Here is a 1,153,433-nt window from a genome sequence, read left to right on the forward strand (position 1 = left end):
GGAATGTGCTCCTTCAGGAGAGTGGTCTGGGGGACTGGTCATGAAGGCTGAACCTGGTTCCCCAGTTCCTAATTCGCCAGCTCTGACTCTGCCACATCTTCTCTCCCACTAAACACTATACTGCCCAACTGAGAGTAACTCGGACTGCCTTCAACTACAATCCAATTGTGCCCCGCTATAGACACCTGGATGTGACTCAATTAAAGTTACGCGCTAGACAAGAGAAATATGCTGCCCACATTTTTTTTAACAACATCCTGAAAAAAGTAATCACCCATAGGGAATGCAAGATTAAGTAAAGCATATGAAATGTAAGCAGGAACAACATGGCTACCATAACGCTTTTACAGTCACTATTCAGAAATCAGTGAGTGCTTTTGCCTGAAAAGTTAAGGACATGACTTGACAGCAGTGGTGGCTGAAACATTGGATGGCAGAGGCAGATGCATTTTATAAGTTGTATCTGAATATGTTGTGTTGTGGGGTATGGTGGCGCGTGTCCTGGACCTGTGCAGGTCTCTTGGTATAATGTTACAGCATCATTCTTTTTGTTATGTAGCTCACTATGGTGTTCCCAATTGGATAACTGCGGGTGGGGAGCGGTGGGTGGGGGCCTTGGGGTAATAGTTAGAGTTCATTTAGAAGGCATGGTCACGCGCTGCAACATGATGGCGGCTTCGGGCTGAGCTCCGCTCAGCTGCGGAGCTCTCTTCGTGTTTGTAGCCTCTTTTTCCTACACCGGATTCCCGAGGACGCTCTCCTGATGCCTTTGGAGCCTTTCCAGCACTGTTTCCTGCATTCTGTGACCCAGCGGCAGTGATTTTTTTCCACAGAGGTTGTGAACGGCCGCCATTTCATGCCTGCTGCTCGCTACACCAGACGTCCTGCTGATGTAAAACCAGCGTTTTGCTATTAAACGCTCTGCAAAGTTTTTTCATTTTTCTCTTCCTCAATACCAATGTTCCTAATGGCTTCTCTTTTACATGAGCATTTTTACAGTTAGCCTTGCCTTTTTATAAGGCTTTTTGAAGTTTATAGAGCTCACATCTTCTCCTTATCCTATGTGAGTACCTAATTTTTCAGCATTTCCTCTCTGCATTAACTCTCCCTACAAAGCAGGAAAGGAAGGGAAAGGATTTTTTTTCTTTTTCCACATATCTGCTGAGTGACTTTTTCTTGTAACAAGAGGGAGTGAAATAATGTTTGTTTTTGGCTGACCAATATTTCTTCTGCGTCCATGTACGCTTTTGCAGTGTGATTAATTAGCATATGGGCAGGTTGTGACCTCCTTTGTTTTACAGTAACATACTGTCACACCTTGGTCTCTACTAAAGGTCCAACTCTATCCTCATAACAGAAAGCGGTCATTGCTTTGAGCCTGTCGCACGCATCTTCAAGTCTCCTGTTGAGTAGGGCAGTGTGTTTTGACAGCGTATGGGCAGGTTGAGATCTCTATTAAAAGTTGTATATCGTCCTTCTCGATGTTCCAGGATGGCTAGTGACATTTCTCCTCCTGTCAGAGGTACATCTTCTGGTACAAAACCCAAGAGAGTAAAAAATGACCTCATCTCACCCATGTTGTCTTCGCATAATCCTGTCCTTGATACTATTCTTGATGAGGTGAGCGGGTTTGAACTCTTTTATGTCCTCTACTAAGGAGAAGCTTCAACAAATTGAAGATAAGTTTATTACTATGGAAGCAAAGGTATTTGATATGGAACTACGCATCAGTCACTTACATGATGCCTCTACTAAAATTCCTATACTGGAACAGGAAATTCAGCGTCTTAAACTTCCCTCTGAGGATCTTGAAAACCGTAATAGACGTAATAATCTTCATCTTTACGTCTTACTGGAAAATTTGGCGGGTCTAGACCTCCTTCTTTTTCTTAAGAGGTTCTTACCTGAGCTCCTTGATCTTCCATTAGAGCCGTCACTAAATATCCAGCGTGCCCATCGCCTTGGTCGTATTCAACCGAACTCTATTTGACCTAGAGGAATTATAATGTTATTTCTGGAGTTTACTGATCTTATGCATGTACTTCAAGCAGCAAAAGTTAAGCGTCGCCTTGTATGGTCTGGTCATACAATTTATCTCTCTCAGGATATCTCCAACGCTACTAATGCCAGAAAGAAGGAATTTCTGGCCCTTGGCCCTCAGGTGAGACAGTTAAATATTCGCTATGGCATTTTGCACCTTTGCCTGTGTAAAATTACTCACAATGGTTCCTCTCGCTCATTTGATGATCCTGTTAAATTGAGGTCCTTTCTTCACAGTCTCTCACCTAATTCTGTGGATAGTTCTATTCAACGTCTCTAACTCTTCTCTCTTCCGTCTTTCTAACAGATTTTGCATGGCTATTCATTTTCCTACTTCTTAATATTTCTCCTCTGCTGTTCCGTCTGTTTTCGGTGCTGTTGCGCCCCATGCTCATTTTGTTTACTCTTTTTCTTAGATCTGGATCTCTTTCCGTGATCTACCTTTTTTTCTTCTTATTTTCTTCCTTTTATCTATTCTTTTCCGTTTGTTCTTTCTTTTTGACAATTTTTTGCATGATGCATGTGCTTATTGTTGTTATTTGTTGTTATACATATTGTTTCTTGTATTTATTTAATAAGTGGTGTTGAGGAGGAGCCTAGCGCGCATCCAAGATGGTCGCGTGAGCACAGGGCTCCCCGGACCCTCTCTGCTCCTCGGAATTTATCCTGAGAATATCCTGACGTGGCTTATGGAATCTGGGAGATAAAGACCAGCTGAGCATATATCTCTTTTCAAAACTCAAATTTGGACCTGGGAATCCTGAGTTGTCGCCGTCGGAACTTTTGGGACCCACCCGACGGAGGTGACCGGGGTGAAGGTGACCCGAGGGGCCGGGCTGCAATTGAACAACAGCGGCTTCAGCGCGGTGCCAGCTGCCGATCCACCACTTTCGGTTTCGGTTTTGCACGTCAGGAGACCGGCAGGGGGGTGCGCTCGGGGTGGCGAGGTGCTTCCTGGGCCTCCGAATGAGGTTTTCTTTCACCTGCCACTAGAGTGCCTATCGCCTCGGACCCCCTATACCGACATTTTGTGGTCTTCTTGCTGGTGCCCTTACACCTCTTGATTGGAGGTCCCCTTGAGTGACCGTGTTCACATGGGGGGCAAAGGGGGTCCCGAGGGCCGCAAGACCAAGGCTTCCCTCCGCGGGGGAGCAGTCCAGAGCAATAACATGGACCGATACACCCAGGGCAGGGGGCCCTCTGGCGCTGCTGGCCCCCCCTCGGATACTGCGGAGGGAGGCGCGACCGTCTCTACGGAACTATCCCTGCAGGACATTATGGGCGCCATTGATGGCATTAGGGAAACCATCGCGACGCAATATGAGGCCCTGGCCCGTAAGATTGACACTGTCGCGATTGATGTCACCCTGATCCGGGCCGACCTCTCCAAAACTAACGAGAGGATCCAGGCTCTCGACACACGGACCGCCACCCTCGGTGCGGAGGTGTCGGATCTGCGGGCCGCGCTCGGAGACATCAGGGTGGTCAACGATCATATGGCCCGGCGGCTTGAGGACTTCGAGGGACGGGCCCGACGCAACAACATCCGCGTCATAGGTGTACCGGAGTCCTCCGACGGCCGCCCGGTTGACCTCGTGGTCGAGGAACTTATCCTGAAACAGTTGTCCCCGGCTGGCCTAAGTAAGTTCTTTGCCGTGGAGCGGGCCCATCGAGTTCCGGGCGGTCGGCCACGGCCGGGGGCCCCCCCGAGGCCTATCGTGGCCAAACTGTTCTACTACAGGGACCGCGACGCTATTCTGCAGGCCTCACGGACCCACGGCCCGGTTCGTCATGAGAACTCGACCATCAATTTTTATCCGGACTTCACGCAACTGGTCCAGAAACAACGGATGGGATTCCAAGGGGTGAAGCGTCGTCTCCGCGAGCTGGGCCTAAAGTATTCGATGCTCTACCCTGCACAACTCCGAGTGGAACATGGGGATCGGACAGCCTTTTTTGACTCTCCTGTGGCTGCAAGTGACTGGCTGGACTCTCTGCCGGACGGAGGTGGCCGTCCCGGACCCTCTGCGGGCACCGCGGGTGACGGGTCCCCTTTAGAATGACTTTTGGTCCTTGATTTTGCCGTTTTGCACTGTACAGTCGGGTCTTATTTCATTTGCATATTGTGTTTAACCAGGACTAGTGAGGGGGGCGGGCGGGGACGGGTCCCTTACCTCCTCTGGGGTCTTTTCGTAGAATGGGGTTAGAGGGGCGACAGGCACACTGCAAGTTGGGGGGGTTTTTTGGCCCGCAGGGGTGCAGGGTGGGGGGAGTTGGTCCTGGGGTGGGGTTGGGGGGGAGGAGGGGTTGTTTTGCTGTGTGTTTTTTGTTTACAGGGCGAGGTACTGATTTTTGTCCACATTTGGGAACTGTGCTGCAGGCTGGGGGACCCTTGATCTATTGGTGGGGATGGGGGGGGGACGGGTTGAGGCTTATGTCATGGAACGTCAATGGGTTGGGGGACCGTATCAAGCGGGGTGTAGTACTGCAATATTTGCGTCGTTTGACTCCTGATGTGGTGTTTCTCCAGGAGACGCATCTGGTTGGCAATGTTTGTCATGCAATGAACAGGGGGGGATACCGCCTCGTGGCCCATTCTGGTTTCACAACTGGTTCCAGGGGGGTGGGCATTCTCCTGCGAACCTCACTTCCGGTGGAGATCACTAAGATAGTCTCGGATGACAGAGGGCGCTATGTGTGCTTGATTGGGAGGTGGGAGGGGCAGCCCCTTGCCCTGGTTTCAGTTTACGTCCCCCCGGGCCTCCAGAACTCCACCTTCACTGACTTGGGTCGAATGCTGCTTGACCTTCCTGACAGCCTCCTGCTCATGGGCGGGGACTTTAATTCTGTGGTTTCGGGTGAACTGGATCGTCACCCACCAAGGACCCTCCCCGCTGCCCAGGCATGGCTGGGTGGGATGCTGGAGACCTTCGGCCTGGTGGATAGTTGGAGATTAATGCATCCGACCCAATGTCAATTCACCTTTCACTCGGGGGCGCATGGGAGTCTCTCTAGGTTAGACTACTTCCTTATGCCCGCGGCGCAGACTGGTCGGATTCGTGAGGTCAGGCACCTGGCGCGGGGTATCTCCGACCATTCTCCGCTGTGGCTTCTTTTTGACACCGGGCCGCGGTCTGCAGGGCGGATCGCTCCCATTAACCCATGGTACCTGCGAGACCCTACGACTCGCGACAGCCTGGTCAAGGCTATGGACCAATACTTCCTGGATAACGAGGGGTCGGTGTCGTCTGCAATGTCCCTGTGGGAAGCCTTTAAAACTGTGATCCGCGGACACGCCCTTTCCCAGATAGTGGTGGCTAAGAGGGTCAAGAGTGAGGCAGTGGTGAGGCTGGAGACTGACATCTTGGGGCTGGAGTCGGCCTTGGAGGCGAATGTCACTCCGGACGGGCTCCATGCCCTCAGCCTGAAACAGTTTGAATATAGGTCCCTGGTCACTGACGCGGCCAAAACTATGTATAGGGAGCAGCAGGGTCGACTGTACGATGCCGGGGACAAGGCGGGAAAGTTGATCGCGTGGCTGGACAGGAAGGAGAGAGTGAATCGTGTGGTCCCGGAGTTGCGTGCTGCGGATGGTGTGTGTGTGACGGAGCCTGACGAGATTGTGGAATGTTTTGCCGACCACCTCCGGGCTGTGTACTCCCCAGTGACTGACAGGGATGAGGACGACTCTCGCCTTCTACTGAGGGATATCGCCTTGCCCGGCCTGTCCGTTGAGGACCGTGAGCGGCTGGACGCCCCCTTGTCGGCGGATGAAATAGCGACCGCGATCCGCTCCCTTCGCTCGGGCAAGGCTATGGGTCCCAACGGTCTGCCCATTGAGCTATATAAATTGCGCCCTGACAAGCTTGCGCCCTTCCTCAGTCGCATGTTCCGTGAGTCTCTGGCGGCGGGTTCCCTCCCGGCCGACCAGCGTTTGGCCACGATAGTCGTTATCCCCAAGGAGGACAAGCCGCGAGACCGCTGTACTTCTTACCGGCCTATTTCACTGCTAAATGCGGAGCCTAAGATCCTGGCGAAAGTCCTTGCCAATCGTCTGTTGAGCGTCGTGTGCGATCTTATTCACCCGGACCAATGCGGATTCATCCCGCATCGTAACACCGCTCTTAACTTGCGGCGTCTTCACGGCGCCCTTGCCAGGGCGGAGCTCCTCTCCGAACCGGCCGTGCTGGTTTCTTTGGATGCCACGATGGCTTTTGACACCATCGAGTGGCCATTCCTCTGGGCTGTCTTGGCTAAATTTGGCTTTGGGGAAGGATTTATTGGCTGGGTTAAGCTTCTTTACACGGGACCCATGGCTCAGGTGGTGGTTAATGGGCGGGTCTCTCGGCCCTTTGCCCTCGGCAGGGGCACGAGGCAGGGATGCCCGTTGTCCCCTTTGCTCTTTGCTCTCGCCCTGGAGCCACTCGCGGCTTGGCTCCGCTGGGAGCCCTCGCTTAGAGGGATCCGGTGGGCCCCGGGCTTTGAGGATCGGGTTTCGCTGTATGCGGACGATATTCTCCTATATCTCACCTCACCGCGGCAGTCGCTCAACGTCCTCTTTGACGTTCTGACTTCCTTTGGGAATAATTCGGGTCTCACGATCAATTGGTCTAAATCCTGCGTCTATCCGATCTCCGGTGGTCCTCCTCTCCTGCCGCCTCGGCTTCCGATCCAGGTATCTCTGAGCGGCTTTAAGTACCTGGGGATATACGTTTCGCTGGACCCGGGGGCTCGCTATGAGCAGAATCTCCTGCGTCCGCTTCGGCGATTGCGAGAGGACACGGCCCGGTGGTGCAGGCTGCCCCTGTCCCCGCTGGGTCGGGCCGCGCTGTTCAAAATGATGTCCCTTCCCAGGTTCCTCTATGCACTCCAGAATTCCTTCGACGTCATCCCAGTGGCCTACTTTCGGGAGGTGGAGAGCCTGCAGAGGAGACTGGTGTGGGACGGGCGGGCGCGTATTGCTCTTGCTAAGCTTACTCTCCCCTGGTACGACGGGGGCATCGCGCTTCCCGACATTCGCAGGTATTATTGGGCCGCGCAGCTTTCGGCCATCAACCATGCCACGTATGCGCCTGGCCTGAATCCGGCGTATGAGATGGACAAGTTCCTGCTTCCCGGCGGGGACTATAACAGGGCGCTTTACTCCCGCTCGGCTGGCCGGACCCTTACGGGTCCTACTAAGATTGCGGTGCGGACCTGGAGGGCTGCCACTGCGGCCACGGGCTGGAGTGAGCGACTGACATGTGCTACTCCTTTGTTTGCCTCCGATCGCCTGGGGAGCCTCTGGACTACGAAGGGATTTGACCAGTGGGATACGATTGGTATCAGCAAAGTGGGAGACCTGTGGCATAAGGGCGCGGTTAAGACTTTCGCGGCTCTTCAGGCCGAATATGAGCTTACGGACAGGGAGTTCTTCCGCTATGCCCAGGTTCGACACGCCCTGCTTTCGGTCTTTGGAGAGGGGACCAAGATCCCGGTTTCCTCGCCCCTCGAGGACCGCATACTTGACGGACATGTCCCTGACAGTACTATTTCTTTAATTTATAAGAAACTGATTAATCATCGGGCTGACCTCTTGGTGCGTCTTCAGGAGGCTTGGACGGGGGATGGGGTGGAATTGGACGACGAGGACTGGCAGTCTGCACTGTCGTCCCCCAAGGAGGTCGCCATTCCAGCCCGTCTCCGGTTGGTACAGCTTAAGATTCTTCACCGGGTGTATGTGACGGGTCCTCGCTTGGTCTCGATGGGATATTCCGACGATGGGCTCTGTAAGCGGGGTTGTGGGCTCAGCGCCACCTTTCTCCATATCCTGTGGGAGTGCCGCGAGGTGGCGGACTACTGGCGCCGGGTACATACGGTTATGGGACAGGTCACTGGGGTTGTGCTGCTGCCGGAGGTGCGTCGCTGTGTCCTGAATGTGTGGGAGCCCAATGATTATAGCGCGGCTCAGACTCGGTGGGCGGCCCTGGGGAACATGATTTCCAAGAGAGATATAGCGCAGCTTTGGGGTGCCCAGCGGCCGCCCACCGTGTCAGTATGGAAGGAGAATATGGACTGGTGTATGTTCAGGGAGAAGACTGTGTATGTTGCCCGTGGTAAGCCGGGGGCATGGGGCAGAATCTGGGGGCAATGGAATGCATATCGCGGGGGTATCTGTACGCCCCCCCTGGTGGACACCGATATCGCCATGTCCCCCTGACCCTTGACGGTTCCGGGCACCTTTTGGAATGACTACATATGGACGTTCATTTCCCTTGGCCCCCCCCCCGTCCCCAGCCTCCCGGTACTCCTTCCTTTCGCGTGCTGCTTAATGGTCTGAACTGGAGTTCCCCGGAGGAAGCCTGACCTGCACTGTTTGTCTTTATGCCTCGCCTTTTGTTTTTCTTTTAGTTTTTTGTGTTTGTTGGATTTAAGTCTCCTGTTCCTTTAGAACTATCCGGAGTCACTACGGGGCCGAGCCCCGGGAACCGACTGCAGCTTTGATAAATGTATATTTCATTCTGTACTTAGCGGCCGGCCCTGGTGGTTGTAGGCCCGTGCTTGTAATCGAATTATTGTTCAATAAAAACTTTAAAAAAAAAAAAAAAAAAAAAAAATAAGTGGTGTTTTTCTGTTTCCTGCTGTTCTCCTGAAGCGTTTCATCTCCATTCATGTATTACCTACCCCTCCCTCCAATATGTGTAATGTTGTTGCGTAGTACTTTCTCATTTGTCTAAACTGAATTCTCATGTTTCGTTTATTCAAGAAACGCATTGTAATGATACAGAATCGCTTAAATTAAAGAGACAATGCGTGGGTCAAGTTGTTTATTCTCCAGCCTCCAATCGGAAGGGTGGTGTTGCTATAATATTTCATAAGTCATTAAAAATTTCATCTACACAATGTGATACTGATGGACGTTGGGTAAAGGCTAAGGTTGATATACTAAATAAATAACTTGTCTTATTGAATATTTATGGCCCTGTTAAGCCAGATCCTGACTTTTGGAATAGTATTAAGATCTTACTTTCCTCCATTGATGGCCCAAAATATTATTGTTGCTGGTGATTTTAACCAATGGTTAGACCCATTCTCTGACAGACAGTCCAAATGTAAATTTAATCCTGATAAATCCCATAGATCATTTCAATCTGCCATTGCCTCTCGTTCATTGTATGATGCTTGGAAGACTTGTAATCCTGATTCTCTTGAATTTACATTCTTTTCCAATGTTCACCATACTTGTTCTAGAATTGACTGTATTTTGGTCAGTAAACCCTTACTCACAACTATTCAGTCTTCTGAGATTGGATCTATCTTTATTTCTGAACATCCTCCTGTCCTTTCTTCTCTTGATTTATCCCTGTGTTCTCCAAAATTTGGTCGCTAAGAAACGTAATAATTTTTTGTTGTCAGACACTGTTTTCATCTCTGAAGCCACTGCCTTCCTTAACGAGTTTTTTACGATCAATAATCCTTTGGACACCTCCATTCCTAACAATTGGGATGCCTTTAAGGCCTCCTTTTGTGCCTTTACTATTTCATATTCCGCAAGAAAGAAGAGAATCACAAAGGCCAAGTATACAACTCTACTACAACAACTCAAATTGCTGGAACACAATTACTTCACTTCTAGATCTCCCTCTGTTCTTCATGAATTAATTAAGGCCAAAACTGCTCTTAACAAACTTGCTACAGTTGATGCTTGTAATGTCCTTCTTAAAATTAAGTCCAAGTATCATGGGGGTCAAAATAAAGCTGGCAAGATGCTGCCCAATTTTTTTTTTAATTAAATCTGAACGTAAAAGTATTGGTCCTATTCTAAATGAATCAAATAACAAATTGGCGTCCTCTGATGAAGATATTGCTACTGCTTTTCATGATTACTACCAATCATTTTATTCTGATGAAACAAATCCCTTTAATCAAAATTTACACACCTTTTTTACGGATCTTCCCAAACCTCCATTATTATCTGATGAATTTGAAATACTAGAAAAAGAGATTACTCTTCAAGATATAACAGATGCCATTAAATCTTTAAAAAAATCGAAAGCACCTGGGCCTGATAGTCTCCCTGTTGAATTATTTTCTACTTTTTCTTCTATTTTTGCTCCCAAACTCCTGGCTCTTTTTAATTCTTTTCTTGAAGACTCTAAAGCTTCTGGTTCCTTTATGGAGGCTTCGATTGTCCTTATTCCTAACCCTGATAAAGAACATACCCCCTGTAAAAATTATCGTCCCATTTCATTAATTAATTATGATTGTAAGATAATTGCTCAAATCCTTGCCTCTCGACTCGAGAATATTATCCCACTATTGGTCAAAACTGATCAAGCCGGTTTTGTTAAGGGCAGATTGGTGGCGGATGATGCTCGTATGTGTGCTAATGTTATCTCCTTTGGGAGGAAGTACAAATCTCCACTTGCAGCATTGTCCTTAGATGCCGAAAAGGCTTATGATCATATAAATTGGCAATTTATGTTTAATACACTTCAATGGTATGGTTTTGGACCAAATTTTATCTCTTATGTTAAGTTGTTATACTCTTTTCCTCGTGTTAATATTTTTGTGAATAATGACTTTTCTAAGTTTTTTCCTTTATATAGGGGTACCCGCCAGGTTTGTCCTCTTTCACCCTTGTTATTTGTTTTATGTTTAGAACCCTTCCTTGAGCGCATTCGTGCTAATACACTTATTTCGGATTTTACTCATAATTCTATAGAAACTAAGGGGTATATTCACAAGAACGTGAGATTACTACCGCAAGAGTAGCGTAACGCAACTTTCAATATCGTAGCCTATAGAGGGAAAATAACCCGTGCCAACATGAAATTCACAACAAGGCGGTAGCATGCGATAGTCACCAGATAACGCGCCAAATGCCCGCGTCAAAATCAATGCCACGCCGCATAAATACGATATGCGAACGCTAAAAAACATGCGATGAGGCCAACCGCGGTACAAAAAGTAGCGAAAACCACCCACAGGCCTGCAATTCCCACACGTCTGGTGGTACTATGCCCTATAAAAACCACAGAAAAAAACCCACCAAAAACAATCCAAAGTGCGTAGCAACATGGATGCACCTTGACACAGCGCAGGGGCCAACCCAAACCCCACAACCCCCACAGACTACCAGCAAGGAACAACGGGGTCGGGGAAGGCCAAGGAGAAGAGGGAGAGGAAGACGGGGTGCAGACCGCAGGGAAACTAGACCAGCGCCACGGAGGTGACAGAACACAACCAACAACTGACCCACTAGCAGACCACCTGGATTACAGTCGGAGTGACCAGGAGGCCAATCCAGGAGGCCAATAGGCGCCGGCATGACGTGACTACCGAAACCAGGCACAAACCCACTGCCAACAGGAAGTCAGCAATGGCGACAGGAGGTGGCAGTCCAGCGCCACCGGAGGAGCTGAAGGAAACCCAGGCCACAGTCATCAGTGTGGAGACAGTGCAAGGAGTAGGGAGTACGGACACAGCTCGAGAGGACCTGACACAACATCAGCAGGGAATGGGGGGACAGGAGGAGTGGGCACAATGGCATACAGACACAACGAGGTGTAGCACACTGCACACCCACAATCACCCAGGTCCATGTGCCCGACCCCCTTGGCACACTGCAGCACACTCACATAGCACGAACAGCACACCCACATTGATGACAACGAGGAACAACACACATAGCCGACACTGCAGAACAGAGGACACAACTAGCTCCGCACATGCACATAAACATGCCTACTACATCTGACAGAGCTGGAAACTGTGAAATGGAAATGTACGCGTACAACATCACATTCGTCATGTAGTCCAAATGTACACTGTCCCGCAGAAGAATCCAGCACCCCCAAACAGTCACAATGTACATTGCCATACAGTCGGCATGCAAACCTGCACAATGCGCCAACATATATGTCAACGCAAAGTCAATACGCACCTCCCCTTCACATCGCAGAGGGGCACACAACACCTTCAGCAGAGCACAAAATACAACACATCAGCGATGCCGGAGAGGACCACCACATCGTCGACACTGACGCCCTACAACAGCACATGGATATCCCACACAACCCCCCACCAGGACCCGGACAGCCAAGCTACTCAGAGGAGAACACCCAGCCTGCAACAGCCCACACAGCAGGAAGCACCCGCAAGCACAGCTGGCTCACGACACTTCACCCACCCACACATCGCACCCCAATGCCATGTTCCTGCATGCCAAAAGGAGGTGGCCCAACAGGTGTGGGTGGGGGCTGAACCCATGTAATGTGAACCAGGACACATACGTAGGTGTCCATCACCCTTCAGGGGCCACCAACACCCCACTAAGGAGACCCACACTGCCATAGAGACACATGCAGTTGCACATTCACAGTACAGAACCACGGGCGCTCAAATTCCAGTCACACCCATTTTGGCTCTGTGTACAACGGCCCTGGCCACTCCCCTTATGAAGTGAGTGGGTGACGACAAAGCTACGTGTTCAAGCTCCAACCCGCTGCCTGCAGTGACACGTCTGCATCCGATGTACACAGCACAATATAATGGCATTGGGCCCAGGGCCCTCATGCATACAACAAGACCACAGGGACACACACAGATACCACGTTGAACTGGCTACGGGCACATGCGCCCGGCCCCTTTATTGGCAGGGCCATATGTACAGTGACGCCTGTGCTGGATGTGTGTGGGGTGGGTGTAAGCTATTCTGCACGGAATTCCTGGTGCTGGCAACTACTTGAACATTAGACACCAGTGCAACAGAAACAGAAAACACATGCATAAAAGAGTCAACTGCTGAGCAACATGGAGGAAGCCGGAGAAAGTCCAGAGGACAGCCAACACGCAAACAGAAGTGTCCGTGAGTTGCAGGGCACTGGGGATAGGACACTAGAGATGAGAGAACCCATGTGAAGAAAATGTCTCGGATCGTGTCCCTCGGACAGACACCTGATGCAGATGCAGTGGGGTGTCATACCTGCATCATCTTCCCCATCAACGTCTCAGGGCCCCCACACTGTTTGAGGTGACAATGCTGCACAACCTCTCCACAGGTCATAACTCAATCAGTAACAGACAATGGCTTGTGGTGCACTGAGTCATTGACACCTGGAGTGCTGAGCAGGGTATCAGGCCAATGATGGCATCCACGACAGGTCTGAGCAACTCCGCAAGTCTGTCAGAACCACCATTTCAACTCTGGCAGATGGCTGTTGGAGGTGGTCTTTGCGGTGGTGGCATGTGCCTCCTGAGGTGATACCACATCCGGGCCGGTCAGGACTCGATTTGGTGTGTGAGCCCTGGTGGGACGCTGTTGGGCCCGGAGGCTGCGTACAGCACAGGGCCACAGAGAAATGGCGTTGATGACCCAAGGCCAACGCTCCAGGGGCCATCCAATATCTCAGTAGGAGGGGTCCCGGACATGACTAGCACAGAGTTAGTGGCCCCGGATGCACAGCGGCCGGCATAGGCACCCAGCCACGTGACGGTGAGTTACGGTGCAGTCAGATGGGCCATGTGACCTGAGCGGGTCACCATCAATGTCCAAGGTGTATGTTGTGGAGGGTATCGGGGGACAGTGGAAGGTGTCCTCCAGGGCATGACGCCAAATGGTTTGATTTTATCCGGAAGCAGCAAATGGAGGAGTGGAATGCGACAGACTCGTTGCCACCACCAATTAGGTATCAGCTAAATGGTGGTCCACACGGACCCCAAGACCACCCTAAGTGGCACCCTCGTCTACAGACCACCCAGACCCCGACCACAATTCTGTGACGCCATAGCCGACTTCATCAGGATGCATGCACTGACTTCCACCGACTACATCCTGCTCGGAGACCTGAACTTCCATCTGGAGAACAACAACGACAGCAACTCCTCCACCGTGATAGACAACCTCGCCAACCTCGGACTGGAATAGCTCATCACGACACCGACCCACATCGCCGGTCAAACGCTCGACGCCATCTTCTCCTCAAGACCCGACGTCTCCTTCAGCCACGTCTCCACACCCACCTGGACCGACCACCACTGCATCCACTTCACCTTCCGGAAACTCGTCGCACATCACCGCACCCTATAGATCCCCCATCGCTGCTGGGGCAAAATCACCGAAGTTCAACTACAGACAAACCTCGCACTCAACCCAGCGACCAACCCCTCCAACCCCGACGTTGGCGCGCGCACCCTCAGACAATGGATGGACGACTACACCAACACTTTAGCCCCGCTGAAAAAACAAACCCTCAAAAACACCAGCAAGAGAGCCAACTAGTTTACCCCGGAACTCCTAGCATCAAAGCGCACCTGCCGGAAATTGGAGAACATATGGCACAGCGAGAAATCGCCGAACAGCCGCACAGCCCACAAAGACGCCATCCGCAACCACCACCACCTCATCAGGACCGCCAAGAGGACTTCCTTCAAAGACTGCCTCGACAACAACACACACAACAGCAAGGAGCTCTTCAACATCATGAAGGAACTCTCCAACCCCAGCTCCAACTCCAACGACATCCCGCCGTCGCAAGCCCTGTGCGACTCCCTCGCCACCTTCTTCCACCGCAAGATTGCCGACATCCACGATAGCTTCAACCCCCGGACGACCCTAACAGGCCCCAACGCGACGGAACCACCACACCCCACCGACCACGAACCCCTGACAACCTGGGCCTACGTGAGCATCGAAGACACAATGAAGATCATGGGCACAATCCACTCCGGCTCGCCATCTGACCCTTTTCCACACCACATCTTCAACAAAGCCGGCAGCTCCATCGCACCCCACCTGCGCAACATCATCAACCTCTCCTTCGAGACCGCGACCTTCCCTGAAAGCTGGAAACACGCCGCGATTAACGCCCTACTGAAGAAACCCAAGGCGGACCCGAGCGAGCTCAAAAACCTCCGGCCCATCTCCCTGCTCCCGTTCCCAGCTAAGATCATCGAGAAGATAGTCAACATCCAGCTCACCTGCTACCTCGAAGACAATAGCATCATGGACCCCTCCCAGTCAGGATTCCGCAGCAACCAGAGCACCGAGACCGCCCTCATCGCCGCCACAGACGACATCAGGATCCTACTGGACAAAGGCGAGACGGCGGCCCTCATCCTTCTGGACCTCTCCGCCGCCTTCGACACCGTCTGCCACCGCACACTACGCACACGACTCCACGACGCAGGGATCCAAAACAAGGCCCTGGACTGGACCTCCTCCTTCCTCTCCGGCAGAACCCAGAGAGTCCACCTCCCCCCGTTCCGATCCGAAGCCTCCGAGATCATCTGCGGCATCCCGCAGGGATCCTCCCTCAGCCCGACGCTATCCAACGTCTACATGGCGCCTCTCGCACGCATCGCCGGATATCACGACCTCAACATAATCTCCCACGCCGACGACACGCAACTGATCCTCTCCCTCACCAAGGACCCCCTCACCGCCAAATCCAGCCTCCACCAGGGAATGAAGGCCGTCGCCGACTGGATGGAGGATAGCCGCCTTAAGCTGAACACAGACAAGACGGAGATCCTCATCCTCGGGCAAAACCCCTCTGCATGGGACGACTCCTGGTGGCCTGCATCGCTGGGAACACCCCCCGCACCCACCAACCACACACGTGAGTCATCCTCGACTCGAAACTCACCATGACCAAACAAATCAACGCTGTCTCCTCCACCTGCTTCAACACCCTCCGTATGCTCCGCAAGATCTACAGATGGAAAACAGTCACCCAGGCCCTAGTCAGCAGCAGACTCGAATACGGAAACGCCCTCTACGCTGGAGCCTGACCAAGCTCATCAACAGACTGCAAAGAATCCAGAATACCTCTGCACGCCTGATCCTCGACGTCCTGCGCCGCGACCACATCACCCCCCACCTGAGGAACCGGCAAAAGAATCTCCTTCAAGCTCCTGATCCACGCAAACAAGGCACTCCACAAGACAGTTCCAGCCTATCTCAACAGTCGACTCTCCTTCTACGTACCCAACAGGAAACTCCGCTCCGCAGACCTCTCCTTGGCTACCGTCCTACGCATCCGTAGAACCACAGCCGGAGGCAAATCCTTCTCCCACCGCGCCGCCAAGACCTGGAACACCTTCCCCCTCATCCTACGACAAACCGAAGACCTTCTAACCTTCAGGAGACAACTCAAGACTTGGCTGTTCGAACAGTAGTAACAGCACCCCCCTCCCCATCCTCAGCGCCTTGAAACCCTTGCTGGTATGTAGTGCGCCTTACAAATGATTGCTTGATTGATTGAGCTACATGAGGATGAAAACTGCCCCCTAGTCCATAGGCTCAGATGCCACCAAAGTTCGACCAGAGAGTGTCCATGATTGTCGGGGAACAGACTTAGTAGCGCTGTGGCTGAGAGGGGATGCTGTCTGCGATGATGCCAGTACGCTGATACAAACTCAGCCATTGCAAAATGAAGACTCTGTGGCCTACTGGACCGCAGTGTAGGCCAGAGGCAGCGGTCAGCAGTGGCCCACAGCCGCGTGTCATTGGCTGGGGCAGCACAGAGTTAGTGACACAAGGGCAGTTGTCGGTAGTGTACGAACACCTCCGTAACAATGCTCTTGTTCCCTCCGGACTGCAACGCGTCATCCTCTTACGCCTCTCCGTGCGTGCGATGACATGTATTCTGCCTTTTGAATGACCGATGTTCAGTTCCAAATGTGTGACCTACCTGACCGTGGTGTAGGCCTGAGGCAGCGGTCAGAATGGCCCATTCACTGTGTGTCGCTGACATAGGTTGGATGGCCCCACCGGCCTGCGTAGTTCAGGTTCAGTGGCACCACATGTCGCCGGTTGGCGCTGAAAAGGGTTAGTGGCACCACGTATCGCCGGCTGGCATTGAAAAGGGTTAGTGGCACCATGTGTCACCGGCTGACGTTCAACAGGGTTAGTGGCACCACGTGTCGCCGGCTGGCGTTGAACAGGGTTAGTGGCACCATGTGTCACCGGCTGGTGTTGAACAGGGTTAGTGGCACCACGTGTCACCGGCTGGCGTTGAACAGGGTTAGTGGTACCACGTGTCACAAGAAGCACATATGGAACTATGCCTCACTGATCGAAGGGAGTCTGGTGCTGTTGCCGGTGGCCCGGATTTGGGGTCACTGCCATTCATAACTCAGGACACAGTTTCACACATGGGACCTACTGGGCCGAGGAGTAGGCCTGAGGCGGCAGTAGAATAAGTCAATGAAAAAGAACTCAAGCAGGCCCGTGTCATGGAGGCCGTGATGGTCTGAGGAGGCTGCCAAGGTCACGGGACTCGGGCCTGGAGCTTGAGCCGGAACGTGGTGGGCCCTCCTTGACACATGCCGGTGTCGGCAGGTGATCAGTGAGGCCTGGCTGCGCAGGGGCGGGCCTGACGGGTTTGTGGTCAGGCAGGCGCACAGCTTCGCAGGCAACTCCACACTAGAGGATGGCGTCTGACTCGTGGCGGGTTGAGAGTCGCGGCCCTGGCAGAGACGTTGGGCTTTCTGGAAGAGGACCATGCCCAGGGCTACGTGCTACTTATTCACACCCCTACGCTGCCGTGGCGTACCCCGGCCCATCCCACTCCGGTCACGCTTAGGGGGGGCGTAGCAGGCAAGATCTCCTTGAGGTCCCACACTGGCTGTGGTGACATGGTTGCGTCCACTGTCCACTACACTCCATACACCAGAGGTGTACGTCGCCATGGATATAGGTGTGTGCTGCATACTGCGGTCTGTTCAGCACATCTCCGCCACTCTTGGCATTGTGTACTTTCCCAATCATGGTACTACTGCATCATTCACACATGCCTGTTTGCCACCTCTCCCCACATTCGGCTGTTGTGTGGCTGAGTTGCCATGCCGTTGACGGCTCATGTTCACGGCTTGGCCAGGTAACCAGTGTGAGTTGTTCTGTCGTGTCTGGTGGGTGGGCATGTTGTTGTGCATGTTGGTTGTGATTTTGTGACGTATGCATTGCCAGAGTTGTGATTTGCATGGTTGTGGAGTTGAGGTGAGTGGGGTGTTCATTTGGAACTTGCCAAGGGGCTGTGCATTTCCCTTTGTGCCATCCTGGGGACGCTTGTTGCTGATGGACTGTCGGAGGATGGAGGAATCATGCACACTGGCTGTGTATTTGAAGGCGACATTGTTTGAGGTTCCACGGTGTTCTGTTGTTGCCTGCAAATTGGGGAGGGACGTGTGCTTTCTGTTGTGGTGATTGTGTGCTGTGTCACCAGGGGGCACAGGTGGGACATTTGTGCTGTGGATTGCCCCCAACACGTGTGTGCATCCTGCTATGGCGTATGATCCTTGCTTGGTCTCCAGCATGACCTGCGCATTGTGTTGGACGTATAGGGACAGGGGTACCAGGGTGATGGTGATGTCCAGGACAGGTGTGAGGGACTTGGATGTGGCTGGCAGTGACTCTGGCGGGTGTTGGTTGGGGGGTGCCAGGGGCCAACAAGTGCAGCAAAGCCCGCAGCTTGGTGTAGGGTGGGATGTTGGTTGTCCGCTGTGTTGGTGTCATAGGCCTGTTGGGCGATGATGGTCGAGATGCGTGGGGTGGTTGTCCCTTTCAGCCTCTGGTGGACAGTGACATTGTCAGAGGTTGGGTCTGGGCGGCTGGCACGCTTCCTGGGGTTGCGCTGTCTTTGTCTGTGCTGCCTTTGTGGTTGTCCGGGGGGGGGGGGGGGAAGTTCCGGGTGTGGGGTGGGGTCCGGGGTGGTGTTGGTGGGTGTTGTGGCCCTCTTGGGTATCCGGGCCGCATGATGGGTGGCTCCTTGACATCTGTTGCACTTCTGATACGGCCATGGGCTGGTCTCCCTTTTGTGGTGCTGGCTGCCGTCCGACTTAACACCAGGTCAGAGCAGGTGCAGATTTTCTGGTGCTAACGCGCCTTATTGCCTGTTTTGTGTTTTCATCGCCGATCTGTCTGGTCGTTGAGAGTGGTGTGGTCGCGGCTTTGGCACGGGAACGCCCACTCTGCATCTCATTAACGATAGTTGCGGGGGGGCCTCGGTGGCAATGTTTTTTGCGGCTCCTATTGCGGGTAAACTGGTGCTGTGGGCTGTTAGCACAAGCTTGTGAATGGGGAGGTAAATGATCACGACTTTGGCTGCGTTAAAGTGCCGTTAATTTGGCGATAGCTCCTTGTGAATATGGCCCTAAATTGTCAGTGTAAGCCGATGACATTCTGGTATATATGCCTAATCCCAGTACCTCTCTCCCTCCCTTTTAAATAAAGTTCAGTTGTATTCCAATATTACTGGATATAAGTTGAATTTCTCTAAAACAGAAGTTTTACCTCTGAACTCTCTCTGCTATCAATATATGTTTAATAATACTAATTTTACCTGGTGTCCCACAAAAATTAAATACCTTGGTATTTGGTTTTCCTCTACTTTATCTACCACAATTACTTATACGTTTAATACATTAATTACCAAATTGCAATCACTACTTCTTTCTCGGTCTCCTCACCATTTGTCATGGTGGGGTAGATTGGATACTATTAAAATGATGATTGTTCCCCATGTCCTTTATACACTATCCATGTTACCTTTTCGGATTCCAGTCTCATATTTTTCACAAATTAACTCTATTTGCACTAAGTTTTTAATGGAATAATAAACATTCCCGCATTGCTCTTATGAAACTCAAACGCCCTAAAACAGAGGGTGGTGTGCATTTTCCTGATTTTAAATTATATCACTCTGCATTTTTAATTCGTCAATTTTTTTCCTTAACTTATGACTTTGCTGATATTCCTCTCCCTCGTGAGGTTGTTTTTTAACGTCCCCTATTAAAAGATTTTTCTTTTCGTAACAATATATATGTCTAATTGTACTGTTATATCAGATAATCCTATTCTAAAATATTCTCATCAATTATTATATAATATTTTGTCAGATGATCTTGATCCATACCAATGTTTTTTGTCCTCTACCATTTGGTACAATAAATGTATTAAATATATAAAATGTTTGTAATAAATCGTTTTATTACAAACATTGGAAGGAGAAGGGAATTATATTTATTCAGCAGTTGATCAGACATAATTCTGTTATTCCCTTCCCCCAATTGCAGTTGCAATATAACTTGCCTAACTCATTCCTTCATGAGTACCTCTTAATATCAACAGCTTTACAGTCCTATTTAACAGCTAATGATTTTCCCTTAGCCTCTCCCTCACTTATTCCACTCACACCGATATATCGTGTTTCTCCGTAACATAGGCCTAAGGCTGCCTTTATTTATAGGATGTTGTTATTGCCTGTTACTGAACGTTCTAAATCTCATACCGAATTACTCTGGGAAGCGGACTTATCTTTATCGCTTCCTATTCCTTCTTGGGATGAATTATGTCTCTAGTTATTTAAAACTTCTATTGCCGCCCGTATTACTCAATCCTTATACTTTATTTATAGTAGAGCTGTTATTACTTCTGCATTTATATCCAAGTTTTCCCCTACTTCCTATTCCCCTGGTTGGTTCTGTTCTGCGTCCACTGGGACTTTAGTTCATCAACTATATGAATGTTCTAATGTATTGAGGTTTTGGCAATCTATTTGGTCTAAATGTATTGAAATATTTCTATGTAATATTTCATTATCAATGCAAAATGTTTTTCTAGGTTCCGCCTCACCTACCTTGGATGTTTCTTCTTCTATTTCTTTGTTGTTTGAACTTTTTATTGCTCTAGCATTCAAACTGATTTTGTCCTGCTGGAAAGATAACTCAAATTTATCAACGTTAACTTGGTGGAACTATATTTGTGAGGAACACAGAATTGCTAATGTCTCTTCTCTTTCTCAGAAAATTAAATCTGACCTACTATGGTTACCCTTTACTTATCTTTCTGCATATGCACCTGCATCTTAGTTTCTAGCTTATGTTTATTCTTTCTATTTTTATATATCCTTTCTATATTTTTACCTCTTTTCTTTCTCCTTCTCTCTTCTTTTTTTCTTTCTTTCTTTCCTCTCCTTTTCTGTTTTCTCCTAAATTATTTGCTCATGTTTTTCTCCTTACATATTGTTGTATTTTATCCACAATGCGTTCATTTGCTTGATAATGTTTTTCTCTTTTCTTTATCTGAAAACGTAATAAATTATTAAAGTAAAAAAAAAAAGAGTTAATTTAGAAATCTGAAAACTGGCTTAAAGATATAGAATTGAATGTCTACTGTTCAAAACCGAAAGTACACACTGGAACGTGTTGCTATTGAACGATATACACATGTAGGTGTTGTATTAGCTATGTACTCATGTATATAATAGCAGATCATATGACAATGTACCCTACTGATATTCTCAGGTGCCAATGTGACAGTAGAAAATTGTATGCATATTTGAATAAACTTAATAAAGATTGTGTTAAAAAAAAAAAGTTAAGGACATGACTCCAGGGCCCAGACGGGACCCATTTCAATGTCCATTGCTTATATCCTTAGAAAACGGAAGCAGCATGGTTTAACCCCTTCGCTGCTAGGCCTTTTCCCCTCCTGTGCTAAGCCCTTTTTGGGCTATTTGAGGTAGTGCGCGCTTAGGCCCCTGTAACTTTTTGACCACATTAGGTATCCACGCCAAATTTGCGTCCTTTTCTTCCAACATCTTGGGGATTCTAAAGGTACCCAGGGTTTGTGGATTCTCCTAGAGGGGTCACAGAAATTAGTCAAAATACAGCAATTTTTTTTTTTTTTTGTGAAAAATGTGAAAAACGGGCTGCAAATGAAAGCTTCTGGGTTTTTCTCTGCAAATGGTATCAAAAAAGGGTTTGTGGGGCTGAAATCACAATTTCTCCAGCTTTTAGGGAATGACAGACTTTTGTTAGAAAACCAACATTTTTTACACAGTTTTGGCATTTTTCTGGGACATACCCTATTTTTGCTATTTTTTGTGCTTTCAACCTCCTTCCAGTTAACGGTAGAAAAGGGTAACAAAACAATACTGGATCCTGGAAAGCTATACATTTTTGAAAAGTAGACAAAATTCTGAATTCAGCAAGGGGTCATTTGCGTAGATCCATCAAGGTTTCTTTATAGAAATTTACAGGCAAATATAGGAGAAATTAAAAATTTGTTGAAAAAAGCAGCCTCTTGAGTCAACGTTTTTACCTGTAACTTCTTCGAATTATGACATCTCTTTGAAAGCAATGTACCGTTACATCCGGTAGACCTTCCTGGTTGTGTGGACATATAGGACTTGTAGGTTCATCAAGAGCCCAACGAACCCAGAGTAGAAAAATGAGCAGCATTTTGTAATGTATTTTTTTTTTGGTCCGGGTATATAGCAATTATTGTGGGAAAATGTATACTTGGAAAAATCGGTATGAAAGTCACCTATGTATTTCTGAAATGGGAACAAATTACAGAGTTCAGAAACAGTGCATATTTGCACATTTTCGAAATTGGGAATACTCATATTTGCATGACAATTATTGGTCATTTTTCAAAATGACTTTTTTTTTACACAATGTCTTTCATTTGGAAGGGAGAAATGCATCAAAAATCAACAGGTAATAACAGTTGCTTTACAAATTTGAACTACCCTAAGTCTCCCGAGAAAAATGGTACCTCACTTGTGTGGGTAGGCATAGTGCCCACGACAGGAAGTGGCTCAAAACCTAAGGTGAACACACCACATTTTCACACTGAAAATTTACACTTTTTTTGCAAAGAGTCTAGCTGTAGTTTTTGAACCCTAGCCCTGCCGGCACCTAGGGAAACCTAGCAAACCTATACATTTTTGAAAACTAGACACCCAGGGGAATCCAGTATGGGGTGACTTGACTGCCTCCCACCATGGTCTGTTACCCAGAATCCCTTGCAAACGTAAAAAATTGAAAAAAACCCCACATTTTCCCCACATTTCTGTGATGGAAAGTTCTGGAATCTGCGTGGATCCACAAATTTCCACCCACCCCGCGTTCCCCAAAGTCCTACGAGAAAAATGGTACCTCACTTGTGCGGGTCGGCCTAGTGCCCGCGACAGGAAACGGCGCAAAACGCAACGTGGTTTTGGAGTGAAAAATGACCCTTTTTTTGGCAAAGTGACTAGCTGTAGATTTTGTACCTTAGCCCTGCCGGCACCTAGGGAAACCTAGCAAACCTATACATTTCTGAAAACTAGACACCCAGGGGAATCCAGGATGGGGTGACTTGACTGCCTCCCACCATGGTCTGTTACCCAGAATCCCTTGCAAACGTAAAAAATTGAAAAAAAAACCACATTTTCCCCACATTTCTGTGATGGAAAGTTCTGGAATCTGCGTGGATCCACAAATTTCCACCCACCCCGCGTTCCCCAAAGTCCTACGAGAAAAATGGTACCTCACTTGTGCGGGTCGGCCTAGTGCCCGCGACAGGAAACGGCGCAAAACGCAACGTGGTTTTGGAGTGAAAAATGACCCTTTTTTTGGCAAAGTGACTAGCTGTAGATTTTGTACCCTAGCCCTGCCGGCACCTAGGGAAACCTAGCAAACCTATACATTTCTGAAAACTAGACACCCAGGGGAATCCAGGATGGGGTGACTTGACTGCCTCCCACCATGGTCTGTTACCCAGAATCCCTTGCAAACGTAAAAAATTGAAAAAAAACCCACATTTTCCCCACATTTCTGTGATGGAAAGTTCTGGAATTTGCGTGGATCCACAAATTTCCACCCACCCCGCGTTCCCCAAAGTCCTACGAGAAAAATGGTACCTCACTTGTGCGGGTCGGCCTAGTGCCCGCGACAGGAAACGGCGCAAAACGCAACGTGGTTTTGGAGTGAAAAATGACCCTTTTTTTGGCAAAGTGACTAGCTGTAGATTTTGTACCCTAGCCCTGCCGGCACCTAGGGAAACCTAGCAAACCTATACATTTTTGAAAACTAGACACCCAGGGGAATCCAGGATGGGGTGACTTGACTGCCTCCCACCATGGTCTGTTACCCAGAATCCCTTGCAAACGTAAAAAATTGAAAAAAAACCCACATTTTCCCCACATTTCTGTGATGGAAAGTTCTGGAATCTGCGTGGATCCACAAATTTCCACCCACCCCGTGTTCCCCAAAGTCCTACGAGAAAAATGGTACCTCACTTGTGCGGGTCGGCCTAGTGCCCGCGACAGGAAACGGCGCAAAACGCAACGTGGTTTTGGAGTGAAAAATGACCCTTTTTTTGGCAAAGTGACTAGCTGTAGATTTTGTACCCTAGCCCTGCCGGCACCTAGGGAAACCTAGCAAACCTATACATTTCTGAAAACTAGACACCCAGGGGAATCCAGGATGGGGTGACTTGACTGCCTCCCACCATGGTCTGTTACCCAGAATCCCTTGCAAACGTAAAAAATTGACAAAAAAAACACATTTTCCCCACATTTCTGTGATGGAAAGTTCTGGAATCTGCGTGGATCCACAAATTTCCACCCACCCCGCGTTCCCCAAAGTCCTACGAGAAAAATGGTACCTCACTTGTGCGGGTTGGCCTAGTGCCCGCGACAGGAAACGGCGCAAAACGCAACGTGGTTTTGGAGTGAAAAATGACCCTTTTTTTGGCAAAGTGACTAGCTGTACATTTTGTACCCTAGCCCTGCCGGCACCTAGGGAAACCTAGCAAACCTATACATTTCTGAAAACTAGACACCCAGGGGAATCCAGGATGGGGTGACTTGACTGCCTCCCACCATGGTCTGTTACCCAGAATCCCTTGCAAACGTAAAAAATTGACAAAAAAAACACATTTTCCCCACATTTCTGTGATGGAAAGTTCTGGAATCTGCGTGGATCCACAAATTTCCACCCACCCCGCGTTCCCCAAAGTCCTACGAGAAAAATGGTACCTCACTTGTGCGGGTTGGCCTAGTGCCCGCGACAGGAAACGGCGCAAAACGCAACGTGGTTTTGGAGTGAAAAATGACCCTTTTTTTGGCAAAGTGACTAGCTGTACATTTTGTACCCTAGCCCTGCCGGCACCTAGGGAAACCTAGCAAACCTATACATTTCTGAAAACTAGACACCCAGGGGAATCCAGGATGGGGTGACTTGACTGCCTCCCACCATGGTCTGTTACCCAGAATCCCTTGCAAACGTAAAAAATTGACAAAAAAAACACATTTTCCCCACATTTCTGTGATGGAAAGTTCTGGAATCTGCGTGGATCCACAAATTTCCACCCACCCCGCGTTCCCCAAAGTCCTACGAGAAAAATGGTACCTCACTTGTGCGGGTTGGCCTAGTGGCCGCGACAGGAAACGGCGCAAAACGCAACGTGGTTTTGGAGTGAAAAATGACCCTTTTTTTGGCAAAGTGACTAGCTGTAGATTTTGTACCTTAGCCCTGCCGGCACCTAGGGAAACCTAGCAAACCTATACATTTCTGAAAACTAGACACCCAGGGGAATCCAGGATGGGGTGACTTGACTGCCTCCCACCATGGTCTGTTACCCAGAATCCCTTGCAAACGTAAAAAATTGACAAAAAAAACACATTTTCCCCACATTTCTGTGATGGAAAGTTCTGGAATCTGCGTGGATCCACAAATTTCCACCCACCCCGCGTTCCCCAAAGTCCTACGAGAAAAATGGTACCTCACTTGTGCGGGTCGGCCTAGTGCCCGCGACAGGAAACGGCGCAAAACGCAACGTGGTTTTGGAGTGAAAAATGACCCTTTTTTTGGCAAAGTGACTAGCTGTAGATTTTGTACCCTAGCCCTGCCGGCACCTAGGGAAACCTAGCAAACCTATACATTTTTGAAAACTAGACACCCAGGGGAATCCAGGATGGGGTGACTTGACTGCCTCCCACCATGGTCTGTTACCCAGAATCCCTTGCAAACGTAAAAAATTGAAAAAAAAACCACATTTTCCCCACATTTCTGTGATGGAAAGTTCTGGAATCTGCGTGGATCCACAAATTTCCACCCACCCCGCGTTCCCCAAAGTCCTACGAGAAAAATGGTACCTCACTTGTGCGGGTCGGCCTAGTGCCCGCGACAGGAAACGGCGCAAAACGCAACGTGGTTTTGGAGTGAAAAATGACCCTTTTTTTGGCAAAGTGACTAGCTGTAGATTTTGTACCCTAGCCCTGCCGGCACCTAGGGAAACCTAGCAAACCTATACATTTTTGAAAACTAGACACCCAGGGGAATCCAGGATGGGGTGACTTGACTGCCTCCCACCATGGTCTGTTACCCAGAATCCCTTGCAAACGTAAAAAATTGAAAAAAAACCCACATTTTCCCCACATTTCTGTGATGGAAAGTTCTGGAATCTGCGTGGATCCACAAATTTCCACCCACCCCGCGTTCCCCAAAGTCCTATGAGAAAAATGGTACCTCACTTGTGCGGGTCGGCCTAGTGCCCGCGACAGGAAACGGCGCAAAACGCAACGTGGTTTTGGAGTGAAAAATGACCCTTTTTTTGGCAAAGTGACTAGCTGTAGATTTTGTACCCTAGCCCTGCCGGCACCTAGGGAAACCTAGCAAACCTATACATTTCTGAAAACTAGACACCCAGGGGAATCCAGGATGGGGTGACTTGACTGCCTCCCACCATGGTCTGTTACCCAGAATCCCTTGCAAACGTAAAAAATTGACAAAAAAAACACATTTTCCCCACATTTCTGTGATGGAAAGTTCTGGAATCTGCGTGGATCCACAAATTTCCACCCACCCCGCGTTCCCCAAAGTCCTACGACAAAAATGGTACCTCACTTGTGCGGGTTGGCCTAGTGCCCGCGACAGGAAACGGCGCAAAACGCAACGTGGTTTTGGAGTGAAAAATGACCCTTTTTTTGGCAAAGTGACTAGCTGTAGATTTTGTACCCTAGCCCTGCCGGCACCTAGGGAAACCTAGCAAACCTATACATTTCTGAAAACTAGACACCCAGGGGAATCCAGGATGGGGTGACTTGACTGCCTCCCACCATGGTCTGTTACCCAGAATCCCTTGCAAACGTAAAAAATTGACAAAAAAAACACATTTTCCCCACATTTCTGTGATGGAAAGTTCTGGAATCTGCGTGGATCCACAAATTTCCACCCACCCCGCGTTCCCCAAAGTCCTACGAGAAAAATGGTACCTCACTTGTGCGGGTTGGCCTAGTGCCCGCGACAGGAAACGGCGCAAAACGCAACGTGGTTTTGGAGTGAAAAATGACCCTTTTTTTGGCAAAGTGACTAGCTGTAGATTTTGTACCCTAGCCCTGCCGGCACCTAGGGAAACCTAGCAAACCTATACATTTCTGAAAACTAGACACCCAGGGGAATCCAGGATGGGGTGACTTGACTGCCTCCCACCATGGTCTGTTACCCAGAATCCCTTGCAAACGTAAAAAATTGACAAAAAAAACACATTTTCCCCACATTTCTGTGATGGAAAGTTCTGGAATCTGCGTGGATCCACAAATTTCCACCCACCCCGCGTTCCCCAAAGTCCTACGAGAAAAATGGTACCTCACTTGTGCAGGTTGGCCTAGTGCCCGCGACAGGAAACGGCGCAAAACGCAACGTGGTTTTGGAGTGAAAAATGACCCTTTTTTTGGCAAAGTGACTAGCTGTAGATTTTGTACCCTAGCCCTGCCGGCACCTAGGGAAACCTAGCAAACCTATACATTTCTGAAAACTAGACACCCGGCGGCTTCCAGGGAGGTATGGCTTGCGTGGATCCCCCAACGTTTCCTTACCCAGAATCCCCTGCAAACCTCAATTGTTGCCCAAAAAATCACTTTTTTCACACATTTTGGGGTGGGAAAGTAGTGGCATCACCGGGCTCACACAAATTTACCACCACCCAGCGTTCCCCCAGGTCTCCCGGTAAAAATGGTGCCTCACTTGTGTGGGAGGCCCAAGTACCCGCGGCAGGCAAGGGCCCCAAAGGTAGTGAGGCCACCTCAAGATGGCCTATCGCCAAACCACCTGGTTTTGCAAGGGGGGTCACTTTGGTTTTTGGCCCGGTGCGCGGCGGCCATCTAGGGAAACCTACCAAACCCAGGCATTTTTGAAAACTAGACACCCGGCGGCTTCCAGGGAGGTATGGCTTGCGTGGATCCCCCAACGTTTCCTTACCCAGAATCCCCTGCAAACCTCAATTTTTGCTCAAAAAATCACTTTTTTCACACATTTTGGGGTGGGAAAGTAGTGGCATCACCGGGCTCACACAAATTTACCACCACCCAGCGTTCCCCCAGGTCTCCCGGTAAAAATGGTGCCTCACTTGTGTGGGAGGCCCAAGTACCCGCGGCAGGCAAGGGCCCCAAAGGTAGTGAGGCCACCTCAAGATGGCCTATCGCCAAACCACCTGGTTTTGCAAGGGGGGTCACTTTGGTTTTTGGCCCGGTGCGCGGCGGCCATCTAGGGAAACCTACCAAACCCAGGCATTTTTGAAAACTAGACACCCGGCGGCTTCCAGGGAGGTATGGCTTGCGTGGATCCCCCAACGTTTCCTTACCCAGAATCCCCTGCAAACCTCAATTTTTGCTCAAAAAATCACTTTTTTCACATATTTTGGGGTGGGAAAGTAGTGGCATCACCGGGCTCACACAAATTTACCACCACCCAGCGTTCCCCCAGGTCTCCCGGTAAAAATGGTGCCTCACTTGTGTGGGAGGCCCAAGTACCCGCGGCAGGCAAGGGCCCCAAAGGTAGTGAGGCCACCTCAAGATGGCCTATCGCCAAACCACCTGGTTTTGCAAGGGGGGTCACTTTGGTTTTTGGCCCGGTGCGCGGCGGCCATCTAGGGAAACCTACCAAACCCAGGCATTTTTGAAAACTAGACACCCGGCGGCTTCCAGGGAGGTATGGCTTGCGTGGATCCCCCAACGTTTCCTTACCCAGAATCCCCTGCAAACCTCAATTTTTGCTCAAAAAATCACTTTTTTCACACATTTTGGGGTGGGAAAGTAGTGGCATCACCGGGCTCACACAAATTTACCACCACCCAGCGTTCCCCCAGGTCTCCCGGTAAAAATGGTGCCTCACTTGTGTGGGAGGCCCAAGTACCCGCGGCAGGCAAGGGCCCCAAACGTAGTGAGGCCACCTCAAGATGGCCTATCGCCAAACCACCTGGTTTTGCAAGGGGGGTCACTTTGGTTTTTGGCCCGGTGCGCGGCGGCCATCTAGGGAAACCTACCAAACCCAGGCATTTTTGAAAACTAGACACCCGGCGGCTTCCAGGGAGGTATGGCTTGCGTGGATCCCCCAACGTTTCCTTACCCAGAATCCCCTGCAAACCTCAATTTTTGCTCAAAAAATCACTTTTTTCACACATTTTGGGGTGGGAAAGTAGTGGCATCACCGGGCTCACACAAATTTACCACCACCCAGCGTTCCCCCAGGTCTCCCGGTAAAAATGGTGCCTCACTTGTGTGGGAGGCCCAAGTACCCGCGGCAGGCAAGGGCCCCAAAGGTAGTGAGGCCACCTCAAGATGGCCTATCGCCAAACCACCTGGTTTTGCAAGGGGGGTCACTTTGGTTTTTGGCCCGGTGCGCGGCGGCCATCTAGGGAAACCTACCAAACCCAGGCATTTTTGAAAACTAGACACCCGGCGGCTTCCAGGGAGGTATGGCTTGCGTGGATCCCCCAACGTTTCCTTACCCAGAATCCCCTGCAAACCTCAATTTTTGCTCAAAAAATCACTTTTTTCACACATTTTGGGGTGGGAAAGTAGTGGCATCACCGGGCTCACACAAATTTACCACCACCCAGCGTTCCCCCAGGTCTCCCGGTAAAAATGGTGCCTCACTTGTGTGGGAGGCCCAAGTACCCGCGGCAGGCAAGGGCCCCAAAGGTAGTGAGGCCACCTCAAGATGGCCTATCGCCAAACCACCTGGTTTTGCAAGGGGGGTCACTTTGGTTTTTGGCCCGGTGTGCGGCGGCCATCTAGGGAAACCTACCAAACCCAGGCATTTTTGAAAACTAGACACCCGGCGGCTTCCAGGGAGGTATGGCTTGCGTGGATCCCCCAACGTTTCCTTACCCAGAATCCCCTGCAAACCTCAATTTTTGCTCAAAAAATCACTTTTTTCACACATTTTGGGGTGGGAAAGTAGTGGCATCACCGGGCTCACACAAATTTACCACCACCCAGCGTTCCCCCAGGTCTCCCGGTAAAAATGGTGCCTCACTTGTGTGGGAGGCCCAAGTACCCGCGGCAGGCAAGGGCCCCAAAGGTAGTGAGGCCACCTCAAGATGGCCTATCGCCAAACCACCTGGTTTTGCAAGGGGGGTCACTTTGGTTTTTGGCCCGGTGTGCGGCGGCCATCTAGGGAAACCTACCAAACCCAGGCATTTTTGAAAACTAGACACCCGGCGGCTTCCAGGGAGGTATGGCTTGCGTGGATCCCCCAACGTTTCCTTACCCAGAATCCCCTGCAAACCTCAATTTTTGCTCAAAAAATCACTTTTTTCACACATTTTGGGGTGGGAAAGTAGTGGCATCACCGGGCTCACACAAATTTACCACCACCCAGCGTTCCCCCAGGTCTCCCGGTAAAAATGGTGCCTCACTTGTGTGGGAGGCCCAAGTACCCGCGGCAGGCAAGGGCCCCAAAGGTAGTGAGGCCACCTCAAGATGGCCTATCGCCAAACCACCTGGTTTTGCAAGGGGGGTCACTTTGGTTTTTGGCCCGGTGCGCGGCGGCCATCTAGGGAAACCTACCAAACCCAGGCATTTTTGAAAACTAGACACCCGGCGGCTTCCAGGGAGGTATGGCTTGCGTGGATCCCCCAACGTTTCCTTACCCAGAATCCCCTGCAAACCTCAATTTTTGCTCAAAAAATCACTTTTTTCACACATTTTGGGGTGGGAAAGTAGTGGCATCACCGGGCTCACACAAATTTACCACCACCCAGCGTTCCCCCAGGTCTCCCGGTAAAAATGGTGCCTCACTTGTGTGGGAGGCCCAAGTACCCGCGGCAGGCAAGGGCCCCAAAGGTAGTGAGGCCACCTCAAGATGGCCTATCGCCAAACCACCTGGTTTTGCAAGGGGGGTCACTTTGGTTTTTGGCCCGGTGCGCGGCGGCCATCTAGGGAAACCTACCAAACCCAGGCATTTTTGAAAACTAGACACCCGGCGGCTTCCAGGGAGGTATGGCTTGCGTGGATCCCCCAACGTTTCCTTACCCAGAATCCCCTGCAAACCTCAATTTTTGCTCAAAAAATCACTTTTTTCACACATTTTGGGGTGGGAAAGTAGTGGCATCACCGGGCTCACACAAATTTACCACCACCCAGCGTTCCCCCAGGTCTCCCGGTAAAAATGGTGCCTCACTTGTGTGGGAGGCCCAAGTACCCGCGGCAGGCAAGGGCCCCAAAGGTAGTGAGGCCACCTCAAGATGGCCTATCGCCAAACCACCTGGTTTTGCAAGGGGGGTCACTTTGGTTTTTGGCCCGGTGCGCGGCGGCCATCTAGGGAAACCTACCAAACCCAGGCATTTTTGAAAACTAGACACCCGGCGGCTTCCAGGGAGGTATGGCTTGCGTGGATCCCCCAACGTTTCCTTACCCAGAATCCCCTGCAAACCTCAATTTTTGCTCAAAAAATCACTTTTTTCACACATTTTGGGGTGGGAAAGTAGTGGCATCACCGGGCTCACACAAATTTACCACCACCCAGCGTTCCCCCAGGTCTCCCGGTAAAAATGGTGCCTCACTTGTGTGGGAGGCCCAAGTACCCGCGGCAGGCAAGGGCCCCAAAGGTAGTGAGGCCACCTCAAGATGGCCTATCGCCAAACCACCTGGTTTTGCAAGGGGGGTCACTTTGGTTTTTGGCCCGGTGTGCGGCGGCCATCTAGGGAAACCTACCAAACCCAGGCATTTTTGAAAACTAGACACCCGGCGGCTTCCAGGGAGGTATGGCTTGCGTGGATCCCCCAACGTTTCCTTACCCAGAATCCCCTGCAAACCTCAATTTTTGCTCAAAAAATCACTTTTTTCACACATTTTGGGGTGGGAAAGTAGTGGCATCACCGGGCTCACACAAATTTACCACCACCCAGCGTTCCCCCAGGTCTCCCGGTAAAAATGGTGCCTCACTTGTGTGGGAGGCCCAAGTACCCGCGGCAGGCAAGGGCCCCAAACGTAGTGAGGCAACATCAACATTGCCTATCCCAAATGTCGCCTCACTACGTTTGTTGTCCTTGCCTGCCGCGGGTACTTGGGCCTCCCACACAAGTGAGGCACCATTTTTACCGGGAGACCTGGGGGAACGCTGGGTGGTGGTAAATTTGTGTGAGCCCGGTGATGCCACTACTTTCCCACCCCAAAATGTGTGAAAAAAGTGATTTTTTGAGCAAAAATTGAGGTTTGCAGGGGATTCTGGGTAAGGAAACGTTGGGGGATCCACGCAAGCCATACCTCCCTGGAAGCCGCCGGGTGTCTAGTTTTCAAAAATGCCTGGGTTTGGTAGGTTTCCCTAGATGGCCGCCGCGCACCGGGCCAAAAACCAAAGTGACCCCCCTTGCAAAACCAGGTGGTTTGGCGATAGGCCATCTTGAGGTGGCCTCACTACCTTTGGGGCCCTTGCCTGCCGCGGGTACTTGGGCCTCCCACACAAGTGAGGCACCATTTTTACCGGGAGACCTGGGGGAACGCTGGGTGGTGGTAAATTTGTGTGAGCCCGGTGATGCCACTACTTTCCCACCCCAAAATGTGTGAAAAAAGTGATTTTTTGGGCAAAAATTGAGGTTTGCAGGGGATTCTGGGTAAGGAAACGTTGGGGGATCCACGCAAGCCATACCTCCCTGGAAGCCGCCGGGTGTCTAGTTTTCAAAAATGCCTGGGTTTGGTAGGTTTCCCTAGATGGCCGCCGCGCACCGGGCCAAAAACCAAAGTGACCCCCCTTGCAAAACCAGGTGGTTTGGCGATAGGCCATCTTGAGGTGGCCTCACTACCTTTGGGGCCCTTGCCTGCCGCGGGTACTTGGGCCTCCCACACAAGTGAGGCACCATTTTTACCGGGAGACCTGGGGGAACGCTGGGTGGTGGTAAATTTGTGTGAGCCCGGTGATGCCACTACTTTCCCACCCCAAAATGTGTGAAAAAAGTGATTTTTTGAGCAAAAATTGAGGTTTGCAGGGGATTCTGGGTAAGGAAACGTTGGGGGATCCACGCAAGCCATACCTCCCTGGAAGCCGCCGGGTGTCTAGTTTTCAAAAATGCCTGGGTTTGGTAGGTTTCCCTAGATGGCCGCCGCGCACCGGGCCAAAAACCAAAGTGACCCCCCTTGCAAAACCAGGTGGTTTGGCGATAGGCCATCTTGAGGTGGCCTCACTACCTTTGGGGCCCTTGCCTGCCGCGGGTACTTGGGCCTCCCACACAAGTGAGGCACCATTTTTACCGGGAGACCTGGGGGAACGCTGGGTGGTGGTAAATTTGTGTGAGCCCGGTGATGCCACTACTTTCCCACCCCAAAATGTGTGAAAAAAGTGATTTTTTGAGCAAAAATTGAGGTTTGCAGGGGATTCTGGGTAAGGAAACGTTGGGGGATCCACGCAAGCCATACCTCCCTGGAAGCCGCCGGGTGTCTAGTTTTCAAAAATGCCTGGGTTTGGTAGGTTTCCCTAGATGGCCGCCGCGCACCGGGCCAAAAACCAAAGTGACCCCCCTTGCAAAACCAGGTGGTTTGGCGATAGGCCATCTTGAGGTGGCCTCACTACCTTTGGGGCCCTTGCCTGCCGCGGGTACTTGGGCCTCCCACACAAGTGAGGCACCATTTTTACCGGGAGACCTGGGGGAACGCTGGGTGGTGGTAAATTTGTGTGAGCCCGGTGATGCCACTACTTTCCCACCCCAAAATGTGTGAAAAAAGTGATTTTTTGAGCAAAACATGAGGTTTGCAGGGGATTCTGGGTAAGGAAACGTTGGGGGATCCACGCAAGCCATACCTCCCTGGAAGCCGCCGGGTGTCTAGTTTTCAAAAATGCCTGGGTTTGGTAGGTTTCCCTAGATGGCCGCCGCGCACCGGGCCAAAAACCAAAGTGACCCCCCTTGCAAAACCAGGTGGTTTGGCGATAGGCCATCTTGAGGTCGCCTCACTACCTTTGGGGCCCTTGCCTGCCGCGGGTACTTGGGCCTCCCACACAAGTGAGGCACCATTTTTACCGGGAGACCTGGGGGAACGCTGGGTGGTGGTAAATTTGTGTGAGCCCGGTGATGCCACTACTTTCCCACCCCAAAATGTGTGAAAAAAGTGATTTTTTGAGCAAAAATTGAGGTTTGCAGGGGATTCTGGGTAAGGAAACGTTGGGGGATCCACGCAAGCCATACCTCCCTGGAAGCCGCCGGGTGTCTAGTTTTCAAAAATGCCTGGGTTTGGTAGGTTTCCCTAGATGGCCGCCGCGCACCGGGCCAAAAACCAAAGTGACCCCCCTTGCAAAACCAGGTGGTTTGGCGATAGGCCATCTTGAGGTCGCCTCACTACCTTTGGGGCCCTTGCCTGCCGCGGGTACTTGGGCCTCCCACACAAGTGAGGCACCATTTTTACCGGGAGACCTGGGGGAACGCTGGGTGGTGGTAAATTTGTGTGAGCCCGGTGATGCCACTACTTTCCCACCCCAAAATGTGTGAAAAAAGTGATTTTTTGGGCAAAAATTGAGGTTTGCAGGGGATTCTGGGTAAGGAAACGTTGGGGGATCCACGCAAGCCATACCTCCCTGGAAGCCGCCGGGTGTCTAGTTTTCAAAAATGCCTGGGTTTGGTAGGTTTCCCTAGATGGCCGCCGCGCACCGGGCCAAAAACCAAAGTGACCCCCCTTGCAAAACCAGGTGGTTTGGCGATAGGCCATCTTGAGGTGGCCTCACTACCTTTGGGGCCCTTGCCTGCCGCGGGTACTTGGGCCTCCCACACAAGTGAGGCACCATTTTTACCGGGAGACCTGGGGGAACGCTGGGTGGTGGTAAATTTGTGTGAGCCCGGTGATGCCACTACTTTCCCACCCCAAAATGTGTGTAAAAAGTGATTTTTTGAGCAAAAATTGAGGTTTGCAGGGGATTCTGGGTAAGGAAACGTTGGGGGATCCACGCAAGCCATACCTCCCTGGAAGCCGCCGGGTGTCTAGTTTTCAAAAATGCCTGGGTTTGGTAGGTTTCCCTAGATGGCCGCCGCGCACCGGGCCAAAAACCAAAGTGACCCCCCTTGCAAAACCAGGTGGTTTGGCGATAGGCCATCTTGAGGTGGTCTCACTACGTTTGGGGCCCTTGCCTGCCGCGGGTACTTGGGCCTCCCACACAAGTGAGGCACCATTTTTACCGGGAGACCTGGGGGAACGCTGGGTGGTGGTAAATTTGTGTGAGCCCGGTGATGCCACTACTTTCCCACCCCAAAATGTGTGAAAAAAGTGATTTTTTGAGCAAAAATTGAGGTTTGCAGGGGATTCTGGGTAAGGAAACGTTGGGGGATCCACGCAAGCCATACCTCCCTGGAAGCCGCCGGGTGTCTAGTTTTCAAAAATGCCTGGGTTTGGTAGGTTTCCCTAGATGGCCGCCGCGCACCGGGCCAAAAACCAAAGTGACCCCCCTTGCAAAACCAGGTGGTTTGGCGATAGGCCATCTTGAGGTGGCCTCACTACCTTTGGGGCCCTTGCCTGCCGCGGGTACTTGGGCCTCCCACACAAGTGAGGCACCATTTTTACCGGGAGACCTGGGGGAACGCTGGGTGGTGGTAAATTTGTGTGAGCCCGGTGATGCCACTACTTTCCCACCCCAAAATGTGTGAAAAAAGTGATTTTTTGAGCAAAAATTGAGGTTTGCAGGGGATTCTGGGTAAGGAAACGTTGGGGGATCCACGCAAGCCATACCTCCCTGGAAGCCGCCGGGTGTCTAGTTTTCAAAAATGCCTGGGTTTGGTAGGTTTCCCTAGATGGCCGCCGAGCCCTGGGCAAAAAACAAAAGTAACCCCCCTTGCATAACCAGATTACCTATTGTTACTACAGCGTGAGAATTTAGGAATAATACTGCAAAGAAAATGTGGCAGACAATTTGAGGTTTACAGGACAATGGGGATAAAAAATATTTTTCAAATCACTAGAGAGACATCACCATGAACTCCCAAAGGTTTTCGACAATATCTACAGTTGGTGGGTTATTCTTACATGGAAAGTGTACCTTGGCAGAGAAACAAAAAAAAAAGATTCCTGCACAACCATCTATTCCTCAAACACACACACATACTGGTTGGATTTGGCACGAGGGCAAGTCATGGTTCAGTGTATTAAATTTTATTAACAAGAGATTTCACAAATATGAAATGCACTGTCAATAATTAAATTCACAAAAAACCAAACCAATGACTTGCAGCTCGTGAGCTGTAAAGCCACGTCAAGGCACCAACCGCTTTACAGGCCATTCACACACCTTTCATACGTGATACAAACAAGACCATTCGCACCACCAGGTACAAAAGCAACACAGTACAAAAATCACCAAAAAGGGACAAGGTACACCCTGCTTCAAAAAAACAAATATTACTGCACAGTCATCTAACCCGCAAGCACACGCACATACTGGTTGGATTTGGCACGAGGGTGAGTGATGGTTCAGTAGATAAAATTGTATTACCAAGTGATTTCACAAAAAATGAAATGCACTGGTAATAATTGAAAGGGCAAGAAACTGAACCATTGACTCACAGCTCGTGAGCTGTAAAGCCACGACAAGGCACCAACCTCTTTACAGGCCATTCATACACCTTTCATACGTGTGAGACATACAAAACCATTCACACCGCCAGCCGCGGGCCCATCACATAACAAAACTCACACCGGCACACAGCGCCATTCAAGGGCCCATCACTTTCACACGCCCACAATCCAGACACAGCAACTACACAGGCAGAAGGATTGCGTGGAGTGGCACTCAGCTAGCAGTGTGTGTAGTGACCAGCAGAAAGTCACTACTCACACACAGCCAGCCAAGCACCGGTCGACACACACCGCTAGCCAAACGCCAGTCCACGCACACCGCTAGCCAAGCGCCAGTCCAGGCACACCGCCATCCAATCGCCAGTCCAGGCACACCGGCAGCCAATCGCCAATCCACCTACACCGCCAGCCAAGCTCCAGTCCACGGACACCACCAGACAAGCACCATTCCACGCACACCGCCAGCCAAGCTCCAGTCCACACACACCACCAGACAAGCTCCAGTCCACGGACACCACCAGCCAAGCTCCAGTCCACGGACACCACCAGCCAAACACCAGTCCGCACACACCACCAGTCCACACACACTGCCAGCCAAGAACCAGTCCACGCACAGCGCCAGCCAAGCCCCATTCCACGCACACCACCAGCCAAGCACCATTCCACGCACACCGCCAGCCAAGCACCATTCCACGCACACCACCAGCCACGCACACTGCCAGCCAAGCACCATTCCACGCACACCACCAGCCACGCACCAGTCCACGCACACCGCCAGTCCATGCACACCGCCAGTCCATGCACACCGTCAGCCAAGCACCATTCCACGCACACCACCAACCAAGTGCCAGTCCACACACACCAACAGCCAAGCGCAAGCCTACACACACCGCCATCACATTTTGGATTTTTTTAGAAAAAAATAAAAACACAAACAAATTGCAAATAGATAAAAATCTTCTAACAGAAAATCAGCAACTAAATACATTGCACTAACACCAACATTGAAACAGAATCAAATTATCCAAAGAATACAGACCAGCCAGTTCACTTTACCACTCAAGAATCCTCCCCAAAAATTTTTCGCGTGTGGTACGCTCTAAAACAAGCAGAGAGACACAGTGCAGGATGAGAGGGACAATCGGGGCAGTACATACGACTCTCCTTCCGCGTACCTCTTCGCCAACAGACTCTACATCTCCTACTGGGAAAATCTTTTGCGGGTGTGGGAGGAATGTGATCTGGAAAGTGGCGTTCTTTCAATCTAGCAACATCCTCCACCAGTCCAACTCTAGGAACACTTGCCTGTTCCACTACAACAAGGCTGCCTATTACAGACTCCTGAAACTTAACAAAAGTCATCTTTGACTCAGGGCAAGAATCCTGGAACACAACAAAAGCATTAAACATTGCCAAGTGGAAAAGATGGATAGCCAACTTCTTGTACCAAATGTAAGCCTTACGAAGAGCAGTGTAAGGTTCCAACCTCTGATCTACTCTGTCAACACCACCCATGTACCTATTATAGTCTAAAACACATACAGGTTTGCGCGCTTCAGCGACCTGACCCCAAACAGTCACAGGTGCAGTGCTTTCATCATGGATGGAAGTCAGCATGTAGACATCTCTCCTGTCTGTAAACTTCACAGCAAGAAGCTCCTGGCAACGCAACGCACTGCACTGTCCCCGCACAAGCTTTTGACAAACAAGTTCTTTCGGAAAACCTTTACGGTTACAGCGGACTGTGCCACAAGCAAAAGTGTCCACTTTGGCCAATTCCCTGAACAACCGTACACCAGTGTAGAAGTTATCTACATATAAATGGTGGCCTTTGTTAAAAAATCCTCTTCCAAGTTCCCAAACAATTTTCTCAGTCACTCCAAAAGTGGACGGACAACCAGGGAGGTTAAACCTAGATTCCTTACCGGTGTACACCCTGAAATTAGAGACATATCCAGTCCTACTGTCACACAGCATATACAGCTTTATTCCATAGCGTGCCCTCTTACTAGGAATGTATTGCCTAAAAACCAAGCGGCCCTTGAACAACACCAAAGACTCATCCACTGCAATTTCTCTACCAGGGGCATAAATCTCAGAAAATCGATCAACAAAGTGATCAAGGACAGGCCTAATCTTAAAAAGACGGTCACAATCAGGGTGATCTCGTGGCAACGCTAAACCATTATCTACAAAGTGCATCATCCGAAGCAGAAGCAAATACCTGTCACGACTCATGACTGCCGGAAAAATAGACGTTGCCATCAAGGGACTGCTAGACCAATATGAAGCCAATGATGGCTTCCTTAGCAAGCCCATCAAAAAAGTTAAACCCAAGAACTTCTTCATCTCTTCAACATTTGTGGGAGTCCACCGGGTAGCTCTAGAGTGTGGCTTAAGACTGGCACTGTTGTCCCTCAAAAACTGTTCGGCATACAAATTAGTCTGCTCAACAATCTCTGCCAAAAACACATCGTCCATAAACAACTGAAAAAAATTTACAGGCAAAAAGTTCTCGGTATTCACTCTAGACCCTGGAACACCAGTAAACTCAGGAAATTCCGGCTGCACCATGCCAGGGGCAACCCAGAGGTCATCACTTTCAACGGGAAGACTTGCAGCCCCAGCCTGCAGCCCAGATGTCTCTTGCCGCACTACACCAACGGAAAGGCTTGCAGCCCCAGCCTGCAGCCCAGATGCCTCTTGCCGCACTACACCAACGGGAAGCCTTGCAGTCCCAGCCTGCAGCCCAGATGTCTCTTGCCGCACTACACCAACGGGAAGCCTTGCAGCCGCAGGCTGCAGCCCAGATGCCTCTTGCCGCACTATCGGCACATCAGTCTCCTCCTCTAACACAGGCACTTCATCCGCGCTAAGAGTATCTTCATCATCCGATGACCCCATACGGAGAGAAAACTCACTGCCAGAATCGTCCCCTGCCCCCTCTCCCTCAGAAGCAGAGTCAGTCTCTGACCCAATATCAGAGGAAGACTCAAACAGCAAACCAACAACCTGCTGAGCAGTCATCCTGCGGCTAGCCATTATACCTACTAAGATGGAAGACTGCACAAACAAGTCAACAACAACCAACAATGTGCAAACCAAGTAAGTAAAGAAATGTGTACCTTATATCAATAAGATCAATGTACTCAAAAACTATACAATCCAAAATCAAAAGAGACAGCTACACTCACCAGAAACAAACTCTGCAGTGACACAGCAAAGACCAACGATATCAAACTAGAAAGAAGAAAAAAAAACAAATTACTCACAAGACAACAAAATACACATCATGCACCAATGCAAAAAGTTTTTGAAACTCAAAAACCAAACATACTGCTATTATTACACCATTTGCAAAAAAAAACAGGCAGAGAAATCAAACACATTTGCATTGTACAAAAAAACAGTCTCTTACCAAACTACACAAACAGCAAAACCACCAGAACCAAAATGTCACCGTGAACAGAAGAAAAGCCTTCACCTAGAACAAAAAAGTAAACAAAAAAAACATTACAATTGGAAATCACAAAACATATAACAATAAACATTATAACATGCCATGTCACTACCCAAATGGTCAATCGGTTTGTGTGCCAGGTCAGGCAGAAAACAGCAGGAAAAAAAAGGCTATTCAGTCCCAGGGCAGGTGACCCAAATACATATAACAAATTGCACCCTGGAAGCGAGGGGTCACTTCTATTTCTAATTGAACTAATTCCCTGGTGTCTAGTGGGCTTTTCTGCCTCCAATGGGAGCAGAAACGGCAAAAAAATAAAACCGATCTGCCCACAGAGGGGGCAGAAAAGTCTTCAAAACATTTAGGGGCCCAAGGAAGCGACCCTTGCCCAAGGGGTCGCTTCCTACAATAATATTTATATCCCTGGTGTCTAGTGGGCTTTTCTGCCCCCCCCCCAAAGAGCAGAAACGGACAGAAAGACGACCAATCTGCCCCCAGGGGGGGCAGAAAAGTATTCTAAAAAATTAGGCCGCAAAGGAAGCGACCCTTGCCCAAGGGGTCGCTTCCTACATAAAGAAAAAGACATCCCTGGTGTCTAGTGGGCTTTTCTGCCCCCCCTGGGGGCAGAAACGGGCAGAAAGACGACCGATCTGCCCCCAGGGGGGGCAGAAAAGTCTCCTAATCACTTTACCACCCTAGGAAGCGACCCTTGCCCAAGGGGTCGCTTCCTACATAACGAAATAGACATCCCTGGTGTCTAGGGGGCTTTTCTGCCCCCCCTAGGGGGAGAAACGGGCAGAAAGAAGACCGATCTGCCCCCAGGGGGGGCAGAAAAGTCTTCAAATTATTTGGCCCCCAAAGGAAGCGACCCTTGCCTAAGGGGTCGCTTCCTACATAGCATAAACAATATCCCTGGTGTCTAGTGGGCTTTTCTGCCCCCCCCGGGGGCAGAAACGCGCAGAAAGCGGACCGATCTGCCCCCAGGGGGGGCAGAAAAGACTTCCACAAAATTTGCCCCCAAGGAAGCGACCCTTGCCCAAGGGGTCGCTTCCTACATAGTAAAAACAGCATCCCTGGTGACTAGTGGGCTTTTCTGCCCCCCCTGGGGGCAGAAACGCGCAGAAAGCGGGCCGATCTGCCCCCAGGGGGGGCAGAAAAGACTTTGCCAAATAATCGTGCCCAAGGAAGCGACCCTTGCCTAAGGGGTCGCTTCCCAACCTCCAAATACAAAATCCCTGGTGTCTAGTGGGGCATCCCTACTCCACGATCGCGACGCTGTGCGCGATCGTGGAGCAGGAATGCCCTGTATTGAGAGATCGGGGGAGAGGAAATACTCTTTCCTCTCCCCCGATGCCTCAATACTAGAGATTTCACCGCCGCGGCCCCCACCAGATGCCAAACACCTACCTCTGCTCCCCTCGGACGCGCTGGAAGAAATGGATTCCAGCGCGTCCAACGCTTCCTGATGACGCCGGCGCGCGCTGTGCGCGCTGACGTCATCAGAAAGCGTGGGGGGGCTCGGGGGGGGTCGGGGGTGGCAGCGGAAGCTCTTCCGCTGCCACCCCCGTAAAGGGGGCCAAGATCGAGGGACAAGGGGGGGAGCGCCAGCGCTTCCCCCGGGGGCTGTCCTCATGACGGAACGGTTCCGTCATGAGCACAGCCCAACCGATGCTCATGACGGAACCGTTCCGTCATGAGCATCGAAGGGGTTAAAAAGACCACATCCGTGAACACAGAGCCGCGGTACATATTTTGTTTACAAATAACTCATCAATCAGGCATTGCAGTACCTCCAGGTTTAGTGCCCTTCCCCATGGAGAAAGACAAGAAAACAAAAGTAGCACTTCACTGGCAAACTCTGTAAAGTGACCCTAGTGTGTTTGGGTGTGATTAAAATCCATCTGGTCACTTTGCGACCACTCTGTCTTGCTTTATTTAGCTATTTATTTATTTTTCATATTTTGAACCTTTTGTTTCTGCAGCTGCATTTTGGATAGAAAAATGGCAGAAAAAGAAGGCATTTCCAGCAAAAGTGTTTTTCTTTTTTGGATCTATTTCACAGGGGAACAAAGAAAGGAAAGGAGGAAAGAGAGGGTGCGAACCGTTTCTTGAAGTCACGTTTTTCGGTAATTGAGGAGTGAGACAGAAAGAGAGGGAATAAGAGGAAGAAAGAGGGGGGCAGCTGCCAGCGGCAGAGCAGAAGTGGACACTGTATTTGTCTTCTCTGGGCAAGAAGTAAAAGATAGAGTCTTTTTCCAAGTCTTGTCCAACTACAATCTCAGAGACAGATGTCCGGTAGGACAAAAGCTGAGTTTTCAGAAACCAGATATTGAATACGCAAGAATTGTTTTACAACCTGGTTCCTTCTTTTAAAGTTCGCCCCAAGTGTTATGTGCAGCCCCAGCAGACATTCAAAGAGAGTTTGACACTATAATGTCAAAACAAGGCCCACTGTGATTGGAGCCTGCCTGGTTGGTGGATAAAGATGTGACCTGCCCAAGTGTCAGATAACATTTCCCTGTGGTAGAGGAGGCCTCTTTAAAGTCCACCACAGGTGTAATATGAAAAGGCCCAGCAGATCTGTCAGGCAGGATCTGACATTCAAGCAGGATTTGATACTTCAATGTCAATAAGGATGCTCACAGGCCTGCATATTTTGTCGGGTTCAGAGGGGTCAACTCTGTCCATTCAGTTCAGCCTATTGTTTGCTCCTGGCAGGATTTCACACCAATTCACACCTATTCGAATTCTAATTACTGGTTGGCAGCAAGTGTGAATGGCCCCCTATTTAGTAAAAATCTGATATAACCATTGAACTGCAATTTTATTAACTATTAAAAAATGTGTATGATTATTTTTCTAGCTAGTCCCATTCCTGAGATGCAGTATTAGTATTTAATATTGCATCCCATTGTTTTCCCATGGAGCCTTGCTACAATTAAAACAGTTTTGGGGCCTTTTCACTTTAAGAACATGTGTAGCTTTAAACTTGAATATATCCTACTTATAAATACAATGCACTCGGCCTTATGGGCAATAAAGCCTACTTGGGGTGACTCAGAAATCTGACTATTTAAATATTTTAAAAAAGGATGGTTTGACCTGTTTAAAGGGGTTATTTTGACAGGTCAAATTTATTGTTTAAAACTACAACAGCCAGGATACAAAGGGTAGACCTGCAGCCATGTTTAAACTGTCACAGAAGTGGATTGCACAATGGGTGCTGCAGTTCACTTGAGGCATTTATCTTACCTTGGGTAGACTTAGGTACCATATACTAGGGATTTATAGGTAAGCTAAATATGCCAATTAGGAGTTTCCGAATTTCACCATGTTTAAAGGATGAGCACAAGCTGGTTATCAGGGATAAAGTGCAGAGTTCAACAGTCCAAATAAATATAGGGTCCCGCAAAAGGTGAAAAATCCAGGGTGACCACGCAGAAAAGTCAGATTTCCTACACCGTCAAAAGTTAATTACAAAGCAGCTTAAAAGGTAAATGAGAAACCAAGGTTTAATACAATCAATATTAATGAAGTTCAATGCATTCAGTAAAGAGCTTCTCTGAGTTTCTCAGAGATTTCTCAGAATACGGTTCATAACTTCTGCTATATCACTCCTCTGAAATGCCCCTGGGAAAACACTTCATTCTACTCCCTGTTAAGGAGCAAGATAGTTACTGTTGGCAGGAAGAGGGAGGAAGAGAAGAAGGACAGGATTAAGGTGAGAGAGTGACAATGCTGGCACATTCATGAACTAACTTCATTACTAATGGAGGAGCAAATCTTTATTACATTACTGTCCACTAGTTTTGGAGCCTGGTTTCTATGGTTCTCTCTGGATTTAAAGTATACAAAAAGTGATGAGTGGAATGCTTGAATGAATCTCAGCCACTGATAATTACTAGGGCCCGCATCCCAGGCCATCGTTACTATATTTTTGTATACTTCAGTGTGAACTAGGTATGTATTCATTTAGTGTGTATTCTTGGTGGGACGGGTATGCCAAGCTGTGGATCTCGTGCTCACTGTGTCACTGGAACCAAACTACACCCAAATGAAGAGTCCCAACCAGAGCAAAACCGGTTTGGATGCTTGTGTTCCAGTTCAGGGAGAACATGGCCTGACCGTTCAGGCTGCATTGCTCCTATTGGAGCAGCATCAAGACTGATTTGCATATGACCAGGCCAAACTTTGGTGGCATGGTGTGCAAAATAACGATGGCCTGGCAATGCGACCCACAGGTGGCTGAGATTAATTCAAGCATTCCACCCACCACGTTTTAGTATTGTTCAGATTCAAGTCAAAGCCTAGTCCTGCCAGTGCCACCTCTGGCTTTGTTCAGAGTTCACTGAAGAAGATGATGCAGAGCCATTCCATTACTCTTCTATAGGCAGAGCACATCTATCTCTTATTCACTTCTCACTGCACCCCTATCTTGATCCAGCCAGTCCTCTGATATCATGTTACAGTACATAGGAGCATGCAAAGGAAACCAACAGACATTTAGGGGCTCATTTATGAGCCCCTGCGTCACTTTTGCGCCGCCGGTGCGTCACTTTTTGTGACGCACCAGTGGCATAAAACATGCGCCATGTTGCGCCATATTTACAAAGTGACGCATCTAGGTAGATGCGTCACTTTGTAAACCCCTGCGCCACATCATACCTGCGCCAGGTATAATGTATGCAAGGGGGGCGTTTTGACGCAAAAAAGGGTCGTAGAAGTGACGCAGTGAAATCTACGAGATTTCACTGCGCCACTTCTAGTGTGCAAATGCGTCAATTTCTTGCGCCTGCCTCACAGCAGGCGTAAGACTGACGCAGGCCCTTTCACATGGGGCTTGCCCCATGTGAAAGGACACATTGCTGGAGTTGCGTCACTTTTGTGACACACTCCAGCGATGCGTCACTTTTGCGCCTACAGATACGTCAGAAATACTGACGTATCTGTGACTCCTTGCGACATGATGCGTCATACTGTAAATATGACGCATCACTGGAGTCGCAGGGAGGGCGCAGTGAAAAGTGGCGCATCACTGTTTTCACGCAGTGATGCGTCACTTTTCATAAATGAGGCCCTTAATTTTTACACTTACCAGTTTTGGTTACAAATCTTGCAAATAGCTGCAGCTTTGCCATTTCCTAGCCCGCTAAAAGATACTAAGATGAGGCTGGCACCTATAAAGAGCACCTAATGACTAGAGTGGGGCGTTGGAGGAGTTTGGTCAGGGTTACCCGAGGTAGCTTTACAATGTTCACTTAATTTGCCTTCTCAGCACTACCCAGTAGTTTTATATACACACACATTATGTTCTATGAAAGAGACCTATCATACAAAGGGGAAGAAGTAGGATAATTTAGCAAAATATGAAGCTAAATGCTGAGATGTGAGCATTAGAAATTTCGGAGGACCGGTGATATTACACCTGCCTTGAAAACATTTTTTTTATAAAGACAAAAGGACAATAATTAACAGAAAGTACTGCATGAATAGGGAACTTTAACTCCTGTTCAATTCATGGTCAGGGTCTTTGGAAAAGTTTGATTCTGTGGCTACTTTAATATCTCTGCCAATATAAATTTGCCACACTTAAAACATAATCCACTCCTTGGCATAATGTCCATATTTTTAACAAAAACACATTTTATTTCTACCTCAAAAGTTATTAAAATTGCAGTACATGCAGTAGAGCACCTCTTCAGGCACTCTGCAAACGTTGTCAGGGCACTTCTCTGCGGTTGACTGTTGTATTCAGGCATTTAAAGAAGTGGCAGATTCGCCAGTGTGGTCTAAACATCCCTTTTGGGATGAATGGTGGATGTTTTTTTGTCAGCGGCAGAAAAAAATATCAATGATTCCTTCTTTGTCATGAATAATTTTTACACAAATTCATAGTTACATCATTTACACTCTTCTAAAATTTTAGTTATTTCAAGAGTGTGTTGAAGTTGTTTGGCACTGGTGTCCTGGAGTCTGTTATACTTTGTTTCAGCAAATTGGGTCAACTACAGCTGTTTCTACAGTTCACTCCTAGAGTAGTGAGGGGAGCAGTTACTGGCTTCTTGAATAGGGCACCGGGGAGCGCGGTAGTGTGGGGGACAAGTATGTATTATGTATGTATATGGTATTTCTATAGCGCACACTTAGTCAAAAGGCATGAAGTAAGTGAGTATGAGGAGAGAAAGCTGGTTTAATGCATTGTGATGCAAGTGTTTTCTTTAAAGAGATAAGTCTTCAACTCTTTCCTAAATTAGAGCATCGTTGGGGTGGTCCTGATGGATATGGGAATGCTGTTCCATATCTTGGGAGGGATAGGTGGAAAAGGTCTGCTGTCTTGTTGTTTTCTTTTTCACTTCTTAGTCTGCAGTCAGATAGTATCCCAAGATCCAGCAGGGATGGTGAGCTTATATGCAAGATAAGGGGTGAAGTGTAGCTTTGTAAATGATACAGCTGGTTTTAAATACTGTGCAGGCTGGCAAGGGCGTTGAAAGGAGTTTCATCAGGATGGTGGTTATGTGATCATATTTCTTTAGGCCCTCGATGGACGTGCTGCTGCAGGTACAATGCCCCTAAGGAGTTCAAGTGTAGCGTCTGAGAGGTGATGGAGTAGGGCATTACCACCACACTATCAAGACGCAATAGTACGAGGGCTTGAACAGCAGTTCTGAAGTCACTTTCTAGAATAAATTATTTGATTTTGTTTAAAAGAGAGAGCTGGTACCTGGCCATCTTTGTTTTTTTGCAACTGTGTTCCTTGCGGATGAGGTTGATGTCCAGGGTAAATCCAAGTGGCATTACATTCTGTGAAAGCTGGGGTTTGAAGCTGTCTAGGTTCAGGTCATTGAATAAATAACTAAAACTCTGTCTTGGTTGGGTTGAGCTACAGGTAGGTGTTGGACTTCCAGTTCTCTTTTTTTTTTCTTTTCTTTTTATTACCCAACAAAAGTCGACAGGGCACTGAAAATTAGTACATGCTTCAAGTCTGGAGCATACATGGATACAAGCATACAAATGACACAGAGTAACAACAAAGACTATGGCATAAGTTGGTCGTCTGAAACAGGGTCTGGGGGGGAGGGGCACAGATACATCCGCGATAGTTATTACATTTGTTCCATATGGAGGACCCTTTTTTGGGGCACCCACGGGAGACATATACAGATTTTTCTCTGAACATACACCAGTCCATGTCGTTTTTCCAGGAATCCACCCTGGATGGTTCATTTGCTCTCCATAGCTGCGCTACTTTCCGGTTAGCTATCACTTCGCCCAGCGTAGCCCATATCTTATCTCTGCTGTTGAGGTCAGTGGGCTCCCAAATGTTCAAGAGGCATCTCTTGGCCTCCGGCCGTACATCAACTCCCAACACCCGACTCATACATTCAAGCACTTGTGACCAATAGGACTGGATAAGGGGGCACTCCCAAAGTATCTGCATAAATGAACCAATCTGCCCACATCCACGCCTGCAGTCACCCTCCTCCATCCTTCCCATTTTGACCAGTGTTGGTCCAGAGACATATATCCTGTGGAGGACCTTTAACTGGACCAAACGTAGCCTAGAAGAGATGGCAACCTCCTTTGAGGAGGCCAGAGTCTCCTGTCACTCCTCGTCATCTATCTACAGCCCATCTCCCTCCCAGCACTGTCTCAGGAGAGCCAGGGGATCCAGTGTGTTGTTAACCAGCTTTTTGTATGCAAATGATATAACCCCGTCCGGTAAGTAACCATTTAAGAGTCTGTCCTCTAGTGGCGAAGCGTCTGACAGAGAGGTGTCTTTTGGTAGATTCGACTGTAGTGCGTGTCTAACTTGCAGGTAGCGGAAGTACTGCGAGTCTGCGAGTTCGTGGCTCTGTTGCAAATCGGCGAACGACATCACCCCCCGTTTTTCCACAGGACAGACTGTGGATATTCCGATCAGATCCCACTTGTCGAAACCCCTGTGGTGCCCAGTGAACCCAGTCTTACTGAATCCCACAAGGGGGCATCCAGAGTGAGTTTCCCATCCCACCCCAAGCTCCTGCTAGCCGCATGCCAAACAGCCACTGAATGTCTAGCCGGGCCCGTAAGGTGATACCGTTTGGGCCTGGAATAAAGAGCTCTGTAATACGTACCCGCAGGAAGTAGCCCTTTGTCCATCCAGTATGCCGGATCGTCTCCGGGTTTGTACACACAATGGTTTATGGCCGCCAAGTGTGTGGCCCAGTAGTATCGCTTTATGTCAGGTAGACCGATGCCCCCGTCATACCAACCCAGGACTAACTTCTGCAGCGCAAAGTGAGGCCTTCCCTCCCATAAGAGGCTTCTTTGCAGGGTCTCTATCTCACCAAAGTAACTGGCTGGGACTGGGTCAAGGGAATTCTGCAGGGAGTATAAGAAGCGCGACAGTGACATCATTTTAAATAATGCCGCCCTCCCCAGAGGTGAGAGCGGAAGTTTCTTCCAGGTGGCGACATCACGTTTGAGCCTCATACGTGGGGGGAGTAGATTATGCTCATAGCGGAGTCTGGGGTCAGCTGCTACAAAGATACCCAAGTAGCGGAAACCCTCACTAGCTAGTTGCATAGGACAGTCACAGGGCAGGGGGGAGGGTCACCGCTGAGGACGTACAGAAGAGACTTATTCCAGTTAATGCTATACCCGGAGTACCTCCCAAAGATAGTAAAAATTTCAAGAACAACTCGTAGGGAGGACCTGGGGGGGGCAAGAACAGGAGGATGTCATCTGCATATAATGAAATGCGGTTCTCCCATCCCGCCGTCCACTTGAGACCTCTGATCGAGGGACTCCAACGGATCCACGCCGCCAGGGGTTCCAAGGACAGATCAAAAAAAGGGGAGGCGAAAGGGGACAACCCGGATGGGCCCCCCGACTCGGATCAAAGATCACTGATTTTTTGTTGTTGACTACCACCTGTGCCAGGGGCTGAGTACAGGAGCTGCACCCAGCCAATGAAACCAGGGCCAAAGTGCAGCTTTATCAGGACTGCAAAAAGGTAAGACCATTCAATCGTGTCAAACACCATCGAGGCGTCCAATGAGACCACCACAGCCGCCTCTTGAATTGTATCAAGTCTGCCCAGGACACCGTGAAGGCGTCGCAGGTTTAGTGCCATGTTGCGATGGGGCATAAAACCCGATTGGTCAGGGTGTATGAGTTTACAGATCACTCGTACAAGGCGGTTTGCCAGTGCTTTGGCTAGGATTTTGGGTTCGGCATTCAACAGGGAGATGGGTCTATAAGAGGAGCATTGATTCTTGGGCTTACCATCCTTGTGTATCGTCACCAGAGTTGCTACACGCTGGTCGTATGGCAGAAGTCCCTTCTCTCGGCTCTCATTGAAAATGTTGCGCAGGTGGGGAACAATAGCATCCGATTTAAGTTTGTAGAGCTCCTTTGGCAGTCCATTGGGGCCTGAAACCTTGCCGGGGTGAAGGCCCCGGATTGCCTGTGCCAGTTTGTTGTCTGTGAACACACTGTCAAGCGCATCCCTTTGGTCAGCAGTAAGGGCCGGCATGCGGATGTCTCTGAGGAGATGCTCTGAGCCTACGATGGAGAAGGTGGAAGTCGACCTATATACGGAGCTGTAGTGATCTGCGAACGTATTCGCGATTGCTTGTGGGTCAGTCACCGTGTGTCCCCCTTCGTCCAGCAATTCCGGGACCAACCTGTTGGCCAGTTCTTTCTTACCCAGCCAGGCCAGCAGTTTCCTGGCCTTGTCCCCAAGGTCATAGAGTCTACCAGCTTTTTCTCTCCCGAGAGTTTTGGCCATGTCTGTGGCAATGGTCCTGTACTCATCCCGTTTAAGATGCAGGGTATGGAGCGTCTCCGGTGTGAGTCCTTCCGCCTCTGTTTCTTCGAGGTGAAGGATCTCACTCTCCACCTGGACTAGCTCTTTAACCTTGTCCTTTCGAGTCCTGGCAATCGAGGATAGGGCCTGTCCCCTGAGCACCGTTTTGAACGCTTCCCACAGGACCTGAGCAGATTGGACCGTACCCTCATTGTCACGAAAGTAGTTGACAATGGCCCAGAGGAGTGTTTTCTTGACAGCTGGGTTGCGTAGGTACCACGGGTTAATGGGCGCAACCCTCCCAACCTGCCCACCCCCCAGGACCAGATGTGCCCAGACCGGAGAGTGGTCTGAGATGCCCTTTGCCATGTGTCTAATTTCCTGTGTCTCCATTATCAGGAGGCTAGCAGATAGTCAATACGGGAGAAACTACCATGCGACCCCAGATTCTACCCCACGCCCCCAGCTTACCCCGGGCCACATACACGGTCTTCTCTCTACACATACACCAATCCATGTTCTCCTTCCATACTGACACGGTGGGAGGCCGCCGGGAATCCCAAAGCTGTGCGATGTCTCTCTTAGCAATCATGTTCCCAAGGGCCACCCACCGAGTCTGAGCCGCATTATAGTCATTAGGCTCCCACACGTTCAGCAAACATCGGCGAACCTCAGGCAACAGAGAGACACCAGTGACACGTTCCATGACAGCATGCACCCGGCGCCAATACTCGGCCACCTCACAGCACTCCCAGAGAACATGGAGAAGAGTGGCGCTGAGCCCACAGCCGCGCCGACAGAGCCCGTCTTCAGAAAAACCCATCAAAACTAAACGAGGGCCCGACACGTAGACACGGTGGAGAATTTTAAGCTGGACGAGACGGAGACGCGCGGGTATAGCCACCTCCTTAGGGGAGGACAGCGCTGACTGCCAGTCCTCATCGTCCAGCTCCACCCCATCCCCGATCCACGCCTCCCGAAGACGCCCGAGGAGATCCGCCCGAACGTTTATTAGTTTTTTATAGATAAGGGAAATAGTACTGTCGGGCAAGTGACCGTCGAGTATGCGGTCCTCGAGTGGCGAAGATACAGGGACTGCAGTCTCAGCCCCGAAGACCGAGAGCAAGGCGTGCCGAACCTGAACATACCGAAAGAACTCCCTCTCACTCAATTCGTACTCACGGTGCAGCGCAGCAAAGGATTTAACCGCACCCTTCACCCAGAGGTCACCCACTCTGCTGATGCCAATAGTGTCCCAACGCTCAAAGCCCTTCGTCGTCCAGAGGCTTCCCAATCTTTCAGACGCAAACAAAGGGGTCGCACACGTCAAACGGTCATTCCAACCCATGGCCACATTCGCAGCCTTCCACAAGCGTACCGCAATCTTAGTGGGACCTGTTAAGTTCCTCCCAGCCGATCTAGAATAAAGCGCTCTGTTAAAGTTGCCGCCAGGCAACAAAAATCTATCCATTTCGAAAGCCGGATTCGGACCAGGTGCGTACGTTGCGTGGTTAATAGCAGATAGCTGGGATGCCCAGTAGTACCTCCTGATGTCCGGGAGCGCAATGCCCCCGTCATACTAGGGGAGAGTCAGTTTTGCAAGAGCAATACGTGCACGACCGTCCCAAACAAGTCTCCTTTGTAAGCTCTCCACTTCCCGGAAGTAGGCCGCCGGAATGATATCAATAGAGTTCTGAAGTGCGTAAAGGAATCTGGGAAGAGACATCATTTTAAAAAGTGCCGCACGACCGAGGGGAGACAAGGGAAGCTTACGCCAACGGGCCACGTCTAACCTCAATCTCCGAAGCGGAGAGAGGAGATTATGTTCGTAGCGGACAGTCGGGTCCAATGAGACGTACACCCCCAGGTATGTAAAGCCGGAATGGGACGCCTTAATGGGAAAACGAGAAGGCAGGAGAGGAAAGCCACCGGATCCAAAGCTTCTTTTTGACTGGCAAAAATGATCGTCTCTGCACAGCAAGGGTGAAATCCGGAAAGAAGGAGATCTCAGGGTTTTCGTAGCGAAGTGGCGGAGCATTCCTGGCGGACGACATCCCGGTAGTTTAGTAATCTGGCCAGGATCAGCCTGGGCGGTGCTCGAGGTTTTGGTCTCCCACCGGGGACCCTATGTGCCCTTTCGACCACAAATAATTTGGAGAGGACCTTGGGCTGGAGGTGGGCAAGGATAAGGTCTTCCCCAAAAAGGTCCGTCGCCTGACCTTCCGCTTCCTCAGGGACCCCAGTAATGTGCACGTTGTTGCGGCAGGTGCGCCCTTTGTAATTGTCCATCTTCTCCTCTGCATGTTTCCGAAAGGTCTGGAGGTCCGCAACCTCGTGCTGCAGCTGGGATGTGTCGACGATCATACCAGATGTGGTAAGTTCCAGTTGTTTTACCTTTTCCCGATTTTCGTGAAGGTCTGCCCTGAGAAGTGTTACCTCTGTCGCAATAGTGTCCATCCGCTGCTCAAGGGACACCCGTACTCTAGAGATGGCATCCAAGACGTCCTGGAGCATCAGTTCTGCGGCAGTCCCTTCCGGGCTCTTTGATGTGGTGACCGCGTGCTGCAGATCTGGAGGCGTCGCCTTCGAGAAAGTGTATTTATCAAGTTTGTTAGGTTGCACCACCTTCTGGCCCCCGACATCGTCACTGCGACGCACCAGTCCCCTGCGACTCCAAAACCACTATGTGTCCCAAAGAGCCCCCGGCGCTGGTCTCACATGGCCACGAGGGGCCGCGATCAGCTGTGGTCACTGAGGAAGGAGCCACACAGCGGTAGCCCAGTCCACAGGGGCCCCGCCCCAGACGGACCCAAGCGCCGGGCACAGGAGGCACTCCAGGCAGATCGCAGGCAGCTCCGGGGCACTGGTAAAGTGAGCACCTCTAGGAGCGAGTGTATGGCGCCCAGAAGCGATATCCACAATTTTGGTAGCACCCACCGCGCAGTAATCAATGCAGCGATATGTGGGCAGTTAATGGAGGTCTAGTCCCAGCTCCCGCCAGTGCAGAGATCCAGGAAAGCAGGCACTGTCCAGCATGCATCCCCGCTAGTCAGCAAATGCTGCAAGCCACCACGAGGAGCAACTCTGGGCCCCAGCCACACTCGGAGCTCCTGAAGGTCAATGCTGTCGGGGGCTGTGTCCCCCCTAACGAGTGGAAGCACACACCAGGGAAAGAGGTTCCCGGGCCGTCCCCACCGAAGGCAAGGTTGGAAAGAAAGGAGCGGGGCACCGCTCAGGCGGGCCCACTCAGCAGCCTACCGAATCCAGCCACGCCAGGTCTGCGGCCTCAGCGTCGCAGCCTCAATGCTGCTGGGAGCGCTTACCTGGGTCTTCCCACGTCGATCGGATGGCCACAGGACCCTCCGCCATCCAGGACCACCACCAGGCAGTCCGTCGCGCCCTCCGCCGGTCGCGGGCTTCACAAGATACAGGCGAGCCGCGGGCTGCAACCCCGGCCTCGCGCTGATGACTGCCCGTCACGTCCAGTGCTCCGCACCCTTGTCATGTATGGGAGGGGAAGCCGGCCAGGCCCCAGTCTTGTGCCGGGAGTATCTCGGTCTGCACCCGGCCCGAGCCTTCGTCACAGGCCAGGCCCGTAGCTGTAAGGTTACAGGCGCGTTCCAAGCGTGATGGGAGCCAGATTCGTGTAGCGGATTGTCAGGTTAGGGCTCACGGGGTGCCGGAGCTCTAGAGACTTGCGGCCATTTCGCTTCGTGGCTAGACCACGCCCGCCGGACTTCCAGTTCTCAATGATGTGCAAGTAGTGTTTGAGGCTTTGGATGTCTAAAGCAGATGAGACTTTATAGTACTGTTCTGTATCACTGGCATATTGGTGAATTTTGATGCTGTTCTCTGGGGTAGAGCTTCAAAAGGCTCCAACTAAAGGTTGAAGATGACAGGAGACATTATAGAGTCCTGAGGGACCCCTGAGGTGATGGGGTTATTTTGTGACCTGTGTCAACGAATGTTTGGCACTATTAAATTAATAATAGTGTGCCCATTACGCACTCCTGCGAGACGTTGTCTCCTTATGATTGTCAATACATTTCCTGCAATGATAACAGTAAGCTTTCTTCAATCTCAATGTTCTTTCCAATTTTATTGCATAGTCTTCTTCATAATTATATCATAATTGGTTCATTTGATATATGTTACATCACTTCCTGTGTGGTTGTGATTTGCTTCCTGAATTGGCTCCATTCAGTACTGTAAATCCCTATGCATTTTGGGACTGAGCCCTTCTTCAGGGTTTGTGTGGGTAATCTGAAAAGATATATATGGAACTGTGCTATAATCCATGGATGTCTAATGCTATTGCCGATATGCGTTTAGATCTTAATGAAATCACGCGTAAGACGCTGAGTGTTGATTGGTTCCCAACTGGAAACCAACGATGGACTTAAATTTGTCGGCCATCTTGTAGTGTGTATGTAAAACACACTTCTCTTCGGTGAGAGTCCGTAGGGACCATATTTACTATCCTACGAATTATACAAAATAAACAAAATGAAATTGTTAATCTATGTGGGTACAAAAATTGTTAGTAATTGATGTGATGGTGAACTCGTGATAGGGTTTGCTATTAAGTGAGATAAAATAAAAGGGATATAATCAATTTGTCATAATTTCACCTGAGGTGGAATAGAAAACAATTAAAATATCAAAATTATTGTCCTGAGTTTGTTGGAATATAAACAAAAATACAGAGACAAGGTAACATGGTAAACACATGTATCTGTTAAAGTATGTTCGTTCAATGGTGTTGATTCACAGGAAGCAACTATATTCCATGCGTTCATTGAGCCCCTTCGGATGACAAGAGTCCAGTTTTTTTATCCAATGCATTTTGCGTTGTAAAAGTCTTTTTTTATTATCCGTACCCTGTCTCACAGGGACAACCTCCAATATCAAGAATCTTAGTTGACTTATGTTGTGTTTACGGCTGGTGAAATGTGCCGCTACTGGTGCTTTCGTGACTCGAAGGCTTCTTTTTTAAAGAGAGGCCGGAGCCCAAACATCGAACCCGGAGGGGGAGAGGTAATCAAAGATTCAAGTATACCGATCGCTCAGTCAACAAGGAGCAAAAAAACGTGATCATCAACATTTCTAAGAGTCCGCTATCTTACAACCAATTGGCCACACTACAACGAGGCACTTCATTCGTACCAACCTATCATTCAAATGAACTTGAGACTGAGGTGAGCTTATACAAATTTATGAGGAATCTCAGATTGAAACACTTTTTTAACAACATAATGCCCCAGACAACCACTATTACGGAGGACACTACCTTAGGTTTAAGAAGCAAGAGTTCTTTCATGGCACCAATAAGTCATAAAATATTTGACTCTTATGAAACTATTACGATGAACGAAATTAAGGAACTTTTAAAAAACATACCACGAAAAAGACAAACTTCAACATCAAAGCAACACAAGCTATCAATCAAATTATCAAAAATCCAAGCACTAAGGGCCATATGTAGGTAGCTAAATACTGGTCGGTAACGGCCGAAATTCGGTAAAAATCCCGTTACCGACCGGTATTTAGCCAATTGAGATGTAGGAGTCCAAAAAGAAGGATTCGGTAATTATGAAACGGTAAATACCGATTCATCTTTACCGAATTCTAAATTTCCAATTCATATTTACCGAATTCATATTTACCGATTCGGTAAATATGAAATGGTAAAACGAGAGAAGAGATGTAGGTAAATTCGGTAATAACGAATTCCATGAAATTCGGTATTTAAGAGTCGGTAATTAACACAGAGTGAAAGCAGGTGGTAATCAGCCACAGTGCAAATAAGCAATCCCAAAATGCAACAGCGTGAACACCATGGCGGCTCTGTATGTGATTGCTAGGCGCCTACGTCTACAGGCAGCAGGTCTGAGGATTTGGAGACGGGAGGAACGCATTTACAGACAGCGCATCACACTCTTTCAACAGACTGAGGCTGAGATACATGAAAGGTACAGGCTACACCCCCAAACCATCATGGACCTGATAAGGGACCTGCACCCACTCCTGGACCAGCCAACAACAAGGGCGCATGCCATACCACCACATGTGCAGGTGCTCTGTAGCCTACATCTACTGGCATCTGGCAGTTACCAGGGGGTGATAGCTGCGGTAGGCGGGGTATCCCAGAGTTGCCTGTCCCGTTTCTTCAGGAAGTTCCTGGATGCCATGATGCAGAGAATGCAACACTACATTAGCTTCCCAAACACACAGGCTGAACTGCTGTAAACAAAGACCGACTTTTACCAGATGGCACAGTTCCCGCATGTCATAGGCTGTATTGATGGCACACACATTCCAATCTGCCCACCAGCAGCCACTGAGCACATCTACAGGAACAGAAAGTCCACCCACTCCATAAATGTGCAGGTAATCTGCGATGCAGGCAACATAATCACTGATATCGTAGCTAAGTTTCCTGGGAGCACCCACAACTCCTACATCTTCCAGAACAGTGGGATCTACACACGCCTGGTTGCCGGAGAATTTGGAGAAGGATACCTGCTAGGTAAATCACTGTGACACTCCCTAATACTTACCGCATATCAATGTGTATTGAGGTATGTGACTAATGGTACTCTCTTACTCACCTAGGCGATAGTGCATAGTCGTGCGGTCATTCATCCTCACTCCCTACCTACACCCATCAACCCTGAGTGAGAGACGATATAACGTGGCACACAAATCAACACGCAACGTGGTGGAGCGCACGTTTGGACTATTGAAAAGCAGGTTCCGCTGCCTCCACAAAAGCGGAGGCGCACGCCAGTACACACCCATCATCTGCTGAAAGATCATTGCCACTTGTGCAATGCTGCACAACCTTGCTACAAAGACAGGTACAGAGGTGGAAATAACAGATTTTGAGGACAATGATGATGAGTTTGCACAGCCAGAGCCCAATGCAGCAGGAGTGGCAGCAGCAACAGATGGGAGAGTGAGACGGGCAGAGATCACATGCAACTATTTCTAAGTAAGTAAGGGGACACAGGCAGTAGTTGGATGCTATGACGTAGTTTTAATTATCCGGCACTATGCCACAACACAACGGCAAAACTGGCCTAACAAATTGGTGACATCCATAGTTGGAAGTCAAGGGTTCCTTCACCCAACTGTGTCCTGTAATTGTGTGCTGCGTCAGCGTCTGCGCCCATACACTACAGTGCGGGATGCCAGTGATTGTGTGTCCTCACTGGCTGTGGGACCAGTGGCAGCCCCATGCCGTCTGTTGCTCCTCTGTGTGCATGTGACAGGGGGGGTAATGCTGCTCCTACTGGTGGTGTCCTCGCTGTCCCCAGCATCCACAGCACCAGTGGTGGCAGAGTGGCTTGTAAGCAGCACCTCAAGTGCACTGGTCACCCTCACCAGCCCCCTTGGCACATCATTGCTGCAGTGCGCAAGCCCCTCCTGCATTGCCACCGAGCGCCTGCAGAGTAGAGAAGTGGCAGTTGCTAGGCGGTTCACTGCCCTTGTGTGGTGATCAATTTTCTGCCTCTCCCTCCGCCGTGTTGCTCTGTCCTCATCGAGTTTTGTGCACAGCAGCATGACGGACTGGGACATGTCGCGCATGCCCGCAGCCATCTCCCTCATGCCCTCAGCCATTGAGCTTATGTCCCTGTCAATGTTGCCCATTGTGTCATTTAGGCCCTTCATCTGGCGCTGTACTGACTGGATTGCCTTGCCTTGTAGGCGCTGCACCTTCACCATGGTGGCCTCCAGCCCTAAGAACACACCATGTCTCTCACCCTGTGGAGGTGGACTGTGCACCCGAGCCCTGCGGCGGCGTCTGGCCCCTGTGTGTGCACCCTCAGAGGCGGAGGGCAAACCGGCATTGCTACCATCCAGTGGCACAGTGGATGTGTCCTCCCCCCTCGAGTCTTCTGATGAGGACTCTGACACCTGCAGTTTGGCAACTGCACGCCTCCTAGACCTCACCAATGCAGGTGGTGTTGATGCGGGTGAGGCCAGCAGGAGTGGCGAGGGTGGATGTGGTGGCGAGGCTGGCTGTGGTGGCGTGGCTGGCTGTGGTGGTGATGCTGGCTGTGGTGCTGTTGTCTGCCCAGCACTCGTGGTGGCCTTCTCTGTCCTGTCCTTCCGGGGTGCCCTCTCTCCCTTCTCCTGAGCAGTCCTGCGCGAAGTATCGCCTGTGGACAGAAATTCAACATCAGCTCAGTGTACCTGCAGCCCTGCATTGCTTACATCATAATAAATTTCTGCATCACTATCTCATTGTCCTCTGCCTGCTTATCGCTTATGTGTGTCACATGCCTTGTTGTTCTGTGCGAATCTTGTCATGATAGGGGTTTCACAGACTACATCTCCCATAATGCATTGCTGGTATGCACAAACCCCTGTACTGGAGTGGGATTCACAATGCACAATTGGGGATTTGGGATAGGGGAAGGGGGGGCACAATGCTGTGCATGCGTCTTACCTTGTTTGGTAGCAGCTCTGGCAGAGCTGTCTGCATCCCCAATCCCAACGACACTTTCGGGCTCAATCGTTGTCTCCACGAGCTCCTCAAGTTCAGTCAGGGCAGGTGCCCTGTTCCTGCCTCCTCCTGTCCGGCTGGCCTCTTTCTTCAAATCAGCCATCTTCCTCTTTGTGATGATACGGATATCGTACCACCGCTTCTTCAGCACATCAATGTCCCGGGGGTCAATCCGATGGCATTTACCTGCGCCTGGATTCCAAGCCAGATCCGTCTTTTCTCGGATTCAGCCACTTACAGGGACTGCTTTCCAAACAGCTTATTGTGCTGCTTCACCACCGCCTCCACAAGTACCTGCAGTTCCTTTGGGCTGAATTTTAGTTTCCTCTTCCTTTCCCCTCCATCTCTCTCTGTGTCCTAGCTGGCCATTGTGTCAGATTTCCTGTGCAAGTTCAGCCACTGGCTCTGTTGCTCTCCTCTGCACTCCCAGCCTCTCCAAAGTCTGCTGATTGTGTGCACCTGCCTGGGTGTGGCCACTTCCTGGTTGGGTGGGGTGTGGTTTGAACAGGATTGGCTAATTCCTCAATTGCAGTTCATTTGAATTACCGATTCGGTAAATTCCGATTCGGTATTTACCGAATCGGAAAATACCTAACCGGTATTTACCGATTCGGTAAATACCGTATCGGAAACACCGGTCGGTATTGTAGAATCGGTAAACATTTACCGATTTTTACCGAATCGGTAAGTGTTACCGAAAAATTAGGTACATAGCAAATACCGATTTCTAAATACCGATTCGGTAAAATTCGGTATTTCTAGGTTACCTACATATGGCCCTAAATGTTGTAAAGCCGACAAAGGTGGTGCACTCGTTACATTGGACTCCGAATTCCTGCAACAGAGCGTCAATGACCACGTTCACAATCTTGAATTATATATGAAACTACCTTTGGATCCAACAACAGAATTTGCGAAGATCTTAAAAATCATTCTTGATAAAGCATGTACGATGGGTACGATTTCAGAAAAAGACAAAAAATACCTAACACAAGAATACCCTAAGAGCCCCAGCTTACATATGCTTCCGAAAATACACAAAGACTTGGAAAAACCTCCATTTCGTCCAATCGTATCCACTAAGGGATCTATCCTTGAAACTACCGGTAAATACCTTGATAGACACCTCCAACCCATCGTGAAACAAATGATGACATATATACGTGACACCACAGACTTCTTGTTGAAATTGAGTGAAACAACTATTGATTCAGACATGATGATAACCTTGTGCACCATTGACGTGTGTGCTCTTTACACATCTATTCCTCATAACAGAGGTATAGAAGCAATTGAATCATTCTTAATCAATCATAACATCAAGCAAGAATTAAAAATCTGTCTACTGGAACTACTTCAATATACCCTTTATCACAGTTATTTTGAATGGAACAATGAATTCTTCTTACAACTAGCCGGTACTTCTATGGGCAATTGTGCTGCCCCCAGCTAAGCAAATCTGTTCATGCACCGTCTAGAACTTGATTACATCTTGAACAATCCCAGATGGAAAAGAAAAATCCTTAAGCTTTGGCGTTACATTGATGATATCTTCTTAATATGGATGGGTTTTCCAGACGAGATAGAAGAATTCATCACATTCATCAACACCATAGACGATCACATACAATTCACATATTCCACCAGTATGGAACAAATCGCTTATCTTGATGTCCTGGTAACCCGCAATAAAAACACAATTGAGGTCGAGTGGTGCACCGGGCAGTGGCGACCCTGCAGAATGAAGTGGTTCGGGCATAGATGGTGATGCGAGCGGAGATCGCGCGCCGAGCAACAACACAGTAGGACCTTCACGGAGCGGCCGCGTCCGCCGCCACTACGGAGACTGCGGGGTGAGGAGGCTGGCCACCGGGATGCGATTTGATCTCCATGACGACAACACCGGTAGGTTGGAGGGGCCGCCGACCCGAAGGGCGCTCACCGATAGAGCTTGCTCCGGGCGGTGCCTGACCTTAAGATGGCGGCCAAGTGAGACATTTCTGGGCACCGAGGGAGTCTCCATAACGCTGGCCCCCTAGCGCGCTTGGTTTGGAGGGCACGTGGAGGTGGAGGGGACAGCTGGCAGTGGTGAGGACCGATATCCAGCGGCCCCCGTGTGGACGGCGGAGCGACTACTGGCAGGGTCTACCGGCAAAGGCAAGAAGGCTCCCGATTCTAAGTCCATGGTTCAGGTGGTCGAGCGGAGGAGGATTGTCGCTGCGGGGTCATAAGGCTGGTGGGGGCGAACTACTGCAGCACGAAGTGGACGCTCTGATGGGGAGGACGTCCCGCACGCTCCCGACTAAGAAGACAACAAAGCCACAGGAAAATCGCGTGGCGAAGTACTTCCAGACACTGTCCAGCGCCACCGACGAGGGAGGACCAAGCGGAGGTGACGGTATGGCCTTGACGAAGGACGACCTGGTGGCCACGCTCCGGGACTTTAAAAAAGATCTCTGCGGAGAGCTCAAACGGGACCTTCACTCTAGCTTGGACCAACTGCGTGGGGACCTGACAGAGAAGCTCGGCGATTTGCGCCGTGATGTGGATGCGGTGGGGTCCCGGGTCCTGGAGGTGGAGGAGAAGGTGCAAGCCTTGGATAGAGCCTCCCTGGCCTCCCGGGCGGAGTGTACAGAGCTTCGCACGCAGCTGGCGCAGTCCACCCTGAAGCTGGAAGACATGGAGAACCGTACCCGGAGAGAGAATATACGGGTGAGAGACCTGGAAGAAGGCGCGGAAGGCCCGGACCTGGAGGCATTCATTATCGGCCTCTTTGGGGAGGTGGTGAACCGGCCAGACTTGAAAATAAAGCTGGAACGGGCGCACAGGGTCGGACCACCGGTTAACGGAGAGCGCAGGAGACCTAGGGACGTCCTGGCGAAGTTGCATGCCTTTCCGGTCAAGGAGGCCATCTTGGAAGCAGCCAGGAAGAAGAAGGAGGTCTCGTTCCGGGGCCACAGCTGTTCTTTGTATCGGGACTTGTCGCAAGCCACTCTAGTGCGACGGCAGCAGCTCCGCCCGGTGACTGGCAAGCTTCGAGAGGAAAACGTGCGCTACAGATGGACTTATCCCTTCGGGCTCAGCTTTGAACGGCACAATAAAAGACATCATATAACAGAGCTGAAGGAAGGGCTGCGCATCCTGGGCCTCCCCGCGGAAACAGACGACGCTGGGGTCCCGGAATCGTCCGGCGCCGCGGCAGCCAGACCACAGGGGGAGCAGTAGCACCGGCTCATCGCCAGCGAGGAGGGCCCAACCGTGAGTAAGGGCCGAGATGATGTGACGCGGGATTCACCAGGATGAAGGATGGACGCGCCCTCGGGGGGTCTCCCGGCGGGGGGGCTCTGATCCCCTCGCGGCAGTTACAGGAGGACGGCGATGGGGCCGCGACAGGTCCAGCGAGAGGAGCGGCTGTCTCCACATGGACACTGAGGTTTTTGTTTTATCAGGTGCCATCTATCTAGCATGCATGTTGTTGCTGATGTTCTCGCCGGTTGCGGGGCAAGTTGGTTGGGCTTGGAGTCCGTTGGGGCTGGGTCTTGGTTACCTTCCCTGGAACTACCCAAGGTTTGAGGTGTTCCATGGTCGGGTTTCTTTGGTTGGGGAGGTTGGTGGGGGGGAGGTGGGGGGGCGGGTTTGGGGGGGGCAAAGGTGGCAGGCTGCAATGACGGCACGGACGGGGCAAAGTGGGGGGCGACGAGGCATCAAGGGGGGGTAGGTTGAGGCAGAGGCAGAGAGGCGCCGCGGGCTGGTACAGATGGATCCCACAACACACGGCGAGGGGGAAGTTTCCGACTCTACCTGAGCAGAGCGGGGAGGGGGTTGACCATTTAAGATGGTGACGTGGGCTACATGGAATGTGAAAGGGTTGAATGCACCCCAGAAGCGACAGAAGGTATTAAAGTATATTATAGACAGGCAGATTAAGGTAGTCGCCCTGCAGGAAACGCACCTTAAAAAGGAAGACGCGGGGCGGCTCAAACATAGGGCATACCCACAGATTTTTCACTCCGCTGCCAACACAAAACATAATGGGGTGGCGGTATTGTTCCACAACTCCACGCCCTTTCAAATAGCAGACACAAATAGGGATAAGGACGGGAGGTGGCTCATGCTCAAGGGGAGGCTGCAGGGACACCTTTGCACAATTGCGGTAGTATACGCCCCGAACACTGGACAGGCGGCGTTCACATCGCGCATGTTGGATTCCCTCGGCAATTTTGCGGAAGGTCCCATCATCCTGATGGGGGACTTTAACTTCCTGTGGGGTGGTCACCTGGATGGCTCCCACACTGCGGGGGTAAGGACGTCTGTGTTTCCTACGCGAGTCAAAGAGCGCTTCGACTCCCTTGGTCTTCGAGATGGGTGGCGGGCCTTTCACGGGACGGCGAAGGACTATACTTTCTATTCCCATGTACACTCGAATAGACTATATTTTCCTAAGTCAGGCATTAGTGGGGAAGGTGACAGGAGCGCAGATTCTCCCCATATCGGTCTCGGACCATGGGATGGTTCTTTTGGAGCTGCAATGGGGAGGGAGGGGACACGGACATGGCAGATGGTACTTCCCTGGGGCCATCTTGAGAGATCAGGTGCGGAGGGCGGAGCTGACAGAGGCCATAGAGGCATATTTTCAAGGCAACCTCCCTGAGGACACCTCATATCAGAATACGTGGGACGCGTTCAAAGCGGTAGTGAGAGGCAAGTGCATTCAACTGCAGGCGTCGCTGCGGAGACAACAGGCGTTGGAACGGGAAGCATTAGAGGAAGAGCTCAAAGGGTTAGAGGGTAGACACAAAGCTGTGCCCTCTCGCGATTTACTGCGACAACTCACGGCGGTGAGGGGTAAATTACGGGCGATTTACAACGCCAGGGCGGAATATACCCTGCTGAGGCTTAGACGCGCGGGTTACGAACAGGGTGACAAAGTGGGGTCGCAGCTCCAACGTGCAAAATCGTATGTGGGAGGCATTCGGATAGGACCTGACCAGGTCACGCATGAGGAGGTAGCCAAGACCAGAGCTTTTCGGGATTTTTATGGCGCTCTGTATAGTGGGGACACGCTTGCGCGGGACCTCCAAACGGCGTATTTAGATGGGGTGGAGTGCCCCCGACTTTCGCCGCCGGAAAGGGGGAGGCTGGAAGAGCCCATCTCGGGGGAGGAAGTGCGGTGCCATAAAGCGTCTCAAACTACATAAGGCACCTGGCCCGGACGGCTATACAGCACATTTTTATAAGCACTTCGCAGACGAGCTGGTCCCGCATCTGACAGCCTTGTTTCGGGCGGTGGCGAAAGAAGCACGAGTTTCCAATTCTATGGCGGAGGCGGTGATTACGGTTCTGCCTAAACCAGGGAAAGACCCGCAGTCGTGTGCGTCCTATCGCCCCATAGCCCTCCTGAACCTGGACGCCAAGCTCTACTCCATGATATTAGCTAGCCGCCTGGACGACCTGCTACCACGGTTGATCCACCCGGACCAATCTGGCTTCATTAAAGGGCGCTAGACACACGATAATATACGGCGCACGATCCACATTATTGAAAAAACTACTAGATTCAAAATTCCAGCTGTGCTGGTCGGATTAGACGCCGAAAAAGCGTTTGACCGCGTGGATTGGCCCTTTCTATTCCTGACCTTACGGAAATTTAGTTTCGGTGACACCTTCATAGACATGGTGCGTGCTAACTATTGCCTTCCTTCCGCGAGAGTGGTGGTCAACGAGATAGCTTCCGAGCCCTTCCGACTTACTCGGGGCACTAGACAGGGGTGTCCGCTGTCCCCCCTGCTCTTTGCCCTAAGCATAGAGCCCCTCGCCATTCGTGTGAGAGCGAATGCACTCATTAAAGGGATACGGTTTAGCGGGGAAGATCACAAACTCTCCCTCTTCGCTGATGATGTGCTGCTAACCCTGGGGGAGCATCGCCTCTCTCTCGCCGCAGTGCGGGGGGAACTGCAGGACTTTGAGAAAGTGGCGGGCTTTAAGGTAAACATGACCAAGTCATACATATTGAATCTCACACTCTCAAGTGCGGAAGTGGCATCGCTGAAAGCCCAGACGTCGCTCTCATGGGCAAGGCACTCTCTACAATATCTAGGGGTACAGCTTACGCCGAAGATTTCGGGGCTGTATGGAGCCAACTACACCAAGGTCCTGCCGCACTTGCGACAGGAGCTGAGGCGGTGGAAGCCTCTGTATATATCCTGGATGGGGCGAATCAATGCGGTAAAGATGATGGTGCTGCCCCAGGTCCTATATTTGTTTCAGGCTTTACCGATCCCGCTGGAGAAAGCGTTCCTTCCGCAGCTGAAGTCAATGTTTACGAGGTTTGTGTGGCAGGGGGGGAGGGCACGGCTCCCTTTTACTGTGCTTCGGAAACAGAGGGCGGAAGGAGGAATGGGCCTGCCGGACTTCGAGCTCTACTACCAAGCGGCCCAATTGCGGGTCGCGTTAGAATGGACGGCACGCGAATCGGAGAAGCATTGGCTTCATAGGGATCGCGCGATCGCCGGCAGGTCGATCTGGGATCTGCTGTGGAAACCAAGGAGAGACAGACCGCCGAATGCCTATCTTAGCACACCGACACACACTACTTTGGAGGTATGGGATAGGGTCACGCGGAGAGAGGGGTGGACGACATTCCCTTCGCCATACACCCCGATACACTTTAATCCGGCCTTCCCACCAGCCAGAGACGAGGGTCCTTTTGACAAGTGGCATGAAGGGGGTTGTCTAAAGTTGGCGGACCTGTTTGCCAATAGGGCGTTCCGCTCATTTCAGAATTGTAAGGGAGAATTTGGGGTTCCAGATAGTGAGCACTACCACTATTTACAACTAAAACACTGGGCCACGCCGACACCGATGAGGGAGGCGATATGTCGGGACCTCACTGACATGGAGAAACTGGTGCTGACTAAGGCGGGTTCTATGAAGGGGGCAATTTCGACTCTCTACCGGATGCTGTTGACTACGTTACATACGCCCAGGGCCAGGTATATGGGGTTTTGGGAGCACCTCCTGGGGAGAGAGATCGCAGACGCGGAGTGGAGGGGACTGTGGCGTGACATACCCAGACATAACCTATCGGTGGGCTTGAGGGAGGCACACTACAAAACCATATTTGATTGGTATTTATACCCAACGAAATTGGCCAGGATCTTCCCGGGGGCCTCTGCACTCTGCTGGCGGGGATGCGGCCTTCTAGGAGATTTCAAACATATATGGTGGGACTGCCCCAGCATACGACCTTTTTGGGAAGAAATCCTAGCGCAGCTTAAAGATATCTTAGGCTTCACACCCCCCGGGGGGATCGACCACATGATACTAGGACTTCGGGGGGAGGATTGGGACGGAGTGTCCAGAGATGACAAGGCTATATGGTGGCTTTGCGTGGGGGCGGCTAAGCTTACACTGGCGGCGGCGTGGAAAAAACAGGGCGCTCCAGCTTTATCACTGTGGCACGCCCGCCTATGGCGCCTGCTTTCGTTGGAGCGCCTGGCCTCGTGTTTCCGGGATGATCCCTCAGCCTTTGAAGAGTCTTGGGGTGCCCTACTGTCTTACCTGTCAAAGGGCCTACCTGCGGCAGTACATCCGCCCACTTTGAGAGCTTTGCGTCTCTTCCAGACCGTCAGGAGACGGGCATGGGGAGGGGTAGGGCCCCGCAGCGAACATGATTGAGTTTCAGGGGGGTCCTGCGCTACCCCAGGCTGGCATTTACCTATTCGGACGCTTTGCAGATGCCACGGGGGGGGGAGGGGTGGCTGGGGGCTTGGAGGGGTTGGGGGGTGATTCTCAGTGGCTGGACATGGAGCATCTGTACCACCTATGGAGCATCATATGGACACTTACGGCCGGGGACACCCTGCAGTTACTAGTTATTGTATGGTTATAACTGTGCACTGATAATGATGCTGTGAAAATCAATAAAAATGATTTACATAAAAAAAAAGAAAGGGCAGAAGCCATTAACCGGAAAGACCTGTTAACTATGCAAAAAACAGAAAAGTCCAGCAATAGACCAGTGTTTGGGTCAAACTTTTCCACCAAAAGTCATCAAGTGAAAAAAATCATATTGAAGAACTGGCCTATGATCAAAAATGAACCTGATTTCAATGGCATCTTTAACTTCACACCACTATTTGCATACCAACGTTCTAGAAATATTAAAGATTTATTGGAAACAAGACCACAACAAACATGTACAATATATACAGGAACTAAACAATGTCTTAACTGCAACAATATCATTCAAGGCAATACCATGAATCACCCCACAACAGGCAAAACCATCAAATTATTCACTAATGCAACCTGTGACACAAAGAACGTCGTGTACTTACTGAAATGCCCCTGCGGTCTTCCATATGTGGGGAAGACGGAACGAAAAATGAAGGTTCGCATAACTGAACATAAAAGTACCAATAAGAATCGAGTCACGAAAGCACCAGTAGCGGCACATTTCACCAGCCATAAACACAACATAAGTCAACTAAGATTCTTGATATTGGAAGTTGTCCCTGTGAGACAGGGTACGGATAATAAAAAAAGACTTTTACAACGCAAAATGCATTGGATCAAAAAACTGGACTCTTGTCATCCGAAGGGGCTCAATGAACGCATGGAATATAGTTGCTTCCTGTGAATCAACACCATTGAACGAACATACTTTAACAGATACATGTGTTTACCATGTAACCTTGTCTCTGTATTTTTGTTTATATTCCAACAACCTCAGGACAATTATTTTGATATTTTAATTGTTTTCTATTCCACCTCAGGTGAAATTATGACAAATTGATTACATCCCTTTTATTTTATCTCACTTAATAGCAAACCCTATCACGAGTTCACCATCACATCAATTACTAACAATTTTTGTACCCGCATAGATGAACAATTTCATTTTGTATAATTCGTAGGATAGTACATATGGTCCCTACGGACTCTCACCGAAGAGAAGTGTGTTTTACATACACACTACAAGATGGCCGACAAATTTAAGTCCATTGTTGGTTTCCAGTTGGGAACCAATCAACACTCAGCGTCTTATGCGTGATGTCATTCAGATCTAAACGCACATCGGCAATAACTGTTACCGTTTTACAGAGATTTACGAACATAGGAACAGTTCAGCGTTTGTACACGTGGTAAGACCTTGTTGAATTTGTTTGACTCCCGTGATTCACTTTTCATCTTTATTATTTTCAAAGACACTAGGGACGTGGTCACCATGTCGAGAACATTTTGTTTAAACGTGAACTCGGTGCATGTAATGCGTTGGTTGTTTTACGTTCACTCGTACTAACGCACACTCACTTTTGGCGGCCATCTGATCCACTGTAAACGTGAGGTTGCAACTTTAACACCATTATATATGATTCTTTGAGAACATTACCCCTCTAACGAACACCCATTTGGTTAACCATAGGTCTATTCTCGGCAATTTAGCATTTTACTCTTGAGGTCTAAACACTTTCCATTTCACTAAACCACGCACTTAATGTTATCGTAGAAGCACGTATTAATTATAAAAATCACAATTGATTTTGATTGCATGATTTCATCATATTCACTGACCTCATCACCCCAACACCTTTGAATTCACAGCCCGTTAGCCGTAACTTTGTATTTGATTGTGGCGCATTAGACATCCATGGATTATAGCACAGTTCCATATATATCTTTTCAGATTACCAACACTCCCCCTGAAGAAGGGCTCAGTCCCGAAATGCATAGGGATTTACAGTACTGAATGGAGCCAATTCAGGAAGCAAATCACAACCACACAGGAAGTGATGTAACATATATCAAATGAACCAATTATGATATAATTATGAAGAAGACGATGCAATAAAATTGGAAGAGCACATTGAGATTGAAGAAAGCTTACTGTTATCATTGCATTAAATGTATTGACAATCATAAGGAGACAACGTCTCGCAGGAGTGCGTAATGGGCACACTATTATTAATTTAATAGTGCCAAGCATTCGTTGACACAGTACCCACTCCCCAAGGTCAGAGGGAGATACCCATCAGCACCCAAAAATATAAGAGGATCAACGTAATAACACGGAATTACATATGATAAAATAGAGTGTGCCACACACCAGTTCTTTAATTTGTATGATTCACTGACCACGCTTAGTGTGAGCACCTAACATCACATTTACAAAAATGTCATATGAAGAGCACGCCAACAATACGGAAAACAGAGCTGACACTTTTGGATTTTCATCTGAAGAAACAAATCGCATCTATGCATTAATCCAGGAAGTTGACCCCTCCACAACTAGCACGTTCTCCATACAAAGCATTCTGAAGCAACTACTATATATTTCTAAGCGAGCCATAAACCAACGATTACACGCAGGTACCCTCATCAGATACCATAAAGACCAAAGAAATCCAAGAGGTCTACGTATCGCGTTGAAACCCACACTTTGCAGGAACAATCCCAAATTCACAGAACGATGGTACGGAATTTTGAATAAATGTTCTCATGACCTAATACTACTGATAGTTGAAGAACTGCCCAAAGTGATTGATGATTTAGAAAAAGAAATCAAACAACTACAACACAACTTGAGTAATAATCTACCCAAGGATGATTTAGACAAAGCACTCAATGACATCAACATACAACTGGATAAATACGCCAAAGAGATAAACGAAAGAAAAATTAGAAAATACAAAAGGGATACGATAGACTATAAACTGGGCGAAGTTTACAACTGGGCGGAAGTATACGCCCAACGCAGGCAACAATAACCATTCAGCAACCTTTCTTCGGATGAAGGCAGCACAGCATCCAATGAATCTTCACAAAGAGGTGGATCAAGAAGTGATAGACAAAGAGTAAGCATCCAAGAAAGAAACAAAAGCATCCCAAGTACATCCACAGGGCTTCTTTTTTAGAGAGAGGCCGGAGCCCAAACATCGAACCCAAGGATGATTTAGACAAAGCACTCAATGACATCAACATACAACTGGATAAATACGCCAAAGAGATAAACGAAAGAAAAATTAGAAAATACAAAAGGGATACGATAGACTATAAACTGGGCGAAGTTTACAACTGGGCGGAAGTATACGCCCAACGCAGGCAACAATGACCATTCACCAACCTTTCTTCGGATGAAGGCAGCACAGCATCCAATGAATCTTCACAAAGAGGTGGATCAAGAAGTGATAGACAAAGAGTAAGCATCCAAGAAAGAAACAAAAGCATCCCAAGTACATCCACAGGGCTTCTTTTTTAGAGAGAGGCCGGAGCCCAAACATCGAACCCAGAGGGGGAGAGGTAGTCAAAGATTCAAGTATAGCGATCGCTCAGTCAACAAGGAGCAAAACAACTTGATCATGAACATTTCTAAGAGTCCGCTATCTAACAACCAATTGGCAACACTACAACGAGGTACTTCATTCGTACCAACCTATCATTCGAATCAACTTGAGGCTGAAGTGAGCTTATACAAATTTATGAGGAATCTCAGATTTATCAAAAAATCAGGTGGAGAATGGATCGCTTGTCCTGAAAGAACCAGGGTTTTTCAGTATTCGTATCATGTACCAATAAAATAACCCTCATTCACGTTATCAGGTAGGGAGAAGCGGTATATCTTGATTCTCCGCTCAGTTGTTATCAACGTGACAGCATCATCATTGGGTCATTAAAATGCTTCCTCCACCCGGAGGTTGTCCCACTGGTTATTTCAGTAGTGATCTCAGTGATTAGTGTTGGTGTATGCTGAAGTGACGTGAAAAAGAAGATAATTAAAAATCTCGTACAGTCAGTGCATTCTTTTATTCAGGCTGAGTTCGAGATAGGGGAAAAAAGTCTTGGTGTGCACCGGAAGACTCGTTATGGTCTAATGCACTGTGAGGTGTCCATAAAAAAGGTCGACATGTTTCAGCCCTCTTCGTTGCCCTGGAGGGGTCAAAGGGCTTTCTTCAGGACCTAACAAGGTGAGAGGCCCTCTATTACGGGGGTCTCTAGTGAAAGAAGGTAGAGAAATTGGTCCACCTATAAACGTTCAATTAGAACCTATGTAATTGAAAAGAGAAGGGAGGGGGGGAAAAGAAATAGAAACATTCCTAGTTAGGTGCTTACTATGTGCTGTATAAATGCTCAACTAGTTAAAGCATCAGATCGTATAACAACTTAAAAACGTTGTAAGTAGTTCTTTGGCAGCAAATGGTTTAGCTCTACTACGGCAAGAACAATAAAATGGCAAAAAGAACAATAAAATGGCAAATCTTTAACACTACTCTTTTTTCATTCTATTGAGGCAAATTTAACCCTCATTTTTGCAAGTATAGATCTAGCGGAACATCCATTTTGTCATATATGGGCAAAGGCTCAGAGAGATGGTTCTATTTAAATGCGCCCGACATGGAGTCAAAACGACGCGTCTTTCAGAAAAAAGACATTTATAAAAGAATCTAATGAGTTGGCATAGCTTAGAATTAGTGCTTGATCCGTCATTCGGCATGAATACGTGTTATTTTGCGCGTTATGTTTACGTGTGTTTCCTTTGTTTGACATCGGGGATCAAAAATAGGGAAGTCTTAAAATTAGGATTTTTCTCAATTTAGTAGTAAATTTAGGACTACTAAATTGAGAAAAATCCTAATTTTAAGACTTTCGGTATTCACAGAAGGCATTTAGGAGTCCTAAAGTTAGGAGTCCTAACTATACTACTACTAAACTGAGAAAAATCCTAATTTTAAGGCTTTCGGTATTCACAGAAGGCATTTAGGAGTCCTAAAGTTAGGAGTCCTAAATTTAGGACTACTAAATTGAGAAAAATCCTAATTTTAAGACTTTCGGTATTCACAGAAGGCATTTAGGAGTCCTAAAGTTAGGAGTCCTAACTATACTACTACTAAACTGAGAAAAATCCTAATTTTAAAACTTTCGGTATTCACAGAAGGCATTTAGGAGTCCTAAAGTTAGGACTCCTAACTTCTGTGAATACCGAAATTAGTAAGTGCCTTCTGTGAATACCAAAATGGTAGTAAGTTTAGGATTTTGTCTTAAGTTAGTTCTGTGAATCGGGCCCCAAGACTTTTTACTCTATCTCGAACCTAGCCTGAATAAAAGAATGCACTGACTGTACGAGATTTTTAATTATCTTCTTTTTCACGTCACTTCACCATACACCAACACTAATCATTGAGATCACTACTGAAATAACCAGTGGGACAACCTCCGGGTGGAGGAAGCATTTTAATGACCCAATGATGATGCTGTCACGTTGATAACAACTGAGCGGAGAATCAATATATACCGCTTCTCCCTACCTGATAACGTGAATGAGGGTTATTTTATTGGTACATGATACGAATACTAAAAACCCTGGTTCTTTCAGGACAAGCGATCCACTCTCCACCTGATTTTTTGATATTCGGAAAAAGAAGCTGAGTGGACCATATGCTCTTCTTTCTCCCCCCATCTGATTATAACTGAATCTTAACAGCAAACAGCTGTGGGAGCCCCTCTCCCTTTCCTTCCAATACTACTACGAACGATATGGCTGAGAACCTAGGCCTGAGCTACTCGACGGAGGAAATAAATGCCATCCTATCTCTCCCCTCCTTGTTGCAAGAAAAGGATCTGACCCAAACTCTAGCACAAACCACCAATTGGGATGAACTATCGGAAATAAAAAAAGAACAGGTCCGCACGGCTATTCACGGCGTTGTAATGACTGAGTATCTCCGTGCGAATGCGGCACCTAAAGGTCTTTGGATAAACAATGCCCCCCGCATCTTCCTCCAAGACTTAGTCTTCTGGAAAGACTGGTCCGCCATCTCCTGGAAGTGCACCAGAGACTATCTAGTTTTGATAATAAAAACGGCCACAAGACTGACCGAAGAACTCACGATTAAAATCCAACTGAGTGAAGCTAAACTGAAGAATACGGTCCAGATAACCGTTTACAAGAAAAGGCTTGAAGAAATAAACAAAGAGATGAATGAAACCAGAGACTATATTACACAGAATAAAATACAGAAACTTGGGAAGGATCTTAAAAGATTCTCTATGGAACGTATGCACCCCTACAGTTCAGGTGATTATAAAATCCCAGACGACATCGCTAACAATAACTCGAGTACAGGCTCTTCAATAGACAGCTCAGAGTGGGGTAGAGATGAGTTCTATACACCGAGGAGAAACAGAGGACAATACAGACGTCAAAACAGAAGAAGACCCAACACATGGTACACACCATTCTTTGGCTCACAACAACAACCAGCACCCTTCCAAACTTTCAGTCCAAATTTTCAAGGCTGGCCTAACCCCTACTTTCAAGGACCACCACCAATGGGGGCACCTATGATACCAAACATGGGCCAAAATTACACACAGAGGCCGCCTTTTTTAGGGAGAGGCCAGACCAACAACAGAACAAGACGGAAAGGAGTAACCTGGATAGACCAACAACGACAGGTCCACACCAGGAGCATGACGGGAGCAAAACCAGGAACAATCGCAACAACCTCATCTTCAACTTAACTGGTACCATCCTGACTGAAGAACAAGAAGACATCTTGAATAAAGGACTCAGTTATGTCCCAACACCACCCTTGGACATTTTCAAACTTCAATGTGAAATGGCTGAATTCTGTAGGAAACTTTATCTGAAAGCCTTCTTCAACAATCAGGAAGAGCAAACTAAAGATGGCGATACCACATTACGCAATAAGTCCAATTTCTGCCCTATGAATCATCAGGTTCCAGTAGAAATACTGGCTTTTGAACAAGCAATCATGAAAGAAGTAGAGGGTCTAAAAGACCAAAAGAAAAGACCCTTTATGAATATTTCCAACTCAGAACAACGAGCACTAGATACATTACGGAAAAACGAAGGACTAGTCATCAAACCTGCTGACAAAGGTGGAGGGATCGTACTGTTGAGTAAAGAGGGATATGATCAACAATGTCTCAAATTACTTTCCGATGAGAAATTTTATCAAGTAACTACTACAGATCCCACAATATGTTTACAACGGACCATCGCACTCATGGTCAATGAGGCTGAAACAAATGATTGGATATCGAAGAACGAAGCTGAATTCTTACTGACAAAAACACCAAGGATGCCATATTTTTATTCTCTCCCCAAGATTCATAAAGAATGCAGGCCCCCGCCAGGCCGTCCAATTGTCTCAGGGATTGGTTCAATCCTAGAACCACTTTCTCAATTTTCTGACCATTACCTAAAACCTATGGTACAACAAACTCCCACCTACCTAAAAGACACAAAAGACCTACTTAATCTTCTTAAAGATCAACAATACACTCAAGAAAGAATGCTATTGGTAGGTCTAGACGTCGAAAGCCTTTATACCAGCTTACCACAACAAAAAACCTTGGAAACTTTGGAGACACTACTGTTCAGTAAACAGTGGGATTATAAAACACCTAGGCATTTTATTCTCGAATGCTGTAGGCTAGCCCTTACCGAAAATCATTTCGAGTATAACAACGTAATGTACCGACAGTGCCACGGTACTTCCATGGGTAGTACCTTCGCGCCGAGCGTAGCGGGACTCTATGTAAGCGACTTTGAGGCTAATCATGTACATAACATCGTCAACCCCTTCCTAGAAAGGATCATTTTTTGGAAGCGCTACATAGATGATGTCATCTTAATATGGGAAGGCGACCAAGAAAGTCTAGCCAGTTTTCACCATTGGTTGAACACCAGAGACGAATGGCTTAAATTTACCTATATAGCCAGTCCTAATGAACTGGATTTTCTGGATATCACAATTTTCATTGAAAACGATACACTACAGACTAAAACTTTCTTCAAACCAACAGCTAAAAACAGCCTTCTCTCATACAAAAGCTTCCATCCCCGTCCGATGAGAGAAAATCTCCCATACGGCCAATTTCTCCGTCTAAGAAGAAACTGTAGTAACACCAAAGATTACAAAAATGAAGCCAAGGTGCTCTGTGACAAACTCCAGATCAGGGACTATCCTATCACCATTATTAATAAATGCCAGAAGAGATCAAGAAATCAGCACAGAGATGCCCTCCTTGAAACAACTAGGAGAGAATCTGAAAAAGACTTGTTTACCTGTGTCAGTACATACAGCACTGTGTCTAACGATGTTAAAAAAATCATCAATAATAACTGGCGAATTCTGACCTCTGGTTCTTTAAAATGGCCAAAACCAAGGTTTTCCAATAAAAGAACGCGTAATCTAAAAGACATGCTGGTACACACTAGACCGCCTCTACAAACTCGGAATGAAACTCTACCATGATTATGGAACAATACACCTGTGACGGGACATTTTCCATGCGGTTCCTGTTCTGTTTGTTATCTCACAACAGCAACAAAAACTTTACAACTACTACCAAACTTGAAGTGGACAATCAGAACACATACCAACTGTAACACAACACATGTAATTTACATGATTACCTGCCCCTGTAGTTTACGCTACATAGGAATGACTTGCCGCAAAGTGAAACAGAGACTTTGTGAACACAGAAGCAATGTCAAGTGTAAGAAGAGTACCACCAAGACGAGTAGTCATTTTCTAGAAAAGAAACACACGGTCAATGATCTACATTGGGTTGTCCTAGAGACCCTGCTGGCGAAAAATCATAATGCAGAGAAGATACTATTTGAGAAGGAGCAACGTTGGGTCTATCGTCTACAAACAAATACATATGGGCTGAACGCTAACATCCCATGGCTCAGCATTAAACAATAAACATCAACAAAATTTAATGCAAGATCAACGATGCATATAAATTTGACATTTACGTTTTCCCAATCACTACAAAGCAGATTCCTATTTTCAAAATAACCTCACTGCTCTTCAAAACAACTTCACGGCTATAATGCACTCCCTCTAAACAATAGGGGAATCTGTGTTTAATATATTTTAGTCCTTTTTTGTTTTCCATGATCTTCCCTATTTAAATCACACCAGGTTAAACCCGAATCAGTATCGGGTTACGAGAGGAAGAGCCAGCACCAGTCGTGTAACACTGCCACAGAGGTAAACGAGCAGCACACGAGGACGCCGTTGAAAACCGTAATGTATTACTTCCCAAATGCTCTTCATAAGTATCCTTTCCCATTACTATTTTAAGAGCGGTGACGGCTCCCCCAAGACCCGATGTAGCCCCGAATCCTGGGATTTAAGGTAAAGTCGTATCTATTGAGAATGTTATTTGCAGAATATCGCCATGAACTTTATGAAACATACTTTAGAAATGAATTGGAGTTACCTACGCGCAATACTTTAACAACTACGCACACGCATTTCAGAAGCCATTCCGTATTCTCGGGCATTAATTATTTATTGATTAGAAGAGCGCGCATTAATATCATGCCACCACATATGTAATTCCTTAATTTTTAACCCCCTCTCTAACGAAAGGATTATGAGTGTGATACAAAGTCATTATAGTATATTTGCATGTACTCTATGATACAATCTTTAGAAATGAGTTGCAGTTACTTACATGCAACACTCTGATAACATCGCACACACTTTTTTAGAACTACTCGTACTGTCAGAAATATCCTTTTCTGATTAGAGAAGTGCGCAGTAACATCGCGCTTCCCTATTTTTGATCCCTGATGTCAAACGAAGGAAACACACGTAAACATAACGCGCAAAATAACACGTATTCAGGCCGAATCACAGATCAAGCACTAATTCTAAGCTATGCCAACTCATTAGATTCTTTTATAAATGTCTTTTTCTGAAAGACGCGTCATTTTGACTCCATGTCGGGCGCATTTAAATAGAACCATCTCTCTGAGCCTTTGCCCATATATGACAAAATGGATGTTCCGCTAGATCTATACTTGCAAAAATGAGGGTTACATTTGCCTCAATAGAATGAAAAATGAGTAGTGTTAAAGATTTGCCATTTTATTGTTCTTTTTGCCATTTTATTGTTCTTGCCGTAGTAGAGCTAAACCATTTGCTGCCAAAGAACTACTTACAACATTTTTAAGTTGTTATACGATCTGATGCTTTAACTAGTTGAGCATTTATACAGCACATAGTAAGCACCTAACTAGGAATGTTTCTATTTCTTTCCCCCCCTCCCTTCTCTTTTCAATTACATAGGTTCTAATTGAACGTTTATAGGTGGACCAATTTCTCTACCTTCTTTCACTAGAGACCCCCGTAATAGAGGGCCTCTCACCTTGTCAGGTCCTGAAGAAAGCCCGTTTGACCCCTCCAGGGCAACGAAGAGGGCTGAAACATGTCGACCTTTTTTATGGACACCTCACAGTGCAATAGACCATAACGAGTCTTCCGGTGCACACCAAGACTTTTTACTCTATCTCGAACTCAACCTGAATAAAAGAATGCACTGACTGTACGAGATTTTTAATTATCTTCTTTTTCACGTCCCTTCACCATACACCAACACTAATCACTGAGATCACTACTGAAATAACCAGTGGGACAACCTCCGGGTGGAGGAAGCATTTATTGACCCAATGATGATGCTGTCACGTTGATAACAACTGAGCGGAGAATCAAGATATACCGCTTCTCCCTTCCTGATAACGTGAATGAGGGTTATCTTATTGGTACATGATACGAATACTAAAAACCTTGGTTCTTTCAGGACAAGCGATCCACTCTCCACCTGATTTTTTGATATGCAGAAAAAGAAGCTGAGTGGACCATATGCTCTTCTTCCTCCCCCCATCTGATTATAACTGAATCTCAGATTTAAACACTTTTTTAACAACATAATGCCCCGGACAACCACTATTACGGAAGACACTACCTTAGGTTTAAGAAGCAAGAGTTCCTTCATGGCACCAATAAGTCATGAAATATTTGACTCTTATGAACCTATTACGATGAACGAAATTAAGGAACTTTTTAAAAAACCTACCACGAAAACGACAAACTTCAACATCAAAGCATTAAATGTTGTAAAGCCAACAAAGGCGGTGCACTTGTTATATTGGACTCCGAATTCTATCAACAGAGCATCAATGACCACGTTCATAATCTTGAATTATATATGAAACTACCTTTGGATCCAACAACAGAATTTGCGAAGATCTTAAAAATCATTCTTGATAAAGCATGTACGATGGGTACGATTTCAGAAAAAGACAAAAAATACCTAACACAAGAATACCCTAAGAGGCCCAGCTTACATATGCTTCCGAAAATACACAAAGACTTGGAAAAACCTCCATTTCGTCCAATCGTATCCACTAAGGGATCTATCCATGAACCTACCAGTAAATACCTTGATAGACACCTCCAACCCATTGTGAAACAAATGACGACATATATACGTGACACCACAGACTTCTTGTTGAAATTGAGTGACACAACTATTGATTCAGACATGACGATAACCTTGTGCATCATTGACGTGTGTGCTCTTTACACATCTATTCCTCATAACAGAGGTATAGAAGCAGTTGAATCATTCTTAATCAATCATAACATCAACCAAGAATTAAAAATCTTTCTACTGGAACTACTTCAATATACCCTTTATCACAGTGATTTTGAATGGAACAATGAATTCTTCTTACAACTAGCCGGTACTTCTATGGGCAATTGTGCTGCCCCCAGCTACGCGAATCTGTTCATGAACCGTCTAGAACTTGATTATATCTTGAACAATCCCAGATGGAAAAGAAAAATCCTTAAATGTTGGCGTTACATTGATGATATCTTCTTAATATGGATGGGTTTTCCAGACGGGACAGAAGAATTCATCACATTCATCAACACCATAGACGATCACATACAATTCACATATTCCACCAGTATGGAACAAATCGCTTATCTTGATGTCCTGGTAACCCGCAACAAAAACACAATTGAAACAGATGTTTACACCAAAACAACCGACAGGAATAACCCTCTGCACTTTGACAGCTGTCACCCCACGTCTTTAAAAAGACATTTACCATACTCACAATTATTAAGAGCAAAAAGGATATCTTCTCAACCCAGTACATATGCAAAAAGCCAAGACAGAATACTGGAGAGGTTTAAAGACAGGAAATACCCAAATACGATCTTAAACGCAGCAAAAGAAAGGGCAGAAGAAATTAACCGGAACGACCTGTTAACCGTGCAAAAAAACAGAAAAGTCCAGCAATAGACCAGTGTTTGTGTCAACATTTTCCACCAAAAGTCATCAAGTGAAAAAAAATCATATTGAAGAACTGGCCTATGATCAGAAATAAACCTGATTTCAATGGCATCTTTAACTTCACACCACTATTCGCATACCAACGTTCTAGAAGTATTAAAGATTTATTGGAAACAAGACCACAACAAAAAAGTACAATATTTACAGGAACTAAACCATGCCTTAATTGCAGTCACTGCAACAATATCATTCAAGGCAATACCATGAATCACCCCACAACAGGCAAAACCATCAAACTATTCACTAATGCAACCTGTGACACAAAGAACGTCGTGTACTTACTGAAATGCCCCTGCGGTCTTCCATATGTGGGGAACACGGAATGAAAAATGAAGGTTTGCATAACTGAACATAAAAGTACCATAAGGAATCGAGTCGCGAAAGCACCAGTAGCGGCACATTTCACCAGCCATAAACAAAAGTCAACTAAGATTCTTGATATTGGAGGTTGTCCCTGTGAGACAAGGTACGGATAATAAAAAAAGACTTTTACAACGCGAAATGCATTGGATCAAAAAACTGGACTCTTGTCATCCGAAGGGGCTCAATGAACGCATGGAATATAGTTGCTTCCTGTGAATCAACACCATTGAACGAACATACTTTAACAGATACATGTGTTTACCATGTAACCGTGTCTCTGTATTTTTGTTTATATTCCAACAACCTCAGGACAATAATTTTGATATTTTAATTGTTTTCTAATTGTTTTCTATTCCACCTCAGGTGAAATTATGACGAATTGATTACATCCCTTTTATTTTATCTCACTTAATAGCAAACCCTATCACGAGTTCACCATCACATCAATTACTAACAATTTTTGTACCCACATAGATGAACAATTTCATTTTGTTTATTTTGTATAATTCGTATGATAGTGCATATGGTCCCTACGGACTCTCACCGAAGAGAAGTGTGTATTACATACACACTACAAGATGGCCGACAAATTTAAATCCATCGTTGGTTTCCAGTTGGGAACCAATCAACACTCAGCGTCTTACACGTGATGTCATTAAGATCTAAACGAACATCGGCAATAGTTGTTACTGTTTTACAGAGATTTACGCACATAGGAACAGTTCAGCGTTCGTACACGCGGTAAGACCTTGTTGAATTTGTTTGACTCCCGCGATTCACTTTTCATCTTTTTTATTTTCAAAGACACTAGGGACGTGGTCACCATGCCGAGAACATTTTTTTTAAACGTGAACTCGGTGCATGTAATGCATTGGTTGTTTTACATTCACTTGTACTAACGCACACTCACTTTCGGTGGCCATCTGATCCACTGTAAACATGAGGTTACAACTTTAATACCTTTGTATATGATTCTTTGAGAACATTACCCCTCTAACGAACACCCATTTGGTTAACCGTAGGTCTATTCTCGGCAATTTAGCATTTTACTCTCGAGGGCTAAACACTTTCCATTTCACTAAACCACGCACTTAATGTTATCGTGGAATCACGTATTAATTATAAAAATCACAATTCATTTTGATTGCATGATTTCATCATATTCACTGACCTCATCATCCCATTACCTTTGAATTCACAGCCCGTTACCAGTAACTTTGTATTTGATTGTGGAGCATTAGACATCCATGGATTATAGCACAGTTCCATATACATCTTTTCAGATTACCCACACTACCCCTGAAGAAGGGCTCAGTCCCGAAATGCATAGGGATTTACAGTACTGAATGGAGTCAATTCAGGAAGCAAATCACAACCACACAGGAAGTGATGTGACATATATCAAATGAACCAATTATGATATAATTATGAAGAAGACGATGCAATAAAATTGGAAAGAACATTGAGATTGAAGAAAGCTTACTGTTATCATTGCATGAACCGTATTGACAACCATAAGGAGACAACGTCTCGCAGGAGTGCGTAATGGGCATACTATTATTAATTTAATAGTGCCAAGCATTCGATGACACAGTACCCACTCCCCAAGGTCAGAGGGAGATACCCATCAGCACCCAAAAATATAAGAGGATCAACGTAATAACACGGAATTACATATGATAAAATAGAGTGTGCCACACACCAGTTCTTTATTTTGTGACCTGGACATGCTCATATGAACTGGTGTGGATTGAAAAGTTAGGAGGAGAACCAGTGAAGGACTTTGCCGATGAATCCCATTCTAGACTCCAGGGTGCATACGAGGGTGGGATTTTCTACTATGTCAAAGGCAGCTGAGTGGTCCACCAATATCAAGATGCACTGGTAGTCTTTATCTATGGTCAAGATGGCATCATCTATAATGTTATTTGTATAAATAAAGTGCATTAACACCAGTGAGGGTATACTGGTGCTGAAGAGGCGTGTGCCTAGACCTGCCTATGGTAGGTTGGTTAATTGAAAAACCAGGTCTTCCAGAGTTCAAGAAGAGAAAGGAGGCTCCGAAGTGGCGATGGAGGCCATTCCATGCTTTCGGAGCGATGTAAGAAAATGCCCATCCTCCTGATCTAGTTCTGTGTATGCGTGGGATGCGTGCATGTTCGAGTCCTGTGAAGCGGAGGTGTTTGGGTGGTTGGTAGAAGGAAATGCAACTGTTCAGTTAGGTGAGGTTTAAGCTGTGTAGGGACTTGAATGTGTGTGTGAGGAGTTTTATATGAGTGTGTTTGTGTATCAAGAGCCTGAAGTGTTGTGTGATGTGAGTTCTGTGTGGGAAGTTGAGGATGAGTCTGGCTGCTGAGTTCTGAATGATTTGTAGTCTTTGAGTGAGTTGCTTGGTGATCTCAGTGTAGAGGGTGTTCCCGCAGTCCAACTTGCTGGTAACAAAGGCGCGAGTGCTAGCTTTTCTAGTGTTGCTGGGAGCCATTTGAAGATCTTCCTCTGCATCTTCATGGTGTGGAAGCAGGGTGCAGTGATAGGGTTGACTTGTGCAGTCATGTCCATTTTACTGTCAATGAAGTTTCTGAGGTTCCTGGTGGGGTGTGGGTCCGAGTTCAGCCAGCTACCAGTTGGAGTCCCATGATGAGGTGTCCTTGCCAAAGATCACTACTTCTGTTTTATTGCTGTATAGCTTGAGACAGTTGGCTTTCATCCTGTTAGCGACATCGGTTGTGCAGGTGGTGTACTTGTATCTTATATTGGGGGTCTTGTCTGAGAGGGAGAGTATGAGGTGCATGTCATCAGCGTAGGAGAGGATGTTGATGTGTGTGCGAAGGACATTGGCCAGAGGGATCATGTAAGCGTTGAAGAGGTTGTGGCTGAGCAATGAACTTTGAAGCACGCCATAGATGAGTTTGCTGGCTTCTGAGGAGTAAGGTGCCAGGCTGATAGGTTGTATTTGATCTACCAGTAGACAGCAGGTTCTTGGATACCAATATCGGGCAGGTGCCTGATGAGGATAGGGTGTCAAACCACCCCATCCTCATATAAGTGTCATATGCTACAGAGTGGTCCCAGAGAATGAAGGGTGCTGTGTCTCCTCTGTCAAGGATCATGCAGATGCAGTCTCTGGCAACTATGAGTGCTGCTTCTGTACTGCGATCGGACCTGAATCCGAGCTTCGTGGCGCCAAGGAGCTGGTGGTTACTGAGGTGGTTGGTAAAGCATTGGTTGAATAATTTATTTAAGACTTTTCTGGGTATGGTAGGATGGAGATGAGTCTGTAGTTAGAAAGTGTGGCTGGGTCAGTGGATTTTTCCTGAGGAGTTGCATGACAGTGGCATGTTTACAGGTTGAGGAAGGTGTCGAGGACTGGTCTTGGTGCTTCACTGATCGGTAGGAGTCCTATTGTGAAGGCTTGTTGTGGCAAGGGCCAGATAGGGCTCCTGAGTGGATCGTCTTCATGGTAGCAGTGATTTCCACCGTGATTTTTTTCAAAACAGATTTTATTGATCAGCTTTCAAAAACATCTCGGCAGTTCAGCATTGTTCAACATGGTACTCATTATGCACTCATTTGACAGTGTATCTAGTATGTACTCATCCGAGCACTACATGATCATAACACATGTTGCATCGACAAACGATTTCGACAGTGATGATGGCGGTCCACAAGATCATGATTCGTTCTTCGGCCATGACAGGAAATTAAGTTGCAACGGTGACTAGGCCCCATTGAAGGTCAAAGCTGTCCTATATAGATGAGATCTTGTTACAGAAGAATAACCAGAGCTTGTTTCAAAGGTCTTGTGAGGGGACGATGTTGTTGGAGGCAGTAGGAGGTGCAATACAATCTTTGATTATGGTGAAGATTTCCTTGCTGCTGTTGGACGGCTACAATGCAATCTGCAAGAGCTGTGCACTTGGTGTTCCATAACTGCTGGTGGTAACATCTTAGGGATGATTTGAAGAAGTCTTTATTTGTGGTGTCTTGACTTGTTCTCCATTTGTACTCCAGTTTCTTGTAATGCTGTTTCATCATCCTGAGTTCCTCTGTACACCAGCTGGCCTGTGGTGGGGCTCCTGCTGTTGGGTTGCACTTGAGTACAGCAATACTGTAAGTCATGCAGTGTTCAAGCTGTTGAGATTCTTGATAGATTTCAGCAAGTTGCTGGTGTGCTCGGACCAGTGCATGAAGATGGCATAAGCCCACTCCTCTTCTGTGATGGTTTTCCAGCTATCCAGGTCATAGCTGCTGGCTTGTCGACTGTGATGTTGCTGACTGAGAGACAATCGGGTCAAATAGATGTCCGATGGTGTAGGTGGCTCTGGTAACACGCTGGGTGAGGCCAAGGTTTCTGAGGTTTCCTAGAAGGGCCATAGATTTTGGGTAGGTGTGGTATTCCAGTTGCTAGTTAAGTTCTCCAAGGAGGATGAAGTTGCTGGCGTTGATGATGATGGTACAACGAAGTCTGGGATGTCGCTGATTAAATTAGTGCAGGGTCCTGGTGGTCTCCATATAACGGTTCTGCCACGGAACAGGTTGGCTGTAATTCGTATCTTGAATGTGAGGTGCTCCATGTAGCTGGTGGGAGTGTCCGTGTTGGTGCAGCTGATGATATCTTTGAATATGATGGCAACTCCACCTCTGGGAATGATCTGACCGTCTTGCTTGGTGATCTTGAAGCCAGCGGCGATGGCTGTAGGAATGTCTGGCGCAGGGATTGGGTTTAGACATGTTTCCATGAGGAAGAGGAGGTCTGGAGATGGGTAATGCAGTAAGTTTGGTGAGTGAGTGGGTGCTGAGGAGCATGCAAGTGAGTGTGTTGTGTTTTGTTCGTGGTGTTTGGTCTGTGTGAGTGGGTGACTCTTTTGGAGTGAGTGCGAGCGAGTGGGAATACTGGGTGTTGTTGGTGCAGGAGTGGTGGGTGTAGGGTGTGGGAGAGTGCATGAGAACTTTCAGGAGGCACATGTGAATGCTCTTCCATGGTGTTTGGTGTGGTGTGGTGTGGCAGCATTGTGGTGAGCGCAGCTGTGTTAAGTGCACAGAGGTGCGCAGCAAGGTAGGAGTAGGTAGGAGGAGAATTTGGTTTCATGATGCTAAGCGCGGTCCAGGTGCAGACAGGAGCAGATGAGTTTGTCTTTGGTAAGGTCACTTCCTGTGCAGATGGATGATGGACAATCCAGTGATGTCACTTGCTGTGCAGATGGTGATGGAAAAGAAAGTCCTCTTAATTGGCTTCTTCTTTTAAAGACAGTTTTAGCAGGAAACCAGACATGTAATTTGCTGACTTCCTGTGCGGATGTATGACGTTACAATGCATGCTGTTACAACGCATGCAGTTACAACGAAAGTTTTACAACGCGAGTGCATTGACAACGCAGGACATTACAACGCAAGTCTTTACATCGACTTGCACTAGATGGCGTGCTAACATTAAAAAAGTGTAATTTACTATTCCAACTCCAGTCCACTTAACAGTAGGGAAGGTGTTGGGATAGTAAACTACACTATTTTTAATGTTAGCACGCCATCTAGTGCAAGTCGATGTAAAGACTTGCGTTGTAATGTCCTGCGTTGTCAATGCACTCGCGTTGTAACAGTTTCGTTGTAATGGTAGTGCGTTGTAAAAGTTGCGTTGTAAAGGTTGTTCCCCCTCCTGTGCAGATGGATGATGGGAAATCCAGCTTTGACATTTCCTATCCAGATGAATGAAGAGAAATCCAGTGATGTCACTTCCTGTGTGGGTGAGTGATGGGAAATAAAATCCTTCTGCTTGGCTTCTTCTTTTAATGACGCTATTCCTGAGAAACCAGGGTTGTCCCTTCTTTTGCAGAAGGATAATGGGAAATCCAGTGATGTCAATTGCTGTGCAGATGGATGATGTGCGAGTTTGCAGTCACCATGCTGTAGTGCGATCTGGAGTCAGACTGGTAGTCATGCAGGAGATGGTTAACATAGATGTGATCTCGGAGTTGAACATAAACTGCTTTTTCAATGATCTTGATGAGGGGCCAAGAGTTGGAAAGGTCATCAGGGTCTAGTGTAGGTTTATTTAGCGGTGGGAGAATCTAGTAGTTTGAGTGCTTCAGAAAAGATGCCTTGAGTAAGGGAGGCATTGACAATTGTGAGAGGGGCAAGAGAGCGTTCCTAGAGAAAGCTTTCAAGGGTGAACATTTAGTTCATTTTAGGAACATATTTTTACTTTGTAACTTGTATGTCAAACGCAACTGGTCCATAAAATGAGATTCCAAGATAAAATATTCGTGCATGAGATGGCTAGCATATATGTAATCTTGGAGTTACATATAGACGGCATTTTCAATGAGCTTGACCAGGGCCAATAGTTGGAAAAGTCATTAGGGTCTAGTGTAGGTTTCTTTAGGGGTGGGAGAATCTGGGTGTTTTTAGCGCTTCAGGGAAGATGTCTTCAGTACGGGAGTCATTGACAATAGTGAGAGGGGTAAGAGGCATTCCTAGCGAGAGCTTTATTTAAGAACAAGGGTGAACGTTTTGTTCATTTTGTGAACATCTTTTTACTTTGTAACTTGTATGTCAAATGCAACTGGCCTTTTAAATGAAAATCCCCGATAAAATATTCGTGCAGGAGATGGTTAGCATAGATGTGATCTTGGAGTTGAACAGGGACTGCTTTTTCAAAGATCTTGGCGATGAATGGTAGATGAGTGATGGGCCAGTAGTTGGCAAGGTCATCAGGAACTAATGCGGGTTTCTTTAGGAGTAGGAGAATTTGACCTGTCTTGAGAGCTTCTGGGAAGATGCCTATAGTGAGGGAGGCATTGACAATTGTACATAGGGTTAAGAGAGCATCCCCAGAGAGAGCTATGATGAAGGACGATGGTAAGACATTATCTACATCGGAAGTGGTTTTGAGGGAGTTTTGTATATCCGTGAGATGTGGGAACGTTAGGTCTTTTTAAGACTGACCACTGCAGGATTCTATGGGAAGGGGTGGGTGTATGACATGAAGCAGGCTTGGTGTCATCAATGTGCTGGTGGATCTGGGTTTTTTTCACTGAAGAAGTTGATGGCATTCACTTTTCAGTTAAGTGAGGAATCAGTGGGTCCGACAGTGGTTTGATAGAGAATTTGATTGTCTTGAACAGTGTTGGACTTTTATTGGTGGCTTTATTGATGGGACTGCTTATCCTTTAAGAAAAGAAAATAATTGTAATCTCACAGCAAATTCAATACTTCACAATTCAGTCATTTCACTATCCAGGATTGTTGTAAGATTTACTATTCACGAGGAACTGCGATTCTCTCCACTCACTGGTAATCATCTTCCCTTGATATGATGCCAGGGGTCTGCTGCTTCCATCCTGTATGCTAGGTTATAGGCTCAGGTGGCCATTTCTCAGTTTTCATAAAACTTTTAAAAGGTTTAGATGGCGCTGGTGGCAGCAGCAGAAGCTGCAACCCTCTGAGACTGGCTATGAGCCGGCACTTTAGCTCTCGAGGTTTGCAGCTTCCGGGCCTGGTCCTTCTTCGGGCTTTGGAGCAGTTGCTGCCACAAGCCTGGTTTTAGCGGTAGCAGCACCAGTCATTTCAGCCAACAGCAGACTGCCTGGCCGATTGAAGATGCCATGCTCTGGTAACTGTCTTTGTTGCATCTTCTCAGATATTGTGCAAAGAGACCTGGAAATCACTTACCAGCACGGCCACTCCAGGATCAAGATTGCCAGCTTTGTCTGAGTTGTCGTCATGCTGGGAAGATGCTAATCCTCTCCTACCTGGACAATTGCTCCTGCGGAAAAGCCAGGCACACTCCTTTCCTCTGTCAATAGGCATGCAGGCTTCTAGTTTTGTTCAGGCAGATCCTCATCTCCTCCAGTAGAAAATAATGACTTGAGGTGATGTCCCGTCACCAGTAGAAGACTGACTGTTGGGTGGGTGGTAGCCCAATGTGTTAGGTTTCATATAGCAACTGAACTTTACTTAAGAGGGGTCAGTAGGCCACACAGACACGGGTATAAAGGTATGGTGAAACTATAAATCTCAAAACATGGTGTGCTGCCACCAACGCTTTACACGATAAACCTTGAGCAGAGACAGTAGTCCACTGTTCATTATGAGGAAATGCTTAGTGCACCCCTTCAGGTCACGGCACAAGTCCTGGGCCTGACATTCTCAGGGATACGCTTATGCCTCTGCCCACACGCTAGATTAATGTGATACAATAACCAAAATACAAAACTCAGGAACTACATTCACAAACAGTTGTGCAGTCAGTGCGTGGGGATATGCGTATATTATACAAGGGATATCCCCCCGACACAAAGTAAATATAAACTATTGTTTAGAAGCCTGTTTCTTTATTCAATGGGGGACTTCTGAGGCCCTCTAATGGTGAAAGTATGTAAACTGGAAATTGAATATGTTTTAGAATATAACTGGGGTGGTTCAACTGAATGTTGTTGTTCTTTTATCTCATGCAGACTTGTTTTCTGCTGAGTGCAACATTGCTTTACATAATCTGTTTTTTTCTGGGAGGGAGAATGAATAATGTCCATAAAAGTGTGAAAAACAGCCACAGAGTAGTCCTACAGAATATGGTGCATTCTTTGCTTATAATCCTATAGTACATATAGTATATTTGTTACTTTGAGGCCATTCAGAGTTTGTTGGAGATAGAGAGGGAGTGCTCCCACTTTGATAAACTTACGGTTCCTAGCACCCGTCTAGAGCTGGAGTAACTGATGGGTTTCTGGCAGCGGAGGCTTCGCCTTTTCTGCAGCGGAAGCTCTTTACCTTGCGGACTGTCCACCATTGGGTCGCAAGGTCATAGAGTTGGTCCCTTCATTCTATTTAGGGTGAGCAAACATCATACAGTTTCCCTGCCCTGGACCGCCACAAGAAATAGTCCTGGGCAAGGAAATCTAACAATGATACTGACACTGAAACTGACGTAAGTCTTAACTTTACAACTTTAAGTATTCACAAAGGGCATTTACTACTCGTAAATGCCCTTTGTGAATACCGAAATGAACTTTACGACTTTTGGTATTCACAAAGGGCATTTACGAGTAGTTTGTGAATACCGAAAGTCGTAAAGTTAGGCTTTCATCTCCCTTTACCTTTATGAATCGGGCCCTCTATATCCAGCCCATTGTATTTTTGCTTAAACAAACTCCTGCTTTAAAAGATTGTTTTTGAAAAACAAGACAAGGTCGCCGAGCAGGAATAAAACAACATGGTGCCCCCTAAAAGAATGCTCTCCCTTTACAGTAACCACAGCGGTTGTTCCGAAGGGAGTGAGATTCCCACTAGGCAGGTGAGGATCTTTGAATATTCTGGCTAGTCCTATGCCACCAGAAACTTACCAGGGTGTAAATGACCCCTTTTGTCTTTTTTTCTGCCACATAATTTGCATTTCCTTGTTGCATTCTCTAGTCTTTTTTTTTTTTTTTTTTTTTTTTTTTTAATGGTACAGTACAGTACAAATGACTTTATTCGATTGTAAACCTTACAATCATAAAAGCGCAATTCATAAACATACATTCTCTAGTCAGTACTGCTACATAATTAGCTCTTATAATTCTAGTGACCCTTCTAATGATTGAGCCGACAAACATCAGCCATGGCCTACTAAGGTTTTCTGGAGCAAATTTTACAAAAGGGAACACAAAAGGCGAGGGACGGGACAGGAAATGTTTCACAATAGTCTGTCTTTAGGAAGCTCGACCTTTAAATTCTCAAACTTTCAGATTTTGGTTCTTGAAGTTTTTATAATAAATATCTCAACCTTAAGATCAATAGAACACACTATAAAATATTGACAAAAAATAGTTTTCTTTTGTATCATCTGCTGGCAGTTGGGTATGCTATTGTATTTATGATTGTAATTGTATTTCTCAAAGTCATACATGTAGTTATGTAGCTGTGATTTAGTTTAGTAGTATGTTTTCCATTCATAAAGTGACTAAATTATGTTTTCGTGGCTGGTCCCATTGCAGGATGAAGCAAAGCAAACACAAGGAGATGATGGACAGAGCGTTGAAACTTTTCAGACACTCACCCCCAGATGCATATTACTTAGCATCTCTGAAACCGAGTGGGGTTTAAAGAATCCTGCCTATGGCTGTGATAATAATTTGGCTACTTCGAGTTCAGTAATTGTCACTTGAGAGCCAGTGTTGGCTGTTTTGATTAATATTTTGGTATTTTGAAGAAGGCCTGGAAAAATAGTGTATTTCAATTTTAGCACGTGTGACATTTGGCTTGGCATTGCACTAATCACCTGGGGCCCAGTGGATCCAACATCAGTACCAAGACATTGTTCATGCTTTTGTTTGTTCGTGGCTCAAGAGATACTTGCCTCTATACATTCTTTCAAATTTAGCAGCTTGATTCTGGGAGGGACAGTGAGCTTTCATATTTCAGCAGTTTGTCAAGTAAGTGTTATTTGCAAAGTATTTGTTTCCCAACCACAGATGAGTGGAAAGTACCAAACATTTCTATAGAAAGTCTACTGTGCTAGTTACTTAGTTTCAATTTTGTAACAACTCTCTTAGGTTTGTGATGTATGTATTCATGGCCTCCTCAGGGTTTTTAGTGCCAGTCATTAAGAAGTGCAAAAATCTTTTTGGTATTTCGATTTCCTTTTAAAAAATTTCACAAATAGTTTTCCAAGTAAACTGCAGTGGACAATACAATATAAAGTTCTAAGCTTATGTCACATTCATTGATCTGCAGGCCTGGGCGGAAGTGGGAGTAGTCACAGTAGGCGCCTTGTTTAGCGACAACACACTCCTAGCCCATGACAACTTAATGCAAGCCACAGGGGCGCCAGGTCACCTCTATTTAACGTATGCCATGGTGTTACATTATGTAAAAAAGAATTGGGCCCCCCAATGGCAAGAGCCTCCGCCGCATGAACTAGTTTGTACATTATACTAAATGGGTGAGGGGCAACATCTCATCAAATGACTGTATATTAGCATCGGTGCCCAGGCGTCAGTCCCGCTCACCGACTTGAGAACGAAATGGTCGGAAACAATCGATTGCGACATATCTGATAAAGCGTGGGCAAGTATACTGGAACACCCCAAACGAGTGTCTCAAAATGCATAATTCAAATTTATACAAAGCATGGTCCTGCATAGATCCTATCTAACGCCGCGCCGATTACACCGAATGTTCCCAGACACCCAACACTGCTGTCCTCGCTGTAAGACTGAAGAGGCGGGTTTCGTACACATGGTATGGGCTTGCCCTCACCTTAGCGACTACTGGGAGAGGGTGAGTGGCGCTGTGAGGGAGGTTACTGTTGAAAAGATGACAGCACAATGGTGTAAGTAAGATCTTCTTTATTCCACCTCCACAGCGTTCCACAGTTCGTCTCAAGTGAGCTACACTAGGAACGTTCCCAACATTCTAAAGCAGCCTCTCGGCCAACAGAAGGGAAGTACCAACGGAGGACAGAGAGCAGGGGGGGGAAGGAAGGGAGGAAGATTCCAAAGGAGGAGAGAGGTAAAAGAGGAAAGGACAGTGTAGGAAAAAGGGATATAATTGTAACACATCTTTCCCCTTAAAGAAGAGGAACGGGAATAACACCTTAGGCTTGAAACGTAAGCAAGGTAAAGGCAGTTACAACAACATCATTAAAATGTATACAACATAGGCTAAAGAAAGGTAAAGAGACCTATGCGATGTTATGAGCTAGGAACAGTAGAGCGGGATAGTCTGTCCATACTCCAGCATTGGCCATTTTCAAGAATGACAGTATTTTGCCTAACTTCTGCAATCTTCATAGGTTCAGAAAATTTCGATTCACTCTCCCCACTGCGAGTGGGCCTTTTAACAACCACCCAGTCACCAACATCCCACTTCTGTTCCTTAGTACCCTTCTTGGTATCATAGTACTGTTTGTATTTGGTCTGGTTGGAAACAACCTTCCTACACCTCTCTTCCTCATCATCTTCAACAGATTCTCCCCCACCAATCCAATTAGGAAAGAACTTGGTTCCAGGTTTCCTCCCTCTAAGAGAAGAAAATGGGGATATGCCCGTAACTTGATTGGGAGTGGTATGGTATGCCCATAACATTTCTTGCAGCACCAATTCCACTGACAATTGATTATGACAAGCAAGTTGAATATGCTCCTTGATCATTCTGTTGACTCTTTCAACCATGCCGTTAGCCCTGGGACAATAAAGAGCTGTCTTATGCTGTGTGATCCCTAACTTAGACAGAAAGGACGACATAGCTAAAGAAGTGAATTGCACTCCATTGTCAGTTACAATGGTTGAGGGGATTCCTTCAGATGCAAAAGTGTCCCTCAAGAAATTTATGAGTGATTCAGTATTAGTTTGAGTAACCATCTTAATAACCACCCAATGGGAGTGATAATCAGTTAACACAAATGCAAATCTTTTGCTCACCCCTTTCCTGTTGATAGGACCTATCATATCCAAGGCTAGCTTGTCCCATGGTTTGCAAGGTATGGATACTGGGGATAACGGCGCTTTGGAAGTAGCCTTTGACTTGTCGCTGTTCGCGCACACACTGCAATTCTTAACTTTGTTCTCGACCAATGAATCCATTCCTGGGAACCAATAACGTTCCCTAAGTCTAGACTTAGTCAAGCTACGCCCTAGATGTCCTTCATGGACGAGATCAATGATTTTCTCTCTCATCCCTGACGGTGGTATAATTTTGTCATTTCTCCAAACTCGATCTTGCTGTAAATTAATTTCATACCTCACCTCCCAATATTTCTTAATTTCTTGGTTGAGTTGATCACACGTGTCTGGCCACCCCTGTAATGCGTAATTCTTCAATTGTGTAAGGGTCATGTCTTGTTCTTGCAAGGTGCACCATTCATCAGAGTTAATAGTGGATGAGTGTATTTCCAGGATGGGGTATTCCGTGATCCCAAATTGTTCTTCCACATTTAAAGGTGCTCTTGAAAGGAAGTCAGCAGCCAAATTGTGTTCTCCTGCAACATATTCTACCTTGAAACAGAAGCCTTCTAACCCTAACACCCACCTTGCTACTCTTGGGGTGCTGCTGTGAGTCCCTTTCGGGTTGAACATAAAAATAAGAGGTTTGGGGTCAGTGCGCACAGTAAATTTTATACCCCATAAGTAGAATTTAAAGTGTTTAATGGCCCAGAAGCATGATAGGGCCTCTTTTTCTATTACGGAGTAGTTCTTTTCAGGCTTGGTAAGCACCCGTGAAGCAAACGCCACTATGCGCTCCTTACCATCAATTACTTGTGATAGTGTAGCACCAAGGCCTTTGTTACTAGCATCTGTAGTGATTATAGTCCTCCTATTGGGGTCAAAGTTGCACAGGTATGGAGTGGAGAGAATGGCTGCCTTTAATTTCTCAAAAGCATTCTGGTGTTCTTCCTGCCACTGAAACTGTGAGTTACTCTTAGTTAGATCTCTAATATTGCTGGTGAGATCTGCAAAATTTTTCACATATTTTGCCATATACTCTGCTAACCCCAAGAAAGACAGGAGTTCTTGTTTGTTAGTAGGGGCAGGGGCATCCTTCACTGCTTCCACTAAGCACATTTTAGGTTTAAAGCCCTCTTTGCTGATAGTATGTCCCAGGTAGTCAACTGTGCTCACCCCTATCTTACACTTTTCTTCCTTGAGTGTAAGACCAGCCTCCTTAAACTTGTTAAGCACTTGAAATAAGTTCTTATCATGTTCTACTGTGGTAGCACCATAAATTAGGACATCGTCCTGGAAGCATAAAGTATTGGGTATGCCTTCCAGTGCGTGCTGCATGATTTTCTGAAATACTGCAGACGCTAATCCAAATGGCATTCTGCAGAACATGAATGTGCCCAAAGGGGTGGTGAAAGCCGTAAGTTCTCTCGAATCCGGGTGTAACTCTACCTGGTGGTATGCCATTGATAGATCTAGCACACTAAAGCAAGTAGCTTTTCCCATCGTACTGAGTATTTCGTGTATGCGGGGCAATGGGTGCCTCTCAACTATTATGCTGTCATTTAGGTCTCTAAGATCAATACATAATCTGATGTCCTCTCCATGGGCCTTACGGGCAATTACAATGGGGGCAACCCATTCAGAGCAATCTATGGGACATATTATCTCTAAGTTCTGTAACTTAGTTAACTCCTTCTTTAATGGTTCCCACATGAGGTGTGGTATAGGTCTGGTTTTATGTACCCTAGGCTTAGCATTAAGTTTGAGTTTTATGCGATGCTGATAATGTTTGAGAAGTCCTAACTCTTCAGTAAATACCTCAGGGAATTCCTTACAAATTTCTCTACCTGACACCTCCTGGTCAACAACCAGCACTTGCTCTGGGTTGTTGGGGTCTAATCTTATCCCTAATTCCTTTTGATGCTGCCAACCCAGCAGATTGGACCCTTCCTCCACAACATAAATTTTCCCTGAAGTGGAACGGTCCTTAAAAGAAATTAAGGTTTGCATCATCCCTTTTATAGGAATCGAGTCTTTCGTGTAACTGCTTGGTGAAATATCAGCAACCTGTAATTCTTTCTCTTTCCCAATGTTCATTTCCTTGAAATCAGACACATTAAGTAGAGTAAACGGTGAACACGAATCTGCGTACATCTTAATCACTTTACCATTCAATCTGACATCACATTGGGGATATTTTATCTGATTGATCTCCCCGCCATCATGAATCTGAAATACAATTTTCTTCACACTCTCTTGTGTACTATCATTAGCATCACTTGCAACATACGGTTTCTTTTGATTGCTGTGGCACAACCTAGCCAGGTGACCTTTTTTATTACACTTCCTACAAATATACGATCTTGCTTGGCAATTCGGACTATTAGCTAAGTGATTGCTGCTGCCACAGCGATAACATTTTAGTTTAGTATTATCATCATTACGTGAGTTTTCATTACTTTTCTCTTTTACCTTACATACCGCATCCTCAAGGTTTAACTTGGCTACCTCTGACACCGGTTCACTATTGATAGGTGTTTTCATTTCTTTGATGCATAGCGCTGTGTGTTCTATGGACTTCGCTATTTCTATAGTATTTTTAAGATCAGGTTGCTTCTGTAATAGTTTTTCTTGAATCCTAGGATTGTTAGTACATCTAACCACCTGATCCCTTATAAGTGAATCTCTAAGATTCTCGAACTCACATAACTCACTCAGACCCCTAAGTACAGCCACATAACTTGAGACACTTTCCTGCTTTCCCTGAACCCTGCTAAAAAATGTGTGTCGTTCAAGAACAATATTCACTTTATCACCAAAATGTAACCTCAATTTTACCAATGCCAAGTGGTAAAGATCCAACTGATCATCTGCTAAGTTGGAATCTTGCGGAATGTCAGGAAGCGTATCAAAAACTTTTCTGCCATGGGACCCAAGATTATGCAACAAAATGTGCTGTTTTCTTATCGGACCAAATCTTTCCCCCCCAATGGCTATTAAATATGACTCAAACACTTTTTCCCATTCATTCCAAGGACAATTTGGTTCTGAAAACTCATTTAAGTATGGAGGAGGTTGAGACATATTAGCCGCCATTTTAACAAAATATATGCACTGGTAATCTGCACAGGAATAATCAACAACAATTCTACAGTCGGAACAGAGTCTGTCACTAGCAACTGGCTTGAGTGAGGAAATGCTACGAAGATTTCAGTTGATAGTATGTCTTAAACAGTGTCAAATCCACCACAGAACGCTTCTTAATGGTTGTCCTCCGCTGAATTAGAGATGACAGGCTGCTAAAGGTTTGAGGTGTGCCTGTCACCGTTAATTTCCAATCAACATCGATTTCCTCAGAATGCTTAATAATGGATGGCATCCGCTGTACAATGAAGATGACAGACTGCTGCAAATAGGAGTGGTGTGCCTGTCACCGCAAACGAGGTAAAGATATAGATGACAGGCTACTAAAGGTTTGAGGTGTGCCTGTCACCGTTATTTCTAATCAACATCGATTTCCTCAGAATTGTGGAAATGTGGATTTTCCTGATCAGTTATGTCCCCTATCTTGGACCCCAACGGTTCTATATGCATGTCACAAGTACATGTGTGTTCCCTCCAGTTCCAGTTTCCGAGACGCAAACATATGTGCGTCCACCGTCAACATGTTCTCTGTCAGATCCGCCATCAATGGGCTGGATATTCGATTCCTAAGTATGAAAGGCCACCGACTTTATATGGCTAAGTTACTCCATTTTTACAGTTCAGGCAAGTAGGCCCGATTCTTTCCTCAAAGCCTTTCCCTGCTCTCTGTCTCTGACAGTTTCAGCTTGAGCTCGCATCTGTATCCATGAACTTTGTCCTACTCCCTGTGCAGCTAACGGTGCCTGCCTCGGCCAGTTTTGCCTGCCTGCCAAGAAGCTGTATTTCACCTTCGAATTATCTATTTTGCTCTTCAGCCGATGCATTCCTGTCTAGTGATTTAGGTAAACATTTCCTTTAGCCCACAAGCAAAGGACTCGGTTTCTCTGTCTTCATGCAAGTAATTCATAGCCCTGTTGCCATGGAAAGTTTTCTGCCCCTCGCATCTCATATAGACACTTAGACGCTTGTACACGCACACACAGTCAAGTATAGAATAGATTCTGTCCGAGAGTCTTTTCTTGTGGATAACATAGTTCTCTAAACATAGGATGTTAGATATGATTTGGGATTAGGTTGACTTGACCCCCCAGACTTCTCGTCTCCACATGTAGAGCTAAATGTCAAGTCCCCTTCACCCCCTAGTTGCACGTCAATCACACGTCATGCTGCTGCGCGCGCATCTTTGTTAAGTATTATCTTATAGATCCACCTATGCATGATAATCAGAGCCAATCATGTTTCTTTCTGCTCCTTATTACGCCTAGTTTCGATTACGTACCACTATGTCATTTCTCTTATCAATTGTTACGCCTTTTGCATTCGTTTCATTGTAAATGTATGACCTATAAAAGTTACTTCTTGTCAATAAAGTATTGTACTTCACTTCCTGAACCCTCGTGGTGACGGAACCTGAAGGCCGCGACTCGAGTCGGCCATTTTGGATGGAATAAAGCCCATTTAGAAAACCTCTTATACCACGGATTCTGCCTCTTGTTATTCTGAGCTATTTTACTTTATTTTAAGATTCCGTATGAAATTCAGTTTAGGTAAAGAAAAGAATATTTACCACATAATGGCGCCCGAACAGGGACACTTTCTCATCTCACGCGCCGGCGGTGCGTTGCAGGCCCGGTCTCCTGCCACAGCTGGACGGACCATAAACGCGTACCAGCAGGATTTCCTGTAAGCTCCCTCCGGTCAAGCGGGGGCGACTGAGGCAGCGATCAACCCAGACGAGGCGGTGAGAAGTGCGAAGTATCCCGACCAGAGCCTAGCTGAGAGAGCAAGATCCGAGGTATACAGAGGCCCACCAGGTTTTCGAAATCCCGATGTCCAGAGGGTCCGCTATCCGCAGTCATCGAGTCCCGTCCTTTCTCTGAGGCCTTCCGTTTCAAGGAGCTACTCGGTGAGTACCATAGCCGGGGAGGCGTGTTGACAGCACATAGGTTGTGCCGGTCAAGACGGATTTGGGTACACAAATCCGGTCTGCACTGTTTAGCAGTGTATATGTACTGTTTAGCAGTATATCAAGTATTCCGAAGTATTCAGTTATTGTCAAGAATTCAGCTTGGTGATTAGTTATGCAGACTGTCATCATTGTCGGTCATTTTTTTAAAAATGTTTAATGTTTAATGTTTAAAGTGTTCAAATGTCTTGCATATTGTGGTATGAATGATTGTTCATTGTTCACTGTTCATTATTGTGTTCTTTTTTTTTTTCTCGTATTAAGTGAGTTCAAGAGTAAGTATCAGATCAGTTGTCAAGATGCCGCTCTTCTCGAAGTTAAGACAGATTACTACCAGAAAAGGGGTGCTTGAAGAAGCAGTTCCTATTCCTCCTAGGGACACCCCAGGGCATTTTATGTATCACAAGCATGGCTTAGATGCCATATTATTCCTTGATTTATGGGTAGATTATACCAAGGGATTGCCGGAAAGTCAAAGGTGGCCCGTAGCGGGAACCTGGGATGCAGAGTGCATCATGAAAGTGGAGGAAGAGTTATGGAAAAGAAAAGTCAGACAGTCACAGAAAGACGCTGTTGAGTTATGGCGTAAAGAATCTCATAGACGTACAGAAAAAGCACGTAGACAAGAAGAGAGGAGTAAAGAGAGTTCAAAGGAAGTTCAAGAAAATATATTAATTGAGGAAGGTATCCGAGTGAAATCAGAACAAGTAGATAGACAAAGAAACGCTCTTATGAGTGGTATGTATCCCCTCCTAGCCGAAGGACTACCTAAGGCTGTTCCAGAGATGCCAAAAGACTTGCCACCCCCATTATTTCCAATTAAGGTACATCCAAAAGGGCATCCCCGAACCGCAGAAGATGTTTTTCTTTCCTCATATCTAGATGACGCAGCTCCCGAGTATGCTAACCCCACACCACATAGACCGTCTGGCGGAGGGGTTCAACGTCAGGATCAGGTATCTGTCCCCGTGCAACAGCAAGTCCCGACACGAGCTCCGGCAAGCACATCTGTTTCCGCATCTGTCCCCGCAATCGATTCTACAGTGGTATCGACACCTATAGTTGCTGTGTCACGTTCGACGAATCCATTCACACCCGACGCCCCTGAAGGGGCTACGGGAGGTGCAAGCAATACTTTTACGCCACCTAGAATAAATAAACTTGTTTTTCAAGAATCAGCGCATTCACGTACACCCAAATTCGTAAGTGAACGTACGCTTAAGGAACTCCTTATAGATTGTAGATATGACCCGGTGGTCGGTAAAGAGGACGAAATGGTCCTGGCATCATTACGTATCAGACGAGCCGCAGAGTATTTAGCGAGGTTACCAGGAATGACTACGCATCTAGATAACATATATCATTTTGTCCAAACAGGGCGAGATCCAGAATGTATTAACAGAGCTATGGAATTCCAGAAAGTAGAGATACAGGGGGAACTGTTACGTTTCCTCATAAACTGTGTGATCAGAAATCAAGACCGTCCGGGGGTAGATCCGAATGCAATGCTTATTCTTACAAGATGGAGCCAGAATATATCAGAAGGGAGACACGATAAGCAAAATTGTATAATAGCCATGTGCCGAAAAATCCGTAGAGAAATAGAGCGTATTCATGAAGAAAGATTGGGAACAGACGAGTTCGAGCAAGATGAAGCGTCCGAATCAGGGAATTCCGCAAGACAGTCAGAGACCATAGCCTATGTAGGCAGAGGAAGATCCTGTGATAATACTAGATGTTTTTCTGATCCCATACACTCTGTATGCCCAAATAATAGCAGAACGTACCCGACGCCTGTAATAAATCTGAAGTCTCCTGAACATTTGTTCCAAGCCGCAGATAAAATACTACGAGAACGAAGGGGTTACCACCTCCTCGATTCCATGGATGAGCAAGAATTAGCCAGATCAGCCGTTCACTGGATTGACAGTCCTGAAAAATACGGTGATGAGACCGTAGCACACACGTTTTTTAACCTTAGTACAGATGAACAACGTTTAGCTGGAATCTATATGATTCAGCAACTCCTTATATTATATAAGAGCCAACATGCTGACCCTGGTCCTTTACCTGATATATTAACGGAACTACTCACGAACAGATGGAGAGGTTCTAGTAACAAGTTAATTAAAGAAATATTAGTGTCACGTAAACAGTATGTCCTTTTTGTAAGTCCGGATTCTTTCTCGCTGCCCCGCAGAGAAAGAACGCCGTATTATATGGATAGACAAAATCCCTTACGAGAAGTGCACCCAATAAAAGGCGAAGACAATGAGTTTCACCGTGTATTTGTATACACACCCATATCAAAAATTGAATTGTTAGAAATGAAGAAAGTAGTACCAAGTCATGACAAAGACCCAGCGGGTTTCCACCGAGAAATTAAGGACATGTTGCTGATGGGAGAGTATACCTATCCTGATATTATGACGATATTAAAGGTGCTCTTACCTGCTGGCATTTATGAAAAACTGAAAGAAAAAGAGTGGGAAGTGGGAGACCAAAAGATAGATTGGACAGCATTAGAAACGGAAGAAAAGGCCCGAGCTGCAGGTTCAGGGCTCGGGGATAAAGTCAAAGCATTACCAGGTTTACTAGTACAAGTACTGCCACGTTTATTAACTACGAAAAAGGAAGATTGGGGTGCAATCACGGCCTGTAAACAAAAGCATGATGAAGACACAAGTGACTATTATGCCCGATTTGAAAAATGTTTTGGAATAAATAGTGGTATAAAAACAAGTAGTGAGTCGTATCCACATTTATTTGTGACAAAATTAGTAGAAAATGCTTTACCTCCAGTAAAGAATAGAATATTGAAATTCGAGAGTACCTGGCAAAGTAACACTCCGTCACAAATGCTACAAATGTTACAGTATCATCACAATAGAATTAGAGATGAACAAGAACACGAACAAAGACGTATGAAAGATACAAAGATGAAAATGCTAGTGTCTCAGACAGTACCGGCTGAAGGACATAAAAAGGGTATGACACAGTCCGATTCAGCAGGACCGGTAAAAGGGACATGCAATTATTGCAAAAAGCCAGGTCATTACGTACACGATTGTACAGTTTTAAAACATAATATCGCCATAGGTAAAACACAAGAAAGATCACGGCCACTCAGACAAGATCAGAATGTACAAGGAGCTATGCCGCATTCCCAGGCCATGCCAGCCGCACAACAGCCAATACAGTTTGTGCCAGCTGCACCACCGTTGCCTGTTACTGCCACACAAACCACAACACGACAAATGTATCAGACTGCACAGTATGAATATCCTGAGTATCAGCGTTACGCATGAACCAGCCTAGAGAGGGAAGTTGACTTACCCCTTATCGAGATTCCTGTAGATCAAGAAGGACCTTATGTACATAGTGAATTATTAGGTCAAGATAGAAAATTCTTACTCGATACAGGGGCAAGTCGAACAACTATAAAACGTAGTGAAGTTCCAGGGGCACCCCTCTCAGGCTCTCAAAATGTTTCCCTTGGTTTTTCAGGAAAACCTATTGTTAATGAAGTATCACAGCCTCTTCCACTTACGATAGGACCTTTGACACGAACTACAGATTTATTGCTTACTAAATCATGCCCAGAAAATCTGTTAGGAATTAAAACTCTGAAAGCCCTAGGAGCCATAATATGTTGTTCTCCGGAAGGAGTAAGGTTGTTTTTACGTGATTTTAAAGGTCACTATGTGTCTAGAGACATGGATCCCCGACTCCAGACTTTACCAGCACATCTATGGGCACAAGGCCCTACTGATGTTGGTTGCATGAACATTACACCATACCGAGTTACACTCAAGGCAGGAGTGGTATTACCACGATTGCGACAATACAAGTTACCGCAAGATGCTGTAGTGGCTTTGCTGAAAATCATTGATGAGTTAATTGCCCAAGGAGTAGTTGTAGAAACAGACTCCAATGTATGTAATTCGCCGATAATTCCGATTCTTAAACGAACTGATCCTACTGCTCCGCCAGTATACCGATTGGTTATTGATTTGCGTGAACTAAACAAGTGCATTGTGCCACAATTTCCTGTGGTCCCCGATATATCATCATTATTGACAGCAATTGATTCCGAAGCAACATTCTTTACTGTAATTGATCTCAAGAATGCCTTTTTCAGCGTCCCAATAGATCCGGAAAGCCAATATTTGTTCGGATTCAGTTTAAATGGGCGCAGCTTTAAATTCTCACGCGCTCCCCAAGGATTCACAGAAAGCCCCAGCATCTACAGCCAAGCACTGAAACGAGAACTTGACAGTATCCACATGCCAGTCAACACTGCACTGCTTCAATATGTCGATGATCTGCTGATCACCGCGAGAAGCGAACCTGAATGTGAAAAGGCTTCTCTGACAGTTTTACATTTTCTAGCCGACAAGGGGCACAAGGTGTCTCCTTCTAAGCTGCAATTCTGTGTCCAGCGAGTTATTTATCTTGGTCACTCGCTGTCCAAGGAGGGAAGGCAGCTTACACCAGATCGCATCCAGTTAATTGCTAACATGTCAATACCCCAGACACAAAAGGAGGTGCGGGCTTTCATAGGCCTCACTTCATATTGTAGGCAGTGGATCCCTCAGTACGCATTTTTAGCAAAACCACTCATTCAGTTAACCACACAGGAGGCAGCCACATCGACTATTCTCCCTTGGACTCAGGAACATACACAAGCTTTTGAAAGCCTAAAGGAAGCTTTATGTCAAGCACCTGTTTTAGCAACACCATGTTATAGCAAACATTTTACACTCTTTGTTACAGAACGCGAAGGTACTGCTTTGTCAGTACTCACTCAGGATCAAGCAGGATCACGCAAGCCATGTGCTTATTTTTCCAGTACATTAGATCCCGTAGCTCAGGCTTTGCCTGCATGCCTGAAATCAGTGGCAGCGACAGCTTTAGCAATCAGACAAAGCGATGCCATAGTGTTAGGACATCCATTGACAGTACAAGTACCACATGCAGTAGAAGTTCTTGTGAACCGAACACAAACACAACACTTGACCATAGCAAGACTTACCGGTTATGAACTGACATTGTTTCAGCCACACATAGAGATCCGACGGTGTAATACATTGAATCCTGCTACACTATTACCTGTAATTGGAACAGACCCACTAGCTCATGATTGTGTTGAAATTATTGAAATAAAGACGAAACCTAGACAAGACTTGACAGACGTTCCATTGTTAGATCCAGACCTGACGTTGTATGTAGATGGATCGTGCATGAGAGCAAGTACAGGAGACTTAGTGGCCGCGTATGCAGTCACAACAGACACTGAAGTTATTGAGACAAATTGTATAGATACTATGTCAGCCCAAGCAGCAGAACTTATTGCTCTAACACAAGCCTGTATTCAAGCCACAAATAAGAAAGTTAATGTATACACTGACTCACGTTATGCATTCGGAGTTGTACACGACTTCGGCGTGCTGTGGCGAGAGAGAGGTTATTTAACCTCCCATGGTGCCCACATTCAGCACGGAACCCTCATTCATGCCTTGTTAGACGCAATACATCTACCCACTGCTATATCGATTATGAAATGTAAAGCACACACGAAGGTTACTGATATCATTTCTCAAGGCAATGATTTAGCTGACAGAACAGCTAAACAGACTGCTCAGAAGCGCACATTAGACATGACAAAGCCAGTAGTTCAGACACCAACACAGTGTATGACAATTAAAGATCCCGCACTTGATGTAGTTGACATACAGACACATGCTACTGCAGAAGAATTAAAGAAATGGACTGAACTAGGAGGGATCCAGACAGATCAGGGATGGATGACGAAGGAGAAATCTGTATGGTTTCTTCCTGACTCTATGGTCCAAGCCATTATAGCTACAATTCACAGCCCGGCGCATTTAGGAGAGAAAGCTATGCTAGATAGCATTCAACACATTTGGTTCAATAAACATTTACGAGCAGCAGCTAAACAAAAGGTCCGTACCTGTATGATATGTTGTCAGTTCAACCCAGGAAAAAGTGTTCCCGTAGAACAGGGTGGATTCCAGACTCCTGATCATCCTTTTGAAGTGCTCCAAATGGATTATATCCAGATGGAACGATGTCGGGGATTCAAATATGTTCTTGTAGTTGTCTGCGCTCTCTCCCGATGGACTGAGGCGTACCCAGTATCAGATTACACGGCCCCGACTACTGCCAAACAGTTAGTCCGAGAATTCTTCCCACGGTACGGTTTACCACGTGTTGTATATTCAGATAACGGCCAGCCTTTCTCATCCGAATTAATGAAACATGTCTCACTTTTGTTGGGATATCAGTGGAAATTCCACTGTGTCCGACACCCCGAGGCAGCAGGTCTCGTGGAACGACATAATCAAATTTTGAAAATCAGATTGTCTAAAATATGTAAGGAGAAAGGTGTTGACTGGATAGTAGCATTACCAGTTGCACTATTTTACATAAGAATGGTAGCACACTCTCGAACAGGGCTATCCCCGTATGAGGTGATCTTCGGAAGGCCACCAAATATGTGGGGGACGCCTATACCACGTAAAATAACTGATGTTAATTGTAATATGCTGACAGATTACTTGGCTTCCTTGATGTCTGCACTACAATCTTGTCGTTCACAGGTAGCTGCAGCTTTTCCTGACAACACTGAGGTGAAACCCCATGACGTTGCTCCGGGGGATCTGGTGTTTGTGAGGAATTTCGATCGGAAAACCCAATTGGAGCCCAGGTGGAAAACACCGAAGCTAGTCCTGCTGACCACAAGAACAGCCGTGAAAGTGGAGGGCCGCAAGGGATGGATACATTCCAGCCACGTTAAGAAATTTCATGGACTATCCTCGGATATAGACGCTGTGCCCTGCACTCCCTCACAGACTGATTCAAAACTTCCCTTTGTTGAAAAGAATGACTCTCAGAACTATAAATTAAAACTTAGGCCCAAACAGTCGAGCAATTTGATTGTTTAAGTCCTCTCCAAGGTGAAGCGGTTGAATTGTCTCCGACATGTACCCCTTGGACCTGAGTAGAGAAAATACCCGAGAAATGTTGAAACGACAGGCGTATTGTAAATCACTGCGTAGCTACTGTATGAGGACATTATTAATTTTGTTTTTATTGAGTGTTTTAATAATTATTACGAGTGTGATTTTGCACATATATCATCCTATTTCTAGACATGTTTATAATATTACTGCTGAACATTCTTTTAGTGACCTACCGCCACATGAATTATCTTATAGACTTGCGCTGCGCAATAACACCTTCATTAGTATGTTACATCATTCCCATCAGACTAGTAATGCCACCAATTGTTGGGTGTGTGGCCGACTCCCTCCCTATCAGAATAACAAAGGAGTTCTGCCTTTCTTTCCACATCCGTTCACACACAATGGCTCCTGTGGAGCATGGTTTAGTTTACTAAATTCCATAGACCCAGACACAGCCGTTTATCAACAACATTGGATATGGGGAAATCTGAATCTAGTTTTATTCAAAGTCTGTCATCCTAATAAGGAGGGTCACCCCAGTAGAACAGGAACTGATCTAGAAAATGAAGTGTATAAATTAGGTAATTTTACACCTAATCTTATGATTCTGAAAGTCAAATCCGAAGTTGAACTAATTCTGCCCACTATGTCAGTATTTCCAGTTAAGGGTGAATTATGTGTAAGAAAAGTTGGTTCCATACATATGGGCCATAGCCGATGCGTTACTACAGTAGAATATAGTGATCAAGGTAAATCTTCATTTAGAGCTTCTCGCCATTCTTACTTTATATGTGGTCAGACGGCATATATGCGTCTGCCTCTAGATTGGGATGGTACCTGTTACATAGCATTCCTTTTGCCACCTGTTTTCCTAGCTCCCCCTGATTATTATCGAAATGTTCATTTAGTACACAAAAGAGAGCGGAGAGATCTCCCAGTTGTCGATTATACTGAGACGGCATGGGACAAGTATGTAGATTTCAATAAAGGTATCTTTCCCTATATAGGTACAATATCAAATAGTAAGCTGATACGCAGACTCACCAAGACTCTTGAAGCTGTAGTAAACGAGACTATAGCCGCCCTAGGCAATCTGACAGAGGAACAATCAGTGATGAGAATTGTTGTTCTCCAGAATCGTCTTGTCCTTGACGTCATCCTGGCCGATAGGGGCGGAGCTTGCAGGGTCATCGGATCCAGCTGCTGCATATTCATACCAGAAAATTCGCCATCTGTATATAAAGCTATAACACGCCTTCATAAGATTGTAAGCCAGATACACGAGAATCCAGGCACTTGGACGTGGTCCGGGTGGTTTTGGAGTGTGATATCAGCCTGGGGATGGAGAGTTCTATCGTTCCTAGGTATTGGTCTTCTTATGCTCTTCAGTTGTTGTTTATGCCTGCAATGTGGACCAGCGATTTGTGGTCTGTGTGCCACATCATGCATTCCATATCAAAGTTCTCGTTCAAAATGCCGGAAAAAGAAGGAAGAAGAAATGATGCTCCATGAGCAAATCGATGGAATGATGAAGATTGATATCTCTTGAAGGGCAAGTAGGGGACAAGGAGGGAATGTGGAAATGTGGATTTTCCTGATCAGTTATGTCCCCTATCTTGGACCCCAACGGTTCTATATGCATGTCACAAGTACATGTGTGTTCCCTCCAGTTCCAGTTTCCGAGACGCAAACATATGTGCGTCCACCGTCAACATGTTCTCTGTCAGATCCGCCATCAATGGGCTGGATATTCGATTCCTAAGTATGAAAGGCCACCGACTTTATATGGCTAAGTTACTCCATTTTTACAGTTCAGGCAAGTAGGCCCGATTCTTTCCTCAAAGCCTTTCCCTGCTCTCTGTCTCTGACAGTTTCAGCTTGAGCTCGCATCTGTATCCATGAACTTTGTCCTACTCCCTGTGCAGCTAACGGTGCCTGCCTCGGCCAGTTTTGCCTGCCTGCCAAGAAGCTGTATTTCACCTTCGAATTATCTATTTTGCTCTTCAGCCGATGCATTCCTGTCTAGTGATTTAGGTAAACATTTCCTTTAGCCCACAAGCAAAGGACTCGGTTTCTCTGTCTTCATGCAAGTAATTCATAGCCCTGTTGCCATGGAAAGTTTTCTGCCCCTCGCATCTCATATAGACACTTAGACGCTTGTACACGCACACACAGTCAAGTATAGAATAGATTCTGTCCGAGAGTCTTTTCTTGTGGATAACATAGTTCTCTAAACATAGGATGTTAGATATGATTTGGGATTAGGTTGACTTGACCCCCCAGACTTCTCGTCTCCACATGTAGAGCTAAATGTCAAGTCCCCTTCACCCCCTAGTTGCACGTCAATCACACGTCATGCTGCTGCGCGCGCATCTTTGTTAAGTATTATCTTATAGATCCACCTATGCATGATAATCAGAGCCAATCATGTTTCTTTCTGCTCCTTATTACGCCTAGTTTCGATTACGTACCACTATGTCATTTCTCTTATCAATTGTTACGCCTTTTGCATTCGTTTCATTGTAAATGTATGACCTATAAAAGTTACTTCTTGTCAATAAAGTATTGTACTTCACTTCCTGAACCCTCGTGGTGACGGAACCTGAAGGCCGCGACTCGAGTCGGCCATTTTGGATGGAATAAAGCCCATTTAGAAAACCTCTTATACCACGGATTCTGCCTCTTGTTATTCTGAGCTATTTTACTTTATTTTAAGATTCCGTATGAAATTCAGTTTAGGTAAAGAAAAGAATATTTACCACAGAATGCTTAATAATGGATGGCATCCGCAGTACAATGGAGATGACAGGCTGCTACGGATTGGAGTGGTGTGCCTGTCACCGCAAACGAGGTAAAGATACAAAAAGGCCGTGATGAAGAAATGAAGTTGAAACTTCACACAAAGCTCCTTTGAAAGCGTAAACTGTAGAATATGGGTTATCAGGGGTTAACAGTTCGTGAGGAACCAGCCCCGCCTCTGATGACACTGCAGGCGTGGCTGAACTAAGGACGGCTGCGCCGGCAAAGACGAACACGGAACAAGGAAGCTGACACGATCACTCCGAGGAAGAAGAGAAAGGCCATCAGCTTCATGCCCCCAACAACAGCTGTCTTCTGCTCCCAAGCTCGGTACTGGGCCCCCACGCACACCAGACGCACGAATGAGCAGGGAAACGTCAAAGGAAAGGCTCCCTCACGAAGATTACTCAGCGTTGAAATCCGATCGTCCCTGAAAGCACATCAGGAACCAGAAGGAAACGGAACACCCAAAGACTTAGAGGTGAGAGTTTGACGTACCTCCCAATGTACTAAACGTCCAAAACCAGCAAAATAATCGAAGTGCCGTAAAGTCACCTCCCAGTGGTTAAGCTCCACCACATACCGCTACGCTGGTTAACTAACAGGAATGGTTTAACATTTCCTTAGACTATGTTCAAAGTACCTGACCTCGTGGGCCACAAGGTGTATGAATATCAAAGGGATGGAGGTGGAAACTGCTCCCTCATGCAGTCTTCTAGTCGCCAGTGTTGAAAAGATGACAGCACAATGGTGTAAGTAAGATCTTCTTTATTCCACTTCCACAGCGTTCCACAGTTCGTCTCAAATGAGCTACACTAGGAACGTTCCCAACATTCTAAAGCAGCCTCTCGGCCAACAGAAGGGAAGTACCAACGGAGGACAGAGAGCAGGGGGGGGAAGGAAGGGAGGAAGATTCCAAAGGAGGAGAGAGGTAAAAGAGGAAAGGACAGTGTAGGAAAAAGGGATATAATTGTAACAGTTACGCACTTACAGATTGAAGACAACATAGCTGAATGCTTGCTAGGACTCCACAAATGCACAGGCGCCCAGAAAGTCCAGCTTCGCTTCCTAGCACTTGCCTTTATACTAGCTATACGAGCGATAACGGTGAGGTGGAAGTCTGCGAGACCCCCTGCGTTATCCCCATGGTATGATGAGGTGATACGCTGGAGTGGCGCAGAAAGTGCAGCAATCAGACGAAAAGAGGCTCGGAGGTTGTGCAAACACCCAATCTCTATGGAGTGGGATACCACATTGGAGGGTTTTAAAGCATTAGACCTCTTTCCACATCACGCTACCCCAACCCTGCCATAGCTGACACTCTGTACTGCATTGGACAGCGCGACTAGTGGGCGAAAAGAAGACACATATACCCGCACAATGCAAAACGGAATGTAAAGCAACATTCACATGCGCAACTACCATGCCAGACAATTGACCTGACGTGCCAGAACGTGGGAGGGGGAGGGAGGGTACTTGGGTAATTGTTAGTAGTTATGTTGAGAGCCCTTCTCAAAGTAATGCATCTTCATTGTAGTTGTATCATACAAACGGCTTTTGTATTAATAATATACTCATGGTGTACTTGCATGCACATACTTCAATACTCCTACTAGCATAAGCTAGCTGTATAATGACGAGAAATAACGAAGTGAAATGTTTGTAACTATTGGATAATACTTTATGGTAATCAATAAAGTTTGTTTTAAAAAACAAAATGTTACATTCATTGAGGAGAATATATGTGCCAAATAAAGTTCAGTGGCAAAAAGCTTGTGAATCAGTTTTATTTCATTGAATATTTTCCAGGTGGAATGTATGTCCCTACTGTGATATGCATATTATTTATTTATTTATTTATTTAGTTTTGACATTGGAATCACATACATCTAGCCTGGCCTCATCATTAATTTTAATGAGCAAGATCATCCTACTCTGTTTGGATCTTGAATCCCCTCACTGTCGCCCTGTACTTCCATGGTATTGTGTTATAGGTGTTTAACCTCCTTGTTATGTTATGTTAATATAATTCAATAGCACACATTTCACCAACGTTCCCTTGTGCTTTCTGACAGTCTGTGGAATGATGTTCTTCTACTTGTTTCAGTAGAGCTAATGGATGCAATGGCAAAAAGAGGAAGGTCAGCAGGCCTAAGGGCCTGCTCCGATGGAGAAAATGTTTCAAAGATTTAACTGCTAACAAACTTGGGTACATAGACATGCTCCACCTATTGACTGGTAGCCAATAAGGAGCCCTCAAGGTGGATGAGATGCAAACTCTTCTACCGAGACTTCCAATCAGTGTAGCCACATCATTTGGAACTAGCAGCATTGGTTCCGTTATCTTTGTAGTGGCTGCAAGACAGATGCTACTCCCATAGTGCAAATGTGAATAAATTTGGGGATTGACCACCGGGAAAGAGATATGGCTCTAACTAAGCATGATCCGCCTAGGCACCTCCAGGTAGTATTAACAATGCACAAATGTTAAGCCATGCATGTTTCTAAGGTCAAAGCTTGGTCTCTTTAAAGGTCATCTTTATAGCTTAAGATGATATTGAACTCAGTCTAAAGGTAAAGGCCGGGTACTCTGTAGTAGTGAGCAAGTCCTTAGTTTTACTGGCAATCAGGTTTGAAAAGTTGTCCGGTATGCGCCATCTGAATAGGGACAGACATGCGTGAAGCGAGGAGGTCTCTCTGTGGCTGGACACCGTCTCCATATTGTTTTGTAAAACTAAATACGAGCTGTGTTTCATCCAGAGAGAGCTAAGCATGGATTCTTATGTTATCAGGAATCTCGTGTAAATATTAATATGAATAGGAGACAAGTGAGGTCTGAGAGACTTTCCTGCACAATCGTTGGGGCATAGATCTAAGTGGTGAGCAGAAATCCACCTAAAATCTACAAGAAAAATTGTTACCAGTCAAGAACAGTGCCACTAAAACCGGCTTGGTGGAGTGACATGATCAGGTGGTTTTGGTATATTAGGTTTAAGGAAATCCAATATAGCCTTTGTCCTAACTCCTATGCAGTAAATCCTGCATCTAAAGACATCAATTTCTATAAAGCCCACCAGCGCATTGTCAAGTGCCAGCTTTTCAGGAGCTTGTTCAGTTTGATAGGCACCAAACCAGTCTCCAGGCAGCAGTGACACAGGGTTATGAGATCCTCATTAAAAATGGGAGCCACCTGGTTCATATATATTTGGTAGGAAAAGAATTATAGGGAGAGCTGGATGACCAAAAAACTGAAATAAGAGGAACTTACACTTTCACAGTGATTTACCTGAAATTCACCGGACTAATCGCAGGAGACGATGAAACTTACTGTCAGACATTGGCCATGGCAGGGATATCTTCCTGTTCAGCTTTGGTCCAAAATCCTCACAGATTGAGTAAGGATGTGCTGAAAACCTTCATGAATATTAAGTTCAGAAATGATTTTAATTAGCTACTTCACTTTGAAATGGCCTGAGGGCAGCACAAGTGCAAAACAAGCAACCGAAATTGTCCTGACATGCTGTTTAATAATATATCTCTTTATTCAGGGTTAGCATTCTTCTAGGGGAGTTAAATGCATGCTTCTCATGAAGCCCCATGAAACATATATACCTAGTGCCAGGCCGTGTTTGTATTTTTGGCGATGTGTTCATTGAGGGTGACATTGGTGTCCATGGTGAACCCAAGTGATTTGGAATTCAAAGAAGGTTGAGGTTTGAAACCATCAAGATTCATGTAAATGAGCCAGGTTTGTACTGTTCTTGTTTGTTGTTCATGGAAAGTAACAGGAATTCTGTTTGGGGTGGGTTGAGTTTCCGGCAGTGCCTAATTTGAGCTGGCTGCTGGTTGCAAGTGGGGCCCACCGGCACTCATTTTCCCTCAACAGACTTTGACCCAGTGCAAGAAAGAGAAAAATACAAAGGAGGGAAAATGGAGCAAAAGAAAGTAAAAAAACTGTGGCAATGATAGAAAGCAGTAATGGAAAAAGTACCTGCTAGAGTGAGATAAAGAGGCAGGAATTGTGGGGTGATAGATTAAAAAGGCAGGAGTTGGAATCAGGACTATGAAACCTTGGTATTTGGCATCCATCCTTTGATAGTGCCGGCCGTGGGCTTCTAAGCAAAGCTTTGCATCCTGACATTTGTTCTTTTATAAATTAAGTACTGGCTTCAATTAGGCACTGGACATCCAGGTCTCAATGATGTGCAAGCAATATTTGAAGCACTGGATGTCAGAAGAGACTTTTGAGTAGAGTTGTGTATCATCGACACATCTTTTAATCTTGATACTGTTATCTGTGAGTAGAGCACCAAGTGGCTCCACGTATGAGTTTGAGATGACAGGAGACAGTATTGAACTCTGGGGGACTCCACAGGTCATAGTCTTCTTTTGGGTCAGTGAGTGTCCATATGAACAAACTAGTGTTGGTTGGAAAGGTAGGAGGAGAACCAGTGAAGGACATTAGCAGTGAATCCTATTCTAGAATCCAGGGTGTGTATGATAGTGAGATGGTCAAGTGTGTCGAAGGCAGCGGAAATGTCCAACAGTATCAGGAAGCAAGCGTCATTTTCATCTGTGGTTAAGAGGGCCTCATTTACGATGTGTAAGGTAATGGTCTTCGTGCTGCAGCTTGATCAGTGACCAGACTGGTAGTCATGCAGGGGACGGTTACCATGATCATGGAGTTGAACATAGACTGCTTTTTCAATGAACTTGCAGATGAATGGTAGGTGAGTGATGGGCCCGTAGTTGGCAAGGCCATCAGGGTCTAAGTAGGGAGGATCTGGCGGTTCTGAGCTTCGAGGAAGATGCCTTGAGTAAGGAAGTCATTGACAATGTTGATAAGGTAAGACAGCATGCCTAGAGAGAGCTTTGATAAGGACAAGGGTAAACTTTTTGTTCACTTTAGGAACATATTTTTACTTTGTAACTTGTATGTCAAATGCAACTGGTCCATTAAATGAAAATCCCAGATAGAATGTTACATTTTCATTTCCATGAGGCACTGAAGCAAAATGCAAAGGCAAAATGGGAATAGTGTTCTTTTGGCAGTGGCCATGAACAAACACTTTTCTATCTTCTGTCCACCCTTTTACTCTTTTTAAAACCTTTGTAACTGTTTCTGCTTTCCATACATCTCCATTTAGCCATTTTAAGCGCCTTTCAAATAACGGGCCGCTAAGCCACTTTTCAATCTTGCTTTTGTGTACAGCCCTGTTTAACCCATTTCCATTTCCAAGGAAAAAGTGTGTATATATTCTTTTTTTTCTTGAGGGAACATTTTTTATTTTTATTTCATACAGACGTTTCAGTGTCTGAAGGGCCGTTATCAAAATTGTGTCTTTTTCTGGACTTGCATCTCTGTCTTCTGCTTCGTCAGGCCAGTAGAGTAATGAAAGCAAATAATGTGCACTTGCTGGAAGAGGCAGCTTTCTTTTTTTTAAAAAGCTCTTGCTAAGTTCTCTTAGTTTTGGAAATGTTATGAGTTTAGAAGATGTGGATGATAGACATGCAAGTGTAATATGACATAATATGTAATTAACAAGATCAGTGTCATCAAGACTGTCTTTTTGTGGATCTCCTGGGTACAGGCTGATGATTTTTTCAAGTTTTTGGACTGATCTGTTGTCTTTTGAATCTGACAGCATTGAAAGAATTCTAGTGAAATCCCCACCACCAAATTTGTAAATGTTCATGCGTCTGACAAGGGGTGTTAGATAATCTTGAGATTCAAATCCTATATTCTTTTTCTGTGAAAGGAAGTCTAAACTGAAAAATCTTGCACATACTTCGGATTTCCTGATGAACCATTTTCTTGGATCATGAACTGCATCATCCTCTTTATTGTTTTGTTCTTCATCATCATTTTTATCAGTCTGAAAATAACTGAGATCTTCCGAAATCCATTCAAGGGCATTATAGATGTTCTGTCGCAATCCTTTCAGACGGCCATGGAGTTTGTGCCATGGCTCTCTAATGTTTTCTGGAATGTGATCTTCATTGAGATAATCTATCAACTCACTTGTTGCGCTGTGCTCTTTTAGTCTATGTTCTCTCTCTTTGTTTCTGTTGAACGGCTCTACTGAGGCAAGCAGGTACAACAGCCTGCATCCAACATTAACCTCTCCAAAATAACCACTGTTATTCATGCAGTCCGCCTCTGCCTTTGCAGCCTTTTCTGAAGCCCTGAAGCATTCCATTGCTTTAAGGGCAATCTCTATGATTTCGGTGGATTCAGCAGCAGTAAGAACCTTCTCCTCTCCTTTTTCTTCTATGGCAGCATGAAACTTTTTTCTATACACTTGACCTTCTGTGTCTAATATGAATGAATCTCGTGGCAGATGCGATTTGGCAACCTCTGCCCAGTACTGAGCACCTTTAAACCTTCCATTTGTGTAATGTAGTCTGGCAAGCTGCTGAGCAACAAATGGATCTTTCCCCAGGCATTCATATGCTGCTTGTAACAAAGTAATGGCTGCTTCAAGGTTCTTTTCAGTATCACAAATATGCTCGATAAGTGGAGAAAAAAAGCTGTCCACGTTGTCACCTTTACTTTTTCTGTATCGTCGGAGAAATAAATCTCTGATTAGCTTTATAAATTCTTCCCGTCCAAATCGATGATTAAAAAGAACCTTTTCTTGTAGAAGATCCATAGCAATTTGACTCTGATGTCTACTTCCTGAAAGTTGATATAGAATTTGCTTAGCAACAAGGGGGTGTATAATATGAATTGATGAGAGCCAGGTAGTAGTTTCTCGCAATTCAATGAAAATGAGTCTTGCTTGCTCACTTAAACTGTTTTTAAAATTATACGTTCTTACTCTGTCTTTCTCATCTGTTGTGTATGCACCAATTCCCAAAAAAGCCTCACAGTGTGATAATGAAATGTATGAATTTTGTACATAGGAATTCAGAAGTGCAACATATCGAATCAGACTTGTTACAAGAGAGGAGTGGTCAATTCCCTGCAATAAGTGTTTTACAAAGTTCTTCACATACTGTTCATTGAATTCTTGACTCATTAAAACAAAAGTTAAGATAAATTCTGGCTTGCAGTTAAACTGCTGTTCAAGTTGAGTACGCTTACTGGCAAACTGTTGTTTTTCCTCATCTGTTAATTTATGAGTGACTGCAACTGTTTCAAGTGGAGAAGCTCTACAAAGCTTTTCAGGCACATTAGACCTTTTACAGCTCATGATAATGAAACATGGCTTCGAAGGATTAACATTTTTGTATGCCATTGCATCTCCTAGGTCATGACGTAAATCATCTAGATACTCTTCGTCACAGTCTTCAACAAGGAGGAGGACTGGGAGGCAGTGCCTGCTATCTTTTTCTTCATATTCTCTGAATTTAACAGCATGTTCACTTACTGTTGTGAATGAGAATGATGTCTTTACTACTGCACATCTTAACTCCTTTCTGTTCTTCCAGAGAACCTGACGTGCAACAGTACTACCACCACTTCCTGGCTGATGAAATATTTTTATTCTGGCTATTGAAAGCTTAATTTTTCCTCCGTGCAAAACGTCATTTAAAATATCTTGGACCTCTTTGCATGCCTCTCGCTCAATAACATCTCCACATATCTTTTTGTCAGCAAGCCAAAAGTTGTTCCAGCTTACTTTTCCCCCTTGATAGAAAGTACTTTCTACTTCATGTACTTTTTCTGGACTCCAGAAGTCAGGTTTTATATTATTGCATTCATCAACACATAATATTTCAAGAGAACATAACTTTTCTTCCTCCACAGCTGTCAGTGGACACAGTCCTTTTGTGAAAACTGGCAAATGCTTTGTTAAAACATTTGAAGGCAGCATGGTTTGAATTGTAGCATCTACATGACTAAGTTTCATTCCAACAATACTCATCTCACCTAGTCTCTCAAAAGGACAGGAGGCCTGTGCTAAAGATGCCCATTCTTCATAATTTTCTCTAGATTCTGCAATGCAAATGATGTTATCCATTTCTGTGTAAAATTCATGAAAAGTGTCAATTATTGGCTTTTTGACTCGAGATAACAACAGAAATAACACAACAAAAGAACCCTTTGGAAGTATTTCACCACAGATTAGTGAAACTGCTTTCTTTAGATATTTCCTCCTAGTTTTTATCCAAGTGTTTTCATCACAAGGTTTGTCATCTCCAAGATAATCATTTCTCCCATTGCAAAATATCCAGCTAGTTTGGTCAAACAAGAGCATGTGTTTTTTGAATTCACTTACACTTACTCCACCTTCAATAGAGTAGCTTTGGAGGGAATGAAGATTTGTGGCATGGTGTTCTTTGTATTTTTTACATAAGCCTGACATATTAGAATTTGCATCAAAATCAAAAACGCAGAAAATGTTCATCCGTGTTAAAAAGTTAATATGTTGCAAATCTTCCTTAGTACATTTATTTGTAACAAGTATGTACCACAATGAGTCAGCCATAGACTTCTTGCCATCAGTTAAAAGAATGGTCAATTTTCTGCCCAAAATTTCTGGGTGATCATTGTCAGCAGCTTGCTTGGATTTTTCAGCCTTTTCTCGCCTTGAATCCCTTTCATGCATGCCATTGAAAAATGCAAGATGATCATCAGATTTGATAGGTACAGAATTCGCCCCGACTCTGTTGTAGATAGTTTGCTTGCCATAAGTGAGCTTATTTGAAGCATCAAAAGTAACGAGACGTACTTGAAAAATCTTTCCTTTTACTATGCTAATTAATGGTTCAATGTCAACCTCAATAACAAAGAGTTGTTCCTCCATGTCTTTCTCAATCACTTCAATGAATTTAGGAGGGTGAATGCAATGCCTCACGGTTTCCAGTTCAGTGGCAAAACAATTTTCAATTAAATCCAAAGCATCAACATAATCGCTCCTGTCATTTACTGGAAAACCAATAATTTGTCCATGCTTAAATTCATTATGTTCTTTGCTGTCCACTACACCAAAATGTATTGTGCCATTTGTACGAACATTCATACATGCAGAACCAAAACGAAAAACCTCATTTGCAAATTTTGACTTTTTGGTTCTGGTATCAAATTGAGCAGCAGTCAAAAATGATTTGTATTCATGGCAAGGAGTAATCATATCTATTATTCCAGTTTCAGGTAGAGCAAGGACTGTATTTTTCACATACTTAAATGTAATGTCATCTTTTCCAAATGGTCGAAATTTGGCAAACGTTAAAGACTTTGTTGCAGTTTTCACTTTTTCATCAACACTGTCATTCACTTGTCTTCCTACGTGTTGTTTCTTATACTGTTCATCCTTGTTTTGAATATCTACATGTGATGCTATAGGAAGGTCAAAACTGTTTTGGATATCTTTGGTCCCACTAGTCTGAGTATCATTGTTTTGATATTCAATAGGTTTTGAAACATTCTTCGAAACAGAACAGTCTTTTTTCTCCCAATTTATCGTCTGGCTCTCATGAGGTTGAGTTTGAAAAACTTCTGAAGGTGCTTTAGGGAAATCTGACTGAACATTGATTTGCAGATTTTCTAGAAGTTTATTTCTTTCTTCAAAAAGCAGCTTGATTGGTCCTTTTCTCATGCCCATTCTGCTCAGAAAAGATTCATCTACTTTTCTCAGAACACGACCGTCAACTTCTTCTTGATGTAACTTCTGTATGTATGCTTGTTTTATTCCAATTGACTGCAACCAAGTACTAACATGACCTTCGTCCCATTGGTCCAAGGGAAGTTTCATGAAATCTAAAAATAAAGAGAAAAATACGATTAGCAGTATACCATCACAGCATGTTGCAAATAAAAGCCATTTTGAAATGATGTATACATACCCATTTTTTCTTGAAATTACACAATTGTCTAATGCTCAAATTTGTTACCTGAAAAATAAAATGCATTCTTAGTACCTATAATGCAGTATTTGCATATTCTCTAGATGTTTCAACATTATCTTTTGGTGAAGTAACATAAATCTTGCAAGTTAAATTAATTGCCAAAAGTGCTGTGAATTGTAGAGATTTTGCTGTTAAGTGGATGACAGACTGAGACAATCTTTGACACTGTTTTTCCTTTTAAATTGTTATCTTTTGTTTTCACTGTAGATAGTATACACATTGAGATAAATTACTATGACTGTGCATGTACATACATTCACATTGAAGTCGGTGTTTCTGTCATTCATATGATTAGGTAATGTGTTATAGATTGTATTGTAATTTTTGGTATTTACAGATTACATGGTTTTCCAAATGGAATCATGACTAAACTGTTAAAATACACAAGTGCTGACAAAGCAAGTAGGTCATTCCTTCGAAAGGCACGAGTTGACCATTTGGCTTTGCCGATGCTCGATGTTGAGTAACGTTATGGAAAAAGACAAGGAAAGCTTGTTGCCTATGTTGAACAACATGGGAAAAAGAAACAAAAAAGGGCAAATGCGGACATCAGCACGATAATGTATATGCATGCCAACATCATGACACAGCAGTCATTTTTTCTTTTAATTTACCATTGTTAGATGGCAGACGCCCATTTAAGATAGGCAAATTACAAAAATATAAACCTTCTGTAAAAGTGTGGTCCAGGAGCAAATTTAAGTTGAAGGGCTTTCTAGAAAAGTTTAAAAGAATATTATTTATTTTAAAAAAAAAGGAATGGTGGAGCAACGGAGGAGCAGTCGGTAGTAAGCAAGTCAGTTCCACAGACGAACGGCAATGAGTAGGTAGGGGTGGGGAGCAACTGAGGAGAGAGAGCAAAAAACACATTTTCTAATCTATGGAGTGCTGAAAGCAAATGAAACCAGTAGTACCCTGAATGCAAGCAGTGGAAGAATACAAGTCATCCAATCAAAAAAATGGTAAAGAAGATATGTTCAGGTGACAGACAAAAGTAGAGTAAGAAAACCACCAAATAAGCAAGTAAATTGACAAGATAGCCATAAAATGAAAGCAATGTTTTAGTATTGTATTTGCTAGGTCTTAGAAAACACAGGTAAGGCTGTCTCTAGACAAGAACTAAAGAATACAAAAGTGTTTTTCTTAGCAAGATGAAAAAACGCTGGAAAAGTACATTTTGAAAACCCACATGTTTTGATTCTCTATAAAACAGCATGCAGAATGTTTTTAAAACGTGCATTTTAGACATGCATAAAATTACTATAAGGTATTTTCTGTAGTATCTATGGTACACTGCAATTATGGATGCGCTGGAACTAGCTTTTACAGATGCTTGAAGAAAGGAGCAACTATTTTAGACTGCTGATACAGTTTTCTGATAGAACAAGGGTGTCCCCACAAATCAGTGGTGCTTGCATCCCACCAAACGCACACTTACCAGACTGTATTTAGAGTCAGGGAAAGATATGGGGGTTTAACAGCTGGGATTCAGATGTCTACACCATCAGAAAGGTTTGGCTGACCATCACAGACCACCTGCCACAGACCGCCAGGTCATGATGATGGTTGATGCTTGTTTTTAGGTCACAGCCTACCAGATGTCGCAGCTGTCCGGTTTGCTAAAGACATTTGGGGACATTCAGAAAGTTGACCTATGAATGCATTCCGCCCGTTGCTTACCATTGGCTTTGTGATTTGTAACTCACATTTTCTAGCTTTCTATTTGCTGGCTTTATTTGCATTTGGCTGTCCAGTTTGGGTTTATCCCTCCTGTTGCCCAAACCTTGTTTATTGTATTCTTCCACTGTCTGGCTCTCTGTAAAAATGCCTTTAAATGTTGTTCTTATCTTGTCACATTTGATGTGCTTTCAAAGACAGAGGTCAAATGACAGGCTGTGTCTTCCAGGGAGCATGGTGGTTATTTTTCTTTCTCTGACTTCAAAGTGAGGGGATTTATGTGACAATCATGCTGGCCACTGGGGGTCTTCTTGAAGAAGGCTGTATGATGTTATTTTTTTTCTAGCACACAACAAAGTGTAAATGCCTGTACATGAACTGTCCTGAAGATCAAGTCAATACATTGGGTGATGACATTTCCACACATTATCGTTTATGTGCTGTATACTTTTATCAGTAGAACTATATGTGAGTGCAAATATTATGGTCATTTCAATTGGAGATGTGTTATCTGTAATGGCAATACGCTACCTATTTTACCATGTATACTCCATGTTACCCCACTCCACTCTACTCTGTACAACGTTACCCCACTTCTCTCCACTACTCCATGCCACTGCTCTCTACTCTGCACCGCTCCACTCCGCATCACTAGATTCTTATCACAACTCCACTCTATGCCTCTCTACTCTGCACCACTCCACTCTACCCTATGCCAATGCACTCTACCTCATACTATTCTACTATGCACCAATGCACTCTACACCACTCCACGCCATTGCACTCTATGCCACCCTACTCTGCAACACTGCACTCTACCCCAATGCACTCTACCCTGTACCACTCCACTGTATACCAATGCACTCTATGCCAATCCCTTCTAAGCCACTCTAATCTACTCTGCACCACTGCACTCTACTCTGAAACAATCTCTGGTATGCCACTGCACTCAGTGCCACTCTACTCTGCACCACTATATGCCACTGCACTCTACAACACTTTACTTAAAACTAATGCACTCCACGCCAATCTACTCTGCAGCACTGCACTCTACGCCACTATGCTCTATGCCACTGCACGCTACACCATTTTACTCTGTCACTGGGGTATTGCATTCTACTCTGCGCCACTGCTCTCTACACCACTCTAATCTGCGCCACTGCACTCTATGCAACTCTACTCTGCGCCACTGCACTACACACCACTATACCCTGCGCCAATGCACTCCACGCCACTCTACTATACTATACACCACTGCACTCTCCAACAGTATATTCTACAATCCTGCACTCTTTGCCACTCTGTGCCACTGAAATCTGCTTCGCTCCACTTCATGCCAATCCACTCTAATCTACTCTGCATCACTGCACTCTACGAAACTCAACTCTGTACCATTGCACTCTTCGCCACTTCACTCTACTCTGAAAGAATCTATTCTATACCACTCCCGTCTACGCCTCTCTCTTTCAGTCTGCGCCACTCCACTCTATGCCACTCCAAATCACTGCACTGTGGAGCACGATTAGACCTAAAGAAAGGAGCAATAGCAGGGTTGTGCTCACTGTTGGGTAGAGTTGGAACGGTCGTATCCTGAAACATTGACTATGTATCTATGTTAATAATATAGTCAATGGAAAATATTCTACTAATATAGGGTGATTGGGCCGGGCCATCAGAGCGTGTGCATCCATTTATGTGGCTCAGCCACATTGCTGGTCTCTTTGTCCTGAGTAAGACCTTGGGAACAGTGGTTTTCATGCAGCTACTGGATCACATTTGCGTCAACCCAATCTAAAATACACCTGTAGTTGTCTGCTGCATGGTAACATTGCTGTTCAAAGCTATCTGGTCATGTTAATAGTGCTAGATTTGTCATTTGCACTGAAAACACTTTACCATCAAGTACTGTAGAAAAGGTTAACTTCAGTAGCAGGTGTTAAGATCATTCCTGCAAAATTGTGTCTTTATTCTCTACTTCCCACCGTACTTACCTGTTGACATCCTCATACTCCCCTTGTCCGCATAATGTCTTTAGTCTTCTCCATTGTACGTTATTTATATATTTTGTGTTGCTTTATCAGAACTCTGCAGATGCACTCACATGTTTAATATAATCAGATGGTTGATCTAATCAATGTTAACCTCTTTAAAACTATTAAGGAACTATGACCAGATGAGTCATTGCTGGCTACAATTTAAAAAAAGACCACCGTTCAGCTTTTTTGTGCACTTTTATAACCCAATGGTTTGTTTTGCTTTTCTACTACTTTGCTCCAGGATATAACAAGGGATAAAAGGGACTTATAGACAGTTTACCAAGAACACTGAATGAATGGGGTGTTCAAAAACACAAGCTGGCAACATCAACACAGCTATTCGTGTATTGCTGCTTCTTGAGAAGGCTCAGCATAAGGTGTCACAATGACCCTGGACATTATCATGGGAAAGGGAAATAAGTCAGAGACCAGAGAGAAAAAGAAGAGTTAACGGATGTCTGAGGAACCAGAGAGACCAGAAGGGAGCTAGAAGGCAGACCAGCTTGACAGGTGAGACACTGAAAGACAAATATGTGTGTGAGTGAGAGAGAAAGAGTGAGGGAGAATTAACAACTTAGAGAGATGAAGAGAAAGGTATTGGAGAGAGAAAGATTGGCGTGAGAGAGGGAGAGGCAGATGAGAGAGACGATGAAGACAGAGACTGGCGAAAAACAGCTTGTTGTCAGACAGAGATTAGAAGGCAGGTTAGACACGTGACTGAAGACAGATGAGAAAGACACAGCCAACAGAGACAGAAAAAGAGGGAGAGGCAGGTGTGAGAAAGGTGTAATAAAGAGAGAGTCTAAAACAAGACAGTAGAATAGGGAAACACATGAAAAGCAGACTTCTGAGAGCGAGAGGTAATAAAAAGAGACTGCTGAGATACTCTGAGAGCGAGAGGGATACATGCAAGGGAAAGGGGCAATGAAGAGCAAACAGGATAGAATCAAAAACTGAGCAATGGGGAATGGACACATGAACATCATGTAGGGGTCACCAGAATTTGAAGCTGTGCCTCCTTGGCCTGCTCCTTATGACCGCTGGCACTGCATTTGTGACCCCGGGCCTCAGAAGTGGCAAAATCAGTGCCAAGAGCAGAGGAGTATCGGGTCAGAATGAGTGACAGTTAGTGTAAGCGAGTCAGAGTGAGTGAGAATGAGACAATAAGAAGAAGGGTGAGTGCATGTGAGTGAGAAAGTATGAGAAACAAGAGTAAGAGTGAAGGGGAATGAGAGTGAGTAGAATAGTGAATCAGAGTGAGTGAGAATAAATGAGACTTAGTAAGAATGTGTGAGTGAGGCAGAGTGAGAATGAGCGGGTGAGAGTAAGAGTGAATGCAAAAGAGTGAGAATGAATGAATGAGGGTGAGAGTAAGAGTGGGTGAGGTAATAGAAGTGAGTATGGGGGGACTGTGGTGTAAAACCTGCGAGTCTGCAGTTGGTCCTAAAATAGTTAAAGGTAATTATTGACTTATGGAGCCACCCATTGCAAAATGCAGGCACCGATACACTGCACGCAATTCTTGACATAGTGGCACCTATGACAAATACTCTCTGTAGAAGAGGTGGGGCTCACCTGTTACATACAATTGAGGGCAAGCATTATTCCACGCCACCTTCAAAGAATACCAGACGCCACTTCAAGAACAGAAGGTAAATAATGTCTACCTAAATACACTCAGCAGTGCAGGGCACACTCTTGATTAGGTAAAATATGAACTAAAAACTAATACATCTTTTAAAAAGTTGTTCCCTTACTATCATTACTGTAAATAAATAAATAAATAAATGATGAGGTTGAATAAAACCTCTTGCAAATTGTCATGCATCAAAATGTGTTAACAATAACTAATAATTTAGATCATTAACGTGGGTCCTATTCTATATTTTGTTTATATTAATTTACACGCATGGACATAACTATTTATTTATGTCTCTTTATTCTCTCCTAATGAATTATCAATACATTTTTTAAAGTGGGAACTAATGAATCACGACAGTTTGTGGTATAAATAATTGTAGTGGTATTTGTTGCTTTGCGGCACTATATTGTCTTCAGATACATCATTTTTAATGTACTACAAAGAGAAGTGAGTAATGTTCACCTAGCATACCACGTCGGCACCATAATATAAGTGGTACTTAAAACAGACATTTGTCTGTGTTGTGTTGTCATAGTAGTCATGCAGTTATGAAATTTGAAAGATGTAATTTATTGTGATGACATCAGGGTTAATGTCATGGGACATCGCTTTCTGGGAAGACTCAGGGTGAGAGGCTGTGTAATGCCCCCCTTTTTTTTTTTTTTTGCATATTTATATAGCGCGAACTCGACCAGAAGGTATTGGAGCGCTTTACATTGCACCCTATTTACATGACACATTCAGGCACGGGGAGATTTAGGGGCATATGCATCAACCAAACTAATACCGATTCCTTAATAGCGAAAAATAAGGAATCGCCATTAAGGAATCGGTAATTGGCATGCATCAACAGATTCGGTGAAATTTAGCGATTCCTTAAAAATCGCTAAATTTACCGATTCCTTAATAGCGGGGCACGCAAACGGCCCCACTAGCAAATAGCGAGTTCGGTAATACCGATTTGGCTAATAGCGAGTTCGGTAATACCGAATTAGCAATTACCGAATCGGTAATAGCGAAATCGCAAATTGCCGCGTCGCTCCGGGAACAGGCTGATGACATCACCAACCAGGAAATACTGCTGCCCCACCCACATAGCCTCGACAGAGGAGCAGACAGGAGCTGGAAAGAAGGACAGGCTGTGCAGAGTGAGGCCACACAGATTCTGCCATTCACATCACACATCCATCATGTCGCAGGAAGTGCCATCCAGCGCAGAATCTGCACGGAAGCGCAAGAAGAAGTTTTCGGACAGGGAGCTGGAGTACCTCATCGAGGGAGTGTCCAGCAAACACGACCGCCTCTTTGGCAAGCTGTCCCTCAAGGTGCCTGAGACCGAGAAGCGGCGCATCTGGCAGCGCATCCGTGAGAGGGTTAATGCGGTTGGCGTCACTAGCCGCAGCATCGACGACCTTAAAAAACGGTGGTATGATCTGCGGAAGCGCGCAAAAGAGAGGATTGCTGAGAGGCTCCGGGAGGCAAGAAGGACTGGAGGCGGAACAAGCACTGCACCATCCAACACAGCCCTGGAGGACCTTGTGGAAGGGACGATAGAGCGGGAAGCCGTCGTGGGGGTGATCCAGATGGACACGTCCGGCGCAGCCACAAGTGCCCAAGGTAAGATGCATGCCTGTGCCACACCCAGCATAGCGTAAATCCATACCCATGCCCCCAGCCCAATCTCACTGTGTCTGCAGCTCTGGCACAGACAGTTCCACACATGACACTACTGCATCTTGGGAGTTGTAGTCTAGTCAGCCCAGAGTGCAGGTACAGGCGTAAATCCTCTGAGCACACAACACATATTTTGTACATGGCTGTAGACTGTTCATTTGTTGGACCACAGAGGGACATTGATGGGTACAACACTATGTAGGTGTAATCATCCCACTAATCATGCACTGTTTCACACACAGATGCATCACCTGGGGACTCTGACGACAGCGACCAGCTGATCATATCTGAGACACCCGTGGAGTCAGACCAGGAGACTGCGCAGGATGCGCACGCACCGCCAACCCCTGCCACCCCACCAGCACCACCTCCACCAGCGCCACAATCAACGGCACCAGCACCAGTGCCACAAGCCAAGGCACCTGCGCCACAAGCCAAGGCACCACCACCTGCGCCACAAGCAACGGCACCAGCAAGCCAGCCTGCAGCTAGTACAGCCACAATACCGCAGAGGCACAGGCACCAAGTTGCGCCCTTGCAGGAGATGGCAACCCCCCCCCCGCAATTGGCACCCACGCAGCGCACATCCACACCACCCGCTGCACCACATGGAGGCTCAAGACACGCACGGCGTCACAGGGCCCGTCGCAGTTCCGTCTCCTCAGCTGACCAGGATGTCCCAACAACCTCTGCAATTGAGGAGAGGATGCTGCGTACACAGAACCTGCAGGGAAGACATGTGGCTAGCATCAGCTGCAACATCGTGCGCCTAGCGAGGGAGATGCGCGCCATGACTGCAGCAGTCACCGACATGGGCTCCGCGGTCAGGGACATGGGCACGGCGGTCAGGGACCAGACCACTGCGGTTGCTGATGGCAATGCTCAGCTCAGGGAGGAGGTACGTGAGCTCACCCGTGCCATCAGGGAGGGCCATGAGTCCCAGAGGAGGAGTAACCGGCAGCTAATGTTGCGTTCTGCCGCCGCTACCAAGGCCATACAACGGCACAGCAACTGCACCGCTGTGTTGGCACGCCGCACAGTCTCCCTGCAGGTGGACCTTGGGCACTTCTGCGGTGATGTGGCCAAGTCACTGGGACACATCACCACTGCTGTGGAACAACTTCAGAGCAGCACATGCAGTGCTGCAGCATTGGGAGGGGATGACACCAGTGAGGCTGCCTCCAGTGTCAGCAGCGTGTCACTGGCAGAGGCCAGCACCAGGCGCCGAAGTTCGCGTGCCTCCACGGGGACAGGCCGTGGTGAGGGTATGGATGCACCTGAGCGGAGGCTTGGTGTACGTGGCAAGCGCCACTAGAAATTTGGACATGCTGCAGGTCCATGGTGGAGCAACCATGGCCATCCAATTATTGTGTTTGCACAGGCCTGACTTTAAGGAACCTTTTATTTACATTTATGCAATCGGAGCATGATTCACAATGCTAGTTCTGTTGCACAATCCTCAGTGCTACTGTGCATTAAACAGTTGCACCCAACACCAACTTGTAATGTCTCATTTTACCCAGGGTCAAAAATGATTTTGCATTATGTCTGTCCGCCTCCTATGGCCCTCTGCTGTGTTTGGGATGTGTGCCGGTCGTCGTTGGGCGGGTGGTTGGTCAGCCTGGGGGTCGTCATCCCTGTCCACCTCCATGGGTATCCCCCTTCTGGTGGCAATGTTGTGCAGCATTGCACATACAGCAATTATTCGACAGCATGTGTCTGGTTGGTATAGGATGGCACCGCCAGTCTTGTGGAGGATACGGAAGCGGCTCTTGAGAATCCCAAAAGTCCGCTCTATCACATTCCTCGTGCTGATGTGTGCAGCGTTGTAGCGATGTTCCTGCGGGGTTGCTGGATTTAGGTATGGGGTTAGTATGTATTCCCGCAGGGCGTAAGCACTGTCACCTAGAAGATAGAAGCATAGACTTAGCATTGGTGATGTACATACATGTGTGGTGTTGGTGTGGGGAAGCGTAGTTCTACTTACCTAACAGGAGTCCCTCTCCAAATTCTCCATTGAGTAGTCGCCTGTGCATTCCACTGTTGCGGAAGATGTATGAGTCGTGTGTGCTCCCTGGGAATTGTGCCACTAGGTCCGTTATGATGTTGTTGGCATCGCACACAACCTGCACGTTGATCGAGTGGTATGACTTGCGGTTCCTGAAAAGGTACTCATTTGCTGACGGAGGGCATATGGCGATATGCGTGCAGTCGATGCATCCAATCACATGTGGGAATTGTGCCACCTGGTAGAAAGCCTGTTTGGTGCGGTCCAACTGCTGTGGGGTTGTGGGGAAGCTGATGTGTGTGTGTAGCATTGTCAGCATGGCATCTAGGAATTTTTTGAAGAAGCGTGACAGTGCGCTTTGCGACACACCTCCGGCAACCGCAATTACCCCCTGGAAACTCCCTGAGGCCAGTAGGTGCAGGCTGCATAGGACCTGAACGTGCGCAGGGATTGCATTGGTCCGGTGTGTCTGGTGCTGCAGTAATGGTTCCAGGTCTGCAATCAGGCGCATGATCATAGCGCGATTGAGGCGATATTTCTGGTACACCTCGTCCTCATTCTGGCCGAGCAGGGTTATGCGCAGTCTGAACACTCGCTCCTGGACCCTTCTCCTGCGCTGTCCTGCTGCATTGATCCGCATCCTCCTTGCAAGCACGTAGAGGGCAGCCATTTTGTGGGAGCCAACAGGGTCTCCTGGGCCACATTTAAGGGTTTAGTGATTGCCTCAATCATTTGCACATGTAGGAATTTTTTTTTATTTTTTATTTTTTATTTTTTTGTGACTTTACCTCCAGGTTTTGATTCCCCTTATTTAGCTCTGGCAAAATAGCGATTTTTGGAATTTTCGTTATTAGCGAGTTTTGTTGCATTGGGGTGCGATTCGTTATTTGCTATTGGCAATTTCCGGGAGCTAATAGTGATTTCGGTAATTGCGATTCGGTATTTAGCGAATCGGTAAATTAGCCTTTTGGGTATTAGCGATTCGGTATGTTCGAGGTTATTTATTTAGCGATTCGTTATTTGCTCGGGTTTTGGGTTGATGCATTGGGATTGGGTATTTTTCACACAATACCGGGAGCTATTACCGAATCGGTATTTTACCGACTGGATTTTGGCTTGATGCATAAGGGTGTAAGTGATTTGCCCAGAATCACAGGATGTGGACTCGGGCTCGAGGCTCGAACCCTGGTTTCCTGCACCAGAGGCGGCAGCGCAGCCCACGGACCACATCCCCTTCTGCTACCGCTGGCATTGTGGTGAATCGACGTCGGTGTCTGCAAACCATCGTAATGACATGTTGGTCACCTAATAACACGCATGCAAGAGAGGTAGTACTTTTGGGCAAAATAGCATCGGTGAGATTGATTACCAAATGTCGAGGGTTTCCAATAAAAATATTGAGTGAACTGGAGATTTGGTAAATGGTAAACCATTGCACAGGGACCCAAAACACCTCTGACAGCAGAAAGAAACGTATTGCGATTGGCACCAAAAACAAGGAGGAACTGAAACAATGTGTGTGTGAGTTGCTGCAAAAAAAATGCAGACGAGGTTGTGACTATAACATAACTTCTTTCAAGGCCACCAACTGACGTGTTGAAATAACGTGCTGGCTTGAAATCTATGTTACACTGATTGAGATAACAGCTACTGCCGGATTGTGAAGGAATGTGCGGAAAGGCAATGGCGCCTCGTTAAAAAGAATACATATTTAACAATTGTGGCAGAAGAGGAAATACATGCACGGTAACCGAGCTCAAAGCAAGACAAAGAAAGAACAGAAGTAACCAGTAATACGACCTCTCACCTTGATCCCAGGTCCAGTGCACGCTTTGTCATTCTCACATTAAAAATGGGGCAGGTTTCCATTCTGTGAAAATAAACAAAAAGTTGCTTTCAGCCCGGCTCGTAGAATGCAAAGCCCACTGCGTAGCCAGGCGTTCGCCCTTGTCCTGTCAGAGTAAAATGATCATGATTTAGCTATGCAGCACATAAACCTGGGCGATAAAACATCTACTGTTCTTTAACATGGAGGGAAAGTAAGCACCAAACTGCATGACACGCCAGGTATGGGAACACATGTAGTATAGTCCAAAGCTCTGTTTTTAATATAAAATCAGGGCCTTCGGGGGTCATATCACTGAAAATATAAGATTTGAAATGCCAGATTTATATAACAAACTAAATGTGATTTAAGATTTGAAAATGATATGTTGTTGTAGCAATGATTACTTCATTCAGGTGATCAAAGTATTTAGCTATACGAAAGAGAATTCACTCATATCACTGTGAGAGTATAGTTGCCTTATATATTTTCATGACCTTCACATAAACAAATGTTTGAGCACCTAGTTGACACACAAATATTGTTTTGTTTACTAGTTTAAACAGGAGGAGTGCAACAAAAATCTAAAGGGTTCAGATAAAAGCCAGATTTTCGGGATAACCACTGATTCATTCAACCGAGGAATATATAGAGCAATTGTGTGTAAAAATGTCTTGCATGGATATCTGGAAAATCTGGCATGGATTCAGCTCTGGTGCCCCTTCAAGGGACACACCTACTCGGAGCAGTTTAGTGCAGGTCATCCTCCACATTTTACAATTAAACCTTGTTCATTTTAAACCCAACTACACAGACCCAGTGGAGGCCTACACGTGTGCTTCCTGATGCATGGGATATTTCGGAGCTCAAAGTTAGTTTTTCTCAAATTACACAGAGTCACCACCTATTTTTTTTTTTTTTTTATTTATTTATTTTTTTTTTTTTGGAAAATTTTATTGAACAACAAATCAATTACAAGAATGGGCCTACAACCACCGGGGCCGGCCGCTAGATTCGGGAAGGATCATACAGAGTTTAAGGCAGTAGTCGACTCCCGGGGTCCAGCCCCGTACATGACTCCGGAAAGTCCTAGGGAAGCAGGATACGTAGGTTTAACATAAATAACAAACAAAAACAAAAGGCGAGGCATAAAGGCAAAAAAAGGTGGGTAAGGCTACATCCGGGGGACTCTACTTCTGATCTTCAAATAGCTACTAAAAGGCAGGAGTAATAATAGGTCGGGGGGGGGGGGGGCACGGGAGAGGAACGTCTATATTCGATCATCCCAAAAGTCGCAGGGAACCATCAAGGGTCAGGGGGACAAGGCAATGTCGGTGTCCACCAGGGGGGGAACACAGATACCCCCACGATACGCATTCCATTGCCCCCAGATTCTACCCCACGCCCCCGGCTTGCCACGAGCAACATACACAGTCTTCTCCCTGAACATGCACCAGTCCATGTTCTCCTTCCATACGGACACGGTGGGAGGCCGCTGGGAACCCCAAAGCTGCGCTATATCTCTCTTGGCAATCATGTTCCCCAGGGCCGCCCACCGAGTCTGAGCCGCGTTATAATCATTGGGCTCCCACACATTCAGGACACAGCGACGCACCTCCGGCAGCAGCACAACCCCGGTGACTTGTCCCATGACCACATGAATCCGACGCCAGTATTCCGCCACCTCGCGACACTCCCAAAGGATATGGAGAAAGGTGGCTCTGAGTCCACATCCCCGCTTACAGAGCCCGTCTTCAGAAAATCCCATCGAGACCAAACGGGGACCCGTCACATACACCCGGTGGAGAATCTTAAGTTGGACCAGACGGAGACGGGCTGGAATGGCCACTTCCTTGGGGGACGACAGTGCGGACTGCCAGTCCTCGTCGTCCAGTTCCACCCCATCCCCCGTCCACGCCTCCCGGAGGCGCACCAAGAGGTCAGCCCGATTATTGATAAGTTTTTTATAAATTAATGAAATAGTACTGTCGGGGACATGACCATCGAGTATGCGGTCCTCGAGGGGCGAAGAAGCCGGGATATTGGTCCCCTCCTCAAAAACAGAGAGCAGGGCATGCCGAATCTGGGCGTAGCGGAAGAACTCCCTTTCCGTAAGTTCGTATTCGCTCTGGAGCGCCGCGAATGTTTTAACAGCACCCTTAACCCATAGGTCTCCCACTCTACTAATACCAATCGTGTCCCAACGTTCAAACCCCTTCGTTGTCCAGAGGCTTCCCAGGCGATCGGAGGCAAACAGAGGAGTAGCACATGTTAATCGCTCACTCCAGCCCAAGGCTACATTGGCCGCCTTCCAGATCCGTACCGCAATCTTAGTAGGGCCCGTAAGGGTCCGTCCCGCCGAGCTGGAGTAAAGTGCCCTGTTATAGTTCCCGCCGGGAAGCAGGAATTTATCCATTTCATACGCCGGATTCAAGCCAGGCGCATACGTGGCATGGTTTATGGCCGACAGCTGTGAGGCCCAATAATACCTGCGAATGTCGGGAAGCGCGATGCCCCCGTCGTACCAGGGGAGAGTAAGCTTCGCCAGAGCGATACGCGCCCGTCCATCCCACACCAGTCTCCTCTGCAGGCTCTCCACCTCCCGAAAGTAGGATACCGGAATAACGTCGAAGGAGTTCTGGAGTGCATAGAGAAATCTGGGAAGGGACATCATTTTGAACAGCGCTGCCCGACCCAGCGGGGACAAGGGCAGCCTACACCACCGAGCCGTGTCCTCCCTCAAACGCCGAAGTGGAAGCAGGAGATTCTGCTCATAGCGAGCCACCGGGTCCATCGAGACGTATATTCCCAGGTATTTAAAGCCGGACAGAGATAATTGGATCGGAAGCCGAGGCGGCAAGAGAGGAGGGTCACCAGAGATAGGATAGACACAGGATTTAGACCAGTTGATCGTTAGACCCGAATTTCTCCCAAAGGAAGTCAGAACATCAAAGAGAACATTAAGCGACTGCCGCGGCGAGGTGAGATACAGGAGAATATCGTCCGCATACAACGAGATCCGATCCTCGAAGCCCGGGGCCCACCGGATCCCTCTGATCGAGGGCTCCCAGCGGAGCCAAGCAGCGAGCGGCTCCAAGGCGAGAGCAAAGAGCAGAGGGGACAACGGGCACCCCTGCCTCGTACCCCTACCGAGATCGAAGGGCCGAGAGACCCGCCCATTAACTACCACCTGAGCCATGGGTCCCGTGTAAAGAAGCTTCACCCAGCCAAGAAATCCCTCCCCAAAGCCGAATTTGGTCAAGACAGCCCAGAGAAATGGCCACTCGATGGTGTCAAAGGCCATCGTGGCGTCTAAAGAAACCAGCACGGCAGGTTCGGAGAGGTACTCCGCCCTGGCGAGGGCGCCGTGAAGACGCCGCAAGTTAAGAGCGGTGTTACGGTGAGGGATGAAGCCGCATTGATCAGGATGAATCAAATCACAGATGACGCTCAACAAACGGTTGGCAAGGACTTTCGCCAGGATTTTAGGCTCTGCATTTAGCAGCGAAATAGGCCTGTAGGAGGCACAGCGATCTCGTGGCTTACCTTCCTTAGGGATCACGACTATCATTGCCAGACGTTGGTCGTCAGGAAGGGAACCCGCATCAAGGGACTCCTGAAACATACGACGGAGGAAGGGCGCGAGTTTATCCGGGCGCAACTTGTATAATTCAATAGGCAGACCGTTGGGACCCATCGCCTTGCCCGAACGAAGGGACCGAATCGCAGTTGCTATTTCATCTACAGACAAGGGGGCGTCCAGCTGCTCACGGTCTTCGACAGACAAGCCGGGCAAAGCAATATCCCTCAGCAGAAGGCGAGAGTCTTCTTCATCCCTATCAGTCACCGGGGAGTACACGGCCCGGAGGTGGTCAGCGAAACATTCCACAATCTCACCAGGCTCAGTCACACACACTCCGTCCGCGACACACAGCTCCGGGACCACTCGGTTCACTCTCTCCTTCCTATCCAGCCATGCAATCAACTTTCCCGCCTTGTCCCCGGCATCATACAATCGACCCTGCTGTTCCCTATACAACGTTTTGGCGGCGTCAGTGACAAGAGACCTGTATTCAAACTGTTTCAGGCTGAGGGCATGGAGCCCGCCCGGTGTGACACCCGCCTCCAAGGCCGACTCCAGCCCCGAAATGTCAGTCTCCAGCTTCACCACTGCCTCACTCTTGAGTTTCTTAGCCACCACTATCTGGGAGAGGGCGTGTCCGCGGATTACGGTTTTAAAGGCTTCCCACAGGGACATTGCGGACGACACCGACCCCTCGTTTTCAAGGAAGTATTGGTCCATAGCCTTAACCAGGCTGTCGCGAGTCATAGGGTCTCTCAGGTACCACGGGTTAATGGGAGCAATCCGCCCTGCAGACCGCGTCTCGGCGTCAAAGAGCAGCCACAGCGGGGAATGATCGGAAATACCCCGCGCCAGGTGCCTAACCTCCCGAATCCGACTAGTCTGTGCCGCGGGCATAAGGAAATAGTCTAACCTAGAAAGACTCCCATGTGCCCCAGAGTGAAAAGTGTACTGACATTGGGTCGGATGCATTAATCTCCAGCTATCTACCAGGCCGAAGGTATCCAGCAGGCCACCAAGCCATGCCTGGGCAGCGGGGAGGGCCCTGGGTGGGTGACGATCCAGGTCACCCGAAACCACCGAATTAAAATCCCCGCCCATAAGCAAAAGGCCATCCGGAAGTTCAAGCAGCATTCGACCCAAGTCCGCGAAGGTGGAGTTCTGGAGGCCCGGGGGGACGTAGACTGAGACCAGGGAAAGGGGCTGCCCCTCCCATCTCCCAGACAGACACACATAGCGCCCTCTGTCATCCGAGACTACCCTAGTGATATCCAACGGAAGTGAGGATCGCAGGAGAATGCCCGCCCCCCTGGAACCAGTTGTGAAACCAGAATGGGCCACGAGGCGGTATCCTCCCCTGTTCATTGCATGACAAACATTGCCCACCAGATGCGTCTCCTGGATAAACACCACATCAGGAGTAAGACGACGCAAATACTGCAGTACTATACCCCGTTTGATACGATCCCCCAACCCATTGACGTTCCATGACATCAGTCTCAACCCGTCCCCCCCCATCCCCTCCAATAGACCAAAGGCCTCCCCGTCAGTAGCACAGTTCCCGTATCTGGACAAAAATCAATACCTCGCCCTGTAAACGAAAAACACACAGCAAAACAGCCCCTCCCTCCCTCCAACCCCCCCCAAAAATCCCAACTCCCCCCACCCTGCACCCCTGCGGGCCTGAAAACCCCCCCAACTTGCAGTGTGCCTGTCGCCCTACTAACCCCATTCTACGAAAAGACCCCGGAGGAGGAAAGGGATCCGTCCCCGCCCGCCCCCCACACTGGTCCTAGTGAGACAAAATGAACAAAAGAAGTAAAACCCAGATGAACAGTGCAAAATGGCAAAATCAAGGACCAAAAGTTACTCCAAAGGGGACCCGTCACCTTCGGCGCCCGCAGAGGGCCCGGGACGGTCACCTCTGTCCGGCAACGAGTCCAGCCAGTCACTCACGGCCACAGGAGAGTCAAAGAAGGCAGTCCGATCCTCATGTTCCACCCGGAGTTTTGCAGGGTAGAGCATAGAGTACTTTAGGCCCAGTTCACGGAGACGGCGCTTCACCCCCTGGAATCCCATCCGCTGTTTCTGAACAAGTTGGGTAAAGTCCGGATAAAAGTTAATGGATGAGTTCTCATGACGCACCGGGCCGTGGACCCGTGAGGCCTGTAGAATCGCATCTCGGTCTCTATAGTGGAACAGTTTGGCCACGATAGGCCTCGGGGGGGCCCCCGGCCGTGGCCGACCGCCCGGAACTCGATGTGCCCGCTCCACGGCAAAGAACTTACTTAGGCCAGCAGGGGCCAACTGTTGGAGGATGAGTTCCTCAACCAGGAGGTCAACCGGTCGGCTGTCGGAGGACTCCGGTACGCCTATGACACGGATGTTGCTGCGTCGGGCCCGTCCCTCGAAGTCCTCCAGCCGCCGGGCCATCTGGTCGTTGACCGCCTTAATGTCACCAAGCGCGGCCTGCAGGTCCGACACATCCGTAACAAGGGTGGAGGTCCGCACACCGAGAGCCTGTACCCTCTCATTTGTTTTGGAGAGATCTGCCCGAATTAAGGTGACATCGATCGCCACCGTGTCGATTTTACGGGCCAGGGCCTCATATTGCGTGGCGATAGTTTCCCTGATGCCCTCAATGGCGCCCATGATGTCCTGCAGGGAGAGCTCCGGAGAGACGGTCGTGCCACCACCGACGGCATCCGGGGGGGGGCCGGTCGCTCCAGGGGACCCTCTGCCCTGAGTGTAACGGTCCATGTTGTTGGCCTGGACCGGTCCCCCGCGGAGAGAGGCCTTAGTCTTACGCCCCTCGGGGCCCCCCTTGCCCCCCATGTGGTCACGGACACCGAAGGGGATCGCCGATCAAGAGTCGTAGGGGGACCGGCACCACAGACCAGCGCCTCACCATAGACCACAATATAGCGGTGCGGGGGGACCCAAGGCGACGGGCACTCTAGTGGCAGGTGGAGACAAGGCCTCGCGCAGAGGCCAGGGGAATACCCCGCCACATCAATTGCAGTCGCAGGCCAGCCCCCTGAAGTACGAAAGTGAAATCGAAAGTGGTAGAGCGGCCACTGGCACCGCACTGCAGCCGCTGTTGTTCAATTACGACACGGCTCCACGGTTCACCTTCGCCCCGGGCACCTCCGTCGGGTGGGTCCCAAAAGTTCGAACGACGACAACTCAGGATTCCCAGGTCCGATTCGAGTTCTGAAAAGAGATACGTGCTCATCCGGTCTTCATCTGCCAGATTCCACAAACCACATCAGGATATTCTCAGGATAAATTCCGAGGAGCAGCAAGGGTCCGGGGAGCCCTGTGCTCACGCGACCATCTTGGATGCGCGCTAGGCTCCTCCTCCCACCACCTATTTTTTAAACTATCAGGAGAACAACAATCAAAAGCAAACCTATTTTTCAACACCTGCCTGAATGTTTTGCCCTCACCCTGGAGGCACTAATCCTTAGACTAAAATGACTCCAAATTTTTAAGATTGGACAAAAAGAGCAGCTACACCATGCATCTTAACCTGAAAGACAAAAACCTACAGTGAATCAGGAAGACGAGGCGGCGTATTCCGGCGTGGAGGATTTTGATATAATGTATAGGCCACAGAGAAGCAGCTTCATGAGGATTGCAGGACCTCAAATAAAAGGCATAATCTGCTGGGATTTCAGTTATCTAGATATTGACGAGAGCAACACATCTGTTCCCAGATGAAGCATGGATAGCCTACACTCAATGTCTAGGGAATTCTTTAAACATTTAACATGGAGGGAAATACGCACCAAGCTGCGTGACCTGTCTGGTATGGGAACACATGGAGAAATATTGCCTTTCAGCGGGAAATGGTATAGTCCAAAGCTCTGTTTTAATATAAAAGCAAGGCCTTTGGTGGTCATACCACGGAAAATACAAGATTTTAAAAATATATTATTGTCTACGGGTGCTCGTGGAAGACAATTTCTATGGACTGGAATCTAGAGAATGCTAAAGTGATTCTGGTATTTTACTGACCTCTGCTGGTCGTTTTCTATCAAGAAAGTTAAATAGAAGCAGTTGCCAGAAAAATTAAAAAAGAAAGTCCCTTAACAGAAAGCTATGCTGGTATCTTACTGATCTCTGCCGGTCATGTTCTATAAAGACAGTTAAATAGAGGCAGTTGAACAGGAAAAAAAGTCCCTAAGCGGAAGCAGACAAGTCCTAGGGCTGCTGTCCAGAGCCCACAAAGCAAATACACATATAAGTATATACTAAAGTATATATAATAAAGTATATACAAGACGTCTTGAATGCTTGACCTAAAAAGACACAGAGGGAGAGAAAGAGATTGCAAAAAACAAGACACGAAGGGAGTGGGGATTGGTTTCAAAAGTTTTTGAGTTCCATGCCCAGCCCTGTTTCTAAAATCACAACACCTCAATCGATTTTGGAAGCAGCATTCTTTGGGTTTCTCTTATGCCCTGATCACTTGTGTGTTTGTCTTGTGCAAATGGTATGAGCTTTGGTGTTTGGTGTGAATGGTATGAGCTGTCGCTTGGGTGTGTTGAATGTGTTCTCACGCTGCTATTTCCGGCGGTTCAGCTCTTCCGTGGCTGCCGGTCCGGGTCGATGCGGGTGACTCCGAGGGCCCAATGATTTGGCCCTCCTTCCGGCGGTCTCAGTCCACACCGAGATCTGCCCTTAGCACTGTGGAGACTTTACTTCCAATTCGGTGCACCCCCTTACTCTGGCACTCCTCACTAGCGCCTCAGGTTGCACTTCGACACGCACACCGCACGTCCGAGACTCACCTCTTCTCTGATGCTCACGACGATCCAGCGCTCTTCACCAACGCTCCGCTTGCACCTCCACACGCACCCTGCGCATTCAAGTCTCTCCTTTCCTCCCGGAGCACACGATGTCCAGGCGCTCTTCACCAACGCCCTGGCTGCACCATGACACGTACTCTGCACGTCCGAGTCTCACCTCTTCTCCCGGTGCACACAATGTCCGGGCGCTCCTCACCAATGCCCTGGCTGCACCACAACACGCACCCAGCGCGCCAGAGACTCACTTCTTCCTTTGGTGCCTATGCGGACCAGGCGCTCTTCACCAACACCCGGGCTGCACCACGACACGCACCCAGCGCGTCCGAGACTCACTTCTTCCGTTGGTGCACACGATACCCAGGCACTCGGCACCAACGCCCTGGCTGCAGTCCTACACGCACCCAGCACGTCCGAGTCTCGCTTTTCTGTGATGCACACGAGGCCCAGGTGCTCTTCACCAATACCCGGGTTGCACCACGACAAGCACACAAACTGTCCGAGCCTCACCTCCTCTCCCCATGCACACCACAACCAGGCGCTCCTCACCAATGCCTTGGCCTTCACTTTGACACGCACCCAGCGCGTTCGAGACTTAGTTTAGTCCTGTGTCTCCACAATCACACAGCACAACTTCTGAGGGTCTCAAGCTGCAAAAGCACGCGCACACCGCGTTGCTTGGGACTTCTACAGAAACTTTTATGATCCTGTATTTCCAAACTGGGAGCCAGCTCACCTAGTTTCCTTGGGGGTTACAAGACACAGCACAGAGCACAGTCTTCTTCAAGCAGGGGTCCCCAGCGCCTTCAAGCACAGTCCCAACAGCCTCTCCCTTAGTTAGAACAGCAAACTGCAGACCTGCCCCAGATCACGAAGCAATGATTGGTCTATCCACAGCAGTCTCTTCAGTTGCTCCTTCTTTAGCAGTGGTTCCTCTTGGCCACAGAATGGGTCCAAGCCTTTACAGTCTCATTCCATATCTGTTTCATTCCCACTTTGAGGGGTTTCAACTCTCCTAGTTATACCCCTTAATGTCTTTGAAGTTCGTATGTGCTCAGGGGTCCCTGACCCTTCCCTAAATCAGTTCTGGGTGTCTCCCTCTCAGTGTCACCTCTCTCCCTTTGATACTGGGGGTCTGGATCCTTAATCACTCAGCAGGAGATGGGTCAATTGGTTTATAGTACCAGCCCAGGCCTTTTCCTCCCCCTACTCTCCAGATGCAGGGCAGCCTGGTGCCATCTCAACCCCTCCCTGGGTCAAGACCTCTCCCAGCTCCTCTCACCTTTCAGTTCCAGACAGACAATCCACATTTCAGAGACACACAGAAATGCTCGGAGCACAAAACTCAGCCACTTTCTAAAAGAGTGGTTTATGAACACACAGTGATAAAACCACCTTCACAGAAAGATGTGTTATAACACTGTGAGTTCATACATACTAAACTTCACCTCTCCATTATAAACTGCCAGGAAACTAGGCTAACAAACACAACACCCACCTCCCCCATTCTGTCCTATGGGCAGAATGGCCTTTCAGCAGTGAAAAACTAAATGGAGAGTTTTTCACTGTCAGAACATAGCACACACCTCAGTATATGTTCTGCCTTTTACCTACACTGCACCCTGCCCAGGGGTTACCTGGGATCTACTACCGGTGTGCCCAATGTGTATGCAAAAGGGAAAGTCAGGCCTGACAAATGGTTGCACTTGTCAGGACAACATGCTAACTTAGCATTCTGCGGGCAGGCCCTACACTGAAGACCTGAGTTCACTTGCACACACAGTGCACATCACTAGGGACTTTTACTAGCAAGGCAAACATACCAATCATGGCCAATCAATCACCATTACATTTTAAACAGGGAACTCTTGTACGTTGACACTGATCAGCAGCGGCAAATTACCCAAAGCATCTAAATTGGCTATTCTAGATCAGGAAAACGGTCTAGGGGGAAAGCAAAAGGTTTAGGGAACTTTAGCAAAAAAGACCAAGTCCTACACACACTCTTCCTTTGAGTGACATGGTAAGGCCTAGTTGGGTGAGGCCTCTGAATCTGTCCCTACACAATACTAGTCATGGTCAAAACCTAATCGCCTTAACCTTTATCAGCTGAATTTGTCAGTGATAAAACGTTTGATGAATCTCAGAATTTATTTAGCATTGAAGGTTTTATATTCTGGTTAAAATTCGAGGTAGGTTAAGACAGATGGATAAACTTTATTGTGTCAAATTATTTAAAACACTCACAATATAAAAATATCAGTCTGGATAAAACTGATAGCACAAATCTTAAAACATAGTGCAACACGATCAATTAATGCATCACTCAGCACTCAACCCCCTTGCGTACCTGGTTCCCTAAAGTGCAGAGTGCAGTATTGAACTCCTAGCTTTAAAAAGGGCCCCTCAAATTCAGCTAGCATCCAACCTACTCCTAGTACATAAAGTTAGTGCCATTCCAATACTTCTGTAGAAAACAGTCAACAGATACATTTGTTATTAGTGAAGTGCTACCTGCCGCTTCTTAAAAAAGGAACAATGTTCATTTTGACTGCGGTCTGCCAACAAAATTCAGTGCTGGAGAAACCTCTACCTCTAGTTACACTTTATGCAATAACAGGTGCAATGAGATCACCAATGAGGCGCTGGTGCCGTTCTAAAGTTACCATGCTAGTCTATAATTTGGATAAGAACAGAAACACATATCATTTCATATGGGAGACCATTTTAACCATAATCTGCGTATCTGTTTGAATAAATAAAAGTCAAAGAGCCCAACATGATCTAACTAAAATAGCTAAAAGGGATAAGCAGTCACCAATGGGTAGGACAGTTAAAAACGATACGGCGATAAGTTCAGTCGCTTCAGTGCTTCTCTGAGAAATTTGACACATCGAGCTGATGGCTGCGGGTTCACACCACTCAAACATGCAATGATAGTCGTGTTGCATGGTCTTATGGTGAGTTTATGAAACAGGGGTTTCAGCCAGTAGCATCTTAGATTTTTCAGGGCTGGGTATACGCATATAACATGCAAGAGACTTTCCTTCTTGTAGGTTAGAAGAGGCTAAAGCCAATGGAACTTGTGAACATTATTGAAAAGGGTTCAGTTACAGTTGGATGTTGTACTGGCTGCGTTGGTCCTTCAGTTTATATAGGCGAAAGGCAGGGAGGGGAACATTTATGCCCTCTTTGTGCGAAATCGTGTTAGGTGTGCAGGAAGTGGATGTTCACCTGTTTAGCATGATTTTTCAAATTAATGAGATATTACCACTTCCAAAAATACGGTATTAGAACTTCACCTCATGGGAAATTTGTGCCTATGAACCCCAACAAAACACTTGTGCTAACTTCAAGTCTGTGTACAGAAAACATGTGAGAAAGCTGTTTTTCCGAATTTAATGCTCGACTATAATAGATTAGAAACCAAACATACCTAATAACGTTTGAAAACTATACACCCATGGGAGCCCAGGGAGGTCTGATTTGTGTGGATCCCACTACCTTCTTTTACCCAAAGTGCCCTACAAACCACAAACTTTGGCTAAAATCATGCATTTATCTCATTTCTATGATGAGGAAATTTTCCGGAACTAAAAGGGATTCAGAAAATTCCTATTACTCGTCATTAACTCATTTCTCCTTATAAAAACAGTGCCTCACTTGTGTGGTTGTGCCTAGCACCCACTCAGACTTTGTGCCCAACCTGTGGCGGGTGCTGCACACAGGGGGCTGGCCAGCCCCTGTGGCCTACCTTATAGATTTCAAACAATGCCAGACACTCATTTTAGTGTTTGGCTTTGCTAATGCTTCCTTCTTTTTTTACATTCCCTGAAAGTCGCGAGGCATAACTGATTTGCGATGCAGACACAAAATTGGCTTCAAATCTAGCACCTAAAATGGCCACTCGTGAGCTTGCAAGCCGGCCCGACTTGTGAGGTGTGTGCTATTTTCAGTGCTTTTTTCAGAAGAGGGTTTTTTTCCTCCCACAATTCTGGGTAACCATTACTACAGTCCTGGGGTCATTAACCTTTGAGGTTGGCCCCACATAGTAGTGGAAACATTTTTACAGCGTGATACTCATAAGTAGGATCCGACTTTCAAGTTTTAAGATGCCCAACAAAACAACGTTTTTGCTCTAATTCAGTCAATCAGGTAAAAATGGTAAAATGTCATATGCAAGTTAAAACAGCGGAGATATAGCGAAGCACCAACCCTTAAAAGCTTGTTCGGAAACGTTTTTAAATGTTGATATCTCAAACTACTGAATGAATTTACTCAAAACTAAAAAACTATCACGATCTAAGTGGAGTTGCACTTTCATACCAAGTTTGGTGTCAATTCGTTCAGCCATTTGGGCAGTAGATATGAGCAAAATTTGCTTTAGGAGCTAAAATGGGAACTCACTTTTTTTCCACCATGAATGGGTCTTAACGAAACTTGGCATGATGTAACTTAGCTGACTGAGTTAGTAGACCCCATGTCACTGAGGAGGTCTGGGACTATATAGAGGAACGAGGCTGAAGGCCAAGTTCCTTTAGAATGTCATGAAACTCTGAGGTGACTTGCAATGTCCTTATAATATACGGCAGGAGGTATTGCAGGCTTGTGTCCGAACTTCATTCTTGTCTATTTGGTGTCACACAGAACCCTTATGTGAAAAACATTGTCTTTATTCACTCTTACCCATCTATTATTCTTTAAATAATACCTGGAAGACTGCAATCCCTGCGTAAAGGGCTTCCTCTAGTTTCCTTTTTACCCTTAAGTTGTGATGTCTATAGTCACCTGCATTAATGAAATGACATAGCTGCTAAACTGTAATATGTTATTACAGTTGAGTTGTGGTGTCCTTTGTAGGAGAGTAGGGTCTGCTTTCTATGTTCACCCCCACTTTTTGCTTTTGCTTTACTGGTTTTCGACTTAGATGTGGCTGTGGGCCTGCTAATCAGACCCACAGCCCTGCTGTTCTCTCCCTAAATTAATACTATGTACTTTAGGTGCATAACCCAATTGGATAGGATCACCTTATTGGCCCCTGTACAGTGTACCTTAGGTACCCAGGGCATAGGTGTACCCTAGGCCTACCAGGCGCTGCAGCATGTATTATGCCACCCCTGGCCTGGCCTTCCATTATGACACAACTGGCTGATCACTCAGCTGGGGCAAGGTCGTGTAATCACCCCTTGCTTAGGTGTAGTATTCCTATACCTACCTTATATATAGACACATGTGCACCTATCAGTCACTCCTATGGCAGGCCTTAACAATCCTGGAGGCAGAGTGCTTGGTAACATGTGAGATGGTGCTCTAGCATGAGCTGAGCCTGTCTGCAGCTTTCGGAACCATGTCCTTATAGCTGTTCTATGATATAGTCTACCATATACTCTTAAAGTGCCTTATAATCTTAAACGGTTATGGTAACTATGGTTTGGCTTTATCAAAACATGTCGTGTAAGGTGTCTAACACTTTGGAATAATACCCCCATCCCATTTCTGGGGATGAGGATATTATCCCTCCCTTCTAGAGGGAGAAGACATGTTGTAACCTACTTACCCGGTTAAAGTTAACCAGAGCCCCAGCATCACAAAATGGATGCTGCTGCCACAGACACGAGTCTGACCTCCTGCTGCTGGGAGTGATCCCGGCAAGGGAGGCTTGGACAATAGGTTTCCTGCCTTGGGAGGTGCTAGCACCACCCCAGACAGGCCTTAGTGTATTGGGGCAGGGAGGGATGAATAGAATGAGACAGGCCTGGGGCACACAAGGTGTCCCGTGCCTAGTCCAGTTCAAACTGGTGCTGGGGCACTCCAGCCCCAGTCCTGGCGCGAAACTGGACAAAGGGAAGGGGGTGTAACCACCCCCCTCCCAGGTCCCACCCATAAGGCGTGACCTAGCAGGTAACCCAGCCCCCCAGATTAGTATAAGAGTGGGAGTTGGGCCTCAAGACTTTAGATTATCCTGAACCTGCAACTTGATCAGAAACTCTGGACCTTCGACATTTGACGAAAGAAGAAGACTGAAGAATCTCCCTTGTGGCCAAGGAGTGGCTACCCTGTGCAAACAGGCACCATCAAGAGACTACCCTTTGCTTTGCTCCAGTTCTACGAGGGACCGACTGCAGAGCCCGACCAGAGCCTTGACTTCCAGACTTCTCCGACCCAGATCCACATCCACAGCCGTGCTGAGATCCGTGGAGGCGACGAGAGACGTGGGACCGGCTACCTGGGAAAAGTGGCTAGTATCTTCAAGCGCAGCTTCTGAGGCACCCTCGAAGTTGTGCACCGGGGATTGAGAAGCCCCAACCCCAAGCACCATCTGCACCGAAGATCAGTCCCCCACACTCCACGAGTCCTGCGTGGGGCCCTTCTGCATTTTCCTGCTTGCCGCGTCTGTCCGGTTGCTTGCCCGCTGGCTAGTGGCCTTTGAGACGACGCACCCTGAAATCTTCAGCGCTGGTTTGGCTCCTCCAGACTGGCTCCCGCTTCTCTGCAAAGAAGAAGCCCCCCAGACCTTCCTGGTCTGCACCAGAAGCAAGTCCTCCGTTCTTCGTGGGTTCCGCTTGCCAAGGCTTGGTGAGTCCTAGTCCAACTTCGACGCCGCCGACAGCAAGAGCCTTCGTGGGACAGCTCGCCTCCTGGTCCTGGTCGTCCTCGACGTTCCCTGGTCCTCGTGGCTGCAGCGACAAGCTTCACCTTCACCTGCAATCTTCACGACATCGCCTGGTTCCTTCCTGGTTCCACGTGGTCACTGGCTAGTGACCTTGACTCTGTCCCTTCTGCTTGCAGGTATCCTTTCTTCCTGATCCCAGCCTTGGGAGCCACCGGACACTCTTCACTGACTGCCTGTCAGCATCTTTCTTCAGGCATCCATAGGAGTCGACGACGAAACCCGACGCAACTTCACCCCTATGCACCCGCAGCCTGTGGGCTAGGTAACTTGGGTACTCCGGTGCTCATCAGGATAGTGACTATCCTAGTGTCTAGTTTTCCAGTCTCGACTTCCTAGCTACTCCGGAAGTGTCCTAAATCTATTGAATTCAAAACTGTACTATTCCTATCGATTATACGCATTACGCGTGAGTGTTTCCACTCTGCACCTGAATCCCGTGGGCCTCCCACTTCCTAACCTTTGGTAGTATAGTGTAGCCCCAGCGATTCCCTAGGCCTAGGCCTATCCTATTTCCGTGACAGTGGTCCTTATACCACTTACTTAGTATATGGTTTGCGTGGCCCCTAGGGCCTAACTGTATTACTTACCTGTGTGACTTAATGTATGCATAAATAAGACTGTGTTGTACTTACCTCTAATCTCATAAAGAGTGCTGAGGGTTTGTCTAGAATAAATACACTTTATTTTATATATATATCTGTTGTGATGTCCTTTCATTTGGTATTCAAGGGATTATATATGGTATCACAGCTGGCTTCACATGCCATTCAGAGTTTAGCCTAAGACTGCTCTTGTCCATGCTACCACTAGGATAGCTGGTCTATAAGGTTGACTTTACAACCAATCACCATAAGGGTATTTGGACTGATATAAGGTGTACACTAGAACTAGTGACATCATACATCAGGCCAACTTCTCACATTGGTGAGCAGCGGTTGGGATCTGAGCTTGCTGTTGTAATACCATTGTAATCTGGAGATACTAAATTGAAAGATCACACAGATATTGTTTAGGTACATATAACATAGATTATAATACTTAAGTCCTACTGGACTTAGTGGTTGTAGGTTGAAGGGAGTAACACACCCTGACTACAACTACCAGAGAGGTTTAGTAGATACAACTAGTGTAGGTAGGTGCACACACCACACCCTCACTAGAATCATGCCCCTGGATGGAGATCACACTGATGCTCCCTCAGGAGAGGAGAATCCTAGACAGGTTCCCTCTAGGTATGATGCATTCACTTTCCAGGAGATGAGACAACTGTGTACCTCCAGGAGATTAAAACAGGGTTCAAACCCTACCCTTAGACAGCTAGTGGAGCTTCTGGAGGCCTATGATGCTGAAAGAGCTGCCCAGGATGGGACCATAGCTATAGATAAGGGTCTACCCACCACAGAGGAGTCAGATGGGGCTTCAGATGGAGAGGTAGACAACCAGGGCCAAGTAGGAAGACTTAGCCAGGCTAACCTAAGTTTACATGGGAGTTTGCATGGGATCCCCCCATACAGACCCCCAAGTGGGCTTAACCAGAGAAACAGGAGGGACAGATCCCCTTCAAGGGAATCTGTCCACTCCCATGTCTCTAGCATCTCTAATGTTTCCTCTCACAGGGGAATGACTTCCCCTGAGAGAAGGGAGCATGAAGCCAGAATGAGGGAAGCTAATCTGAGGATTCAGAGGGAAGAACTTGCCCTTGCCAAAGAGAAGCTTGCTCTGGCTAGAGAACAAAAGTTAAGTGGGTTAGAACCCACTGGTGGCAGCAATATCCCTAAGGATAGAGACTGGCACTATGATAATAGAAACCTGAGCAAGATTGTCCCTCCCTACAAGTGTGGGGATGACATCCACAAATGGATAACTGCTTTGGAGAGAGCTTGCAAAGTACAGCAGGTACCCCAAAGTCAGTGGGCAGCTATCTTGTGGCTCTCCTTCTCTGAGAAAGGCAGAGACAAGCTCCTCACAGTTAGTGACGAGGATGCAGATAATTACACTGTCCTGAAGAGTCCTCTAATTGATGGGTTTGGCCTAACCACTGAACAATACAGGTTGTTGTTCAGGGATACCCAGAAGACACAGACTCAGGACTGGACTGACTTTGTAGATTGTGCCACTAAGGCTCTGGAAGGCTGGCTAGTGGGAAGTAAGGTTAAGGACTATACAGGATTGTATAATTTGATCACGAGAGAGCAAATCCTTAACAACTGTCAAAACCAGCTACTGCATCAACACCTGATTGATTCTGATCTGACTTCTCCCCAAGAATTGGGAAAGAAGGCAGATAGATGGGTCAGGACTAGAGTTAAGCAGAAAAACCAGAACCAGGGCGGTGATCAGAAAAAGGCAGACCAGAAGGGTAATGATCAGAAACAAAAAGACCAGAAGTCTTCACCAGGCCCCCAAAAGGCTCAGGGGGAGGGTGGTCCCAAAAAGGATAAAAAGAAAGAAGGCCAAAAGAAACCATGGTGCAACTATTGTAAGTCCAACTCACATTGGTTTAGTGAGTGCACCAAAAAGGATAAGCCCCCAGCCACCATTGCCCCTAAGGCAACTGTACCCCCTAGTTCAGCTGTAAGTGGTGGTTCCCAGCAAAAGGGTGTAGTAGGGTTAACCCTGGGAACTGAGGAGGATTCTGGCCTAGTCAGAATACCTACTCAGGCTGTTCTGATCTGTGATGGGGACTTAGCTTTGTCCTCTACTATAGGCCCCAGTAACCTGGGCAAGTACAGACAGACTCCTTTTATCAACCAAAGAATGGCTCAGGCCTACAGGGACACTGGGGCTAGTGTCACAATGGTGACACCTGCCTTTGTGGACCCTGGACAGATCATACTAGGTGAGAATTACCTAGTGACCAACGCTAGCAATGCCACTACCTCCCATAGTGTGGCTATTGTTAACTTCTCCTGGGGAGGGGTAACTGGCCTCAAGAAAGTTGTTGTTAGTTCAGACCTTCCTGTAGAGTGTTTACTGGGCAATGATCTTGAAACTTCAGTTTGGTCTGAAGTGGAGTATAGGACCCATGCAGAAATGCTGGGGATAGATGCACATGTCCTTGCTGTGACCAGGTCACAGGCCAAAAAGTGCACCACTGAACAAGTGCTGGATCCTGAAACTATGGACCAGTCACAACCCAAGAGAAAGAGCAGTAGGGTTAAGGCTGTGCCTTTCCCCCTGCCTCAGGTGGTGGATCAGCCCTCCCAGGAGGATGATTCTGAGAGCCCTGAAGGAACTGTCCTAGAAGAACTTGAACCTGATCAGGTTGAGTTTCTTGGGACAGGGGGACCTTCAAGGGCAGATCTGAGGCAGGCTCAATTAGACTGCCCCTCTCTTGAACCCCTCAGACAGCTGGCTGCTGCTGAGGCTGCAGGGAATGCTCAAGGTACCCATAGAGTGTATTGGGATGAAGGGCTACTGTACTCAGAGGCTAGAGACCCCAAGCCTGGTGCATCCAGGAGGTTGGTCATACCACTGAAGTTCAGATGCTTCCTTCTTACCTTGGCCCATGATATTCCCCTTGCAGGACATTTAGGCCAGAACAAGACTTGGGACAGGCTTGTCCCTCACTTTCACTGGCCCCATATGTCAGAAGATACCAAGGAGTTTTGTCGCTCCTGTGTCACCTGCCAAGCCAGTGGCAAATCAGGTGGCACCACAAAGGCCCCCCTCATACCACTACCTGTGGTGGGGGTTCCCTTTGAAAGAGTGGGCATAGATATTGTAGGACCAATGGACCCACAAACAGCATCTGGGCACAGATTCATACTGGTGATAGTGGACCATGCCACCAGGTATCCAGAAGCTATTCCCCTGAGGACCACAACAGCTCCTGTTGTGGCAAGGGCCCTGCTTGGAGTATTCTCCAGAGTGGGCTTTCCAAAGGAGGTCATTTCTGACAGAGGTGCCAACTTCATGTCAGGATACTTGACTGCAATGTGGAAGGAGTGTGGTGTGAACTACAAGTTCACTACACCCTATCACCCACAGTGCAAAGGGCTTGTTGAGAGATTCAACAAGACCCTAAAGGGAATGATAAAAGGTTTACCAGACAAGCTTAGGCGAAGATGGGACATCCTTTTACCCTGCCTTCTGTTTGCTTACAGAGAGGTCCCACAAAAGGGGGTTGGCTACAGCCCTTTTGAGCTTTTGTTTGGGCATCCTGTAAGAGGACCCCTATGTTTGGTGAAGGAAGGATGGGAGAGACCTCTCAGACAACCCAAACTTGACATAGTGGATTATGTACTTGGTCTCCGCTCCAGGATGGCAGAGTATATGAAGAAGGCTTCTAAAAACCTTGAGGCAAGCCAAGAACTCCAAAAAGCTTGGCATGACCAAAAGGCTGTGCTGACTGTTTACCAGCCAGGGCAGAAAGTGTGGGTGTTGGAGCCAGTGGCCCCAGCAGCACTCCAAGACAAATGGTCTGGACCCCACACTATTGTTGAGAAAAAGGGAGAAGTCACCTACTTGGTGGACCTTGGGACTCCCAGAAGCCCCCACAGGGTGCTTCATGTCAACAGATTGAAGGCATATGTTGACAGGGCAGACATGGGGCTACTCATGGCTACAGATGAGGGGCAGGAGGAAGAGAGTGACCCTCTCCCAGACCTGTTGACTCAGAACCCTGATGATGGCTCAGTTGATGGTGTGGTCTTTTCTGACAGCCTCACTGTCCATCAGCAACAGGACTGCAGGCAAGTTCTGCAGTCCTACAGACATATGTTCTCTCTGACCCCAAGTCAGACAAACTGGTGCACCCATGAGGTGGACACTGGTGACAGTCTGCCTGTGAAGAGTAAAATCTACAGGCAACCTGACCATGTCAGGGACTGCATAAAAGTTGAGGTACAAAAGATGTTGGAGCTGGGAGTCATTGAACCTTCAGAGAGCCCTTGGGCTAGTCCTGTAGTTCTTGTGCCAAAACCTCACACCCAAGATGGTAAGAGAGAGATGAGGTTTTGCGTAGACTACAGAGGTCTCAATGCTGTCACTAGGACAGATGCCCACCCAATACCTAGGGCAGATGAGCTCATTGACAGACTGGCAGCTGCTAAGTTTTTGAGCACATTTGACCTGACAGCAGGCTACTGGCAAATCAGACTAGCTGAGAATGCAAAGGCCAAAACTGCTTTCTCGACCCCAGGAGGACATTATCAATTTGTGGTAATGCCCTTTGGTTTGAAGAATGCACCTGCCACTTTCCAAAGGTTGGTGAATCAAGTCCTTACTGGGTTGGATGATTATTGTGCAGCTTATCTTGATGATATTGCTGTCTTTAGCTCCACCTGGGAGGATCACCTGGTCCACCTGAGGAATGTTTTAGAGGCCCTGCAAAAGGCAGGCCTCACTATCAAGGCCACTAAGTGCCAGATAGGGCAGAGCAAGGTTGTGTACCTGGGCCACCTAGTTGGTGGGGGTCAGGTTCAACCACTGGAGAGCAAGATCCAGACCATAAAGGACTGGACTCCTCCAACTACCCAGACTCAGGTCAGAGCTTTCTTGGGCCTGACTGGGTACTACAGAAAGTTTGTTAAGAACTATGGGTCCATTGTGACACCACTTAATGACTTGACCTCCAAGAAAATGCCAAAGAAAGTTCAGTGGACAGTAAGCTGTCAAAAAGCATTTGATGACCTGAAGCAGGCCATGTGCAGTGCACCTATTCTGAAAAGTCCAGACTACTCCAAAGAGTTCATTGTCCAGAGAGATGCTTCTTAGTTAGGTGTGGGAGCTGTTCTTTCACAACTGAATGTAGATGGTCAAGACCAGCCCATTGCTTTTATAATTAGAAGGCTGACCCCTAGAGAGAAACGTTGGTCAGCTATTGAGAGGGAGGCCTTTGCTGTGGTTTGGGCCCTAAAGAAGCTGAGGCCATACTTGTTTGGCACTCACTTCAAGATTCAGACCGACCATAAGCCCCTCTTGTGGCTAAATCAGATGAAGGGTCAAAATCCCAAACTTCTTAGGTGGTCCATTTCCCTACAGGGGATGGACTTCACAGTGGAACATAGACCTGGGACTGACCATGCCAATGCAGATGGACTCTCCAGATATTTCCACTTAGAACATGAAGACTCAACTGGTCAAGGTTAGTTTAATGTCCCTAAGTTTGGGGGGGGGGGGGTTGTGTAGGAGAGTAGGGTCTGCTTTCTATGTTCACCCCCACTTTTTGCTTTTGCTTTACTGGTTTTCGACTTAGATGTGGCTGTGGGCCTGCTAATCAGACCCACAGCCCTGCTGTTCTCTCCCTAAATTAATACTATGTACTTTAGGTGCATAACCCAATTGGATAGGATCACCTTATTGGCCCCTGTACAGTGTACCTTAGGTACCCAGGGCATAGGTGTACCCTAGGCCTACCAGGGGCTGCAGCATGTATTATGCCACCCCTGGCCTGGCCTTCCATTATGACACAACTGGCTGATCACTCAGCTGGGGCAAGGTCGTGTAATCACCCCTTGCTTAGGTGTAGTATTCCTATACCTACCTTATATATAGACACATGTGTACCTATCAGTCACTCCTATGGCAGGCCTTAACAATCCTGGAGGCAGAGTGCTTGGTAACATGTGAGATGGTGCTCTAGCATGAGCTGAGCCTGTCTGCAGCTTTCGGAACCATGTCCTTATAGCTGTTCTATGATATAGCCTACCATATACTCTTAAAGTGCCTTATAATCTTAAACGGTTATGGTAACTATGGTTTGGCTTTATCAAAACATGTCGTGTAAGGTGTCTAACACTTTGGAATAATACCCCCATCCCATTTCTGGGGATGAGGATATTATCCCTCCCTTCTAGAGGGAGAAGACATGTTGTAACCTACTTACCCGGTTAAAGTTAACCAGAGCCCCAGCATCACAAAATGGATGCTGCTGCCACAGACACGAGTCTGACCTCCTGCTGCTGGGAGTGATCCCGGCAAGGGAGGCTTGGACAATAGGTTTCCTGCCTTGGGAGGTGCTAGCACCACCCCAGACAGGCCTTAGTGTATTGGGGCAGGGAGGGATGAATAGAATGAGACAGGCCTGGGGCACACAAGGTGTCCCGTGCCTAGTCCAGTTCAAACCGGTGCTGGGGCACTCCAGCCCCAGTCCTGGCGTGAAACTGGACAAAGGGAAGGGGGTGTAACCACCCCCCTCCCAGGTCCCACCCATAAGGCGTGACCTAGCAGGTATCCCAGCCCCCCAGATTAGTATAAGAGTGGGAGTTGGGCCTCAAGACTTTAGATTATCCTGAACCTGCAACTTGATCAGAAACTCTGGACCTTCGACATTCGACGAAAGAAGAAGACTGAAGAATCTCCCTTGTGGCCAAGGAGTGGCTACCCTGTGCAAACAGGCACCATCAAGAGACTACCCTTTGCTTTGCTCCAGTTCTACGAGGGACCGACTGCAGAGCCCGACCAGAGCCTTGACTTCCAGACTTCTCCGACCCTGATCCACATCCACAGCCGTGCTGAGATCCGTGGAGGCGACGAGAGACGTGGGACTGGCTACCTGGGAAAAGTGGCTAGTATCTTCAAGCGCAGCTTCTGAGGCACCCTCGAAGTTGTGCACGGGGGATTTAGAAGCCCCAACCCCAAGCACCATCTGCACCGAAGATCAGCCCCCCACACTCCACGAGTCCTGCGTGGGGCCCTTCTGCATTTTCCTGCTTGCCGCGTCTGTCCGGTTGCTTGCCCGCTGGCTAGTGGCCTTTGAGACGACGCACCCTGAAATCTTCAGCGCTGGTTTGGCTCCTCCAGACTGGCTCCCGTTTCTCTGCAAAGAAGAAGCCCCCCAGACCTTCCTGGTCTGCACCAGAAGCAAGTCCTCCGTTCTTCGTGGGTTCCGCTTGCCAAGGCTTGGTGAGTCCTAGTCCAACTTCGACGCCGCCGACAGCAAGAGCCTTCGTGGGACAGCTCGCCTCCTGGTCCTGGTCGTCCTCGATGTTCCCTGGTCCTCGTGGCTGCAGCGACAAGCTTCACCTTCACCTGCAATCTTCACGACATTGCCTGGTTCCTTCCTGGTTCCACGTGGTCACTGGCTAGTGACCTTGACTCTGTCCCTTCTGCTTGCAGGTATCCTTTCTTCCTGATCCCAGCCTTGGGATCCACCGGACACTCTTCACTGACTGCCTGTCAGCATCTTTCTTCAGGCATCCATAGGAGTCGACGACGAAACCCGACGCAACTTCACCCCTATGCACCCGCAGCCTGTGGGCTAGGTAACTTGGGTACTCCGGTGCTCATCAGGATAGTGACTATCCTAGTGTCTAGTTTTCCAGTCTCGACTTCCTAGCTACTCCGGAAGTGTCCTAAATCTATTTAATTCAAAACTGTATTATTCCTATCGATTATACGCATTACGCGTGAGTGTTTCCACTCTGCACCTGAATCCCGTGGGCCTCCCACTTCCTAACCTTTGGTAGTATAGTGTAGCCCCAGCGATTCCCTAGGCCTAGGCCTATCCTATTTCCGTGACAGTGGTCCTTATACCACTTACTTAGTATATGGTTTGCGTGGCCCCTAGGGCCTAACTGTATTACTTACCTGTGTGACTTAATGTATGCATAAATAAGACTGTGTTGTACTTACCTCTAATCTCATAAAGAGTGCTGAGGGTTTGTCTAGAATAAATACACTTTATTTTATATATATATATCTGTTGTGGTGTCCTTTCATTTGGTATTCAAGGGATTATATATGGTATCACAGCTGGCTTCACATGCCATTCAGAGTTTAGCCTAAGACTGCTCTTGTCCATGCTACCACTAGGATAGCTGGTCTATAAGGTTGACTTTACAACCAAGCACCATAAGGGTATTTGGACTGATATAAGGTGTACACTAGAACTAGTGACATCATACATCAGGCCAACTTCTCACATCCTTCACCACAACTGTTATGTGTAGTACTTGCCTTTCCATAATTATTTGATTTGACCGAATAAATTATTGTATACCACAATTAATTTGTACTAGTATCATCATGTATTTAGACATCTTTTGGATAAACATTTGTGACATCCCAAGTGAGTAAAGGGATAGATAACTTCAAAGTTATTTTTATGGTAAATATTTGTGGCAGAACCACTGTTTGATGCCAGATGCCAGCAGCCAGATTGAAAGAGGCCACAGGGCATATTTACACCTGAAGGTTAAATACCAAAAATGGACACTTGGTTTTCCTTCTTGTGATCTGCTTTTCTGAATAGGCAATGATCAAAAGAAAGAAGATATTTATGCCAAAATGTTTACTTTTTGCACGTTGTAGGTCTTTACTGAAAAAATAGAATCTCTATGTGTGTTTTTACACATTCTGAACTACTGCATTTTTAAATTCAACTTAAATAAAACGGATTTTAATATTTTTTCACTCACTGGATTTCATTTGTGGAATTTTGATCTAAAAATTCTACTTGTATCCTTTATGTCTGCAAACATCCTATCCCCTGCATATGAAAGAAAAGAATAACACACCAATAATTTAGGTATTTTGTGAGAAGGTTGATGCTGTGACTATGCATTGTAAAGAATAAAGTACTCCTTGGGGGAGATTTACTAACTCTTCAAGCGACGCAGTGCAGCCCCCTGCGAGGCTGCGCTGTGTTGCGTGACAGGGATAAAGAATAAAGTACTCCTTGGGGGAGATTTACTAACTCTTCAAGCGACGCAGTGCAGCCCCCGCGAGGCTGCGCTGTGTTGCGTGACAGGGATAAAGAATAAAGTACTCCTTGGGGGAGATTTACTAACTCTTCAAGCGACGCAGTGCAGCCCCCGCGAGGCTGTGCTGTGTTGCGTGACTTGGAGGGAGCAGGAGAGCACCATATTTTCAAAGATATGGCTCTTTTCTCCCCTTTCCCTTGCGCCGGCGCTGATTTCAGCGGCCGTGTGCCATGCACACACCTTAGCGCCATTGCGCTAGGGTTTGTGTGTGAGTCCAGCATAGGTTTTGTACAGGAAGGATACCCTTCTTGTACAAAATTCTATGCCTGGACACGAGGGAAAACTTTTCCCACTTTGCATGTGTGCTGCACAGTGCAGCACGCATGCAAAGTCGGAAAAGGAAGGAGAAATGAAAGCATTTCTACTTCCTTGCACCTAGTTTAAAATGGTGCAGTTTTCTCATGCTAAACTAAATCTACTGTGTTTAGTAAATTGGGATTAGCGTGAGAAACCGTGGGTGGTTGCATGGGAACGCCCATGCACTGCCCTTGGCACGCCCCCATGGCGCAAAGTAATGTGAAGCAGTGCTAAGGGCTGCTTCGCATTACTTTTACGTTATTTCCAGGGCTAAACAAGTTTAGCGCTGGAAAGTAAATTAGAATAAAAGATTTTGCACTGTTTTGCGTCACTTTAATGATGCAAACACAGCGCAAAAGCTTAGTAAATCCCCCCCCCCCTTGTACGTTAAAAGTCTCCTCGCAGTTTCATGACCTTATCAACGAACTTGGACTTCAGCCTCTTTCCTCACTATGGTCTCAGAAATGCTCGGTTACTTACAATATTCTTATAATGTATGGCAATGGGTACTTTATCCCATATATAATACATGGGAGCCTGCAATCTCTGTATAGAAACCTGTCTCTATTTTTTTCACTACAGTTGAGTTGTGATGACTAGCATAGCTGCTCAAGTGTGATAAGTTATTTCAGTTGACTTGTAATGTTATATTACCTGCTGCCAGAAACAGCTGAGAAGGTGAAAGGCAGGTCACAGGGCATAATTACAGCTGCAGTTTAAACAACAAACACAAGAAGTGGCTTTTCATTCTCCTGCTCTGTTTTTCTTTAATGAACATTGGGCAGCAGAAACAAGATATTTATAGCAACATGTTTATTTTTTTCCACGATATAGGTAATTTCAAGAAAAACAGAATCTCTGCATGTTTCTACACATGTTAGGCTATACCAATAATCTGATTTTAATATCTTTTTGCAACAAATGACTAAGGGCCAGATGTACGACCCGTTTTTGCATGCGCAAACAGTGTTGCGACCCATTTGCTCATGCAAAACCTACAGGGCCATGTACAATTCCTAACTAGCGAGTTGCAATTAATTTGCGAGTCGCAATTACGAAAGAGGCGTTCCCTTCCTAATTGCGTCCGCAAATCAATGTACGAATGTTTTGTGACCGCAATTGCGGTCGCAAAACACTCGCAAATTACCACCCTCTACAAGAGGGTGGTAATGCAGTCGCAATTTGGAAGGGGCCCCTATGGGACCCCTTCCACTTTGTGACTGTCTCTAAAAATATTTTTTAAGGGCAGGCAGTGGTCCCAGGAACCACTACCTGCCCTTAAAAAATGAAACGAAAAAGCAGGCCACCATACCTGGGAGGGCCTGTCATTCCCAATTGACTCGCAAATTGCGAGAGGATCATTAATATTAATGAGCCTCGCAATTTGCGACCCCATTGGGAATCGCAAACAGTGGTCAAAACACTGATTCACATGCAAAATAGCGCCTCGTAAATTGCGAGTCTCAAGACTCGCAATTTGCGAGGCTCTATTTTGCGCGTCGTACATCTGGCCCTAACTTCTTTTTGGTGTGTTTAATTTTGTACAACAAATTAACTTTTATTCATATTTGCAAACATCCTATCTCTTTCATATGAAGCAGCAAGACACCAAGGATTGACGCGTTTTGTGGAAGGGTGATGGAGCGAGCAACCACGCATAAAGAATAAAATACTCTTCACCATACAGAAAAATAATATTATAAGCCACCTTGGAGTTCTGTAACCTTATAAAGGAACTCTGCCTTTGCTCTTGTTCCGCTACATGGTCACGCATTTCCTCAGTGACTTTCAATACCCTTATAATATAAGTTAGAAGCTAATTTATCCGATATATAACAAGTTTGTAAACCATAAACCATTACACATATTCATATTAAGTCCTCCATAAAATCGATTTCAATCATCCCATAAGCTTTAAATACCATAACAGGACCTACAGTATAATGTTCCCACTTGATTAAAATGTGGTCTGCTATTTAGCCATTGCAGGTACAACTTCATATAATACATGGTTTATGGAGAATTAGCTGCATGCAATTGTTTTGTCATCTTCATTCAAAAGAACGATGCCAACCCACAATTATCTTTAATTCCCAGACATTCAAATAGTGTGATAATAAGTTGATCTCTGGCTGCATTCACCCTGTGGCAGTCCAAGAGTCTAGGCTATACAAACTCATTGATTGCATAGCGGTAGTGACTATCTTTTATATAGACTTGCTGCCACATCTAATTTATCTTAAGAAATGGAACCATACTCAATCTACACAGCATGTGATTTCTCCTAACATCAAGTGACGAATTTGTGTTGATGAGGCTGTAACGCTACGTGGTTACTTCCATTACATAATCCTCTTAAGAGGACTTTTCAAATAAAGATATACATATGCCTGCACTGAACTTTAGCCTGGTGGATGCATGTAGCGGATTTAAACTGAACAGGAATTAACATAAGTATTGTTTGCTCACCCCTGCATGCTCCAAGCTCAAGACCTAGTACCCGATTTAGAGTTGGCTAATAATGGGAAATCTTTCATTTTGTGTAGAGGTGCTAAATATTCAGTTGAAGCATTGCCTTGGATATGGTCTGCAGAGTGGAAATCCTGTATCTCATATTTGTTTTTCCTCAGAATATGATTCCACCAAAAATAACTTGGATCTGCAAAGAAATAAAATCTGGAAAGCTTTCTAGAAACTTCTTTAGAAGCATCACTGAATGTTGAGGCTTTTACATATCTGAATTTAGTAAATGCCCACAGGTGGCCTTTCTTAACTGGCTTCTTAGGGTGCTTGATCGGCTGTGCCTCGGTGCAGGCAAAACTCTTCTAAATCAAATAACATCATGTTTTGAGCACCGCTGGAGGAAATCAGCTGTGTGAATGCAGATTAGAGCTCAAGTGGTATAAATCACACCTATCAGTTAAACACTTGCATTATTTTAATAAGATATCCAATGTAAGGAATGGTTAGAAAGACATCTTTAAGGCATTTAGATAACTGACAGATATTTCAAATATTTTTTCGAGAGTGAGTCACTTAATGGACTTTTGCAATTGGTTGAATACATTCTTCTAAGACAAGGTGGAAGAGATTAGTAAGAAAACGATACAATTCTATTTACTCTGGTCAACCCCCCTAGTGAGGATATATCTCCCACATGTACTTCAGTCATTGTGCTTGGAGATTTATTGTTAACAGTGAATTCAGGTTCTCCTCTTGAACGTTGTCTGCCACAGGTCTTTGAATCCTGTCTTCAACAAGTCTGTAGCCTCTTGCTCCCTTTTGAATGCCTGCTTGGAAAAAGGATCTTTTCCCACCTCTTTTAAGGAAGCCATAATCATACCATTATTGAAAAAACTTGGATCTTACATCCTTTAAGATTTCTGGTCTATCGTGCTCCTGCCTTTTGAAGCAAAAGTGTAAAAAATGTTTGTGTCAACGACACCCTGTTATCACCTGCCAACATGTGTCTGCCTTTATGCAATACATGCTGGTTTCTGTCTTGCACCAAGGACTAAGATGGTTCTGGTCTCCATATTGGATGATCTAAGACAGGCAGTTGTTACTCTGGTTAGAAAATGACACCGCTTGGGGCTCCCACATTGAGTTCCAGCAGATTATGCGGTTTGAGAGGAACTGGTTGAGTTGCACTAAGTTGAAATTTAACTCAGAGAACACTAAGGATTCGACAGTAAATGGTCGGGCTGACCTTTGTTGAGCTGCTTATTGAACGTCAAAGGTCTGCACGGCTCCCAGCTTTTCTACATCTGTGAAAAGCTTAGGCATGGCGATTGATACCAAGCTCACTTTATCTATTCAAGTTTGGTCTACAGTTTCTGTCTGCTTAATTCAGCTGACTATTGTAAGTAACCTCTTTACTGTACTTACTAGCCTCAGAAAGCACATATATGGAGTTTAAAGGCACTAATAAGTTCCTAACCAGATTATGCTAATGTTATCAACTTGGATCTGCCAATCTTTCTAGTCAAGAAGTTAAAGGTGGTTCAAAACTCGGTCACCCTCTTTTTTTTGCAGGGTTCCTGAAAGAAGCGCATGCTATTCTTATTTGATATAATCTGTACTGGCTTCGCATTAGAGAATTCAGTTTAATTCTCTGTCTAATATACAAGGCGTTTTATGTCAAGACCCCCTCCTTCATTAAAAAAAATATTTTGAAATATTGTTCTGAGAGGTCTATTTATTACTCAGAAGTTAATTTTTTAGGTCTCCCTGGAATACAAAAGAGGCTGGGTGGTCAAAGCGTCTCCTTCCGCACTCCAAAATGTTAGAATTTATTACCTCTGCATCTCCACTCTGAGACATCTCTACCTAAATGTGGAACAACTTTACTCTTCCTTCAAACTTTTGCTTATTCTTCCAGTTGGTTCTTGCTGCACCAACATACTGTGCACCTAGAGACCCTCCGGTGATAATCTACACTACAAATGCTCCATAACGAAACAACCCAACAGTACGATAAGTGTAGGGACTCTTACTCTTGTTTCCTTCGTACTGGGCAACACTTGCCCAGTAGCAAAACGTAGTGACTTTTCCTTAATATTACTGGCTAAATATATTATAGCAGGATTTCTCCCTTTCCTACGACTTGATCCCCCCCATAAAATTGGATACGTTTGGGCATTAACAGAAGTTATGAGAAAGGGGTAGGTTATTTACTGTTTTAGCACCAGAAGTTTGCTGCTGACCCACCAGAAAACAAAGTCCTCTGCCATCAAGTAAATTCAGTGCATGATGATAAATCTTCAAGTAAAAACCAGACAGAAGGAGTTCCTGAAATAGCCATTATCATTGTAGTGGAATTGATGGATGTGGGCGTTAGGGCTACACCCGCCCTTTTCAGCCCTTCATTTTCATAAAACAGTGCGGATCCTCGTACAGCTTTTTTTATCCAAAACATTTTTATTGTAATATTCGTTGTTAGTAATATGTAGCAGAGTTTTTCTTACAGGTGTCTGATACATATAATCTATTCAGAGGTTACATAGAAGTAGAAAAAGCCTATGTTTCAACAAACCCGTACATTTAGTCAAACAGGTCTGCAGGATTACATGTGGCAGCATACAGTAAACAAAACTATCCCAATCTCACCCACCCATCTTGGAGTGTCCCAAGCTAGGATTCTTCGAAGTTCCCAGAGTGTTCTCCGCCCAGGCGATGTTGTCAAGAACACAGTATCAATGGGGAGCATTGCAGCGCCTGTGAGAGGGGATATCAAGCTATAGCCAGCATCTGACCTAGAGTCCACGTGTTATGGTATGGGAGCCATCAGGTCCATTGGAAATAAAGAGGGGGATGACAGTGCCCAGGCCAGTTAGGTTGTACAAGACTGTCTGACTGTATTCAATCAATCAATCAATCATCGTATTTATATAGCGCACTACTTACCCAGAGGGTCTCAAGGCGCTGGGGGGAGGGGATCCTCTACTGCTCGAACAGCCAGGTCTTGAGTTGCCTCCTGAAGGCGAGGTGGTCCTGGGTCAGGCGGAGGTGGGTGGGGAGGGAGTTCCATGTCTTGGCGGCGAGGTAGGAGAAGGACCGTCCCCCTGTGGTGGCTCTGCGGATGCGGGGGACGGCGGCGAGGGCGTGGCTGGTCGAACGGAGCTGGCGTTTGGGAGCGTAGAAGTTGAGGCGGCCGTTGAGGTATCCTGGGCCTTGGCTGTGTAGGGCTTTGTGTGCGTGGGTGAGGAGACGGAAGGTGATTCTCTTGAGACTCCAACCTAGTTACTGAATTCATGGAGGGTTTGGGGCGGGAAATCATGGTGGCTTATCATCTGCGTCTCTGTGATGCTTCAAGTCCATTACCAACTCAGCCTGTAGTAATGCAATCTGACCTTGCTTCTCTTCTCTATGGAGTGCCCTGCTGTCAGCCTCTACCCAGAAGAGAGCATTTGCATTCCGTGCACATGTACTTGGAGGTTGCGCAGACTTCCAGCACATTTTTACACTATGTTTTGGTAGTAAAAGTAGGAGATATGAGAATTTTGTTGTGACCTTAGTCTTATAGAATCTAGAATACATGCCAATCAAGCAAGCTTCCATAGTAGCTATCCTAAGTTTCCCGGTGGCTTCCAAAGTCGGGGTCTGAACCATTTTCCAACACGCACTAAGCCTTGGACAAGCCCCCATGACATGGTGAAAGTCTGTTGGGGAGTGATGGCACCTAGCGCAGTTGAACTGGACTCCCCCATACAGCTACCCAATCTTTTGTGGTGTGAGATAGGCTGACACTTAAGCTGAGCAGTTCAACTAGGCAGAAACAGTAGTTACTGGAGACCTTACGGGAGTATTCTAAGAACCTCTGCAATTCTATTTCGTCATAGGCTCACATTGAGATGGCCTACCAGCGTTCCCTGAGATGCTGTAGGGAGATGAGAGTGTGTTCCCATAATGCTTTAGAGATCCAGATCACTAATCTACGACCATTCCCTATGGTGTGCAAGGTTTGTAGAAGTATGTGTGAAGGGGGTTTGGGAGGGGTTTTATTCTAAAGCTGACAAAGGAAACACCTAATCGTAGCCTATTGTATAAACTGGCCTACTTGTAGATTGTACGTATCGTTCAGCACCTGAAAGTCCAGGAGCATCTCACCCTCATAGAGGTTGCTGAGTGTGTGCAAGACTGCGCCCCCTGTGAAAGTATCAACTCTTGGGTTGTGAGTGCCCCTGATCCAGTGGGAAGACCACGCAGAGGTATTGCAGGCGCATATGGTTGAGGGCGCCTGTATATATAGAATGCCACCTCATTATGTCAAGTGCAGTACACACCAGCAGGGGCATTTCCCTGGGCAATTTTGAACTGTAAAATAGTAATTTACATTGTACTCCGTCTTGAACCCGGTCAGTAGCAAGAACCATCTAGTGCAAGTGATGTCCAGATACCCAATAGGAGCCTTGTACGGTTTGTACATGTGTTTGCACTGCTTTGCTGCTGATCTGGGCTCACTTTGCAAGGATGGGAAAAAGTAGGTCTATCCTGGCTGTTTTTCCTCCAAGCCTTATGCTCTGCTTTTCTACTGTGTTTTTTCAATCTCAATAACATGGTAGACCTTGCTTGGGAGTCAAGGACTTCTCCAAACATGTGACCCTCCTTTGTAACTCGATTCCCAAGCCCCTTCATAAGCAAACTGATATTCTCAAGTTCTCAAGAGACGGTAAAACTTTATACACGCAAGTACTGCAGATTGGCCATGGCGTCATTTTTTACAGTACCAAGAATCCCCTGGACGTAAGTATTCTTTAACATATAAACAAATAGACAAAAGCAAATAGATTGCTCATTATCCACCTCTGAGTCCAACCTCTTGGATGTCTTTTACCACCCTCTGTGGGTGGTTCATGCAGTATCAGTAACTATAAGAAACAGTGAACAAATAAGCACATTGTATCGGTCTGTCGAATATTATCATGATCACTTATTTACTAAAATGAAGCATTTCCTAAAAGCACCTCGCAATACATATTATACAATACGTTTTATACATGATTATACCACAGAGTTTTTGTGTGTAGTGAGCATGGAAGAGAGAGGTGCCGTTAAGAGTTATGTAAATTGTGGGATCAGTTCTGGGTCATATTATGGAAAGTGCCCTGGAGGTGCCACGGGCATCTGCATCTGCATTGTGCATCTCCAAGCCACTTTGGCACTACGGCAGGGGCTGCAGATGCTTGCGAGGCCCTCCTTTAATACTGATAGCATTGGTGCACATGTAGCGCCACCGTAATCCTGAGAGGGCTTTCCCGGATTTGCATGGATGCTTGGGCCCATGCAAATGAGGGAATCATTTTCCCTCCGCACCTGCGTCGTACTATGCAGGCACAGAGGCAAACATGTGTAATGGGCCCAGGTCTTCTCCCTAACCCGATTTTGCAAAAGTTAACATTTGTATCTGCAAAGTACACCTCACCCCAGTGGCACTGAATAGATCACCAACTGGTACCCACACACTTTTTTTGATGGACCTAGTACCCATTACAAAAACGGTCTTGTGGTACTGGGGGTCCAGGAAAAGTCTGAGACTTTCATTCTGCAGAATGCACAACCAGTTCAGTAATTGCACCCAATGTGAATTCTGACACAGTGGAGTGCGGTATTTACCAGGTGTGTAATTACTGTCCTATTCCAATTTGCACACATATGAATAGGGATAACATAGTAATATCACATGTTTTCCTTCTTTCCAAGGTACACAAAAACCAAATGTGTGTGTTTTTGTTAGCATGTTTAGTGCCTGGTTTGACCTGGTGAAAATTGTGCAGGAAAAAGCCCTGAGTGGTGTGTTACCCCATGTGAGGAAAAGGGGTCTATTATGTAGTGCGGTTGTGTGACCTCACTTTAGGAAGATGGACTTCTCTTTGCAGATATCCCCTCACTTTTTGCCCCTATTTTAACCATTAGATCCTGGTTTTCAACTCTGACAGTGCACTGGGTCCCTGCTAATCAAGCTCCAGTGCCAGTATTCTTTCCCCTAAAAACAAAATGCTAAATTGTAACCCAATTGGCAAGGACTTTAGCACCCCTGTAAGTCCCTGGTAAATGGTACCCCTGGTACCCAGGGCATGGGTACAGAGGGCCCCTAAGGGCTGCAGCATGTATAATGCCACCATAAGGGACCCTCATTTAAATTGCAAGCAGACTGCAATTACAGGCTGCATCACATGGTGCAAGCCATATGTGCAAATACGACATGGCACACTCACTGTGTGCCAAGCCAAAGTCACTGCATGTAATATATGTAGGTTACAGCAGGCCTTAGAGCCCTACGGCAGGGAGCATTATGTTTTATGTGATGACATATCTGTCTGAGCAGATATGCCCCTGTGATGTCTAGTTCTATTACTAGATTTTGCATGTGAACAGGGAAGCCATCTTAAGCTATTTACTGAGCACTGGTCATTACGAGTTACCCAGCTACATAATGGCTTCACTGAAACCTATGGTGTTTGGTATCAAACACATTGTCTTAATAAATCCATACTGATTCCAGTATTGGATTTCTTATGACAAGCACCCAGAGGGCCCTTAGAAATGCCCCCTGAACCCTAATAGTCTTCTAGTGTGCTGGCTGACTGGTATCGTCCAGCTTTCCACCACAGATGAGTTTCTGTCCCCCTGTAGGTGAGAGACAGTGCTCTCCGAGTTCAGGAAACAATGCCTGCTCTGGAGAAGGTGTGATCACCTCCTCCAGCAGGATGGCTAGTGAACCTACATACCAAGACCATAGGCTTCAAAGCTTCTGACACCTTTGATATGCGACCCTGGCTTCCCCAGACCTGGAGAATGTCACCCCCTGCCTTGGGGCCCATGTGGCACTGGGACAGGCAGGAAATTAACTATGCAGTAGGAGTGTTGCACCTCAAGGCTAGTCACACCCCTAATGTGGGCTACCTGATATGCTCCAAGAAAGAAGGATTCCACCATCTTGTTTTTGGTGGAATTAGGAACTGTGGGACAGTTCTATGCCCACTCCCCACCGGAAGTGGTGATATAGCGGGCATAGTGACCCTATGGGGTAAGTAGCACATTGGCTACAACCCTTCACGCCCCTTCGCACCCGTAAATTTAGTATTTAGGTGGCCCCCTGGAACCAGAAACTCCGATTTGACCATCTGAAAGAAGAGGAAGGACAAAGAAGAGCAGAAGATATAAGAGCAGTGGACCAGCACCGAACTTGGCGCAAAACCCCTTCCTGGCTATTGCTGTCCCAACAGTCACTAAGACTGACTCATCCAGATGTGCTATAGCCTCCTCAAACCCTTGGAGGTCTGCCCAGCACTTCATTGACCCAGAAACATCTTCTTTGGAGAGGAGGAGCCATTTCCCTGCACCAGCAGGCACCCAATGCATCTGCCTGGTACAGTGTTCTGTAGACTTCCGGGCCAGTCAAGGGAGCAGCACCCCAGAAGAAGGACTTTGTGGCTCCCAGAGGTCAGACCCAGTTCCCCAGTGAGTACTGGGGTCCCTCAGGGCCCCCCTGCACCAATACTGGTGTACCTGCGCCTGTTGAATGAATGAATGAAAGGCAATTTGTAATGCGCAAAAACAATAACCCTCAGGTATCAAGGCGCCTAACAAAAGATCAGAAAATGATCGAAAGAAGGAGACCGGAAACCCTACATGTAGGCTTGCCGAAAGAGAAGAGTTTTTAGAGCAGAGCGAAAGTGCTGTAGGGACGGGAGAGATCTAAGGTCCAGAGGGAGGTCATTCCACCACTTGGGGGCAAGAGTGGAAAAGGCTCTGCCACCCCATTTAGCTTTTCGCACACGGGGAGCAGTCAGACGCAATTTCCCAGAGGAGCGCAAGTTCCTACCAGGAGTATAGTGGGAAATGATGGACCCAATTCCTGTGTCACTATTTTTAGCAATGGCTCTGTAGGTCATGCATAAAACCTTGAACCGGATTCGGTGTTCTACCGGCAGCCAATGCAGCGTTTTCCTGGCTGCAGTGGCCGAGGAGCGTCTGGGGGTGTCCAGAACAAATCTGGCTATGGCATTTTGGACTACCTGTAGGCGCTGCAGCTGGCCTTTGTTAAGCCCAGCATACAGTGCATTACAGTAGTCCAAGCGCGATCCGATGAGTGCAACTGCAATTTGTTTTCTTGCCTGCAGGGAGAGATAGCTCCTGATCCTTCGTATGGTATGAATCAGACCCCAGCAGGTGGAAACAGTTCTGCTCACCTGACTGCCTAGATCGAGGGCAGGATCTATCAGCACACCGAGGTTCTTGGCAGATGTTGTAGGGGAAGGGCATGTCCCTAGTGAGTCAGGCCACCAATTGGCTGACCAGATGTTTTCTTTCCCCCCAAACACCATCACCTCCGTCTTCTCCCCATTCAGTTTTAGAGAGTTCTGAATCATCCAATGACCAACCGCCTCCATACAAGATCTAAACCTGGAGGCGATTAGTTCATCTGAATGGGGAAGAGAGACGAGGATTTGGGTGTCGTCTGCATAAGAGACTACCTCCATCCCGAAAGATCTTATTAGTTTGGCCAGTGGGGTCACATAGATATTAAAAAGGGTTGGGCTAAGTGCTGACCCTTGAGGGACCCCAGGCTTATTTATGTTCTGTTGGAACACCACCACTGCCCAAACTTACCTGCACATCGATGGGCATTGAGAGAGGCCAGCTCTACACCAAGAGTGGCCCTGCTGTGTTCCTTTTCCCTCTTCTGCAGGTACACCAAGAACTGCGAGAGCCTCTAACTCATCAACCCACTGGACAAAATCCCTCTGCACCCAAGCCCCCCAGCCTGGGCTCAAATAAACTGACGGTGTCTCTGTGGCCCTGAGACCCTCAAGAGTTGAGCACCCTCTTCGGCTCTGCCGGACTGGTCCCCCAGTCTCCACTTGCAGTCTTTATCTTCCAGCTACTCTTCCCATTTACTTTAGCATGTAGCGTTCGAGGTTACCACCACATTTAGCACATCTGCACCTGGACACCCAAGGCAGGTAAATCGAACTGCTGGTGCTTTCTTGGACCTCCGCCCCTATTTACTTCAGGTCCCGAAGAATATTCCTGTAAATCGCCTGTAAATATACCTATGCAGTGAATGTTTCTTCCATAGGATAACATTACTGCGTTCAAGGCTCATGCCTCAAATCTGACAGCTGTGATTTTCTACTGTTTTATCTGTAAAAATCTATAATGTCTAAAGTACTTACCTGATTCCAATGATCTTGGTGTCTAAAATTATATAAAAATCTGCAATTTTTTTAACTTGGTCTCAAGTGTGTGTTTCTTTTATAGATTCTGTGTGTACAACAAATGCTTAATTAACACTACCCTCGATAAGCCTAAACTGATCGCCCACACTACCACAAAGAGAGCATTTGGGATTATTAACTTAAGCCCTGTAAACCAATAAGGGTCATCTGGACTATTTTCATGGTGAACCCCTACATTTGGTGCACTGCATCAATAGCCAGCTTCCTACACTCACCATGTGATACACTTACCAAGCCCTTTAGGACCCTTAGGTTTAATTTGCCAAACCTTCAGCTCAAACCTGGCTAGCTGTGCCGCTGAGCAGCAAGGCTTGCACAAAGTAACAAGTGTAAAGCATCTAAACAGCACCAAAACTATGTAAGAAATCTACAAGACACCAAAGGAATCCAACAACATTTTATAAAAATAGACTGTATTTTTATGTATTTTTAGAAACCACAATGAAAAAGATCCCCCAGACGGTTCAGGAGTTATAGAATTTATAATGTATAGTAAAACAAAGTATTTCACTCAATCATGAACAAGCATCGACAAATTTAACACTTCGAAATATTTTCACTAACATGTTTAGGCTAGGTATAATGTGTTCACTTGGAGTCACTTTAAGCGACCAACTCTAGTGGGGAGCCAGTCAGGGGGACTAGCAAGTCTGTCAGAAACAGTTACCTCAGCAGTGAAGTAGTCCTCACTCAGATCTAGGCATTTTTATCCTTTGCAAGTTTTTCCTATAGAAGTGGTCCTGTTGCAAGGGATGAAACGTGCTGAAGATGCTCAAAGGATGCTTTGGATGCAATATGGTCAACGTGGGTCTTGCTGGGACAACACCCTTGTGGCTTCCGGCAGGAGGGAGGTGACACCTCCTTCCGGAGCAGACCTCTATTGTATCCTTTCCTGGGAGTCGTTAGGACAGAAAGCAGAAAGCTGTCTCAGAGACAGGACCCCGTGTGCAACCAGTATGGGCATTGAGGACTAAAGGAAACAAAGTTGCACAAAGCACCATGTTACATTAATTACGACGTGAGAATCATGTCGAGCTTAATTTAATGAGTTTTTTTATACCTTCAATGGCCCACTTTGCTGCTCTGTCCCATATTTAGCACAGCTGAGGGGTCAGCAAGTAACTCTGTACCTGCCAATTCGGTGACCAAGCTTTTCCACGGTAGAAATGTCAGTTTTGCCTTTCTACTATCAGAACATGTGAAAATACATATTCGGCCCATGGGATATGTTGCACCCTGCCTTAGGACTCAATAGGCCTGCCAAAAGGATAACTTACACATATACCAGGGGAACTCTGCTTTGCCTTTACTTTAAATTGCAAAGTCGGGCTAGCAGTTTAAACTGCTCCTCCAGCCTGCATATGGCGGGAGGGAGCCTCGTTTTACTTGTGTCACACCCAGGGCAGCACAATCAGTGCTGCAATCTCTGGGGGGGATCCTTTAATTTCCATGCTATGTGTACCCTGGGTACCATTTACTAGGGACTTACAGGTAAATGAGCTTAGTCAATTGGGTGACATACCAGTTTAAGGGTAAGGACACAGGCACTGAGGTTTGGTTAGCAGGACACAGTGCACTCTGAGTCGAACAGCCAGCAGCATCAGACCAAAATCTTGGGGGTGACATACAAAAACAGGCAATTCCTTACACTGCAAAAGTCAGATTCATGATGCGAGTACAATCTCATTTTTGCATCCAAATTAAGATTTTTTGGGAGGGTATTAATGAGGTCCTTCATTTTTTTACTTTTTTATGGGTATTGGATATAGTATTGTCCAAGTTCCAAGGAGCAGCGAACAACTTTAAAGAGAACATATATATTGTAGCAGGAGCATCTTAACCATGAGGTGCTGTATATTCCGAGGTGCTGTACTGTATCTTAGTTACATTTATATAGTGTTCATATCCCTGACAATGTGCCAAAGCACATTAGTGGATGGATGGCGCACTATACCCGGGGCAGTGCTTGCAGAATGGCCTCATGCGTGCGTGATCAGAGCAGTGCTGTACCTTGACCTGGATTGCTATGCCTGTGCACGTACTGGAGTTAAAGGAAGTAAGGGATAGAGCACTTTAGATTTATTTATTGCTGTGCCTGTTTGAAGAGGTCTCTGTAAAGTCCTCCCAGGAGTGACAGAGGAGCAGCCAATACCAGCACTGTGTAAGGGCTGTCATAGCAGATGATCTATGTAGCCCCACAAGGAGTGACTGGTGAGCGGCCCAGAGGCATGTCCAGGATACAGGCAGCCAGGGTAAGATGCTATGTATGGTCACCCAGGAGGGCCAGAGGAGCAACTCTACGGTATGCACTGGTTACAGGCTCCCAGGGTACTGTGCAGGCCCAAAACAAAGCAAACACAATAAGATGATGGACGGAGCGCTGAAACTTTTCAGACACCCACCCCCAGTCACAGATATGGGTTGAATCCATCATCGTTCTTTCGCTCACTTTGCCACCCCCGTTCAGACCCAGCCATATGTAAGTCAGTCTTGACCCTGTTCCTTATGGGAACAGTCCAGCCCGAACTGCCAGGCCAGGTCCTCATCAGCCAGGCTAACCTGAATCCAGTGGGAAAGTGAGCAAGGGTCCCACGTCTGGGCATACCATGCCAAACAAAAGACAACCTGCAAAGAAATAAGTACGCCCAGTCACAAGGCTGTGGCCCAAGACCAGGCAAGGCGACACAATCAGGCATTTATAATGGACAACTAGCAGGGCGCGCCACGTTTCATTGTTTGATTGCTTGTGTAAGTGCTCTAGCATCTATCTTGAGGTGACGGTCTTTGGCGCGCCCAGGATGCAGGCATAATGGTAAATTCTCTGTAGGGTCCACCCTGGAGCAACGGAGGAGTACTATTCTTCAAACACTCGTTGCAGGCAGCCAGGGTAAATACTATACAGGGCCTGTCCTGGTGTAAAAAGAGCTGTCGGTGCCAGGCACTGGTTACAGGCGGCTAGGGGAAACGCTCTGTATGGTCACCAAGAGTAAAAAGAGCAGCTTACGCATGTAATAGATACAGGATAGCAATAGCAGATGATCAATAAAGTCTCCCCATAATGGACCCATGATCAACGCCCAAAATACAGGCAGCCCGAGTAACTTGCTGCATAGGGCCCACCTGAGAGCTGGAAGGATCAGCCCTGGCATGCACCTGGGCACAGTCATAGCAAAAATATGATAAATGGGTTCCAGTTGATGCCAGAGTAAAACAACACAGGACATCATTAGAAAGTGGATAGAGGTGGTTGTAGGCCCATGCTTGTAATTGATTTGTGGTTCAATAAAATTTTCAAAAAAAAAAATAAAAAAAAGAAAGTGGATAGAAACCAAATTGGAAGAGTACACTGTGCATTGTTTCTTCTTGTTTGCTTTACATCTAGTTATAGTTTGAGGTATCAGGATTTTAAGGGGTTTGCTAGAAATATCAAAAAGCAGGCTTCGAATGTATTCATTTAAAAGATGTGTGGAGCTCTTGCCAGCCCGAAGTACCTCTCTGTGATAAAAAATCATTTAGAACACTGAAAGAATGACATCCGAGGACAGCTAGTTCTAATTTACAATGTTATACTTAAGAACTCCAGTCAGTAGAGCAGGTGAAGAGCGAAGACTTCATCCTTTTCCTGAACATTATATGGATGTATTTACTTCTGCCCGTTAATGGCAGTAGATTCTATGCCTTGGTCGTGAGTAAGGTCGCCTGATCGTATTCGTCTAATCTTTGGTGGCTGCAGATAATGTGCATATGGGCAGAAAAAAGGATGTGGTATTTTGGTTGTGTAGTTCTCGCGGATGCAGAAGCATTTGAGATGGGGAGGCAGTACGGTCCCACAGCTCGGTGGGATAGTAGGTCTTGCCTTCTACGATTTACAGGTAATATGGTCTGCAGCTTCCTAAGCTTCCTAAAAAGGTATCATGAGAGACTTATCTACAATAAGTTCCCATTGTCCAGTTGCAACGTAATTGCTGTCTGTCCAATGGTCTTCAGAGAGTTGCTCTTAAGGTTCTAAGCAATCCTTAATTGTGGCAAGTGATGGGCACTGGCCACTCACTTTTGGGGACTGGGACACATTTTTCATCGTCATATGAGGACCCAGAGCAAGACAGAGAAAGGCAGAAAAGAGAGAAAGAAGGAGGAAAAGAAATGCAGGAAAACAGTGACAAAAGGAGGAAGCAAGGATGGAAAAGAACTTGCAAGAGACCTGCATGTTATTAGTTTTTATTTGCATGTTATGAAGGGGTATATATACACATATAAAAAAAAGTTAAGTAATTTTAGGATTACAAATTTACTTTTTTAACAGGTAGTTTAAGTACAATTTTTAGGAGTATAGTTTTGGAAATTATTATACATAAAAAAGGGGGTTTTTGGACGTTACCCCCAATTGAAATTAATTTAATTTTTAATATTACTTCAAAAGTTTCGGAGTTGGATGATGGGTGTATAGGGGAATAGGCTGGGAGGGGTGTATTAGTATTCATGTATTAAAATGAATACTAGAGATTCAGACATTCATATTTTCAATAATCAAAATATGTTATGATCACAAAATAAAATCACATGTATATTTATTAAAGTTATGAATAAATTATAATTATTTTCAGGAATATAGTTTTTGGAATTATAAATGATTTATAGAGCCCTTGGAAGTTTACCACCCCAATTAAAATTATTTTAGTTTTTTTAAATTACCTATGACCAATCTCAGAGCAGATGTAAGGGTAGGGGGTGTATTTATACTTAAATATTAAAATCAAAACAACAGAATTAAAAATGTATAATGTATTTAATCATTATATGTTATACTTTTAACAAATATATAACATATATTTATTAAATATTTGCAAAAATGTATTTAATTTTAGGAGTATAGCTTTTGTATAAATATTAAAAATAAAATAAAGGGGGTTTTGGAGGTTTATCCCCCAATTAAAATTGTATTCTTACTAGAAAAAACACTTAGGTGCAGGATGTAAGGGTTATAAGGAATAGGATGGGGATAGTATTAAAACTCATGAATCAAAATTACTATTAGTATTTTGGAAATATTTTAAGTGTATTCATTATTTAATATCCTATTTTAAAATGAATGCAACTGCAAAAAAGAAATACAGAATAATAATTTACAACCATCATAAAAAAGGGAAAGGTACTGCATTTTTTTAGTAGACAATAGTTCAAGTAAAGAAATGTATTTGATATACTAACAATTAGAATCATTAAGAAAAACATTCTCAATTATAAAAACTTTGTTATATTTTTAGACATATAGAAAGCCTAATAATTTTATATTATTGAAAAGTAAATTATCTTTATGATAAATTTTATTGCACATTTATTAAGATATGTATTAAACATTTCCAACAAAACAAATTGCATTTATTTTTTATTTTTTCTCCAGGTTTCCCATATAAGTCTGTGGAGAATGTAGTCCTTATTTTATTTCAGCAACCGCAGCCATTTTGTTATGTAAATTTGGTTGCTGCATTGTTTTTGACATTCAGCGGGAGTTAGTTGAGCAGGACGGAGTTATGCAGCTGACTTCCGGCGGTAAGTAAATTTAAATATTGAAAAATATTAAATTATAAAGCAAAGTCTATTGAAAGGACAGGCTATGAGAGTTTTATGTGTAGTTAGAATAGTCCTTCACATGTTGCTACAGACTACACGCACAGGGAAGCAAATTATTAAAAATCTTTTTTTTCTAACATTTTTTTTTATTAAAAGGAAACCTTTTTGATGATGCATTTTTAAAAAAGTATTATGCATTTGTTTTATTAATGCATATTGTTATGGGTTTTTTCAAAACTTTTTTTAATACTTTTTTAAAAAACTAAGGATTTTTTTAAGTTGATGTCTTTGGTGAAAAGGGACAATGAACAATCTATCTCTCTTTTGCTTCTTAACTCTTGTATATCAAGGTATTCTTTTAGTCTGGTATTTGAAAGGATTTTGTAGAAATTAAAACGAGTGTGGATTTCTGGGAAGCCTCAGTAAATGGTTCTTAACAAATTACCATGATATTAAAAAAGACGACGAGTAAAGGTAGGATACATTAAAATGTTATATACAGCCATTGAATAGTTGAAAATTTAGACTGGAGAGTAAAAAACAATATATTTTGCGTTTAGTAATTTTAGGAAGTGATTAGTAATTTAGAACATAGGAATTATTTTCCAAGTAGTAAAGACCCCTAAACATGCCAAATTGTTGAAGTTTGTAAAGGAGTTGCTCAATCGTGTGTTTTTATTGGCTACTCTGCGATGACAAACGAATTAAACAAGATTGTGCTTGTCTCATTTCTTGAAAACGTTGATACTTTTTCAAAACTTCCAAGAAATGAAAGAAAGATTTATTTCCCTTCTTTACCTATTGCACAGGCAAAAGTGTTATACCATCCCTCTATGGCATTGTTAGTTTTTGCACCCCCCTCCAAACGGGTTCAGTAGCAGTTCCACTATTCAATTAGATAGCCTGGTAGCCTCCTGCGACCCAATCTGTTTAGATGGCCAATCCAGTTTTGTTCAAAATAACTTCTCAGCGGAGCCAATTTGTCTACATTTTATGCAAATTAATGTGCTTTTGTAAATGCTGTGCAGTACTTGTCATCGTGTTCAGGGGTACAAAAGTGAAGGCTTTTAATTTTTTCAATTCAAACTGTAGTTTACTATCTGTTGTGTAATTTATTTATTTATTTGCAGAGTTTTATATAGCGCTGGCTAGGCCCGGAGATATCAGAGCGCTTTACATGACGATCAGCGAGTTACAGGTTACAAAAATCACATCAGTTACAGGATCTAAGTATAGGCATAGGAGAAAACCATGAGATTACACAATAATATAAGTTAATGGTGCGTAGCATAGCCAAGACACACAACATTATGGGGAGTGGAGGTGGAAAGGTAAACAGGGGAAAGGAATGCAGATAGGGTCAGGCAGACCGGCAAGGGGAAAAATACTTTAGGGGGAACATAGCAGTCAATGCAGTTAAAGTGAAAGACAGACAAAACCGTGAGAAACCGTGAGAAACAATGTCTGATGTCCGGCTGGGTAGGTGACGGTCGTGGGGGTGAACCAGAGCCAAAATCCTCTATAGCTGCGTAGGACAGCTCCACCGGGATCAGCCAAGGGTACTCGGGCTCCGCGGTAAGTACAAACAGTTATTGGTTTCCGCCCATGGGGCATCGTCATCCAACACTGCATTCAGGCCTCATGGCTGCCAGTCAGGCCGCCACGCTTGCTCCACCAAGTCAAGGCCCCGCTAGGCCGACTAAAATTCCCTCTCTCTCAGGCAAGAGGGTGATCGGCCCAGAAACCCGCACCAGGCTTGGCGCTTCGCAGGCAGACAGCCCGGAGTCCACATGGGCATAGGCACTTGCCTGCTCCTCAACAACCCCAGTCTGGGTCCAGGCAACTGCCCCTCCAGGGACCCCCAAGACAGATCCCAGGGTGCTAAATACAGTTGGCGGGGGCCGCTCTCCACCGCAGCATGCTGGCACCTCTTCTCTAGTTGTTGCTGTCATCAGGCACCATGTTGGGGTCAGGCAGAGGCCCTCAATCTGCTCAGCAAGCCCTGATGGACTGCCCTCTGCCCCTGTAGGCAGACCGCCAACACAGAGCCAGCCCAGCCATTTTCTCTTGCCCTCTGTTAACCATCAAAGGCTCCCCACCTGGTCGGAGTGTTGCGAGGAGGGGCTTCCTCCCCCTCGGCCTCTAAATCCACCGGGCGCACCGCAGCAGCGTACTTAGAATCACCCCACCCCGGGTGGCAGCATCACATGGGTGGACCTAATCGCCGCCACGGATGGCAGGGGAGAATCTCGTTCTGGCGCCTAGCAGCCTCTGGGCGCCGGCGCCGTTTCGGCCTCACTCCTCGGATTTGTCATCTCGGCCCGGGTACGGAGTGCGCTCTTTTTCCGTCCTGTGGAGCTCCCTGCCCTGTCCGCTTATGTTCGTGCGCTGATCACCGGTATCCCTGTATGTTTTTACCGGGTGCCGCGCGATATAGACGACCAACTAACGGGACTCCTCGCGAAGCCGGTAGGAGTCACGTCCTCGCGGCCATGAAGCCCCGCCCTTCTTTGTAATCCCCAAATAAGGATGTTTTCTGTATTTTACGCCAAACTGCCTGTGAAAAAAGGAAAAAGCGTCATTTCCATTTGTGATTCTGGGTATAATTTAATCATTCTAGCAATCGTACCCAATATAAAGACAATAATATTTTTTTGCAGGACTTTTAGTTTATAGTTTTAGTTTTAATGATAGTTCGAAAGTCATTGTAAGTTGGGGATTGCTTGTCGGGTAGTAATGCACAGACTAATGGGAATGTTTAGTGGATAATAGAAGCAGAATAGTATATATTTGAGTAAAGGAGCAAGTGTTATTTTAAAAGTACCATTCCTAATCAAAATATTACTATTCTCAGGAGCAATTAGATTTTGTGAGCTGTTGCATATCTTACTATTCTTTTGAAAGGGCTATTATTATCGTAGATTAGGAAGGGTTCATGAGTGTCGGTTTCTTTAAGATAAGGACGTATTAGTATGTCAGTGTAATTTTTAGGTTGAGCAGTAAAAGTTTTACTCAACTATCTCAGCCAATCAGTGGGTTGTTGATGGGCAATGTGTGTAGGAATATTTGTAGATACCATTCTTAGTAAACATTCAGAGAGCTTACTAGAGGCGCTTGCTACTGTTTTCAGCTATTGAACTGTGTCTCTTACAACTCAGGCCCTAATCACGAGTCTGGCGGTCCAAGGACTGCCAGACTCACGGGGGCGCCGTGTTGGGGACCCAGCATTGCTGCACCGGTGGTCCGACCATCCTATTAGGACTGCCATTGCACTGCCGCAGCTTCCAGGGAACCGCTGTTACCTGTCAGTCCCGTGGCAGTCTGGGGGCAGCTATATGCTTGGTGGTGCTCTGAGCCACCGCTACCCATGTAACGACTTTCCTCATCGCCAGCGCTGTTTTGGAGGTTCTCCCGCCATGAAAAGCCTGGTGGAGAGTAAAAAAACGGTAGGGCCCCTCTTGCAGTGTGCACGGGGGGCGTTGCAAGGGGCACATGTTGTGCCCCCCTGTATTTCTGCACCCCCAGTTCATACACAAGAAGAAACGCAAAACATGGTGCATTCCTTCCTGTGCAGGCACGTACACTGGCATTCCCACGGCTGTGCTGTTTCAGGCTTGCAATGAGCCTTTCAAACAGAATAACTGCTGAACCACCACACCACCTGCCAGACTACAAAAAACTTGTAGTCTGGCAGGCAGCACAGACTCTTGGTGTCACAGGGGTGTGGCAGTGGCAAGCCACCTGCCCTCGCACCAACAAAAGTTGTAATCAGGCCCTAAATCTGTTGCACAGGTAGAGTGATTATGTTCCATATGTTTTTCAGTTTGATCTCTAACCATAATCGCTCTGCTTCTGCAAAAGGCTGAGTGGTAATTAACGCACATCCAGTGAGTCCTAGGGTAAGTATTCCTGTACTTACAATAAACATACCTGTTGTACTTTAATACCATGTTGCCTCTCAGACAGGACATATGTGTTCAATGGCATGTTCTCCATCTTGTTTATCACATGGTGAAGTCCTGAAAAAAAAGAGAAAAGACTTTTTTTTATATAGCTTTTTAAAATATAAATTATATTTGATGTGTTTCCCTTGTAATTTGTGAAAAGTGCAAAGATAATTGTTTTTATTTCAAGCTAACCCGGTTTGGAAATGGAAATGTTGATTTAGAAATATTTTGTTTTTAGTTAGAATCTGTTTAATAAAAAAATTTTCTAACAATTTTTATTGCTATTTTAGTCATAACAGTCAACACAGGGGGACATTACTGAGTTAAAACATTTCTTCCTTTGGATACAATGCATCTCAATTAGGAAGCTATGTAACAGCTTGTTAAATATATCAAAACTGCCCCCCTCTTTTTCACATCCCTCCTCTTGGAGATCAATGCTGTAAATCGTTCAACAAATTTATGGTGGCGTGTGGGCTTGTGGTAGCCAATTCGACCTTGGGTCTATCTTAGTAGGTAGTGTCTGCTTTCATCTCAGGTGTTCCACAGGACTATTATAGTCATAGTGATTTATTACCAACACTATGGGGCCGATTGTGATGCGGGTCGGAAGGGCACCGAACGCGATCCAGCCGGAAAAACTATGCACCGTACATGTGTTTTCCGCCCGACTCGTACAGCTGTACGAGCGAGCCAGTACGATGCGAGCTACATGAAATTCACTGACCGTCTCGTTTCCGGGTCCGAACCGCTCGGTACGTCGGTCGTAAGCTAACCGTGGCGTGCAATTGATGCGATTCACGACCGAGCCAGTACGATGCATGCGTCGGACAGCCTGTGCGGGCCGGAGTGTCCAGCTCGCAAAAGCTCCCGGAGTCGGACTTCGGGGGTGCACGTCGGACCCCCCGACACCCGCAGCCGTATGACTCGCACATAGGGGGAGACCCATGGGTCTCCCCCACACAGGCATGTATGGCACCGGCGCGTACCCACTGTAGGGGGCGCACTTGTTCGAGACATACCCATTCAGTCAATGGGAGCGCATGTACGCGTCGTACAACTGGCTCCCATTGACTTCTATGGGAGTCCGACCGAACCGAGTCCGACAGCATACGTGCGCATCGTACTCGCTTGGTCGGACTGTAGAAGTCTGGCTCGGTCAGAAAACACTCCGGATCCGACTCGGTCGGAGTGCTTTCCGACCCGGATCGGTATCGGCCCCTATGCGGGCAATACTTTGCCTGTTATCTCTTGGCATATAAGTATGACACCATTAGGGCTGTTACTCTTCTAACCCACGCTTAAATAATACGTTTTATTGTTGTTGGTGTTTAGACCCACCCACCATTATAATATGGTGTGCGGGAAATGGCCTCACGATGGCGGTGAATCTGCAAAGCAAAAGTCTCCAAAATAAAGTACCAAAACAACGACCTCTAACCTGTTATCCCTTGGAATCCACTTTATAGTATCACTTTACCCATTTCTATACACCATCGACTGTGTTTTTTTCATTTCAAAAAGACTACTCTCAAATACTACATCCTGCTACGTTGATTAGGTATCCCAGTCTATAAAGTAGCTTTTGAAACACGGTCAGAGACCATCCTCTTTGCAGTTCCAGGGCACTGATTGTGTACCTTAATGGAACCAGAGGAATGTTCCACTGTAGACCGCCATTTTGACTAGGATGGTGGTCTAGCTTTTTCTCAGAAGCGTGAGATCGCAACGTCTCAGCGAATTTAACACTCCGGCTGGCACTGCCTCAGCAAAATGCATTCCCCGGAAATGTACCAGAATAGGTGTCATAGAAGAGGTATTGCGTTGATGCAGTAAGTGTGGCTTCTGCTGCTTTTTTTTTAACTTTGTGAACACGGCTTTACCTGCCACACTTTACAGACAGCTCTACATAAGCAGACATTGTTCCGAATTGCTTTCTGTGCCTCGCTCGGCTCCAGCGTAGCGACTACCTTATGAACACAGCATTGACCGTTCTAATTTTCATTTGACACCGATGAACATATACAGACCTCATAGAATCCTCCTGAGTACTTTAGAAATGTTTTTAAAGAATCCCTTAATCATTGTCCCGCTGCAATTTTGCTCACAGAGTGTGACAACAGTTTGCCCTCTCCCCACGGAGAAACCATGATGCGACACAGATGCATCGAATATGTATGTGGAGTTTTTACTTGTATTTTTATTGTATTATATACATGTATGCCTTTACCAGGTAGGAGGGGTAGGAGGGAGAGGAGGAGGAGGAGGAGGATGTGGTGGTGGTGGGTGATGTGTGTGTGTCTTGATAATGCTTCCTGAGACTACAGTTTATGTGATTCCATTAAGTTGATCAGAACTACACTGGATGTGCTCACCCACAATATATGTTTTTTTTATCATTACACTTTTCCTTCACCTGGAGGTGCTCACAAAAATGAAATTATTCAATGGAATTGAAATTATTTAATGAAGAAAAAGATTATATATACAGCTATAGGCTGGTATATCTAACTCTCCATTTATACTTCTACAGAAAAACAGACAATGAATGCCTAGTAGGTGGTAAATGTATATATCTATATTTTTGGGCATGCAAATAGTGTGTGTCTAGTGTGAACTAATAGGAGTGGTACCAGGGAACTTGGTTCCCAAGGTCCTGAAGAAGAGCCAATAGGGGACAGCTTGAAACATGTCGACTTTTAGAAAAGCAGGTACATAATAACCTCTTTTCCTTATTTCCCCTTTTTAATCATACTGACTAGAGGTAGGAATAAATTAGGGCACACCTACTAGCCAGGTATTTTTTTTAACTACATCCCAGCACTAAATAACCCCCACTCCCCTTTTTTTTAACATCTCCTTTATCAATGTATATAATCAAAAAGTGCTCCCTCCTAGTCTGTAGGTCGCAGCATGCCCCGATCAGCAGCGGAACGGGATGGACCCGATGATGAAGCATGCCGCCAAGGGGTAACTCTGGTGGGTGATGGCTTTACAGGAAAACCTTGTTTTTCTTCAGTGGATAGTTGTTTTACATGACAGAACTGGGTTTCTTTTTAGAATTAAATGTTTCGTATGAGCACTTAGAAACTCATCTGTTCTCCTCAATAGCAGCCACTTGACTAAGCACAAAATGGTGAACAGCACCTTTTGCATTATTTTTAAGGTTAAACTGTGATTTAAAATAAAATATGTATTAGACTTAACATTTTCAAGCAATCTTTTAAGGACTGAACCTAAATTTTTTTAAAAGCTCAAATAAAAATTGATTATATGAGTGCTTGACAGAATCAACATGTGTGCATGATCTTGGTGTGAGCATTTTTTGAGATAATATGTGATTGTGTTTTAAGTTGCAGAAAACAATATTTAACTTGCAAATATTTTTTATATTTAAGTTTTTATTAGATTATAATATTAGTTGAAAACCGTTGGTTAAAAAAATTAAAGCGAGTAAAGACTTGCGTTGTAAAGGCAGATATCTTCATTTTAAATGTAACTGAGGAGTGAAGGTATGTGTCATAAAGGCATGTGGAGTAACATTTTGCTGACTAATGCTGATATTTGAGATAGAGAGGTAGAAAGCATTGGGTGGGGTAAGAAGGAGACGTGGTGGGATCAAGATTATGCAGCCGTGGTATTCCCCAACCACAGCATTTGGCAGCAGGTTCTGAAGACATCTTTGGACCCTTAGACATGATTTTATTTATTTCTACAGTTTAAGCACTGGAAGTGTCTGCATGGTTTCATTCTTGCTGGAGAGGTAGCAGGGTGATACTGGTCTGTTTCCCTCGAGCATGCCTGTTTGCCGTAACCTAGGTGAATTGTCTACATTGTGACAAATTTACTGTGGGAGGTTTACTGCAAGATTTTAGAGTTTATTTTTTACTCTCATAGAAAACAGTTTTATTTGTGAAGACTTTCCTTCCCCTATATCCCCTAAACAAAAAATGCTAATGTGTACCAACTTTCCAAGCAATAACGCCTGGTGAATGGACCAACAAGTTTGGGAAAGGCGTTGCAAATGTTAGTGAGTACTTCAAAGTCACAACTGGAGTTCACACCAATTTCATTGACACCCCTCTACAATGCACTATGAAAAGCCACTTTTCCACACCTGGGTTTTACGCAGACAGAGGAAAACTCGCCACATATTTCATATTTTGCAGTCACAAGAGACCTCTTCCCCAATTACAGTCCATGAATACGAATCCCTATTTTACATGTGCAATTGGTCCCTTTCTCAAAATGATCTTAAACAAGTAACAAGTTTTGTGAGTTGATTTCAACTCTTATGAATTTAAGAAAAGGCAAGCAAATGTAACTGAGGAGTGGCCCATCGCAGCATTGAATACCAGCCGTGACTTCTACTGCGTTTCATTGTGAGTAGCGCATTAAATATCCTTTGACACAAGAGAGGCTTGGCTCGTGCACTTTCAAAGTCATATCTAAAAGGGACACACCTAAAACCTCAAATATGCAGGTAATGTGGCTGCACTGGTTGTACCTGTACAGATGGAAACCTGAGCACAGAAAAAACCTAGACCGTTGCAGCTTTAGGAACTCACTTATGAGAACGTAGATCATTGCATTTTTTGGAACTTATAACTTTCTATGGGTACGAAAATTCAGGAGAGTGTTGGGTGAATAATAAACTTCCCAAATTGCCCTGTGGTTCTTGCAAAGGCGATGTTGGGTGCTTGCTCGTGCTCCCTCGCTTAGCGCAGGGTATGCCCTTGAGTTAGTGTGGATTGAACTTTGCATGGAGTTATGTTGCCCACTACTCACATGTTTAAGAGACAATGGGGCATATTTACAAGGGGATATCGCCACCAGAACGTCACTTTTAGCTACATTCTAGTGGCGATATCCCCATCTCCTTATTTACAAAGCGGCGCGAAGCCTTGTGAATAAGGCCCCTTTTCACGCTTCACTTAGCATGTAAGGGGCGTGCAATGGGTGTTGCAGTGGGCGTTCCGCTACAACACCCATTACTTTTTGACGCTGGCCCATATTTACAAGACTGGGGCAGCGCCAAAAAGGGAGATATTACATCTAAATGTCAGAGCGGTGTGTTACGCCAAAATTGGTAATGCCGTACTCAGACTTGTTTAAAATGCAGGGATGCACCATATTTACAAAAAATACGGCGCACCCCTGTGTTTCCCCTAGCACTGGCGCTAATAAAGCTGCCTAGCACCAGTGTAGGCACCCTAGCACCATGTTGCAAGAATGCCTGCGCTGCAGGGGCGATTATTTATGTGCCTGCACCTTGTGTCCTTACACTGCTCACTTTTAGAATTACTTTTTGCTTAAGCATGACACAAGAGTGCATGTGTTTTCTAGCTGTCTCCCTCTTGTGTGTCTCTTCCCCACCCACTCTGTGTTCCTCTCTCTCATCCATGTGCTTTTCTCCCCATCTCTCACGATTCACGGTCTCATTTATTTTTGCTTACGCACTCCATGCGAGCTTGCGTTTTCCAGCTGTCTCCCTTATGTGTTTCTCTCCTGCTCCCTGTTGCCCTCTCTTATCCATGTATATTCCTCCCTCTGCACTGCTCTTTCTTGTTCATCCGCTTCTCTTCTGCTACCCCACGCTCTCTGTTGCTCTTTCTCGCCAGTGTGCTTCTGTGGTATGTGCTCTATATTTTTTGCTTCACCGCCCTCCCCTCCGTATGCTGCTTTTCCCCTACTTCACTCCACCTGCTCCTACATCTACCACCCACTGACCTTTTTTTGTTTCAATTGGTGCTTTTGTCTTAAAAAAATCTTTACATTTTTCATTTATTGTTCCAACTGACCCAACTGGTGATCACCATCTTGGATGGGTAACTAAAATTAATGCAAATGGTCCCGGCCTCATTCTGCTGGTGCACGCTTGTGGTCTGACATGAGCACGTTTTTTTTTTTCCTTGTAACTTCTTTTTGGATGATGCTGTGTAGCACCACCAAAAGCAATTGGGATAGCCAATAGCTTCCAAACGCTAGACCTATTGGCATTAGCAATGTTTGTTCGCTTTAGCAACTTAGCTCCCAGTTGTTTCTACATCTAGAACATGATTTGTGGCGTGGTCTTCTTTGAGACCTACCTCTCAGCCGTGTTGGCGTCCAGTCTAGAGGCTTGTTTATCCACGTGTTCCCTTGGGAGGCCGAGTCTAGTCAAACAAGGTTGAGCCCACCTGGCTATGGATTGTATCCAGGTGAGGAGTCGATGATGCATGCCACGAGGTCAAAAAGTAGGTGAGATCCTTTAAAAAAAAAAAAAAAACGAAGGCCTGCCAATCAGTTTGAGAGAAACTAACACACTGACTACCATTTGTAAGAGTGTTCTCGCCTCTCGTGGTAAGACTTAACATTTATGGGAGGTAGAGCGAGCCTGCGCAGTACTCCTCTTCTTCTTTTGAGGGTGTCACCCTGTGCCATCAATAAAAAGCCCACTCTATGCGACGCTTTGCTGCACTGGGGTCCAAGTGGTGCTGGAATTCAGGCCCTCTTTAGTTTACATTTCAGGAAGTCAATATATTGAGTTACTTCCCCACATATTAATGGTGCATATGTTCACTCTAATATCGTATCTGGTACACGGTGTGCTCTTAAACTGTGGGAGGTGGACGCACTGGTTCCACTGAGGTTTTTTTAATGTTGGGGTGTCCTTGGAGGCAACAGTCCTCACCCCTCAGCTGAAATTCCCTTTTCCCCAGGTGCTGGGAGCCCAAAGCACCACCTCACCTCCTACAGGGTGTTTTCAAACTGGAGATTGGAGTGTCACAACGCTGGCTTGTCACTCGACTTTGCATCTGGATTTATTTTGGAGCGATTCTGGTGCGGACATTGGGTAGGCCGCTCCACCGACACGTCTGTGTGAGTACAAGAGTACCTTCAGGCTTGCTGGTGGTCCCTATTATGGCTGGGCTCCGATGGCCCAATACACTCTCCGCTGTTCCCATCTTGCTGCTGCCAGTCTCCGGTCACAGTATTCTTTCTCTTGCAGCACTCTGGATGATCCCAGTGCAGTGGGCAGCTCCTTTTGGAGTTATTTGTCCCAACTCATCCTCAGGGGCAACTTGGACTGGATCAAGATGGCTGCGGCGCTTGGAGCTGCACTCTGAGGTGGTCATGTTGGGCTCCAGCAGGCCGCTCCCTTGCACCCGTATTTTAGAACTACCACTAACGCCCAGGGATTTGTAGCCACTCTAAAGAAAATTGTAGAGAAAAGAATCCTCATTTGGCACCATTCTTTTCAAGGCTTTCGTATTGGAGACCCCAAACTTCTTTGGAAGTGGCTAGGCGTGCAGGGCATACTCTGACTGGACTTGAATGATTGCAGAGTGTTCTGACCAGAGTCCATGTCTTTATAGCCTATTTCGGTCAAATAACGCTTAAAAGTGCACCCCTCCACCCCAGCAAGAAAACCAAGAGGAGCTTCGGCTTGCGCACTCAGCCTGCTTAATGCAATTGAGGACCGATGTTTACGTCACAGCACTTTCATATTTCACCTGTTGCGATTGTTCACACCAACCCTTTACGTTTCACACCTTTGACAATTCAACAGATGCCCGACCACGTCGCTCCTTCCCCTGCCTCCACCGCTGCCCAATGCTCCTTCTGACTGTTATGCAGTTGGTGATACATTTTCACCCTGAATCATAGGTCTCAGTGCGGTGACCATGCCCTGTGACTTTCCAAGGTTTCAGGGACATTCATTCCAATTGCTATCCAGGGAATAACCCTTCTACCAATCAGATCTCTTTTCTAGCGCCTCTTCAAGTTCGCGACTGATTGAGATTTCACATGGTGAAAAGGGGAAACAGCCTTTACAACGAGGTTTTAACCACGTTGTGCCTTAACCATGCATTTTTTAGCACGCATGTTTTTACCATGTATATGTTTTTATAATGCATGCCTTTGCCTTGCATTTGAGATAAGTTGGGGATGTGGGGTGTCTCCCCCCACAAATACTTTGTTTATATATATATATATATATACATATATATGTGTCCACACTAATCCTTAGGATTAAGAAAACCGCACTCGCAGAAATTAGCTTCCCCAGTTAGTTTATTTTACCAGGTATCCAGTTTGAGGAACAACCGACGTGTTTCGTAAACAGTTTACTTGATCATGGTTACGAATACATATATATGTATATATATATATATATATATATACAATGCTTGCTAATGGCATACGTTGTAAAAACACATGCGTTGTAAGAAAATGCAGGGTGAAAAATGCGTGCTTAAGGCATGCAACGTTTTATCCTGCATTGTTCAGTCGTACAACTGGTGAAAAGAACTTACCCGATTACGGGTTGACTTCAATTAGGGTAGATGTATGCCTAGTGCTGGTTACATACGTCTAAGAATTGTGTCAAATTTGGAATAAATACCTTTAAAAAAGCTAAGAAGGCAAGGACACTTCTGCAAAAAGGGTGAACTCTGAACACCGAGCCTCCAGTGTGACAACCAAGCAGCATCAGAAATCAAATCCCTACGTAAGCTTTCTGCCGGGGACGTCATCAGCTGAACCCACCGACAGCAAAGTGCAGAAGTGTCCCCTCATCTCCTGTCCCTGCTCGGCTCCAAAGCCTACACCAGTGCTCTGCAGTGAATTAGCTCAAATATAGCACCCTGATTGGGAGCAACCACTGGCTATCTAGGAGACAGGGTTGGCAGATAAAGCCGCTTTATCAGGCAAGTTCTAGTACAAGTGGTAGAGCCAAAGGCGATTTATTAACCATCTGAATCAGGTGTCATTGAGTCTATATTTCTTCAGATACTTCTTTAGTTCTTTGCCTCAAATCTGTATAACAGTTACTCCCCGCTAGGCCATCAGTGCGCTAATAAACATAAGGTAGAGAGTCAGAACATCTACGAGAAAGTACTGAGAGCCTGATTTAGAGTTCGGCGGATGGGTTACTTCGTCATGAATGTCACAGATGTCCCGTCTGCTGTATTCCAGGTGCGTTCTAGCCAATGGCACTTGTAATATGGCGGACGGGATATCTGTCACCTAAACTCTAAGGGGCATATTAACAAGCCCCTTGCACCGCCGATGCGTCACTTTTTATGACACAGCGGCGGCGCATTTTGCTGCCCCATATTTACAAGGAAACGTAAAGACACCCTGAGTTGATTTTCGTCTCCTTGCCAATACGGCCCTTTTCCACACAGCACTTTGCGTGAAAGGGGAGTTTAATGGGTGTTGCTCTGGGTGGTCCCACACAACACCCATGGAACCCGACACATTCCCAGATTTATGAGAAATTGTAAACCTGAGCGACGTAGGGAGGCGCAATGAGGAGAAATGTTTTCATTTCTCCTCGTTATTTCCTCTTTCTATGCGTGGTGCATTATGCAGCACACATAGACATACATAGAAAGAGGAATACCTTCCCCCATAAAAACAATCTCCCCGCCCCGCAGGCACCCTTGCACCATGGTGCATCGGCGCATTGCCCCAATTGTGTGCCAGCGCAGGGGGGAGCAGAGGATCAGTCATATAGTTATAGATATGACGCATCCCTGTGCTTTGAAAGTGACTCAGTGCTTTGCAGCAAAATGGCTTGCAGCACCGCGTTGAGTCACTTTCTCGTAAATAAGGCCGTAACTTATTTGCATGATCACCCCCAAAGTTCTGGACTTATGCTGCTGGCATCAGTCATTTTCAACTCTGAGAATGCAGTGAGGCCTGCTAACCAGACCTCAGCGCCAGTGTTCTAACTCTTTACATTGGCCTTTGCAAGGTGATGTGGTAATCATTTTGAATAAGTTATAGTGTGTATTTATTATTGTTTCTCTGAATCATCCAGAGGGAAAGGACAACTTTTATGATCATATTCATAATATGGATGTTGTTGAAAGGTGGTAGAGGGATCCATAATGGTAGACGTACACTGCCAATTCTGTAACAGGTTCCAAAATGTCTCTTCCAGGTAATCGTTTATTATAGCGGTTTAGAGCTTATGAACAAGTATTTGGCAGAACAGGGAGTTGGATTTTATATATAGAATGAGGCCAAACTAAGTCGGTGCATTTCGAATCTATGTAGATTGTCCATCTGCAAATCTGAAATTACTTTAACTCATCTGAACGAATTATATAGGCAATCATAGATTGGGATTCTCTCTCACACCCACATCCTTATCAACAAAGGACTCAGTATTTTGCCTTTCACAAGATGTTGATAATGTACTTTCAATGTAGTGTCACGAAGAACGGCATTTGATTTCCAGTGGTTTGTTCCACAAAAGATTTTGCAAACCGGAAGTTTCCTTAATGTGGTGGATTATGCCAGGGCAGGATATGCAAAGACAAAACATCCAATACAGATATCAAAAGAACCCATCCCAATTTACTTCTGTTTCTGACTAGATGGTCAAACAGAGAAGTCCACAGTCCTGATTGCTTTGCATTACTCTCCAGTCTTGGGCACAGCACTGAGCTCACGGTCAGTGTGGGATACTGGGTGCCCCAACTAAAGCCATCCACACTGTTAGTGATCAGAGAAACACGATTCCAGAACTATCCTCCGTTTAAGAACTCACCATTAAAGCAGAGGTAGATACAAAATATGTTTATGAAGCGGATATTTCTATTTTCCTGATGTATAATCGGCCACGTCTCCTTCATCTTGCCCCAGTCTCTAGCAGTAGAAACAGCTCTTCATTAACAGCAAACACAAGAGCAGGCAGCAGAAGGAGATTTACAGGCGCTGGATCTAATACAGCCTGACATGCTGTGAATGTTCTTGTACTCCTAGCCTTTTAAAAAGAGAGCATGGGACTGTGTTTGCATGACGAGAAAGCCGCATATATTACTCTGCATTTGTACTGAGGTTAATTTCTAAATGCAGCCTTTACTTCACGAAATGTCGTTTTCATGTCTTATCATTGTATTTAAAAAAACACTTTATAATATTATAGTATCCTGAGCCTCTTTCCTACAGGAGGGAGGGAGGGAGAGAGAGAGGGAGAGAGAGAGAGACTACAGTCCAAGTGTGTGAGCATGGCTGTGGGAATGCAGTGCTATTGTTATATGTCCAACTGGGGGAATACAGGGGAATCGGGAGTGGCTAATCATGCTTGATGACAGAGTATTCTAGGAAGAGCTTGCATTGTCTGTTATAAGGAACTACCTCGCAAGGGTCTGGGGCGCAATTCCTCTGCATGAATTGGAAAAGCAGTGCCGCCCTGTCCTTGGAGACTTCTAGCTCACCCAATGTCTTCCTCCAGGGAACTTGGCGAGCTTGTGAGCCGATTGGAGGTGCTCCATGTCATTCTCAGCTATGTGCTGATGTCAGAGCAACATGCACCCCCTTGCTGACAAAGAGTGACTACCGCCTTGACAAGCCAGGTTTTGTGGTGAGTGGAGTTGGTGGCTGTAAGATTATGGTGAGATGCTCACAGGAACTTTTACCTGTATCCCTGTGAGCGAAATACAAGCTCTCCTCAGTTAAATGTCCATCCATTTTCCATACCTTGGCTCCTTGCCTTCACCATGTTTGGACATGTACTAAGGAGGCATGTTGTGTGTAAGTGTGATTGGTGGACTGGTTAAATGTGGGGTCCCAGCCTCCACATATACCCTTCCTGCTCCCTTCCATGAAACCTGTGTGTCTGGTAGTTCAGTAAGGTTTCCAGTGATCTCGCTTTGTCCAACGTAGGTTTCCCCTACATTGTGTGAAACAGACCAAATCCCTATTTTCTGTGTTGTACTCATCTCCCTTGGTTACGGGTGCAGGGGTAGACTTCAGTCAGAGACCAATACATATCACACCTGAACCAGTCAAAACCGTCTTTACTGGGACCTCTGGGCTCAGAAGCTAACAAATCAGGCCAATGACAAGGACCGGCTGCTCCTCCAGGTTTGCACGAGCCATAATCTTTTGAAAGTAGCAAATCCTATGGTTGGCTCCAGCACCCTGCCTTGGCCACGAGAATGTAGAGAGTGTACAAGTAGTGGACCTCTCGACCAGTACGTGGTTTATTCTTTAGTCGTCATCTGGTGACTGAGAATGGAATGTGCACAAGCGGAGGCCAGGATGGGCATGGCTGTGTGGTTGCCATTCCCCCTTCACACTAGGGCTGAGTCAGGAAAGCCCACAGTGTTGCATTTTTACTGTGACTGGTGGAGGGATGGAGATCCTACCTACCTGCTGGGGATATGGACAGATCCTGCCCAAAGATGCAGTCTTGATCGAAACAAAATCTGTACGAGACCCAGATGACTGAACGCCTAAGTGAGGACAGCTCAACAGCCAGTTGAATATACAGCGCTGCCCAGGGGCAGCAAGGTCGCAACAGCTAAGCTGCCCAGGAGTAAGCAACAAGAGCATCTGGGTCGAAGAGCTGCTGCACTACCTTGTGACAAAGAGAAGGCATTGACTGCATTGTCCATGACCCGTCTCGTGCTCTTAGGTTGCCTGTATCCCTATCTCTGAGTCCCCAGAAGGACCAGGAGACCGTTAGCCTTCAAACCTTCCTTGTGCAGACTGGTTCTACAGGCTCATAGAGTTGCCCTGATTCTGTAACCATTTGTACCATCTTGCTAGCCCTTATGGTCCCTGAAATATCACTGGTCGAATTGACAGTCGTTACCTTATGATTAAGAACGAGGATGCATTTAGTTATGGTAGGGCCAGTGACTCCCACAGTTCCCCCATGAGTGTGACCCATGGCAGCTACCGGTTATGAAATATGGTGGGCGCAATTGCGCCAAACTCACCATAGATGCCACACTTCTCCAGGCATGGCACTTCTCTCCCGCATCCACGAGCAGGAATGGAAGGACTTCTTTCCTTCCTGCTCAGTGGAACGCAAATCCAACCAATCCTGGAGCTGCTCTCATCAGCGTGAGATACCAAAGGGGATGATGGACGAAGCGTTTGAGCAAATCAAACACTCACCCCCAGTCAACTGATCTGGGTTTAATCCATCATCATTCTTTAGCTCACTCCACCACCCCGGTTCAGACATGGCCATATGCAAATCAGTCTGCCCCTGTGCCTCATGGGAACAGTCCAGCCCGAACTGCCAAGCCATGTTTTTCCTGGACCAGAAACAAACATCCTGGGACCGGTTTAAGGTTCATCGGCGTGAGAGCTGCTCCAGTATTGGTGGGAGCAGGCTAACCCAGTGCTCATTTTGAGGCTGAGGGCCAGTGCCAGTAATCCAATGGTCGTTTCACATTGCTGGGGATTGCTGGGATCGACAGTGCGCATACCGGGCTGGCCATAGGTAGCCAGCCGGCCAACCAGACATGTGCACTGAAAGGGGAAGCAGTAATCCTACAATAGCAGGATTCAGCCCCGCCCCTGCCTAATGCTTACGCTGTACACAGCGCGAGCTGGTGGCAAAATAAAATAACATTATTATGCCATTTTATTTATGTGTGTTTGCCTGCTCCGCTCTTGTGGAGGAGCCTCCTCTGAGGGTAACTGTTAGTTTGAGAGATGCATGTTGTTATTCCATTGTGCTCTGGTTTTGTGATGGTCAGAATGGCTCAATGAGATGAAAATGCAACAATGTAATCACAAGTTCAAATTCTGAAAAGGCAGTCTCAGATTTCCATCGAGCCGAGGTATGCAAGTTGGGTACCTTTAAATTGGGCAATAGTAATTTTGTGTTATCTTCTTTTGAAGTATTGTTGAAATATGTTGATTTGTTGTGTTCTGGATTTGGTGATATGTTGTGTTCTGGTGTTGTGTTTTTGGTGGTGTTGTATTGTTATCATGTGCTGTGGTGATTCGTTGTATGTTGTGTTATTTTGTTGTAGTATTGTAATGTGTTGTTGTGCTCTCTAGTATTGCTATTGTTTTATTGTCTTGTTGGGGTGTGGTAATGTGGTGTATGCTGCTATGCTATTGTGTTGTTCTTATACCTCAACTGCAGCCCTCTATAGACCAAGCATCGGCAAAGCCAATAGGTTTCGCCTATGCAAAATCTATTAGTTTTGTCAATGTTTTATTAGACATGTTACACAGCAGCATGAGCTGCTGTGCAGCATGTCTTAAAGTTTTAAAAAGCACTAAGATGCGATCAACGCTGGGCGCATCACAGTGCTTATTTAACTTTAAGGTTGCGCAACTGGGTAACATGTCTAAAAAAACATTGACAAAACCAATAGATTTTGCAGACACGCAACCTATTAGCTTTGCCAATGCTTGTTTAACTGGGTGAAGGGCTGTCTCTGTCTGGACAGGGCAGTAGGTACCTGCTGCAGGGCGAGAGTGTAACACTGGCTGCAGGCAACACTTCAGAGCGCTTTTGGAACCCTGCCAAGGGCAACACTTCAGAGCGCTTTTGAGAACCCTGCCAAGGGCAACACTTCAGAGCGCTTTTGAGAACCCTGCCAATGAAACCCAAACCGGGCTTCTTCCTGCTCATGGCATAATCAGCCAATTACTGGCAAATGTGGTGCTGGTGGCATGGCTGGGAGAAAGGCAGCTCAAGTTTCACATTGTCCTGGTACCAAGTGTGTTGAAAACTGATTCTAACAAGTACATTTAATACAGTATGAGTGAACTGGATCCACACAGCAGATGGACTTGTGTCCTTTCCTGGCTCTGCTCTTATGGAATGGTCTGCTCTGTTTCTGCCCTCAGCCTATGATCCGTGGGGGCGTCTCAGCAAAATACTCCGGGGACGTGTTAAGCTCTTCGCCATAGAACGTAGTAAATCAATTTTTTTTATTTATTTACATATGTTAAATTTTGAAAACACCATACTTTAGACATGAGTATTAAACTGGTCACATTCAAATAAAACTAGTAATACACTACATAATCATGGCGCCAATACCACAATACAATGATACCTATCTTAAAGAAAAACAAAAATGTAAGAATGCCTTGAAGCTGGGAGGGCAGAAGACATCCTGCAGATGTACTCGTATGGAGTGCTCGTTCAGAAATGCAAAAAATGTAAGAATGCCCAGAAGCTGGGAGGAGAGAAGATGGCGTGCAGATGCACTTGTATGGAGCACTCATTTGGAAATTAATTTGAAAAAAGTACCTTGGGAGTGAGTAGCCAGTGGAAGGACACTGGGTAGTAGCCAGTGCGCAGTGACCAGAAGCTGTACTTGGGCCAAGCTCCACGGCATGGACGCCAAAGCAGAGCAGGCAGTGAAAGCAGACAACGTGCAGATGACATGCTGGCCAATCAGAAGCATGTAAATTGGAGCGATGTTGTAATCAACTAATGGTAAGTTTAGGTAAGTATTGGCAGGGTATGAATGAAGTATGAATGAAGTAATTTTATAAAAGCGCGCAATACCCGAGGGAGTCTTAGCGCTAAACGGACCAAGACCCAGGGCGGCCACAGCCTAAGGGGATATCTTAGGTGTCGCTCAGTAATTTATAGTGGGAATAGCCAGGTCTTCAGCTATTTCCTGAATTGCTGCAAGATGGGTTGTGAGCGAAGTGCAAGAGGCAGGGAATTCCATAGCTTCCCACCACAGTATACGAGCCTTCTTCCGCCCCATTTTGCTCTGTTAATTCTTGGGACCATGACCATACGTGCAGAGCTTGATCTGAGGTTCCTGCTGAGCATGTACCAGGAGAGCTGATATTGAAAACAAGCATTGGCATAGCCAATAGAACTCGCCTTTGGGACCTTAGAAGTGTTTCGCCATGCAACATTTGCATAACTAAATATTGATACGGTCCCAAAAGCGAGACCTATTGGCTATGCAAAGCGGCCATGCGGCCGCGAAAGTGATCGCGATCACAATCAAATATCAAAGCGGCCACGCGGCCTCAAAAGTGAAAGTAATGGCGGTAGAGCGCGGCGCGCGCGCCCGCGCACATGCATTGTGGCTCTAGGCTGGCCTGGTAGCACTTTATGGAGCCCTCTCAATAAGTCTTGCCAGACCAGCACATGCGCTGGGTCAGGCGAGACCTAAAAAGACAGACTGGCTCTATAAAGGGCCTTGTGGATTAAACAAAGAGCCTTAAAGGCGATCCTCTTCTCCACCGGCAACCAGTGAAGGCCATACATTAAATGAGAAATTGGTTTGAACTTGGGGACCTTCAGTAGTGTCCTTGCTACAGCCTTCTGTAGGGACTGCAGTTTTTTTAATCAAGTATTTAGAGGTACCTAAATAGAGGGCATTACAATAGTCCATCTTCGAGGCAATGAGAGCCCTCATCACCGTTTTCTGTAATTCAAACGGAATGAACTGGAGAATTTTTTTGAGAACCCTCAGCATTAAAAAAAACCCTAAACCCCTTTCAATATTTTAAATACAAGAGATTTTACAAAGTACTAAAAAGGCACAACTCTCATGCCGCAGAATGCCACCACCACTCACCCACCTTGGTATAAGGCGTTGCACCCAACCCCGTGGTATTTATCACTGAGGATATGTAATAACAAGGAACAAAAATATTTCAGTGAGAGGTACCCCGGTGTGTCTTGCAGGTGACGAATGGAATCCCAACATGGTTGAGTCAACTATTAAATTAGGTAATAGTAACACTGTTGTTTACATTGCTTCAAAAGAATAAAAACATGTTATTGTTAGTCCAAGTCAGGCAACAAAATGCTGTTGTCTAATGATGTTCCTGGGAAGGTTAAAATGCTTACCCAGAGAATAAAACAGAAACTTTTTTTTATCCATTCAGGTAAAAGACAAGAGACAAAAAAATATATAGTACGCAGTACTAATTGCCTTGTCTGTAGGCCAGAAGCAGCAAACTACAGGGCCGGATGCTCGTTTACGAAAAAGAAAAAAAAAAGTCGAAAGAAGTTAGGTTAACTACTTGAAACTGCGATAGGGTGCATGACAATACCAGATGGCTGCCCTCAGATGAGAGGGGACGAGGCGGAGTATTAAAGGGCACTGCCGAGTAGGTTCAGAACCCCTTCCGCTTTATAGTGCGCAGTGCCCACCGCCACAGCTACGCTTGAGCCCTACCACTAAAAGACAGTGAATTTCTATACCAAAAATGAAACATAAAAGCAGCCGCCGTGCACGGAGAACAATACCCTAGATCAGGTCACAAGTCCTAAAAAAAGAAGTGGGGAGACTGACTAAGTCAGGAAGTATTTAAGTGACATCATGATGCGTGCTATCAAAGCACATGACATCACGAAGCGTGACATTCCACGTAGCATCACAGAAAGTGACCTCACTGGAAGTGGTGTTCTGATATGTGCATGTTATTACATATGCCAACTGAAAATGCAATAAAATATGGGTTTTTTTTTAATGTGGTCTCCTGCAAAGCCCATCATGTAACATGCAGATCACAGATTTTTATTTCATGTAGGTATGTAAGTGGATTACAACATAGAGATCCTTTTGTTACTTGCAGTTAATAAATGGTAATGCTACTAGTAGACCACAATGAGCTAAGAAGTGTATTTGACTAATACACCTTGTAACCCTGACTCAGGCGCGCAACACCCATTGGACTCACAGGGCTTCAGCCCCCCCACCCCCCTGTCGTGTGTGGCAGCCCGGATGAGACAGCTTCCCGGGCACACACACAGCCGCACCCGAGCACTTCACAGGTCTTTAAAAGACCATTTGCATGTTAATGAGGCCTCGCTGTTGTTTCACCCCTTCTAAGAGCCCCCGCAGCTCCACTCTGCCTATTGCTTAAAGATTCAGCCCCCTGCCCACCCGAAATTGTTTCTTAGCCCCCCCCCCCCGAAATTTGGCTGTAGTTGCGCCTCTGCCCTGACTGTCTCATGCAACAAATCTTGTACATTAATTTACACACTTAAATGATTTATTTAGAATGGATAATGTATATGTTATGTAAAGTGCAATATAAAAGAAATAAAACTGTGCTATTTAAATTGTTATTTGTGTAAATACTGAGACAGACCAACCCATATGACATTCTTAAAGTGCATGCACTTATATACAACAAAGTAAAGCAGGCATCTGAAGAGATAACAAGCTGTGTGCTTTTACTTTGTCGCTGGTGCATTTGTGAGGTTCCAGGATGCCTTCGGTCCCCCCCCTACTCGATCAAATGGAGGCCTGATGGCCCCGTAACTTCCATCTTCATTGTTGCCCAGCTGGAGGTGGAAAAGAAAGCCCCCTCGCTGCCTGCACTTTGCTGCTGGGCATTGAAAGCAGACAACGTGCAGGAGCTGATGAACGTGTCCCGCCCGGTGTTTCAAAATGACACTGGGACAAGTTCGACATATTTCTGTGGGGCCCAACTTCTTAGCAGGGGGGACGGCGTCCACCCTGTGAAAAGAGTGGGTGGACTCCGTGTACCCGCGCGCACCCCCGACTCGTGACCTGCCCCAGATAGGCTAAGGGGCAGTGACAGAGCGCAGGAAATTGGTAGAGTAGGGTAGGGATCATCTCTGAGAAGGTTTTGGAATAGCTTTTTTGGAAATAGTAAATAGATATAAATGTTGCAATACATTACATTATATGTATGTTCTCCGAGTGCCTTTGGTGTTTTCAGTCCCTACATGCCTTATATCAACACCACGCCTACTGTCTTTATCACTGCCTGCTTCAAGGATATATTTTGGTTTTCTTGCCCCAAATAACCAGGCGCAGTAGTAATGGATGGATCTGCCATGAGCAACAATCACACTCCCGAGCATGTCCGCATGGTCCCAAGCTGGTAGTACTATCTGGGTTTTGGACTAAAATTACCAGCACCAACGCAGATACATATATGCGAGAAAGGTACCCTGCATGAAAAAATAAGCATTGGCAAAGACAATACAAATCCAATAGGTCTGGCGTTTTGGCTTTGTCAGTGCTTGTTTTTGTTATGGTTTCTGTAAAATTGCATTATTGGGGGTAGCTGCTGGGGGGCCCTTGACAATATAAAAAAAAAATATATTGGCTAAAAACAAACATATTTTTTGTTTACAGTAACCACTTGTTGTCATAGTAATCCTTGGCACTGAAGGGACATACTTTGTGACGTGCTGCTCCGTGTGAAAGGGGGCCATGCCTTCACTCGCAGTAAAGTGACCCACTGGCTGAAGAGGGCTGACCTGTGCCCTGTGCTGTATGTGGGAAGGAGTGGCAGAAAATAAACGTGAATGATACAACAGCCCAGTGGGACATCAAAGCTGTCTGAAAACTTCTATAACTAATTATAACGTATGACATTTTAGTACAATCAAAAGATCTTGGCTAACGCAAGAGCTAAAATATATCGCTTTAGTAAAACCAAAAGGTCATGGCTAACCCCAGATCTAAGAAAATGGGCTCCACTGAGAAGGGGATGAAAGGGACCATTTTGTGCTTGGGTGTGGTTCAGACATCTCAGTCACTGATGGCAACCCAGCAGCGAGCCAACCGGAAAAAGAAGTGGGAGGAATGATAAATTACAAAGTGAGTATCAAGTCGAACACATAATGGAAAACGTAAGAGCAGAATTAGATTTTAGCAAAGCCACCCCCGAGTAGTTTTTCCAGCTCTCTATGTATCTAAGGTCAGGGCGGGCGATTGCGCCGCAGTGCAAGGTCCACAAACCCCATCTGCAGCATGCGAGACACAAACAAAACACATATCTAAAGAAAAGAGAGCAGTACCAGGACTTCAGAGAGGACGACGCCGGCTCCGCGTTCATGCCCGCGGCTCCTGCTGGGGGATTTCGCCGGCGACGCAGGTTTTCTGTCCAGTGTCCACCCTGCATCGGTGAAGAACGATGGAGCTCAGACGGTGCTTTGGGGGAGTAGCTTAGCAGGGGAGGTTGAAGCCTTCTCAGGCACGAGGCGTGTCTTTGTAAGCTTCACAAGTGCTCCCGTGTGTCAGATGCCATCTAAGTCATGTCACCTGCGAAACCATTTTAGACTACATGCTGTCTGTTATGGCAGAGTTTAAAGATATAAGGTTCAGTTTTAAAATTAATGTTATAGTTTAGATTAATTAAAACCGTACACAATACATACGAAATAATATATAACACTTAACTTGGAAGAGAAGGTAGAAAATAATATCAGGGCATACCTGCCCTTTACCACATAACCGTGTACAACAATCCAAAAACCTCACACCTGCCTGACATGCATCTAGATATTTCCCTACAAATAATTTCACCACTACCTGGCATAAAGCTAATGTATCCCTTCCAATAGGATCACCAGTGCCTGCGTTAGATCCCGATATTTCGCGGCAAGAAAGTTCATCACTGCCTGATATTCAGCCAGATGCCTGCCACAAAGATGATTCCCCACAGATAATTTCACGACTGGCTGCCAAACATCCAGACACTGCCGTTCACATGATCATTTCAGCACTGCCCGACACACACCCAGACGCTGCCCTTCTCATAAACATCTCACAGATGCCTCACGCACATCCAGATGCTGCCCTTCTCATACACATCTCACATATGCCTCACGCACACCCAGATGCTGTCCTTCTCATTCACAGATGCCTGAATGTAGTGATAGAGGCACTCTTGTGGTTTGACACCCAGTGATGTCCTTTGACTACCATTGTTTAACTGACTTTAGTGTGTTATTTTATCCTAGCCTGAATGTACGACGGTCCTGCCTATGCCTTGCTTCTCTTCTTTCTTGTAATCTTGCTGTCTTTCAGTGGGAGCTGTCACAGAGTAAGACAGGCTTGCCAAGAACAGAACGTGTGGGATGTGCATTTGAAAGCGTGAAAGAGAGAGTTGTGGAATGTAGTTTTTGGTTTTGAAGTACAGTTTTGTGGGCAGTGATGCACACATGTGCTCGGTGTTGTACATTGAGAGATGAAGTGTGTGAATCTATAAGCAGTTGTGCATTGTGTTGTACATTGATGAGAATTACGAAGTGCTTACTATTGGCTTTGACATGACCTCATGTCATCCTTTTTCCTGACTTTGCCTTGCTTCAGCTTTTCTGCGTGCACAGCAGCACTTGCAAGTTGCTTGGGTTATTCACGTTCAAGGTCTTTCTGTTTTTGTGAGGTATTGTTTATGTTTGTGAGCTTCGTCAAGATAGAGGCTGGAACATGCAAGATTTGAAGAAGGGAACGTGTGAGCTCCTACCTGCCTTGGGAATGCTTGCTTGGAACCTGGCCAGTTCTGGTAAGATTCCTCTGGCCCGGGGGGGGGCGGTCTTTCTCGAACCTTCGAGTGTGTTTAAAGCTGAGGGTTGCAGACTCAGAAACCGGGAGTTTTGGAATCCGAGCGAGGGCGGATGCGTCTATTTCGGAGCGTGTACCCTGGTTGCTGAAGCTCTCAAACCACAGCTGTGTAACTTCCCCAGTCTGAGATGCAGTGTTTGCACCAGGTGATGTATTGAGTTTTGGTTATTGCCATGATGATGTGAGCCAGTGGCTGTGATCATTTGATGTGTGAGTGAGTGTGTGTTTTCTTTGTGATGTGTGAGTGAGTCAAGGTTCACCTCCAAAGTACTTATTTGATGTATATATAGCTTTCTGATCTCTTGCAGGACGTCCCAGTATATTTGCTGGAGTCTTATCTCATATTATTTGCTGCTTGTTCATTTATCAGTATTATTCATGCATTTAACTGCTGTATTTACCAAGTGTGTTATTATTGCTAGCATATAAACATATATATCTCTTTGTATATTTGAACCTTCTGCATTTGGCATCTGAGAAAGCTTTCTGTTAGGGAGCATTGTTAATTAAAAACCCCAAGCCTTATTCAAAAAGAGAGAGTCCTTGCATTTTGTAAGATAAAACCCTTTTCTAAAGGTGTTGTTTGATTTGTGTTAAAGTCTTTACTTTGCCTCGTGTGTGTTGAGCAATCGTGTGAGAGCTGTATTATCTGATAGGCGTAAGCAAGACATCTAAAAATTAAATTCATTACACTGACATATCCAGATGCTGCCCGTTTCATACACATCTCACAGATGCCCAACACACACCCAGATGCTGACCTTCTCATACAGATATCAGATGCCCGACACACATCCAGATGCTGCCCTTCTCATACACATCTCAGATGCCTGACACACATCCAGATGCTGACCTTATCATACACATCTCAGATGCCAGACGCACATCCAGATGCTGCCCTTCTCATACACATCTCACAGATGCCCGACACACATCCAGATACTGCCCTTCTCATACACATCTCAGATGCCCGACACATACCCAGATGCTGCCTTTCTCATACACATCTCACAGATGCCCCACACATCCAGATGCTGCCCTTCTTTCTCATACACATCTCACAGATGCCGACACTCCCCCAAATGCTGCCCTTCTCATACACATATCACAGATGCCAGACACACACCCAGATGCTGTCCTTCTCCTACACATCTCACAGATACAGATACACACCCAGATGCTGCCCTTCCCATACACATCTCACAGATGCCTGACACATCCAGATGCTGCCCTTCTCATACACATCTCACAGATGCCCGACACACATCCAGATGCTGCCCTTCTCATACATATCTCACAGATGCCTGACACACATCCAGATGCTGCCCTTCTCAAACACGTCTCACAGATGCCCGACACACATCCAGATGCTTCTTTTCTCATACAGATGTTAGATGCCCAACACACATCCAGATGCTGCTCTTATCATACACATCTCAGATGCCTGACACACATCCAGATGCTGCCCTTCTCAAACACGTCTCACAGATGCCCGACACACATCCAGATGCTTCTTTTCTCATACAGATGTTAGATGCCCAACACACATCCAGATGCTGCTCTTATCATACACATCTCAGATGCCTGACGCACATCCAGATGCTGCCCTTCTCATACACATCTCACAGATGCCCGACACACATCCAGATACTGCCCTTCTCATACACATCTCAGATGCCCGACACATACCCAGATGCTGCCTTTCTCATACACATCTCACAGATGCCCCACACATCCAGATGCTGCCCTTCTTTCTCATACACATCTCACAGATGCCGACACTCCCCCAAATGCTGCCCTTCTCATACACATATCACAGATGCCAGACACACACCCAGATGCTGTCCTTCTCCTACACATCTCACAGATACAGATACACACCCAGATGCTGCCCTTCCCATACACATCTCACAGATGCCTGACACATCCAGATGCTGCCCTTCTCATACACATCTCACAGATGCCCGACACACATCCAGATGCTGCCCTTCTCATACATATCTCACAGATGCCTGACACACATCCAGATGCTGCCCTTCTCAAACACGTCTCACAGATGCCCGACACACATCCAGATGCTTCTTTTCTCATACAGATGTTAGATGCCCAACACACATCCAGATGCTGCTCTTATCATACACATCTCAGATGCCTGACACATCCAGATGCTGCCCTTCTCATACACATTTCAGATGCCCGACACACATCCAGATGCTGCCCATCTCATACACATCTCACAGATGCCGACACACACCCAGATGCTGCCCTTCTCATACACATCTCACAGATGCCCGACACACATCCAGATGCTGCCCTTCTCATTCACATCTCAGATGCCCGACACATACCCAGATGCTGCCTCTCATACACATCTCACAGATGCCCCACACATCCAGATGCTGCCCTTCTCATACACATCTCACAGATGCCGACACTCCCCCAAATGCTGCCCATCTCATACACATCACAGATGCCCGACACACACCCAGATGCTGTCCTTCTCCTACACATCTCACAGATACAGATACACACCCAGATGTTGCCCTTCTCATACACCTCACAGATGCCCGACACATCCAGATGCTGCCCTTCTCATACACATCTCACAGATGCCTGACACACATCCAGATGCTGCCCTTCTCATACACGTCTCACAGATGCCCGACACACATCCAGATGCTGCCCTTCTCAAACACGTCTCACAGATGCCCGACACACATCCAGATGCTGCCCTTCTCATAAACATCTCACAGATGCCCAACACACATCCAGATGCTGCCCTTCTCATACACATCTCAGATGCCTGACACATCCAGATGCTGCTTTTCTCATACAGATGTCAGATGCCCGACACACATCCAGATGCTGTCCTTATCATACACATCTCAGATGCCTGACACACATCCAGATGCTGCCCTTCTCATACACATCTCACAGATGCCCGACACGTCCAGATGCTGCCATTCTCATACACATCTCACAGATGCCCGACACTCATCCAGATGCTGTCTTTCTCATACACATCTCACAGATGCCCGACACACATTCAGATAATGCCCTTCTCATACACTTCTCACAGATGCCCAATGCACATCCAGATGACACCCTTCAACGAATGCCGCCACTGCCTGGCACACATCCAGAAGCTGCCATTCAAATGATATTTCACCTCCGCCTGACATTTTAATGCAACTTATCTGATTATGATCATGTGTTTCCCCAACAGTGGCCTAATTATTAGAGAGCTCCTAAGTGCTGGACTTTGCACAGAAAAGAAACATCTTCAAAATCCATCCGACAACACAAGCTTCAACCAAAAACTCAGAAAAACAACATCAACAATTTGAAAAACCATTCTGGTTGTGAAAAAGCTAGATTTTTTCCTGACAGCCACATTCAGGATGATTGACAAGTAAACCTATAAAAGCATCTGCTCTTCCTTTGCATCAGAGATGTAAACTGGAATCCAATATGCTGTATGTTCTCTTTGCAAGTAACAGTGAGGCACACCTATTGATTTATGTGTTTCACGTGGAACATACTTAAAAGTAATATTAAAAAGCTCTCAAGTTACCCAATTCCCAGTGGAAGTAGCTCATCTTTGCCGATGCTTTATTTCCATGCATTCTGGTATTTGTAACCCTGCATTTATATATGGGATAAATTACCCCCTGCTGTATGGATATTTCAAGTCACTCGGGAGTTCCGTGACTATATAGAGCAATGAGTTTGAAAGCAGAGTTGATTTATTAGATTATGGAACTCTAAGGTGCAATATCCTTTTAACAAACGGTGGAGAGTATTCTTTATAATACGTAGTAATACCATCACCCTTCCCTAATCAAAAACAGTTCTTGTTTTTGTTGTTTAAACTGCAGCTTTAATTATGCTTCTCATACACATCTCACAGATGCCTGACACACATCCAGATGCTGCCCTTCTCATACACATCTCAGATGCCGACACACATCCAGATGCTGCCCTTCTCATACACATCTCAGATGCCCGACACACATCCAGATGCTGCCCTTCTCATACACATCTCAGATGCCTGCCACACATCTAGATGCTGCCATTCACCCTGGCTGCTGTGAGCAGGCATTTTGACGTCAGAACGCAGCTGTAGTAAGTTATTACATGTAAGAGCCGATGTCATTTCTTTATTACAAGTGGTCGACCAAAGAAGTCACAAGGCACCTTTAAAAAGAAAATTAGAGGCAAACGTTTATACAGGGATTGCAGGTTCCCATGTATCACAATGGAATTCCAAGGACTACAAGTATTAAACATGTAAAAAAATACTGGCTGGGCAAGATACATGGAAACAGGAAACGAAATTCCCCCGTCCAGTTCTTGCCTATTTCTATCTTGTGGAATCTTGGCACCACCGTTTAGTAATGCCATAACCTTCTATGTGCAAAATGGATATTGTGCCACATCTATTTTCCACCAACTAAAGAGGGTAAGATTTGAACCTTTTTTGGCCTGAATGTCAACATCCTGTACTTCTCTCCAGTGCCTTACAAAACATTCCACACATCACATTAAAAACGTATATCCCCCATTCCCGGTATCTCTTAAACTCGCCATCTATTTTGGCATAACATCCTCCTACACCCTTCCCCTTTAAAACGACCTCTCCTAACATGTGACGTACCTTTCCTGTGTCCCTCCTCCTGGAACTACCAGCCCTGTTCATGGGCCTACCCTCCTGACTTTCCTTTGTGCAACCCTTTGGCATGCCTCTACTTCCTGCACCTACCTGTCTAACCTTTGAACCACTATGCCTGATCATGCTTCACTCCTTACAGGTTCTACCAATCCTTTTGCCTCATACTGCACTTACTGGTCTAGGCAGCCGATTCGTTTCTACTGATCCTTAAGAACCTACTCACCGTCCTTTCCCAGGCATGGGGCTCCCTGTTCGATAACCCCAGTCAGTCCATTTATACCTTTCATAAAAGTAAACTCAAAGTAACAATGAAATAATGCTAAACAAGTCTCATCCATCTAATTCATGACATAACGTTAAGTATTGCAGTCAATTACCTCCCCGCGTCCTGCTATGTATGCTGTACTCAGAAAAACACCACAAATAAGAAATGGGGGGAAATAACCTGCACTAAAGTGCCTAACCAAATAAACAACATTTTTTATGACATACAAGGGAAGAAAGGTGTGTTTCTTGGTGCCAGGAAAAAGAAGATGCAAAAAGACCAAATGATGGACGGAAAGCCGAACAATATCAAACGTTCACCACCCGTACAGAGATTTGGGTCTAAATCCATAGTTTTCTTAGTTTGCTCATCATGCCGTTGCAGTTTGGACCCAGTCATATGCAAATCAGTCTTGACCCTGCTGAGCATGGGAACAGTCCAGGCCGAGCTGCCAGGCCAGGTCCTCCCTGAAGTGGAAATAAGTATCCTGGGACCAGTTTTGGGGTATCACCCCTCATCAGCCAGACTAGCTTGACTTCACCGGCATGGTGAGAACTGGACCAACATCTGGGCATAGTTGTCCCACTCAGGGTGACAAATGCAAAAAGAACAATTGATGGACGGAATGCTGAACAGTATCATTCACTCCTAATACAGAGATCTTGGCCTAAATCTATCATTTTTTTGCTCGCTATTCCAGTTTGGATCCTGCCATATGAAAATCAGACTTGACCCTGCTCCGAATGGGAACAGTCCAGGCTGAATTGCCAGGCCAGGTCCTCCCTGGACTGAAAACAGGCATCCTGCGACCGGTTTTGGGCTACCACACCTAATCAGCCATGCAAGCAAGACTCCAGTGGCATGGTGAGCACGGGACCCACGCCTGGACATACCCACCCCACCTGGAGTGATAAATGCAAAAAAAAACAATTAATGGATGGAATGCTGAACAATGGCAAACATTCCCCTCCAGTACAGAGATCTGTGTCTATATCCAGAATTTATTGACCCTGCTCCCCATGTAAACAGTTCAACCTGAACTGTCAGGCCAGGTCCTTCCTGGACCAGAAACAAGCATCCTCGAACCGTTTTGCTTGCTCACCATGCCATTCCAGTTTGCTTATGGTGCCATTCCTGACTCAGCCATATGCAAATCAGTCTTGACCTTGCTCCCCATGGTAACAGTCCAGCCCGAACTGCCAGGCCAGGTCCTCCATGTACCTGGCCTGGCAAAAGAAGATGAGCACAAAATGGTCGTTCAAGAACAAAGCCACTCTCAAACAGAGGGTAAACTAATTTGATATTGTGCCTGAAACGGAACACACTAGCCTCACAAACTTGCCATGGAAAGAAGCAGTTTCCTTCTTTCCCTTGAGGGCCCTAGCGGTGAAGCGGTGTGATTACCAGTGTAATTGGGTGTGGTATTCTTGATTTCCATGGTAAAAGGTTCATTTGGTGCAACAACTCTGCACTTACAAAAACATTCTGCTCTTGACTCCATAAAGATACAAAACATTGCAACTCAATTCACTAATACAGCCTTCGTACATATAAGTTTTGGTGAGGCTGTGAAAATCCCGACTCACAGACTTTCGAAGCGTTCACAAAAGCAAAACTGCTTACACTGCATTAAGGCGGATGCAAGTGAGCTCAGTTTTTGTAGACTGAACTGATTTTACCTGCGAGGTCAGCAGAATCTTTCCTGGGGCTACAGGTAGGAAGTTGTTGGGTTTTGCCTGCGACAGCGCATGCGCTCTCGCTTGCAAGAGATATTGTATACAACAAGGGGCTAGCAACCTACCCATTGTTGAAAATATGTTGGCTTTAATGTGACTCTTATTTGCTGCCTTCCAATTTGCCTGCGCGTGCTGGCTTCACTTCCTCTTCGTTCAGCTGGAGTATGGACCAAGCTTGATTGCGGTCCTTTCCTCCTATCTCTTCTTCCATGTCGTCCTTGCTGAACCTCTTGCCATATGTAGTTATGTTTTATTATGCCACACATTTCAAAAAAGCCCTTTTCTCCTTTGAAATGGATGTTTATTGTGACAAAAAATGTTATCTGCTTCCCGATGTATTTTCGGTAAAACATGGTCATTGGTTTCTTTATGTGATAGGATTTTTTGTCAAATGTCATATTTTTTTTCTTTTTCACGAATGGGGAGATTTACTGATAAGCTCAGAATCACTGGGGTGTTATGATGAGACCTAACAAGCATTGGCAAAGCCAATAAGTCTCGCCTTTGATACAGTTGGCTCCAAGGGAGTAGCAAGAAAATTAAAATACCCCGACTTTGAACCAAAGCTCTGATGGTATGAAGAAAGTGAAGCAAGTGAGTGTGGCCTTATCTCTTCAATCCAAACATCTATCCATGAATCCATGCATTCTTTCACCCTTCCATCCACCATTTCACCTTTACATTCGATCATTCCAATCATCGTTCAGTCTTTCACCATTCTAACCATCCATCCACCCTTTTACCCATCCACCGTTCATCCATCTTTTCACCCATTCTTTCACTCACCTTTCTACCCACCTATGCATCCTTTCACCCAGCCACCCTTTCACCCATCTTTTCCAGACCCTACCCTTCACACCCATGTATCCTGCTATCCACCCACCCTTTCACCCATCATTTCACCCATCCATACATCCTTTCACTCTTACCTCCTTTTAACACTCTAACCTTCTTTCCTTTTTCTATCAACCCATCTTTGTTTGGTTAATTATTAGCTTTTGCCTATTGAGTTGCAGACAGAAGAGGCCCATAAAATATCTCCCCCCTGCTGTAGCTGGTTAAGCAGCAGTTTCATGATGCCCCTGGTTGGCTCTGCCATGCCTTTCATTCATGATAAACAGCATGGACATTGCCGACTTTGGCAATGATTTGTAGTCGTGCGGTGTGGTAGGACTATGAGGCATCCAGTGCTAATGCACTTTTTAATTTATTTTTAAAATGCACTAGCCCTGGCAGCATCAAAGCACTTTTTAAAAATTAGGTTTAGTCACACTGCAAAGCATCTGCACTGCTGTCAAGCTTGGTTACAAAACATTGCCACAGCCAACTGCTGTCATAGGCGAGACCTATTAGCTTTGCGAGTGATTAAGTATTTTGCTGCCTCACTAATGCCAGTTTGCCACCGCCTAATGAGGAGTTAAAAACCATTCTCTTCTAATGGGTGGGGTTGATTTTTAGGCTGTTCACAGTCTAGAACAGTTCGGCACTCTGATAAGAGAGCATAATTAAAAATATATATATATTTTAGGAGTTTAGAGGGAGCTCTAAGTGTAAAGCGCTTGCTTACAAGCTGCAAACGGAAATTAAACATTTTAAAACAAAACCGCCCCCTACTTAAGCCGCCAAGAAGGGTCACCGAGTAGTGTGAGTAAAGCCGTTCGCCAAGCGCCCCTTTCATTTCGTTTTGTGAGCTACATTTGCGGGCATTATTATTTTCAATATTATCAAGCTTGGATGCGCGCGCAAAGAAAGGCATTCAAAGGGCCAACCACGTGCAACGTAAATGCGGCTTATTCGAAGGCACGACAATTTGTTAGCCTAAAATGTGAATAATAATATTTATATATGTATACTTGGACACGTGTGTCTCGATATTTGAGGCCTCATTTGCAGGATCGCAAACACGTTAACACGTGTGATCTTGTGCCGGTCCAATCCGGGAATCAGGCAGTCCTTTGAAAGTAAGACCCCTACACTGCCTTCGGGCACACGTTTGTCCCTGTTAGCATTTTCTTTTCTTTTACTGTCTATATTTCTTGAGTTTATGTGCTCCTGTTTGTCCTCTTCCTGCATTGCTTTTCTGTCATCTTGTTGTGCGCCTGCCATGTTCCCGTCCCAGTGAAGCGCCATGTTTCTCTCCCAGTGAAGCGCTGTGTTTTGCTCCGAGTGAAGCTATGGTTTTATCTTTGGCACTAGGAGGAAACACATGGGAGCCCCTTAGCATCCTGCAAACAGCCACACTTCTCTACTGCACAGCTTAGAAACATTGGCAAAGTCAATAGCTCTATCTAAACACTTATAAGGCCCCCCAATGCATAGCCGATAGGTCTCACCTTTAGGACATTATAAGTGTTTAGTTATCCAGCACAATATCCTTTATTAAGCAACATCAAGTGTTGCATGGCTAAACACTTATAAGGTCCCAAAAGCGAGAGCTATTGGCTATGCCAATGCTTGTTTAAATGAATTTCTAGTACCTGCTGTTGCAGGCACACTTTCCCCTTCCCAGTTAACACACACAGCCTTTGTTTTCTTTTTTTTTTATTATTATTAGAGAAATTTGGAGGGAGCATGTTCTGTTTCATGCACTTCTATTCTGCCCGCCATCCTGTTTTTTAATTTTTATTAATATTTGTGGACATGTTTTATCAGCACTGCGCCCGTTTCACGAGCGCCACACTGGTTTTCCTTTTATTGTTGTGTGTTCTCAGCACGCCTTATGTTTTACCGCTCACATCACTCAGAAGAAGCAGCATCCGATGCGAGGGGCACTTGAGTATGTAAAACTATTTTTTGCACAACGAGCCATACACGCTTTATCTTTAACATGGTGCTCCAGCGCCTTTCTCCTGTTGTACATGGACGCACCCAGTCAATAATGGCCACCGCGGGCGGCTTAAAGACCCTTATCCCCATCCTACCCCCAGGTGCCACGTTTTAACTTTCAGCACGGCACCTGCTTTTATTATTCATCAGCCACACCCAACATGCCCACCCGTGTCCTACAGCCGTTTCGCTGTAGCCTGTAGTTGTTTACACAACTTGTTGCTGACCTCACGGCCGGCGCTCTGCTGAAGCTCAGGGTGGGGGCAGGGTAGAGCTTGGCACGCGCTGTAGCAGAAGCAGCTCCTCGGAGTCCCTAGCCTCGGCCGCACACAGCATCATGTCAGAGAGCACCGGCCTATGTTTCAGTCCTTATTGCGCTCCAGTATATCATTCCCTTCAACTGCACACATCTGTTCCCCCCCAACTGCAGAATGTTGGCTTCCCGCACTTTCAGTCCTTCAAATCGCTGTGTTTTCTGATTATGATTCTGCTCAGTGTTTGTTTATTGTCACCAGGTCTTTAAGTGGGCCGGGTCTCACCGGGTCTGAGCACCGGCAGTTTTTTAAAGGGGTCCTCGAAACAGGTCTCTATCGGGCTCTGTTTTGTGCCCTGGCATACGAGGTCTGTTTTTTTCCGGACTGCAGTGACAGCAGGCACATCGATGTGCGCGTGCTCACACTGCTCACTTCTCACTAGTGGGGAAGTTACGGCAATACGTCATGCTGCCAGGTGAGCGTTGTAGGGGAAGGGAAATCCTTTAAAGAGAGTTATTTTCTCTTCTTGAAACTCAGGAGCAGCAACATTGTCGTGGTGTCACTAGGGCTTTAAGTGGAAGCTTTTTTTCAATATTATATATAACAAGCAATAGTTGCTGCTTATTTATCTTATGCAACTAACAACCATTGACAAAGCCAATAGTCCTGACTTGTTGTAGGTATGATTTTACTTGTTGTATCATATCTGGATGCAATGACAGAAACATCAAAATACAAATTGGGCGGCTCACTATGCTAAACACAGATTTTTAACTTATGTGTTTTAAGCCACACCCTTAATTACAGTGGCCACGCCCCTTAATGAGCCCCCCAATGTTTTCATCCCACTTAAAGCCCTGATTGTCACCATTTCTACATGTCTAAACAGGGCTTTAAGTGGGAAGAAATAACTGGGGGGGGGGGGGGGGGGGGAGGAGGGTCTCTCAAAGGTGCGTGGCCAATGCAATTAAGGGAGTGGTTTAAAAACAGGTGCGCTAAAAATCTGTGTTTGGCATAGTGTGCCACCCAACTGCTATTGTGCTGCTTTTGTCATTGCACCCAAGCATTTGCAATGATACAGGTCTCGCCTTTTCAAAACTTGTACTTATTGGTATTGTAAATGACAATGCCTTTTATTTGTTTGCACTTTTAGTTGTTCCTTTCAGATATTCCAAACATAAATAAAAGGCATTGCCATTTTAATGCCAATAGCTCTAAATCTCGCGAATGTGAGACCTATTGCATTGCAAATACTTGTTTTGTTTAACTCCCTGTCGGACTGAGCGGAAGTAGAAGGTGAGGGGGTGTTGTCGCCGCTCCTAGCCCTTGCCTCAGTTTCATTTCCTTCCGTCTTTCTCTAGAAACGAAACTAAACATTGCTCGCCCACAATCAGACCCGTAGCTACGGAAAGAGGGGCGACCCTGGCGGCCAGCTTGTGTAGTTCGTCAAAACCGCAGTTTTAAAAGAGCCGCGTTAAGCGGTAATAAATGCTTTGAACAAGTACAGACGATTGCGCGCATTCAAGAGCTTAAACACAGGGAACGGCAGGGAGGCGCGCGCGCGCCTGCGTGTGTGTGTTTTGGGGGTGAATGCTCTAAATAATCAGAGGGCAGTCGGTTCACCTAGCTAAGATTATTTCCCCTTCCAGTGCTTTTGTCTAGAACTGCGACATTTGTTTACCATTGCATCTGTTTTGGGATTTCAACTTTGCATTGTGATTTTCTAGCCTCTTCCTGAGAGCTGCAGAGACTGCTTTATGACCTCTGAACTCGAAGGCGTAGCTCAGATTATCCTAGTAGCCAGAGACCGGGTATGTGATCAGGAAACTTCGAGAAATAAAGACAAGAGGAGGAAGGCAGGCAAGGGGTGAGAGAATGAGCCTTAACATTGCCCGTTCTCTCTCTTTTCTGGCAAAAACCCTTTGGGCGTGACTCTGATTACAAAATGTCCATGTGTGTTTCGTTTTGTGAAAATGTTTCAAAGAAGTGGGTACTGGTGTGGTGTAGTGGCATGCCTCTCAAACTCGAGCAGCAATTTGCCAGGTGAGAGTTCAGGATTTTTGTGCTAACGGCCAGAACAGCCACCTTTAAAGCTGGGGAGGAACCAGGTTCGAGTCTCAGGGACGCTAACATCCTGTGATTCTGGCAATCACGTAATCTCCCCTGCCTACCAAAAATAAGTGTGTCCTTGTGTAATGTAACTGGTGTTCATATAAAGCGCTCCAGGACCTGCGGTTGAGTTCGCCCCATATAAAACTGCAACAAAAAAACCTCCCACCCTGGTTGATTTAAACAGTGTGTGATCTTCGGCTGATCACTTCATTCGATACATAAAGAGGTGGGACATTTTCATTCATATTACTTTTTGGTGGTCACGGAAGAGAGCACCATGAACAAGCATTTGCAATGCATTAGGTCTCGCATTTACGCGAGTTCGTGATATTGACATTGCAAATAACAATGCCTATTGGCATTGTCATTTACAATGCCAATAGATTTAACTCGTGTAACTGCGAGACCTATTGCATTGCAAATGCTTGTTTACTGAGACACAAGGGAGCTCCTGTCGCTCATAGACCAGAACTGCGCGGAAGCAAATTAGTATCCGAAAGTGCTGTGGGTCCTAAGCATGTCATAAGCACCTGCGCTTTCCATCCTTTATTAACATTATCAATTACTGGCCAAATTAATTTGGTAAAGTTTATATAACACATGCATAAGTAAACTATTCCATACAAAAGTTTTCAGCGAGTTATCGAAAGGACCGCTGCTCAAATAGAAACGGCACGACTGCTGAGAAAGTCAAAGACGACAAGGCAAAACGCCGCAAAGCGCCTTAAGGCACCAAAGATTACACATCTGAAGGGATGAAACAAATGTCTTCTGTCTAAAGTAAAACGTGTGATGATATTAAGATCTGCCAAGCGTAACTTCCAAAGACAGCTTCTGGACCGGTTGCATCCGTCAGATTTGAATAAAATATGAAAAATACGGCGCATCGCGAATAGACTACTGAAAATTAACCTTTTTTTAATAATTATTTCCCATTTTTCTTTGCCTTCACAATACATCTAATGAAAAGAATGTCACATGATGCGATATAGACTTCGTTTTCCTGCCTAATTAAGTGTGAAGCCCTCTGCTGTTGCCAGTTACTTTTGAACACTGGGGAACTATCGTCCTAGCAGTTGATAGCACATAGTCTAACGACGAGTAATAATGTGGATTATTTGATAGTGATCTCATAGCCTCATCGATCATTTTTTAATCGCTATCAATAACATGTTACTGTTTCCCAACTGAACGCACTCATCTTATTAACATCTAAAGAATGCAATGCGTAGGGTTCTTGTTAGGATTCCAATTTGTGACTTACACAGAAGCATAACAATCAGTGTGCAGCAGGTGCAGGGGCACCGGGCCCAGGGACCCGCGCGGCCGGTTGCACTTCACTATTGCTTTATTGTATTACCTAACCAGCGGTTGAGGCGGAGTGGGGGCCTCGATGCGTGCACTGGGGCCCATGCCACCCTTGCAACGCCACCGGCCAAGCATGTCTCATTCTCTCTGCCCCCCCTCCCCCCCTTCAAACCCTTAACTCGTTGAGTGCAGATGTGTCCTGCACAGAGGCGCAACTAGAGCCAAATTTCGGGGGGGGGGCTGAGCAAATATTTCGGGGGGGGGGGGGGGGCTGAACTTTAAGCAATAGGCAGAGCGGAGCTGCAGGGGCTCTTGGAAGGGGTGAAACAATAGCGAGGCCTCATTAACATGCAAATGGTCTTTAAAAGACCTGTGAAGTGCTCGGGTGCGGCTGCTTTTTTGCCGGGGAAGCTGTCTCATCCCGGGCTGCCACACACGACGGGGGGGGCGGGTGGGGGGGGCTGAAGCCCTGCGAGTCCAATGGGTGTTGCGCGCCTGGTCCTGCAATGTGTGTTTGTTTTGATTAAAGCATCGGCACACTCCCACTGTTGGTAAGAAGCACAGCACGCCTACCACGGGTTGTTTTCATCGTGAAACACTAAAGTACAAGGGTTTTTCAGATAGTGCAGGAGAGGGTCAATCATGGAGGGAGGAAGGGAGGCGGCCGCGAATGTGAAAGTGATCGCGATCGCGATCTAACATCGCGCCTGGTCCTGCAATGTGTGTTTGTTTTGATTAAAGCATCGGCACACTCCCACTGTTGGTAAGAAGCACAGCACGCCTACCACGGGTTGTTTTCATCGTGAAACACTAAAGTACAAGGGTTTTTCAGATAGTGCAGGAGAGGGTCAATCATGGAGGGCGGAAGGGAGGCGGCCGCGAATGTGAAAGTGATCGCGATCGCGATCTAACATCAAAGCGCGAAAGTGAAAGAAAACGAGTGCTTTCAGGCTGCCAAATGGTGCGCGCGCCCGGCGCACATGCACTGTATTTGGAGGCCTGAAAGCACTCGTTTGCACTTCCAAAACTCGCTTACTATAAGTCTCGCCAGAACAGCGCTAAAGCGCTGTCTCAGACGAGACCTAAAAAGTGACCACGGCCTCCCAGCTGCTCCTTCACCCGTTTTACCCCCCCTAAGCAGCTGCCAGGGAGACTTCGGGAACCCCAGCACAGTTTTGCATGTTTGCTGAACATATGAAGGGCATACATAGGATAAGCACTTTACAGCAGAGATGCAATGCTTTAGATGGCACAGCACCAGCGTTTCCCAGAAGCAGTGCTCTACTTGTTAAATGGCGAGTACCAACATATCTCAGCAGTGCTTTTATTACAAATGGAAGAATAGCATTCATTTCCATTAGGGCTGCTATATTCTTAGGCCATTATTAAGCTCATGGTGGACCTGAAATTACCGAGGGACTCAGTGCTTAATTTGAGCTGGTATTTGCCAGTGCTCAGCACCGGCACATAATACTCAACATTGACAGTTCACCAAATGGTGGCACTGTCTGTCTAATTTTAAGTTGAGCACAACACCTGAGTGTTTGATAATTCGAAATATACCACAAAATAATAATACCTGCCACCCACGCCATTCTTATAGCTTTGGGTGGCCTGGGTAAGTCTGAATTCTCACGCTTGAAACAGTGAGATGATTAGGAGTTGTATTAGTACTGGCGTTGGCAGCGCTGACGGGGGCAATGAGTGGTGCAAGCAGCAGTGGCCTCCTAAGAAAGGCCCGGAGCTACTTCTTTTTTACAAACTAAGCACTGCTGAGGGCGAAGAGTCCGGACTCGGTTCTGCCAGGTGCTGGTCTGTACCCTATAAGACCATGGTGGAAGAGAGGCAAGGGCTGCAGCTATCAACTTCACCACCGGCGGTGGAGGGAGAGCAGACAACACTCCCATACCTCCTACTCCGCTTGGCCCAGACCATGGATACTAGCAAACATTTCCCCAGGGGCCAACAAGTATGGTCTGTCACATGCCCAAGGACTGCATTTGTTGTTGTTTTTGTTGCATATTTATATAGCGCGAACTCGATCCGAAGGTATTGGAGCGCTTTACACGAGCACCATATTTACATTACACATTCAGGCACGGGGTGATTAAGTGATTTGCCCAGAATCACAGGATGTGGACGCGACCGCGAGTCTCGAACCCTGGTTTCCAGCACCAAAAGTCTAGCCGACGGACCACATCCCCTCCCCATTGTGAAGGTGGGGTGGGATAAGGTGGGTGTTGGGGGAAGCGAAGCATGTGCATGGTGTCGACAATAAACTGAGCCTTCAGTGCTTTCTGTCTGCCAGCCACACTCTAACCTCATGCACCAACAATGAAAGGGAGCATTACCTTTTGATGTAAAAGGTGAGATACTCATCCAGAGGCTGAATTCCACAATGTGAAACCAGAAATCCTAGGATCAATCCTGGCTTCCTGCTTGACCAAACTGTGTGATTCTAGGCAGTTGTTTTATTTCACTTTATCTTCCTTTCCTTAATTACCTCATGTGAGAGTGTTCCAGCGCAGAATACAAAATCCCTCCCTACTGCCACAGACCAACGGATCTCACACACGCATACTATCCATACATTCGCTGGTGGGGCCCAGAACACCAACTTACACTTACCATTAGTCCGTGCGAGAGGCGATTATCCTCCTAAGCGCTGAATAATGAGGGAGGAAGATACCACTTTACCCTAATGAGCAACACACCTACAAACCCTTCTAATACTCATTATGCCCTAGACTCCACATTTGGTATTATCCTCCCAAAACCGGGATGGATCTGTTAGTTGAAGTTTTAGTGAAACCCTAATTAACCTTTACATTAACACATTTCAATGAATAAACAACCCAACTCATTTCTGTTGATATTCAAATTCAATTTTAAAAATAATTTTGCAATTAAATCATTCATTTGATCAAGTTGCCATTCATATTTACCTATTCTGGCTAAAGTCGTCCTCTATGTTAAATCTGGCAGTCTCGCAAATCTATGCCCATCAATTTAGCAGGTTAAGTTCATCAGGAATTTGGGCATTAATTCAGTCCATCAGAGATTTGGGCCAACAGCTGTCCTGCAGTGTCACTGTCCTCTCCGTCAGCATATCATCAGGAAATCGAAAAGCGCGATCCGACGACTCTCTAATCACCTCTCTATTCTACCAGAATTTATAGTAAAATCACATTCCAAAAGTATCGAATATTATTTTAGAATGTCTCTGATTGGTCAATTCAATTTGTTCAACAGGGTCCCCATGCGCAAAATGTCTATTTAGATGTAGTTCATCATTTCCCCGGTCCAATGTATCTTTTTATTGTTTCTTTCACGGCAACTGGCTGGCAGCCCAGAGCGTCCTTGAGGGGCACAGTCGAGTTAGGGTCACAGGAAGGCCACTGTGCAGCTTGTCAGCGCAGGCGCACTTCACCCAAGCCTTGTTCAGCGTTGGCAGTCGGGTTAGGCACCAAAGTCAGAATGGACAACTTAAGCAAAGAAACACAAAAACGTAATTAATACATAGAAATGACTAATTAAATGTGATTCCCTCGCTAATACCCATGTGTGTGTGTATTTATCTAGCAAAAGCAACACTCATTGCGGGTTATACTTACAAAATAAAGCACGAATCACAATTACATCACTAAAGCAACATATAACATGCAACGTTCTAATTATCATCATTAGTATGCGTACAAATTTAGTTTACGTAATTAATTAGGCCATGCAGATGCAAATCCCACGTATATTTCGATCATTAATAAGGTTGATTAGTTATTTCCACATCACTTCAAACCATGAATAAGATTATAATTAATTAATCTAATTAATAAAAATGACATGCAAAATGGGGTGGGTATTCAACATTTTGCATAACCCGCTCCAGCAAGAGCACCTAAATTGCTTGAATTTAGGATGTATGCCATAAAAAACCTTCTGTAGCCTGTGATTTAATAAACTATAATGTTGTTCCAGTTATAACAACAACTCAGGCCACAGAGGGTGCTCCTAACAAATGACATGCCTCTTGAATTACTAATGACATTGTTGTCAGGATGTGGGTGGCATGAACTTTACAAAGTTCATGTTTGAAAATTATCACTTCTAATACCTCATAATGTAGGGTTGTATTCTAAGGTGCTAATGAAATAAACTTTTTTGAATTTTGTATTCAGATTCTCACATTTTTACTTGATGTCTTTAAAAATGAAGGTACTCCTAAAGATAAGTTGTGCAGGACACCATCTTTGCTTTTTTCCCATTCGTTTAGTTTTGGTTTAAATAAATGCTGTCCCACTTTCTGAATAGTTGTGCTCTTTCAAGTAAAGATCAGCGCAGTGCTGCTGTTCACCAGGGGGCCGCATTTAAAGGTCAGGAGGGCCGCATGCGGCCCCAGGGCCATACTTTGAGCATCTCCGGCCCATTCTCTCCCTTTCCCTTCCCCAGGAACTGTCAGGTACTTATGCTGACATTTACCACGTGGTCAGAGCAGGTGGTAAATATAAACTGCATAGTCCCAGGAATCAGGTAAAAACACATACACGCAAACGTTTTACAACTCACTAGTGGTAGATGTTTAAAATAAAATAGGGAGAATGTATTTTCCGCATTGTTGGGAGACAGTTAAAAAATAACGCAATTTTTGGCTTACAAATTGGGAGTGTCCTGCCTGAACAGGGCCTGTTGGAATGTGTGAAACCTGCAGATTTTCATCTGGTATTTCTGGATCAGCATAGTTATTTCCAATTCCATGGACTATAACCAGTGGCGGCTGGGGGCGGGGAGAAAAAAATATAAAAGTCCCGCATACCTGGCTGCCGGCTCCTGTCTCTATTCAGTCCTCTTCTGTTCTTCCCGGACCAGAAGCAGGAAGCACACAGCTCCCCTAAACCAATCACGGTGCTGCTGTCGCCAGCATGACAGCAGCGTTATGATTGGTCTGAGCACCATGGTTCGGCACTCAGACAGAGTGGGAGCCTGTGTGTGTTCTCCACCAGGCTGTGCATTACAGCCCGGTGGAGAACATGCTTAGTGCACATGACTGTTTGGCCGGCCCAATTCAGCCAGCTAAACCGTCATGCGCACTTAAGTGCCCCAACTGCTCCTCCCCCTGCTGGTTGTGACGACAGCCCAGCGCCGCCCCGCAAAACTGCCTCGGAAAAATAAAATGATAACATTGTGTTATTATCATTTTATTTTTCCTTTTTCCACTGCTCAAAGAGCAGTGGGGCAGTGCTCCAACGCCTTAGCGGAGGAGCCGCCGCTGATAGGCTAAACCACCCACGCACCTAAATGCAACCAACTTCTGAGGCTTATAATGGGTTAGAATCAGCACTTCTCAGAAGTGCTCCTCTGTGAGTACAGCACCCGTAGTGGCTGATAGACACGGCAAAGAGAACAAGGATGTAATAGACCCAGTGGGAACTCTCCACTCATTTTGTTGTTAAGGCAAGTATCAGAACTCTGAAGCCTGTCATCATCCCCATCGTGGTTGATTTCTCCAATAAGCCATTACAACATACACACAAGGGTAAAAAATAAAAACATACAATGATAACATTTCACAGACAAAGCCAGAGTAATTAAAAATGATTTTCTCAAAAGGGAAAGAAGGACAAAACAGTGAGCCTGTTTCCACATTTCATGGTCGCATTTTCCTTTAGGAACAGTAATCTAGGGGACCACTCTGCGCGATGGGGAGATCACCACGATCCTGAGGCTACTGGCAACCTAAAACCTCAGACTAACTAAACAGAGGCAGAGACAATCTTTCTAGGCAGCTCCACAGCCTAACCTGAGTGGTGATAAGTGTGCAGATCAAATCTTCACTTAATTATTGGGAACAAAGCAAAAATGCTTTGGTGCGAAATAACGCGAGGCGCGAGTAGGGAAGGGGGAATGTTTTTAGTCTTTGTGAAAAATAGCAAAGAAACAAGTTTAATAACACCCATCTGGCGTTCAGTGCCCCAGTTCAAAGTCCAAAAATTGACCTTCTCGTCTTAACACAAGAGCGAGTTGATACTATCAAATAATTAAAGGAGAGTCGCTTCTATAGGAAAGTGAAAGTGCATCAGTGCAAATTCATGCAAAAAAGGCTTGGATAAGGGCGCTCCCACTTAGAGCACAGGGCTTTGTACTATGCAAAATAGTAGTGCAATATTGTGCCATACTCCCCGCAATACAGTGATCGCAATAATGACATTAGCAGCCCTAACCTTAGCAGACGCACAGTGATGGTCTTTCAAGGTCGGCCTACACCATATCACATGATGATGATGGCCAGAACAGTAGCAAAGTATAAATACTTTAGTGCAAAATAGGAGAAGGAAAGAAGTAGAGGGGAGGATGGTGTTTGATCTTTACCCAACGTGCCAAGGAGTTGAGTTTTCATAGCACACCCATGCATTCATTGCCCGGTCCAGAGATCAGAGTAGGCTGTCTCGTCAAGATCCATCAGCACAAATGTAATTCAATGCAGTCACATACATTAACGAATTGTCACTTTTGTAACAAAGGGCAAGTGCATTGGTGCAAGCGAATACTAAAGAGGCACCAAGGACTTATACCGCGGGTCCTTGGATTCTGAGCAGAATAGCACGTGCTGGATTGTGTCTGGGTCCAGAGGGTACAACCCCATCACTTGCTATTAAACTTTGACATACACACTCTAGTAGGAAGAGCACCCAACCTGAATGTAGTGTAAAGAGTACAACGTGCCTCAGTACAAATATGGTCACACTAACTCTGACCCAACCAAGCACTTTACATGGAGGTAGCCGGCAGTCGACTTTGGGCTTTCTTCGACCGTAGTGAGTGAATGAAGTTTGCCAGACCAGTATGAATCCTTGGCTTTGCCAACAGCTTCAGGGGTAATTGTGGCAGGGTCAGTCCATAGATAATTATAACCTAGATCTGTTAATGACCTTTGGACATAAAGTGTCCATGGATTACTAAGGAGCTTAGCATCCTAAGACATTTCAATTAGAGATCTTAAGTAAACTCTCCCATGCAAACGTCTGTTCAATCGTAATCATTACATCACGGGGCATAAAGCAATAATGTCCATTATGGATATGACACCAAGCTCCAGAAATAGAGGGACAAGTGGTTTTCCAGGACCCAGTTTTAACAATGCCCTTAAAAAGTAGTTCACTATTACACAAGGGTTTTTAGAATTGCTGTGAGCTCAGAGTTCGCCACCAAAGATAGCGGATGCAACTGCTTTTTGCCTATATATTTGCAATATAACACTCAAAGATTGGCTGCTTATTTTGTTTCTGAAATGCAGTAATGTATTTGTTGCACTTTGAGGATTACTGAGGCCTATAATATGGTCACACCAATTTGTTTTAGAGTTGAACCGTATACCGAAGTAGTCGTAAATTGATCAGCAGCGGCCCATCCGTACAGGCGGAGGGGCCACACCTTCCCATCTTTTTCCAGAGAAGAAGAGTATCTGTCTGGCTAAGCAAAGATCAGCCTAACACTCTTCTTCTTCAGGTCAGGCATCCGTGCTTCAGTTTTAATCCTTGAAGTGTCCTGGGCAGGGCCGGACTGGGAACCAGAACCGGCCCTGGCAAAGTGCTCGGCCGGCCCCCTGAGGGGTTGGGGGTGCGGCCGAGCTGTTTGCCACGGCCGGTTTCGGCCAATTTCGTTACAGTGGCCGATATTGCAGCTATGCTTAAAAAACGGCCCTGTAACAAAATCGGCCCCCAGGGGCCCAAAACCGGCCCCCAACCCTGGCTGCCCATCGGGGAAATGCCCAGTGTCCGCTACGGCCAGTCCGGCCATGGTGCAGGGCAGAGTGTCAATCAGTAACAACTCGTCACAAAGTGGGGTGGGGTCAGCAGTCTTACTGACCCCATCCCACTCTGTGAAGAGTGAGGAACTGCCACCTCTCCTCATTGGCTGAACTAAAGTTAGCCAATGAGAAGAGGCAGCAGTCCCAACCTCCTGGGACGTCCCAGCGAGCTGCAGCGCAGGCACGTTTTATGTTTTTGAATGTTTGGTGCATGCTTGCGTGTATATATGAATGGATGGATGAATTTGTTGTTAGTGTTGTGAATGGGTGTGTGTGCACATTTGTGAATGCATGATGTGAGTGAGTGGATGTATATGTCTGCATATGTGTGGCCTGCCCACCCCTCCTCCCTACCTAAGTTTCCAGCTGCCACTGAACTTGATACGTTCTCAAGAGGCTAACCGTCTACCCATGGCAGCCTCCTGAGAGGGGCGAAGCTGTCAGTCATAATCGTTGATTTTGCAGCATTGATTTGGAGTTCTTTCCACAATATCTTTCGAAGTTAGCGAACAACCTGTAAATGTTGAATTATGGGTCTATGATAGAATTAAGGCGTCATTAGCAAAAAATTTAAAGACTGATTTTTTTTGTTACACAATTTAGGGACATCATGGTTCTCTTTCTCCAGAAATATTCCTACATCGTTCAAAAAAGACAAGACAGAATGAGACAGACAGGGGTTACTGGGCACAACCATGGGGGTTGAGGCCTATTACTCCTGATCTCCTGAAGCCTGGCCAACTATGTATCCTGAGCAACTGGACCAAGTACCCCTTTTGTACTTGACTCTCATTGTGGTAGTCATGGTTGAGGAGTTCAAGGATCCCTCGGAAGGACGGGGGGGGGTATTAGTGTGGACAGATCAGTAAACACAACTCATATCGCAAAGAACGTGCAGCAGATCAATAAATCAAAGTCCAGTCAAATATATATTTTTATAATACAGATTCAAATCAATGTTGAGACATATATAAATACCACATTTGCCCTGACCGTGGGACTCACACTGCTCCTGTCGGCTGCACACGGCTCTCTCTTGAGCATACGTTGCCAACTTCAGCAGCGATCGGAGGTACTCCGGTGCTCCTCCTGCACGGTAAGTCTTGTGTTTCCCTAACGGAGGGGGTACGAGGGCCTGGTATCCTTTGCTCCCTGGTGGGGGTCCCGGTGATGCACATACAACCTCTTCCTCAGTTTCACAAGGGTAGCTCTGGCTCAATCCTTGTTGCTTTGTGGTGACCTACAGGTCACAACTCACATTTCTCAGGCATCGTCCCGATTATCACAACCAGGTTGGTTATCGTCAGCCTCTCCTCGCATACGGCGTTTGTGGGAGCCGGCCTCGTGGCGTGGTCCTGTTTCCCCGCGCTAAGCCGCACGAGGTCCCATGCACATCGGGGCTCCTCCATTTTGGATTATACGTCACTTCACGTGACCACCTGCGTGACCCTGCTCTACCCGGCCTCGGTCCCAGCGAGGCCCGACATCGAGACGCCAACCCCTGGCCCGGGGGATACCACGTGAGCCCTTCCCACTCCCGGCGGAGGGCAGTATCGATGGGACCCCCAACCGTCCTTCCACACCTAGGTGCGATCGCCCCACAGCTCTCTGGGGCCTGGCGCCTCTCCTGCTGGGCGTCTGGCCGCGCCCTACTCGGCCTCTCCGCCCCTCCGGGCACAAGGGTCCAGACATCAAAGGGCTCCCTTCCTATATCTGGGGCGAGCCGACAACAGGACAATAGTTGTATCCTGGAGTCAAGAGCCCTGCTGATCGGATCGCGGCTGACCCTACGGAAGAAGACTCACCTTGAACCCACCCACGGACATTGAGACTCCTATAGGATCCCTCGATCCCACTGTAAATATTGCACGTATTACTGCTGATAAAGAACCAAGTCACGCAACTGATATTGAGTCCTGTGTGGTGGTGTTACTGGGCCTAGTACGATCATAGGAGAAAGACCTCCCCGAGGGGGCTTCTCAGCGGCGCTCGGCTATAACTTTGCGGTAGGAAGGTGCCCCGGAATAGTCTCCCCGACTACCCGGTGGGCCTCCCTCCAACATTTGGTGGCCAGCGACGGGCCAGCGACGGGATCCGAGCCAGACGCAATCGTACAGGCAAGTAACGCACCCACTACCTGACCAGACGGAAAAAGAAAAAAGGGAACCATGGACGGACAAGAAGCAACCGTGGCCGCAACCCTCCAGTTGGAAAAACTGGAAGAATACACCCACAAAGAACTCAAACAATTCTGCAAGGACAAAGGGATCCCAACCACAGGATTGGGCACCAAGGAGGAAATGCAGAAAGCCCTGAAAGCCTGGGCAGAACCCGAGACCACGCCACCCCGAGCCGAAGGGACCTCGGCCCGGGATGGAAACCTGCCGAGCCCAACCCCGACAGAGGGGGAGCGAACCGTCCCAGAAACCAGCCTTTCCCACGAAGAAATACGAGAACGGGAAAGGGTCCGGACACACGAAATGGACCTCGCCCGACTCCGGCTGGACGGTGAGCTCCTACTGGCGGAGAAGAAGATAGCCTTGGAGCAACTACGGCTGCAAGAGGAAATCGAGGAAAAGAAACGGCATCGGGAACTAGAGGAGAGACGGCTAACCCTCGAGCACGAGAGGAGCCTTAAGGAACTTGAACTAAAAGCTAAAACAGGGGAGACCAGCAACCCCGGAGCCCGGGACGCTCTGACCGAGCCAAAGGTTCACATCCCCAAGGATGTCGTCAAGGAGTACTATAAAAATGACGACATCCAGCAATGGTTCCGGGCGTACGAAGTAGCATTGACCTCCCATCGGGTACCCTGGAAGGATTGGGGTGCCGGCCTATGGGGGAGGTTCCTCAGCGAGGGCCGGGATACCCTGCTGCAACTCCCCGACGCGGTGATGACCTCATACGACCACATGAAAGAAGCCCTACTCACACGCTACGGACTATCAGCCGAGATGTACCGGCAGCACTTCCGGGATTGCAAGAAGCTCCCCGGTACCACATGGGTCGAATACGTGGACTTCTTCAGCCGAGCGTTGGAAGGATGGATAAAAGGAAGCAAGGTTACCTCGTACAATGAACTGTTCGACCTCATTGTCTGGGAGCACCTCGCCAACAACTGCTTTGTTGAACTAAGGCAACACCTCCTGGACAGTAAACTGACCGAGCCCCGGAAGCTCGCCGCCGAAGCGGACCGATGGGTCAACACCCGGGTCCCCCGGAACCCCGTGGGGGACTACACACGGAGTACCACGGGACCTCCTCGCCAGCGAGGCGGAGGAGGGGGGTCCCACCGCAGTCGAGAATTCCCAGTCGGGCCGCCCAGAAGCCCGCCACGAGGTCAAGCAACCAACCACACGTCCCCGACCCAGGGCCGAAGGGGGACCCCTATCGCACGGCCTGGACCACGACCGACAGTGACCTGCTTCGGCTGTCAGTAGACCGGCCACTATGCCAGTGACCCGGCATGCCCCGTGAACCGACGGAACGGGACCGCTGGGCCCCCTCCCCGACAAATAGCCGCCGCAGCCTTGGGGGAGGGAGAAGACGAGGAGGAAAACCACGACGACGGGTCCCCCGAGTGGGAACCAGCTGCCATGTCGCTTGTATGCCTGGGCTCCCGAGAGATGGTGCCCCGAGCCGCCATCCCCAGCAACACCCAGAAGTACCAACAGTGGGTCACCATCAACGGGCGACGGGCCGAGGCCCTCCGGGACACTGGGGCCAGTGTGACCGCTGTCCGCTGCCATCTGGTGACCCCCGAACAAATCCTGCCGCACGTCCTATGCCCTGTCCAGACCGCGGACAACACCAAGAGCATGTGCCGGATGGCCAGGATCCCCTTCGAGTGGGGAGGAGTGTCCGGCACCCTAAAAGTAACTGTCCGCGACGACGCCCCGGTGGACTGCCTCCTGGGGAACGACCTAGAGAGCTCACCCTGGGCACAGGTGGAACGCCGAGAGCATCTGGGGATGCTAGGACTACCCGAGTGGGCCTGCGCCACCACTCGGTCCATGACCGCCCAACCAGCCGCTGCCACGGCCCCCGACAAGCCGACGGGCCCCGAACTATCCACCTCCTCCGGCACGGAGGAACCTGACGAGGAGGCCGGGCCATCCGAACTTTCTCCCAACGAGGCCGCCCCCCTCAGCGAGATCCCCGAGCTGGCCCAGTGGCGCCATGATGGGGGCCCCACCCGCGAACAATTCCAACAAGAGCAGAAGGCCTGCCCGTCCCTCGAGGGGGCCCGACAGCAAGCAGCCGCCCAGGCTGCGGGGGACCCCACGGGAACCCACTGGGTCTATTGGGACAATGACTTATTGTATAGCGAGCAGAAAGTCGCCGAACTAGGGGCCGGCCGGGTGCTGGTGGTCCCCCTCCGATTTCGAGAGTTCCTCCTGAACCTGGCACATGACGTGCCCCTCGCCGGACATCCTGGGCGGGACAAGACTTACAGCCGCCTCGTGACCCATTTCTATTGGTCCCGAATGAGAAGAGACGTGGACCAGCACTGCCGGTCCTGCCCGACCTGCCAAGCTAGCGGGAAGACTGGGGGACGAGTGAAAGCCCCCCTCCAACCATTTCCAGCCGTCCACACCCCGTTCGAACGAGTGGGAATCGACATCGTGGGGCCCCTTGACCCCCGAACCGCCCTGGGGCACCGCTTCATCCTGGTACTGGTCGATCACGCCACCCGGTACCCAGAGGCCGTCCCCCTCCGAACTGTGACAGCTCCAGTGGTGGGCCGGGCCCTGATGGGCATCTTCTCCAGGGTGGGGTTCCCCCGAGAAGTGGTAAGCGACAGGGGTACGAACTTTATTTCGAAGTACATGAGATCCCTCTGGCAACAATGTGGGGTCACATATAAATTCACCACCCCTTACCACCCCCAGGGGAACGGACTGGTCGAGCGGTTCAACCGAACCCTGAAGGGGATGATCAAGGGCCTGGAAGAGCCCCTAAGGAGGAGATGGGATGTCCTGCTGCCCTGCCTCCTGTTCGCCTATCGGGAGGTACCACAGAAATCCCTGGGCTTCAGCCCCTTCGAACTGTTGTATGGGCACCCTGTCCGAGGGCCCCTCAGCCTGGTCAAGGAGGGCTGGGAGGCGAACGTCCAAGATGCCCCCCCCGACGTCTACCGGTACCTCCTGACCCTGCGGAACCAGACTCGGAAGTTCCGGGCCCTGGCAGAAGCCAACCTCGAAGCCAGTCAAGAAGACATGAAACGCTGGTATGACGAAAATGCCTCAGCCGTCGAGTTTGAGCCGGGCCAGCAAGTCTGGGTCATGTCACCCGTGGACCCCTGCGCCCTGCAGGACAAGTGGACCGGGCCCTTCAAGATAGTTGAGAGGAAGAGCCCCGTCACCTACCTGGTCGACATGGAGTCCCCGAGGAACCCCCTCCGGGTCCTGCACGCCAACCGGCTCAAGCCCCACTTTGCCCGAACTGAACTAAGCCTACTGCTGGCTACCGATGATGGGGGCGAAAGTGACTCCGAGCCCCTGCCAGACCTCCTGGGGTCCTCGGGCCAAGACGGCTCCTTGGAGGGCGTCCGCCTCTTCGCCACCCTGACACCAGAACAGCGCCATGATTGCCAGAAGCTGCTGCAACCCTTCGCTGCCCTCTTCTCTCTCACGCCCGGGGTGACCCCCTGGTGCGTCCACGACGTGGACACGGGGGACAGCCCCCCGGTACGACACCGCGCTTATAGAGTACCTGACCGAGTCCGAGCCTGCATGAAGACCGAGGTCGCCAAGATGCTCGCCCTCGGAGTCATCGAGCCTTCCGACAGTCCGTGGGCCAGCCCGGTAGTCTTGGTGCCGAAGGCCGCCGCCCCCGGCACGGCCCCCGAACTCAGGTTTTGTGTCGACTACCGGGGCCTGAACACAGTCACCAAGACCGATGCCCACCCCTTGCCACGAGCCGACGAGCTGATCGACCGCTTAGGGGCCGCCCGCTACCTCAGCACCTTTGATCTCACCGCTGGGTACTGGCAGATCAAGCTCACTCCCGGCGCCCAAGAACGATCAGCCTTCTCCACCCCCGATGGGCACTACCACTTTCGGGTAATGCCCTTCGGTATGAAGAACGCCCCAGCGACCTTTCAGAGGCTAGTAAACAAGGTCCTGGCCGGACTAGAAGCCTTCAGCGCGGCCTACCTCTTTGACATTGCTGTCTTCAGCGACCACTGGGCCGCGCACCTAGGACACCTTGGGGAAGTCCTGGCCGCTCTCCAAAGAGCCGGGCTCACCATTAAGGCCAGTAAATGCCAGATCGGTCAAGGATCTGTGACCTATCTGGGCCACCAGGTGGGGAGTGGTCAGGTGGCGCCCCTCCAGTTAAAAGTCGACGCCATCCAGGCGTGGGAGCCCCCCGCAACCCAAACCGCTGTCCGGGCCTTCCTAGGCCTCACAGGCTACTACCGACGATTCATCAAGGATTATGGCAGCATTGTGGGCCCCCTTACGGAACTCACTTCAAAGAAACAGCCCAAGGCGGTGCACTGGACGCCCCGCTGTCAGACCGCGTTTGATGCTCTCAAGGCGGCCATGTGCGCTGCCCCTGTGCTACATGCCCCCGACTACAGCAAGGAATTTGTAGTCCAGACCGATGCATCGGAGTACGGGGTCGGGGCGGTCCTCTCCCAGCTGGACGCCAAGGGCCTCGACCGACCGGTGGCCTTTATCAGCCGCCAACTGCTGCCGCGAGAACAGTCTCCCCGACTACCCGGTGGGCCTCCCTCCAACAGCGTTGCTGTAGCGCTACCGGCCAAGACGCCACCACATGGTAGTCTGTACCACGGCGGCCCCTCATGGCATTTGGGGTCGCCGCTAGGCTCAGCACAGATTTTGGTTCTTCGTATCCAGCAATAGCTTTCACTGTGGCCCCTCCTGGCATATGGAGTTGCTGCAACAGGCTTTACTAATCCCACGGCACGCTAATCATGGCTATCTTCACTGTGGTCCCCCTATTGGAGTAGTTGACTGAAATCTACACATTGACAATGACCCGATCGATGCAGCAGGCTTCTCCACACACCTCTCACTGGGAGTCCTCTCGGTTGGGCTCCCTACTAGACTTTGCTCCCTCCAATGCTCTCCTCTTCCTGGTGTTCAGGCTACAGGGCAGGTGGTTGTGGTTTCCCTAGGTAATGTCCCCTCACCCAGCAGGGAGACTAGCAGGCCTTGGCCCCCAGTCCTGGTCAAAGAAAGAAGTCTTGCAGAGCTTCTCCTCACACAGCCTGTCTGGCTGCGTAGCATATTACATATTTTGGGGTCTCAACCCCCCTTCTTACAGTCCATTTCCAGACACCAAATGTGATTTAGGGTCAGGGTATTTGAAGTTTTATGTTGGAGTTCTGCTTCTTTTGAAGTGTGCACTTCTCACTCTTTTCTTCCTCTTCAAAGACTGTCTTCACACCAGGCGAGACTCCAAAGCTGATAGCCCCACAACACAGGCCATGAAAGTGACGAGAGTTCACACTTGGATGTCAGCTACAGTGGTATGTGCTTCAAAAGGTTAATCCCAGACTCCCAACCCCACTCTTTATGATTCCCTTAGCAGGCCTATCTCTTTCCCGAAATTTGTCCAGGCCTATTTCCTTGTGATCTATCACTGAATCAAATAGCACCCTTTGAAGTGTATAGGGGGAGTCTATCTCTCTCTTCTCCAGTGTGAGCCACCCAGCTCACAGGAATGCAGCTATACATGTATCCATCTGGGGGATTCCCCTTCTCCTCATGTGTTCACCAGGCAGTCATGGACCTCCCAAAATGAACCGGAATGTGTGTCAGACGAGTTTACCATGGCAAGAACGAAGGAAACAAGCATGTGCAATGCAATAGGTCTCGCATATGCGAGAGTTTAAGCTATTGGCATTGTAAATGACAATGCCTTTTATTTAGGTTTTAAAAACCAATACATAAATAAAAGGCATTGTAATTTACAATGCCAATAGCTCAAACTCTTGCAAATGTGAGACCTATTGCATTGCAAATGCTTGTTGATTTAAGGCAATAACAACAAGACACAAAGAACTTAAAACAACACCACACTTCTGCTAGTCCTGTGTGCAGATGCCAAGGAACATGGTGGAGCTAAATACATGAACTGTTTGTGTTCACGGATTATCTTAAGGCAGTGGTTCCCAATCTGTGCACCATGGCTCCCTGGTGCACCGTCAAAACTAGCTAGGGGAGCCGCGCACCAAGCACTTTAATGCATTTAACGTTGAAGGGTTCGTTGGCTTCAATTAAACTATTTAGACTTAAACGCATGATGTCGATTTTTAAGTGACCTGCCTAAAGCTGGAAACATAATGCTTAATTCATTGCATGTCGAGGGAAATGACCTCCATATTTCACTGGATCCCCACGTTCTAACACTCCCAAAGTAAGCGGAAGACTCCTGATTTATTTTGTTAGACTCGTTGATACTGTAGTTTTTTCCAAATGCATGTTACACCTATGCAAGTTATTAGGAAAGTAAAGTTGTCCTGTCTCACAAGCACACTGTGCTATTAGTATTGATGTGTACTTGAACCATAGGTATTTCCAGTACACATTCCTTCCAGTACACACACATTTCCAGATAGGCCTGCACTTTACATGAGCACAGGGAAGTAAAACACCAGACATGAGGGCATAAATCAAGTGTTCCATACAGGATTATAGATGTTTTTAAAGAAAATGGTTTACAAGAAGAGTGGGCTATCTTTGCCCTAATGCCAGCAAAAACTAGTCACGATTTCTAAATCTACAGGTTCACTGTGGTCAATGCGACAAGGGAAAGGAGCAACATAGGCATTGCCCATTCTTTTCTACTATGCACCACTACTTTAACACTTGGCCATTGAGCTTGCCTTTCCTTCACTATGGCTGACTGTAAACACCCAAGCAAAGCATTGTGTTCTTAATTTTTTAACTCTTCATATTTTGTAAATAAACTGAACTCGGTTATTTAGAGACTAGTGCCCTCATAACCGAAAGCTCTTTTACAATCTCGAATAATCAAACAATTCCTGCCCCTTGCACTCGTTCTTTCGTCTGCACAAGAGACAAAGTACAAGCGAATATTTTCACACTGACAAACTCAGGAAGTGAAATGCTATCGCAACGCTGGTCACCTAGAAGCAACTGTGAAACCGGCAACTTGAACGAGACTGTTATGAAACACAGTGGCAAATGACCCGGATGTTCACTGCTCACCCATGGCAACGTCTTCCCCTTTTATTCATGACATCTTTTCAAGTACTTGGTAAAAATTGCTTTAGCATGAATGATAAATGAGCAGAAAGGCTAGTATTTTGCAACATATTGGACAACTGCCAAACCAGAAAGGTTTATCGCCTTGGATACGTCTTCTGTTTTTAAAGTAGACGCGTAAAATAAGAATTCAACATTCTCTTTAATGAATATAAACGAGCTGATATGTTTTGAAAGCAACTGATTTGTGAAACGCATGCTCATATGAACGGTTACTTCCATCATTGGGAAAGGTGTTATGTTAGCTTCATCTGGTTTAAGGTGGAATTAATTTCAAGACTTTTGCGGTAGAATGGCGGAATGAGAAAAAATACATAACACTTACCAAATGAGCTTTGCCAAGCATTAGTTCTCAAGGGCAGTGTCCGGGAGTGGTGTCAGCAGGCCGCCATGTAAACCGGAAAGCACATGGCCCGCTATAGAAAAAAAAAGTTAAAGTGAAAGGGCGCATGGCGTTGTGATGAAAAAGAACAGCAGTGGAGGAGGGGGTGGTTGCCACTCTAAAGCCTGCTTTAAAGAGGCTGTGCTATGTCATTAAAGAAAATAGTGCACACATGCTACATAAAGCGATACCAAAGGGGATGATGGACGGAGCGTTTGAGAAATTAAACGCTCACTCCCAGTCAACTGATCTGGGTTTAATCCATCATCATTCTTTAGCTCACTCCACCACCCCAGTTCAGGCATGGCCATATGCAAATCAGTGTGACCCTGTGCCTCATGGGAACAGTCCAGCCCGAACTGCCAAGCCATGTCTTCCCTGGACCAGAAACAATCATCCTAGGACCGGTTTCGGGTTCATAACCCTCATCAGCCAGGCTATCTTGAATCCAGTGGCAAAGTGAGCAAGGGACCCACGTCTGGGCATACCTTGCCAACTTAGGGCGAACAAAGCGATACCAAAGGGGATGATGAACTGAGCGTTTGAGCAAATCAAAGACTCAGCCCCAGTCAACTGGTCTGGGTTTAATCCATCATCATTCTTTAGCTCACTCCACCACCCCAGTTCAGACATGGCCATATGCAAATCAGTCTGACCCTGTGCCTCATGGGAACAGTCCAGCCCGAACTGCCAAGCCATGTCTTCCCTGGACCGGAAACAGACATCCTGGGACCGGTTTCGGGTTCATAACCCTCATCAGCCAGGCTATCTTGAATCTAGTGGCAAAGTGAGCAAGGGACCCACGTCTGTGCAAACCCTGCCAACTTAGGGCGAACAAAGCGATACCAAAGGGGATGATGGATGGAGCGTTTGAGCAAATCAAACACTCACCCCCCGTCAACTGATCTGGGTTTAATCCATCATCATTCTTTAGCTCACTCCTAAAACGATGAATTTAGGCACAGATCTCTGTACTGGGGTGAATGTATGACAATGTTCTGCATTCTGTCCATCAACTGTTGTTTTTGCACAAGCTACATAAAGCAGACTGTGTAACAACACAAGTAAAAACTCCAGTCCTCATGGGAGGTTACAAATGCAGACAAGGCGTTACTAAGGAGGGACTAACAAGCCTATTCATGAATCAAAAGCAAGGATTCCAAAAGGACAGTAACAGGAGCCAATTGAAAAGATGGGCGAGGAGAGAGGGGAGCTTCAAGTCTATACCAGAGCACAGCATGCCTTGCAGAGCAGCGCATGCGCTGCCCAGGCTCGACCTAAAAACTAAACACCGTTATGGTTTTCGGACATGAGAGAGAGAACAGTAGGAATGGTCTGGAAACAACAAAGGCACACCAAAAAGATTTAAAAGGCTCTTAATATGGCACAATATAATATCACTGTACATACAACTACAATTAACATAAAAATATGAACACAGTTATAGAATGAAAATGTATACGGTAGAAAGCAGAAATCACGCAGGGACTGGTTTGCGATTACACTGAATAGGTGTAATTTACATGGCGGGAGAGCGATATCACAAACAGAGAAACTCGCAAGCATGCGTAAACAGATCCGAAAGGAATTACTTAGCCTATGGAAACGGGATGCTCTTTGGTGTGAGAGGAGGGAGGGAAGTCTCACATTCGCCTGTAGACACGATATCAATCAATCAATCAATCAATCAATCATTTGTATAGCACGCTACTCACCCAGAAGGGTCTCAAGGCGCTGGGGGAGGGGGGTAAGTTACTGCACGAACAGCCAGGTCTTGAGTTGCTTCCTGAAGGAAAGCTGGTCCTGGGTCAACCGAAGATGGATGGGGAGGGAGTTCCAAGTCTTGGCTGCCAGGTAGGAGAAGGATCTTCCTCCGGCGGTGGCTCTGCGGATGCGTGGTACGGCGGCGAGGGCCAGGCTGGTCGATCGTAGCTGGCGGGTGGGCACGTAGAAGGTCAGGCGGTCGTTGAGGTACTTGGGGCCCAGGTCGTGGAGAGCCTTGTGTGCGTGGGTGAGGAGCCTGAACGTGATCCTCTTGCTGACGGGGAGCCAGTGCAGGTCTCTCAGGTGGCCGGAGATGTGGCTGTGTCGGGGGATGTCCAGGACGAGTCGAGCGGAGGCGTTCTGGATGCGTTGGAGTCTTTTCTGCAGTTTGGCTGTGGTTCTGGCGTAGAGGGTGTTCCCGTAGTCCAGTCGGCTGGTGACGAGTGCCTGGGTGACGGTCTCCCTGGTCTCGGTGGGGATCCAACTCAAGATCTTACGGAGCATACGCAGGGTGTTGAAGCACGATGAGGAGACGGCGTTGACTTGTCTGGTCATCGAGAGGGAGGAATCCAGGATGAAGCCCAGGTTGCGTGCGTGGTCCATTGGCTTGGGAGTGGTGCCCAGGGCGGGGGGCCACCAAGAGTCGCCCCAGGCGGAGGGTGATGATCCCAGGATGAGGACTTCCGTTTTGTCTGAGTTCAGTTGCAGGCGGCTGTTCTTCATCCACTCGGCGACGTCTTTCATCCCTTCGTGTAGGCTGGTTCTGGCGGTGGCGGGGTCGTTGGTGAGGGAGAGGATCAGCTGGGTATCGTCGGCGTAGGAGATGATGTTGAGGTTGTGTTTGCGTGCGATGGCTGCGAGGGGGCTCATGTAGACGTTGAAGAGGGTTGGGCTAAGTGATGATCCTTGTGGTATGCCGCAAATGACTTCGGTGGCCTCGGATCTGAACGGGGGAAGGCGGACTCTCTGGGTTCTTCCGGCGAGGAACGAGATGATCCACTCTAGTGCTTTCCCTTGGATTCCGATGTTGCTGAGGCGCTGTACTAGGGTGCGGTGGCAGACAGTGTCGAACGCTGCGGAGAGGTCCAGGAGGATGAGGGCTGCTGTTTCCCTGTTGTCGAGCAGGGATCTGATGTCATCGGTGGCTGCGATCAGGGCGGGCTCGGTGCTGTGGTTGGCTCGGAAGCCGGACTGCGAGGGGTCGAGGGATCCATTCGTCTCGAGGAAGGCGGCGAGTTGTCTGTTGACGGTCTTCTCGATGACTTTGGAAGGAAAAGGGAGGAGCGAGATGGGGTGGAAGTTCTTGAGGTCGGTGGGGTCCGCTGTTGGTTTCTTCAGGAGGGCGCTGAGCTCGGCGTGCTTCCAGCTCTCCGGAAAGGTGGCGGTGTGGAAGGTGGTGTTGATGATGTCCCGCAGTTGGGGTGCGATGATGGAGTCGGCCTTGTTGAAGACGTGGTGGGGGCAGGGGTCGGTGGGTGATCCGGAGTGGATGGTGTTCATCTTGCGGGTGGTGTCTTCGGTGCTGACCGGGGTCCAGTTGCAGAGGGTGGTGGTAGGGGGCGTTGGTTCAGCGGTTGGGTGCGTGGTTGGTGTGCCGAAGTTGTTGTGTATGTCGGCGATCTTGCGGTGGAAGAACGAGGCGAGGGAATCACAGAGGTCTTGCGAGGGTGTGATGTCGTTGTTTCCGGCGCTGGGGTTGGAGAGCTCTTTGACGATGCTGAAGAGTTCCTTGCTGTCGTGGGCGTTGTTGTCCAGTCGTTATTTGAATGCTGTCTTCTTGGAGGTGCGGATCAGCTGGTGGTGCTTGCGGGTGGCGTGCTTGAGGGCGGTCATGTTGTCTGAGGTCTGATTGTGGCGCCAGGCTTTCTCGAGGGTGCGGCAGTTCTTCTTGGATTCCTTGAGTTTGTTGGTGAACCAGGGGGCTTTCTTGCTTCTGGGCCTGCTGGGAGGGTTCCTTAGTGGTGCGAGGTAGTCGGTGCAGTTGGTGACCCACTGTGTGAGGTTGCTGGCTGCTTCGTTGGGGTCCGTTGTGCTGGCGGGGGGGTTCTGGCGGAGGGAGGTGGTGAGCTGCTCGGCAGTGATCTTGCTCCAGCTCCGGGGAGGGATCTGTTGTGGGTGGTGGTGTGTCATGTTTCTCCTGAAGCTGAAGTGGACGCAGATGTGATCAGTCCAGTGAAGTCCGGTGGAGTGGCTGAAGGAGATGTGCATGCTGGAGGAGAAGACGGGGTCAAGCGTGTGGCCGGTGTAGTGGGTGGGGGTGTTCACCAGTTGCTTGAGTCCGAGGTTGGCGAGGTTGTCCAGCAGGGTGGTGGTGTTGCTGTCCTTGTTGTTCTCCAGGTGGGAGTTGAGGTCCCCTAGGAGGATGTAGTCAGAGGAGGCAAGGGCGTGCGGGCTGATGAAGTCTGCGATGTCTTCGCTGAATTGTGTGCGCGGTCCCGGGGGTCTGTAGATGAGGGTGCCTCTGAGGGTTGTCTTGGGGTCTGTGTGTATCTGGAAGTGGAGGTGTTCGGCGGCGGTGAAGGTGTCGTTGGAGTTGGTCGAGATGCGGATGGTGTTCTTGTGTACGATGGCGATGCCTCCTTCAGTCTGGTTGACGCGGTCCCTCCGGGTGATCTTGTATCCGTCCGGGATGGCTATGGCGATGTCGGGTGCTGAGGAGGCGTTCATCCAGGTTTCCGTGAGGAAGGCGACGTCTGGTGATGTTGTGTCGAGCAGGTTCCAAAGTTCCACGGCGTGTCTGTGGACTGAGCGGGTGTTGAGCAGGATGCACTTGAGGTGGTTGTTGCTGGTGCTCGGCTTGGCGGGTGCGGTGCAGGTCCGGAGGCAAGTGAGCTTGCAGGCTTGGCAGGCGAGGGGTCCGAGGGTGCGTTTCGGGGTGGCTCGGTTGCAGGCGGGGTTCCGTCCGGCGTTGAGTGCGTTGAGGGTGGTGGCGTCGTAAGTCCGTCGAGTGGGATGGCGTCCTCGGGGGCCAGGGGTCCTGGCACTGGGCACGGTCCAGGCACGGACGGGCGTAGACGCGCTTGCCTTTGGCGCGCCTCCGGCGCGCCTTTGGTGCACAATTGGCGCGCCCGCTGCGCACGTCCGCTGCGCTTCCGTGCGGCGACCTCTATAGATGGCGAAGTGGGAGGGAGGAGCAGCTGGGAGGCGGGAGCGGGGTGGCCAATGGCGGGAACAGAAAGAAAAGGGGGCGGGGCCGCAGGGGAGCAGCGGCGGGGAGCGGGGAGGGGAAGAAGCGGCGGGAACAATCACGGTTGCACGGGGACGGCTAAATAATCGGGGGCACAGCAAAATACAGGAATGGCAAAACAGCAGTACAGAAGAGAAGGGAATGGTGAAAAAACGGGGGCACAAGCAGAGACAACACAATACTGGCACAAGTCACAGGAATAGCGCAACAAACTGGCGCTCAGCCGGAGCGAGGCAGCAGCGGAGGTCAGGGGTCCTGGCACTCACGGGGGGGGGGGGGGGGGGGGGGGGGAGCCGCGCGGTGTAAAAGGTCAAAGTATAGGAAAGAGTCTGAAGACAGCATAGGCATCAGTGCAAAGACCAAGAAGGATATACTTTTCCTCCAACAAGTGGAATGTAATTTGATACACAGGGTGGGCGGTCAGTTTTGAATTATATTTGGATACGAGTTATGTTATATTTCTGTAAAATAAAAGGGATAATAAATATTTTGAATATTTAATTCACAGAACCCTGGCATAATCCTCCTCAAGAAAGGGACAGCTGAGTCCAGAAAAGTATTGTTTTCCTTTCTAAATCAAGCACTGATTGTGAAATTGTAAATCAAATGCTTTCTTTATAGACAAAGACAAAACAGAACAAAGGTATCATACATAATTGGATCAGTGCATATTCCATAAGGATACAATCCTGGATGGGAATTCGGAAGGAAACTTGAGGGCCCCCCCTGCAAAGTAAATGGAGCCCTCCCCCCCTCACCCTCTCGGCCCACCAATTACCACTTTTGCTGAGGGGGCCCCTGGAGGTCAGCCCCCCACTGCGGGGGTCGCTGGGTCTTTTGTCACACCACTAGGGAATTCTCATTCGACATTGAATACACAGAAAATGGTCCCTGCACACTAGAGTATATACAACTAAATAAAGGGACTGGCTGATGTAGTGCTCCAAAACCAAGATTAGACCCTCAGGCCCACAGTGTCCAGCCAAAGAGAATTCTTTTAATTTGGCCTGATTGAGAGCAGAACTACAGAAAGGGATTAGCAGGGATGAGGAGGTAAGGGGACAATGGAAACGCTGTGTGGGGAATAATGCGAGGTGTCGTCCTCCAGCTGCCACGAGTCACGACCCTATAACCCCTCTAGATGAGCATAGATGACACTAGGATGCATGCAAGCATGTGTGTTTCCTGAACTGTTGATGTTTACTGTGATCCTAAATCTACAGTGTCAATAAGGATCCTCATAATGCTGCCTGTGATAGTACAGTTGCATCACAACTGAGCCCACCCAACTCCAACCAAATGAAGACCAGCTGTTCACTGCTGCACTTGTGACTGTGCATACTTGGGAAAGGGGCAGATCTGCAAAAATCCAGATGGAGGCAGTAAGAACAGATAGAGAGGAGTTGTCATGGTGAAGCCCAAAAGGCTAACAGTCTGTGGTTGCTTGTGGTCCAGTATAGAGGGAACCTGGCCCGGCACTTCAGACTGGGCTGTACCTGCCCCAAGCTGGACCAAGTGTGATTTGTGTTTCGCTGTTCTCTGCTTGGAGTGGACGGTGGGCAGAAAATGAGCTGGAATGAAACCCAAGAAATTACCAGAGCTTGGATAAAGTCAAACATCCCACATCACCACTTTTTTGTTTCTCTCGACTTAAGGAGAGTATGTATGAAGTCTTCTTCCACTGGTACCCAAACCCAGAGATATGAGGGCTACATATGGGCATTCCACTACCCGCTGGGTAGGTCGCCAGTAGCAAGAAACAATGCCACATACATGGTGGACAAGTGGTAAGTGAAATTCACCTGGGAAGAGGTTCTCTCTAGGATATTGTCCGAGTTTAACACCAATGGAGCCTGAAGTACTATTGTGGATGCCAATAAAAGGACTATATTGATTACAATAAAAGCTAAGCTTACCTCACACATTTTCTAGCATCACAGTTCACAACAGCACAAAGCGTGAATGCCGACGAGTTTGCCTCCTTGTAAGTTTGGTGAGCCAAGGTCTGGAATGTGTACGTTATGCAGAATATATCCTTCCAAGTCAAAGCTAGAATTGGAAAAGTTTGATTGAATCTGGAGTGCACTTCACACATTTTCTAAGTAACATAAATGAACAAACTTCATCCCTCCTGCTACAAAATTGTTGAAAACTGATATTTGTACACATAATTAACTGAAACCTTTTCGCCCATAATACACAAATGTACTGTTCTAAAGCACAGTGCTTGTGTCAATCCTAAATAACACTGTATAAAAACTACATTTAACATGGTTAACAATATCTGTGGTTTCAGAATGTATATACAGCAACCTTTATTAGCAATATATCTGCTGGGACATTTACCCGCACACAATGAAACTACAGATTTACACCAGCGTTTAATAGCTGATCACTACAGACCTACAGAGTAGTATCCACTTGCTAAAATTCCTGTATCTTAATATCTCTGTGATGCAGGAAATGTAGATGGTGTATTGCATTCTTTAGTTAAAAGCTTCCTCCAGAGACTTGACAGTTTTCAATCCCCTCCAAACTGTGAATGAGGCCATAGCCTTTTGTCTTGAATGTGTAGATTTGCATAAAATATAGATCAACAGGATCCCCAATTACATTCTCTTGAATGGCAATTTCATATGAACACTGGGAAAACAAGGACAGTACACAACACACATGCTCTCCCATGACTGAAGAAGGGGCAACACCTCTTGACACTGAATAAATCACGTTCAATCCAGACTGTAGGACATACTCAGCTATGGGATTTTTTCTTTGACGCACAACTTTCATAACCTAAGGATTACTTTTTGTCACTCACCAGTGCCAAATCAAAAAGTTCCTCAGCTTCCTATAGAGCTTTCAAACTGATTTATTGCTGTAAAATATTACGGACATGGAAAGATTCACATGGTAAATCCATTATCAGGGTTAATCTGTGGAAGATATCTGACCAATAGTGTACCAAACAACCACAGGACCTTAACGTATTCATACATGTACCCCCCTTTTTGTTTTTAAAGCCCAATATACATCACTGTCAAAAAGGAAACAATGCTGCATTATTAACAGGCTAACATATTTAAGAAATAAGATATCAGAGAGAAAAATTTAGATTCCACTTTGCCACAATTAGATAAAATGGGAACCCACTGAATGTCATCTAAAGTTAATATGTAATACATCCCCCAAGGAGCGCAGATCTGGTTGCACTAATTTACTGCATTTGAATCTCTTAGTTCTAGAACAATACAACAGATAGGACTCTTGAAGTAATTAGCTTAAAAGGTGGGTTTGTTAGGATAACATGGTCATCATTTGGTTACATAATTTTCCTCCGGTGCAAAATATCCATTTTGGTTTTATTCAAAGATATTATATTTCATGCCAAAGGGTCAACATAGTAATCTTCCACATTTGACTCTTCGTGTATAACCACCTGATATTCAGATTTTCAAATAATGTGTTCTGCCTCGATTTTTCAGAGCAATCTCGGCCCATTTTTTGTTGTTGTGCAGAATATTAAAGAGATACTGATTTCTTGAGTAATCAAGCCAAGTCCCAATAATTATTTGGACAGATTTAGACATTGGCAAACAGCCCTAATTTGTTTCATAGCGAGAATCAAGTCCCTAGGAATCACATTTTTGCACAAACAGATTCACACAGGTTTATCACCCAGATTGGCACTCTGGAAGGCTTTCAAGTATAATGAAAGCTTTGTTGAACAAGTCACCTTTTAGGAGCTTCTTGCTGGAGTACTGATCTATTAAACTTCTGCTTCTATCATACCCACCACGGAAATTGGCAAAATAATTTCTAAGCTAGGTGAAGATCCTTCATCATGTGTTGTGATGGTACACATGAGCAGTGATGGTACACATGAGCAAGTATATAAATGTCCAGATCATACATATATTTGAATAATATCGACCTTCTATAACCAGCCAACCCCCCCCCCCCCCCCGCAAACCCCCGATCCCAAAGGGCTGAAATGAGCCTGCAATAAACCTACTGCTATCCTATTTTAGTAGAAGCTTCTTTAAAAATAAAAATACGCATTTTGGGATCGCTCACATCTAGATTGAATGTGGACAAAGGGGCATAATTTTATTTTTGCACTTCAGTATTGTGAACTAAAGATGTTGTATAGGAATAACGAAACCATCCATTTACTAAGTCTATTTGTGAGAAGGGCGTGAGTGTTGGCAAAGTAGTTACCATTCTCATTAATATATGAATATCAGCGTCTTAAAGCCAGTCTTAATGGAGAGATATAGACAATTTTTAGTGAGGTGCTATATTGAGCAAAAAGCGCAACAGAAGGCAATACCATAAAGGAGATTTAATGACAGTATGAAGTATTTCTGGGCCTAGATTAGTCAGCAAGGGGACTAGAGTTTGAGAGACCATATTATAAATCGCACAAGAAATCTGTAAAGTCACAGGGACTTACCAAACTTTAAATGCACAACAGAAGACTTGACAATGAGCACGCTTACCTTTTGTGTTCTTTCCTAAATATATTACAGTTTAACAGGAAGGTTCTTTTTAGCAGATTAATAGGCAAAACGGTTACCACTTGTTAGAACAAGTTACTTACCTTTGCTAATTCTTTTCAGGTCAATGCTCCATCTAACCGCCAATTCCTTATCCCCAGGTGCCAGTATGGATCTGGAGACTTTTTGTAGTTACAAAAAGGGGAAACCCAGACAAGCCACTGGGACCTGGGTAACTTACAGTACAAAATAGGGTGGGTCCCAGTCGTACAATTTCAGAAAGAAAACACTTAATTAGATGCCAGTTTGGTTAACAGTGCTTTTTCACTGTGACAGTGCATTTCAAACAATGGCTTTTCACTTGTCATCTTGCAAATATGAAGCTGTAACTGTAAAGAATGCTTTGATGCATCCAATGTCACTATCTTTCTCTCTCACCCTCACTGAGTGCACATTACCTTCTTCCCCTTCCTCCCCCCCCCCCCCACCTTGTGGGGCACTTGGTTTGATACGTTGTTCCAGATAAACTGCTGGATTTTGAACATCAATTTGTTGCTCAATATGATTAAATAATATTTATCTTGATGTGTAATTGAATTAATGCCTGCTGGCATCTTATCAAGTGTTTTCTTTCTGAAATTGTACGACTGGGACCCACCCTATTTTGTACTGTGTAGATTTTTTGTAGCAATGCTCCCGCACGCCGCTAAGTGGTTTTGAGGCTCCGCGCTGGTTCCATACCAGCCCAGATGTGACAGAGTGGAGCCAGATACAAGTGGCCGACGTTAGTTTGTTGTCTTTTCCATGCCCTCAGACGCAGAGCATGAGCAATTGTTGGTTACAGTTCGCTAACATGGGACCTTTTTAGATGTCAGAAAGTGTCCCCTCAATTGAACAGGGAGGACAGTGAGGAATCTGTGGCTAGATAGAGTACTCAAAAGAACGTCTTGCAGAACCGAGTGGGAGGAGTGTCCTTCCTGCTAGTGTTGGCTGTTAAGGTAGTAATTATGTTATGGACATTTGTAAAGTGCACCGACACCCACAAGGGTATCATGGTGCTGAGCAGGAGTGTGTGTTTAGTCTTTCCTACGACAGGGTTGTTAGTTGAAGAGCCAGATCTTCAACTTCCTGCGGAACTCAAGAAGAGTGGAGGTACTGATGTGAAGTGGGAGGCCATTCCACGTGTTAAAAGTAATATAGGATAACGCCCAACTAGTTCTGTCTATTTGTTGGATCTGTGCTAGTATGGTTGCGGTGGTGCGTAGGTATTTAGGTGGAAGGAGATGATGCAGCTGCTCAGGTAAGTGTGACCCAAGTTGCGTAGTGCCTTGAACGTGTGGGTGAGGCATTTAAACTGGGTGCGTATCCCATGGTGAGGAGTTGGTTTTCATCCAGTCAGTAACTTCAGTCATGCAGGCGGTGTACCTGATTTTTATGTTGAGGGATTTGTCTGAGAGGGAGGGTACGAGTTGAGTATCAGCAGTGAAGGACAGAATGTAGATGTCGTCTGTGCAGAAGACGTGAGCCAGGGGTTCATGTAGGAGTTGATAAGGGTGGGCCCGAGGTATGAACCTTGAGACACTCCACAGATGAGTTTCTGGGCTTCCAAGGAGTAAGGTGCCAGCCTGACCACTTGTGTACAATCACTTAATAAAAAGTAGCAAATCCAGCAGTGAGCGGGTCCTTGGATGCCAATCTCAGGTAGGTGTCTGATGAGGACCGAGTGCAAGATCATGTTGAATGCAGCAGAGGTTCAGGCGGATGACTGCTGCTGTGACTCCTCTCTCTAGGATAATGCAGATGGTGTCTGTGACAGCAATGAGCACTGTTTGTGCGGTGGTTGGGCCTAAAACCAGACTATGTAGAGTAGAGGAGTTGGTGATTGTTGAGGTGGTCAGCAAGGTGGCGGTTGCTTTTCTCTAAGACTTTGGCTCGGTACAGTAGGAGAGAGAGAATGGTCTGTTGGTGAGTGTGGTTGAAACAGTCAGCATATGGTTTCTTGAGCAGGGGGTTAGCGGTGACATGTTTCCAGGTATCCGGGAAAGTGAGCCGATGGAGGTGTTGAGAATGGATGTAAGCGCATCGCTGATCTGTAAGAGTCCTTTGGCGAAGGAGTGGTTAGGGGGCAGATGAAGCTCCTGAGTGGATGAATTTCATGCTGGCAGTTGTTTTGTCAGTGGTGATGGCAGGCCACATGGTCAAGGTTTGTTCTTTGGTTATAATGGAAAGTTGAGTTGTGAGGGTGACAGGATACGGTTTAGAGTCCCCCTCTTTGGCACCTTTAAAGAGCAACAGGTGCACTTCCTGTAGCAGGATGAACAGATAGTCTTTTGAAATTAGTTCTTTGTGAGAGAGATATTGGGCAGGGAGGAAAGAAAAGGCAGGGCATAGCCTTTTGAACAATCTGCAAGACGTATTGGTTGGACGTAATGGAGCGCCAACCTGAGAGGAAGTGCTGAATAAAGCCTCCCGGTGGTTGGACATGCACCTCTGAGGGCAAACATTAGTGGTTTGTGGGCACCTGTAGTAGAGAGGTGACCTTGGGAGACTGGTGCCCCTTCTGGCCCATACGTTACCTGCCAGATCATCATCCATGGCCATTAAAGAGCTTGGTTGTTTGTTGCATCGCTGGTTGGGAAGGCTGCCTCTGCCTATAAGCTAGCCCTCTGAAGTAACACAAGTTTACAAAAATGGTGCAGAAATGATTTCATAGGGGTCCACCAAGGAACGTACTGTAGCTCTACTGTCTTAAAAGCACGCCAAAGTCTAATACACCTTCTCTCCGAAGAGGTGATCCCCATCAAAGGGTAAGTCCATTAGCAAAGCCAATACATTTCCAGAGAAGCTAGTGGAACTAATCCAGGCATGCATGCATGCAAAATACAACACTGGTACCCACCACGTCAATCTGTGGCATCTAAGCTTGCGCGGATAACATACTTGGCCACATCCACTTATGTATCATTAGGGCCAAAGAGGGCCTAAGATTCTCTGGAATTGCAGGCAAAGTCTTGCTGGCCATGTCCCAGTCGATACACACATTTACAGATCCCAGTGCCAGACTAGTGGAAGAAAACGTAATTTTGCCAAAGGCGTCAATCCTCTTGAATTCTCTATATGGTAGAATGGCTGGAACGGAATTAGGTTCACTTTACTGGTTGAGGGCTGTACAATAAGGATTACTGGAGTGAGTGCTTGGTGAGAAAATCCGGGTCATCAGGTACGAGTCTAGGACTTCTGGCCATGTGCCTGTTCATAGGCAGCCAAGCAGATGGTTTCAATCAGGCAGTCACCAGAGCATCTGTGAATGCATCATTAAATGCAAATAAGGGCTCAGATGTAGCTGGTCCAGGCTGTACAATTTCTGTCAAAAGTCCTTTTTTTTTTAATTCAACAAATTTTATAGAATTTTCCGAAAACAAGAGAGAGCACACATACAGTAATACAGTGGTAAAAGACAAATATACAGACAGAGCATAGCATGCTCCAGGAGTAGGGGGGGGGGTGAAGACTGCAAGACATAAGTCATGATTCGGAAGTCCCATTTCGCTCTGTTATCGATTACAAGCATATACATCACATTGTAGATTGTACATTGACTAGACCTCGTTTTGCAGTTTATTCATAGCTTCAGAACATCATAAAAAAACAAAGATGAGTCATATATACAGATACGATGCGCAATGTGGATGTATTGATTGTGACGTCCAAATAAACCTGAAGTGGTTTTGGTGGGATCAGGACTTATTTGGATACGATGCACAGGGGGTAATAATATTACAACAGTCCTTGAGAGGAAAGGAATAGGTGAAGTGCAGGAGTGAGTTCCTTGTTCAAATGGACGACTAAGTACCCATCTGTGAGAGGGAATTTTCAGAGAGGTACTGGGCCTCTTCCCGGTTGCTAATTTCACGGGGGATTATAGACAAACAAATTGGTATCCAGCGGATCCCATATTGGTCTGCGAGGGGAACACAATGGGGAGAGTTGTAATGCTACGTTGTCAGCTCCTCTCAGGAAGGGGATCCATTCTTGCAACATTTGGAATGATATTGACAAAGTTTTCCGATGATTTAGTTTCAGTTTACAGGCTAGGGTGAGCATATGATCTAGAAGTTGGCGATCATTGTCATTCTTTAGCTGAGAGTCTAACGGGCCTAGGAGGATGTACGAGAATTCTTTGGTGGGGGTAAGTTTAAAGGTGTTTAATGCTGTCAAGGGCTTTGCTCCAGTAAGTTTGTAGGCTCAGGCACTCTAATTGCATGTGTGATAAGTTGCCTTCATCTTGTTCGCGATTCCAACAGTTAGAATTTTGGGTGAGACTGACTTTAAAGAGCCGAGAGGGTGTCCAGTACGCTCTATTAATAATAATGCATTTTGTCTGGGAGAGAGCTGGTGATATTTTAGTTGAGAAAGGGGATTTGTTGATGGATCCACGATCGAAAGCAGTGTTACTTTTGTTAAGTTCTGATTCCCATTTTAGCTGATTACGGGAGAGATTTTTTATCTTGGTTAGGCAGAAGGAGCTTGTATATGCCGGAGACCATATGGCCTGCTCTGAGCAGGCGACCCAATAAATCAGGGAGTGACGGTGCCATTGCCGTGAAGTATTTTATCGTAATCTGCACTTTTAACTGTAGGAGTTTATAAAAAAAATCTAGATTCTTTAGGTTGAATCGATTCTGAAGTGATGAGAAAGGCAGTGGTGATGTGCCTTCGTAGATGTCTTTTATTAGGTTGATGCCACTATTCCCCCATTCAGGCCAGAAAATAAGAATGCCATCAATTTTGACTTTGGAGTTATTCTATAAGGAAGCAAGATTCAAGTTCTGCAACTTCACTTGTGATTGGGAGTCCAATCGGAGGAGGCCGTTTTTTGTGTTTTGTATAATATTTCTGGAGTGCGATAGATGGGATGTGTGTATAGTTGCGAGAGCTGCAAGCGGTACATTCTCAACGAGGGATTTTTCTATTGCCACCCATGGAGGCTCATATGTTGGATTATTAATAAACCAGTTGGCACTATGTTTACAGAGATAAGCAGTTTGATATTTCTGAAGATGGGCAGGCTGAGACCTCCTTTGTCTTTGGCTAGTAAGTTTCTTCAAGGATATTCTCGGTTTCTTCCGTTGCCACAAAAAAATTATTAAAGGTCTTATCCATCTTGTTTATGCTGATGAGATAGTTAGCTAGTGGTGTTATCATTTTCAGAGTTGCGGCTCTACCCCACCATGAGAGAAATTTGGGGGACCAACCTTCGAGAAGCTAATTCATTTTTTTAAATAGCGTTTTTTTGTTGGTATGCAGGGTGGTGATTAGTTCGTTAGTGAACTCTAGCCCTAGGTACTTTATGCAACCCTGTTGAAGCTAATCCGAATGTCCCTAATATGTCTTTATTTCCATGCTGGTTGAGAAGTTTAACTTCGGATTTATCTTTGTTGAGGGGATACCCAGAAACCTATGAAAATTGTTGGATTGATAACATTAGAGCCGAAATGGCAGAAGGGGCATTTTCGGTGATGATTAATTTGACCGTGGTGTTTCCAAATGTTACCCCTGTGATGTCTTGGTTTTCTCTCCGATGTTGAAGGAAAGGTTTTAATACCAGGCGGAATAGTGGGGGTGAAAGTGGGCAGCCTTGTCTGGAGCATTGTTTTAAGTTGAGTAAGGAGGAAATGATGCCACCCGCTCGGACGTTGGCGCTTGGTTTGTATTATAGGACCATAATCATCTTGATAAGATTATCACCTAAATTTAATTTCTTCAGTACTGCGCGTAGATACCTCCAACCGACCGTATCAAATCAGTTTATTAATTTAGCTTTTTCTATAGTGTGGCATATTAGTCTTGTATTGTTACTAGATAATCTGTGTTTTAGGAAGCCTACTTGTGAGGGGTGTATAAGTTTGGATATATGCTGATGTGAGCGTTTATAGAGAATTGATGCATAGATCTTACAATCAAGATTTATCAATGAGATCGGCTTATAATTCTTCGGTACGAGAGGGGCTTTCGCATCTTTAGGTAACACTGTTATGATTGCTATGGCTGGGGTGTCTGTAACCTGGCCGGTTTTAGTGAAGTGTGTGTATAGTCTCATGAGCGGTGATATTAAGGACGAGGAGAATGTTTTGAAGAATTTGGCATTGTACCAGTCCGGGCCTGGTGCCTTACCAGTTTTGAGGTTTTTGATTGCATCAGCGATTTCCTTTTCTGTGATCGGACCATTAATGGAGAGTTTATCTTCCTCTGTGAGCAAGGGTAGTTTAATACCATTCAAGTCGTTTTTGCAGTTTGGATGGTTAAATTCAGTGTTCTTTTCGTATAAGTGTTGGTAGAAGTCCTTAAAGATGTCAGCTATTGTATCCGGGTTAGTGGTGATCTTCCCTTTCTTGTCCTTCATAGAATTAATGGTATATTTTTGAGGTTTGAATTTTAGGTAAGTAGATAGGTTTTGCCAGCCTTATTTGATTCACAAAGTTTAATGCTTTTCTGTTTATTAACCCAAATTCCAGCATGATTACTAATCATTTTGTTATACTCGTATTTTCTATTTAAGATTTAAATGAGTGTACTATTGTCTTTGTTAGTGGTGTGTATTTTTTCTAAATCCGCGATTTCTTTTTCTAGCTTGGATAATTTAGAGTTGGCTTCCTTGTTAATTTTTGCCCTTATTTTGAGAATCTCTCGCCTTATTGTTGTTTTTCCGGCTTCCTACCTTGTAAGGTCTGATGACTCATTTTCCCTATTTTCAGAGAGAAAGTTATGGATATTTTCTTTAATGGCCTGTACATTGCTTTGAGAAGTTAGGGTCTTGTCATTAAAATGCCAGAGTGGCTGTTTTTTGTCCGGTGAGGGGTCAGAAATGTATAGGGTGATGCAGGAATGATCGGATATCACTCAGGGTTCGATTGTGGTTTGGTCGATTTTACATAAAGCGTTACCCGAAATCAAAATGTAGTCTATACAACAGTATGATTTATGAGAAAAAGAGTAGAATGTATAGTCTCTTTGTAGTTTAGTCTCAATGGAGGTCATCTGCAATTCTAGTACACTGTCTGCCCTCTGACCATCACTCCAAATGAAGCACCCTCTCCCATTGGTGGCCCCTGTTGTGAGTCAAACTCGGTCTCAGGATAGATATGAATTCCACAGGTGTTCTATAAATCAAGGTTATAAGGCATCATCAGTACAATAGGTGAGAGAAAACGATCCCCTTCAAAATCATGATGATGATGATGACCATCATTGTCAATATTCTGTGGTGCACCCTACTCCGGCACAGGATAAGGGTCTGAACAAAAAATATAACGGAGCCTCTGCAGATAGCTGCAAAGCGGTCTGAGTCAAGCTGCATGACAGCGGATGCACTTTTGTAATTTTATAGCTTGACGCGGTCTGACATTGTTTCAACTCAGGACCGTAGCCAGTTATGCCTGCTCTGGTGCAGATAATGGTACCACCCTCCCCACCAGCAGCAGCTCGGGATTATCTTCTAGCAACGGAAGTCTCAGAGAGACATCAGCTTGCTGGAAGAAAAGCAGTGTAGCGAGGAAGGTTCTGGAGGCCCTTGCAAAGATATTAGAACACCATGCATCAGCTCTTTGGGACATGGGATAGATTCTGACCTTGGTCAGGTACTTGCAGAACCTAGGGGTACAGAAATGGTGTAACCCTCCCGCCCCTTCCATCTTCTGAGGCAGCCGATTAATTGGGCCTGCAAACTGTGAGCAATTAGATATCTCCAAGAAACTGTTCAGCCACCGGCACTTGAGAGCTATATCAGATGCCAGTCTAGTGCCTGTGATATTTGGAGGGGAGGAATCTTCACGTAGAAGTATCCATCAGAAATTGCCAGACTGAGTTGCTTTGTGGTGATTCCTCCTGATACCTTTTGTATTGTGAAAGTAGGGAGACTGTCCCAGGTCCCCAGTGATGTAGGCAAGAAGGGACTCTACTTGTAGAAATGCAGAGGGTTGTGCTAGGATCCATTCTACTGAAGGGTAGTGGGGTGTTGTGATTTCTTCAGCTTCAAGCAGGACACAGTCTAGAGACGGGAAATGCAGTAATAAGATGTTTGTGTGGTATGTAGCTAGGCTGAGGGTGATCCCGGAGAGAAAGACTCTTGCGTTTGTGGATTCTCGTGTGGCATAGAGATTTTGAGTGGCTTACTGGCAATGCCGAATCCAGCAAAGTGCACTGGAGAACCCTACATTTTTCTGGTATACAACAGCACCAAAGGTACCCTGATGTTTGTTCACCATAAGATGGGAAGGGATGTGAGACTGTGCTTAGTGGGAGGCGATTTAATCTGTTTGAGTTTCAAGGCTTTTTTTCTCATCATGCATTGCCCCTATTTTTCCCCTCCCACATCACCGTGGGACTCAGCCAATTAGTTGGTTCCTGGACCCATGGTGTTTTTTAAAATTATCTTCTTTAAAAGTTGTTACTGTATGTTGTATGTGCCTATTGTTAGATTTCAGCTATTGGAAACTAATTTTCTGTATAAAGTGGCACCTTGTGGATACTGTGAAGTTGCTAATTGAATAAAAAGATGCTAAAATTAAGCATTTATAGAGGATAAATCGAAGATGGTGACAATGCACACATTTTAAGACAATGCTAATTTTCATTTGGCTTTTATTCCAGAAAACATGCATTTTAAGATTTATGGTGACTGGTCAATTCAACATTTTACCATTAGCAAAGTTTAACAAGTTGTTGATTTTGATGGCTACCAATCAGAGGAATAACAAAAAAGTAATAGGTGGACAACTTGAATTAATCGCAACCAGTGGTAATTACTCTGGGCCATGAACCAGTCCATTCTTTTCTGCAGTCCTGTGCTCACTGTTCTATAGGATTCACGCTGCAACCTACTGACAAGGCCTAAACAGACTGAAGTCAGTCTGGGGTTGCTTGTGTCCCATTCAGAGGGGACCTGGGCTGGCAGTCGGGCAAAACTATTCCTACTGGAGCAGGGCCAAAACGGATTTCCATATGGCTGGTTCCTGTCTGGGAGATTGCATGGTGGACCAAACACAATGGACTGGATTGCAGCACAGAGTAATTATGATTTGTTTAGATTAATTCAAACAATTCAGCCAATGCTTTTTATTTTCCTCAGTGCGATACCCGAAGTGCGAATGGTATGCAAAGAAGTGGACCCTGCGTTTACTGTGCCATAGGGCTCAAGCTGCACTCTACGGATTAGGCCCGAATAGGTGGAAACTGGTCTGGGGTTGCTCGTGTTCACGTTCAGAGGTGACCTTCCCTGGCAGTTAAGGATGGACTGTTCCTATTGGAGCAGGATCAATGCTAATTTGCATATGGCAGGTTCCTGTCTAATATGACATGATGCACAAATAATTGGATTTAATTACAATCCATAGTAATTATCAGTGGAGATTAAATAATGCAAACCACTCATCACTTTCACCAATTAGGGTGTAACCTGGTGGTGAAGGTATACACTTACCTGGACACTGTAGAGGTGTCCGATACAGGTAGCCACCCATGAAAAAGTAATGTTCTGTTCAGAGAACCATGATACTTTTATCTCCCACTGTTACTTCAAGTAATAGGACAGTGTCAAATTTGGCTTAAGGAGATTATAGTATATAGGAGCATTTGACAGACATGAACATTTATGCCATTGAGAAAGGGCCAAAATATGACAATCTGGGGTCTCTGACCAAATAGGCTTTTCAAGTTGAGATTTTTTCTTAGGTTTTTGGGTCTGCTGAGACAAGACAGAATAAAACCGATTCAATGGTTGCTGAAGAGTGGGTACACTATTCTAGGCAGACTGACCATTCAGTTGATAATATAATTAAAAACTCTAGGAAAAGGTTCAAAGACGTAAAATATGCGGAGTCTAACAAATTACCATTTGCAAATGTCCGCAGATGGGGAGTTCGCTTCGGAGATCCGTATGCATTGCCCGTTTCTAGCAAATATATGTTATGATGGGGATACCAACTCTGTTAGCGTCACTATTTTTAAACTTTTAGTTTAGAGGTAAACAACTGGCATTGAGAGACAACACAGCCTTGCATTATGTGAAAAAATGGTGCGATGTCGTTTCTGAAGCTGCGCAAAAAGGCAAAGATGATGGGGTTGCAATTGCGCCTGGCGTTTCAATTCAAACACACCATTTAACACGCAAGACAACCAAGCATGATGATTTCAGAAGTTTGCATGTGAATAAGAAAATTGCCTCATGACCTTTCAGTAGAGCCTGTAAAGAGTTTTAATAAAAACATTAATAGTCTGTAAACCCCAATGCTTATAGAAGAGGCGATCCTCCATATATCAGCAATGGAGCTAAGCACCCCAAGACAAGACACGCTTAAGGCCGGATTGTGAGTTTGGTGGACGGAGTAGAGTCCACCGGGATGGCAAAGGCTATTACCGCTGCCATCTTGATGGAACTCTGCTCAACAAATTTAGAATGAGCGCCGGCTTAGCAATCATCTCTGCACATTGAAGTGAACCGCATTCACAGCAATTTGTTTTAATATACAAAAAGTTTGGTTGTTTTTAATGGCCAACCACCAAACTTTTGACACTGTTTTGTTTTACAGAAACAAACTCCAAAAGTGGGGATTTCTTCATGAAACAAAATAAAAGAAATAATGACCCCACACTCTGGCAGTTTTCTCCCAGAGCCTTTGAGGGTGCAGGGGGTCGATTTTTTCCTGTCTCTCAAAGCCAGGTTGTTCCTGGCGGAGACAGACAGGAAAAACAGGCATTACATAATCCGCATAATCCGTAGTGGCCCCCTACACTGTTGGGCTGTGGGGGAGATCTATTGTGTCAATCCAACAGGGGCTCCTGCGACAGAATACTTAAGATCTGCCACTCTCTAAATGACTGAAAGTTTGAAAGGCACGGTACCAGTGGTGGCCCCTCCACTAAGGCGGAGGAGTGTCGCCCTACTGCTTTTAAGCAGTGTAACTGATGGAAACATAAAATTATAATAACTCAATGATATTATCATTTGTTCCTGCTGCTTTGCGGCCCGGGAGGGTGGGGCTGCTCTGCTGTCCGAGCAGGACAGGGGAGGAGTGGTTTGCCCACTCCAAGTGTGCATGAATGTTTGGTCGGCCCTCTCGGGCCGGCCAAACAGTCTTGCGCACTTTGCATATTCTCAACGCAGGCTGCATTACAGCCTTGGTGCAGAACATGCCCAGGTCCCCAGCCCCAGTCTGAGCCCCGAACTACGGCCCTCAAATCAATCGCACCGCTGCATTGCCTGGGTGTTTCCTGGTTGCTTCCTGTAGCACGAGTCCAACGCAGGGGAGAGACACTGTGATAAGGTACGCTTTAAAAAAAAATTGTTTACATTATGTCCGTCCCCCCCCTGTACCTCCCTTTTCCTGTTCACCCCCACCCCCGATCCGTGCGGACTGCCACTGCAGGGTACTCGGGTAGATTTGCAACAGAGTTCCCTATCTGCCAAATTCTAAATCAGGGTCATAGTTCTTAGTGTTGATCATTTGGCTAAAATTGCACAGCCGAGCTCATGGGAATTAGTAAATTGCCTTCTAACATAAAACGTAAGGAGTTACACATTTCACCTGAGCAAGCTTGTGGGCAAAGTTCTGAATTTTGAGTGGCAAGATTAAACGTCTAAAGCTCATATACGGGCACCATGGCTAGGCTAATTCACCATTAGAATAAAACATGGATTTAGCAGGTTACAGCAACAATAAAACAGGGTAATGTGTCTCAACCTATCACACAAGCGACACCGCAGGAGTGGAGTCCAAGCAGGAAGTGGTTTGGTTACATCTTTTTGATGCATGGACGTCCATAGCCATGTCTCTGCAACAACAAATACAACCGTTTCCAGTCTCTTCGGGTTTGCCTCCGGGAGTCTGAAGAAGCTATGGTTCTGGGAGATGGAAGAATAGAGGAACTGATCAACAGCAATGGCCGTTGTGCCAACAGTTCTGGATGTTTGGTACTTTACAACGAGGAGGTCTGCTTTTTCTGCACTAGTAGAATAGGTGACAGCTTGCTCAATTTTGAAAGAAAAAGCGAAAGAGGGTTCAGGATTCTTATGCAGCACTCAACTGTCTTCCCAGTGTGTTCCCTCACAAGAGTCTTCTTGAAGGACAGCAGCACCGCTTATATAGAATCCACACTAACTGAAAGCCTCCCCAATTCACACCCCTAACAAAAGCTGTATTTACATTGCCTTCAAAAATCAATCTATCGCATTCCAGAGTTCCCCCCAGAACATGATTCCTTAGCCATCTGTATTGCAACCTCTATTAGGGTACACAAGTACACTGCGGGTCCGCCAACATCTGTGAAATAAGTAACCTGTGGTCAGAGAGGGACCCATCGAGCTACTCAGAACATGTGAAGGAACGCATTTGGTGATTAGCGGTCAATAGAAAGTCAATTCTCGAACTTGACTTTCGTACAGAGAAGTAGCCCATCCCCTCCATGTGATGGGCCCTCCAAACTTTTTCTTATGGGTTATAATATAGATTTGTTTCCAGCAGAGTCCTGGAGGATATCTCAAAGTGCCCCTAACTAAGACCAATATATATTCACCCACCTATATCTGGGACAATCTTGCATGTTCTTTAAATAGCCCAGCTATTTTAAGACAGTGTGAAGGATCATTAATGCATTGGCGCTTGGAGCATAGGAGTTTAACTTTAGGTAGGTTGACCATTTATGTCACCCACCACCTTCACAAATCTGCCAGCGTTCTCTTTAAACATGCTGCATTAGTGGGGTAGCTGAATGCTACAATGAAATACAGTCACTCATTGGCTGTGGTGGTTTCTCAAAATGAATAGGAAATGATATAAATTGTAGGAAAGTAGGATCTGCTTCTATGGTTACCCCCACTTTTTGCCTGGTGCTAAGCTGTATTTGATGAGTCTGACTGGGATCCTGCTATTCAGGACCCCAGTCTATCTGCTTTCTCCCTAAACTGTAGTGTTGAGTACTTAGGTACATCCCAGATTGGCTACTGGGGTACCCTTATAAGTCCCTAGCATATGGTACTAAGGTACCCAGGGCATAGGTACCCAGAGGTCCCCCATGGGCTGAAGCATGCATTATGCCACACATGGGACACCATTCAAAATGGAACTACAGGCATTGCAGCCTGTGTAGGTTGGTGCTAGCACCACTTACTAAATATATAGGTTTCCTATAGCTAGGGTCACTGCACTTAAAACCAATTAGTCACCCCTATAGCAGGCCTTTGTAATCCTGAAGGCAGGATGCTTGGTTCTAAGTGAAAGGGTGCCCCTGCATGAGCAGGACACTCCTCCAGACTACGGAGTCCATTCTCCCGGGTTGTCAGTGAAGCAGCCATATACTATATAGAGGGGCACCACTTAATTACGCGATGACCATCTCGAAACTGGCTGCAACGAATCCTATCATGTTTGGTACTGAACATGTTGGAATCATACTACCACACCGTAAACGGTGTGTGGGGTATGATTCCAAGCACTGTAAGAGCCCTCCGTTAGGCTCAGTGTTCCTGGTACCAGCCTTCTTGTCCCAGGAAGCACAAAATGGTTGCTGCCGACCTGAGACACCTATCTGCCCTCCTGCTGCTGAGCCAAGCTCAAACAGAGGAAGGTACGACAATAGGCATCCTGTCACAGCGAGGTGTGACCCCCTCCCAGACAGGATTTAGTGTATTGGGGTGGGGTGGGTGCGCTTGCCAACGCCACTCAGTCTGCATGAGGGGCAGATCTGGTGTCCCTGTGCATAGTCCAGTTCAAACCAGTTCTGGGAGCCATTGGCTCAAGCTCTGGCAGGAAAATGGACAAAAGATATGGGAGTAACCTCCCCCTGGTCCAGAACCTCCCCTGGGAGGGTCCCCTGAATCTTCCCAGCACTTTCCCTAGGGAACTTAACAACTTACCTGGGTGTAGGTCCCTAGATTCGTCGTGGGATAAGATTCAGATCAGACACCACTATTTCTTCTACCGTCTGGGCACTCTGGACTTCGCTGGACTTTGTTTGAGCCTGACTCCGTCTCCCTTCCAGCCTGCTGCATCGTCTGTGCATGTGCACCATACAGGTACCTTCCAAGGCCTGTGGGCATCAAAGACAGAGGCCAGTATTCCTTGTGGGGGTTGCAATAACTGGACCCATGCGCACCGCGTCAACTTGCAGTTGCAAAGACTGGTTGACTTCTCTCCAACAAGATCTTCGGGCTCCAGGTAGCCCCAACCTCGAGCATCTACTGTGACCAGAATCTTCAGCAACACTGCCTTGTGTGAATCGTGGCCTGCAGCTTTTGGTGAGCTGCTTGAGGTCCTCTCTTGATTCCAGTGCCTCCGGCCTGTGGGTCCATTTGAGGGTCACTTTTGTTTCTCTTGGGCTCCTCCAATTGCTTGGGGCCTGCCCTGACTCCCTTTCTTGTGGTGAGTCCTCTGGACCTTGCTGGTCCTGACGTTGCTCCTTCTTCAGCTCCTGTGTTGGTTGCATTTGCCAAGACTCGTTGATGCTACCGCCAGACACCGACCCCTCAGCACTCGACATCCTTAGTGGGACAGCTTGTGCACGGCTCCTGGTCTTCCTTAGCGTTGCGTGGTCCTCACAGCTGCAGAGTCAAGGTCCTCGTCAACTCTCCTGCAACACCCGACATCAGAGGGCATTAGTCTTCCAAATCTCCTGGTCACTCCCGAGTGACAGACTCTGTCCCCTCTTCTTGCAGGTACTTCTCGTCTACATTCCACCTTCAGATTCCACCAGACACTTTGTTCTTCCAGCAGCGGCACTTTCCTGAAGTCCTCCATTGGAAACGACCGCAGTTTCCGACACCACTTCACACGTATGCATCCGGCTTCCCTGGTGAAGGTAACGTGGGTACTACGGTATCCATGGGTGGGGTGACTCTCCAACCTTCGGTCTTCCACTGGGTTTCTTCAGGGTCCACTGGAAGGGTCCTTAATCCCTAAAAATCCAATGGCAATTTACACGTAAACTTGTACAGAGCACACAGTCGTGTATTCACACTGCAGACGCTCTCTGTGGGGTTCCTAGATACTCACCTTGGGGTGTTCCTTGGATCCCCAGCACTTCTACATCCTCTCTACACTGTCTTGACTTGAGTCGTGGTTCTTATACCACTTTTAGTATATGGTTTGGTCCCCCCCGGGGCCCTCTGTGTATTTTGTGTTATTTACTGTGATTTCTTGCAAAGTACTGTGGGCATTGCACATATCTCCGGGTAGGAGATATTGGTATGTGTTAGAGAGTATATATAATAAATACATATGTTTATAAATACCTTGTGTGTTTATTTTTCACATAATCTATACTAGAAGATTGCATTCTGGTAAAACAAGCTGCTTTACACTCCTTCTGGACTAAACCTGAAGGCTGCTCTCCACAGCTACCACTTAGAGAGCTTTCCAAGGTTTGTTCAGAACCTCTTAAATCACCATAAGTTTTGTCTGGACTGGTGCAAGGTGTCCACTTACATAATTGTACATCATATACCAGGCCAGCTTCTCACAATAATGAAGTGTATTAATGCAATATATGAGTCCATGAGCCACGGGGAAAGGAGGCAACATCAAAGGCAGGGGAACCTGCTCAAAGAAATTAACAACAGGGAAGGAGAAACCATCACAGTGGCCTCCTTAATATGAAGCAGCTGGATTCAGATACAAAGGCAGCTTCATTTGAGGTTGGTAGTGCCAAACCCTCTCACCCCTCACTACCTGAACAAAGGGGGATAAATAATGTATGAATTAAAATGGGCAGATTCCTTGAAATAGGCTTTCCAACGTGTACATGTCCGCGGAGCAGCACTGGCTTTTCTAAACACTGTGTCCCGCAAAGATCCTCTGAAGACTGCCTGTGAGCACCAGGTAAAATGTTACCGCCTCGTTCTCCACACTCACTCCCACAAGTGGTTTTCTGTTACCAGCCAATATGAAGCCTTTGCAAGCAGTGTCACTAAACCTCTATATAGTAGTCAGCTCGGTGAATTGATTAGGAGTCCTTGACCTTTGCGAATAGCATGTGTGCTGCGATCACAGGATGAAATTATATAAAAATGACTGCGGTAAACCAACAGACTTAATGCATCCAATTGTTGTATTTAATAACTATTCATTATATGTAATCACATGTCCTTTTGATATGTGGTGGTTTTTCATATCCAATCTATATGTATAATAAATTGAATCCTGCATATGGGACATTCTGTATGCCTCCTTTACCCTCTGCTCTTAGTTCTACTCTTTAGAATGTTGGACTCCACGGTACAGTTACTTCATGAAAAACACAATGGAGGCCCAGATCCGTGAGGGGGCCCTCCCTTGAAGGTGTAGGTAGATGAGGACACTACATAACTAGTTTGTGCTCTGGATCACGACCTGGGGTCAAACAATAAAAACTATTTAGACTTTCCAGTGGTTGCTTATGTGGACTTCTTACTTATGATACATACTGGGAAAAATATTGTGAGCCACCTTTCAACTGATTAGGCCACACACCACTGGCAGCTGTATTAGAACACCTAAGCGTAAACTTTGACTAAACATACGTTTCTCCTTTTCTCCTTTATATGCTGTAAGCACATGGCCTCAAGTTGTACAGGTACACACAAAGGTTGCTTACTCTACCTGCTTGCATCCATCCTCAGCTGTAAGTTCAGATTCTATCTTTCCCTCGTAGCGAAAAAATAACTTGCACGTAAAAATAAGATGACTACCACTTTGATTCTAAATGTGGCAGCCATCTTGGCGCCGTAAAACAAAGATAGAATATGTATAACATACAATCGACAATATCGATCTAAAATGGCTGTCATATTCATAATTACTCAGCATACAGGCTTCGAAACTGCAGGCTCGAGTGCTCACAAAAGCATCTGAAAAACAGATGCTTTTTAAAAGGTAAATTATTTGAAGAGGTTGGGAGATTATTTAAATACTGTCTGTTACCATACAAAATATTAAAGATCTACATTACCTACCATTTCTGAGGAGACAGTTTGCATGTTACACTGTAATTAAGGAACAAAAGAGATAAAATAAACATTTTTATTTTTTCATATATGCTTTTGTTTTCAGCATTGTTTATTTCAAGAGAATTTTTATTTAAAAAAATTACATTAGCAATATAAAAATATGAAATATGCTCTGGCGCATCAAAGGAAAGGACATAATCCGGCAATTCCTTAAGTTAACAATTTTAAAAAATTCTAACCTACATATTTTGGCATTTTGCTTTCATAGCTCCCATACCATGTAAAACTTCACTTTCCGATCCTAACGTCTGCTTAAAAACATAATACTCATCAACCGTAGACACTTTCCTTTCATAACTGACAAGACTAAGACACAGTAGAGCAGTTACATAAAAGCATTGGCTTCTCCCAGGAACAATATGACATTGATTAACAATAACACTACACACCCATCACATTAGACTACATGAGGTACAGTATTACCTCTCTTTTTATCAGTAATAACCGTTTAAAAAAAATTAACAGAATAGAAAAATTTGGTGTTTTTAAAGATGTACAATTTAAATTTGACAAACCTTGTAGTAAAAATTAAATATCAATAAATATACAAAATAAATAAAAAAAAAGACAACTGAAGAACAACAATGCATATGTTTTATACGTATTACACCTATACCCATCCTGCCGTTATCTGAACATATTGTTCATTCTGTACAAAAATGTAGACAAGAAATCCCATTACACCTCAGTGGATACAGAGAAGCAATACTGCATCCTGGATGACTGATTGTGTTAATCTAATAGCAAAATAAGCCGCCCTGTTTACTTGCCATTAGCTGCCAATATGTACAGCAGCAAACCCGCTATGAGTTAAAGAAAAAAACATGATTTTAGATATAATCAAGACAATCAAGTCCTTAACCACCCTCTGAATAAATGGAGAAGTTGTGTACCAACTCTAGGAAACACCTGCGTTTTTGATACCAAACAAAGGTTTAGATTGAAATTGTAATCTAAAAGGATGATTGACTTTTCCAGCATTTTCAACCACAAGTGTACATCTTTCAAATATGATCCATCAACCACAGATGCTTTCTATTGCACATAAAGGTGTCCTGTGTATCCAATCTGTATATAATGTGTATGTTGTATTAACATAGCACAAACATAGCCGGACAACAGCGAAACACTGTACCGGTTGTATTTCTTGTCATATTAAGGTTGGTATCATTATTAAAATACAACCTGCCCTCTAAATAGTGGACCACTATTCCTGCTCACCATACACTACATCTTTCGTAGTGATGATGATCATTGCAATAAAAGCGGACACACCAAACATACATTGGCAGGATTAGATTCCAAGTAAATCAAACAGTTTTTACCGATGTGGCACAGCATTACTGATCAAGAGTACAAATCGAATACCCCGGATTCCTTATTTAAAAAAAAAAATGTTATACCTTCGAACACAAGCCAAACCCACTCTCCTAAACAGAATGGTGCCCTCAGGCTGCAACCAATATCATAGGGTAAAAAAAAAAAAAAAAAAAAAAGGAGTTGATTTCAACACAGGATACACAGATCGCTTCTTCTCTCAACCAGACTTACCTCTAGGGTGAATCCAATCTCCTATGATATATACTTAAATAGGTTTGGAATTAATATTGGTTATGTTCTGGCACCATACTATTAACACACAAGAAATAATCAGAAACGTTATTCAGCCACATCACTTAATCACTAGCTTGACGACATAACTCATATCAGAGTAAATTAACTAGGACACCCCATTAAGGAGTAGGCTACCTTCTCTGAAGCAGTTCTCATCACCATTCCATTTAAGATTACAGTTTTACTATCAAGTACTGTAAGACACACAAAAAGGCAGTAGTGCAATATTAGGTCCGGATAAGCATATATGAATTTTAAAAAATTTCAGTCCTGAGCTCCTCTAACAAATTCACCAATGCATATTTGAAAATAAAAAGAACAGTTCAAATTGGTTCTCTCATCAAAGGTAGGTCAGTTCCATTCCTTTCCGCTCCAGTTTTAGATGATTTGCTTCACAGCATCACAGTAACATCCATGATGATTGTTCTCAATACTTAAGACAGCCCATTGGTCCTCCAAAGGCTGATAGATTATCCGAATTAGCAGCAGACTGTACAAGGCACTGATTTGTCTGAGAGACGATTCCTTTTGCCCTCAAATACAATGATGCTACTCCTGTTACACTAGACTGGGTTTCAGGCAATGCGACTGGAATGTAGGTCTTGGAGTATGGGACTCCTCTTTTGTCAAACACAATCGTGTGTAGCTTGAACTGTAGAGATCCTCTTCTCAGACGATTCCTGAAAATAGTAAGGCTGGAATGGTCTTTCGTGGCAGCATGATTGCATGGCACGGTAAGTATGAAGCAAAAGTTTGGGAAAACGAGATGTAAAGTAGCACACAAAGTCATCTGGGATGGAGCCCAATGTCTCTTGCACTTCTGGGGGCAATTCTCTGTAGTGATGTTTCTGAAAAAAATCACGGACAATGCAAATTAACAAACTTTTTATAATGTTTACCCATGTATTGCTTTTAACGTTTAGTCATAAAGGTTGCCAGTATATATGCATGTTTTATTCAGTCAGATTTGTGCACAGCATGGATATTAACCCACAGAAAGTTGATGTAATTTACACAGAAAAGGCATTTGTACATCACACAGGGAAACTGAGGGCATATTACATATTTTTAAATTCATGTGAGAGAAACAAATTACAGTTCAACTTTATACTTACATCGATTTATGTGATGTAGGCAGAGCAAAACAGGGCAGCTCCTCCGCCGTGCAGTTGCATTTGCGCAATTAGAAGCAACCATGGTGTATCAAAGATGACAAAGCCTTTTCTCCATTTCATACAATTGCTTTATTCCTCCTCAAGTAGTTTGTTGAGCAGAGGTGCTAGATTACTCCACAATTGTCTATCAAATCTAGCCCCATGGCCGACGCATTTGCAATCTTAACTGCATCTACTGCCAGTATGTTGAATCGCTAGTACATGGAATCCTACCTTTTTTCCATCCGTTGGTCCAGTGCAAGGTGTAGAAAAATTACAGGATTTGCACGGTTGCAGACACTACCAACTCAGTTTTAACCTAATTCCTTATGCAGGCACTGAGGTTATGGTCTTGTATTCTGTTCTCTATTTGGGACAAATTAACAGATGCTGTTGCTGGATTTTGCTGATCCTCTTCTCAAATCTGGTTCAAATAAGAACAGACCGGGCATGCTCATGCAACTCTCTTTAAAATCTAAGTGAAAGCAAGACTTTTCTACTCTAGAAATTGGCTAACACAAATGCTCAAATGCTTTTTCTATCATGCGACACTCTCAGAATGGGCTCAGGACTGGCAGCCTGAGGTAGAAAAAATTGATTCCATTTCAAATCCTTTGATGATGTTACTGAATGACCTAATGAGAAATCTGCATTATCATCATCATCAAAAAAACAGGTGAATGTTTCCACTCTTACTAGGAACCACAGCTTGAGGAGATACTCATTCCAGATGAAGAATTGAAGGTTGTACCGCTGAAATTGGTACTGATGTAGTTTGTGTAATAGAATGGTGGACATAACCACTGACAAATATCCTCCACCATCTCTACCATTTCCTTTTGCATAATCTTTCACAATCACCATCTTTCTTTGAGAGTCTTCATGGGAAAACGTCTGACAATTTTGAGGGGATATGACCTGGATTATATGACCTGGATTAAGACAAAGGAATTTTGTATGTGGGTCATTCATGTAGATTTTTTCTTTTCCTACATGATTTGTGCCCCTTGAGGAGAGTATTCCTCTCAGAAGTGTCCAACATGGCAGTTTTTCCCTGTAAGAAGTTCAACATCTCAAACTGTATTTTTACCACTGGGACCTGTGGAAAGACTTTCCTTTTGTACCTTTGGGGACTTAAAGTGAAAACTGTCTTGCTCAAAATATTCCTCTTCCTCATAGTCCACATATTGTATGTTTACAGTCTCTTGGACTGGTTGATCATCTGAAAGTTTTTCTCATCACAGAAAATGCTCCCATGTGATTCAATCTGGATCTGTACCATTCCCTTCTTGGCCTGAAGAAGCATGCTGAAGAATACATTTTGAGGTTGTATGGGTACAGGGGACACCATCAAAGACTGTAGTGAAAACATCGTAAGCAGAGGTCAGACAGCTGAAGTTGAAGACACTAAAGATATCACCCTGTTTAATTACTAGCAAAGAATAAGTTGTCGACGGCCAACTTGACAATGGCGAAAACATCAGAGAGCTCGTTAACTGTGGTTAAGTCATCAATAGTGTTTACTTCATCGACGTAGAAAGGCTTGTTGATGATGGGGGTTCACGTCGATGGTGAGAGTCCCTTTGACTTTATCAATGACATGCTCGTTGAGAGGTGGCTCCTCGACTGTATAGAAGTTTAGGGACGAAGACGTTATCTGCATGGTAATGGACGTACCCCCCTGCCCTGAGGGCCTAACAATACTGATATCGTGAGTGATACAATACATAAAGGATACAGTGCTGGGCCATGCACCCATGTTGAATACAAGTGTTGGGTGTATGTGTGCCTTTGAATGGTATAATAAATGGAGGATATAGTACTTGCAGTTCATGTATGCTGTATACATACACTGGCTTTATGTGTGGCTATGGATGGTAGACTACTTGGAGGGCCCCAGGAGACCTAGGACTGCATGGTTAAACATGGAGTCGAGGTAGTGAGATTCCGCAGAGAGTTGTGGATTGCCGAATTCCTTTAAGATGGGTTGGACACACAATGGGGAGGGAAGGACCAGGCCTCACCTGTACAGTTCAACGGGTCCTCTTTGATTCATAGAGGTCACAAGGAAGGGGCCTGGGCACATTTCAGGTAGGAGATTGGGCGGATAAGAGACTCATGTAGAGTAGGCTTGGAGTCCCTGGGCTAACCTTTTGATGCATATTATCACTGAAGGAGACATCTAGGTGTGAACTCTTGTCTTGTGGGGCTATCAGCTTCGTAAAGACATCCCTGCTGTGACAGACTGTTTTTCAAGAGGAAGAGGAAGCAGAGGAGCATGGACTTTGACAGAAGCAGAACCCCAAAATAAAACTTCAAAGACTCTAAACCTAAGTCACATTTAGTGTCTGAAAATGGACTATAAAAAGGGGAGGTTGAGCCCCCCAAAATGTCGCCTGACAGGCTGTGTGAGGAGGAGAAGCTCTGTAAGACTTGTGTCTGTGACCAGGACTTGGGGCCAAGGCCCGCTAGTCTACCTGCCTCTGCAGGGAGACTAGCTGTAGGTGCAGGGAATCCAAGACCACCTACCTTGGGATCCAGGAGCACCAGCATCTGTCTGCTTGCCAAGGCCAGTGTGCCCTGTAAGGGAGGATGGTCCAGTGGGGAGCCATGCCAAGTGGACTTGCTTTGCGAGGCATGAGAAAATGGCTGCTGCACAGATCGGGTTGTTGCCTGTGTGCAGGACAGAGTCACAACCCCCATATGCCATAGGCTGTCGTGAAGATAGTCATGGTAAAGACTGCTGTGCGATAAGGGCTAAGCCTTGAGCGATAGCGGTGCAGCAAACCCATATTCCAGAAGGGACCGCTGTCGTGAAACACTGCTGTGTGGCAAGGGCCAAAGCTTGGTGCGGCAGCAGTGCAGCAACCTCATATGCCAGTAGGGACTGCTGTGGATAACTTTGCTGTGTTGACTGGCCGGAGCCGTGGACAGCGAGTGATCACCTAAAGCAAAAAGGGCTACGACCGGTTCGACCCCGTTGGATAAGTGAGGACGCCATGGGAGCCTCATCCCCCAAGTGTGGAACCCAGAACAGGATCATTGTAGCCATCCCCTCTCCATCTGGAGCATGTGAACACTTACCCCACAGGAGAAAGCAAAGGAAACCTTCGATCACTGAAGAAGCGCGACCGGGGAAACCCGTGGCTGTCAAGTGCAGTTGCTGAGTCTGCGTGTAGCCGACTCGCTTGACTTTGATGGGAGCTACTGCGAGCACCCGCAGATTAGCACACTCCAGGGACTCCGAATGCTTCACTTCTTGCCGGAGCGAATGTAAGAAGCTGGCTTTTTATACATATTATCAGAAATGCTCTCTTCGTGGTAGTGTGGGTGAGCAGTTTAGGCTTATCAGAGTGTAGTGCTTTTAAGCATTTGTTGAAAACACAGAGTCAATAAGTGAGACATGCACTCAAGAAGAAACTTGAGACCAATTTAGAAAAATAACATGTTTTTATATAATTTTAGGCACCAAGCTTATCGGAATCAGGTAAGTACTATAGACGTTATCAAGTTTCACAGTAAAAACAGTAGAAAATGACAGATGTCAGATTTGAGGCATGAGCCTCGAACGTGGTAATGTTATCCTATGGGAGAAACATACACTGCTTAGGTAAACTTACAGATGATTTACAGGGCTGTTCATCTGGACCGAAGGTAATTAGGCGCCAAGATCCAAGGAAGTAACAAGAGTTCAAGTTTAACTGCCCTGGGGTGGCCAGGTGCAAAAGGGCTTTACATGACAGTAGCTTTGTACGCTACTTGTTAAAATCAATGGGAAAAGTACCTGTAAGAAAAAGGCTGTACTGTGGGACCGGGGGACCAGACCGGCAGAACCCATATGGGGGCTCGGCTTTTGAGGGTCTAAGGATCACAGATCCCCATCAGTTTACATGAGCCCGGGCTGCGGTGCCCAGGTGGGGGTGTTTTGTCCAGAGGGTCAGTGAGTTAGAGGCTCTCACGGTTCTCGGTGTTCCTGCAGAAGAGGGAAAAGAAGCACAGCAGGGTCACTAAGTGTGGGACTCTCGGAGTCCCTCGACGTGCAGGCATGTTTTGGTGGCAGTGGTGTTCAGACTGAACACAAACAAGTATTGGTGCTTACAACTGTCTCCGGTACCTCAGGTATGGTGCAAGGCGGCTCCTGGGGGTCCTGACATTTCCAAACTTGGCAAATTGCTGGGGTGTTGCTCCCTTGGTGGGCCCAGAGGTCGACAGAATGGTGTAGCGGGCATCTGCAGTCAGTGCCTGCTGGTGCAGGGGGGGTGGAGCCTCCACTCTAAGGGAGATGTTGCTGGGTTGGGGAAGTGCAACGTAGACCTCCAAGGGTTTGGGGAGGCCGTTACTCTTCTGGACGAGTCGGTGTCAAAGTTGATGCTGGTCCACAGCTCTCACATCTTCGTCTCTTCTCTGTCCTTCTTTCAGGCAGACAAATCAGAGTTCCTGGTGTCAAGGGGCCATGTAAATACAAAATTTAGGAGTGTTAAGGGGATTGAAGGGTAGTAGCAAATGGGCTACTTACACTTGGGGTCTCTACACCTCCTAGGATGACTTCCTGTGGGGAGTGGTGATAACCCTGTCCCAGAGATTCTAATTCCACCAAAAACAAGATGGTGGAACCCTTTTTTAGTGGAGCACATCGGGTAGCCCACCCTAGGGGTGTGACCAGCCTGGAGGTGCAACATGCTTACTTGCATTGCTAGTTTCCTGACTGTCCTGGTGCCAAATGGGCCCCAGGGCAGGGGGTGGCATCTCCCAGGTCTGGGGAGGCTGGGGTTGCATATCAAAGGTAGGAAGGGCTTTAAAGCCCTTGGCTTTGATAGGCTAAATCACTAGTCACCCTGCTGGAGGAGGTGTGAACACCATCCTCTGGAACAGGCATGGTTTCTGGCATTAGAGAGCAGGAGGTCCGAAACTTGGCTGTGGTGGCAGGTTGGACGGGAGCAGTCAGCCAGCGCGCCAGATTCTGAAAGGTTTTTCAGGGGTACATATCATAATAAATCTTGTACTGGCAACAGTACAGATTTATTGAGACAAGGTGTTTGATGCCAAACACCACAGGTTTTAGTAAAGCCATCATGTAGCTGGGAAACTCCTAATGGCCAGTGCCCAGTACATATACTTAAGATGGTTTCCCTGTTCACTTATACCATCAAGTAATTGAATTAGACAGCACAGGGGCATAGCTTCTCATGCAACTATTCCCTCACATGTAATATACTGTGCCCTGTCTGAGGGCTATAAGGCCTGCTATAGGGGTGACTTGTGTATAGTACATGCAGTTACTTTGGCATGGCACACAGTGAGGGTGCCATGTCCTGTTTTCACTCATGGTTTGCACCATAACTCGTAGTCTGCAATGGCAGCATTCATGCAAATTGTAGGGGGGTCCCGAAGGGTGGCATAACACATGCTGCAGCTCTGAGGCACCCTCTTTAGCACCCGTGCCCTAGGTACCAGGGGTACCACTTACTAGGGACTTACAGGGGTGGTAAAATGTGTGGCAACTGTGTTACGATTAGACCATTTTACCTTGTTTGTAGGCAAGAGCACTGGTACTGGGACCTAATTATCAGAGACCCAATGCACATCAGTATCAGTGGGAAAAGTGAAGGTGGCCATGACAAAAAGGGCCACTTTCCTACAGCGAGTAAAACTAGTTCCGGGCCGGACGACACAGGGACCATGCCATCCTAGGAGTGAAGTGCAGAAGTGGTACTTGGCCTAAATACTCAGAATTTGTTGCAGGTTGGGACCAGGGACATCAGGAGTAAAAGGCCTCACCCCCCCACGGTTGGGCCCAGTAGCCCCCGAATGCCCAGTGGCCCTCTGAAAAGGCATCTGACAATTGGCAGCAAGTGGGGGCCTAACATTTAGGAGCCTGGATACAGTTGTGGCATTGACAATATCCAATTTCCACTTTGCACCAGTAGTACAATAAGTCCAGTTTATTCTACGCACAAGGCGACACGAATAGACAATGGAAAACAAAGGGCACTCTGGAAGTCCTTAACGGTGGTCTTGACTTTGCCTGTGAATCCTTTGTTGATGATGGTTTCGTCGATAACATGACATTAGCAGTCTTTGAAGGACTAAAGACTGCTTGCATTTTTCTCTTAAGCGGCAAAGCCATAACTTTCTTGACGCCATGTACAGGATAAGACAAGACTTTGCTTTCTTTGCTGACACCTCATGCTCTGAAGTCAACACACTGCGCTTTCTCATGGCATCCTTTTCTCCTTTCTCGTTCTTTTTTGGCACCATAGCAAGCAGCTGACTAGCTGTTTAGCTCTTAGAAATGGGGTCAGAGTGTCTACTTGTCCACTTAGAAGCCTTAGTTTTTTTTTACTTCTCTGAAGCTGCATTCAATGGCTAACTTCAGATCCCTGTGGTAGAGGTTCAGCTTTAGCTTCACAGATTGCAAAAGCAAGCCTTCTCTTGTCTGTCCTTGAAAGTTTTCAGGGAGAAAGTCTGACAAATGTCAGTTTGCTCGGCTATGACCTGGATGAAAACAAAGGCTTATTGTGTGTGGGTCATCCATATAAATATTTATCGTCCCACATGAATTGCTCACTTTGCGGACACCTTATTGAAAAAATCTCTCTTCAAAGAGAGAAAGCTCTCTTGAGGGTTCCTCACACTGATCTACGTCCAAAAATCTGTCCGGTGTATGCCTCTAACAAAGGGAAAGCAACTGAGGATGCTGGTCCTTTGATTCGAAGGAGTTGGAGTTGTTTACAATCACGTGCAAAGGATGTAACTTCCAATGTTATTGAGTGTAAAGGTCCACACACTCCTATGCTAACATTGTTTGCAAGGGTTCCTCGCCTGACAATGGTGAATAATTCAAGAAGGTGAATTTATTTAAGATTCATTGTTGAGGAAGGGGGATTTAGAGGCTTGTCCCATATCTACCAAGAGAATTCTGTAAATAAATCTGAAACACAGTATCTTCCCCCTGCCAAAAGGTCGAGAAATGGGAATACCCATCAGACAGATCAGATTAGATCTGCTGAACTGTGCCACTCCGAAATGCAAATGATGGACACCCATTGCTTATCCATCACTGATAGAGCCTCATTGAAATACTGAGGCTTTACATACTTCTTTTAATTTAGGATTTTGCAGAAAAAACAGAATCACAAAGCCACACCTCCATTGACACACCACAGCAAATCAGAACTCATTTAAAAAAAGTCAATTTAGGAGTTCTTTAACACACACTTTTGAGAGGGACTTCTTAGATTAATTATGATGTTTATGTTGGTAACAGGAATTGATAATTATGCACTCAGGTAGCACTACAACTGCCTTAGTGAAAACGAGTGAGCAGACAATGTCATCCGTTACCACTATATATTTACATGCAATATTACTTAAATGAGCTATATTTTACAGTTATGGATGTCTACTCACATTTAACAGTAGTGAAACTTTTTTTGCATCTGATTAAGCACAATAAAAAAAAGTCTGCTTAGATACTCATATTATTTACCTTATTTCTCAAGGCACGTAAAAGGTCTCTTACTGAACCTCCTTTGTAACTTCTGAATTTCCTGAGATCTGCAAACAAAACCAAAGATAACCTATTTCAAATGTCTAGAAGCAAGACAAAGCAAAATTGTGAAACAGTGTTTAATTGTATCAGCATTGCTGGTAATGCTATGGCTGGTATTTAGGTTTAAGGTATCACATTATTTAACTCCTTTAAGCGGCTAAATAATGTGATATCTTATTTATCTGCTCTCCCATAACAGTGATAACACCAATGTGAGGAACTACATTAAGACAACTTCAAATATAATGGAGGCAAATTCCAATACTGTAAAGAAATTTCAAAACAGTCAGATTTAGTGTTCGTCATGTTGATTTGAAATGCTCTTTATAATCACATTAGCTTTCCCTACTTGAATTGAAATTACGTAGATGATAAAATGGAGTACAGAGATAAATACAACAGGGTGAAAGGTACAGGTAGGCTACCATTTCCAATGAAGAACATAGGTTAGGTATACATTTGCATGTTGTCATTGTGGCATGACCAGAAAAAAAACACTTAATTAGAAGAGGGGCAAGTTGCCTTCTTATGCTCATTACATGGGACAAGCACCTGAGCACACATTTGTTTATTTGCAATGTTGAGCCAGAACCAGCAAACCTCCTCTAAGCACCAGAGATGCATTAAAAAAATTACCTTCCTTTTCTAACCTGCTCTCATTGTTTTCCATCCGTATTCTTTTCTCGCAGGGCAGAGTTCATGAAACCATAGAGTACTGCATATAGGTTACTATAGATGTACTTTCTTCAACTTATCAATGTAACTTGACAAAATATATTTTATCAAGGTATATGTGGTGTTAAGTGAGGTAAAACTATTAGTACCTACATATTCTTACCTTGTCAATAGGTTTGTTAATGTAGAATGGTAGCACAATATTAAAGGCTTGATATTCTAGTACAATGCTTCACTTTATATGCCAAGGTCTAGGAGTTTGTTAAATTATCACCTTTTTTTTAGGACAGCATTACCTTGTTTTACTTTGAGAATACTTGCCCTGAAACCTACTCATCAGCAGAGTAATCCTGTGAAACCACCAAGGCAGGGGGTCTGTAGTTCTGAAACATTGGTATTTTTGTAGAGCCAGCAGTGCCATACGAACTGCATTGCCTGTAGAGTACTCACAGGCAACAGTGACACCAAAAGGTAGATTATTACATAACTACACCTAGCTGCAACTGTATCTGCAATTGAGGCAACAGGAACAGTACAAGCTACAGAGGGTAGGCTGGTGGTTGATAAACAATCTGTAGAGGGAAAAAGTATTAATTAAAACCAATGTACCAGAAGTAAGGAATCTATTCTTCTAATGAAAAATGTTCTTCTGCCAATTCATCTTGTGAGAGACTCTGCTACACAAACATGGATCGAGGCAGTCTAACAATGCCTTAGCACAAGCATAAGAATCAAGGCAATAATGGTTTGTGAAAGCATGCAGTGCAGAAGAAGTAGTGGCTCTACAAATGTCTCAGAAAAACTTTATGAATGCTATTGTAGCCATCCTCTTCCTGCAAAGAAACTACTGCTCTCTGTACTTCTATCTTATTTCCGATTCTGTGATTAACTGAGGAAAAGGGTTAACATTTGAGAATGATGTGGGATGCTGATCTAATGAGTATTAGCAGTAGTAGAGAACTCTTTCAAATAAAAATGATAAGAAGTCTTCGGTCATCATTCACTTTACTTCAGTGAACTAAGGGGGTGGTAGGAATGACTGGTTACACTGATGCCATTTATGATGGGTTCTGAAATACAGGTTTAATCACCTGCAAAACATTCACAATGTGGAAGGGTGCTTCATTTCATCTGATTGCAGAATAGAGTACACAGTTTCCATTTGTGGATGAAGGACCACCTGTTCACCAGTTAAGTGCAAGTAACAGATGTGTACTTGCCAGAATAGGTAGCTCATTCACGTCAACTTCATGTTATTGTTTTAGCGTCAAAGTAAGCGGTCACTATTAAAATCTGTTGGGAGCTCAGGACAAATCTGGATCCTACTGTGTTTCTTCTAAAGATATTAGAATGTTCTAGTACTAAAATATAACAATGGCATGTAGTATGCTCACAAGAATGGAGCTATTGCTTTAACTATGCAGTGAAGTGATGATTATGGGTTTGTAAAATTACAGGCTGTATCTCGTGGGGGAAAAGCAATGCAAACATATGGATTGGGAAGGACACATATCTTACAAATGGAGTTTGCACTATAGAAATAATGCAACAAATACAATACAGTAGTCTTCCCAAGGAGACACTGGACTACACATTCTCTTTAACACACACCAAAACACAGAGGATTTCTAGTTTTGCTTTAGAGAAGCTTCTGGGTGCATCTGGGAAGACTGGTAGCATAGGTAGAACCAACGCTGAATTAAAATATTTTCTATTTACACAAGAAATGAAATGAATGAATAAAATACACTGGGGCTGAGAGTCTGGAAAGCAGTAAAAACAAACTCCTGTTTTTTTTTCTTTCTGGAAAAGTATGAGATAGCCTAAGGACAGAGGGACCAGCATGCCCAAGTTTTGCATGCCAGAAAAAAGAAGCAGCTGAATCACTGGACACTACAAATCTTGTGGACTAGCAAAATAGGAGGCTCTGAAGGACTTCAGAATGTAGAGTCTGAAATGAGTCAATAAGAAAGTCAGACCTCTGACTGTGGTGAACATTTCAAGGATACAGTGGGGGAAGATTATGTCTGCTGTTTCTCCTGATATCCACCAACAGGCACTTATGAACAAATTACTTACCTTCGGTAACAATGAACAAGTTACTTACCTACGGTAACGCTTTTTCTGGTGGATACAGTATCTGCCTGTGGATTCCTCACCTTTTGAATACCCTCTGCACCAGCATTCCACGGAAATTCTTTTCCAGCTCTCCCACGTCAACGAGGACATCATAATAGCACGGCTCCGCTCGTGACTCAGTATGACATCATCGGAGCCATAAGAAGACCTCGTCGGCGTGCTGACGTCAGCGCCACACATTTTTTCCGTGCCTTCGAGGCAAACGGGCGGACCGAAACATTTTCACACGTATACACCATATACAAATGCAAGCACACATAGCATAACTGATAATAGCATGGAAAAAAGGGGATCTGACCAAGCATTTCCCACTATTAAAGCATAAGCATGAAAAAGACATAATAAAAACATGCATGTCAAACAGTTAAAGCATTTTTGGTAGAAACAGGTGGACAACGGGGAGGCGGGTAGGACAGTGAGGAATCCACAGGCAGATACTGTATCCACCAGAAAAAGCGTTACCAAAGGTAAGCAACTTGTTCTTCTGATGGATACAACTGCCTGTGGATTCCTCACCTTTTGAATAGAATCCCAAAGCCGTGCCTCACCCGAAGGAGGGTGTCCACCTGACTAGACCAAAAAATCTTGCACAACAGAATGTGCAAAATGGCCGTCCCTCCTAACCTCCGCATCCAAACAGTAATGCTTCACAAAAGTATGGAGGGAGGCCCAAGCAGCTGCCTTATAAATATCAATATCAGGAACACCTCTAGCCGAAGAAGATGACTTAGCTCTGGTAGAATGAACTCAGATACCTTCAGGCGGGTCCTTTTTGACCAAGGCGTAGCAGATCTTGATGCACAAGATGATCCACCTGGAGAGAGTCCATTTGTCACCTGGAGTGAGTCCATTTGTCACCTGAAGAGAGTCCATTTGTCACCTGAAGAGAGTCCATTTGTGCACAGCCTTGCCTTTCATTCGCCCAACGCAGCCCACAAAGAGCTGATCATCCAGCCTCAGATCCTTTGTTCTGCCCAAATAAAAACGGACAGCTCTCTTAGGATCCAAACGTTGAAGCCTCTCCTCCTCCTTGGAAGGGTGAGAGGAAGGTAGGTAAAGTAATGGACTGTCCCAAATGAAAAGGGGTAACAAACCGTAGGAAGGAAAGCAGCCATGGTCCTAAGAAGCGACCTATCTGCATGAATGGTCAAGAATGGAGGTTTAGAATTAAAAGCCTGAAGCTCACTTACCCTCCTGGCCGAGGTAATGGCAATCAAGAAAACCGTTTTAAAAGAGAGAAGCCTCTAAGGACAACTATAAAGAGTCTCAAATGGGGAACCCATTAAAAAGGTAAGAACGAGATTTAAATCCCACTGAGGCATAATAAAAGGAGTGGGAGGAAACCTATTTGTAAGGCCCTTAATGAACCTCATAACTACAGGAGATTTGAAAAAAGACGGCTGATCTGGCAAACAAATAAAGGCCGACAAAGCCGACAAATAACCTTTAACTGTACCCACAGCAGAACCTTGCTGAGCCAAGGAAAGAGAAAAACTTAGCACATGAGACATACGAGCCTTCAAAGGATCAATGGACCACTCTCCACACCAATTCACAAATTTGGACCACCTGGAAGAATACACAGATTTGTTGGAGTGTCTCCTGGATGATAAAATAACATCCACCACATCCGGTGGGAGAGAGAAAGAACTCAGGTTGCCCCGTTCAATCTCCAGGCATGGAGGTGCAGGCTCTGGAGGTGGGGGTGAAGAACCGCCCCTGCGATTGCGAGAGGAGGTCGGCCCTGAAAGGGAGACAAAGCGGTGGGTGCGAAGAGAGGTGAAGAAGATCTGTGTACCACACCCTTCTTGGCCAATCTGGAGCGATCAATAAGACTTGGGCCCGGTCTTGACGAATCTTCCTTAGAACCCGAGGAATCAAGGGTATGGGAGGAAACAAGTAAAGGAGTTGCGAGCTGCAATCCAATTGAAACGCTTACCCCAGTGCTCCCTGCATCGGATACTGGAGACTGCAGAACGGGCAGTGCGCGTTCTCGTGAGTGGCAAATAGGTCCAACCGAGGAGACCCCCACATCTCGAAGATGTGATGGACCACCTCTGGATGAAGCCGCCACTCCTAATCGGCCGAGTAATGCCGACTGAAACTGTCCGCATGAACATTCAGCACACCGGCTAGATGATTTGCAAACACACAAATCTGAGTCGCAGAGCGTCTCGACAAAGGCGATACGAACCAACACCTCCCTGTTTGTTGATGTACCACATCGCGTTAGTGTTGTCCGTCAGGACCTGAACTGACTGACCGCGAAGGGAAGGAAGGAAAGCCTTTAGTGCCAAACGTATCGCCCGCAATTCCAGAAGGTTGATGTGAAGCAACCTTTGCTCTGGAGACCAAAGACCTTTGACCTCCAGATGAGCACCCCACCCTAGAGTGGAGGTATCCATGATCACTGAGGCCACCGGCAAAGGAGGCTGAAAGGGCTTTCCCTGAGAAAGGTTGCCCTGCACACTCCACCAAGTCAGCTCCGCTGCAGCATCTCTGGAGGTTGACCTTCTCCCCGAGATCTCCATTGTGTTGATTGCACTGCCTGCGGAGGCACCACTGGAGTGCCCTCATATGCCAGCATGCATGACTGACCAACAGTATGCAGGAAGCGAACAGACCGAGCAGACTTGGAACCTTCAGGACTGGAACAACCGCTCCATCGTGAAACAAAGCAATCATCTCCTGAATGTCGAGAATCCTCTGCGGAGGCAGGAATGCCCGACACACAGTAGTGTCCAGTATTGCCCCTATGAATAGGCTACGCTGAAAAGGCACCAGGTGAGATTTGGGTAAAAAAAATATTTGGAAGGGGTGGGGGGGCTGGGGGGGGGGAATAGTCTGGAATGGAAATCCCCTGCTGGATAGGAGTACGCAGAGCATGTACTCTTTTTGCAGGTAATCAAACGTGCAAGGAGAGTCCCCCTTCCACACGTCGTCAAGATTCTCAATGCCAATCAAGCGCCAACCCTTGAACCCCAACAGCATAGCCACTTCCCTGAGCGTGTCACCCGCCCATAGCGGGGTTCTGCCAGTTAGCCTTCCAGTCCAGCCCAGTATTTTATTGGTGTCTCTCCAACATTGGACCACCACTTTAGTATGCTCCAGCCAGTCCGGATTTGACCGCCGGGAATATAAGAGGGATTCACAATTGCACCGCGGCATTGTTGCCCTGTCTACTCTGTAGGCTGGCTCTTTCATCCCCACATAGACCCAATCATTAATCACCTGCATCTGGAAGTCCCAATAGTACAACCTGAAATCCGGGACTGCAATTCCTCCATCGAAGACTCCTCTATGTAACTTATGGAGGGCAATTCTCGGCGACCCTCCCGCCCACAGCAGTGTCCGCACTTCCTGTGCTATGCGCTTAAAAATAGTCTTTGATATCTGAAAGGGAGTGTTCTGTAGTATATAAAGAAGTCGCGGTAGCATCAACATCTTGAAAAGGGCCGCCCGTCCCATAAGTGAGAGCAGCAGTAAGCGGCAGTGGCTAACATCGGCAGTTAGACGACTCATTTGAGGCCCCAGGTTTCTCGCCAGGAATTCTCTCTGATCCCTGATAATGTAAATCCCCAAGCATTTAAAACCTTCCACCACCACCTTCCGCTAGGGCCCGAAGGTCCCGTTGTTTTAGCGGCAACCGGTGGCGCGCACAGGGCCATTTCCGCCTCACTCTCCATCTGACTGATCTCTTGCTCAATTTGTCTACACTAAAAAGGTCTCTTCCTTTTTCTGTGCTCCAATTAACGCCTGTGCCTGCCCCCGCAATACAGTCTTGTAGGCTTCCCACAGCGTGATATGCGATTGCACCGTCCCTTTATTCTCTTTAAAATACAGCTCAGAGCCCTCCCGGAGCTTGTCACTAAGTAGCGGATCTCGCAGCCGCCATGGGTCTATCCGTGGGAAAGCTGTTCTGTCGATGATCGGACCTTTAAGAGTGACACATACCGGTGCGTGATCAGAAATCCCCCTCGCCATGTGCTTGTGTCTCCCACCCTGTCCGTGTAAGTGAACAGATGGTCCAGTCTAGAAAAGGACCCATGTCTGGCCGAGTAAAAAGTATATTGCCTCAGAAAAGGGTTATGAGCCCGCCACAGGTCCACCAGACCCAGCGCTCTCGCGAAGTCTGCAACACCGCGTTCCCCCTGTGTGCCAGATCGAGAGCCGGACCTGTCCATTTCCGGGTTCATTACGGCGTTCGTGTTGCCTCCAAGACCGAAGGTGCCGAAGGGGAGGTCAGTTATGAGTGAACTGAGCTGTGGGAGGATCACCGAGTGAAGCTCCAGCGGTATAACATGAGCCGAAAACTAACAAGCGCCACTCCCATTTGCCCGCGGCGGCGGCAAAGCACCCAGCCGTATCTGTCCAAGTGTCCGTGATTACCAGGGGCGTATAAGGATGCCCACCCCCTGGGCCCCTGACGTGAACCCAAAATTGGCTACCATTTTGTAGCCAAACCGATCTAGGGCTTTACATCTGCTGCCCTCAAATACGATTCCTGAATAAGAACTACATCAGGGGAAGGCCTCTTAAAGTACTGCATCACCAGCGTGCGCTTAATCTTATTGCCCAGCTCATTCACATTTCAGGACCAAAGCTTCACGTTAGCCGGTTCACCCATTGGTAGTGTGTCAATCTGTTAGCAAAGGGGCTCCCCTGCTCCCCCACCATGTTCTCCGTGACAACCCTCAAAGTCTGCTGGATATGTATGTCTTGAGCGTTACTTTCCCTCTCCACCCCCCCCCCCCCTGTAAACGAAAACAAACAATCCCAACACCCCTCTCCCTGCATCCCTGCTTGGTGAGACCGCAACCTCCCACCACCCAAATTTGCAGAGTGCGTGTCACCCATAGAAATCCCCAAAACCCATTCATGAGGGGTCGTGGTCTAGCCTCCAGCATGAAGAGAGATCTGTCTGCTGACTGGGATTCTCAGCCCCACAACTACGCCCGCTAGTCCCACTTATACAAACTTCTTCCCACGGCGCCGCTCTCTCATTAAACAGGTCAAACATCATATGTATACAGTTTTTATGTCCCACCCACATTAGTCAAAGGTCCAGGCCCCATTGTCTGGGTAGCATCATGGAGCCCACGGAAGGGTGTCCCAATGGTTACTCATCTGTCCTTTGTCTGCGCTCCTAGCCGCTGGGCGAGCTCCCAGCCTCCTGGCCCCACACCTCATCACCCCGGTACGTCGCTGATCTTCTTTGCACTCCTTTGCGGCTCACGGTGTGCCAGCCCTTCAGCCAGTCACTCGCCTCCTCCGGCTTGTCGGAAAAAAAGTATGCCTTTCCATTGCCAAGGATTTTTGGGCGGGCTGGTTATAGCATCATATACTTCACGCCTGTTCCTGGCGTTGTACATGCAGTGTGAAGTCTGGAAAGAACCGGATCGTAGCATTCTCATGCCCAAGGTCACCATGCATCCGCTCCGCCTGCAATATGGCATCCCGATTCCTGAAGTTCAGGATACGGGAGATGATGGTTGGGGGGAGGGGGCTCCCGGCTGGGGCTTACCCCTGTCTGAAGCGTTTCGAGTTTGGATGGTTCAAAATTAGTACTCCAGAAAGAGGTCCACGGCTGGCCCTTCCATGCCCTTCGGCACCCCCACCACACGGATGTTGTTGCGCCGAGCCCTCCCTTCCTGGTCCTCGAGCCGGGTGTACATGTCCGCCAGATTCTTCGTGAGGGTCATCACCTGCTCCTCCAGGTGTTTGGTTTTGGATTGGATGCCCCCAATGCCCGCCTCCGCCGTGGCCACCTTATCGGACATCTTACGGAAGTCAGCCCGCAGGAGATTCACCTTTTCGGTGACAGAGTCCAGCTTCGACTCCAGGGTGCCTTTCAACACGCAAATTGCCCTCATAATGTCTTTCAGGGTTGGATCTGGGCCCTGATCACCCACGTCCTCGTGTGAGTCTCGTCCGCCCGCTCCATCGTCCCGCCCCATGGCTACCGTGTATTTATTGATTTGTTTCACCTGCCCGGGCCCAGTCCCCTTGGTGCGGCCCATGACGCATTCGGAGAAAGAAGGGGGCCGCTTCCCAGCAAGTCCGGCCAGTTCCACTGTAGCTGGCACCGTCAAGGTGGAGGGGTACCGCCCGGGTCTCTCCACGGATTCGGGCAGTATTCAGTCCAGTTGCGGCCCGGCTTCCTGAGGGACCTCACCGGTATAGATGCGCTAGGCTGGGGCCCACCACAGCCGGTGGGCGGCTGTTATACTCGCCTACCACCAATCTCCCGACCGGACCGATGCACTTCCGGTCACAACACATCTCCGAGGGCCGAAGTCCTGCAGGACCACAGGCCACGCTCAAGTCTCTAATCACAGGGGAGGAGGGAACACGGTCTGTGCCCCCGGTGTGCCAAAGAGCCAACCCGCGCTCACTGTGCTTGCCTTCACCCCGACGTGCGGGTGTCCCTTGCAGCCCACTGAGAAGGGCCCAAGGGCTGCTGTTCCGAACGGCCATGCCCGCACTGACCTGGGACGGCTGCCTGGATGCACCGCGATCAGCCTCCATTGCTCCGTCGGGATCGAGCGTCTTCACCACGCGACGCCGCGGTCTGGCTACAGGCAGGGAGCGGGCAGTTGTCTCTCCTTATTCCAGCAAATTAATTCACAGCAGCGGCTCCTCCTAAGGCTTCCGGAGAGTCGCCATCTTGCTGCCTCTCGCTCCTGTCCTCCGATCGTCGCCGAGCTTAACAACTGCCGTTCGCCTCCAGATTTCCGGCGTTATGCAGGCACCGTCGCCTCTATGACCGCTCACCACTTGAAATCGGCCTTCTTAGCCAGGATTATGTTGGATATTCGGCGCAATTCCGCTGGTTGCTAACGCAGGACACTCAGCCTACGGCCATCTTCCGCGGCTGCTAGTTATGCCCCCCATTTGGGTACATTTATTGAGAAACCAAAGTTGAACAACAGGTGCGTTGTTGCTTGCAAGTGGCGCAACACCAACTCTGGAGACTCTGCTTTTAACAGCCAGTCGTCCAGATAGGGGAAAACAGGAACCCCTGACCCTCTGAGATGTGCCGCTACCACAGCCATCACCTTTGTAAAGATTAGAGGTGCGGAAGTCAGACCGAACGGAAGAACCGCAAACTGGTAGTGTTGCGATCCTACTGTGAACCGGAGATACTTCCGATGCAACTTCAGGATGGGAAGATGTACATACGCATCGATGGACACCATCCAGTCTTCCTGTCGAGGCGCAAGAAGAACCCGAGTTAGGTCAACATTTTGACCTAATGGTGGCGCTGGGGGACTATGAATCTACCCCTTTCGTGCTTCCCTGCGGAGTCCCTCAGGGGTCCTCCTTGAGCCCTACGCTTTTTAATGTATACGTCTCCACCCTGGCACCGGTCATCAGATCTTTTGGCTTCAAGTTAACATCATACGCGGATGACACTCAGATAGTAGTTTCAGTACTACCGGGGGAAACAGACAGCACCGCGGAAAGGTTCAGAGGCTGTATGCGGGAAGTCAGTAATTGGATGACGCAAAACTGCCTTAAACTTAATTCAGCTAAAACCGAAGTGTTGCTTTTTGGGTCCAGAGATAACTTCTGGTCCCCGTGCTGGTGGCCGGAGGAAATGGGCACCCCCCCAGCCCCGGTCTGGAAGGTTAAAAATCTGGGCGTTCTGATGGAAGATTTGCTGTCCTTCAGACCTCAAATCAATGCACTCTCCTCAGCTACTCACTTCGTCCTAAAAACTATTCGGAAAGTTTTGCCTTTTCTTGCTGACGAATACAAGAAGACGGTGGTCATAGGTCTAGTGATGTCACGACTAGACTACTGCAACAGCTTATTGTTGAATGCCCAACAGGGGCTTCTCAACAAACTCCAAACTTTGCAGAATGCGGCAGCCCGACTGATCACAGGCACACCTAAATTTGCCTCAGTGTCACAGGATCTGGTAAAACTACACTGGCTACCAGTTCGCAAGAGAATTATCTTCAAATCTCTTTGCATAGCATTCAAGGCCCTGCATGGCCTGGGACCCCACTGCATTTCTCAACTTTTTCAATGGCACAGACCTAAAAGACTGCTGAGGTCAGCAGAGCAGGGTCTGGTAGTCATCCCCAGAGTCAGGAAAGCTCGCTGGGGTGGGAGGAGTTTCTCCCTAGGTGCAGCTAAGGCATGGAATTCCCTGCCACTGCACCTTAGACAACTGCCGGACCTCTTGTCCTTCAGGAGGGCCTTAAAGACGTGGCTCTTCTCACACTAATCACTTGTTTCATACACTCACTGTCAATCAGCGCCAGGACACCTTTGGGTAACAGTGCGCTTTATAAATGTGAAAAATAAATAAAATAAATAAATAAACTTTTCCTGTCGGAGGCAAAGATTCAAAATCCTTAGATCCAGGATTAGTCTCAACCAACTGTCCTTGGGAATCAAGAAATACCGGGAGTAGCACCCCTGACCCCTTTCTTGCTCTGGAACCACCTCTATCGCACCTTTTTGTAGCAAGGCAAGAACCTCGTGCTGCAAAAGCAGCAAGTGGTCGTCTGAACATCAACGCTGGCGAGGAGGGAAATTCTAAAAAAGGGAGGGTGAACCCATTCTCTACAAGAAGAAAAACCCAACGGTCTGAAGTAATCGGTTTCCAATCTTGTAGAAAGTGGGACACCCGACCTCCTACAGAACCAACATGCTCTAAGATGGGGATCTAGAGCTGCTTTCCTGTGGCACCAACGGTGGGGGCAGGAGAGGAGGAGGAGGAGGACTGCTTCCGAGCAGCTCCTCGAAAACGGCCTCTATTCTTACCCCTATACGATTTACACAAGGGGTTCTGCTGTTGTTGACTGTGCTGAGGTTGCTGGCGAGCACGAAAGGAAGCCGCCCTTCCAAAACCTCGATACCGCTTGTAGCCGTATCCTCTAGGGTTTGAAGGCCCTGAGATCTTGCAGTCGTTCTGCTATCTTTAAAGCGTTGTAAGGCAGAGTCAGCCTTAGTGCCAAACAGTCTCGTACCATCAAAGGGCAAATCCAACAGGGTTGCCTGAGCATCAGGAGAAAATCCAGATAATCTTAGCCAAGCTTGTCTCCTTGTTGCCACAGAAGATCCCATTACTCGTGCCACCGAATCAGCCGTATCCAAACCTGACTGTATAACTTGACGGGCAGTGGCCTGAGAGTCAGAAAGTGCCTCAAGGAAATTAATCCGATCATCCTCAGGTAACTTTGGTGCTAGCTGTTTGACAGAAGCCATAAGAGCATGGATATATCTTCCAAGTAAACAGGTAGCATTAGTAGATTTCAATGCCATACTTGCAGATGAAAATTCTCTCTTTGCCGCCTGCTCCATCCTTTTAGAATCCTATCCCCCCAGGATGGTAGGGAAAGAACCAGATGACTGTTTTGATCAAGAAGCTAGGACCACCAAGCTTTCAGGTGATGGTTGAGTAGACAGAAATGCAGGATCCCCACGAGCTGGCTTGTACCTCCTCACAATAGACCAGTAAACGGCAGGAGCAGTTAAGGGTCTTTGCCAAACTTCCAAAATAGGTTCCGTCAAAGCCTCATGGAAGTGCAGAAGAGGCTCAGATACTGTAGAAGAAGTATTAAGAACCTCTGTCAGAATGTTAGACTATTTCAGCTCAAGGTAACTGCAGGTCAAGCAACTTAGCTGCTTTCCGTACAACAACATGATAAGGAGCAACATCCTGTGAAATCCCAGCCTTTGGTGATGAAGGTTCCCATTCAGGGGAAGTATCCAACCCACTGGCCTCCTGTAAGCCTTCAAATTCGTCAGTCGCCAATTTCTCCCTCCTCCTGTTCTTGCTTATATTCTTACTCTTCAAGCAGATTCTGTGCATCCCTCCCAGAGCGCTGCGTCAGAATAGGAGTCGGCGGCGCCAGATGCGGCGCCAGTGACGACGGCATCGGTGTCGATGGAGGACTTTCAGAATCAAGCCTCGGTGCCGATCGAATCTGAGGCGGCGCCGACTTGACAACAGTTGGAGTCTGAGGAACCGGAGTGGAAGACCTCTGCGCCGTAAAATGCCAAGCCGGAGTCGTCGGCATGAATGGCACGAAAGGCGCCTGGGCGTATGGATGAGGTACACCCAAATTAAAGGCCAATGGCCCCACGGGGCACGAAGGCGCACCAGTAGGATGAGAGGCCCTGGCAAACACTGCATTTAAAATGCGTAAAATCCGTTACAGGGCCAGGAAAAGGAGGATAAGGATCTGAACATTCCTGAACAGGTTCCACCTGAGGCCGAACTGGAAGCTGCAGAGCCGGTGGAGACGGCGCCCACACAGGCGAAGCCACATGAACAGGAAGACTTCCGGGGCGTCGGAGACCTCCTGGGCCTCGCAGTACCTTTAGGCGTCGATGATCCCCTCAACGCCGGCGAACTTGGAGCCGGTGAGTGAATCGGAGAGTCTCCTGTGGAGAAGGAGATGGAGACACAAAGTCTTTCCTCCGAAGTCGCTGAGCCTGTGAAGGAAACCTCGATGCCTTGTCCTTCGAAGAACGGCACAGAGAACTATGCCTCTTCTTCGACTCCTTGTATTTCTTTGATTTTGAAGTGTACGAAGTCGACGACTTCGAACGTTTTTGACCCCTCTTCTCCTTCTTTGCTTTAGCCATGAAGAGCTTTGCCTCACGTTCCTTTAAAGATTTAGGATTCATTTTCCTGCAGCATCGACACCCTTCGACGTCTTGGTCGGATGACAAACACCAAAGGCAATCATCGTGGGGATCAGTTATCGACATGTGACCGTCACACTCCCTGCAGGGCTTGAACCCATACTTCTTAGAAGAAGCCATATCTGAATAATTCGAAGAAACAAAGAAATCACCCAGAAAATGGATAGTCCCTAGAGAAAACCGTTACGTGTCGACGGCGCGGAAAAAAGGGAACTGATGTCAGCACGCCGACGAGGCCTTCTTATGGCTCCGATGACATCATACGTAGTCGCGAGCGGAGCGGTGCTATTAGGACGTCTTCATCGACGTGGGAGAGTTAGGAAAAGAATTTCAGCGGAATGCTGGCGCAGGGGGTATTCAAAAGGTGAGGAATCCACAGGCATATGTATCCATCAGAAATTATTCTCTCTGTCTGATACATTGTTTATTCCACTTCCCAGGAATCAGCAATCCTGAGACTTCAAAAACCCAAGAACAGAATATAACTGATCTACAAGTTGTATCCCATGGTGGCTTTCAGCTCGGAGACAAAGAACCAAAGCCTTTGATCTAAATTGGACTCAGGCATTGAGCAGCAATTTCACTTTCAAATTGTTACATTGGTCTGTTAAAAACAGTCTTAAATTGTAAGACTCCAATGCATCTGCTCCGAGGACATTCCATACATGTACTAGTTTTGCGTGCCTCCTTAAACATCGTATCATGACCTTTCTTCTAAAAACCTCCAATAGCTGGGAAGAAACAGATGTGACCTATATGTATGCTTACTACTCTACCTAGAGGAACCAGGAGCTTTTTGGAGGTCAATCACACCTGCTCCTAATATACTGTGTCAAAAAAGTTGGGTGTGCTGTTCCAATAAAGACAAGGGATAGGGGAAATTAGACAAAACCAATGTTCCAGTGTGGGGGTTACTCCAAATAGGAGCAAGTGCCCTCACAGACCCCCGAAAGGTGCATTGCTTCATCACTGGGCAACCTCCTTGTCGGGCCGCCACTGCAATGCCAGACGGGCACCCACATGGGAGCTCTTTACTGGAGATCTTTTATGTATGCTGTATGATGAAGTGGGGGTAAGAGGGTGGTAAATGTTTGTAGTGTGTGGAGGAATTTCTTAGGAGAGTGAATTAAAATAGGTGTAGTGTTGCTCATTGGCAAATAATTTTATTGATAGAACTAACTACCCTAATTAAAAATGTGGTGCTTATACAGGATACAATGGTCCTAATAAGACTAATCAGTGTGTAATCTTGGATTTCGTCAACATGTTTCTTGCTTGTATCAGTCCAACCGGATCTCGTGGTGACTCTTCAGGACTTCAAGAATACAACTACACTACAAATTGCCTCGATTCTTGATCCTATTAGTAATATCAGGGTAATCGGTCAATCAACAGGTCAGAGTAAATTATTGATAGTACCTTAACCTGGATACTAATCCCTAACATGGTAACTACTGGCTCAAACAGGCTGGGAGCACAGAAGAACACATATTAAAGTCTTATTTGTGAGTTTGCATCCTCCCTTAGACCTATCCCGGCTCTGCTCACCTCTGAAGCATATATGTATGCTCGTCACAATAATCTTGCTATCGGGTCTTTATATTCAGTGAAGACACTATAAGAACTTTGTATGAATTGGTACCACTCAGTCAAGGAATCTCAAAAAAGTAGGGTGAACGAAGGTTAGACAACATACACTAGATGAGGTCCCAACAATTAACAGCACTATCACCAATAAACCAATCTCATCAAGTGTGGGCTCTACATTTATTTAACAAGACAGCAGAGTTTCATGAACATTTGGGTAAAACCCTGAAAGTGATGCTACTTGTTTGTGCCATTTCTCAAGGTGGTGTACATCAAATATCCAAAGCAATTTATTAATGCTTAGAGTCATTAGAGAAATGTTGTATTTCTCCAATTTCTAAAAAGCTAGAAGATTTAGTCGCAACAATATTCCTGCCTATAGAAGTAAAATAAGTACACATTCACAAACTGTGCTGAAAAGCAGAGGACTTACAAGTAAGGAGTGAATCATGGGAACTTTAAGTATGACATCTTCCAGGATATATAGAAATAGGCCAGGCCGATGGGCAAATGACAAAAGTCTAATCTTTGCTTCAACAGCATAAACGTGTTAGGTCAATGACTGATCAGTTTTAAACCAACATGTGCACCAATAATTAGCAAGCTTGTTTGCACAAAGGGTCACTTATTCATGGGTCAAGACCACAAGACTAACAACTGAAACTGATCTATCGTATACATCCATTTCAAGTAAAGTGGACATTTAGAATACTTAGAGCATCACTAGTCTCAAACACGATTTCAAATGAAAAAGGAAAATGTTACTTCTCTTTTACCATTCATTTGTAGTCTTGTAGATGCACATGCTCTCCATATTTCTGCCATCTAATGTTGGGCACAGATTGTAGCAAGTAGTTTTTCTTCCAAAAAGTCTTCGATCTCAACATATCTTGTGACTCCTTCCTTAACCCACAATACACCAGAACAAAGACTGCAACTTAGGTTGTTTTTTCCTAGCAGGTGAGTAATGTCAGTGGAGTTTTTAAAGTAAGACATAATATGTGTACTGTGCCACATCAGCTTCAAAGGAAAAGGTGAAAACATCTGGAACCATTGCTCAATCCAGGTAGATGGTTACAGGGTAAGTAATAATTTCTGTTTGTAGCATGTGCTGTTTAAGATACACATGTTCTGCAGAGACAGTAAAGCAGTTCCTCCCCTAAACGGTGGTTGCGAGTAGATGATGTAGCTGTTTAGAACAAAGTTCTTAAGACAGTTTTGTCAACCGAAGCCTCCTGAAAGGCTTAAATATCCTCACATTAGTGCTTGCTGTACGTGTATGGAATTTACCATTTAGTAGCTTTATATGTTTCTGTTAAGGGAGTGTTTCTTAAGAAGGCCATAGTAGCCGTCATCTTTTTGGTAGAATGTCCTAGGCTCTGCATGCAGTATATGCTTAGCCCTCTTTTACCACATGTGTGTTCACTTTATTCCATTTGGCAATGCCCCCGAAGGGAAACAGATTTTGTAAAGGCAACAAACAGCTGTTTTGCTTTTAGATGGGATTTGCTCTGTCAATATAGTTAGCGCCCTTTTAACATCTTGCGTGTGTGTAATGCCTTCTCTACCACGGTCTCCCGGGCGTGGGAAGAAAATGAGGCAATTCAACTGTCTGATTTCCATGGAATTAAATTTTTTGGATTTTTCCTTTCTACCATTATTGTATACCTGGAATAAAGGTTCCTCCATTGGTAATGCCTGCAACTCACTAGGCTCTACTTAGTGAAGTAACAGCAACCTGATAAAAATTCCATTTCACAACAGTGAAGTGGCTCAAACGAAAGCTCTATAAGTCTAGTCATTTTATCACATTCAGATTCCAGGCAGGAGGTGGTGGAGTGCTTGGAGTAATCACTCTTAAGGCTCTCCACAAGGGCCTTGAAACAAGTACTTTGAAGAGAGTATTCTCTATTATGCATGTAAACTATTGCTGCGACTAAATGTAAATGAATAGGTGTATACCAAGACAGCCACGCTTTCTGAAAATGTAGAAAATAGGCTATGATATCCAGGACTGATGCCTCAAGTTAATCTATCAGTTTTCCTAAAGAGTAATAGACACACCTTTTGTACTGTGCAGAATAGCAGGCTTGGTGGATGGATTTGTCTGCTTCATGCCTGATTTGCCTACACTTCTGTGAGATTTTAAGGTGATCAAATACTAAAATCTCAGTTGCTACATTGCTATGTTAGGTTATGTTATGTTAATGGGACTTGTAAAGCGCACTGTTACAGTCAGGTGTCCTGGCGCTGAAAAACATTGCCTACTAGTCGAAAAAGATTGAATTACGTAAATTAATTAAGTTCTGTTAGGAAAAAAGCCAGGTTTTTAGGACCCTCCTAAATTTTAGGAGCCCAGTAGCTGCTCTAAGCTGCAGAGGGAGGCCGTTCCAGAGTTTTGCAGCACAGCAGAAAAAGCTCCTGCCCCCCCAACTGGCTGTTTTAGCACGTGGGACTTTTACCAACATTGCCTTGGTTGAGCAAAGGACCCTAGGGGGGTATACCATTGAAGGTATTTACTCATGAAGGCCAGCCCACGTCCCTCCAGGGTTTTGAAGACCAGGCAGAGAGCCTTGAATCTATCCGCTGTCTCATTGGTAACCAATGAAGGTCCCGAAGTCCCTTTCTTACGGAGACAAACTTGGGAATACCCAGAAGGACTCTTATCAGCAGCATTTTGTACTATCTGCAGTCGATTAAGCTGCCTTTTATGAATGTTGAGGCATAAGGCATTACAATAATCTAAACAAGACATAACAAGTGCTGTTACTACTGTCCTAAGGCTGTCATCCGAGAGGAAGCGCTTAATTTTTCTCATGATCCAGAGTATATGAAAACAGGATGACACCACCTTACTTATCTGATCAGCAAAGGACAGTCTGGAGTCTATCATTACTCCCAGATTTTTTGCCCTACCAGTAGGAACAGGGGATGAGCTCAAAGATTGTGGTCACCAATTGGATGACCAAAGATTTGAGGGATTACCAAAAATAATCACCTCAGTCTTTCCTGCGTTCAGCTTGAGACAATTTGCTGACATCGAGCCGGCAATGGACTGCATACAGTTGTAGCAGTCCCGCCCGGCCTCGGCCTCTTTGAATATATAACACTATTTGAGTGTCGTCGGCATAAGAGGTCAGTTGGAAGCCAAAAGATCGAATGAGGGCTGCCAAAGGAGATACATATATATTGAATAGCGTGGGGCTGAGCACTGAGCCCTGAGGGACCCCACAGGGCAGAGAAAAAGGCTTTGAGCAATCAGCACCCATGTCTACTGTTTGAGTCCGATTTAAAAGAAAGGATCTTAAAAGGGCAAGGGCCTTGCCTATGACCCCCTTTCCACTTAAACGGTCCAACAACACCTCATGGTGGACCGTGTCAAAGGCCGCCGAAAGGTCCAGCATGATCAAAATTGCCGCGCCGCCCTGATCCAGTACTTCTCTGATTTCCTCCATTGACTTGATCAGCGCAAGCTCCGTACTATGTTCTGTACGGAAGCCAAACTGAGTAGAATCAAGGACAGTCTGGAGTCTATCATTACTCCCAGATATTTTGCCTTACCAGTAGGAACAGGGGGTGAGCTCAAAGATTGTGGCCACCAATTGGATGACCAAAGATTTGAGGGATTACCAAAAATAATCACCTCAGTCTTTCCTGCGTTCAGCTTGAGACAATTTGCTGACATCGAGCCGGCAATGGACTGCATACAGTTGTAGCAGTCCCGCCCGGCCTCGGCCTCTTTGAATATATAACACTATTTGAGTGTCGTCGGCATAAGAGGTCAGTTGGAAGCCAAAAGATCGAATGAGGGCTGCCAAAGGAGAGACATATATATTGAATAGAGTAGGGCTGAGCACTGAGCCCTGAGGGAACGTTTTGAAGATTGTGAAATACACTTTGAGAAAAGAACATTAAACCGAAGAAACCCAAAAGAAAGAAACGAAGATCTATTTGTGTTATTTGTTTATGTATATACTAACCGTCTTAACTTTGATTTAACGTGTGCTTGGGTACCCTGATCTTGATTATATGTGGTCTGACCGCAGTTTTTAGGGAGGCTGGTGGTTCTCCCCTACCCTCTAGCACCGTCACTGATTCATTAAGTTTATATACATCAGGTGTACTCACCATAAGCGCCTATCATCTATTATAAATACCACTGTGCAAAACGCTAACCACTGAGCCCTGAGGGACCCCACAGGGCAGAGAAAAAGGCTTTGAGCAATCAGCACCCATGTCTACTGTTTGAGTCCGATTTAAAAGAAAGGATCTTAAAAGGGCAAGGGCCTTGCCTATGACCCCCTTTCCACTTAAACGGTCCAACAACACCTCATGGTGGACCGTGTCAAAGGCCGCCGAAAGATCCAGCATGATCAAAATTGCCGCGCCGCCCTGATCCAGTACTTCTCTGATTTCCTCCATTGACTTGATCAGCGCAAGCTCCGTACTATGTTCTGTACGGAAGCCAAACTGAGTAGAATCAAGGAGTCCATTGTTATTAATAAAAGCACTCAACTGGCTATTCATTTCTCTTTCAATCAGCTTGGCTGGTAAAGGAAGTCTAGAGATGGGCCTATAATTATTCGGCTCTTTAGGATCCAGGTTGGCTTTCTTAAGAAGGGGAGGATTGAGGCTTTTTTCCAGACTTTGGAAAACAAGGCACACTTAAAAATACTGTTAAAAACAGGGCCAAGAGCAGCTCCGATAGTATTAGACGTTAGTTTAGCTATTTGTGCCGGACAGGGATCTAGAGGAGATCCTGATTTAATTACTTGCAAATGCTTAACAGTATCTTGGGCACTCATAGTCTCAAAACAGTTCAACGAGGGCACTATCTTAGTGTCCGTTGGACAGTTCCAAACATCCATCTTTATACCATCTCCCAGTGAATTGCTAAAGGAAGAAAAGATTGTGCCCACTTTATCTTGAAAGGCAGAGGCAAGAATTTCACAAAATTCCAAATTGCCGTGAGATTTTACCAAAGTAGGTGCTGTGAGTTTTAAGACTGTATTAAATAATTCTTTTATGGAGGATTTTGCTTTACTAATCTGTTCCCCGTAGAATATCTTTTTAGTTTCGATAAGCAGTTTTTTGCAACTGTGGAGGCTATCTTTGTACGCCCTTTTGGTGGATATGGTATAATCCTTCCTCCATATACGTTCTAATCGTTTGCATTCTATTTTTTTTTGTTTTAAGCTCTCATCATACCAAGGGGTCGAGGGTGTCATTCTCCTCGGGGTGCAGACTTTAACTGGGGCTGCACTTTTACAGGCTGAATCTAGCCATTCGGTATATGCCATTGCGGCCTTGTCAACCGATAGGGGCCAGACATCCAAGGTGGACTTCAGGTAGTCTTCGAATTTCTCACTATTAATATTTTTCCAAGCCCGGATATCAATCCTGGGAAAAGGTTCGATTGTTGGCTTGGAGAGCCTAGTATGAGAAATCTAAAAAAAACAGCTGCATGGTCCGACCAAGGAATTGGTAGTACATTACTGAACTTAATATTAGGATTGTTAGAAAAGATTCAGTCCAGGGTATGACCAGCCTTGTGGGTGGGGTCTGAGACAAGTTGAATAAGTTCCCCACCACCAAATATTTCCTGAAGCTTAACATTGTCAGCATCCATGTTGTCCTCCAGATAAAAATTAAAATATCCTAAAATAGTAAGAGAGTTTGCGCTTAGTCCTTCTTCGAGGAACGTTCCTGCTAAATCTAAAAACGCGCCTCTTGCTCCGGGGGGGGGGGGGGGGGGGGGGGGGGGGGCAAGCGATATAAAAGAATAGCATAAAAAGTGTAATGGGGAGAGATGCAAACATTTACTGCCAGAGCTTCACACGTCGAATTTGGTACTGAGCAAAAAGAGGGCTCTAGAGAGTTGTGATAAATTATCGCCAACCCTCCCCCTTTCCTACCGAGTCTATCTTGAGTATGGCATAGATATCCTGGCGGCAGGGCTTTAACTAAGTCAGGGCCAGAGGCTTCATCTGACCAGGATTCAGTGATAAAGGCCATCTTAATATTGTAGTCCTCGATTAACAGTGCACATTCATCACTATGTTTGATGAGAGACCTGGCATTAAGAAGCATTGCTTTAATAGGTACAGAGGCATTCTTGTCTTTATTCCTAGGTTTAGATCTATTCAAGCATTCAGTAGAAGACGGGAGCTCTCCAAAGCAGTTCGGGCATGATGCTGGAACTCCCTTTATAAGTATATCCGGATGTATTCTTGGGCAACACATATTACTTCTGTTAGGATCTAAATGTAGGAGAGCATCTCTCGAATAACTGATGAAATCTGGTGCTGTAGAGCCAGGGTACAGGCCCTGAGCCCGGACCGGGCGCAGACGGGCTTGCCTTAGGACCCGCCAGCTGCGCGCCCGCTGCACACGTCCGCTCCGCGGTCGCGTCAGCGCAAAAGATATGGACGGCAGTGCTGGCAACTGGAAAGCTAACCTTCACCGGCTCGAGTGTCCCACTTCTGCTTTTACCGCGGACCAAGCAGAGCACAAGCGCCACGGAGTGCAAACAATATAAGGTAGATACGTGGACACAACTGAGGGCAAATGTTAAAATCAACTAAAATTCTGTTTTAAAACAATGTGTGCAAATGAGCAATTCAGTGCAGATAGCGAGTTATGGGGAGGCTGCCCTACCTGTCAGGCATTCAACACAGCTCTGACCAGGAGGCAAACGCTGTGCGGTCGCGTCAGCGCGAAAGATATGGACGGCAGTGCAGGCAACTGGAACGCTAACCTTCACCGGCTCGAGTGTCCCGCTTCCGCTTTTACCGCGGACCAAGCAGAGCACAAGCGACATGGAGTGCAAACAATATAAGGTAAATACGTGGACCCAACTGAGGGCAAATGTTAAAATCAACTAAAATTCTGTTTTAAAACAATGTGTGCAAATGAGCAATTCAGTGCAGATAGCGAGTTATGGGGAGGCTGCCCTACCTGTCAGGCATTCAACACAGCTCTGACCAGGAGGCAAACCAAGGCTAGGTTAATTTCCCTGAGGTTTAGATATTAGAGCTGCCTCTGATGTGGAGTCAGGCGGTCTGGTTTAATTGGAAGATTTTCAAGCAGCTGTTTCAGCTTTTTCTGCAGCACTGAGTACCATGGTTGTCTCACCCAAGTTAGTGCGACCAGAATGAGTCATGGATGTCTGCCTCATTTTCCTCACTACTTGTGGGTTCAGAGGAAGTCGAGGAAAAGCATAGGCAAAGTTCCCGTACCGATTCATCCATAGTGGATTGCCCATGGTATTTAGTGTGAGCGCCTATAAGCGAAGGTTCAGCATTTTGAGTTTACTACTGTACTGAACAGCTCGATGTTGTGAGTATGTTTGAAGTATTTGAGGATTCATCTTCCACTTGTGGACTTTTTGATGTGTTCTGCTAAGCAGGTCTGCAACATTGCTGTCCATCCCAGGTAGATGTTCTGCTATTAACTGAGTGTAGCATTAAATAGTCCAATGCCAAATTGTTTGAGTTAGTGTGGATAACTAAGGTAATTGAGTCCCTCCTGTTTTGGGATCTAATATATGGCGGTTATGTGGTCTGCCTTTACTAGCACTGTTTTCTTTTGAATGAGCATGCAGAAACTGACTGAAAACTGTATAGCTGTTAGAATAGGTAGTTGATATGCCAACTCATTTGTTCCTGTGTCCAGGTACCCTGAATAGTCGTATGGTTGAGGTGTGTTCTCCAACTCATGAGTGAAGTATCCATGGTATTGATAGCCTGCGGTACAGGGTCTCGGAATGGTCTACCTAAAGTAAGTTCTCCTCATTCCACTTGAACCGTGGGCTCCAGCAGCAATAGATCCTCCCATTGGCTCTCAGTTTGGGATCATTGCCTATTCTTGTAGTGGGTGTATGTGTAATCTTGTCTGGGGTACAATTGATATGAATTTAGCCATCATCCATGAACTTTCATCACAGTCGTTAAATTAATGGGTCTTGGTGTCTGAAAAAGAAGCAGCAGCCTATGGAAAGCCATTACCCTCTCTTGGTTTGGGTATGCTTTGCTTGTCACCGTTTTTAATTCCTAGGGCATGCTGGGTTTGCAGGAGTTCTCGATGAGACTTTCATAGTCTCCAAGTACCCGAGCTGGTGCAACATAGACACTGACATGCTAGTGGTGCTAGGCATTGCTGTGGATTGCTGACCTTTGTCTGCCAATTGTCCACGGGAATATGTGTATGGTGCTGCTGCCAGATTGTGGCCTCAAGGCCTTGGGCCTCTTCTCTTCTTGCTGCTAATAATTGGATTATTATCTGGTGTACAATTATGTATCTGTGTTTAATGGTTTGCTATTTTTTCATCTGTTTTATTTTTCACATTTGCCAATGGTATTTGCTGTGTAAATACAGGACTCTCTCCTATCCTGGGTTCTATTTTAACATCCCCTATTTCAGTATATAAAGATCTCCACTGTTGTGGGATTGGCTGAAATTAACAACATGAAAACGTTTTTTGTTATGATGTTGTATCCGGTTTAAATTAATTGGAGTGATTCCAGTTTCAACTATTCTTGGGGACTATTAACTATTCAATTATTTTCATTATCCTGAATGGAAAAATACCCATTAGCCATGCTGGAAATATAGTCTCTCCTAGCAAGTCTTGGCCCTATGTGATTGGCCTCCTGTAGATATATATGTGCTAATCTCCCCACTTCACAATTTCTTATACTCATTAGTTGTGCTTCGTGCCCATTAGTTATAGACAACCAACTTGCTATGTTTCTCTGCCTTGTGTCCTAGATCAATACCCACTCTATTAACTTGCTGCAGGTGCTCCACCTGTTTTTTGTTCAAATAAATGATATTTTCATTAAACTGGTGCATGGGGTCCAAATGGGTATTTTAGGTTGAATCATCCCATTGATATAACATTACATATTGTACACTGAGACAATAGCTAAAAAAAGATGTTTCTCAGTGAACTTTTTGGCCAACAAAGTCAATAGGATAATTGGTTAAAGGCATTCGAGATGCAGTGCGATAGTTCCAAATCAAATGAATAATTCCCCATTCATGACCAGGTGATCAATTCTTGGGCCTGGACTTTGTACAGTACGTCAAGTGCAAGTGTATCTTCTCCTCTCTTGCTAGAAGTTTTTCAGAAACCCAAGAGCAGATAGTGATTCTCTAGTTATAATCTTTACATTTAGCATCAGAATCTAAGGAATATATTTTTGGGCATTTAAATCTTTCAGTTCAATTTCATTTGAAGCTATTCGGAATCCTTCCATCAGGGGACAATATAATACTAATGTGCTAAAGTGCTCCCTCTCTCTACTATGTATTACTGATGCTGTTGATATTTCATGGCATACCTACTCGATACAGGAGTCAACATGTGGGCAATGGGTGTCACAGAAGTTATTAAGTAAGCACTGGTCTGATGGCCTTCATTCGATTGCCCTGTACGGGGATATCCTTATTTGCATGCCTACAAGCTCAATCCTCAAATAAACTTTAAAGATAGCTACAGACTTGGGATTTCTGATTATCCAAACTAAAGGATCCCAGCAAGATTATTTGGCTGCTCATTAAGTGATTATCTACTTTTGCCAGCACACACTTCTCAACGTGTCTTTATATATGTGTCTCTCCTTAGATTTGTAACCTCTCTACCTACCATAGACACCTACACTAGGTTGATTTCTGCTTCCTATCTATCTCAAATAAAACGGCAGTGTGCCCTTAAAATATTTACCAGATAGAAGCTATGGATTAGTACAGCCTATACAACTATGTTTCAGTGCACTCCCTTCCCACACAAAACCTTCTTGGAAGAAACCTGCCATTTTGTTTGATCTCTAACCCTAACTGGCCCATCTTCAGATTTAGAGCAGTGGTTGAGCACTGGCACTTCCAAGACACTTTCTTGCCTTGCATTATAATTAACAATGATCGATTTGTACCCAGCATCGTGCTAGATACTCTACACTATCACTACACCTCTCACTACAATTCTACTCCAAACTACTACGTAATGCTCAGGAGTTAGCATGCACTTTTAGTGTGTTTCCTATAAACTCTCAACCCAAAAACACAGTTTTACACTTCAGAGACAACTCTGAAAAGGACCACAAGTAAAACTGCACAATATTTGATTTTCCTACAACATTTGTTCATGCAGAGAACACGTAGAAAAAGAACCAACTGTGCAAGATGTGGGGCCACATGAGGCAGACAATGTGTTACATTCGTATGTGCAATGATTACCTGTTTGTAATGGAACAGTTATGTGCTCTCTCCAGTCCATTTTCACGACCTGTCTTCCACCTTTCTCCAACTGCCTTACTATCGTCCCATCAAGTGATTCTTTTTCGATTCGGTCGCTTACATCCTGAATGAAATTAGAATTACAAGACCATCACAAACACATTTTTAAATGAACACTAAAATACTATCATTTACTGTGCTGTCTTGTGCAGCTACTTGCAACAAACCATTTTTGTAACTCGGGTAGTTCTAGCTTGCTTCCTATAGAATGCTTACTAGAATAGATTTGCTGTTTCACTGAATTACCCAATTCAATGTTCTCACTGTATTGACAACAAAAAGATAAAAGGCTTCATTGGCACTGCTATGATTCAAATTTTTAACCTGCATGCTTGACATATTTGCCTTTTACCAGTAGCTGACCACTTTCTTGGGGCCCTGTGTGTTCGGATGTGTGTATCAGACCACTTTTTAAGATTCATGAAAATGAGGAGTCCATCAGTGACAGCATGCAAAAAGTGAAAATTATTTAGAATTTTTAAATATACAAAAGATCTCATGCACAACATACAACCACAAAGAGAGAAACTGTGGGCTTGACTAAGCTAGAGACCAGACATACTGTGTCTCCACTGAGCTCCTGCTGCTTAAGCCCTTAAATGCCCACTATGGCCACCTCTCTGAAAGCCTGCTGCCTCCAAACAGCATTCTCAGCAGAGTAGTGTATGTTGCGCCACAGGGGTTGGACAAAGTCAAACTACTATTACCTCAATTACACAAAGCAACAAAGTGGCAAAACAAAGAATATTCATAACCAATATAAACGTGGGTTTGCAGGCTTCCTAAAAGAAATCTGGGATACAGAACAACAAAAATGTGTCTGTCTGACTGGCTTCTGACATAAAACAAGCATTGTTAAAACAAATAGGTTTGGCTTTAATGTGACAATGCATGTAAATACAGGCATTCACAAATTCTGTTTTTGTGCGTTGTGTGCAGAAATGCTGTTTACCACATTTAAGTCTGCCCTAATTGCTTTCCCTATGCTGGGAACAAAGTAGCAAAAAAGGATTGCTTTCAGTAAAGGTTGAATATAGGAGGTAAACAATTTAAATGTGACAAACTACATGATCATGGAGTGTATTATTCAGATTCACCCCATTACTCAATTACCCAAAAACCCTCTGCGTCCGTGTTTTGGAAGAAAAACCTTCACGATTTAGTAATCCAAAGAGGAATTAGAGGCATGTAAGCAGGTTGAGTAAATTATACTCAAGTGCAATAATTTCCAATGAGATGGTAGTTCCAGTCTCTTGGGTCTATGGTACTACTTCTATCTTAGGTGGGGAACCAATATTTTCAGAGTATGGTTTCTGCAGCGTTGATGAGCTCATCAAGACTAGTAGCTCAGAAGAAGTCCTGAGACCTGCTTGCTCCAACACTCCAAACCCTATGGTGCCAAATGAGTTATTATCAAACAATCTAGGATTTGATACACGCCGCCAATGAATATATATACTGAAGCCACACTTCAGGGCTTTAATAAAAACATAAACACCCATATATTTCAGTCCATCCATTCCAATTACAAGAAGTACTTTGACGTGACTAAGCTCGCAGAGAAGCACAAACAACTATTCATTCATTCACCAGCAGAATGAAGGAACTGTACTTAACGTAGCTGACTTCACAGAATAGATTTTTGAGCATAAATAAAATAATCTTGCTTTGCAAACCACAATAAAGATAGAGGGCTGTCTGTGGCTCTCAACTCAAAGCAGCTCATATAGAAGCATTGCTTTCAGCAGCACTGCTGGTATGCAGAGAGAAATAAGGCGAAGGTGCAGGGGTACTTGGGATGAGTCTTACACAAGACAAAATGGTGATCGGCCCAAGCTTTGGGTTCCAAGAAAGGAGACTTACAGGGCTGAAAGGACGGTGTAGGAGAATGGTGAGAGGGGAGAGGATGTGGCTTAGCGGCCAAAGTTGCCAACTTTGGAGCTTGGGAACCAGGTTTGAGTCTCGGCATCTGCTCATCATCCTGTGATTCTGGGCAACACAATCACAAAATGAATGTGTCCTTGTTTAGTAACTGGTGCTCATGCAAAGTGCTCCAATACCTTCAGGCCGAGTTTGTGCTATTTAAAACTTCAAAAAATAAATGAATCTTCAACATCATATTTATCAATTAATTTTTTTATGGCTACGATATTGGACTGTACTTGGATAACCTCTCACAACTTCTAAAGCAGTAGTCCAAAAATATTGAGAGATCAATTTAGACCCAGATGGACAAGTTACTTACCTTTGGTAGCACTTATTCTGGTAAAGACTATGGAGCAGCAGATTCCTCACCTGTTGAATAATTCCCATGAGTCTGACTGGACCCGTAAACCTTTGTTTTTAGTACCTCTGCATGGGGGAAAGAGCTGCTATGCGGCTTCTCACGTACGTTGTTCCACTCTAAAGTGATATGCGGGGCTCATAAAGGCGCCACTCCTGTACGCTGATATCAGTTGCTTTTGAGACTGTTTGTGCCTCCAGCTCTGACCCTCCAAAAACAAATTGGTATATCAGTGTGCAGGTTGCTAGACTTGGGAACTTAAGCGGTAGAGTCCAAACAAAAAATGTGGAGGATAGTAGGGTCAGGGAGGAGTCTGTGGCTAGAGTCTCTACCAGAAACTGAAAGTAAGTAATGTGTTCTTCTGATAGAGGCTTCTAGCTACAGACTACTTGCCTGTTGAATAGATACCAAAGTAGGATTTATGTGGAGGTGGTTCTGAGAATGTGCTCAAATCAGAAAGTCCTGAAGGACAGAGCAGGAAAAAGGCCCCTCTCTGTGAACCTAACAGTCCAGACAATAGAGCTTCATGAACGTATGAAGGGATGCCGAAGTAGCTGCCTGGCGATGTCTAGAACAGGGACTCTCTGTACGAATGCAGTAGTAAGAGCTCTGGCACTGGTGGAGTGGGCACGCAAGCTGTCTGTAGGCTGCTTCTTTGTCAATGTGTAGCAGATCTTAATGCAGAGCACAATCCACTGTGAGATGGTACGCTTCTGCACAGCTTTGCCTTTTTGGCTCTGGTGAATTCCACAAAGAGCTGAATGTCCACCTGGTCTTTGGAACAATCTATGTAGAAACTGAGCGCTCATTTGGAGTCCAAGCGATGGAGTCTCCCACTCCTTAGAGGGGTGAGGCAGAGCACAGAATGAAGCAGGGTGATGGTTTGATCCACGTGGAAAGGTGGCACAACTTTTGGTAGAAATTAGTGTACTTTGCAGAACCAGCTTATCGCGGACGTACGTGGTGTATAGTGGATGAACACACACAGCCTGAAGTTCACTCACGCCATGCAGAAGTAATGGCAATCAGGAACAGTTTTAACAGTAAAACACCACAAAGGACAGCTGTGGAGCAGCAAGAATGAAGTACACTTTAAATGAGTAAAAACAAAATTGAGGTGCCATGGGGCACTGCAAATGGAGATGGGGAAACGTGATGTAGCTTTTTCAGAAATCACATCACAACTGGTGATTTAAACAATGAGGGCTGGTCAGGAAACTGTAAGAAGGCCAAGAGGGCAAAAAGATAACCTTCAACTGTGCCCAGGTCAAGGCCTTGCAGGGTGAGAAACAGAACAAATAATAAAACATCAGGCAGTTTAGCCTGGAGGGGGTCAACCTGGCACGTGTGACACCAAACCACAAATTGAACCCAACAACAGGCGTATACAGTTTTTGTTGAGAGATGCCTTGCTGCCAAGATGACCTTAAAGATCTACGGGAGAAGGTCAAAAGTGTTCAGCTCCAACCGTTCGCTCTCCACGCAAGAAGGAGAAAGCTGTGAAGGCCTGGGTTCAGACCCCTGTCTTGTTGCTGTGACAGCTGGTCCCCCCGGGGGGTAGGGGTATTTTGATCATAGGACATACCCTCAGCCCAGGAGTTCTGGATCCCAAACTCTCCACGCCTAATCCGGAGCCACTATGATGACTAGGACCTGGTCTGTCCTGATTTTCTCTATTGGCGAAAAGGAGTCCAGTGTTCCACAAGAGGCGGAACATATCTGAGTGAGCGATGCCTTGGAAACTCCAACACGCAAACGTGCTGACATTGCACGTTCTCAGAGGTGGCTAACCGATCGAGCGTAGGTTCTCTCCATTCACGGAGGATACATTGCACTACCTCTGGGTGCAATTACCACTTGTGATCCACTAGGTGCAGATGGCTGAGCTTCTCCGCCCTAGCATTCAAAGATCCTGCCAGGTGTTTCACCACCAGGAAGATTACTTGGTGGTCCAGCCATTCCCAGAAGTGCAAGGCCTCCTGGCACAGGGTCTGTGACCACACCCACCCGGTTTGTTGCAGTACCACATGGCGGTGGTGTTGTCCATGAGGGCCTGCACCATCATTCCTTTGATGGACGGCAGGAAGGCTTTCAGCACCAAGCAGATAGCCCTCACTTCCAGAACTTTGATATGGAGCAGAGACTCTGCCGGAGACCAGAGGCCTCTGATCTCCACTTCTTCCTGATGGCTGCCTCATCCCAGATGCAATGAATCAGTCACCACCATCAGCTTTAGGTGGGGAAGGGAGAGGGGTCTGCCGCGTACCCAATCAAGGTTCAGCAACCACCACTGCATATCCTTTGCAGTATCCTCTGAAATCTGAACATGGTCGGAGAGATCCCCTTGATGTTGCGCTCACTTCAGATCCCGGTGCAGCGCCCGCATATGTTGCCACCTGGTGTGTTCGACCGCAGGATGCAGGAGGCAATCAGTCCCAGCAGCTTCAGAGTCGACGTCACTGAAATCCAGAACGGAGTCTGAAAGATTGGGGTGAAGGGGGGCATCTGAGGGGACAGGTGTCACTTTGATAGTGAACCGCAAAGATTAGGGAGGTTCACCATAATCTGAAAGTGGTTGATGGCTGCCTGGGGTGAGCCTGCCTTCAACAGCCAGTCTCCGAAGAAAGGGAAGACAGGTACCCTTGACCTCCGAAGGCCTGCTGCCACCACTTTTGTGAGCACCCAAGGGGCACTGGTGAGACCAAAGGAGAGAACAGCAAGCTGAAAATGGTCCTCTCCCACTACAAAGCGCAGGTTGCGTTGATGGGCCAGCAGGACAAGAATATAGAAATAGGCATCCTGCAGATCCACTGTCCTGGGTCCAGAGCAGACAAGACCTGGACAAGAGTGAGCATGTTGAACTTCTCCTTTCGGCTCTAAAGCCGGTAGACCTAAGGAGCAGGAACGGGACTGTTGGTGCAACTCATGAGCTTCATCAGGGGAGTAGGAATGGCGCAAATGGACAGAACTCCTCTAACTTTCTTGTGCTTACATGAGAATTTGGAGCCCAATGAAGACTGGCATCTAGAGTAGCTTTGTCAACTCCGGGAGTGGGACCGTGAAGAAACTTTCAATTTGGAGTGTTCCTGATGCTGTGCCTTTCTATGCTAGGCGGAGCAGAGTTTGGCCTCTCATACCCTGATGGCCTTCGGGTTAATCCGCGCACAGTCTCAACAGGTCTTGGAGTCGTGGCTCAACAACAGATAAACCTGGTGAGGATCTGTCACACATCTGTTTGTGACAGTTCTTACAGGGCTTGAAACCTATCATTTTAGGAGGTGACATCCCTTGCACACTGTTGAACATTGGAGAGAGCATATCTGACAAGAAGCAGTCTCTGAGAGAAGCTCTGAATCTGCATCTAGAGCCTCTGAGAGAAAGGAACTGATGAGCCGTATGGCAATTTGTAACATGCTTTTCTTGCTTAGGAGTTGGATAGATCTTGACAGTCCTGGTATGCCACATGACGTTGGGATAGATTGATGGACAAATGGGATGAAGACAAAACTACAGTACCGACAGGTATATATCTTTTTTAAATGCAGGTCAGTCATGTAGTTGCACCCCTAGCTAAGGCCAGATCTAAATATGTAACTCTGGAATTCTATGCTCCACATGTCTGCAGAGCTCTGCGCGCAATCCGATGTACATGCTGCTTTGGGCCTGATAGCGCAAGCAGGAGCAGCCAGTGAAGTACGAAATCGCCCATAATAGTATAGGTAGGTCAATAAGAGAAATAGTGACAGTCTAGGCTGAAAGGCAACCGTAGCCGGCACTATTAATAGCTTCTAAGTCAACTGTATAAAAACGGAAGAGAATGGTGATAAAATAAAATATATATTAAAAAGTTGCCCGACAAATACCAAAAGGGAAATGACCCTAGCAATAAAAGCAGGAGGAAGAGGATCCTCAAAGTACATACATGACCAAAGACGAAGCGTTCAGGTGTTGAAGTTTTTTTATAAGATGAAGAAACAAAAGTATGGAATTCTAAAATATTGGCCCTATGGGAGAAAAGTCTCTGCTAAACTGTTCTAGGATTTATACAGTCATCGGTGTTGAATGGAGCACAGGAATCTCCTGATGGCTGGTTACCTAATTTTCAGTCACAGAATCTGAGGCAATGGGCTTGTGTGCATTATTGACTTATCAAATATATGCATGACAGTAAAAACCAGTTACTTACCTGTACAATGTGGTTCTCCAGTATTGATATCTTTTATACATTCACATGCTTGAATCTTCCCCGTTGTCATGGTGGGAGTCCCAAGGTAAAAGAAGAAATAGCAGTAATATAACATCAGTATAGACCTCCATAGAAAAGAAAACACATTAAAGTAACTTTTCAGCCTCATTTTATAACATCCAAATTTCAGCCAATCACAGCAGAGGCCTCAGAGTTTCCTTCCCCACAGAGCCACCATACCTCAGATTCGGCGCAGGTATACAAAACTCTGAGGTAATTGGTGAGCCTAATAGGGGAGGAGGGAGGGTCGCATGTGAATCTATAATAGATATCACTACTGGAGAACCAAAGTGTACAGGTAAGTAACTTGTTTTTTCTCCAGTATTGTATCTTTTATAGATTCACATGCTTGAATCAGACTAGTAAGCAGTATAAACACAATAAGAGAAAGAAAAAGGAGGTGCTCAAGCGTCATCCCACCACGCCCTAAACTTGTAGCATCAGAAATCAAGAAGAAGAGAATTATAAGCATACAAATTTACAATCAATATGTAAAGAACATAAAAGGCTCATAGCCACCTACCTTAGGCAAAGAGACGTCGAAGTGCAGCTTGTCCAACAGCGATATCTTTCTTCTTCCAACCATCAAAGCAGTAATGCGCTTCGTGAATGTGTGAGCATTCGCCCACGTTGCTGCCCTGCATATGTCAAAAAGGGATGCTCCAGCAAACAGGGCAGAGGAAGCCGCCACTTTCCTAGTTGAGTGAGCTTGAGTTTTCGCAGGAAGCGGGCGGCCAGCCTTTTCATGACAGAAGGTAATCGTTGAGGTGACCAAACGAGCCATGCTGGCCCGTGTCAAGGCTTGTTCTTTCCTCGGTGCAGCAAAAGAGATCAGTAGCTGAGAGGATTTCTGGAAGATCTTCGCTCTTTGTAGATAACATTTTAAACAACGTTTGATGTCCAAAGGAATGCAATGCCCTTTCCCCTGCTGAGGATGGATTAGGAAAGAACATTGATAAGACAATCGTCTCACTGAGGTGGTAAGTTGAAGGCACCTTAGGTATAAAAGAAGGGTTAGTGCGTAGGATAACCCTATCTGGCAAAAAGTGACTACACGGTTCTTATAGAGTGAAAGCTTAGATTTCACTGATAGGTCTGGCTGACGTAATGGCCAAGAGAGAAGCCACTTTCCAAGAAAGGAGCAACAAATCGCATTTGTGTACTGGCTCAAAGGCAGGAAAATCAGTTATGAAAGGACGGTGTTTAATTGCCACATAACTGATGGAGGCTTAACAGGTGGCAAAACTCAAAAAAGCCCCTTCATAAATTCTTTGATGAGTCGATTAGACACCAGGGAAGTTTGAGCGTCTTCTATACCTAGAAATTGAAGCAAGGTGAACTCTTATAGAAGAGTGAGAAAGTCCTGATTTTGCTACGTGCAACAGATAAGGCAGCACCTGCTCCGGAGATCAAGAGAATGGTTTTAATGCTTGTGAGATACACCAAGCACAGAATCTTTCATTTAGCTGTGTAAACTATTTCCATTTCAACGTGGAAAGCGCTTGAGACTTCTGTAGTATTGTAGAACACTCCTTGGAAAGCCTAAAATCCCCAAATTCAGCATGGTGAGGAGCCAAGCTGACAAATGAAGGGAGGGAATTTGTGGATGAACCACTTGGCCCTGGTTCATGCAGAGATGATCCTCCCTTGGAGGAAAGAGAATCGGAGCACACTCTGAAAGGTGATGCAGCTCGGTGTAACAGAATGGTCTTGCCCAACCTGGAGCAAGGAGAATGAGCAGAAAAGGCTGCTGCTTTATTTTCTGAAGTACTTAAGGAATAAGTGGAAATGGGTGGAATGTGTAGGCGAACATCCCCGTCCAAGGAAACTGGAAGGCATCTCCCTACAAATTTGGATGAGGATGTCTGCTAGCGAAAAGAGGACACTTTTTGTTGAGGAACGCAGAGAACAGATCTAATGTTGGGTAACCCCAGGATTGAAAAACCTCCTTCAAATGCTGGTCGTTGAGCTTCCATTCGTGACACTGTTTGGAGGCCCTGCTGAGAGAGTCGGCCTTTTCGTTGTGAACTCCCGGCACATGCTCCACTCGCAAGGAGATGTGGTTCACAAGGAGCCATTCCCATATCTGTTGAGCAAGAAGGGAAAGCGCTCAATATCTCGTGCCACCTTGCTTTCAGAGGTAAAACATTGTAGTAGTATTGTCTGTCCTGAAGACCACTGTTGCACCCTTGATCCGAGGCAGGAAGGCTTTAAGTCCCAGAAACACTGCCCTGAGCTCCAGAATGTTTGTGTGGCACCACTGTTCCCAATAACGTGCACGCATCTCTGTTACATGTAGCGCGCTGAGTGTGGAGCGCGCGCACACACAGCACATCAAACAAGAACATTCACGCCGCTGCTTTTAAAAAGCGAGCGGCGCGAAAAAAAGGTGTTTCTTTCATGTAGAGCCCGGCTGCGGTGTATACTGTGCGCTTTTGTTTAAGTATTCATGTTAATTGCAGCGCTGTCACGAGCTGCAGTTAACATGAATACTTTAAACAAAAGCACACAATCTGTCCATCACCCTGCAGCTGCGCACTATTAAGAAAAGAAATTCAGCACGTCAACAAACAGGGCGTGAAAAGCACACGTTGTGTTTGTAGACTTGCTGAATTCCTCTTCTTAACAGAGCTGGGCTACGGGGTGATTGTGTGACTTTGTTAAAGTTTTCAGGTTACTTGCAGCTCCAGATGGGCGCTGCGATTAACCTGAAATCTTTAACAAATGCCCACTCTACAAACACGGTGTGAAAGCACACGTCGTGTTTGTAGACTTGCTAAATGTCTCTTCTTATTAGAGCGGAGCTGTGGAGTGATTTACAGAAATATTATAACATTATTATAGCAATTGCAAGGACGGAGAAGGATTAGGGTAGGCACGTTTCAGTTAGAGCAACAAAATCCCAGGCTCTCTCAGACATCAGAGTCCTGATTTCCAAACGATGCTTTACTAGTGCTCTGCAATTAATTAAGGTAACAGAGCAGCAGCCACTGTTTAAGCAATTAACTACGAGAGGGGCTTTTAAGTTAGAGCTCTTAAAACAAGCATTACTCTGCTTCAGAGCAACCTGATTATCTATAGCATATTGGACTTCAAATGCCTCTCACCTTAGGAAAACCTCTCTAGTGGGCTTCTAAGAGGTGCTCTTATCAGGCCCACTAATCTGACTTCGGGCAGCGTTTCACTGCAATATTTAAGTCTTGGCATGCCTTTGACAACCCAAGTGCCCTTGGTGCACAAAGGAAACCTCTATATACCTGCCTGAGGTCAGGCACATCAACTTAGATATGAAGATTACAAATAGTACATAAACCCTGAAACATGGAGAAGAAAGAGAAGTAGCACCCTGATGGGGAACAGAAACACACAAGATGCATATACTGCTACATACATCCCTCAAACATAAAAAAACGCAGATCTATTAAGAAAAGAAATGCAGCAACTCTACAAACACGGCGTGAAAAGCACACGTCGTGTTTGTAGACTTGCTGAATTTCTCTTCTTAATAGAGCGCAGCTGTGGGGTGATTTACACTTTTCTGTGCTTGGCATAGTGTGCCACCCTACTTGTATTTTCCTGTTTCTGGCATTGCATCCAGATATATGATACAACAAGTAACATCATACCCAGGGCTTTAAAGTGGGATGAAAAAACTGGGGTGTCTCGCAAAGGGGCGTGACCAGTGTAATTAAGGGACACATAAGCTAAAAATCTGTACTTAGCATAGTGTACCACCCGACTTATATTTTGCGGTTTCGGTCATTGCATCAAGATATATGATACAACAAGTAACATCATACCTACAAGTCAGGACAATTGGCTTTGTCAATGTTGTTAGTTGCATAAGATAAATAAGCAGCAACTACGGCTTGTATGTAATATTGAAAAGGCTTCAACTTAAAGCCCTGGTGACATCACAACAATGTAGTGCTCCTGAGCGTCAAAAAGAGAAGGGAAATCCAGAGAGAAAATGACTCTTTAAAGGATTTCCCATTCCCTACAAGTAGGGCAACTAGATCGTGCAACCCAAAAACCGGGACATTTCGCAAAAATAGAGGAAGGACTGCAAATTTACATCAATAAAGTGGGAAATAATGACAGTCCTCATCCTCATAGAAACACAGAACAGGCACTAAGAAAATAAATAAAATGTTATTTTTAAAACCAGCATCATGCCTGTTAATTAAACTGCTTACTTATAACAGCTGCTTACTAGCCCTGCTTTGGAACACCTAAAGAAATGCCTCTCACTGTTTTTAGTTCACCTTAAACAACAGGGACATGAGCCACTTTTACCGAAATCTGCCAGGACAACTTTTGAAAACCTGGGACAGTCTAGACAAATTCGGGACTCCTGGTCACCCTACCTACAAGGCTCACCTGGCATGACGTCATGCCCTAACTTCTCTACTAGTGCGAAGTGAGCAGTGTGAGCACGCGCACATCAATGTGCTTAGTGTCACTGCAGTCTGGGGAAAAAACGGTCTGCCTCTGCCAGGGCACAAAACAGAGCCCGGTAGAGACCCGTTTCGAGGCCCCATTTAAAAAACTGACAGTGCTCAGCACCAGTGAGACCCGGTCCAATTAAAGCCCTGATCATACCTACAAGTCGGACTACTGACTTTGTAAGTGGCTGCTAGTGCATAAGATAAATACGCATCAACAATGGCTTGTATAAATTAAATCCATCTGAACTTGAAAACAGCAAAATTCTCCACACATCTTTCTAGTTGTGATGAGGCTAGCCAATGACAGAGACTTGCTTGACTGTCTGTTATGGTCATGCTGGTAGTACAGTTTTAACAACCCCTTTTGACAAAATGTGACATTTTAACAAGAAGCAGTTTGACTGTTAATGAGATTTGCTTTTTTGTACTTGCATATATTAGAGCGAAAGGGGGTGATCTTCTGTACAAAACTCAGCTCTGAAATTCATCAGGTTAAGTAGACTGTCTTGTGATAGGAGCTTGCCATACATCTAGTAGTGATGCTTCCGTACTGTAGTTGGGACAGAAAAGTGACTAATGGGAATTCAACAGTTGGCTTGCTTCTAAATATTTTTTAAAATGTAGGGTGATTATTCTTTCCAGTTTTAATGGGGTCAGAGGAAGGAAGAAATTGGAAATGCTTGTGGTATTTCTCTATTTTTTTTTTAATGTAGGTGCTCATTATGGCAAGTCTGAAGAATAGACAAGATAAACCTTGACCCAGTGAGACACTGATGATGGTAACAGTAGTCTCGAGCAGTGAAGGAGCAGAGTATTTTTTAGGGTCTTAATTATTGTTCTATATTGTCATGAGAAACTGACATCTAGAAAGAGGGTGTTTTTTATGCATGATGATCTCTGACCTGAACATTCCACGGGACTAGGTGATGTACCAGTGCAGTGATGGCGCAGGTTTTCACAGATCTCTTGTCAGCGTTGTAAAGTTGGTCTAAGTTTGTCTTTTTTCAAGGATATGAAAGTTGATAGCAGTTCAGTGATCACTTTTCTCACCTATAAAAGCCTTTAAGCACACTGCCCACGCCTAGTCATGCCGTTTCACTTCATCTGAAAGATTTCTTGTTAATTGCAGCTCCAGACAGGCGCTGCGATTAACCTGAAATCTTTGACAAAGGCCCACAATCACCCCGCAGCCCAACTGTTAAGAGAAGAAATGCAGCAACTCTACAAACATGGCGTGTAAAGCATACGCCGTGTTTGTAGACTTGCTGTATTTCTCTTCTTAATAGAGCTGGGCTGCGGGGTGATTGTGTGACTTTTTAAACTTTTTTGTGCTTGGCATAGTGTGCCCCCCAACTTGTATTTCCCTGTTTCTGTCATTGCATCCAGATATACGATACAACAAGCAACATCATACCTACAACAAGTCGGACTATTGGCTTTGTCAGTGGTTGTTAGTTGCATGAGATAAATAAACAGCAACTATGGCTTTCATATAATATTGAAAAAGCTTCCGCTTAAAGCCCTGGTGACAACACGGCAATGTTGCTGCCCCTGAGTTTCAAAAAGGGAAGGGAAGCAAGTGTTAGTGAAGAGAATACTCCCAACAGATGGATCAGTCATTTACACGCTGGCAGCTACCATCTGCTCAGACCTGCATCTTGGCAAGATTAAAAATCTTTGGAAGGCCATACCAGCCTTCCACACTTCTTAGTTCGTTCAGGTATGTACGGTTACATAGAGCAAGCGTTTGGAAATGACAAGATGGCAAAAAGGCTCCTTCTAGAACCCCCCCCTACCACATTGGTCGATATGCAGAGATGCTACTTCTGAAGCATTGCCATACCACACTCGCTGTCTGCTCCAACATATCTTTTGTCATTTTTTCTTCCTCTCCCCAGCTGCTCCCGCCGTCTCCTTCTCTTCTTTTTCTTCTTCCTCATATCAGTCTCGCTCCACGTTTACACACTTTCCCCTTCTCCCCATCCCATTCTTGTCTCAATTTCCCTCTCACTGCCAGTTCTTTGCTTTCTCTTACCTGTTTTCCATTCTCCGTTCTCCCTCCCAGTTCTCCAAAGCCTCTGGCTGCCTTTCTCTTTCCGTCCCTCTCTTACCAATTTCTCAATTACCCCTTCCCCATTTCTTGTCTTTGCGCCCTGACTTTTTTTCTACTTTGTTCCTCTCTCCGCCACTAAATCCTATTTCTCACTAGTCTCCTCTCCTTTTCCTTCAGGCTATGTTACAATTTTGAAAACACATACCACTATCCCTGAATATTACATGGAAGCGCCTTTAGAATTTGGACCAGTGTGCCTCTGCAGTGTCAGTGACCTGGCCAGAAAGGATATGAAAAAGCTGAAATTGGATCATAAATCCAAAGCTGTTCTAATCAGGGGCCCCAGAAAGAAGTTTGGCCCAGGCACTCAAAATCCTTAAGATGTCCCTGTGCATTTTAAAGTTTTCATGTTAATCGCAGCACCCATCATGAGCTGCAATTAACAAGAAAAACCTTAACAAATGTGCACAATTACCCCGCAGCCCATCCCTATTAAGAAAAGAAATGCAGCAACATAGCTGCCAAGGTTTCAAATTGCAATGTGGGATGTTTTCATAATTTCACTGTCATTATTAGTGCCATTTGAACAGGGCCGGCTTTAGTGCTGGTGGCGCCTGGTGTGACAATGTTTGTTGGCACCCCAAAGACCACCTCTGCCACGGATACTCATTACCAACCTTTAACAGTGACCCTCAAGTCTCCATAACCCCTCTCTCATTCATATTTATTTTGTTTACTAGCGCCACTCATTCCAGTGTAAGGTGTTAAGCACTTTACATCGCATACACATTACAAGGAGACACTGAATCATAGTGTGTAAATCAATGTATAAGAAATGTTACATCAGACAGAGGAATAAAATGTCTCTTAACAGAGCTGGGCTGCTAGGGATTTAAGCAAACGTTCGGAGTGATATTTGGCGCTGCACACATGCGCAGTGTGGTTCCTGGCGCACATAGCCATGGCTGCAGCGCACAGAGACCCTACACTGCTGCACGCAGAGGAAAAAAATTAGAGGGAACATTGTGTGGCACTCCGATTCCTGTTTGGACCACTTGCTGTGAACCTTTAATTCTTGAAGGTGAGCTCCCAATCAGTCTATTGACGCGTCTGAGATCATCACCAGCTGCGGCACAGAGTGAATAAAAGAGGCCTTGCAAAAGGTTTTCCTTGATCATCCACCAGGCCATTGCAGTTCTTATTGCTGCTGAAATGTGAAGCTTGTTGTTGAACGAACCTTGAGACTGAAACCACTGCACCTCGAGCTGCTCCTGCAGGGGTCGCATGCGGAGTCGGCAACTGGGGATGAGCGGGATGCAAGAGGACATCATTCCCAGCATGGACTTGTACTGCCTCAAAGAAATTAACTTTTGTGTTGAAAGAAGCTTTGTCGTACCCAGAATACACATTATTCTTTCTTGAGTGGGAAAAGCTGTGTCGAAACGTGCACGTAGAAAGACCAACGATTTGGCTGGGATAATGGATGATTTTTCAAGACTGATGCGAAGACCTAGAGTCTGGAAGAGAACCAGACAGGCTCTTGTTGAAATCTCTGCCGAATGAAAAGATGGAGCTTTATGAGCCAATCGTCCAGGTAACGGAAGACCTGAATGTCTTAAAAAGGCTGCTACCTGTGCCATTCACTTTGTGAACACCTTGGTGGCAGATTTCAAAGCAAATGGAAGCACTTTGAATTGGTAATGGAGCCCTGCTACTTTGAACCTTGGAAATTTTCGATGCTGAAGGTGGATGGGAATATGAAAATAGGTGTTGAGGAGATTGAGAGAAGCCAGGTAATCCCACTTTTTCATGAGAAGAAGAATCTCTGAAAGATTCTTTTTTGATAAACTTGTTCAGCATTCTGAGGTCCATGACCTGCCTCCATTTTCCAGTTTTCTTTTTGATGAGGAAGAAGTGAGAGTAAAACCCCCGATTTTTCTGGTTGAGGGGTACTTCCTCTATGGCCTGTTTGAGAAGAAGTGACTATCTCCTTTTTGAGATCCATAAGCTGACAGTGCAGAATATTCCGCGGTGGAACATTTGGAGGCTGCTGAATGAATTCCAGTGTGTGGCTGTGCTGGAAGATATCTAGAACTCATTTGTCTGAAGAAATGGAGTTCCATTTCCAAAAGAATGCGGAGAAGACGCGATTGTGGTGTGGGACTATGGTAGCAGGGGCCTGTTGAACTTCATTGCCTACTATTGGAGTCCTGGGACTTTCAAGCAGATTGCTGCCTCTTGCGTCCTTCTGGTCTCGAATAAGGCTGAGCGGTGCTGGATTGAGAAGACCAGTTGTATGGCTGATAGGTACTCTGCTAATATGGCTGGTACCACTGTTGAAATTGCGGACTGGATGATAAGTATTGCCCCCGCACTCTACCCCGAAAGGACTGAAAGCGGTGTTGCTGGAGATTAACCGTGTCCATACCTGCCTTTATAGATTGTAATACCTTGCCTATGTGCTTACCAAACAAGCACTCTCCATCGAAAGGCACGTCTAAGACATTGGCTTGGAACTCTGGATAAAAGGTGGTTGCCTTTAGCCAAACCGCCGCTCCTGGCATCTGGAGAAACACATGTAATAGTCGTCAATCATATGACGGAGATCAGATACCAGAGACACTGGAACATTCATTGATGGGTCCCTGAACTGATGACACTCCTCCTTCCCATCATCATAAGGGTAATGTTCCTGGAAGGAATCCAGCCTCTGCATGACAGACGTCTCTTTCCGCAAAAGAAAATCCCCTTGCTAGGTAAGAAGATGGATCATTGTCCTCAATGTCCTTATCATCAGCATCACCAGAATCTTGTCACTTGACCCTTAACTGAGATGGGCTGTATGCAGGGCCAAACATTTTCATTCTCTGACTCTGGGAATTCCAAAAGGCTAGCAGGAGGTAAGGGAGATATCCTGGAGAAATCCTGAATCTGCCTGGGCTGAAGGAGATTGATTTTCCCTCCGTCAATGACCCCATCGACGGGCTCGACGACTGTGCAACCGCCGATGCGATTGTCTGTGGCACCAACGATGGTGTGTGGACGGCGGCCTTCTTCTGTGGGTCAGTCGTTGTTGGAGTCGTTGACGGTGAAAGCCTCGTCGACTACGTCATTACAGTCGTCAAAGCCCCTGTCGCTGCTGTCGACATCTTGACCGCCATCGTAGCTGACGAAGCAGTCGATGGTGCAGGTACCTCAGGTTTTCTTGAGAAGAGTAGAATCTTCGACGACTACGTCGACAGTCGAGAAGATTGATCTCTGAGAGGAGTCTGAGAAGCAGACGCAGAGGTTTAAGAAGGCTTTGAAGCAGCTGTTGAGGTTTCTTGTGGTATTTTGGTTCAGATTTGTCCGGGGACTTAGATCTCTTAGAGGTCCCCATGATGTGAGGAGGGACTGCCATTCTTTCTTTTCCTTGAGGAAGAATGGGCCTATTTCTCAGGTTGAGACTCAGAGTCTGAAACAGCCTTCCTCTTCTACAGCCAGAGTTGCAGCCTACCCTCCCTGTCTTGAGGGTTTTAGCTGCAAAACGGTGGCAATATTTGCATTCCCTGGGTTTGTGGTCAGGGTAGAGGCAATATAGGCACTGTTTGTGGGTCTTCAGAAAATAGCCTACACTTCCCACAGGTCTTACAGGGCCTAAACAGCCCTTTTTAGGCTCTGGCATCTCAACAGTAAGGGAGGGCAGAAGTATAAAGTCCAACAAATACCTTGAGAGTAGAAAGCTGAGACTGTAGGTCAAACGTTGAAGAAAAAATACTGTAACTGAGCAGAGCTCGGGGAGACTCCCTATCACAAGACGTGCAGTCAGAAATCTGTGGTATGGTGGTTCTGTGGGGAAGGAAACTCTGGGGTCTCTGCTGTGATTGGCTGAAATTTGGATGAGGCTAAAAAAGTTACTTAAGTGAGTTTTCTGTTCTGTGGAGGTCTATAGTGATGTTTTATTACTGTTCTTCTGTTACAGTGGGACTCCCACCACGACGACATGGAAGATTCAAGCATGTGAATCTATAAAGGATACAATCCTGGGGAAGGTACGGTGCCAAGTTTGTATTTTGTGTTTTCCTAGTTTTATAGAGTATGCTGCAATTGGTAGAGTGCTGCACAATTCTTGAGAGCCAATTTTTGGCTTTCCATCATTGTCCACATGATTGTAGCTGGTGATGAGCCTTGTGAGATTATTCAAAGTAAAATATAAGAATGGAGTGTATGAGGCTGCACTTGAAAATAATCATGCCATTGGCTTTAGCGTTCTAGGCAGTGTGCATTGCCAAGGCTGAGGGAATAACATGTGGATAAATAACAGTATGTAGCGTGATCATTGTTCACATGAGAAGATATCAGTAACCAACTGTTTTTGCGAGTTGGTCATAGATTTGAATATCAGTAAAAAGTGAATAACTCACCTGAAAAAATTGGAGTTGTTTTTCCAGATTCCAAAAGAAAGGGTGCTTCAGCACACATTTAGCAGATGGGCGCTTCTGTGGGTCCATGTTTATCATTTGTTCAATTAAATCATGTGCTACAATGTCTTCTGCAAAATTAAACAGGAACACACTTTTTTAAGCTTTACAATTTTCAACTTAATGAAAACTCCAAAACCGAGGTAGAGCATGGCATCACTCACAGGAACCACACACTACATCATTTTAATTCAATGCATTAAGCTATTACTGTGTCTACAGCCATTACAATTTCTACATTTACATTGTCACTTTCACATCCTTAACATCTACATCGTCACTTCATACTTAATTGTCTTTTCCCTTGATCCCAAATGTTGAGCTAAAATTAGAATGCAACTTTCTAAAAAAGGTGATTAGCTATGTAAAGGTTTGCAATGTAAATTTATTAAATGTGATGATGTAATGGGCAACACCGTAAATATGATGGCATGCCCTTCCCATCCACAAATCTATGCAATAAAAATTATTTTGGTCACAGACTGGTGTGAAAACTGGAATAGTACCCAAGACCTACCATGTCACCATTTTGCAGTATATATGGTTTTCAACCTCAGACATTACCTATAACAGTTGCCAAACAAAATTCACCATCTGCTTTGGCTTTGATATAGTCATTGTAACAGATACTTAAAAGTGTAACGCAACAATTCACTGCAGGTAAAGTACAATAGAAAGAGACCTACACAGGCAGGAAGCTGTTACTTACAAAGTGGGTGATTCGGTTTGGCTTTTTACTCTCTACTTGAAACTTCCTGGTTTTCATGTCAAGTTTGATTCCCGGTTCATAGGCCTCTGTGATCTCATTGGTTTAACCCATTGGCTGTAAAACTGACCCTTCCCACTAACTGAAGTGTGCATCTTGCATTTCCCTTCTTAAAGCAGTTCCCTCATTGAAATAACATTCCTTTACTCTGCCTCCTGTAATCTTGAGAAACTTCCTCAAGTAGAATATAAAGGCTATTTTACACTGTAAAAGAATGAGAGGGGAACCACAGTACTTGATTGATTGGGCAGGCTATGGACCATCAGATCACCCTTGTAAGCCAGCTGTTTTGTCAATGCAACCCGGATGGTTTGTGGTTTAAAAAATGCTCCCCTCTTAAGCCTGATGGGAGTTTGGGAGGAAAGGTGAGGGTACTGTCAAGACCCTATACAGTGCAGTTTTCTACAGCGCCGCTGTGGAGACTCAAGGCGCTGGCAATCACATTGTTCGGTTGCATGCCATAAGGCAGCATTTTCAGCAAATCCTGCTATGGATTTCAGGTAAGTGACAACTTTGTTGACTGAGCTAGCATATAAAGAGCATCAAAGAAAGATCAAGTCTCCAAAAAAGACAGCGACGGATGCTTCTGCAAAGTTTTTGTCTCCATTTATGACCCACAGAAGCAACATTTCGGAGTAATAATCCGCAGTAATTGGCTGGCAACTGGATATTGTTGTGGCGTTTCTCTGCTAAACTCTAGCTCGCACCCGAATTGGCAATACAGGAGCACCGTTATTTTCATTGGTTTTCTCCTTTAGTTCCCTTATCTGACAAATAGTATTTTCATTTTTTGATTTGTGCAAACCATGTGTTTGTTCCTACCAAAGTCATTTATTTACTGCTTCTTCTGGTGATTGATACTCCTGTTCCATTGCAGAGCTGCAGTCCTCTGTTTTGTGGATGGTGTAGGCAAATTTAATAGGGAACAGACGTAGAACTTATCTCAATAATGAAGTTTGTACAATACCAACTTTCCTCTAGATTTCAGGGAGTGACTGTTACCAGCACCATAATATTGTGCATTCTTTCAATCCCTTAATGCACCCATTTAACTCGTGTTTACCAGTTCATCAGTAGACCTGGAAATTGAGCATCACTGGCTTCTGGGAGGCATCAAAACAGCCAGCACCATTTGCTAGTCATAGGTAGTCATGATACATTCTTAGATGTTATCTTAATCCTGCTGTCTACCATGTTATATATATTTGGGTATTAAGGTAAATCCCAGGGGTAGCAAAATACTATACCTCAGGAAGTCTTAGAGTTTGATGGATGTGGGGCATTCGACAAAAAGTGGAGGATGCTCCCTCTCAAACCTGCAATTTCCATGCTCTATTGAGAGTTAGCATCAGCACCAGGCCTACACCCCCAGAGACTCTCTGCTCTCCCAGTATAAACCTGTGACTTGGCTGCACACCTGTCAAAGGGCCACCAGCTTACAGTGAATGTAGGCCCACCCTATTGAGTGCAGAATGACCATCACTATTTCATCTTCATCTTGTGGTTTGCCTGACCTCGCCGGACTAGATTAGGAGTTAGATCGGTCTTGTACCTTGCTGATAAATATTGAAACAGTCCTATTTCTATCAACTCTTATCACCTTGATTGCTGTAGAGAACTGTCTGTTTGGTTAATCTCTTCCATTACTATTTTCACTCTGCATTAATTTCTGGCAGCCTGTGGCTGTCAAATAATGAACCGGAAAACACTTTGAAGTGATAGTGTGTACTGAACATTCAGTTTATTCATACATCCAAAATCCCCCGTCTTTAGGTTTCACCTGCACAGCGCTTGCGCTGTTCTTGTGCAATCTCTTGTATTTAATATATATTAAAAGGTGGCTCTTATCAGTTACCAGGCCGAATTACTGCGTTCATTCACTTTTGTGTGGAACTTCTTTTTTGTTAACTTCCTTTGACTGCACACATTTCCGATTCTTTGACTAAAGTTGTTCACATTGTTTAAGCCCCATTCACTGTTAAGATAAGATCTCTTCCAACGGAAAAGGCCGACAGCTTCTAACAGTACGCTGGAATGCTTGCTTTTTATTACTTAGCTGTGTAAAGCAGATGGTTTAGCCTTAGAACGTGTGTGGCATTTCCTATTCAAGCCTCAGTACCTTTCTTTGAACTTTGTAGGCATTATCGGATAGATTTTTTTTTAACATAATCTATTTGGTAATAATGATCATGTAATACACATTGTGCATTAAAAATAAAGTTAATATACAGAGCTATGCTATAGTTTGCTACTAAACAGGCAAGTGCAGATACCTTGCAGACAACAGGGTCTTGATTTGAATGGTGCAGCAGGTGCAGTAGCACCTGGCCTAAAAGTTGTCAGAACCCCTCTAAACAAATAATATTGCTATATTTGACTACTAAACAGGCAGTCACAATTGCAGTTAAAGGGGCTTGATTTGAATGGTGCAGCAGGTGAAGTGGCACCGGGGCCAACAGGTCTAGTGACCCCACTAAACCCAGATTATTGCCAACATTTAAAACTAAACAGGCAGGCACAAGTGCAGCTACCTCGAAAGCAACAAGGTCATTATGTAAATGGTGCAGCAGGTTCAGTGACACCAGGACCTAAAGCTCTAGGCACTCCACTAAACACCTAAAACTGCTATATTTTACTACTAAACAGGCAGTCACAAGTGCAGTTATCTAGCAAGCATTAGAGTCATGATTTCAATAGTGCAGCAGGTGCAACTCCAGTCACCCCACTAAACACAGATTATTGCTATATTTTACAACTAAACAGTCATTCATAAGTGTAGTTATCTTTCAGGCACTAGGATCATGATTTGAATGGTGCAGCAGCACCAGACCAAAACTTTGTCAGAACTCCTCTAACCAACTAATATTGCTATATTTGACTACTAAACAGACAGTCACAATTGCAGTTACCTTGCTATTGAAAGGGGCCCGATTTAAATTGTGCAGCAGGTGCAGTGGTGCCAGTGCCAAACGTTGTCAGAACTCTTCTAAACACCTTCAATTGCTATATTTTACAACAAAACAGGCAGTCATAAGTGCAGTTGTCATCTGGCAAGCACTAGGGTCATGATTTCAATAGTGGTGCAGGCGCACCAGGACCAACAGCTCCAGGCACCCCCCTAAACACCTAATATCGCTATATTTTATTCCTAAAATGGCAACCACGAGTGCAGTTATCTTGCAGATATCAGGTCATGATTTGAATGGTCTAGCAGATGCAGTGGCTCTGGGGCCAAAGCTTTAGGGACCCTAGTAAACCAGATTATTGCTAAATTTGACTACTAAACAAGACAGTCAAAAGTGCATTTATCTAGCAGGCAATAGGGTCAGGATTTGAATGGTGCAGCAGATGCAGTAGCACCAGGACCAAAAGCTCTAGCCACCCCACTTAACATCCAATATTGCTATATTTTATTACTAAACAGACAGTCACAAGTGCAGTTACCTTACAGGCAATAGGGTCGTGATTTGAATGGTGCAGCAGGTGCAGTGGCACTGGGGCAAAAAATTGTCATAAATCCTCTAAACACCAAACATTACTGTATTTTACTACTAAACAGGCAGTCACAAATGTAGTTATCTTGCAGGCACTAGGGTCATGATTGGAATGGTTTAGCAGGTGCAGTGGGACCGGGCCCAAAAGTTGTAAGAACTCCTCTAAAGACATAATATTGCTATTACATCAATTAATTCTATTATATCACTCTTTCATTTTTCAAAATTTTGCTATTACTTACCCGAACTATACCACTAGTAACAGCACAATATGTTCCTTTTTGTACATAAACAAGTGATAACTCTTTAATAGACTTTCTCTAACTTATATAGTACAGCTACTCAACAAGCTACAACTTACAACAAAAAACTGCTGATTATTAATCACAGAGTAAAACCTAGTGCATTTTCCAATGCTTGTTATATTCTACCACGACCAACCCACCATGCAGCAAACCAGTGCTGTGCAAGGGCCAATGACTGTGTGAACTGGGGGTTAGCTGCATGGATGGGTAGTTGCAGGGCCTGACCACAGACCAGACTCTCAATCAATGCACACTGTACACAGGCTGTTGACAGCAGAGGGCTTGGCGACAGGCCATTTGTAGCAAGCATAGGCCAAATAAGTAGGTGGGCAGCAGGGTTTGGTTGCTTTTCAACCAACCGGAGGTAGCTTCAAGCCCTTGCCTGAACTCAAAATGAAAAGGGGAAGAAGAACAGACTGCTACATGTTTAGGAGCATGCTTTACTGCAGCTACGAAAATGATTTTGGGGGAAAATAACCTCAGCTCTCAAGAGGCATCACTATCTTTCGGTATGTGGGGGCACGGAGAAACCATTGTTGGTCACAAACTGCTTTGTGTATTTTGATCCTGAAGACGACCCTACTTGATGGATCAACAACAAAAAAAAAAAAAAATATATATACATATATACACACAGGGTCATAACGTTTATAGCAATTAGCCTAAAATGAAAGACCTGTTAAGGAAGGAGAATTTGTTATTGTCTTGTTTATTGTTTGAATTTGAAAGGTTACCCATTTGCACTATAGGTCACCTCTGTCACCCATTGAATTGTCTGTATATTTGTAATTTTGTTTTCTTTGTCAGACAGCCTTTTTGTAATTGTTTACACAATTGGCGAGAAAAATGGAAAAACAGAACAAATAATTTATTAAATATATATTTTTGATTAAAACTTACTGAGGTGTGGTACATTTATAAAAGTCTAGTAAAAAAATCACTATTAATTGTGAAAAAAATAATCAGGTTCTGAACCAGTACCCCGTGGTACTTACCCAACGGAACCACTTGTAGCTTTATAAATATTAACCCAGGTTTCGAGGGATACAGGGTGACCCCTTTGATCATAATGGTAAACATCACCAGAGGCAGATTAATTGGTAAACATGCAGTTAACAAACCAAATAAGTAGCTTAAGATAATGTAGTGCGACTTGTGGGTAGCAGTTTGGTAGAGGAAGATATTGCAATGGCGGGGTAGTTGTGTGCTGGAGTGGCTGTATGGTGTGTTGATGATGGTAGATCAGTGCTCAGGGTGGTATTAAAGAGTTGATTGTGGTAACATTGTGCTGGCAGGTGGTAAAGTGGTATAATTCTGCAGTAACAGGTGGTAGTGCAGAATAAGAGAACAGCACAGTTCTATAGGGAGTAGCGTTACTGAACATGGTAGTGTGGCTCTAGTGGAGGCAGGAGCTGGTGTGCAAACTTTCCACGCAACACAGAGTGGCTCTTCATTGGAAGCTGTTTGACAAGAAAATTGCTACATTACGAAGACACCCGGTGTCAAGTTTTAGCAACTCACATAGTTCTATTGTTTTCCTTGCATTCATTTACTTGCAACCAAAAAAAAAAACTGGTGGGGGCAGAAGGATAGGGGAAACAACAAAGGAAAGCCATGAGTTTTGTTGCCAACATCATCCGATCACAAGACATCACCATCATCTCCTACGCCGATGAAACCAAACTCATCCTCAAACACCACCAGAACCAACTTCATGACCATAGTAGCAGACTGGTTGCGAACCAATTGCCTGAAGCGCAACTCTGAAAAGATGAAAGTACTGTTCTTCGGCTACAAGACCTCCCTATGGGATTCCACCTGGTGACTGTCAGAGCTAGGACCAACATCACACCCACAGACCATACAAGAAATCTAGGGATCATCCTAAATGACAAGCTCAATGTGAAGACTCACGTCAATGAAGTGTACCTCTTGCTTCCACATGCTACACGTGCTGCGAAAGATCTTCAAATGGCTGCCTCAGAACACCAGACAGTTCGTCACACAAGCACTCTTCGCCAGCAGGCAGGACTACGGCAACACACTTTACGCCATAATCTTCAAACAACTCTTACACAGCCACAGGCTCATAGTAGACCTCCCAGGCCGCACCCACATCACACCGCACCTCAGCAAGCTTCACTGGCTCTCCATTCACAAGCGCATCAAATTCCTGACGCACACATTCAAAGCCCTACACAACACAGAAACAGAATACCTATACAGTCGCATACACTTTCACCACCCGACAACTATGCTCTGCCTCACTCTCACTCGCACACATGCCGTGCATTCCTAAATTAAAAACTGGAGGTCGCTCATTCTCCTACATCGCACCCACACATGGAATGACCTCCCTCAGCACATCAGAGCCTCCTCCTCACTTATTGAGTTCAGCAAGAAGCTGATCCTGGCTCTTCATATAAGCACCTTGGGACCACACACCTACACACTTTTCCCAATCACCTGGATAGCCTTCTCGGGTGATTACTGCGCTATACAAATCAACATAACAAAATCAGCTGTGTGTGATCCAGTGAGGGAGTGAAGTCAATTGGTGTGTATACAATTTTCTGTGACTTTACATACCATGCTTTTCAAGGTCCAAACAGTCTAGACTGTAAGCCCCTAGAAGAATGTTGGCTTGCCGCTGCAGGGACTTGCCAAATGGATGACTGCCTTCAGAAACCACGTAATAGAACACGCAGCCAGCTGAAAAAATGTCAACTGTGTAGGTCTGTAAACAAGACACAAGAAACAAAACAGATTCTGAAATGATCATTTAAACTAGCATCTTTATTTTGAAAACACATTTTAATATATGATGTGTAAATACACACAGTATTAATTGTAAATACAAATTAACAATAGGTTTTATGTATGCTCATATATGTTCTGTATATTGCTTCAAAGAAAAGCAAAAACATTTTTCTTTTACTCAGCATTTGAGGGAAGCGGATACTCCTTTCCTCAATTAATTCACCAGTGATATAATTGGCATTGCAACTGATGCCACTCTTTCTGTCATTACTGACATCAAGGCATTAGCTCACCCTTAATAAAATCTAATTTTCTTCTAGCAGCCGCACAACTGAAAACAGCAGCCAATGCACTGATCAATTCTCACTGGAAATTCAGCAACAGTGGCTGTGCCTCAAGCCTCCGTCAAAGCTGTGCCCCACTCCGCAATACTAAGATATCACAAGGGCTTCCTATTGAAGAAGGACCAATTTTAGAATCTTCTGCTTCGCATATACAACTATAACCTAAACAAACTAGCACACCTTACCACCCAGCTCCTCCTTTTGGGCATAACAATAAAGATTAAATAAAATTAATGTAATGGTCAAAAACTGGTCTGTACAAAATCGATGTTTGGACAAAAGCCAAAATAAGTTGTATTAGGTTATTAGAACCAGAGCTTTGAAAATCTCTTAGTAGTATCTCAAACCTATGGTTGGTTGAATTAAACTATCCATTTCTGATTTGGGGCTGGGAAACTACTTACCTTGGAATGCAATGCACGGGAGGTTAATGGTGAAATTTCAAGAACATGTTATATTTCTTAATCAAGTCGATGCACTCTATTAACAGTAACACACTATCTTCTCTCACTGTAAATGGGACATATTCATAGAACTTAAAGCGGACCTTCACATGAACAGTGAAATCAAAAACTACAGCACACCTTAATTTCTCATAGAGGCTTATTTTTTATGATATCATTTATGTTATTGTTTTCTAATGGATTACATTCATGTTACAAAAAGTGCAATTTTCAGGCATGCATAAAAATCCCCCTCCAAAAGACAAAATACCTTTCAATAAGATTAGCATACATTATAGCAAATTCCAATTATAGCTTCCTCAAATTACTGTCTTTTGAAGGCTTCATAGTAAACATTTCCCTACAATGGAACACTTCTTTTTAGTTTCTCACTTACAGGATTATCTTTACAATCTTCACTCAATATTTCTTGTGCAATCCACCCTTCTGTGCCAGGGACGCCAGAACGACGGCTAAAGCTGTGTCTGCCCACTGCCAGTTTCTTGCACAGGCCAAAATCGGAGATCATAGCTTTTACCTTGCCATGTGCATTAGGCATGGAGATAAGAATATTGTGAGGCTTCAGATCTCTGTGGACTGATAAAGAAAACAAGAATTTTACATTAGTTCATGAAAGGAGTACATTCTCTTCACACATCCCCTCCATTAAGTTCATACAGTCCTGTAACTTGAAAGCCCACAACTGTTTTTTAAAAAAAAATATATCAATAGAAGAAAATGTTACTTTCCTGTAACTATGATTCTGCAGTGTTGGAATCTATCACAGATTCAAATGCTTGAATCATTTGCCTTGGTCAGGCTGGGAGTCACCAGTAATGTTACAAACAGAAGTGAGATAAATTTATGGAAATATAGCAGTGTTTATTTAGTGGCCCTTTAATCTAACCCAACAAGGTATATATTAGGTAACATGTCTGGTTGATTGCCCATATGAGTTGGGTTATCCACAAAGTGTTCGGTGCAGGGCTCGGGGGCTCCAAGGTGAACAGCCTCTGGTATGTTGGAACAATGTAGGTAAGGGAAGTCGGCAAGTCAGATCCGAACTTTGGGATAAGGATTGGCTCTAAGGGCTGGGTTGGCTGGGCTGGGGCGCAAAGCGGGGCTGGGCGCGCACCGTGGCTGGACGAGGCGCCTCCCTCCCGGGCGGTGGCGACTCTGGAAGCAAGCCGGGCCCTTCCTGTGGATTGCCCCAGCTGCGGTGGTCGCTTCTCCATGTGCCCTCTCCTTGGGGGGCACGGGGTCGGCGTTCTTCCTCGGCCAGCGCCTAGCAGCTGACTTAGAACTGGTGGGGACCAGGGGAATCCAACTATTTAACTAAAACAAAGCATCGCAAAGGCCCGAGGTGGGTGTTGACGCGATGTGATTTCTGCCCAGTGCCCGGAATGTCAAAGTGAAGAAGTTCAATGAAGCGCGGGTAAACGGCGTGAGTAACTATGACTATCTTAAGGTTGATGTCCTGCTAATCAGGACTGTTCGTAGACAATTTTATATTGTTGGAATAGTACTGCAGGGTGTACTATCTCTGGCCTATACGTGACCCCAGTTCCAGTGAGAACAGCTTAAAGTGTGGCTGTACTCCGGAGCGAACAAATGTATTGTTGGAAGCAAACCCGATTTGACGCTGATGGGCAGCATAATAACCCAGAATGAGCCACCGCGAGGTGGTACAGATAGCCAAATGCCTCGTCATCTAATTATTGACGCGCATGAATGAACGAGATTCCCACTGTCCCTACCTACTATCTAGCGAAACCACAGACAAGGGAACGGACTTGGCAGAATCAGCGGGGAAAGAAATCCCAGTCAAGCTGTCCTGCAATCCATCAGAGGGTCCGGGGGCTGGAGACAGGGGGGGTTCCACTGGGGCCCGCGGAGGCTCTCCTCGGCCTGGCTGGGTGTCGGAAGCAGGGACCGGGCCTGGGGCTTGAGCTTCGTCCAGCAGGCCATTGGGTGCGGGAGCCCCCGTCCTGCAAGCCAGCCGAGGGTCCGGGTGCTGGGGACCTGGATCAATAGGGGCCCAAGGCTCCCCCGGCCTGGCTGGGTGTTAGAAGAAGGGCCCGGGGCTTGAGCTCTGTCCGGGGTGAGAGAGCGCCTCGTCCTGCAAGTCAGTCGAGGGTCTGGGCGCTGGGGACAGGGGCCCAGGGAGCTTCTCCCCGGCCTAGGGTTCGGAGACTGGGATCGGGCCCCGGGCTTGAACTTTGTCTGGCGGGCCCTGGGGTGCAGGAGCCCCGTCTCGCAAGCAGGCCGAGGGTCTGGGGGCTGGGGACATGGGGCTCCACCGGAGGCCCGAGGAGGCTCTCCCAGGTAAACTTGTAAACTTGGGAGATTTATAGAGCGCAGTTGTTGCCCGAAGGCGTCCAAGCGCTAGGATAACCGAGACCTACAGAGAGCAGGGAAGGGAAGAAAAAGAAGAGACAATGGTTTAGCAGGCAGATGTGAACAGGTGGGTCTTCAGTTGCTTGCGAAACATAGTAAGGTTCTGGGTGGCTCTAAGATGAAGCGGTAGAGCATTCCAGGCCTTAGCTGCATTGTACATGAACATCCTTCCGCCGGTTCTAGATCTTTTTATTCTTGGGACTACTGCTAAGAGAGTCTGGCTGGAGCGAAGACTGCGATTTGGGATGTAATGAGTGATCAGATCACGGGTAATGATGGGTCCCATGTCCCAGAAGGCTTGATGGGCTATACATAGCGCCTTGAACAGAACTCTCTGCCGGACCGGTAGCCAATGGAGGCTAGTCAGTCCGGTCCTCACTGAGTGTCTGTGCGGGATTTTAAGTAGAAGGCGAGCTGCGCTGTTCTGTACAGTTTGCAGCCTCCGAAGGGTGTATTCTGGTGCACCCAAATAAAGTGCGTTGTTAAAATCAAGACGGGAGTGAATGAGCCCTTGAATGGCAGCCTGTTTGGCTTCCAGGGGGAGGAGGGGGAAGATTTTATTTAGCACTCTCAGAATGCCAAAACATGTGGCTGACAGTTTTGTGGCTTGGACATTGAAAGACAGTGAGCTGTCCAGCCATACCCCAAGACTTTTGATGGTGCTTTTTGGGGTTGGAGGCGGTCCTAGGCATGGGGGCCATAGGGGAGGGGGAAGTGCCGGCTCTGAGGGTCCTAGGAGCATCAGCTCAGTTTTTTCTCCGTTCAGTTTCAGGGATGATGACGACATCCAGCTCCTCACTTTCTCCAGGCATTCTCTGAGCCCGCCTGGCACAGTTCGAGATGCCTCCTGCGCCAGTGAGACCACCAGCTGCGTGTCGTCCGCATATGAGATGATTTTAATTCCAAATGGGCGGACGACACTGGCCAGTGGTCTCATATAAAGGTTGAATAGAGCAGGGCTCAGAGAGGAGCCCTGAGGAACTCCACAATTTAGAGGTCTACTGGAGGAAACTGAATCGCCATCAAAAACCCTGAAAGATCTGTTCCCCAGAAAGGATTCAAACCATGCCCAAGCTTTATCCTTGATCCCCACACAGGACAGGCGGCTTAGTAGGGTGTCATGACACACTGTGTCTCGCCTAGGGTCTCGCCTAGGGTTCGGAAGCTGGGATTGGGCCCAGGGCTTGAGCTCCGCCAGGTGGGCCCTGGGGGGTGCAGGAGCCCCCCCGGTCCCTATATTCCGCATCCTCAGCGGAGCGCAGCGTGCGGGCGAGTGGATTTGTTGAGCCCTGAATTAGGAGTATACCAATTTGACCGTGTTTAAAGGGGGAGCACAGGCACGGGACTGCTGGCTAGAAGGGGTAAATTCCACAGAGTTCTACAGCCAGCAAAAATATAGGATACAGCAAAAGGCAGAAAAAAAAACTGAGGCGACCACTTACAAAAGGTGAATTTCCTACAGTACTCATTGTCATTTCAGACACCGGTGATGGTGTGGAGGCAGGCAAGGCTTTTGATCCATGGTCAGGTTTTGGAATTACATTTTTTTAAACTGCATTTAGCATGTACATTTGGGGAAAAAAGACCGCTCAACAATGATGTCTTGAAAAGTGAAACAAACGTACAATACATTGAATACATTGTTAGGATAAAAAAAAAAAACTCAAACCAGAATAAATGAACGTATTCTCCAATTTAATAAATTATCTGCTTAGGCAGTGGGTAGTGGTAAAGGGTAAAATGAACTCTAGCATGCAAAGATTAGTTATGGAACTGTTCAGATACTTGATTTTTACAGTTTGTCATGCAGACTAACCTAGTTTTCTATCTGAATCACCTGTGGATGGTGTACTTGGGTAATATTTATTTTTATCAATGGATAACTATCACTCTTTAGCCTTCATTGCTGAGCATCATAAGGGTTGGTTTTGCTTTGACTCGTCTTCCAAATACTGGTGTTTTGCTTGCATAATTTCACAAAGTTGAAACATGTTCTTGTTGAATTGCATAAGCTGCTTTAGGATGCGATAAGGTTGATGATGAATAAGGGTTTTTACTTTACCATGTTTTTGTTGTGAAGACTAGTAATTCATGTAATTGATTGTAATAATGTTGAATTCTTGACTGTACGGAGCTCCACAGCCCACAAGAACGCCACCCGCAGACACCATCACCTCATCAGATCAGCCAAAAATGCCTCCTTCAAAGACCGCCTAAACAACAACGCACACAACAGCAAAGAGCTCTTCCACATAGTGAAGGAACTCTCAAACCCCAGCTCCAACACCAACAACATCCCACCTTCCCAAGACCTGTGTGACTCACTGGCCACCTTCTTTCATCGCAAGATCGCAGACATCCACAACAGCTTCAACAATACAACCACCACGACAACCACGGAGGCCCCCACAACCACCAGCCGCACCAACCACCTTCTCTCCTGGACCAACATCAACGACACCATCAAGATCATGAACACCATCCACTCCAGATCTCCGTCAGACCCTGCCCACACCACATCTTCAACAAAGCCAGCACCGCCATGGCACCCCATCTCCGGAAAGCCATCAACATCTTCATCGAGACAGCAACCTTCCCGGAGAGCTGGAAGCACGCAGAGATTAACGCCTTACTCAAGAAACCCAAGGCAGACCCCAAGGACCTCAAGAACTTCCAGCCCATCTCCCTGCTGCCGTTCCCGGCAAAGGTCATCGAGAAGACCGTCAACAAACAACTGACGCGCTACCTCGAGGAAAACAGCATCCTGGACCCATCCCAGTCGGGGTTCCGCAGCAACCTCCGATGACATCAAGACCCTGTTAGACAACGGAGAAACCGCGGCCCTCATCCTCCTTGTTCTGTCAGTCACCTTCGACACAGTCTGCCACCGCACACCATGAACACGCCTCCACGATGCCGGGATCCAAGAGAAGGCCCTTGACTGGACCACCTCCTTCCTCTAAGGCAGAACACAGAGCGTCCGCCTCCCCCCTTCCGCTCCGAAGCCGCCGAGATAATCTGCGGCATAGCCCAGGGCTCATCCCTCAGCCCAACGATGTTCAACATCTACATGGCACCACTCGCCCACGTCGCCGACTGCACGACCTCAACATCATCTCCTACGCCGACGACACCCAGCTGATCCTCTCCCTCACCAAGGACCCCCACACCACCAGAACCAACCTCCACTAAGGAATGAAGGCCGTCGCCGAATGGATGAGGAACAGCCGACTGAAGCTGAACTCTGACAAGACTGAGGTCCTCATCCTCGGATCCACCCCTTTGGCCTGGAACGACTCCTGGTGGCCGCTCGCACTGGGAACAGCTCCAACGCCCACCGACCACGCACGCAACCTAGGGGTCATCCCCGACTCCACCCTCTCCATCACCAAGCAGGTCAACGCCGTCTCTTCCTCCTGCTTCAACACCCTCCGCATGCTCCACAAGATCTAAAGGTGGATCCCCACCGAAACAAGAAGAACGGTCACCCAGGCCCTCGTCAGCAGCAGGTTGGACTACGGAAACACCCTCTACGCAGGAGCCTCGGCCAAACTCCTGAAACGGCTTCAACGCATCCAGAACGCCTCTGCATGCCTGATCCTTGACATCCCTCGCCGCAGCCACATTACACCCCACCTTAGAGACCTGCACTGGCTCCTCGTCAACAAGAGGATAACCTTCAAGCTCCTCACCCACGCACACAAGGCACTCCACAACACCGACCAGCATACCTCAACAGCCGACTCAGCTTCTACACCCCCACCCGCCAGCTCTGCCAACCTCACCCTGGCCACAGTCCCCCGCTTCCGAAGAGAGACCTCCGGCGGCAGATCGTTCTCCCACCTCGCCGCCAAGACCTGGAACACCGTCCCCATCACCCTACGGCAGACCCAAGACCTGCTGTCCTTCAGAAGACTCCTCAAGACCTGGCTCTTTGAGCAATAGCAGCACCCCCCACCACCCAGCGCCTGAGACCCTCACGGGTAAGTAGCGCGCTTTACAAATGCTAGGATTGATTGATTGACTGTACAGTATTACATGTTAACTGTAGCTCACATTTAGAGAAGTTGCAGATAGGATATGTGTAGCAAAGTGGCTCTGTATATACTGTTCTCAAATAGGTACAGTGTGTACAGAGTCCACAGTCCCTAGAGGTTTGGCAGAGGCTATAATTAGATATAACCTTACTCTAAAGTGGTAGCTTGGTCGAGCAGTAAGGCAGTATCAGAGGACAGTGTAAAGCATTTGTTGCACACACTCAAAGTCAGCAAATGGTCTCACATACCCAAGAACTGAGCTCCAGGCCAATGGTTCTGTATACAAATATATGGTTGTTTTATTTTAGAACCAACAATAGATTTAAAAATATACTTTCTCTGAATGAGAGGCTTTATATAAATACTTTCAATATGCAGTAGGCTTTTGAATGCAATAGACACAGTTGTTGCAATAGGCAACACAATTTCAAACACAATAATACATTGAGCTCAATGGGAATTTCTAGTTAAATGCAATTAGTTACTTTGAGGATTACTTTTCTAACCACAGGACTGGATCCTGGATTCAGTCCCGGGACATTTCCTGTAAGCAGTTGAGTTAAAGCGTTTTGGGTACAGTAGTGATTTTGAAGCAATATTTTGGTATTTGACACTTCTAAACTTTTTCTCATAGAATCACCAATGTTATCCTATGGGAGGAATTTCACTTAGCAGGTAAGTAGGGTTATTGTTACTTTTTCTAACTCAGTGTTGGATCCTGGATCCAGCACTGGGGCACCACCTGTAAACAGTTGAAAGAATGTGTTTTGCTTATACAAGCGATTTTTAACGAATATTTGTAAGTTTGCAAAATCGACACTTAGAAACCTTTTCAGCAAAAAACAGGCAATGTTATCCTATGGAAGGAAATTCAAGTTGCAGGTAAAGTATGTTCTTGTTACTTTTGTGCTGGACTCCTAGGTTCAGCACTGGGACATCTATCTAAAACAGGTAAGTAATTAAGTTTTCACAGTTGGTGCGATTTTTAAAGAATATTTGTAGTTTGCAAAAAGCGACAGAAGAAATTTCACAGAAAAACAGTCAATGGTTTCCTATGGAAGAAAATTGGGTAAGTATGGTTGTAATTACTTTTCAGGGTCAGTGCTGGGCACCAAGATCCAGAACTGGGATCTCTCCTGATAGCAGGTGAGTAATTTCGCTTTCATTACTCAGTTGATTTTAGGTGAATAATTTAAAGTTTAGAAACTCCACACTTAGAAGAATTTCCAAGTGAAACCAGTCAATGTTACCCTATGGAAGAAAAGAGTTATCGGCTTTTGGGTAAGTACTCAACTGGCAGAGTTAAGGTTCTGGGCATATACTCAGGGTCTTCCAGGGTCAGGTCAGTACAGTTGTTACACCCTCAGCGGCACAGGGGCAGCCGGGTGCAGAGTGAGTTAGGCCCAATGTTATCCTATGGGAGGCAGGGGGCCCGTGGTTGGTGGCTGCTGGCTAGCGGGCCACACGGCTGTGGGAGCTGGGCTTCTGGTCACTTGCTCAGGGCAAATGGGGAAGTAGAGCAGAGATTGCACTGCCAGGGGCACTCGGGCGGCTGGGTGCACGGTGCTTTTGAGCCGTCGGGCGCTCAATGGATTGCAATGGAGAAGCTCAAAAACGAACAAAGGCGGCAAGCTTGGGGACAAAGATTCTTCAGGTGTGACCACCACTTCGAGAGGTAAGTTGGGTAGTTGGAGGATAGGTAGGCACCCAGGTGTTGGGCACAGGGGGCCGCAGGGGTGCCTTTTGGTGTTGGGAAATCTTACCCTCGGCAGGTCACGGTTGGAGGGGTCCCTGGTTCTGAGGCTGCAGGCGTCGTCAGGAGCGTCGAGGTGGGTCCTTGGGTGCTGGATTCGGGGTCACAGTCGCCGGGGGGACGTCTTCGGGGTCTTTGTTCACTCCAGCACAGGCCAGGCTTGGCGGGTGCAGAGTGTGCAGGGTTCGCGGTTCCTGGCTGATGCCAGGGGTCAGTTACTTGCTTTGAGCAGTACCACTACTCGTGGGAGTCCCAGTTGCTTAGGGTCACAAGGTAGCCAGGTCCTCCGGGGTTTGTGAGGTTGTGGGCCACTGGAGGTGCCGGGGAAAAGCAGGAGCAGGTTCGAGGGTCGACAGGCCGGTAGGGCTGGGGCCAAAGCAGTTGGTGTCTTCCTCTTGTGAGCAGTTGCACGGCAGGTCTCCTTGTCTCTTGATCTTTTTTGCTGTTTCGGAATCTGGAACTAAGTAAGTAAGGTTCAGGGTGCCCCTAAATACTAAATGTAGGGGCGTTACAGGTAGGTAAAGGGCAGGGACCAATGGGTCCCTTCCCTGGGGTGGGTACACCCCCTACCCTGCCACTCTCCTGTGGGAGGGGGGCAGTAGCCTAGTCCTGATTGGGCAGGGCTCCCCATCTTCAAAATGGCGAGAGGCCAGAGATGTGCTTCACCTCGCCTCCCCCACCTGAGGTGTGGGGTTGGCAGAGGCTGGCACATCCCCTTTCCTTCCTTGGGGTTTCCGGCTAGTCTTCCCGCCAGAGTGGGGGTCAGAACCGGTAGGGGCCAGTTGCTGAGTACAGCAAGTGGCCTGGAGAAGCTCACAAAGACGGCATGCCTTTGAAGCTTCCCCTGCCCATCCTGGGGGAGGAAACCTAGCACCTCGCCCAGGATGTGCATTGCTGCAGGCCCAGGAGAGCGGATGGCTCTCTACCCAGGGGTTCAGCAACAGGTCTGCTGTGTGGCAGCCTAGGCAGACCCTCAGACAAGACGTGGATTGTAGGCTAGGCTCAGGAGGCATCTCTAAGATGCCCTCTGTCGTGCATCTTACAGTGAATCCCACACTGGCATCAGTGTGGGTTTACTGTGCTGAGAAGTTTGATACCAAACTTCTCAGTCTTCAGTGTAGCCATCATGGTGCTGTGGAGTTCGTGTTGACGACCTCCCAGCACCATATACTCTTAATGGCAGCACTGCACTTACAGTGCCCAGGAATGGAGCTGTGTACTGTACGGGCACAGGGCTCATGCACCTGTGCCCACACCACTGGCACAGGGCACCCAACTAGAGGGGTGACTGAGGTATGCCAGGGCAGTGTGTGTTGTGGGCATGGCACACAGGATGTGTGCCATGTCGGCTCTTTGTTTTGTTCTGCACCAAGACACTCAGCCTGCAAAGGCAGTGTGTGTGTGTCAAGGTACAGGGCCTCCAAGGGTGGCACAATAAGTGCTGCTGCCCTTAGGGGCCTTCTCTGGTCACAAGGCCCTGGGTACCTAGGGTACAATTTACCAGGGGCGGACATGTGACCAGAGATGCCAATCGGGTTTGGGCTGTTAGGCAGTTTTTAGGGAAGGAACACAGGCCCTGGGCACCTGATTGGCAAGAGCCCATGGCACAACAAGGACAAGTGCATCAGTTATCAGGCAAAAAGTGGGGGGTTACTGCAACAGAAACCCACTTACATACAATATGGACTTCATTAGATTTTCAGGATACCTAGTATTATGTATTACATATAGGCTACACTGTTTTAGGTTTAAGCCCATAATAACTGGTAAAAAAACACCAAAAGGGAAACTGCCCTCATTAGTGTAAACAGATAAACAGTGATAAACACCTACACAACACAAACTAAAATGCTTTTCAAAGAAAGAAAGGTGAGTGAGAATGAGACATTTTATTTCTTTTTGAAGAGGCCAACACAATGTAGTTTTGTTATAGAAGGTAGCAGCAAGAAAGTTTAATCATTCTGCTCGAGTTTTGTTGAGAAGGGATGTAACTTAAGTATTGTTTCTTCTCCTTTTGTTTCTTCCAGTTTTTGTGTGCTTTGATGAAAGGCGCAGGGTTTACAAGCATGCTTTTTATTTGATCTGAATATTTTATAGACTGTAGAGAATCTGGTGGTGATACAATCATATTTAATCTTTAGGTAATGTTTAACTATTTAACTGATTGAAGAAAGGGCTAACTCATATGCATCGTTCCCAAATATGTACCTTCAATAGGCACGTAATGGGTAAAACCCTTTGATACATAAGCCTCCTTTTCTAACAAGTCAGTATTGGTAGCCTGTCACCTACCAAGCACCCCAGGCTGTAAAACTTTCAATTCAAGGTGTAGTGACTCATACTTGTGAAAATAGTGCTGTCACCATGCACAAGGGATACTGGCGACAACGTGCCACAAGATGTTTTACATACCAACGAAATTCATAGCTGCTAGATGTCCCATTGCTATATGTGATACCTTCAGCTAATTCAGGCTTTTTACCCAACTGCATTTTACTGCTGAGGTTTTTGAGCACATAGTTACGATATTAACAGCAATATTAGAAGTTCCAGAATACAATGTAATGTCTTTTAAAAGGCCAGCACTGACTTCAAGTGAAAACATTTGCCCTGGGGACACTTGGCAGCTATGAATGTCCACAAAACAGCAGCACCACCTTAATGTAGTCCGGCAAAGAGTGCAGAAGAGCAGTGCGAGCATGCTTAAAGCATCATGTTTCTGATGCCTTAGAATACAGAGCCAAATAATCTGGTACATTTTAAAAATGTTAATTGTTTCACAGGGTACTATTCTGTTGGCAAGGTTTACCACCCCTCCAGTATCATAATATTCAATGAGGAGTAAGCGAATGACCCCCTCAGCAAGGTCTAAGAATTTGTTTATTAAAATATTTGAATATAGCACTCTTACGTTTTAATCCATTAATAGTACTATAAACCAGCCAGTGTCCTGACAGAAACAGTGTGAAAGGTAATGAGATGTGAGAAGGTTATGAGGTGTGATTGAGAATTCAATACACAGACTTTCTATGCTTAAAACAGACTAACATAAATCCATTGGACACACTGTCAGTTGGAAGACACTACATACACTGCATTACTTCTCCTTCAAATTAATATGTGCTTTATAACAATGACTGCAAAAACCCCAAATTATTTTGTAATCCCTGGAAAACACAATTGTGTCTATTTTGGCAGCTGAATAAACAGTGATCAGCACTGATTTCAATTTGTTTGGAAAACACGGATACAACACAGACATCCACAAACCATAAGCACCAAAAATAGGCCCTCATAGTCCTACACTACAATGAAGATTTCTCAAACTTTTAGCTGCCGGTGCATTTGTATCCTTGTCTGGATGGTTGGTTGATCTGAACTCCATCCTAGGATTAGGTTATATCCAGTCCTCCCTCGGTGCACAGCACTCTTTTCATTCTAGGATTTTTAGTGAGTCCCATATGCCTTTTGTGCCCCAGCCTTTAGTTTATCACAGCAATTCCGAATACTTCTGGGTCTAGCCTTCTATCCTCTACAAAGGAGTGTGATCATGGTGGAGATTAAAGAACTTTGTTGTGAGAAAACAGTTTGTAATTCTTTGGTTTCAGAGGATCTTTAATTTGATTGGTTGTCATATTCATTTGTTTTTGTCCATCAACTAAATATAGTTGTCAAAACAACTTGCCATTCAGTGGGTTCAGGCAGTGTTTTTAAACCCCCCACTGCTCTAGAAGTATCTCTGTTGGTTTACTCATCCTTAACTGTCCAAGGGGCTGCCCCTTTCCATGTAAATGTCCATCCCGCTCGATTCTTTAGAGTAGTGATGAAATGCTGACTGCCTTTAACTTCAGGTTAGCTGCCTTTTGTGGACAGATCTCTTCATATCAGTGTTCTAGAGTTGAAAGTAATATTTCTGGCCATGAGGACATTCTTTCCCTCTCTCAAAAGAAACATTTTAGAGATTAAATAGGGACAACACTAACAATGTTTTATTTGTAGAATCTGAGTGGAACCTAGTAGCTGTTCACCACAGAGATACTGGCAAACATCAAGCTAACTAACACCCCAGACTTTGCCACTTGCTCCATAAGTTGGGATTGAATACAAGAGTAGTACACTAAATCACCAAGATATGATATTTTCCCCAGATGTATCTGTCTGGTACTTCAATAGTTTACTGGCCTCACTGTTTTTTCTCCATACCCAATGTGCATCCTATTCGCAAGGACTTTTCTTCCTTCTCCGGCTGCTTGGTCTTGATTTCCTGCCGCAGTTCTTGCTTTGCTATAATACAGGTTCCTCCTTTAACATACTATTCTGCACCATCCTAACAGGGGCAACTGGTGTTAATGGGTGTAGGAAAGTGCCCTTTCTGCATGGTTGCCCCTTACTTTTTGTCAGATACCGGATGCAAGTTGACTGAGCGTCCCTGTGGACCCTGCTAATCAGGCTCCCAGGGCCTGTGTTCTTGTCCTAACCTGTACCATTGTTTCCACAATTGGCACAACTCTGACCTACCTGTAAGCCCCTTTTAAAGGGTACCTGTGGTACCAAAGGCATGGTAGCCAGGGAAAGGCCTTTGAGGGCGGCAGCATGTATTATGCCACCACCAGAGACCTCTCACCACAAACATGCATCTCTGCCATTGCAGCCTGCGTGTTGTGGTGCAGCTAAAAGTAAAGAGTCGACATGGCACACATCCCTGTGTGCCATGCCTGCCCAGCACTGCATGAGGCCTAGGTAAGTCACTTTTGCGGCAAGGTGTGCTATACCTCATGTGAGGATCTATCTCCATGAGCAGTCAGGCCCCTATAATATCTAAGTCCATTGTTAGATATTATAGGTGGCCAGTAAAGCCATCCTGAGTATATGGTCTGGAATCTGGTCATTACGAGTTTCCTAGCACCATATTGGCTTTACTGAACCCTGGGAAGTTTGGTATCAAACATCTTGGAATAATAAACCTGCATTGATTCAAGTGTCAGATTTATTATTCCATGCACTCAGGGGTCGCTTCTAGAGGGGACCGCTGAACCTAACCAACCACTGGTGGGTTCCTAACTGGTGAACTCTAGCCTGCCACCACAAGACACGTTTCTGGACCTCTGGGGTGGGAGCCTTTTGTCCCTGTACCCATAAACAAAGCCTTTCGTAGACGGAGGTGTTCACACCTCCCCCAGTCTGCCCACTTCTGCCAACCCGACCCCTCAGGTGAGGGAGACTAGGTGAAGCCCATTCTTCAGTGCCTGCCATGTCGGAGACCCCAGCTGGGCCTCAGGCACGAACTCTCGGGCCCGGACGCACACAAGAGGACCGGCCGGGGCCCGATTGAGCCAGTCCTGGGCAAATTTCCATGCGGAGGAGGGAGCCCCGGACGGTAAGGGAGGTGTTGTCCGGGCCTAGCCCATCTGGTCCCCGGCTGAGAGTCACCAACCTGAGAGGGGTTCCGGCATACCCTGCCCCTAGTAATCCGGAGAAAAGCTACCCCTCTTTCTGGTAACTGGTGCGCACCGAGTGATGGAGGGGACCGAGGGCGCAGAGGTGCCTGACATCCTGGAGCCCTGGCTGGGATCGGGGAGGCGGACGAGCCCCCATCGGTACTTCCAGGCCGGCCCGGCCATCGGGTCGCCCTATTGGAAAGCATTGAGCGCGACCAGGTGGCAGAGGGGAAAGGCGCAACCAAATGGCAGGGCCCGAAGGATGCCAATCTGCCTGCCCGAGCCTTCGCAGGAGGGCTCCTGCCTGCCCTTGAGGGGCTCTGCGTCCTGGGGGCTCAAAGACCCCAACTGTGCCTCAGGCATGGAGCAGCTCGCCTCCCTGGGCCAATGTAGGGGCTCCCGGGCCCGGACGTGCAGGAGAAGCGAGCGGATTTTTCGAGTGCTGGGAGAGAACAGGGCTTGGCAGGGAGCCAGCAGGCCCCAGTCTGCCAGCTCACCAGAGCTGGGGAATATGCTGCCCCTGCGATGCTGGGGCCCGGGCATGTCCTCCGGTGGGCCCTGGGGTGCGTCCATCTGGCACGGGAGGCTTCCCCTCCCAGCTTGGCTGGGGTCAGGGCTCGACAAATCCACTCGCCCGCTCGCATCTGCCCGCCCTGCGCCTTATTGGAAGGGATCCTGCCTGCCCTTGGGGGGCTCGGAGACCCCAGCTGTGGACGGGGGTCCCCCAGGCACCTTGACAGTAGGGGTGGGCAGAGATTTGCCTATGCTGCGCTCCGCTAAGAACGTGGAGTAAAGGGACCGGGGGGCTCCCGTCCCCAGGGCCCGCCAGACAGAGCTCAAGCCCCGGGCCCAGCTTCCGAACCCTAGGCTAGGCCGGGAAGAGCCTTACCGGGCCCGATGGACCCCCTGTCCCCAGCGCCCGGACCCTCGGCTGGCTTGCAGGACGGGGGGCTCCCGCACACCAGGGCCCGTCAGACAGAGCTCAAGCCCTGGCCCCGGTCACAGTTCCAGCTTCTGTACCCTAGGCCAGGCCTGGGAGAGCCTACCGGGCCTCACCCCCTGTCCCCAGCACGCTGACCCTTGCTCCCACACCCCAGGGCCCACCAGACGGAGCTCAAGCTTGGGGCCTGGTCCCAGTCCCAGCTTCAGAACCCTAGGCCAGGACGGGGAGAGCCTCCCCAGGCCCTGATGGACGCCTGTCCCCAATGCCCAGACACTTTGCTGGTTTGCAGGACAGGGGGCTCCCGCACCTCGGGGCCCGCCAGATGGAGCTCAAGCCCAGGGCCCGGTCCCTGCTTCTGACACCCAGCCAGGCCGGGGAGAGCCTCGCCGGGCCCGATGGACCCAGGTCCCCAGCACCCTGACCCTCGGCTGGCTTGCAGGGTGCCCGCACCCCATGGCCTGCCGGACAGAGCTCAAGCCCCAGGCATGGTCCCTGCTTCCGACACCCAGCCAGACCGGGAAGAGCCTCCTCGGGCCCCGATGGCCCAGACTCCAGCGCCCGGACCCTTGGCTGGCTTGCAGGACGGGGGCTCCTGCACCCCAGGGCCAGCTGGACAGAGCTCAAGCCACGGGCCCTGCTACCGAACCCAGCCCATGGGCCCCGGTGGAACACCCATGTCTCCAGCCCCATGACCCTCGGCTGGCTTGCAGGACAGGGGGCTCCCGCAGCCATGGGATGGAGGTCAAGCCTCGGGCCCGGTCACCTCTTCCGAACCCAGCCAGGCGATTGTCTACCCGGGCCCCGATGGGACCTCCTGTCCCCAAGCACCCGGACCCTCCGCTGGCTTGCAGGACCGGGGAGGCTGCCCCAACCCAGGGCACACCGGACACAGCTCAAGCCCCGGGCCCGGTGCCTGCTACCGAACCCAGCCAGGCCGGGCAGAGCCTCCCCGTGCCCCGGTGGACCCCCCCCTGGGCAGCACAGGACATCCGCAAGTCGCTGCCATCCCAGACCAGGCCCAGGCCCAGGCGTCCCCTGCTCAGGGCTTCTCCGAGCTCTCCAGGGGCTCCGGCTCAGCCGCCCCTTTCTGCAGGACTAGCCTCCTGCCACTCCTTGACCCGAAGACAGGGGGGAGCTAGGCAGTCCTCCCCACTCTGCAGCTGCCTTGCCCTAGCTACTGACTGTCACCCCCCCCACACACACCCAGAGCCTTGGGTGTCAGGGTGCTGACTGTCGGGTGTGCCTTCCTGGATCCCGGAAGGGTGGCAGGAACGAAGGAGGGTAAAGCCAGACTGGGAAAAGCCTCCCCGGGCCCCGGTGGAACACCCCTGTCCCCGGCGCCCGGACCCTCGGCTGGCTTACAAGACAGAGGGCTCCAGCACCACGGGGCCTGCCAGACAGAGCTCAAGCCCCAGGCCCGGTGCCAGCTTCTGAACCCTAGGCCAGGCTGGGGAGATCCTCCCCGGGTCCCGATGGCCCAGACTCCAGCACCCGGACCCTTGGCTGGCTTGCAGGACGGGCAGGGCCACCTGGTCGGGCTGGCCCGCAGGGCCACCTGGTCGGGCTGGCCCGCAGGGCCACTTGGTCGCCAAGACCGCAGGGCCACCTGGTCGCCAAGCCCGCAGGGCCACCTGGTCGCCAAGCCCGCAGGGCCACCTGGTCGAGCAGCCAGACGACCAGATAGCCTGGGACGACTCAGCTCCCACAAGGCCTGGGACGTCTGGACCCAGCCACCCTTGCCGTCCGACGGCGGCGAGGGTGGCAAGGCGCTCTGAGGCCGCTGCTCGGGAGGCTCCTTCCCCGGGGCTGCTCACCTCCCCGCTCGACTTGCGTGGGAGCAGTGGGAAAGGGGAGGCCCGGCTGGCCCAGCCCATCTAGGCATCTGGGCACCCAGTTGACTTGCATGGGATGGTAGCCCCGTGGTGGAAGGGGGCCTCCCGCAGGCCCGCGTCGCCCTCTCCGCGTCCCTCCCGCCGGCCCGGCGGCAGAGGGACCCACCCCTGGGTGTGGTGGAGGAGGGCCTACGCGGGGGCCCACGCACGGAGACAAAATCTTGCCTCAGAGGATGACTTTCAATAGATCGCAGGGAGGTAGCTGCTCTGCTACTTATGAAACCCTGACCCAGAAGCAGGTCGTCTACGAATGATTTAGCACCGGGTGCCCCACGAACATGCGGTGCACTAAGGGCGATGGAGGCGGCCCCCTTCTGTCTGCGCTCCAGTCCCCAAGCGAGCAGCTCTACGCACCGCCACCCCGAGAGAGGCCAGCTATCCCAGGCCAACCGAGGCTCCCCGGCACTGCGGTATAGTTACGGTTTAGTGGGGATTCTGACTTAGAGACGTTCAGTCATAATGCCACAAATGGTAGCTTCGCCCCATTGGCTCCTCAGCCAAGCACATACAGCAAATGTCTGAACCTGCAGTTCCTCTCGTACTGAGCAGGATTACTATAGCCACAACACATTATCAGTAGGGTAAAACTAACCTGTCTCCCGACGGTCTAAACCCAGCTCACGTTCCCCATTAGTGGGTGAACAATTCAACGCTTGGTGAATTCTGCTTCACAATGATAGGAAGAGCTGACATCAAAGGATCAAAAAGCGATGTCGCTATGAATGCTTGGCCGCCACAAGCCAGTTATCCCTGTGGTAACTTTTCTGACACCTTCTGCTTCAAACCCAAAAAGTCAGAAGGATCGTGAGGCCCCTCTTTCACGGTCTGTATTCATACTGAAAATTGAGATCAAGCGAGCTTTTACCCCTCTGCTCCGCGGGAGGTTTCTGTCCTCCCTGAGCTCGCCTTAGGACACCTGCGATATAATTTGACAGGTGTACCGCCCCAGTCAAACTCCTCACCTGCCACTGCCCCTGGAGCAGGTCGCGCCCGGCGGGCACCGGGCGATTGGAGCCAGAAGCGAGAGCCCCGCGGGGCTCACCCGCCGCCTCACCGGGTAAGTGAAAAAGCGATGAGTAGTGGTATTTAACCGGCGGCCCAAGGGCCTCCCACTTATCTTACACCTCTTATGTCTCTTCACAGTGCCAGACTACAGTCAAGCTCAACAGGGCCTTGGTTCCCCGACAATTCTGCCAACCCCGTTCCCTTGGCTGTGGTTTCGCTAGATAGTAGGTAGGGACAGTGGGAATCTCGTTCATCCATTCATGCGCATCACTAATTAGATAACGAGGCATTTAGCTACCTTAAGAGAGTCATAGTTACTCCCACCGTTTACCCGTGCTAAAATTGAATTTCTTCACTTTGACATTCAGAGCACTGGGCAGAAACCACATCGCGTAAACACCCGCCTCGGGCCTTCGCGATGCATTGTTTTAATTAAACATTCGGATTCCCCTGGTCCACACCAGTTCTAAGTCAGCTGCTAGGCACCGGCCGAATCAGAACGCCGGCCTCGCACCCCCGGGGTGCGGGCACGGGGAGAGGAGACCACCGCAGCTGGGGCGTTCCACAGGAAGGGCCCGGCTTGCGTCCAGAGTCGCTGCCGCCCCGCAGGGAGGCGCCTCGTCCAGCCGTGGCGCACGCCCAGCCCAGCTTCGCGCCTCAGACCGACTGACCCAGCCCTTAGAGCCAATCCTTATCCCGAAGTTACGGATCTGATTTGCCGACTTCCCTTGCCTACATTGTTCCAACATGCCAAAGGCTGTTCGCCTTGGAGACCTGTTGCGGATATGGGTACGGCCCAGCGTGAGATTTACACCATCTCCCCTGGATTTTCAAGGACCAGCGAGAGCTCACCGGACGCCGCCAGAACCGCACCGCTTTTCAAGGCTCTCTCGGGGCGAATCCATTCCAGGGCACCCTGCCCTTCACAAAGAAAATAGAACTCTCCCTGGGCTCCCGCTGGCTTCTCTGGGATCGTTTGTGTTACCGCACTGGACGCTGCGAGGGCGCCCATCTCCGCCAGTCCGGGTTTCGGGGTTCTGAACCAGACTCCCTTTAGATCGGCCGAGGGCAATGGAGGCCATCGCCCGTCCCTTCCGAACAGCGCACGCCCATCTCTTCGGACCGACTGACCCCTGTTCAACTGCTGTTCACATGAAACCCTTCTCCACTTCGGCCTTCAAAGTTCTCGTTTGAATATTTGCTACTACCACCAAGATCTGACCCTGCGGTGGCTCCACCTAGGCCCTCGCCCCGGGCTTCCATGCGCACTTCAGCGGCTCTCCTACTCATCGCGGCTTAGCCCCCGCGGCTCTCAGCAACGGCGAGGTATGGCCTCGACGCTCGAGCGCCATCCATTTTCAGGGCTAGTTGATTCAGCAGGTGAGGTGTTACACACTCCTAAGCGGATTCAGACTTCCATGGCCACCTCCTCCTGTCTATATCAACCTACACCTTTTCTGGGGTCTGATGAGTGTCGGCATCGGGCACCTTAACCCGGCGTTCGGTTCATACCGCAGCGCCAGTTCTGCTTACCAAAAGTGGCCCACTAGGCACTTGCTTGGTCCGTGTTTCTAGACGGGTCGGGTGGGTAACCGACATCGCCGCAGACCCCTGGACCCCGGCGTGGGCCTCCCCGCACAGCTACTCAACGCCGTCAGGGCGCACTGAGCACAGTCCGCCCCAGTCGATAGTCGCACTGGGAGCAGGGGGGCCTCCATCCCCCCCTTCCCTGCCCCGGCGCACACTGATGGGCAGCTGGGAGCGGTTGCTCGGAGGAGGGCGCGGAGGCGGTCGAATCTCCCTCGGCCCTGCGAACACAGCAAAGATGCTGCCGGGATGGGGGGGAGGGGGGAGGGAGGGGTGGCCGCAACACCGTCTGCCGGAGTGGAGGGCCACCTGCCACTCCGAAGCCTTCCCAGCCGACCCGGAGCGGTACACCGCCGCGGAGGAAATGCGTCCTGCGGGGGCCGGGTAGGCCCCTGGCACCGGTCCCGCAGAGGGGATCTGGAACTCCCGGGCCACTGACCTTCCGGTCGTGTTGAATCCGCTGGGCGGACTGCACGGACCCCACCCGTTTACCTCTCGACAGTTTCACGCCCTCTTGAACTCGCTCTTCAAAGTTCTTTTCAACTTTCCCTTACGGTACTTGTTGGCTATCGGTCTTGCACCCGTATTTAGCCTTAGATGGAGCTTACCACCCGCTTTGGGCTGCATTCCCAAGAAACCCGACTCTTAGAAGACCCGATCCCGGCACGCCAGGGGCCGCTACCGGCCTAACACCGTCCGCGTGGAGAGCTTTGATAAGAAGGACTTGGGCCCCCTGAGCGACACCGGGGAGTCGATCTTCTGAATGCCACATTTCCTGTGCCCACCGCCAGGCGGAGATTTGGCGCTGGGCTCTTCCCTCGCAGTTACTGGGTGAATCCTGGTTAGTTTCTTCTCCTCCGCTTAGTAATATGCTTAAATTCAGCAGGTTGCCGCACGTCTGATCTGAGGTCGTAGTCGGAAAAAATGGAGAAGCGTCGGGGAGGGGTGGGGGGAGGGACTGGGGGGTAGTCGCTGGGAAAGGCCAGGTCCCTGCCAGAGCAGGGGCCTGGCGTCCCGGCAGCGCGCGCCGTCTTTCCTTGGATCGGATCTGGAGGGGGGTTCGCCCTCCCCGGGAAGCCGGCCACGGAGGTGGGCTCCCGAGGCATGTGCACACGGGCAGCCGGTGGGACACCACAGACAGCCACGCTTGGCACGCAGCCAGGCGCCCCGGGACGGGAAAGCGGGAATAGGCGCACCGGCGGCGTACCTTCGCGCAGGACCCGGTGAGGGACCCTGCCACGGGCGTGGGGGGTTCTGACCTTGTGGGGGGATGTAGGGAAGCGGAGCTAACCCTGCGACGGCCTCAGCCGCGTCCCGGGGAAGCCCCAGGGCGATTGATGATCCAGCGACCCTCAGATAGGCGTAGCCAGTGAGGTACCCGGCGCTGCAAGGTGCATTCGAAGTGTCGATGATCAACGTGTCCTGCAATTCACACTAATTCTCACAGCTAGCTGCATTCTTCATCGACGCGCGAGCCGAGTGATCCACCAACAAGAATCACAGGCAACATTTCGAAAACGTTTGCCCACCTGCAGGCGCAGGAGAGGCGGGAGGAAGGTGACGCAGTCCGTCCACTGCCCGCACGGCGAGACGGCCCGGGCGCCCAGTTCAAGGCTTCCCCTCTGGGAGTCAGACTGCACCGTTGGGAGAAAAAACCCGCTTATTTATTTAAGCAATTTATAGAGAGCACAAATACCCTTGGGTGTCTCGGTGCTGCAAACTGTATAGAAGATCGAGTCAGGAGTGGGTGCCTATTGATTAAAAAGCCTATGTTTTACCGGTTTCCTGAAGGGAAGTAGAGTTGGGCAGGATTTAATATATAGAGGGAGAGTGTTCCATAGTTTGGCGGTGGCGACAGTGAAGCTTCTGTCACCCCAGGAAGCTTTTTTGGTGCGAGGGACCTTCAGAAGGTTGGCTGTTGATAAGCGCAAGAGTCTATTGGAGTGTAGACACACAAAGCCTTCTTCAAGAAATCAGGTCCGGTTTTATGGATGGCCTTAAAGGCAATGCAGAGTGCTTTAAATTTAATTCGGCTTATTATAGGCAGCCAGTGAAGTTTTCGAACTACAGGTGAAATTGGTTGGGGGTACCTGTTAACATTCTAGCGGACGAGTTCTGTACCATCTGTAGTCTATTAATGACCTTTTTCTGAGCGTTGATGAAGAGGCCTTTACAGTAATCAATTTTTGACATTACTAGGGTGTAATAAGGGTTTATCCGGCACAGGATGGAAGGAAGAGTAGGAGTTTTTTTATCATCCTAAGAGTATAGAAAGATGAGGAGACAACTGCGTTGGCATGTGATGTAAATGTCAGCTTGTCGTCAAACAGGACCCCTAAATTTCTAACTTTAGAAACCGGGGGAGGTGGTGGTCCCAGATTGGCAGGCCACCAAGTAGAGGACCATACAGGAAAGAGATTGCCAGAAATCAGTACCTCCGTTTTGTCAGTTTAACTTTAGGCAATTGTTGGCCATCCAAGTACTGATGGCCAGCATTCTGTCTTGGAAGCTGGCCGCAATTGCTCCTCCGTCGTTGTGGATAGCTAGCACCAATTGTGTGTCATCGGCGTAGGATGTGAGACCCATCCCGTGGGCTTCGATGACCTTGGCCAGGTCCGATAAATGGATGTTGAACAAGGTCGGACTCAAGGATGAATCTTGTGGCACACCGCACAGGAGGGTAAAAGGGGAGGACTTCTAATCGCTGAGACTCACAAGTTGTGTGCGGTTAGAAAGAAAGGAGGCCAGTAATTCTATGGCCCTCAGTTTGATGCCTATGTTTGAGACACGGTCGATCAATGTAAAGTGATCGACCGTGTCAAAGGCTGCTGATAAATCTAGCAGCACTAGCACAGCAGCACCACCTTGGTCTAGGACTGTTCTAATTTTGTCTACTGCTTTAATGAGGGCAGTTTCTGTACTGTGGCCTTTCCTAAAGCTAAATTGCGTCTCGTCCAGAAGGTTATTATCTTCAATGTAATGGGCCAGTTGCGAGTTCATTGTTTTCTCAAATATTTTAGCTGTGAATGGGAGGCTTGTGATAGTTTGTATTTTTTTGTTTCTAAAGTATCAAGGTGCTGCTTCTTCAGCAGTGAGTTAATAATCGCCTTTTTCCATGTAGATGGGTAAATGCCTGTGTTAAATATGGCATTGCAGATATTTGTTAGATTTGGGGCTATTAGATCAGTTTTAAAACAGAAGAAGGGCAGGGGTCGGTGGGGGAGCCTGACTTGATGGTTAGGATAAGATCCTTGATCTGTTTTGGTGAGACTTGAAGAAAATACCCCCTCCTTCTCGAATTTTAGTCATGATCAGGGGTGGCCGCTGGATAGTCTGTTTTGGGTCCGGCAGCGAAATGGACGTATATGTTGCTGACCTTGTCTTGAAAGGAGCTGGCCCGTGTGTTGCAAAGGTCTTGGGTGGGAGCTATTGGAGGGTTTGTCACCGACCCCGATAGTTTAGTGACTACCTGAAAAAGCTCCTTGGTGGAATCTTGGGCCGATTCTTTCTGACTGAGGTAGTATTTGCTTTTCTCCAGGATAATGAGTTGCTTACACTTGGATATTGCTTCCTTATAAAGGGCTTTGTCAGTGATATTATAGTCTCTACGCCAGCGTCTCTCGAGGTTCCAGGTGTTTGGCCCAGAAGTCCCCCCCCACCCACCGGCCGGCGAGGGGGAGGCTCCCAGAGCGACGGGAGCAGGCAGCCCGACCACCGTCAGTCCCTCCCAGTAACCAGGAGGGACCGCGCGAGTCTTCAAACCCCCTCGGCCCGGCTGCACAGGACTGGGTCGAACCAGGTATCTGGCAACGAGGGAGGGTCGCCCCACCTGCATGTCAGCCGCCCGTCGCCGGGAGGCCCTGAGCCATGCCGGCGGGCTGGCGATTAGCCCACCCCACCCTTGCCCATGTCTGAGGCGCCAGAAGGTAAGAACCAGGTGGCTCCCCATCCCGCACTCCTCCCACTGAGAGGAGCCGGGGTCCCCTCGCAGGCCCTTGGCTTCTTCTCTTTCAGGCCACCCGGGAAGGGCCGCTCCTCGGATGCCCGGAACCCGGGACTCTGGAGGGCCCAGCTGGCAGGCAGGGCCTTTCGAGGGGCGAAAGTGGTACCAGCCTGGGGATGCACTGCCATTCGGTTTTCCCCACACCGCAGGGGTTGTGCCGGGTGGGCTTGGGTTCAGTCTTGAGAGGGCCTACCGCTGTGCCCCTCCCAGAGAGGGACAGGGGACGCCCCCCCACTTTCCTGGTCCCTCTCGCATCAGTCGGGTCCTCCCCATTGGAAGAGGCCAGCCGAAGGCCCAGTCCTCACCCAAGTGCCCCATGTGGTCAGGGACCCCTCCACCAGCCGGGGGGCGCCATCGCAGGTCCGTGCCCCGTGCCTACGGTATGCTTGTAGCAGGCGGTCGAGGGCTTTGGGCTGATGCCGTCGGTCGCTCGGGCCTATCCGCTGTTAATGATCCTTCCGCAGGTTCACCTACGGAAACCTTGTTACAACTTTTACTTCCTCTAGATAGTCAAGTTTGATCGTATTCTCGGCACTCTGCCAGGGCCGCTGCAGACCCCGAGGGGCTGATCCGAGGACCCCCACTAAACCATCCAATCGGTCGTAGCGACGGGCGGTGTGTACAAAGGGCAGGGACTTAATCAACGCGAGCTTATGACCCGCACTTACTGGGAATTCCTCGTTCATGGGAAATAATTGCAATCCCTATCACGAATGGGGTTCAGCTGGTTACCTGCCGGCGAATGGTAGACACACGCTGATCCATTCAGTGTAGCATGCGTGCAGCCCTGGACATCTAGGGGCATCACAGACCTGTTATTGCTAGATCTCGTGTGGCTGAACGCCACTTGTCACTCTAAGAAGTTGGACGCTGACCGCTGGGGTCCGGTAACTACTTAGCATGGAGGAATCTTGATCGTTATCGGAATTAACCAGACAAATCGCTCCACCAATTAGGAACGGCCATGCACCACCACTCACAGAATCAAGAAAGAGCTATCAATCTGTCAATCCTTTCCGTGTCCGGGCCGGGTGAGGTTTCCCGTGTTGAGTCAAATTAAGTCGCAGGCTCCAATCCTGGTAGTGCCCTTTCGTCAATTTCTTTAAGTTTCAGCTTTGCAACCATACTCCCCACGGAACCAAAAGACTTTGGTTTCCCGGAAGCTGCTCGGCGGGTCATGGGAATAACGCCGCCAGATCACTATTTGGCATAGTCTATGGTCGGAACTACGACAGTATCTGATAGTCTTCGAACCTCCGACTTTCGTACTTGATTAATGAAAACATTCTTGGCAAATGCTTTTGCTTTGATTCGTCTTGCGCCAGTCCAAGAATTTCACCTCTAGCGGCACAATACAAATGCCCCCGGCCGTCCCTCTTAATCATGTCCCCAGTTCCGAAAACCGACAAAATAGAACCGGAGTCCTATTCCATTATTCCTAGCTGAAGTATTCAGGAGACTGGCCTTTGGACCCTCAGGACACTCGGTCAAGGGCTTCAAGGGGGCGCCGAGAGGCAGGGGCTGGAATTACCGTGGCTGCTGGCACCAGCCTTGCCCTCCAATGGATCCTCGTTAAAGGATTTAAAGTGTGCTCATTCCAATTACAGGGCCTCGAAAGAGTCCTGTATTGTTATTTTTCGTCACTACCTCCCCGAGTCGGGAGTGGGTAATTTGCGCGTCTGCTTGGATGTGGTAGCCGTTTTTCAGGCTCCCTCTCCGGAATCGAACCCTGATTCCGTGTTACCCGTGGTCACCATGGTAGGCACAGAAAGTACCAGCGAAAGTTGATAGGGCAGACATACGCATGTATCGTTGCCGTCACGGGGACGTGCGCTTGGCCCGAGGTTATCTAGAGTCACCAAAACGGCCGGGCCCGAATTGGTCTTGGTCTGATAAATGCACACATCCCGGGAGGTCAGCGCTCTTCTGCATGTATAAGCTCTAGAATTACCACAGTTATCCAAGTAACAGATGGAGCGATCAAAGGAACCAGAACTGATTTAATGAGCCATTGGCAGTTTCACTGTACCGGCCGTGTGTACTTACACGTGCATGGCTTAATCTTTGAGACAAGCATATGCAACTGGCAGGGTCAACCAGGTAGCCGTAACTGCTGACGGGGTGGGTTTGGGAAAGCCGCGTGCCCGTCTCCCCGACCGGCAACCTTCGCACACCCCTCCCTCTCGGGAGCCTGCTAGGAGAAGGACCCCGCCCGCCTGGGCGGGAGGGCTCGCTGGAGGGGGTGGAGAGGTGCAGTCGCACAGGCACCAGTGGGCCCAGCCATCTCCCATGGAAGGGAGAGGCGGGCCGAGGCGGGCCGAGGCGCTGGGGTGCCGGGGTCTGGGGGCACCCCTCAGAACGGTTGTCCCAAGCTGCTGTGGAAATGCGCTGGGCGATGAGGGATGACGGCGTCGCGCGCTGGGCCGACGGACCTGCCGGAACCAGCGTCCGAGGGCCTGGCGCCACCCGACCCCTTCCGCTTGGGTCGGACCACTGGGGGACATGAGCTGCCAGGGCCGCTCGGCCTTGGCTCTGCTGGGTAGGGTGAAGGGCCTCTCGCCAGGCCCTCGAGTCGGACGGTCCATGTGGGGTGGTAGCTCTTTGCTTGGAACTACAGCCGAGGCTGGCCAAGCAGTCCATCCCTAAACAGACTGAGATTGCCCAATCAATTGGAGTACGGCCGGGGCCTCCCCTGGCAGGCCGCCCTGTGTGGGGGGATGCCTGCATCGTGTCCCTGCCTGCTCCCCGGGCGAGCAGGACTGGAGGAAAGGCCCATCGGGAAGGGGCTGAGAGGCAGGCGCGGACCCGGGCCCCTGGAGGCCCCGGCAGCAGGGCCCGGGTGCTGCCTTCCCCTGCTTCAGTATCGCCGGACCTCACGGAGGTCTGACTGACCCTCTCCCTAGTAATCCGGAGAAAAGTTACCCCCCTTTCTTGTAATCCATGCGCACTGAGTGACGGAGGGGACCCAAGTTGCAAACGTGCCCGACCTCCTGGAGCCCTCGCTGGGATCGGGGAGGCGAATGAGCCTTCATCTGGACTTCCAGGGAAGTCCAACCATCTGATTGCCCCATTGGAAAGCACTGCGCGCGACCAGATGGCCGAGGGGATAGGTGCGACCAGATGGACGAGGGGAAAGGTGCGGCCAGATAGCCTGGCTCGAAAGCCCTAGCAAAAGAGTGAGCGGGCGCCGGGGCATGGGAGGCCGGAGACTCAGGACCCCAGCTGGGCCTCAGCCATGGGGCTGCGAGGGGGAGCCGACGGGCCCTCCGACCCGGGACCCACGGACACCCTAACAAGCAGGCAAAGCGGGGGAGGACTGCATGGGATCGACGGACCCCCGTCCCGGGCCCTTGGCGGAGCGGCAGGCCGGGGGACTGAGCCCAGGGCCCGGTCACGCCCGACCTCCTGGAGCCCTGGCTGGGATCGGGGAGGCAAACAAGACCTCATTGGGACTTCCAGGGCAGCGCGGCCATCCGGTTGCCCCACTGGAAAACATTGCGCGCATCCAGATGGCCGAGGGGAAAGGCACGACCAGATGGCCGGGACCAAAGGACGGCAATCTGCCCGCCCTGTGCCTTCACGAGCGGGCTCCTGCCTGCCCTTTGGAGGGCTCGGGGGCTCAGCTTCCCGGGGGCTCGGAGACCCCAGCTGGGCCTCAGGCATGGCGAGGCCCGCAGGAGCTCTCGGGCCCAGACGCCCAAGGGAGGACCAGCCGGGGGCCCCGATGGAGCCCGTTCCGGGCACTTTGCCGCACGGTGGGTCATAGGAGGGAGCCCCTGATGCTGGGGACATGTTGCCCGGACCCAGCCCATCTGGTCCCTGGCTGTGAACCGTCAGCCCGAGAGGGGTTCCTGCATACCCTGCCCCTAGTAATCCGGAGGAAAGCTACCCCTCTTTCTGGGCACCCGTGCGCACCGAGTGACAGAGGGGAGCCAGGGCGCGGAGGCACCCGACCTCCTGGAGCCCTGGCTGGGATCAGGGAGGCAGACGAGCCCCCCATTGGAACTTTCAGGCCGGCCCGGCCATCTGGTTGCCGTATTAGAAAGCATTGCGCGCGAACAGATGACAGAGGGGAAAGGCGCGACCAGATGGCCGGGACCGGAGGACGCCAATCTGCCCCACCCCTAGCCTTCGCGGGAGGGCTCCCACCTCCCCTTGAAGGGCTCGGGGGCTCCGCGTCTCAGAGACCACAGCTGGGCCTCAGGCATGGGGAGGCCCGCGGGAGATCTCGGGCCCAGACACCCATGGGAGGGACCAGCCGGGGACCGACGGAGCTCGTCCCGGGCACTTTGCCACTTGGCAGGCTGGAGATGGGAGCCCCCGGACGGTAAGGGAGGTGTTGTCCGGGCCTAGCCCATCCATTCCCCGGCTGAGACCCGCCAGCCCGAGAGGGGTTCCGGCATACCGTACCCCTAGGAATCTGGAGGAAAGCGACCCCTCTTTCTGGGAACCCGTGCACACCTAGTGACGGAGGGGACCCAGAAGGTGGAGGCACCAGACCTCCTGGAGCCCTGGCTGGGATCGGGGAGGCAGACGAGCCCCCATCAGGACTTACAGGCCGGCCCTGCCATCAGGTCGCCCCATTGGAAAGCATTGCGCGCGACCAGATGACAAAGGGGAAAGGCGCAACCAGGAATGTTGCTGCCACCAGTGGGCTCTGACCCACACAATTTTTGCTCTCTGGCCAAAGCAAGCTTCTCTTTGCCAAGAGCAAGTTCTTCCCTTTCAATCCTCAGTTTGGCTTCCTTCATTCTGACCTCATGCTCTCTCCTCTGGGGGGGGAAGTCATCCCCCTGTTGGCTGAAGCATTGGAGCTTCTTGAGTGATAGGAGTGGAGAGAGTCCCCTGAGGGAGATCTACCCCTTCTATCTCTCTTTTTAAGATTACTTGGGGGCCTGTAAGGGAAGCTCCCATGCAAACTCCCATGCAAGCTTAAGTTAGCCTGACTAAGTCTTCTGACTGGGGTCTTGCTACCTCCCTCTTCCTCTGTGGTCTCTTCTAACTCATCTGTATCAGTTAAGTCAGGGGTCTCTTCTGTGGAGGGGAGGCCCTTATCTACAGCTATGGCACCATACTTGGCGGCTCTTTCAGCATCATAGGCCTCCAGAAGCTCCACTAGCTGTCTCAGGGTAGGGTAGGAACCCTGTTTTAATCTCCTGGAGGTACACAGTTGTCTCATCTCCTGGAAAGTGAATGCATCATATCTAGAGGGAATCTGTGTAGGATTCTCCTCTCCTGAGGGAGTATCAGTGTGATCTCCATTCAGGGACATGATTCTAGTGAGGGTGTGGTGTATGCACCTACCTACACTAGTTGTATCTACTAAACCTCTCTAGTAGTTGTAAGTCTGGGCGTGCTAGGCCCTTCAACCTACAACAACTAAGTCCAGTAGGACTCTAGTATTTATAATCTATGTTATATGTACCTAAACAATATCTTATGTGATCTTTCAATTTAGTATCTCAAGATTTCAATGGTATTACAACAGCAAGCTCAGATCCCAACCGCTGCTCACCAATGTGAGAAGTTGGCCTGATATATGATGTCACTAATTCTAGTGTACACCTTGTATCAGTCCAAACAACCCTTATGGTGATTGGTTGTAAAGTCAACCTTATAGACCAGCTATCCTAGTGGTAGCATGGACAAGAACAGTCTTAGGCTAAACTCTGAATGGCATGTGAATCAGGAAGACAAAACTTGCCGCCTCTGCAGTGCAGGACCTGAAGATCTAATCCACATAATATGTATCTGCCCAGCCTTAATGGACAAAAGGAGATCCTTATTACGCGCAATATGGAACCAGAAGGGCATTAGAACCTGTAGACATGCAGTCAAATTAGGTTTTAATCCGCAGGAGATCCAATTAAACTGCAGATTTATAAAATACCTTGACGTAGTGGCGGAGAGAATTAAGGAGACACAAAATGAGGAAACTGAGTAATAAACAGACAGTGCCTCTGAGTATAATTTATGGGCTATAGCTCTAATGAACAACACCAAAAAATGTAAACTATTAACACGAACTTCATAATTTTAACTTCTGACAATTAATTTTTACTTTTGATGTGTATCTCTTTTAAAGCTGTATATCTTAAATTGTAAGTTTTAATGAACTATGCAATAAAACTTCTTATTTCGTGAAATACGGGGCCCATTAACTTCATATTTGCTTAATATAAATGCTGATTGATGTCTTTTCCCGCAATGTACCAGATCTGCTATTTTTTTTTCTTGCTGTCAAACTTGTCTGTAATTGAAATACTGTCCATTGACGATTGATGTCATGTGCTGATCTAGTTGCTTGTGATTTCTAAGCCTACACAAATGCTGATAACCTTTTTGGTTGCATGTGTTATGAAAATTGCAATTAAAAAAATTTAAAAAACGTTTTACAACTGCCGAAAGATCTTCATATATAGAGCACTGTGATGGTACTTCTACATGAGGTGATAGTATGGACCCAGTGTTACTTGTGGTTGCCACGTAAGCAGTGTATTTTCACTTTTCTTATGCTTGGACTTTTCTTCTTGTGAGTACTTTTGATTGTGGACAGCCAAGCATTGGGCTCTGGTACAAAGCTTCTTTTTCTCCCTCCAAGAGCTGGGTTTAGGCTTTTTGACTAGGAAATCTGCAAGGCTTTACATTCAGTAAATAGAAGTAGTGAGGAACAAACGCCCAGAACCCTGAAAAGACAACAGCTCAAACTATTTACTTGAAGTCAGATTAATACAAACACTGTTAGTTCTAGGAAGAGTTATTCAAGCACTTTCAAAGCTTTATGACAGCTTGCAAATAGTTAATGTCTCAAATATTGAATTACTTAAGCTAGACCCTTTACCTTGAGGTCATAAAAACATACATGAAAGCCTGCAGAAAGCACTCTCTGAAATGCTGATGAGGTGCAACCTACAAATCAATACAAGGGATCAGCAAACAATGCTGTTGTGCCCCTCAGGACATCTTCATATCTGTTGAGAAGGAAGACGATAGCCATTTGCACACCAAAAAAAAACGATTTTTGCACTACATCTAAAAGCACCTGTTAGAGGACGCAGCACTATTTCAGCAGAGTGAGCGCAGATAGTTATTACATGCAAAGTGTCCGGAAACATGCAACTTGGAACTGTCAGCAACAGCACCAAGACATATGCATTTAATACATGGCTTGTAGCTTGTGACAAACCATCCAAGTACACTCATGAAAACACGATGCGAGGAAATGCGAGAACCTGTATATGAATACTAATAGCCCCAGGAGACAAGTAGATAGTACATTCTACAATGGCAAACTAAATTAACTTTTTGCTACACCTTTTTCTTAAATTGACGAACGGGGCTTAGTGCCACACTTACACTCTATCTCCCCCTTGCTCACACTCAGCACATCAGGAAATAAGTGGACTACCAATGCAGAGTGATTTACGACTAATATAACGAACAGAGGCTAAGGAAAAAATATTTTTGTAGACAGATGCTCACCTATATTGAGAGAATGCAAATAAGCAAGTCCGGACATCGTCTGCTGCAATAACTCTATGGGTTCCAACCCATGACGATTAAAGTTCTTGAGTTCCACATACTAAAACACAAGGTAAGAAACACATATTTAACTTATTGCTAAATATCGCTAAATAGATACAGCATCTTTTGAGGTTGGGTGCATACAGAGACCAGTCCAAGAGTAAAACAACCTTCAACAAAGTCAATCAACAGGCACACAAAAGAAGGGTTGCTTAAGATGGAATACATTATTTTCACTCCTACCTCCTGCAAAGTGGCAGCACATAGCTCTATGGCAATATACTGGAACTGTCGGTCTTTCTCGGTACAGAAATACCTAATAACATTTGGGTATTCATCAGACTCCCGGAGCAGCTGCACTTCCCGATCTGCAAAACTAAAGCATTCTGGAAGAATTCTTTTCACGGCAACATCTCGATTATCAAACCGACCCCTGAGGAGATGGAAACAAAAAACTGTTATTGTTGCTAAATCACCGGACAACCAAAATAGATCCCCGAGCATACTACAGGTTCAGGAAGCAGACATCAACCAATTCCTTATCAGAAAATCTGAGATGAAGTCAGCAAGTGCAAGGGCAGCAGAAAGTAGGGAAGCATCAAGCTAAAGCAGGCTTCTCCAACGAGTAGCTCGTGAGCTACTGGTAGTTCTCCAGGTACCAATAAGTAGCTCTTTTGTGTGCAACGTAGCCTACCGAACTAGAAGCTTTTGCTTTGTTGAATTAATATATGCATGCCAAAATTGAAAGCATATATTCAAGATGAAATTTTTTTTTCTTCAGAATTTGTAGACTGATATTTAGAGAAAAATGGCTGAATTTCTAAAATATATTTAAAGCCGATATTTGAGTAATAAATCACATGATGTTGGGAAAACTTATTACTGCTGTTATTACAGTAATGCCAGAAGCTTTACTTCAATAGCGGTTATGTATTACTCGCGTAGAGGCATTCTACATTGACAAAGCCTTTATTACACTACTACTGGCGATCATGCTTGGAAAACTGAGACGATCACTGCTTGTAATGGTACAAATTCTGTCCACTAATGTAATCTTGTCTGGTGTGGTCAGTATTACAACACCTAAAATATCAGTAGTTCGGGTGATTTTCATTGAACAGAAGTAGCTCTTATTACAGGAAAGGTTGGAGACCCCTGAGCTAAAGTAATAATTTGGCAAAATCAAGGGGGGGGATTTTATCTCTGTCATGTTTTGTGTTGGTTTACATTTATTTAAACACCTGGAATGTTCCACGTTATTATACTAACAAGCTTCAAATGTTGTTCATATTTGACATAGTGCAAGGATTAGTTATACAACAGGATGAAATAAGAGCCAACATTTCTAGGCTAAAAGCAGAGCATAGTTGCACTGTCATAATCGGTGATGCGTTTGGTAGAAGTAATGCATAATAAGGGTGGATAGTGTGAATTACAGACATTAAGAGTTCTAACAATTAATTCCAGTGTAAATGGATATACGACTGGCACCCAATTCTAATATGAGCTTACCTGTATACTATGGTGCCCTCAGCTCCATGTCCGATCATGTCTTTGGGGTTAAATGAAATCTTTCCAATGTTCACAATATTCTGGTCTTCGTCTGAATGAAATAATATAACAAGAGAGCATAAAACGAGCACACAGCTCGAAGGAGTCAGAGTTAGTCATTTTAGAGTTTGGCTATAGCAGTGGTAAAACGTGTAACACAAAATGGAAAACAAATATTTTGTAACGTCCACTCAATGCTCTCTGAGTACACCTGGTATTGTTTACCACAGCATTTATTGATTTATTCTCGGTTTGAACTAGCAGCAATTCCTGATTGCGGTTTCCAGACCACAAGTCCTGCAACATGTTCTATCAGCCTTAATGGGTCGTTCCCTGAGACCAGTGGCCATTTGCATGGAATGCATATAAACACATTTTAATTAACAATCATGTATCCTTAAGAACTATACATTACTAAGACACATTGTGTTGCCATACTATGTAAAGGGAGACAAAAACACAATATTTAACCCTGCATAGACAGTACGCCAAAACAAATGAATTGAAAGATTTTGTTACTTACCCTGTAAGCATCTGTTCTTTGCATGTGGTGCTGTAGATTCACATGCTTTGTATACTCCGGCCATCTCATGTTGGGTTGGGATGTGTGCAATTTGATTTTCTTCGAAGAAGTCTTTCGAGTCACGCAGTAGAGTGACTCCTCCTCATGGTGATAATGCGTATTGGCATCTACTCCATTGTTGGATTGTTTTCCCGCAGGCGGGTGAGAATGGAGAGTAAAGCAAGTGTAAGCAAAGATGTGCACGTATATTAAAAGGTTAAGGAACTGCAACGACCACATGTGTCCAAGGAGGAGAGTGAGCGTATGGTAATTTACAGCAGATGCTTACAGGGCAAGTAAAATAATCCGTACCAGGCATGTGTGGCAGTAGATTCAAATGCTTTGCATAGACAGTATAGCACTGCCTGCCAAAGCGGTGGCTAATCTGTGGGTGTTGCAGGTGCCGGAAAGTGTACACATAGCACTGCCTGAACTTGAGTTTGTTGGCATGTTAGAATATGCACACAATAATGTTTATAGAAAGTGTGTGGTGTAGACCAAGTAGCTGCTTTCCATATATTAGCTAGTGGGATATTGCCCAGGAAAGCCATAAAAGACCCTATCTTGCAAGTAGAGTGTCCTTTTGATTTTAACATAACATGTCTAAAAGCATTTAACTGCCCACCTGGTATTAATTTGGATATAGGCTTTCTTTTATGATCAGGCAAACAAGCAACAAAGAGCTGTTTTTTTTTGCAAAAGTCTTTAATTCTGTCAATGTAGTACATAAGGGCTCTCTTAACATCTAATGTATGGAGATCCCTTTCCACAACCGAGTCTGATTGAGGAAAGAACACCACAACTCAACTGATTATGGTGGAAATCAGAGACCACCTTTGGAAGGAATTTTGGGTAGGTGCAAAGTATCACAGCTGGAAGAAAGGCTCTTCTAAGGTTAGTGCCTGGAGCTCACTAACATGTCTGAGTGCAGTAATGGCAATTACCAAAGTGACCTTCCAAGATATAAATTGAAGGGAGCAGTTATGCAGTGGTTCCAGTCGTGGACCTATAAGTCTTGTGACAACAATGTTAAGATTCCAGGTAGGTCCAGGTGGAGCCCGGGGTGGAATTACTCTCTTGCGCCGGTTTATAAAGGCTTTGATGACTGGTACTTTAAACAAAGACAGGTGTTTTCTATTTTGCAGATAGGCAGCTACTGCAGCCGGATGTAAGCGTATGGATGGGAATGCAAGGCCAGAGAGCTGTAGATGCAGCAGGTAACAAACCATGACCTCAGGATCCAAATTGCTAGGTCGGGTTCCTTGGAATTTGGGTGCCTGATTTCTTCATGATTCTCAGGGAGAAGGTCCGGGTTGAGGGGAAGCCTCTTATGGGGAACTACGGATAGTTCTAATTGTGTTGTGAACCAGGGCAGTCGGGCCAATGTGGGAGGGTCTATTAGGAGTGTGAGATAAGCTTGCCTGAGCTTCCGAACCAGAAACAGAAGGAGACGGATAGGCGGAATACCTGACCAGCTCATCTATGGAGGCAAAGTTTGGGCTTTTTGCATTGTCCGCAGTTGAGAATTGATCTATTTGTGGAAATCCCCACTTGTGGAAAGGAAGGGAGGTGGACTCAAGGGTGGAGTTGTTGGAAGTTTCCCACTAACAGATGACTGTTGTGATGCAGAGCCCAACGCCAAATGGTATGAGATAGGTGTGATAACTGTAGAAAATATGTCCCACCCCCTGTTTTTGTAAATAGTAAATGGTTGTCATATTGTCTGTCCGGACTTGGACAACATTGCAGATCAGGTGAGGTGTGAATGCTTTCAACGCTAGGTGAACAGCTTGAAACTCTAGGTAGTTGGTGTGGAGACCCTGGTGTTTGGTGTCCCAGAGACCCTGGAATGTAAGTGAGCACCCCAGCCTGTCAGTGATGTGTCCACTATCAGGATGATGTGGGGAACAGGGTCGAGGAAAGGCTGCCCTTTTGACAGGTTGTTTGTGTTCCACCACTGCAGAGAGCGAGGAGTGCGGCTGTCTAGCAACATCAGATCCTCTATTTGACCCTGTGACTAAGAACACTGTTGTGCTAGACATTCCTGCAGCGGATGGACGTATGTGTAATCGTATATGTGACACCATGGCGATGCACAAGGCCATCATTCTCAGTAGGTGCATGACAGCTCCGAATGCGAACCGTTGATTGGCTTGGAAACATGGTAGTAGTGTTTGGAAATTTTGGATTCTTGCTGTATTGGGACAAGCTAATCCCACCTGTGCGTTTAGGATAGCCCCAAGATATGGTTGAATCATCCATAAAGGTTGAAGATCAGATTTTTGGACATTAATGGTGAAGCCTTGGGAGGGGGGCTGTGCATGGCGGACGCGTGAGCTTGGAGCTCCGTGCTGGCCCCGACCTTTATCAGCGTTATTGGATTGTTCTGGGGGCCGGGAACGCATCAGCAGTTGTCCTGACGGTGCTGGCTTACTTGAGGGCTGGTCCTTGAGATTGCACAGCCGTGTGAGTGGCAGCGAGACGATCGGCTCCCCGCCGGCTGCTGGTGCCCGAAGCGAATCAAGATGGAGGCTGTAAGCGGACCCGTCTAACCTGCAGAGCGGAGTTCGGGCTCCCCCACCCCGAGGATCGGGCTGAATCCAGTAGCCCGCGCACGAAAGACTGCAGCATACGGCGACACGCTGTGGGGGAAGCCCGGAGTGAGTGATCGCTCCCGACCCATCTGCGCAGCGCTGTGCCAACACGCTGTGCGTGAGGTGAGGCGGTGGGGTGCGGGCCCGATAGGGGTGAAGAGCTGCGAGGCGTGAAGTGATGTCAGCCCAGGGCGGGGGTGCGCGGGGGCGAGAGAACCGCTGTGGGGACTGTTGCCCCAATAAGGCCAGCACCTGAGAGGGGGGTGCCCCACTACAGCGGAGGCCTGCAGATTGCTGGGGCCTGCTTTCTCCCCACCTTGCCCGATTGCTTTGAGACAGTGCTGGATTGCGGTACCCCAAGCTCCCACACACGCAGGACTGGGCTATGCTGGGAGCTGCAGTCGTGGAGGACACGACGATGGGCAGGGCAAGCGTTTGGGCCCACATCAGGGCTCAGGGGGTCGAAGCGTGGGTCTGGTCACAGGCCCTTTCCCCTTTCTCTTTCTGAGGGAAGAAAGTGCACACATCGCCCTGACTGGCCGGGATTGTAGCTTGCTGTGGCCTACCGGACGCCTCCCGGACCCACGGATTGAGCCCTGAGGAGCGGAGGAGACCGGTCCTTGGTGGACCTGTTGACAGTACGACAGGGTGGGCATCACCTTGGTGAGTGTTAGGACCCCCCCCTGCCTGGACCTGTAGCGCCCTGATCAATGCTGGATGTGGCGGAGGGTGTGCAGTCATAGCGGGTTCTGTGAGGCCCTGGATGTTGGCGTGGGTCCATCCCCGAGCAGCTGCCCGGCTGCAGATAGCGCACAGTAGAGCGAGTCCTCATAGGCTCTTTACCGCTGCAGGTAGGGTGTTGGAGTTCTCCTGAGTCTCAGTGGACCAGAGCCGTGGTGCGAGTGGCGGATTTACGATATTGGCTGTTGGCCTGACCTCCCCTCCGGACAAGACTTAATGGCCGAGGGGCTGCTTACTATCATGGGCAAACCACGGGGCCGGCAGGCCGGTGCCGCACAAGACCCAGAAGATAGCGCCGAGGAACATTCGCAGCCCGCCCTGGAGGCCCCATTACTATAACAGTTGGGCAAGATATTGGAAGCCATAGCGGATACGAAGGCTACCCTTCACCAAGACATCAGCACTGTGGCAGTAGGGCTGGGTCTTCTGCAGGAGGAGCACAAGAAGCTTTTGGAGCGGGTAAAGGAGACCGAATCCAGTATCACCGCAATGGCCCCTGCTCAAAAAGCCCTGGAGCAGAAGATGGGAGCACTCACAGACAGGGTGGGGGTGCTGGAGCGGAGAGCCGAAGATGCAGAGGGCTGCAACATACTGAACACCGTTCAAATTCTGGGCCTGCCGGAAGGAAGCGAGAGCAGTGACATGGTGTCCTCCTTGGAACGTTGGCTGAGAGAGGTGGTGGTACCTGAAGGTTTGTCAACCTTTTATACTCTGGAGAGAGCTCCGGAAGCGAGAGCAGTGACATGGTGTCCTTCCTGGAACGTTGGCTGAGAGAGGTGGTGGCACCTGAAGGTTTGTCAACCTTTTATACTCTGGAGAGAGCTCCCCGGCTCACGGCCAGACCTCCGGTGTAGGGGCATCCTCCGGGTCTGGTGGTGGCCCGCCTGCTTCACTTCAGGGATAGAGACTTGCTCCTGCGGAGGGCATGGATGGATGGCCCCATCTCTGTTGATAACAGCAAGGTCTCCCTCTTCCCTGATTACACTCTAGAGGTCCAGCGGAAAAGGGCCTCGTTTCTAGAGGCCAAGAAGATGTTGAGGGAAGAGGGCCTCCAGTATTCCCTGATGTTTCGTCCCAGTTTCAGATCGAGCTGGATGGCATCACCCATTTCTGTGGCAGCCCAGACGAGGCCTGGGACTGGATCGAAGCCTATAGGGTAGGAACCTCCGAGCTTGCGGGCCCTAAAACTCTAGGGCGAAATAAAGCTGAACTGTGGAAGTGACCATGGCGCCGCCCCCGTAGGGGAGCCCCCAAGAAACAGTCTTCATCACAAACAGAGGGAGGAACACCCCGGAGGCTGGGACCCGCTCGTCGAGGGACACTGGGGACAATGACTGACTCATTTCATAGTTGCAGTGTGAAGATGCCAGTGGTGACCCCGGGCACGGCTGATGAAGTCATCTGAGATTGCCCGAGCTCGTCATTTAGGGTATTGCTAGGCTGCCAATGGAGAATCCTGTTCTTGGGACGTCCTATTCCGAAGGAGCCGGCACGCTCTGGCCAGCTTGTGTGTCAGATCTGTCTTTTACCCTAGCTTTGCTCCTTTGTCCACCCCTCCCTGGGTACCTTACTAGTGTAGGGTCTCACTACGAGAAATGTTCCAAACGCTGTTTGGGCGGCTGACCGTTGTCAGGTTGCCCTGGGATCGGGGAGTTGTTTACCATTGGGGGTTCACTTGTTTTTTGTTTGATTGTTTGCAGGTGAGGGCGGTTGTGTACATGCGGGGGGTCCCCCTATGGTTACTGTAGGGCGAATTCTTGCAGGAATGGAGAGTACATCTAATGCCCTGAGGTTTCTATCTGGAACATTCGTGGGATGGGAACATTGGCTAAGCGGCATAATATATACTCCTACCTGTGGCGCAGGGACGTCCACATCGCGTTCCTCGAGGAGACGCATCTTAACGAGGAGGAGGCTGGGAGGTTAAAGAAGAGGTAGCAAGGCCAGATCTTTGCGACCATCTTTTCGGCTTTTGCCTGGGGTGTTCTGATTTGGGTGAGGCCTGGGGTCCCCTTTGCTCTCGACCGCTCATGGCTTGATACAGAAGGGTGGTATGCCCCATTTACGGGGCGACTGGCAGGGCGGGAGGCAACGCTAGGCACTGTTTACGCACCTAACCAGGACCAAATCGGTTTCCTGGAGTCTTTCTCCGCCTCCTTGGCTCACTGTCATATACTGGGGGGTGATTTCAATTGCGTGGCAGATGTCATAATTGCCCGCTAGCACCCTTCCCCACCAGGGACGCAGCCACATTGTACAGCGTCTGGCTTCAGGACATGGATATCCCGCTGGGGCCTGGAGGATACCTGGAGACTGCAGCACACAGTACATAGGGAGTACTCTTTCTTCTCGCCAGTCCACCAGGTTCATACCAGGCTAGACACATTCCTCTGCTCCCCGGCTCTAAATGGTTCGGTTTCTCACTCTGAATATTTGGGGCGCACTTTTTCGGATCACAGCCCACTGCTGATGGTATTTCAATTATTGGGTCGGCACCCTCCGATTTCTACCTGGAAGTTAGGAAGTATTGCTTGATGATGCCCCCTTTCCGAGCCTCCCTACTAACACTTATTGAGTCATACTTTCCTAACAATGCCGGCATTAGAGATTTCAGGTTGCTCACTTATTGTCCTGAAGATGATTTTAAGTCCCTAAAAGATCGAAACGCCGTCGACCCCACAACAGGAACTTCCTCAATTGTACTTACCTATGTGAAGTTCCTTTTCTGTTGTCAATGCGATGTAATGTTTTTAAGTTCACCTCACTTTGTCACATTACGCACCTGTCACTTTATGCACTGTATTACTTCGACTATTTCTAATCATGCTTGTGTAAAATAAAATGTTTATTTTACACAACATATGCTCCCCTACTACTACTTTCGTGCTCCCGCAATGATTAATTGTCTAGCTTAAATTTTATCTTGTGTCCTCCTCGGGGACCCCGCTTGGTTGCATAGGACCCGATTGGGCCAAACTGAACCGTTGTTTTCCCTAAACACATGCTAATCCCAGGTTCTTCTAACGGGTTACCCTTGTTCTACCTTACTAGGAAAAGAATTGGTGGCAGAGCCTTCATTGACTGAATGGCGCAAGGTTCTACGTTACTCTGGGAAGATCTCCCGCAACACTCGGTTGAAATACATCTAATTCAACTACACTCACAAGACGCCTGACCGGCTTAATGTGACGTACGGAGGGGAAGTGCGACAGTGTCCCAGATGTGCTCACCCAGATGCTTATTTTGGCCAAATGACCCGGGATTGCCAATGGGTGCGCCCTTACTCGGAGGACATATTGGCCAAGCTTAAGGACGTACTTGGGAGGGAGCGGACCTTAACGATTCAGACATGTTTGTTGGGACTTTACCCCCAGGCCACCTAAACGCAAAGTGGGGAACCGCCTGTTAGATCTCGCAATGGGCCTAGCTAAGCGCAGGATAGCAATGGAATGGAAGTCATCCAGGGGGCCACAACTTGCGGTCTGGAATAGAGATGTTATTGCATGGGCTGGGGCGGAAGGTAGAGCCTTAGTCTGGGAGGAAGTCAAAGGAGTGAGATTTGGCCCAATTGCTGAGCAATGGAGAGAGGCGCTTGCTGAATGGGAGAATCCGATGGGAGCCAGTAGTGAGGAGGGAGACTCGGAAAGTGATCCGCATACAGAGGCCAGGGCTAACGCATAGCGTGCAGGGTCCCACGGAACACCGCGGGTATGATTTTTGAAAAGGTCTGCTTGAGCCAGAGTAGCCTGCGACTGTACCGAATCGGGCACAAGACAGTTGTCTGCTGTGGAGGGGGTATCCCCATTAGTCACTCCTGAGGAGTTTCATGTTTCAATTTCCAACGGATGTCAAGGCCCGGACGTGTGCACACCTCTCCTCTGCACGAGTTGTTTCGTTTTCACTATTCTTTTTTAGGTCTCACCTACGCAGTGCGCATGCACTGCTAAGGAGGGCCTTTAGCCGTCGCTCTGCTCATTTTCAAGCACACACTCGTGCTTGTGGCGGCATACACCTTGTGGGAGCGCGCAGGGGCTCGCCACAAGCACGAGTGCAGTGCCTGAAAATGAGCAGATTGCTCTCCTAACCGTGCGCACGCGCGCACCACTCGCGGGCTCCCCTTCTGCCCCCCCCTCGCTCACAACCTCTCCGCTTCATCATCTATAGGCGGGGGATGGGCTTGTTTTTTCAGGGCAAGCACACCACTCGCCAGACACGGTTTAATTTTTGGGAGGCCGTTTCACCTTAAGGGATACACTATTGTTTACTTGCCCAGGTTTTATATGCATTTCCTTCGTCTCTCCTTTTGGTTCTCTCGCCTTTATCTACAACTCATCAAGGTTTTTCTCTGATGGCGGACTTCAATTCTGCGCTCAATGCTGCCCCGTGGAGTTGACTGGTGGCTGCTGGGGTGTTGGGTTGGGGATCTACCCTCCGGCCGTCCTCCTTTCCGGGCTTGTTCGCAACTGCTTGTCCCCTGCTTTCGCCTTGCCGGATTGTTAACGGGGCGCATAAATTTCGTTTCCCCCTATGGAGGTGCTACGGAGGGATTCACACAGCACTGATGACCAGTGCCCCCATACTTGATTCCACTCCTTGTGCCGGTGAGTGAAGCACCCTCTTGGTCTCTGCTGCGGCCTCCCCTTTTTTTGGGGGCGATCAATGGTGACTTAATGCAGCTTTATGAACAACGGGAGAACAACGAAGGGCTTTCCATAACACTGGTATCCAGTTCCCCCGAGCTCGTCTCCACTCTCCGAGCCGGTGAGAGAAGCGCTCTCTTGGTTCCCGCGGCTGCCCCCCCCCTTTCTGGGGCGCCCAAGCTGACTTCGCGACTCATTGAACGATGACTCTGTTACCCATGCAACCCAGAGTTCTGTTCTCGGCAACGACCCATTTTTTTTTTAACGGCATTCTCCAGCCCTCCTCCCTGCTAGCCCCGGCAGCTGCCCCTGGAGCCAGATCCTTCGTTATTTTGTTGTTTTTGAACTTTTTCACGTGCTTCCGCCATCTTGCGTTTATGCTACTCTGTGCCTGAGTCATGGGTCCAGCATCATGACGGTCCCTGCCTGATTCTCTGGCCGTCCTTGATTCGCCTGTCGGACCTTTTCCCCCAAGGTTCCCTTCTCCCCTTCTCATTTTGTTCCACCCTCCACGACCCTGGGGAGTTATGATTGTTGATCTCCAGCCGGTCAGTTGTTACTCTGAACTTCTACCTTCTGTTGCCGATTTATCTGACGTAATTGCTTTTCTTCTCCAGCCAGTGACTCTCCACCCTTTGCCTCTTTTTAGGTTTCGCCTGAGCCAGCGCATGCGCTGCTCTGCGAGACTTTTAGTATACAGGTTTTCAAAGTGCTACCAGACCTCTCTGGCCGAACGCTTGCGTTCACGCGAGCGTGCACGCGCACAGCCGCCATCTGCCTCCCTTCCAGCACGATCACTGCTGCGCGCGCACCACTCGCGTGCTTAGCACAGAGTGCGTCCTCACAATCACTTTCGCTTTGATCGCGATCACTTTCGCTTTCACTGCCGCGCGGCCGTTACTTTTACAGCCGCACGTCCAATGCTTGTTTTCTCATGTTACCGAATGCTTCTCCCCCTTTCTTCCTCTATCGCACATCTATTTTCATTCTCTTTTCCTGCTGTATTTTTAAGGTCTTAAGTTAGTAATGCCTTTTGTTTTTACTAAAATGCATTCACTATAAGCTTATTTAGAACTCAGTTTCGGCTCGTTACCTTACGGGTTTGGTGCCATCACCATCCCTTATTATTTCACCGCTATGGCTTTTAACCTCTAGGCACATCACAATGGGCATTTATTACTTTACTTTCGCCTTCCAAATACAGATTTTCCCATTTTTCCCGTCATGAGCTTAGCACAGAGTGCGTCCTCGCGATCACTTTCGCTTTGATCGCGATCACTTTCGCTTTCACTGCCGCGCGGCCGTTACTTTTACGGCTGCACGTCCAATGCTTGTTTTCTCATGTTACCGAATGCTTCTCCCCCTTTCTTCCTCTATCGCACATCTATTTTCATTCTCTTTTCCTGCTGTATTTTTAAGGTCTTAAGTTAGTAATGCCTTTTGTTTTTACTAAAATGCATTCACTATAAGCTTATTTAGAACTCAGTTTCGGCTCGTTACCTTACGGGTTTGATGCAATCACCATCCCTTATTATTTCACCACTATGGCTTTTAACCTCTAGGCACATCACAATGGGCATTTATTACCTTACATCCTTTCGCCTTCCAAATACAGATTTTTCCATTTTTCCCGTCATGAACTCAAGGACATTTTCCCTTTGACGCCAACAAAGTATGAACATGCCTTTTCCGAAAAGGTTATTCTTCCCTTCCAATATTATATAATTAATACTTTGCTTTCCTAACGTGGATACCACGCCTCTCGACTTAGTTATCCTAACCTGCAAATGTATGATTTGCTTCAGATGCCTACAACTGCCAAATATACCCAGCCTCTCATACGTAAGATACTGGTTAACTCCACTCCTGTATTAAATAAATAAAATGTTTATTGTTACTGCGATCGGAATTCACTGGCCGCAGTAACTCTTCCATGCACTTCACCTCCCGTCACCGATTACAGCACGCCTCTGACTTCAGACGCCGACTTCTCGTCAAGTCGCCTTGTCCTATTTAATCATGTGAAACATGCACGGGCCGGCATATCGTTGTTTCTCGGGACCGCAGAGACCACTTTCGGAACTAAAATCATGACAGTAAGTCTGTCTGTTAGACTTAACTTCACCGTGCGCCTATCATACGCTATATAGGATAGGTCCCCAACACTACTCCACTTGTTTCCCCGCAGACTTTGAGCACATTAAAACTGTAATTTTAACTGTGATTTTGCCGTCGATTTTGGGACATCAAGTTGACTTATTCCTTTCTTTAGTGTCTAACACTAAATGATGCACAATTTGTCCCTCATGTTCCGCATTGAACTTTCCTTATCCATTTAGAATAGTTTACGATTATCCTGCGCCCAACATAACATAAGAGGTAGAGTGGGCTATTCATATTTTGTTTTGCTCTTGCTTTTTCTAAAGATTGCATGACTACAAACAAGACGTTTTGGTAAGTGCTGCCCTCAGAAATGTAATCTCTTCGCTCCTAATGACCACCTGTAAAAAACATTAACTTAAAAGGACAGTGACGCAAAGTACATATTCATAACCTCTCACAACTCTGGAGCTCTTTGGGTTGTTCTCCTACTGCAAAGATGAGGGTTTTTAAAAGGACTGTAGTGTACTTTTTATATGATGTGTGTGTCTCTTTCTCTCAATGCAACTTTAATATGGTGAACTTTGTATCTACCCTTTAGACTACTAAGATCTTTGTAGACCATATTCCGATGCCTTTTACACCAAACAGAAGCTATCTATTGACCTCAACTGCAATTTTGATCAGGGCAAATTGTGTGCACTTTTGGTACCTTATAAGTGTTTAGCCATGCAACAGTTGATGTTGTTGCACCAAGGATATTGTGCTGCATAACTAAATACCTATAAGGTCCCAAAAGCGAGACCTATTGTCTATGCCAATGCTTGTTTTTCCTTGGACTTGTTCTTTGTGTTTTGTTACTATGCCCTTCTTTTAATAGATGTAACTGTGAAACTTTATTGCTATGTTCATCATGTAAAGCGCTCTGATACCTCCGGATCTAGCCAGCGCTATATAAAACTCTATAAATAAAATAAATAAACATCATCCTTTTACCAAGTTCAAAAGAAATGTAAGTATACATTTAAACGCACATCAGGTTTCTCTGCGTTTTGATCGCAAGAATCTCAGCATTTTCTCAGTGAGAGAAAGAAGTAACCGTTTATAACAGGCTCAATGCCAGTGCATTCTTGTTTGGCCAGGGCCCTAAACGTTATGATATTCTATTAAAATGTTGCCTTTTTCAGAGTATGGTTGCCTTCACGACGGAGTTTGGGAAGATTTCAATTTTGAATAAGTTAGTTTTTAGTCCAAGGGGCTCCCTTCTTTACTCGGTTATTAACTCTTTCAGCGCTCCTTCACTATTAATGAAGGAGCGCTGAAAGAGAGAATGCCTTCAGTGTTCATGAACAACTGTCCAGCAAGCAGAGCGCCCTGCCCGGGGTCTCTTTCTGGAATCCAATTAGTAGGAAGCAGCTGCACTGCCCGCATTCTGCACCTTGTACAGTTCGTCCTGACACCGTCCTACGAAAAATACCGTTTTCCAAACAGAGCACTTCCTCCTGTGGCCAAGAGCTCCTCCAACCTTCACAATGGTTGTTGTACAAACTCCAAGCGTACTGCCGGATCAGGCTGTTTAATCTAGTACTCAAAAATAAACATTGAATTTTGAGCTGGTGTCTGGCTTCTCAACATCTCTGCTGCTTCCAGGCGCACTGAATCCCTATCAGGAGTTAGGCTTTCTGTGAAGTGCACCTTCACTGCCAGAGGCCTCGTGGGTAGCATAAGAGACTCCCACTGAAACACATCAATGTGCACTCATCTAATGCTGGGCTTCATCCCAGGTGAGTTCATGCACCTAATGCCATCACTTTATAAGGTTGTATTGAGTTATTGACCTCACAGTTTGTGAGTTGTGGTTTGGTGAAATAATGGCATGGCTGACTCGGCCGTTCATTTTGCCATTCAGTTGGGTGACTCGAACCACCATTTTATTATAGTGCTTTGAGAAATGGAATATTGACATAATGCTACAAAAGCTTAGATTATTACTACGTCTGTGCTTTCAAGTACTCTTCTTAAGGACAGACTACCAGTCAGGAAGAACGAACGGAATTACCGTTAGAATTTTGCTATATCCGATCACGAGTGGGATGGTGTTGTCACATCTAGTTTTCCCCGGTGTGGGAATACCAGAACTGATTTAACCAGGTGGCAGTTCCGTCCGGTAACAACACAGGAGGCTTTAGCTGCAACAGGAGCCAAGTTCATCCCCTGACTTTGCCTTCATGCAGGGTAGCATTTTTTTACCCCTACCAGGAGTATCTGCTTCTTCCCTCACTTTTTACTCTCTACTCCCCTCTCGCTCTCACTTCACCCTCACCTCCAACAGAATCTGCCACACACATTCACCACCTTCTCAGAGCAGCTGGTTAAAGTGTGCGTAAATCCTAGGGAATCAGGAATTCCATGTGGTTTTATGCCTAGTAATTCCAGGTCCACAGTTATTCCCCAGCCTGTGGTTTAACTCATACCAGCACAGTGTCACTGCATTTGAGCACACACAGTGTCACTGCATGTGAGCACACACAGTGTCACTGCATGTGAGCACACACAGTGTCACTGCATGTGAGCACACACAGTGTCACTGCATGTGAGCACACACAGTGTCACTGCATGTGAGCACACTTTTCACATGCAGAGTTCGCACTTCACCAGTACCAGCCAACTTATAATCAGGCCCTTGGAAACATCGATTTTTGTTTTTAATCCTTTCTTCTCATATATGCCATTTACCAGAAAATATTTCAGCCTAACACTTCATATGTATATGAAGTATTAATATAAAGAGCGCAGCACCACCACTTCAGAATGACTCAGCGCCACCCCAGCATCACTCAGCGCCACCCCCGCATCACTCAGCGCCACCCCAGCATCACTCAGCGCCACCCCAGCATCACTCAGCGCCACCTAACCCAGCACAGCACCACCTCAGCAGAGCACCATCCCTGCATCCGCACAATACCACCTCCTCATCAGTGCACCACCACCAGTGTAGCACCAACTCAGCATCAGTGAAGCACCTGCGCACCACCACCTCAACATCACACAGCACCATCTCAGCATCAGCATCACCTCTGCATCAGTGCACCAGCGCAGGCCTACCTCAGCACCAGCGCAGCCCCCACTTCAGCAGCAACTCAGCACCAATGTAGCACCGCTGCAGCATCACAGCTGCCCCATCTCAGCATCAGCACAGCATCACCTCAGCACAGAACCAACTCAGCACCACCAGAGCTTCAGATAAGCAATGCCTGAGCACCAGCTCAGCACCACCACCTCAGCATGACACTGTATCAACACAGCATCACTCATTGCCACCACAGCATCACTCAGCAACACCTTCACACCAATGCAGCACTGCTTCACCATTAGAGCAGCACCATCTCAGTATTAGCACAGCTCTTCATCAGTGCACCACCATCAATGCAGCACCAACTCCGCATCAGCACAGCCCCACCTCAGCAGCATGTCAGCACCAATAGAGCACCACTTCAGCATCAGTGCAGCATCACCTCATCACAGCACCAACTCAGCATCACTCGGCACCACCTAAGAACTAGCTCAGCACCACCTGAGCACCAGTGCAGCACCGCCACCTCAGCATGACTCAGCACCATCTCAACATCACTCAGCACCATCTCAGTATCACCTGAGGCTCACATACGCACTAAAACACCAACACCTCAGCATCACTCAGCACCACCTGAGAACCATTCACCATCACCGGAGTATCATCTCCGCACCAGCACACCACCACCTCAGCACCACCTCAGTCTGCCCTCGGAATCTGGGATCTGTTGGATCTCTCCTAGTGTCCGTCTGCTGCTCATGTTGCAATTCATGTACTATTTCTCAACCTCCACTTTCCTGTTGTTTATGTCGCCCCCCCACTCCCCCCCCAAAAAAGCAATAACAAACAAGCATTAGAACAGGCAGGAAGAAATTGCAAGGACAAAAAAAAAAGTAATATGCTACTTACCAGTTTGCATCTGTTCTTGGCATGTAGAGCTGCAGATCTACACACTCTGCATAGATCGCCATCTGGTGTTGGGCCCGGATGTTGCAGTTGTTTTGCAGTTGTTTTTCTCTTGGAAAGTCTTTGGAAGTCACAAGGTATGTGACTCCTCCTTTGGATCATAGTGCGCATGGGCTTCGGCTCCATCCTCAGATTGTTTTTCGCCAGCGGGGAAATGATGGAGCTTTGTAAGAAACAGGAAAGATGCCCATGTGTGCTGTATGTAAATAAGATAAAACTGGAACAGCTAAAGGTAGTCGGGGAGGTGGGTGGATCTGCAGCTCTACATGCCAAGAACAGATGCATACTGGTAAGTAGCATATTCCGTTGGAGGCATCTGAGCTGCAGATTACACACTGTGCATAGATTGTGTAGCAGTACCCTCTCCTAGCGGCGACCACCAGTATCTGTTGCAGTTGTTTGAAACAGTGTTTTGAGGACAGCCTGGCCCACAATAGCTTGTTGCTTAGTTTGCATGTCTACACAATAGTGTTTAGTGAACGTGTGCGGTGTAGACCATGTAGCTGCTTTGCAGATATCATCTAAGGGGATGTTCCCTAAAAATGCCATGAAAGCACCTATCTTACGTGTAGAGTGGGCTTTAGGGGGAACAGATAGCGTTCGTTTTGCTTTGTGGTAGCAAATCTGTATGCATTTAATAATCCACCTAGCTATCCCAGATTTGGAGATGGGGTTGCCTTTGTGTGGTGGTGAGAAAGACACGAATAGTTGTTTGGTCTTGCGAAAAGGTTGTGTTCTCTCAATGTAGTAGAGTAAAGCTCTTGTGACGTCTAGGGTGTGTAGAGCTCTTTCTGCAAAGGTTTGTGGCTGCGAGAAGACTACGGGCAGCTCCACAGATTGATTGAGGTGAAAGGGAGAAATAACTTTAGGAAGAAATTTTGGATTAGTGCGGAGAACAACCTTATTATGATGCATTTGCAGAAAAGGTTCTTGAATGGTGAGTGCTTGTATCTAACTGACCCTTCTGAGGGAAGTAATGGCTACAAGGAAAGCTGTTTTCCATGTTAAAAATTGAAGCTCACATTCATGTAGAGGTTCAAATGGAGGCCCCATTAGTCTTGTGGGAACGATGTTTAGGATCCACACCGGTGCGGGTGACACTAGGGGGGGGGGGGGTGAATTATTCTCTTAAGGCCTTTTATGGCAGGTACTCTGAAGAGTGATAGATGCGGTCTATTTTGTAGATACGCTGCTATGGCAGCAAGGTGTAGTCTAATAGACGTGTAGGCTAGGTTGCATCTTTGTAGGTGTAGTAAGTGGACTATGATGTGTTGGATAGACACATCTAAGAGATTGACATTATTGTTGTGACAATAAATCACTAAACGTTTCCACTTGGCTGCGTAGCAAGCTCTAGTGGTAGGTCGTCTAGCTTCTTTAATGACGTTCATACAGTCAGGGGGAAGATTAGGGTAACCAAATTCTAGGATTTCAGGAGACAGATCACAAGGTTGAGCTGAGCTGGGTCCGGGTGTCTGATCTCTCCATGGTTCTGGGTTAGGAGGTGTGGAGAGAGGTGTAATTTTTGGTGCGGAACTATGGAGAGTTCCCAGCAATGTAGTGTACCACGGTTGTCTGGCCCAAGTTGGAGCAACTAGGATGAGAGTTAGGGAATGTTGCTGTAGTTTGCGCACCACTTCTGGAATGATTGGGAGAGGCGGAAAAGCGAACGCAAATCTGCCTGACCAGTTCATCCATATCGCATTGCCTTTGGACAATGGGTGTAGGTATCTGGCGGCGAAGCTTGGGCATTTGGCGTTCTCGTGGGTGGCGAAAAGGTCTATCTGTGGTTGCCCCCACGTTTGAAAGAATGGTTCAAGAACTTGAGTTTGACGGCTCAACAGATCTGCAATGGTGTTTTGGACTCCAGGGACATGTTGTGCTAGGAGAAAAATGTTTTGAGGTATGGCCCACCTCCATATGGTCTGTGCTAGCAGAGAATGTGTGCCGCCCTGTTTTTGGATGTAGTACATTGCTGTCATGTTGTCTGTGCGGACTAAGACAGCCTTGCCTGAGACGTGCGTTTGAAAGGGTTTTAGGGCTAGAAATATAGCCAGTAACTCCAGATGATTGATGTGGAGTAACTTTTGTTGAGGTGTCCAACTGCCCTGCATGGTGTGATGTAGTAGATGAGCTCCCCAGCCAGGGAGCGATCCGTCTGCAGTTAGAACTATTTGAGGTACTGGCTCTAGGAACGGTCGCCCTTTGGAAAGGTTTTTGGTGGTCCACCACTGCAGAGAGCGATGGGCACGACTGTCTACCAACAAGATCTGTAAGCTGACCTTCAGCCTGGTTCCATTGGCGTGCTAGGCACTCTTGGAGAGGACGCATCTGGAGTCTTGCATGAGGTACTATGAATATGCAAGAGGCCATCATCCCTATAAGTTGCATAAACACTCGGGTTGGAAGACAGTGTTGTGGTTGAAATTTGGCGCGAAGAGCTTGTATGCTTGCAATCCTGGCAGGGCTGGGGTAGGCTAACGCTCTTGAGGTGTCTATGGTGACACCGAGGTATTGTTTTACGTGGGAGGGATGCAGATGGGACTTGGCGTAGTTTACTGTAAAGCCCAGGTCGTGAAGTAGTTAGATAGTGGCGTGAGTGCGTTGTACACACTGGTGGTATGAGCTGGCTTTTATGAGCCAGTCGTCTAGATATGGAAAGACATGGATGTGTTGTCCTCTCAGGTGTGCTGCCACTACTGCTAGGCACTTGGTAAACACTTGTGGCGCTGTGGTGACTCCGAAGGGGAGTCCATTGAATTGGTAGTGGTGACCGTCCACTACGAATCTGAGAAACTTCCTGTGAGCGGTGTGAACGGGAATGTGGAAATAGGTGTCCTTGAGGTCTATGGTGGTCAGGAAGTCATTTTGGGGGAGCAGAGGAAGCACCTGCTGGAGTGTGACCATGTGAAAGTGGTCTGAGTGTATGTATTGGTTTAGGGGTCTGAGGTCCAGAATGGGCCTTAGAGAGGCATCCTTCTTTGGTTTGAGAAAATATAGGGAGTAAACTCCCTTGTTTTGTTGGTGGGTAGGAACTGGTTCTATTGCATTTTTTTGTAGGAGGGAGATTACCTCCTGCTTTAGAAGTGACAAATATTCCTGTGACATTGGGCGCGGTTTGTGTGGAATGGTTGGGGGGGTAGATGTTCGCTCTAGACAGTAGCCTGATTGAATTATTTGTTGCACCCATCTGTCTGAGGTGATGGTAGCCCAGACAGGAAGGAAATTGTGGAGTCTGCCCCCGACTGGAGTGGAATAGTCTGGGGGAAGTGGAGGGAAGTCACTGGGTGGGGGTGGAGGCAGAGCGGGAGGTGTTAGTTTTGCCTCTGCCTTTGTTGCTGTTACCCCTGTAACTGCCTCTTTGGTAACCCCTAGTGAAGGTGGATTGGGTAGGGGTTTTGTAGGAAGTGGAGGCGCTGTCGGAGGAGTAGCCTCTGGTGTTGCTTCTACAGGAGGAACAGCGAAAGAAGCGCCTGGGAGCTTGTGACTGCAAGGCTCCCATAGATTTAGCTGTGTCTGTGTCCTTTTTCATTTTTTCGAGGGCTATATCGACATTAGGGCCAAACAGATGTTTCTCATCAAAGGGGTGGTTGAGGATGGAGCTTTGAACCTCAGATTTGAACCCTGAAATGCCTAGCCAGACATGCCTACGCAGAAGGATGCTGGTATTTATGGCCCTGGAGGCGGTGTCAGCTGCATCGAGGGCACAACCAATGGAAGTGTTTGTGATGTTTCACCCTCTTGAATCAATTTGTTGGCCCTATGTTTATATTTGTCAGGGAGGTGTTGCATTATTGACTCCAGCTCATCATAATGTGCCCTGTCATATCTGGCTGTAATAGGAGCGCTTGGGTGTTAGCGATACGCCAGATGTTGGCCGCTTGGGACGCCGTCCGTTTGCCAGAGGCGTCTAGGAGTTTAGACTCCTTATCTGGCGGTGGAGCCTCACCAGATGCCTGGGAATTGACATGTTTACCCGCATTGGAGACTACCAGGGAGTCTAGTGGTGCGGGTCCTTTAATGTAGGGTGGACCTGTTGGGGCGGCCTTATATTTTTTCTCAATGCGTGGGTTAATGACCCTGGCCCTAACCGGGTCTTTAAAGACTTCTGGTGCGTGCTCAATAACCCCCTTAAGCATAGGCAGAATTGAGGTGGACCTCTGTGCAGTATCAAATGTATCTAAGAGGAAGTCCTCCTCTACGGGGTCTGTGTGGAAATCAACCCCGTGGTAGTGGGCAGCCCTATGGAGTAGCTGGTTAAACCCCATGGTGCCCTCTCGGGGGGAGGAGGGTCTAGAAGGGTAAAGATCGTCCTATGGGACGTTTGGGATGTCTGTAATGTTGTAGTCGTTCCATGGGTCTTGGGAGCCTGTAGGAGTAGGGTCCCCTATTGGATAGTCATCCGCTCCATCCCCTGTGTCGTAGGGGATGTCATCATCATCCTCATCTGGCGATGGTGTGGGAAAATGATGGGGTGGGGGAGGCGGAGGAGGAGGAGAAGGAGAAGGAGGAGAAGGAGGTGGAGGTGAAGAAATCCTTAAAGGGGAGGTGGCAAAGTCTCTCCTTTTTGGTGGTGGAGCTGGTGCAGGCTTGTCCAGTGATTTTTTTTGGTGCTAAGCATCAAATGCCCAGTCTTAGGAACCTTTACGAGGGTTTTTTGGTAATGATCGGGTCGAAACAGTTCCTCTGTAAGGGGCAGATCCTTCGGTGCTGATGGTGTCGGAGCCGTGGGTTTCTTAGGCGTCGATTCGGCACTGGTTCTTGGTTTGGAACCGTGGGGTTTAGGAGTGTCTTGACTTCCTCGGTTCCGAGGTGGGTTTCGGCTTCGAGGTTTGGGAGTCGAGGCTTTTAGGCTTCTTGCTCGGCTCCGAGGATGTTATCGGTGCCAAGGGGTCGGTGCCAGTCTTCGGCGCCGAGTGCTTCAGTGTCAAGCTCGGCGCGGACGAGGAAAGGGGCGGTTTCTTTTTCGGTGCCGGTGTCGATGAGAATTTTTTCGGCACAGAGGGTAGGCTGGCTCGAGCCCGAGCTGCCTGAAGGCTTGATGGTCTTCTTAACCGGGCCTGGTAGCGAGGTACGGGAAGCAGTCTTTTGGTGCATACCTAGGCCCGAAGGTGTGACCGAAGCCTTTTTTAATGGCGTGGAGGGGGGTTTAGGGCTGGGGTCGACGTCTGTACTCACGCCCCTCTGTGCCGGAGTGATGTCCTCGACGTCAGAGTCGTCAGCTTCGGAAGCGCTGACGAGGCCCTCTTCGGTGTGCTGTTGTTCCGGAACATCGACGCCTTCTTCGAAGATGTCGTCGGGGATCGAAGTCGACGAGTGAGCCATTGTTCTCCTTGCTCGTCGGTCCCGGATCGTCTTCTTCGATCGGAAGGAGGCGCAAGCTGGACAGTTCCGTGCCTCGTGTTCTGGAGAGAGGCCGAGGTTGCACACCTCATGGAGATCGGTGTGGGGAAACTTCGACCCACATCGAGGACACTTCTTAAATGGTGTCCTTTCCATTAGCCAGGACCGGAGCCCAGGTTGGCCCGAAGCCTTCGTCGACGACCGGAATCGAAGACTTAGATTGTTGAGTCGTGTCGAGTGTGGAGAACGCGATCGAGACAATACCGTCGAAGGGGGGAGGATCCAAACTGGCGCGCGAAGAACACATCCGAGCCCGATGGCGGAAAAAAACAATCTGAGGATGGAGCCGAAGCCCATGCGCACTATGATCCAAAGGAGGGGTCACATACCTCGTGACTTCCAAAGACTTTCCAAGAGAAAAACCACTGCACCATCCGGGCCCAACACCAGATGGCGATCTATGCACAGTGTGTAATCTGCAGCTCAGATGTCTCGAACATACATATTGTACGTTAATTCTTTTTTTAATTGGGTCGTTCAGTTGTACATAACGAACAAGTTACTTACCTTCGGTAACGCTTTTTCTGGTGGATACAGTATCCACCTGTGGATTCCTCACCTTGTGAATATCCCCTGCGCCAGCATTCCACGGAACTTTTCTTTCCCAGCACTCCACGTCATAATGCATCGGCTCCGCTCGCGACTCCATTCGACGTCACCGGAGCCATAAGAAGCCCACGTCGGCGTGATGACGTCAGTTCCACCCATTTTTTCAGTGCCTTCGAGGCGAACAGGTGAACTAACGACAGACTCAAAAAAATACACAGTATACAATATACTAATACACATACATAATATGCAAATGAAAGGAATGCAAAGTAAACCAAGCATTTCCTACAACTGTACCATACAGCATAAAAACATATCTACGAGACCTCTTTCATGGCATACAAAGGTGGACAACGGGGAGGCGGGTGGGTCAGTGAGGAATCCACAGGCAGATACTGTATCCACCAGAAAAAGCGTTACCGAAGGTAAGTAACTTGTTCTTCTGATGGATACATCTGCCAGTGGATTCCTCACCTTGTGAATAGATTCCCACAGCAGTCCCCACTCCCGGAGGAGGGTGTCCACCTTCCTATACCAGAAAGTCTTGCAAGACAGAGCGCGCAAAGTGGCCCTCCCTCCTCATCTCAGAGTCTAAGCAATAATGCTTTGCGAAAGTATGGAGGAAGGCCCAAGTCGCAGCTTTACAAATATCTGCCACAGGAACACCCTGGGCCAAAGCAGAGGTAGAAGACTTGGCTCTAGTTGAATGAGCTCTAATGCCCTCAGGAGGGGTCTTACCAGCCAGGGCGTAGCAGATCTTGATGGCAAGGATAATCCATCTTGACAACGTGCGCTTGTGCACCGCTCTCCCTTTGGAACGTCCAACATAACCCACGAAGAGCTGATCATCCAGACGAAAGTCTTTCGTTCTGTCCAAATAAAAGCGGACAGCTCTCTTTGGGTCCAGGCGATGAAGCCTTTCCTCCTCTTTGGAAGGATGAGGAAGAGGATAGAAAACAGGGAGAGTAATGGACTGCCCCAAATGAAACGGAGTGACAACTTTTGGCAGGAAGGCAGCCCTGGTCCTCAGAACCATCCTTTCAGCATGTAAGGTAAGAAAAGGAGGTTTGGAACTAAGAGCTTGAAGCTCACTCACCCTCCTTGCCGAGGTTATGGCTACAAGAAAAACCACCTTAAAGGACAACAGCCTCAAAGGACAACTATGAAGAGGCTCAAATGGGGACCCCATTAGAAAGGTTAAAACAAGATTAAGATCCCACTGAGGCATTACAAAAGGAGTGGGAGGAAACATGTTTGTAAGGCCCTTGATAAACCTCAGAACAACCGGAGATTTAAAAAGTGACGGTTGATCTGGAAGGCACAGAAAAGCCGATAAGGCCGAAAGATAGCCCTTGACCGTGGCCACAGCACAGCCCTGCTGAGCCAAGGAAAGAGCAAACTGGAGAACATCAGAAAGATGGGCTTTTAAAGGGTCAATGGACCTCTCTCCACACCATTTTACAAATTTAGACCACCTGTAGGAGTAAACGACTTGGTGGAGTGTCGCCTGGCCGATAAAATAACATCCACCACATCAGGTGGGAGAGAGAAGGAACTCAGGTTGCCCCGTTCAATCTCCAGGCATGAAGGTGTAAGCTCTGGAGGTGGGGGTGTAGAACCTGCCCCTCCGACTGTGAGAGCAAGTCTGCCCTCAGAGGGAGACGGAGCTGAGGGCACGAGGAGAGGTGGAGAAGATCCGTATACCACACCCTTCTTGGCCAATCCGGGGCGACCAATATGACTTGGGCCCGGTCTTGGCGAATCTTCCTCAGAACCCGAGGAATCAAGGGTATGGGAGGAAATGCGTAAAGGAGTCGTGAGCCCCAACTCAACTGAAACGCGTCCCCCAACGCCCCCTGCATCGGATACTGGAGACTGCAGAATGACGGGCAGTGCGCGTTGTCGAAAGTGGCAAACAGATCCACCCGAGGAGTTCCCCACGTCCGAAAGACGTGACGAACTACCTCCGGATGGAGCCTCCACTCGTGATCGGTGGAGAACTGCCGACTGAGACGGTCCGCACGCACGTTCAACACCCCGGCCAGATGATTTGCCATCAGACAAATCTGATGGTCCTGAACCCAGGACCATAGACGTAAGGCCTCTCTGCATAGACAAAGAGACCCCACCCCTCCCTGCTTGTTGATATACCACATCGCGGTCATGTCTGTCAGGACCTGAATCGACTGACCGCGAAGGGAAGGAAGGAAGGCCTTGAGTGCTAAACGAATCGCCCGCAATTCCAGAAGGTTGATGTGAAGCAACCTTTCCTCTGGAGACCACAGACCTTTGATCTCCAGGTCCCCCAGATGCGCACCCCACCCTAAGGTGGATGCATCCGTTATCACTGTGGCCACTGATGGAGATAGATGAAAGGGCTTTCCCTGCGACAGATTGCCCTCTACACTCCACCAAGACAGATCCGCTGCAGCTTCTCTGGAGATCTTGACTGACTCCCTGAGATCCCCGTTGTGCTGATACCACTGCTTGCGGAGGCACCACTGGAGCGCCCTCATGTGCCAGCGTGCATTGTTGACCAACAGAATGCAGGAAGCGAACAGACCGAGCAGGCGAAGGACCTTCAGAACTGGAACAACCGCTCCACTGTGGAATAAAGGGACCAACTCCTGAATGTCGAGAATCCTTTGAGGAGGAGGGAATGCTCGACACACAGTAGTGTCCAGTACTGCCCCTATAAACAGGTTGCGTTGAGAGGGCACCAGGTGAGATTTAGGCACATTGATTGAAAAACCCAAGTCGAACAACAGCTGAGTTGTCACCTGCAGATGACGCTGCACCATCTCTGGGGACTCTGCCTTCAGAAGCCAGTCGTCCAGGTAGGGGAAAACCGGAATCCCCGACCTCCTGAGATGAGCAGCCACCACTGCCATCACCTTTGTGAAGACTCGAGGTGCGGTAGTAAGACCAAACGGGAGGACCGCAAACTGGTAATGTTGCGACCCAACCGTAAAACGGAGATACTTCCTGTGCGACTTCAGGATTGGGACATAGAAGTACGCGTCCTGCAAGTCGAGCGACACCATCCAGTCTCCTTGCTGCAACGCTTGAAGAACCTGCGCAAGGGTCAGCATCTTGAATTTCTCCTGTCTCAGGTAAAAATTCAAGATTCTGAGGTCCAGGATTGGACGCAATCTGCCGTCCTTTTTGGGAATCAGAAAATACCGGGAGTAGCATCCCTGACTCCTTTCCTGCTCTGGAACCACCTCTATTGCACCCTTCTGAAGCAAGGCTAGAACTTCTTTCTGCAGGAGAAGCAGATGGTCTTCCGAGCAATAACCTTGGCAAGGAGGATAAGGGGGAGGAAACTCCCGAAAGGGAAGGGCGTACCCAGTCTCTACGAGGTTCAAAACCCAAAGGTCGGTTGTCACAGATTTCCAACCCCGTAGAAAGTAGGACACCCGACCCCCCCACAGGCCTTACATGATCCGGGATGGGGGATCTAGGGCTGCTTCCCCGAAGCCTCATTTGGAGCAGAGGAGGATGAGGAAGAAGAGGGGTTGCGTCCAGAACCTCTCCGACTCCTTTGCTTCCCTCTATAGGACCTATAGAGGGGATTCTGCTGCTGTTGTTGTTGCTGCTGCTGTTGGGGCTGTCTGAAGGAGCGAAAAGATGTTCTTCCGAAACCCATAAACTTACGAAAAGACGAACCCCTAGCAGGAGCCTGCAGACCCAAGGACTTCGCCGTCAGTCTGCTGTCCTTAAATCGCTGAAGGGCAGAGTCTGCTTTCTCCCAAAACAGCTTCTGTCCGTCGAATGGCAGATCAACCAACGTAGCTTGAACATCAGCCGAGAACCCCGAGGTACGGAGCCAAGCCTGCCTCCTTGCTGCCACAGACGACCCCATAATTCTTGCCACCGAGTCCGCCGTATCCAGCCCTGACTGGATCACTTGTCTGGCAGCTGCCTGAGTGTCCGCAACAACCTCCAAAAAGGACGACTTATCCCCCTCAGGCAACTTAGGGGCCAAAGATTTAATGGAGTCCATCAGGGCATACACATAACGCCCCAGAAGGCATGTAGCATTAGACGATTTCAACGCCATACTTTCTGAGGAAAAGGTCTTTTTAGCTGCCTGATCAACTTTTTTGGATTCCCTGTCAGCTGGAGACTGAGGGAAGGCACTCGAAGCATGTTTAGAACATGAAGCCTGCACAACCAGGCTGTCCGGAGAAGGATGTGTAGAGAAAAAGTCAGGATCCCCTGGTGCAACCCTGTACCTTCTTGCCACCTGTCTGCACACTGCCGGAGATGAAAGAGGTTTCTTCCACACCTCCAAGACCGGCTCCAGGATGGCCTCATTGAAAGGCAACAAAGGCTCTGAAGTCGAAGACGGAGAATGCAACACCTCTGTTAGCAAGTTGGATTTGTACTCCACAGAGGGCAGCTGCAAATCCAAAAGATCTGCTGCCTTCTTGATCACCACATGATAGGGAGCCAATTCCTGAGGCGGAGAAGACCTGGCAGACGTATGCTCCCACTCCGGGGTTGTATCCAACCCACTTGCTTCTTCAATACCTTCAAATTCATCAGAAGAAGAGTCAACTTCACCTTCTTCCACCTCTGCTCGATATCTCCCTTCCTCCAACACCCTCTGGGCCTTCCTTCTCGACCGGATCCGGGGAGCCGGCGTCGACGACGTCGTACGCGGCGTCGGTGGAGCCAGAGGTACCGGAGTCGGCAGCGCCATAGGTGGAGTCGGCGGCGCCGGACGCGGTGCCGATGGAGTCGGCCTCGGCGGAGCCATAGGTGGAGTCGGCGGCGCCGGACGCGGCGCCGATGGAGTCGGCCTCGGCGTCGAGGAAGGATCCGAAGTCTGCTGGTCCCTCCGAGGTCGAATCGGATCCCCAGACGGCGCCGGAAACTGCCAAGAAGGCGCCATCGGCATAAAGGGCACAAAGGGGGCCTGAGCATAATGCTGCGGCACCCCTAGTGTAAATGACATCGGACCCACGGGACCAGTTGGTGCTCCGGATGGGTAGGCCGCCCTATTAAATATGCCATACATAGCATTCAAAAAATTTGTAGAATCTGTACCTGGAGCCGGGAATTGAGGAAAAGGAACAGACCCTGTATCCCCTTGTGGAGTCTCCGGCGTCGGCTCCGCAGTATCTTCCACCGGAGCAGCAGATTCTTCAGGCACCGGAACACACTCTTCTTGTTCCTGTTCATCCATGGAAGCATCCGACTCCACTCGAACCGGAGTCGAAGCCTTAGACGGAGCCGATGACTGCGTCGGGGACTGAGCCGGAGTCTGCTCCTTCGAAGGAGAACGCCTCGGTGACTTTGAAGGTGAAGGAGACAAAGCTTTGCTCCGACGTCGACGGGGCGAAGCCGACCTAGACTTCCAGGACCGACGTCGAGAAGAATGCTTCCTCTTTTTGTGGTGCTTCTTCGACCTCGAAGACCTCGAAGTCGATGACTCCCTCTTCTACTTCTCCTTTTTCCTCCCTCTCTTCTCCTCACCGATCTTCTTCATGAAGAGCTTAGTCTTCCTCTCTTTGAGCGCTTTCGGATTCATGCTCCTACAGCATCCGCACTCCTCCATATCGTGGTCCGAAGAGAGGCACCATAAACAGTTCTGGTGTGGATCCGTCATTGACATCAGACCTCCACATTCCCTACAGGGCTTAAAGCCCGACTTCCTAGTCGAAGACATACCGATTTTAACACAGTTACACCGTTAAACTACAAAGTAGCTAGAGAGCACTGGAAAAAAACCGTTGCGCGTCGATGGCGCGGAAAAAAGGGAACTGACGTCATCACGCCGACGTGGGCTTCTTATGGCTCCGGTGACGTCGAATGGAGTCGCGATGCATTATGACGTCGCCCACGTCGATGTGGAGTGCTGGGAAAGAAAAGTTCCGTGGAATGCTGGCGCAGGGGATATTCACAAGGTGAGGAATCCACTGGCAGATGTATCCATCAGAAGTCTTCTTGGTTATATATCAAGGTAGCAAAATGCTTATAATACTTTTATTATAACTTTTCAACATGCCGCACAGCAGCCACACTGCTCTAAAACATAGCTTAAAGACATTGACAAAGCCTATAGCTCTGGCTAAACGCTTATAAGGTCCCAATGGCGAGACCAATTGGCTATGCCAATGCTTGTTCTTTGTTTACTTTATTTCTACCCTATTTGTTTCCTATTCTTTTTTTTTCCACTTCTTTTCTCCTTATTGCTTTTGGATTTTGAGCATATTATAAGGCACGTAATGTTTACAATGTCAAATAACTGAATATATGTTGATTTATGGTTGAACGACTTTTCCAACACTTCGCTAGATGTAAGCGGTTAAATGGAGCATGCACTCCAGAACGTAGTCAAAGATGCACCATGTTTTCTTCTTTGTCCATTCTTTATGCATTAATTGTACGGTAATATAAAAATGCCAATAAAAGTATCTTTAAAAAAATTAATAAATGGTGAAGCCTAGTTAATAGAGCAGGTTTTTTGCCATTTTGAGTGTGTTGCTGGCACAGAGGAAGGAGTGCTGGCTTTGATAAGTCAGTCGTTGAGATACGGGAAGACATGGATGTTTTGTCTGCGTAAATGTGCTGCTACTACTGCTAGGCATTTGGTGAAATCTCAGGTATTTGCGATGTGCTGGATATATGAGAATGTGACGGGAGGCGTCCTTTAAGTCTAGGGCTCACAGAAAGTCGCCTTGCTGGAGAAGTGGGGTCACGCCTTGGAGAGTGACCATATGGAAATGCTCTGACAGGATGTAATGATTGAATGGCAGTAGATTAAAGATTGGCCGTTAAGATCTATCCTTTTTGTGGATTAGGAAAAACAGGGAGTAAACTCCTGACTGCTGATGTTGTAGTAGGACTGGTTCTATAGCTCCTTTGAGCAAGAGAGCTTGAACTTCCTGTTTCAGGAGTGTTTGGTGTTCCAGAGAGTCTTTGAGTGAAAGGTGGAATGTCTGGGGGGTGTAATGAGCTCCAGACAATAACCATGTTGGATAATGGCCAAACCCACTGGTCTGATGTTATGGATTGCCATGTGGGCAAAAAACCCTGTAATTGTCCCGACAGGTGTTGAGTGTTCGGCGGGAGGGGAAGCAGAAGTCACTGTTTTGTCATGGATGTGGCACCACGTGGGAAAGCACCTTTGCCTCTACCTTTGGCATTGTTACCCCTACAGGAGACTCTATAGTAATCTTGTGAGAGAAGTGTGACCCTGGCCACATTGGTATGAGGTAGAGACATCTGAGCAGGTGGTTTTCCAACCCGCTCGGTAGGTGGAGCAGCGATTAGAGCCACAAGGACTAGGTGTCTGAAGTGCACCGATAGACTTGGCAGTCTCCGTATCCTTTTTCATTTTTTACAGGGCCAGGTCCACCTAGCGACCAAAAAGATGCTCTTTGTTGAAAGGGACATTCTGGCTTAAAGAGCGATATGCTTAGGCAGGTCTGGCGGCGAAGCAAAATACTTGTATTGCTCCCCCTTGCAGCAGTATCTGCTGAATCTAAGGCACAACAGGACGAAGTGCTGGACAGGAGCTAGCCTTCAGACACAAGCTCCTGACCCCTCTTCTTGTGCTCCTCTGGGGGATGCTGGAGGAATTCCTCCATTATATACCAGTAGTAGACCCTGGTGTTTGGTGTCCCAGAGACCCAGGACTGTAAGATGCCTCATCCGCAAACATCTTGATGTCTGAAGATGTCAGAAGTGTCTTTAATATTGCTCTGCTGCATTTACAACCGACTTGCCTGACGGTCTCAGAGTTTTTTTGGAATGGAAAGATAGACATGCTTTGCAACCCTTCCCCCTGTGTTTCGGTGACAAACACAGGTTACAGACCGGAAGGAGTTTGGTCTGGGGGTATTTTGTGTGGCAATTCAGGCAGAAACAGAAAGTCGCCCTTTCCATCAAAAGCAGGGCCAACTCTGGTGAACCTGGTGTAGATTAAAATGGTGCCCCCCAAGGGTGAGGCACTGGAGGGCTGCGGTTGAAGCGCATCGATTTGACGAGCGATAACGTTTTCTGTATCTCGATACGCAAGATGGAATATGCAATCAAAACAATACAGATGAGAGTGAGCATTAACAGAAACAGAGCACTGCAACGGTTTCAACCTGGAGCACAGGGACACACGTCAGAACCGGACGGTGGAAAGAAAAAAACAATCAACAATGAAGTCTATGCCCATGGGCATTATCACCAAGAGGAGTCACTCTACGTTGTGATTCAAAATACTTCTTCGAAGAAAAACAACTTGCACACATCCGGACCCAACACTAGATGGCAGGAGCGTGCAAAGCATGTGCATCTACAGCTACACATGCCTCAAACTATTATTTACTTATCATATATAAACTGATTCATAATGGGTTGTTCAAAAATTATTTTTATTGGCATATATAATGAAAAACACATGACAAGTGTCACAACTGCAGAACATGGGCGGAGGGATTGGGGGATGGGAGGGGAATTGGCACAGTACCATTTGGTGTATAGCCATATGCAGCATCAAAGCAGTTACTCTTTTACATGTGGCTCCAAGAAAACATTGTCAACAGTGTGAACCCAGATCCCCAGTAATGCACTAGCATCCCTCGACCAGATCAACAGTAAGGAAGTACAGAGGCTCAACTCAGCAGTTAAGTTGAAGTGTCAGAGGTCTTATATCGTATGGTGGAGGGGGTGGGGTACTGTGAGGCATGGGGCAGAGGGCGAGCCCCAGGTTCAGGTCAATGTGGCGAGGTTGCAGGCAAGTCTTTGAGGCGCATGTATTCAAGAAACGGTTCCCAGATATCTTTGGGGCGAGAGTGCGGAGGCATCAAATCCGAGAAGTTGGACAGTTGCTCCTGGCAGTACACCACATGTCGTAGCCAGGCGGACAAAGTGGGGGCAGGTTGCAGGCCCCAGTGGATGGCCACTCTGCACTTAGGCAGGAGTAGCTGCACTACAATAAGGCAGAGGTGGCCCGCAGGGGCATCTTTGATGTAGCCCAGGAAGGCCACCAGGGGAGTGGAAAGTAGAGCATGGCCTGTAAGAGCGTGTAGAATGGAAAATACCTTTTCCCAGAACTCGGCCACACCAGGGAATCCCCACGCTAAGAGTATGAAGGTGGCCTGTGGAAATGCGTATTTTAAACAGCAATGAGCCCGATGTTGAAAAGGTGTGCTGGGGTGTGGTAGAGACAGTGTAGGAGCTTAAAATGTATAAGGTGCAGCATGTACTTGGGAGATAGTGTTGCCATCTGGCCACAGCAGTAGATCCACTGGACTTTAGTAAAGGGTTGGAGGTCAATGTCCAACATCCATGTGATGAAGGCTACTGGCACGGTGACTGGGGCAGATGCCTGCATGATGGAGTATAATCTGGTGATTAGTTTGCGTGATGATGGGTTTGTAAGCATAAGCTCCAAGGCCAGCAGTGTTGAGGGAGGTGCTGGGAACGTATTGTGTAGAGCACGGCAGGTGGCTCAGAGTTGGTGACATAGAAGCACTTCCAAGACCATGGGACGTGAGATAGCGGATTTTTAAAATGGGGGTCAGATATTGGTGCTTGGGATACAGATCAGAGAAGGTTGTGAGACTGTACCCTCGGGCATGTATTCTGGCACCCGTGTCCATCAAAGGTGGTAGCGGACAGCTGTGCCCAAGAGGAATAGATAGAGCATACAGATAAGGTAATTTGGCTCGTCTATGCAGACCGTCCCATACCAATCTCACGCTCCCACCAATGTCCACCTCCACTCTAGGAGCCCTGTAAGGTAAGTAAAGGGCAGTGGTGAGAGGCCAAGGCGCCGCCTGGTCGGCATCAATAGCCACATGTGGTTGGAAGGGCGCCGGGTAAAGCCAGTATTGCGCCTGTGCACATAGCGCATAAGGTGCCATATTAGGCACGTCGAGCCAGCCCAGGGTAAGCGCTAGTGTTAGGATCTCCCATTTAATGTGGGGCTGTTTGCATGCCCAGGTGAGTGAGATTAAGTTGGGAGTGTAGGTGGTGCAAATATGGGGCTGTTAGAGGTGTGGGCAGGATGAGAAAGATGCAAAAAATTGGTAGGACGACAATCTTTGCTATCGCTATTCATCTGGCACTCAATAGTGGCAGGTGGGAGCAGATGGAAATGGTCTTCCGAGCCAGGACATGGCGAGGTCGTTGATGGCTATCCAGAAATTGAGCCAGAATCCTAAGTAGCGTACTGGCTCAGATGCCCACTTGAACGGGCATTCCACAGTGAAGTGCTTTGTGCCATCAGTAAAGGGGACCAACATAGATTTTGACCAGTTAATCAAAACACCTGAGAATCCACCAAAGCACGTTATCTCAAGTCAGTGGGGCCAGGTTCACTTGTGGGTTATGAATGTAGAGGGTGATGTCATTGGCATACATGGGGACCACCAGCCCCCTGGAGGTAAAACAGAAACTACAGTGGGCATGATGTTGGCTGAGCTGGGCCACCAGTGGCTCCATTGTTATGGTAAAAAGGAAGGGCGAGAGTGGGCATCCCTGTATGTTCGTCGGGTTACTGAGAACGGGCCTGACAACATTCAGTTGAGCCACACAATGGCAATGGGCGAGATGCAAAGGAGCTGAATATGATGAAGGAATCTGGAGCTTAGGCCTGTTTGCGCTAACGAATAGGTAAGGCCACTCCAGGGAGTCTAAGGTATTTGTGGTGTCACCATAGGTGAATCGAGGTACATCCGGTGGGCATGATCCAGCCAGATGAGTTATAATTCATCAACATATGCTGTTATGCCACTCTGTGAGCAGACCGGTGTGGAAGTGTATAGCACAGCGTAATAGGAGGTCATGGTGTCTAATAGAGCTTTTGGGGTGGACTGCAGGACCTGCAGGTCATCCAGCAGAGGATGAGGTCTGACAGCTAGACTGCCGACTTTAGAGCTGAGAAACCAAGGTTTGAGCATCGGGGTCACGTCCACATCCTGCGATTCTGGGCAAATCACTTAATCTCCCCGTGCCTAACAACAACAACAAAAAATGTGTCCTTGTGTAACATAACCGTGCTCATGTAAAGCGCTCCAATACCTTCGGGTCGAGTTCACACTATATAAATATGCACACAAAAAAAAACACATGTTGAAGCATGCGGCTTGCGTAGTAGGCCAGCAAGTGTCCTAACTGGGCAGACGCCCTTCCGTATCGGCAAGCCTGTGCATCTCTACCCAGGTAATGGGTCTCTTGGATGGCCTCCTCAGAAAAGTCCGCCAGTTTGTCCCGGATCTCTGTGTGGTCACGCTGTTAAAGATATTCCAGTTCTAAAGCTTGGATTTCTCATTACAGGGGGGCAAGTCATCCCCGTATGGCTTTAAGGACCCCAGATTGCTTTGCAATGCACATGGCGCAAATGACCGCCTTGAAGGCTTCCCAGGGACTGGAAGAGGAATCGACGAGGATATCTTCACGTAATGAGACATCATGCAGCGCCCCTGGGGGCAAGCGCCAAGTAAAGGCACAGTGAGCCGTATTACAGGTGCCTTCTGCTTGTGTAGCAAGCATGTGCAGCCAGATGTTTTGCAAGTAGTTGTCGTACATAATGGTATTAAGTGTCAGTGCAGCATGTGGGTGTCTGGATGTTCCAAACTGGTTTAGCTGGTCATCTAATGTAACGTTGAAGTCACCTCCCCATATTATGGCCCCAGGTCAAGACCAGAAATCAGTGGCCATATTTATATTTTTCCCTACTCATTGCCACTTGATTAAAATTATTTTTAAGTTTTTATATATTTTTTAAAAACTGTACGGAGTACTTCCAAAGAAGCACTGCAGTAGTTAAAAAAGTATATTTTAAATGTTTTATGTATTTCATTAGTTACAAAAACTGTCTACAGAGTACAGCTGTAATACCTACAAATTACTGCACAAACATTTTTTTTTTAAATGAGCAATTCTCGATAAAGTGCTGTAAAATTCACAGAAAAATAGAAGGAAAATGCTACTTACCCAGTATGCATCTGTTCTTGGTATATAAAGCTGTAGCTTCATATGCGTTAGCATAGATCGCCATCTGGAGTTGGGCCTGGAAGTTTGCACTTTGTTTTTCTTCGAAGAAGTCTTTGTAGTCACAAGGTAGGTGACTCCTCCTTTTGGTGATAGTGCGCATGGGCATCTACTCCATCCCCAGATTGTTTTGCCGTGAGGGTGATCGAGTTAGAAAGAGTAGAAAGAGATGGCCATGTATAATGTATGTAAGTAAGATAATAGTGCAACAGATAAAGGTACTCTGGGAGGTCGGTGGGTGCATATGAATCTACACTTTATATGCCAAGAACAGATGCATACTGGGTGAGTAGCATTTTCCAGTCGAGGCATATAATCTGTAGGGCATATGCATTAGCATAGAAAATACAGCGGTTATCTTCCGAGCAGTGGCTAACCTGTATCTGTTGCAGAGGTTTGAAATAGTGTTCTTAAAACTGCCTGGCCCACAATAGCTTGTTTTGCTAACACATCTACACAATAGTGTTGTGTGAATGTGAGTGGTGTAGACCATGTTGCAGCCTTGCAGATGTAATCTATGGGTATGTTCCCTAAGAATACCATAGAAGCCCCTAGTTTGCGTGTGGAGTGCGCTCTAGGGGGAATTGTTAAGGTGCGTTTAGCCTTGAGGTAGCATATTTGGATGCATTTAACTATCCACGGTGCAATACGTGCTTTTGAAATGGGATTGCCTTTTTGTGGTGGGGAAAAAGCAACAAAGAATTGTTTCGTTTTTCTAAAAGATTTGGTTCTTTCAACGTAATAAAGTATTGCTCTTTTCACATCTAATGTGTGAAGAGCACATTCTGCTACTGAGTCTGGTTGAGGAAAATCACGAGTAACTCAACAGACTGGTTGAGGTGAAAGGCAGAAACTTTTGTGTTAGTCATAAGAACCACTTTATTTTGGTGAATTTGTAAAAATGGTTCTTGTATGGTTGGTGTCTGGAGCTCACCAACTCTTCTAAGAGATGTGATGGCTATAAGGAAGGCTTCCTTCCAAGTCAGAAAATGTAGTTCGCATTTGTGTAAAGGTTCAAATGGCAGGCCCATGAGTTTTGTAAGGACAATGTTAAGAATCCACACGCGAGAAGGTGGAAGTCTAGGAGGAATGATTCTTTTGAGTCCTTCCATAAAGGCTTTGATAGTGGGTCCACGAAACAAAGACAAGTGTTGTCTGTTTTGTAGGTAAGCCGCTATTGCGGCAAGATGTAATCGTACAGATGTGTATGCTAAGTTAGCACGTTGTAAGATAGCAAATTATGTTTTGAGTAGAAGCATCTAATGGATTGATTTTATTGTTAGTACAATGAATCACAAATCGTTTCCATTTTGCTGCATAGCATGCTCTTGTGGTAGGGCATATAGCCTCTTTAATGACGTCCATGCAGTCTGGCGGAAGATTAAGGTAGCCAAACTCTATGATTTCAGGTATCAGATCGCAAGGTTGAGTTGGTTGGGATCTGGGTGTCTTATCTCTCCATGGTTCTGAGTCAGAAGCTTGGGGGAGAGGTGTAACTTTTGATGAAGAACTACTGATAGTTCTAACAGGGTTGTGTACCATGGCTGTCAAGCCCATGTGGGAACAACTAGGATCATTGCGAGGGAATGTTGTCTGAGCGTCCGAACCACTAATGGAATTAGCAGGAGAGGCGGAAAAGTGTAAGCAAATTTCCCTGACCAATTCATCCATAGCGCATTGCCTTAGGACAATGGGTGTGGATACCTGGACGCGAAGTTTGGGAAATTTGCGTCGAGGTGTGTGGCGAACAGATCTATTTCTGGGTAGCCCCACATCTGGAAGAATGGGAGAAGTACTTGAGGATATAGTTCCCATTCGTAGATCTGCTGTCTTTGACGACTGAGCAGATCTGCAATATGATTGTTTACTCCTGGGAGATGTAATGCAAGGAGATATATTTTTTGAGGTATGGCCCATCTCCATATGCTTTGAGCTGGGAGTGAAATCTGTAGTGTGTGTCCCCCCTTGTTTTTGTATGTAGTACATTGCTATCATATTGTCTGTACAGGCTAGGACAGTCTTGCCTACTATGTATAGTTGAAAAGCTTTCAATGCCAGAAAAATTGCTTGCAGTTCCAGATGGTTTATGTGGAGTTGCTTTTGCTGTAGCGTCAAAATGCCTTGAATGGTATATTGTTGAAGATGAGCTTCCCAACCTGTGAGAGATGGGTCTGCTGTGAGTACTATCTGTGGAACCGGGTCGAGGAATGGCCGCCCTTTGGAAAGGTTTTGTGTGTTCCACCACTGCAGAGAGTGATAAGTGCGGCCATCCACCAACACCAGATCGGTTAATTGTCCTCGAGCCTGGTTCCACTGACGTGCTAAGCATTCTTGTAGGGGACGCATTTAGAGTCTTGCGTAAGGGACAGTTAGAATGCAAGATGCCATCATTCCGATCAACTGCATGAACACTCATGCTGGTAGTGAGTGCTGCAGTTGAAACTGTGATATTAGTGTTTGCATGTTGCGTATTCTGACTGGGTTGGGGTACGCTACAGCTTTGCAAGTATCTATTATGGCTCCTTGGTACGCTTGCGTATTGGAGGGTTGAAGATGAGACTTGGTGAGGCTGACAGTGAATCCCAAGTCGTGAAGCAGCTGAACTGTGAGTGTGATGTATGCAGGTCTGTTGCAACTTGGCTTTTATTAGCCAGTTGTCTAAGTAAGGGAAGACGTGAACGTGTAGGCACTTGGTGAAGACTCTTGGTGCTGTAGTTATCCCGAATGGAAGGACTTCGAATTGGTAATGTTGTCCATCCACCACGAACCGGAGATATTTCCTGTGAGCTGGCTGAATGGGAATATGGAAGTAGGCGTCCTTTAAATCTAGGGTGAAAAGGAAGTCGCCTTGCTGAAGTAATGGGAGCACCTGTTGAAGGGTGATCATGTGGAAGTGGTCCAATTGAATGTAGAGGTTTAGTTGTCTTCGGTCCAATATGGGGCTGAGGGAGACGTCCTTTTTTGGAATCAAAAAGTATAGGGAGTACACTCCCATTCCTTGATGATGTATTGAGACTTGTTCTATTGCATGTTTGTGTAATAGAGAGAGAACCTCTTGTTTTAACAGGGTGAGATGTTCTGATGACATTGCACGCTGTCTCTGAAGGATTGTTGGTGGAGTGCTGGTAAGTTCCAGGCAATAAGCATGTTGGATAATTTGTATTACCCACTTGTCTGTGGTGATCGAATTCCAGACAGGTAGGAACTGTGAGAGACGTCCCCCCGACAGGTGTTAAATGATAGGGGGGTAGTATAGGGAAGGCATTGTTTATTGGCAGGGTAAGTGTGGGTGCAATTGCCTCTGCCTCACCCCTTGTTAATATTTCCCCTGTAGCCTCCTCTAAAATAGCCTCTGGAGGTGTTTGGTTGTTTTTATAAGAGGAGAAGGGAGTCTCAGTCGACACCGTTTTTGAGCCACCTCTATAAAAGGAGCGGCGAAAGGAACCCCTGCTGGAAGGTAATTGCAAGGCCCCCATGGTCTTAGCAGTTTCAGTGTCCTTTTTCATTTTTTCAAGTGTAGTGTTGACTGTTGGCCCGAAAAGATGCTCTTTATCAAAGGGCTGATTGATCATGGAGAATTGAACTTCCTGCTTGAATCCAGAGATTCAAAGCCAAGCGTGTCTGCGTAATAGTATACTTGTGTTGATGGCACGAGATGCTGTGTCTGCTGCATTGAGTGCACATTTTATGGAAGTATTGGTAATAGGCTTCCCTTCTTAAACGAGGATGTTAACTTTTGTTTTGTATTCATCAGGCAAGTGTTGGATGAGTTTTTCTAACTCTTCATAGTGAGCTCTGTCGTAGCGTGCTAAAGGGGCCTGAGCATTGGTGTTTCGCCAATGGTTAGCAGCCTGTGAAGCCACTCGTTTGCCTGATGCATCTATTAATTTAGACTCCCTATCAGAAGGGGGGGCATCGCCTGTAGTTTGGGAATTCGCTCTTTTGCGGGCGTTAGTTACAACAAGAGAGTCTAAGGGCAACTGTCCCCTAATATATGCAGGGTCAGTAGGAGCGGGCTTGTACTTTTTATCCACTCTAGGGGTCAGTATTCTGGCTCTGACTGTGTCTTTAAAGACGTTGTCTACGTATTTTATCATGCCCTTGAGCATGGGTAAAGTATTAGTGGATTTCTGTGAATGTGTAAATGTTTCTACAAGAAAATCCTCTTCTAGAGGTTCTCGGTGTAGCTCCACGCCGTGGTATTGAGCAGCCCTGTTAATATGTGCAAAGCCTATATTGTCATCAGGTGGGGAGGGTCTGGAGGGGTACAGGTCAGGGTCATTATTGTGATCCGACTCTTTACTGTAATCTTCCCATGGATCAGTGTCATGTGGAATGTCTTGTGGCATGTCCGGATTGTCGTCCCCATCCCCATCATTGCCCCCATAATCATCCTGTGGTGCAGGTGAAAATGGGGGTGGTGGTGAATTTGATGGTGTGATTAGTAGATGTGGGTTAGGTGGAGAAGGAGGTATGTAAGGGGGAGAAAAGTTAGAACCCATATCCTTCTTTTTATGAGGAATAGGAAAGTCCTCTGAGGAATGCAGCTTCTGTTTTTTTGGGAAGAGTTGATGTAAGGTATCCAGTTTTGGGATCAATACGGAGTCTTTTCTGTTTTGGGTCCAAAACTCTGTCTTCGGATGGAAGTTCCTTGGAAGGAGTGTCTTTCTCTTTAGGAATGGGTTTTGGCGTGGAAGATTTAGGAGGGTCTTTGTGCGCCAAATGTTTGAGTCCAAATGCTTACTTTTGTGTTTTGGACCAGAATCTTTCGGAGCGGGATGTTTCGGCTCCGAATGTTTCAGTGCGGAGGTTGAGGACTCCGAGCTTTTAGGTGCCGAGGATTTTGGTGTGGTTAATTTCGGCTCCAAAGCGTTTTTCGGCTCCGAGGTCTTCAGTGCCAAAGGGGTCATCTGTGCCGCCGATTTAGGTAGTGGCACATGAGGCGATTTATGTTTTGGTGCAGAGGTTGGTGTTTCTGTACCGGAAGGGGCCGGCTCGAGCTCGAGCCGGAAGGCTTGTCCTCATGTTTCGTAACCGGACCGGAGGGACTTTTTGTCGGCGTCGACCTGAGCTTGAGAGCCGGGGTGATGCCGGAGCCTTAGGTTTTTTAGGGTGCGTGCTCACATAGGGATTTGTTCCCACGGTATGTTGACCCGGAGTGATGTTCAGGCCTTCCTCCATGTTGGAGTCGGCTTCAGAGACGGAGACCGGTTCCTCTTCCTCGGCCTCTACATCTGTATGGGGAACATCTGAATCTTCTCCAAAGATGTCCGGTACAGAGCCGCTGTCTAGTTGCATTTCGTGGCGTCAAGGCCGACGGTCACAAGGACTCTTTTTCGATCGGAAGGATCGACGCGCTTCGCAGTCCTTTTCGTCGTATTCCAGGGATAGGCACAGGTTGCAAACCTGGTGCAGGTTAGTGCGTGGGAACTTAGGACGGCACTCAGGACATAGCTTAAATGGAGTCCGTTCCATCAACTGCTGGCGTGGTCGACACGGGAAGGCCTGGCGGCCTTCCTCGAAGGTCCCGATCGAAGGTTTTAAAAATTCTACGATGCGAGTCAAATGGGAAACCGCGATCGAAAGACAATACCGTTGAGGGTAGAGGATTGTGCGTCGAAGGGGTTCGAAAACGATACCGAACCGGAGCGCAGCAATACACATCCGAACCCGATGGCGGAAAAAAACAATCTGGGGATGGTGTCGATGCCCATGCGCACTATCACCAAAAGGAGGAGTCACCTATCTTGTGTCTACAAAGACTTCTCTGATGAAAAACAAAGTGAAAACATCCGGGCCCAACACCAGATGGCGATCTATGCTAATGCATATGATCTACAGCTCATATGCCTCGAACATACATTTGGCTACCTTACACTTTAGTAAAGTGATAAAAGGTAGGTAACAACAATTAAACCTACTACTTTCCAATATGTAAGGCCCTAACCCAGAATTCAGGGAAGGTGCACTGAAAACTACATGGCTACCTTTTACGTTTTGTAAAGACAGCCATTAGCCAATCGGATAATGCCTTCTTCTTGGCATGTACCGCTATATACTGTGGTACAATATATGATGAAGTATTTTAACACTTATGAACGTTAACACTTCTTACACGTACTGCCACAAATTAGCATTTACACCTCCTGATCTATATACTTCTCACATTACATCTACATCCGTTCACCCACTTTCACGCTACATCTGTTTCAAGTACCACAACTCAACGTCACTCCAGTCTATGCAACTCCACTCACTGCAGTATACCGCCACTCCACTATACACCACTGTACTGTAAGCTATTACACTCTATGCCTCTTCACTCAACGTCACTATACTTTACACTATTCTACTCTATGCCACTCCACAACAGAGTACACCACTCCACTGTAAGCTATTCCACTCTACTCCACACTATTCCACTCTAGGACACTCCAATGTAGGAGACCAATGCAGGGCACTCCACTCTATGATATTCCACTATATGGCATTCCATTCCACTCTACCCCACTCCACTCATGCAATTCCACACCACTCCATAATATTCCACTCCACATTATTCCACTCTACACCACACCAATGTAGCACGGACACTCCAATGAATGTCATTCCACTCCACTCTACTGCACTCCACTCGACGCCAATCCACTCACACCACTCCACTCCACTGCACACAACTTCACTCTATGCCACTCCAAGCTATTCCAGTGGACGCCACTCTATGCCACTTCATCCTACTCCACTGTACTCTGCTCAGAACTGTACTTCACTCAACAAGTCAACGCCCAGTCACTCTACCACACTATACTCCCCTCTATAGCACTCCGCTGTACAACAATGCACTTTTTAATGGCAGTCTACAGCACACTGCTTTACTTTATAGCACTGTACGACACTCCACGACATTTTACACAACTACCTCTACGCAGCTCGACCCACTATACTCTACTCTATGAGACATTACTCCACTGTACTCAACTAATGCACTACTCCACTCTATGCCACTCCACACTACTCCACTCTAGGACACTCCAATGTAGGAGACCAATGTAGGGCATTCCACTCTACGCTATTCCACTATATGGCATTCCATTCCACGACAGTCAACTCTACTCTGCGTAACTCCACTCCACGCTATTCCACTGTACGCCACTCCATAGTATTCCACTCTACGCCACACCAATTTAGGACACTCCAATGAATGTCATTCCACTCCACTCTATGCTGTTCCACTGAACTCCACTCCACTCCAAGCTATTCCAGTGTACACCACTGCGCGCCACTCCACTGTACTTTGCTCAGCACTACTTCACTCAACAAGTCTACGCCCCTTCACTCTACCACACTATAGTCCACTCTATAGCACTCCACGGTATTTGCATTTTTTTTGTATTTCTATTTTATAAAGAGTGACATTCATCCCAAGGCACGTCACGAGGATAGAGAGAAAAACAGTTTAGAGTAGAGTGTGGTGCGTGCTAAGTACATCGGGTTTAGAGCCCATGATCCAAGGATATCACTACTTGAGTCCTGAGAAGAACCACATCTTCAGTTTTTTCGGAAACTCACGTGATTTTCCATGAGACAAAGCTCTAGCGGGAGGCTGTTCCAATGAGTACCTACCAGGTGGGTGAAGGAGCGACCCTCAGTTCTGACTCTTTTGATGGGTGGAGTTTGCCTAGTGCAAGGCTGCCAAACATAAGGTCACGAGAGGGAACATAAAATTCCAGTTTGCTTGCAGTATTCTGGGGCCAAGTTTAAGCAATGCTCTATGCGCATAGCATAGGAGCTTAAACTTGGCTCTTTGTCCGATAGTCAGCCTAGGTAAATCTTTCAGACAGGCCGAGGCCGAACAGTACTTCGATTTCTTGCAAACCAATTTGGCTGTACAACAATGTACTTCTTTTAATGGCAGTCTACAGCACACTACTTTACTCTGTACACCGTACACCACTCTATGACACTATACACAACTCCCTCTACGCTGCTCCACCCCACTATACTTTACATTACTCCACTGTACTCCACTACTGCACTCTGCACCACACTACCGCACTCTGCGCAACACCACTGTGCACTACTCTATGCAACTCAACGACAGTAAATTTCACTCCACTCTACCATACTGCACCGAAAGCTGCTCTATGCCATTCGTCTGTCAAAACAATATTCCGCTCTGTGGCACTCTACTGTACTCCACTCTACAACACTTCCTGACATTCTACAAGACGCCACTGCACTCCAGTGTTACAATCCACTCCACTCCACTCCCCAACACTCAACTCAACTGTATGCTACGCCAGTCCACTCTACAACACACTAGTCCACTTTACGCTATGCCACTCCACTGGACTCCCTCCACTTTACTACATGCACAACACTTTACCCCACTCTATGGCCCTGTACAATACTCCACTCTACACAACACTACTACACTCTGTCACTATACCACAGTGCATTTACTGTATGCCACTATACAGCACTGTCCTACCATCTACTACACTCTATGCCCCTACACTCCACTGTAGAACACTCCACTCTATGACACTTTCCAACACTATCACACACCACTCCACTGTACAACAAGCCACTCAAATGTATTAGTTTACTCAACTCTACGTTTGTCCACTCTCGTACACGCTATGCCACTGCACTATACAACAAACCACTGCACTGTGACACTTTAGTCCACTGTAAGCTATGCCACTCCTCTCGACTCCACTCTACAACACTCTACTGTACGACATTCCACGCGACAACACTGGACTCTACAATTTGAAACACATTTTTCTAATACCCCCGCCCCCCAAAAGCTACCCAAACCAACATTAACATTTATTGAAAAACCAAAGGTTAAACCGTTGTTATACTCAGGGAAACTTTACTTATTCTTTCTATACAAACTACACAAATATTACAAATGCTAAAGTTAGCTATACCTGAAATTTGATAATGGCCGTTCTGGCTGGACTGTTCCCACTAAAGCCGAATTTGCATATGGCAAAAAAAGATGGACTAGAATGCGGCCCGGAGTAATTACCAGTGGCTGAGATTAATTAAAGCATTCCATCCATCACTTCCCTGTACACATCTCAACACAATTCCATTTTAGGAGCCCAAAATGATTTTCCTTCTCCTTAAATAGGATTCCAAATGGATACAGATATTGTATCTGCAAGAGGCATGTTGGACGCGTCCCTTTCAAATACAGATTCAGTATCTTATGCAGTGGAGAAGTGTGGCTCAATGATTGGAGCGGCAGACCCTGATGCATAGGTCTAGCCCGGGACCAGGGTTCAATTCCCCGCCTCCGCGTGTCTTGGGCTCAACAATTCCATGGACCTGATAATTCTCGCCTCGGTGCCATTCCAATCATGGAGTCCCACTCTGCAACTCTGGGCAATAGCTTGCTTAATCTCCACAACGGCCCCCACAACGCTAAGGATGCCTGGCCTCCACCTTGGGGGTGCCCAGGAGTGGACGCCTCACAGGGAAAGCTAGGATGGGTTCCACAGGGGTATTCGTACAAGCACCTTGAGACCCTTGCGGGTGAGTAGTGCGCTATACAAGTATCAATTTACATGTATAAATAAGGGTGATGATCTATTTGCAAAAGAGGTTACCTTGGCACCCTGCCCCCTTTGTGAATGTATTTCTTAACCTTTAAGTAAAAAGTAACTTTATTTTTATAAATGCAGTCCCTTTTAACTTAAAGGAAAAGGGCTAAATTTGAAAATTAAAATTATGCTCCTCCATTTAAAAGCAATTCCAGGCATGACGGTCTCCTGACCCCGGCAGCCAACATCCCTATTATGTACTACAATAGTAGCGAGCTCCAATTTACAACCTATTTCATAATATTGATGAGGTAGATCGAATTGCGACCCAATACGATTCCGAATTTTAAGAACCGGCTTATTAGTACATACGTTGGTTTACAACCAGTTATACGTGCAGCTGGCCCCTAATGTACTTATCACAAGACTATCAAGAAAAGGAAACAATTCACGCTACGGTGACACTTGAGCAGGACTTCAGATTAGGAATCCAAGTGTTCCATACAAAGTGCACTCCACCGGCCTAGAGTCCTCGTTTTACTGTAATCTCATCCATTATACAGCTATTTGAACCATGCAAAGTGAAGCAGGACTCCAGTGGGCTATGGACTGTAGTGGCATCTAGAAAGCAGGCTCACCTACTGCCTGCCCTCCTCATATAGGTGGATAGCAATGCAAGTGATAAGAAAACCTGCTGAGAGTATATGAGAATGATGATGAAACAATTAACTGCAAAAGAAGGTGCTATACACCAATAAAGGATCACCACATTTCTTTTTAAACATGCTCACACTTGCTAGCAATTATGTGGTAATTCTGGTATTGCAAAACTTACTAACTACTATAAAACAGCAAGAAAATCAGATTAACGTTACCTCCATCTTCTTGTTCGCTCGAGATGGTACTGCCAACTTCTGATGCAGAGACATTTGATGGCACTGAGTGGTTGGACGCTCTAGGAGAGATGTTTGGAGTGCTGGCAGCTGAGCTTTCTGTGCGCGCACCAGATGTGTCGAAGAAATAGGGATCGTGCGCAACATCGGTGATGGGAATAAAAGGGACATTTTGCTGCTGCAACAGTTGTATCTTCTCCTCCAACTGCTTCTGGAACTGTTGATTTTGCAGTTGATGCTGCTGCTGGACAGTCTTCAAATTCAAACAAACAGCTTTAAACTTCAAGCAATGTTAAGAGACAAAGATGAAACCCACATTAAATTTCATGTATTCGGAATGAACACTGAGCTTCTAAGAATCAAAGTTGATACACAAAATCCTGAGCCCATCCCTGATCAACAGGACTATAATCACATTCCCTTCAAGAGTTTTTGCCTAATGATGGGGCTAAAGGTCTATATTTAGGGTTTGGCACATAATATAACCTGTCAAAATGTGATGGATTTTGCGTCCATTGTATTCCAGTTGCTATCGGCTATAGTGCACTTGTAATACTGCAGACCGAACATCCACCACATTTTGATTGAGTATCCTTATCAACCAAACTCTAATTAAGGCCCAAAGTATCTTGCACAAAGGAAATACCACAAACTGACCTACACTGCCACAAGAAATGTTGGAAAGCTACATTAAACTGTTACTTACCACAACAGGCTCCTTTTCAGCCTTAAGCTCTATTTGCACATGGATAACAAACAGCTGTATTTCCAATAGACAATGCACTTATCGATCTGAAATGCTAAAAAACGTTTTGCAGATCTGTCGATAGCTTGGAGCAAGGCTGGCATCAGCTCAACAAAAAGCTGGAATCAGAATGGATCATCAATAATAACTGGGTGTCCCAGTAACATGCAGAACCTGGGGAATTACAGCAGTATAGAAGCAGAGGTTCTGCCACGAAAGGGGCAATTACTTTCTAGTGCTGAAGAATCATTGCTTTAAATCTGTTATGTCTTCTAAAGCCTCCATTCTGATTCTGAGAGGGGTAATTACTTTTGATAAGTAAAGCATATCCACAAAGATATGGGACTATCAATTAATGATACATAAAAACACCTTATTAACAAATATTACAAATGAAAACAACACTATTTGTTTGAAAACAGTTAGGAATGATCGATTTATTTAAAGTCCTGTATCGTCTGTGCAGACTAAATACAGACTGTGAACAATGTTTGTGACATATATGTACATGTGTTAAGAATGTGCCTCATAAATAACACAGGTGCTATGACAATAGACAGTAAAAGACAGTCAACACAATTAACATATATACACAAAGTTGATTTTGTGCCCTAATATAGTAGATGCCCCTAAAGAAGACATGCGTTTCTCATCCTGTTTTATACATGTCTATTTGGGTATGGTACGCTTCAAACAGTGTCGTCATTTGTAATGTTTGTTAGTAGTGTGTTTTTATGTATCATTAATTGATAGTCCCATATCTAAAGAGGTTTTCCACAATCTACCCAAAACTGAAGTGGAAGCCTCAGACTCTACTTAATAATACAGATCAGGGGGTGGGAGGACCATAGGGGTTCTCACCAAAGATATGTATGAGGCTCATGTCACACATAACCAGCTTTGAAATTCTACTATCTGACTCGACCAACAGAGTTCATAAGACCATCATTGATGCAGTCGAGGAGGCTGAATTCGCGGGTTGGAATACTTAACAAGAGACCGACTTAGTTGCAAGAAATGTATGCACTCCATATTGTTATACACTACCCAAAATTCAGAAACCGCAAAGATCACCTCCTGGCAGACCAATAGTTTCTTGTATAGACTCCATCTTAGAACCTCTCTCCCGGTTCTGCGACTGGTTCCTCAGACCAATGGTGAGCAAAACCCCTTTGTACTTAAAAGATACCAAAACTATAAGAGTACTATTACAAGATTTACCACTTAATCCAGACACTGACCTGCTGATGAGCTTAGACATTGAGGTTCTAATATGACAACATTGCACAAGAGTAGACTCTGCCTGTTGTAGAGTCTGTCCTGCCCAGTTGGGGTGGAACTACATAAGCTCAATACAGTTTGCAGTGGAACGTCCAGGACTTGCACTAACAGAGAATTTCTTTCAATACAAAGAAATTATATACCATCAAATCCAAAGGACATTGATGGAGAGTACTTTTCCCAGTGTAGCCTGTCTCTATGTTCACGGAGAATTTCATTTATGAGGATGACCCTTATATGTCACACATTAAATTATGGTGTTGGTACACAGTAATATTGATCATATGATCAAGAAGCACTTCGTCATCTTTAGATTTCACCCATTGGCTCAAATAGGATCCTTTTCTCAAATTTACACACCTGCTTTGCCAGAATGACCTGGTTATTGATGATCTGAAAATCACTGCCATGAACAGTGGATTAGCAACCACAATGCATCATAAACCAACAGACACAAATGGGTAACTCAGATCGGATAGTCATCACCCAAGATCATTAAGACAGAATTTACTCTACAGCCAGTCCTTGCGCATTCGGTGCAATTACTCAAGTAGGCAACACTATGACAAACAAGCAATGAAACTGACCCAGAAACTAACAGACCACAACAACTTTAACAAATTCATTAAAGAAGCCCAAAAGAAAAAAGAACGAAACAACTGGAGAGTCACTTCGAGAAACCTACCATAGACCCGGAAATGTTAGACTAACTTGTGTCACCAATTTTCTCATCTGTGTCCAATCAATGTAAAAAGATAATTACCAAGCACTGGAAAATACTAAATGCAATTACCACTGTTCTCCTTTGAAAGAGGAAAAAACATCAGGGACATGCGAATACACATCCTCGTACAACAGAAACTGCGCTCACAGCTAATACCTCTCCCTAGTCACAGGCCACTATCCGTGGCAGGTGTACCACCTGTCCCTATGCCAGATCTCCTAAAACTATTCACCCATGGACCAATAAACCACTGGTTATCAAGAAACACACTCCGTGTAATACAGAAAATGCAATAAGGCGTGGCAGCAGCCTATATATTTTGTATCCATTATTCAAGCTTCCAAATGGCAGGTGAGTGCAGTTCTATATAGAATAATATCACAAATGGGCAGGACGACAGCCTGCTGGGGCCTCAGAGCAATGGCACAGGGGTGAGATGCAGTGGGTCTTTTTGAACACCTGCTGTTTATAGTGATCATAAGAAATGTCAGGCAGTATGTATCACTATGTAAAACACAAAAATAAAGGGAAAGATGGAGCCTGATGGAAAAAAGCTAAGAACGATGACCCAAGGAAGAGAGGAAAGTTCAGGTGGGCAGATTTCAATAGTTCAACAGGTGCCGTAGAACTGGGGTGCAAGGGATTATGGAGCTCACTGCACCCAGATTGTAACTTTTTTTAAAACTTCTTAACCAGCAGCTCGAAGACGGACAATTTTCCTTGCATGCATTAGGGCCCATGGCACTCTTGCTACAGCATTACATCTGTTATTGTGCAGCGCTTCTGCATGTAGCACTATATTGTATATAATGCTTAAGGTGCTGTGGAATAGCCTTTGGGGGCCTCAGAGTGATGGGTCAGGAAGCGAGAAGGTGGGCACAAGTGTTTTTAGGAAGGGGCAGAAAGACAGCTTACGGGGGTCTAAACGGAAATGCAAGTTGGGAGGCACAGTGGCTTTTTAAAACACCTGTTATTTGCAGCGCTTAGAAATCGCAGGCTGCATGCAGGACCTTAAAGACCTATAGAGAGGCTGTGTAGGACATATGCTGGGAGCTTTAGAGCAATGCTCCCGGGGAACGTGGTGAAGTCTATTACCACAATTGTTTTTTTTGAAGGGGCACCATACTCTTATTTTATTTTTGTATTTCGTTTGTAGAAAATACAGCACCAATGGTCATCTTTTCTTTTCCCTAGATGCATTCAAGCTACTATAACCTCCACATCTGGATTGACTAAATAAAAGGTAACCATGAAGAATAAGTTACTTACCTTCGGTAATATCTTATCTGGTAGGAAATCTATTTAGCCGCAGATTCCTTACCGTACAACTATCCCAGGTGCTAGACTGGATCCGAAAATCTTGTGAGCAGTACCCCTGAGCGCCAGTAGGTGGCGTTCGGCTCCGCAGGCATTGTCGGTGTTGTCCGCGCAGGCCGTGACGTGCGCACTATGCCTATACAGGCGCCACCCCAGCACGCTGACACCAGTTTCTTTACGCAACTTTCCATGCCATGAGCGCAGAGCCACACAGAACACTGACCACTGGGGTGGAAAACTAGGGCCCTGATAGGGGGCACTGCCCTGTTCCTAGATATCTGTTCACCGAGCAGGAGGATGGTTTGGATGGTAAGGAATCAGTAGCTAAACAGAGTCTCTACCAGATAAGGCTTTACTAAAAGTAAGTAACTTGTTGATCCGATAGAGAATTCTAACGCAGATTACTTACCTTAGAAAAGACACCCAAGCAATAACTCCCTAAATGTGGGTCTTCAAAACAATTTCACACTAAGAAAGTCCTGCAGAACCCAACGGGAAAAGTGCCCATCCCTTCGGACCGGACTGTCCAGGCAGTAGTGGTTGGTAAATTTGTGCAGCAATGCCCACGCTCCTGCCTGGCAGATGTCCAAGACCGGTACTCAGTGTGCTAACACAGGGGTCATAGCCTTGGCTCTGGTGGAATGAGCAGGCAAACTCTCAGGGGAGTTGATTCTTAGCCAATACAAACCGCCTTCCCTTTCTGTGCTCCGACATACCCCACGAAGAGTTGGTCATCCACATGGAATTGTTTTGCATAGTCAAGGTACAACGGCAATGCTCTTTTTGGGTCCAGCCGGTGGAGTCGGCCCTCATTTTTAGAGGAATGAGGTGGAGCATAAAAGGTAGACAGGGTGATGGACTGGTCTACATGAAAAAAGAGTGGCCACCTTCAGTAGAAGTGAAGCTCTAGTACAAAGGTAAAGCTTGCCTGGGAAGATATAGAGATACTGGGGCTCAGATGACAAAGCCTGGAACTCTCTGACCCACCAGGCAAATGTTATTGCCACTAGAATGGCTGTCTTGATTGTTAGAAGTCTGAGAGGACTTGAAAGGAGCGCATATCCGGTAAGTCAGAACTAAATTTAGGTCCCACTGAGGCATGATGAAGGATGAAGATGGGAACAGGTGTTGAAGACCTTTCAGAAATATTGTCTTACAGTTGCTAAAGGCAATAGAAGACTTGAACAGTGGAAGATGATTGTGCAACCACAGAAATGCAGAGAAAGCAGTAACTTCATTTTAAGATGTCAAAAGCAGAGCCCTGCTGAACAAGAGAGAATAAGCTGGCGGACCTGAGAGAGGGCGGCAGAAAGGGGGTCAACCTGTTTTCATGCACACAATTCCACAAACTTGCCCCAATGGCAGACATTTACTATCTTGGTGGAGGCACGCCTGGCTGTCAAGATGACATTATAGACTTTGGGTTGAAGGACAAATGCTGTCAACTGTCGCTGCTCAATTTCCATGCATGAAGGTGGAGCGTGGACAGGTTCGGGTGGAGATCCCTCCCCTGCTGCTGAGACAGAAGATCTACCCGAATGAGCAGCATGATCAGAGGACCGATGGCTATTCTCAGCAACTTGCGATACCAGACTTTCTCAGCCCCATCTAGAGCCACAAGGATGACTTGGGCACGGTTGTTCCTCATCTTGAGAACTATTGCAGGAGTGGTATGGGCAGAAAGGCGTACAGGAGGCCAGAGCTCCACTTGAAATGAAAAGCGCCTCCAAGCGAGAGCCGCATTAGCAAACACCAGGGCGCAGAACTGCTGATATTGTGCATTCTCAGTGGTGGTGAACAGATCCAAGCACGGTTCTCCCCACTGCTGAAAGAGACATTGCACGACCACTTGATGGAGACGCCATTCGTGATATGCTAGGCATCTTTGGAGGATTTTATCCACTGTAGTGTTCAGAGAGCCTGCCAGGTGTTGAACGACCAGGGAAATGCCCTTATGTTCTAGCCATTTCCAGAGACGCAGGGCTGCTTGACAACGGGTCCACGACCCCACCCCTCCTAATTGTTGCAGTACCACATGGCGCTAGTGTTGTCTATGAACACCTGCACTAGACTTCCCTTGGGGGGGGGGGGGGGGGGGGGGGGGGGGGGAGAAAGGCTTTCAGGGCCAGTCGGATTGCTCGGCGCTCCAGCAGGTGGATGTGGAGCCCAGATTCTGCTGGAGACCAGAGGCCTCTGATCTCCACCTCTTCCAGGTGGCCGCCCCAGCCCAGGAGTTACGCATCTGTCACTACTGTCAGATCTCGATGAGGAAGGGAGAAGGGTCTACTGCTGACCCGATCATGGTTTGTTAACCACTGCAAATTATTTGCAGTGCCCTCCGAGATCTGGACCAAGTAGGAGAGATGTCACTGATGCTGTGCATAATGGAACTTCAGGTCCCACTCCAGAGCCTGCAAATTCCAGCGGGCATGTGATACTAGCAGGATGCAGGAGGCCATGAGGCCCAGCAGCCTCAGAGTCGGTCTCACCAAAATCCAAGCTAGAGGCTGAAACATCAGAATCATAGCCTGAATATCATGGACTTGTCGTTTGGGAGGATAAGTTCAAAATTGCAGTGTGTCCACAACAGTTCTGATGAGGGAGCATCTGGTCAGGTGTGACTTTGGCATTTTGATAGTGAACCCCAGCAAGTGCAGGAGGTCCACAGAAGTCTGGAGGTGGCAGACGACTGCCTGGGACAAGTTCACTTTCAACAGCCAGTCATCGAGATAGGGGAAGACGAGCACCCCGATCTCCGCAGATGAGCTGCAACCACCCCCATTACCTTGGTGAACACTCAGGGGCACTGGGAAGGCCAAAGGGGAGCACGGTGAACTAAAAGGGCTCATGACCTACCATGAACTGTAGGTAAAGTCTGTGGGCAGGCAGGGCGGGGATGTGGAAGTTTGCATCCAGTAAGTCCAATCCTACCATCCAGTCTCCCGGCTCCAGAGCAGACAGGACTTGTACAAGTGTGAGCATTTTGAATTTCTCCTGAAACTGAGATGGCGCTGGTCTAGGAAAGGATGAAGGACTCCGTCTTTCTTGGGCACCAGAACAGGAATAGCACCATGACAAACTTCTGATGCCATCACCCTCCCTCTGGCTCCCTTGGCTAAGAGAGCTTCCACTTCCTGGCGGATTAAGGAGAGATAGTCTTCAGGCAGCCAGTCATTGGTGGATCAGCATTGGGGTCTCAGACTTGGTGTTTGCTGATGCCGCTCTCTCAATAAGGAACTACACAGGAAAATCAAAAATTTGGCTACAATACATTTTTTCCAATTGGTCGATTTTTACAAAATTTAAAAATGAACTGTTAGGGCCTTGGTTAAGTCCTTTGAGTTTAAAATAATTTTAGGATTTAAAACTTACTATAGTTAAGACTGTAAAACGGATGAGGCCACCGCACCAAGAACCAGGGCGAAGCAAGTGAAGGAGTGGACACTGTAACTCTACCTCAAAAATGACCCAATGTGCCAAGGGGACCTGCTTCTAGCGAGGATGGCTCAGGCAGCTCAGGATACACAGCAGGCCCCTCATAGGAGAAGATCCTTCAAGAGAGACTGGCCCGAAGAAAAGCCCTGGAGGACAAGATTCTGGCCATATAAAGGGCAAGGGCAGATATTGGGTTACCACCCATAAATGGTGTCCGCAATTTAACACCTAGGGACAGAGAGGAAATCTTTGACAATAAAATCCCCAAAGGGATTGTCCCCAAACATTCAGAAGTTGATGATATCACAAGATGGGTCTCAGTGTTTGTAGAGTAAGGAAGGTCAGCTAGAAGAATTGGAGATCTCTCTTTTGGGAACTGTTCTCTGCTAAATGTCAGGATAGGGTCCTGACATTGAACGAGGCAGATGCTGAGTACTATTAAGTCCCGAAGGGTACCCTGATTGAGGGCTTTGGACTCACCACTGAAGAATATAGAATTAAGTTCAAGGAGACTTAGAAAACCTTGAGTTAGTCCTGTGTTGATTTTGCAGATTTGTCAGTAGAGACACTAGGTGGTTGGTTAAAAGGAAGCCAGGTTCAGGACTATGATGGGCTGTATAATTTGATTATGAAAGAACATCTTGAGTAACTGTATTTCAGAAAAATTGCATCAATAACTAGTAGACCCAGACCGTCTCTCCACAAGAGTTGGGGAAGAAGGTTGCTAATCGGGGAAAAATGTCAGAGGGACCAAAACTGGGCATGGTGGGGATGACCAAAAGAAAGAGGTCAAAAGGCCCCAAGAGAAGAAAGAGGACCACTCTGAAAATAAAGGTAAAAGTAAGAAGTCCCTTGTAGGCCCCCAAAAACCTGTCCAGGAGGGTGATCCTGAAACACCTCACAAAACAAAAACAAAAAAATGGGGTAAAAACCAGGAACCCATGAAGACAGGGCACCTAGCCAAGGACCCTTCATGTCCTAAAAACAAACCCACTAGTGTACCTTCAACGGTTGCTAGTGTAGCTTTTGAGGATGGCTCCTCAAATGAGGTGGTCCTACTAGCCTTTAACTGGGGAATGGGCCAAAAAGGGAGTAAACACTTCCACCTCTTACTGGTGAATAGAATCCTAGCCACTGCCCTGAGAGAAGCCTGTGCCAGTCACACTGTTGTGCATGACAGGCTGTAATCTCAAACCAGTATATCCCAGGTGAGACAAAAGAGTAAGGGCTATCCCGAGGGAAGTTACTGTTAGGCCAATGGCTTAAGTACTCCTAGAAATAGCTGGGTTCCTTAGTTTGAGAAGGGTGGTAGTAAGTACAGACCTCCCCATTGAGTGTTGCCTAGGAAATGACCACCCAAAGGTTGGTCTGAGCCAACAAAAGGTACTGGTCCAGTGCCAGCCCTCACCCAAGGATTCTGGAGGGGGCTGAACCTGTAGCTACAGCAAGTACGCCCCAAAAGAAGAAGAAAAACAGAACCTTGGTGAGTTAATCAGTACCATCCTTTCAGCTGTGTTTGGGTGGCTGGCTGCAAATCAGTTGAAATGTAATGCAGGAAAGACGGAGCTACTTTTTTTTGGCACGGATGCAGAAATACCACTGCAGTTCTTCTGGCCAGCAGACGCTCCCACCCCCGTTACAAACAATCTGGTGGTGAAAAACCTCGAGTTTAAATTCGATAACCAGCTGCTATTCCGTGCCCAAGTAAATTTAGTAGTAGGCACTTGTTTTGCCCTTCTGCGCCTTCGGAAATCTTTGTTCTTTTGGTCTGACTGCCAGACATGGGTGATTCAAGCCCTGATTATATCCAGTCTTGATTACGGGAACGGCCTCCATCTGGGCATGCTCAGTTATTTGCTGGACAGGCTTCAGCTTGTCCAGAATGCAGCATCCTGTACCATCTTTGAGCTCTCCCAGAATGCACATGTGTCTCACCTCCTGAGGAGTCTCCATTGGCTTCCAGTAAGGAAAAGAGTCATCTTTAAGATGCTTGTGGTCCATAGCGCCCTATATGGGACTATCTTAAACGTAGGATCTCATTCTATGCCCCACTGAGAAATCTTCGATCCTCGAATCTTCTGCTAGCCAGTACCCCCGTATTAAGAAAGCCAGGACGGGGTGGGGGGCGGTAAGGCTCTCTCCTGCCTCGGTCCGTCCTTCTAGAACACACTGCCCCTGCCCCGTAGAAATAATGAGTCTACACCCCGGTTCCGGAAAAAACTGAAAACTTGGCTTTTTGTGCCCTTAATCCCCCACCTTGCCCCCCTGCTTCCCTTCTGCATCTAGCGCCAGGAAACTCCTTGGAGTAACAGTGCGCTTTACAAATACCCCCACATAGACATAGGTGGGCAATGTTACGTTCCAGTGAGCCAAGAAGATTCTATACCAGTAGGAGACAAACTCTCAAATTTGCACTGGTGCAGCCACACCTGACCCCCAAGGAGTCCTGACTAGTCAGGCAGCAGTTAAGCTTGAGATGGTGGCTCCTCAGTTAACAGAAAGGAAAGTGGAAGAAAGGTGTTTACCACTTAATGTAGTAACCACCACTCTAAAGCAGCAGACAGGGAACCCAAAGAAGCCATTTAAGTTAGCTCCTTCACCTGTCAATGGGGAGGTAACGGTGTGATTCTGGGCACTGACAGCTGTCAGTGTTCTCTGCGGGGTGCATGCCTTTATGGTTTCACTGTTCTTGGCATGGTGCCCTGACCCCATGTCAAACAAGCTAGGCCCCCTGACCCTGTTGGTCATGGTGGGGTTATTCAAGTTGGGGGTAACCCCTTTGGGTAAGCTAGGAGTTGCTCTGGCTAAGTTAAGGTTAGCAGAGTTGGACACCTCTGACCCCAAACCAAAAAGAATGGGCAAGGAAGCTAAAAAGAATTGTTATTTTTCTAAATTAGTCTCACATTTATTCTTTAAGTGTATGTCTCATTTATTGCTTCTTTCAGTACAGCAAATGGAGCACTACACTCTGATAAAAAACAAGTTACTTACCTGTACACTGTGGTTCTCCAGATAGATTTACATGCTTGAATCTTCCCCGTTGACATGGGAGTCCCACAGCAACAGTAAAATAGCAGTTCTAAGCTTTAAACTAAATTCCCCTTGAAAAGCAATAGCATTCAGTAATTAGTTATCATTTAAAAAATTCCAAACTTCAGCCAGAGCATAGACCCGGAGTATTCATCCCCTGCAGGGCCACTATGGCTCAGATTTCGAGCACGAGTGCAAATAGAAGAATAGAGGTATTGATCGGTGAACCTAAAAGGGGAGGACAAAGGGCCGCATGTGAATCTATAAAAGATATCAATACTGGAGAACCACAATGTGCAGGTAAGTAACTTGTTAGGTCTCGCGCGCAGCGAGAGTCCTTTTGTACGGGGTCCAGAAACGGAGCCTGGAATCGCACACGCTTGTGCGTATGCTTTTCCTTTTGTGGCACGTTATTGGCCTTTGCGTGCGTGTATTTTACAAACCCGACTCGCAATAGGCCAAAGGCGGGCTCATTGCTCCGCCTATTGGTGTCTATTACGCGCACCAAAGGCCATGTGGTTTCAATTATCGTGCCCAGACACGGGCGCGATAATTGAAAACACATGTTCGCTGTGGCGCGCGCGTGCACACCACTCGCAGGTTTCAGTGTTTTGCAATAGCGATCGCTTTCGCTATCGCTTTCACTGCCGCTTGTTTTCTGATCTGATTAACAGCTAATCCCTTTTCATTCACATCGTGCAGGGTACTGGGCGGGCATTCCTAGGAAATGCAGGTACTACCCCTTAAATGGATTGCGCTTGAACTGTGAAGTGGCAGCATTTGCACTGCCTTCTAGAAAAAATTATTTCACCCACGGCTTGATCCAGTACCTCTGCAATTAAAGCTGCACTTTTCAGCTTCACACAGGAGGAAATGTCGCCGTCATTTTCATCTCTCTGCTTCAGTACTAGCGCCGATGATTTCAAACGCTGTGCATGGTGCCCGTTTGGGTGAAACAGGCGGCACTATTGCTTTAAAAAGCAACCCTGCAGGCTCTCTCTCGAGCCCCCCGGCCCCCTCCCCTCTACACATGGAGTTTAGAGAAGTCCTTTTGGCAGCGAAGGAAATGCCTCTCTATCTCTATCCGCTGCCTGTGCCTTCTTTACAGATGGGGAGTGCGGTTCGCGCCCCTGTGACTGCAGTTCCCGCTCTCCCTCTCCCGAGGAAACTTTCAAGGCGCCTTTGAAGCCGCTCTGCTGGACCTGTTCGGACTGCTCTGCGGCTCCCCGGGCCCCCGATCTGAAGAGCAGAAAGGCACAGAAGCGTCACGGAGGGCTCCCTTCTTTCCCTCTCAGCCAGTGGAACATCGGGCATCTCTTTTCCATTCAGGTAAACAGACTTCGCGTTCCCTGTCTGTGGGGATGGGTGAGGTATGTGCGAGGTATTCTGACAGATTCCCTCGGTGAGAATCTGCCATGCGCTGTCACTGCACTTGTGCTGCTGTTTGAAGTTCAGGTGACTAGGTGAGGGACGGTTTTTCCGTAATATTGGGAGTTGTGCACTAATTCAGCTAAATTTTTTCAACAAGACCCTCTCCCTGCCCTCTTCCACATTCCCAGTCAGAGGCTTCTCCCCGGGCTCTCTTTCTTCTTCTCACTTTATAGTTTGGATGCGAGGAAGCAACCAGATCTGTTGTATTTTGATAGTTAGTCCAATTGCTTCCAGTGAAGTAAAATAAACCACAAAACCCAAATGGTTAGTTAAAGAAATCCAGTGGTGTAAACACGCGTCGTTCTGTGCCATGGCTTCAGAGTGCTCCCCAAAGCAACACCTGCAGCTGGACAGTCCCATTCAGGGGATAACCTGGAGTGGGGGCAGCATCCTGGTCTTCATCCCCAGCTAGATTGGATGGGCAGTGTGTCCACCTTTGTTTAATGACTCATGGCTTCCGAAGTGGGTGGGAGGTGAGGCTGAACATGGGCCTCTTTTGTGGTCGCTCACACACCTGATGCCCCCTATCGGATGCCCACAAATCGCACAGTCCATCCCAAAAGAACGTGGAGCACATATACTACTAGGAACCTACAGGGGATTGGTGACTTGCAAATACTGCCCGTAATGAATGGCCTATGGGCGCACACATGGAACGAGAGATGCACGCTCCACACATGGAACGAGTGATGCGCGCTCCATATTATAGGGCTTGTTTTATTAGCCGAGGCAAACGTTTGAGGCTGAATTGAAAGGTTCTCCTCAGTTCTCACATTATGAACATTGGATACAAACTGTTGACACCAAGAGAGCCCAGATATTTACAGATTTAATGCCCTGCGGAAAAGGGTTGAAAAGGCAGTGGGATTTTAGCAAGGACTAGTCCGAGTGGGTGAGCTTTTGCAGTGCTTGGAAGGCCTTATAAGTGGGATGAAAAAACTGGGGGGGGTTTCTCAAAGGGGCGTGGCCGATGTAATTAAGTGTGTCGCTTAAAAACACCTAAGCAAACAAGCATTTACAATGCAATAGGTCTCGCATTTGCGAGAGTTTAAGCTGTTGGCATTGTAAATGGCAGTGCTTTTTATTTATCAGTTTTACAAAACAACATATAAATAAAAGGCGTTGTCATTTACAACTGCCAATAGCGCAAACGTTCTCAAATGCGAGACCTATTGCATTGTAAATGCTTGTTTTTGTGCAGCAGCACCTGCGGTCTCCATTGGTCAGTGAGGGTCACTGTGGATGGGGTATGCTGAAAGGCTGGACTTATCCTCCCGCTGGAACCAGTCCTATGTGTGCCCGGCCATTTGGGCTGTCCAGGGTGAAATGATGACTGCTGGAAACACACCAAGCGGTTCAAAGAGCGTGGCGCGGGAAGGGAGGTCCTGTTCCTTTGCTAGGGGGGAGGAGGGCGTGGGACATGCAAATTGGAGTTAGGGCAGTGCACATACTGCTGCTTATCTTTGTAATTGGAGTTAGGGCACTGCACATACTGCTGCTTATCTTTGTAAGTGCTGCATACATGTGGTAGTTGGGAGGTGCAGACTGTACAGTCTGATTGCACATTTTACACCAGGATGCTTTAAAGTCTTGGATCTAATATGATAATGCCCAGCAGCGGGAGCAGAGTGTGTGGTGTTTGCATGCATTCATCTGCCAAAGGTTGTGCATTTGCTGCTGTACATGGACTGTTTGTTTCAGTGTGTTGTGAATTTGACCGGGATTTTTGGTTGAAGACAGCTGTATGTTTGCTGGGAGACCCCAGTACCACTGCAGTAGCCACATTGATAGTTCTTATGTTTCCACCGAGGTGCTCTCGCGTGGACGTCTGATCACCCCCACATGACCTGAGTGCGGTGTGCCCATGTGTCCGATGTCCACTGTTTCTAGGTATGGTTGGCTCAGGCAGGCAAGGTTTGCAGGCTGCTTATGTGGCGTCAACCTAGCTCCAATCCACGCATGCGCACAGTAATGGGGTACACAATAGGGGATGGCGAGTACTGGAACCAGGTATTGAAAGCAGGGAGGGATGACGGGTAGGCCACAGCACAAGAAGTGGGAAATCGAGAGCAGTGTACAGGGGGCGCAGAAGGTGGGGTCTGTTGCCCAGTGTCATCATAGAAAGGAGGTGAGACTTGAAAAGATGGGCCGATGGCGTGTGCCCTGCAGGTATTCCTGCTTGGGGAATGAACTGTGTACAAGATGTTGGTGTGGCAGATTGGGTCTTCACTGGGTTGTTTCCAGGCACACTGAGCATTTCATTGTCTCTGATCCCCCCGAAATCTTGAGGAGGGCGTGGTTTATAGCCTTCCGTCTGAAGATGCCGAGTGAGTGCTGGCATCTTTAGAGGAGAGGGCTTTGCCCCCTCTTTAATGGTGCCACACGCTCTGCTGAAAATACTGCTGGGCTGAGGTACAGACCTTTAAAGAGAGACTGGTCTATACAGAAGTGCGGTCTGATCAGACACACTGTGCTCTAGGGTCACACAAGTCCTCTACCTCTCCTAGTCCCCTGTTTATTTTTGTAAAGTTCTATTTTGTAACATTTCTCTCATGTAACGTAACTGGTTCTATTGTACAGCGCTGCAACACCTTCGGGTAAAGTCCGCGCTATGTAAAAATGCATTAAATACATTTTAAAAAATAGTAAACCGGATTAATCAGCAAGAAAAGAAAGAGAAAGGATGAAAGAGAAGTGAAGTGGAGTAAATAAAAATTAAAGGAAGAATGGAGCGTGGAATAAGGAATAAATGAAGAGGTGATGGAGGATGTGAGGAATGACGGAAGGAGGTGGAGACGTAAGGAGAGTAGGGGCCTGGAATGAGGGAAGCAGAAAGGAAAAGAGGGTGCATATATGGAGGGAAATTTTGATTAATGGAAAGAAACGTAAGGAAAATAAAAGCTGATTAATTTAAAAAATAAAGAAGGAATGAAGTGGTGGGAGAAAGCAAGGCAATCTTTCTCCTGCAGTTAGGAAACCGAGCTGTGAGGAGGAGCACTTGCAGACAGCTCCACAAAAAACACAATCTCTCGGCATGCTGTGGCGGGGGCGGTGGAGCGCCTTCCAGGCGGGGGAGCGGACCCTTTGAAGTATGATGCCGAGGCTGTGGCTACACGTGCATGCGCCAGTGGGCTGAAGCGCTTCCCCAAACAGATTGCATGGTGGCACGATGCACGTGATTGTGCGCGTGCTCGCCATGCAATCCACTTTTGGGAGCACTTTGAAATGCCCCTCTTACTAAAGTCTCGCATAGCGATTGCGTAAACGCAATAGCTAGGCGAGACCTAAAAAACTGTGCTTAGCAAATTGTGCCGCCTGACTGCTGTTTTGCTGCTTCCCTCATTGTATTCAGATGTATAATACAACAAGCTGTTAATTTTTGGGAAAATCCTAGTCGCACACTATCCAATCGTTGCCCACATGCTAGATGTACGATATTGTTTGGAGTCCTTTTTAGTATCATGTCCGGTCCTTTACAGACTCTTAAATCAAGAAATGACCGTTATTATTTTATAGGAAATGTGACCGCCCCACTCCCACCCCTCTCTCAAGCATGATTTCCTCCTGTTTTGAGGCCCAGACAATTCCATTTTAGTCTCAGCGACCACGGAGCAACGACTGGCCACCCAAAGCGGCGGGGCTGAATGACAATCTGTCTCAGGTCACACGCTGGCAGACAGCTCTCAGGCGTGGCTGCACAACTTGTGGCCTCAAAGAGATGTTGTGCTCCATTAAACTATTCTTGTGGCTGTACAGTAAGTATCCCCCTTTGTGTTTGAAGCAGTGCGCGCTACTCGAGTTACTGGGCGGGGATGAAAGGTAATGTGCACACGGACGCATAGGGTTCAGGCCTATCAGCCATCAGTATTTCCTCGTTCTGTCGTTTGTTCTTGTTTTTGTCTGGGAACATGAAATTGACATGAATTTTAGAACAACATATATTCTTCTTTGAATACCATAGACACAGTGTGCACTTCCAAACTTACATATGGTCTTATGCAGGTGTAAGAAAGAATAAGGGCCACGTGAAATGCTAGGGATATCTTGCCCAAACTTCAACAAGCTCTCAATTTGTTCGGTACAGATAAAGGGTATTTCTTTGCCTCCACTATTGACCACGCTCCTGCCTTACCTTTTTCAAGAAACAAGTACTTTTGCATTTAAGACAAATATTTGTGTTTGATTTACTTCAAACATATTGAATAATTTCAACACAAAAGTGCTTTAAGATCAGATAATGGAATGATCTAGTTTACCTTTGGATACGTGATCACAAAAGCTACCCATCCTGCCAATAGGAAGGTACTGAATATGATGGTGGCCATGTCTTTCAGTATTGTGTCCACAGGAGCTTCTGGCTTTGGTGGAAAACGACTGTTCTTTTCTTTAATTTCATTTGTCATTGAAGGGAACAGATCTTCTGGGGGTTTATCAACAATATCAATCACCTAGCAAAAAAATCAAAGCATATTTTGGCATATTAGAATTGGTGAACTATGGAAACAAAGGTTTAACACAGAATTCTGTGTTCCAACAAACTGCACAATAACAAGAACACAACGCATTAAACAAATGTTATTAATCAGAACTGAAAAAGTTGCAAATTCTTAATTGTGATGTAAATATTGAATATTTGTTCCCGAATGTGTGCATTAGTACGTAGAGGTTTTCGTGGCACTTAATCAGAAGTGAAGTTTTCCGAACAGTTTTCTTGGATGCAAGTCTTTGAAATTACAGAAACACAAGATTTCCCCAGCAGTGATTTATCACTGAGAAAGTAAGGATGTTTGTGTCTCTCTATGTTACTCTTTTACTAGTGGGACCCCTTACTTGCAGAAGATAGATCAGATCCTACCATATCTCTGTATTTCTTGTTCTATTATCAGTCAGATATAGCTCAACTGTTAAGAGAGGGCTGTGGAGGAAGAACAGTGAACAGAAATAGGAGGCGACGTGCCAATGTCAAGGGTGTAACCATGGATCTTGCAGGGTCAGAGAAAATAACTCCTGGAGTCAACACAGATCTATTTAGCATCAATATTATTTAAGAGTTGACAGCCAATCGAAGACTGAAAACTGTTGGTTCACCTCACCAGGCACATCATTTCAGAGTTGTGGAACCCTGGTCTCAAAAGGCAGCAAATTAGAATAAGGTTTGAAAGTAATCAAAATATTAAATCTGAAATGCCAAGCATGTAAAAGGAATCAGACTTCTTTCAGAGATCTGGTCCAATCCAAAATAATATAAATGATAAAAATAAATGTGAAATTCTGGAAGGTTTGCCTAATAATGTGAAAAATAACAAAACATTTTGGTGGAATAAATTGGATTGTTGTGCCATTCTCATAAAGAGATACAACGTCGTACTACAGACACTATGTATGTTTTATCTTCACACATCATAAGACAATAAGCGTTCAATTTGTTTTCTTTTAATTTAGGTCTTCGAGTGGGAGTTTAACAGCAAGGACATTCACAGATCCCTTGTTGGCAAGCTAGCTTTTTAAAAATTAAATCCGTTTAAGGAAACTCAGTAGAATATTTACGGGGACAGTATAAATACTTTAAATTGATTCACTGGTATCACTCCTATGAAATTCTCTAAATAGGTCTGCTAAGTCCACTGACACTCTACCCTACCCTCCACTAAGAAATGTGAGGGATGAAAAAACAGAAGTATGCAGAGGTGTAAAGAGGGAAGCAGAGAGAAAATCTTCACACTTTGATAAATAACATTACTCCAGCTTACCTTCAGATCTAGGGCCAGCGCCCAATTCGGGGCACCTATTTCAGCTAATTTCCTCATGTTTTTCTTTGAGGTCACCTCAAGGCAAAAACTCCCTTGGCTGATCTCATGTGAGCCTTGGGACTTTGGTGTGCAAGATCCTTCTGACGGCTGCTTAAAATTGATGCTCTGGTTTAGCTTTGCTTCACCTCCTCTGTGCTACTGCAACATTTATGACTTGACTGACATATTTTTGCATTTGTGGATTTAAAAGCTCTTTTAAAACAGATCCACAAGCCCAGTCCACTGCAGAACCTACATCTGTGAACATTGTGTTTTCTGCAGTCGCCTGAAGGTTGCCAACTCTTCTTTTGAGTATATGCTGCTGAAACTCCTCAGTAAGCTTCTCAACTGGGTTTGCCCCAGTGATACTCGTTGGACTGGTAAACACCAAGACCTCATCAAGCAATGTCCTTTGTAAGTTACAATTCTTGAACTCAAGGAGCAAAACCAGCATCCTTCATTTACCTAAAGTCAGGAGACTACTTCAAACAGCAGTGTTTCACTCAGTATTTCTTAAGTTGTCAATCTGGGCTGTGCCCAAAGGACCTCTGTGCTCAGTCCCCATAATGAGCTTTGCCCATAAGAGGTTCAGGCTGGCCAATATCCTCCTGTCATAATTTCTCCAGTTTCCCTTGCCAGCTTCTGAATAGGCCTAAAAGTCACTGAAGATTCTCATGTCGGCAGTAACAGTATGCTGCAGCGCTCTGTGATCGGTTACCCTCACCTGACCACTTCATTAAAGAGCCGTGCAGAAGCTACGTGTGCCCAAGTGCTTGCAAATAGGCTTAATCCATTTTCTTTGCGGTTTATTATAACCTGCACAGACAAATAAAACATGGGCTAGAGATTCCACAGTAGCATTACAAGCAGGGCACGACATTCCATCATTTGAGTCCCATTTATGAGTAAACTATTTCAGGGACCCTGTCCAGTGGAATGGTAATGTCCCAGTTGAGCTCCAAAAGGCTAGAACATTTAAAGTCTAAGAACGCTCTGTAACAGTGAGGAATTTTCAGTTGCTTGAATATCATCTTGAGCTAACCAAAACCAGTATGGTCATTTCAGGGGCTCTCTCGAGGGAAGAGGAAGGTTGGATGACTTTTTCAGAGCTCTCTCAAACCCAGGGTAAATAATGTTTTTTTAAAATTTGCCGCACCTGGACAATGTCATTAAACCTATCGGAAACTGTAATACTCTGCAAGGCAGCCACATAGTGAGCTAATTCCGGAGTCAACCAAAGCCTCTTTAAGAATAAAAGAAGCCACAATCCAGCATTCCTTGCTATAGCTTTCCTACCTATGTCAAGGCATAAAGGGATAAGTGGAGTACATATAGGAAGGCAAGCTAACCACCTCAGGAACTTATTCTCCGATTTCATAAGGGCAGTTCGATCAGAAAATCCCCAGAGTTTGAGCCATTTAGAGCTGAACCCATGGCCTACGCCTCATATCTGGAGAGCCGTCAAAATCGGTTTGCAATAGTATTTACAGTGCTCTTTCTTTATAAATCGCTGTAATCTGTCTCTGTTTGAGTGTCATATTATCAATGTGTGGATTCCATGACATGGTCGAGGAACGGATAATACACAAGTAGTTAAACAAGTTCACTCTTTCCAGTAGGCAATACCCAAGAATATTTTCCCTTTAAAAGATGTGTTGTTTAAAATTCATAAACTTTGTCTTTGCTACATTAATTTTCAAGCCTCGTCCAGTACAGACCTCTTCAAAGCGCAGCAGCAATTGCTGCAATCCGCTGGGGGTTTTGGAGTTCAACAAAGTATCATCTGTGAATAGGAAAACTAGTGTTTTCTTCACAGGAACAGTGGGAGCGTCTGAAGGCAACATACAAAGAAAGGACACAATATATTATTGTGAAATAGAGAGAACAGCCCTGGCAAACTACTTTATTAATAACAATTCGATCAGTAAGTTCACCCTGCTGCCCCCCTGACTTGCGGAAAGTTGCCTTCATGCAAATGGATGACACATGCAAGGAGCTCCAGAGGCATGCTCTTGTCCAGAAGGACTTGCCACAACTTCATGTGTGGGACTAGATCAAAAGCAGTTTTGAAGTCGATAAAGGCAACATACAGACTGCATTTGCCGATAACTACCGTTTTTCAATATAAAAGCAAAAATTGAAAAACCTTGTGCTTGTTTTCTTGCGGAACCCAGTTTGGTACACAGAGAATATCCTCATTATCAATCCAATCCTGTCGTCTCACCCCTCCCCCCCACCACTCCTCCCCTCTCCCCCATCAAGACAACAAAAATATCTTTTGGGCTCAATCTATCAGACTGCTCGGTCTATAATTGTCCGGCAAGCATCTATCCTCTCCTTTAAAGACGGAAAGAACTTCAGCTCCTTTCCAGGAGTCCCGAATGGTAGCCCCACAGGTTGAGTAGCATTGTGGAGGATAATCAAATACTTAGACGAATTGGCTCTAGCCTAAAGAAAAATGTCTGCGGGTATATACCATCCGGGGCTGCTGCTCTGCCACGGTTGACTGCATCCAAAGTTTTAGAAACGTCATCGAGATCAAACAAAATAGATGCTGATGTTGTAGGACCAATCACAGTGGGCTCGTAAAAAGCAGAGACAGAAGGAGGAGGGTGGCCTTCAGAATACAAATTGGAAAAATGATCAAACCAATCTGAAGGAGAAAGAAAATTAGATAAAGGGAAGGTAGACTAGTTGCTTCGCTTTGCAACCAAGGACAAAAATTTGAGAGTAACAAGCATCCTTTTGATTGTTCCACCTCCTATCATCTCAGTCTTTTTGTTTTGGCCTGGATCGCTTTGTAACACTTCCTGGCAGAGGTGATTTTAATCTTATTTTTTCTTTTTATAGCCTCGGACAATTCCCTGCGGGCTTGTCTGCATCATTTATTGAACCAGGTTTTGGATCTGGGAGCACACTTACAAGGATCAGGGGCTGAGGTGAGGCAGAATTTGCTTGAATACGTGGTGATGGGTGGGGGGGGAAACCCTGAGACCACATCCACAATAGAACTTTAGTTTATTTCTGATCAACAGGACAATACGTCCTGTATAACAGCGGACAGCGAGTCAGGGTGCTCCTTTACCAGCTTCCACCTTGGACGTCGCCTGCCACTTGTGCCTAGTGAAGGACAGAGGTGGAGGATTATTCAACAGTTATGCACAGAAAGCAGTCATGGTGAGACACAAAGGGTTATGGTCACACACAATCCTTTCAGTTATAACAATGTCATTGACAAGTGATCATAATCTTAGATGGACTAAAATATAGTCAATACGGCTTGAGTGAGATAAATTATTAAAGTTACATGCCTCGTTTGTGTCCATTTGTCACCCTCGCCCCAATTCCAAAGTGAGAACCTTTAGCTGTAGGGCTGCTTCTGTCCAACGTTTAATGGGGGGGCAAGTCAAGTTGTGGGCTTGCACATTTTTGGTCCTCCCTTGTACATATATTTACATAGTCACAGTCTAGGAGTCATAGGTGGTGATTTCTGCTGCTGCCAGTCAGGCAGCAGCAGAAACCAGTGATAGACAGGGCACTTAAGTTTAAAATATGCATGTCTGGCTGGCCGTTGAAAGACTTTTAGACAACCAGCCAGACATACGCATTTTAAACGTCTTTAGCCCAGCTAGGTTAGAGACAGCATAGGGCTCCAATGAACTAGGGAGCGGCAAGAGAGGCCGCTCCCTCCAATCCATGCAGCATGAGAGCAGCGCCAGGATTGGCTACTGCAGGTTCCCGGATCCTGCCTGGAGAAGACCCAAGTGAGGAGGAGGACGTTGAGTCAGGAAGGTAAGTGGGATTATTATTTTTTTATAAATTGCTTTTCACTTTTATTTTTGACCCCTTCCCCACCCTCCACCCTCCTTTCATGCCTGCTGCCACTGCTCGCAACACCAAGTTTCCTGAAACAAACAGATCTCATATAAATCGATAAAGTTGATCCAGTCAGGCTGAATGGCCTTAGAATTGAGGCCAGCCAAATCCCAAGAAATTAGAGTCACTGAGGCTTTCTTGGGAGAGATGGCACATAGTCAGGAAAGATCAACTGAGATTGTGGGCTCGGAACCAGAGGTACCAGTGGAAACAAATTGGGTTTGCGAAGGCTCCACAGGAAGGTGTCGGTCTACCAAAGTAGAAAGGTGACACACACACCTGGGTCTGCAAGACTGCCGCTCCGAGACTGAGAAAAACAATTACCATGAACCAGAGGATGAGCAATAGGAAGAGTAGAAGAAGAGTATGAACCCAGAGAATCAGTAAAGAACCAGGGTAGTCCGTCTACTTCCCGAACTGGGGACCAACCTCTAGTGTACCATAGGGGAATGCGCAGATTTTATTTGGCAGCTAGCATCAACCCTCTTGTATTCTAACCGGATAGTCGTGGTGTAAAAAGACTAGCTGTGAATTTCGAAAGCCAACAGATTGTCAGTAAGGTCCCCCTTGTTGAATGTTAATTCAATGCAATCTGAATCAGAGTTCATATGTGGGAGCTTCCTAGCGTCAGGATATCCTTGAATATAACTGAACGGCAACCCCTCACACGGCGTATCCAATGTACTGTTTTATTTATCAACATGTCCTCCCCTTCATAGCCAGGATCAAATTGAAGTTTGGGAACATTAGTCAAAAAGATGGAACTCACATGCCTAGAAGAATTATTAATAACGGGGGCGGGGGTGGTTAAGGCTGGCAGTTTGAATGAGACATTGGTTCAGATGGACACGTAATACCCCGCCATGCATCTTCAGAGTGGTTTCTAGACTGCCTTGGATAAGGAAGAATACCCAATACCATCACTGAAAAATAAATACAGATTGAACTTTGATCAACGACTCGTGATTTACAGTAATGAACTCAATGCAATTCCTTTTATAGGGACACAAGGCAGTGCAATAGGGGACGAACCCCAGTGGGGGAACGCTACTTTTTTACAAAAATGAACCTACATTTCCTCTTCACTGTTCAGAACAAGTTGGGTAAGGGTCCTCAACTCTATAATATATTTAGATTCCAGTTGGCGTAAAACCCTCACCCTATCCCCTCCTCTCCTGGGAATAGGCACATGATCTATACAGTAAAAACTTAGGAGATTGCCGTTCATTATCCATTAATCCAATGAAAAACATTTAGTTTAGGGATTGATAGGGCCTCGATTTATCCAACTTCAAAATACTGGGAAAGCATAGGACGTACGTGCACACTTTCTGCGAGGTTTGCGCAAGATATGCACGGTACAATGAAATAGATCAAATCTGCTTGGCTTTTATAATCTCTGTATGTATTTTAATGAATGCATTTGTCCATAATCCTGTTTAGCAGTGCTCATACAGGGCATAATTAGGTGGAAATCTCCATGAATAGTGCAATATGCCCAGAGACATTGTTGTACCTGGTATTCTGAAAATCAATGCTATCGGGATCGAGTTGGATTTGATTTAGTTAACCTGAACAGTGATAATTATTACAGAGATCTTTAAATGTATTGCCATTCTAAGATAGCCAAACTGTTAAGTATATTCTTTTTAAGTGTATATTTCACAGCATTAGTCCGCTTTCTATTACATTGATGATGAGGGTGGTTCTCAATAAAAAAACACATGATTTGTAATGACCGCTGACTTTGACAAAGGCCATCGTGACCGAAACGTGTTTGTCAGCGAAGGTGATGCACTAAACATTTTTAGATGTACTCCATAGTGCGCCACTTACTTTGCTATGCGCCACTTACTTTGCTATGCAAGGACTCATATTATATATATATATATATATATATATATATATATATATATATATATATATATATATATTACTGCAGGTAACACTGTGCTCCATGCCAATAGCCATCACCCTGAGCACCTCATCCGCAGCATCCCCTATGGAGAGATGCTGCGCATCAGGCGTATTTGCAGCACTGATGAGAATTGCTGGTCAGCCCAAGAGGAGAGCAAATCAAGGTTCTTAGCTAGGGGATACACTTCATCAGTAATAGACAAGGCCATGTCCAAAACTAGATCTCTACCAAGAAGTCAAGTTCTAAGTTCAAAAACTGATTCCACACTAGCCATTAGCCAAGGTTCGATTCAAGCAGATGCACCCAGACTGATCTTAACATACAGCCGCCAAAAAAACACTTTGCGTAGAATTTTTAAGAAAAATTGGGCTCTGATACGCAACGACCCGGTGATAGGCGGGACAGTACCAAACGCCCCTGCCATCACATTTCGTAAGGCTCGCTCAATGAGCGATATGTTAGTGAAGAGCAGCCCCGAAATAGGCACCAAGGCAGGCAATTGGCTTCTAGCCAGCAAAGGGTTCATCAAGTGCTCCACCTGCAAGGCTTGTACGTTGGGCAAAAGCACTACATCTTATGCTTCCCCATTTTTTTTAAACATCATATAAAATCACCAAAAAACTAACCTGTAAGACTGACTTCGCAGTTTATGTGCTGGAGTGTACATGTGGCCTGCAATATATTGGCAGCACCAAATTGCAGGCACACAAACGTATACTCCAGCACATGAGGGCTATTACCAACTATGACGTCTCCTACCCAGTAGCTAGACACTTTAAGGAGAAACATAAAAGTAGTCTAGAACATCTCAGCTACTTCGTCATTGACTCAGTCCCACCACTCAGACGTGGGGGTGACCGAGAAGCCCTACTAAGGAGATTAGAAACACAATATATTTTGGAGCTTGACTCGAAAACGCCGAATGGACTAAACTCCAGCGAAGATTTTTATACGTGGCTATGAGTCAAACGGCCACTAACAGTCTGATAGTACTTATTCAGGGTTAGTTCAACTGGATGCCCATTCTCCCAGAAATATGTGCATAAAAATGCACAGTTACTTTCCCTTCCCCTCTTCCCCCCCCCCCCCCTTTTTTTAGTCACGTAAACATTCATTGTGAAACTTTTTAGCACGAGCACTTTAGGACACAGTCAAACGCAGGAGGCAATAGTGACATCAGCAGTACACTGATTTCAAGCTCAGGTTTCCATTAACAGGGATTAACCCATCTATGTTCAGGGTACAAGGAGGACAAACACAGGGACAAAGCGCAGTGATACTCTTTACCACACTTTGAAAGGATTTTGTTATCTTCCACCATAACAGGGTTCAGGATAACTGTCATAGAGAATGACACTCACTTGAGATTTTATTACTTAACATTTTTAATCTAATAATGTTAATCATTGTATAATCCTTTCCATGACAGGCAGCAATTGGATGCTTACCCAGTAATCACATTATCTTTTTGTTTTTCCTTATATTTGTCTATGCTCCGGAAGGAAACAAGAATGAATTGTATTGACACACATACATTCAGTCATTATGACCACGTTTCTTGATGGATAACATATGGGAAATGAGTTAGCTTGTGTAACTAACATCATCACTGTGTTGTTTCAAATGTCAACTAGCACTTTAATTTTTAATGTATTCACATTCTGCAAACATGTGGTTACTGCACAAGTCACTAAGCATTCCTTGCCCCTTTTCTCTTTGAGATATCTATGTATTTTACAGATATATGTATGTATTTTATACTAGTTACGATACATTAATGAGAAAATCTGTTTTCTATGTTCATGAATAAGATTTTGCACGTGACCTTGCACTAGCACTTTAAAAGTTCAGGCTTCTAACTATGACGCCATGTGATCAAGGCCTCTGGTAGGCCGAAACGCGTCATGGCGGTGGTGCGTGATTATTGGACTGAATAAAGAAAATTAGCACCTACTATCGGGTCCGTGTTCGTCTCTTGTACGAGGATGGTGTGCAAGTTGTGAGGCGATTCCTTGTGGCACTATATATATATATATATATATATATATATATATATATATATATATATATATATATATATATATATATATATATATTTTAATTACCTACTGGCGGTCGCCAGTAGGTAGTTATAGTTAGGACCTTGTTTCCATAGGAAATCTTAAAATTCTATTTTGAATAACTTTGGCACCGGTTGACGAATCCTCGCAAAATTTTCAAAACTAATGGGGCGCTCCGCTCCTACCCTGAAAGTCTCGGGGTGATTCGTCAAGCGGGGGCTGAGAAAAAGGGGGGGTCCCAAAACACGTTTCCCCCATGGATTTTTCCATAGGGACTTTAGTCGCAGCTACAGCCCGAACGGCTGAACAGAATTATGTGAAATTTGGCAGAGAGGTAGCCATAAGGTCCATGAAGTGCCTTTTGCAGGTTTGGTGTAAATCTGTTCAGTATTTCCAGAGAAAATAGCATTTAAATCAATATATATATCTATACGCGCGCAGTATGCGCGCACTGAGCAAGTCCTGTGCGCGCACCCTGCCGTGCGCGAGCGCACTTCTGATTGGTTGTTAGAAGTCAGTAAACATTCGAATCGGTGGAAATCAGGAAGCGGCGACCGCCATTTTGTCTCTCGCATAAAGAGGGGGTGAGAAACAAAGGGGGAGAACGTGAAAAGGGGGCAGCGTGGGGAGATATTGACCCACTAGGCATTGTAAGGGGGTCACAGTAGGACCCTGTAGGGCAAAAAAAAAAGATTTATATTTTGAAAAAAAATATCGCCGAGTGCGCGCACCCAGCGCGCACCCGAAAAAAAACTTTTTTATAAAAAGAATAAAAAAATCGCATTTAAGTGTTTAGATAAAAGGTGGCTCTAAAAAGAGCCCTTGTGTTTATTGTGTGTTTTTTGGTACCTACAAGTAAGTAACGATGCAGAGTCTAAAGTTCAAGAGGAAGACTCTGTTGCCTTCATCAGTGAAGTGTACACCATCTCCTCTATAAATGTCTTGCATGTTGTAACGCAAGTTGTTGTGGTATATAGAACCCATACCATAGTCTCTGAGGAAAGCAGAAATAGATTTGTTGACGTGCTTCCTTGCTTTGTCAATCTGTGGACAAAATTGGTTGGACCAGTTCCACTTTTGCCTTTGGCATATATTAGAATATACAAAGGCAGTTTGTGGAAAAAGCGACATCAATTGCACAAAGGTGTCCTTAATAAGCATTTCCAGACCTACCCCAGTTAGAGTGCCTAGGTCATTACCACCACAGTGCACAATAAAAAGGTTAGGCTGTGGGAGATGTAGAAAGGTTTTCACCAAAGGCATTAGTTGGTGCCACTTTAACCCTCTCTGACCAATCCATTTAATGTCTACATTTGGCAAAGCAAGGTCTCTCACCATACCTCTTTTTTCTGCAAACGTTTCACTCCAGAAGACATAGCTGTAACCTACAATCCACACTGTGAACATCTTCCAAGGAGATCTGGATGCACTCAGGAGGTGTCTTTCAGTAGAAAGGCAATATGAAATGAAAGACAGCTGAAATATGGAGGCACACATACTTTTTTTTATAAAAAGAACTCATTGGCAGATTCAAACCATTTTACAGTTAAAACTAGGCTGTATGTTTAAATTTTTAAAAGCATGTTTTGTATTGGTTCAGAAAAATGTGTTACCACAGAACATTACTATGGATTTGCTGTTAGGTTTGAAAAGTCAAGCACTCTTGCTCTTTGGATTAGAAACATTGTGTGCTGAACTTCTGACCTCTCTCCTCCCAGCAGTGTTCCATGAGCTGTTGCTATGGAAGCAGGGAGAAGTCAAGTTGGGGGAAGGGTACATTTGGAAAGGGGTTGAAGTTTTCAACCAATAGAAATGTGTGATTTCATTTGAAAAAAAGTGGGAAGCACTGAGATTTGAAATTAACATGTATATGTGTGAAAAAAGAGAGGGAAACATTGCCATTTACTGGTTCTGGAGAGAGGAGAGAGGTGTAGAGCTCTGATATTCTGACTCTGATAGTCTGGTGTTTGAGTGCCACATTTCTTAAACAACTAACTAATTTTAAAGGTGAGTTATGAGTTTGAGAGGGAAAGTATGTGGTGATTTTTGAGATAAATATTAGAATTGTGAATCTTCTTCAAAAGTTATGTTTTACATTTTGAGGTTTGGGAGATATTTAACTGTTTTGAACTTGTAAGATATTATGGAGTATGTTTTCACCATAAGTTAATGTGTACTGGTAACAATGAGGAATACTGTTTTGTGCCTACCATCAAACCATGAGTCTGTGTGCAGAGAAGAATTGTTGACAGAGATTTAATTTGTGTTGCTGTTGAAAAGTAAGACTTGCAGTTGAAAGAAAAGGACAGCTTCTTTTTAATTGTGATGGTTAGGATTTAGCAGAAATCACTTTGAAAGAAAAGAGAGGAAAATGGCAACACATTTGAAATTAGCATTAGTTCTGTAAGAATTGCAGTCCCAGGAAAGGGGCAGCCTGTGTTTTGTGCCTACCAACACAGCATGAGTCTGTGTGCATATAGGAATTGTTGTCTGAGATGTAATTTGTGAAGTTGTTGTTCTGTAAGAATTGCAGACCCAGGAAAGGGGCAGCCTGTGTTTTGTGCCTACCAACACAGCACGAGTCTGTGTGCATATACGAATTGTTGTCTGAGATGTAATTTGTGTTGCAGTTGTTCTGTAAAACATGCACTTGCAGGAAAGGGACAGCTTGTTTTCTTCAAATGTGGTGGTTAGCACTCAGCAGAAAACACTAAAACGCAAATGATGGGTAAAAGCTAAAACATTTGAAACCAACAGGGTAGATTTCCCTTTCAAAATAGCAAAGGCACAGGTAGTTGCCATATGTTCTGGTAACAATGAGGAATACTGTTTTGTGCCTACCATCAAACTAGGAGTCTGTGTGCAGAGAAGAATTGTTGACAGAGATTTAATTTGTTTTGCTGTTGAAAAGTAAGACTTGCAGCTGAAAGAAAAGGACAGCTTCTTTTTAATTGTGATGGTTAGGATTTAGCCGAAACCACTTTGAAAGAAAAGAGAGGAAAATGGCAACACATTTGAAATTAGCATTAGTTCTGTAAGAATTGCAGTCCCAGGAAAGGGGCAGCCTGTGTTTTGTGCCTACCAACACAGCATGAGTCTGTGTGCATATAGGAATTGTTGTCTGAGATGTAATTTGTGTTGCAGTTGTTCTGTAAAACATGCACTTGCAGGAAAGGGACAGCTTGTTTTCTTTAAATGTGGTGGTTAGCACTCAGCAGAAAACACTAAAACGCAAATGAGAGGTAAAAGCTAAAACATTTGAAACCAACAGGGTAGATTTCCCTTTCAAAATAGCAAAGGCACAGGTAGTTGCCATATGTTCAAAAGTGAAAATAACCCTTAGCACACATGCACTGTTACATACATCCCAGCAGTCTTCATGCAGTTTTGGAAGTCTCTTTGCTCATCTGTCTTGCACCAGACAATACATAGTCTCCACAAACACACTCTTGGCACACACGCAGCAGCTTCTCCATCACTCCCATGCGTAGTACTCAGCTCTGTGTGCTGTTTCAGATAGCACTGTGTAACGCAAACACATTCAACGTCACCAAGCCTCATTTCCTTTGCTCTAGTGTAGTCACTCACCCAGGTTGCACATGCTCATGGTATGAAAAAGCAGTAAGGACATGTGCTCTTTTCTGCCTCTGTAATCTACAAGGAAAATGTGTCAGGCTGTAACAGTAATTATCACTTGCTCTACCACAGTAGTAAATGTGCTTTGAAATTGCCAATCAAATTCTGTTTTCTGCTTAGAATCACAACATAAGGCTGTGTGCCCACAGGAATTGTGGCCAGAGATGTAGTTTGTGTTGCAGTTGTTCTGTAAAACATGCACTTGCAGGAAAGGGACAGCTTGTTTTCTTCAAATGTGGTGGTTAGCACTCAGCAGAAAACACTAAAACGCTAATGAGAGGCAAAAGCTAAAACATTTGAAACCAACAGGGTAGATTTCCCTTTCAAAATAGCAAAGGCACAGGTAGTTGCCATATGTTCAAAAGTGAAAATAACCCTTAGCACACATGCACTGTTACATACATCCCAGCAGTCTTCATGCAGTTTTGGAAGTCTCTTTGCTCATCTGTCTTGCACCAGACAATAGACAGTCTCCAGAAACACACTCTTGGCACACACGCAGCAGCTTCTCCAACACTCCCATGCGTAGTACTCAGCTCTGTGTGCTGTTTCAGATAGCACTGTGTAACGCAAACACATTCAACGTCACCAAGCCTCATTTCCTTTGCTCTAGTGTAGTCACTCACCCAGGTTGCACATGCTCATGGTATGAAAAAGCAGTAAGGAAATGTGCTCTTTTCTGCCTCTGTAATCTACAAGGAAAATGTGTCAGGCTGTAACAGTAATTATCACTTGCTCTACCACAGTAGTAAATGTGCTTTGAAATTGCCAATCAAATTCTGTTTTCTGCTTAGAATCACACCATAAGGCTGTGTGCGCACAGGAATTGTGGCCAGAGATGTAGTTTGTGTTGCAGTTGTTCTGTAAAACATGCACTTGCAGGAAAGGGACAGCTTGTTTTCTTTAAATGTGGTGGTTAGCACTCAGCAGAAAACACTAAAACGCAAATGAGAGGTAAAAGCTAAAACATTTGAAACCAACAGGGTAGATTTCCCTTTCAAAATAGCAAAGGCACAGGTAGTTGCCATATGTTCTGGTAACAATGAGGAATACATCATCAAGGCCTCATTTTCTTTGCTCTAGTCTGATCACTCACCCAGGTTGCACATGCTCATGGTATGAAGTAGCTGTTAGGAAATGTGCTCTTTTCTGCCTCTCTAAATGATAAGGAAAATGTGTCAGGCTGTAACAGTAATTTGGTACTATCCAGGAACACGGTTTTGTGCCTAAAATCACAGCATGAGTCTGTGTGTATACAGGAATTGTGGGCAGAGATTTAATTTGTGAAGTTGTTGTTCTGAAAGAATTGCAGTCCCAGGAAAGGGGCAGCCTGTATTATGTGCCTAAAATGACGGCATGAGTCTGTGTGCGCACAGGAATTGTGGCCAGAGATGTAATTTGTGTTGCAGTTGTTCTGTAAAACATGCACTTGCAGGAAAGGGACAGCTTGTTTTCTTCAAATGTGGTGGTTAGCACTCAGCAGAAAACACAAACGCAAATGAGAGGCAAAAGCAAAAAAAATGTAAATTATTGAAAAGCTGAAAAAAAATGTAAATGAATTATAATTACAAAAAGGTATTTTTATTACAGTTTCTTGCAGGTATTGCTGAGCAACAGTGAAAAAATAAAAAAATGCCTTTAAGGACAAGAAAGAGGAAAGAAAAGCAACAACAACTATATCTGGACAAAACTGGAAAAAAAAAATAGGAGGAAAAGCTGGTGATGGCAAAAAGAAAAAGTCTACTGGTAAGCAGAGTAGAGATTTCTTAAAAAAGATCTTCAAAAAACAAAAAAATTGAAAAAATAAATGTAAAACAAACAGTGTTTTAGGTACTAAGCAACAACAGAGTCAACAGCAAAAAACAAAAGCTAATGTACAATCAGAAGTAAGTAAAAGTGATTTAACACGAAAATTAGATTTTAAAAACATTCGTCGAAAAATGTTTCCGAGAAGAGTGATGTTAAATTTGCTAAAGGATGTGAAAAAATATAAGAAAAAAACAAAATTTATTAAGAAAAAAAATTTATAGAAAATATTGTAAGTAAGGCTTTGGAAATAAAAAGAAAACTTTATTTTAATTTTGAATAGGATGCGTAGATTAGATAAATTAGTTAATGCAATGAAGTCACAAAGCAAAAGGAAAAGAGAAGTGAAAAAAAGTAACTTTTGTAAAGTGTTCTTGGGAGAATGGAAGCACAGATCAAGTACTGAACCATTTTTTAATGAAGAGAGTTATCTTCAAAGTAATAGCTTGTTGCATGCAGTTGACACCAATGGTAGAGCATATGAAGTTAGAGATGGTTGTGTGATGGAAAAGGAGAAAATGGTTCCAAGAAATGAGGAAGAAGTGATGGCTGCTGAGGCTATGGGGAGACGTCCAAAAGCCCCAGTGTACACTTGGAATTGTAGTAGTATTTGTACTGTGCGTCAGGAATCTATTGATAAATTTCGTGAGTTTAAGAGAATTTAGTAAAAAGAGTGTAAAACAGAAGATTAAGGTGCTTCAAAGACTAGATCCATGCAGAGTGAGAGAGAATACTGGTTTGCAAGGACATTCTCTGGCTTGTCTATCTAGGAAAGTGTGTCAAAGTGTTTTTCACCATTTTAGGATGCTGGCTGTTCATCATACTGAAATGAGAAAGTTTGTGAGAACATTGTATTTTGCTAAAAGTCCAGCAGTAAAGTTAAATGAGTTAAATAATGCTCTGTTCCGTGGATCTGTATCTGATGTAGTGAAGGTTACTGATGAGATTCAGTTTTGTTACTTCGGTCCAGAACAAGAAAGTGCAGAAAAGGACACAGTTAATGAGGAAAATGTGGAAGAGAATGTAGAACTCACTGTTACTAAAAATTTTGAGGATGAAATGACAAAATTTACAATCATCTCCAATGAAAGACCAAATATTACTTGTATTTGTTGCCGGAGAAGCCATTACAAAATTCAAACAAGGAATGTTGATCTGTATAAAAAAAGTGAAAATGAAGATAATTATAAGTGGAAGGATTTTGCAACATATATATTTCTGGAAAATTGTTATGAATTGGGTGAAGATCAGCGTATTTGTAAATACTGTTATAATAAGTTAGAAGAAAATAGAATGCCGACCAGAGCTGTACATAATAATTTAGAATCGGATGCTATTCCTGCCGAACTTTCTGATTTAAATACATACGAGTCTATACTCATTCAATGTGTTCATCCGTTCCAGACCATAGTACGTATGGAGCCCAAAACTGGTAAATTACCTCCTTCAGATTTACTGAGAGGTTTAAAAGGAAGAGTGGTGTATTTGCCATTGGATTTGAAAAAAAATATGGAAACTATTGATGCAGATACTTTGGAAACTGAACCATTAGTTATTCTGGTTAATGGTGTACCTACAAAGAATAAGAAGATTTGGCAGGAGCTGGTAGATGTACGGAAAGTACAAAGAGCAAATTTATATTTGAAAAGGAATAATAAATGGTATGAATCAATTTATATAGATGAAGAAGAAGAAGATTTACAAGAAGACACAGAAACACCAACTGGGCAAATTGAAAAAGTGGACAAGTCAAAAGAAGAAGATATTTATGAACATTTTAGCATACATCCCCTTCACTCAAAAGAAGTTATGGGAAACGCTATTGATCTGTTTCAGATGAAGAAAGCAAAAGGAACTCCCGTGAGTGTATGGGAGGAGAGCTTGGAAGCTCGATGTTTTCCCCAGCTGTTTCCTACAGGAAAAGGAGGACGATATGATGATCGTCCAGAACAGATTACAGCTTCTGAGTATCGGACTACAAGACTATATGCAGAAGATCCGAGATTTCGTCAAAGTATTCCTTATTTGTTCCATCTTTTATTTGAAAGCGACTTGTCTGCACTATCTTATGCAGTAAATCACATTTTAAAAAGTGGAGTACATCTACATAATGTGTCTGCTAAGGATTTTATGGACAAAGTGCAACAGCGAGATGATCATTTGGAATCTCAATTGATCAATCTCATGGCTTGTCAGCGTGGGACGAATGAATATTGGTACCGACGCCATGGAGAATTGAAATGTATGTTACGGAATTTAGGAACTCCTACATGGTTCGTAACCCTAAACTGTGCCGAGTACGCTTGGGATGATTTATTGGATTTTCTACGAGAGGCAAATTCAAACATTAAAAACATCGAATACAAGACAGCGGGAGAACTGTGCTCATTGGATCCGGTTAATGTTTGCAGATATTTCAATCATAGATTTGAGGCTATGATGTCCTTCATCTGCAATAAAAAAAAACCACCTCTTGGAGAAGTTGTGGATTTCTTTTGGAGAAAAGAGTACCAGGCAAGAGGTGCTCCTCATATTCATATGCTGTTGTGGATCAAGGATGCTCCAAAATTTGGAACAGATGCTGATGAAGCAGTGTTATCTTTCATTGAAGAATATGCAACATGTGCTATACCTAAAAGCACAGAAGAGAAAAAGTTAAAAGAGCAAGTTTTACGTTTCCAAAGTCATCGGTGTGGAAAATACTGTCGACGGAAGTACAAGACCAAAGATATATTCTACACAAAGTGTCGATTTGGATTTCCGAGACCTGTTCTTTCAAAAGGAAGAGTCAACAGTTTTATGTCAGCTGTGCGACATACTAGAACAAGAAAATCTCCCAAAAATACATACAACCTAAGAAGAAAAGAAGAGTCAAAATTTATAAATGACTACAACCCAGTCATTTTAACCATGTGGAATGCTAACATGGATATTCAGTATGTGGCAGACAATTCTATTGCTGTTGCTCGGTATGTCACATCTTACATCACTAAATCTGAGAAAACAGAATTGAAGGAAATGTGGGAAGAGATTTCTCACGAGAAGACTGTCAGTAAGAAGCTGTACAGTTTCAGTTTAAAGATGTTATCGCATCGTGAAATTGGATCCTACGAATGTTCAGATAGGTTATCATCTGCAAGTCTGTACTCGAAATCAAGAAGAATAATTTGGGTAAGTTTAGGCCTTGCAGGAATGCGAAATCGGGTACTGAAATCTGTTGGAGAAATTGAATATTTGGCCGAGAATGACCCAGAAAGTACAGATATTTTGAAAACAAACATGTTGGACACATATTACCCAAAAAGAAGTCATCATCTTGAGAACATGTGTCTCTATGAAGTGCTGCAGAACTACATTTTTTCACAGAAAGCCACAGAAGACATCAACAATGGAAAATATAAAGTCATTGGTGAGGAAGGATGTTTGGTGAAGCAAACAAAAGGAAGTTTGATAAATCACAGGAAGCTGAGTTGCGACACTACTGACAAAAAGGAATTTTACTACTTGGCACTTTTACAGCTGTTTAAACCATGGCGTTCAGAGGAAGAACTACTGGGAGAATTTCGAAGCTATGAAGATTCTTTTAATGCTACCAAAGACAGCATAGAATGCAGTACTTTCACAACTTATGTCCAAATGTTAAATGAAGAAAATGAACAGGAAGCAAAAATTGCAGCTGAAGTAGCTAGAGACAGTTCTCAAGACAGCCAAAGTTCTGGAACACTCAGTCAAGATCCCCTAGGACAACCAATCGTAGAAAATGAAGCTGCAGTAGCCATGACTGAAGTAGAAACGGCTATGAATCAAGCACAGGAAGATTCAATAGACTTACTAAATCTGGAACAACAACTGAATGAAGAACAAAAACAAATTTATGAAGAAGTCACCAAAAGAATTGATCATGGATTACTACATGAAAAAAAACAGTGCTCATGCACATCATTTGAACCAATCAGGATGTATGTGAGTGGACAAGCTGGAACTGGTAAAAGTTTCTTAATAAAAGTCATCAGAAGCTACCTACAGCAAAAAACAGCTTCAAATTTGTCTTGTGTGGTAACTGCTCCAACTGGGTTAGCAGCCTATAACATAAAAGGAATTACCTTACATCGCTTGCTAATGTTACCAGTGGAGCATGAGAACAAAATAGAATACCACAAGCTAACTGGAGAAGCATGCTTCGAAGTTTCAAGAGTGTTGAAGAAGATGCAAGTTCTCATTATTGATGAGGTGAGCATGGTATCAAACTTAATGCTTGCCTTTGTGCATTTAAGAATGCAACAAATTCTTAAGAGAGACTATGACGTGTTATTTGGAGGAAAACACGTCATAGTTTTTGGGGATCTTTTACAGCTCACTTCAGTTAAAGGACAACCCGTGTTTAATATTGTCACACATGAAGACACGAAGAAGTCATTAGGAAGCATTTGTAATGCGAATATTTGGTCGTTCTTTGAGTACAAAGAACTCACTACCAATATGAGGCAAGCAAACGATGAAGATTATGCAAGTATTCTGAAAGATATCAGAATTGGACTACTCACAGAAGTTGGCAAAAAAGCATTATAGAGTAGGATGCTACATAATTTATTTCCAAATGAAGAAATAGTTGCAGAGAAAATATACAAGAACATTGCTGAAAAAAATACTGTAATCTGCTTAATGCCAACACTACGCGAGTGCTCAATATTCAATGAGGAACTTTTGAAATAGGAAAAGGAAGAGATTAAGAAAATGGAGGCAGAGGATAAAATTCAGCACGAAAGAATTACTATTACATTAACAGGCAAACTGAAAAATAAATTGGATTCACTAGAGAAGAACATTTCCAAAACAGCTGGATTAGAAAAAAAACTATATGTTTGCATGAATTGTCGAGTGATTTTAAGGAGAAATTTGGACGTAGAAAAAGGTTTAGTGAATGGAGCTATGGGTTTTATTAATTACCAGAAAAAAGATGGAATTGAATGTTTAAAAATAAAATTTGATCTGATAGAAGTTAAAGACATTTGTCGTTGTTCAGTTCGTTTCATGCTTGTGAAAGACTTATATGTGCGTAGAAAGCAGTTTCCATTTTCTCTAGCATATGCTGTAACTATTCACAAGTCTCAAGGATTGACTGTAGATAGTGCTTTTGTAAACATTGGTTCTACTGTGTTCAAAGAAGGTATGGCATATGTTGCTCTGTCACAAGTAAAAACATTATCTGGTTTATTTATGATAGACTTTGATGACTCAAAAGTTAGTGCTGATACAAACTGTGTAAAGGAGTATAATAGATTAAGAAGAACCTATGCTCCTCATTTAGGTCAGTATCCTGTGATTGAAAAACATGTTGTTTCTCGGAAAAGGAGAATTGAAAATATCTGTAAAGTGGATGAACAGAACAAAAAAAAAAAAAAAAGGACAGTGATGTGATAGCAAGGAAAAAGAAAAAGGACAGTGTTGAAGAGGTTGTTGGTTGCCATTTTGAAAATAGCTCTGGTGTCAACTGCTATGCAAATGTAGTGCTGAATGTTGTATTTTATCTTGAAAAGTTGCAAGAACAGATAATAGTAAATCATGGAAAAAGATTGTGTTCTCTGCTGAGTCTCCTTTATGAGAAGCCAAGTAATGATAAAACTAAAATAGAAAGTGCCTCTGATGTAAGAAATCTTTTAGATGTATGTTCTGGATCTACACAGTTTAAAGAAAATGTCCAGCAAGATGCACAGGAATTCTTAATATATATACTGAGCGTACTTGAAGATGAAGGAGTAGAAGTAGAAAACTTATTTGGTGTCTCTTACAAATGGGAACATTGCTGTGAAAACTGTATGAACACATGCAGTAGTAATGTTGATTCAGAAAGGTTCATATTTTTACCATTACCACAAAGTAAATCAGTGACTTTTAGTAAATTAGTTAAAGATGCCAATCACAACATGGAATGTTCTGAATGTAAATCTGACATGTTTTCCACGTTATTTTTACAGAAATATGGTCAGTATGTAATTTTAATGATGCAACGTTGTAGAGCTGATGGTTCAACATTGGATACTTTAATAAAGAAGTTTATAGGACAACAATTATCAATTTCTGGAAAAACTTTTGTTACAGTTGCAATAATTTTTCATGAAGGACCTACTGTAACTTCTGGACATTACACAGTTTATCTTAAATGTGAAAAAGGCTGGACACTGTGTAATGATTCCCAATTGATTTTCAAGCAACGTTTGCCTTATGATTTACCCAATTCTTACTTAATTTTTCTGAAACCTAAATTTTGAAAACTAAAAACTCCATCTGAAGAAAGCATTTTTTGTAATTTTAAAGGATTATAATTGAAGATATCACTTAAAAAGGATTTTGAAATTACTATTTGGCCTAAAGGAAAAGTAATAAAAACAATTGTGGACTCATTTGACAGAAATTATTTTGGCATGTGTGCTTTTGCAACAAGGTTTAAAGACGGTTTATCTAGAAAATTTTTATTCATCTAGAAAAGTATTTGTAATATATATGTATTATTTCTACCAAGGTATATTTTAGTGAGGATAGTTTTGGGGCTTTTTTTAAACAATCATTCAGATTTTTTGCCCGCTGTTAAATGATGAATACAATTGTTTTCACTATTTTAAGTGAAAATTAAAAAATTCTGAAAACAGCAAATAAAGGGCAAAAAATTGCTTTGTTAAATATGTAAAAACATGTAATGCTTTTTTAAATGTATTATTGAATATTAATACTTTTTTTCTTTTTTTGCAGAACTAGAAATAAAAATAAAAAAAAGAAAATCTGTTCCCTTGCAAATTACTAAAAATATTTTTACAAAATAAGTGAAAAATATTTGTATTTCTCAATCCTCCCTTTTCATGCTTCCATTTCTTCACCTCTCTTTGTACATTAAATTTAAAAAAAAAAAAAAAAAAATTTTTAAAAACACCCCCCCCCCCCAAAAATAAATAAATAAATAAATCCCCCCAATTTTTGGGGGGGTTTAGTTTTTAAGTGGCTCTTAAAAGAGCCCTTGAGTTAATGTAGGGAAACAGGAAGAGAAAAAAGAAAAAACATCTATGGCCTACTGCACTCATGCGCATCAAATTTTCTCTGAATGAGATCAAGACTGGTCTCACCCACAGAAATAAGTTGACCGCAATCAGTGCAGCGTGTGGACAACCTCGCCAAACAAGGTGGTCCAATAAGAGGTGTGGAAGAAGGCGAAGGCACCATTGCAGAAGAAGTGCTCGCCTGAGCTGCCGAAGATGTGCTCGGCTGAGCTGCTGCAGATGTCGTCGGCTGAGCAGGTGGAGGGTTTGCTCCAGAAGCTCAACGAAAAGTCACTGGATGCATTGCCTCAACATGCCTCATCATAGTATGAATACTTCTTGTTAGCATTCCCACGTGATAAGACTTTTTGACACAATGTACAAGTAACTTTCGGTGCATTCACCTTTTTTTGTCCCTCTGGGAAAGTAAAAAACTGCCATATAAAGCTGTCTTTCTGCTTCCTGTTCCTCTGCCTCTCAAGAGTGTCCTGGTCACTGTCTGAAGATGGTTGCTGTTCAGCCATTGTCTCTCAACAACAGAATAGCTCCTTCTCCAAGGCAATCTAATAATGAGGAGTAGGTGTGGTTTGGGAAGAATCTGGAACTGAAAGTACTTCAAACCAATCAAAAGTGATGATTCTTGATCACATGACTTGCCATGAGGGGATTGGGTGTGGTGTTGAAACAATCAGAAACTGAAAGTAATGAAAACCAATTAGAAGTGTTGTTTTATTAAGCACATAACCCGAGGTGCGCACACTGTGCAAGCTCCGAGCGCGCACCATGTGATTGCGAACGCGTAGGAGCGCATGCGCATACGTCATATGCGCGTACGTAACGCGCATACGTAGCACACGCGTATACGCGAACGTAAACATGCGTAATTTAAGCGTATGCGGAAGTGAACCGCGTGGAGCACGTACGACGCACGCACGCATGCGTACGTACGCACGCATGCGTACTGGGTGCGCGCTCCCAGCGCGCACTAAAACGTATGTATGCGTACGTAAATAACGTACGACGGTATTCATAAAAAACTTACGAAAACGTACTAGGTGCGCGCTCTGAGCGCGCACCCCAAGAATTTATATATAAAAAAAAAAAAGTGGAGAAAAATTAATAGGAAAAATTAAATATACTGTTCAACTTTATCCTAATTGAAAGTTAAAAAAAAAATAAAAAAATAAAAGGATACAGATAATATATAAATGAATACATAGGATTTAAAAAAAAAAAAATAATAATAATTATATATATATATATATATATATATAAATAATTTAATAATTCAAAAATTAGCATTTAAAAAACCATACAAATTCACTGAAAAAACCATAGGTTTCACACACGTTATAGTTAGGAATTAGCATTTAAAAAACCTTGCAAATTCAGTTAAAAAACCATAGGTTTCACACACGTTATAGTTAGCTGGACATTTCTCTCATAAAAAACCATTGAAATTCCCCCGTTATAGTTAGTACAGCTAACTATAACTTGCGCGACCGCAATCCACTGCTGATGACGTCACATATTACATCACTCATGACATGGTCAGTGACATCACTCATGACATCACTGATGACATCTCAAATGACATCACTGATGATGTCACTGTTGAAGACATCAATGTGATAAATTACCACATCTTCTCACACCCTTATAAAACCTTTGATATACCAACTGAAAATTACACAGTTCCATTGTCAAATCCATAAATAATGCAATACTAATAACTGCATACCCAAAAAATAACTTTTAGGTCTTCATTCACCTCCACACACTCACCTGTACAGTCACTCATAGTTACATTCAGACCATAAAAAAGTGATCATATGAATTTATACATACAACTATATAGACACTCACACACAAACAATCATCCATAGAGGTACTCTCACACCTAGTCATTCATAAAAATAATCACACTGCCATTTACTCACCTATGCAGTTATACACACTCAAGTTCACTCACTCACAAAAATAGTATCATATTCTTATGCTCTATTAGAATCATTGACACAAGCACACATTCATCCATACAGTCACTGTCACAATCACACACTCTCACATCTAGCCACTTATATACTCTTACACACATATATAATGCCTTTTACATATTTAGTTAGTCACAAATGTACCACTGAGATATACATTCAAACCATAACACAGCCATACATACACTCATTCAACCATACAGTCCTTCAGAGATGCACTTTAAATAACATCCAGTCATAGAATCACACACTCACTCATCTATGCACACTCACACACACTTTACCCACACAAACACGCAGGAACTCATACAGATACTGAGACAAGCAATCAATAATCCATATAGACACTTCTATAGCTATTCACAAAACCATGCCACCACTTATACAACAACACACAGACACATACAAAACATTTATACAGTTTATGCACTAGTCTGAAGTAAGATGGAGTTAAAGGACTCACTTGTCGAGTCAGTTACGCAACACAGAAAATCATCCCTTTACACACTTGTACACCCACTCATTCTTTAACAGGCCTTTCCCATTATTTATAACATTTTTTGCAAATTAAATATTCACTGGATGACATCATCAGTGACGTCATCAGTGATGTCATTTGAGATGTCATCAGTGATGTCATGAGTGATGTCAATGACCATGTCATGAGTGATGTAATATGTGACGTCATCAGCAGTGGATTGCGGTCGTGCAAGTTATAGTTAGCTGTACTAACTATAACGGGGGAATTTCAATGGTTTTTTACGAGAGAAATGTCCAGCTAACTATAACGTGTGTGAAACTTATGGTTTTTTAACTGAATTTGCAAGGTTTTTTAAATGCTAATTCCTAACTATAACGTGTGTGAAACCTATGGTTTTTCAGTGAATATATATATATATATATATATATATATATATATATATATATATATTCACTTAAAAAACCATAGGTTTCACACATGTTATAGTTAGCTGGACATTTCACTCGTGAAAAACCATTGAAATTCCCCCGTTATAGTTAGTGTGGGCAACTATAACTCACGCGACCGCAATCCTCTGCTGATGACGTCAGATATTACATCACTGTATTTAGACACTTATTTACCCATGTCTTCTTCCATTAATTTTTAGCTATACATATATTACAACTATTTTTTTTTCAGAAAGACACATATGTCATCAGTGATGTAATATCTGACGTCATCAGCAGAGGATTGCGGTCGTGTGAGTTATAGTTGCCCGCACTAACTATAACGGGGGAATTTCAATGGTTTTTCACGAGTGAAATGTCCAGCTAACTATAACATGTGTGAAACCTATGGTTTTTTAAGTGAATTTGTACGTTTTTTTAAATGCTAAGTTATGTTTTTATAATTTTTTTTTTTGAAGGTTTTTCACCGTGCGCGCGCGGTGCGCACGCCGTGCGCGCACGGTGCGCTTCGCGCACCGTGCAGTTCGCGGAATTTTTCAGTTTCTACCGTACGCGCACGCAGCGCGCACCCCGCGATTTTTCGTAAAAAATATAAAACAAATTTTGGCCCTTGGGGGTCCTTCTGGGACCCCCTGACAAAGGCTAGGGGGTCAGGAACTGTCCACCCTGCCCCCTTTTCACGTTCTACACCTTTGTTTTTCACCCCCTCAGACTGCGAGAGACAAAATGGCGGCCGACACTTCCTGGTTTCGACCGATTCGAATGTTTACTAAGATCTAACAACCAATCGCGCTCGCGCACGTCAGCGTGCGCGTCTATAGATATATATATTGATTTAAATGCTATTTTCTCAGGAAATACAGATTTACACCAGACCTGCAAAAGGCACATCCCTGACCTGAGGACTACCTCTCTGCCAAATTTCAAGTAATTCTGTTCAGCCGTTCGGGCTGTAGCTTGGACTAAAGGTCCTATGGAAAAATGCATGGGGAAAATGCGTTTTGGGACCCCCCCCTTTTTCTCAGCCCCCACTTGACGAATCCCCCCCGAGACTTTCAGGGAAGGAGCGGAGCGCCCCACCTATTTTGAAAATTTTGCGAGGATTCGTCAATCGGCGCCAAAGTTATTCCAAATAGAATGTTGCGGATTTCCTATGGAAACACGGTACTAACTATAACTATCTACTGGCGACTGCCAGTAGAATATATATATATATATATATATATATATATATATATATATATATATATATATATATATATATATATATATATATATATATCTGGCTCGAGTGTAAGAACACAATGCACTCGCGGGGTGAATCAATTCCTTTATTTTAGCACACGATCATGAGGACGCGTTTCGGCGTTCTGCCTTCTTCCAGCTCGCGTGTGCATCATCAAACGCATGTGGGTGTCTTCGCTTAAAATATCAGAGCTAGATGCTCATTGGCCGCAGTAGCTGGTAGGGAGAGAGGGATAGGTTGCTCAATAGCCAATGTCAAGGCCCCTCTAGCTCACACATCTCCCTATTACCGCTGGCTCAGTCCCCACCACGTCGAACGTAGTCTGAAGGGCACCCCTCGTCAACCACCAAGTTTCATCACATAGCAGCGCAGGGATCGGCATATATCCGATTATCCTCCAGTCTGTATGGCTGGCGCTTTTCACGACGCTGGTGTTTCCGACGCCCAGTGGTGGTGCAAGACGCTGTATAATCCTGGCTCCATTTCCACCTTTGGCGCCCGCTGCACTCTTCTGACGGGTGCAAGTAAAAACGGAGGTGGGTCCGTTTTTCAAATATCTGGCTCGAGTGTAAGAACACAATGCACTCGCGGGGTGAATCAATTCCTTTATTTCAGCTATATTAGCGTCGTCAACTGCTTTAATTTTTCTTGCCTCTAAGACCTCTTGAATTTTAGGTGTGTTAAAGTATTATCGGCGCCAACGGATTTTCTTTGTGTTTTGAACTCAATAGTACAATGAAGGCAAGTTTAAAGGTTTGCCTTTCGGGCTCCATGTTCAGAATCCGATGTTTTGCCTGCATGTCCTGAAACTCAATTGTGCCTCAAGATCTATATTTGTGTTGTCGACCTCGATATTGTTCCAATGTTGGGCCCTCGCCTTCTCCTTCCAAAACTCATTCTGCATCTGCTCTCAAACATGAAACCTTAGATACCACGTTTCCATCTGTATGGTGTTTTTGAATCTCGTGAACCCTTGACTTCTATTCAGTCGGCTTTGATGATTTGTCTTTGAAGGTCTTTTTACTACAATTTGACAGAGGGACTGTGTGCCTAAGGTTTTGGAACGGTCAGGAATGAAGCTTAGCCAGGTGCAGAGAGGCTCTGCCAGCCGAATCATTAATCTGATTTTTTTTTTTGAAAACTTTCTTTATTGGCATTTATAGATAGTATAACACACGGGCACAGGCGATATCGGCATTATCACATAGGTTTACATTTCAAGTGCACCCGTGCACAGTCCATACAATCGTGCAGCCTTCTGGCCCTTCAAGCCATTCGTCGCTGTCCTGAGTGGGGCTGCAGATGTGTGCCCGGGCCAGCCTCTGGGTGCACCCTACTGGAGCGCGCCATAATCGCCTTGCCGCAGGGGTGCCATGCAGTAGGACTACCCCCCCTGTGAGGGGCGTCGCAGGGGCTATGGAAGTGCAGCCATTAAGTAACCATGAACTAACTGGGGGCGGAGAAACCGGGGAAAGGGAGGGTGCACTGTGTCGCCTTTCGGGAGTACTGGGAGCTGCGCGCTCATACGCTGGACCATCGTGTGGGAAAGGACCGGGGTAGTCGCGCACGCGGAGGTGAGGAGGGGGGCAGGGGGGGCGGGAGCATCCAAAATGGCCTATGAGGGCTCTGGTCGTGGGGCCCGGGGGGACAACCTCTGCGAGACCCCAGGAGCCCGGCCTGCCTGCGCACTACCCGGGATGGACTCCGGCGTTGCGGGTGCCCCCAGAGGGTCTATCAGTCTCGGGTGCGCCGCGGCCTCCGTCTCCTGCGTGAATGTGTGCATTAACATGGCCCAGGGCATTGAGATCGGGTGTTTGCGCATCCCACGGGCTTCCTCCGTTCTGAGTGTGGTTTCCTCCGCTCTGCCCCACTTCCTGACAGCCCCGACCCATGCCGCTAGAGGGGGCCCTCCCGGCGCCTTCCAATGCATGGCAATGCATCGTTTAGCGAGGATCAAGATGAGGAAGGCAAACCTTCTCTCCACTTTCTGCTGCTTATGCCTTTCATGAATTCCCAGCGCGCACGCCTCCCATGTGTCCATGTCCCGGAATCCTGTGACCGTTTTTAGGGTAGCGTGAATCGTGTGCCAGTAACTGTAGAGTGTCGGACAGTCCCAGAACATGTGCCTGAACGAAGCAGCAGGCTCCAGGCATCTAGGGCATCCAAATACCCCGTCGGGGAATTATTTCTGCAACTTTTCTGGGGTTAGATACGCCCTATGCAGGATATGTAGCTGGATGTTCTTAAACCGGTAGTTACGGGACACTTTCTTGGTATACTCCAAAGCCCTTGTCCACTCCCTATCGTGCAGAGGCCGTTGAAAGTCATCTTCCCAGTGTTCTCTAAGGGTCGCCAACGTAGGGCTCCGCAGGGCCCTCACCGCTTTATATATCCACGTGACTAGATGGCGACCGGGCCCCATCTGCAGCATCGCATGGATGACCGGGTGTGTAGGGGGCTCCACTTCAATCCCTCCCCACTGCCTCCGGCAATCTAATAGAAGCTGCCTATGTCGCAGGAATTGGCCCCCAGGGAGCTCGAAGTCCTCGACCAGTGCCTCGAAGGGCTGCAGGCCCTCCCCAGAGAACAACATCCCCACCTCTGTGATCGCGTAATCCGTCCACACTCGCATCATTTGCTCCGTGTAGTACGCCCGACCCCTAGGTAGCCCCACCAGCGGTAACAGCGGGGAGTACAGGGGAATACCCCGGCTGAGTCGATGAACACGCGCCAAGCAGGCACGCGCCGTCATGACTTGGAGGGGCCAGGATGCCGGCGGCGCTGCACCCGGCAGCAACATACGGTGGACCGCTGGGGTCGGGATCCGCCCCGTCTCCGTGCACAACTCCTCTTGTGCCCTGCCTGCCGTCCAACGCGACACCCATTGTAGTTGGGCAGCGAGGAAATACGCCTCGAATGAGGGAGCCGCCAACCCGCCCTGATCAAGGGGTAGCTGTAGTTTTGCCAGGGCTATCTGCCGGCGGCCGTTTCCCCAGATAAGGGTCCCGAGCAGGGTATCCAATTCCCGGAACAGGGATCTCGGGGGTACCACTGGGAGATTGGAGAAGAGATAGTGCAGGCGCGGCACCAAAATCATCTTCGCAACGGCTATCTTTCCCGGAACAGCCAAGTGGAGATCCTTCCAGAAATGGACTAAGGATCGAATACTACCCATCAGCGTGCGGTAATTCCCCTCATAGATATCTTGCGGCGTATGATATAGTTTAACGCCGAGATATCGAACCGCCTGGGGGCTCCACGAGACTGCTATGCCTCCGATTCATATCGGACCCTGGGGCACAATGGGTGTCAAGGGATAAACAGTGGACTTGGCCCAATTCACCCTAAGGCCCGTCGCCTCTGCGAAATCGTGCAGGATGCTTGATATTGGGGTCAGGTCGGTCGTGATGTCCCGGACGTATAGGAGTACGTCGTCGGCATACAGTGATACTGCGTGGGTATAATTGCCGATCGGGATGCCCCACTCTTCGCCCGCCCCCCGCAGCATGGCCGCCAGCGGCTCCATTGCGAACGCGAATAGGAGGGGGGAGAGGGGGCACCCCTGTCGAGTACCGCGCCGGATCGGGAAGGAGTCCGAGATGAGAGGGCCTATACGCACCCTGGAACTGGGCGAGGTGTAGCTGAGCCGTGTGTAGGCCAGCAGTTGGGGTCCGACGCCCACTCGGAGCAAGACCTGAAACAGGTAAGCCCAAGAGAGCGTGTCGAACGCTTTTTCGAGGTCCAGCACCAGACACGCTGCCCGGGGGAACCGCTCCCGCACCTGGTCCTGCACGTGGAACAGCCGTCGGATGTTTGAAGATGTGTGCCTGCCAGGCACAAATCCATTCTGATCGGGGTGGACAAGCCGCGGGAGGATCGTGGCATACCTGTCCGCCAGGGCCTTCCCGTAGATTTTATAATCCGCCGACAATAGGGTTATGGGTCGGTAAGAGCCTAGCTGCTGCGGGTCTCTATCTGGTTTGAGGAGGGATACTATGACGGACTCGCGCATGGAGTGTGGCAGGACTCCCACGTCCAGAGCCGCTTGGAACTGCAATTCCAGCTGGGACACCAGCTGGGACGCAAACGTCTGATAAAATTCCAGGGGGAAGCCATCCAGACCCGGGGCCTGGTGGGTGGCTAGCACCTTCATGGCGCCCCGAATCTCTGCCGCTTTGAGAGGGCGGTCGAGGTCCAGCCGCGTATCCCTGTCTATGCGGGGAAGCTGAATACGATCCAGGAAGGCCGCCGGGGCGGCATCCGACCCCGAGGGGCGGGGGCTAGCGTACAGGCGCATGTAGTGCTCCTGGAAGGCCTTGAGTATCTGCCCCTGCGAATACACCAGGGTGCCCTGGACGTCCCGGATGGCCGTGATGGTCGGGAGGCATGAATCCCGCTTTATGAGCCACGCCAGCAGAGCGCCCGCCCGCTCACCCTCCGTATGGGCCCTAACCGCGTACGCCGCGAAGTTAAACCGACGCATGCTTGCCAGCGCTGTGGCGTATGCGGTCTCAGCATTAGCCAACACAGCCGGCGCGGCCCTCGCAGGGTCCGTCTCCTTGGTGAGTGCGGCCAGCGCCCCCTCCGTCCGCTGTATGTCCCCCTCCAGAACCCGCCGGACCCCTGCAATATGACGAATACAATTGCCACGCATTACCACCTTAAAAGCATCCCATTCTGAAGCTCGGGTGTTGGCAGTGCCAGTATTTTCCCTAAAATAGTGACTGATGTGGTCCGCTAAGGTTTGCCGGAAGACCGGGTCCTCGAGACTGTCCCTGGGAAGGCGCCAGGCGGGGACGGGGGGGTGCGGCGGGCGCCATTGCAGTGTGATCGTGTGGGCGTCATGGTCGGAGATAGTTCTGCCCAGGTAATCCGCGTCCAGAACAGCAGGTAGGATGGTGGGAGAACCAAGGAAACAATCCAGGCGCACTCTAAGGTCATGCGGCCTGGAGTGGAACGAGTAAAGTTTAGCGGTGGGGTTCCGAAGCCGCCAAGCATCCGCCAGGGACCAATGACGCATCCATGTGGTAAACCGTTTCGCCTGCGTTACAACGGGGGAAGAGGGGAGGGGCGGATGAGATCTGTCCAGGTTCACGTCTTGTACGCAATTATAATCGCCCCCCAGGAGCCATGGTGCCTGCGTGTATGCGCTTAAGGGATGGGAGAGCGCGTCCCAGAATTTGGATTGGTCGACTTTTGGCCCATAGATACTGCCCAGCAAGATCGTCTGGCCGTCTAACCGGCCAAGCAACAATACATAACGACCCTCCGGATCTATTACGTGGGACAATTCCTGGAAGGGGACTCCCGGGCGCACCCATATGAGGGCACCACGCGCAAATGCAGAGTAAGTCGTGGCATAAAGGGTCCCCCGCCAACGCCTGCGCAGCTTTGTCACCTCCCCCGCCGCTAGGTGTGTCTCTTGCAGGAGTGCAATCTGTGCCTGGTGACGTTTGAGATATGCGTAGACGGAGTACCGCTTGCGCGCTGTGTGCATGCCGCGCACGTTTAGTGTAAGGAATGTTATTCTACCAGCTTGCGCCATCAGGACATGTGCCTAGCGTGCGTCACAGGACTGGTCCCCCGGGACCCCCAAGGGCCCCCCCAGTGCCAATCCCTCCATCCCACCCCCACGGATCCAGCGCAGCAGCATGACCTTTCATCGGAGCGCGGGCAGGGACACAGTGCAGAAGGGGTGTGTGTAAGGGGAAAGGGAAACAAGGGTGATGCGAACATAACGTGCCCCAACACACGGGACCTATCGTCAAGCGCGACACGTCCAAACTAACTACCATGTTGCAGGGGAGCATGAACCTATTAGGAAAGGGGGGGGGTCGGCTGGCGTCCGTCCTGAGCTCTACAAGCGGGCTATGCGCAGGATCTATGGCTAGCCAGTGGGGGAAAAAGTGAGCACTTCAGGGGGGGAGAGAGTGCCCCGGGCAGCAGGGACAACGCCAGAGGCGCCGGGCTTGCAATTGCATGGGGCGGGGAGCATCACCTCGGGCCGCAGACGTGCGGCCCTCCGCACGGAGCCAGTCATATCAGGTCGTCCGCCGTCCGCGGGGTGACTGAGGGCAGGGCTCCCGAGTCCACCCCGGACTGTGTCGCCTCACTGTCCTCCTCTTCTTCTGACGTGAAAACGTGAGGAGCCAGCTCCAAGTCCGTTGCCGGGGAGGCCGGGCAGAGGCCCGCCGCCGCTTTGAGGGCCTGGCGCCGTTCCTGGACGATCTGCTCCAAGTCCGGTGACCCCAGAGTGCGTGCCGGCCCCCCGGGGGTACCAGGGCGGTGTCTCTTCCGTGAGCGCTGCCTCCTGCGTCCTCCCGCAGCTGCTCGTTGTTCGACAGGGCGCCCAGCCCTCTGGGCCCCGGTACAGTTCTGGTCTGCCCAGTCGTGCGCCTCCTCCGGCGCCGTAAAGAAGTGTGTGACACCGCCGTGGATAATCTTCAGACGGGCCGGGAAGAGGAGAGAGTACTGTACGTTTTCAGCTCGAAGGCGCCGTTTCACCTCCAGAAAGGATGCGCGTTGGCGTTGGACCGCCCGGGAGTAGTCGGGAAAGATCATGACGGTTTTATTCTCGATGCGTAGTGGGCCCGCCTGTCTGGCCGCTCGTAGTACCGCATCTCGGTCCCTGAAATGGAGGAACTTGGCCAGCATCGGGCGAGGTGGGGCCCCCGGCCGCGGCCGACGAGCTGGCACGCGATGCGCCCGCTCAACCGAGAAGTAGGCCGTGCGGTCGTCATCAGGGGTGAATGATTTCGTCCAGGTCTCGATGTACTCCACCGCATCGGCCCGTTCGATTCCTTCCGGCAGCCCAAGGACTCGGATGTTGCAGCGCCGAGACCGCCCCTCCAAGTCATCAACGCGTTCTTCCATAGTGGACATGCGAGTCATCAAAGCTTGCATCGAGTCCCGGTGTGCGTCCACCATAGGTTGGATGTCAGTGACTGCTTTGGCGTTGTCTGCAACTCTATCGGCTAGCTTCCGGTGGTCATCTCGGAGGAGACTGACGTCCGTGGTTAGGGTGCCCAATTGTTGCTCCAATGAGAGTCGTGACTGTTCAATCGCCATCAGGACCTGATCCAGCTTGATCGACAAAGAGGGCTCTCCGCTTGATCCAGCCGCTGCCGGGGCCCCTCCACGTGCGCCAGCCTGGACCCCCGACGCCATCCCCGGGGCCGACTGCCCTGTCCTGGACTTGCCCATGGCGCCCACCCGGAGGGCCGCTGCAGGTGCAGGCCGATTGCAGTGTCTGAGCGAGATGTGGCCGCGGCCGGTACCGGACCCCCCGGCACTCCGCTTCTGCCTACCTCCAACTGTTAGTACCTTCGGGCCGTGTCACTCGTGTGGCAAGCGGGGCCACGGAGGGCAGATCAATCGCCCGGGCAGTGGAAGCCCCCTTCCACGGCGTCGCAACCAGTCCCTTGTCTCCTGCGGCCAGTGCTCTGCGCCGCGTGTCCCCGGGCCAAATGTCGCCGCCGGGTCAGTGGGGCCCGGCAGTCCAGGCACCTCTCGGTATCTCCTCCGCCGTCAGGGCGGGATCCGGGCAGCACCCTCGGGCCTCAGCAGATGGCGCGCACCTCCCTCGCCGATCTGCCCTCCAAGTCAGTAGGCCGGGGCGCCACTGGCCGCCATCTTAAGGCCAGGCAGGCACCACCGCAATCAGCATCCGAGGCCTCCCCGCACGGGTATCACCCCCCCGGGGGGACGGGGGACGCGCCGCCGTCACACCGGACTGCCGCCGCGCGGGCCCACCTGAATCCCAATCTCTCAGGCTCCGCAGCACGGCCGTCTCCCGGTCCCTCTCTGGTCTCCACTCCGCCGCACTGGGTGACAGCGAAGGCAGTCCTCGTTGGTCGGCGTCTACAATCTCCGCACCCCCCGGGGAATCACTCCTCTCAGCAGCGCCGTCCGCGCTCCGCGTCGCCAGCAATGTCTGCCACTCGGGGGGAGGGGGGGGGGGGGGGGACTCACGGGCAGCCCACCAGCACCTCTGCAACTCCGGAGCCCGAAGTTCTCTGCAGCCCCGCCTCCGCTCCCGGCACTCTGCTCCCGTGATATGCAGCCGGGGAGCGGGATCGATCAACGCCAATGCCCTGACCGCCGATCGTCAGTGACCGCGGCAGCACCAGGCAGGCGCCATTTTGTGGCCGGCTCCTCCGCACCCGGCCAGCTCCCGCATCAAGGGTCCGGCGCCCGGGGGCCGCTTCGCTACCGGGTCTGCAGCGCCGGTTTTCCCCGCTCCTCCGGACAGCCTCAGGATGTCATGTGGCGCCCCCAGGCTTGCTGAGAACGGGCGAGGGTAAAGCCCGATCCCGGAGCTCTAGCAGGACGCGTCCGTCGTGGCGGCCATCTTGGCCACGCCCCCCGCCGAATCATTAATCTGATATAATCCTGGGCATAGAGGACCCACTCTCGGCCCAGATCAACGTGGCGGGTACAGGAACTACGGCTGCATAACATTTTAATTTGCGATTGAATGATGCCCTTCCGGAGGCTAACACTTCTATCCAACTGCATCCTGCCAACATGGATAGTAGGCTGGCTGTGCGGCAGCAGTGAAAGCCCTCACTGGGGCCCCCTTCCTAGGGGTGTAGTGGACTTTGAGGTGGTAACACAGACTGTCCCTTCCCTACCCATCTCTCTGCGGCACCCTGGCTTGCCCATAGTCTTTAGTGGCCCGTCAGATAGACTGCAGCCGATTCGGCGGTGTGGGCCAGGAGGACTTGGCAAGGATTCAGCAGCTGGCCCGCACTGGGGGCAGCGACCCCAGGCGGGTGTGCTAGCACCGGCCCTGCCTCAGAGTACCACCTGCAGACTGTGCTATCCTTATGTGCGGGAACCGGGGGCCTATGCCAACAAAACAGTGAGTACTGCATTCCTCCCCTACTTCTACTATACAGCGGACCTAAATCCTGCTTGCTTGGAGACACAAACAGCGTCTGACATCCCTAATTGCCACTGAAAGCACCTGCCTCGATGGGTCCAGCTCTGTGGGGAAGCCCCCTCCAAATATACTGTCATTGAGGTACATGTGCCTCTAGCTCACCCCAGGGGCTCCTCCGCACTGATGCCACCTCTGGGCTTGGCTGCCGCCGCACCAAACAGCCAGGGGCCTTGAGCTTGCTTGTGTCCCATGGTGAGGAGGACAACCCGGGGTGAGAAAGGGCTCCATAACGACGCCAACAATTCTGCAATCAGCCCTTACTGATTAGCCCCCCCACCCTTTATCATGGTACAGGCTACAGAATACGACAACACCGCCTTCGTCCTTTGCAAGATCACAACTACACTTGCAGAGCTGTGCGGGCAACACCCACTGCTACATCAGGCTGAGGATCTAGAAGGAAGCCTTTACAGACAGACAGACAGAGATACACAGACAGACAGAGACACAGAGACACACACACAGACAGAGACACAGACAGAGACACAGACAGAGACACAGACAGAGACACAGACACACGCACCCCCCCCCCCCCAAACAAGTACCAGCTGCTTCGTAACTTGTGGCGCTGCACAGGGTACCTTACCTATACAGCTGACCTGGGGCCTGTGTGCTCCTGGTTAATGCATTTGATCCCTTCAGCCTGCTTATGCCCGCAGGGAGGACACGGCGGGGTGTGGCAAGGCTCATCATAACATGAGCACCGCTACCAATAACTGGGCCGAAGTGGGTCCCTCCCAACTATACATTTGACAAGCACGGGCTGGCGATTCACTCAAACTAAACAGACTGCTGCAGCTGGCTACACACTAGTGACATTGGCCGACTTAAACATTCCTCACCACACTGCAAACATGATGCCTGCTAATCAAAACTAACATTTGAAGGTAGGCATTTCACGAGACAAGAGGAACAGGAGCCTGGCTCAGAAGTCTCTTCAGAACACTCTGTAGGAGGCGCCCAGCAGGATGCAGCCCAACTGCTAGTAGACATTAAAACTAGGCTCAAGGCCATCAACGCAAAGCTGGACGTCCTTAGAAACTGCCTAGGCAACATGAAACAATGTGTGGACAAACACGACACCAGGCTAGATCAACTGGAGAACAGTGTTTCTGATGTGGATGACACCCAAGTGGAATCCAAAGATCACCTACTGCAAATGGATAACATCCTCCAACTGATCCAAGCTAAAAATACGGACCTTGAAGTGAGATCGAGGTGCAGGAGAACTGGATTCCCTGAATCAACTCCAAAAGACTTGGTGGAACCCCTACTCTGCAAGCTCTTCAGGGAGGCCCTATCCCCAGTATATATAGTTGAAAGGGCACATTGATCACTGGGACCACAAAAACTCCCCCGCCTCAGGCGCAACAAAGTTCGGGGCTTGGAGTGGGTGGAGAATAGGTTGAGTTTTTTCTCACTGAATGTTTATCATTGCTTCTTGTATGTTTTATTTGGTCCCCATGGCAGGGCATTGTAACAACCTCATCTTATACACCGACCATTACACAACACTACTCCCGTACAATACAAACCCATAACATTGCACTATGACCTCAACCAAATTCCTCACTTGGAATGTTCGCCGCCTTAACGACCTCAGAATGGCCTGCTCAGTTCATACCTACTTAGTCAGACACCAGATTGACACCTGCTTCTTACAGGAATTACACCTCCCCTCGTAGTCCGCCCCAAGGCTGCGTGCTAAGCGGTGCGGTCAAACGCACACCACACTGTAGTCAACATATGTTAGAGGGGTCGCTTTTCTAATTCGAAGAGGACTACCATGGCAACTAACTCAGGCTCTTATAGATAAAGATGGTTCATACTCAATACTAGCGGGTACATGGGACAGATAACCTGTCATTTTAGCAGCGGTATGTGGACCAAATCCGGATGCTCAGGATTTTTACTCCGAGCACTAGAGGTTAATAGCTAGCTTAGGACCTAGGCCATTCTATGGAGTGGTGACTTTAACGTAACACTAGGAGATCAGCTAGATTGTTCTGGGACGTCTCGACGGCCACGCCCAAACGCAGCATCGTCACTCGCCACACTTATGCAAGACAAGCAACTACAGGACTGTAGACAAACATTTAGAGATCCTTTAGGGCACTTACTTCACGAAACAACATAATGCATGGTCTAGAATCGTTTTCTGGCTTGACTCAGGAGATGTATAGATATGGGGAACAAAAGTGGCACATTTGCCCACACACTATCAGATCACGTCCCAGTGCTGTTGGATATCAAAGTTCCTCAGACCCCCCTTGTGCATTTTCCTGGTGCCCACCGCCAGGGGCGAAGCGGAATGCGGCATTCCAAGAGGGGGTCCTCACAGAGATAGTATAATACTTCACACATAACAAGGGCTCAGTGTGCTTGCCGTCCACACTAAGGGAAGTATTCAAAGTGATGATCCGTCGGGTCTGCATCGCCAAACAATGGAGTCCTATGGGCCATCCGCAGGTGACTAACAAATTTGGAGAGTGACATTCATGGCCTTGAAAAAGAATATTTCCAAATTCATGATGCAGCTAAATTGGCAGTTATCTGTGAAAAAATATCAGAATTCTCTGAAGAGGCTGTTCGCAAAACCAATCATCTCATCCGCGAAGCACAAGCCCGTAGATATGGGGATGGAGATAGCCCGGGAAAAACATTTGCGGGTTTGCTCTGTAAGCCCCATGCCTCAACTTGCGTGGTGGAATTACTAGATGAGAACTCCGTGCACCCTGAACCCCCCCTCCTCCTGAAGACAATGTACTCATTCTATTCTAAGCTTTACACAGCAACACCAGTGCACTGTCAGGCTGACTTAAAAAATAAATAAATAGTTTTATGTTTTTGATTGGCATTTGTATGACCACGTTTTCTCTAAACAGACGTGTTACATCAATTACATTGTTCTCAATGGTAGGAAATCAAAATATAGGAGCATTCAACATAGAGTATTAACATTGTTTTACTTATTACTGATCAAAGTCCCCGCATGTCCAAAGTCGTCATCTCTTTACTAGCGTTAAGAAAGTAATAACAATAACTATAAACTGTATCCCCCTCCCTACCCCATCCCTCCTCCACCCCCTTCCCGGTCATGGATGTAATATTCCCTCCAGGGCTTGAAAACCATCAATACTATCAAATACTTCTATTACCTAGGGCATTCCCCATCGTGCAAGAGGTTTCAGAAATGGGCAGCGGGTCAGTCCCTTCCTGGGTGGAGCAGGAAGAGCATCTCCCCTCCTGAGGAATCTATCTTTGGTTAAATCTGTAATCATTAGGCACCGCATTCTCTTATATCTTTTTCAAGTTGATCATCCCACCTGACCTTGTTTATTCGTACTGATTCTGCAGTGGCCCACTCCAGCATGTCTTTAAGCCACTTCTCCACCATGGGTGAAGTAGGACTTAGCCAATGGATTGCAATTCGCCTTTTTGCTAATACAGATGTATAAACTTTCTAGTGAGCTTCTTGCCATAGTGGGTGGAATGGCCCATCCCGTAGCAGTCTGCAAGGTATCTATAACTGCCCCCCAAAAGCATGCTAGTTCAGGACAGTCCCACAGCATATGGATAAAATGTACATCCGATCGTTTACATCTAGAACATGTGTCTTCCCTCTCCAGGTATATTTTATGTAGTATTCAGGGAGTGAGGTATGTCTGATGTACCACATTGTACTGAATTAATTTAAAACGTGTGTTGGAGCTTGTCTGTTTGACCCCCCTCAAGTCCTTTCTGCCATTGTGTTCTTGTAGGGGGTTCACCTATTGCTTAATTCCCACTTCCTATGAAGTGGGAGGGGAGCTGAGGGGACATCTTCCCGCAGCTCTCTGTATATGTGCGAGACCAGCCTACGTCCCCCCCGCCAGGGTACTTATCATCCGTAATACTGATGTGACCTGAGGTTCCTGTGGGAATGACAAGCACAGTTCCCTGGCTACTGCAGAAATTTTAGCGTACTGTAAAAACTGTCCCGCACCTAAATGAAAGGCATTATCTGCTTCCTCTCTTGTCAAGCTGACTTAAATTATCTAGACACAATCCAGTTGCTATGGCTGGATAGGGCCCATCGTGCATACCTTGATTCACTGGCTTCCCACCTTCTGGCCATGTTTGAGGATTCCTTAGCACCCAGCTGTCTGCTTCCTTCACTTAGCGAGGCTGTTATCATAACATTTCTCAAACCAGATAAGCCGGCCACTCAATGAGACTCCTACAGGCCACGGTCGCTGATAAATGTAGATCACAAGATTATTGTGAAAATTCTAGCAAACCGCCTTTTTCCATTGCTACCTGACATTGTGTGACCAGACCAGTCGGATTTATTCCCGGTCGCTCTACCTCCCATAATCGTCGCACCATCTTTGCAGTCATGCATCACCTTGACCCCCATGTAGCTGTGGTTGCTACCCTTCTTGATGCCACCAAAGAGTTTGATTCTTTAAAATGGGCATATCTCATTCTACTTCTTCAAAGGTTGGGCCTTAGCTCCAAATGTATTTGCAACATCCAACTACTATACACACTACCAACAGCACACATGTGGATTAAAGGGACGATCTCTGATCCTTTTTCAGTCACTAGGGGTACAAGACAGGGTTACCCGCTGTTGCCACTCCTATTTACGGTAGCAATGGAGTCCCTGCCAGCACCATGTAAATTGAGGCATTGGCTTCGAGACCAGGGGACTCTGTCTCAATGTATGCAGATAACATCACACTTTCCATTTGCACCCCTCATGAGAATCTAGGACCCATAACACGAGAGGTAATAGGTTTCGGCGGATTCTCCAGCATACAAATAAACTGGTTCAAATCTACATAATTACCCCTCACTGACAGTACACAACCTTTCCACACAGACTACCGCCTGAAATGGGAGTCCAGCCCGGTCTGCTATTTAGGTATATGGCCAAGTCGTGACCAGGACTAAATCTGGACAGCCAATTATGGCCGGGGGGTTGCATGGCTGAAAGTTAGGATAGCAATTTAGTCTAAATTGCCATTGTCACTCGTAGGTAGGATAGCAATTAAAAAAATCCTCCCCAAATGTATTTTTCTTAATGTTACTATTCCTCTTAGAGGTCATTCTTTCTGACGTTTATGGTCTGATCTTGTGACACTGATCTGGGCTGGCGGGCAGCCTCACATTTCCTGGGATATTCTCACCCTGACCCTCGCCAGGGTGAAATTGGGGCACAAGATAGGACACTTAACCTTTTGTTTGCCCAAGCCATGATTAAATCCCTGGGTAAATACGTGGCTACTTTTACCGCACCAGATAAGGCCCAATCTAACACGAAGAGTCTTTAACCAGAGTGTTTTTGGACGGGTCGGAAGAAGGCGACTTTCTGCAGGCCGTGCTTTATACAGGCCATATTTCATACAAAGAGGCTCCAGTAGGGACTTCTAACCAGAAGCGGCTCCATCCTTCTACGAACAACGTGGACAAGGTACCCGATCAAGAGGCTTCTGAGGCCGTGGACAAAGTGCAAGCAATTTTAACAGGGTGTACAAACATTCAACCTTTCTCCTCTGCCCAGGAAAAGGTAGGGGGTCACGCCCCAGGTTTTTTCCCAAACCTGTGAACTAATTACTCGGGACCCTTAGGTTTTGGAAACTATCCAAGCGTTCAAATAAGACTTCTTACAACTACCACAACAGTCTCATTCCCCGAGATAGGAAATAAGTTACTCACCTGTAACTGCAGTTCTCCAGTATTGGAAGCTTTCATAGATTCACATGTTCAATGGGAGTCCCCGGTACTTTAAAATAGAAGAAGTAGTAGTATAGTAGTAGACTGATGGGTAAAGACTAAAAAAGGAATATGCCTCTTAGTTTATTGACCTATCATAGTCACTATTGAAAAAAAAGAGACCAAATTTTGCCTTAACCAATCAGCATCAATCACCTTCTAGAACCCTCCAGAGAGAAGCTCAGTACCTCAGATTTTCAAGCACTAGTGCTAAAGTTAATATGCTGAGATAGACAAAGGTGAGCTTCCCCCGGGGAGAAGGGTAGGTCGCATGTGAATCTATGAAAGCTTCCAATACTGGAGAACAATAGTTTATAGGTAAATAACGTTTTTCTTACTCTAGCACTGGAACTTTCATAGATTCACATGTTTGAAACAGAATAGCAAGCAGATGAGTAGCACATTTACCATAGCTTTGACCAGCTTAACAGGAATAAACATTAATAAGACCTGCAAGTAATTACCAGACAATGACAAGAATAATAAATAATATCAATAACAATTAAGGAAGAAATTCCTTTAAGCGTTAAACAAAGTAAATAATTTAACATGTGTCTGTTCTTTCACGTTGCTGCACGGCAAATTTCTGGAAATGACATTCCCGCAAATAAAGCTGTAGATTTAGACACAGCCCTCGTGGAATGGGCTCTAACTCTCGAAGACAGTGGTCGACCTGCTTTGAAGTGGCAATATTGAATTGCACTTGAGATCCATCTAGAGATACTCTGTTTGGAGAGCGGGAAACCGTTTCTTGGAGTCCTGTATGTGACAAATAGTTGCGAAGTCTTGCGAAAAGCTTGTGTCTTTTGCAGATAAAACTAGGCAGCGCCTGACATCCAACGAATGAAGAGCCTTTTCAGCAGAAGACGATGGATTCAGGAATTAAGTCTTTAATACCACATGCTCATTAAGGTGCAAATCCGATGGAACTTAAGGCATGAACTTTGGAATTTTGCGGAGTCGAATTGCAAAAGGGTTACTCTGTAACAAAAGTCTGAATCTTGCTAATCTGTCTGGCTGAGGTCAGGGCAAGAAGTAAAACCAACTTGATTTCTGCTTTGTGAATTGGTTCGAAAGGAGATTTTATCAATTGTGAAAGAACAGTGTTCAACTGCCAGGCCGGAGGTGGAGGCCCTCTAGGAGGAAAAACACGAAACAGTCCTTTGAGGAACTTTTATTATTCTAGATGACCACAAAGGTGGAGAGTGCAGTGATCTTCTATAACAGGAAATATGTCGAGCTGTGCGCCAAACCTGCTTTCACTAATGGTAACAGGTAAGGTAAGACCTGCAGTGGAGAGGAGGACAGTGGATGTATACCTGCTTGATGGCACCAGATGCAGAAACGCTTTCATTTGAGACGGTGCATCCTGTTGGGACTGTCCGCCCTGGCTCTAGCCAAGATATCTCGACATTCCCCGGAAATGTTTAAGTGCTGGAACTCATTGAATTCAGGAACCATGCCGATAAGTGGAGGTTCCTGGGGTCCCGGTGTAGGATCTGCCCCTAGTTCATTGTCGGAAGACTGGGAAACACTGGAAGTCGGAAGTGCGGCACCTGGGCTAGAAGAAGCAGCTCTGTGTACCAGTGTTGACGTGGCCATGCTGGAGCGATGAGGATCAGTCAGCATGGTACGGTCTTCACCTTCCTCAGTACTCTTGGAAGAAGGGGAATGGGAGAAAAAGTGTAAGCAAAGATGCAGAGTCATGCAATTGAAAAGGCATTCCCCCATGACCCCCATTGGGGATGCCAACTTGCATAGTACCAGCATTTGCGGTTCTGGGGAGTTGCGAATAAGTCCTATTCTGGGGTGCCCCAGCGTAGGAAGATGCCGAGCAGGGTTTGCTGGTGCAAGTCCTACTTGTGGCACGATGTTGTGAGTCGGCTGAGTGTGTCCGCAATCATGTTTTGTCGTCCTAGAACAAGTTCTGCTCGGAGGCAGATTCTGTGAATCATAGCCCATTCCCACAACTTCTGTGCTTCCCTGGAAAGCTGGCAAGATCTTGTGCCTCCCGGTTTGTTTAAATAGTGCATCGTTGTGGTATTGTCCATACAGACGTGCACTGATGAGGGCTTTATCCTGGGAAGAAAAGCTTGGAGGGCTAGATGTACCACTCTTAGTTCCAATAGATTTATATGGGATTGACTTTGAGTCTGATGTCAATTGCCGCTCACTTTAAGCTCTTGGAGATGTGCTCCCGATCAATCCAGTGACACATCTGTGGTAATCACAAAGGGTGCTGTTATGAGACCGGCAGATAGTCCTGCTGACAGATGGGTTTTGTCTTCCCACCACTCCAATGCCTTTATCATGCGTGGAGTAATCTTGATTATGTCGTCGAAAGAGCCTTTGGACTGTGCCCACCGCTTGTCCAGTTTCTCCTGCATGGGTCGCATTTTGAGGAGACAGAATGGGATCACTGGTATGCACGATGACATCCTTCCCAAGGGAGACTTGTACAGTCAGACCTTAAGAGACTTTTCTTCTGATGGATTTTGTGAGCATGAGAAGCCGGTGTTGCCGTTCCTCTGTGGGATAAGCACACGGAGTCTAACTTGGCCTCCAGTAAGACAATCGTTTGCGATGTGTTCTGCCTGGATTTTTGTTAACTGAGAGTGAGACCCAGCAGCCGGAAGAGAGCAGTGCAGGTCTTTGTAGACTCTTGCGCTGCCGATTTGGAAGGTGCCTTTATCAGCTAGTCGTCCAGATATCGGAAGACTTGATGTTGATGCTGTCTGAGAAATTCTGCAACCGGAGCAAGGCACTTCGTAAAAATTATGGGCGCAAATTTGAGAACGAAGGGGAGCACCCTGAATTGAAAATGGTGTCCGGCAACTAAAAACCTCAGGTATTTCCTGTGCCTTGGGTGAATGGGTATTTGGAAATAAGCATCTTGGAGGACTAATGAGGTCATGAATCTAGGCGCTTCAGAACCTGCAATGTGATCATCTTAAATTGTTTTTTCAGGTAGATGTTGAAGTTTCTGAGGTCTAAAATTGGTCGCCACTGCCTTAGCTTCTTTCTGATTAAGAAGAAACAGGAGTAGAAACCCTTGCCCCTGTGGGAGACTGGTACCTTCTCTACTGCTCCTTTTTGAAGCATGGCTTTGTGGGGTTGTGGAGGGATTACTGGAGCTTTTTGGATAAACTCCAGTGTATGTCCGAATTGCACAAGGCTAAGTACCCACCGGTCTGCAGTAATGCTTTCCCATTGGCGAAGGTGGTTTGTAATCTTGCCTGCAAGATACGCGGTTTTTGATGGGAGAGATTGAGGAGAATGCGGTGGAGGAGTTGGAGCCGGAGCCTGTACCTTATCATTTTCGACGGCCAATCTCTTTACTTGCCCTTGTTGATTTTCCCCTGTTCGATCTGACATAGGAGGTCTGAGGAGGTTGTCTTTGTTGGAATTCGGGAACGTTAAGTTCGATTATTCGATGAGTATGCCATGTATTGGTATAGCTGAACCCCCCCCCCCCCAAGAGAGCTGTCCTCTTTCTCTGGATTCTCGAAAAGGAGTTTTTCCTGAGCTGCAGCATCTCCAAAGACTTGGCAGTATCCGCCTATATGGTTTTAAGGGCTTCCTCCACCCGACTCCTAAAAAGATTGTCTCCATGATACGGAAGGTCTAAGATCTTACTCTGGGCGGAATGAGATGGCTTTGAGCCATCCTTGTCGTGTAAGAACTGCTGCCCCTGCCAACTGCCTGAAACCTGTGATGGCGACCTCCCTGGCAGAATTTATGATTTCATTGGACGCACTTAAACCCTCATGGAGGATCTTTTATGCCTCTTCCTTAGCATCCTCTGGTAGTAGGTCCAGGTATGGCCCTATGTCTGACTACATTTGGCAATCGACGGCTTAAGATCGCCAGAGAATTCACCGCGCTCACTATCAAAGCTGACATTGAAGAAAAATGTTTGCTGATTGAATATAGGCATCTGCCATCCTTATAAGGGAGAGCTGAAAGAGGTTCTACCGGATTTTTCGAGTAGCGCTGAGCAGCTTGCATGACCACGGAATCCGATTTTGGGTGTCCTGTGAGACACGCTGCTGCATTGTCCAAAGCCTGAATTTTTGTCAAGGCGCGGAAGGACCACTGGTATAGAAGCTGGAGTCTTCATAATTCTAATACCCTTTTCCCAGATGTAATCGATGATTGGTATAGCCCTGACAGACTTACGATACGGTTCTTTGAAGTCATGAAGGAAACAGTCCAACTGTTTTGAGGGCATTGTCAAAGCAAATTGTTTTGCTGCACGTTCCAAAAGATTATAAAACCCTTCTATGTCCTCTGGTGGAGAATCTGCTGAAGGTGGTGTTGGTGAAGCAGGTAAGGATATCAAATACTTATCCCACTCCGTACCCTTGTCAAGAAGTTCTCCTTCTTCCCGCTCTTCATCCGCAGAGACTACTTCCTGGCGAGGAATGGACTGTGGAGTATTTGGAACTTACAACCTTGTAGGAGTGGAGCGTTGCACTGGTGACCCCATTGAAGGTGGAGGTTCAGCCATAGGCTCTGCAGGTGGGAATTGCCTGCGGTAATCTTCCAACATAAACTGAAGATCTGAGAGCAAGGCAGACGGCATTGTGATCATGTCCTGCTGATACTGTTGATGGCCCATCTCAGGTTGGGTATAATAAGCTTTACCATATTATTCCGGTTCCTCCTCTTCGTCCTCGTCTTGGCACTTAACATGCAAGTCCAATGGACTATACGCATCCCCAAATGGGCCCTCACCCTCAGGAATCTTGCTCTTCCAGAAGATGTGTCGGCAGAAGTGGTGTTATCTTACTAAAGGAAGTATGTTCTGAGGTAATCTCAGAGTCCATAGGCACCGCAGTAACCTTAGGCGATGATGATTCTGCCCCCAACAGTGATTTTGGTTGCGAAGGAGTCTTTGTTGACGAGGTATTTGCCGTCGACAGCTGTATCGACGTCGATAAAGGTGGGTTCTTCGTTGACAAGGGTGCCTCCGTCGACGAGGGTGCCTCCGTCGACGAGGGTGCCTTGCCCAACAACGATTTACCCGTTGACAGTGGTGTGTTTTTCAGCTCTCATTTGTCAGTCGACGTTCTTGTCAACTGTAACTTCTCCGTCGATGGTCTCATCTTTAAGGACAGCGACGAAATCTTCGTCGACGATAACAAAGAGATAGTCGACGAAATCAGGGCCTGAGTGGCAGAGGATAGAGATGTTGTCGACAGTGAAAGGGATATAAAGAAATAGGTCGATATCTATGTTCCTGAGGTGCATCCCCTCGTCGTTTGGGGGAGGTGACAAACCCTTCTTAGATGGCAGAGAGCTCAGCGACCGCTCTAAAGGCGGCTTTTAAAAACTCAATTTTAGCCCTGGAGGTGGGGTTTTGGGCTCTGCAGCAGTTTTTGAAGGCTGTTCCCTTCTGTGAAACCATTTTTTGCTCTCTGTGGAAACATCCCGAGAGCATTTTTTGGCAAATTTAGTATGTGGTTCTTAATCAGATTGCGAAACATCCCTTTCCCTTTTGAAGGAAATTCTTGAGACGGTAGACTGCTCACTCTCTGAGTCTGACACAGGATCAGATCTGGTTTTAATCTTCTGAATTCAAATGTGATGCTGTCCTTCACGGTCTCTGATAGTCTTGCTTGAGAAGGTGCTACAGATTTTTCAGTCTGACGCCTTATGGGCTGGATATATGCCGTAAATGCACTCTGTATGAGGGTCTTTCATATATAGCCTCTTCTTTAAACAGGTAGCACACCCTCTGAAGAGCGCCTTTCTTGCCTTATCTGACATGACTCAGTCAGAACTGGTGGCAAAATAACAGATATAAAAAGTAGACTGTATATCTGCTTAAAATATTTATGAAATAAAGTCACTTTCCTGAAGGATGAAGTCCAGAAATCTTCTTTAGATGCGAGAAAGCCGAGTAGAGATCAGAAGAGACTACCTAGCACAAAGTGCAGTAGAAAATCTGGAAGGTGATTCATGTTGATTGGTTAAGGCAAAATGTACTCTCTTTTTTTAATAAAGACTATGATAGGTTAATAAACTAAGAGGCCTAGGTCTTTTTTAGTCTTTACCTATCAGTATACTACTATACTACAAATACTATTTTAAAGTACCGGGGACTCCCATCATGACAACGGAGAATGATTCAAGCATGTGAATCTATGAAAGTTTCAATACTGGAGTTTTAAGTGTATCCCTGGGCCAGCAGAAAGTAGTAGAGGAGGAGGGGTCTTCCATGTTAAAAAAGGCACCATAGTGGAAGTCCCATTGGGTCAGAAGGTCTAAACTGGGGTGGCGAAGTGAGATAAAGAACGATGATGGATTTAACCCAGATCCGTGACTGGGGGGGTGAGTGTCTGAAACGTTCCAGCACTCCGTCCATGTTATGTAATGTTTATATATTTCTAAAGCACTCGAAAACCCATGGCTGTATTGGCGCTGATTGGGAATAGCAGCATAAGAGAGTGTAGAAGAGGACTAGAGGTTAAAAAGCCAAGTTTTTATCAGTTTCCTAAAACTCAGTAATGTGGGAGCTGCTTTGATATTTATAGGCAGGCTGTTCCAGAGAGCTGGAGCTACAGAGGAGAAGCAACTGCACCCCCATTTGAGTCTCTTAAAACTGGGGCAGTAGACTGTCAGGGAGTTTTTAGATCATAGGTCTCTGCTGTGTATGTACCAGGAGAGGGACTGTTTGAGGTAACTAGGACCTAGATCATGTAAGACCTTATAGGTAAGGCATAGCGCCTTGAATTTGATGCAGTTACCCACTGAAAGCCAGTAGAGTCCCTTAATGGAGGCTGAAACCAGATATAACTTGGGAAGATCAAGAATAAGCCTAGCAGTCGCATTCTGCACGCTTTGGAGTTTTTTCACATATTGTTTTTGGAGCTTAACAAAAAGTCCATTACATTAGTCTAGCTTCATGAGTATTGATAAGATGATTACTGTTTTTCTGGAAGTAAAAGGAATGAAAGGAAGGATCTTCCTGATAATTCTCAAAGTATTGAAACTGGAAGAGACAGCTGAGCTAATATGCTTATTAAAATTCAGTTTGTCATCAATAGTTCTACCTAAATCTTTGGGACTGCAACGGGGAGAGTATGCTGGGCTCCAAAATTGTGGATTATTACTGAAGAGTATCACCTCCGTTTTCTCCGAGATTAGTTTGAGGCAATGCATACCCATCCAGTTGCTAACAGCTCTCATACAGTTGTGAAACTGAGAAATGGTGACTTACGTTTGTGCAATGTTCGGCCCTAAAGCCGAATTGGGAGGGATCTAGCAGTTGATTTTCCTGAATGAACTGTGTCAGTTGTGTATTAATTAATTTTTCCATTATTTTAGCTGGGAATGGTAACCTGGAGAAAGAACGATAGTTAGCTGGATTATCAGCTTCTAGGTTAGGTTTCTTAAGGAGTGTCAAAATAGAAGCCTTTTTCCATAAATCAGGAAAGTTCCCGGTGCTAAACGTCCATTATCTCTGTGTGTTTGCATTGTTCGTCCTATGTTGGCAGGGTATGCCCAGACGTGGGTCCCTTGCTCACTTTGCCACTGGATTCAAGCTAGCCTGGCTGATGAGGGGTGCTACCCCGAAACCGGTCCCAGGATGCTCGTTTCTAGTCCAGTGAAGACCTGGCTTGGTAGTTCAGGCTGGACTGTTCCCATGAGGGACAGGGTCATGTTTTGATTTATTATATAGCTGGGTCTGAACTAAGGTGGCGAAGTGAGCTAAAGAACGATGATGGATTCAACCCAGATCTGTGACTGAGGGCGAGTGTCTGAAAAGTTTCAGCACTCCGTCCATTATCTTCTTGTGTTTGCCATGTAAGTATACTTTACATAAAGAGGATTTACAGTGGTTATCCTGAAACCATTGCACAGTCCCATGTACAAATTCAAAGGCTAGGTAGTCCGGTAATACAGACACCTCATATCTGAGCACTGATGAGAAGAGAAGCACACGTAGTAATGTAAATAACTGGTAAGTGATTAAATAATTCCCATAAAACACATTGACAAACCATCCTAGCAATTAGTGAATCGGAAATTGCAGACAATATGTTTCATTTAAAAAGACACCTTCTAATGCCAGCCCCACATCATACACAACTGATAACATCTTCTGGACAGTTGAAGTAAAAACGGTCATATCCGTTCTGACAAAACATTGTTACTTTCTTTCTGGAGTTGCTCACATTTTTACTGATCTACATTCTTTTTCACAATATTATTTCTCACATTTTTTAGCTACTCTAGATTGGATTAGGTCATGGGGTAAGGCTTCGGAAGGGTTGAGTTTTTATGCTTCAGTTATTCATCTGCAAAAAAGGAAGCCCATTGTGGTGCCTCTGCCCATTTCAAGTAAAACTATTACTTTATCTTTTGCTTGAGCAGAGATTTTGCTTTGCTTTCCTTAATCCCTCGAATATATATATATATCCCTAATTGTTTGGTTTTGACTCTCTAATCTCTACATGTTAAATTCATACTATGGCCAGGTTCAATATTTCTATATTTTATTGGTCTCAGCCCACAATACCGTTTGTTTTGGGCAGAAAAACCTATGTTTTTGTAATGTTTGAATTATCAGTAGGCTGTCGGGTTGAAGCCCTATATTAGTAGCTTTCTCTAATGTATTATTCTACTCCAGACTAATCATGCTTCCTTCTGAAAGCTCACTGTTGAATTATAAACCAGGAAGAGAGAGCAGGAAACCAATCAAGGGCATCAATATTATACACACATATGTAGCACATTAAGATATGTTTAAAAAAGATACAAAGTTTGAGAAAAGGTTATTCATTAGTTGCCAGGAATTCCCAACCATGCTAGGTACAACATTTTCATAATCATTTACAACCTCTTCGAAACTCGTCTTTTCTGAGCTGGCCGAGATCACATTTTCTTGGTTTTTTGGAAAACTGTGCGGAAACTTCTCCAGGATTTTCGCTGATGCCGGTAAGGGAATTTCATGATGTCCTGAGGAGAAATTAAAAAAAAAAGAAAGGTTGTGTTAATACAAATGTTTTTATCTCGAATCTAAACAGCCACATCATCCTGAAGGGAAAACTGACTGGCTGACAAAGATGTTTTTTTAAATGATGTCCTCTTTACTGCTACAAAAACATTTGACAGAGGGAATGAATCTTAGATTCCAAACCATTTCATGAAGCTTTATGGAATGGAATCATACACACAATGTGAAAGAATTCTGCAAATAAACTTCTAAGCAACAGTTGTGAATGTTACTGAGAAGTGTATGTGATTCTGCAAGAGACACGAAAGCATGGATTTCTAGCAGAGGATATTATTTTTTAACACACTTTCTGCAGAAATATGATGGATACAGACAAATCCATGATAACAAATTCTGTATTTTCATGTCGAGTACAGAAATAGAACACTGTGCTGAAATTCAGCATCCTCAGTGGAATCCTGATAACAGCTTACACAATGAGATGCTACCATCTATCATGTGAGCAGCTAAAATGCCACCTTCAAAGACAGCCTCAAAATCATGGGTGATAGGACGATGCATGGAAATGGGCCAGTCGACTGTTTACCTGGTATTTCTGTATATCTTATCAGCTTGGCTCTAGTTTTTCCAGTTTTAATGGCTACTGCAAGGGGGTGCTTATATGAAATCGTGATTTACCTTTGTTTTATTACCACTACGTTTGCTTATTTCTTAGAGCACCATCAATGTAACATATGTCTAGGGCATTAGATTATTTATAAAGCGCTAAGATAGCTACAAATGAGCAGAGCCCTCTTTGTGAGAATGGAATAGAAAGACAAGGATTTGCAGCCTCGCTATCCAGTCATAAGATGATGCTAACAGTGCAAACAAATATAAATGTGTACTTTTTTTATTTGCAAGCGTCATGGACTTGCCAGACCACTACAATTTTTTCTGGAAAAATTTAAATAAATTATAAATATTAACAATTGTGTTAGACCTGGCATCCTTGGTGTGGTTTGCCCAGACTTTTTGCTTCTACCTCCTGTATTTTTGACTTTTGTGCTGGATTTCGATTTTGCTGGTTTAGGTACTCTGGACACTGTGCCACTGCTAATCAGTGCCAAAGTACAGGTGCTCCCTATGTAAATTGTCATTATGATTGGCTATCCTTGATGGACAAGTTACTTACCTTCAGTAACAATTTATCTGGTAGAGAATTTCCCCCCAGGTGCCTGTCTGGATCCGAGAGTTTTTCCAGCAGTACCTCTGCGTGCCAGGGGACAGCGTTGCATGGCTACGCCCAGACGTCGTTCACGGATATGACATCAGTGGAACCATAGAAGTCCCTCCTCCTGGCGCGCTGACGTCAGTTTTCTACTTCTAAAACATTTCCGCGCCAGAACGCGGAGCCACGTGTAAAACTGGATGTGGAACAGTGTGCCAAAAAAGATCAAATAATCTTTGAAACAATAATAATACGAAGAAGAAATAACACACAATGTGAAACATCAGAAATGGACTATAGGTAAAATAGCCAATAATAAAATAGAAAGAAGGGGGAGAGTAGAGTACTCGCCTCATAAAATAGACCTGCATAAGGGAAGAACCATACCCTCCTAAGAGATAAACAATAACGGACATGAATGCATGGTAAATGTCTACAATCCTGCAACATAAGTGTCCGACAATGCGCACTAAATATGATCTATTGACAGTAAGAGTCAAAGAGGCACCAAACCAAGGAGATAAACTTCAAGATGGGGGGGGAGGGGAGAAGGATATGACCAACCCCCAGACTAACCTAATCAGGGTGCAAGAGTGTGCATGCAGATTGGAATCCACCACCCAAAAACGAGAGTGGTTGGTGAAAATAATAGGTAACACAGAATAAGACTTCCTGATTTGGTCAATGATGTTAAGTCGACAAACACTCATGGAGGAAGAGATCACTGTCAGAAAGACCAGTGGGTACGCATCCAACCTGAAAAGGCCCTCGCAGAGGAGGGAGGACGGGTGGGTGGGTGTTAAGGAATCGTCAACTAGACTATTTCTCTACCAGATGCATCGTAACTGAAGGTAAGTAACTTGTCCATCTGATGAACAAGTTACTTACCCCTTCAGTAACGATATATCGGTAAGAAACATTAGTTAGTTAGATTCCTCACCTTAGAATATCCCCAGGCGTCAGGCTGGATCCGGAAAGATTTTTCGTCAGCAATACCCTTGCGCTTCGCTAGGTGTCGTCTGTGGCTCCGCGTCCGTCGTCGGCGTTGTGATCACCGGGATGATGTCGGAGTACTTAGACGCCGCCCTCGTGCGCTGACGTCAGTTCTTGTACATAGCTTTCCGCGCGAGGAGCGCAGAGCCATGCAAGAGACCGACACTGGTGCCAAAAAATGCTAGGGCCCTGAAAGGGATGACCTTAACCCTAGATATCGGTTCGCAGAACGGGAAGGATGAGTGGGGCGGTGAGGAATCTATCTAACTAATGTTTCTTACAGATATATCGTTACCGAAGGTAAGTAACTTGTTCATCTGAAAGAAACACATTAGTTAGATTCCTCTACTTAGAATAGATACCCCAGCAATACCAACCCCGGTGGTGGGTCTGCGAACCAAGATCACACCAGAAAGTCCTGGAGAAAGAACGGCCAAGAAGCCGTCTCTCCGGACTTGGCTGTCCAGGCAATAATGTTTAACAAACGTGTGCAGCGAGGCCCACGTTGCTGCCTGACAGATGTCCTGCAAGGGGACTCCCCGGCCCAGGGCGGTTGTCGCCGCTGTGGCCCGAGTGGAATGGGCCCTCAGCCCTACAGGAGGTTCCTTTTTAGCCAAGGAGTAACAAGGTTTGATACACAAAACGACCCACCGAGAGATGGTTTGTTTGTGCACCGCTCGCCCCTTCTTAGTGCCCACGTAGCTAACAAAGAGTTGGTCGTCCACCCTGAACTGCTTGGTGCAGTCCAAATAAAAGGACAGCGCTCGTTTTGGGTCCAGACGGTGGAGCCTCTCTTCCTCTTTCGAAGGATGCGGAGGCGGAAAGAAGGTGGGCAACGTAACAGACTGCCCGATGTGAAAGGCAGTGACCACCTTAGGGAGAAAGGAAGGGCGAGTTCTGAGAACCACTTTGTCCGGATGGAAAGAAAGAAAAGGAGGCTTAGAAGAGAGAGCCTGGAGCTCACTCACCCTTCTAGCAGAGGTGATGGCTACCAGGAAAGCAGTCTTAAGCATTAAGAGACGAAGGGGACAATTATGAAGTGGCTCAAAGGGAGCGCACATCAGAAACGTCAAGACCAGATTCAAATCCCACTGACGCATTACGAAAGGGACAGGAGGAAACATGCGAGTAATGCCCTTGAAGAAGCGAGAAACGGGGGATTGGAAAAGAGAAGGCTGATCAGGAAGCCGTAAGAAAGCAGAGATAGCTGAAAGATAACCTTTAAGAGTGCCCAGAGCAGAGCCCTGCTGGGCCATGGAAAGAAGAAAGAGGAGAACCTCAGAAAGAGGGGCGGAAAGGGGATCCAAAGCCTTTGCTGTGCACCATGCCACAAATTTGTTCCACCTACAGGCGTATACCGATTTTGTGGAGGGACGCCTGGCTGCCGGAATCACATCACAGACTTCAGGAGGCAAGTCAAATGGCATCAACTGTCGCCGCTCAATCTCCACGCATGGAGGTGGAGGCTGGAAAGGTTCGGGTGGAGGACCGTCCCCTGCTGCTGCGACAGAAGGTCCTCCCGAAGAGGCAGTCGTATCGGGGGGGGGGGGAGGGGGGGGGGTATGTCGACAGCAGACTGTGTAGCTCGGGATACCAGTACCTTCGTGCCCAATCCGGAGCCACCAAGATAACTTGGGCCCGGTCGCGCCTGATTTTCTTCAGCACTATGGGCAGAAGTGGTATAGGCGGAAAGGCATACAACAGACCGCAACTCCACTAGTGACGAAAAGCATCTCCGAGCGAGTGCCGCTTTGGAAACTCCAACGTGCAGAACTGCTGACATTGCGCGTTCTCTTCTGTGGCGAATAGATCTAACCAAGGCTCTCCTCACTGCTGAAAGAGGCCTTGCGCCATGTCCGAGTCTAGACGCCATTCGTGATCCATCATGCACCGGCGGCTGAGTTCGTCTGCTCTGGCGTTCAGAGAGCCCGCCAGATGTTGAACCACCAGGGTGATGCCCTGATGTTCCAGCCATGTCCAGAGGTGCAGAGCATCCTGACAGAGTCCACAACCCCACCCAGCCCTGCTTGTTGCAATACCACATGGTGGTGGTGTTGTCCGTGAACAGCTGCACCACACTTCCGCGGACAGAGGGAAGGAATGCCTTCAGTGCAAGCCGGATTGCTCTCAGCTCCAAAAGGTTGATATGGAGCAGAGACTCCGCCGGAGACCAGAGTCCTCTGATCTCCGCCTCTCCCATGTGGCCCCCCCATCCTAGGAGGGACGCATCCGTCACTACTACGTGCTCCGGTTGGGGTAGGGAGAGGGACCTGCCACTGACCCAATCGCGGTCCGTGAGCCACCACTGCAACTGTCGAGCAGTGCCCTCCGAGATCAAGACATGGTCGGACAGGTTGCCCCGATGCTGGGCCCACTGAAACTTCAGGTCCCACTGCAGAGCCCGCATCCGCCACCTGGCATGATGTACCTGCAGGATGCAGGAGGCCATCAGACCCAGAAGCCGCAGCACCAACCTGACCGAAACCCGGGATAGAGGCAGAAAGATGCGAATGAGGGCCTGAATTTCCCGGACCCGCTGTTCCTGGGGGTTAGACCCGGAACTGCGCCGAGTCCAGAACCGCTCCGATGAAGAGGAGCTTCTAGGAGGGACTCAGATGCGACTTCGGCACATTGATGGAGAACCCCAGCAAATGCAGGAGGTCAGCCGTAGTCTGGGGGTGGGAGACGACTACCTGGGGCGAGCCCGCCTTCAACAACCAGTCGTCGAGATAGGGGAAGACCGGAACCCCCAATCTGCGCTGGTGAGGGGCGACCACCGCCAGGGGCACTGGTGAGGCCGAAGGGGAGCACTGTAAACTGAAAGTGCTCGTGGCCTACCGTGAACCGCAGGTAACGCCGCTGGGCCGGCAGGACGGGGATGTGGAAATAAGCGTCCTGCAAGTCCAACGCTACCATCCAGTCTCCAGGGTATAGGGCAGCCAGAACCTGAGCTAAGGTGAGCATCTTGAACCTCTCCTTCCGGAGGAAGGCGTTGATGCTCCTGAGGTCCAAGATAGGGCGTAGGCCCCCTTTGCCCATCTTGGGAACCAGAATGTAGTGGGAATAACAACCACGTCCTACTTCTGGACCAGGAACGTGCTCGATGGCCCCCATGGCCAGGAGGGCCGTAACTTCCTCTTGAAGAAGATTCAAGTGATCCCCCGACATGCGGTGGCATGGCTGGAGGGGTCGCCTCGAAGGGGAGGGGTCGCCTCGAAGGGGAGGGAGTAGCCCCTTCGGACGATTTGCAGCACCCACCTGTCCGACGTGATGGAACGCCAGTGGATCAGGTGATGGCGAACTCTGCCTCCCACTGGCGTGGAATGGGCCTGAAAGCACAGACTAGGAGGGCTTTGAGGCGGATGCTGCTGGGGTAGATGTGGACGGACCGGCACGTTGTCCCCCTGTACCTCCAGCAGAGTCCACGTCCGCGTGAAGGTTGGTTTTGTGGCCTGTGGCTAGGCGGACATGAGGGGGCGCACCTTCCTTGGCCACGAAAGGGGCGAAAAGCGGAAGTTTGCAGGTGCGGGCCGAGAGGCCCAAGGACTTGGCCGTAGCCCTGGAGTCCTTAAAGCGTTCCAGCGCACTATCCGCTTTGACGCCAAAAAGGCGACTGCCATCGAAGGGCATGTCAAAAAGGGCGCTCTGGACATCCCCAGAAAAACTCGTGGACCGCAGCCAGGCGTGGCGACGAAGCGCCACCGAGGTAGACATTGCCCTACCCAGCGAGTCTGTAGTGTCCAATCCACATCGGATGGCATCACGCGCTGCATCCCGCCCCTCGGCAAGAGCCTGGGCAAGCCGTGTCCGGGCCTCCTCCGGACACTGGGGCAGAATGTCCTCCACCGTATCCCACAGGGAGTGGGAGTAACGGTCCAAGAGACAAGCGGTGTTAATAGACCACAGTCTCAAACTAAGGAGGAGAAGAGCTTCTTACCAAACTGTTCTAGCCTCTTGGATTCCCGATCTGGGGGAGCGGACAGGAAGGATGTCTGGGAAGTAGAGGCCTGGATAACCAAGCTCTCGGCGTGGGGGACATGGACAGAAAACTGGGGTCGCCCGGTGCAGGGCGGTGGCGCCGAGCCACGTTCCAGTCCACAGGAGGTACGAGGGCTTGGACCAGGTGCCCTTCAGAACGTCCATCAGTGCTTCATTAAACTGCAGCAGAGGCTCCGAGGAGATTGCTGACAGTTGGAGCACTTGAATGAGGAGGTTAGTCCTCACGGCCACAGTAGGTTGCTCCAGCCCCAGGGCTTCGGCCGCCTTACACAGCGCCACAGAAAAGGTAGCACCTTCCTCTGAAGCCACGGTCAGAGGAGAGATGAAGCCAGTGTCAGGGGAGGTGTCGAGGCCACTGGCATCCCCCAGGTCGTCTGCCCAGACCTGCGATAACTGGCCCTGGCGGGCCAGAGGGTCAACAGACCCCTCTCAGTCGTCACCGTCATCCGATTCCTGGTAGACAGATGGAATGATCGGAGCCGGGCGGAAGATGAAATGGTCACCCATCGGCGCCAGATGGCGCCGCACCAGCACCGGGCCCGGACCGAGACTGAACCGGGGAACGGCGTCGTCCGAAGGCGGCGCCAGGGGTGGCACCGGAGTCGGCGCTGGCGGAGGGGTCGTGAGGTCGACCGGCACCAACTGGGATCCAGGCCTGGATCCTGTGGGGACCTGCGGCGTCGGGACCGGAGTCGACGACGGCGCCGGAGCCGCCGGCTCGCTAGGCGTCCCAGTCGAGCCCACGGGGCCCGAAGACACGCCGGCAGGCGTCGCCGGCAGGCGTCGACAGCAGAGCCAGGCCCCTCATGGCCAAGAGAAAGGCACTGATCTCCGCTGGAGTCGCGTCAGTCCCAAGGACTGGTGGGTATGGGGACGGACGCGGCTCCTGTGGCTCCAACAGAGCCGCAGGGGTGGTACCACCTGGACCCTCAGCCGAGTCACGCAACCGCGAGGGGAGCCCGAAGAGCGATGTCGCCTCTTGGGACTTCTTACTATGCTTCGACTTACCCGAAGACTTGGAACGAGCGGAGCCGACTGACGGAGCTCGAGGAGCCTTCGAAGTCCAGGCCCGGCAGTCAAGGCACGACTCGGCATTGTGGTTGGCCCCAAGACAGTAAAGGCACCGGTCCGTAACCGACATCAGTCGGTGACAGGAGTCACAAGGTTTAAAACCAGGCATCCTACCGGCACCAGAGTCGAGTCGACGAGATTAGACCAAAAGAGTCCAAAAAGTTTAGTCAAAAAATGGGTATGCTCTTCCCGGATCGGCGCTGTCTGGCGCGGAAAAAAGAAGAACTGACGTCAGCGAGCGAGGGCGGCGTCTAGGTACACCGACGACGTCATCCCGGCGATCACGACGACGGACGCAGAGTAAAGACGACGCCTAGTGACGCGCAAGGGTATTGCTGACGAAAAATCTTTCCGGATCCAGCCTGACGCCTGGGGATATTCTAAGGTGAGGAATCTAACTAACGTGTTTCTTTCAGATAGAGACATCTAGCCACAGATTCATTAACTTAGAATTAGATACCATAGTTATACCCCAAAGGAGGAGGGTCTGCGACTGAACCCAACCAAGTTCTACAAGAGAACTAGTCATCAATCATGACTGACCAAGACAGGTGGGGTAACAGCAAAATGCAAGCATTGCTGTTGCTAGGAACATTAGCTCTGCACAAAGTAGTATCAATAAACAAAAGCAAACAGTTTACCACAGGACATGCTGAATCCTTCACCCTTAAGGAAGGGACGAAGGAAAATCAGAAAAAAAAGCCATAACACAATGGAAATAAATTCATAATCTTCTGGCAAGAACAAGAAGCAGATCCTAGGGATCTGTAAAAAGCATTTCCCAGGGAATGGAAAGAAAACAGCATGGTAGCTTCAGCGCATACAAAATGAGCATCCACAACAGTCGGCATACATAGAGACAGATTTCACCTATGCATGCATATACAAGGATATAGATACATAGAAAATACCGAGCTGTATAATATGTAAACACATATGCAGACTGTGTGGACTGTCAGAGCCACACTACATACATTCAAGAGCATTTGAAACAGCATCGACAGTACACTTGCGTCGGAAGAAAGATACAGAAATGTATCATCAGATAGTCATACTGAGCAAACCATTCACAGAATTATTTTGGTCCAAGAGTACCCGCAGATTCCGGACATCTAACAGAAAGCCTGCTTTCATATGAGAGAGAAGAGATGGAGAGAGGTAGAGAGAGAGAAGAGATGGAGAGAGGTAGAGAGAGAGAAGAGATGGAGAGAGGTAGAGAGAGAGAGAGAGAGGTAGAGAGAGAGAGAGAGAGAGAGAGAGAGAGAGAGAGAGAGAGAGAGAGAGAGAGAGAGAGAGAGAGAGAGAGGTAAAGAGAGAGAGAGAGGGCGGGAGAGAGACAGACGGAGAGAGAGAGAGAGAGACAGAGAGAGACAGAGAAGCATAATCTGGAGTAAGAAACCCCAGGGACTGCAACAAGGAAAAACATAGTGTTTCTGCCCTATCTATATCGTGTTTTTTTTGTTTAATAAAGAAAGAAAGAAAAGGGAAGAGTATAGCCAATACAAGTAGAGTAGTACGCACAATAGGTAGCAACGGCACCTGTGTGAACTATAGCAACACATAATACATAGATAAAGACATTATACTTCCTCACACCACAGATTGAGGAGTAAACAATACCACGAAAAACCAAACACAGCCAGCGCTGTGGCGCAAGTTGGATCAGCAGGCACCCAGTGACTGTTAACGTACCCAGTGTTTGTGAACGTACGGTGTCACACAGAAACCTGAACAGAAACTGTTCGTTAAGTGGAAGAAAACAAATATGCTCCCAAGGGGCACTGGCTGTACAGCTAAGACAGCATACATAGCCAAATGCTTTGAATCACAGCTAAATTCTTGAAATTACAGCTAACAGCTGGAAAGGTAAAATACGGGAACACGACGGGACGAGACAGTCGTGGCGTAAACCCACTCGTACAATACTCTGGAGGAGGCTCTATCCTCAGAGATAGAAACAGTACTACGGAGCCACCGTAAAACAAAACGCATTCCACAAATGCAAAAATGTAAACTCTCAAACAGAGCCATGGTACCCTTGTGGGCCTGCTCAGTTGTGAAGTCTTACAAAAATATTTGGAGCGCCAAGAAGAGAAAATCATACCGCTAGAAGTCTGTAGTGTAAACTACAGTGGGACCTCCCTAGAGGGTAGTGCAGGAAGACAAAATCCGAGGCGGACCCAGCTGATCCTCAGTAAGGATATACACTACCCAGGAAGAGCACTTCCTGTGGCATCGTAGAACGGTTATACAATAACCAATGAATACCCAACATAGGGTATATGTCACATCCCTATAAAAAGCAAAGTAGTATCTCTTGAGACTAGCTCCTAGACAGAGAAATCGAAAATAAGGGCAAAAACAGCTGTGTAGCTGTACAATCTGAGAAATAACAGCTTGAACCCAGAGACTGATAGTACGTAAGGAAGAGAAAGCAGTGACAACACTGCAACCACTAACAATTCACCAAGCCCGCAACAGAAGGACTAGAGGAAATGCCAATTACTGTATACCAGACATGAGGCGCTGGACCGCCAAGTCAGCGTGGCTATCAAATAGATGGACCCAGTCAAAGGGTATAGCCTTAAGTCTTTCCTGAACATTGTCAGGGAAACTGCCATCACGTAACCAAGCATGGCGTCGTAGAGCAGCTGATCTGGCCATAGCTCTACCCACGGAGTCTGTGGTGTCCATGGCCGACCGAATTGAAAATGTGGTCAGCTCACGACCATCTTGAAGTAGCCGAGTGAGGTCAGCTCGAGGACCTTCCGGAAGAGAGAGAAGGAGACGCTCAACCGATTCCCAGAGGGCAAAAGACGCCCGTCCAAACACGTATTTAAAGACCTGAGGACAGAGCTAGTGGACATAAATAAATTTCGACCCCATGTCTCCAACCACTGGGATTCTCTAGTTGGTGGAAGCACCGGAGGAGAGGAGAAACACAACAAAGTTGAGGCTGCCTGAACAACTAGCCCTTGAGCCCTAGGGTGTAGGGACAGACCGACAGGATCATCTGGAGCTGGGCGATGACGGTGAGCGATGGCACGCTCCACAGAGTCTCCCGATGAGGGTCTTGCCCAAGTCCCTAGAAGAATGTCGTACAACGACTCACAAAAGGGCAGCAAGTGTTCAACATTAGTGTTGCCATGGTGGAGCAGATCCAACAAGGGATCTAAGGTCAGAGACATAAGAGGAGGCTGGAATTGCAAAATGTCGGCAGCTTTGCGAATGACTCCGTCGCCATTCTAGGAAGCGACAGCAAATTGTAGGGAGGGGATGGTTGCAGGGTAACGTGCCCTCCAAAGGTCAAAAAAACCTTCTGCTCGAGGTTGTGCCAGGGCATGCAACTGCTCAACTCCACCAGGATGTGTAGTGTTTTCAAGCAACACTGGGGAGTGTGAATTCACAGGGGCCTCCACCTTCATTTGTAAAGGAATTTTAAAGGACGGCTCTGGTGTCGAATGACACTGAGATGGCGCGGTACCGCCGTAGACAATTTCCAATGGTGGTTCCTTCAAGCGGCGGCGTGACAGCATCAAATCGACACCCACCGCGATGGGAGATTGCAGTGTGGAATGACATTGAGTCAGAGACATGTCCCCTGCTGCGGCCCCCACAAAAGCCACTACAGAAAGTCCCAGCGGACTGTTTCCTGACGTCATAGCTGGACTGCGGCCTGATGTCTCAATGGGAAGCCCAACTAGACTGAGTCCCAACATGGCAGCGGCTCTGGAAACAGAGCCATGGCACTCCATGAGCACCGAGGGTGAATCCGCAGGCGACTCCCGATCAGAGTCCCCTACCACCTTTGTGGGGCCCGAAGGGGCACGCCAAGGAGAGGGATTGAACCGAAGACTGCCTGCTAACCTCGAAAATAGGCTTCCATTTGGGTCCTAGTCGCCCCTTCACCAGGAAATGGTGGATAGGTGGGGGTCGACTGTTGTGGAGCCTTCTCAGGTAAAGACCAGGAGGAACGGGCACCAGCGTCACGGCTACGCGAGGCCAAGGGCCTCCGTGACTTTGTGTGATTACCCGAGGAAGGCGAGCTGCGTACGCTGGAACAACACCGTGATCTGCCCCGAACAGGAGCTCCAGCCCGAGATGGGGATCGACAGCGCCTGGATTCCAAATGGGACACCTGGGCAGACAACAATATCATCCGTCATTCCCTTAACGCCGACATCTGCTGTAAACAGGTCTTGCACACCTTAAAGCCCGAAGGCATTGGCACACTGTTCCCGACGCGAAAAGGCATCAATAAGGCTAAAGACAAAAAGAGGCCAGAGGAACCGCTTCTCGTAGATCCGCGCTGCAGCTCGGAAAAGAAGAAAACGGACGTCAGCGTGCCGGGAGGGACTCGTATGGCTCCCAGGACGTCATTCGTAGATGACGTCAGAGCGAAGCCATGCAACACTGTCCCCCAGCGCGCAGAGGTATTGCTGAAAAATCTCCGGATCCAGACTGGCGCCTGGGGGATAATTCTAAGTTAAGGAAGCTGTGGCTAAATGTCTATCAGATTGGCATATTTGTTTTACTGGTAAATCCCTAGTAAGGTGCACTGTGTGTGCCCAGGGCCTGTAAATCAATTGCTACTAGTGGGCCTGCAGCACTGATTGTGCCATCCACACCAGTAGCCTTTCAAATGTGTCTCGGACCTGCCACTGCAGTGTCTGGACGCGCAATTTTTAACTGCCATGTCGACCTGGCAAGCGCACCCACTTGCAAGGCCCTAACCTTCCCTTTTCTTACATGTAAGTCACCCCCAAGGTACCACCATGGGCAGTGTATGTTAAAGGTAGGTCATGTACTGGTGTGTTTTACATGTCCTGATAGTGAAATACTATGTATTTCGTTTTTCACTATTGCAAGGACTAGCTCTCCCATAGGCTATCATTGGAGCTGCCTTGTGAGATTTTACAAGTGTAACTTTCAATTGGGACCAGCTACAGATTTGGGGTTTAGGCTCTCTGAACTCAGAATTCAAAACACAACTTTTAGTAAAGGTGTTTTTTAAACTGTTTTTGAAAACGTCACTTTTAGAAAGTGGCCATTTTCTTGTTTAACCATCCTGTGTGCCTCTGCCTGCTTGTGGATTCACCGTCTGGTTTTAGACTGACAGGGGCTATTTGTGCATTCACTCCAGACACTTACACAAAGGAAGCAGAGGTGTGCCCTGCATATGCTGATGGGCCATCCTGGGATAGATTGGTTGGGGGAGGGGGGGGGGGTGAGTTGTCATGAATAGGCTGTGGCTGCTCAACACACCGCTGTCTCCACCCCCTTGTAGTGAAACTGGACCAGGGAAGACAGGACTGGTTTCACATGAGCAAGAGACTTTCTGAACAAAGACTTCAAAGGGAAAAAGGGGTATAAGTATTAGACCTAAAAACCTTAGATTACTTCTGGAATCAAGAGGAACTTCTGCCAAGGAGAAGAGCTTGAAGAGCTGTGAGGAGGAGACTGCCACTTTACTGTGTGTTGCTTTGCTGGGTTGGCCTGCAGTTGCAGCTTTTGCCAAGGAGAGGACTAAGACCGGACTTTGCTGTGAAACCTGCTTGAGAAGAATCTCCAAAGGCTTGTGTGCGCTTGCCTACTTCTCTGAAGTCTCAGGGACACAAAGACTTCACCTACAGCCTTCTTGAACTCCACTACTGGGAGTTCTGACCTGCCTAGGGGTGCCTATTCCAGTTCCTGCTACAGAAAGCTGTGAAGAACTGAAGAAACCTACAAATCCAACGCTTCGCTCTTCTTGTGGCTGAATTTCCCGACGCAACACCACGGTGCGGGAGAAATTACCGACGCACAGACCTGTGCGGCCGAAGAAATTGGTGCAGCGCATGACCGCAGCCCAATAAACAAACACACACTCCAAAGCAGGACCAGCTGTGCGGCTAAAAGAATCAATGCATCATCAGTCAGCAGTTACGGAAATCCACGCAGCACCCGTAGCACCGGAATTTTCTCATGCATTGCACCTGTGCGACTAGTTTTTCTGACTCAACACTCCCAGACCAGGATCGCCTAGTCCCAATTCGACACATCACTTCTCCAGAGTGCATTATAACAGTCGCATTTTTTTTTAAAGCACCTTCCACTGCCACGCAATTTGGTTTCTCAATAGCAGTGCTTTAAATGGGCCCGTACTCACCGGTACCGAGTACCGGAACTTCCAAATGTTTCCCTCTTTAGTACCGGAACTACTTCTTGGCCAGGTAGAGTATCTGTACTCTGGGGGTCAGTAGCCAGGCTCATGTTACGAACGTGTAGGAACGTAGGACAGGCGTTGCTTTGTTTCTGATGAAACTGACTGCCAAAGGAGCATGAATGTGTGCACGGACAGACGATCCTAGATGGTGTTCAATACCGATAACGCCCCAATTGGAAGAAAACCTGCCGAGATGTTCTGTTTATCTAGCTTCTCTCACTCTTCTGCTGAGGCACCTACGGATCAGAGTGATTGTTACAGCACAGAATCTCGAGGTGAAATGGCCGTCAGTAGTAGTTTTTTTATCATGGTAAAAGCAGCTTCAGAACCTTTGCTAGTGAAACAAAATAATATCTCAAGGAACTTTCTAGCCAGCACAACTTTTACTTTAGCGCTAACCACAAAATCCAAATGCAGCGCTACACACAAAATCCCACATTAGTATGAATTTGAGAGAAGTATGTGCTCACTTCTCTTTCAATGATACTGTGGCTGTGTGAGGCACAAGGGAAATGCAGACATTGGCAGCCGAGCCAAGTGAAGGGGGATGCAGCAGATCAGAGTAAATGACTGCATTTAAAGTACAACCTGGATATTGCATTTGTAAAGTTTTAGTGAATGATGTGCATGTGTGAGTGTCTGCACGAGTACACATGTGTGTGTGTGTCTCTCAGATGTGCACTATGAACTGCCAGAGGGAAAAAAAAAAAGTTATTCTATTTCAGCAGATTATGCTAATAACTTTTCTTCTAAGTGCAACAGAATTCTGTACATCAGAGGCTTCTCATCAACACATGTAATGAATAGGGCATGCTCAGTGGAAATATGGATAGTACTTAGCATATATTAGCACTGTGAAGTCACAGTGAGTCTCTGTACAGCGCTACATAAATGTCCTACATAAATAAATAGATGATACTTACCATGACAATGCAATCCTATATTAACTATGCAGTGTATAAGTTAATTCTCACAACCAAAATAGTCCTTCAATGTAACTACTTACTATGTTGCCAAAGGCACCAGGCGCTAAAGGAGGGTGCTTGCATTAGTGCAGCATGCGAGCCAGCCCAGGAGGGATGACTTCGATTTAAAGGCGGTACTTCATAAGAATGCTTCCCACATATGCTGATAACCTGTTTATTGTTCGCGGAGAGCGGTTTGTTAGCACAGGGGTATAAATACTTATAAGCTGCACCGTTTTCCTCTTCCCACTGGTCTGGTTCCAGTCATCTCATCCTTGAACACAAAGCCTATAGGATCGATTTCTTTTGCAGGAAATTTACATTTATAAATCTGCTGCTTTTCAACTGCACCCAAAAAGAACAAAAGGGGGAGTAGAGAGGTACCACTCAGCATGAGTGGTGGGGGTGGATACGTCCTCCCAGGCTTTAGTCAATAAACATAGTGATCCACCCACAAATATATGTGTATGCCAGAATCTCCCAGAGAAAAGTATAAATACCCACAATGGTGGAGAATATACACTAACACTAACAACTAGTGTATATTCTCCACCATTGTGGGTATTTATACTTTTCTCTGGGAGATTCGAGCTTTCCAACTGCACCCCGGTGGTGTGTGTCTGAAAAGGTGGCTATTTAATGTGTGTCCACAGAAGAGTTTCATAATAAATGCACTGACTAAAGTGATGGCAAATACATATTTTAGGTCTGAGAATGCCAAATGTTTGAGAGGAGTCTGTGTGAAAGAGCACCTTTAATTCAAGGGGTCAGTGTAGTGGCCAGGGTTCAAAAGACACAGTCTCCACCAAAAAAGACAAAACAGGGAAACCTCTAGCTTTTCCTCGTAAGGTACTTGGATGTCGGATATAAAAATGTATAAATAAATAAACTGTGTTCTTGGAAAAGCTGGGATGCAAGTCCATCCCAGATTCTGCAACCACAGCCTGTAATCTCCCCCATATGGGATTTCGATACCAATGTCGGTGAAGCAATATACACGCAATATCTAGTTCTGCATTAATATTTACAGATGTTCTCCAAAAATGTTTAGCTCTCATTGGATGCTGGCACCTTAGCCTCGCCCTTAGCATAACCCGCCCGTGTTCACAGCTCTATTTAAGGTGTACCTGCAATTATTTTTTCCCATTTAAAGCACTGCTCACCAGCCTCACCAACTGAAATTTGAAGACATTAGTGATCAGTTGTGCGTTTTAAGAACATTAGACTAGTAACATTAACAGAGGTCAACTTTTGGTAGAATTTGAAGATCACTTTACAGAGAGCGCTGAGGTTCACAAATCAGCAATTCGGGGTAACTATGGAAGCAAATGGTAGTCTGCTAGAGCAAACAACACTTTCCAAGTTTCCACAATGCCCCGGTGATCGCACTTGGTATCGGTCTATATTACTGTTCCCATCAATCATTCCAAGCTTCTGTTACATCACTGCTTCTAGACTTTGCTTTCACAAAGCCCTTCTTAGGACTCCACCTTCCCATAATGCCCTTTTCAGGTTGCAGTGTTCAAGAGTGCGCTAATTGGGACCATCTGCAATTTTCGCTCTGCCAGTGTTTTTATTGATCTGTATTGTATTCCCCCACAAAGTTCTTAGTGTGGGAGTACTGAAGTAACTACTGCATTAGTTTGATCAAATGCTACCTTTGTTGGCGCGAACTAATGTACAAATGTTCAGAGTTACATTCAAACAGACATGTTTTAAGGCATGGGCAAATTGGGCTCTGGCCCAGGGCCCCAGCTTTTCAGCGCCCCCCCCCCCCCCCTTTGAGAGAGCCAGCTTTGTTCTGCAGAAAGTCGTGCCCTGATGACCTCGAACAGTAGTTAAATAGACAGATTTAAATACCATTTTCCTTTAATTTATTTTCAATGTGGGTCATGTTTGAGCGTCTATTACAGACAATTTGCAGAGAAATGTTGTGTTTATGTTTCATGCAACATCCATAAATTTTTTTTAGATCGAAACAGAACCTCACATATGACAAATGGGGGGGGGGGTCACAGAGATTATTTGCAATAACGTTAGTGAGTTGCTGCTGGGTTACAATATTGAAAACACAAGTCACTATCACTGAATGTTATATGCAAACACATTTAAAATTTGAACAAGTGACCTGGTAAAAACGCGGAAATTGGATCATATATTCAAAGGTGATCCAAACAGGGGCCCCAAAATACGTTTAACCCCCAAAATCCGTTTGGTCCAGCGGCCCCAAAATCCTTAAGATTTCCCTGCATTCAAAATATTACACGTTATTAATTCTGTATCCCTTTTCAGTAAAGCCTTTAACGATGAACGTGGCCAATCTTGTGATAAAAACAACAACCTGCAACATCCACAAGATGGCGCTGCAGTGCATCCTATGCAAGACGAGAAGAAATTATACTAACCGATCAGAAGCCAGTGATTTCGCCAGAAATTAAACTTGTCCTTTTCTTTAAGCCCTGAGGAAAACTTAATATCTGTGCTAGGGGTGATGACACACTCCCCGTTGTCTTCGATGGTGACCCCGTCCGTCCTGGGACCCTCGAGCAGCGGAATAGCTCTGCCTCGTGGCTAGAAGAGAAACAATATTCTGTAATACAAGACACTGCTTGAAACGTTCTCCATTGGAACACAATATTATTATTGTCTCTTCCCCAGTACAGCTCTGATCAAGTTATTACCACGAGCCTAGCTGCAGAGGGTCTCCTCAAACACTGACCCCGTTCTTGGAAGCCTGCAGCACACCACTTTTACACCCACACTGAGATTCCGACAGTCCTTCAGTGCCTGCCTGCTCCACAGAATGATCGCGGACACAGACTTACTGAAGTGACCTTTCTCTGGACCAAATGCCGGAGCCTCACCACATTTATTAAGCACAATAGATGTAAAAACAATGGAACCAGTCAGGCAACGGATCTTGAGGATTTGATCAACTTGCTCCGTATGTGAATGAAAACTACTCAAAAGTGCAAATTATTAATGTAATGTTATGTTATGTTGATTTGTATGGAGCACTAATCGTCAGACAGGGTATCCAGGATTGTGGGCAAGGTGTCTGGTGCTTATATGCAGAGTCAGGTCTTTAGCTTCTTACGCAACTCAAAAAGTGAGGAGGAGGATTGAGGAGGAAGCTCTGATGTGTTGAGGGAGGTCGCTCCATGTCTTGGGTGAGATGTAGGAGAATGAGTGACCTTCAGTTTTACTTTTGCGGACGCAGGGAGTGTGTGCACGTGGGAGTGAGGCACAGAGTAGGTGTCTGGTGTGTAGGTGAAAGTGTATGCGGCTGTTCAGGTGTTCTGCTCCTGCTCCTTTGTATATGTGCGTGAGAAGTCTGAATTGGCTGCACTTGTGAACGAGGAGCCAGTGAAGCTTCCTGAGGAGCGCTACGATGTGGGTGCAGTGTAGGAGGTAGAGTGTGCTACTTTCCATAAATTCCTAGGAGTTAACTATAGTAAGCAACCTTGCCTCAGCACTCCAGACTCACTCTCCCAAGTGGAAACCTCACGGAGGTTGACAACTTTACCTAACAGAGGCACACTCCTTTCACCTTTACTGACCTACAGGCTCTGGTCTACGCTAGAAACCTCTGGACCCCCTGGAAAGTCATCCTCAGACAACAAAAGGAATGTGATGGGAGGAGGAGCCTAGCGCTTGACCAAGATGGCCGCGTGAGCCTTGAGCTCCCGCGACCCCCGCGCCCTCCCGCAATCATCCTGTCCTAAATCCTGATTTTCATGCACGGAATCCTGCAGATGAGTCACAGCTGGGGCGATTGACGTTGTCCGGGCTAAGATCGCCCACCGGGGACCAAAGTTGTGCATGGCGGAAGACTGCGGCCTACCTCTGAAGGATGCCAGGGGCTTGCGTTGGCAGGATGCCCGGCCACTAATTGAACAACAGCGGCCTTGGGAGGTGTGAACTGGCGGACGGGTGCCGCTGCACTTTCACTTTCGCTTTCTCGCCCTTGGCTTGCTCTGGGTTGGGAGTGCTTCGTGCCGATCCCCTGTTAACTGGAAGACCTCCACTCGACCCTGGCTGGCTGCTGAAGCCCTAGTTGACCCTGTTTCCTCTGGCTGAGTGAGGGACGTATTTTTGCTATTGACCGCCCTGCCGTTCGAGATGTCGACCAAATCGGAGGCAGACAAGCCGAAGTCTAAGACTACCAGGCGGGGAGGCTATATCCAAGCCAACAACATGGATCGCTATGCCCAGCAGAAGGGGTCGCCTGGTGGATCGGGACAGTCGCTGGAAGCACAGAAGGCCGACTCATCCCCAGCCTCGGAGTTATCATTGCAGGATATCAAGGGGGCGATAGATGGGATGCAATCTTCGATTGGGCGACAGTTCGAGACCCTGGCACACAAGGTGGACATGATTTTGGTTGATGTCAACTTGATTCGCGCGGACCTGTGCAAAACCAATGAGCGGGTCAAGTCCCTGGACCTCAAGACTACTGGCCTCGCGGACGATGTCTCGGAACTCTAGGCTGAGGTTCGTAAGTTATGAACCGCGAATGATCTCTCCGCCCGCCGGCTTGAAGACTTTGAAGGTCAGGCCCGGCGCAACAATGTGCGCCTTATTGGGGTCCCGGAAACTTCGGAGGAGCTCTCCGTGGATTTACTCGTTGAGGACTTGGTGGTGAATCATCTTGCGCCTAAGGGCCTCGGCAGGTTCTTTGCGGTTGAGCGGGCTCACCGAGTGCCTGGCGGACGGCCTAAGGTGGGAGCCCCCCCGCGGCAGATTGTCGCCCAGATCTTTAATTTTCGGGATCGAGACGCTATCCTGCAAGCATCGAGGGTGACAGGCCCGGTGCCTTTTCATAATGCCTCTGTGAGCTTTTATCCTGACTTCACCCAGCTGGTGCAGAAACAGAGGCAGAGTTTCCTGGGGGTGAAGCGGCGGCTTAGGGAGATGGACCTGAAGTATGCCATGCTTTTCCCCGCCAGGCTACGAGTGGTGTATGAGGATCGGACTTTCTTCTTCGAATCACCGGACATGGCAGGGGACTGGTTGGATGCGCTCCCTCGGCGACAGCCCGGCCGGGACCGCGTGGATGGAGCGGAAGGCGACCGGGATGGACAAAAGTGATACCTCCGGTATCGGTCTGTTTTGACTCAGCCCCGGACAGTGACTCGCACCCTGCTGCAGTAATGGGAGGGCGGCGGGGGGAAGATAGGAGCTCTTTCCTCCCTTGGGGTACTTTTTGTAGATTTGCTTTTGATAGGGCGACAGGCACACTGCAAGTTGGGGGGGGCTTTGTAAGCTGCCGCAGGGGTGCAGGGAGGGGGGGGGGATTCGGGATGTTGGGGTTGTTGTGGGGGGGGGGGGGGGTTTCTTGCAAGGCGTAGCAACTGTTGTCGTTATTGTCCGATCGGGGTTCTCCGGGGGGGGGGTTGAGGTCTCTTTGTGTTTGGGGATGGGGGATAGGGGCTTAAACATAATTAGCTGGAATGTTAATGGCTTAGGGGATCGTATTAAACGGGGGATAGTCCTGCAATTCTTGAAACGGACCTCGCCAGATGTGGTCCTCCTGCAGGAGACCCACCTTATAGGGAATACATGTTATGCACTTAACAGAAAGGGTTATAAATTCATTGCTCACTCGGGGTTCTCCTCGGGCTCCAGGGGTGCGGGCATACTTGTTAGAGCTTCCCTACCATTTGAGGTGGACTCCACCATCGCTGACGACAGGGGGCGATTTGTGGCTGTGGCGGGGAGGTGGGAGGGTAGAACGTTGGTATTGGTCTCTGTCTATGTCCCCCCTGCCCTGCAGGCCTCCACGTTTGCTGATCTGGGCAAGGCCTTGTTGGAACTCCCCGAAGGGCTGCTAGTAGTGGGAGGAGACTTCAATGCGGTTGGATCTGGAATGCTCGATAGGTACCCGCCCAGGGACACCGGGGGTGCTCAGAAGTGGCTTCCCGACTTTATAGATACTTTTGGTCTGGTAGACTGTTGGAGGCTACGGCACCCCACTCAGAGACAATATACCTTTCATTCCGGGGCCCACGGGAGTCTCTCTCGGATTGATTACTTGCTCACTCTGGCTGCGCACGCCTCATTGGTATCTGAGGCTAGGCACATGGCGCGGGGCATATCTGATCATTCGCCGGTGTGGGCCCGTCTGGATGTTGGCCGGGTGGTGGGGGGCAGGGTGGCTCCCATTAACCCCTGGTACTTTCGTGACCCCAAGCTGCGCAGTGCGTTGCTGAAGACAGTTGATCACTATTTTCAAGATAATCAGGGTTCAGTTGAATCTGCGGTGTCCTTGTGGGAAGCTTTTAAGACTGTATTGAGAGGGGAGGCCCTTTCCTTGGTAGTGGCCGCCAAGCGGCGGAGAGACGTCGAGGTGACGCAAGTAGAGGACGAGATAGCGGCTTTAGAAGCGGCCTTGGAAGAGGATGTTGCACCGGCCACACTGCATAATTTGAGCTTGAAGCAATTGGAATATAGGGATCTGGTGACGAACGCTGCCAAGACCCTCAATAGGGAGCAGCAGGGTCGATTGTACGATGTTGGTGATAAGGCCGGGAAATTGCTGGCGTGGTTGGACAAAAAAGAGCGTGTTAATCGAGTGGTGCCGGAGTGGTCGATGGACGGGGGGGGGGGGAGGTTGTCACTGACCCCGACGGTATAGTTCAGTGTTTCTCGGACTATTTTCGTACGGTATACACCTCGGTTTCGGATAGGCCGACTGAGGACTCGTGTGACCTCCTGCGTGATATCGCTCTGCCCTGCCTTTCTGCCATTGATAGGGATGACCTCGATGGAGACATAACTGTAGACGAAGTGGCGTGTGCTATCCGTGCGTTGCGCTCCGGTAAGGCCTCGGGCCCAAATGGTTTGCCGATTGAGCTGTATAAGCTTCGTCCGGATAAGTCGGCTCCTCACCTGCGCGCCATGTTCGTGGAGGTGCGGGTGACTGGGTTTCTTCCGCTCGATCAACGGCTGGCGACGATTGTGGTAATACATAAAGACGGTAAGCCCCGGGACAAGTGTGGCTCCTATCGGCCGATATCACTTCTCAACGCCGAGCCGAAAATCCTTGCTAAGATCCTTGCTAACCGCCTGGTCCGGGTACTTGGCGACTTGATCCACCCGGATCAGTCGGGCTTTATCCCGCACCGTAACACTGCACTGAATCTTAGACGCCTTCATGGAGTGATTGCTAGGAAGGGCACGATGCGAGAGCCGGCTATTGTGGCGTCCCTCGATGCCACGATGGCCTTCGATACGGTGAAGTGGGCATACCTGTGGGCTGTGCTAGCCAAGTTCGGCTTTGGGCCTGGCTTTGTAGGCTGGGTGAGGTTGCTCTATGAGGGGCCTCTTGCTAGCGTCGTGGTGAACGGGCGGGCGTCGGCACCGTTCGAGCTCGGGAGAGGCACCCGGCAGGGCTGTCCCTTGTCGCCGTTGTTGTTCGCCCTTGCCCTTGAGCCGTTGGCGGCGTGGATACGATGGCACCCGGATATACGTGGGCTTCGTTGGTCGCCTGACCACGAAGACCGTATTTCACTCTACGCCGACGATATTCTGCTATACCTCGCCTAAGAAATCTCTGATAGTGGTTTGTGACGTCTTGACTTCTTTTGGTAGGAACTCTGGTCTTGTTATCAATTGGGGGAAGTCATACTTGTATGTCCTGTGTGGGGATGTCCCGCCTGTCCCGCGCAACTGCTCGATCCAGATAGCCCGGCAGGGCTTTTTGTATTTGGGGATCTATATTTCCACCGACCCCATTTTACGATACGAGAAGAACTTGCTCCCTCCCTTGGCACGTCTGCGACGGGACGTGGCGGGCTGGCGGCGGTTGCCGCTTTCCCCCCTTGGCCGTGCCGCCCTGTTTAAAATGATGTTTCTTCCCCGTTTCCTCTATGCCCTGCAGAATACCCTTGACTTGGTCCCGGCCAGTTATTTCCGTGAGGTCGAAAGCCACCAGCGCGCGCTATTGTGGGAAGGGCGTCCGCGCATAGCGATTGCTAAGTTGACGCTTCCGTGGTATGACGGGGGTATCGCGCTTCCAGACATTCGACGTTATTATTGGGCCACTCAGTTGAGCGCGATTAACCATGGTGTATATGGTCCGGCGCTGAGCCCCGGCTACGCCATGGACCGATGGTTGCTGCGTGGGGGTAATTACCACAGAGCGTTGTACTCGAAGTCGTCGGACTTAACCCTTACGGGGCCCACCAGGGTGGCCGTGCATGTATGGAAGGTGGCTACGGATTCACTGGGCTGGAAGGGTAAGCTTACCCTTGCCACCCCTCTGTTTGACTCCGATATTCTGGGAAAGCTTTGGCATACAAAAGGGTTTGAGAAATGGGACTTGATCGGTATATCCAGGGTTGGAGACCTTTTGGTTAAGGGTAGGGTAAAGTCATTCGAGGAGCTGCAGAAGGAATATGAGCTAGGGAGTACGGAGTTCTTCCGATACGCTCAAGTGTGCCACGCCTTGCGGTCAGTCCTTGTAGAAGGGGAGAAGGTGCCCGAGTCCTCTCCGTTAGAGGACCGGATCCTGGATGGCCATATGCCAGAGAGTACGATCTCGCTCATTTATAAGAAACTAATTAATGTTCGGGCGGATCTTCTTCTAGGGTTGCGCGATCAATGGACCAGGGACGGCCTCGAACTAGATGATGAGGATTGGCAGTATGCAGTTTCTTCTCCCAAAGAGGTTGCGATCCCCGCGCGCCTGCGGCTGGTGCAGCTTAAAATACTTCATAGGGTCTACGTGACGGGGCCCAGGCTGGTCCATATGGGTTTCTCCGAGGAGGGCTTATGTAAGAGAGGCTGTGGTATGGTGGGTACCTTCCTACATATTATTTGGGAATGCGGTGCGATTATGGAGTTCTGGAAGCGAATCCACGATGTGATGGGGGAGGTGACGGGCATTGTCATGCAGCTGGAGGCGCGGTGCTGTCTCCTGAATGTTTGGGGTCCTACTAACCACGACGCGGCACACACTCAGTGGGTGACCCTAGGGAACATGGTAGCCAAGCGCGACATCGCTCGCCTGTGGGGCTCACCTAGGCCTCCTACATTGACTGCGTGGATGGAAAACATGGATTGGAGCATGTTTAGGGAGAAGACAGTGTACTGTGCTCGAGGGCGCCCTCGGAAATGGCACTCTGTATGGGGGCGATGGAACCAGTACAGAGGGGGCATATGCCTGCCCCCAGACCCGGACCCGCCTGAGGAGCAGCTCTCCCCTTAGCTTTCTTTCCGGCTTTGTACTCCTTGCTGGTATGTGTTTGTCTTCTTGAGTCTCTGACTTCCCCTCCTTTCCCTTATTATAGACCTGTGTCTGATGGACGAAATGGGGCTCGCGCCCCCCGATGGGAACCCCTTTTTGTGCTTTCAATACTTATCGCCTTGCTTGTGTTCAGGTTTGGGTTTGTGTTTATTTAAAATAGAACCTTTGATTCTTCTGTCTGTGTAATGTGGACACTCGCATGTGTTGTGTTTCTAAAGCTGCTGTACCTCCGGGTTGTCGGCTGAATAGCTGTGTCACTGATTTAAAAGAATAAAGGTTTTAAAAAAAAAAAGGAATGTGATGTCATACTGAGGGCAGTGGCGGCTTCCCCACTAAGGCGGAGGAGCGTCGCCCCACTGTTTAAAAGGAAAAATAAAATGATAATAACGTATCGCTATTATCATTTTATTTTTGCTACTGCAGTCAGCGGCGGGCGGGCTGGCAAGAGCAGGAGGAGTGGTTTTCACACCCTAAGTGCACATGACTGTTTGGCCAGCCCTCTTGGGCCCGCCAAACAGCCATGCGCACTTTGCATCTTCCCCACCAAGCTGCATTACACAGCCTGATAAGGAACAAGCAAAGCCTCCCAATCCCCGTCTGAGCGACGAACCACAGCGCTCAGTCCAATCACAACACTGCATTGCAGCATTGTGATTGGCTCAGGAGAGCCTGGGTGCTTCCTGCTAGCAGCCAGGACTGGAGACCGGAAGGAATAGGACGGAGGAGAGGCGGTGGCCGGCTGGCACAGGTTAGTCTTTTTTTTGTTTTTTTCCTCTCACCACCGCGGAGGGGGGAGAAGGTGTTAGATTTAAAATCTAACACCTTCCCTACTTTCCGCACAGACTGGAGTTGAAATAGTAAATTATACTATTCCAACATCCAGCGCTCCCCTCTGCAAGTCGTTGTTCCGATTTGCGGGGTAATGGTATGCGTTGTTACAACGCAATCGTTGTAACGACCGCGTTGTAGTTGCATGCGGGGTGAAGGCACGCGTGAAAAGGAGGCATATTCTTCTTACTAAAGACAACCATCCCTTAACAGTTGAGTCGCCACAGGTTGAAAGGAGAGAATAAAATGCCTTCTCTACCGTGAAGTATGAGATAGCTAAAGAGAGGTACACTTTCTTTCCAAGGTCCCTGCTTCTAAGGAAATGTACATGTGTTCAACTAGTTAATCATTAAAATCGAAGATTGTTTGGAAGCCAATAGAAGCTTCAATTGGTAGAATCTGGAATTGTCCTGTTAATGGAAACATATAAATAAGATATGCACTGAGTCCAGACCGTGTATTACTAAAAACATAATATTTGAAAACACTGTAAACATATAAACACAACCTTTTTGCACTTTTCGCAACAGCCTATTCATACTGTGTGCAATACATTTTTTAAATTAAATGATTTACATGTTCACAGTGCTTTCTGTCACAGTATTGGACTTCTGAGCACCATAAATACACGTCACTATTAGTCCAGTGCATTGATCAGGATCCAAACTAGTGACTGTGGTTACGCTCACGGACATCTGAAGAGATTGTATTAACCAACCAAGCTTAGGGTGTGTATTGTATTTAATATGCAGGTATCTGTAGGTGAAGGGCCAACAAACTAGTTACAGATCCCTAAGATGGAACAAAGGAATCTACTCCATGCCTCATGCCCTCACCGTCCACAGCTACATTATTATGGCAGGATCGGTCACAGTCTGCCTTTTTACAAAGAAAGGGCCTCTAGTTTAGGCCAAACACCATGTAGTGTATGCCTTTAAGCTAAGGTTGTTTTCCTTTAATGTTGTGTATGGAGAGCATGGCATGGAATCCCTGTAGGGTTCTGGACAGTTTCCAATCCAGAACGTCAGATACTGGCTGATGTCCTGGAGAGGAAACTGTCTAGCCTGGCGCTCGCCTGTTCTTCTGAATTGAATAAATAATACTTGGATTTAAATACTGCTCCACCCTCATCATTTCAATTGGCGAAGACGAGGATAACCCACGAAGACTTCAACACCTTAACAAGGGAATTAAGTTAACAACGAGGTGAACTTCTGTCGAGGGACAGATCGTTAAATTGGATGTTTTTTTTTTTTTTTTATCTCGCTCTCAAACTCGCTGTGATCCTACCAACGCTGGAGCGGAGTGCTGCCAAAGTATTTAAGTAAGGAGCGCTACTTACTATTGGGCAAGCGGTTGGGGGGCCATCGTGTGCATTTTTCGACTGCTGCCGACATTCTACTTCAGCGCGCACCCTGCTCACGCGGAATCGTTCGCCGTCATCGTCGGATGAGTGTGGGCTGGGCATGCGCGAAGAACAATAAAGATCTAGCGCGTAGGGTCACGCAACGCGACCTCGGCGAAAGTAGCGGCCATCTTGGGGCAGCTGTGAGAAAGCGGACGAAGTGAAGGAAGTCTTTCACACCTTGTGAAATATATTATTGAAAAGTAAAAATAAGAATTATAAGCACAAGTGTATAAAAATTTATATTGGGGCAGTAAATAACGTAAACCAAGACAAAATATGGAGGATGGCAAGAACAACGTACAGAAAAGAAGAACAGGTGAGAGAGTCGGGGGAATCAGTTTATTCTGAAAAGCAAGGAATCAGGGGAGTGACCTTGAATTTCGAAGATTAGTATTGGAGGTTAAAAGAGTCATTCAATACAAGTTTAAGAAAGTTTATTTTGAGGTATATTGATATATGGATCAGGGAGACCAAGCATCCCAAACAGAAGCACACGCTATGGCTCAACAAAATTTCTCTATAAGCTCCCCACATGCATTTTGGGTAAGTGGAGCACAACTCATTATTAAATGGATGGAATGGAAAGAGTACTTTGTGAATTATATTGAGGCCATTGACGAGGAGGGTAAGATGAAACCAGAACAAAAAAAAAAGACTACTACTTCACTCCTTGGGTCCGGTGGGTTTAAAGACATATATGCGAATGCAGAAAACCGCAAATAGTGAGGGGAACGTGTTTGCAGCAGCGCTTAATGACCTTGATAGGTATTTCGCTCCAAAGGTGTGCATCGGCGTAGTAAGGCATAGATTTTTCCAAAGGAAACAGAATAAAGAGGAACCTGTGGATGAATGGTTAGATGACTTAAAGAGACTGGCAATAGATTGCAAATTTGATAATTTGCACGACGACCTCATTAGGGACCAACTAGTCATGCATAACAACAATTCTGGATTACAAGACAGATTATGGGTTAATGGGGATGCACCCTTAGATGATGTATTGGCAATAATAAGGAAATCGGAGATGTATGGAAGATGCGCCACTGTAGTTATAGAATCCGGTAAAGAACCGGGCGGCGTTTTTAAAGTACAAAACGTAAACAAAAATCAAGGACTGCGTTTGCCTATCCAAGTTCAGAAGTCTGCACAGAAGGAATGGAAACACGAAGAGAGGAGATGTTACCGGTGTGACAGCAGGGAACATTTGGCTTTCAGCAAATATTGCCCAGCGTTAAAGAAGAAATGTGGCATTTGTGGACTGATGGGTCATTTTAGCAAAATGTGCCGTAGGAGAGGGAATGTGAAATGTGTGTGATGGTGATGAGAATGAGGAAACCACAGGGGATACCGATGACAGTTGTGTCAAAAGCTTACAGGGGAACTATGTCTTAAATGTCTCCGATGAATCAGTCAAAGGAAAACCTATATGTGAAGTGTCCTTTGGGGGTATCAAGGTTAATGTGTATGCAGATTCAGGTTCACCTTATACTATCGTGAACCAGTCAATCTGGAAAGAAAAGTTCATAGATAAAATGGGTCACGATTTATACCCTACTGATGTGTACCCAGTAAGTTTTACGGGGGAAAAAATTAACATGCTAGGGTTCAGATGGCTCACGTTCTGGTTCAAAGGAAGAGCGGCAAGAGGCAAATTATACGTGGCAGAACATGGACCATCTGTTTTAGGTTGGTTCGACCAAAAGAACTTACACATCATTTTGGACCCCAATAGTGAGGAGAAGGTTTTAATAATGGACGAAACCTACAAAATGGGGGAGTCATTGGCTAAAAAATTTCCAGGTGTTTTTGGGAAAAGTTTAGGAGCTCTCAAAGGGTTTGAGCGCAAAATAGTACTTAAGGAAGCAAATGTACCCAGAGTCCATAAGGTGAGACCGGTTTCCTATTCTGATAAGGGATGAAGTAAATAAAGAGCTACAAGAATGGTTAGCTAAAGATGTAATTGAAGAGGTAGAACGCTCAGAATGGATTTCTCCGGTTGTCGTCGCAAGGAAGGGAAACGGAAAAATCCGTCTATGCATTGACTTACTCCACTTGAATAATAACATTGTAATAGATAAATTCCCTCTGCCAAAGATAAATGAAATGGTTTCCTCACTCAGAGGTGCTAGTTGGTTCTCAACTATTGACTTGTCAGCAGCCTACCATCAAATTATACTAGCACCAGAATCTCGGAGGCTTACTGCTTTTATTATACCCTTTGGGTGTTATCAGTTTAAGCGTATTCCTTTTGGGCTCGCCTCAGCCGCGGCGGTTTTCCAGCGACTGATGCACAAGCTTTTGGGGGCAGTAAAAGGAGTAAGTTTCTTTTAACATGACATTCTGATAGCTGCTGCAAGTAAAGGAGAACATGATGATTTGCTTAACAAAGTCTTAGGGATTTTGCAGCATGCTGGGTGAAGTGTAGAACTCAGCAAATGTAAATTTGGTGAAAAGGAAGTATCCTATTTGGGACATATCATTAGTGGCGAGGGGGTGAAACCAAAACCCTCACTTATCAATGCAATCATGAGATCACCAGCTCCTTGCACCAAGGAGGAGGTCAGATCATTTCTAGGAATGAGTGAATATTGTTCAAAATTCATACCTAATTTTGCTAGCGTGTTGTACAACATACGTTCACTTCTAAAGAAAAATGTGAAATTTGAATGGACAAAGGACTGTGAGAAGGAGTTCTCAATGATCAAAACATATTTGGATAATGTGAATGCTTTGAGTAGTTTTGATCCGAACCTAGAATGTTTTTTGACAACAGATGCAAGTGACAAGGGACTGGGTGCAGTTTTGTCACAGAAGAGTAAGGACGGTCATGAAAATATAATTTTGTTTGCTTCAAGAGCCTTATCCCCTGCTGAAACCAGGTATCCTATCATTGAAAGAGAAGCATTAGCTTGTGCTTGGGCATTAGAACATTTTAGAGCTTTTGTGTGGGGCAAACTCATTATCATCCGTACTGACCACCGAGCTTTGGTTAAGATTTTGACTAGTGAGGGCAGTGTAGGAGCTTCGGCTAGGCTGGCAAGGATTTCCATGAGAATGAAGGCGTACATTTATAGAATCATCTATGTACCTGGGAAGGACAACGTAGTCGCAGATTGTCTCTCTAGACTACCTGCTCCTTTAGAGAAATGTGAGGATGACCCGTGGGGCAATTTTAGTATTGCTCTTATCCAAGACTCAGGCACCCCAGTCATCACCAAAACGGAATGGCTTGAGGAGCAGTCCAAGGATGACGTTTTAGCATCAGTTTATAATTACATATGCAAGGGGTGGCCAAAGAAACTAAAAATCACCCCGGAGGAGAAAAATTATTGGGATGTGAGAACAGAACTGTCTTTGGATAAAGGTTTGTTACTTAAAGGTGATAGAATCATTCCTCCAAGAAGTCTGTGGAAGAGAGTTTTAGAGTTATGTCATGAAGGACATTTTGGAGTAGTCCGAACAAAAATTGTGGTTAAAGGTGTGTTCTGGTGGCCAGGAGTTGACATGGAGGTGGAGAAGTTTGTTAGAGTATGCCCGATTTGTTCCTCTGCGGATAAATCCCTAAAGACTTTGAGACCTCCTATGAGTGAAGGGTTAATTCCCAGTCTTCCTTGGGAAGTAATTGCTATTGATATTTTTGGACCTGTAGGTGACTTGAGGGAGTATGGCATTGTGGTGGTTGATTTATTCACTAAATGGCATGTGGTCAGAATTGTAAACAAGGTGGACACACAAACTGTTTTGGAATTCTTGGATAAAATATTTGTTTTGGAAGGTCTGCCTGTGTGTGTTTTGAGTGACAACGGGGTACAATTTACTTTAAATACCGCAAAAGAATATTTCCAGAAATGTGGCATTCAACATAAAACTACTTCGCTTTATAATCCTAGTGGGAATGGTACAGTGGAACGTTTTAATCGAGTTCTCAAAGGCGTAATCCAATTTGCAATGAGTAAACACTTAGACTGGAAGTTAGAATTGCAAAAGGCAGTTTGGGCGTATAGGGTGACTGAGCATTCCACAACAGGATTATTACCTATTGTCATGATGAGAGGTAGAAGGCCCAGATCTAAGTTTTGCCCCAACTGGTTAGTGAAAGGTGGGATTGAACAGTGGTCACCGGAGGAAGTAAAAAATAATTTAGAAATAGCACATAGTAGGAGTAAGGAATACTATGATGCACAGCATGGAGCCAAGGACGTAACTGTAAGAGTTGGTGACTGGGTAAAAATTAAAAGACCCGTTAAAGTTCCTAAAGGCGAGGTTTGAAACAGCACAGCAAGTGGCGGAGGTCCTCCGCAATGCTGTTAAACTTGAAGACGGTAGGGTGTGGAACATGAAAAATGTCGCAATTTATTTTGATCAGGTGCATTCTGAGAATACACCTAATGTGGAGCACACACCTGATTTTGATTGGGTAGAGGATTATTTTGATGGTAGTGAAGTTCAAGCTGATTTGGGTAGTAAAGAACATTTAGATAAAGGAGAATCAGAACAATATAGGACTTTGGCAGAGCCCCAAGTCAGTGCGGATTCACGTGGGGAGAGTTCCATTCTTCCGGCAAGTTTTTCCATTGTGAAGAAGGGGGGAATGGGTCCTAGCGGGTCCAGTATCAATATGGGAACTGTGAATGGTGGTGGGAACCCAGGTGGAGACAGTGGGAAAAGGAAGAGCGTTTTACCTGCATGGCTTAAGGAATATGTCGGGTAATGTGTTATGTGGTATAGTCGATTTAAGTTTGTTTTGCTTATAGTGGTATGTCCCCGTTCTCCTACCTTCCCCATGCTTAGTATTATTTTGTTTTTATTTGTCGTGTATGTTCCTTATAGTGATGTGATTTTACATTTTTGTTGTTGTTTTCCAAGAGAGGGGGATGTGTAGTGTATGCCTTTAAGCTAAGGTTGTTTTCCTTTAATGTTGTGTATGGAGAGCGTGGCATGGAATCCCTGTGGGGTTCTGGACAGTTTCCAACCCAGAACGTCAGATACTGGCTGATGTCCTGGAGAGGAAACTGTCTAGCCTGGCGCTCGCCTGTTCTTCTGAATTGAATAAATAATACTTGGATTTAAATACTGCTCCACCCTCATCATTTCACACCACCAACTGAATTAGAAAAAAGTGATCTCTGGATGAAAGGCCCAACAGAATGTGATTTTTGTGACTGGTCATGCTTTAATGAGGATCATGGCTACTGAGCAACTTACCACCACGGCAACTCCTTCGTGCACCAGTGAGGACGAAGCGTACAGGCTCGTGGAATACTTCCCAACGTAGAGAGTGGGCCTAGAAGCAGAAGAAAGCACAGCGGAAGGTACGTTAGAGCAGCTTCCTGTGGGTGAGACATGCATGGTGGACCACCCATAGAACAAGGCAGACACGCTTTCCCTTCCACCCAATGTTGAGCTGTCGGAGACACTCGGACATTTCACTAGTGCTTTACAGCATGGCAGACGCTATGAACGAAGCAGAACAGATGCATACACCACTCAGTCCTCCTCACATCGGTCTATCCCGTCGGAAACCGTTTCTTTGCTATAGCACCATGTTTTCAAAGGAACACCACAGGAGTAATAAAGGCAATCAACTCTAATCTGAACCGACCTTTTGATACATCCCTCTAGCTCAGGGGTCTCCAGCCTTTTCTGTAGTGAGAGCTACTTCTGCTCAAGCAAAGTCTTCATGAGCTACTGGCAAATTTTATAACTATAAAATATTAACAACACTATGACCACCCAAAGCAGGATTTTCACTACTTACCACCCAAGTATACCAAGTGCGGTTACCAGCAGAAATGCTGGGGAAAAGTTCATAAATATTAAATGCCCCCCTTGACTTATGAAGTAACATTCAAATCTTGACATGCCCTGTGGCATGAAGGACATAAGTACAGCAGTACTTCTCCCCAGCTCAGTTTAAATTATCATTCACCGGTTTCTGAAAATCCTAATCTTTCTATCTAATACCACTTTTCACTGTGGACAAACAAACTCAATTTTCCAGAAGGAAACCCATTTTTGAATACTGAAACTGCCTTTAAAGCATCCGTTTTCAGTTTTTAGGAAATGTAGTCCCAAAACATCAGCTTGTCATTTTCATCATGGACTCCCATGTACAAATGCCTCAAATGGATAGACTACGTGTAATTCCCAGGTATTACAGTTATATGCCATGGATGCTCACCATAGCACCACGGATGCCTGTTTTATGCCAGTAATGCCCGCCATTATACTAGGGCCATAGTTCTGCCAAGGCTGGAAACCATAAGGATGAGGGATGAGACCATATATCAGTCATGCTCCTGCTGCCAGGAATGGGTACATATAGGACAGTCATGCTCTTAGTATGTCAATGAAGGCTGCCAGTATACCACAACTGTTCCACAAATAGTAAAGGATGACCATTATTATGCCACTGGCCCTATCCTATTATGTCATGAATGGATACAATTACGCCAGAGATGACACTCTCATGAAGGGGGCTAGCATATACATTTGGCGGTTTTGGCACCAGACATAGTTTCAGGAAGTGATAGTGTTTATTATGGACACACACATAAATGTTGATGAATCTCTTATTTTCTGTGGTCTGGATCAGACCCTGTTCTCCTCAGGTCTGGGGCTGATCAGGTATCCATCTGACACGATTTCACTCGGACACCTGCAGTCCCACACTGTGATGGTTCAGCACTGACTACTGCTCTGGCTACTGCTGCCATATTTCTTTGATGGTGCACTGTTCACACACATGTTGTGATTGATAAAGGAGGGACTACAACATGGCCAATCTCCTTGTGGCTTAATTATATTGAGATTGGATACAGACTGTCATGTTGCAGCCTTAAGTTTGGCTGGCCATCACTCTAAGGGTCTTGAGATTAGCACTGCTGCCTTCTTTAATAGACACCTACTCTCTGAATTTAATACTGGGCTTGACTTCAGCTCAGAGAGCTACTTTGAAGGTACTGGCGAGCTACCACTAGCTCCCGAGCTACTCGTTGGAGATCCCTGCTCTAGCTGGACCATCATCTGGCTACATTTACCATGTGCGGCCTTGTCCTCAGGGTGGCAGCTGCTGGAAATTCAGAAAGTAGGGTCAGAAGGATCCCACTAGGGGGCGCTATAGTGCCTCTTTTACAGGTGTGCTCGTTGAAAGTGTTCTTATTACATCTGGTTGCGTGCAATGTGGGTGGGCATAACTGCAAAACAGATTCAGGGGGGTGTGCCGCACAGTAGGACCCTTTAGTCAGCAACAGAGCGGGTGAATAAAGGAAAACAAATAAAAACGGTGCTCAAAGGATAGGGGATATGAACAAGACAGAGCACGTTTTGTTTATCTTCTGTGTTTTCACTGATTTACTTTCTAAATGGGCAGCAGAATAGCTCCCTCCTCCCGGATGACAGATTGTGAATCCTTTTGGAAAGCCTACACCGGACATTAGCAAAAGGACAGGACATCCCATGCCAGTGCTTCCGCCTCCTTGTGTTACAGTTTGACAAATCTACCCCTCCCTTTGCCTCGGGCTGGTTTCTTGGAGGCAATCGCACAGGCTTTTCACACCAGTCTGTGTTTCTGCCAACTTTTCTGGCTTTTTCCACAGCAACACAAATGCTAGAGCCTAGATGCCGGACAGACTTCTGAATACCGTATGTCCCGGCTCTTTAGGGCACTTTCTAGGCTAACATGTGCAAGTAAGAAGAAATAACACCTCTCTCTGTACAAGGACCAGCTTGTTCTCCCCATCCCTTATACATGGCGTTTAATGCCGGCTATAAAGTTGCTAACAAAATCAGACCGTTAAAGACCCTGAAATGTGCATAGTACTTTGTCCCAATGTTTCCCCATTGTTGCTTTTCACATATTTTGAGCAAATTACTCTCCATTAGGCTTCACCCAGTCAGGGGTCTTTCCTGAAGCATCGGCCCCGATTTGGCGTAAAAGCGTATTTACTCTGACTTTGAACCGGGGACTCTTTCCGTAGGCTCACCCTAGATTTCCTGGAGTATCGTGCACTGGTCTGTTCACAACGGTTTCACCATCTCTAGTGAGCACCGACTTCTCCTTGAGTTTAGAGTGCACTTTGAGCCATGGCCCCTCTCAGTCAGGGTTTGCTCTGTATGTTGTTCCCGTGATCTCTCTCCTCCGGGTCCCTGCACCTGTAATAGTCTCAGCCCGGCCCCTCTCAGTCAGGGTTTGCTCTGTATGTTGTTCCCGTGATCTCTCTCCTCCGGGTCCCTGCGCCTGTAATAGTCTCAGCCCGGCCCCTCTCAGTCAGGGTTTGCTCTGTATGTTGTTCCCGTGATCTCTCTCCTCCGGGTCCCTGCACCTGTAATAGTCTCAGCCCGGCCCCTCTCAGTCAGGGTTTGCTCTGTATGTTGTTCCCGTGATCTCTCTCCTCCGGGTCCCTGCACCTGTAATAGTCTCAGCCCGGCCCCTCTCAGTCAGGGTTTGCTCTGTATGTTCCCGTGATCTCTCTCCTCCGGGTCCCTGCCCCTGTAATAGTCTCAGCCCAGCCCCTCTCAGTCAGGGTTTGCTCTGTATGTTGTTCCCGTGATCTCTCTCCTCCGGGTCCCTGCACCTGTAATAGTCTCAGCCCGGGCCCTCTCAGTCAGGGTTTGCTCTGTATGTTGTTCCCGTGATCTCTCTCCTCCGGGTCCCTGCGCCTGTAATAGTCTCAGCCCGGCCCCTCTCAGTCAGGGTTTGCTCTGTATGTTCCCGTGATCTCTCTCCTCCGGGTCCCTGCGCCTGTAATAGTCTCAGCCCGGCCCCTCTCAGTCAGGGTTTGCTCTGTATGTTGTTCCCGTGATCTCTCTACTCCGGGTCCCTGTACCTGTAATAGTCTCAGCCCGGCCCCTCTCAGTCAGGGTTTGCTCTGTATGTTGTTCCCGTGATCTCTCTCCTCCGGGTCCCTGCACCTGTAATAGTCTCAGCCCGGCCCCTCTCAATCAGGGTTTGCTCTGTATGTTGTTCCCGTGATCTCTCTCCTCCGGGTCCCTGCACCTGTAATAGTCTCAGCCCGGCCCCTCTCAGTCAGGGTTTGCTCTGTATGTTGTTCCCGTGATCTCTCTCCTCCGGGTCCCTGCGCCTGTAATAGTCTCAGCCCGGCCCCTCTCAGTCAGGGTTTGCTCTGTATGTTGTTCCCGTGATCTCTCTCCTCCGGGTCCCTGCACCTGTAATAGTCTCAGCCCGGCCCCTCTCAGTCAGGGTTTGCTCTGTATGTTGTTCCCGTGACCTCTCTCCTCCGGGTCCCTGCACCTGTAATAGTCTCAGCCCGGGCCCTCTCAGTCAGGGTTTGCTCTGTATGTTGTTCCCGTGATCTCTCTCCTCCGGGTCCCTGCACCTGTAATAGTCTCAGCCCGGCCCCTCTCAGTCAGGGTTTGCTCTGTATGTTGTTCCCGTGATCTCTCTCCTCCGGGTCCCTGCACCTGTAATAGTCTCAGCCCGGCCCCTCTCAGTCAGGGTTTGCTCTGTATGTTGTTCCCGTGATCTCTCTCCTCCGGGTCCCTGCACCTGTAATAGTCTCAGCCCGGGCCCTCTCAGTCAGGGTTTGCTCTGTATGTTGTTCCCGTGATCTCTCTCCTCCGGGTCCCTGCGCCTGTAATAGTCTCAGCCCGGCCCCTCTCAGTCAGGGTTTGCTCTGTATGTTCCCGTGATCTCTCTCCTCCGGGTCCCTGCCCCTGTAATAGTCTCAGCCCAGCCCCTCTCAGTCAGGGTTTGCTCTGTATGTTGTTCCCGTGATCTCTCTCTTCCGGGTCCCTGCACCTGTAATAGTCTCAGCCCGGCCCCTCTCAGTCAGGGTTTGCTCTGTATGTTGTTCCCGTGATCTCTCTCCTCCGGGTCCCTGCGCCTGTAATAGTCTCAGCCCGGCCCCTCTCAGTCAGGGTTTGCTCTGTATGTTCCCGTGATCTCTCTCCTCCGGGTCCCTGCACCTGTAATAGTCTCAGCCCGGCCCCTCTCAGTCAGGGTTTGCTCTGTATGTTGTTCCCGTGATCTCTCTACTCCGGGTCCCTGCGCCTGTAATAGTCTCAGCCCGGCCCCTCTCAGTCAGGGTTTGCTCTGTATGTTGTTCCCGTGATCTCTCTCCTCCGGGTCCCTGTACCTGTAATAGTCTCAGCCCGGCCCCTCTCAGTCAGGGTTTGCTCTGTATGTTGTTCCCGTGACCTCTCTCCTCCGGGTCCCTGTACCTGTAATAGTCTCAGCCCGGCCCCTCTCAGTCAGGGTTTGCTCTGTATGTTGTTCCCGTGATCTCTCTTCTCTGGGTCCCTGCGCCTGTAATAGTCTCAGCCCGGCCCCTCTCAGTCAGGGTTTGCTCTGTATGTTGTTCCCGTGATCTCTCTTCTCTGGGTCCCTGCACCTGTAATAGTCTCAGCCCGGCCCCTCTCAATCAGGGTTTGCTCTGTATGTTGTCCCCGTGATCTCTCTCCTCCGGGTCCCTGCGCCTGTAATAGTCTCAGCCCAAGGGTAAGCCTCTTCCAGCAAAGACCATGCCAGCCAACTTCACCCCTCCTCGGACTCTCAGTGCCTCCTCTCGGATATCCCAAGCAAGGCTCTCTGTACTCACATGGTGTGAAGACACAGCCCTGCAGCGGCAGACAGGCTTGAGCTTTGGTAATCAGCCCCACACTGGCAGCAGTCAAAAGCCCACCATGCCAAGATTATACCAGGGAGTGGCTTTATTCCAGTTGACAAGTCTGTCAGTTTCCAAAACCACAATTCGCACTCTGCAGGCACGAAGCAGTGCGGTGAAGGTTTAAACACAAAGCAGACAGAAAAAAGTACTGCGTCTAACCTTTGTGAATATAGTTGTCGCCAAAAACGACTGCAATGTGTGAGAGGAAAGAGGAAATCCTCATGCCCCTCTTTACACCACACACACCCTGGAGCCTTGAACGGGGGCTTTAACCTGCCATGCTTCAAGTGCCAGTGGCTTTGGCTTACAACATTGTTTTTTTTTTTTTATCTACAACACATTTTATTGGGTTTTAGCTCAGGTGCATTACCATACAGGCCAAGAAATCCACAAAAGACTTTGAAATGGTTGCACCCATTAATAACAACACAACTTGCAGAGAAGATCCCGCCAGGGTACCATAGGACAAGCTTACGACATTGTAAGCGCCTATGCTTGCAATCATTGATCGGGAACACATGTGCCCTACGATGTCATACCATGATTAAGGCTTTTAGTGCGGAGCACCGATTGAATCTTTTCTACAGAAGCAAAGCAGGGCATATACCGCTGATGGAATTTCCTATGGTACATGTTTTCTTTTTTTCTTAAGTAAAAAAAAAAAAACTCACCACGGCACAGAAACTCTAGCTTTAGTTGGCTTAGATCAGTGCTTCACAAACATTTTAGAACCAATACACAATTTTCAGAACGACAAACCTTCGCTGCTCACCTTGCTTCAACAAACAGAGGTGATTTTTAAAAAATGTAATAGTATACATGATTTCAAAATGCTGTGAATTATCAAAATAACATACTCTTTACAATTTTTTGTGTTCCTCTCTAACAATGTTTTGGAAATGTCACAATCTTGACCACGCCCTTCGATATGTCTTTAACTGTTGTGAAGATACAGATCTGGCAGTAAAAGTGGCAGATGGTGAACTGCACTGGAGGTAGAAAATGTTTCAGATTAGGACGCTAGCCTGTGGCATCTCTCCTCTTCCCCAGATCCAAAGTTAGCAGCTCTGGCCGGTAGACCACATCCATATTTCTCAATTTATGTGGGAAAGTAATACACGAATGTGGTGATTGTGTATGATCACGTATAGTGAGCACATCCTCTGATGAAATGGCTTTGTGAAGTACTGGAAGGTTCACCCAAAGGCTTCTTTGGAATACTTGTAAGGGTTTGTTTTATAAACTTGATTTGGGGAAATAGTTCAGCACCTTTGCACTAGTGCTGCAGGTACAATTTTAAGCGTGGGGGCACATATCAATGTTACATCACAGAAGTCATAGGGCTTGAGAAAAATCCTAGCTGCACACAAGATGTAGCAACTGTATTGAGTAGGAGAGTGGTCAGTGTGCAGTATGCAGCTGGTGGGGCCTTTTGGAGCACAATGTTCCAAAAATATTACTAAAGCATTGCACGGTATTGGACTGTCATTTACAGACTGCAAATTTCCCATTAAAATGGCCATTAAATTTGCACACAGTTTGACTTATAAGACCATATAGCACACAAATGACAATGTGTGTAAAACAGATTTCAGAGAATATTTATCATTTGCGCCAAGTTAACGTATCTTGATTTGTCTTGATCCTATTAAAATCTTGATTTCCTTCACATTTCACAAATACAAAAAATATGTTTCTCCTTGTTGCTTTCCTAACGGCTCATATATTCTGAAGTATATGTAAAGCTCATTTACAGGTACCCAATTGTTTTATTTGTCACAAAAAATGAATCCTACAGCCTTTCCGTTCAGACTCCATGTAGCCCAGCAGTCTTGTCACATAGTTCACTTTAAAAGCTCCTCTCACTTCGCAGTCAGAGAAGGAAATCTAAACGCCATTCCTCATGTTAAAAGAATAAGCAGCAATTAGCCAGGAGACATGGCCTGACATTTGACCTCTGCACCTCCACTGAAGCACAGCAAATATGACAAGATAAATAAAAGATGTAAAGGCATCCTTATTTATTGCTCTTTCCCAAACCACCAGAAATCGGCTTCATCACAACCCACTGTTTGGGAAAAGCTACTTTTCATGCATTTTGCTTTTATCACTTTCAAGACTGCCTGAGGAAGGAGCTATATGGTCTGGGAGGAAAGCACCTAAAACATTGTTCAACTGACGTGAACTAAAGTTATGTTGACTAGAAAACTTTCAGGTTTAACATGAAGGCCTTTTTTATTTATTTCCAGCAATTGGATTCATCAGGCAACCCCAACTTTGCCTCATGCCAGCAGTCTAACGGTTACTGTCACTGCAAACAGGTATTTTCACAGGTGTCCAAGGATTCTTTAACACTACTTAAACTTCGAGAATGCCAGCCGACCCCAGAGGCTCCAATGGCATTGCCGACACCTTCGCATTACTCAAGCATTTCAAAGGAGAAATGGGTCTTTTAAAAAGAATAGTGCTGGGGCAGCCAGTGAGTTGTGCGCCAAAGGCCATCAGACTCATACAATGCCAGTACTCACGTTAACTTGCTCTTAGCCTTGGTCTCTTTCGGGAAGGGATATTTCCACTTGGTTATGCGGCCAACTTCTCCAGACATGAAGGTTAGATAGCGAAGAGTCTCAACTGCGACGTTGGTGTGCAATACTTTCCTCAAGCCTTCTCGTTGCCAGATGTACAACGCAACTACCGGGGAAGCATAGTTCTGAATCCACAGGACGTCTCCGGACTCGCTGTCTACCGTCACTACCAGGCCGTCACCATTGGACACAAAGTGCGACATTTCTAGGACACAAACAAACGGACGTTACATTCAATGTGCTACATTTCATTGCACAGTCAAGTGTATTAAGTATCCTTGCATTGCAAACCGGTTCCATGTCAGATTCTAACACATGACTGGGAGCAAAGTAAGTCATGCACGTTCAGCAGCAGAAGACCAAGAATAGGTTGGTGCTGCTATGGAGGAGATAAAAGTTGGGAGAATCATACGGAGTATGGTTTGAGATTAAAGCACGAGACCACGCGCAATCAAAGGATGCTACAGTGAGGAGCAATGTATGCAAGTCCAGGGCAGCATACTGGGGCTTCAGAAGGAGTTATGGTGCAGTGGGTCCTTTACTGTACTGGCTAAGCTTGGGAGCATGAAGAAACAGGCTGCTAATAAGCAGAACCCCACTTTATACACCATCTACAACTCAAACTGCCATTGAGTGAAGTGAAGCACAAGAGATTGCATTCTCAAAATGGCCCCTAATCTCAAAGATTGTGGGTGTGTCTGTAATGACACAGGGATGGCGGAGGCGTGTGTGCCCCTTCCAGTAGCACTGCATGCTTCGATTAGACTTATAGTTAACAAGCTTTGAGATCACTGACCTCCCTCTAATTATAAAAGGCTTAAGGTAGAGCTAATTCTTGTCAGATGAAAAACCTAGCATTACCAGGACACATTCCACACAGCGCCTTTCTGGCTCAGATAATATCACTTCAATGCTGAAATTTAAAGGGTTGCGTACTCTAAGAACGCAAGACAACTTTATTTCCTCTGTTGACATATAGTGGTGCGCTTCCCTCCCAGCCATAGAGAGAAGACCATTCAGAAGGTCTACCTGACTCCCATGCCCTGCATATGAGGGCACAGATAGTGATGAGCATGTACTACGAATTTTACTGGTATTAGACATGATTTTAATGCCAGATCCTTAGAGGGATCATTTGATTGAGGCAATGGTTCCTCAAACAAAAATCTCAGCAAGGAAAGCAATCCGCATAATCACTGCCCACAAAATGAGCACGCCTGAAGCCACAACTTCAGGAGAGTGTGATACAAGGTCATTATACGAGGAATCAGTCCATGTCTAGACTACCACGGTATCAGAAACAAAGATCTCCGAGCAGAAGAGTGAGCGCAACACGGCCCAACCCCCCGTTTTCCTTCGCACTCCTCCAAGTGCCGGGATCGTTACTTGCCCATTACTGTTTGCAGGCACTGCGATGCATGTTTGCTACTGGCATCCTTCTTATTCACTCTGGGTAAGAGCCTTCACTACATTCTCATGTCCTACTTACTGTACTCGGTACTCTCATCGGGCAGGGTCGCAGCATAATCAAAGTACGTGGCGTTCCAGCGCAGCTCTTTGTTCTTGGTGTCATACATTGTGATGGTGTACTCTGTGAACAACAACATCTCAAATGTTAGCTTTCTCCACAACGTTCAAACTGCATCCTTAGAAGTGCATAAGCATGCACCATTTCATGAGCTCCAGTCAGTATGAAAATATCACCTTAAGCAAGATGAAAGCAAACATGGCTAGAACCCCACAAGAGGAAACCTGCATGGAAAGAAGTCAGTGCCAGGACAATAAGGATTACAATGTTAGAAGCAAGGCGCCACTGAAGCAGTCACAGGCCAGGCGCGGCCTGGAAGTAGGTTAGTTACTGCAGACTCAAAGGACCCTCAGAGTACCACTACACTGCACCTCCTATGACTGAGGAAGAAAACAGCTGCACGACCTGTCGTGATATCCAGAGACATCTATGAAAAGTACCAAGCAGCAGACCAGAATACAAATATAACAAATATTAGCCAAAGCTATTTAAGAAAATAGTGCTCGGAGGCTGTAATAAAAGCCTACCAGGCAACAACAAACGGAACAGGGGGTGTCGCTATGGGAGGTTACAAAATGCGGCAAGGCGGTACTAAGGAGGGACTACTGCAGTTTACAGTGGACAATAAAACAAGCCAATGAATGTGAGCGGAGAGTAGGCGGAGCTTCAAGTCCCTAACCCAATAAAACATTGTTCACAGAGCAACGCATGCACTGCCCAGGCTCAACCTCAAAAGCAACCTCATAGGTACCAATGAATACATGGTGAAAGCAGAGGATGACGACTCCCAACATTTAATTTCCAGCATAAAACAAGCATGGGCAAAGTAAACAGGTCTGTCTGTGGCTGCCAGGCTTCTAATGCTTGCTTCTTTTAGTTTGTCATTGTTTTTGCAAATCTTTATTGCAGGGGAAGCTGTTGGGCCCTCATCAAGCTAGGAAAAAACTTTGGCTAAAAGCAAAAATATTTTTGAAGTCTCAAGCAACACACATGCTATAGAAGTACTTGCCACTAAACGGAACCACTGTGTAGATGTGCTCCTAGGAAATGGGCATAATGCAATCATTCACAGTGAAGTTAGCCTATTTCTGATTTGGACACTCACTATGCCCCATGCTGTAAGCTTAAGTGGGTGGATGAAAAATGTGACTGACAATAACAAACAAATGAAGGAGTGGGCATGGCTAACCGTCAAAGATGGCGGACGCATAGCGAAAGAGCTTCCGGGCCTGGGCCTGAAAATCCTGAGGAATCCTTCGAGTGTAGCGGCCATCCGCCCTCCTCGAGTGGATGCGGATGCATCCCGTTGCCCAGATGATGGGCACGATAAGATTATAGCCCTTGGAACGAGCGTGCAGCCAGAGGACCCACGGATGCAGGATTCCCCAGGCCGGATGCAGGACAGGAGACCGAGCAGCACAAGTTGTGGGCTTGGGCTGGCGGAGGGGCATCCTGTCTACTGGGTCTGAGGGGAGGCCCCGGACCGTACGCCGGTGTCACCCGACAGCCCCGTCCCCGTGGTGTAGCCAGTGCCTCCTCCACGCTGTGTACTGATATCCGGGCCCTACCTGGGTGGAGGACAGTGCGACCGGGGCAGCCTGCTGAGCCAGATCGCTGTGATGACAGCTGCGGAGAAAGGTGAGGAGAGGAGACAGGAGGGCGGCCTGCGCAGCAGCAGCAGTCTGCCAATACACCGGCCAGGCGGACCCTGGTGGGGCTGCAGGCTGGATTCCGATACAGGCCAGTGATTGGGGCTCGCGACTAGACGGGGGCTACGGAGTGGGCTCCATGACGCATGGCCTGAGCCCAACGCTTCGACACAATAGACAGGCTCTGGGCTGGATCCTTCCATTCACCGACCAGATGTGCATGACCGGGGCCTGTCCCGGGCAGCATCGGAGTGTGCTGTAGTAACTGAAGGTCTTGCAGAGCGGGGTGATGCCTCTGCTGACTGTAACCCCCCCCCCGGACGGTGCCTGTGGTACATACATCACTGATGGTTGCTCCTGCGTTGGTCGCACTGATAATACTATACACTACCGCACGGGCTGTTGTCATGACGACTGCGGCGGGGAACTACGAGGTGAGACGCCCCTTAACTGATCTCACTATATATTAAATCAACAAAAGAGGTTGCTGATCACCCATGTGAGCGGAGGCGTGGGTGGCCTAGCCTAAATGGCATAATCTAAAGGAGAGATAACAAAGGGCACTGTCCACCACCCCAATCAGGACCAACACTAGGGCACCCCCCCCCCCCGTGCCCCAGTGCATCTGAGAAAAGAAGAGGACATCTGGAATATCTGATGCCCCCGCACTAGCCTGCTCCAACTTCCTTGTTGACCAGAAGTAAGACACTGGAAAAGTGACCTTCTTGGCAGATAGCTGCACTGAACTTAATGCAGCGTCAGGTGGCCCCCGTGATGGACTCATCGCTGGGCATGTCGAAGAACCCATAATCCAGGATTAGATGCCCACACAGTCACCATACATTAGCACTACAGACAGAGCGACTTGATAAGGCAGAGACCAAGTGCTGCACTATCTGGCTGGTCACGGCCCGCAGGGTTCCAGAGACTGGGGTACTGATCAGCGGAAGACATATTAGATAAGTATTACCAAATACTGCACATCGGTGAATCCCGACGCATTATCTGGGACTTGTTGCCGGCATTTGCATGAGAAGCACGGTGTCGAAATGGGCCGCCCAAGAGGTAAAGAGATTGATCCCATTAACTCTGACTGTTTGCAGCCCAGCAGGTCAGAGAGCTCACCTGCAACACTTGCAGAGGACTATGTGCCTCCCACTGCGATGGATCCACCATTAGACAAACTTGATACAATACTGAAGGAAATCCGGGGCTCTCGAGCGGCGCTAGAGCAACAACTGGGGGCCCTCACCATGGATCTCAGTCTCCTCAAGGCGGACCAAAGACACTCACAGACACAGTCAAAGACAATTTAATCGCATTGGCTGAAGTCACACCATGGGCAGAAAAAACACACCGACAGGGTTGCACAACTCCAACGCCAGGTGACCATCCTACAAAACCGGGTGGAGGATGCAGAAGTGCACTCCCGCCGCTACAATGTGCAGATAGCCGGTCTTCCAAAAAATAGCGAGGGCTCAAATGTCACTCCATTTATCGAAACATGGATGAGTGAGGTGGTGGCCCTGGAGGTTTTTACAGAGATGTTCTGCATGAAGAGGGCACACAGAGTCCAAAACAGTAAACCGATCCCGGGTGCAGCACCACATCCAATGGTGGCCCGTATCCTCAACAATACAGATCGAGATACAATTCTCAGCTGCGCCTGAGAACACGCACCTCAAACCTACGAAAATACATGCATCTCCCTGTTCCCGAACTACACACTTATTGTCAAACGCCGTCGGCCTCAAACCAGGAAATAAAAAAACTACTAAGGACACTCAAAATCAAGTACGCCTTGTTATACCCTTCCCGGCTTAAGATTATTCATGCTCAGAAAAGCAACTACTTTGAAACCCCAGACACTGTGTAGGCATAGATAGAGGACACTTGCCTGGACCTATCCCTCACTCAGTCTGCGACAACCCCAAGAGGAGAGAATGTGGGAGGAGGAGACAGACCATGCCACATCAAGGCAAGGTTGTAATGACGCAGAGACAGGAGCAAGTACTGGAGGGCCGACAAGCAGGAATCCTAACAGCAACTACACTTCGTGAGGCGGGTCCACTCTCAACAGATGGGTCGATGTCGGATGGCACGTATAAATAAAAATGGTAGATACACTTTACTCCGGGGCAACTTAGATGGCACACCTGTAGTACTTGGCTGCATTTACGCACCAAATACAGATCAAGAAGTATTCCTAACACAAATTGACACGGTACTGGCTGACTGGAAAATGCACCAATGGAATTTAGGAGGGGACTTTAATGCAGTGTTAAGACGTCGAGCTGATCCGCTCACAACACCCCCCCCCCACTACTGGGCATGTTCTCAGTCCGACAGGCTAAGGCCCTTCCAGCCTGGACCTACTAGGGATGGGCACTTGCAGATGCTTGGCGAAGTCAAACAGGAGCATGCGCGAATATTCATTCTGTTCCTCGCCACATGAATTGCATACATGTCTTGACCGAATATTATGCACCACTGCGCTTCTACCCCAGTTAACTCACACTACCTCCTTCGGGAAGATCCTCTCGGATCATAACCCGGTGAAACTTATCTTGACCTGGGGCTGGATTCTGGCACTAGTGCCCACATGGCTATTCAACCCCCAGCTCTTAGAGGATGGAGTGTTTCGAGACACTATCGCCAGCAGCATGTACAATTACTTCACAGATAAACACTAACAGCCTTCTCACCCCTGATCGAGTGGGAGGCATTCAAGGTGGTGGTCAGGGGGACATCGATCAGCACAGTAGTGGAGGCATGACAGACAGTGAGTCATGAACTGACGCGGGTGGAAGCTAGATTGGGTGCATTGGAACAGGCTGCGGCAATGGACGTGACCAGACCAGCAGAACTCCAAACAGCACAGATAAGAGTATGCAGAACTACTAGAGTGACTGCCTCTCACTGACCACCGATCCTATACTCAGAAATCGCATGCAGAAGCTGATAAGTCAGGCAATTACTCGCTCAATTCTCAAAGACATTCCCCATTAGTCCCTATACTTGAGATTAACATGCCAACGATGACGCATGTTACCACTCTGGCTGGGATAAATGATGCCTTCATCAAGCTTTTGACACTGAGTTGGGATTACTTGCTAGCTGTTCTTCGTCGATTTGGTATCCCACCGAACATTCTCCGATGGGTTACTCTACTATACCCCTCCTCTACTGCAAGGGCATTTACTGGAGCCCACATATCAAAAGCTTACTCGATACACAGGGGCAGGGGACAGAGATGCCCGCTATCCCCTATACTGTTCGTATTAGCGTTGGAACCTTTGGGGGAAAGGCTGCGCGCTTCAGTGCCTAAGACCGGGGTATCCCCATTGGCCCAACAGTCCATGCACTGTCACTCTACGTGGATGACATAATTCTTTTTGCCAAGCACCTCTGGGACAATTTACATACAGCAGCCCAAACCTTCTCATTATTTGAACACATATCTGGGGTGGCAGTAAATGTGGATAAATACCATGGATTTTTCTTTGGAGATAATCACCAGACCACATCCATTACATTTGGAGAGAAATTAATTAAGGTTGCACCCAGAATTTTTAAATACCAAGGGATTCAAGTATATAGGAAGCCACAAAATCTGTTAGACAGGAATCTACACAAAGCAATATCCTCATTACGCCCCCAGGTATCTTTCTTGACATCCCTCCACCTCTCCGTCGCTGGGCACATTGCTATATCCAAAATGGTAATTCTCCCGCGAGTACTACATTGTTTCACTGTTTTGCCAGTAGTGGTCCCAATGCAATATTTTAAAATGTTGAACACACTCTTGACAGACTTAATCTGGGGCAACGGCAGTAGGCTTAGCAAAATTACTGCTACGTCAGATAATGGAGTTATGGGGGCACCAGACATGAAGTCTTACTGCCTGGCGAGCCAACAAATGGCTTTTGTACTGATTAGCTGGCCGTACTTTGCAAGAAATAGCCTACAAACCTAGAATGCTCACCCAGGGCTTACTACCCAAACTACTGTGACCCGAGGAGCAAACCCCCCACGTCAGCTCCACTGTTACTTAAAGTTGCTCTCGCCTATTGAAAAATTACCAGGAAATATACGGTGCAAACAACTCCTTATGCCCCCAAGATACCATTGCTGGGTCTCCCTACCCCAGCAGAAGTATTGACTCAACGCCAACTATGTCCATGAATGCAGGCAGATGTGAATATGGTACTGAAGCTGGCATGTTGTTGAGCCATGAAGAATTTGTGAGCGAGCAGAGATTGTCAGACTCACTGTGCCTCACACATGCAAATGTCACAAGAAATGTCAAACTACACTTGGCAACGGAAGGCACGTAACTCAACATGCATGAACTAGTGCATTCCTTATACCTAATGGGCAACGGCAGACAATTAATGCGGTGGCCATATCGAGGCCTTCGAACACACTTAGCACTACTCTTGATACAGTTGTGGAGCCAGTGGGAGCTGGCCCTGGGTAAAGAATTGTAGGACAAATAATGGAATACCCTTCTTGAAACCCCCCCCAAAATCTCACTCAATTCCAGATTCAAACCTAAACAATACATGATTGTCCAATGCGCCTATCTTACACTACACAGACTACACGCTATATTTCCTAATGTTTCAGCAGCATGCCCTAGATGCCCTGAGCAGGATGCAGGCCTGCTGCACATGTTGTGGGTCTGCCCAACCCTTTCTTTCTATTGGGCACAGGTCAGTGCAACATTGGAGGAAATTACGGGAGGGACTAACTGGAACACAGCTGAAAGCTCTGTTGGGGCTGTACCAGTATCCAAAAGGGTGCAAAGTGCAGGCTAGATTTGTAGGCTTGGCACTTCTCCTGGCAAAACACAGAACCACAAAGATGGAAATCGCATGCAACAAATGTACAATAACAAGGAATAATTCCACACCACAGACAAATCATCAAAGAAAGATTCCAGATTAAATGGACGCTCCATGGAACATAATCAAAATTAACCGGTGTTAGTAGAGGCGCGCCAATATGAACAAAATTGCTTACATTATTCATGTAACATATTGATACTGGTACTCATGTTTGTATCTATGTAGGGCACATGCTCAACAGTGATAGAAAATCTGATTCTCTGAAGATTATTGCTAAAACCCTTATAAGCATGTGGGTAACATCTTTCCTTAAGTCACATCTTTAATTTTAACATTTCCCTGATGATACTTTGAGGCAAATCTCGTCCCAAGCATATTTCCTGATATATGCAAAGTCTATGATCAATAGTTTTTGGAGATGCAATATTAAAATCTAGCATTTCATTGCGTACCTAGTTCGGAATAATGTAACAATGCATTGCCCTCATGGGTATGTAGAACTAAAAATCATATCCACCAGTTAACCAACTCGGACTAACGCCTATGATAGTTGCCCTCCCTCAGAGGATCCCACCGGACCTCTAATACAGGAATTGATCCTATCCCAGGAATTCAATTTATATCGAGGCCCCCGGACGCCCTCCACACGACACTGGGTTGCGGCCCCCAGATCTACTCACACCGATTGTCCCCGCTCTGACACCGGTCATACAAAACACTGCTGGACCCCAACCATTCACCAAGACTCTACATCCCTCCAGCTCCCTGAAAATAACTCTGGTGCACCCCGGCTGGAGGTGCATCTTGACCTTGGCATCTCTATCCCATCTCCGAGATTCATTGTTCCACGTCCTGGATTTACATCTAGATCAACACAAACAAAATTGTAACCAGGTCCTGAAGATGACCGTAACTTACTACAGGTCGAAAGACCGTTAACCTCCCAGCGCAACTCTTGGCGCAACTCTCTGGTTCACAAAATTGTCAATTCTTTGTAATTAATTTCTGTAAAGAACCACTCGTGATCCAAAAAGTATCCTGTAATTGTTATTATTGTCTGCCCTACGTCGCTCTTTGCTGCGTCACTAGTCATTTGCGCCATTCACCTTGTGTTTCACAAGGACTTATGTGCACGAGTTTTTTCTAATACTGTTCCTTTGTCCATACTTGTTATAAATACAGAATGCTCCTTGCATCTCTCTCAAACCCTTTGAGTCTCCCTGTTTTTCCTTTTTGCAACTATATGTGCATGTTTTATTACCAGTCTGTCAAATATTACCTGTTGAGACATTGTTTTTGTTACATACAATTATCACCCATGTCTCAACTGGGTGTATTGGTGATCGCCTGTTTTCAAATTCCATGGATCTGTTATTAAGCATGAATATTTTGTGTGTGTGGCGCTATTGCTCTTGCCAGATATTTGAAATCAGCTGTATATCAGCTATCATATTCGGAAAGAGTACTGAAGTGCGCTTTCGGTTTTGTCAAACTTGCCTTTTGGTTTGCATTATGGGCATATGAACCATGGTGTCTAAATCTGATTTTAATTGTTATTAGCATGTTCGAGCAACTTCCAAATACTTTTTTACAGCTCTGACTGCTCTGACTGCTATTACTCAAATTTTTAGGTTCTACTAGACAGCGCATGCACTATCTCAGCAAGACATTTTGCTTACATACTGTGGCTTACAGCCCGCCCATAGCTTACCAGTGTTTAGCTTCAGCGTTGCACTAATTTCCTTTTTAGGTCGAGCTTTGAGACCGGCTGTATATAGTTTATGGGATTTCAGCCCACCCACTGCTTTTCATTTGTTTGTTTCAGTGTCCTTTAAAATTCCTTGATTGCTAGTGGTCAATCCTTCTCTGTCTCTTTGTCCCTCCTTTTATGTCTTTCGTTTCCTCCCACGGAGCAGGGACTGTATATTTACCTCTTGATTGTTTATCTGTTCGTTTGGGGGACTATCATTTTATTTATTTCCAGCTAGTGTTACACTGTGGGTGCGTGTTCAGCTTCGGCACACGTAATTTATTGCTTCTTCGCTCCCGCCCCTTCTTCCCCTGTTGAGGCCCTCCTACCCGCACCTCCTGCTTCATTGTGAACGCAAAAAGCATAGTCACAATTTTACATAAAGCGGAACGGGATTTAAGGGAGAAAATTATGTTGGGACGTCTAGTCACTCAATATTGGACACCTTCAACTGCTCCCATTCTCAGGGGTGCTGCGTGAGAGATTACACCCATTTTTGTAGATCTGACCTCAGCCTTCAAAACAGGGCTGTAAACCTGGTTTCCCTCAGCTACCAGCTGGTTGGCTACATAGTAGGTGCATGCGCACTGAGATGTTGGGGTTTGTTTATACTTGCGGTCTTTGGCTGCTTCCTCCGTTCGCTCCTGCCCGCACATTCTCAAATTGGCGGCCGCTAACTCGTAGGGTAAAAAGATCACTGATCTGCATGTCAGCTCAAGCGTCAAGTGCGGACAGACATCACGGGAGACAAGACCGTACTCATCTCTCGCCTTATGCATGTGAGGCACAGTTGGTCCTTTTGCATGCTTGACAAGTAAAGCAAGGCTGTGCATTTGCCCGGATTAGTGGGAACAGAATGATTTTTGTACGAGCTGCAAGCAATGTGTCCCTCTACGTCAGGGCTCGAAAAATCATAAAAATGTTACTAACCTGCAGGTCTAGTAACTTGAAAAACCCACTTGACTATAATGTACTTGACCTCTGTCTCTGAAAGCTGAGCTAATGTGACAAGATAACATGATTTAAAGCCATCTTTATTGCTCACTTATTTTGTGAGCAATAAAGATGCCTTTAAATCTTGTTAACTTGTCACATTTGCTTCGCTTTCAGAGACAGAGGTCAAAAGTCAGGTTGTCTTACTACTCACCAGAAGGGCGAGTAGGCCATAAAAATAGCTCATCCTGATTGAATCTGGCTCGCCATAGCGAGCAGGCAATTGGATTTTTCTAGCCCTGTCCATGGTACATTCTCTGCGCATGCGGTGGGCTGTAGTCTGGATTTCCATTTGGGTCCAGTTGGTACCAGCAGTTTTTTTGGCAGCTCTCACCCGGATGGACTTTAAGTCATGACTGCCTCCATGTGTGATGGCGCTGGTCCTGGGAACTCTCTTCCTCCCCCCGGCCGCCATATTGGGTGCGTAGACTTTCTAAACAGAGGCAGTGCACACAGCCTAATCAGCGGCTGAGACTTCGGTGTCTTGATTTTCGGGAGGCAGGTTGGCGTGGCCATGCAGGTGTCTGTGTGTGCAAGTATGTACATCTTTTGGAGACTTCCTCCTGAGGGCCTTTTTTTGGGCTTTAATTTGTCTGTGTGTAAAACGTCTGGATTCAGTGCCGCCAGCGTAGTCTTACATTTGAGCATACTCCGCACTCAGCCCAGCCCCAACGTAGCATGGCTGACAACCATAAAAGCGCTACCAATGACGGCCATGCTACAACTGTATTGCCCTGTCCGTACTCGCCTTCCCTCTCCCTTTAAGTCTGTCATGTGTCTGGACTCAGACTTGTGGAGACCACGGTTACCACCACTACTCTTCAGCCACCTGGCATCTAGTACTAATGCCAGCCAGCCAGTTAGTGCAGTGCAATCTGGAGAATGCTGCCCGGAGGACAATTTTATATTCATTTTTATTTTATATTATAGAGTGTTATATAGCACAAACTTGACCTGAATTGGGTATCAGAGCACTTTACATAGCACCAGTTGCATTACATGAAGACACATTCATTTTTGTTAGGTACGGGGAGATTAAGTGATTTGCCCAGAATCACAGGATGTTCAGCGTCATTGCCGAGACTCGAACCCAGTTCCCCAGATTCGAGGTCGACCGCCGTAGCCGTTAGGCCAACTCCTCTCCGCAACAATCAATAATTAAGTTCAGTGGTAGATGGGAGACTGGAGACACTGTGGTTACTGAGGTGCCCCGACTAGTGAGTAAGTACTTAAAATACATAAAGGTTGCACACTCTAAAATTGTGCGTTTGAAGTTTTATATAATGCCGTCCTTTAAGTGCTATTAGTTGTTGTGCACAAGGAACTGAAACACAGTGTCAAAAAGTGACTAGCCGAAAATGGCACCACATCTGACTTGGAGAAGCTGTGTTTAGGTTTTCCTGAGCCCACCATCTATAGTTTATGAGTTACACCTTATTACCATGCTAAGCTATTGTTTAAACTTATTTACCTGTTTGCCTTTGAAACTGCTAAGGTATATAAGGCCCGCCTAAAAAATGAATCTACACTATCTTGACCTGCCAACAAGGACACATATTGACAGACTGCTTTTCTTTTGATTTCTTGGCCAGTGCATAAGATCCTGTCAGCGGGGTGACAGGATCTTATGGCTTTTGAATGTTGAGGTGCAATATGTATTTTAATTTTATATAGACCCTGCGAAGTATAGAGCTTTGTTTTGCATGATACAGGTGGCATCTCTACCACAGGCCCACATCTGCAAACTGATCTCACCTTGTACACATGAGAAGAAGCGGTTTATATTCTTGTTTCGGGTTTGGCCTTCCTCTGGAGCATGGATCAAGTACTTGTGTCTTTCCATGGATCCTGTTTAAGAGCTACTTTTTTGGAGGGAGGGTGTGAGTAAGTATATATGCACTGAATACGAGTGCCTATGTTTTCTGTCTCCCATTTCCCGTACATGTAGCTTCTATTATTTCCCACTCGCCCTTCCTTCCATGTTGCTTCTGTTCGCTCCTAACCCCCTGCCCAATAATCAGCTCATCTAGACAGTGAGTAGGTCCGTTGTTGTGAGTCAAAACACACATACCCTTGTACTGTAAAGTGCCACTGTGATTCGGCGTGCCTTTTCAAGAACTCTGCAACATTATTTCTTGTACCCCAAATCATTTGAGTAAAACATAGTTTCTGATGCATTCTTACATTTTGTCCAAAATATCAAAATATAGTGCTTTCCAGTGCAGTGCCTCTACGAAACACTGACAAAACCCATGAGAGTGACTACTCTTCAGATATTACGGACGCCGTATAAAATTTAACTGAGGCTCTGATGGAGGCCTTTGGCTGTATTCTTCTAGGCCACTGCACTCCATGCCACTCAACATCATTCTACTGTACACCACTCCATGCTATTCTACCCTGCGCCGTGCCACTCTACGCTTTTCTACTCTGCGCACCATTGTACGCCTCTCTCCTCTGCGTGCCACTCTACACCTCTATTCTGCAGGCCACTCCCCTCTATCTGCGCCACTCCAGTTTACCCCACTCCAGTCTACTCTATGCCACTCCACCCCACTGTACTCTATGCCATTCCACTCTGCACCAATACATACTACTCTCCACTTTATGCCATTCTACACCATGCAACTCCACTCTTCTCTACAACATGGATAAAAGACATTGGTAAAGCAAAAAAATCTTGCACAGGCGAGACCTATTGGCTTTGCCGCTGCTTGTTTTTACAAGAAATACTTCTAGTGTGGTAAATTCCTATACTACTGCATTTATTTCACCAATAAAGAAACATCCTATTCAGCCAGGTGGTCTCCAAATAAAGTCTGATGCACAATGGGGGAAAAGATTCTCAGTTAACTGAACAGGTTTCCGACTCCACTACTGGATGAACAATAAACACCCATGGAGCTATCTCACTTGGAAGTCCATAAGACTACATATGCTATGCTGGCAGCAGACAGTCCTTTCCAGTCAACTGATTCGCTTGATCCAACAAAATACTTTAAACAGTCCATGTAGAGTCCACAGAAGGTCCTTGAGGGCAAATACTTCCTTAAGATACCACCAACAATGCACAGGGCTCCCTTCACCCTGCCATCCACCTATGGCCTGCCTGTGAAAAAGTGGCTCTGCATATGCTGTTCCCAAATAGGTACAGGGTGTACAGAGTCCACAGTCCCCAGAGGTTTGGCAGAGGCTAAAGTTAGATATAACCTTACTCTCTAAAGTGGTAGCTTGGTCGAGCAGTAAGGCAGTATCAGAGGACAGTGTAAAGCACTTGTTGCACACACTCAGCCAGCAAATGGTCTCACACACTCAATAACTGGACTCTAGGCCAATGGTTTATATATAAAAAATATATGCTGGTTTTATTTTAGAACCAACAATAGGTATTAAAATATACTTTCTCAGAACGAGATGCTTTATATAAATACTTTTGCAATATGCAATTGACTTTTGTAGAAAGTTACAAGTGGTTGCAATCGGCAACACAATTCTAAACACAATAATGCATTGAGTTCAATGGAAGTTTCAAGTTATTTGCCACAGATTACTTTTAGGATTACTTTTGGAATTCCAGGACTGGATCCTAGATTCAGTCCTGGGTCAGTACTTGGAATCAAGTGATAAAAGTCAACTTAATTACTGTGATGATTTTTAGACAATATTTTGCGATTTTAAAAGTTGACACTTAGAAAATATTTCATAGAAAACAGTCAATGATTCCCTATGGCAGAAAATTCAAGTTGCAGGTATAGTATGTTCTCGTTACTTTTGTAATCCAGTACTGCGTGCCTAGACTCAGTACCGGGACCTTTATCCAAAACAGGTAAGTAATTATGTTTTCAGATATTATACGATTTTTAAAGAATATTTAAAGATTGCAGAAATTGACACTTAGAAGAAATTTCACAGAAAAAGTCAATGATTTCCTATGGGAGAAAATTGGGTTACTGATAAGTAGCAAGTATTTTTCAGAGTCAGTGCTGGGCACCAAGACCCAGCACTGGGAGCTCACCTAAGAGCAGGTGAGTATTTTCGTTTTCGTTACTCGGCTGATTTTTGGTGAATATTTTAAGATTTGAAAAGTCCACACTTGGAAGAAATTTCAGGAAAAAGCCAGTCAATGTTACCCTATGAAGAAAATTGAGTTATCGGTTTAAAGGTAAATACTCGACTGGCAGAGTTAAGGTTCTGGGCATAGACTCCGGGGTCTCCCAGGGTCAGGTAGGTACAGTTGGTTCACCCTCAGCTACACAAGTGCGGCCGGGTGCAGAGAGAGTTAGGCTCAATGTTATCCTATCAGAGGTAGGGGGGCCTTGGTTGGTGGCTGCTGACTAGCAGGCCACGCGGCTGTGGGAGCTGGGCTCCTGGTCACTTACTCAGGGCAAGTGGGGAAGACTGCAAGCTCGGGGACGAGGATTCTTCAGGTGCCACCACCACTTCGAGAGGTAAGTTGGGTAGTTGGAGGATAGGTAGGTACCCCGGGATGGGGCACAGGGGGCCGCGGGGCGCCGGCTGCAGGGGTGCATTTTGGTGTCAGGAAATCTTACCCTCTGTTGATCGCGGTTGGGGGGCATCTTGTTCTGAGGCTGCAGGCTTCTTCAGGAGTGTCGAGGGAGGTCCTTGGGTGCCGGACTCGGGGTCACAGTCGTCGTGGGGTCGTCCTCGTGGTCTTTGTTCACTCCTGCACAGGCCAGGCTTGGCTGGTGCAGAGTGTGCTGGGTTCGCAGTTCCAGGCTGCTGCCAGGGATTAGAAGTAGATTTTGAGTAGAGCCTCTACTCATGGGAGTCCCAGGGGTTTAGAGTCAAAAGGTAGCTAGGTCCTCCGGGGTTTGTGAGGTTGCTGGCCACAAGAGATGCCGGGTTGGAGCAGAAGCAGGTTCGAGGGTCGACAGGCCGGTAGTGCTGGGGCCAAAGCAGTTGGTGTCTTCCTCTTCTTAGCAGCTGCAGGGCAGGTCTTCTTTCTTCTAGCTCTTCTTCGGATTTTGAAATCTGGAATCTGGGGAAGGAAGGGTCAGGGTGCCCCTAAATACTAAATTTAGGGGCGTTACAGGTAGGTGAAGGGCAGGGACCAATGGGTCCCTCTCCTGGGGTGGGTACACCCCCTATCCTGCCTCTCTCCTGTGGGAGGAGGGCAGTAGCCTAGTCCTGATAGGGTAGGGCTTCCCATCTTCAAGATGGCGAGAGCCCGGAGATGTGCTTCACCTCGCCTCCCCCACCTGAGTAGTGGGGTTGGCAGGCTGGCACATCATCCCCTGTCCTTATTTGGGGTTTCTGGCCAAGCTTGGGGGGTTGCAGTGGCCTGGGGAAGCTCACAGAGGCGGCATGCCTTTGAAGCTTCCCCCTGCCCATCCTGGGGGGGAGGAGATTTAGCACATCGCCCAGGATGTGCATTGTTGCAGGCCCAGGAGAGCAGGGGCTCTCCTACCCAGGGGTCCAGCAACATGTCTGCTGTGTGGCAGCCTAGGCAGCCTCAGAACAGACGTGGATTGTAGGTTAGGTTTTAGGGGGCATCTCTAAGATGCCCTCTGGGGTGCTTGGTACATTAAATCCCACACTGGCATCAGTGTGGGTTTAATGTGCTGAGAAGTTTGATACCAAACTTCAGTCTTGCCATTATGGTGCTGTGGAGTTCGTGTTTGACGAGCTCTCAGCACCATGTACTCTTAAATGGCAGCACTGCACTTACAGTGCCCAGGAATGGACAGGGCTCCTGCTCCTGTGCCCACACAATTGGCATAGGGCACCCAGCTAGAGGGGTGGCTGATGTATGCCATGGCAGTGTAGGTGATGGGCATGGCACACAGGGATGTGTGCCATATCGACTCTGTTTTGTTCTGCACCCAGACACCCAGCCTGCAAGGGCAGTGTGTGTGTGTGTGTGTGTGTGTGTGTGTGTGTGTAAGGGTACAGGGCCTCTAAGGGTGGCACAATGAGTGCTGCAGCCCTTAGAGGCCTTCCCTGGTCACAAGGCCCTGGGTACCATTTACCAGGAGCTGACATGTGGCCAGGGTTTGCCAATTTGTGTTTTGTGTTTTTAGGGAAGGAACATAGGCCCTGGGCACCTGATTGGCAGGAGTCCAGGGTACACTCAGTCAAAGTACATTCAGCAATTCTGCAAAAAGTGGGGGCATACCATGCAAGAAAGATGGCACTTTCTCACACTGACATTCTTCAAAGGGCCTACCATTCTTCAAAGAAATTACTTCTGTGCTTTACTGGTATGGGAACTCACAATGGATCCTGGACTTCATTTGTGAAATCCTATTGTTTCACATCATAGACTTTCAAAGCAGACATACCAAACTTGCTTCTACCGGTCTTTTTCCTATTTCATTATGCGAGGAACGGGGTCTTAATATGTTGTGAGTTCGTTGCCATTGCACAAACTGTAACTTCGCCTAATAAGTAGGACTGCTTTCATGCTAAACCTACTAATTACATACTGAAGTGGTCTTCAACTAACCAAAGAATACAGACTTTCTGACTAAGTAATATATAAAGACCACAGGTGGGCAGGAGTAATCTTTTCCATACTGTGTCTAGCTCACAAGCATGCTGTCACTGACAGGGGCGGAGAGGGGTATACATGGAGAAGCCTTTTGTGTATCCAAAACATGCAGTTAGATTGGTAGCCTGGAATGATCAGGCAAGGGAACAGAGATTACATCCCAAAAATGTCAAAACAGAAAATAAAATGAAGTTTTTAAAATCAATGGAGACTTATTATTTGCGCCCTGTATGCCTTGTATTTGATTTGGAAAAGGGAAGCTCGTTCACTTCCACTTCTTATGAAGAGGTGTTAACTCAGGTGGGCTTGAAATGCAGCCAAGATGAAAGTATTGTATGGTGGCAGGGATTCTATATAAACTACGGGAATAGATAGAAAGGGAGAAGGGAATAGAGAAATGGGAAGAGTGTCAGGACCCCAGCTTCACGCCGGTGCTCTTTCTCATCTTGCTGCCTGGGCATCATACCGTAGAGATTTTGTAGGTACTAGTTGCTGAAAGAGGCAGAGGTTTTGGGCAGCAGGTTGAGGAAGCAGACTTGGATGCTCGGTGGGGTAATCAGGTCAAGAGCTACTCTATAAATCATGATGAGTGTGGACAACAAACAAAGGCCTCAATCCAGTCGCCTTGGCAGATGGATGCCCAATATCGCAAAGTGCTCATCTCATTAAAAGTTTAGGGCCACCAACGTTTCATAGTACTTTTGCTTTTTAGTTCAGGGTACTAGCAGATTGTACCCTCAGTTATGGCAATGGGTCAAGCTTGTGATGTTGAGGTGCCACAAGCTGAGTAACTACATCAAATACACTTGGTGATAAGAGTGATGGGGAGTTTCCTAACGAGCATCTGGACGATGGGAATGTGCATTATGTTGATCCCGTTATCTGGAACCCTGCAATAATCCATCCAATAAATGCAGACGGAGGGTGTATTTCAAGTGGGAGCATGTTCATACTTCCCAACAGGGAAGAATATATTACATTTGTTAAAAGGTGGAGGGGTAGAGATTCATTGTCTTCATTGTTCTCTTATGTCTATGTGGGAAGAACTATAGGAGGAACCAGAAGGGTCCCGTTCGGGGGCTACAAATTGATAATGGGACATTTATTATCCTGGATAGCTAACAATGTTACGGAAGTGTGAATGGATTAATTTTTTTATCTTTATAAATTAACTCAAAACATACTGTGGCAGTCTCATCACAATTCAACATGGCAGTGTTAGCATTACGGTCAACCTGCTGCTTATTCACCCAATTCTAGCACCATCATAGTGCAAAAAGGGAAAAGGAAAAATCCCATCCCCAATATATTACTACTTTTTAATTAGAAGTCAAACACAGCGCAAAGCATTATTACCTATTATATAAACCTAGAATTAAACATAACTATAGAATGAATCCAACAGCTAGAAGGCTGCCATAGTGCACCAGTAGGTCCACAATGAGCCCTAGATACTTGAGTGTTGCGCTGGCTGATAAAAAGCAGCTTAACTCTGCTTGTTCCAGGTAGCAACATCTTTTAATCAATCTTTATATTTCTGTGCAAGCCCCTTAGTCAGGACATTAATAGCTTGAATTGTGCCAATAACCGCACTAAGGAAGCTAAGGTGGTCAGGCAGTTAGATGGGCAGTCATTTGGGCTGAAGAAAAGGAAGTAGCCTTAAGTACCTCCGAAAACGTTATTGTTTGCCTGTGAAAATCATGGCCTGGAGATGCCAGGTCGACTTACAGTTGCCGTTCTGGTCTTTAAGCGTTCCAAGGCTAAAACAGCATTTTCTCCAAAAAGGAGCAAACTATGAAAAGGGATATCCATCAGGCCAGCTTTTAAATAGGCAGGAAAAAAATAGAATAAAGCCAAACATTCCTTCTGCAGAACACCAGGGCCCGGTCTACTGAATCTATAGCTTGCAGTCGTGTCCTAAGATCTGGAGAGGAGAATGCTTTAAATCCCCCTCAACCTCTGCAAAGGAGTCTGTTAGGTGGAGAGTCAGATTTGGCAGCAACATCTTCCATAGTGCATGTGCCTAGTGGTATTCCTGGATCTTAGTCTACGCTCTTGCTGAAAATATCTTTTTGCTCATGGCTTCCAACATTTTAGATTCCATGTAGGTGGCTGCCACTGAAGAGGATTGAAATATTTCAGTCAATAAATTTGACCGCGCTCTACTGTTGGAAGCAGCAATTTCAACACTTTATCCGTCTTCCTCAGACGGACATTGAATGAGGCCACCTCCAGGTGTGGTGGCCCCTAATGACACTTATGGTGATGTGTCCAGACCACTGTACACTGAGGTGACTGAGTCAGCAGCAGGGAGCAAGTTGGCTGTGCCACTGATGTCGCCACCATTATGGGAAGTTATTTGTGGAATTCAGATTGTATCAGAGTATAATCCGTTTACCAGTATTATTTTCTCAACGCAGGACCAGACTGGGTACTTTCCATATTCCTGGCATCTTCCACAATGTGCTGCCCCTTCCTTTGAATCGCATGTGGAATGATTTTGACTGCAGCAATGGCCTTAAGGAGGAGCTGGCATTGGAGGAAGCACTTAAATCTGCACTGGCGATGTCTGAACTGGTACTGGGGGGAGGGGGGGGGAGCAAATCTTTGTCAGAGTACTGGGTGCTTGGGCCGTTTCAGTATCACAGCACGTTTTGTGGCATGGAACTGGGGCAGACAGGCACCGAGTGAAATCCCACTGGAGGTGTCCCAGTCCAGAGGCTAAACTCAAGGAGGTCCCCAAAGGGGTCGCATGCACGCCAGAGGAAACCGCACCAATCCAAAACAATGCCATAATGGAATGTAGGAACTGCTCCTTATCAACATCCGGCACTGGAAATTCCTTTGAGGCTGGGAAGGTTGCAGGCATTGGAAGCGGCCAGGGGACCAATAACACTATGCCTGGGGCTGGAGTAAGTAGACGTTCTTACAGCATGATGTCAATCAGCTGTGGCTCAGATGATGACCCCACTGGAGGTGGGTGAAAGGCGAGGTAACCTACCCTCTCAAGCAGGAGAGGCACCTGGGAGAGCAGTCTTTGGGTCTTCTATTTTTGTGTTTCCTTCTCTTCTCCTTTGAGGATTTTGATGGAGAAGATAAGGACCTCGAATGACCGAAAGCAAAACCTGCACGGATCCCGGCGCTCAATGCAACCCCAAAATATTTTGCTTCCGCTACTAATCGCTTTGATGTGCATTAGGAAGCACTTGTCACACCACTAGGAGTAGTGCTTAGGTCCCAAAACCAACAAAAGCAGAAGTTGTGTAGGTCTGAAATTGACATCTGTTAACGACACGAGCAGCACAGCTTAAAACTTGATTTTTATGTGGGAGAGACACTGCAAAAATAGAAATTTATCTTTGCGAAGTCTCAGGAAGAGTAGCTCTGGAGCAATGTTGAAAGGCGCATTAAATGGGAACTGACGTCAAGGTGCTGAGGTGGTACTGTAGGGCTCCAGTGGCATCAAACCATTGCTGCCTGCTACACCAGGATGGAGCCAGTACCACCTACCTTCACAGGTGAGGGAATGGAAAGTTTCTGGATCCAGTCCGGAACCTGGGGATATTCAAACAGTGAGGAAACTGCAAGTAGATAGAGTATCCATCAGGATAAAAACAGGATAGCTCCATAATGGTTTTAAAATGTGGCAATTTAGTGTGACATTCGCTTTGTACAATAGACCATAGGGCTCCCTTGTATCTAGTTCATTTTATGCTGCAGACAGTCTTCTGAACAGGTCTCAGACCCAAGGGTTCTTCATTCTCAATGCAGGTGGACCCTGGATGATATAGACAATATTAATTTACACATTATATATTTATGCATTTTAAGGGATGTGAAATAAGATATTTCATAACAAATGAAATTTGCCCTGTGGACTGCACAGACCAAGAGACAAAGCAGTCTGGCCTGTTGCCTCTTATTTCTCAAAATTATTAATTTTGCAGCATACTCCTATTTAGTCATGTTGGAGGTATGAGTACAATCATGTGAAATGGTGCTTGAAAAGCACAAATGTGAAGATAGATTTTGGCTATTTGTATTACCTTTCAATATATCAGAAATAGAAAATAATTAACTTTTCAGCCAATAATTACTTTTCCTAAGTTGGAAAGTAGGGCTCATTCATACCTCCAAATGACCCTTTGCCTTGGTATTGTCCTCAGAGAGATTGAGAAAAACAGGAGATAAGTGGGACGAGCTGGCCTGGGTAGTATGGGTTGACTTTGAGCACTGCTATCCCCATATTTCAACTACTGTCACGCTATTAAGCTTTATGGAAGATTCATCCAAAGTACTACCAGAATGCATTATGATGCCTTTGAACTGAACGGATCTAAAGAGTGTTGAGATGGTGCACAGACTAGAGCCCCTTTCCGATGAGGAAATCCTCCATGCTGGATACTTACCTGCAATGGAATCTGGGAGAGGTCCATTACCAAAAGTCACTCTCAGGAATTAGGATTTGCTTTCAAGTAATGGGAGAGACAGTTATTTGAACAGATCCTCAGAACAACTGGAATCTTTGCCTGCTGGTTATGTTGCTTGCTGAGAGCCTGTACTGCTGACGGCTAGAAATGTTCTGTGCCAAAAGAGTATGTTCCAGTACCAGAAATCTCAGACCACCACAAGTTGGAGATGGGCCTGTTAATCTGTTCTCCAAAATAAACTAAGGCCTCAGTAATCATCCCCAAAGACGTTGAATCAAAATAATCTTTAAAAAATGCAATTCTGATTGAAAATCCTTTGTTTGCTCCTTTGTATCTGACCATAAGCCAGTTCGGCATCTGTGTTAATTTGGTCTTTTTGTCTTTTGAAAATAAGTGTTTGGGATTAATCAAGAGCACATGAATTCGATATACAACCCTACTGGAGCTCTTTTTAGGTCTCGCCTGACCCAGCGCATGCGCTGGTCTGGCGAGACTTATTGAGAGGGCTCCAAAAAGTGCTACCAGGCCAGCCTAGAGCTACAGTGCATGTGCGCGGGCACCGTGCTTTATCGCGATTACTTTCACTTTCGGGGGCCGCACGGCCGCTTTGATGTTTGATCGCGATCACTTTCACTTTCGCGGCCGCTTGGCATAGCCAATAGGTCTCGCTTTTGGGACCTTATAAGTATTTAGTTATGCAACTGTTGCATGGCTAAACACTTATAAGGTCCCAATAGGCGAGACCTATTGGCTATGCCAATGCTTGTTTAAAACAGCCACCAGGTAGGTTGTTTCTGAGCAACCAACTTTAAGTCAAAAATGTGCAGTTGCGTGTCAGCCACTTGAGATGCCTAGGTCCTGGTCGGCCTCTCAAAGAAAATTGCCCAATCAATTTTGGCAATTTGCCTATTGATTTTCGACACAATTGGTATTACGAACTTGTATTCAAAAGCCCTTTAATCCTTGCAACTAAAATTTGTAAATCTTGCCTAACTTTCTTATTTTGTGCCTCATTTACTTATTAATTTATCTTACCTGTCTTATATTGGTATGGACCTCTACATTTTTTATTTCTTTAACGTTTTTGCTTCTTGGTTGGCTTGTACAACAACACATTTCATGCATGTTCTAAGAAGTCTTTCCTGCTCGTCAGACCAACCTACCAAGGAGAAGTCGAGATTACCCTGACGGAATTCTGGTCGCCTCTGTGAGTGTTCTGCGAACTTAGCTATACGTTACAAGGCTTACATCATGACTGTACCCTCACATAGCTTACTGGTCAAATTCCATAAAATATGTATACTAAACTGTGTACAAAATCTGGCTCTCACTTTTTGTTTTCTCATAAATTAAGATGTCTTAAAAACCTAATAAAAGTGCTTTGATATTTACAGTTTGGGCTTAAGTAGGCCTTCATTTAAAAGAAAAGGACAGCAATGTATTGATCAGCCAAGTGATGCCCTGACCACATTATCTCCAATTCTCCAAGAAGCACTAATTACTAATTCATTAGATGGGTGGGGTTGCACTAAAAGAAAGCGTTACCATAAGAGTTCAAACAGTGGCAAAGCCTTGTGCGATGTGTATGCATGTATGCACGGTGACACCTGCACACTTATGCTTGCGGCGTGTCTGGGGCGGAATGGCCGCTCCTCTATGAGGCTCCAGTAGCTCGGCCTCTCAATTCTGCATTTCTCCTTCATTTCCCAGGAGAAAATGACAGAAAAGCAGACAGATTGTGCAGCAAGGTGCCCTCAGGCTCCGGTGCAAGTTTCTGCCCGATTCGACCTCGGATGTTGAAGTCGACATTGCAGCGGAAGATCGAGGGAGCGCGGCGTTGTGTCGTTCGCAGCTGGTGCTCTCAAGCAAGCTCCTGGCCTTACAAGAGACACTAGGCCGCAATCCTGAAGAGCGAGTTGGCGCCATAACTCGGAGGGCCCTAACGGATTTGTGTATCAAGGAGCAATCCATGACCACAAGCTATTACTAAAGTGGCAGCTTTGTCGCGATAAAGATGGAAGAAGGGGAAAACACGTTGAAGACGCTACGAGCAAGGTGGGTGAGCGCTGTAGGTGCCATCGCATACAGACGGCATTGGCATATACACAGCGCTACCCTCAAGAACGTGATTACTACTCCCCCCCCCCCCCCCCCACCCCAAGGAAGTAAAGCGAAGCAGCCAAGCCGATAACACAGAGGTGGGAGAACCGGCCGAACTAGTCCTGAGATTCCGGCGCGGACCGTAGCGTCCGGAGGATCTAAACTGCCAGTGATGAGCGATAGCCCCCTGCCACTCCGGTGCTCGGACTGGCGCTGCGCAGCGGGAGGCGTATCCAGCGGTACTTCTCCAGCTGAAGGTGAGGCGGCGAGTGTGGGGAGGGAGTGTGGCGCCCGGAGACCCGGCCGGCCAGTTTGTAAATCGAGGCCCCGGCGTGGGCCTGAGGGCGAGGCCTCATCAGTGTACTGGTGCCCCTCCCCCTACATGAACCCAGTGGAGCAATAGTAGAAAACAATCCTTAGCACACGTGATACTTTAAAGATGCCAATATATATAGCGCGTTTCCACAAAAGCTCAACACAAGAATACAATAGGGATTTATCCTCCTTCTTAATTGTTCTCTTTATTTTATGCAAATCTTCTCCGTTATACTTTAACAGCCACAAGCCAACACGTGTTTCGTCGCTACAGGGGGATGTAGTCCCGCCACTTTTTCAAGGCTGTGTTCATATAAAGAAATAAAAGACCAGTATATGTATTGAGACGATATACATACTTTACACAATTACATTCCACAATACCGGAGGTGGTGGGAGAAAACACCAAAAAAAGGGGTGTAACTCATGCTCCAATCGTGAAGAAAATTATTATCATAGAAAAAGAATAACACAGCAAAGAAACACAGAATGTACCTCTGTGGAAACAGTAGGTCTATGAGCCTAATAGCGATTAGGCTGGTCTTTTATTTCTTTATTTGCATAAAATAAAGAGAACAATTAAGAAGGAGGAGGATCAATCCCTATTGTATTCTTGTGTTGCGCTTTTGTGGAAACGCGCTATATATATATTGGCATCTTTAAAGTATCACGTGTGCTAAGGATTGTTTTCTATTGTAGAGGGCTAAGGCCCCCAATTTTGGGAAGTAGGGTGGTTCTTCTCACCTTTTAGCACCGTCATTTACCAAGTTCTAAATACTAATGTGTGTGACCATTCTCTGTGCGCCTTAACCTAAAACAAATACCACTGGTGTGCTCAACTTAATCTTAACGTCTAGGTGGCAGCCAGAGAAGCACTAGGACTACCTTTTCCAATGATATAGGAAAAAGAGATAGGGAGGCTGAGAACCTCTTCAACAACATAGCTAATCAAGGACTGAATACCACGCCATTACAAAGTGGTCAACCCTCCAGAAAGGAGGGTATGAAAGAAAAATTCATTAGGTTAGAAAAACTGAGACTTAATGAAATGTCAAGGTGGTGGGACGCAGCAACCTTAAAACAATACATAAAAGTAAAACGGGTACCCAGGGTTTAAGATCCCAAATTATACCAACCTATGAGGATTTAGAAGCGGACTTATTAGCAGACTGGGAGAAAGAACTGAATAATAACTCCAACAGATTAATGGAAATATTAATAGAAAATTGTGAGAGGAAGGTTGCACAGCTTCAGAAAGACATAGATAAGTTAAAATCTGAAATCAAGGATTTCAATTTACCAGAAATCATGGACAAGAATTACGCAATTCTAAATGATATTATACAACGACATGTGGCAGATATTAAGCAACGTAAGATGAGGAAACTAAGAAGGGATGAACGTGATTACTCTAGTGGTAGGGTATTCACATTTGCCAAAAAGTATGATCACTTGGTGCCGAAAACAATACCCCCTAAAACAGGAGAAGGAAAATCAGTGAACTCCAGCACTACCTCATTAGATACGGAGTATACCAGCAATAGTGATTTGGAGAGAACAGAGGGTCCTAGTAATGTCTCCAGTAATGAAAGCAGTTTTTTATTGGAGGTCAGAAGAATAAAAAAGGGAAACAGAGAGAACCGCAGACCAGTCCAAGTAGAAAAACAAGGAGAGGTAAACGAGGGGGGAAGAGAAACAGAGCGCCCTGGAGTGAGGACCAGGTCATGATCTGTCATGAATTTAACTGATGTTGATCTCACTAAAGATATGCTGTCTGTATTGTCTAAGGGGATGAGTTTTTGCCCCAGTAGCATTGGTGACATTTGTGAAACTAAAATTTATCTTTTCAAATTTATTAGACGCATTAAACTAAAGAAACATTTTGAATTGAACAAACTTATGAATAAAGATATACAGCAAAATCTTGGTCTATTGATATCAAATGAACAATCAATACAAGATGTATTAGATACTAGGCTATTAATGTCTTTAACAGATTGTGAAGATGAGACTGTTACATCAGAAATGATTATGAGAGACCTAAATATTAACATTGATTACAGTATTTCCAGCAACCTAAGAGAAAAATCAAAATGGACCCCTACACTTGCAGGGAATAACATAGATCTTTTCTACAAATTGGTAACCTCAGAGTTAGACAAACATGACAGGAGGAACACCGCTTCCCGAATAAAAAAAGACAACATCACATACAAAGAAAGAGCAGCACTTAGAACACTCAGTGAAAATAGAGATCTCACAATCAGAGAGGCAGACAAAGGAGGGAATATGGTGATCATGCGTAGCTCTGACTAGGAGCATGAGATCATGACACAATTGAACGATGGAGAATGCTATGAAACTCTGCTAGGCAATCCCATCTGGACACTAACTAACTACATTAACACCCAATTGAGACGATGGCATGGACAGGGACTACTTGACGATAATGAACTTACTTATCTGAAGGTTGACCGACCAAGATACCCCTGTATTTACACGGTACCAAAGGTACACAAAAATCTTCCTTTCCCTCCAGGTAGGCCCATCATATCTGGAATAGATGGACCTACCGAAAGGATATCTGAATATGTCGATATCTTTCTGAAACCACAAGTGACCAATTTACCATCATACATCAGGGACACTAAACCCATCTTAGGTACTTTGGCTGACCTGGGCTGGGAAAACAACATGACAATGGTAACATTAGATGTAACAGCACTATACACCAGCATTAAAAGGAACATTGGTTTGACAGCAGTGAGGAGGATGCTAAATAGAAGGGCAGCCAGCTCCTGGAACCATACCGAGATGCTAATTGAGATGGTGGAACTAATACTTGACAATAATGTTTAAGGACCAATGGTACAGACAAAGACAGGGAGTTGCAATGGGCTCCAGATTTTCTCCCTCGTATGCCAACCTGTTTATGGGATGGTTCGAGGAGATGAGAATCTGGGGCTCATTGGGCTCAGAATGGAATGACTCAATACTGTTCTGGGGTCGATACATAGACGACTGCATTATGATCTGGACAGGCACCCAATCGAAACTGTTGAGTTTCGTCGAATTTCTTAATGGCAATGAATATAACATAAGATTTACCATGGAAATCAGTAAAACCAACATCTCTTTTCTAGATGTGGAATTCTACATACATGATAACAAAATACACAGTAGACTGTATTGTAAAGCTATGGCATGCAACTCTCTGCAGCATGCAACCAGTGCACATCCTTTTCATCAGATACGTTCAATCCCATATGGGGAACTAACCAGAACAAGACGTAACTGTAGCAGAGACGAGGAATTCCAAATTCACAAAAAAGGAGTACTGACAAGATTTGAGAAGAGGGGTTACAGTAAGACATTATTGACCAAAGCAGAGCAAAGAATAGATAAAGTCACACAGATGGACACACTAAAAGAGAAACCCAAACCGAAAGACCAGGACCAAAAGATTAGACTAATCACTGGGTACAACAACTGGTCGGAAATCTTGAGAAAGAGCCTCAACAGACACTGGCACCTACTCAGGACAGATAACACCCTCAGAGAGTTCATCACGGACAAACCCAACATTACATTCAGAAGAGGGGTCTCACTTAGGAACTTACTTAGCCCAAGTGACCCAAAAACTGTTAAAAAAACAAATTGGCTGAGCAAACACACAGAGGGCTTCTACAGTTGTGGTCATTGTAGTTCATGCAAATGGGCTTATGATAAAAAGACTGACTTTGAAGGACCGGGAGGTAGACAATTCAAAATTCTTACTAACATCAACTGCCTAACCAAATTTGTGGTCTATACAATCGAATGCAAATGTAAAAAGCGATATATCGGCAGTACAATCAGAACACTACGAGAAAGAATTAGTGAACACACGAGAGCAGTCAAACAGGGAGACATGAAATACCCTCTAGCAGCACACATGTCAATCTGTTCCGCCCAAACATCTAACCGTGCTTTCACATTCTGCGGAATAGAACATGTCCAGAGAAACCCGCGGGGGGGGACAGGGAACTTACATTGAGGCAGAGAGAGGCTCATTGGATTTTAAAATTGCATAGTGTGGAACCGGGTCTTAACATCGACCATGAACTGCACTACTTTCTAGGTAAATAATAAGGCACCTGATAACATTTTTTGTAAACAGATTACAGTAAACACTTGAACCCTTAAGACAGAACACATTTACAAAACAAAAGTAGAGTTATTATATAGGAGTACCAACTAGAAAAAACAGACTTTGTACACCATATTCAGTAGTAACTCCGGATCAATCAAATGAAACTATATAATGCCCTAACAGACATGTTGAGTCCATTCACTGGCAAATGATGATATTCCTAATTAGCCTAATGTAAATATCTTGATGCAAATGTTTTTTTGTTGTGTAACCTTCCTTTTACCCTTTTCAGATATATTACAGCATGAATGACCAACAAATAATATGCTTTTGAATATGAATAATCGTCCTTTTATACTCTATTGTGTTATATAACCTACAAGGACACATTAATATTACGGAAGAATTCAAGCTCTAAATTTACTGTACTGACTCTAATGGATGGAGAGACAAGTTATTTTGATTACCCACAAACTCTCACCTTGCACTACAAACTCTATCAATTTAGTTCCTATAACATTTAATTACCCGACTAAACAATAACACATGTTACTTGAGTCACGTCTTAAGATGGCCGCCGAATTAGAAAGATATTTTGAGTCCTTTCTCTCTACTTACTTTTTGAGAGTCAGAACGCGACTCGCGTACAACGTGAACACACGGTTTCTTTTCCGACTTTAAATTAGAGTGGGGAACATATCGCATGAGCGCACTCCGCATCACAACTATGGGCTGGCGTCACGGAGGACATCCTCATTAGTCGAATAAGGTAAGCGAACGCAAAGTGGCGAGTAAGACTTCATGACCCATAACTTGTTACAGATATTCAACTCCTCCCAATGCACATACATCGTGCTTAAGCTTAACGTAAGTGTCGAGAGGACAAATTAACTGAATTACAAACAGACCTCTTTTTTCTCAAAACAGAGGTTATATGGTATGACACCATTAGCAGCAAATTATTGATTTAAAATTTACAATAGTCGACCCTACAGTTTAATTTTCGGATAGGGACCCGACCTTTTAGAGATATGCAAACTCCTTTCAAACATATCATTCACTTATGAGATCTACGCATAATATTAAAACTATCGTCTTGGCCAGAACTCTGTTGCTACACTGATATTACTATAGCGGATTTGAGATAACACTTACTTAGTGTACGCTCTGTTTTCTATCATTTCTACCAACACATTTTGGTTAGTTTCTGTTAAGCAGACACCTTGTTAAATTTATAAAATAAGCAGGCTGACAACAAACTTCTAATTAGATTCTATATAATTTTTACAGCACTGAGAGGTTTAACCAGAAAGTACAAGAACCGGATAACATTTTGATACTTAAGACGCCGCCACACCAGAAAACATTGGCGGTTTGGAATTATCACCGCTGACTAAGTAGGTTTCACTAAAAGCTTATTATCTATTTATAACTGGGTTGATTTGTGAACAGCTCAATTTACGTCATATTTATTTTGGTTATGGCTTTTCAGATACAATATTCAACCAAGAAATAGGTAGCTATGTTTTCATCAATATACTCTTTAATCACGTTAGCTGCACCAATGCACATCACGAGTGTTTCACCCAGTCGATCACCTCTACCTGACCGTTTGAACACCTAGAATGGTTCATTTCACGTGATATCGCTAATATTATCGGTTCATTTCTCATCACTTTTCGTGAGATAATCAAAGATTAGTTTAACCATTTAAACGCACCTAAGTTTGCTCTCTCCATCGCTATTAGGCTCATAGACCTACTGTTTCCACAGAGGTACATTCTGTGTTTCTTTGCTGTGTTACTCATTTTCTATGATAATAATTTTCTTCACGATTGGAGCATGAGTTACACCCCTTTTTTTGGTGTTTTCTCCCACCACCTCAGGTATTGTGGAATGTAATTGTGTAAAGTATGTATATCGTCTCAATACATATACTGGTCTTTTATTTCTTTATATGAACACAGCCTTGAAAAAGTGGCGGGACTACATCCCCCTGTAGCGACGAAACACGTGTTGGCTTGTGGCTGTTAAAGAATAACTGAGAAGATTTGCATAAAATAAAGAGAACAATTAAGAAGGAGGATAAATCCCTATTGTATTCTTGTGTTGAGCTTTTGTGGAAACGCGCTATATATATTGGCATCTTTAAAGTATCACGTGTGCTAAGGATTGTTTTCTATTGTAGAGGGCTAAGGCCCCCAATTTTGGGAAGTAGGGTGGTTCTTCTCACCTTTTAGCACCGTCATTTACCATGTTCTAAATACTAATGTGTGTGACCATTCTCTGTGCGCCTTAACCTAAAACAAATACCACTGGTGTGCTCAACTTAACCAGTGGAGCAATAGCACAGACGACAGCTGTACCGGGTATCCTATAGGCGACGCGGTGGGGAGCCATCCATGGAGCCCCACCACGTGAAGCGGCCTCCGATGTGCAGCGGAGGCTCAGACCGAATCTGGCAAGCTGCAGAGCGATCCTCGGCCTCAGCTCAGATGCAGAGGCCAGGGGCCAGAAAGCTGGGGGAAGAGGCAGACGGCAGTAGCAACTTCTCCAGGTCTGCCGAAAGTGGCAGGGTGCTGTGTCCCACAGGAGCCGGGGGATCCACAAGGGGCCAGGATGACCAACGAGCCAAGGCGATCAGCTCAGTTGGCGGCCCACCCTGCTGTGCCAGGCGTGGCACAGCCGTGTTTGTCCCCTGGGACGCAGGGGGACAACGTTCTGCCCGCCGATGTTCCCGCCCCCTGCTTCCACCACGCCGATATACCTTCGCTTCCTTGGGCCCCAGGCGTGCCTCCTGCCACTACTGAGAGGTGCTGTGGGTCTCTGGGCATCTGAGGTGAGTCTCTGGAGCCCACAGTCGCTCTCGCCCTTGGCTGCCTGGGGGATCTTGGCTCTTGCACTTCCGACGCCGGGAGCGGTCTGCTCTCGCTCTGAGGACTGGTTTGATTTGGTGGCCTCATTCTGGAATCTTGCTCCACACGCTGATGTTGGGGTGGATGCCCCTTGAATGACTTCATGTCCCCGCTTCCTGGCATTTCTGGTATCTCTAAAATGGCCGCCCGCCTCCCTGGAACTTCTGGGTCAAGTGCAAGATCCCCTCCACTACTAAGGATTCCTCCCTCTCTCTAAAATGGCTGCCCTCTGCTCTTCTCTTGATTAACTGGGTATATTGTTTCCTCCTCCTACCCCTTTACCCTATCCCCTTACCCTTCCTTGCTCCATTCACCTGTCCCCTATGTTCTTTAAATGCTTTTCTTGAAATGTATGTAATTTATAACTATTATAAAATTGTAATATTATTGTTCCTCATGTAATACGCTAGCTCCTATCCCCTGAATCTCTCCCCTTGCCTGCTACACCGCCTAGCTCCCTGTCCTTTGTGCCCTTTGACTAAGCACTCCTTCTCCCCTTGTTGGGGAAAGATCCAATATTTACACTCTGGAGTCTCAGCGAACCCGCTGAGAGAGTCCACAGCTCACAGCTGAGGTATGGTATGGCACCCCTTGCCAAAGCACTCCCTCTCCCCTTTTTGGGGAAGGATCCAGTATGTAGGCCTTGGAGTCTCAGAGACCCCTCTGAGAGAGTCCACTGTGTAAAGGGAGCCTCTTGCAACGGAGATGGGGAAATTATACCACTTCCCTTAGGATCACAGCTTACTGGAATTTGGACGCAGCTTTGACTCGTCTACCGGTTTGTGTCCCCGTCGCCCTCCCCCTCATCTTTCCATGCTGTGTCTTTCACCCTCCCCTCCTCTTTCCCTCTGTCTACTTCCCCTGCTCCTACCCCCCCTACCCTGAATCTCTCCCCTTGCCTGCGTTTTCCCTTACGAATATGTGCTTACTGTTTATCACAACCTTTTCAAGTAACAATGTTGCCATGCTCTAAAACTATGTAACCTTGGAATGATGTAGCCTGCAACTATGATCTGATACTCACGTAAAGCTTTCCGATACCTCCGGGTCTAGCCAGCGCTATATAAAACCTTTAAAATAAATAAAAATAAATCACCAGGCTATGGCAGGCCTGGCTTGATGACATAAGAGGATGCGCCACCACGAAAGCATGTGAACGTCAACGTGGCGGCTATTTAGTTTTTCATTCACTGTTCCAAGATGGTGGAAGCCTATCTTCGTATGGTAAATTAAAAAATAATTAAAGGAGCGAAAAAGAGAATTTCTTTAAATAAAGGAGTGACCTGACATTCAAGTGCTGCTAGCACCTCCAAAAACACAAAATAAAAAAAGACCATGATGGCGGGAGCAACAGTGGACCAGGTGGGCGAGAGGTGGTGTTGACTGAAATACACACTGATGAGTGGCGGATGCAGCAGAAAGATGGAGCAATGGGAGTGAAGGGTGGGGGTTGTTCAAATGAAAAACAAAACAGGAGAAAAGAGAAGCAATGGGCAAACAGAATAAGGGGGCAGCCACACAAAAGGCGCAGGGTACTGATCCGAGTAGGGATGAGTGCACAAGGGAGAACGCAAGATAACAAATGCACTCCCATGGAGTGCTGAATGAAAAAGAAAAAAAGAAGTCCCTGAATATACAAAAACGATCAAAAGGATGGTAAAGAAGCAGTGCTTAAGGAAGGGGGACAAACACAAGAAGAGGAAAGAAAACCACTGATTGAGAAGAAAGCAAATGAAACTGACATGAAAGCCAATCCACTGTAAGTATCTGTATTGCCCACAACAAATGAATAGCTAATAGCAGTCTGTACGCAAGAGCTAAAGAGGATAACATTCTGCTTTTATGAAGTTCCTTGCAGAACAGGATTGTGCATTTTACAAAGGGTGGCCCCAAACTGCTATTGTTTGTCGTTTCTTAACTGAGTATGGTGGGGAAGGCAAAAAGGTTTGATGAAAAATATTTAAGATGAAACCACAATAGCACATCATTCCATTCATACCATCTTGAAAACAACATTGTGAATGATGCAAAACAATGCCTTTATGACAATTAACGAATGTAAAGCCCAAATCCCCAGAGCACACTTTCAAATCCCTACTACCTTATTAATACTCCCAAAGTGCCTTTTTGGTAATGTAACAAGTGCTAATGGCCATTTCATGTTCTAGACACCACATACCTGTTACGAGTGTTACAGTTACTCCACACACTCGAAGTTAAACATTCCAAACGAAGGCAGCCATCGGCCATATCCTTAAGGACTCTATGTAAACTTTATCTCATCATTTCTGACCCCTCTCACTACTCAAGTAACCTAAATAATTAACACCCTCTGTGGCCAACTTAACATTCCATAATTTCTTTCATTTGTCCCTGGAAAAGATCCACAGACAAAGGAGCAGCAGAGGGGGACTTTTTTCCAGTGTTAAGTTGTGTTCTTCTCACAAGCTCCATGGGCAACTACTTGTATTACTGTTCTCTAGACCTCTAACTAAAACAGATTTCCTATAAAACAAAACTTGAATATTCTGTGTACATCTCTTCAAAGAGAGAGTTCGCTTCTTTACCTTTGAAATTCGTGGAGAGAAAGGCTAACAGGTGCAACAAGCTTTTTGAGTATTTTGACAATAATTCTCCCAAAAAGTATTCCACACGCTAAATCAGGACCGCTATAGCATAGGATCACATGTCCCCTTTCATAGACAACAGTTTCAAGATAAAACCAATTCATAGTTAACAAATGAATGCTTTTCTCAGCACTGACCCATTATATGGCCATCTACGTGTATATATACAGTACTTTAAAAGAAAAGGTTAGTAATACTGAGCGATATCAGACTAATCATAATTAGGGCTCCCTGTTTTCCGTTTTAAATCTGGATAAAAGCGGAAATTGGGTTGTTTTTGAGTGACTCTAAATGCTGTCCGTCTTGACTGCCAGGCCAATAGCTGTGAGGATTGACAGGCATAGGGGATTAATAAAATATGGGGATTTTAGTAACGAGCCTTAAACAGCAGTAGATTTGCACAACCTTGATACTAAAATGTACATAATGTCTTACAAATCCACATTTTACCATCTGAGTGTGTATATATCATTGAAATCTGTCAAAGGTTCAGGTTCGAATGCACATTAACTGGTTAAATAAATACAGAAATTGTGGGTCCTGGGTGGAGGGGCTGACCCGGGTGCTTGGGCTTCCGCGGTGCAGGTGGTGCATGGGGGGCTGAAATACTTGGGTGTGTTTCTCTTGGACGCGAGGTTGATCTCCTGGGAGAGGAACCTGGTGCCGGTGTGGAACAGGGTGCGTGAGGATTTTCGTGTCTGGTCCCACATGCCCCATCTATATATGGCCGTTCGGCTGTTTTCAAGATGGTCTCTCTTCCCCGCTTGCTGTACCAGCTGCAAAACCATCCATATCCCATCTCCCCGGGTTGGTTCCGCCAGGTCAATGCGGCCTTGAGTCAGTTTCTCTGGGGTGGGGATGTTGTTAGGGTGGCTCTCCGCACCTGCTTTAAATCCACGTACTGTGGGGGACTCGCGACGTCGGACATTCTCTCGTACTATATGGCCTCACACCTGTTGGTTCTTAACAAATGGTGGTATGGCGACAGGTCGGATCCGGCGTATGCCTTGGAGCGCCGTTTGATGGGAGACCACTCACTACACACGCTTCTCTATTCTGCGCCCTTGCGGCGTTCCTTGCCGAATGTGACACAGTTGGTGTTTCAGGTCTGGAGACAGGCGTTGCGGAGGATGGGCTGGTGGAATCAGCTGACGTGAGACGCCGCTTTGGCATAATGGGTGTCTGCCGCAGTTGGCGGCCTTGCCCGGCTTTCATGACTGGGATGTGATTGGGATCTCCACCCTGGGCGATGTCATGAGGGGACCTGTCCTGAAATCGTTTCAGGACTTGCAGAAGGATTTTCAAATGCCGCGCACACAATTTTTTTAATATTTGCAGTTCCGGCATGCTCTTTCTCCTAGTTTGGCGGGTCTGGAGGAGCTGGCCGAAAATACAGAAATATACACATTTCAGCTTTATCTTTTCACAAACCTAAAATAAATATGGATAAATACAGGTAAAATTAGCAAAAAATAAATGTGGATAAATACAGACGGAAATGACAAATATAAATACCATAAAACCGGGAGCCCTAATCATAATACAGAAAAAGTCTCAAGATCAAGCTGCCTTTACCTGTTCGTCCAAGATACAAGAGGGATGTTGATGGACAGAGGCTTTCCGCTGATGAGGAAGTCAAGGTCTGCTGTTTTACCCCAGTCATAGTATCGACCACATACCATATATCCTGCTTTTTACCTATGGGACGAGAAGGGAATGCAAATTTAATTGTATACGAACATACACATAAACATTTTCTATTCAAAACATATTTTGGTGAAACCATCAACTGCAGGAAAACATCAAGTAATCTCACTGGTTGAGTTACAATGACTCCGCAAATGCGTCAGTACTAGCAATCTATCAAAGTGAAATACAGCGATGGCAAGCCGCAGCTCCGGTCCACTCAGCGTGTGAAGAAATGGCACAAGCAGGACTTCATAGGCAGAGGCTTGTTGAGCTTCTGTCCCAACCCCATGAGGGTTTCAGGAGTTAATTCCACTTTCTAGTGTGTGGCATGTATGAAGGGCATTAAGTGGCTGCTGGTCTTTCTTCTAGATCAGTTTTGTGACAAAAGGAGAAGGGGAAAGGATGGTCTTGGAGAATCATTCCCTCTAGAGATCTAGAGATCATCTCTTACGCCGACGACACGCAACTCCTCTTCACATGCGGGAAAGACCAGGAGTTTGATGGAGGGAGAATTCGGGACTGTCTTACATTGGTCTTTGACTGGTTCCAACGGAACAGTCTAAGGGCCAACTCGAGCAAGTCCGAGGTTCTGTTTTTTGGTTGCGGTGTCGATCCGGAGTGGCAGCATTGGTGGCCGTCCGACATGAGCCCTCCTGCACAGTCTTCCTTGGTGGCTAAAAACCTGGGTGTCAAGCTGGACAACCAGCTATCGCTGCGAACACACATTCTGGGTCTGGCTGGCACCTGTTATGGAATTTTGAAAATGCTCCGTAAATTCCTGCCCCTGCTGTCTGAGGAGCACAGGCGTATTACTGTGCAGGCTCTCGTCGGTTCGAGGCTTGATTATGCTAATGCCCTCTTCCTTGGCCTCCCTGATTACCTAGTTCAGCGCCTACAGGTGGTACAGAACTCTGCCGCCCGGGCTATCTTTGGCCTGCGTAGACGAGCCCGAGCTTCCGGGCTGCTTCAGGCGCTACATTGGCTGCCTGTCCGGAAGCGGATCCAGTTTAAATCCCTGACTCTGATGCACAAAGCCCTGTTTGGATCAGGGGCTGGATACCTGCGGCGGAGACTAGCCTTCTATCGACCAGTCCGCTCCTTGCGCTCGGAATCCCTTTACAAAGCGGTGGTCCCTCGGGTGAGGAAGGCCCGCACGGGAGGGCGCTCTTTCAGCTGCAAAGCCCCACAGCTGTGGAACTCGCTTCCTCTTTCGCTGCGCAGCACTGTCAATTTGTTCCAGTTCAGGAAGAGCCTGAAGACCTGGCTTTTTAATCTTTAGGCTGTTCTTATTGCTTCAGTTTCAGTTCTTTTTCTCATTTTTTTGCTGTGTTGTGTTATTTTTATTCTGAGATGCAGGTGGAAAGCGCCGGGACACTCTTTTCGAGTAGCCGTGCGCTATAAAAGAACGCTGTAACATAACATAACATAACATAACATAGAGATGGTGGGACAGAACTCAAACTCTACATCTGTGCCAACCACCTCATGACTGGAAGGATTTGTGGGAGAGAGGTTGTTTTGGAGACTCTTTAACCCCATTTGGATAATGGAGGAATAATACCAATAGCCTTGTGGCTACATTCGTGCTACACACAACAGCAAACACGTGTAGATTAATACACACTTGCTGGAGGGAGGCATAAAATGGAACAGGAATATTCTTTAGCAGTATCAGAATGCAACTATTGACCTACAGTTTGTTCAGATGCTAGAAGAAGAGGCTAAAGGCTTATCTGGACACTATGGAGGAGACAGCCTTAGGCTCTCTACCCCGCCACAGAATATAAAGACAAGGATTGAATAAAATGCACGCGAGTTTCAGGGGAACCCATTGCCTGGAGAGCCAAAGCTGCAGCTCGCTTCTTAGTATGGAGAATGAACGAACATCTCCAGCCTTTCAGACTTTTCATATAGCCTCCAGTGTTCTCATCCCAATTTCCTGTCAAAGGCTTGCTTTTGGTGTCATTAAACCATGTTCTTTGATGTACGAAGGGAGTAATTCATTTTTTTTTTTTTTCATTTTGATAACTTTATTTCGGTCGAAGACCACAAAAGCACAGAATAAATTACAAGAAAAATTGCACATTTCATTAAAACAATAAATAGAGTCAAGTTAATACAATGATTAAAAATGAATTTTCTAAGCGCTCAGTTTAGGCTAGTCCACACTACCTATTTGTACCTTTAAAAAGTGTAATCCAGCAAAAAGCAACATTTATCCTAGAAACTGATGAAACATAATGGCAAACATTAGGAGCTATTATTAACAAAATAATAGACTGACTAACATACTATACATCAACTTTCCCCAAAATCTAATCATGCACCTCAAAAAGAGTACAAAATACAATTGTAAAATTAAATAACAAAAGCATCTTAAAAATCCATCACTCCATAAATAAAAGAAATTACACTTTAGTGCTGATCGGGACACCCTTTAGAATCTGCACCACAGTCTCCATGGTTATGTCCTTCACCCCAATTATCCAATACAGAAGATAAAACCACACAAGCTGCTCCCACACCGTCAGACCTGAAACTCAACGTCCTGGGACTCTTTCCATCATAATCGGATATGACGAAAACCGCATGCTATTAAAAACAAAAATCAAATGCTGGCGTCCTGGCACCAGGATGTACTGAAGTCTCCACAATTTGCAAGCTGAAAGGGCTCAGGGTTGAATTTGAAGCACAGCCAGCAGAGGGGAAAACAGCAAGTTTTTGTTATAGGCGATACGCTTTGCAGGGCCTGGGCTCTGCGGCAGAATGTGTTTTTAGAATTATAATATTTGGGGGAGCTCAATGAGCTTATAAATTCCTATACTTCAGTGTGCCTCTGTGTGGCATCTCAAACCCTTATGCTGGCAGCACTCTGTCCCAGAAACTATGAACATCATCGGGGGCAGCGCACCAGCTTCTTCGGTACCTGCCTGGGCATGGGCGCCAGCTTCTATGAAGGTCTGGGACTTGGCCACAGCATTATTTCATGTCTTGGGCTCCTGGACCAGGCACAGTTTACAAAAGACAGTGCACTTTCCCTTGGTTTATTATGGCCTAGCCTGTCTGCAACACCTGAGTAGAACAGAATAGCACCAAAGCTGGGCCTGGCTGATTATTGCTAGTTGTTTCCTTGAATAAAGTTAAGTACTTTGGGTGTCAAGGAGGGGTCTTCCAATAATACTCGTGTAGTTAGAGGCTGAAACCCACAAGGCAAAATAAGTACTAAGGCTAGTTATTAAAAAAAAACCTTGACGGCCAAGGTGAAAATACGAAATTCATTCATTGTTCAACTAACAAGGAAGCACTAATGTAAAAATGTTAATAACGATCCTGTTAGGTGAACATCTGGTGCTTCAATATATTGTAGTTCTCCAGAACAGCACAAAGTGAAAGCAAATATTAAATGTAAAAAAACATTACTTTGCTCTAAGTGTGGAAACGTCTTTGGTGGGGAAATGATCTTAAGCTGCCTTTGTGGAAATGCAGGGTTTTTCAGAACCCAATTATCAACACAGAAACACCTGGCCCTTGCAACTAATAGAAGATTCAGCCTTTCTGAGTAGCTTACTGTGAATGTATAAAGGTTTCACAACTGGTGCATTGAAGGCGAAGGCTGTTGGTTTGTATTAGTCACTCTTAGGGGGAAAGAAAATCTGGGGAAGAGATGTGACATAAAGGCTATGTTGCAGACATCAGAACTAAAAGATCTGGGCTTGAATCACAGCTCGTACTTTAATGTCCTTGTGCCTGCCTTTGCTTTCCAGTGTGCACGTCCCCAAAAATCCAATTATATTATAATGTTTCCAAAAGAACATCTGGAGGGAGAGGCCGAGATAAAATTCTGGCAGAGATAATGAAAAGCAATTAATGAGGAGTAAAACAAAAGAGGGTGTGAGAGCAGAGGAGAGAAGGATGGAACAAGAGAAGAAAGAAGGGGATAAAGCAAGACAGGGCAATGATAAATTAAACAAGCATTGGCAAAGACACAAGGTTTGCCTACGCAATATTTGTCATCAATGTGGGCTTCGGAGCAACATGGCTTAAAATAAAGAAAAAAGTGCTATCCAATAGGTCTAAAAAATTGTGGGGAAGGGTGGAGGGAGGGAGCATAGACATTGGATAGCAGGCAGCGGGGGGAGGGGGGGGGGGGGGGGGGGAACACCAGGGAGGTGCGGGTGCGTGGGAGGAGGGAGGGAACAGAAAGACAATGAGAGGACGGCAGGGAAAGGAACACCACAAGTGAGCTGTGGGGGAGGGAAGAACAACAACGGAGAGGGGGAGGACATGGAGGGCAGTCCGCAGACTGTATGGAAAACGGTGGTAATAAAAAAATAAAAATAAAGTACCTGGACCAGAGCGCAGCCAATGGCAGGACACTGGCCGAAAATGCGAAGCAGTGATAGGTCCATGCTCCATTGCAGGGACAGAAGCCCCAAAGAAAAAGCAGGAGGCAGCCAGCAGCCTGGAGACTTTTTGATCATTCTCAGTATCATTGCAGCTACTGTGGCGGTGTTTCTCAAAGCCTTCAGTCCTTCATTCCAAATATGGTCAACGATTGGAATGGATCGTATTAATTTCTTGTTTGATTCTTTAAAATCATATTAGAAGCGCTCGGTCAACATCGGTAGGTTGAAGTTTTTTGTCGCCCTTTCAGTAAGTGCATGGAACCCTCCGATGTCATCAGTAACTAACTAGCTCCTGGAGGTGTTGGTGGTGCTGATATGGGGGGGAGGGGAGGTGGGGGTGGTGAAACGCAGTAGTTGTCTTTCATCATCGACAGTCGTCTGGTCCTGCAATATTTCCCCCCTCTTCATGCCCCTCATCATCCTCCCCTTGATCAACAGTCGTGTATGGCTATGGATTCTAACTGTCTTGGTTGGGGTATCTGAACCTGCTGTTCCCTCGCACTTGGCGGATGCAGTAGAGGATGTGTTTGGGGTGTCCTTGCCATCTCCGGTTTTGAAGGCATAGCCGCCTTAGGAGGAAACCTTCTATGATAGTCATGCAACATCATGCGAATGTCCGGCACCAAAGCCACGGGTATTTGCATTGTTGGGTCCTGTAACTGTTGTGCCTCAAAGGAATCATCATAAACCTCAAACTCCATGAGGTGTTCATCATCCTTTCGTCTTTCTGGTCTGTCCTTAAGAGATCTTATCTTGAATGTATTGTGATTCTTGCCCTCTTCACCTGAATCTTGACATGTCACATGTAGTTGAGATGGAGTGGTGGCTTCCCCAAAAAACCCATTGTCATAGTCTTCCTCTCCTGTGTCCCCCAATTCGAAAAAGCGTACTGTAGGCAATGGTGAAACCTTACCATTATTTCTGGCCTAAAAAATGGTTCGGTTACAGCTGGAGAAGAGCCTGTCGTTTGTGCCATAGACTGTGAGCAGGATCACTGTTTTCTCAGTGTCCTATCCACTGTCTGAAAATGCGGCGCCTACGAAGTCGTCATCAGTGAATCCATCGACAGTGTCGAAGATGGTAAAGGCAGAGTGAGTGCTGACAAGGGTCCCATTGTCTAGAATCTTGCCATCAACGAACTTTAGACTGAAACTACTGTTGCCATCGACGAAGTGGAAGACACTGTGATCGTGGGTGTCGTTGCCATAGACCTTCTCGCTGTTGACTGAGTAGTTGTCTGTTTCAACCGTTTAGTGTCCACCTGACAGACTTTTCAGTTGCAGATTTTGTTTAACGTCGGCAGAGGAAAATGCCTTTTGATCATTTTTCTCCTGAGGTCTGAGAGAAGTAACCTTAACTGTTATTAGTTTCTGTTCGTCCATCTTTTTTAGAGTCTTTTTGAGTGGGTCTGCCGTGTCCTTGTCCAATCTGACTCTTTTTTTTTAGGTTATTTGGCCTTAGGGCAGGGTCCTTCCTCTCTAGAGTCTGGAGTTTCTGAAGCATTTCTTTTTTGGAGCCAAAATAAAAGCCTGGACTCCTTATCTGTAAGAGTTTTGGCTGAGAATGTTCTGCAGTGCTTGCGGTCCTTGGGCTTGTATTGGGGGTGCAGGCAGTATAAACACTCTTTGGGAGGGTCTTCAGAGAAGAGCCTCATCTTCACACGTCTTACGAGGGCAAAATAATCCCTTCTTTGACCCCTGTCACATGTTGGTAGAATTTGTCCGATATGGAGAAAGATTAGAATAGCATGAAATACGTTCACCTGGAGGCCACTTCCTCAGTGAGAATGTGATGAGGAAAAAAACTGAGCAGAGCTCAGGGAAACTCCCTTTCTACAACATGCGGTAAGAAATCTGAGGTGTGAAGCCACTGCAGACGAGGTAAGGGTGCAAGATGTGCTCTTATTGGTTGAACTTAAGTCATGTACAAAACGATGTGGACTGCTAATCAATTCTATGGAGAAATACAATGATAATAGACCCAGATGAAAGACTTTATACTACTAGTAATAATTACCGAGGGACTCCCATCTAGACGACGGGGAATATTCAAGCATGTGAATCTATGAAAGATTCAATACCAGAGAAATAATTCCTTTATTAGCTGGGATGAATGATCACATAATCCTAAAGGCTATCATTATTGCTATTATTATTATTGCTAATACCACCTGCTGCCCTCGGAAGGGCGCTCTGGAATAAGTGATTTCACACTAGAAAGAGGGATCAAGGAGGGACTAACCATGTTAACGTGGTTTATTTGAAAATGAGGAAATTCGATGTGTGATGAAGGTATTCAGGCAGAAGATTCCAATTTTTAGCAGCAAGGTAGGAGAAAGATCTGCACTTGTCCTGCATCAGTAAATGCAATGGTCGGTGGCCAGGTGAAGATTAGCAGACCTTAGGTGACGGCCCTGATGATGGAAATTCAGCCTTTTATTAAGGAAGGCCGGGCCGGTTTTATAAAGTGCTTTCTGGGCAAAGCAGAAGACTTTGAACGGAGCACATTTTTCAATTGGGAGCCAGTTTAGATTCTTCACATACTGGGAGATCAGTGAACGTACAGGGAGATTTAGAATAAGATGGGTAGCTGAGATTGATTCACATGGAGCCGGTGCAATAGAGAATATGCAATACACAAATAGACAGCATTCCGATAGTCCAACCATGAGGTTGTAAAGGCCTTAGCCACCATGGTTAGGGGTGCACCAGATAAAAAGTTTGTGAAGTGAGGCTAAAATGGAAAAACAAGACACTGAGACTTAACTGATCTGATTGGCCATGGAAATATTTTTGTCAAGAAGGATGCCAAGATTCCGGGTAGACCTGGCGACATTCGGGGCTTTACCCAATTCTGCTGCTCACCACCTTGGTGACCAACTGTGGTCTAGTTTGCCAAACATATGTACCTCGGTTCCGTCTCCACTGAATTGCAGACAGTTAGATCCCATTCAGGCAGCAAATGATAGCAAGTATGTGCGAAAGTTAATTTGTGTCTCAGTACATATACAAGTGGTGTCAAGGAATGTTCTCTTGCGAGTTTCAGGACTGATTCAAAGAAATGCACACCAGCTTTGCTTCTTTCACTAATCACACATTCAAAGGTACATCAGACAGACACAGAAGAACAAATCTCTTACCTTCCGTAAAGCCGTATCTGGTAGAGATTATCTAGCTGCAGGTTCCTTACCTTTGAAGATCACAAGGCGTCAGACTGGATCCGAAAGACTTTCGAGCAGTACCTCTGCATGCCTGATAGGTAGAGTCATTTGGCTCCATGTCTGAATCATCTGTGCTGGAAATGACGTGTGGTACTGATATAGGCACCACTTCAGTACGCTGACAGTCAGTTACTTTCACAGCTTTCCAAGCCAGGACTGCAGAGCCACAGTGAGAAAAGACTGGACCCAGGATAGGGTGTCTCTTACACCTTAACCAGTTTGCAGATCGCAGAGAATGTAAGTCGGTAAGGAACCTGCGACTAGATACTCTCTACCAGATAAGGCGTTACTGAAGGTAAGTGACTTGTCATCTGATAGGGGCTTCAAGTCACAGATTACTTACCTTTGAATAGATACCCAAGCAATAACTCCCCAGAGGTGGGTCTGTGAACACGATTAAAGCAAAATGTCCTGCAGGATTGAACTGGCGAAGTGCCAGTCACAACAGACCAGACTGTCCAGGCAGTAATGTTTTGTGAATGTCTGCAGTTATTCCATGTCGCTGTCTGACAGACGTCCAGGAGAGGAACACCATGCTATATAGCAATGGTCACAGCTAAGGCTCTGGTAGAGTGAGCCCAGAAGCCCTCTGGGCTGTTTCTTGGCGAATGTGCAGCAGATCTTAATGCACAGTACGATCCATTGTGAGATGGTCCACTTCTGCACAGCTTTCCCTTTTTTGGCTCCGACATAAGCCACAAAGAGTTGATCATCTACCCGGAACTCTTTTGTGCGGTCAAGGTAGAAGAGCAACGCTCCTTTTGGCTCCATATGGTGGAGTCTCGCCTCTTTTTCGCAAGGATGAGGTGGAGCAAAGAAGATTGGCAGGGTAATGCTCTAGATACATGAAAAAGAGTGACAACCTTTGGAGGAAGGATTAAGTGTACGGAGAACCAGCTTTTCAGGGAAGATGGTGGTGTAAGGAGGGTACTCAGAGAGTGCCTATAATTCACTGACCCTCCTGGCTGGAGTTATGCCCATTAAGAAGGCAGATTTTATTGTCAAGAGCCGAAGAGTACAATTGTGTAAAGGCTTTAATGCTGCACATGAGAAAGGTGATGACCAGGTTGAGGTACCACTGAGGCATGATGAATGGTGTGGTGGAACATATGATGTAGGCCTTTAAATAAGATAGCCACAACAGGTAACTTAAAAGAAAGAAGGTTGGCCAGGCAGCCACAAAAAAGCAGAGATGACAGGAGGTAACCTTTAACTGTGCCCAGAGCACAGCCCTGCTGAGTCAAAGATGAAGTTCACAAGAGAACATTGGATAAAGGTGCACAAAGGGGGGGGGGTGTTGTCAACGTTGTAGGGAGCACACCAGGACTCAAATTTATCTCAATGGCAGGAGTATACAGACTTGTTCAAGGGATGTCTAGCTGCCAGAATATCATCACAGAATTTGGGAGGAAGGTCGAAAGCTGCCAACTGTCGCAGCTCAATCTCCACGCATGCAAGTGGAGGGTGCACAGGTTCGTGTGCAGAACCAGGCACTGTTGCTGCGACGGAAGTTCCTCACAAGGAAGCAGCATGACTGATCTCCATCTCTCCCAGATGGCCGCGCCAGTCGAGTAGTGATGCATCTGACACCACTGTTAGATCTGGTAGGGGAAGGGAGATTTGCGGTTTGTTAGCCACCACTGCAGGACTTTTGCAGTTCTATCCAAGATCTGGACCATGGCGGAGAGATTTCCATGATCCTGCGCCCACAGTGCTTTCAGGTCCCACTGCAGAACCCACATATGCCAGCAGGCATGCATCACCAGCAGGATACATGGAGCATTCTCACTGAAATTCAGCATGGAGGTGGAAACATCAGTATTATTGTCTGCATATCCTGGACTCACTTCTCGGGAGAATAAGCCAAAAACATTGTGTCCAGAACTGCTCCAATGAAAGGGAGTGTCTGAGAGGGAGTCAGGTGTGACTTTGGCATGTTGATAGGTAATCCCTCGAGTGCAGGAGATTCACCATAGTTTGAAGGTGGTTGACAACTGCCTGGGGCGATTCTGCCTTTAACAGCCAGTTGGCGAGGTAGGGAAAGACTGAAATCCCCGACCTCCACAGATGAACTCTGACCACTGCCACCTTGATTAACACCTGAGGGGAGCTGGTAAGAGCAAAATGTAGCACAGCAAACTGAAAGTGCTCTTGGCCCACCGTGAACCGCAGATAGTGTCTATGGGCTGGCAGGACTGGGATGTGGAAATATGCATCCTGCAAGTCCAACGCTACTATTCGGGCTCTCGAGTCTAGAGTAGACAAAACTTGGGCGAAAGTGAGCATTTTGAACTTCTTTTCAAGAAGGTTAGGAAGGAGCAGACCTCGGAAAGGACAAAGTCCTCCATACTTTTTTGGCACCAGAAAGTAGCAGGAAAAACCACCACTACCTTCTTCTGATGCAGGCACCCTTTCTATGGCTCCCTTGGCCAAAAGAGCCTGCACTTCTTAACGGAGCAAGGAGAGATGTCCTCCATCAGCTGATCATAGGTTGGTGGTATGGGTGGAGCAGGTGGTGTCACAAAGGGGAGGGAGCATCCCCTTTGGACTGTCTGGACTACTCATCGGTCTGATGTTACTGATACCAGTGGGAGGCCATGCAGTATCCTGCCTCCCACTGGGCATCCAGGATGGTCTGAGGATGGAATTAGGAGGTTTGAAGGCAACGGCTGACAGGTGGCTGGTGGACTGACTTAACCTCTGACTGACTGTCTCACGAGGTCTATGGGACCTCTGCTCTGGGCCACAAAAAGGCTAGGAAGCCTGCTGTCTGTGGTAGCTGGGAGGGTAATCGGTGTGGTTGGAGACTCTTTCCGTGGCTATGAAAGGGGTGGAATGCGGGTTGGGGTTGAGGAGGGACCATAGATTAGCCAAGGACATGGCTGTAGCTATGCTGTCCTTAAAGCGCTCTAGTGCTGAATCTGCCTAGTCTCCAAAAAGGTGTGAGCCATCAAAGGGCAATTCCATGAGGAAAGCCTGGATAGCCCCAGAAAAAACAGATGTTCACAGCAGGCATGGTGCCGCAAGGCCTCCAACAATGAAATCACTTTACCCAGCAAGTTGGCTTTGTCAAGTCTGCATCTGATGGTGAACTTTGCCACATCTCTCTGATCAGCAACAACCTGAGAGAGTATGGCCCAGGCCTCCTCTAGGACCATAGGCAGCACTTGCGCAATCGATTCTCATAGTGTATGGGAATAACAGCCAGCCCAATAGGCATGCAGTGTTCACTGACAGCAGTGGTATGCTGGTGTAAAAGAACATTCTCTTACCAAAGGTGTCCAGCATTTGGATTCCCTATCCTGTGGTGTAGTAGAGAAGGTGTCATGGTTAATGCCAGATGAAACTTGGACCACCAAGCTTTCCATGGTGGGGCACAGGGTAAGGAAATTGGGATCCCCAGGAGAGGGGGATGGTGGCAGGCCATTGTTCTATACACAGGAGCCCCTGTGCAGGGCTTGACTCAGGGCCCAATTAGGACGTCCATAAGGGCTTCGTTGAATGTGAGTAAGGGTTCTGAAGGAGGGTGAATCCCGGCTGAAGGACCTCCGTCAAGACGTTAATCTTGACTTTAATTGAGGTAGGTTAAGGTCCAGGACATCAGCCACCCGCCCCACCATTAAAAAAAAAAAAAAGAGGCTACCCCCCTCGGTAGCCACAGTAGTAGCGGACATCAGGCCAGTTTCAGGTTAGGTGCCCAACCTCACCCAGTTTTTCATACCAGTTGTCCTCCTCAACTGGGTCATCGCCATAAGGGTCAATAGACCCCTCCCAAATGTCTCCCTCACAAGGCCTATCCGTCAAATAAGGCACTGGCTCCGCTGCGGGAAGATTTCACTCAGTACGCACTGGACAACTCCTAGCTGGCTCCTTGTCAGAGTCGGAAATAAGGATGGGGATGGTGCCGCCTAGGAGCATTGGCGGCATCAGCACTGGAGTGGGCTTGTCTTTAAAAAAAACTTGTACTTTAGTATTTGGTGCCTGCTGTGCATTTTACAAGTTATTTCACTCACTACTGGTAACTGTGGTTAGTGCTGTATCCACCAACAACATCTGAATGCTAGAGCACGTCCATTTGCATTTAACAAAGAATAAGGGTTAGTGGTTAATGAATCAATAGCCAGCACACACATAATCCTATTCTTCTGTTAGCACAACAGGAGAAATGTAGGGACAATGAAAGTTGATTTTAAATATCCATATTGCTTTCTCTGAAGGAAACATATCTTGGCGATATAGGATGGAAAGCACTAATTTTAAACCAAAAAGGAGCACACTCCAAGCTCTTCTTTCAGCTATCTCACACAGGAATCTGTGAACCCTGAGGGGACATTATTTGATAATACAAATGTAACAATGACCTTGAGTGCAAAAGAACAATTAGGTTTTGTTTATCACAGGGAGTATGGTATGTTATTATTTTTTATACATCGCTCGATTACTCAAAGGCGTCTTTGCGCTAGCCAAGATACAGAGATCATGATACACCGATATGCGAAGATTATTGTGCAGAGAAGAATCAAGTTTTCAAGGCCTTCCGGAAGTCCAGCAGATTAGGCATCGATTTAATGTCTAGTGGAAGCACATTCAATGCTGTGGCAACTCCGAGCAGAAAGCCTCTGCCACCCCATGACATGCAATAAAACCTGGGCAATGCCAGCAGTTCGGCAGAGGCTGAGTGAAGCGACCTGCCAGGCGTGTACCAACTGAAGCTTTTCCTAAGAAAGTCCGGACCTTGGCATGCAGGTATTTGAAAACAATTGCGTATCTCACAAGAAGCCAATGTAGTTTTCTAACAAACTTTGAAATGGACTGAGATTTGGTCATTTTAAACAGAAGCCGAGCTGCTGCATTTTGCAGGGACTTGTAACTTGTTTAGGGCATGTTGATGAGCATTAAGATACAGGCCACTACAGTAATCCATCTTTGCTATGACCTAAGATGTGGCAGTTAATTTCTGCAAATGGCCAGGAATGAACGGCAGAATCTTCAACAGGCTACGCGTGTAAAATGCAACTGACGTGACTGCTTTGGCCTGACCAGAGAAGGTCAGCTTATCATTATTCAGAACTCAGATTTTTTTACTGACCTGACAGAACCTTAGTCTTAGCTTAGTTAAGATTAAGGCAGTTTTTGGCCATCCACGAACAGACAGATTGCATACAATTGTTAAATCTTAAATCGCTTCCTGAACCCCCTGGACCTAAAGACACAACGATTTGTGTTTCTTCCGCGTATGATGTCAAGGAGAAATCATTTGATCCAATAAGCTCAGCCAGAGGTGTACCATATATATTAAAAAGTGTCGGGATGAGCGAAGATCCCCTGTGGGACCCCGCATGGAAGAGAGTATGAGGGAGAGGTAAAATCACCCAGAATTTCACTAAGGAAATAATTCAGCAACTTACAGGCAGTTCCTGACACCCCTATCCTGCTCAGATGATCCATCAGCAGTCTATGATTGACTATATCATATACATACATTCTGGTGGATTTGCTATCTACAATCTGCACATCAAAGTGTCTCCACTATGTAATTCACCAACTGTAACAAGATAATTAATTTGATATTATCTCCAATTTCTGGGTGCAACCTTAGTGTTCAAACACTCATCCACCTAGGGTGTTAACTCCTGGATACACGAACTGTGTCCCAGTTAAATGCTAATAACAGAAACACAGGAGCACACCATACAAGAGTAACTGTAATCCTCATATGTTTTAAATATATTTCCAACAACCATATGTTCTAAAAAACAGTTCCACGACAGTCAATATCCACGTAGCTGTAGATTATTCACAAATTATTTTTATTTCTTTATGGACTGCAGCAGCCGACGCGCGTTTCGCCCCACCTAGGGCTTCCTCAAGGCACGCTTATAACTTAGATCACGTACTGTCTGGTGATTAGTCCAAATTACTGTTTTCTCTCATAAGGGTTTTCATAAGTCCAATGCGCTTCCAAATGTATTCCGATTCTCATTGTCATATTCTTTTACGCTTTGCTTTGGTTGCTCATTAGTATCCAATACCCAATGTTTTAGCACCCTCTTGGAGCCATGATACGTTCCATCAAGTAAGTTATTCGGATTTCACGGCATTTCACCTTGCAAAGCGTAAAAGAATATGACAATGAGAATCGGAATACATTTGGAAGCGCATTGGACTTATGAAAACCCTTATGAGAATCCCTTTTAATGCCTGAGATTTAAGACATTTCAACATGAAAAGAAGCTGCTTCACAGATGGAAGGCAAGGGATAACAACGAACCATAGGATCAGATTGATAAACTATTACAATACCGCCACCCCGTTTACCAGAATGGTGTACTCTAAAATTCGATAAACTGTGTGAAATGGCTGTAAGAATTTCTGGATATGAGGCGGAGTCCGCCCAAGTTTCCGTAATAAAAATAAGCAAAGGCTTTTAGGTATCCACAAAAAGATGGAATTCTAGGCAGGGCTTTATTAGTAACCTGGCATTAAGAAGTGTGCAGGGTAACAACAAGCTAGATTGTAGAGCGTAGTCTGATGTTGATAGGTTGTAATTTGGAGGTTCAGCATTGATATGAGCACCTAATGCACCAAAAGGAAACCCACAGGCAAAGCAGGTAGCATTAGCCTCTCTGGTAAAACCTAAGATGGAAAAGTGGTCACAGGATGTTGCTCACACAATGGCGACGCCGAGTAGTGTGGTCTGTTTTACATTCACAAATGCCTCGCCAACACAAAAGACAAATTAGGGGGCGACAAGGAACCTAGACCAAAACTAGGTTTTCTAGATTTCCCATAGAATTAAATCCTTAATTCACCATTATGATGGAATGTTGGCGAATTATGATAAGAAACTCATGAGGATGGCATCTCTGTCCAACGTAGGTTAAAAAACTAGAGCAGTTTGGCAATATTAAGAGAGAGAGTGAGGAAAGCAAAGAGAAACATAGATGCAGTCTCTGAAATCTGTAGAAAAAAGGGATTGCCGATAGACAAACAGGCGACGGGTAGAACCATATAGGACTTACCCTGGAGACAGAAAACGGACAGGTCCGCCAATCCGTACCCGAGTATTCCTACTGCAACAACCCTTCAGGTATGGGATACAGTGACCAAAACTCTGCCACTGACCACATTCCCATCCCCTCACATCCCCATCCATTTTAGTGTTGCCTTTCCTCTGGCACTTCACAAAGGGCCCTTTGAGGGAGGGAGGCTGCATCATGATTTCGGACCTTTTTCGGTGGGGCTAGGATACGCCCCTTCGCAGACTGCATGACCCGCTTCCAACTCCCACAAACTGACCTCTATCACTACACACAATTGGTGCACTGGGTCCAACAACCGCTACTCTGTCAGGCAGCCACTAGGGAACTACTCCCGCTAAAAATAATTGTTGGATCCAGCACCACGGGGAGAGGGTGTATTTCTTTTCTTTATACACTTTAGCTCACTCTGACCCCACAGTGCACGCAGCGTCATAGAATATTTTGGGAGGGCATGCTACCGTCACTACCCCCAAAGAAGCAATGGGACACCTTGTACAAGGATATTGCGAAATTCAACCGCTCCATGTATCTGAGAGAAGCCCCCCGCCCTCTACATCCATATACTAGTTTATGAACCTCCCTGGGTATGGTTGTTACTGGTTCTTTTTTCTTGTCTTTTTCTGTTTTCAGGTTACTTTATTTAACCACTAGGGTCTCAGTTGTTCTACCAACGATAACGTTCAACCATTCCAGAAGCTTACAAAGGGGTTTTGTGCTTGTGCTAATATGCGGGTAATGGAATTCTACTCCGAAACAGGGCAAAATTCTCCTTTCAGAGCCGGCTTACAGGAGCCGTTCATAATGTAATATGAAACTGTGTCTAAACTATAGCTATCTAATGCCTGGACTGTGCACCTGTGAAGAAAGTCCGAATGCACTTTGCTTCTTGTTTTCCATGAAATGTCTGTAATCTTTGAATAAAACTCAAACAGAATTTGACAAAAACACAAAACGAAGGGATCACTGAAAGCTTGTAAACATTATATTTTGAATAAATACAGAAATCACTCATCTATTAGTGATCATAGAACCTTCTGCAAATCAAATACAATGCAAGTTGTTTGCCTTTTTGTTCACAGACCGTTATGTCATAGTAGGAAAATATATTTTTCAATTGAAAAAAGGTCCAAATAAATATACAGCAGCACCTTTGTGAAAGCCAGTTACCCTGAGGCAGTGTTTCCTCAATCCTGCCATGACTGAAAGATGTCACTGAAACAGAACATTTCGAGGAGACCCCCCAAAAAACTGTTGTTTTTTGGGAGTTTTGTTTTTGCCCATATCGTACTCTCAACGTGTTCTTTGAAGATATAGCAGTATAATAAATAGAACTTTTTGAGATCAGCAGAAAGCTTGTGGGGAGGTTGGGAGTCCACAGTCAGTACATTCTAAAAATGTAAAAGTTAGGCAGAAGAAACCACTACGGCTGAGAAGAGGTCAAAACTTCTCACGGTTGAAAATCTACTGGATAGTGCAGGAATATATATATCTTTTAGGTTGTGGCCCTAAAACTTTGGCTAATAAAATTAGACTACAGTATTGGTCGGCCATTGTATGGGTAAAGGACATCAATAGATGTCAATGGGGCTGTGATGCGTTTGCAGAGGACAGCAATTAGCATGTCCCAGTAGAATGCAGGCAAACACCAGGCTGAAAAGAAGCATTGGCTAAGACAATAGGCCAGGTTTTGGCTGCCAGTGCTTTGGTTTTGTGAAAGCTTTTTTTTGTTTGCCATTGTTTAAATTCAGTTTATTGTTGGGGAAACCCCCAATAATTTTTTTTTTGAAAACATACTAAATAAAAAGCAAAACATTATTTTTGGCCTATAAAGCACACACTTTCATAGGCGTTCCTATAACTGAAAAGTACTACTTGGCAGTAGCGGCCCGTGGAGCGAGAACGCGGGGCGGAGGGGTAGGGAGGGGGGGGGGGGCAGGTTGGGGGGTAGTAAACTCCGGGGCTCACAGCCGACCAGAGTAATGAAAACAAATAAATAAAACTAATTTCATTGCGCACGCTGAAACGCATTTGGCCTTCAAATGACCCCAAAGCAACTATATTTGGGCAAAGTTGCTTCATGAATAGCCTTGATCAAGGAAGACTGATATTTGATACTATCTGCTGAGATCACATGACCTAAATGCTCACGTTGTTGCGTGCCAAATTTGCATTTGTCTTGTCTTATTGTTATAGCATTTGGAAGACACTAGCCACAGAGGCCAGGCCAAAGGGCAATTTAAGATACTTAAACAGTCCAAAGAAGGTGACACATGTGGTAAGCTCTTGCTACTTGGCGGGAGCAGTATCTGGCGATAGGCCGAGCGCAGGTCTATAAGGGAAAAGAATTCTCCCCCCCCCCCCCCCCCCCACCTTGCGAATAACTCTTGTATCTTGGGGAGAGGGTGGCAATCAATCAAGATGTTCTTCTTCAAGGAACGCAAGTTAGCGCAAAGCCTGAATTCCCCAGATTTTTTCCTTGCCACCATGATGGAAGAAACAAATTCTGAAGTGTCACAGGGTGCTGTGACCCCCTCAGCACATAACTCCTTACGTACAGATTTGAGTTCATCTCTTGCACTAAGAGGAAGAGGACGTACTTTGTGCACAACAGGCTGTGCATCCGACTTCAAACGAATTCGGCGTTCGAATCCCTTGATGGTCACCAGTGTGTCAGAGAACATACCTGAGAATGGTTTCAAAATATTCTCAATATCTTCCACATGTAAATCCCTTTCAACACACCACATGGAGACCCTCTTTCTAATAACATGCTGGAATCTTCCCTAAAACAATGGGATTCTCAGATCACGGCACTAAATATAGGCCTCTTCTGGCCTTATCTCGTCATTCGATGATGTCCCGTCCTTTGACCTCAACATGAATCTTTGTAACAGTGTGTCTGCCCAAACACTGCAAATTGGATATTAAGTGCCCCAGCATGCCTATGTCAGACTCACCCAAAACTTTGGAATTAACATACATCAGCTCTAGCTGGACATTGTCATTCCATTGATCAAGTAACAAGTTTTCTGACGGAATGTTAATCCGTGATCCTGAGTCAGTCATGATGAAATCTCAACATCACCAATCACTGTGGTGCTCTATGGCCCCTTTACTTTTTTTTTTCTTTTTTTTTTTTATCAAAGACAGCATTGCATTCAACAGTGAGTATGGCATTATCAAGCTTTTCTGTACGCATTTCCATTGAATCCCTCACCTCTATGCTACTGACTTGGGTGGACGTCTTGCCTGATCTGCACACCCCTTGAAAGTGGCCAATTTTGTTTTCTACATAACACGCATCATTTGCCAATGGCTGGGCAGTAAACGCTATTACCGGGTGGGGGGTTTGAGCCACACCTGAAACAAAAGGCGTTTCCCTTTTTAAAATCTACAGAGATCACAAATAGACGAATCTTTGCAACAGTCTTCTCATGCAGGATTTATCATACCTGCAAGCATTCCGGTCTGTTCCAGCACAATATACTGGACAAGAATACACAATTGATTTTGGACGCTTGACTAATACCACTGTTTACCTAACAGATCTCTAAACACATGCTTGAGAATCTGGCACTGTATCGGGGAGCACCGGCAGTACATGTCATATTTGAATCCAGGTATCGGCCATCTGAGCTAGCACAATCCATCCTTTATTTTCTTGCCCTGATGAAGTTCCCAGTGAGGGAATGAAACGCATTGGCTGAGCTTTTCGTATTGCTGATTTATGAATTTGAAATAAAGAACTGTTTTCATACCACTATTTGACTACTGGACTTCATGACCTGGCGCACCCCCATTTCAATAAATACAATTTTGGATCTAGAGCACAGAGGCGCCGAGCAATGGCTGACGTAGGGGTTGGCTGCGCAGGAACACCACTAACTGGAACTAGAGTGAGGTGCGGAACCAGGGGTCCGCCATTGTTGTTCTGAACATCCCTTTTTGAAAGGTTGTTTGCCAGGTTTACCTACATTCACCATACTGACAGTCTGCCAAAACATCTCCTGTTACACATAGACCATTGACAGAGTGTTCGCTGTGAAACGCTTTGGTCGAGCTCAGAGCATTCAATGTCATTTACTATGTGGGTAGTCTCCAACAGCATAAGTTTCTGGAAACTGAGTAGTCGTTCCTGTATTCTTTTTTTTTTAGAAAAGCAGGCAAACACAAATTTCTCTCCTATATATATATATGTAGATCAGTGTGTGCTTCAAATTTGCATGTATACTCTACAACTCTTAAGACTGAAATGTACTCCTCAACACTCATCAGCGCCTTGCACCCTCATGAAAAAATTATGTCTCTCAAGTATAATGCTTGGCTCCTCATCGTACTGCTTACACATGCACGCCAAAGCCGCTCTATAGTGATCTCAATCCTCCCCATCACCAGAGCTCCCTTGTGGTGGAAGAACCAATGGACGGTTCTCAAAAACCTGCTGTGCTGCAAAACATATGCAAATGTATAAAATTGCTACTTTCCATTCAGGTGAAAACGTAACCGCATGAATGGCCACTAAATAGTTCTCAAAAACGTTCACCCATTGGCGCCATTTCATATTGGGTTTGCCTAGTTGGTGCCAAAAGGGAGGTGGTTGGCTGTTTGCAAAAATCACTGGAACGGTTGTGTAGTTTCTAGGACCCCCCAAGACCTGCGTGTTTTGGATGACCTAAACTAAGGGCTTGGTGTGCAGACAGACTCTGGACACCTCCACAGGAGGAGTCAGCCATTAGACCAGTTAGCTACACCCCCCTCCCCGTGTTCTACAGTGGTGGGTGTAGTTTCTGGCAACCACTTAACATGACAAACCCGATTCCTCAGGTATCGTGGAAAACAATAAGGTATCTTCAGCTCAGTCACCCGTGCCTACTTTTTCTCAGAATACACACAGAATGACGATTGGCACGGCTTCAATAATAATTTATAGGTCAAGCATCAATTTAGTATGAAACCTATTCACTGCGATAATCAAGACAGGAGCAGACAAATGTGATCGCTAGCACCAATATCGTAAAAAGTAGATACATTTCTACCATAGTGCTAATAAGATGAATACAAACAGATTATATGAAACAATAGCATTGGCGTACTCCTATGATCCGTTGCCTACCTAAATGTACCTCGCCTAGATATGTAGGTGAAGCATGTGTATGTAAGTGCTAGGAAAGATCCTAATGGAGCCACAAGTCCACCGAGGAAGTGCTAACTCCTCACCTGATTGTTCTGAATGAAGAACCTCATTTCTGCGTCGAGGATGGGTCCCGCAAGGGATGTCAGGTCTCAGCCTGTCGAAGGATCAGCCTGCAGAGTCTCGGTTCAGCCTGGAAGGAATTCTCCACTGTTCTATAAGGTGGAGTGAGGGTCTTTTATACTAAAGTGGTCACTCCAGGCTTTCTTCTAGAATCAATACGTTTTGAAAACATTCACTAACCCTCTGCTAATCCTTTTCTAAACAAACATGATCGTGCACAACTGGCTGTTTGCCATGGATGTAAATAGTGGTGACCCATATACAGAATAAATCTGCCGTGCCTGGGGACATTTTTATGTATGTAAGGTAGAGATTAAGATAGGGTACCGAGAGCCTAATGTCAGAGAGGCAGAAGTAAGCTACTAGGTAAAAGGTCTCCTCTGTTAGGACTGTTATGTCGTGTGATGGGACAAAAGGTATGTACATGATATGACTATATTAAAGGACATGACAGAACCACCTAAACGTAGTTATGAAATGTATTTATTATCCAACTTCTTTCTTTATTTTCCTTAAGGTGTGCCAGTACATGCAGGCTGACCACAAAGAAGAACTTTACCAAACCCAAGCGTGCAGGCTGTTGAGATGCTTGGCAAAACTTTTTACAGGTATGCCTGTCCCCGAATGTGCAGGGTGTTACTTGTGAAGAGCTACAGAAAAGGTTTGCCTGTCACCGTGTGTGCAGGCAAACAAACCGCTCCCCCGACACTTTAATGTTTCCTTAGAAACGCGGCAAAACAGAGGATGACAAAATGGGCCTCATCAGCCACCCGATCAAAGATGGCTACTGAGATGTCAGCTGCGTGATGACAAATCTCCCTGAAGCTCACGGCCTACTCAGAACAGGTCAAGTGCATGCGCAGCCACACGTGCAAAACCTCGGCAGCACCGCAAAACAGTGGGCTCTCCGATGTCCAACAATTGTTGAGGTCAGGCAGCAATAAAATGGTAAAGTTTACTCATGCCAGGTTCCCCCACAGACGAAATGCCCCCATAATCATCCCCAGGCACTTCGTGACAAATCCCACCACAATACTCGAGTCAGCAGGGTAAAGGTTGGTTGGTGTATGCCAGCAGGTGCAGGTACGTTCCACTCTTAGCCAATATGTAGTGATGGAGGTTGAGGAACAGCAGGTAAGTTCAACTGGTTTATTTCAGGGTATACATACACCCACAACCAGGAGTGCCCCGTGTCTGCAAGGAACAACCAGCAACTGACAAACATTGTGGTCAATCTCAGATGCACCATTCCACTCCAGAGTGTGTAACACATATAAGGTATTCTCGTGCTACAGAGCCCCGCGAGGATCTTTTATATTACAGACAGCTGAAAGACACCGATCTCCATTATCTGGCAGGGCAGTTTGGGAGGAGGAGTTGTGGGTTCTCCTGGAGGATGCACAATGTTGCAGGTGCTGTGCTCTGGTCCCATCTGATTCCTGATTCTGCTCAACAGAATGGATCCATATAAACCCAGTGGATGCAACAGATGTCAGGCTCCAGTAGCAAATTTTGCTCACTGCGTGGTACTGCACACTGGTGTGCTCCTTCTGAACGTCTGTTGTAGCACGAGTGGTTACAATAGTGATGATTTCCACAGAGATGGACCCGACTGCTTGCTTGCTGGGGAATGTTCGACAGCGTAAGGGTAAAAAAAGTGGAGTTTAAGTTCCTGCATCTGCTGTTGTTGGCTAAGAGAAGAGTTGCAATTACATGGAAGGAGTAAGTTATCCCCAGTGTCGACAGATGGGTGAGGGATGTGAATGAGCGAGCGGTTGCGCAGGAAGTACGCCTCAAAAAGTGTCACCGAGATGAGAATGTGGAAGAGGACCTGCAAGTTTGTGGGGAGATGCTAAGTTCGTAGATCTGGGGGTTCACAGGTAACTACATCGGTCAACAAGGTGAAATCCCCTTCCGCCTCAGATGCCCAAGCAACTGTGGTGCATTGGGAGAAGAATGGTTGGGCACGATGTTTGTTATCTTGCGAGGCGTGAACTGTGATGACCTGCTTCTCTATATCAATTGGTTGGGGATGGCGGATTTTTTTTCTTTTTGTATTATTGTTTGCATATTGAAAACAATAAAAGGTCTATAAAAAATATTGTTAATATTGGCATAACAATCCGAGCCTGCAAAAAAAAAACTTGACCAAATGGCAAGAATGGATGAAGTGGTCATACATTTCTGTAAAAAATGTCCTGCATGCCTTTTAACGTACAATACGGGTGGTAAGGGAGGAGGAGAAGGGTCAGCTGCGCTCTAAGGAAGACGTGCTGTCTTGGAGCTCCTTTGTGGTTAATTCTTCTTGTGCCCCGGGACCCACAGGGAGCCAGAAGAGAAGCTGCACCTGTAAATTTAACCCACATTATCCGATTCAACGTTGCAGTACGACAACAGCAAGGCATGCCACCCTCACTCCCAAGATGGCACCAGCCATGTCGCAACTGAACAGAGTGAAAGCAGCAGGCGGCATACAAGAGGCACAGAGATGGTGGATAGTTGCTGCTGCACCGGATGAATCACCTGCGAGAGAAGCACAAACACCTTGGAGTGGCTGGCAGTGATCAGGCGCTGCCTGTGTAGTGCTCCTGCTTGGATCCTTGGGCTGTCTGTAGAAGGCTGCTGAGAGGGGAAGTCCATGGCAGCGAGTGTGGTGTTAAGGTGGATAAGTTGCATTGGAAAAGGCCAAGAGAAGAGGCCCCGACTGAGTATTTAAAGTCTTTTCAGCCTAAGGTTACGTTGCATAATGCAGTAAAATAGATAGACTGTGCCACAGCAATATGCCACCTAAAGAGAACAAGGAAACACAAAGTGGCAACAAGCCTTCAGCCTTAAATCTTCGTAAATGATGGGTTTGAGATGGCAAGAGTAGACTCAGAGAGCTATTGTAATAAACAAACCATCATAGGGAGAAAGTGTTTTACTGGAGATGATAAAATGGCTCCACCACACAACCAAACCCATTGATAAAAGGCATGACGATTGAAGATATCCTGTCCTCAATGCATGTGTGGGAGATGTCCTCTTTGGACATAATGGTAACAACCCCTGCAGACTGACAAGTAAAAATAGCAACACTTCACATACTGCAGTGGCTTCTTTGGTGCAGCTGAAAGACCATCTAGAGTGACTTGAGGAAGCATCACAAGCAGCTAAAGTCCAGATTCTAAGGAGCCATTGACTACAAGAGGATACATTTCTCCTGATGGCAATGCTGAGTTACTAATGTCTGATACACATACTCGTGTAATGGTAGGAAAGGTATATAGGCTCCCAATGAAGAAAGGTGGTAGTACAATTGCAGCAAGTGGTACCATGCTTGCCAAAATGAACAACCCTATGGAAAGAGTGAACTTCGGGCTGTTCGACAGAGAGGGAAGGTTCAACTGTGGGGCAAGCAGATCGTAGTTAAGCAGCTGTAATCTGGAAAAACTATGAGGCGAGGATAACAGCTGCAGAAGTTAAAAGACTTGTTGGCCCTAAAGTTGGGAGGCATTGTTTGGTCTCCCTGTGAGATGAGAACAGGACACATATCTTCTCCTGGTTGAGGCTGCGGGTTCATTTCAGACAATGATACGATCGAGGCCAAGCCAAATGATTGAGGGCGATGTGGGTTAAGGTAATTTGCTGCAGCACTCATGCTACATGGAGAAGACTTACCTCACTCCTATGGGCCGTGACTGAAACCACAGAAAAATATTGGAGGTAGCCATCTCAGATCTGGTTTTTATTGCATTTTTATGGGTGGCCCCCTTACTTTATTCTTGCTCTCATCTGATATTTTTATTGAGTGGCATAGTGAATACTCTAGAGGGTAGTGTCAGAGATTGACAACAGCCCAGTACATAACTTTCTATTTTGATACGCATTAATGATGATTTAAATGTGAAGAAATAATTCAATGGACTGTTGAGTGCTTTTGAACCCCTTTTAAGGCTCCGTAGTTTAAAACACATTTTAATTTCACATGTGGGATGTATAATTAGAAGGAAAAAAAATAAACTATGCTTTTGGAAAACTCCTGCAAGATGCCCCTCTACCCAGATGATTGTCTTACTTACTTTAACACTTCATATATATTATGGAAAGTTGTAAAGAACGGCTTCATATGAGCCTTTCTTATGTTTATTGGAGTATGCCCCCAGGCCACGTTGAAATTCTTCAGCTTGTATTTAATGTTATGATATAAATGCGAGAACTTTACACTTCTTGTTTTGGAGTTGGAGGGAAGGGAAATTATTTTACGTAAAATGTCTGTGGCATTAAAAATAGTGAAGCTCACTGAACTTCAAGGCCTGAAAAGTAGGAGTAACATAAGGAAATACTTGTATCGTAAGAGTTGTGAATGTACAATAAATCTGCTGAGCTGCAGTGGATTCTTAATTAGTGAATGGAGTTAACTACTTTCATCTATTTCGGGCCTGGAATGGGGGTGTCAAACTGAAAAGTATAGTTGTGGTGTTATAACACAAAGGGACGCTGCTTTGCACCAGAACGTTCCTGCATTGATTTATCTTCTAATATTTGCAGCAATGGCTATTTTAATTACAGACACTATGTTTGTCTAAAGCACCTATCTCAAAAAATAGAGACGTTTCACAGCCATTTGTGCACATTTAAAATTGCACAGGGGGATGCAGCCTGCAGTCACGCATGGAAGGATAGTGCTATAATACTTTAGTAGTGAACTGAAGAAACCAGAACAACAATTACAAATGTCAAGCTTGGACAATGACATTTAAATGGAACAAGCCTGCAATGTTTTTACAATAGTTCCCTTGAAGTACTTCGACGCCAGTGTTGTCTAACCTGTTCTTCAGCCGCACGGATTAGATTTCTCGCACAATTGGGCTAAAAGGACTGAAAGTCTTAGAGCCCACCTCTGCCTAAGGGTGATCCCGTGGGTGAGGCTGTGACAGCCGAGACCGGCATCAGACCACCTCTGCCTAAGGGTGATCCCTGGGGTGAGGCAGTGATAGTCGAGACCGGCATCCGACCACCTCTGCCTAAGGGTGATCCCGTGGGTGAGGCTGTGACAGCCGAGACCGGCATCAGACCACCTCTGCCTAAGGGTGATCCCTGGGGTGAGGCAGTGATAGCCGAGACCCGCATCCGACCACCTCTGCCTAAGGGTGATCACGTGGGTGAGGCTGTGACAGCAGAGACGGACATCAGACCACCTCTGCCTAAGGGTGATCCCGTGGGTGAGGCTGCGACAGCCAAGACCGGCACCAGACCACCTCTGCCTAAGGGTGATCCCGTGGGTGAGTCTGTGACAGCCGAGACTGGCATCCGACCACCTCTGCATAAGGGTGATCCCTGGGGTGAGGCAGTGATAGCCGAGACCGGCATCCGACCACCTCTGCCTAAGGGTGATCCCGTGGGTGAGGCTGCGACAGCTGAGACCGGCATCAGAACACCTCTGCCATAGGGTGATCAGGGCCGGCTTTAGTGCTTGTGGCGCCCTGTGCGACAATGTTTGTTGGCGCCCCCCCAATGACCACCTCCACCACGGATTCTCTCACTAGCACCCTTTAACAGTGACCAAGTCTCCATAACCATACTCTCTCAGATGCATTGAATTAGTTATATAGCGCCACTCATACCAGTGTAGGGTGTCCGAGCACTTTAAATCACATGCACATTACACACAGACCATCAATCATACGTGTGTAAATCAGTGTATAAGAAATGTTACATAAGCCAAAGGAGTAAAAGTGTAGGAGTCACATGTCATCCATACTGGTAGGCAATATAGTTTAAGAGTGCTTGGTGTGGAGAAGCACAAACTCAGAGTCGAAAAAGAAACAGCATAGTTGGGAGTTTTCTTTAATAATAAGAATCGATTTCTAGCCAAATTAACCCTTCTTGCAACATTAATCAATGTTCTAATAATGTATACTTTGCAGTGTGTATGCAGTTCTAGGATGAAAGTTAATAGCTCACTATTCTATATTAGGACTTTAAGTTATAAATTGCAAGCAACAAAAGGATGCCTCTTTTGAAAGCAGTAACCTGCTGATCTGTTTACATCATACGCACTCTGTAATCTACTTGGTACACGTTCTTTACAGCAGGCATATTAACCCTCTCCACTAACTTCACCTAAGTCAAAACCTCAACTATACAAAATGCTGATCTCTCCCCAGGAAGATAATTAATCACACGAGTTATCTTGACATTTATTGGAGGCCTGGTAATTGCCGGTGGAAAGAAACGCTGCAGCAGGTGCTTCAAAAGCATAATAAACTTTCAAACACAGCGCCCCCAGGAAGCCAGCACCCGGTGCGGTGGCACCGGTCGCACCGCCCTAAAGCCGTCCCTGAGGGTGATCCCGTGGGTGAGGCTGCGACAGCTGAATCCGGCATCAGACCCCTCCTCTCAGAGACATGTTGAAGAGGCCTGCACATTAGCACCCACGCCAACACCCACTGCAGCAGCTGTTTCATGGAGGTATCTCCTTCCACGAGGTATGCAGTCTCCAAAACACAACTAAAGCTTACTTCTGTCAACATGTGGCAAGTATGCGATGACCAACCCAGAAAAAGGCAATGACTCCATATTTATTGACCTACACTGCACTCTCCACTCGGGTAGTTGCCGGAAGGTGTTCTCAAGTCTCAACACACTTCTTGAAGCTAGTAACCAACTTTGTAGTTCGGGACAGAGATTACAAATAAATGTATGGTACACAGCAGTGTACAGCATCCCATGAAATGCTGGATTTGATCATTTTTATGCACTTTGGTGATGTAAAGAGAGACAAAGGCGTGTTGGTCGTAGGGCAACGGCTGCATGCTTCTATTAATAAAAAAAAGGTCTGGGTCATCCAAAAACACCATACTTTTTAACACTGGCAACTCAACCACATTAATTACTCTTCCGACCTCATAATCCTGTATTCAGTCTTCCACATCACTACTTGACACATATTCGATCACCAATCTCCCTCAACTGTCCAACCTTAGTGACCACATCGATATTTGTGTGTGTGTAGTTCCCACTGCATGCCCAAACACACACCCCATCCTCCAGCCTTCCTGATCCTCCTTGCATGTCCAATGATGCCACAAAGTGCTTCAAATCTGATCTCCTCCACAACAGTGTGCCACTCAGAAGCAGATCCGATCCACACTGAACGTGGTCAATTGCAGGCATCACAAAAGTGCGTCCAATCATCCACAGTGCTTTGTTCCGCAAATATAACCAATCATCACTCACTATTATTGGTTGAGGTTTAGTTCCTCTATTACAGAGACAACTCTTTGGGGTAATATGGCGGAACTGACTGGATGCCAATGGTGAAACGAGCTGCTAACGGAGTTAAGGGAGGTCAGTAACCTGGAATATTTCAGTAATCATTGACAGTGGGACTTTTTTACTTATGGAAGCGTCCATATGGCCCTGGATTGTAACGCGCTATACATCAGGCATCCATCTGGCCCTGGATTGTAACGTGTTATACATGAACTTGGACTTGACTTTCCATTTCACCATGCGGTAGATGAACATTTGCAGGTTTGTGGATTCAGACGACTGCCTTCCTCACCTGGATGGTCGCTGACGGTCAACACAGCAGCACTGATATTGGACAGCAATACAGAGAGCCCCGTGCCTGGCCCATGTGGTGAGTTTATATTCGGAGAAGAAGAAGAAAATGGACAGAAATAACCCTTCACTATAATGAGGCTCCTTCTGCAACAGCAGAAGGGTCTTCTCCTCTGACACAGCCTAGGCAGGATTCAGCTCCAATGTACAGGGGATTGAGAGACAATGAGATAGTGACATGCTTCCCTTTTGTCACAGAGAAATACTAATGGCTTTTATCCACACGAGGTGGGCTCCTCGGCACGCTTACGTTTCATGGAAAGCATAGCAAGCAGGATTAAATAAGATGCTTGAATTTAGAAAAGTGATTATGTACACTGAATTCTGCATCTGTTAAATGTTGACAAATAATTAACAATGTGTCATAATGGTCAATTATGGATAACTCCAAGTTCTTACAAGCACAGGCAAGGCCATTAAGCCTCACCTATGCAAGAGCTTTGGCTTTGTCAGTGTCCTTTAGCCATGTTGTACAGTAGCATGGCTGGTGTGCATTATGGCTGAAAGTTAGAAAAAAAGTGCGATGATGAAGGACAATGATCCCTTTTCTTGAAATTAAGTACCGCACAGGTAAGTATTTGTACCTTTACTACACAGTAGTTTAACGATTTGGTATTTATTTTGTTTAAATAACATATTTTAAAGTTAGTTAAAAAAGTGTTCTTAGAGTTTTAGTTGGGTAGCAGTAAAAGATTAGGGTGATTTTAGAGGTTTTTTTTGTTTTAATTCTCCCTTAAACACATACATTGACATATCTCTTTAGTTTGACAAATGATAGTGAATTACCACACATCATGCGATAACATTAACCAGTATGACAGTTCCTTATTGTTACTTATTCTCTTTCCCTGCCCTACCCATTTTCATTGCTCATCTAGTACATTCTTGTCTCTGTCCTCTGACTCCATTGTGTGCAGGTACTGGCCCCATGTATCCTTTGTTCTTGAAGCTACAAGTAGCTCCTCAGCATTTACTGCTAATTGTTGCTTACAGTACCTTACCATATCTTTAATCCAGTTTTTTATATTTGGAGATCTTCTGCTGCCCCAGTGGATTGCTATGCGCCTTTAAGCTAATAATGCCACTGCAGCTAACTGTCGATTAGCTGGGCTTTTACAGGCACATGCATCAAGCTAAAATGTGCTCGCAAAATTAGCGAATAGCTATTTGCACGCGCATTTTAGCCTTTCCCAATGCATCAACCAAATAACACAAAATCGCAATTATACCGAATCGTAATACCGGGAAACAAGATATAGCGAATCCTTATTAGCGATTAAGAAAAATGCGTGAGCAATTAAAGATTTGCAAAAAAACTCACAATGCAATGCATGAAAAATCGCAAATAGCGAATCCCATGAAATTCGCAAATTAGCAAGTGCAGATTAAGGGGAATCAGAAGCAGGTGGTAAAAAAAAAAAATCCCTACAGCTGCAAAGCAGCAGAGGGCTATTTAAACTGACCAATGAGGCCATAGAGGCCTTACACAATGGCGGCACTCTACGTGTTTGCGAGGAGGATGAGGATCCATGCAGCAGGCCAGGCCAGAAGGAGAATCCAGGAGTGGATATTCCGCCTGCGCATCACTCTGTTGGGACAAACTGCTGAGGACATATATGAGAAGTAGCAGATGAACGCTGCTATGATACTTTACCTCATAGCCGAATTGGAACCACTAATGCAGCGCCAGACACGTAGGACCCATGCAATCCCTATCCATGTCCAGGTTCTAAGTTGCCTGCACCTACTTGCATCAGGAAGTTTCCAGGGGGTAGTGGCAGTAGCTGGAGGGGTATCACAAAGCTCCCTCTCACGTTTCTTCAGATCCTTCCTGGCTGCCATGATGACTCTGATCCACAATCACATCACCTTCCCCCCAACCCAAAGGGAATTGAACCAAACAAAACTCGAATTCTATCGATTAGCCCAGTTCCCTCATGTGATTGGATGCATAGATTGCACCCACGTAGCCATATGTCCACAGCAGTCAATGAGTATATCTTCCGTAACCGGAAATCGTATCACTCAATCAATGTTCAAGCAGTGTGCAATGGGAAAAACATCATAACCGACATTGTAGCGCAATATCCTGGGAGCACCCATGATTCATACATCTTCCGACACAGTGGCATTCACACACGGGGGAATTTGGTGAAGGACACCTGCTAGGTAAGACAATATACTTCTGCACACAAATTTATTCTGAAATGGCAATGCATACCTGACACTAACACCGTGCTTACAACCCTGTAGGTGACAGTGCATACGCCGTGAGGAACTATATCATGACTCCATACTTGAACCCAGCCTCCCCACAAGAGCAGCGGTACAACGCAGCGCACATCAAGAAACGTAATGTGATCGAACGGACATTTGGATTGCTCAAAAGTCGCTTCCGCATCCTGCACAAAACTGGTGGAGTGATGCTCTACCAGCCGGAAACCTGCTGTAGGATAGTGGCAGCATGTGCAATGTTGCACAATATAGCTACAAGGAGAGGCATACCCATAGAGGCATACGACACTGAGGACAACCAGCCCCCTGTACACCCACGACACCCGCATCCTGCAAGCTCAGCGGAAGGGCAGAGGAAACGTGCAGAGATCACCCAACATTACTTCAGAGGTACGTAATAATGAGACAAAAACACTCGCATTCTTGAACTGCAAAGTTTTAATTTGTACGTGAGCAGGTAGTGGTGTGTGGCTAAACATAGATGTTGCTTAAGAGCACATTCACTGCATGTACCAAAGCACAAATTAAATAACGTTTTGGACTTCATTCCCAGTCACTGTGAATGTCTTGAACATGGTTATGCCACCATGGAAGATAGTCCGGAGGTATGTTTGTGTTCAGCGCTTCCTCCCACGCACACCAAGACGTCTTTCGCCTGCATCTGCATCCCCACTAATTGGTGCAATTGTAGGTGTTGAACGACGTGTACTGCACCTCCTGCCAGTGCTGACATGCTGCTAAGGCCGGATGCCCCCTCACTCCCATCATCTCCTGCGACATTGCTGAGCCCACCAGTACCAGCCTGGAGCTGTTCAACAGCAGTGGTTACTTGGCCAAGGGCCATGGCCATATCCTCACAACAATGCCCCATGTCAATTTGCATTGCCACCGACCTCCGTGACAGCAGTGCAGTCGCGTTGACCAACTTATTGTTCGATCTGGTATAGCCAGCCAAGCGCGCCATGAATTCGGTGATGCCTCCTACTCTCTGTGTTGTGTCCATCCTGCATCACACGCGAAAGCTCCTGCATTGTGGCGTTCGTGTGCCTGTTGCCTTCCACAACCGCTTGAGTCAGTTCACTCACGCGATCTGACATGACTGAAATGTTCTTGTTCATCTTCGTCATTTACAGGCTAATGGCTCCCATGTGTCGTGCTTGCAGGCGCTACACCCTCATCTTCTGCGACTCCACACATTTGGAGTTGCTGCCTCTTGTGCTGCTATGTGGCCCCTTGACCTGCATCTTCGTGTCATCCGGACCTGTGCCTGAGGTGTGGTGGTGGTCCTCACACTAGGCTGGCTTGGCGCAGGGGCCCTTTCAGGATCCTGATCGCTCTCCATTGTCTGAAGAGTAGGGACTGTGGCCCTGCGTCTTGGGGGTGCCTGGGATGTGCTCGGTATCGCAACGGCAGTCTCTGCAGTGGTCTGTGCGCTCTCCCCGCATTCACTGTCTTCAGTGTCTACTTCTTCTGCACCTGTGGTGTTAAACAGTGCAATATTAATTTGTGTTGGTGCTAATGTTTTGCCACATTAAATTTTGTTTGCTCTTAAGTTCTCACAGTCTGTAATCACTGACTGCAATCCATTTTGGAACTATGGCCTCACAATGTGGAATATGACTACCAATTTGGCTCAGGAGACTACAACTCCCATGATGCATTAGAATCTCTATGTGAAACGTGGACTGGAGTTGATTACAGCCGATTGGCTTTTAATTACAGTATGTGCACAATTAGTATTTACATTGATGTGTATATTTTAGTGCCTCTTACCTTGTGTACTACAGGCCGCACCGGATGTATCCAGCTGCGTTACTCCCACAGCAGCTTCTGGCAGGATTGTGCCCTCCACCAGGTCCTCCAGGGCTGTGTTGTCTGGGACTGTTGAGGGTCCTCCTCCAGTGCTCTTCGCCTCCTTCAGCCTCTGTGCAATTCTCTCCTTGGCACGGCTCCGCAGGTCATACCACCTTTTTTTTAGCTCTTCTATGCTGCGGTGTGTCACACCCACAGCATTGACTTTGTTCTTGATCCAGTTCCAGATCCTTCTTTTTTCTGCCTCTGGAACTTTTAGTGAGAGCTTCCCAAAGAGCTTATCATGGCTCTTTACCACCTCTTCAATGAGGTACTCTAGTTCCCTCTCACTGAATTTTAGCTTTCGCTTTCTGGCCACTGCCCCCTCTTCTGCTGATGTTTGGGCCATTTTTGGTATCTGCAGGTGTCTGCAAACAATGTATTTATTTTCACAGCTCTCCCCCGGCACTCTGCTTCCTGCTTCCACTTCCTCTGGGCATAGACTGCAGCATGGGCTGACTGACTTCCTGGTTGTGAGGTCATCAGCCTGCTCCCAATGTGACTCGGTAAAATTGCGATCTCGCTAATTGCGAGATCGCAATTTGTGTGTTTCACGGGATTTGCGATTCATTTTGGTTTTATCACCAATATGTTTAGCGATTATTTGGGATTCGTTATTTAATCGCTCTCTGCATCATGCATAGGTAATAGCGATTCCTTATTTGCGAGTCCCTAAAATCGCAAATAAGGAATCACTATTTTTATGCTTGATGCATGTGCCTGTTAGTCTTTACCAGGCCCAGAAGGACTGAAAACTGAGGAGTATGCTGCTTTTCTCGCAGTGCCTTTCTACGCGCTCTGACAGCATTTTACATTTCTGTGGCAATGCATGTTTTAATATTGTTTTTTAAAATGTGTTTGATTTTAGTTTCCCGTTTGTGTGGTGGTACCGAGTGCATCCTACCTTGCTCTGGGGCTCCCTTGGCTCTCTGGTCCACCGCCGGAACTTTCCGTTTGAGTGGAGAGAGCCAAGGGAAGTTCCACTTTGGGGCAGAACCGCTTCTGGGTCAGCCGCCATGTTTGCAGGGTAGTGCTCTAGTCTTCAAACTCCCAGCCAATAAATGGCAGGGAGGATACCAGGTGCACAGTGGATGGGCGTAGCGGGCGCGCTACTGGCACGCCAAAGGAAAGCTGTCTGCGCCTGGATGGCGCCAGGCGCCAGAACCCTTGCTCCTGTAACTAGGTTTTCTTGTAGTAAGCTTATACAGCTATGCCAAAATGGAGTAAACAGCTATTGCCACCCTCAGGACTGGGGCTACAGCACTAACAGGTATGAATGTCAATTATGTAAGTAATGTTTTCAGATAAATACCAATGACCAACAGAGGCTTGGCACCCCAGCGATATCTATCAAAAATATAACAAACACGTACACGGCGGGGGGTATGTACACCTGTGTGTTGCTGAATTCAATTGCCTTCATTAAAAATTAATACGAATTTGCAGATTTTATGTCCCCAACACAAACCAGATATCACCTTCCTCACTGAGACCTGGGCTGAAAGCTCTCCTGATCCGGATATGAAGATCGCCATCGCTGATGGCTTTAATATTGAAAGACTGGATAGAGTAGACAAGAGAGGTGGAGGGATAGCGATTGTGTACCGTAGTTCAATTGAGGCCAGCTTTCTGCCAATACTTCATTTGGACTGTGAAACACTTCGCTTTAGTATAAAAATAAATAAGTCCTACACGTTTCAGGGACTATTAGTGTATCGACTACCTTGCCCAAGGGCCAGTTTTATCCATAGAATGCAGATATTTATGGAATCTTGTATCAAATATCCGAGCTTTACCATAGTAGGAGACTTTAAATTCCATCTTGAGCATTCCACTATTACGGATACGGACCACTTAGTGGACACTCTAAAATGTTTTCACTTACACCAGTTAATTGAAGAACCTACCCAGCGAGCTAATCATATGCTGGATGGAGTTTTTAAAAATAATCAAGAACTGGAAATAGATAAAAATCCTGTCACTTCCTTGGTCAGACGAAAAGGCAATCGTCTTTCTAGTAACTACCTCCTGTAATGGAGCTTCATTGACTAATACAGCTAGAGCTGTTAAGTATAGGCCATGGAACAATCTCAATGTAGAGGTACTGCGGGACTTCAGGAGCATATTTGGGAAATGAATACTACCCAGAAGAAAAAAAATCAAGTACAAAAAATTACTCAGGGAGTATAAGGAGCTGATAAAAGCGAAAAGAAGACAAAATATTTTTCCAGTAAAATTAGATTAGCGACAAACTCTACCAGGGAACTTTTTAAAACTGTCAAATCCCTCTCCAAATGGAATAATAGTAACAGCTTTGTCCCAGATGTCTCCTTCTGTAGTCACCTGGCAGATTTCTTTCAGCTTAAAGTTAATTCTATATTTCAGGCATTTTCCTCTGTCTCGAATATGTCAAACGCAGTGGCAGCTCCCAATCAGGTTGAGTTTGTGAACTGCGGAGCGGCCCTTGAGCCCTACGGTCACACCCGGATTTGTAAGCTTCTCGCTTCTTTCTTGGGGAAAAACACTTAATCTTATATGTTCTATCAAATCTGGGGCCCCGTTGGACCCTTGTTCTCCTATGGTCATTAATTCAGTGGCCAGTACAGTGGCTGGACCACTTACAAATCTATTAAATAGGATTCTTAGCTCCGGACAATATCCAATCATCTGGAAGAGAGTGTCCATACTGCCCCTGGTGAAAAAACCCTCTCTGTACCCTAAGCAAATGGAATGTTATAGGCCCATCTCCCGTCTTCCGTTTCCAGCCAAGATTCTGGAGAAGGCAATGAACGAAGAAATACTTTCCTTCCTCGATACCAATTAGCTGCTTGATTCGTCTCAATATGGTTTTAGAGCAAATCATTGTACTGAATCAGCGCTGGTGGCAGCTCCTGAGGAACTAAAAGGACTAGTTGACAAGGGTGGCAGAGCGGCACTGATCTTGCTGGATCAGTCTGCCGCCTTTGATACAGTTCATTATACACTGCTCATTAAAAGACTGCATTCCCTAAGCTTCAGGAACACTGCACTAGCATTGTTGAGCTAATTTCTCTACGGTAGACAGCAGTGGGTAGAGATGGGAGATGCCAGTTCCAGATCTTTCTCTCTCCCGTGTGGGGTTCTCAAGGATCTGCTCTCAGCCCTACCTTACTTAATGTATTTTTTCACCCCCTAGACAATCTCCTTCATAGTTATGGCCTGGTGGTATTTTATTACGACGATGAAACACAGATTGTGGTATCAATCTTATCGGAGATGGAAAATGATGCAGATAACCTTTGCAGAAGCATGGCCCAGGTTGCGGACTGGATGCAAAGAAACGGTCTCAGGCTGAACTCCGATAAAACGGAAAGGATACATCTCCTTCTGGGATGCATACTGGTGGCCCTCGGAGTAGGGCAGCATACCCAAATCAGTGCAGAAGGCAAGAAATTTAGGTATCATCTTTGATACAAAATTATGCTTCTCTGAACAAATCAATGCTGTGGCCTCAGCAGGTTTATTAGGCTAAGATTACTTAAGAAAATTCTCCTGTTCATTCCTTTGGATGTACAAAAGACTGTGATGATGGCACTCATTGTTTCGAAGTTAGATTACTGGTATGCTCTATAATTAGGGACTTTCAAATATTTGATAAATAAGCTCCAGTCTATGCAAAATGCAGCAGCATGAACATTACTGAAGGTCCCCAAATTTGGATCAATTTCACACTTAATGCATGGCCTCCACTGGTCACCAGTGGAAAAGAGGATTTCACTTAAGGCCCTCTGCATTATCAACAGGGCTCTGCACAGAGCCGGGCCGACCTTTTTCCAGGATCGGTTTTCCTGGTATACTCCTTGTAGGAACCGGAGATCGAGCTTGGGGCACATGATCACTGTCCCAAGTACAAGCAAAGCAAAACCAAAGGGGATGATGGACGGAGTGTGGAACATTGCAACCACTCACCCCCTGTCAACTGATCTGGATTTAATCCATCATCATTCTTTAGCTCACTTCGCCACCCCAGTTCAGACATGGCCATATGTAAATCAGTCTGACCCTGTGCCTCATGGGAACAGTCCAGCCCGAACTGCCAAGCCATGTCTTCCCTGGACCGGAAACAAGCATCCTGGGACCGGTTTCGGGTTCATAACCCTCATCATTCAGGCTATCTTGAATCCAGTGGCAAAGTGAGCAAGGGACCCACGACTGGGCATACCCTGCCAACTTAGGGCGAACAAAACAAAACCAAAGGGGATGATGGACGGAGTGTGAAACATTGCAAGCACTCATCCCCAGTCAACTGATCTGGGTTTAATCCATCATCATGCTTTAGCTCACTCTGCCACCCCAGTTCAGACATGGCCTTATGCAAATCAGTCTGACCCTGTGCCTCATGGGAACAGTCCAGCCCGAACTGCCAAGCCATGTCTTCCCTGGACCGGAAACAAGCATCCTGGGACCGGTTTCGGGTTCATAACCCTCATCAGCCAGGCTATCTTGAATCCAGTGGCAAAGTGAGCAAGGGACCCACGACTGGGCATACCCTGCCAACTTAGGGCGAACAAAGCAAAACCAAAGGGGATGATGGACGGAGTGTGGGACATTGCAACCACTCACCCCCAGTCAACTGATCTGGGTTTAATCAAAAGCAAAGCACAGTGGGGTGGGAGAATGCTTTTGTACCGACGGAGAAACTGTGGAACTCCATGCCTCTAGCCCTACGCTCGCAACTCAGCATGCAGCTGTTTAGGAAAGAGCTAAATACCTGGCTGTTCTCTCAATAGGTCATCAGCTGTGCTTTGAGGTAGGCCTCTCTCCTGGGTTTTGATCCGTACAGCGCTAAGTCACCTTCAGGCATTGCGCGCTTTATAACATTACCTCATTCATTCACATTTGTGGGGTATTAGGCATCGCTTTCATCAACATATTACCCAAGTTTATGTCATCTCCCTCCAATACTCTTGGATGGGGGGGCATGCCCAGCCAACGGGTAGTCCACATCGTTTACAATTAGCATTGCTTCTTAATCTATATTTATGTCATTGCACTGGTGTGTAGTACATCTGTTGCACGTATTTAAAATGAATAATGCGTAGGTTACAGTTTGGTGTAAGCAGCTCAGTCAATGAGGAGCATGTACCCCAGTCTGCCACAGATATTGGTGTATTGAAGGTTCCATTCCCTCTCTCTAATGCCTGCTCTGTATTTCTTTTTCCTTTTGTGCTGCATTATAGAGCTTGGTTATATGTCTTTCACGTGTGGGTGCAGTGAGAAGCATTTGTTGTGCCTGAAGAGCATCCGACGTTTGTGGGAAGGATGCATATCGCTTTAGTGGCTTGTAAAACTCTTATACAAGTAAAAATATTTAATAGGGTCTGTGCATTTCCAGTACCCATCTCCGTTGATTGTATAAACTCGATTCCTGAACATGTACCCCATATTGCATAATCCCATCTCTGCTAGCATGCTCTGCGCCTTTCTCTTTTGTGTGACTGTGATGTCTGTGTGGTGTGATAAGGGCAATTCGGTAGCGTATAGTGGTTCCTTATTTGCCTGCTGCTTTTATCGTGCTTTGCACTGGGTTTATTGCCATTGGGTTTATTGCCATCCGTGGGCAGTCCAGTGTTCTCTGTAATATTAGAGCTGAAAGCGGAATCAAGAAAGCTTTGTCTGCTTCTATAGCCACATGTGGGATCTACTCATTCGATTTTGCCAATAGTGCCCAAAGTGTGCCTGTGCGCTTAGGTAATTTAAGTACATATCCGGTGCACCAAACGCCCCCCCTGTACATACGGTCGAGTTCGTTCTTACCATCTGATTCTTCGTTTGCTTCCTGCCCATATTAAGGTGATTAGCTGGGACCTCAAGTCTGTAAAACAAAAATGCTGCGGTAGGGGTATGGGTGTATTTATAAATAAATATAAGAATCTGGGCAGGATGACCATTTTTCGAATCGCAATCCTATCTGCAAGAGATAGAGGTAATCGGAAACAGCGGGCTATCTGATCTCCTAGTTTCGACAATACTGTGCCATAGTTCTCCTGAACAACTATTAAAAGATCCCTATGAATTTTCCGTGGTATAAGCACCGACTTGGCCCAGTTTACACTCAGTCCTGAGAATCTCTCATATTTAATATATTCCCTTAGCAATGGTTGGAGATTTATCGGGTCTCGTATATATAGTACCATGTCATCTGTGTACATTGATATACTAAGGGGTCCTAATCTAAATCTCAGTGCTGTGTCCACGTGCCGCTGCCTTATCTTACATGCTAGTGGTTCTAGCGCCAGAGCAAATTGTAATGGTGATAGCGTGCAACCTTGCTGTGTTCTTCTAGTGAGAGCAAAGGGTTCAGCTGTATTTCCATTTACCCTACGTCTTACCATTGATTCTGTATAAAGCAGTTTAATCTATCGGAAGAATGTATGGGGTAGTCCAATTCTTCACAATATTGCGAACATATACCTCCATTCCACCAAATTAAATGCTTTTGTTGCATTTAATAAGGCAATTATGAAAAATAATGGGGTGACCCTGTGTCCCTCAGAACCTGGGTATTTGTATTATATGGCTACAAAGGCGGCTGCAGCTGGTAACTCTGGGTCTAGTTGATGGAATAAAGCCAACCGGGTGTGTACATTTTGGGTCATTGAACTGGTGGGTATAAAGCCAGATTTGTCCGGCAATACTAGGTTCTACATTAAAGGCCACAGTATTTCTGCCAATATATTGGAGTCTATATTTATGAGTGACAGTGGCCTATATGAATCACAGAATTCTGGATTTTTACCTGGTTTGAGTATAGTAATCAGTAATGCCCCTCTGGAGGCCCTTCTCATACGCTTCCACGAACATTCAAATTAACTGCGGCACTAGTAACTCCTCAAATTCCTTATAAAACTCTCCAGTAAATCCGTTCATGCCCAGAGCTTTACCTTTAGGGAGAGTTTGTACAGCATCTTTCATTTCTTCCTATGTGATAGGCTGCATTAGATGCTCCCTTTGCCGATCTGAGAGCCAGGCCATAGCAATTTCCTGCACATAGTCGGCTACCTCTAGCTCTGTGGCTCATAATCTTGTTGAATATAATTGTTCATAATATTCCATAAAAGCTTTAAGTATGAATGGGGTGTTGTGTTGTGTTTCCCGTTGCTCATTCACTATTTGTATCATTTGTGTGGGCACTCTTGTGTTATGTAAAGTCTGCGCTAGTGTGTGTTAAGATCATCCTCCTTCCCCATATTTGTATGCTGTATGCTTACGTGTGAGGAAGCAAAGCTCTCGTTCCACTAACTCCTGGTAATCCGTCATCTTTGCTCGTATCGGAGCTAGCAAGGTCAGTGTCTGTGTACACTCTTTCTCTAGTTCTTGGGTGTCCTTATCGAGCATGTGCAGCTGCTGGCAGATATCTTTCAGGACACCTGCTCCCTTACTTGTACAAACACCATGCAGGGTCACCTTGAAGGCTTCCCATTGTGTGCTTCCACTGGATACTGAGCCAGCATTACGCTAGAAGAATTCTAGGATTGCCTTCCTTACCTCAGCATTAAGCATTTGCTCTAGTAATGCTGCTGATGCAAAGAGTCTGGGCGTGTGTGTGGGCAATAGTAGTTCTAGTCTTATCAGGGTGTGGTCTGATAGTGTCTTCGGGCATATGCTCTATCGATTTTATCCAAGTGCTCACCTCCCTGGTCCCTAGCCAATAGTCTACCCTAGACCAGGAGTTGTGTGTAATGGAGGTGCAGGTTCCTTCTCGTTTGTTCGGATACCGTATCCTCCACAGATCCACCAAGCCCTGTTCCTGTATTCCTTCTCTCAGCACTTTAGCCGCTGGTTTGTCGTGTCGGATAGTGTGTGTGCCTCTGTCGAAGTTTGGGTCTATGCATGTGTTAAAGCCCCCCACCCATATAATCACAGTTGGTGTTAGCTTGTGCGGTTGTGCCCAAATTTGTGCAAAGAAACCCGGATTTGGGGCATAGATATTGACCAGTGTCAAATCTGTGCCGCTATAATCTCCTTGAACGATTATACATCGTCCTAGTGAGTCTGTTTTCACCAATAGGAGCACCCCTCATGCATACGAGGAGTATGAGGAGGCTATGTGCATCGTTGCTCATCTATTTCCAATGCTCATTTCAGAGCCTTTGGTAAGTTGTGACTCCTGGAGCAGTGCTATCTGTATATTATAGAAATGGGGTTGGGAGCTCCCTTGAGCCACTGAGCTGACGAGCTCTTGAAGATGCACTTGTGTGCCAGGGAGAGGTACAGACACCCGAGAGGATTGTGGCAGCTTTCTCAGCAACCCCAGATGAATTTGAATTTAGTTTTTTATCTCTACTGATGAAGGATAGTATCCAGAAACACAGGTGTCTAGAGATTAACAGCACTAACCTGCACCAACTTTGGTGAAACAATTCTACAAAAATTCAAGTAACCATTTAAACTGAACTGCATTTACTAGGATGCTAAGAGGCGAACTGTGCTGGGAGGTAAAGCAGTGTGTTCCCACCCGCTGTCTAGCTGTATATTATGTCTATCCAGATATGGTATTACCCGTCTGGTTTTTGTGATTATTTAGGCCCCTTACATTCCACATGATTAGCGTCATCTATCCGTTTGTGAGTCTTGCAGCGCATCTGGCTCTGCTTTACATATTCTATGGTGTTACTTATCGTGGTAATATCCTTTTGCCTTCCATTTCGTCCCTTCAGCAACCTTCCTTCCCTGCACCCTCCCCCCCTCCTACTTCGGTGCCCGAATCAAAGACTTTTTCCACTGCTACGTTCGCCCTTCCCAAGCAATTGCCCCCCTTTCAAACATTCCCCTGTTACACTTGTGTTGTGGTTCACACATAGGGGCATGAGCAGCCCACCGGTCTTCTCTGCACATGATGCAGAGAGTGACACATTTATTAAATCAACCTGCACATCACTGTCTTGTCCCGTGTTGCGCTAGAGTTCCTGGCTTGTCTGCTCGGGTTTGATCATAGTCTTTATGACTGTTACTTCGGATCATCTAGGTTGGAGTACGCCGACTGGTCACCATTGTCACCATGTGGGGATTTGCCTCGATTCCCTGCTCTCTCTTGCTGTTGCAGGTATTGATGCAAACTTTTTGGGTCCCCGAAGATTTTCTGCGTACCGTCCTTGGTTATTTTCAAGTGCGCAGGATATAGCATAGCATAGGGTATATTAATTCCTTGAGCTTCTGCTTTGCTGGTAGGAACTTATTACGTGCTTCTTGTACTTGTGGCATGAAGTCGGGATTTAATAAGATCTCTGTCCTCTCATATTTGAGTGTCTTTAGCTCACTAGAACGGCTAAAAGCTTTGTCTCGATCTCTATAATTCAGGCTTTTTGCTATTATAGGGCACTGTCTTGTCCCTGGTGGCGGGCACGGGCCTAATGATCTGTGGGCTCTTTATACTATGAACTGGTCAGAAAATGTGTCGCTGCCCAGCACCTCAGTCAGCAGCTGTTCCACAAATCTCTTCTCCATTTTGGCAGCATCGGTGGTCTCGGCAATACCTAGGATTCTGAGGTTACTTTTTTTTTTAGCACACTTCTAATTCTTCTGTTTTGGCTTGTAGCGCATCTATCACTTATTCTTGCTGTCTCTGGGATTCCTCTATCTTCCCCTGGGCGTCCTCATTGTCGGACACTCTGCGCTCCACCATGTCCATTCTCTCGACTTGCTTGTCCATTCTCTCAGACAATCTGTCAACCCTGTATGTTAGTGTGTCTAATTTGCAGTCTATCGCATTTAGGGTAGACTGCATGGTGGAGAGTATTTGACTTCGATCCCCCCAAATGCTATGCATTTTCTGCCTCCCTTCCAGCTTCATGTTGGTCATCTTTGTGTGTGCTGGGGCCCCTACGTTGCTCAAAGTTCAGTTCAGGCTGCGTTTTGTCTATTTTGCCCCTTTTCATTCACTACTCTGAGGGGGGGGGGGGGGGGTTTGAAACCATTTTGGTACCACAACCCAATGTCGCTCCCAGGACACTCCCATTCTCTACCTTCTGCTTGCTTTGTCACGGTCCCGGTCTGCCTTGCGCTGTGATCTTCACTGTTCAGTTCTGCCCCGCTTATTGTTCATTGCCTTCCCTCCACTTCACTTCTTGTCGCCGTTATCTATCCTGCCTCTGCACCACGGCCTGGTCACAGGACCCGCAACGCTATTCAGGGTGTATGTGCCCCTTTTTCTGTGCAGCCTAAATAGTCCTCAGCTTAGGTCCTTGTGCTCCTGGTCTTATATACTCGTTGTGGCGTGTCTTCTGTCCCCTAAACTTTGGCTCCTCCACGCGGTCCCCTTGCTTCTTACCACGCCTCTTATCTGCAAGTATGCCGTTTATCGGCTGCATACAAGGCCTAGCGTAGCCCACGGCCAGCTGTACGCTCTTACCGACTGTAACTTTTCACTGATCGGACAGGCTCTGGGCTCTTCTCCAGTGCTGCGCTTGCACTCTGCTTGCGCACCCCACCCCGCCTCGCCAGATCACAGGTTCTGATGCCGGCTTCAATTCCTACTCCTCTTCCTTCAGGGTTACAGAAGCTGTGCTCTGCTTGCCGCCGAGTCAGTCTTCTCTTTCTCGGCCTTGCGGAGTTTGCGGTTCTTTCCCACTTCTCTCGTTTTTTAGGGCAGTTCCTTCGTCCTCCTTGACGCATGTTAGTTGTGCCAGGCAATGCTTCCCAGACTTTGGGAGTCCGTTAGGTGTGCAGGATCATGTAGGATGTTTAGTGCGGCCGAAGGAGGTTGCTCAGAACACTGCCATCTTCAGGCCAGGCAAGCTCAGTCCGCCTTTCAGATGTGGATAGAGATAAAGAGAGGAAAGGGCGATTTTAGGATTTCAGAGTAGGTAAAGGGAGGTGATGTTAGGGTTCAGGGGTGGGTTGAGGGAGGTAAGGGGGATTTTAGGGTTTTGGGTGTTGTGAGAATGTGCCTCTTGACTGGTTTCATTTGTAGTGCACAGGGTTCCTGCCAACCAGGACCCCTGTGCCAGTGCTTCTTCCCTTAAACATATCCACAATTGGTACTTCTGATCTCTATAAGTCCCTAGTAAGTGATGCCCTGGGTACCTAAGTCCTGAGAGCTGAAGAGATTCCTCTGGGACTCCCCCCTCACAGGGACCATGCCACTGCCCTTGCAGCTTGTATGTCCCTGCAAAGGAGAAAACGACAAAGTGGACATGGCATCCTGCCTGTGTGCCATGCCAGCCAGCACTGATTGAAGGTATTGGTAAGTCACCCCTCTAGCAGGCCTTACAGCACTACAGCAGGGTGCACTATACCACAGGTGAGGGCATATCTGCATGAGCAGATGTTCCCCTACAATAAAGCCATAGAGTGCATGGGCTGAACAACTCTAACTCGAGTTCCACAACACTATGATGGCTTCACTGAACACAGAAGTGATTGGTACCAAACTACTCTAAATAAATCCACACTGATGCCAGTGTGAGATTTATTGCACTATGTATTCAGAGGGCGCCTAAGAGATGTCCCCTGAAAACCTATCAACCCTGGTGTGGTCTCTGACCGGCTGTAGGCAGCCAGCCACAACCAGAAATATTTATGGGCCCCTGGTTAGAGAGTCCCTGCTCTCTGGGACCAGAAGCAATGCACATCCTGGGCAGAGGTGTCACAACGTCCTCCCCCCAGGATGGGCCAGCGCTTGTGACAGATTCAAATGCCTGCCGCCTTTGTAATGCGACAACCAGCCTCTGCTGCTAGCAGCTGATGGCAACCCCAGGTTTACACCCCCACGTAGGGCAGGAAAACCAGCAGAAAAACCTAGGAGAATAGGAGGTCTGCCCACCTCTGCCAACTCCACCCCTAAGGTGGGGGAGACTAGGTCAAGCACATCTTTCAGTCCCTGCCATCTTGAAGATGGGAGACCCCTTCAACCAGGGCTAGGTCTAAGCTCCCTTCCACAGATGAGTGCATAATTGAGGGTGTAGTCACCCCATGTAAAGTGCCCATTAGCCCTACCGGCTACTCCCCTAAATCTAGTATTTAGGTGGCTCCCCCAGACCTGAAAATCGGATCTGCAACGACCTAAGAAGCAAGAAGACATCCCTGTAGAGAAGACTGAAGACAACAACTGCCTTGGCCCCAGCCTTACTGGCCTGCCTCCAGCTTCAACGACCCCGCAAACTGTCTTGCAGTCAGCGACCTCTGAAAACTCTGGGAGGACGGCTGCCTTTGAAAAAGACTCTAATCTCCTGTGGATAGCGGACCTGTCCCCAAAGAACCGCACTCCAAGAACTCCAGGTTAAGGCGGATGAGAGTCTCCTGTACCAGACGCTCACGGCTCGAGTCTGAGTGGCCCACCTGTGCAGTGAAGTTTCCCCAGTGATACAGACCTCTAATCCAGCATTGCCTGACATCTCCCGGACTCCACGAGAACACCTGCAGCGTGAATCTAGAGGGTCCCCTGACCGCGACCGGCTCCAGTAAGAAGACTCAGACGTTGGTAGGCACCCCTGCTCCCCAATGTACCTGGGACTTGATGAGCTGAACAGATGGTGCCCCTACGTCCCCCTACATCTCTATTTACCTCTGCTGTCATTGGTCTCCCTCCTGCAAGCTTTGGTGCCAAGCCTGCAGCCTATGTGTCACAAGAAGAAACTCTATTGAAAGGCAATGGGCTCTAGACATTGATTTGGCACCCTGCACCCGGCCGCCCCTGTGCAGCTAGTGGTTTATGTTTGGTGCTGCTATGTGCTGGTCCCAACCCCTCCCCCCAAAACTTGGCTCCTGCAACTGATCTACTCACCTGCTAGCAGTGTGGAACCAAGCACCCACAGTCTCCATTGAAACACATTGGGCCGAACTCTGAATTTGACCCCTGCACCCAGACACCCCTGTGCCGCTGGTTGTGCAGTTTTGGTACTCACCCAACCCTTGCCCTGTGCTGACCTGTAGTCCTGAAGACTGGAAATAGAACTGTGATACTTGATTGTTTAACCGCAATATTGTTTTCCCCATAAAAAGTTTAATTATTGCTAGTTGTTTGCGTTGAGCTCTTGGAAATACTGGGAAGTGCAAGGTTCCACTCTGATGGTTTCAAGTTGTCTCGCAAGCAAAAGCAACAAAAAAAAGTACCACAATCTAAGCACAAGCAGCGCGAAAGACCACTAACCAAGAAGCCAATTAGTACTTGGTCCATGCTCTAGGGAAGACAACAAACACACACATACAAAATGAAGCCAACAAACGCCGACATGCGCTCACCAATGAAAATAAAGAAAATAGGAGTGACAATGAAGCAAACCAATGGCAAGTAATGAGCTGGTTAAAAGCCCCTTTTTAGAGTTTTTCTTTTTTCTTTTTTAAAGAAACAAAATATTGTCCGATGCATTGTCTCAGGCTAGACCTAAAAGTGAGGCACACCAGCAACAACTTTGTGCCAGCTTCCTATATAAAAGTGATCATACGGTCCCATTTAAAGTTTGGTGTTCTGCGATCAAGGCCTGTAACATTCCCCTTTTAAAATCATAGCATTCCTGAAGAAAAGCACATGTTTTGACTACTGAATGCTATACCATAACTGCACAGAAGCAGCAGCACTAGTTCTTGCTCGCTCCTTTTCCCTCTTAATGTCTCTCATTACCCACCTGCCCCATTTTCTGTCAACCATTTGGTGCACAAAGTAACCTGTAACATCTTATACATCACCCAAAAATAATAAACAATAGATAAATGTCTCTAGTTGTTATGGTACAGAGGATTCGTGGTTTGACCAGTTCTGAGATGGATCGGATTAAAAATTGGATGCTAGTGGTGCTCCCAAGCCTGTGGGAGCCACTGAACCAAAATAAAAGCTTAATCAACAGCTTTTTCAGATACGAGCCACTAAGGTTGGTCTCACTGGGGGATACAGTTGAAGACAATGAGATAAGCATGTTCTTAATTATCCTTTGAAATAAGGATTACCATATTCCTGGTAGTTCACTGGAAAGGACAAAGAAACACCACAGATGTCCTCTATTCACATAACTTGAGTTAGACTCTCATTGTGTGAATGGAGAGTATGAGAATGGTTGGTACAATTTTAATGGACACTCAGCAGCTGGGAAATCAGACTATACAGTTGGTCCAGTGTTTTAGCCAGAGCTCTTGATCATTAATACTGCGGTCCAGACAAACCAAGTAACAGTTTATTACGTCCCCCAGCTAAAGTAACAGTGCACCATAGTTTAGATTCATTTCAATATTAGCATTCAAATATAGCTAAGATATAAGCCATAACCAGGCCCTCCCACCACATTTGGTGGCTGCTTCCTGTGTGAAAGGCTGGACACTGTACTACTCAGAAACACACCTTTGAATTCCATAATATCTGGTAAACTTTAGAAATGAGAGAGGACAAATCCTCTTTCATATCCACTCTCCACTTCCATCTCTGTGTTTGTTTTCAGCTATTTTAGTTCTTTCATTAAAGATGAAGTTCCTTCAGAAGTCAAAAAAACATAATAATCTTTACATTAAATTAATACTGATGTTAACAGGTTAAATTCCTATCTCTATTCCCATCACAGTTCACTGTGAAGACATGCAAAGCCAAAAGCATATTTTAGAAAAATGTTTTGTACCAATACACATTGTATGTATTTTAACCACTATAATAGAAGTGGCCAATGCAGTTATCAATTTAGTTTCCTTGACTACGTTAAATGTCTACACGGAAAAAAACGGCTCATAGAACTGCCATCAAACAAACTTGGTTCAGTGCTCTGAACATTGAAGGATATATTTACTCTGCCAGTTTTTCAAGGCCCACAAACCAGATTTTGGTGCTGATTCCCAGCTGGATCCAGCAATAATTCATGCAAAGCATCACTACAAAGGTTATGTGTTTATCTACATTCTTATGTATTGGGTCTCCATGCAACAACTTTCAGTTGTGCTTTCTCCTAGAGAGGATGTGTCTAATCAATGTAAGTTTTTTTATTGTATACTCTGATAAAAATGGTGATTTCACATCCCCATGACATACGCGTTAGACACTTGTTTTCCAGAGTTCATTTCCCTGTAATTTTAGCTTTGATAGAGAAAGTAAACATATACATATCCAATAGTTTTATTAAGTACATTGCAGAAATGCGAAAGATGTCAACTGGGGCACACAATGTTTTTGTAAGTTACATTAACTATACTGCATATATTGTTTCAACTAGAAGTGCACCGTATTTGAAGAAACCATTGGGACAATGACAGGACATCCCACACTGGATACACCACGCTGTCGCTACCTTCCAGACATATATGGTGTTTATCATTAACTAGGTGTGCATTGCTCACCAAACAAGTCCCTTCTTAAATGTGGATAAAGTTTTGATCAAACCATATTGGAAAAGGCCTCCGTTCAAGTCTTCACCTATTCTATGACCTATTTGTATATCCTATTGCTTTCCGATAGCTTCTCATGTCACAAACTCCCAGCGTATGGTCTAGAAATACCATTTATTTATGTTTTGTGGGGAATGGGAATACTCTACTTATGCTAAAAACAGTGTCTACTACAGGAAAAAATAATGCCTGCTTTTCGAACCAAATCCTCATGTTATTATCCTCATGTTATTATCCTCCCCAGGCCAAGTTAACTGTGTGTATGCAACAAGCAGCTAGTGCAAATCTACATCAGTCATAGACTGACTGCCCATCCAATTAGAAGAGTCAGTAGAACATAGTGATAAAAAAATGAATCATGTGAAAATGGGAAGCCCTGGGAAAGACACAAAACCTTTCTGTACAGCATTGAGAGTCTGCCCTAAAAGGGATCATGGGATGGTACTTGACACCAGATAGGGTCCATTGAATATACGGACACGCCACTAATAGTTGTTGGGGCAGGAGTGGGGAGATGGGATGCAATTACATACTTGGTGGGCAACTCCCACAATTGCCATTACATACTTGGTGGGCAACTCCCACAATTGAAATATTTCTTGAAGGAGGTTCTCGCAGCCTTCAAGGACTTGGTGTGGGTTTGCATACCAGAAAGACAAAAGTATGTGACCTCCGGAAGGGCAGGATAGGGAGGGGTGCCTGCTGGGAAATTGGGTGGTTGCTGGGAAACTAGAATCTAACATATCAACTACTAGCAGGCATGATATTCTCCATAAAAATGGAAACAAACAGTAGCTTCAACCAAGCACGTTTGCTAGAGATTCTTGGAAATAATAGCAATGTAACAGTTGGTAGCCCATGTTGCCAAAGATAGGAACAGATTTTTTTAAAGACATGGCAGCCAGCGTTGTCCTACATGGGGGGAGTACATTGGAAAATAATGAGTCCCCCCCAAGTTTAGGGTGGTGAGAGTGTTTGACAGACACCGACATTGGAGCCATGGACTTGGGAAGAGGGAGGCATGGAATCATTACAAGACGATGCGGAGGGATAAATCGCAGAGGACGGGATGGGAATCTTTCTTTTTTTCTTATTTCTTTTTGATGATTGTTATTATGCTGGATACGTTTAAAAACCTGAAGAGATATTTTGTTCTGCTTAGGAAAACCCAATATAATGTATTATCAAAAAAGGTTCCGTAGGTTTGGTCTCAATCTTTCTGATGGGTAGCCTACCTATAGATACCTCACCTTATGAATCTCCCCCACATGCTAGACTCATCAAGACATTTTGGAAACAACTCTTCTGCTCCAGTGGGAGGCACCGTGGCTCCCAGAGGACTCCAACACTTACCCAAAAAAGACACCACAGAACCCTGTGTGACCTCACCAGGAACTCTGGCATTTGTTCTTGTCCTTTTTTACCTCTTGCCCTCAGAGGGAAGGATGAACTTGACGAAGTGAAGGCAAGTGATCCTGACAAAGCGAAGGCAATGCGACACAAAGCAAACTCTATTTTCCGTTGTGAGCACCATAACCCCTCAGAATGGAGCAGTGCATGGGTACAGATGGGAACCTGCAGGGTACACAGAGTATCCACCAGAAATGTAGTCCCCAAAGAGAAGCAGCTGTTCCTTCTAATGAATTTGTCTACCATAGCACTCCTCCATGGAGGATAGTCAAATGACAAAAGGCCAAACGAACAGTTATCACAGCAAGTAAATGAAATCCATCAGACCTAGGTACTGGTGGACAGGAAGAACAATTTGAAGAGTGCAACAAGGCAGAAACCCTGCATCTAACCAGGGCGAATGCAAACAAGTAATTGACCAACTAACTCCACAGACACTAGCGGACAACCATAAAAGAGAAATGATCGTAGAAAATATGAACTCACCCAGATGGAAGTGCCAAAAACCTTAAAACCAATTTGTCAGGCTTTTTTTTTTTTGGGTGACTCTCAACAAGGAGGTTTCCACTAAAGTGAAAGCCGGGCCAAAAAAGAATGCAAAAGACCTTGTTCCAACCTTCTCCAAAAATATAAGTAAGCAAAAAGAAAAGCACTGAAATACTACCACCGCCTCCAGATTTGAAGATCAAGAGGGTGCGTTAAAGTAACAGCAAAAGATAGCAACCATCACCACTACTTCCTGGAGGGGCGAGGGTGGGAGTTAAGGGTAGCATCACAATTAAATATTTAGGGGAGGGGGTGTGGGGCTCCCCTCTCCGAGCCTTTAGGAGGCCCCGGAGATCCCATTTCCAAGGGCCGACATACTAGGGGAGGCAGGATAACTATAACTAGTGGATTTCAGTTGTTTTGCTAGTTTTAAACTGCATGTTTTAACTGCCATTTTTGCCTAACTATAAACCTTGCTTTAACCTTTGTTTTTTTCCAGTGAGTTTCTAAGGTTTTTTTTAATGTAAAGTAAGATATAAATACAACGTATTTGCAATTCCTTGCTAACTAACTCATATATATATATATATATATATATATATATATATATATATATATATATATATAATATATATATATATATAATTTTAATAAAAAAACAATAGGTGTTATCAAGGGCCCAATTATTAAAGAAAGTTACAAAAGTGCAGATTTACGACTTCAATGAATTCACAACAAATAGTAGGCCTGGAAACCGTAGTGCTAAAAAAAATTAAAAAAAACCTTGTTACCTGCAATTTAGCATAAGCAAATATGCGTGTGTTTGTTTGGGGATGCGAAAATCTGCTGACTGGTTACAAGCTATCTTTGCCTACAACCTCTTTTTCACCGACCCTGGAAAAAGTTTTATTTCTGTCTTTGCCAGAAGTACATTTCCAATCTTTTCCAGTGTAGGATGAGACTACAGAAGAGTTGGTGAAAGCCTTAAACATGCAAGTTTGAAGGTGAGCACAGCCTCCAACGTTGGATCCACCGCTTCTCTCTACTTCCAACCCCAATATGTCAGTTTGTAGAAAGGTGGCAAAATCAGGGCATTGCTAGAATCCAAACCATGGTATGAGTCCTGGCATTAGAGAGGAGAATTGCAGAGCTCGGATATAATAAGAACTCTGCCGTAACCGGTCATCTTGCTGCATGGCACCACAGGAACAAGTGTTTTTTTTTGTTTTAATGGGCAAGTAGATTTATGAAGCATTCAGTCCCACGATTAAGCAGATATTTCATAAAATCCCACAACACTGAATATTATTAAAATGATTTTGTTATTCATTGTTCTGTAAGTGTTTTCCATTGTTCTGTATTCTCATGAATGTAAACAATCTGTGCACATGTACATTTGGTACCTTCCTGCAAGAAACCTCTGTGAAAACCTAGAACAGTCGGATGGGTCGTATTTCCCACCACTATATTCCACTTCATATACAGTTCATAGCCTGGCTTTCGTTTTGGATAATAATCCAATAAAATAGACAAACAATATTAAGTTTGACATTTTTTATTTTCATAAAGAAATCTAACCTTGCGATTAAAAAAAACAATTTTGACCGTCTTATTTCCATTTCAAGTTTGCTACCTTATCTCTTAAACTGCAAAGTCAAGTTTGGATATTTATTAAAATCTTGCGAAACACGCTGTAACTAAACACAGCCAAACATTGTATTCCAAACCACCTGCCACTGACCAATAATATTTGTGTTTTTCTTAAAATGTGTGTAATATAAAGCAGTTTCTGTCCTTTCTAAGCGCTGTGTAAACAAAATGATACTTTGAACTGAGATATCAGTTCAACTATCTTATGTGGATCGTGTAACCTTCGAATGTCCCAAGTAAACACAGAAATGAACCATATCCTCACCCATGTAAAGAATGCCATCAGAACTTCGACACGGGGCTGCCTGCACCAGCTCAGGAATGGTAAATGGGAGTTTCTGGAAAATAAATATTTCCAAATCAAAACATTTAAAATCAACCATGCATACCCAACTGAGAATATAGACCCCAGAACCCCAATGACAGTGATCCACCTTGCCAAGCAGATACGCCAACCACCAGCAACACAACCCTGAACACGCCATGCAATGGAATGGATGCCATCCTAGTCATGCAGTGGACACCATAAAAATCCCATAGCAGGCAACACATATATGGATTGAAAAGTAGACTAGCGACGACATGGAACCCAACATAACCTTGACATGAAACCAAACATAAATAAATAAAGGACCCCAACAATAAAGATGATCGATTCTCTAATGTTTTGGAAAACAACTGAAATCTGTGTATATTTCCACCTACAATTGAAATGAAATGAAACATTTTTTTGTATAGCGCATCGATATCGATATCGAACTTTTAGAGAAATCACGAAAATCCCCAAGATTACAGAAGGAAATTGGAAATGTCTTTGCATTATTCTTTTCCATTAAATGCACTCCTGACAGCGGTTCTCAGAGCAGGTGATCTGCAAGAGGAAGTTTGGCGTATTGGTGCATTTGTACAAACCCTTTTTTTTTCTCCATCCAGGAACATATTTTCCCTGTCGAAAAGCCCTGCTACACCTGTTTAAAATATGGGGACATTGCATTCTTTTTGAAACTTAGTCAACAAACATACTCCTCTTTTATAGCAACAGTGCTGTGTGTGACCATGTATGCATGTATATGTTCTTTATGTAGTGCAAAGAAAGCCAAAAAGTCAGGGGCGTTCTGAACAGGGTCATGGTCAAAGAAAACGTATGATGGAAAGAGTAGCTGTTTTTTTAAGAGTGAAAGTGGACTGTCACTGCATCATGATATAGTGTTTGTTAAAGGGGGCGTGTCTTCACTTCCTTCCTAAATTGGAGCAGGATTGGGGCAGTCCTGATGGCTATGTCGCGCTAGATCCTAGGTGCACAGATGGAAAAACTCTGATCCTGTTTTGCTTTTCTTTATCTCCATTCTCCTGTTGGTAGCTTGTCAGCTATATGGCAGGGGTGCCGTCTTGATGTCTTTGTAGATGATGCAGGTTGTGAAAGCAAGCCAGTGGTTTTCCATCAGCATGGGTCTGGTTCGGTTATATTTCTTTGTGACATGTAGCTTACTTTTAAGAGGAGTCAATGTGGCGTCCGGGAGACCAAGGGGCAAGGCACTGCTGCCATCCATTTCGAGAGCATGAGGGCCTGAACTGGAGTTCTGGCGCTCCTTTCTGTGAGGAATAGCTTCCATTTGTTTCAAGGTAGAACGAGCTGGTAAAAGGTCTTATCAATGTGCTCCTAGAGACCAATATCAGTGTTTAGGGTAAATTCGAGGACTTCGCCCTGAGAGACAGTTTAGTTTCTAATCCATCCAGGTTCATGCAGTTAAGCCAGGCTTGGACTAGTTGTTACATCGTTTAGGTGAATAGCAGCAATTCTGTTTTGTAGGGGTTAAACGTCATGTAGGTGGTGGACATCCAGGTCTTGATGAGGTGCAAACAGTGTTTCAGGCACTGCATGTCTCGAGTGGAGAAGACCTTCCAATAAATGTTTCCATGAATCAAAACGCTCAGTCTCATTAGTGCCCCCTTACCCAAATGAATTACTTTAGACATCCTGCAGCGTCAAGCTTCCTCTGCACGGGCGCTCCTCCACTACGGCAGAGGAGCAGCTCCCCACTGGTGAGATGCCATCAGACAGAAAAAAAAATTAAATGACGGTAAAACTATTTTATTGTCATTTTATTTTTTACTTCCAGTCCGCAAGTCTGGGGCGAGCCATGTCTCAGCATGAGCAGCAGGGATTGGGGGGGATTTATGGTAGGCAATGAAAGTGCGCATTTCGATTTGGCCAGCCATCAACAGCCGGCCAAACCGACATACACACTTTGATATCTCCAGGCTGTTCCTCTGAGATATCAGCAGCGCTCAGGGGCACACGCTCCCAGTCCCTCCAGGAGCGTGAAACTGGTCCGCTCCACCCTATACCATTGCTTCTCACATGCTGGGAGTAATTGCATGAGAGAAGCAATGGTATTGGGTGGGGAGTCTGTGCTTCTGGGGATTGTGGTGCCAGGAGCAGCACGGCATAGCGAGGGAGCAGAAGACTGCAGCAGCTGGCAGCGACAGCTAACTGTGTAAACAATTCTAATGCACTTCGAAGGAAGGAAGCTCCAGAGCTTTTCACCTGTGCAACCTAAATTTAGTTATCAGGAACCAAACTGGTCATGATGGTTCGTGATTATATAGAACCAATGGATGCCACATGGTCTCGGTTTCCTAGTTAGCAGCATGTTCAGAGGCTTAAGTACACATCTTTTAACGAGGTGTAATAAAAGGAAACATTGAAACTAAGTAATTATATACTATTTAACTGAAGGGAGTTGAAAGCATCCTCTTTAGTCCATCTGGAGCAGTAGTGGTCTTAATGCATAGCTGAGTCAACAAATCAACGCCATCTTATTTAGTCCTCTCAGGACGGAGACCAAAATATGCCTTTAAATAAGTAAGTCCATTATCACCTCAGCATGTGCCCTTGCACCAGGACACTGGTCTTTTCCAAACACCAGATCCTGAACTTCATGTTAAACTGCGAGATTTAAAAAGACGCTTTTCCAAAATGAGTCAAAGACCGGTATCTGCGCACATTTGGACTGATCAGTACACCGAGTCAGCATGGTGAGTCCAGCCGGTGACCAGTACTAGTAGCTTTTCCTACTCCGTCTCTTGCATACTAATGATTTGTGAGTCACCACTTAAACCACAGAGGAACCCAGCCTTCCTCACTCTGTATTGCAGAGGGGGCCCTCTCCTTTTCAACTCCCTCTGACACCTGAAGACTTAATTCCAGAGCAGGAAGGGCCTCAACAGGTTGGTACTGGTTTGAAGAGTGCCAAAGAAACAGCTTGCTAGATTGCCTCTCCAGTGCCACCTTCTGGGCCACTGGAGAGTGGTGTGATTTGGTATTTCTCCGAAATATGCCATGAGACATGCTTACCTCGGCGCCCAGCTCGACAGACTAGTTTTATCACACATTACAAAAGGCTTATATAATAATCCATACTTGTAAAGCGTGAACATATCACCTCCTAGCGTTTCAAGGTCGCTGGAGGTCGTTGGGGAGATTAAGTGATCTATTGCCCAGTAACATAATGCTAAGCTTAGCTGCTGCCAGTACCGGGGATCGAACCCCGACCCTCGTGCTCCGGAGTCAGCCGCTCTGGCTGCTTCGCCACACCTCTCACTCTAAATCTACATCCATAAAGTGAGTCGGATTCGATGTTGCAACAAGCTCGCCAGAGTAAATGAAGGTTTGAACAGAAAAGCAATCGAGATCTGGGCACCTAATGCTCAATGAAAAATTAAACCGCATAAAGAGGAGCTTGGTAATAGGTGTGATTTCTAAGCGTTCATTCTTACCTCACCACAGCTCGAAAATGAATTCCAAGGTGAAAAGGATAGCCATGCGCTACATGCATATCATATAGATATATATATATATATATATATTTATGCAATCAACTGATTATGCAACATGGGACTAATACCAGAAAGGGAATCGTTATTCATTTATTCACAATAATGCTAATACCAGAACATTCAGAGGTCGACAGCCAACTGTAGCCTAATCCTCTCACAACCACATAAGATATCTGCTACGGGTCTTGACCGTCACCCAAAAATGTACCAGCCATCACCAACCGAACAGGCAAGGAATAACTGACGACATTGGTCACAAACTGCTCACCAATTGGAGTACTCAAATCTGCCCATGGTACAGAAGCTGGAAATGCAGCCCAAAGCTGTAAGTGGTAAAGACAGCAGACAAGGGTGAGTGCCCGCACATGGAAACGGGGTGGCAATCTCAGCTTCCATCTACCTCCTCATTAAGTGGAAAACCACAAATCTTAAAGATCTTTGAGACACCTTCTCAGATGTGCTGGAGATGTAACTGGGTCTCATTCTAGTGTGTGAGCAAAGTTTTTTTTCAGGGGGTTGGGGAGAGGGCCTCTGGACAGGTTACTGTGTGGCTCACCTATGGTATGGGTCTCTGTGTGCAGAATGACCAAGACATTAATTTCGATGGAGAATGGACTTGGTTCTGAGGTAAAAAGATGATGGTGAATAAATGACCAGAGGGCAGGGAAGTAATGTTTAGAAAAAGACTAGACTCCTAAACAAGTAATTCAAAGGTAATAATAAAGCTGGGATGATGGAATTTCTCTTACCTAAATCCATCATGTTTGCATTCGTTTCAGTCCAATTAGGAGTCTTTGACTAAAGCATTATTTAGCTGGGAAAGGCATGTGTGATCTTTAATGAGTCGACGCAGGCCCCGTTCCAAACATCAGAACAGGTCATATGCCTCAGATTAGATACAAACGGTCAAAATATTCGTAGTTAAACGGCTTGCTATTTGTTACATATTTAGAGGTAAGAGGTATATACACAACAACACTTAAAACAAACGTTAGACGGAAAAGGAAACTTAAAGCAAGTTGAAAATAATAGGTGGAACCAGGGCAGTCCAAATGAGTACTCCAAGTGAATGATTTCCACTTCAAGTTGTCCTTGGACTTCCTTTTAGGTTAATGATGAAAAAGCTGCCTCTGTAGGTGGGACTGTGAACGACTAGGTTCTGGGCTGGTTGACAGGCAAGCAGACTCAGGGGCTCATTCCTTTGTGTGACTTCTGCTCTGGGAAGAATCAGGGAGAGATGAATCAACATCTCAGACTCGCAGATGTGCCCGGCTTATTTATGCAAATGTAGGTAAATGGTCCTACTAGAGATTGTTGGAACTACAGCTGTAAAGAATTATCGTTCAAAAGCATCTATCAGGCTGGGTGGTTTAATGGCTGATAATAGATGCCAATGATGTTCACTTTCCTCTTTATTGACCGATAACTAGAAAGGTGATGAAGGATCAAGGCTGTGGATACACTGGTGGTATCATTTAGTTAACTCCCTTTCCACATCCGACGAGCTGAAACCATTTTAACTTATAGTTTACCAAGCCTTTCAACTTCAAAAGTTCTGTACAAATACAAACTCTCAATAATTAACTGTGTCCCGCTTATAAAGGAATTTAGCCACCTTACAGCATACATAAAAGTTTTACACTCGAGCACCTGCCTTAAGTGCACAGAAACAAGCCAGAATCCATCAGTACTTCTACTGGACAAGGAAAGGCCACACTCTAGGCATAGAAAGCCTGTACATGAGAAAGGAATGTACAGAGTTCTTCTGTACTGGCTGAATGGAGTGGTGGCAATGCTATGTGGCATCTAGTTGTAGTAGTAGTAGTAGTAGTAGTAGTAGTAGTAGTAGCAGCACCACAAATATTGCCTTTAGTAGTAAAAAACGAGTTACTTGCCTGTACACTATGGTTCTCCAGTATTATCTTTCATAGATTCACATGCTTGTATCTTCCCCGTCGTCATGGTGGGAATCTCACTGTAACAGATTGACCACAGCAGTACTACAAAAGACTGCTTAGCAAAATCCCATAGGGAATCAAAATATTTGGTAACCAAACCTCATCATTATTTGGTCCAAAACTCAGCCAATCAGCTGCCAGCCCTGTTATCACACTCCCCAGCAAAGCCATCCTACCTCAGATTTCCAGCACCAAGTGAGAAACAAGGATATATCTAGAGATAAAGAGGTTCTACCTGAGAAATGGGGAGGCGGGCGGGACGCATGTGAATCTATAAAAGATAATACGGGAGAGGCATAGTGTACAGGTAAGTAACTAGTTTTTTCTCCAGTATTCAATCTTTCATAGATTCACATGCTTGTATCAGAATAGCGAGCAGTACTTATACCAAACTGCGTTTCCAGGATAGAACCCCAAATAATCTGTGAGCTCTGCTCTTCTGTCTAGAATATTAACCTACATAACAGTATTCAAAATATTCAAGAAAATAATTAGTTAAGAAGACATATATACATTTGCAGTATGTATACCAGAACATTTATATATAAATATATAAATATACATACATATCTTGATAAATACCTTATTGAAATAGATGACGTAGAACTGCCTGTCAGACCGCTGCATCCTTTTTCCATGCTGCATCTAGACAATAGTGTCTAGTGAAGGTGTGCACATTTTTCCACGCCGCTGCTCTGCAAATGTCTGGCAAAGACACTCCTGCAAATACAGCCGTAGAAGTTGCCATTTTTCTTGTAGAATGCGCATGCACCTTGGCTTTTAAAGGTTTTCCAGCGTTGACATGACACAAGGAGATCGTTGACATTATCCACCTTGAAATACTAGATCTGGAGAGTGCCAGACCTTACCTGGGACCAGAAAAGGCTACAAAAAGCTTGTTTGTTTTTCTGAAAGATTTTGCTTTATCGATGTAGATTTTCAAACACAGTTTAATGTCTAAAGAGTGTAGTGCTCTTTCTGCAGATGTAGAAGGGTCTCTAAAAAGTTGGAAGGAACCTTAGAAATGAACTTTGGATTCGTTCTAAGGATAACTATCTGGTCGGAATTGTAGAAAATGTTCTGCAATTGAGAAGGCTTGGATTTCGCTGACCCTTCTTGCCGACGTGAGAGCTAATAATAAGGCCGTTTTCCATGAGCTAAACTGTAAGTCCGCCTTATGTACTGGTTCAAATGGCGGTTTCATGAGCTGTGTAAGAACCGTATTAAGCTGCCAAGCAACTACTGGGCGTTGCACCGGGGGAAACATCCTGAAGAGCCCTTTGAGAAATTCTTTTATCACTCTTTGAGACCAAAGAGATGGGCCTTGATATAGTGGCCAAATGCTCTTTTATAGACATATGAGAAAGTCCAGATTTAAAAGATATGGAAGAATTTGTTCCGAGGAGGCGTGTAAAGGATGCAGATTTTTAGATGCACACCAATGACAAAATCTCTTCCATTTAGCCGAATATGTTTTATTTGTAGAGATTGCTCGAGATCGTGAATATCCCGGCATTCCTGAGGAATATTCAAAGATTGGAACTCATGTTCATGAGGTTCCATGCTGACAAGTTCAGCGATTTCAAATTTGGATGAAGAATTTGACCGTGGTTCATAGTGATTAGATTCTGCACTAATGGAAACTGTATCCTGGGTGCCACTGATCATTTGAGAAGTTCGGAGAACCAAGCATGTCTCGGCCATGCTGGGGCTACCAGAATCAAATGGCACGGTTCCGATTTCATCTTTCTCAACACTTTCGATATTAGCGGAAATGGAGGGAATGCATACGCAAACGTCCCTGTCCAGCACATCTTAAGAGCATTGCCCCATGAACCTTTTTGTGAAAACCTGCTTGCAAAGTGTTTGCATTTTGAGTTGTGGCGATTCGCGAACAGATCTAGCGATGGAGTGCCCCATAGATGGTATACTCTGAGAAGCTGGCTTTGGTCCAAATCCCACTCGTGAGAAACATTGGACGATCTACTCAGAACATCTGCTCTTGTGTTGTCCACTCCTGGAACATGCTGGACTTGAAGTGATATGTTGTGAATCAGAATCCACTTCCAAACTTCCTGCGCTTGTTTCAACAGGATTTTTCATTTTGTACCCCCTTGTTTTTTAAAGGTAAAACATCGATGTTGAGCTGTCTGTATCGACAAGTACTGTTGAATCGTGAATTCTGGGGAGAAACTCTTTTAATCCCAAGAAAATAGCTTTTAGCTCCAGCAAGTTGATGTGAAGTTGAGCTTCGCGTTTTGACCAGTGACCCTGAATTTCGAGTTCTTGGAGATGCGCTCTCCATCCTTGTAGTGAAGCATCCGTCATCTTCACAAAACTGATTCTGCGGTTCGATAGTCAGTCCTTCCGTTAAATGATCTCTGACCTTCCACCATGACAGGGCCTTTAGGATCTGAGGAGTGATAACTATCCGATCTTCGAAGGATCCTTGAGACTGAATCCATTGTTTGTCTAGAAGCTCTTGACGGCCTCATGTGAAGTCTGCAATTGGGAAGTAGGGGAATACATGAAGACATCATCCCCAGCAATGATTTGTAGATTCTCACTGAAACGCACTTTATTTGCATATGCGACGCCAGGTTTATGATTTTTTGAATACGCTCCTCTGAGGGATACGTTTTCGCTTCCTTTGTGCGAATTATAGCTTCCAGAAATTGAAGGGACTGCGATGGCATGAGGTGCGACTTTTCTAGATTGATTCTCAGACCTAGACGACTGAAAAGGTCCATGCAACATAGCAGAGAGCGTTAGGTTTCCCTGAACAAAGTACCTTTTATGAGCCAATCGTCTAGATAAGGGAAAATTTGGTGACCTTGAAGTATTAGATATGCCGCTACTGGCGCCATACAATTTGTAAAGATCTTTGGCGCCGACTTCAGAGCGAAAGGCAATACTTTGAATTGGTAATGGCGCCCCGCCACCATAAAACGAAGAAACTTTCTGTGATTTATATGAATTGGGACATGAAAAGAAGCATCTTAGAGGTCCAGGGATGCCAAATAATCTCCCTTGCAGACAAGAAGGAGTATTTCCTGCAGGGATAACATTTGAAAATATTTTTTTGATGAATTTGTTCAAACCTCTCAGGTCCATTACCTGCCTCCATTTTGATGTGTCTTTTTTCTTTATTAAGAAGAAATGCGAATAAAAGCCTTTCCCTCGTTGAAGGTGCGGAACCTCTTCTATTGCTTCCTTTTGTAGAAGGGATAAAATTTCCGCCTTGAGGGCTGATAGGTGTTCTTGTTTCCTGTGTATAGGAGGATGATCTGGAGGCTTTTGTATGAACGCCAGGGTATGGCCTTGTTGAATCATCTCCAATACCCATCTGTCTGTTATCGACAGCCAAGCTGGATAAAAGGAAGAAAGGTAATGATTCTTGACGTTTGAACATGTGGCTTCCTCCTTCTTATCCTCTGGTAGATGAGCGAGCAAAGGTGCTATATCTGACCACATCTGCCTATTATATCTACTAATAAGCGCTAACGCATTTGCAGCCTTCATGGAGGACGCTGCCATCACAGCAAAACGCTTCCCTTCACCATCCATTCGCCTTCCTTCGTTATCCGGGGGAGCTGCAGAAGTGGAAACCGGATTTTTGGAGTGTCTTTGAGCGGCTTGCATCACTACAGATTCCAGCCGCGGATGTCCAATTAAACAAGCAGGAGAAGATTCTGGGGCTCTATATTTCTTCTCTATCCGGGGTACCGAGGCAGCAACCGAAGCCGGGTTCCTCATTATTTTTAACCCCTCGCCCCAAATGTGAGCAATAATTGGAATTGATCTAATGGATTTCCGTGAATCCTCTTTGAAATCATAGAGGAAACATTCAGCTTCTTGAACTGGAAGCGGAAGCTCAAACCTTCTCGATGCTTTTTCCATAATGTCATGGAAACCTCCAATATCTTGTGGCGGAGAGTTCGCCGGCGATGGAGACGGCGTAGTAGGTAGAATGTACTGATCCCATTCATCCCCAACCTGATTATCCTGAAGAAGTTCCCCTTCTTCTGGTTGATCTGCATCACTCTCCTCTAAATCATCCCAGATTGAAACAATAGGAGATTGAATCTTTTGAGTTGAAATGTTGGGAGGGGGTTGAGGTGGTTGAATTTGAGTAGGCGTAGATGAAGTTTTTTTGAGGTTTGAGTGTTGGCCTCAGGGAAACGTCGATAATAATCATTTATCATGAGACGCAAGTCCGTTACTAGAGAAATTGGCATTGATCTAGTTTCCTCTCTCATATCAGATTGAGCTTCTTCCTCCTCCTCATAGTCATATGACTGCTAAAAAGACTCATATCTCTGACTCTTGCAATGGACGATCCTGGAAAGAGAATACTTCCTGAACCTCCTGATATTCTTAGTCTCCTGGCTCTTTATCTGAAGTTGAGAAGGGCTATATGCTACTCCTGATGACTCTTCATCTTCTGACTGTAATGCCAGCAGATTAGATGGAGGAAGCGGAGAAATCTTTGTCCAGCCGGTAAAATTTGAAGATTTCTTCATCGTCGACGAGCCCGTCGACGATGGAATAGACTTTAATGAAATTGTCGTCTTTGCCTTGGGAAATTTAAAAGATGCCGTAGACGGAGTTTTCGTCGACATGGACATATGAATTATCATCGACGAGGTGGTCGTCGACGAAGTCAACGTCGATGGAGTTGTCGATGTCGCAGACGATGAAGTCGTAGACGAGGTCATAACCGGCCTCCCCGTAGACGGGATCGTCGATGGGCCTTTCTTCGACGACGATGTCTTAGTCATAGACGTCAACGCAGCTGTCGTCGTCGATATGGTAGTCGTTGACGGAGCTGTCGACGTTTTCATTGAAATCAATGCCGGCGATGCCCCAGTCTTCGTCGACGGAGCTGAAGATACTTCTCTAAACCCTAAAGATTTTTTAAGAGGAGTATGAGGAAGAGAAGACGAAGAAGCCTCTTTGTCTTTCGTTTTCTGCTTTTTAAGCCTACCTTCTCCTCAGAAGCAGAAGATTTCCTCTTTTTAGATGATTGGGATTTAATTTCCTCTTCAGAGTCAGAATCTGAAGTGACCTTCTTTTGAAGCCACAACAGTAGCCGTGCCTCCCTGACACGCAGGATTTTCGCAGAAAATGTTCTGCAAGGCTTACAGTCCTTAGGCACATGTTTAGGGTGAAGACAGTACAAGCAGTCCTTGTGGGGATCTTCAGAAAATAGTCTAGGTTTCCCACAGGATCTGCAGGGCCTGAAGAGCCTCTTTTTAGAGCTTTCAGCCATAGTAAGCAAAATATGAAACACAGTACCTCAAATCCAGTAGAAAGAACTTTCAGTTGAAAAGAGGTCAAAAGTTCACTCAAGAAAAAACTGAGCAAGGCTCAGGGAGACTCCTCCTCACACGAAGGTGGTTGGAAATCTGAGGTAGGATGGCTCTGCTGGGGAGTGTGATGTCAGGGCTGGCAGCTGATTGGCTGAGTTTTGGACCAAATAATGATGAGGTTCGGTTACCAAATATGATTCCCTATGGGATTTTGCTAAGCAGTCTTTTCTAGTACTGCTGTGGTCATTCTGTTACCGTGAGACTCCCACCATGACGAAGGGGAAGATACAAGCATGTGAATCTATGAAAGATTGAATACTGGAGAATAATGGAAACAATTCAATGATAAAATCTGGGTATGCATATCACCTAAAATCTCTAATTACTTTTATACCCTGAGCTATCACTAAGCCAACTGTACTTTTCTTCTTAACTATGAAAGAATGAGGGCCCGATGGATCTGTGCCTTTCAGCAGGGTATTCATTAATCCACGGAGCTATCATACCTTGGTAAGGAGGCAGTAAGCATGCACTGCAGCACTTTTGTTCCTCACCTTTGTGTAAGTCTGTACTTGAAATGTTGGTACTATAAAAGATCTACAATTAGCAACCTCAAACGCTCAGCAGGTGATAGTACACAAAAACCTCAAAGTTTACCTCAGTACTGTGTATGTGCCCTACCAAATTTCCCATTCCTGCACATACGCTTTAAAGAAAAACCCACACCTGAAAAGACACTGTTAAAAGGCACTCATCTGAAAAAGTGAGAAAAAAGGAAAGGCTGGGAAGGTGTTCAATAAAACTTGGAAAATACAGGCTAATGCAATCGAGCAGAATGCAAAGAATGTCAAATGTATAAACAGAAAAAGACTAAGAAACAACAGACTAACCATGTCAAAGGCGTTACCAAGATAGCCGAGGTATAAATCTGATGCACTTACTGTTAAGCCTTCATTCTTTTTGCCACCAAGTGTATAAAGACTGCCATCATTTGGATCCGGAAGAAAGGCAGGCCTAAATGTTAAATATAGACACAATAAATTAATCAAACAAACAATGTTCTATTTACTCAGGGTAGGGTGTTCTCGGAACTGGATACCGGCCAGGACTGTACCCAAGTAGCTGGCAGTTCCACACTACTCCCAGGTCTAGCAATGCATCGTTCTCAGTAGATCAAGACTACAGCAAGTGCAGCCTACTCTGCGAAATCATGTCCGTCTGCCTGGAACGTGCACAACACTCATAAACCAACAAAGAACCATCTACGAACTATTCCTCTTCGTCAGACTCACATATTTTGAGCACAAAGTTTCAGGACCACAGTGGAATGATATCCGCGGATTTGCATCATGGTTTTTGATTTTGAAAATATACCGCCTAAGAAGTGGTGGCACTCCTTGTTTTTCATAAAAGAGAAACAAATTGTAAAATAAAACAAAGAAAAATAAAGAAACTTACCTCTAAAGTAGCTCCAGTATTCGGGACTCCTAGTCCCAACTGATGTCTTTCACACCGAGTGGCAAGACCGAAAGCTGACACGCAGCTGATCATTAAGTCAAGCGTAGTCTCCCCTGCATCTGTAAGCCCAAGGCAGCCAAACCCCGTTCCCTTTAGTGAGTGAGAACCCTCACCAGTTCCTTCATACTTATTTATTGAGGGATTTTTTTTAAAGCAAAATCACACTTTACGTTGGAACGGGTAAAGAAGACAAATAGAGTACATTTACTGTACAAAGGCAGATGCATGGACTGAAATGTTTTAGACGGGAGAGAATGTTAGGCAAGAATACAGTTAGGTTTATCCAACTGTGACTTCCTGGTTCTCTCACAAATTGACTAACCAGGAATGGATTCCCGAGCGAAAAAACAAACTTAGAGGAAGGAAGCCAAAAGGCACCACTGGGCAGCCAAAAACTGCTAAGCAACTAGTTATTTAGGACTTCAAGGTCGAACTCCTACTGGAAGCATCAGAAGCATAGTGGTCGCAGAATGTGTATGGGATTGCCATAGAGACAGGATGAGTTTACATCTGGAGGAGGAAAACGACAATATTGCTGTGGATAATGTGTGCACAGATAACTGGCAGAAGGTGGCGACCTACGGAAAATGCAGGAAAGCTGAAAACATGAGGTTCTCTGCCTCCGCAACTGTGGGCTCGAAGGACCGTCAGAAGGAGGTTCTGGGGAGGTACTGTTTCGCAGGCCGAAGATGGAACTAACATAGCTATACCGTTAGATGGAGCCAGATGCTGACGGTGAAATGTTTTTTCTTTCCCTAGCGGATATATTTTTTTATAACTTAGAAATAAAGGGTTTGCGTTATGTGAGCCACCACAACAATTTTTTGGACTTGTGCTCCTGCAAAAACATTCGACATGCCTGCCTCAGAAGGCATATTTCATGTGTCTGTTCAACCTGATGTAATGAAAAGGTGGCATGAGAAACTGAATTGTTTTTTTAGAAATCGGTGTAAAAAAGAGGGCAAAGCAAACAGAAATATGCGGCATAATATCCACACTGAGATAAAATGTGGTCAACGCCCTTTGGGCACATTGAGGATGGATAGGTTGGGTCACATTATCTATTCAAAAAAGTGCATTTACAGTTAACGGGCACAAGCGACTAAGGCTCACTAATGAACTAGAGTGGTCATCCATGAAAGATTCCGGAGTGCTCTAGAACAAGGGTAACCAGATTGGCAACTACCATGGCTGTTGGAATGATCGCAATGACAACACCTTTGATAGGCCTACACAGGTGTAACCTTATAATCTATTAAAAAAGATTACATATAAAAAAAGTGTTTCAGAGGTTGTGCATCTCGTTTCATTTTGAAAAGTTAAGACTAGCTGTAAGGTAAGGTCACTTTTTTGTTTGCTCACCTCATTTTTTTGGATTGATGCGGTTGGTGTATGGATTTTTCAAACACTGATTCACCACCATCCAGCACCCAGTGTATGTGCTCTGACCTCCTAAATGATGTAGAATGGGGTAATTCCCTGAACTCCGTTCATCATCTCCTTGTATTTGCCCTAAGTTGGCAGGGTATGCCGAGACGTGGGCCCCTTGCTCACTTTGTCACTGGATTCAAGCAAGCTAGCCGGTCCCAGGATGCTTGTTTCCGGTCCAGGGAAGACATGGCTTGGCAGTTAGGGCTGGACTGTTCCCATGAGGCTCAGGGCCAAGACTGATTTGCATATAACTGTGTCTGAACTGGTGTTGCAAAGTGAGCTAAAGAATGATGATGGATTCAACCCAGATCTGTGACTGGCGGTGAGTGTTTGAAAAGTTTCAGCACTCCGTTCATCATCTCCTTGTGTTTGCTTCGTAATTCCTCGATTGACATATTTAACTTACCTACAAGACCCTAGTATATGGTTCTCTTTGTACCCAGGGCCTCTGAGCTAAATGTCACTATCGGACTGCAGCACCTATTGTTGTACAACTAAAGTAATGGCAAAACATGTCTTCATGGCCAGTTTTAAAGCTTCAAATGCGACCTGGCAAAATAAACCTTTTGCCAGGCTTAAACCTTCCTTTTTAATATTTAAAGAACAAGTTACTTACCTTCGGTAACAATACATCTGTAAGAGACCTGTATTAGTTATGAATTCCTTACCTGAGAATTACCCCCAGGCGTCAGACTGGATCCTGAGAATTTTACTCTCGGCAGTACCCCTGTGCGTCAGCAGGCGGCGGCGGTCGACTCCGCATTTGTCGCCGCCCCTGCGAACAGACGTCAGTTCTTTACACGACATTCCACGCCAGAAGCTCAGAGCCATGCAAGACACTGACCACTGGTGCATAAAACTAGGGCCCTGAAAGGGAGTCCCTTACCCTAGAAGTCAGTTCGCAGAATGGGGAGGACGGGTGGAGCGGTAAGGAATCCATAGCTAATATATGTCTCTTACTGATATATCGTTACCAAAAGTAAGTAACTTGTTCATCTGAAAGAAAGCATCAGTTATGGATTCCTTACCTTAGAGTAGATACCCCAGCAATAGCAACCCCGGAGGTGGGTCTGCGAACTAAGTTCACACCAGAAAGTCCTGGAGAGCTGAATGGCCAAAGAAGCTGTCTCTCCGGACTTGGCTGTCCAGGCAGTAATGCTTAGTGAACGTGTGCAAGGAAGCCCATGTGGCTGCCTGGCAGATGTCATGAAGGGGGACGCCATGTCCCAAAGCAGAAGTGGCTGCCGTCGCCCTGGTGGAATGGGCATACAACCCCACTGGAGGTTCCTTTTTTGCTAAGGAATAGTAAATTTTAATGCAAAGAACATCCCATCAAGAAAAGGTTCGTTTTTGCACGGCCCAACCTTTCTTGGTGCCCACATAGCCAACAAAGAGCCGATCATCCATCCGGAATTGTTTTGCGCGGTCCAGAAAAAAATCAAAGCACACGTTTTGGATCCAGACGGTGGAGCCTCTCCTCTTTAGAAGGATGCGGTGTCAGGAAGAAGGTGGGCAAAATGATGGTCATAGTTCGAAGGACAACCATGACCAGATGAACAGCAAGGAAAGGAGGTTTAGAGGAAAGGGCATGAAGCTCACTCACCCTGCGAGCAGAGGTGATGGCAACCAGAAAAGCAGCCTTCAAGGTCAAGAGTCTGAGAGGACAATTATGTAGCGGCTTGAAGGGAGCGCACATAAGGTAAGTCAGAACAAGGTTCAAGTCCCACTGGGGCATTACGAAAGGAATAGGAGGAAAAAGGTGAGTAATGCCCTTAAAGAAACGATTTACAATAGGGGACTTAAAAAGAGAAGGCTGGTCAGAAAGAAGAAGAAAGGCCGACATTGCTGAAAGACAGCCTTTAAGAGTGCCCAGAGCAAAGCCCTGCTGGGCCAAAGAAAGAATAAAGAGGAGAACCACTGAAAGAGTGGCAGAAAGGGGATCCAGAGCCTTTGCTGTGCACCATGCCACAAATTTTTTCCATCTACAGGCGTATACTGTTTTGATGGAGGAACGCCTGGCTGCCAAGATAATGTTACAGACTTCGGGAGGAAGGCCAAAAGCTTTCAACTGTCGCCGTTCAATCTCCACGCACGGAGGCTGGGCAGGTTCGGGTGAAGGACTGTCCCCTGCTGCTGACACAGAAGATCCTCCCGAAGAGGCAGTCTGATCGGAGGATCGATGGCCATGTTCAAGAGCTAGGGATACCAGACTCTTCGTGCCCAGTCCGGAGCCACAAGAATGACTAGGCCCGGTCGCGCTTGATCTTCAGCACTCTGGGCAGAAGTGGTATAGGCGGAAAGACGTATTGAAGACCGCAACTCCAATCGTGACAAAAAGCGTCACCTAGTGAGTACCGCCTTGGAAATTCCAACGTGCAGAACTGCCGCCATTGCGCGTTCTCTGCAGTAGCGAATAGATCTAACCAAGGCTCTCCCCACTGCTGAAAGAGACCTTGCACCAACTCTGAGTCACAATGCCATTCGTGATCCATCAAGCACCGGCAGCTGAGTTTGTCCACCCTGGCTTTCAGGGAACCTGAGAGGTGTTGATCTACCGAGGACATGCCCTGATGCTCCAGCCACTTCCAGGGACAAAGGGCCTCCTGAGAGAAGGTCCTCGACCTCACCCGCCCTGTTTGTTGCAATACCACATGGCGGTGGTGTTGTCTGTGAACACCAGCACTACTCTTCCTTTGACAGACGGAACAAAGGAATGCCTTCAGCGCAAGATAAATCACCCGGAGTTCCAGAAGGTTGATGTGGAGCCCGGACTCCGCCGGAGACCAGATGCCTCTGATCACCGCCTCCCCCATGCGGCCACCCCACCCCAGAAGTGATGCATCTGCCACCACTGTGAACTCTGGTTGGGGAAGGGAGAGGGATCTGCCATTGACCCAATCCTGGTTCGTTAGCCATCACTGCAATTGGTGTGCTGTGTCCTCCAAGATCTGGATGCAATCAGAAAGTTTCCCCATATGTCATGCCCACTGGAACTTCACGTCCCACTGCAGAGCCCGCGTATGCCACCTGGCATGATCAAACAGTAGGATGCAGGAGGCTATGAGGCCCAGCAGCCTCAGGGTCATTCTGACCGAAACCCGGATAGAGGCTGAAATATCTCAATCACAGCCAGAATATCCCGGACTTGCTGCTCAGGAGGATAAGCCCGAAACTGCGCTGTGTCCAGAATGACCCCGATGAAAAGGAGCTTCTGAGAGGGAATCAGGTGTGACTTTGGCACGTTGATAGTGAACCCCAGCGAATGCAGGAGGTCCGCTGTAGTCTGGAGGTAGGAGACGACAGTCTGGGGCGTAATCGCCTTCAACAGCGAGTCGTCGAAATAGGGGAAGACCGGAACCCGTGATCCGCGCAGATGAGTTGCGACTACCGCCATCACTTTCGTGAACACCCAAGGGGCGCTGGTAAGGCCAAAGGGGAGCACGGTGAACTGAAAATGCTCGTGGCCTACCGTGAACTGTAGGTAACGCAGATGGGCATGCAGGACGGGGATGTTAAAATTGGTGCCCTGCAAGTCCACTGCTACCATCCAGTCTCTGGGGTCGAGGGCAGACAGGACCTGAGCCAATCTCAACATTTTGAACTTCTCCTTCCAGATGAAGCTGTTGCCGTCCCTGAGATCCAAGCTAGGACGCAAGCCTTTGTCCTTCTCGGGCACCAGGAAGTAGTGGGAATAACAACCATGACCTGCTTCTCGCACAGGGACTCGCTCGATGGCTCCCTTGGCCAAGAGAGCTGCAACTTCCTGACAGAGAAGGGCCAAGTGATCCTCCAACAGGCGATGGAAACAGATGGCATGGAGGGAGGGGCAGTCTTGAAGAGGAGGGAGTAGCCACTTCGGACTATCTGAAAAACCCACCTGTCTGACGTGATGTTGCGCCAGTGGGGGAGGTGATGGTGAATCCTGCCGCCCACTGGCAATTAGTGGCCCAGAAGTCAGACTAGGAAGGTTTGGAGGCTGCTGCAGAGGGGGAGCTGGTAGACTGGCCTGCCCACTGGCCCCCCAACTCACGACGCTGGGTTCCACATCCCCAGCCGCGCAGAGGCTGGGTAGCTTGCGCAGGCCTGTGGCTCTGGTTGGAACGTGGTGGGCCACCCCTTTCCATAGCCACAAAAGGGGCGAAAAACGGACTGCGCGGGGTGAGAGGAGGTGGCGAGGCCCAAGGATGTGGTTGTAGCCCTTGAATCCTTAAAGCGCTCGAGCGCGTTGGTCGCTTTGTCGTAAACCAAGCAACAGCCATCAAAGGGCATGTCAAAAAGAGTCAATTGGACATCACCCAAGAAGACAGTAGACCTCATCCAGGCCTAGCGTCACAGGGCTACTGATGTTGAAATCATCCTGCCTAGCAAGTCGGCGGTGTTCAGCCCACATCATATGAACTTAGCTGCATCTCTACCCTGAGCCACTGCACGGGAGAGAACGGCCCGGGCCTCCTCTGGGCACTGTGGCAGCACCTGTGTGACCGTATCCGACACAGCGTGGGTGTAACGGCCCAAGAGAACTGCAGTGTTCACCGACAGCAGTCCTAAGCTGGCAGAAGAAAACATCTCCTTCCCAAGGTGATCCAGCTTCTTGGATTCCCTATCAGGGCGAGCAGTAGGGAACGCGCCCTTGGAAGTTTAAGCTTGGACCACCAAGCTCTCGGGGGTAGAGTGTTGAGAAAGGAAAATGGGGTCACCCGGGGCCGGGCGATGGCGTCGGGCAATCATCTTATCCAAGTGCCCAGAAGGATGTCCGTGAGGGCCTCATTAAACGGCAGCAGGGACTCCGAAGAGGCCGCTGCCAGTTGAAGCACCTCGGTCAGGAGGTTAGTCCTGCCCACCACCGTAGGAAGCTTAAGGTTCAATGCCTCAGCCACCCTATGCAACACCACAGCATAAGAGGCTCCCTCTTCCGTTGCCAAGGTAGGGGGAGAAAGCATGCTAAGCTCTGGAGAAGTGTCTAGACCACTGGCCTCACCCAACTCCTCTCTCCAGTCCGGTTCTTCCAACTGGTCTGCCAGAGGGTCCACAGACCCCTTTCAGTCCTCCTCACACTCCTCTGGTTGCCACTCAGGGCGATAGGGAAAACCAGGGTAGAACAGAGGTACAAAAGTACCGGTCGGCGCCGGTACATGTGTCAGTAACAAACCATTTTTTGGACCCAGCATTCAGCCCAACCCACTGACTATCACAAAGAGAATTTTTCATCAAGAAAAAGGCTAAGTCAGAAGGTACACTTTCCATCGAACTGAACGTCGTCCATGTATCCTACCTGCGCTCCATCATAGTCAGCCTTAACTTTTGAACATTGAGATAGTATTGGGTGACCACATACCAGTAGTGGCACAAAATGTACCTTCGGTTCCCTGCATGAGATTTGTCATTTTGGTGAATATTCGTTCATTAAAATGTTCTCCTTTTTATAGGCAGAAGCAGGATTTTTTTATGTTTTCTGCTAACTGTTTTGCTGCTGATAAATGCTTTACACATTTATCCTAGATTAATCCTGCCTCCTCTCTGCTACAGCGACTAAGGGCTCAGCTCAAGTTTAAGTTATTGAGATCTAGCTGGACCTAGTAAGGAACAGTGCAATATTGCTTCAATAGGACTACCATCCACTTCAACTAATAATCCACTTTCTCACACTAGGCCGCATTTAGTCCAGTTTCATTAGCATTATGAGAATTGTGGTCTTGTATTTGTCATAGCAAAACAAGACTACAAGTACCATAAATCAAATGCAAAAAGGAAAGAAAAAAACCACAGATCTGGATACAGAAACATTTTGTGTTTCTGTAAGGGAGATCCAGAGACCCTTCTCCCTAGATGCCCACGGACCGACTAAGATGACTCTTTTCATTGCTTGAAGCCCAAAAGCGCTCGGAGTTGGCCTAACCCTGCCAATTAAGGCCTCATCTCGCCCATGTTTCTATGAGTTACAGGAGCAGTTCCACTGGATGCTGGCTTACCCCTCATTAAAACCCACTGTGCGGTGTGAATGAAGCAGGGCAGAAAACGATTATTTCAAGAGTAGAATATCTGTTCTGGTGTGAAAAAACGGCTGGTAAAAGCATGAGCATGCCCTACACGGACATATATGCGCTCACCAGACCCTCACTCAGCAACAGAAACATGTTCCGATATCAGGACAGTCCTCGAGAATCAGAAACATTCCAGGGAAATCAGGTACATCTGGACACCCTATTTAGAACCCATTGACTCAAATGGTTTATATATGGGAACGGATACCCAAATTCAAATACACAGCTGGAAACATCTCAACTGGAGGCATAGAAATAGGCAGATTGTAAACTGTGGCTTTGTAATGCAACTAAAAAAGCAAGACAATGCTCATCTAGCAAGGGAGGGTTATTCATGTTTATGTTTAAAGCCAAGTGGCAAAACCTCAAACACTTACTCCTGAACCAGGGTCTCGAAAGTACTCCTTAGCAGACATGAGTAAATATATACACATATTAGGGAGACCGATTTAGGCTAGCAAATGTCAGCTCCTCATGAACTAAAATAGTTCTTCATGAACTAAAAGCACAGAAGAGCTATTTTATCTGGGATGTAAATAGCATAGTTAAGCTGTAGATACAGAAGTTCCAAAAATCACAGTTTGCGAGGGGAATTCAAAAACGGCACAGCAGTTGCTGTGGTCCTTTAATTTCCAAGGACTGTCAGAACTAATAGAGTCTGGGGAGTGACTCTTTCCAGGAAGTAAGAGCCCTCATCATTCTTGAAGCTGAGTGGATGCATTTAGAGTTGCAATAGGTTGTGAAAATGCCCATCTCTAGGTAACTCCAAACCTCGAAGATGAAGTTGCAAAGTCTCTCATTAGGTTCACACTCATTGGAGTTAAGGGATCGCCAGAACTAGAACCAGTTAGCGGCACAACCTGTGATGTGAGTCACCAGAAAGGATATCCCAATAAAATAAAGGGCTGCAGGCAGTCTCCATATATTTGTGTGTACGGGAGCTACCTTTAATCTTCCATGTGAACAAAGGCTTTTAAAGCCAACATGTTCACAAAGAGAAGCAAGACTGATTAGTTCCACAAAGTCAAGTGTCTATTACAAGGACTTGGTGCTTTTAGCTTTAAAAGATGAAAGAAGCAGACTTCCAACAGTTTGGACCTAGTGGTGTTGAACTAAGAAGATCTGAAGCCTGGTAGGAGGGACTCCTCTGAGCTTAAGACCCAAAAAAACACAACTAGAGACGTCCGCATGGTGGTTTTAAAGGAAGAGTCTTTGCAACTTCTGGGTGGGGAGGATCCTCAACTCTGGGGATCACAGAGGGAAGGCATCCTCAAGACTATTTTGCACAGTGGCTTTTGTAGCCTGAACACTTAGATCAAATCCGAGAATATGAAAATTACCCAACTGAAAATCTAATTAATGACCGCTTAGACGGCTGTGTAAGTTGTAAAGCATATGAGGATGTTTAGGAGAACAACCGATTCTCTGGTGATCGAAGACCAATGACTGCACTCGAGAGATTAACTTTCTCTTACTACCTGGTGGGCACCGCAAAAGACCTGGCCTCTTAGCCTGTGCTGAAGTTGGTGCAGCAAGTTTAGGCTTTCCTCTATAGTACTTAATCTTGGCATTAGCAAGAAGTTTATCGTTGGATGATATAGCCATGGACTTGGGAAGAAAGGTATCCGAGCCCAAAAAAAGTAACACGCATTTGTCAACTGAAAGCCAGAGCAAGATCTCATCAGTAACATTTGGTTGAAACTTGGCGATTTATCTATGAAGGTTCCTGCTTTGCACTGGGGAAAGACTTGATGCATTGAGGGATCAAATAAGAAATTCCAATGTCGGAGCAGACATTCTCTTGGGCATCTTGTTCAAGTAGAAATACTTCAAGCATGTTTCTACCCTCCATTATGGAGCAGTCTGTGTTCATAAGATCAAAGAGGTCTATGGGAACTGATGCTTTTAGTCACCAACCTCCAGGTGTGACTTTGGATCTTTACTGAAAGTATGGAGGTTTGCCATCCACAGCTCAGTTCCAACTTGCCAATCACTCGATAGGGGTTTACATATCACCAATGCTAATCTCCTACAAGCAATAACTCTTCACAATGCACCACCCCCATCCACACCCAGAAACGTGCTCCCTCAAGGTTCGAATCCTTTCAGCTAGTTGCACCTCCTCTGTGAAAAGCTCTCCCAAACTAAATTCGGGCTATCTCCTCCCTATTGAAATTCAAACAATTCTCAAAAATACATCCTCACAGCTTAAAAGATCAATTGCTGTCCCCTGTCCTTCTCCTACTGTTCACTGTATGCAAAAATCAGCACTACTGCAAGCATTACCATGCGTTTATTATGTAATAATTTGTTTGTTTATTGGCTTTAATATAGCGCACAAAAGGTACAGAAGCAACAAAATGATTTACATAGAACAAAGCAGTGCAAGAGTGAAACAGCAGATCACCTTACAGGCTAGGCACAGGATAATTCCTTACAGAAATTTAAATATAAAAGGCAAAGCACATGAGGCTAAGTTTATCACCACAGAGCACTGCTTAGACCCCATGGGTTCATCAAGACACGGCTAATGCTTCACTATCATTTGAGAGTAGTGCACTCTTCTCAGTCTAAATTGATTGAAATTCCTGGATTTATTAGACCGATGGAGGAGAAGCATGAATGCTCTCTTGCATGAGCTCAGAACCACCACCTCTATGAGCATTTTCCTATGAGTGTTACTCAATGCCTTGAAACTCCCGGTGTACATGAAATTCATTAAAAAAATAAACTTCACGTGAGCTATAGATGTTTGCTTTTCAATAGAATTTCAACAGTTAAAATGAGCAATCAACAACAGAAAAAAGTATGGCAGGTAAACAAAAAAACTCACTCTTCAACATGAGTAGGAACTTGAAGTACTGGATCTGTAAAAAAACAGGGAGATGAAAGAAAGTTACACAAATAAGCCAAAGGCCAGAGTTGAGACACCTTTACAATGAACTGACACCTTCTCGGTGCAGAGTACCATGCAGTGTACAGGAATATCCTAAAACCTTTTTCAGAAGTACACTGTATTTAGAGGGAAAGGCTCATTGTAAACTAAATAACTGGGCGCACAGAGAAAATGTGTCTATACCAGTGTTCATTTTCCAGTCTGAATTCGGGATATCAACTCTGAGTACTGGAGCAGATTCAGTGAATGTGCTCCACATCAAAACGCCTCTTTTGATTCATACATTAAAAGTGCCCAAAACAATGCAGAATGTAAACACGTGAGGCCCCATAGGCACACGCACCTTTTCTCACTTTCACCCCCATAAGCTCAGTTACTTCAAGGAACAGTTCACCACACACAAGGTGCGTACCAATGATGTGGGGAGGGCACGAGGATCTCGTCATTAGCTGAGTAGTGTCAGCGATGGGGCCTGCTGAAGCTTCTGGGAGTGTAGCAGGGCGCACAAGAAGCTACCTACCAAATACTTTAAGCCTTTTTCACTCCTTCACCACACACAAGGGCAAGTCTGAAACCTTGCATCCCGAGGCGAATAGGAGGATCTCGTCCTCAGCAGAGCAGTGTCACCGGTGCTGATGCGTTCAAGTGTGCAGCAGTTCGCACAGGAACCTACCAACCAAACCGTGAGGCCTTCTTCACTCCTTAACTCAAAATCCCTTGTAGTTGCCTTTTAGACCTTAAGGACTTTGACAGAAACAGTGAAATTACACTAAGGAGAAGTCTCCTCAACAGCATTATGGATTTCAAGAAGCCGCATTGCTTGCAAGTAGCGGTTTCCTTTTTTCTACAGTGCATAGTCACAATATAACTGCAAAGATGTGTACCAACATGATGGGGAATGGCTCCTGTGGAACACTGTCCCATATTTTACACCAATGATGACCACACTTCTGGGTCCTATCACTGAGAAGTGAAAGACATCCACTCAACTCATCTTCAAAGCGCACACTGGAATTATGATCTCTTTGAAAAGGATACAGAAACCACAACCAATGCAAAAATCCACGTTATTAACACTTCAAAACCCTGCGATTCAAGACAAAAAAATAGCACCTGTGACATCATTCCAGGACCTAGTCATTCTTCACTTGCAGATTACAGTCCAATACCCAAACTCAGTCCAAACTGAACTTCATCTCTAGTTCAATCAGGTAATTTTCACAGCAATATTTCTCTCCTAAAGACTCCCGTCTACTTAGGTGGCAGCTCGACCACCTAAGCCTAGGAGGCGTGTGCATGAAGGCCATGCAGAACATATGAAGAATTAAGGCATGAAAAAGTCTATGTCTTGTTGGTGAATGCAGTGCAGGGGTCCAGTTTGTTTTAGAAGAGGGTGGGCACAGGGTAAGCTACTGAGGGAATATTATTGGTGCATTTCAATTTAAAGGGTATTTAAAGCTCACAGGGAGCCATTCGGAGTGCTTGAAGAGGGGCAAAAAAAAGTAGGATAGGGAAGCCAAAACGGCAATATTATGAGGAAGAGAAGAGGGGCATGAAAATGATAACTAAGGGGTACCTTCCTAGAAGAGTGCATCTCCATGTCACCTTCGTGTCAAAGGGGAGCCCGAGCAGTACTTGCCAGCTCTTGGACACTAGCAGTAAGCAAGCTAGTGCCACGCCCATGCTAAGACAGTCAGCCCAAAAGCCACCAAGGAGGAATAGCCAGAGTCGATGGCAAAGTGCCAGCGCGACTACACTTAAGAGAACAGAAGTCTGAAAATGGGACGAAGGGCACAATCAAGCAGAACCAACTGGCACCTGATTTGTCGTCACATTATGTCTCACCTTCGAGTTAAGTTTCCATCTGCTCATTTGGGTATAGTGCAGATGGAAAAGGGACCTCAAATGGTATATAGGGGAGTAAAGGCCTACTGACTACCACTAGTTCACAGCAGGTTAATGGAACGACGTAACAAACAGGTAAATGTCTTCACATACATTTGTGGTCTGGCCCCTCCTTACCTCCCTTTCCTCATGATTGGGACTTTATTTCTTTTTGCTTCCTATTTTCTATCACACAGTTTAGGCTGGTCTCGAGTGTCTCCCTGCTGCGTCCCCTCTCTAGATTCAAATCTTTTGCCGATTTGGCCCATGTGCTGGTGAAATCCTTCCCTCTATGGACGTTCCTCCGTGCATAGTGTAAGGAAATGAGCTCTTTTTGCATGATCACCCCTCCTCCCCTGTTGACTTGATACTGCTGTTTGTTTTACTCCGAGAGCTTGCTGATGCCGGAGGCCTGCTAACCAGACCTCACTGTTCTAACCCCTTACAAAGTACAAGTTGAATTGGCTACAAGCTGAATTACTTCGAAGTGCCTAGTATACGATACTAAGGGTACCCAGGGCAGGCAAGGCTGTGTTTGAATCCCCCTGCCCCACCCCCCTCAAATGCTGTAGCACTGGTTGTGCCACCCTATGTGTGACCAATTACAAAACGCCTCCCAGCCAGCCACTGCAGCCTGGAGGAGCAGTTTCAAAACTACAAGTTCTACTTTGCCATTTAAAGCAATTGCAAAGGTCCCACTTCCCATAACAATATATGTAAGTCTCATTAAGGAAGGCCTATGGAGCTCCAAGGCAAGGAGCTGTGTACTATTAAGAAGGACATATACTTTCTGTAGGTCCTAACGGCAAAACTCCCAAGTTGTCGTTTTTTGCTGTGGGAAAGTTAGTAAAAGTTAGTAGCCCCTGTGGCTAACACGTTACCAAAATTGCCTTTGGTGGTAAAATAGTGGTCACACTCCTGAGGTGTGCCCCCTTTGTTTGGGTAACATGGTGGTGGTAGAAAGAGAGGGGAGAGGAGTGCCAAAACTGGTTTCCCCATGAGTGTGTAGCCCACAGGTAGCCACACCTCTAGGGTGGGCTACCAAGCTCACAACATCCAAGGAAGGGTTCAGACATTTTGGAAGTGGGTAGTGTAGTGCACTCTGGGATTCCTAGATGCCACACATAGCTGGAAGTTGCTACAGGGAGGGATCCTGGTAGCCCATTGGCTAGTGACTGCATCACACCAGGGCCCTTTCTGCGTATAACTATGGCACCCCTGGCACCCTGAACCAGATCAGACTGGAACTGTAGAAAAGACTGAAGAAGGACTGATCGGCGGATTTCTAGACCAGGCAAGAGAGGCAGCACCGTCTGCTGGACTGCACCTGCCACACCTTGGGCTAGTGAAGAGAGGACTGTGCCTGTGGTTTCTGGCTTGAGGAAAAGAAGCCCCGGAGTCCCAGACCAAAGAAGTGACTCCAATGGTCAGTCGGGTGACCCCCTGGAAGCCGCAGCAGGGCCATCAAAGCTGAAGTAGACCAACTGGATAAGTCAGCAGCCACTTCTGGAGAATCACCGCTGACTGCCCCTGGGCCCCCCAAGAGATCGATCTTCAATGCTCAAAAACTGTACCTGAGCTTGTCATCTTAGTCCAGACTGGTTGCCCAAGAAGGACACTAGCCTCCACCTAGGAGTACTGCTGGACGTGCTGTGAAGGATAGCCAGTAGCCCAACAGCAGCTGGCCTTTTATGGACTCAAAGAAGACTTCGAGAGACCGCAATCTCCATAACCACAGTCACCTGACCCGTGGACCGAGGAGTACCACCAGGACACCCCAATCGACCTCACAGTACCCATAGCATCCTCCATCTCCTGCATTCCCAACATCAGGACCACTCCGTTAAAGTCTATGGTGTTTGTGGTGTTAAGTTCAGCACTGGAATGGAGAACACTTTGGTGACCAGGTAACTATCAAATTCGCCGTACTGCACCCCGAACCCTGACCTTCCCTCTGCTGGATTTGGTCGCTATAGTTGGGTCCGAGTAGCCAAACACAATTCTTTCATAACTTTAAGGATTCCCAACTTTACAGTTACCAGTGACTGTATGCAGTTGTGACTAAAAGAACTGAGATTTAGGTAAACAATAATCTAAATCTTCATCTTGGTCTCTACAAATTCATTAAAATATAATCTATTTTTATAAATTGGTGTTCAGTTTCTTTTGGGCTATGTGACTTTCTTATTTTATTGTCTGGTGGTTCTAAATGCTTTACACTAGTTCCTTTGTTTTATTAAGCCTTACTGCTCGAAACCACAGCAACCCAGGGTTGAGCTAAAGGTTTTTCAAAAAAACCTGACTGAACCCAGTGCGAGTGTATTACACAGTATGGTCTCGCAATACCATACAATACATCCAAATCCTCACACACATGTTCTGGAACTCCGAAATCCTATTTTTTTTTTACCAGTTTGTTAAACCCTCTGCACACCCTTTTCAGGCCATGTTAACTACGGTTTTGATAGTGACCACTACTGTTCTCTAAGCAGTGTTAAGGCACAAGTGTTCTATAAATACAATTAAATGAAACGAAAGGGTACCATTCTAGCGTCTGTACTCACACGCATACATGGCAGTATAAGCAAAGACTCCAACAGAAGGGAACGTGATAGAAGGTGCAGCAGTGTACAGGCGACTACAGTCGCAAACATTAGCACAGCATGAATAATGCGCCCAGTGCTTCCTTACACTCCAAGAAGCGCTTAACAGCAGTCCAAAAAGACAAGAGACTGAAGGGCACACACAGCCTAGCAGCGTTAACTATTTAAAAATGCCACTAACGGAAATAAACACTTAATTCAGCGGGGAAGAAAGAGCAAAAGAAGTCTGGCCATGGGCTGCTCTTGTTTGTCATCCACAGCTGGCGCGTGTTCCAACAGCTCTGCATGATGCAAGAGGGGGGAAATCTCGTAGCAGTAAACACTGGCTCGGCAGAGCTTCACCTTGCATTGCTGCTAAATAAAGCAGCTTGGAAAGGCAAAGCCTGGCTCAGAGGCAGCTCGGAGCGGCGTCTGAAGGACGCCTTCTTAGGGCGCTGAAACTATTTTTTAGGCAAACCCTTCAAGGGCACCACTACGAGGTGCTCGTAATCTCAGATGGTCCCGCCAACTCGGCTCCCTTGCCCATGGGACTACAAGCAATGTAGTAAAGGCACAGGCCAGAGCGCTTCCCCCGGACTCTGCTGCTGCAGGGAGCCAACACCTCCAGGGGAATCGTTGCAGTAAGCGCCGTTCCCGGTAATTACCCCGGTCCACTTTGACTGCCCGTGTTCCGCTGGTAATGGCACGGTGTGAGCTGGACCTCAGAGTGACGTGAACCGGTCTGTAAGAGTAACTCCGGGGCCCCGGTGTCTGGCCCTATTAATGGGCCGCTCTAAATGATGGCCTTGGCTCAAAAGGGCTGCCTCTCTTTAGAAGGGGAGGGTACTTTCCACAACAAAAGAGAACCACACAAACTACTGTCAACGATGAGGCTAACATGTTGGCAAAAACAATCAGAGGAAACAAATCTGAAATCCAACGCTGCTTGTAAATGGTCGACAGTAGTTCATTCTTTTTTTAAATCAGCGACCAGAAAGCACTTCATTTTTAAGTCGAAGTATATCAGACTACTAAAGACATCTGGTTTGCTAAAAACATTTTGGGTAGGTTCGGAAAGCTTCCCTCGGAATGCATTCCACCCATTGCTTACCATTGGCTTTGTGAGTTGTAACTCACATTTGATCGTTTTTCATTTGCTGGCTCGATGTGGTTAGCCTGTCCAGCTTGAGTTAATTCCCTCCCCTGCACAAACCCTATTTACTGTATTCTTGCACCAGTGCTGGATTTTTGTAAACAGGACTTTAAATCTTGCTCTTATTTGCGGTGCATTCAAAAACATAGGTGAAACGTCAGACTCTGTCTTCCAAGGAGTCAACTTTGCTTTCACTCATTCTTAAGTGAGAGGATTTATGAGACAACCATGATGGCTACTGGGGGGTGTTAGAGGAAGGCTGTACGATATTTTTTTTCTAGCACACAACAAAATTTAAATGTCTGCAAATGAACTGTGCGTATACTTCAGAATACATCAGAATTAGAAAAGAACAATTGAAGCCCATTTTTTGGCAGTTCTGAAGTATGGTGGATTGATCATATTTTATTATAATCAAAGAAAATCAAAACACTAGGGGAGGATATTTCCACACATTTTCGTTTTTGCGCTGTATCCTTTATCAGTAAAACTGTACGTCTGTGCAAATGGTATGGTCATTTCAATTGAAGATGTGTTGTTTGTAATGGCAGTATCCTACCACTCCATGCATACTTCACTTTACCCCACTCTACTCTGAACCACTCCACTGAACTCTACTCTGCACCACTCCACTCTACACCACTCTACAACACTGCACTCTGTGCCACTACACACTACGCCACTACTCTATGCCATTGCCCTCTACCTTGCCTGACTCCACTCAAAGCTATTTCACCTCTACTCTGAAACAATCTACTCTACGCCATTGCATTTTGTCACTCTACTCCACTCCGTCACTCGACTCTACACCATTCCATGCCACTGCACTCAAAACCAATGCAGTCAAAACCAATGCACTCAATGCCAGCTACTCTGAACCACTGCACTCTACTATATTCTACTCTGCAATACACTACGTCACTCTACAACACTATGTTCTATGTAACTGTACTCTACACCACTCTCTTCTACTCTGCACCACTGTACTCTGCATCACTCTAATCTTTGTCACGCTACGCCAATGCACTCTACACCACTTTAATCTACTGGGCATCACTGCACTCTACTCTGCACAACTCTACTCTATGCCAGTGCACTCTATGTACCACTGCACTTTTCACCAATTCACTCTACATCACCCTAGTCTAGGCTAAGCCACTCCACTCTATAACACTGCACTCTGTGCCACTGCATTATACGCCACTACTCTATGGCACTGCCCTCTACCCTCTACCCTGCACCACTCCCCTCTAAGCCACTTCACTCTAATCTGAAAAAATCTACTCTATGCCACTGCACTTTAACCTGCACCACTCCTCTACCCTGCATCATTCCACACCACTTCACTCTATTCTGAAACAACCTACACTATGCTACTGCACTCTGACACTCTACTCTGCTCCACTCCACTCTATGCCACTCTACTCAAAACCAATGCACTTTACGCCAACTACTCTGCAAAACGCTACATCACTCTATGAACTGCACTCTATGTCACTGCACTGTACGCCACTCTAGTCTACTCTGCACCACATGTACTCTGCGCTACCCTACACCACGGATCTCTGCACCACTCTATGCCACTGAACTGTACAACACTCTACTCTGTGAACCTGCACTCTCTGTCAGTGAACTCATCGCCAGTCTACACCACTGCCACTCTACACCACTCCATTGTACTCTGCACCACTGGACTCTACGCCACAGCTTCCTGCACCACTCTACCATGTCCCACTCTGCACAACTACAATCTACTCTGCACTACTCAACTCTATGCCAATGTACTCTGCCCCACTACACTGCATCACTCCACATCACTTTAATCTATCTGCATTCTACACCACTGTACTCTACGTCACTGCATTCTTTGCCACTCTACTTTACACCTCTGCACTCTACCCTGCACCACTCCACTCTATGCCAATTCCCTCTACACTACTTTACTCAAAACCTATGTGCTCTACACCAATCTACTGTGCACCACTGTACTTTATTCCACTCTACAATATTCCACTCTATGACCTCTACTCAATTAAGGTCTATGCCACTCTATGCCACACAACTCCACTCCATGACACTCCCTCCCTCCCTCCCTCCCTCCATGACACTCCCCTCTACTCCCTCCCTCCCTCCCTCCCTCCATGACCCGGCACTCCATGACCCGGCACTCCATGACCCGGCACTCCATGACCCGGCACTCCATGACCCGGCACTCCATGACCCGGCACTCCATGACCCGGCACTCCATGACCCGGCACTCCATGACCCGGCACTCCATGACCCGGCACTCCATGACCCGGCACTCCATGACCCGGCACTCCCCTCTCTTTTGCCCCACTAACTTTTAGCCATGCTGAACAGCAGCCACGTCAATGTACAACATGGCTAAAGCATATTGGTACAGCCAGTACCTCCTGCATAGGCGGGACCTATTGGCTTTGTCAATGCTTGTTAGTGTGGTGTTGGTATATCTTAAAAGTAGCACAAAACAGCATATGCCGTTTGAGGGAACGAAGGCACAACTCGAACAGAGCCTGGGAGGACATTTACAAAATCAACCAAAAGTTCAGAAGTTTACAGAGCAACAGCCTCACAAAGAGCAGAACAGTATCCTGGACTTCACTTTTAAAAAGTCGAAACTGATGCATGAACTGGGACACTGCCAAGCCCACTTCTCTATTCTGGACGCTGCCCAGCGGGACCTTAATCCTGCTCGACCTCTTTTTTGGCCAGCCTTTAAAAGTGGATTGGGGGAGGGGTGGTTAAAGGCAAAAGCCTGCGTTTGCTCCAACCTTTCATTTCCATCATGGAACAAAACATCAGCATAGGCACAGAAGCTTTTAAAGGAATCGTCACTTGCATGGTCTTCCAAAGCTCTTCTCTCTCGCCACTGATGGTCAGTATGTATGGAGTAAGTGATTACGAAGTACTCATTGAAATCCCACAGCTGAACGAGAAGTGCCTAAAAAATCAGGGCAAGATGACAAATTGTTTGAGGCATGTCTACTTCTGGATAGAAGAGAAGCGGCTATTTCCAAGCGAAGCACAGACTAAGCTTTAGCTACCAGGGCCTGCACAGGGCACAACCTAAGTTGTGGCAAGTTGTGGCTTGCTTTAAATTAGGTAGTGGCTTTTGACAATTACAGAAATTTGCATACCAATTCATAACTATATAGTTCAGAAACCATGTTAAAAACATCGATTGGGGGGGAGGAGCCTAGTGCGCAACCAAGATGGCCGCGTAGGTGCGAGGCTCCCGAGGACCACCAAGACCTCCTGAATTAATCCTGGCTATATCCTGTCCTTGTTGAGGGGACTGCATCGGTGAACCCGAGCTGAGGCGCCATCCATTTTTCCTTTTCGAATCGGACCCCGGACACCGGTGGGAGCACCGATTGAAGGTCGCGGCCTTCTCCGCGCTGGCCCCCCGGATTGGAGTAGTGGGGCGATCCGGGGACAAAGCGAACAACAGCGGCGGGCAGGGCTGGGCGACTCGCGTACCCCGTGCTTTCACTTTCGCTTTTGCGCTCTCCTTGCCCTCAAGCGAGGTAGGGTTGCGGAGCGGGGTGCGGTGGTGTGGCCTTGTCCAGGTGCCCGGCTGACCCGCCGGCCGTGAGTCGTCCTGCGGCCCAGTGGTCGCCCTCCCCCCCCCCCGGAACCCGTGAACTGGTTTATCGGCCCTTTTGAGGAGATTGGCGCGACGGTGGGAGAGCAGGCATGTCCACCAAACAAGATGGCGACCGGGCGAAGGTGAAGACGACCCGCCGCGGCCCGGCGCCTCAAGCCAACAGTATGGACCGCTACACCCTCCAGAAGGGATCTCCGGAGACATCGCGCACATCCCCGGCGGGCCCGACGGAGGCATCTGCTCAACCGGTGGATCTGACCCTCCGGGACGTCATGGGCGCCATCGCGGAGATGAAGGCCTCAGTGGACCAGCGCTTCGACACCCTAGCACAAAAGATAGACTCGGTCCTGGTGGATGTTAACCTTGTGAGGGCTGACTTGTCCAAAACCAACGACCGGGTCGATTCCCTGGCCCACACCACAACGAGCCTCACGACAGACGTGGTGGCCCTCCAAAAGGAGGTGCGCCGGCTTGGCCAGGCGAGCGCCCTGATGGACCGGCGACTAGAGGATTCCGAGGGTCGGGCCCGGAGGAATAACGTTCGCATTGTGGGAGTGCCGGAGGGACGAGAGGCGGAGGCGGCAGATCTTTTTGTGGAAGAATTGATCCTTACCCATCTCCAGCCCCGGGGGCTGAGTAAGCTTTTTGCGGTGGAACGTGCTCACCGGGTCCCTGGGGGCAGACCTAAGGCCGGTGCCCCGCCGCGGCCTCTCATTGCTCGGATTTTTAATTTCCGAGACAGAGACGCTATCCTGCAGACCTCCAGGCAACAGGGACCGGTCAAGCTTGATAACATGGATGTGCATTTCTACCCAGACTTTACTCCGGCGGTCCAAAAACTGAGACGGAGTTTTCTTGGAGTTAAACGTCGCCTACGGGACCTGAACCTTAAGTACTCAATGCTTTTTCCAGCTAAGCTAAGGGTGGAGGTGGATGGGCGCACGCACTTTTTTGACCGACCCGAGGCGGCTGGGGACTGGTTGGACACTCTGCCTGGAGATCGGGGCCGGGGGGGTGGGGGGGGTGCGGTTGGCGGGGAGGGCCCGCCGGACCAGAACTGAGGGGTGAAGAATAGGCCTTGCTCTGGACAACATTCCTTTACCATCTTCTGATCGTTTATGCTCCCCTCCGATGGAGGTCGGGTGGGTCTGTTGGGGGCTTCCCTCCTCCTCTGGGGGACTAGTTAGCTTTTCATCTATGGGGCGACAGGCACACTGCACTTTGGGGGGGCTGTCTGGGCTCATGCAGGGGTGCAGGGAGGGGGGAGTTCTGTTGGGATGGGGGGGTGGGGGGGGGTGTGTTTGTTTGCACCGCAAGGCAAGCCCTTTACTGTATTGTTGCTCTCGAGATGCTCTGTGGGGGACGACTGATTGCTTCTACGTATGATGGGGGGTAGGGATTTGACTGTGTTGTCATGGAATGTTAACGGCCTGGGAGACAGGATTAAGCGTGGTGTGGTCCTGCAGTACCTGAAGCGTATCTCACCAGATGTTATCTTCCTGCAGGAGACGCACCTTATAGGTAACTCCTTTCATGCCATGAATCGGCGAGGCTATCGTTTGGTGGCCCACTCGGGCTTCACCTCGGGCTCGCGGGGGGTGGGTATCATGATTAAGAACTCGCTCCCGTTGGAGATTGATGAGGTGCGCCATGATGAGAGGGGACGCTACACTGTTCTGGTGGGTAGAATGGAGGGTAGAGTGTTTGTTTTTATCTCAGTGTACGTTCCGCCTGGGTTACAATCTACTACATTTGCGGATTTGGGGCGCCTCCTCCTGGACCTCCCGGGTGGCCTGCTGGTGGTTGGGGGGGACTTTAATGCGGTGGTTTCTGGGTCCATGGATCGCCATCCCCCTAGGGACCTCCCCCGGGCACAGACCTGGCTGTCCGGCCTTTTAGATACTCTGGGCCTGGTGGATTGCTGGCGACTAAAGCATCCCGCGCAGCGGCAATACACCTTCCACTCGGGTGCCCATGGTAGCCTCTCGCGGCTTGATTACATCCTTGTCCCGGCGGCCTATGCTGGGAGGGTGGGAGAGGTGTGCCTTCTGGCGCGGGGCATTTCAGATCACTCCCCAGTACTGTTACATTTCGATGTCTTCCCTAGGGGGGAGGGCAGGGTGGCTCCAATCAATGCTTGGTACTTGCGTGACCCCACTATTCGTGCCGACTTGATCAAATCCTTACAGCGATACTTTGATGAGAATGTGGGGTCTGTCCCTTCGGCCATCTCCCTGTGGGAGGCTTTTAATGTAGTTCTCAGAGGGGAGGCCCTCTCCTTTATCTCACATGCCCGGAGGCGCGAGCGGGAGGAGGTAACCCGGGTGGAGGCCGAAATTGCGGAACTAGAGGGGGACCTGGGGAGCGGGGTAACAGACGCCAAGTTGCATGTTCTCCACCTCAAGCAGGCGGCTTATAGGGCCCTCGTCACGGAGGCGGCCAGGGGCCTCAGTAGAGAGCAACAGGGGCGACTGTATGATGTGGGTGATAAGGCTGGTAAATTGATTGCGTGGTTGGACAAGAGGGAGAGAGCGAGTCGTGTGGTTCCTTTGATTGAGGGGATGGATGGTGTGCCTGTCACCGAGCCGGAAGCCATTGTCTCCTGCTTCGCGGATTACTTCCGCGAGGTGTACTCCCCGGTTTCTCCCTGCTCGGAGGAAGATTCCCATGCCCTCCTTCGGGACATCGCGCTGCCCTCCCTTGCGGTGGAGGACAGGGACTTGCTGGACGCTCCTCCCACCTCAGACGAAATTGCCCTGGCTATTCGCTCGGTCGCATCCGGCAAGGCCATGGGCCCCAATGGTATCCCCATCGAGCTCTACAAGCTGCGACCGGATGTACTAGCGCCCCACCTGCGCGCCATGTTCCTGGCGGCCCACTCGCAGGGTTCCCTCCCGCCGGACCAGCGTCTGGCCACAATCGTGGTGATCCACAAGGAGGGGAGACCCCGTGAGCGGGTTACATCCTATAGGCCTATCTCGCTCTTGAACGCGGAGCCTAAAATCCTCGCCAAGGTACTGGCCAACCGGCTGGTTGGCGTGGTGGGCGACTTGGTCCACCAAGACCAATCTGGCTTTATACCCCATCGCAACACGGCCCTTAATCTGCGACGCTTGCATGGGGTGCTCGCGCGTGTCCCGTTTGTGCGGGAGCCGGCCATCTTGACGTCCTTAGATGCCACCATGGCGTTTGACACGCTGGAATGGCCATACATTTGGGCGATGCTGGCGAAATTTGGATTTGGACCGGGATTCATTAGCTGGGTCAAATTGTTGTATTCGGGCCCATTGGCGCAGGTGGTGGTGAATGGGCTTCGCGCTGGGGCGGGGCACGCGTCAGGGTTGCCCCTTGTCACCGCTCCTGTTTGCATTGGCCTTGGAGCCCTTGGCGGAGTGGCTGCGGTGGCACCCCTCCATTCGTGGTCTCCGCTGGACCCCCGAGCATGAGGACCGTGTGTCCCTCTACGCCGATGATATCCTTTTGTATCTCGCCTCCCCGCGTAACTCGCTGATTGTCCTGGTTGATGTTTTGCGCTCCTTCGGTCGTAACTCAGGCCTTGTCATCAACTGGGCGAAATCCTGCGTGTATGTGCTCTCCGGGGAGGCTCCGGCCCTACCACGGGACTGCCCGATCCAGATTGCCTCCCAGGGGTTCCGGTACCTGGGTATATATATTACTCTTGACCCGGAGGCCCGCTACGAGCGGAACTTACTGCCCCCCCTCCAGCGCTTGCGGGAGGACGTTGCGCGCTGGCGGCGTCTCCCGCTTTCGCCGCTTGGCCGAGCGGCCTTGTTTAAGATGATGTCCTTGCCGCGCTTTCTGTATGCGCTTCAGAACACCATGGACTTGGTTCCGGCGCGCTACTTCCGTGAGGTGGAGGGCCTGCAACGGCGCCTGTTCTGGGACGGGAGGCCGCGTATTGCCCTGGCTAAATTGACGCTTCCGTGGTACGATGGGGGGGTTGCCCTCCCGGACATTAAACGGTATTACTGGGCCTCCCAGCTAGCTGCGATTAATCACGGCCTGTACGGGCCCGCCCTGAATCCGGCATTTGAAATGGACAAGATGCTCCTGCCCGGTGCCGATTACAATCGAGCGCTCTACTCTGGCGCGCCCGACTCCCGTCTGACGGGACCGACGCGTGTCATGGTGCGTGTATGGCACGCGGCGAATGCAGCTATGGGGTGGAAGGACCGTTTGACCCGGGCGTCACCGCTATATGCGTCTGAGAGGTTGGGCTCCCTGTGGACGTCGAAGGGCTTCGAGAAGTGGGACACGATCGGAATCAGCACAGTGGGAGATCTCTGGACGAAGGGGGGATTCAAAACTTTCGAGACGCTGCAGACGGAGTTTCAGCTGCAAGGCAGTGAGTACTTTCGGTACTTACAAGTTCGCCACGCGCTGGGCTCCGTCTTCCCGGATGTCGCGTCCATTCCGGAGTCCTCCCCCCTGGAGGACAGAGTGCTGGATGGCCATGTCCCAGACAGCACGATCTCCCTTATATATAAAAAGCTGATCAATGACAGATCGTGCCTGCTGACTAGTCTCCGCGAGGCCTGGGTTGCCGACGGGCTGGAACTGGACGACGAGGACTGGATTTCCGCGGTGGCCTCTCCGAAGGAGGTGGCCATCCCGGCTCGCCTTCGCTTCGTCCAGCTTAAGATCCTCCACCGGGTTTACGTGACGGGGCCAAGGCTTCTACGTATGGGCTTTGTTGGTGACGGATTGTGTAAGCGTGGCTGTGGTGCCTTGGCAACTTTCATGCATATTCTGTGGGAATGCCCACAGGTGGAGCGATTCTGGCGTGATGTGCATGAGGTCCTGCGTGTGGTGACGCGTGTTGCGCTGTTGCCTGAAGCGAGGAGATGCTTGCTGAATGTGTGGGAACCAACTGACTATTCGGTCCCGCAGACGCGGTGGGTGACTCTGGGATACATGATAGCTAAGCGCGATATTGCTCAATTGTGGGGATCCCGGTGGCCCCCAGCAGTGTTGGCCTGGAAAGAACATATGGATTGGTGTATGTTTCGTGAAAAGGTAGTGTATGTGGCGAGGGGTAAGCCTGGGGCGTGGGTGAAAATCTGGGGCCCCTGGAACGCCTATCGCGGGGGTATTTGTGAGCCGCCACTGCTGCCGGCCGCCTCACCAGCTCCGTCCCCCTAGCCGACCCCCTCCCCCAGCCGCGGGCATGTGGTTCCCCTGTCCCTGATTTATTCCCATTCCCCTCTTCAGAGTTTGGCTGCTGGTTGGGATCCCCCACTTAAGGAGCACGTGCCGTCACTTTGGATGGCGGGTTGCCTTGCGGGTGTGGTTTTTTGTGTTGTTCTGTTTTGGAAAAAGGAAACCGTATTGTGGGCTTGGAGTTATGTGGCCTGCGCTATTGATATCTCCTGCTTTACCGATCTGCGCCGCCAAGAGACTCTTGCTGTAGGTATGTCATATTCTTCTGCCACTCTAGCGGCCGGCCGGATGGTTGTAGGCCCATACTTGTAACCCTTTTTAACATGTAATAAACGGTTTCAAAAAAAAAAAATAAAAAAAAAAAAAAAAAAAAAAAAAACATCGATTGGCTGTGATCACTTTTGGATCGCGAACCCACATGAGAAGGATTGAGATTTTTCCCCTCTATTCCGTTATGCAGTTTGTGTCCTTATCCACGCCCCTTGCAACCAGTACTAAATACGCGCTGACTTACGAGCGCGATAGATAGTTTGCTTGGAACCTCCTGAGGCTCAGCCGGGAGTAGACAGCTGTTAACGCTTGTTGCTTCGCTTTTAAAACTTGTGGATTGTTTTAACTTCACTCACCCCCTCTCCTCGCCACTTGATCTTGGCGTGCAGGCATCCCCCAGCTCAACGCTACGAACGCTGGCAAGGGAATTCGCCGTCCCACTCCATCTGCCTCCCCTCACGCCCAGACAGCGACACGCCCACTCTGAGGCCACGCCTCTCGGACGTTTTCTACACTATATAAATGTGTAGCTTCCGGAAGCGCAGCGGACGAGCTCTGCGGGCGCGACGATTGCGCGCCGAAGGCGCGCTTAAGGCAAGCTCGTCTGCACTCGTCCGCGCTCGACCAGGCCTAGGGCCAGATTTCATGCCGGAACCTGCTCACAAAAAAATTAGTTACTCCCGCCGAGCCCTCCTGAGTCTCAGACCCACCAACAATTCTTTGTGCACGTATGTTCATGAAGGTGACGGACCCTTCACTAGCTGCACACTCTGTCATCCAGTCCGGCTTCAACTCACCGATTCTCCCACCCCACACCCTGGCCTCAAACTAGCCGTACTGAATTGTAGGTCGCTCCCCAAGCATGCTCTATTCATCAATCACTTACTTGTAGACCACGACCTCGATGCTCTGTTTCTCACAGAAACGTGGCTCACTGCTCACTCAGACTCGGACGTAGTCATAGCCTTACCCCCAGGATTCCTCATTCAGTCCCCAACCACGTCCCTCCGGCAGAGGAGGTGGATTAGCTATCCTCCATCGGGACCACTTTTCCTGCAGAATTAATGACGCCCATATCTTAGATTCAGAAAGCTGCCATTTTACCCTCCAGCTGGCACCGACAAGCTCGTTGTCTGGCCTCCTAGTATATCGCCCCCCTGGCCATTTTGGCCCCTTTGCTAGTGCTCTCTTAGAATCAATATCTTCACTAGCCTATTCTACCTCCAATTTTACTATACTTGGAGACCTGAATATCCATTTCGACGACCCTCTAGATATAGGGGCCGCCGATCTGACTCTTGACCTGGCAGCCTATGGCCTCCAATTGACTAACTCTGGAGCCACCCACACCAAAGGTCACCTGTTAGACCCAGTCTTCACCAAAGTGTCTCTTCCCCTCCCTTGGACAGACCATTTCTTGGTCCCTCTCTTCTTACCAGGAGTATTTAGGAAGCCCCACAAGCCTGCCACCCTTATCCGGGACAGGGCCTGGTCCAGGCTCTCCACAGAGGACTGGGCCAGAACTCTCAACTCGATGACCCTTACTCCGTCAGAGGACCCTGTCACAGCGGACAGAAATTTCAGAGAGTGGATTTCCACTTCCCTGGATTCGATCCTCCCCATTAAAACTCGTGAGGACAAAAACGGAAAGACAGGATCAGCCCCCTGGTTTAGCCAGGAGCTTAGAATCCTCCGCAAAGAATGCAAAAAAGCGGAGCGACTGTGGAGAAAGGTCTGGCTCCACTCTAGTAAGGACGCCTACCGTAAGTCAGTGAGAACCTACAAATCCACCCCGAAACTCACTAAAGCCTCATATTACGATGCTAGAATAAAAAACGCCACTAATTCGGCGAGAGAGTCGTACCTTATCGCCAAAGAGCTTCTGAAAATACCAACACCCCCCTCCTCCAACAGCTCCCCTCTGGGCAGAAGCGATGAACTGGCAACCTATTTCGATTCCAAAATCTCCCGCATCTTGGCCTCTCTCCCACCCCCCAGTCAGCCAACCCATAGCAACACCGATGTGTCTATTACTCACACTGAAAACATCTCTCACCCACAGCTAACTGCGTTTAGGGCTGTATCCCTGGACGAAGTGGGAAAAACTTTGGCCAAGATGAAAAGCGGATCTCCCCTCGATCCCGCCCCCAGGAGATTCCTGAAAACAGTCGCCCCGGTCATCGTACCCCCTATTACGGAGCTGATCAACATCTCGCTGTCCCAAGGCTCTGTCCCTCCGAGCTGGAAGGGTGCAGTAGTCAAGGCCCTCCTTAAAAAACCTCAACTGGACCCCTCCGATTTGGCAAATTACAGGCCGATCTCGCTCCTCCCGGGCATTAGCAAAATTGCCGAAAAACTGGTCAATGCCCAACTGTCCCTGTTTCTCGAATCCAACAACCTTCTGCGTCAATCCCAAACAGGGTTTCGCCCTGGCCACGGCACGGACACCGCCCTCCTCACAGTCATCGAGGAGGCAAGGTGCATCTTGGATTCAGGAGGGTCAGTGGCAGTGATCCTCCTGGACCTTAGTGCAGCCTTTGACACGGTGAACCACCGTGTCTTGCTCCATCGGTTGGCCAGGGCAGGTCTCGGGGGTACCGCGTTTGCCTGGATAGAGTCCTTTCCATTGGGCCGCTCCTTCCAGGTCTGGGACGGCAATTCCTGCGCAGCCTCATTCCCTCTCTCTAGTGGAGTCCCCCAAGGGTCTTCGCTAAGCCCCACTCTGTTTAACGCCTATATGGCCCCCCTGGAGGATGTAGTAGCCCCATTCGGTATCAAGATAGTGAGTTATGCGGACGACACGCAATTGGTCGTCTCTCTCTCACATCTTGACCACCGCCCAGACAATCTGTTGAACTGCCTCCAGGAAATCCACCACTGGATGTGCGATTCATCACTCAAGCTCAATGGATCCAAAACGGAGGTCATGCTCATGGGCAAGAAATGGGCTACTATTCCTTCATCGGTCTGGCCTGACGTTTTTGGCGAGGCGCTCACCCCGAAGAAGGAAATTAAGACCTTGGGAGTCTGGCTTGAACCTGATCTATCCATGAAGACCCAGGCAGCCAAAACAGCAGGCACTTGCTTCGGACTCATGCGCTCTATCCGAAAGATCCTCCCGCTACTTCCTCCCCTATCAAGGAAACTTCTTGTCCAAGGCCTGATCCTTGCTCGCCTCGACTAGCAACGCCGTTTATCTAGGAGCCCCTGAATCCACTCTGGAAAAACTCCAGCGCGCTCAAAATGCAGCCGCCCGGCTCCTAATGAATCTTCCCACTAGAGCCTCTGCCAGACCAGCACTCAAGGCCCTACACTGGCTCCCGATCCGTCAGAGGATTGAATTCAAGGCCATGTGTACCACCCACAAACTCCTCAACGGCCAAGGCCCTTCGATCCTGAGAGACATGGTCACTCCCTATAAGGCTCCCAGACTCCTGCGCTCTGACAATGAGCGTCTGGCCAACGTTCCGAGATTCAGGAAGGTGCGCACTGGTGGTCGACGCTTCGCAGTAAAGGCGTCCTCTGGATGGAACTTACTTCCACGCCGCTTGCGTCTGGAACCCTGCCACCTTCGGTTCCGCAAAGAACTGAAAACCTTCCTCTTCTCCAAATAGTACCTCCTCTCCCCCCCTGATCATTACTAGTCTTTTACAGCGCGGGGATGCCTCCGGGTCACCAGGCGCTTTACAAATCGTTAAATAAATAAATAATAAATAGTCAAGGAAACTTGCTCTGCAAAATCTTCCTGGAGGGCTCATGTTAAGGCAACCTGATCGCAGCTGCACCGTAGAGGAATGAGGATACAAATCAAAGGGGGAGAAAATCACTTTATCTCCAAGTCAAAACTCCAGAAAACAGCGGAAATCCGTCACACCTTGAACTCTGTTCACGAATCCTGGTTGTTTAAGGAACCAGCAAGTTTCCTGAACGAAAGTCTGCATTTTAAGAAAAAAATTCAGAGACAAAAACTCATTAATGCACAATAACGATCTAGACCCAAACAGGGCATGGGTTTGACATAGCCAATGATGGAGGCGGTGCAAACAATAGCTGGTTAATTTTACTGGGTTTTAGTTTCTCTTTTCCAACCTGAACATTGGGGGAACGTTTTTTAGGGTTTATTTTTTGTGCATCAATATTAATGATTTTGTAAGCCATTTTACACATGATTCTACTAATGTAGAGTGAATTAACATAATTACAATTGAAATAAATGTTCTAGGGCAATAGTAGTGTGTTTATTAATTTGTTTTAGTAAGGCAATATTTCTGTGTAAAACATCATTTTGAACAAGATGAAAGTAACCTCTGTCACTCGTTCATGCTTTCCCCCCTGCGCACATCATCTCTCCACAGGCTCCACATACCACAGGCTAACTGATGTCATAATAGTTAATTTCCATTGCTGTTCCAATCTTGCTTACTTCGAATATCCCATGGTGTGGATTTAAATTTGCATCAATGTTTTCTGGTCCTTCACTGGGTTTATTAACTTGGAGAAAGTCTTATTGTTAAATGTTTCATATTTGTTCGAACATGTCCGGATGACATTTGCATAGAAGGTGCTGAAAAGGTATTCAAGAAATGGGCTGGTGTTAAGGTAATGACGTCTATTGTACTTGTGCTCTAATTTGCTAAAGAAATTATACTTTTGCATTAATGCTACTTTTCTGTGTGTAAGAGCCCCTTGATTTTGGGGTTGAGATAGAAGACTTTCCTGTTTTGCTAGAGATGCTGTCCGTTTCCTTGATGATTTTGCTGCCCATTGGGAATAAGCCTATTTTCTGATTTTTGCTTACTCTGTATAACTTTGTGTGTGAGAGTCTTCATGCCATTTTTTTTCTGTACTTATTTAGAAATGTTTGTAATAAAAAGATGTAACTTTTTATTTCTGTAGAACTTAATTATTGAGCGAGGTCCATTACAGAATGAGCTGTATTACTTTGCTAATTTGCTGTTCGCGAGGTGCATTACCATGGGGACACATTGCCTCACGAAAAGGAGGTTTAACAAGGTTTCCGAAACCGTTCACTTTGGGAGAACCGAGTGAGGTAAAATTTGGGGGTGTCTCCAACAGCATCTCCTGGAAAACAGTCCCTTCTTGGCTTCCCTCCTTTTATTATTAACATTTTTATTTTTTCAAATTAAATATAAGGGACACAAGCTGGCCGCCCTCAACTTTTTTCTCAGACTTTCTACCAATTATGGCATTTTGTTTATTTTTCAAATACATGTTAGCCACTCATTTTCAGCCTGTCTCTGATTGAAAGAATTCAGGGCGGTTTTCCCTTTCCTGATTTTCATAAGCAGCATAACTGATATATCGATAACTCACACATGCATACTGTACAGCTACATTTTTGGGTTTTGGCTCTAGTTGCTGAACAAACATGTACAAAAACAGAAAGATTCACTAAATCAACCCAAGGACCACATACCTATCAAACTAGTGCAATTCTGTCCAACTTTGTTTTGGGGTGAGGAGTTTGCTGGGTTTCCTACTTTAGGGATCCCCCTTGTATTAAATAGGTGTGCAAAAAAAAGCCTAAGTGCAACAGTTATGTCCGGACTTGAATCTCACAGCTCAAAATTGGAGTCAAGCTACACTTCAATGTATGCTGAAACTAGCCTGGGGTTGCTTGCTTTCTAGCACAGAAGGCGAATAAACTAGCGGATGGGGCAGGAAGATTTTGCAGCATGCTTTTTGATGTGTGGGTTCTTATGTCTCTTACCGATTTCACAGTTTCGGAAAGCATTAACTTGAAACACCTTTGTGTCATCCACCAGTGTGTACCTCCATTTTAGTCCACAAACAAAAAGTGCATCGGCAGACCAGAAGACTGCAATTAGCGAGCAGGCTTCAATTGTTGGCCCTTCAATTAGACACACGCAGTGGCAAAACCATTAGGTCACGCCTTTTAACCTATTAGCTTTGTCAATGCGTTTTGCCCATGCTGTGAAGCAGGCAAACAAAAACTCATGAGCACAGCCGTGTCATTCCCTAAGCACATGCATGCATGATGATGCATTCAAGCACATGTATAAGCCATCACGCAAGCACATGCATACGGAATGATGCAGGCATCTTTTTTTTATTTTTTATTTACAGATCCAAAATGGCAAAACACACTTGCAACAGTAAATTAAAAAAAAAAAATATGAAGTTTTACTGTACAAAAGCACTTTTTTTTTTTTTTTAAGTGGAACGGCCTGTCAGCAAATGGCAGCTACCAGGCCCTACAAAAAAACTAAAACATAACATATTTAAGTTTTATACACTGAGAGGGTAGGGGTACAATGGATGAGTGGGGTGGGGGAACCAACGGAAAGTGGATGGGTTAAATAAATTGGCAAAAAATATAAACAAGAATTGGCAAAGCCAATCAATCGGTGTTGGCACTGTGAGAGGTATTGGCTTTGTCAATGTGTTTCAGCAGTGCATGGAGAGATGGTGAGTGTTCCCCAGGCAGATGCAGCACCCAAGCGCCTGCAGCTGATGCGCCGTTACTCCTTTGTGTAACCATGGGCATAAATGAACAAGGCTTCCCAAATTAAATTTGCAATTTGATAGAGAGCAAAACACAATTTGAAATGTGTCAATTCCCTTTAACAAGTGCTACCAAACTTACTAGTAAAATCATGGCTAATTTTGTTCACAAGATTTACAGGCCTGTTTACAGAAACGGTGTGGTGCTCTGAGCGAGTGAAAACAAAGAAAAAAGAAGTTCCCAAAATGGTCATTTAATGGGAGGAGTGGATGAATAGTAGTAATTAGTCAATGCTCTTGGGGTGGGCTAAACACAGGAAGAGGCATGACATATGCATGCCATGGACAAATGGGGGAGGAAGAATAGGACAGCGACGATGGAGCCAGCAAACGGGAAGCCTATGGGGGGGCTGAAGTCCATAAAATACATACATGTTCTTTCGAGTCAGCGAATGCGCAGTCTAGAGCGGAGACCTAAAAAGGTGGGGTGGAAGAAGGAACAGAGTGCATGGGGTAGGGTTGGGTATTAATTGGTTAAGCAGCACACGAGAGACAGAACAAGGAGCGGAGGAGGCAGGAGCAACACTGTGCACAGGTTAGGAATTTGGTGTGGAGCAGCACATGATAAGTAAGCAAAAGAATAAAAACACATACACTCTCGGAGTGCTGAGGCAAAAAAAGAAAGTAGTTTGCTGAATGTGAGCAGTAGATAGAAACAAGTCATCCAAAAAAACATGATAAATATACTATGTTCCAGATCAGAGGCAAACAAAAGAAGACAAAGGAGAGAAACTGAATATGAAGACTGCAAATGATTGACAAGAAAGGCAACTAATGGTAAGTAATGGCAGGCTCTAAGCTCATTGTAAACACAAGAGGTTTTTCACAATCAGGCAGCAAAGTTGTCTGTAGGAAATTCTTAAAGTATAATCCTTTGGACAATCATTCACAGTTGTTACAAGTTAAACCTGTTCACATCTCAGAGCTCTGAAACTTTCAAGCTGACATGCAAAAACATACATTTTACAATGGCATAGCTCATTATCCAAAGGACTGAAATCAACAGCATTCAGGCTATGGAAGGTTGGTTTCCTGAGCAGGGTCCATGCTGCTCCTGGTGGCAGCCATTACACTACCTGGAGTATGACAACACTTCTCCACAATCATTTTTAAAGATCACCCCCAGCAATACATCTCCATAAGCCCCATAAGCGAATATACAGGCCTGTCCCTCTATGTTGGAATGCTCAAAGCTGCAAAGGCACAGGCCACTGCACTGTTAGAGCACCACTTTAGTATGGCTCAACCGTATACCAGAGACATGATGGCCGGATTTGGACTGGAAAACTGACACACATTTTTTTAATGCTCGATGAAGCAAATCTCTTTATTGTTCTGGATATGGCATCTGTGTATCACCAGGTTAAGTTGCACCAGAATTCCTGCCACTCTGAATCCTGCACCTGAATATTTTTTTCTCTCAGCTCGTCTTGGATCCACGGACCACTGCTTCTCAATTCAAATCAACTAAACCACTATGTATCTTACAGACTGAGATCAGACACCAGCTCTACATTCCTGATGTCCAGATCCCTGGCTCTTCCCAGCCGTATATACACAAAACTGGCAAATACTGTATAAACGACACTCAACCCCATTGTGGGGTCGAAACATCGGTTTTATCTGTACCTTGACCTGTACCTATTATTTATGCCCAGAAGTGGAGAACTCTATACGTATTCATAATGTCTCGCTACTTTGGTTGTTTAGTTAGTCAATTGATACATTGCTAGACAGGTCTATCTCATCATTGTAAATAATGTTATTTTTTCCATCACCTTCACATTCCCATCCCTTCACAAGCACTATCCGGAGCACTGTATCCACTTTTATACGTTGGAGCAACCATTGATATTGTGATTCATGGTTATATTCATACTATAAACTTATTCAAAACTAAGATAACCTTATTATTATTATTATTTAAATGTAATACTTGTGGGTGGTTTTCTAGGTTTTGTTCTCTTAGAGAAACATATTGGTCAGTTAAACCACCTGTTGTACATATCATTGTCAGTGCATAGCTGATCTTAATGTAGAACACAATCCAGCATGAGATGCTATGCTTCTCCACAGCCCTGTATTTTATCGACCTTCCAAACCCCACAAGGAGCTGATCGTCCACACAGTGGTCTTTATTGCGATAAATGTAGAAGCGGAGTGCTCTCTTGGGGTCCAAGAGATGGGGTCTCTCCTTTGAGGGGTGAGGTGGAGCATAGAACACCAGCAGGGTAATGGTTTGAATGACGTGGAACGGCACTACAACTTTTACTAGAAACAAAGCCCTAGTTTGCAGAACCAGCTTATCGGGAAGAAGGTAGGGTATGATGGATGAACAAACAGATCCTAAAGCTCACACACTTGCTTTGCTGAGGTTATGGCAAGTAGGCACAGGGTCTGTGATTCCACCCTGCCTGGTTTGTTGCAGCACAACATGGCATTGGTAGTGTCCGAAAACACCTGTACCAGCATCCCCTTGATGAAGGTCAGGAATGCTTTCAACACCACGCAAATGTCCTGAAGATCCAGAAGGTTGATATTGAGGCGAGACTGCACAGGAGACCAGAAGCCTCTGATCTCCATCTCTCACAGGTGGCCATCCCAACCCAGAAGTGACACACTGGTCACCAATGTCAGCACTGGGTTAGGGAAAGGGAAGGTGTCTACCCATGACCCAATCGCAGTTCAGTAACCACCACTGCAGATCTTTCGTAGTCTCTTCCAAAATCTGAATATGGTCGGAGAGCTCCCCATAAGGTTGGGCCCATTGGGACTTCAGATCTCACTACAGAGCCCACATATGTCGCCTGGTATGCTCGACCAGCAGGATGCAGGAGGCCATCAGTTCCAGCAGCCTCAGCCAACCTCACTGAAATCTAGGACCGAGTCTCAAAGATCGGGATCATAGCCTGAATGTCCTTGGGCCCTCTTTCCCAGGAGAAATGTACGAAACCGAACCGTGACCAGAACATGTCCAATGAAGGGGAGCATCCAAGAAGGTGCGACTTTGGCATATTGCCAGTGGATCCCAAGGATGACAGGAGATTTGCTGCAATTTGGAGGTGGTTGACAACTGCCTGGGGCTAAGCCGGCCTTGAACAGCCAGTCGCCAAGGTAGGAAGACAGGCACCCCTGACGTCCGAAGATGTACTGCCATCACTTTCGTGCACACCCAAGAGGCTCTGGTGAGACCAAACAGGAGCAGAGAGAACTGAAAATGCTCCTCTCCCACCACAAACTGCTAGTAGCATCGTTGGGCCAGCAGGGCAGGTATGCGGAAACAGGCATACTGCAGGTCTAACGCCACCATCCAGTTTCAAGGGACGCAGGCAGACAAGACCTGTGTAAGGGTGGGCATTTTTAATTTCTCGTTCCGGAGGAAGGCATTGAGAGGGTGCAGATCTAGAATAAACTGAAGATTTATGTCCTTTTTGGGCACTAGAAAATAGCAGGGATAACAACCACATCCTACTGCTGCCGCTGGCATCCTCTCGATAGCCCCTTTGGCCAAAAGGGCTTCCACTTCCTGCTGCAAAATATAGAGACTGTACTCCGCCACCAGCTGAGTGGACGTTGAAAGGTGCGGAGGGGAACATAGGAACTGTAGGGCATAACCTTTGCAGATAATCTGCAGGACCCACCTGTTCGACATGATCACTTGCTAACCCAGATGGAATCAGTGGACTTAGTCTCCCAGTGGGTGGCTGTGGCCCTGCAAGGACACACTAAAGAGGTTTATCAGGTGGGACTGCTGTTGGGGGAGCGAAAGGGGGGGGAATGGAAACGTGGTGTTGGGACAGAAGACCGAGCAGCATGTGGACCTTGGGCGTGGGAACTTCATCTCTCCCGCAATTGCTGGGTTTCCAGCTGGAGCAGTAAAGGCTGATAGTAAAGGTCACCTCAGCCTTCACCATGAAAGGAACAGTGGTACAATTGCAGCTGGCGGGGCTAGGCAAATAGTCCCAGAGAGTGGGTGGTAGCTCTACTCACCTTAAAACCTTTAAGAGCATAGCCGCCTGGTCTCCGAACAGGGGAGACCCATCGAACGGCATATCTGTGTGGGAGGACTGCAACCGCCCGAGAGCCGAGGTGGTGCCTACCAGTGGCGAAGTCGGTGTGCAAGCCACAACTAACTGAACTTCACCATCTTGCATTGAATGTGAAAGTCAAGAGCAAATGTCTTCCGGCACACCAGGGAGGACTTGTACCAATAAGTTCTGTAGGGCATGCATTTAACAGACAAATGAACAGGAGCCATTGAACAAACTTAGAGCTGTTTGCCAAATGTATACTCTCGCTTGGATTCCCTGTCTGGGGAGAGTGGCAGAAAACTTGCTGGGGTTGGTCCAGCTGTTGGGGCCCTGCACCACGAGTCTCTCCAGATGAAATTGATGCAACAGAAATGCCGGGTTGCCTGGAGCAGAGCAATGGCATCTGGTTAGTTGCCTGTTAACTACAGGACCAGTACAAGGCTTGGCCCAAGCCCCCAGGAGGGTATCTGTCTGGGCCTTTTTGAAAGGGAGGATGGGCTCAAAATAGTGTGGACCGGTTGTAGGACCTCAGTTAGCATGTTTGTTTTGACCTCTATAGTGGGGAGCTAGAGAGCAGAGACTTAAGCTGCCCTACGCATAACGATAGCGTAAGAGGCAGATTCTTCCGTGGCTGTACTGGAAGGAGAGAATAGAGCAGTCTCTGGGGAGGGATCTAGCCCATTAGCCTTCTGCAAGTCTTCACAACAATTGTCGTTGGTATAGGGCTGAGCACATTACCCTGGTCGTAGTCATTGGCAGAGTCAGTGCCGAAGAGGGAATGCATTAAATGTTGCCTGCCTTGTGCAAGTTCAAGTGCAGGCACTGATGCCTGGGACGTATTGAGACCAGCGTCAGAGAGGACAAGTAGAAGGCCAGGTTGGAGGGGGGGGAGGGGAAGCAGGGGGTAAGGTGACATGTCAGGCCATGCTTGGGTGCCTGGGGCGGCACTGGAGCGGAGGGCAGACACGGCTCAGAGGGTCCAGCAGGTGCAGAGGACAAACCCACCGGCAGTAGTCCAGGTGGAAGGCACGCCAGAGAGTATCGGTAGAGATCCAAAGAGCTGGAGCATTGCTGGGTAGAACTCTTCGCTCTTTTGCAGCATGGCTGAAGGTCCCAGAAACTCTGGTTGTGCCCGAACCAGCTGTGGAAACTGTTTTGAAGTCTGCTGACCTTGAGCTACGGAGCGAGATGGTTGCAGTCGCCCACACGCTTTGTCAAGGGAGAAGGAAAAGCACAAAGGAGCGGAACTCTGCTTTGACTTCTTGTGTTTTTGTGCTTTTCGGAGGATTTGGCGTGCGCAGAAACCATACTCGCAAAAGGCTCAGTCAACTCTGGGAATGGGATCAAGCTTTTGACTTTGGCCGGGACTTGGAGCAGTCCCAACGCTGCCACATGTGCATGGGACAAAGTTTCACCTTGTGTTCCATTATGGTCTTAAGGGTCATCGACGCGCAGTTTTTGTAGTTCTTGGGAGTCATCGGCTCAAAATGGTGTTTCATAAGCTGGGCAAGAACGATGTTGAGTTGCCAAGTTGGAAGTGGAGACTTCAAGGGAGGGAAAGTCCTAAACAGACCTTTGAGAAATTGTTTAATCAGTCTATGTGACCAAAGAAAAGGACCTGTAGAATATCACCTGAAAGAGGATATCGCTGCCAGGTGAACCTTAATAGAGGCGTGAGCCAGACCTGAAGTTGCCAGATGGAGAAGATAAGGAAATATTTGTTCTGGAGAAGAAGTGAAAGGATGTACATTCGCAGACTTGCACCAGATGCAGAATCTTTTCCATTTCAAGGAATATGTGGTGTGTGTACTGTCAGCTCGAGCCCGAGCCAGAACCGGCCTGCAGTCTGGAGGAATTTCTAGGCCATGGAAGTCTCGGAACTCAGGAGCCAAGCCGATAATTTGAGAGATGCTGGATCCGGATGTCGGACTTGTTCCCGGTCCATTGTGAGGAGAGAGGGAAAAGGTTTCAACGGAATTGGTGGTTCCAGGGAGAGAAGATGGAGCTCCGTGAACCAATGCTGGCGGGGCCACGCTGGTGCGATCAGGATTAGCATGCAGGGTTCTGCCTTCAACTTCCTGAGGACCCTGGGAATCAGGGGAATCGGTGGAAAAGCGTAAGCAAAGACGTTGAACCATGCTATCAAAAATGCATTCCCTAGAGACCCTCGTTGGGGATGCCAGCTTGCGAAGTTTTGGCATTTGGCGTTGTGCTGGGTGGCAAATAGGTACAAGAGAGGTGTGCCCCATTGAGAGAATATGCCGTTGAGAACCTGTTGGTTCAATTCCCATTTGTGACATGTTGTTTGTTGCCTGCTTAGTGAATCGGCCAGCACATTGTCTGTTCCTGGGACATACTCCGCTCGGAGGGAAATGTCGTGTTGATTTAACCAGTTCCAGATCTTTTGAGATTCCCGAGAGAGTGGCAATGAAAGAGTACCCACCTGCTTGTTCAGGTAGTGCATTACTGTAGTATTGTCCGTCCGGACAAGCACCAGAGAACCTTTGATCCTGGGGAAAAACGCCAGGAGGGCGAGATAAACAGCCCGTAGCTCGAGGAGGTTTATGTGAAGTTTCCGTTCGGAAGGAGACCACTTCCCGCTGATCCGAAGTTCCTGGAGGAATGCTCCCCAACACTCCAGGGTCGCATCCGTCGTGATTATTTGCGGAGAGGCTTGAAGCAAGAAAGGCAGGCCTTGAGAAAGATTCCGTGTACGTGTCCACCACTGCAGAGCAGTGACCATCTGGGGGGTCACCTGAACGACATCGAAGGATCCTTCGGCTTGAATCCATTGATCGGATAGGGACTCTTGGAGAGGGCGCATGTGGAGGCGACAGTAGGGAACAAGCAGAATACAGGATGACATCATCCCGAGAAGAGATTTGAACAGGCGCACTGTGAGAAACTTCCTGGGTTTTATGCGGTTCGCTAAGTGAAGAAGTTTGCACTGTCGCTCTTGTGACGGGAAAGCTGTCCTCTGGTTTGTATCGAGAATAGCACCCAGAAAAGTTATCCATTAAGACGGTTGCAGGATGGATTTGTCTGGATTGAGAGTGAGTCCCAAGTGACTGAAAAGCTGCAGACAGGCGTTGGAGGATCTGCTTGCGCCGTCCAGAGAAGGTGACTTGACGAGCCAGTCGTCGAGATAGGGAAAAACTTGGTGACGTTGCTGTCTGAGGTATGCAGCCACTGGAGAAAGGCAATTCGTGAAGATGCGAGGGGCTGTCTTGAGCCCGAAGGGCAGGACTCGGAATTGGTAATGTCTGCCTGCCACAGCGAACCGCAGAAATCTTTTGTGATTCCTGTGGATAGGGATCTTGAAGATCCAAAGATACCATGAAGTCGTTTGCATTGAGAAGTTGGAGCACTTCCTGAATGGTAACCATGCGAAATGATTGTTTCTTTAAGAATTTGTTGAGACTTCTCAAATCTAGAATCGGCCTCCATTTCTTCTCCTTTTTGCGCATCAAGAAAAAACGGGAGTGAAAACCTTTCCCCCGCTGGCGAAGGGGTACCCGCTCTATAGCACCTTTCTGGAGCATTAGTGAGATTTCCAGAAGTAAAAGGTGCAGATTTTTGTGAAGCATAGGTTGAGGAGGGGTCTGAGGAGGAAAAAACTAGTTACTTACCTGTACACTATGGTTCTCCAGTATTATCTTTCATAGATTCACATGCTTGTATCTTCCCCGTCGTCATGGTGGGAGTCTCACAGTAACAGAATGACCACAGCAGTAGTAGAAAAAACTGCATAGCAAAATCCCATAGGGAATCATCTTATTTGGTAACCAAACCTCATCATTATTTGGTAAGACTCAGCCAATTGGCTGCCAGCCCTGACATCACACTCCCCAGCAGAGCCTTCCTGCCTCAGATTTCCAGCCCCGAGTGCGAGACCAGGATATATCTAGAGATAATGAGGTTCTGCCTGAGAAATGGGGAGGTGGGCGGGCCGCATGTGAATCTATGAAAGATAATACTGGAGAACCATAGTGCACAGGTAAGTAACTAGTTTTTTCTCCAGTATTCAATCTTTCATAGATTCACATGCTTGTATCAGAATAGCAAGCAGTACTTATCCCAAACTGCATTTCCAGGATAGAACCCCAAATAGACAGTGGGCTCAGCTCCTTTGTGTAGAATGTTAACATACATTACAGTTTTCAAAATATATCAGAAAATCATTAGTTGAAAAGACATATAAACGTTTGTAACATGCAAATCAAAACATTTACCTAAATATACATATATATCTATATATACACACACATCCATTTATATTTTAATAAATACCTTAATGAAATAGATGCCATAGAACCGCCTGTCCCACTGCTGCATCTTTTTTCCATGCTGTGTCTAGACAATAGTGTCTAGTGAAGGTGTGCGCATTTCTCCATGTCGCAGCTCTGCAAATATATGGCAATGACACCCCTGCGAATAGAGCCGTAGAAGTTGCCATCTTTCTTGTGGAGTGCGCACGTACCTTGGCTTGCAAAGGTTTTCCAGCTTTGACATGACACAAGGAGATCGCCGAAGTTATCCACCTTGAAATACTGGATCTGGAGAGTGCTAAATCTTTCCTTGGGCCAGAAAAGGCTACAAAGAGTTGATTTGTTTGTCTGAACGATTTCGTCTTATCGATGTAAAATTTCAGACATCGTTTAATGTCCAAAGAGTGTACAGCTCTTTCTGCAGATGATGAAGGATCTTTAAAAAATGTAGGTAAAACCACCGGTTCATTCAGATGAAAGTTGGAGGGGAACTTAGGAATAAACTTTGGGTTCGTTTTCAGAATAACCCTGTCTTGTCTGAATTGTAGAAATGGTTCTGCAATTGAGAAGGCTTGGATCTCGCTGACCCTTCTTCCCGACGTGAGCGCCAATAGTAACGCTGTTTTCCATGAGATAAATTGTAACTCCGCCTTATGTATTGGCTCAAATGGCGGTTTCATGAGCTGTGCAAGAACTGTATTAAGCGGCCAAGTAACCACTGGTCTTTGAACTGGAGGGAACATTCTGAAAAGCCCTTTGAGAAATTCTTCAATAACTCTTTGACACCAAAGAGATGGGCGGTCAGGAACTCTTATGTACCTTGAAATAGCGGCCAAATGTACCTTTATAGACATATGAGAGAGTCCAGATTTGGCCAACATTAACAGATATGGATGAATTTGATCCGAAGAGACTTGAAAAGGATGTAGACCTTTAGATGCACACCAATGACAAAATCTCTTCCATTTAGCCAAATATGTTTTATTTGTAGAGATTACTCGAGATTGTGATAGAATCTCCCGGCATTCTTGAGGGATATTCAACAGTTGGAACTCATGTTCGCGAGGTTCCATGGTGACAAGTTCAGCGATTTCAAATTTGGATGCAGTATCTGGCCGCCGTTCATAGTGATTAGATCCTGCACTAATGGAAGCTGTATCCTGGGTGTCACTGAGAATTTGAGAAGTTCTGAGAACCACGCTTGTCTCGGCCATGCTGGGGCAACTAGAATCAGATGGCACGGCTCTGATTTCATCTTTCTCAAGACCTTTGATATTAGAGGATATGGGGGAAATGCATACGCAAACATCCCTGTCCAACACATCTGCAGCGCATTGCCCCACTACCCTTTTTGTGCAAACCTGCTTGCAAAGTGTTTGCATTTTGAATTGTGGCGATTCGCGAACAGATCTAGCTTTGGAGTGCCCCATAGCTTGAATACTTTGAAAAGTTGCCTTTGGTCCAGTTCCCACTAGTGAGAAATCTTGGACGATCTGCTCAGAATATCTGCCCTTGTGTTGTCTACCCCTGGAACATGTTGTACTTGAAGTGAAATGTTGTGATTCAGAAACCACTTCCAAATTTCTTGTGCTTGCTTCGACAATTTTAGATTTTGTACCCCCTTGTTTTAGAAGGTAAAACATAGATGTTGAGCTGTCTTTACAAGTACTGTTGAACCGCGAATCCTGGGAAGAAACGCTTTTAGACCCAAGAAAATAGCCTTTAGTTCCAGCAAGTTGATGTGGAGCTGCGTTTCGCTCTTTGACCAGTGACCCTGAATTTCGAGCTCCTGCAGATGCGCTCCCCAACCTTGAAGCGAAGCGTCCGTCATCATTATAAAACTGTAGTTCTGTGGTTCGAAAGTCAGTCCTTCCGCTAAATGATCTCGGATCTTCCACCATGACAGGGCCTTTAGGATCTGAGGATTGATAACTATTCGATCTTCGAAGGATCCCTGAGACTGAATTCATTGCTGGTCTAGCAGTTCTTGAATAGGCCTCATGTGGAGTCTGCAATTGGGAAGTAGGGGGATACAAGAGGACATCATCCCCAACAATGATTTGTAGAGGTTCTTACTGAAACTGACTTTTTTATTTGCAAATGCGACGTCAGCTTTATGATTTTTTCAATACGTTCCTCTGAAGGATAAGCCTTCGCCTTCTTCGTGCGAATTAGAGCTCCCAGAAATTGAAGGGACTGCGATGGCATGAGATGTGATTTTTCTAGGTTGACTCTCAGACCTAGACGATTGAAAAGGTTCATGCACACTTGTAGAAAACGTTGGGTTTCTCTGAACGAACCACCTTTTATGAGCCAATCGTCTAGATAAGGGAAAATGTGGTGACCTTGAAGTCTTAGATGTGCTGCTACTGGCACCATACACTTCGTAAAGATTCTCGGCACCGACTTTAGACCGAAAGGTAATACTTTGAATTGATAATGGCGCCCCGCCACCATGAAGCGCAGAAATTCTGTGATTTATATGAATTGGGACATGAAAATAAGCATCTAAGAGGTCCTGGGATGCCAAATAATCTCCTTTGCCAATCAAAAGGAGTATCTCTTGCAGAGATAACATTCAAAATGATTTCTTTTGGAGGAATTTGTTCAAACCTCTCAGGTCCATTACCTGCCTCCATTTTGATGTGTCTTTTTTCTTTATTAGAAAGAAATGCGAATAAAAGCCTTTCCCTCGTTGAAGGTGCGGAACTTCTTCTATTGCTTCCTTTTGTAGAAGAGATAAAACTTCTTCCTTGAGGGCTGACAGATGTTCTTGTCTCCTGTGTATAGGAGGATGATTTGGAGGCTTTTGTATGAACTCCAGGGTATGGCCATGTTGAATCACATCCAAAACCCATCTGTCTGTTGTTATCGACAGCCAAGCTGGATAAAAGGAGGACAGGTAATGATTGCTGCTGTTTAAACAAGTGGCGGGTGCCTCGACAGAATCATTGTCGACGATTGGATTGTTGCGATTTGCCTCTCGCAGATGATCTCCCTCTGGACTGTTGTTGGTAAGTGTTTGATGAACGAAATTGTTGATTAGTTGAGTATTGGCGATATCCCTGCTGACTGTACGGCTGATATCTATTTGATTGGAAAGAAGATCTTTGCATGAATTGTCATCTGGATCCTCTCCTCCAAAAGGACTGGGACCTGCCCTGCTGAAGAGATCTCAACGCATGCGCTGTACCCGTGTCAGTTTTGATACTTTGGAGGGCATCATCCACATGTTTTCCGAATAGATTCGCTCCATTTTGCTTGCACTTCTGGTCTAAAAGGAGTGGCTTTCAGCCATCCTTGTCTTCGTAGGGCCACTGCACCTGCCATTTGTCTGAATGCCACTGAAGACAAATCCATAGCAATGTCTATGGATTCCGAGGCCGCCCGATCTCCATCCTGCAAAATAGCAGCCGCTTCTTTCTTATCCTCTGGCAGATGAGCTAGTAAAGGTGCTACATCATACCACATCTGCCTATTGTATCTGCTGATGAGGGCTAACGCAATTGCGGCCTTTATGGAAGACGCTGCAAAACGCTTCCCTGCACCATCCATTCGCCTCCCTTCCTTATCCGGGGGAACTGCTGATGTGGAAACCGGATTTTTGGAGTGCCTTTGGGCAGCTTGCATCACCACAGACTCCGGTCGCGGATGTCCAATTAAACAGGCCGGAGAAGATTCTGGGGCTCTATATTTCTTTTCTATACGGGGGACTGAGGCAGCTACTGAAGCCGGGTTCCTCATTATTTTTAATCCTTCCTCCCAAATGTGAGCGATTATTGGAATAGATCTAATGGATTTCCGTGAATCCTCTTTGAAATCATAGAGGAAACACTCGGCTTCTTGTACTGGAAGCAGAAGCTCAAATCTTTTTGACGCTTTCTCCATGATATCATGGAAACCTCCAATGTCTTGTGGCGGATAATTCGCCAGTGAAGGAGATGGAGACGGAGTGGTTGGAAGAATATATTGGTCCCATTCATCCCCAACCTGAGAATCCTGAAGAAGTTCTCCTTCTTCTGGTTGATTCGCGTCACTTTCCTCTAAATCATCCCTAATTGTTACAATAGGGGGAGATTGAATTTTCTGAATTGAACTCTTGGGAGATGAATGAGGTGGTTGAACTTGAGCAGGCTTATCTGAAGTTTTTGACGCTTGAGTGTTAGCGTCAGGAAAACGTCGATAATAATCATTTATCATAAGCCGCAAGTCAGTTACTAGGGAAATTGACATTGAGATAGTGTCCTCTCTAAAATCAGGCTGAGGTTCTTCCTCCTCTTCGTAGTCGTATGTCTGCTGAAATGATTCATATCTCCTTGAATCCTGTGCTGGACGATCCTGGAAAGAGCAGACTTCCGGAACCTCCTGATACTCATCGTCAGTCTCCTGGTTCTTAATTTGAAGTTGAGACGGATTATATGACACCCCTGAAGACTTCATCTTCTGACTGTAATTCCAGGAGATTAGATGGAGGAAGCGGAGAGATCTTTGTCCAGGCCGTAAAATCTGAAGATTTCTTCTTCGTCGACGAGCCCGTCGACAATAGAATAGATTTTAATGGGATTGTCATTGCCTTGGGAGACTTAAAGGATGCCATTGACGGAGCTCCCGTCGACGGAGTTCTCATCGACGTGGAAAGATGAATTATCGTCGACGAGGTGGTCGTTGACGAAAGAGTCGTCGACGAGGTCGAGACCGGCCTTCCCGTCGACGGGATCGTCGACAATCCTTTCTTCGACGACGTCTTAGTCGTTGCCGTCGACGCAGCTGTCGTCGAAATGGTAGTAGTCGACGGAGCTGTCGACTGTTTTATTGAAATCAAAGCCGCCGACGCCCCAATTTTCATCGACGGAGCTGAGGAGACTTCTCTGGACTCTGTAGATTTTTTAAGAGGAGTATGAGGAAGTGAAGACGAAGAAGCCTCTTTGCCTTTTGTCTTCTGCTTTTTAGCTCTATGTTTTCTTCAGAAGCAGAAGATTTCCTCTTTTCTGATGTTCTAGATTCCTCTTCAGAGTCAGAGTCTGAAGTGACCTTCTTCTTTTGAAGCCACAACAGTAGCCGTGCCTCCCTGTCACGCAGGGTTTTCGCAGAAAAGGTTCTGCAATGTTTACAGTCTTTAGGCACATGTTTAGGATGTAAACAATACAAGCAGTCTTTGTGGGGGGTCTTCAGAAAACAGTCTAGGTTTTCCACAGGATCTGCAGGGCCTGAAGAGCCTCTTTTTAGAGCTCTCAGCAATAATAAGCAAAAATATGAAGCACAGTACCTCAAATCCAGTAAACAGAAAGGACTTAAAGTTGAACAAGAGGTCAAAAGTTCACACAGAAACAAAACTGAGCAAGGCTCAGGGAGACTCCTCCTCACACGAAGGCGGTTGGAAATCTGAGGCAGGAAGGCTCTGCTGGGGAGTGTAATGTCAGGGCTGGCAGCAGATTGGCTGAGTCTTGGACCAAATAATGATGAGGTTTGGTTACCAAATAAGACGATTCCCTATGGGATTTTTCTATGCAGTTTTTTCTACTACTGCTGTAGTCATTCTGTTACCGTGAGACTCCCACCATGACGACGGGGAAGATACAAGCATGTGAATCTATGAAAGATTGAATAGTGGAGAATTTGAATAAACTCCAGTGAGTGCCCAAACTGTACCAGTTGAAGAACCCAACGGTCTGTTGTGATCTGTTTCCAATTGTGTAGAAAATGGGAAATTCTGCCTCCTACTCTGGAGGGTGGACAGGAAATGGAGACCGACGGTAGAGAAAAGTCATTGACGCCGGGCAAAATCCTTCTGTCGTCCGCCCTTCCCGCGAAAGGAGGACTTATTGTATTGAGATTGCTGCTGTTGGCGCTGTTGGAACTGTGGTAGATATTGTTGGTTGGAGGAAGTATAGGAAGACCGATACTGCTGGTAGGTTCCCCTAGCTGAAGACTGGCCTCTACCCCGTGAGCCTCGAAAAGGTTTTTTTTTTTTTAATTGAAGGGTACCCAAAGCCCTGGCCGTGTCCGTATCCTTTTTTTTTACCATGAAGGGCTTCATCAATATGAGTGCCAAAAAGCAAATGGCCATCATAATGCATATCCAAAATCTTCGTCTGGATTTCTGATCGGAATGTCGTCACCTAAAGCCAACCTTGGCGGCGGAGGACCGCAGCCCCAGCCAATTGGCAGAAACCAGTAGAGGCGATATACATCGCACAATCGATGATTTCGGAAGCCGAACGTTCGCCCTCCGACAAAATTTTCTTTGCCTCCACTTTGGAGTCGTCCAGCAGGGCCTCCAAGTATGGTGCAATGTCCGCCCACATCTGCCTGTTGTAGCGCCCCCACAACACTAAGGAATTAGATGCATACACTGTCAATGCAGACATGGAAGAAAAGCGCTTCCCAATGTTGTCCAGGCGTCTGCCCTTCCTATCTGGAGGGGCTGAAAGCGGAGCAGAATGGTTTTTAGATCTCCGCTGAGCTGCCTGAGTTATGACGGAATCAGGCTTGCGATGTCCGGTAAGACAGGCTGGAGCTGTGTCTGGAGCTCTGTACTTTTTATCCAAACGAGGCAACACTGGGGGGACCGTAGAAGGATTTTGCATGATTTTAATGCCTTGATCCCAGATGTAATCTATGATCGGCACAGATCTCACTGATTTTTTAAAAGGTTCCTTGAAGTCATACAAGAAACAGTCCTGCTGGTAAGAAGGCAAGGGGATTTGGAAACGCTGTGCAGCCCTTTCCAAAACGTGAAAACCCCCAATATCTTCAGGAGGCGAATCTGCTTGAGGAGGCACTGGAGACGCCGGAAAAGAGAGGACGTAGTCGTCCCACTCATCATGAGTTGGTTGGGAATCATGAAACTCTCCCTCCTCTTGTTGGTCATCCTCCTCATCATCCGTGGAAGGGGGAGGTGGTAATGTAACAGGTATAGCCGGTGGAGGTGGAACCTGTAACCATGGAGGCGGAGAGAGAACTGGAGTAGAAGACGGAGCAGAAGTAGGGAACCTCTGCTTGTAGTAAGAAATCAAAAATTGGAGGTCAGAAACCAAAGACGCAGGAAGACAAACCATGGGTTGTTGGCGAAGATGGCTGTCATCCGGATAATATGCCTGATCTTCTGCGTCTTGCTAGTGATATTCCGAGTCCTCCTGGTACTTTACATGAAGTTCAGAGGGACTTGTTGCAGCCCTAAACATGCTGCCCTCATCTGATCCTCCTCCTCGTCCAAAAGGTGAGACAGAGGTAACAGCTGGACCCTGCTTGGTGATGTAAAGGAAGGCGTCGGCTTTCTTTTAGTAACCTTGAGGTGAACATATGCACTGTCCACCGTTGATTTTGGTGTCGTCGACGAGGCAGTTGTCGGTGTAGTTGACGACGAGGAAACACCAATGGACACAACCGATGATAGCGTTGAGGAAAGGTAGCGTCAACGAAGTCCCCGTCTACAGAGTCGTCGTCGACAAAGTCACCATCGTCAACAAGCGTGGCTTCGACACGGTCTTGGACGTCTACGATGTTTTTTTAATCTTGATCGTCGATGCCAATGGAACAACAGCAGTCAATGATGAAGTAGTCGTCGACGAGTGAGATGCTGAGGACGCCAAGAGTGTAGAGACTGTCGTCGTCGACGAGGTTTCTCCCACAGCTGTAGAAGGAGATTGTCGTTGTCGTCGAGGCCACCGTCGACGAGGTGGTCGTCGACGGGGCTGAAGCAGGCTTTTTAAAAGGTGTGTACAATACTCAGCGAAGGATCCTTGTGTGGTAAAGCCTTAAGTGGTGCCTCCAAAGACTTTTTCTGCGTCTTCTTTTGAGGGGCTGCGAAGAAGGACCTGGAGAAGCATCTCTGGACCTTTTCTGTGAGGTTCTTGAAGACTTTGTTGAACCCTCACTCTCCTCAGAGGACAAGGGGTATTCTTTGTCCTTAAGCCTCTGCAGCCAAAGTAAAAGCCGTCCCTCATGGTCTTTAAGAGTCTTAGATGAAAAGGTACGACATACCTTAGTCTTTGGAGGAATGGTCCAGATAGAGACAGTAGAGGCAGTCTTTATGCTGGTCGTCGACATGCAGTCTCTTCTTATTGCAGGAAGCACAGGGCCTAAACAGGCCTTTCTTAGGAGTGTCTGACTTGAAGACGGAGTAGACTTCACTCAGAAGAAGAAATTGTGAAGAAAAATCCACTTGAATTCCAGAAGCAAGGAAAAACTGAGCAGAGCTCAGTGGAGACTCCTTTAGCACGACGTGCGGTAGAAAATCTGAGCGACTAGAGCTCCTTCCAGGAAGGTTCCAGAGGGTGGTGATAGCAGATTGGTTGTTCTCTAGAATTTAGTCCTCATTACAAAAGGACCTGGATATGTTACTAATGTGAGGCCTTTGGCCTATCTCTCTATATGTCTAGTGAGAGATTACTTTTATTATATACCGGGGACTCCCATCCAGACGACGGGGAATGAATCAGGCATGTGAATCTATGAAAGATACCCTAATACTGGATAAATGTTTAAACCTAATAAAAGGCTTATTCTCAGTTTTACCCAATCGTTAGTTGGAATCTAGTGATCCAGTGCTCTTTGCAAGAACTAAATCTAGCGCCGCATTCAAAAGCACATTATCCAATTACAACCCAGCAAATATTAGAAAATGCTAAACCAGGTTGATGGGAGAGAAAAGTAATCACTCATGGTTTGATAAAGATTCTTAGGAATGGAAGAATACAGAAAAGAACTGACATGGTCATTACACCATGCTTTAACTGTATTGACATTTTACTAATAAAATAAAAACAAATGTTGGAAGAATACCTGCAGGCCACATTTATACAAAACAAGGTCTACCAGTTACGGCTTCGAGAACCTCTTATGTGTTAACTGTCTCATGGGCGTTTTGCACATAAATAATATTTTAGTACCCCAACCGCCACGACAACTTCAAGTCCTTACTTTTTACAAACCGCAATTCCCAAATTAAATGCAGAAGAAACGTTGTAAATTAGGAAGCAACCTCTCGTACAAATCCCCAAACTACATGGTAGTGCAAGTTGTGGTCCTTAGTTAAACACTTGTTTCATCAAGAGATTTACGTGAGAGACTTTTAAAGGCGAGAGAACTGCATTTCAGTACTAGAATCCTCCTCATTAACCAAGGGCTGCATTCCTGGCCGAGCACCTAAGAACCAAGCAGAGAGCCAGCAGCACTATGGACTCAATGTCCACCCTGGCATCCCAAACACATGGTCGGGTTACTTCACCCACAAGTTTGATACCCCTATACCTGAAGAGAAGGAGAACGAGAACAAACATACAAACATACAAACATACAAACATACAAACATACAAACACACAAACACACAAACACGCCCCCACCCCACCCCCTCTAATAATAGCTGTGAAGTGCGTGATTGCAGCATTTCACACTAACCGCATCTTCTTGTGCACAACTGTGCAAATAAGGTCCAAGTATGTTTCAGAGACTTGGTTGGCTATTGTACAGCAGGCGATAAACGGCATTTAAGATGGCAACATGATAATGCTCTGAGATACTGGAGTACACTTCGCTCTACTTATGGAAAAATTATTCAGGCTGGGATCTGCTTTTTCTGCTGAGCCCAAGAATGACTGAATGTGTTAGACCCATGCCTGTAACACACTGAGCAAAAATGACGGTCTGTGGGGCCTAGCGTAACTACCATTGGGAAAGATGAATTAAAGCATTCCTTTCAACACTTAATACTCTTCTCAGGGACTAACCCTGGTGAATCAGGCGTCTCTCACAGTGCCAAAGCACAGAAGGGGCACCTCCATGAATAGGCTCACATGGACGAAACCCGACAGGGGTTCATTGCTTCCTGTATGGCGGGGGACACGGCCTAGATGCTTGGGCAGGAATGCCCCTTTTGGGGTGGGTTCAAGAGTGGTTTGCATATGGTTGGTCCAGAAAAAGACCCAGCATGCCTCTTGATGTGAAGGCCACACTGATCTGTTCCTTGTTTGGCAGTCATGGAGATCATTAACTGATAGTACCTTTGGGTTACGTACGCATCAACAACAGGAATCAAAGATTATTTGGATGCAAAAGGAAAGACATGAAAACATAAAAGGGAACTATTCTTACTAAGTCATCTCCTTTATTCCAAAAATTCTATCAGGGAACTTTTTCTACAATGAGATTATTTATTTTGGCACATTGGTATTCCCCTTCTAAACAGGCCACGCATTATTTTTTCGAATCATTAATAAGATAAAAACTTTACACAAGAGCATCAGTAATGCACTGGTTTTCATGAAACTCCATTAGAGGTCAAGCGGTCAACTGTTCTTGATTTGCTCTTGTTAGTCAGGAAGCAACACTTGAGCACCTAAAATCAGGTTCAACGGATGAGGTCTGCTCTCTATTCATTCTGCAGGTATGTTCCAGGCCATTGTTAGCATCTCTTTTTAAGATTATTTGTCTCTCACAGGACAATGCACTGTGTGAAAGAGTGAAAAGCAGAATTGTGAAGCCATTGTTAAAAATTAATAAATCCAAAATTGGTAGAAAATGTTACACCTATTACGCTTCTCACTGCTCTCATAAAAATCCTGGAGTGGACTTTTGGCAAACATTAACACGAGTCTTGGGAAACAGTGACTCAGTCACACTCCTATAGCTAGGTCTGACAGCAGCTTTTGACAGCATGGAATAATAATATTCTATTCATGCATCTTAAGGATTTAGGGCTGGATGGGCTATCCTATTTTTTTTTCTTTCAGGCTGTACCCCAACTGCTACATTTTATGCTTTTAGGGCACCTCCACAGATGGTGAACAGTGGAGTACTTCTCAGCATCTCGTTATCTCCTGCTCTTCTTAACGTTTACATCCAGCCCCTTTTACAACTGGTAAGATCATTTAGTTTCTCAGTCATCTCTTACACCGATGAGATCAGGTCATCAAAGGCCTTGACCAATCAATAATGAACAACGCTAGTAAGAAGGCTAAGTGTCTCACAGCTCTACGAACAGGATGTCACACACACAGCTTTCTTCAGCTGAATGCAAATAAAACTTACATCAATCAATCAAGGAATTGTGAAGCGCGCTACTCACCCTTGAGGTCTCATGACGCCGAGGGGTTTTGGGGGGGGGGGGGGGGGGTACCTGCTCCGATCAGTCGAATATCCAGGTCTTGAGTGTCTTCCCATAGATGTTCAGGGAGGGGGTGCGTCTGATGTTGCCCAGGAGGTCGTTCCAGGTCTTGGCCGCTATGTGGGAGAAAGTTCTTCCTCCTGGCCTGGCTTTACAGATTGCGCTGGGTTTTGGCGAGGTCGGTGGAGCAGAGGTTTCTCTTGGGTACGTGGAAGGAGATTTTCTCGTTGTGGTATTGGGGTCTGGTGTTGTGGAGGCATGTGTCAGTATCTTCAAAGTGATTCTCTTCTCTACGGGGAGCCAGTGGAGGTAGCGTCGTTGTTGGGTGATGTATTCCTGTCGAGGGATGCTGCGGTGTTCTGTATGGTGTGTAGTTTGTGGATAAGAGTGTTGTTGATCCCGGCGTAGAGGGCGTTTCTGTAGTCCAGTCTGCTGGTTAGGAGTGTGTGGGTCACCGTCTAACATCCAACTGGTTGCAAACAATACTGAGTGATGGCAGCAGTGTTAGTGGCCTAGGTCTATGGGTAACGCTCCATTACTCCACAGCCAACTTGAATTTGCTAGGCATCTAGGAGGATGCTCACTTATGAACATAGCGATACCAAAGGGGATGATGGCCGGAGCTTTGTTCGCCCTAAGTTGGCCGGGTATGCCCAGACGTGGGTCCCTTGCTCACTTTGCCACTGGATTCAAGACAGCCTGGCTGATGAGGGTTATGAACCCGAAACCGGTCCCAGGATGCTTGTTTCCAGTCCAGGGAAGACATGGCTTGGCAGTTCGGGCTGGACTGTTCCCATAAGGCACAGGGTCAGACTGATTTGCGTATGGCCATGTCTGAACTGGGGGGGTGGAGTGAGCTAAAGAATGATGATGGATTAAACCCAGATCAGTTGACTGGGGGTGAGTGTTTGATTTGTTGAAACGCTCCGTCCATCATCCCCTTTGGTATCACTTATGAACATAAGCTGCAACTGCTTGTTTTTTTATTAGAGAATTTTGAGTAAGACGCTGTCTTGCCTGGACAATTTAGTACTTAATTTGCGCTGGCGGGGCCCACAGACACTCATTTTTGGGGAACTGCACTTATTTTTCATCATTAGATATTGACTGAACAACAGAGATAAACACAAACGTGAATGAAGGAGGATGAAAAAAAACTTTAAAAAAGCACAAAGGGAGAAGTAGGGACCAGCAAGAGTGAAATAAAGGGGCAGCATAGTCTGGTAGTCCCATAAAGAGGCCCGAGATGAATTCAGTACTATGCAGCCTTAGCATTCGGCACTATTGCGTTTACGCAATCGCTATGCGAGACTCTAGTAAGAGGGGCATTTCAAAGTGCTCCCAAAAGTGGATTGCATGGCGAGCACGCACACAATCATGTGCCGCCACGCAATCCGTTTGGGGAAGCGCTTCAGCCCACTGGCGCGTGCAGCCACAGCCTCGGCATCATACTTCAAAGGGTCCGCTCCACCGCCTGGAATGCGCTCCCCCGCCCCCGCATTCCGAGAGATTGTTTCCTCATGGCGCCTCTCACAACTGTCCCTCCCCCACCACAGGTGTTTTTGGCTGGAACAAATGCGTTCGTGTTTTCAGTTGATGTGCGCTTGTGTTTTCTTAAACATTTGTTTTTTGTCTGGAACACTAGCGCTCGCTCCTCATCGTGACAGCCGCTGTCGCAGCTTTACTTTAGTTTGCTATGTCGCCCCGAAACTATGGCAGGCGTTGCTGTTTAAAAGGGACACTTTACTGCCCTGCCCCACTTCGCCTTTCTCCAGGTCACTTTCCTTCGCTCCATTTCTAGATATCCATTGCATTCTGTACGATGTCCTACTATTTCCTGTTGTGCTGCAGTCGTCAGTCTCTATCCTTTAATGAGAGGGTTGGCCAGTTGTCGTTCAAACAGAAAATTACTTCCAAACTTTCACTTTCATTTTGATCCTCCCTACTGGTTCAGTGCAGTCAGGCAAGACTCACATGCATCGGTAATCAGTAGTTGGCAGTATTGCCAAAGTATGACAGATCATCTCAGCGCATTTTGGTGTGTTTTGGCGGAAAGCAGCAAACAAGTTGGAAACCGAAAGCAAAATTAGTTGCCTCAAATTCTTGGGTACTGGATTTGAAAACTAGTACAAGATGTTTCAGCACAATGGTAATAGTACTCTTTAGTACTCCGTGCTGCCTTTAGGTTAGGTCGATGCGACCTGTGCCGTCGCACCTGGGGCCAAGCTGGTATGGGCTCTCTTTGCATGACCGGCTGAGGTGAAAACAGAATAGCTTGCTTGCAGAAATCTTTGTATGCACAACATTTTTTAGGCGATAATTGCAACAACATCATAAATAACTCTGGTGTTAATGCACTTGGAGAGGCTGAAATCTGTCTAGTTTAATGAAGTGGTCCAACATGTGCCGCAGCTGAGATGCCGCACCAGCAATAGGACGGCATTCCGAGCCGCCAGCCAGGAAGCAGCCGAAGAGCTGCTCCGCAGTTAACACAGTGTGCACAGCCCAGGGCGGATTAAAGTGCCCTCCTGAAACATCTGTGCTCAGGATCGAATGCCTCGGCGCCAACACCTCGATGACGATTACAGTCTACAGGGGTCTTATCTCAGCGGCCCGTGTGGAGGCTGCTCTCTACGCGCGTCCCTCGCCGCTCCAACCCCCGTGTGCGCTCGAAGGGAGCCCAGTGTGCGCAGCCTGGTTTCCGGTGACCACAGGCCAGGTCGGGTCAGCTGTAAATCTTCAGTCGCTCGGCTAACTAGACTTCCTTCTGACACGTGGGTGACCGAGAGCAGTGCGCATCAAGCTCCATAAATGTACCCCAGCGTGACAGGAGCCTTCATCTGACATCTAAGCCACAACCCTGTTCACTCTGCCCGGTTCATCAGCGGTTTTTGGCAGTCTAGGACAATTGTCACTTCCGTCTGACTGCAGTAGTTTATGCCCTCATGTACGTGAAAGCATTCACCATATAAAAGTCAGTGTTCCTCATTTGGAGTAGAAATAAAAAATGCATTTTTGTACCAGCTGGGGGGCACGCAGCTGCATAGGTAAAAATGAAACACTGTCACCCATTAAAGTATACCGGATTTTGTACTAGGAGTTAACTGATAGTCTCACAAACTTTTAAACACTGAGCTGTAAAAATGGTAACCAACAGCACTATTGCGCAGACTCATTTCCTTTCAACTAACTGTACATACAGTCCACCTGGATAATGTCCGCGCACACTTCTTTCAAAGACAGTCACAACAAATCCTCCAAATACCGCTTTTAAATATCTGGTTGGTAAGAGCTACGAGCAGGTCTTTTCACCTGCAAGATGGGTGAAATGGTACCATCAAAGCCAAGATAATGTCCTCATTTAATAACGTCCAGCGCTTCCAAGAGTGTAATAAGTGACTGCTTGGGTATCAAAGTGCCCTTGGATCTTCTCTAGCCAGACAGGTAACTGCTTGCACTGTAAGCTACCCTTTTCTATCCTAACCTGGATATGAATGTAATCTGAAGCAACAACATTGCTCACATGCTCTTATCTGCACAGATTACTCTACCGTGGAATCATCTTAATCACATTACTTAGCTTTAATCTGTGCCAGACTCGCAGTTTTCAGCACTTAAACTTATTATACATATGAAGATACCTTAGATTGATAGAATTTCTGTCTTTTTCACTCGATTCCTGTCTTCCAGACACTGCTTCATGGATATCCTTGGAAAGGCCAAGCCGTGACAACAGAATTATACTACATACTGCTTTGAAGCCCTATGCTGGGTTCACCAGATTGCCAGGGCAGTGTCCACTGTACTGCTAAATACCGATCTTCCAACCAATGTGGCTGCAAAGAGCGTATGTTGCATTTTGGACAGACATATTCCTAGTATCAACTATCACTGCTTTTTACTAACTACAATTGCTGAAAGATTCACCAAATCATTCGTACATTTAACTACAGTTATTATGGTGTGGGTGTCAGTTTCTAGGTTACGCCAACTCCTGGTCCTGGAGACTTCTTTCCAGTAGGTGCAGTAAATTCTAAGCTGTATGCAACGTGGGGGCCGCCTGATATTTTGCGTTAGAATGTGTGACCGCACTACAGTCTTTCAGCAACCACTCCACTTTTCATTTCAAGTGGCTCAGTAATGCAATTTTAAAATCAATACTACCTGTGCAGCTACTCTGGAACACTTTACGCCTTCTTGTTTTATGCAGATACGATTTATAGCACAGACAAAGGACGGTGAATCTGTGTGAACAGTTGCTATTCTTACTTTTTCTGGGCAACACTATGGTGACCAATTGTACATTGATTGCCAATTACCCCGCAGAACCTTGGAATTATTCGCCACTGAACTGTTTCAGGCTGAGAGAGGTCTGTGCTCAGCGCCACAATTGAGGTGTCTACTAACAGCCAAAGTGGGCTGTGACCTGCCTCGGATTACAAAGTTTGCCGTCTGGACAAATATTATTATCCGCCATACGTCTGCTGCACTGGTTGGTCTGTCTTCCGGTCCCATTTTGGACCCCGTGGCAGCACTGGGTGCATTCCTGCTTCCCTGCACATTCTGATATACCCCGAGCACCCCACAAAGCGTATACTTTAGCCACCTCCTTCACCTACCAAGAGGTGCAGGCCCTACTTTGTATAGTAGGTGAATCCATCTACTGCATAGGTAACCGGCTTTTCAAGGTGCAACAACTATGCACCAGGTACCTTTTAATCAGTGCACCTTGAGGGAATACTGTTAATAAAACAGGGACAATAAGCACCTGTTTAGCCATGCACTGGTCTGGTACCAGCATGCACTTGTAAAACAAATAGGATAGCGAGGGGGTAAATTGTGTCCTGCATAAAAGATCTAACTTGACTCGAGACGAGAAATTCTACATTGGCAAAATAGGATCCTGCAAATAATTTCATTTAGCTTTATATAAATGAAGTTGGTTTAAGAGGAAATAAAACAGTGGAGTAAGCATGTAGGCCCACCTATATGTACATGGGTGGTTCTTGCAACTCTAAGATCTCCGTAAAGGACTAACTAAACAGTGAGAAAAAAGCCAGAATTCGCACAGTCCGGTAGCACAAAATCATATTTTGCCACAATTTATGTGACTGTTCAAAACAAATGCGAAAATGAACGGCGTTTTTTTTGGGGGGTTTTGCAAATTAGCTTTAGGAGTCAGGCATACGAAGAATCAGGCTAGGTGTATATTCAGAGTAAAGTGTGCCCTTTCAAATGCCAGAATCTTTTCAGTGTAAATGGGTAGCAACTTCAAACAAGCATTGAAAATGCAATAGGTCTCGCCTTTGATTAAGTTAAAGCCATTTGCTTTGCTAATGGTATTGTATAGCAAAGCAAATGGCTTTAACTTAATGAAAGGCGAGACCTATTGCATTTTTAATGCTTGTTAATAGCAGCACCGGAGCAGAGACTGGAGCACGGACACTCGTTCTTTTACAAATTTAGGACTGTCCCATTCAATATTACTTGCAGGCAGTAGCAGGCTGTATCTTATCCAGACTGAATTATTGAAGCATTGTCCACCTAGGACTGCCAGATTATGCGACTACTTTGAAGAATACCAAAAATTGGGGTTTGTCTCAATCGTGGCTTATAGAAACATGACCGTATCACAGACGACAGAGCACTGAACTGCCTATACACCAATTAAAGAGAAACATTTTAAAAGTTTTGTCTCCTGCACAAAGTGTACTATGGTCTTGCTCGCCGTTTTAATGAACACCAGTCCTCAAGATAGTTACAATCTAATTCTCATTTACAGATACTTTTTATGACTTCAACACATAGTGGATCAAAGTAAAAAAAAAGAGTGTGTCAAAAGGGCTGCTGACACTTTTTACATTTCCATGATATATTTGAAACCAACTAATCGTTCACTCTACTAAGGAGTGCTGTTATTCCCTGAAGGCATGTTTAGCATACAGAAAGCGTCTGATGCTTCCAAGTTTGTCTTTCCCTGCACATGAACAAGGACAGGTGATCAGCCTTAAGCAACGGCCTTGTTTGCGCCTAGAAGAGGGGGAGGAAATTAAGGGTATGTTGCCATTCTCGGAATGGAATGAGGGAAGGATATCGGGAGAAAAGAAACAAAATCCTAGAGAATCCCATCAGTATGTCGATTATGCGTAACAAGCAATGGCAGCGCAGCACATTTAGGGGTTCCATCTTTTTAATCATTATGTCTCTGGGCCTGGCAGACCTGAAGTGGGCTACGCCACGAGGTAAAATGAACTCGCAACAAACAATATTTTTTTTGCAACGAATCAATGTATACATCCATGAAGCGACAATGATCAAGAATTCCAGTTTTTCACTTCTCCAATTGGCTGCATAAGAAACGAACATTGGCAACCCCACCAGGTCTCACCTTAGAGACATACTGGTCTCTCCAATGTCTTTCCTTCAAGCTGTAGAGCATCTAGCAGATGGTGTACACCATGCCACTGAGCCGTGCATTTCGGAGTCGCATGCATGCTTTAAACATGCACGCACGGCTATACAATGACTGACAAGCAGCAGAGTCGTGTTTTTTTTTTTAAAGTGTTAATGAGGTCCTGTAGAGAGAGAGACAGAGGCAGAGGCAGAGGCAGAGACAGAGGCAGAGGCAGAGACAGAGACAGAGACAGAGACAGAGACAGAGACAGAGACAGAGACAGAGACAGAGACAGAGACAGAGACAGAGACAGAGAGAGATTGACCTTTTTAAATGTTAATGTAGTCCAGTGGTGGATGTGGCAGGGCAGCAACATGGCGCAGGAGCCTGAGGGCGAATAAAACACGGAGGAGAGCCAGGAGGCACAGTAGCAGGCACCGCTGATTAAGAGCAACATAGGAGGTGGAGGGGCACAGAAGCACACAGGCTAGAGAGGGCAACATGAGCACAGGTGGAGCCCAGAAGCGCACAGGTGAGAGAGATGTGGGGGTGTACAGCAACTCATGTTCAAGAGCTGTTGTGGGGGACAAAAGCACATAGGTAAGGGAGAGGACAACACTGAGCAAGGTCGAGATGAAGCACATGAGGGAGACAGATTGTGAACATATGCACTCTCATGCAGTTCTTCACAGAAAGAAAAAAGTAGCTTTCAAACACAAGCAAGGGAACGATACAAGTACTTGGTCCATGCTCCAATAGAGGGTCAAACACAAGAACAAGAAGTGAAGCCTGCACAAGCTGACAAACGAGAAGCAGGTAAATAAGTGAGGATAAAGTCAACAAACAGTAAGCAATGGGTGGATTCTAAGCCACTGAAAGCTAACAAAATGTCTCTCAAATGACAGTGGGAGACTTAAAAACTAGCCTTGTAAAAGAAGCACCATCACCCAACATGTTGAAACCGAAAACAGACAACATGGTTCTCTGAGGCAGCTGCGCACAAGCAGCTGAATCAGTCAATCGAACAGGAAGGCCTCCTGCTGGCCCATGGTCCTAGCAGGTTACTTTAAAGTTGACGGGAAAGATAAGGCCAAAATACATAAAGTTAAAGGCATGGAGGTGGACATTTTTAAAACTGGAGGGTCGCAATATTTTTAACCCTGGCCCAGGCAATTACCACTGTATAGATCAGGCTGGTCTAATAAGTAGCTCACGAGGTACTAGTAGCTCTCCAATATTTTCAAGTAGCTCTTCTGTGTGCAGCTCAACCTAGTGATTTAGAAGCTTTTGCTTGGTTGAATGAATTTATGTATATATCAAAATTAAAGACAAGAAAATGTGCATTTTCAGTAGTCATTAGATGAGGTTTGGAAAACATTGGCTGAATTTGAAATTATGTTTAAATCTGATATTTTAGCGATAGAGCATGTTGTGTTGGGGAGACCTATTACTATTACCCTTGTGCAGGGGGCATTGCAGCTACGGCTGTTATGTATTTCACACCAACAAGCGTTCTACATTAGTACTTGTAACTGTTCCTGATGAACTGAGGTGATAGTTGCGGATAATCTTACAAATAGTGACCACTAAAGTAATGATATTAGAAGCGTAGGATGTTTTTTATTGCATATAAGAAGCTCTTATTACAGAAAGGTGTTAGAGGTTCCTGGTATAGATATCCTAATCGAGAAATAGAGCATCTTGGTAAATAATGTAGCAAAGGCACTCTTTCAGTTAACACAAATGATGCTGGCAACAAAGCAAGAAACCAAATAGCAGAGCAGGCACATAGGGAGGATGGCAAAAATGAATGCACAAAATGAAGGATAAAGATGGAGATTTTAATGAGGGCAATATAGAAGTAGCATAGGTATTTGCGCCATATTGCCAATTATTTTAAAAATATAGATGGGAAAGATGTAGCTCACTTTGTAGAAGTGCAACCTATTCGGCAGCTGAATTCCTAAACTAGTGATTTCCTAGATATGGCACTGACTGAAGAAGAGGTATCCATGGCCATTACTCAAATCAAAGGTGACCAACACTGGGACGACATTGCTTTAATAATGAGCTGAGCTGCACTAAAGGATAGTCAATGGTGAGAATCTGAAATTGGATGCAACTGAAATAAGCCACTAACCAGATGAGCAGTAAAAGACACTATCGACATGAACTGCTTAATTCAGAGAGCGCAACTGCTTTGTCTATTTTTGACCTGCTCTATATTTATTCTTATTAGACTGATTTCCTTGACCATTTTGAGTCAGCCCCTGGAGCATAGCCTCCACCATCTTCTGTTATCACACGGGTTTTTGAGTGAGTGAAAGAGATTGATTTTTCACTGAAAGAAACTACTTTTTACAGGGATGCAATAGTTAGGTTGACGGTTTATCCACACAAAACCACAAAAATTCAGCACTTCTAGTTATACTTATGGTAAGAAACTATAACTTATGGTTTGTATGGCCTCTTAACGTAAAATAATATCCAATTACCAAACATTAAGACAACAAGCACAGATGCCATATTTTATAAGACATTGCATGGGGAAAAACATTTTGAGATCCCCGTTCTTAGCCCCCATTTGACGAATCACCCCAAATCTTTCCAGGCAACAGCTGAAGTGATTGGCCTACTAGTTTTAAAGATTTCTTGAAGATTCAGCGCAGTTTTCAGCAAAACAAAAGCAGCCAATTAGATTTAACCATGAGATCCGTGGGGCGGCTCTGCCTAGATATCTATATTTTGTTTTCTTTAATAACTCCAACACTACTGAACAGATTTACACCAAATTACAAAGAGATCTTTCTGGACTATGATCTAGTTTCCTGCAAACTTTGTTCTAAGTCCATTCAACAGTTGGGCCGGTACTCGTGTTAAAAAATGCAAAATCCCTATTGACTTTGCATGGGGAAAACACATTTTGGGAACCCTCCTCCCCCTGTCTCAGCCCCCGCTTGACAGATCACTTCCTTCCATGCAGAACTAGGCGAAATAGGACACGTGGTTTGGAAATGTTTGTGAAGTTACGTCAAATGGCGCCAAAGCTATTGGCAAAATAAACAAGCATTTTCAATGCAATAGGTCTCGCATTATTAAAGTTTGAGCTGTTGGCATTGCTAATAATAATGCAACACCAATAGCAGCTCAAAGATTCAGTAATGTGAAACCTATTGCATTGCAATTGTTTTTCTTGTTGTTTTTTTTATATAGCACAAACTTGAGTGAAAGGTGTGTATTTATGTTGCATTGAGTACAGTGTAATTATGTGTTGTTTTATTATGTGGCACAGAGTGGTATTGTGTGGAGTGTATTTATCTTGCATTAAGTAGAGAGTAATTATGTGACGTGCAATTATGTAGTACTGAGTAGTATGTGGAGTGTATTCATGTTGTATTGAATACAGTGTAATTATGTGATGTGTAATCACACAACCACACACACACACACACATCAACCACACCCACAACTACACCCACAACTACACCCACAACTACACCCACAACCACACCCACAACCACAACCACAACCACAACCACACACACAAACAACCTAAGGGAATCGGGTAACGGAAACAGAAAGAACTCTATTCAAAATCACACGTTTTCAGTCCAGTCAGAAAGTATGACTTAGTCCCAACGAGTCCTTGTTTTGTAGCTAAGCAGGTACAGTCAATTATTTTAGTAAGCAGGACGCGACATTAGAAAAAGAGAAGTATAGTGCAATTATTAGGCACGCATTGTTTACCTTGTAACCGCGTAAATATTTGCCGCGCATTTTCATTTTTTTTTACCTTGTAACCGCCTTCATTTATTTTACCTTGTAACGAAGTAAATATTTGCAGCGCATTTTCATTTACTTTGCTTTGTAACCGCTATTTTATCTTGTAACCGTGTAAAGATTAGCCACGCATTCCTCCCAATTAAGCAACAAACTGTATTGCAGCCGCAAAGCCACAAGTAAAGTGATCGCAAAACCGAAAGCAAAGCCACAAGTGAAGCGATCGCGAAACCGAAAGCAATCGCTTTTGGAAGCAGAAACAGCCGCCAATGGTGCACGCGTGTCTGGGCACGATAATTAAAACCAGATAGGTTTTAGTGCGCGTAACAGACACCAATAGGCCGTGGGCGGAGCGATGCGCCCGCCTTTGGCCTATTGCGTGCTCTGTCTAAAAAATACAGCCACTGAAAACCCAATAATAGAAGACAAAACAAAAAACACACGCACGAGCGTGTACGATTCCAGGGTCCATTTCTGAACCCCGGACAAAAGGACTCTCGCTGCGCGAGCACCGCTGCGCAGTGCAACGCTAGGCGCGAGACCTAAAAATGCTTCTTCTATGGGAAAAGTTGGTTATAACTATAACTATCTACTGGCTATCGCAGGTAGAAAGGAAGGAAGAAAATCTGTATACATATATATACACATATATATATTCACTTAATACACCATAGGTTTCACACACGTTATAGTTAGGTGGATATTTCACTCGTAAAAAGCCAATGAAATTCCCCTGTTATAGTTAGTTCAGATAACTATAACTCGCGCGCCCGCAATCCTGCTCATGACGTCACATATTACATCACTCATGACAAGGTCAGTGGCATCACTCATGACATCACTGATGACATCATCCTTGTGATAGAGTGGCGGTTGCGCGAGTTATAGTTATCTGAACTAACTATAACGGGGGAATTTCATTGGTTTTTTACGAGTGAAATATCCACCCAACTATAACATGTGTGAAACCTATGGTTTTTTAAGTGAATTTGCAAGGTTTTTTAAATGCTAATTCCTAACTATAACGTGTGTGAAACCTATAGTTTTTTCAGTGAATTTGTACGGTTTTTTAAATGCTAAGTTATGTTTGTATTATTTTTATAATATATTTAACAATAAACTACGTATTAAAAAAGTATTTTTTTTTTTGTTTTTCACTGCGCGCGCCCCCGCGATTTAAAAAAAAAATGTAAAATGTTTTTTTCTGCCTTCGGGGTCCTTCAGGGACCCCCTGACAAAGGCTAGGGGGTCAGGAACTCTCTACCCTGCCCCCTTTTCACGTTCGCCACCTTCCTTTTTCACTCTCGCACTGAAAACAAACAAAATGGCAGCCGACACTTCCTGATTTCGACCGATTCGAACGTTGACTGACATGTAACCACCAATCAGAATTACGCTTGCGCACGTTAGGGTGCGCGCACGGTGCGCGGCTATAGATATGTATGTGCTTTTAAATGCAATTTTCTCAGGAACTACTGAACAGATTGACTCCATATATGCAAAAGGCACATCCCTGACCTGAGGACTACCTCTCTGCCAAATTTCAAGTAATTCTGTTCAGCCGTTCGGGCTGTACCTTCGACTAAAGGTCCTATGGGAAAATGCATGGGGAAAACGCGTTTTGGGACCCCCCTTTTTTCTCGGCCCCCGCTTGACGAATCCCCCCGAGACTTTCAGGGTAGGAGCTGAGCGGAGCGCCCCATTAGTTTTGAAAAATTCGCGAGGATTCGTCAACCGGCGCCAAAGTTATTCAAAATAGAATTTTGAGATTTCCTATGGAAACACGGTCCTAACTATAACTATCTACTGGCGACCGCCAGTAGATAATATACATATATACATATATATATTTAAATTTTTGTCGGTGTTTGAATTTAATCTTTTACAACTTTTTAGCACTTGCACTTACACCCTGTTTACATATTTATTATTTTATTGTAAACTGCGAATTTTGCACATTAGCCCGTATACAAATACTTATTTGTAAATCTCTAACAATATGTCAATTAATATTGTGTCATATGTTTACATTCGAGATTTCAGGAAATTGCGGCATATGGTGTCTGTTTTCACTGTCTTTTCACCGAAAAAAAAGCTCTGATTGGCCGCATGCATGTCATGTGATCAAGACAGTAGTTTACTGTCGAAACGCGTAATGCTGCTACTATGCCAAAATTGCTGACAACTTGAGCAATAAACTGCACTGAAATCTTCAACACGCTGTGGTCTGGGCCTGTTTTTTCTATATATATATATATATATATAGACTCAAACAGATAGATTCGCCAAATAACAAAAATATATTTCCACTACAACGTTTCAGCTTCCGCCTTCCTCAGGTAGTACAAGATGGTTTGCTCTGTGGCTGCACAGATGACAGCTGAATTTTCAAAAAGCAGCATGAGTGAAGATTCCATTTGGAATGTGGAATCAATGGAGTCCTGAGAGCTCTTGAGATATGCAGTAATCAGGCTGTGTTGTCAGTAATGTTCAGTCCATCTGGATGCAGTGATTTTAAACGGTACATCCAGAAGTTTTCCCTGGAGTCCAGTAGTTCTTCCTTTGAAACATGTTCCACGGGGAAAATCTTCAAATCTGATAGTGAATGATCCACAAGGTTAAAATGATTGGCTACAGGCTGGTCAATTTTCTTATTAATTATTGCAGATTTGTGGTTCCTGAATCGTGTACGGATGTCATTCACTGTTTGGCCTACATATTGCTTTTTACATCTTTGCCGTTGGCACTGAATCACATAAATAATGCATGTTGAGCGACATGTAAGATGCTGCCTTATTGCATAGGTCCTTCTCGTAACCGAACTAGTTACAGATGATGTTTGTAAAAGATATTCACACGTGATGCACCTTCTGCACACATATTATATATAATTTTTATATTGCCTTATATATATATATATATTTTTTTTTTTAAAGCCTTGCGTCCTTCTGATCCCTTCTATCAGATTCATACCAAAACTTTCTGACTACTATGAACTCGCAAACAGCCTTCTCAGTCTTTCAATCCTCCTTTTTAACCATGCCACTCAACTAACAAGCAAACATGGCCTTTACTTACAACCCAGCTCACTAATTCCCCTTATTCAATCCACCTCTATTCCATTCTATCCCTATCCCAAACTCATTAGACACACAAGAAATCAAGAGCACAATCCTAACACAAGAGAGATGACAAAATGAAAATAAATGTACTAACCCATTAATTACTTATCTTGGGTTCCGGTGTAGCGTGCTACTCACCACAAAAAGCATTTCAATGCCTCGTCAGGGGTATTAAGCACTATATAAATACATTTTACAATGTCATTAATCTTGACTGGGTGACATGTGTCCAGCCACAGCTCACTTTTAGGTAACTACTATTTTGGGGGGTAAGCCCTCCATCAGAATGCATGCGTTTCCCAGCTCTCTCCCTCATGTGTTTCTCCTTTTGCACCCTGCCAAAATTCCGCTCCAGTCCCTGATGCGCTATTAACTCTCTTCCTCGTGGCACTCATTCTCTCTTCTGTGTCCTCCCCCAGCACCTGCACTTGTGTTGCTCTGTCCCTCATGTCTCTTGCCCACTACCCCTTGAATCCCCCAAATCTGCTTCTACGTTGCTCCCCCAACTAAGCTGTTTTGTTTAATATATATAATTTTGGAGGGACAGGTAGCAAATTGCTGCAGGCCCTCCACAAAAATGCTTCTGAGATTGTTTTTCTATTGCCCGATCTCAGATTGATCAAATTGTTCATTTTTTAAATAGCGCCTGGGTGATTCTAAAGGCACACCCCTGCAAATGCTTATAGAATGACACGATAACCAACAGTGGGCGCATCACAGCGCCCTCTTTTCCTTTTATTGATGCTGCTTAGCATCGACAATGAGCATTGGCAAATGAGATAGGCTCCAAAGGCGAGGGCTATTGGCTCAGCCAACGTTGGTATCTTTTACAGCATTGTACATTTATTTTAACTACACAAAACTAATGCCACATATTGCCGTTATATTCACCATCTCTCTACCCACATTTGTGAATGCAGCTTTACATTAAGTATGCATGCATATTCCTAATTAAAGCATCAATGCAATTACAATGATGTGCATTTAGCAAGAAAATACAATGTCATGTATGTAATACTGGCATTTAAGGAGAAATGCCATGCTCTACTGTACCTTCGTTCAATGTCCACTTGATAGAACCCGTCCTCTTGCTGACCGCGTGCAGGCTTCCATCAAGGGTAGAAACAAAAAGCAGAGTCTCTGGTAAGGTAACACTGCTACAGCTTCCATAGCTCTGAAAGTAGAATATTAGAAACTTTAGTGTACTCAGATCTTTAAATTCAACTTAGTATACTGTAGGAGATTAAAATGAGTCATAATCTACCAGAGATTTACAAAAGGAGGGGAATTTTCCAGTTTGAGGGCCAGAGTTTAATTTTTGAGGACAAATCTTCCAAATTTAAACAAAGAGAAAAGAAAACATTAACTTAAACAACGAATTTGGCCCCTCGCAATGCATGGTTTAACTATGTACCTTAAGAATACCTGTCCCTCATTAATTGTCACTTTTGACATGAAATACGTAGCCATAAGAGCAGTGGCATGCCTAAGGAGTACTAGTATAACGTGGAGGATTAATGGGAAATGGCCACAATTTTTACATTTTGAGTGGCTAAATATCGGATTTGGGGTTATGAAGACATGCTTCTTGGAGGTAACTGCATTATATGATAAAAAATAAGAGTTATTTGAAATTGACATCTTTGTAAATATTTGAGTTTGTGTAGAGGCTTTTTTGTATTGAAACCATCCAAAGGGGCTGCAACTTGAAAGACTTTGAAGTAGGTCACTGCTATAATGTTGCCCCATAACTTGCATAATCCAAAAGGCAGCTTTGTGGCATACATGTCAAACAGCGCATGCACTAAACTAGACTTGAAGAACACTGGTCAGTGAACTATGAAGAAGCCTCTCTGCAGCCATTTCGTTTCCATAGGTTTTATTAGATGAGAGAAGGCTATATATAACTGAAGCGCACAGTGCAACAGTGCCAACTGGCTCCACTGAAGGTCCACATTCTACATAGAACTGTCCCACGTAGTCTGACAATCAAAGCAAAAGTAACCACAAAATATAACCTCAGAACACAACAAAATAACCTTTAGGTCTCGTGTTTAGGACTTGCTCACTCTCTTAGCCTGGCATGCAATACATCTGCTCTGTTGTGAGTTTCAGGACAGTTTCAGGGCGATAATAAATAGCCACCGCTACTATAAGATTCTGGCTGCGTGCACCATCGCCAGGGCCACGGCTTGCACAAGTGAAACAGTCAGCCTGCCACGAGCTTTGCAAAACGGAAGCCAAGCTGCAGTTATCGCACAGAATCGCAAAATCTATGCCAGCTGCAGCCTCGAATCCTAGAGTTAATAGGAACAAAATAAATCAAACAAATGCCCTAATCTAGAGCTACTACTCTGTAGCCATATTACAGAATGAACACCGACCTTTCCTTGAAGAGCATACGGCCCATTACACGTTTTTTGAAGCAAGGTTTGTGCAAAAAAGTAGCTTCCAGCACATTTTCACTGGCTCAAATAAAGAGATGTCCTTTTGGGGCAGAGTCCACGTCACACTTAAGAAGAAACACTGTTTTACTTAATTTAGAAGGCAGTCTGTCTCTATGGCAATGTTGACAGCCAGGATAGTAGGTAGACAGCTTATCATTCCTACTGTAAATTACAAAACTAGGTTTTAAATCTTGGAAGTCATATCTGCGTGTGGCATGGCTCGGATTTTTGCTTCCACCCTTCATGTCGTTTTTCGTCCTAATGTCAGCTGTGCGATCTCCTTAAAAGCATCCTTTTGGTGCTTTGTTGGCTGATGGCGGCATGTGACTTGATTGGCCATGGCTTGTTAACTAATAGCACAGGCATTAAGGAAATGTTCGTTACACTTCCCCATTAGGAGTAAAGGCCTATAAGTCGAGGTGTGCTGTTGTAGTAAAAAAAAGAAAAAACAGAAGTAGCTGTGTATCAGCATGGGGCCACTTGACAACAACATTAGTCTTGAGATTTTTGTGGCCCCAGACAAGATATAGTTTAAGGACACATCAGAACTTAAGAGTTTTCTGCTAATTCCAGCCCACATGATGCCAAACAAAGGAAATGGAGCCCCTCAAAAACTGTTGAAATGTGGGCCGGTATCCTGACCGGTAGGACCCCCCTATGGGTGGGGGATCACCTGAAAGAAGTTAAGGGGCTCGTGGGCTTCAAGGGCTGGAAATTAATCGGGATTGAATACCTGGGCTACGTATGGAAGAGAGATGCCCCTAGATCCTTCGAATATCTCAAACGAGAATACAAATTGCACTACTTCCAGCATTTATCATCACCTTCGCCTTATGCACGCCCTGCGCTCCCACGTACGCCCCGGTACTTCCATTCCAGAATATTCTCCCATGGAGGACAGGCTCCTTCTTGATACCATCCTTGGTAGGCCAACGTCCACTATTTACCGTAAACTCAAACAATATGCCTGACCCGCTGGTGTCCCTGAGGGAGAGATGGGAGGGAGAGATCGGTCACCTCGAGGACGAAGGCTGGCAGGATGTCCTGCAAAGCTCTCGCGAAGTTGCTATTCGGATAAGGTTCCGCCTCGTACAACTAAAAATGTTGCACTGGGTGTATTACCCGCGAACTAATCTTTTCGCATGCGGCAGGAGCCGGTCTCCACTATGCGTGAGGGGGCGCCAGGGGGAGGGGACATTCGATCATATCCTCTGGGAATGCCCGAACTTAGTACCCTTTTGGACGAAAGTAGTACGCACAATGGTGGAAGTGGTGGGTTCGCCGGTCCCAGTGGAGCCCAAGTGGCTTCTTCTCATGATCAAAGGACCCACAGATTGGTCCAGATACCACGAGATCTGGTTGGCAATGGCAGCCGGGTTGGCGAAGCGCAATATTGCCAGTTGCTGGGGGGCACAGGCGCCCCCACAATGGGACCTGTGGCTCAGGGATCTAGACTAGTGTCAGAGGAAACTATATACAAGTCCAGGAGAAAAAAAATGGAAAAAGGTATGGGGGCCTTGGCGGAGGTATTGCTGGAGCAGAATTTTCTGTTGAAAATCTATTGGGTTTTTAAGCTCCGGTTTGTCTATTTGTCATAATTAACATTAATAATCATTAATTATTAATTATTAATTATTTGTTTTGTGTAAGTGTTTTACTTATCAACATGTACGAATTAACAAGAGAGAATTACACGTGGGAACGCGTATGTGTTGCCTATTGACAATGTGCATGTTTTATTAAATAAACGTTGCTGAGTGCTGTTTATTTTAAAGCACAAAACGCTTTTGAATTAATGCTTTCCTGTGTTGCAAAGGCTAGATAATTACATACACATAAGGGTATTAGTGGGGTTAACACTGTTTAATCACTATGCTGTGGTAACGTTGTTTTTGTCTCTTTCAATTAAGATGGTCTATTTTGGCCTAACGAAAAATGGCTGCCGTTTGCAGCCTGGCCTCGAGTGAGTGATTTGTGATGAGAGGGCCTTGCTGAATATGGTCACGAGACATCTGACCACAGTCCTTGCCTGGTTAAAACTTTCCGTGAGGACAGCAGCAGTTCTGGGCGAGTTTCCAGATGTATCGGAACAGCCTTGGAGGACACAGGAGCCATAAAGAAAGAACTCTGAGCTCATTGTGTCATCGCCGAGGAAATGTGGATGTTAAAAGTTACTTTTTATTTTTGGTTCCTGTTCTGTCTTTTTATTTTTGTGATTTTCCTGAGCGGAGATTTTCCAAATGTAGCGATGCTACATCCTTTCCTGCTCGCTCTGCTCAGCGGTTCGGCGGACGTGTAGAACATTTAATGTTTCTTTAATATTGCAAGTTTCATTATAAATATTGTTAACCTAGAGAGGGTAGGAGGCCACTTTGCCATTTTCTTCCCAAACCTGCGTTGGTGAGGATCGATGCTGTGAGGACGGTGACTTGGGAGATTTCTACTGAGAGACTTGTCCTGATGACCCATTCTGACATTTAGCTAGAATAGGTAATTATGAGAAAATGATTTATTCGGATTAATTTCTTTTGACTAATTTTAGATAAAGAATCATAATTTTAAATACGGTGTTGGTGATTATTTCTTGTCGATTATTGAGTACTCTATTTGATTATTGTTGTATAGATTGTTTGGATTATGACAATTACAATAACTAGGTCTTATCGACCTCAGTGTAGATGTGGGTTGTTTAGGAGTTTTCTTTCCACAGGTTCAATGCTGGTGGAGTATTTGAGTGTATGTTAGTGAAATGGGCCCTAGTGTATGGTGAGTATGTGCGTGTAACTGTGAAATTACTCTATCCGTGGAAGTAGGGAGATTTTATACACCCCAATCTGCATCAAGTTCCTGGTAGCAGAGTGAGGATGGTTATTGATGATTGTCTTGATCTGATTAGATTGCTTGTACATTAGCTTACTGATTATTGATTATTGATTGATGTTGGTATATGTACTAATACTATATGTTGGAATCGTCATGTTGAGTTATATGTAGTGCTTCTGGAACTTGGGAGCTAGTAGCAGTTCCGTAGTAGGGCAGAGGGAAGTATATGCTGCTCTCGGGAAAGACGGGATTGTTGGTCCTGTATGTATGCAGGAAAAGAAAACGTGTGACAATCGAAGTTGCGCGTCACATTGTCTGGGTTCGGAATCAGTGGCATTGTTGTATGTTACTATTAGAGATATTTCTGGTATATAAGGAGTGCGTATGGTAGTGAAGGTTATCTGTGAAACTCTGGTTTTAAGTCCCAGGGATCCGTAAGGTTCGCCGTTAAAGCTTATCGCGGGAGAAGTAATAGGTATTCTCTGAGCTTGTTTGAGAAACTGGGTAGAGGTAAGCTGCTTGGTTAATGTGTGTTATAATTCTGTAGTGGAGCAGATTGTTCGCTGTTCTCGGGAAAAGCAGGATTCTGTGTGTATGTACTATATTTTCTTGTATGAATGTGCGTGAATGTTCATATATTTAGTTGATTGTAAGACTCTTTGGACAAGTCCTAGAGGAAACAATTAATGAATGTATGTTAGAAGGGGCAGAGTAGAGGGATGTGCTACTGTGTCAACGGGATTCTTGTGAAATAGATTTTCTTTACTATTCTGTGGTTAGCGAAGCAGACAATGGAGATGTTTATATGTTGTAACTAATAGATTTTGTAGAAATTTGACACGGAGTCTACTGAGAAATTTTGTAAAGGAGGGGTAGACGAGTGACAAGAGACAGGAGACAGAAGCGACTGCAGCGACTGCTGACGTCAAACAGACCGCGCTCTGATTGGATATTAGATCAGAATAGTGCTCGCGCTGAGATTGGTGCGTTGGTGTGAGCCGCGCAAGGATTGGTAGAGCTATTCTAGTGACGTAAACGTTCCAGGATTGGTGCGTTAGTGTGAGTCGCACGGTTATTGGTTGGGAAAAAATCATATTGTGCAGTTGTATTACGGAAGGGATTAGAAAGTTGTGGTAAGCGTTAAAATGTATTACCAAGAAGAGAAAAAGAAAAAATCTTTGTTTGGAAAAATCAAAAGATGGTTCGACAAGGATAAAGATGTTAAAACGAGAGAGGGTGAATTGTTACCTCCATCGAAAACGCCTGCATCCTTCATGGCTGCGAGATATGGATATCATACCTGTATATGGTTGGAAAATTGGGTTAGGTATACCAAGGAAGATGGAGTTTTAGCATTTCCAGAACATGGTTCATTTAATCTGGCCGTGTTGAAAAATTTACGGGAAAAGATGTTATGTCTTGACCCAAGACCAAGGCCGACACAGTTCGAGGCTTTAGTGGAATGGGAAGAGGAAGTGCATGAGCGAGAGAAACAGAGGTCTGGAGGCAACTATAGGTATATGTTCGGGAGGAGACATGGTCGTGAAACTCATCATGATCGAATGACGAGATGGCGAGATGCTAGTATGTCAGAGGGATTATATCCTATGAGAACAGTTGAAGAGGGAACAGAAAGGGTTCCTGAGGCAGAAGTGAGAAGATATGGAGTTAATGAATAGGAGGATGAGGTTTTGAACGACATGATTTACAAAAGACCACCTCCATATAGACCGGAACCAGAAGAGAGTACACCAGTTGTTTCTCCGATAAGAGATACAGTGCGCATCATTGAGACAGAAAATGTGACACCTGAGTTAAGAAGTGGTAATCCTTTCAGGGAAAGAGAGAATAGAAGCAGTGGCGAAAATACGAGAGAATTAGCCAGAACTACATCAGAGTTGACTGAAAAGATCAAAGAACTGACAAAGACTCTAGACGCTGTTACGGTACCCGTAACCATAGGTCCGGTTATGCCTGTTTTTGATAAGCAAAGGACGGGTGAGAATGGTTTGGTTATTCCATATGTTGGGAATAGATTGACAAGTTTGGCTGGTCCTTCAGGAGATTCAGGAAAAAGGGCAGGAAAATTCAGACATGACACATGTAGTGAAGGATTAGAGATACAGTCTAATTCAGGACTGGATGCTGGTGAAGCTAGTTGTTCAGGGATGCCAATTTTAGAACCGCAGAAGAAAGTGGTTCCAGTGAGAAAATCTACTGAAATAACAGCTGAAGATTTGAATGAATGGATGAAAGTTCTTCAAAAGAGGGATAAAGATTCACAAGCAATTGATGTTGCTAGGTTACGTGTAGAATTAGAAGAGCTTGTTGCAGGGACAGTTCCAACAGAAATTCTAAAAAATCATCATGATGGTGAATTGTTGTTTATGTGTAAAAATATCACCTGGAGAGCGAGAAATACACATGACAGATTAAGAGCAATAGCAAATGACTATGGAGTTGACATTGATAAAGTGAAAGTTTTGCAGAAGTCTTACAGGATGGATTTCACAGATAAAGATATTGAAAATTTGAATGGTACTGGTAGAACAGGACAGATTAAAGAAATGATCGCTTTATTGCGAAAATGGGGTGATGTTGAGAAGTGGAAGGATAGGTGGTACAAAAAGAGAGAAGAATCAGGGGATAGGACTTATTCAGCATTTCCTGTGAGAGAAAAGGAAAAACCAGTGGATACTTATCCTATGAGAGAAATACCTGGAGGAGGATATGTACATGTTCCATGGACCAGACAGGATATTTTATCATTTACGAATGATTTTCCTCGATTGAGAGAAAAGCCCGTCGAGTGGTATAGGCAGGTAGATAGGTTTGTGAAATTGTCAAAAGTGCTGTGGATTGACCTGAATAGTCTGTTTGATATAATTGTTCCAGCAGACTTGTGGGCTGAGTGTAAAATAGTTGTGAGTTGGCCTACTGAGGAATATCCAAGAGATCAGAGAACAGGAGCACCAGATCCAGAAGTAATGAGAAAATATGAGCAGGTGATCGTATACCTGAAAAATAAAGTACCTCCAAAAGAAACAGACTGGGTTAAAATAGATCGAACACATCAGGAAGCAAAAGAATCAGTTCATGCTTTTTTCGAGAGGCTGATACTGGCGTTCAAACAATTCAGTGGAGATGAACACCTGGGTGACAAGGATTTGAGTCATTTTGTATACAGATTTGTATATGGCCTGAGACCTGAGATTAGTGAAAGAATTCGTGAGCATACTGTGGATTGGCAGAGTAAGAAAATAGATGAAATTCTGAGACATGCAAAATACTTCAGTGATGAGATTGAAGCAAAACAGAGAAAGCTGAAAGAGAAAGCAATGTGGGCACAAGTGAAAGTTGCGGAAAGACAGGAAGCACAGTTGGTGGAACAGGCGAATAATGCAGGAAATAATGCAGGGAATAGACCTAGGTATGCAGGGAAAGGAAAGGGGAATCTTGAGGAAGCTAAAAAAAGTTCCCATGTCACAACTGTGGCCAACTGGGACATTGGAGATCTGAGTGTACCAACCCACCATTAGTGAATAATGAGGGAAAATCCTTAAATCAACTGGTGCAGAACGAGGGGAATAATCAACAGCAGCAACAGCAGAAAGTTGTGAGACAGCAGAGTCAAGAGCCAAAACCGCCCTTGCCGCAGAATAGAGGATCACAAAAGTATAATCCGGATTCGGGATTCTACAATGATGAGCAGGTAAACAAACCAAGGCGTTCTAACCAGGTACAACAGTACTTGTTAAAGAATGAAGGGAGTGAGTCTGAGGGTGATTATTGACGGTGCCGAAGAGAGGAGGAAGAGTGCATACTTGGTGCAACTCTAGAAATAGACCAGGCAGGACCATTTGTGGATGGAAAAATAAATGAAGAAGGTGTTACTTTTTTAGTAGACACAGGTGCGACAAGATCAACTGTCAGGTCAACAGATATTAGAAATCTTCCTCTCTCGGATGAAGCAATCCAAGTAGTTGGTGTAGCCAATACACAAATCAGAACACGTCTTACTGAACCAGTAAGAGTACAAATAGGGAAATTTTCAGACATGCACAGATTTATCGTCTGTGACACAAGTCCAGTGAACCTGTTAGGTAGGGATCTACTTTGTAAAATGAATTGTACAATTTTTTGTACACCGGATGGAATAGCTTTTGAAACACCAGATGAGGATGTTTTGTACCGAATGACTCTAGAAAATAGAGAGAGTGAGTTAATTGGTGCATATGCTGTGTTTGATCCAGAGGATTTGCCTCAAGAGCTGAGAGACACAGTGAAAAGGACAGTTTGGGATTTTACTGGAGAGGATGTGGGATTGATGAATAATGTAGATCCTGTGAAAATTTCAGTGAAAGAGGGAATTACTTATCCTAACATTCCTCAGTACAAAATGACACCAGAAATAATTGAGGGAATAACTCCTATAATTGAGAAAATGATTCAGCAGGGAGTTCTGAGAGAACTACTGAGTAGTCCGTGTAATTCACCGATAATGGGGCTAAAGAAGCCTAATGGGAAATTCAGGATTGTACAGGATTTGAGAAAGGTTAATCAAATTGTGGTAGCATGTTGTCCTATTGTGCCAAATCCATCAGTGATTTTGTATCAGATTCCACATGATGCTGAGTGGTATACAGTGATTGATTTGTGTCATGCTTTCTTTTCAATTCCATTGCATCATGACAGCCAGCCGATTTTTGCATTTAGATTTGGCCAGCGTATTTTAGCATGGTGTCGTATCCCACAGGGGTATACAGAGAGTCCTTCAATATTCAATCAGTTATTGAAAAAGTCATTGGAGAGTTTGATCATGCCTGAAAACTCAGTATTAGTGCAGTATATTGATGACCTACTTGTGGCATCAAAGACACGTGAAGCTTGTGAAGTAGATACTATAGCTTTACTGAATCATCTGGCAGATGGAGGGTTAAAAGTATCTCCAGCTAAATTGCAATTCTGCAAGAAAGAGGTGCATTATCTTGGACACAATATTGAGAAAGGTCTGAGAAAAGTGACTGATGACAGGATCAAAATTATCAGGGAAATGAAGGCCCCAAAGACCCAGAGGGAAGTGAGAATGTTCCTGGGAATGGTGGGTTATTGTCGTCAGTGGATAATTAATTTTTCGCTGATAGCAAAGCCACTGATTAAGCTGACAAAAAGTGAGATGACAGACCCATTGGAACTAGATGGAGAACAAATGGCAGCATTTGAAGAGTTGAAAAGCAGAATGTGTGAAGCCCCTGCTTTGGGTATGCCAGACTATGAAAAGGAATTTGAACTGTACTGCAGTGAGAGAAATGGATGTGCACTTTCAGTGTTAATTCAGAAGCATGGATTACTGAGAAGGCCTATTGCGTACTTCTCATCGACACTTGACCCTGTAGCTGTGGGTTTACCAGGTTGTTTGAAATCTGTGGCTGCAACATGCAGAAGCCTGGAACAGAGTGAGGGAATCATAATGGGATATCCTGTAAGGGTATTCGTACCTCATAATGTGGCAATTCTTTTGACAAGAAGCAGAACTCAGTACATGTCACATAGTCGGTTGACTAAATATGAGAAAGTGATTCTGGGAGCATCAAATGTGACTCTTGAGAGATGTGTGAATGTGAATCCAGCGACATTGTTGCCGGATATTGAAAATGTGGGTGTGAAAACAGAAGATGATCACAATTGTTTGGATGTGCTTGATTACTGTACAAAACCGAGACCAGACATAAGGGATCTTCCCTTGCATGAGAGTGATCATGTGTTGTTTGTGGATGGATCATGCTTGAGGAATGATGAGGGTGTGCTATGTGCAGCATATGCAGTGTGTAAGGTTTCAGAAGTAATGGAAGCATCATCATTGAAAGGAGTGAAATCTGCGCAAGTTGCTGAATTAGTGGCATTGACAAAAGCTTGTGAAATTGGGAAAGATTTGAGAACGACTGTGATGACTGATAGTCAGTATGGATTTGGAGTTGTGCATGACTTTGGCCAACTTTGGCTACAAAGAGGTTTCTTGACGTCGAGTGGGACTCCAATAAAGAATGCTGAAGTGATTGGGAAATTACTTGAGGCGATACAGCTGCCTAAAGAATTAGCAGTTGTAAAATGTGCTGCTCATGGACAACGAGATGATTTTGTGACAGTGGGCAACCGTTATGCAAATGACATTGCTCAATATTGCGCCAAGAATAACCAGTCCATTAATCGGGAACGAGAAGGTGAAATGTCTTTGTTCTGTGATGTTTACTAATGTCTTAGAGACGTGGGATGAAGTGAAACAGTTGCAGGATGAGGCAGAGGAGGAAGAAAAGAAAGATTGGATTAAGGCAGGTTGTGCCCCAAGAGAGACAGACCATGTTTGGGTCTATAGAGATGGCAGACCAGTAATGCCGAACTCCATGCTGTCAGCAATGGCAAGGATGTATCATAGCCAGGGACATTTGGGAAGGGATTCGATGATTAGGTCTTTTAAGCAAACCTGGTACAATGCAAAGTTCAGGACAATTGCAGAAAGTATCTGTCAAAGATGTTTGATTTGCCAGCAATTTAACACTGGGAAAAAGACAGTGGTGAGTCTGGGAACAATAGGCAGAGAAGGAAGTCCTTTTACAAGAATGCAGATTGATTTCATTGAAATGCCCCAAGTGAACAGACTGAGGTATGTACTAGTGGTAGTATGTTTGTTTTCAAGATGGGTTGAGGCCTATCCGACTAGGAGAAATGATGGAGTAACAGTGGCAAAGTTACTGTTAAGAGAGTTGATTCCTAGGTACGGATTTCCGGTAACGATTGAGTCTGATAGAGGTGGACACTTTTATAATGAACTCATGAGTTTGATTTGTGAAGCATTGAGCATACAGCAGAAGCTACATTGTGCATACAGACCAGAGGCTTCTGGTGTTGTTGAGCAGATAAATGGCACAATCAAGAACAGGATTGGTAAGATGTGTTTAGCCACTGGTATGAAATGGCCGGATGTCTTGCCTCTAGTGCTAATGACTATTAGATCTACTCCAGATAGAACTACTGGTTTAAGCCCGCATGAAATCATAATGGGACGTGCAATGCGACATGCATATGTACCTGTCAATAAGTTGATGACAATAACTGATGACATGATTTTGGATTACTGTAAAGGCCTGGCTGACGCAGTTCATTCTGTGTTTCACCAGATTGGAGAAGAAGCTACTACACTTGAGAAGAAGCAAGCTCATGATCCGAGTCCAGGAGACTGGGTGAGGATTAAAGTTCACAGAAGAAGAAATTGCTTGGTTCCGAGGTGGGGAAGACCAAGACAAGTCATTCTAACTACGACAACTGCAGTGAAGTGTGCTGGTGTGAAAAACTGGGTGCATGCGAGTCATACTCTGAGAGTTCCAAACCCAAAGGATGGGACTGGTAGAGAGTATTTTGAAGAGTCAGATTCCAGTGATGATGAAGACCCAGAACCAGTGAGAAAAAATCAAAGTTCAGGAAAAGAAGCAGAAAAGGCTTCAAAAGAACCATTGAGAATCTCAGAAAAGAGATCAGATTCTGTAAGAGAGCCTGAAGTTCCAAAAAGCAGTGGAGGAAAAAGAAAAGAAAAGAGCAGTTCCACAGAAATTACTCCTGAATCAGAAGAGGAGGAGATTGAAGAACCACTTGAGATTATATCTGAAGAAGTAGGGTCAGAAGAAGATAGAGAGGGACAGATTGCGGAAGACCCCCGAGGAGGTGTAGGGAACATTCTTGACAAGCTAGGTGAAGGGACAAGTAGACAGCAAGAAGATTGCGTGTCGGAGACCCGAGGAGGGAAAGAAGTAGGGAAGTCTCAAATAGTGGGGAAAAAGACTGTGGAGCGAAAGAAAACTGCTGAAGAACAAGAGGCATTTGAAACAGAATCGGATGAAAGTGAGAATGGAAAATCAGATGGTCGAGTTCTGAGAAAAAGAACTTGGATTGGAGAAAGAAATAATACAGAAACAAGACCGAAAAAGGTCGTAAGAGGAGATTTTTGGCCTAACAACAGAGTAAAGAGACTGAGATACAGACTGATAAGAGGGAATACATCGAAAGCTGAACAAGTGAATGAAGTGTCGAGTCAAAACAAAGTAAAAAGGAAGGAGCAAAAGGAGTCAAGAGAACCTGAGGAGATAAAGAGAATTAGAAGACCCAACCAAAAGTACAGATCACCGGAATGGTCTTATGTGGCACTGTCAGAAGAAGGAGAAGAAGAAACAGTGAATCGAGACAATCCGGAGGGGATCTTGAGAAAAGTGGTTGAGGAAAAGGAAGAATCTGTTGGAATTTGAAAAGTTATCCTGTCTGACATTGGAGAAGAGTCGGATGCACAGGATGTTGTTGATGATCTGATACAATTTGATGTTGCTGAAGAAGGAGGAGTGAAAAGTGATGAATATCCAAATTGAGTGAACTGAAGAAATCACTTGGAGAAAGTGAAAAGGAGAAAGTCTGAAATTCAGCTGTCTGAAGTAATCCAAAGTTTGAGAAATTTCAGTAGTGGAGTAGTAGAGGCTAAGTCAAAAGACAAGGTCAAAGTAGTAAAATGGCTAACATAGAGAATAATCAAAGTAGATGTGCCTTCTTAAGAAGATGGTGTAGAATGTGCTGCTGCTGTACTGGATTATTAATGCTACTATGGGGTGTTTTAGCTTTATTAGTTACATTTAGAGTTTCAATAGGTACATTTGAAATACATACTGAGAATGAGACAAATGTAGGAAAGAATTTGCAAAAAGTAGTTCCAACTAGAATTAGTAATACTTACATGCATAAAGATAGGTCAATTAATGATTTTTCTAGTAATGTTTTTTCAAAATTGCTATACGAATATGTGAAAACAATGGAAGTAAGGGATTGCTACGTTTGTATGCAATTACCTGCATCCGTTTCAGAGGGTGTTACTTATCACCATTTACCAGCTACGTATGGAATTTCTTGTAGTGTATTAAGTAGTGTTTTTTATCTCTTAGGGAAAATAGATTATAAGATGTCTAACAAAGATAGTATTTTTGGGCACTTGCCAATGAACAAAGAGCTGAATCCATCTAAAGAAGCTAACATTTTTGGTGAGATTTTTATTGAGAAAGAAGAATTAACATTAGATTACATTTTTAAGAATAATTTAACTTGTAGTTTGGAAGAAGAGGAGAAAGCTTTCCTGAACATGGTGGAGGAAAGGAGATTGAGTATGCATGAAAAGGCAGGGAAATATAAAGTGAGTGAGACAATTTGGGACATTGAGATGGGAAAGGAATTGAGAAATGGAGCTAGTCCAACTTTAGCTTTAGATGCACCACAGAAGGGTAAGTTGTGCATTACAAGAGGGAAATCCCAATATGATACATATTTTGTTGGGACTAGTGAATGTCATGATACATACTTCATTGCAACAGGATGGGGTTTCAGAGGTGGAGAAGATACAATTTTTCCAGGAGTGTATTATGTTTGTGGGAACAAGGCTTATTACAAGTTGCCTGACCATTGGTATGGCACGTGTTATGTGGGCCTGGTCTTTCCAAAGATCTTTCATATAGATAGAATAGAAGATGTAGAACATATTAATTTACTAATGCGCTTCAAGAGGGAAACTTGGTCTGAAATAGTGGGTGACATTTTTGGAGCTTTAATTCCAGCAGTGGGAATTTCTTTAAATGCTTATGGGATTCGGAAACTGTCAACAGTGGTGGATCGCTTATCGACAAATACCGCTGGAGGGTTTCTTTTGGTGAATACGGAACTAATTGCCGTACGTGCCATGTCTATGCAAAATAGACTTGCTCTTGATATTCTATTGGCTAAGGAGGGTGGAGTTTGTGGAATGCTGAAAGTTCAACATTGTTGCACTTACATTCCAGACGAAAGCAAAGACCTGAAGGTTTATATAAAAAATATTACTGATTTGCATGAAGAATTAGTACCACTTGAAGCTGAAAGTATCTGGACTAAATTAGCTAATAAGGTGATAGCTGTTAAGAGTTTTATATCAAAAATAGGTAGTACTATTATAGGTAAGATATGGTTTCCTTTAACTTGTATAATTGTTGCTTTATTGATATTGAGATTGGTGTGTTTGTGTTGTAAAAACAGGGGAGGGAAAAAGAAATGTAAAAGAAACAATGAAAAGAGAAATAAAAGGTTGAAAAGAGAACCACAAGAAATTTAATTAGAAGAATTAAGGGAGAGTGTCTACTTAGAAACAAAGAGGGATGATGAAAGAGTGTCTGGTGTGTAGTGTTGTGTAAGGAGGAAAAAGACATTTCCAATTTCTCCTAAAATGGGACTAAATTTTCACAAATTTTTTTTGGGGTTATTTGGTGATAAAATCACCAAAGGGGGGATTGCTGGAGCAGAATTTTCTGTTGAAAATCTATTGGGTTTTTAAGCTCCGGTTTGTCTATTTGTCATAATTAACATTAATAATCATTAATTATTAATTATTTGTTTTGTGTAAGTGTTTTACTTATCAACATGTACGAATTAACAAGAGAGAATTACACGTGGGAACGCGTATGTGTTGCCTATTGACAATGTGCATGTTTTATTAAATAAACGTTGCTGAGTGCTGTTTATTTTAAAGCACAAAACGCTTTTGAATTAATGCTTTCCTGTGTTGCAAAGGCTAGATAATTACATACACATAAGGGTATTAGTGGGGTTAACACTGTTTAATCACTATGCTGTGGTAACGTTGTTTTTGTCTCTTTCAATTAAGATGGTCTATTTTGGCCTAACGAAAAATGGCTGCCGTTTGCAGCCTGGCCTCGAGTGAGTGATTTGTGATGAGAGGGCCTTGCTGAATATGGTCACGAGACATCTGACCACAGTCCTTGCCTGGTTAAAACTTTCCGTGAGGACAGCAGCAGTTCTGGGCGAGTTTCCAGATGTATCGGAACAGCCTTGGAGGACAAAGGAGCCATAAAGAAAGAACTCTGAGCTCATTGTGTCATCGCCGAGGAAATGTGGATGTTAAAAGTTACTTTTTATTTTTGGTTCCTGTTCTGTCTTTTTATTTTTGTGATTTTCCTGAGCGGAGATTTTCCAAAATGTAGCGATGCTACATCCTTTCCTGCTCGCTCTGCTCAGCGGTTCGGCGGACGTGTAGAACATTTAATGTTTCTTTAATATTGCAAGTTTCATTATAAATATTGTTAGCCTAGAGAGGGTAGGAGGCCACTTTGCCATTTTCTTCCCAAACCTGCGTTGGTGAGGATCGATGCTGTGAGGACGGTGACTTGGGAGATTTCTACTGAGAGACTTGTCCTGATGACCCATTCTGACATTTAGCTAGAATAGGTAATTATGAGAAAATGATTTATTCTGATTAATTTCTTTTGACTAATTTTAGATAAAGAATCATAATATTAAATACGGTGTTGGTGATTATTTCTTGTCGATTATTGAGTACTCTATTTGATTATTGTTGTATAGATTGTTTAGATTATGACAATTACAATAACTAGGTCTTATCGACCTCAGTGTAGATGTGGGTTGTTTAGGAATTTTCTTTCCACAGGTTCAATGCTGGTGGAGTATTTGAGTGTATGTTAGTGAAATGGGCCCTAGTGTATGGTGAGTGTATGTGCGTGTAACTGTGAAATTACTCTATCCGTGGAAGTAGGGAGATTTTATACACCCCAATCTGCATCAGTATCGTGCAGCATGGAGTGGAGAGGGGGGTGAGGGTCATGTGTGAATATAACATTGTACTGTTATGAGGGCTTAGGACTGTACCATGCACAGGAGTTACCCGCTATGCCTTGCGAATTTGGATTGTATACTGAATGAGAACATGAGCAAAGTTAATAAAAAGATTACAAAAAAACAAAAACAGTTGAAATGTGAGTTATCCACTTAAGGATGAAACTGTTTACTTAATGTTTGTAATACTAATACATCAAAAGCAATAATGGTTTATAAAAAAATTAATACGTCTTGCCTTGTGACCCAAAAAGCCTTACGATGACCCTCGGCAGAGAGCGAGTTGGACGTAAGCAGTCAGAGGCTGACATACCGAAATAGACGGAGGTGAGACAGAAAAAGGTCTCTTCACCGGAGGGCTCCTTGGAAGGTGTGGGCCTCGTGTAATTGCCCTTGTTGCCCAGGCCTTAAAACATCTCTACTTGACAGAAATGATTCCAGGGGGCCCCACCTCACGGGGGTGGAGGTCACCCCTTCAGGAGGCAGACACTGCCGTCCGAAACCTATGGATATCTGTGAGATTAACGAGTTTCCAAGGACCCTTCACCATGTTCTGCAGGAGACCCCATCATTTTGCTTTACTCCACTGATGGGACAAAAAAATTGGCACCGGCAGTGAAAGGTCATGCGGAATAACAACCTGTCATAAGGATACTTCAGGTTACCAAGAAGTTCTGAGACAGAACAAAGGAAACAGGAAACAGGCAGACAGCAAACATCTGTCATATATTAATGGAACTCTGAGATATGTAATTTGCCTTGCCCACAAGAATAGGATGGGTTATTATTTATGATAGACACTTCTCGCTCTATGATCTCAATCAATATTTGTTTCAAGCTCCATCCAAACAAGCAATCCTCAAAACTCTTACAATGAAATACCCACAATTCAGAACATAAACCCTGATAAAAAATATATGTTAAGCAGTTAAATGAGAGCAGGCTGGTAATGCGAGCTCTTTTTTTCAGATAACACACTAACTTCATCTCTCCTATCTTGAAGCTCAGCAGTGCAGTAAATAAATAAGACCAGATATGTTTCCTTATAAGCCAATGTCCCTGAACTGTCAAAGAAAGTTCACGTCAAGGGATAAGAAGAAAAAAGTGGTATTAACTTTTTGGTTCGAGAGCTTGTATTGACTTGGCCCCAAAATTGTCTAAACTGCAGTGAAAATTTGCCACAGGTCAGTTAAGATTAAATCAGACCAGGTTTTGTTTTTAGAGCATCCAAGTACACGACCAGCAGCAAAAGCAGGAACACAGCAACTGCTTACATTCAAGCAGAAACATTCCTCCCACTCCCACATTCTAATTGCACAATGACCACAAAAGGTTCCATAAAGAAAACCAAACACATCGTCCCTATACAAAATACAATTGTAAAAACCACCCACCTAAAACATACCCAATAAAACACATTTACAACACACTTACGAATCACGGAACACCTCTAAATCGCCCTTAATACTACTACTGCCCATAGCAACTTTTTACTAGTTAATAGACTTTGGTGATGTAGCTATGCACATTCTTTGTATGTAATAGCAAACATCTGTTTTAATTTTAAATGTATTTTTTATGCGGACTACGACTGTATTTGGCATCTAAACCCTATTCAGATTTTACTAATTTTATCTTTACCTTTTTTTAATTTGTATTTATCTGCTCTGGTAAAGGATTTTAAGTAATCATACAATAAACGTTACCTTACATTTACAACACAAAATTACAAACCCAAAAACAAGCATAAATTACATAGCCTAATCAAAAACACAAAAAAGACTTGAAACAAACTTAAAATACCAAAACATTAATCAATAATAAAAATTTGCATTTCTGACATGCAGGTGAAGCATCCGTTATCCATTTAGCACATAGTCCTCTAACTTAAGTGGAAGACTTGGTGTTCTGCATGCCCTTCTCAAGCCAACACCAGGCGCCATCCATGCCTTCTGCTTAAATTCCACAGACCATGTTGCCCTCGAACAATGAACAACTTATCTTTGTTTCAGCACTATCCATCATCCAACATTACAGTACGTTTACTTACATGAACAACCAACTGCTTTTGGCTCAGAAAAACAAGAGCAACCATTACCTCCCCTCAAAGGTCATTGACTCACGCAATCGCTTCCCTAAACATCCAGAACTCTGTTATTAATCATAGTGTACTAACTTTGAGCCTCTCTCCGTTTCTCAGTCACGCTCTCCAACAGTACATCATAAATCATTTTTCTCTTCATCAATCAGTTCATTTGTGATCCATGAACCCACACTAAGTTTTTTTACCTCTTGCATCCAATCCATTCACCAGAGACAACTGTATGTTTTCCTTAATCACTCTTTTACAGCATTTTACCAAATCATTGCTCCTGGGGTGATAGAGAGAAGTGTTAATTTGCTCAATACCAAAATCAGCCAGAAAAACTTCAAACTCTGAAATTAATGGAGGACCATTATCAGTAACAATCTCATACAGAATCCCTTCTCTAAAATACAATTTATCCAAAACATCCTTAACCAAGTCAGTGGTGATGATATTCACAAATGCAGTTTCAAACCAACTAGGAAAATAAACAGCCACAATGCCTTCATTGACTTGACCACTGGATCCACCCACAGGAACAATAATGTCCATGGCCAACTGGAATCACGCCTTCTCAGGAACAGGAAAAGCTATCACCGGACTAGGCACCGTGACCCACTCTAGTTTTGTCACTAGCAATACAAAATCTACACTGACACAAAACTGTTCAACATCTTTGTCCATCATTGGCCACCAAAACATCTCTCTTACTCTCCTCTTCATGGTCCGCATGCCAATATACCCTTTATGAGCAAACTCCACTACCAAAAGATCAAACTTCTGAAGCAAACCATCAGACAATTCAGATTCAAAATGCAGAAAAGCATCCATCAAAGAATCATTAAGCTTGCCTTTCAGCCAACTTTTATTAACATATTCCATCACCTCTCACAAAGTAAGATCTTGACTCAGAGCCGCTAACCATTCTGACTCCGAAGTGACGCATGTCAACTTGCAGACTACAATATTTTCCTCTTCCTTAATACTCACTACACGATTCTCTTCACTGGGAACCAACGGCCAGCTCGATAAGCAAATCAGCCTTAATGTTCTTTATACCAGGAATATACTCAACATGTTAGCAAAACTCGTGCAGCCTATTTGGCCACTTGGCTATTCTAGGGGTACCTTTTCCAGCACCTTTGGTGGTAAACATGTCAATCAGCGGCTTATGAGCCACTCTCATTACAAACTCTGTGCCCAACAAATAATGCTGAAAATGATTGACATCACACCACCAAGCCAAAGCTTCACGTTCTACAACTGAATAGGACGCCTCTGCTCCTTTTAGAATACAATCAATCAGGGCGCGCTACTCACCCGTGAAGGTCTCAAGGCACTGGGGAGGGGGTGGTTTATGCAGCTCCGTTCAGCCGAAGAGCCAGGTCTTGAGGGTCTTCCTGGAGGTGTTCAGGGAGGGGGGGGCGTCTGATGTCTACCGGCAGCTCGTTCCAGGTCCAGGCTGCGACATGAGAGAACGATCTCCCACCTGCTCTGGCTCTGTGGTTCCGCGGTGTTTCGGCCAGTGCGAGGTTGGATGATCGCAGGTTTCTTTTGGGATGTGGAAATGTATTCTGTTGTTGGAGTTTTTGGGTCTGTTGTTGTGCAGGCACTTGTAGGCGTGGGTGAGGATTTTGAAGGTGACTCTTCTCCACGGGGAGCCAGTGGTGTCGTCGTAGGTGTTGGCTGATGTGCTCATGCCGGGGGATGCAGAGGATGAGTCTGGCCACGGTATTCTGTACCGTTTGCAGCTTGCAGAGTAGGGATCTGTTGATGCCTGCGTAGAGTGCGTTGCCATTGTCGAGTTTGCTGGTGATGAGTGCATGGGTGACTGTTTTCCTTGATTCTGGGGGGATCCATTTGAAGGTATTTCAAAGAACGTGGAGGGTGTTGAAGCAGCTGGAGGTGACGGTGTTGACCTGTTGGTTCATGGTGAGTGATAAGTCGAGTATGATGCCAAGGTTCTTGCCGTGGTCTGAGGGGGGTGGTGGGCTTCAGAGGGTTCACCAGGCGTTGCCCCATGCAGATGGGGTTGGTCCAAGGACGAGGACTTCTGTATTCCTCGGCGTTGAGTTTTAAGCAGCTGCTGGTCATCCAAACTGCCACTTCTTGCATTCCCCTCTGGAAGTTGAGTTTGGCGGTGGTGGTGGTGGTGTCTTTGGTGAGGGAGAGGATCAGCTGGGCGTCGTCTGTGTAGGATACAATGTTGAGGCTGTGTAGTCAGACGACGTCTGCGAGGGGGGCCATGTAGACATTGAAGAGGGTAGGGCTTAGGGATGACCCCTGTGGGACTCCGCAGGTGATGCCAGTGGGGACGGAGGGGAAGGGCGGTAGTCTGATCCTTTAGCTTCTTCCAGTGAGGAACGAGGGGATCCAGTCTAGGGCAGTTCCTTGTATACCAGCCTCGCATAATCTGGTGATTAGTGTGCGATGAGAGAGAGTGTCAAAGGCTGCAGACAGGTCGAGGAGGATGAGGGACGCGGAGTGGCCCTGGTCCAGGAGGGTGCGGATGTCGTCAGTGGCGGCGAGTAGGTCGGTCTCGTGCTGTGATTAGCTCGGAGTCTGGATTGGGGCGGGTCGAGTGCGGCGTGTTCTTCGATGAATCGTGTCAATTGCGTTTGACTGCTTTTTCTGCCACTTTGGCTGTGAAGGGGAGAAGGGAGATGGGCCGGTAGTTTTTGAGGTCGGTGGGGTCAGCCGTGGGTTTCTTGAGGAGGGGCCTGACTTTAGCACGTTTCCAGTCATCTGGGAAGGTGCACGTTTTGAAGGTGGTGTTGATGGTGTGTTGTAGTTGGGGTGCGATGGTGCCTGTGGCTCTGTGGTAGATGTGAGGGGGGGCAGAGGTCGGTGGGGGCCCCCGAGTGGATGCCTTTTATGGCCGCGGCAGTGTCCATGGTCGTGATTGGGGTCCAGTTGGAGATGGTGGGCGGGCTGGTGTCTTGGCAAGGTGAGGGGCTGGTTGAGGTGTCTTGTGGGTGGTCGGTGAAGTTGTCAGAGTGTTCTGATCTTGAGGTGAAAGAAGGTTCTGAGCTTTTCGCAGAGGTGCTGGGAAGGGGTGATGTCTGTGGTTTCGCTGTGTGGGTTGGTGAATTCTTGGATGACCCTGAAGAGTTCCATGGAGTTGGTGAGGATTTTGTTGTGGATGAAGTTCCTTTTCGTTGTTCTGTTTTGGCTGTGGTAGTCTGTTATGGCATTCTTGTAGGTGGAGTAGCTGCCAGCTGTCTTGGTATTCCTCCAGTTCTTTCCCAGGCATCTGCAGGTGCGTCTGGTTTCTTGGAGGGTGGTGGTGAACCAGGCTGCTTTTCCTGGGCGTTGTTTGCCGGGGTTGTGTAGCTGGGCGAGCTAGTCTGCGCAGTTGGCGATCCACGTGTGGAGTTCCCTGGCTGCGGTGCTTGCGTCAGATGCATAGGTGTGGTGGTCTCGGGAGAGGGTGGAGTTCAGTTGCTCATCGGTGATCTTGCTCCAGTTCCTACGTGGCTGGCGAGGGGCTGGTTTAGGTGCTTTGGGTTTCTCTACGGTGAAGTGGACGCAGTGGTGGACGGTCCAAGGAGGTTGCGTTGTGTGGCTGAAGCGGACGCTCTTTCCTGCAGCAAAGATGGGGTCTAGGGTGTGCCCTGCCCTGTGTGTAGGTGTGTTGACGAGTTGGTTGAGCCTGATGTTGGCTAGGTTGTCGCAGAGGATGGTGGAGGTGGGGTCGCTGGGTTTGTCGAGGTGGAAGTGGAGGTCTCCAATGAGTATGTAGCTCGTTGACGCAATGGCGTGCGGTGATGGTGATGACGTAGGATGTCCGGTGGCGTCTGTAGATAAGTGTTCCACGGAGTATGGCCTTGGGGCTGGTCTTGATTTGGAAGTGCAGGTGTTTGGCGGAGGGGAGGTTCTCGCTGACAACTGGCAAAAACTAACACCTCTACTCTCCCATTCCTCCTCTGCAACAACAAAGCACCTAAACCATACTGACTAGAATCGTAATCACACTATTCGGATCCCTAGTATCAAAAGGTTTTAGGGGAATTACTTTGGCAATACCCTTTTATGTTATCAAACTCTTGTTCACATACATCACTCCACACAAACTTCTCCTTTTTCTTTCATAACTGGACCATAATTGCATGAGTTCTTTCACCACACCTTGGTATAAAATGGGAGAAAAACTCCATCAATCCCATGAATGATCGTAACTGATCTTTCCCTTGAGGAACAGGAGCTTCAGCAATGGCCTTGACCAAACTTTCCTTTGGTTCTACACCACACACCAACAGTCTATGGCCCAAATATTCCACCGTAGTCCCTCCAAATATGTGTTTATCCACCTAAAGGGTAACCCATTTTTGATCCACCATCATACTGACAATATCGCCAGCAGATAATGGACAGTATGGTCTTTTGACAATAGTAATGCTCATTTGCATTATTTCATTCTTATCAATCTGTTAATCTTGTGGAAACTCAACGCACATAACACTTTTAGCACTAGATCATGAAGACTTGTGTTCAACTTCTTGCTGACTGACAACGTTCACCAGTTTTGATTTGCCATTTTTCTTTTTAGACTTGTATCCCTTTACAAAGTGACCCTTCTGCCTAGAACCCACACATACTTTATCATATGCAGGGCACAACAATGAATTTTCCAAGTGTTTCGAACTCCCACACCTATAACACTGCAACGTTTTTGTTTTAACACTATATGCAATCTCTTCTTTTTATCAATAGTGCACATATTAGCTATAAATTCTTTAGCTGGTGTGGATTCTCGAACAATGGACATTTGAGCCATGAAGAATGTAGTACTTTTTAATACCTACAGCTTTGAACAATGTAAGATAAGTTGTAGTCAGTAATATCTCCTGAATCTTCTTATTGTTAGCACAATTTGGTCTCTAATCAACTCATTCTCATTGATATTCACACATGGAAGCTAATGTTCCTAATGTACTCACAAAACTTTCTATAGGTTCTTCCAGGAGTTTAAGTAATATAAAATATATGCCTTTCCAATAGGACATTTTTGTGTGGCTTAAATCTCATATCCAACATCTTTAATGCAGACACATGCTCATCCGCTACATCACCTTCACCTAAGATAGATTGTTGAGGTAGATGTTTTAAAATTCTCCGCCTTTCATAACCTAACATGATCTTAACACAGGCGTTTTCTTGTGAGTGAAAGTTTCACAGTCTATAGCATCTAGATACGCCTAAAAACCTTGTTTCCACTGTTCCCAATCAACAGTTGGATGACCAGGGCTTGGGAAGAGGGATGGTTGAGGTACTATGCTTTGATCCATGTTGCGCTATATATAAATTAATATACTCACTGTGTTCCCACTTACAACTTAAAAATATTATAAATATGCAAATAGATGCCTATAAATAATACCAACAATAAGATGACACCAGTGACATAAGGTATCCAGATATGTAAAGCACAAGCCGTGTGTGTCACCACTCCTTGACACACAGAGGTTGCAAAGGTGTGTGTGTGTGTGTGTGAGAGAGAGTGAGTGAGTGAGTGTGAGAGTGAGTGTGTGTGTGTAGGTGAGAGAGTGTGTGTGAGTGAGTGTGTATGTGAGATAGAGAGAGTGTGTGTGTGTGTGTGTGTGAGGTGAGATAGAGAGAGAGTGTGTGTGAGATAGAGAGAGAGTGTGTGTGTGTGAGAGAGAGAGAGTGAGAGTGAGTGTGTGTGAGAGAGTGTGTGTGAGAGAGTGTGTGTGTGAGAGAGAGAATGTGTGAGAGAGAGAGTATGTGTGAGAGAGAGAGTATGTGTGAGAGAGAGAGTGTGTGTGAGAGAGAGAGTGTGTGTGAGAGAGAGTGTGCGCGTGTGTGTTCCTGGACAGTAAAATGCATACCAATGGGTGACAGAAAACACTGCCAATGTGCAAGAAAATGCCACAAATAACTTCCACAGTCAATTTGCAGCCACTTTCATTGTTATGGTACAGCGGAAAATGTAGTCCCTACAATTCAACTCTCCCCAAACGTAGATGGCAGCCGAAAAGATGCCACCAGAATCCCAGCGTCTATCTGAAAGTAGACAATTTAAATCCTTTTTAACGAAGACGATGGCTGCATAAGAACTGCACGATGGCAGCCATGCTCCCAGCGTCCACGAGAATTGCAGACCATTACAGCATGGCCAACAATGACAAGCGCACTCCTAGTTTTGTCCAGTCAGCTCTTCATCTAATTCCAACGTTCAAAACTGTCAGTATTCACGCATCCCTCGCGCAGCAAATAGCTACGAGTCTGGCCAAATATTCATAAATTATATGGAGCCCCAAAACAACAAGGGGTCCAATGGTCTACATAACGGAGTAGTGATGCAGCATTGTGATGTACTTCCCTTAATGTCTTTCCATGCAATGGCTAAATTACTGCAGTGATTAAATGATGCATACCCGGGCCACCACCGGTTGCATCTTCGCCAATAAAAAGATCCTGCAGTTCAGTTAAGATGAAATCAGACCAAGTTTATTGGAGCATCTAAGTAGACAACCGGCAGCAAAAGCCGGAACAAAGCAGCTGCCTACATTCAAGCAATAACATTCTTCCCACGCCCACATTCCACTTATACAATGACCACAGAAGGTTCCATAAAGAAAAACCAACATGTAGCGTGTAATTCTGCATCCTAGTAGTTAACAATATTGGGGGTCTGGTTAAATCTTGGCATGCTTAATTAATGGGGATGCCAGGTTGAACATTGACAATTCACCGAAGAATGAAGAAACCGGTAAATTCAGGTACGATTCCCGAAGCAATTCTCCCCTGCAGTTTCCCCTAAAGATTTCAGTGGACCTTCGCTCCCGTTGAGGGCGCATCAGCATTAAGAGCCGCGCAGGGGATTACAGCCTGGCCTAAGTGGGCAGGTCTAATAACTGTGCTACAGCGGTTACATGACAGGATAGGCACCACTTTCCCAACAGCCCACTAAAAGCCTAAATGACTTTCAGATAATGCAAACCCAAGGAAGAAGCTTTGACCTGGGGTTCGCAATTATAAACCAAAGTTCAGAATTTACAATACAAAGGAAGGGCGACAGCACAATGCAAAATCATGTGGGCCAATGGAATTATGAGGCAAAAATAACCAAATTATGCAGCAGATGTGGCACTGACATCTAGCTACTTTTACATTTTACTACACTTTAATAGAAAAGTGACCCAAGTATCAAAGAACATAAGAAGGCAACCATGAATTTTCAACAGATCCTTTTTGAAAGGTTTTCCAACAACAATGATTTTCTCTTTCATGGCTGCAAAGGTACGCCCTTTTATTAGCTATGTTCGTTGTAGCTTCCCGAGTAAAATTACCTGTGCAAAACAGGGAGATTCGTAGTCAGACCTTCTGTCTAGTTAAACATTTGGGATTTTTCTATGCTCGAAGTCCCCCTTGAAAAATAGATGCTATCAAAACTGTAGCTTTTTTAAGTATGAATTTACATGAAAAGCAAGAGGAAGAGTTTCTCGTTAAGGAAGTTGACATTCCTTGTGTCTTCTTTGAAGTAGTACATTCAAATATGGGAGGTGTTTGTTTTCTACTGTAAACAAAAGCCTTTACATTAGTCCATCTTTGCGGAATACTAACACAACTAGGAAAAATGATCAAATCTTTCAAGTCTGAAATCATTAATCAACAGCTGAATGGCTAGTTATCTTTCTTAAAGCGTCTCACCTTGCAAGCTGCCATCTTATGTGCATTTTTACTTTCTTTTTTGCATTTATTTCTGAAAATTATGCATAGATGGTAGATTAAGTGGCAAGAGAGGCTAAACCATAACTGCATAAAAAACAAGCATTGGGAAAGCCAATAGGTCTCGCCTATTTAAGACGTATTGGCTTTGCTGGAGTAGCAGTGTGTGGCATGGCTGGTGTGGCATGGCATGGTGTACTGTGGAGTGGTGTGGAATTGTGAGGCGCAGAGCGACTTCTGAAGGCGAGTGGAGTGGCATTGTGTATAGTGAAGTGGGAGTGTGTGGAGCGAAGTGTGTGGCATACAGTGGAATTCTGAGGTGTGGAGGGGAACTGTGTGGTGTGGAAGGGAACTGTGTGGCGTGGAAGGGAACTGTGTGGCGTGGAAGGGAACTCTGTGGCGTGGAGGGGAATGACAGTGGAGTGGCATTGAGTGGCGTGGAGTAAAACGGTGTGGAGTAAAATTGTGTGTCATGGAGTTAAATTGTGTGGCATAAACTTTAATTATATGGAGAGGTGAGGAACGGTGAAGCGTGGAACGGTGTGGAGTGGTGTGGAGTGTCATTGGGAGGCAAGGAATGACACTGTGTGGCATGGCGTGGAATTGTATTGCGTGGAGTGGTACTGTGTGGCATGCTGTAGGTAAACAACAGTTCTCTTTGATAATAAGGAGGAGCTTGTAACTACGTACAACGCTTACGTGAGAACTGATTTATTTACAAATAAATGTGTTTGAGACCGGGAGGGGATGGTAGTCGAGAGGGCAACATATATCTATCATACCAGTTAGGGGTAAAGTAGAGGAGCAGTGCTGTGGAGATACAAAACATAAAAGCCTTTGCCAAACAGGAGAAGCGATAATGAGTAACAATCACCTTGTTGTGAGAAGAGACAAACAGAACATTTGGTCTGAAGTTTAAACCAAAGACGTTTCACAGTTAAAAATCAGGTAAGGGGCGGGTTGGGCACAACCCAGAAAAGAGGCTGGTTGGGAGGGGGGGGGGGGGCACAACCCAGAGACGGGGCGGTGGGAGGGGGGGGAATGACAACCCAGAGAAGGGGAGGGCGGGAGAGAGGGGGAACGACGCAACCCAGAGGATTGGCGGGAGAGAGGGGGGCCCGCAACCCAGAGGAGGGGGGGGCGCCCGCAACCCAGAGGATGGGTGGGTGGGAGGGAGGGAGGGAGGGGGGCCCGCAACCCAGAGGAGGGGTGGGTGGGAGGGAGGGAGGGGGGGGGCCGCAACCCAGAGGAGGGGTGGGTGGGTGGGAGGGAGGGGGGGGGCGCAACCCAGAGGAGGGGTGGGAGGGAGGGAAGGGGGGGCCGCAACCCAGAGGAGGGGTGGGTGGGAGGGAAGGGGGGGGCCCGCAACCCAGAGGAGGGGTGGGTGGGAGGGAGGGAGGGGACCCGCAACCCAGAGGAGGGGTGGGTGGGAGGGAGGGAGGGGACCCGCAACCCAGAGGAGGGGTGGGTGGGAGGGAGGGAGGGGACCCGCAACCCAGAGGAGGGGTGGGTGGGAGGGAGGGAAGGAGGGGGCCCGCAACCCAGAGGAGGGGTGGGTGGGAGGGAGGGAAGGAGGGGGCCCGCAACCCAGAGGAGGGGTGGGTGGGAGGGAGGGAAGGAGGGGGCCCGCAACCCAGAGGAGGGGTGGGAGGGAGGGAAGGAGGGGGCCCGCAACCCAGAGGAGGGGTGGGAGGGAGGGAAGGAGGGGGCCCGCAACCCAGAGGAGGGGTGGGAGGGAGGGAAGGAGGGGGCCCGCAACCCAGAGGAGGGGTGGGAGGGAGGGAGGGGGCCCGCAACCCAGAGGAGGGGTGGGAGGGAGGGAGGGGGCCCGCAACCCAGAGGAGGGGTGGGAGGGAGGGAGGGAGGGGGCCCGCAACCCAGAGGAGGGGTGGGAGGGAGGGAGGGAGGGGGCCCGCAACCCAGAGGAGGGGTGGGAGGGAGGGAGGGAGGGAGGGGGCCCGCAACCCAGAGGAGGGGTGGGTGGGAGGGAGGGGGGGGCCCGCAACCCAGAGGAGGGGGGGGCCGCAACCCAGAGGAGGGGTGGGTGGGAGGGAGGGAGGGGGCCCGCAACCCAGAGGAGGGGTGGGTGGGAGGGAGGGGGGGGGCCCGCAACCCAGAGGAGGGGTGGGTGGGAGGGGGGCCCGCAACCCAGAGGAGGGGTGGGTGGGAGGGAGGGAAGGAGGGGGCCCGCAACCCAGAGGAGGGGTGGGTGGGAGGGAGGGAAGGAGGGGGCCCGCAACCCAGAGGAGGGGTGGGTGGGAGGGAGGGAAGGAGGGGGCCCGCAACCCAGAGGAGGGGTGGGAGGGAGGGAAGGAGGGGGCCCGCAACCCAGAGGAGGGGTGGGAGGGAGGGAAGGAGGGGGCCCGCAACCCAGAGGAGGGGTGGGAGGGAGGGAAGGAGGGGGCCCGCAACCCAGAGGAGGGGTGGGAGGGAGGGAGGGGGCCCGCAACCCAGAGGAGGGGTGGGAGGGAGGGAGGGGGCCCGCAACCCAGAGGAGGGGTGGGAGGGAGGGAGGGAGGGGGCCCGCAACCCAGAGGAGGGGTGGGAGGGAGGGAGGGAGGGGGCCCGCAACCCAGAGGAGGGGTGGGAGGGAGGGAGGGAGGGAGGGGGCCCGCAACCCAGAGGAGGGGTGGGTGGGAGGGAGGGGGGGGCCCGCAACCCAGAGGAGGGGGGGGCCGCAACCCAGAGGAGGGGTGGGTGGGAGGGAGGGAGGGGGCCCGCAACCCAGAGGAGGGGTGGGTGGGAGGGAGGGGGGGGGCCCGCAACCCAGAGGAGGGGTGGGTGGGAGGGGGGCCCGCAACCCAGAGGAGGGGTGGGTGGGAGGGGGGCCCGCAACCCAGAGGAGGGGTGGGTGGGAGGGGGGCCCGCAACCCAGAGGAGGGGTGGGTGGGAGGGGGCCCCGCAACCCAGAGGAGGGGTGGGTGGGAGGGGGCCCCGCAACCCAGAGGAGGGGTGGGTGGGAGGGGCCCCGCAACCCAGAGGAGGGGTGGGTGGGAGGGGCCCCGCAACCCAGAGGAGGGGTGGGTGGGAGGAGGAGGGGGGCCCGCAACCCAGAGGAGGGGGGGGAGGGAGGGAAGGAGGGGGCCCGCAACCCAGAGGAGGGGTGGGAGGGAGGGAAGGAGGGGGCCCGCAACCCAGAGGAGGGGTGGGAGGGAGGGAAGGAGGGGGCCCGCAACCCAGAGGAGGGGTGGGAGGGAGGGAGGGAGGGGGCCCGCAACCCAGAGGAGGGGTGGGAGGGAGGGGGCCCGCAACCCAGAGGAGGGGTGGGAGGGAGGGGGCCCGCAACCCAGAGGAGGGGTGGGAGGGAGGGAGGGAGGGGGCCCGCAACCCAGAGGAGGGGTGGGTGGGAGGGAGGGAGGGGGCCCGCAACCCAGAGGAGGGGTGGGTGGGAGGGAGGGAGGGAGGGGGCCCGCAACCCAGAGGAGGGGTGGGTGGGAGGGAGGGAGGGAGGGGGCCCCGCAACCCAGAGGAGGGGTGGGTGGGAGGGGGCCCCGCAACCCAGAGGAGGGGTGGGTGGGAGGGGGCCCCGCAACCCAGAGGAGGGGTGGGTGGGAGGGGGCCCGCAACCCAGAGGAGGGGTGGGTGGGGAGGAGGCCCGCAACCCAGAGGAGGGGTGGGTGGGGAGGAGGGGGGGCCCGCAACCCAGAGGAGGGGTGGGTGGGAGGGAGGGGGGGGGGCCCGCAACCCAGAGGAGGGGTGGGTGGGAGGGAGGGGGGGGGCCCGCAACCCAGAGGAGGGGTGGATGGGAGGGAGGGGGGGCCCGCAACCCAGAGGAGGGGTGGATGGGAGGGAGGGGGGGCCCGCAACCCAGAGGAGGGGTGGATGGGAGGGAGGGGGGCACGCAACCCAGAGGAGGGGTGGATGGGAGGGAGGAGGGCCCGCAACCCAGAGGAGGGGTGGAAGGGGTGGAGGGGTGGAAGGGGTGGAGGGGTGGAAGGGGTGGAAGGGGTGGAAGGGGTGGAAGGGGTGGAAGGGGTGGAAGGGGTGGAAGGGTGGAAGGGGTGGAAGGGGTGGAAGGGGTGGAGGGGTGGAAGGGGTGGAGGGGTGGAAGGGGTGGAGGGGTGGGAGGGAGGGAGGGGTGGAAGGGGTGGAGGGGTGGGAGGGAGGGAGGGGTGGAAGGGGTGGAGGGGTGGGAGGGAGGGAGGGGTGGGAGGCCCGCAACCCAGACGAGGGGTGGGTGGGAGGGAGGGAGGGGGCCCGCAACCCAGAGGAGGGGTGGGTGGGAGGGAGGGAGGGGGCCCGCAACCCAGAGGAGGGGTGGGTGGGAGGGAGGGAGGGAGGGGGCCCCGCAACCCAGAGGAGGGGTGGGTGGGAGGGGGCCCCGCAACCCAGAGGAGGGGTGGGTGGGAGGGGGCCCCGCAACCCAGAGGAGGGGTGGGTGGGAGGGGGCCCGCAACCCAGAGGAGGGGTGGGTGGGGAGGAGGCCCGCAACCCAGAGGAGGGGTGGGTGGGGAGGAGGGGGGGCCCGCAACCCAGAGGAGGGGTGGGTGGGAGGGAGGGGGGTGGGCCCGCAACCCAGAGGAGGGGTGGGTGGGAGGGAGGGGGGGGGCCCGCAACCCAGAGGAGGGGTGGATGGGAGGGAGGGGGGGCCCGCAACCCAGAGGAGGGGTGGATGGGAGGGAGGGGGGGCCCGCAACCCAGAGGAGGGGTGGAAGGGGTGGAGGGGTGGAAGGGGTGGAGGGGTGGAAGGGGTGGAGGGGTGGAAGGGGTGGAAGGGGTGGAAGGGGTGGAAGGGGTGGAAGGGGTGGAAGGGGTGGAAGGGGTGGAAGGGGTGGAGGGGTGGGAGGGGTGGAGGGGTGGGAGGGAGGGAGGGGTGGAAGGGGTGGAGCGGTGGGAGGGAGGGAGGGGTGGGAGGCCCGCAACCCAGACGAGGGGTGGGTGGGAGGGAGGGAGGGGGGGGGCCCGCAACCCAGAGGAGGGGTGGGTGGGAGGGGGGCCCGCAACCCAGAGGAGGGGTGGGTGGGAGGGGGGCCCGCAACCCAGACGAGGGGTGGGTGGGAGGGGGGGGGCCCGCAACCCAGACGAGGGGTGGGTGGGAGGGGGGGGGCCCGCAACCCAGACGAGGGGTGGGTGGGAGGGGGGGGGCCCGCAACCCAGACGAGGGGTGGGTGGGAGGGGGGGGGCCCGCAACCCAGACGAGGGGTGGGTGGGAGGGGGGGGGCCCGCAACCCAGACGAGGGGTGGGTGGGAGGGGGGGGGCCCGCAACCCAGACGAGGGGTGGGTGGGAGGGGGGGGGGCCCGCAACCCAGACGAGGGGTGGGTGGGAGGGGGGGGGGCCCGCAACCCAGACGAGGGGTGGGTGGGAGGGGGGGGGCCCGCAACCCAGACGAGGGGTGGGTGGGAGGGGGGGGGCCCGCAACCCAGACGAGGGGTGGGTGGGAGGGGGGGGGGCCCACAACCCAGACGAGGGGTGGGTGGGAGGGGGGGGGGCCCACAACCCAGACGAGGGGTGGGTGGGAGGGGGGGGGGGGCCCACAACCCAGACGAGGGGTGGGTGGGAGGGGGGGGGGGCCCACAACCCAGACGAGGGGTGGGTGGGAGGGGGGGGGGGCCCACAACCCAGACGAGGGGTGGGTGGGAGGGGGGGGGGGCCCACAACCCAGACGAGGGGTGGGTGGGAGGGGGGGGGGGCCCACAACCCAGACGAGGGGTGGGTGGGAGGGGGGGGGGCCCACAACCCAGACGAGGGGCGGGTGGGAGGGGGGGGGCCCACAACCCAGACGAGGGGCAGGTGGGAGGGGTGGGTGGCCCACAACCCAGACGAGGGGCGGGTGGGAGGGGTGGGTGGCCCACAACCCAGACGAGGGGCGGGTGGGAGGGGTGGGTGGCCCACAACCCAGACGAGGGGCGGGTGGGAGGGGTGGGTGGCCCACAACCCAGACGAGGGGTGGGTGGGAGGGGAGGGGAGGGGGGCCCACAACCCAGACGAGGGGTGGGTGGGAGGGGAGGGGAGGGGGGCCCACAACCCAGACGAGGGGTGGGTGGGAGGGGAGGGGAGGGGGGCCCACAACCCAGACGAGGGGTGGGTGGGAGGGGAGGGGAGGGGGGCCCACAACCCAGACGAGGGGTGGGTGGGAGGGGAGGGGAGGGGGGCCCACAACCCAGACGAGGGGTGGGTGGGAGGGGAGGGGAGGGGGGCCCACAACCCAGACGAGGGGTGGGTGGGAGGGGGGGGGGCCACAACCCAGACGAGGGGTGGGTGGGAGGGGGGGGGCCCACAACCCAGACGAGGGGTGGGTGGGAGGGGGGGGGGGCCCACAACCCAGACGAGGGGTGGGTGGGAGGGGGGGGGGCCCACAACCCAGACGAGGGGTGGGTGGGAGGGGGGGGGGGCCCACAACCCAGACGAGGGGTGGGTGGGAGGGGGGGGCCCACAACCCAGACGAGGGGCGGGTGGGAGGGGGGGGGCCCACAACCCAGACGAGGGGCGGGTGGGAGGGGTGGGTGGCCCACAACCCAGACGAGGGGCGGGTGGGAGGGGTGGGTGGCCCACAACCCAGACGAGGGGCGGGTGGGAGGGGTGGGTGGCCCACAACCCAGACGAGGGGCGGGTGGGAGGGGTGGGTGGCCCACAACCCAGACGAGGGGCAGGTGGGAGGGGAGGGGAGGGGGGCCCACAACCCAGACGAGGGGCGGGTGGGAGGGGAGGGGGGCCCACAACCCAGACGAGGGGTGGGTGGGAGGGGAGGGGAGGGGGGCCCACAACCCAGACGAGGGGTGGGTGGGAGGGGAGGGGAGGGGGGCCCACAACCCAGACGAGGGGTGGGTGGGAGGGGAGGGGAGGGGGGCCCACAACCCAGACGAGGGGTGGGTGGGAGGGGAGGGGAGGGGGGCCCACAACCCAGACGAGGGGTGGGTGGGAGGGGAGGGGGGCCCACAACCCAGACGAGGGGTGGGTGGGAGGGGAGGGGAGGGGGGCCCACAACCCAGACGAGGGGTGGGTGGGAGGGGAGGGGAGGGGGGCCCACAACCCAGACGAGGGGTGGGTGGGAGGGGAGGGGAGGGGGGCCCACAACCCAGACGAGGGGTGGGTGGGAGGGGAGGGGAGGGGGGCCCACAACCCAGACGAGGGGTGGGTGGGAGGGAAGGGGAGGGGGGCCCACAACCCAGACGAGGGGTGGGTGGGAGGGGAGGGGAGGGGGGCCCACAACCCAGACGAGGGGTGGGTGGGAGGCCCACAACCCAGACGAGGGGTGGGTGGGAGGGGAGGGGAGGGGGGCCCACAACCCAGACGAGGGGTGGGTGGGAGGCCCACAACCCAGACGAGGGGTGGGTGGGAGGGGAGGGGAGGGGGGCCCACAACCCAGACGAGGGGTGGGTGGGAGGGGGGGGGGCCCACAACCCAGACGAGGGGTGGGTGGGAGGGGGGGGGGGCCCACAACCCAGACGAGGGGTGGGTGGGAGGGGGGGGGCCCACAACCCAGACGAGGGGTGGGTGGGAGGGGGGGGGCCCACAACCCAGACGAGGGGTGGGTGGGAGGGGGGGGGGCCCACAACCCAGACGAGGGGTGGGTGGGAGGGGGGGGGGCCCACAACCCAGACGAGGGGTGGGTGGGAGGGGGGGGGGGGCCCACAACCCAGACGAGGGGTGGGTGGGAGGGGGGGGGGCCCACAACCCAGACGAGGGGTGGGTGGGAGGGGAGGGGAGGGGGGCCCACAACCCAGACGAGGGGTGGGTGGGAGGGGAGGGGAGGGGGGCCCACAACCCAGACGAGGGGTGGGTGGGAGGGGAGGGGAGGGGGGCCCACAACCCAGACGAGGGGTGGGTGGGAGGGGAGGGGAGGGGGGCCCACAACCCAGACGAGGGGTGGGTGGGAGGGGAGGGGAGGGGGGCCCACAACCCAGACGAGGGGTGGGTGGGAGGGGAGGGGAGGGGGGCCCACAACCCAGACGAGGGGTGGGTGGGAGGGAAGGGGAGGGGGGCCCACAACCCAGACGAGGGGTGGGTGGGAGGGGAGGGGAGGGGGGCCCACAACCCAGACGAGGGGTGGGTGGGAGGCCCACAACCCAGACGAGGGGTGGGTGGGAGGGGAGGGGAGGGGGGCCCACAACCCAGACGAGGGGTGGGTGGGAGGCCCACAACCCAGACGAGGGGTGGGTGGGAGGGGAGGGGGGCCCACAACCCAGACGAGGGGTGGGTGGGAGGGGGGGGGGGGGGCCCACAACCCAGACGAGGGGTGGGTGGGAGGGGGGGGGGGGGGCCCACAACCCAGACGAGGGGTGGGTGGGAGGGGGGGGGGCCCACAACCCAGACGAGGGGTGGGTGGGAGGGGGGGGGGCCCACAACCCAGACGAGGGGTGGGTGGGAGGGGGGGGCCCACAACCCAGACGAGGGGTGGGTGGGAGGGGGGGGGGCCCGCAACCCAGACGAGGGGTGGGTGGGAGGGGGGGGCCCGCAACCCAGACGAGGGGTGGGTGGGAGGGGGGGGCCCGCAACCCAGACGAGGGGTGGGTGGGAGGGGGGGGCCCGCAACCCAGACGAGGGGTGGGTGGGAGGGGGGGCCCGCAACCCAGACGAGGGGTGGGTGGGAGGGGGGGGCCCGCAACCCAGACGAGGGGTGGGTGGGAGGGGGGGGCCCGCAACCCAGACGAGGGGTGGGTGGGAGGGGGGGGCCCGCAACCCAGACGAGGGGTGGGTGGGAGGGGGGGGCCCGCAACCCAGACGAGGGGTGGGTGGGAGGGGGGGGCCCGCAACCCAGAGGAGGGGCGGGTGGGAGGGGGGGGGCCCGCAACCCAGAGGAGGGGCGGGTGGGGGGGGGACGCAGGGGCGGGTGGGAGGGCTTGGACGCAACACAGAGAAGGGGCGGGTGGGAGGCTTTGGACGCAACACAGAGAAAGGACAATGATGCCAACAATGGTAAGCAATGGACTCCGAGTCCTTTTTTTTGGTTTTTATTAATTGTATAACTCAAAACAAATACACAGCTCAGCAGAATATTCTCTGCATAATAATGATTTTTAGTGGTGGCACGATATGTGGGTCCAAATAATACAGAGCGAACTGGCATCTCACTTTAACCTCGATTAGTCAACCACCTACATGTCTAACTTCCAGTGATAGCATATTGTCAATATGTACAGGTATAGTTCTGCATCCTCAGCTCCCGTCCACCTGATCTGTCTCCATGTCCTCAATGACATGGTTTAATAGGTATGTTTGAAGTGGGTCTGAAATATTCCTGGGCGTTGAACCAGAGACATCAAAATAATAGATTTCTGGCTGCTCTTTACAGAATGTAATGTCTTGCAGCCAGTCCTGCACTCTAGGACAGCAGTCTTCACCACACACACAAAAGATACCCTTCTTTTTGCTAGCAACAATGCCAAACAAGGCAAAGTGGCTCACTGTATGTGACACCTCTCTGGTGTATCTGGTGCATCACATGACAGCGCCCTTTAGGGTCATCTCTAACGCATCTGCAATTATGTCTGACAGCATGTGCCCTCCCACGCCAGTATTTAGCAAAGCTTCAAGTCCTTTAAAATAAACAATCTCTCTCCCAGAGGACAGTGCATGCTATGTCGGCAAGCAAGACCTAAAAAGAGATAACACAATTTCGGTTTCTGGGAAGGCTTGGATTAAAACAAATGTAGCCTTGTTGCACAGTTTGACTTTCCACTACAACACAACTTGGGTGGTTCAGCTGGCGAGGCCCAACGCTGCCTGTCAGCACCCCACCAACATTTTTAACCCAGTATTCATTACCAGCATGTTTTCGTATAGTGGTAAATCTGGGATTCGAACAAGCTACTTGGTATATGAGGGGGAGGGAGGAACAAGCGAAACTGTAGCAATGACGGGGAAGCATCAATGACGAGAGAAGAAAAAAGTACTTTTATCGGAGTGCGACAAATGCAGAAAAGAACAGATGGGCTGAATAATAATAATAATAATAATACTGATATTTGTAGAGCGTGAACAGCTACCTCACAAGGAGGTGTCCCGGCGCTATAGACCGCTGGGGAACCCGTCCTGGCTATCCCTGTGAGATGGTCCCTTTCTGGGTATCTCCAAGGTGAAACCAGGCATCCCCAGCGTCTGTGGGGGGCCGTTGTAGAGATGAGGCAAGCTTAATGCCCAGAGTTGCTGAGTGTGTTCCTGGTTAGAGTAGGTACCGAGGCGAGAATTATCAAATCCGTTTTGACCCTGGTCCACGACCCTGCCGCGTCGGGAATTGAACCCTGGTCCCTGGCCAATTCTCGGCTTACGGGTCTGCCGCCTCTAACCAGTGAGCCACACCTCTCTACAGAGAGGTGTGGCTGAATGCTGAACCAATCAAACATTCCTCACCCAGTCATAGAGCTGGGTTAAATGAATCGGTTTTTTTTGCATGCCACGCCATTCCAATTTTAGACCCAGTCATATGCAAATCAGTCTTTACCCTGCTCCCCATGAGAACAGTCCAGCCAGAATTGCCAGGCCAGGTCCTCCCTGGATTAGAAACAAACATCCTGGTACCAGTTTCGGGGTATTACCCCTCATCAGCCAGGCTAGCATGAACCTAGTGGCGTAGCAAGCATGGGACCCATGTCCTTTGCATACCCTTCCCACTTTGGCCAACAAATGCAAAAAGAACGGATGATGAACGGAATGCTGAACCAGTCAAATATTCATCCCCCCCCCCCCCCCAGTCACAGATCTGGGATAAATCCATTGTTTTTTGCACGCCATGCCATTCCAATTTAGACCCAGCCGTATGCAAATCAGTCTTGACCCTGCTCCCGTCCATCCATCCATCAATTGTGTGTATTTTTCTTAATCTGAGCACGAGCAGTGGAAGGACACCAAAAAAGACATCAATCTGTACTTGGTCCATGCTTCATCGAAGGGATGAACCAATGAGGAGGAAGTGGGACCTCCATGTGCTGATCAATGAGGAGTAAAGAAAAGAGTGACGATGAAGTCAACCAATGGCAAGTACTGGGTGGGCTCTAAGACATTTTTGTTTTTTTATTTTTTTAAAGGACATTAGACTTGCAAGGAGGCGAGACCTAACAAGTTGATTCAGAGGAGCATTAGTAAATGAAGCATTTTGTGATAAGTTACAGTAGATAAACAAGCACTACAAGAACTTTCATATGAAATTATTTTGGTTAGGAAATGCATATTAAACAACAATATCCCCAATTCAGAAAATGAAACAAATATCCTTATTTCTCTGGGACTATTGTCTGGATCACCACTCAACTCCTCAAACATCCATGTCCATTGGCAGCTTAGTACTCTGACACAGCACTTAGGCTGCAAGTGTAAATTAACAGCAAAACAGTGTGGATGTCAAACCATGGAGATCTATCCCTTTAGGCTCTGGAAAAGGCTCTACTGTATACCCTTAAAAGCAACGTTAATAGTCCAGTATAGTGTAATCCCGGAGTAAATCTAGGTAACAATTACAGAAAACAAACAGGCTACTCTTCAGACATGGGGCCTAATTTTGAGTTGTAATAAGGCCAATGAGATATCCATCATGTTCATGACTGAGTACTTGTCCTCCCAACTCTATATCAAGCCCTTGACCATTTGGTCGCATCCTATGCCACATAATCTATCACATTTACATTCTGACAAGCAAACAAATCAAATAATTGTCTGTTCAGTTTAGAGGTAATCTTATCATTCAGGTTCTTTAGAATGGAAAAAGTGTAGGTGATTTAGTAAACCAGTAAAGGTTCTCAAAGACTAGGAACAGATGTCAGATGAATGCCTCAAAGGTCACTTAAAACTGCTTTCTGGAATGACCACAATGGAAAAATGTCCGATTTCAGAAAAAAATAATATAAAGCAGATTGATGAAGCTCCAGGAAAGTACTAAAACTCAATTATAGAAAGATCCACATTTATTTGTAGCTTATGAAAGTCACACCAAAACACTCAGCAATAAGAGGGGAGCGACTAAAGGGATGAGGCATCGGGGTTTGCAGCCCCCAAGACCTAACCAGAAATACCAAAGGGAAACCCAATCAATCAACGCTGGGCCCAAAATAGGATTATTTGTCAATAGGACTATGCCTACTGTATCTGTGTGTCTTGGGTGCTAGTGTAAGGTAAAGTGAACCTATCACAAATGTTTTAGGTAAGCCCCCAAACCGAAAGATTTTTAAATCGCACTTTTTGGGATCCCAAATTTTGTTCCCATCTACAGGAGAGTCCTAAAGTGCTTTATTTAACTGAGGAAGCCTCGTCACCGTTAGAACCATTTTTGGTGAATGAGGAAGCAGAGGAAGCAGAGGATGCAGCATGACACCTGCACCCAGGTGTCATGCTGCATCCTCTGCTTCCTCATTCACCAAAAATGGTTCTAACGGTGATGAGGCTTCCTCAGTTAAAGAAAGCACTTTAGGACTCTCCTGTAGATGGGAACAAAATTTGGGATCCCAAAAAGTGCGATTTAAAAATCTTTCGGTTACCTCTGAAAATACTTTACTCTTTGATTGAAAAATACGTTGATTGAAAAATGTTGTGGAGGAAACTCAAAGAGGACTCATGCTCCTACACTACAGAGTTCAACATGGTTCTGCCAAGTGGCACCAAGTGGGTCTGTGGCATTTATTAGAACCCGGATCCCTACATGTACATCTATGCATCAATGGATTCACGCATCATACAGCCCAATCAAAGAGAACTTCTTAAGTAATGATGCTTTTGCTTTGACAGGCGAACCCTAATTCAGGGGATAGAATGCCACATGAAAGCAGTACCAGAGCCCCCCCCCCCCCCCTTCATAGTGACATTTGTCAAAGTGTGATTTCCACCTTGTATCTACTGAAAGGTGCGTCCTCTGAATATTCTATTTGCCATCAGAACCATTTTGGTGAATGGGGAAGCCCAAGGAAGAAGCAGGACACCTGTGTACGTGAGGGCTTACCTAACATTTTGTGATATGTAAACGTTACCTTGAACTAGCACACAGGATACACAGATACTCTACCCAACCCATGGACCAATAGTACTATTTTGAGCGCAGCACTGATTGATTGGGTTTGATTCTGAAAGTCAATCACAGACTACAAATTACATACCAATAAAATGTAAAATTATATGGTGAAGACCACACACAATCAATGGCAATTTTGGAAATATGGGGGAGTTTTCTTTACATTGCACTTACATGGTGAGGACTGAACATGCAGACATAACGAATTTGCTATGTTTCTTTTTCTTCTGTTGATTGTTGTGACTTATTTTTTTCAATTGAAGGTTTGACAAATAGTTAAAAATGATGTGGCTCATGGCATCAATAGCGTGCAGGACTTTTCTGAACAAAGCAGAGTAACTTGAAATAGTTAATCTGCTACCTGTGCACTCAGACACTGGAATTACCCAGGTAAGCTAAGGCATCCGTCTCACTACGATTATAGCGGTTTAGAAAGTAGTTGCACCTCTGTAAGAGTAGAGCTAACAAGGGCCCTGGGGATCTTAGGCTCTACAAAAGAACCACTGTCTTGAGCAAGAGATACATCAGATAAACTCTGAGAACTCAAGGAGGAAAACACCCATGGTAAAGTTATTAGCATCTTTCCAAAAGAGGCTGCGCTTGCTTACGAAAACTTCTCTACATGGAAGAAACAACGTACCCAATTTAGCTCAAAATTCTTCCAAGGAGAATGTAAAGAATACAAAATAACGACTTCAGAAGGCTTGCAGTAGAGAAGGTGCTCCATGAGCAAAGGAATGACCGTTATTACTAAAGCAGTGTCTGATAAAGGAGTGGGAATAAACCAGCTTATCTCAACAGTCAGGAATTTATGACAGTGAGCAAAGATTGGCAGATTCTGAGAAATGGACTCAAGTAGCAAACCACGTGTAGCCATATGACTATGGACTGGAAAGGAGCAACGGTTTTCAACATTGGAAAACCTACATTAATAGGACTGCAGCAGGAGCATTGCATAGTCTTTTAGAAAGAGTAGGAGCATCTTATCCCAAAGTACAGGGGCATCCATGAAAAAGGAGAGCATGCACCAACTATAGAGGCTTCTCTTTTGTTTAAGAGTTTTCTTGTGATATTTAACCAGAACAAACAGATTCTTTCCATGGGGACTGTTCTCAATGACACTTCGTGTTTAATGCAAGAGCATGTTGTCAAGTTAATTTCTCTGCCCTGTGTCAGACTAAAACCCACCAGATAATACTATTAGAAATTACCACCTACGAAGGAAAGCAGGGGGGTATGCCACCTTCTGTTCCAATATAATTACAACAGCATCAACACAATCCTTTGTACAATTACTGGTTACGGTTCTTTTGGAGCAATGCTATACCTATATTTAAGCACAACTAAAGGCAACAGCGCATCTCGCATTAGTCTAGAGTACAGAAGAATGTCAATGTCGCAGATTATATGAATCAACTTTCAGTACTTCTACGCGGTATTCATCAACTATTGAACCAATGCAAAAAAAAATGGTGTAGAATTTAAGCAGGATGAAACAAATTATTTTCTTTTATAAGTCAGGACAAAGGATCTAATCCAAACATAATGACAAGAGCTTCTGCATGCGTCATTTGGTACTTCAGGTCATGTAAAAGGGAACAGTCTAATGGCTTTTTATCCATCCTCCATTAGAGCACCTGCTGGGATTTAATTTTCACTCCCATTAGGGAGAAGGATCCAAGGAATGGCCTCCTTTATCTCTGCCTCGTTTTTATTCATCATACGTTTCATCGGTCTACTGCCTGCAGCTGGGGCACCTTTCAATAGGAGCCACGGGGAGACTTCCCTGTTTGAGACACACACAGATAATGTAATCCTACTTGCTCAGTGCAGTGTATTTCCTACGCAGAGCAGCTCTGCTGATTCCATCCAAACAGGTTTAATACTTTGTATTGAAATGACATCCCACTGTGCAGCACCCACATACGCACTGCCCTTCAGGTGCAAGCTCATTCCACAAGGAGGTGAGGCTCAAACCGCCACAGGGACTGACAGCATAGAAAGGTGGGGAAATGATTATCAATTAAAAAACAAAGTTCTAAAGACGCACCTACCATTTGTTTTGCTTAATGTTCAATTATGTTTAAAAATGGGAATGGTTTAGGATAAAGGAGGGCAGCTTACAATGGAGGCTTGTCAGATGAATCAGTCTTGTAGTTTGCTCACTGGAGTACTCCCTGCTTCACCGACTCAGCGGTGTATGCCTGTGTCACGGGTGCTAGAACAGAGGGACACTTAAGTTTAGAGCCATTGAATTCAAGTGACAAAAAATGTGTCCGGTGGTAGAAAAATAATTACATTATCAGGGCGCAACTGAAGAGCAGGACGAAAGGGTGGAGAGAGCGTGGTTTCATCAGTAGAGTGGTTTCATCAATAGAAACGTTTTCCCTGCTCCAGAGTACTAATGAAGCTGTGGTACAAACAGAAGTCATCCACATTAGTACTATGAGTTCCAGTTAGGTCTTTATCAGAGGGCTGAATCTTTTGTAGCCCATCCCACGTCCACACCTCGTAAGGTGGCACTACTAAGCTAGAAAATCGAATCGTTGTTTTTTTGTCAATGAATATCAACCCACGTTTTTCCTTTAGAGAAAAAATGAACAACTACAGGACTAAAAACACATTTTTGTTCTCCAAGATGTTAATCTAAGAAGTCTTGTCCAGAGGGCACTGGAGGCCATGCATTCTGCAAGGGCCCAAAGTGGCAGTCCACAAAGTCATCACCTGATCAGACGTCCAGTACTAACAAACATTTGCAATGCAATAGGTCTCTCATTTACGAGAGTTTGAGCAAAGGCAAGACCTATTGCATCGGGAAAAAAATTTTGTTGTCAAAGCCCACATGCCGCACTTTCGCAAGCATGAAGTCCACGCCCCTCTCTTTACAATGCCAATAGCTCAAACTCTTCCTAAATGCGAGGCCTGTGGCATTGCAAAGAAACAGCCACCATTGACCAGGCTGCTTGGAAAGTGAAGGCGTGCATAGCGCGGTGAATGTAAGGAAAGCACGTCGTGCCTGCAGTAGGGCAAAACCCATAATAGAAAAGAGTGCTTACAGACTAAATAAAACATACAGTGTATCAATAGAAGTAAAAGGGCCAGTCCTCAAGGGAGGTTTCAAATGAAGGCAAGACGGTACTAAGGAGAGACTAAAAAGGCGATTAAGGATTCAGAAGCCAGCATTTACAAGGGACAATGACCAAAGCCAATGAACAATATGGGCGGAGAGTGGGCAGAGCTTCAAATCCCTAACCGAATACAGAATGGCTTGCAGAGCAGCACATGTGCTGGCCCAGGCTCGACCCAAAAAGAAGAGAGAGGAGACACATGGCTAACATCCCCATGCCTTGTGACAGTTTAAGAATGTGCAGAATCTAGCTCCATCTTTCTAAACAGGTGTGTGGGATCGGAGCAACGAGTCCATAACGCCACGAAACCAAATTTCTTTGGATGCACTCCAAAGCTTGTTTGGATTATCCTGGGATTTCATTGTATCCCGAGATCCTCCATGCCATGAGACATAGAATCTCTCTAGGACCAATGGATGGCCGGAACTCTTGGGGTGTACATTAAAGTCTCAATCGGACACCAGCATGGAGATCTCAAATTCGGTGTGATCAAACCAAATTCTCCAACTGCCTCCATACCTCAAGCATCTCCCTTGTTATAATGGCAAACAGAGAAAAGTAAAGTATTCCAAACCCCAGTTGTTATGACACATGTCACCATGGACCTTATGGGATAGTCGCCAACTGAGGTACCTCAGTAGTTTGTAGTCTACACGAGATATAAACAGGTCAGGTGCACATGAGTTTCACTTTTCCTTTATAGTTTCCAACACCATCGAAACAAACTTCCATGCATTGGAATCTTGAAGATACCTGTAATTTCAATCCTTTATCTCGTTCAGACTGCCCAGGAGACACTCTGTTGTGATGGACACTTGCTTCTTCAAGACACATTGCCAAAACTCCAAGGCCAACTTCACCAGAGTCTTTGAACAAGTGCCTCCCAAATGGTTTATGTACAACACAGGGGAGATATCCATTCGCCTCAAGACACAGCACAAAGAAACCCACCAACAGTCTCTGTCAATTTATATCAAATCGTAACACTTTCCACCGGTGTAGGAAACCCTGTACTTGATCCCCTGCCCTCCAGCCTAGTTTGCTGGACTCTGCCTCAATCACTAGAACTGGGATCACCCTGAATATCACTTTTTTTATTCCACATTTTGTTAAGATCCATCCACCACTGGATCTCTGAATCTCCATTCAGAGGACAACTCCAGTGACTGAGTACTGGAGACAGATGTTTGAGTCTCTTAAGGGACTTATAATAATGAAGCAGAACATGACATATAACCTTAACAGATAATGCGAACAGTCCAACAACTTGTCAGAAGATCAGGTTCCTGGCCAGTGACATCCTCAGCTCCCAGGGAATGTTTATCACTTTGTTTTGGGTGATGAATCATTGCTTCCAGTGATTATGAGGAAAACTAAGAAGGTCATCCTCTATTCTGGAACCATATACCACTTTTCCTAGTTTATGACGGAGTTCATATGCTTCAAGTGACTGCCATCTCCAGAAGGTGATCTGAGTATTGACCAATACATTTGAAATATTCCAAGTATAGTTATCATCCTCACTCCTCTGGCTTGAAGTCCTTCATTTCTGACCAGAGGTGTTTTATAAAGCACCCTAGAGCCAATGGTGCTAGATGACAGAGTTACAAATCTTTCCCACTCCAGATGAATTGTAGAAACTGGCGGTATGGAGAGAAAATGGATTTCGTAAGGCAAACATCCTTCAAGTTTAGGTGGACCATCCAGTACCCTGGTGAGAGGATCTCTCTGTGGAGAGGATTCCTCTCCTTGAAGTGGTGGGACATCTAACATGCACTGAATTATCGGATGTTGATGGCAGATTTGTGGACCTGGTCCTTTTCCTTCATTAGGAACACATTGCATAAGAAACACCTCTGTTGCAGGGCTGACAGAACTATGGCCCTTGTACTCCAGAGATCAAAGCTCCTGACCTTTAAGAGCCCTTTTCTAAATGCCAAAAGAGTCAGGCTCCTTCCAACACTGAAGTGAACCATAAAACTATCTGAAATACACACCCAGTTTGCTACTGTACCCAACCCAGCAGAATATCCAGAGACATTAGGCTGCTCAACCCCTTCGCCTCCTAATTCATATACAAGATCTTTGTAATAGGCCTGAAATATCCAAATGTTTGTTATGGGATATTTGCCCAGACCGGTCAATGCTTTTCTTTCGGTCTTTACAGAACTTAACCAATAATGTTGCTACTCAGTGATCAATTCTACGGGATCAAGAAACCATGCCCTCCAGTGTAGGCTGGTACAATCTACTCTAAGGCAGCGTTGTACCTCTTTATCAAGCATATTTCAAGGGTCCACTCTGCAGAACAGGGGGTGATACTTACCTTCTGGATCCAGCACATCTCAAGTCAGAAACCCTCTGCCGCCCTTGTGTTTTTTCAAACTGTTGACCGTTTTGTACTCTGGTGAACTGGTAATGGGCGCCAAAGCTGTCCTGCAACTACTCAGTCACTAAATCATGCAGGGAGTTAACTCCATCTGTTCCCTCCTACTGTAACAGAACCTATTTAGTATGGAACACCATTAGCAGGGCAACGGGATTACAAGAGCCTCCAGGCATCATTACTACGTGCCCATGTGTTCTCCTCACCACACCTCAGAGGAGAGATATTCAAGGTATCATGCCCTTGGCTGAAATGCCTTTCTAAGTCTGCCAAAGGCATCCATGTGGTCACACTGACTTTAATCAAAAACATCCTTAGTACCTGGTTGGTCTCTCTTTTGCTTGATTTTAGCAGGTGCACAAGCATTACCATCTGAGGTTCCAGAGAGTTCCAATTACCACACCCTCTTTACCCCAGTGGAGAGGTTCAGGCTGGTTAGCTGCCAAAAAACCTATTTGCTTCCTGAAAGGTTTCAAAGCTTCACGGACAGCCCGCTTTATTGAGAAATATACTGCACTTGACAATCTTGTGTCCCACGAATGAAAATCCACCACCACCTCCCTCTTCGTAGGAGAATTCGAGGCCCTGCTTGGTGGTTTTAGCTATCTTTAGCTAAAGCACTGAAAACAAAGTATACCTTTCTACGGAAAGTAGGAGTTTATTAACGTACCCTCCTTGTGCCCAAGGACCCTATAAATCTTGTTCTATTGGATTAACTGCCCATTCATGTCCACACAGATTTCATGGTTTAAGACTCCAGGTATAATCTTCACGTTTCTCAAATACAAAGCCTTAAGGGCGTCAAACTCTGGGACAGCCAAGAGGACATTAAAACTTGCCAGTAAGTGTTGATGGTGAAATATATATTTCTAAAGGACCACAGAGCAGGCAGATAATTAGCAGTAGTGTGGACATTGCTACAATGACACAGTGCAGGCACCTCCAGTGAGGACGGACTCCTGTGCCTTAAGGAAATGTGCCTGCTAGCCACACGGTAAATTATAAAAAATGCGGCTGCACAATAGGAGTGTGGCTGTGAATCACCCAGCATCAGGTGGCCTTGAAAAGGTATGGACAAGCCACCTAAGAGCAAAAAGGAAATTAGACCCTCAAAAGTCACACATACAAATAAATCCAAGAGAGAAATGTATAATCCTCACCTACCGCCCTAACCTATGAATAAATGAATTAAGAGCCATTTGTACAGCGCATAGCTGCTTCAGAAATAACATCCCAGAGTTTGAACCAGTAGGATAGTGGAATATAGATATGCTAGAATTTCCTAAACAGATGAGCTTTCAGACCAGATTTAAAACCCTTCTCTGAATCAAGGTCTCTCAACGCGTTTGGCAGACAGTTTCATTACTTTGCTGCCAGAAACGAGAAACATTGTCCACACGACCTTAGCCAATGAATCCTTGGGAAGCAGACCAAACCCTGATTGGAGGAGCGAAGTGCCTCACCTGGAACATAAACCCTGAATCTTCTCATGAAGAACAACGGTTCTTTTTGATGTAGTGCTCTAATAGAAATTAGCATAGCCTTGTATTCGATCTTTTGATTGATTGGAAGCCAATGCAACTGCTTATGGTTCTCCCTGGAAGATTGTCTTTTGGACCAGTTCAAAATCAGGGGAGAAGCTGTAGCTTAGTCAGGAGCCTAGCCAGGAGTACAAAGTACAGCACATTTGCATAGACCAACCTAGCAGTGACCGTGGCAAGCACCCAGGAAGGAAATTGTCTTTTTAACATATTTGAGCAGTGCGAAAATTGAGGCTGTCATTGCCTTTATTGGAGGCTTAAAGGAAAGACTTGTCAAATTTTATACCAAGATTTCTTATTTCAAGTTTGGGAATTTGAGGATCCCCGAACTCTTTCGTCCACAAGGTTCTAACTAGGAAGATGGGATCACCCAAAAAAAAAATATATATATGCTTTTCAGATTTGTCAGAATTCAACTTCAATCAGCTGCAATTCATCCAGTTAGCAACTGTAGTCAAAAAGCCATAGACCTTAACAACGGAGTTGTCAATTTGCTGAAATTATATTAACAGGTATTGTCTGTATAACGGCCGAGGTTGAAGCCCCATTGTTCAACAGCCTCCCCCCGTGGTGCCATATATGTTGAATAATGCAGGACTCCGTGCGGAGCCCTGAGGAACCCCTCATCTCCTTAAAACTGGAAGTGAAAGGTAGAACACTACAAACCCCACCACCATCATCATTTTATGCCAAAAGGTGTGCTGAGACACCTGTAAATTCATCGTCTTAACTGTTTGCATTTCAAAATAATAATACATTGATGTTGTTTTAAGTGACAGGCAAATGAGAGAATAGAGAAACTATGCACAAATGTCCCTCTTAGTGTTTCAGCCTTCGGTTACTATGCACTGGAAGCAAGTTTGCAAGCTATTTCCCTTGTCCCGTTACAAGACAAAGGTTGTAAGTTTAAAAAGGGCCTATATGTATATGAATTTAATGTAAACAGTTTAAGTGTGGGAATCATAGGCACACTATAAACCAGAAACCCTCCTTTTCTTCGCTGTAGTTCTGTCCTGTACCTTGGGATAATTCAGGCAGCAAGAGGCAGGCTGATGAAGCTCCACTCTTTAGGAGCGCTATTTTCCAATATTGCGTAGCCAGGACAACATAGCGACAATTGCCACCTTGACTTATGCAGGGGACCCAAGCATGCAGACCATTGTGGGATCAGGTTCAGTGTTTGAGTTTGTCTGTGCATATGGCCGCAACAAGAAGGTCATGGTGTAATTAGAAAACAATGCACAATTTGACAATATTCTTAATAGTATGCATGCTGAAAATCAACCTCGCCCATTGGGGAGGTGGTCAAACTGTGGTATAATGAAAAGGTTATGATTGAGGCAGAGATGCGCATTTTAAAAACTGTTGTTTAGAGGATCTCTCCAAAACCTAATTTTTTGGCCTCCTGATCAAAAACCGATTATAATCAAAGAGATATGTTAACATTTGTATCAAATCGCAGCAGCCAATGAAAATAGCAAAGACAATAGCATGTGGTGGTTGAAAATTGAGAGCGAGGCGAGCTACAGTCTAAAAGTAATGCATGCCGTGGATAACACAGGCTTACTGGTCAGTTGTCATTAACAGTAGCTCAAAATGAACTACCTAACTATATGACGAGAAAGTGGACGTTTGACAGGTTTGCAGGCGTAATTGTAAGCAGTTCGATTGCATCGGGGGTATTCCTCATTTCCCGCCCTCGCTCGTGTTCTGGGTCCCGGACGATGGCTGCGCCTCCCGGATACAACTACCGAGTTGCAGCCAGGGCATCTGAACACTGCATGCACCACGAATTCTTTATAATTCCGAACTCGGGCAAGCACACGCATACTAGATGTCCATTTAGCAGAAAGTGGAAATGAATATTCCATCAGGAGTCTGCATTCGAATTTAAAGGAAATGAATCACAGCAGAGACTGAGATGGCATGGGTCTGGGCAGTTATGCATTTTCAAATGTGTTCCATATTCTGCGACAGTGAGTGTGTAGGAAAGAAGAGTAAATACGGAGTAAACACGTACAGCAGTCAGTGCGTATGTGACAGCAAGAATGAACTTAATCCATCCCCGTTCTTCTGTGTAAACCCATCAGCCTGACCAGTGCTCTGTGATCTGAACCCCGCCGCCCTGGTCATTTACAGCGCTATGACACAGAAATCACTGGCAGCAAGCACTTAAACAGAATTATCACTGTAGCTACAGAGACGCGGCAAAATGTTGATGTGGCAACACTCACTTTCGTTGGTACTGCTTTCTCAATAACCAACATGTAGGTACGTTAAAAACCCAATATGCGACCTTGCTGCACTGGCTCTGAAGAGAATATGCTGGCCCCTGCTGTGGTTTGAGATCATCTTGCTTAAAATTGCGCAAGCCAAGCAGAGGCTTCTGCAAGCATCAGATAAACAGGCTGGAGATAACTGCCTGTCATTGCTCAGGATGTACGTCTATCGGTACTAGCTTGTTTATTTTTTTAGGTCGAGCCTGGGCAGCAAATGCGCTGCTCTGCGGCATGCTGTATTAGAGTATGAAATTAAAGCTCCACCCACTCTCTGCCCATATTTTTCATTGTCCTTCATAAATGCTGGCTTCTGAATTGTTGATAGGCTTGTTAGTCCCTCCTTAGTACCACCTGGTCTTCATTTGTAACCTCCCATGAGGACTGCCACTTTTACTTGTGCTGTTACACTGTATGTCTTATTTAGTCTATAAGCACTATTTTCTTTAATGAGTTTCTCCAACTGCAGGCACGACATGCTTTCCTGCACCATTCTGCGCACCATGCATGCTTTCACTTTCCAAGCAGCCGTGGACAATGGCGACCGCTTCTTTCAAATGAAATAGGTCTTAAATTTACAAGAGTTTCAGCTATTGGCATTGTAAATGACAATTGCTTATATTTATGTTATGAAATCAGATAAATAAATGGCAGTGTAATTTACAATGCCACTAGCTTAAACTTTCGCAAATAAGAACGTGGCCTGATATACGCTGTCCACTAGTTCTAGTGGGCACCTTGTATCAGTCCAAACAACCCCTTATGGTGATAGGTTAAAGACAACCTTTATTGAAAGCTATCCTAGTGGTAGCTATGGAGAGCAGCCTTCAGGCTAAGTCTTGAAGGAATGTAAAGCAGCTTGTTTTACCAGTCTATAATCTCTTGAATGATCAAATGAAAGGACAACCACACCAGGTATATATTTAAAATATATGTATTTAGGTTACCACACACCCCTCTAGTCTCTTTATGAGACTGGAGTTCGAAGTACTTCATTTACAAGTGAGCAAGCATCAGTAATAGCACAAATACACGTTTTGGCCCTAGGGGCGTACCAAACCATATACCAAAAAAGTGGTATAAGAAACACGACTGAACTAGACACAGGGCCTAGAGCCTGTAGAATTGCTAGGACCCCAAGGAACCACCCAAGGTAGTGACAGAGGACCCACGGGGACTATATGCAGTGTGGAAACACAACCGCGGGTTCCCGTTAGCGTCTATGGGCAATGTCGCAGTTGGAAATTTAAAGATTAGGATCGAGTCAGGACCAAACTCTATTGGACTTAAGAAGTTCTAGGGCTAGCACCCACGGAATCACCGGAGTACTCGAGTTACCTCACCCAGGGAAGCCGGGTGCCTAGGTGTCTTTTGGTGTCGGGTCGCATCGTCGAATTCAATGGAAGCCTGCAAAGAACTGCTGCTGCCGTGAAGAGGAGAAGTGTCCGAAGAGATCCAAGCCTGGATCTAGGATGAAAGGAACGTGAAAGCAGAGGGGACAGTGTCTGGGTCACTAGCTAGTGACCGAGGGCAGGATGGACCAATGCCCACAGATGTCGGATGCTTCAGGTGAGTTGATGGGTGTCTTGACTCTTCAGCCACGAGGTCCAGGAGGCGTCGACGAAGTCTACAAGCCGGATTCGAGCTGTCCCACGAAGTCTGTCGAGTGCTGCAGTGTCGGCGACCAGACTGGACCCAACAAGCCTTGGCAACGGGAAGTCACTGGAATTCAGAGAAAGGACTGCGGTGCAGACCAGCAAGGTCTGAGGGACTCACCCAGCGAGGGTAAGTCAGGGCACGTCTGGAGCAACCAGGAAAGCCCAAGTAGAAGAGGAGTTGCCTTCGTGGGGACCTGCTAGCCAACGGGCTAGTGATCGCGAAGGAGCCTCGAGCGGTCGCACTTGAAACTGGCCCATGGGTCACTCATGGAGTGGAGGCCAGCAATCTTCGGTGCAGGAGGTGCTCAAGGCTGGGGCTTCCCGGGGCCCAAAGCACAACTTTGAGGAAGCCCAGGAAGATGCTGTTGCTGCAAAAGATCACGGTGTTCAGGGATCACAGTTCCAGGTCACCCACGAGAGCCACGAGCCTCAGTTTTGCTGTGGACTCAGGGTAGCCTCGGGGAAGTCTGGAAATCCACCTCTGGTGATGCATAGACTTCGGCGTCCGGCGGGAGCTTCAGCGATGCAGACCGGTCAGTTGCTTCTTTGGTGCCTGCCAAGCAGGGGGGTCACTCCTTGACCCCAAGGGAGATTTCTTCAGTCTTCTAGTCAGGATAGAACGTCGAAGGTCCAGGATGTACGTTGCAGAGTTTTGTCCGGGGTAATCTAAAGTCCTAGGGACTGGATTCCTATACTTATACTAAGTTTAGGGGAAGGACTAACTCTAAGGCCCCACCTATGGGTGGGCCTGGAAAGAGGGGTGGTTATACCCATTTCCTTTGTCCAGTTTCGCGCCAGAGCAGGGGCAGGTAGCCCCTGCAACCGGTTTGAACTGGACTATGCACAGGGACACCAAATGTGCCCCCAGTGCAGGACTTCAAATCACTAGAGAGAGCTCCCGACCAGCCCCAATACACATCTGCCTGTCTGGGGAGGTGGTTACACCCCCCTTCGACAGAAAACCTATTGTCCAGGCCTCCCCTGCCAGAGTTTTGGTCAGCAGCAGCAGACTACACCCATGTCTGTGGCAGAGGCATCCATTTTGTGATGCCAGGGCTCAGGAAAGTCCTACCGGGTTTGACCAGTGTGAACATGTCTTTCCCTCTAGAAGGGTCGAATGCTACCCCCGCCGCCAAAGCTGGCAGGGGCGGGGGTGGGGGGGGGGGGGAGGATTCCAAAGCGTTCAACACCAAACACGACATGTTTTGATGCAGCCATTCCAAAGTTGGCATTTACCGCGAGGTTATAATGCACTTAAGAGTATATGGTATGGCTGTATCACAGAACAGCCATTAGGAAGGATTTCCGAAAGCTACAGAGGGGCTCAGCTCATGCTTGGGCACCCTCTCACACAAAACCAAGCACTCTGCCTTCAGGATTGTCAAGGCCTGCCATAGGAGTGACTTATAGGTTTATATTTGTCTGTATATATATATATATATATATATGTGTGTGGATATAGGTAGCCTATACCACTGTAAGGGGTGCAAGCATACCCTTATCCAGGCTGCAGTAGCAGACCTGTGGTGCCATTTTGGAGTGCTTCCCAGGGGTGGCATAATACATGCTTCAACCCCTGGTAGGCCTCTGAGGTACCTATGCCCTAGGTACATAGTATACCATATACTAGGGGCTTATAAGGCACTCCAGAATCCAATTAGATATGTACCTAATGTACATGGAAACCATTTTAGAGAGGAAGCAGCTAGGCTGTGGTACTGATTAGCAGGGCCACAGCCAGACTAATGTCGAAAAACAGTGAAACACCAGCAAAAAGTGGGGGTACCCATGTGAAGCAGATAAACTCTGTCGGACTGACTTTCAGGACACACTTACTGCTACAGTGGCCCAGATTTCTAGTTTCTCTTGAGAACAGGCAAATAAAGTACAACTGCAGGTCACAGCAGATGTTTGTTTCCCAGGAGTAGTCAAGGTACTGTGAACCCTCCGCGTGGCGCTCAGCCAGCTGCTAAAATGAAAATATAAGAGCCATACTTGGTGCACCTGCGCTGTTTTTGATGTTCTCAGTGGGGTCGGGTGGGCAAAGGCATGATTGTGAAGGTCATTCATAGAGAACAGACGGACAAGAACAACTGTGGCAAGAACAATAAAAGAGGAGATAAAGGGGTCAGAATGGCCAAAATAACATTTATAGACTGCAGAATGAACACAAACTCTAATCAACAGGAGCTAAAATGAGAGTACAGCAACTAGGCCCCCATGATGCGTTTGTTACAGTGCTAAAACGGTTTATATGCGCGGAATCCAAGACCCTCGGATGTGATCTAATTTGTGTATCAGTATCATGTGACGTGTGATAAAAAAAAACCTCATAAATCCATCAACAGAGAGTAGTCCTTTTTTTACATCGTTCCTCATTGTAAAATGACTTACAATATGAAACAAGCATTAAAAATGCAATAGGCCTTTTAAGTTAAAGCCATTTGCTTTGCTAATGGTATTATATAACAAAGCAAATGGCTTTAACTTAATAAAAGGCGAGGCCTATTGCATTTTCAATGCTTGTTCCAGATTGAGTTCCAGAGTGCCACCTCAGTCTCTTCACCTCTGCCCTCCTGCAGGGCCCTCTTAATATCTCTGGCCTCCTCGGTGCCACCTATCTCTTCAACTCTGCTCTCCTGCAGTGCCAGATCAGTGTCTCTGCCCTCCTCTGTGCCCCTGCAGACTCTTCACCTATGCCCCTGCAGTGCCAGATAGTGGTCTCTGCCCTCCTCTCACTGTGGCACCCTCAGTCTCTTAGCCTCTGCAGTGCCCTCTCAGTATATGTCCTCCTCTCACTAGTGCCCTCATGCCCTCAGTGTCTTCCTCACCTCTGCCCTCCTGTTGGGCCCTCTTGGTATCTCTGCCCTCTTACTGGTGGCCCCTCGGCCTTGGCTTCACCTCAGCACACTGCAGTGCCCTCGGTATATCTGCCCTCCTCTCACTGGTGCCCCATCAGTCTCCTCTTCAAATCTGCCCTCTCAGTATTGCTGTCTTCCTCTCATGGGTGCCCTCAGTCTCTTCCTCACCTCTGCTCTCCTGCAGTGCCCTCTCAGTATCTCTACCCTCCTCTGTTCACCTGCAGTCTCTTCACCTATGCCCCTACACTGCCCTCAGTTTCTTGCCCTCCTCTCACTGGTGCCCCCCTCAGTTTCTTCGTACTCCTCTCACTTGTGACCCCCTCTGTCTCCTCACCTCTGCCCTCCTCGCTGCATCTCTGCCCACCTCTCACTGAAGCACCCTCAGCCTCTTCTTCAGCTCTGCCCTACTGCAAAGCCCTCGGTATCTCTGCACTCCTCTGTGCCCGCTCAGTCTCTTCTCCTCTACCCTCTCGTTATCTCAGCCCTCCTCTGTGCCACCTCGGCCTCTTCATCTCTGCTCTTCTGGAATGCCCGCTCAGTATCTCTGCCATCCTCTTTACCTTTGCCGTCCTGTAGAGCCCTCTCGGTATCTCAGCCCCCACCCCCTTCTCGACAACTCGGGGTCTTCAATCACCTCTGTCGGAGCCATCAACGTCGAATTAGTGACCTGCAGAGCCTAGCATGGTTGGAAGCCCTCCCCAAGACCCTACCGCCCGATCTCATCAGCCCTCCCTCCCCTACCGCCCCTGTTCTACAGGTCTCTGCCCTGCTCCCCTCCTGATCTCCTCGGCCATCATGGCCCCAGCCCTTTATCTCCTTGCCCGCACACCCCCTCAGCCTCTCCGCCCCAGTCCTGATCCTCCTCCCGCTGCTGCCTCTGGCTCCGACTCTCTGCTCTCCCCTCTCCGGGGCGAGTCCTCGCCATCGGTGTCCAGCCCCCAGGGCACATCTAGTCTCACAGACTCACTGGGCTTCGGTCACCAAGGCCTCCTGTGGCCGCCCAACGGAGTCCCTGTGTCAGCACCAGTGACGGTGCGCGCGGCCTCAGCCCCCTGTTCACCAGCGCGAACCCCGGGTGGGGCCTGAAGAGTCGTCCTCGATGGTGCCCGAAACCGGCAGCGGCTGCGTATGACGTCACGCGCCGTGGGGCGGGGCCCACTGAGCTACCACCATCATGCAGCCTGAGATGCGGATAGGGTGAGTTTACCTAACATGGCCGCCGACCAAGAAAGACAGAGTACAGCCTAGTGTTACGGGCCCTGAAGACGCGGCCTGGAGTGGAGAAACAGACAGTTGTTGCAATTTAGGGTGTTGAATCGCGACCCTGAGGTTGGACTATTTTAATCAAATATGGCAGCCGGATTGTCGGCACGTGAGTCGGGGGAAGGACGCGTTCAGTCTTTTAGAACCATCCCAGTTGGACTGGCTCGCGAGCCGTCCCAGTTGGACTGTCTCGCATGACTGGTTTCTTATCTTAATGGGGCCATGTGTTTGGCCCCATAAAGATAAAAAACCTTTTACGCCAGCAGTAAGTCGGGGCAGCCAGTCCAACTGGGACAGCTCTAAAAGAGAAAAGTGTACGTCACTAGATGCTCTTTTCCAATGGCTGGCCACCGTTTAGCATAAACGGTGACGCCAGCAAATGGAAACAAGGGGCGGGGCTTAAAGCCCACTAGAGAAATCTACCCTAAAACATTAAATCTCGCCAGCGAGACTGCGCAGTCTTACGCCAGGCGAGACCTAAAAAGCCCACTGAAAAATCCCTTTCAATCTACATTGAATACTAGTGTGTCAAATGCTGCCTGTCTAAGCAACTCTCTCAAGGGCCAAGGGGCCTTTTAGGTATACAAGCACTCTGAAAAACTAACTACAATGACATTAGTAATAAAATTGTCACCTTGTTTGAAATGAATGCTTTACTGAAATGGTGCACCAACCATTCAACGGATTACAAAAGAATAACATTTTACATTTCAGGAATACTAAATTCGATTAACGGCAATAGACAAAATGTAATGGCTATGATTGCCAGCAGGGCAGATTTTTTTTTCAATCAAGAGTGGTTTTGGTAAAAGATCTATGCCTACGGCCATACCTACAATTTGAAACAACTTCTTGAAGTTCAAGCTTTCACAACTGAACACATGCTGCCAAAAGAAACTATAGTGAAAAAGAAAACATTTTACATCAAAGAAGGCTTTATGACTTTGGAAATTTCAACCGGATACCCTAATATAACATAAAACATGCATTTGTAAAGTGGACATTCACCCAATCCTCGGGCCTCTTGGAGCTGAAATAAGAGGTGCTTGTTACCCAAACACAATGGTACTCATTTTATCAACCTTGGAAGGATGTAAGGCTGAGTGGAGCAGTCAGAATTCGAACCTGTGACCATGAAGTCAAAAACAAATCAATAGTCCACTAAACCACGAACCTGATATGAGCTATAGAAGCTATTTGAAAAATATCAGCACAACGCTGGCAGAACAGTCATTACAAATGGTCTGATTGCAGTCTGCAAGTATCGCACAGGAACTCAGTGTAAGCTTGTTTATGAAAGAATGACCGGGGATGTAAAAGAGTTAGGGATGGAGTAAGAGGGAGTGAGTGCGATAATGCACTATTCTTATTATTGACCTCCAGGCAGAAGATATAAAATTTTCAAAACCGTTTTAAAAAAAACGTAAAATACGACGCGTAGGCAGCATACAAATGTCAGTAGCAAAATCTCAACAAGTAATTGAGTCAGCATTGTGTGTTAGTAAAATACAGAGGCAACAAGGCGGCCAATGAACGCGCTTACTTAATGGTAAAGTGAAGCATACATGTTTTCTGAATTTCAGGTCATCATTATGTAAAGGATAGGCAGATTTTCAAAGCAGCAGTTCATAAACAGCAAAAGGACCACATAGCCACGTGCTTCGGCGATAAATAAGGGTCCTCAGGGCCCCTGTTTAACGATTTCATGGTGTGCTGGAACACTGTAGGCTGTACTTAACCTACAGATCCATCTCTTGTATCTTACTATGTGAGGACAAGAAGGTAGGCCGGAGAAATATCTGGTCTGATGCCATTTCATTCAGTGTACGGGCAACAGGGCACAGGTTATACTAACGAAGAGCGAATTTAAGTGTCTTGCATCGTTGAACCCCCATTGATTATCTCGGGAGTTGGCAGTGAGAATAACGGAGGGAAGGGGCAGTAAAAGGGTGAGGAGAGACCATGGGTTGCCCTAAGAGGGATGTGTAATTGTGAGATTCACAATGAGTGAGAGCAATCTAATCTTTGACTATCTCAAAGTATGGCGGCTCTGGCTCAGGATCTCTTCATTAGGGTAAGCAGAACAAAACTAACAGAAGAGAACCTTGAACCAGAAAAGGCTGTGCCGAACTTAAAATAAACCAGGAGGTTCCGATAGTGTCTCCAAAGAAGGTGGACAGTGACAATGAGACTATCCTCATAACAGGTGCTAATCAGTCCACTAGGAAGACATACAAGGTAGGTGGGGACCACAGCGGGAACCTTTGAAGAGCTCATGGGATGCTGCCGAACAGTCAGTCAGACCACCAGGCCAAGAACAAGAAAGTTGGTTGATTGTTCCAAAATACATGAAAGAATAGTAAAGGTCTTTCAGGAACCAGGGACAGATAGATCTGTGATGAAAAGAAATAACAAAGCTGTCACATTTCAAGTGCTTAACATTTGTTTTATTTATATTAACGGGGTTAGAATAAATAGCAAGATAATATGCTGTTTTAATATTGTCGCAAATTAATGTATGTTAATGGATTTTATGCAGTGCTTGCTAACAGGAGCCCTATGTTAATCACAAACAAGCACACACACTGTAGCAAGACTGGTATGTGGCGCCATTTGTGCAGAAGGAAGGGGGCATGGGCCTGACAACCTTCAGAAAGGTTTATCAAGGAACGCCACATTCAGAAGGTGCCACCTGCTTCACTGAATGTTGCTTTTCATCTTAATATAATAGTTGGAGTCGTTTTGGTCCATAAAAAAGTAGAAAGTAGGTGGTTCAAAAACAATGCTTTCTAGGGACAATCAGTGGGGACCGATCTGGTTTTATTTAAAAATGGAGAGATTAAGCACAACAAACTTTTTTCCCCACATATTCCTTGACAAGGAGTACACATTTGTTATAGCTAAGGTTTTATACTATGCATCTTCCCTGTTTCTCTGCCTCTGCTGCTCAGCCAAATGTGATGGGTAGAATGCTGGTGTGGATGGTGATGTCACATTCCAATTCTAAAATAAACTTATTCATTTGTAACCTAACCACGTCTACTGGAACTCCTTCCTACGATACAACACAATCTTATTTCACAGACCGGATCCAGTCAGGTTCCAGACGTGCTGGATTCTGGGTGGATCACAAGTGTGGGCTAGCTATGGAATACAAAGTTGCTGGCTGAGTGAAAGGAAGCATTAGTTCCTGCGGTGATCGTCCTGTACCTTCAAGTGAAAGGTTGGGGAAGGTTGATAATTTGTTTCATACAGATGGCGACTATAGACTCTAAGGCCCTAAATCGTTTGGAAAAGATATGCGAGAGTGGCCAAATTTTCCATTTAAGGCTTACATATGTTTCACTATCACTGGCAGTGGGACTAGAGGCCCAATAGCTGTGAAAGCAAAGAGGGGGGTGGACAGGAGATTTAGGCTTGGTAGATGATACGGGTATAAATTCATAAAAAAAGTCCCAGCATTTGAATTCAACTTGTTAATAGTGGAAGTAAAAATGGATTATATTAGCTGCATTTTGCATATGAAATAAAAGCGAATGATTCATAAAGCTCTAGAGAAGGCGGAGTAGTAGGAAGGTGAGGATTATGGAGAGGTCCTCAACAAACTTGAATACCTCCTTAGCCGGTTTGTGTACAAACATTAAAGAGTAAGAGTAAAACGCAGACTGTGCAAGCCTGGCTTCGTTTTTATATGTATTTAAGGCTACAATATATTTATAAAATTACCAGCTTTGGCAGAATAATCGTGCTGATAGATGTATCCGATAAGAGACTCCAGTACCATGGGTCAGAAAGCTTTACTACAATAGAAAACAACCATTTTGCAGGGCATTGGTGATCTACCTCTTAAGTTACTTAGACGCTGCTTCAAAATAGGAGTTCAAACTCATGTTCATGTTTGAGAGCATTCTGGAGCTGCAACTTTAGCAAGGCTACGTTTACACGCGCAAACCCTTGAATAGAGGCAAATGGTTCTGCAAGGTACACTAAACTAACAGAAAAGCGGCCAATGGCCAGACCAACGTGCTGGTAGGCAAGTAAATTGGGCAATAAAATTGGAAGCGAAAATCAAATCAATATTATGGCCTACATTAGGAGTATGGTTAATAACTGACAGATGGAGGCCCATTGAGGCACAAAGGTCAAGCAGTCCTTTGGCAGTAGATAAAATAGGACTGCCCAAATGAATAGTAAAGACTCCTAATATAATAAAATTAGCTGTCTTAATAAAAACTAGACAGAAAGTCAGCAAATAAATGGTTACAATCAGAGACTGACTGAGAAGGACGATATAATATAACACAAGTGTAAGTAGTATTAAGGTAAGAGAGGAATGAAATGAAAGCCATTTACACAATCAAGGTTCATAGCGATGGAAATAAATGGTTGTGAATTGCAACACCGCCACCTGTTTTATAAATGCGAATGATAAAGAATCATGTAGGCCCCGTAGGGTCTGCAAGAACAAGGTCAGTGCCAGAGGATTCTTTCGATCAGGTCTCAGTATTAATAACACAAGTCTACCTTATGGCTGAGAACGAAATTTAAGTTTTCAGGTGTGTACTTTAGTAGTGTTCTTACAATAAGCATCGGAGAAAAGAAATGCAAGATCCGAGTTCTCTCAAATTAATATTAATAGAATTTGTTAGCGGAGTCTGCTGCATTGTTACTTATGTTAACATGTGAGTTAATGTTGGAGGGTTCCGGATTAAAACAGTTTTTCAAAAAAGTCACCATTACCTCACTGCATCGGAGTTCCCTTATGCACCAAAATCACGTAGACATGTTTTGCTGCTAAGTGCTGTATGAACAAACTGGACAGGACATTTACAAACATTTGGAACTTTACTCACCCTAATGGAGGTTCTACTTACTGAGCAGAGAATCAAACTAAAGTGAAGCATGGAGCAAATGCAGTGAACAATACCACAAAAAACAAATCACTCATACTAAAATAGTACACATTTTAAACATACTGTTAAAGTCATCACAGTGAAAACAATTCATTTTACTTCACAAGTGCATCAGAAAGAATAGCGTCGGGTGAGAAAAGGTAAACAGGTGTGTGTAGAAGCAGAAAAATGTTGTAGACTGCTACTTGAAAGATGCTGAAAATCAGCCAACCACCCCATTCCGCTCTCTGGCCTCGTTTAGTGGTCGAGGACCTTCCTTTTCGGGCAATCACACATTTCTTTTGACTATTCTTTAGTCTCAGTATCTAAAGTGATAAAACAGACAACGCAGCTGTACATGTTTTCTAATTTTAAATTTGTAGTTTTCGTTCTTTATTTCACATGTTTGGGGAGTAAAGCAGTTTGGTGTTTGTATTAAAGATGTTTAATGCTCCAAAAGTGAAGCTTTTTATTTCTTTCGGATCACCGACTTGCACAAATCAGTAGCTGTACACGACGGTTTCAGCGTTGCACACTGTAGCAGGATGCACAGCAATATTTATTAACCATCTTCAAACTCTAAAACATCCTCTAATGTCAATACAATAGTTAATGCATGGTGGTGCAACAGCGCTGCTATGCTACAATTAAAAATGAAGAGAGAGGACAATCACGTAGGAGTACAAGACAGAAAATGAGAAATATTTGTTGAAACATCAAATTAGCAGGATTGTTCCGTTTTGTCCCCAACTGGGAAAGATTCAATAAGTGTGAATGAAGCTTAGAACATTTTGGAAGATAGGTTAAAATCTCTCCATAATGCGTTTATTCAAAGAAGGGCAGCGTTATCGATGTAGTCTCAGAGAATATCCGTACTCTAGGACATCCATTGGATTGCTGATGGAGTATAACTGCAATGCATTATTCAGTTTGTGGTTGTAAACCTCACAAGAGAGGCCAGTGGGTTGAAAGAACACTGTACCGTGTAAGCAGCCTGTAGGCAATTATCTGTAGCATGAAACTCGGAGAGGTCCGTGCTCTAGAGGATTCAAGTGATAGAACTCCAGACCCACATAAAGACTCCACCCATCATGGGCATCCAAAGCTTCTTTTGATGAAGAAAACCGAAAAAATAGAATAAAACAGGAAGCTGCACTGAAACAGCCAAGTCCGATGACAAAAAAAAAAAAACCAAGTATATCAGTTGGTTCCCTCTTCATAGTACATAGTTCCTTATTCAGACTGTTTGCGTTTGTGAAAAGGAGTATCGTTAGACCAAAAAAAACCCTATACTATTACCCAGAATTGATCCTTGATCACGCACTATGATCCATAAATTGTCCTGCACAAGTTACAGCAAATCACTCAAAGATGTTCCTGTTACACAGTAAAATATCCTATTCCCACTATCTGGTCATTAAAGTTAAACCCCTTTCCCGATTGGTCAAAACTGTAAACTGATCACATAAAAACACAAATGTGTAATAACACTGGGACCCGTAGGGAAGTGTCAGTACACAACGGATAGCATACGGTTCAAACGAAACCACTAATGAAACAATTTCTGGAACCCTTCTCGCCCACACTGCATACCTGCATCACTGCCAGAGCATTTTGGACAATATGGGAAATCGTTTTTCGCTGAAGCTGGCAATACTGTAGCTGTCAAAACCATGCAGTCATAGATTAAAAGTTGATGCAAACTCAAACCAAAGAAAATAGAAGCTTCAATGTATACTCACGAACAGGCAAAGCTGAAAGGAATACACAGAATCAAGTCGTTGTTGTTCAACAAGAACAAGCGTTGGAATTTTGGGTTAAATATGCATATAAACGTAAAATAATGTATATGTGAGCAGGGAAATTATAAATCAAAATCATCTTATGTCCGCTTGTAACCCGAATTAGAAACGGTTATTTGAAGGGCTTACTGGCTTGCATTATGGTTACCGAAGTCTCAGGGACACAAAACATTTCCTACAATTCTGCTGGACTCTGTCTTCTTTGAGTCCCACCTTTCCTGAGGTGCCCCCTCCAAGCTCTGGGCCTCAGAAGTGGTTTCAGCAGCTGCTTTCACCATCGACAGCTCCTGGGACCTTTACATCAAGCTTTAGGGTTCTTAGCGTGTTCTGAATGGGCCAGTTTTCTCTGGAACCGCGTCACTCGCATGGCGGATCAGCGCCAGCGGGTGCAACTTTGTCTCTTTGCACAACAAAATCGCTACCTGCGAGTCCCCCTCCTGTCTGTCCGCGTCACCTAGCGGCTCTTCATGAAACACGGGCCATTGTCTACGACACTCACCATTCTCCCTGTGAACTTCTTCCCCACAAACGCGACTCTTGGCTCAACTTGAGAAGGTAAAACTTGACCTGGACCGGTTTGGAACTGAATATGATCCGTGCTCCACAGTGGTCGGCTTGACTTTTTAGATTGACCCCTGTCTATTGCGACCTCAAGTGACAGAGGTTGCAGTATGTGTAAAACAACATGTATCCGTAACAAAGCTCATGTGCTGGACGTTAAGGGATATTGAATTGTCCCCTCCTCTACTACAATTGATAGGATCAAAACACACTGGGGCTGCAAATCATATCTCCAGCATTCACACAAAAGCTTATGGCATACAGATTGACCCACTGACCTTTCACATCCCTCTGATGAGGACACTGACGAAAACTCTACGTAGAGAGGAGCATTTTCGTTGGGTCACGGATAAACATCGATGATAAGACATTGCCGTCAACGTTGTATCACATGAAGGTAGCAACTGCATAGTTATCCCATACTATATCATGGGGTGATCGTCAGACACTTCTGGTTTTACAGGCACGCACTAAGCATGCTGGGACTTATGATGGAAAAGTGAAACTATAATTGAAGCTCATAGTTTGAAAACATAGGAGTAGATTTAAGTGACTTTCATGAGAGTTATGGCATGAATGCCATAGATTGCCCGCAAAATACTACATTGAGACTGCATTAGAACCTCTAACAGACCAGAACACAGGAAGTGACTAGATCAAGCACCTGCCAAGTAAATCAGAGAGATTTAAAAGGGAACTCACAGCTCGATTTATTTTCTTCTGCTTCAATATAACGTATTTAACCAAGAGACTTCACTGGGACTCTTTAGAGTTTAAAAAAAAAAAAAAATGTATCCCGGTTGTTAGTTACAAAACATTTTGTAAAAGCTCTGTATCGGGTGCTGCATTTCTTGGAGGGCCAACTTTAGGGCTGGTGGCGCCCAGTACAACAATACTTGTTGGCACATCCCAATGACCACCCCCACCACAAATTCCCTCCTTAACACCATTTATCAGTGCCCCTCAAGTCTCCATAACCACTCTCTCAGGTGCATTAATTAGCTTTATTGCGCCACTCATATCAATATAGGGTGTCAGAGCACTTTACACCACACACACATTACACAGAGACAATCATAGGTGTGTAAATGTGTGTAAAGAAAATGTTACATAAAACAGTAGACTACAAGGTGTAAGTGTAACATGTCATCCATACTGGTAGACATTATAATTTAATAGCTCACTAATCTATGTTAGGACTTTAACTTGTAAACTGCAAGTAACAAAAAGATCTCTCAGACAAAAGCAGTAAGCCATTGACCTATTTACATTATGTGCACTCTGTGATCGCATGGTACACGTTCTTTGCATCACGCATAATGCACTGTGCTACCTTACCATGAGTCAAAACTTCCACTAGACAAACCTCTGATCTCCCTCCAGGAACATTAATCACCAATCTATTTATTGTTCCCTGAAACTTTCTGGAGGCCAGAAACGGGCAGCAGGTGCTTTTCAAACCATAATATACTTGCAAACATGACCCTCCACCAAAAGTCAGCGCCCGGTGAGGTCGCACAGGTTGCACCGCCCTAGAGCCGGTCCCGAGCACATCACCTTTGGGTGAGCTCAAGGGTCAACGCCACACAGAATCACAAAGTCTAGCCATGACACACATGAATGAGGCTAAAATAAAAATTAATAAAGCGGAGTGATGGGATTAAAGGAGTACGAACATTTTTTATTTTAAAAAGAAGGGTTTAATTTACTTCAATTTCAGTCTCTCAACAGAGAAAATCCGATAAAAATGGCAGTTGTATTCAGAGCAAGTAACCTGTAGTTTTGTTCCATAACCAGAGACCGATACCAGAGATTAGCACATTGAAACCCATCTGCAGACGCACTGGTTAAAGGATTCTCTCCCCCCCTCCCCCCCACAACAAATGAAGCTGCTGGTAATGACTCCGAATCCCTTGTGCACAAGATCCTACCAGACTGAGTTCACGGTAGCCGTGGGTAGACCGAAAGAGCAGGGAGCAGGAAAAACCAAGGATCACAATACTTTAATCCAGATTGGCACAAGCATCTCGTGTCCACATCCCGTTTTGTAGAGTGTGCTGGTAGTAGAGGACCCAAACAAAACGCGGATGAATAATAAAACGAGTCAATATTATAAGAGAGAAACATTTATTTTTCTGTGGCTAATAAATTTAAATTTAGCTACCATACGTTTAAAATACTAAGCTGTAACCAAAATGGAGGACAGAGCAGATGAATTCAACTTGCAAGACAGTAAATTTGTAAACAGCAGCAAACCACATTTTTACATGAGAACAGCAGCATATAAAGAAAGTGTGGTTTATGCCTTAAATAAATATTTGAGGAGGGTTACTGATAAGATGGGGTTAAATTAGGCAGGGCCAGAATCGGTTAGCCTATTAGCCTTGGTATAGAAGTTTGGAGTTTCAACATCCAGATTTTGTTGGGGAATGACTAGGGATGCAGATTCGTGAATAACCTTCCGTCAAACCAAGAACCCAACACCTTTATGGGAACTTTGAAAGGAGGGAAACCTGTTTTAGCCTCAGTGGAATTCTCACAGTTTCGTGTGATATGGCTTTCCTCCATGTTTAACAGTATCCATTATCTATTTTGAATTTTTTCAGTATTCTGAAATGAGGGTGTCTTGTTGGACAAGTTTACTGAATCAACCATGTAGCCACATATTGCACTCTGCAAGAGAAAAATCAATACAAAACGCAGGCTCTCTTTAACAACCCCATTCAAACATCCAAATACCTTCGTTGCAGAATAAGATAGCACTCAGTTTTGTTTTACTTTTTTATTCTGGGAAATTCACAGCAAACAATTTACCTACCTGTATGTATAGATGTGGTATTTCCAAAGTGCAAAAAAGGCCTAGATACAGTTACTTCACTGTGATGTAGTGTTCTCTAAGAGAGGTGTGTCTTTAGCTCATCCCTAGATAGGGGCAGAGTTTGGGCTGCCTTGTTAGATACGAGGATATCACTGTAAATCCTGTTTGCATAGATGGAAAAGACCTTATGCTTTTTTTTTTCTTTTGCACTCCTCACGTCTGATGTGACCTACCTGGAGGTGTGCAGAGTCACTGCTGGTGGTGAGCTCATAAACCAGATAGGCTGGGTTACTGGTCCAATGGCACTGTGGAAGATTCAGTCGATTTTGAAGATGGTGCAGGCTGGGAGCCAGTGTATTTCCATCAGGGTTGCTTTGTTCTAGTGAGATTTCTTCGGGCCCTTTATGAGGCATCCTGTGGCCAGTGATGAGTCTGGAAGAGGCTCGAATGGCAGTTCTGAAGTCCCTTACAGAGAAGAAAGGTTTCACTTTCTTCAGTAGAAAGGCTTACTAACAAGTAGTCTTGATTTTCTAGGTAATTTGCGCGATGGCTGTCCAGGGTAATTCCAAGTGACTTGGCATAAAGTTGGGTTTCAAACCCATCCAGGTTCATGCTACTGAGCCAAGTTTGCCCAGCTTGTTGCTTCTTGTTCTTGGTGACTTGCAAGATTAGTTTGAAGTGATGGCTGTCTGGCGTAGAGGAGACTTTAAAGCAGAGGAGGCATACACTTTTGTCTCAATAAATCTGTTCTAGGATGCTGAAGCAAAATTAGAAATCAGATATACTGAATATTTGTCATCTCAGAGAGGATGATCTATAACACTTCAGGGCACACAACAACTTTCCGCTTCATCATGGTATGAGAATCGGCGGAGTGAAAGGATTTGCAATTTCTGTCCCTCACCGATTTAGAACTACCAAACCACCCTCCGCCTCGCCCCTCCTATCTAACCTCAACTTCCCAATGCATTCTTGAAAACCGAGCCCTATTCAAACAAAAAGAAATACCCTCAGAAAATGGTGCACAAAACAACACAGCCATGAGCCAACATACTATGCCAGGGTACCATTTGCCCAATGTGTAGCGCAAATGCCGGGATTAACTCGCTACAGAAAATGTACTGAAAACAATCACTTCGCTAAAGCAGGACTTTTCAACAACCTGACTCACATTTAATTCCAAATTCATCATTTTAATCATGGACTTTCACTTCCGGTCCTTTTCCAAGAAACTAATCCGCGGGCAAAAACCGCACCAACAGGCAGGAAATGGCATGCCACCATCCAATAAAGCACACAGGGATCTGGACCTGAACTCATTAATCAAAACACCTTTCCCCGTGGGCAGCGGCATGATCTTTCCCAGAATGCCAGTGCTGACGCAGTGACGTGACCCGAGCAAACACGATTTGCTATTTTTAAACACCTTGTTTTTCTGATTCTGCCGGGCACATATTCATGATCACCAAATGAAAAACATGAGAAGAAGCGGCAAACCGGGAAAGAACACGCAGTCACGGTTACCACTAGTGACGAGCGAGACGACGCTGGTCATCACCAGAAGCTTCACAAAGTCAGATTTCCTAGTAGCACGTCTTCTTTCTGAAACTTCCCCTAGCGCCTTCACGATAGCTTGATCTTGTGCGGCGCACGTGACGCTATATTTCCTACTTGTGCATGCTCCAACATAGGTCTTAAAGGGACCGCAGTTAAGTATCCGTCAATAAAAGTCAGCTTCTTGCTATCCCTGCCCAGACCAACGTATCCCGTGCACGATGATTGGCACAGGCCTACACTATTGATTAGACAATTGCTTTGTGTTACTATCATCTTAGACTTACAATGAGGTTTACCACACAGTACCTTTGGCAACTTCGTGACTTGAGGGGGTACATAAACACTATGATAGTGCGACAATAGAGTACGAAGATAATGTACATGCAAAAACTATTCTCTGTAGAACTTAAAAACTGCACAAACATTTAATTCAAGCCTACCACATTACAAGACCAATACTGCACTGCCTGAAATCTGGTCATCCGAAAAGCCAGTGGACCGCATCCTGGCATGCCTACAAATGGGCACACTGGTGCCAACATCCCTGCTGAAGGAGTCAGTGATATCTAGTCCGCAGCCCGCGGAGGGTGAACTTGGCTGCATCACAACCATCTTGCATGGTCTGAGGAAGTATGGTCCGGGTTTCTTCTGGAACCATGGGCAATACTTGAGCCACAGAGTCCGGCAAGGTGCGAGTAGCTGCCCTGGAGGCAGCTGGCATTCAAAGAGTGATGGGCCAAACCTGAAGAAGAAAACACTTGCTTATCAAAAGTCTCATCCTTTACGATCCCCTGTCAGGGGAAACAAGACTGAGTTTACTCAAATGGCTGAAGTCTGTATCACAAGGCTGTCTGGAGTGGGCTCCTAGGTGAGGACAGCTGGGCCGCCTGGAACAGGCCTTAGCGCCTGGCAGTGCACAGGTGGGCCTGACGAGGGTTTGGCCCAGGTAACTAACAGCATATTAGTAAGAGCCTCAATGAATCATGGTAGAAGCTCAGAGCTCGACTGCTAGGCTGTAACACCCTGTGAGAATTTTTTTTTTAAACTTCCCGAGTGGAATGTCAAAGATCAAGAACCTCCGCCACACTCTGCACAGCTATGGCAAACGAGTTGATGTTTTCCGTGGTAGGCTCTGGGCGGGGTTCTGGGGATGTTGGGATAGAGGAGATGGAGGGGCTACTAGTCCAATGTCTGAGAGGTATCGACTGTCAACTCGGAGGTCCTCATACCAATTGTCCTCTAGGTAAGGCTGGGCAATCTGATTGGCAGCATCATAGCCCCCCCACTATCTTAGTATGTGCCAAACAACTTATGAAGGATATGAGCCCTTCCAGAAGGTAGAGGCACTGTGTTAGAATTAGAAGGGTAGTAAAGAGGTATGTGCTGAATAACATAAAGGGTAAGAGCCCTTCCAGAAGTTAGAGGCACTGTGTTAAAATCCGAAGGGCGGTAAAGAGGTTGGGACTCCAATAAAGAAGCTTGCGGCCTTGGTCGAGGTTTTGCCATCTCTGTATCAGCACTATGAGTTGGCCGCTATTGTCCAGAGTCAATGGCACCCGCACTGGCATCAGTGGGTCATGTGGGTTGAAGCATCAGGGAAGGGAACTGGTTCCGAAGTTTGTCTGGAGCCCTGAGCGCCTTCAGAGGGCCCAACTGGTGACACAGTAAGACATGCAGGTGGAAGGCCAGGTCAGAGGGCTCTGTGCTTCCTGGGGCCTGCATGCATGCATGCCAGAGGGAGACGGTAACATGTCAAAAAGCTGCAACATGGCTTTGCGGAAGTCCTCCATTTTCTGCGGCATTGCAGACAGACCTGGAAATTCTCGTTGCAAAAGAGAAAGGGTCAGAATCAACTCCAAAGTAAAGCGACTTTTGGAGTGCAACTTAAAGGCACAATAACATCCCACATCCCAGATCAAGAGTAGAGGCAAAGGGTCGAATTGTGCTTAGATCTCTTATGCTTCTCCTTGGCTTTGCCAGAGTGCTTAGATTGTGAAGACGCCCGAATGCTACCTTTAAACCGTGACTGATTCCGGTGCATAGTCTTGCAATGCTTCTCCATTAAGAGCTGTGCTTTCTGGTCTTGAATGGACTTGAGGCACATCAAGGCACAGTCACTGCAGGCGTTGGATTCGTGGTCCGACCCCAGGCAAACCACATGTGGGTAAGTCACAAACATTTGTTTGCGACATTCACATGGAGTTAAAACCCTAGAGATTTGGTAGGCGACATATTTAGTTAGCACACAGTTTTTTTAGTAGAAATTTATAGAAGTGTCTCAATTAGATGAGGGCTACCTACGGATCCGCATCCGTTGACACGAAAAGAAAGGAACTGATGTGAACGCACACGGGTGGTGCCTGAGATGCGCACGTCCCATCCAGCGTGGAATGATGTAAGCATGGCGATGCCCACGCACAGGAGTAATACTAAAGATTTTTCAGATTCAGTTGGACGCCTGGGGGGGCATTCACAGGATAGAGATCTGCGGTTAGACATCTCTATACCAAATTTAGGTGGCAGCAGTTTTTGTTTTAACTTTAATTCTTTTTGTATTCATCTTCCATACACTAGTTGACTTTCTGTGCCTAGATCACAGTGGATGATTAAGTGGGAGAATACAAGAATGAGACAATGTATGAATGAATAGAAGCATGAACACAAGGATTAGTGGCAACGTGTAAGCATGATGCTTTGAGTGCCTAGACTCTTCAGTGACTGAAGAGGCACTTCTAGTTATAAGCTAGGCCTACTGGCATTGTCAATGCCCATTTCATATGCGTGTTTATATGCTGTCCATAATGATGCCCTGAATGATAACACACTGAATCACCAATATTTATTGTTTAAAATATTGGTATGCATCAAAAATGTTTTATTAAACGATGCTTTAGAGATTTCCTGTCTGATGTGCAGTTCAGTTTTTAAACGGGCCTGGGCACAGTGTGACAGTCCCTTAATCTGCTACTACTCACGGCGAAGTAGGTAAAGGCCAAGGGATACTCACTACATCTGGCTTTCATTGACCTTTCCAGTGTGTTCAACCTTGTGGACAGGGGCAGGTTGTGGGACTTTAGGAGTAGTGCTGGGGGGGATATCTCCCTGATTGATCTCCTTAAGCACCTACAGTGGTACACCATGGCCCAGGTTCGGTGTGGTGCCGAAGAGGAACAATTGTCCCCTTTCAAAGGTCCATTAGGAAGACAGAACTGGGGTGCATTTTAGCTCCCTTCCTATTACTCTTTTACATCAACGTTTTGGACCAAGTTCTACTAACCAAAGGAAGGGGCCTGCCTGGGACAGGGGGCAGGCCAGTGCCTGTACTCCCTTAAGTAGACAAAGCGGTCTTGCTGTCATGTACTGCAAATGGGCTGCAGCACCTTCTGGACTTTATTAACGAGTTTATGGGGGACGTGAAGCTAAGGGTTAATCAGAAAAAGTCATTAATTATGACCTATGGCCCTGGAAATACTCGATCTCGCAGGTTTACCATTGATCAGATTCCCATTACCAAAGTTACACATTTTTATTATCTTGGGATCATGCTATAATGGTCATTTTAAATGGAACAAGCTTCTGGCCGAGAGAGGGCTTAAAGTGGAAAACGCAGTCGACGACATTTTCACATTTTCCAAGAAACTAAAAAAAAAAAAAAAAAACATTACAGAGCGGATTTCCCTCTATAAATCTATATGCTGATCACTGGGCGCTTACTGGGCTGGAGTCTGGGGATATGTGGACTATGGCCATTTTAGAAACTATTAAAAATAAATTTCTCACCAGACTGCTGGCAGTCCCTAGAAGAATTGACAACATTATCACCCACACAGAGGTATGGCACCGCTTTTTCTTATGGGCAATAAACTGGAGTACCTCTTTCACATAATTCTCGCCAAGTCCTCGTTGACTGCATTAAATTAGATCACAAAGATAAGATTGTCTGGCTGTGTTACATTGGAAAATCCTTTGCAGTTCCACATGCATTTTACTCACCTCTTGAAATTGATGGTAACTCGAGGACCCTCATACGCTCCCTTTTTCTAACCAAGAATTTAAAATGGCCTAATAAGTCACATTTTATGGACACCGTACGCCAACATATGGAAATTACATCCACCAAAAGTCCTGAATCATATTTAGTCTGGATCTTCAATCAAGAGCATAGATTTTACTTAACTCGTTTTAGGATGAGTGCAGTTCACTTTTTGGGCCGCTTTACCACAACAGGGCACTTGGTTCTTTTCCCTGCACAATTGTCCTTACTTAGTTCTCTTCCCTGCTCTGTTGTCCTTGCAATAACACCAGTCCCCAATCTCTTATCCATCCTATGTTTTTTATATTTCCCCCACAGTTACATTTTTACACATCAATAAATCCAGGTCGGCTAGTCTGAGCTTAAAATTTCTGCAGTGTTTGGTTAGCACTGTCCTGTTTTTTTGCACCATTGATGTATTGTTGCACTGCTTGTATTTGAATTATATGTTTTTACCTGCGGTTGCGGCCGGCAACATTAACATCTGGTGAAGCGTGATGCCCAAAGAACTCACCAGAAGTAGGATGCTGGCCACAAGGTCCAGTCGCCGTCTCTCTTCTTCTGGCGCTCTCAGGAAGAAAGGGAGGGACTTCCTCCCTTGTGCCAAGCGATTCCAACCAATCCTGGAGATGCAGCGCAGCTCCAAGACTGGTTGTGGTTGAAGCAGGCTAACCTAGTGCTTATTTTGAGTCTGGGGCCTGCAGCTGCTATCCCTCAGCGGTTTCTCAGCCTTGGGAATGCAGGCTCCGAAGTGCGCAGGTCAGATTGGTTGGCTGTAGACAGCTGGCCAATCATTCATACGCACTGGCAGGGGACTGACATAATAGTGCAATTGCACCAATCAGACCTGCCCTCGCGCTGTAGCAGCACGAGCTTGCAACACATGACACAATGGCATGCTGGCAGCAGGCGGAGCGACTCTCCTCCGCCATAACGGGGAAGCTGCCGTTGTTTTCGTGTTTATATTGAGAGTTTGTACTGCCAGCATTTTATCTGCAACTTTTTACTGTGTTGTCGTCTTTTATGGCCATGTTAGCCGAATAAAGTATTCTGACTGACCCTTTAAAGAAATGGTATTTAAATTCGCTCCAAAAAATGCACCGTAGTTTAAGAAAACTGCCTGTTTAACTTGCATCTTTTTTGCTTCAATTTGGAAATATCTGGTTACATTTTATTTTGAAAGAAGTCACAAATCTTGCTTCCATTATTCTGCATGGATTGTCTGAGAGCATTCTGGGAGCATTACAAATGGCTACAAATTTGTGGATGGGTTTGCAAGTCTGTGCAACAATTTCACTATATTAATGTCTTATGAAAGTAAACTATAGACCTTATTTTGATGGGAGTTATAGGCTCCAAGCAACTACACATCTTCGATTGGACTGAGGGCATCCATGCACTTTTCAATAGAGCTGAAATACTTCCACAGGCAGAGTACCACTTCTAAGTAAGCAGAACGTACTCCACCTGAGTGCGTGCCTGCTCTTCTGGCTTTTGCAACATCGGTCTTTGTAACCTCTTAGGACAAAGGCCCTGCATGGCCTCCAGCTTTGTCTTTACCGAGCTAGATTGATGCCCTGTGTCCTTCTGACGTCAAAGTCAATCCCTTTACTTATTCTGAACCATCACCTCTGCACAGTGAATACAGCCAGAATCTTATACTGGTAAATAGTCACTCCCCTATTTAAACATGCCTGATAGTTCTGCTGAGTTCCTATGGTGTGTACTTATTTTTGTATTTTTTGTGTATTATTGTTGAGGTACAAATTATAGACATGCCTTGGGGGTCCTCGGCTTCCAGTTGTGATTCGTTGGGGTCTGCAGAAGTCAAAAGTTTAAGAACCACTGTTATAGAATATTCATATTTGGAATTTCCAGTGAATGGGGAGAAAGGACGGTTACAAGCAGGTTTCCATCCCTCGGCTATTGAGCAACAAGGACCTTTTATCATATGTAGAACTTGCAACACATGGGGTCTCATTTTCCCATGCATCGTTTTTAACCACTCCTCCATGCTTTACCTGCTGGGTTCTTTCAAGACTTTCTGCACTCCAAAAATGTCTACTTAATCTCCTCACTTGCAGTGTCTAGATATAATGCATTAGTTTACATGCCATAAAAGATGAGATTGTCGCACAGAGCATGGTTATTCCTTGTTAATTTTGATACCCTTGTATGTTTTTCACGTTTAACTATTTGCCGAGTAACTATTTTTCAAAGACAAAGAAATCGGGATTTCTTTCATAGTTCAAATATTTTTCCGTTTTCTAGGCCCGATGCAATATTTTCAAGCAAAATAATTTATCAACATATTTCTTCAGATCCAACTTTTTGGGTGGAATTGTTGCGCATGTTTGATACTGCTTAAGTCTAAGCCTCATAACCACAGCACTGAGAAGGGACGTAGTCAAATTGTATGCCAAAAGAACTTGCACTTTCGGGTGGTGAAAAATAAACAAGTTGTGTCAACGAAAAGTAGACATCTAGGTAAAAAAACTGCACACCTGAGTTTCAATAGCCCTCATGTCTCATCGGTAACAACTCCCTTTTTTATATATAGGGGTATAATTAGGGCAGAGGGTAGCACAAACTATGAAAAATAATTCTTGCTTACAATTTACTCTAGGTGACCTACACAATATCATACTTATTCTGACGTTTGGATCTTCACACACATATACATTACATGTAACAAATATCAGATGAATGAGGGAAGAAACACACCAATAGAAGTTTGCAATTTGGTAATTTAAAGGAATTAAGTATTATGGGCTGTTGTAATACATAAATTCAAATGAACAAACAAAATATTGGTGACTTGTGGTGAAAAGGTGACATGTGATGATAGATAATATGTACAGTATATTTCAAATGCGGAAAAAGTGAATAAGTAAAACAAAAAGGTACACTTTTTCTTGTTATGTCTTTATGGTTTCTCACATATACTTAGCGATCCTATGTGAATTAATCTGTGATCAGAAGCATTGCGTAGACATATAAAGGTGCGTCGACGTTTCGACCCCGTGTACTGCACAAAATCTAATAAGCGTCACAGCGGGTCTACCTCAGGACAGTGGGGATGGGTATACAGCCCATACGCAGATTTATATTGCTATCTGCGAGCGCGACAGGTTTCTCAGTCAATTTGTAGTCCTATTTAACCAGGAGATGACCTAGAAGGTATCAAGGATCTGTGTGGTAAAAGGATTGTATCTTCATTGCATTGAGGATTTAGGCCAGTCACATGATTTACGCGATCTGTATTTCAGCACGTCTTGCCAGCTTAGAGCGTACATGTAATGTATAAGTGTTTGAACATCCTAAAAGAAGTTAGAAATTCCCGACAGAACCATTGTATTTATATAATACGCATACCCAGGTTCTGACGGCACCGGGTCACCCCATTATTTTTGCTAAATGTTTGGATCTTCACAACCTAACCTATTCATAATGAGCAAGTATTATCAAATGGAATAATCTACCTTGCACTAAACATCCTAGACTGAAGTTTCGGACTTTAAAAAAAACGGTTTGCTGCATGCTTCGCAAAACATGGAAAACTGAATCTTTGGGACAAATTGCGACCTGAAAAATCCATTAACACCTTGTTGTCTGCAAAGGTGTTTGTTAACTCCTGTGCCAGATTTTTTAATGGTTAGCACATACCTTGTTCAAACACTGGAGGGGCTTTTCCCTTAAGAACTATACCTCATTGCTCTAGGACATGCTTATCCTGCGACAATCCCACATTATGTGCTTTAAAGAGCCTGGGGTCTGTCAACACGTCCCGCTTTATTCATTGTCCAACAGTTCTGAGTCAGAAATAGGACTGATGCTGAATGCAGCCTAATTAACCCCCGCAAACCAATTACAAAATGTTGCCCAAGTGAATTCATCCAGTTGAACACCAAACTCCAGTCATCATTGTAATCAACATTTGTCAACCACCTTCAGATCTTTCAAATCCTCATTTAAAAGGTATCTTATAAAATTAACCTCCTGCAATTAATTTTTATAATTCTGGAACATCCGGAATACCATCCTGAATTGGGTCTAATAGGAAAGATCAGACAAATGTTTTACCTCAACAACTCTAGGTGTAATGTTCTACTTGAATTTCAAGTATTCTACATCTTACAAAATCACGCCTACCTAAATTTGAAACCCCTTCAGAACCCCTGCTAAAATCCAGATTTTCAATAAAAAGGTTTTATTCTTAAAATTAGTGACTGAATTATTCCACATTGAAGTCTCTTTGTACACCCCTTGTTAGGTCTCGCCTGAGCCAGCGCGCATGCGTTGCTCTGCGAGGCTTTAGTAAGGGCTTCAAAACTGAACACACGCTCGTGAGTGTGCTTTTTTTAATCCCCCCCCTATTGGCCTTTGCATGCGTCTTTCGATCGTGCCGTTTAATTGGAAACAGATGGCGGTCTAATCCTGCAGTGGCGGTCACAAGCACGTTCACACGCGCACCACTTCTGGGCTTGTTCTTGTCCACGTCCACAACATAGGATCACTGCTTGCAGCTCCGGCTCGGATCTTTTGATCAGACAGGCTCATTCCTTGAAGAGTTGAAAGCAGACTGTGCATTCACGCGTTTATCTGAGGTGCAGAAAAACGTTTTAGAAGAGTGTTTCAAAGCCGAATAACCTTCCTGACAAACACAGCTGGAGCTCCGGTTCGCGGCCACAATACGGGCTCTGGCCCCTTCGGATAGCCTGCCTTCTCTTGTTTTGTCAATTATGCCTCCATGTCATTGATGAGATTTGTTTTAATGCTTTTATTCAAAACAAAAAAAGTGCCCAGTTCTGATGCCGCCAGAGACCGTTTTCTTCTTGCGCTCGAAGCGTAGAACTTGAAACGCGTCTTTAAAGTCGACGCCTGGGTCTGTCGGAGGTGAGCCCGGAAACAGCAGGGGTGTTTGTACCGGTGCTGTGCGCGCCGCCCAGGAGTCCTTTTACCACTGCCACGCTTTCATACGGAAACTATTCTAACGTTTATGACTATCAGTGAAGATCCAGTGGTACAGAAAGGCGCTGCCATTGTCGATTTAACATCAATGGCCCATCCGGCCCCTTCTGATAACTTGTACTTTTAATTATTTTTCTTTAAGAAAAATCAAATGTTTATTTCTCGTTCCATTGGAGATCTCGTTCTTCCTAAAATTAAAAAGTCTTTAAATTCCACAGCTGTGTCAGTGAGCGTCAGTGGTGAGCCAGGGAGCAGGATTAGTTTTTGACCCTGTGAATTTTGCAGCACCCACATACCATCACCAGACATGACCCCTGCCCCCCTATTCCCCCGTGCACTTGATGTCTCAATTCGTCCATTTGTTTGGATGCTAACACGACATCCAGTCAGTGCGACTGTGAAATGTCAGTGCTTCATGGGGGGGTCCATCTTAAACTGTATTTCGGATCGGACCTTTTCTTAGCATTCCTTTCTCTTTTTGATGGTTGATTTTAATGTCAGATTCATTTTGAATAAACCATTTATTTTGAATTTAGTTAGACTGTGTAACATGGCGCTTTGTTTTGTATTTAGTTAAACTGTGTAACATAGCGCTTGCAAGGTTGTGCCTCTCGCACTGATCTGTGTGAGTTCTTACCGACCGAGGGGGGCAGCGTCAGCTCTGCTGCCGGTGGCGTCTACTTGCCCCTCTCTCTCACAAGGTACACAGAGTCTACGTCCCTCTCTCCATCTCTTTCCTCCCTCTCTAGCTGTTCATCTCATATTCTCCTGTTTCCCGCTCGCTCGCTGTCGTGCTCCCTCTCTCTCGGTCTCTCTTTCACATTGTCTCGCTCCTTCTCTTGATGTGCGTGTCTCTCTCTCTTCCTCTCATCCCTTTCCATTCTGCTTTCTTTCCTCTCTTTAACTCTTGTCCTTTTCTTCGTTCTCTCTATCTCCCCTCTCACTTCATTTCTATTTCTCCTTCTTTTTCTTACTCTCTCCGTCCCTTCCCCTCTCCCTCCCCTCCCATCTCCCTCTCATCCTCTTCCTCTCTCTATCATCCTCTCTCTTCCTCTCACCCTCTTCCTTCCGCTCTCCCTGTCCCTTCCTCTTTCCCTCCACCTACTTTCCTCCCTCCCTTCCTCTGTCTCTTCTCTCTCGCTTCTTCTTTCCTTCCCTTAATCTTTCCGTTCCTCCCTCTCCCCACCTCCTTCCCGCACTCCATCCCACCCTCTCAGTCCCTCCCTCCATCAATCCCTCTTTCTGTTCCTCCTTCTTTCCTCCCTGCCTTTCTACGTCCCTCCTTCTCAGTCCCTCCTTCTCTCAGTCCCTCCCTCTCTCCTTCCCTCTCCCCCCTTCCTCTTTCCTTCTCTGTTCCTCCCTCTCTCCCCACCTCCCTCCCTCTCTGCCTCCTTCTCTGTCCCTTCCTCTTTCTCTCCCTGCCTCACTCTCTCCCTCTCTCCGTCCCTTCCCCTTTCCCTCCCTTCCTTTCCGCTCTCCATCCCTCCCTCCCTCACTCCATACCTCCCTCTCCCTGCCTCTCTCCGTCCCTCTGTCCCTCCCTCCCTCTCTCTCTCTCTCCCTCCCGCTCTCCTTCCCCCTTTCCTCCCTCCTTGGTTATTGGATTTGTATTGCAGAACTCACCAGGGTGCCTCATGGTGATAAAACAGTGTTTAGTGCAAAACATCAGGCAGGGAAGTCATGCCCCCAAGCTTATTGGTTGTGCTCAGTTCACATGAGCAGCTCAGTTAGATACAGTGCCTTCCATAGCCCTCTGGAATGCTTTGTCCCAAATTTCTAACACCATAGGGTAAATTACACTCCCAGCCAGATCTGTGTTTTTTCGGGGGGGGGGGGGGGGAATTGTGTGTTTCACCTTTCGTGTTCGCGCTTTCACAAACACACATAGCCAAATGTATACACCAGTGCCCGTATTCACATACTCACAATTACATGCACACACATACTTCATGTATAAAAACAGTACACAGCAGATTAAAGTAACAGAATACAGGAGAAGAGCCTCAATCGTATGTCTTCAGCTCATCAAAGATAAACTTTTGTATGGTTTAGTTCTTTCTCGGTCAATCTCTCCTGGCTAAACTGAGTAGCACCGGGGTTGCTTATTTTTTAAAGTATAGGCAAGATGCTAAGTATGCCTGAACAACGAACCAAAGTTTTCATATACAATAAAAGGGCCCATACTATCAAACTGGACACAAAACATTTTAAGAATAAAACATGTTCACAAGGGTTCTTTCATCTTCAAATTGGAGTTGCAAAGTCACTCTTCAAAGAATACAAAATCAAGCATCAGATCTGCCTCAACCTCTCAAAACGGAAGGCACAGCTTAAAGACATAGGCAAAGTCAATATCTCAGGCTAAACACTTATAAGGTCCCAAAGACGAGACCTATTGGCCATAAGTTAAGTACTAGTGTAAAACCAATGAAAAAAAACAGTACGTTTAGCCATTCTCTGGCTGAAATTAAGCCCTTTTGAAAACAGTGTACTTGGGGGCGGCGGTAGAAAAGAGGCTTAGGAAACTTATTTCGAGGCTCTCCAACATAGTCCCGTGCGAAAGGAGGGTAAAATGATTATCATATTTTGACCCACAATAGCACCAAAAGGATTACTACTCTCTATCATGTTTATTGCAATGCCACTTCCATTTTCACTGTAATGCTGTTTGTACATTTGCTGTAAACTGGTGAAGCTGGTAATATCTGATAAAAACGTCTAGCCACATACCTTACAATTATCTCCAAGTATAATTACACTGTACTAAATACAACATACATTCCCCATAATACAACTCAATACCACATATTTCCATGACAAATAATTAAACTCTACTCCATGCAACATAAATACACTTCACATAACACACAGTACCACGTATATTTACACATAACATACTTACACTCTACTCCATGCAACATAAATACACTCCACATAATACCACTCAATGCCACACACATGCACACCATATAATAACACTATATTCAACGCAACATATATAACTCTACATAATACCACGTACTACCACATAATTACATGTCACATAAAAACACTATTAAATGCAACACAAAAACACTCCACATAATAACACTATGCCACATAAATACATAACATATAATTACACTGTACTTAATACAACATATATACACTCCATAGAATACCACTCAGTGTGCCAGTTACACAACACATAACACTAAAATAAATGCAATTTTAATACACACCACATGCCACTAAATATTAGATAATTACAAAGTACATATTTACACTCTACTCAATGCAACTTAAATGCACTACACATTACCACTCAGTACCACATAATTACAAGCCACATAATTACACTCTACTCAATACAACATAAATACACTCCACATAATACCACGCAGCACCACATATTTACACACCATATTACACTACACACAATGCTACATAAAAACACTCCACATAATACCACACACTTACACAAAATTACATGTCACATAAATACACTAGTAAAAGCAACATAAAACACTCCACATAACAGTATGCTACATAAATTCACACCACGTAATTACACTGTACTCAATGCAACATAAATGCACTACACATAACACTCACTATAGCATAGGTACACACCACATAATTACACTCAACACAACATAAATTCACGCCACATACCACTAAGTACCACATAATTACAAGCCACATAATAGCTCTACTCAATGCAACTGAAATGCCCTACACATATTACCACCAAGTACCACATAATGACAAGCCACATAATTCCACTCTACTCAATACAACATAAATACACTCCACATAATACCACGCACTAACACAAAAATACATGTTACATTATTACACTCCATTAAAGGCAACATAAAAATACTCCACATTATAACAATATGCCACATAAATACACGCCACATAATTACACTGTACTCTATGCAACATAAATGCACTCCACACAATACCACTCAGTGACAGTACACGCCACATAATTACACTCAAATCAATACAACATAAATACACACCACATACCACTAAGTACCACATAACTAAAGTCACATAATTACACTACTTAATGCAAATTAAATACACTCCACACATTACCAATAAATACCACATAATTACAAGCCACATAATTACACTCTTCTCAATGCAACCTCAATACACTACACATATTACCACTCAATACTACTTACTTACAACAATGCTCTACAACTTAGCCAAAAATTCTGCCTAAACACATAAGGTCCCAAAGCTGAGACCTATTGGCTATGCCAATGCTTGTTTTAAATTGCACTTTAAAGGTTTGACTTCAGTTGGACCTTGTAATCTTAGAATGCTTTTTTAAAAAAAAGACCTTTTTTTTAATTTTATTTTTTTAAACAAGGCCTTCTACCTCAGTTGTTCTAAAAAGGACACATAATGGTACATTTAAATATTGCAATGCAATTTCTCAAAACCTGTAAAAGTTGGCAATATATGCTGCCCTAAATACTTTGACATTAAAAAGGTACACAACAACTTGGGAAAGGTATTTAGCAATTTGGAGTACACTGACCTTTGCCCACTAGCATACATTTTGGGAATCCCACCTTTTAAAATCAAACTCAAGTTGTTTTATTACAGGAAGAAGTCTTGATTGCAATACATGTGAAATATTTCTGTGAAATTATTTTTTTATTTTTAAATCTCACACTCTACTCCTCCCCTTTCATCATTGCAGATTATCTCACAACGTGGTCAGCTGCAACAGTTTTAGAAAATAACATATTAAAAAAAGGTCTTTCAAGACATTTCAGGCCTTAAAATACACAAAAGACCATGTGAAAATAACAGCAACACAACAGCCACATCCGCATAGTTAATTCTTACAATGGTTGGTTTGTGTCTTAATAGCGAAGACCAGTGATTCTAGCAAGATATTAAGTAAATAGTGAGAAAGAGTGCATCCCTGCCTAGTACCACAACAAAGTTTACACTCATCCGAATTCTTCTGATTAAGTGACATCACAGCTCTTGCTTTACTTTGTAAGGAGTTAACTATTTTAGTTCCAAAAAACAAACTTTGGAGTACTCATTCCACATAAGACCAGCTGCCCTAGTGACATATTTTCTCTGCATCTGTACTAGGAGCATACAGGATTATGTGGTATCTCAATTCCCATCAATTATTTCGCCTTTGTGTTATTTATCATTTCTAGTCAATGGTCTACTGATCTAGTTTACATTTTCTTATCTACCTCTTTGCTTTGAAGGAAGTTCGACATGACAGTGATTAAATGGGACGAAAGCGATCACTTCCCATTATTATTAATATTAGCCATTAATAAGGACGAAGACCATCACACAGAAACTTGAGGCAAGAAGTATCTCAGAACAAAAGGGTAAAATGTTATGTGACACCCAAGCACTTTTAGTAAGCTGAAAGCAGCATGAACTCACAGAAATGATATTTAGTTAATTTATAGAAGCTATATATCATTTATGGGAGCTTCAACGGATGTCAAAATATTAAACTGGACAGAAATATTTACAGATGTAAAATTATTTCTGCTACCCAAGCAAGTTCAGATTAAGTATTATAAATTACTCCAAAGCAGGATGGTTCAGTACATACTTGAAAAATGCATTGGCGAAATATATGCAAAGAGATATGTGCAGTTATTACAGACACCTTGACCAAACCATTTACATCAGCTCATGAATATAAAGGATTACAAAAAATTGGTATGGGTAGAAAGGACTGACACTTAACATCTTTGGGTTTTAGGACAAGTTGAATGGGAGAAATGCAATTAACTCAGTCTGTGGACACCATTTATAGATCATTTGAAGTGGACTGCTTTGAGGAGCTGGGTGTTTAACCCTTAACTTTAGAAAAACAAGCATTGGCATAGCCAATAGGTCTCGCCTTTGGGACCTTATAAGTGTTTAGCCATGCAACAGTTGCATCACTAAACACTTATAAGGTCCCAAAAGCGAGACCTATTGGCTATGCCAATGTTTGTTTTAACTGCTGCAATCTATTGAAGCCTCACGGAGAACATCAAAGCGGCCACGAAAGTGAAAGTAATCGCGGTAAAGCGCGACGCGCGCGCCCGTGCACATGCACTGTAGCTCTAGGCTGGCCTGGTGGCACTTTTTGGAGCCCTCACAAAATGTCTCGCCAGACCAGCGCATGCGCTGGGTCAGGCGAGACCTAACCACAGTGAGCATGCAAATTGTGCTTTGGATTTAGCAAAGGACAAATCAAAAATTGTTACAGGTAAGGAGACAAATTGTGGAATCGGGTGCAAACAGAAAACCAAGGTCTGTTGTAAGTCCCAGTTAAAACAAGCATTGGCATAGCCAATAGGCCTCGCCTTTGGGACCTTATAAGTGTTTAGCCATGCAACAGTTGCATAACTAAATACTTATAAGGTCCCAAAAGCGAGACCTATTGGCTATGCCAAGCGGCCGCGAAAGTGAAAGTAATCGCGGTAAAGCGCAGCGCGCGCACACATGCACTGTAGCTCTAGGCTGGCCTGGTAGCACCTTTTGGAGCCCTCTCAATAAGTCTCGCCAGACCAGCGCATGCGCTGGGTCAGGCGAGACCTAAACATGGTTTATGTGGCTTACTCCATTATACAATGCAACTTGCTCAAACTTGCCTGATTCTTGGAGGGGCTCCAATATACAAGAAAGCTAACAAACAAGACACTGCAAATTCTTGTCTCATAGCGCTAATAGATGTTGAGGCCAATATCTATGCAAATTTTCTACTGAATTACTTGGAAGAATGGGCTAGTGAAAACAAGCTTCCCCCAATGCATTACACACGTTTCAGTTCAAACTGAAATACTATTGATAAAAAACCGCCTGCTCCCATTCTTGTCTTTCATTATGCCGACGCCATCAGGCCTAAACTGTATGTCCTTTATAGATTACAGCACAGCCTTTGGTGGCAGGATCAGAGGAATACAGAGGCCGAAATTAATGGCCTGGTGACTCAAAATAGTATTGCTTAAAGCAATACTGGCCATGTATAGTGAGGCATGGGCACAAGTAAAACGTGGAAACGGAACTCAAATATTTGGCTAATTTTTAACAACAAGGGATTAAAACAAAGATGCATCATGGCTCCTTTGCTTTTCAGTGCTGTCCAAAGCTAGGGCATTTCCACTAAAGATATCCGGCCATCATCTTCAATTACTGCAGTATGCAGCGGACACTGCAATTTGAGATTGTACACTTTTGACCTTAAAAAATACAACATAATCATTAGATGCATTTCTTGCCATAACTGCACCAACAAACTAATTTTTAACTATAATAAAACGAAGGTTCATCTTTTAAAAAATAAAAAAACAAAAGCTTAAAGACTGGGTTCAGAGTATTAGTCAGGAGCAGGTTTATACGGCTAGTACAAACTAGGCATATGAGTTTCAGATCTCTTTTCTTATCTCCCCTTTCCATGCCATCATCTGGTGTAAGAAAATGGCTCTTTATGCACGATCACCCCCATTTCTTGTTGACTACTGCTGCTGGTTTATTTTAACTGTGCACTGGAACTCTGCTAACCAGGCCCCAGGGCATGTGCTCTGATCATTAAAACATATAAAAATGTGCTAAACCCTTAATTGACATAGTTAACTATTCTATTTAACTTGTCTGTAAGTCCCTAGCGTATGTACAAAGGTACCCTTCATCTTGGCTGATGTGACGAGTCATTGCTAGAGCCACAACCTCCCCATAATGCCGCCCATCATTTACGAAGCAGGAGTGCATCCGCACATTGGGCGCGCCAAAGGCAAGCCCATCTGTGCCATGCTCCAGAACCCCAGAGCATTTAGCACCAGAGGAGGCACCACAGAGCCTGAAGAATTCTGGTAATTCATCTAGCTGCTCTCCATTTAATATCAGCGGAATCTGTCAGAAAGGGGGACTGATCTGTATATCATGCAGGTTTGCAACTAAGGCTGTCCACCCGTTTTCAGACTAACTCAATAAGCCTCATACTGGGATAGGGAGTGGAAGAAGGCTAGCAGTCCTAAAGAAGAGACGTTTAGGGGTTTTCTGATTGATGCTAGGTCCCGAATTAAAACAAAATAGATTTTGCAGAATTTTTCATGGCGCAAGATCCTGATTGTTTGTTAGCTACGGAGACGTAGGCCTGAGATTCCTCAGGCTCCGACCTAGTGGACACCATCCCCATGGGCTTCATGATACTTCGGTACAACAGAGAAAAATAGACTAGAAAGAGGTCTTGCAATTATTCATAAAGATCGAATTAATTGTTCAATGAAACCCATATGGTGCACAATTCCCAGCCAGGTTTTACGCTTCACATCAAAAATTCAGCACACAAAATCCTTCACAGGCATTCTGGTTTACAGACCTCCAGGTCCGAGGTCGACTTTTACCCTAGATATCGGTAGATTGGTTATAACTCATCTAGAGAAACCAAATTTCACTATACTGGGGGAGATCACTTTTCATTTAGAGGATGTCACATGAAAAGAATAGGTGTCTTTTATTGACATGTCTTGTTTTGGTCTCTTCAAACTGGTTACTGCTCCTACACATAGCACGGGTCACATACTGGATGGAATCTTCACCAATGATCCACTGCTACAAATAAGTGAAGTGCTTCCTCCTAGCTGGTCGGACCACTATGCAGTTGGTTTCATGCTCTCCTGGAAATCCACATATGAAGACTCTCATAAGGCTAATAGAGTGGGATTGGAAGGGTCTGTCAGAGGACTTCTTTTCCACTGCCCTTAGAATTTGTAACAGGACTGACCCTGATGATGTTAGTAGAGTTCTCATCCTGACTTACGTCTGCCTTGGTTGCTGATTTTAAGGCACCTTGTAGACAGAGGGAGCTACCAACAGCCCGTGGTTCACTGACCTGCTTAGACCAGCATCATGGTGGCGGGAATGAGTCTGGCGAAAAAAAATAAGATTCTCAGGGAAAAAAAAACATATACAGAGCTTTGAATAGGGATTACAAATTAGCAGTTAGAGAAGAAAAATCTAATCTAGTTTTTGTACCAACAAAATAAACGTCACTAATTCCTCTAGGGAATTGTTCAAAGTGCTAAATCTTATGTCCTCCCCAAAAAATCTCAATAACACGAATGGATCCCAGGAGCTCACTATTTTCAATCAAATCTCTTAACCATTTATTCCGAATTTGACTCCAGAAGTAAAGAGACACAGAATTCCGTAGACCCTGATGCACAGACGAACCTAGATCACACGGAAAGTAGAGAGGGAAATCGCAGAGAAGGAATTCATACTTACCTCTTCCGCACATATATCGGATGATCAAACAGAAAACTATCTTCCTAATTTCATGTCAGGGTCTACTTTTGACCCCTGTCCACCTAAAACTATTCAGTTAATAACCAGTATATTTGCTGCCCCTCTGGTCTCAATCATGAATAGAGCTATTACCACAAGCTGGTACCCACGACTGTGAATAGAAGTAGCAGTTAGACCTCTGCTAAAAAAAAAAAAAACTAATCTGGACCGCAACGATGAAAATAAATTAATCGGCCCATATCTTTGCTCCCATCTCCCGCAAAAATCCTTGAAAAACACCTGAATGTCAAGCTCATGTCCTTTTTTGAGGAACATGAGATATTGGACACCTCCCAATTTGGCTTCAGGAGCTGCCATGGCACGGAACCCGCCTTGGCATCAGCAGTGGATGGCAGAATGCTGGCTGATAAGAGTCAAGCTGCGACACTGTTCATATTGGATCTGTCCACAGCCTTTGGAACGACCTCCCAGACTTAATCAATAGCCCGGCTTAGCACATTTAGGCATTAAAGACTCAGCCCTGAAGCTTCTGAAATTTTTCCTACCAGAGAAATCACAAATAGTAACTTACAGTCAATTCACAAAAAATTCCTTTGCTCTGCAGTATGGAGTACCTCTGGCATCTTCCCCAAGTCCAACACTGTTCAATCTATATGGATCCCCGCTGGCCAAACTGATTGGGTCCTTCGGCCTACAAGTTCTTTCATATGCAGATGACACGCAGGAAATTGTGTCAATTATGGAAGATGACATTTCATAGCCACCAACTGCATGAAGGTAGTTGCCAATTTAAAGATAGTTAATTGTCTGAAATTGAGCCATTATTTTTGAAGGTCAATCTTCAATTTGGAATAATAACTGGTGGCTAGATGCACTGGGAACCATGCCTTTACATACCAATTCTGCAAAAAATGTGTGTCCTGTGTGTCAGTGGATCAACACCTGTGACCCGAACCTCAAGTTCACTCATAATGTCCAGCGGCACAACATGGTTTTCTTGGATCTAGAGATCATGGCTGATAATGGAACACTTAAAAGCAAAACACATTTCAAACCTACAGCCCGTAATTCATTGTTATACTATTCTAGTTTTCACCCAAGAACATTACGTGAAAACCTCCCTTATGGCCAATTTCTGCGTTTACGCAGGAATTGTAGCGATGTACATGATTTCAAAGTTCAGGCAAACGCCCTTAGCGTCAAGTTACTGCACCAAGTCGATCCCAAAAAGGCAAAAGCACAAAAACGCGCCTGCAATTAGAATTGAGAGGGCCTACTTGAGACTATTGAATGCCCTGACGTTTCCATTACACTCACCTGTGTGGTTACACACAACTATGCCTCAAAGTGTCTCAAATCATCACAAAAACTGGAACATTTTGCACACAGGGAAAGTAAAGTGGGAAAAACCCTTGCTATCTTTTAGAGAGTCCAGATCCCTAAAAGACACCCTTGTATCCACACGCCCCAAACAACCTCCCCAATCTAACAACACAGTTCAGAATGCATGGGGCCTTCCGAACATAGTGGGACACTACCCATGCGGAAATTGCAGTGTTTGCCACATTACTGAAACAACCAAAAGTCTATCACTAGAACAAGGCAAAACCTGGGTTATCAGGAAGCACACTAACTGCAATACTGCACATGCCATCAACCGCATCATCTGCCCCTGCGGCCTCACGTACATAGGCATGACCAATAGAAAAGTGAAGACATGCATTTGTGAGCACTGTAGCACCATCTGCTGCAAGAAAAACACCACCATGATGACCAACCATTTCCTAGAGGCAGGGCACACCACAAATGACATGCGGAGGGTTGCAATTGGAACCGACCACCCCCAACATCCAAAGTCGCCTACTGGAAATAGAACAGCGATGGATTTATCGGTTATCCAGCCATCTGACTGGTTTAAACGATAACATCCCATGGAACTCCCTCAGCAAGTAACTGACATCACCCAGTGCATTGACTTTAGCCACTCGCATCACACTGGGATTGATTCCTACAATGGTCACTTAGCATGTCCACACGGCTTTACAATTTTGTAGACCAGCCCCAAGGCACCCATGTCCTTCGCTCTCTCGTACCAAACTGATTCCTCCTTTGTACTTCTTTCAGCCATCTGGCTTCTCCTGATGAATCTCATTTTGACTCAACTAAATGTCATAAGGCGCATACTTAATCATAGCGCGCACCATTTTGCTTTACTAGCTCCAGATTTGCCACACGTTCGCCCTTTGGGCTTTTTAACTCGCCCCATTCTTATGTTTACAATTGATTGCATCAACATCCTTCACAATGGTTTACCGCCATAGCCCATTCTTAGGATGCCAACATCAATAATGCGCTCCTTTCTTTAACGCGCTCCTTCACATTGAATCCTGTTTTTAGGAGGTTCCCGGCACTAATTATACGGCTAATAAGGGAATTTTCACATCACTCAATATGGCGCCCACACGAGAGGTAAGCCCATAGAGAGCGCTCTAGCTGTTTCTCCGAAGGGCGTGCCCACACGCCGAGGCTTTCGTTATTTGGTCCCCAGCACCGACACAACCGCCAGCAGCTGGGAGGCCGAAGTATGTTGTAGTGGGACATCCGTCTTCACGAAGTAAGATGCCACAGCCGATGAGCACGCGATGCTCAGCGCATTCACTTACCTTTATCGCAGATATGCTCAGACACGTATACGACTTCCGTATACAGTTGCGCTACTTGCCTTGATGTCTCTCATCGCTTTTCCCCATAACCCCTTGCCAGAGAGTGTGCCTACAGACGATTCCCCTCCCGGGCCCTAAAACGCTGCCAAACACTTTATTCCAGTGTAATTCCGTTCACCTTTTTTTTTTTTTTAAACGCACTTTTTAACCACACTTTTTTCAAATATGCATGTTTTCTTGCAATCAGCTGCACGTTGCAATCATTGCCGGTCATTTGTGCCACAGGCAACACACCGGCCACCTTGGCTACCATGAAGCCTACCACCTATACGGCAGAGATATTCTGCAACCAGTGGACATGCAGGACGACGATTGCCCCACATGATGACATCCTTAGCATGCTGCATGTTTTCCACAGTACTCGCTATCATCACATCATTGCTGACTAGCAGGCTATTTTTTCACATGGTATAGCCGATTTATCTGCTATATGCTAATACAATTTAGAAGTACTTCTTCCACCAGGCTACAAGGACTCACTACTGTGCCCACTATATAGACATACACATGATCACGCATAAGATTGCATTTTATGTTGATTCTTTATGCCTTTATGTGTTTTGTCTTGTCTCTTTTCTTACAGGTTCCAACAAGTGGGGTCGTAAGTATCAACTCTTCTCACTTTTTCCAACACACCTTAGCGCGTGTTGAGATTTTTAATACTCACGTGGCCATATTTTGCCACCCACTCACCTTTTTTCAGATGGTCCTGACGAAAGCCCCCTCCATTCTCTTTCTGGGGCTGAAATATGTAGACCTAACACAGACAACTACAAGTCAAAACAACTCCACTAGTTGCGCTCTTGGATTTTAACATATCCTGGGCCGCCACAAATAAACACATTTGGCAAGGATTCCCAGAGAGATCTTTAACCTGCACATCTCACATCACACCAACACACCAAACCAGCACAACCGGGCGGGATTCGCCACCCGGTTGGTACCCCAATGATGAAGCATGACACCAACCAGGTTGGTGCGTGAGGGGTCTTTTAAAAAACCCTAATGGTTCTGCAGCACTGTTTACTACCACAGTGAGTCCAAAACCTTTTTCTCTTCAAGTGGTTACGTCCACATTGTTTGTACATTGAATTTGGGGATAGGGACGTCCCTTCGCCTTTCCTCGCTCTCCCCCCATTCTGGTTTGATACTGTCCTTGTGAATCAGCATCTTGCTTTTGATCTGCAAGTTATCCGAACTGTATCTACTTGCTTTAATATCAGGATATTCCGGAGAGTCTTTTCTTACATTCCGGTGCCAACTCGAAAAATCAGTTCTTCTGGCCCTGATTTCAACACAACTTAAATACTTCAATGCACTTTACCTAAACCTCAATAAATCATCTCTTAACAAGCTGCAAACTGTCCAGAATGCAGCACCAAGGCGGATATTTGGTACCCCCAAATTTTTGTCAATCTCAGAGAAGCTGATTGAGATTCACTGGATTCCAGTCAGGAAGTGAATCATGTTCAAGGCTGTGTATCACACTCAAGGCTTTACATAACTCAAGGTCTAAAGCCATCAGGGCAATGTTCCACTGGTATGTGCCGAACAGGTCTCTCTGCTCAGCTAATCATAACCTGGTGGTGATCCCCCAATCTCAGAAAGCAAGATGGGGAGGTAGATTTTTCGATTGGCTACTGCCAAGCTAGGAAATCCCCTCCCAGTCACCTTACTAGTCAGAAAAACCATATGACCTTCTTAAAACCGGACATTTAACTTTAAAAGAGGTTTGGCTTTTAGTAAGGGAGCCCAAAGTGATAGTTTGTCCCTGTGATGCAGGTTGAGTATGGTCTCAGTGTCTTGATGCCTTCAGGAAATGGTGCGCTTTTACAAAACTATTTCATTTCATTACCCAGGGTCTGTTAAAAAGTCCCTAGCGGATTGCAGCACCCATTGTGCCACCAACTACAGTGACAGTGCAAACTTGACTGCCGGCCTATCACTGTAGCCTGTCTGTGCAGTTTTAAAAGTGCAAGTTGGACCTGGCAAACAAACCCCTTTTGACAGGCTTAAACTATTTTTTTTAAATGTGGTATTTAAAAGTGGCACATGACAAAGTTTAATGTTAATCATGAACTTACAGTGATACAGCCCCAAAAGCTTCTTTTTTTTCCTCACTGAACCTAGGTTACCTGTTCCATAGGAAAGCATTGGGATACAATATTAAATTAAAGAATTTTATCTCTTCCCTGCAAACAACTATAAAGTTAATTCTTAGATTAGAATATTTATCAATAGCCCAATTCACTGGTAAAGTCGGATTTGTAACAGATAGTCAAAAAAATGTACTGTTAGAAAGCTAACTTTTCCCTACCTATAGCCTCTAGCTGCCCATATACATGAGCTTTCTCCTGTCACACAGGAGCTGAATAGCACCCTTAATGAGGCGTGGACGTGCTCCCAGAGCCGAGTCCAAGGCCTTGCATGTATGGAGGTGTTTTGTTACTCTGGCAGGAGGACCATCCTGGCCGTACGCAGGAACTTATCTTCAAAAAGGAGCCTTCCCTGTCACAGGCAAATGTTAGCTGACATCTGGGCATGCCCTCTTGTGTCTAATCAGACAGGCACTAATACCAGTAAGAAAGGAGCTGCCTGAAGAACTAGTTTGAAGTGACCACAGAAGGGTTACTCATTTCCCGGCCACACCTCTAGGAGATGTGGCCCTGAAACTTTTCAGACACTCACCCACAGACACAGATTTGGGTTGAATCCCTCATCATTTTTTAGGTCACCTCGCCACCTCAGTTCAGTCCCAGCTTTATGCTCTCCATGCCACTGGAGTCAAGCTATCCTGGCTGATGAGGGGTGAAACCCCGAAACCGGTCCTAGGATGCTCGTTTTCAGTCCAGGGAGGGCCTGGCAGTTCGGGCTGGACTGTTCCCATTGGGCACAGGGTCAAGACTGATTTGCATATGGCTGGGTTCAAACTGAAATGGTATGGTAAGCAAAACTATGGATTTAGGCCCAGATCTCTGTACTGGGGTGAATGTATGACATTGTTCTGCATTCTGTCCATCAATTGTTCTTTTGTCACCCTGAGTGGGACGGGTATGCCCAGACGTGGGTCCCGTGCTCTCCATGCCACTGGAGTCAAGCTATCCTGGCTAATGAGGAGTGAAAGCCCGAAACCGGTCCTAGGATGCTTGCTTCCAGTCCAGGGAGGACCAAGCCTGGCAGTTCGGGCTGGACTGTTCCCATTGGGCACAGAGTCAAGACTGATTTGCATATGGCTGGGTACAAACTGGAATGGCACGGTGAGCAAAAAAACGATGGATTTAGGCCCAGATCTCTGTACTGGGGTGAATGTATGACATTGTTCTGCATTCTGTCCATCAATTGTTCTTTTTGCACACCTCTAGGGTGGGCAGATATACATAGGAAATGAAAGGTTTGCCCTCTTACTTTTAGGTAGGGGTACTATGGGACTGTCTGTGGTAAGGCACACAGGACCAGCTGCAAAAGGAGATAGAGCTACCCCAGGGAACTCTTCCCTATTGGTTATGTAGGGGTCAGACGCCAGGCATAAATGTGGCAAATCTGGGCATCCTCTTCACAACACTACTGGACATCTGAAAGACATAAGGTCTGCACCTGCTGTTGAGACCAGTGAAGGGAGGGAGTCTGAAAGGATAGACCTGCTCCCACTTGTACCCAGGGTAAAGAAGTGGGTTCCAAGGATCAGTGGGTTGATCTTCTGTTAAACACAATAAGCTGCTAGAAACCCCTTTAACCTGAAGCTGACCAGTTCCAACTGGATCTGCCCTGGTCCCTGCTGGTGGCTTCGGCTGGAGAGAGTGTTAACCTGCAAGTGCTGTTTCTAAGGTCCTGGGACATGTAGCTGTGTCGAAGTGCACTCCTCCTAACTTTCTGAAAAAACCTGGGACTTATAAACCTTTTGGCTCCAAAGACCTCTGGAGGACCTGGACAAATCTGGCAAGTCAATCCAACAAAGGTGTGTGGCCATTGGGCCAAAGATTAAGGATGCTTCTGATCAGAGAGCTTTTCCAGAAAGTAACTGTTTCTGTGGGAACCTGAAAAGAGGTTATCCAGCCTTGCAGGGCCCTGATTGGCTACATCTTGCAGCCTTGCCCCACTGGAGAATACAAGCTCAAAAAAGTGACTACGTTGAACGTAGAACTCTTTACGGGGTGAAGGCAGCAAAATAATCCACCCAGTGAGGGACCTTTCTTTGGAGAGCATTTTGAATTTCTCCTGCACTGTACTTTCCCTGCCAAATGTCAATGGATTCATCAGCACCTCTTCCGATGGCTATACAGCCTCATGGAGCCCTTCTCTGCCACAGCCTGGTACCTCATCAAGCAGAGGATTTTTGACTTCCAATTTAGAGACTAAATCAGAAGGTAAAATTTATGACCTGGTGGAATCAGGTTTCTGTATCCAACCCCAGCTCCATCGAGGTCAACCTCAAATCACTTCTAGGTACTGGACAATCACAGCCAGATGTCCAAGGTTAGTGCTTAAACTTTTGGCATTACTTTTATTTAATATTTAAAAAAAATCATATCTCTGGTTTCCCTTATTGGATTTTAGTCACTTAAGTAAAATTTTCTTCATTAAAATATTTTCTATTTTCATTATAGGAGTTGAATTTCTATTGTGTTGTGTTTTTGGCAATTGTGGTACTTCTAAATGTTTTACACATTTCTTTTACTGGGTTGCTCTGTTCCAGATCTACCATGGGTTGAGCTTAGGGAACCTTTCCATGACCTAACAAGATTAGTGACTTACTACTTGTGGTGGACTACTATTCACCCCAACTAATAATTCAATTACTCACACCTGGCAAAAGCAAAGAATGAACCATTGAAGATAAAAAGCTCCACGTTGATCTATGCTTTATTCCAAATAAACAAACTTGAGATTTTCAATTTCCCCTATTTTGGCAGCTATTAAAGCTAAATGTATACCAACTCTCACATACAGCCAACTGGAAATTTGATACCTGACTAGAACCATCTCAGTGGAATAGAGATAAAAAAAAAAAAAACTTCTCCCCCAAAAAAATAAGCATATTGCAAATGAGGTTGGAATTTGGCCTTTTGAAAATCTTGCAAATATATGAAATATTGATGTTTTTGCCTACAGAGAGTGGCTGTTGGGTCTCAGAGACCTGAGTTTGGAGATCTATTCAGCAAGATAATTGTGTTGTACTAAATTGGTGGGCCACAAATTTAGCAACAGCACTAGTACCTGGAGTTTCAAGAGGTTTGGGTTGCTGATACTAATCATATGCAATTTAAAAAAAATGTCTAAAGGATCAATTATTAATCCCCCCAAGATTAAAAGACTACACAGAATTTGCACAGAAGAGCAGCCATCGTGGTATGGGGTTAGGCTGCATAAAGGTTATATAGCCATCAACTTGAATTATGCATTAACAGTAAAGATAATGTCAGTGTGCTTTTTTACTTCCAGTCAATGAGGTTAAGGAACACAGATCTCAACATAATGGAGAAGTAGCTAAATGCCAATTATGTTGCAACCAGTGGGAAGATCTCAGACATGTTATTCACCTGCAAGCCACTTGAACCTGCACTTAAGAGTTTGGTGCAGGCTTCTATTCGAACAAAATGGGACAAGAACCCGGCAAGCAAATATTAGCTTGAGTTTCAACAGTTAAACTCAACTAACCCTTTCAAGGCTTGTAAAATATTTAACATTTTTTTCGAAACTTTTGAAAGAGATAGAATGCTTATACAATAAATGTTGTCAGCTGCTTTTTATGGATTTGAACTTTTATGTATTTTTAAATCTGAACTGATATGCTTCGTCATAGCTACATAACGTGATTAAACTGACATACTGTGTATTTTGGGGCAGGTACTATTGCAGAACGGGGGTATGAGCAAATGCTTTTAAATAATCGTGCAATAAACTATAACCGGACTTAGCTTAGCAATGATCTATAATCTTTCGTATAATTGGTCTGGCTGTAAATACTTACGTAAGAATTTTTAAATCAAAACACAGCAGCGAGATGGGTGAATGGGGTGCTCTAAACAGTATGGTTTATATTACAAAATCATGCATCAGGCCCTGGGCCAACATAAACAAACGTTTTCAAGTTGTTCCTTGGCAGACGTCTACCAATCTAGCAAATCAAGTTCCTCAACATTTAATTCTGATCGTGTAGCTCGTGTAGCTCTCCCCCCAGATAATTCAGATGTAGCTTTACTACCAACAATACCTTATTATTTTTAAAATTTATAAGGAGAACATGTTGAATACCGCAAATGCCATTTGGCTAGTCAGACAACTGACACGTTAACGTCGCAAACATTTAAATTTACAGCTACTTTGAGCAGGTGCCCGTTTTTAGGTCGAGGGACCATCCGGTCTGCCGAAGGCAGAACCGGAAGTCCGGAGATCTTATGTTTCTGAGAGTGGCTCTTTAGCCCGCCTCTCTTTTAGGCTCTCCTCCATTGGCTGGCTTCCTAAACGGAGGCCAGCCATTGGAGGAGAGAGCCGTCCCTCCAAATAGGCTCCGTCTTTTTCAGATTCGGGGGCGTGTTCCGTGCTCTTCTTTCCACTTTTTAGCCACGCCCTTTTTTAGGCGTGTTTTTCTCTCCTCCAGCCAATGGCAAGAGGAGAGAAAAAGAAACACGCCCCCCGAATCTGAAACCACCGCTGCGTTTCTCTGAGGCATTTCTGCTTCGCCTCGGAGAAAGTCGGTGGTGTGCTTGTTTAGCATGCAAGCTGGTTAATTATTCTTACAAACCAGGAGCAGTTAAAATGGAACGGCGTTTAAGGTGGCACGCGCCTGGCACGAGCAGCTCCGCCTGAACACAACGCCCTTCAAGTGTCCTTACTACGCACCGTAGGCCGCCCTACCCTGCTGCTCCTTCGAGAGACTGGATCTATTTCTTAAAATATTCCCGTTTGGGAATTATTAATCTTCCGTCATCTGTTATCGAGCGACGCTACCTAGAAGACAGTCTAGAAAGTCAGTCCATTGGAAGTGAGCGAGGACTACAATTCCCATGGCGCAGTTTGTTGTTGGATGAGAACACTGCACTGGAGACGGTTCTGCTGATATGGAGCCATCGGGTCTCTTCACACCTATTCCTCATGGCTCCATACCCGCGGGACGCCATCTGACTCCAGTCCATGGAGTGGGCGAATTCCCCCACTGTGATACGCATGGGTTTACATTGAAATATGAGTGTTTTACAGCCACCAAAGTTCTGCACACAGGTAGTGGCTGATTCATACGTTTTATGGGAACAGGAAAAACTCAAGGTCCCAGAATTCTCCGTGCGGGCTTTCTTTTACAGGCTAACTCGCATTCAGCTAAGCACCTCGTATAGAGCCGATAACAGTCTGAACAGGGACTGGCGGGGTCACGTTTGGTTTATACTCGAAACAAGGAACACTACAGGTCCCGGTATGCGCATACTGTCCACCTTGTGCGAGTCAATACCAACACAAGCTCACCAAAGACCCCCTCCCCCCTGCATGCATCTCGTACAAGGTGCAGCATTGAATAACCCTCTGTCATGTGACTCCTACTCCGATCCCTTGGGCAAAACTGCGATCTGAACCACCCGGCATCACTTGGCACTCTTCGCGCCAGTACGCAACGCCCTGGGTTCGGCGCCAGGTAGGCGAGTAGGCACCCATTTAACCCTTCTTAATAGAACGAGAGTGCATGGACTTCAGCTTCGCACTGATTGCCAAAATCTGGGCACATACCTACTGTGTGGATAGAGGGATAACAACACCACTTATTGTAATCTTTCATTGTGTTTGAAAGAAGGAAGCCAAAACCTCACTTTCTGGCGCAAAATGTCACGATTTGGACAACCCCGTACGAGTCCTTCCAAATATTTCTACCAAGCAAGTAGTGATGCCCAGGCTTGTCGCTGCCGTTACTCCTCGCTGGCTCTGAAAACTTTGGCGAGTGTTCAAGTACAGTATCGGAGCTTCCACAGTGCAGCTGTTGGAACCCTCTGAAGCCAGGTTTCGTAAGACCGGGATTGGGTTTCTCTCCTGCCAATCTTCCGGCGCGCCACCCAGTCTCTATGGTTCTGCCGCTGGATGCCCCGCCCCCTGGCTAACGCCTCGTATGGTCTATATAATAATCAGTGGTACTCCGCGTAGTTCCAGAAGTGGCGAAGCCATGCTGAATTTTCTGAATAACCCCCAGTATTAGTTTTCGCTTTCTAAGAACTAACCTAAAAATAAAACTCATGATAACTACTTATCTTCATAATGGTTTCTTCCCGGTGGCATTCCTTTCTAGATGTTTCCTCGCTGTCAGATGACGTCTGCTTGCAATTATGTCCCACCTGTGTGTATTAGCAGGGCCAGGCTTCGCCCTTTGCCGGTAGTGTCTGACCTCATATTTAATTGATACTTCAGCTGTGTTGTGTGACCTACATACATCACCATGTCATTATCCACATCAAACCTCTCCTTGCGCTGCCTGGTCCGTGATCATGGGTAGTTCAGACTTTATGGGGCAGATTTACAAGCCCCTTGCGCCACTTGTGCATCACTTTTTCCATGTTAAAAGTGACGCAAAAGTGGCACAAGGGGCTTGTAAATATGCCCCTTTGTGTCCTACTATCTCACTACCTCACTCTCTATCACTACATCACTATCTATTTCTATCTCACTCTCACTACCTCACTATATCACAACACACTCTCAAAACTTCACTACATCACTCTCTCACTACCTCACAACTTCACTCTCTTTCTAACTCACTAATTCACTCTCTCTATCTCACTACCTCACTCTCTCAAATACACTAAGTCACTTACACTCACTCTTTCACTACCTCACTCTATCTCACTACTTCACTACATCACTGTGTTTCTATCTTAATACCTCACAACATCCCTCACTACCTCACTCTCTCTTTCACTACCTCAATCTTTCTCTATCTCACATCACTCACTGTTTCTATCTCACTACGTCAGAAAATACCTCACTCACTAACTCACTCTTTCACTACCTCACTCTCTCTCACTACATAACTCTCTATACATCACTACTCCCCTCTATATCACTACCTCACTACCTCACTACTTCTCTCTCTAAAAAGATCACTACCTCACTCTCTCACTACCTCACTCTCTATATCACAACTTCACTCTCTCTCTAACTCACTACATCGCTCACTCTCTACCTCACTCTTTCTATCTCACTAACTCACTTTCACTGTCTTTCACTACCTCTCTCTATCTCACTACATCACAACACCACTCTGCTTACATCTCACTACCTCACAACACCCCTCTCCCTCACTACATCACTGTTTCACTACCTCACTCTCTCACACTACATAACTCTCTCTACCTCAATACTCCACTCTCTCACTACCTCACTACCTCACAACTTCTCTCTCTCAAAACATCATTACCTCACTCTCTAGCTCACAACCTCACAACTTCACTCTCTCTCACTACCTCAATCACTCTCTATCTCACTACCTCACTCTTTCTATCTCACTAACTCACTTTCACTCTCTCTTTCACTACCTCTCTACCTCTCTCTCTATCTCACTACATCACAACATCACTCTATGCTTATATATCACTACCTCACAACATCCCTCTCCCTCACTACCTCACTCTTTCACTACCTCACTCTCTCTCACTACCTCACTCTCTATTTCAATACCTCACTCTCTATCTCACTACCTCTCTCTCTGCTAATGCAATAGGTATCACATATGCAAAAAAAAAAAAGCTAATGCCAATAGAAATGACAATGCCATTTATTTAGGGATACAATAATGATAACAAAAAATAATGAGCAATACCAGTAGCTCTACCTATAATATTGCCGAGACCATTGCATTCTAAATGCTTGTTTTTTGTAATGTTACGCAGCTGTGATATTCTGTTTTGAGATGTTTTTTTAAAAGCAGGTTATGTCGCTCATTTACTTTCCTGCTGCACTTATATTATGAAAGTGCCCATTTGGCTGTTGGGGAAGAAGAAAGGGCCAAAGGTAACCTTTAAAACTCTAAAATGAATTTGAGGGCAAGCCGAGCAGAAGCGCAAATCCTACGGACAAGTGTTTCTTGCAGGTGCCTCTGGTTTCACTCCGAATACACGACAGGCTTGGGTTTTGTGCAAATTACACCCCAAAGCACACTGCACTCCGGTACCACCACCACTAATCAGGCCAGCATGGGCGGTACTGGCAGCAAAGGAGGAGGTGATGGGAAACATCAACAGTGGCAGAAAGACGAGATATAGGAAAAACATGGCTCCGACACCCATTTTTATACCCCACAAACTAAGCCTGGGTGTTGTAACCAACGTTTCCAAAGATGTACAGCTCTCGTCAACAGAGCCTACACAGAGTGCTCATGTGCAGAGTTTAGGGAGGTCTAGTGGTCTCCCAGTGACTCCAGTCTGAAACAACAAGGATTGATAGTAATTGTACAAGAGTTATTACTATGTACGCTAGGCGAACAAACTAAAATTCACTGACCTCCCCAGGCATACGCACTACAAATCCAGGCCAATACTATACAGGGAGTGGCCTACGGAAACAAAAATGTGGGTCGGTCACGATCTCATAACAGACCGGGACTTCAGTGGCCAGTGTAGACAGCAGTGACGAACATGGAAATAAATAATGAATACTAAAACAGACACTGAACGCAATTACTAAACGTAAAGCTTCTAGGCTATGAAATGGTCTTACTGAAAAACACCAGGACCGCCTTAGGAAGTCTGCTTGGTTTGTTTCTTGCAGACAAGTTAGGTGAGACCAAAGGGTAGGTCCCTTCATTATAAAAACCGAGATGAGTTATGCAGTAGGGAAAGGTTAAGCTTTTCTTGCTGCCCATTGCTTTCTAAAATCTGGCAGGCAGTCCCAAAAGATCTTTCAGAGAGACCATCAGCCAGGTATTCAAACTAAGGATCTAGGTATGTCCTTAAAAGGGAGGTTTGGGTATTTTAAAGGTAGAAAAGGTGTCCAAACAGAAAATGACCACCTTTCTCAAATCGTGGTCAGAACACTCCACTATATGAATGGATAAGTATCATGAACCAAGAACAACAGGCTGTAAATTAAAAAAAAATTCAAACACCACCCCATCCACATGAACAATATGCACAACAGCTATACTGGACAGAGACAAATTCTAAAATGCCACCTGAGCATGAAAAGCAAGCCAATCAGTGTTGGCTTTAGTATGCAGACACAGACCTAACTTCCTTTGCTTGGCTGATTTGGCATTCTGTATAGCCAAATGTCAGAACCACTTTCACAGGGAAACGGGGCACACTGTGGTGGTTGAGGCCTTTTACTCCTGATGTCTCAGGCCAGACCTATTATGGATCCTGAGCAACTGGGCCAAGTACCTCTTCCGCATTGAACTTTAAGTGGTAGCTGTGGTCAAGCAGCCCAAGACTGCCACAGGAGAAACTGGGGATACAGGTTAGTGAACACAACTGGTTACTCAAAAAGCACCCAGTAGTGACAATAATTCAATATCTAGTCAGATACTTATTTTTATATTAAAAAGTACTAATTTATTTCTGACTCTATGGAATCAAAGTAGTAATAGGACATTCATAAGCAATAATACAATCCCCTTGAGGTCAGGGCTCTAGTGTTTCCCTGGCTTCTCCCTGTTCCATCCGATCTTTGCAACTTCTTTAGGGTTATTACCCATTTTGTGGCGGCCACATCCAGTGAATGCTCATTACTAGGACTTACTCAAGAGTCCACCTGAACTATTAGGAAGTAGTCAAACCCAGCTGTGGTGCCCCAACACCTATGGCAGCGAGTCTCCCAGGGGCCATGTCTTACCCACTCCAGCAGCGAGGAAGTGTTCAGCGTCTCAGTGTGTACCCAAACCGTGTCCACTCATGTTGCTCCCGTCCAGCTCTGTCGAGTCAGTATGCATGAGGGAGGCACAGCAGAACCCGGCAGGTGTGGACTCTGATCACTACTGAAGCTGGCTGCGCAAGGTCTGAGGCTCTCGACCATTTCCTCCTCCAAAGTAGGTTCAGCACTTCCTACAGGGGGAAGCGGCTTCCTCCTGGCGCTCCAGATCTGGTCCTAGTGCAGACAATACACTCACATAGGCAAGTTTGTCAATGCTCGATATCGACCCACACTTCCGTTTACAGGTGGAGGTCCGAACTCCGAAAGTTAATTAGTATTGGCAGCCCCTCCTGGTATTCAGGGTTGCTGTAGTACCTCATACAAAGCTGCAGCCCTTCCTGCACAGCAGTCCACACCACGGTGAATCCTCCTGGCAAACAGGGTCACTGCAACAGTGCGATATGGGCTTGATGCTCCCTACACAGCACTTCGCTCACAGCCATCTTTATGGCGACCCTCTCCTGACACATGGTGGTCGCGTCCCTGAATCTGCACACAAGCAATGACCAGTTCAGTGCATCACCCGTATCCTAACAAGTCGCACTGGGAATCCTGTTGACAGGGTCCCCCCCACTGGACCTCGCTCCCTCCGACACACTTCCTCTCCCTCACGGTGCACACTGGTGTTGTCAAAAAGGCAGGCGCTGGTGCTCCAGAGCAGGTGGTCTTGGTTTCCCTGGGTGATGTCCCCTCATCGAGCACGGAGACTAGCGGGCCTTGGCCCCCAGTCCTGGTCACAGGCAGAAGTCTTGTAGAGCTTCCCCTCCTCAAACCGCCAGTCTGAATTCATGACAGATGACGATTTGTGGGGTCTCAACCTCCCATTCTTATAATCTATTTCTAGACACCAAATGTGGTTTAGGGTCTGGGTCTTTGAAGTTTTATGTTGGGGTTCAGCTTATTTTGAAGTGCACCCTTCCTTTCTCTCTCTTCCCCTTGAAAGGCTGTGTGTAACAGCAGGAGAGACTCCAAAGCTTATAGTACTACAACACAGGCAATGGAAGTGACTAGAGTTCACACCTGAATGTCAGCCACAGTGATAAATGCATCAAAAGGTTAATACCGGGGCCCCCAGCAGTACTCTTAATGATTGGCTTATCAACCCAACCTCCTTCCAGGGTTGTGTCCAGGCCCCTCCTTGTGATCTCCACTGAATCAAAGAGCAACCTTTAAAGCGTACAAGGGGAGTCTCTCGCTCTCCCTTTCACCCAGTGTCCCTCACCTAGCTCACAGGAATGCAGCAATACACAAATATGCCTTTCGGGATTCCTCTACTTCTCATGTATACACCAAACAGGCCTCAGCGTCCCAAAATGGAACCCAGGGTCCTCCATATAATGTACCATTGCAGGCACAATTGCACTCAGTGTATATACATGGCACACACCCTTCCCAGTACGGTTACCTCCATGTTTTGTACCACACCAGACATAAATACATTAAGCCTACACATTCACTCTGTCCACACTGCTCAGTACTGTAGCCTTTCTGTATTGTGCCATGATGTGACTGATCCTTCCTGTAGTGTACTTTGTGCAGGCACACTTCCACCCAGCACATGCTTTCAGCTTGCATGCACTGAACAGTAAAACATTTTCATAGAATGTATCCCTCGCAGGTATGCATCTACCCAGCACACGCACTCACCATGCACACACTGCACAGAACTGCTCTACCTCCTTCCTGTACCCTTCCCAGGTACACGTACATCCAGCACTGTCACTACTCTTGCACTGCACAGCACTGCTCTATACTTGTACTGCCCGCTTCCCAGGCACATGCACCACAGTACCAACCAACCAACTGATGTAGGCTAAGGGGTGAGTTAAGCTCACAGCAACAGAACTTCAAAAAGGTAGGCCTCACTCCTGTGACACAGGCTAACAAGCATTGGCATAGCCAATAGGTCTCGCCTTTGGGGACTTTATAAGTGTTTAGTTATCCAGCACAATATCCTTGGTGCAACAACATCAAGTGTTGCATGGCTAAACACTTATAAGGTCCCAAAGGCGAGACCTATTGGCTATGCCAATGCTTGTTTAGGTGTGGGAGGGCACAGGGATGCTGCTTGGTTAGTGGTACCTGGTCCCACCAGGCGTCTCTCGTTCCAAACTGCCCGTCGGTCCATGTGAGCCCTCACTGGCCATCTTGGATCTCCATGGAGAGCTGCTCTGGACTAGCAGGGACCTCTGGCTTCCTCGCTGCCAGGATGCCCTGACTGGATTGCACCCGCCCAGAAGGGTCAAGGGCTGGCTGTCCAGGCCTCTGACTGTGTGGTAAATAATTTAATTACCGGGACTTAATTTGATACAGAAACATAATAAAAATAGCTCAGTAAATAAGAGGCAGAATCCGTGGTATTAGAGGTTCTAAATGGGCTTTATTCCAATGGTCGATTATAATCGGTTGCTCCAGGTTCCATCACCACGAAGGTTCAGGAAGTGAAGTACATACGTTATTGACAATCAATTACTTTTATACAATAGGCATTACAGTGAGGCCAATACAAGAGGCGTAACAATTGATAGTGGTGATAATATATTCATACGTAGCAAAAATAGGCGTAACTGGGAGTGATGAAAGAACATCATCAGATGTGATGTCATAAGAGGGTGGTTACATGAAAGAATTTCGCAATGTCAGCAGAAATACTTGGCAGATATGCGCGCGCAGCAGCATGACGTGTGATTGACGTGCAACTAGGGGGTGAAGGGGACTTGACATTTAGCTCTACATGTGGCGACAGAAGTCTGGAGGGTCAAGTCAACCTAATCCCAAATCATATCTAACATCCTATGTTTAAAGAACTATGTTATCCAAAAGAGAGGTCTCTTAGAGTAGAATCTTATTCTATACTGACTATACTGACTGTTAGTGCGTGTACAAGCGTCTAAGTGTCTACACTAGATGCGAGGGCGGAATCTTCCATAGTAACAGGGCTATGAATTACTTGTATGAAGACAGAGAAGTCGGGCCTTTGCTTGGTAGCTGGAAGAATGTTTACTTAAGCTACTAGACAGGAATGCATTGGCCAGGGAGCGGAGCAGATAATTTCCGAAGGTGAAATACAGTTCTTGGCAGGCAGCAAGCTGATGTCAGGCTTCGTGAGCCGCGCAGAAAATGAGACAAAGTTCATGGTCACAGATGCAGGCTCGGACTGGAGCTTTCAGAGGCAGAAGGCAGGAAAAGCTTGATGACAGAATCAGGGCCTACTTGCCTGGACTGTAAAAATGGCATAAGTGAACCATATAAAGGCGGTGGCCTTTCGTACTTAGGAATGGAATATCCGGCCCATTCATGGCGGATCAACAGAGGACATGTTAACGGTGGACGCACATGTATTTGCGTCTTCATAACTGGAACTGGAGGGAACATACATGTACTTGTAACATGCACATAGAACCGTTGGGGTCCAAGATAGGGGACATAACTGACCAGAAAAATCCATATTTCCACATTCCCTCCTTGTCCCCTACTTGCCCGTCAAGAGATATCAATCTTCATTAATCCATTGATCTGTTCATATAGCATCATTTGTTCTTCTTTCTTCTTCCGGGATCTTGAATGAAAATCTTGATGTGGAATGCACGATGTGGCACACAGACCACAAATCGCTGGTCCACATTGCAGGCATAAGCAGCAACTGAATAATATGAGAAGGCCAATACCTAGGAAGGATAGAACTCTCCATCCCCAGGCTGATAACACGCTCCAAAACCAACCGGACCAAGTCCAGGTGCCTGGATTCTGGTGTATCTGGCTTACAATCTTATGAAGGCGGGTTATGGCTTTATATACAGATGGCGAATTTTCTGGTATGAATATGCAACAGCTTGATCCGATGACCCTACAAGCTCCGCCCCTATCGGCTAGGATGACGTCAAGGACAAGACGATTTTGAAGCACAACAATCCGCATAGCAGACTGCTCTTCTGTTAAATTGCCTAAGGCGGAAATAGTTTCGTTCACTACTGCTTCAAGGGTTCTAGTCAATCTACGTATCAGCTTACTATTAGTAACGGTACCTATATAAGGAAAGAGACCTTTATTGAAATCTGTGTATTTTTCCCATGCCGTTTCAGTGTAATCGACTATTGGGAGATCTCTCCTTTCTCTATTGTGTACTAAATGAGTATTTCTGTGATAATCAGGAGGAGCTAGGAAAACAGGTGGCAAAAGGAATCCAATGTAGCAGGTACCATCCCAATCTAGAGGCAAACGTACATATGCCGTCTGACCACATATAAAATAGGAATGGCGGGAAGCTCTAAATGTAGACTTGCCTTGATCACTAAATTCTACTACAGTGGTGCATCTACTATGGCCCATATGTATGGAACCATTCTTTCTTATACATAATTCACCTTTTACTGGAAATATTGACATAGCGGGCAAAATTGGAGTAGCTTCGGATTCGACATTTAGGATCATAAGATTAAGCGTAAAATTACCTAATCCATATACTTCATTTTCTAGATCAGTTCCTGTTCTTTTGGGAAGTCCCTCCTTGTTAGGATAGCAGACCTTAAGTAAAACTAAATTCAAATTTCCCCATACCCAGTTATCTTGATAAACTGCAGAATTCGAATCCAGAGAATTAATTAAGCTAAACCATGCTCCACAGGAGCCGTTGTGTGTGAACGGGTATGGAAAAAGAGGTAGAATTCCTTTATAGTTCTGATAGGGAGGGAGTCGGCCACATATCCAACAATTTGTAGCATTGCTAACCTGATGGGAATGATGTAACATACTAATAAGTGTTATTGCGCAGCGCAAATCTGTATGACAATTCAAGCGGAGGTAATTCACTAAAAGAATGTTCAGCAGTAACATTGTAAACATGTCTAGAAATAGGATAATATATGTGCAACAATATACTTGCAGTAATTATTAAAAGACTTGAGAAAAACAAAATTAATAACGTCACTATGCAATGACTACGCAGTGATTTACAGTACGCCTGTCGTTTCAACATTTTTCGGGTGCTTTCTCTATTCAGGTCCAAGGGATACATGTCAGAGACAATTCAACCGCTTCACCTTGGAGAGGACTTAAACAATCAAATTGCTCGACTGATTGGGCCTGAGCTTTAATTTATAATATTCGGAGTCACTTTTTTCCACAAAAGGAAGTTTTGAGTCAATGGGTGAAGACACACAAGGTGTGGTATTCACATCTGATTTCAGTCCATGAAATTTCTTGATATGACTTGAATGAATCCATCCTTTTCTGCCTTCGATCTTCACGGCTGTTCTTGTTGTGAGTAACACCAGCTGAGGTGACCTCCACCTAGGTTCCAGCTGAGTCTTTCGATCAAAGTTCCTCACGAGGACCAGGTCTCCCGGAACCACGTCATGGGGTTTCACCTCAGTGTTGTCAGGAAAAGCTGCAGCTACCTGTGAACGACAAGATTGTAGTGCAGACATCAAGGAAGCCAAGTAATCTGTCAGCATGTTACAGTCAATATCAGTTATTTTGCGTGGTATAGGCGTCCCCCACATATTTGGTGGTCTGCCGAAGATCACTTCATACGGGGATAGCCCTGTTCGAGAGTGTGCTACCATTCTTGTGTAAAAGAGTGCAACTGGTAATGCTACTACCCAGTCGACACCTTTCTCTCTGCATATTTTGGATAATCTTATTTTCAGAGTCTGATTATGTCTTTCTACGAGACCTGCTGCTTCGGGGTGTCGGACACAGTGGAATTTCCACTGATAGCCTAACAAAAGTGAAACGTGTTTCATTAATTCGGATGAGAACGGCTGGCCGTTATCTGAGTGAACAACACGTGGTAAACCGTATCGTGGGAAGAATTCTCGAACCAACTGTTTGGCAGTAGTCGGGGCAGTGTAATCTGAAACCGGGTATGCCTCCGTCCAACGGGAAAGAGCACATACAACTACGAGAACATATTTGAATCCTCGACATCGTTCCATCTGGATATAATCCATCTGGAGAACTTCAAAAGGGTGATCAGGAGGCTGAAATCCACCCTGTTCTACGGGAACGCTTTTTCCTGGGTTGAACTGGCAACAGATCAGACAGGTACGAACCTTTTGTTTGGCTGCAGTTCGTAAATGCTTGTTGAACCAAATATGTTGAATGCTGTCTAGCATAGCTTTCTCTCCTAGGTGCGCTGGACTATGGATAGTGTTAATAATGACTTGGACCATTGAATCAGGAAGGAACCACACAGACTTTTCCTTCATCAACCATCCTTGATCCGTTTGGATCCCTCCTAATTCAGTCCATTTCTTTATTTCTTCTGGTGTAGCATGTGTCTGTATATCAATTACGTCAAGAGTAGGATCTTTAACCGTCATACAATGTGTTGGCGTCGGGACTATTGTCTTTGTCATGTCGGATGTTTGAGTTTGAGCAGTCTGTTTAGCTGTTCTATCAGCTAAATCATTGCCTTGAGAAATGATATCAGTAACTTTCGTATGTGCTTTGCATTTCATAATCGATATTGCAATGGGTAAATGTATTGCATCTAATAAGGCATGAATGAGGGGTCCGTGCTGAATGTGGGCACCGTGAGAAGTTAAATAACCTCTCTCTTGCCACAGCACGCCGAAGTCATGTACGACTCCGAATGCATAACGTGAATCAGTGTATATGTTGACTTTTTTATTTGTGGCTTGAATACAGGCTTGTGTCAGAGCGACGAGCTCTGCTGCTTGAGCGGACAAGGTATTTATGCAATTTGTTTCAATGATTTCAGTATCTGTTGTGACTGCGTAAGCGGCCACTAACTCTCCTGTACTTGTTCTCATACATGAACCATCTACATACAACGTCAGGTCTGGGTCTGACAATGGGACATCTGTCAAGTCTTGTCTGGGTTTCGTCGTGATTGTAATAACATCAATACAGTCATGGGCTAGTGGGTCTGTTCCATTTACAGGTAAAAGCGTGGCAGGATTCAATGTGTTACAACGTCTGATTTCTATATGTGGCTGAAACAGTGTTAGTTCATACCCTGTAAGTCTTGCTATAGTCAAATGTTGTGTTTGCGTTCGATTCACAAGAACCTCCACGGCATGTGGTACTTGTACTGTCAATGGATGTCCTAACACTATGGCATCGCTTTGTCTGATTGCTAAAGCTGTCGCTGCCACTGATTTCAGACACGCAGGCAGAGCCTGAGCTACGGGATCTAATGTACTAGAAAAATAAGCACATGGTTTGTGTGCTCCTGCTTGTTCCTGTGTGAGTACTGACAAGGCAGTACCTTCGCGTTCTGTAATAAAGAGTGTAAACTGTTTACTGTAACATGGTGTTGCTAAAACAGGTGCTTGGCATAGAGCTTTCTTTAAGCTTTCAAAAGCTTGTGTATGTTCCTGAGTCCAAGGGAGAACAGTCGATGTGGCTGCCTCCTGTGTTGTCAACTGAATGAGTGGTTTTGCTAGAAATGCATACTGAGGGATCCACTGTCTACAATATGAAGTGAGGCCTATGAAAGCCCGCACCTCCTTTTGTGTCTTGGGTATTGGCATGTTAGCTATTAACTGAATGCGGTCTGGTGTAAGCTGCCTTCCCTCCTTGGACAGCGAGTGACCAAGGTAAATAACTCGCTGGACACAGAATTGCAGCTTAGAAGGGGACACCTTGTGCCCCTTTTTGGCTAGAAATTGTAAAACTGTCAGTGATGCTTTTTCACATTCAGGTTCGCTTCGGGCGGTGATCAGCAGATCGACATATTGAAGCAAGGCAGTGTTAACTGGCATGTGGATACTGTCGAGTTCTCGTTTCAGTGCTTGGCTATAGATGCTGGGGCTTTCTGTAAATCCTTGAGGTGCGCGTGAGAATTTGAAGCTACGTCCATTTAAACTAAATCCGAACAAATATTGGCTTTCCGGATCTATTGGGACGCTGAAAAAAGCATTTTTGAGATCAATTACAGTAAAGAATGTTGCTTCGGAATCAATAGCTGTCAGTAATGATGAGATATCGGGGACCACAGGGAATTGTGGCACAATACACTTATTTAATTCGCGCAGATCAATAACCAATCGATATACTGGCGGGGCCTTCGGATCTGTTCGTTTGAGAATCGGAATTATCGGTGAATTACATACATTGGAGTCTGTTTCTACAACCACTCCTTGGGCAATGAGTTTGTCAATGATTTGCAGTAAAGCCACTACAGCATCTGGTGGTAACTTGTATTGTCGCATTCGTGGTAGTACCACTCCTGCCTTTAGTGTGACTCGATATGGTGTAATATTCATACAACCAACATCAGTAGGGCCTTGTGCCCATAGATGTGTAGGTAAAGTCTGCAATCGGGGATCCATGTCTCTAGACACATAATGACCTTTAAAATCACGTAAAAACAATCTTACTCCTTCCGGAGAACAACATATTATAGCTCCTAGAGCCTTCAGTGTTTTTATTCCTAACAGGTTTTCTGGACATGATTTAGTAAGCAATAAATCTGTAGTTCGGGTCAAAGGTCCTATCGTAAGTGGAAGAGGTTGTGACACTTCATTAACAATAGGTTTTCCTGAAAAACCAAGGGAAATATTCTGTGAGCCTGAGAGGGGTGCCCCTGGAACTTCACTACGTTTTATCGTTGTTCGACTTGCCCCTGTATCGAGTAAAAATTTCCTGTCTTGGCCTAATAATTCACTATGTACATAAGGTCCTTCTTGATCTACAGGGATCTCGATAAGGGGTAAGTCGACTTCCCTCTCTAGGCTGTTTCATGCATATCGTTGATAATCAGGATAGTCATACTGTGCGGTCTGGTACAGTTGTCGTGTCGTGGTTTGCGTGGCAGCAACAGGCAGCGCTGGTGCAGCCGGCACAAACTGTATAGTCTGTTGTGGAGCTGGCATGGACTGTGCATGCTGCAAGGCTCCTTGTTCATTCTGATCCTGTCTAAGTGGCCGTGGTCTTTCTTTTGTAATGCCCGTGGCGATATTACGCTTCAGGACTGGACAATCGTGTACATGATGACCTAGTTGTTTACAATAGTTGCATGTCCCTTTTACAGGTCCTGTTAAATCGCCAGAATGTGTCGTACCCTTTTTATGTCCTTCAACTGGAACTGTCTGGGAGACTAGCATTTTCATTTTCGTGTCTTTCATGCGTCTTTGTTCATGATCTTGTTCCTCTCTAATTCTATTGTGATGATACTGTAACATTTGTAACATTTGTGATGGAGTGTTACCTTGCCAGGTACTCTCGAATTTTAATACTCTGTTCTTCACTTGGGGCAAGGAATTTTCAACTAATTTTGTCACAAACAGATGTGGGTATGATTCGCTACTTGCTTTTATACCACTATTTATACCAAAACATTTTTCAAATCGTGCATAGAAATCACTAGTGTCTTCATCTTGCTTTTGTTTACAGGCTGAAATTGCACCCCAGTCTTCCTTTTTCGTGGTTAATAAACGTGGCAGTACCTGTACTAGTAGACCTGGTAGTGCTTTAGTTTTGTCCCCAAGCCCCGAACCTGGACCTCGGGCCTTTTCTTCTGCTTCTAATGCTGTCCAATCTATCTTTTGGTCTCCTACCTCCCACTCTTTTTCCTTGAGTTTTTCATAAATGCCAGCAGGCATCAATACCTTTAATATTGTCATAATGTCGGGATAGGTATACTCTCCCATGAGTAACATGTCTTTAATTTCTCGGTGGAAACCCGCTGGGTCTTTGTCATGACTGGGTACCACTTTCTTCATTTCCAACAATTCTATTTTCGATATGGGCGTATATACATATACACGTTTAAACTCATTGTCCTCACCCTTTATTGGGTGCACTTCTCGTAAGGGATTCTGTCTGTCCATGTAATACGTGGTTCTTTCCTTGATGGGCAGTGAGACATGTTCTGGGCATATAAAAAGAATGTACTGCTTTCTTGATTCTAGTATTTCTTTAATTAGCTTAGTACCTGAACCTCTCCATCTATTCGTGAGTAATTCGGTCAATATATCAGGTAAGGGACCAGGATCTGAATGTTGGCTTTTATATAGTATAAGAAGTTGTTGAATCATATAAATCCCAGCTAAACGCTGTTCATCTGGGGTGAGATTCAAAAATGTGTGTGCTACTGTATCATCACTATACTTCCCGGGACTGTCAACCCAATGGACAGCTGACCTGGCTAATTCTTGTTCATCCATAGAATCGAGAAAATGATAACCCCTTCGTTCTCGGAGTAATTTATCTGCTGCTTGGAATGAATGCTCGTTAGACCTTATATTTATTATTGGTGTTTGAAAATTCCTGTTATTTTCTAGACATATCGGACGTATCGGATCAGTAAGACATCTAGTACTATTACAAGATCTTCCTCTACCTACATAGGCTATAGTTTCTGACTGTCCTGTGGGCAGTCCTGATGCTTCTTCCTCGCTTTGTTCGAACTGGTCTACCGCTAATCTTTCTTCGTGTAGGCGTTCTATTTCTTTTCGGATCTTTCGGCACATGGCTATTATACAGTTTTGCTTATCATGTCTCCCTTCTGATATATTCTGGCTCCACCTGGTAAGAATCTGCATTGCTTCCGGGTCTACCCCCGGTCGGTCTTGATTCCTGATCACACAATTTATGAGGAAACGCAACAGTTCCCCCTGTATTTCCACTTTCTGGTATTCCATAGCTCTGTTAATACATTCAGAATCTCGCCCGGTTTGGACAAAATGGTATATATTATCTAGATGTGCAGTCATTCCTGGTAATTTCCCTAAATACACTGCGGCTCGTCTGATACGTAATGATGCTAGGGTCATTTCGTCCTCTTTTCCGGGCACAGGGTCATATCTACAATCTATAAGAAGTTCCTTAAGCGTACGGGCATTTATGAGTTTGGGGGTACGTGAATGTGCTGACTCTTGAAAAGTAAGTTTATTTATTCTAGGTGGCGTAGAAAAGATATTGGTAGCACCTCCGGTAGCCCCGTCTGGGGTATCGGGTGTGAAAGGATTCGTTGAACGTGATACAGCAACTATAGGCGTGGATACAGCTATAGAAGTAGCTGTAGGAACAGATGCAGAAACAGATGTGCTTGCCGGAACTTGTGTCAGAACTTGTTGCTGTAGGGATACGGGTACTGGATCTTGGCGTTGAACCTCCCTGGCAGGCGGTCTATGTGGGGCGGGATTAGCATACTCGGGAGCTGCGTCATCTAAATATGAGGAAAGAAAAACATCTTCTGCGGTTCTAGGATGCCCCTTAGAATGTACCTTTATTGGAAATAATGGGGTTGGCAAGTCTTTTGGTATCCCTGGAGTAGCCTTAGGTAATCCTTCGGCCAGAAGGGGATACATACCATTCATAAGGGCATTTCTTTGTCTGTCTACTTGTTCTGATTTCACTCGTGCACCTTCTTCAATTAATAGATTTTCTCGGACTTCATTGGAATTCTCTTTACTCTTCTCTTCCTGTCTACGTGCTTTTTCTGTACGTCTATATGATTCTTTACGCCATAATTCAATGGCGTCTTTCTGTGATTGTCTAGCTTTCTTTTTCCATAATTCTTCCTCTACTTTCACGATGCACTCTGCATCCCAGGTCCCCGCTACGGGCCACCTCTGACTTTCTGGTAATTCCTTAGTGTAGTCTACCCATAAATCAAGAAATAATATAGCGTCTAAGCCGTGTTTATGATACATGAAGTACCCTGGAGTGTCCCTAGGAGGAATAGGAACAGCTTCTTCGAGTACCCCTTTTCTAGTTGTGATCTGTCTTAATTTCGAAAAGAGCGGCATATTGAGAACTGATCTGATACTTGATCTTGAACAAACTTAATACAGTAATCACAATAATGAACAGTCATTCATACCACAATATGCAGAACGTACTAAAAACATTTAACATTTAACATTTAACTGAGCAACAATAATGATGACGATCTAAAGAAAACTTAATCACTAAACATAATACTCGACTTGAACTGAATTATTCTGAATTTATATACTTGATATACTAGATATACTGCTAAACAGTACAGATACACTGCTGAAACAGTGCAGACCGAGTTTGTGTACCCAAACCCGTCTGGACCGGCACAACTTATGTGCACGCCAGAACGCCTCCCCAGTAATGGTACTCACCGGGTAGCTCGGAAACGGAAGGCCTCAGAAACTAGACTGAACTTGAACCGGACTGGACTCGACTCGAACGCTTCGGACACTGGACTCGACTTGGGACTTCGGAAACTGGTGGGCCTCTGTATACCTCGGATCTTGCTCTCCCAGCTAGGCTCTGGTCGGGATACTTCGCACTTCTCACCGCCTCGTCTGGGTGTTGATCGCAGCCTCAGTCGCCCCCGCTTGACCGGAGGGAGATACAGGAAATCCTGCTGGTACGCGTTATTGTCCGTCCAGCTGTGGCAGGAGACCGGGCCTGCAACGCACCGCCGGCGCGTGAGATGAGAAAGTGTCCCTGTTCGGGCGCCATTCATGTGGTAAATAATTTAATTACCAGGACTTAATTTGATACAGAAACATAATAAAAATAGCTCAGTAAATAAGAGGCAGAATCCGTGGTATTAGAGGTTCTAAATGGGCTTTATTCCAATGGTCGATTATAATCGGTTGCTCCAGGTTCCATCACCACGAAGGTTCAGGAAGTGAAGTACATACGTTATTGACAATCAATTACTTTTATACAATAGGCATTACAGTGAGGCCAATACAAGAGGCGTAACAATTGATAGTGGTGATAATATATTCATACGTAGCAAAAATAGGCGTAACTGGGAGTGATGAAAGAACATCATCAGATGTGATGTCATAAGAGGGTGGTTACATGAAAGAATTTCGCAATGTCAGCAGAAATACTTGGCAGATATGCGCGCGCAGCAGCATGACGTGTGATTGACGTGCAACTAGGGGGTGAAGGGGACTTGACATTTAGCTCTACATGTGGCGACAGAAGTCTGGAGGGTCAAGTCAACCTAATCCCAAATCATATCTAACATCCTATGTTTAAAGAACTATGTTATCCAAAAGAGAGGTCTCTTAGAGTAGAATCTTATTCTATACTGACTATACTGACTGTTAGTGCGTGTACAAGCGTCTAAGTGTCTACACTAGATGCGAGGGCGGAATCTTCCATAGTAACAGGGCTATGAATTACTTGTATGAAGACAGAGAAGTCGGGCCTTTGCTTGGTAGCTGGAAGAATGTTTACTTAAGCTACTAGACAGGAATGCATTGGCCAGGGAGCGGAGCAGATAATTTCCGAAGGTGAAATACAGTTCTTGGCAGGCAGCAAGCTGATGTCAGGCTTCGTGAGCCGCGCAGAAAATGAGACAAAGTTCATGGTCACAGATGCAGGCTCGGACTGGAGCTTTCAGAGGCAGAAGGCAGGAAAAGCTTGATGACAGAATCAGGGCCTACTTGCCTGGACTGTAAAAATGGCATAAGTGAACCATATAAAGGCGGTGGCCTTTCGTACTTAGGAATGGAATATCCGGCCCATTCATGGCGGATCAACAGAGGACATGTTAACGGTGGACGCACATGTATTTGCGTCTTCATAACTGGAACTGGAGGGAACATACATGTACTTGTAACATGCACATAGAACCGTTGGGGTCCAAGATAGGGGACATAACTGACCAGAAAAATCCATATTTCCACAACTGGAGGCCACTGGAGATGGCATCTCGACCAGCTTTCAAACCCATCTTCATCGCAGAGAGCGAGTCAATTATCATCCTGACTGCCACTGTTGCAGTTACTTTTTTTCTGGCCACCTAGGTTTCTCTCGTCATGTTTCTCTCCTTTCTTTCTTACACTTGCTGTACTTTGGAAGCTTTACATTGTGTCTGCGAAAGTTTACTAATGTTTGTACAACTCTTCAGTGTAAAGCGCTGTGGCAGCTTATACCAATAAATTAAACTAAAGAGGATCTGAGTTGAATGAATAAATAAAACATAGCACACAGTGAGATCTGCATCCATTAACAAACGTAAACTGAGTCCGCCAAACAAAGTGATTTGCCGAATATCACACATTTTGGTGAAGAGGGTCAGCTGAAGCAGAACCTTTTCTTCTGGTGCCATAGTCAGCAGCACACGAGGCACTAGGTAGGTCTCCCATCCAGGAGGGACAGGAGAGGGGAGGGGAGGAAGGCAGCAAGCCCTCTTGAAGTGTCATCAGCCAGGCTCACACAGCATCTTCATTAACCACAACATGTGGAAGAGTCATTGTGGCAGGAAAGCGAAGCAACAGGTCGTACTAAGTTCCCCGCGAGGGAGGGGGAGAGGAAAGGGAAAGCCAGACCCAGAGAGATCAGGGGGAGAAATGGGCAGAAGGTGAAGCGGGGAGAGGAGCCTGGAAAGTGATCATGGCGGGGAGTAGAGAAAACGGAGACGGAAACAAAAGACAACTCGGGGGAAAGTGGTGGAACCATTTTATGGGGGGGAAAGTGAAGCGGGAGGAGAACATGACAATGAAAGAACAAGAAAACAAGGAGCAAAAAAAAGGATAGAGAAAAGAGCCTAGAAGCACTTCCGTTTTGCAATGCGCTGCCGAAAATAACTGTACCAAAGCATTCCTGTGGAACCGAGATAGATAACGGGGAAGTAAACAAGTCACCAACATGTGAGCTGCGTGGTGCGCGCCCGTGTGACAGCAGCTGTTTTCAAGCACACTCGTGCTTGTGGCACCATCCGCCTTGTGGGAGCGAGCAACAGCCAATTAGCATGCGCGCCGCTGCTCGTTCCCGCAAGGTGGATGCCGCCACATGCACGAGTATGTGCTTCAAAAAAGAGCAGAGCGACGGCTAAAGGTCCTCCTATATTTAGGACGACTATTCTTTCAGACTATATTCTGACATACAGTCCTAGAGACATGGTCATAGTGTGGGGCGATCCATTCAGATGTGAGGTATAGGGACTCCATCTGATATCTCCAAATGTATGCACTTGTGTGTTAAACCTTTTAGCAGAACTCCAGCCTATAGAGTTCAGCCTTCAGGAGTTTTCTGAAAATGTTGGGTCACGTTCACATCTATAAGACTTTATTAGTCTCACAGCAAGGTGAGTGCCATTAGGGTAGGTAGTCAATTGGCTGGAAACACATGAATCAAGTGCTTTGCCTTTTGCACTTGGCACTGCCCAAGTCAATATTGAATGTCAATGATGAAATCTCATCCGGAGAGCCTTGGGCTCAGTGTGAGGTACTACATGAACTGTTCTGAGTAGTTATACTCATGGGTGGATGAAGTGGGGGTGAGTGGTGCTCAAAGGAGATAGACACCTACTTTGAGGCACCCGAATGTGGAAGCAGAAGTTGGATGTGTTTTTTTGCGGTTTATAAGTTCGTTAAAGATTGTTCTTGGCTAAAGCTGTTCTATAATCCCTGAGGTCGTAGGTATTTCGCTTATTTGTTATCGGTATATCGCTTAAACATCCTCCAACTCGGATGAGAAATAATTAAAAAGTTTCATGAATAAGATTGAGGGTCGACTCCTGAGAGAGTGTTGCAATCTGAATACAATTGCCGCTATTCAGGCTGTTAGGTTATGATTTGGTCTAACTAGTACCTTTATGCAGGCCCTGGCTACAGTGTTATGATGGGGTCATCGACTACTCAATAGTGATGAGAATTTATCAAGGAATTTATTGTGTTTAGGAAAAAAATTATTTGAAGGAGGAAAATTGTGCGTTTTCTAGACATTGTAATCCGGATTTTAACAGTTTGAGATACCGCAGGATATATTTGCTGGGGGTGTCATCAGTTGCCACTAAAATGTCTGATGATACAGATCTCAGGCAATCTTAGTCTGAAGATGGACATTGATTCTGGTTTAAAAAAGAAGGGAAAATATGACCCGATTATACCTTTTTTTATTGTGAAAAGATTGCAAATGCATGTAACCTAGAATCTTGACCATGGTATTCCTTGCTTTTTCTTGCTGTTGAACAATAAATATACTATGCCTGAAGTGTTGCGTAACGACAGACAAACAGACCGACAGACCCACCAGATTTTAACCAACCTTACCATTTATTTGACACTGTGCTTTCCTTGTTGTCAATTCTAAAAGCCTGTATTTTTAAAATAATAATGCACATTCCAGTAACTGAGCTTGTCAATTGCTATTGTTACATAAAATTAAATATCTTGTTTCTACATTTTTAAGTTTTTTAAATGTTTTTTAAACTTGTATTGAAGTGTTTTTGATTTGTCAAATAATGTGCGGATGTCTGGCTATCCAAATCGTTCAAAATAAACTTGACTAAAGATTGAGTTACCCATCTTGTTTTTGTAGAACACTGAGTCCATGATCTACAGGGAGTGAACATTGAGACACAGTTTGGGCACGAGGAGGATGTGCTTTATGAAGTTCACAATAGAATCCTAGTGAACGTTTGCGGATCTAACATAGTTCAAAAGCACGAGATACTGATTGGTGGTTTGATCATTCTGAGAGTCATTCAGGACCCATTTTTAATTTAAATAACATTGTGTGTCCCCACACACTTGTGGCCAGCATGTTGATTACGGTGCAAGATGCAATGGATAGGAATTAGCTGAGCGATTCGGATGTGCATTTTGGTAAAACCAGGATTTGACCGATACTTGTGAAAACAAAAGAGTCTAGTTAGTAGTGACAAGAAGAAGGATACGACATGTCCGTGGCACCACCATGGCATGGGGCAATTCAAGAGTGGCAAGGATGCCTTCTTGTTGCAGTAATACTGGTGGTAGTTAGCAAAGCTATTTGCTGAAATTCAAGCACCCTGAATCCGTAGTTTGTTTTCCATTGATCCTACTTTGCATGAAAGTTGGTAAGTAACAGAAATGGAAGAAAGACCTGTTCAAAGTGGCCGCTGAACTGAATTACATCGATTGCTGGGAACAACTGCTTACTCATACTCGGAGCGTTGCTCCTGATAGACATAAATACTGCTTCCTTTTGGACACAAATTTCCTGTAATTGTGAACAACTCTCTAAAGAGTATAGATGGAGTCTCCTGACAGCGAGCCCCTTTATTTCATTGTGAGCTTGCAGTGTTGGAACTGTGTTATGCAGCATTCTAGTGGACTTTTAGATGTGGCATTCTAGTGGGTTGAAGGGAGTACAACGTAGTCTAGGATGGCTGGATCCAAAGCAGGTTTCTAGGATAAGCAACCAACTACGTAGGCGTTGTATCGGATTTCTTGCTTTAAATGCATGCAATTGGGATAAACTGATATTCTGGCTTGAATCTGGCCCTCCTGGACATATGTTTCCTAAGCCTGGTATATCCAGTTAATGTGTGGTCTTTTTCCTTTACAGGAAACCACTTCTCGTCTTCGGTGTAGTCTACATTTTGTTACTTAGCGTGCCGCCATGGTTGTGGTCTATATTTATGTATTCATCTGATGGTCTGTGTCAGTGGTGATGGTGTCATCTGTGTCCGTTCTCCATGTTCCACCCAATCTGTGTGAATGTGTAATTGCAGTTGACTTCAGCTGTGTGGGTTGGCCTAAGGCGCCAGCATATGCATCTCAGCTGGTTTATGAATCTTTTGTTTTGGAAGTGATGATAGCTGGATGCTTCACCCCTCCCCTCATCAAAACACAGCACCATTCTAAAATCGCTCATGCACGTTCAAGTGTTTTACTTCGCTGTCATGATAACATGTTGGATTTCATGCGGTCGTATACACAAAGTAAAGATGTGTGAACACAGTCATTAAGAAAGGGCCATTGTCAAAAGTATCCGCTATGGAATCTTTTGCTGTGCATGTATTCTGATTTCATTTATTTACCATGCAAACTCCTCTTCTGTCTGCATTTCACAACTATCTTCTTGGAGAGTAGAGTTTAATTCTGCTAATATACTCTGCCCTACTCCCAGCTTCCATACTGTCAGAGTCCAAGATGTTGCTTCATTGCAAGATTTTCTCTCAAGGACCAAACTTCCCCCCAACAAAAAGTCAGACCTGTTGTATTTGACAATGCTTGCTTTCCATTTCCAGTACTGCAAAGCAAGGGGTGAGTTGCAGACGTGCACCCACATGCTGCCTATTGTGAAGAGGCGCTGGTACAGCGGCCTTCCCATGATCTGGAAGGTGCATTAAGAGTGAATGGCTCTGGAGACCAGTCACACAAAAAGAATAAAAAAAAGAGACTTCTGAGACTACTTTGATGTACAGTGCACCTGGTTGTGGAGCTGCAGGGGGTTAAACCAAGAGAGGGAGAGATGGACAAGGTTACAGGTGGTTGTCAGGCCTCTGGGGACACCATGTTCTCGGCCTTGGCTTTCTTCTTTACACCACAGTTTCAGATGTCTCAATCAAAGCAGATGCATTCGAATGAACCGGGACTACAAATCCCAGAATGCACCAGGAAGTCAGACATTCCAAGATCGGAATATACCGCATGACCTGGACTCATGGGGTAGTTACTCCAGTGTTGCAATAGTTGGAAAAAGCAACAGGTTTCGACGTGAATGTTCTACAAAAATAAACATGTGTCGAACAAGAGACGTTTTTGCAAGTCTTGTTGTCTTCGCAGTTAACTCTGAAAGACGCTGAAATTGTTTTTTTTAGCTTGTTTTGTGTTACATCGTTTATCAACTGCACGCAAGCAACAGCTGGGACATTTTTAGATACAGCCGCGGGAGAGGGCTCCACGAACCGGCTCTTACTGTGCCAAGTCCTTAGCCCTCTGCGTGGAAAGAATGTGTAGTGCTTCCGGGCGGAGGGCCAGGATGTGTCTAAGAGCAGAAGCTTGAGGACAGAGAACCCGGGAGCCGCGAGTCCGAGGGCTGGCTGGTGGTTCTTGAAAAGCACAGGCCTACACGGGCTGTCCCCTAGAGATAGATAAAGGGGGGAAGTAAACAAGTCACCAACATGCAAGCTGCGTGGTGCCCGTGCTCGTGTGACAGCTGCTGTTTTCAAGCACACTCGTGCTTGTGGCACCATCCGCCTTGCGGGAGCGAGCAACAGCCAATTAGCATGCACGACGCTGCTTGTTCCCCAAAGGTGGATGCCGCCACAAGCACGAGTATGTGATTAAAAAAGAGCAAAGCGACGGCTAAAGGTCCTCCTATGCAGCCCATGCACGCTGCGTAGGCGAGACCTAAAACGGACATGTTCCCTCCCACTGATCACTACACTGTATGCTGCCACCACTGTGCTTGTGCTGCTTAACTCCTGGTGAAGGCAGTCGGCTTCCACCGCCATTAGGGTAGCGCTTTGGGTGCCCCTCCCGGTCCAATAGGACCGCAATCTATGTAACAGGCCTAGGTCATGTCACACACACAATCCAGTTTTGTCTATGAGAACATAAATCAACATTTGGAATCCAGACAGCAGAGCAGTTGGGAAACTCAGGGCTGGGATACTTGTCCATTACCAATGCAGAGGACTTTTCCGTCTCAACACTAAATTATTCCAAAACTAACATTCTTACATGTGCTCAGTAGGCCATTTTAGAACTGTTTTTCTAAAATTATACTTGTAAAATTCCCACATTGTTGATCACACAAGCGTACACACTGGTTGACAATTTGCAGTAATTTTTATTACCGTTTGACAAAATCCATTCCAAGATACCTGCCTACATGTGGAAGGTGTTCTGAGAAGGTGTACAACATAGATAGGATACTGTGCTACATTTGTGCACTGGATATGTTAGTGCCACATACTAATGTATATGATGTTGCACTTCCTCTGCAATTGAAAAGAGACAGTGGTTTGGAAATGTATATAAAATAAGGTACTGTGTTTGTATGTGAGATGGTAATGATTGTATGCTTTATGTGTATATGAAAAACATTGTGCTGCATTTGTGAGGATACAGGAATGAGCACTATAATTGTATATGTAAGGGAGAACTGTACTGCACTGGATTAAGAATGGAACATTGTAGTGCATTTGTACAGAAAAAGGGGTTCCAGTGCTATGCTAAAGACACTGTTGCAAGATACTTTATTTAGACAAACAAGTCTGTCAAAGTGCGTTAGTGCCAAGTAGAATTAAAATGATCGACAGCGTCAAAAGTTTTCAAAAATGTTGGTGATTCGACAGATAGCCCATAGATCATCAGCAGGTTTCCTCAATGTTGGTACAGTTAAAAAATTTAAATACAATTCAATAAACAACTAATAATTTGCTAAAAATAATCTTTAGTTAAAATGTCGCCATGTACAGCTTGCTATTACTGTCCGGTCAGCTTGGATAAAAGCAAATACTTTAAGAAGCAACACTATGTACCTATATGAAGGTAGTCTTTGAGGCAACTGGGATTCCAGGTTCCTCCCCTTCTTCATTTTGGGCTTCTGGGCTGATTCTTAGTTGCTTATCCATACTCTCCAGGAATTGTACCAGTTTGGTAATCACTTGCGGCTGCACGTTGTTCAGTAGGATGCTAACGGCGGATGGTAATGTCCGTGTCCCCGCCTTAGTCCACAGATGCTGGAGCAATCTTCTGCGGTCTTCCAGGAGTGTAGGACATATGCAAGTGAGTTATTGACTCCTGGAACAGACCGTACAGTCTATATGTTTTCAACTCTGGTTTAACGGCCCATGGTGGAGACAGGTCAAAAGATTTTAAAAAGCCCATCCGAAGCTGCAGGTATTTTGTTATATAATAATAGGAGAATGGCTTGTAGATGTATTTTTGTGGGCCTTTTCTATCGTAACTGCTAAGGACCAAGTGTGCATGTTTTCATTTGACAAATGCTCTTTGGTCAGATTTGAGAGATGTCATTTTTTTACTTTTCTATTCAGGGCTGTTTTAAACTGAAAGTGTGGTAATTTCAAATTCCTCAACTCCATTGAGCGTGTTTGCATCAATGCTTCGGACAGGGGAGGGGGTGTGACCAGGCATTTGAGTGGTTTGTGCTGTAGGGACACGCAACTTCAAGCCAGATCAGGTTTTTCAATGATCCTTGCTCAGCAGACCTTGTGGAGTGCAGGAATTTTATTATGCCAGCCATCTGTACAAGCAGCTGGTCCTGTAGTGCAAATTCCATCCTTATCTGAGCTGGCGAGGTATTACCTGGTAATTGAAAAAGAGACCTGAACACTGCGCTCTGTGCCCTGTTTAAGGCAGCCCCCAGTTTCCCCGGGTAAGCCTCTGACCCGTATGACAATGTTGGCGCTAATTTGGCAAAACTATTTTCAGCAGTGCCTCAAAAGAGAACTTGTTGGTGCATTTGAAAATTGTTTGAAAGGCACATTGCAACAAAGCTAGTTTTGGTTTTAATGAGTTCAGCTGCAGTAAGTGACCTCCTTTGTTGTCTAACCAGCAGCCCAAATATTTGTATTTATACACGATGGTCAGGCGATGGTTGTCAAGATGCCAATGATGTTTTTGTTCTTTTTCCGGCCGAAGAGAATATTGTTTTTTTTGTGGTTAATTTTCATCTCATTTGCCAGGCAGTGCATATCTAAGGCGTCTAGCAGTCTTTGAAGCCCTCCTGGCGTTTGGCTGAGCAGGACGACGTCATCCGTGTAAAGCAGGGTGGACATGTGTCGGTTGGCTAGGTTAGGACCGTTACTGTTTATTTGGTTTAATGCAGGTACCAAATCGCTTACGTAAAGATTAAAAAGGGTGGGTGCTAACACCCATCCCTGTTTGACCCCTTGTTCCATGCTGATTTGTTCCGAACTGCGGTGTGTCGTCCTAGTTTTACTCTGGCCCACGTGTTGGAGTAGAGCAACATGATCCCTTGTAATAATGGCTCTGGAATTTCCCTGGCTGTAAGTTTGGACCACAGTAAGCGGCGGTTAACTAGGTCAAAGGCTTTACTGTAGTATATAAAAAAGCAGTCCGGCTCTTCTTTTTTCTGTATTTGTCTCCTTACAAGAATCCTTATGCCCACCAGATCATCTATGGTGCCGGTCTGTGTTCTAAACCCAGTTTGGTTGAGGGAAACCAGGTTATTTGTCATTGCCCAATCTTGTAAAACCTCAAAGAGTAAAGAGGCAAAATATTTTGCCTCTATGTCCAGTAGTGGGATATGTCTGTAACTTTGTGAGCGAGGTGGGGTCTTTTTTGTAAATAGGATGAAGAATCAAGCCTTGCCAGGATGGTGGCACTGTGTGCTGAACTATGCATCTCTTCAAAACAATTTCAAGTATGCCCGACCAAAAGTCAATGTCATGTTTGTAGACTGAGAGTGGGATGACGTTGGGGCCTGGTGCCTCTACTTTTTCGAATTACTGTTGCTATTCTGCTAGCGTCTAAGGTTACTGCATATTGATGGTTTGTGGCCACAGTTGGTATTGACGAGTGCTATGCATGGTTTCCTGCAGAACTGGTTTTCAGTGACCACAGAGGAGGGGTTGCTCATGTCCACAGCCACATCTCTGGGGTGGGAAGGGGCTCTGCATAGGGAAAGAAAGGTTTTGCCCTTTTGCATTTATGTAGGGAAGGGTACTATGGGATTGTCCGCAGTAGGGCACACAAGACCTGCTACAAAAGGGGAGCGAGTTACACCTGGAAACCTTTTCCCTATTGGTTAGGAAGGGGCCAGGAACCAGGCATAAATGGGGCACCTTCTTCAACCACTACTGGACCTGTGGAAGACAGAAGGTCTGCACCTGCTGTTGGGACCTGTGGGGATAATCTGAAAGGATGGACCTGCTCTCAGGGTAAAGAAGTGGGTTCCAAGGGTCAGTGGGTAGATCTCCTGTTAAACACAACAAGCTGCTAGAAGCTCTTTTAACCTGAGGCGGATCAGTTCCAACTGAACGTGCCCTGGGCACACAGAAGCTCTCAAAGGATACTTTGTGCTACTTGTGTATATGAAACTGGTATTGTCCACCATGTGGGATCATGCTGGGGCTCAAGGCCGCAAAAGTGTATGGAAGTGGAGTGTGCACTGCAAATGTGTAATGGAAGAAGAATGAGTGCTACATATTGCTCTGAAACATGAAGGAGCTACTTTTATGCATGTTTGTGTGTATAATAGGTGGCTGTGTTTTGTTTGAGCGTATAAAAAAGCATGTGTTCAGAGAGGGGCTATGTGCTTAGTGGTTATAAAGAAGGCGGTAGTGCACTGAATGGATACATCGTAGACCCGCACATGCTCTTCTGGATGTAGGGAAGACATGTGCAGGATATGCATATGGAAGGAATTAGTAGAAGCCATGACTGGAGGAGGGTGAATCTTGCATTGATCTATGTAAAGGTACTAAATGCTTCAAGTGTTTAGAGAACATAGTCGATCATGTTTTATTGTAAAATAGAGTACTGCATGCGTATATCGAACGCACAGAGCGTACCTGTGTGTTAAAGGAGATAGTGTACCATCACTACATACTGAAGGGCACGGTTTGGTACATATGTACTTTAAAGGAGGTAGTTTGCAACTTGTACGAAAAGTACTATACTGTGTGTGTGTATATTAAAGGGAATGGTTTGCTTGCTTTGTACTTTACAGAATGTACTGTAGAGTATGTGTTCCCGCCCCACGCCTCAAAGTGGCACGGCAATGGTGTGACAGGCCATAATGCAAACAAGGAATATGGAACTCCAGCACTGTGGATACACAGCCATAATTAGGATGCAGCGACTCCCACACCTTCAGCAGCCCCTGTGCCTCTGTAGCTGCTGCAGTAGTGATAACTATGCATGTAGTATTAAATAGGCTTACACACAGATACACGTAAGTGCTCTAAAGTTACTGGAAGATACAACGGCGTGGTATAACAAGGGCAAATTCAAAATCAGAAACATTGAAATGCAAATGATGAAAATATGAAATAGCCTATGTACTTGCTGCACAAGGAAAACAACCCCTTTTAAGTATCAACTGTGACAGATTTGTTTTGAACATTCTGTCACCAAATATGGAGGACCTGGCAAAAAGATAAAATGTTAATAGATGCATCAGAAAAAGTAATTAGATCTGGGGTGGGAGAGATAATTGCCAGCAGTAGCAAGAGGCCTGCTACAAGTCAATTTGCTCCCTCCTGGAGGTCTAGTAATTCCCACTTGGCAGCCCCTTAAGAGGCTGCAGTGCACTGTGTGTCACACAGCTCCCTTCACAAAGTTAGTCGGTGAGGAGCAGATATCACACTGTAGCAGTGAAAACGTGCAGGAAACCACTGTAAAGTGGATTTCCAGCATGTATTTGAAAACTGTAAGCAGTTAAGGATTTCAAAACACCCCAGGACAGCAGCACCAGCTTCAGCAAGCTTTTCGTTTGGGAGGAGGGAGTTAAGTGGGGGAGGGATAGAAGTGCCTCTTAGGTGGTTCTCGGCATGGAGCAATGCCACTCCAGGGCCACACACCTGCTTCACATGGTGAAATTGTATTTTACAGTGGCAGGCCTAGTAAGAGTAGTAAAGTTAAAGGGGTTGGGACATGATTGCCACAAACACTGCAGCAAAGATCACATAGAAGAGAGTGATCACCAGAAAAAAACGTGATGTTCTTGGTCAGTCAGGCACAAAGGACAGGCTCGTGCATTAACAGAAGCCAGGTTTCTGTTGGCAAACAAGAGTTTGTACAAACAGCCCTGCTTATGCACCTGTAGCCTGTTAGCGCGCGGTCTTCTGCTAGCACAACGATGCCAACTACAGGGCTTTCACAGCTCCTGCAATAAACAGAAGCGAATGAGGACTGGAAAGGGTGAATGCGCCAACGCTCAGTCAGCCTATACTACAGCAGTTCGTGGGAGCAGAGCCCGCCTTTGTTAAGATAGCGCCCTGACGAAGAGAAATTTGGCGCCCTGATGCTAGAGAATTCGGTGAGGCAGCAGGGGGCCCCCTTCACTGGTCAGACCTTGGCAGAGCAGTGACTGACCCCTGAACACAAACATTCCTGGACCTCCCTCCGTGCACCTAAATCACCGATAGCTTAGTGGCCTCAAGCTGATGGTGGTTTTGTTGGAGTCAGCAGGGGTGAGACTGTAAAGGAAGTACAACTGAGGGGGTAATGGGGGTAATAGGGTGTTTAAAATAGTGCCCACAATGTGATAAAAGAGGATTCAAACCACTTTAAAATGGCATACAAGACCGAAAAGAGCATGCAGGGACACGGACAAGGATGGAGCAAGATGACAGGGGTGCTGCTGTTGGCATTACCTTAATACACACAGCTACGTGCACCCCACCGAATATTGCCGCCCTGGGCCTGGGTCCAACTGGCTCATGCTAAAAGCCAGCTTTGCGTGGAAGCAACTGTGGCATGGGGTGAAGTGAGTTTTGATGAGCAGTAGTAGAAAAATCAGTGGAGGACTGCATGGAGGTAAGCAGCACACAGAGGACGTGGGGAAAAAAAGCACACAGACAAGAGACCGTAGCGGTGTTAAAGGTACACGAATGTAAGAGAGAAACATGGAACAAGAGATCAACTTGGAACAGGAGGGGGAGGAAAGAAGAATATGAGGAAGTGAGACTGAAAACGCATGCACACTCGTGGAATGCTTGAGCAAAAACAAAAATAGTAGTTCTCTGAAAGAGTAGTGTAAGGACACAAGTTAAGAGACTATGTATGATTAATGCTCCCGGTTTAATGGTATTTTTTTTTTCATTTGCATCTGTATTTATCCGTGTTTTTAGAATAAATAGAGTCGTAATACAGCATATTTCCACATTTATTTGACCGTTAGACATGCACTCCTACGTGGATGCCTGTTGCGTTTTAGCAAATTAAGCAGCCACATATAACAAAACACTACACAACCAGGTACATATTACCATTATACTACAGATATATGTTAATGTATGCCTGTTTTAAGGAAATCTCGTCCTGTTTTTTTTTTGTTTGTTTTTTTAACTCCCCATGCTGTCTATCTGCTCAGTTTTTGCCTGGAATCCATGAAAGACAACAGGGAGAGTCTCTGTCAAAAAGCACAATTTTCAGTATTTATTCACTTCTAAAAATAAATGCAGACAGGAAACACATTGTTTTTTGTCTGTATTTATCCGTAAAATTCGGTAAAAGTGGAAATCTGGGAGTCTTACCTATTATCCAGGAAAGGAATAAACACAATTGGACAAGGAAAGCCATCAAATATGAAGCAAGAAAAGAAGAGTGATAATAAAGCCAATGGTAGGCTTTAAGCCCACAGCAACTTCTTGGTTAGCTACCAATAGGTCTTTTGCAACAAGACAGCTTGCAATGTCTGGCAGGCACGACCTAAAAAGTTACACAAAATATAAAAAATATTGAAATGTGTCTGTAATGGAGATATATATATCTATATGTATATAAACACACACACACACACACATATATATATATACATAGAGACATACATATATAAATAGAGACATACATATATACATACATACACATATACTTGAATCATCCAGGCTTTTGCACAGGAAGCAATGCCAATCAAAAGCGGAGTGTCATTGCATTACATATATTACAAAGTGGCAGTGGTCACTGGGTAGGTCTAGTTTGGACCACGTTTCCATAGGAAATTGATTTTTTAGTTTGCTGATAACTTTGGCACTCTGTGACGAATCTTCATGAAAATTTGCAAAAAAAGAAGTCTCATCCACCGCAGTTCCTTCCTGGAAAGCTTTGGGGTGATCAGTCCAGCGTGGACTGAGAAGAAAGGATGGGGGATCCCAAAACACATTTTCTCCATGCAATTTTGCATAGGAAATTGAACAGATATCGAAAAAATGGCTGAACCGAATCACACCAAATTTGACAAGAGGCTAGACCTTCACTCAGAAATATATATATATTTTTTTGATTTGGTGTAGATCTGACCTGTGGTTTTTGAGACATTAAGGTTCGAAATGTTTAGATATCTGTGCGTGGCTAAGCTATCTGATTGACAGGCAGCAAATTGTTTTGCAAATAACTTTGCAGTCATTTGACAAATCATTGCAAACCTGTCCAAAAAAACAAAGTTCATCAACTTCAGTTCCTTTTTCGAAGTTTTGGGGTGATCCATCAAGCAGGGGCCAAGAAAGGGGGGGGGGGGGAGGGAAGGGGGTGTCCCAAAACATTTTCCCAATGCAATTTTGCATAGGAAAATCGAACAGTGATACAGAAAAACAGCTGAACGGAATTACACCAAATTTGGCAAAAGGCTAGATTTTAATCCAGAAAGCTTGAGTGTCATGATTTGGTGAAAATCGATTGTCGTTTTTGACAAATTAAGGTTAAAAATGTGCAGACATGTGGACGGTTGCTATGCAAGAGTCTCACATTATTCCTATGGGCAAGCAACTTCACTTAATGAAGCGATCTGATTAGCCGCGGGGTCCTTTTTTCCTGTCAGCCATCTCGCGTGAGTGAGAGGCTCCCATGAGGGCACTCGCTCCAAATGTTTGGCTGTAACAGAAAAATAAATGTTGTGCCCGCCATAACACGATTCAGGGTCTCTGTCCCTATGTTCAGAAAATTTTAAATAATTAAGGTATAAGAGGGTAGTTTAGGGATACCCTGACCTCTAGCCCTTGTAAGGGAGGTCCACGAGGGATTCCCCCCCCCCCGACCACCCTGGGTCAAATTTGAAAGAAAAAAAATGTTTCTTGGGGCACCGCAATCCCACTGGAGTTTCTCGGGTGCCAGTGCAGCATCTTGTGTTCCTGAAAGTCATAAGAGAGCACAGGCTGATTCGCCTACTCCTGAGAGACTCTCACAAGAGTCCTGTGGGATCGAGAAAATCATTTTTTTTTTTTTTTTTAAACTAGGACCGTACGCGGCGGGGGTTTGGACGACCATGGGGGGAGATGGGGGCAAGCAAGACCAAAGGCTGTGCGCGTTGTGGGATTGGCTGCACAAAGGCGTTGGGCGAAGGAGTTGGCTGCATGCCATGCCCTTTGGTCAATCCCTCACTGTGCACCAGCAAAGTCTGTGCACGGCAGGCGCTACTATAGTTATGTGTGGTAATAAAATCTTACTAAAATCTCACTTTAGGTTAGAAAAAACGTTAAAATTCACTGGGGAAAGAAACAAAAAGGTTAAAGTGACATTAAGGTTAGGTATGGTAATACCGAACTTTACATTAAAAATGGCACCCACCTCTTGACTGGCATTACCTGTACACAAAACCCCAAGTGATTCTGGAACAATATATTTCACTGATTCCGCTCAACCAAATTTAGTGGCTCCCATCTAGAAACATATTCCCAAAACAAATATTTATATACTATATCAATATCATTTAAAAAAAACGGAAATTGCTCAACTACACAACAAAACACAGCCACATTTATTTCACCCATTACACAATTATTAACAGTCCAGACCTGGAATAAAGGACATGGGCTTTGTGGAAATACGAACCGGGGGACCTCCCTTCAATGGGAGATTTGTACAGATATGGGTAAACATTTGATGGGGTCAACATCTGTCCAGCCAAATCTTGCCAAGCCCAGACAAATTTAGATTAAATGAGATGTTACTCTAAGTAAACTGGTCAAAAACATTTAAAACAAGCATAGGCATAGCCAATAGGTCTCGCCTTTGGGACCTTATAAGTGTTTAGTTATCCAACACAATATCCTTGGTGCAACATCAAGTGTTGCATGGGTAAACACTTATAAGGGCCCAAAGGCGAGACCTACTGGCTATGCCAATGCTTGTTTTGAGTGAGTGGCTCATGCAGGTATGCCACTGTGAGGTGGAGATGCTGCGAGTGCTTTTTCAGGAGCCCCTGTGACATTGCGCCTCTTCAAAAGTTATCTTGGGTCTGGTGTAATACTTCTAGCCCCTATTCCAGTCTTCTCGCACCCAATGCATCCTTAAATATCCCATGTACAGCCAGGGTTGACACTCCTATTACCCCTGCCCTCCAGTGACACTTTACCTGTCACGGGTGGTGGTGGAAGTGGTGGTGGATGTGGTGGACACGGTGGTGGATGTGGTGGACACGGTGGTGGTGGTGGTGGACACGGTGGTGGTGGTGGTGGACGCGGTGGTGGTGGAGGGCGTGGTGGAGGGCGTGGGCGTGGTGGAGGGCATGGGCGTGGTGGAGGGCATGGGCGTGGTGGAGGGCATGGGCGTGGTGGTGGTGGTGGGTGTGGTGGTGGTGGACGACATGGTGGTGGACGACATGGTGGTGGTGGACGACATGGTGGTGGTGGACGACATGGTGGTGGTGGACGACATGGTGGTGGTGGACGACATGGTGGTGGTGGACGACATGGTGGTGGTAGCCGCGGTGGTGGTGGTAGCCGCGGTGGTGGTGGTAGCCGCGGTGGTGGTGGCCGCAGTGGTAGTGGTGGTAGCCGCGGTGGTGGTGGCCGCAGTGGTAGTGGTGGTAGCCGCGGTGGTGGCGGCCGTAGTGGTGGTGGTGGACGCGATGGACTTAGTGGTGGTGGATGTGGTGGTGGACGTGGTTGGGATGGTGGACGTGGTGGGGATGGTGGACGTGGTGGGGATGGTGGACGTGGTGGGGATGGTGGACGTGGTGGGGATGGTGGACGTGGTGGGGATGGTGGACGTGGTGGGGATGGTGGACGTGGTGGGGATGGTGGACGTGGTGATGATGGTGGACGTGGTGATGATCCTGGTGGTGGACGTTGTGGCGGTGGTGCGAGTGAAAAAGAGAGAGAGGGAGGGGGGAATGGAGAAAAAAAAAAAAAAACACGGCCCGCGCCAGATAAACTACTGACAATGCTTGAGTTATTCAATGCACTTTATGCCCCACAGCTGGTAGTAGGAAAGTAACATGCAAACATAATGCAATGAATGTGATGGGACACTTTGGCGAGAGAGCCGTGCACGAGGGAAAACTTATAATGTGATATTTTAGGGCTCAGTAGTGTCTGCCTTATATTGAGGCTATTGTTAATTGTCATTACAAACAAAATTGTAAGACTAATTGCTGCGACAAGAAAGAGAGAGAGAGCGAGAGAGTGCGAGCGAAAGAGAGAGTGAGTGAGTGAGGGGGGAATGAATAAAACAAATGCGACCCAAGCGCTGTGTTTAATGACTGTGAATGACTAATGCTGAAACTCAAACAAGCAGCAGCTGTTTCCAAGCACACTCGTGCTTATGGTGGCATCCGCCTTGCGGGAGCGAGCAGCGGCCAATTAGCACGCGCGCCGCTGCTCGCTCCTGCAAGGTAGATGCCACCACAAGTACGAGTGTGCTTGAAAAGGAGCAGACCGATGGCTAAAGGCCCTCCTAGAGCAGCACATGCGCGCTGCCAAGGAGAGACCTAAAAAGGGGGTGGGGATCAAAAGATGACACTAGAACAGACCTTCACTCACTGTTGCCAAAAGAAAGGCATCACCTACTTACATGTAACTTTATGCAAAGTGGGAGTTGGATGTGGGGGGATTACAATTCAGGATCAAACTTTGACACCATATGGGCAAAGGCTGCCAGGTCCTCCATTTGCTCACAGTATACAGTTAATGCATACAAGTGTGCTAACCAGATGGTATCTCACCCATGTCAGATTGAAAGGAATATTCCACAGTACAGAACTAGGTTGGAAGGCATGTGGGGAGAGAGTGTTATGCATACACACTGGTGGCAATGTTTGCTTGTTCAGTCCTTCTGGGAGTCTTAGGGAAGCTCATAAAGATGTCTAACAATGAATTGCTACTTGATCCAACAATATTACTACGAGGGGACCCATGAAAAAATGCACAACCACAAGAGGAAGAGACTGCTGGCACACCCATCAGCAAGAATCACAACTGGGCAAACCCCGAGAAGCCCCAGCCCTCCATCAAGATCGTTCTAGTGGGCAAAGGTTTTGATCATTTAAGCTGGGGAGAGACTGCCAGAACTAATCAATGACAAACTAAACAAACATTTTAATATGTGGTAGCTATTCATAAGTTACACTAAAACGGATTGAGAGGAAAAAATAAATATTTTACCAACAGACACAGTCCTGAGAACATCAGAGTTGGGAGGACTTTCATCAACTTCTGGTAATGAAGATGGCAATGCAATATCAACATATAAAAGGCTCAGCGCAGATTACTGAGCCTTCAAAATAAGGCTAAAATAGACATTCATTTAAAGAAAAGCTCTAATGATCATAAATGCATAACTTGTACTCGGTCTAGTGAACAACAGGTCTACAAATCATTAAATGTGCCGCAAGTTAGAGTATGCTTTGTGCTGTGCAAAAAATAAAATGAAATATTTAAATGAAAATAAAAATCACTAAAAGGGCTAGGAGTGAGGAGGAATTAAAGCAATGGCTAAAACAAATATCAGCCTTGTCCCCATTTCAGACTCAAGAGTAGGTCTGTTGATTGTAATCTATCTTCCACTAATACCCACTAACCTCAGTTTACTGAGATACCAACCCCCTAACACCATCCCTTTCAAGGTCTCCTTGCTTCGCTACTAGTCATCTTACTTTCCAGAAAAAAAATGTCATCTCACCTGTTCGACGGAAATACTCAATTTATAACCACTCAACCTAGCCTCAAGACATCCTTGTGTAGTAACAGTGCTCTCTATAATCAATCATGATGCTTCTAGTCAATCAGGTTCCTAGATTCCAAGGTCGATCATGGAAATTAAGGAAGGCCAACACTCTTTAATCAGGAAGGCGGTCTTTGGCTTCATATGTTTGGATGAACAATGGGGGCGGGGTTATAATGCAGCCTCAGTAAGCATTTTTCAAGGAGTTCTGGTCATTAACAAAGTCACTTTAGATGTTTTAGCAGCTTGGGTATTTGTAAGGAGACTTGCATGAAATGTATCCAACCAAAGTCCATGAATGCATTTGATTTGTGGTGTCTAATAGTCTTTTTTTTTTAATCCTCGCAGAACAATGTGTCAAGTTTTTGGGTGGATGTGTTGTGCACCATCAATCAAGAGAAAGACTGAGCTTCTCCATTCCCTGGTACCACACATGCCATTTTTACAATACAACAGTGCCAAAGCTTGCGGTACCTTTCATTGGGAGGGCTCTGGTTCTTGCTAGGTGCAGAATTGCCAGGACCAGAGGTGGCAAGTGTGGTATTGTGTCAGAATCCTCGGGATGGTCGCGTGAGGTATGTAGAGTGAGTGGATGTCAGAATGGGCGCGAGGCTGGAGGATTTCGACATGGGACGGTTGGAAGGATGGTTATGGAGGCTCTGGCGTGGCTTGTATTGTGTTACTCTTTACCAATAAAGGTTAACATCTTCTACTTACCGTCTGGACCCTCTTCTTTGTCACAATGGCGACGAGGATGGGATGCAGAGGCACCAGCAACCCCAGGAACTTTTAGTAAGGGGTTTTCAAAGTGCTACCAGAGGCTTTTGCTGGCCTCAAGCTTGCGTGCATGTGTGCGTGAATGCGCGCAGCCGCTATCTGTCTTTTCTCCGTCACTGGTAATTAGGTGCATCGCAATCACTTTAACTTCCAGCGCCCGCGCGGCCAATGCTTTTCGCGCACGCTTGTTTACTATTTTTTCTCTGTCATTTCTAAAGGATTGTGTTCACTTGTCTAGCTCTATGTCAATGGATCTGAATTTTACCATTTGTTTCTCTTCTTTGCTCTTACCTTCCTGGCTTCTCGTGTATACAGGCACTGGTGTAGTAAAGAGTGCAGCAGAGTGCTTTCATGAAACATTTATAGTTCATAAAGGTCTCTTGCATTTGGAAGCACAATGCCTTGTTGTCGATATTTCGACATATAGTAACCCGCATGCACAGGCTGACAGACCTGTTTTCACAAAGTCCAACAAACATACAGGCACCCACAAACACAGCCAAAACAATACGTTTTACATGCATACAATGCACGCAGACCAACAGTCATACATACCACTGTGCAGCACGAGACACATTAAATATTGCATCTGTAGACCACAGGATGGGTCATGCAGCAGTGTGGTGCTGTACACCAGGAGCGCATATAACATCCAAGGATGGGATTCGTCCAAAAATCAGCCATGTGGAGGCAATTCTGTCTGCTCCAGAGCAGAAGAACAAGGAACAGCTGATGTCACTTTTGGGCCCCATTGAATTTTATTCACCCTTCGTAGAGAACTATGCGTCTAAAGTGGAACCATTGAGAACATTACTTTAAAAAAAAAAAAGTGTTGTTCGTGTAGTCAGAACAACAGAAATTAAGTTTTGAGGCAGTGAAAATGGAAATCTCTGTAGCTCCTTGTGTGAAATCATTTATGTCTCAAGCGGAGTGTGTGTGGTCAGTGGATGCTAGTGGGTATGGCATTGGTGCAGTGTTTTCTCAACGCACGAGGAAGGAGAAGTGGGTGGTTGCGTACCCTTCCCAGACATTAACAACTTCTGAACAAAATTATTTCGCGATTGAGAAACAGTTACTTGCGGCAACGTGGGCTGCTGAGCAGTTCCAGATGTACGTGTGGGGGAAGAAATTAAAAGATCTGTACTGACCATAAGCCTTTGGTAAATATTTTGAGACCTAAAGGGGGTAGAAATTTGACAGCAAGGTCAGCGAGATCAGGGTCTAAGCTACAAATGTTCTACTATGAAAGTATATCCCTGAGAAGGACAATTTGGTTGCGGACAGGCTTTCACGTTTGCCTAGTAATAATGCGACTGATGTGGTGAAGGGGGTAAGCGAGTGTGAGTTTGCTTTTAGCTTTGAGGATATCATGTCTGTTGAGTGTGGGGAGAAGGTGAACTGTGGTGTGTTGTCTGAAGATGTGTGGTTTCACGCAAGGATATGGATGTGGTCTTGAGAGCTGTGGAGAAGTAGATTGTGGGCGGTTGGCTGACGGAATCATCTTTACGTGGAGAGTGCTACGCCTTTTGGAAGATTAAGGAAGAGTTGTGTGTGTCGAATGGTATTATTTTAAGAGGTGACAGGATTGTGCCTCCAGTGGGTGTGCGTGATTGTATTATTGAGATGAGTCACATTGGTCATGGTGGTATGTCAAGTACTAAGAAAGGGGTAAAAAAGAGTTTTTTGTGGCTGGGTGTCGATAATCGGTTAGATCGTTGAGTTAGGAATTGTAAGGTGTGTTGTGCCAGTGATAGAGTGGCAAAACCATTGAGCATTCCCTTGAGCATGATGGAGTTACCAGAGGTACTGTGGCAAACAGTTGCTATTGATTTGTTGGGCCCTTTTTAAGCATTGTCTGCTAAAGACAGTCATGCTATTGTTTTAATTGATTATTATTCCAAGTGGCCTCTGGGAAGGATGGTGAGCAAGGTGACCATGGATGTGGTTATTACATTTTTGGAGGGTGTTTTCTCAGGAAGGTGTTCCAGAGGTCATAGTCTCAGATAATGCTGCCCAATTAACGTCTAACAAAATGCGAGAATTTTTAAGGGTGTGGGCATCCGGCATGTGAGGACATCATATCATCCAGAGGTGAATGGCCAGGTGGAGCGCTTTAGCAAAGTGTTTAAGGCGGCAATTCAGTTGGTTTTGAGTGCAGGATTGCCTTGGAGTAAGGCTTTGCAAGAGAGTTTGTTGTAGTATCAGGTTACGCCCCATTCTTTAACTGATAAAACTCCATTCGAAGTGTTGAGGGAGAGGAAATCTTCGACTTTGTTAGTTATGTGGAAGTTGACGAGGAGGAATGAGAGGATGCTTGCGCTTGAATGTGATGAGGCTATGAAGTCTAGGGTTAAGCAGTTTCAGGAGCGCACTGTATGTGCATGCGGTGGTAATTACCGTTGGCCTGTTGCCAGAGTGGGTCAAACGATGCGTGTGAGGAATCCTAGAGGTGTGATGAAAGTAGCTGCGAGTTGGTCAGGGCCATTGAGAGTGCAGAAAATGCGGGGTAGTGCTGTGGAGCAAGAAAAAAAAGAAGGAGATGGAATTTGCATCAGCTGAGTTTATGTAATGTGCAGAATGGTGTGTCTGGTACGGAAGATACTAATGAGGAGTGCAGTGGCTACATTTTGAGAAAAGAACACGGTGTGTAGTTTGTAGTAGTGATGCTGTGCTGGAGGGTGTTGCTAGGCACGAGTCAGATGGTGAAGGTGGTGCTTTGCGTCAAGGTGGGAGGTTAAGGAAAGCCCCAGCTTATTTTGCCGATTATATACTGGGATAGTTTTTCTTTTGCTCTCCTAGTTTCTGTAATTAGTTACGATGTTTTATTATTGTTGGGTAGCTTATAGGGGGAATGTGGGTGGTATTGTGTCAAAATCCTCGCGATGGTCGCGTGAGGGATGTAGTGTGTGGATGTCAGAATGGGTGTGAGGTTAGAGGATTCCGACAAAGGACGGTTATTGAGGCTTGTCTCTTGTGCCACTTTTATTGTGTTACTCTTTACCAATAAGGTTTAACATCTGCTACTTACCGTCTGGACCCTCGTCTTTTCCACAGTAAGCCACCCTTGTAACTACCTTGCTGTACATAATGAATGTAAACATTTGTGTGGAGTGAGGCGGCGACAGAGGGAGTGAGGCGGCGAGGCAACAGAGGGAGTGAGGCGGCGAGGCAACAGAGGGAGTGAGGCGGCGAGGCAACAGAGGGAGTGAGGCGGCGAGGCAACAGAGGGAGTGAGGCGGCGAGGCAACAGAGGGAGTGAGGCGGCGAGGCAACAGAGGGAGTGAGGCGGCGAGGCAACAGAGGGAGTGAGGCGGCGAGGCAACAGAGGGAGTGAGGCGGGGAGGCAACCCAGCCGGAGGGAGGGAGGGAGGCAACCCAGCCGGAGGGAGGGAGGGTGGGAGGAAACACAGAGGGTGGGAGGAAACACAGAGGGTGGGAGGAAACACAGAGGGTGGGAGGAAACACAGAGGGTGGGAGGAAACACAGAGGGTGGGAGGAAACACAGAGGGTGGGAGGAAACACAGAGGGTGGGAGGAAACACAGAGGGTGGGAGGAAACACAGAGGGTGGGAGGAAACACAGAGGGTGGGAGGAAACACAGAGGGTGGGAGGAAACACAGAGGGTGGGAGGAAACACAGAGGGTGGGAGGAAACACAGAGGGTGGGAGGAAACACAGAGGGTGGGAGGAAACACAGAGGGTGGGAGGAAACACAGAGGGTGGGAGGAAACACAGAGGGTGGGAGGAAACACAGAGGGTGGGAGGAAACACAGAGGGTGGGAGGAAACACAGAGGGTGGGAGGAAACACAGAGGGTGGGAGGAAACACAGAGGGTGGGAGGAAACACAGAGGGTGGGAGGAAACACAGAGGGTGGGAGGAAACACAGAGGGTGGGAGGAAACACAGAGGGTGGGAGGAAACACAGAGGGTGGGAGGAAACACAGAGGGTGGGAGGAAACACAGAGGGAGGGAGGAAACACAGAGGGAGAGAGGAAACACAGAGGGAGGGAGGAAACACAGAGGGAGGAAGGACACAGAGTGTGCATCAAAATGGCCGACGGGAGAGGAGTTCTCTAGGAGAGCTCCTCTAGCTGTGGGATATATGCAAAATATCCCTCTTTTAGCTCCATTATCATTATTCCTCCACACTCGTAACTTTTTTTTTTTTTTTTTTTTTTTTAGAGTAACTGGTTCATCGTAGCGATCCAAACCTGGACTTACCGAAGTTGACCCAAGCTGATCCGGAGATCCGGGTTCGAGAGTCGTCTCCTTCCGACGAGACAAAAGGTTCTTTGTCGGCGCTGCTGGCGGATAGTGAGGTCCCCGCCGCTAATCTGGAGCCCTCTATCGAGCCGGAGCGTGCCTGAGAGCGGGACGCCTTCGCGTTAAACTGAGAGCTGGTCTCGTCATCCGACCGAGGGAAGGAGCGTTTGCAGACCTGGAGCGCTCCGAAGCGCTGGTCCCCTCCCCCTCAGCAGTCTTCAGGTCGAGGATGTCCTGGGTATGCTGGTTCACGTCAACGACCGAGCGGAGGAGCTCCTGAATGCTCTCTCGCAACTGCGGACTCTGGAGCTTCCTGGAGGAGCCGCACCGGGAGCACTAGGAAGATTAAGGATCTGCCGAAGGGACTGGAGGAGCGCTGATTCATGGATTACTTTTACCGTAAGGAGCACAGCAAGCGCGACTGTGGCTGTGATCCACTCACACCATGTCTGACTCAATGTAAAGGGTCAGCGCATGCCCCCCCGCCCCAGTTTCCCCTTAACAGTGCTGCGGTGCTTGTAGAACGACCCCTCCCCCCCTCCCGCTCTTCCCTAGAGACAGCTTCCGATACTTTCTGGTCATCGGAGCTTGACCCCGGCACAACTGCAGGTTGGGGGCTTAGATCAGTAGCTTCAGTCCTTGCTTTTTGTGGGACATAAGACTTCGATTCATTTATTAAATACCAATTTGACCGCAACTAATTCACGGCGCATCGGAGTTAGTATTAAGACTTCACTGCTTCCTACACAGAACGCTCTATATGGCCGAAGCTCATCAACATAAATAAAGGACCTCCATTCGGAATCTCCTTAACTAAAACAGAAAAAGGACTTCACCCTGAGACTTTTTTAATTATAATAGAAAAAGGACTACATCTCTAGCTCTACTCTTGACAGCTAGCTATATAGCCATCCTGGACTTCACTAATTAACATTGAAAAGAACGGCCACTCTGAGAATCTTTATCCTGATTTAAAACAAAGGACTACATCACTAGCTCTTCGCTAGCCATTGATCATCATAGCCTCCCTGTTCTAATTTTCATCCATTCCACTTCCACCTAAACCCCTTTTCCTTCACCTCACCTAGCGCAGCTTCTCTCTCAGCCTCGTTACCCACACCCTGTAAAGGCAACTTCCCTCACTTCCTTGTCCCCCTGAGGTCTACCTCTCGTCTAACCTCTGAGTATCTATCCCCTTAAGGCCATCATCTTACTTAAACCTCGACCCATTGGTTTACCCCTCGTTAATCTAGACACCCACATTATGGAACGCGCCGGGAAATGCACCTACTCCATCACCTACCCTCACTAAAAAAGCAGCCAAAGGCTTCAAACACAACCTATTAAAATCCCACCCGGAAACCCCCATCTCTGACCCCTACTTCTCTATGAAAAAGGGGCTCATTAAGAACGATATCATATTCTACACGAAAAGAAGAGCTCAATGGAGAAAAGCCTTTATCGCTCTCTTTAAGGTTTCTAACTTAAAGAAAACAGCGCACGGTATCACTCTATCTATCCTTCCCTCCTTATTCTTTAATGCTGCTGCCACCGTCACTATCTATCATATTGGTATCATCCTAATCCAATCCTCCAACCACAACCTTAATCTGATCGATCATATTTTTCCGCTCATCAAGGATAGAGTCACTCTTACTCTCCCCTCCCCCCCTTCCACTCACCTGGACTTCTACAATTCCCATCCCACGACTGAAGTAAATCAGAACTCCCAGATGACCCTACCCACCACAACTTTATCTTTTGACCCCAACGACAACCCACCCAACAACACTTTCCACCTTACAACCATCCCACTTCTTAACATCGCCAATTCACTACCCATCCCCCCCCTCACCCTGCACTTTCGCACCCCCCTTCTCCCCTCACCGCTACGCCCAACACCTCCCTTCAACGCAACAACCCCAACAATACCCCCTCGGACCCCAGCACTGACACCCCACAAACCACTCCTACCGCATTCCTTATAGCACCCTCCCCCTCACCTCCTCTCCGGCACCTCTCTTTAGCTTATCAGCCCCATTATCACCCACTTGGACCCCAGTAAGGACTCCCTGCACACCCCCCGAACCTCTCACCTGGCTCTCCTTATCTCACCCCCCTGCCCCACTTCTTCTTACAGCTCCTCCCCTGGACACATAAACCCTACACTTGCACCCACGGCTCTTGACACAGACATTTCTAATTAAACTACTTCACCGTACACTCCCTTGGTCCTCCCATCCAATAACGAATCCAGCTTTCCTGAAAACAGACTTGACCTGATATTATCTACCCTTCAACAAGTCAAATCAAACATACGAGCCCTTCAAGACCTTATCTTACAACAAACCAATTCCACCTGTACTAAACAAAAATACAGACTGTCCCCACACCCTAAGATCTTTAACCACACCCAACATCTTCCTGCAAACTCCCAAACACATGGATCGCCATATTGGATCACAGTCCCACACCATAATGCCACATCCCGCCCTATCAGGGGGTTAAACCCTCTGACTCAGACCTAATGGCCCTCCTCCAATCCTACGATCTACCTTACCCTCTTCTCAACACGGAACCTCCAGTTAGCCCGCAATCTGACTCCCGTATTCATTGCATTCTGATCAACACACACAGAGCCCCTAGACTCAATTCCAGAGGCATTGTTGAAAATAACCTCACTAGAATCCCCATCACAGTTGATCCTACCACTGTAAACACCCAGCCACGTATAAGATGTATACTCCTCAACTGCAGGTCAGCCTCCAGACATGCAGCTGATATTGCCGACTTAGTTATCACGAACGAACCCGAAATTATGATCCTGACAGAAACATGGCTAAATGAAAGTTCTACTCCCATCCTGGACATCTTGTTACCTCCTAACTATGACATCACCAGACTTGACAGAACTGACAGGCCAGGCGGTGGGATAGCCTGCATACACCAGACCAACCTAACTGTGACCAATTCCTATGCCCCTGCTACATCATCCTGCGAATACCTATGCTTAAACATCGCCAACAACAAACAAATCTGCTCTCTCCACACCTTCTACCATCCTCCAGGAGATAACCTCTCTTTCATAGAACACTTCATGGACATATTAGCTTCAAATGACAATCAACATACTAAACAAATTTTCTTAGGGGACTTTAACCTTCACTGGAACGACCAGAACGACCCTGCGGTTAACAGTCTCAAAGCCTTCATCACAGACCTAAATCTCACTCAAATTTGCAACAGCCCTACAGACAAGGGTGCAACGCTCGACCTAATTATCTCCTAAGCGGATTCCACACAGCGTGACTCGATACTCCCATGCGACTGGTCTGACCATCATATCATTACTTTCCAAATCCTTAAATCCTTTAAACGACTCCCGACACAACCCTTGAGAACTAAGATCTGGAAGAGAAACCTGAACTTATCGGATCAGACATCTCATCCTTAGCTAACGCAAACCCTCTCCGTCCCCCGGAAGACATGAATGATGTACAGGGGCTGACAAATCACTACTTTCGCTCCATGAACAACCTGCTTGACAAAATGGCCCCATTGCAACTGAAAAGAACCTCCTCAAAAGACTCCAACCATGGTACGATGGGAGGCTAAATGATGACAGACGCTTGCTTAGATTAATTGAACGCTGCTGGAGAGATACGCCCTCAACGGACCTCCTCCAAACTCTAAGAACATCCAGAAATGCCTATTTTAGAAAGATCAAAAAATCAAAAACAGATTTCTTCAGGTCTCAACTAGACCTTGCCAAGAACCGCCCCAGAAAGCTTTTCGACCTTATAAAAACCCAAACTAAAAGCCTACCTATTGCCCCCAACGCCTACCCACCCTCTCTACCCAACTGTGAGGCGTTTGCTTCCTTCTTCGCCTCTAAGACAGAATCCATTAAATCGGACCTACTCAAGGACCTTGTATCCATATCAGATTTGACTAAGAGCCATTCACTCCCCCTGGATGGTGCCCTAGCCAATATCCGCCCATTATTTAAACTAAAAAACAATGCAACGTGGTCCCATTTTGACATTTACTCTGAAGACTCCATATTAAAATCACTTAACACACTGAAGCCCTCCCATCACTTCACTGACCCACTACCTGCGAACTACCTAAAAGACTTCATTCTTCTCCTACTACCCAGCTGGACCAAGATCATTAACACTTCCCTCCTTCAAGGCTCCATCCCTGACAGCTTGAAAATTGGGCAGGTCTCACCTATCCTTAAGAAAACCACGGCGGAGCCCTCGGACCCCAACAACTATCATCCGATATCTAATATCCCTATGTTAGCCAAACTCCAGGAAAAATGTGTTAACATACAGCTGAACAGTCACATTGACCGATACAACTTGCTGAACCAATTTCAATCAGGCTTCAGAGCAGGTTACAGCACCGAATCAGCCATGACTCACGTAGTAGAGGACGCACTCAAAATCCTAGACCAAAATGAAACTTGTCTACTAATCCTACTCGACCTGTCATCAGCTTTTGACACCATCAAACATGACAACCTACTTGACCTCCTGAAACACAGAATGGGAATATCTGGAAATGTATTTAACTGGTTTGTCTCCTTCCTCCAAAACAGATCCCAAAGATTCACGGTCAACCAATCCTTGTCCAACCCCAAGCCAGTCACATTAGGAGTCCCTCAAGGCTCCTCCCTCTCACCCACCTTGTTCAACCTTTTCATGGAACCTCTTACTGATCTCCTCAGCCTCACCAAGATACACTTCCACATGTACGCAGACGACACACAAATATACATCAAGATACACTCACTAGAGGACATCAAATCGCTCAACACCACACTACAAAAAACCCAAACGTGGTTGCCAGAAAACCATCTGAAACTGAATTCTCTCAAAACGGAATTCCATTTAATCCCCCCCCCCGAACACAAAACCCACACTATCCTGGACTGGATGAAACACCTAACAGCTCTCAATGGACAACTACTCCTAGTCGACTCAGCGAAATCTCTGGGGATAACGCTAGACAGTAACTTAAAGATGCAGAAACACATCAGCACCTCAACTAAAGGAGCTAACTTCCAACTAAAGACCCTGCGAAAACTGAAACCCTTTCTGCCTGCACACGATTTCAAACAAGCAGTTCAAGCCCTAGTAATCCCCCGAGTGGAATATGGAGCAGTTATCCTATGCGGCCTCCCAAGATCTTCAACAGAACCGTTAAGAGCCACGATAAATTCAGCCCCTAGACTCATCACAGGATCAAAAAGAAACGCTCACATTTCCCCTGACCTGAGAGCCATCAACTGGCTCCCGTTTGAAGCCAGAATTCACCTAAAAATCTCCTGTACAACGCACAAGGCCCTCTACCACAAAACCCCACAATACCTAGCACAGAAACTGGTTCTCTCTGCAGGCAACAGAGCCTCTAAAAGCGCCAAAACCCTTCTCCTACAACCTCAACGGTTTGCCAAGAAAAAAACGTATAACCGTTCCTTCACTGGTATGGCTCCGAAGATATGGAACGCTTTGCCCAGTGAAACAAGAATGAACCCCTCCACTTTCTCCTTCAAAAGAGAAGTGAAAGCTATCCTCATGGCTAAATTCACTTGAACTCTACGTCTACTCATTGTATTTCTTTTATTGTCTGTTTGTGTATACTACACTTTGCCTTCTTTCTAACTGTAAAGCGCTCTGATACTCGCAAGAGTCTTGTTCGCGCTATATAAAACCTTCAAAATAAATAAACAAACACAGAGAGGGAGGAAACACAGAGAGGGAGGAAACAGGGAGGGAGGCAAGGAAATCGGATGGGTGGCTTATGGATCACGGAAGGTATGCAGGGGAGGCTGGCGCAAACACAGATAATGGAGAGAGGGATGGGTTGAGGGCAAGCAGACAGACAGAGGGTGGGTGGGTGGGAGGAACAGGGAGAAACATGAAGTGGGGAGAAATATACAAGGGAGACATCTGAAAAATATGCTCTCTCGTAGAGTGCTTACATCAAAAATACAAACAGAGTGCCTGAAAACAAGTTCACAGTCGACGCCAAACCCCACCCCAACCCGGACCTTAACTTGTGTCTGTATCTGAAGCTCATGATATCAGGGAGTTAAGGATCAGTTGTGTAGGAGAATATGGTATATGACAATAATGTAATTTAGTTAGGATCTTCTCTCAAATATAGAGAGAGTCATAACTGGGCCAGTTCCAGTTTAGCCGTCCCTCTATTAATATTAAATCCCTTCCGACTGCTGTATACCTGTAACACCACCTACTTCATAACTTCAGCCAGAAATGTGTTCATATTTCATTGATGCTGTGCAGCCCTGTACTTCCAGCCACATGCATCAGAAGTCTACACTGAGGCCTTATTGTTGATAAACCCAAGTGATGAAAGCTGCGGTTATATATAATCAGAGGTTATACTAGACACTGAATGTGTGCCAAACAGGACACGGATTCCTCAGTCTCCGACAGTTGGGACTGTACCAGCTAAAGGCCAGCCAATCCAAAGCCTCACCTGGCAAGCATCCACACTGGAAAATCTCCCGTTTATAAACGAGAAGTTAAATACATTTAAAAGCATGGTGTGGACTGAAGCCCAGGGTTACACCGGGCTTGGGTTCTCCTGCAAGACAAAAAAGAATTCCTGACTTTTTCAAAAGCAAAAATTACCTTTTACAGAAACAATTTAAAGACGGAGAGGGCCCTCGGTCCCTTCCAGCCTTCTGAATGGCCAGACTGTCCTAGGCTCCACTAACCTAAAGATACACCAGATTCACATTAGCGATTTTACTCCGTGTTCTCTAGTGTCTGCCCCAATCGTTTCTTACATGGAAAAGTCTCCTCTTATTCAACGCTGAAACTAGGTGAGCTTGTGGGATAGAGAAGCCCAGTGGATATTAGCGTTTTATAAGCACCCCCAATGTTTGCAAATGAGGGAGTCGAGCATGAAGGCATAAGGCGGTAAAGTGGTTTGTTCAGGATTGCATGATTTCTTCAAGTAGGGGAACCTTGTATTAGAACTGTGGTCTGCTGGCTCCACAGATTAAATACACAAACACATAACTGTCTATTTCTCAGTTAATGGTTCGGTCACCACAGCTTCTTCTGGGAACCTTTCCCAACCATTCAGTCATTCTTCATGGCAGAATATGTCTGTGTAGCATATCCACACTGAGCCGTAGCTCAGGCACCCCCACAGAGACAGAAACACCCGTAATTTGGTGAGAATCGTCAGGCATGATAATACACTTGTCAGTCGAAGCAGAAAATTCATTTCGAGGGCAGGATACTGCATACTTCAATATAAAACAAAGCAAATCGATGCACACAGTATGGTGCCATCCACACTATGTACTGCAGAACTCAAATTAGTTTCCACATGCAGCTAATTTACTGTGGCCATTCCTGTGGTGGAATCCATTGCCGTTATTGTAGCATCCACACCTCCCCTGTATGGAGAACTGCTTTCAGATCGGACAGTGGTGGTGCCCCTCATGTAGAAAGCTAAGTAAAACCAATAATGAATAGTCATAGCACCAATGCAGCATGGTAAACATGAAAACAAGCACTGGCATAGCCAATAGGTCTCACCTTTGGGAAGTAATAAGTGTTTAGGTAGAGATATTGACTTTGCATTTGTTTTTAAGCTGTGGTGTACAGAAGTTTGCAGTATGCTGAAAAGTTATAATAAAGAAGTGGGAGAAGCATTTTTGTTACCTTAGATATGACCAATAAAGTATTATGTGCAACAGAATGACCATATTTAAAAAGTATTAATAAAAAGTAATGACGATGCTTTTTTTGAATGCTGGCAACTTGTATCTGCGTGTCCTAATTGTTGCTTACTATGGCCACGCTGGTAGGAAGAGTTTGTACCAGCCCTTAGGACAACAGATGGATTGCATTTGGGCAACTGTGTATGAAACTCTGTACAATAACGCACTGCATAAATAAGGGTAATTAGAAGGCGCTAAGTACAATCTACCAAAATTAAGGATGCAATAATAATTAGACTTTTATATGGAGCAAGCTGCTATGGTCCAGCTGCTTTGCATCGCAGCATGTAGGACGTGCCTAGTACACAGCCCAGCTGCACAAGTTCTAACAGAACGGAGAAGCCGAGTCGAAAAATCCCCCAAGCTTTATTTTCCATGCAGGCCTTCACAGCAAATGCACAGCGCGTCCGTTGTCTGCCAAGATGCTGGGGCGTGCGCACTGCATCCGGCGAACTTCACATTTAAACCCGCAGGTCCCTCAATATAATGGAAAGATTCAATAAACTTTGCACATTTCTGAAATATTACTTCAAAGTAACTGACAACAAGATTAACGAACTATGCAGGCATCAGTGTATCTACACGTACGTAAGTGCATATAAGTATATTTAGACACATCACACTTCAATTCGACACATTAAAAGTTTAACGCTTTTGGCAACAAGGGAGATATCGGGTCCTCTATCAATGCGATAATTTGTGCATTGAACTAACCACTCGTCCACTTCTGAGCCGTGTCTGCAACACAATTTCAACAAGAGGAGATACCATGATTACAGGGCCACTTTTACCCACAGTCCTTACAGTCAGACAGAAAATGCTGCCTCTGTTACTGTCCAGAAAAGTCGGGTGGTAACGGCAGTTCATTCACAACTGTGCCAGTCCCTCACTCAGCTTTTCACCAACGGCAGATGAAACAAAGGACAACTAATTAAGTTCTAGGCATTTGATTTCAGTGACAAAAGTAAATTTGGTCCCCGAGTATGTGCAATAAAATTGTTCACATTAATAAGGAATACTCCTATGTAGGGCTTTAAGCAGAATGAAAAAAGTGTGTGGGGATGGGTCTCCTAAAGGGGCGTGGTTGAGGCAATTACGAGCGTAGTACGCTAAAAATATGTGCTTAGCATAGCGTGCTGCCCGAATGGCATATTTGTTGTTTGTCTCTGCATCAAGATATATGATACAAACAAGTAACATTATACCTACAACAAGCCAAGACTATTGGCTTTGTCAATGGCTGTTGGCTGCATAAGTAATTAAGCAACCACTATGGATTTGTTCTATACAATATTGAAAATGCTTCAGTTCTGAAATGGTGAGACAGTGAAAGAACTAAAACGAGGATCTTTGTGACTGCGAAAGAACTAAAACGAGTCTCTTTAAAATTACATCAAAGGCTTTAAACAGTAGCACTGCTGCAAAGTTAAGATTTGTTCCCTCCCAGAGTGTGAGGGTAAAAATGGAGAGCCCGATAGGGACCCGTCCCATCACCTGCTTTTGAAAACTGCTGGTGCTCAGCACCGGCGGGACCCGGTCTACTTAAAGCCCTGTCCCTATGTCACACAACATTGGTGAAACCCAGGTTGTCACGAATCGGAGATGGGTCTGTGGTGCTAAACATAAGGACACAAAATTCCACTAGCTCATCATCACACCGCTCCAGACACACACCATAGTGTACCACAACCCATGGGTGCCCACTTTACCCAACAGTGCTCTATAGGAATTAACCCGCCATAAATGTGGGCACTCCTGGCTAGCCTCAGCAGCCGACGGGCACTGGGGTTTTCTTTTAAGCAGAAGGAGTAAAAGTTAAATGGAGGGAGGTCTAGTGATGTACGTTCACTCTAGACGTCTGGCAACTTCAAAGCGCTGGTTACATGTACATGTATTGTCATTTAACCCCCGGGCACTGCTGAAAGACTGAGTCAGTTGCTGCATGGCATGCTCACAATTATGTGAGGGGGGAATCAACCCGCCAAGCTAGGTCAACGGCATTAACATATACTTGCGCACAGTGAAAGGTGAACGGTTTCATATAATTTTTATTTCCTCCCACATTCTCTGTCGCCCTCGAAGGCTGTCTTTTCTCTGGCCTTACCTTTCCTTTTTAGGAGTAAAAAGGTACACCCTAAGAGGAAATCAGGGGTGAATATGAAGACGAGATAATGTTCTTCGAGCAAGTTAAACACTATTTTGAGGTTTTGCTATCTTTCCTAGCATGAATGTAAGCATGATTGCTCTTGTGTTTTACATATGGCTCGAAAACTGCGATTTGTCCTAAACGGAACCTACCTGGATAAAAAGGCTGATTGGCATCGTAGCGCTTCCTGAGCCTTGGCGCCAGGGCCAGCACGAGCTCCATCTGTTTCCAATTAATGCGAACGCGAGACGCAGGCACGATAATTGGAAACAGATGGCGCTGATGCTCGCTTATGAGCACCCTAGGCCACATGCAAAGGCCAATAGCGGGAGATTAAAAAAAATAAAAAACACACGCACAAGCGTGTGTTTCAAGTTTAAAGCCCTTACTAAAAGCCTCGCAGAGCAGCGCATGCGCGCTGGCTCAGGTGAGACCTAAAAATAATAAGAGGGTTGTGGTGTGGCGGAAAACGAAATTGAAGATAGCTGACAACTAGAATGCAGAGAGGAAGATGACCTTCAGAAATAATACACCCAAAGGAGAAAAAAACAGTCAGGGATCCGGAAGACAGTGTTTCACGAACAACGGTGGGGAGACGGCTGCATGCAGTAGCACCAAAACAGGTACCTAGTGAGAATGACAGAACCCCCTGAACAGTCAGAGAAGTGTAGGGACTCGCGGGGGCACCAATGTCCCAGAAATAGAATTCTAAGTGGTGATTGGATATGAATTCAGTACAGGAACGTCACAAGAAACCATCAGATTCTCACGCTGAGTTCACCAAGATCTGTTCATTCCTGTGATTTAAGGTTGCACTAACTTACATAATATCTTCAAGCCTAGTTGGTAAAGGATAAGGATCAGTATACAGAAGGCATGAGTGGTTGATCAATATTCAAGCAAAAGAAAAAAAAAAACGTATGGATGCCCCGTGAATCGATACAGAAAGCAGGGTGAATTCTTGTTCCAGTGACCAGACCAAAAGATGAAATATATTTCACTTGTGTGAAGCAAGCTAGCCCAGTAAGCTTCAGATTGGCCAACAATCATGCTGGCATACGCTGTTAAAATAAATTATGAAAAGTAGGATACGACAGGGGCTTAATGTGAGAAGTTGGCCTGATGTATGATGTCACTAGTTCTAGTGTACACCTTATATCAGTCCAAACAACCCTTATGGTGATTGGTTGTAAAGTCAAACTTATAGACCAGCTATCCTAGTGGTAGCATGGACAAGAGCAGTCGTAGGCTAAACTCTGAATGGCATGTGAAGCCAGCTCTTATACCATTTGTAACCCCTTGAATACCAAATGAAAGGACACCACAACAGATATATATATAAAATAAAGTGTATTTATTCTAGTCAAACCCTCAGCACTCTTCATGAGATTCGAGGTAAGTACAACACAGTCTTATTCAAGCATACATTAAGTCACACAGGTAAGTAATACAGTTAGGCCCTAGGGGCCACGCAAACCATATACTAAGTAAGTGGTATAAGGACCACTGTCACGGAAATAGGATAGGCCTAGGGAATCGCTGGGGCTACACTATACTACCAAAGGTTAGGAAGTGGGAGGCCCACGGGATTCAGGTGCAGAGTGGAAACACTCACGCGTAATGCGTATAATCGATAGAAATAGTACAGTTTAGAAATAATAAGATTTAGGACACTTCTGGAGTAACTAGGAAGTCGAGACTTGAGAACTAGACACTAGGATAGTCAATACCCTGAGGAGCACCGGAGTACCCAAGTTACCTAGCCCACGGGCTGCGGGTGCATAGGTGTGAAGTTGCGTCTGGTTTCGTCGTCGACTCCCATGGATGCCTGAAGGAAAGATGCTGACAGGCAGTCAGTGAAGAGTGTCCGGTGGATCCCAAGGCTGGGATCAAGAAGGAAGGATGCCTGCAAGCAGAAGGGACAGAGTCTGGGTCACTAGCCAGTGACCACGTGGAACCAGGACGGAACCAGGCGATGTCGGTAGATTGCAGGTGAAGAGGTGAAGCTTGTCGCAGCAGCCATGGGTACCAGGAGACGTCGAGGACGACCAGGAGGAGAGCTGTCCCACGAAGGCTCTTGCTGTCGGCGGCGTCGAAGTCAAACTAGGACTCACCAAGCCTTGGCAAGCGGAACCCACGAAGAATGGAGGACTTGCTTCTGGTGCAGACCAGGAAGGTCTGGGGTGCTTCTCTTTTGCAGAGGAGCAGGAGCCAGTCTGGAGGAGCCAAACCAGCAGTGGAAAGTTAAAGGTGTGTCGTCACAGAGGTTACTAGCCAACGGGCAAGTAACCGGACAGACGCGGCAAGCCGGAAAATGCAGAAGGGCCCCACGCAGGACTCGTGGAGTGTGGGGGGCTGATCTTCGGTGCAGATGGTGCTTGGGGTTGGGGCTTCTCAATCCCCGGTGCACAACTTCGAGGGTGCCTCAGAAGCTGTGCTGGAAGATACTCGCCACTTTTCCCAGGTAGCCGGTCCCACGTCTCTCGTCGCCTCCACGGATCTCAGCTCGGCTGTGGATGTAGATCAGGGTCGGAGAAGTCTGGAAGTCAAGGCTCTGGTCGGGCTCTGCAGTCGGTCCCTTGTAGAACTTCAGCAAAGCAAAGGGTAAGTCTCTTGATGGTGCATGTTTGCACAGGGTGACCACTCCTTGGCCACGAGGGAGATTCTTCAGTCTTCTTCTTTCGTCGAATGTCGAAGGTCCAGAGTTTCTGTTCAAGTTGCAGGTTCAGGATAATCTACTTTAGCAGGGCCCAACTAGCTACTAATATACTGGGCTAGTGGGCTGGGCTACCTGCAAGGTCCCTCCTATGGGTGGGACCAGGAAGGGGAGTGGCTACACCCCCTTTCCTTTGTCCAGTTTCGCGCCAGAGCTGGGGCTGGAGTGCCCCAGCACCGGATTGAACTGGACTATGCATGGAGCACCTTGTGTGCCCCAGGCATGTCTCATTCCTTTCAGCCCTCCCTGCCCCAATACACTAAAGTCTGTCTGGGGAGGTGCTAGCACCTCCCCAAGCAGGAAACCTATTGTCCTGGCCTCCCTGGGTGGGAGGGCTCCCAGCTGCAGGAGGTCAGACTCGTGTCTGTGGCAGCAGCATCCATTTTGTGATGCGGAGGCTTTGGTCAGAGTTAAACAGCAAAGTAGGATTTTAACATGTCTCTCCCTCTAGAAGGGGGTAATAATATCCTCATCACCAGAAATGGTATGGGGGTATTATTCCAAAGTGTTAGACACCTTACACTACATGTTTTGATAAAGCCAAACCATAGTTACCATAACCGTTTAAGATTATAAGGCACTTTAAGAGTATATGGTAGGCTATATCCTAGAACAGCTATAAGGACATGGTTCCGAAAGCTGCAGACAGGCTCAGCTCATGCTAGAGCACCATCTCACATGTTACCAAGCACTCTGCCTGCAGGATTATTAAGGCCTGCCATAGGAGTGGCTGATAGGTACACATGTGTCTATATATAAGGTAGATAAAGGAATACTATATCTAAGCACGGGGTGATTACACGACCTTGCCCCAGCTGAGTGATCAGCCAGTTGTGTCTGATTGGAAGGCCAGACCAGGGGTGGCATAATACATGCTGCAGCCCCTGGGAGGCCTAGGGTACACCTATGCCCTGGGTACCTAGGGTACACTGTACAGGGTCCAATAAGGTGATCCTTACCAATTGTGTATGTACCTAGGGTACATGGAGTCCATTTTAAAGAGAGAGCAGACAGCCTGAGACCCTGAATGGCAGGATCTCAGGCCAACTAAGTTGAAAAACCAGCTAGACACTAGGCAAAAAGTTGGGGGTAACCATAGTCAGATATCCACCTTCCTACACTTAAGAGGTAGTGAAAAGAAAGGAATGCGGATTGTTAGGGCCACTAGAGAAAGAGAACAAACACAATAAATATATATATACACACACGCCTATATACATACATACACACACATATACACTATCTTTGTGAAGACCGGTGTGTTAGGACGACCGGTTCCCATAGTGTGTTTATGTACTTTCGAGCGAGTGCACCAAAAACAAAAAAAGCAGTTATATTTGCCTCGATACGATTTATAACCTACCCTATCAAAGCATGGAGAGAGTGAGTGTGAGAGACAGACAGAGTGTGAGAGAGAGACAGAGTGTGAGAGAGAGACAGAGTGTGAGAGAGAGACAGAGTGTGAGAGAGAGACAGAGTGTGAGAGAGAGACAGAGTGTGAGAGAGAGACAGAGTGTGAGAGAGAGACAGAGTGTGAGAGAGAGACAGAGTGTGAGAGAGAGACAGAGTGTGAGAGAGAGACAGAGTGTGAGAGAGAGACAGAGTGTGAGAGAGACACAGAGTGAGTGTGAGAGAGACACAGAGTGAGTGTGTGTGAGACAGAGTGAGTGTGTGAGACAGAGTGAGTGTGTGAGACAGAGTGAGTGTGTGAGACAGAGTGAGTGTGTGAGACAGAGTGAGTGTGTGAGACAGAGTGAGTGTGTGAGACAGAGTGAGTGTGTGAGACAGAGTGAGTGTGTGAGACAGAGTGAGTGTGTGAGACAGAGTGAGTGTGATAAAGTGTGAGTGAGTGTGATAAAGTGTGAGTGAGTGTGAGAGAGAGTGAGAGTGTGTGAGAGTGTGAGAGTGTGAGTGAGTGTGAGAGAGAGTGAGTGTATAATATTATATACGACACCTCATCATATCCGACTGAAAACATCTGCACCCATCTATTTACAAAAAACAGGAACCCCCTCCCCCAGGATGTGCTTGGCACATGCAAACTCTGTCACATCACCACTTCGAACTCAACTCTCGGTATACAAATCAAAATCGATGCTAAATAAACATCCACACACACATTTAGGCATATCCTTGGTGGTCAAAGCAAGTAACAAAATAACTGGACTGTTTTAACGTACTCCGAATTCAAATTTACATTGGATATACAACATTTGGAACAAGATCACTGAGAAACATGCGGCTATCTTCAAAGGGGCAATTTGCAATCTTGAAATAACTTTCAAAAAAAGAAGTTTGCCTTACTGTGTGCTCTTAAAAAAGCTCCGATTGTGACCAGGTAACATTTTGATATCAAACCACAAAGAACGCATTGTCCTGCAGCCTATAGGGAACAAAGTTGAATTTCACTTTGTTCAAGTTATTTACCTTTCAGATTAGGTGAAGATTGCCAATCACAATGAAAAACCTTTTAAAAGTATTATGGATTTTATCAGTCAACCAGCTAGGAAAAAGCCCTGCAATAACTGAATGTCGAGTGTTAACCTCCCAATTGAAGTTTGTTAGGGCACGGAACACCGTCCAGCCTGTCAACGACCAGCTGGTAAACCTGGAACGCGCCGTGACAATGTAATCTTTACAAGCTATACTAAATTAGTGCAGGAGCAGAGGAAAACAAAAGCTTCACACATTGGAGATAAAACGAATGCTGTGGTACCCTGCCAAATCTGAAGGTCATTTATTAAGGGGAAATACTAGTGTTCAAGCACCAAGACTGGGTTTGAGAATGGGTTGAAGAGCGTGCCCTACCATCAGCTGGAAGAGGCCTAAAACGATGGGGGTGGGGGGGAAGAGAAGGTGACGCAAGAACTGAAGCAGAAAAAGCGCCAACACCGCCAACCATCACAATAGGTCAAGGGACACGACTAGCTGACGCGGACCTCAAAGGCCTCAATAAAGGCTAAGCGCAGACAGAGCGGCAAGAAATCAGTAATGCTCAACCAAGAGGCAGAGCGCTGGTGAACGGCGGAGTTTAATTAACAAAAGAATGGCACAATAACCATGTGTAATAGGCGCTTACCTGTTAGAGTAAGATTAGGCAGGAAAGAGGCCTTTAGTGTCTTCCCCGTATGCAGTTTGTGAGTTTATTTAAGGTAGGGCTAAGATGCTTCTGGTTAGGGAATATGGTGAGCAGGTAATTGGGTAACAGTTGATGCGAGACTAGTTAGGTTTACTGAGGCAGCAGAGGGAACAGTGGCTACACACTAATATCAAGAAACATTACCAATGCAGGCAGCAAGCAGCACCCTGAGACTCTATAAAGGACTGACATGGAATGTTAATGGGTTCCTAGACGAGATACAACATTAGGCTGTCAAGATGTACATTAAAAGGAATACCTGGAGATCCTTGTGTTATAAGAAAAACATTTTCTGTGTTCCAAGTGTCGCTTCTTGAGGAGACATGGCTATACCAGAGTACACCATGCAGGGTGTAACCAAGGTTTCCAGAGGGGCAGCGATCCTACTGCACAAGTCCTTCCCTTTAGTGGTTTCCAGGGACCACACGGATGATTTGGCCAGCTTTTTAGTAACAGAGGGCATGCTAGAAATGACCCTGTGCACATTACAATGGCTCAACCGGTACCTGGTGAGTCCTCATTCTGTGAATCTCTGAATAATCCACCGTACTTCTCAAAAGGCCCCCATGAACTCACATGCACCAACCATCACAACAAAATTAAACAAAAAGCTCACTCGAACGTATATGCAAGAGGAACAAGAGGGTATGTTGGTCAAACGTGTAATGCATAATAGGAGAACAGAGAAAGAGAAAAAAAAAACACAGTGTACTTAAGATAGGTCATTACTAAGGAATAGATGGACCTGCTCAATACCTCAGTTAGGGAACATCTGGGCCACCCCCTAACCCTGCGGAGACTTGGGTGCACAAGCAGGTCTTCTGATCCTCCACCTAAATGCAGGTGTGGTCTCTTACACAGCATCCCTCTCATGCCTGTGGTGAACTGGGTGGTTACGGCATTTCCTTTCGTCAAGAGACTAGGCTGATGGTCTAGGATGGCACAAGCCGCAAATCTTATGCAATTGTTCTTGTGCTGGGCTCAGAGCTAGAATATTAGGATCACAAATACAACAATGCCTCACCAGGTAGCACAAGCAAAGATATAAATCATTAGGTGATGTTAATGATCTAAATAGCACAGGAAGCACAAAAAATGTAATATAACGATGTTTTATTCTTACAAGGATGGATTCTCTCTTCTACCGGTCTGCAACATACACAAAGTGCATCATGCTACTCGACTTCTCAAAACGTACCTCACCTTCTCATTATAACCTAAAGAACAGCATATGCTGGTACTTTTTTCTACATCTACAATGTCGAGGCATCTCTTTACCCAGCTCAGCAGTCAACAGGCATGGGGGGCGGGAAGGTGCTGCGGACAAACACCCTGACGAATGCCAGAGCGACCCAGTTGGGCGCGGCAAATATTGGCAGAAACATGTTGGTATCTGCAGTGGGGTTATAGGGACCGTTACCTCCCCTAAATGTCCCGGGGCTTATGTTTTAATCCTTCCAAGGGTTAACAAGAATAAAAATATAGTGTTGTATATGTATCTGCACTTATTGGTCCCTCTCATAGGGGAAATGTACAATTGTTTCCTCTAATTTGGGTCACTTTTTTGTGTTCCTTTGTATTCACTCTAACCTCACCACTATTCTTCACCCAAAAAATTTTTTTTGCGCTCCATCCAGGGTGTTGGTCTGCACCTGGATGTATGATGCGGCTCTATGATGAAGCATGACACTGCAAAGTGTGTGAGGGCAGTATTAAAACATTCATTGTCTTCTCTTTTCTTGTGTGTTGTCTCGGTTTGACATGTGGCACACCCCCCACATTTCAACAGGTTTTGAATTGTAGCAACCCTCTGTTTTTCATTACGGGGAACATAGTTTACTTTTTGTAGCACTTCTCTGTTGAGTGAGATTTTGATTGTGGGAGCTGCGGACAAACAGAAATGTATCATTTAGTGTTATTTTGACCATGGGCGGGAAGCCTTTTCCATTTCCTTTCAGTTAAATGATTGAGGTGGTTGCGTTTCAATGTTGTTCTTCATTTAATGTTTCATTCCTCAATCCGAGGCCATAGGCAAATCCAATTTGTCAGATATTGCCGAGTCATACAATACCCTTCCAAAAAAAAATTCAGTCCTGCTGATTTCCTAAAGTTTTTGGTTTGAAAAAGTTTTGGAAGAAATTGTACTGGTCTTGTTTTTACGCCTTCTGCGTTAATGTACCTCAAACGCAATTCATACTTAAGAAATAACTTGCTTTTGCACAGTTTCATTTGTAACTTCTACATCTCTGTGCGTTTCAAATCACATGGACTAGATGGAAAGCCAAGTAGAACTTGCTAGAATTTTTTTTTTTTGTTGAAATCTGTTTTTATTATTTTAAAGAAAACAAAAACATTCTTTGGCATGTGACACAATAAGTAAGCAGAGAGTTGATAACATAGGCAAGGGAGCACCCCGCAACAGAACCCACAACCACTGCGCCAGGACTTGCAATCAGTCTTGCGTGCGAGCACTGCCCTCAGCGGAGCCAACCACAGTCTCTTTGACAGTCTCGTATTGGTCTCAACAGGAGTAACAGTATTAACCGTACCTCAACTGGGTTCCGTGACTATGCGTGGGCGCTACCCGCCTCATTCAGATAGTGAAGAACAGGCAAAATACCCGCCAGGCCCAAAGATTATACAGAACAAAACCTTAACAATGGCAGCATAAACTGTACAGACAGGCCCAATACCCTCCCGGTTGTCGTCTAGTCCCCCCGCCCCTCCACCCCCCCCCCCGGGAACCCCCGTGTGTGTGTGCGTGTGTGCCTCGGCTGTGATCGGCGCTATGCAAGTGTGGGTGTCGTGGCGCCACGGGAGGCAGGAAATAGCCGGGGCATGTCAGCACTGCAGGGGGGCATCCCCCGATCCACCCCCACCCGCGCCGTCTGCCGCCCCCTGCAACTCCGCATCGCCCTCCGCACCCAGGTGTCTGAGCTTCCCCAGCAGCTGCTTCCAGTGGTCCGCCATGGGTTCCCTCCGCAGGCCCAATGTTTCCTCCCTCTGGATGGCGGTCCCCTCAGCCCCGGCCCATGCCTGAAACGAGGCAATCCAAGCCTGCACGCGCGGCGGGTCATGCGCTTTCCACCGTTTCGTGATGAGTCGTGCCGCCACCACCAGCCCCAGGTCAATGAACCGCGACGTCACCTTGTCTTTGCCCGGTCGCTTAAAGTGGTGCAATATGTGTTCGGGCCAGTCGAATGGGATGCTACGACCCACACTCTCTAGTAGCAGCCCACTGACCGATCTCCAGTAAACACCCAACCGTGAGCAGCTCCACAGCATGTGCAGGAAACCCGCCCCCGGCTCTCCACACCAAGGGCACACTGCATCTGTGCGGTGAAAGTACCGATTGATTAACTCCGGCGTGAGGTAAGCTCTGTGCACAATAAATAACTGGATTTGGCGGAATCGCAAGTTTCGGGGTATACGCACCGGGCCCTTGAGTATCCTTTCCCACTCCTTGTTCTCTAGCGGTCTACCCAGGTCCAGATCCCACTTAGCGCGGAGGCGGTCCAGGCTGACGGACGACAGCTCCCTCAGTGAGGCTGCGAACCAGCGTATCAAGTGCCCTCCTCTCCCCATGACATGCAAGTATTGCATGGTCAGATGCAGGGCGGGTTCCGAGGTCATATCTCCCCACTGGGCAGTCATGCTCGCCATCAGCGAGCGGTGTGTCAGGAACCCCCCGGGCGGAAGCCCGTCCTCCGATACCAGGGTCTCGTACGGCACAAGCTCACCCTCCCGGTAGAGGTCTCCCAACGTGCGCACATCGGCCCCCCACCAGTCTGCCAGCATGTGGGCCGTGAGCACCCCTCCTCCACCAGGGGAGCCCTCGAGTGGTATCGCCGGCGCATACGGGATAACAGCACGCGTGAGGAACAAGGCCCTCCGAAAACACCTGTGCGCCACTTCCAGGAGGAGTGGCAGCGGGCGCGCGACCCTGTGAAGGGGATGGAAGGACCTGGTTAATTGTTCCAGTGTGTAGGGTGCCAACCCCGAGGCCGTGTCATCCCTGCCCTTATCAGCGAGCTAGCGGGCCACCCATTGCAGTTGAGCAGCCAGGTAGTAGTGCTCGAAGCAAGGGGCGGCTAGACCACCTCTGTCTGTTGGTAAATACAACTTCGCGAGCGCCAGCCTGTGCCGGGCACTGCCCCAGACAAAGTCCCGCAGTAGCTGACTAAGCTTGCCAAAAAATGCGGGGGAGATGTACATCGGGAGATTGGCGAAGTAATACAGGAGGCGGGGGAGCATGACCATTTTGGCCAGCGCCACTCTGCCCGTGATCGTCAGTGGGAGTGCGCTCCAGAATCGTATCTGCGACCTGAGCGCCGTGACCGCCCTCCCCAGGTTCCCATCAAAGAGGTCGGCCGGGCAGCGGTAGATTTGGATCCCCAGGTAGCGGAAGGTGTCTGCCTTCCATTGGACCAGCGTGCCATCCAGGCAGTATCGCGGGTCGTCAATGCCGGCGTTGAAGGCATACAGGCATGATTTGGCTGCGTTCACACGTAACCCCGAAATGGCGGCGAACGTCCTCAGCAGCCGCGGCAGCTCCTCCGGGACACGCCCCACATCTTGTACATAGACTAGCAGGTCGTCGGCATAGAGCGACACTTGGTGGACTGCGTCCCCCAACTGTAAGCCATCTCCCAGTGTCGCCCGCAGAGCCACAGCCAAGGGCTCAATCGCCAGGGCGAACAAGAGCGGGGAGAGCGGGCACCCCTGTCGTGTGCCCCGGCCCACCGGTATCGCCTCCGAGACGTGAGGGCCCAGACGGACGCGGACCGTGGGTCGCCTGTATAACAGGTCGACCATCTGCAGAAATTCCCGGTCCAACCCATATCGCAGCAGCACCTCGGCTAAGTACCCCCACTCTAGGCTGTCAAATGCCTTCTCTAAGTCCAGGATAAGGCACCCTGCCCTGGGCCACCTGTGCACTGCCTCAGTTGCTACCCTGAAGTATCGCCGGAGGTTCAGGGACGTTGACCGCGCCGGGACAAAGCCATTTTGGTCAGTGTGCACCAGGTGGGGGACCACCGGCGCCAGTCGCTCCGCCAGCACTTTGGCGAGGATTTTATAATCCACATTCAGCATCGCTAAGGGTCGGTAGGAGCCTAGCTCCGTGTGGTCTCTGTCAGGCTTGGGCAGGGAGACCAGGAACGCCTCCCGCATAGAAGGAGGGAGCGACCCTACCTCCAGTGCTGTGTTATAGAGCTCTCTCAGCATTGGCGCCAGGGTCTCGCGGTACGCTTTGTAATATTCCGCGGGCAGGCCGTCCGGCCCCGGCGTCTTCCCAGATGCCATCGATTGGATCGCCTCCCCGATTTCCTCCAGAGAGGGAGGTCCGGCGAGGTCCTCATTGTGTGCCGCTGTGACCTCAGGGAGCTGGACAGAGGCCAGAAAATCCCCAAGAAGCTGCGGGGGGCCAGTTCCCCTCGCTGTGTATAGCTGCCTGTAGTGGTCAGTGAAGGCCCGGTGTATTTCACACTGTGTGTGGACTAGTGTGCCATCCGCTCTGCGGATCGATCCGATAGGGGCACGCCGGTCCTCCTGCCGTATGAGCCAGGCCAGGAGGCGGCCCGCCCTATCCGCCCCAGCATGCGTCCTGGCCGTGTGCGCAGCGTAGTTGTGGCACCGGAGCCGCTCCAGGAGGTCCGCGTGCCGTTCCCGAAGGTCTGCTAGGGTGTGTGAGTGCCGGCCCCCTCCCTCTCCCTCCCTCTCATGTCGTAAGAGGTCATTCTCCAGGCGCGTCAGAGAGTCTGAGAGGCCCCTTCGTATGTTCCAGGTAGCCCCCAGACAGTGGCCGCGAATGGTCGCCTTATGGGCTTCCCACTCCACCAGCGTGTCGCTCGCAGTCCCTTCATTCGCTTCAAAGTATGCCAGTATGGCCGTGCCTAGGGAAGATCTAAATTCCGGATCCTCGAGCGCGCTCGGCTGGAGACGCCAGGTGGGCACCGGCTGCCGCTCCACCACCCAGCTAAGCTGGAGCCACAAGGGGTTATGGTCAGAGTGCGTTCGGCCCAGATACTCAGAGCGGACTATGAGTGGGAGTAGCGACTGCGAGCCCACCAACCTGTCCAGTCGGACGTGGAGATCGTGCACCGCCGAATAATAAGAGTATATCTTGTCTCTCGGGTGGAGGGTGCGCCATAGGTCCTGTAGCGCCCAATGCGCAAGCCAGTCCCCCAGCGCCCTAGCGTTAGACTCCACCACCGCAGCGCGCAGAGGAGGGAAGGATCTGTCCAGTTGGACATCTAGCACCATATTGAAGTCCCCTCCCAGTAGCCAGGGGAGCCCCGCGTAGGGGTGCAGGACTTGTGTCAGGCGTTCCAGGAAGGACTGCTGATCCACATTGGGCGCGTATATCGACCCCAGCAAGATCTCCTGCCCGTTCAATTTTCCCCGCACCAGCGTGTACCTGCCCTCGCCGTCCACCACCGCCTCCTCGCATCGGAAGGGGACCCCCGCTCGCACCCATATCAATGTGCCGCGCGCGTGCGCCGAATAAACGGTACCAAATGTGTGCCCCCTCCACCGCTTGGCAAGCCTGTCCAGTTCTGGCCTGGACATGTGCGTCTCCTGCAGGAGAGCGATCCCGACAGAGTGACGCTGTAAGTAGGAGAAGATGGAGTAGCGCTTGGACGGTGTGTGCATACCCCGTATGTTCCAAGTCATAACATTAGTGTGCGCCATCGTGAAGGTAGGAAAACCAGCCGGGCTGGAGGTAGAGCATCTGTACCCAGGGAGGGGGACGAGGGGCCAGCCATCCAACCCAGGGGAGCATATAATTGCGCTGCCATGTGAACAGTGTAACTGCCGTGAACAATAGAACAAAGAGGGGCGTATTCCCAACGGGGCATCCGTCCAAACGTCAAAGAAACTAATTAACTATGCAATGTGTCAGTACAGTGCCTGATGGGGTACGCGCGAAAGTGTCGACTAGCTGGCGCAATGTCCCCCCCCTCCCCTATCGCCTCTAAGGGAAGGGAAAAGCAGCAGCATATCGTAGCATGAAACTGTCGCGCTGCCGGGCTCTAGTACGCGGTAGTAGGGACCCCCCACTAGACCATCCAGCGGTGCGCGCCACGGTCGGGCCGTCCGGTACTACCAGACACCCCCCACGCTAAGCCTGCGCCCCCCACAGGAGGACCCTCCCACCTTCAAGGCCCCGTCCCCCCTCCAGTTGCCCAGTCGCAGGCCAATCGCGAGAACTTGCTAGAATTTTACTCGTAACTTAAGGGTCACTGCATATTTCAACAGCGAGCGTTTAATTTAAATCACCATCATGTTCGAAGCACTATAAGAGCATTGCACTTTGATAATTTTATTTCTTAAAAGTTCAGAGAATAGTACTAAACGTTTAGAAGCCGGAAAGCTACTTCACAATTCCCATGTATACACAACAAAGAATACAGACAATTGTCCATACATTGCACTATAAATTAACACGTTTGGGCGCATCCGTAAAGGCAAGGGGTCTTTTGTCTTATGCAGGGCTTTAAGTGGAAGGAAAAAACTTGGGGGGGCGGGGGGGGGGGGCGTTCCACAAAGGGGCGTGACTGATGTAATTAAGGGCGTGGCTTAAAAAACGTAAACTACAAATCTGTGCTTTGCATAGTGTGCCACAGACTGGTATTTTGGGGTTTCGATCATTGCATCCAGATATAGGATACAAGTAACATTATACCTGCAACAAGCAAGGACTATTGGCTTTGTCAATGGTTGTTAGTGCATAGGATAATCAAGCAACATCTATAAATTTGTTGTATATAAATAATACTGAAAATGTTTTAATTCTGAAATGAGACTGTGAAAGAATTAAAACGAGTCTCTTTGAAGTTACATCAAAGGCTTTGAGCAGTGGTACTGCTGCAAAGTTGACTTTTTTTTTGCCCCGAGGGTGAGGACCTGGTTTTAGGAACTGCTAGAGATGAACACCGTCAAGACCCGGCCCACTTAAAGCCCTGGTCTTATGGCCTGTGCAAAAGGTATTTACTTTCGCTCCCGTAGTTCTCTAGGACAGGAAACCACAAACGAGCTGATCCAGCTGCAGCTTCCATGCACCGCTTGCACTTATATAAAGAAAGCACGTTTAGTGCAGCTAAAGGCAGTGCTCAGTTTGCAATTCGAAAAAAACATCAATTTCAAACAATTAGCAGAGTCAAAATACCCATGGGCTCGTGATCCCAGAAATAAGAGCTTTCATTATGAAATGAATGAAAGCTATAAACAATGGTTTCGAATTAACAGGGACCAATGTGCCTAGATTTATTTATGCCAACAGGGATACTGGGAGTGTGGGAATGAGAGGGAAGAAGGCAGACGACAGCGCAAGGGTGGGGACTGGAAGGAAAAAACTAAAGCAACTTAGGCAACGAGAAGGTGGGAGGGAGGCAAGAACAACAGGGGAGGAATAAAAAAATAATTTACAAAAGTACCTCAACCATAGCGTGATCAGCGGAAGGACAGCAATCAGTAAGCACTTAATCCATGCTCCAGTCAAAATGAGAGGAAGTGAAGCCGACCAGTTAGAAGGCAGTAAATTAGAGTGACAATGAAGCGGAGGAATGGTAAGCAATGGGCGAGCTGCAGGCCACTTATTGAATACAATATTTCTCCTAAACGAGAGAGCATGCAGCGCATGTGTGGTTGCAGACGAGACAAAGATGGGTTGCTATAGTTTTCCTTTATTAGTGGCAACCGGGGTGGGGGGGAGGGGGCAAGTCACTATTTCTAAAGAAACGCAATCTGTATGAATACTCTAAGCACAGAATCAGCGACTACGACTCCAAGTCTTCTTAAACCTGGAGACCAAACCAGCACGTCTAACACCACAAAGATGGAAATTAACAGCGCACTTTTTAAATCCATTTTTTTTTTTTTTTTTTTTTTTAATCAGTGCAGGCAATTGTACTTCTCTTTCAGTAGGCAGTGGTAGACTACATCACATTACCAGTTCCCAAAGGATCCAGATACCTTTGGCAATAGCAGACAATACAAAAGTCAGCGGTTCAAAAAATATTTCTAACAGTAACAAACTGGTAAAGTACAAATTAATAAACTGGCAGGTCACACCCGTTACAAAAGTTCAAGATCACTTCATTCACAATATACAATTTAATCAGCATGTGTGTGCAGGAACAGGATAATCCAACTACAAGTACAAATTAGAGCATAAAGGGAAATAGGAGGTGACCCTCACGATGCTTGGAAGGTGGCATCAGGCGCTGTAGCTTCCCAACTTCTTCAAAACATCAAGACTCCTCAGAGAGTACCCGTAGCTCGTGTCCCACTCTAACGCTATGGGGACTTTGTGCAATCCCCAGACTTCTTCTCTACGGAATGTAATCGATTCCGCCTTATCCAATTTTAGCATGTACCAGTAAGGGAGTCCCAGGAGGTGGACATCTTTCCACTTCATGTCATGGCTCTCCTAGCTAGGAGTAATGCTAGGTCCACGAAGAGGTTAGGACATTAACTGCACATTTAACTAGATAAGCAGCCACAGGATGTGATGTGGGCTGAAAAATAATAATTAAGAGGTTGATTTTGATGTGCAGATTATACACAGAAAGCTAATACAGGCTGGACAGCAAGCCATATTTGTGGCACCACACTAACTCAAGACACAACCCTCAGCAGACTTCATAGATGACTTGCTGGATGGAGTGGGCCTAGTAACCTGGCATTGTTTCCACTAGAGCTTCCCAGGTTACAGACTATACCTGCTCTATCGTCCGAGGCATTTTTTGGGATACTCTCATCTTGAGGTGAGACACTAACACTTTGCTGGTCGGATTTTAAAAATCAAGTTGTTTCAAACAATACTCCTGCGTACTTCAACTTCTTCCGAGCCAGGAAAACAATGGAGAGAGACAAAGAGCTTGAATTGGGCAGTTTCGATGGATAAAGTATGCAGGAGAGACAGCCAAGATTCCAGTCTATGACTTGTTAGGTCTTATATTATTATCTCTGTTCTGCCATTTTTGTATGGCATTCAATGCCCCCATAAATAGTAGTGTACTAGCTAGAGGTCGTCAATGCACAGTAAAAGTTCTATGCATCACCTGCACACAGCAAGATTGTATAGTGTCATTTTCTGAGCAGGCCTGAAAAGCATCTCCCCTCATTAGATGGTAATGAGAGCTATAGCATCCTTCTTGAGATAAAGAGGGATAAGACTGATTGTTTATCTCAATGACATTCTCATTAGGTCCCAGCACCACTCTCAGATTCTTCAACACCCGAATACAGCAGTAAATCTCAGAGATCCTTGGCTTTATAATAAAGAAAAATCTATCATGCCTCCCTCAAAATCCCTGAAATGGGATTCACAGTAAATTCACTTTTTCTACTACCCAAGAAAAAAAAAAAAACACAAAAATACGCAAATAAATATGACTTATTACAACGAAACCTCTTGTCCATAAGAGAACTAGCCATACTCCTGGGCCTCCTATCTTCCTCTTTCCATGATATCTTTCAGGGACCCTTACATTATCGAGCCCTTCAACGCTTCGTGTTGGACTACAGTATGGAGACAAAGTAACCCTAGACCGCAAAGCCAAATCAGCACTGAACTGGTGGTTAGAGAATATAGATGCCTGGAACGGCAAAGCCATTTTCAGAAACTCCCCAGAATTCACTCTAGAGTCAGATGCAAGCCTTCATGGCTGGGAGCATGCTTACAGAATCAGAACACAGGAGGTATATGGCCCTATCCAGAGAGTACATACCACATAAACTACCTAGAATTAACTGCTGGCCTTTATGTTCTGATGAGCTCTAAAAACCCCAAGGCAGATCGGTTATTCTAAAAATGGACAACACATCGGCTGTGGCATACATAAATCCCTTAGGGCGTAAAAAATCCTCAAACCAGAAAGAGAGCTAGATGCGGCGGCCACTCTTTCTCCTACAACTCCACCAAGCTATGGAATGCTCTTCCCCCACACATGCGGACAGAGCCCAATCTCCTACCCTTTCGCAAACTTTTAAAAACTCTACTTTTTAACAACTGCCTCGAAACTGCTGAGTCCTTTCTTCTGTCCACGTTCGTCTGCAGCGCTGGGATGCCTCAGGGAGCTATATAAATGTTTTTTTCATTTCATTTCACCTATTGAATCTAGCCCCAAAACTCTGGATGTTCTATCTATAAACACAAGATAGCCCTAAAAGAATACTTACCGGGAAAAAGCAACATCACTGCAGACTGGAATTCCAGAATCCTCATAGACCACAGCAACTGGAAACACAATGTGAAAGCCTTCAGAACTTTAAATCAGTTCTGGGGCCCTCTGGAAGTATATCTTTTCACAAGCAGACGGGCATTCCATCTGTCACAGTGGTGTCAGGCAGGAATGACTGGGAGGCATGTGAGAATGACGAACTAGGTCTCGCAGCACCCCCAGGGGCTGTGAACAGGAAGAGGTGCCGGTTTGCAGCTGTGGTGGATGGCAGGATATAAGCCCCTTGTAGTAAATCTCCAAGAATTCAGTAGAGTAAATTCTTCTTTATTCGTATGAATAACAGCAAGGTATGAAGGGTGCTGGCAGCACCAAGTAAGACTCAGGCAGTATGACCCGTACATTCTATGGTTCCATCTTATATACACATTCCATATGATGCACAAGTGTTCTACACAGAATATTCTAGATTAACCTGAATACCATGTTACTACACATCCGTTTCTCAACAAAAAAATAAATACAAAGTAAAATATTAGTCCTCTGAGGACAAAACACTTCTAAATGTAAGAGGAAAACCTATTTACAAACAAAGACTTGTAAAGCTTTAGGTGTAACAATACGCCTCCCATATCTAGTGGAGACAGGTAAGCTATTTTTTCCACCAACTGGTTCAGACTCACTTGAAACTGCAGGAAGGTCATGAACATCAGGACTCTGCAAACCTCCAGAAACTGGTTCAGTGTCTGAATCACCGGGCGTAATCCCATTTGCGGTCAACACATCAGAACCAGTGACAGTGTTTGAATTACTGGGTGAAATACCCTGTCCAGTCAACAAATCAGAACCACCAGTGACAGAGCTTGACCACCAGTAATCACCACACTTTCCCCTTTCCTTGGACAATTTGTCAAACGAAGAATGTTGTTGTCGTGTCACAGCGACACGGCTCATGTGATGGACGCTGCCATCATCCAACATGACAGTGTTGCGCATGACCTTGGTTACAGTTCTAGGTTCAGCCTCTTCCAGTCTCTTGGTCGGACCATTTTCTCGTCTGCTTTTCCCGGGAAGTCCCGCAGCAGATTTTGCCAATGCGGTCAGACATTCCACCAGTTTTTCGTAAAATTGACCCTCTATAGTTCAATAGCGCTTTGGTTTCCTCTCGGCCCATTTGCTCGCAGGACCTGGAAGGGAACTTGGCGGGGTTTACGGAGTGGATTTCTAATTCTGTGACCGCGCTTTCGCATTCACGCGCTCCTAGACTGGCTAGAGAGTCCCCCTCCAAAACCTGGTTTTTGCCAGAGCTCCACTCATTGAAACATGATTGTAAGGTATTGGAGAGGCTGTGACGTTCTAATAACTATTGCCTGCAGGCGAAACTTGCTCTTAGAACCAAACAAAAAAGCTATTATAGGGCGATTGCGGGAGCAATAAGTCTGTATTTTTCCACCCGCATTGACCAGGCGAATAATAACACAAAAGAAATCTTTTTCAATAGTGCAAAGTTTTGTGGCTCCCTGTGCCCAGGTCTGTTCGTTGCCCGTGTCTGAGACCTGGTGTAATGTTCTTGCTAAGTTCTTTCGGGACAAGATCCAGACCATTCAGGTGGATTTTTCAGTCGGTTCCGGGGGACAGTTAGCTCTCTCTATTTCCCCGGTGTCCCAACCTGGCCCTATTCATAAATTAAAGGCTTTCTCCCCAGCAGAGTTGTCATGTACCCTTAAAATTCTCAAGGGTCTGAAATCAGGCTCGCCCACTGATCCGTGTTCAGCTAAGCTTTTAGCCTTATCCGCTGACACTATTAATACAGTGGTTAATAATATTGTCAATATGTCCCTGTCGGAGGGCCGGGTGCCGGTCACCTGGAAACAGGCTAAGATTCTCCCCCTTTTAAAAAAGCCCTCACTAGATGCCTGGAAATTACCGTCCAATCTCCCTTCTGCCTAGTTTGGCCAAAGTGTGTGAAAAGGTAGTTACGAGACAACTGACGGACTATGTGGAAGGCGCTGGCTTACTGCACCGAGCGCAATCAGGCTTTCGAGCCACCTATAGTACAGAGTCTGCACTGGTGGAGGTGTCGGAGGCAATCCGGGGGTGTCTGGACGCCGGCAGGAGGGCAGCTCTGATTATGCTGGACCTCTCAGCGGCGTTCGATACGGTGCCTCACTCCCTTCTTCTTGCTCACCTTTCAGAGATTGGTATTGCTGGTTCGGCCTTAAGCTGGCTTACCTCCTTTCTGGCGGACCGGACACATCAGGTTTGGCTTCCACCGTGCGCCTCTTCTCCCCAACCAGTAGCTACTGGTGTCCCGCAGGGCTCGTCCATTAGCCCCCTCCTCTTTAACATTTATGTTACTCCGCTTATATATCTAGCGGAGGAGCTTGGGGCTAAGGTGATTGCCTATGCGGACAACACTCAGCTTTTGTTTACTTGGGAGGGGGTCGACATTGAGGTTTCCTCTGCCCAACATTGCCTACTCTCGGTATTTCGCTGGCTGGCTCAGGTCCAGCTGAAATGCAATGAAGAGAAATCCCAATTACTTCTGTATGGCAAATTTCCTTCCAAATTCAGAGAGCTATTATGGCCCTCAGGGTTTCCTCTGCCATGCGTGTTGGGTGCTGCAGCTAAAAACCTGGGCATATGGTTTGAGGAAAAGGTAACCTTTGCTATTCAGATCAAGATGCTGGCAGGGTCCTGCTTTGGGATTTTAAAATCTTTGAGGAAGTTCCTCCCTCTTCTCCCAATGGCAGCTAGGGAAACCGTGCTTCCGGCTTTTGATTTGGTCTCGCCTGGACTATGCTGTTGAATAAGCTCCAGGTGGTGCAGAATTCTGCGGCCCGCCTTCTACTGGATCTCCCTAGGCGGAGTAGCGTGCGCCTCCATCTGCGCGCCCTGCATTGGCTCCCTATGGAGGTGTGGATCCAATTTAAGGTCCTGTCGATTGCCCATAATGCCCTTTATGGCTGGGGACCTAGCTACCTGCAAAAGAGGCTCTCTTTTTATGTGACGACGAGGCAGTTGCGTTCCTCTTCTCAACTATTGGTCCAGACCCCACGCTTTTTCAGCAAAGGCTTGGTGGTTGCTCCCTTGTCGAAAAGCAGCTCTAGGTTGGAATGCACTGCCCTTGGCTATTCGCAGTATTCAAAATTCCAGCACTTTCCAGAAAAAGCTGAAAACCTTCCTGTTTTAAGCTCGGATTTATGATGCTCTCAGGTTTCGCGCCGGGACACTCTCTGGAGTATCCGAGAGCGCTACAAATGCATATAACATAACTGGTTCAGACAAGCATTGAAAATGCAATAGGTCTCGCCTTTGATTAAGATAAAGCCATTTGCTTTGCTAATGGTATTGTATAGCAAAGCAAATGGCTTTAACCTAATGAAAGGCGAGACCTATTGCATTTTCAATGCTTGTTTCAAACTGTGGCCCGGTGAGAAATGTGGCTATTGGCCAAAGCAAAACACATCTGAGGATGCCCTGCGAACAACATATTAACCATCACATTTGAACCACGTTTCTTGCTGTATCAAGCACCTTTATTGTCATATCAGCAATAACCGATGGTTCTATTATATTATATCATCAACATGAAGCATATACTAGGCAATTACTATGCAATGCTTCAGCCAATATTTGTGACTTTATTGTAGAGTGCAGACCTTGCGCGTACGGGCACGCTCGGACATGCTCTCGATATCCAAGTCATTAGAACGCCCTCCCCTGCTCTTTCCCCCAAGCACCGCACTCAAAACACAAAGGACTATGGACAGGGTATATGGCTATGACTGCAAATTTCTCCCTGCTTAACGTGTACTAAAAGGCGGGATTTACCTAAACTGCACGGGGGCACTGCTGTGGCAGAGCCACGTCTAGAGAAAGATGGGCTGTGCAATGGGGTTCCCGGACACCGATGCCTCTCTCGCATAGAAGGGCAGCCCAAGTCCCAATCAATGTTCACGCACGAACCTTCCTCGGGTAGGCACCTAGACGCCGGATAGGCGCTGTAAAACTCCTCATCTAGCAGCCTCGGGAACTTACCATCAGGTCGAAAGTCAAACTCAAGGAACTCGTGACCGAACTTTCCCTTATGGCCCACGTAATATCGCAGGTAGAAGCCCTCCCCATAGCCAACACTCTCAGATTAGCAAGTGAAGCATCCCCGCCGGCAAAGCACACACGGGCAGCAAAAGGCGTAGTATACTGACATCAGAGCGTCTATCATCAACACATAAAGAAGCCCAACAAGCCTTAGAAAAACGTTCGAAAATTAGCAAACGGACAGAGTGACCACGTTAGGATAGAAAAACATTATTTGACATTTTTTTCGTGAAATCAGTAAATGTGTTTTTTAAAACAGTAACGTGACCGCATCATGGTGTAATATGCGCATGCATTTAAACATTTAAATTTATGAGGCTAAATGAGTACGCAAACACTCGTCAGCCATGTTGGGAGTAGGTGAACAAACTTAGAAGTGAGATTTTGTAATATGGTGTTGACGTGTTTCTAGGACGGATTTCCAACATGGCTACTGGTGGAACCCCGCGGTCTAGTTTTCAAGACGTCCCGTACTTCCAGCCACCAATGCCTCGTCAAATCTCATGGAAGCAGCTGGTAGGCTGCACTATCCATGGCTTAAACATCGCTGACCTCGCTGGTTTCTGTCAGTCATAACGACTTGTTCCCAGGGGAGAACCTCTGTTAACGACAGGGCTTCACGTCCGTCACGCGTACAGCCTAGGAACGTAGGAGCATTTTCCAGGGACTTCAACAACTCTTTTAGAGTGTCCCAGTTGGACTGGCACGCATGACTGGTTTCTTATCTTTGTGGGGCCATGTGTTTGGCCCCATAAAGATAAAAAAAACTTTTACGCCAGCAGTAAGTCGGGCAGCCAGTCCGACTGGGACGGCTCTAAAAGAGAAAAAGTGTACTTCACGATACGCTCTTTTCCAATGTCTGGCCACCGTTTAGCATAAACGGTGACGCCAGCCAATGGAAAGGAGGGGCGGGACCCCTGGGATGATAAAACGCAGCAAGTTTCTGTTGTATACCGGTGGCCTCCATGAATCTTTTCATGACATCAGATTTGAATTGCACACCGTTGTCGGTTAGGATAGAAGCAGGTAATACTTCTCTGATAAAGCATTCATCAAGAAATCGAATTACAGCAGCAGTGTCAATAAATTCTACAACCTTCACTTCAATCCACCTGGAAAATAGGTCAACCAAGACAGAATTACATAAACCATCTTGCCAGACTATTGGTCCCATAATGTCCAAGGCCAACTCTTCCCAAGGTAGTTTGGGGCACCCCAATGAAGACATAGGTGGGTTGAGTGTCTTCTGACTTTTGTCAGCACAGTCGCAACTTACGCACTCACGTACCAGCTTATCAATCTCTAAATCCACTCTGGGCCAATACAAAGCTTTAACGTTTTTCTTTGTTCTCGAAACACCTGGATGACCCTCATGTCCAATGCTGATAATTTTCTGTCGCATACCTTTGGGAGGAACGATTTTCGCCACGACACACAACTCCCCATCAAGACTTAGTTTGTTTCTCACATCCCAGAATGCCCTAATTTGTGGATCGACTTTGCATTCGACCAACCATTGGAAATTCTGTCTTTCACAACCTTTCGTATTTTATCCTTTGCAACTTCTTGTTGTCACTAATCCATGCGCAAGTCACAAGAATCGGAAAAGATTCCTGCCACATAATAGTCATTCCAGGTACTCTGATCAACCTCTCCAAGTGGCAGAGATAATCTGCTAAGAAAGTCAACAATCATGTTTTTGACACCAGGGACATACTGTACCTCGTATACAAAATCTTGCAACCTCATGGACAACCTAGCTATCCTCGCAGAGGCTCTGCACAAGCCTTCCGTGGTCAGGCTTATGATCCGATCAGAGAATGAACGTTTTGCCCCAAATAAATTTTAGAAAGTGCTCCATCGCCCATACACAAGCCAACATCTCCCGTTCAATGAGAGTACTTTTCCTCACAAGGGGAGAGCGAACATGAAGCGAAGGCTATCATGACCTCTACACCTTGCTCCGTCAATTGTGAGAGAACTCCACCAAGCTCAGTGCCGCTTGCATCCCTGGTGACAAAAATATCAGCTGTTGGATCAAAACATTGTAACGTTGGCGCATTGGAAATGGCAGTTTTTATGTCTTGAAATCGACTCTGGCAAGCATCACTCCAAACAAACGGGGTACTATTTTTCATTAACTGACGCATTTCATATGTTATTTGTGAAAATTGGTTGACAAACTTCAAATAGAATTCGGCTAATCCTAGGAATGAACCAAATTCAGCCTTGGATTTGGGTGCAGGAGAATTAACAATAGCATCAACAAGTTTAGCTTTGGGTTTAATTCCTGTATCACAAGTATGTAACTTTTTTTTCTGCAAGTTTACACTTGCTGCCTTCAGCAGCCAAACCGTTGACTTCTAAGATCGTAAGAACTTCCCTGTGAGTAGCATCATGGTGAGATTTACTCTTTCCCATGATTAAAATGTCGTCTTTAAAGAAGACGACTTCAGGAATGTGACCAAACAGAGTAGACATTAACCTTTGGAAAACTGCAGACACTAAGCCAAAAGGCATGCACTTGAATCTGAAACAACCAAAGGGAGTGCAAAATGTGGCCAAATGTCTACTCTCAGGATCAAGAAAAACTTGATGGTATGCGGCAGATAGATCTAATGTTGAAAACCATTAAGCATTACGTGTAAGGGACAACATTTCATCAATTCTAGGAAGCGGGAATTGATCTACCAAAATGTTATTCTAGTATCTCAAGTCAACACATAAGTGGGCCTTTCCATTGGCCTTGCGAGCCACGACCAATGGAGCAACCCACTCTGCGGCTTCAACAGTTTCAATTACATTGTCCTGCAGTAATTTGTCCAATTCACGTTTAACTTCAGTTATGACAATGAAAGGTATATTGAGAGCTTTATGTACCTTAGGCACAGCACCTTTCTTTAACCCCTTCGATGCTCATGACGGAACGGTTCCGTCATGAGCATCGGTTGAGCTGTGCTCATGACGGAACCGTTCCGTCATGGCCCCGCCCGCGCTCGAACCCTTCAGCACCGCGGGGGAATCCGCGCAGCGCTGAAGGGGTTAAACAAATTTGATGGGTAAATCCTTTAAGTTCGCCCATTAGACCAGAAAATACTGTGGAAAACTCTAACACATATTTTTTGTGTTTTTCGCTGTTACAAGAAATGAGAACCTGCTCCTTGCTATTGGGATCAAGGATGATATTCAGATTTTTCTGGTCTTTCCATCCTAGGACAGATGGTCCTTCCTTAGCAATATATAATTTGCCATTAGAGTGCCTACCTTTAAATCAGAATACCAGTACTCTGAAATCTAGAATATCAATCTTCTCTCTTGTGTAGCTTTCAGGAGTAAAATCACTAAGTTCCAACTCACTACCAATCTGGGAAATGAAAAGCTCCTCCCAAACAAGTTTAGAAATGATCGTATATAGAGAACCAGAATCAGCAGCCAACTGAACGGGAACACCACCTAAAGAAATTCAACAAATGGGTTTAGAGGAAGACATATCAGAGATATTTAGTACCACACTCTTCTTCATGTTGAAGTGTGTTTGAACCTCCTCATCACTTGAAGTAGAATCACTGTAGGGCTCTGTTTCCTGTACGCATGCTACCTTAGTATTTTTTTTACTGGCTTTTCTCCTGCAAACCTTGGCGAAATGACCAACAATGCCAAATTAAAGATAAAAAGTTAGCTGAATGAAAGAGACTACCACACCTATAGCACACCAGATTGCCAACTTTCCTAGGTTCAATTTTTTCTTTTTTCTTCCCATCTACGTTAAGATCTCGGTTGCCCTTGTGAATCATTTTTCCCTCAGAGATTTTACTCACAACCTCAACATCCTTTTTATCATGAGACGGAGTAGCTTTTGCACAATGTTCCAATAATGCAGCTTTGTTAACCATAGCAATAATGTCCTTAAGATTACCTTTACCTTCTACCCATAACTTATCCTGCATGTTCTTATTTTTTGTGTACATGACTATTTGATCCCTGACAAATTCGTCATGTAACTGAGCAAATCTGCACTTGCTAGCAAGTTTCTTCAACGCTGACACATATTCTTTGATACTCTCGTGTTTTTCTTGCTTCCTTTGAAAAAAACAATGTTTTGTCACAGCTATGCATACAGTGGGGGAAATTGATCATAAAGATCTAATATTGCGGCTTTAAATACATCAATATCTCCCCCAACCCTTTCAGGCTTTTGTAACTCATTGTACACACGTAAACCCTCAGGGCCTAAACAGTAGATAAGCACTCTTTTTTTTCCTCTCTGGGAAAAATGTTCCACTCCAATCTCCACGCAACTGGTGGTTCTCCTGGAACAGCTAAAAATTCTCTCTGGGTATTAATGTGCATAGCAGAACCAACAAAGTCACCCGATGCTGTACTTGTGCTAGTGCTTGTAGACATAACTTGGAAATAAGAAGTGCCAAAAGTACCACCCAAAAAAATAATAATAATAAAATTAAAAAAATAAAAACAGATTAGGATAACCGTTCTGTTAGACAGCTAGTACAATGTTCCTTGGTGAACTTTAATGAAGAACTGATGAGCAGTACAGAGTAAATATTCCCTCAAGGATAGGTAAAAAAAAAATAATGTTTTAAATCGCCTTTAACTGATGAACGTGCGCTGCACAGCACCCTTGTAAAATTAAATGTTAAAATGTGAATGCGGACGTAGAACTAAAGAATACCGTTGTCTTGATTGAAGTTTGCAGCTCCGGGGAAATTCCGGGTGCCGATGCACTGTTGCTATAGAAACGCTAGTTTCTAAAATGGCTGCTGTGCGTGACCTCTGCGTGCGCTGACGTCACCTGACCCTGCGTGAGTAGCGTCAGGAACCCAATCATAAGTGCAAGCATGTCGTCACAGCAGCTTGCGGACCATGGAGAAAGAATGGAAGAGCGTGCTGTTCGCGGGGACCATGGAGACAGAATGGAGTAGCGTGCAGCCTGCGGTCTTTGAAAAACAAGATAAGGCCATTAACCAACCGTAAGTAAGGACTGCCAAAACGGAGCTGGACTTACTTGAGAGGACGGTCTGGAATGACTGATTCCTCGAAGATCGTTGTCAGATTAACCGCAGATCGTCGTCCAGCAGTGTTGCGAGTAGAATCTGGACACCGATATATTGCTTTGTTTCTTCTTCTCTATGGCTCCAACGTTGTAGATGAGCTGCAGTCTCCAGCAAAGTCAAATTCACACGCGATGAATTCGTGCTTAGATCATCGCCAAGAATTGTAGTAAATCTCCAAGAATTCAGTAGAGTAAATTCTTCTTTATTCGTATGAATAACAGCAAGGTATGAAGGGTGCTGGCAGTACCAAGTAAGACTCGGGCAGTATGACCCGTACAATCTATGATTCCATCTTATATACACATTCCATATGATGCACAAGTGTTCTACACAGAATATTCTATAATAACCTAAATACCATGTTACTACACCCCTACAACCTGCCGAACCGGTGCTGGTCAATCCTGACACTTGGATTGTTTCCTTCTGTGAAACGCGACCTGCTCCCTGGTTTCTCCCGCAGTCACTCCAATTGAAATTCCATGTTTGTTTCCTCGCTTGCCAATAGTGGGCGTTCCGCGCTGTTCCCTCAGTGCGTCTTCTCTCTGGCTGTAATCCTGCTGAGTTTCCTCGGCGCTGACGTGGTTGTGGGCGGGGCCTCTTCATCCAGCCCGCAAGCGGAGTCCTGTCAGGTTAATTCTCCAGCCGGCTCCCGTGCCTGGGATCCTGTTTACGGATAGTGACGGGGACCGTGCGGGGACAGGGCGAACCATTAACCCCCGATGACCTTCTGACTTTGATGTTTTCTCAGCTCTTGTGATTTGAATTATTTATGGTATTTATAAAGCGCTCTGCAACAGGCAGTTCTTTCATCATCAAGCTCCGATAAGTGGTGGGAGCGCTATTCAGCGCACCTGACAATACGTCCTTTTTAGTATTTTAGTTTTTTTCCATTGATGACCTCATTTGCATGAAGTGTATTGCCAGCTGTGGAATCTCCTGGAGGAGAGTGCTGGTATATGGACCTTGACTTCTATTATTTACATAACTATTAACTTCCAGATCTACCGTCCTGGTGGATGATTTACCTCTGGTCATTGTATGAAGTTGGGTAAAACCTACACGGTGTGAGGTGTGTGAAGGAACGAGAGTACCTAGAACCAAGGGGGTGCGTACTGGGACTAGTTCTTGTGTGTGTATGTTTTCTTTATGTTTATTTACCCTTTTGCACCCAGGGCTCTCCACTGTGGCAGATGGTTCCCTGACACCCTGGTGGTCTGACATTGTCCTAGAGGGGTTCCCAAACAGAGCATCTTCGAATCTCCGCAACCTTATTTTTTCCAATTTCCCTGGTGCGTTCCCTCGCAAGGAAGTGATTAAACAAGACACTCCTGGTGGGGCAACGTAATAGGGAATTGAAGAACCCGCAGCTCTCTATCATCTCCGCTGGACGACTTCAAAGGTAAAGGTAAAGGTATTCAATTTGACAAACCTGACACCATCAGCAAAAATAGGTATTCAATTTGACAAACCTGACACCATCAGCAAAAATAGGTATTCAATTTGACAAACCTGACACCATCAGCAAAAATAGGTATTCAATTTGACAAACCTGACACCATCAACAAAAATATTTTTGCTGAATGCCAGACTCCGGTGCTCAAGCAGTCAATGTCTTTCTCCAACCATGGAAAGGAATTTGAGCATACGCATTTCCCTCATTTGCAAAGATTCAGAGACTCCTCCAGAAAGTGAGACAAGACCAATGATCCTTATTACTAATAACCCCTTTCTGGCCCTCCCAGGAATGGTTGCTGATGAGCTTGGAATTAGCCTGCAAAATACCCTTTCTACTTCCAGCCGCGGAAGGCCTTCTAAGAGACACAGACGGAAGGGAACATCCCGTTTTCCAGCCATGGACTTTGAACCTTCTTGCCTGGAAAGTGTCAGGAAATCTAATCAAATCACAGATCTTTCGAGACAAGCTACTATACTCCTCCAAGAGTCATGGGCTCCTGGAACCCACCGTAGATGCAATGGCATCTGGAGAACTTGGGTATGGTGGTGTCTGGAGAGGAAACTGGATTCTGTGGAGGCTTCTATTGTACACGTAGCAAACTTTTTAGTTAAACAATATGCGAGAAGGCTTGCTTACAGATCAATTAATTGCTACAGATTAGGTATTTCAGCAGGACACGTTGAAATAAATGCAAGTTCATAGGGAAAAATGCCATAATATGCAGAATTATGAAAAGTATCAGACCAAGAAGACCACCTAAACCAAAATATGAAACCCTATGGGATGGTAAGTTGCTACTAGACCTTTTCACTACCTGGCCTGAGAACAGATACCTAGATAAGAGGATACTTTCCATGAAACTAGCCTCTCCACTCTGCCTAATCTCCTGTTTCAGAGTATCAGACGTTAAAGGACTAGAAGTAACTAATAGAGTCTATGACGCCTTGATTATTAAGAGAACTAAGACTAGGTCAGATACAATTTTCTCCCCAAAGTTTAACGCATGCAAAAAACTATGTGGTAGATTGTATGAAAGAATATGATGCGAGAATGAGCGAACATCATGCAAATGGTATAAACCAGTTACTGATCTCTTTTGTGAAACCATTCTAACCCACTACATCAGCTTCTATAGCAAGATGGGTTTAATATGCAATGCATTCAGCTGGTATTGACCTAAAAAGGTTCCAGGCACACTCAATAAGGGGCGTTATGGCTGGCAAATAATTTTGGGAAGGGGGTAAACTAGAGGACATCCTTCAAGCAGCTGATTGGTCAAATTCTAACACTTTTGCTAATCACTATTGTAAACCTATTGAACATATGTCAGATGTAGGGTTACTAAACTACCAACATGAATAATGGTAGCCTCTGGTCTTGTAATGAAATTCCAATTCTCCTAACATGACAAGAGAATCTGGATTTCATTAAAGACACAGGGGCTAACATTATCCCACCCTTCCCCTCAAGTGGGTGGGTAAGAAAATTACTGAACAATAGATGCATAATTTATGATATATTCTTTATTCAATGTATTGTTGAAAAGGTCATACAACCTTTAGTCAATGTATTGTTGAAAGTTTCATACAAACTTTTTTCAATGGCTTGTTAAAAATTTCATATAACTTGCTCACTTTGATATTACACCTTTCTCAGTTATATGACAACAGAGCACTTATACTCTTTTATTTCAGATACCTCAACATAACGGATTCATCTATACTGCGGTTTCCGCAAGGAAGATGTTCAGAAAGAATTAACTCTGTGTCCCCTTCATTCAACCTTCATTGTTTCTATCCGTTTGGAATGCACAAAAAAAGAGAGAAGAAAGAAGATACTTAAAGAAAATGTTATACAGAAGACTTATTACCTCGCATTTAAAAGAGGCAGACTACCTCGCATTTAAAAGAGGCAGACTATCCTATGTGTGTGGCTATTGTACATCTTGAAGATTCTATTCTAGATCGGTTTCACTTTATGATGTATTGTTTGTAAGTGGCTGCTAGGAGTTCGCATTAAAAGAAATATGCATAATGTTAGTCTCCATGTCTTTAATAAAATCCAGATTCTCTTGTCAGGTTATTAGGAGAATCGCAATTGTATAGTGTCAATTTCTGAGCAGGCCTGAAAAAGCATCTTTCCCTCATTAACTCTACATGATAACGGGGGGCGTGGCCTGCTGTGCAGCGGAATGGCCGCTCCTTGAGTGCGCTTCACCGGCCGGAACAATATCCTCTACTTATCCTGCACTTCGGATCGACTGCGGTTCGTCCAGACCCATTGCGGAGCTGTCGGAAGATGTGGGGCCATAGCGGGCGAAAGTACGGGGCGCTGCTGCTCAGGACGACTGAAATACCCGCCTGTTGACACTTCAGCCGGGAGGAGGCCGGAGACATCCCTGGTGCGTAGGCGGGGAGCGCCAAAATCGAGCCCGGGGCTACTACGCTGCCTGAGGTCTTGGGACTGGAGGGAGGAGCCTCCCCCATGGCCTAGAGTGGCCCGTCTAGCCGGCTCTGCGGAACCCCGCGTATGAAGAAAGACTAGATGCGACAGTCCTGTCCGTCTAGAGGGAGCAGACGAGACGCTTGGGCTGCTGAATGGGACCTCGTGCTACAGGAACGGGAGCGGCGCCAATTGGGATCAACTACGCAGTCTCGTCGTATAGCGCTGCTGGGCAGCGAACGTTAGATCTGACACGCGGGTGCTGGTGTGCCGAGAGTTACAGGTGCTCTCATACCCTGCTGCATCTGCTACCTTGTGCGGCCTCGCTGACCTCTGATTGCGGCAGGAGCATAGACGGCCACCATTTTATGAGGCGAAACTGGAGGTGCCTGAAAACGCGTTCCACGAAGCGGAGCAGAGAAGTGGTGATACCGCAGGCGAGTGGGAGCACCGAGAGCCTGTTGTGGGTTCCTGTGGGGCCAAGTGAGGTACGAGAGCCCCCCAGCCATGAGCGGTGGCACTTAAATGGATCTCCGCAATTCATGCCCCCCCTTGGGTGTGTGTCGGGGGCAAGTTAAGGATATTCATCTCGCCCGCCTGGGGAGCCCCGGAAGAAGCGACCGGGCCTGGCTTCTCACTCGCCTATCCTAGGTGGGTAGTATCTGGGTCTGAGAGCAATTGAACAGGATATTACTGGGCGTGATCGGATGCTAGCGCTGCTATGGATAACTGATGATATGGCACGGATGGTGGCTCTCACACATGCGATGCGGAGGAGCTGAGGTCCTACATCTGGCGGACTATACCTGAACACCTCTGCCCAGATACTGGCACCGTGTGTGTGTCCTGAGCTGACCGCCCCACAGCAGATGGTGTACTCTAGCGGGCAGGGGGGTGTTGCGGACTAGTACCACCGAACTACTCTGTGGATGCTCCGGATGTCCTGTGCCCCTGACCTCCTGATGGGTGGCTGCTGGTAGGGGGCATGGATACAGAGTGCGCGCTCTGACTACAGGAAGACTGGCTCTATATATCCTACGGGACGTCGGTGGGTGGCCGTGCCCGTCCACACAGGGTCGCGGAGGTGGAGGAGTGACCGGTGGGGAGCGGAGATCGCGTCGTCTTGCACCCTCCGGAGGCCCTGGATGGGGGTGAACTGACCGCTTCGTTCTGTGTCGCGACTGACGTATCCGCCATAATGGGGAAGCAGGACGCTAAACAGCCGAAGCTAACCTTCGAACATAAGCGAGGGACAAGGCATGCCGATTCAGACTCCGAGACACAAGCGGAGAGCCGGCGCGATCCCAGCACGGAGGATCAGGGGGAAGATTTAAGTACCCTTAGGCTGGAAAGGAGGTCTAGCCTCTGCAACATTGACACTCAATTGGATACCCTCACGTCGCAATTGGATTCTGTCAAGTCGCAAGTGGTCACGCACGAGACACGTCAGAAAACACGTACCACTGACTTCCACGAGTTCCAGGTGGAAACTAAGGAACAACTATTACATATGGATAAACTACTGGGGGTCATAAGAGCAAAGAACGACGATTTGGAGGCCAGATCGCGACGCAACAACCTCCGCGTAGCGGGAATTCCAGAGACGACTGCCATATCTAAAATGGAGACTTATGTAGCGGATTTGCTCCATGAACTCTTTGACCCGCACCTTTCTACAGTTTGTAGTGGAGAGAGCGCATAGATCGCTGGGTCAGAGACCACCTGTTGGGGCGCCGCCCAGACCTATCATTGCCAGGCTTCTGAATTAAACAAGACAGGGACCTTATCCTGCGGCTAGCTAGAGAAAAGGGCAACATTACGCACCAGGGAAACAACATTTAGTTTCACCCAGATTTTACTCCAGCGGTGCAGGCAGCGAGAAGGGAGTTCCTCCAGGCCAAAAGACTTCTCCTACAAGCGCAGATTCCATATTCTTTGCTATATCCGGCTAAACTCAAGGTATTGTTTGAAGGCACCACCCACTTCTTCACGGATGCCAAGTCGGCGTTGAAATTTGCCAAACACACCGGTGGTAAGAAACCTAAGAGACATACCGAGAGCGCAGAAGCCACAGGAGGCCAGCTGAGTGACAATGACTGACAAGGGTATCGAATTGGCTGTCTACTGACTATGTTGTGTTGCTTCATGGTGGGCCTGTGCCTTATTGTTGTAGGTATACACCTCTCCTTTAAGAGCCCCCGTCACGTTGTTGTGCACTGTTTTCCGTTGATGCGGCCTTGGGCGAACTGAGTCATCCGCAGATCTTCCGGCCACCCTGTTCAACACGGGGTAGACGCTGGCACAGTTACGCCCCCATGGGAAAGTTCCCTGTTTTGCTGTGTATTTTTTATCTCGGGATGGGTAATCTCCAACCTGATTGGGGGGTTGGAGTGGGTGGTGGGAGGGGGGCTGGGGAAAAGAGCACCTGTTTTGTTGTTTATTGCCAGTCTCAGTATTACTCAATATGTGGATGATGTCATACTTGGAAGATGTGGGCCTTGTTGGTTTTATTGTTGTATGAATCTTCACTGATAGCGACACACACAGGTCCCCTAATGTTCTGAACTCTTTAACGTGGAATGTTCGGGGACTGACGGATGGCAGGAAGTCTAGATTGGTGCATGCCTATTTAGCTCGTCACAACATTGATATATGCCTTCTGCAAGAAACGCATTTGAACACCACCCCGTCTCACCGACTTCGTCACAATAGATGGGGCGATGTTTACTCTGCCATATATTCAAACTACGCTTGCGGGGTGGCTGTGCTGAATAAAGTGAGCTGGACTGGAAGGAGGGGTTGGTTCAGGGTAACCCGGAGGGGCGATATGTATTGGTCCAGGGGATCTTATGTGGAGTGTCGGTGGTTATCGTGGCTGTATACGGCCCGAATGCTGATTCCACTGAGTTCTTTTCACAAGGTCTGAGCAATGGTTAGGGCGACTGGCTGTAATATCATGCTGTGGGGGCGGGGGTGGGCGACTTCAATGCTGTCCTGGATGATACACTTGACAGACGGGGAACTGCCCGAACCTTACACCCGATGGCTAGCGCCGCTCTGACGGAGGGCTGATTAATGAATGGCGAGGCAGACATGGCTCGCTGAGAGAGGGCACCTGTATCTCGGATCACCATAATGCGTAGCCCCGATTGGACTATTGGTCGGTGTCCCGGGATGTCGCCATGTGGACAACGGACGTGGACCACATGCCCCGTTCCCTGTCTGACCATGCCCATTGCCTGCTGAAATTACTGCTCACAGATTTGCCTCGTCGTACCTTTTCGTGGCGCCTCCCGCCGCATGCCCTGTTAGATGAGGCTTTTAAAGAAGAGATTAGGAAGGATATTACCGATTATTTTGCGTTGAATACTGGGTCGGTAGATACTGAATCCTCCCTCTGGGAGGCATTTAAAGTTGTTATTAGAGGCCAATGCATAGCCCGCCAGGCGCGGGTGCTGAGGGCTTTACAAGACACGCTCGCTTTCCTGGAGACTGGCATAAAAGACCTTGAAAATCAATTCTATGAGACGGGTAACTCAGATACCGCCGGTCTGTTGAAGGCTAAGTTACTGGATAACGCTGAAGAAGCGCAACGCGAGGTGAAATTTTTTTATTAAACACGCTGAGGCCAGGCGGTATGGGGAGGGGGAAAGACCGGGTCGTACGCTGGCAACTATGATAAGACCACCCAGATCCACGACGTACATTCATGAACTACACACGAAGGCGGGCGCCACAATTAGAGGCCAAGGCGAAATCCTTAATGCCTTCTCAGGTTTCTACTCCAGCCTGTATACGGCCATTCAGGGTGAATGTCCGGAAGGGATGGAGTCTTTTTTTGAATCAATTACGCTGGTCTGGTTTAATAACACACATAGGGAATATATGGACCTTCCAATAAGTGCGGAGGATGTTGCTCAAATAATTAAGAGCCTACCTCTGGACAAAGCCCCTGGCCCGGATGGCCTGACCGCAGCCTTTTATAAGACGTATGCAGAGGAACTGGCTCCCAGACTGCTGGCAGTATACAAGGAGGCATTGATAATCACACTGCTAAAACCTGACAAGTCGGCAGAAGAGATGGACTCATACAGACCTCTCTCTCTAATAAATGTGGATGTTAAAATTTTGGCCAAATTGATAGCTAATAGAGTGCAGCCTATGCTGCCTCTGATAGCTCTTCCTCATCAATCAGGATTTATTCCGGGGCGTTCCACAACATACGTACAATTTTTTCCACCTTGCACTATCTGCACCCAGAAGTTCATGCCGCGGTGGTATTTCTAGATGCCACCAAGGCCTTTGACACTCTTGAATGGCCATATTTATTCACTATATTGGGTTGAATAGAATTTAGCCCGCTCCTTATCAAAAAGATTTGTTTGTTGTATACTATGCCCAGTGCCCAGGTCAGGGTGAACGGATTGGTCTCTGACCCATTTCCTATCTCACGCGGCACGCGACAAGGGTGCCCCCTGTCCCCACTGCTGTTCGCAATAGCGATGGAGCCTCTAGCTGCCCGTATCAGGCAACACCATACGGCGCGGGGTATAGGGTTCAGTTCCAGGAGTTTGCTGATATCGCTATATGCGGACAATGTGACACTCTACCTCATAACCCCAGAATATAACTTGGACCCAGTGCTGCGCGAGTTTTTCCGATTTGAGGGTTTGGCTGGGATCTCCGTGAACTGGTCTAAATCTGTGATTTTCCCTCTGACAGATAACACCCTGAGGGTCTCTTCTGAGTACCCCCTACGGTGGGAGGCAGTTAAATATCTGGGAATTTGGTTGAGCCGAGACCCTCAGGAGATCTGTAATCTGAACTATGGAAGGGCTGTCGCGTGGCTGGAGGAGAAGGTGAGGATATGGGCGGGACTGCCTTTGTCAATTACAGGCAGGATCGCTCTGGTTAAAATGGTTATATTGCCAAAATGTATATTTATTTGCGAACATCCCAATTCCTTTAACATCAGAATTTTTGGCAACGCGGAGATCACATTTGATTGCGTTGGCGTGGGCTGGCAGCCAGGCACGGGCATCCTGGGACATGCTGACTTTACCTTTGAAACAGGGAGGACTGGGAGCGCCGGACATGCGCCTATATGCACTTTGTGCACAAGATCAATTTTTGCACTTTTGGGTTCACCCGACTCCCTTCCAGCCTCATGTAGCAGTAGAGCAGGATATTGTGGCGCCAGTCCCGCTGAAAGTGGCCATTTGTGTGAGGGCGCGACGCCCTAGGGGAGATGTAGACTCTGCCGAGATGCTGCGCTGGGTCTGGGAGGAACTGCGAAGGAGGGCGGGCGTGCCGATTTTGTATGCCCCATCTCTGTCACTGGCGCAAAACCTGTTGTTGTCATGTATTGAAGGCGGAATTGGTAAGCCTTTGGTGCGGAAGATGTACCTTCATACGTTTGCCGATTTGTTTCCTGATAACAAATTTATCCCACCTCCGGTGGCGATGGAGGGGCAGACTGTATCCTTCTCCGAACTATTTTTGTATCACAGACTGCGGGCGGCATGCCGCGCGCTAAGTGAGAATTTTCCTTTGGCTCCCCCAGCCCTCCTGGCGTTGGAGAGCCTGGTGGGCTCCCCGTCTCCACCAAGGTTAGTCACTAGACTATACAGACAGATGCAGAACACGGCGCCAGTGGTCCAACCTCAATCCCTCCAACACTGGAATGAGGAACTTCACCCTCCACTGACAGAAGAGCAGTGGAAGTTTTGTTGTGGGCAACTAGCGGAGCTCTCTCCAAACTATAGACTACGGCTAATACATTTTAAATACCTGCACAGACTTTATAGGACGCCGATTAGTCTACATAGGATGTGGCTCAGAGAGGAAGATGGTTTTTGGAGATACAGGTACTCACCTGCCTCTTTTTTACATATGGCATGGTCCTGCTTGAGACTCGAAGGCTTTTGGTCTCGGATTTTTACGTTGGTTAATCAGATTGCGTTGGGCATACTGGGATACGTTAATGACACCCCACCTAAATTGCGCGAATTGCATGCTCTACTTTTCCTTTTCGCTAAAAGGCAGGTGGCAATATATTGGGGCAGAAGCCGGGTGCCTTCGGTAAAGGGATGGTTGGCGGATGTAGCTTATGGGCACTCGTAGCTGACCACGTTTTGGGAATTGATGCCACCGACCTCCCGTCCTCGGGATATTTGGGAACCATTTGTGCAGTGGGCTCAGGCATGGCAGGAGGATGCTGAGGTGGACGATGTCTTAGGCATATAAATCCAGGGTTGTAGGGCGTCGATGTATGGCAGTGAACTGGGAGGTAGGATATTATTGCAGACTCCTGACGCGGGAAAAGGGGTCATATATGGGCACGTTTGGCATCGCAGTATTCTGAAGAAACTAAATGTAACTTTTATGTTTTAGCATATAAATGTGCAGGTATGGTAGTCAAGATGTCCCCGAATCCAAAAGGATGTTTAAATGTGTGTATATTTCATGGTAGAGCCAACGTGTCCCACTGTGTATGTGAACACATAACATCTCAAGTACCACATCTTTTGATTAGATGTAACACTAACTGGCTTGTTCTGTTGGTTATGTTGTTATGTAAGTATTTGAAAATGCCAATAACAAAAAACTAAAAAAAAAAACTGTACATAATAACTATAAAGAGAAGCAAGAATGGCCACATGGTTAAGCAGGGGCAATGAAAGAATACACCTGTTAATTGGACTTTAAGATGTCACAGAAGAAGTGCCGAAGACACCTTAAAGAAGAATGAAGAATACTGGGCTGTTGTAATCTTAAAGGAGTATTTGGGAATAGCAGACAATACTTCTCACTGATACAACAGCCAAAGAAGCGATTAGTACTGCAGCAGAAGCAATAGAAATTACATCCTATCATTAACTGGCTGGAGAGAACTGAGGCCTGATACCTTCTTCTGCATCATGAACACTGAAGTTGGAATCTGAGAATCAACACAAGCTAGTTCAACCAATGTCAAAAATTGCTACCTTCTTCTGCATCATGAACACTGAAGTTGGAATCTGAGAATCAACACAAGCTAGTTCAACCAATGTCAAAAATGGGCACTAAATGCCCACAACAATCTGGCAGTGGCAGATAAAAAAATATTTGGTTAAAGCAAAAACACGACACTGCCTTTTCCCAAGTAAAGTGGAGAATCTCTGCAGCAAAGGGTGCAATTAAAAGCTGAAGGGAATTACGCTACAGGTGGTTTAAAGTGGCTCATTGATCTATGCCACAATGAATGGTTCACTATGCACCAAAATTTAGCTTTACCATGAAGCAAGTGAAGGAGCATGGGATTTACAGGAGAAACCACACGCCAGCCAGCATGCATAATTCATTTGCAGTAGAGCATCGCTTGGTGTTTGTCGGTGGTTAGAGACGCATTGGTCTCTGTTATCACTGCCTTTTGTCCGGATTCTACAGCTATTGCTCACTCCCCTCCCCATTCGGTTTTCAAGGAAGAAGTTTGTTAGCTGAGGCATTGCGTTTCGGCCGAAGTGAGGCATGGCGTCTTAAGCCTTCCCGCAGCGTTGACACATGTGCATTCCGAGTTATACTGAATCCAGGTTGGTAAGCTCCTGAACATAGCAGGTCCCCTCACGAAGGTCCTGGAGCTCGCAGAAGAGGCCAAGGCGTCCGGTACCCCCCTTTCAGCTGAGGGAATTTCCAGTTGGGCTCAGCGCGTGATAGTCTTCTTGGGCAACGCAAACCGTGCCCTTTTGACAGAAAGGAGGCGCTCTTTCCTGATCAAAGTAGACCCGAAGTTGTGGGATCTCGCTACATTAGAGGCAAGAGCAGTGGCACACGGCGGTCTCTTCGGAGAGCAGTTTGTGAAGGAATTGACAAAGTTTGTGACCACTTTCACTTCGCTTGATAAAGCGCAATCGTCCATAAAGAGTATTTAACCCCAAGGTTTTCATCGGGGCCGACCGAGGCAGGGGGAGCTCGACCGGCTGCTTCTACACGCAAGGCCCTCAACGAGGCAATGGCAGGAAGCAGCAGAACACAGGCCGGCAGGAGTTCTTCTAATCTCGCCGGGGTTCCAGAGGTCGCGGTGGAAGAGGAGGCGGCAAAGGCCACAACGTGCCTAACTCCGGTGAGACACGCTTCTTTACCCCCTCATTGTGGGCAACAGGTTGGCTTTTTTCGTAGACAATTGGAAAACGGTTACCTCAGACGCCTGGGTATTACAAACCGTCCAGGGTTTCCACATAGAATTTTACAGCTCCCCTGTGCAGGAGGTCTGGCCTCAGCCGTTGGTTTTTGCAGAAGATCAAGTGTCCCTCATAGACAAGGAAGTGGCAGATCTGCAAAAAGGAGTGGTGCTTCCTACACCCCTCCATCCCAGGGGGTTCCTGAGCAACATCTTTGTAGTCGACAAGTCAGATGGGGGGGCAGCGCCCCGTCATCAACCTAAAGGAATTCAACCAATGGTTGATTTATCGTCATTTCAAGATGGAGGGCATCCATCTGCTGAGAGACCTCCTTCAACCAAACGATTGGATGGTCCGCCTGGATTTAAAAGATGCGTACTTGGTCGTACCCATTTTCCCCCTGCACCGTCGCTTCCTGCAGTTTGCGTGGAAAGGTCGGGTGTTCGAATTGGTCGCTCTTCCCTTCGGTCTGTCCTCAGCCCCGTGGTGCTTCACCGAAGTCTTAAAGCCAGTGGTGGAGACTCTACGGGCCAGGGGGGGTTTCGACTTATTTATCGGGATGACCTCCTACTTCTGGAACAATGTCCAGTACGGCTCGCAAGCAATTTGTGGGACGCAATAGATCCTCAATACTTGGGGTTTATCATCAACACCAAGAAGTCGGTTCTGACCCCGTGGCAAAAGTTGACTTTCCTGGGGTTTGTGGTGGACTCGATTTCCCGCACCCTGAGCCTGCCCACTCGAAAGATTTCCAAGATCCGCAGGGAAATCAGCCGGATGTTGGCGCGAGAGTCAACCTCGCTCCGCCAGGTGGGACTCTTAAGTTCCTCAATCCAGGCGATATTCCCAGGGCCGCTTCACTACAGAGCGTTGCAGCGCCTGAAAGCATCGCACCCCCGCAGGGGACTCCAGTGCTCGGACCAAAGTCACACTCGCCAAAGTAGTTCGGGTGGAGATAACTTGGTGGCTCAATCACATGGAGGCATGGAACGGCCATTCTCGGGTGCGAACCGGACCTGGTGATAGAGTCCGATGCCAGCAAATTGGGCTGGGGTGCTCGCTGCGGGGACTCATTTACAGGCGTAAAATGGTCCGCAGACGAAGGGCAGCTACATATCAACTGCCTTGAACTGATGGCAGGATCCTTTGCGATACAGTGCTGGACGAGGGACATGGCATCATGCCATGTGCTCCTGAAGATGGACAACGTATCGGCCGTCATATACATCAACCATCTAGGGGGAACGAAGTCCAAAACATTGGCGAACCTGGCCATGGAATTTTGGACCTTTTGTTTGTCCCACAACGTCTCGGTGACGGCAGAATATCTCCCGGGGGAATCCAATGTCATAGCGGATTGGTGCTCCAGGAGTTGGCTGGACATGAGTCTCTGGCAGTTACATCCTCCAACCTTTCAGCGTTTTCACAACCTGTGGAGTCCCTTTTCGGTGAACCTCTTTGCCTCCCGGTTGGACCATCAACTTCTACGTTTCTTCAGCTGGAAGCCAGAGCCCCTAGCGGCGGCGACAGACTCGTTTTTCCAAGACTAGCACAGAGAGGAGGGATATGCCTTTCCCCCATTCGCCATGATAACGCGGCTGACGAACCAGTTTTGGAGGCAGCGGGCGAGATTGACTCATCACCCCTTGCTGGAGGTCTCAAGTCTGGTTTCCAGTTCTTCTGGAACTTTCTTGGGATTCTCCAATCCTTCTACCCCACGATCCTGGTCTCCTGAGGAGTCCCCAGGGTAACTCTCACCCTCTAGACCAACAGGGTCGGATGCCCTTGATGGCATGGTGGATTTCGGGCATCGGTGGAGAATCTCTGGCCTATCGACAGCAGCTCAAGCTTTACTGGGAGCAGCCTGGGCGGATGCACTACCAAGCGTTACAAATCTGCATGGACCAGGTGGGTCCGTTGGTGTGTTCGGGGAGGTCATGATCCCTTGGGGTGCGAAGTGGTGACTATTATGAACTTCCTTGCCTCGCTGGCGAAGCAGGGCCTGGCGTCCCGCACTATTAACTCTTATAGATCGGCGATCTCTGCGGGGCATCTCTCAGTCGATGGACAACCGGTAGGAGAACATCCTCTGGTGTGCAAATTGTTACGGGGTGTCCGTCTTTCGCTCCCACCAGAACCCAGGTATTCTTCTTTGTGGGATGTTAACAAGGTTCTGCGACTTTTCCAAATATGTTAAATATCTGCTACATTACATGCATAGTCATCAAATAAAGCTAATGTTATTAGTACACAAAGCAAGCATTGGCAATGTCAATAGGCCTGGCTTTTAAATGGGAGTACCTCCCTAAACAATGATGGGTTTCGACATTCAAAAACTCAACATACATACACTCCGTCACCCATCTTAACACTCATGCATCCATTCATCAACCCACTAACGCATTCTTGTATTTATCAACGTACACAACCACAATAAACACACACAAACTAAACAACACATGCAAGATAAATAAGAAGAATAAAAATAGAAAAAGAAAACATACTGTCGCCTAAACATGGCATGCATATGCTAACAATAACAAATTAAACATTGCAGAAAGTGGTCATCTTGCAGTGGTAATGAACATGGTGTTTACTTGTTTTGAAGTTCCAGCATGGTTGCATAATTTCGTACTGACTCAACACCATACCCAGGCCCACAGGAATTATGTTGCAGGGTGCAGCCAAATTATACAGCAGGGTTCACTTAATTATGCAGCAAGAAAAAGCGAGTTATGAGACGCATTTTGTGATAGTATGATTAGTAGTTTAACATCCCAATCCAGTAATAAGCTACTGAAAGCTGACCTGTCAAACTTTGCGAAGGGTCTTGCGCTGCACAGCACAAGTGTTGCAGCGTTTTTATGAACCTTTGGTCCGTTTGAGCTAGAATCAATTTATTTTTCATTACAATCAGCAGATTATGCTGTAGATGATGAATTAAGAGGCAAATCCATAACTAAGTGACATCAGCTGCCGAATCTCATGATTCCAGTGGCCCTGATCATAACCAACATAAGTCTAGTAAAGTGCACATATACCAGCAACCATCCTGCTCACAGTTCTAACATTACAAATGTGTACACAATTTCAGTTGGCAAAACATAAAACCCCTCTCCAAGGGCCTAACAAGGATTATCACAATAAAAATCTTGTACACCCACGGTTTGCCATATGGGATGACGAACACCAAAACTCTTGCATACTATGGTAATCTGTGAGATTTATGGTAACAAAAATTGGTCTACAGCCTGTAACGCAGCGTAATAATGTACAATTAAAGGAATAGCGAAATTAATAAATGCTTTTCATAATAAATAAGCCAATCCTAATGTCATTGTCATAGTGTTTTATGATAAAGAGCTCAGTCCTATGGCTTCTGACATACCTCTTACTTGAACTAATCAGGTCTGTACCCTTTACTACTGGCCTATCACCATAACCAACTCAGGTCTACTGTATTGAGCTAAGCTTTCCAACACGGCAAATTTCAAGCATACAGTCCCAAAATTAGAAAGCGACAACATTACAGTTGGTAAAGCAAAATACTAGGTCTCTTAGGAGGGCCCAACGAGGATTATCACAGTGCAAATCCTCTATCCCCTAGGATTTGCCAGAGGGGGTAACCAAGACCCATTCCTACTACTGTAAACTGAGATTCTATGGAACAGAATACAAATACCTCTGAAAGATTTAATAGAGTAATAACAATCCACTTTTTTTATAAAAACATTTGATTGAAAGCTTTGTAAACAACCCACCCTTACATGCCTATTGACTTTATTATGTTCTTCTTACAATAAATAAGTCAGGCCCACTAATTTCATCGTCATTTCACAATAAACCGAGCTACCTTAAGGTCCTGGTCACTGGATTGCCACCATAACCAACAAAGCCCTGTTGCATTGCGCATAAGCTTTCACACATGGTAACCAGAGAACAACAAACATCATAATTATCTGAATATTAAGCAGTTGTTTAATAGCATCATAGTTGCATTTGTGTGACCTTAACAGGCAAGCTCCTATCTATCACAGTGGCATGTGTGTGACCAAAAGGTGAAACACAATATTTTTTATTAATAAAGAGTCTGACTCAAGCAGCTAGATAAACAAATGATCGAAACTGGTTGAGGATGCAATAGAGCTCCATACCCGTGGCACTTTGGACATAGGGATTGGCCACAGACTAAGCCCTGTAGCCAACCACCACTATGCAAAGCTGTTCGCAGCAGGAGTGGCAGGTTTGGCACAGGGGATGGCTCTGTGCCCAAGCTCACAGACACCTTACCCCCGCTGCATAGAATTTGGCCATGCACTTCTGTAGCCGTTATCAGAATCTGGCCTTTGGCCATGCCCAACTCCACATTAATGAAGGCTTCTTACATTTTGTGTTTGGGGTTCGTGGATCCTGTGGCCAGGGTTGTGGACCTTAAAGTGTTTGAAAGTTCATGAAACCAGTCAGAGTGTGCAAACCCCGCAACATTTTTTTTATTTTAAACTCTAAATCCTAGTGGCTCCATTTGGGCACCATCCTCTCCAACTCACCCACATAAGCCTCGGATCAGATGATAGATATATATCAAGGCCTTTCGGTGCTGAAACGCGCAATGACTGATGGTGATGGCGGAATAAAGAAAAACATACAGCACTAATCTGGTGGTCCGTGCTCCCTTCTCTTCAAAACAGATTGAAGCGCCTTTGGCTGGTGGAGTAGTTTAGATATATATATATATATATATATATATATATATATATATATATATACACACACACATATATATATATATATATATATATATATATATATATATATACACACATATATATATACATACATATATACATACACACACACACACAAACATACATATATATTATTTGTTTGTTTTTTATTTTTACTTGGAGAGAGCCCCACGTGCTTTAATGGAAGTCGCTAGACAATATTTTATCTTGAAGTCAGCCAAACAGTCATCAGGATTGGTCTATGGACTTGAGGTAGAATGGAGAAAAAAGGGCCTCCTGTAATTAAAAATTTATTTTTTAGTTTCCGTCATTGAGCTTATGCTTATGGTAGCCCGAGGGCCACTGGTTCTTTTTGAATTTGGGCCCTTGAATTGTCCTGGTTTAGAGGACAGTTTAACAACTCTGGGTTCACGAGCCATACTCTAAACAAACACTTTATTTAAATCACTTTATTTAAGTCTAGAAGTGAGGGCATGCTACCCATGATCAGTTATGGTTCTCAATTACTTTTTTGACCAAGGCGACAAAGCACCACATCCTGTAATGGCAACTGCAAGAGAACATTTTCTTTTATGGCCTATCAAGTACGAGGCTTCATCTCACAGTGAAAGAAGGCACGGCCCATTAAGTGGATACTTTATAAGCATCATATCTAAAAGTTTTACATATAAACATTTTCTTTTGTGGCCTATCACGTACGAGGCTTAATAACACAGTGAACGAAGGCATGGCCCATAAAGTGGATACTTGATTAGCACTATATATCAATGTATGATCCCGCCGCAGGTGGGGCTATCCACATTGTATGCTATAATTTCTTTCTTTCAGGATGTAACATTTTCCAAAGGCCCAGTACTAACAAATTTCAGGTGTAAAATTGGAATGAAAAATAAACACTAAGAACGTGTTATCCTAGGACAAACATGTGTAACAAGGCAATTGGCAAACATCTGAGGTTGGGAGCATTGCATGCGCATCCTGCTCTTCTGATGTTACACCATTGAATGTTCTTCTGATTTTAAGAAAGTGTTAATGATTTTTTCCCTTGCATTGGTTGACTGGCATTTACCTATTTCATGGAGTTAAACTAAACTATGGATTACTGTGAACAATTATGTATTTGTTTTATTTATGTAGGTTTGTAAAAGTAAATCTTACGGTCTACATAGAACATAACGAACATGGCCACTACAAGGCCAGTTCTAGAGTGGGAATGGCCGGGATACAATTCTATGGCACCAGTTTTAGTCTGTGCATTCAACTGATTCACAAAGGACAACAAAACAAAGTTAAACATTTTCAAAATCTACAACAAGTATTAAGAGGTAAGTATTGTTTGTCAATTAAAACCATAAACATAACACAATCATACAGTACAAAGCAATTAAAAATTAAGAATAAAAGGTAGTCATATTTCCTTGGGCCAATGAACATTGCATTAATGGACCTTTACATTTTCTTTCAACCCTTCCGATCTATAAAGATAAAAATGCCAAATACGGCTGATAAATGCCTCAGGATGACAGATCAAGCAATAACAATACCCCTAGTTGGAGAAAAATTTAAATTTGCTGAACTGCCAATTATCGTTCTCCTAAAAACACCGCTATTGGTGATAAAGGGCTTGTGTGCAAGTTCAAGGAGCGTGGTATAGGTGCTATGCTGAGTGGACAATGGTTTTCAGCCAAATAAGGTACCTATATACGGGACAATGCTTTATTATAGTGTCAATATGCAAGACAAAGTGCCAGATTAAGTAAATTATTTCGTAAACAAGACGGGATATGGAACCACCACTATGGGGGACCCTAGCAGCCCGTCCTTGTAGTTTACCTGCTCATGAAAGTTTTGCCTAAAAATGACAGGGTTGACACGGCCTAAAATCAGGTTCCAGCCTCGGTATTAATCTATTTTTAAAAGATTTTTTTAAATTGCCACAAACTACACCAGTCTAATGTTCAACCTTATATTAATTGGGTCCATTGATTCCACAAGGGCAGTCCTACAGGATTTAATTCCCTGGTCAAGAAATTCTCGCCTTAATAGGCTTCTACGTTGGTCAATCAGCATTGGGCAGTTACATATAATGTGGAGCAGTCTCATTCTCCTGATGAGACATGACAGATCCAGACTTCAGATAGGCTGCACATCCTCCATTTTGGCATGAGATCTAGTATAGGTATCCTCCAAATCTTAGGGCCAAAATGACTGTTTAACCCTCTGGTCGTAATGTGCCGCAAGTAGGACTGGTTCCCTTAGGATTGAATAAGATTTCAACAACAGCCACCCATGACGACGTTTGGACAGCATTTCCTTTGCTGCGGTCCAGCTTTGCAATCTGGTCAACTTATTTACCACTTTCCTAAAGGTTTGACCGGAGATCTTAGAGTTCCGAAGGTCGCCCAACTCCAATGACCTGATACTAATATCAAGAGGTTTCTTGTGGGAGCCGTTTCCCCATTGTAAATTAATCTCAGACCAAACTAGAACAGGTATTAATTTACTACAACTTTAAGGATTAAGTTTAAAACTCCAGATTTTTAACCTGGCAGACAATATACATGCAGACATACAAGTGAAAGAAATATGCATTTAACTGTTTTTTTTGCGTCTCCTCAGGTAAGACATTTTGCCCCTTAGAGGTACCACCTCCTGTACAAACACATTAAATATATCCTTCCCTGGAAATGCACATACACCTTCCCATGACAAAAGTAAATATGCATTTATTTCTAGAGAGGGAAGCTTCCTGTAAAAGACATATTAATACCCACAAGCCCAGACCTTTATAGGTGTTCACCTACTTTTTGCAGGTGGGCCATTTACCCAAGCACAACAATTCTGAATGTTCAAAAAACAACATTGTCGTAGAATTTACGAAGTCCCAGTTGCACTTTTCACATGCAGAATTTAATAAATCCATATGCTGTGAGGCAGGATTAGGAATTTACTTTAGAAAAGCACCTTAAGGCAGGAGATGCCAGAATAGAATATAAAAGGTTTTAGGTTTGTGGAGCTCAAGTTCATATTGTAGGTCTTGACACGAAGCAGATCACTTGCCCCTTCTGAGCCTTAACTGTAAAATTTCACCTACATTCAACCATTCATTCATAACTCATGTGCCTCACATGGTATAGTAGCAAGGTGCCCAAGTCACACTGGGATGTCAGAGTAATACAGCTGCACAAGTGTACCTTACTTAGGAGGGAGGGTTAATTAGAAATGCATAAGTCTCGCTGCAGTGTCACTGTACGTTCTCCCAGTCCAGGACACTAATGAAAGTTGAGAACAACCAGTGCCTAGCTACATGCTGCTTTTTAACCACGCTGTACACACCCAGCATCCAATATTCTCTCTATTATACCAGGACCGGTTTGCCAACAGGTTAAGACTAATTAAGCAAACCTATTAAATTACCAAAGGTCACGGGTTTCTACACGCTAAACTACCATGCAGGAGGTAAAATGAGTGGCAGCCGCCCCAACTTCCTACACACCAGTTTGGAGAGATAGGTAAGATACTGTAAAGGGCCATTACTTGAGGAACAATAACACTCCAGGGACGACAAAACGCCCCAAATCTGAAAATAAACCCAAAGACTGCTGATAAACAGAAAAGGGTAAAAGATTATATTTTAACGGTACAAAATTAGGTTTACAAATACTAGGAATGAAATGAATGCGTTTGTAAGTACGCTGGTCGTCTGGCATTCCAGGGGCTGCAGTTAAAAAATTACAGGTCTCTGAATTGGATTATCAGGGGCCTTAGGGCAAACTGGCATTCCACAACTAGAACTATATAAGAAAACAGGCTCTCATTATTTCAATTAGGGGAAGCAGTGAGAAATTCAACCTAATTATTTTATATCAAGTACGTGTAGGGCGTAAACAAATAAGGCAGAGGTAAGCTTAAGTGATATGAAGTATCATGATAGATTACAAAAAAAGATTTACACAAACACTAGAAAAATTAATTGATTTGACATTCTATCAATAACAGGAAAAGGCAAAGGGCAAACATATCCTGGGCCCATAATAACCTCTTAGCCTCTTCAATATCAGTATGTAGTAAATACTTCTCCTTACAGTAATCCTTAAAACGGATATCACCACAATACAGGATTTGTATATTTAATGTTATTATGACAACTTGTTTTCACGCAAAACTCCATTAACCCTTAAACCATGTAACTTCAATGTTGGAAACAGGTGTTAAAGCGAATCTAAAGTGCAAAAAACTGGGCTGATCACCGAAAGACAAACAGTTCGAAAAACATGAACAAGCAACGATGCAGGGCTTTTTTTTTAAAGGGCAGTCAACCACGGTTATTAAATTTAAATCGAGTAGCCTTTTTCAAAGCAGTACACAAAATAATGCTGGTGTGGTCTATGAATATGGAGAGCGAAATTTTCTGACACACTTCTTGTCAGATTTGGTGGTACAAAGAGATATTAGTATAATGGATAGCTAAAAGACAGCCACTATGCTGCCCAACAGAAATCCAAGCTAACTCGTGTGTTTTACCAGCAAAAATGTATTTTTCTTCAGATAAAAAAAAGAGAAAAAAAAACACGCCCTGTGGGGCAGCCATTTGCTCTTGTGCAACAAAGAACCAGGCCGTGCCACTACAGTCAAGTTTATTCACTTTCTTAAACATAAGCAACAATAAACCTGTATTTATGGCATTGAACTATCTTAGTGTTGACACAGCACCAAGACTGCTCGTTTTTTTACCCCCAACAAAACCAGGAAGTGCCCAGACCTCCTTTCTGTTGAAGTAAACCCATAAAAACCAAATAGTACTCAACTATCTCAAGTCTAAAATGTCTACTATTTCAATGATATTCAGCTCCATTCCTTCAACAACAAAAAAAAGATACAAAAGTACAAAACAATATGTGTGCTTATTTTCAGTTGCCTGATCTGGTTTGCTTGTGCGGTATTGTTTTAGGGCTGTCTGGGAGCATACGAAGCCAGCGGGGGCATGGTCACATATTACACGGTCAGCCCGTTATACAATGCAAATGTTTTTTGCAGGAATGCGATAAAAAAAAATTTTTAAATCAGTGACGCGATAATTCTCAACTATAAAGACTGAACAATTCGAGTGAGGGGTCAGTCTCTAATTCCAGTGCAGTTGAAGGAGATATTTCACTGCCGCCCATAGCTGCACAGGACTAGGTTACGCATCCAGTCTGAAGTCGAGGACTGGCAGCAGGATTCAATTTAGCAACTGAGCAAAGAAGTCCTCACATTCGCTCCCCTTCACAAGTTAACCAAGTGGAGGGTCACAGTGAAAGAGAATATTAAAAAAAAATATAATACACCCAAAATACGTTTGACAGTTACAATAGCCCAACGAGTACTATAGGCTGGCTTTACTTAGTATTCGTCTTGAGTACCAGACAACTTTTAGCTGTCTGTGGAAGAAAGTCTCTTGCGGACCATACAAACAAGCATTGGAAATGCAATAGGTCTCACATTTGAAGGAGTTGGAGCTATTGGTATTGTAAATACCAATATTTTTTTACGTATGCAAAAGATATGCCCTCCCCATCTTAATAAAATAATCCATGGTGTATCTTTTTCTGTAAATTTGAGCATTGCCTGCCAACTCCATGTTAAAACAAGCAGTGTTGTGAGAGTGCAGTACCACAGACTAGATGTCCTTTGGGACCGCTTTTGGCCACATATGGTATTTCACCCTGTAACATGGCTAGAGAGAGAATATGGCGCAGCGGTGAGAGCTGTCGACTGGTGAGTTGGGGGTGGGGGAATCAGTGTTCGAGTTTCCCATAGTCTTAAAATCCTGTGATAATGGGCTAATTGTTTAATTTCCCCTAGCCCATGGCTAGATGCACTACGTAGAAAAAAGGAGACTAATATAAAATATCATAGGCTTTAATGCAGCGATTTTGTGGGAGGCAATCAGTGTTGTGCACGGGGGTAGGGGTAGACAGCTAAGAGATATTAAAGGAGAGCACTGCAATGCAAATTATGTATAACGTATGGAAACAAAAACGAGCAAAAAAGCAATGGCCATGGAGGGGCGGTAGGGGCCTGCGAGCAGTGCTGTGGGGGTGGGGGGGGCAGTCATTGGAGGGCAAGGAGATAGAGGGGATAAACGAAGAGCAAGCAAATGAAGCATGGAAGTTCAATTACACAAGTAAACAGAATAGTTGAAGAGCAAAGAGGCGGGCCAACTAAAAAATAATTACTTTTTTTTTTCTTTTTTCAAGTGTTCCCTAAGTATAAATAACTTGAACAGTAAGGACACATGTCAGATGGGAAGTCCTCATGGGAGGATACAAAATTCCAAAAGAAGGGACTACTACCTGTATTCACCAATAAAAATCCATCATTTCTAAAGGACAGCAAGAAGAACCAATGAAAAAGATGGGTGTTTTTTTCAAGCCCATACCTTAGATACAAGAAAAACTACAATAGGTTCTGTCAGGGAGACCAATTGCTTAGTCCATACAAAAAAAATTTGGCACATACAAAAATGTAGAAAGTAAATTGAATTGAAAGTCAAAAAAATTAATTTATAGACTTTGAATGGAACACACATAAGCAGCATGACTCAGAGACAGCACATGTGCTGCATAGATGAGACCTAAAAACTTATTTAAGACAGGATTAAATGTTATTTTGCAGTGTCAACGCAGATGGCATAGTCATAACGGTTTAGGTCAGGGGATGGCTTGAAGCGGGATGTAGATTTTCATGTTTCTACCTTATAAGAAAAATATTAAATGAGTAAGCAGGTGGAAATGCACTTTTCCTTTGCCTTTCCATATACAGAAAATGTCAGTTGTTACTGTTTTGTGTGTGGGCCAAGTTACGCATATGAGTAGTCGTTTAAATCTGCAGCAGTTGCAGAATCCCAGGAGTACTCCCAGAATTCCTTAAGAATTAGTCCAATTAGAAATTGACTTAAAACGTAAGCATAGAGATAGGACTTCCATCCTAATTTTACTCGTTTATCCGTTTATTTATTTTGAACTTTAGGGAGTCTGGCCGTATGACAGTTTAAAGTTCAGCTGCGGGTTACTGGAGTTTAATACAAAAGTGTCTTCTCCTGCACGTTTATAACAGTTTCCTTCCATTCATAGCTGAAGCGGCCTGCTTAGCTAACATAGCAGCAGGTCATAAGTAGAGAGCACAGTCGATTTAATACAAGAACCACTGGGAATGCGACTACACAAATACTAGATGAAACCAAAGACAATTGACAATAAAACATGGCAGGTTGTTTACAAAACAGGACGCTGGTAAGGGAAGATGTTATAGGGGAGCACAGTAGCAGCAACAATAGATAAGTAACCAGAAACAGAAAGAGAGATACCAGAACCCAAGCCCCTCCTTCACCACAAGATTGGTGTCCATCTTGGAATGGACTTTCTCCAGGCCAACTGAGCCCAAATACACTGCTCTGAGATGCACCTCCCTACACAAATTAATCTTATTATATATAAATTAGGGGAGAGCTCACACGATTGGTTACAGCAGAATTAACTGTAGTTTGCGGGACTCTACACGCATGCCATCAAAGAGAACCTAGGAACTTTACCCAAACCTACTTCAAGATTTACAAGCACACAGGTACCATTTTCCTTCCTGGGGATTTCTTCCTGTGCACGTTGAGCCCATGAGGCCCTCTCCCCTTCAGCATGCATACAGGGCGATATAGCACTACCCATCTCATTATAATCACAGAAGCAGAAATAGGTCTCACTCAGTAATCTCCAAAGGGGCAGACATATTGGAATGAGTTCCTTCCACTAGTGTCCTACATCTACTCTCCTCCTTATCACACTAGCTCCTCCCTGCCCTTCGAGGATCCATCACACATCAAGGCACTGAATCCCCAATGATCCCTTGCTGGACACAATTGGTTCAAAATCAATTACACACCAAACTTAACCAAAACAGTTTAAAAAACTCCCCCCAAAAAAAAAAAAAAAGAAAAAAAAAAAAAAGAAGAGCTCAAATTGAGCCTTGAAACACTCTTCCTGGACTCCTACTTCTACTGCAATAGGGGCTTGATAATCAACAATCTAATGTTTTTCACCAACCATCACACCAATCCTTCTCCTCTGCACTCAAGGTCACTCCACTAAGAAGATTCCACGCAGCCTCAATCTTCCTATCACACCCTCATCTGTATAAAATGCTGAAACCACCATTACCATTTACAACCACAGCACTGTAGTCATCCAATCTTCCAACAGCAACCTGGAGCTCATTGAGGATCTCTTCCCCTGCATCAAAGATAAGATTGTCAACGATGAGCCCCCACCTCGTTGTCCTCGCTACCATCTACCACCCTAAAGAGTGATGCCCATATACCATATGCTCCTTCCCTCACCTTTTTACACAAATCTTTATTCTGCCTTCCACCCTCTCTCCCACCCACGGGTTCACTCCTACCCAGTTTGCCCCCTCACTGCAAGAGAATGATGACCCTTAACCAAGTCGCCACATCACTACAGTACAATATACTAACTCCTTAGCGGAGGGCCCGACCCCCCTGCAAACCATCATTCCCTTACCGACTCCCCTCCCCAATCTAAAAGCAAACAGAATATCAATGCCGAGCCCTGGAGTGACGGCAACAACTCCCTGCATGATCAATTATCTGACACTGTGAAGCTGTGTCAACAATCACAAAACCCCACCCCCTCTAGCCAAGACAAGCTCAGTCCTCTACAATGCTCTCCCCTAACATGATCTTAGTTGCACTCACCACCTCCAATCTCCAATTCCTCCTTCCACCTTACCCCCAAACCATGCAGCATCGCATGGTCAATCGCTAATAACACCACTCTCCACGAAAACCCTTCACACACCTCCGATAAGTCAGTTCTATAGTACTTATACTCTCTGGTCTGGATCTACGGCCTAAAAACAGATTTACCCATGATGCAGGCAGACATCTAGAACCTACTACAGAGGGGCCGATTCCGATCTTGGTGGGAAAGCCCTCCGTCCGAGTCGGATCCGGAGGGTTTTCCGACCGAGCGAGAACGATGCAGCCGTATGCTGACCGACTCGGCTCGCTCTGACTCCCATTGAAGTCAATGGGAGCCGTTCGTACTACGCATACACGGGCTGCCATTGACTGAATAAGTACGTTGCGAACAGGGGCGCCCCTGTAGTGTGTATGCGTTGGTGCCATCCGCACCGTACATGCATGTGTCAGGGGGACCCTTGTGGCCTCCCATGTGACCTATTCGTAAGGCTACGGGTGAAGAGGGTCCGACGCAGACCCCCGAAGTCCGCTTCCAGGTGCGTTTACGTGTCGAAGGCTCCAACTCGATCGGGCTGTCCGAATCTTGCATCGTACTGGCTCGGTCGGAAATGTCCTACATTGCACGGCACAGTTTGCTTACGGACGAGACGTACGGAGCGGGTCGGACCCGGAAACGAGTCGGTCGGCGATTTTGCGTTTCTTGCATCATACTTGCTCACTCGTAAAGCTGTACGAGTCAGTCGGGAAACACACGTACAGCCTGTACTATTCCTGGCCGGATCGCGTTTGGAGCCCTTCCGAGCGAGATCGGAATCGGCCCCAGAATATCTCTAAACTGGAACACAATAGCATGAAATCAAAAAAAGCATTACGGGACCCAGAACACACATCCTCAACGCCCCATTACCAACAGCCCTTCCAACACCAGGACCCCTACACCTACATGGAGCTGTAAACCAAATCTAGACCTCTCCTGCCGACCCAATATATTGGTTAGTCACTTATCTAGTAACTAAATCCTCTCCCTCCTCGCATCCTATAACCAACCACCTATCAAGCACCCTATGCTCACCTGGAAAGACAATCATCACTCACCCACATAGTATTCCCCATCTCATATTAAGAAACTCTACTAAATCCGACCAGTCATATCCTAACAACTACACCCCTATCTCCAATATCTCCAATATCTCAACTCTGGCCAAGCTCCTGAAAAAATGTGTGCATCAACAACTTTGTAATCACAGAGCAATTCCAACTCCTCGACCCACACCAATCTGGTTTCAGGCCCGGTCACAGTCCCGAAATTGCCCTGGTCCATATCGTCAACGATGCGCTGAGACTTCTCAACCAGAATGAATCCCGACTATTTATTCTGTTTGATGATTCCACTGCGTTTGACACCGTTAAACATGAGAACCTTTTGAACCTCCTAGAATGCAGGATGGTTCTCTCCGGTACAGTGTAAAAATGGATCTCCTCATTCTTACGTAACCGATTTCAAAGAGTTATGCTCTATCCATCCAGATGCCAGTCACGATTAGCCCACCTCAAGGCTGTTCACTCTCCCCCACCCTGTTCAACCTTCTCATGGAACCCCTGACTGAAATCCTCCAACTCTCCAACATATCATACCATATGAAAACCGATGATACTCAACTCTACCTGAAAATTGTCTCTCCAAAAGTAATCAGCATCCCCAATGACAAAAAGTCAACACTGGCTGACTCGTAACCACCTCAAACTAAATGCCCTCAAAACTGGATTCCTCTTAATCTCTCCACCGAACCACATCCTAGCATAAAAGAATAGCTGACTCATCCAACAGTTTTGAAGTGTACCCCACACATCATAACCTCAGCAAAATCACTGGGAACAATACTGGTCAATCACCTTCCTATGCAGGATCACAAAAGCACTGCCACCAAAGACACCAACTACCAAATGCAAGCACTAGGAAATTAAAACCTTTCATTCCATCTGTGGCTCTCAAGACTGCTGTTCAAGAGCTAGTGATCTTCAAACTAGACTACAGTAGAGCTACCCTCGTGGGTCTACCAAACGCAAAAGTGGCAGCTCTGAAGTTAACCTTTAACACAGCAGCTAGACTCATCGCAGGCTCAAAAAAGAAAATTTTTGATCGCATCACCCTAGACCCCAAAGCGCTGAACTGGCTATCCTACGAGGCAAAGATCCATATAAAAATGTCTTGCTTTTCACCACACCACTCCAACCTACCTGACCAAGAAACTCGTCCTATCAGGCCAGAATAGAACTTTGAGAAGCACAGGCTCCCTACTACAAAAGCACCACAAATAAAAAAGAAAAAGAAAAACATACAAGAGTTCCTTCTCCGGAATCGCTCCCAAAATTTGGAACTCACTTACTTCTGAGACTAGACCCAACCCCTTCAACTCTCTTCATACAAAGAGTGAAACCACTATTAATTAACAGATTCCTTCCGCAATGCAGGTGCAACCGTTTACAGACCTTTAGCTTCCATGGCCCGCCCTTCCACAAGTCTATTTGGTCCCACTACATACCCTTCGTTTATTTTCTATGATGACCCTCCACATATTATTTCATGACTATTCCGAACCTAGGCTCTAGGATTGTCAACCTACACCCTTATACTCACTTTGTTGTTCTCCCGCAATAGTATACTCTTATCCCTTCACCTTGCCTGACGTACAGTGTTCTGATTCCCGAAAAGGTTGCTTATCACCATTATTTTTTTTACCCTCCCCAATGTACAGCGCTCTGATACCAGAGAGGGTCATGTTTGCGCTATATAAAACTCACTAAATAAATAAGCGCTGCCTTGTCTGTTATTATGTGGGGCAGCATTGTAGAGATACATGCGTACAGAGAATTTTAGGGAAAACTCATTGGCAGATGGAAGCTAGATAGCCCCGAGGACAGGTGGGACACAATTCCAGAACAGAGGATCCAGAGTGGAATGAGTGGAAAAAGGGAGATGCACAAGGGAGCTTGGGCACAGAGAAAAGGTGGTGGTTAGATCTAGATATCATGTAGTACATACAGTTGGCACGTGGGAACAGTTCATGCACTGTCTTGAAAACTAGCGCAAACTTGTTTAAGTGGACTGTGGAGCAGGTAGATAATCGTCATCTTGCCCATCGGTGATCTCCATGAAACTGACAGAAGTATTAGTTTTAACTAAATGTAAACACGGCAATCAATTGTGGATTTGTTTGTTTATAATTCACACTCCGGCTTTAGTAATAGGTTGCAATGCAATATTTAACATGGTTGCGTGGCTGGCTGCTTGGGTTATGATGGGCGTTTTTTTTAGGGTCTTATACACTGCAGATTTCATATGTTTATTTTGCACTCTTATGTAAATTGGCAGCGGGTTGTCTGTATATATGCTAGATATTTCTTTATACATTGCATAGGTTTGTAATGTGATATCAAAAGGATAGTTCTCGCTTTAATGTTTTATGGCTGCTCTCTCTTTTTCTTGCCTGTTCACCTTTAAGTATGACTTGTTCGGCACCGTTTTGCGCTGTGCAATAATAAAACAAACATAATACCATTGGATACACATACATCCAATACTATTTTTGTACGAACCGATTCGCCAGAAGAGAAATTTTGCAAGTTAACTAGTGACTAGAGGAATAAGTCGGAATTCCCCAGAGCACACTGGCTGGTTTTCTCAAATTAGAGTGCAACTGCTGAAGAACTTCGACTGTGGTCACATTGAAAAAACTGACTAACTCTCGACATGTGGGAGCATTTAGGTAATTGTTGCTTCGCAAGGACTCAAAATGTCTACATAACTGCAAGTTGACATTTCTGTAGAACCTCTTAAGAAGGCACACAGCCGAGACGCTTTGGGGACACCAGGTTATTTTTCTATTGGTATTGTGGGCTACAGGTGAATTTATCAATTGTTAAACATTTGCCATGTAGGTACAGTAGTGGTAAGCGCTGCCAAAGAGCAGATTCATTGGAGCGAGCAGGCTTCAAGCACGCAGCAGAGAGCCGAAGGGTAACGAGAGGGAGAAACGTCCATAGCCAGAAGGTGGCCTTTACAGGTGCAGGGTGGAACTTCACTGAAGGCTTTAAATAAGGGCACAACTAACATCCACCTAACGTGCAGAACACATTACCAAGAAATGGTTGAAAGAGAAGGATGAAGAGAGAGTGTGAATTTAGCGGATACTCAGCACATAAAGCAGCACTTGGGTGGCAAATATTAAATACAGACAATGGTGCAAAAAGGTGGAGCTGTTTGTTTATGCGTGCAATGGTGAATGGGCAAAGCTTTTTCTGGTCAGGTATGTTCTTACAGAGTAAAGTTTCTGCGTGCGGTGGGAATACGCATTCAATCAGGGCTGTTGAAGTCACTGAACTGCTGAGAAATGCTTTACGTGTCCATTTGCAGCTTTGGATTTTCCTTCTATCTTTCTCAGCACCAGCTGCTCTCAAGATCCACAGTGTAATGTACTCAAGACATACAGAAAGTGTCCCATTTGATGCCCTTTTGGGATTGTTCCTCCTCTTTCACAGTCTGCTTGCTGGGGTAAAAGAGGGAGGAGAGTTAGCGACAGTCTAGCATGACCGGTGCTGCGGTTATCAGTACCCCATTCTTTGTGGCCAGTGACTGCCTTCCAGCCCTAAATGCTCCATTTCATCCACTGTTACCCTCCAGTGGTTACTCCTGCCCAGCTTTTACCCTTATTGTGGACTGTGCTGCGTTACCAGTGCTCTATGCTCATACCTTGTCCAAGCGTGCTGCAATTATACCTGGCCCACATACCCTCTGTCATGAACTGTGCTGCAATACGAAATGCTCCAGTTTTAGGTCTCACATATCGGAGAGCACAAGTTGTCTGGTTGTAAAAGACCTATTGTGAAATTAGCGGACTTACAGCCTGTGCGTTGCTAGCGATTGGATGGGTTTAGCACTTTCATTTGATTGCTTCATATTCAATAGCTTGCCTTTTTCTCCTAGTTTTTATCCCTCCCCTAGAGAACATGCACTTTACAATCTTTTTAACTGGCTGACCTGTAGCCTTCCACCACTCACATTTAGAGAACTACTTTGTTCCTTAGCATTAAGCACTCTATGAGGGTAAATGTATTTCCTAAGTCTGCCCATTGTGTTCAGCTTTTGCCCCTCACATACCCACCTCCTCATGAAGTGTTGCTCTCCACCACTCCAAGAAGATCTGTAAAAGAACATCAACAGGGATACTGTTGCTGGGGTATGGATGAAGAGCCGACTTTAAGAGTGGTTTTATAAAGCATTCTGCATATTACATGAAAGCACAAACTTTGACAGACAAAGGCTGATATGGCACTGTGGGCAGGATCCTCTGATGCACTCACTCAGCTGACGTCTGAAGCAGAGGGTGTACTTAGCATGACAATTCTCCTGAGGTCAATAAATCTACTCCCTGGCCTACTATTGAAGACTAAATGGATTAAGTCCTGTGGAAAGAAAATGTGGTCTTGGCAAGTGTTCCCTTTACATTCGGACACTTCCTCATTCTTTTTAAATTCTGCTTGAAGTTTCAAGAGTACTATAGAACAAACTCCCTCGTAACACACACACTAATATATTACCTACTGGCGGTCGCCAGTAGGTAGTTATAGTTAGGACCACGTTTCCATAGGAAATCCGCAACATTCTATTTTGAATAACTTTGGCGCCGGTCGACGAATCCTTGCGAATTTTTCAAAATAGGTGGGGCGCTACGCTCCGCTCCTACCCTGAAAGTCTCGGGGGGATTCGTGAAGCGGGGGCTGAGATAAAAGGGGGGTCCCAAAACGCGTTTTTCCCATGCATTTTTCCATAGGACCTTTAGACACAGCTACAGCCCGAACGGCTGAACAGAATTACTTGAAATTTGGCAGAGAGGTAGTCCTCAGGTCAAGGAAGTGCCTTTTGTAGGTTTGGTGTAAATCTGTTCAGTAGATTCTGAGAAAATAGCCTTTAAATCAATATATATATCTGAGCCAGCTTACGGTGCGCTTACGGTGCGGTTAGCGTACGCGTACGGTGGCGTGCGCGAGCGTGATTTTGATTGGCTCTTAGCTCTTAGTAAACATTCGAATCGGTCGAAACCAGGAAGCGGCGGCCGCCATTTTCTCTCTCGCTCCCTGAGTTGGGCAGCAAAAACGAACCCCAAAAATGTGTAAAGAGGCAGTTTCATGAGATCCTAACCACCCAGCATTGATACAGGGGTCCCCAAACCACCCCCAAGCCCCAAAAAAAAAATTTTTTTTTTTTCGGAAAATCGCCGATTACGCTTACCGTACGCGTACGGTAAAAATTTATAAAAAAAAAAATTATCCACATTCTCCCCACCCCGTGTGCAAATGGTGCCCGAAGGGCACCATTTGTGCACGGCATATTCCAGCTATGAATTTAACAAAGAATACATTTCACAAAGATGCGCATAATATGTCCCCCATGTGCGCACGGTGCGCGAAGCGCATCGTGCGTACATGGCCCATCCCGCTTAACGTGGGCACGCGGTGCGTGACCACCGTGCGTGCACGGCACTTACTGCTTAAAGCGCTTAAAGCGCACCGTGCGAGCACGGAACGAACTGCGTTAACTGGGCGCGCACGCCATGAATGGCGTAAAGTAACTTAGCATTTAAAAAAACGTACAAATTCACTGAAAAAACCATAGGTTTCACACACGTTATAGTTAGGAATTAGCATTTAAAAAACCTTGCAAATTCACTGAAAAAACCATAGGTTTCACACATGTTATAGTTAGCTGTACATTTCACTCGTAAAAAACCAATGAAATTCCCGCGTTATAGTTAGTGCAGGCAACTATAACTCACGCGACCGCAATCTTCTGCTGATGACATATGTGTCTTTATGAAAAAAAAATATTTGTAATATATGTATAGCTAAAATTTAATGGAAGAAGACATGGGCAAATAAGTGTCGAAATACAGTATTAGCATCAGCAGAGGATTGCGGTCGCGTGAGTTATAGTTGCCTGCACTAACTATAACGCGGGAATTTCATTGGTTTTTTACGAGTGAAATGTACAGCTAACTATAACATGTGTGAAACCTATGGTTTTTTCAGTGAATATATATATATATACACACACACACATACATACACACATACGCACGCTCATCACAATGAAAGTACCATATATGTATGTATATATAAACTGTTGTGTCATTGTGACGCATGCACAATTTTATGTGATGGCACATGTGAGCGAATCCATCATCAGGCATTCAAATGTCTTCAAAATAACACGAAAGCGTCACCACACCTTTTATTTTGCTTTCATGTTTTTGTTCTTTTTACCATGCTTCACAGCATTGTTTCTCAATGTTGTATACCATTGCCAAAAGGCACTGTCAAAGTTAATAGATCCCAAAGGCAAGATCTATTAATTGTTCTTGATCAAATGTTTCTTTCTTCTCTGGCAACTACTAGTGCTGCAGTTAGCACTGCCCCTCATGGCACAGAGGCTTTAATCCAAGTTATTGCTCTTGCCCGTTCAGCAGCCTTTGACATGCAGTACGAGGAGGAACAAAGCCCCATTCCATAGAAATGTATGTCTTTCCAGGTTCAAGGTGGTTTGCTTCCTTCCCAAAACATAACAAGCATTGGCATAGCCAATAGGTCTCGCTTTTGGGACCTTATAAGTATTTAGTTATGCAGCACAATATCCTTGGTGCAACAACATTAACTGTTGCATGGTTAAACACTTATAAGGTCCCAAGGGCGAGACCTATTGGCTATGCGGCGTGCTCACACTGCTCACTTCTCACTAGTGGATAAGTTACGGCATGACATCATGCCAGGTGAGCGTTGTAGGTGAAGGGAAATCCTTTAAAGAGAGTTATTTTCTCTCTGGATTACCTTCTCTTTTTGAAACTCGGGAGCAACACTGTCCTGGTGTCACCAGGGCTCTAAGTGGAAGTTTTTTCAATATTATAGACAAGCCATAGTTGCTGCTTATTTATCTAATGTAACTAACAACCATTGACAAAGCCAATAGTCCTGACTTGTAGGTATGATCTTACTTGTTGTATGATAGATCTAGATGCAATGACAGAAACAACAAAATACAAGTCGGGCGGCACACTATGCTAAGCACAGGTTTTTTAGTTTAAGTGGTTTTAAGCCACGCCCTTAATTACATTGGCCATGCCCCTTTGAGAGACCTTCCAGTTTTTTCATCCCACTTAAAGCCCCGAGTACGCGCTATATAAAAACGCATAAATAAATACTACCCAAGCTTGCTACATGCCTGGAAAGCGCTTCAGAGATTTCTCAAGGGTTATAAACGCTTTACCGTGCCACATGCCAAGCCACATAGGTGTCAATGCTGCCCTAGCAGATATCACCATAAACGCAAGTTGAAGACCGAGCAGAGATGCTCTTGTAATTTTCTGGACAGGGAAATGTATCCTTTCAGTAGTAATTTGTTTTAAATTGCCGTTCACTTCGTAATACCAACTATTGGGCACTCTCATGACCTTAATAAGGCCATCAGGGTAGTCGCAAGACTTTTCACTCTGCACGCAAGCCTTAGTCGCTACTTTATTTTGGTAGCCACACATCGTCTTTTCTTTCAAGTTTAAACATTGGTTGAACGAAATCACTGGAAGGGACGTCGACGACCAGCCGCTATCCGGTATGTGCCACTTGTCACATCAGGAGGACCTCCGTGGGGCGTGGTTAATAGAGGACATATATGTTTTTCCGTTGTCAGTGGGGGATGCTAAGCTTCTGCCTTTTACATCATTTTAAGAGCGACGTGTGGTGCGGGAATTTTCCAGAGGTGTCTTGGTCGGTCTACTTTTGCGAGGTCTAAAATCACTTGCAGGCTACAGGATAGAGGAAGAGGTATGGGTACGGGGCAAAAAAAAAAAAAAAAAACGTTACTGTGTACAGTCAGTGGAGAAGGAAAGGACAATTGAAAGGGGGGGGAATAATATGCGGCGAGGGGACAGCCCAGCTGGGTGAGGGCAACAGAGGAAAAGCAGAAAGGGGAAATGGTGCTCAGGAAATATATCAGCGAAGTTGATGAAGGTAGTAGAAGAATGGGAGGAGAAAACAAGCGTGCGCTGAAGCTGACGAGTAGGTAGGGGAGGGCATTCACACGCGCAATCAAAGAAGCCAAATGTCAGCTGTGCACCGATGCATGAAGCTAACGAGAAGGGAGTCGGAGAAGGGAGGGGGTAGGGGAGGGCATTCACGCGAGCGATCAAAGAAGCCAAATGCCAGTTGTGCACGTCGCGCGTGCTCTTGTGCGCGTAATAGCAAGCTGGTGGCCGGCAAGGTAGCACTTTTAAAAGCAGCTACTAAATGTCTCGCCAGAGCAGCGCATGCGCTGGCTCAGGCGAGAACTAAAAAAAGAGCGAGAGAGAGCGAAAGCGAGCGAGAGAGAGAGAGAGAGAGAAAGCGAGCGAACTGGCCAGAATAGTATAGGTTAACTCGGAACATGCCAAAATGTTCAGTGGTGCTGTACAGGATTCCATATTCTCAATCCTTACATGAAACTTTTAGGGATTGAGATGACGTCAGATGCCAACCTCCACAAGCATGCAGATGCTGTACCTGTACAACTCCTACATCAAGGAAACACAGTTCACCTATATTTTTGCTCACTGCTTTCTTTTTATAGAAAACATCTGCTATGTATACACTGGCAGCAGCATCCCAATCACTCCATCAGTAATTTGGAATTTACATAAGGCAGACAAATTACTTTGCCTATTTCTGATCTCTCTATCCTAAGCAATATCCTTCCTACTTTATTAACCCTGCTAGAATTTTGTAACATGAAGTTCAGCGCTTACGTTTTGTGAAGAATAATAAGCTTCATGACCTGGTTCAATCTGGGTATCGTCCCCTTCATGGGAAAGAAACCCCCTTACCGCTATTTAAAGACAACCTTCGCTTGACCGTGGATCAAGATGGTCTTGATTCTTCACTATCTTTGTACAGCCTTTGACACAAACTCTCATGAAATTCTCTGCTGCTGGTTGTTCCAACTTGGCATTTAAGAACCAGCACTCTGCTGGTGGAAGTCTTTCAGGAGAAACCAATTTCAGGCCACCCGCCAAACTCTCACTTAATCACCAAGGCTACATGATACCACTATATGTGCCTACTTGACACTCTGATCAGGTTATTTGGCTTTCCCATATGGCCTATGCCAATGACACCCAAAGTATGTATGTATTTAGTGACAATGCTGACCAATTTCGAACAAAATTCTGCAACTGCAGGAGTGCAACAGCATCCTGAATGAGAGCAGAGTCTTTGAAACACAACAGTGGCAACACCGAGGTCTTGATCTTTTAGGATGATCCTTCCATCTGGACCTATGCCTGGTGGCGGTCGCTAAAGACTTTGGAGCCAATCCAGCACAAAACATGGGCGATATTTTTGGATCTCATTATCTTTTAAGGAACAAGTCAGTTCCAACTGCAACTCGGGGAGACCTCATCAAGTTCTGCAGGGAGCACCATCATTTTGTGTTACGCTACTGGCTCCACCAACTGAAAAAATGAAAACCTCTCCTTTCAACATGGCTTCTGATTGGCTTATAGGTCTTACTCATTTACCAAACTATCTTTGAAAATGCCATTTTTCCAGACCTACCTGTATTTCTCTGGTGTCTTTGAAAATGGAGCTTCAAAGAAGAAGCAATCCTCACTTTTGGGACCAGAAACTTTTACATCATCCCAGTCTTAAGGATCAGCAGTGTTTTCTACTGGAGACAGAATTAAGTTAAAAGTTGCCTGCCACATCAAATAGCCCTACACCTTTACAAATATGTTTATCTAGGAAGTATCCTTAGCATCTCTAGGGGATCTCAAGGCCGTAGAATCCCTCCATTCTCAACACCTCAGTCATTTAATTTCTAGACCAGGTGTCTCCAACCAGTCGCTCACAGATACCCTCAGAGTAGCTCACAGTCTCAAGTTCATTATATATTTACATTATTATCTTCAGGCTGTAGATAGCAGGCCCAATAATGAAGAGTGCTTAAGTCCCATTTTTTACCCAGGGCACAGCCGTGAAGAACTGAAGCACTGAGTCTTAAATAAATGCCCTTGTCAACTCAATACTGGGTGAGAACAAAATTATGCTTCTAAGTGCTTTTAAATGGGAGAAAATTAAAATGAAGAGTTAACTTTTCATTTTAATTTTCTCCCATTCCAAAGTATCCCATTTAGAAACAGCAGACCTCTTGCTCCAAATGGCCAGAAGACACTGTGTCATAACTGACAAAAAAATGGGGAAAATGTGAGGTGAAGAAAATGTTTCTATAGACATTGTCATTGTTTTTCTCAACTGTCAATTAAGCCAATTAAGTCTCAACATTTTTGGAAGCATGTTTTTTCCACTTTAAAATTCCTCTCATTTAAACAAATGGCTTTGTTTTTCTGTTATAAATATGGCACATTATCTACACGCCACTGGGTGCAAGATGGCTTCTATTTGTAGATGCACCACCTTTAAACGAGAGAAAATGTAAATTATGAGATTAATGAAATCCACACAAAGCTATTTTTTAAGTTTAATTTTCTCCCATTTCAAAGTGTTCCATTTACACACAGCAAGAATCTTGCTCCCAGTGGCTGGGAGACACAGTATATATATATAAAAAACACTGGGATATCCTCAAGTCAGATGGGGTGGTTGGCAATCTGGTTCCTGACAGGCCCAGTATCACCTACAGGAGGGACAAAAACATCAGGGACATAGTAGTCAGAAATGATATCACTGACCGCACCACTAACACTGGCCATGGCCTCATGGGATTTTTCCCATGTGGCCATTGTAAAGCCTGTAGAAATAGCACATTCAAAGACAAACTGACATATGGTGGGGTGTCTAAGAAAATAACGCAATTTCTCACATGCAGTACCTGTTTTGTGATTTATGCTATTGAGTGTACGTGCAGACTCTGGTACATAGGGAGTACCACATGTCCCGCCAAAAAGAGGGTGATGGAGCATCTGAGGGCCATTACCAATAATGACCCCAAATACCCTGTTGCTCGTCACTTTTTCTCCAAACATGGTTCCAACATTAACGACATGAGTTACTGTATTTTGGAACATATACCTAGAAATCCCAGAGGTGGGGACAGAACTCTCCACCTCAGACAACGGGAATCTAGATATATTATTGATTTTCAAACAAAGAGCCCAGGTGGATTGAACATGGATGAGGAAATGTCAATCCACCTTAAATAGGAAGACATCTTATTTTCATTGATATATTTCAACTGCTCCTTTTCCCCTCCAGCATACCGTGTTCTTATGCCCTCCATTGTACAGCTAATTTTAGTTGTTTTGTCTTTTAACCGTCTCTTTTTCGATGTGTAAGCTATGTTATGCAATATTTCTTAAATTGTGTCTATCTTATGAGCCATGTTATTCGTTGCACTGACATGTTCATTTTCTGTATTATTTACAGGAGAGAAGGAAGGAGCCCTTCACTTTGACTCACCGGCACGGGCATCCTACCCTTTTACTCCATGACTTCACTCTTCACTTGCTCATCACTTCATTCCCCTTCACCGACGGTCCTCGTCTAAGCACATATGCACGCTCATTGGCGAAAGATAAGTCCTATTGATCTAGTTATCACATCCACTGTTTTGTTAAACTATAGAGCCTTACTATTTCAGTATTTAGTTTGTTTTTCGTTTATCTACATTGTACTTTAACAGTATTAGGTGGTTGCCGGGGCATTTGCCCGGAGATCTTTATATGACCCCCGTTTACAGCTCACGCATTTTTCGTGTTAGTAATTGGGTGCATCATCGTCATGGTTACCATCCTTTCTCGCTTTACCACCCGTAATTTTTCTTGGTTCCAGCAGTGCAGCCACGTGGATGTTCCACACTTGTGTAGACACGCCACATTGCACAGTGATTTACCTTTTAAACTGTGGATTACGGTTCTATTCAGAGTATGCAATGTTTCCACATGTACCCACACTGGTTTACACCACTCCAAGATGGCCGCTGCTTTGGCTCCAACTTTATGTGATGACAATGCTATCTATATGCTTCCTTAGGACTGTGGGGTAACATATTGACACAGTTTTTCTGTAACTACCCGCAATATTTCTTTGATCTAGCAGTGCAGCCACTAGGACGTTCCGCACTTGTATAGACACGCCACATTGCATTTTTGATTTACCTGTTTTACTTTACATTATGTATTTACTCAGATCTTGCAATGTTTCCACCTGTACCATTACTGGTTTATACCACTCCAAGATGGCCGCTGCTTTGGCTCTTATTTTTATCCATTGTGATGACAGTGCAATTTCTATGCTTTATTAGGACTGTTGGGTAACACTTTTTCACACGTGATCAAGGCTTGTCGCCGAAACGCGTAGTGTGATTAAACTCTTGGATTATTCACTTCGTTGATTTACCTGTTATTTACTGAGAGCGCACGAGTATTCATTTCATTGTGTGTGGACATTATCCTTACCGGCGTGCTCCGCTGGCGTGTGCGCCACCTCTCTAGGGTCCCAGCAGTTCCAGAAGGAGCTTTTTCGATTTGTGGATATATATATATATATAAAAAATACAGCCATTTTTATAAGTAGGACAAATTTCAGATGATAAAAATGTTCCATATTATGAACACTTTTCTATACTTTAAATTTCTCTCATTTAAATTTTTTTTTGTATTTTCAAGTTCACATGATCACAGACAGGATGATTAACTCTCATTGATTGAAGGGTGGTTTGACCTCTATGCCCTTCAACAAAGCTCCCCCCCCCCCCCCCGAAAGTAAGCATCCGAGAACCCTGTCTCGAGGTCAGTGAGGTGCATCAGATAGGTCTCATGGAGTTCACCTCATGCCTTCCTGCTCCCAAAAAACACCAGGCATTAGGTAATCATAATGCTGGTTCCACCATGGATGTCTCGTATATAACACATTCAGAATGGCTTGGTAATCTTATGAAGTATTACACAGCTAGTTGAGTAAACAACAAACCTAATTTCCATGTGGCTTGCTTTCAGTTATATCAGGCCAGAAGGAGGCAACAGAACATACATGTTCAGCACCAGCAGATAAAGAAATAAAAGGCATGAACAAAATCACTATTGAAATGTATTTTGAGGATCAGCCCATCTGTAATTTAATTTCAACGTGTAGGCCTAAAAATCGAATGTTTAGACAATTCAACCTTATGAGTAGCAAAATAAGTCATTTAAAGGTTGCATATAAAAATTATAAGTATGGACAGCTAGGCAGGTTTACTACCAAAATAGTTTCTGTAAGCAAATGTAGATATTATTGTTTGGAGTTCATCATGTATAAGTGTTGCTTTTAAAGGCTTGTTTATTCTAAACCAAGACTCAATGAAGGAAACTACTTTCAACGAAGGAACACAAAGAATACAAAACCCATTGTATTTGGTTATAAGGCACATCATGAAAGGGCAGCACCGACTCTCAATTTAGGTCAGCAACCATTGTAGTGTTCTGACACTACATTATAGTAAGAAATGGATATCGGAAAGGAATACCTATTGATGATAGACACACAGGATCAGTTTTCAAAATTCTTTCCACGAGGCAATTGAATATAGAAAACTAAAACAGGATACACATGTGCACAGATTAAATAGTTATCTATGCAATGACACATACATGTATTTAATTTTAAAAAATAAAAAAAGAAGAAGAGGTTCAACTGGCATACCGAAAAGCTATAAATAAAATAAAAATCAAGTGTCTTCTCAACTGAAAGCAACCGAGTCCATTACAAAAAACTGATGCAGAGGCACAGGAGATTTAAACGTAGGTAGTGGTTATGGGTCTGCCACAACTTGCATTTAGGCGAATAGGCGAAAAATACATGACAAAAACGTAGTATGTCTGGGAAGGCTAAGCGCACGTTACGCACATAAGTGGTGCACTGTAAGTTAACAATCTTGAGTCCACGAGGGGGCTTCTAAAGTCAATAAACCGAAAACCATTAGCAAAACAATATTAAAAGTTGCTTTACAGCGCTTAAAAAGTCAAAACGCGAGTTCTGATAGTGGGGCTGAAAACAGTGGCAGCTGGAATTGCTATGGTAATGTAATCGCGTAAGTAAGGTATTTGGCACAAAGGTATGGTGACTGGGAGCCACGTTCATCTCAGAGGTGTAGTGCTGGGGAGTAAATGGCACATATATGGTAAGACGGTCATGGCAGAGGGATGAATGAAGAGGATGGAAGGGCTGGATACACCTTCGAACTTCGCTAGATAAAGCAGCAGTCATAGGTATCCTGCGGGGAATGAGGAAAGGGGATCCGGTGGTAGGCGTGATCCAAACAGAGGCTTAGTCCTCTGGTCTGAGGTAAAAAAATATATATACATTGCATCCGGCGTAGCTACTTTACCGGCTACTCACTTGAGCTCTGGGAACCTATCTCTGCCCCACGCAACCAACACACTGGCCTCTCTCTGGATCCTAAGCACTCACCCACAACAGGATCAGCAGGCAGCCCAGTAAAAGCCTCTGGATGCGCAATACTCCCTCCATTGCTACTGCCTCCGCTCCTCAATGTGCTGCGCGGGGCCGACAGACTGTCTGAGTTATCTCCTCTAAACTCCAGACCTGGAACGTTTCTGCCATCACTGCAGACCAATGTGTGCTGTCTGCCGCTTCCGGCAGGAGGCCTAGCATGTAGACGTCACCTAAACCCCGCCTAACCTCCCGCCCTATCCATCTTTCCAATGACGGTTTGGGCGTCAAAACGAAAGAAGGACTAGTGAACGACCTCTTGCGTCCAACTTCTTATCTATCTTAAACAAACATTTACAATGCAGTCCGTCTCGCGTTTGCGAAAGTTGAAGGTACTGGCGTTGTAATAACATTTTTGTTAGGAACAGCAGCACAGCCCCGTCACATCCGAGTGTCACTGTTAATGAAGGGTGTTTGTGAGGTTATTGTGATACGAACATCGGAGAGATGCTTTGATGAGCACGAACGAAGGTGCTCGAGAACGGTATATGGCGTCAATAGCGGGGGAAGTTGGGACGGCGGTGACTGCAGTAGGAAATGTCTGTGCTTATCTCGGTCCTATGATACTCGAGGTGGCGCACAGCTACACACACCTTTCACGGGGGGCTCGAGGCAGTAGGAGCACCGCGCCAGCCAGAATTTAGGAAATTAAGAGAAGGGTTTAAGGTTTGAACAGTGCTACTGTGTCAGCATTCTTCAGCGGTAAAAATTACCAAAAAATTTGCAAGAAAAATGATTAATATCGACATGAAAATATTAAATGCTGCTAGCACAGCCCCAGTAGAAGTATTAGAGACGTTTGTACTTTGGATGACTTGGAGCGAACTTTTGATATTTATTTTCGGTGGAAAAGATGATAAAAAAAAGCGTGTGGATTTCATAGTGCCTCCTCTGATGTACAAAAACGCGGAGGCAGAAACTGTTCTCAGCAGTCCAGCTGGTCACTACCTGGCTGGGATCGTGCTGTAGAAGGGCCAGATTATCGGAACAAATAAAACCGGTACAGTTCGTGGACATAGAAGTAGGACTAAAGTTCGCAGCAACCATCGACATAAATGTAGGACTTTTTGACAGCTGTCATAGACGTAGAAAAAGGACTGCAACTACATAATTTTTCACAAACACAGATGCATGCAAACTGCAAGCCACAGGTTTAGAACCTTATAGTGTTTTTTCCCCCTCAACCTTTCATTATGCTAAGGTTGCTAACAAGGGCTTATTTGGATAACAATACATTCTTATTGTATAGACGACCCCAAGCACTGTGTTATGTTTTAAACCCTGAATGTGTGGGGGCAGATTTTCTAACGCACTGCACCATATTTGCTTCACAAAAGTGAAGCAAACCCAACAGCACGATTTGTCTTGGATTTTTACTATACAACATACATCCTGATTTGCATTTGAAAGTTGCCATAAGGTAAAATAGGGCTAAACGCTACTTTTCATCAAAGGGGGCGTCCATGGGGGTTCCTATGCAACCATCCATGGATTTTTATGTTAATTATGGTAATGTCTAGTGGGAAAACAATTTCTTTCTCAAAGCATAGTATTTTGAACTGGAAGGGGCACCCTTCCATTACAAAACCTATGCTTGACATGCACACACTTGCACTATAGGGAAAAGGTGTGTACACTGGTGCAAGGCAAAGCTAGATCTCGGAGGAGATGGCACTGTTGTACTATCTCCATTTTATGCAATGTAGCAACTTTGGTTACTGCGCGAAAACTCAGCAAATCTGCCCCCTTTTTTCTCCAGGCTAGACAATCTTAACATATAATGATGGGCAGCAGTATGGGTGATATCTGACTCCTACACCTTGTAGCCCACATCCTATGTAATATTTTCTAAGCACTGATTTACATGTTTGTATACTTAATAGTCTATATTAAAAAAAAAAATTTTTATTTGATTCAGACCTCATCTCAAATATATAATTATTATTTTGTTTTTTTACAAAAAATAATATTTATGCTTTTGAACTTTCTTTCAAAGTACGTTGTAGACATGGTAATTTAAATTTTACAAATACATAATCTGTGGTTATTAATGGTCTATATAATATGCAGGGCCACAGGAATTATGTGGCAGGGAGCACTAAATGATGTGGCAGGGTTGACTAAATGATGTAGCAAGAAAGCCAAATTGGGTGGCACGTTTGTAGCATTCCTTGAATTGAATTTTTTATTTTTACACAATAATACTGTCTGGGCAAATATTTCACCACATTAGTACCAGTTCAACAACCAAAAGCTGTTTGTTTGGACTCCCCTCCTAAATATCTCTTTAGTGAGTCCCACTTCCACACACCCTCTAACATATGCGACAAAGGTCAGCCTCACCCCCTTGCACCTCACCACTGTCACCCCAACGACCTTTGAATTTACCTCCTGGAGCGCTTGTGATTGGGCTCTCCCCTCTGAAGTGGGCCAGAGCATTCCCCATCATTCTTGTGCAAATGTAGAGTACTTTTAACTTGATTCTTGCATGTAATGGCCACTAATGTATAAACTTTCAAGTCTGATTGTAACTTCACGACTCTTCAGGTTCATGCAGAGTCTGGTCATCTGGTTGTGTTGTATTTTTTGGGAGTCCATTTGTAAACCAGGTTAATATAGCCTAGTTTTGCTACTCCGGTGGGAGAAGTGAGAGGGTTATTTGAAATTGGGAGAGCTGCAAGTTGATTCTAATGACCACCACGTCAACATGGGGGAGGAAAGACAACTGCATCAAAAATAACTTCAAAATCCCTTACTTTTAAAGCAGTGAGGAGGTGTCCTAAGATGGAGGCCACTCAAAGTGTGAGCTTTGATTGCTATTTCACCCAATACCAGGAACTCAGATGTGCACACAAATCCAGCCCCTCTGTCACACTTACCTATTGCTCCTCAGCCACTTGCAACTCCAACTTGTGTCCAAGAAAATGTTAAGAAATGTTTGGTATTTTTGGGGGAGGAGGATAAAACACATGCCAAACAACAAACAGAAAATGGCACATAGCCATTTAAATACTCACGTTGCAAGTATTGTGCTAGCTTGCTGGCTGGGTGGGCAAGTCTTTGGTAGCTGCTGAAGGATACTAGCTAGAGCAGCTCTGATGTGGAGAAAGGATCCTGAATTGCCAGCACTTAGGGCTGGGGAAGTGTCATGCATATTGGTTCCACTCTGAGCCCCTTTCGCTTTTGGCTGCTGCTTGATACTGCGGCAGTCCCCATGCTCGCTCACCCACTTTAAAGGGCAGAGCAGAGTCACACCGGTGGTTAGCTTTTGTAGAAAGAGAAGGGAAATCCAGAGAGAAAATGTCTATCTTTAATGGATTTCCCTTTGCGCTACAACGCTCACCGAAGTGACATCATGACATAACTTCTCCAGTAGTGCAAAGTGAGCATGTGCACATTTATTTTACACCAGTGCATATGCCCAACCCAGGCACTAAACCAAAGAAAACAGGATATTTCTCTGCTTCACCCAGGCATTACACAAAACCCGGGACATTCTTTTAATTTAGAGAAATGTGTCGGGACGCTGGGACACTTATCCAGAAACCAGGACCATCCGGGGAAAATCCAGGACTTTTGTATCAATTAAATCTGTGCCAATCTCAATATAGTGCAGCCGTTTTTAGGCGCCATCTGCAAAGTCTTATAGAAGTCTGCAGGAATCTACATTATCTGATGCTCTCTCAAGGATGATAAGTTCTGTTTCCCAGAGAGTGGACAGAGAAGGAATTAGGGTGCCCACCTCACTCCATGTCAATGTGACAATGTCACCAGGCCTGAACTTTTTACCAACAAATTATTGTGGGAGAGGGTGTGGCTTACCGGCTAGGGCGGCCGACTGTGAAACTGGGGAACCAGGTTTGAGTCTGGCGGGAGGCTCAAACATTCTGTGAGTTTGGGAAATCACAATTTCAACGTGCCTAAAAATGAATGTGTCCTTCTGAAATGCAACTGGTGCTCATATAAAGCACTCAGGTACCTTCAAGTCGAGTTCGCGCTTTATAAAACTGAAAAAAGAAAAATGAAAAACCTTGTCCACCACGCTGCTCAGTGAACGAGAGGAGCTGTTTTTTTTATGCCACGTCCCTGGCAGGATGCCTTTTAATTAATGAGGGAAAAAATGATATGGAAGTAATGCTATGGAAGTAATGCTACACCCCCATCATGGCAAAGGATCATCACTTGATAATTAGCCTAATCCTCCAGCCGACACATTACATCTTGGCATCATAAATTACTGAGCCGGTCACAATGGACTGTTGGCAGATGTGGTGCCCTCCATCGAAGCACTAAAGTAACTGTACATTTTTACTCCCTCCTCTCCACAAGTGCAGGCTGACAGCACGGAGTGACTTCTGCTGCTCAGAGATGCCCGTAGGAGAAGGGAGGACAAGCTTGCAGTGGTGTAAGAGGGCCCCAGCGTTTAATTCCCACAACAGTGCGAGAAGCGTAGAGGGCGGGAATGACAGCAAACTGATCCAAAGGGGCGGGCTGGTGGAGCCGGGCTGTTACATACAGGAAGATTCAGTTCCGAATATGGCTGTACCCCAGATGCCGTTATGCAGAGGAGGGATAGTGAGGAGAAACAAGGCTGCTACACAGCAGGGATTATGGTTCCAGACGAGGCTGCCCCTGCCACCGAAGCAAAGGTCTCTTCCGGCGTGAAAAAACAAACAAACCATGTGCTGCTGTTTTTAAATTCGACAGGCAAGGAAAGACGGGCGCTGCCGCCTGTCCCACAGGTGTTATGCACACACTGGATTGTCTTGTGAGCTGCTGGGCTCTTGATAAGTAAAAACACAAGTTTGCTTTTGAAGCTACCGATATGGTGTAGCTTACAGAGCTGCTGACCTCTTGCCTGGGGAACCAGGTTTGAGTCTCTACCTGGTCACTACAAAAAACATGCCAATCAAAATAAATAAAATGAAACTCCTAACAAATTAATTTCCAACAGTGGTGAATCTGAAACAAATGGTGCGGAGAATCGTGCTGGAGCAATTCAAAGTAAACAAGCCAGGCCACATAACAGTGGAGGGGGAAGTGTACAAGAAGACACCCTTGGAATGCAGTCTGATGACCCATTGCTGAAGCTGGTGTCCTGTAAGTGCTGTGTACATTAATTAAGTGAATAGTTAATTGGGGAGAGGAGTTGGCCTAACGGTTAGGGCGCTCGATCTCGGACCTGGGGTAACTGGGTTCGAGTCTCGGTAATGACGCTAAACATCCTGTGATTCTGGGCAAACCACTTAATCTCCCCGTGCCTAACAAAAAATGAAGGTGTGTCCTCATGTAACGTAACTGGTACTCTGTAAAGCGCTCTGATACCTGATTGGATTCGGGTCAAGTTCGCGCTATATAAAACTCTGCAAAAAATAAATAAATAGTTCAGCAAACTGCCAATGAAAGCTCCAGAGTAAGGACACATGTAAGAGGGCCAGTCCTCATGGGAGGTAACAATGGAGTAAAAGGAGGTACTAAGAAGGGACTAATAAGCCTATTAACAAATCAGAAGCCAACATTTACAAAGGACAATGACACAATCCAGTGAAAAATATGGGTGGAGAGTGTGCGTCCATGCCTGAATACAGCATGTCTCAAAGAGACAACGCAAGCGCTGCCTAGGCGAGACCTAAAAAGGAAACCGCCATATTGAAAAGAAAATAATACACCAGTGGAAATGTGTTCCCATGTGTAATGAAATGTAAGAATCACAAGAATCATTAGTATTGTGTTGAATTTGAACGTACATAGCACTGCAAAGGGTTTGTTACACATCTGGGGCTGGAATAACGCTTTCTGGGATTACTCCCCGCATTGCCGCAATGTCCCAGAAGGCTCACCCAAATCCAGGGCTTTAAGTAGGCCGGGTCCTACTGGTGCTCAGCACCGCAGTTTTTAAAAGCAGGTGCTGAGACGGGTCCCTTTCAGGCTCTCCATTTTTACCCTCAGGGTTGAAAAAAACCATCACTGCTTTTGATGTAACATCTAAGAGACTCATTTTTAAGTTTTATATAGCGCAAACTTGGATCGCTTTACATGAGCACCAGCTACATTGTACAAGGACGTAATACTTTTTAAAATCACAGGACGTCAGACTCGAACCTGCTTTCTCAGCTCGAATGTCGGCTGCTGTAGCCTTAGTCCACAACCTTGTTAAGTTTTATATAGCGCAAACTTGGATCGCTTTACATGAGCACCAGCTACATTGTACAAGGACGTAATACTTTTTTAAATCACAGGACGTCAGACTCGAACCTGCTTTCTCAGCTCGAATGTCGGCTGCTGTAGCCTTAGTCCACAACCTTGCCCACAAGAACCAAACTATTTTCAATATTATACACAACAAAGTCATAGTTGTTGCTTATTTATCTTATGCAACTTCCAACCATTGACAAAGCCAATAGTCCTGGCTTGTTGCAGGTGTAATGTTACTTGTCTTACAAATCAGGACGAATGGACAGAAACAGCAAAATACCAGTGGGGCAGAGCACTATGCTATGCACTGATTTGTAGCTTAAGCTTTTTAAGCCATGCCCTTAATTATAGCAGCCAAGCTCCTATAAGAGACCCACCAGGTTTTTTAACCCACTTAAAGTCTTGCACAAATCAGATAACTCCGCTGATAGCATGTATTTCTAATTCGCTGTTCCGTTTGCAGATTGAAACTTAGTGCAGCAGCTGGGGACCAGGTATGGCTCCTCCTGCTACTTTCAAGCAGCCAATGGGGAGTGTTATTTTGGGCACGTCATGGCCCATCTCCTGAGTCATTACCTGAGATTCTAATTGGATCCTAGGAGGCTTGACTTCATCACCTGCACTCTGATTGGTGCCGTCTTCACTGGCTGTCTGCCTCCGAAGCCATAGTAGTGCTGCTCATCACACTGAAAGGTTCAAGAAACCTGGCACTTATTTAGGGGAAGAAGAGCGACATTCCGAGACTTGGCTCTGGGACCACAGCCGGTGCAAGCTGTGATGTGCGCAGCACACATGTTTACGCTCAGTTACTCAGTTGTCATCATATTTAAGGATTTCTCACTCTCTACAGTACCTCTTGATAAAGAACTCCTAAGGTGATAAGGGTTCCCTGAGGCATTGCAATACATTTTCATAGCGCAGGTAGGGTCAGCAGCTATTTTGGCAGTTGACGGATGGGCACGCTTGCCTCTAGGTGCCAGTGTCGGATTAGTGTGAAGGGTTCTTGACAACTGTGCTTGTTATTGTGCTATTTTAAATGTGTATTCTTTCAAGGTAGGTGCATCAAGGCCACTTGGATTAGATGTTTATAGATCCATTTACTTTAACTATTAAGTAGGAGCTTTAAAATGTACAAACAACATTTCCCAGAGGCGGTTGCAATGCACCATGTCCCTCTGTGATGGACGCCCTTGTGAAAAGAGAAATTATTTAATCAGTTTCTATAGCAAACGTTTTCTGCAGTCAAATGACAGAAACAACTTTCCATAGTTACAGCTGTTGTGTAGTTTCCATTAATTGGTAGGAAGTGCACGTTTGTGGATGAAATAAACTTTGGGATGGTGCCAGACTGATTCGGTGCATCCCCGCCGAGTATATTGTCCCTTGGACCAGCTACATCACAGCACCACCATAAGCCCCCTTAACCTAGACAGGGAGCAAACAGTTCTGGCAACTACTGAGCATGACAACCCTGTTCCCTCAGGAACCATGGTGAGAGATCTAGAGCCTTTCACTCATACACTTGTGCTCTCGTTTGCTCAGGAAAATATACAAAGAATACAGAAAGGGACATTTTCAATGTTTATTAAACCCAAAGTGATTCTTGTTTAAAAAAAATGTGATGCAATGATCAATAGACAGAAGCAGATGAAAGTTATAATAAGAGTCAGGACAGTGAACAGAAAGAAAAGTTCTGCCAATGTGCTGAAACAATGTATGTATGCAAGCATATGAAATAATATGACAATCTGGCGTACTCCTACTATGCAAAACCCTAACCTACGTGTTTAAGGTGTATGTGTATGTTCTGCCACAAAACCCCCTACTTGATGATCCAACCACATTACCTTATTGATAAGAATGTAGGACCCCCCTCTAGGTCACAAACGGGACATCCCTCACAGAGATGTCAGTCAGCTGCTGGGCGAAAGCTTCAGCATTGAGAGACCTCTCGAAGTCAGCAGAAGTGCCTCCTCTGACTATACCCAGAAACAGATGTTTATATATAAAAAAGGCATTCTTGCCTTGGGCCGTGATTGTGATCAGGCTGCCAAGTTAGAACTTGGGGTCTCTAGTTGGCAGAGGTAGGTACCTTTGACCAAATAGGGACCCTTGCTTCTAGTCAGGGTAAGGGGGTACACACCTAAAATAACCCCTGCTCACCCCCTTGGTAGCTTGGCACGAGCAGACCGGCTTATCTGAGAGGCAGTGTGTAAAGCATTTGTGAACACATACAGTAACCCAGTGACAACACTACAGATGAACACCACACAAGTTGTAGTATAAAAATAAGTATTTTTATATAGACTTAACACAAGACCATAAATGAAAAAACCCACAATACTGTACTTTAAAAATGGTAGAATTAGCTTAGTTCTCTTTAGATGTTAAAATGCGACACTTTGAGTTCAATGTACCTTAGGATGCATAACGCTATAGAATGAAAGTGTTGCAGGGAAGGTGATGCGTCGGTTCCTTACACGCAAGAACAGTGCGTCGCGTCCCTACTGATGTGTAGGGGATGCATCGGTTCTTCTCTGCGAGGGGAGGTGATGCGTCTGTTTCTTACTGCGCTTCCGTGGCGATGCGGCCCGCAACGCCGTGATGCGATGAAGATCCGGTGCAATGAAACAAAGATGGCCTCTTCTTCTTGATGTGACACGATGGGTACACGCCCGACGGCCGTGCGGCGACTCAACGATTCTTCTGAGCTGCGACAGCCCTTGCGACACGCTTCCCGGTGATGCAGCGGCGTCTGATGCAACGTCGATCCTCTTCTCCGGCGATGTGAGGTGCTTCGGCAACGATGTGACAACTGCAGCGGCGACACGCTTTCCTAGCGATGCTGCGACACGCTTCTCTGATGATGCGGCGGCGTCTGGTGCGACGTCGATCCTCTTCTCCGGCGATGCGAGCTGCTTTCGCGTTGGGAAGCGACAGCGGCAGTTCGGCGACATGCTTCTTCGTGCGTCGCACTTCCAGCTCCTTGCGACACGCAGTCCCTCAGAAAGCCCAACACAACTGCAGGCACTTCCAAGGAACTCTTGAGGAGCTGGTGGTTGAAGTCAAGCCCTTGGAGATCCTTCACAAGTTGAATGAAGTACACACAAAGTTCCTTTCTCCTCTCTTTGGCAGTCAGGCAACCACTGCAGGCAAATCCCTCAAGCTTAGGGATAGTCACTCCTCAGTCTCTCTGGTTCCTCTCCTCAGCAAATGTTTCCCAAAAGTGATCTAAAGTTCTGGGGTCTGGGTCCCCCTTTTTATACACAATTTCTCTTTGTTCTCTGAAGGCAGAGAGGCCTTTGCCTAGTCCAAACCAGTTCTGGTCAGTCCTGGAGCACTTTGTTGACAAGACTCCTTCTTTCCTTTCACAGTGAAGGGCAGAGACATCAGACGCACTACAGGAGGTGGAGCCAGCATTGTGGAGGGAAGGCACAGCCCTATCCCAGGTGCAACTCCTCCCACCCATCTACATGCAGATCTCTCTATTCAGCCCTGTGCTGACTCACCCTGTCTCCTGGAATCACCCAGCCCTTGTCACTCAAACTCCAGACAAGGAATACATAATCTAGCAGAGGCAGGGTTGGATGGTTAGACAAGAAAATACCTTCTTTTTAAAAGTGGTATTTCCAAAAACAGAATGTTAAAACCAATTTCACTAAAAGAAGCATTTTATCATTCTGAGTTCAGGCATACTAAACTCGAATTTCTACCTAGTTCCCCGAGTCAGTTAGGATTATAAGATGTAATAATCAAACTGCTCATTCTGGTCTATGGGGAACAGGTAGCCTTGCAATAGTGAAAAACGAAAATGGCTGTAATTCACTATCAGGACATGCCACACACACCAGTGCATGTCCTACCTTATCCTTACAATGCACCATGCCCTTGGGTTACCATAGGGGTGTCTGATATGAAGAAAAGGGAAGGTTTAGGGATTGGCAAGTGGATGCACTTGCCCAGTCAGCATGGCAGTACCAGACTGCACACAGGCTCTGCAATGGCAGACCTTTTACAGGCCGCTTCTGTGGGTGGCACAACCAGTGCTGCAAGCCCACCAGCAGCATTTGGATTTACAAGCCCTGGGCACACTCAGTGCATGGTACTAGGGTCTGACAAGTAAACCAAACCAGCCAATCATGGAATCACTAATCCATACATCAATTTACCATAGGGAGCACTTGCACTGTGGCACTGAATACCAGTGGCACAGTGCCCAAAGCATCTATAACCAGCAAAAACACAGGCGGCAACAGCAAAAAATGGAAGGGTGACCCCCGCCAAGGTGCCAAGTCTAACACGTGTCCCCTCCAGCTGAAATGTGGGGAGAACTACCCTACCTCCTGGGAGTTCTTATCACTAAGGCAGAAAAATCTGGACAGACCACCAGCATTGGCGTGCTCTGTACCAGGGTGGTGTTCCACCGTGAAATCCATCCCCTGTAGGGAAATGGACCACCGCAACAGCTTTGGGTTCTCACCCCTCATCTGCATCAACCATCTTGAGGGCCCTGTGGTCTGTCTGAACCCGGAAGTAAGTCCCAAACCGGTATGGTTTCAGCTTCTTCAGTGCCCAGACCTCAGCAAATGTCTCGCGCTCAATCGCACTCCACCTCTGTTCTTGTGGAAATAACCTCCTACTGATGAAGGCTAAGGGTTGATCTAAGACCTCCTCATTTATCTGTGACAAAACAGCCCCCACACCATGCTCTGAAGCGTCTGTCTGAACGATAAACTCTCTGGAGAAGTTGGGTGCCAGGAGCCGTGCACATGGCAGTTTTCAGGGCCTCAAAAGCTTTCTGACAGGTGTCAGTCCAAATCACTTTCTTGGGCTGCTTCCTGGAAGCCAGCTCTGTCAAGGGTGCAACAATGCTGCCATACCCCTTGACAAACCTCCTGTAATAACCAGTTAGTCCTAAAAAAGCTCTCACCTCTTTCTGGGTTTTCGGGGGTTCCCAAGCCAGGATGATTTCAATCTTGGGCTGTAGGGGCGCCACCTGGCCGCCCCAAACCTGGTGTCCCAAGTACACCAAGGAACCCTGCCCGATCTGGCACTTACTTGCCTTGATCGTGAGGCTTGCCCTCCGTAGCGCCATCAACACTTCCCAGAGGTGGCGCAGATGTTCTTCCCAACTGGCGCTGAACACTGCAATGTCATCCAGGTAGGCGGCACTGAACTCTTTCAGTCCAGCCAACACCTGTTTGACCAACCTCTGAAAGTGATAGGGGCATTCTTCATCCCAAAGGGCATAACCCGGAACTGGTAGTGCCCATCTGGTGTGGTGAATGCTGACCTCTCTCTTGCCCCATCAGTCAAGGCGATCTGCCAGTACCCAGACGTTAAGTCAAAGGTGCTGAGGTACCGGGCAGCCCCCAACCGATCGATGAGCTCATCAGCTCTGGGGATGGGGTGCACGCCAGTCCTTGTGACTGAATTGAGCCCTCGGTAGTCCACACAGAACCGGAGTTCTGGCGTGGCACCCGGTGCGGCCGCCTTTGGGACCAAGACCATTGGGTTGGCCCAAGGACTGTTAGAGGACTCAATCACCCCTAACGCAAGCATCTTGGAGACCTCCTCTTTGATGCAAGCTCTCACCCTGTCAGTCACCCTGTAAGTTTTGTGCTTCACAGGAGGACTATCTCCAATGTCCACATCATGGACGCACCAATCAGTGACACTTGGAATCAGGGAGAACAGGTCAAAAAACTGTCCCGGCAACTGGTGACAGTCATTCTGTTGCTCAGGGGTCAGGGTAGAAGAGAGTTTTACGCTATCCACTGACCCATCTTGCTCTGTCGCCGACAGTAGGTCAGGAAGAGGCTCAGTCTCCTCCTCCATTCCATCATCTGTCGCTAAGAGCATGCCCACTTTGGACCTCTCCAAGTGGGGCTTCAGTTGGTTAACATGCAGGATCCGCAAGGGGTTCCTGGGAGACCGCAAGTCCACCAAGTAGGTAACAGGTCTTTTGCACTCCACCACCTCAAATGGTCCTGTCCACTTATCCTGGAGCGCACAAGGCTCCACTGGGGCCATGACCCACATTTTCTGACCAGGCTGAAGCTCTACCAGAGTGGCATTCTGGTCGTACCACCGCTTCATCTCCTCCTGGCTGGCTTCCAGATTCGCCTCAGCGAGTTACCTGAAATGCCTAGTCTGGTTCCTGAAGGCCAGCATGTAGCTATATACATCCTGGGGAGGTTTCCTGGGAGATTGCTCCCAGCCTTCCTTGACCAGACTCAGAGGTCCTCTCACCGGGTGACAGTAGAGAAGCTCAAAGGGACTGAACCCTAGAGATTTCTGTGGCACCTCACGGTATGCAAACAGCAGGCATGTTAAGAGGACGTCCCTCTTACGCCTCATAGGTTCCTCAAGACCCATAATCATGCCTTTTAGGGTCCGGTTGAATCTTTCAACCAACCCATTTCCTTGGGGGTGGTAAGGAGTGGTGAACTTATAAGTTACCCCACACTCCTGCCACAGGGACTTCATATACTTGGAAATAAGGTTTGTATCTCGGTCAGACACTACCTCTCTAGGGAATCCCACTCGGGAGAAAATTCCCATCAGTGCCCGTCCCACCACGGGGTCCGTCACTGTCCTCAGAGGTATGGCTTCCGGGTACCGGATGGCATGGTCCACCAAGACCAGGATGAACCTGTTGCCCATGGCTGTCTTGGGGTCCAGTGGCCCCACAATGTCAATACCCACCAGTTCAAAGGGGGTGCTGACCACAGGGAATGACTGGAGATGAGCCTTCAGCTTCCTTCCACTCTTTCCACTTGCCTGGCAAGTCTGACATGTCCTGCAACGAGTGTCTGAACTCTTGCGCATTTGGGGCCAATAAAAGTGGGTGACGAGCCTCTCAAAGGTCTTGTCCTGCCCCAAATGTCCTGCCAACGGCACATCATGAGCCAGCCCCAGTAGGAAGGCTCTGAAGCGCTGGGGTACCAACAGCACATGGGCTGACCCAGGCTCAGCAACCTTAGGCTCACTATACAGGAGACCATTCTCACAGTAGAGCCAATGTGATCCAGACTGATCACCTGCTGCCTTGCTTGCAGCCTGCTGCCGCAAACCCACAAGGGCAATCCTTCTGCTCCTTGCTGAACTCTTCCCTGGAGGGTCCTCATTCTTGCTGCCAATGGGTCAGCTCAGGCAGGTTCACCAGTTCAGCTACCTGTTCCCCTGTAGGTTTCGAGGGCATTTCCTTCAGGGTCTGCCTCCTCCTGGACCGTGGGAACTTCAGGGGCTGGTTTCCCGCGCCCCCTGCCTCTTCTCTTTAAGGCCGGCACCTGGGCCCCCCTCTCAAGGCTCCAGGTCCTCTTGAGCACCCTTACTGGCTGCCATGGACCATGTGGTCACACACGCCCAGTCAGGCAGACCCAACATCTCCAAATGAGCACTTTGGTCCACCTTAGCCCAAGGTGACCTCTCCAAAACGTTCCCTAACAAACAGTCAATAGACATGGCTGGCCTCACAGCTACTTGAAGAGTACCAGAGACCCCCCCCCCCGACTCAAAGGGAACCTGAGCCACCTTGCAGTGGCTCTCTGTTGTCAGCGGCAACAACTGGGTAAAATGCATTGGGGACAACCTGCTCTTGAGATACCAGGTGACACTTGACAGCTGTCACACTGGCACCTGTGTCTCTAAGAGTCTCCACTCTATGGCCATTGATGGTCACCCACTGCCTGTACTTCTTAGTGTTGGGTCCTGGGGACCACCTCACAGTCTCCTGTGACAAGGGACATCTCTGCGGGACCCCACCCACCTCGTACACCCCTCTTCTCCCCCAGGGCTACGCTCGCCATCTGCCGGGGTGGAGCACCAGTGGGTGCTGTCTTTCCAAACTGTGGGCACCGGGATCATTAGACTTATGACCCATTTCTCCACACTTGTAGCACTTCAGGGGTCCCCCAGGAACAGAGTTACCTGTCGGGGCCCCGTGCTTCTTCTCAGGGGGAGGCTGGGAACGTTTCCCTTGGGAATTACTTTGGGGCCCTCTCTGGAACTCCCTCTGTTTACCCTTCTCCCCCCCACTCCTCTGCTGGGGACCCTGCCCACTCTTGGCTGAGTGTCCCACGTGACCCTTGTGGACCTGGGTGCTCACCCAGCGGTCCGCCTCCTCAGCAAGCTTCCTAGGGTTAGTCAGCCTGCTATCAATCAGGTGCTGGCGTAGCTCTGGAAAACAATTACTTGACAAGTGCTCCCATGCAATTAAATCAAAGAGCCCCTCAAAATCATTCACTTTGCTACCCTTCACCCAACCATCCAATGCTTTGCAAAAGAAAGTTACATATACTACCCATGTGCTTGACTCCACCTTCTTGCAATTTCTAAATCTGTCTATACAATTCATGAGTCAACTCATACCTAGACATCAATGCTTCCTTCATGTGGCTATAAGAATTATGGCTTTCAGAGTGCAAGTCTAACAGTGTATCCCGCCCCTCACTAAGGAACCGTCCCCACAACCTCGCTCCCCAATCCTTCTCAGGGACCCGGTGGGAAGACATGGCTACCTCACATGCCTTAAACCACTGCCCAATGTCATCATTCTTATAAAACTCTTTCACCACATCTTTAGGAATATACACTCTAGCTTCCACAGGCATTGACGGTGTGCTGCCACCAGAGGGAGTAATTACTAAGCTCCTTGCTTTCAATTCCATTTCCTTCAAACTTTTCTCATGCTCCAGTTGCATCCTCTTTTCCTCTAGGGCCAATTTCCTAGTTTGCGATTCAAATTCTAACTGCCCACTTAACTTGAACTTGGTCAGCTCCATCTCATGCATCCTATACTCCTTCATGTCCTCCAACTCCTCTGGGGACAGGCCTTTGGCAGAAACACTGCTACCTATTGGGGAGGTTGCTCCCCTCCCCCCTGGACCAAATGGCCCATCCAGCTGCTCCTCTGCATTCTCAACCCCTTCCTCATTCTCAGGGGCACTCCTTGCTGCGACCCAGGCCCTCAGCGCCTTTTGGAACTCATCCTTCTTGGAGAGACCAGTCATTGCAACTTTAAACTTCCTCCAGAAGTGCTTTAGCTGTTTTACATTGTAGCATTCCAGTTTCTCCTCTTACCACTCATAATCAACAGATGCTATGGTTGCTGCTTTCTCCATGGTAGTTAAACTTGGCAGTTTTTTGCAAAAAATAGAAAATCCCAGGAAAAACAATCTACCAAAACTATGTGGTTGCGTTTTGGTCTGCACTCACTAGTAGTGTTCACCAATCACTGTATATGAGTCACAAATGCAAGTCCAGAATCCTCACCGCCGACCACCAGTGTTAGAACTGGGGGTCTCTAGTTGGCAGGGGTAGGTACCTTTGACCAAATAGGGACCCTTGCTTCTAGTCAGGGTAAGGGGGTACACTCCTAAAATAACCCCTGCTCACCCCCTTGGTAGCATGGCACGAGCAGACCGGCTTATCTCAGAGGCAGTGTGTAAAGCATTTGTGAACATATACAGTAACCCAGTGATAACACAGATGGACACCACACAAGTTGTAGTATAAAAATAAGTATTTTTATATAGGCTTAACACAAGACCACAAACGACAAAAACCCACAATACTGTACTTTAAAAAGGGTAGAATTAGCTTAATTCTCTTTAGATGTTAAAATGCGACACTTTGAGTTCAATGTACTCTAGGATGCGTAACGCTATACAATGAAAGTGTTGCAGGAAAGGTGATGCATCGGTTCCTTACACGCAAGAACGGTGATGCGTCCATTCTTCTCTGCGAGGGGACGTGATGCGTCGGTTTCTTACTGCACTTCCGTGGCGATGTGGCCCGCAACGCAGTGATGCAATGAAGATCCGGTGCAATGAAACCAAGATGGCGTCTTCTTCTTGATGTGACACGATGCGTGCACGCCCTATGGCCGTGCAGCGACTCAACGATTCTTCTGAGCCGCGACAGGCCCTTTGACACGGTGATGCGATGGCATCTGATGTGACGTCGATCCTCTTCTCTGGCGATGTGAGGCGCTTCGACAACGATGCGGCAACTGCAGCGGCGACACACTTTCCCAGCGATGCTGCGGCTGCGACTCGCTTCTCCGATGATGCGGCGGCATCTAGTGCGACGTCGATCCTCTTCTCCGGCGATGTGAGGCGCTTTCGCTTGGGAAGCAACAGCGGCAGTTCGGCGACAAGCTTCTTCTTCGTGCGTCGCGCTTCCAGCTCTTTGCGACATGCAGTCCCTCAGAAAGCCCAACACAACTGCAGCCACTTCCAAAGAACCCTTGGGGAGCTGGTGGTTGAAGTCTGTTGTCCCTGAGACTTCAGCAGGAGGCAAGCTCTTTCTCAAGCTCTTGGAGATCCTTCACAAGTTGAATAAAGTACACACAAAGTTCCTTTCTCCTCTCTTTGGCAGTCAGGCAACCACTGCAGGCCAATCCCTCAAGCTTAGGGATAGTCTCTCCTCAGTCTCTCTGGTTCCTCTCCTCAGTAAAGGTTTCTTCTTGTTTCCCAAAAGTGATCTAAAGTTCTGGGGTCTGGGTCCCCCTTTTAATACACAGTTTATCTTTGTTCTCTGAAGGCAGAGAGGCCTTTGCTTAGTCCAAACCAGTTCTGGTCAGTCCTGGAGCACTTTGTTGACAAGACTCCTTCTTTCCTTTCACAGTGCATGGCAGAGACATCAGAATCACCACAGGAGGTGAAGCCAGCATTGTGAAGGGAAGGCCCAGGACCCAGGTGCAACTCCTCCCACCCATCTACATGCAGATCTCTCTATTCAGCCCTGTGCTGATTCACCTAGTCTCCTGGAATCCCCCAGCCCCTGTCACTCAAACTCCAGACAAGGAATACACAACCTAGCAGAGGCAGGCTTGGATGGTTAGACAAGAAAATACCTACTTTCTAAAAGTGGTATTTTCAAACACAGAATGTTAAAACCAACTTCACTAAAAGATGCATTTTATCATTCTGAGTTCAGGCATACTAAACTGAATTTCTACCTAGTTCCCTGAGTCAGTTAGGATTATAAGATGTAATAATCAAACTGCTCATTCTGGCCTATGGGGAACAGGTAGCCTTGCAATAGTGCCACACACACCAGGGCATGTTCTACATTATTCTTACAATGCACCCTGCCCTTGGGCCTACCATAGTGGTGACTGATATGAAGAAAAGGGAAGGGTTAGGGACTGGCAATTGGGTGCACTTGCCCAGTCAGCATGGCAGTACCAGACTGCACACAGGCTCTGCAATGGCAGACCTGAGACACACTTTTACAGACTGCTTCTGTGGGTGGCACAACCAGTGCTGCAAGCCCACCAGCAGCATTTGGATTTACAAGCCCTGGGCACACTCAGTGCACGGTAATAGGGTCTGACAAGTAAACCAAACCAGCCATTCATGGAATCAATAATCCATACATCAATTTACCATAGGGAGCACTTGCACTGTGGCACTAAATACCAGTGGCACAGTGCCCAAAGCATCTATAACCAGCAAAAACACATGGAGGCAACAGCAAAAAATGGAAGAGAGACCCACGCCAAGGTGCCAGGTCTAACACATATTTTTATATATAAAAAAGGCATTCTTACCTTGGGCCGAGATTGTGATCAGGCGGCCATTGTTAGTAGTCTACAGATGGCTGTGTCGCCATATGGACGTAAATAATAAACACACTCACATAACATACGTGTAGGCCTTGTAAATAATGCCAAGGCAGTATGATATTGTTCTCGCAAAGTTTATTTGTGTAAGCAAGGTCGATGTATTCCAAAAAGTTAACCCCAAGTGTCACGAATGCAAATGTGTGTCAAAAGTCGATGTGAAAAAGTGAAGGCAACTTTAGGAAAGATTTGTGGGAAGAGAATGTAGCCTTACGGCTAGAGCGGTCGCCCTCAAAGCTGAGGATCCGAGTCTCGGCAAGGACGCTCAACATCCTGTGATTCTGGGCAAATAACTTAATCTCCCCGTGCCTAACAAAAAATGAATGTGTCCATCTGTAACAAAACTGGTGCTCATGTAAAGCGCTCTGATACCTGATATCTTCCAGTCTAGTTTGCGCTATATAAATAAAAAAAGTAGTGTACATGTGGAAATGGCAACGTTTCCTACTTACTCTTACTGGGACATATGACACCCATTCCTAGGAAATAAGTCGGCTAAGAAGCTATCTGAAGCTAAATAATTCTTTTACTAAAAAATGCAATAGCATATCTAAATGAAATTGCTAAGAAAACGTTAAAATAATGATGAAATGCGCCAAGAACAGATACTTATGCTATTTGGAGACCCTAAGCATAAAGAAAGCCAATATGTCTTAAAAATATAAAAGCTATAAGATGTAGGGCAATTTAAAAGAAATTTGGAAGTAAAAACCTGGCAGAATAAAAAGTTCTCACCACATGGAAGAGCCAGATGTTTGTGTTCCGAGTGGTAGACAAAACACTTCTGTTCCAGGCATCTGAAGACCATGATCCCAGGACACACCTCGGAGCACGTTGATAGGGCAAGTATGTTTCCATCCACCTGTGCTGTGGGAGCGAAGACTGCCAGTTGGTGTTCCGTCCAGACCGAGCCAAGATCCAAACCACCAGGTGCAGAGGCAACCCAGGGAGGTTCATAGAACACAGCCAGGAGCAATGGAATCCTCAAGGGACAGCTATAGGAATGGGCCTTCAGCAGGTCCATCAGAACGTGTATGTCCGAAGGTTCAACCAATTGCGACCTCTAGCACTGGTTTAGGGCATACTTGTAAGTGCACAGGAGACAGCAGAACGCGGGCTGCATGCAGTGAGGCCATACATGCCGGAATAACAGGAACCAATGCTCATCCAGTTCTTGAAGCAAAGATGCACCAAAGTAATGCATTATGCATTGACAGCTCAACGGGACAAGACGTGGGACAGTGCCAGCTCCACTTGATGTCAAATGGGACATCTATTGCAAAGCAAAAATAGTAAAAGCAATATCCTTGCAATTAGGAGCAGGACCAGCGGAAGACCTCAAAAAAGGCTTTCAAGGATGGAGTGGGTAAAAGATGAAATAACTCCAAACACCGTCTGGAAGGTACTGGCCAGCCCGGAGCCTATGCTTCTGAAAAATCCTGCTATTCCAGTTGTACTATGTTGTGGGAAGTTGATGCGGAGTGCTCTCTGTATCTCAGTTGAGGAACTAGCCACCTGAAGATCAAATGTCTCCTTGGCCGCAGTTAAGGCCACATCTTTTTGAAATAATAAGGCTTTCAGTTTGCTCTGGGCATCAAAATGCTCTTTGGTAAGATTAATTAAAGGCCAGAGCGTATCCCCCCCTACTGTACGGTCAGGTCGAAATACAACTTGTGTACAACAAGTAACAATGCAAGACAGGGTCACCACATAGGCATCCCTGGTTTCATCTCACAGCAAACTTGACTTTTCAACATCAGGTAACTCCCGCTAGAGACCCTTTCAGTAGCAAGACAAGTTCGCCACTTAGGCATTACATGCTTCATGCAATGAAACATCTTTGCACACTAGGGACCCACTCAAGGTATTCTCACATACGGAACCACTGAGAAAAACCACAATATCCTTATTCCGACACCATAATTTGAACGGAAGCGCCCAATTTTCATGTAAAAACCCTTCACCTAACGCTTCATATCTGCCCACTTGATCGTGTTGTAGACAGTACTGAAAGTGGTAAGTCGGTATTGGCAGTGTAATGCATCCATGGATTATCCAATCCGAGGATGCTACCTCAGCAACTGTAAAAGGTAATTTCTGAAGTCTTTCAATTTGTAATATAGTTTATTTAGCATCCTTTTGTGCCATAGATGTCTATTGGTCTGTAAAGTGGTAAGGTGAAAACAGATTTGTGATATTCATATGTTGCCATGGCACATGGACAGAACATGTGATCTGTAATGTTCAGCTCAACAATAGAATATACCTAAGTTGGGACTGTCCGTGTTGTAATACAGACATGTCTTGCTGTTTGATGTCTATTGTGGATGATAAAATGTTACCCAAGGAATATATTGTGGAGGATAAGGTAGTCATACCGTTGCCCACTACCGCAAGAGCCTTTTCTAAGTTGGCGCTAGCCATCTCACGCAGTCTCTCAGCAGCCTCCTGTTGAGGTATTTTCCATGTCTCTTTATAGACAGCATATAGAAAGTGTTTTTGGACGTGGATTTCGCGGACCCAATAAAAAGTCCAGTAGATCCAGGTTATCAGATAAAAGGGACAAGTGCTGTTGTACCTAAGACAGTGTCAAGGTCTTTAGCCAATCAAGGCACAACGTCCCAACACTGTAAGTTGTTGCCACCCCTGAATGTTCAAATTGCACATACCGCATGTTGGGCCTATTTGCTGTAAATCGCTTGCTTTTACCATGGAATCGAGCCTAACATTTGTAGGTGTCTAATAGCAAGTCTAGTCATTCTTTCCAACTGGGGTCTGATGAGTTATGCTTACTCTTACGCAGCATGCTGTTTATGGTATTCTCAGTGTATGGTGTCAACTGCTCCCAGTTCTTAAATCATGTAAGAGTGGGAACCCATGGTGTGCTCAAATCTTTTATCTTCGAATGGCCAAGACACGTCTCTTATAGAGTTTCGTTCAGGAAAATCATTTGTTGTGGTATTAAACAGGCCCTAAACAAAGCCTCAGTTCCCTGAACCTGCCACTCTTTAGTCCCCCAGATAGACTTCACATCTATTGTGATCCTCCAAAAGTTGAAACCTTGTTAAGAGAGCTGAGAAAGGAAAGAAGCTGAAAAAATGTGTTTTGTGTCCGTTTACATATTTTTCTTTGCAGGTGACAGTGCAAGCCTATAATAAAACAAGCATTGAAAATGCAATAGGTCTCGCCTTTCATTAAGTTAATGCCAATTGCTTTGCTAATGGTATTGTATAGCAAAGCAAATGGCTTTAACTTAATGAAAGGCGAGACCTATTGCATTTTTAAAGCTTGTTTTTTTTATAAACAGTTTTATTGAGTTTCGACATGGTAAAAACACCAGCAGTGTATACAGTACATTAATAAGAAAAAATCTCCCGTTTGATTAGATGGTAAACCCTTGTACCTCATGACCCCTGGATGACCAAAGCGGCACAGACAGTCAAGGAAGCAAGGTGCTTGAGTTTTTTTTTTTTTTTTTTTTTTTTTTTTTTTTTTTTGAAACCGTTTATTGCAATTTATAGAAGTTACAGGTATGGGCCTACAACCACACGGCCGGCCGCTAGAGCATCAAAAGCATATTACATACATACAGCAAAAAGCTTTCTCAGCGGTGCACAGTAGGAAGACAGGAGTGATCAATGGTGCAGGCCTCACAGCTCCATGCCCACAGTACGGTTCCATTTTCTTAACGCAAAACAACGTAAACAAACCACAACCGCAAGGCAACCCTCGATCCAAAGTGACAACACGTGCTCCATAAGTGGGGGATCCAAACCAGCAGCAAAATTCTGGAGAGGGGGACGGGAGTAGATCAGGGACTGGGGGACCGCGCGCCCGCGGCCAAGGGAGGGGCGCCATCTAGGGAGACGGAGCCGGCGAGGCCGCCGGTAGCAGCGGCGGCTCACAAATACCCCCGCGGTAGGCGTTCCAGGGGCCCCAGAGTTTCATCCACGCCCCAGGCTTACCTCTCGCCACATACACCACCTTTTCACGAAACATACACCAATCCATATGCTCTTTCCAGGCCGACACCGCAGGGGGCCTCTGGGATCCCCACAATTGGGCAATATCACGCTTGGCTATCATGTATCCCAGAGTCACCCACCGCGCCTGCGGGACCGAGTAGTCATTTGGTTCCCAGACATTCAGCAAGCATCTCCTCGCTTCAGGCAGCAGCGCGACACGCGTAACCATTCGCAGAACCTCATGCACACCACGCCAGAATCGCTCCACCTTCGGGCACTCCCACAGTATATGCATGAAAGTCGCCAACACACCACAGCCACGCTTACACATTCCATCACCGGCAAAACCCATACGTAAAAGCCTTGGCCCCGTCACGTAGACCCGGTGAAGGATCTTGAGCTGGACGAAACGAAGGCGAGCCGGGATGGCCACCTCTTTCGGAGAGGCCACCGCGGAGATCCAATCCTCGTCGTCCAGCTCCAGCCCGTCGGCAACCCAAGCCTCGCGGAGACTAGTCAGCAGACACGATCTATCGTTAATCAATTTTTTGTATATGAGGGAGATCGTGCTGTCCGGGACATGGCCATCTAGCACTCTGTCCTCCAGGGGGGAAGACTCCGGAATGGATGCAACATCCGGGAAGACGGAGCCCAGCGCATGGCGGACCTGTAGGTACCGAAAGTACTCACTGCCCTGCAGCTGAAACTCCGCCTGCAGCGTCTCAAAAGTTTTGAATCCCCCCCTCGTCCAGAGATCTCCCACCGTGCTGATTCCGATCGTGTCCCACTTCTCGAAGCCCTTCGACGTCCACAGGGAGCCCAACCTCTCAGATGCATACAGCGGAGACGCTCGGGTCAAACGGTCCTTCCACCCCATAGCTGCATTAGCCGCGTGCCAGACACGCACCATGACACGCGTCGGTCCCGTCAAACGGGAGTCGGGCGCGCCAGAGTAGAGCGCTCTATTATAATCGCCACCGGGCAGAAGCGTCCTGTCCATCTCAAATGCCGGGTTCAAGGTGGGCCCGTAAAGGCCATGATTAATTGCAGCTAGTTGGGAGGCCCAGTAATACCGTTTGATGTCCGGGAGGGCGACCCCTCCATCGTACCACGGGAGCGTCAATTTAGCCAGAGCAATACGCGGCCTCCCGTCCCAGAACAGGCGCCGCTGGAGGCCCTCCACCTCGCGAAAGTAGCGTGCCGGGACCAGGTCCATGGTATTCTGGAGGGCGTAGAGGAAGCGCGGCAGGGACATCATTTTAAATAAGGCCGCTCGGCCGAGCGGCGAGAGCGGCAGACGCCGCCAGCGCACCACGTCCTCCCTCAGACGCTGGAGGGGGGGCAACAAGTTCTGCTCATAGCGGGCCTCCGGGTCAAGAGTGATATATATACCCAGGTACCGGAAACCCTGGGAGGCAATCTGGATCGGACAGTCCCGTGGCAAGACCGGGGCCTCCCCGGAAAGCACATAGACACAGGATTTCGCCCAGTTGATGACCAGGCCTGAGTTGCGACCGAAGGAGCGCAAAACATCAACCAGGACGATCAGTGACTTGCGCGGGGAGGCGAGATACAAGAGGATATCGTCAGCATAGAGGGACACGCGGTCCTCATGCTCGGGGGTCCAGCGGAGACCACGGATAGAAGGGTGCCACCGCAACCACTCCGCCAGGGGCTCCATGGCCAGGGCGAACAGGAGAGGCGACAGGGGACAACCCTGTCGCGTGCCCCGCCCCAGCGCGAATGGGGCAGATACTCGCCCATTCACCACCACCTGCGCCAACGGGCCCGAATATAGCAATTTGACCCAGCTGACGAAACCCGGGCCGAACCCAAACCTCGCCAGCATCGCCCAAATATATGGCCATTCGAGCGTATCAAACGCCATGGTGGCGTCCAAGGACGCCAGGATGGCCGGCTCCCGCACAAATGGGACACGCGCGAGCACCCCGTGTAAGCGCCGCAGATTAAGCGCCGTGTTGCGGTGTGGTATAAAGCCCGATTGGTCTTGGTGGACCAAATCGCCCACCACGCCAACCAACCGGTTGGCCAACACCTTGGCGAGGATTTTGGGCTCCGCGTTCAGAAGCGAAATCGGCCTATAGGATGTGACCCGCTCACGGGGCTTCCCCTCCTTATGGATCACCACAATTGTAGCCAGACGCTGGTCCGGCGGGAGGGAGCCCTGCGAGTGGGCCGCAAGGAACATCGCGCGCAGGTGGGGCGCCAACACATCCGGGCGTAGCTTGTATAGCTCAATGGGAATACCATTGGGGCCCATGGCCTTGCCGGATGCAACCGAGCGAATAGCCGAGGCAATTTCGTCCGAGGTGGGCGGGGCATCCAGCGAATCCCTGTCCTCCACCGTAAGGGAGGGCAGTGCGATGTCCCGAAGCAAGGCATGGGAATCTTCCTCCGAGCAGGGAGAAACCGGGGAGTAGACTTCGCGGAAATAATCCGCGAAGCAGGAGACAATGGCTTCCGGCTCAGTGACGCACACACCATCCACGCTCTCAATCAGAGGCACCACGCGGCTCGCTCTTTCCCTCTTGTCCAACCACGCAATCAATTTGCCAGCCTTGTCACCCACATCATACAATCGCCCCTGCTGCTCTCTACTGAGGCCCCTGGCCGCCTCCGTGACGAGGGCCCGATAGGCCGCCTGCTTTAAGTGCAAAGCATGCAACTTGGCGTCTGTTACCCCGCTCCCCAGGTCACCCTCCAGTTCTGCAATCTCGGCCTCAACCCGGGTCACCTCCTCCCGCTCGCGCCGCCGGGCGTTGGAAATAAAGGAGAGGGCCTCCCCTCTAAGAACCACCTTGAAAGCCTCCCACAGGGAGATGGCAGACGGGACCGACCCCACATTCTCATCGAAATAGCGCTGTAAGGATTTGATCAAGTCGGCACGAATGGTGGGGTCGCGCAAATACCATGCATTGATCGGGGCCACTCTGCCATCCCCCCTCGGGAAGACATCGAAATGCAACAACAATGGGGAGTGGTCTGAGATACCCCGTGCCAAATGGCGCACCTCCCCCACCCTCCCTGCCTGGGCCGCCGGGACAAGGATGTAATCAAGCCGCGAGAGGCTACCATGGGCCCCCGAGTGGAAGGTGTACTGTTGCAATACGGGATGCTTTAAGCGCCAGCAATCCACCAGGCCCAGCGTGTCTAAAAGGCCGGGTAGCCACGCCTGTGCCCGGGGGAGGTCCCTAGGGGGATGGCGATCCATAGACCCAGAGGCAACCGCGTTAAAGTCCCCTCCAACCACCAACAGGCCACCCGGAAGGTCCAGAAGGAGGCGCCCCAGGTCCGCAAATGTAGTGGCTTGTAACCCAGGCGGGACGTACACTGATATAAAGATAAACACTCTACCCTCCATTCGCCCCACCAGAACAGTGTAGCGTCCCCTCTCATCATGGCGCACCTCGTCAATCTCCAACGGGAGCGAGTTCTTGACCATAATACCCACCCCCCGCGAGCCCGAAGTGAAGCCGGAGTGGGCCGCCAAACGATATCCCCGCCGATTCATTGCATGAAAGGTGTTACCTATAAGGTGTGTCTCCTGCAGGAAGACAACATCTGGAGAAATACGTTTTAAATACTGCAGGACCACACCACGCTTAATCCTATCCCCCAGGCCGTTAACATTCCATGACAACACAATCAAATCCCTACCCCCCATCATACGTCAAAACAATCGGTTGCCCCCCACCGAGCATCTTAAAAACAACAAAACAGTTGCGGGTTTGCCTTGCGGTGCTAACAAACAACACACCCCCCCCACCCCCCGGTCCCAACAGAACTCCCCCCTCCCTGCACCCCTGCATGAGCCCAGATAGCCCCCCCAAAGTGCAGTGTGCCTGTCGCCCCATAGCTAAGTACTAACTAGTCCCCCCGAGGAGGAGGGAAGCCCCCAGCAGACCCCACCCGACCTCCATGGGAGGGGAACATACGAAAGCAATATATGGTAAAGGAACAATATCCAGAGCAAGGCCTATACAGTCACCCCTCAATTCCGATCCGGCGGGCCCTCCCCGCCAGCCGCGCCCCCCCCACCCCGATCTCCAGGCAAAGTATCTAACCAGTCCCCAGCCACCTCGGGCCGGTCGAAGAAGTGCGTACGGCCATCCACCTCCACCCTCAGCTTAGCCGGAAAGAGCATTGAGTACTTGAGGTTTAGGTCCCTTAGGCGACGTTTAATACCAAGAAAGCTCTGTCGCTGCTTCTGGACCGCCGGAGTAAAGTCTGGGTAGAAGTGTACATCCATGTTATCCAGCCTGACCGGTCCCTGTTGCCTGGAGGTCTGGAGGATGGCGTCTCTGTCCCGGAAATTAAAAATCCGGGCAATAATAGGCCGCGGCGGTGCACCGGTCTTAGGGCGGCCCCCAGGGACCCGGTGGGCACGCTCCACCGCAAAAAGTTTACTCAGCCCCCGGGGCTGGAGATGGGTCAGGATCAGTTCTTCCACGAAGAGATCTGCCGCCTCCGCCTCTCGGCCCTCCGGCACACCAATAATGCGAACATTGTTCCTCCGGGCCCGACCCTCGGAATCCTCCAGTCGCCGGTCCATCAGGGCGCTCGCCTGGCCAAGCCGGCGCACCTCCTTCTGGAGGGCCACCACGTCCGTAGTGAGGCTCGTTGTGGTGTGGGCCAGGGAGTCAACTCGGTCGTTCGTTTTTGACAAGTCTGCCCTCACGAGGCCCACATCCACCAGGACCGAGTCAATTTTTTGCGCCAAGGTATCGAAACGCTGGTCCACTGAGGCCTTCATCTCTGCGATGGCGCCCATGACGTCCCGGAGGGTCAGATCCACCGGTTGGGCAGGCGCCTCCGTCGGGCCCACCAGGGATGACCGCGATGTCTCCGGAGAACCCTTCTGGAGCGTGTAGCGATCCATACTATTGGCCTGGTGCGCCGTGCCACGGCGGGTTGTCTTCATCTTCGCCCGGTCGCCATCTTGTTTGGTGGACATGCTGGCCCTTCCACCGTCGTGCCAAGATCTCCAAACGGGCCGCCACACCAAATCACGGGTGTCAGGGGGGGGGCGGGGGCGCGGGTCAACCCACCGCCGGCGGGTCAGCCGGGCACCTGGACAAGGCAACACCACCGCACCCCGCTCCGCAGCCCGACCCCGCCTGAGGCAAGGAGGGCGCGAAAGTGAAAGTGCGGGGTACGCGAGTCGCCCAGCCCCGCTCGCCGCTGTTATTCACTTCGTCCCCGGATCGCCCCACTACTCCAATCCGGGGGGCCGGCGAGGAGAAGGCCGCAACCTTCAATCGATGCTCCCACCGGTGTTCGGGGTCCGATTCGAGCCCAAAAAACGGGTGGCGCCTCAGCTCGGGTTCACCGACACAGTCCCCTCAACAAGGACAGGATATCGCCAGGATTAATTCAGGAGGTCGCGGAGGTCCTCGGGAGCCTCGCACCTACGCGGCCATCTTGGTTGCGCGCTAGGCTCCTCCCCCCAGGTGCTTGAGTTTTAACGGTACATGGAGAGACTAGTAGGTAAGGTACAGGGAGATGCAAGTTAAGAAAACAAGTCTGGCTGTAAAGGAGGGGCTATAACCTGGTGGGTTAAACAGGCAGTTGGGTGGTATATTGGGAAGGTCCTCCTCTGCCTTTCAGTTAAATTCCACATCAATGCATACATACGAGCAGTCAGAGGAGAGAATGATGTAATGGGATGGGGTGCAGGGAATGGAGGACACATATTACTGATGACGGAAAGACTGTTTAGCGCCCTGCAGAGAGCTATACTGCTTATTGTCGCTTTTACATTGAGCCTCTTCCAATCCCATCAAGGGGCACTTCTTGCATCCAATGTAGCGCCACTGACTAAAGAGTGAGTGAGGAATGCATAGCACATCCAGGGCCGTCTGATTCCCAGAAGCAGCCTTGAGCCTCCATCTGAACAGCGCCTACATAAAGGTTTGTCAATTAAAAGCACTTTACTAATCTGCTCCCTTCCTCCTCAATCATTTACTCACTCCAGGCGGAGTACACAATTGGCATGGTGAAGGCCAAAGATCTGGAAACTCCCAGATCCTTCAATGCTACAGACGAAAAAAGGCGTTGTTAATGCCTCACCCAATCGTCCCTAAAGATCACTGGTGCTCTGAGTATCAACACTCTACTAAAACAAAATTCATAAAAACAGACTTTTATTCTGCACTGCCAGCTAACATAACTCTCTACCACTTGACATTTGCACAGCCAAGAATCTCTTCTATTCCAGAAAAAACACCCACCTTTTAATAGATCACTGCACCCTTCAGAGGTCACCCACAGACGGACAGCAGAGGTTCACTCTCCATGGCAACCACACCCTCATAAACTTTCCCCATGAGCCTGAAGGTCACACACAACATCTGTCCCTGAACAGGCTGTAGCAAGGGCGGCTTCTGTCAACGCCCAGAAGAACCTGCAACCAATCTTTCATATAATTGTACAAAACTGTACTCTGCTAACTAGGACGTGCTTCGCCTGCACTGTACCAAAAAGAGTGGAATAAATGAAGGAAATAAATCGCTGCCAAGAAAAATTCAGAAGGGTCCAGCTTAATCTATAGTTGAGGGAGGGACAAGTCCGGCCCACTTGTACCTTCCTCCTGCTGCTATTTCAAAAGTATGCAGAAGCGTAGGGAGAAAGGCTTCTTTCTGTGAAGCACAAGCATTGGCATAGCCAATAGGTCTCGCTTTTGGGACCTTATAAGTATTTAGTTATGCAGCACAATATCCTTGGTGCAACAACATTAACTGTTGCATGGTTAAACACTTATAAGGTCCCAAAGGCGAGACCTATTGGCTATGCCAATGCTTGTTGTGACTTGTGCCCTGTCTGCTAAGCCCTACTGGCCACATATCCGGCCTACGGGGGTGGGGGGGGGGGGGGTTGGGGGGGGGGAGTACATATGGGGTGAATGACAACACATATAAATACTAAACATTTAAAAAATGTGGCAAGATCTGGTAAAACCGAGGAAGGGGTGTCCTTGTAGGGAGGAAGGGGTGGTGGTGGGGGCTCTCTATCCCCGCCTACTGTGCCTAGGAGTGCAGTGGGTGTTTGCTGAGGGCGGGTGCTGTACTGCCGCTTTAAGGCTTGGAACCCAGCCCTTCCCCTTTAAGGCACAGTTCAGGGCCGCTCTTGAGCACTTGTTCACGTTTCCTCTCAAGGAAGGGGATGTCTGAGACTTGTGCAAAAGTTGGTCGCACACTGCTCGTCACACCAGCAAGTTGCCCCAAAGGACTGTGGTAAATGTAGTGGCGACGGCGGGTACGCCTATGCCACGATGTGTAAAAAGAACAGTATGTGTTGCGTTAGCCATCCCTGGACACGTGTTTCGAGGTAGTTGCCTCTCGTCAGCAGGGAGCAGGTCAGTGTAAAGGGGTGCCGTGTGGACTGCCAAAATGTAATTAAAAACAGGTCAAGTACCTCTCATGGCGCGCAGGTGCAGATCCAAGGCTCGTCAGCCCGTTGGCTCAAGGGAGCCGTAATAAATTGTGCAAAAGTTGGTCGCACACTGCTCGTCACACCAGCAAGTTGCCCCAAAGGACTGTGGTAAATGTAGTGGCGACGGCGGGTACGCCTATGCCACGATGTGTAAAAAGAACAGTATGTGTTGCGTTAGCCATCCCTGGACACGTGTTTCGAGGTAGTTGCCTCTCGTCAGCAGGGAGCAGGTCAGTGTAAAGGGGTGCCATGTGGACTGCCAAAATGTAATTAAAAACAGGTCAAGTACCTCTCATGGCGCGCAGGTGCAGATCCAAGGCTCGTCAGCCCGTTGGCTCAAGGGAGCCGTAATAAATTGTGCAAAAGTTGGTCGCACACTGCTCGTCACACCAGCAAGTTGCCCCAAAGGACTGTGGTAAATGTAGTGGCGACGGCGGGTACGCCTATGCCACGATGTGTAAAAAGAACAGTATGTGTTGCGTTAGCCATCCCTGGACACGTGTTTCGAGGTAGTTGCCTCTCGTCAGCAGGGAGCAGGTCAGTGTAAAGGGGTGCCGTGTGGACTGCCAAAATGTAATTAAAAACAGGTCAAGTACCTCTCATGGCGCGCAGGTGCAGATCCAAGGCTCGTCAGCCCGTTGGCTCAAGGGAGCCGTAATAAATTGTGCAAAAGTTGGTCGCACACTGCTCGTCACACCAGCAAGTTGCCCCAAAGGACTGTGGTAAATGTAGTGGCGACGGCGGGTACGCCTATGCCACGATGTGTAAAAAGAACAGTATGTGTTGCGTTAGCCATCCCTGGACACGTGTTTCGAGGTAGTTGCCTCTCGTCAGCAGGGAGCAGGTCAGTGTAAAGGGGTGCCGTGTGGACTGCCAAAATGTAATTAAAAACAGGTCAAGTACCTCTCATGGCGCGCAGGTGCAGATCCAAGGCTCGTCAGCCCATTGGCTGAGAGTGCGAGGAGCGCCCCCCGGGCCCGCCTCCCCGATATGGAGCTGCAGTGAGCCGGCCAGGTAAGCACAGGTGCGCCCAGGCACCCTGCCCCGCACCGCAGAGCTCTCAGGTTGCCCCATGGCAGGTGCAAGCAGCTTGCCTGGCTCTGGGGTTTCACTGCACTCGCTAGTTTCAGGCCTGGAATGAAAACTACGGGCAGGTCCCAACGTGATGTTTGGTGAAAACTCGGTTCAGTTTGAGGAAGTCACATGATGATACGGGTGCAGCGTGCCGCGCTGCATCTACGTACAAGTCAGCGCCCCTAACCCCCTTTATGCGATTTAGGAAAGGGGCCCATTATTCGAAAGCGCATGGAAGTCAGTTCGAGTTGGGGCAGCACACTGTACTCCTATCCGACACCTGTATCCCTGGCCTTTGCTGGAATCATGTGTACAGGCAGTGGTTTACACTCGCATCTTCGCAGCAGGAGCATTGATCCACGCAGCTACCCTTTTTGCTCGTGTGTGTGCCCCCAACATCACGTGGGATGTCCAGGGGCACGTGTCCTGTTTGATGAAGGAGCCGTCTGCTATCTCATGGCATGTCATTGAAATGAGACACCGTCGGTACTTGGTCGTTTGAGATAATGCTGGAGGCTAGTTATTGGAGAGGGGCTGAACTGCCACTTCTAACACAGCTCAGAGGGTTACTGCACCTGCCGCACACATTTGTGTATCGTGCAGATCTCCGATTCAATTAGCACTAGTGGTGTTGCGTAGCTATGAACTGCTTCCATTCAAGGAGGGTGGCTTTCTGTCACTCCTAGGTTTTCAGCAAATAGTGCTTTGCAGGGCGGGTCTTACAGGGCATTTATTTATTTGCCGTTTTAGATAGCATGAGCATACCTAAAGGTGGCAGAGCGGTTTACAGTAGACATAAGTCATTACATAGTTACACCGCGTAGAAGAATTAATAAATATAATTGAATGAGCTCTAGAATTACAAAATGGTACCTCGTTATAGAACAAGTCAGTACGAGGTGTGTGCGCGCGCGTTAGGCAGCCGCGGATGCGGTGAGGGTGGTCGGCAGCGGCGGGGTGTGTGCGCGCGCGTGTGTCTGTGTGTGTGCGTGTGCGCAAGCGCGTCCACAGACCCCGATCGCTGCGCGTGCCCCGGCCTGTCTCCCTTGCGAGGCATCACGGCAACAATAGTTCTCGTTGGCGGCAGCGCTTCACGCTGCAACGCCAGCGAGACCTAAAAAGAGGGCGGGCCGTATAGGTGTCCTACCCAGAAAAATATTTAAACTTTTTTGCAAATGCTTTTGAACTACCCCTTGATGATGTAGGGCAATGTTGACATTGTGAAAGTTAAAAACTTCACGAGGAATTCTAGTTTGGGTTTTTTTTGGTAAACAAATTGTATTGTTTTAAGGAAGACAACCACCAAAGCATCAACAATGCAGAATATAGACATTGACATCAATCATTGTGAAGAGCACATGCATGACCCTCAGACCCGCCCCCTGCCACAAACGACGTAACAATCCTCTTGAATCATATCGTTCCACTAAGTGGAGCTAGAAATCATTTAGAGTAGCTCATAGTAATCAATACATTATTACAACATGAACACAGCAGCAACATCCGATTTTTGAATCACCATACATTTATTTATGCAATTTCATAATGATTAACACATGGTTGCTCCAGAGGGAACGTGCATAGGGCAAGGGTGCTAAAGAGTGAGTAAGTGAGAAGGGAATAATATGAGACACAGTAAAATACACATTAGTGAGCTTTATAGAAGGAACGGTTGTCAATCACCGTTCAGACAAGCCTGGTCACGTTTGCGATATCACAAGAACAATTATATAATTTGCAAGCGGAATCTAATTCCTAATGTAGCACGTGAGGGGGTTGCGTGTCCCAGGCTTTTCAAGGAAGGGGGGGCGTCGACGTTTCGACCCGTCTAATTGGCACAGAGGAATTTTGAGGCCTTGGCCGTGCGGGTCTTCATCAGGACAAGGAAGGGTGGTGCAACCTGAAGGAGTCTAAAATCAAAAGGGAGGATGTGATCAGGATGTTGCTCAATTAGATAATCCCATGACTAACACCAACATGCAAGGTGTTGGCTTACCTGGTATATATCCAGGCGTCCCGTTCCTAATAGTAACGTGTAGGGGTCAGTTCCACTTCGTGTGGCAATATGCGGTATGTCAATTGGCACATGGAGACCATACGTGTGTCTCACGTGATTTCTCAGACTGTCAAACTAAAATGAATAACATAGGCGGAGTTAAGAATTCCTATTAATCTTCCGCCTCAACATTGCGCACATTAAATTAAGCACAAAGTATAGATTGAAAAGGGGTACCTGCAGCCATTTGGATCGGTCATTTCTGCAGTGCCAATTTAAATTAAAACGGAGACCATCTATTTGTCTCGCGGGCAATCTAAGTTCGCCAAACTGTAAAAGAACAAATTGAGGGAACATAAATACGGGGATTCCTATGTAACCAACCATTAAAGTTAACATGTAGGAAAGGCCTCGTGAAGAGATTACCTGCAGTCGTATTGTTCCACAGTGAATGTCGCGTCTCCCGGTTTGTGGCGAGTGCGCGTTCACCGCGGGTCTATAAAAAACCAACGAGGCAACCGTCAACGTGGTGACGGTGCGTCGGTGAATGTCAGAGTAGAAAGACTCACCGGGGCAACGTTTATTATTCCATGTTTACAAATAAAGACACCAATCATATGGGAAAAACAGAGAGTGCAACCTATCATTCGTAAGGGATCGTGTGACTGATCCGTGATCCATAATCATTTGCAAATAAAACGTCAGTCAGAGATTTTCACTTATTCGTGTACATTCATGAAATGGATAATTAAGATTGAGAGTAAATCAAAAGACACAATTATATACAGTAAAAAACAGACAATTACAGGGCAAACAGGAATTATCATGGTGTATATACCCATACAGTGGATAGTTAAGGATGGAGAGTTACAGACATGATTAACCACTCATCAAAGTCACATTTGTATACAATAAGGACATACATACAGACAATTCCAATGCTCCATAAGATGTAGGTACCTTAGCCATGTCCTGTCGTGAAATGAGGACACCGCATAATTAAGAGATTGAGGGGGTACAGAAATTAACGTGTCCACATGTGACGTGGTATCAGGAACCAACTTGAGAATGGCAAAAGTGCCAGACCCAATGTGTCACACATTGCTCATGATGGAAATCTGCCTATTGATTTCCTCGAATTCGTTCAATCCTCTGTTGATTGTATCTAAAGCATATATCCATTTGCATTCACGTTTGTTTAATACAGCACTGAAATTACCACCCCTGGGATTGGGCTTGATCTTCTCAATGACCCACCATCTTAGGCTTTCTACAGTGTGTTCAAAGCTCGTGAAGTGATCTACCAGGGGTGCTCCAGGTGTCTTACAGCGTATCCGACTGCAATGTTGAAGGATTCTACATTTGACTTTCTGAATCGTCTGACCCACATACATGAGATCACATGGGCAGATGATCGCATAGATAACTCCTGAGGTGTTACAATTGCTAAAGTCCTTCAATGTATGTGTCTGATTATTGTGTGAAAAGTCATTAATCTCTTTAGTCAAGGGGCAAGCTTTACAAGATCCACATTTATGGTGTCCCGTGACCATAGGAAAACCCCATAAAGTGGTCTGGCCCGTACTCCGAGAGGTGGGTAATAGAGATCTGACCAAATGATCTCTTATATTTTTACCTTTCCTGAAGGCATGTAGGGGAGTTGGTATGTTCCCCAATTCATCAGATACTAGGTGCCAGTGATGGTTGATTGCCTTTTTGATGGCATTACTCTTAGTGCTAAAAGTGGTGACACAAACCAGACGTTCATCCTTGGTGTTAGTCTTCAATTTAGGGGTCAGGAGGAATTCCCTATGATTGTGCCGTGCTCGTTTGCGTGCTTTCTTAAGTAGTCTAATGGGATACCCACGATCAAGTAAGCGGGCTACAAGTCCCGCAGATTCATCAAAGTAATCCTCCTTTTTGGAACAATTCCTTCGTACCCTCAGAAATTGACCAAAAGGTAAATTATCCCTAAGGTTACGAGGATGGTGACTAGAGTAGCGTAGGAGAGTGTTCCTTTCGCTGCTCTTCCTGTATAGGCTGGTGTGTAATATGCCAGATTCTGCCTTTATAAGAATGTCAAGGAAGTTGATAATTTCTCTGTTGGAGTCAATGGTGAATTGTATATCCATGGAACATGTATTAAGCCAAAGGTGGAATTTTTGGAGTTCTTCCTGTCCTCCTCGCCAAATGATAAGCACGTCATCAATATAACGGCACCAAAGTTCAATACCAGCCCTATATGGATTCAATTCACTGAGAATGTACTGTTGTTCATAGTCATTCATGTATATAATAGCCAGGTTTGGGGAAAAGCTAGCCCCCATCGCTACGCCTTTGGTTTGTACGAAGAATTGTCCCTGAAAAATGAAATAGTTTCTAGTCATGGCAATTTCAAGTAATTTAATGATAAATTCAGCGGGAACTGGATGTGGTGCAGGTCTAGTGTTAAGTGCACGTTTCATACAACTGAGTGCTAGATGTTGAGGAATGTTAGTATATAGGGCAGTTATGTCCATTGTCGCAAGTAAATGGGTATTAGGGTAAAAAAAATAGCCATCCACTAGTTGTATAGTCTGCATCGTATCTCTTAAATAGGTAGGGGTATTCTCCGCTAGGGGTTTAAGAAATACATTAATGTATTTACACAGAGGTTCCAGGATAGACCCACAACCGGAGACTATCGGTCTCCCAGGAGGGTCTTGCATACGTTTATGTATTTTGGGGAGGGTGTAGATTGTGGGTAGCCTGGGATATTTATTATTCAGATATTCATACTCCAATTTGTTCAAGTAACCTTCTCCCAGGGCCTCTCTGGTTACATCGTTTATAATCTTACTCAAATCATGTGTAGGGTCTTTATTAAGTTTGGAGTAATTACCTTCCACAGTTAGCTGTGAGAGGATCTCTTTCCTGTAATCCTCTGTGTCCTCTAACACAATGGCACCACCCTTGTCCGCGGGTTTAATCACTATGTCGGCATTCCCTCCCAAGGATTCTAAAGCCTCGCATTCCTGTCTGGTTACATTGTATTTGACATATTGTCGTTTGGACAATATATTATCAATGTCCCTCATGACCACTTGCTCATACGCCAACAGTTTATGTGGTAATTGATGTACTGGGGGGTTAAAATTAGATGGTGGTCTAAGGCCACTGCCTGAGAATACCGGGTTATAGGGAGTCTTAAGGAAGTACTATTTTAGACTAATTTTCCGGAAAAATGATGCAACTCAAGTTTCAGGTTGAAGTTGTTGGGCATGCAAGTAGGGACAAAGGAAAGACCCTTCTCAAGGATCCTTTGTTCGTCGGGTGTAAGTATATGATCGGATAAGTTTACTATGGGGTTATCAGGTTTATGTACTACCATCTGTAGTGTTGTCGGCGTGTCTGTATTTCCCCATGTGACTCTTGTTGGAAGTGTGTCTGTTTCTTTGGTTGGCCTCTCCCTTGGTTCCACATTTGTCCTCTGGCTCCCCTGGGTCTGCCCCAGGGGCGTCCACGCCCTCGTTGAACACACCATGGTTCCTCTGCTAAAAAAGTCTGTTGATTTGAGTAGTTGGGTCCAGTCGTAGAGGCCCCTCCACTAGGACCTGGACGTTCTATATCACTATCGGAACTGCTTCCCAGTGATGAACCCGAAAAGGTGGTGTATCTCCTAAAACCACTCCTCCCTCTACTTGCAAAAATGCCCTGTTGTTCCCTTACGTAATAACCCTCTTGGAGATATGGGTAGGTTAACTTCTTGTCATAGAATTTGATGTCCCTGGCCACTTTGTCTAGTTTAGTTGCCTGCGTGTATATATCAAACTCCTGGATGGTCCTCTCTAGTCTTCCTAAGGCTTCTTTCGCATTGAGTAATGATCTGTCTTCGATGATTTCTTTTTTTAGGTCAAGGATCTCCTTGGTCAAACGTCCTACCTCTTCTACTGCAGTTTCAATCCCCAGCACCATCCAGTGCCTGGAGCAGTTGTTGGATACAAAACTGAAATTTTCTTTAAATTTGGGGTTATCAAGGAAGATTGCTGGTTCATTTCTTACTTGTAATCCCACCGGTATTACATTAGATTGAAGGTATTTGGCTAAGGAATGCCCATGTAACCGTGTTCTAATCAGTTTCTTTTCTAAACGTTCTAATTTAGATATCTTCTCATTCAGTGTTAAATCTATACTGGTGGTATTGGTCCCCAGGAAGATGTTACCTCCTTGCTGTTGTAAGAGCTTATCAATATAGTCTTCACTATAAAACAGTGTCTCTTTGTCAGACATAATCTAGGCCCAAAAGATTATGATTTATACAGTATCTAGACAATTGGCCTCATAGAACATAAGATATTTACCACATACTAACAAACAACATGAATTCACATATAAACCCTCGCAGGGCTTGCCTGCACAAAGGTAGCCATTACAAAAATGGGGTAACCCAAAAGTCAAGGACCTGGGTATGGACTTAATACAAAAGACAATGGTCCCAAACCAATTATTCACACAAAGTAACAATCCTCTTGAATCATATCGTTCCACTAAGTGGAGCTAGAAATCATGTAGAGTAGCTCATAGTAATCAATACATTATTACAACATGAACACAGCAGCAACATCCGATTTTTGAATCACCATACATTTATTTATGCAATTTCATAATGATTAACACATGGTTGCTCCAGAGGGAACGTGCATAGGGCAAGGGTGCTAAAGAGTGAGTAAGTGAGAAGGGAATAATATGAGACACAGTAAAATACACATTAGTGAGCTTTATAGAAGGAACGGTTGTCAATCACCGTTCAGACAAGCCTGGTCACGTTTGCGATATCACAAGACCAATTACACAGGAGCTTGGCCGCCTCCAACGAGAGGTGTTTAATTTCGCTTCGAATACTCGCAAGGCGCCGCTCCAGAGTAGCATCACCCACCGTGGAGGGGGAGCGTTCAAGGCGTAAGGCCTGTGCTTCCAGTGAGGTAATTGCCGACAATTTCTCCCTCGCTGCCGCTGGACATGACCCTTGGCATAGCCCCGAATAGTGGCCTTACCCGCTTCCCACAGTGTACCCGGGGATGAAACCGAACCCTCGTTGGTAGTGAAGTAGCCCCACTCCCACCGCCTTATGAAAGTCCTTGTCCTGAAGGAACCAAGCGTTCAGTCGCCACGTGGGGCGGGCGTGGGGGGGGAGGAGTCCCTGTAGGAAGGAGCACCGGGGAGTGGTCAGAGATACCCCTCGGAAGTATGCGAATGTCCTGGATCCTGGAGCACTCCGTGGACGAGGTAAAGATGGAGTCTATGTGCGCGTGCGTATGATGCGCTGCTGAAGTGTGCACGAACTACTTCGCGCACGGGTGCCAGATTCGCAATGCGTCGCAGAGTCCAAGGGCTTCAGCCCAGCTCGTGAGATGTCTCGCCTGGGCCATCATGGGAATAGACGGGGTCCCCGTCGTGTCAAGAAGCGGGGCAGAAACTGCATTGAAATCCCCCCCAATGACAGTGGGCCCCAGAGGGAGGGTAGGGAGCAGGGTGGAGGATTGTCGTAGAGTCGCGGCAAGCATCGATGGGGGTGAGTACATAGAGACGAGGTTAAGGGGGGGCCCCCATAGGTACCGCACACTATCACATACGTGCCTTGCGGGTCATGAATGACCCGCGTCAGCACGAAGGGAAGGGTACGCTTCAGTAGAATAGCCACGCCTCTTGAGCCGCGGGCAAAGCCCGAATGCCACACCCTGTCGTACCCGTAACGCGCCAGAAATGGGCAGTGATTCCCCATAAGGTGAGTTTCTTGAAGCATAAGCGCATCTACGCTAAGGCGCTGTGCATAACTCAATACAGCCGCTTGCTTATGGCGATCTAACAGGCCATTAAAGTTCCAGGATAAAATGTGAAGGGCTGCTTTCGGGGACTGGGCATCACTCATGAGGGCCGAAAACCGTTACTAGGACTCCTGGGGCCCAGGAAAGCAAGTGATCGGGGCGAGGCCGGGTGCAGGCATGAGGGCGCGCTGGTGGGGCTAACCCCGAGCAGTGGATGCATGTGTCTAAGAGACCAAGTGTCAAATGAGCGGTGGTGCAAAGAACAGCAGAAAACAACATAAAATCGTGGGAGTGTAAATTACGGACTCCCCGCAACAACAAAGAAGACCACCTCAACCCAACCCACCCCCCGCGCCCCCACCCTACACTTCGGCAACGGAAGCATCTGTCGACCCCCTAGGAACAAAGAACCAAACGTAAAACGCTCGTATAGGTTGCGTGGTGGACCCCTCCTGAAGAACGGATAAGCGGAGCATCTTTGTTAACCTCGTGGACACCCACCCGGACCCCCGGGAATCTAGTGACCACTACCCCCCTCCCGATGGGGATATGTTAAGTGCGAACAGCGGCACCTTTAAAGAGTAGGCGTACGGGAAAGGTCGGAGTCTGCCTGGGCCCTCAATGGGGACCCACCCGGTGAGGGTTCGGAGGAACGGAGTCTGCTGCATGGCGGAGAGCCCGACCAGCTGGAGGACCCCCCTGGGCCCGGCACCACCGCACTCGATGACCGGGGCACAGAAGATCTTGATTGACGCCCCCTGCGGGATCGCGTCCGACGCCTGTGCTGGCGTCCCGGTGCTCTTTGGCTCTCAAGCCGCGACTCCCGGAGCTCCGGGGAGGAGGCGAGCCGCTGGCGTAATGGGCGCTCTTCAGTCAGCCATGCCCAGGCCGCCTGTGGTGCGTCAAAGAAGTGAGTCGCGCCCTGGAAAATGACTCAAAGGCGTGCCAGAAACTGAAGTTGGTATTGGAGGCCCAATGACCGAAGCTTCTTTTTGACATCCACATATGAACGCCGGAGGTCCTGGACCTCCCTGGTGTAATCCGGGAAAACCATGATGACGTGGCTTTGGAACTTGAGGGTCCCAGCCACCCGAGCCTCCCGCAGAATGGCTTCCCTGTCCCGAAAGTTGAGAACTTTAAGAATAATAGGACGGGGTGCGGCCCCTGGAGGGGTCCTGGATACCAACGCCCTATGTGCCCTTTCTACCACAAACCAAGGCGAAAGGGTTCCGTCCGGCATCCATGCCTTGAACCAAGTTTCAATGAAGGTGGCGGCTTGACCCGCCTCCGCCCCCTCGGGAAACCCCACCAAGCGAAGATTACTCCGACAAGCCCGGTTTTCCGCATCTTCTGCCCGTCTGTGGAGCTCCCTGGTGTGAGTGCGGAGTTGAGCCACCTGATCTTTGAGCTGTGCAATGTCGTCCTCTGCCGTGGGTATGCGGGATTCGGCTTCAGACAGCCGTGCGGTGGCGTTGCGAAGGTTTGTCGGAGGAGGTATACGTCCACTTTGATTTCACCAATTTCCCCCCCCACCGACTCCTGGGAGGCCTTGATAGCCTGAAGGATGGTGTCTAGGTCCTTCTCCGGGGGTGGGGGCACTCCCTCCCCACCTCCCCGGGACGGCTCCTGCCCGGAGGTGGTGAACCTGTCCGTTCTAGTCTGCGTTGGGGCTGGTGCGGACTTGGTCCCCCTATCCCTCCCCATACTGAAGCAAGTCTACCCTGTCGCCGGGGACGTGGGAGTCCGTGGGGTCCCGGTCAGATGGCCAGCTGCCGAACGAGTCCTGCCTTCCGGATAGGATGACAGCCAATCTTTCCTACCAGGACTCACCGGGTCACCCGGGGCCTGCTCCCGGCCAGTCCGCAACGCAGGAGCGCAGATCCCTCCCGGGTCAGGAGCAACAAGCGTCGTGCAGCCTCCACGAAAGCCACAGCCCCCTCGGGGCCTCCGCTCCCACAGTCAAAGATCCTGCCTCCGTGCCAACGAGAGCCGTGCCCACTCACGTATGTAGGCCACAGGCCCCCAGGACGCCCTAGGATGTGCAGGAGGGCGGCGCACCAAGCCTCCGTTGGCGCCGCTGCCCGACTCGGCAGCCGACTTCCCTCCGCACACCTCGGAGAATGCCCCGGCGCATCTGCACAGTCCCCCTCGCCAGCCGATATGCTGGCCGACCCAGAGCCCACTGGGCCCCACCACACCGGGGCCCGCAAGCCACCCCGAAGCGGATGCCACGGGCGCCATGCAGGACCTCCGGCGCCTCTATTCGCCACACCCAGGCGGCACCGGCATCAGACCGACTCCCAGAGGGCACAAGATATGTGCGGGGAAGCGTGGGGCGGCGGCGGCAGCAGCTCCCCGCCCGCCCGCCTAGACGCTGCTGCCCGATCCGGCAGCCGAGGCCCCCCCCCTCCAGAGCTCACCTCCACAAGAAGCGTCGCAGCTCTTCTAGCCGATGCTCACTGGGCCCGGAGATCTCCTGCACCGCTCCGCCCCTGCGCCAGGCGAAGCACTGGTCGATCCAAGGCCGGGGCACCACGATGCACAAGCAGGCCCCCGGATGTTTGGAAGGGGGGCCCGGGACGAGTTCGGTGCCCCGGATACTGCGCCGCCCCGCCCGGAACAGCTCTCTGCTTCCCCGCGGAGTGTCCATGGAGGCGGCCTCACAGCCCGGGGGCCGCGCCCGCGGGGGCAGCAGGCCACCGGAGGCCGCGTAGTAGAAGGGCCGGCGGCCAGCGCTCAACAGGACGGAGGATGCCGGCTCCACTCAGGGTATGACTACGGGCCTCGCCCGGCCCCCAGCTACATCACCACGCTCAATGCGCCGCGTCTAAGCCCAGGAAGCCGCGCCGGCGGGAACTGCAGGCCGCAGCAGGCCCCGGGCCGGTGGGAGCCCCGGACGCCACCAGCCCCCGGGAAAACATCAGAGGGGGGACACCCCCGATCAAGGAGACACGACAGCCAGGTAGGGGGTCCGGGCGGGGGCCAACAATACTGGATGAAAGGCGGATGATGGAGGGGTCCAGGAGCACTCTTAGAGTGCGACCGCCATCCTGACGCCTCAGGCCACGCCCCCTCTAGTTTTGTTTAACAAATGATGTCCGTAATGTTGAAAACAAAACATCTCATCAAAGTTAACTGTACCTTCATATAACTCAGTATAAGAAAACAGTTGAATGTTCTAGATCATCTAACATTTCATACACTGTATGAATGTCTCAATCATAAGAAATAGTACTAGGGGTTTTAAAGTAATTTAAGGAAATTTTAAACAAATATGGAATTTGTGAAAGTTCAATGGAACCATAGACATAAAATACCTTACCTCGTACAATCTCATCCAGAACTGGAACAGCTGAAATGTTCATGAAAGACAAGTCTGTTTGTTCACGGTGTGATGATGCGTGTGGTTGCAGAATCAAGTTTACCATGTGTACTGCAGAGCGTTCTGGAATAAAATATCTGTTCACAAGTAGAAAGAACCATGTCGCAAAACCAATCCAAAGGATCAGGAAAAGTAATGTGTAGGAAAGTGCCCCTTTTTTGCATGGTTACCCCCTAATCGTTTGCCAAATACCTGATGCCAACTTGACTGAGTGTGTGCTGGAATCAATCAATCAATCGATCAATGGTTTGTAAAGCGCGACTACTCACCCATAATGGTCTCAAGGCACCAGGATCCTGCTAACCAGGCCTCAGCACCTGTGTTCTTTCCCAAAACTGTACCTTGGTACCCACATTTGGTACACCTCTGGGCAAAATCTGAGTCCCTTGTAGAAGGTACCCCTGGTGCCAAGGGCTGTGTGACCAGAGAGGGCCTCTGAGGACTGCAGCATGTATTGTGCCACCCTCAGAGACCCCTCACCTTAACACTCCCACCCTGCCACTGCATGCTGCGTGTTTTGGTCAGACCAAACTGAAGAGTCTACATGGCACACATGCCTGTGTGCTATGGCCACCAACACTGCCTGTGGCATGGGTAAGTCACCCCTCTAGCAGGCCATACAGCCCTAAAGGCAGGGTGCACCATACCCAAGTGAGGGCATAGCTGCATGAGCAGTTTGCCCCTTCTGTGTCATTCACAGACATTGTAAGTGCAGTGGAGCCATTTTGAGTGCATGGGCTGGGAGTGTAGTAACACGAACTCCACAGCTCCATGATGGCTTTACTGAAGTCTGAGAAGTTTGGTATCAAATTTCCCAGCACATTAAAAATGCACTCCAAAGGCATCTTAGAGATGCCTCCTGAAAAATGACCAAATCTGGTGTGGTTCATGACTGGCTCCCAGCCATCTGCCACCACCAGACAGATTTCTGGACCCCTGGGTAGAGACCCCTCCGCTCTGTGGGTCTGGAACCAAAGCACATGCTGGGCAGAGGTGTCATGCTTCCTTCCCCAGGATGGGCAGGGTCCTCGAAGAGGGAGCTTTAAAGGCCTACCACCTTTGTTAGCTGCCTCAGCCTTTTGCTGCTATCAGCAACTTTCTCCCACCGGTTCTGACCCCTATTGTGCGCGTGAGAACCGCCAGGGAAACCTAGCCAGGTGTGCCCTCCTTTGCCAACGCCACTCTTCAGGTGGGGTAGGCGAAGTGAAGGCCACCTCTCAGTCCCCGCAATCTTGAAGATGAGGGAGACCCCTCAAATCAGGAAGAGGCCTATGTCCCCCTTCCACTGGAGGGTGGCACACTAGGGGGGTGTAGACACCCAAGGGAAGGGACCTATTGCTCCTAACCTGCACACCCCGTAACACCCCTAAATTTAGTATTTAGGGGCATCCCTGAACCTTGCCTCTTCAGATTTGATGTGACAAGAAGAAAAAGGACCAAAGAGTCATGCTGCAGAAGAGGAGGAGGACGACAATTGCTTTGGCCCCAGCCCTCCAGGCTTGTCTCCTGCTCCGAAACCCCTGCAAGCTGAAACCGGTGTGTCCTGCAGCCTCCAAGAACCTCGGGGACCTGCCCTGCCTTCTAAGAGAACTCTGATCTCCCATGGACACCGGATTTGTCCAACACCAACCCAAGCCAGGACTCCAGAGCCAGCCAGATCTGTGAGTCCTAATCACTCCCAAGTTTGAGTGGCCCAACACCACTGCAAGGCCCCCAGTGATCCTGACCTTTGTTCTAGCATTGGACGGCCTCCACCGACATTCTCTTCGACGCCTGCAGCCTCATCCTGAAGGGTCCCCTCAACCGCAACCGAAACCAGTGAGAAGAACCCAACACTAAAAGACACCCCTGCACCCGCACCCCCTGAGTCCTAAGGTGCCCGACCGCGGATGTCCTGCTGTCCAGCAACTCTTCAATTCTATCCTCCAGTCGCTGGTTCCCTTCATCCAGTCATCTGGCTCCAGCCTGCAGTCCTTTTACGCGACCGACATCCTCAATAAGAAAGCATTGATCTCCCAACACCTCCTGTGCACCCTGCACCAGGCCGCCTCTGTCCTGCTGGTGGTGTGGACTTGGTCTTAACTTGGGAGCCCCTTTGCCCTTACCTTAACACCAGGAGCGTGTCTCTCAAGACCGAGTGGCCTGCCCCTGAGCAGCCCCAACCAAGGTGCCCTTTAGCCTCTTTGGCTAACATTGGCACCCTGCACTCTTCACCCGGCCACCCTAGTGCCACTGATGGTGCCCCTTGAGTGCCAAACTAAACCTTGGGGAACCTTGGTTCTACCCCCCAAAACTCCTCATCCAAAACTGTTAACTTACCTGAAAATCTAACACTTTATTTTTCTACATAGGATTGCATGGTGGGTTTTCTCTGAAAAAAGTGTTGAACTGTTTTGTACTACAACAAACGTAACTTGGTGCCTTTAAAAGAGATAACCTGTTTACTGATGTCCTGGGTTGCTTACACTGTGTTTATAGTTTGTGAACAAACTATTAACTGTGTTAATAGTTTGTTCCATGCCAAACTAGAAAAGTAACTGCAAAGTAATCTGAAAGTAATTCCAAGTGTTTTCCAACAGCTTGCAAACTGTTTTCTCAACTGCAAAAGTAATCTGACTGTTCCTTCAAAACCAGTGCTCACTGTATTTGGAAAAGTAACATTGTATGAAAAGTATAACTTACGTGCTGCTAAGTATACCTTGGTTCTAGAAATAAAACAACAAAATAACAACTTTTTATACAAACAATTGGCCCTGATTCAGTCTTTAAATGTGTGACATATATTTCTTGCCTGATTGTGTAAAACAAATTCTTAACACTACCCTCTGATAAGCCTGATTGCTCAACCAAATTACCACAAAAGAGAATAATGTATCTACTTTAGCCTCTGCTATACCTTTGGGGATCCACTGGACACTGTGCACACTATACCTTACTTTGGTAAGGTATAGGTAAGAGCCAGCTTCCTACATATTTAAATGGTTATCCAAAGGTGTAACCATTGAGAAACAAAGTATGTTCTTTTCAGCCCAAGATAGAAGACATGCACCTTTAGCTCAAAAGGCAGGGGCGGTGAGGGCGGAGGTTGCTCTGATGTGAGAGAGGAGAAGTAATCAAAGTCGATGAAGTAACCAGAAGCCGTCCAGTCTATCCTTGGCAGCTCAGTAGGTTGTGTTGAACTTGATGAAGACTCGATCTGTGGTACATTGACGTAGACCTTGTTCTTTTCAGGATTTCAATTTGAAATTTGTGTTTCTGTATTTGTTGACTGTGCAGTTGTAGTTTTGGCAACAGGTAGAAGACATACTTTGTTGTTGTTCAGTGTTGTCCCATGTTGAAGAGAGCAGGCTTCATTTTTAATTAAAGCTTCCATTCGAACTTCCTGTATGGTAGCTAGAGGAGACTGGTAGCTACCCAGATGCCCACGTAGCTTACTGTTGAGAATTGAACTGGACACATAGGGCCATATGTAGGTAAGTGAAATTTACCGAATCATACATACCGAATTTTACCGAATCGGTATTTAGAAATCGGTATTTCGTATGTACCTAATTTTTCGGTAAATATTACCGATTCGGTAAAATTCGGAAAATGGTTACCGAGTCCACAATACCGACCGGTATTCCTGATTCGGTATTTACCGAATCGGAATATACCGAATCGGATTTTCAAAAACACATCAATTGAGGAATCAGCCAATCATGTGCAACCAACACCCCTCCCAACCAGGAAGTGGCCACACCCAGGCAGGTGCACACAATCAGAACCCTCTGAAGAGGCTGGGAGTGCTGAGGAGTGCAACAGAGCCGTGCCTGAACATTGTTAACTGATCCTGCACAATGGCCAGCAAGGACACAGATGGAGGTGAAAGGAAGAGGAAAATGAAATTCAGCCAGAAGGAACTGCAGGTACTTGTGGAGGAGGTGGTGAAGCAGCACAATAAGCTTTTTGGAAAGCAGTCCCTGCAAGTTGCAGAGTCTGAAAAAAGAAGGATCTGGCAAGGAATCCAGTCGCAGGTAAATGCCATTAGAGTGACCCCCCGGGACATTGATGTGCTGAAGAAGCGGTGGTATGATATCCGGATCATCACCAAGAGGAAGATGGCTGATCTCAAAAAACAGGCCAGCCAGACAGGAGGAGGAAGGAACAGGGCACCTGCCCTGACAGAACTGGAGCAGCTCGTGGAGTCCACGATAGAGCCTGAAAGTGTCGTTGGGATTGGTGATGCAGACAGCTCAGCCAGAGCTGCTACCAAAAAATGTAAGAAGCATGCGCAGCATTGGGCCCCCCCCCTTCCCCTATCCCAAATCCCCAATTGGGCAATGTGATTCCCACTCCAGTACAGGTTTTTGGTCAGACCAGCAATGCATTATGGGTGATGTAGTCAGGGAAACCCCACACATCTGCGAAAATCAGGCACAGGACAATGAGATAGTGTTGCAGAAATGTATTATGATGTGAGCAATGCAGGGCTGCAGGTACACTGAGCTAACGTACAGTTTCTGTCCACAGGCGACACATCGCGCAGGACTGCTCAGGAGAAGGGAGAGAGGGCACCCCGGAAGCACATCACTGAGAAGGACACCACGAGTGCAGGGCACACAACACCACCAATGCCAGCCTCACCACCACAGCCAGCTTCACCACCACAGCCAGCCTCACCACCACAGCCAGCCACGCCACCACAGCCAGCATCGCCACTACTGCTAGCCTCACCAGCATCAACACCACCTGCAGTGGTGAGACCTAGGAGGCGTACTGTTGCCAGACTGCATGTGTCCGAGTCCTCAGAAGACTCGAGGGGGGATGAATCAACCACTGTGCCACTGGATGATAGTAATGCTGGTGTGCTGTCCACCGTTGAGGGAGCACACACAGGTGCCAGACGCCGCCGCAGGGCTCGTGTGAGCAGTCCACCTCCACAGGGTGAGAGCCATGGTGTCTTCGGAGGGATGGAGGCAACCATGGTGAAGGTGCAGCGCCTACAAGGCAAGGCAATACAGTCGGTACAACGACAAATGAAGTGCCTCAATGATAAAATGAGCAACATTGACAGGGGCATTTCCTCAATGGCTGAGGGCATGAGGGAGATGGCTGCGGGCATGCGGGACATGTCCCAGTCTGTGATGCTGTTGTGCAGTAAAATGGAGGAGGACAGAGCAACACGGCGAAGGGAGAGGCAGAAAATGGAGCACCATACGAGGGCAGTGAACCGACTAGCTACTGCCACTACTCTGCTCTGCAGGCGCTCCATGGCCATGCAGGAGGAGCTTGCGCACTGCAGCACTGATGTATCTAGGGGGCTGGTTAAGGTGACCACTGCTCTTGAGGTGCTGCTGACGAGCCAGTCTGCCAATACTGGTGCTGTGGATGTTCTGGACAGCGAGGACACGACTAGTCGGAGCAGCATTACCCCCCCTGTCACAGACACACGGAGGAGCAGCAGACGGCATGGGGCTGCCACTGGTCCCACAGCCAGTGAGGACAGTCAGTCACTGGCATCCCACACTGTAGTGCGTGGCCGCAGACGCTGATGCAGCCCACACTGCCAGGACAGAGTTGGGTGAAGTAACCCATGACTTCCTACAATGGATGTCACCAATTTGAAAGCCCAGTTTGGCTGTTTGTGTTGTGGCGTAGTGCCCACAAATTAAAACTACGTCATTGCATCCAACAACTGGCTGTGTCTCCTTACTTACTTAGAAATAGTTGCATGTGATCTCTGCCCGTCTCTCTCTCCCATCTGTTGCTGCTGGCACTCCTGCTGCGTTGGGCTCTGGCTGTGCAAAATCATCATCATCCTCCTCAAAATCTGTTATTTCCACTTCTGTACCTTTCTTTGTGGCAAGGTTGTGCAGCATTGCACAAGTAGCAATGATCTTGCAGCAGATGATGGGTGTGTACTGGCTTGAGTCTCCGCTCTTGTGGAGGCAGCGGAACCTGCTTTTCAATAGTCCAAACGTGCGCTCCACCACGTTGCGTGTTGATTTGTGTGCCATATTGTATCGTCTCTCACTCAGGGTTGATGGGTGTAGGTAGGGAGGTTGGATAAATGACCGCACGGCATATGCACTATCGCCTAGGTGAGAAAGAGGGTGCCATTAGTCACATACACCAATACTCATTCATCTGCGGTAAGTATAAGGGAGTGTCACAGTGATTTACCTAGCAGGTATCCTTCTCCAAATTCTCCCGCAACCAGGCGTGTGTAGATCCCACTGTTCTGGAAGATGTAGGAGTCGTGGGTGCTCCCAGGAAATTTGGCTACAATGTCAGTGATTATGTTGGCAGCATCGCAAATTACCTGCACATTTATGGAGTGGGTGGACTTTCTGTTCCTGTAGATATACTCAGTGGCTGCTGGTGGGCAGATTGGAATGTGTGTGCCATCGATGCAGCCTATGACATGCGGGAACTGTACCATCTGGTAGAAGTCTGTCTTGGTTTTCAGCAGTTCAGCCTGTGTGTTTGGGAAGCTAATGTAGTGTTGCATTCTCTGCATCATGGCATCCAGGAACTTCCTGAAGAAACGGGACAGGCAACTCTGGGATACCCCGCCTACCGCAGCTATCACCCCCTGGTAACTGCCAGATGCAAGTAGATGGAGGCTACACAGCACCTGAACATGTGGTGGTATGGCGTGCGCCCTTGTTGTCGGATGGTCCAGGAGTGGGTGCAAGTCCCTTATCAGGTCCATGATGGTTTGGGGGTGTAGCCTGTACCTTTCATGTATCTCAGCCTCAGTCTGTTGGAAGAGTGTGATGCGCTGTCTGTAAATGCGCTCCTCCCGTCTCCAAATCCTCATTCCTGCTGCCTGTAGACGTAGGCGCCTTGCGATCACATATAGAGCCGCCATGGTGATCACGCTGTTGCATTTTGGGATTGCTTATATGCACTGTAGCTGATTACCACCTGCTTTCACTCAGTGTTAAATACCGACTCTTAAACACCGAATTTCATGCAATTCGGTATTACCGAATTTACCTACATCTCTTTTCTCGTTGTACCATTTCCTATTTACCGATTCGGTAAATAAGAATTCGGTAATTTAGAATTCGGTAAAGTTGAATCGGTATTTACCGATTCATAATTACCGAATCCTACTATTTGGCCTCCTACATCTCAATCGCCTAAATACCGGTCGGTAACGTGATATTTACCGATTTTCGGCCGTTATCGACCGGTATTTAGCTACCTACATATGGCCCTTGGTGTGGTTTGATCAGATTGATATAGACAAACAGTTTGTCTCGACAGCTAGGAAGGGGCGGAAGAAGTATAGTTTGTGTACCTTCAACATCCAGGACAGGCACAGGCGCACTATATGATGGCCCAAACTCCTTTTTTGTCCACAATCTTCTCTCTGAACAGATCCCCAATTTATGGGATCCAGCCATACCTTGCCAGAACTACCGTCACTTCTCCAGTGGCGGTGCGTTTTTTTTTGGATGTTTCTTTGTTTGTCCCGGGAGTCATTCAGTTTGTGTAATATAGCCAAATGTTAATTGATTTCAAATGGTGTTTCACTCTTCAGACATTGTCGAGGTCTGGGACCCACATCTTAACCCCAAACAGGATCCCATAGGGAGTCCAACTACCCAGGGATTTTCTTGAGCCTAGGACCCTCGCTGTTAAAGACTGCTTTAAGTCACGGTTTTTCCTCTTCACTACCGTGTTTTCCTCAGGATGGTAAGGAGAAGAAAAACGCATGGCCACACCCTAACTTTCCATGGCCTCTTTGTAAGCTGTCTTGCTTGCACCTATCAAATAATACAGCTCCCACACGATGGCTCAACACCCGGCGAAACAAAAGACTTTAACACAAAACAAACAACACCTTTAGAAAAGGTTTTTTTTAACAAAATGCAAGGACTCTCTCTTTTAGGATAAGGCTTGGGGTTTTATTTTACACAATGCTCGCTAACAGAAAGGCTATTCTCAGATGCCAAATGCACAAGATTCAAATACACAAAGATATATATATATATATATTTTTTTTTTTTCTCCACTGAAAAAACCATAGGTTTTAGGGGTGTTATAGTTAGCTGGACATCTCACTCGTACAAAACCATTGAAAATCCTCCGTTATAGTTAGTTCAGCTAACTATAACTCGCACGCCCGCAATCCACTGCTGATGATGTCACATATTACATATACTAGATGATTTCATCAGTGATGTCATTTGAGATGTCATCAGTGATGTCATCAGTGATGTCACTGACCATTGCGGGCGTGCGAGTTATAGTTAGGTGAACTAACTATAACGGAGGAATTTCAATGGTTTTGTACGAGTGAAATGTCCAGCTAACTATAAAACCCCTAAAACCTATGGTTTTTTCAGTGAATTTCTAAGGTTTTTTAAATGCTAATTCCTAACTCCTGTTCCGGAAAAAATTAAAAACGTTGCTGTTCCCAAAATAAGGTCGCCTGTCCCCTCTGGTCTCTACAATGTTAAAGCGCGGGGATGCCTTCGGGTCACCAGGCGCTCTACAAATCGCTAAATAAATAAATAAATAATAACTATAACATGTCTGAAACCTATGGTTTTTTCAGGGAATTTTAAATGCTAATTCTTAAGTATAACATGTCTGAAACTTATGGTTTTTTCAGTGAATTTCAAAGGTTTTTTAATGATATTTTTAAAATGTATTTCTTGTTCTAATTTTATTAATATTCTTTAACTACATTTTTTTAATCTACTTATTTTTATATATATTTTCTTAAATTACAGTACACATTTTTTTTTAAATATTTAAACAAAAAATAAATATATATATTTTATATTATTTTATATTCTTTTAAATATACCTATAATATTTTTGTTTGTTGCTTGGAGTCATGCACCCCACGCGTTGAAATCGTGCATCCGACGCGTAGAAGTCGTGCACCAAACGCGCTGGAGTCGCGCACCCTACAGGTTATTAGTCATGCATCCAACGCGTGCACACCAGGGGGATGCGCGACTCCTAATTTTACCGTAAAAAAAAGAAATAACCCCTATCACTAATTTTTATTATCCCCGGGGACCCCATCCCCCGGGGCTTGTAAAAAACATTGGGGACCGTGGGGGGAGCCCCAACGCTCCCACGGTCCCAGCCGGCTCCCCGCGTCCTTCAGGAGCCGGCATTGCTTTTCCACATGGGGAGCTGCTGACATGCAGCTCCCCGTGTGGAAAAGCAATATGGTTTGGATTTTGAAAGAGAGAGCAGGTTTCCCTGCTCTCTCTTTCAAAATCCAAACCAAGTTTGCTATCATAGCAAACAACAGTGTCCTGGGGGTGGGCACCCCAGGACACTGCAGGAGCTGGCCCTGGGGGGTGGCGGTCCCCAGGGCCCTCGAGGGCTCCAGGAGGGGGGCTAACCAGCCCCCCTCCCTCAATACATAAAGTCCGGGGGGTGGTGGTCCCCGGGGCTTGGGGGGGCTGTTGAGCCACCCAAAATTATACTGGGAGGAGCTTTCGAGTCCCTCCCAATTTATTTTGTAGCTCCGGGGGGGGATTGGCGATCTCCGGGGCTGGGGGGCCTTAAATTTTATCCCCGGGATTTGGCCCCCCCTGGGGCTAATTATAAAAAAAGCTCTGTTTTATTTATTAATTTTTTTACGGCAGGATCCGCGCACCCTGCGCGCACTTTGCGGTTTAAAAAATAAAATAAATAATGGGGGCCCTGGGAGTCCTTCTGGGACCTCCTAAGCAGGTCTAGAGGGTCAGGGTATTTCTACCCTGCCCCCTTTATACGTTTTGCACACTTATTCCTCAGACTTCTTCAGCCTCGCTTCTACCGAGGCACAAAATGGCTGCCAACAGTTCCTGGTTTCGAATGTCGACAACCACTTGACAGCCAATTAGCATTCTGCACGTGATCGGGAGGGTGCGATCAGGGTGCGCGGATCCAGCGCGGCCATAGATATATATGTACTTTTAACTGTAATTTTCTCAGGAACTACTGAATAGATTGACACCATTTAAGCAAAAGGCACGAGTCTGAACTGAGGACTACCTCTGCCAAATTTGGTGTAATTCCGTTCAGCAGTTCGGGCTGTAGCTGCGGCTAAAGGTCCTGTGGGAAATTGGATGGGGAAAACACGTTTTGGGACCCCCCTACACGAATCATCCCGAGACTTCAGGATAAGAGCGAACCGGAGCTGGCCAAAAGTTTTGAAAATTTCGCGAAGATTCGTCAATCGGCGCCAAAGTGATTGGGAATAGAATGTTGCGGATTTCCTATGGAAAATAGGTCCTAACTATAACTACCTACTGGCGACCGCCAATAGGTAAAATATATATATATATATATATATATATATATATATATATATATATATATATATATATATATATGAAAAACAAAGTTTGCCTTTTGCGGGAAGCACTCGCTGGGGACATGGTTCCATTAGGGAGCTGCTAACACCTCAAGCTCAACAGTCACTTGCGACGCGTTTCGGGCCATCTCCGCCCTTCTTCCATGGCAGACTGTCGATTGGTGGCTCAAACAAAGCCTCCAGTACATCCCCCATTTTAAATATACAGGTCACGCCCATGTGGGCCGGCAGGATACTCACGCCGTACAAAGGATTATGGGACTGGAAGTTTTTATTTGCAATAGAAAATCCATGTGGATCTGTTTGAGCCTCTCCCAACATTAAACAAAGTAATATATATATTCAGTTAAAAAACCATAGGTTTCACACATGTTATAGTTAGCTGGACATTTAACTTGTAAAAAACCAATGAAATTCCCCCGTTATAGTTAGTGCAGGCAACTATAACTCACGCGACCACAATCCTCTGCTGATGACGTCAGATATTACATCACTGATGACATATGTGTCTTTATGAAAAATAAATATTTGTAATATATGTATAGCTAAAGATTAATGGAAGAAGACATGGGTAAATAAGTGTCTAAATACAGTGATGTAATATCTGACGTCATCAGCAGAGGATTGCGGTCGCGTGAGTTATAGTTGCCTGCACTAACTATAACGGGGGAATTTCATTGTTTTTTTACGAGTGAAATGTCCAGCTAACTATAACATGTGTGAAACCTATGGTTTTTTAAGTGAATTTGCAAGGTTTTTTAAATGCTAATTCGTAACTATAACGTGTGTGAAACCTATGGTTTTTTCAGTGAATATATAAACATATAAATATAATCTGCATATCTATATAAATATAAATTCATGCAAACATATACATATATGCATACATATGCATGGTATGTACATGAAAGTTTGAAAACGTCTAATACAAGCAAAGCTAAAAAGCCACCTAATTACAAACAGAATTGCTTTAACTTAAACGAGGGCGAGACCTATTGCATTTTCAATGCTTGTTTACTTTGATTCCATCAAGAAGGCATTCAGATGTGTCCCACATTTTCCATAAATTCTGAATGGTAGCACTCTAGTTGCTTATTAGATCACTGTAGTAAAGCTACTGCTCACCAGGGAAGTCTGCTGCTGGTATTGAAAGTGCATGTTTCAGTCTGCATGTCAGAATTTTTTAATGAAATAGAAGAGGATTTGATAAGTCACTCAAAATGTGCCCTAATTTTTATTTTTTCCTCACTAATCATAATTTCTATGGCAAAATGAACCTCCTCATTGTGTTCCTTTTAAATTAAACTACTCACTCTCTACTACTCACTCGCTACTACTTTCTACTACTCACTCTCTACAACTCACTTTCTACTACTCTCTACTACTCTACTACTCTCTACTACTCACTCTCTACTACTCACTCTCTACTACTCACTCTCTACTACTCTCTACTACTCTTCACTACTCTCTACTACTCACTCTCAACTACTCACTCTACTACTCTCTCTACTACTCACTCTACTACTCACTCTACTACTCTCTACCACTCACTCTCTACTACTCTCTCTCTCTACTACTCACTCTCTACTACTCACTCTACTACTCTCTTCTACTCCTCTCTCTGCTACTCACTTTCTACTACTCTCTACTACTCACTCTCTACTACTCACTCTCTACTACTCACTCTCTACTACTCACTCTCTACTACTCTACTACTCTCTACTACTCTCTCTACTACTCACTCTCTACTACTCACCCTCTACTACTCTCTACTACTCTGTCTCTACTACACACTCTCTACTACTTGCTCTCTACTACTCACTCTACTACTCACTCTACTACTCACTCTCTACTACTCCCTACTACTCCCTACTACTCACTCTACTACTCACTCTCTACTACTCACTCTCTACTTCTCCACTACTCTCTACTAATCACTCTCTACTACTCACTCTCTACTACTCTCTACTACTCTCTACTACTCACTCTCTCTACTACTCACTCTCTACTACTCACTCTATACTACTCTCTCTCTACTACTCTCTACTGCTCACTCTCTACTACTCTCTACTACTCACTCTCTACTACTCTCTACTACTCACTCTACTACTCATTCTCTACTACTCATTCTCTACTACTCTCTCTCTGCTACTCAGTCTCCACTACTCACTCTCTACTACTCACTACTACTCACTCTCTAATACTCACTCTCTACTACTCCCTCTACTACTCCCTCTCTACTACTCTCTACTACTCCCTCTACTACTCACTCTCTACTACTCTCTACTACTCTCTACTTCTCACTCGCTACTACTCTCTACTACTGTCTCCTACTCACTCTCTGCTACTCTCTCTACTACTCTCTACTACTCTCTCTACTACTCTCTCTCTACTCTGTACTCTCTATTACTCATCCTCTACTCTCTACCTCTCTACCTTTCTCTACCTCTCTCTCTACTACTCTCTACCTCTCTACCTCTACCTCTCTACCTCTACCTCTCTACCTCTACGTCTCTACCTCTACATCTCTACCTCTCTACCTCTCTCTACCTCTCTCTACACGCACACATATGCACATATATGCATTTATATATATGTATGTGTATATATATGTATATACATACATATATAATCATATATATAATCTGCATATCTATATAAATACAAATATAAATGCATGCACACATATACAGATATGCATGTTATTTACATGAAATTTTGAAAAACACTAATAAAAGCAAAGCTAAAAAGCCACCTAATTACAAACAGAATTGCTTTAACTTAAACGAGGGCGAGACCTATTGCATTTTCAATGCTTGTTTACTTTGGTTCCATCAAGAAGGCATTCAGATGTGACACATTTGCCATAAATTCTGAATGGTAGCACTCTAGTTGCTCATTAGATCACTGTAGTAAAGCTACTGCTCACCAGGGAAGTCTGCTGCTGGTATTGAAAGTGCATGTTTCAGTCTGCATGCCAGAATTCTTTAATGAAATAGAAGAGGATTTGAGAAGTCACTCAAAATGTGCCCTAATTTTTCTTTCTGCAGCACTAATCATACATTCTATGGCAAAATGAACCCTCTCATTTTGTTCCTTTTTAAATTAAATGTTTTAAATGTTACCACTTTATTCCAATCAAGATGGCTTCAGGTGTGCCATACCTTTGTCATAAGTAAGACTGTTAGCGCTCTAGTTGTTCTTTGGAATACTCTGGGAAGCTGCAGTAGAACACAAAGGAATCAACTGACAGTCTCTGCCCTTGTTGGATGTACATGTTTTACTGAGAATGTCAGAGTTCATTCTCACATGACTGAGAAAGATAATGTGAATTTACAGAAAATATGCTCAGTTTAGCTTATAGATCACCTTCCAAACCTCTGTGGGAAAAGCATGTGAAAATAGTTTTCTCTCAAACATGATTCATGATATCCCAGCAGAAGGCTTTTTCACATGGTAAAATCACCTTAGAACATACTACAATTCCTAAAATGAGTATGGTACCATCAACAAATGATTTATAATGTAACTAAAGTCTTAAAACCTTCTATTAACTGCAATGCTTTTTAATGAGGTGCTATCATGTATATTGGTCCCAAGATGGCTGCCAACACTTCTTGGATGAAGTGAAGACAGCCAATCAGATCTCACAATGAGATGTGTGGTTAGGCTCCACCCAGATATGTATATGATTTTACTTTTGATTTTCTCAGGAACTACTGAACGGATTTACACCATATATGCAAAAGGCACATGCCTGACCTGAGGACTACCTCTTTGCCAAATTTCAAGTAATTCTGTTCAGCCGTTCTGGCAGTAGCTGTGTCTAAAGGTCCTATGGAAAAATGCATGGGGAAAATGCGTTTTGGGACCCCCCTTTTTTCTCGGCCCCCGCTTGACGAATCACCCCGAGACTTTCAGGGTAGGAGCTGAAGGGAGCGCCCCATTAGTTTTGAAAATTTCGCGAGGATTCGTCAACCGGCGCCAAAGTTATTCAAAACAGAATTTTGAGATTTCCTATGGAAACTAGGTTGTAACTATAACTATCTACTGGCGACCGCCAGTAGATAATATATAAATATATATATATATATATATATATATGTATGTATGTATGTATATGTGGTCATGTGATCAAGGCCCGAGTGGGGGCTGAAACGCGTCATGTCGGACAGGCTCGATTTAATTCTAATAAACTAATTTTGATTGGCACTGATCCTTGGGTCCGTTCCTCGTCTTTTCTACAGAGACAGCAACTTAGACGACTTTACCTTCGTATATGTATATATATATATGTTTATATGCAAGCAATAATAACACACTTGGTAAATATAACGCATGAAAAATACTGATGAATAAACAAGCAGCAGATAATATGAAATAAGAATGAATGAATGAATGAATAAAAGATTTATATAGCGCATAGTTACCCTCGGGCATCCCAGCGCTTTGTCCAGGGTGACAACCGTAAGAAGTAGACAGTTCAGCAGCATCAGGCAGGGAAGAGATACGTTTTAAGAGATTTACAGAAACGTAAGATGCACCTTTCTGAGCGCAAACTCAGGGGGAGTCTATTCCACAAGGTAGCTATTTTGACCGAATATCTTCGCCCACCCGTCCTCGCCCTTTTGACCCTGGGGACATGAAGAAGATGTTTTTGGTCAGATCGCAAGGCCCTAGTGGCTTTGTAAGGCACAACTAGATTCCGCAGGATAGGGGGCCCCTTCCCCTGTAGAATCTTGTGTGCAGTGCAAAGAGCCTTGAATTTGACCCTTTCCCGCACCGGAAGCCAGTGAAGGGCCTTCAGTGCAGGTCTGGCTGACTGCCTCCTTGGTGTGTTCATAAGCAGCCTGGCGGCGGCATTTTGAACTTGTTGGAGTTTATTCAACGTGGCTTCAGGGGCACCTAGGAAAAGAATGTTACTGTAATCTAATCTAGATACAATAAGCCCCTGAATCAGTAGTTTCCTAGATGTCCAAGGTAGCAGGGGGAGAACTTTCCGAACTGAACGAAGAAGACCAAAACATACTCCTGCCGTTTTTTTTGCCTGGGTTCTGAAAGAAAGATCTTGTTCAAGCCAGATCCCCAAGCTTTTGATCTCCTCTTTAGGGCTCGGCAAAGCTCCCAGACAGCTGGGCCAACTAGTCAGAGGAAGAGAAGGGGTTTTGTGTCCTATCAGTATCAGTTCGGTCTTGGAACCGTTCCGCTTTAACGCTGATTCGCACATCCAGGTGTGAACTTTGGACATGCAGGAGTGAAGCGAGTCGGGGTTGTCCACAAGTTGGGCTAGGGCGACCACCAGCTGCGTATCGTCCGCATAGCTGACGATTTTAATACCAAATGGGGCCACCACATCCTCCAGGGGGGCCATATATATGTTAAACAATGTGGGGCTCAGGGAAGAGCCCTGTGGCACCCCACACTGGAGGGGGATAGACACCGACCGTTCACTACCTTCCCAAACCTGATACGTCCGATCACAAAGAAATGACCTAAGCCATCTCAAAGCCACACCTGCAACCCCTATATCTGCCAGCCGTTGGATCAACACTTGATGGTTCACCGTGTCGAACGCCGCACTGAGGTCCAGGAGGATCACTGCCACTGACCCTCCTGAATCCAAAATGCTCCTAGCCTCCTCAACGACTGCCATAAAGCGGTGTCAGTGCCCTGACCTGGCCGGAATCCGGTTTGGGAGCCTCGCAACAAGCCATTGGACTCCAGGAAGTGTGACAGCTGCCGATTCACCAGCCTTTCAGCGATCTTACCGAGACAGGGAAGCAGGGAAATAGGCCTGAAATTTGCCAAATCAGAAGGATCTAAATTTGTTTTTTTCAAAAGAGCCTTCACCACTGCTCTCTTCCAGCTCGGTGGAACCGTGCCCTGAGCAAAAGCTACCTGCTTCAGAAACCTCATAGGGACCGGGTCCCTAGGGGAACCACTTTTCAACGAGATCAGTTCCTTCCGGACCTCATCAACTAAGACTGGCCCAAAAGTATCCAAATGAACACAGAGGCTCCTCGAGACTGATTACCTGTATCAATTCTCTGGCCAACCTGTGGTAAGGCGCTGAGAATATTGACTATTCTCATATTAAAATAGTTTGCCAGCTCCTTACATTTCTCCCCTGGGCTGTCATGGGTAACCAGAGGCTCGGGGACTTTGAGAAGTTCCTTTACCACTCTGAAAGTTTCTCTAGAGGAATTCGCAGAGCTTTCTATTCTCTCCTCAAAGAATTGGGCCTTGGCATGGCGAAGAGCAGATTTATATGTCCTGATTGCCGCGCGATACTCCTCACGCCTAGCCTCTGCCCCTTCCTTTCTCCATGCCCTCTCTAACCTCTTGCAACCCCTCCTGAGAGATCTCAAATCAGGAGTATACCATGGGGCGGAAACTGACCTCTTCTCCCTTATTAACATCCTCTTTTTAGGAATGATAGCATCGAGAGAGTTGGTCAGCCACTGGTTGATATTTGCGTCTGCGCATGTCGGGTCCGCAACTGGAGAAGGACACATACCTTCAAGAATAGTGGTCCAGCTGTCCACCGAGAGCCTAGACCAGGCTCTCTCCAGAGTATGAACCTTTGGGAGACTGGAGCAAATACACTGGACGTCCTGCAAGAGATCAGAAAGATATATATATGTACATCAAATGATTACTTTGGATGTGCACCTCAACTCACTCACACGTCACAAAGAAAACTCCTCAAATGATCAGAGCCACTGGCCAAACATCACAATGGCAATAACCAAAACTCAATACTTCTTCTGGTGCAAACACTGCATCTCAGCCCACTCCTGACTGGGGAAGTTAAACAGCCGTGATTGAGAGCCTCAGCAACCAGGGTCCACGCTCCGAGGTAGATGCGTCTGTCCCCACTCGGATTCCAAACGCCTGGTTTCTGAGTCAACAATCCTCAGCTTTATAATCTCAAAGCACACTAGAAGGTTCGGGAAAGACCTGCCCCTGGGCCAGAGGAATCTTACCAGAACTGGCCAGGTTCAAAGCAAGCATTCCCATGGCAGGAAGGAGTTCTCACGTCCCCTTCTCCAAATCTCGCATGTTCCAGTCTTTATCTTGACGAAGATCACAAAGCCTTCAGGATACATTAAACAAAAAACAATCCTTGAACGTGAATAACCCAAACAACTTGCAAGCACTGCTGTACATGCAGAAAAGCTGAAGCAGGGTAGAGTCAGGAAAAAGGATGACATGAGGCCATGTCAAAGAAAAAATAGTAAGAACTTCATAATTCTCATCAATGTACAACACAATGCACAATTGTGCACAATTGTGCACAACTGCTTATAGATTCACATACTTCATCTCTCAATGTACAACACCGAGCACATGTGTGCATCACTGCCCACAACACTGCATTTCGAGACCAACAAGTCCATTCCACACCTCTTTTCTTTGGCAAGGATGTCCTACTTCGTGACAGCCCCCACTGAAAGACAGCAAGATTACAAGAAATAAACCTGTAAGAGAAGCAAGGCATATGCAGGACATCGTACATCCAGGCTAGGATAAAATATCACACTAAAGTCAGTTAAAATAATGGTTGTCAAAGGTCATCAAAGGGTGTCAGACCACAAGAGGGCCTCTAGCACTACATAAGCCCGAGAGCTTAACGCCGGACCCCAGTCGGAATGTAATATGCCAACTGCCTATCTCACGATGAAGACTCACTGGTGCTTTATAACAGTTCGGGCATCAGCGAATTGCTGTTGCCAGACCCAAAGTAATGGAGAGCAGGAATCTAGCGCCACCAAGATATACTTGTAAGCCCCATCTGATGATAGGGGTCTGCAATGGCCCAAATAAATACAAGTCACTGGCTTATTTGAGATCAGTAGAGGTGTCTGTAGTGGATGTGCCATGTTGGAACCCTTCATCTGCTGGCAGATGTCGCATCTGAGGACAACGTCTTTGGTCTGTTTGTAAAGACCTGGCCACCAATAGCATTGCTGTAATAATGAAATTGTAGCAGCCTCTCCCGCCTGTGCCAAAGTCAGACCCTCATGTGCAGCTAGAATTAATCCCAGTCTGCAATCATTGTAGGGTATTACTCTATCCCCCACTCCTGGAATCTGAGCATATGGTGTGTTTTGTGCATCTTGTAGGAGTACTTGAGTGGAAGCCTTTGTATGTCGTTGCGAGCAGCATTAACAGCCACTATGATGTCTCTGTCTATCCTCGTACTAGAACGAGTGATTTCAGCAACTGTGGCAGTGCACACTGTCACTATCACAGCTTCATCAGCCATTGAATTCCTTGCAACGTGAACGCCAACATGTTGATGACTCAGTGTATGAATGAGATAAGTCTGTGGCAAGCATTCTTTCAGTTTCGCCACCAGTTTCCAAAGCAACTTGTGCTTTACTGTGCAGCCTTTTGAATTTCTGAATCCATTCTGGCTCCAATAATGTAGGTACTCGTTATTTGAATGCACACAGGAATACGAATCACACACTATAAGTGTGTGGAACCCAGCATCTATATTCTGCATTGCAAGTACTAGAGGCTTCAGTTCAGCCAGCTGCGCTGTGCGGTCACCTAGTGACTGAGTGTAGGTTTTCTCAGGATGGAAGACTTCATCATGCATACCCCTTTTACAACTGTGCATACAACTGAGTATTGGTGTTTGTCCCTACGGCAGGCTGAGCAGAAGCATCAGTATAAATGATATAGTCATAGTGATCTAGAGCCATTATTTCATTAGGCAGAGGATATTCTTGATCCTACTGCATAAATGCTTGTGTTTGTAGCATAGAGTCAAATCTCTAATCTACATATCTTGCAGTTAGTGAGTTAGCCCATTGTACCCATTGTGATGTAGAGTTTTAGCGGTCAGAATGCTTGCTCTGGTAACCGCCTCTAATGTCAGTAATGGGGTCACGATAATAATGCATTTCCCTTGAGCTATGGCTCACTCTCTCACTACAGCAGTCTGAACTGCTCTCAGTATTTTTCAGTAGGTGCAAAACACATTTCAGCATTGGTATATGGATGCAATTTATATGCTATTGGTACTGTGTTACCTTCATTAAACATGACGTGTACCCTGATGTACCTGCGATTACATGGATCACCAGGTTTGTAGTGTTACACGTCTGTGTAGGTGTTTGGAAGCTATTGTGTCAACTTGAATGGAACGTAAAGTTTCTGTACGTTCCTGCCACCAGTGTGTACTTGAGAAGTCTGGATGTATTAAGCCGTAGAATGGTTTGACCCATTCTGCGTAATCTGGAATGTATGTTCTCAGTGGCGGCTCGCAGAGGGAGTGCTGCGGAATGGGGAGAGAGAGGGTGATGCAGCGAGCGCAAGGTAAACAGTTTTATTTATTTATTTACTTACCTAACTCCATGCCATTGTATGTCTGACTCCACTACCCCCACCCATACCCTCCCCACCGCCCGCAGCACTCCCTCTGCGAGCCGCCACTGTATGTTCTGCCAAAATTTAGGAATTGTAATATGGATTGCAGTCATTTTAGAGTCGTTGGCGGTTGGAGCAATGCACATTTTCCTAAAAACAGGGTCGCTATACGTTTGCCTCACTTGACAACTCTTATCCCAAAAATAGGACACTGAGGTGGGTGAGCTTTATTTTTTTAAATTAAATCTGTAGCCCATGTGAGCAAACCCCACAATTATGTGGTTCACTCGAGTCAAGTGTTCCATAAGGTAATCTTCTGTTAAATATATGTCATCAACATATGACAATGCCTGATCATCAAAATTTTCAAGTTGTTCTGTGACTCTGGCTGAGAACACCCCAGAGCTATTATTATACCCCTGAGGTAAATGGCAGAATTGTTTCTGAGAACCTAGCACAGTGAAGCCTGTCAAATACCTGCTTCCCTGCGCTATATTTTGGCAGAAAAATCCATTTGAGATATGTAGTGTTGTTTTGTATTTCTTCCACACAATGTTATTCATTAGTGTGGCACTATGTGCGTTTTGTACTGTAAATGTACGAGTAGCTGAGTTTAAGGGTCTGTAATCTAGTACTAGACAATATGATTGATCCGATTTCATTAGAGGAAACAGAGGATTATTCATTAAAGAGGTGCAACTTTCTATTACACCTTGGTATTCAAGTTGTTCTAGGATTTCCCTAATTTGTTGTTTGGCATCGTTTTTTATTGGGTATTGTCTTTGGGGTTGTAGGGGTTGTCCTCAATAGAATGTCATAATAAGGTGAACCGTCCTCCCAACCCACATGGTTGCGGTATAACGCAGGAGCTAGTGATAGAGCCAACTCCCTGGTGTATGAATGTTTAACTGATTTTGGAACGAGGTCGGACAAGGCTAGCAAAATCACTGTACATTTACTTTACTGAACCAAGTATCTTTGAGTGAGATCCTCCCAAAAGAGGACATTAATATACCTGGATATGTCCCCCGTAAACCGTTGTTGGACTTCGTATAAACAATAAACTCACTCAGCGCTACTTCCACCAGACTTCTGCTGCACTGTCCAGCAATGTCAATGCCTATTCCTGGTTAAGAAGCAGAGTCCTCAATATCCAGGGCATGCCTGACCTTAAGTCCGGCTACCTTCTTTTTAAATTGAGGTTTAGATGTTTTAAGTTTTTCTTCTTGCTTAATAATGTAGTCTGACGAGCATTTTGAGTCCTTCCTTAGTTCACGTGCTCTTCTGATCTGCACTCTTATAGTCTTCCTCTCTCCGACCATTTATCGGATGAATCCTGGAAGGAACTAGAGGAACGTGTATCAGTATCCTGATACTTGTCAGGCGGTTTAACATTATCACAGTTTCCTAAATTATAACGTTTCTCAGTGGTTTTCTGTGCAGGAGACCCACCCCGTGATTTTTTTTTTATCCTTGTTGTTCTTGAAGAGTAGGGTGCCCGGTTAGCGCTATCCTTTTTAGAATTACTCTTTAATTGCGGTTTCCCAGGTCTGGCTCCCAAATCATCTCTACCCAGTGTAGCATAGGTTTAGGTACACTAGATTTAAGGTAATTCATGTTCCTGCTGCACTGGAGTCAAATCCCCTAAGCGCTGGTGTAGAGCTACCACTGCTGCTTCCTCTTTAATGTTACTCAACATTATGACAGATACTGCAGCAAAGTTGCCCATCAGTTTAATCCCTAAGTCTATGGCAGGTGCTGCCCTTTGCTCATTTTGGACCTGTTTCTATACGTCGAACAGCCAATTAAGGGGTACCATGTGTTCTGCAGGCCCTTATGGGGAAATACTGCTTCAAGCTGATTTGTTTTTGTGCAATGCAAAACGTTCTATCTGTGGCAGAACGTTTCCCATGACTGCATTCAGTGTTGTGGGATATTGCCCTATGTAACCAACTATGGTGGTGCAGCTTGAACAACCCACCCAGGGATAAGTGTTAATGTTCACATCACAAACTGTGTAAGGCATATGTATATTGTTAGTAGATTTATGTATAATCCCTGTAGCTGGGCTGGGGTCAAATTATTGATATTGCGATGTAGTGTATACATCTGGCCATGTCACTCCCTCATTGCTGAGTGGGCTCCATCTCACATTTTCTATAGTGTGGAGGAGGGTGCCTTCAAACCAATTGATATGTTATTGCTAAGTAGAGGAACTTCTATTGCCTCATATGGAGTGTATTCAGCTGATATTTCCTCCTCAGTGCATTTGTGAAATACCCATGTTGCATCATCTGCAGCTGGGAATGTAACCCAACAATAAAATACCTCTGTCTATAGTGGAGACGGTGTTCCATGTACACACATTGCTATGTTAGCATAAGCGCCTTAGATGTACAACGCCATCTTGCCACTTTTGCTGCTTTTGCACACGACACTGCAGGTAGATGTTATTACACGAAAATCTGCTTGCCTGCTTTTTCTTCACATGAGAACGGTCTGTTGTTCACATCCCTAGATGTGCACCGCGACCTTAGTCTGAACACTGTGTGCAGAAGCCATCAAGGTCAAATAACAATGTATGCTTTTGAATTCATGTTGATCGGCCCACGCTCTAGCCATAACACGCACACAGCTGCAAATATCTGAAACTCGGGTGCCTTTAATATTGCATTCTGCATGCATGATTAACACACTTGGAGAGAACCTTTTCCAGACACAGAACAGATCCTGTGATGTGATTCACCTAAGCTGATATTTACGGTATGGGGTTCCCCATTCAAGCCTAGAGACCTTCTATTAGTTTCATAATACTAGCTTACTTGTGAAGGGAGAGTGGTTGTTTTCCACTATCATTTGTAATATGATTTCTCCCTTCATTTTCTATGGTATTGTAACAATGCTGATGGTTTTGTTTGTAATCATTTGCCTGCTTATGTTAGCCAAAGTACTGCACCTTAGAGCACGTAGTTAAAAATAAACATTTTAAACTTTACTGTGTCTCTGATTACTCTTGTTGTGGACTGGTATTAGAATAATAACGAAAAGGTGTTTCTGATTCCCACCATTCCTGAGAGTACTCTAAGTCGCTTGTTTTGGGTTGTCTAATCATTGGTAGCTTCGAGATGATACGGAGAACAAACAAGACACTGATGCTAGTCGGATAGGGGTTCTGGGTACTGATGTGAGTTTTTGGTACACCGCAATTCACTGAGGTCCTGGTTTCCTGCGCATATTTCTGTGCATGAGCAGAATCCCTGCAACATGGCGCACCTAACGTTTTGGTCTTATGATTGAGATGCCTTAGTAGTGCTTATATTAGTCCACAATTCCCTCACTCTTGTTTCCGGACGACGGGGTGACGTTTTAAACCTACCTGAATAGTTAATATATAGGTTCTCTCAAGCTTGACAATTAAAAAGGTTTTATTTTTTATCTTATACCCTTTTTGTGCTACTGTACATATAGATTGTTTTTTTTCCTCTGTGTCCTTATGGCTGAAGTCGCTATTGCAGCGCATAGTCGCGCACCTATCCGGCGTCATTTGACGCAGTTTGGGGTGCCTGACGATGGGATGTCTATTATCTTTGTAGTGAGTGCCGATGCATCACATCCCTATGAGCTGTTTTACTCTTGGGTTACTTTGCCGGCGGTGAATGCGGACGATGGTACGTTTCACTCTTACACTCCTACGGCAGTCCCGGCAAATTAAACGCCATATAGGACACAGAAAATCCCTATTTCCGCTTGGCAGCATCGTATTTGGTTCAATGTAAGTAAGTAAGTAAAACATTTATTGTTTTTGATTAATTAAAACCATTACAAAAGTTCATAATAAATGCACATTTCATCAATTTCTGAATTTAAGAACAATCTTAAAAAGAGGAAATAGTTGTAGAATAAAAGTTTAAAAGATATTCATGATTCCTTGTTTTTCTGAGCACCGTCATCTGTTTTGGATTGTTTATACTTGACTAATTTCAGGAATTTTACCAGCTGTCCATTCAAATGTAAAAGTCTTGGCTCAAAGCATGCAATGACTGCTTGTCTCCGTGTGCGTATATTAAGTCCGTTGAAGGTGGTTTTCAGGAGAGCTACTCTTTCCTCTTTTAACTTTTTGCAGGAGCATATCAGATGTTCCATGTCTTCTTTCCCTGAGCCACACAGCCTACATGTAGGCCCGCAATTCCTTCTCAGTGAGGGTTGTAAGTGGGGTATGGCTGGTAAGATTCCAAGCCTATGTTTTAAAAATGCTTCTTTTGATTTCCTGCAGTAACCCAGTCCGAAATAAGCCTGTAACCCAGGCGATTTATAGGTGCTCAGTATCATCCATGCGTGGCGTCTGTGAGCAAAGGTAGCTTTATCCTCTATAAAGGAGAGTCGCTTTATGTTCTTATTTACAACACGTTTGAATTGTGCATTCGGGAGAGAGATTTCCCATAGATCTTTTAGGCCTGTCGTTACTAGTGACTCCTCTAAGTATTTTTTTGCAAGTGCAGTGGAGCTGCCACGCAGGTTTTCCCAGAGCTGGTAATTCAGTGTATTTTCAGGCGAGTTCTTTATTTTGTTCCAGCATTTGATGTATGATCCTCGCCTTCCGAGCAGTTGCTTGGTTAGACCAAATTCTAGCCGGATTTGAGCCTGTGAGGTGTATGATGGTAAATTTAGGAGGACTCTATAAGCTTTTGAGATAGTGGTGTCCAGTAGTTTTGCGTCTGTACCTCTTAAGGCTTCGCTTCCATAAGTGATTGATGACTGGAATTTTGCTTGGGCAACACGCAGTAGTGGCAGAAGAGTAGGCCCGGACAGTTTGGTTTTGAGTTGTCTGAGTGTTGTTGCAATCAGCATACCTTTCCTCTTGGTGGCCTCAAGGTGATTTGAAAAATGGCCGCCCCTGTCGACAATAACCCCAAGATATTTATATTCAGAACAGTTCGCAATTGCCCTTGTCCCAAGGAACCAGGAGTAGGACTTTTTTTTCACAGTTATTGTCAGTGTTTTGTTTTTTTCGATGTTGACTTCAAGCAGGTTATCCTCAGCATATCCGTGCAGTGTATTGATAAGGTGTTGCAGGCCTACTTTGGTGTGACTAATCAGGACCACATCGTCTGCATAGGATATGCTGGGCAGGGTTCGACCCCCCAGACGAGGGGCGTGTGCATTATAGGCGTCTAGAGCTGGTGGCAAATCGGCTGTGTATAGGTTGAAAAGAGTTGGTGCTAAAACGCACCCCTGCTTGAGGCCTTTTGTTGTTGTTATGCGCCTCGAAAGGTGGGTGCTATTCCCAAGCTTCACTTGGACCCATGTGTTGGAGTGCAATTCAATCAGGAGATTTAAAAGGGGTGCAGGAATCCCCCATAGAGCTAGTTTCCTCCAAAGATTTGCTCGATTGACATTATCAAAGGCCGCTTTGAAGTCCACAAAGCAGAAGTGGAGACTTTGTTTGGTCTGTTTTGCTTTGTCAATAAGTAGTGATATAGCTAAAAGGTTTGTTGTAGTTCCAGCATCTCTACGGAATCCTGTTTGGCTGGGCGGAATTAAGTTGTTCTTGGTAGCCCATTCACGCAGCTGAATCAATAGGAGCCCTGCGAAATATTTCGCCTCGATATCCAGTAGAGCGATCAGGCGATAGTTTTTGGGAAGAGCTCTGTCGCCTGCTTTATATATTGGTGAGATGACAGAGCCCTTCCATGAAGCTGGAAGGCCCCCAGACAGACTGGCCGAGATGAAAAGTGGGGTCAGAGTTTCTGACCAGTAATCCGGATCGTATTTAAAGAGAGCTGGTGGGATTCCATTTGGCCATGGCGCTCCATCTTTCCTCCCTTTGGAAATTAATTCCCTGATCGTTGCGGTGCTGATTTCAGGTGGTGCGTCTTCATATAGTGTTGTTGTTTGCTGTAAGTTGGCCGCCTGAACATCCTGGCGCCTGATTGTTCCTACAGCCTGTTGATTAAAGTGGGTAGCTAAAAAGAGTTCCCAGGAATTGTCTGTTACATGTGATGTTATGCCTCCATGTTTGGGATTTAGGAATTTATTCAGGGTGGACCAGAAACGAGCACTGTTGTTTGCTCTAATGTCATAGTGGAGTTTGGCCCAAAAGTCGTCTTCTTTGGATCTTTTGATCTCCCATTTAAGTTTTTTGTAGTCAGCCTTTTGTCTGCGAAGCTGTTGGGAAAGGCCCGTGCCCCCCGGATGTGTCCTCAGCAGCCTTAGTAATTTGTTTATGGCGTTTTTATGGTGTTTCAGTGCCGATTTCTGAGCACTAGAGATCTTCCCTGTGACCGCTGGGCCGTGAGGCGAATAGTGCCGAACTATGGTCGAATAGAGGTTCGCAAAAACATCCGTGAAGATTTCCCATAGGGCTATAGGATTGCCCATGCGGTATTTCAGACTGTTTAATTGAAATTTTGCTGCTAAGAGTACCTCCTTTGTGTTTGCCACTGAGGACTTAATTCTTTTAAGGTTTATTGTGTGGCAAGCTTGGAATCCTGTTGGATTGGGAAGGGTTAGGTCTGGAGAAGCAAGAATGGAGACTTCCTGGGGTCGATGGTCACTGTCCCCTTTGTCTCCTAGGCTGAAGTTTAGTATGTGATGGAAAAGTGGAAGAGATACTAATGTGTAGTCTATTGTAGAGGACACGTTACCTGAATGAAATGAGGCGGCAGATGGTGAATCGCCTGCAAATCTTCCATTTAAAACTCTCAGCCCTAAATGCTCCATCTCTTCTAGTAGCTCCTTTCCCAATTTGGGGATTTTTCCCTGGCCATTGATGGATTGGGATGGAATATTCCAATAGAATGACTGAGCTTGAATGTCATTGTTTATGGACGAGCCTAGGATATATTGGTTGAAATCCCCCGACAAAATGAATTTGGAGGCCGTTTGCGTGGACATCAATTGGTGCAAATAATCCAATAGAGATTTCGACTCCTGTTTTTTCTTTTTTGGATTTATGTAGGTATTGATCACCAGCACCTCTTCTTTTTTCCCTTTGAGGTTTAGTTTAATCTTAACGGTGTTTATAACTGGGGATTGAGGGGTCAGTTCCAGGGCACTGTGAATTTTTGTGATTTTAATGTAAGAAGCTAAACCGCCCGCTAGCCGGCCATATTTACTTTTCTTTGTGGCTGAAAAGAAAAAAAAAAGGTGTAACCCTCTATTTGCACAGGGTTTTCTAACCATGTTTCCTGTAATAGGATGATGTCAAATGATTTTACATATTGAAGGAATTCGGCATCTGCAGCCTTGTTATTTTGCCCGTTTATGTTCCATGAACACAGTTTCAGTAGCGTAATATCTAGATTCGGATCTGTCCTTATCGGGTTGCCCTGTCATTGTGGATAGTTCGTGGCGCTGATCTTCCTAAAAATCCGGAAGTTTTCTAAATTGTCTGAGTGGGGAGCCGTTGTGCCCTCTTGATGGTTCAGCACCTGCCTCTTTAACAGTGGTCGACCCTGGGCACCCCTTAACACTGACGTGGTCTTTGAGTTTTTCGGAGATAAGCTTTCGCGGGGTCTCTCGAGCAGGGGGAACGGATATCCTGTGTTGTGGTGTAGGGCAGTATTTGGTTCAATGGCGCCCTCCCCCACAGAGTTACACTGGTTCGTTTGGGCCCCTTGTCCATTCCAGGGGCCACTTGGCCAGTATTGGCTGGGTTCACACCACATCCACGTTATTTGCAGGCCACGGTGGATGAGTTACATCAACTCCATACCGCCCTGATTACGGTACATCGGGCTTTAGTGCAATACGTTTCACGCAATGTCCAGGTAGGGGCACCTGTTGTTGCGGGGCAACCAGCTGGCCCGGCCGGGATTACTATTAGTCCCGTCATGGTTAATTCGGTGATGGGCAAGCGCCCCCAGAATAAGGACGATATGCCTTATTGGCTTGCTGAGAAATTTGACCAGCTGGAAGCAGTTTTTCCGAATTTTACTCCGGTGGAAAAACACAGGATTCTCACTTAGGATTAGTTTGCAGAAAGACTTAGTCCCAGAGGTAGCCGATTGTGATAACTGGGGTAAAGTATTTGCAGCAGTCTACTCGAAGTGCTTTGGCACCCCGTCTATGGCTGTACTGCCCTCCGTGATCAAACGTGTTCAGGATCAACACGGTCCGGAGGCGGCGGTCGAGTTAGGAATGAGGCTTGTCGGTGTGTTCGACGTAGTTGCCACGCTCATCCTTGGTAACGTCAAGGGAGATGCGGTTAATTTTCAAGTGTTGAATGCACTGCGCCTCATTGACGACGTTGATAAACCCCGGGAGTTACCAAAGATAATTGCGGAGGCATATAGGACCATTGGCCACAATAGTTTAGGGGTTAAGCCTTCTGTTCAGATAACAACTACACAACCGCAAACTAAGTCAGGGATGTCTTCTAAGGACAAACGTCCAGCATTTCCGAAACAAAATTGGAAAGCAAAGAAACAGGGAAAGCAGCAACAGAAACAGGGGTCTCGTCCCGCGTCGCCTGTCCAGGCGACTACTGAGCGCACATATGATTTGCGCGATCGCACTAGGATTAGGTCTCCTGATAGATTTCAGGTTTCTGAACAATGTTCTTCTCGTTCTTCACAGGAAACATCGGTCTTCCAGTCCGGTGGAGGAGAACGTGGCAAAGGTCGGGGTGCCCAACAAGGACATGAGCAGCCCCGCCAGACTGACGGTAAAAGCAAGCAGGACGACTTTGCACACCAATGACCCCCGTTTCAAAAGAAGAAAGTTGCTGCACTAACAGCGAGGTATGCCATAGATAGTGAGAACGCAGCTTCAAAACCTGACATGGGCACTAACGCTGCTAGACAGAGCAGCGGAGGTTACAGTAGTGCGGCAAGCACTGCGTCCATATCTGAAGGCGACAGCAACTGACACTTTCATTACTGTAGAAACTGCTGATACAAGAGTGGCTCCCCCTGACAGACTATATGACATAGTCCTTTTGATAGAAGGTGACATACAACGTACCATAAAAGGGATTTTTGGGGATAATCTGACCTCTATATATGACATTTTGTTGGCAGAGGCAGACTGGCCCCCTGCTTTCGTTTTGACCGCTCTTAGGGGTAGGAGGTAATCCTCCCCTTTTTTTTGCACACATTGTGCCGAAGGATCAGGCTCAGAACTTTGCAGAAGAGTGGGCTCAGGTACTTGCTCCGGCATTGTACCGTACTCAGGTTGGGTGGGATAAGTTGTCACCTAGCCATGAGATTCCATTACGGTCCCTGCTCCAGCCGCAACCCCAATATCCCATGCGCCGCGAAGCTAGATCTCACATCGCAGAAATCCTTGAACAATTGGAATATCAAGGTGTTATTGAAACATGTGTGTCACCGATGAATAATCCTTTATTCACTGTAACTAAGCCTGATGGGTCGTACCGCCTAGTTTTGGATTACCGGTATTTGAACTCTCATTGTCGGACCTGTGCTGTACAGAATACCCACAGTCCTGCCCTGGTTGATAGTCTCGTAAGAAAAAGGTTTAAGACCACATTTGACATCTCCAATGGCTTTTATAGCCATAATCTGTCCTTGGTTAGTAGTCAGTGGACAGCCTTTACTTCTGGCAGCAAACAAAAACAGTTTAAAAGGTTAACCATGGGCTATGAAAATAGTCCAGGCGTCTTTGCTGCCCGGGTAGTCTCTCTGTTAGAGAGCATAGACCCTGATGCGTACGCGTATGTTGATGATATCTATCTCACAGACGGCGAATTATGGCCGCATCTGTGTCACGTTGACTGCATCATTGTCATGTTTGCGGACTTCGGTTACAAATTCAACTTTGCTAAGTCACACATTGCAGAGTATATAGTGTTGTTTTGGGGCTATGAACTCAACAATGAAGGCAGAGGCTTAGCCCCTCTACTTCCCGGAGAAGTGCACATGTTTGCGTGCTCCGACAACACTGAAGAAGCTACAATCTTTGCTGGGTTTTTTAAAATTTCGGGTGTACTTTCATTCCCGATTATGCCCAGCGTATCAAGCTGCTATATGCCTTGGTACAACCTAATTTTTCCAAATTGAGCTGGCTGCTAGAACATCCAGCTATCTTGCAATCTTTGCAGGCTGATCTTCTTGCTTCAAAATACTTACTGACATGTGATAACCACACTAACCTGGTGATAAGAATTGTGCCTGGTGCAGTGGGTTTTACGTACTTAATGTTCAATGAGGGCGACACAGTCCCCATTGCTTACAAATCACACTTGTACACTTCGGCTGAAATGCGCTTTTCCACTGTCGAGAAAGTTTTGACTGCATTGCAGATGGCGATTCTGAAAGAGAGAGCGCTGTCGCAGGGGAAACGCATGTTGGTTGTCACACTGTATCCTGCCGTGGAGGCAGTGACGACAGCTAATGTACCTAATTCTAAAGCTTTGCATCCACGTTGGATACAATGGGCCACTTCCTTGACATCGCCAGATGTCACTTACATCTTTGATGCCTCATTGCAGACTCAGGAGTATTTGCAGTATGAATTAGTTCATCCAGCTCCTCTGTCTTTGCGTCCGCTTGAGGATTACCATTGTGTCATTTACACTGACGGTTCAGCACAACCAGCGACGGGATCCAAGCATGCATATTCAGCGGCCTGCGCAATTGTGGCTGGTACTTCCGTGAATAGTGAATTCAAGTCTGATGTCGTGCATACGCAGTCATTGGGTGATTGTACCGCCCAGTTGGCAGAGCTACGGGCTCTGGTGCTTGCACTGGAGTTTGCTGATCCTCAAGTTACTGCTCTTGTAGTGAGTGACTCTTTTTACTGTGTTCAGTCTTTTAACGACAATTTATTCTTTTGGTCTCAAAATGAATATCGTGATTCCAAGGGTAGCACAATCAAGCATAAAATGCTTTGGGTTCGAGTAGCAGAACTTAAACAGAATCTGCCTCTCGTGAATGTAATTCATACTCTTGGGCACCAGCGAGTTGGTGTCCACGCTGTCTGAAACAGCTTAGCTGACGAAGCAGCGAAAACAGCAGTGGCAACATATCTAGTAGCAGCAGTTACAAGATCCAAAAGTAAAATTGATGATGCTGCAACAGAGAAGGGAAGTAATTACCCTAGAGGATTCCCTTCCACATACTCTTATCATTTAAGTCCCTATGTGATAATTAACGACGTTGGTGACAGATTGATTCCCAATGCGGACTGCAGACTTTCATTGATAACAGCGGCTCTCGAAGGTATGGCTTCTGCCCATGCCGGCGTTTCGGCGACTGTTACTCATTTACAACAACGTTACTGGTGGCGCGGATTGTATAAACAGACTTGTGCTCATGTTCTTAATTGTGACATCTGCCAGCAGATAAAACCTTCGACTGCTGCACGCCCCCCTCAAACACAGTTGTACAGTTGTATAATCCCTGTAGCTGGGCTGGGGTCAAATTATTGATATTGTGATGTGGTGTATATATCCGAGTAGGACTGGCCATGTCACTCCCTCATTGCTGAGTGGGCCCCGTCTCACATTTTCTATAGTGCGGAGGAGGGTGCCTTCAAACCAATTGATATGTTATTGCTAAGTAGAGGAACTTCTATTGCCTCATATGGAGTGTATTCAGCTGATATTTCCTCCTCAGTGCATTTGTGAAATACCCGTGTTGCATCATCTGCAGCTGGGAATGTAACCCAACAATAAAATACCACTGTCCTATATGCTTCATGTGCCTGACCACAATGGTAACTTCTCCACCAGCTAGTAGTAGTTTCTGAGTGATTGCATATCTGCAGTTCTCTCAGATTTTTTGTGTCATGTATGCAAAAATGAATTACAGAGTAGGCTAACACAGTTGGAATTAGATCCTTTCAAGCTTGAACAACCAACAGCTAAAACATAGGGCATACCTACTTGGCTGAGGATGATATTCCCTACCACCATGAACATCTCCAGATAAAAGGTGTGTAGTATTCTCTGAGAAGACAGGATCGAGCTCCTCCGTTGATCCATACAAAATAACAACAAAACCAATGTTGGCGGCGCCATTTCATGTAATTTACACTAATCAGTAGGAACTGCACGTTTGTGGACGACTTAAACTTTGGGATGGTGCCAGACTGATTATATGCACTTCAGCAGAGTATGTTGTCTCTTGGTCCAGCTAGCTCACAGGGCCACCATAATCCCCCTAACCTAGACAGAGAGCAAACAATTCTGGTAACCACTGAAATTGACAACCCTGTTCCCTCAGGAACCCAGGGGTCAGACCTAGAACCTTTCGCTTATACACTCGTGCTCTTGTTTGCTCAGAGAAATATACTGAGAATATACAAAGGGGCATTTTCAATGTTTATTGAACCGAAGTGATTCTTGTATTAAAAATATGTGCTGCAATGATTAATAGACAAAAGCAGATGAAAGTTATAATAAGCGCCAGGACATTGAACAGAACGAAAAGTTTCACCATTGTGCTGAAACAACATATATTTGCAAGCATATGAAATAGTATGACAATCTGGCATACTCCTGCTATGCAAAACCGTAACCTACGTGTCCCGGGTGTATGTCTATGTTCTTCCAAGAACCCCCCTACTAAATGATCCAACCCCATTACCCGGTTGGTAAGAATGTAGGACCCGGTCCTGGTCACAAACTGGACACCCCTCAGGGAAATGTCAGCCAGCTGCTGGGTGAAAGCTTCAACATGTAGGGACTTCTCAAAGTCAGCAGAAGAGCCTTCTCCGATTATACCTGGAAACATATGTTTATAGGAAAAAGCATCTTTCCTTGCGTTGGGCTGAGATTGTGATCAGGCTGCCATTGTTTGTATTCTACAGATGGCTGTGTCGCCATATGGACATAAATAATAAACATATTTGCACAATGTACGCGTAGGCCTTGTACATAATGGAAAAAGAACAATTGATGGACAGAATGCTGAACAATGTCAAACATTAACTCCAGTACAGAAATCTGGGCCTAAATCCATAGTTTTTTGCTCCCCATGCCATTCCAGTTTAAACCCAGCCTTATGCAAATCATTCTTGACCCTGCTTCCCATAGGAACAGTCCAGCCTGAACTGCCAGGCCAGGTTCTCCCTGGACCGGAAACAAGCATCCTGGGCCTGGTTTCAGCGTATCAGCCCACATTAGCCAGGCTAGCTTGGCTTCAGTGGCATGGAGAGCACTGGACCCATGTCTGACAGATGCAAAAAGACCAGTTGATGGACAGAATGCTGAACAATGTCAAATATTCACCATAGTACAGAGATCTGGGCCTAAATCCATTGTTTAATTTGCTCTCCGTGTCGTTCCAGTTTAAACCCAGCCATTTGCAAATCAGTTTTGACCCTGCTCGCTATGGGAAATGTCCAGCCCGAGCTGTTAGGATAGGACCTTCCTGGACCAGGAACAAGCATCCTGGGACCGATTTCAGAGTATCACCCCATATCAGCCAGGCTAGCTTGACTCCAGTAGCATGGACAGCACGGGACCCACGTCTGGGCATACAAGTCCCATTCCGGGTGACAAATGCAAAAAGAACAATTGATGGACAGAATTCTGTACATATTGTTATGGTTTCCAAGAAGAGCTTAAGACATGAGAGTTAGAGTAATTTATATACAGAAGAGGTGTGCAGGCGGTAGAAGGGAAGCAGAGGTGCATTTAAAAAACATAAGGGATGGAAATATGTCTCATGGATTGTCAATTTTTCATGCAGAATTTTAAGGAATATTGCAGGTGGAGACATTTTACGTGCATTTTGGGGATGTAAATTTGTTGAAAGAAAGAGTTTTAAATTCTGCTCTTAAGGAATGTAGCTTACACAATCTATCTAGAGTGACTTAAGAGGTGACACATATACTTCCTGCAGTTAAAATGAAAGACCAGTGCTTGTTGAGATGCCTTTACTGTCAAGTAGTACAACAAATAAGCACATTTCGTTACTCGTAATTACAGTAAGAGCACACCCAGAGATAACCCTGTTATATACACAGTACAGCAGAATATTCAATTCTATAAAGTATTGCTACAGTTTATGCAAATCGTATGCACCAAACAAACTATTATAATATAAAACATGTGTTATGTCAACACCCACCAACTTAAACATATAATAAGGCACAAAGCAGCAGTCATTAGTGTACTTAGTCCATGTTTGTGACCCATTCAATACCTGGTTCAGAAGATGCTATCCACTGCATACACCTGAAGAGTACCCTCACATAACAGCCACCATGTCCAGTAGAATGGATGTGTCTGAGGTCACCTTCACCTTCTAGCATAGTATCTAAATATCATAGCTATCAAGTCTTCATGTTGAAAGATGTGTAACATTTTTGTTTGCTCACTCTTCTATGTATATCCGTATTCCTCGGTATGTGCCGAGGGTTACCAGATGGCCCAGGTACTCCACTTTTCCATTCATGATCTTTAATTTTACATATCAGTGCATTCTGGGAGTTGTAATCTTGGTCCATTTGAATTGAGCCAATTGCAGCAATGCACCCAATACCAATGATATGTAAAAGCAAAGTCCAGTAATGGACAAGTGGTGCACTAGTGACACGGAGTCATCTGCTCTCCGCACATCTGACACTTTGTAACTAGTCTGTAGCAAGCTGTTGAAAAATAAAATGTGACTGGTGACTGAGAAAAGCAAGATCGCGACAGCTTAGGTTCACTGCGGCCGAGCTCCTACCCAAGCTCCCTCTACCCCCTCCTGCCTATTTGCCGTACCTGGTTATGCAACGGCACAGAAGTTTCTCCCGGTCTTGGCGTAGGTGAGAGGATCATTTGGTGTCAGCTGCTGCACCCTGGTGCGGCATGGTGACCGAGCTCAGCACTGCAGATGTCTTGAGAGGGTGAGCCGGCGCGTTGACGGCGCTCTTGGAGCGGTTTACCCAGTCGTGCTACGGCACCCTGAGTAGGTGGGCGTGCCTTGTCAGAAGAATACCCAGTTCAGCGTCAGACTCTTTCTTTCTGTCAGATTCCTCGGCACTTCGTTTGTCACATATTATGGCTCCTGAAATTATCAAACAGCCTTAAGAGAAGGGGGACACTCTGTCTTCTTCAGCACGGGCTGCTGCACATGCACTGGGGCTAGGGTCAAGACAGGAGTCTCCCCCAGTCCACATCAAGGAGAGTGCAGGTAAGCCGAAAGACTCCCCGCACAGCAAAAAATCGGCTGGAGAGTACAGGCGCTGGGAGAAGGAGGAATTTGCCAGACTGCACACAGGTCTTGGCTAAAAAGCCTGGGGCGCTTCAGACTCCCAAGGAGGGGGTTCTGGCCCTAGTAAAGTTAGTCAAGTTCCACCTCAGCCAGCAATATAGGATATTGATGAATATGAATATAGGATAACATGAATATAGGATAAAGGACATAGGGGAGGGCCAACCCCTCCAGGAAATTGCCACGGGGCTTGAAATTGACAAGCCGGGCTGAAATGTGGCCCCTGTATATGATGACTAGTCTGGGGTGCCTTGTGTACTATTGGATGAGACTGAGGTGGCAGATGATAAGGGTTCTTTTTCATCTGCAGCCTTTACAAAGGATGATAGGCGAATATGGAGAGGTGCCCAGTAGCCCGAAAGAGAAGTTGAAGGGGACCCTAGGCAAAGATTGCAGGGCCATGTGTGATCCTCGATTTATAGCTGAAGGAGCCATGAGCGATCCGGATTACAATACAGAAAATAATGGCCTGGAAGTGGGGGACCTTACATCCAATGGGGTTGACACATTTTTTTCACTCACAGATGTCTCTCGCTCTGAAGACTCTAATTCTGGTCTCAGTGAGGCCTGGGGCAGTTGTTCAACATCGGTCTCCAGTACACTTGAAGCACATGAGACAGCCCTTAAACGCTGAAGACGCCGGAAGAGCTCCAAGGGCAACATAGACTCGCGAAAGAACAGCGAGAAACACACAATCAGGAGTGGGTTGAAATGGGACTATTCCCACACTAAAATACTTGGGATGTCAGAGACTGCGCCCGCCCAGACAGAGACTCTGTTTGTACCGTAGGCTGTAGGGGCAGCAACCATAAATCTCGCATTGGCCTTGATCCTGGAGTAGATCAAAGAGCACCGTGCTGAAACTCGTGCGGATGGTAAAAAAGCCAGACAGGCCACAAACAAACTTGACGGTGCATCAAGGAAGGTCGGGAAGGCTTGCTCTGAGATTGGCAAGCGTCTTAACAGCATTTTAGTCTTTTTTGGGGAATTTCCTGCTGCAGCAAGCCATTTTTGAGAAGGCTCGCCCAGAGGCAAGATGGAAATACTAAGAATCCTTCTTTTTCATGTGCCCTGACTTCTGCCATATAACGATAGAGCGCAGGAGGACCCTGCGGCAGGTTATCAAGCATTATCAGAATGCCAGCTTCGAGACCTTTTTGCTGGCACCAGCCAGATTGAAAACAATAGTTTGAGGGACTGTAAAATTCTTTTCCTCTAAAATACAAGCCAGAGACTATCTTGGGCAGAGTCTGGCAGATAGAAGTAATGTTTAGCTTGTTGGGGTTTCTCCTTGGAAGCTTTGAGTTATGCTTAATATAGGGGGTCTCTCTTTCGCACTGTTTGGTAATCTGTATTATGGGGCACATGTATTAGAGTGGGGGCCATTTGATGGAAAAGGGAGGGTCAGCGGCTCTATGGCCTCTCTGCGGAGGCTTCTCCGTGTTTTCTCCTCTTCTCTTTATGGCCTTTTCTTTGACGTTATCACACTGGTGCGTGGAGTTGTGGAGGTGGGCCGGGGGGGGGGGGGGGGGGGGCTTGCGGTGTCTGACGCCGTCTTCATCACCCAGACCTGCGTGGTCTGGCTGCTTTCAGTAGCGCGGTGGGGGTGAGGTGGGGGGTCACTTGTTGGGGGGGAGGTGTTTGTGGGGGGTGATTGGGGGATAGGGTGTTGGTTGATTTGGCACTTAAATTGCAGCAAGGTTTTCTAAGTATGTTTGTTTTTCAGATGTACTAAAGGACAGGTCGCAGTGTAAACGTAAAATCGGCGAGAGGGACTTGCCCCTGTGTTATGTTAAGCAGGTTTTCATGAAATTCGGCCCAGCCGGGCAGGACCTTTCCTTGGCTCCTGTTAGTTTTTGGTGGGTAATGCTGTTGGTCAGAGCAATATCTGTGGGGGATTGCTAAGCTTGGTATCGCCACTATCAGTATCTGCAGGCTAAATGATAGATCTAAGAGAAGAAGTGTGCAAGAAGATCCCAAATTTCTAAGAGCACACGTGTATTGCCTACAGGAGACCCACATAGCCCAGAGTGATAGTGCTATTTTGAACTCAATAGGGCTGAAGGTAGCTTGCCGTACAACTTAGGATGCCAGGAATAAGGGGGTAGCCATCTTAGTTAAAGTTAATATTGTTACACCTGGTTGAAATGCGGCAGACAAGAATGGCATATGGGCAATAATGGAATGTAAAGATGGCAACGGTTCTTTTACACTGTGCTCAATTTAGAGGACCCTGGTCTGTTTAATTTTTTTAGCTATTGAACTACCTTCTTGGCCTGCACCATATCTCGTTTGTGGGGCCTTAAATGTAAATGGGTCTCTAGGTGGTCCTGGGAACAGCAGAGTTTGCTGCAATGGTCCGCCCGCCACCGTAACGGTAAACGGGACTGACCGCCAGAGGTGTGGCATTCAGCTATGCCAATTAGGATGTGACCGTCACCATGGCGGTCACATCCCGCACCTTTTACATTGCGGCGGGCGGTGCTGTAAGCAGCACCCGCCGCAATGTAAAATATGCATGTTGTGCATTGGCATGCACAACGTGACAGGCACCGCGCGGTGCCTGCCACCTTGTCCATGCCAAATTGCAGCCATCCACTCCCCCAGGGGCCCGAGTCATTCTCCACATGCCTTTCCATGGCAGAGTCTCTGCCATGGAAAGGCATGCCCCACGCACCCATCATAATATGGATGGCGATGCCTGCAAGGCACCGCCACCATATTGTGTGCCTTTTCCGCCCGGGCGGCAATCCGACCGGTGGAAAAGTGGCAGACGGTCTTTCTGTCCGCTGCGGTACCCCTCGCCATACTAATATGGAAGGGTGAAACTGGAACATTTGGCGGGCAGATCGCCACCGCCGGCCCCGTGGTGGCGATCCGCCCGAGATCCTAATAGGCCCCTTAGTCTCCTGGAAACGAAATTGATCAGTGTGGTGGCTAGGGGGAGCGATCTGATCCCTAGTGCTGAATTTAATAGCTATAATCAAGGCATGCCTGAATGAATCTACCGCAGAGAAAATTGCTGGGATGTTCCTGGTAAAAAATAAGGCATGCTATTCATATTGTGAATACGTGGGGTGTCTCCTTGCAGTTAGGGCAAGGAAACAGCAAGCCGCAGGGCATATTAGCCAGGTAAGGAACATGTAAGGCAGTGTGGTAACAGATCCCGCTGAGGGTAGAGAGGCGTTCCTGGAATTCTACTCTGATCTTTATAAAGCGTCACTCATACGGGGTTCTTGGGCCTCAGAGGTACATGCGGACTCAGGTCCCGCTGTAAAATTACTCAAGAGGAGAGATCCCTATTAGGGGTAGATATTTCATTAAAAGAGTTTCAGGCAGCTCTTCAGGCTCTCCCATCAGGCAAAGCTGTAGGAACAGATTCTATCCCTCTGGAGCTCTACAGGGTTTTCTATAGAGAAATCAATCAGGACATGCTGGGGCTGTTTAAGAAAATCAGAGATGAGATACTTCCCCCAGGCTCCTAGCGCACCGCTAATTTTGTTATCTTTTTTTTAAAAAGGCACGGATCCTACAGCCCTGGGCTCTTTTAGGACAAATACACTACTAAACAGTGATGTCAGACTATACTCTAAAATGTTTGCGAATCGGCTAGGTAGTGTAATACAGCACCTAGTGTCAGCCCGGCAGCATGGGTTTATCCAGTGGAGAGGAACGGCTGATCATGTGCGGCGAGTAATTTCATTGTTTGACGCCACCGAGGCCCTCGCCAAACCCATGGGGGTCACCTTGCTCGACGCCGAGAAGGCTTTCATCAGGGTGTCGTGGGACTATATCTGGCTGATTATGGCGGCTAATGGCTTGGGGGTACCCTTTATTAATGCAATCCGGGTAATGTATCTCAACCCCACCACTCGTTTACAAATAACGGGTGGAGAGTCTGAGCCTTTCTCGATTGAGAGGGGAACAAGGCAAGGATGTCCCTCCTCTCCTCTCCTCTGCTATTTGCATTGTATATAGATCCTCTTCTCAGGAGGCTGGAAGCCTCTCTGGAGATCCCTCACGTTTGTTTTCAGGGCTGGGATACCAAAATGCTGGCCTGTGCCGATGACGTGTCAATCATCACCATTGACCCAGACAGGGCTCCTCGCTCTGTGGAAACGATAGCGGAAGCAGTCAGGGTTTTTGTTGAACAGAGCTAAAACCCAGGTATTGATAAATAAATATATGTCCGCCTCCGCAGGATTGTTGCGGAAGCTACATATCCGGGAGTCAGCATTACAGCAAGAGTGGAATGTATAGTTGATTTAAATTGAATCCCTATTGTGGAAAAAACCGAGAAGGATTTCAGTTGATGGGATAATCTGAAACTCTCAATAATGGGGAGATGCAACCTTGTAAAAATGATGTTGTTGCCAAAGTTATTGTATGTTTTTTGTACGGTTCCTCTGGAGGTCCATAATTACTGGTTTAAATTAATTGAGGGATTGGTGGCTAGATTCATCTGGTCCTATGGAAAGATTAGAAGGGCTAATGCATTTTTGTGCTTACCCAGAGATAGGGGAGGTTGGCGACTGCCCAATTTTGAACTATATTATCTAGCTGCAGGTCTGCAACACTACGGCTCTTTATTTATTAACAAGACAATGGAGGGAGATAGTTCAGGCTTTATTCCCTCAATTTATGAGCTTCTGATTGGGGCAACTGCTAAGGACTGTCTGTTGATGTTTTTTGAGCCGAGCTGCTTTAAAAGAACTTGGTTTAAGACTGATTACCGCATTTCAAAACTGGGCAGGGGTTCGTAAAAAACTGGGGTGGGAAGATATAGTAGGAATACTCCTTTGCTCAGGAATGATCAGTTCCCCAGGATATTTCAAGATAACTGTTTAGCTAGATGGGGACTAGGGAGCTTTGGCAGGATAGGGGATCTATTAGCAGGGGACCATATTACGTCATTTGAAGTGGCTAGGAGTAGATTTAATATTGGGGCTCAGGATTTTGGGAAATATTTACAGTTGAGGGATTTTCTTTTGAGGAAGCTGGAGGTGCGGCTGGTTTTGCGCAGCTTTCCCTGATGGAAATGCTAACAAAGGGTATTGGCCCCTCAATTTAGCAATTATATGTGTGAGAGGTTGTCAAAGGAATGGTTTCTGCACATGTGATGCTTCTATATATAGACTTTATGGTTTTAGGATTTCTTTTTTTTGTCTACACAGGGTCTTCAGATTCAGTCCCCTTGAGGAATCTTCCTTGCCCACGTCGTCCCTCGGACAAAAGAAAGGCTCAGGTGCGTATTGGAAGAGATTCGTTTTGCTTTTAGGGAAGGAGTGAGGGGATAAATGAAACAAGAGCCAAAACATGCGGGGAGAGGAAAGTGGGGGATAATAAAGAAAACTAAATTTGACAGCGGAAAGAACTGCTATATTTAGTTCTTTCACCTTCCGTTAGTGTGTTTCCTTCACTTCTCCTTCCCACCTCCCCCTTACACTTGGTTCTATTTCCCTCTAAGTATCCCCACAGACGCCCACGCGCCTGAGAAAGCCACAACCCTCCGGGGCCGTGGCAGGTTACTTCCGTCCTGCTCTGCGGCACCTGGTTGCCACACCTTTCACTCCCACTTCGATACTGGACTCGGCCGTGCTTCCTCTGGGAAAGCTGTAGTCTTCTTTGGGTTTGGGTATGCCTCCAGTTATAGATGTCACCTCTCCCTCGGGTCTTTGGTCTTCCAGACTCGGTGTCCTTTCTCTCTGTCTCCTGTGCTCTTCTCCTGGCGTTCTCTCTTACCGTTTCGTATCCACGCAGGTCATGTGATCCGTGACTTCGGCGGTCCCGTGTTCTTTTGAGCCCTGGTTAAAGGGACCGGCGTCTGTTTCCGGAGAATAGGTGTCGTGCCATTGCACCATGGGGGGGCTGTAAGTAAAGAAGGAGAGATAAATATGAGGGGATCGTATCTCCGCATTCCTTCTCATTTATTTCCTCAGTGGAGTCAGGGGTTTCCTGACACACCCCAAACCCAGTCTTTTCCCGCTCGGGGAAATGTGGAATGCGGGAAAGGAAATTCTATGTCCGGACAGGAGGCTCCGATTATGCTTTCTCATTTCTTTATTAGAAATGCTCAGCAGCCAATTAGAAGAAACGTTAGATAAACGAAAAACTACAGTACCCATGAACACCAGGGTACCACGTGACCAACCATAGAGTCTCCTATATAAAAGGTCATGTAGATGGTAGTACGTCCTCTTTCTTTGCTGCTCCGCAGCCAGTTAAGTGCTTTATTATTATCTATATTTTCTTGCATGGTGCTTTATGTCACTTTTAGCGTTGCTTTGCATTGTGTCCCTCGCGCTCGCTCTTGGTTTACTTTTTCCTTAACTCGCGAGGTTAACGTTCGGGGAGCGTGGGCTCACCTCCCTAGATCCGGGCGCATTTAAGAGCGCCTGTGTCTGTATTGCAGTAGTGGAGCGGGAGAACGGGGGCTGGAGGACTCGCGCGTTTAACGAGGCGGCCGTTACCGCGCATGCGCGGCGGCCATTTTATGTGTTTATCTTCTGTGTTTTCACACGGAGATTGAAAATTTGACGGTTGTCTCCACAACGCTGCCCACAGCCTCGTTTTTTTTAACCTCAGCCCCGACTACGCCCTTTGCATTTCATAAGCATTGGGCTGTATAATAACGCATAGGCTCTACCTAGAGTGACTTTTTGTTTCAGCAAGCCCTCCCTCCACATTTAAATTTTTTTTACAGTGTCAGGTTTTACCTGTCCTGCTGGCTTGCTGTGGGGTTGATCACTCCCCCTGCATTGTGCCTTTGGCATTGCTAAAAAAATTTAAGTGTCATCTTGTGGGCTTTACTGTCACAGTACTGTGTCATTATGGAAGAATACCTTGATGAGGGTGACTATTCTTATGAGGATGACGACTCTAGTTTTCTAGAGCATGATTTGGTGGAAGCATTGGACCAGGGTGTACAACACTCAGTTAATAAGGCTCTTGTCTGTGCTATCAACCCTTTAAAACGTCATTTGACACAATACGCCAAACAACAGGGCTGGTTGCCATCTTCCTGTTTGTCCAAGTCTCCAGCTAATCCGCATAGGTCGGATTTTAAGAAATTGGCTAAAACTTTAGCCACAGATAAGTCTTCCTCCTTGACATCGGTGGGCGCTTCTGCCTCCTCCGGACTTTTCAGAGACACTGAAGGTACTGATTCCTCACCCTCTGATCAGGATGTTCCACCGCCACGTAAGAAGTCTCGGAAGGAGCATTATGTTGATGCTCCTACTCATCCTCCAATCCTTACCTACGAGCCTTCAGACATCTATCACCCACATTCATCTTCCTGGCTCCCTTCTCCTGCTGTGGCGGAATATGTTCAAGCACACATTCGGCAACCCTTTGAAAAAGATGTCAGGGCTCGCCTTCTGTCTGAGTGTCCTCGCCCGGATCTCGCCGATCATTTAGCGGACACTCCGCAGATTGATCCTACAATGGTCTCCTATCTTAAAAAATTCGCCAAAGATCCAAAAAAGGGTCTTGACAGATCCTGGTGCTCCTGTCAGGACAAACTGCTAGATTTGCTAGGTCCACTCACAACGATTTTGGATCTTGGGTTTCAGGCCAAAGAGTCTTCGTCTCTTGTGGACCCTGACGAACTTATTGAATGGTCTCAGAGGGCTATTTGCCAGTTGGGTAACGCTAACTGTGCAATTTCCAGCGAGTGTCGTCGCTCCATTCGTCTTAAATTGGATCCTAAATTGGGGGAACTCTCCACTTCTGAGTCCGGTCCGGTAGCTCAGGGTCTGTTATTCGGCCAGCCTTTTCTAAAGGAACTTACCAAGTTTGTAGCAACTTTCAGCGGTCTTGATAAAGCCCAGGCTTCGCTACGGCGTGCACTTAGTCCGGTTTTTGCCAGGGCCAGACGACATAGGGGATGCTCGTTCGGCCGTGGCTCTCAACAATTCTTCCAGAGGGGATTCCAGTCCCAAAGAGGCGGTGGTCAGGATACAGGATACAACTCACGTTCCCACTTCTATCCCTCCCGCAAAGGGAGAGGACAATTTCGTAAGGGACGTTCCGGTGGAAACCAAGGTGGCTTCCAAGATTCCAACACCTCAGGTGAGCTTGATTCCTTTTTCCGATGTGGTTCTGGGGGGCAGAATCCGATTTTTTCTGCACAATTGGCGTCTAATCTCAAACGATGCTTGGGTACTGCAAACCGTTCAGGGTTACAAAATAGAGTTTTATCAGCCCCAACATCAATACCACCCTCCAAGTCCTCTAGTTTTCTCTCTTCAAGACCAGGGGTTAATCTCGGCAGAGGTCGAGTCTCTTCTCCAAAAAGGGGCAATCATTCAAACTATTCCCCATCCCCATGGGTTCATCAGCACTATTTTTCTGGTGCAGAAAAAAGGGGGCGGTTCACGTCTGGTTCTCAATTTGAAGGACTTCAATGGAGGTGTCGTTTACAGACACTTCAAAATGGAGGGGATCCATCTATTGCGCGATATTCTTCGCGAAGGGGATTGGATGGTTCGTCTCGACCTCAAGGATGCGTACTTGTCGATTCCCATTTTCGAGCCACATCGTCGGTTCTTTCAATTCAGTTGGCTGGGAACCTGGTACGAATACAAGGTTCTCCCGTTCGGCCTCTCGTCGGCACCTTGGTGCTTCACGAAACTTCTGAGGCCTGTCGTGGAATGTTTGCGCACTCGGGGTGTTCGCTTAATAATATATCTGGATGACCTTCTTATCATGGCAGACTGTCCCCTCACAGTCTTGACGCATCTGGAGTGGTCTATCGACCTTTTACAATCTCTGGGATTTCTCGTGCACCCTCAGAAATCAGTCTTGATTCCAACACAGGTGATAGATTTTCTGGGTTTCCAAGTGAATTCTCTTTCCTGTCAACTTCTCTTATCCAATCAAAAGATTCGGTACATCAAGATAGAATTGATGTTGGTTCTTTCCAGACAGACTGTGTCGTTGAGATCGTTAGCACGTGTTGTCGGTCTATTGGCGTCCTCCATCCAGGCGATTTTCCCGGGTCCTCTGCATTACAGGGCACTCCAACGGTTGAAGATCCGTCATCTCCAAAAAGGTCTTCGCTATTCCTATCTGATTCCTCTTTCCGAGGAAGCGAAGAGGGAGATGCAATGGTGGTTAGACCACATGGAGGCCTGGAATGGGCGAGCCCTGTTCGGCTCATCTCCGGATCTGGTGATAGAGTCCGATGCCAGTCTGTGGGGTTGGGGAGCCTGGTGCGGTCCCGTCTCGACCGGGGGTCGGTGGTTCTCCCAGGAATTGTCTCTTCATATAAACTGCCTTGAACTCATGGCGGGTTCATTTGCGATCCGGTGTTTTTCTCCTCTTCAGTCCAATTGTTGCATTCTTCTCCGCATGGACAATGTTTCAGCGGTCCGCTATGTCAACAAGTTAGGGGGAACGAAATCCAAGATTTTGGCGGAGATCGCCAAAGATTTTGGGCACTTCTGTCTACAACAGAAGATCACTGTTATTGCCGAATATCTTCCCGGTCGCCACAATCAGATTGCGGACTGGAACTCTCGCCATCTTCGCGACTTCAGCGACTGGCGACTTCATCCTCGCATTTTCCGCTCTCTCCTTCGGACCTGGGGTCAATGTCAGTTAGATCTGTTCGCTTCTCGCCTAAACACTCAGCTCCCTCTGTTTTTCAGCTGGAGGCTGGATCCGAAAGCCCTAGCCACGGATGCGTTTCTTCAGACTTGGCCGTCGGCTCTGTGCTACGCCTTTCCCCCGTTCATGATGATTCCCAGGGTCCTGGCTTGCACGAAACACTATCAAATAGATTTAATTCTGATTGCTCCTCTGTGGAGGGTTCAGGTGTGGTTCCCAGTTCTCTTGGAGATGTGTTGTGCGGTGCCACTCCTTCTTCCCCAGAAGTGGAATCTATTGTTGGATCCCCTCGGCAATCCGCATCCCCTAGTTCTATCGGGCAATATCCTTCTGCTAGCATGGCGAATTTCGGGGATCGCTGGTCGCTCCCAGGCCTTTCACGCGACGCTTCCAAGTTCATCAGTGAAGCCTGGTCTCCCAATACTCATAAACGATACAGAGGCTCATGGAAACGATGGTGTGACTGGTGTATTCAACGGGAGGTTGATCCCGCTTCAGCGGATGTCTCTCTGATCCTTAATTTTCTAGCCTCTCTCGCTTCCTCCGGTTTGGCTTATTGCACGGTCAACAACTTTCGCTCTGCCATTTCAGCGGCTCATATTCATATCGATGGTAAACCTGCGGGTGAGCATCCCTTGGTTACCAAATTGCTTAAAGGTATTCATCTGTCGAATCCTCCTTGTCCTAAGTATGTCTCGCTTTGGGATGTCTCCATTGTTTTAAAGTTTTTGGAGGCTTGGCCTTCTAATTCCTTGCTTTCCCGTAAGCAACTCTCAGCCAAATTGACTATGCTGTTATGTCTTGTTTCTTGCAAACGGGTGTCTGATGTGCGTGCGTTGGACTTGGCAGGTCGCAGTTTTACACCTGAGGGTGTCACTTTTCTTCTTTCCAAACGCACCAAAACGGCTATTACCTCAATTACCTATCCTTCCTTTCCTCATCATCCCAACCTTTGCGTTGTTCAATGTGTCAAGGATTATGAGGTATGTACTGCTCCTTTACGTTCTGATAGGCAGGGTCAATTACTGATTGCTTTGCAGAAGCCTTTTCGTCCTGTTACCCCAGCTACTTTAGCTCGCTGGGTTAGATGGCTCATGTCTGAAGCTGGCATTGATGTTTCCATTTTTGGTGCTCATTCGGCACGTGGGGCTATGGCCTCCAAAGCATTCTCGATGGGTGTTTCATTATTGGACATCATGAAAGCCACAGATTGGTCTTCTGACTCTGTGTTCAAAACCTTTTATTACAAACCTATTGAACATATTGCTTCTGTAGTGGTGGATCAGCTTTGAACAAGCATAATTGGAGCCTCCTGTCCTGACATAGAATTCAAAATTTGCGAACATACGTGACAAGAATTTTCAATTCTATTAAGGACAAGGAGGCGAGGATTATCCCACCCATAGTCATTGTTTGTGCACATGTTCTGCATTCTACTGTTATTTTTGCATATGGATTATGTTTGACGCAATTCCTTGTTTCTCTATATTTCCCCCCCCTAATTTGACTTCACTCTCTTTATTGGATGAGTATTACGGCTGTATGTCTCTTTTCAGGTTCTGACCCGAAGTAGTGGTTCTTCGGTTCCATCTGCTTATCCTGTTTTGAGGATCTACTGTTTCCTGTGATCTGCGGATGCTGAGTCCTGCTTCGTCGCAGGGATCGCTGGCTGTTGCTGATGGATTCCTTTACCTGTCATTCATAGTTTTCATTGGACTTCCTGTTTAATGTGAACTATTCCTCACCAAAGAAAGAGGACGTACTACCATCTACATGACCTTTTATATGGGAGACTCTATGGTTGGTCACGTGGTACCCTGGTGTTCATGGGTACTGTAGTATTTCGTTTATCTAACGTTTCTTCTAATTGGCTGCTGAGCATTTCTAATAAAGAAATGAGAAAGCATAATCCTCGCCTCCTTGTCCTTAATAGAATTGAAAATTCTTGTCACGTATGTTCGCAAATTTTGAATCCACGTTCTCATTCTCAGTACCATTTTGATGTCGTACCTCAAAGGAATAGGGCTGCAATGATAAAAACCACCGTAGAACATGTGGGTTATTACTTTTATTGCCACTCATCCACAAGAGGGGAGCATGATCTGTGTAAAGAATACAATGGGTTCCCTCTAAGTAATACCGTAGTTTTTCTATCGCCCATTTTATTGCCAACCATTCCTTCAATTGTGGAATACTTTGTCTCTCTTGGAAATAGTTTACAGCTGATAAAGAGTATGGGGCGTTCTATACCTTCTTTTGTGTGTTGGGAAAGAACGGCCCCCAAGCCTGTTTCTGAAGCGTCCGTTTGTAGTATGAAGGGTTCCCTGAAGTTAGGCGAAATGAGTATAGGACTAGTGGTTAAGGCCTAGTTGAGGTCATAGAACGCCTTCCTGACAGTCTGAGAGGGGTGTATCAGTTCTTTATTCTTTACCTCTTTCCTCAATAGATCGTTTAATGGGGCTGCGATCTCAGATTAGTTGGGTATAAACCGGCGATAATACCCTATTAAACCCAGGAAGGATCTAATACCTTTTTTGGTAGTGGGGAATGGTGCGTCTAGGACTGCTTTGACCTTCTCTTGTTGGGATGCAATGACTCCATCCCCTTAGAGATAGCCCAAATATTTAACTTTAGTGAATCCTACCCTGGATTGTTTTGAATTGACATGGAGACCTGCTGTTTTGAGGGCCTGGAACAGTTTCCCACAATGAAGGAGGTGTTCCCAGTTAGGACTAAATATAATGATGTTGTCTATATAGGCCGACAAATAGGCATGATGTTCATAAAGGACCTTGTTCATGAGTCTTTGAAAAGTTGCTGGGGCTCCACTAAACTGAAAGGCAGCAAAGTGAATTCATATAAACCGGTGGGGGTACCAAAGGCGTTTTTTTCCTGGTCTTCTTGTTTCAACGGTACTTGCCAATAATCTTTTGTTAGATCGAGCGTGGTTATGTATTGGGCTTCGCTTAGTTTTTCAATCAACTCATCAACCCTAGGCAAGAATTTGAATTGAATTTGAATTTGAATTTAAAAGCATTTCTAAAGCGCACTTTTACCAAGCGGTTTCTTGGCGCTGTTGGATTGTGAGAAAGCAGGCAGGAGCAGAGGGGAATTTAAACATTGTAGGCGCGGGAAAAGAGAAAAGTTTTGAGACCCTTCCGGAACTCAATGTAGGAAGATGACATGCGGAGTTCCGGGGGGAGGGAATTCCAAAAAACAGGAGCGAGCACTGCGAATTTCGTACCGCCAGTCTTTTTCTTGCTGAAACGGGGGATGGTTAACAGAGCCTGATGAGTAGACCTAAGCTCTCGTCCGGGTATGTGGGGAGTGATGGCAGAGCAGATGTATTCCGGGGCAGTGCCTGTTTTAGCCTGGAAAGTAGTACAGCCAAGCTTGAACAGAGCACGCTCTTTCACCGGCAGCCAGTGCAAGGCCTGCAGTAGGGGGGTAGCTCGATGGTATTTGGGCAGGCCGTGGATCAGGCGGGCAAGAGATAAGAATCAACTTTGAGATAGCGTTGATCGCTCTTAAAGCTATACAAAAGTGGACGGACCCATCCGGTTTCGGAACTATGACACTGGGGGATGACCAATTACTTTGTGACGGCTTTATGAACCCTAGTTGCAGCATATTTTCTATTTCTGCGGTAACAGCCTCTCATCTGGCTGCTGGAAGTCTATACGGATGCTGTTTTATTATTTTTCCTGGGGGGGGGGGGGGTTATAACGGAATACTCTACCAGTGTTGTTCTACCAGGGAGATCAGAGAAAATGGAGGAGAAGGAGTCTAGGAGTTCATGAAGGGTTTCTCTTTGTTCTTGTGTTAGTTTCTCGTTTATGTTTAACTGACTTGTTGAAGAAGAGGTTGGAGTCTGTTCTGGAAGAACCAAGTGTGTGGTTTGGGGAGGGGTCCTAGCCACTTTTTGAGGAGATCTATCTGGTATATTTGTGTCTTAGTAGAATACATCTGTAACTGATAGGTAGTAAGGCCTATCTTCTCAATAATCTCGTAAGGACCCTTCCATTCTGCCTGTTTGTGGGATAAAGAGGACGGTAGGAGAACAAGTACCCAATCGTGGACACTCAGTTGCCGCCACCTCTTCCCCTTATCATACGATAATTGTTGTTTTCTTTGGGCCTTCTCTAAATTAGCATGGGCGAAATCTCATAGCTTTTGGAGGCGTGTCGTAACCCCTGTGTATAATCAAGTAGGTTCTGGGTGTCCTGCTGTTTCTCTTGCTCCCATGCTTCTCTTGTCATCTCTAATAGGGTTCGGGGCTGTCTCCCATAAAGGAGCTCAAATGGGGAACAGCCTAGACTGCTCTGAACCTGGCTTCTGATGACAAAGAGAGCGAGGGGCAGTAAGTAGTAAGTCCCATTCCTTCCCTTCTGTTGACAGCATTTTTTTTAAGGGTAAGTTTAAGGGTGGCGTTATACCGTTCACATAAACCATCCGTTTGAGGATGGTATGCAGCGGTTCTTATTTGGGCGATATTCAAGGTTCTACATACTTGTTTCATAAGACGAAGGGCAAAGAGTGTTCCCTGGTCCGTCAATATCTCTTTGGGAAACCCTACTCTAGAAAACAGCTCCATTAGTTTCTCGCTAATGCTATTAGTGTTTGGTGTCCGTAAAGGAAATGCCTTGGGGTACCGGGTTGCATAATCAACTACGACTAATATATACAGATATCCCCTTTTTAGGTCTCGCGCCTAGCGTTGCACTGCGCAGCAGTGCTCGCGCAGCGAGAGTCCTTTTGTCCGGGGTTCAGAAATTGGAATTGTACACGCTTGTGCGTGTGTTTTTTGTTTTGTCTTCTATTATTGGGCTTTTAGTGGCTGTATTTTTTTAGACAGAGCACGCAATAGGCCAAAGGCGGGCGCATCGCTCCGCCCACGGCCTATTGGTGTCTGTTACGCGCACTAAAGCCTATCTGGTTTCAATTATCGTGCCCAGACACGGGCGCGATAATTGAAAGCATATGGCTGTCTGTAGCGCGCGAACGCGTGCGATTGGCAGCTGTCTCTGCTTCCAAAAGTGATTGCTTTCGGTTTCGCAATCGCTTTACTTGTGGCTTTGCTTTCAGTTTTGCGATGACTTTACTTGTGGCTTTGCGGCTGCAATACAGTTTGTTGCTTAATTGGGAGGAATGCGTGGCTAATCTTTACGCGGTTACAAGGTAAAATAAATGAAGGCGGTTACAAGGCAAAGTAAATGAAAATGCGCAGCAAATATTTACTTGGTTACAAGGTAAAATAAATGAAGGCGGTTACAAGGTAAAAAAAATGAAAAATGAGCGGCAAAAATTTACGCGGTTACCAGGTAAACAATGCGTGCCTAATAATTGCACTATACTTCTCTTTTTCTAATGTCGCGTCAGGCTTATTGAAATAATTGACTGTATCTGCTTAGCTACAAAACAAGGAATCGTTGGGGCTAAGTCATACTTTCTGACTGGACTGAAAACGTGTGATTTTGGATAGAGTTCTTTCTCTTTCCGTTACCCGATTCCCTTAATCTAAAATGGCGCTTGCTTACAAATAGAGTTATAGACATATAGGCAGAAATACACAGAGCTAGGCCTAGGTACAGGAAAACAGACGTACACACATATAGAAAATGAGATTAACAAGCAAAGAGATTTACAGAAACAGAGGCACATACACAAAGCTAGAAACTGAGACAGATAGACAAAGAGGAACAGAGGCAGAGATAATGACAGAAACTTATAAACACTAAAAGGCACATATAGAGTTTGATACATATATGCAAATCCAGTGTACACATAGGTAGACACATATAGCGGAGTATGACGGGAACAGAGGAGCATATACAAAGACAGAGACACACAGACTGAGAGAGAGATAGAAACGCACAAACTAAGAGAAAGATGAATACACTATGAGAGAAGAAACATACAGTAAAACAAATACATCTTGTGGCTTTGCTTTCAGTTTTGCGATCACTTTACTTGTGGCTTTGCGGCTGCAATACAGTTTGTTGCTTAATTGGGAGGAAGGCGTGGCTAATCTTTACGCGGTTACAAGGTAAAATAGCGGTTACAAGGCAAAGTAAATGAAAATGAGTGGCAAATATTTACTTCGTTACAAGGTAAAATAAATGAAGGCGGTTACAAGGTAAAAAAAATGAAAATGCGCGGCAAATATTTACGCGGTTACAAGGTAAACAATGCGTGCCTAATAATTGCACTATACTTCTCTTTTTCTAATGTCGCGTCAGGCTTACTGAAATAATTGACTGTATCTGCTTAGCTACAAAACAAGGACTCGTTGGGGCTAAGTCATACTTTCTGACTGGACTGAAAACGTGTGATTTTGGATAGAGTGCTTTCTTTTTCCATTACCCGATTCCCTTAAGTTGTGTGTGGTTGTGTGTGCGTGTGTGGTTGTGTGGGTGGCTGTGTGTGTGTGTGGTTGTTGTTGTGTGTGTGTGCTTGTGGTTGTGTTTGTGGTTGTGTGTGTGGTTGTGTGTGAGTGGTTGGGTGGTTGGGTGTGGTTGTGTATGTGTTGTGGTTGTGTGTGTGTGGTTTTGTGTGTGGGGTTTTGTGTGTGTGTGGTTGTGTGTGGTTGTATGTGTGGTTGTGTGGGTGTGGTTGTGTGTGTGGTTGTGGTTGTGTGTGTGGTTGTGGTTGTGTGTGTGTGGTTGTTTGTGTGGTGTTGTGTGTGTGGTTGTGTCTGTGTGTGATTGTGTGTGTGTGGTTGAGTGTGTGTGTGGTTGTATGTGTGGTTGTGTGTGTGGTTGTGTGTGTGGTTGTTTGTATGGTTGTGTGTGTGGTTGTGCTGGTTGTGTGTGTGGTTGTGGTGGTTGTGTGTGTGGTTGTGGTTGTGTGTGTGCTTGTGTGTGTGGTTGTGTGTGTGTGTGGTTTTGTGTGTGTGTGTGTGTGTGTGTGGTTGTGGTTGTGTGTGTGGTTGGGTATGGTTGTGTGATTACACATCACATAATTACACTGTATTCAATACAACATAAATACACTCCACATACCACTCAGTGCTACATAATTGCACGTCACATAATTACTCTCTACTTAATGCAAGATAAATACACTCCACACAATACCACTCTGTGTCACATAATAACACAACACATAATTACAATGTTCTCAATTCAACATAAATACACACCTTTCACTCAAGTTCGTGCTATATAAAAAATTTTTTTTAAAACAATTGCAATGCAATGGGTCTCACATTACTGAATCTTTGAGCTGCTATTGGTGTTGCATTATTATTAGCAATGCCAACAGCTCAAACTTTAATAATGCAAGACCTATTGCATTGAAAATGCTTGTTGATTTAGGAAGAGGACCCACTAAGTCCATGCCTATTCTTTCGAATGGTGTAGTGATAATGGGTAAAGGTTGTAACGGGACGGGGTGGTTTATAGGGATTTCTTTTTTGACATATCTCGCACACCTCACAGTATTTGTTTATATTGGCATATATTCTAGACCAGTAAAAATATCTCAATACAGTCTGGGTTGTTTTGGTAGCGCCGCCATGAGATGCGAATGAGCAAAAAATAATATCTGTTTGAGGAATTTTTGAGGGACTAACAGCTGTGGAGGCTCATCTTGTTTCCCTATCCTGTATAGCAGATTGTTCTTAATGAGAAAGGAGGGGTAAGAAAGTAGTGATGTGGGATTCCTTGCTTGTTGCCAAGCATTCTGGAGGGTGGGGTCCTGTATCTGGGCATAACGGAACGACCTGTCAGAGAGCAATGGAGCCTGAGTGAGCCGATTGGAAGGTGGGGGCGCGGCCTTCATCAATGTATTTCTGAGTAGGACAATAAACACAAAATGAGTTGCTCTGGGAGATTGCCCATCATCCCTACCTTGGCCTGTAGAGAACTCCCATTAGATAGGTTAACAGGGATTTTTGCTACCGGATATATCCTGACGTCTCCGTGCACACAACGTATAGGGATCTGTTCCTCTGAACAGACTTGAGAGTCCTCCACTTACGTGCTTTGTACAATGAATTGTCTGCAACCTGAATCTAACAGAGCTATGACATTTTTTCCACTAAGCATAAAACTTACGTAAAAGCAAGAACTAAATTCCTCACTGTATAGGATGGTCCTTGGCACACAGCTGATATCCATTGGTTCCTCGGGGGCTTTTTATGGGGGCAGTTTCTTGCTATATGGCCCCACTCCCTGCACCCATAACATTGGGAACCTTTGAACAGGGAGATATCAACTTTAGAAGGACGGACTTGAGGAGGCTTATTGCTTTTCTTTTCGGTTAGCATACGACCCGTAGTGAAACGTGAGGGTTTTTCGGGTTCATAAGCTAGCAGTCTTGGTTGAGCTCAAGAAAAGGATGTTGCCATATTTATGGCTTGTTCTACAGAGAGAGGTGTCTGCTGTTTAAGCCAACTGTGGTGGGCATTGGTAAGGTTGCCAGGACTTGTTCTAACTAAATCAAAGCCATTATTTTCTCCTTACTGTTTTCCTGGGGCCTCAGCCATTTGTCTACAGCAGCCTTCAGCCTAACGAATAATGTCTTTGGGGTGTCTCCAGGGTTGCCTCGTTCTTTTCTAAACCTCACCCTGTACGTTTCCGGATCCAAACCTAGATGATCCAATATAATAACTTTTATTTCTTTGTAGGGGATATTTCCCGTAGGACTCGCCACTTGGTAAGCAGCTTGAGTCTCCCCGGTCAACAGTGGTGCAAGAATAAACAGCCATTTCGCCTCGAGCCATCCACAGGCTTGGGCAGCCCTTTCAAAGTTCATAAGGAAGGCATCCTGGTCTTCCCAGAGTCGGTATTTTTGTAGGGATATGTTGGGGTATCCTACATGCGCCCCCCAGTCGACTCTGTTGACTGGTGATGGAGTGAGCCTGTCCTTCGGCGACCCTTTGAATACACTCCACCTGTTGGGTTAATGAGGCTTTAGACATGTCCCTATCGGCTTGTGCTGTATTCATTTGCCTCTCTATAGCCCATTCCAACTTTTCTTGCCCACGTATCAGTTGTTGTATCAAGTTCTCCATTATGTTTGCCTAATGAAGGTTTGCCCGCATTCTCCACCACAATGTGAGAGGTTGTCCTAAGAAATGCTTTCCACACATGTGATGCTTCTATATATAGACGTTATTAGGGCTTTGTTGGGACTTCACTCGGTTTTAATGTCCACTTCTGAATTGTCCTGGTTTTCTTTTTTTTGTTTCCACAGGGTCTTCAAATTCAGTCCCCTTGAGGAATCTTCCTGGCCCACATCGTCCCTCGGACAGAAGAAAGGCTCAGGTGAGTATTGTAAGAGATTCGTTTTGCTTTTAGGGAAGGAGTGAGGGGATGAATGAAACAAGAGCCAAAACGTGTGGGGAGAGGAAAGTGGGGTATAATAAAGTTCTTTCACCTTCCGCTAGTGTGTTTCCTTCACTTCTCCTTCCCACCTACCCCTTACACTTGGCTCTATTTCCCTCTAAGTAACCCCGCAGACGCCCACGCACCTGAGAAATCCACGGCCCTCCAGGGCAGTGGCAGGGTACTTCCATCCTGCTCTGCGGCGCCTGGTTGCCAACTCCTTTCACTCCTGTTTCGATACTGGACACGGCCGGGCTTCCTCCGGGACAGCCGTAGTCTTCTTTGGGTTTGGGTACGCTTCCGGTTATAGATGTTGCCTCTCCCTCGGGTCTTTGGTCTTCCAGACTGGGCGTCCTTTCTCTCCGTCTCCCACGCTCTTCTCCTGGCTTTCTCTCTTCCCGTTTCGTATCTGCGTAGGTCATGTGACCCGTGACGTCGGCGCACCCGTGTTCTTTTGAGCCCTGGTTAAAGGGACCGGCATCTGTTTCCGGAGAATAGGTGTCGTGCCATTGCACCAAGGGGGGCTGTAAAGAAGGGGAGATAATATGAGGGAATCGTATCTCCGCATTCCTCTAATTTATTTCCTTATTGGAGTATGGTTGCTTGTTGGATGGGGTCCCAGATGATCTTGATAAACACAATGAGAAGTGGCAGGTGAGGCTTGATCTGTCAGACTCTGGCTTCCTGAAATCACTCGAGCAGGGTGGGTCAATTCTGTGTTCATCAAATCTGCAATCACAACATTATAAAACAATTTCCGATTTGTATATAACACCAGCAAAAATTGCTAAATGGGGTGGGGATGTGGGGATTTGCTGCTTTAGATGCCATACATCTGATGGGGATCTGGTTCACATGTTCTCCACCTGCCCTAGCCTAAAAATCACTCAGCTTGGAAATAGTAGGTTTTTAGGCAAAGTACTTAAAGATAATGTTTCCCTGTCACCTCAGATTCTGCTGTTGGGAGTGGATGGATCAGGCAGAGGAGTCGGGAAGGTCTAAGTTGTATTGCTATGTCATTTTTTAGGCTCTGTGTGGCTTCAGCATGGCTGTATCCTCTACCCTGACCTTTCAGCAGTGGAAGGGACGCTTCCTACAGATCTACATTTTAGAAACAGCACTTTACGAATGGAAAGTCAAGAAGGGAAGAATTAAAGGGAGGAGGATTTGGGGGCCGTTCTCGACCTGAGTCACTTTTTTTAAATACACTGCTGGGTTTTAGGCTGAGGCAGCACTGGGCAGCGCCCGAAATGAATGAATGAATATTTAATTTTGGTCCGATCGCTTGTTGATTTCTATTGATGGCTAACTTAATGAAATTTGTCATTTTGTAATGTATTTATGCAAAACTGGTTGCTGCAAATTTACTTCATCACTAAAAATGGTTAAAACAAAAGCACAGGTGCACCACACTAAATCAATCAGGTCGGTTAGGACAATTATATAATCCAAGTCCAATCAAATAAGAAAGAGAGAGTTCCTTGATATCATCTCTTTAATCCATTTTCATGTTAGGAACACAACACAGCCGACGCGTTTCGTCCTGATACAGGACTTCTTCAGTGCGTTGAGTGCGAAGAAAATCAATGAACCTCCATAAATAGTGAGGAATGTACTGAAGATGATGTCCTTTGGATCAGATCCCCAACCAGGAATATCTATAAACCTATAAACTAAAAAAGCCGCAGCAAGTCTTCCTCCAGTCATCCTGACTGGAGGAAGACTTGCTGCGGCTTCTTTTCACTGATCGTGACTACTAGATTACGATCGTCTCTTCTCTACCTGGAAGGAGATTGCTATCACTCATCCTTAACATCCGGACTTGGTTTATAGATATTCCTCAGTACATTCCTCACTATTTATGGAGGTTCATTGATTTCCTTCGCACTCAACGCCCTGAAGAAGTCCTGTATCAGGACGAAACGCGTCGGCTGTGTTGTGTTCCTAACATGAAAATGGATTAAAGAGATGATATCAAGGAACTCTCTCTTTCTTATTTGATTGGACTTGGATTATATAATTGTCCTAACCGACCTGATTGATTTAGTGTGGTGCACCTGTGCTTTCGTTTTAATTGTTTGAGTTCCTGTAGGAACAAGCATTGTAACGGTGGGTGCTTTTCGGTGTGCACATACACCCTTGATAAAATTCGCAAGGGACTAAAAAATTGGGAGTAATTTAGGGTTAGGTGCTGACGGTGAGAAGGTTCCACTGTTCTTTTTTTTGGTTTATCACTAAAAATGGTATATAAATTAAAACAAAAATAAAATAAAAATAAAATGTGTGCTAGCTTAGAGAGCTGTCAAGGGAATGTAAAAATTCAAAGCCAACGCAATGGAAATTTTGATTCCATGAATATCAGACTCACAATGTTTTACACTGAAAATGTCTTTATTTTACCTGTCCCCCGCATAAAATTGCTTTTGCTTAAATAGAATTAAATAGGGAAAATACATTCCCCTGTGTTATATATATATATATATATATATATATATATATTTATATATATATATATATATATATATATATGATACCAGCCTGACAGCGTCCAGACAAACAGGCACCGACTCCGTGAGTAGTTTCAGCAAAGAAAAGGCTTTATTCCAACGTTAAAGGCACAGACGCGTTTCGACGGGCACAGCCGCCTTGTTCACATATATATCTCGTAGATAAAGGCACGGACCTCTCACCTCCAGGAATCGAATAACAAATCCCACAACACAAAGAGTGGGTGAAGCAGGTGGTTTATTACCAAAATAAAGCCAGAAAAATCACAGGACCAGTGTCCTCCATGACGCGTTTCACTCCAAGCAGGGAGCTTGATCACATGATGCGTCTCCGTGTGATGACGTAATAAATAGAGACACTGGGCACAAACAGCGTAAAGGGAATAGAAAACAGACTAAAACAGTGTATTCGTCCAGTATAACAACGTCCGAATAATGATAGTATTGATATAATCATTTTGTGCAAAATACGCAAAAAATTCAATAAGAGACAAAACATCAAGATCTAAGATGTAATAAATGCAGAAAGTGCAAAATAGAACCAGGTAACTAGAGGTGGTCTCCATACTCAATACATAATGTATATAATCCACTTCTAAAGTGACCTGCATTGCACTTGGGAGGAACTATCCAAAAAATAGAGGACAAGTGTCCAAAATTGAATACCCAACAGTGTTGGCATATCTCTTAAAAAATTGCGTAAAAAGCTGATATGCAACTTACAAGTACATAAATCGGACATCTGACATCCTATAAAAATCATGCATAAAATATTTGGAGAACCAAAATATCAAGGGAGATAAGACATACATCTAAATCAACAGTTTGGCAATACATATGTCTCACTTAAGTGCAAGTGTAACAGTAAAAATAGCTGGTCACATGAATAAAAACCATAGGCTAAAAAACCAAAGGCTAAAAAGTGACCAGAAAAAAACCAAACAAAAGAAATGACAACTCATATCAGTCATGTTAGCAGCATATAAAACAAATAGCAATGCTAGTGCAACAGTTATCAATATGTTAAAACCATAAATAGATATATAAAATCTCCTATTGTAAAATTGCATGATAAAAATAGTAAAACTCTAGACAAGAATTAACCTGTTGATAAATAGTCTGTTATGAGAAGCTAAAGTGCAGTGCTTTAAATCACAATTAGAATCAGCAGCAGCAAGTAAAAATAGTCTTAACTAATTTCAGCCAGAGCATATATATATATATGACCTAGAATCTGGGGAACTGGGTTCGTTTCTCGGCAATGACGCTAAACATCCTGTGATTATGGGCAAATCACTTAATCTCCCCGTGCCTAACAAAAATGAATGTGTCCTTATGTAACACAACTGGTGCTATGTAAAGCGCTCTGATACCAATACCTTCGGGTCAAGTTGGCGCTATATAAAACTCTGTAAAAAACTAAAAAAAAAAGGAAGGAAAATTCTGCCCAAAATACATTATAAATATGCAGGAAATGCAATATCAGTACCATAGGAAAATGAAAAAATACGGGGTAAAATTGCATATATTAAATACTACTGAAGTACTGGCCTACATATTCGATTCAAAAAGGATTTGTAAAGTGAGGCTAGTCACCCGTGAGGGTCTCCAGGTGCTTTGAATCACAAAGAGGAGGGGGTTCAGTATAACAGCCAGGTCTTGAATCCTTTCTTAGAATCTAGCCATGAGGATAAGCTTCGGAGGTGAAGGGGACGGTGTTCCAGGACTGGGCAGCGAGGTAGGAGAAGGAGCGACCTCCAGTGTTGCTTCAGCGAATGCTGGGGGTGTGAGCGAGGAAGAGGGAGGTGGAGCCCAGGTGTCCGGTGGGTTGGTGGAAGTTCAAGCGGTGGCTGATGTATGCTAGTCCTTGGTTGGGCAGGGCTTTGTGAGTGTGGATCAGCATCTTGAATTAGCATCTCTTCTGAATGGGTAGCCAGTGAAGCTTCCTGAGGACAGGGGTGATGAGGGTTCGTCTGGGGAGGTCGAGGATGAGTCTGGCAGCTAAATTATGTATGGTGTGCAGTCTTTTCAGGAGGTGAACGGTGATTCCTGCATAGAGTGCGTTGCTGTAGTCCAGCCGGCTGATGACCAGGTCTGGAGTGGTGGTTCTTCTCATTTTGATGGGGAGCTATTTGAAGATCTTAAGGAGCAAGCGAAGGGTGAGGAAGCAGGCGGATGAGGCTATGTTGATCTGGATTTTCATGGTGAGCTTGCTGTCCAGGATGATGCCTAGGTTGCAGGTATGGTCAATTGGAGTAGGTGAGGGTCCAAGTTCGGAAGGCCACCAGGAGTTGTTCAATGACAAGGTGATGTTCCCGAAGATCAGCACTTCTATTTTATCTGTGTTGAGTTTTAGGCAGTTGTCTTTCATCCTGTTGGCAATGCTTGTCATGAATTTGCGGAAGTTGGTCATGGTGGTGGAGGGATCTTCTGATAGCGTGAGGATGAGCTGGGTGTCGTCGGCGTGGGATATGATCTTTAGTCCATGGGTTTTAACGATATTGGCAAATGTGGTCATGTAGACGTTGAACAGTGTAAGGCTGAGGGATGGGCCTTGAGGGATGCCATAGATGATGGTCTTGGTGTCTGAGGTAAAAGGGGGTAGGCAGACTCTCTGTGTTCTTCCGGTAAGGAAGGAGGTGATCCATTAGATGGCATTTCCTTGGATTCCAATGTGGTGGAGTCTCTTGATGAGGGTATGGTGGGATATAGTGTCGAACGCAGCTTAGAGGCCAAGGAGGATCAGGGCTACGGTATCTTCCCAGTCCTGAAATTCTGATGGTGTCAGTTTCAGTGATTAGGGCGGTTTCGGTGCTGTGGTTGGTGAAGAATCCGTATTGGGAGGAGTCCAGAATACTGTTGTTCTCCAGGTGTTCCGTGAGTTGGCGGTTGAAGGCCCTTTCGAGGACCTTGGCTGGAAAGGGGAGCAGAGAAATGGGACGGTAGTTCTTGAGGTTGTTGGGGTCAGCGGATGGTTTCTTGAGAAGGGGCTTGGCTTCTCCGTGTTTCTATTCTTCGGGGAAGATGGCTGTGAAGATTTATGCGTTGAAGATTGTAGTGAACTCATTGCTGATTATCTTGCTCCTGAGGTTGAAAATGTAGTGGATCCAAGGGTGTTCCCGAGCAGATAGAGTTCATAATGCCAGTGGTGTCTTGAGTGGTGAGCTGGTCCCAGTTGGTGAGACTCTGGGAGGGTGGGACATAATCTCTGTAACACACAGGTACAGGTCTAACCCTGTGCGGACTAGCATAACAAGGCATATCATCATTGCAGTCCTGAATCACACTAGTATTATTTACTCCTCCTTTTCACTGGGAGCAACAGCAATTAGGTTTTTATTCTGAACCCTGCCATCACTTGTATGTAGCACCCTTGTCTAAACACAACGGTTAGGGGACACTAATTCCCCCACATACCGTCACCTGCTTTTAAAACATCATATAGTTACCTCTTACATTAAAAAAACACAATGAGGATAACTACAATGATTTTTAATCTCACTCACTTATACACGGGCACCCACTTAGTTTAGAAGTGCATCCCTGTCGTCAGGTGTATGCCCGCACTCTATCAAACCAAGGTTTTAGAGGGCGAGGACTGGTCAATGATGAAGCATGACACCAAGTGGTCTGTGAGACCAGTCCGTTACTTTTTGTGAGATGTCCTCACTCACAATATAACTCAAACCTTATAGTGGTTATCACTTTAGGAGCAGCTCTTTTGTGATTAAACATTAATTTGCTAATACTCTTTCGACCAGGAACACCTGCATACCTGTTTTGCACCTCCTTCCTTACATCAGTCACACTGGTCATACGAGTAGTGTCCACCGAACAGCTATTCATCAACTCTCTGTTCAACTTGGACTCTGGAACCCGACCTTTCAGTAACACAAATGAGGACATCCTTGTGGACACGTTGGGCATAGTCCTGTAAGCCCACAATATCTTCTCCACTACATGTCTCCAAGGTAGCTTTTTAGTTATGGCAAGTTTTAACTGGTCCTTTATTGTGCGATTAAAGCGTTCAAAAAGACCATTGTTCCTGGGATGGCATAAGGACATCCAGGTATGCTTGACTCCATTGGAGCGCAAGAATGATTAAATTTCATCTGACAATAGTTGAGTATCATTGTCTGTCACTATCTCATATGGGGTACCCCTACCGCATGAACACGCTGTGAAGGAATTGGATCACTGTGGCCGTGTTCACACAATTCACGTAAGTAAGTTCGGGACACTTTGATATGTAGCCTATTAGTACAATGGCAAACTTGGAATTTTTCCCTAAGACTCCTATGGGTCCAGCCACATCCAAAGCTAATTTGGACCAGAGTATAGGTGGAAATTCTACAGGACTGACGGGAGATGGCTGAGTTACTTTAGTCTTATCACTCAAAATACATGGGCCACAGTCTCTCACAAAACACTCAATATCTTTATCCACACCAGTTCACCAAAAATCCTCCTGCACTCTGCACTTCATGGCCCTAATCCCAATGTAGCCCTCATACGCTAACTCCAAAACCTTTTTCGTTAAAGAAAGCAGCACAACTAAATAACCATTTCTGGATAACAATCCAATGTTGCATGCAAGTTCATTTGCTACCTGAAGGTGCTGTTCTAGTTGCTTGGCATCGGGTCAATCCTGCTTCACCCATTTCACAAGATCCTTGAGTAGAACATCAGCCTTGATCCAGCGAAAGGTCAGGATAAACTATTCACAATCAACATATTATTCACAATGGGCCCATTTACACATTCAGGTTTCCTGACTGTTTTGCTGGGGGTTAAGTTTTATTTCACTGTGATCTAAATTAGTCAATGTCTAACTAATCTTCACAGATCAACACTCTTCCTTTGGTCAATGGACCATTAGTCGAGTAGTTGATAGTGATATTAACAAGTATATTAATCTATCTTATAACTTTTCAATAAAATAATCACAGACTCCAAGTAAGATTCAATAGATTTTATCTAATAATTCATTCAAAATGAACGCTCATTTGTACAGATTCACAGTGCAAACTCCATCAACTTTCATGGGAGAGAAATTAATTTATCAAATAACATTCAAATACACAAACACATTCAGCAATCTTAACGCATTAGGAGTGATAGATGAAGAGACAAAAGACACCATGACTCATATTTTGTAAAGAATATGCAAATTCAAGACAGAAATATAATTACCAAGTGGTGAAATGAGGGAAACCCAACCCCTGGCCAAAAGGATTGGTGGTGGTCGCCCGATAAAGAAGTCAGAAGACAATCACTATAGGACAGGTGACGAATAGGATTATACTTACTACACTTCTCTAGAACCCGATGCACCGGAGCACATCCCTCTCGTACACTCTCTCCCTCCTCGATATTCTTCTGCAAATCTTCAATCTAATCAGGCTGTCTTTAGTATTGAACATTCCCAGTCTGTTCTACTCCAGTAGCAGCTCTCGCCCACTCCTCACTCAATATCGATGTCGTCAACATCATATCCTTAAGTCACTCAAGTTATACTCTTTAATTCTGCATGTCCCACCCTCAAATGTTTTTAAAAAAAATTATTTATTGACATTTATGAAAAACAAAAGAGAGACAATGAACGTCATCGCCACGCAGGACGGTTATTGTATCTAGTCAAACAATGACATATAATCACATTAAACACTGTCATGGATAGTGCATCAACACTGCAAGGATACGACAAACATGTACGGTCATATCATGATCATGATTGAGATAGAGACAACTGGCTCAAACGTTCTCAATATCAGAGGACTCTTCCGCTTGAGTCTGCTGTAAGAGATATTGCCGCAAGGGCACCCATATGTCATTAGGCTTAGAGAAATTAGGAAGTTCTTCAGCGTATATTTCAAGATTATCTTTACTTTGAACCAGGTCACGGTCCTAATGTTGGAGACGGTGAATTAGTGTGCTCTCCCAGGTGAGCGCTACGCGTTGTTTATCCAATAAAAGTGCGAGTCTAACAAACCTGCCGAGCGCTCCCTGCAGTCCAGGAACATAGCTAAGCAGACACACCGCAGGTGTGCACTCTATTGTAGCTCCAGACATTTGCTGAATGCAATTCAGAACGGCGACCCAGTATTGAGCCACCGGTGTGCAATACCACACAAGATACCAGAAGTCCGCATCTAGATGTCCGCATCTTTTACAGTTACTCGCATCTCTAAGGCCACAAGTATATCATTTAAGAGGAGTGTGATATACCTAGTGAATGTATTTGAAATGTATGAGTCTCAGGTTTCCATTAAAAGTGAGTGTGCCTGTGAGGGTACAAACCTGTTTCCATTCTATAGGTGTTAGTGGGGTTCAAGCTGCTCGTTCCAGCAACTCAGGCTTCTGTCAGTGCAGCTCTCCCTTTCCTCTCGCACTGCCCTATACAATTTAGTGACCATCTGACGCCGCGTGGGAGATACCAGTAATAACTGCAGGGCTTTTGAGGTATCTGATTCAGCAGGGAAGGATGTATAGTGTTTTTTGAGTGCAAGTTTCAGATGATGGACTGTGAACTGAAATAAGAGAGACTGATTAACAATGTGTTGCATGTCTGCGGCGGTGAAAAAATTTCCATCAGGGTATATGTCCCGCATATGGTCTAATCCCACCTCCCTAAGAAGCTTCATCGACACTGACTTGTGAATCACCGAAAGCTCTGCATGGTGTGCTAGTGGTAGGGCAGGTGCATACAAGGGGAGCTTATTCGTAAGTTTCCTGATCGACTGCCAGGCTCCTATAGTGACATCCAAAGTGTTGATTTCGGCCCTTGGTGTGCCTCTATGTGTGTGTAAGCAAGTGGAACAGGGTGTGCATCTCCATCCTCTACAGCTACGTGAGGTGTAAAAGCGTGTGGGTGAATCCAATGAAACGCATATTGCGCTTGGGCGCATAAATAACAAAGATAAAAATCTGGGGCGTTAAAACCTCCCCTTCCATAATCAAGCGTGAGTATTCTCTAGCTTACCCGGGCCACCTTGCCTCTCCAAATAAGTCTTAACAATTGAGTGCGCACCGCCTTGAACAATTGGGCCATCAATTTTATGGGAATGTTACTAAAAAGATACAAAAAGCGAGGCAGAATAACCATTTTAATCAAGGCTATACGATCTGCCAGTGAGAGAGGCAGCACTGACCATTTGTCCACCTGTTGCTCTAAGTCTGCGCATGCCCTGCCGTAGTTTCCCTTATGACCAGTTCGGGATCGCAGTGTACCCACCCCTCCAGATATTTAACCGGCTCTGTGGACCACAATAGTGGGTACTCCATGCTAGGTGGAGCGGTGATTGCCGTCAAAGGTATTATAACCGATTTATCCCAATTTATGTGGAGGCCTGAAAATAAACCGAACCGGATATATTCCCGCAGCACCTGGACAAAGTACCGCTGTGGCTCACGGATAAACAACACCATATCATCGGCGTAAAGGGAGATGCCCACTGGGCGGTGGTGAAAATTGAGCGCTGTTGCCCTGTGCCGTTGCCTAATTATGCAGGCTAAGGGATCGAGCATAATGGCGAACAATAGCGGAGATAGTGGGCATCCTTGTCGTGTGCCACGTTCAATACAAAAAGGTTTGGAGGTAAATCCACCTATCCGAACCATCGCCAATGGTTCAGTATAAAATAGCTGCACCCATCGCAGGAAAACGAACGGAAACCCCATGCGAGCTAAAACATGGATCACGTACGGCCATTCGATCGAGACGAAGGCTTTCGCCGCGTCTAGCATGACCGCCGTTGCAGGCAATTCCGGGTTGAGCACATGAAACATGGCAATGATGGTCTGCCCCCTTCCCCGTATGATCTGGCAATTTGTCTACGTGAGATATAGTTGACCTCTTGTTGAGCTAGTGAATCATGTTCCTGAAGCGCCTCATGCATGCGAGCTAGTGTGGATGCACAGGGTGTGGATGCATATTCCCGCTCAAGGTCCATTAGCGAAGATTCTAACTTCTGCAATTGACCTCTAATGTCCCGTAATATTCCAGCTGTGGTGGTGATACAGAGCTAGTGTGGATGCGCAGGGTGTGGATGCATATTCCCGCTTAAGGTCCATTAGCAAAGATTCTAATTTCTGCAATTGACCTCTAATGTCCCGTAATATTCCAGCTGTGATGCTGATACAGACCCCGCGTATAGTAACCTTGAAGGCCTCCCACAGTGTGGCCACGCTGTCAACTGTACCCACATTTAATTCAAAATACTGCGTTATCGCCTTATGGATAGTGTTTTCATAAACAGGGCCCAAGAGAGCTTCCGCGGTGAATCTCCAGGTAAATGGACGTCGCAGGTTCGTGGGAATAAGGAGCGCTAGCGGCACCGGGTTATGATCTGACAGTGTGCGAGGCAGGATCTCGACCCCCGTGACCCAGTCATTGGCTTTCTCACCCAGGAGCCAGTAGTCTAAGCGGGACCAGCTGTTATGTGCTGGTGTAGCATGTGTACCTATGCATGTCTCCGCGTGTGTGGTGTGCCAGACGTCAATTAGCCCAAATTCCGTCATAGCGTTTCGTATACAGTGAGCTACCTTGAGTGTGCGAGAGATGTGGGCACTGGATTTATCACGCAGTGGATCCAAACGCGTGTTAAGATCGCCCCCCCACAGTATTGTGGAATCCGGGCAGGGGCAGAGTTCATTAAACATACGATGGAATACCTGAGGTTCATCCACAACCGGGCCATAAATGTTTACAATCATGATCAGAGTCATACCCGTTTACCACGAACCATGGCACAGCGGCCCTCGTTGTCCGTTTATGTATGGATGGGTGTAAATGGCATACCTTTTTTGACCAGGATCAGAACTCCTCTAGCGTAGGCAGAGTAAGATGATGCTAATTTATACCCGGCCCATCTACGTGTTATCCCCTCCTCTGATTTGGTGGTGAGGTGCGTCTCCTGTAAGAGTGCAATTTGTACCCCCTGTCTGTTGCAAAATCCATTGCCGATTAGGGATTGTGAAAGATCTTGGAGCTCCCGTCGATGTCTATCCGCAGCCGCGCAGGGTACAACATGGCGTAGGGGATTTTCTCAGCAATAAGGAGCTTCTTGGCAGGGAGATTTCCTTTTCGTGCCGCTTGCACCGCTGCTGTGAAATCGGGATAGAAAGCAAGATGGTTTCCTTCGTGAACGAAGTCTCCTTTCTCTCTAGCCAGCCTTAGGATGGTGTCCTGGTCTTTGTAATTGAGTGAGTGTGCTATCAGAGGCCTTGGGGGGGGCCCCGGCGGCGGCCTGGCCATCAGAGTTCTGTGTGCGCGCTCCACAATCAGCATTTTAGAGAGGTTCTCGGCCCCGAATATGGTTTCGAGCAGATTCTCGACGTACGACTCAAGGCACCCAGTATTGGTGGATTCCGGAAGGCCCGCGATGCGTACGTTATTGCGCCGTGATCTGGCTTCTAAATCTTCATTTTTCGCCTGGATCACTGCGAGCACTATTTCCATGGCAAGCATTTTTTCAATCGTTTGCTGCAGCCCATCCTCGGCCTCAGAGATACGGGTCTCAGTTTCCCCAAGCCTCAGTGCGTGTTTGTCAAGTTTAGTGGACATGTGATCCAGTCGGAGTTTTAAATTATAAATTTTCCCATCTATCATTTGCAGGCTGATTTGTACTGCCAATAACGTCTTCTCGATGGAGGTGAGACTGTGCGGGGAGACTTCAGCCTCCGAGTCCAACGCCGTCTGCCCCCTTGATTTGCTGGACTGGACTGGCGTGGACTAGACGCAGAATGTGATGTTCATGACGTATTCCAGTGCACCACAACAGACCAATATCACGTATAAAGTCTAAGGCACAACCGCCCTCAGCGAGACGGTAAGTGAGTTAGGGACTGAGCCTTGCATGAGTAAGGGGGCCGTCCCTGTAGTGCGGTGAGCTAGTGATATCCCCTAGCGCACCAGCAGTATAAACGGGCAGTTGCTGTTTAAGTTGGGGGGCTGTGGTAATGAGGTGCGTAGCTGCCCCAGGGGATCGTGCACTTCAGCAGCAGCTCCTCAGGTACGCAGGGATGAGCCTCTCTTCTATGACCCCTGAATATGATGGTGCAGGTGCAGGTGCAGGCTTTAGCTCTGGGGTGGGAGTGTGTTCCCGCTGCTGTTAGCTCTCCGGCTCCCTCCAGCCCAGAGATGTGGTTGCTAAGCGCACCCTTATTTGACAGAGAAGCCGTTATGGTAGCGTGTTGGCGGGGCTAGGCAGAAGACTGTGAGGTCTCAGCCCCCAGGTCTCCGAGGCGTCCAGGTGCGGCGATAATTGTACAGGTAGGGAATGGGCCTCGATATGCCACATGCGGTGCGCCACGTCCCAGAACAACACACCAAGACTCTGCTCTCTCTGTGCGGGATTTCACAGCTCTCACCTGCGGATGTAGAAGCGCCCGATGCTGCGTGTCCCCACGGTCGGATTTCCGCAAGTCCAACAACCGTTATCAGAACCAGGCTGCAGAACGCGAAGTTGGATGCAGGTAGCTCGCTGGCCTTTCAGAGCAAAGCCCAGCGGTCCGTAGCTGCCATCTTGCGCGCTCAGGTGCGCCAGGAGAATTCGTCGAGAACTCGAAGAGGAGCCGCACGCCGAGGGCTCAAATGTCCATCGGAGGTTGCTGGGAGCATTCAACAACACGGGGCTATCGTTGTCGGCGATGTGGAAGTGCGGGAACGGTAGGATTATTAGGCGTTTTCTGCTCCGTCCGGCGGAGCTGCGTTACACCGCAGCCATGTCGCTGTGCACCCTCTAGCGCCCCCGTCCCACCCTCAAATGTTGCAAGTATTTGTGAATCATGGACTGCGATTGGGTAAGGGCAGGGGAGTTGTCATCACCTCATGCTGTCATTCTTTATTTCTTAACTAATGCTAGGGTTTGTTGTTAAAAAGAATTCTCCCATGAACTCTGCATTTCTAGCACTAAGTACTGGATTCATATTTCTTCTAACAGGGATTTCTGAAAAGACTAAATCCATGTTGCTAAAGTGATATTGCAACTTACCAGTAACGTAAAACAAACTAGTTACAAGACACACCATAAGTTAATGGAAGGTGGTGATAGGTTACATACTCCGAGACAGAAGTAGGTAGTTTCATGCAAACATAACAGTCACTCACATCCATTGTCTCTTCGTAATGATAAAGGAGTTTAGTGAATACATTTAATGACGAATCGCTATTTGATTTATCATGATAATACATGCTTTTATCCACTTGTTTTAATTCTGTAGTAGTAGTTCTCTTAGTGACCACACTTACTCTCTCACTTACATTTGTGTTATTCTGATTATTAGTTATCATTAGGACAGGTATCACAAGTGTTAACAACAACCACATCAATATTAATATTGTAATACTACATAGACAACATTTAACACATCGTCGTTCTATGTTAGATTTTGGATGTTCAGTCTCTTTCACTTCTGCCATTTTTATTTTCTGAAGTTAATCCTAAATTTAGTTTCTTTCTAATAATAAAATACGCAAAATCTTTGTGCGATCCCACACTTCAAAAGCTTTCCGATTTAGTTACCTTTCTTTAGGGTCCTTGTTTCAATGTCTTCTCAATAGAATCCACCTTTTATGCAAAACAAAAAAGGAAAAGTCTTTCTTTAAGGTGGTCTCAATTCCCTCTCATCAGACCCTTCATAAATGTCAATTTTTGATTCTTCATTTAGATCAAGATTTTCAAAATCTTCAAGGATGATGTATGTGCACTCTGGAGCCTTATACTTTCTAATTGGAACCTTCACTCTTTTTGATTGACCTTAATGATCTTCTCCTTGTTTGTTCTTGTTCAGCCTGACTTGATACCTCATCTACTTCTTCTTGTAAATTTGATACTTGTATAGCGCACTACTCACCCGCAAGGGTCTCAAGGCGCTTGTACGAATACCGCTGTGGAACCCATCCTGGCTTTCCCTGTGAGGCATCCACTCCTGGGCACCCCCAAGGTGGAGGCCAGGCATCCTTAGCGTTGTGGGGGCCGTTTTGGAGATTAAGCAAGCTATTGCCCAGAGTTGCAGAGTGGGACTCCATGAATGGAATAGGCACCGAGGCGAGAATTATCAGGTCCGTGGAATTTTTGAGCCCAAGACCCGCCGAGGCGGGGAATTGAACCCTGGTCCCGGGCTAGACCTCTGCATCAGGGTCTGCCGCTCTAATCATTGAGCCACACTTCTCGTCCATGTTCACTAGTCCTTTCTCTGGTTTTCTTCTTAGAATGTATCTTAGTCTTTTCACTCCATTTGACCAGCGATCCTCCTTTCTAACTCTCTTTGTCTGTACTGCCCTTTCACCTTCTTCACCTATTTCAAGTGTTCTTTTATTTTCTCTTTCCTTTTGTTGGTTTTGTTCTGAATTCCCTACTTTTTCTTCCTTCTGTTGTTTGGTCTTGTTCTTGACTTTCTTCTTTTCCCTTTTCTTCTTCTGACTGCCTTTGATCTAAATTTTCTTCAGCTAATTCTTTCCCTTTTCCTAACTGAGCTGGATTTGAACTTTCGGAAATAGACTTCCCTTCTTTTTCCTCTTGCAACTCAATTTGATCTGAGTTTTCTGCAATGAGTTCTTCTTCTATTTCTGAATGGGCTGAATCTGGGATTTCTGCAACAGATTCTTCTGGATTTTGCTCACTTCGTTCTGGTCTTTCAAGTTCAAGCTCTCTTTTGGTCTTTACGCAATCTCTTCAGACCTAGTAACTGGTGCCCACTCTATTTGACATGTACTTGGTTGTTCGTCGTCAATGCATTCTTCAGAGTCTGGTTCTCTGATTTCTTCAACTTCACAACTCTCAGCTTCTGGTTCTTTTCCTTGTTCTACCAGTTGCTGCTCTGGTCGATCAGGTGGACTTGGAACTCTCTGAGTATGACTGGCGTGGAATTTTATATAAAGTTGTCCTGTGGGAAGAATTCGGTATCCCTACCTCAATTCACATTCAAAATATACGTAACATTCACTCAGGTCCACTCTTAATGGGCCACTCACACTCTGTTGCGTATTGGCACAAAAACCTGTAATAGATGGATTGATGGCTGAAGTTTATTAAAAATAATATATTTAATCAAAAAACCATTGTATAAAAAACATTTTGATCAAGAAGATCACAATAAAGCATTTACATAACATTCAATATTTAAAACCAGTTCATCATAAAAATGCCAAAATCATTACATGAGTTTTTTTAAAAAAGACAGACAATAGCATTTATCATCAATTGCCACAATCAAATCGGAATGTTAGACCACCGTAGTCCTGTTCTTTTATAAGTCATAGGTGTCTACCATCATTTTGTATACAAACAAATTTGTGGCTATATTGAGAGCGTTGATGTGTTTCGAAGGACTAGTCATATAACACCTTCTCTTTCAAGACAGTAATTTTTGTGACTTCCGTTCTTTTAAATTTGAGGCGATAGAACTGCCCCTAAGTTTTAATGGTCTCCTCAATACTGTGAGTCCCAATTATTCAATTTTCTCTCTCACAATTTTTGTAGTGTGTAACTCGGGCACCTGGTATATAGCAGCAACCTGGCCTTGATTGGAAAGTCCCAGCCTCCGCTTACGCCCTTTTTTGTAGAGATAAGGTTCCTGTATTCAGTTGGGTATATTTCCTCTATTTACAATGGGCAATCTTGTACCCGCTTTCTTTGTATCCACTGTTCATCTAAGGAACCCGCATTGATTTATGATTCCACTTAAACTTTTCTTTCGCAATGTCAGGCTCTATTTACTTCAAAACCGAAAATCGGCAGTGTCTCTGTACGTCAGTCCTGGTGCTTTCTTTCCGTCGGACAGTGGAGACAAAGAAAGCGGGTACAAGATTGCCCATTATAAATAGAGGAAATATACCCAACTGAAGTCAGAAATCCCCTCTGTAGCCACAATTGACCAAAATCATGTACAACCCCGAAACCATATAGACTGACCGTAAATATGGATCTACATCTCCCCATTTCTTCAAAAGGTGTACATTTGCAAGCCCTTGTCAATGCAAACAATTCAGCTATTTGGGCAAACTTTACTCTTAGACAGGAAGCTTCTATGATGCCTGACACAGTTATGTTATGTTATATTATGTAAGTACATACCAAAACCAAAGGGGATGATGGACGTAGTGTTGAACATTGCAAGTACTCACCCCCAGTCAACTGATCTGGGTTTAATCCGTCATCATTCTTTAGCTCACTCCGCCACCCCAGTTCAGACATGGCCATATGCAAATCAGTCTGACCCTCACTTTGCCACTGGATTCAAGCTAGCCTGGCTGATGACGGCTGATTAGCCAGAAACCAGTCCTAGGATGCTTGTTTCCAGTCCAGGGAGGACCTGGCTTGGCAGTTCGGGCTAGACTATTCCCATGAGTCACAGGGTCAAGACTAATTTGCATATGGCTGGGTTCAAACTAGAATGGCATGGTGAGCAAAAAAACGATGGATTTAGGCCCAGATCTTGGTACAAGGGTGAATGTATGACATTGTTCTGCATTCTGTCCATCAACTGTTGTTTTTGCATTTGACACAGTACATAGAGCATAGCCAGACATCAGTTCTCCATTCTCCCTTCTCAAACATGACCCATCAACAAATAGTACAAAATGTGACTCTTCTAGTGGAACATCAAAGAGATCGAGCCTAGGCTTTGTACACATACACATCAACTTCCTCTTTCACTTCCTCACAATAGAAATCGGGCAACAAGTTTTCTGGATTCACCATGGTACATCTTGTCACACTTACATTTTCAGCACCCAAGATCACTCTTTCATACTTAGTCAGCCGACTAGGGGTCAAATGTTGAGTACGAGTCCTTGTTAAAAAGATCTCAACTGAATGTGGCACATACACTTTGACGGGATGTCCCATCACAATCGATTCACTCTGCTCCAGACTCACACAAGTAGCAGCTACTGCTTTCAAACAACTAGGCAATGCTGCAGCCACTGGATCAAGAGTAGCAGAAAAGTATGCTACGGGATGTCAAGATAATCCATGTCTCTGAGTTAGCACCGAGTGCACACCCTTCTCTTTAACAACAGAACAATGCAAATTCTTTCCTATAGTCTGGCATTCCTAAGGCTGGGGCCTGACACAAACAACTTTTCAGTTTTACGAATGCTTCCTCACTTTCATCATCCCATTCAACCGGATCTGTCATCTCTTTTCATGTTAGCCGTATTTAAGGTTTTGCCAGCAGTGAGAATCCACTTATCCATTGACGACAATATCCAACCACTCCCAAAAACATTTGCACTTCCTTTTTAGTTTTAGGCTTACTCATTTGTCGAATCACTTTTATTAGGTCTCGCTGGCGTTGCAGCGCGAAGCGCTGCCGCCAACGAGACTTATTGTTGCCGTGTTTGCTCCCAAGGGAGACAGACCAGGGCACGGGCAGCGATCGGGGTCTGTGGACGCGCTTCTGAGACGCGCTTGCGCAGACGCACACGCGCGCGCACACACTCCGCCGCTGCCGACCCCCCTCACCGCATCCCAGGCTGCCTAACGCGCGCGCGCACACACCTCGCGCCGGCGCCCGCAGCCCTCCTCCTCCCTGCCCGCAGCACCTTCTCCACTGCCAGGTCAGGAATGCGCCTGCAGGCTGTTTAGGTTCGTAGGAGGGCAGGTACCCTATTCACGGTGTGTAGGAGGAAAGGGACTCGGGACAGACAATGGGGTTGGCAGGTGGGGACAGTATCACACTTCCATGCGCCCCTCTGTTTTACACGTAAAAGTTTGGAGCCTTCCAAGTCGTAAATACCAGTGTACTGGCGCAGCCATCCATAGCCGCACTTTCAACTCGCCGGTTCTAATCTAGTGACTCGTAGGATAATTTAGTGCGTGCAACCGCTCAAAAATTATAACTACACGCTGTGCTGTGAGACACTGCGTTTAAGTGTTCACTTGTTCATGTGCCAGTTGCTAGTTCGTATAACAGAGCATCCCGAAACCCACTCTATCTCTTCCCTCCTTTTACCGTGGGACATGTTCCTGGTCTCGCTACGGCAGTATCCACAACGGTAGCCATCCTCTCCCCCGAAGTATTCCAGGATACTGGGGCCCGAGCCCCCTTGGCCGGCCATGACAGACGGGCGGTGTCTCTCAGCTGTAGCTTCAACACCCAATGGGAGCTAACGGTCTCTGCGCATGTGCGAGAAACCCGGCTATCAAGTCGCTTGCGGGCATTCACTGATAACACTAAACTCATATAGAAAAGTAAGCCTTCCCTTCTAGGTATTGACCTCATCTGGCTGGCGCACGGGCAAAATAAACGTTCCCGACAATATTAGTATTAAGGTCGTGGCATCATCCATCCTGGGTTAGAATTTCCAATGCAATATATAGATAAGATTCGTATTGTTTATCCTACGCAACACATAGGCAGCCTTTCTTCACGTTATTGCCCAAAGTGTGGGTTCCGATTGCTGCATCTCGTTAAACGCAAACACCATTCTGACATGGCCGCCAGTCTTCCACGAGATGAGGCTATTGCTGCGTCCGGTTTTCACGAACGAGCGAAAATATATTTATAGACATAGAAAACAGACTGTGTATACTAGGCCAGTTCTCAGGTGATCACATCCTTGGAAAAATAGACTACGTCCACCTAAAAATGTAGCTGTGGATGAAGGCCTGCACATAGTTTTAAGCCAGGCAATAACCTAGAACTCTCGATTTTATATTTTTTTAGGTCTAGCTTGAGCCAAAACCTTTTTTTAATGATGTAATTAAGACCTTTTGATTTTACTAAAAGCATTTGTATGATATATTTACTTTTACGTTCTCCCAGTCCTCTTAATATATTGGTCTATTGTGTCATTCAATCTTTTTTCACCATTTCAGCATGTAGCAAGGGACAATAGGTCAGCTCACTTCCACTGTTGGCTAATTTAACTTCAAGTGATGTAAACTGCCCTGACAACTTTCCCAGGCCCATGCCTGATGCCATACATGCCAATAAAATAGAATATTCAGGTGAAGACTCCTGATTTTTCAAGCCAAAAATGGCTTTATTTTGACTGTTTCCCGCCTGAACTTGCCTCTACTTCAATAAAAGTCAATGGGAGAAAAACATTATACCAATTATGTTTTTTAGGTTGAGCAACCGAGACCTCTTGTATATACTTTAGTATATACTTGTATATTACTATATTCTTATATGTGTATGTACTTTGTGGGCTCTGGAGATCATCCCTAGGACTTGTCTGCTTCCGCTTGGGACTTTTTTGTATGTTCAACTGCCTCTATTTAACTTGTCTTAATAAAAAAGGACCAGTAGAGGTCATTAGAATACCACAATTGCTTTCTGCTGAAGAACTTTCTTTTCTTAAATTTTTCTGGCAACTGCCTCTATTTTACTTTCTTGATAGAAGACGACCAGCAGAGGTCAGTAAAATACCACAATCACTTTAGCATTCTCTAGATTCCAGTCCATAGAAATTGTCTTCCACGAGCACGGGTAGACAATAATATTTTTTTCAAATCTTGTATTTTCAGTGATATGACCACCGAAGGCCCTGATTTTATATTAAAAACAGAGCTTTGGACTATTCCATTTCCTGCTGAAAGGCAATATTTCTCTCCATGTGTTCCCATACCTGGCATGTCACGCAGCTTGGTGTTTACTTTCAACCATGTTAAAGAACAGTAGATGTTTCAGCACCCAGGCTAATGTGCTGCATAGCTAAATACATATAAGGTCCCAAAGGCGAGACCGATTGCATTGCAAATGCTTGTTCTTTCGGGTGTCACCTTCCTGATTCCTTTCTCTATCTTATGTCCAAGATATTGAACTTCTTGTTTACAAAATTGTAATTTCTCCGGGGACACCTTGTGTCCTCCTTCGCCCAGATGATTCAGTAAAGATATTGTGTCAGTGACACAAGCTTCTCTTGTCTTTGATGCCACCAATAGGTCATCAATGTACTGAACCAAGACTGAGTTTCCCGGCATTACCACTGTCTCTAGGCTTTTTCTAAAATCTGGTTGAATATCGACGAACTTTCTGTGTACCCTTGAGGAACTCTGCACCATGCCAAAACATGGTCTCCAAACCGGAAAGCAAAAAGATATTGGCTATCTGGATGTAGTGGAATAGAAAAGAACGCTTGGCACAAATCAATCACAGTATACCAACGGGCATCCCATGGTATCTGATAAAGAATCACTGCAGGGTTTGGTCCTACAGGACTACAGGGTACTACTATTTTATTGATTTTCCTCAAATCTTGCACTATTCTATATCTTCCACTAGGCTTCTTAAGTCCCTTGATTAGCGAATTACAAGGACTGCCCAATATTTCCTTTACAATTCCCTGCTCAATCATTTGGTCAATTACTAGGGTAACTCCTGCTTTTACTTCAGGGCTCATTCTGTATTGTGCTGTATTTGGGTATATTGCACCTTCCTTTACCATAACTTTGATGGGGTCTCCTCACTGTATTTCTTAATTCATCAGGCAAATCACTTTCAGTGAAAACATCTCATCCACTTCTGTTCCCTGTTTAGCTAGCATCATCTTGAAAGCTACATCTTCATCCGGTGTTTGGAAAGCTACACCATCAGGCGTACAAAAGATAGCATGCCTGTCCATACTCTACCTGGGTACCTCCCTTTCACTCCCTTATCCCTGGCTGTGTTTCTTAATCCCTCCCTCCCTCCCCTTTTACCCCTCCTTCCTCTTACTCCCCTCCTTGCCCCCCCCCCTCGGTACACGCCCCTTGTTGGGGTTCTGAGACCTGACACACACTGGACGCAGGCACATCAGCGAGGTGGTTAGTCTATATAGCGGCACTTACGTTACTTGTTTCGTTGGGGTATTGTTTAGGGCGGGTTATTTTGGGTGGGGGTGAAATGGGTACTGCACTGGATATCATTTATTAGAGTTGTTACTAGCTGTTTGAATCGACAGTTTGTACACTCAACCTGCAAGAAATGTTGTACTTTCTGTAAGGTCCTATTACTTTATGTATGCTTGGTTACAACATGTGGACAAGATTCCTACCAAATTGTTCTTTTGTAATGTTTCCAAAACGCTTATAACTTACTGTGTACACCAGTGAACTATATGCAGTGCTCAATAAAAAAATGTTTACAAAAAAAAAAAAACAGGCCTACAAAAGAAGGTGCAATTCATCTTGCACAACAAGTGCCTACCTAATAGGTTTACTGGACTCGAGTCGCATACCACAAATCGATGCATGTCTCTGAAATTTCCAATATTCACTTCTATTGGTTTTGTGTTCGGGGTCCTAATCTGCTTATTTGAGACTCCCACAACTTGGATAGTTTCTCCCGAGAGGGGTAGGTTTGGGATTTCTGCTGTTCTTACAGTAGAACGGGTAGCACCAGTATCCACTAGGAAAGTGATATCATTGCCCTTAACCTTCCCATCAATAAATGGACCTGACTGATCTACCGCTAAGGATGCACCAAGTACGCACTCCTCCTCCCTCCTTAGGCACCGTCATTGCAACATTCCCGATTCATCCGCATCACTCTGCATCCAAAACTGTTGAACGGTCTGTGAATTCTTACCACTTTCTCCTCTGAATCCGGTGTTCACACTGTATCTCTGCACCTGAGCATTCACATTGTTGGGCAAAGAGGCTTGAGGCACCTGTAACTGAGGAGTAACTATCTGCTGCTGTTGATTCACAACCACCCCATTCTGCATCTGTGGATTTAAAATGTGTTTTTCCCCATTATTCTGTTGAATGTTTCTACACTCATTCTTCCAATGTCCAAACTTTCCACACCCATGACAAGGATATTTCTTTCTCGTTTCTTCTCTACTCATTCTTCCTCTTCCTTTGCTTTCATTCAAAACTTGACCACTTTGATTCTGTCCATTCATCTGATTATCAATTAGGGAACTTGAATTTGCTTCTTGGCGTTCTGCTATCTTCACTTGTGCCCACACCATTTTCTCTTTTAACTTTATATGCTTTGCATCAATGTCATCACTGCAGTATTTTGCATACTTCAGAATGTCATCGATCGGCTTGCTTTGTCAACAAAGCATATGCTCCTGAATCATCTGGCTAATTTCTGATCTTAGTCCATAGACAAATCTATATACAAAATGTACCATATCTTTATCACCAATGTTCTCAAATCCACACTACTGTTTAACACCTACAGTAACCTTTGGTAATATGCATGCACTGACTCCTAAGGTTCTTGATTTGTTCTGTCTATTTTAACACAATCAGTTTCTTTAAGGGGAATTTTACCTTTCAGGAAAGTAATTACCTGATTATATTTCTTCATTACCTCCTCTGAGGGTGCACCTGTTCTTGCATCTCTAGAATATTCTTCGGTGGGCCAATCAACTGTAATCTTACATTCCGTCCATAAATCTGTTGATACCACTATATCAAACAGACCATCCAAATCTTTCAACAAAACCTTTGAGACCTTGTAAAATCTCTCCACCTGCTTATACCATTCAACTGGTTTTTCTCTCAACCTAGGGAAATCATTTGTAAAAGATAAAATATCCTGTCTACTCCACGGAACATGAACATATCCACCACCTGGAACTTCTCTCACCGGACACATCTTTTCAACCTGTTCCACTTCTCTCAACAGAAATGTAGACAACTCTTTGGCAATCGCCTCCTCTCTTTTCTTAGTCCATCTACTTCTCCATCAATCGACATCTCCCCATTTCTTCAAAAGGTGTATCAATTCCTTTATTTGCAGTCTCCTTCCTGACGCATTCAAGCTTTCTAAGTCCTTTTCAGTAAATTCTGCTCTATAGTGTTATTGTAGTACTTTTGACCTTTCTATATCTATTCCAAATTCTTAGGCTACTTCTGGTATTTTCTCATGTAAATTCTTGGCCCTCCAGGTTATACTTTTGCACAGAAACAACTGCTCTTCATCTTCATATTAACCTAGTCTATTAAGACCTATTGTACCAATGATCATGTCTTCTAAATCTACCCTTAACTTGCTTACATGTATAGTTTTGGGTTTCTTCTTTTCTAATCCTTTTGCCCATTCTTCTAGATCTTCAGGAGAAAATTCAGCAGAACCTCCTACCACTGGAGTGACAGCTGGTACTTTTCTCCTTCGAACAATGGGCGAAATTCTCTTTGGGATTTCAGTCACAGCCTCAATATTTGGGAGATCCATTAATGAAACATTCGACTCACACTCACTAACTTGATCATCTACCACAACTATCTCCTTTCTAGCTCTATTCTGTGAAGTTGGCACATTTTGGGATTTTGGTGTACCTCGTTTATCACCATAAAATGGAATAACAGGACCAATCATTACTAGTACTGTCAGTGCTTCCACATTTAAGCCTAACTGATTTATTTTCTGAATTATCTCTTCTTTAGTTTTGTTCAATGAATCCCTTTCCTTTTCCTTTGATGCTCAAATGACCGTTGGGTCATATAGAACCTGTGGAACCAATGGAGTTCCCATCATGGGTGTACTTGGAGTGGTATCTCTAGCACTTTCCTGATAAGGCAGAGGTCTCTTCATCAAAATGTCCTCTAATAACTCATCATCAGATTAATTAACCCTATCCCTGTCATACCCATGTGTTTTGTTTTCTCCTTACATTTGCTCCCTTCTTGATCATTAGCCACCAATACTGGATACAAACCCTCTGTTACTACAGCCCTTCTCCATCTTTTCATTTGGTCTCCTCGAGTGTCAAATGGGTATCTGGGTAAAAATCCTTTATTTATTCTCTTACCTCCTCTATATTTTTCACACTCAAATGCCTCAACTTCCCATTCTTCTAAAGCCTCATACTGTGTTAACCTAGGATTTGGTTCCAACAAATTCATCCTATTTCTTAAATTCTGAAGAATTCTTACATTAAATGTACCATGTTCAGGGAAAGCCAAAACACCATCATCTTTCGTGTATTCCACCCAATTTTCCAACCATACGTACCTATGATATCCACTTTCCATCATCATATAGGAATCCGGTGTATTAAGAGGTAGCATAAGAATTCGGACCCTAGTTATTATGCGCTTGTCCTTCTTATAGAAATTGTTAATTTTTTTTTTTTTGCTAAACAAATTTTTGTGTTTATTGATTGACAAAATAAAGACCGAACGTACACAAGTCAGACAGAGAAATTCTTAATTTTATTAATCAACTTCATTTTTCTTGTTCTCTTATTTTATTCACTCAACAAAATCCCAAAACTCTTCAGTGTTTTCACTAAACCTATTATTCAACACTCGTCCAATGCCTGCGCGACTCACACCTACAAACCAATCAGAGCTTACTATGTATTTCCTTCTCCACCCAATACCAGCACGCTACCGGTCCATTGACCAATCAGACCTTCTAGAACACCCACTTGTCTGACCAATACCAGCGCGGCTCTCTGTGACATCAGTACGGATCCTGCTACTGACCCTCCCTTCACAAAGTAATAAAACAATGTCTTTTCCGTCTTTCGTCATACAATTCTTGTTAGTAACAACATAAAAACAACGCTACTCTGTCTGCTCCCCTTAACCAAAGATAGTTTCTCCACGTGCTACAAAGAGAAAAATTCCTACCTGTCACTGCGAGTAAACACTGGGGTTTACCCTTCACTTAAGCTCGGGGAGGACCTAATACTCCTCTAGGGATACTACTCCTTTGAGTAAGGCCAAAGTTTCACAGGCGGGCCCTGTGCTGTCATTCACTCTCTACTTTTATACAATATAATCCCTAATATAATACTGCCAGCCCTCCGTAGCTTCTCAGTATTACGACAACAGGTAAGTAACCTTCTGCAGTGTGATTTCCATTTACCACACTCTTCTAAATTCCATTCCCGGTTATTCCCAGGTATCTCCGTACCTGTGCTTCCAGACAACATAAAACGCGACACTAACTCTTTGTGTTAAATATAAAATCAATTAGTCAGAACAATAGTCAATAAACAATTACCAATGATCACCAAACTAATCGATAATAACCATCACTCTGCTACCAGAAAAATTGATCCAGCGAAAGGCCAGGATAAACTTTTCACAATTAACATATTATTCACAATGGGCCCATTTACACAGTCAGGTTTCCTGACTGTTTCGCTGGGGGTCAAGTTTTATTTCACTTTCATCTGAATTAGTCAATGTCTAACTAATCTTCACAGATCAACACTCTTCCTTTGGTCAATGGACCATTATTCGAGTAGTTGATGGTGATATTAACAAATATATTAATCTATCTTATAACTTTACAATAAAATAATAACAGACTCCAAGTCAGATTCAATAGATTTTATCTAATAATTCGTTCAAAATGAACGTTCATTTGTACAGATTCACAGTGCAAACTCCATCAACTTTCATGGGAGAGAAAAATTAATTTATCAAATATCATTCAAATACACAAACACATTCAGCAATCTTAACGCATTAGGAGTGATAGATGAAGAGACAAAAGTCACCATGACTCATACTTTGTAAAGGATATGCAAATTCAAGACAGAAATATAATTACTAAGTGGTGAAATGAGGGACACCCAACACCTGGCCAAAAGGATTGGTGGTGGTCGCCTGATAAAGAAGTCAGGAGACAAAGACTATGGGACAGGTGCAGGATAGGATTATACTTACTACACTTCTCTAGAACCCGACGTACCAGAGCGCATCCCACTTGTACACTCTCTCCCTCCTCGATATTCTTCCTCAAATCTTCAATCTAATCAGGCTGTCTTTTAGTATTGAATCTTCCCAGTCTGTTCTTCTCCAGCAGCAGCTCTCGCCCACTCCTCATTCAATATCAATGTCGTCAACATCATAACCTTAAGTCACTCAAGTTATACTCTTTAATTCTGCATGTTCTACCCTCAAATGCTGCAAGTATTCGTGAATCATGGACTGCGATTGGGTAAGGGCAGGGGAGTTATCATCACCTCATGCTGTCATTCTTTATTTCTTAACTAATTCTTTGTCTAGGAAACCTTTCCCATTTAATTTATTCATATGTCAGAAGAACTTCCTTTCCAACACATTCAGAAAACGGATTAGATACAAAAAGTATATAATTCTACAGTTGAAAAACGTTCCCAGGCATCCGTCCTTGGCAGCTTGTCAGTGATCCGGTCACCAGGTCACTTCAAAACCTCAGTTCGTAGACTGAACTTGTTTTACGTCTCAACAGCCATCTTTTCTCTTGGCTCAGCACACCAGGCCCAAACGCACACTATTGATAAAGGAATCATAAACAGATGATAATTTCTCAAATTGTTATTATCCCTGTTCACCACCCACTTCTACTCTATCTCATGTTATTTTCTTCTTTGTTAAGCAAGAGCATTGCCTCCGCCTCCATCGATCTCATCACCACCACCATGAAGAAAACTCACTCAGGAGCCCCCACGGACCCCTGCCCCCCCCCCATATTGTCCACAGAGCCTCCTTTGCCATCGCTCCAGAGCTAGCCCGCACCATCAACTCCTCCCTGCCCACGGGCACCTAACCCCCGGATTGGAAATGCGCAGAAGTCAAGCCCCTCCTCAAAAAACCATTGGTGGACCCGACTGACCTAAAGAACTCCTGGCCCATCTCCCTCCTTCCCTTCGCGGCCAAAGTAGCAGAGAGACTCGTCAACACCCAACTGACCACTTTCATCGAAGACAACTGCATCATAGACACCTCCCAATCCGGCTTCCGGAGCAACCACAGCACCGAGACAGCCCTAATCGCCACCACCGACGACATACGCATGCTGCTCGACCAGGGACACACCGCGACCCTCATTCTCCTGGACCTCTCCGCAGCTTTTGACACAGTATCGCACAGCATACTGACCACCAGACTCCACAACGCAGGGATCCAGGAAACCGCCCTCAACTGGATCCGCTCTTTCCTCTCCAACAGGACTCAGAAAGTTAGGCTCCCTCCTTTTCTCTCCGAACCCACGGACATCATCTGCGGAGTCCCCCAAGGCTCCTCCCTGAGCCCCACTCTGTTCAACATCTACATGGCCCCCCTCGCCAACATTGTCAGACGACACGGACTAAACATCATATCCAACGCCGACGACACCCAACTAATCCTATCCCTCACCAGAAACCCAGAAGATACCAGAATCAGCTTTCAAGAGGGAATGAAGAACGTCGCCACCTGGATGAAGGACAGCTGTCTTAAACTCAACTCCGAGAAGACCGAGGTTCTCATCTTCGGACCCCACACCACCGCATGGAACAACTCATGGTGGCCCCCTGCCCTCGGCCCCCACCCCACCCCCACGGACCACGCACGTAACCTCGGCATAATCCTAGACTCCTCCCTCTCCATGAACCGCCAAATCAACGCCATCTAATCCACCTGTTTCAACAGCCTACGGACTCTACAGAAGACTTTCAAATGGATTCCCCCCGATTGCAGAAAGACAGTCACCCACGCTCTCATCACAAGCAGGCAAGACTACGGAAACGCCCTCTACGCAGGAATCAACAAATCTCTACTACGCAAACTCCAAACGATCCAGAACGCAGCCGCCAGGCTAATCTTAGGGACACCTCGCCATGATCACATGACCCCTCACCTGCGAGAACTCCACTGGCTCCCCGTCGAGAAGAGGGTCACCTACAAACTACTCACACACGCCTACAAAGCTCTCAACAACATCGGACCCAGCTACCTCAACGACAGAATGAGTTTCCACGCACCCACAAGGAACCTCGGTTCAGCGGACCTCGCCCTGGCAGAGGTCCCCCGCATCCGCCGAGCCAGATCAGGAGGAAGAGCTTTCTCCTACACCGCTGCCACAGCTTGGAACTCTCTTCCATTAGGAATACAGCGCTCTCCTAACCTGCACTCATTCAGACGTGATCTCAAGACCTGGCTCTTCGACTAACCTGGAGCTGCCCTACCGTCCCCTCTGCTCCTTGAGACCCTCACGGGTGAGTAGCGCGCTTCACCAACCCCTGATTGATTGATTGCGATAACTCTTTTAAAATCCAGGCAAGCATATGCCAGGAACACAGTACCTCGAGACCTACAGTTAGTGACTCCTTTCGAATGCGTGAGAGTTTCCCTCTCACATGGGTTAATCACATGGTTATTTGCGCAGTACTGGTTTGCACGTGCGCAAGACAATTTTTAATTTCAAGCGGTATTTCAGTTATGTAGCACATTATTCTTTGTTTTTTAAGCAAGCAGAAAGCCTTTTTCCCCGTGTTTGAATGTCGTGTGTATGTTAATTTTCTTTTATCTTCTATTTTTATTTGTTAGTACTTGTTAACGAGAGGTTGATTCGAACAAGTTCCTTTTCTTTGAATCCTTACTCCATCAGCAGCACACTAAATTCTCCATTCATCCTCACACAAAACCCACTCACCACCTCATGCACATGGCTGGTCATGCGAACTCTAGCTCTGTCATCAACATCACTCTCCATCACCTTGTAACAGCATTCTGGATAAGAAGTCAGCAATTACATTAATTTTGCCAGACATGTATTCAATGCTGTAAGTAAATTCTTGTAGTTGATACTTCCACGTGGCAACTCTGAGGGTGGCCCTGGCAGCTCCCTTTGTACTAAATAGGTCGACCAAGGGTTTGTGATTGGTTCGGAAGGTAAAGGATACTCTGCAAACGTACGTGAGGAAGTATTGGGCACCCCACCACAAAGCTAAAGCCTCCTTCTCTATGGTGGCTTAAGTATGCTCCGCCCCTCACAATGCTTTTGATGCAAAAGCTACAATGTCCTCTTTACCATTTTTAGGCTTTTGCATGAGAACAGCACCCAAACCAACATTGCTGGTATCTGTGACTATGATTGTATTGTCCCTGGTATCATATAATTGTAATGGATCAGCGAAAATGATGTCTTGACGAATACCATGAAAAGCTATTTGGCACTCATCATCCCACACATACGTTGTGCCATTTCTCAATAACTTACTCAACAGATTGGTTTTGCTGGCAATGTGCAACAAATTTAGACTAAACTTCCACCAACCCCAGGAAAGATCGCAACTGATCTATATTGAGTGGTGTGGGGCAGCTTCAAGTGCTTTCAAATTTTTTACTTTGGGTGTTACTCCAGCCCTTGATATGTGATGACCCAAAAATTCAACCCAATTTTGTTCAAACATGCACTTATTGTCCCTTAGTGTCATGCAATGTGAAGTACCTTGTCTAATCTCGTATTATGCTGTTTCACAGATTTGCTAAACACGAGTACATCATCCTGAAAATACCTCACACCCTTACAATCTCTGAACATTTCTTTTATGAGTCTCTGGAAAACAGAAGAGGCCGACGCTAATACAAAAGACATACACTTAAAACGGAAAGCTCCTTCAGGAGTAACAAAAGATGTTAGATGTCTAGAATCGGGGCGCACCACCAACTGGTGATACCCAGCAGGCATGTAAAGTGTGGTGAAAACAGAAGCATTTTCAAGTGTACATAACATTTCATTTGTATTGGGTAGGGGTTCTCTGTCAACCCAAATATTTTGATTTAAATCACAAAGCTCTACTCACAGACAAATGGAGTTGTCCTTTTTGCATGCTTTAACAATGGGAGCCTACCATTCAGATCCTTCTATCGGTTCAATCACCCCCACTCACATAGTTTGTCGAACTCTTTACGCAAATCAGCTCTCAATGACAGAGGTACTTTATGCCTTGTGAGCATCCCTATGGAACCAGTTTTTAACACTATTTGGTGTTGAAAACCTACCAACTTTCCAAGGCAACCAGCAAAGACTTCATTGAACTTCTTCACCCATAGGTTCTCAACCATAACATTCATGCGCAGCAATTTAGGTTCGGAACCATGCAGTCAGGAGGCTGGGATAGAGAATTATGTCTAACTTGCCTTAGTCATTCCAACCTAGGAGGTTAGATCCTTCTTAGGCAACATAGACTTTACACAAGGTTTTTTCCCCATCTAACTCTAACTCAGGTTGGAATTCTATGTCAGGACCGGAGGTAAGGATTAGGCTTTTCTTTCTTTGCTTTATTTTCCAGCAGCATTCAATGAACCTAACCATAGCAAACTACACTTCCCGGCAGTCCAAGGGAATAACAAGCATTTGCAATGCAATAGGTCTCGCATTTACTAGAGTTTGAGCTATTGGCATTGTAGATTGCAATGCCTTTTATTAATGTGTTGGTTTTTTAAACAAGTAAATAAAAGACATTGTCATTTCCAATGCCAATAGCATAAACTCTCGGAAATGCGAGACCTATTGCATTGTAAATGCTTGTTTGTCTTTCTTGCAGGCCACAAGTCTTGCCATATTATCCGGCTGACTTAAGGCTGCACTGCATACTCCATTCAGGTAGCCTCTGTGCCATTTTGTTGCTTAAAAAATATAAGTGCTGTTGAGTTAGTGGCAAGAAATTTGCCGTGGGCCCTCTCCTATCACAACATTGTCTAGTTATGCCAAGCATGAAAAATAGGACCAAAGGCCCTGTTTTGTTACGCAGTTAGTCACGGACTGAGGGACTTAGAAAACACTTACGTTTTTGGCTTTAAAGATGTGGAGTCACAAAAACATTTAAAAGAGCTCAGTCCATGGAAGCAGTCACCCGTCACTTATTTGTTTGCCTGCGTCGAGAAAGAGACGCTTTCTACGTCTGCCACTGACACAAAGTCAGGTCGGAAATATTAGTGGGGCATCAATCCTCTCATCTCCCATTGGGGGCGTGGCTTAGGTCGATGGGGTGGCGAGTAGATTTAGCACGGTGGGGGTGGGTTTGGGGAGCTGGAGGCGTCTTTAACGGGCGGTGGTTTGTATTTACATCTAAACACCTTCCTCATCTCTGGCAAGGATTACAGCGGTACCCATGAGGAGTTTGCTGCAGCACATCACGTGCCAATGACGCATTGTCTGCAGACTTTCGTACCTGAACAATAAAGTTCGAATCCCCAGTGGCTTCTGTACGTGACCTCAGTGTGTGACCCTGAGCATGTTACATTATCCTCCTGGGCACCGCTCTTTCATTGGCACTTTGTTTATATGAAGGTATCTAATTATTAGTCATCAATTGTTTAAATGTGAAAAACATAATAACAAATTGAGATGCAAAAAAAAACCCGATGTCTTCATGTGTTATGAATGTTTCTTTGCCTCGAACATGCCACTACGTCAGAGGTTATCCCTCATGAGGTATGTGGATTGCCACATTCGTAGCACCACAGGGCGATAAAGAGGATGTTGCATGGGGTGAAGGGGAGGTGTGGCGGGAATGGACTGTGCAAACTGTGCGTAAACCCACAAAGTTGCCGCGTTTGTTAGTATTTACGAGCATTTGCAAGGCCTTTCACACACCTATCTCCGCTCACAAACGTGCAGCAAAGTACTAGCGGCGTCAGCTGCATCCCCCCTCATTTTGCAGGTGCTATCGAGGAAAGGAAGTATGCAGAGGAAATTATTTTCCATGTGAAGAAAAAAAGAACTGGAATTTCGAAGTAATCCCAACTCGTGCGTCAGCCCATTTAACACAATTCGGCCAGTCTGCCCTCGTATACTTAATGCAAATAATCACATGCAAGGAGCGCGTGGCAGTCGCGATCTGTAGCACCCAAGGGGGTTGTACGAAATTGTTGAACACAGATGTCTGTGACCTCATCATGCTTGCTTATTCAACAACGTCAGAAGTGTGGTGTGGCAGAAAGAAATGGAAGAGGTAGAGGTGCGTTGTCAACATCAGAGCTCCGACTGTATTTAAAGTGACAAATTGAAACAAGGATGTGATAACAAGCAGGAAGTGGGATAAGGGAGGGGGTGGCAAATGGTGTGCACTTTCGCGGGCGCTTTGATGTTCTCAGTGGCCGCGCGGTTCACTGAGAACATCAAAGCGCCCGTGAAATGTACACGCAGGCTGACAAATGGTGCGCGCGCCCGGCGCACATGCACTGTAGTTGGGGGCCTGAAAAGCACTCGTTTGCACTTCCAAATCCCCGTTTTATATAGCTCTCGCCAGAGCAGCGCTAAAGCGCTGGCTCAGGCGAGACCTAAAAACTTGTATGATTGGCCTCCACTCCCCGACACAGTTTTAAGTGCTGACACATGACTGACTTGTCCCAACCGTTCCAGAAATCAGTCAGGGTTAGGACAAGAGATAATCTTAAGAGTGGGTACCATCTGCTTCTGTGCTGCTGCATGGGCTATCTAAACTCCTCCCCCGGCTGCTGCAGTGGGGTTACTGCCGGTCATGGCTCAGCGCACCAGCCTTCCAAAGAATCGCTCAATTGTAAATCGGCTGCTTAACACTGCACAGATGTGCGACACAAAGCGCAAACAATCAATGTAAAACGTGCACTATGTGCAAATGTGTACCGCCATAATATGCAAAGCAAAATGTGCCCCGATACAACTGTACGCAAACATGCGGACGCCGCTCTAGAGGGTGCCTCTTCCTGTATTCGCATAATGGGCATTTTAATCATACATGGGGACCGCACAAGTTCGCTGTGCAGGGACTACAGGTATGCCTTTAAGATACAAAATATAATACTTGTTAAGAACCGCTCAGGTAGCGGGGAATGGTTAGTGTGGCCTGGGACAGCGACGTCCTTCTACCGAGATTGTTGAATCGAGAGAGGTACATGAGGCCGTTATCTGTGCCTTTGTTGCTGTCCTGATGGGTGGAGATCGCGCCCGCGTGTAGGGGGCGGGGCTTTGCGGTATGGGTTTCGATTCCGACAGCTGCAATGTCTTTTGTTGCTGTGCCGATTTATGGAGAGCGCGTCCGTGTGTAGGGGCGTGGCTTCGCGGTATGGGTTTCGATTCCGACAGCTGAAATGTCTTTGTTGCTGTCCAAATGGGGGGAGAGTGCGCCCGTATGTAGGGGGCGTGGCTTCGTGGTATAGGTTTCAAATTCGGCTCGGGGTCACGCGGAAATAAAGAAGCGCTGTTTGATGCCTGCTTCCTAGTTATGCGTTATATAATACAAGTATTTGCAATGCAATAGGTCTTGCATTATTTAAGTTTGAGCTATTGGCATTGCTAAATAATGCAACACCAATAGCTCAAACTTTAATAATGCGAGACCTATTGCATTGCAAATGCTTGTTCAATGTAGCCAAAGCCTTGCTTAGCACCTGAAGTTTGTACGCGGTGCATACCAGAGCAGTCATTGTGAGGCAATTACGAGGTACCTTACCCAGCGCGAGGCTGCCATGTGCTGCTCCTGACATCGGAGAGTGAGGACTGAGTGCGGCCCTCCTGGGACTGTGAGGCTGGCGCGCGCTGCTTGCAAAGATTCTAAACGCATGTTAGGTGCGAGGTTGAGAGGACCCGCGAGGCTGATGTGCTCTACCGTCTGCCCCTAGGAATTCCATGCGCGTGGAAGGTACGCGTGGCAGCAGACTTTGTTGGCGTCACGGCTGACTGGCTGCAATGTGTTTTATTCGGTTTATGCCCCATACCCTGAATGGAGGAAAAGACTGGAAGGCGAGCAAGGCATTACAACAAGGCATTACAGCGGCGGACCATGGGATTTTGGAACCGCGTTGTGAGACGCGAGGTTGCTGCTTAGTGACATGCAGTCACGACATATTTAATTGAATTTAAGAACATTTGTGAGCATCTCTCAGGATCGCTAAGTGAAGTAGTAATAAATATGCAGATTGTTGAGGGGAAGACTGAACGACTATGAGCAATGTGAGGCTTTCCTTATTGAAGAAGATTAAGCCTGGACAGCGCAGTTAACAAGACAAGCCCGGCGGAGCGTGGCGCGCGCGCGCGTTTGGGGGCGGGGGAGCGCATTCCAGGCGGGGGAGCGGACCCTTTGAAGTGCTCCCAAAAAGCAGATTGCATGGCGGCACGATGCGCGTGATTGTGCGCGTGCTAGCCATGCAATCCGCTTTTTGGGAGCACTTTTAAAACCCGCTTACAATAGTCTCGCCTTGCGATCGATTACGCGATAGCAAGGCGAGACCTAAAAAACAAACGAGTCCTCCAATTAGGGCAGGATTGTCTCCTTAACTGTCCTTGTAAACGTTATACCCTCCTCTTTCTTTTTCTGCTCCAGCAGCCACAGATAAGTGTCTCTCTTGTTCCCTTATTTCTGCTTGGTAATAGCTTGTATTTCTTTATATGCTCTGTGATTTACGGCTTGCTACTGTGCCACTCTCCAGCCCAGATCTACTTCACCTGACGACTGTGGGAATATTTTATGCTCCTTCGCGGTCACACCGGCTTCAGGCTCTCTGCACGGTGCTGTGACAGCTAGGGGGCCACGGTTCTGACTCATTGCCCCACCCCACCCCAGGCAGGCCGCGGATCGATTTCTCTGCACTCAGTTCCTATCTGCATTGTGGCAAAGCGCTTCTGGCTGCAGCGGTAATAAAGGGGGGAAGATTTCTGTTGTAAAAATGTCTGGGCTTTGTTCAGAGAGCCTCCACCTGGAGCCTGACACCCGCCTTGAGGGTAGGAGAATTATTACATACAGGGACTGACCCCGGCGGTTAGTTTGTACTTTTTCCTTCAGATCTTAAAGGGAGTGCTGTCCCCAGGCCGTGGCCCTCTAATTACTTATCTCTGGGTCCAACCCATATTTGTACTTACCTGGGTCCACCCAGCCTATTAACCCCTCCCTCATGAGCTTAATGGAGGACTATGGGGACTATTTTGAGGAAGAGGAGGTGTCCTTCTTACCTATTGATGATGAGTTCTGTAAAATCATGGATGTTTCTATATTCAGAGCAGTAACCCAGTAAGTGGCGCCCCTGGAGAAGAGAATACAAGAATTGCGGGTGCAGTGCCCAGACCCCTTGATCAAAGGGAAGAATGTGCTGGGCCTCAGGCAAGTGCTCTTAGGATACTGGCATGGACAAGGACTCTTTTGCTTGCCTCAAGAAGGTGTTCATGGAGTCATAGCCCTCCTCCTCTACCCATCCCGAAAGGTTTGAGGATCCCTTACCTGCTGCCCCACCTCCTAAGTCAGGGGTCGAGGAGGATTTCCCCAATAAAATGGACGGGGACACCGGTCAGCCCTGAAGGCCATTTGGTGGCCCTCCCCTGTGACAGATGACGATTTGAGAGACGCCCGGTGGGGACTTCATATATGCTAGACCCGGAGGACCTATTGCACCCGCGCTCCGCAGAATGGTCCTCAGCCCCTAAAGTGGCCTCGTACATAGAGGGACGGTTACATAAACCGTTAGACGAAGAGGTCCGCAACTGTCTCTGGGCAGAAGGTCCCAGGCCAACTTTGAATGGTAGAGTAGCCTCCACACCGTAAATAGATCCTAAGATGGTAACCTTCCTAACCAAATCTAAAAGGGAGCCCAAGAAGGGTATCAACAGGTCTTGGCGATCTTGCCAAGACAAGCTTCTGATGTGCTCGGTCCCCTTTCCAAGATCCTTGACATGGCCGAAGATGCGAAAGCATCCGGGTCTCTCATTGTCCCGGAGGCGCTATACAATTGGGCTCAAAGAGCCATAATTCTGTTGGGGAACTCCAATTGTGCAATCTCCACAGAGTGACGTAGGTCCTTACTCATCAAAATCAACCCCAAGCTGGGGGATCTTTCAACCTCAGAGGCAGAAGCTATTGCTGAAGGAAACCTGTTTGAGGATCGTTTCATTAAGGAATTAGGAAAATTTGTGAAAACTTTCACATCTTTGGAGAAAGCCCAGACCTCAATTCGGCGTATCTTCACGCCGTGTGTTTTTGCCAGAGCTGGTCGTGGAAGAGGATGCTTGAACAGCCACGCTTCTTATCATCCCTCCTCCAGAGGTGGTGACTATCACCGAGGACAGTGGTAGGACCCGGCAAAATGTGGTTCCTTCTGCTCAACCAGAACCTATCCACATCACCGGGGGCGAGAGGACGAGGCAACAGGGCACAAAATGCCCAACAGGGTGAGTGTACAAGCATTCAGGGGTATTCATTTGGGGAGCAGGTTGGGGAATTTTTTCCACAACTGGCAATCCCTGACCTCAGATGCCTGGTTACTCCAAATGGTCCAGGGATTCCAGATAGAATTTTCCAGTATTTTTCAGTTTACCTTGCCTACCGGTTCGCCCTGTACCATTGACTTTTCTCCGGACTAGTCACGTTTAGTGTATGCGGAGATACTCCTGCTGTTGGACACAGGACCATTGTCTGCACCACTCTCCATCCCCAGGGTTTTCTCAGCAACGTCTTTCTAGTGGAGAAGAGGGATGGGGGATTCCATCCAGTTATCAACCTGAGGGAGTTAAACGAGTGATTGATATACCATCATTTCAAGATGGAGGGTATCCATCTTCTACGGGATCTCTTACAAGTGCAAGATTGGATGGTCCGTTTGGAACTCAAAGATGCCTACCTTACAATCCCGATTTTTCTGCCCCACAGATGGTTCCTCCAGTTCTAATGGGGCTCCCAGATATTAGAATTCACATACCCTCCTTTCAGTCTGTCATCCGCTCTGTGATGTTTCACCAAATTGATGAAACAGGTGATCGAGCACCTGTGGGCCCAGGGGATCAGGCTTCAGGCTAATAATATATCTCGATATGTTAATCATGAACCAGTGCCCCGCTTGTCTTTCACAGCAACTCCAGATGTTGATAGATCTTTTAGAGTCTCTGGGTTTAGTGATCAACGAGGACAAGCCATCTTTGACCCCCTAGCAATCTACCTAGCCCTTGTGGACCTACTGCCTGGACAATCACATATCCCTTTTGGCGGTACACCTCCCGGGTCGATCCAGTCAGGTAGCTGATTGGTATTCTTACCATTGGCAGGACACCAGTCTTTGGAATCTTCACCCATGGTGTTTCAAGCTCTACAGCACGAATGGGGTCCATTCACGATAGACCTCTTCTACTCATGTCTGGATCACCAGTTGGACAAGTACTGCAGTTGGAGACCGCATACCGAGGCGATGGCGACCGATGCGTTTCTACAGGATTGGAGCACAGAGAGGGGCTATGCCTTCCCTCCGTTTGCAATGATTATGCGGCTGTCCACTCAGGTACAGCAGCAGAAAGCGGACATAGTGTTGCTCACCCCAATATGAAGTTTTCAAGCTTGGCTTCCATTTCTGATGGAACTTTCTTTGGATTTTCCAATCCCTTTAACCCTGTTTTAGGAACTTCACCAAGATCCCAAAGGGAATCCAAACCATCTGGGGCTCTCGCATTCTCTCCGCCTTATGACACGGCAGATTACAGGGAAAGTTGGAAAGTCTGAGGAATTTCTTCAGCGGCTGCAGCACTACTCGCTGGAGCCTGGGCAGATAGCATTCATAGACAATATAGATTGGTTTGGCCACGATGGATTAGTTGGTGTCAGCAATTACAGATTGATCCCATGGGGGCATGTATTTTAAATTTTCTGGTGGAGTTGGACGAGGGTTTAACCTATCGGTCAATAAACACATTTAGATCAGCTATCTCTGCTGGACATGTCTTCGTGGATGGGCACCCTGTGGGGGAACACCCTCTCGTCTGTAAACTTCTCCGAGGTATTAGGTTGTCCATACCCCCAGAACCCAGATATTCTCTGTTGTGAGACATTAACAAAGTCCTTCAGTTATTCAGGTCTTGGCCGTCCAATAAATATCTCTCGAGAAAGCAGATGTCGGCGAAATTGGCCATTTTACTTTCTTTGATTTCTTGCCGTAGGGTGTCGGACGTTAGAGTACTGGCAGGTAGAGTATTTACCCCAGAATGGGTGGTTTTTCATGTTTCACGATGCATGAAATGCAATTCTAGGATTGTGTCACTCACAGATTTACCCGATGTACCTTAGTTATGTGTGGTTAGAGCGTTAAAGGTTTATGAGTCTATCACAGAAGATATTCGTAGTCCGGGCAACAAAAATTGTTTATTGCGCTTACAAAGCCTCCCATCGCCAGACAGGTTTTGCATGGAGCGGGAACTGATATCTCAAAGTTTAGGGTTCATTCTGTACGGGAAATGAAGGGTCCCAAAGCTTTCTCTTTGGGAGCTCGTTTGGAGGACTTTCTTAATGCAGCAGATTGATCCTCGGACTCTACCTTTAAGAGGTTTTACTTTAAGCCAGTTAATATATGGTCTCTCTGGTGGTGCAAAGCTTTGAACTAGCCTAATCCTCGCCTCCTGTCCTGACAAAGAATGAAAAATGTCCTAGCTATCATAAATGAAAGTTTCGATTCTAATAAGGACTCAGAGGTGAGGAATAGCCCACCCATTTGACTGGCCCAATCTTTCCACTCCACTGGTGTTAACCAGGACTCAATGTGACAGGTAGACAGGTAGATCCAATGTTTGTGATGTGATGGTCATTGCTGTATTGACGAAGATATGCATTTCTCGCTTTGCTGAATTTTGGATTATTATTGTTGATGTGCTTCTCTTGGAGTTTATCCGAATAATTTCCTCATTATCTTAAATGATTTTATCTCTCTTCTCAGGAACGGAGACGAACAAACAGGATTAATTTCAGAAGTATTTGTCTGTGATCACAGCAACAAAGAGGAGGGTAGAGCGTCGACAAGGACAGTTAAGAAGACGATGCTGCCCTGATTGGAGGACTTGCTTCTTTTTTATTCCCATGGACTGATGGGAAGTGTAGTTTGTTATGGTTATGTTCTTTGAAGGCTGCTGTAAAATAAAGCAAAGAAAGAAAAGCCTAATCCTTGCCTCTGAGTCCTTAATAGAACTGAAACTTTCCTTTACGATAGGTAGGACATTTTTCATTGACCATCAGTATCAATTGTCTTGCCCCCAGATGCTTAGGGCCCGATTCACAGAACTAACTTAAGACAAAATCCTAAACTTACTACTTTTGGTATTCACAGAAGTTAGGATTTTGTCTTAAGTCTGTCTTAAGTCAGTCTTAAGTCAGTCTTAAGTTTGTCTTAAGTCTGTCTTAAGTCTGTCTTAAGTTTGTCTTAAGACAAACTTAAGACAAAATCCTAACTTCTGTGAATACCAAAAGTAGGAAGTTTAGGATTTTGTCTTAAGTTAGTTCTGTGAATCGGCCCCTTAGACTTTAACATTGGTCTCCTTCAAGGCTTGTTGTAAAAGTTTTTTTTTAACTCAGGACCGATTAAGGTAAAAGGCGATCCTGAATTTCCATCACCTATGCTATAAGACTTTCATCATAATATTAATCAATTGTGGCTTTCTTTTCACTGGTTTCAACAAAGCAACACTTCCGTGTTCTTCCCCATCCACGACTGCACCAGGTACATTACACACATTATCCTCATCACACACTTCAACCATCAGTATGAGATCACCTTCACACTCATCCACACTCACTTTCCCTGACTCATTGATCAATGATACAGTAGGTTTGTATGCATTTTGACACACTAGCAAAGTGTCCTTTCCGGTTACATTTAAAGCACATTTGATTTTCAGCTAGACAGGATTTTGCAGACGCAATGTGTGTATGACTGCCGCATCTAAAGCACACAACAGCTCCTCAATCCTAGATTTGTCCTTTTTGGCAAATGTCCGAGCACTACTCGTAGGCACTGAATCCTGTCTTAGTACCTTCCAATCATCCCCAACCTTAAGAGCACACACATCTTTGGACAAGTCACACTCCTTAGCTTTCGACAGTTCTCTAAAATACCCTTGAGAATTCTCAATTGCTCTTGCCATATATAAGGCAGATTCTAGGTCAGGGTTTTCCTTGCATAACAGCCGTTCCTGTATCTTGTTATTGTGTTTTCAATTAACTGATCACGAATAATCTCTTTCTTGAATTCACGATAGTTGCACGTTCAGGTGAATGTTCTAAAAGCTGATACGAAATAATTAATGGATTCACCCTGCATCTGCGATCACTGAAGAAATTTGTGGCTCTCCAAGGCAGCATTCCTGGAGGGAGAGAATCTTTGGTCTAACGTCTTAGTAACAGGCGCATAATTGTCTATGATTTCGGCATTCCCACTCTCTCCTGATGCGCCTTCCCGATTACTTTAGGTGTGGACTACTATTAAAGGAAGTTTCTTCAAAATCGACCTGCCTTCTGGATCCAAGTTGTGTAAAAGTAAGGAGTAAGGAGTTTTTCTTTTTTGTTAGTAAATGTATCTCCATTCATGGCATCTAGATATGCTTCAAATGCATCTTTCCAGTGTAATTCGTCCCACGTTGGGGGACCAGGAATATTCAAGAAACGAGGAGGATCCATAATTCTATCCATGAGGGATGTCAGAACCGGTACGTAGTCAATGGAACCAAGTGTGACCTGATACAGGTGTCACCATAATGGTTGATACATTTGAAGGTTGCGAACTGAGTTCTTTCTTGGAGCTCAGGGAAACGTAGGATGTCCTGGTGGGACACTTTCTACTGCACGGAGCCCTAGTGGGCAGGAGCCATACATGGTGGAGGATGGGCTCTACGAAGCCCCCGGAGCACGGGTTCCACAGCTACCTGTTTCATATCTGGGGGAAGACTGGGGTGATTACATTGCTCCAACGGGCCTTGTTATAGGGAGCGCAGCTGGACCACTCTCTGCTATACCTCCTCAGGGAAATAGATTTAGGCCCGGCACATACTGAATCCGCCTGGAAGAAAACATTGTTGTGCACTCCCAGGGTGTCTCCGAATGCCAGGTTTAACCTTATCCAATTCTTTTTTGTGTTCAATTAGTTTTTATTAGTTAGAAATAAAAAAGAGGCATACATTAAGAAATACACGCAACACAGATAATATCCATGTAATAACAAAATGCACATGTTGATTACACAGAACAAATTGGTACAGCAGAGTCAACGAAGTGGAAGAGATGAGGAAGGACACAGTAGAGAGATGCGTCCCCAATATAAACAGCACAAATGTAATCAAGAGCACGAAAGTAGCCGTATAACCAGTGAAAGGTATAATGTAAAGCAGTACCACGAAAATTCACAGTATGAGTACCGCCTATGATACATATAAAGCCAGGGGTGAAAAGGGAAGGAAGGAGGTCAAGGAATAGGCCTGCATCAACCATACCTCACTTCTCAGCGTTTGCACGCCATGTTCCCAGGGGCATCGGCTGACTGCCCTCGATGCCATCCTTTCACATTTTGTGGACTTATCCCATCCTCGCCTTGTACTAGGATACAGTTCTACACGTAATGCGACTCAAAAAGCAACGGACCGGTTCACAGACCTGGCTCTCATACTTGCCAGGAGACAGCTAATGATGAGCTGGAAATCTGTCTCTGACTCTGATCTGGGAAAATGGAATAGAGAGCTGACTAAGTTGGTGGACTGCAAAAGGGAATTTATACCCTTGAAGAGGCCAGAGGAGTGCGGAGAGACCCCTTATTGCCCTTCTGTACCACAATATTGGTGGCTTGCCTGAAATTGGACAGACATGGGAGGCTTGAGGACCCAATAGCGTCCTCTTCTGGCTCTCCACCAATGCTACACTGCCGTTATGATCGCCTGACCTCCCCAACCCTCTGCCACAGTTTCACAAAATGAATGCCCCTGTGGAGTGACAGTGGTTGGTCCGGTGCTGGATCACTGGCGGGATGCATGAGCCATGGTAATGGCTGTGGCTTATGTGTGTGGGGGGTATAGGGACAATAGTGGGCCCATGGGTCGGGATAGCACAGAGGTTCTTCCCCTCCCCCATTTTTTCCTTTGGAGCGCAACAGGTTACCCTCCAAGATACAGTTCATTTATAGGTTGACTTCCTGACTTTCTGGTAAGCATCATGTGAATGATACTCACCTTTATCCTGTTAGCTCCTTCCTGCCTAGCTTTAATTCCTTTTTTTTGTGTCTTATCTTTTCTTCTTGGATTCTTTTGTATTGTTGCTTTGAATGTGACATTTGTTTTTTTAAATGCAATAAAAAAAGTGGTCAATGGAATTAGATCAAGCTCCAGCTAATACAGTTCCGCGTGGTTTCATCAATAACACTATCATAAATGTTGAAAGAACGACATAAATTTGCAAAATACTCAGCCAAATCCACATCAAATCTTGAAAATGGCGGATGGAATGAGACGAGGAGCCAAAACCAAAATGGTGCTCAGCAGGTGCAGCTTGTCCCCCACCCTCCTAAAAAAGAATGTCGTCCAAAATAATCATGTGGAGCCTAATCCAAGATGGCAGTCCAAAACAGGTGTAGCTTGCTATAAACAAGGCGGCCAGAATAACGATGTCGAGCCCAATCCAATATGGTGCTCCATACATGCACATTCAATCAATCAATATGCATTGGTATAGCACAGCACTGTCACCCATAAGGGTGTATGTGTGCTGAGGGTGCCAAGTCTTTGTCAAAAACCACGGCCTTGAGCTTCTTTCTGGAGTTCGCAAGGGAGGATGCTGTTCAGAGGTGGAGAGTTCTAGGTCTTGGCAGCCACGTAGGAGAAGGAGCGGCCTCCGCTACGACGCATGTAGGGGGGGAGCGAGAGCGAGTGAGGTGGAGCGTAGGTGTCTTGTGGGCAGGAGGATAGTTCAGTTGATGGTTGATTAGGATGGTCCTTGATCGTGTAGAGCTTTTTAGGCATGCATGAGGATTTTGAAATGGTATCGCTTCTGGATGTGGAGCCAAGAGGTTTTTGAGGGTGGGGGTGATGTGGGCCCCTTTGGGGAGATCCAGGATGAGTCTGGCTGCAGTATTCTATATGGTCTGGAGTCTTCTGAGGAGATGGGTGGATATTTCAGCGTAGAGAATTTTTCTGTAGTAGAGGCAACAAGTGGAAAGGGCCTGCGTGGCTGTCTTTCTGGTGTTGTTGGGATCCGTCTGAAGATTCTGCAGAGCATGTAAAGGATGTGGAAGTAGGAGAAGGCGACTGCTTTGACTTGTCATATTATTGTAAGTTGGCTGTTAAGGATGATGCCAAGGTTCTGCACATGGTCTGTTGGTGTGGGTGTTGGTCTGAGTTCGGCTGGCCACCAGCTGTGGTCCCCTATAAAGGTTTTCTTCCCGAAGATCAGTACTTCTGTTTTGTTGGAGTTGAGTTTGAGGCAGTTGTCTCTCATCCATTCGGGTATGTTGGTGATGGCATTGCAGAAGTTGGTTTTGGCATTAGAGGGATCCTCGGGGAGCTAGAGGATTAGTTGAGTGTCGTCTGCGTATGAGATTATGCTGAGTCCATGGGCTCTGACGATGTCTGCGAGGGGGGTCATGTAGATGTTGAACAGGGTGTGGCTGAGGGATGATCCTTGGGGTACACCGCATATGACGTCCTTGGGCGCAGAGGTGAAGGGAGGCAGTTGAATACTCTGTGTGCATCCTGTAAGAAAGGAGGCGATCCACTTGAGGGTGTTTTGCTGTATGCTGATGTTGTAGAGTCTGCCGTCTGCCGATGAGCGTGTGGTGGGAGACAGTGTTGAGCGCAGTAGAGAGGTCGGGGAGGATCATGGCCACCATGTGAGAAGTTGGCCTGGTATATGCTGTCCACTAGTTAAAGTGGGCACCTTGAACCAGTCTAAACAACCCTTATGGTGATTATGCCAAAGATAACCTTTATTTAAAGCTATCCTAGTGGTAGCTATGGAGCGCATTCTTCAGGCTAAGTTTTGAAGGAATGTTAAGCACCATATTTGACCAGAATGTAACCTTATAGCATTGTTTAAATGCAAGGGAAACCACACAGTAGTTATAAAAATATGTATCCTCTACACGAGGACAGATCACAAATCAAATAATACAGTTGCAAAGAATCAAACGTAAGTAGCACAATACACAGTGGGCTCCAGGGGGAGACCGAACCATATACTAAATAAGTGGTATAAGAACCACGACTCGGACTTTGTCTAGTAGGTGTAGAATTGCTGGGACCCCAAGGAACCACCCAAGGTGAGTGAATCGGGACCCCACGGAGGGCGGGTGCAGAGTGAGAACACAACCGTGTGCTCCGTACAAGTCAATGGGACAGTTGCGGTTGGAAAATTAGAGATTACGGACCCTTCCCAGCAGATTACGAAGACAACCCTTGGAACTTAAGAGTTTGAAGAGCCACCCCACCCGTGGATACCTTTGTACCAGAGTTGCCTATCCCAGAGGTGCCGGGTGCATAGGTACAAAGTGGCGTCGGAAACCCTTGTCGTTTCCTATGGATGTCGACAAAGTATTGCTGCTGCTGGAAGTACGAAAATTGTCAGGTGGAATCCAAACATGGATTCTAGTTGAGACGAACCTGAAAGCAGAGGGAACAGAGTCTGGGTCACTTTGGAGTGGCCAGGGGCTCGGTAGACGAATGCCAACCGATGTTGGGTGCTTCAGGTGTGTTGACCCGGAGATGTCTAGGATGACTGTAGGATCCAAATTTTAGAATATGATTAGCACAGTGTAACTAAAACTAACTTATTTGACTCAGCCCTGTAAGAAGGCCCTTTTTACATCCATTTAGTAAGTACGGCGGAAAGGGTCGAAAACAGAACTGCGGCCATCTTGGCCCTCAGCTCTCTCGTCTAAAGGAGCTACAATCACGTGGTTCCCTGAACCCATATTTTCCTTGTTCAGCAGACACTAGTTTTAGAAGACAGGCTGAATTGTATTTACGACCGAGAAGCAAGGTCACATCTGCCAAAAGGGAGTATCAAGCAAATTCCTTCTGAACCTGGGACGAGAAGGGAGTCACCCGGTCGACCTTCTATTCTTAAAGATAGTAGCCCTTTTTGTATCATTGAAACTAGATATAGGATGAGCTCATTAGGAGCGCCTAGACTGGCTGGTACTTTTCCACTTATAAGGCTTTGTATGTTGCGCTGTAATGTATAAAAGTATGAGTTTGACAAGGAGCCAGCAGTCTTCCTCGGCACACCTCTTGGGTGAGGATCGACGAGGCTCCTCTATGTAGAGTTTCCTGTTTGGCCAATAAACGCTTGAACCTTCTACGTTGCCAACTGCTCGTTATTTGACTTACATTGTGGGCCACTGGTAAGTGTGGCCCTTGAGACTAAATATTGGATACAACAGTTGGCGACCACGAAGGGACCCCGTGATAGGGTCCGGCCTCCCCCGTAATCGGGTGGTAGGTCCGAGGGCGTTTCGGTCGGGTGGGCGGAGAACGAACTCGAGGGTTCCGCTCCGCGCGCTCGAGCGGGAAGCCCTCTGCTGCTAGTCACCCTTCACCGGGGTCCTACGGGCTCAACTCAGGAAACGGACCGGGTTGGTCGAGAGGAGTTGGCAGCGAAGAACGGACATTCGTACCAGGGTGCACCCGGTGAGTAGAATTTTTATTTGAAGCACTGGCTACAAGCAGTGCCCGTTTTTGGTTTTGAAACACGCGAGGTGGAGCGTGTAGTGGTATTTGAAGCACAGGCTCTAGGGCGGTGCATTGATTTTGAAGTAGGCACTGAGAAGCGGTGTCACTGTTGGTTTGAAGCCCGATTGGTATGACTGGGCATTGATTTGAAAGTACATGTACATGTGGTATGATTTGATGGGCCTTTTTTTTTTGACTCGATGAACCGCGCGCGGAATATAGCCCGATTGCACCTGGGAGACTCACGACCCAAGCTGGGTAGCCGCGAGACATATCCTCGGTGAGGCACAGACCTCCCCGGGATGGGCCTCAGTGGTGAACCAGAAAGGCAGTGAGAGGATCCATGGTGTAGTCGGGGATGTCTATTGTTGGAGATGCTACCGATTAGTGTGGGACTGGCTCACTGACTAGGTGGAAAACGTTGTAACCTCTTGGTTGTGGTTTATGTCATTTGTGTTTGTATTGAACTAATCACCATGTCTTGTTTTAGTAAGTTGAATTGTTTCAGCTGTTGCTGTCGGACGGGTGACTCTCGGCTAGCTGAGAGTCAGCCTGCCCCTCCGGAAGGCAGTCCCAGCCACTATATGTATGTGAAGCATGGAATTACCCCTTTATTGTTTTGTACTCTGTGGCATAAATATACTAAAAGTAACGAAGAATTGCAATGGCCAAAGACTGGCTCGTTTGACGAGAAAAAGATTGCTTTCTTGCAGGAACAACTGTTCTCCAGACGCAGCCGCCAGGCTATGTTTGATGCCCTGGGTTCGTGGCAGAAAGAATCCAAGCAGCGCCGGATAAGGGAGGAGAATCGATCTAGGGCTAAGGCAGGACAGAATGTGACTCAGAAGGCCATAGCTTATGATAGGTCTCGAGCAGAAAAGGGAATAGACTGTATGAACCGTGAATTTCGATTGAAGGTAGATAAGAGCTATGTGACTCGGCCAAATGCTGAAGATGAGATAGAGGACTTATTGGATATACGGCCACCACCTCCTTATGTGCCGCAACGGCTGTATCCGGAGGTGGCTGGAGTCTCGGCCCCAACCACGGCCGCACCCTTAGGAACCTCGGGGGCCTCAGCCCCTCCGGCTCCCCCCAGCCCCCCTCCTTCGACAGAGCTCTCCCGACTGTCTACATCTGTGTCGGAGGTGATTACTATGTTACCAGCCCTGTTAACTGCTGCAGCAGCTGGGACAACACAGCTGCCACCCGGGTCAATGACTTCCCCTTCTGCCTTGCCCTCCTCCTCCGCGAGTACTACGCCAGTAGCAGCTGTCACCACTCCAACACGTCCGGTTCCTTTGGCTGAGGGTAAGAGGTTGTTTACTCGTTCGGCCTTGGGAACCGAAGAAAAGGACGCTATTGCTGTGCAGGCATCCCAATGGATGCGGCAACCCATTTATTTATTATCAGATATTTGGAGCACCATGAGGGATTACGAGCCGGTAATGCAGCAGCATGCATTAGAACATATGGCAAACCGCCTTATATCATTATGGGAACAAACACACACGGAGGGAAGGGCCCCGGCCATATTATACGATATTGTCACACAAGCCCATAAATCCCGCCTTACCCCCGAAGAAGTGTATGGGAATGTGCAGACCCTGGTGGCGTATAGAACCCGCCTGCAGTCCACTAATCCTACGGGGCTATCCCAGTACCCTATGCGGGAAGTACACCCCATCTACCATCCCGAGATCATGGAAGTGGTAGATGCCCATGGGGTAGTTACTCGTCCCAGAGTGGAGGCGCGTTTCCAGGAGCAATGGGTGTACACACCCTGGAAACGTAGTGAGGTGTTGTCACTGAAAAGTCAGTTACCAGATCCCAGGAAGAATCCCACCGCGTATTACAAAGAGCTTACTGAGGCCGCTTCCTCCGAAAGTAATGATGTTGGCAGACATCGAGCTATTCTTCGCTCTACTAGTACCGGTGGACATTTGGCGCCAGGTGCATGATCAAGACCATGCAACCGAATTTGGGGGGACCTGGGAACAGCTACGGGGATGGGATAGAGACCGTAAACCAGGGAATAAGCCCCGGGCGGAAATATTGGCCCTTCCTGATAGGATAATAAATTATATGCATTCACTGATCCCTCCCCGAAAAGTGGACTGGGATAAGTTAACGGCCTGCAAGCAGAAGAAGGATGAGAGTGTATCTGATTTCTTTACGAGATTTGAGGGAGTTTTCATTGACTTAAGTGGACAGGACCTAGCCACTGAAGGAGGGGTACGGTTGTTCGTGAATCGATTCGTGACCAATCTGTTGCCAGAGGTGTCAGCTCGATTACAGGCTGCCGAAAGCACCTGGACAACCACCACCCCGTCGACAATATTGAGTATGGCTCAATATTATGAACCTCGGGAGAATGAAAGCAAGGACAGGACAGAAAAGAAGTCGAAGGACTTGAAGACTCGAGTATTGTTACAGCAAGTAGAGAGAGGACGGGGAAGAGGGAGAGGGTCACAGAATTTTGCTTCGAGAGGGGCGGATCCGCCGCAGACGATGGGACGGACAGATTTGGGCATAAATCAATGTGCTTTCTGTAAACAGGAGGGGCATTGGCGAGCCCAGTGTCCGTTACTATATGAACAGAACAGTGCTCCGAGAGGACGGGGAAGGGGACGTTTCTCTGGACAGCGAGGGGGATCTACGAGATCAGAACATTCGGCGACAGGTGAGATAGGTCAGAACTGTTTTGATCACGGTCAGGGAAGACAGTATTATAATGACGATTATGTGGCAGGCGAAGGATCAGGTTATTCTCAAGCATAGGACAGCCAAAGACAGAGTCTGGGGCAGGTGTCGATTCCAATTGATCAAGCTGGACCTTATGTTCATGCACGATTACTGAATGCATCAGGTAAGTTTCTAGTTGACACTGAGGCCATGAACAGTTCCGTTTCACGTGCCCTAGTCCCGGGGGCTGCTCTGTCTGGCCAGAATAATGTGTCTGTAGGGTTTTCTGGAACTCCGGTGGTAAGCCCCATCTCAGAACCGCTTCCCCTTACCCTGGGGCCGGTATCGATAGACTCACCTTTTCTTTTAACCTCCCAGTGTGGAGAGAACCTTTTAGGCATGGACCTATTGAAAAGATTACATGCTCACATCTATTGTTCCCCAGAGGGGGTCTACCTGACCATAAAAGACACTTCTCCCCTCTCTGCACAATGCTTATCTAAAACAGAACCTCTACCACCAGAACTGGCGAACATTCCGGAAACCCTCTGGGCGACCGGAGACACTGATGTGGGCCATTTACGAATAACCCCAGTATCGATTACCTTAAAACAGGACGCCCAGTTGCCGAAGATTCCCCAGTATAAAATTGCCCCGGCTGGGGAACGGGCTCTAATGGCTATCATTCACGATTTAATAAAAACCGGAGTAGTGGAAGAAACGGCCTCTGATACATGTAATAGCCCTATTCTTCCGATTCTTAAACGAGCCCCGACACAACCGACTCCTGATTATGCTGATACCTATCGATTTGTGATTGACCTCCGAGAAATCAATAAGATCGTGGTACCCCAGTACCCTGTGGTACCTGATATTAACTCCGTCCTGACAATGATTCCTCCAACGGCACAATTTTTCTCAGTTATTGATTTAAAAAACACTTTCTTTAGTATCCCTATACATCCAGACAGCCGCTATCTTTTCGGCTTCTCATTGAGGGGCCGTAGCTTCAGATTCTGTCGCGCCCCCCCAGGGGTTTACAGAAAGCCCCAGTATCTATAGTCAGGCACTGAAAAGGATACTGGACACCTTGAGCTTGCCGACAGGTAATGTATTACTCCAGTACGTTGATGATCTCCTGGTGGCCTCTGATACTGAGGAAGGCTGCCGGACGGCAACAGTGGAGTTATTACAGCATTTGGCAAAACATGGTAATAAGGTATCACTGTCAAAATTCCAATATTGTCGACCGGAGGTGACCTATCTCGGTCATCTCCTGTCGAAGGAGGGAAGGCGATTGACCCCGGAACGTATTGCATCCATTACTAACATGTCTGTTCCTCGCACGCAACGTGATGTCCGTGCTTTGCTTGGCATAACCTCTTACTGTCGCCAGTGGATTCCTAACTACTCTCTCATCACTAAACCTTTCTTGTATTTAATCACCAAAGACGTGCATGAACCTCTACCTTGGACTGATGAGTGTCAAATGGCTTTCCTTTCTCTAAAGACTGCTTTATGTTCTGCTCCTGTGCTTGGCACCCCAGACTACCGGAAACCTTTTGTGCTCTATGTGCATGAGGTGGACGGTTGCTCGCTTTCAATGTTAACACAGGACTTTGGAGGTAAGCAAAGACCCTGTGCATATTTCTCAGCGGTTTTGGACAACGTCGCCAGAGCACTTCCCAGCTGCCTGAGAGCCACGGCCGCAGTAGCGATGGCGATCAGGCAATCGGAAGGGCTAGTCCTAAATACGGATCTCACAGTAATGGTACCACACGCGGTGGACGTATTGTTAAACAGAACTCAGACGCAGCACTTAACCAGTGCGCGTCTTACGGGGTACGAATTGACCCTGTTTGCACCTCACATAACCATTAAAAGATGTATGACTCTGAATCCTGCCACGTTGCTACCCCTCCGCCCGGGAGAAAGTGGCCAGGATGTACATGATTCCATATTCCGGACTGAAGAAGAGACAAAGGGCCGGATAGATCTAACAGACACCCCCTTATCAGAACCCCAAGGAGAATTGTATGTTGATGGCTCATGTTTTAAATTGCCCAACGGTAATACGGTAGCGGCCTATGCAATTACCACCTTGCGGACCGTGGTAGAGGCGGCCAAAGTACCATATCTTTCCGCCCAAGCGGCTGAATTAATCGCACTACTTAGAGCGTGTGAGTTGGGAAAGGGATTGAGGTTGAATGTCTACACCGATAGCCAGTACGCTTTCGGTGTGGCCCATAGCTTTGGGAGGTTGTGGGCAGAACGAGGGTTTCTTACGTCTCATGGTGACAAGATAAAGAATGGACAATTGGTCGAACGACTGCTGGCCGCATTACCTTTACCAGAAGCCCTCGCCATTGTAAAATGTAGTGCCCATAAGGCTGTAACTAATGATGTTGGGAGGGGTAACGCTTTTGCAGACAGGATTGCTAAGGAAACGGCCCAGTCAGATACCCCCTCCATGTTTGTAGTTAGTCAGTGCAGAAGGATGGTAGAAGCAGACATTTTTCGAAACACTGTAGATAGTGTGAGAGAGTTGCAAAAAGAAGCCACCCCAGAGGAGCTACAGTATTGGCAGGAGCAGGTGGGGCGGTTAGACGAGAATGGGTGTTGGACGGATTTATCAGAAAAATGCAGATGGCTGCTACCGAATGCATTCGTGAATGCGGTGGTGGCCATGGCACATGGTCCCGCTCACGTCGGGGTCCGAGGCATGTGTGCAATGTTGGACCCTGTATGGTACAACATTAATATCCAGAAAATGGCTAGAAATCTGGTCCAGCATTGTATGATTTGCCTCCAGCATAACCCGGGGGGGTAGTATTCCTGTGTTGTCAGGAAGTTTTGCCCCACCTACCTTGCCTTTCGAGGTACTCCAAATGGATTATATACAACTGGAACGGGTTAACAACCTTAAATATGTTCTGGTGGTAATCTGTACCTTCAGTAAATGGGTGGATGCATACCCCACTAGAGAAAACACAGCTATAGCAACTACCAGAGCCCTGATAAAGGAGTTCTTTCCCCGATACGGGTTACCACGAGTAATCTGGAGTGATAATGGGACACATTTTAATGCCAACTTAGTTCAGCATGTATGTAAAGGTTTGGCAATACGACAGAAGTTCCACGCCGCAAGGCACCCACAATCAGCAGGCCTAGTTGAGAAATATAATGGGATCCTGAAGCTAAAATTAGCTAAACTACAGGACACGACTGGCCTGAAATGGCCCGATCTTCTGCCATTGGCCCTATTGTCTGTAAGAACCACCCCTCATTCTCGGAGTGGGATCTCCCCTTACGAGGTGGTTTTTGGGAGACCAGCCAATGTATGGGGGGTGCCCCGGCCCAAGTCATTTAGGGATATTGAGTATCCAATGTTGGCCGACTACCTTTATGCTTTAACTAAAGATCTCCGTTCTATCCACCAACAGATTTCAGCAGTACTGCAGCCTCTGCCGGAGGGCCCCGGACACAGCATCGAACCAGGTCAGTGGGTCCTAATTCGGAACTACCAGCGAAAGTCGAGCTTGGAACCCCGCTGGACCCAGCCACATCAAGTGCTTCTGGCCACGAGGACGGCGGTGAAGGTCGAAGGGAGGCAGCATTGGATTCATGTTTCCCATCTGAAGCGTGTCCCGCTTCCTTTGCCCGAGGATTGCCAGGACCAAGAGGAGAACGAACGGCACAGAGGTGAGCACGACGCCGAAGAGCCGCCCTCCCCCGAAGCCCACGGAGAAACAGAAGGGCAGGGAGAGAGGGCCACGAGTTCGGGGTCAGCTGTGGAAAATAAGGCCCTGCCTGGGGATCAAACGCGTGACCAGGAGGGCCACACACCTTGTCCCTTCTCTGATCCCACTGTGCCCATTTTGTTCATAAATCCTGGAACCCCTGGTCACACTCGATACCACCTGCGGCCCCGCAAACGGAATGAGATCCCCTGGTCCGGCTTACCATAAAAGGTGAAGTCCGAGTTAAGGGACCTAGGGGATCATATGAACACTGGACTGAACTCGTGGAGGGCGTAGAACTATAAGTGATAGCCCTGTTCAGAAAGAAGATAGAGACATTGATAGCAAGAGGGGCCCAGGTAATCCTCCTCTTCGACCAGAGTTGCGTCAAGTGCAGCTCCCACGCGAGAAGTTTTTTGGCACCCTTGATTTTTATTCTTTTTTTCTTTGATACTTCTACTGTTTTGGAATGATAAGAGTCTGCCTGTGAGGCTCTAACTCGGACACAGGAAAGAAGCACCCTCCGGCAGAATGGACTGTGTGTAGTTTTTCTTTTTGTTTTCATTGTTTCCCGAGCTTAGAACTGGACTTTTAGTGAGAATGTATCCCTTTGCTCGCTTCGCCATTGAAGAAGAACGTCCCATAATTCCCCGCCCTAGATATGCACATTTACCATTGTTTTCCACATGGAGTTTGCGTGCTAAAATTGTATTTATTTCTATAATAGCTGTGTCCTTTCTATTATGTTTAGGATTGTTCATTTATCTAGAATTCCGCCACCCAGTCCATACCTTGGTGTTAACTACCCCGACTCCTCAGGAACACCATTTTCAGACTTTGGCCCCCCACAAAGAAAGGCCTCGCCAGACTTATGTACATAATGCCGAAATGTTGCATCAGACTCACAGTTCCACGAATGTCACCAATTGCTGGGTATGTGGCCTCCTCCCTTCAGTAATGCATAAACATGATTTGTTTATATCAATGCCGTTGTCACATCTAGGGAGCTGTGAAGCTTGGTTTAGATTGTTGTCTATGATATATGAGCATTATACTGTAGATGCGCATAGATTCTCGGAGAAAGATTATGACTTAATCCTGGCCTACATAGAGAGGCATCAGGGATTCACTCCCAATGCAGAAGGCACTGATGGCACTTTAGATCCAACAGCCTGCATGAATGTGTACATGGACCATGAGAATGATACTTGGTTAAGGGATGAGATATTAGATTTTGTATCCTTCAATTTCACCGAGTACTTCAGATATTTTCAGGAACGCAATGTCTCCGAAGACAAGATTATACCTGTCCCTGTATTAAATACGTCGTCCTCCTTTTGTGTCCAGGGTTCCGGCCACTTGTTCGTAGGATTAAGCAGATGTAATTACACTTATCGATTGCGGACTTTTAGTAGTCCTCCCATTTTGACTCCCCCGAACATATATTTTGTATGTGGGGAGAATGCTTACACCTGGCTTCCCAGGGGATGGTCGGGCAGGTGTTATCTGTCCTTCCTCTATCCTCCTGTTTATATTGCCCCCTCAGATTACCATAAATCTCATTCATTGAATAAAAGAAGTCTGTTATCCCTATCCATTGATAATGATGTCACTGATCAAACAGATACCCCGGCCCAACATTTCGTAGACATTATGAAAGGGGTCCTACCTATATGGGGCCCTATCCTCACTAGTAAGGAAATCAGAAGGCTGTCCAGGGTGGTGGAGGGAGTAGTCAATACCACGGCCGGGATATTGACTAATATCACTGTTGAGCTTCAGGCGACCCGGCTTGTGACCCTTCAAAATCGTCTTGTTTTAGACGTCATACTGGCTGACCGCGGAGGAGCATGCCGGGTGATCGGGAGTTCCTGTTGTGTATATATACCTGACTCCGCCCCTTCGGTTCATTTAGCCATTCAGAAACTCCACCGACTGGCATCAGAAATCCATACCGAGACTGGTACCTGGTCCCTGTCAACTTGGTTCTGGGACCTTCTGACCACCTGGGGGTGAAAACTATTCATGGTTCTGTTGGGTATTGTGGGTTTCCTATTTACCTGCTGCATTTGTATCCAGTGCGGCCCTGCCTGTTGTTCCTATTGTGCCACCCAATTTCGCTCTGCACTGCCTAAATCCCCACCTACCCAAGCTCATGCCCAGATGACCCAGAAAGAAATTCATGATCTAATGCAGATAGATGAGGGTATCTTTGAGGAATAGTCATACTTGTTTTTTATTTTATTTTAGCTACACTATGCTAAAAGGGCCGTTCTGTAGGATCCAAATTTTAGAATATGATTAGCACAGTGTAACTAAAACTAACTTATTTGACTCAGCCCTGTAAGAAGGCCATTTTTACATCCATTTAGTAAGTACGGCGGAAAGGGCCGAAAACAGAACCGCGGCCATCTTGGCCCTCAGCTCTCTCGTCTAAAGGAGCTACAATCACGTGGTTCCCTGAACCCATATTTTCCTTGTTCAGCAGACACTAGTTTTAGAAGACAGGCTGAATTGTATTTACGACCGAGAAGCAAGGTCTCATCTGCCAAAAGGGAGTATCAAGCAAATTCCTTCTGAACCTGGGACGAGAAGGGAGTCACCCGGTCGACCTTCTATTCTTAAAGATAGTAGCCCTTTTTGTATCATTGAAACTAGATATAGGATGAGCTCATTAGGAGCGCCTAGACTGGCTGGTACTTTTCCACTTATAAGGCTTTGTATGTTGCGCTGTAATGTATAAAAGTATGAGTTTGACAAGGAGCCAGCAGTCTTCCTCGGCACACCTCTTGGGTGAGGATCGACGAGGCTCCTCTATGTAGAGTTTCCTGTTTGGCCAATAAACGCTTGAACCTTCTACGTTGCCAACTGCTCGTTATTTGACTTACATTGCGGGCCACTGGTAAGTGTGGCCCTTGAGACTAAATATTGGATACAACATGACCAAGAGCCGGTGGCAAGCTGTCCCACGATGGATGTCGAGTGCAGAGAAGGCTGCTCTCTTGGCTTCCATGATGCGAAGGTGGAATTGCTGAGGGCTGCTTTGTGAGCAGCTCTGTCGGAGGGGTTCTTAGTGACGCGCCATTATTTCTAGAGTCAGTAGCAGTTGCCCATAGTGATTCTGAGCTCTGGGGTGTACCAGCTGGCTTGTTTTGTGGTTTTGTTGGCTTTTGCTTGTTTCCACAGGGCGACTGTGGGCGCATTTGGTGATCCAGACAGAGAAGTTCTGGGTGGCCAGGTCATGGTCTGCTGATATTTTGGGTTTTGTGGTGCTGGGGGCCTGTGTCTACTTATTCTCATTTACTTTGCCACAGCTGCGGTGGTAGGGGCATTGGTGCTTGGCGATGGTGTGCTGAGCGTCGGGGAGGGTGAAGGGAATGATGGTGTGGTTGGTCCAGGTGAGTTCTGTGATGTGGGTGAATTTGATTACTAACAAAATGGCTGCTGGAACAATGTTGAGGAGTCCTTTCCAAAATGAAGCTAAAAAACGGCCCAGCGGTCAATTTTCTATTACACTCATAGATAGTCACTGACTGTCCTACCTTCACCATTACACATCCACGATGCCACAATGAAGACTCAAGAACAACAGCCTGGCCAGCAAGGATACGCAGCAGCCAGTCCCCCATTTTTAGCTTATCACAATATACACTCTCACCTGATGAGATCTTTGTATAAAGCCAGGGACTATGCTTCATACCTGCATCCAGGCCCAATTATTTTTAGATAAAATTGGAAATGCAAAGATTATTCAATAAGATTTGACACAACCACTTCTCTGCTGTGGGTTCACCACCTTCCACACAAGCTACCATGGGTCTGAGACCTCCTCCACTTACATGCCACCATCACACATGATGCCAAGTGAGATACTGGCTTTTGAAACAAGGATCTGCAATGCAATAGGTCTCGCATTTACGAAAGTTTGAGCTATTGGCATTGTAAATGATAATGCCTATTATTATTTTTAAAACATAAATAATTGTCATATACAATGCTAATAGCTTTAACTCTCGCAAATGCGAGCCCTATTGCATTGCAAATGCTTGTTTTATTCTGTGTTTCAGCGGCACTAAACGTATCCATTAAAAAACACATGACAGTGGGCATTTCGTAAAAAACAATATTGGCTTGTGCAGCGACTGCCCTTCTTGGTAAGTAATATCATATACAGTTTAATTAAGAAGCAGCTACACGAAAATGCAGGATAAAGTACAATAACGTTTAAAGTGCAGCAACTCTCCAAGGAAAGCGTGTTGTGAGTAAATATATGAATTCCAAACTCCTTTTGTTATCAGTGAAAGCCGACTCTGCATTTCTGCATTTTAGAATATTTTGTGTGCGAGGCTTCAAAAGAAGAATGAAGACGACGGGGGCAGAAGCTAGGGTGCCTCCTTAGAACACTTTGTGTGAGATTTCACACCGCACATTGAGAAATGGGGTAAAAAAAGGCATGCTCCCAGGCACAATTTGATGTTCAGTGGAACATTTCTGTGCTGTTTTGAACAATTAGTCTACTGGTAGCAAACCTTAGCAAGGGGCAATTTCATCCATCTGTGTCCTAGTATTTTAGCTGACCTGCCACGAGGCTTGCTTCACAAACATCTTGCATTACCAATCTGGGGGAGGTGAGACAGAGCTAGAAAAATGCGCATTCATGGAACACAAAGCAGGCGGAGGCTTCAGCAGCCATAGGAAGGCAGGAACACTGACGCCACGCTGTGTGTTTCAAAAGCAAGAGGGAGGAGGAGCTGCAGCCAAAACATATCTCGGTCTTTGAATGCACTGCAAATGTGGCAAGATAAGAGCAAGATTTACAGCCCTGTTAACAACAGAGCTCTGTAAACCACGAGCACTGGTCTCCAGTGGTCCAGGTAAAGAAAGAAATAGTGCCCACATCTGAGTAACAACACATGTAACGGGCAGTCCCTGAAAATGGGCGGAGCTTTTAAGCCCATATCCTGAATACAACATGTCTCACAGAGACAGCGCAAGCGCTGCCTAGGCGACACCTAAAAATGGTGATGACCAAGATTGACTCCTTGAGTAAGAAAAAAAGATATGTCCAATACAACTTAACATATAATGAGAACTTAGCTAACAATAAACTCAAAGAATACTAAAATGGTTACCGTATCAGCAGATAAAGGCGGAGTAATAGTTATCCAAGATATTTTAGATTACAGCACTGAAATCCTCTACCAACCAATACCACCTGCTATCAAAAAATCAAGAAAGATCCCACTTTTGATTTGAAACTGATGGTAGCCAAGACCATTCTTAAAGCTTTGGAACTAGGTTTCCTAGGCAAAAATGAGCATGAATTCCTGAACAGGGAACAGTCCAGAATACAGGTAATCTATACCCTCCCTAAAATCCACAAGAGGTTAGACAATCCACCTGGGAGGCCTGTTGTGTCAGGATGTGGTTCGATTCTCGAACCACTTTGCCAATACATCAACTTCTTTCTAAAACCATGGGTGGCCCTGACCAAATCATACTTAAGAGACAGTATGAGACAGTATGCATTTCATTAAAATGATTGAAGGCACTGCTTTCAATGAAAACCCAGACTTACTAGTTACCATGCATATCCAATCATATGATTGAAGGCACTGCTTTCAATGAAAACACATTCTTACTAGTTACCATGGCTATCCAATCACTGTACACAAACATTCCGCAAGCCGAAGCACTCTGGATACTCTCAGTCATAATGGAAGCAACCCATGCGGATACCCTGCTTATTTATTGTGGAACTGGCCATAACTACAAACTACTTTCAGTTTGATAACTGTTTCTATTTTCAAACCAAGGTAGTACTCATGGGTGCAGGCTTTATGCCAGATCTGGCAAACTTATACATGGCTGACTATTAGGAACATAAAATCTTCACACCCCACAACCCATTCAACAACAACATACTCAGATGGGTGAGGTACATCAACAATGCTTTTCTTATCTGCATGAGTTTTCTACATGACTTACACTAATTTCATACGTGGCTTAACACCCTATCCACGGATATACAATTTAACATGGAACAGAATCCAAAGGCCATTCCTTTTCTGGATATATGGGTTAAAGCAGAGCAAGAACAAGTGTTTGTTTCCCTTTATTTGAAACCGACAGAGAGAAACTCTTTACTGCACTAGTCTAGTAGCCACCCCAGGGGTCTCAGGAGCAATTTGCCATTTGGGAAATTCTTGCGTATCTGCAGGAATTGCTCAAAAAGATCTGACTTCTTTAATTAATCAGATGTCATTATCAAAAAAAGTCAATTGAAATGGGGTGAAATAGGCGAGAAAGAGAGCATGGTACAACCATAGAGAGTATCTGTTGGAACCACAAATGCGAGCCAATATAGGAGAATGGATCATCTGTGTTACCACATTCAATCCGGCAAGTAACAAGGTTAAGAAATTGTGATAAGACACTAGGAAGTAGTCGAAGTTCACCTCACTATCAAAGAGGAACCCCCTTTCAAACGAGGTAGAAAACTCAAAGACACACTTATAAGGGCACTTCAATCACATCAATCCAAAATCTCCCTTAATACTCTGTGGGGATTACTGGCAATATTAGGCCATTATAAATGTGGCCATTGTGTGGCTTGTAAATTCTGCTTTAATAGAATGTTTTTTCACACAAAAATGTCAAATGTTCATTAACTGTTTTTTTCCCAGTTGCAATACTCGAGATGTTATCTAGACAATATGGTGCCCTTGCGATCTAATATACATAGGCCAAACAACGCAGAAAGTTAAATGCAGAATCCTACAAGTGTGGAACCACAGGAGCACCACTGGCATTTCCAACTGCAGCATCGTACCAGTGTGTGCATATGATGGTAGGTAGTTTAGCAGATTACATTGGGACCTCACAGCTACAGCGGATGGACAAACTTGGATCAATTACAGATGGCCTTAGCACAGTAGAGGACTGTAGACAAGCAGCTTTCATCTGCACTTTGGTGGGTTGACATCTTCAGATAGATTTGAAAGGACTATGGACTAGGACTTGAACTTTACGCATGAGACTGATTTCTCAGCCCATAACAATATGAGGACACAAAATTCACTTGTTATTCCTCGTAGGGCTCTATATGTAAATGACAAGTACCATGCTAACCTCTTAATGTTGAGGGCCTCAGTGACCTCTATGAAGGATTTTGTTTGTTTCTATGATTTGTTTATCTAATTGAGAACTGTTGCATATGCCACTAATTTGTTTCAATTGTTTTTCACAGATAACAGCTAGTTCCCTACATAAAATTTATCACCAGGCATGGCTGTCATCACGTTTTGTAGGGTGGTTTTTTAATTCCATCAAATAATAAATCATTTCCGATGTGGCTAATTCCTTCAAATTGGCATTAGATTCAAAAGTAATTATTTGGCTTTAGACCAAATAGCAGTCCTTTAAGGCCACATTTTTCAATATGTAAAATCTAATAACATTTGAGTCAACACCTAATTAATCCACCTTTCACTGCAGCCATGATTGTGTTTTTTATTTAGTCCAGTTAATGTGGCTTCTCCTATAAGATACGTATCCTCCTTTGGCTAATTATCTTAAAAGTAGGTCTACGATTCACTGCACCACAAATGAAGATTTTTTCTGTTTTTATACTGTTTTATTTTCTTAAGTATTTCACTTTATTCTACACGTGTTATAACTTGTCAGGATCCTTGAACAATTCATTTCTGCAATACCATTACATTTCTAAATCATTATTGCCTTATTAGGAAGATATGGCATTTTCATTCTCCTCCCACATGCATGTAATTAGAATAGAAAAATTCATGTTTGCGCATTGTTCTATGTATGTTAGCATTCGCTGCACCATTTTCTATGTCGGCGCTATTTTGAGTTATAATCAAAACTTATTCTTCGCCATTTCTGAGAAAAGGCCTCTGTTGAGTTGTGTTTCTCCAAGGCTAAGTTTTGCTTCGCTAATGAATACACTGTTCTTATTAGCGCATACCTTTCCCTCTATATAGAGGCCTTCTCCCACTTGTCTAGTGGCGGGCACGGGCAGAGCGACCTTGAGTAATAGATAGTATTGCCCAGCCTCAAAATCAAAACTTATTTGCTGTACTTCACTGTTTTGCTGCATGTGTGTGGAAAATTCCACAGTGGGCGTGCCTTTATTGGTTCTGAAATATACATAATGTATCTTTATGCTTGTTGAAGTTAGTCCCTCTGCAGCACTCCTAGCGACTGGGCAGACTGGGTTCCACTCTGAGTGTACCTGAATAAACAGATATTGGTTTGTATTCTCTACTGTCTGACCGGCTCTTAATTTGGTATGGAAGGCTGAGAGGTGCTCATGAGTGACCCGGGTGACCCTAATCGGGCCACTTCCTTCATTTGGCGCCCGAACAGGACAGGGGGGAGGTCGAGGTTATCGTCTGGTCGGACTGACAGTTCAGGGATCCCTGTATGAGGAGCATTGATTGCTCGCAGCTGCTCCTTCTATCTTGCCAGACGATGCCTCGCCCAATGGTCATCCCGGCTGGAGCCCCAAAAGGTGAAACCCTTGGATCTGACCGTTTGGTCTGAAGAATCGGCAGTGGAGAACTAGTTTGCTTGACCTGCTTATATCAGGTGAGTTTGTTTTGGTTCTTTGTGGATATGGTACCATTTTGGTTTGAATTTGGTACGGTCTGAGGACCGTCTCTGGGTTAAAAGCATTTGCAATTGCTTTGCCAGGCATAAATAGTAAACTTGTTTTCTTTTGAGAATGCCTGGTATCAGTAAACTGTTTTCTTTGTGCTGTTGCTGTTGTTCTGCAGATGCTCGATTGGAAGAAGCTCAGCCTGCGCCTCCAGAAGGCACTCCTAATTTTGATATGTATGTGAAGCATGGTCTTGGCCCTATTATGTTTAGTACATTATGGCACAAATATACGAGGGACAATGCCGAGTTGCAGTGGCCATTGATGGGCACTTTTAGTGAACAAAAGATTGGGTACAGGAACAGTTGTTCAAGAGACGATGTAGACAGTCTGTTTGATTCCCTCAGAACGTGGCAGAAAGCAGCTAGGCAGAGATGACTGAACATGGATAAAGAGGCACGGAAAGGGAAGATGCAGACACTGACTCAGAATGCTGTAGCATATGATAGAGAGAAACAGGAGATAGGAGATTTCGATTGCATGTTGATAAATCGTATTTGGCTCAGGAAGAAACTGATACTTTTGTGAAAGAATTGTTAGACACCCGCCCCCCTCTCCCATATGCCCCGCAAAGGATATATCCCACTGTCCCTGTGCCATCACAGCCGCCTGATACAGCTGTTCCCACTGTCCCTGTATCCACTGCTGTCATCTCGACAGCTGCGGCTCCTCCTCCTTCTTTGCCTTTGCCATCTTTGGCAATTGTGACTCTAAGCACCCCTATCACACCTATTGTCTCGGCATCCATGGCTCCAGCTCTTTCTCCTGCGGTGCACCCGCCTGCGATTAGCCTACCTGGTACTTCTGTTGTTTCTCCCTCTATGGTTTTTCATCCCCGATATCTTTAAGTTGTGAAACTCCAGTTCGTAGATTTGAGGATAGAGACTTGACAAAATTTAAGGAAAGTATGGGCCCTTTTGTACAATCTGAGGTGGGGGATGATGAGAAGAAGGTAGTAGCTAATCAGGCTGCGCTGTGGGGTCGTAATCCCATTTACAGTGTGGAGGATGTTTGGGGTGTGTTGAAAGATTGAGCCTTTTATTCAGCAGCATGCTCTTAAACATATGTCCTCTACGTTGATTGGCCTTTGGCAGCAACATTTTGGGGGCGACGCACCACAAATTTTATTCGCTAACAGAGATCACGTGTGTGAGAAGTTGGCCTGGTATATGATGCTCACTAGTTAAAGTGATCACCTTGTACCATGCCAAGCAACCCTTATGGTGTGGTTGTAAGTCAACCTTTTCGGACTAGCTGCCCTAGTGGTAGCGTAGGCTAAGCAGTCTTTGAGGCTAAACTCGTGAAGCGTGTTAAGCCAGCTGTTTTACCAAATGCAACCCCCTTTTATACCAATGAAAGGACACCACACAGATATATATTCAAAATATATATGTATTTATTTCTCAAAGTAACCCCTAGTCTCTTTATGAGCACAGGAGCACAAATCGTCAAACAAGATTATCACAGAATACACAGAAGTTGCACGTTATATGGATAGGCCCTGGTGGCCACTCAAACCATATACTAAAATAGTGGTATAAGTACCACCAACAGAAAAGGGAAAAGGCCTAGGGCCTCTAGAATCGCTGGGCCTACAAGGAGCTAACGTTAGTTAGTGACCAGGAGGTCCACGGGTGGCGTGTGCAGAGCAAATAGTCACACGCGTGCTCCCATAGGTTTCAATGGGTGCGTAAAAAGTACAAAGTTACTGCAAAGAGGATCTTCCGGATTGACTAGGAACTTAAGATTTGGAACACAGGCACTAGAGATGTATTACTACACATGGGCACAGGTGTGCCAGCTTTACCTCACCCACAGGAAGCGGGTGCATAGGCCTCGAAGTGCGTCGGGTTTCTTCTATCTGTTCCGTGGAGCTTGAAGACAAAGATGCTGCAGGCGGTCGGTCCGGGAGAGATGCAGTGGATCCAAGAGTGGATCGGAGGTGTTGAAGACCTGTAAGCAGAGGGGACAGTGTTCACAGTCACTAGCCAGTGACCAGCGTGGCACCAGGTGGGTACCAGGCGATGTCGGGTGCAAACAGGAAGGAAGGTGTAGCTTGACTCTGCAGCCACGTGGCCCCTGAAGGTCGACGACGTCCAGGAGTCGAGTCACGAGCTGTCCCACGCAGGCTCTCGCTGTCGGCGGTGTCGGCGACTTGATCGAAGCAAACAAGCCTTGGCAAAAGCAGTTGTTGTAGGCAAGGAGATAAGCTGAGGGTTCTGACCAGCAAGGTCAGAGGAACTGCTCCTTTGGAGGGGAGCAAGGGCCAGTCTGGAGCAACCAGACCAGCGGTGTTTGTCGTAGATTTCGTCGCCAAGATGGCCACTAGCCAGCGGGCCAGCAACCGGTTAGGCGCGTCGAGTGGCAAAATGCAGAAGGGCCCCACGCAGATCGTGGAGATGCTGGAGGGCTCACCTTTGGTGCAGATGCTGCTCGAGGGTTGGGCTTCTCAGGACCCAAAGCACAACTTGGAGGGAGCCTCGGTTGTTGCACTGGTCAGCTTGTCGTAGTCGTTCCAAGATGGCTGGCTCCACGTGTCTCGGTGCCTCCACGGGTCTCCTCTTTTCAGGGACTGTGGATCGGGCGGTGAGAGGTCTGGAGGTCCAGGTCTTGTCAGTCTCTGGGCTCGGGCTCCGGCGGGAGGCGGCGGCAAAGCAGACGTTGATTCGCTGGATGGTGCTTGCGTTAGCAAGGTGGTCACTCCCTGACCACAGGGGAGATTTTCTTCAGTCTTCTGTGCAGCAGAATGTCGAAGTTCCCGTCTTCTTCTTAGTTTCAAGTTGATTCCAGGATGTCTGAAGTCTTAGGACACAGTTCCTACCTTTAAGCGGATTCTAGGGGCCGGACTACCTGCTAGGTCCCTCCCTATGGGTGGGACCAGGAAGGGGGGTGGTTACACCCCCAATCCTTTGTCCAGCTCGCCCCAGGCCCGGGACTGGTGTGCCCCAGGACCGGTTTGAACTGGCATATGCACCGAGGCTCCTTGTGAGCCACAGGCATGTCTGGTTTCTTTCAAGCCCTACCTGACCAATACACAAAATCCTGTCTGGGGTGGTGCCCGCACCTCCCCTGGCAGGAAACCCTTTGTCCACACCTCCCAAGCTGGAAGGACTCCCAGCAGCAGGAGGGCAGACTTGTGTCTGTGGTGGCAGCATCCATTTTGTGGAGCTGAGGCTATGTCTGATTTTACCCGGGTTTCAGGCACTGTACATGTCGTGTCCCTCTAGAAGGGTGGAATGCTAACCCCGTCGCCAGAATTGGCGAGGGGTTAGTATTGCAATTCGTATGACACCTTACTCGACATGTTTTGATAAAGCCAAACCAAAGATAGCATTTAACCGCGAGGTTCATAATGCACTTAAGAGTATATGGTATGACGATATCTGGAAACAGTAGAAGGAAGTTGTTCCGACCACTGCAGACAGGCTCAGCTCATGCCAGAGCACCATCTCACATGGAACCAAGCACTCTGCCTTCAGGATTGTTAAGGCCTGCCACAGGAGTGACTTATAGGTTACCAGGTGTCCCATTTAAGGTTAGGCATAGGTATACTACACCTAAGTAAGAGGTGATTACACCAACTTACCCCAGCTGAGTGATCAGCCAGTTGTGTCAGATTGTTAGGCCAAGCCTGGGGTGGCATAATACATGCTTCAGCCCTTGGCAGGCCTTGGGTACACCAATGCCCTGGGTACCTAGTGTACACTGGTACAGGGGCTGACAGGGTGATCCAACCAATTGGGTATGTACCTAGGGTACATGGAGTCCATTTTACAGAGAGAGCAGATAGCCTGAGAGCCTGAATGGCAGGATCTCAGGCCAACTAAGTCGAAAAACCAGCTAGACACTAGGCAAAAATTTGGGGGTAACCATAGTCAGATATCCACCTTCCTACACAACCCCCCCCCAAACGAAGGGAGATAAGGCTGACCTTGACCAGGTAAGCCTATATTGCCCAAGTGGCCATATAAGGAGGAACCAGCACTGGCATGGTTACCCCCTGTCTCATGGTCCACTAAGCAATCCCTCACCCTAAGGGTATCAGAGGGTCTCCACCATAGGGAATCTCTACCTTTGGTGTGTCTTGGCAAAGTAAAAGGCTGGTGTTGAGATGGAGTACTGAAGTGAGTGTCCTCAAAGTGAGGCCTCAGCTTCCTCCACTCATCCTCCACCATGGATGCCTTTCTTTCCTTAACTGAGTTGCACTGTGCTCTCAGGGTCAGCCTCTGGCTACCTAAAGCTGGAGGCTGGGTCCCTTTTGTGGGCTTACTGGAGGGACAGGTCAGGTCTGGGGCCCTAAGGTCCCATGTTTGCCTGTGCCCAACAGAATCCCTCTGGGGGAGGTCCCTAACTACCTGTAAAGGAGATCCCTCAGGAATGTTTTTACCCATCACCTGGCTAGGACTACTAGCCAGGCAATCCTCATTCTTTTGATGGGGGGGTTCTTGTGGACAGGGGCCCTCTGGGGGTCCACTGGCCTCCCTGACCTCTGCAGCCCTGGGCTGACTGAGGCAGGGTAGAGAGAGGCAGGCTACCTGCACCAGACTGGGTCCCACCTTGGAAGGGGCCACTGACATCAGAGGCTCTGCCAGGCCAGGCCTGGCTACCTCTGGGGCAGTTCCTTCACAAGGGGTGAGGTCAGCTCCCTGAGGAGGCTGACTTTTTCCTAATGTCTGGGGAGAGGGAGACTTTTCTTCTTCCCCACTACTCTCTGTTTGTGTGGAGTGATCCATAGTTTCAGGCTTCACTACACCTATGTCAGTCTGAGTATAGGCTGAGACCATTACAGCCTTGCCAACCTTTTCAGGGGGGCACTCAGTTTGTGTTTGAGCTGTGACTGTCACAGCTCTGCCAGTCTCTACAGGGAAGTCTGTCTGTGCCTGGGCGGTGGCTACCACTGCCCTTCCAACCTTTTCAGGGAGGAAATCTATTTGGACAGGGGTTGTGAATGGCACAACCCCCCTACCCTTTTGTGACAGGCCTACCATTTTAGAATGGGTGTCTTGTTCAACTCCAGCCCAGGCTGAGAGTTCTAAGTCATTCCCCAGTAAGCAGTCTACAGGCAAGGTTGGGGACACTGCTACCCTTTTAGGGCCAGTGACCCCTCCCCAGCTGAGACATACCTCTGCCATGGGATGACTGTTTTGTTTGCCATCAATGTTAGTCACCTGGTAGGAGAAACCAGGCAAAAGCTGCTCAGAGGGAACTAGCCAATGGGCCACCATTGTGATGCTAGCTCCAGTGTCTCTGTAGGCCTCAGCTTTTGTACCATTGATGTAGGGCTCCTGTCTGTACCTACCCAAAGTGTTGGGACAGGCAGTGAAGTTGGCAAACCCCATGCCACCATCACAGACAAGAGTGGTTGCTGTAGGGGAATTGGCTAAGCCAGGGTCCCCCTGTGTTCCCCAAGTAAACCCACCCAAATTTTTGGGGGCACTCCCACCACCTGGGGGATTACTGCTGACAGTAATAGGTGGTGTGACAGGAGTAATTGGAGGAACAGTTTTGTTTTTAGCCCTTGGGCAACCGCTGTCAGTTTTCCAATGCCCAGGAGTTTTACACTCATGGCAGTAGGGCTTTTTAGCTGTGGTAGAGGAGGGAGCTTGGGACCCACCACCCTGTGTGGAGTTTTGGGGCCCTGAGGAAGGTTTCTCTTTTTCTTTATCCCCACCCTTCTCTTGAGGCTTGGTGGTATCTTTCTTTTGGTCACCACCCTGGTTTTTAGGCCTGATCCTGGTCCTGACCCATTTATCTGCCCTCTTTCCCAATTCTTGGGGAGAGGTCAAATCTGAGTCTACCAGGTGTTGATGGAGAAGCTGGTTTTGACAATTACTTAAAATCTGCTCTCTCATCATCAAATTGTACAATCCTGTATAGTCAGACACCTTACTTCCCAGCAACCAACCCTCCAAAGCCTTAGTGGCACATTCCACATATTCAGACCAGTCCTGAGTCTGTGTCTTCTGGGTGTCTCTGAACATTAACCTGTACTGTTCAGTGGTTAAGCCTAACCCCTCAACTAGGACACTCTTCAGGACTCTGTAATTTCTGACATCCTCTTCTCTAACAGTGAGGAGTCTATCTCTGCCTCTCCCCTCAAAGGAGAGCCATAAGATTGCTGCCCACTGGTCTTCAGGAACCTGCTGCACTTTGCAGGCTCTCTCAAGAGCAGTCATCCATTTGTGGATGTCATCCCCACTTTTGTAGGGGGGCACAATCTTGGACAGGTTCCTATTGTCAAAGACCCTATCTTTGTCCCTAGGGACATTGCTGCCACCAGTGGGTATAGACCCACTCTCTCTAGGCTGCCTAGCCTTGTTCAGTTTTTCTTCCATCAGGGCTACTTCTAGCTCCTGCTTCCTGATCCTCAGCTGGGCTTCCTGCATTCTGGCCTCATGTTCCCTCCTCTGAGGGGTGGTCAGTCTCCTTCTGGAGTGACCTTGAGAGCCTCTAGAGCCATGAGAAGCATTGGAGTCACCTGAGCGATTCCTTTGCCTCCCAAGCCCTGTGTTAAGTCCACTGGGGAGATCCAATGGGGTAAACCCATTGTCAGTCCCTAATAGCCTTAGTTTAGCTGGGCCAAGTATAACACTTGGCACTGGGCTAGTTCTCCCTTCATCATCACTACTTTCTGTATCCTCACTACTTTCCTCCCCTGTAGTATGGTTCTCATCTAAGGGATGGCTATTGGAACTGGGTACCTCTGTAGTATCTTCAGAAGGGGGGCCTCCTGTTCCTGACCCTAAGGGGGCTAACTGGGAAGCTTTCTTGAGTGCTCTCTGATTCTCATCATTCTGTAAGAGCTCTCTGAGCTCAGCAGAGTTTGGGTTCTTGGGCTGTTTAAGGCCTCTAAGAGTTGCCAAATGCCTGAGCTCATTCTGATTAAGGGTAGCAAAGCTGGATGGTGCCCTCTGGGGGTCACTCTCAACAGAGATGGGTACAGTGGACCCCTCTGCCCTGGCCATTGCTCTTAAGTGTGGGTGGATGTGTTGCAATCTACCTACACTTGGGTTTGCCTACTAAACCTATCTAGTAGTTGTAGTCAGGGTGTGCTACTCCCTTTGCTCTACAACAACTAAGTTCAGTAGAACTTATGTATATCTAATCTTGTTTTATATGTACCTACAGGTACCTATGTGATCTTTCAATTGGTAACCAAGAGATTACAATGCTAAAACACAGCAAGCTCAAATCCAACCGCTGCTCACCAATGTGAGAAGTTGGCCTGGTATATGATGCTCACTAGTTAAAGTGATCACCTTGTACCATGCCAAGCAACCCTTATGGTGTGGTTGTAAGTCAACCTTTTCGGACTAGCTGCCCTAGTGGTAGCGTAGGCTAAGCAGTCTTTGAGGCTAAACTCGTGAAGCGTGTTAAGCCAGCTGTTTTACCAAATGCAACCCCCTTTTATACCAATGAAAGGACACCACACAGATATATATTCAAAATATATATGTATTTATTTCTCAAAGTAACCCCTAGTCTCTTTATGAGCACAGGAGCACAAATCGTCAAACAAGATTATCACAGAATACACAGAAGTTGCACGTTATATGGTGGCCACTCAAACCATATACTAAAATAGTGATATAAGTACCACGAACAGAAAAGGGAAAAGGCCTAGGGCCTCTAGAATCGCTGGGCCTACAAGGAGCTAACGTTAGTTAGTGACCAGGAGGTCCACGGGTGGCGTGTGCAGAGCAAATAGTCACACGCGTGCTCCCATAGGTTTCAATGGGTGCGTAAAAAGTACAAAGTTACTGCAAAGAGGATCTTCCGGATTGACTAGGAACTTAAGATTTGGAACACAGGCACTAGAGATGTATTACTACACATGGGCACAGGTGTGCCAGCTTTACCTCACCCACAGGAAGCGGGTGCATAGGCCTCGAAGTGCGTCGGGTTTCTTCTATCTGTTCCGTGGAGCTTGAAGACAAAGATGCTGCAGGCGGTCGGTCCGGGAGAGATGCAGTGGATCCAAGAGTGGATCGGAGGTGTTGAAGACCTGTAAGCAGAGGGGACAGTGTTCACAGTCACTAGCCAGTGACCAGCGTGGCACCAGGTGGGTACCAGGCGATGTCGGGTGCAAACAGGAAGGAAGGTGTAGCTTGACTCTGCAGCCACGTGGCCCCTGAAGGTCGACGACGTCCAGGAGTCGAGTCACGAGCTGTCCCACGCAGGCTCTCGCTGTCGGCGGTGTCGGCGACTTGATCGAAGCAAACAAGCCTTGGCAAAAGCAGTTGTTGTAGGCAAGGAGATAAGCTGAGGGTTCTGACCAGCAAGGTCAGAGGAACTGCTCCTTTGGAGGGGAGCAAGGGCCAGTCTGGAGCAACCAGACCAGCGGTGTTTGTCGTAGATTTCGTCGCCAAGATGGCCACTAGCCAGCGGGCCAGCAACCGGTTAGGCGCGTCGAGTGGCAAAATGCAGAAGGGCCCCACGCAGATCGTGGAGATGCTGGAGGGCTCACCTTTGGTGCAGATGCTGCTCGAGGGTTGGGCTTCTCAGGACCCAAAGCACAACTTGGAGGGAGCCTCGGTTGTTGCACTGGTCAGCTTGTCGTAGTCGTTCCAAGATGGCTGGCTCCACGTGTCTCGGTGCCTCCACGGGTCTCCTCTTTTCAGGGACTGTGGATCGGGCGGTGAGAGGTCTGGAGGTCCAGGTCTTGTCAGTCTCTGGGCTCGGGCTCCGGCGGGAGGCGGCGGCAAAGCAGACGTTGATTCGCTGGATGGTGCTTGCGTTAGCAAGGTGGTCACTCCCTGACCACAGGGGAGATTTTCTTCAGTCTTCTGTGCAGCAGAATGTCGAAGTTCCCGTCTTCTTCTTAGTTTCAAGTTGATTCCAGGATGTCTGAAGTCTTAGGACACAGCTCCTACCTTTAAGCGGATTCTAGGGGCCGGACTACCTGCTAGGTCCCTCCCTATGGGTGGGACCAGGAAGGGGGGTGGTTACACCCCCAATCCTTTGTCCAGCTCGCCCCAGGCCCGGGACTGGTGTGCCCCAGGACCGGTTTGAACTGGCATATGCACCGAGGCTCCTTGTGAGCCACAGGCATGTCTGGTTTCTTTCAAGCCCTACCTGACCAATACACAAAATCCTGTCTGGGGTGGTGCCCGCACCTCCCCTGGCAGGAAACTCTTTGTCCACACCTCCCAAGCTGGAAGGACTCCCAGCAGCAGGAGGGCAGACTTGTGTCTGTGGTGGCAGCATCCATTTTGTGGAGCTGAGGCTATGTCTGATTTTACCCGGGTTTCAGGCACTGTACATGTCGTGTCCCTCTAGAAGGGTGGAATGCTAACCCCGTCGCCAGAATTGGCGAGGGGTTAGTATTCCAATTCGTATGACACCTTACTCGACATGTTTTGATAAAGCCAAACCAAAGATAGCATTTAACCGCGAGGTTCATAATGCACTTAAGAGTATATGGTATGACGATATCTGGAAACAGTAGAAGGAAGTTGTTCCGACCACTGCAGACAGGCTCAGCTCATGCCAGAGCACCATCTCACATGGAACCAAGCACTCTGCCTTCAGGATTGTTAAGGCCTGCCATAGGAGTGACTTATAGGTTACCAGGTGTCCCATTTAAGGTTAGGCATAGGTATACTACACCTAAGTAAGAGGTGATTACACCAACTTACCCCAGCTGAGTGATCAGCCAGTTGTGTCAGATTGTTAGGCCAAGCCTGGGGTGGCATAATACATGCTTCAGCCCTTGGCAGGCCTTGGGTACACCAATGCCCTGGGTACCTAGTGTACACTGGTACAGGGGCTGACAGGGTGATCCAACCAATTGGGTATGTACCTAGGGTACATGGAGTCCATTTTACAGAGAGAGCAGATAGCCTGAGAGCCTGAATGGCAGGATCTCAGGCCAACTAAGTCGAAAAACCAGCTAGACACTAGGCAAAAATTTGGGGGTAACCATAGTCAGATATCCACCTTCCTACAACGTGTATGCCAGTGGTTTGGACCTAAGCCAAGTTTTGGGGAACATTACCTATAGGGGCAGGTTGCATGAGAAGAGTCCTACCATGGTATCTCAGATTCCGATGCGAGAGGTTAATCCAATATATCACCCAGAAATCCCGGAGTTAACAGACCAGCGCGGTAATGTTACCAGACCGAGTGTAGCGGCCCGTTTTCAGGAACAATTGGTATATACTCCGTGGATGAGGAGTAGGGTTCTATCCCTTAAAGCTCATTTGCCCGACCCTAGGGAAAATCCTACTGCTTATTATAAAGAATTGACTGAAGCTGCCTCTTCTACTGTAATGACTCTTGCTGATATTGAGCTGTTCTTTGATCTCCTTGTTCTGGTTTATATTTGGAGACCGGTTCATACTCAAGACCATGTTGCAGAGCTGGGTGGTACATGGGATGTGATTAAAGGATGGGATCAGGAAAGAAAGCCAGGTGATAAGCCCCGAGCTGAGATACTTACATATATGCACTTCCTTATTCCGCCAAAGAAAGTAAGTTGGGATAAGTTGACCGTTTGTCGACAGAAGAAGGATGAAAGTGTCTTTGATTTTTTCACTCGGTTTGAAGATACGTTTTTGGATTATAGTGTACAATATATGTCAATTGAAGGGGGTGTTCGCTTATATATATTATGTTATGAGCATCTAGATCAGGAAGAAAAGGAAAGACAGATAAAAGGAATAAGGATTTAAAGACGAAGGTGCTGTTGCAGCAAGCGTATAGAGGGAATGGTAGAGGACGTGGTGGTCCTCCTAGACAGCTTCCACGCACTAGTAGGCAGGGGAAACAACCTCTACAACAAGGTTTTTACCTTGTTGTGCCTTTACCACGCATTTTTTAGCAAGTATATTTTTACCACGTGCATGTCTTTACAACGCATGCCTTTACCACGGATTTAAGGTAAGTTGGGGATGTGGGGGGTTCCCCCAATACATTTTTTTTATATTTAAAAACAACGTATGGTAATGGCATGCATTGTAAAAGCATGTTTGTGGTAAAAACATGCGTGATAAAGGCATACAATGTCTTTACCTGCATTGTACCGTCATACAACCGTAGGCAGTCCACCACGAATGCTTTGGGGCAGAATCAGTGTGCATATTGTAAGGAAGAGGGTCATTGGCGTAGCGAGTGTCCAGTTCTTTTACAAATGGTGGCAGTCTCCAGGGGGCGAGGTCCTCGGGGACAAGGTCAAGGGACCGATAGGGCTCAGAGTGCAGCGGTCTCACAGGGCCGTTCTGATAACAATTATTTTGATGACCCTTGTGATGGACAGTATTACCATGATGATTATGATATGGATGAGGCGACAGGAATGTCTTACAGCTAGGACAACCAAGGACAGAGTGAGGGACCAGTTCCGATACCTGTAGATCAGCTTGGTCCTAATGTCACCGCTGAGTTGCATGGCTCGACTAAGGAATTTTTGGTGTATACAGGTGCAACAAAGAGTTCTGTTTCTCGATATTTGGTCCCTGGGGTGGCTGTGTCTGGCCATAATAATGTTTTGATAGGGTTTTCAGGAGTACCGGTTGTAAGCCCTATTTCACAACCTTGCATTGACTATTGGTCCTTTTACTGTGGATTCTCCATTTTTGTTGACATCCTAATGTGGTGAGAATTTGATGGGCTTGGACTTGTTCAAGAAATTGCACGCTACTATTTATTGTTCCCCGGAAGGTGTTTATATGACAATGGGCCCAAATTTAAGTACTAGTCTCTCCCTCTTCCTGCCGAATTTGCTGACATACTGTCCACTCTATGGGCGACGGGTGATACAAATGTGGGATTGCTGCATATTCCACCCGTTTCGATCCAGGTTAAAGATAATGTTGTTTTGCCTCCTATTCCTCAGTATAAAATACCTCAGGCGGGAGAACAGGCCCTTTTACAAATTACTCAGGATTTGATACGCAAAGGAGTAGTTGAGGAGACGTCTGCTAATATTTGTAATAGTCCCAATTTTCCGATTCTTAAACAGACACCCTCAGGTTCCACTGATGATCATGAAGATGTTAACCGTTTTGTGATTGACTTGTGCAAAGTTAAAAAAAAATTGATTCCCCAGTTTCCAGTGGTTCCAGACATTACCACACTTGTGACAATAATTCCTTCCACTGCTCAGCTCTTTTCTGTCATTGATTTGAAAACCGCGTTCAGCATTCCTGTCCATCCAGATAGCAGATATCTGTTTGGGTTCATCCAGATGGTCGGAGCTTTAGGTTCTGTCGTGCTCCTCAGGGCTATACAGAGAGTCTGAGCATTTATAGCCAGGCATTGAAAGGTCAGTTGGATTCCTTGTTGCTTCCCGCAGGTAATGTATTGTTGCAGTATGTTGACGATCTCCTTATTGCTTCTGATACTGAACAAGGTTGTAAAGACAGTACAGTTAAGTTATTGCTACATTTAGCTCAGAAAGGACATAAAGTTTTTCTTTCAAAATGTCAGTATTGTCGACAGGAGGTCACCTACTTAGGTCACCTACTGTCGAAGGAGGGTAGGAGGTTGACCGCTGAGCGCATCAGTACCATTGTTAAAATGCCTATTCCACAGACTCAGAAAGATGTGCGCGCTTTTATAGGTAACTTCCTACTGTTGCAGTGGATACATAACTACTCCCTACTAATCAAACCCTTGCTTGCCTTAACAACAAAAGAAGTGCATGAGCCTTTTCCTTGGACGCCTAAATGTCAGCAGTCTTTTGAGCAATAGAAAACTGCGCTTTGTTCGGCTCCAGTACTTGGCATCCCTAATTATGGCAAATTGTTTGTGTTATACGTGCATGAGATAGTTGGTTGTGCGCTTTCTGTCCTAGCACAAAAATTCTGAGATAAGCAATGGCCGTGTGCTTGTTTCTCTGCTGTCCTTGATCCAGTCGCGAGAGCCCTCCGAAGTTCTCTAAGAGTGGTCGCAGCCATGGCCACTTCGATCAGACAATCGGCTGGACTTGTACTGGAAACTGACCTCACAGTCATGGTACCCCATGCTGTGGATACACTTCTGAATAAGACAAAGACACAGCACCTCACCAGTGCACGTCTTACTGGCTATGAATTGACATTGTTTGCTAAACATATCACGATCAAAAGATGGGCTACTCTGAATCCAGCCACGTTACTACCCCTCCCTTGCAAGACTGATGAAGTCGACAAACATGACTGTATCTTCCAGACAGAAGAAGAGACAAAAGGACGGGTAGATTTGACTAACGTTCCCTGATCTGACCCACAAGGGGAACTATATGTTGTTGTCTCTTGTTTCAAATTACCAGATGGCACTATAGCTGCAGCCTATGCTATTACCACAGTGCGTACAGTAGTAGAGACATCACAAGTCCCTCAGTTGGCTCAAGATGCTGAGCTCGCTGCCCTTATTCGAGCTTGCGAATTGAGTGAGGGGCTAGTTGTCAATATCTATACTGACAGCCAGTAAGCCTTTGGGGTCGCGCATCATTTTGGGCGACTCTGGGCTGATAGAGGGTTTCTTACTTCCCATGGCACCAGAATCCAGCATGGGCACCTTATATTGAGGATTTGTCTGCTTTAACACTCCCCAAGAAATTGGCCATAGTGAAGTGTAGCGCCCAACGGAAGGTCACCGATGATGTAGGTAGGGGAGATGCGTTTGCAGATCAGACAGCTAAGGAAACGGGTGCCTGAGGTTGTCATGTTCAAGACACCCTTGAGAATGTAAAAAAGCAAAGTGTAGTGAGCGACTCCGTAGACGCAGCAAGTTCTTAGTTGAAGTTTTATTCACATAAGCTACACAGCAGACAGGAGCGCCACAGAAGGGAACATCACTCTCCAACAGCTCCACAGCCAGTTTGAATTCCAGGAACAGTGTGTCAGCGCTACTAAGCAACAGGCAAACATTCTATATGAGAATACTTGGTAGAGAAAGGTAATGAGATGCAGAAAGATAGAGATACAACACAAAGCTACAGTAGAAGAGTTAGCAGTGTGGCAGGAAAGTACAGCACAATTGAACGATGAGGGAAGCAGAGATGGATGTTGCCCGATGCATATGTTCTTCCTGTGGTTACGATGGACCATGGTGCAGCCCATATTAGTGCTAAGGGTATTTGCAAGTTGTTGGACCCTGTATGGTAGAATGACAATATCCCTAAAACAGCTGCACATTTAGTGAAGTGCTGTATGGTGTACATGATGTATTTCAATAAGACCTGACCTACTCAGAACAGTGTCTTATAATTTCCAAGGACCAAGGGTATAGATTCCCCTTACGCGGCAGTACAATTGTTACTTGCCTGTATGTCCTACTGTTCATAGTTTATTATCCAATTACGTCATGTACCACAGTTTCCAACAAGTCTAAAACAAACATTTTTTTGAAAAATATATATGTCTCACCACACAACTTTGTGAAAAAATATGTGAAAGAATGGGAAGCACCTCACGGTAGTAACACCAAAGGGGGGGCTGCTGGCATATATATTTACCAGTGTGCCCACGCTATCATCATAGGTAGCTTTCCAAGTGGAAAAAGAAGATGAAAGTAAAGAGATTCCTCTGTACCGAGAAATCTATGAGAAAATGAGTGAAAAAGATGACACAGTCAGTGCAAGAAGCACTGCGTGCCTACCAAGTCCCACACACAACACAAAAGAGGATTAAAAGGAGGTACCGCTTACTTGCAAAAGGATTTTTTTCAGTGCAGTAAGTGTCCTCACTTAAAAACGGCATCTAATTGGCCATTCATCACCATATGGGCCAACATGTTTCGTTGCCTACTGTTATTCTGGCAACTTTCGTCAGGGCAAGTGTGGGACCATACAACACCTTGCTTGTTGATCACTCATACCAGGTGGCTGCTGTAGTCTGTCGTACCTACACGCCACCCTCAACTCAAGGACAATGAGCTAAAAAGTCACAGTCCCACTCGTGTCTGCTAGCGTCATGATCACCGCATCCACGGTGTCTTGTTTTGCTCGGTCCTCGGAGGACAAAGACAATACAGCCATCATGACTGCAAAATTTCTTCTGAAGGAGTTCTTTCCTCGTTTCGGCTTCCCCAGATTGATTTAGAGTTATACCAGAAGTCATTTTAATGTAAAAGTGATCCAATTGATTTGTGATGGTTTACACATTAAGCAAAAGTTCCATGCTGCCAATCATCTACAGTCATGATGTGCTCTACTCCGTTCTTTCCTTTCTACCCTCGACGATTGCGACAAAGCCTTCGCTGCGTGCCTGATGGTCTAGAACGTCTCCCTTACTTCCTGGTTGGCCTAGGACCGCCGCCATTTTGGAATTCTCGTATTCGTTATCGGGGGACTTGTCACATTGCCTTCCCCCTGAGAATGGATGGGTGGGCCACTCAGAAAACGAGACAGGTAGTCCACGTTGGTTTGCAGCTTCCCAGGGACATGCAATGTTTCGAAAGAAAAAGGCTGTCAGGCAAGAAACCAGCGAAGCACTTTAGGGTTAGAGTCCTTATGTATAGACAGCCAGGTAAGAGGTGCATGTTCTGTAAGTAGGAGGATATGTCTACCCAGGAGATAGTATCGGAGGGCTTCCACAGCCAATTTAATGGCCAGACATTCTTTTTCGATCGTGGCATATCTTGTTTCTCTAGGGAATAGTTTTCTGCTCAGATAGAGAATGGGTCTAAGATCCCCAGAGTCATCTGGTTGTGAAAGGATAGCCCCTAGCCCCCTTCCCGATGCATCAGTTTGCAGGACGGAAATCTTCTGAAAATGAAGATAGGCAAGGACAGGAGCATTACACAGGGTCTCTTTTAGCTTATGAAAATGTTGTTCCTAAAGTCCTGACCAATGAAATTGTCTACCTGCGCATGACTTCGCGAGGAGATCTGTGAGAAGACTTGCTATGGCGGAGCAGTTTGGAATGAGCCTTCGGTAACATCCTATTAGGCCTAGAAAAGAACCAACGTCTTTTCGGGTCTCAGGACGAGGGATTTTTGAGATTGCCTCCAGTTTGTTTACTTGGGGCCTAATTTTACCTACCTGAATGTCGTCGCCTAGGTATTCAATGTGGTCTGTACCAAAAGTTTTCTTTGGGTTGATTGTGAGTCCTGCTTGCTGTAGGGTGTGTAGGACATTCTTTAAATGAAGCTTGTGTGTTTCCCAGTCTGCACTATGTATGACAATATCGTCTAAATAGGTGACAGCATAGGACTGGTGAGAGGACAGGATAACGCCCATCAACCTCTGAAACGTGGCTGGGGCACCATGAACACCAAAGGGAAGTACCCTGAAATGAAACAACCCAAATGGTGTAGAGAAAGCAGATTTTTCCTCTGGCATTTAGTTGTCAGACGTCTCTGCAAAATCTGATACTCCTATCGGGTTTGGGTACAAGGACTACTGGGGAGGACCATGCACTGTGTGATGGTTCTATGGTGTCTGCTTCTAACATAGACTTGATTTCCTGTTCAACAGCTTGCCTTCTGGTGGCTGGGATATGATAAGGTCTCAGCTTAACAGGTCGTGAGTTGGTGGTAGTAGTATCATGCTCAACTAGGGTCGTTCTCTGGTACCCTGGATATTACATCGGAGAAGGAAGCACATAGGGTGTAGTTGTTATTTCTGCTCTTCCAGTATTTGTTTCCATAATTGGAGGGGTATCGTTCCCACTGGAGTTTGTGAAGTCTGGGATATTTCTAAAGATTTATCTACAGCAGTGGCGGCTCGCAGAGGTAATGCTGTGGGCCGCGGAGGCGGGGGTGCGCTTGGGTGGGGAGTTAGTGGAGTCAGACATACAATGGCAGATATTTATTTATTTATTTATGTTGACCTTTTTCGTCGTATGTCGGACTCCACTACACCCCCACCCAGCCCCATCCCCGCCCCGTCTCACAGCCCCACAGTTTTACCTGTGCGTGCCGCCACTGATTTACAGTCACGTGGTGTATTGGCGTTGTCATACATAGCAAAACTGGCACGGGACCATCCAGGCTTTTAGTAAATTGATGTGGTATATCTGACCCTTCCTGTTTTTATGAGGTACAGCAACCAGATACATGATTGGGGTGATCTTCTCTAATACTTGATAGGGTCCCTGTCAAGTGGCCAAAAGTTTCTTCTCAGTTGTGGATAGGAGTATCAATACTTGGTCCCCCACCGTAAATTCTCTTAGCTTGCTGTTCCGGTCATACAACCGCTTTTGTTGTGCTTGGGCTTTTTCCATTATTGGAATGGATTTCTTCCCATAGTTTTGACAATGTCTCCCTAAGGGAGGTACTATATTGTAACAGGGGTTTTCCCTCGTAATCTTCCTCTGTCCATTAGTCTATTGCCATATCTAAGAGTGTACGGGGCTTCCTTCCGAACAATAGTTCAAGGGAGAGAGTCCTCTGAACTTTTTTTCATGTGTCCTAATGGCTAATAACACCAGGGGTAGTTGTCGGTCCCAGCCCCTTCCAGTCTTGTCTATGCTTTTTCTCAACATTGTTTTTATGGTCTTGTTATACCTCTCGACTAACCCATCTATCTGAGGGTGGTATACTGATGTGGGTATCTGTTTTATCCCTAATAGCTCACATACCTGCTTGATTAACCTAGACATCAATGGTGTACCCTGATCCGTAAGTATCTAATGGGGAAACCCCACGCGAGAGAAAAAGGTGATCATGGCCTGGGCTATCTCAGTGGATAAAGGCAATACTTCGGGATATCTGGTGGCATAGTCCAACAATATGAGGATGTATTGGTGGCCTTGTGCGGAAGGAATAAGGGGTTCCGCCAGATCCATTACTACTCTTTGGAAGGGAACATCTATGATGGGGAGGCATTATAGGGGAGCACGTGGAAGAACAGGTGTATTGACTAGCTGACATCTAGTACAAGAGGCACAGTATCTAGCTACTTCTTGATACACGCCCGGCCAATAGATACGATCTAATAGATACCGAAGCGTATGCTCCTTCCCATAATGTCCAGCCCCTGTTTGACTATGGGCCATGCATAGGGCCTGTTCTTGAAAAGCTTTAGGAATCAACAACTGTTCTTTGACCTGGTTGTTTTCTCGGGATACCCGATATAGAAGATATTTTTTTGTACAAAAATAAGTGCCTACCTTCTCAGAATGGTCCTCCTGGATCTGTTCCTTGGCATGTTGTAACGTGGAATCGTCCCTCTGGGCTGTACGAAAACTCCATGTTGGCGTTTGTATCACATCTGAGGAGGCAAGGACATGAGAAGGTATAGTGCGGTATGCTAGGTTGTATAATGCTTGCTCCTCCCATTTTTCTCTACGTGTTTTTTCTCTTTTGTTGCTGGGTTCACCTAGACTTTCTCTACAGAAGGGGGCACTTACTAGCCAGCTTACTAAGGAAGGTGGGGGTTTGAGGGCCTGTAGGTAGTTGTGAAACCTAGGGAGATCGGTTCCTAAGAGAACTGTTTCAGGGAGGGAGGGTACTACTCCAACTTTTCTCAGTTGGAGTTCTCCATCAATCTCTATTAATACTTCAGCTAAGTGATGAAGTTTTTTTTCTCCATGTACGCATGTAACCTGAATATATCCTGAATATATTCTCCTTCAACAATCTGGGACTTGGATATTAGTTCTTTAGTGACAACAGTGTGGTGACACCTGGTGTCTAGTAAAGCTACCACATGTTTCCAATTGACATGTATCTTTTTCCTATAACCTACAGGGGATTCTCCTGTCAGCAACACCCCCCCACGAGTATATCCAACATCTATGTGTTCTGGTGGAGGGTTACGGGCGGGGCAATGATGGGCTATATGTCCCCACTCTGCACAGTGGAAATACTGTGGGGCTTGCATAGGACTTTTAATAGGGTTAGGCTTGGGAGAGGACTTTGGGTAAAAGGTTCTCTTGTTCTCTATCGGTGTAGGAGTTAGCCTGTTTGGTGGTTTGGGTGGTCCCACGGAGTTCGGTGTGTCTGTGTCTTGAACTCTGGGGATGGATGATAGGCACATGTCAAATCTACCGCCATTGTGACCATGAGATTAGGATGTTGCTTTATCCATGATCTAGTATTCAAGGGGAGATCTTCAAGATATTGTTCTAAGTATATCTTCTCAGTAAGTTCGTCCAGGGAAGACAAAGAAGGTTGTAGCCAGCGGTTCTCTAGATCTCTTATGCGATAATATAAGGCTCGTGGGTTGTCTCCTATTGTCCATTTTTCTTTCTTAAAGTGATTTCGGTAATACTCTTGATCACAACCCAAGAGTTCCAAAATAGCTCTCTTTATTTCCTGGTAACTAGTTACGCCCGCTGGGCTGGCTGCCTGATAGGCGGCTTGTACCTCACCTGACAACAGGGGATCTATATATTGTTCACACCTTTCTGGTGGCCAGGAATCGGTGGAGGCTACTCGTTTAAAGTTCACCCAAAAATTGTCTGGCTCATCTCCGCTCTGGAACTTTTGAAGTACAGACCCAGGTACGTTGGGATGCACCCGTGCACTTGAAATGGCATCGGTTAGACGTAGTATAGCAGTGTCTTGCACCTGCTGGTTTGTAGTTAAGAGAAAGGCTTGATCCTTAATGGCTGAATGTAGGGCCTCTCGTTCTTTGTTTGCTTGTTTAGTCTGTTGCTCTAAGAAATGGCGTTGGCCCTCCGCTAATTGGGTTATTATCGCCTCCATTGTGATGAGTTGGTTCATTATGACAAGACCAGTATCCCACTTCTGACACCACTATCCTAGCGTGGGCTTGTCTAGGTATCCCTGAACCCTTCACGCACAGATAACTTGTGGCTAGGGTAGTCACTTTAACTCCTTTATTTTTGTTTAAGGTGCTAAAATAAGGGTAGAAGCTTCTATCAGTTGCATAACAGGTGTCCAGTTAATATCCCCGGTTCCTCACGCGCTTTTCTTTTCGTCTTGTAGTCCTCAGGTGGGGAGACGGGACACCGAGGGAAAAGAAATAAAGGAAAGAAAACAAGTTTCAGGTTACCGGCCTTTGATAACTAAAGGGGTTTTGGGGTTGTGCACACCTCCACCAGTGCCCTAACAGTGCAGTGCCTAGGTGAGGGATTGAGTGACTAGATTGGTGTGCCTCGTAGTCCTGCCCACCAACCCTTTAAGGAAAATAGTTGTGCAGCTGGCACATGCTAGTATCCACGACCCTCCTGGGCCGTAGTGAGGGGAGATCCTCCTTAGTTCTCTCAGGAGTACCGGTTGAATCTGTATTCCTCCCTTCCTCTCCTCCAGTCTCCTCACCATCACTCCTCGTGGTCCTTTCGTGCTGTTGCTCTTCCACTTCTCTGTGCTCTGGACGACAAACACCTGTGCTCTCCTGCGTTATTTGTTTTCTACCCTCGTCAATTGCGACGACGCCTTCGCTGTGTGCCTGATGGTCTAAAATGTCTCCCTTACTTCCTGGTTGGTGTAGGACCGCTGCCATTGTGAAATTCTTGAATTCCTGATCGGTGGACTCGTCACAAGTACCAACGGAGTTAGTTCAGGTTGATGAGAGTCTTGTGCACTGTCTGAACATTGGACAGGATAGATCGAAGTATGAATGAATGAATACACACTTATATAGCGCAAGGCCATCCCAGCGCTTCATATGACACCTTAAAACACAAACTGATCACAGAAAGAGAAAAGTTTTAAGCTGCTTCCTAAATTTCAGATAAACAGATTTCAAGCGTATATAATCTGCTACTTCAAACCACTTCAATTCAAAGATAAGACAAATTTACCACTTGACTGCGCTAAGCAGTTAATAAAGAGGTTGCAACTGCAAGGGAGTTTATTGTCTAAGGAGCATGATGATTGGACCTTTTTGTTAATTTTTCCGTTTGTTCATAAGGAATGTAGTTTATTGCTGGTTTGAGAAATTAACTTTGGAACTAATACTGAGTCAATAAAGTGAGGAAAGATGATGCATAGTCCTCTCCTTTGGTATTGACATAGAACTCATGTCATGTCTGACACCTTCAGCTAGTCCTTCCTTTTTTAGACAACTGCATTTGTATACTTAGGCATTTTTCAGAACATACTTACAACGCTGAAAGTGAAACTATAGGGCCCAAAATGTTAAGTAAACTCCGCTACAAAGTCATGTCTGGCAGGCCGAAAGTTTCACACATGACATGAGACCAGATGGCAGTTTTGGGCACAATGCAGCAGTAAACTCTTCCTAGCTGTACTTCAAAGGAAATCGTGTATAACACTGATAAGGAGTCAGGGGCGTGGCCTAGAACCGGAAGATGGTAGACGCAAGTTGGTGAGGCTCCGGGTGAGGGTCCGAAAATCTATCAGAATCTGACTGGGTTGGGGCGGTGAGAGGAGGCCCGAGGTGGCCTGACAGCCCCCGTGATTGGGAAGCCATGGTGGAAGGCCAAAGGTCAACTGGTGGCCACCTACAGGGCCACGCAGGTTGGCAACGCATCTGCCGTGGCTGCTGTGTGGATTGCGGGCCTGCCTACGGGCAGAGGCAGACTGTGGGGCACATCGCAGCACGCCCCCCACCCCCTCGGCCATTGAGGCGCATAGTAGGCCCTGGAGGACCTGCGGGACGGCGGTGTGGCAAGAAACCCGTTAAGGCCGCCAAGATGCACGGAGGCCTGAGATCAAGGAGCAGTTGGCTGGCTGACGACTGACGCCATGATTCCCCCCCTTTCTGACACTCCTCCCTTCATCAGTACATGACAGAAGCGAAGGGTGGTGGCCTAGAGTAACACCGGTGCCTCCCTGCCTCCTTCTGCATTCAGCTTCTATTCTGTTGACCTTCCGGATACTGCTTTACCCAGGTCAAACAGGATTACTTTAGAAGCAATCCCAGAGTCATTGGATGATCATCCAACTACTCTAGAAGTCATTTTCACATCATCAGACATCATCAAGCTCTTAAAGTCATCAGCAGAGTTTAGAAACTTGAGCTCGATGACTTGTGGATGACTTGAAAATGAGCATCTGATGACTTCACAAGGTGTGACTATTCCTGATGACTTCAGGAGGATTTAAGAATGAGTATGCGATGATTTCACAAGGTGTGACTATTCCTGATGACTTCGGGAAGACTTAAGAATGAGTATGCGATGACTTCACAAGGTGTGACTATTCCTGATGACTTCAGGAGGATTTAAGAATGAGTATGTGATTACTTCATAAGATCCAATTGTGCTTGATGATTTGAAAATAAACATCCAAGGGGCATATCAACAACAACCGGCGATAATTATCTCTAAGCGCACTTAGCGCTAGGATAATTATCGCCAGCTAGCGTGAATTTTTATCGCTGAGATAGCGTGCTATTAGCAACGCTTATCTCAATAGCGATAAAAATCTTCACGCTAACAGTCTAACGTGAGATTAGCGCTGGAAACCCAGCGATAATCTCACGTTAGCTTGTTGATAGGGACAGGCAAACTTAGCCATGATATCCTCCTTCCATAGGATATCATGGCTAAATCAGAAAAATACCAGACGTAAAAAAGCAGCGTTAACCGCGGTTAGCGCTGCTTTTTTTGTCTCTAACAGGGTTAGCGACATTCTTGATAATAGGAGAAATGTCGCTTAGCGACATTTCTCCTATTATTTTACTCTGGAACGCCCCCTTTGCATCTCATTAGAGATGCAAGGGGAAGCGTAGAGTAAAAGGGTGCTAACATGCGAATTTGCATGTTAGCACCCTGTTGTTGATAGGGCGCTAGTTTTATCTCTGCTTTTTTGGCTTTTAAAGCCAAAAAAGCAGAGATAAAGCCCTTGTTGATATGCCCCCAAATCTCCACAAGCATCATTTCTTCTTAACATGATGAAATTTCTCCTGTTTTGAGAATGATTATACTTCTAGTGCAAGAGGTAAACACCCATTACAACTAATCTTTTACCACTACAACCATCACCCCGCATACCATCACAATGCAACTACCATTACTCGGCAATGCCATTACAACGCATGGCATTACAATGCATATGCATTTACCACACATGCTTTTTACAACGAAATTTGTTGTAAATGCATGAATGGTAGAAGCATATGTGATTTATATGTAAGTATAAGGTATTTAAAGGGTTTGGGTTTTGGAGTGTAGGGTTATATGTTATATGTTTTGGGGTTCAGGGGTAATTTTAGGGTTAAGGCGTTTGGGGTGCTGGGGTATTTATAGGGTTCAGGGTGGGTTTAGGTTTTGGGGTGTCTGGGTATTTTTAGGGTTCAGGGTGGGTTTAGATTTTGGGGTGCAGGGGTATTTTTAGGGTTCAGGGTGGGTTTAGGTTTTGGGGTGCAGGTTTATTTTTAGTGGTCAGGAGTAATTTTCGGGTTAAGGGCATGTTTGGGTTTTGGGATGCTGGGGTATTTTTAGGGTTCAGGGTGGGTTTAGGTTTTAGGGTGCAGGGGTATTTTTAGGGTTTAGGTTTTGGGGTGCAGGTTTATTTTTAGTTGTCAGGGGTAGTTTTAGGGTTAAGGGCATGTTTAAGTTTTGGGGTGCCCAGGGTATTTTTGGGGTTCAGGGTGGGTTTAGGTTTTAGGGTGCAGGGGTATTTTTAGGGTTCAGGGTCGTTGTAGGTTTTGGGGTGCAGGTTTATTTTTAGTGGTCATGGCTAATTTTTGGGTTAAGGGTATGTTTGGGTTTTGGGGTGCTGGGGTATTTTTAGGGTTCAGGGTGGGTTTAGTTTTTGGGGTGCAGGGGTATGTTTAAGGTTTAGGTTTTGGGGTGCAGGTTTATTTTTAGTGGTCCGGGGTAGTTTTAGGGTTAAGGACATGTTTGGGTTTTGGGGTGCCGAGGGTATTTTTGGGGTTCAGGGTGGATTTAGGTTTTGGAGTGCAGGGGTATTTTTAGGGTTCAGGGTCATTTTAGGTTTTGGGGTGCAGGTTTATTTTTAGTGGTTATGGGTAATTTTAGGGTTAAGGGTATGTTTGGGTTTTGGGGTGCTGGGGTATTTTTAGGGTTCAGGGTGGGTTTAGTTTTTGGGGTGCTGGGGTATTTTTAAGTGGCATGGTGGGTTAGGGTTTTGGGGTGTAGGGGAATTTTTAGGGTTCAGGGTGTGTTTGGGTTTAGAGGTGCTGGGGGATTTTTAGGGTTCAGGGTGGCTTTAGGTTTGGGGTGTAGTAGAAAATTTAGGGATCAGGGTGTGTTTTGTTTTTGGGGTGCTCAGGGTAATTTTAGTGTATAGGGTTCAGTTTAGGTTTTGGGGTGCTAGGGTAGGTTAAGGGTTCAGGGTGGGTTTGGGGGTGTAGGGGTATTGTTAGTGGTCAGGGTGTGTTTTAGGGTTCAGGGTGGATTTGGGGTGCCAAGGGTAATTTAAGATTTTAGTGGGCATGGGTATTGGGGTGGTATGGGTAATTTAACAATGTTAGGGGTGTTTAGTTATTGGGATAAAAAAGGACTTTTTTTGTTTTTAGTTTTTAAAAAAAAATAATTAAAATAAAATATATATATACATATCATATTAAAAAATATATATATATTTACCATAAACACTTTTACAAACTTTATCCTCTCCAGCCCAGGCAGAAAAAGGTAATAAGTAGAAGTCCAGTAAAATACATTTATTGATACTTAACATTTACACGTTAGAATTGGCTGAATATGTGCTACAAAATAATCTCTATTGGGGGGTATACTGGACAGTGGGGGCGAAGAGATACTGGAACGAGCATTTGCAATGCAATAGGCCTTGCATTACTAAATGTTTCAGTTATTGGCGTTGCATTATCATCAGCAACGCTTATAGCTCAAACTTTTACTAATGCGAGATCTATTGAATTGCAAATGCTTGTTTAAAAATGTATTCATAAATCATCTCTTGATGCGCACGTATAATAATTTACCGTTGCATTGATCTTAAAACATTGTTTACATTTCTTCTCTTGCACCCATTCCCTCGTTCTTGCAAATTACAATCTAGACGTGACAACACAACTCTTGTAAAGATCGAAAACATCGAAAGAAATACCTTCTGCAATTAACTTCCATTAAGGATATTTAGTGTAAAGAGAATTAAAAAAAGGGTAGTTTTGGTGAAAAATCGGAATTCTTCAAACTAAATCGGTGCGCTGCAATTCAAACCTAACAGTTTTCATTAAACTCGATTTCATGTAGCTGCACCACGCACTGTTAACTCCACCTGCAACTGCTGGACCATCACGTACAAATGAAGTGGCCTAAATGACACATGCGTTTCAAGCACGTTTCTAAAGCACTTCAGGGGGGACACCCGGTGGCGCCGGAACTGATGTCATCCAGGAAGTGACGTCACCTGCATGTGCCGACATTTTTAGAAACACTCGAGGGATACGGCTTGAAAATCGTATGGGAAATAGAATGATTGCTCACCTTTGCCCTTCTCAGATGCGTTGTTCAGCAACCAGCAGCGGAGCAATGAGGCTCTTGCTGGCCGCTCACTGCTTTACCTGTAGTGCAAATACTGGGACTGGAGGAGAGCCATACACAGCAGCAGACTGCCACCATTGACGATTGCACGAGGAGAGCGGCTGAAGGGGGTAGCCTTAGGAGAGAGGTACTAGGCTGTTTGTGCCTTCCAAGCATAATCAGGCCTTGAGGGCAACACTGGTGGATGGCTGGCCTGGTACAGCAGAGTGGGCAATTTTCCCTGCCTAATACTGCATTCTCCTCGACGGGAAGAGTGGACTAATGAAGATGGTGTGGCGGAAGGCAGGTAGGCCTACTGTGGAAGCATTGAACTCTCTAAAGCCACATTCTGAGACTGAGACATGCTGCTGACCCTGCAGCCCAATCACCACCTGGAACGGACCCCATTGCCACAAAGTTGTACATGATCCTTAAAGCCATCATAAACACCAGGCTAGATCTTGGAGGAAGGGTAGGCGCGGTGGCACTGGAACTAGGGCTTCTACATGAGGACCAACAGGAGCTCAGAGTAAAGCGCACAGAAACAGCCATTTCCAACCCCCAACATCAAATGCAGACCCTCATGTTGAGGGCCTTATCTGTAAGGTCAGACTTCTGGAAGGCAAGCTGGGCGATCTTGACGGCAGATCCAGGTGAAGTAATATCTGCATCATTGTCTACCCATAGGGGGTGGAAGGAGAAGTCCCCACTGCCTTCTTTGAAACTTGTCTCTTTACGCAGGTCGCGCCGAAAGAGCTTTCCCTCACTTCACGATGGAATGTGCTCACAGGGTGCCTGCCAGGTTCCATCCGCCTTGTGCTCCCCAAGACCTGTGGTGGGAAAACTCCCAAACTTCAGGGACGAAGTATTGCAAGCCGCCAAATGACTGGGACGCATAAATTACAACAATGCACAGATCATGTTTTTTCCGGATGACACCATAGCGGTCTAATGCTGGTGTGCATCATTCATGGATGTGAAACGCAAAATGAGAGACGTCGGTTTCAAATATTCACTGGTTCGTTGCAAAACTCAAAGTGATGGCAAATGGAAAATCATGCTTCTTCAGAGCCTGGAGACGCCTCGGACTGGGTCGAGCAACTGAGTCGCTCCTCACCCGAGGCCAGCGATCCTATGCAGCGAGAAACAACTCGAAACCGATGCAATATGGGCGCTGCCTCCGTGGCTTACCACCACAAGCAGGTGACACCGGTGCCCCCATTGCTCCAATGCTTGCACAGGCACTTTGAGGAAGGATGTCATCACAAAGAGAGAATGAGGATGAACATCCCGCATACCCCCCCCCCCCCCAATTAAACACCTAAATCACATAAGAGAGCGTGGGTGTTAATTGACCCTAGGTAAGAGTATATATGGGTCACTAGTGTATTGGCCTTAAAGGATCAAAAAGATATTTGAGGCCCCTCCCCCCCCCCCCACACACACACACACCAGAGTAGGATGAATCTACTCAGGTGGACTCAAAGATAAAGGGAGTCCTAATATATTTAATTTCTTCAGGACAAATGCAGGGTCCCAGATCTTATAATTAAAATTACCTAAGGGTGTGCCTAAAACATTTTCTTTTTTAAACAAGTGCCCTTGGTATAATTAAAACCAAAATCTATGTGGTTCAGTAGTGAAATTAATGAATCACACAGCCACCACACCCAGTTGCAGACATATTTAGACCAATTATAAAGCCTATACTGGTCTACGATCTTCAGTGCTCAGGAACTCCCTTTTCACAGACTTCATTCAATTTGTTCAAAATTATGAGGCATAAGGCTCTCCCATACGGTCTACTACGATTCGTAATGACACCTGTGGACAGAAGTTATAAACAACATGAAACCTACTTAAACAACGTAATTGTGGTATAGATTTCACCTGCAATATCAATTCAATAATATGTGTGGATGTTGTGTGTGTGTGCCTATTTAATAAGATATAATATTGACGTTGCTACCTTGCAGGAGACACACCTACCACAAGATAGCCCCATGCTGCGCTACAAGGGCTTGTTAGGCAATACACACGCAGCAGGTTTCACTACACATGCACGAGGGTTGCTTACGTGGGTGAACCCCAAATCTTCTCTCAAGCTGAAGCCGAAATACACTGATAAAGAAGGGCGCTGTGTGATCTCTAGATGTAAAGGGAAGGGCGTGGAACTTTTACTAGTGAATGTCTATGGCCCAAATTACGACAATCCCACCTTTTATGCCTCCTTATTGGAGACGGTTCGTGGGTGTGGTGCGGGAGAACAGCTTTGGGGTGGCGATTTCAATCTGGTGTTGAATCCACGGATAGATAGGTTGGGGGGGCCTGACAGACCACTTACATCATCTGCATGCACAGTCACAGATTTGATGGTACAACTTGACTTATCAGATACATGGAGACAACGATATCCGGAGAAAGGGGGATATACGTACTATTCAGCGTACCATAACCTCCATACCCGCATAGATTACTGGTTAGACGCGAGATGGATCCAGGACCGGGTCCGACATTGTGAAGTACATCCCCGTACACTTTCGGACCACTCCCCGTTGATGCTTGTGTTTGACACCCCACAGACATCCATTCCCCCCTTTACGTGGAGGTTCCCATCCTATCACAGTTGGACGCGTTTTTTAAGGAGGAGTTAGCGGAAGCAATCGAAACATTTTGTAATACGAATTTAGGATCGGTTGACAGTTTTCAGGTCGTTTGGGAAGCATTTAAGGGATATATTCGTGGCATTGCGATGACCAAGCACGCTGGGGTTCTGAAAGCGATCTGCAAAAGGTTGTCGGATCTGGAGCGCTCTCTGAAGGCGCTTGAGAGCCGACTCCAGGACGGGGCTAATGATGATCTTACGTCCGAACTCAAAACTCGGCTGGAGGAATATCGGGACGCCGCAGATGCGGAAATTAAACATCTAGGTAAATATGCCACGGCGCAGTCGTATGGCGAAAGGGAGAGGTCGGGAACAGTCCTAGCGCATCTACTAAAAAAGAGGCGGGAAAGGATGATAGTGACGGAGATTAAATCTGCTGAGGGGAACTCACTGATGGAAGAGGCGGAGATAGCGGGGAGATTTTGGGACTATTATTCAGAGCTGTATTCAACTCGAAGTAGCGGCTCTGAAGTGGAGATATTAGACTATTTGACATATATTAAGCTCCCATGGCTTACGAATACACATCAAGAATTTCTAATGGGACCTGTGGAAAAAGAAGAAATCATACTGGCGCTGTCGGGTATGAAGTCAGGGAGCGTGCCGGGAGTAGATGGCCTAACTGTGGCCTGTTATAAGGCGTTCACAGACTTATTGGTTCCACATTTGGCTATGCTTTTTGACGATATATGCGTCATGGGCACTATGCCCCCATCGATGAACGAAGCAATTATAGTTGCTATCTTGAAACCAGGCAAACCATCGACTGAGTGCTCATCCTACCGCCGGCTTTCCTTGCTTAATGTAGATAACAAACTCTTTGCGAAGATTTTGGCTAACCGATTGGTCCCGCTCGTCCCGCTATTGGTAGCGCCGGAGCAAGCAGGTTTTGTTCCATATAGGAACTTAACTTACAATTTAAGAACTGTGTTCGGCGCTATGCAACATACCAGGCCAGAGATCCCGGCTGTGGCGGTATTCCTGGAAATGGAAAAAGCGTTTGACTCCATGAAGTGGCCATTTATGCGCCAGGTCGTGCTGCGGATGGGGGTTGGGGACGTATTCTTGCAGTTGCTAGCGATATTATACAGTGCACCTACCACAAGAGTAAAAATGTATAACTTGGTGACGGACCCTATACGCATAACTAGGGGTACGCGGCAGGGCTGCCCGTTGTCTCCTATTCTCTATGCGCTGGTAGCTGAACCCTTGGCCTGCGCACTTCGAGAATATCACAGATTTAAGGGCATCAGATTTCCGCAATATGAGTTGATAGTCTCCACTTATGCAGACGATACGTTGCTCTATGTGCGTGACTCTGCACAGCACCTTTCTTCTGTGTTGCATGAGGTGGTACGGTTCAGGGCTTTGTCGGGACTGAAGGTTAATTGGCCAAAATCCATGATATTTCCCGTTACGCCAGCTACGGTCCCGTTTGAGCCTGACTATCCACTGCAGTGGACTACTGAAGCGGTGAGGTACCTTGGAATCAAAATTCATACTATTTCGGTGTTCAGGGAAAATTACGGGGTGGCTATAGCCAGGTTAGAGGATGACGTGGAAAATTGGAACCGCCTGCCACTGTCTCTGTTAGGCAGAGTCTCTATAATGAAAATGGTAGTCCTCCCCTGTTTTTTATTTCTATTCCATAATATTTCAATGGTTCTCTCGGATTCTTTCTTTCGCCGGCTCAAATCTCTGATGATTAGGCTGGCTTGGGCGGGGAAGCAAGCGTGGGTTCGATGGGATGTTTTCACGCTACCATACCATTTGGGAGGGTTGGGTGCTCCAGATTTAGATCTGTACTATTGGTCAGCCCAAAGTGCCCACGCTTACCAATGGATGCATGGCCAGTCAGACACCCCGCACTTGCGTATTGAGAAGGCCGTGGCTTGCCCTCAACCTGTTTTAATATTCCTACCTCTGGATCACAGAACTGGGATATTAGACTCAGTGAACGCCACATCACATGCTTGGCATAATCTCCTGAAGATGCAGGCGGGGGCTATACTGTATTCTCCGCATGCTTTGATAGAATGGTGTCACTGGCTGCCCCCCTGCAGGGAGAGAGGAGTTTCAAGGGTGCTCAATTCCATAGGAGTTCGGACGGTCAGGGATCTGTTCGATGGGGGCTCCGCAAAGAACTGGGAGAGGTAGCGACGGGAGATATAGTTGTAACTCACCTTATTAAATTTCAGTTTTACAGAACACGGCACGCATTAACACATATTCTGGGTGATGACCTGGCCGAGCCGCCGGAATTACCCTCTTTATCCTATATTATCAAGGCCAAGTCGCCACAGAGAATAGTTTCCAGGATTTATAGGCTGTCCATGGATGACAGGGCAAATCATTCCACCAAAACCCGATTGGCGTGGCAGGGAGACCTGGGCAGGGAAATAGACAATGCAATGTGGGCCTATTGCTGTACTAGTGCAAAACATATATAATTGAATGGTAGGCACAGACTCATTCACTTCAAATACTTGAATAGGGTATATTACACCCCGGAAAGACTCAGTTGATATTGATTGAGGGATGGGGCTGAATGCGATAGATGTAACGAACAGAGAGCTGATTTTATACACCTGACGTGGCTGTGTCCGAGGATAGCCAAATTTTGGGACTTTATATTTAAGGAACTGAAACGGATTGTGGAGCTGCCTCTCCCCTCGGATCCGTCACTGGCATTATGGGGGTACTCCAAATTGATACCGAAAGGGGTACGTAGACTGATGGATATGGGGCTTCTGCTGGAGAAGCGTAGAGTGGCAATATGCTGGCTACGGGGCCCAACCCCTACGGTTGCACAGTGGTCGAGTGATATGATGTACTGTAGTACGCAAATGGAAAACTTTAGTGATCTGCCGCCACCACGAAACCGACCCAAGAACTTTTGGGCTTTGTATAAGACATACATTGATACGAGGGGGAGTGTAACCACCTCTACGGCAGCTGAAAGTCAGGGAATATGTGAGACTGACTCAATTGTTTAAGGTATCTCAGAACTCAAAAGAAACTGATGGTTGTCCTAATGGAGGTTTGTGCGTCGTATATTATTTAGCTGCGTGGGTGGGGGGTGTTTTCTTGCAGCTGAAAACTACGAACTCTGTCATACTTGAAACCTTTTGGTGATGATGTATAAAACGTTATAGGATAAAATGTACAATTGTTAATGCTATACTACAAGATACAGTCTCGTGTTGGTTTTTATATGTAAACCTTAATAAAGTATTTTAAAAAAAATAATAATAATTACCTTCTTAAAACCAACAATACTACCATTACGCCGAATTAATCATAAGCAGCAATGCAAACATACATTTAACCAGTTAATTCATTAAAGTAATGTGGACAGTGGTTTCAGGAATTATAGCGGAATGACGCCGCAATGCTTAAGCCGTCAGTGCAGCTAAACACTGTTAAATGAAATAGGAAATGAGATAATCAGTCTTCCTGTTTTTCCTTTCTCTCCTCCATATCTTTCATTCTCGCTCCTCTCTATCCCCTTTCACTCTTTGCATCTCTTTATCACTTTTCTCACTTATCTGTCCCCAATTTCCTTGTCCCCTGCGTCTCCACCCCTTGCCTTTTCCCTTTTGCATCATATCATTATTTCTCCCCATCATCCCCTCAAACCTCTCTTTACTCTCCATCTCTCACTGTTTCCCATCTACATCCTGCCATTCCCTCTCTCTCTTTCTCGACTCCTTACTCCTGTTCTCACCCAGATCCTAATGCACCTCTTTACCCTTTTGTTTGATCTTAATTTCTTTCTGTATTTCTTGTCCCATGTTTTCCTGGCCTCACACGAAGGCCCTTACTCCTCCCAAATTGTAAACCTGTGACTGGCGGCCCTTTCACCACAGGGTCACTGGATAATGAACATCAGAAGGCATGCTCTGCTTGTGTTCCCACCCCCATCCTAATGGTTGCCCCTTTCCTGTCTCTGGGATAAAAAACACAGACTGTGCATCAGAGACATTTTTTTTTTGTTTCACAGACACAAAGCCCCTCTTTGATGGCTCACCAGACATTACTTTTTTGATGGTCAGAAGAGGCGCTTTGCCAAAAAGATCCCTGCAACCGGCAGGGCTCTCTAGTGTGGTGGGCGGTGGTTAGCTGGGGCTACATGGGCTAGGCCTGCACTCCACCAGCAGGCTCACATGCAGCCCGCTACATTAAAACTGAGACCCATAGCTATAAAACATCAAAAATAATGCTGTCGATATACTCCTACTCTGCAGGGACGCGTCTCGCACGCATCAGAGATTCATTCGATGTCCAACCGTTGGCAAGGCAGGAACTTGCACTTGGGAGAGTCATTCTCAGTCACTCCTTGCTGGCTTCACCCCCAAAGACTCAGAGAAAGGGCGATGACCTTATAACCTTGGGAAGAGTTTCCAAGTCTCCAAGCATTCAAGAGGCAGTGTTGACCAGGCGCTGCCAATCAGACTGGAAATTTCAAATGTCATTTGAACTATACCTAGTGAGAGACGCAGCGGCGAAAGGAGCAATATAACGACCAACGGAGATGACATCATCATCAACAACATGGTGCCCTTTAAGACATTCCAAGGCGAGGTTATTTTACTCATCGGAAGGCATGTTCCTATCAGTCAGAGGCAGCATGAAGGAAGACAGTGCTGGTATGGGAGTGGGTACAAGTGGAGAACAGATCTGCTTCTACTGGTGCATGAGCTATAGTGATGGAAGTAACTCCATGCAACTGTGGTACCAGCAGACAAGGGTTACAGCATCATCTGAGGCCAGCTACCACTGCCTCCTGGAAACTGATAGACTGAGTGGCGGGATTCTGAACCCTGGAAGCAGCTGCAGGTTTAACTACTGCATTTTTAATTGTTTGTTTTCCTATATGGTTGAAGAGAGAAAAGTGGGATATTATCTCGAGGTTGGGAGCAGTAGGACCCCTCTAAGAAATATCGAAAATTGCGTGGTAGACACATATTTAGATGGATCAGAACTGCCTCTTCTCTAAGCCGCCCATGACAGGACAGTGAAAGGTCACAGGAAATGGTTGGAGTACCAAAGACAGACTTGCGTAGGTAAAAAAAACAAGCACCACAAAAGGGAATACTCATTCTTATGGACCTTTATATGATCTCCAATTGGGACTAGATAGGGTCTGTTGCAATTGACAATTGAGTAGTAAAATACATACTACTGAAACTTGAACAAAACACTATGCAATCCTATCCTATTGGGATGGGTAAATTACTCACAACCAAACCCCTGTCACTACTACAAGCATCAGCACTTGAGGATGCAGCTTTTATGGGATCACCAGGACAGGTACACACATTTTTTTTTTTTACAGAGAATGCTGGGTTGGTGAGAAATATACTCACTGAATGGGAGACCATTAAAGTAGTCATCCATGGGTTCTGCATTCAAACATCACATAGGATCAAATCAACGCTTAGGCGGGAGGCAACCAAACAACAGGGCCACAGGACGTTTTATGAAACTTGAAAAGATAGACCCTGACACAACTAACAGCACAAGCAATAATACTCCAAACAGTGAGGAAAATGTGGGTTACGGAGAGGCTGTGAAACTAGGATTATAGAGATTGCATAGTAAAACAATACAAAAGGCTAGACAAGACCAGTAAACTGCACGCCTTGCTGGTAAGGTACGAGTCACAGCAGTCCTTGGGCACTTCATGGGGCCCTTGGACGCATTTTGGAACTCTTCGAGGGGCTCCCCACTTGACGAGTTTTTATTCTTATGTCCATTTCAAAATAGATTATGTTCAGCCTGTGTCTGGCTTCTCTGATGCTGACAGATGTGTAATCTGAAGGAGGAAAAAGATACCTGTTGACGCTCTTGTCTTTTAACTTCACTGCTCCTCGCCCTAAGAGTAATCCTGTGCAGCATTGAAAATGAAAGAAACTGTATCATTTCCTGAACACATTAATCTCTACATTAAATCAGATTCGTAGAGCGTTATATCACTGTTGCCTCGTAGCAACTCAAGGAGGATGGCACATTGAACTAACCTGCCTGTACAGCCAAGCCTCACTTACTCTGGTGCTTTCTGTTCTTGTTCTCTCTGGGTTTTAGTTTGCCTCTTATTTGATCAATTTGGGGGTAGCATCTGCCTCTACCCCTCCTCTTTAGGTCTCGCTAGCGTTGCAACGCATGCGCTGCTCGCTCGGCGAGATTTTTAGGTCTTGCTAGTGTTGCAGCGCATGCGCTGCTCGCTGGGCGAGATTTATTGTGAACAAGGAGTTTCAGTAGAGGGCTTGAAGCCCCGCCCCTCATTTCCATTGGCTGGTGTCACCGTTTATGCTAAACGGTGGCCTGCCATTGGAAATGAGGGTTTTTTGTTGATGCCCTTTCGCCTCCGATCCGGACTGAGTCGTCTGCTTTGCTGCTGTCGCAAAGCACTTTCTTATCTTTATGGGGCCATGTGTTTCTAATTAGCGTGGACACATGGCCCCATAAAGCTAAGAGATCGATACTTGTTTTGTTAAGCTGCGTCCCATGCCTTTAAAGGGACCTGAACTCTCTATCCAGGTTTACCTCCCCGAACGAGGCAACAGAGATGTCTTTTGTGCGACCTACATTGCGGCAACATTGATTTAAAAGGTTTGTACACGATACTGGAAATGCATTGAAGCCACGCGGTTAATGATGTCTGCAGACATTTAGAACATAACGACACACCACGGGCACCCCGACCACCCTAAACTTTAGAGGCGTTCTCTCTGATTGGTTAAAATGTAAACATGTAGCATCAAACGCACCCGGAAACTGATCAGACCCGCTTCCCTGATCCTTCAACTGGTAGAAGGGACTCCTCTCTCGCTTAAGTGAGCACGGGTGCTGAGAGTGGTGCGCACGGGTGATGAGAGTGGTGAGAACGGGTGCTGAGAGTGGGTACCGGTGCCGAGAGTGAGCACGGTGTAAGAGTGGGCATGGCACACAGACAACGCACTGGCACGGCCGTGTGGCTAAGATATGGCAGCACAGATTGTGCCATTCGGTCAAGTGCATCTCTGTATGGGGTTGGTGCAGGGGATGGTGCGAGAGGCATAGCTATCACTAATTTTCTCTTTAATTTGATTTCGATTCCATCTCTTTCCCCACCCTCTCACATTGATATTGTCCGGCAGAGAGAGATAACTGAAAAATTTAGCCCATAAAATAACCCGCTGTAATTCGCTTCCCCCTCCCCCGGCCAGCCTTCAACCGTAAAGTACAAAGATTTTGGATGTTTTTTAAAGAGGAGGTGAGGGTTTGCATGCTAATGTCGCCTCTTTCTAATAAGCACATCAAACGAGCCTACGGGGGTGCGCGGTGGTTCATCTCTGCGGGGGGCGTTGCACTGTAGAACAGGGGCGAGGCCCAAGGTGCAAAGAGCTTCACTCCACATCTCTGCAGTCCCACTGGCATCTCCTGGGCTGTTGGGCATTTTTAGGTGTTTTTTTTGTTTTTTCACATAAAACGGTATAAAAGGGAAGAAGTGCCTTAAAGCACAGTTATAGTTTGTGCATTAGCCAGTGCTGGCAGTCTGGATTTATCGTGTGCTCTGACCCTGCCACCTGGAATTTTACCTGCTGCGGTTGGTTCTGACAGCACGTGCTGACAGCCTGAGACCACCCTCACCGATGCCAGTCCGGAGACCACCTATACTGCCACCCACCTGGTGATTTTTTACAATGATGCCAGAGTGAAGGCCGCCTTCATTGCTACTGGAAACTATTGCTAGCCTGAGACCTCTTCACCGCTGTCAGTCTGACAACACCCGCGCTGCTGCCACTCTGGAACCCGTGGCACTTCTGCCAGCCTGAGGTCCTTCCTGTACTGCTGCCAGCCTGAGACCACTCCATCGCTGCCAGCCTGACAGCACCCGCGCTGCTGCCACTCTCTAAACTGCTGCACTGTTACCAGCCTGAGGTCGCCACCTGTACTGCTGCCAGCCTGAGGTCGCCACCTGTTCTGCTGCCAGCCTGACATGATCATTGCTGCCAGTCTTAGATCACCTGCGGGGCTGTCGGCCTGTGACCACGTTCAACGCTGCCAGCCTGAAATCACCTGCGCCGCTGCCACACTGAGTTAATCTCCAGTGCTGATATGGTAGAGAACACCCTTACACCTGCTAGCCGGAGACCACCTGCTGTGCTGCCACTTTGGAGTCATCCTCCTATCTGCACGGCCGAGACCACCTGCACTGCTGCCAATCTTAGATCACCTGCAGGGCTGCCAGGCTGAGGTTACGTGCACTGCTTCCATTTTAGAGAACACCATCATACCTGCCAGCCTGAGATCTTGTCAGGCTGAGATCCCCTGCATACATACCAGTCTGAGATCTTGCCAGGCTGAGATCCCCCGCATGCACGCCAGGCTAGATCAGCCGCATTCATGCCAGGCTGAGAACCCCCCCGCATACATGCCAGGCTGAGATCTTGCCAGACTAAGATCAGCCGCATACATGCCATGCTGGGATCCCCCTTATACATGCCAGACTGAGATCTTGCCAGGCTGAGATCAGCTGCATACATGCCAGACTGAGATCCCCTGCATACATGCCAGGCTATCTTGCCAGGCTGAGATCAGCCGCATACATGCCAGGCTGAGATCTTGCCATGCCGATATCACCCACCCGGGGTGCTCCCAGGCTATCATCCACAGGTTGAAAATCTCATGCAACGCTGCGTTTGGGTGACGGCCATATTGCTGCAAGTCTTTAACGGGGCCAGTCTGCAGTGACCTGCTACCTTGGGGGCTGCCATTTTGAGTTGCCTAGCCCTTTAATCCTGCCCACTGGGCCGCCGGCCTTCTAACCTGTCATTCTCAAGTGCACAGTCCTGTGTTTCTCAACTTCCCTGTCCCTTTAAACATGCCGAGCTTAGGCATCTAACCGTGCCGGTGTAGTTCTTTCGTAAACTTTTGAACTTTTGAACAGTAGAGAAAGAAAGTGCTACTTGGCGCGCCCCACCACCCCCACCATCACCTACGGCAGCATTCCCCACTGAAAGCGTCCGGATTTCTAAACTTGAGCAAGCGGAAAACCTGCCCCAGCAACATGCGGCTGCCTGAGGCCACTCAAGAGGGCGGCCCTGTAGTGGCATCGGGCTTGCCCCCTCCACCTTTCTCCCCCCCTTTCCCGGGGGATGGGTTTGGCTGGGGGAGGAGTCCCCATCAGGTCGCGGGTGTCCAGCGTAACGTCCGGTGCGCGTGGCAGGGTGAGGGGTACATAGGACCCCCAGCCCCCTTTTTCTGCCTCTTTGTGCACCGGACGCGCAGCGGACACCACGTCTCCCACACGCTCTCTTGCAGCTAGGAGCTGACTCAACATTGCACGGTGAGGGCAGGCCATGTCCCCTCCCCCAAGCCGGATCTCCCCATGCGGGATTGATTCAGGGCAGGCAGCCCAGCCTAGGCTGGAGGCTGCCGAATATGGGGGGAGCAGGGTGCAGCTCCGGGTGTGGGCGTGTGGGTCCGCAGGGCACGCCGTCAGTCACCCACCCTGCGGGCCCTTTTTGCTGCGGGATGATTGCTGCGGGGATGCCGCCGGGCAGTGCCTTGGTTGGGGTTGCGGGGGTGCACCACCGCTGGGGTCCCCGCCGTCGGCCTTAGCTCGTCGGGCATGCTGTGAACTGCCCCCGGGTGTTCCGCTTACTTTTAAGCACATAGGAACCCTGGGTTGTGTCATGTCCGCAGCGTTGCACCGTCCTCATGCACCGCATTGTCCATACGTTGGGACCCTTCCCACCGCCCCGGGGTATGTAGACAGGCCCATGGGTCGAGGGCAAGCCCTAGGCCGTGAGGGGCATGTTCAGCAGCCCGCGTGCCCCCCTCCCTCTTGGGCTCTTACTCCACCGTGCAGCACTACCGCCTGCTCTTCCCACACGCCATAGGGTATGTAGTCAGGCCCGTGGGTTGTGGGCGAGCACTAGGCCGTGATGGGCATGGCCAGCAGCCCACATGCCCCCGTCCCTCTTGAGCTCTCCACTGCGCAGCGCTACTGCCTGCATGACCCCCAGAGTCACTGTGGCCTAATAGTATGGGCTGAGACTCTTCTCCCAAGGTTCGTGTTCAATCTGTGTTGTTTCTTTGGGACAATTCAAGGAGTAAGCAATGGTAACTTACTTGACGAAGGTCGATTCGCTTCCCGGCCGGCCGGACGGCGGCGGAATGGAGGCGGGCTGCTTCCGGGAGCGCAGTGGGGCGTTGCGTGCGAGCTGTGGCTTGGGCCTCGCGCACCCAGTCTCCTGCCTTCCCCGGGGCTCCTGAACTTCCAATGGCCAGCGGTGGCACTGGATCCTGCGAGAGGATGCGGTCCGTTGCTGGACTGCCGACCTCGGGGCTGATGTCCAGGGCATGAGCCTCGGGGTCGCGCCCACGTCCTGCGACGCTGGGCTGGCCGGCTGTTTCCCCGTGCATGTTTGTGCAGACGGGAGACGGGGCTCCAGCACCTTCGGGTCCACCTCGCGCCTGCAGAATAAAAAAAGAAAAAAGAAAATAAAGGGAGATGCTCCTTGCCAATGCGCAACGCTCCCGGAGGCAGTGCTGCAGTGGCATGCGCCTCCCCCCCCCCCCCCCGGTCGGCGGAGCAGCACCGGGAGGGACTGTGTCCTGTCGGATAGACTGCCGAGTCGGGCGGGAGGCCGGGTCCTAGCCTCATGGCCGCGTGCACACCTAAGCTGGGCAAGCCAAGTGACTCCCCGGGCCTGAGCGCGCGTTTTCGGGACGGGGCTTGCGCTGTGCGCCCCCCCCCACCTTCGGGTAGACTTCACGCAATATATATTTAATATAAAAAAAATAAAAAATAAAAATAAATATGAAATGGTATAAGCGGGATGGAGCTTAGTGGTAGAGCCCATGCTCCGTGTGTATGAGGCCCTGGGTTTTACCCCGGCACCTCTAGGAGTCTCCTTTCCCAGCTTGGCTTTTCATTACCTCCCCGGTGCCTCGACACCGCGTGCCTGCGTCACCCCCTCACACAGCTTCCTGAGGCGGCGCCACCCCTTCTGAGCCGCGGTCGTTGCACGTATACAAATTGCAGGGGACAACAGCCAGCTCCGTGGTTCGGGGTTGGGGCTGGTCTCACCTTGCGGCAGGCTAAACCTCCACATCTCGTGTCGGGGTCCGCACGGGAACCTGCCGGACCGGTCACTGTCAATACCAGGGGGGTGGCACAGGGTAGTGAGGGGTTCTGCCGCCTCCAGGCGCATCCTCTGGCTGGCGGATCCCTCTCCCCAAGGCGCCACGTCAGACCCGGCTTCACCGGTGGAGCCGCACACGTCGCTAACCCATGGTGGGCTCCTGCCATCATGGTGGGCGTAGGTGTAAGGTCGGTCCTGACTACCCCAGGGAGATCATGGCGGTTTTGGTCGACCTAGGAGCCCCAGCTGGACAGACCTGAGCATCCAGCCCTCTCATTGGCGCGCAGGAGTATGCGGGATACATTGAGAGCTTGCTAAAGGGGAACCACTGTGCACCTGCGGATGTGTTGCCGTAAATGCCTTGTTTGCGACAGCTCCGGTCCGGTGCGAATGTATTAACATTGATTTTTTGTTTATCCAGGAAGGGACTGATGCCACGCCCCCCCTCCTAAGGATTCGCTAGGACACGCACAAGCAGGTAAAGGGTAAGAGCCGCCAGTGCAAGATAGCACAAAGGGTGTTTAGACGCCACCCAGTGCGGCGCAGGCTGCGTGCGTTCACTCAACAGGCCAGGGTAGGCACGCCACATGACCAGTTGTCACCAAACCAGCCAACCGGGATGACCATAGTCATGATGAAGAATAAGTTACCCACTTTACCTTACGCCGCGCTGTTTTGTTTTTCTGCTCCCGGACGCTCGCCAATGTGCAGGGTGCAGCACAAGCCCTCTTGCTAGAGGTGTTTACAGAGGTAACGCACGCGGGGGAGCACGGCCGAGGGGGCAAGGTTGGGTGGTACGCAAGAGCCTTACCAGCGAAGGGGGGAAAGGAGACAAGATGGGCAGGCAGGGAATGGGAGCCGTGCCAGCGGCCGGCAGACCATGGGTGTACAACGGTTAACAATCTTCTCCATCATCCGCACGCAGGGTTCATCAAGATCCTCCTCAGGCACCACGACAACACGAGATCGTCAGGAAGAGTGTAGCAACTAACAGGAAGTAAGTATAGGGTTGAGGGTTTGGGACCGAGCGTCAAAGCCCAGAACAGGAATGTCGAACCGGCACCGGCAGCTAGGTACATGGTTTACAGTTGAATTTCTTTTCCAGGTGGGCTGTCGCAGAACCATCCGGATGAACAGCCAGGGATCCCCTCCGCTTTTCTCGCTGATGTCCCAGGTGGAGGATTCCCAGCCAGGAACCTCCCAAGATTCGCAGTTGTCGGCCGTTATGGAGATGGTCAGGGCTAAAGGAGTGGCTTGGGCCACTGAGCTGTTGATGGCGCACGGTCCGGAAGACTCTGGTATCGCCATGCCTGCCCCATGAATGGGTCAGGAACCTGCCGAGGAGAACGGTCCCACCAGATCTAAGAGGGTTCGCAGGCCCACAGTTAAGGACTTCCCAGCAGACCCGCTGCAAGCCAAGAGCCGTACCACAGGCATTGTGCGGACTGTGGCCTTGCCGGTGGCCGATGCACCACTGCCCCCCGCAGCCAGACCAGTGGCTTCCCTGGTCAACGCAACTCCGCCACCGAACTTTGCCACACGTGACGACCTGGGTAAGCTCGCGGACACGTTAACGAACTTCATGACGGAGGTCAGAGCTGGCCTCCTGGCGGTTAACAACCCCAGTGTGGTCAACATAGCGAACAGTGGCATGGGGGTAGCTAGACCAGCACCACCCGCGCAGGCACCAGGTGGCCCATCAGTCACGAACGTTTGGGGTGGAGGTGGGGGGGCAGTCAACGAGCAGAGTTGCCACATGGCAGCCTGCAGCAAGGGGTCACAGTGCCAGAGTCAGAGCAGTTGAGTACACACAGCACTCCTACGGGAGCCGGAGCGCCAGGGGGACCTCGCCTGATTTAGGCGGCCAGCAACGGGCTGCGCCAGCCCTCCCGCCCGCAGCCACATGCTCACCTCCCACGGTTCCTGCCACCACCGCGACACCACCGCCCGCGTCCCCAGCAGCAGGCACTCCCAACCCCCATGCTGCGATGCCTCCCGCGCTTCCTGCGCCACTAATCCCATTGGCCCCCCTGATGTCAGGCCGGTGCTCATTAGCATGGGAGGTGCCACTTGCGACTTGTGGTCTCTCCCTTGAGGGTGGTCCCTAAGAAGGAGCTAGGGGCTTTCAGGTTGATCCAACACCTGTCGTACCCGGAGGGGGATTCAGTGAACCACTGGCTGGAGGAGGGTTCTTGCTCGGTCTCTTACTGTTCGCTCGACATGGCAGTGGACATGGTCAGGAGGGCGGGCAGGGAAGCGTGGTTGGCCAAGGCTGACATTGATTCCGCATTCCGCCTTCTCCCTGTCCACCCAGAGAGCCAACACCTTCTTGGATTCTAGTGGCAAGGTGAATTCTTCTACGACAAGTGCATGCCAATAGGGTGTGCGGTGTAGTGTGCCTACTTTGAGGCCTTCAGTTCATTCCTGCAGTTGGCACTCTCAGGGAGATTTAACGTAGAAGGGGTGACCCACTACTTGACGAATTTTTGTTCATTGGGGGTGCGGGTACGCAGGAGTGCAGCAGGGGGCTACAATGCTTTCAGGAATTGGCAAGACACCTTGGGGTGCCGTTAGCACCTGGTAAGACGGGGGGTCCTGCGCAGGTTCTCACCTTTTTGGGCATAGAGCTGGACACAGTGACAGGCGTGTCTAGACTCCCTGCAGAGAAGGTGCAGGCTTTGCAACAGGACATCCAGTCACTGCTGGGGAAAGACAAGGCTCCTTTGTGTGTCATCCAAAGCCTCTTGGGCAAGCTCAACTTTGCTGCCAGAGTCATCCCGGTGGGGCGAGTGTTTGCCAGGAGATTAGCCAGGGCCACAGCTAATGTATCTAAAAAACACCACCTGGTTAAGTTGGCGGCAGGCTTGAAGAAGGACTTGGTCATGTGGGGGGAGTTCCTGTCTCACTTCAATGGGACGGTCATCTGGAGGGCTCCCTGGGTGGACAGTCCCGAGCTCAGCCTTTTCACGGATGCATCTGGGAGGGAGGGCTTTGGGGCAATCCTGGGCGAGGAGTGGTGCGCACAGGTCATGGCCCAATGCCTGACGCAAGCGCGGCATCACTGCCAAGATCACAGTTTTGGAGCTTTTCCCTATTGTCATATCCCTCCACCTGTGGCCCGCGATCTTGTCGGACAGAAAGGTCCTTTTCTGGTGTGACAACATGGCGGTCGTACAGGCCATCAACGGGCAGACTGCTAAGTGCCCGCTGGTGCTCTGCTTGCTCAGGGAGCTCACCAGAGGGAGCCTGCGCTGCAACTTTGAGCGTAGGGCTAGACAGATCGAGGGTGTCTCTCTCGTTTTCAGTGGCTCTGTTTCCGGGAGGCCTGGCCGCAGGTGAGAGCGTAGATGACCACCTTCTCGGCAACCCTCTGGAGGATATTGGAATGGAACAACAGTTGAGAGCCATGGGGGAATGGGCCTTGGCCCCCGGTACTAGGAAACGGTACCTGGCACACATGACCTCCTTCAACAAAGTGGCGGATGCCTTGGGCCTGTCCGGGCAATCCATGGAGGGCAAGGTACAGGCGTTTGTGGTATGGGCTAAAAAACAAGGGAAGAGACACTCATGGGTTTGTGGTCATTTAGCGGCGGTCAGCCACGATGTTAAGCTGAGGGGAGGACAGGACCCAGCCAAGTCCTTTGTCATCAGGGCGGCACTAAAAGGGTAGGCCAGGGACGAGCCCTGGGTTCCAGACAACAGGTCCCCCATCACCTTCCCCACCCTGCAGGCCATGTTGGACGTCCTAGGAGGAGTCACCCACTCACCCTACAAGGCTTCCCTCTTTTCCGCTGCTTTCTGCTTAGCTTTTTATGGAGCGTTCCGTATCAGTGAGTTAGTGGCCCGGTCCAAATCAGATAGGTCAGGATACGCTTTGGACATAGTGGATATTGAGTTGGAGGGTATGTTGACCATCCACCTCAGGAGGTCGAAGACGGACCAGAAAGGGAAGGGGGTGGAGGTGGAGGTACTGCCTTTAGGAGACCCCAGATACTGCCCGGTTGCCAAGGTCCGGGAATACGTCTCTCTTCGCCCAGTAGCACCTGGTTACTTATTGATACACACAGACTTAGTTCCCCTAACCATATTCCAGGTGGAGCGTGTAATGGGGGCTTGCTTGTCCAGGGCTGGCCTCCTCCAGGCAGATAAAAAATATTCAAGCCACTCTTTCAGGATTGGGGCAGCCACCACTGCATTCACATTAGGCTTGGAACCTGCACGTGTGGGAAAAGGGGGGCGCTGGGAGTCAGTGTTACAAGCGATATATCCGCCCCTGAATGGGCCTGATTAGTGTAAATAGTACTGTAGTGTGCAGTGTTGTGTGCCACATGTTTTATGTGTTTTGTGGTTTTAAGTGCAATGGCATATTGTTTATGGTAATAAACATTTTGAGTTGAAACGTGTCCTTTGTTTCATCAGGGTCACGTGTGTGGGTCATTGGGCACTCTGCCATCTCCCGGTTGGCCCATTGGGCATCGATCAGGAACTGGATGCGTCGATTCTCGCAGACAAAGTATGAGTGGTTGGGTTTTCCAGGGATGCGATGGAGCAGCCTCATGAACAGACTGGAGCACTCGCTAGCAGCGCTGGGTGCCCCGCCTTATTGTTTGGTGATCCACCATGGGGGGAATGACATGACTGCCTCTGGGAGGACTTTGCTCCTGCATGCCATGAAGACTGACTTGAGGGAACTTAGCAAGCGCTTAGGTCAGTGCGAGCTCTGGTGGTCAGAGATTGTGCCACGGAGAGTCTGGCAGGGGGCAAAGTCTGGCGAGGCGGTGGAGTGGTCCAGGAGACGGGTGAACAGCTCCATGCGCAAGTTCACTCAGCAGAGGGGCCTGGGATTCATCAGACACGAAATAATACAGGAGAGGGTCAAATGATACTTCGAGGCTGACGGGGTACACCTCACTCCAGTGGGGATGGACTTGTTCTTGTTAGACTTGCAGGAGGCGCTAGCACAAAAGGGTTGCAGGTAATAGACTAGAGCGGTTGGTGGGGGGCCCTGGCGGCGACGGTTGGCCTCCTCCAGGGCTGTGGCGGAGTTACAGGGCGATCTGGAAATATATGGGTACAGAACGGTACCTCTGCGCGGCACATAGGGGTGCCAGAGCCGAACCCCAGGAGCCTCATGGGAGGTTCACGGAATCTATGTCGGCGCCCCGTTAGTCCTTCGGGCGGTTGTGGGCCCGAGCAACCGGGTGCTTGCCTAGCTACGCTCTGCCCAGAAAGGGGCGTGAGTATAATGGACCTAGGGTGGTCAGGTGATCCAGGAAGGAGATCACCAGAAGGTGCAGTACAAAGTGGTTCACCACCGTGCTGCTAGGCTCATCAGGCGGGCAGGTGGCGAGAAGGCTGCCTGTCTTTGGATCGCCCGTAAACTAATCCACCAGATTACAATAACGTTGTATGTAATAAACCTGCAGCAGTTTTTTCCCAAGTATAAACTTGTGTGGTGTGTATTTATTTGCGGGCATTCATGCGTTGGGGGGGGGACCTTTGCCATGATGGTGCTATGCAGCTGCCCGAGGCCACCGCAGGGGGCCACTCAAAAGGGCGACCCTGTAGTGGCATTGGGATTCCCCCCCAACTTTCTCCCCCCATTTCCCCGGGGGGGGGGGGTTGGCTGGGGGAGGAGTCCCCATCAGGTCGCGGGTGTCCCGCGTCACGTCCGGTGCGCGGGGCAGGGTGAGGGGTACATAAGTCCCCCGCCCCTTTATCTGCCTCTTTGTGCAAAGGACGTGCCGCGGACACCACGTCTCCCACATGCTCTCCCACTCTACCGCTTGGCGCTTACCCGGCGTGTTGGCAGTGGGAAGCATGGCTAGGACTTTGTAATGTTGTACTTTTTCGTTGCAGGCGGAGTTACAGAGCAATCTGGAAGCATAAGGGTACAGAACGGTACCTCTGCGCGGCACATAGGGGTGCCAGAGCCGAACCCCAGGAGCCTCATGGGAGGTTCATGGAATCTATGTCGGTGCCCCGTTAGTCATTCGGGCGGTTGAGGGCCTGAGCAATCGGGGGCTTGCCTAGCTACACTCTGCCCAGAAAGGGGCGTGAGTATAATGGACCTAGGCTGGTCAGGTGATCCGGGAAGGGGATCACCAGAAGGTGCAGTACAAAGTGGTTCGCCACGGTGATGCTAGGCTCATCAGGCGGGCAGGTGGCGAGAAGGCTGCCTGTCCTTGGATCGCCCGTAAGCTAACCCACCAGATTACATAACGTTGTATGTAATAAACCTGCAGCAGTTTTTTCCCAAGTATAAACTTGTGTGCTGTGTATTTATTTGCGGGCATTCATGCTTTGGGGGGGGGACCTTTGCCATGATGGTGCTATGCCCAGCACCCTATGTGAGTATCTGTGTACTGTCTGTGTGACCCCCAAACAAAAAGGGCTGAGCTTCTTTTTAAAGTGCGCTCGCTGTATGAATATATCAAACGAAGAGCTGTTTTAATAGGGGTGGGGTGCTTAACTAAAGTAGAGTGCGGGAGCAGCTATTGTTGAAAAAGTAAAGTAATAGATTTTTTTTGTATTTCTTTACTTTTACAGCAATTGTGGTACCCGCGCTTTACCTTTAACCATGAAAAAATAAAGCACGGGTGCCGCGATTGCAGCAAAAGTAAACAAATAGAAAAAAAAGAGTGGCCCGCCATTTTTTTTCTATTTGTTTACTCTTGTTCTTCAAAGGGAGAGAGGCGTTAAGCAGTGCTAAGACCAAGACCTGGAGGGGGTTGGCTGGAGCGAAGAATGGGTCTCTACAGTCCAGGAGTGCAGTGGATTAAAGTACACACGTGTCTGGCTCGGGTAATCGAGGTTATCAGCCTGTGAAAAAAACTGTAAATGTGTCCATCAATCCCCCGCTCAGCATCCAGCGCGCAACCTATCCGTGTAATAGAACTGTAGAAAGCATTAGTGGATTGCTGATTTCAGGCGCAAAATGAAGTGTGACCTCATTTTTTAAAGTTGGCCTGTTTTTTAGCAGGTTTATGCAGCGCAAACTCGACACAATTTTATTACAGCACTTTAAGAGAGTACCAGTTAAATTATATAAGGTCATATTTTTTTATGCACGGATAGTGATCTGCCTACAATCATAGGATATAGAGCCGACAATGCCACCAATATTAATCTTTTGTAGTATCATTCAGTCATGTTATTTATATTGTGGCTAACACAAAACAAGCATTTGCAATGCAATAGGTCTCGCATTTATGCGAGTTTGAGCTGTTGGCATTATAAATGACAATGCCTTTTATTTATGTTTTCAAAACCAAAACATAAATAAAGTGCATTGTCATTTACAATAACAATAGCTCAAACTTCCGTAAATGCGAGACCTATTGCATTGCAAATGCTTGTTTATTTTGGTCGGAGAAGGGGAGGCATACCCTTAAATATAGTTTCTTCCCGCTTCTTAATTATAACACTGCTGCTAAGATAGTCCAGTGGGTTAAAGCTCTTGCTGCACATGTATATCTGCAGCTTGAAGGGTTTGTTTTTAGGTCTGGCTTAGCCAATCCCTTTAGTTCTAAATAAACATGTATGTATTATACATGCTTACTTTATGGTGGCTTTGAGTCAGTCGGCTTCATCCATTGGTGTGATACATTGCCCTTCACATTTTGCTTCCGCCCACCCCAGCATCAATACGGGGCACAGGGTCAGCCCACTTCAGCCATTGGCGTAGCTTGCTTTGTGGGACAGCATTAGGCTCTTGCACAGTGTGCACTTCTGCTCAGCCAGTAGTCCCCTTCAATGCCAAGAGCTACTGGCACTTATCAATATAAATTTTGGCTTTAGGAAATGCTTGTCTTCATATAATGTGTGTCTTCAAAGTAGAAAACATTCACAACAACAAAATAACACTGCCAGTCAATGCAGAATATTTGAAAACTCAAAAGGTCCCAAAGGTGATACCTACTGGCTAAAAACAATGACAAAGCCGATAGATCTTTCCTTTCTTTGGTTCAAAGTGCAAATAAACTATTTGGTATGCAGAACTTCTAGCCTCCTTTTATGATACAGAGGGAACATCACCGAATGACAATGATACTATTTGCATCTTCTTTACGTTTAAAACAAGTAATTATGAGTTTATATGCATAAAAATGTAATAATGCATATTCTACATACACACGGTAAAAAGAAAATTAGACAATGCGGAGCTACTATGTTAGTCCAGATAATGCTGGCATTCACGCGTTATTGAGACGCTGCAGATGGTAATCACCAGGTCACCGGTCGCAAGAAGGCAACAAAGAACTATGAGGCGGAACAGTGTTATCACCATGGAACAAAACTAAACAACCAAACCGGTAAATGGTGATAAAAAGCCTTTCATCTACCGCTTTGATAAGCTTGAATTCTTTCAATTCACAAAAAAAGCTACCTTTTGTGTGCAGACAATCTTCCTGTTCAGAATATGCCTTGCATTACACGGAGTAACTGACTATTTCTTTTGGATGTAATTAAAAATGGAATACCTATTAACAACAGTATCAATTGAATGTGGGTATTTTGCCACATTTGCAGGCACTGAAGAACACTCAGATAGACTAAGAGTGTTTGAAGTACCGCTGTTTAAACACACCTTCAGCAATCCAGCATTCAAGGGTAGTACTCAACATTCACAGGCTCAAACATCTGTACATACCCATGATTCACCACAGAATAAAGCTCATATTGTTTGATACTACCGCCCTGAATATGCCATAGAATTGCAAATAACATTTTGGCTTTTTTGTAAGGGAACCATACTTTCTCATTGATAAATGAAAAAAAATGACTCATGACTATTTTTTTTTTGCAAATCTGTTTTTATTGAGTTTGAATTTTAGTGCAGGAATACATTGTACGGCAGCGTGCTTTACATACAGTAAGACATAAACTTATACAGGCTGGTAGATCATGCCAACAGCCAAGAGGAGACAACCCAATGTCTGTTTGCGCGCCCACCGCCACCCGCTTGGGAGCCAGCCACTTCACCCTTAGCAGTTCTGATGTCTTCTCTTGAGGAGGGGCCGTCACCACCACCCACCAGCCATTGAGCCGTACAAGGAAACTAATCTCGCCTACACAACAGAGGCATCAATAAAGACAAAAAGGTTACATGCAATACAAAAAGAAGAACCCATAACAAAGGCAGCGTGTACAGTGATTCGCGTGGTGTGCTCCTACCCCCTTCCCCCCCCCGACCCTCCCCCCGAACTCCAGGATCACCCCTCCCAGCCCCAATGGGTGCAAGGATCCCCAAGTGATCCCAGACGCCCCATCTATGGGCCAGTGATAATGGGGGCTATGCTATCTCGTCAGCGAGGCTGCCTGCACTGTGCCGCCGCTTGCGTCATTGCCATCCTGTCTGGCCTCCCCTGTGCAGCCCGTGGTACCTTCCCCTTCCGAGCGCCGAAACTCAGCAAGCAACTGCTCCCAGCGGTCCGCCATGGGCTCCCTCCGCAGCCCCAGGGTATCCTCCCTGCGGATGGGTGTCCCCTCCGCTCTGGCCCATGCCTGGAACGATGAACTCCAGGCCCGTGCGTGTGGTAGGTCGTGCGCCTTCCATCTCCTGGTGATGAGGCGCTTCGCCACCACAAGCCCCAGATCCAGGAATCGGGACGCTACCTTGTCGTTGGGCGATCTGGTAAATTGGTGTAAGATGTGTTCAGGCCAGTCGAAGGGAATGCTGCGTCCCACACTCCCCTGCAGCTGCCCACTAACCGCCCTCCAATAGGGGTGTGCAGCGCAGGGCAGCCCCACAGCATGTGTAGCAGCCCCGCCCCTAGCTCTCGGCACCGAGGGCAGAGCGCATCAGCGCGGTGGAAGTACCTATTAATCAGCTCAGGTGTGAGGTAGTCCCTGTGGACTATGAACAGCTGGATTTGACGGAACTGCATATTGCGGGGGATACGCACTGGGCTTTTGAGGATCCTCTCCCACTCCTTGTCCGCCAGTGGCCTCCCCAGGTCCAGCTCCCACATGCCTCGGAGTGCGCCCAGATCAACCGCCGTGTGCTCCCGCAACGAGGCGGCGAACCAGCGGACCAGGTGCCCGCCCCTTCCCATGACGTGCAGGTATTGCATGGTTAGGTGTTGGCCAGGCTCTGTAGCTATGCTCCCCCATTTGGCGGTCAGGCTCGCCAGCAGTGAGCGGTGCGTGAGGAATCCGCCAGGTGGGAGCCCGTCCTCCAACACCAAGGTCTCGTACGGTATCAGCTCACCATCCCTGTATAGGTCCCCCAGCGTGTGCACGTCCGCCGCCCACCAGCCCGTCAGCACGGGGGCCGCAAGCACCCCCCCACCTCCAGGAGAATCCTCTAGGGGTATTGCCGGCGCATATGGCACTACCGCGCGCGTGAGGTACAAGGCCCTCCCAAAACACCTGTGCGCCACAGCCAGGAGGAGCGGCAGCGGTCCCGCAACCGCAGCCAGGGGGTGAACTAATGACTATTTTTAGTGCCTCCCTTGTCCTATTGATTGAAGTTCCATTATATTGTTTATTTTTACAGGGTTAATCTACCATTTAAATGAACCCAAGCTTTGAAGCAGTCTCCAGGTGTGGTTTGAGAAGGAGAAAGCAAAAGACACACAGAAGATGGACGAAATGTAGAGCAAATCACACATTCACTCCTAGTCAAGAGATCTGGGTTAAATCCATCATCTTTTGCTCAACATGCCACCCCAGTTTAGACCCAGCCATATGCAAATCAGTCTTGACCCTGTGACTCATGGGAACAGTCGAGCCCGAACTGCCAAGCCAGGTCCTCCCTGGACCAGAAACAAGCATCCTGGGGCCAGTTTTGGGGCATCACCCCTCATCAGACAGGCTAGCTTGAATCCAGTGGCCCAATGAGCCCAGGACCCACAGCTTGGCATACCCAGTGCACTTAGGGCAAGAAAGCTAAAGTCACACAGATGATGGACGGAATGTAGAGCAAATCAAACATTCACCCCCAGTTAAGAGATCTGGGTTAAATCCATTGTTCTTTTGCTCACCATACCACCCCAGTTATAGACCCAACCATATGCAAATCAGTCGACTCTGTGCCTCATGGGGAAGTTCCAGCCCGAACTGCCAAGCCTGGATCAAAACAAGCATTCTGGGACCGGTTTCAGGGTATCACCCCTCATCAGCCAGGATTGCTTGTCTCCACTGGCACAGTGAGCCCTAGACCCACGTCAGGTATCCAATACAATTAACTGCAAGAATGTGAATTTCTTGATTGTGCTGGACAGACCCAGTGGGTATGAAAATGGGCAGACTACTTGAGACAGGTGATATTTTTCTGTCCCGTAGTTTTGCGAATCTAAGTAAACTGAGTGTATTTGTGTATAGTCTGCTGCAGGCACTAAGCTCAAAGCCCTACGAGCAACCCAATGCACAATAAGCAGAATGAGACTGCCTCTTAAAGCAAGCCACCCTTGCATGTGCAAATGGACTTATTTATGAGTGCTAACCAGTTTTCTAATTTGGAAAAGCTGGTTTTGCACCCCTAAATGGATTTACACTCACAAAGATGTTTGTGTCGGTGAAGCTGCAGACAGAGGGGTTTGGAAATTCACTCCTGAGAAGAGAAAGAGTAAACTCCTTTCTAGGATTGGATGGTGAAAGGAATATCCCCAAATTTGGTGGAGTTACAGAGGAAGGGGGTTCTCCACTGGGTAAAATATATTTGCTTTCTGCAACTGTCTGTATTGTCTAAATCCTCTTAATGTTTGCTGCTAATCTGTTCACTTACTTTGTACTGATGTGTGCTGAAATGGTGTGTGGGCCTTTATGAAACAACCTGAGATTATTCTATATTCAAACAGGGATTAAATCACATCCCATTCTTCACAGTACATCCGGTACTAGCAAATTGAATCCACTAGGAGGATTTAGTGATACTAGTCTGAATGTATTCCTTGTTATTTTTATTTGGCAAACACACGCCTGTCAGAAGGGAGAGCTTCTTGTGTAGAAAATGTAGAAGGTCATGGTGTCAGTGTTCATTGGCCAAAGGGACTGACGTGAAAGAATGGTTTTAAGATCCTATTTTAGATCTGGCCTAGACAGATGTAGCTTTTTTTCTACAGCCTCAAGTTTTCCAAAAACAATAGGGAATGATTAAGAGTTTGGTGGACAGGTTACGCGGTCTCAACAAGGGTGGTGCCTCCATTCAGGCGTTATGGCGTTGCCCCACTTATATGTTGACCCCCATGTCCCCCAATTAAATGTAATAGTGCAAGTGTTATTTCATTGATTTGCCTCGGCCCAGCCGGATACAGTATCGAGGGCTGGGCGGGGCCGGGAGAAGCCAGTGCGAGCCTAAGTAGGGGGTGAGGCTTAACAATATTGACAGACTGACTGACACTGTGGCCCAAGTGCGCATGACGGGTTGGACTGCTGCAGCTCTCTGGCCAACCAGACATGCGCACTAAAGGCTGCTCAAGGTCTCTTCACCTGTGCATACTGGGGGGGGGGGGGCAGTGATGTTGTCTGCCCCAGCCAATCCAGGCGCTGCTGTAACAGGAGGAGCAGTGTCTGGATTGGCTGAGAGACCGGTAGAGTAGTTGCAACGGGCCTCTGACAGCGTGTGCATGTAATGTCACACCGCGCAGGGGTGGGAAGAGGCTGTGTTTCTCTCTCTCCTTTTCGACTTGCGGCACAAAGAGAGGCAGCAGCCAGGACACACAGCGCATTCACTGGTTGAAAACAGCTTCTTTGATCATCATCGTGCAGCTACGTAAGTTAGGGAGTTGACTGTGAGTTGACCGCTTTAAACCCGAAGCAAGAAGTGCTGCGTACTACTGTAACAATTCCCCTGAGGTCTGTTGGCTTAAGTGGTGGCTGTGCATCATGGCAGGGCCACTTAACATTCATTTTTATTTAAAAGTGCTACAGTACGAGCAGAACGTCCTATAGTCGGCTTCAGGATTATTAACAAAGTCGGATCTTGAATCAATGATTTAGGTTCAGCAACTTTTCACCAGCAAACCGAGTTTTATGCACATTGGGGCAACCTCCCTGCATCAATTATGGATCTGCCCTTAGTTGTGCTCTAAGCCCTGCACCTTGAACTACAGCCTTCTCTATTTCTGCATGATGGGAAATTGTGTAATGCTCGAATGTGTTCCACAAAAATCGATAAATAACGTGGGGATTTGTGCGGACCCATCAGATCTAGTGGCGTTTAATGCCAGGGAAATGAGGTGGCCTTCATGAAAATAAAACAACATGCGGGGACAAGTCGGGGCCTTCGGGAAGGGCCACGGCGCCAGTTGGGTGAGGCCGAACAGAGATGCATGCGCTAAAATTGAATCACTAACATGAAACAACACATCATTAACAAAAAAGTGAGTTAAATAGAACAAAATTGAAACAAATCTGTGAACAGTAACCATGACAAATTGCCCAGTGTATGGAGGCAACAGAGGAGAGAAGAAGGCTTCGCAAGACATTAGAAGCCCCGGTGTCGTAGCACCAGCAGGTGGACCCTAGTATGACAAGTGTAGGTTAACTTTCAAGGCTTGTCCACCACTATTCATACTGAAGTTCACCTCCAGTCTTGAGGGCAGGCCTATGAAGCAGCACACCCTAGAACAACAGTGACCCTGTCACTGAGATCACAGGACCCTTGAGAAGGGCCAGGCCAACTCTAGGCCGGTACAACCTGTGTGACCGCACCAGCTGCTGACTTTAGGTGGAGGCATAATTTTTGCAAGTATATTATGGTTTTAAAAGCGCTTGCTGCCTCCTTCCTGGCCTCCAGCAATTTTCGGTAACAATAAAAATGCCATGATGACTCTGGTGATTAATGTTCTTCGTAAAGAGAGATCGGAATTTTGTCTAATGGAAGATTTGACTCATAGAAAGGTAGCTCAGAGGGTTAATGTACCTGCTGCAAAGAACATGGACCATGCAGATCACAAAGTGCACATAATGTAAATAGGCCAGTGGGCTACTGCTTTTGTCAGAGAGATCCTTTTGTTACTTTCAGTTTATAAGTTAAAATCCTAACATAGAACAGTGAGCTATTAACTGTCATCTACTCCGCAGCAACACAAGTCACATTTTTTATTAACTTTTGATACGTTTGAGCTACAAACAATTTATTAGTTTAAATGGTCAGATCATGCTGCAGATCTTGCATTATGAGGCAAATATGGCAGCGCCATTATTATTTAGAAAACATTTGCAAACTAGGATTTTTAGCCATTCATGTTTGAACTGCTGTTTTGGAAAAGGGAGAAGTGCTGATGACAGAAACTCCATGGCTCGGAGTCAGAGACAAATGGCTTGTGCTTCCACATTTTATCGTATTTGGGGACATTCTGTGATTAGAAGCATATCCCACTTTGTGAATACATTTTACTGTCAATAACTCATTATAACCTTAAATAATCATGTGTATCCATCGGTTGATAAAACTGGGCAGTGAAACCAAACAAATACAAAAAATTGGGACGTTTGCGCATTCTGGCCACGCCTCTGGTTCTGCCCACTGATCCAATCCTTGGGTTATTCCGGCCCTCTGATTCTCCGCCCACAGTTCCCCTACTTTTTTTCCCCCACTTCGACCACTGATATATCATGTTGCTGGATAGTGGGAACACCACACCAGTAAAAAGTACCATACCTATGATATTATAAATTCCAATAAACTGTTGACTAGCAGGTAGCCCACTGTACAACCTGATTAATGAATCATTATCACACTGTTGTTAACAGGCACATTTTGTAAATAAAGGACCTACATTTACAAACGTTACTAAGGATTCTGTATGGTCCCGTTATTTGCCTACTGTGTCCACTGGCGGACTCGGGGCGGAGAAGGTCCATGCGGTAAGTCGTGAGGGGGTGACACCATGAGTTACCCGCACCGGGTGACACCAACCCTAGTGACGCCACTGAGAACGAGGAATAATTTCGGAGCAGGTTTTAAAAAAGGATTGCAAGTCTTTGGACTTTGAAAAAAGAGCTTGTTGACACGACCGCGATGAAGCGGGCAGAACAGATGCTACATTCTGGGAGGTGCACGCTTCAGTCCCCTGAATGGCTATCATTTTTGTAAGAGGCCTGTTGTGAAATGTGCCCATGCAAAGGGCAAGGCACACTGGTAATATGGCACACAGTGCTGTATAACCATAACGGCAAACGGCTTTCAAATGTATATCTTCATATTCAAATCTCCTACTGCAGTGCTTTCCTGGGGAAAGGGGCAGAATGGAAACCATCATAAGGCCGAAACCCCAGATTGAAACAATCACAGGAAAGCACTGCAGTACACACACACACACACACATATATATATATATATATATATATATATATATATATATATATATATATATATATATTCACTGAAAAAACCATAGGTTTCACACACGTTATAGTTAGGAATTATCATTTACAAAACCTTGCAAATTCACTTAAAAAACCATAGGTTTCACACATGTTATAGTTAGCTGTACATTTCACTCGTAAAAAACCAATGAAATTCCACGTTATAGTTAGATCAGGTAACTATAACTTGCGCGCCCACAATAAACTGCTCATGACGTCACATAGTACATCACTCATGACATGGTCAGTGACATCACTCATGACATCAATGATGACATCTGAAATTACACATTGTGGATTGCGGTCGCGCAAGTTATAGTTACCTGATCTAACTATAACGTGGAATTTCATTGGTTTTTTACGAGTGAAATGTACAGCTAACTATAACATGTGTGAAACCTATGGTTTTTTAAGTGAATTTGCAAGGTTTTGTAAATGATAATTCCTAACTATAACGTGTGTGAAACCTATGTTTTTTTCAGTGAATTTGTACGGTTTTTTAAATGCTAAGTTATGTATTTATTTTTAATTTTTTTGTCTGGTTTTTCACTATGCGCACACCCTCCAGTAGATAATATATATATCTCCAAACACCTCGTTTCAAAATCCAACTTCACCTCCAAGGAAAGAACGAGCGTGGACCCAGATGAGTGCTGCAATTTTATTTTATTTTCGCCATTGCAAATATATATATATCTATATACACACCAGCATTTGTTTGTAAAGCGCACAACTACCTCCGGAGAGGTGTCCTGGTGCTGGAGGGCCGTCGGGAAGATTAAGCGAGTTATTGCCCAGAGTCACATGGTGCTGGGGATCGAACCGTGAACCCCGTGGTCCGGCGTCATGCACCCTGGCCGCTGCGCCACACCTCTTCCTTAGTAAGCAGTGTACAGGCTGCACACACGCATTGCTTTAAAAAGAGCTTCATCATGCAGGTAAGGAGTGACTCATTTAGTGGCAGTCTTCCCATTTATGATGTGACTTGTAAATCTGGATGTGGGCCCGGGAGGCTCAGCAGACCAAAAAACCCTCTGGCGCCTGAGCATTCCGGAGCCCAGGCATCTGCTTCTTCGGCTGAGTCAAATGTTAAATAAATGCTTGTAAGTAATCGGTACACGCTCTGAACTTGGGCTAGTGCTGCAGTGGTGCCATTTTCGAGTCTCTGAAGCATTGCAAGTCTGGCAAGGGTGCCATTTGCTGTTAAGTGTTCGAGCCCGCACAGGCTTAGCAGTATGTTCCAGGACAGTGATCAAAGCTGAACAAGCATTGGCATAGCCAATAGGTCTCGCTTTTGGGACCTTATAAGTATTTAGTTATGCAGCACAATATCCTTGGTGCAACAACATCCACTGTTGCATGGCTAAACACTTATATAAAGTCCCAAAAGCGAGACCTATGCCAATGCTTGTTTTTTTAATGGTCGAGTCTGTGCCTAAATGAATGCACTATATACCCGTCATCTTTAAATGTATTTAAACGAACGATGATTTAATTGGGGTTGGCTTTCAACAACGATGCTGCTTTCCGGAGAAGATGTGTTCATGGGGAAAGGGGCACATGTGACTGCCGTTGACCAACAGCGTGGAGACATGGCAATGTTGAACCGTTAACGAGAACAAATTATTAAAACTTCACCTCAAAAGCTATATCATTATTTCGTACAAAACATTGTTAAAATGAATTCCTCAAAAATCTTTTTTTCAAATATGTGTATTTTTCTACGAAATGAAAAGTTAAACGTTTCTGTTGTTTTTCCCCGAACTCCCCGCGCCGTTATGATGGCTTCACAGTGATGCGTTTACCTCTGAGAGATTGCCGCCAGAGCTGCAAGTGAACCAGAAGCGCGATGCCTGACAACATGGCTGCCTCCGTAGTGTGAGGTCGGGGTGGAAAAATCCTCGTACGCGGTACCCTGGGCATCAGGCTGATTGCGGACTCGGAGCCTGCGATGGCTTACTGCGGGGTACCAAGAGGTTCCTGACAACACCCAGGGGTAACGAACGTTTAGGTTAAGTGTGGTGGGAACACGGGAATACAATTAAGACAGGGAAGGTTGGCGGGCGGTTTAGCTGTGAGTTGGATGAATAGGTTACTAAATATGTTAATTGTGCAGTTTGTATATGTTTGTTTGAGGTGGTGTAACAGAACAGGAGGAATATGTGGAGCATCAGCGGAAGGAGCATGGTGGGTGGTGAGCTGGCATGAGGTCTCACACTGACATTCCCTCATCGCGATCGCGATCTCTGTAAAAGCGAAAGTGAACCCGACGACGCACACTAGGGATGTGCGCGCCGCAGCGGGGGGAGGGGTATGGTGCAGAAGGCTGGCGCAGGATGGGTGGGCGAGAAGGGAGGGGGGAAAGCAGGGAGCAGCTGTGCGCGTGCACGCCATCGTGCACTGTAGCTTGTCGCCAGCACAAAAAGGTGGGTAGCACTTTCTAAACACACCTACTAAATGTCTCGCCAGACCAGCGCATGCGCTGGGTCAGGTGAGACCTAAAAATGCATTCTTAACTGCTATCAGTACTGTTGACGAGGATGTTCTTCTATAGTGAAGAGAGGAAAGGAACACACGTGCATTCATTCTGCTCTAATGCTCAGTGAAGACTATTGTGTGCTGAGGTTATGTGATCTGAAAGTGTGCTTCGCTATCCTGCACTTGTGACATGTTGTACCAAATTGTAAAGCGACCATTTACCACCAAAAAATAATCTGCTTGAATGAGCATTTGGGTTGAGGGGAATCGGCATGTGCAATAATCACTTCGTGGTTTCTTGCAAAACCCCAGGCGCTGCTTAGTCACCAGCTATGTTTATTGCTCCTACACTGATACTACCATGTTTCTCTACTAGGTATTTTTGAATTGTGTAACCACCGTGATGAGTTACTTACATGAGAATTAATTCAGCCCTGACATGGGCATGAAGCGCATGTTCGACACTGTATTTGTTATGTCAGCCTGATCCCTATTAAGTGTATGTTACTTGTCCCCCAGTTGCTTTCCCTTGGCACTAGAGTACTTGTAGTCCTGCATTTTGAAAAATAAGAAAAAGTATAAACCTTCAGGAATGTAACCCCGTTTCAAAACATAGCTGTAGCCCTTTGGCCTTATATTTTCAATTCTAAAGCTGTCCAGCCAAGCCACATTCTACTCAAATTTCGGCCTTTGCTTCTTTTCCAGGATCAACCACTATGTCCATGCTCAACGATTTGCACAGATAGGTAGGGAAGGGAAGGGAAGTTTCTTAGTCTGAATTCGAATGGGTGCAAAGTGTGCGACTGAGGAATTGTGCTGTGCCCTCGTGTTCACCAATGCAAGGACTTTTTGAAGTACCTTCTTGCCAGTGTAGAGCACACATTACTTCTTGACACTGTAGGCTTTCACTTATACGGCTGCAAAGAAAATGTCCGCCCTGCCAACCACAATCTCCACCTCGGAGAGTTTGATGCAGTTTTAGGAGTAGCAGACACGGAGGCAGCACTTTTTCAAATATGTGTTGGCTGCAGTTCAATCCACATATGCTACCTTACCCTTCTAATCCCATCTTTGTATTTTTGTACAGTGGCTCACGACGTGCAGGTCCTCATTACCTTCATTCCTGTTGCTCTTCTTCTTTCTTATTTTTTTGACCCCCTGGACATTGTCAGGCACTGGCCTACATTGCCACTTGATGAGTGGTATAAGGATTGACAGGAAGTGCAAAATTTTGCTTGGCAGAAGCACAACAGCACTGTTGATTGCACTAATGAAAAGGGCTTCTTACACTGGGTAAGGAAGGCTCAGACTAGCTCAATCACATGAGCATCACATTTACTCTATATGATATGCCATGCTTTACGTCTTAGATATGTGGAGCATGGTAGCTCAATAGGTTGTGTCAATAACCAGGGAGGTGAACTGTGGTTATGCTAAATACACAGCTACCTATGTCATTATCATATGAATTCTCTTTATTGATGCCATAACTACATTTTCACAATTGCCTTTTAACCTTCTTGCTTTCTCAAATTTCCTATAAAATGCATTATTTCTCCACCCTTTTTTAAAAAATTTCTTTGTGGGAGATCTACCCCCCCCCCCAACTCACTTATATCGGTCAGCCCCGTTTGCTACGCTCACTCGCCATAGGTCCCTCATCAGGAAATAACTACCTGCCACTTTCAAATGTCAACAGCCGCCACCGAACGTGACAGATATCCCTACCACCGTATTCCAGGGGCATTATATCCTATGGTACTTGTAATACAGCAGGCAGGATATCCGTCACATGTGTGACAGCGTTATTCGCCCACTGAACTCAAAATCAGGCCCATAATAACAATATAAAGGCCCCTGTTAGCGGCTTTCAATCAGCACCTTTTAACCATTTAACCTTTTCGTTGTTATACATATTTTGCGTACACCCACCTTGGCATGCAGATTGGAGGAAAGGCTCAGTCCTTTTCAGCAATAGCTCTCATCATTGTGAGTAACAGCATTTTCACTTGTTCACGTGTGCACGTCCATCTAAAAGGTAGCCCACTTCAGTGCAAAGTCGAGTTGTCCAATCTCTGTTTTCATTTCTGCTATCATTTCATGTTTTTTTTAATTTATTTTTACACTTGATCATTTGTTTAGCAAATATATGCCTGTCACCCTTATAATGTAGCATTTTTACTTTTTTTTATTTATAAACCTTGTGCATGTTGAATATGTTTGAAAAACATTTACAGGCCTGGTAAGGTCAGATTTATTGGCTTTGCCACTATTTGTTAGGTTTGGCTTTATAAATCATATGCCGAATCTCTTTGGAGATATAAAAAGACTAAGGGGGCCTCGGATTCTAGGTTTTGCAAATTGACTGAACAAGAAGAATCTGCAATGTCTCCAATGAGTACACCTTATAATTTAGCATATCTGCAGTTTTCATTCATGGTAAGAAAATTACTCCCATTCAGATAAGAAATCACTGGAGGAGGTAGGTTGCAACAACACTCATGGGTGTTTGAGATTCTGATTTTTGACTTTGCAGTTGAGCTCAGATGTGGGTGTTTGTGTAAATGGATTCATAGCCCAGACAGCGCAGTCTGACTGATATCCAGCTCCTCACACATCAGCTACTATGGCAAATTTGCTGCCACATGGTCAATTCCTACGTCATCCCCTGCTCCTTCCCTGTCGATGCCTCACCTTCCGAAGTTGGCTGCTTGGTAACACCCTCCAACTAGCACTCATTCTAGAGCAGAGGCCTTCAAATGTTTCTCCATTCATCCCCCTAGCCAAATGTTTTGTAGTTGGCACCTCTCCAAATTTTATGGCAAAGATTGGGGAAATGGGAAGGACATGGCTTAGAAGAGCATGGCTGATTGCAGGGGCGGGGATTATGAGATAATTTCAAGTGTGCTTTTCTATAGCTCATTATCCACACTAAATGTGGGACTTATAAAAGAGAAAATGCATCAAACAAAAACAGAATTGACCAAAAAGACTACTCCCCATAATTGGAGTGCTGTGAGCCTCTTCTGCACCTGGGCCCCAAGCAACTACACTTGCTCCACTGATAATAGCTGTGGCCCTGAGAAGCATGCTATCTCCTCTTCTTTTTTCACCCCTTTCCCCACTAAGCCGGAGCATCACTTCAATCTTGAGACAGACTCTGTCCTTTTGATAAAAAAAAAATGTGATGCCCTAATGCTAAAAATGAAAATGAGCACCCATGACATATTTTTTATCTTTTTAAAGTAAGATGTTCATAGTTTTTTTTTATGCTGGGGCCCCACAGAACTCATGACCCCGCTTGCACACGTCGCCCAACAGCATGACCTCAACATAATCTCCTACGCCGACGACACTCAAATGATCCTCTCCTTCACCAAGGACCCCATCACCGCCAAAGCCAACCTCCACAAAGGAATGAAGGCCGTCGCCGACTGGATGAAGATCAGCCGCCTGAAGCTGAACTCGGACAAGACGGAGGTCCTCATCCTCGGCCCCAACCCTTCAGCCTGGGATAACTCCTGGTGGCCGACGGCACTGGGGACAGCCCCGACACCCACAGACCACGCACGCAACCTGGGAATCATCCTAGACTCAACGCTCTCAATGACCAAGAAAGTCAACGCCGTCTCCTCCTCCTGCTTCAACACCCTCCGCATGCTCCACAAGATCTACAAATGGATCACAACAGATACCAGAAAGACCCAGGCCCTCATCAGCAGCAGACTCGACTACGGAAACGCCCTCTACGCAGGAGCCCCAACCAAGCTCATCAAACGACTGCAATGCATCCAAAACGCCTCGGCACGACTGATCCTCGACGTACTACACCACAGCCACATCACCCCCACCTGAGAACCTGCACTGGCTCCCCGTAAACAAGAGGATATCCTTCAAGCTCCTCATCCACGCACACAAGGCACTCCACAAGACCGGCCCTGCCTACCTCAACAGACGTCTCTCCTTCTACATCCCCAACCGCCAGCTACGCTCCGCCGACCTCTCACTAGCCACCGTCCCACGCATCCGAAGAACTACCACCGGCGGGAGATCCTTCTCCCACCTCGCCGCCAAAACATGGAACACCCTCCCACTGAGCCTACGACAGACCCAAGACCTGCTGACCTTCAGGAGAACACTCAAGACCTGGCTGTTCGATCAGTAGCAGCCCCCCCCCCCCCCCAGCGCCTTGAGACCCTCGCGGGTATGTAGTGTGCTTTGCAAATGACTGATTAATTGATTGATTGATTGATTGATTGATTGATTGATTGATTGATTGATTGATTGATTGATTGATTGATTGGGCCCCACTGCCACTGTACCTGCTTCACTAATGATAGCTGCTGCATCGCGAAGCAGGCTGTTTACTATGGCCATTATTAACAGCACGCCATCCCTCCCCACCTATCTCTCTTATGCCCATAAATAGGTGTCTCCTCTGCTTCAATTTTCCTCTCCCATGAGCCATTGCTCCAATGTTCAAACCAACACTGGCACAACAAGAATGCAATATTTACAAAGGTAGTAGTGGTCTGATTGGGAGCACATCACTCCATATGTGCATTAATTGTGAGTATATAGTATAGGTGCCACTCAAGGTTAAAGATTCCACCCTTCTACCCAAGGTGTAGTTCACTATGGTTGAAACCAAGGTGAAAATGTCAGAAACTGAAGATAAACCTCGGCACTCAGTTTTAGTTCAATTTTAAGTTGTGCAAAACAATTATTTAATTAAGTTCAATAAGTATACATCACACATTACTTTTCATTAAATGTACTTTACATATCATTAAAATACATTGAAAAACTATGATTGAAGACAAACAATATAAGTTTCCAAGTTGGTAGACAGGATGTAATGGTCTTTACTTTAAAGATGGACCGGCAGCCGACAAGTGTTTCATTTCCATTGAAACCTTTAGTGCCGAGGTGTATCTTCAGTTTCTGACAACAAGAATGCACTTGTACCCTAATGCAAGAAGGGAAAGATAGTAAAACAGCCATAATTCTGAAGCTGCAGCACCAATGATGCCTCCAGCTCTGCAAAGTAGGCAGTCTACTCTGCCCATTCCCTGAGGACATCACTCCTAAACTTAATGCTCAATGCAGACTTTCTGCAGCTCTGTGTTTAAAAAAAAAACACACATCTATGCCCCATCCCCTGTTGCTTGAACCCTGTTCCGTGTGCAGCCAGGGTGACCTGGGCAATAATGCTACCAAGGAAAATAACCCCCAGCCCCATTTCATAGTAGGGCGGGGGATGGGCTCCTGTACTGTGAAGAAGAGAGAGGGATAGAGATCTAAAGAAGAAACACACCTTCTCCCCAGGGAACATGCCTGCTACCTGTCATCTACCTTAAACAATCATTTGCAATGCAATAGGTCTTGCATTCACGCGAGTTTGAGCTATTGGCATTGTAAATGACAATGCATTTTATTTATGTTTTGGGTTTTAAAACATAAATAGAAGGCATTGTCATTTACAATACTAAAACTTAATCTCTCCCAAATGCGAGACCTTTTGCATTGCAATAAAGGGCCTTCTCGACTGTTTGTTAAATTGTAAATATCAGAGGAAGAGACCAGCCTGCGACATCTTTAAAGTAGTGATAAATAGTGCTGTGAAGAAGATGTGTACGTGTTGTAAATTACACAGACACAAAGTGTGAAGTGAGAATTACATATGATCCGAGCTATAAACACTAACAAAGCGCTCCAACACCTTTCGCTCTGTGATTACACTGTTGCGGGTCAGGAGGAAGAGCGGGAGGGGGCTATTTCCTGCCCTCTCTGTGATTTGAGTGTGCAGTGTTGCATTGCGTAATGTCATTGCTATCTTTAGCCTAATAAAAAACACTCCAACTGTAGTAGGGCCCTGGCTTCAGCTCCTGGTACAGGGCAGGCTGTGCTTTATGGCAGGCATAGAGGGAGGGAGGGATGGTCTTGGCTGCAGCTCCGGCCTCCTACAGTGCCCCTGCTATTACTAGTGGGCGAGAGGCACTGAGGTGGTGGTATTGATATTGTTGGTGGTGGTGTCTATTTGTGGTGGTACTGGTATTGGTGGTATTAGTGGTGGTGGTAGTGGTGGAATTGGTGGTGGTGATGGAATTGGTGGTGGCATTGATGGTATTGGTGGTGGTGGTATTGATGGTATTGATATTGGTGGTATTGGTGGTGGTGGAATGGGTGGTGGTAGTGGTATTGGTGGTGGTGGTGGAATGGTATTGGTGGTGGTGGTATTGGTGGTGGTGGTATTGGTGGTGGTATTGGTGGTGGTATTGGTGGTGGTGGCATTGGTCATGGTGGTCAATGACACAAGCCAATGAAAATATGGACGGAGAGCGGGTGCAGCTTCTCTCCCATACTTTATTACCGGAGACGCGCAGAGCGAGCAGTGCATGCGCGCTACCGCTAGGCTCGTACTAAAAACGTTTCATGTGTGCAATTGGTAAATCACCAAATATAAAGGCCGCTTTCGATCTAGTATAGACTTTAATTGATAGAGCCACTTGAAGCTTCATGGTGACAAATACTTATTCTTTTTGAGAGGGAATATAAAGGAGGTATCCGTGGCATTCTGGAGTATGTCCTTTTAGTGGGTGATTATAAAAATGTTTGCACTAGATACAATATGATAACATATTATAAAATGTGTATTTTAAAGCATTTGTTTTATAATAGACACTACTTCTTGTGGCAGCCTATTTTATAGATCTTCAAAGCGCTTTCTGTCACAGACTCGGACCTCGTCGCACTAAGACTAAACAAGTCACTGTTCCTCACTGCACCAAGCAGGATTTAATTCTGTGACACTCTGGTCACACATTCAGACAGCTGCCATGATCATATTAACCAAGTGAGGTCTCATAACATAAAATAGTACATTTTTCATTTATTAATTTAATTTGCGTTTACTTTTCGTTTAAGGTGTGTGTGTTAATGTATACGCAGTCAAGTGAAAACAACACAATGCCAAATATTTTGTTGTTTACAGCCACTTCTTTGACTCCTGTCTCCACAGTCACTGACCTTGCCCCCATGGCACTTGGTATTACAGTCCCCAAACTTTTTTTTTGCACTTCAGCGGCTGCGTGTAAACGAAGGCAGCCTGGAAATGCCCCAGTCCGGCTTCCAGCTAGCTTTATTTTCAAGTAATTGCAGACACGTTCAAGCCCCCTAGAAATGCAGCCATGGGCGCGCAGGGTGCCCTACCCTACAGTTTGAAGACCTCTGGTCAGAAACAAAGGGGCATATTTACAAGCCCCATGCGCCACTTTTGCGTCAATTTTCCCATGTTAAAAGTGAACAAAAGTGGTGCAAGGGGCTTGTAAATCCTCCCCAAAGTGTACTGCTGGCGTATCAAAACTTTAGAGGACCCCCCTGCAAAGTACATGGAGGGCCCATCCCTTCTCGGCCCACCACCTACCACTTTTGCTGAGGGCGCCCCCTAGAGCTCCGGGCTGCCCCCACAATGAGGGGGCTTATGTTACGCCAATGGAGTGTACGGACCACGGCCTCTGTCTTCCAGCGGGTCTTCCAACCATTGGAGCTGTGATGCTGACCTTTTCCCCACGTCCATCTTTCCATTGTCCGTCCGTCGTACTTCCCTCCTGGAAGTAGTGGTATCTGGCTGAAAATCCAGGCAGAAATACACCCAAATATTGGAGTACAGGATACATTACTATTCTCACTCCAGTCCTTGAATATTTGGGGAAAGGGTAATTTGGGGAGGTTTGCTGTACTTTCGCCAACAAAAGAGAGTGACAATACAAGCATATCAAACTGCCCATGTGCATGCGAGCAATGCGTTCACAGCACAGGCCGTGGGGCGTTGGCAGTTCAGAGGGTACAACACACGCAGCATCGGCACAGCTTGAGCTGTGTAGTTGTTGGGAAGACAGTGTGCTTTACCCTCCTTTCCTGCGGTTGCTCTTTTCATGTCCTGCCCATGCGGCGTGAGGAACAAGCCCGGCCGCTGCCTCAGTCGCGCCTGCTCTAATGTTTTGCACGCGAATGCTGCTCTTTCGATGCCTGCACTGTGTCTGTTCCGCCTGTCAGGGCGTGTTGCCCCTGCTGCTGGCGGTGCCGTAGCCCTCCCCTTTGGGGAGCTCAGTGTGGTGGTGGTGCTTGCGTAGCTCTCTTTATCATACGAAGGCCAGATTATTGGCTTTGTTCCTACTTGTTCCTTGGTTTCAGACTGACAGCAGCCCTAGACTGAAGCTCTTACAGCAGGCCAAATGCTGACTTTGTAGGAAGGACACAGGGCATCGCCTTGACCCACAAGCATAGGCAAAGACAAATCCTGTGGCTGTTGTATTGAGAAAAGCTTTGTCACGCTTCTCTGCTACAGTGTGCATAAAGTGCGTCGGAAGTAGTGTAGGACTTTCTCACACAGAACGGGTACACCACCGGCATCAGCAGTGCACAACGCAAACAGTCTGACAAGCAGAAATAATGGGAGGGAGAGAGAGGTGTCTTCCTATGCATGAGCCTTGTGTAACAGTGCAGGTATTGGCTATTACTAGTATAGTAGCCCAGATAAGAAATATGGGTACTGTAGCCTTAAAACAAAGCACATCGGAATCGCTGGTGATGTCTCTTTAAATCTGCAGCAGCCCTGCAGACAAGTGCTAGGACTGTCCAATCAAAAGGGTGGCAGTCTCGCCTTTGACAAATGCTCTGTAGAGCTCTTGAGCAGCACAGTAGCCCTCCTTGGAAGTATCCAGGCTGCCTGTTTTCAGCATGGGCAGCCCAGCTGCGGGGGCGGGACAACCCCTTCTGACAGACAAACCAGGTACAGCAACGGGATCCTGTACCTCAGGGAGATGCTAATAGAAACCTGCCAGGAAGGCGTACTGCAGCCTGTAGGGTGGGCAGTATCTGTGCAAGGGGGTGGTCTGGTAACTGGGGTGGCAGAGGTGGAATCTTAAATATGAGGACCAGTGGTCTAACGGGGGCCACTCTCCCACCTCCTCCTAACAGATCAGAAATGTGGGACTCATTTGACTCAGAGCTCAGCTTCATTGGACAAATCAATGCTGCGGTGCAGGGAACACACTCCCAACTATGTCTCCTGGTAAATCCTCCCCCTTCTCCAATCTGGCCACCATGTACAACTGATGCATGGAATACTATCAATAAGATATTCTGGCCTAGCTAAAAAAAACACTTCACCCCACTGCAATAGTGCAAAATAAGGCCGCCAGAATGACTGTGCTCGTCCTTATGAAACCATGACCGCTTCTAGCCAAAGCTGGGAGCAAGCCATTGGCTTCCTTCTGAATTCTGGGCCAGATTTTTCAAGGGATTGTCCTTTCCCGCATAAAAAGAATCCTGCCTGCAATGCTGGCACCCTTGTACCAGGAGTGCGCCATGTAGTGGTAAATATGGAGCATTCCTGCCCTCTACCTTTCACGCAGCGCAGCAAGTTGTCTTGTCTTGTTGCGTGAATTATTGATAAATCTACCCTAGTTTTCTAGTTGGATATGCCATGCAGTGTGTAGGAGAGTAGGATCTGCTTCACTTGTATATCCCCACTTTTTGCTGGTGTTTCACAGTCTTTCGACTTTAGTCTGGCTGGGACCCTGCTATTCAGGGCCCGAGCCTAGCTGCTTCCTCTCTAAATTGATTGCATGTACATTAGGTACACTCCAGATTGGATTCTGGGGTACCCTTGTGAGTCACCAGTATATGGTATACTATGTACCCAGGGCATAGGTACCCCAGAGGGCCTACCAGGGGCTGAAGCATGTATTGTGCCACCCTGGAAAGCCCTTCAAAATGACACCACAGGTCTGCTACTGCAGCCTGGGTAAGGTGGTGCATGCACCCTTTACTGAGGTATAGGTTCACTATACCTCACCTAGCACTGCACATAGTGACCTATCAGTCACCCCTATGGCAGGCCTTATCAATCCTGAAAGCAGGGTGCTTGGTTATATGTGAGAGGGTGCCCAGGCATGAGCTGAGCCCCTCTGGAGCCTTCGGAATCTCTTCTCCGGGGTTGTCAGTGTGCAGCATGACCATATACTCTTAAGTGCATTATATCTTAAACGCTTAATGCTAACTTTGGACTGGCTGCACGGAAACATGTCGTGTTTGGTGTCAAACACCTTGGAATCATACCCCCACATCAGTTCTTGATGTGAGGATATGATCCCGCCCTTCTAGAGGGAGAGACATGGCAGTACTGGTATACCTGGTAGAAATCTAATAGAGCCCTGGCATCACAAAATGGATGCTGCAGCCACAGATACAGGTCTGGCCTCCTGCTGCTGACCGAAACTCTGGCAGGGGAGGCATGGACAACAGGTTTCCTGTCACAGGGAGGTGTAACCACCTCCCAGACAGGATGATGTGCATTGGGGCTGGGTGGGAGCACTCTCAGAGTGCTTTGAGGTCCTGCACTGGGGGCACATTTGGTGTCCCTGTGCATAGTCCAACTCAAACCGGTTCAGGGGCTTCCAGCCCCTGCTCTGGCGCGAAACTGGACAAAGGAAATGGGTGAATCCACCCCTCTTTCCAAACCCTCCCATAGGTGGGTCCCCAGAAGTTAGTCCAACCCCTTCCTTAGGTATAAGTAAGGAACCTCTGTAACCAGAACTTTAGATATCCCTGGACGAAACTCTGAAGCTGAATCCTGGAACTTCGACGCACTACTAAAGACTAGAGGACTGAAGAAATCTCCCTTGGGGTCAAGGAGTGACTCCCCTGCTTGGCAGGCACCAATGAAGAATTTTGCCGGTCTGCATTTCTGAAGCTCCCGCCGGACTCCAAAGTATTTGCAGCCTTGGAAGAGGATTTCCAAACATCTCAGAGGCCGACCTGAGTCCCCAACAAAGCTGAGACCCGCAGCCCTCGTGAGTAGCGTGGACCTGGAACTCCTGGTCACCAGTCACTTTTGTAAGTGCATTGACTTCTCGACGTCTCTTGAAGTCGTGCTTGGGGTTACTTGTAGCCCCCACCTCGAGCACAGAATCCACTGAAGATTGTCAGTCTAGTCACCCTGAGTGACCCGTGGGCCGCCATTTTGTGTTTCTTCTTGCGGTCTGTTCGCGATCCCTGGTCCGTCGACTGGTGGGTCCCTGAGAGGGTAACTTTGTTTTCCTTGGGCTTCTCTGGTTGCCCTGACTCCCTACCAAGTGGTGAGTCTCCCAGACCTTGCTGGTCTGTACCAAAGCATCTTTTTCCTTTCTGCGTGGGTTGCTGTTGCCAAGGCTTGTTGTGTCCAATCCGGGCACTGATGCTGCAGCACTCAATATCCTTTGTGGGACAGCTCTAATCCAGCTCCTGGTCGTCCTCGACGCTTCCTGGTCCTCGTGGCTGAAAAGTCAAGCTTCACCTCCTTCACCTGAAATCACCCGACATCGGTGGGCATCCGCCTATCAACTTCCTGGTCACTGGCTAGTGACCCAGACTCTGCCCCCTCTGCTTTCAGGTTCTTCTCGACTTTGATCCAGGCTTGGATCTCTTCGGACGACTTCGCAGCAGCACTTCTTCGCCAGCTCCCATTGAAATCGACGACGTAACCTGACCCCATTTGAAACCTATGCACCCGGCTTCCCTAGGTGAGGTAACACGAGTACTCCGGTGCTCCCGTGGGTGTTGACCCTAGAACTTCCTAAGTCCCAAAGGGTTTGGTCCTGACGCATATCTAAGTGTCCCTAATCTTTAAAAATCTAACCATGACTTTCCCCTAGAAGCTAACAGGAGCTCGCCGGCTGTGTTCTCACACTGCACACGGCTCCCGTGGGTCCCCTGTGTCACTACCTTGGGTGGTTCCTTGGGGTCCCGGTGATTCTACAGGCTCTAGGCCTTGTGTCTAGTTAAGTCGTGGTTCTTTTATCACTATTTTAGTATATGGTTTGGCTCACCCCTAGGGCCTGACGTGTATTTGTGCTATTTTACTGTCATATTTGAAGTGTAACTTATGTGTTTTGATCTCTAGTCTCATAAAGAGACTAGGAGGGTGTGTTTAGAAATAAATACATATATTTTATATATATACCTGGTGTGGTTGTCTTTCATTTAGCCACTCAAGAGATTATAGACTGGTAAAACAAGCTGCTTTACATTCCTTCAAGACTTAGCCTGAAGGCTGCTCTCCATAGCTACCACTAGGATAGCTTTCAATAAAGGTTGTCTTTAACCTATAACCAATAAGGGGTTGTTTGGACAGGTACAGGGTGGCAACTATAATTAGTGGCCAACATCTCACACAGTGCACCAGGCCTACTCGGGCTAAAGTTCACTCTGCTTTCAAGATTTTGCACTCTACCACGTTCCAGCCTTATATCTGTATTCCTCATCAGCTCATCTGATCAAACCACTCAGTCTCTGAGACTAAAGCTTAGAGGAAGATATCTGTGATTCCAAGGCATGAAACTATATAACAAATTTAGCTCCAGAACCAACCCCGCTCGTTACCTTCAGTTCTAGAAACACATAAAAACAGGACTTTTCAAAAAGGCCTTCAGTTATCTCCTAATATTGAAAGAACTCTTAACTCCGTTCAGCCTATGCATAGTTTCTAACTATATGTACGCTAAGGTCTGATTCGCTCTAGGAGATTTTTAACTGACATTGGATTAAGAAAGTTTGAAGGGAGCAAAATCTAAAAGAAATCATTTTTTTGCTTAAAAAATCGTGTCTCCAACCTAAATCGATATTTTTGCTATGCATACCTTTATGCTGTCATGTATGGAGATCTTTTAATGTGATTAGTAGCTTAGTGACATGCAGCGTTTTATTAAACTCTCAAATAATTGATGCTATGGCATGTCCAAAGTATGCATAATCGGATGCATATCACAATTATCAAACGATACACACGGTTGGAAAACAGAGGGGGAGATTTACTAAGATTTTTCGCCGTGTTTGCGTCACAAAAGTGACGCAAAACGGCGCAAAATATTTTTTTCTTAATTAACATTCCAGTGCTAAACTTGTTTAGCGCTGTAAATAACATAAAAGTAATGCAAAGCAGCGCTTTGCGCTGCTTCGCATTACTTTGCGCCATGGGGGCGAACCAAGGGTGGTGCAAGGGCGTTCCCATGCAACCACCAAGGTTTCTCATGCTTACCCCAATTTACTAAAAACAGTAGATTGGGTTTAGCTTGAGAAAACTGCGCCCTTTTCAACTAGGTGCAAGGAAGGAGAAATGCTTTAATTTAACCTACCTTTTCCGACTTTGCATGCGTGCACTGTGCAGCTCGTATGCAAAGTGGGAAAAGCTTTGCATCTTGCCTAGTGTGAAGTGTGGAGCGCTGGGGCACGTGAGGCTTGTTGCTCTGTGCCGACGCGCTGCAGCAATAACCAGACGCTCACACTTAGCCTTGTGTTAGTGGCGGACCGCCCTCCTTTATTTAACTACGCGCTCTGCCTTCCGGCGTGATCGCTGGGGCCGACATTTCCAGCGCGTGCACCAGCCCTCGGAGCTGGTGCGCTGACTCATCGCATCCCATCTCAACTCAGTCCTTGACTGGATCACAAATGTCTCATAGTTCACTTACTTGACAAGCAAAGTCCTTCAGGCGGGTGCTCGGCTGGGGGTTGCTCCTCAGAGCATACCTGTGCTGGCCACAGCTGACACTGGGTTCCGCGGCTGCGCCGCTGGCCCGGAGTGGTGTCTCTGGGGACCTTTGGGTCGCTTCTGGGGCTCTTGGTGCGGAGGCAGGCTCTGGATTGTAGTTCTCTGCCTCTTCTGGCTCTGCTTGGGTCTCCCTCGGCTCTCCAGGATCGCTGGTTGCTCCAGCATAGTGTTCGGGGTTGGCCACCTGTTTGAACCATGAGATGTTGCGGGTTACAACTTCTCCTTCCTTGTCAACTGTCACCATGGTTCCTTTCACGTCGGTCACCGTCCAGTAGCCATGTTCATAGCGGGTCTGGAACTTCCCTCCGGGCCTTCGGTCCCTCATAATGACAGTTTCATCTCGTTGCAGCTGACAAGACACAGCTCTTTGGGTTTGCTGCCTGTGATGTTGCGTTGTTGCCTCCTCCTGAGGGCGCCTTCTTCATCAAAGGGAGGGGGTGTCCACCTTGGGGCGATAGGGAGGCCCTCGTGGCAGGACCCATTGAATATTAGCGCCTACGGTGCCTGACGCGTGGAGCTTTGAGGGGTGCTCCAATAGTCCCGCAGGAATCTCTGTGTTGTTCTGGGTTGGCCTGCTCAGCCACGGTGATGCGTAGGGCTTTGTTGATTGTCCTCATAAACGTTCGATCTCGCTGTTGGCTTGGGGCCATTGCAGGGTGATGCGTCTGTGCCGAATGCCAAGACTTTGCATGAACTCCTGGAACTCGTGCCCTTGGAACGGGGGTCCGTTGTCACTTCGGAGTTCTTCTGGGCATCCAAACATGGCGAATATCTTTTCCAGCACTGAGCCAACGTGGGAGAAGGCCGTTGAGGGGACAACCTCTACGACAGGATATTTCTAGTAGCTGTCGATCAAGGCCAGAGTAACTCTGCCGTCCGGGAAGCTCCCGAAGTCGACGCTTAGCTTTTCCCAAGGAGTCTTCCCGTGCTCTTCGGTGTGGATGGGCGCAGGTCTTTTGGGGTCACTTGTCACCTGACAGGAGGGACACCTCCTAACCATCTCGTTGACAAAGACATCCATACCCGGGAACCAGACTTTCTCCCGCATGCGGGCCTTCGTCTTCTCTACCCCTTGGTGTCCTCCGTGGGTGTGTCGCCCGCGACTGGAGCGGGTCTGGGATCACGATCCGAGAGACTCACAGCAGGATCCCCTGTTGGGTAACGCTCAGTTCATTCCTGACCCTCCACATGTGTATTAGGTTCTGCTTCTCTGGGCCCGTCCATGAGTTGGCTGATTGTAGGAACTGATGCCAGTGCCCTCCTTGGATGGCTGCTCGGACCTTGGCAATAACTGGGTCTACTTCCGTTGCCACCTCTTCAAGGGTCAGTGCTCGAGGGCACGTGAGTGCCGAGATCATGTTCAAGTGGGCCTCCGTGGAGTCAGTGCTCTATTCTTCACATCCGTCTTCTGCTGGCCCTGGGTGTCTTGAGAGGAAGTCAGCAGGGATTTTGGCACCTGGCCTGTATGCCACGTCTATCTCGTACTGCTGGAGTCCAATAGCCCAGAGTTCGATGCGTGGAGGGGGATGAGGCCCTGATCCTTTAAAAACCTGTACCAGGGGTTGATGGTCCGTAATGTTCTTGAATGGGTGCTCACATATGTACAGGTGAAAATGCCGGCACGCCCAGCAGATAGCTAGGGATTCCCTCTCAATCTGGGCATATCGTGTCTCGGTCGGGGAGAGATCCTTGCTGCGGTAGGATAAGGCAGCCCACTGTCCTGGCTCTTTGTTCCTGGGTAAGGACGGCCCCAAGGCCTACGGGGCTGGCATCTACTAGTATTTCGGTCCATTTGGTGAGGTCGAAATACACCAGTGTGGTGTGGTCGAGGAGAGCACTCTTGACTGCTTGTAAGGCCGCTTCTTAAGCCGGGCCCCGTTGCCACATGGCATCGGCTCGCATGAGATTTCGGAGTGGCTCCACGATGATGGCTAGGTCCGGGATGAAGCGGCCACAGTATGTGGCCATTCCAAGGAAGCTGCGAACTTCAACTACTGTGAGGGGTGGCACTGCGTTTTTGATGGCCTGGGATTGCCGGGGGTCGAGCTGGATTCCATCCTGCATGAACGTGTAGCTGAAGAATTCTATTCGTTGTTGGAACAGCAGACACTTCTCCCGATGTAAGGTGACCCCATGGTCCTGGAGTCTTTGCAGCGTGGCTCTCAGGTGCCGGTTGTGTTCCTCGGTGGTCTGTGAGTGGATGAGGATGTCGTCACTCACGTTTGGTACGCCCGGCAGCCCAACCAGGATCTCTTTGAATGCATTTTGGAAGATTTCGGCGGCTGAAGATATGCCGAAATTCAGGCATTTGTACCTTCGGAGTCCTAGGGGCTTGCTGAATGTGGTTATGTACCGGCTTTCTTTCGCAAGCGCCAGCTGGTGATAGCCTGCATTCAGGTCTAATTTTGAAAACCACCTGGATCCGTTCAGGTCGGCCACAATGTCGTCCATGGTCGGCGTAATGTGGCGTTTGCGCCGAATGGCCTTGTTGGGAAGGCGCATGTCAATGCAGAGTCTTATTTTCCCTGGTTGGCGAGGCTTTACAGCGATCACCATGGAGGACACCCATGGTGTGGGCCCGGAGACTTTCTCTATAACCCCTTGGTCTTCTATCTTCTGCAGCTCTTCTTCCACTAGCGGTCTGAGGTGGAAGGGAATCCTCCTGTGTCTCAGTGCCGTCGGCATTGGGTCTATGTGCAGTTTGATTGGAGCCTTTTTTATCCGTTCCAGCCCCTCCGAACGGACCCTTAAATTGACTGAGCAATTCTTTTGTCTGGTCGTCTTGCACGCTTCGGGCGAACTTCACTAGCCCCAGGTCTTGTGCTGCGTGGCTGCTCAGCAGTGTGTCTGCCTCTTGGTTGATGGCATGGATGTCGACCGTGATTTCAGTGTCTTCTGACCGCACAGGCACGGTCCTTTTGCCTCGGAGTGGTAATGGCGAATCACTCCCGTAGGCGAAGATCTTGGTCTTTGAGGGTCACAGCTGTGGCTTGGGCTTCAACTTGTTGTATTGTTTGATTCCCATGACGGTGACGGACGCTCCCGTGTCTATTACTGCATTGACTTCTGACCCTGCTATCAGCATCGTGCACCGGGGTTGGGGACGCCTCCGTATTTTCAGGGCTTGGGAGAAAGAGACTAGGTACATCTCTCCTTCCTCATCTGATGAGGTGTCATCCGCTTGGTAGACGGTTGTGTCCCTCGTCTTTCTTCGCGGCGTGGATGACAGTGAGACACTCGATAGTTGACGGACCAGTCTCCGCATTGGCTTGGGTCACTTGCCTTCTTTTCGTGGTGCTTTCTTTCTGCACACCGAGGCGAAATGGTTCACAATTCCGCTGTTGGTGCATGTCTTCCCTTGTGCTGGGCATGACTTCGGGGAATATTCCTCATAACCACTGTACCCGCATTGGCCCTTCGGTGTTGGTGGTGAGCGATCTCTTGGTTTGTGGGTCTTGTCCCGCATCCTAATGGCATCGGCGCGTTCAGTCTTGACAGAGACGCCCTTTTCTGTGTTGCGCATGAGCGCCAGGTCCATTTCATCTGCACGCGCGGCTGAAAGATCATGGGACCATGCCAGTACCAGTATGTTGTTCATCAGTATGTTCAGCTGTCTTAGGATGAGGCCTCACAGGACTTTACTGCAGATTCCCAGAATCAGTTGTGCTCTGATTTCTTCTGCGGCTCTGTCCCCTACGAGGTGAGTGCTAGCGAGCTCCCTCAGCCTTGTGTGAAAGGAGTCCACTGATTCTCCTTCCCTTTGCCTCACTTGCCTCAACTTGAAATGCTCAAAATCAAGATTCAGTTGCAGGTCAAAGTGTGCGTTTAATGCAGCCACTGCTGCTGCGTAGTCCTTCGGGGGTCCGGTGGTAGGAAGATGTTTGAAGAGTAGATATATTTCCTCTCCCGCGTAGTGGAGAAGTAGTGAACGTTTAGACAGCACCATCCATCTCCCTGGTGGCGATGAAATAATTCTCCAGGCGGCGGTGCCAGACTTGCCACCTCGGCGAGGCTTTAGAGGGCTCCGCCGACTCACTAAACAGGAGGCAGAACGCCTGAGGGAGGGTGTTGTGTTGCGGCTCGTACTGGGGGCTGCGTCCCTTCTTCCTGATCTCCCATGACGCCAGCAACTGAAGTGCTTGAATGTCCCAGCGAGGGTGCAGTGCCCAATGGAGTGGGTCTGACGTATTAGCCAGTGGGACCGGGCCTACCGTGGGTTCTGCGCGGTCAGTGCCCATGAGCGCGGCCTTGTGACACGTGGGTACTCTGCCGAGCGGGAAAATGCCTGGGCGCCTCCACTGCGCCTTGTGCGCAATTCATTAGTGTTGGTGTTGGCGTGTCCTCCTATGCAACTGTCCGGTACCGGTGGGTGCAGTCTGCCTGATTACACAGCTGCCAGGTACTTCTGAGGACAGGCTAGAGGCCTCCTGCCTCGTGGTGCTGCTCGTGATGGTCGGCTGGCTGCACAGGCACTCCTCTGTGGGGCCTGTACACTGTAGGGGCGTGTTGCAACTACCTCCTGCTGGATGTCCTAGAGCGCGGGCCGTGCCTCTCCTCGTCGCCAGTGTGAAGTGTGGAGCGATGGTGCGCGCGAGGCTTGGCGTGCTGTGCCGACGTGCTGCAGCAATAACCAGACGCTCACACTTAGCCTTGTGTTAGCGGCGGACCGCCTAATGCGGTCCCGTCCTCCTTTATTTAACTATGCGCTCCGTCCTCCGGCGTGAGCGCTGGGGCACACATTTCCAGCGCGTGCACCAGCTCTCGGAGCTGGTGCGCTGACTCATCACATCTAGCATAGTATGTTGTACGGTAAGGGTACCCTACCTGTACAAAACCTATGCTACACTTATGCACACAGGCGTACGGTGCGAAGGTGTGTGCATAACGCACGGCTGCTGAAATCAGCGGTGGTGCAATGGAAAGGGGAGGAGCAGGGCACAAGTCCTAAAAAAAGAAGTGGGGGGACGCTGTCACCGGAAGTGACGTCACAACAGGAATCGTCACAACAGGAATCTCATGAGTATTCATATGCCTTTAGATGACGGGGCATTTCACAGCACTGCTACCCCTGGTCTGTTCCTCGATGTCCTTTGCAACCCCCCCTCCCCCCCACTCCCCCGAGGGGGTGCCCCAGTTGCACAACGAAGTGCTCAAAAGTGCACAAGATACAGAAGGACACACATTCCAAGCGTTAACCGCCAACGCCTGCTCGCTCCGCCTCCCAATCACTCCAGCCTGCACACACCACCGGTGCCTCTTAAAGTCTCCAATTACAAATATTAGCATATCTTTGGTAATTTACGGGAAACTTCCCTCCCACCCGGGCTCTCTGCTCACACAATGCTGTCCAGCTTTTGGGCAGGGGGGACGGCGTCCACCCGGAAAAACCTGGTAAAATAAGTGGGGGGACGCCGTCCACCCGCGTGGTACCCCGACTCGAGCCCTGGGGAGGAGAGAGCCATAGCTTTAAAAATATGGCGCTCTCCTGCTCCATCCCTGTCCTGCAACTCTGCGCTGCCTCGCGGGGTCTGCTCTGCATTGCCTGGAGATCTTGTAAATCTCTCCCTCAAAGTTGTGCGTAGAAAAGGTCACTGAATGAGCTTTTACAGTCTAAATGACGGTATTCCCAGTGAATAAAAGAAGCACAACAGTGCCATCAAGTGGGCAAGAATATAAAGCAGGCGATACTATTGAACAGTCGCTCCCAAAATTTTGAATACAACCCATTCACTTTTAGTTGTAATAGCATAACAGGAAAATGGTATAAAGGTACATTTAAAAGTATTGCTAAGAGGTGGAGTCCCATACAGGTCACAGGTCTGCTTAGTCCCCAAATACATTATGGTAAATGAAGTTCAAGACAGTCCAAAGCTTGCAATTTTTAGGTTTCGCCTGCACTGCGCTTGCACTGTGCTTGTAAAATATCTTTGGTTTAAAAAAAAATAATAATTACTATTGGAAAAGTAGCAAAAAGGGCGAATACAGTTAGCAAAAAGAGGATTATAATACATTCAGGTATGTCTCCAAGTCGAAAATAAATAATAATAGTGCAATGTCATACATATCCAGAAAAATGTACACAGTTTCTAAATTATTTACAATCGCAGAAAGGTAGTCTGGTTTACCAAGAGCAAAGCATTCCCTAACTGGAGCCCACAGTGTTTCCAGATTGCGTCTTTTGAGGATTAGCTGAATAATTGTGGATTCCAAACCACAAGAAAAAAATACTCATGCTAGCAAGCCCTGAGATCAGGCGGCTTGCGCTGCAGCCATGCTCTGGTAATACACAATCTGGACTCTGTGATCATGTAGAAGTAGATCAGCACCAAATTGTAAAGCATAGAGGACAAATGGCCAAGCATAATAATCAACTTCCCCTCGTAGTAGGTTATTTAGCCCATAAAATACCCAGTCAGGGAGGGGCAAGTGGCAAAGATATGGGTTGCATTTGCCCAGGCGTCCAGCACCTAAAACAGAACATGCCCATTTTGAAGAATCTACAAGATTTCTAATAAGTATCAAATAACATCTTAAAAAATGGGCCTTCAATCGAGACACATTAAGTATTCCTTGAGTCAGCTGAACACTAAAACGGATGTCCTCTTTGGTCACCAGCGAACTTAAACTCTTAGTCCACTTATGTGCCAACTGTTGTAAGTGATGTGTATTGGAGCCAAAGGAGAGAACAGTATTGTACAGAGTACCAATGGACTGATGTTTAGGCTCGCAAAAGAGCTGCTCCAGAAATTGATTATGGTGCATAGAAAAATCCTTAGCGGGCTAGTGAGTAATGGAATCCCTAAGTTGGAGGTATCTAAAAAAGCCCTGTTGATGTGCCCCGTACTGACCCTGGTTCTCCTCAAAGGAGCGAAATATGCAGTTAGTGAACAGTTGGCCAAGTTGTTTAATATCGATCTGATGCCAAAATTGTGAGTAACCTTCTTGCAAGGACACAGGTAAGTTGGGGTTGCTCTCAAGGGACGTGAGCTGATTAAAATCAGAAATTCCACGGTATATCTTAATTGCATCCCAAACCTTATGATAAGCCCCCAGTGTCTTAAACCTTGTGCATCTAGAACAGACTGTATCAATCAAACCTGATGATAATGGTGGTGCATGGTTAAAAGGCCGGTACTCTAGAAATAGATATGATACTTTCCATTCAGTAGTCCCCGTGACTGCCCTGAGTCAAAGACCAACTGGAAATACCCTATAGTACAGTAGGGTTACATATACCCCAATATGAATTGCTGCCAACTAGTCTCTACCATTTTAAAGAATTTCTTGCGAAGGTGTAATGGTATGGACTGAAAAAGGTATAAAAACCATGGCCGAATAGCCATGTTGATGAGTTTGCAGCAGACGATCAGCCCTAACCAATGCTTCTCCCATTTCTGAATGAGTGTCATCTATTCATAGGATAGCCCCACACTCAACCACACGCTCTGTGCATGAAGGGATGCAGACCCCTAAGTATGTGGCTTCATCAACATTACAGGGGTCAGCAGGGACTACAGCAGAACTGGTTACTATTTGGGCTTTGCCTCAATACCAACTAATGCCTGGGCAGGGATGGAGAAAATACCAACTAATGCCTGGGCAGGGATGGAGAAAAGATGGCAATGTCATCTGAATAAGCCATTACCTTGCCGATAAAGTGATTCAGGTGCGATGGAGGTATGGTTTTAAGAAGCTTAAGTTTCTTGATAAAGGGTTCCAAGTATAGCACAAACAATAACGGGGAGAAGGGGCAACCCTGCCAGGTACCCAGCTGAAGCGCAATGCAATCTGATAGTTACCCCATGCTAACTATGCTGGTGATGGAGGAGGGTTCTTGCGAAATTAAACCTGCTTGAATTGAACCCTCAGTAACACTTATTAACTGTGTGCTGTGAAAAACGTATGCGTAAAAAGAGCCTAACATGAAGGAAAATGCTACTGCGCAAGCGCAAACTAAAGCACTGGAGTAGGCCGCAAATGCTTTTGACTAATTTAAGGTAAAAGGACTAATGCAGCTTTGATGCATTTATTAACATTTGCTAGGAAAATAATATTAACTCGGGTTTCACATGGGTAGATGCAACACATGGTCGGAGCGTTATGGTATAGCATTATAAGTGATTAATAATGCCTGTGTTTGTTTTCCGTAGAAGTATTGTAGTAAGGACTCCCTTAATACGTACATACATTGTTAAGTTAGCATAACCACGTTAGATGTTAGAAAGCCATCTTGCTGCTTTTGCACACGACACTGCGTCTACATGTTATTGTTTACACAAACTGCTGACTCGCGCTTTGCCTCACATGAGAGCAATCTGTTGTTACCATCCCGAGCTCTGCGCAGCGACCTTGGTCTGTACATGATGTGACAAACAGTCTGGGTTGTTAGACAATGCATGTTTTCCACTCTAGGTTGATCGACCCACTATTTAGCCATAACACACAGGCAGCTGCGAATACCTGAAAGTTGGTGCTTTTAATATTGCAGACATCATGTTTAATATTCAGACCGAAGACGAGCCTTCCTGCGAGAAGACTCCTGATGCTCCTGTGATGTGATTTCACTAAGCTGATCTTTGAGGTATGGGGTCCCCCATTCAAGCCTAAGAGACCTTCTATTAGCATAATAATAATATTAGCTTCTTAGTAAAGGGAAGGTGGTAGTATCCACTGTCATTATAACATGATCACTCCTTTTATATTCTATGGTATTGTAACGATGCTGATGGTTTTAATTATAATCATTTGTCTGATTGTATTAGCCAAAGTACTGCATCTGAGGACACGTGGTCTATAAAAATAAACTCTTTTTATTTTCACCGTGTCTCTGTTGATTCTTGTTGTGGACTGATGTGAGAATAATATACGAACAGGTATTTCCGATTCCCACCATTCCTGAGAGTACACTGAGTCGCTTGTTCTGGGTTGTCTTTTCATTGGGACCGCCGAGCCAAATCTCGGATAACGAATGGGACACTTATGCTAGCCGGATACTGGGTTCTGGGTTCTGAGGTGAGTTTCTGGTACACCACAATTCACCGAGGTCCTGGGGTTCTACGCATAGTTCTGTGTAGACGCGCTTGGAGCAGTTTGAATCCTGCCGTGAGGGGAACGGCTGTGTTCCTGTTGGTTACACTCACCTCCACTTTGTCAGCAAGCCGTGAGGGGGACGGCGTGTTTTGCATCGAACTACCATACCCAGCGACCCTCTGGGTTGGACACGCCCACATCGCCAGCTGAGGCGGGTTAGCCTTTTTAAGGCCGGTGCGCCTCCCGCAGCGCGGGACGCGCTTGGAGCAGTTTGAATCCTGCCGTGAGGGGAACGGCTGTGTTCCTGTTGGTTACACTCACCTCCACTTTGTCAGCAAGCCGTGAGGGGAACGGCGTGTTTTGCATCGAACTACCATACCCAGCGACCCTCTGGGTTGGACACGCCCACATCGCCAGCTGAGGCGGGTTAGCCTTTTTAAGGCCGGTGCGCCTCCCGCAGCGCGGGACGCGCTTGGAGCAGTTTGAATCCTGCCGTGAGGGGAACGGCTGTGTTCCTGTTGGTTACACTCACCTCCACTTTGTCAGCAAGCCGTGAGGGGAACGGCGTGTTTTGCATCGAACTACCATACCCAGCGACCCTCTGGGTTGGACACGCCCACATCGCCAGCTGAGGCGGGTTAGCCTTTTTAAGGCCGGTGCGTCTCCCGCAGCGCGGGACGCGCGCGGGCAGCGCCCGGGCGAAGCCCGGGCCAAGGGCGGGCCCGTCCTAGCCCGTCAAGGACCGCTCGAGGCCGGGCTGGGCATACCCTCTGACATCTCTACTAATCTGTAAGTGTTGAAAGTGTTGGCTTTCCCTGCCATCTTACTCATCTGTATATTGCCTTTCTACTTTGTATCATTGGACCTACCTTGACTGGCTATATTAGTAGCACCTGATTATCAGGATACACTTTGTCATTTTCTGTGGATTATTTTGGGTTGGAGATAGGCCTGTCGTAGGCCAGTGACTTTGATTGGGAGTTACCTGGACTCTTACTGTGTGTGACATTCCTTGCTTGGGGTCGCTTACTCCTTTCCCCTTCTTTTGTAGTGGTCGCTTGCTTATTCAAGACACTATGGCTGAGAATCAAGAGTTTTCGTCATCTATAAAGCCTGGTGGTTTGGCTAAGGGCACATTGGACCGATATTTCAGTAAGGTCACTACGGACCTAGAGAGGGAGGACATACTAGCTGAGCGAAGGGCTGAGCGCCGCCAGTCAATTGAATGTCTGAAGAAAAGGCCCCCTACTGATTTTTTACAACAAGATACCCAGACGGTTGTAAACCCGTCTAACGATGACTTGACCTCACTAGATGGTGTCCCTGCACTTCTTCGGGAGTTATCTCCCCCATCTTCCCCACCTAATTCCCTGGATTCTACACATGTAATAACTATCTCTTGCTCGCGTGACTCTTTGTCGGGAACAGAAGTGTTACCAATCTCTTCCCTGCCATATAAAGAGCCTACTAAAAGGAAGACTAGACCTTTAGTGCAGTCTAAAGTTCCCGGCCCACCACCCAAAAAAAGGAGAAAGAAGGGCGGAGATGCATGTAGACCTAAAATTAGCCACACTGACTTTGGGAGAAGTGATATGATTATCACCAAACCTGTTGTTACTATCCCTAAAGCTCCCACGTTGCCTGTACAAACCACAAAGGTTGCCGCGAACACTGTTTTAAACCTGGTGGAGGTAGGCACCCCCCAACATTGTCCTCCTAAGGAAATACAACTTAATGACCCCCTGGAAAGTATTGAGCACCTTATAAGGTCCTTCATTTTACCTATTATTGAGAGGTTAAAGAGGGTTGAGGAAAGACTGGGGAATATAGAATCGGCCATCAACTACAAAATAGGACAGACTAGAGATATAGTAATGTTGGACCATTCTCCCGTCGAAACCAAACTACCTCCATGTCCTGTCGCAGGAGAAGGTCCAGCTGGAGCTAGTGTAACGATTACTAGCGCTAAAGAGCTGTCCCAATTAACCCCTAAATCTGTAAGACATTTGGACGTACAAGCCCAAAATGAAACCCAGAGGGTTGGGGATAAACGAGATGGAAAAAATGTGGGCTCTAATGAGCGCGTGAGTCCCAGTGCTGCTAGGGGAAAAAATTTCAGGGAGCCCCAGGTTGAATTACCTCCTGAAGCAGTCCCCTATGTGGTAGTGTTGGCGAGAGTTCCTAAACTGCCTGATGGTAAGAGGGAGGGATTTGCTCAGCTCAAAAATAAGACTGTACATTGGCTGAGCCAAAATCGTCCACTCCCCCATATCATCAATGGCGAAATTCTTCACGTCCGCCGACTGGATTGGTTGGGAAGCAGGAAGAAGGATATTAAGGGGGATTTAATTCTCATTAACTTTAGGGACCCTGCGGCTGTAAGACATATCCTTAATTGGCCTGCAGAGACATTTGGTACTTCTATTACTCCCTTGGAGTTAACCTTTTTTTACCCCAGAAACCAAGGGAGCAGAACAAGATACCTTGGGGTTCCTTCTGTTTCTTTGACTAACTCTTGCTTATTTCATAAAAAAGAGTATAAAAGGTTTGAAACTAATCCCAAACCAATGTTCCTTGATAGCATTCCAGGGTGGGACACTGTACTACCATGGAGCTATGGGAATCGTATTGGGAGGCAGGACTATTTGATCCCTCTTACACCACTGGATGTCTCGAATCGATATGAGGTTCTTTCGAATCTTGATGATTGCGATTGACAGATGAGACATACGACCAAACTTCCCCTTGTTGCTACCCAGTCTGATCCACTTGTACATCTCGGGCTGCTTCAAAATGGTAATCCCGGACAAATTGAACGACAAAGCCTGTTGAAGAGGATCATGACCCCAGAACTACCTGTCCCTCCCTCTACTCCATGCCCCCCTCTAGAATGCGTAACCAAACAGAGGGTGGATGCTGGTACCTTACCCTTGAGCTATTCTACCAACTTATTGGAACCTCAAATAACTAAGCAAACCCCCAACGTTGAAGGGATTAAAATAATCTCATGGAATGTGGCAGGCCTTAAAAATAAACTCCCCAACCCTGAGTGGGTTACATTTGTCTCCTCCTTTGACATCTGCATGCTGCAAGAAACCTGGATGCTTAAAGAGAGTGCGGCCCCGGGTTTTGCAACATTTGATATTCTAGCATGTAAGAGTGGTAGGGGAAGGCCATCGGGGGGGCTGTCTATATGGGTTGGCTCCCATTTGGGGATCAAGGCGAAGGATATTCCAACTGATTCTCGGGATGTACAACTTGTATTATTGGATGTAGTGAACGGCCCAAGCATTGCCCTGATAAATGTCTATTCAAGGCCTATTAAGAGGGGCCTTGAATCAAAGGCTATTACTGTAATGTCTAAACTCTTACAGTCACTTGACTCCTCTACTGTGCTAATCCTGGGCGGGGATTTTAACTGCCACTTTGAGCCTCTTCTGGACCCAAATACGGGAGATCGTGATGAAGTAGATGCTTTATGGAATATTCCTGACCCACTGGCCCCTTTGGTCAAGGTATGGACCCCCCTTGTTCTGCAATTGCAGTCACTCTCCCTAGCTACATCACTGCGAGCATGCAATGGAAGGGTGATGCCAGATAGACCTGGTAATGTAACGTTTAATAGAGCAAATCATACCTCAACAATTGACTACATTTTCATTGAAGCCAGACATTGGGACAGGCTCCATGAATTTGTGGTCATTGAGAGGTCTGATAGTGACCACAATGCTCTAGCCCTGACCCTTAAACCAGGAAGTTTTGGACTTAAAAATCCTGCTCCGGGTGATCACTTTGTGATTGACCCATTGACAATCACAAATTGTAGAAGGAGAGTAAAGTGGCCAGAACTTCAAATGTCCACTAGTAAGCTGGCGGAGCTGTATGGAATAATAATACCATTTATAGAAGAGATGGGGAGAGTTGGGCCTCTTGGTAGCCCTACAGATATCCATGGTAATCTGGTTATTGCATTAAAGGACACCATGTACCCAGTTAAAAGGGTTAAACAGTCCCGGGCCTTAACAGCTAGGTGGTTTAATAAAACCTGCCGCACGGCCAAAAAGGATTTGCTGATTGCAATAAAAATTAAGGACAGGGAGCAAATTAGAGCAAATCGTTCTTTGTATAAAAAGGCAATCAGTGAAGCGAAGAAGGAAGGGGATGCTGTACTGTGGGAAGAGTTGGGACGTGCGCTTAGCTGCAAGGACATAAAATCCTTTTGGACCATTGTTGCAACTGGAGTTGGTGGCCATTCCCACGCCCCTGCCCCTAACATAGCTGCTTCAATTTGGGAACGTCATTTTAGTGATCTTTATGGCGCGAGCAATCTTGATAGTCTGTCTATTGATACCCCAGATCTTTTACCAGTCCCAGGGTGCTATGCCCCATCTGAACTCTTCACTTTGGTTGAGGTGGAAACAGCAATCGGAAAAATGCTCCCAAATAAGGCTCCAGGCTTGGATAAATTGCCAGGGGACTTATTTAGGGCTCAACCGAAGATATGGGCACCGTACTTGACTGTCCTGTTTAATCGTATCCTACAGGGGGGTGAAGTACCTTACACCTGGCTTGGGGCCGAAATAGTACCCGTTTTTAAAAAGGGCTGTCCATTAACCCCCTCCAATTATAGGCCTATCAGCCTTATCGACACCTCGCAAAAATTAATGGGGAGGGTTCTTTTGGACAGGGTCTTGGGATGGATTGAGGAGAATGGGATTCTCTCCACACTCCAGGGAGGCTTTAGGGCTGGTACTTCTACTCTAGATCAGATTTTTCGCCTGCAGGTCTTGTATTGGAAAACAGCTTTGGTTGAGGGTGGCAGCCTCTACCTGGTGTTTGTGGACCTGCGGGCGGCATTCGATCTAGTCCCACGAACTAAATTGTGGCAAGTATTGGCAGAACTGGGCCTTCCACCTTACTTATTGGCCGTCCTAATTAGGCTCCATAACAACAATTTTGCCCAAGTAAGGTGTGGTAAGCATGGTGAGCTCACTGAACGTTTCCCCGTTCAAAAAGGCGTCCGCCAAGGGTGTGTCCTGGCCCCGACATTATTCAGCCTTTATATTAATGGTCTTGTTGACCACCTAAACCGTGTGGTAGACAATGACGCTCCTAAATTGGTGTCAGGTCGTGTGCCCGCATTGATGTTTGCAGACGATACTCTGTTATTGTCAAAAACGTCATCGGGCATACAAAACATATTGAATGGTTTTGCGAGGTTTTGTGAGCTAAGAGGACTTGAAATTAATCTGGGGAAAACAAAATATATGATTTTTAACCCCCCTAAGCGGGTGCGCCCAAACCCAGTTTTATTTGACATTCCCCTTGAAAGGGTCAAAACTTTTGTTTATCTGGGCGTTACGTTAACGGAGAACTTTAGCTGGAATTCCCAAATTGCTAAGTCCACGCTCAAACTTGCCCAATTGACAGGGGGTTTAAATAAAGTTTTTAAAAAATCAATTTTTAAACCTGTTTCCCCTGCCCTTGAAATTTATTGTCGACAGGCAAGAGTGGCCGTAATTTATGGGGCTGAACTTTGGGGGCATAAGCAGACAGTGTCTCTCCTCAAGGTTGAGCAGTCCTTCCTGAGATCCCTTTTAGGGCTTCCTTCTAGCACTCCGCTGATCCCCCTTAGGCTTGATCTTGGGCTAGTCCCAATAGAGGAGATCATCAGTGCGAGACCAATTTTATATTGGAAGAGGCTGTGGTCAGTGCCTGAACTGACCTCCTATAGGTCAGAATTTGCAGAGATTTGGCCTGTTCTTAAATATAAAGAGATCCCCTGGCTTACACATATTAATGAAGGTTGTATCCAATTAGGACTTCCGGATCTGTGGGCAAACCCGGAAGCAAGTTGCCCTGGGATAACAAGGAAAAAGCTGCTTGCCCTGATATCCATGAAGAATTTTTCTTCTTTTTCGAGCTCCTCAGCTTTGGGTAGGTTGTCCTTAGAATTCCTCATGGTTAAGCAAGATTCCAAACTAGAGGAATTCATGGATCAAATAGAACCCCCATTGGCACGAAAATTGTATATCCAGCTAAGATTTGGTACTTTACCGGTTCGGTCCTTTTCGTCTAAGTGGCAGACTCAAAACCAGGAAAGCTGTCCTGCTTGTAATTATAAAACAGAGTCTGTTGCACATGTACTATTCTTTTGTCCAGCCTATTACGCAATCAGGAAATGTTGGTTGACTCCTATTTGTAGGAATTTGGGATTTCGCCACTTTAAGCAGGCTTGCAGGTCATTAATCTATGATACTCATCCCAACATCGTCTTTGCTGTATCCCGCTATTTGCACAGTATGTGGCGTAGGAGACAAACTTTCTTAACTTAACTATCTCTGTATGATAACTTCACGTTTAATTCTTTTTAACTTTTTTAACTTTATATGTATATTTATTGTTTTATCATGTCTTTGCAATTGTTGATGTACGCATGTGCACTTTTATGGTCGTTTGACCGAAATAAAGTTATCACTGACTGACTGAGTTCTGTGTATAAGCAGAATCCCTGCAACATGGCGCACCTAACGTTTGGTCTATGAGTTGAAACGCCTTAGTAGTGCTTATATTAGTCCACAACACCCTCATTCTTGTTTCCGGATAACAAGTCTGACGGATTTAAACCTACCTATTTCTTTTGATATAGGTTTCTTCAAGCTTGATCATCAAAAAGGTTAATGAACCCTTGTGCTACTGATTACTTCGAGTGTAGCTTGTCCTTATGGCGGTAGATATTGCAGCGCATAGCCGTGCAGCTCTGAAACGTCATTTGACGCAATATGGAGTGCCGGACACTGGTATGAACGTCATCTTTGTGGTAGGAGCCGATGCGGCTCATCCTTATGAGTTATTCTACTCTTGGGTGACGATTCCGGCAGTGAGTGAGGATGATAATACCTTTCATTCTTACACTGCCACTGCCGTGCCAGCGAACTATACGCCGTATAGGACACAGGAAATACCAATATCTGCTTGGCAGCATCTTATTTGGTTTAATGGCGCCCTTCCCCATGTGGTTATACCGCCGAGAATGGGCCCTTTATCGATTGCAGGGGCCACTTGGCCGGTACTAGCCGGATTTACGCCTCATCCCCGTTACCTCACGGTGACGGTGGCTGAATTGCGTGTACTACACACTGCTCTTATTACGGTATATAGGGCATTGGTGCAGTATGTGTCGCGCAATATGCAGGCGGGGGCACCTGCTGTTGCGGGACAGCCTACTGACCACCACGCGGTGGTTATTAGTCCTGTTATGGTTAATTCTGTTATGGGCAAGCGCCCCCAAACGCGGGATGATTTCCCCTTTTGGCTTGCTGAAAAATTTGACCAAATAGAAGCGGTATACCCGAATACATCTCCTGTGGAGAAACACAGGATCCTTACCATTAGTTTGCCTAAAGACTTGGTTCCCGACATTGATGATTGTGTAAACTGGGGCAAGGTCTTTGCAGCGACGTACTCACAGTGCTTTGGCACTCCGTCTATGTCGGTACTACCCTCCGTTATTAAGCGTGTTCAAGATAACCACGGTGCGGAGTCTGCGGTAGGATTAGGAATGCGGCTCCTCGGACAGTTTGACCTGGTGGCTTCCATGATGATGTGTAACCTTAAAGGTGATGCTATGCAGTTTCAAGTTCGTAATGAACTGAAGAAAGTTGCTGATGAGGATAAGCCGCGGGAATTTGCGAAAATAATCTCGTCAGCGTACAGAGATTTGGGTCGTAGCTCTTTAGGAGTTAAACCTATGGTCAAAACTCCCGAGATTAAGCAGCAGGGTAAGGCGGAAGCCTCTGGTAAGGATGACCGTCCAACCTTTCCGAAACAAAATTGGCGGTCAAAACAACAGGGAAAGCAGCAGCAGAAACAGGGCTCTCGGCCTGCCTCTCCCGTTCAGTCAGGTAGTGAACGCACTTATGATCTGCGAGATCGTGCTACTATTAAGTCTCCTGATAGGTTTCAGGTTTCTGAACAACGTTCTCCTCGTTCTTCACAGGAAACATCGGCTTCACAGTCCGGTGGCGGAGGCGGTGGCAAAGGTCGGGGTGCTCCACAACCACGTGACCAGCCCCGGCAGACTGAGGGTAAAGGCAAGCAGGACGAATTTGCACGACAAAGACCCCCGTTTCAGAAGAAGAAAGTGGCTGCTCTGACGGCAAGGTATGCCTCAGATAGTGCGGACACAGCTTCGGAACCGGACATGGGCGCTGACGCTACTGGACAGCGCAGCGGAAATTACCATAGTCCGTCAAGCTCTGCGTCCATTTCTGGCGGCGACAGCAACTGATATATTGGTTACTGTTGAAACAGCTGACACCAGAGTGGCTCCCCCTGACAGACTTTATGAAATAGTCTTACTAATTGAGGGTGACATACAACGTACAATAAAGGGGATTTTTTGGGATAATCTGACTACCACCTATGATATCCTCCTAGCGGAGGCAGATTGGCCCCCAGCTTTCATTTTAGAAGCTCCTAGAGGGGAGGAGGTGATCCTCCCGTCCTTTGCGCACACAGTGCCTAAGGACCAGGCTGAAGTGTACGCTGAGGAGTGGGCGCTGGCGCTTGCGCCGGCGGTGTATCGTACTAAGGTGGGATGGGACCGGTTGTCCCCCTGCCATGAGATTCCATTGCGGTCCATGCCCCAGCCTCAACCCCAATATCCCATGCGTCGTGAAGCTAGACCGCACATCGCGGCGATCCTTGAACAATTGGAATATCAGGGTGTTATTGAAACTTGTGTGTCCCCTATGAATAACACTTTATTCACTGTAACGAAGCCTGACGGCTCGTACCGTTTAGTTTTGGATTACCGGCACCTAAATTCGCATTGCTGGACCTGCGCGGTACAAAATACTCACAGCTCGGCTCTTGTCGACAGTCTCGTGCGTAAGAGATTTAAAACGACACTTGACATTTCCAATGGCTTTTTTAGCCACAACCTGTCCACACTGAGTAGCCAGTGGACGGCGTTTACTTCGGGCGGCAAACAAAAACAGTTCACTAGATTAGCCATGGGCTATAAGAACAGCCCTGGCGTCTTTTCCGCTCGCGTGGTCTCTCTCTTAGAGAGGATTGACCCCGACGCATACTCCTATGTTGACGATATCTATCTCACGGATGATGAGCTGATGCCACATCTGTCTCGAGTTGACAATATTATTGTGAGGTTTGCGGACTATGGCTACAAATTTAATTTTGCGAAGTCTCACATCGCGGAATATACAGTGTTGTTTTTGGGCTACGAGCTCAACAATGAAGGTAAGGGATTAGCTCCCCACTTTCTGGAGAAGTGCGCGTGCTTGCGTGCTCCTACAATGCTGAAAAAATTGCAATCTCTGCTGGGCTTTCTGAATTTCGGACGTACGTACATTCCTGATTATGCCCAGCGTATCAAGCCGCTTTACGCCTTGGTACAACCTTCTTTTTCGAAGTCTAGCTGGCAGCTAGAACATTCTGCTATTCTACAGTCTTTACAGGCTGATCTTCTTGCTTCACAATACTTGCTGACGCGTGATAACCGCACTAACCTGGTAATAAGAATAGTACCAGGCGCCGTGGGTTTCACGTATTTGACGTTTAATGAGGGCGATACAGTCCCCATTGCGTATAAATCACACTTGTACACCTCTGCTGAATTAAGTTTTTCCACGGTCGAGAAAGTTCTGACGGCAGTACAGATGGCGATCCTTAAGGAACGCGCACTGTCGCATGGAAAACAGATTCTGGTTGTAACACCGTATCCTGCCCTAGAGGCAGTGACTAAAGCAAGTGTACCAAATTCTAAAGCTTTGCATCCACGGTGGATACAATGGGCCACGACTCTGACATCACCAGATGTCACTTATATCTTTGACGCCTCATTACAGACTCAGGAGTACTGTGGAAATATGGATTTTTCTGGTCAGTTATGTCCCCTATCTTGGACCCCAACGGTTCCATGTGCATGTTACAAATACATGTATGTTCCCTCCAGTTCCAGTTATGAAGACGCAAACACATGTGCGTCCACCATCAACATGTCCTCTGTCAGATCCGCCATGAATAGGCCGGATATTCCATTCCTAAGTATGAAAAGCCACCGGCTTTATATGGTTCACCTATGCCTTTTTCAGCGTCCCAATAGATCCGGAAAGCCAATATTTGTTCGGATTTAGTTTAAATGGACGTAGCTTTAAATTCTCACGCGCACCTCAAGGATTTACAGAAAGCCCCAGCATCTATAGCCAAGCACTGAAACGAGAACTCGACAGTATCCACATGCCAGTTAACACTGCTCTGCTTCAATACGTCGATGATCTGTTGATCACCGCGAGAAGTGAACCAGAATGTGAAAAAGCATCACTGACAGTTTTACAATTTCTAGCCGAAAAGGGGCACAAGGTGTCCCCTTCTAAGCTGCAATTCTGTGTCCAGCGAGTTATTTATCTTGGACACTCGCTGTCCAAGGAGGGAAGGCAGCTTACACCCGACCGCATTCAGTTAATAGCTAACATGCCAATACCCAAGACACAAAAGGAGGTGCGGGCTTTCATAGGCCTCACTTCATACTGTAGACAGTGGATCCCTCAATATGCATTTCTAGCAAAATCGCTCATTCAGTTGACAACACAGGAGGCAGCCACATCGACTGTTCTCCCTTGGACTCAGGAACATACACAAGCTTTTGAAAGCCTAAAGAAAGCTTTATGTCAAGCACCTGTTTTAGCAACGCCATGTTACAGAAAACAGTTTACACTCTTTGTTACAGAACGCGAAGGTACTGCCTTGTCAGTACTCACACAGGAACAAGCAGGAGCACACAAACCATGTGCTTATTTTTCTAGTACATTAGATCCCGTAGCTCAGGCTTTGCCTGCATGCCTAAAATCAGTGGCAGCGACAGCTTTAGCAATCAGACAAAGCGATGCCATAGTGTTAGGACATCCATTGACAGTTCAAGTACCACATGCAGTAGAGGTTCTTGTAAATAGACGCTGTAACACATTGAATCCTGCCACACTTTTGCCAGTAACCGGAACAGACCCACTAGCCCATGACTGTATTGAAGTTATTACAATAACGACGAAACCTAGACAAGACTTAACCGATGTCCCATTGTCAGACCCAGACCTGACATTGTATGTAGATGGTTCATGTATGAGAACAAATACAGGAGAGTTGGTGGCTGCTTACGCAGTCACAACAGATACTGAAGTCATTGAAACTAATCGTATAAATACTTTGTCAGCTCAAGCCGCAGAGCTTATTGCTCTGACACAAGCCTGTATTCAAGCCACAAATAAAAAAGTCAACATATACACTGATTCACGTTATGCATTCGGAGTTGTACATGACTTCGGCGTGCTATGGCGAGAGAGAGGTTATTTAACTTCCCACGGTGCCCACATTCAGCACGGACCCCTCATTCATGCCTTATTAGATGCAATACATCTACCTACTGCAATATCAATTATGAAATGTAAAGCTCATACGAAAGTCACTGATATCATTTCTCAAGGCAATGATCTAGCCGACAGAACAGCTAAACAGACTGCTCAAACCCAAACATCCGACATGACAAAGACAATAGTCCCGATGCCGACACATTGTATGACAGTTAAAGATCCTACCCTTGACGTAATTGACATCCAGACACATGCTACACCAGACGAAATAAAGAAATGGACTGAATTAGGAGGGATCCAAACGGACCAAGGATGGATGATGAAGGAAAAGTCTGTGTGGTTCCTTCCTGATTCAATGGTCCAAGTTATAGTTAACACTATACATAGTCCAGCACATCTAGGAGAAAAAGCTATGCTAGACAGCATTCAACACATTTGGTTCAATAAACATTTACGAGCAGCAGCCAAACAAAAGGTCCGTACCTGTATGATCTGTTGCCAGTTCAACCCAGGAAAAAGTGTTCCCGTAGAACAAGGTGGATTTCATCCTCCTAATCACCCTTTTGAAGTACTCCAGATGGATTATATCCAGATGGAACGATGTCGAGGATTCAAATATGTTCTCGTAGTTGTCTGCGCTCTGTCCCGCTGGACGGAGGCATACCCGGTTTCAGATTACACTGCCCCGACTACTGCCAAACAGTTAGTTCGAGAATTCTTCCCACGATACGGTTTACCACGTGTTGTTCACTCAGATAACGGCCAGCCGTTCTCATCCGAATTAATGAAACATGTTTCACTTCTGTTAGGTTATCAGTGGAAATTTCACTGTGTCCGACACCCTGAGGCAGCAGGTCTCGTAGAAAGACATAATCAGACCCTGAAAATTAGATTGTCCAAAATATGCAGGGAGAAAGGTGTCGACTGGGTAGTAGCACTACCAGTTGCACTCTTTTTCACAAGAATGGTAGCACACTCTCGAACAGGGCTATCCCCGTATGAGGTGATCTTCGGCAGACCACCAAATATGTGGGGGACGCCTATACCACGCAAAATAACTGATATTGACTGTAATATGCTGACAGATTACTTGGCTTCCTTGATGTCTGCACTACAATCTTGTCGTTCACAGGTAGCTGCAGCCTTTCCCGACAACACTGAGGTGAAACCCCATGACGTAATTCCGGGGGACCTCGTCCTTGTGAGGAATTTCGACCGAAAGACTCAGCTGGAGCCCAGGTGGAGATCACCCAAATTGGTCCTGCTGACCACAAGGACAGCCGTGAAGATTGAAGGCAGGAAAGGATGGATTCATTCAAGTCATATCAAGAAATTTCATGGACTTCCTTCAGATGTAAACAGCCCACCTCGTGTGTCCTCACAAATTGACTCAAAACTACCTCTGGCTGAGGCCGACAGTAAAGAACTTTATAAACTAAAATTAAGGCCTAGGCCGTCGGACGATTTGATTGTTTAAGTCCTCTCCTAGGTGAAGCGGTTGAATCTGTCTCCGACATGTATCACCTAGACCTGAATCATGGACAGTCGCGAAAAAAGATGAAACGACAGGCGTATTGTAAATCACTGCGTAGCCATTGCATAGTGACATTATTAATCTTGTTTTTCTTAAGTCTTTTAATAATTACTGCAAGTATATTGTTGCACATATATTACCCTATTGCCAGAAACGTTTACAATGTTACTGCTGAACATTCTTTTAGTGACTTACCCCCGCATGAATTGTCTTATAGACTTGCGCTGCGCAATAACACTTTCATTAGTATGTTACATCATTCCCATCAGACTAGTAATGCAACTAATTGTTGGGTGTGTGGCCGGCTCCCTCCCTATCAGAATTATGAAGGAGTCCTGCCTTTCTTTCCACATCCGTTTACACATAATGGCTCCTGTGGAGCATGGTTTAGTTTAATGAATTCCATAGACTCAGACACAGCAGTTTATCAAGACCAGTGGGTATGGGGAAATCTGAACCTAGTTTTATTCAAAGTCTGTTACCCTGACAAGGAGGGTCGCCCCAAAGGAACAGGAACTGATCTAGAAAATGAAGTATATGGATTAGGTAACTTTACTCCTAATCTCATGGTTCTAAATGTCGAATCCGAAGTTGAACTAGTTTTACCAACCATGTCAGTATTCCCAGCGAAAGGTGAATTGTGTGTAAGAAAAGTTGGTTCCATACATATGGCCCATAGTAAATGCACTACTACAGTAGAATTCAGTGATCAAGGCAAATCTTCATTTAGAGCTTATCGCCACTCCTACTTTATATGTGGTCAGACTGCATATATGCGTCTACCCCTAGATTGGGATGGTACCTGCTACATTGCATTCCTTTTGCCACCTGTTTTCCTAGCTCCTCCTGATTATTATAGAAATATTCATTTAGTACACAACAGAGAGCGGAGAGATCTCCCAATTGTCGATTACACTGAAACAGCATGGGAAAAATACACAGATTTCAATAAAGGCATCTTTCCCTATATAGGTACTGTTACTAATAGTAAGCTGATACGTAGATTAACTAGAACCCTTGAAGCGGTAGTGAATGAAACTATTTCCGCCTTAGGCAATTTAACAGAAGAGCAGTCTGCTATGCGGATTGTTGTGCTTCAAAATCGTCTTGTCCTTGACGTCATCCTGGCTGATAGGGGCGGAGCTTGTAGGGTCATCGGATCAAGCTGCTGCGTATTCATACCAGAAAATTCGCCATCTGTATATAAAGCTATAACTCGCCTTCATAAGATTGTAAGCCAGATACACCAGAACCCAGGCACTTGGACTTGGTCCGGTTGGTTTTGGAGTGTGATATCAGCCTGGGGATGGAGAGTTCTATCCTTCCTAGGTATTGGCCTTCTCATACTATTCAGTTGCTGTCTATGCCTACAATGTGGACCAGCGATTTGTGGTCTGTGTGCCACATCGTGCATTCCACATCAAGATTTTCATTCAAGATCCCGGAAGAAGAAAGAAGAACAAATGATGCTATATGAACAGATCAATGGATTAATGAAGATTGATATTTCTTGACGGGCAAGTAGGGGACAAGGAGGGAATGTGGAAATATGGATTTTTCTGGTCAGTTATGTCCCCTATCTTGGACCCCAACGGTTCCATGTGCATGTTACAAGTACATGTATGTTCCCTCCAGTTCCAGTTATGAAGACGCAAACACATGTGCGTCCACCATCAACATGTCCTCTGTCAGATCCGCCATGAATAGGCCGGATATTCCATTCCTAAGTATGAAAAGCCACCGGCTTTATATGGTTCACCTATGCCATTTTACAGTCCAGGCAAGTAGGCCCTGATTCTGTCATCGAACTCTTCTTGCCTTCTGCCTCTGAAAAACTCCAGTCTGAGCCTGCATCTGTGACCATGAACTTTGTCTCATTCTCTGCGCGGCTCACGAAGCCTGACATCAGCCTATTCTCTGCCAAGAACTGTATTTCACCTTCGAGTTATCTGCTTCACCCCTCAGCCGATGCATTCCTGTCTAGTAGTTTAAATAAACATTCTTCCAGCTACCGAGCAATGGCTCGGCTTCTCTGTCTTTATGCAAGTAATTCATAGTCCTGTTACCATGGAATATTCCTACCCCCTCGCATTTAGTGTAGACACTTAGACGCTTGTACACGCACGCACAGTCAGTATAGAATAGATTCTGTCCGAGAGTCCTTCTTTTGTGGATAACATAGTTCTTTAAACATAGGATGTTAGATATGATTTGGGATTAGGTTGACTTGACCCCCCAGACTTTTCGTCTCCACATGTAGAGCTAAATGTCAAGTCCCCTTCACCCCCTAGTTGCACGTCAATCACACGTCATGCTGCTGCGCGCGCATCTATGCCAAGTATTATCTTATAGATCCACCTATATATGACATCATAACCAATTATGTTCCTTTTTACTCCTTATTACACCCATTTTCGGTTACGCATATGAATCGTCATTTTCCTTATCAATTGTTACGCCTACTGCATTCGCTTCATTGTAATGTATGTACTATAAAAGTCATTTCTTGTCAATAAAGTATGTACTTCACTTCCTGAACCTCCGTGGTGATGGAACTTGGAGCAACCGATTATAATCGATCATTGGAATAAAGCCCATTCCGAACCTCTAATACCACGGATTCTGCCTCTCATTTTACTGAGCTATTTTATTATGTTTCCGTATCAAATTAAGTCCCGGTAAAGGAATTTTATTTACCACAGTACTTGCAGTATGAATTCGTTCATACGGCTCCTCTGTCTTTGCGCCCGCTCGAAGAATACCATTGTGTCATATACACTGACGGCTCGGCGCAGCCCGCGATTGGATCAAAGCACGCCTATTCCGCGGCTTGCGCAATTGTCGTGGGTACATTCGTAAATGGTGAATTCCAATCTGATGCAGTGCATACGCAGTCATTGGGTGATTGTACCGCGCAATTGGCGGAGCTTCGGGCTCTGGTGCTTGCACTGGAGTTTGCTGATCCCAGAGTCACGACTCTTATAGTAAGTGACTCCTTTTATTGTGTCCAGTCCTACAATGACAACTTACACTTCTGGTCTCAAAACGATTATCGAGATACCAAAGGTAGCACAATTAAGCATAAACTGCTTTGGGTTCGAGTGGCTGACTTTAAAGACCGTCTCCCTCTCGTGAATGTTATTCACACTCTTGTTCACCAACGACTTGGTGTCCATGCTGTCGGTAACAGCTTGGCTGACGAGGCAGCAAAAACCGCAGTGGCTACATACTTAGTGGCAGCAGTTACAAGATCCAAAAGTAAGATTGATGATGACATCTTGGCAGCTATTGCTGCTACAGAGAAGGGAAGCGATTACCCGAAGGGTTTTCCTTCTCGTTATTTTTATCACTTAAGTCCTGATAACGTCCCGTTAGTGAGGATTAACGACGTTGGTGACAGAATTATTCCCAACGCGGACTGCAGACCAGCTCTGATACTAGCAGCGCACGAGGGGTTGGCGTCAGCCCACGCCGGCGTGTCAGCTACTATATCTCTGTTACAACAACGTTACTGGTGGTTTGGTTTATATAAACAAGCGCGCGCTTATGTTCTTGATTGTGACATTTGCCAACAGATTAAACCTTCCACTGTTGCGCGCCCACCACAAACACAGTTGTACATATCAAATAAGCCATTTGGTTGTGTTTATTTGGATCACTGCGGTCCTTTTTCTTCTGATACTGCGTACAAGTATATCTTGGTTGCAGTGGATTCGTGCACACGTTTTCTTTGGGTATGGCCACAAAGGAGTGCTGACTCGCGGACTGTCATCAGGGATTTGCGTGTCTTTGTGGGAACTTTTGCGTGTGGTACCTTCCATTCTGATCAGGGCCCTGCGTTCGCCTCTAAGGCTTACAAGGAGGCTATTTGGGGGTCCTAGTCAAAGTTTCGTCCCCCTACCGACCTGAGGGTAATAGTGTGGTGGAGCGAATGAACCGTGACTTAAAGCAATCATTGACAGCACGTGTTTTAGGCACAGGCCGGAACTGGCTAGCCCATTTGTATAACGTCCAACGTGCACTTAATAATCTCCCTAGAAGGTCTCTGGGTGGGCGGACCCCGTACATGATGCTCTTCGGAATCAGAATGTTTGTTCCAGACCTTGATGGTCTAGACATGGCAGCGTCGACCGCACCCTTTGACGTAGATGATCACTGTGCTGTTTTGCAGACTCTACAAGAAGCCAGAGACACTCTTTCGAAGGAACACTTGCCCTCCACGTCTGAAGCTGAGGTTCAGATTCCGGTAGTCGGCTGGCTACCCCGAGTTGGAGACCTGGTCCGTGAGAAGGTGGAGAACAAGAAGGAGTTCGGCCCCTCTTATCGTGCACCGGTTCCAGTGCTTGGAGTGCAGGGTACAAGAACAGTCATTTTACCTCCACTTCCTGGTCGAAAAGAAAACAGGTACATCTCTATTGACAATGTCAAACTTCAGCGAGTGGCCGATACTTTTTAGTCTGACTCCAGCAGTTTCATGCCAGACGATGCAAAGAAATTCAATGTTGGTTCCTGCTTCTAACACCTTGTCTGATGTTGCCATCGAGATGCAGTCAGTTACTGATCCCTTGTTAATACCACCGGCTGGTGGTCTGCCCGAAGAGACTGAGTACGCTTATCCTACAAATGGTCACTCGCCTGTTTTACAATCGACGGCGATTGAACAGTCCCGTTTCTCCTTTGACACTAACTCATTGCCCTCCACTCCCCCTTCGAACATTGCTGTTTTTGCAAGCTGGTTTAAAAGACATTTTTTGGTAACCCCTTGGACATACATTTGGCTGTTGCTTTTCGGTATTTTTTTGTTTATGTCCATTGGATTTGTGATAGCGTTTTTCCGTCTGGTGGATGGCCACTATCTTAAAGAAAGATCTACAATTAGACTTATCAATGGAACTTTGGCCCCCCACTCATCGTCCCACATCATGAAAAGGGACCAGACTTTTGTGAATATAACTGCCTGGCCCGTTTTGGATGGAATTGCGTGGGATGCTGTTAAATTCCAAATTCATGGTCCTACAGAGGTCATCAATGTACCCAATGTATTTTGTGTTTCTATGGGTGATGTGGTTAAGCAGAACATTCGTTCTGATGATTGGGATGTTCATGCCATTGAAGCACTGTTTTCTGATTTGAAATATTATGCCGCTTTTGATGCAGAAGATTTGTATGAGAATGCGGCTAACTATGCGGAACAGTATTGTTTTCAGCATTATGGCAATCACTTCCTGCATAAAGCAAACACTTTTCGTAATTTTGTAAATTTTACCCAATGGGAACACTGTCCCACCCCCTCTTTCGGCAGTTCACCTACATTAGTGGATAAGTATACTTATTTTACTGATTTCAGTGTTTCCGACCCGGCATCCTTTTATTTTAAAGTTATGCCTGAGTCTGCCTCGAAGGTTAGACTGACACACACCAAATTACTCTATTCTAAGTCCTTTATGGATGAGTTGTCAATCAAGGGTTATGATCTATGGAAGGCTACTATTGATCTTAAATCGGTTTGGGGTTCCAAACCGTGGCAGGTTCAGGGAACTGAAGCTTTACATCGTGCCTGTCTTGTACCAAATCATATGTTGTTTTTAAATTCAACCATTTTCCAGACCACCTGTTTCGGATTGGCCACTTCTAAAAAACTAAATTCCCCTTCTGTTCCAGATCTGGGCACTTACCCAAATTGGGATAACCACACAGATCTGTCCCTTCCTGCTTTGCAGTCATTGGTTTCTAATACATCTTTCAATATTTCGAAATTTAGTAGTGAAGGATGGTTACTTTGGCAAAGCAGTGCAGATACCTGTCAACGTCGTTTTCTAGGTCTGAAACCAGGGTATACGCAGCAACGCGTAGACCCTCGGTTTGAGTTATCTCATACAGTAACTACCTACTCTGTAGGGAAATTATGTCAGTCCTGGCTGCGACATTCCACCTTGGCATCTGTCAAAGTTCATTTATCAAGATTACATGACAAAATAGATTTGAATGATTTTGTTAAAGGTCCTGTAGGTGGCAGATCCAAAAGGTGGGCGTATGCTATTTACAACGAAGTATGGAAATTGTCGCAAATTGAGGCGGCTTCCAGATTGAGAGCTATTGATCAGGCGAATATGGAAAAGGTATTAGCCGTTATTGATAACAGCATTAACACTCTTTCTTCAAGAATTTATACGTTGGATAATATTGTTTCTTCAATTGTTGATATTGTACATGATGATATGTCTGTTTTGTATCTTGGTCAAAACCAGTTGCGTTCTGTTATGCAGTTTGCATGGACATTACAAACGTTAAAGGCAGGAAGGGTCCCCTGGGACTATCTGAATACAACATCGTTGTTTCTTCCCTTTAACCTTACTGAAAAACAGCAGTTCATGTCCATGAAAGATGCTACATATTCCTTGTTACATATTGAAAAGTTGGAGCCGTTACCTTTCTCTGTGGCGGAATTGAATTCGGCCGTGTGGTTAGTACATGGGTTGATCACTCTTCCGTTCGCGCTTTTTAAGTTTACGTCCTGTATGAAACACTATGCTCTGGGTAGATATGAACAGCTGGGTACCGCTTTCATACATGAGGTTTGGTCCCTCCCTTTTACGTATAGATGTACAAGAGACGGTACTGAGGTTTATCTGAAAGGGGAGGAATGTACCACGACACCTGATCATTCTGTAGTATGTAGGCACATTCAGTTGCACGGTGCTTGCAATGTACACGCCCCGAATTTGGCCTGCGTCCTCAGATGTATCCCGGTGCCGGTGATTACACCATCTTTCACGCTGCTTGCAAACGGTAGTTATTTGATTTTGAATAATGAAGCTTGCTGCGGGATGTTAGTGGGAATCCCATATATGTAACTGTCTCGCAGAGAGTAGTCTGCTGCAATAATGTTCTATTTCCTCCCCCGCATGGGCGGCTGGATGTTTCCATCTGGCCTTCGATTCCGACCTTGAAAGCAGAGTTCAACAAGATGAGCAGAATAAGAGCCCTATTGTCTCAAAAGGAGGTGCCATTGACTTCCTCCCGAGAAACATTTGTCCTTCACGTGGCAAATATGCGCACTGAGGTGCAGGCGCTTTTGAATACTGACCTCCCCCTGCATTTTGGAGCTTTGATCCAAACAATTTTCAACGCCTCGTCCACAACCGGCCTGGCTCATTTTTTTAAACTTGTGGGCTCAGGCCTCGTGACCTCCATCCAAACTATTTTTGGTGTGATTCCGGCATTTTTTCACTCTATTTTCTCGAGCGTCTTTGGAGGTGTCCCGCTGATTCTGGCGCTGGTGGCAGGTGTGCTACTTTTACTTTTCATACTACGGAATGGCTGCTCTTTCTGTGCCACACAACAGCCTGTCCCGTCTGCATCTTCTTCGTGACAGGATGCTTGACTATTATGGTACACTGCCATTGGCGACTTTAAGCCTGGCGTATGGATTATCCTTCCGGTATTCCTACTTCACCTGCGTGCAACCTGTCTTTCACTGCCTAGATTGTCCCTTTGAATGGCCTCTGGATTTGTGCTTAACCAACACGGTGTCTCCGGTGCCGGATTATGATCGACTGATGAGGCCCTTAGTGTCTCACGAGTTTGCCTGTTCTGGTGTTCGGATTATGGCCTGTGGTGCGGCGCATGGTATCCTGGGTAATTGGGACATCGCAAGGGCTGCCTATGACTTCTTGAATATGAGCTATCTGGAGGAACACGTCGGTTGCCCTCTGATCGTGCTAGAGGCTCCGCTTATTGAAGAACATGTATGTTCCTTTTCCTTGATTAACTGGATGGCTGAAACCTTTAGTGGCTCTGCAAACGATTTCCTGTTGGAAGCAGTTGCCACGTATGCTGCATATACGTTCATGGATTGAGTGAACTGTCGTCCACTATGTTTTTACTCCTATGTCGTGAACATTACCTGTGCCTTTGGACTGCTGCCCGGCGCAGCGTTGTTTCATTTTTTTTTCTCCCATTACACGTTTGAGGTTTTTAAAAAAAAAAAAAATTCTCCCCTTTTCGTGTTTCATTTTCGGACTTTGCCTGAACTGAAACTCGTTTTTTATATTGAATACGCCTTGTTCTGCTCTGTCGCAACTGAACTCTGCGTTCTCTATTTTCTTGCCTACTGGTTAGTGCTTCGATCAAGGGGGCATGTAGTAAGGACTCCCTTAATACGTACATACATTGTTAAGTTAGCATAACCACGTTAGATGTTAGAAAGCCATCTTGCTGCTTTTGCACACGACACTGCGTCTACATGTTATTGTTTACACAAACTGCTGACTCGCGCTTTGCCTCACATGAGAGCAATCTGTTGTTACCATCCCGAGCTCTGCGCAGCGACCTTGGTCTGTACATGATGTGACAAACAGTCTGGGTTGTTAGACAATGCATGTTTTCCACTCTAGGTTGATCGACCCACTATTTAGCCATAACACACAGGCAGCTGCGAATACCTGAAAGTTGGTGCTTTTAATATTGCAGACATCATGTTTAATATTCAGACCGAAGACGAGCCTTCCTGCGAGAAGACTCCTGATGCTCCTGTGATGTGATTTCACTAAGCTGATCTTTGAGGTATGGGGTCCCCCATTCAAGCCTAAGAGACCTTCTATTAGCATAATAATAATATTAGCTTCTTAGTAAAGGGAAGGTGGTAGTATCCACTGTCATTATAACATGATCACTCCTTTTATATTCTATGGTATTGTAACGATGCTGATGGTTTTAATTATAATCATTTGTCTGATTGTATTAGCCAAAGTACTGCATCTGAGGACACGTGGTCTATAAAAATAAACTCTTTTTATTTTCACCGTGTCTCTGTTGATTCTTGTTGTGGACTGATGTGAGAATAATATACGAACAGGTATTTCCGATTCCCACCATTCCTGAGAGTACACTGAGTCGCTTGTTCTGGGTTGTCTTTTCATTGGGACCGCCGAGCCAAATCTCGGATAACGAATGGGACACTTATGCTAGCCGGATACTGGGTTCTGGGTTCTGAGGTGAGTTTCTGGTACACCACAATTCACTGAGGTCCTGGGGTTCTACGCATAGTTCTGTGTATAAGCAGAATCCCTGCAACAGTATGGTTTTCTGCTCTGCAGGAAACGTTTGGGTTAATCAAAGAAATAAATGCGGTTTAATTCTGAGCAAGAAGGGGAAGGTGGTAGACAATTGTCCTTCACGGGTCCTATGTGCCTGCCAAGAGTTTGCATGGAGAAACAAAATAAACTTCGAGAGAAAGAACATTTCCTTCTAGAGCGGCGAAATGGACAAACATGATACAGAGTTTGTTAGATTGTGGTAAATTTAAATTACCTAGACTTAATTTATGCGGTAAAATACAATACGAATAACTCAGTAAAAATAAGAGGCAGAATCCGTGGTATTCGAGGGTATAATAGGAAATTTATTCCTTACAAAGGAATGATGGTTCGAACCAGGCAATCGAGTTCCGTCACCACGAAGGTTCAGGAAGGGATCAGCAATACATTATTGACAGGTTATGGCATATATAGTAATGCATTACAGTAAAGGCAGATGCAGGAGGCGTAACAACTGATAAGAATACACATACGTAATAGAAAAGGCGTTACAATAGGCGTGCATAGAGGCGTATACTAAAAACGTCATTATGATGGTGACACAAATGGGTGGATCCATAAGAGAATCCTGCAAAGTCAGCAAAAATACATGGCAGAGATGCGCGCGCAGCCACATGACGTGTGATTGACGTGTAACTAGAGGGTGAAGGGAACTTGACATTTAGCCCTACATGAGGAGACAGAAGTCTGGGGTGTCAGGACAACCTAGTCCCAAATCATATCTAATATCTTGTGTTTAAAGAACTATATTATCTAGAAGGAAAAGTCTTCTCGGACAGATCCTATTCTATACTGACTGTTAGTGTGTGTACAAGCGTCTAAGTGTCTACATGAGATGCGAGGGGGCATGGGCCTACTATGGTAACGAGAGTCATGAATTACTTGCACGGAGACAGTAAGGCCGGGCCCTTTGCTCTGCAGCTGGAGGGATGTTTACCTAAGCTACTTAGACAGGAATGCATTTCTTGAGGAGCGGAACAGATAACTTGAAGGCTGAATACAGTTTTGGCAGGCAACAGGCCGGGCTAGGCACCGTTAGCCGCGCAGGAAGTAAGACAAAGTTCATGGATACAGATGCAGGTCCAGGCTGGAGCATTCAGAGGCAGAAGCAAGAAAAAGCTCGATGGCAGAATTCAGGGCCTACCTTGCCAGAGCTGGAAAACGTGAAAAGTATACCATATAAAGACGGTGGCAAGGCATACTTAGGAACGGAATATCTGGCCCATTCATGGCAGATATGAAAGAGTACATATTAACGTTGGACACAATTGTATTTGCGTCTTCATAGCTTGAAATGGAGGGAACATACATGTACTTGTAGCATGTACATGGAGCCGTTGGGGTCTAGATAGGGGACACAATTGACCATAAAAAATTCATATTTCCTCATTCCCTCCTTGTCCCCTACGGACCCTCATGAAATATCGATCTTCAGGAATCCATCAATCTGTTCATGTAACATCATTTGCTCTTCTTTCTTCTTCCGGGATCTTGAATGAAAACTTGAACGTGGAATACACGATGTGGCACACAGGCCGCAAATCGCTGGTCCACATTGTAGACATAGGCAGCAACTGAATACTATGAGAAGGCCAATACCTAGGAAGGATAGAACCTTCCATCCCCAGGCTGACAACACGCTCCAGAACCAACCGGACCATGTCCAAGTGCCTGCATTCTGATGTATCTGGTTTGCAATCTTGTGAAGACGAGTTATGGCTTTATATACAGATGGCGCGTTTTCTGGGATGAAAACACAGCAACTTGATCCGATGACCCTACAAGCTCCGCCCCTATCTGCTAGGATGACGTCAAGGACAAGACGATTTTGGAGAACAACAATCCGCATCGCAGACTGCTCCTCTGTTAAGTTGCCTAGGGCAGAGGTAGTTTCATTCACTACTGCTTCAAGGGTTCTAGTTAATCTACGTATCAGTTTACTGTTTGAGACAACACCTATGTAAGGAAAGAGACCTTTATTGAAGTCTGTATATTGTTCCCATGCTGTTTCGGTGTAGTCAACAATCGGGATATCTCTCTGGGGTCTATGGTGTACTAGATTGGTATTTCTATGATAATCAGGAGGGGCTAGGAAAACAGGTGGCAGAAGGAATGCAATGTAACAGGTACCATCCCAATCTAGGGGTAGGCGTATATATGCGGTGTGGCCACAGATGAAGTAGGAGTGACGGGAAGCTCTAAATGTAGACTTGCCTTTATCACTGAATTCGATCACAGTAGTACATTTACTATGACCCAGGTGTACTGAACCATTCTTTCTTACACAGAATTCACCTTTGACTGGTAATACGGACATAGCAGGCAAGACTAGTGTAGCTTCAGATTCAACATTTAGAATCATGAGGTTAAGTGTAAAATTACCTAATCCATACACTTCATTTTCTAGGTCAGTTCCTGTTCTTTTGGGAAGTCCCTCCTTGTTAGGATAACAGGCTTTAAGCAAAACTAAGTTCAGGTTTCCCCATACCCAGTTGCTCTGGTATACTACAGTGTTTGAATCTAAAGAGTTAATCAAACTAAACCATGCTCCACAGGAACCATTGTGTGTGAACGGATATGGAAAGAGAGGCAGAACTCCTTTGTATTTCTGATAGGGAGGGAGTCGGCCACATATCCAACAATTTGTAGCATTGCTGGTCTGGTGGGAATGATGTAACATACTAATGAATGTGTTGTTGCGCAGCGCAAATCTATAGGACAACTCATGTGGAGGTAGTTCACTAAAAGAATGTTCGGCAGTAACATTGTAAGCACGCTTGAAAATAGGATAGTACATATGTAACAGTATACTTGCAGCAATAATAAAAAGACTTAGGAAAAACATAATCAACAATGTCACTATACAGTGACTATGAAGTGATTTACAGTATGCATGTTTCTTGAGCTGTTTCTGTCTATTTCTCTCTCTCATTCGATCTAGAGGATACATGTCAAAGACTTAATTCAACCGATTCACCTTGGAGAGGACTTAAACAATCGAATTGTCTGACTTGCTAGACCTTAGTTTCAGTTTATAGTTTTGAGATTCGGTCGGTTCAACCAGGGGGAGTTTTGAATCAGTCTCTGGAAGGGGGCAGGGCTGAGAGTTCAGTTCGGATGGTAGTCCATGAAATTTCTTGATATGACTCGAGTGTAACCAACCCTTGCGACCTTCGACCTTCACTGCTGTCCTCGTCGTTAGGAGAACCAGCTTTGGTTGTAGCCAGCGAGGCTCCAACGGACTCCTCCTGTCGAAGTTTCTGACGAAAACGAGATTTCCCGGAACTACTTCATGGGGCTTTACCTCGGTGTTGTCGGGAAAGGCTGCAGCTACCTGTGAACGGCAAGATTGTAGTGCAGACATCAAGGAAGCAAGGTAATCTGTCAGCATATTACAATCAACATCAGTTATTTTACGAGGTATAGGCGTCCCCCACATATTTGGTGGCCTACCGAAGACCACCTCGTACGGGGATAGCCCTGTGCGAGAATGTGCTACCATTCTCATGTAAAATAGTGCAACCGGTAAGGCTACTATCCAGTCGACACCTTTCTCTCTACAGATTTTAGAAAGTCGTATTTTCAGGGTCTGATTATGACGTTCCACGAGACCTGCTGCCTCGGGATGTCGGACACAGTGGAATTTCCATTGATAGCCTAACAAGAGTGAAATGTGTTTCATTAGCTCGGATGAGAACGGCTGGCCATTATCTGAGTACACGATACGGGGCAAACCATACCGTGGGAAGAATTCACGAACTAATTGTTTGGCAGTAGTCGGGGCAGTGTAATCTGAGACGGGATACGCCTCTGTCCAACGGGAAAGAGCGCATACAACTACGAGGACATATTTGAATCCTCGACATCGTTCCATCTGGATATAATCCATCTGGAGGACTTCAAAAGGGTGATCGGGAGGTTGAAAACCACCCTGTTCTACAGGTACGCCTTTACCTGGATTGAACTGACAACAAATCATACAAGTTCGGACTTTCTGTTTGGCTGCAGCTCGTAAGTTTTTGTTGAACCAAATGTGTTGAATACTGTCTAACATGGCTTTTTCTCCTAGATGTGCTGGACTATGTATTGTGTTAATGATAACTTGAACCATTGAGTCGGGGAGAAACCATATAGATTTTCCCTTCGTCATCCATCCCTGATCTGTTTGGATCCCTCCTAATTCAGTCCATTTCTTTATTTCCTCTGGTGTAGCATGTGTCTGTATGTCAATTACATCAAGGGCGGGATCCTTAACTGTCATGCAGTGTGTCGGCGTCGGAACTATTGTCTTTGTCAATTCAGTTGCATGAGTCTGATTTTGTGCTGTTTGCTTAGCTGTTCGGTCTGCTAGGTCGTTACCCTGGGAAATAATATCGGTGACTTTTGTATGGGCTTTGCACTTTATGATAGATATTGAAGTAGGTAGATGTATTGCATCTAATAGAGCTTGAATGAGGGGACCGTGTTGAATGTTGGCACCGTGAGAAGTCAAATAACCCCTCTCTCGCCAAAGGACTCCGAAGTCGTGTACAACTCCGAAAGCATAACGTGAATCTGTGTATATGTTAACTTTTCTATTCTTGGCTTGAATACAGGCTTGTGTCAGAGCAATAAGCTCTGCTGCTTGAGCTGATAATGTGTCGATACAATTTGTTTCAATGACTTCGGTGTCTGTCGTGACTGCATAGGCGGCCACTAACTTTCCTGTACTTGTTCTCATACATGAACCATCTACATAAAGTGTCAGGTCTGGATCTGGTAATGGGACGTCTGTCAAGTCTTGTCTGGGTTTTGTCGTAATAGTAATGACTTCAATACAATCATGTGCCAGTGGGTCTGTTCCACTTAATGGCAAAAGTGTGGCAGGATTTATTTATTTTATTTATTTTAAAGGTTTGTAAAGCGCGTAGTCACCACGAGGGTATCCCAGCGCTAGGAACTTGTAACTCAAGAGGGGGGGGCGGGTAGGTAAGAGACCGGATTAGGGGAAGAGGAGAGTTTTGAGGGTTTTTCTGAACCGGAGTAGATCAGGCTCTGTTCTGAGGTTCAGGGGGAGTGCGTTCCACTTGAGTCCGGTGTTTACCGAGAAGCGGCGGCCGCCTATCCGGGCCTTTTTCACCTTGGGGATCGTGATAAGGTTTCCGTGCTCTGAGCGGAGCGCTCTCGTGGGTCTGTAGGGGGTGATCCAATTGTTTAGTATGGGGGGGCCGGTGTTATGGAGAGCCTTATGGGCCAGGCAGAGGGCCTTGAACGTGACCCTTTCCTTGATCGGGATTTAATGTACTACAACGTCTGATTTCTATGTGTGGCTGAAACAATGTGAGTTCGTAACCTGTCAGTCGTGCTATAGTCAAGTGTTGTGTCTGTGTCCGGTTCAAGAGAACTTCTACTGCGTGTGGTACCTGTACTGTCAATTGATGTCCTAATACTATGGAATCGCTTTGTCTAATCGCTAGAGCTGTTGCTGCAACTGATTTCAGACACGCAGGAAGAGCTTGAGCTACGGGATCTAATGTGCTAGAAAAGTAAGCACATGGCTTGTGTGATCCTGCTTGTTCCTGCGTGAGTACTGACAAGGCAGTACCTTCACGTTCTGTAACAAAGAGTGTAAAAGGTTTACTGTAACATGGTGTCGCTAAAACAGGTGCTTGGCATAAAGCTTTCTTTAAGTCTTCAAAAGCTTGTGTATGTTCTGGAGTCCAAGGGAGGACAGTCGATGTCGCTGCCTCCTGGGTTGTCAACTGAATGAGTGGTTTAGCTAAAAATGCATATTGGGGAATCCACTGCCTGCAGTACGAAGTGAGGCCTATGAGGGCCCGTACCTCCTTTTGTGTCTTGGGTGGTGGCATGTTTACAATTAACTGGATACGGTCAGGTGTGAGCTGTCTCCCCCATTTGGACAGCAAGTGCCCTAGGTACACAACTTGCTGGGCACAAAATTGCAGCTTTGAAGGGGACACCTTGTGCCCCTTGTCGGCTAGGAAATGTAAAACCGTCAGTGATGCTTTTTCACATTCGGGTTCGCTTCGAGCGGTGATCAGCAGATCATCGACATACTGAAGCAGTGCAGTGTTAACAGGCATGTGGATACTGTCAAGTTGTCTTTTCAGTGCTTGACTGTAGATGCTAGGACTTTCTGTAAATCCTTGAGGTGCGCGTGCGAATTTAAAACTTCGTCCATTTAAACTGAATCCGAACAAATATTGGCTTTCCGGATCGATTGGGACGCTGAAGAAGGCGTTCTTGAGGTCAATTACAGTAAAGAACGTTGCCTCTGAATCAATAGCTGTCAGTAATGAAGAGATATCTGGGACCACGGGATATTGTGGTACAATGCATTTATTCAATTCGCGCAGATCAATAACTAATCGATATACTGGGGGTGCTTTTGGATCAGTTCGTTTAAGAATCGGAATAATCGGAGAATTACATACATTGGAGTCGGTTTCTACAACCACTCCTTGTGCAATGAGCTCGTCAATGATTTGCAGTAAAGCCACTACAGCATCTGGCGGTAACTTGTATTGTCGCATTCGTGGTAGTACCACTCCTGTTTTGAGTGTAACTCGATATGGTGTGATGTGCATACAACCTACATCAGTGGGGCCTTGTGCCCATAAATGTGCAGGTAGATTCTGTAACCGGTGATCCATGTCTCTTGACACGTAGTGACCTTTAAAGTCACGCAAAAATAGTCGTACTCCGTCCGGAGAACAACATATTATAGCTCCTAGAGCTTTCAATGTTTTTATACCTAACAAGTTTTCTGGGCATGATTTCGTAAGCAATAGATCTGTAGTTCGTGTCAATGGACCGACTGTGAATGCAAGTGGTTGTGATACTTCGTTAATAGTAGGCTTTCCTGAAAAACCAAGGGAAATATTTTGTGAGCCTGAGAGGGGTGCCCCTGGGACTTCATTGTGACTTATAGTTGTTCTGCTTGCCCCTGTGTCGAGTAGGAACTTTCTGTCTTTCCCTAATACTTGACTCTGTACATAAGGACCCTCTTGATCTACAGGAACCTCAATAAGGGGTAAGCCAACTTCCCTCTCTAGGCTATTTCATGTGTAGCGCTGATACTCTGGATAGTCATTTTGTGCATACTGGTACATCTGTTGTGTCGTGTTTTGTGTTGCAGCAATAGGCTGTGGTTGTGGTTGTGGTACGGTCTGTTGTGCAGCTTGCATAGGCTGTATATTTTGAGGTACTTGTTGTTGGATCTGATCCTGTCTAGGCGGACGTGGTCTCTCCTTGGTTTTACCCGTGGAGATATTATGTTTCAGAACTGCACAATCGTTTATATAATGACCTGGTTGTTTACAATAGTTGCATGTCCCTTTAACGGGAACCGCTGAGTTACTGGACTGTGTCGCACCCTTTTTATGACCGTCAGCTGGAACTGACTGAGCGACGAGCATTTTCATTTTCGTGTCTTTCATACGTCTTTGTTCGTGTTCTTGTTCTTCTCTAATTCTATTCTGGTGATACTGTAACATTTGTAACATTTGTGAAGGAGTGTTAGCTTGCCAAGTGCTCTCAACTTTCAATACTCTGTTTTTAACCTGCGGCAGGGAATTCTCGACTAGTTTTGTTACAAAAAGGTGTGGATATGACTCACTATTTGCTTTCAGGCCGCTATTAATACCAAAACATTTTTCAAATCGGGAATAAAAATCACTGGTGTCTTCCTCGGGTTTCTGTTTACAGGCTGAGATTGCTCCCCAATCTTCCTTTTTCGTAGTTAACAAACGTGGCAATACTTGTACTAATAGACCTGGCAATGCTTTTGTTTTGTCCCCAAGCCCTACGCCTGCAGTTCGGTTATTTTCTTCAGTTTCTAATGTGGTCCAATCAATCTTTTGGTCTCCCACCTCCCATTCTTTTTCCTTGAGTTTCTCATAAATACCGGCAGGCAATAATACTTTCAATATTTTCATAATGTCAGGATAGGTGTAATCACCCATGAGTAACATGTCCTTTAGTTCACGGTGAAAACCTGCTGGATCTTTGTCATGGCTAGGCACCAATTTTTTCATTTCCAATAGTTCTATTTTAGTTATGGGCGTGTACACAAACACGCGTCTAAACGTATTGTCATCATTTCTAACTGGGTGTACTTCGCGTAAGGGATTCTGTCTGTCTATGTAATACGTTTTTCTCTCCATGGAAGGAGCTGGATCATGTTCTGGACACAAAAAGGCACTATATCTATGTCTGTATTCTAGAATTACTTTAATTAGATCGGTACCTAAACCTCTCCATTTATTCATGAGTAGTTCTATCAATATATCAGGTAGGGGACCAGGATCGGAGTGTTGGCCTTTATATAATATAAGGAGATGTTGTATCATGTATATACTAGCTAAACGCTGTTCGTCTGGGGCGAGATTCAGAAACGTGTGTGCTAGCGCATCATCACTATATCTTTCAGAGCTGTCAGCCCATTGTACTGCTGACCTGGCTAATTCTTGTTCATCCATAGAATCGAGCACATGGTACCCCCTTCGTTCTCGAAGTGATTTATCAGTAGCCTGGAATAAGTGTTCAGGGGTCCTTGGATTGGTAATAACTGTTTGAAAAATTCTGTTACATTCTGGATGTATCGAACGCATTGTTTTATTAAAAGATCTTCCTTTTCCTACATAAGCTATCATTTGTTTAGCTGGTAATTCATATTATCCTGTGTTCGTTTCTGACTGTTCCTCCTCCTCTTCCTCTGATTCAGTTTTATCTGCTTCTACTCTGCTTTCATGTATTCGTTCTACTTCTTTTCTGATCCTTCGGCACATGGCTTCTATACACTTCTGTTTATCATGTCTCCCGTCTGTTATATTCTGACCCCATTTGGTAAGTGCTTGCATTTCTTCCGAATCTACCTCAGGCCTATCTCTATTTCTGATCAAGCAGTTTATGAAAAAGCGTAACAATAATTTTTGTATGTCTACTTTCTGGTATTCCATGGCTTCGGCAATACTTTCAGGACCTTGCCCTGTTTGGATAAAGCGATATATTTTGTCTAGATGTTCAACCATTCCTGGTAACGTCATTAAATAGTTTGCAGCTCGTCGCAAACGTACTGAAGACAGCAACATTCTGTCATCTTTTCCTGGCACTGGATCATATCTACAATCGGAAAGAGGCTCGTTTAATATATTGTCTGATATTCTTTGGGGTGTACGTCGATATGCTAAATCTCTATAAGTCAATCTAGTTGTTGGCGGTGGCGTGGAAAAACCTCCTGTCGCACCCCCTGAGGTGCCAAGTCCAAAAGGATTTGTTGGGTGCAGGGTAGAGAGTGTCGGTGCAGGAAGGACTGTAGAAACAGATGGAATTGTTAGAACTTGAGTAGGAGTTTGTTGCTGAGGAGGTGAGTGCAGCTGATTTTGGGGTTGAGCGTCGTTAACGGGTGGTGTGCGTGGCTGCACACCATTAGCATATTCGGGGGCTGCATCGTCTAAATAGGAAGAAAGAAAAATGTCTTTTGCGGTCTTGGGATGTACTTTAATCGGGAGTAACGGAGGTGGCAGATCTTTTGGTACCTCCAAGGTGGCCTTAGGCAAACCCTCGGCCAGAAGAGGATACATACCATTCATAAGAGTGTTTCGTTGTCTGTCTACTTGTTCTGATTTTACTCGGGTACCTTCGTCAATTAATATGTTTTCTCGGGCTTTTTCTGAATCTTCCCTACTTTTCTCTTCCTTTCTGAGCGCTTTCTCTGTGCGCCTATGCGATTCTTTACGCCATAGTTCAATGGCATCTTTCTGTGACTGTCTGGCTTTCTTTTTCCATAACGCTTCTTCTATTCTCATGATGCAATCTGCATCCCATGTTCCAGCAGCGGGCCATCTCTGACTCTCTGCTAAGTCCTTGGTGTAGTCCACCCATAGATCAAGATATAATACGGCATCTAGGCCATGTTTATGGTACATAAAGTACCCTGGAGTGTCCCTAGGTGGGATGGGAACAGCTTCCTCGAGTATCCCTTTTCTAGTTTTTATCTGTCTTAATTTTGAAAATAACGGCATCTTGAACCTTGTTACTTAATTCTTACTCGGTCTTGAACACAATAATTACAATGAACACAATAATGAAGATCGAACAATCACTCATACCACGACATTTAAAACATATCAAAACATTTTAGAACGAACAATAATAATTAGAATAAAACTAGTTACCTGCATAATACTAAATATACTGTATGTACTGCTAAACAGCACAGATACACTGCTAACACAGTGCAGACCAGGTCTGTGTACCCAGACCCGTCTTGACCGGCACAAACTAATGTGCACGTCTAGATGCGTCCCCAGCAACGGTACTCACCGGGAAGCACGGAACGGAAGGCCTCGGAAGTCTGGACTGGACTAGACCAAACTGGACTGGACTCGACTCGTGAATTAGATACTTCGGAACTTCGGAATCTGGTGGGCCTCTGTATACCTCGGATCTTGCTCTCTCAGCTAGGCTCTGGTCGGGATTCTCCGCACTCCTCACCGCCTCGTCTGGGTGTTGATCGCAGCCTCAGTCGCCCCCGTTGGCCTGAGGGAGATACAGGAAATCCTGCGGGTACGCGTAATTGTCCGTCCGGCTGTGGCAGGAGACCGGGTCTGCAACCCACCTCCGGCGCGTGGGGTGTGAGAGGTGTCCCTGTTCAGGCGCCAATTGTGTGGTAAATTTAAATTACCTAGACTTAATTTATGCGGTAAAATACAATACGAATAACTCAGTAAAAATAAGAGGCAGAATCCGTGGTATTCGAGGGTATAATAGGAAATTTATTCCTTACAAAGGAATGATGGTTCGAACCAGGCAATCGAGTTCCGTCACCACGAAGGTTCAGGAAGGGATCAGCAATACATTATTGACAGGTTATGGCATATATAGTAATGCATTACAGTAAAGGCAGATGCAGGAGGCGTAACAACTGATAAGAATACACATACGTAATAGAAAAGGCGTTACAATAGGCGTGCATAGAGGCGTATACTAAAAACGTCATTATGATGGTGACACAAATGGGTGGATCCATAAGAGAATCCTGCAAAGTCAGCAAAAATACATGGCAGAGATGCGCGCGCAGCCACATGACGTGTGATTGACGTGTAACTAGAGGGTGAAGGGAACTTCACATTTAGCCCTACATGAGGAGACAGAAGTCTGGGGTGTCAGGACAACCTAGTCCCAAATCATATCTAATATCTTGTGTTTAAAGAACTATATTATCTAGAAGGAAAAGTCTTCTCGGACAGATCCTATTCTATACTGACTGTTAGTGCGTGTACAAGCGTCTAAGTGTCTACATGAGATGCGACGGGGCATGGGCCTACTATGGTAACGAGAGTCATGAATTACTTGCACGGAGACAGTAAGGCCGGGCCCTTTGCTCTGCAGCTGGAGGGATGTTTACCTAAGCTACTTAGACAGGAATGCATTTCTTGAGGAGCGGAACAGATAACTTGAAGGCTGAATACAGTTTTGGCAGGCAACAGGCCGGGCTAGGCACCGTTAGCCGCGCAGGAAGTAAGACAAAGTTCATGGATACAGATGCAGGTCCAGGCTGGAGCATTCAGAGGCAGAAGCAAGAAAAAGCTCGATGGCAGAATTCAGGGCCTACCTTGCCAGAGCTGGAAAACGTGAAAAGTATACCATATAAAGACGGTGGCAAGGCATACTTAGGAACGGAATATCTGGCCCATTCATGGCAGATATGAAAGAGTACATATTAACGTTGGACACAATTGTATTTGCGTCTTCATAGCTTGAAATGGAGGGAACATACATGTACTTGTAGCATGTACATGGAGCCGTTGGGGTCTAGATAGGGGACACAATTGACCATAAAAAAATCATACTTCCTCAAGATAACCAGGATGGAGGAAATGTGTACAATGACAGTGACTCAAATTTGTATTTCCTAGGGGTGGAAGTTGAGAAGATGAACAAATGAACAATGAGATCTCTGAAGAAAGTGACATGACAAGAGTGGTGTGACAGTACACCCTCTTCCACAACCGATTGAATGAGGAAAAATTGTAAGTTCTGACACAATTGTGGGTTGGTCTTTTGGATTTTAAGACGCCCTTGGGCATACGTTGCGCTTTTCAAGTCTAAAAATCAATCAATCAATCAATCAATCAACTGAGGATCCCGGTGGGAGGGGTTAAGGTGGTGGCGTTTGTTGTTGCCTAGTTTCTTGCATGAGGAGAGGCCCGTATTGCTCTCTCCTATTCTTGAGCTGGCTGTTCCTGTCTGTTGTTTCCTACCTTAGTCTTTGCCTCTTCAAATCTTCTTGAGGGGCCTTACTGCTCTCGTGGCCAGAGAGTAGTTTTCCTATTTCCCACGGTTTAGTATAGACAGAAAACTGAATTTGCATAATCATTTGCACTGACTGACTGACTGAGGGTATTTGTAGAGCGCACTTATGCCGAGGCGTCTTGGCGCTAGGTAGGATGACCTGGGAGTTGCACTGAGGTTAGCATTGTAAGAGCCTGATTTTTATAGCTTTCCTGAAAATGGACCGTGATGGCTGAAGTTGGAGCGCGACTGGGAGGGAGTTCCACAGTGTGGCTGCCAAGAATGAAAAGCGTTTGCCACCCCAACTAACCCTCTTTATCTTGGGAGGAAGAACCAGCCCAGTGTCCATAGACCTTAAACACCGTGACGGGATGTAGCGGGGGAATAATGATTGTACATCTTCGCCCCACCTCCATAGAGGGCTTTATGCACAAGGCATAGAGCTTTAAACTCCACCTGTCGTCTCACCGGAAGCCAGTGTAGTTGTTTAATGCTGGCTGACGTGGAGTGATGCTTGGGTAGACCATACAAAACTCGGGCTGCAGCATTTTGAAGAGGCTGAAGCTTGTTGAGCTTTTTCACTCCAGCACCCACATAAAGGCCATTACAATAATCTAACCTTGACAGAATAAGGGCGCCAATCACCGTTTTGCTAAGGGAAAGCAGGATGAATCGAAGAATTTTACGCAATATCTTAAGTGTAAAAAAGCAGGCAGAGACCACTTGGTTAATTTGGGGTGCACAGGTGAGATCCTTATCGATGAGAAAACCGAGATTTCTGTCCTTGGTCACCGGCGAAGGACATGTACCGGCTACAGGACGCCACCAGCATTGGGTCCAGATTGAAGGTTTCTTGCAAAATTCTAGGATCTCAGTTTTTTCGGTGTTAAGCTTTAAAAAGTTGACCCTCATCCAGGACATCACAGAGGAAAGACAGTCGCAGAACCGCTACGCTGACATGCTGTCGTTTTGAGTAACCAACACCATCAGTTGTGTATCGTCAGCATAAGACACAAGCACGAGGCCATGACTTTTGATCAATCTGGCCAGTGGTGTTATGTAAATATTGAACAGGGTGGGCGAAAGTGCCGAACTCTGGGAGACTCCACCCTGGAGGGTGAACCATTCTGATCTCAAACCTTCCCAATGTATTATTTGTTCCCTAGAGTCGAGGAAAGATGTGAGAAGGGACAGGGCCTTGCCGCTGACTCCCACAGACTGCAGCCTGTTTAGTAACATTGTATGGTTTACAGTGTCAAATGCTGCCGTGAGGTCTAGCAATATTAGGGGTGCCCTGCCACCGTCATCCAACACCCTTCGAATTTCCTCTGTTGCCATAATGAGAGCTAGTATTATTGTCTCTGAACCTTTTGTCTCTTCGCCTTTCCACTCCTTCATGCACAAATATTGAGATGCGATCTATTGTTAATTCTCTAATTTTGTTTCTCATGATGGTCTATGATTAGACTGTCCGGAAATCGGTTTAAACTGACTGTACCAGACAGTACCCTACCGGATGAAAATCAGCTGACCCGGTTTAAACCGAGTGTCACTGATTTTCATAGTTGTTGCGCCTTTTCGCCACTTGATGGAGCCAAAGCATTATAAACCATTGGCCTGCCTGTGGTGGCCTGGCGCGGAGGTGTCATGGGAAAACACTTCTTCTCTGCACATGGGGAGCCGAGGTGTGAATGGCCCAAGGGCCAGAGCAACACCAGGCCCCCTGCCTGGCTCACGTGGGGGGAGAGGAGCTGTTGTTGTCTTACTGCGGCCGCAACTGAGTACTTCACAGGTCTTTAAAAAGACCATTTACTTAACGAGTAGATATATTGTTTTCTTTCTAAAGCTAAGAAAATGTGCAGGGAATGATTACGTGCCTGCCAAACCACAGCCGGGTCATGGATAAAGTACTACATCAGCCGAAGTACCGTCATACCCGGCCGAACCCATAAACAGAAGCAATCATGGCTTGCAAACACAAATGGTGAGCAGAACCACGTGGAAAACTCAGCAATAGCGATGAGGAAATGCTCCTCGCAGGTGGCAAGAGGAAGTTTTCTCCATTAAAGATTCACTGTTCTTCATGTGAAACTTAATTCAGAAGACCAAAGTGTAATAACAGCTACCTTCCTGCCTATGGTCACTGCTTGCAGGAAGCAGCTCATGACTCAGCAGTAAATGGCTGGTCTTAAATCCTCTGCTGTACATTCAAAAGGACAGTAGGAAGCACTACCAATCAGGATTAGCACACCGCAAAACTAAGCTACTTCTAATTGGGCAACAACTTTGGTTTGTGGGTAGAGCCTTTCAAAAAAAAATAATGCTCGCCACATGAAGGACAGAGTAATTCTTGATTACATTAATTGCACCCTGAGGCTTTAGGTGTTTAAGGACCTTGTTAGTTCCCCGAATTGTGTACATTTATAAAATGTGTTGCTCTTTATGTTACCTCAGAACCCCACGAGGTGGAAGACAGGCTTTATTTTTCCAGCAACATCTCAGTGCAGGACTCTCTGAGGAGGCACGCGGCATTCGGTAATTCCTGCGGTGGTTCGAGCTCGAGTTACTGCAATTTAGAGAAGTGAGAGAGCAGTGCTGCAATGCAGCCACCGACTGCGTGCGTGTGATTAATTAATTCCTTCAGACAGCGCGCGATCGGCAGCTGCCACAGTCAGTTGGTGCCGGTCGTGCACAAAACTCACTGTAACTCAGAAGTTTTGTAGTGTCCTGGCATGTCTGCATGTTCCACAATTGCTCATTTATTTAGCATATATTTACCATGTTTGAAGCTGTGCTTTTGTCTGCCTAATTGGGATGAAAGGTGAAGTGGGCGTGTTTCGATTACAAATGTAGGAGTGAAATATGAAATGCGTTGATGGTCTGTCAATGATGTTGAAACCCTCTGCTCCACGACTGAAAATGTGCCACTGTGTATTCACACACAGAGGCGCAACTAGAGCCAAATTTCAGGGGAGGCGGGGGTGGAGGGGTTGAGGGGGCTAAGAAAAATTGTCGGGGGGGTGGCTGATTCTTCCGGAAATAGGCAGGGTGGAGCTGCAGGGGCTCTAAGAAGTGTTGAAAAGCAACAATGCCGCATTAAGAAGCAAATGGTCTTTTAAAGACCTTTGAAGTACTGGGGTGCGGCTGTGTGTGTGCCCGGGAAGCTGTCTCACCCGGGCTGCCACACACGATGGGGGGGGGCTGCAGCCCTTTGAGCCCAATGGGCATTGCTGGCCTGTAAGTCTTTCCCTAATCACTAGCATTCCCATTCCCAGGGGGAGGCTCAGTGAGAAGACCTGTACCTTCCGACCCATCCCCGAGTACCCTTCCTGTGCTCCACGCCCCCTCCAGTTCTGCTTTGCAGGCACAGAACCGATCAGGCTGCACTCTGGTCCCAGGGCTGCCTGTCACAGGCCTAGAATTGCCAGCAGCTCCCCTGGAAGCCTCCTCGCCGTTTGCCTTCTGCTAACAAATATAATAACTGGGGAAGCAGAGACGCGGGGTTGAGTCTGAGGGTGTGTGTCTGCCGAGGCGTGCCAACTGATGCCTGCACGATGCTCACCAGTCATCTTGCTACTGCCTCCTGCAACCCCCACAGGGCTATGAAAGTTTTTTTTTATTTTAATGCATGCAGCATGCTTTTCAAAAGAATCGGCATTCTGTGGTTTGGTGACCTTGGATTCGTCTCTCAGAAGCTGGGAAAGAGCTCAGTGCGAGGGCAATTTCCACCGGCTCGAAGGAGAAGAGTCTGACACTCAGAATGCCCACTGTCTCTTTAAATGTAGAGCAGAAAGTAAACATATAAAGGATTACTTGTCACACCTGAACCATTACTGCTCACCACTCCCTGGCAACCTCAATGTGCAGAAGCATTTAGTTTATCCTAGCATGCGTGTACTAGTTTAGCATGCACAGTGGAACCTGTGGGGCACATAAAGACGGGGACCCTCAGCAAAGATGGAACACGTGTTGACTCACATTTGGGGGCCCACTGACACTATTTATCACTGTACTGTACTCAGAAGGTGCAGGGAGCTCGCCAGCTTCCAGGGAACAGTACAGTAATTCACAGCAGAGCACATCAGTGTTCCATTCCTTAACTGAGATCTTATCTCTAATTCAACTGAGCTGTCTAGTACATGGCTGGCTATATTTACTTGCTGCAAAAGCCATATCAAGTGCTTCACATTTGCATTTCCCCTTCCATTTCTGCTTTTGGCCATCTCTCTCTCTCTCTCCTCCAATCTCACTGATACCCCTTCTTTCCTTTTGTCTACCTCCACCCCTCTCTCCCTACTCCCATTGTCTCCGACCTTCTCTCTCTCTCCTCCTTCAGTTTTTTTCTCTTCTTCCTTCTCTTTTTCCTTCTCATCCCTTTACCTCCACCTTTTAGAAATGTTTACATTCATAGTCTGCAGTGAATGTCATGTGATGTCTTGATGAACAGCCTGTATTCTGCAGCATGTTAAAAAATTTCAAAACAGCATGTATGCAGTATGCAACATGGTATGCACTTCCACTGTCACTTTAATGGTAAAAGAATGTTAATAGCTGTGACCAAGTGTGTGTTTCTGCGCCTTCCTTTAAGTTTGCGGTTTATTTCTCGAAACTGCCGGGGGTATTTTGAAATAAGCTATCCTCTATGTTGTATGGGAGATATTTGAACAACGCAGAAAATGCAATATATGCGTAGTCAGCCATTCCTTTGAAAGACACCAAATGAAGTGCCAAACAGCGCTTCGTGCACACAACACATGTGAGGGTTCTATATCGATGATACAATGCAATGCAACACTCTCTGAGCAGGAGAGGGGTAGCGACTCTGGAACACAGACTGTAACTTCCAACTTGCTGAGTGACCAATTCACGCTTTCATTTAAAACAAACATTTGTAATGTAATAGGTCTCGCATTTACGCGAGTTTGAGCTATTGACATTGCAAATAACAATGCCTTGTATTTTTGTTTTTGTTTTTAAAACATAAATAAAAGGCTTTGTCATTTACAATGCGAATAGCTTAAACTTGCATAAATGCGAGACCTATTGCATTGCAAATGCTTGTTAAATCTGAGCTGCAGACTCAAAGGACATTAGAAAGTATTTCATGACTGTATTAAGCTTCTGAAATGTAGAGCAGTATACAATTTCTGAAGAAAAATGGAAAAAGCAATAAAAGCAAAGCGTTCCATAAACACCAGTAAAACACTGTTTCAGTTGTTTTTTATGGCGCTTAAATGAGTAACCACTGAAAAGCACTGTTTTTTTGAGGTATTGAAATCACTGGAAAACACTGAAAAAACACCACCAGAATTTCCCAAAAATAGAAACTGAAAACAGGAACGCCTATCTATGATTCATACTATATTTGGTATTGGTGAGCATTTTCACATTATTTAGATAAAGTATTATAATATACAAATGAGTTTGTTTTTTCTAGAGGTGTTTATTCTTGAATTATAAGTATAATAGAATGAGGTATTAGTTTGCCAGACCATGCCAACATAAATAAAGATTGCATCGCCACAAATTATTGCAGAGGACGATATAATAAGGATTTTGGTTAGTACGGTATTACACTCACCCAGCTAAAAGGGACTTGTTGGGTAATGAAATTGGGCTTTGTCTGTGGAAATGTATTAGTCCCAGATCGCTGGAGTAGTTTTGGTAGCAGTTTGATGGTTTTAATTGATTATTTCAGCAAATTAATCGTTGAATTAATGATTTTGGTTACTAATATGAAGTGTTTGCGTCTTGTTCAATGTAGTCTGGAAGTACGGGTACGGAGTTTCCTAAGATCCCAGGATGTTATTTTAGGCGCAGAGGCAGAGTAAGAGTGTGGAAAGTAACACACTAGAGAAGTACTTTGTATGTTGTTGTAATATTGAACAACGAAAGGTTGTTGATGTTATCTAAGGAACCTATTCTGAAGTAAGTGAGTAAGCTGGTTGTAATAGTGAAAGTCCTCTTCCAAAACTTTACAAAGTACACCTATAGTAGTACCAAGACCTCTTTTCACTTGATTGAGAGTAAAGTGACGCAGGTCGTTATTCTACCGGTTGTAAAAGGATCTCTTGAGTGGACAAACTATCTCTTTACTTAGAGGAGCAGACAAAGTAGCAGTGTTTTGTGTTGTTTCTAATAAGAATTTTTTTAGAAAGACTTTGTAGTTCGTTTGCTGTATTATTTTGTGAAGGGAGGGTCAGTTGTAGGAGTTATACTGACGTCACAAAAAGACTTACTGGCATTGGTCAGATAGCGGGTGTGTAATCAGAGAGGGGAGGCAGCGTTTACAATGCTGTCAGTTCCACGCGCGTTGATAACAACGCGGACGTTACATCGTCCGCGTTGTTACCACGCATGGCATTACATCGCAAGTCGTTTCAATGACTTGCGCTAGATGGCGTGCAACACCAGGGAATGTGTTGGATTTTAAGTCCAACACATTCCCTGCTGTTGCGCTAACTGGAGTAGGAATGTAATTGATACTATTCCTAAGCCCAGCGCGCCATCTAGTGCAAGTCGTAGAAACGACTTGCGATGTAATGCCATGCGTGGTAACAATGCGGACGATGTAACGTCCGCGTTGTAACCTACCGCGTGGTATTTGCTTACAGTGTAACGTCATATATTCATCGGAGAGTATTGTGCTGTGATTGGTTGGTTGGTGTGAGTCGCGCTGGTATTGGACAAGTGTGAGCGAATAGCGTGAGCAGAATTACGGAAGGATTTCCTTGATTTTTGAAATTACTAGTGAAAGAAGAGAGTTAGAAATGAAGTTGGTAAAGATGATACAGACTTTCTTTAAAAAAGATAGGCCAATAGTTACTAGACAGGGAGTTCCTCTATCTCCTCCTAGGTCGCCTGCTTCTCATTTGTTGTTGGAGTGTGGATCTCATTTGTATATATGGTTGGAGAATTGGGTGAAGTATAGTGAAGGTGATGGAGTTTTAGCTTTCCCAGAGCATGGTACCTTTAATGTAAGGATTTTGGAAAATTTGAGGAGACAAATAAATTTGTTGAGACCGAATCGCAGACCTATGCAGTATGAGGCGCTTGAAGAACGGGAGCATGAGGCGTACAGGAGTGAGAGAGATAGGAACGAGATAAAATATAGGAATACAATGAGATGGTATTCATAGGCTAAATGGGATGCTCAGATGAAAAGATGGAGGAGAGATGTAATCACAGGGGTAATATATCCGGTGATGGTTGCTGAAGATCAGGCTGGAGGGAAATTGTTGGACTTGGCCCTTTTTGGCTAAAGTTCCTTAAACTTTTTGCCTTCCTCCTAGTCTTTTTTCTGACATTGTGTTGCCGACTTAGATGCTTTGGGCACTTTGCCACTGCTGATCAGTGTCAAAGTGCAAGTGCTCCCTGTATAAAGTGTTATGGTAATTGGTTGTCCATAATTGGTATGTTTGTCTTACTAGTAAAGTGCACTATGTGTGCCAGGGCTGGTAAGGCTAATGCTACTGGTGGGCCTGCATCACTAATTGTGCCACCCACACAAGTAGCCCTAAAAAGAGATCTCAGGCCTGCCACTGCAGTGCCTGCGCAGTTTGTTAGCAGCCTTGTTGTCCTGACAAGTGCACCCACTTGGCAGGCCTTACCATTCCCTTTTTATGAACATCAGACACCCCTATAATAGGCCCAAGTACCCCCATGGGCAGGGTGCAGTGTATGTGAAAGGTAGGACATGTACTGAGGTGTGTACCATGTCCTAACAGTGAAATACTGCCAAATTCGTTTTTCACTGTTGCAAGGCCATCTTGCCTATAGGACAGAATGGGGAACGCTGTGTCACATGTTTCCAGCATATATTCCCATAGGAATAAGATGGAGAGATGGAGTTTAGTGTGCCTGAACTCAGAATTTAATAACACATCTTTTTGTGAAGATGGTTTTTAAATTGTCTGTTTAGAAACCCCGCTTTTAGAAGTGGCTGGTTTCTTGTCCTGACCATCCAGTGTGCTTCTGCCTGGTTGTGTATTGTCTGTCTGGGTTTGGATGTGACAGGGTCTGGGAAGGTGTCCTGACACCAGGGAGGAGTGGGTGGGACAGCAATAGGCTGGCCTGCATTTGGTGTGGTGGAAGGAGTAGCCCCTTTGATGCGAAGAGGGCTGTGCTGCTGTCACAAAAGAATGGGTCCACCTCCTGCGGAGTGTCTGAGGCCCAGACCTTCACTATCAAAAAAAGAAGGTATGCACTGGCAGGAAGACACCCAGAACTGGTTTGGACCAGGCTCAGACCCCCCTGAACATAAAGACCTGAAAGGCATTTAGAGGTATAAATGTGAGAGCTGAAACCCCTGAACTCAAGACTGAACTCAAGCCTGAAAAAGGATTGAAACTACTTTGTGATCAAGAGGAACCTCTGCCAAAGAAGAACAGCTGAAGTGGCTGAAGAGAAGGACTGCCCTTGATGTGTGTTCTGGGGCTGGCCTGCAGTTTGCTGATTTGACTAAGGAGAGGACAAGGGACTTTGCTGTGTGCTGTATCTCCCTGCTTGAAAGGACTTTGCTGTGTCCTAAATTAACCTGTCTCCAAGGGCCCGAGAGGAGCTGGCTCCCTGTTGTGGAAACTCAAGAACATCAAAGTTTCCAAGTGTGTCTCAGCAATGCTGTGTGTGTTTGGTTTTTGCAGCCTGAAACCTACGTGAGAATTGCCCCGTGACCATGTGCCCCGGAGCAGTCTTGCGCTCTTCTTCGATCGACAGCGTGACTAGAAGTGCTGTGATCGTTATCGCCATCGGCCCGGACCATCGGCCCAAAGGGGAGCCATGATAAATCACCGCCGCCGGCCCGAGCCTGCCTTTGCCAAGGAGAGGCATGTGAACCTTCACCATCGTAAGTCCGAGGTCCTTAGCCCAAGATCAACAGGGTCGCACCGGGAGCTGATCATCTGCGAGGCCGTCGCCTGGTAGTCTGACTCTCACTGCGAGGAGCAGCCGCCGCCAACCCGAAGCCACACAGCGTGACGCCCAAGCCGCGAGGAGATGGAGAGACTGAGACTGCACCCCCCACAGGTAACGCTCAGTGAGCGTGCGTGTGTCACCGCCTGGGGCGGAGTGCGTGCTACAAGAGACCGCTCTCGGCCTTTTCCATCTTTGCAGCGCGAGCCTCCACTCAAGTCAGTATCACTGCCCGTACTCGCCGAGGACTGGCAGTACTGGGGTCGGATTGTGGAGCTGCACTTTGTTTTCTTCATAACCGTATTGGGGGCTTATTTTGGTAGTCCCTGACCGCGAGTCAGCCAAGAGTGGCATAAAGACATTCACTAGCACCGCAATCGGTGCCCAATTGCTTTTAGAATCCGCATTAGTACTTGCGCTACGAACTGCATTATTAATTGCTTTTATGATCCGCATTAGTACTTGTATTACAAACTGCATTATTACTTGCTTTTACGATCCGCATTAGTACTTGTATTACGGACTGCATTATTACTTGCTTTACGAACCACATTAGTACTTGCATTAAGGACTGTCTTATTTCTACATTACGAACTGCATTATGAACTGCATAGCATTACATTAGGACTGCATTGGATCATCGTGAACTGCTCATTCATACCGCAAGAACCTACAAGTGATTGTTGGCCTAATAACTGGCCCACTGAAATATTACAAATACGCATATACTGGATATTTTTATCGTTTGGTCTCATCGTATTTCTTCTTGATAAAGACACCGCTATTTTCCTAAATCAATGTGGTGTCCATTTGTGGTTTTGTTGCAAATACTTTACACATTGCCTTGGAGATAAGCCTGGCTGCTCGTGCCAAGCTACCGGAGGGTGAGCAGGGGTTATCTAATAGTGTGTCCCTCCTTTCCCTGACTAGAAGCAAGGGTCCCTATTTGGACTAAGGTACCTACCTCAGCGAACTAGAGACCCCCATTTCTAACATTGGTGGCAGCGTTGGGATTTGAACTTTAATTTGCAATTGACTCACAGTGACTGGTGTACATCACTCGTTTTAGTGCAGACCTCGATGCAATCACATATTGTGTTTTTTGATTGTTGGTTCAATTTTTTTAGCAACGTTTAAGCTACACATCATGTCTCTAAGGAGTCAAGTAGCCAGTGAGGTTGCAGAATTGGAATTCGACATTGAGGCATTGCTTACCTCCAAAGTTGATCAATTGAGGCAATTTTGCAGAGCTTTGGGATGTCCCATGAAAAGTAGCGCCAAGAAGGAGGAGCTGCAAACAGCCTTGAGGGCCTGGTGGGGAGCCAAAGAGGCTCAGGAGACAGCTGATGCTGAGGTGGATGAGGATGACCCAGGGAATGGATTTGGTCCACAGGATTTGCCGGTGGGAGGACCAGCCTCAGGGGCTGGTAGTAACCATTCAGGGAGGAGCTTTTCCCCAGAGGAGCTGGAGGAAAACCAAAGGGTCAAAGAGCATGAGTTGGAGGTTTTAAAACTTAAGGCTCAAGCAGAGGAGAAAAAGCTGCTCATTGAAAGTAAAAAGCGAGCAGAGGAGAGCAAGAACACTCTCGCCTTGGAAGAGAAGAAGATTCTCTTGGCTCATGAGTTAAGCTTAACAGGTGGAGTCCAGTTTGAATGGTGGCAGTGCACAGCCAGTGCCAGCGGGTAAGGTGTACATTCCCAAAGACTTAGTGCGAGATTACCAAAGGCATATGAGATCGCACTGAGGATGAATGAGGTGCCTGAGAAACATTGGGGAGCGGGCTTGTGGAATCACTTTGAGGCTTCTGGGAGGGATGTTTTACCACCTTTAGAGAGGGCGGGAACCCTGACCTATGCCAACATGAAGGAGGTTTTATGCCTCAGGTATGGGCTCACTCCTGAATAGTACAGGCAGAAATTCAGGAACTTCAAGAAACGGGAATCCAGTCCTTGGGGTGAGGGTGTGAATGCATACACGCGTCCACTGGAGGATTGGGTGATGGTTAGCCTGGCGAATGATTTCAAGGGATTGCTCAATTTGGGCCCCAGGGAGTCCCGGCTCAGTAATTATTTTCCAGAGTTGCGCCAACACCTGTTAGAGTGGTAGCTCTTTGATTTCCAGGAGCCTGCACCAGAGACAGACCTCTGGTTAAGGGACAGCGGATCTGAAGAAGCATTAAGGGGGAATTCCAGCAGCGACTCGAGATCTTCCGGTCCCGTGGGAAGGAAGAAGGGCAGAGTGGTGCAGTCAGGCCCCAGAGTAGTGGGGGGCATGCAGGCTAGCACCCTGTCTCAAAGGAGAGGGAGGGAGTGTGAGCAGAGTCCCTGGAGCCCCACCCCAGAGACTGGAGGGTTCCTTAGGAGAGCACCTGGTTGAAGGTCTAGAGCCTACTTGCCAGCTGTGCGAAGAAGAACATCTAGCATCAGGAGGTCATGGGGCGTCTGCACCCAGATCCCCCATGGTCCTGATGTTTGTTGGTGCCATTCCTAAGTGGTAGGCCCAGAAGTCTAGATGGAAGGTTGAGAGGGGGATGTGTTCCCCAGTAGGAAAACCTGTGGGTCAGGGCCCAGCCAGAAGGGCTGGGTCCCCTAGAAGTCACCAGGTAACCCTGCCTCTAACCTGAAGGGCAGGATAACTGTAAACAGTGCCCTGGCCGCTGTGTCTTCCAGGGGTACCGCTCCAGGTGGGAGTTGGCAAGGGACAAGCACCCCTAGAGGGTCCCAGACTGCCAGGAAGTATCAGTGGAGTAGCTGAGTTGGCCCTGGGAGTTGTAACCGAGGGAACCCCCAGGGAGTGTGGTTGCAAATACTTTACACATTGCCTTGGAGATAAGCCTGGCTGCTCGTGCCAAACTACCGGAGGGTGAGCACGGGTTATCTAAGAGTGTGTCTCTCCTTTCCCTGACAAGCGTCCCAATTTCGACTAAGGTACCTACTTTAGCCAACTTGAGACCCCCAGTTTTAACAGAAATGCAAAGAGAAAATGAATAATGTAGAAGGTACAGAACCAGATATAGATCTGAATGCAATTGATGATGAGTTACTGGATGAAATGTTACTAAAAAGACCTCCGCCATATCAGGAGAGTTCTGAAGGGATTACTCTGAGTGCACCATTAGTTGAGATAGAAGCTCCACAGGTTTCCCAAGCTTCACAAGTTCCATTAGTTCCACAGTCTTCACAGGCTACACGAGATTCACAGGAGAGAGAGATTGATGAACATAATAAAGCAACTGCCGCGGCCCGTGGAGGGAGTTCCGTGGGGCGGTAAGGCGGGGCGGGGGAGGGGCAGGGTGGGGGTTCTAAAAATCGGAATATGGATAATTGCAGGTAAGTAAACAATTTAATAAATAAAACTAATTTTGTAGCGCGCGCTGCATCGCAAAATGCGATGCAGCGCATGCAGCTGTATAGGAATATGGAGTGAATATTGAGAAATCAAAGGCTTTACAAAAGACATATAGATTGGATCTAGAGAGTTTGAATGCATCTGGTAAACTATTGCAGATAAAAGAGTTGATTAATACTCTGAAAAGATAGGGTGAATAGGAACGATGGAAAGGCAGATGGGTGAGAAAGAAATGCTTACAAATAAAGGTGTTACTGCATCAAATATGCTTCCGTTAAGAGAGACATAGTCTGCTGAAATGATATATCCAATGAGAGAAGTTCCAGGTGGCGGATGTGTTCAGATTCCTTGGTCAAGACAGGATATATTGTCTTTTACAAATGAATTTCCCAGATTGAGAGAAAAGCCTGTTGAATGGTACAAGCAGGTAGAGAGGTTTTTAAAGGTTTCAAAGGTTTTGTAGAAAGATTTGGGTGATTGGCCAAAAGAGGAATATCCTAGAGATGTAAAAACTGGAGCACCTTCGGAAGAGGTGGTGAAGAAATATAATCAAGTAATTACTTATTTGAAGAGTAAGATTGCCCCAAAAGAAAATGAGATTGGGTTAAAATTGACAGGACGAAACAGGAGTCGAAAGAATCAGTACATGCTTATTATGAGAGACTTTTGCAGGTGTGTAAACAGTACAGTGGTTTTGAGAGCATAACTGACAAAGATATGTGACATTTTGTGTATAAATTTGTGTTTGGATTAAAATCAGAGATTAGTAATATGATACAGCAGCATCTGATTTGTTGGCAAAACAAGACAGTAGATGAAATCTGAGGTAGACAAAATATTGTAGTGCTGATATTGAATCAAGACAAACAATTGAAAGAGAAAATGATGTGGACACACGTGAAAGCGGCACAGCAGAAAAATGGGAATTTTGTTGTATATTCTCAAACAGGTTTTCAAGTGAAAGGGCAGGATCAGAATTTTCAAAATGGTCAGGTGCCTAATATGAATGTTGTGCCAAATGGTGGTGTTCAAGTGCAGATTCAGGGAAAAGGCAAAGGTAAAAATAATAGAGGAGAGATGAAAAAGAAATATCCTTGTCATGCGTGCGGGAAAACGGGACATTGGAAGAACGAATGTAAGATCTTTTTAGGAAATAACTAAATGGTTCAAAACTTCAATCCACAGATGCAGAATGAGGTGGTTATGAATCAACAACAGCTGCAGCAGCAACAGGTAGTTATACCACAGGTACAGCAGGTACAAGTGCCATAAGCTCCTATGCCTAATAATGTGAATGCTCAGGTACAAAGATACAGTGTGAAATCTGGATTTCATGCGGGTGAACAAGTTGGTGAGAATCGAAATGTACAAATCGTTTCACAATATTGGTTACAGTGCCCTGAGAGTGATTCAGATTCATCTCAATGATGGTGCCTGAGGGGGGAGGAAGAGCGTGTGCTTGGCACATCTCTGGGGGTAGATCAGTCTGGTCCTTTTGTGGATGGGAAAGTGGAAGGTAATCATATTACATTCCTTGTGGACACTGGTGCTACCCATTCTACTGTGAGAACAGTAGAAAATCCAAACCTGCCCCTCTCAGGAGAAACTATCCAAGTTGTGGGAAACTCAAGTAAGCTTATTAAAACTCCGGTGACCTAACCAATGGTGGTGCACATTGGAGAGTTTAGAGATTTGCATCGGTTTGTGGTGTGTGACACAAGTCCGGTAAACCTTTTAGGTAGAGACTTGTTGTGTAAAATGAATTGCACCATCTACTGTACACAAGATGGCATTGCTTTTCAGACTCCAGATGAGGATGTTGCTTTCAAGGTGATGTTAGCAAGACAAGGGACAGAAGTGAATGATTTATATCCTTTATTTACAGCGAAGGATTTGCCTGTTGAATTGAAAGATACAGTGAGGATTGATGTGTGGAATTTTACAGGGAAAGACATTGGATTAATGAAAGGAGTTGATCCTATTCAAATCTAAGTCAAACAAGCAGCAGAATTTCCAAAAAACACCACAGTATAAAAGGAGTCCCAAGACTATTGCAGGAGTTACTCTTGTAATTTAGCAAATGGCTGAACAAGGTATTCTGAGATAGATATTAGGGAGTCCTTGTAATTCACCTATTATGGGAATTAAGAAACTGAGTGGCAAGTGTAGGATTGTGCAAGACCTGAGGAAAATAAACAAGATTGTTGTACCCTGTTGTCCGATAGTACCAAAACTCAGCACGGATTCTTAATCAAATTCCCTGTGATGCAGAATGGTTCACAGTGATTGATTTGTGCTAAGCATTTTTCTCGATACCCTTACATCCGGATGGTCAATATCTTTTTGCTTTTCGGTTCGTGTGTTTTGGCATGGAGCCGAGTTCCTCAAGGGTACACAGAGAGTCCTTCAATTTTCAATCAGATTTTGAAAAAGTGCCTGGAGTCATTGGTAGAGCCAGAAGACTCAGTATTGGTGCAATATATAGATGACCTATTGGTGACATCAAGGACACGAGAGGCATGTGTGA

General features: G+C 46.4%; 2 protein-coding genes, 1 long non-coding RNA gene, 1 other non-coding gene and 2 pseudogenes across 7 annotated transcripts; 1 reads left to right on the forward strand and 5 right to left on the reverse strand.

Annotated features, from left to right (window-relative positions):
- Positions 1-107,016: 107,016 nt before the first annotated feature.
- LOC146810239 (sterile alpha motif domain-containing protein 9-like) lies at positions 107,017-192,973 on the reverse strand. Of its 2 annotated transcripts, XM_085617233.1 has the most exons (5): positions 192,834-192,973; positions 173,295-173,383; positions 126,961-127,023; positions 116,054-116,101; positions 107,017-115,967 (listed from the first exon to the last, which is right to left on the reverse strand). In XM_085617233.1, the coding sequence occupies exons 4-5, from the start codon at positions 116,055-116,057 to the stop codon at positions 111,181-111,183; spliced, it is 4,791 nt and encodes a 1,596-aa protein (XP_085473359.1). In that variant the 5' UTR covers positions 116,058-116,101; positions 126,961-127,023; positions 173,295-173,383; positions 192,834-192,973; the 3' UTR covers positions 107,017-111,180. The 2 variants fall into 2 exon arrangements, with proteins under 2 accessions (XP_085473359.1, XP_085473360.1); XM_085617234.1 differs by lacking the exon at positions 126,961-127,023 and having other exon boundaries at positions 192,834-192,967.
- Positions 192,974-251,493: 58,520 nt separating this feature from the next.
- ERN1 (endoplasmic reticulum to nucleus signaling 1) lies at positions 251,494-868,992 on the reverse strand. 2 transcript variants are annotated; one of them, XM_085617236.1, is made up of 22 exons: positions 868,803-868,992; positions 657,027-657,147; positions 601,967-602,000; positions 591,085-591,157; positions 579,299-579,371; positions 528,418-528,540; positions 494,532-494,633; positions 492,986-493,247; positions 485,035-485,113; positions 470,749-470,914; positions 453,784-453,902; positions 404,205-404,396; positions 387,968-388,238; positions 344,866-344,956; positions 343,597-343,786; positions 343,312-343,411; positions 313,172-313,371; positions 311,817-311,964; positions 304,606-304,733; positions 287,112-287,235; positions 261,741-261,808; positions 251,494-253,945 (listed from the first exon to the last, which is right to left on the reverse strand). In XM_085617236.1, the coding sequence occupies exons 1-22, from the start codon at positions 868,860-868,862 to the stop codon at positions 253,724-253,726; spliced, it is 2,946 nt and encodes a 981-aa protein (XP_085473362.1). In that variant the 5' UTR covers positions 868,863-868,992; the 3' UTR covers positions 251,494-253,723. The 2 variants fall into 2 exon arrangements, with proteins under 2 accessions (XP_085473362.1, XP_085473361.1); XM_085617235.1 differs by having other exon boundaries at positions 387,968-388,265.
- Positions 329,388-332,738, reverse strand: LOC146810241 (28S ribosomal RNA; annotated as a pseudogene).
- Positions 333,173-333,325, reverse strand: LOC146810242 (5.8S ribosomal RNA). The gene has a single exon (XR_014967055.1). It is a non-coding gene; the product is annotated as a 5.8S ribosomal RNA (ribosomal RNA).
- Positions 336,277-337,932, reverse strand: LOC146810243 (18S ribosomal RNA; annotated as a pseudogene).
- An 81,981-nt stretch (positions 868,993-950,973) lies between the features above and the next one.
- Positions 950,974-1,003,206, forward strand: LOC146810244 (uncharacterized). 2 transcript variants are annotated; one of them, XR_014965647.1, is made up of 4 exons: positions 950,974-951,086; positions 964,027-964,097; positions 976,281-976,494; positions 1,002,985-1,003,206. It is a non-coding gene; the product is annotated as an uncharacterized LOC146810244 (long non-coding RNA). The 2 variants fall into 2 exon arrangements; XR_014965646.1 differs by lacking the exon at positions 976,281-976,494.
- The last annotated feature ends 150,227 nt before the right edge of the window (positions 1,003,207-1,153,433 follow it).

The sequence above is a fragment of the Triturus cristatus genome, chromosome 7 (genome assembly GCF_964204655.1).
Source record: "Triturus cristatus chromosome 7, aTriCri1.1, whole genome shotgun sequence".
Taxonomy (NCBI): domain Eukaryota; kingdom Metazoa; phylum Chordata; class Amphibia; order Caudata; family Salamandridae; genus Triturus; species Triturus cristatus.

Coding starts and splice junctions, on each gene's coding strand:
- ERN1 (XM_085617235.1), bottom strand. CDS start 868,862: ATGGAGGGAGTATTGCGCATCCAGAGGCTTTTACTGGGCTGCCTGCTG. Junction 591,158..601,966: donor GTTCCTACTCATGTTGAAGA/GTGAGTTTTTTT, acceptor TTTAACATTTAG/GCCTGCCTTTCTTCCGGATC. Junction 343,787..344,865: donor GAGGGCACCATAGTATACAG/GTAAGCTCATAT, acceptor CCATCTCCTCAG/GGGTCGGTTTGATAATCGAG.